The following is a 1,153,433-nucleotide window of genomic DNA, read 5'->3' on the forward strand; positions in this document are numbered from 1 at the left end:
CAGGTAAGGTACATTTAGATACTCTGATAGCTTTAGTTTTAACCGAGGGATCTGGATTTAGCAGGAGCTGAACCAGTTTCTGAAATGTCTCACAGTCACAGAGAGTTACAGCACAGAAAAAAAGCCCTTTGGCCCATTGATTTTGAGCTGGTCAAAATTCACTTCAACTCTCCCTCCCACTCCTTGGACAACATGTCCATGTTAGGCCTCCTCCAGTGCCACAATGATGCCACCCGAAGGCTGGAAAAACAGCACCTCATATTCCACTTGGGAATCCTGCAGCACCATGGTCTCAATGTGGACTTCACAAGCTTCAAAATCTCTCCTTCCCCAGACCTCATCCCAGGACCAGTCCAGCTCATCCCCACCTGCTTGACCTGTCCGTCTTTTCTCCCACCTACCGCCCCTCCCTCCTCAGTAACCAACCCCCATCCCAACTCCCTACCCACACTCACCTTTATCGGGCTCCATCCCCACCTTCTTGACATGCATGTCTTCTCTCCACCTAACTGCTCCCCTATCTACCTTTTATCATTGCCTACCCCCCCCCCTCACTATTTATTTCAAAGTCCCTTTCCCGTCCCCCATTTCGGAAGAAGGGTTCCAGACCTGGAACTTCAGCTTTTCTGCTCCTGTGATGCTGCTTGCCCTGCTGTGTTCATCCTGCTCTACACCTTACTATCACCTAACTATTCTAGTCTCAGTTCCAGCAGTTGACCCTTTGCCATATCTGCCTTGGCATCATAGGTACACATCTAAACACATCTTAAATGATCTGAGTGTTTCTGCCTCTACCAACCTTACAGGCAGCGAGTTCTAGATTCCCATCATCTTATAGGTGAAAAAGCTTTACCTCACATCTCCTCTGAACCTCCTACTCCTTACCTTAAATCTATGCCCCCACCCCAGTCATCAATCCCTACAATATGGGGATATGTTTCTTTGTGTCTTATCCTAGCTATGCTCCTAAATTTTATCCATTTCAATCATATCCCTCATCAATTTCCTCTGCACCAAGGGAAATAATCCCAGTCGATGTGAGTGGAGTGACTGCACAGCAAGGAATTTTCCTCCAGTGAAACTGTCAGGCAAGGAAGTCTTTGATCATTGAAAATTAAGCTATCCAGCCATGGTCAGGTGGGAGGCCGCTGCTCACCTTTCTGCTTCTCAGAGAGTGTTTTTTTTCATGACTTAGAAGGCACTTTACCTGTCCAGCACTGCACTCACCTTCAGCTGCATTTCCCTGCTGCTGCCCCACCTTCAGGGAGGGAAGGGAGAAAATTATGCAGTTCAACCTTCCATTGTCGGATTGCCAGATAAGCATAACATCAACACCAACAGCACACAGCCTCTCCTGGCAGTCCCTTGGAGTGAGGAGGAGGCTTGACATGGACTGTCAGAACGAGGGCAGAAAGAGAGATGGAAAAAGAAAGGAGAAAAGAAAAGGGCAGGAACAAACGGGGGTGAAGTCAAAGGATAGCGAAGGAGATGGAAAAGGGAAAGATGAGGGGGTCCGAGGGAGAAACATAATTAAAAAGTCACCCATGTCCCGCATCAGCAGTCATTCAGCAGTCAGGTTGTTGGTCAGTCTGTGCTCAATGAGGGGTTACACAACCTTGGCCTTCCCCATTTGCTCAGCCTTAAAGTCTGTTATAATTCCCATATCCCTTGGACCATTCCAGACTAGAAAAACTGGACAATGATCCCTGACAGTAAGCACCTAACCGTGAGGGTCTTCTTATGAAAGCAGTGATGAATTTGACTAAAAACCTAATGTGGAGCAATATTTACACAACAGACATTTGACGAAATTTCAACTCATTAAAGATCCAACCACTCATAGAGTTAAAATCGTGCCCATAAATATACAGATAGATACCAACATCGTCTCCTTAAATGCCAAATAAATAAATGAGCCACATAATCCACGTAATTATGAAATGTATTCTACACTGTGGAAGCTGCGAGCCAAACTCAGATGAAGCCTTTCCTGGTGAGATGCTGTGACTACTACAGTAGTTATCACAATGAGGGAGACAACAGGAAAGGTTTGAGGAAATGTTTTTATGAAATCATTGTGACAAAGGGTGCCATTTGGATGTTATTTGTCGCTGACTGTGCAATTAGCTGTGGATTGGTGGGCTCACCACTCTGTAATTACCATTCAGTGATCTGCACGATGTTAACACGTTTACAGAATACTCACAACCTCCTTGACGTTCTCGGTCTCACTCTGCTTCGATAAATATTTTCAAAAATACATTGAAGAGTGCCTGCAGTTTTCTTTTTGGGTTGGCATCACATAATTTTCTCTCTATCTTTTGTTGGTACTTAACCTCTCGCTGACCACACCCGTACAAATTAGACAGAGGTTAAAGCTTCCTGTCCAATGAGTTGTATTTTCCACAGGTGCCTGTTGTGAATCCGGAGTTTCCAATAAATAGTTTGGTTTCAGTCTTTTTCTCTGGAATTTCTCTATTCTCTGCTAAACTTCTTCCATCTTTATGATGCGATTTCCCCTTTTATCGAATCCCCTCAGCATGGAAACAGGATATTCGGCCCAACAAGTCCACACCAACCTACTGAAGAGCATCCCACCCAGACTCATCCCCTAACCCTATATTTTAAATGAATAAAACACCTAATGTACACATCCCTTATCACTGTGAGTAATTTAGCATGGCCAATCCACCTATCCTGCACATCTTTGGGCATTCTGACCAGCCGTCATGTTCCTCACAATGTTTTCTCTCTGCTTTGGTCAAAAAAGTGTTGCACCACTTTTAGCAATCGTTCATGGAATGTGGGCATTGTTGGAAAGGTCGGGAATTGTTGCCCATCTGTTATTGACCTTGAATTGGTCACAGAACAGCCCTTCTTTGACTACAACTACAGAATGGCATCTCCAGGAGAAAGATGATTGGCAAGAAAGGGAAATGACCAGACTAGATCTGATAAAAACAAAAGAAGTACTGATGGAAATGGAGCCATCCCAGAGAGAAAGATGAAGATCAAAATTTTCTCAGTGCTCCAAAACTCTTTTCCATCTATTCTCCTGTGATGATCAGCCCTTTGCTTTCACACTCCATTCAATTCAACTGTGTTTTCTTTTGATGTTGAGATGGTTAAAATTGCATACTTTATTCCAAATATGTCAACACGTGAGATATATGCAGTTTAAATGTTTTTGTTGATACATGCTTTTTAGACATCCCAGCAATGACACCATACACTTCTTCAGTTAACAATTGATAATCACAGTAATCTTTTCCTTTACTGGCTTGGTCAGAGTTAATTTTTCCATTGGCACACATCCTTTCTGAATGGATATTGTCTATTGTATAGATTCTTATTTAAATCCATTCCCCACATTCTATAACCAATCCATATGTGAGTTCCCATTACCTCTCACCATATGTGAGACCCAATTCCATTTCAATTCTTTTCCACTTCCCAGTGGGCCACATGATCTTATGTAGGATTGAACAACACTGCTTACATATATATTTCACACATTCCAAGGTACTTAGTGCTTCAAGTGCATACTGAAAATGGCCTTCTCTATGTTGCTAATGAATTGTACCAGTTACTGAGGACAGGCCATACTCCACGGCTCGACACAGGGCCCCTGTCTATTTATCCTCACCTTCTGCTTTGAGGTACAGAGCCAATTTTGAAACCAGTTTACGGATTTGTTACTAATTTGTTACTCTGTTCATTTCTCAACCCCAGTTCAGCTCTTCCATTATCCCCGTGTTTACATTTGCATTTTGGAAGACAAGAGGGGATCGTTATCTTCACTCAAAGCCTTGTCATCCTCGGAGCTCCTTTTAAAATCCAAAGCGATCCACTTCACATAGTATCACCCATTCACTAATTAACTTCTCTCCCGATAGAATTAACGCTACTTCATGAGGCGTGACTCGCCTTGAAACCTATGCTGACTGTCCCTTACAGCTTCAGCACATGATAATTATGTGAAAGTTAATAGCATGCTGTAAGACTGTCTCACAACATCAGACTGTTTGATTTATGTTTCCTCATGCCTCACTACTTTAAATGAAAATAGTGTGAATGAATGAGCCATCCTAATCTCTGTGGAACAACTCCTCAGTTTCTGGAGCTGAAAACTTATTCAAACCTTGTTTCAGCATCGTAGTATCTTAGTTTTAGTGCCTTATCAGTCTATGATGCCATGTTTAAAACTGTGTCCATTCATGGACAATACAGAAATTGGGAAAGGCAGTGTCTTAAATTATCCATTCTTCACTAGCAATAGATAGTTTGAAAATTTGATTGAACAGAGTGCCCATTTCCCATTTACAAACAGAAAATGCTGGAAATACTCAGTACATTAGGCTGCATTTGTACAAAGAGAAACAGGGTCAGGTCAATGATATCCATTGGCAGTTTCAAGGCTTCTTTTTGGGTTTCTAACATCTATTTTACTTTGCCATTTCCAGAGATTCCCCTCTAGATCATTTTCCTATTGAGTGATTGGCCAATTCTGACAGAGAAGAAAGATATATTTGACTCTGCCCCCTCCACTCCCCAAAGTAAATTGTAATCTTGGCTTCAGATAGGCTTTTCACCTTCACCTCAAATTTACTTGGATTTATAGAACCATGAGTCAATATCACTTGAGAAAGTATTTTCTTGATTAATCATGTATTAGGTTTGCTACTTCTGAGCCATTCCTGATTCCACTTCCTCCTGGTCAGGGGCCTCCTCATCCAGTTCTTGTCCCTCCCCCACCCTCACTTAGCCTACTGTTCTTATGGCTTCGTCTTCTCCTTCTCGCTTTGGTTTGCCCTGACCCATTCCACGCCCATTTCGCTCCGTTCATTTCTCAACCCCAGTTCAGCTCTCCCATTATCCACGTGTTTACATTTGCATTTTGGAAGACAAGAGGGGAGGTAGTGGCTATTGTGGTTATTGTGGTAATGCTACCAGACTAGCAATCCAGTCAGCCAACTTTAATGGGAACATAGCTTTGAATCCCACCATGGCAAATGATGAAAATGGAATTTAATAAATCTTGGAGTAAAAATCAGGTCTAATGGTGACGATGTAACCATTATCACAGAAATCCCATCTGCTCCACTTACATTCTTCAAGGAGGGAAATCTGCTGACCTTACTTGATCTGGCTTATATGTGACACGCGACCCACAGCAAAATGATTAATTCTTAACTGGGCAGTTAAGGATGGGCATAGCCAGCAATCTCCATAACCCTTGAATAAATGAAACAGAGAGATGTAAAATCTCTAATCTTTTAGAGCTCCAGAAATACCTGTTACTGAACCTGTCAATACTACTTACAATGCCTCATCAGATTTCTCCACTCCCTCATTCGGCCTTCACATTTTGAGCTTGCTATTGCTTTCTTCACTTCGAGGACGAATGAGAGATATATTATGAAAACTGTTGAGGGACAATATATATCCCACCAGTGGTCTGGTGTGATAATTCATGAAATAGAACATCATAAATGAGCAATGGGCAGTACCATGATTAGAATATAAATCACACCCCACAGGGCCACACAATTAATTCTGCTCATGCAGCCCATACTTTAAAATTAACCCAGTAAGGCTTTGGATAAAGTCAATGAGGTAATGAGGGAAAAAGAATGCGTTTAATGGTGCATTATATTCCTTGGTGATTTAAGGCCAAGGCAGCTGCAGGCAATGTGAGCGCTAATTAGCCCATGTTGGGTGAAGTGAGCTCAGAATATTTGAACATTTCTCTTCAAATTCATTCTGTGAGGAAACATTATTCCAGATATTATGGTTTGCTTATATAATCTCCATAAATTATGGAGCAACAAATCATGAAGATGGCACAAACTTTTGTATGAATATGATTCTTGCATTTTTTAAATTAGCCATAAAATTATTTCTGTCCGGCTGCAGTCTTTTCATGTCTTGATTCCCTTTGAAATATTCTCTGTCACATCGCAATGTATTCTGCTGTTCTGCCTGGGGACTCCCACAGTGTGTTATTGCAACAAAATGCTACTCCATTGTCGTCAGTTTCCTCACAGGTCAATGTCACACAGTCTTTAACCCATTCAGTTTCAGCAGGTCAGTGGCTGCATTAAATTGCCAGGTACTTCATTGAGATTCTGATGCACAGATAGAATGATTTTAGATTGAGCTTGGGCTTGGTTGTGCAATGGTAGTGCCTCCCACCTCTGGGCTACCGTAATGTTCCTGAAACAGATTGATAAAAATGAAATTCCATGGGCTAGATTTTCCCCTTTCAGTCTGGAAACACAAAATCAGAAAACTACACTTTTTACAGCAGTACCTTCCCTTGTCCCTTTTGTTTATGGGCTGGTTGGTAGGTCACCATCTCTGAAATCAATTCTCAGCTGTGGCAATATTGATGTCAGGTTAAAAGGATCACTACCATCCAGTGGGATACTCATCCAGTCCTAGACGCAAGTGCTAGGCATCCCAGCATACCCCTGGATTCCCCACCCAACATCATTCCCTTTCAGATTCCCATGCCCTCTCCCCTCACCCCCATTTGTACCCACAACCCCTATGCTCACTTATCTCTCCGTGCTCACTCATTCAGTATCTCCTACAGGTGGAACACATAAGCCCTTTCATAATATTGATAAGCCTTTGAGCTGCTGATGAAACTATAATAATAAACAAACAACCAATCAAAAACCTCTTCACGAAATTAGCTCCTTTTAAGAAAATTATATTCAAACTCATATCTATTTAATCGCTACTTGTAAAAATGTGAATCTCCTTAACTACTCCAAAAATCTCTCAAAGCAAACACAAAGCATTCAAAGTAATTTTGACTATCTTAGAAGCTCATAAAACTGTAAATATAACAAAGTGTACCATTCCCCTTTATGGCTGAAAAATAAGCTCTGCTGAGCTGAATACATTAATGGGTTTGGAGCTCTGCCTACTATTACTAACGAGATCTCATTTTGTCAAAAAGTCTCCGGAGCTGAATAAAAATGAAAACATTTGGAAGAGTGAACTGATAGTGACCAGTTTCACGGCTTCAATGTTGAAGTTATGTTTGAGCAGTCAGTCAAAGAATGCTGCCTCTCATCACATAATTTCAAAGGCTGCACAGAAGGTTGCCCTATCAATCAAAGTGTTCACATATTAAAACCTGAATCTCAATACTGTTCTTTGTTCTTCATTTTGTTCTAACACATTGTCTACTGGATAAAGTACTCCAATGTATTTGAACATTCTTACAGTTCTGTTCAATTAATTAACATTTACATGTTTTAATATCAATGCTTCAACATCACGATATAAAAATCACACAAATTATTATACAATAGATAATTAAGTGATGCGAAGTTGGCAACAACTTTAAACTCAGCTGACAAAGGATTCCCAAAACGAGAAGAAGCTATACTCATGGTTTACAACAGTTTCATCAGAGCACTGCGTCATCTTTAGAAACATTCAGAAGCTGGTGTGATTCCATTAAATTTGCAGGGTTGCCGAGAAAACATTTTTGTGCAAAGGTACTGCTGTGTCAGAATTGCTGAGCTTGGCATTACAAATTTCCCCTTTTCCCATGCTATTGAAAATTGCAGAGGATGTAAAAGGGATCTGGAATCCCAGAATTAGGCTTCCCCAACCTCTTCCACACCATCCACTGACTCAGGAATGTACTCCACATTGAGACAGAAATGTCTTGGCCCCAATTCCACTTACATCCCTCTAAATGTTGTCGCCTCAGTTTGGATAACAAACACATCTCTACAAAGCTTACTTTGACATGTTTGAGTTCAACATTGAGTAGTTGATCCTTTCCTTTCATTGAAATGAGGAGGGCACCATTGGTCCCAACTGGTACATTGTTGAGCAGGCAGTGGAGATAATTTAGGTTAAAATAGTAAGCTGTATTTAAAAGGGGCATCTCAGATCCTCAAACATCTGCAGTTCCCATTATCACTGATCACAATTTTAACCTCACTGCGAAGCCTCTTCCAGGATGCCCAACCTGAAGAAGTTACCCTCCGGACCAACCTCAGGGGATCTCTCTCTCACTGCAACTCCTCTCCACATATCTTCTCCTCTATCCATCTCTGGTCTGCCTCCCCCTCTCTCCCTATTTATTTCAGAATCCTCTCCCCATCCCCCTTTTCTGATGGAGCGTCTAGGCCCGAAACGTCAGCTTTTGTGCTCCTAAGATGCCGCTTGGCTTGCTGTGTTCATCCAGCTCCACACTTTGTTATCTTGGATCCTCCAGCATCTGCAGTTCCCATTATCTCTCATCTCCTAAGTAACATGAGAACAGAGAATGCTGGGAATGTGAAACTTGCTGTCACAAGTAATGGTTGAGGTAATGTTTGCAGGAAGGTTGGATGTGTAGCTGAGGAAGAGATGGGAACACAGTGCAGGAACAAGGTCTTTCAAATCAGAGGGTGTTCATGCAATGGATAATCACCAATCAGGTTGAATGGCCATTTCCACGTTGTAGATGTCACATCCTACCAGTACAATGTTTTTTAACTTTGCTCTGTCCTGGACTGTTGCCTGCTGCATTTCCTAAGCCAATGATATTGACTCTTGTTGGAGTTGGCACTGTCCCCTGGGGATCGAGAACAGTTCAGTGCTTCACGTGAGCAATATAGTTTCTCAGATCGTATCTCATGCCCTCATTAGAATGAAATGGAGGTGACTTTGAAGACATAGTTTATATCTAATGGCTCTGTAGATGTGTTTACATAATATATGCCTTTATTTGAACCTAAATTTTGACTGGATTGTTGAGCCAATGAAAATACTACAGACACAATAAGGCATAGTACAAGATACCAGAGCACATAGAATGAAACCCAGGAATAATTACATATCATCCATGGCAGGCCAAGCATGAAGAGAGAACAGAACATCAGAGGAAGTAAAAATAGCAAAGAACTGACATTCAGCTGGTGCAGGCAAAATTAACCTGACATGCTATGTAAGTGAGGAGAATAGAAAGATGAGAATACAATTACCCCATCCACTAATATTGTTTCTTTTTTTGGACAAGACAGTGGAGAACATGATTCCACATCTTGATTTTCTCCCTCGGGGAAGAAAACAGAAAACACGACCAGCTTACAGACTCCCACTCATTCTCACTGAAGATGTACTTCCCTTGCAACCTGGGCAATGTCATTTCTACTCTGTGCCCTGAGTATCTGATTTTTACTTTCTTTTTCAGAATATTTCCAGCATAAATACAGATGATTTCCATGTTATGACATTATGTTGCCTCCAGGCTAACTCTGGAATTAACTGTGAATAGTCTAAAACAAATTCCCCGCTCTGCAGGTCTCTATGGCTAGCATTATGTGAAGAGATTGTGCAAGATAAAAATCAGAATTGAGATATGGAAGCACTCCCTGACATGTGGAAATAGGCCTGCGATTGGGAAGTTTAAACACTAATGTAGGTAAACAGAGATGTGATGGTGGCCATTTAAATCCTAATGTGGGTAAACGCACTGAAAGCAAATGAGGTAGAGAGAAAACAGAGAGCCATGGACTGGTCAGCCTGACATCAGGAGCAGGGAAAATGTTAGAGTTCATGAGAAAACATTTCATAACATGGTACTTGGAAGGCAATGACATGATCAGACAAATTTACAAAAGGGAAATCATACCTGGCAGACCTACCGGAAATGTTTGAGTCTGTAACTGGTAGAGTTAATCAGGAGGAACAGTGGATATGGTTTTCTTTGGAGTTTCAGAAGGTTTTTAATATGGTTCCACGTAAGAAATTAGCCTGTAAAATTAAAGGAGTGGTGTGCTGTTTTTAATAGAGAGCTGGTTGGCACACAAGAAATGAAGGGTACGAATAAATGGGTCTTTTTCCGAGTGGTAACCAATGACTAGTGGGGAACTGCAGAAATCAGTGCTTGGACCCAGCTATTCACAATATTTATTAATCATTTCGATGAGGGAACTAAATGTAATATCATCAAGTTTGTAGATGACGCAAAGCTGGGTGGGAGGGTAAGCTGTGAGGAGGATGCAGAGTTGTTTCAGTGTGATTTAGATAAACTGAATGAGTGGGCAAATGTGCAGTGCATGAAGTATAGTGTGGATAACTATGAGGTGGATTATAATTTGAATAGTAAGAGTTTGGGAAAGGGAGGGATGCACTGAGGAACAGAAATAAAAGTTGCTGGAAATGCTCAGCAGGTCTGGCAGCATCTGTGAAGGCAAAAACAGAGTTAATGTTTCAGGTCTGGTGACCCTCCCTCAGAACTGCAATGATGCAAAGAGACCTGGGTATCCTTGCACACCAGTAGATGAAAGTATGCATTTATATACAGCAGGCAGTGAAGAAAGTAAAGTGCTAATAAGGCCTACAGAGTGAGAGGATTCAAGTAAAGGAACAGGGATGTCTTGCTGAAAGTATACAGGGCCTTAGTGAGGCCATACCTGGAGTATTGTGTGCAGTTTTGGTGTCCTCTTCTGAGGATGGGTGTTATGGCTATACAGGGAGTGCATTGAAGGTTTACCTGTGATTCCTGGGATGGTGGAACTGATGTGTGAAGAGACACTGGGCTGATTTGGATTATATTCACTGAAGTTTAAAATATTGAGAAGGATCACAAAATAAGTTGACAAAATTCTCACAGGAATAGACAGGATGAATGGAGGAAGCAAATTTCTGATGAAGGTTATCCACTACCAGGGGTCACAATCTAATGATATGGGTAGACCATTTAGGACTGAGATAAGCAAACATTTCTTCACCCTGGGAGTGGGGAGCCTGTGGAATTCTCTGCCACAGAAAGAAGCTGAGACCAAAACATTGAATGTTTTGAAGAAGGAATTGGATATTGCTCTTAGGGCTAAAAGGGATCAAAGGGTGAAAGCAGGAATAGGATATTGAGTTGAAATGATCAGTAATAATCATATTGAAGAGCAAAGCAGTCTTGAGGGGCTTAATGACCAACTCTTGCTCCCGCTCCCTTTTTTTTCAGAGATAATTGGAACTGCAGATGCTGGAGAATCTGAGATAACAAAGTGTGGAGCTGGACAAACACAGCAGGCCAAGCAGCATCCTAGGAGCACAAAAGCTGATGTTTCGGGCCTAGACCCTTCATCAGAAAAGCTTTTCAGCTTTAGTGCTCCTAAGATGCTGCTTGGCCTGCTGTGTTCCTCCAGCTTCACACTTTGTTATCCCTTTTTTTCATGTTTCTTTGCAATGGGGTACTTTAAATCCTTGTGTGGTCAAATAGGAATGTGACACTGTAGTTTGTTTTAACCAGTCAGTTCACTTCAAGTTATTCAAGCTACTTCCAGCTAGTGCGCTGTGTGTCATGCCTGTTGCTCCAATATTTACCACTGCATTGTAAGCTTGAAAGCAAAGAGCGAATGCCTTCTGAATATGTTTTCAAAATGATGCGGATGAAAACATTTAATTTTATCAGAAGGAAAGAACACTGTGGGCATGATGGAACAGCTTTGATATTTCTAAAGGACTGAGGTCTCTGTTTTCAAGGCAGCTTTAATGCATTGTCCCTTCAAAGCAGCACAAAACATTTCCCAGGCAATCAATTCTCTCAGTGTTCAAGGGGCCTGATGTGCAGCAGTGGATGGAAATGCGTACGGAATGAAGTTTAACCCACAGTAGCTGTAACACATGCAGGCTTCTCCTAACCTCAGGCAGGCAGTCTCCTATCAGAAACAAAAGTGGAAATTGCTGATAAAGCTCAGCAGACCCGACAGCATCTGTGGAGGGAACTCTGACTTAACGCTATGGTGGCTCAGTGGTTAGCACTGCAGCCTCACAGCACCAGGGACCCAGGTTCGATTCTTGCCTCAGACGACTGCCTGTGTGGAGTTTGCACATTCTCCCCGTGTCTGCGTGGGTTTCCTCTGGGTGCTCCGGTTTCTTCCCGCCATCTAGAGATGTGCAGGCTCGGTGGATCGGCCATGCTAAATTGCCCTTGGTGTTCAGGGGTCTGTGGGTTATCGGGGGATGGGTCTGGGTGGGATGCTCCAAGGGGTGGTGTGGACTTGTTGGGCCGAAGGGCCTGTTTCCACACTGTAGGGTATCTAATCTAATCGAGTGACCCTTCCTCAGGATGGATGTTAGCCAGGAAGAAGTTGCATTTTCTGGAGAAGATAGGGTGGGGGGAGTAAACGATAGGTGGAGATAGAGCCCAAAGAGGGAGGATGCTTGGAAGATGAATGTCAGGATAAACAATCAGCCTGGGAGAATGTATTGTTATTGGTGAACAATTAGTGGCTAACGATGGGTGGTGTGTAATAGCAGGCCATGTGATAACAAGGCCTGGTGTGTGAGTGTTGGGGTAAGGACATTGGAGAAGGTACCTCAAACACTAAAATTGTTAAACTGGATATTGATCCCAGAAGGCTACAGATTTCCCAAGTGGAAATTGAGGTGCTGTTCTTCCAGCTTGTGTTGACCTGCGCTAGATCACCGGAAATAGCCTGAAGCAGAGACATTATCCAGGGAACATGGTGGTGTGTTGAAGTGACTTTGAACAGAATACTTGAAATCAGTACTTGTGTGTCCATCAGCTCTGCCATGGCTCATCGTGCACTGAGTGATCATCTCCATCAATACATTTTCTAGCCCTGCACAGGCAACTGCGCGGGGAGCACAGAGCTGTTCAGATGGCACCTCGGCACAAGAGGAGAGTAAGCAACATGTAAGAAAGTGACCAAAAATCTGAACAAGGGTAAGTCAATGATTTTGAAAAGAAGTGAAGTGATTTGTCTAATAAGTCTTGGATGTGAGTTTGCTCGCTGAGCTGGAAGGTTCGTTTTCATATGTTTCGTCACCATTCTAGATAACATCTTCAGTGAGCCTCCAACGAAACGCTGGTGTTATGTCCTGCTTTCTATTTATCTGGTTAGGTTTCCTTGGGTTGGTGATGTCATTTCCTGCATTGGTGATGTCATTTCCTTCCACGAACCTTCCAGCTCAGCGAGCAAACTCACATCCAGAACCTCAACCTGAGCTACAAATCTTCTCAAAACTCTCTAATAAGTCTGTTTGCAAGATTTGAATTTTGTTTTGCCTTTGTATTAAGGAGAAACCAAGTGTGGGGCGAAGGAAGACTCTCAGATGATGGTGGTAAGAAAGGGCAAGTTTGTACAAATGATGGTATATGAGGCGTGGAACAGCTCAGTTTGTTCCAGTGGTCCTCAATCGTCTGGTCTCCTTAACTCAGACTCAGTCCTCGACTTGTGTCCTCCTGCACATCTAGCAGCACATGGTCTGCCCACAGCTCAGTCCAATACCAAACCAGTATGAGGAAGAAAGACAACCCAACATCTAGGAACTGCCAAAGATGGAATCCTTGTCAAAATATTGAAATGCAGAAGAAAAGCTCTCTTGGCAAGACTTCTTCTCCATCATCTGGAAGGAGGAGTGCTTGGAGAGGTTGGAGTTGTGACTATTTTCAAGAAAGGTAATGACAGCAGCTTCTCCCTGGGAAACTCTTTGAAAATATCTTCCTCAATCACCTCCCACAGGCTGAAGAGCTCCCCTTTGAATCGCGGTGTGGAGTGTGTCCATCCAGAGGGCAATCTTCACTGCAAGAATGTCCCCAAGAAAAATGCAGAGAGCAGCATCAATCTTTATACTTGGCCTTCTTTGGCCTCACAAGAGCCTCCAATGTTCTTGAGTAGATTTGTACCTCGGGCTGTGGACACTGTGGTTGGCTCATGGAGCTGTTTCATTAGTATGCAGACGTTTCATTCTGCTGCTGGGTAACATCCTCAGTGCAGCCTCCGATGAAGCATTGTTGGGTTTTCCCGACTGGTATTTAAACTCGGGGGTCTGTTGGAATTGGTTACCTCATTCCAGTTTTTTTCGCAGCCGTGTATAGAATTAGACCCTATCTACACATCACTGCAAAGAAAAACTGGAAACTCCAACAGACCCCAGGGTTTAAATACCAGGCGGGAAAACACAACAGTGTTTCATTGGAGGCCACACTGATGATGTTACCCAGTAGGGTAATGGAACATTTCAAGCTCATGAACCAGCTCAGCGAGGCAACCAATCACAAGAGCCTCCAACTTGTCAACAAAGAGGAATTATGGGTCATCCTCTTTAAAATAGGTCCTCACTGTCAGATTCAGCACTGACTCACTATCCGTGCCGAAGGCTGGGTCATCACCCAAAAGCTCTTCTGCAGCTTCCTTGCTGCAACACTCGACTCCCACCTCCATGAAGCATCCTCCTGGAGTGAAGGGCCTCCATACGATGAGAGGGAAACTGTTCAACTTGTGTCACTTCCAGCCCAGAACCAAGACCCCTGATCTTCTACAGTAAGCTACAGTGGGGAAATGGTGATTCTGTGTGTGTACCCACTCAGAGACTGAGTTCCAAACTCAGTTGTTCAGGGAAGTGTATAAGGGATTGGGCCCTAAATGAAACATCCATAAGACAAAGGTGCTGTCAAGCTGCTCCCACCACACAACACTGTTCCCTATCTGTCATGATCCACAATGAGACAGAGACAACATGAATTAATTCTTGCAACTTGGGAATTCCTTTGAGTGAAGCCATACATCAATAATGAAGTTCTCCACTACACTAGTACAGCCTATAGCCATCTGAGCAACAGAGTGTTTAATAACAAAGATCTCAAACCAGCTCCAAGCTCATGGTCTCCAGGCCAGCAGAGCTGAGTTTGAGTGCTGCATTTACTACAATTTACTACAACCTACCCATCAGTATATATTGAGGAGATGCACAATGTATAACAGATACCCGAAATACGTAAGAAATGTCAGTAGTGATGTCTTCTGCAATTCCATTGCAGAATAAACTGCCCAATATCAGTGCCTTCTCCACAAACAACATAGGCTCCTGTCAATTAGTTATGTCAGGAGGCTAAATTATCCCCATACCTGTGATAAGATTCCCAAAATAAATTCTCTACTTGAAGTTTGGTTACAGCTGAAATCCTCTGAGCTATGCAGATCCTGGGAAGTCTTGCTCTAGAGCACACAAACTGGCGAAGGAGCAGTTTCGAGAGAGTGCTGCCTTGTCACAGGGTCAGTACTGAGGGGGTGCTGCACTGTCGGAGGGTCAGTACTGAGGGAGTGCTGACCTGCCGGAGGGTCAGTATTGAAGGAGTGCTGCACTATCAGAGGGTCAGTGCTGAAGGAGTGCCCCACTGATGGAGGGTCAGTACTGAATGAGCACTGCACTGTCAGAGGGTCAGTACTGAGGGAGTGCTGCACTGTCAGACGGTCAATACTGAGGGAGTGCCACACTGCCGGAGGGTCAGTGCTGAAGGAGTGCTGCACGGCCGGAGGGTCAATACTGAGGGAGTGCTGCACTGTCGGAGGGTCAGTACTGAGGGAGTGCTGCACTGTCGGAGGGTCAGTACTGAAGGAGTGCTGCACTGTCGGAGGGTCAGTACTGAGGGAGAGCCGCACTGTCGGAGGGTCAGTACTGAAGGAGTGCTGCACTGTCGGAGGGTCAGTACTGAGGGAGTGCTGCACTGTCGGAGGGTCAGTACTGAAGGAGTGCCACACTCTCAGATAGTCAGTACTGAGGGCGTGCAGCGTATCCCAGGGTGAAACTGATGGAATATTATCATCAATCCTGAGTGATTACTGCAGGTTTGAGTGCTGCATTTACTACAATTTCCTTTTGGGGGAGCCAGAGTTATGTTCTACTAGCCAGCTGAGAGATAAAACGCAAAATATTGGATGTTTACAACTCAAACACAGAAATAAGACAATCCCACGAGGAACACAAACTTGTTGGGTACAACACATAGGAATATAGATTGGAATAAAAAAAGACTCAGTAGAATAGATAGAGGCAGCTCTTTTATCTGGTATCTCAGTGATGTTAAATTTTTAAAATTTGCCTTAACTACATGGTGTTGTAATCACACAAAGTAATCTCAGGATGACTGAGCTACAGTGGAATTTCTAGCTCAGAGGGACCAGGCTCTTTTGCCATGAAATTCGCACCAGGGTGTGACCCAGGGAGGAGCAATCTAGAATCAAAGTGCCTCACAATCAATACAGGAGGAGGCCATTCAGCCCATTGTGTCCGTGCCAGATCCTGGCAATGGAAATTTTAACTTCCCTGTCCTTTTCTCATTGCCCCACCTATCTTGCATTTTCAAATAATAATTCCTTTTGAAAGCGCCAGCTGAAGCTATGCCTCAGGCAATATGTTCCAGAACCTAATTCCACTGTGTAAAATTGTTTTTGTCACAGCATAATTGCTTCTAACCTTCTTTTGCCAAAAGCATTAAACAAATATTCTCTGTCTTCAGACATTGCTGCCAAAGGAAAGAGTTTCTCCCTTTATACTTTGTCCAGATCTCTCATGATTTCAAACTTGTCTATCATATCCCTTTTCAACCATCGCTTGTTCAAGAGGTCTCAGTTTTATCAAACTATCTACCAAATTGTGGCAGGATGAGCAGCTTTGGGTATAAACTGAAAAGCAGAACTACAAAGCTAATTATCTCTGGATTAGTACCCTGCACTACGAGCAAATATAAGTGGTTTAAATAAAGATTAGAGTGATGAGTATGTGGCTGAAGATTGATGTGGGACCAGTGTTTTGATGAGTTGTATCAGTCGGATGGCAGCAAGGGCTGAAATTAAGTAGTGAAGAGTGGGTTGAGCTGAGGGGAGAGACAGAAAAGTAGCAGGAAAACAATAGAGTAATGGAAAGGGTAATGATTACTAAAGGGTGGCATATACAAATGAGAGAGCACACCAGCAGAAAAAGAGAAAGGTTATAATTGTGATTAAAATCAAAGGCTGTGGTCCTGTAGCTGAATACACATATTTGTAGCAAAAGGATAAATGGCTTGCGCAGATGGAGGCGTTTACAAATGGCCTGACAGTCGTTATTGAGGTGCAAAGGTGACCAAGCCTGGAGCCTGAATGTGCAAGGGATTCGTCATACGCCAACCTCGGTAAAGATAGTGGGGTAGCTCTATAGGACACCATTCATTCAGTCCTGAGAGATGATCTCAATTTGAAAGATTGAGCTCTAGGATCAAATGAGGTAAACCCAGGGGCAGAAATAAAGTTCTCACAGCTAAAGGGATCAAAGGATATATGAGGCAGGAGTGGGAACAAGGTATTGCAAGATAAACCATGATGAAATTGTATGGTGGAGCAGAGTCAAAGAAGTGATTGGCCTACTCCTGTTCTTATTTTCTGTTTCTATGTAACTCTCAACAGCTTCAGCTCCCACCAGGACAGTCTCAGGGCTCCATACCTATTCCTTGATTGGAAGCCTCACTGTTTGATTCCTGTGTTTTGCCTGAACCAAAGGTATTTTTTCCTTGAACAATTTTTCCTTTAATTGACCTGTTGTTCTGAGAGGGGCACTCTAGAATCTCCAGAATTTCTCTCTGGTCATTTTTTATGGGATATGTAGGGTTTTCTTTTCTCCAGTCCTACTTGGGGATCAGTTCCTCAAATCCTCCCCGGTTTCATTTCTGACTCTTCACTTCCCTTCCTTGAATTCTCTATCTTCATAACTGGGGACACCAAATTACTAGTTTGCAGAGGAAGCTACATGGTGAGCAGTGAGTATGTGAGGTTAATTTGAAAGAAGTGTGTGTAAAATGCTGATACAGCTGTAAGAAGTGTTTAAGATCAGAGCCATTCTGGAATCTATGACTACGTGCCTTTACTGAGCATGGCAAGGGATGCAATGGATCTGGCCGGAATGCATTAAAGGCAAATGTTGTCAGGCAAAATTATAATTGAAAACTTAGCTGCAAAACAGTTGTATTCAATTTAGTATAAGCAGAAGAGCCAGACAACCTAAGAGTTACAGCATGCCAACCTGAAAAAGGCTCCTTTATCCCTCCTCTCTGTTTCCTGTGAGCTAACCAGTCCTTTATCCAAGTTAATACAGGAGCCCCTACACCATTTGCAGCAAACTCTGATGTGGTACCTTCTCAAATACCTCTTTAAATTCAAGTACACCAAGTCCCTTCTGTCATCTTGAATATTACTCTTCAAAGACAAATGCAAATTGAATACTTAGGCTCGATTTCCCTTTCACAAAGCCATGGTGACTCTGCCTGATCACAATATGCTTTTCTAGGTATCCTGTTCTATCCTCCTTAAAATGGATTCCAGCCCCACACCTACAATAGATATGAGGCAAAATGCTTTTGGTTCCTTCTGTTCACATTCTTCCTTCCATTAAAAGAGGCATCACATTTGTTATTTCATAATGTGCTGGGACCCTGAACCTAAAAAGCCTTGGAAGATTATACCTGATGGCTTTGCTATCTCTGCAGCCAATTATTTTAAAGAAGCCGGTCACCAGTTCCTGGAGACTTTACAGTCTTTAACCTAATAGCTTTCTGAATCTTTTCCCTAGTGACGGTAACTGTTTTAAATCTTTGGCTTTGTAGGACCTCTTCCTTTTCAATTATCTTTGGGAAGTTTTCCAAGTCTTCTACTATGAAGATGGACACAAAACACTTGTTCAAAGCTTTGAGTTTCTTCATTTTTCAGGTTACGGTTATCTCTCTGAACTGAGAAAATGGTGTTCATAATTCACAAAGCTACCCCACTATCTTTTCCTTTTGATTCTCATTACCAATTCTTCACACTCACAATTTAGAAGACTATCATTTGCTTTACTTACTTTGTTTTCCCCCATTTACTGTGGCTTAGTGGTTAGCACTGCTGCCTCACAGCAACAGAGACTTCAATTCAATTTCACCCTCTGTCCAGCTATGTACAGTTTGCACAATCTCCCCGTGTCTATGTGGGTTTCCTCTTGGTGCTCTGGTTTCCTCCCATGGTCCAAAGATGTGTAGGTTGGGTGGTTTGGCCATGCGTACATGGAATAGTGTAAGTTAGATGGGCTTGAGATCGGTACGACAGGTCGGCACAACATCGAGGGCCGAAGGGCCTGTACTGTGCTGTAATGTTCTATGTTCTATGTTCTAAATTACTCACACTGTCCAGGGATGTGTAGAGTAGGTGGATTAGCCAAGGAAGATGCAGGGTTACGGGAATAAGGCATTGGGTGGGATGCTTTTTGGAGGGTCAGGCTTCATGGGCTAAATGGCCTGCTACCTCACTGTGGGGATTCAATGATCCTACTATATACTCTGTCAGTAGTTTTTTAGGAGCTAGCGAGTTTTGAGAAGATTTGTAGCTCAGGTTGAGGTTCTGGGTGTGAGTTTGCTCGCTGAGCTAGTAGAGCGAACAGCCAATGGGGAACTTCAAACCAGTGTCTACAGGAAAACAACACATACGGACCAAATACTGAGCTACAGGAGCAACCATCCCAACACCCCCAAACGAAGCTGCATTAGAACATTATTCCAACGAGCCACCACACACTGCAGCACAAAGGAACTACGCAGAGCAGAGGAAAATCACCTATACAGCGTATTCAAAAAGAATGGGTACCCTATGAACACAGTCTGCCGATTTCTCAGCAACAAACCCAAACAAACAGACAAAACGGGCTCAGAAACCATAACCACTCTCCCCTACATCAAAGACATTTCCGAAATGACTGCCAGACTACTTGGACCCCTTGGCATCAGGGTAGCCCACAAACCCACCAACACACTAAAACAGCAGCTAATGAACTTAAAAGACCCTATACAGGCAAGAAATAAAACGAACGTCATCTACAAAATACCTTGCAAGAACTGTGACAAACACTACATTGGACAAACTGGCAGAAAGCTAGCCATCAGGATACATGAACATCAACTAGCCACAAAACGACATGACCCACTATCACTCGCATCCTTACATACAGATAAGGAAGGACACCACTTTGATTGGGACAACACATCCATCCTAGGACAAGCCAAACAGAGACATGCACGAGAATTCCTAGAAGCATGGCATTCCAACCGGAACTCCATCAACAAACACATTGATTTGGAGCCAATCTACCATCCCCTGAGAAAAAGAACAGGAAATGACATCACCAACCCAAAGAAACCTAACCAGATAAATAGAAAGCGGGACATAACACCAGCGCTTCGTCGGAGGCTCACTGATGATGTTACCTAGAATGGTGACGAAACGTCTGAAAACTTACCTTCTAGCTGAGCGAGCAAACTCACATCCAGAGCTTTTTAGTGCTTGTTGACTTGAAATCCACTCAGCTAGTATGTGTCGTACTTTTGCAGATCCAGTCTCAATACCCCAGGAATTGAAAACTCAATATCAATTACCATCTCTTCAGACATGCATTCATCTTCTCTATTTTCCCATTAACATACTCACTTGGATATGACATCTGGAACAAACCCAAGATTAATACACTTATGTTTCTTAAAATGTTCAGCCAGGACTCCATCCCTCTACCTACTTGGTGAGTGCTGATGTGGACCAAGGTCACTAGCCATTCACTTTCCTATCCCACCTCACCTCAGAGTGCTCCGCAACCACTCAGTGCCATCCTTGACCCTTGCACAAGGAAGGCAATATACGAGCCTTGTTCCAGGTCCACAGTCGCAGAAATCCTCACTGCTCCCTGAATTACAGAATCTGCTAATATTAATTAATAATCTTTTACTAGCACAGAAATTGAATATTTCTAAAAGAAGACATTTTTTCAAAGATTTTCAACTTGCACTCAACCGGACGGTTTGCAAGAATACCAATTCAAGGGGAAAGCCAACATTTATGCTGATTGAGAAGATAATGCCAATTTGTTTAGCTAGTAGACACTGATTGATAGAGTTGTTGTCAAGGCCAATGTCCCAGGTACTGATGATTGGCAGGTAACCCACAGGCTTTGTTTTAATTTTAAACTAGGCTCTGGTGAATTGAGCCATTGCCTTGAGAAATAAACCAGTGAATGGATGTACACTATTTTATTGAATTCAAACAGGCACAATTCATGGATATGATTTTTTGTCTTTGCTAAGACTAGGCTCCTGGTCTTATATTAATACATATTGATGTGCTTCCAGCACACACAACTGTATCACACTGTGTGCCCAACTGACAATCTTAAACTGGTCATCAGTGTAATTATTCACACATTCAGGATTATTTAGCAAATGTCCAATTGCAGAATCACATCTAATATTAGACATGGTGTTGCATGTCTTGCAAGAGTGGGTTTGTTGGATACAGTCAATACCTTGCTTATTGCGAACAGCTGAAGGGTGTGCTGTTTGATGTAATTGGGATGTATGGCCTGTATAGCTGGCATTACACTGGCACTGAAATTCATATAGCACATTACTCATCTATGTGGTAGGCAGAACATCCATTTGGTTCGGTAACAGCATCCAGTTGGTGGTGGACATGCATTCACGTTGCTACCTTCATAGGGGCAGCACGAAACACCCACCTTCAGTTTTTACACAAAATTTAAAGATTCCTTACCCTTCCAGGGTAATTGGAATCAGTACTCCCCAGGCCCAAAGGCTTTTTAAAGGTGTCTATGATATACGGTGAGAAATGATCTGGTTGAGGCCATTCATGTCGCATGTGGAACAGTAGGAATCCGAATGCCTAAACTACCAGTGAAGGTAAGTTAGTGATCAACATCAGCAGAGAACTCTGTGACCACTTTTTCAATTGGGACATCAAAAAAAAGCAGCTATTTTAAAGGTGAATTTGAATGTAAGGAGGAATTCAGTGTGACATCTAAGGAAATTCTTGCATACGGCTGAAAATTCAAATGTAGAAAAAAAATTGTCTACATATTGAAAGTATGTAAGGTGTAATAGGCTAGGTGTCATTCCATCAAAGGCATGTTAGTTATGGAATCCAACAAAGATGACTGGGCTGAGCAGGGATCAATAACAACACCTTTGAATTGGACATACATGCCATTGTTAAACGTGAACTCAGCTGCTCGAGTTACTGAGTTCAATATTTCAATGAATAGTGATTCAGATAACGGTGGTGCGTCTCGATCACCATGATGTAGTGCTGCAGTATAAATGCGGATGACTTCCTTGAGTGCACATCGATGAGTACGCACGTGATATTAAGTGAGCTTCTGCGCATTGAATTGCTGTCGGTATGCAAGTGCTGTATGGTGTATGAAAACAATCCTTGTGGAAAACCTGCTCAGCACAGGTTGTAGTCATTCACTCAACCACATGACTAGTTCATGTTGTGCAGAACCACCAGTATTTGCCAAATTTCCTCCTTAAGCAAACCACTGTCAAGTTGTGGTTATAAAAGATGGTTATGTTTTAAGCTGTCCCCTTTAATTCAAGGTGAAATAGAGCACATGGTCTCCTACTATCTTTGTCCAGCAGAATCACTGATGCGACCTGCTTGCTATGGTTAGCAGGCAGCACTGACTGATATCCAAGTGCTATTTTTCACACCAGACCACAAAAGGGAGGACAGCTGTCTTGCTGCTTGTGCTTTCACTGACTCTTTCACCGTAAAGCCAAGGGGAGATCTGTTGCTGGGTGAAGGGAGGGAAGCTACTGTTGTGAGAACAGAATGCTGATGAAAACAAATTCTACTTTTGAACAGATTCAAAGCTTGAGAGACCAGATAGTGCTTTGCTGCTGGAAGGCTGCTTAGAAACGTGGAAAATAGTAGCACAAGTAGGCCATTAGGCCCTTCAAGCCTACATCACCACTTAATATGATCATTGCAAGCCCAGCAGCATCTTAGGAGCACAAAAGCTGATGTTTCAGGCCTAGACCCTTCATCAGAGAGGGTTCTGGAATAAATAGGGAGAGAGGGGGAGGCGGACGGAAGAGGGAGAGAAAAGAAGATAGGTGGAGGGAGTATAGGTGGGGAGGTAGGGAGGGGATAGGTCAGTCCAGGGAAGACAGACAGGTCAAGGAGGGGGGATGAGGTTAGTACGTGCCGCTTGGGGTGGGAGGAAGGGATGGCTGAGAGGAAGAACAGGTTAGGGAGGCAGAGGCAGGTTGGACTGGTTTTGGGACGCAGTGGGTGGAGGGGAAGAGCTGGGCTGGTTGTGTGGTGCAGTGGGGGGAGGGGACGAACTGGGCTGGTTCTGGGATGCGGTGAGGGAAGGGGAGATTTTGAAGCTGGTGAAGTCCACATTGATACCATTGGGCTGCAGGGTTCCCAAGCGGATTATGAGTTGCTGTTCCTGCCACCTTCAGGTGGCATCATTGTGGCACTGCAGGAGGCCCATAATGGACATGTCATCAAGAGAATGGGAGGGGGAGTGGAAATGGTTTGCGACTGGGAGGTGCAGTTGTTTATTGCGAACCGAGCGGAGGTGTTCTGCAAAGCGTTCCCCAAGCCTCCGCTTGGTTTCCCCAATGTAGAGGAAGCCACACCGGGTACAGTGGATGCAGTATACCATCTGTACCCGGTGTGGCTTTCTCTACATTGGGGAAACCAAGCGGAGGCTTGGGGACCGCTTTTCAGAACACCTCCGCTCGGTTCGCAATAAACAACTGCACCTCCCAGTCGCAAACCATTTCCACTCCCCCTCCCATTCTTTAGATGACATGTCCATCATGGGCCTCCTGCGGTGCCACAATGATGCCACCCGAAGGTTGCAGGAACAGCAACTCATATTCCGCTTGGGAACCCTGCAGCCCAATGGTATCAATGTGGACTTCACCAGCTTCAAAATCTCCCCTTCTCCCACCGCATCCCAAAACCAGCCCAGTTCATCCCCTCCCCCCACTGCACCACACAACCAGCCCAGCTCTTCCCCTCCACCCACTGCATCCCAAAACCAGTCCAACCTGTCTCTGCCTCCCTAACCTGTTCTTCCTCTCACCCATCCCTTCCTTCCACCCCAAGCCGCACCTCCATCTCCTACCTACTAACCTCATCCAACCTCCTTGACCTGTCCGTCTTCCCTGGACTGACCTATCCCCTCCCTACCTCCCCACCTATACTCTCATCTCCACCTATCTTCTTTTCTCTTCCTCTTCGGTCCGCCTCCCCCTCTCTCCCTATTTATTCCAGAACCCTCACCCCATCCCCCTCTCTGATGAAGGGTCTAGGCCCGAAACATCAGCTTTTGTGCTCCTGAGATGCTGCTGGGCCTGCTGTGTTCATCCGGCCTCGTATTTTATTATCTTGGATTCTCCAGCATCTGCAGTTCCCATTATCACTAATATGGTCATTGCTGATCATGCAATTACAATAACCCACTCCCACTTTCTCTCCATACCCCATGATTCCCTTAGCCTCCAGGGCCACATCCAGCTCCCTCTTGAATGTATCTAATGAACTGGCTCCAACAGCTTCCTGTGGGAGAGGATTCCACAGGTTCACAATTCTTCCTCATTTCAGTTGTGAATGGCTTACCCTTTATCCTCAGAATGTAACCTCTAGTTCTGAACTTTCCCAACATCAGGAATGTTCTTCCTGCATCTAGCCTGCCCAGTCCCATCAGAATTTTATATGTTTCTATGAGATCCACCTTCATTCTTCTAAATTGCAGCAAATGCAAGCTTTGTCGGTGTAATCTGTCTCCATATGTCAGTCCTGCCATCTCGGAAATCAATCTGGTGAACCTTTGCTGGACTTCCTTAATAACAAGAATGTCCTTCCTCAGACTAGGAGACCAAGACTGCCCACTATATTCAAGGTGTGGCCTCACCAAAGCCCTGTATAACTGTGGCAAGACATCCTTACTCCAACACTCAAATTGTCTCGCTATGAAGACCAGCACACCATTAGCTTTCCTCACTGCCTGCTGCACCTGCATACCAACCTTCAGCAACTGTTCCACCATTACACCCAGGTCACGCTGCATCTCGCCTTCTCCTAAACTGCCACCTTTCACGTAATGATCTACCTTCTTGCTTCTGCCACCAAAGTGGATACCCTCACATTTATCCACATAATATTTGCATTTGCCAACTATTTGCCCACTCAGCCAGTCTGTCCAAGTCACTCTGCAGCCTCTTACATCCTCCTCACAGTATACATTGTCACCCACCTTAGTGCCATCTACAAATTTGGAGATATTCCATTCAATACCTTCATCCAAATTATTAATGTACATTTTTGTGAACAGCTGGAATCCCAGCACCGGACCCTGTGATAACCCACTCGTCACTACCTGCCACTCTGAAAAGGAGCCATATATTCCAACTCTCTGCTTCCTGTCTGCCATTCAGTTCTCTATCCACATCAATACATTATCTCTGAGACCATGAGCTTTTACTTTCCCTTATTAATCTGTTGTGTGGAGCCTTGTCAAAAGCTTTTTTGAAAGACCATTCAACTGTAATCAGGAGGACTGAACAAAAGAACCTTTAATGGAAGAATTGTCCCTGGGTAACTGAGAAAAGAGTCCATTGGTATACCAGGAGAGGTGAAGTCTTATAATATTTCAGGACTTTATATACAAGATTACTTTGCACTGAGAGTGCAGCACAAAATAAAAATAGGGTTCAGGGCTAATGATTATGTTAAGAAATAAATAATGGGTACATTTTCCGTAATACAGTTTTTTCATTGCTGGCAAAGTAATGTAGATTCACTGCTGATGTCAGGCCAGGCAGCATCAGAGGAGCAGGAAAGCTGACATTTCAGTTCTGGAACCTTCTTCAGAAATGGGGGAGAGGAAGGAGGCTCTGAAATAAATAGAGAGCGGGGAAGGCAATGTTGGAAGGTGGGTAAAGGAGCAGATAAGTGGAGAGAAGACAGACAGGAGGTAGGGAGTTGGGATAGGGGTTGGTCAGTTGAGGGAAGATGGATAGGTCAAGGAGGTGGGGATGAGGTTAGTAGGTAGAAAGTGGTGGTGGGGGTTTGCCAGTGAGGTGGGAGAAGCAGATAGTTGGGAGAAAAGACAGATAGGTCAAGGAGGTGGGGACCAGCTGTGCTGGTCTTGGGATGAACTCGGGTCTGGGGAGATTTTGAAGCTTGTGAAGCCCATATTGAGACCATTGGGCTGCAGGGTTCCCAAGCGAAATACGAGGTGCTGTTCCTGCAGCCTTCAGGTGGCATCATTGTGGCACTGGAGAAGGCCCAGAATGGACATGTTGTCCAAGGAGTAGGATGGGAGTTGAAGTGGTTCGCGACTGAGAGGTGTAGTTGTTTAGTGCGAACTGAGCGTAGGTGTTCTGCAAAGTGGTCCCCAAGCCTCCGCTTGGTTTCCCCGATGTAGAGGAGGCCACAATAGGAACAGTGGATACAATATACCACATTAGCTGATGTGCAGGTGAACATCTGCTTGAGTGAGAAGGTTTGCTTGGGGCCTGGGATGGGGGTGATGGGGTAGGTGTAGGGGCAGGTGTGGCACTTCCTGCGGTTGCAGGGAAAAGTGCCGGGTGTGGTGGGACTCGTGGGGAGCGTGGAGCTGACAAGGGCGTCACGGAGAGAGTGGTCCCTCTGGAAGGCAGAGAAGGGTGGGGAGGGAAAAATGTCCTTGGTAGTGGGATCAGATTGCAGGTGGAAGCAGTGTTGAGGGATGATGCGTTGAATCCGAAGGTTGGTGGGGTGGTACGTGAGGACAAGTGGGATTCTATTTTGTCTTTTATTGTAGGGAGGGGGTGTGAGGGATGAGTTGTGAGAAATGCAAGAGACACGGTGGAAGGCGTCTTTGATCACTGCGGGGTAGGGGAGATGTTGCAGTCCTTGAAATACGAGGACATCTGAGATGTCCAGGAGTGGAATGCCTCTTCCTGGGAGCAGATGCGGCAGAAGCGAAGGAATTGGGAATAGGGGATGGCATTCTTGGAGAAAGGTGGGTGAGAGGAGGTATATTCTATGTACCTGTGGGATACGGTAGGCTTGAAATAGATATCAGTTTCAAGTCTTCCGACACCTCTCTGTTTCCATCTCTGGCGACAACCTGGAAACTGATATCCATTTCAAGCCTACCGACTCCCACAGCTACCGAGAATACACTTCCTCTCACCTACCTTCCTGCAAGAATTCCATTCCCTATTCCCAATTCCTTCACCTCCACTGCATCTGCTCCCAAAATGAGGTATTCCAATCCTGAACATCCCAGATATCCTCAATTTTCAAGGACCGCAATTTCCTCTCCACACTTGTCAAAAATACCCTTGACAATGTCTCCTGCATTTCCCGCAACTCATCCCTCACACCCCCTCCCCGCAATAACAACAAAAACATAATCTCCCTCGTCCTCACGTACCACCCCACCAACCTCCGGATCCAAAGCATCATTCTCCGGCACTTCCGCCATCTGCAATCTGATCCCACTATCAAGGACAATTTTCCCTCCCCACCCTTCTCTGCCTTCCAGAGGGACCACTCTCTCCGTGATGCCCTTGTCAGCTCCACGCTCCCCACGAGTCCCACCACACCCGGCACTTTTCCCTGCAATTGCAGGAAGTGCCACACCTGCCCCTACACCTACCCCCTGACCCCTACCCTAGGCCCAAAGAAAATCTTCTCCCTCAAACAGATGTTCACCTGCACATCAGCTAATGTGGTATATTGTATCCACTGTTCCCATTGTGGCCTCCTCTACATCGGGGAAACCAAGCGGAGGCTTGGGGACCACTTTGCAGAACACCTACGCTCAGTTCGCACTAAACAACTACACCTCTCAGTCGCGAACCACTTCAACTCCCATCCTACTCCTTGGACAACATGTCCATTCTGGGCCTTCTCCAGTGCCACAATGATGCCACCTGAAGGCTTCAGGAACAGCACCTCGTATTTCGCTTGGGAACCCTGCAGCCCAGTGGTCTCAATATGTGCTTCACAAGCTTCAAAATCTCCCCAGACCCGAGCTCATCCCAAGACCAGCACAGCTGGTCCCCACCTCCTTGACCTATCCGTCTTTTCTCCCACCTATCCACTCCTCCAACCTCACTGACCAACCCCCCCACTGCCACTTTCTACCTACTAACCTCATCCCCACCTCCTTGACCTGTCCATCTTGCATCAACTGACCAACCCCCATCCCAACTCTCTACCAACACTCACCTTGACTGGCTCCAACCTCATCTCCTTGACCTGTCCATCTCCTCTCCACCTATCTGTTCCTTTATCTACCCCCATCATTGCCGCCCCCACCCCCCCCCTCCATTTATTTCAAAGTCCCCTTCCCCTCCTCCATTTCTGATGGAGGGTCTAGACCCAAAATGGCAGCTTTCCTGCTCCTATGATGCTGCTTGGCCTGCTGTGTTCGTTCAGCTCTATACTTTGTTATCTCAAACTCCAGCATCTGCTGTTCCTACGATCTCTCGCTGCTGATGTCTCTTTGTTTATTATAGTAAATGTCTTAAAAATAAAATCTTGCCCTCTCCCTTTAAATTGACCACTGGGAATCAATTCTCTTTATAAAAGTATCGGTCTGTACAGGAAATGGTTAAAAAATACTCACTGAGTGTTTTACATGTGGATTAACTTAAATCATTTACTTAAATCTAATAATCTATGTATCTCATAGTTTAATTTATTGAAAAATTCATAACCATTTAATGTCACAATCTCTAATTAATATTAATGGTGACCCCTGGAGCTGTGTTAGTCTAATTATCATTTGTTTTTAATAAAGGATTCAATCTTCCTCTTGAGTTCCACATAAAGTTCAGCAAAAATATCAGAACCATCACTAGCTAAGGGTGATATGTTTGATCCCATCAAGGTCTAGGCTGGACTCCCTGATTTTCTACCTAGTAATTATATGATATTGGGCAGAACCCAATTAAATCCCCAAATTAACCCTTCAAATCATCACTTTACACAACAGTGCGTTCATTGTGCCACCGATTGTTCTTACTTTATACTCTCGCCCCATTCTCTTTGTTCATCCTGCTCCCAAACCTCACCTTCAAACAATCTCCCAAACCCTTTTCCATTTCCCGTCCATTCTAATGATCACACTCCCACAATCGTCTCCCATCCCAAAATCCTTTCTCCCAAACTCTTCACTCCTGGTCCCCTTCAATTTTCTCGATCCTTTCTCCATCCCTGATTCCCAGCTCCTACTCCTCTTTCCCAGTCTCCACCCCTCAGCAAACCCAATCTCACCCTTAAAGCCCCATTGCGCTGATGTATCCTTCCAACCTCAAAATTCTAGCTTATAATGAATTGTTCTTACGGGTATCCTTTTCCTGGGATTCAAACTCAGTCAGCGGCAGCAAGGGAGACTGGGGAAGTAAAGGGGTTGAACTGCCCAGTTGAGGGATAAAGGTGTTCCACATATCTCTGCAGCAAGAGTTGATGGCTCTGGAAGAAGGTCTCACTGACCTGTGGGGTGACCAATGGGAAATTTCAGACTGTTAGTTTGGTAACAAGCTCAACTGCCTGTTGGCTGTGCTTATCCACCTACTGTCCTTTGTGAACCGGGTCAAGGACAGGCAGGAAGGTGATGGGCCTACCAGCTCTTGCATTTGACACACCACCCTTGAAAATGCCCAAGACATACTCAACAGGAAGCTACAAAATCCTGTCCAACATGTTTCAAATCCTTTTCAGCTTCAGATAACAAAAATAAATTGGAAAAACTGCCAATATAAAAGATGTCTGTTACACTGAGTATACCTCACAGTAACAGGCCATTTGGCCCATCCATTCTATGTTAACATTTATAACGCACAGACGGGAACATCTCTGTTCACTGAATCACAAGTAAAATGAAATAACAGTTCTGGATTCTGTGTTATGTACAATCACAGGAGACTTCAATAATGTATGGTTGTCTATTCTCCAGATGCAGAGCACAATTCAGTACTTTTATTGCACAATTCCAATCACATCTCAACCAGAACCAAAAAAGCTTCAAAAGCAGATTTAAATAAACTGCTAGCTTTTGAAGCTTGGCAGTTATCCAAATTTTCAATAAGAACTGGAAACAACCTTTCTTTCTCAGAAGTGAAATTGTAATTTTGTTCTACATCTCTTCAAGATATTTAAAGAAACAAACCTTGAGGCATAACAAAAGCTGCCTCAGAAACTGACTAAACATGCCTTCACAGTCTGCAGCTTCTGGTACAATTGCCCATTTCTGATGAATTAAAGAGCCAGCCAAAATAAAGCAAGTCTCTTTTGTGTGGACCTGTGCCTGAACAACTAGAGATACACGCTCTACCTGACTGCAGTCAATGCAAGATATAAACTCCAACAGTCGGAGAACAACTCAAGATAAAATCTCAGTGTGCCTGGGGTCAACTCACGATACAAACTGCAACAGCACTGCAAATGCCACTGGATCACCTGGAATAAAAACTAGTAAAACTGGTTAGTGTGACATACTTGTCTGACTTATATATTTCAGAATGGATGTCCAGTATGACTGGTCTGTTCTTTTCCAAGTTTTACTGTATTTTCTCTCTGGGTGATACCAGAACTTCGTTGTGGGGTCATTACATTTACAGATATATAGAAACCAGGAGCAGCAGGCCATTCGGCCCTTCAACCCTGCTCTGCCATTCAATATGATCATGGCTGACACTCATTTCCTGCTTTCGCCCCTTATCTCTTGACATCTTTAAAATTTAAAAAATATATCAGTCACTTTGCCAGTGAGGGGGCAAGCTTTAGCTGGCAGATGGGAGGAGGTTCTGGCTGTTAAAGCGGGGTGTCATACTTAAAAGGCAGCTTGGTCTTTCATACAGTGTACGTGCAGAGCATTTGGGGAGAGTGCCGGACACGGGAGGCGGGGCAGAAGTGGCTGAAATCAGAGGAAATGGGGTTTCACCAGCTGTCCTGCAGGGGCACTGAGGGAATTAGGTGGAGTTCTCAGTCAGCAAGCCTCATGAAGAATGGCCACTCATGAAAGGCCTCAATCGCAATGGTGCCATGGTAACTATTTAAAATATTGCAGTTAGACAAGTATAGTTAGACCAAAGGCCCTGTTTGGCATTCCAACTTTAGAGCTCCTAACGCTAGAAAACAGAGACAAGTGAGAGGTGAGCACATTGATGCTTTAAGAACCACTTGGAAAGGGATGCAGTGAAGTTTGGATGCATAACAGCTGACCAGCATGTCCCAAAGGGCCAGGACAGTGTGGAGCCCAGAGAGAGTAAAGCAATGGGCAGGGGCATGAAAACTTCTGTTCAATCTAGGCTTTCTCTTTGATGCCCACAAGAGACAACAGAGCATGCGTAGGTCCAGGGAAGTAATTAGTATCACTTTCACCTTTCCGTAGTGGCAGTGACAGATGATTTGTTGCCAAAGGCATTGAAACCCCATGAGCCCGAGAGGACGAGTCACCCTCTGAGGGTGCACTGTCACATCAGACCACAAGAATGCACCAATGCTGTCATTCAGTTAATATTGATGTAGAGTTGGAGAGGTTGGCACAAGCACCTGGTAATTAATGAGGCGGACACCTCAAGGGTGTTACATGAGTAGTTTTATGCCACTGCGTCCCATCTTGTACATGCTCACTATACTATTGCCCACTGTAAGGTAAATCTGCTGCCACCTTCATCCTTCTCAATCAGCATTTACATCTGATCTATGCCTTCGATATCACTGTGGGTGAACTGGTCAGGCAGGGTCAGGCTCAACACCATTTACTCCTGAGAGTAACCACTCTCAGAGTAAAGTTAAGACCAGAAGTGTATGGGATCAGCTCCAATGTGATTGCTAAGTGCACCAGAACAACCATCACCTTCACAATCATCATGCCTAACACTTTAAGACCACAACGTCAGGCACGGGGGTCACCCTGTTGTTTTGGGAATGTTTGATTTGTACTGTGCAGTGAGAAAACCAATCATTTCATCCTCAGATGGCATTTTTGTAAACAAGTCTGAAAGGGTCAAAACTTGACTCGTTGCAGGACGCAACAGACACACAGACACAAATGGTCCAAGCTAGACTAAAGAAGGAGCTTGGAGACCAGCTGTGATCTGCATTATTATTAAATGGAACTGGCAAAGAGATACTGAGCTTCAAGCCTTCAGAGAAACAAAAAAGAACAGGAGATGAACATTCTGATGACTCAAGAGGACTGCAAGAGATTACCCAACATCCTTATATCTCAAACCTGTACTTCAGATGAACACAGAACAAGGTGCTAAGAATTTCAGAATGGGGAGAAAATAGAGAGGGACAGAAGAAAGCTGTAGCCCCAAAGTAGAGGTACGAGTCACATTGTGAGACAGTGATCTGTGGGAGTCTGAATTGAGCTGGCAGGCTGACCATGTGTTGCAGATTCCATGAGTCAAAACTGAAAATCCTGAGCACACAAGGGGACATCTAAAAAGATGCAGTAATTCCACTTGAAAGGCAGTCATTTAGAAAGAGAAACAAGTTGCAGTTCTGATCAGGTGTCGTCACCACAGTGCGCAGAGAAAGCAAGGCAGGTCTAATCTCAAGACAGAACTTGTATGTCCCAGGCGTAGAAATGCTTGGCTACCAATTCCCTTAAGGCAAATAAGCATGGGCAATTTTATGAAGTACGCATTTCTGGTTTAACACAGAATACTTTTTGGACACATTGAGAGTCATAGGGTGACTCGAAAAGTGTAAAAGGTGGGAAAACTTGCATTGTAGCAACAAAGCATGGAAAAATGATCCAGAAACAGCATAGCATAAGAGAACTGTCATCACTGTGGAATAAAAAAATCTTTAAAGAAGGTAAAATACCTCATCACATGAAGAAAGTATGGAATCTGAAAGCATATTGCCTGGACAATTTAGTTTCAGAATTGGTCCAACTAAAACATGAAACTGGGCATCCTGAAGAAAACAATTTCTTGAATAGATTCTAAAACAATTATGTTAATGGACATCTCATGAATAATGAAATAGACTCTGGAACCTGTGTCACAGTATTACCAATGGAAAGCCTCAGCTGACAGAGCAATACTTACAGTCAATAGAATTTCACTGTGTGCTCCATGTTTTTGATATAAAGGTATTCTACAAGCAGCTTCCAACTTAGGAGACACTAAATGCTTGCAAATATTTTAGTATTTCATGTCAAGAATTTTCAGTCTTTCATAGAAGGACATATATTGAAGTCAATCTCATTCAAAAGGTAGAAAAGGTTAAAAACAGAAACCTATTTTTTTTGGGGAAAGAATATCTTAATTTGATCAGAGGGTTAGGGAGGGTATAAACTGAATATTGCATTATGCTGAAGAAAGATGCTAAACCTTTACACCAGGAAGTTAATGCACTGCTTAATGAAACAAGCTGAGAAATAAACAACAGAAATGATACGAATGGGAATCATTGCCCAGTCATGAAATGAACTGACTGTGCTTAGGTCTGGTTATGGCGCCTATTTCTAATGATACTATTTGAATTTGTATTGACCTTTCCTACCTCAGCAAGATGATCAAAAAAAAAATTTATCCCTTTGTCTAAGCTTAATAAGAGTCTTATTAAACTATCCAGAGCAGAATTTTCATAAACTCCAGCTCCAACAGCAGATTTGTTTGTCTAGTGGGAAATGGAGGTATCAAGGGATTGGGCATCCATGGTGAACAGGATGCAGGTAGGGCCAGGGAACCTGGAAATTGTCAATATGGCAGAGGGCATCAGAGGGATTGTGGATGTAAGTGGTCAGGGTCCTGACAGAGAGGTTGGAGTCAAGGTAGAAGGAAATGAGCTCAGTGGGGCTGGAACAGGCTGGAACTGCCAGGGCAGTCTGGTTTGTGAATTTTGAGAAGGAGGTAGAAGTGGGCTGTCCATGAGTGGGAGGCTATAAAGTTGGAGGCAGTGGGGGGTGAAGATCTCCAGAAGTAATGAGGTCAATGACAGACCTGGCAACAATGGCTTGATGTTTGCATGTGGGGTTGTGGTCCGGGGGCAACAGGAAGAAGTGTCTGGGATTTGGCATCAAGCCTCGCAAGGTAAAGACCAGTGCATCAGACTACAACAGCACCACCCTTGTTGGCCAGTTTGAGAGCAAAGTTAGGGTAAGAGAACAAAGTGCAGCAGTTTCAGAAAGGGGACAGGTTAGAGTGGGTGAAAGGAGCAGAGAAATTGAGACACCGATGTCACTTTGGCTTTTCCAATAAAGAGATCAATGGTAGGTAAGATGTCAGGGGTAGGGGTCCAAGTGCAGGGTGGAAACTGTGCTTGACTGGGCCCTCAACCACATCCTCTCTACCACTCGTGCTTCCGCCCTGCCCCTTCCCATCAATCACAACAGCGTGATTGGGTTCCCCTGGTCCTCACTTTACATCCCACCAACCTACTCATTCAAAGGATCGTTCTCCACCATTTCAAACAATTCCAGCAGAATGCCACCACCACAGACATCTTCTCCTCACTGCCCTGCCTGCATTTCATGGGGTTTGTACTCTCTGCGACAGCCTAGTCCATTCCACAACAATCAAAATCACCCCCTCTCCACAACACCTGCCCACATAGCCACAGAAGGTGCAACATCTGCCCCTTCACCTCCTCCCTGCTCACCATCGAAGGGTCTAAATAGTCTTTCCAGATGAAGCAGTATTTCACCTGTACCTCCTCCAATCTTGTGTAGTGTGTTTGCTGTACCCAATGTGGCCTACTCTACTCTGAAGAACCCAAACACAGACTGGGTGACCGCCTTGTGAAACTGCTCTGGTCTGTGCACAAACAAGGCCCTGACCTTCCTGTAGCAGGTCGTTTTAACACAGCGCCCTGTTCGCATCCCACTTGTCTATCCCTCAGCATGTAGCAGTGCTCTAGTGTGTCACAGTGCAAACTGGAGGAACAACATCATATCTTCAGACTAGGAACTTTACAGCCTTCTGGACTTAATATTGAGCTGAACACCTTTAAATTGTGAGCCATTTCATTCTTTTCATTTAGCTTGTTATCATGTTCTCCTCTCCCCCCCATCCCAGCTCCTGTCACTCCAAGTCTGGCAGGATATGCACCATTGTTCTGCTATTCTTGCATTCTGATCACTTAATCTGAATTATTAACATCTTTTCTCCACTGGCACCTTACCATATCCATACCCATTTTCATATGAGATGATTTCACGATGTTATGTTTCAAATTTCTGCTTATTTTATGCATAGAAGAAAACTCTCAGGATACTTCAAAAAACACCAGTTCAAGAGCAGAAAGCAGATAAACATTAACAAGTGAGACGTGAGATCATCCACCTGCACAAAGCTTATCTCCCCAAAATCCAGCACAAAACCGAAATATTTCATGTAGCAATTAGGACCCTGTATACGCTCAACAAAATGTAATTTGTTTTAGAATTGTGCCTTCCTCTCTTTCCTATTTTTGATGGTGACCCACACAACCACCACCACCCCTCTTAAACAATAGCATAAATGCTGCCCCTTCCACACTTCACTTCAGCTCTGATGTAGAGTCATCTAGACTCAAAACGTTGCCTTGCTCTCTCTCCATGGATGCTGTATCTCCAGCATTTGCTGTTTTCAGGAAAATGGTTGTGTTTGTTGAAGGCCAATCATCTCAGCTCCAGGACACTTCTGCAGGAGTTCCTTAAGGTAGCCTCAACCATCTTCAGCTGCTCCTTCAATGATCTTTGCTCCATCATAAGGTGAAAACTGGGGATGTTGATTGATGACTCTACAATGCTTAACACCATTTGCAACTCGTCAGACACTGAAGCAGTCCATATCCATATGCTGAAAGATCTCAGCAAAACCCAGGCTTGAGCTGATAAGTCACAAATAATATTCAAGCCACACAAGCCACAGACAATACACATTGCAACAAGGGAGAATCTAATAACTGCTCCTTGACAATTCAAGGGTATTACCATCACTGAATCCCCCACTATCAACATCCTAGAGATTAGCATTGACCAGAAACTGAATTATCTATGTAATACTATGCCTACAAGAGCAGGCCAGAGTCTAAGAATCCTACTGCGAATAACTCCCTCCCTTCCTGACTCCCCAGTGCTAGTCTGCCATCTACAAGGAGTGTGATGTGATGCTCCCCACCTGCTTGGATGAACGTAGCTCCAACAACATTCACAAAATCGTGACACTATTCAAGACAAAGCTAATGATTGGTTGGCATCCCATCAACAATCCTCAATGTTCTTTTCTTTCACCATTGAAGCACAGTAGCAGCAGTGCGTACCATCTATAAGATGCACTGTGGCAACTCACCAAAGCTCATACTCCAACACCTTCCAAACCTGCGGCCTCTACTATCATGAAGGACAATGGAAGCAGATATATAGATCAGCACCACTTGCAAGTTTCCTTCCAAGTGACTCACCATCTTGATTTGGAAATACATCGTCATTCCTTCAGTGTCAATGAGTCAATATCCTGGAATTCCTTTTCTAAGTGTTATTTTCTTTATCTTCACACCTCAAATACTCTAGCAGTTCAAAAAGATAGCTCACCACCACCATCTCCAGAGCAGTTAGGAATGAGCCGTAAAAGATAACTGACTCAGCAAAACCCACATTCCACGAGCAAATTTTTAGAAAGTGACCAGTGAGCTCTTAGCCCATTCTTCTTGCAAGGCAGTAACAGATTTTTTCATTTCAAAATAATTATGAATCCAGCTGATTGAGATGATTTCATGATGTTATGTTTCAAATTTCTGCTTATCTTAAGCAAAGAAAATTCTCAGAACACTTCAAAAATCATCAGTTCAAGGTGGCAGAAAGCAGATAAACATTAACAAGGAGACACGAGATCATCCACCTGCACAAAGCTTATTTCCCAGAATACAGTGAAAAACTACAATATTTTATGTGGCAATTAGGACTCTGTATTCACTCAACGAATTACGCCTTTCTCTCTTTCCTATTTCTGATGGTGACACAAAAACTATAATCATTTGGGATCCAGCTGTTCCATTGAGTTGATATAAGAGCAGTTAGTTATGCAAAGTTTTTGTGGAAGATGAGAGCACTTCTTAATTGTACAGAAACCAATAACCTGATTGCTCTTAGCTTCGCTAATTGGGATATGGGTTTTGCAGGTTTTTGGAGAGCTGCTTTGTTTTCAGCACAACAAGAAGCCACAGGAAGGTAGTTAGTGACTGAACTGCCTTTCTGTGTCAATTTTAGGGAATGTTTGACATAAAACAATGATCTAGATGGAGAGAATGCCTGTACAGCCTGATCCTTTACATGCAAAATTAATCTGCTGAAGTTGAGCTATTTTGTACATAGCAAAAGCCCACAGTGATTAGGCAACTGATACATTAGCTTGTTTTATGGTGAATGTTGTCCAAGGCTCAGTAACAATTCCAAATTGCTATTGGCTCAGCGTGCAGATGTAGACTTAGTTCATAATCATCAGAAGAACAGTCCTATTAACTTAGTCATTGCTTATTTTCTCCTGTTCTGAAGCAAAGATTAATCTCCAATAAGTAAGCTGCCAGCTATGAAGAAATTTTTCACACTGTATATAAAGTATATGATAGCAGCCTGTCTTATAGCTCTCCATATCTACTCCACTGACTTCAAGGGAAAATGTGCTATTGACAAGTAATTAGCATTTTACACTATCACATCCATGCACCCTGTGGGTTAACGTAAGATGTCTAGGACCTTTCTGCTGTCTAGATTCATCATGGACCTCCATGTTATGTCAATACTTTCGTAGAAACATAGAGGTAGGACCAGGAGTAGGCCATTCAGCCCTTTCAGCCTGCTCTGTCTTCAATATAATAATGGCTGATGACACAACTCAGTGTCCTGTTCATACTTTCTCCTAATAGACTTTAATCTCTATATCCACCTCCTTCTTGAAAACATTCAATGGTTTGACCATGACTGCTTTCTTTGTTTAGTTCTACAGTCCATCCTGTAGGTAGTACACACTACTGCACCTGAGCATTGGTGGTCACTAAAAGCAGTGGGCAGCATCTACAAGATGTAATGCAGAAATTCACCAAAGATTCATAGATTTTTGCCAGAAGGTAAGAAACTTGTAATGCAGGAGGCTCACCAGCTAATACATGCACAGCAAGCTCTTGCAATACAGCAATGTGATAATATCAAGGTGACCCTCTTTCTGTATTTAAAAAGTAAATATTTGGCAAAGCAAGAGAGAGGCCCTTTTTCAAAATAGTGACAAACAACATACTGGGCTCATCCAGAAGATATTAGCTCTGACAGTGCAGTTCTCAGTAATGTGTTTGAAATGGTCTTGAGAATGAGGCATGTGAACAGGTTCACGGGTCGATGGAGCCATCCAGAAATCGCAAGGAGCAGCTGCAGAAGCTTAAAATCTGCCTCCAGTTTTCGGTGAATATAATGTTGGAAGAACTTGTAATTTTTCTCATGCACAGCAGGCACTGGAGACAACTGTATCTAATTATCAACCGCTGTCAGCTCTCGAAACTAAGACAGCACAGACCTTGGCAGCTGACCTTTACAAAAGACCTACTTAGAATAATGGCACATTGTCCTGGAAGGCAAACCATCCCCAGTTTGTACCTGTCATTCAAATGGGCTGAAGCCCAGAAAGTGTTGCCTGTGGCAACCTTGTTAGCTCATAATCCATAAAAAACAGCTTTAAATGTGGCACCAGTTTTTAGTTGTAACTCTTTGTAATCACTGTGGCTTGGACTTTCAAACTTAATGATCCAATGCGGAGGAATGTGAAACAGCACTGGAGGAGATATTGAAGACTTGATAGCCTTTAGTATTCCGACTGTTCTCCAGGATTTATAAAGGGTTTGGGGGTGCAGGCAGACAGAGTGAAATCACAGTCAGTTTCTGTAATATATCCAGGACTTGTATCCAAGAAAACCGACAATAATGAATATTGGGCCGCTGTAAAATGGCAAAGGAATAAGATATCCCTTGTTTGACACATTTCTCATGTCTTATTTCACCCTCAACGTGTTTATCAAAACATCTCTTGATCAAGACCATTATTTGTTCAAAACCTTCCCCAGTTACTTCAGGAAGCCTGTTATTTAATTTTGAATTCAAGATCATTCTGTGACAAGTCTCTGAATTTCACCTTGTTGAGGAGGTGCTAGGCAAACAGAGGATCTGAGGGCCGAATCAATAGAATTCGAGGGACAGCATGGTCAAGTTGAATCAGTCAGAGGTATTTACTTATTAATGTGCTGGTGGCAGCAACTCACTCTGCAAAGCCTCAAATGCATCCCAACAGAAGATAGGCAGAAAGCGAGGGAGACATTGGGAAACTAGAGAGGAAACAGAGAGCACAGAGGGAGGGACAAAGTGATACAGATGTTTAGTTTCTTTTCAGGCAGTTCCAGTAAGTTATACAGGGCCTCGCAGGCAACAGAAATGTGTTGAATGTACCAGCTTCTAGTGGATTGACAGGCTAGATACAACAAAGTTGTCTCCTCTTGTGGGCCAGTGCCCTACAATGAGAAGTTGCATATATAAGGCAGAGGTGAGGAGGAATCTCTTCACTCAGAGGGGAGTGAATCTATGGAATTCATTATGACAGAGGGCTCTCAAGGCTGGCTCATGAAGTAGGTTAGAGTCTGAGATGGAGAGATTTTTAGTCAGTAAGGGAATCAAGGGTTATGGGGAAAAAAGCAGGAAGATGGAATTGAAGATTAATTGAAGATAATCAGCCACAATGTCATCTCAACGGGCCAATCTTTTCCTATTCATGTGTGGGATGTGGGCATCGCTGGTTGGCCAGCATTTCTTTCCCACCCCTAGTTGCCCTTGAGAAAGTCGGGGTGAGCTGCCTTCTTGAACCGCTGCAGCCTTCCTACTGTGGGGTGACCCACAATGCTATTAGGGAGGGGATTCCAGGATTTTGACCCAGCGACAGGGAAGAAATGGTGATATATTTCTAAGTCAGGATGGTGAGTGACTCGGAGGGGCACTTGGAAGTGCTGGTGTTCCCATTGTCTGCTGCCCCTGTCCTTCTAGATGGAAGTGGTCATAGGTTTGGAAGGAGCTGTCTGAGGATCTTGGTAAATTTTCTCTGCTTCTTGGCCTACTTCTTATCACAGTAGTGCTGGGTTATTGAACATATTTAATGGAAGGTTAGTCAGATTTTGATCCTCAAGGACATAATCAAATCAGTCATAATTAATTAGATGGTAGAGTCATGTTTAAGGGCTGAATAATCTCCTCTTGTGATCTTGACCTGTGCCTCAGTAACCTATTAGTATGTATGGTTTAGTTTCTATTGTTCAGACAATTCTATCCCTCTGTTAGCGCACCCACATTAAGACTATCACTGAGTTATCACTAGACTATCTGACTGACTCTTCAAGTTCAAATCTAGATCTGAGATCCCACTGCCTTCATTTCCATCCCCAGAAAACTGAAGCCATCCTCATCTATTCCTGCCAAAATTTAGATGCTGCAGGCTCCAGGTCTCTTAAAATCCTCTCCACAGTTTGATTGTTCAGGTCTGACTTTCACTATACATAATGTATTTGAGATTTGCATCATTACTACTGTCAATATTTCCATGCATCTCACATGTAAGGGAATGAAATTTACTGAATGTCAATCCCTTCTACTATTCCTGCCAGCTGCACTCTGGTACATTACCTTTTTGTATAAAACACACACACACTAAACTTGCTTCTACTGTATATATAATGATAGGCTACCACAATGTGTAGTATAGTGGGTGTTAATCAATGTTTCTCTTATATTTCATTGTTTTGTGTAGCAAGCCTGTCAATGCCCTTTGGAGTTCCACACTGCCCTCCTCACAGTTTACAATTCTTCCAAGTTTAGTGTCATAAGCAAACTTGGATATTGTCCCCTACACACCACGATGTGCGTTAAAGTTGCAGAAGGTTGCATGTTTCAATGTTAGCCATTGCTCAGTTGGTAGCGCTGTAAACCTTCATTCAGGAGGGGTTCAAGTTCCAAACTTGAGCAAATGCTTGAGGCGAACATTTGAGGGCAGCACTGAGTGAGTCTGCAATGTCAAAATTACCCTCAAACTGAGGCCCTGTCTACCCCAACATTACATTATTGGAATTTCAGCTTTAATTGCTAGCCAGTTAGAGTTCAGAAACAGGAAGGACTTGTGTGACTGTCAATCTAATATCTATGGATACATATGAGAAGATGAGAATTCTGAAAGTGTGGAAGCAGGTCCTTCGGCCCAACAAGTCCACACTGAACCTGAGAGACCCACCCAGACCCATCCCCCTATAACCCATCTAATCTACACATCCCTGAACACGACAGGCAATTTAGCATGACCAATCCACCTAACCTGCACATCTTTGGGAGGAAACTGGAGCACCCAGAGGAAACGCACACTGTCCTTTGAAATAGCCTAAAAAGTTCAGTTCAAGAGCAATTAAGGGTGGGCAATAAATAATTGGGTCATCAGTCATGCCCAAATGAAAAGGAAATTGAGGTCAAATGCATTACAAGCTTCTGGTTAAATGGGAGCTATAACTCACACATTTTCTTTGCAGCCCACCCAGATATCAGTGAATGTTACCTCTATTTTCTTCACGAGGGATTTCAACTCCCTTCTTGGAAGGGGTTAACTTCTGAATTCTCTCCAACCACAGCTTTAAGGGAGTTCTCTTGCTTCTTCCTGCAATGAATTATCAAGCCGCAGGGATTGTGTTGACTGCTCACCTCACAGTTGCTCAATTTCTTCTCCTGAGATTGCATTCTAGTGGGTTTACAAGGCTACGCACCACCATCTAATCATCAAAATGATCCCGTTTAAACTGTGTAACAACTGCTCATGGGCCTTTCCTGCTCCAACCCACAGTTTCATGGAGCACTCAGTCATTTTAGTTTTACTGTGAAGGCAACTCTTCAATTATACTAAACTGACACCTCTCCTGGCCTCCAAATCTGCACAGGGTTAATGAGTGCCACTGCACACTGGACTCTCCTATTGTGGGTTAACTAAAATGCACAACACCCTAGCCTACCAAGAAACTTTTACACCAACTGCTCAGATTCCATTGTCACTCTTCTTGCATCATCTTCAAGCAACAGTCAAAGGCAATCCAGAGCTGAGCAGATACAGCACAGCGGCTCAGTGGTTAGCACTGCTGCCTCACAGCGCCAGGGATCTGGGCTCGATTCCAGCCTCGGGCAACTGTCTGCCTGGAGTTTGCACATTCTCCCTGTGTCTGTATGAGTTTCCTCCCACAGTCCAAAGATGAGCAGGCTAGGTGGATCAGCTATGCTAAATAGCCTGCAGTGTTCAGGGGTGTGTGGGTTACAGGGGGATGAGTCTGGGTGGGATGGTCTAAGGGGCAGTGTGGACATGTTGGGCCGAAGGGCCTGTTTCCACACTGTAGGGAATCTAATCTAATCTCCCTGGTACATACTGTACATTTATGATGGAGCCCTGGGCATCTGGGAGCTGTGGTCCTTGGCCGCTTCCCCAAAAACACACTGGATAAATTTTCTAATTTTCTCACAATGGTTACCTGGTTCTGTTCTCGAAGAGGCACTACAGCAGTACAATGAGGTTCTGTTATCTTACAGGTATTATTAGCTGTATAAAAGACAATGTGACTTCAATCTCTCAAAGTTCAGGTGAATGTGGTGTGGATAATGCTGAACTGAGAAAAGAACATAAATTCTTAACCATCCTCTAAAGCCAAGTTGATTCACACATTCTCTTTCGTACTTTTTCTACAAATATACAGTAATCCCTCACTTATCCATGACCTGTGCAAGAGTATTGTTTTCTTTATGACATCAGGGCGGCACGGTGGCTCAGTGGTTAGCACTGCAGCCTCACAGCACTAGGGACCCAGGTTCAATTCCAGCCTCGGGCGACTGTCTGTGTGGAGTTTGCACATTCTCCCCGTGTCTGTGTGGGTCTTCTCCGGGTGCTCCGGTTTCCTCCCACAGTCCAAAGATGTGCAGGTTAGGTGGATTGGCCATGCTAAATTGCCCGTAGTGTTCAGGGGAGTGTGGGTTATAGGGGGATGGGTCTGGGTGGGATGCTTCAAGGGGGCGGTGTAGACTTGTTGGGCCGAAGGGCCTGTTTCCACACTGTAGGGAACCTAATCTAATCTAATCATCACTAATCCAATAAAGAGGATGTATGCCTTTAAAATCGTACTGTTTTTGTTAATGCCATTCCTGCATCCCTCCACAACCATATAACTGCTACGCTTACCACTCTGCTCACACACTATGTCTCACTTTGTTTCCATCTCACTTTTTCCAAATATCCAGGAGAACTTTCAATCTACTGTTTCAAGTAAACTGGTGGGGGAAGATACTTGCTGGGGTTTGTGGAGTGAATTACAGGAAATCCCAGAAAAATTTGGGGAGGATCCTGAATCCAGATTACCTATTCATTCCTCTGGGAAAATCCAACTGATGTAGCTCACTCAGAGATTGTAAGGGCTGCCGATGTTGAAGTCAGAAATAACACAGTGTGTAGATGGAGCAACACAGCAGACCAGGCCTGTTCCTCTGATGCTGCCTGGCTTGCTGTGTTCTTCCAGCTTCACACTGTGTAATCAACTGATGTATCATTGTTCCATCCAAAATTGCAATTATAAAGAATGTAACATAGACATTAAGTGAGGAATTATTGCACTATAAATGCAGCTGTAGATATGTTGTACTTCTATTTCAGTGTTCATACTCCTGGCTGTCTGATCAAAATGGGCATCGTTGCATCTGGGAAAGATCCCCTTCCTCCCACCTCCCCCAGACCACAGAAACAGTAGTTTTTTTTTATTGTTATTGGCCAAAAAAGCTCTTACACACAACTGAATGGCTTTTCTCCCCCATCACCAAATCACCATGATATTTTTCCACCAATTAACCACCACGAGTTAATCACCTGTGTTTCCAATTGAATAATTCATGTTACATGTCAGGATGGTAGTGGAGAAGGACACTCCAATAGGAGCTCCTCCGCTCCTTCTATTTATTTCCTGTTTTCTTCTCTCTTCGTGTTCTCTCCTGATATAAAGGGGGCCAGAGCCCCAAGCAGAGCAGGGACGGCCAGCAGGCTAGAGGCTTGAGTGGGGCAGGGACGGCCAGCGGGCTGGAGCCCCGAGCAGAGCAGGGATGGCCAGCGGGCTGGAGGCTCGGGTGGGGCAAGGACGGCCAGCGGGCTGGAGCCCCAAGCAGAGCAGGGACGGCCAGCGGGCTGGAAGCTCGAGTGGGGCAGGGTTGGTCAGTGGGCTGGAGGCCTGAGTGGAGTGTGGACAGTTGTGGACTGGGAACTGGTGTGAGTGGTCTGACTTGAGAGCCCAGGCACACCCCTGTGTGGAAGCCTCCTGCGCTGATCTACTGAAAGACTAATGTTTATCTTTTTAACTTTATTCTCATTTTTCTGACTTCTATTATAAACAACTGTAGGTAATGTAACTTTTTTTTCCTTTCTTTTGCCCTTTATTTCTGTATTTTGTATCTAAGATCCATACCTAGGCACTGTGTACCTAAGATGGTGACATGTGGTGACATTATAAACTTTTCACTGTACTCCTGTACTTGAGCACATGTGGTAATAGAAGATATTCTAAAGATTGTTCTAATGGATTTTCCAAGCCCATTAAGGGCAATGCAAACCATCAAAAATTTGAGGAGACGGTTGGAGAGAGGGAGAAGGCTAAATCAAAACGGGGTTGGAAGAGGAAACAGAACCAGTAGGTCTGATTCCCCATAGAACTCTCTCCAGATGCAGGGATAATTAATATCACCTCAGTATTGGTGATGCTTCTGTTTATTCTTTAATAGGATATGTGTGTCACTGGCTAAGACATTTATTGGCCCTCCCTAATTGCCCTTTAACTGAGTGGCTTGCTATGGCCATTTCAGAGGACAGTTCCCAATCAGTCACCTTGCTCTGGGTCTAGTCCTTACAGGCCAGACTGGGTAAGGACAGTAGAAAATCATCATAAAATCCCTAGAGTGCGGAAACAGGCCTTCGGCCCAACAAGTCCACACCAACCCTAGGAGCATCGCAACCAGCCCCATCCCCTTATAACCCGCCTAATCTACAGACCCCTGAACACTACAGGTAATTTAGCTTAGCCAATCCACCTAACCTGCACATCTTTGGACTGTGGGAGGAAACCCACACAGACACAGGGAGAATGTGCAAACTCCACACAGACAGTCACGAATGAGTAGAACTGAACCTGGGTCCCTGGTGCTGTGAGGCAGCAGTGCTAACAACTGAGCCACCATCCCGCCCAAGGTCAGGGTGTAAGATCTAAGGGTGTCAGGGCGTAAAATTCAGGCAGGATAGGAGCAGACAGTATGGGAAAGTATTTAATTGGAGGAGGAGGAATTGCAATGCTATTAGGCAAGAACTGCACAGCATAAATTGGAAACAGATGCTCTCAGGGAAATGCACGGCAGAAATGTGGAGGTTTAGGCAGCATCAGAGGAGCAGGAAGGCTGACATTTTGGGCTTAGACCCTTCTTCAGAAAGGAGCAGTAGCTACGAATACTGGATAGGTTTATAATCCTTCCATAAAGTGAATAAAGTGGGTTTTTGCAATAAATCGCACTAGTATCATGGTCACCAATACTGATGACGGCTTTCAATTCCTGCCTTTATTAACTGAATGTTTAAATCCACCAGCTGCTGTAGTGAGATTTGGATTTGTATCCCCGGAGAACTTTTATTGGGCAAGGGTACTCAGAGATTTGAGACGAAGAACAAAATAACACAGAAAGGCTACAGTTCGTGATCCAACTGAAGGGGCTAGCAGATTTGAAGAACTGAATGACTGCCTCTTCTTCAAATGAATTCTGTAAGCCTTTCTTTATACACATCCATCAATTCCTATCCTCCTAATTCCAGGAGAATCACTGGCCACATTCAGAGAAAAGAAAAATCCCACAGATACCAAGTCACAGAAAGCTCCAGAGGGAGACACTGTGTGCAGGAATACCTACTGGACATGAAGCAGCTGGCTCTCACTGTGAATAACTTAATAAGTCAATCATTTCTCCTGCTCTTTCTTCCTCACCATGTGCTTACAGCCAGCAGGTAAGGGCAGGCTTTAATAAAGCGCCTTTTTATATTTGAATAAGGTTTGAGAAAAGCATCCAATGAATTCTGTGATAATGGGAACTGCAGATGCTGGAGAATCCAAGATAATAAAGTGTGAAGCTGGATGAACACAGCAGGCCAAGCATCATCTCAGGAGCACAAAAGCTGACATTTCGGGCCTAGACCCCTCCACCGACACCCTCATCCGCCTAGCCGAACTCGTCCTCACCCTCAACAACTCTTTCAATTCCTCCCACTTCATACAGACAAAGGGGGTGGCCATGGGCACCCGCATGGGCCCCAGCTATGCCTGCCTCTTTGTAGGTTACATGGAACAGTCCCTCTTCCGCACCTACACAGGCCCCAAACCCCACCTCTTCCTCCGTTACATTGATGACTGTATCGGCGCCGCCTCTTGCTCCCCAGAGGAGCTCGAACAGTTCATCCACTTCACCAACACCTTCCACCCCAACCTTCAGTTCACCTGGGCCATCTCCAGCACATCCCTCACCTTCCTGGACCTCTCAGTCTCCACCTCAGGCAACCAGCTTATAACTGATGTCCATTTTAAGCCCACCGACTCCCACAGCTACCTACAATACACCTCCTCCCACCCACCCTCCTGGAAAAATTCCATCCCCCATTCTCAATTCCTCCACCTCTGCCGCATCTGCTCTCACGATGAGGCATTCCACTCCCGCACATCCCAGATGTCCAAGTTCTTCAAGGACCACAACTTTCCCCCCATAGTGGTCAAGAATGCCCTTGACCGCGTCTCCCGCACTTCCCGCAACACATCCCTCACACCCTGCCCCCGCCACAACCGCCCAAAGAGGATCCCCCTCGTTCTCATACACCAGCCCACCAACCTCCGGATACAACACATCATCCTCCGACACTTCCGCCATCTACAATCCGACCCCACCACCTAAGACATTTTTCCATCCCCACCCTTGTCTGCTTTCCGGAGAGACCACTCTCTCCGTGACTCCCTTGTTCGCTCCACACTGCCCTCCAACCCCACCACACCCGGCACCTTCCCCTGCAACCGCAGGAAATGCTACACTTGCCCCCACACCTCCTCCCTCACCCCTATCCCAGGCCCCAAGATGACTTTCCACATTAAGCAGAGGTTCACCTGCACATCTGCCAATGAATTTTTTGCTGGTTTAATTCTATTAGTTCTGGAGGCGTCAAAATGCAATTAAAACTCACCTTCTGCTTTGGGTGAATCCTGTTGCTGAGCTCTGGCACCTGTGATGTTTATAGATTTGTATTCTGTTGTCTCAGCTCCTGGGAATATCACTGAGAATCTTTAAGGTTACAGAGCTGGGAAAATGATTAATGTCTAAACAGACAGATTCACAGATCCTGGAGTGTCTCTTTCCGTTTGCCTCTCCTACACTGCTGATCCTTCCTGATTCTTATGGTACACCTTCGAATCTTTGCTGTGTAAGGGGAGAGACAACACCTGAAGACAAAGCTCCTTCACCACATTCATTAACAATTCCCCTCCCAATAAATCATGGATTATCGATATGGAGGAACTGTTACAGAAAACCGCAACTCGCTGCCAATTACAATTAATTTTAAAAGTTCATTCTCAACGGCATGGGCATTGTTGGCATTTACTCCCCATCCTTAGTTGGCCTGAGAAATTGGCAATGACCTTTCATCTTCAACCACTGAGTAATTTCTTAGAGTATGCTTATGGGGGTTTTAGTTACAGAGTTATACTGGAACAGCTGGGGTTGTTTTCCCTGCAGAAAGAAGATTAAGCGAGATTTGCTAGCTGCTCACTGGATTTGGATATATTTAGATAAGACAAATGTGAAGAACCCTCTCCATTGTCTGATAGGGACCGGGGATGCAAATTTAAGATTTGGGACACAGATGCAAGAGCATGAAGAACTTTTTACACAGTGTCTGCCAAGGATCTGGAACTCATTACCCATGAGGGTGTTAGAAGTGGAATCGATTGATAGTTGCAAAAACAAATTTGAGGGGCAGGGAAAGGAAGTGAAACAACCAGGCTTGAGGATCGAGCAGGCAGTGAGGCTTTCTGGACTGCCCTGCAAGGAACTGCCATAGGCTAAGGGCTCAGTGGGCTCTCTCTGTGCCATAAATGAGGCCAAGGCTCCAGAAGGCCAGCCAGAAGTCACCAAGTCAGTGCTGTACACTCCATCGGATCAAATCCACTCACTGCCTGCCATGTTGTGTGTGTACGCTGAAGTGCTGGGATCTAAAGTCTAGGATGCTAGAGGAAAGCTATTTACTGCTGAAACTGGAAGGGGGTCATGTACTGAGCAATAAGTAGTTTATTGCACATTAGCAACTACTTACAAGTTGCATTAAAATGATCGGCCTTATTCCTGAGACCATGAGAAGGGTTTGGATGTTCAATCTCAATCCTTCAAGATCATGAGCAGTTTTCCCTATAAGTCCGCATGACATCATCATTGAGACATTCCTTCATCATTTCATTCCTTTATTTGAATTCACCAGACTGTCTGACCTTCCCCTCTCTGATGCTCAGCAAAGGCTTTATCGCCTTACAGTCCACCTCAATAAATTTCCAACATGTAATGACTCTGAACTCTCTTTAGATTATTTTCACTTCCACGCTCACCTCCTTGGACTGAAGTCTTCTCTATGCCACACAGACCCTTTCATCTGTCTCCAATATTCCCCCTACAGCTGGATTCCTCCCTTCGGCCTTTTCCCTGCTCTCAGTCTCTTCATAAAGCCAACATAATAACATGGCTGCCAAAATTTCTTTATTGCCCATCCCCATTCCAACACCTCTCCCTCTGAATTTGCTGCACTCCGTTTCCCTCAGGTCCCGCTCTGACCTTATTATCAACCCTGTCGATATAGGGCTGCAACTGTCAGCTGGCATCCTGCATTCTAACTGCATAGGCTGGGCACCAACTCTCAGACACTTTTTCCTGTCTCTGCCTGGATCATGACCCTACCACTGAGCATCAGGCTGTGTGCTTCCCAGGACTGTCACTCACCTCATCTCCTCTGGATTTCTCTTGTTCACAACTTTTCACCCCACACAGCCCGCTTCCATCTCCTTCTCAAAATCTACAAACGACACTGCCTAGGCAAACCCATCATTTCAGCTTGGTCCTGCCCCACGAAACTTACTTTTTCCAATCTTGGCTCAGTGTTGTCCCCTTGCTCAGTCTGTTCTCATTAACATTTGTGATTCTTCTGACACTTTCTGTTAGTTCCACAATTTCCAGTTTCCTGTCCTTGCTGCCTCTGCTTTACTAATGGATGTACGGCCCTCCACACGTCCTCATCAGTCAGGATTGTCTCAAGGGTCTCCACTTCTTCCTTGAAAAGAGGAAGGATTTCTATCCATCACAACCACCTCGTTCACCTGGCTGAGCTCATTCTCACTTTGAACAATTTCTTCTTTAACTGCTCTTATTTTCTACAGGTCAAAGGGGTGACCATAAGTACCCACATGGGTCTCATTTATGCCTCAATGGAAAAGTTAGCCTGTTGTGTCGTCACTTTCCATCCTTCTTTCATCTTCACCTGGACCATCTCTGATTTTTCCCCTCATTGACTTCACTGTTTCCATTTATGAGTATAGCCTGTGCACAAACCCATTACGTGTCCAACGACTCCAACAGTTACCTCAGCTACACATCCTCACATCCGGCTCCCTGTAAAGATTCCACTCCATTCTCCCAGTTTCTCCATCTCCATTGTATCTGTTGTGATGATGTTAACTTCCACTGGACTGCCTCCGGAATGACCCCCTTTTCCCTCAACAGAGGATTCCTCTTTATTGTGCTCGATAGGGCCCTCAACTATGTCTGACCCATCTCCTGCTCTGCTGCCCTCATCCCTTCGCTCCTTAGCAGAACAACCAGAGGGTTCTCCAACTCCTCACCTTCAGCACCATATGTCTCTGCATTCAAAGAATCACCCTGCGCTAATTCCATCTCCTCCAGTAGAGCACCACCATCAAATGCATCTTTCCCTCCCTCCATTATCAGCATTCTACAGGGTCTGCACCCTGCACAATACCCTAGCCCACTCCTCCATTACTCCCAACACTTCCCCACTCCCCCATGACACCTTCCTATGCAACCATAGATGGTGGAACACTCATCCATTCACCTCTGCTCTTCTCACTGTCCAAAGTCCCAAACATACCTTTCAGGTGAAGCAGCGTTTCACTTGTACTTTTTTCAGACTAGTCCATGTGTTCACTGCTCACTGTGCAGCCCTCTGTACATTGACCAGGCTACACTGAACACAGACTGGCTAACTGTTTTCTGGAACACCTCCATTCTGTCTGTACTGACCACCCAGGTACTTGCCATTTCAGTAACCCACTTTGCTCTTACATTAACATTTCTGTCCTGGGCCAGCTGCAAAGTTCAAATGAAGCACCTCACGTGCTCAAGGAACAATGCTTCATTTTCCGGTTGAGCACTTTACAGTCTCTGACACTCAATATTATATTCCACAACTTCAGAAACTGGCCACACAATGACTGCTCTCCAATTATCTTACATTCTCCACTCACTGTCCACCATGCCCCTCTTATCTTGCCCTGTTTGTATTTTGTTCACTTTAATCTCTCACTATTTAATTTACACCCAGTTTACATCCCTATTTCTTTTTCACTGCCAGTAACAGTCTCTGTGCCTTTTCCACTGGGCTTCAACACTATTTGTTCCCCTTGCCCCTCCTCTGCCTTTCTCAGATGCATATTAAAAAACTGCAATCCCTTTTAGCTCTAAAGAAGAGTGATGTCAGTTGAATGTTAGTGATAATGGGAACTGCAGATGCTGGAGAATCCAAGATAATAAAATGTGAGGCTGGATGAACACAGCAGGCCCAGCAGCATCTCAGGAGCACAAAAGCTGATGTTTCGGGCCTAGACCCTTCATCAGAGAGCGAGATGGGGTGACGGTTCTGGAATAAATAGGGACAGAGGGGGAGGCGGACCGAAGATGGAGAGAAAAGAAGATAAGTGGGGAGGAGAGTATAGGTGGGAAGGTAGGGAGGGGATAGGTTAGTCCAGGGAAGACGGACAGGTCAAGGAAGTGGGATGAGGTTAGTAGGTAGGAGATGGAGGTGCGGCTTGAGGTGGGAGGAAGGGATGGGTGAGAGCAAGAACAGGTTAGGGAAGCAGAGACTGGTTGGACTGGTTTTGGGATGCAATGGGTGGAGGGGAAGAGCTGGGCTGGTTGTGTGGTGCAGTGGGGGGAGGGGATGAACTGGGCTGGTTTTGGGATGCGGTGGGGGAAGGGGAGATTTTGAAGCTGGTGAAGTCCACATTGATACCATTGGGCTGCAGGGTTCCCAAGCGGAATATGAGTTGCTGTTCCTGCAACCTTCGGGTGGCATCATTGTGGCACTGCAGGAGGCCCATGATGGACATGTCATCTAAAGAATGGGAGAGGGAGTGGAAATGGTTTGCGACTGGGAGGCGCAGTTGTTTATTGCGAACTGAGCGGAGGTGTTCTGCAAAGCGGTCCCCAAGCCTCCGCTTGGTTTCCCCAATGTAGAGGAAGCCACACCGGGTACAGTGGATGCAGTATACCACATTGGCAGATGTGCAGGTGAACCTCTGCTTAATGTGGAATGTCATCTTGGGGCCTGGGATAGGGGTGAGGGAGGAGGTGTGGGGGCAAGTGTAGCATTTCCTGCGGTTGCAGGGGAAGGTGCTGGGTGTGGTGGGGTTGGAGGGCAGTGTGGAGCGAACAAGGGAGTCACGGAGAGAGTGGTCTCTCCGGAAAGCAGACAGGGGTGGGGATGGGAAAATGTCTTCGGTGGTGGGGTCGCATACGACCCCACCACCGAAGACATTTTCCCATCCCCACCCCTGTCTGCTTTCCGGAGAGACCACTCTCTCCGTGACTCCCTTGTTCGCTCCACACTGCCCTCCAACCCCACCACACCCAGCACCTTCCCCTGCAACCGCAGGAAATGCTACACTTGCCCCCACACCTCCTCCCTCACCCCTATCCCAGGCCCCAAGATGACTTTCCACATTAAGCAGAGGTTCACCTGCACATCTGCCAATGTGGTATACTGCATCCACTGTACCCGGTGTGGCTTCCTCTACATTAGGGAAACCAAGCGGAGGCTTGGGGACCGCTTTGCAGAACACCTCCGCTCGGTTCGCAATAAACAACTGCGCCTCCCAGTCGCAAACCATTTCCACTCCCCCTCCCATTCTTTAGATGACATGTCCATCATGGCCCTCCTGCACTGCCACAATGATGCCACCCGAAGGTTGCAGGAACAGCAACTCATATTCCGCTTGGGAACCCTGCAGCCCAATGTTATCAATGTGGACTTCACCAGCTTCAAAATCTCCCCTTCTCCCACCGCATCCCAAAACCAGCCCAGTTCATCCCCTCCCCCCACTGCACCACACAACCAGCCCAACTCTTCCCCTCCACCCACTGCATCCCAAAACCAGTCCAACCAGTCTCTGCCTCCCTAACCTGTTCTTGCTCTCACCCATCCCTTCCTCCCACCCCAAGCCGCACCTCCATCTCCTACCTACTAACCTCATCCAACCTCCTTGACCTGTCCGTCTTCCCTGGACTGACCTATCCCCTCCCTACCTCCCCACCTATACTCTCCTCCCCACTTATCTTCTTTTCTCTCCATCTTCGGTCCGCCTCCCCCTCTCTCCCTATTTATTCCAGAACCCTCACCCCATCCCCCTCTCTGATGAAGGGTCTAGGCCCGAAACGTCAGCTTTTGTGCTCCTGAGATGCTGCTGGGACTGCTGTGTTCATCCAGCCTCACATTTTATTATCTCAGTTGAATGTTAACTCTGTTACTCCCACCACAGGTGCTGCTGAGTTTCTCCAGCATTCTCGGTTTTTGTTTAAGATTCCCAGTGTCCGTAGTATTTTGCTTTGGTCATCATCGAGGGATGCGCTTAAGGCACACTTCAGTCATTAACCCTTTCAAACTTTTACCCTGATACCTTAGTAAGGATGACCTCCTTTCTAAAGTTTATTGACAGAAGCAGATGGATGTTAGTGATAAGCAAGTAGCTTCAGGATCATTTTTCCTGATACCAGCTTTATTCATTCCACATTTGTTTTTAAATCAAACTCTCAAATTTTAATGATTTAAGTTTAAATTCTCCACATTGTTAGTCTGAGTTTTTAAAATGCCAATTAAGGTAGGTAGCCATTACCCTAACATGCTTCATGTGCAAACAATTGAGTACAGAAAGGTTTTGAGGGCAGGGACAGTATACATCATAAACTTGTAGATGGCACCTCCCTACTACACAGGAGAACCCATTGTACACTGAATCATTCTCACTACTGCCTCAGAATGGCTGTGGTCATTGTTGGTGGGGGGAGCAATGTTGGGAAAGGGTTGCAAAGAGTGTAAGGTAGATCATTCCTCTGCCTGCAGTGTTGCCCCTGAGGGAAAGTGTTCTTTTTCCTTTCAGACAGAGGCTGTGACACATCCCTCACTTGACCAGGAACTATTGTCCATCCCTAACTGTCTGGGAGAAGGTGTATGGTGAGCGTCCATCTTGAATCACTGCAGCCAACACACGATGCTGCTAAGGAGGGGATTCCAGGATTTGGATCCAGTGATACTGAAGGAATGGTGGTGTGGTTCTGAGTCAGTGGCTCAGTGATGGGTGCCCCAATCTGCAGGTTATGGTGTTGCCATGCAACTGCTTGAAAAAAGTCAAACCATTTCCCAATTTCTCCACTTGCTGTCTCAAGTGTGGAGCTTTGCTGATTGTTTAACTGATACAGACAGTATTTCAATGTCAGCTCTGTGTCACTGTTGGCAACACTGTCTCTGAGCCTCTGGCTGAGGTTTGAAGCCCCACTCCTGTGCATTGTGAAGAAGTGTAACAATTTCAGATGTGAGATTTGATCAGACCATCTCCCAGGATGTTACATCCTATGATCATCCTGGAATGTGAAGGGGATGCCTGATTTCTGTGCATCATATCCATCTTCTTAAAGTCTTCACCCTTGACTTCTCCAATCTGTCCTCAGAAAAGAAAGGCAAGGAATTCATGAATTCCTGGTCAACAAGATCAATACGATCAGTTCCATGAGTCACCAGGCCAAACTCCCTCCTGTCCTGGCCTCTGAGCTTCCATCCATGCCCAATTTCTCTGTTGTCTGCTTTCGTATGCTCTCTGAGCTCGGCTTGCCCCTTAAATCCACTTTCTACTCCCTTGGCCTACTTATGTTAAATCGCTAATCACCCAGCTTTTCTTTAAAGAATTTACATTAACCCAGAAAGTTGATAACCCTCTCTTCAGGAACTCAGCTTTCACCTCATTGAAACCTATTGCCAACATCCCCCTCCTCAAATAATCAGCTTTCCAAATTTATGCCCTTCCGCAACCTCCTCCGACAAAATTCTTGAATGTTTTGTCATTTCCCAAATTCATGTCTATCTTTCCCAGATTCATGTCTATCTTTCCCAGAATTCCACCTCTGCCATGGTGGAAAGGTCACAGATGACATCCTTTGCAGCTATACAGAGGAAATCTTTCTTTCCTTGCCCTCCTTGTCAACCTGTCGGCAGCTTTTGATACAATAGCTACAGCCTTCTGTAATGGCTCCCCAGTGTCGTCAGTCAGTCACCTCTGCACTCACCTGCTCCCAGTCTCATTGAATCAGTTGGAATCAGAGAACCATCTGTAGTGGCCTCTGTTCCTGCTCTCATCTCATGACCTTGGGTTTATCCTTGACCCCCTTGTACGTCTCATCTACAGACTGCCTCTCAGTGACAGCACCCAAAAACACAGCAATGTTTCCATAAATATGCTTACAACACCAAATTTTACCCCACACCAATTCTCTCAACCCTTCCTCCCACTCATTGCCTTTAATTCTTGTCACTAAGATACCTATTTACATCTGCCTAAGCAATGGCCCTGTCTCACTTTATCTACTACTTAAAGCCTATCCCTTTGTTATTTCAGGAGTTGGGCAATCCCTTGCACCTCTGGCTAACGCCACACATTCTATCCTCCTAAACCTCACGTCATCCAGAGCTCTACTGTTTATGACTCACATCCTAATCATTCCTTGCCTCTGTGCTCACCTACAGAGACTCCCAATTTCAAGATGCTCACTCAAGCTTTCTGATTTCCTCATAGCCTATAGCATACCTCCTATCACTGTCATATACTCCAGCCCCACAACCATCTGAGATATCTGTATTCATTTTGAACACCCACCATTTTAATCATTCCACCATTGGTAGCCATTACTACAGCTGCCTGGGCATTAAATACTGCAACCTACTGCCTAAACTCTCAGCCTGTCTGCCTTTCTATGCTCCTTTAAGACACTTTCTAAAGCCCACCTTTTTGAACAACTTATTTGTTGTTGGTCCTGATGTCAACAGACGTGACTCAATGTCAAATAGTGTTTGTTTATGCACAGGAGAAGTGCATTAGAATATCTTCAGAATTTAGTGCCCGAGGCCCAACCATCTTCAACAGCTTCATCAATGACCATTCCACCATCACAATGTCAGAAATTGGTGAGCGCACACTGTTTAATTCTACTCGCAATTCTTCAAGTACTGAAGCAGTCATTGCTTGCAAGCAGCAAGATTAGAGGTAATGGCCCAGTTGTAGTATCACTGGACTGTTAATCTAGAGACCCAGGTCATGTTCTGTGGTCCCAGATCCAATTTCCACCACAGCATGGTAGAATTTGAATGCAATAAAAATCTGGAATTAAGAGCCTAATGATAACCATTGCTAATTGTCAGAGAAAAATGCATCTGGTTCACTAATGTCTTTTAGGGAAGGAAACTGCCATCTCTACCTGGTCTGGCTTACATGTGACTCCAGACCCACAGTGATGTAGTTAGAACATAGAACATAGAACATTACAGCACAGAACAGGCCCTTCGGCCCTCGATGTTGCGCCGGCCTGTGAACTAATCTCAGCCTGTCCCCCTACACTATCCATCATCATCCATCAGCTTATACAAAGACTGTTTAAATGCCCCTAATGTAGCTGAGTTAACTACATTGGCAGGCAGGGCATTCCACGGCCTTCCACTCTCTGAGTAAAGAACCTGCCTCTGACATCTGTCTTAAATCTATCACCCCTCAATTTGTAGCTATGCCCCCTTGTACGAGCTGAAGTCATCATCCTCGGAAAAAGACTCTCACTGTCTACCCTATCTAATCCTCTGGTCATCTTATATGTCTCTATTAAATCCTCTCATAGCCTTCTTCTCTCCAGTGAGAACAGACCCAGGCCCCTCAGCCTTTCTTCATAAGGCCTTTGCTCCAGACCAGGCAACATCCTGGTAAATCTCCTCTGCACCTTTTCCAATGCTTCCACATCCTTCCTGTATAGTTGACTCTTAACAGCCCAATTAAGGCTGGGTAATAAATGCTGGCCTAATGATTACCCAGTGATACTCACATCCAATGAATGAATGAAAAGAAAAACGGCCTGGCAGGACAACAATCAGCATTGGATGTTATGTTGCAAGTAACAAACATGGGGGGCAAGCAACCATTGGGTGGCGCAGTGGCTCAGTGGTTAGCACTGCAGCCTCACAGTGCCAGGGATCCAGATTCGATTCCAGCCTCGGGCAACTGTCTGTGCGGAATTTGTACGCTCTCCCTGTGCCTGCATGGGTTTTCTCCAGGTGCTCCAGTTTCCTTCCACAGTCCAAAGATGTGCAGGCTAGGTGGATTGGCCATGGTAAATTGTCCCATAGTGTTCAGGGGTGTGTGGGTTATAGGGGGATGGGTCTGGGTGGGATGTTCCAAAGGGTGGTGTGGACTTGTTGGGTCGAAGGGCCTGTTTCCACACTGTAGGGAATCTAATCTAACCAATGCATCACGTAATGGCCATCTCAGGCAGGAGAGGATCTCATTGTTTACATTTGACATTTAACTGAATTGATGAATTGCCCATCACCAACTGAAACTGACCTGGACTAGCCATTTTAATACAAGAGCAGATTAGAGACTGAGAGTACTTTGGTGATTAACTCACCTCCTGAATGTCTAAAAGTCTGTCCACTATCTACAAAACATGAATCAGGTCTGTGATGGAATACTCTTCATTTACCCGGGTAGTGCAGCTCCAACATTCAGGAGACTTTACACAATCCACGGCAGGAATAGGAATACTTCAGCCCCAAATGATTTAAATGGTCACAAGATGGGGAGTTGGCTGCTCAGTCACTGGGTAATAGTCGAGAGTCTCAGATGTACACTCTATGACAATTGGGTCACATCCTACATCATGAATAAGTGTCTTCAGAGATAACACGGTATGGAGCTAGAGTAACACAGCAGGCCAGGCAGCATCAGAGGAACAGGAAAGTTGACATCTCGGTTCAGGACCTTCTTCAGAAATCTGCTCCTCTGATATTGCCTGGTCTGCTGTGATCCTCCAGCTCCATACTGTGGTTATCTCTGACTCCAGCATCAGCAGTTCTTGCTATCTCAGTGTCTTAAAATTTCAGCAGACTCTGAATAACCAAAAGGGTTACAGTTACCTTTCATTTCACTGCTCTTTCTGCATAATCCCCTCAATTTGTTCACTTTTTAATTAGCTCTTTTTAAACTTTGATGGCCTTGAGCATATGATTGGTCCCAGGACTCCCATGGAGCCTCCATGCAATAATTCAAACCATTTTCTATCCATGTTGCACATTAATTCATCTGGTCTGAGCACTGTACTATATTTCATCTTTCATAGTCACTCAAACATATCACCACGAAAATCTTAAATTGCTTTACACAACTCTCATCTTACAAATACTTACTGAATTCCACAATCTTGCAACTAAAGATGGAAAATTCTGGAAATGTTCAAAAACTTGCATGTAGCAAAGGTGGTGTGGGAAAACAAGAGGGAATGCTGTGGTCCAGCCCCTTTTCTTAGGCTCCGGAGCTGCTCAATAATCATTTATGTTCAACATTCTGATGAAATAGCCATCTTACTGCAATCACACACCCGTTCTCACACACACACACACACTCACACACACAAATGCACTCACTCTCACAGACACAAACACATGTGCGCACACCCAAACACTCATACACACCTATACTCTCACACTCACACACGCATACACAATTTCCTCTCACACATTCACACTCACAGATACATTCATGCACTCACTCTCATTTACACCTTCTCCCACACAACGCATAACACTCAGACACACACTCACACACAGACACACACTCAGTGTCATTCTCAAACATACATACATGCTCTCACTCACACACAAAACATATACACACACACACACACACACACACACACACACACACACACACACACACACACACACACACACACACACAAACACAGGCTCACTCTTACAATAGACAATAGGTGCTCAAGTAGGCAATTCGGCCCTTCGAGCCAGCACCACCATTCATTGTGATCATGGTTGATCATCCATAATCAGTATCCTGTTCCTGCCTTATCCCCACAACCCTTGATTCCACTATCTTTAAGAGCTCTATCCATCTCTTTCCCACACAAATACTCCCATACCCATGCAAACCCACACGCTCAATCTCACTCACACTTTCACATGCACAAAAATGCACACTCATGCACTCACTGTCATTCACATACATACATGCATTCCGTCTCACTCACACACACTTACACAAACTCTTGTAGGTTCAAATATTATATACGTATATATATATATTTGGGGAAGGCAACAGCAAAGTTGTATTATTGTTCAACTGTTGTTCCAGAGACCCAGCTAATGCTCTGGGGACTTGGATTGAATCCTGTCATGAGTGATGTTGAAATTTGAATGCCATGATAGTCTAGAAATAATTATTTAATGATGATCATGAAACCATTGCTGATTGTTGGGAAAACACATTTCCTTCAATAATGTTCCTTAGGAAAGGAAATATGTGACTCCAGACCCACAGAAATGCGATTGACTCTCAACTGCCCTCTGGACAATTAGGGATGAGGAAGTAAACTCTGGATTAGCCAGTGATGTTCTAATCCCGTGAATGAATTTAAAAAAACACTTTCTCTCACTTACAAACACACACTCATGCACTCTCACAGACACTCACATAAGCACTTTCACACTCTCTCTCACACACAAATCTACATTCACTCACATTGTCTGACATTCACAGACTAACAGCAATCCCCTCCCTGCCAACACCTCAAAGAAAGTCAGAGCCCTCCCAACCCAACCTCCAAACTCTTTTCCAACTCTATCCCTGGGATCTTGTCCTTCCCCAGACCCACCCCATGGTCTCATCCACAATCAAATTCCCTCATCCAGTCCTAAACCGTCATCCACTTACCTGCCAACTACCCTCCTCCCCACCTACCAGCCTACCATCCTGATCAATTTAGGGGTGGCAAGTGACTCAGTGGTTAGCATTGCTGCCTCACAGTGCCTGGAACAGCAGTTGATTTCACCCTCAGGCGACTGTCTGTGTGGAGTTTGCACATTCTCCCCGTGTCTGCATGGGTTTCCTCCGGGTGCTCCGGTTTCCTCCCACAGTCCAAAGATGTGCAGGTTAGGTGGATTGGCCATGTTAAATTGTTCATTGTGTCCAGGGATATGCAGGCTTAGGTGAGTTATCCATTGGAAAGGTATAGTTACTAGGATGGACCTGGGTGGGATGCTCTTTGGAGGGTTAGTGTAGACTTGATGGGCCGAGTGGCCTGTTTCCACACTGCAGGGATTCTATAAATCTATGAGCTACTTCTCTGCCCACTTTTGTCACTCACCCGCAATCTTTTTCTGCAGAGATAGCAGGAACTGCTGATGCTAAAGAATCTGAGATAGCAAGGCGTAGAGCTGGATGAACACAGCAAGCCAAGCAGCATCAGAGGAGCAGGAAGGCTGATATTTCGGCTCAAGATCCTTCTTCAGAAAAATGAAGAAGCGTCTTGAGCTGTGACGTCAGCTTTCCTGCTGCTCTGATGCTGCTTGGCCTGCTGTGTTCATCCAGCTCTATACCTTGTTATCAATTTCTACTGATTATTTTATAACTTTGAGTATTAATTTAAAATCATATTACTTCCAGAATTATTACTAAATGCTAAAGACATTAAATCTCCTTAAAATGTTTGAAAATCATTACTAATCAATAAAAATAGCTTTTAAAACTGAAAAGAATAGTAAAACACTATGCAGTAACTGTACAGAAGTTGCTGGAAAAGCTCAGCAGGTCTGGCAGCATCTGTGAAGAGAAATCAGAGTTAATATATTGGGTCCGGTAACCCTTCCCCAGGAAGCCCTGGATGCAAAGGGTACCCTCTTGGTCGTATCTCGTCTCTTCCAAAAAGGTCATTATGATTTTTCACCGTGGCACAACACAATTGACAATCAATGAGTTGAGCACCATATCCTGTTCCTATGAAGGCATTCTTCATCATCTATATCTGTCGCATTCCTCCTTATCTGAGCAGATCCTGTGTAGGCATAGGGCACACTCTCTCTCGTTCATAGATTATAGAATCCCTACAGTGTGGAAACAACCTTGAGAATATCCCACCCAACCCATCCCCCTATAACCCAACTAATCTACACATCCCTGAACACTACGGTCAATTTAGCTTGGCCAATCCAACTAAACTGCACATCTTTGGACTGTGGGAGGAAACCAGAGCACCTGAAGGAAACCCACACAGACACGGTGAGAACATGCAAACTCCACACAGACAGTCACCCGAGGGTGGAATCAAGCCCAGGCCCCTGGCACTATGAGGCAACAGCATTAACCACTGAGCCACCGTGCCACTCCATTTACATCGAGGATGTTTGTGTGCTTACAGGTACATTCTGTTTTGCTCAAAAATCCTGACCCTAGTTTAGAACATAGACAGATCCTAAGCAAGACCTCACACCTAAAATCATTGTCTGACCTGAGATTTCACCTGTTATATACATTGATAAAACCTTTAATTATCTCAGGACGATATCTTGAAAGAAATATGGATTATGCATTTCAAACAGTAGTCTTCTTCCTAACTGATTAAAGATTCAACAAGTTGCAGCCAGTTTTAGAGATGTTACCTCTCTGATTATAAATTCTGCATCTTATATCCTCTCTCTTACATTATGCCTGAGGAAGTAGCTGAGATGCAAAAGCTTGCATTTTCAAATAAACTTGGACTACAACCTGGCATCATGTGGTTTTTGGCCTTGTGCACTCCATGAGATTATGGATGGGCAATAAATGCTGGCCCAGCCCAGCGATACACACATCCTATGAACGGATTTTTTAAAGAAAAACATTCATTCTGCATTCTCCGAAGTCTTAAAACTCCATGAGTCAAATAAAACTTCTGCCCATTAGTACATACCATTTTCCCTCGGTTGATTCTCCTCTGTATTGAACAACAGTTGGAGGAAGCACTAAGAATGAAAAGAATATAGAATGTCCTATGGGTAGGGGATTTCAATGCCCGCCATCAAGAGTGGCTCAGCAGCATCACTACTGATTGAGCTGGTAGGGTCCTAGAGACATAGCTGCCAGATTGGGTCTGCAGCAGGTGGTGAGACAACAAGAGGCGAAAGCATATGTGACCTCATCCTTAACAAACTGCCAGCTGAAGATGCATCTGTCCTGGTTTGGTAAGACTGGCCACTACACGATCCTTATTGAGGCAATATGACCATGATAAATGGGACAGATTTCAAACAGATCTAGCAAATCTCAGGAGCACAAAAGCTGACGTTTCGGGCCCAGACCCTTCATCAGAGAGGGGGATGGGGTGAGGGTTCTGGAATAAATAGGGAGAGAGGGGGAGGCGAACCGAAGATAGAGAGAAAAGAAGATAGGTGGAGAGGACAGTATAGATGGGGAGGTGGGGAGGGGATATGTCAGTCCAGGCAAGACGGACAGGTCAAGGAGGTGGGATGAGGTTAGTAGGTAGGAAATGGAGGTGCGGCTTGAGGTGGGAGGAAGGGATGGCTGAGAGGAGGAACAGGTTTGGGAGGCAGAGACAGGCTGGACTGGTTTTGGGATGCAGTGGGGGGAAGGGCTGGGCTGGTTGTATGGTGCAGTGGGGCGAGGGGACGAACTGGGCTGGTTCTGGGATGCGGTGGGGAAGGGGAGATTTTGACGTGTCCAGGTCTTGTTGCTTCAGTACCTGAGGAGATGTGAATGGTGCTGAACACTGTGCAATCATCAGTGAACAACCCCACTTCTGACCTTCTGATTGAGGAAGATGATTAATAATGTATTAGGGGATGGCTATTTTTGTGGAACTGCCTCTTTCAGCAAGTTGTTTAATTGTCCCCCACTATTCATGACTGGATGTGGCAGGACTGCTGAGCTTAGATCTGATCCATTGGTTGTGGGATCACTTAGCTCTATCTACCACTCTGACTTATGCTGTTTAGTGTGCAAGTAGTCCTATTTGGTAGCTTCACCAGGTTGGCACCTCAGTTTTAGGTATACCTGGTGCCGTTCCTGGCATGCTGCCCTAAAAATGAACCAGGATTGATCTGTTTGATTGATGGTTGTGGTAGAGTGAGGATATGCTGTGTCATGAGGTTGCAGATTGCGTTTAGCTGCTGTCAAAGACAGCCAGAGTGCCTCATGGATAACTAGTGTTACGATGCTAGATCTGTTCCAATATTCTTCACCTTGACAGGGTCACTCTTACTGATAGCGTCAAGGACAGATGTATCTGCAACAAGCCTGTTGGCGACGATTAGGTCAAGTATGATTTTCCCCCTTACTGATTCCCTCATCTTCTGGTGCAGAGCCAATCACGCAGCTATGTCCTTTAGGGCTCAATGGTTGCAGTCATTTCTGCTACTACCAAACCAGTTTTTGTGTCAGACATTGAAATCTGTAGCCAGAGTACATTCTTCACTCTCGCCACCCTTAGTGCTTCCTCCATGTGGTGCCCAACTCAAAGCAGTGCTGATTCATCAGCTGAGGGATTGCAGGGACCTTTATTCCTGCTCTCTACCACCTCATTCTCCTGACACCATTACCACCTCGTCCACCCTGTACCCTTCACCTTGATGGCACTCTTACCCCTCATGAGCTTGACACTCGACCCTGTCATCTACCTGTGACCTAATACCTTTGCTTGCATGTATCATCCCTCCATCAGAATACAGCAGCCACTGCTGTAAAAGGGAACCTGGTTCTAGCAATGATCCTCCTGCTGTTGATTGTGAGGTTTCCTGGATTTATCCGCATTGTTTTGGCTGGAAATGCTCCTAGCTCTGAACTTCATGGAAAAAGTTGCACCACAGGTAAGAGGGAAAATTTTAATCTAATCTGGGATGGAAATAGGTTGGAAGTAACAATTCTGACCCAGACGAACAGTTTTAGATCAATATCTCCTTTGCCTCATCTGAAGCACTTTGAGAGACTTTGCTACGTTAAAGATGCTCTATAAATAGATGTTATAATACCAGATAATAATGGCAATCATTACAGTTTCGTTCACTTTCCACTTTTTCCTTTATTGCATGGGGTTGTGTTTTAGCTTTCACAGCAGTACATGCTTTATATCAGTTCATTGTGACTTGAATGTTCAAAAGTATTGCTAAATTCCTCTAGAGCTGAATTCAACTTGACCATTGTATTTAAAACAAGAATGAAGGTGGAAGCTGTGACATTATAGAACGCAATGCTAAACTTGTTACAACCTTTTATGCCTGGCTATTGCACTCTTTACAGTCACTCCCATATCCCCAGCAGCACTATGTCATCTTTATTATTAGACAGAAAAGCTGCTGTTGCTTGTGAGTAGCTGTATTTTATTCCAGGCTCTCCCTGTTCAACGCTCCTATGCCAGAAAATGGAACAACTGCCAAACAACAGTGCAAATTCCAGCAAAAACAATGATTTCTGACGACCTAACTATCCTGGATCAGGGAAAAGTTAGAGAACAGAGCAATGTTGTGAGAGAATGAGTGAGGCATTAAAAATTGAAAGGGAGTCTTTCCAAATTCTCACTCTCAGTGAGGACCGTGCCCCCATATGTATCATCTGTATAAACAATGAACATAAAGAGATTGCATTTACATAGCACCTTTCACAAGATCATGACAGATGGTGAATTAAGTAAAAAATCTGTAATAGAAAGATAGTCTGACAGCGGCCACATAACGATTATTGATGGTGTGAAAACCTACCTGGTTCATTAATATCATTTAAGACAGGAAACGGCCTTCCTTGCACGTGACTCCATACCCACAGCAATTTCTTTGATTCTTAACTGCCTTCTGGGCAGTTAGAGGGATGGGCAATATAATGCTTACATATTTAGCAATGTCCGCATTCCAGGGATAAAAATAATGGCACAACCAAAGCAGATGATCTGGTTTTTACCATACTGCTGTCTGTGAGAACTTGCTGTGTGCAAATTGGCTGTTGTGTTTCCTAGACTACAATTACAACCAGATTTCATGAGTAATTCAGTGGCCATGAATCATATTGAGATGCCTTTGGGGGGCACATTGAGGTCAGGTAAGAAACTATAAATACAAACACAAATTGATTCTTTCACTGCTGACCTTTTGATTAGTGACTGAAATGGCACCGAGCCCGTGTTGAGCCCATGTCGTAAGAATGGGCAGAGATAGTATTCACCTCAGCTGCAGTGTCAGACAGAGTAGATCTGACACATTGACATGACAGTAGCAGTACATTTGATTTGTTAACAGTAATTACATTTCTGTCAAGCACTCAGATCGTGCCTATTACTGGAGAGATTGAAAGACCCAGAGCAATAAAACCCCAGAAAGCAGTGAAAGCCGCTGATAAAAAATTATCTGAGAAGAAATAGAGCTGCTGACTACAGGGACAGTTCAGCACAGAGCACGAAATGTCAAAGGAAGCACAAAGGAGAAAAGTTGCAAAATGGGGCTGGAGTTATAAACATTGAAAAGAGGTAATGGGAGAGAAACTGTGACATAGCCCTGCTCACTTGCTACCTAACCCTCAAAATATAGTCAAGCCCATATCCTCCAACAATATCTAAACCTTAAGATACAGTAGTTTTCACAGCATTCTATGTGTTTCTCTGGCCAGACCTGTTTGAAATTGATTCAAGGCATAAACTTCTTCCGTAAAAATTTAGAGATGAAAATTTTCATTCCATCACTACAAATTTGCTGGTTGCTCAATGCTTCAGAGTTTGGGTAATTTCCGGTACTGTCGTTCTAGGGCCCTTTAAGGATGTTATTCTGTCACAACAACAGGACAGAAACAATCCTTGCAGAGCTATTCTTGGTATCTCCCAAGGGTTGATCCTTGCCTGTCTCCTCCAAATCATTTTTCTTTTGCTCCATGATTATATTATCTGAAAATAGATCTATTTCCACATAATGACTGACATCTGGATCAACCTCTTATACTCTTCGCTGCTCTTCCATCCACAGGGCAGGACCAGTTTGGACAGAATTAACATGGATTTACAAAGGGAACTCATACTTGAGAAATCTACTGGAAATATTTGAGGCTGTAATGAGTAGAGAATGAATGTGGTTTACTTGAACTTTAAGAGCATTTTGATAAGTTCCCACGTAAAAGATAAGCATGTCAAATTAAAGCACATGGGACTGCAAGTAGTGTACTGATATTAGTACGGCAGGCACAAAACAAAGAGTAGGAATTAATGGATCTTTTTCTGAGTGGTGGGGAATGACTAGCGGGGAACTGCAGAAATCAATGCTTGAGTTAGCTATTCACAGTATATATTAATCATTTAGATAAGGGAACTAAATGTAATATCACCAAGTTTGAAAATGACACAAGGCTGGGTGGGAGGGTAAGCTGTGAGGAGGTTGCAGGGATGCTTTTGTGTGATTTAGATAAACTGAGTGAGTGGGCAAATGCATGGTACATGAAGTATAGTGTGGATAACTATGAGGTAGGCGGGGAGGAAAGTAAATGGTATGTTGGCCTTCAGAGTGAGAGAGTTCAAGTATAGAAACAAGGATGTCTTGCTGAAATTATACAGGGCCTTAGTCAGACCATACCTGGAATATTATTTTCAGATTTCGTCTGCTTGCCTGCGGATATTCTAGCTATAGAGGGAGCGCAGCGAATATTTACCTGGGATGGCATTTAAAGAGCAATTGGATCAGTTAGGATTATGTTCATTGGGGTTTATAAAAATTGCATGGATCTCAGCAAAACCGATAAAATTCAAAAAGGGAAAAAAACCAAAGAACTGCGGGCACTGCAAATCAGAAAAAAACAGAATTTGCTGGAGAAATTCAGCAGGTCTGGCAGCATCTGTGAAAAGAAGACAGAGATAATGTTTTGGGTCCAGTGACCCTTCTTCAGTTCTGCCACAATGCTACCAAACTTTTCCAGAAATTTTTGTTTTTGCTTAATTTCTAAAAGGATCTTTTATTTCTTGTGGGGTGTGGGCATCGGCCAGCCAACATTTATCACCCATCCCCTGTTGCCCTTGAGAAGGTGGTGGTGAGCTGCCTTTTTGAACCACAACAGTCCACCTGCTGTGGGTTGACACATAATGCCTTAAAGGATAGAAATCTAGGATTTTGACCCAGCCAATGTGAAGGAAAGACGATACATTTCCAAGTCAGGGTGTTGAATGGTTTGGAGGCGAATTTGCAGGTGGTGGTGTTCCCAAGTATCTGATGCCCTAGTCCTTCTAGACAGGGTTAATGCAGGAAGGATATTCTCAATGACTAGGGAGTCCAGAATTGTATCTTTAGTCACAGTCTAAAGAATATAAAGGTAAGCTATCTAGGATTGAGATAAGGAGAAATTTATTTACCTAAAGTGTGGTTAGCCTGTGAAATTTACTGACACAAAAAAACAGCTGAGACCAAAACATTGAATGTTTTCAAGAAGGGACTAGATATTGTTCTTAGGGCTAAAGGGCTCAAAGCAGCGAGAGAAAGTGGAAACAGGATACTGAGTTGCATGATCAGTTATCATAGTATTGAGTGGGGAGCAGGATCAAAGGGACTAATTACTCAATTTTCTGCCTACCTCAGTATTCAGTCGCAGATGATCATAGGTTATTCAAATTCAAAATCAGAAGGATGAACTTGTTTCTGGCCCCATACAGAGGGCCCAGTTACCTTTCTCCTCTAGACCTCACTCTAGACCTCACTATCTTACAAACTTACTTATCCTCAAGTCATTAATAAAGTATCTTTGGGATATTAAAATATGACAAAAAGTGTCATGAAAAACGTGACAAAAACAGAAGTTGCTGGAAAAGCTCAGCAGGTCTGGCAGCATCTGTAGAGAGAAATCAGAGTTAACACTTCTGGTCGAGTGAGCCTTCCTCAGAACTAAATGGTAGCCGGGAAAACATCAGTTTAAATGCAGAAGGAGAGTAAATAGCTATTAATGGGGAATATTGGTGGCTAACAGTTGTTAGGTAGACCCATCTTGCAAGATCATTATCCAAGCTTTTGTATGTTTAATCACTCTTCTCTCATTTTGGGCTCTATCCCCCCCGCCTTTGTTTACATCATAGCCCCTTCCCCAAACTTACCTTCTGCATATAAACCAACATTTTTCTAGTTACTGTCAGCCCTGAAGATGGGTCACTTGACCCGAAATGTTAACTCTGATTCATCTCCACGGATGCTGCCTGAACCTGGTGAGCTTTTCCAGCAATTTTATTTTTATTTCTGATTTACGCTATCCGCAGTTATTTTGGTTTTCACTAAAAAATAGTGTCTTGACCTTCAGCACTGCTCTTGCATTGTGTGGATGTCTCCCTGATTATTTCTGACGGACACATCTGGATAAAGCCAGACTTGGTATTGGAAAACAGGGCTGAAAGCTAAGAGGGCAATTTTGAAGAGGTCTATGATTACTGGAATCCAGGTCACTGTATAGTAGGTTACTGAGGGAAATCCAACTACACTGGGATAAGAACAGATCTGGTCCAGATCAATTATAATCAATGATTAGTGGGTGAACGTTCAACTGAACAATGGGCTATTTTTAAAGAAGCGATTGCTCAGGCATCTTCCCATGAAGGCGAAAGGCAGGGCAACTGGTTACAGGTAATGAGTGTGATAAAGGCTAAATGAAACAGGAAAAATATGTTTGTGATAAATGTCAGGTGGATAATACAATTGGGAACTAACCTAATACATAAACTTTCAGACAGGAAGTGAAAATGCAAATAAGTGAAGCAAGTAGAAAGTATGGAGAGAGACTGATAGTTTAAACAAAAAGCCACTCCATAGGAAGGATGTGAAATCATTGCAGAAAGTAAAAAAAAGAAGGGTTTAACAAGAATGGTTACAGGGATTAGAAAACTCAGCTGAGGATAGATTGGGAAAGTTGGGACAGTGTTCATTGAAGAAATCTGACAGACGTTTTTAAGGTAATGAGAGGCCTGGGTGGAATAGATAGGAAGAAATTGTTCCTGCTCACAAAAGGATCACGAACTAGGGCACAGTTTTAAAGCAATTTGGAAAAGAAGTGAATGCAAGGTGAAATAAACATTTTCAGACGGCAAGTAGATAGTTTCTGGAATACATTGCCTGGAGATGTAATGGAGGCATGTTCAGTCTCAGGGTGGTAGTGTGGTGGTGATGTTGCTAGACCAGAAATCCAGAGCTCTCAGGCTAAGCTTCTGGTGACATTGGTCAAAATGCCACCAAAACAGATGATTAAATTTGGATGAAATAAAAAAACCTGGGACTTATTCTAATAGTGACCAAGTGACCCCTGTCTATTGTCATAAAAATCTATTTTGTTAATGAGAACACTTTAGGGAAGGAAATCTGCTGTTTATAACTGGTCTGGCCTGTATGTGACACCAGGCCTATGGCAGCATTGTTGACCCTTAACTGTCTTCTGAAGTGGCCTTGAGAGCCAATCAGTTCAGGGTAAATTAGGATTGGGTAACAAATGCAAAACCTTGCCAGTAACACCATCCACCATACTACAATAAAGAAGGAAACATTTAAAGTTCAAGTAGGCGTTGGATGATTATTTAAATAAAAACAAAGCGCAGGTTATGGAGAATAGGCAGAAGAATGGCACTAAGTCACAATGCTCAAGATACCCATAGCAGACAGACGGGCTGAATGGAATTCCGCTGCAGTTTAACAATTTCGTGATTCTGTGATTCGATTTCCAAAATCTTACAGGGGTGTATAAATGGTAAAAAGTTTGTGAAAAAAGAGTGGGACCAATTATTGACTAAAATGGAGATTTACACAGAGATGCAGGAGCATTGCTAAGATACAGAATAAATGCATTGCATCTATTTCTATGCTGGAAGAAAAAGCTGTAGGCTGTCCAGATCATGTTGAGAAAGTTGGAGGGTTTAGAATGTTAGGAGGAGGTATCGGAGGAGTTGCAAATTCAAATTTGATGAGACACCGGACTGGGTGAAAAATATCGAAGGATACTGAGGGAAGTTAGGGTGGCAATTGGGTAGGTATTAATCAATCTTCCTTAGATCTGGGACATTGCAAAGGACTGAAGAATTGCAAATGTTACACCCTTGTTTGAAAAGGGGTGTAAAGGTAAACCCAGCAATGACAGGCCAGTCAAAATTTGGACAAGGAGAAGTTTCTGGAAAACAAAAATTGATACAAAGTAGTAGTCATTAGGATAAATGCAGGTTAATTAAGGAGAACCAGCACAGATTTCTTCAAAGAAAGTCACATTTAACTAATTTAACTAACTTAACCAACAGTGATATTGTAATGAGGAGCAGAGTGTGTGGACAAGGGCAATGCTGTTGAAATGGTGCACATAGATTTCCAAACATCATTTAATAGAATGCACCACAGCAGATGTAAAACTAATTGGAGCTGTTGAAGTAAAAAGGGCAGGATGGATACAAGTTGGTTGTGTGGCAAGAAACAGGTTAATGGTTAATTGATCTTATTTGGACTGGAGGAAGATTTACAGTGGAGCTCCCTAGCTTCTGTTCTTCTGAACCAGGCTTTTCTGGACAGGGCACAACTTCAAAATTTGTAATGATATGAAACTTGGAAATGTTGTGAAATGCAAGGAGGCTGGCGTTGAACTTTGAAAGGACTGAGACAGGTTGGCAAAATGGGAAGACAGGTGGCAGACGAACATTCATGCAGAAAAGTATTAAGTGATCCATTTTAGTAAGAGGAGTGGAGAGAAAGGATACGATACTGGAAGGTGGCACAAGAACAGAGGAGGTTGGGTGTGTGAACACAAAATCTCTCTGTGCAGAGTTTGCGCATTCCAGTGTGTCCCATGGGTTTCCTCTCTGTGCTCTAATTTCCTCCTGCAGTCCAAAGATGGGTAGGTTGTGTAGATTGGCCATGCTAAATTGTCCACACATCCAGGGAAGTGCACACTGGGTGGATTAGCCATGGGAAATGCAGGGTTACAGGATTTGGGTGGGGGTGGGGTCTCTGAGTGGGATGCTGTTCGGAGAGTTGTTGTGGACTCGATGAGCCAGATGGCCTGCTTCCAGGCCAGAGGAATTCTATGATTCCATAAAAATCAGTGAAGGTGGCAGAATGAGTTGGGAGATTGGTTAATAAAGGATATAGCAATCTGGACTTTATTAATAGGGATATAGAGTACAAGAGCAAAATTCTGTGATAAACTTCAATAAATGTTGGTTTTGATTAAACTGGAGTATTGTGTTCGGTTCTGAGCACCACACTTGAGGAAGAATGTAACGTAATTAGAGAGAGTGCAGAAAAATTTCACAGAAAATGCCTGAAGGATGAGCAAAGTATGACGGTACATTGGAAAGTTGGGCTGCTCTGAAGAAAGAACAAAGAAGATTACAGCACAGGAATAGGCCTTTTGGCCCTCCAAGCCTGTGCCAATCCAGATCCTCGATCTAAACCTGTCACCCATTTTCCAAGGATCTGTATTCCTCTGCTCCCTGCCCATCCATGTATCTGCCTAGATAAATCTTAAATGACGCTATCGTGCCTGCCTCTACCACATCCGCTGGCAGCGCGTTTCAGGCACACACCACCTTCTGCATAAAGAACTTTCCACACATATCTCCCTTAAAATTTTCTCCTCTCACCTTGAAATCGTGGCCCCTTGTAATTGAGTCCCCTACCACGGGAAAAAGCTTTTTGCTATCCACCTTGTCTATACCTCTCATGATTTTGTATACCTCAATCAGGTCCCCCCTCAACCTCCGTCTTTCTAATGTAAATAACCCTAATCTACTCAACCTCTCTTCATAGCCAGCGCCCTCCATACCAAGCAACATCCTGGAGAACCTCCTCTGCACTCACTCCAATGCATCCACATCCTTTTGGTAAAGTGGCAACCAGAACTGTATGCAGTATTCCAAATGTGGTTGAACTAAAGTCCTATACAACTGTAACATGACCTGCCAACTCTTCTACTCAATACACCATCCAATGAATGAAAGCATGCCATATGCCTTCTTGACCACTTTATCAGCCTGCATCGCCACCTTCAGGGCACAATGGACCTGAACACCCAGACCTCTTTGTCCGTCAATTTTCCCCAGGGCTTTTCCATTTACCGTACAGTTTCCTTTTGAATTAGATCTTGCAAAATGCACCACCTCACATTTGCCTGGATTGAACTCCATCTGCCATTTCTCCACCCAACTCTCCAATCTATATTCCGCTGCATTCTCCGAAAGTCCCCTTCACTATCTGCTACTCCACCAACCTTAGTGTCATTTGCAAACCATCTATACCTTCCTCCAGATCACTTATGTATGTCACAAACAACAGTGGTCCGAACATGGATCCCTGTGGAACACCACTGGTCACAGGTCTCCATTTTGAGAAACTCCCTTCCACTACAACTCTCTGTCTCCTGTTGCCCAGCCAGTTCTCTATCCATCTAGCTAGTACACCCTGGACCCCAGGTGACACCACTTTCTCCATCAGCCTACCATGGGGAACCTTATCAAATGCCTAACTGAAGTCCATGTATATGACATCCAAGCCTTTCCCTCATCTATCAACTTTGTCACTTACTCAAAGAATTCTATTAAATTGGTAAGACATGAAGTTTCCTGCACAAAACCATGCAGCCTAGCACTAATAAGCCCATTTCCTTCCAAATGTAAATAGATCCTGTCTGTCAGTATCTTCCCCAGAAGCTTCCCCACCACTGACGTCTGGATCGCTGGTCTGTAATTACCTGGATTATCCTTGTTACCTTCTAAACAAGGGGGCAACATTAGCAATTCTCCAGTCTTCCAGGACCTCATCCATGCTCAAGGATGCTGCAAAGATATCTGTTAAGGTCCCAGCTATTTCCTCTCTTGCTTCCCTCAATAACTTGGGATAGACTCCATCCGGACCTGGGGATTTGTCCACTCTAATGCCCTTTAGAATACCCAACACCTCCCCCCTCCTTATGTTGACTTGACCTAGAGGAATCAAACATCTATCCCTAACCTCGACATCCATCATGTCCCTCTCCTCGGTGAATACTGACACAAAGCACTCTTTAAGAATCTCACTCATTTTCTCTGACTCCTCGCATAACTTCCCTCCTTGTCCATGAGTGGGCTATCCCTTTCTCTAGTTGCCCTCTTGCTGCTTATGTACAAATAAAAGGATTTAGGATTTTTCTTAACCCTGTTTGCTAAAGATATTCCATGACCCCTTTTAGCCCTCTTAATTCCTCGTTTCAGATTGGTTCCCCTTTCCCGAATTTCTTCCAAAGCTTCGTCTGTGTTCAGTCGCCTAGACCTTATGTATGCTTCCTTTTTCCTCTTTGATAGCCTCACAATTTCACCTGTCATCCATGGTTCCCTCATCCTGCCCTTTCTGCCCCTCATTTTCAAAGGGACATGTCTGTCCTACATCTAGTCAACTTCTCATTAAAAGACTCCCACATATCAAATATGGGTTTACCCTCAAACAGGTGCTCCCAATCCACATTCCCCAGCTCCTGCGGAATTTTGCTATTGTTGGCCTTCCACCAATTTAGCACTCTTCCTTTAGGACCATTCTCATCTCTGTCCATGAGTATTCTAAAACTTATGGAATTGTGATAACTATTCCCAAAGTAAACCTCCACTGAAACTTCAATCACCTGGCCGGGTTCCTTCCCCAACACGGCGTCCAGTATGGCCCCTTCCTGAGTTGGACTATTGACATACTACACTATAAAACCATCCTGGATGCTCCTTACAAATTGTGCTCCATCTAAACCCCTAACACGAAGTGAATCCCAGTCAATGTTAGGAAAATTAAAATCTCCCATCACCTCCACCCTGTTGCTCCTACATCTTTCTATAATCTGTCTATATATTTGTACCTCTATCTCAGGCTCGCTGTTGGGAGGCCTGTAGTACAGCCCCAACATTGTTACCGCACCCTTCCTATTTCTGAGCTCTGCCCATATTGCCTCACTGCTCGAGTCCTCCATAATGCTCTCCTTCAGCACAGCTGTGATATCTTCTTTGACCAATCATGCAGCTCCTCCACCCCTTTTACCTCCCTCTCTATCCCACCTGAAGCATCTTTTTCCTGGGACATTTAGTTGCCAATCTTGCCCTTCCCTCAACCAAGTCTCAGTAATAGCGATAATATCATACTCCCAGGTACTAATCCAAGCACTAAGTTCATCTGCCTTACCTACTACACTTCCCACATTACAACAAATGCACCTCAGACCACCTGTCCCTTTGCGTCCATCATCTGCTCTCTGCCTACTCTTTCCCTTAGTCACACTGACTTCGTTATCTAGTTCCTTACAGGCTTTAGTTATTATCTCCTTACTGTCCACCAACCTCCTCATATGGTCCCATCCCCCGCGGCATTAGTTTAAACCCCCGCCAACAGCATTAGCAAAAGCACCCCCAAGAACACTGGTTCCAGTTCTGTCCAGGTGTAGACCATCCGATTTGTAATAGTCCCACCTCCCTCAGAACCGGGGCCAGTGCCCAAGTACAACAGTTCACTCACCTTCCCAGAACGCAATTTGACCGCTCCGACTCAGCTCCACTGCCGAAATGAAGAACTAACCTCCCAGCAGCACCTCCGGTCCTTGCTCTCACCTCTCCCCCTGCCGCTGCAAAAATGGAGGCCACTGATTCTAGAAGGTAAGTACTTAAATGGGAAACTTACCTTCCTGGCAGCTCCCTGGTCCTCGCCCTCACCGCTCCTGCTGCTGCAGCACAAATTCTCTGCTTAGAGAAGCGGGGTGGTTTTGAAGGAGATTTGATGGAGGCATCAAACCTAATCCCAGACTCCAGACTTGACAAGAAATGTTGGGGCCTTGGAGAATGTGTGGAGGAGGTTTGTTAGAATAGTGGGAAAGAATGAGGGACACCAGTGACATGATAAGATTGGATTTCTCTTCTGGAGCAGAGAATATTGTAACAATAAATAAATAGACACCATTTTCACTAGTAGGAGAATTAGTAGCCAGTGGCCAGTGATTTATTATAATAGTGGGTATTTTTTAAAATGAAGTGAGCTGTGATGCGGAATGCACTGTCACGAAGTTTGATGGAAATAAATTCAGCAGTAGATTATGAAAAGGAGTGGAGTAAACACTTGAAATTATCAAATTCTGCAGCGTTCTGAGGAAAGGGAGATTTGGGACTAATTAGAGCTCCTTCAGAGCATAAAGAATGGAGCGACCTACTTCCACTCAGAAGTTACCAGCCTGATGTGGGAACCTGATTGAGTTCATTAGTGAATCAAATGCCTGCAGAATACCCCCTACTAATATTCCATTGTGGCACTAAACCTCCACCTCACTGTAGAAAGATGTCCACATGCAGAGAAAAAGCCAACCAATCCGATCAATTCCATGCAGTCAATGAGAAACTGCCTGACAATGGTTAATGTACAATCTTTCCCCACTCTGCAGGGACCATGCTGGGCAGTCTGTGATAAGGGACTGATTGGTTTTGAGGTCCTGTTGCAGCTTTGTGCTTCCTACACTGAAAAAGGTTCCCAGGAAGGTGCTCACTAAAGCAGTTATTAAGCTGAAAGCACTCTGCAACTCTAATTCAGCTTGCAGCTGGGGGTCTTTCACTTCCGGTGGGGGAAATACAATGAAAGGGTAATGGTATTCATGCAAGCAAAATGGAAGAATTCATTCAGATTGATCCTATTTTCTATCTCTGTCTGATGTGCTCAGTGCACATCTTCACAAACATCTGTGTGATGGCCGGGAGCGAGTAGACCAATCGAGTGGAATGTGCACTCTCTCAACTAAAGGAGATCAACATTTCATGCTTCTCCAATGCTCTTTCCAGCTCCTCGCTCCCACTTTATTCAGAATCCATTTGTTGTGCTTGGCTGGTCACATTTAACCAATGTTGTATCCTCTCTCAGATAACAAGGTGTAGAACTGGATGAACACAGCAGGCCAAGCAGCATCAGAGGAGCATAAGGAGGAAGAGGAGGAGGAGGAGCTTAAGTTTTTCACTCCTGCAATCTAAACGTCGAAAAGGATTAACACATTGATCCGCTCATACCATGGCAGCTTTTATCTAATGAATCTTTGGGAGAGACAGAAAACTTATTAGGTACTTTCTCAAAGGAAAACAAAATGCAAAGGACCTGTTGCATCTGTCCCTGATTTCCAGTCAGTGTGCCCACACAGTGGAGATTCTGCTGGCTGAGTACTAATGCTCCCTTCATCTATGTCCTATCCTCTTAAATCCAGACTTCGCACTCCCTTGACCTACCACTGATTAAAAACACAATATTCCCTCAGTGGACTGTATTTTATTGTCTTTGATTGGTGTTATCTGGTCAAGAGATAGCAAAAAATGGTCTTTTCATTCCATCAACACGATAGGCATCATTTTCATTATGGTCTCCTCAAGATAGCATTTTGGTCTCAGAGGAGGTTCAGGTACAGAGGGATTGCCAAGTGTTCCTTCCCATTAATTCCCTAAACCCATGACAGCCTCCATGCTGTCTGACTGTCTGTGTTACCATGCTATGGACATGTCACTTTCCCCAGCTCAGCATTGGGAAAGCTATGTTTAAACTCCTGTGACAAGTAGCACTCTCTATCAGTGACTGCCTCGTTGTTATGTCTCACAGTCAGTATGTTAGTACACACTTGGGAGACATGCATATTATAGTCTCACTCTACCATAGCATATGATTGTAAAATCTCATGCGTTCTTGTGATGCAGTGGTAGTGCCCCTAACTCTAGACCAGGAGCTTGGGTTCAAGTCCCACTTATCCAGCGGTGTGTAATAACAAGTCTGAACAGGTTGTTTAAAAATAACTGTAACAGTCATACTCCTTCTTACCATGTGATCATTTAGAGTATGGCATGCTGCTGGAAGCATGCTGCTCAATTGCAATCCAATAAAGCCAGGAGAAATTGGAATAGGCATAGGTTTGTCTGCCATTCAATAGGATCATGGTTGATCTGACATTTCTCACATCCGTTTGACTGCCTTCTCCCCATAACTCTCAATTCCCTATTGATCAATAATTTATCGATCTCAGCCTTAATGAAATACAAGGATTGTGCCCACCTGGATCTCTGAGGCAAAGTGTTCCAAAGACTCGCAGCTCTCTGAGAGAAGGAATTCCTCTTCATCTCAGTCTCATTTTGGTGTGTCTTTATTCTGAGGCTGTGCCCTCTGGTCCTAGACTCTCCCATGAGGAGGGGCATCTTCTCAGCATTTACCCTGACAAGCCTCTTAAGAAGTCTAAAAGTTTCAATGAGATCACCTCTCATTCTTCTAAACTTCAGCAAGTAGAGTCCCAAGCTGTTTAGCCTTTGCTCTTACAACAATCCCTCCTTACTGGGGATTACCCCAGTTAGCCTTCTCTAAACTGTCTCTGATGAAATTATACTCTTTGTTAATTAAGGGGACCAAAACTGCTCGCGGTTCTCCAGGTGTGGTCTCACAAGCACCTTGAACAGTTGCAGTCAGAGTTCCCCACTCTGATACTCCAACATCCTTGAAATAAGGGCCAATATTCCATTAGCCTTCCTGATTACCTGCTATCCCTGTGTGCAAGCTTTCTGTGTTTCATATACATGTATCTCCAATTCTCTGTGTTGCAGCTTTCTGAAGATTTCTCTATTTAAATAATAGTGTTCATTTGTTCCCCCTTTCAAATATGAACAACGTCACATTTTCCTGCATCATACTCCATTTCCCAACTTTTTGTCACTTACTTCACCTATTAATATCTCTTTGCAAACTCTCTGTACTGTCTTACAACTTGCCCTTCCACCTGTTTTTTCTGTTGTCTACAAATCTGGCTACAGTACATTCATTTCCTTCCTCTAAGTCATTAATATATCTTGTAAACAGTTGCAGCCCTAGCACTGATTCCCATGTAACCTCACTGGTCACAGGTTGCCAACCTGAAAAGGAACCTGTTATCACCACTCGCTGTTTGCTGCCAATGACCCAGTTCTCCATCCATGCCAATACACTATTTCTAGTATAACTTTAAGCTGTAATAAATGCCTGTTAGATTCTTTACTACCATGATATCCACATTCATAAAAGTTGCCACATCAGATAAAATGCCCTGGAGGCAAACTCATGCCTTTCTCAATCCATTCTTTCTGACTATACCAGACCACCTTTCAACCACATACTTTCCACCACCTGCAGTTTTGTTTTCCACCTCTGCAATATTGCTTGCTGCCATTCTTACTAAAAGTTCTCTGTCACCGAAACTCTATCACACACTTGTCACTTTCTGACTGTAGGAATCCAGCTAGGGCTGATGAGGAGTCATATGGCCTTTTCCAGTTTAATTTCTGATGTTCTGAGTTCTCAGATCACCGGATGTATAAATTGCCATCTTTTCTAACAATAATCTTTTACCTCTCACTATAGTTTGGAGTAGCCCTGGACAATTGTGTAAGCAACCAATTAAACTGTTGGTTTGGATTTCTGTCAAGTGTGTATTGAACCCAGACTGGAATATTTGGGAATGCGCTTGTAAATTGGAATGGGAAAGAGGAGGGCTTGGATCCAGTCACAATCACGTGAATCAGAGGGACAGAGAAGATTCTGAAGCATTTACTAGCAGTTAAAAGTGATTGTGTGACACAGTAGATATCAGATACAAAAAAAAATGAGAATTAGAGAAACATGTCGAAGAGCAATATTGCAGGAAAGTCTTTGAGGTGATTAATTGTTGAGCTGTTATGAACTGTGTTTCAAATTCAGTAATTTTAAAGAATGTTAATTTCTAAACCAGCACAGGGAATGAAAGAATTTATAGGCGCAGGAGAAGAAACTGATTTGTGAGGAAGCAAAGAAGTTTTACTTTCTCTTAAACTCCAGTGTCAACTTTGTAGTACAAGTGTAAGGTTAAAGTAAATGAAGTCACTGGCAAGACAGGTCGAGCAAATGAAATATCTGTCCCTGTGGCTTGTGGGGAATTGTGAAAGCTTCCCATGAGCCAGGTGAGAAAGGGTCACAGCTGCACATGCCTGTGCTCTAGGTATCACAGACTGAGCAGTGGCTCAAGTTACTGAGGCGTAGAGCTACAGGAGGAGCATGTTCAGAGAGGTAGTTAGAGTCAAGTAGGGTAATGGAGAATGGGTAACAACCAGGCAGTCTAAGATAAACAGGCAGGAAGTGAGGGAGTCCAGCTGACTAACCAGATTTCTGTTCTGGATATTGGTGAGGAGTCAATGGATCATTGGAGGGGTGCTGACAGGGACAAATCTGTGGCCCAGATACAGAGGAGGGGAGAAAGAAGGGCAGGACTGAGAGAGGTGCATTAATTAAGGGAGCAGACAGCATTTCTATGGCTGTCATTGTGACTCCAGGGTTAATTGTTGCCTCCTTAGTGCCAGGGTCCAGGCTATCACAGAGTGGCTGCACAACATTCATAGTGTAGAGTCATAGTGTCATGTTGCACGGAAACAGACTTTCGGCCCAACCAGTACATGCCAGCCAATATCCCAAACTAAACTAGCCCCAGCTGCCTGCGCTTGGCCTACATCCCCCAAAACATTGCTTATCCATGTACTTATCGAAATGATTTTAAACATTGTAAACGTACACATATCCACCACTTCCTCTGGAAGTTCATTCCCCACACACACTACAATACATTATACCTCATGTATTTATTAAATTGTTCTCCTCTCACTTTAAAAATGTGCCCCCGGTCTTGAAATTCACACCCGAGGGAAAAGACACGTCATTCACTTTATCTAAACCACACATGATTTTATAAACCTCTACAAGGTCATCAATCTCCTATGCTCCAGTGAAAAATGTCCAAGCCTATCCAGCCTCTCCTTATAACTTACAGGCCTAGAATCTAGGAGGTGGATGAACAGTTTGTGGCTGTAGTCCATGATGGTAAAATTGACATGTGGCCCTGATATTGGAATTTAGGGAGTTTGGTGATAAATTAGCAAACAGGACAACTGTAGTAGTCACCTCTGGATTACTCTAAAAACCACATACAAATGAGTACAGAAGTAGCAGAATAAAGCAGAGGGACATGCGGTTGGAAAGGTGGTACAGGAGGGAAGGCTTTAGGTTCTTGGGCCATTGGGACTAGCTGTGGGGGAGACAGCACCAGTAAAGTTTACATCTAAACAGAACAGGAACTGAGTTCCTTATAGGTTATTTTGTTAATGCTGCCAGAGAGCTTTAAATTAACTAAGTAGGGATGTGGGAACCCAGAAGAGAATATTAGAAAGTAATGCCAGGGTGCACAAATTTCAGGGACAGCTAGCTAGTACTAGAATATACAAAGGAAAGTTAATATGTGGAGTTGGAGTAAGGGAGAAAGTAAGTAAGTATAGACCATGGTTACACTGCACGCATGTGAAGATACAGAGTACAGTAAATAGGATTAAAAACTTACATACATAGAGTGCCTTGTAGAATAATGATGTTATGGTGATAAGAGATACATGGCTCATGGCAGGGCAGATCTAGGTGTTAAGTAGAAAAGATAAGAAAGAAGGGAATTGGGGATGGTGCAATTTTTGGTTAAGGAAAGCAGCTCAGGAATGGATGGAGGGGAACTTTCTGAGAGTTCAAGGACAGATCTATTTTATTGGAGCTAAGGAGTATGAAGTGTGCGATTACTTTGTTCAGTGCACTAACCACCAGCTATTGGGAAGGATAGAAAGTTACAGAGAGATGTAAACATTGTAAGGTAATTATCATGGGGGACATTAATTGTCCATATTAATTGTCCATTGGGAAACTGCTAGCGCAAGGGAAGTAAGGGGCAAGAATTCCTAAATTGTTTTCAGGAGATAACAGAGTGTGAGGCTGGATGAACATACCAGGCCAAGCAGCATCTCAGGAGCACAAAAGCTGACATTTTGGGCCTAGCCCCTTCATCAGAGAGTCCAGAGGGAGGAGGGTAACTTCTTCAGGTTAGGCATCCCTGGAAGAGGCTTCGCAGTGAGGTTAAAATTGTGATCAGAGATAGTGGGAACTGCAGATGCTGGAGAATTCAAGATAACAAAGTGTGAAGCTGGATGAACACAGCAGGCCAAGCAGCATCTCAGGAGCACAAAAGCTGACGTTTCGGGCCTAGGCCTTTCATCAGATTCTCGGGATTGAGGTGAGTTGGGTGAATCATGAGTCAGTGGGGGAGTATTTAAGGAAGAGTGATCACTGTAACATAAGGTTTAGGATGAAAGTGAAGGATTACATTGGTCTACGTAAAGCAAGAATAATTAACTAGCAGACATCAATGGAGCAGAACAGAATTGGACCAGATAGACAGGATCCAAAGGCTGGTAGAAAAAATAGGAACCGAACAGTGGGCTATCTTCTAAAGGAAATGGCCTGGGCACAGTCAAAGTATACTTCCCCACCCCCAAAAGGTAGGTCACCCAAATGCAGAGCTTTTTCTGGATGACAAAGGAGATAGAAATGGAGTTAAAGCAGACAATGTGTGCTTCGGACAAGTGTCAGGAGTAAATGCAGCAGGCAACATGAAAGATTCAGAAGGTAGAGAAAAAAAAGAAGCAAAAAGGCAATGTGAAGGACTGGCAACTAACACAAAAGGAAATTCAAATAAAGTCTTCCATTAGCATATCAACAGTAAAAATGGCAGTGAGGGGAAGAATTGGGCTGATCTGGGGCCAAAAGGGGAATTCACGCACATAGATGTCTGGGATGTTTAATTAAACTTTGCATCTGTCTTTGTCTACAAAAGTGATGTTACCCAGGCCATGGTGAAAGGAGAGGGTTAGAAATGGGTAAGGAAGGGGTGTTGGGCAAGCTGCCAGAACTTAAAGTTGATAGGCACTTTGATTTGATGAAACAGATCCAAGGAGACCGAAGGAAGAGACAGTGCAAATTGCAGAGGTACTGACAAGTATCTTTCATTTTTCTCTGGATTCTAGAGCAGGGACAACATTGGAGAATTGCAAACAGTCAGACATAAGACAGAAGATAAGACAAATAAGAAATGAAACAAGGATAAATATGCACAAAATAGGGAAGCAGAGCATTTGACAGACTGCACTGAACTAAGGAAGACATCAATGGCCAGACAATCATTACAGTTATAGAATAGGAGATTAAAATGATAGTTAAAAATAAAGTGACAGGATCTGCTATGAATAATGATCTAAATTATCTGTACATACGATAAAAACATCTGTATTAAAACAGAGGATCTGAAGCTAATAATATGCGGCAAGAATGATATAGCAGGAACACTGAGACAACAGAAAAATCACAACTGGGACTTTAACATTGCCCTACATAATATATTGAGAAAAGGTAGAGAAAGGAAAATATAAAGTGGGGTATGTGTACTTTTAGTGCCACAGCCCTGAAGAAAGAATCACTGGATCCCTCACTATCAACATCCTGGGGGGTTACTATTGTTCAGAAACTCAACTGGCCTCAGGACATAAATACAGTGATGACAAGAGCAGGACAGAGGCTAGGAATACGAACATATCTCCCAACCCCGCCAAAACGAATCCACCATCTACAAGGCAGAAGACAGGAGTATGCTGAAATACTCCCCATTTGTATGGATGGGTACAGCCCCAACAACACCTAAGTAGCTTGCCACCATCCAGGCCAAAGCAGCCTATTTGATTGGCATCACATCCACAAACATCCATTCCGTCCTCCACTGATGCTCAGTAGCAGCAGTTTGTACTATCAACAAAATACACTGCAGGACTTCATTGAAAATTCCTAGATAACACTTTCTAAACCCATAGCCATTTCCATCTAGAAGGGCAAGGGCAGCAAATACATGGGAACATCACCTGTAAGTTCTTTTCCAGGCCACTCATTTTCTAAATTTGGAAACATATTGCTTTTCCTTCTCTTTTGTTGGGTCAAAATCCAGGAATTTCCTCCCTAAGAGCGTTGTGGGTCCAGCTACAGCAGATGGGCTGCAGCAGATCAAGGAAGCAGCTCACCACTACCTTCTCAAGGGCAACGAGGAATGGGCAAGAAATGCTGGCTCCCACATCCCAGAAATGAATGAGACAAAAAGCAGAATCTATATGCACAGAAGTGAAAAATAAAACAGACTTAATTACACAATCAAGGTTTGACCAGCTACAACGGGCCCAGGCAACCAGCATGTTACAGTGGTATGATTGAGAAGCATTGGGTAGATTGACTGTCACCAATCCTTCTTAACAGCATTAGTCATTGTTACTGATTCCAAATGAAATCTTCAGTAGAAGATAAGCTTAGTCTTGACAAATTGGATAGAATTATTGCACAGTGCTTATTAGCTGTGTTATAAAATACTAGTCATGTTATATCTGAGATACACGTTTGTTTCCTGTGCGACCTCTAGCTATATGTAACAGCAAATACAAATGACTGTAACAGAAACATTCCAGTTAAGAGACTGCATGAGAAAGCATCCACAGGTAAAATAAAGGAAAGCCCAAAGGATTTTCAAAATACATAAAGAGCAAGAGAATCACTGGGAAAGTGTAAGGCCCTTTCAAAATCCATACAGATAATGTGTGTATGGACCTGGAAATCATGGGCACAGTCCCCACTGAATACTTTGTGCCTGTCTTTACAATGCAATAGGATGACACAGGTGTCGGGTGGGGGATTGTGCAACATTAGAATGAATTAACATTGAAAGAATGAAGGTACTGGCAGGTCCAGTGGCCTTAAAAACTGAGATGTATCCCAGGTTTTTGCGGGAGACAAGGACGGACCCTGGCAGTGATTTTAAAATCCTCCCTGGTCAAACTAGATGACCGCTGACGGTATTCTGTTATTAAAAAGAGAGGAAGGGGGAGAGAAATTACAGGTTAGTCAGTCCAACTTTATCAGTGAGGAAATTATTAGAAAGAATTATGAGAGAAAGAATATTGCTGGACTTAGAGAGACACAAATAAGCAAGGGTAACATGCATGGGTTTGTTATGCAAGGCTTTTGATAAGGTCTCTTTTCATAGGCTGGCCAAGAAAATAAGAGCCCAAGGGAATCCAAGAAAAGTGGCCCGTTGGGTCCAGAATTGGCTGAGAGCCAGGAAGCAGAGGGCAATGGTAGAGTTCTGTGTTTAGAAAGCAGTTTCATCAGGGCTTCTGAAAGGATCAGTTCTAAAGCATTTTCTGTTTCTGGTGCACATTAATGTCATGGATTTAATTGTTAGGTATTTGATGGGTGGTTCAAATAATATCAGAAAGGGAGAGAGTAAACTGACAAGACTGTTATATCATGATTTTGCCTCAGTATTAAATAGGGTGATAAATGAAGCGGGCATGATATTGGAAAAGTGTGTTTAGAAATTGTATTATTTCATTTAAAATGAAACGGTGTAGTCCTAAATAACCCAAAATGGATAAACACCAGCCTGGATGGATTGAATCCATCTTTTTTAAAAGAATCAATGGAGACACAACAGAAACATTGCTACAAATATTTAAGAATTCATTAAGGAATATGGGAGGAGAGGCATTCATAGAAAGCTAGTAGTCTACCCACATTTAATAGTGACAGAACATATCCCAGAAACTGCAGACTTAATATCAGTTGTACAAAAGATTAATGGCATTTCTAATAAAGGAGATGAGAAAGGAGAAAGAAAAACAACTTGATAACATTGAATTTTCAAATAGGATTTCAAAGTTATAAAATGACTAGCGAGTTTTGAGAAGATTTGTAGCTCAGGTTGAGGTTCTGAATGTGAGTTTGCTCGCTGAGCTGGAAGGTTCATTTTCAGACGCTTCGTGATTTTTTTTAATTTGAAAAAATATACTTTATTCATAAGATGTACAAAAAATAAAACATTTATACACCTACCCAGTCATGCAAGCCACTCCGGGTTACCCAGGGGGTACGTACACCAACTAAGGGAAAAAAACAAACAAAGAAGAAAAAGAAACAAGGCAAAGAAAATACCCCGGCAGTCATCACCCCACACAGTCCCCGTTGGCCCCCTGACCAGTTGGGGAAGGCGCCAGCTGGGCCCAGTTACCAGATAGGGCCCTTTTTTCTATTCTGGACAAGGGGGTTCATACGGTGGTCTTTCCCCACCGCGCCTTGGCGGCGGCTGCCCCAAGCTTTAGCGCGTCCCTCAGCACGTAGTCCTGGACCTTGCAGCGCGCCAGTCTGCAACATTCAGTCGAGGTCAGTTCTTTCAGCTGGCAGACCAGCAAGTTGCGGGCAGACCAAAGAGCGTCTTTCACAGCATTGATGGTCCTCCAGGCGCAGTTGATGTTGGTCTCGGTGTGCGTCCCAGGAAACAGCCCGTAAAGCACGGAGTCCCGCGTCACGGAGCTGCTCGGGACGAACCTCGACAGATACCACTGCATCCCCCTCCAGACCTCCTGTGCATAGGCACACTCCAGAAGGAGGTGATCGACAGTCTCGTCCCCCCCGCAGCCACCTCGAGGGCAGCGTGCGGTGGTGCAGAGATTCCGGGCATGCATAAAGGATCTCACTGGCAGAGCCCCTCTCACCGCCAGCCAAGCAATGTCCTTGTGCTTGTTTGAAAGTTCTGGCGATGAGGCATTCTGCCAAACGACTTTGGCAGTCTGCATGGGGAACCTCACGACGGGATCCACCGTCTCCTTTTCCCGAAGGGTCTCAAGGATACTACGTGCTGACCACTGCCTGACGGCCTTGTGGTCAAAAATTTCTCCACGAAGGACAGGTGGTACGGGACGGTCCCACTACTCGGAGCGTTCCGCGGCAACGAGGCCAGGTCCATCCTTCACAACACCGGGGACAGGTAGAACCTCAGTAAGTAGTGACACTTGGTGTTTGCGTACTGAGGATCCATGCACAGCTTGATGCAGCCGCACACAAAGGTAGCCGTCAGGGTGAGGGTGGCGTTTGGTACGCCCTTTCCCCCATTTTCCAGTTTTTGTACATGGTGCCCCTGCAGACCCGGTCCATCCTTGACCCCCAAATGACGTGGAAGATGGCCCGGGTGACGGCAGCGGCGCAGGTCCAGGGAATAGGCCAGGCCTGCGCCACATACAACAGTACCGAAAGCCTCTCGCACCTGACAACCAGGTTCTTACCCGCGATGGAGGGGGACCGGAGCGTCCACCTGCCCAGCTTCTGCTTCAATTTGGTGATACGCTCCTCCCAAGTCTTAGTGCACGCCCCAGCTCCACCAAACCAAACACCCAGCACCTTCAGGTAGTCAGTCGTGACAGTGGGGGGGATGAAGGAGCGGTCGTCCCAGTTCCCGAAGAACATGACCTCGCTCTTACCCCTATTGACTTTGGCACCCGAGGCCAGTTCAAACTGGCCGCAGATGTCCAACAGTCTACTCACCGACCGACGATCGATGCATAAGATGGCGACATCGTCCATGTACAAGGAGGTCTTGACCTGAAGGCCTCCGCTGCCTGGGATAGTCACGCCCTTCAGACTCACATCCTTCCTGATGGATGCGGCGAAGGGCTCCACACAGCACACGAACAAGGCAGGAGAGAGCAGGCAGCCCTGCCTGACTCCAGATCTGACAGGAAAACTGTCCGATTCCCACCCGTTGATCGAGACTGCACGAAAGATGTTGGTGTAGAGCAGACGGATCCAATAGCGGACGCCGTCCCCGAGCCCCAATTTGGAGAGGACGTCCCTCATGTAAGCATGAGAGACCCTGTCGAAGGCCTTCTCCTGGTCCAGGCTGGCGAGGCAGGTGTCCACCCCCCTGTCCTGTACGTAGGCGATCGTATCCCTGATGAGCGCGAGGCTCTCAGCAATTTTCCTGCCCGGCACATCACAGGTTTGGTCAGGGTGAATCACTGACTCCAGGACAGACCTGACCTGGTTGGCTATGATCTTGGCCAGGATTTTGTAGTCCACGTTCAATAGTGAAATGGGACGCAAATTCTCAATTTCTTTCCTCTCCCCCACCTCTTGTAAATGAGGGTGATGATGCCCTTCCTCATGGACTTGCACATTTCCCCTGCCCAAAGTGCACTATCGTATACCTCCAGCAGGTCCTGGCTGACCAGGCCCCACAGAGCGGAACGCAGCTCGACCGGTAAGCCGTCGCTCCCGGGAGTCCTATTCCTCTCCAAGGACTTGAGGGCTCTGGTCAGCTCGTCCAGGGATATCGGCCGGTCCAGCCACTCCCTTGTGCCGTCGTCTAAGACCTCCGTGATAGACGACAGGAACGACTCGGAGGCCGTGCTGTCCGTGGGCTTCGTGTCGTACAGTCTGGCATAGAAGGATCTGCTGATCCTCAAAATGTCGGTCCGAGACAACGTCACCGAGCCGTCGCCCTCCTTCAGCCGGCTAAGCACAGAGCTCTCTTTGTGCACCTTCTGAAAACGTCTCGTCCTGCTCCACGGAGCGGACCTTGGACTGGAAGATTACCCTGGAGGCCTCCGCGGCGAAGACCGAGGCTTGCTGGCCCCTCACCTCACGGAGGTCCTCCGTGACATCGACCCCAATCAACTGCAGAAGGAGCAGGTTCTGCACCCTTTTCTGGAGTCGCGACAGCTTTCCCCGCCTCTCTCTCGCCTTCCGAACACCCTTGAGGACAAAGAACCTCTTGATGTTCTCCTTCACCGTCTCCCACCAGTCGCCCGGAGACTCAAAGAGGGGTTTCACGGTTCTCCAACTGGCGCATTCCCTCTTAAGCTCCGCGATGTTCTCTAGGGTCAACAGAGTCATGTTGAGCTTCCACGTCCCCCTGCCGGCAGGCTGGTCGTCCTGTAAGTGACAGTCGGCCAGCAGGAGGCAGTGGTCAGAGAAGAACACCGGCTCGACGCCGGTGGACCTGACCGAGAACACCCGTGACACAAACAGGAAGTCTATCCTTGAGCGAATAGACCCGTCTGGCCGCGACCAGGTGTACCTCCGCTGCACTCCGTCTGCAGGCGTGCTGAAGACGTCGAGCAGCTTGGCGTCGTTCACCGTGCCCATCAGGAATCTGGATGTGACGTCCAGTTGACTCCGCCCACCCGCTGTCCCCACGCCGGATCTTCCATCTGCATCGATGATGCAGTTGAAGTCTCCGCCTAGAATGACCGGCCTGGACATAGCCAGCAGGAGTGGAAGCCGCTGCAGGACGGCCAACCGCTCACTCCGTGCCACTGGGGCGTACACGTTGATCAGCCTCTGGGGAGCGTTCCTGTAGGTGACGTCAGCCACTAGGAGGCGCCCCTCCACCACCTCCTGAACTTGAGAGATGGTGAAGTTGCGCCCCTGCAGCAGAATAGCCAGGCCCGAGGAGCGACAGTCGTTACCCCCCGACCAGATCGAAGGCCCACAGGTCAAGGCGCCGGACCATTTCCCGTACCTGCTGAAGTGCGGTATCCCGCACTCCTGCAGAAACAGGAGGTCCGCCTTGATGGTGGTCAGGTAGGCCAACGTGGATACACATCTTGCGATTGACTTGACGCTGAGCACATTAATGCTCGCAACTCGTACCCCCATTGTGGGCAGTGACCGCAGTACCCTCCCAAGTCCAAGGTCCAGCCCCTCTATCTGTCCCTTCACGCCCATTGCTCAGGCTAACTGCTGGACGCTCTCCGGGCTCAGGAAACCGTCCACACTGCCTTCCGGGTGACATCCCCCTGTCGGGGGCACGGAAGCAGGACAGTCCGGCTCTGGGTCAGGTTGGGGACGTGCTGTTTCCTCCTTCCCACCTGAAAGTTCTGGGGGGCCCTCCAGTGCCCCAGCGGCACGTGACTGGGTGTTGGAGGAAGTCTCAGGACACCTCCCGTCACCTGGAAACATGGTGCTGCTTTCCTTCTCCCTTGAGATCTTTAACTTCTGCTTCGGGCGGACCCTCTTCGAATCCCCCTCGTCAGAGGAGCTCTTATAGCCCCCCTGTAGCTGCCTCTTCCTGCCTGATGGTTGCGGTTCCTGGGCCCGCCGACGCACCTTCCTCCTCGCTTTCCGGACCGTCGTCCACTCCCCTGGGTAGCCTGTCGCCGCCTCCATCGACTCCAGGTTGTCGGCAGGAAGCAGAGCCTGCAGGGGCGCTTTGCTGGCATCGGGCCCATCATGCAGGGCTGGGCCCTCCTGCACGACCTGGCCCTCCTGCACATTAGTGGGGTCCTTGCAGGGCCCTGGTGCCTTCCTCTCCTCCGGGGGGGCTGGCCCCGCATTGCCCCTGCCGGCGACCTGGGCGTAGGTGGTTCCCCGCTGCGGGCATGCCCGATAGAGGTGGCCCGCTTCCCCGCAAAGGTTGCAGCTTTTCTCTTGTGGGCAATCCTTTGCAAGGTGTCCCTCCTCCCTGCAGTTCCTGCAGATGGTGGCTTTGCAGTCGGCCGCCACGTGACCTGACCTACCACAGGCATGGCAGACTTTAGGTTGCCCTGCATAGGTCAGGTAGTCCTTGCTCCCACCGATCGCGAAGCTGGACGGTGGGTGTATGACGTTCGCGTCCTCGCCCATCCTTAGCATCACCTTGACTTGCCTCTTACTGGTCCAGATGCCAAAGGGGTCCATGATGTCAGTTAGGTCCCCCTCCACCTTCACGTGCCTCCCAAGGAAGGTCAGGACATCAACTGCTGGCACATGCGGGTTGTACATGTGTACAGTCACCATACGGCTCCTCTGCGCTGGCATCACAAACAGCGGGACAGCGGTCAATACAGGGAGGGGGCCCTCATCTCGTTTCTCCTTGAAAACCTCCAGGAAGCGTTCACAAAGCTTGGCACTCCTGAAGGTCACATCGTAGAAACCTCCTCCAGGGAAATCCTGCAGGCAGAAAATGTCCGCAGCAGCGAACCCACAACAGTCCAACAGACCCTCTTCATAAAGAAGGTGTGGTCCACAGGTGCACCTTCATCCACCTTCTTCACGGAAACACGGATAGGTGTTCTGGACCCCCTGACCTGGGGCACGAGCACTTGCCGCAGCCATCGTTGCAGGTTGGCTGCTCCCCTGAACCAGCGTTAGGTTGAAGCCAGCATTAAGATCCACTGGAGCCAATCTACCATCCCCTGAGAAAAAGAACAGGAAAAGACATCACCAACGCAGGAAATGACATCACCAACCCAAGGAAACCTAACCAGATAAATAGAAAGCGGGACATAACACCAGCGCTTCGTCGGAGGCTCACTGTTGATGTTACCTGGATTGGTGACAAAACATCTGGGACAACACCTTCAAGCTCAGTGAACCAGCTTACATCTGGAACAAAATAAAGACCCACTCTCTTGTGGACCGAGAGGAGGAGAGTGCTGTCTTGGAGGTGGAAGGAGGACGTCGGGTTGGCTGTGCACCCTTGCAACCGGTGGGTCTTAATGCTGGCTTTGGCCTAACGCTGGTTCAGGGGAGCAGCCAACCTGCAACAATGGCTGCGGCAAGTGCTCGTGCCCCAGGTCAGGGGGTCCAGAACACCATCCGTGTTTCCGTGAGGAAAGGGAGGAAGGTGGATGAAGGTGCACTTGTGGACTGCACCTTCTTCGTGAAGACGGTCCTGTTGGACTGTTGCGGGTTCACTGCTGCGGACATTTACTGCCTGCAGGATTTCCCTGGAGGAGGTTTTTATGATGTGACCTTCAGGAGTGCCAAGCTTTGCGAGCGCTTCCTGGAGGTTTTCAAGGAGAAACGAGGTGAGGGCCCCCTCCCTGTATTGACCGCTGTCCCACTGTTTGTGATGCCAGCACAGAGGAGCCGTATGGTGACTGTACACATGTACAACCCGCATGTGCCAGCAGTTGATGTCCTGACCTTCCTTGGAAGGTACGTGAAGGTGGAGGGGGACCTAACTGACATCATGGACCCCTTTGGCATCTGGACCAGTTAAGAGGCAGGTCAAGGTGACGCTGTGGATGGGCGCGGACGGGAACATTGTACACCCACCGTCCAGCTTCGCGATCGGTGGGAGCAAGGACTACCTGACCTATGCAGGGCAACCTAAAGTCTGCCATGCCTGTGGTAGGTCAGGTCACATGGCGGCCGACTGCAAAGCCACCATCTGCAGGAACTGCAGGGAGGAGGGACACCTTGAAAAGGATTGCACACGAGAGAGAAGCTGCAACCTTTGCGGGGAAGCGGGCCACCTCTATAGGGCATGCCGACAGCGGGGAACCACCTACGCCCAGGTCGCCGGCAGGGGCAATGCGGGGCCAGCCCCCCCGGAGGAGAGGAAGGCACCAGGGCCCTGCAAGGACCCCACTAATGTGCAGGAGGGCCAGGTCGTGCAGGAGGGCCCAGCTCTGCAGGATGGGCCAGAGGCCAGCAAAGCGCCCCTGCAGGCTCCGCTCACCCCCGACAACCCGCAGTCAATGGAGGCGACGACAGGCGACCCAGGGGAGTGGACGATGGTCCAGAAAGTGAGGAGGAAGGTGCGTCGGCGGGCCCAGGAACCGCAACCATCAGGCAGGAAGAGGCAGCTACAGGGGGGCTCTAAGAGCTCCTCTGACGAGGGGGATTCGAAGAGGGCCCGCCCGAAGCAGAAGTTAAAGATCTCAAGGAAGAATTAAAGCAGCACCATGTTTCCAGGTGACGGGAGGCGTCCTGAGGCTCCTTCCGACACCCAGTCATGTGCCGCTGGGGCACTGGAGGGCCCCCCGGAACTTCCAGGTGGGAAGGAGGAAGCAGCACGTCCCCAGCCTGACCCAGAGCCGGACTCTCTTGCCTCCGTGCCCCCGACAGGGGGATGCCACCCGGAAGGCAGCGTGGGCGGTTTCCTGAGCCCGGAGAGCGTCCAGCAGTTAGCCTGAGCAATGGGCATGAAGGGACAGATAGAGGGGCTGGACCTTAGACTCGGGGAGGATACTGCGGTCACTGCCCACAATGGGGGTACGAGTTGCGAGCATTAATGTGCGCAGCGTCAAGTCCGCCGCAAGATGTGTATCCACGTTGGCCTACCTGACCACCATCAAGGCGGACCTCCTGTTTCAGCAGGAGTGCAGGATACCGCACCTCAGCAGGTACGGGAAATGGTCCGGCGCCTTGACCTGTGGGCCTTCGATCTGGTCGGGGGGTAACGACTGTCGCTCCTCGGGCCTGGCTATTCTGCTGCGGGGGCACAACTTTACCATCTCTCAAGTTCAGGAGGTGGTGGGGAGGCGCCTCCGAGTGACAGACTTCACCTACAGGAATGCTCCCCTGAGGCTGATCAACGTGTACGCCCCAGCGGTACGGAGTGAGTGGTTGGCCGTCCTGCAGCGGCTTCCACCCCTGCGGACTACGTCCAGGCCGGTCATCCTAGGGGGAGACTTCAACTGCATCATCGATGCAGATGGAAGATCCGGCGTGGGGACAGCGGGTGGGCGGAGTCAACTGGACGTCACGTCCAGATTCCTGATGGGCACGGTGAACGACGCCAAGCTGCTCGACGTCTTCAGCACGCCTGCAGACGGAGTGCAGCGGAGGTACACCTGGTCGCGGCCAGACGGGTCTATTCGCTCAAGGATAGACTTCCTGTTTGTGTCACGGGTGTTCTCGGTCAGGTCCACCGGCGTCGAGCCGGTGTTCTTCTCTGACCACTGCCTCCTGCTGGCCGACTGTCACTTCCAGGACGACCAGCCGGCCGGCAAGGGGCTTTGGAAGCTCAACATGACTCTGTTGACCCCACAGAATGTTGAGAAGCTTAAGAGGGAGCACGCCGGTTGGAGAACCGTGAAACCCCTCTTTGAGTCTCCGGGCGACTGGTGGGAGACGGTGAAGGAGAACATAAAGAGGTTCTTTGTCCTCAAGGGTGTTCAGAAGGTGAGAGAGAGGCGGGGAAAGCTGCCGCGACTCCAGAAAAGGGTGCAGAACCTGCTCCTTCTGCAGTTGATGGGGGTCGATGTCGCGGAGGACATTCGTGAGTTGAGGGGCCAGCAAGCCTCGGTCTTCACCGCGGAGGCCTCCAGGTTAATCTTCCGGTCCAGGGTCCGCTCCGTGGAGCAGGACGAGACGTGCTTGCGTTTCTTCTTTCAGAAGGTGCACAAGGAGAGCTCTGTGCTTAGCCGGCTGAAGGAAGATGACTGCTCGGTGACGTCGTCTCGGACCGACAATTTGAGGATCAGCAGATCCTTCTATGCCGAACTGTACGACATGAAGCCCACGGACGGCACGGCCTCCGAGTCATTCGTGTCGTCTATCACGGAGGTCTTAGACGACGGCACAAGGGAGTGGCTGGACTGGCCGATATCCCTGGACGAGCTGACCAGAGCCCTCAAGTCCTTGGAGAGGAATTGGACTCCCGGGAGCGACGGCTTACCGGTCGGGCTGAATTCCGTTCTGTGGGGTCTGGTCGGCCAGGACCTGCTGGAGGTGTACGATAGTGCACTTTGGGCAGGGGAAATGTGCAAGTGCATGAGGAAGGGCATCATCACCGTCATTTACAAGAGGAAGGGGGAGAGGAAAGAAATTAAGAATGGGTGTCCCATTTCACTATTGAACGTGGACTACAAAATCCTGGCCAAGATCATAGCCAACCGGGTCAGGTCTGTCCTGGAGTCAGTGATTCACCCTGACCAAACCTGTGATGTGCCGGGCAGGAAGATCGCTGAGAGCCTCGCGCTCATCAGGGATACGATTGCCTACATACAGGACAGGCTGGTGGACACCTGCCTCATCAGCCTGGACCAGGAGAAGGCCTTCGACAGGGTCTCTCATGCTTACATGAGGGACGTCCTCTCCAAATTGGGGCTCGGGGACGGCGTCCGCTATTGGATCCGCCTGCTCTACACCAACATCGTTAGTGCAGTCTCGATCAACGGGTGGGAATTGGACAGTTTTCCTGTCAGATCTGGAGTCAGGCAGGGCTGCCTGCTCTCTCCTGCCTTGTTCGTGTGCTGTGTGGAGCCCTTCGCCGCATCCATCAGGAAGGATGTGAGCCTGAAGGGTGTGACTATCCCAGGCAGCGGAGGCCTTCACGTCAAGACCTCCCTGTACATGGACGATGTCGCCATCTTATGCACCGATCGTCGGTCGGTGAGTAGACTGTTGGACATCTGCGGCCAGTTTGAACTGGCCTCGGGTGCCAAAGTCAATAGGGGTAAGAGCGAGGCCATGTTCTTCGGGAACTGGGACGACTGCACCTTCATCCCCTTCACCGTCAGGACAGACTACCTGAAGGTGCTGGGTGTTTGGTTTGGTGGAGCTGGGGCGTGCACTAAGACTTGGGAGGAGCGTATCACCAAATTGAAGCAGAAGCTGGGCAGGTGGATGCTCCGGTCCCTCTCCATCGCGGGTAAGAACCTGGCTGTCAGGTGCGAGAGGCTTTCGGTACTGTTGTATATGGCGCAGTCCTGGCCTATTCCCTGGACCTGCGCCGCTGCAGTCACCCAGGCCATCTTCCACTTCATTTGGGGATCGAGGATGGACTGGGTCCGCAGGGACACCATGTACAAAGACCTGGAAAATGGGGGAAAGGCCGTACCGAACGCCACCCTCACCCTGACGGCTACCTTTGTGTGCGGCTGCATCAAGCTGTGCGTGGATCCTCAGTACGCAAACACCAAGTGTCACTACTTACTGAGGTTCTACCTGTCCCCGGTGTTGCGAAGGATGGGCCTGGCCTCATTGCCGCGGAACGCTCCGAGTAGTTGGACCGTTCCGTACCACCTGTCCTTCGTGGAGAAATTTTTGAAGGGAAACACCTTTGACCACAAGGGCGTCAGGCAGTGGTCAGCATGTAGTATCCTCGAGACCCTTCGGGGAAAGGAGAGGGTGGATCCCGTCATGTGGTTCCCCACGCAGACTGCCAAAGTCGTTTGGCTGAATGCCTCATCGCCAGAACTTTCAAACAAGCACAAGGACATTGCTTGGCTGGCGGTGAGAGGGGCTCTGCCAGTGAGATCCTTTATGCATGCCCGGAATCTCTGCACCACCGCACGCTGCCCTCGAGGTGGCTGCGGGAGGGACGAGACTGTCGATCACCTCCTTCTGGAGTATGCCTATGCGCAGGAGGTCTGGATGGGGATGCAGTGGTATTTGTCGAGGTTCGTCCCGAGCAGCTCCGTGACACCGGACTCCGTGCTCTACGGGCTGTTTCCCGGGACGCACACCGAGACCAACATCAACTGCGTCTGGAGGACCATCAATGCGGTGAAAGACGCTCTTTGGTCTGCCCGCAACTTGCTGGTCTGCCAGCTGAAAGAACTGACCTCGACCGAGTGTTGCAGACTGGCGCACTCCAAGGTCCAGGACTACGTGCTGAGGGACGCACGAAAGCTTGGGGCAGCCGCTGCCAAGACGCAGTGGGGAAAGACCACCGTATGAAACCCCTCGTCCAGAATAGAAAAAAGGGCCCTATCTGGTAACTGGGCCCAGCTGGCGCCTTCCCCAACTGGTCAGGGGGCCAACTGGGACTGTGCGGGGTGATGACTGCCGGGGTGTTTTCTTTGCTTTGTTTCTTTTTCTTCTTTGTTTGTTTTTTTTCCCTTAGTTGGTGTCCGTACCCCCTGGGTAACCCGGAGTGGCTTGCATGACTGGGTAGGTGTATAAATGTTTTATTTTTTGTACATCTTATGCATAAAGTATATTTTTTCAAATTAAAGAAAAGTCACGACACGTCTGAAAATGAACCTTCCAGCTCAGCGAGCAAACTCACATCTGTAAAATGACTCTTTGAACTTGTAGAGTTGGTAAAGTTACCAGTAATGTAATGGGTGTACTGAATATGTTGTGGTTGGTGGGTTTTTGTGTCAATGACTTGTTGAAAAAGCTGTACCTATGGTGAGGTGGGAAACCAGCAAGAAACAGCATCAAGCTTTAATCAAAAAGTGTGCTCCAGCATTTGTGAAACACCCATGAAACCGGGAGACATTTCTATTAACACCTTCTAGTATCATGCCCATTTCATTTACTATCCTGTTAAATTCTTTTCAGTTTGAACCCAGAATTCTGCCTTAAACTGAGTGCACATCATTTTCTTAAACTTCTTGGCACTTTTGGGGTTAAATACAACAAGAGGAAAGCTGGATTGACATGTTGCATTGCCAGTAACAATTAGCATAGTTCTGAGTTGCTTCACCACTCATTCTTCCAGGTTTGTGCTAGAGATAGTTGGTGAATCTCACAGTCTACTGTCCTCAAGTGCATCTCACAGATGATGATTGGCAGACTTGAACCTCATTGTTAATGAGACTGGCCAGAAAAACAGACCCCTTGAAATTTCTGTTCTGGCTGGATTTTCACAGGTCAAGCACTCATCGATAGTGAAATCAAACCACTCCAGTTCATCAAATATATTTAACAGCCAAAATTATTCCATGTTCAGCTGTTCAAATGTGAGTGATACCCAATAAGCTGCCAAAGTACATTCATTCCGGGCCCGTCAAGTCTTCTACTGAGATGCACAGCTCAAAGTAGGTTAACTGATCCTGACAGGATCATGGAATTTTGTAAATTTTGGCAAAATCAAGGTTCCTCTTCCTTCTGGTATCCTAGTAATACCAACAATGGTCAGCAATTATGGTGTGGCACACAGCCACTGACCCTAACCCTAAGCCTATCCAACTGTAACACTATTCAAATTCCAAATCCCTCATTATTGTTCTAATTTAAAGAACAGTACAGGCCCTTCGGCCCACAATGTTGTGCCGGAATTTTACTCAAAAACCTAAGGCCTATCTAACCTCCACCCCTAACTTTTATTATCATCCATATCCTTATCTAATAGCCGCTTAAATGCCCCTGATGAGGCTGACTCCACTACCCTCTCCGGCAATGCATTCCATGCCCCTACCACTTTCTGAGTAAAGAACCTAGCTCTGACATCTCTCCTGTATCTACCTCCACTCATTTTAAAACTATGCCCTCTCGTAATAGCTGAGAAAAATATCTCTGGCTGTCTACTCTATCTATACCTCTGATCATTTTGTACGCCTCTATCGAGTCGCCTCTCATCCTTCATCATTCTAAAGTGAAAAGCCCTAGCTTTCTCAAACTTACATCATAAGACCTTCCCTCCATTCCAGGCAACATCCTGGTAAATCTCCTCTGCACCTTTTCCAACACGTCCACATCTTTCCTGTAATGAGGTGACCAGAACTGGACACAATACTCCAGTTGTGGCTGAACGGGGTTTGACATAGCTGGAGCATAACTTCACTGCTCTTGAATTCAGTCCCTCTGTTAATGAAAGCTAATACACCATACACCTTCTTACCAGCTCTATCCAACTGGGTGGCAGTGCTCAGGGAACTGTGGACATGAATCCCCAAGATCCCTCTGCTTTTTCACACTGCCAAGAATCTTTCTGTTAACCCTGTATCCTGCTTTCAAATTTGTCCTTCCAAAATGAATCACCTCACACTTTTCAGGGTTAAACTCCATCTGCCACTTCTCAGCCCAGCTCTGCATCCTATCAATGTCCCTTTGTAACCTAGAACAGCCCTCCCACAACGTGACCCACCTTCGTATCATTCGCGAACTTACTAATCCACTCTTCCACTCCTTCATCCAAATCATTTACAAAAATCACAAATAGAAGAGGACCCAGGACAGATCCTTGTGGTATACCACTCGTAACTGAGCACCATGTTGAATATTTTCCGTCAGCCAATTCTGAATCCAATCTGCCACATTTTCCACTATCCCATGCCTGCTTACCCTCTGTATGAGCCTACCATGGAGATTTAAATGACTTGGCAACCCAACACAGACCTAAGATAACAAAGTGTGGAGCTGGATGAACACAGCAGGTCAAGCAGCATCTCAGGAGCACAAACGCTGACGTTTCGGGCCTAGACCCTTCATCAGAGAGGTCTAGGCCTGAAATGTCAGCTTTTGTGCTCCTGAGATGCTGCTTGGTCTGCTGTGTTCATCCAGCTCCACACTTTGTTATCTTGGATTCTCCAGCATCTGCAGTTCCCATTATCACAAACACAGACCTATCTCTCTTTTACAGATTTCATGTCTATTCTAAATAATTCCAAAGGAGCACAAGACTTTTCCAAAGGATTCAGACAGATATAGGCCATTCCTTCCATCTCGTAACTGCCATCGGTCATTTCTTTTTAGAAATTCAGGTAATTATTTCTGATTGTTGGCAGTTAGAATTTTAAAACGTGCTGCTATCTCCATGAACTACAAAAGTTAAAAATGCTCTTGCTCCCATTCCACTCCTGGCAAAAATGGTGAGTACCTTATTGGATGCAGTACATCCAGAGTTAGGGGTTTGGAACTACTTTGGCTAAGAGGCATAGCCCCTGTGACTAGGCAAAAATGTGGGGCTGATTCAATTTTTGCTCTTGGGTCCAAAGCTACTGAGATAAACGCCAAAGCTTCTGTTACAGTCTGACTGGATTCAGCTAATTCAGGATGGAACAGGAACCAATATTTAACAAATGAACCTGCATTTATGTAATAATGTTCATGATCTTAGGATATCCCAAAACACTTTACAGCCAATGAAATGCTTTTGATGTCTAGTCGCTACTAACTTTCCCTTTAAGCATGCTAATTAGCATTGGCATATTGATCATAGCATTGATGTCTGGTTTTGGAAGTCACTGCTGCTCATTGACCTTGCAGGCCCACGTGACCAGCAAGGTAAGTAGAGGGATTGCAGCTCATGGTGGCCCAGTGGTTAGCACTGCAGCCTCACAGTGCCAGGGGCCCAGATTTGATTCTACCCTCAGGTGACTGTGTGGAGTTTGCGTATTCTCCCCGTGTCTGCGTGGGTTTCCTCTGGGTGCTCCGGTTTCCTATCACAGTCCAAAGCTGTGCAGGTTAGGTGGACTGGCCATGCTAAATTGCCCATAGTGTCCAGGGATGTGTGGACTGGGTGGATGAGCTTTGGTAAAAGTCGGGTTACAGGGATAGTGTGGAGAGGCTGGATGTTGGGGATGCTCTCTGAAGGATCAGTGCATACTTGATGGGCTGAATGCCTTTTTCTGTGCTGTAGGTATTCTACAATTCTAGACATAAGTGTACTACAGTCAATTTGCATGCAGCAAGTTTTCAGAAACAGCAATTACATAAACGATCATGTCACCCGGCTGAGATATAGCTATTAGCCAGGACACTAGGGGCAGCTTGCATGTTCCTCTTCAAACCCTGCTTTGGAATTCCTCCTGTCCCCTGAGAAGAGATCGGCTCTAAGTTTAAGTCCCATTCTTCACAGTGCAGCATTGCCCATGTGATGTACTATATGGTCAATTTAGCTTATGTTCTCACATCTTTAGAATGGTACAGGAACACACCATCTTCTGACTCAGAGCAGGGGCATTGCCAATGAGACACAGCCAGCACAGTGAACCCTTCAGTACTTTCTAGCTCATAGACTCAGTAGGATTTCGAAGCTGAGCCAAAGCTCCTAAAAAATTTTGTGGCAGCTGGCAACTGCTGATTGCGAGTTTCAGGTTCCTACTCAAACTAACCCAACAACATCCACATGAATATACAACACGCATAAATGACTCCTATATCGACCATCATCCTGTTCCTGATAAAACTAGACAGCCCCTAAAATTGCACAAATGACAAATTCATCAGTTAGAAAACAGGGGATGAGCTGAATATGTTAAATATCCTGAAGAAGTATAAAGAGGAAGGTTTGTCGATGACTTTGATTCAGTTCCTACGTTAATTGATGAGTCCCACTTTCTCAGGCGCTCTTTGCAGCATTGCTATGGTAACCATCCTTATCTCTGAGGATGTTGGTGACAAGTTCACTCACTTCCTTTCTCCACAGGGCCCCAAACATAAACCAAGGCTTCTCTCACAAGGCAGCAATTATGATTTCTGTTTTACATTTAACCAGTTGTTTGCAATGTTTCATATACCATTAGGAGCAGATTGGGGATAACCACAGTTGGCAGCCTGCATTAAAAACAGATTTTCCCTCTGTCTCCATCAATCACAGAATAAAAAGTGAAACCCAGCACACATTCTAGGTACATCACATTTTTCTATATCATGCCCACACAGCCCTGTCACAACAAAAAAACTAGTTAAGAAACAAAGACAAGTACAGCTTTGTGTCAATCAGATGTTGTCAGCTATCCCCCATTATAAAAACTGCCTAATTCATATTCACAATAAAAATAATGAAATGAATATCAGAATAATTCTGCACATCTATGACCATCCCTAATTGCCCTTGAGCTACCTTTTTGAGCTGATGTTTTGTTTGGGAGGGAACTCCAGGAAAAATCAGTAACAGCAATATATTTCAATGTCAGCATCCCAAATATCTTAGAAGGGGACTTGGAGGTGATGGTGTTCCCATACACCTACTGTCCTTGCGCTCGATCATACAAGTGTCTGGCTCACTGCTAAATTCATCTTGGCCGTTTTCTGCTGCTCTGCATGGCTAGTTAACACAAGCAGTTTGTCCTTTGGATATTGTAATGAGGGATCTAACACCCTGGTGAAGGATCCTTATGTCAAATTTGGCTGCCCTACATGTTACCAAACAAGCACCCTCGATCGACCTGTCCTTCCTTGGAATACAATATCAATCACCTTCAGCTTCCCGTTTGATGTTCTGACCTGGGAATTAACAGAGAGTTACTTCAGGCAGGTGGCTTGATATTGTTTATTTGTCAAGCAGCCTACAGGAATGTGGCACGTGGTGTCAGTTCATCCTGAATGTTAAGGATGAGGATCAAGCCCTGTTAATCCTTGGGCCTGGGGTTTGGGCTCAGAAATTACCCCCTGCACAAAGCTGCCACTTTAACAGTTGCCCTGAAGGATGTTCTATGTTTACATACTGCTGTTGCCTTGTTCACATTATTCTAGAGTGGTAGGAACTCTGTCTCCCTATGCCATTACCTATAGGGGTCAGACAGGAATCTACCCTTTTAATATACACCCGTTTGAAACAATGTCAACAACCAGAAATTACATTGATATAGCTCTTTTAACTTAATTAAACAATGCAGCACATTTCACAGGAAGGATACCAAGCCACAAATGAAATATTAGGAATATTACATAGAGATCTACAGAAAAAGGCCAATCAGCCCATCCCATCAGTGCCAGTCAAAAACAAACAAGTAGCTATTCTTTTTTTTTGTCGTCAATCACGGCAGGCGGAAAGACAATGTTCTGGGAATGACTTCATGTGGCTGTAACAAACTTTTTTAAACTAATTTCACTCGGCGTTTTTAAAACTTTAGTTAATTTTTTTTACAAAAAATAACATTTTAGCTATTTATTGATTGTAGGCAATTATAAAGTCAGTTTGTAGCACCAGGCAGCTCCAGGGGAAAATAAAATATGATTTTTAATTGAATGATTATTCCATCGGAAATCTCGGAATACCCTGCTGGAAGTTTGCTGCACATTTTGCTAGTGAGTAGGGAACAGGCCTTTGTGTGGTGGCAAAATGGAGCAGGGTTCCACCCCGCAGTATGACCCTGTGGCAGAGATTGGAGAAGGGGCGTATGGGACTGTCTACAAGGCACGGGACTCCCTGAGTGGAAAAGTTGTTGCTCTAAAACTGTGCGGGTTCAGACGAATGAAGATGGCCTGCCACCATCGACTGTGAGGGAAGTGGTCATTCTAAAGCGGTTGGAGCATTTTGACCATCCCAACGTTGTAAGATTGATGTGTGTGCGACAGTGAGAGCGGACAGGGAAACTAAAGTCACTTTGGTGTTTGAACATGTTGACCAAGTAACTATTCTAATCCCATTTTCCAGCACTTGGCATCACAAGTGCACATCTAAATACTTCTTATATGTGATATCTGAGGGATAAGATTTATGACCATCTGGAAGAGCATGGCTTGATCAAATACAGTCAACACGGCTTTGTGAGGGGTAGGTCATGCCTTACAAACCTTATCGAGTTTTTTGAGGATGTGACTAAAAAAGTTGATGAGGGTCGAGCTGTGGATGTGGTGTATATGGACTTCAGTAAGGCATTTGATAAGGTTCCCCATGGTAGGCTCATTCAGAAGGTCAGGAGGAATGGGATACAGGGGAACTTAGCTGCTTGGATACAGAATTGGCTGGCCAACAGAAGACAGCGAGTGGTTGTAGAAGGAAAATATTCTGCCTGGAAGTCAGTGGTGAGTGGAGTTCCACAGGGCTCTGTCCTTGGGCCTCTACTGTTTGTAATTTTTATTAATGACTTGGACGAGGGGATTGAAGGATGGGTCAGCAAGTTTGCAGACGACACAAAGGTCGGAGGTGTCGTTGACAGTGTAGAGGGCTGTTGTAGGCTGCAGCGGGACATTGACAGGATGCAGAGATGGGCTGAGAGGTGGCAGATGGAGTTCAACCTGGATAAATGCGAGGTGATGCATTTTGGAAGGTCGAATTTGAAAGCTGAGTACAGGATTAAGGATAGGATTCTTGGCAGCGTGGAGGAACAGAGGGATCTTGGTGTGCAGATACATAGATCCCTTAAAATGGCCACCCAAGTGGACAGGGTTGTTAAGAAAGCAGATGGTGTTTTGGCTTTCATTAACAGGGGGATTGAGTTTAAGAGTCGTGAGATCTTGTTGCAGCTCTACAAAACTTTGGTTAGACCGCACTTGGAATACTGCGTCCAGTTCTGGGCGCCCTATTATAGGAAAGATGTGGATGCTTTGGAGAGGGTTCAGAGGAGGTTTACCAGGATGCTGCCTGGACTGGAGGGCTTATCTTATGAAGAGAGGTTGACTGAGCTCGGTCTCTTTTCATTGGAGAAAAGGAGGAGGAGAGGGGACCTAACTGAGGTATACAAGATAATGAGAGGCATAGATAGAGTTGGTAGCCAGAGACTATTTCCCAGGGCAGAAATGGCTAGCACGAGGGGTCATAGTTTTAAGCTGGTTGGTGGAAAGTATAGAGGGGATGTCAGAGGCAGGTTCTTTACGCAGAGAGTTGTGAGAGCATGGAATGCGTTGCCAGCAGCAGTTGTGGAAGCAAGGTCATTGGGGTCATTTAAGAGACTGCTGGACATGTATATGGTCACAGAAATTTGAGGGTGCATACATGAGGATCAATGGTCGGCACAACATTGTGGGCTGAAGGGCCTGTTCTGTGCTGTACTGTTCTATGTTCTATGAAGGTTTCTGCCTCTACCACCTTTACAGACAGTGAGTGCCAGATTCCCACTACTCAGTTACACCTCCTCTAAGCCTCCTGCCTCTTAATTTCAATCGATGCCCCTTCTCAAGGCGGGGTAGGTTTCTCATTGTCTACCCAATGTACACATCTCATAATTTTATACATTTCAATTATGTTCCTCCTCAATCTCTGCTCTAAGGAAAACAATCCTAGTCTGTCCAACGTCTCTTCATAACTGAAACTCTCCAACCCAAGCAAGATCCTGGTAAATCTCCACTGTAGCATGTTATCGTATCCCTCCTACAATCTCAAAGCTCTGTCAAAGAGGTTGTTTGAAGGTCAGTGTTTATAAGGACAGAGAGAATGAGATGCAGACCCAGGCTCCAACAGCCAAAGGTGGAGTATTTAAAACAAACACTCAACACCAGCTCTTCAGGTCAATACCACAAACGATCTCTTATCACACCAGAGGGAAGATACCTTTTGTGCTGGTCATGCCAGTGGGCTTCTGTAGCAAGACAGGCTTTTATACATATTCTAATTGTGTTACAATCACAATGTCACCTTATTAGAACAGCTATTAATGAGAAGAACTGGAATGTAGGACATCGCAACAGAGATACAGGATAACTACCATGATGTAATTTAAATAAGAATGAGGCCATTGTCACAGTCAAATGGACATCTTCAACATGGTTGCTTTGATGTCTTTGTACTTTAAAAACTGAGCACCTGCGAATCATTTTAACCCCATAAAAGCTGTATGTCTGAGAAGGCTCACTTCCAGCAACAAAAATGAAAAACATATAACAGTCCAGAATCGGAGGAACACAGCAAGCTCGGAGGGTTGAAGGGCTGGGGGAGGGAGAGCACAAAGATATTTTACAACAAGGTCAGGGATATTTAACATGAGCTGTTGCTAAATCAGGAACCAATGTAGGTCAGTTAGTCAGTCAGCACAGGGAACATGACTAAAGGGGAAATGGTGTGAGTTTGGGCACAGACAGTCTAGTGTAAAATGATAGCAATTCAAAGGAGGAAGGCACCAAACCTCAGCAAGGAAGGCAGTAGCAGGAGCAGGCTTCAAAGATTTCAGAAGGAAAGAGTTTGATGATTACTAGTGCCAATCAGCTCCCACTCAGCCATGGTTACAATGAAGCTCTTGTACATTTATTTGTTTTTTTTAATTCTGTTTTGAGTCACATTGATTAACCAAACGGATTTACAGATTATTTCAATACAGCAGCTACAGAATATTAGATGCTGCTTCAGAGTTACTGCCATTTTACTTAGAATCTTCAATAGCCTCAGAATGGAATTACAGTGAAAGATCAGGAGAACACACAGCTAAAGCTTCAGGACCATATTTCAAATCAGGTTATAGGAGGGATAGGGTGAAAGGGTGAAAGAAATATTTAGAATGATGTTATTGGGGGGTTTGAGTTATAAGGAGAGGCTGAGTGAGCTTGGACTTTTTGCCCTGGAGTGTATGAAGCTAAGGGGTGATCTTGTCGAGGTGTATGAAATGATGACAGCCATGGAGAGCATGAATAGCCAAGATATTTCTCCCAGGGTAGGGATGACTAAAACTAGAGGGCTTAGGCTTAAGGTGAAAGGGGAAAGGTTTAACAGGGACCTGACGGGCAACTTTTTCACGTAGAGGGTGGTGCATATATATAAAAAGCTGCCAGTGGAAGTGGTAGAGACTACTACGATTGCGTTATTTAAAAGATGTTTAGACAGCTGTATAGATAGGAAAGTTTTAGGAGGATATAGGTCAAATATAGATAAAAGGGACTAGATCCATTTAGGAAGTCTAGTCCGCATGAATACGTTGAGCCGAAGGGCTGGTTTCCAAGCTGTATGACTATATGACTCTGATGTTGTTATGGAGAGATGCAGAGGGACCTATTTAATTCCGATGTGAGCATTTGTCGGATATTTTTATTACATCTAAAGAGATTACTATTCAAGCTTTCTTTACCTTGAATTTGTTTTCTAAACATTTCCCAGCTTATTGGCAGGAATACTTAGATCATAAGTTATATGTTTGAAAATATAATTTGTAGTTTTAGGTCAAAAACAGAAAGTGCTACAGAAACACAGCAGGCCTATCAGCATCTGTGGGAAGAAAAATAGAGCTAACATTTCAAGCCTAATGACTTTTTGCCATTTCTGAAGAAAGCGTGGTGACGATGATTCATTGTTTCTGACGTGCTGAGTTTCCAAAGGATTTTCTGTTTTTATTTTAGATCTCCAGCATCTTTATCTTGTGTTATTGAAGTTTTAGATATTAACGTTGGCCTGCAGAGAAAAACAAAATTTTGAAAGTTAAATGTCTGATGTAAATGCAACTCAAACAAAGCCAAATTAATAAAAATTCAAACAATTGCTCATTTTTGCCAAAAGCTTGGGTCATGTCAATTTAGATAGTCATAGTGGAAGGTCAGAGGTCATAAAGCAGCAGGTCGCGAAACATCAAATACCTGTAGGCCCTTATATAAAGACATGGCACCCGTATTCATCGCAGTCCAGAGAGTGGTTTCTGTTTGGAAAGTCAGAACTGCAACATTTTAAAAACATTTGGTAAATGCTGAAGGCTTTTTAAATCTATCTTAGAGAATTTTACTGGGGGTTTGTTCAAAACAATGGAATCCAAGACCAGAGTTTGGAGAATACCCTTTTGTAAATAAGAATGAAGAATAAAAAGGAAAAGGTGGAAATCAAACAATGTCTTGCTGTCTCAGGCTTAAGAGGGGGAAAGTAATCATTATCAAAATTTACTCCCCTTTTGTCCATGACTTTCTCTGTTTCCTTTTATCTGAGTGTTTGCTGAAAGAGTTTGATTTTGCTCACTAAGAGACGGTAACTGAAGTAAACCCACTGTTGGTTAGCTTTTAGAGTGAGCAAAAGAATATTAACTCCATAATGTCCCACATCAACCATGGGTGAGGCTGAATCGTAATTTGGATTTCGTGGTGAATTAGAAACTTGAAGATTCATTTCAGATTGAAACCAGAAGTTCTACAGAGGTCCAAATGGAGAATTTTGGCAAAAAGCAACAATCAGCCTATTACCTCAGATGTATTAAAAATGCAACCAGAAAAGCCTGAGGTGTTCACAGTCTAGAGATAGTGGCTGAAAGTTTTTCATACTTTCAGGATAAGTTAATAACTTTAAGATTGATGTGTCTTGTAAGGAAAAGACTTGGAGAAAATAAGGAATAAAATTGAAGACTGTTTAATATAATTCTTTTCAAATACAATAAAGTTTGTGTTTCTCTTTGAAAAATGTGCAATCTCATTGCATATTGATGAAATCACTGAGGTTCAAATTCCTTTTGAAATGTTAATGGTCCCTAACTGGATCAGAACACTATTGTGTGAAAATTGAGTAGTTCACTTGAAAATCTTATAGAGAGTTAGATTCCTTCGGTAGTCTGTAACACTATATTCAGGAATATTCTATTTGATCCAGTTTGTATTGCAGTTTATTGTTGCACACCTAAAAGTTTTAGTTCATTTTTCCAATAAATTGCCAGAAGATAATTAACTTTGCAAATTCCATAAATCTACAGAGTTTTGTTGGTAATTTTCACTTTTCACTTTCTTACTTAATAAATCACTTGTCAAAGCTATGCTCCAGCAAACTGCATATTCGGTTGACTTCTGAAGAACAGGAAGATCACATGAGGACATGGGAATACTCAGTTGAAATAACACTGGAAGAATTTTGTTCAGTTTTTGAAGACAATTGAAATGATGTAGATGTCGGATGAGTAATGTGATGCCTTGTACATTGGTACAGCAGAACCGTACCTCAGGAAATACCTAAAAAGAGAATTATCCAGGAAAGTAACAGAATCTTCTTAAATACTCTCGCCTGCAGCTCACCATACTGGCATGCTTTCATCTGACCCACCCCATTCATCTCCCATCCCTGTTGGTACATTAGCTTCAGTGCAATCTATTCTTTAATGATATTGTGTGTGGTCCATATGAAGCTCTATTTATTACTTCTGTGATGCATTTCTCTGACTAAAGTATGTCCTCTTAAATATAATCTTCTACTCCTACTCACCTCAGAACTGGCCAGTGAGACGACCAGTCATCAGTTTGTGATTTTGAGTAGAAGCACAGGTTGGACTGAGTGCTTTCCACTTTGGGAAGACAATGATAAGTACTGATCCAGTTCAGAGAAAGAGAGAGATCATGACAATCCTTTTCATTTCATCCTTGAAAAAATTCAAAGTCCACAATTGGTCAGAGTTCTCACAAAGGCCACGACAGCCATGCACATTACTGGAGTAAGGTCATGGTCACACTGTCTGGTGTTTAGCTTTGCTTTCCATCCTCGCCCATTGATTCCAGTTGGCTTCTCCCCAGTGCCACAGGTACTGTACACCCTCTACCTGCCCAACACCTAGACCTCTATGAGAGGTGGCATGTTGGCTCACAGTGAATATTGGGTCATGTCTTTTTGTTGCTCGTTGGTGTTCATGTATTCTTGTAACCAGTTTCCTTCCTGTCCAATGTAATGTTTGTAGCAGTTCTTGCATGGAACCTTGTATATTACATTGGTTCTGCCCATAGTGGGTCTTTAGTTGGGGTCCTTTCAGTTGTTTCAGTGGCAGGAGTCTGGGAGAAAGCGTGAGGGCAGCCTGGGAAGGTAAGCATTTCGATTATAAAAGACTTACCTCACGTGACTCATTTTTCAGCAGCAGAGGGAGAGGCGAAAGCGAGGACCAGGGGGCTGCTGGGAATATATATGGGCCATGGCTGAACCCAAGGCACTACACGCGTAGAGCCTCCCACCCGCCCTCCTCCTCTAACCAAACAAAAGGTCTCAGCGGTGTGTTGATAAGGTAAGGTTTTTCCATTTTTTCTATTTCTTCTGTATCGTGTAATTGGGTAAAAATTTACTTTCTTTGTTTTATTTATCTATTAATTAGTTATTTGAAAAAGACCACAGCAGGAAGCATTAGAAAATATTTAACTCATAAATTTATATAATGTAATAAAATAATTATCTAAGTAGAGATGGCTGGGCAGGTGATGTGTTGCAGCTGTATGTTGTGGGAGCTGGCTGATCCCATTGTGAATGGCAGCGACCACATCTGCAGCAAGTATTGGTTGCTGGAAGAACTCCGGCTCAGAGTTGAAGATCTGGAATCTGAGCTTCAAACACTGTGGCACATCTGGGAGGGGGACAGTTACCTGGGCCCTATGTTTCAGGAGGCAGTCACACCTGGTCGATTAAGTAATTCAAATTCAATTAATGATCAGGGTCAACAGGGTGTGACTGCAAGTGAGGCAGGTAGAGGGATCTGAGTTTAGGAGTGGAGAAGGCTCAACTTTTGACCTTATCCAAAAGGTACGAGATACTTGCTCCCTGAATGGATGAGGTGAAGGGCTGCAGGGAGGATGAGCCAACTGACCATTGCACCATGGTGCAGAAGGCCATTCAAGAGAGGGGAGCAAAAAGACAGGTCATCGTTATAGGGGATTCTATAATTAGGGGACAGACAGTGTCCTATGCAAGCTGGATCAGGAGTCCCGCATGGTGTGTTGCCTGCCCAGTGCCAGGGTGCAAGACATCTCTGACTGGCTTGAAAGGATATTGGAGTGGGAGGGGGAGGATCCAGTTGTGTGGTCCATGTTGGGACTAACAGCATAGGTAAGACAAGAGTAGAGGACCTGTTTGGGAATTATGAAGCACGAGGAACGAAATTACGGAACAGGTCCTTGAGGGTCATGATCTCCGGATTACTGCCCGAGCCACGTGAAAATTGGCTTGGGGATAAGAATATTAGGTAAGTAAACACATGGCTAAGGGAGTGGTGTGAAAAAGAGGGGTTCCATTTCATGGGGCATTGGCATCAGTTTTGGAATGGAGTCATATCTACCGATGGGACGGTCTCCACCTGAACCGATCTGGAACCAGTGTTCTTGTGAAAAGGATAAATAGGGTGGTCAGTAAGACTTTAAGCTAGTGAGTCGGGGGGGAAGGGAAAGCGACAGGGAGCATGATGGTAAAGAAAAAGTCACGCAGCAGGTCAGCATATGTGCATGAGGGTTTAAGTTCAAGGCAGGCTATGAATGAAGCAAAATGGAAGGATAACTCAGGTGATATTATTAGAGATGTTGGAAATCATGAGGGTAAGAATGCTAGCATAAAAGCACTTTACCTGAATGCTCGTAGCATTCGTAACAAGGTTGATGATTTAACGGCACAAATCATCGCAAATGAATATGATTTGGTAGCCATTATGGGGACATGGTTACAGGATGGTCACGACTGGAATTAAATATCCAGGGGCACCAGACAGACAGGAAGGTAAAGGAGGTGGTGTAGCTCTGATATTCAAGAACAACCCACTGCTGCGAGCAGCAGCGGAGGCAAGACGGACCCGGAAGACTGCAGCTAAGGTAAAGCAGTTTATTTTTAAAATTACTTACAGATAGCGGGCAGCGGTGTTTTTTTTTCCTCTTTCAGAGAAGGAGCGGGAGCACCAGAGGAAGTGACGAGGACCAGAGGGGCAGCCGGGAAGGAAAGCAGTGAGTATAAATACTCACCCTTCGACGCCAACGGCCATTTTGAGTGCGAGCAGCAGCGGAGGCAAGACGGACCCGGAAGACTGCAGCTAAGGTAAAGCAGTTTATTTTTAAAATTACTTACCGATAGCGGGCAGCGGTGTTTTGTTTTCCTCTTTCAGAGAAGGAGCGGGAGCACCAGAGGAAGTGACGAGGACCAGAGGGGCAGCCGGGAAGGAAAGCAGTGAGTATAAATACTCACCCTTCGACGCCAACGGCCATTTTGAGTGCGAGCAGCAGCGGAGGCAAGACGGACCCGGAAGACTGCAGCTAAGGTAAAGCAGTTTATTTTTAAAATTACTTACCGATAGCGGGCAGCGGTGTTTTGTTTTCCTCTTTCAGAGAAGGAGCGGGAGCACCAGAGGAAATGACGAGGACCAGAGGGGCAGCCGGGAAGGAAAGCAGTGAGTATAAATACTCACCCTTCGACGCCAACGGCCATTTTGAGTGCGAGCAGCAGCGGAGGCAAGACGGACCCGGAAGACTGCAGCTAAGGTAAAGCAGTTTATTTTTAAAATTACTTACCGATAGCGGGCAGCGGTGTTTTGTTTTCCTCTTTCAGAGAAGGAGCGGGAGCACCAGAGGAAGTGACGAGGACCAGAGGGGCAGCCGGGAAGGAAAGCAGTGACCATATATATCAGCAAGGCGGCTAAACCCGAGACTCTACACTGTAGTGTCTCCCACCCGCCCTCCTCCTCTAACCTAGTTAATAAGGTAAAGTTCATTCTAAACTTTCTCTATTGAACATAAGTTTGTTATTAATTTGTTATTATTACTTGAAGTAAGCTTTCTGCTTTAGTATTGAGTGGGTGTTCAGATAAGTGGGGTATGGATGCTAGGGCAGTTGCTTGCTCCTCCTGCAGAATGTGGCAGTTGGGAGATGTGGCACACGTCTCCGCTGGCTACATCTGCGGGAAGTGCACCCAGCTACAGCTCCTTGAAAACCGTGTTAGGGAAATGGAGCTGGAGCTGGATGAACTACGGATCATTCGGGAGGCAGAGGGGGTAATTGAGAGGAGTTATCGGGAGTTGGTCACTCCTAAGGCTCAGGACGAGGATAGATGGGTTACAGTTAGGGGGAGGAAAGGGGACAGACAGACAGTGCAGAGATCCCCTGTGGGCATTCCCCTCAGCAATAAGTATACCGTTTTGGATACTGCTGGGGGGGATGACCTCCCAGAGGAAAGCCATAGTAGTCATTTCTCTGGCACTGAGCCTGACACTGTGGCAAAGAAGAGAAGGGGGCAGAATAGAAAAGTACTCGTGGTAGGGGACTCGATAGTTAGGGGAATCGACAGGAGATTTTGTGGGCAAGATCGGGATTCCCGGAAGGTATGTTGCCTCCCTGGTGCCAGGGTCCGGGACATCTCCGATCGGGTGTATAAAGTTCTAAAAGGGGAGGGCGAACAGCCAGAAATCGTGTTACATATTGGCACAAATGATATAGCCAGAAATAGGTTTGAGGATATAAAAAGTGATTTCAGGGAGGTAGGATGGAAGCTGCAGAGCAGGACGAACAGAGTAGTGTTCTCTGGTTTACTACCGGTGCCACGAGATAGCGAGGTGAGGAACAGGGAGCGGCGCAGCTGAACACGTGGCTACGCAGCTGGTGTAGGAGGGAGGGCTTCAGATATGTTGATAATTGGGATGCCTTCTGGGGAAGGTGGGACCTGTACAAGAAGGACGGGTTGCATCTGAACTGGAAGGGGACCAATGTCCTGGGTGGAAGGTTTGCTCGAGTAGTTCGAGAGGGTTTAAACTAGTATGGCAGGGGGGTGGGAACCTGAGCTGTATACCAGAGGTGAGCGTTGATGCAGGTGAGGCAGTAGCAAGAGGTAGACCAGCTAGTGGGAAGGATTTTCCTGGGAAGGAACCAAGGGATCGGTTAAAGTGTGTTTGCTTTAATGTAAGGAGTATCAGGAATAAAAGTGATGAACTTAGAGCATGGATCAGTACCTGGTGCTATGATGTTGTGGCCATAACAGAGACATGGGTTTCTCATGGGCAGGAATGGTTGCTGGATGTTCCAGGGTTTAGAACATTTAAAAAGAATAGGGAGGGGGGAAAAAGAGGAGGGGGTGTAGCACTACTAATCAGAGAGGGTATCACAGCTACAGAAGCTTCCATTGTCGAGGAAGATCTGCCTTCTGAGTCAGTATGGGTGGAAATTAGGAACAGCAAGGGAGTAGTCACCTCGTTAGGGGTTTACTACAGGCCCCCCAATAGCAGCAGGGAGATTGAAGAAAGCATAGGTCGACAGATTTTGGAAAAGTGTGGACGCAGTAGGGTTGTTGTAATGGGTGACTTTAACTTTCCTAATATTGATTGGAACCTCCTTCGAGCAGAAGATTTGAATGGTGCTGTTTTTGTAAGGTGTGTTCAGGAGGGTTTCCTAACGCAGTACGTTGACAGGCCGACGAGGGGAGAGGCCATTCTAGACTTGGTGCTCGGAAACGAGCCGGGGCAGGTATCAGATCTTGTGGTGGGAGTGCATTTTGGTGATAGTGACCATAACTGCCTCACATTCTACATAGCTATGGAGAAGGAGAGGATTAGGCAGAATGGGAGGATATTTAACTGGGGAAGAGGAAACTATGATGCGATTAGACATGAGTTAGGAAGCATGGACTGGGAGCAGTTGTTCCATGGTAAGGGAACTATAGACATGTGGAGACGGTTTAAGGAACAGTTGTTGGGAGTGATGAGTAAATATGTCCCTCTGAGACAGGCAAGAAGGGGTAAGATTAAGGAACCTTGGATGACGAGAGCGGTGGAGCTTCTAGTGAAAAGGAAGAAGGTAGCTTACATAAGGTGGAGGAAGCTAGGGTCAAGTTCAGCTAGAGAGGATTACATGCAGGCAAGGAAGGAGCTCAAAAATGGTCTGAGGAGAGCCAGGAGGGGGCACGAGAAAGGCTTGGCAGAAGGAATCCGGGAAAACACAAAGGCATTTTACACTTACGTGAGGAATAAGAGAATGGTCAAAGAAAGAGTAGGGCCGATCAGGGATAGCATAGGGAACTTGTGTGTGGAGCCTGAGGAGGTAGGGGAAGCCCTAAATGAGTTTTTTGCTTCTGTCTTTACGAAAGAAACGAACTTTGTAGTGAATGAAACCTTTGAAGAGCAGGTGTGCATGCTGGAATGGATAGAGATAGACGAAGCTGATGTGCTGAAAATTTTGTCAAACATTAAGATTGACAAGTCGCCAGGCCTGGATCAGATTTGTCCTCGGCTGCTTTGGGAAGCGAGAAATGCAATTGCTTCGCCACTTGCGAAGATCTTTGCATCCTCGCTCTCCACTGGAGTCGTACCTGAGGACTGGAGAGAGGCAAATGTAATTCCTCTCTTCAAGAAAGGAAATAGGGAAATCCCCGGCAATTATAGACCGGTAAGTCTCACGTCTGTCGTCTGCAAGGTGTTAGAAAGGATGCTGAGGGATAAGATTTATGACCATCTGGAAGAGCATGGCTTGATCAAATACAGTCAACACGGCTTTGTGAGGGGTAGGTCATGCCTTACAAACCTTATCGAGTTTTTTGAGGATGTGACTAGAAAGGTTGATGAGGGTCGAGCTGTGGATGTGGTGTATATGGACTTCAGTAAGGCATTTGATAAGGTTCCCCATGGTAGGCTCATTCAGAAGGCCAGGAGGAATGGGATACAGGGGAACTTAGATGCTTGGATACAGAATTGGCTGGCCAACAGAAGACAGCAAGTGGTAGTAGAAGGAAAATATTCTGCCTGGAAGTCAGTGGTGAGTGGAGTTCCACAGGGCTCTGTCCTTGGGCCTCTACTGTTTGTAATTTTTATTAATGACTTGGACGAGGGGATTGAAGGATGGGTCAGCAAGTTTGCAGACGACACAAAGGTCGGAGGTGTCGTTGACAGTGTAGAGGGCTGTTGTAGGCTGCAGCGGGACATTGACAGGATGCAGAGATGGGCTGAGAGGTGGCAGATGGAGTTCAACCTGGATAAATGCGAGGTGATGCATTTTGGAAGGTCGAATTTGAAAGCTAAGTACAGGATTAAGGATAGGATTCTTGGCAGCGTGGAGGAACAGAGGGATCTTGGTGTGCAGATACATAGATCCCTTAAAATGGCCACCCAAGTGGACAGGGTTGTTAAGAAAGCAGATGGTGTTTTCTGGGCGCCCTATTATAGGAAAGATGTGGATGCTTTGGAGAGGGTTCAGAGGAAGTTTACCAGGATGCTGCCTGGACTGGAGGGCTTATCTTATGAAGAGAGGTTGACTGAGCTCGGTCTCTTTTCATTGGAGAAAAGGAGGAGGAGAGGGGACCTAATTGAGGTATACAAGATAATGAGAGGCATCGATAGAGTTGATAGCCAGAGACTATTTCCCAGGGTGGAAATGGCTAGCACGAGGGGTCATAGTTTTAAGCTGGTTGGTGGAAAGTATAGAGGGGATGTCAGAGGCAGGTTCTTTACGCAGAGAGTTGTGAGAGCATGGAATGCGTTGCCAGCAGCAGTTGTGGAAGCAAGGTCATTGGGGTCATTTAAGAGACTGCTGGACATGTATATGGTCACAGAAATTTGAGGGTGCATACATGAGGATCAATGGTCGGCACAACATTGTGGGCTGAAGGGCCTGTTCTGTGCTGTACTGTTCTATGTTCTAACATCAGGGCAGTGTTGAGAGATGATGTAGGTTCTGTGGATTGAGGTTGCATCCATTTGGATGGAAGTTAGAAATTATAAGAGAAAAAAGTCTATAGGCCCCCAAATAATAACATCACTTTGGGTTGGGCAATAAACAAAGAAATAACTAATGCCTGTAAAAATGGTACTGCAATTACCATGGGGATTTTAATGTACATGTAGATTGGTCAAACCAGTTCGGTCAGGGTAGCCTTGAGGAGGAGTTTGTTGAGCATATCCATGATAGTTTACTGTAACAGTATGTAATAGAACCAACAAGGGAGCCAGCTATCCTAGATATGGCCCTGTGTAATGAGAAGGAATAATTAATGACCTCATAGTTAGGAATCCTCTTGGAAGGAGTGATCACAGTACGGTTGAATTTAGAATACAGATTGAGAGTGTGAAGATAAAATCCAATACCAGGATCCTATGCTTAAACAAGGGGGACTAGAATGATGGAGGATTTGGCTAAAGTAGACTGGAAACAAAGATTTTATGGTGAGACAGTTGACGAGCAGAGGAGGACTTTCAAAGTGCTCCGCAAAAATATATTCCAGTGAAAAGGAAGGACTGTAAAATAAGAGGTAATCTGCCATGGGTGTCTAAGAAAATAAAGAAGCCTATCAAATTGAAAAAGAAGGCATACAAATTGGCCAAAAACAGCATGAAACTAGAAGGTTGGGAAAACTTTAAATGTCAACAAAAAGCCGCAAAAAGAGCTCTAACGAAAAGCAAGATAGAACATGAGAAAAAAAACTAGCACAGAATATAAAGACAGATAGCAAAAGTTTCTATAAATATATAAAATGAAAAAGAGTGGCTAAAGTAAACATTGGCCCTTTAGAGAATGAGCAGGGGAATTTAGTTATGCTAAGTATTAGCATGGAAAGAGGATTGGTTGACTAATGGGAAGCAAAGTGTGGGGATAAATGAATGCTATTCTGGCTGGCAATCGGCGACTAGTGGTGTGCCTCAGGGATCGATGTTGGGACCGCAGTTATTTACAACTTATATCGATGATTTGGAGTTGGGGGCCACGTGTAGGGTGTCAAAGTTTGCAGATGACACTAAGATGAGTGGCAGAGCAAAGTGAACAGAGGACTGTGAAACTTTGCAGAAGAACATAGATACATTGAGTGAGTGGGCAAAGGTCTGGCAGGTGGAATACAATCTAAATAAATGTGAAGTCATACATTTTGGTAAGAGTAAAAGTAAAAGGGATTATTATTTGAATGGTAAAAAGTTGCAGCATGCTGCTGTGCAGAGGGACCTGAATGTCCTTCTCCAGGAATCACAGAAGGTTGGTCTGCAGGTACAACAAGTAATTAGGAAGGCAAATGGTATTTTGTCCTTCATTGCTAAAGGGATTGAGTTTAAAAGCAGAGAGGTTATGTTGCAGCTGTACAAGGTGCTGGTTAGGTCACACCTGGAGTACTGTGTGCAGTTTGGGTCTCCTTACTTGAGGAAGGATGTACTGAAACTGGAGGTGGTGCAGGCGAGGTTCGCTAGGTTGATTCCGGAGTTAAGGGTGTTGGCTTATGAGGAGAGACAGAGTAGATTGGGATTATATTCATTGGAATTCAGAAGATTGAGGGGGGATCTTATAGAAACATATAAAATTATGAAGTGAATAGATAAGATAGATGTAGAGAGGAAATTCCCACTGGCAGGTGAAGCGAGGACAAGAGGGCATAGCCTCAAGATTAGAGAGAGCAGCTTTAGGACTGAATTGAGAAGGAACTTCTTCACCCAGAGGGTTGTTAATCTATGGAATTCCTTGCCCAGTGAAGTAGTTGACGCTACTTACAGTAAACATTTTTAAAGCTAAGGTAGATTTTTTTTGAACAATAAAGGAATTAAGGGATAAGGTGAGAATGCAGGTAAGTGGATCTGAGTCCATGAAAAGATCAGCCATGATCTTATTGAATGGCAGAGCAAGCTCGAAGAGCCGAACAGCCTACCCCTGCTCCTAGTTCTCAGGTTCTTATGTTCTTATTAGCAGTTGATGTGGAGTTAATGCAGGTTCCAACAGGGGTTTGATTCTACCCTTGGATGACTGTCTGAGTGGAGTTTGCATATTCTCCCTGTGTCTGTGTGGGTTTCTTTTGGGTGCTCCGGTTTCCTTCCGCTGTCTTGTCTTCTGCTTAAACTCGATGGGCCAAAAGGCCTGATTCCACACTGTAGGGATTCTATTCTGTGATTTTAAGCCCTTGAAAACTCTGTTTTCACTATCTGTTGTCTAAGACTATCTACCTATTTAAGCAGTGACAGGAGTAACTGACAAAATGAGATACACTCCACTCATCTGGATATAAAGGATTATCCATTGGCTGGTAGTCAAGTTGCCCTGTCATCTCTGTGTTGGCATACTTGTAAGTTGGTCCTGATTTTCACAAGATGCTATTGTATATTGCAAGATATAATGTAACTAACCAGTTAATAATATGCACTAAACCTATAAACAAAAACAGAAAATGCTGGAGAACCTCAGCAGGTCCAGCAGCGTCTGTGGGGAGAAAGTAAAATAAACATTTCGGGTCCAGCGATAGCCTTGCTGAGTCTTCCCAGCAATTTCTGTTCTTGTTTCTGCTAGCAGTACTAGTCCTGCCTGTAAAACCGCAAAACAGTTTGAAATGGTGAAAACTAATGCAGAAGTGTGTGTATGTGTCACAAAGTCTCATACAAATATGTAAAGATAGAAAATAAGAGCAGGAGGTTTCTTAGAACTTACTGAACCATTTAATATGACCACAGCTGATCATCCAAATCAGGACCCTATTCTCACTTCCTCCCTATACCTTTCGAACCCTTTTAGCTACAAGAACAGTGTCTAACTCCTTCTTGATAAAGGGGAAACCATAAAAATGTTAAAAAACAGTCAACATTGGACACACAAAGTAATCCATGACCTGAGAGGAAAGATGAAAATGTTTAACTTTAAGGAGAAATTTCAAGCTGAGAAACTAAAACAAAGTTTAAATTGCAATATTAAGGAAACAGTCATTGTTTAAAAAGATGTGGTTGGTTGGCCCACCGAGCTGGTTCATTAGTTTGCAGATGTTTCATTCCCCTGCTGGGTAACTCATCAGTGCAGCCTCCAATGAAGCATTGTTGTGTTTTCTTGCCTGTTATTTAAACTCTGGGGTCCGTTGGAATTGATGACCTCATTTCTGGTTTTTCTTTGCAGTGGTGTGTATATAGGGTCTAATTTTATTGATGGCCTTCTTGATGGAGAAACAGGCTTCTAGAAATTCCCGTGCTTATCTCTGTATGGCCTGTCCTAGAATCCTGACATTGTCCTAATTGAATGTGTGCTCTCCTTGTTTGTGTAAATGGAGACGAGTGAGTATTGGGTCATATCTTTTTATTGCTTGTTGGTGTTAATATATTCTTGTAGCCAGTATCCTTCCTGTCTGTCCAATCTAATGTTTGTCACAGTCCTTGCATGGAATCTTGTAAATTACATTGGTCCTGTGCATAGTGGAGAAGGGGTCTTTGGTTCTTGTTAGCAGTTGGCGTAGGGTTGATGCAGGTTTGTGCGCCACTCTGATGCCCAGTGGCCGAAGAAGTCTTGTGGTCTGTTCAGATACTTTCTTGATTTACAGTAATGCGCCAAGTGTGTCGGGACCGACTATATCCTCCTGTTGTTGTTTGTGTGACAGGAATCGTCAGACCCAGCTGCCCGTTGTCTGCACATACTTGGTGAAGGTATTCTTCTGGATATAGTTCTGCATTGCTGCAGTGTGTTGTGGCTCGTTTGAACAGTGTTTTTACGTAACTCTGTTTGTGGATGCTGGGGATGGTTACTATTGAAATTTAACTTTATCCGTGTGTCTGTGGCCTTGCTATGTACTTTGGTCAGAAATTCACCATTGGCCCTGTGTTCTACCATCACGTCCAGGAATGGGAGCTGTTCATTCTTTTCCTCCTCTCTGGTGAATTTGATGCTGGTGAAAATATCGTTTATAAGTTGGTGCGTTTCTTCTAGTTTAGTTCGTTTTATGATGACGAAAATGTCATCCATGTATCAGATCCATAGTTTGGGTTGGATCTGCGGGGGTAGGGGAGGGGGGTGTGTGCTTTCGAGTCCCTACATCACTGCTTCTGCTATTCCAGTAATGGGTGATCCCATGGGTGCCCTGTAGATCTAGCCATTAAAGGTAAAGTGGGTCATATGTCTGTGGAGATGGTCTTTCAGTAGTGTTGCTCATGTTTTTCTTGATAGTGGAATGTTGATCAATGTGAATAGGGCAGTAATGTCAAAGGACATCATTCTAAACTATTCTTATGTCTTTGGGGATTTTGAGGAACTCCTGGGCTGAATGGGTTGAGTTGTTGATGAGATGCTTAGTCTTCTCCATCAAGAAGGCTACGATTAAACAGGTAGAATTAGACCTTTTCTACACACCACTGTAAAGGAAAACCAGAAATGAGGTAACCAATTCCAACAGACCCCCGAGTTTAAATACCAGGCAAGAAAACACAATAATGCTTCATCAGAGGCTGCACTGATGATGTTACCCAGCAGGGTAATGAAATGTTGCAAACTAATGAAACAGCTCAGCGAGACAACCACAGTGTCCACAGCCCGAGGTACCATTCTACTCAATAATATTGCTTTTAAAAGCTTTTTCAAATTATCAGGAAAAGCTGCAAAAGGTTATTTTTGAATTAAAAGAATATTAATTCAGAAAATCTGCTGCAAAACGTCTAATTGAGGATGAAAAGAATTGAATGCAGAAGAGATTATTGAAAAGCAAATAGTCCAGATCTTCCAATTCCAGGCAGTTATTTATTCCAGTGCACATGGAAATTGCTCCTCAGAACTGGGCTGCAGCAGAATGGCTTGGGAAATTGAAGATTTTGGTTCACAACTCCTCTGCACCTGGAACACTTCAAAAGTCTCCATAAGAATTGGAAGTATTGGTAGTTCTAATGAAAATAAGTAAAATAGTCATCCAGGAAATGTTAGGCAGTTAAATATTACAGACCCCCGTACTTAACACACACACCTCCAACAACACTCCCTTCTCATACCCTTACATGCCCAAACTCTGACCTAACATACCCCTGGGTCTCCAAACATCTTCCTCAACCTGCCCCTTTTGACTGGTCCATATCCATCTGCCATCCCTACTCATTCTGATAACCTCTAACCATTCCAGACCTAACCTGACATAATTCACCTCCCCACCACGCCCCCCCCGCCCCCCCAACTCTGAGCTCATGTCACCAGAATCAACCATACAAACCCTTCGTCCTTCTGGACATGACTCAAATCTTTTTGCTTTCCCACTGGGCCTGACCCAGCAACCTCCTCCACCTGTGGATCCAAAACCCTTAAATATAAGATCCAACCTTTCCCACCAACCCCAACCTTATCCTGAATGCTGCATCACTTTGCACTTACCACCCTAACTCGTCTCCTCATTGTCATCCTACCCATCTGGAACCCTACTTTCCACCTAGCTGGCACCTGTATAACCTGTCACCCTCCCCTCTACACTTCTGGATCCTACCCTGGCAACCTACCACTGACACCTTACTTCTGACACCCTACTTGCCTGGCACCTTATTCAGTTAGATCTATTAACCTGGCACTCCACACCCTAGTCACTTGGCATAATTACTCTGGTATCCTACCTTTCCCCAGCTGACACTCTTCTCAGTTGATATTATATATATCTTGTACCCTGACACCCTACTTATCAGTTACCTTATCCCACTTATCCATCTGAAACTTTACCCTCCCAGCACTCTAATATCTTATAGGGCACATATACTTGTAGGTCACAGTAGCTGTCAATGTGACAGTCAGGACCCTTAAATATCACAATACAGCAGCTGGCTGCGGTGAAAAGGGAATGTGGCTCACCTTCTATACTACAAAAGAATGGAAGTATGGCTGTGCATTTCTGAGGGAGTCCTGAGTAGAAGCTCTTCTCAAAGATGCAGATCTCTCTTCTTTCATAAAAGAAAAAGGGTAGAATGGCTTAAGATCACCACTCCTTAGGAAACTCAGCACGTTTTCATTCATGAAAAACAAATGTTTTACTATCCAATAAAAAAAAAGTCTTAAAGCTGCAATAATAGCACAATGTTACCTGTTTCAGTCCAGAATGATATGTATATCATGTGGAAAAAACAAAAATAACATGAATTGTCTATATTACTGCAAAGGATAAAGGAAACACTTAAAAAAGGAAAACAGTTCAAAACCATGTTCTTCACCTTGACAACATGAAAAGTGTGGGCATTTTGTTTTGATTTTAAAAGATTTCAATGATGTTTTTAACAATTGGAAATAAACTTTTCAGCATAAATATGAAGATTATAGTGAAATATCTAGTAGGTTTTCAACTTTAGTTTACAGAAAATAAGGGAAATTTTGTCAAGGATTATAAGACAGAAGTGAAAAAACTCAAGAAACGAAAGCACTTCACAGTGATAGAATTTTATTTGCATGAATAAATGCAGAATAATGCAGATGCTGGAGATCTGAAACAAACACAGAGAATGCTGAAGAAGCTCAGCAGGTCCCTGGCAGCATCTGTGGGGAGAGAAACAGGTGTTAACGTTTTAATACTGATATGACTGTTCTCCAGAATTCTGTTTCTCTCTCCACAGATGCTGCCAGATAAAAACAATCAGAAATGCATCTTATAAGTAAAGAATGTAATTGTAATATTTTTAAAATTCTCAAAACCTGCTGAAGAACATTCACTATTTACAATAATTGAACTAATTATGCAATTCAAAACAATGAACTGCAAATCAGCTAACTCTCTAAAAATAATCCTTCAACAGTTTTTGAGTAAATAAATCAACCAATAGCAGTTACATACTGTGACAATGGAGAAAGATATTATATTTCCAATCAGAATTGAAATCTCAAATTCTTCAAATAAACTGGACTATATGGAATAAATAATTCCTGAGACACAGAATTGCTTCAGGATTACACAAAAAGCCCAGAGAAGAGAGATAGAAACAATGGGGCGGCACGGTGGCTCAGTGCTTAGCACTGCAGCCTGACAGCACCAGGGACCCGGGTTCGATTCCAGCCTCGGGTGACTGTCTGTGTGGAGTTTGCACATTCTCCCCGTGACTGTGTGGGTTTCCTCTGGGTGCTCTGGTTTCCTCCCACAGTTCCAAGATGTGCAGGCTAGGTGGATTGGCCATGCTAAATTGCCTGTAGTGTTCAGGGGTGTGTGGGTAATAGGGGGATGGGTCTGGGTGGGATGCTTCAAGAGGCGGTGCCTGTTTCCACACTGTAGGGAATCTAATCTAATCTAATTCTTTATGCCATAGAGCTATTAGAGACTATGTTTTAAAACGACACAGCATAATAGAGGACGCTGGTACCTTTAATATGCAGAAAAAATTAGCAATTACTTTAGATTAAGCACAGAGCATATAATGGAGAGAGCAACATAATAGCCATGACTCAAACATGGACCAAGTAGCTGAATTCCAAAGGTGAGATGAGAGTGACTCCCCTTAACACCAAGGTGTGGCATCAAGCAGCTTTCGCAAAATTGCATTCAATGGGTATCAAGGGGTAAGCTCTGCTGATATGGAGTCATACCTGATACATAGGGAGATGGTTGTAATTGTTGAACATCAGTCATCTCAGCTCCAGGGCATCTCTGCAGGAGTTCTTCTGCCCAGCCATCTTCAGCTGCTTCATCAATGACCTTCCCTGCATCATAGCATTAGACATGGGGATGATCACTGATGATTCCTCAATGTTCAGCACCTTTCAAGACACTGATGTAGTTCAAGTTCAAATGCAACACGAGCTGGACAAAATCCAGACAAGTGACAAATAACACTTCTGTCACACAGGTGTCAGGTTATGGCGATCTCTAAATAGAGGCAATCTAACAGTTGCCCTTGGTATTCATGGGTGTTGTGAGAAATTAGAAATGTTGTTTCTGCAGAAATAGGGGACAGAGGAAATTATTATAGTCATGCAGAGCAGCCGTTAGCACGGCTAGAAAATGCTGCTTCCGCAGATGGGGATGTGGTAAAGATAAGGAGGTAGTAGCAGGAGCTTATTCCTGCAGACCTGACGATTTGCACGCATAGCATGGCTAGCACTCTGTAGGAGAACCAAATAAGGATTGTAATAAACAAGGGGGACGGGGTCTTAGGCCAGCAGAAAAGGGAACAATAAAAAGGGCGGCGCGATAGGATAGAAAATGATAGGATGAGATTAGACCAATGAGACTAGAGAGGTGTGATTCCACAACTTGTAAACTGTATAAGAATGTTTAACTTGCTTTGTAAGGTGTGCCTGTCCAGCAGACACCCTTTCTTGCAAGATCGTACAGAATAAAATTGTCTTGTTTCCAAGGCTTTGTCTCAGACTGAATTTGTGAGCAGGGACTGTTTCTCACAGTGTTGCCGTTACTGATCCCCCCCATGATCAACATGCTAAGAGTTACCATTTACCAGAAACTGGACTGGGTTATTCATTTAAATAAAATGGATACAACAGTTGATTGGAGATGAGGAATCCTCCAGCAAGTAACTCACCTCCTGAATTCCCAAAGCCTGTCTACCACCAACAAGGAACAAGTTAGGAATGTGTTGGAACACTCCGTTTGTCTGAATGAACTCAGCTCCAAAAACAATCAAGAAACTTGATACCATCCAGAACAAAGCACCTGATTAGCATCACATCCACAGTCACAATGTCATTCTTTCAGTTTCACTGTCACATTATGCTGGAGTTCCCTCTGGAACAACATTGTAGAACTATCTGCTGCATGTTGACTGCAGCTCTTAGGCAGCTCACCACCCCATTGTCAAGGCCGATGAGGAATAGGCAATCAATACTGGCCCAGCTACATCCCAGACATGAACAAATTCCTCCATCGCAACAGTGACTATATCTGAGGAGAACTATATTAGCTTTAAGATAACAAGGTGTGGAGCTGGATGAACACAGCAGGCTAGGTAGCATCAGAGGAGCAGGAAAGCTGATGTTTCAGGTCTGGGTCCTTCTTCAGAAATCTTCTTCAGAAGGGTCCAGACCTGATATGGCTGCTTTCCTGCTCCTCTGATGTTGCTTGGCCTGCTGTGTTCATCCAGCTCTACACCTTGTCATCTCAGATTCTCCAGCATGCGCGGTTCCTACCATCTCTAAATTAACTTTGTGAAAGGCATTATATAAATAAAAGTTTGTTTTTAATAAAAAGGCAAAGTATAAACATAAAGAAGCAAAGCATAACATATTCATAGTCATACATTTAGACAGCACAGAAACTGACCCTTCAGTCCAACTCATCTGAGCTAAATATGGATTCCTAAATTGATCTAGTCCCACATACCAGCAAAACCAAATTGCTGAAAAAGCTCAGTAGATCTGGCAGCATCTGTGAAGAGAAATCAGAGTTGATGCCTCGTGTCATGGTAGCTCAGTGGTTAGCAAGGCTGCCTGACAGCATCCGGGACCCAAGTTCGCTCCAAGCTTGGACAGCTGCCTGTGTGGAGTTTGTACATTCTCCTTTTGCTGCATGGATTTTCTCTGGGTGCTCTGGTTTCCTCCCACGGTCACAAAGATGTGCAAGTTAGGTAAATTGACCATGCTAAATTGCCCAAAGTATTTGGGGATGTGTAAGTTAGGTGCAGGGTTACAGGGCTAGGGAGGTGGGTCTGGGCGGAATGCTCTTTGGAGGGTTGGTGTGACTCTAAGGGCTGAGTGGCCTGCTTCCATACTGTAGGGATTCTATGAGGTCTTGAGTGACCCTTTCTCAGAACTGATGGTAGTTGTGAAAACATTGGCTATTATGAAGAAGATAGGGAGAGGGTAAGGAGTAAACGATAGGTGGGGATAGAGCACAAAGAGAGAAAAGAGTGGATAATGATCTGGCGAGGAGGGTAAATAGTTGTTAGTGGGGACTGTTAGTGGCCATCAATGGGTTGTATGCGATAGGGAGTGCTCAGGCACTAAAGCTGTTGAACTCGATATTAAGTCCAGAAGGCGGTGAGGATACCAAGCAGAAAATGATGTTCTCTTCTTCCAGTTTGTGCTGAACTTTGCTGGAGTGCTGGAGCAAACCTGAAACAGAGATGTTGGTCAGGGAACAAGTTGATGTGTTGAAGTGGCAGGCAAGTGAAACTCAGGGACTTCTTTGCAGAAAGAACGTAGATGTTCTGTGAAGCAGTCACTCAGTCTGCGCTTTGTTTCCCCAATGTAGAGCTGATCACATTGTGAGCAGTGAATGCAGTAAACTAGATTGTGTGAAATGCAAGTAAAGTTAGGGGCCTTGGATACTGCAGAGGGAAGAAGCAAATTGACAGGTTACACCTTCTGTGGGTTGTAGGGGAAGCTTCCATGAGGCTGTGGGTGGTGTGTTGGGAGTGAACGAGGAATGGACCAGGGTATCCAGGAGGGAACAGTCCCTGGGAAGGCTGACAAGAGAGGGAGAGGAAATATGTGTCTGATGATGGCACCTCGCTGGAGATGGTGGAAATGGCAGCTGATGATCTTCCGCATGTGGATGCCGGTGGGATGGTAGATATGGACATGGGGAACTCTATCACTGCTGTGGGAGGGGAGAGAGGGGGTGAGGGCAAAAGTATGGGAGATGGATCGGAGCAGGTTGACTGCACAGTCAACTACAGTGCTGGGGAATCTTCAGTCAAGGGAGAAGGTCGACTTTCGGAGGATCCCTTGACAAAATTTGTATCATCAGAACTGATGCAATGGAGACAAAGGAACTGTGAGAATGGAATAGAATCTTTATAGAAAGCAGGGTGTGAGACTACACAGTCAGGATAATTGTGGGAGTCCGTGGGTTTATAGTGGATATCAATGGCCGGCCTATTCCCAGAAATGGAAACAAAGATGTTGAGGGATAGAAGGCAAGAATCAAAGGTAGACCAGGTGATGGTGAGACCGAAGTGGAAATCGGAAGCAAAATCAATAAATCTTTCCAATTCTAGACTTCGGAAAGAAGTAGCACTGAAGGTATCGTTGATATATCAGAGAAAGGGTTGTGGGTTGAGGCCGGAATAAGACCGGAACAAGAAATGTTCCACAAGTAATGTACAAGGAGACAGGCATAATGGGGACCCATGTGTGTATCCATGGCCAGCCCTTTGATCTGTAGAAAGTGAGAAACATTAAAAGAGAAGTTGTTGAGGGTGAGGACGAGCTCGGCCAAACCAAGGAGGGTGATGATGGATGGGGACGGTTCAGGCCCTTGTTCCAGGAAGAGGTGGAGAGCCCTGAAACCATCTGATGGGGGATGAACATGTAAAGGAAGTACATGTCCATGGAAAGGAGGAGGTGGCTGGAGCCTATAAACTGCAAATTCTGAAACTGGCATAAAGTGTCAGAGGAATTGTGAATATAAGTGAGCAGAGTCTAGATCAGGGAGAAAAGACCGAGTCAAGGTAGGAAGAGATGAGTTCTGTGGGGCAGGAGCAGGCTAAAACAACGGGTCTGCCTGGACAGTCCTGTTTGTGGGTTTTGAGAAGGTGATAGAAGCCAGCTATTGTCGGCTTGATGGGCTATCAGCTTGGAGGCAGTGAGGGGAGATCACCAGATGAAATTAGGTTGTTGACTGTAGTAGACGTACGGTCATGGTCTAGGGGAAGATAGGAGGAGGTATCTGAAAGCTGGTGCTCAGCCTCTCCAATGTAAAGGTCAGTCCACAAGACTACAACAGCATCACCCTTTTCAGCAGGCTTGATAGTAAAGTCAGTGTTAGATCTGGGAGCACAGAGTGCAGTTAGTTCCCGGGGGATAGGTTGGGGTGTGTAAGTTGGGGGGGGGGGGCAGAAAAATTGAGGTGACCAATATCACTTCAACAGTTCTGAATGAACATTTTGAGTGCAGGCAAAAGGCCAGAGGGAGTGGTCCAGGTGGAGGGAGAACGTTGGAGGTGGGCGAAGGGGTCTGTGGGACAGAGGGAGGACACTTTGTATTTTTGCCAGTATTTGGCCCATAACCATCTAACCCTTTCCTACTTATGCACCAATCCAGATGCCTTTTAAATGTTGTAATTGTACCTCAAAGCTATATAATGTATGGAATTACAAAATCTAATGCCTAAAGCATCAGAATCACTGCCAAATTTGTGCATTGTAAGAAGTGATTTGAACCATTCATTCTCTGTAAATGAATAGCAATGTTTCAGTGGGTTTTTAGCTTTCCTTTAATGAAGGGCTTTGAGGTATAATCTATATCCAGAGGCCTTTTGCACATTCTAAGACATACATTCAATTATTACTTTAATATTTCAGGCCATAGAATCATAGAATTCCCACAATGTGGAAGGAGGCCATTTGGCTATCAAGTCCACGCTAACCCTTCAAAGAACATCCCACCCAGACTCACACCCTATCCCTGTAACCCTGCATTTCCCATCCCACCCAGGCCCACACCCCTATCCCTGTAACCCTGCATTTCCCATCCCACCCAGGCCCACACCCCTATCCCTGTAACCCTGCATTTCCCATCCCACCCAGGCCCACACCCCTATCCCTGTAACCCTGCATTTCCCATCCCACCCAGGCCCACACCCCTATCCCTGTAACCCCGCATTTCCCATCCCACCCAGGCCCACACCCCTATCCCTGTAACCCTGCATTTCCCATCCCACCCAGGCCCACACCCCTATCCCTGTAATCCTGCATTTCCCACCCCACCCAGGCCCACACCCCTATCCCTGTAACCTTGCATTTCCTAAAATTCCATGACTGTCTTATCATGAAGGCAATCACACTTTAATCAAGTACAAAGAGTTGTTTGAACTCCTTGAAAACCTGACAATGGCTGAAATCAGTGTAGGCTTTTAAATTGACAAGTATTTACTGAAGTGCCTGAATTAATCAGCACTTAATATTATAAGCATATCATGAACATGAGGAATAACTGCACCCTTCAGTAAAAGAAATTGTTAGTGTCATTATCCAGAGGTAGGGACTTTTATTGAGCATGGATGGTGTGATTCTAATACAATTTGGAGAGCCTTGAGCTTGTAAAAGGCATTGAAGAAATGAAGGACGAGGGTTGCAATCAACAGTAATACCAGAACACTTGCTGTGAACTTATCAAGAGATCTAGCAAACTCTAAGGTGAAAATATCATCTCTCTCCACGCAGTTTTCACATTTTGCTGCAAAAATGTTTGACTATACAAGGGTTAAACAATGCAAGTGCTACTACTTTAGCATTATCTTTCACAAACACATCCTCAACGAGCCCAACAAGATCAGCAGAACACTTTTTGTTTGACTGCTACTCCCATCATGATCTTCTCTGTGCTGTACAGGATCTTGCGGTACCCTTCTCTTCTCCTTAGAGCAAATCAAGGTGTCTCACATGTTTCAAATCTCAATGATGATTCTTCAATGTGTTCTCCCTATTCTCCATGGTATGGCATCTCTTTGAACCTTTTTATTAGCATCCAACTAGGCAACACTCCTTTGAGCATCTCTTGGCTATGAAAGGCTAGCTCAAGAGTGGATATCAAAGCTTTCTTGTCTAACGACTTCAAAATGAAAAGTCAACCTTTGTTTTCCATTTCTCCATTTTGCTTCTGCTCTCAGTTGCTTCCAAATGCCAGCTGGTGGCACTTTTCTCTTTCTGTCTGTTTCCAAGCTGTTCCAGGTCCAGAGTTAAACCTCTCTATGTCTTTGCACAGATAAACCCAAACCAAAAAGGGACCTCCCAATAACCTATTTCCACACTGACAAGAAGCAATTAGGATGTCCCATATAGAAATGTACACAAATTAACTAAAACTCTCAAAGCCGTTGCTTATTCTGAAAAGTATCTGGATACTTTAAGGACTTCCTCTGTTTACCGGTTGCATTCTAACTTTTCTTTGATCTGGAGAAAATGCAAAAATAACTTATACCTCTAATGAGGATGAGTTCAATCTTGTCAGAATCATTTGTTTCTTTCCAACTCTAAGAGAAAATGAATTCAAGTAGTCCATTGTTTCATACCTAAAATTTTAATCCATTTAAGAATCCTGTTTTGGAAGGTTAATCTCTTAGGGATGTATCCTAATTTCACAAACCCATATATTTCTTATATTCTACTTTAACCGAAAAAAAAACTTAATTAGTCTTAACCTTGTTGCTCTTCAGTGAAGGAAAGGTAGAGTCTGCAGCAAATTCAATCTTCAGCACTATCCATTGACCTCAGCTGAATTTAGACGTTGTGGAAAGGCAAGATTTAACTCAGCAATTATGTCCACTATGATGAAATAGCCAACTGGTATGAGCGGAACTCATATTTGGAGCAGTTGTCTGAGTAAGAGTAGGATTTCCAACCATCTTAGCTCAATGAGAAGAATACTCACCTTTATGCTGGGTGCAATCCCCAGTACAGAGTGTTGGATGCACTAATCTGTGCTGACAATTTTGATCATTGCCGAGGGAGTCCTGCACTGTTGTTTTAGTTGAGAGATTTAACTAAAACCCAATTGTCTGCTTTGAACAGATGTAAAAGATTCCATGACATTATACGAAGGAAGTCAGGAGAGTACTTGCGACCAATATTTACCTCTTAAATTTATTGACATCAGAAAATGTTGAGTTCCGTCATGATCCATGATCCCAGCTGACATCACGACTAGACAAGTCAGATCCCAGATTGAAATTTAACTTGAAAATTATTGTCAAAAAAATTAGTTAACATCGTGGTGAGTCAAATAGAAAATAAAATGGAACATACAAATCAATAAGATTATGACATAAGGCTACATAGAACAAATTAGGTCGAACAAATTAAGTATATATGAATGGAAGACAGTAAGAGTAGGTTAGTCAAGTCAAATCATGTGACATAAAGGTAAACAGGCTGAGGGCCATAATGACATCATGTAATAGATTAGGTGGTATTAGATGGTACGAGGAGTACTGGAACAATGAGAGCACAGTGTGGTTACGATAGTAACATCATGTGACATATAACCTCAAATATTGAAGGCCATGATGACCTACTGTAATAGATTAGGTGCGGAGTGGGAGACCATTGCGGCAGAAAATAATCATAGTCTAATAAATTGAGAAATAATTGTGGCAGAGATGATTCAGCAGACGAATAGCTTGGAGAGATAACGCTAATTAACATAATTGGCCATGCTGACAACCTGAGAAAGATCAAGAGAACTGGAAAGGTATAAAAGATAACAAGCCCTGAGGATTGGGGGCAATTGGGAATCCATTTTCTGATTGTCACAGCTTTTAGGTGAAAATTAAAGTTTAACTTCTTGAAGAATTCTCTATGCCTCCTGATGATTCTCCACGACAGTCACTGATACATATTCATATAAGGCTGCAGATTTCCATTAACAAAAGAACAGAAATTTATATTCCAAAAGAAGGAATAATTAAAATCAAGCTACTGAAATGTAGAACTCATTAAGAAAGCAAATAAAACACACTAAACTAAAAGCAAACTAAAGTTTCAAGCTATTCCAAGCACCACATCAATGTGCAGAAATTTAAGTCTGAAAAAATTACACATCTCTATAAAACTTTCTGGTTCTGCTTCACTGATTCACTTCAGTTTCTTTCTTGAACTGACATTCTGAATCCCTGAAGAAGGATCACTGGACCTGAAATGTTAACTCTGTTTTCTTTCCATAAATGTTGCCAGGCCTACTGAGGTTTTCCAGCAAATTCTGTTTCTCTTTATCAATTCCAGCATCCACAGTTCTTTGGGTTATTTGGGTCACGATCTCTGGCAGTAGTTATTTCAGACTGAGATGAGGAGAGGTGTCTTCACACAGAGGATGGTTAATGCAGAATTCTCTAGTACAGCAAATCATGGAGGCCAAGTCACTAAAAATGCCTATGAAAGAAATAAATTTCTAAAGTCTAATGGTGTTAAGAGTATGGGGAGGTAGCTGCAACATACCATTAAGATAGAGGATCAGCAACGATCATGTTGAATGGATTTACTGAGCCAGTGACCTACTCCTTTTCCTTGGTTCTATGTTTCTATGTTCCTACCAGTTGCTGTGTGGCATTTTCCAGACACGTATTCCCCATGCCTGAAACTAAAAGTCAAACTCCTCTTCTGGCACTGTTAAGAAGCTCATCAATGAACTCAACCAGCGCTGGGAGATATGTAAGTTTTAGAATTCTCCTCCTGCCCTCCCTTTGAACACTGTGCTCCACAGACAATAGGCTCCTAGTGGTTCCCGTTAGAGCATGGCTTTCAAACCACACCTGTACTCTTTCCTGTCCTGACTAAATTAATTCACTGGATGTGAGATACTTTTGACAGTTGTGAGAACAATAAAGCCTTAGTAAAAGTGTGTCTTATTTTTACTTTCTGTAACAATTTCCATCAATTATCCACACTCAGGTTACAGACACAACTCCCACAGCAACAATTGTGAATTTGCTGCTGACGAGAGAATTTTGTTGAATTTAAGCCATTTCATGTTTGGAAAAAAAGTAGCAGCTAAAGCTTAGTCCTTCAGCAAACAGGAGCTGTCGGTATGTTTAACTGCGACCTACTATTAATGGGTGACACCCCAAGTTGAAACACAGCTCCCTTCCCAATACTATGTGAAAGAAAACATCAAATGTGAGCAGCTGAATAAAGTCAGGACAACTGTGCTAAAGGGAGTCACTGGGCTCAAATGGCACTTTATGCTTTTAAAAACATTGTGGAACTGAAAACCGAGGCAGCTTGTGATGTGGTAAGTTTGTTTACCCTTTCTCCATTGTCCTGGAGATGCGAAGATGCTTGATAACTAGTCTGTTCTGCAGTTCCCTCAAAGATACATTACCGGCAAATAAACATAGAGGGCAGGCATGGACCACTGGAGGGTCATAAGGTCATTCAGTAAGTATATAACAGGGATTCTCCAATATATGAACACCCATCTTATCAATGCATAGATTTGCAAATGCGATCCCACATAGGGGTGTAATTTAACAACCTGACATCCAAACATCTTCTGCATTGTATTCTGCATATAAATTAACCTACAGAGCTTGTTTTCAATCCGGAGACTGCCTGGACATGAAAATCCTAGACTCAATCCTGACTCCTGCTAGTGTCTGCCTGGCTCATAACAGAAGCGAATATCAAGATTAGGGAGGGAACTTCTGGGAATCTCAGCTCAATATCAGCTTGGGGTATCAGGATCTGCTTGGATGAACAACTGTCACACCCAGGCAAATGATTAGTGAGTGAAGTTAAATGCAGCTGAATGCAGGTTAAAAGCAGTAGGAAGTTCGCATATTTTAAAAACTGTAAGTCAAGATGGTTGTAGAGGATCAAAGGAATCTTGGTGAAAAAGTACACAGTTCATTAAAAGTTGCTTCCGCAGGTTAATAAGATCATTGAATAAAAGCAACTCAAGCATGAGATTTCTAGAGGGATACAATTGAAAAGTAGTGAGGAGAATTGGATCATTACACATTGTGAAAATATTTTCAGGGCTACAGGCAAAATATAGGTGAGAGGCATCAGGTGAATCCCTCTTGTAAAGTGCCAGCATGGATATGATGGGCTGAATGACCTACTTCCATTGTCTGTTTGAAAGCTGGATAGGCCATATTTAGAACAGTGAGTGCAGTTCTAGTTGCTCAGTTATAGAGGAACTTTGGCAGAAGAACTGCAAGCAAAGTACCAGAAATGTGTAGGTAGGAAAGGATGAACAAGCCAGATCTCTTTTCTCTTGAAGAAAGAACATGCAGGGCGACTCTCCAGAGGTCTTTAAAATTCTGAAAGGGTTCAAGAGACTAAATACAGAACACATTTTTAAATTTCTGAGGAACAGCATAACTAGAGACCATCCACATAAGGCAGTCATCAAGAAATTCTACAGTGAATTGAGAAGAATTTTTTTTATCCATTTGATGAACATGCAGAACTTGCTACCACTGGAGTGGCTGAAGCTAATGGCATCAATACATTTATTTAGAAGCTAGACAAATATTTGAGGGAGAAGGCAATACTGACTATGGTTACAGTGGTAGATATAGATGAGGAAGTTATGGAGGAGGCCCTAGTGGAGCATTAACACAGGAACAGACTTATTGAAACAAATAGTTTGATTCTATGCAAGATATCGAATGTAATCAATGACTGTCAGGGCTGAGGGAAGGTGTCAGTATTGCTCACTGAGTTACACTCTAAATCTGAGTTCAAAGGTGATGAGTCCCTATCCTAATAATGGACACAGGTTCTACTGAGACAGATGTCAGGCAGACTGGCTTTTGAGTGAGATGTTACATTTATCCACTGCTAGCTATTTAAGGGAGAAGGAAGCGTGTACAGCATCCAGGAAATAACAATGAATAGTCAATGAATTGGGAGATTAGTCTGGGCTTAGACATGGATTCCCCTTTCTGTCTTCAGACACCATTCCCTTTAAAAGCATTGGCAGCCATGGACTTCCACGCGCAGGCCCGTGGCAATGTGTAACAAAGTGCTAATTTAGTTTGCCATTGCTCTCTACAGGTTTTAACTGATCAGGAGTGTCTCCCTCTCTGACCAGCCTTCATAGACTCATTGGAAGGATTTACAATCTCTTTGGCCACGGCATGAATGAACATTCTGTGGCTATTAAGCCCCAGTGGAGAATCAAACTCACATCTTCTGGTTCAGAGAAAGGGATGCTACTTATTATGCAACAAAACTGCCCTGACAGATTCCTACTTCTTCCAAAACTCCAATGTCCTACCTTTCAGGGCAGGTAAGTCATGAGGGGTATAGACGGGGTTAGTAGGAGGTGTCTTTTCCCTCAGATGGAGGATTTCAAGGCTAGGGGGCATATTTTTAAGGTGAGAGGAGAGAGATTTAAAAAATAACATGAGGTGTAATCTTATTACTTCGAGGGTGTTTCATGTGAGGAATGAACTTCCTGAGGAATTAGTGGATGTGGGTACAATTACAATGTTTAAAAGACATTTGAATAAGTCCATGAATAGGAAAGTTTTGAAGGGATTTGGGCCAGGAGCAGACAGATGGAATTAGTTTAATGTGGGATAATGTTTGGCATGGGCTGGTTAGACTGAAGGGTCATATTGACTGCTCCTTCCCTCCAGATGCTACCTGGCTTGCTGCATTCTTCCAGCCTCCTGTTTGTCTACCTCTGTGACCGTATGACTCTTTGACAATGACTATGACTGGAGATATATATCTCCCCACAAGGGAGAAATTGACACATGCAGGTTTCTTTTTTCAATCTGCTTCTTAAACTTTGAGAAGTCTTAATGAAATTTAAAGTTCTGCTACTGGCATAGGACAACAACTGACTTATTTATCTCCCTCTGGGCAGAAACGCAAGAACCCACCCCCCTTATTGAACATCAGTGTCCAAGCTCATCCCTAGATGTTCCTCTGTCAGTTTTACAGGAAAGATATGGGTGGCCTCCAATGAGTCAGAAATGATGGTGCAACAGTAGAGTTGATCGAGGTAGAGCGTAACAGACTGAGATGGGCAGACAGGCCAAGAGATAGCACAGGAAGGAAGACCAAGAGGAAAAAGAACAAGATATTTGGAGACTAAAAATTTCAGCTATTTTGAAACAAAATGCTCACAATTGGCAATAATAAAATGCACCATTTGAGTTTAACTCTGATCTTCCCAGTTCAGGCAGAACTGTTACTGTATTCAGAGCTAAACCATGAATCTGCGTGTGTTCCTGTTGTTAAACTTATATCCTTTGTGTTAAAGGCCTTTCTGTGCAACAATAACTCCGATCAATCAAACCTATGCCTATTTATTTCTGTTGTAAAGAATTCTTGAGCAAACTATCAGATGGTTGCCAACACTTTGTGTTTTTTTCCCCTAGCTCAGCAGTGATTTCCATGAACAACTCACTCAATGTGACACTAACAGCTCTTTGCTCTTTGTAAAAGATCCTCTATTGTTTGACTTGAGATTGATTGGCAGCTTCAGTGATTAAATAGACTCAGCCAGAGACATTACAAATAGATCATTTTTCTTTCTTTTTCAAAGTACTCTGTGTAAAATGCTGAACCAAGCACAACACTGCAAACAGTTTAATGGGAAACGTTCAGCATTGAAGAATAACTTCGAGGAGCACGCGTGCCGTCCAAGTATTGCTAAAAGATAAATCTTGTGCATATGGCAGCATAGTGCTAGGAATAGACCATTTGGCCCCTCAAGCCCAGTCTGCCGATCAGATCAACGAGATTATGGTTCGTCGGTAACATTACTCCATGTATAGTACACATGCTGCTCCATATCCCTTAATACTTGTGCTTGGCAAAGAAAACCTTTCAATCTTTGATTTAGAGTTATCAATTTAGCTAGTGCCAATTGACATATATGAAAAGAAATCTCAAATTTCTATCCCCTTTTAAGTGTACTTGTGTTTCTCCAGCTCTTGGACTATGCTCTTTCGAGTAACACTTGTTCACTTTCACATTCTTGAAAACATGAATCAAATTACCTTTAAACCATTTACATTGACTGGAATAAAACCATCACTTGTGCACCCTTTCTTTACCTTGAATCTTCCTGCTTGGCCATGGTGTGACAGACCACGGACTCAGGTGGAATAATGATCCAGGCGTCTCATTTAGAAGGAGAGCCTGAATCAATGAATGACAAGAACCTTTTTTGTAGCTCACCAGGAGGTATTGGAACTCTCCTGTGCACAACATAATGGATTAACAATCTCTCAGATGAACTTCTTGGGCACCTGGTCACATCATCTTCATAATTTAACTCGTACAGTCATGTTGATTTCAAACACAGTTACCTAAGAGAGGCAACTGACAACTTTTAAATAATTTTCTAATTGTTTATTGAATTTGTTAAGAAGCAACACAGCATGCTGGCTCAGTGGTTAACACTACTGTCTCACAGCGCCAAGGACCTGAGTTCAACTAAGATGATAAAGTGCGAAGCTGGATGAACACAGCAGGCCCAGCAGCATCTCAGGAGCACAAAAGTTGATGTTTCGGGCCTAGACCCTTCATCAGAGACGGCGATGGCGTGAAGGTTCTGGAATAAATAGGGAGAGAGGGGGAGGAGGACCGAAGATGGAGAGAAAAGAAGATAGGTGGAGATGAGAGTATAGGTGGGGAGGTAGGGAGGGGATAGGTCAGTCCAGGGAAGACGGACAGGTCAAGGAGGTGGGATGAGGTTAGTAGGTAGGAAATGGAGGTGCGGCTTGGAGTGGGAGGAAGGGATGGGTGAGAGGAAGAACAGGTTAGGGAGGCAGAGACAGGCTGGGCTGGTTTTGGGATGCAGTGAGGGGAGGGGAAGAGCTGGGCTGGTTGTGTGGTGCAGTGGGGGGAGGGGACAAACTGGGCTGGTTTGGGGATGCGGTGGGGGAAGGGGAGATTTTGAAGCTGGTGAAATCCACATTGATACCATTGGGCTGCAGGGTTCCCAAGCGGAATATGAGTTGCTGTTCCTGCAACCTTCGGGTGGCATCATTGTGGCACTGCAGGAGAGACCCATGATGGACATGTCATCTAAAGAATGGGAGGGGGAGTTGAAATGGTTCGCGGAGGTATTCTGCAAAGCGATCCCCAAGCCTCGGCTTGGTTTCCCCAATGTAGAGGAAGCCACACCGGGTACAATGGATACAGTATACCACATTGGCAAATGTGCAGGTGAAACTCTGCTTAATATGGAAAGTCATCTTGGGGTCTGGAATAGGGGTGAGGGGAACCCTGCAGCCCAATGGTATCAATGTGGACTTCACCAGCTTCAAAATCTCCCCTTCCCCCACCGCATCCCAAAACCAGCCCAGTTCGTCCCCTCCCCCACTTCATCACACAACCAGCCCAGCTCTTCCCCTCCCCCCACTGCATCCCAAAACTAGCCCAGCCTGTCGCTGCCTCCCTAGCCTGTTCTTCCTCTCACCTATCCCTTCCTTCCACCTCAAGCTGCACCTCCATTTCCTACCTACTAACCTCATCCCACCTCCTTGACCTGTCCGTCTTCCCTGGACTGACCTATCCCCTCCCTACCTCTCCACCTATACTCTCCTCAGAACCCTCACTCCATCCCCCTCTCTGATGAAGTGTCTAGGCCCGAAAAGTCAGCTTTTGTGCTCCTGAGATGCTGCTTGGCCTGCTGTGTTCATCCAGCTTCACACTTTATTATCTTGGATTCTCCAGCATCTGCAGTTCCCATTATCCCTGAGTTCAACTCTAGCCTTGGGGAACTGTCTGTGTGGAGTTTTGCATGGCCTCCCTGTGTCTGTGTGGGTTTTCTGCAGGTGCTCCAGCTTCCTCCCACAGTCTAAAGATGTGCAATTTATCTGTATTGGCCATGTTAAATTATCCATAGTGTCCAGGGATGTGTAGTTTAGGTGGATTAGCCATGGGAAACACAGGGTTACAGGGAGAGTGTAGTGGGCAAGTGTGAGACGATTGCTCTTCAGACATAGAGAGTGGACTTTTTGGACTGAATAGCCTGTTTCCACTCTGTAGGGATTCTATGAAAGCAGCAGTTTGGATATGATATTTTAGTTAGATAAAGGGCATTATGCAAACCTGACAACTGGGGCCGGTTCACTGATACCAGAGGACAAGCAGCATGGAATGTTGCAGTCTGATTCAACAGAAACAGATCATTTCACCCAATTAGACCTTGCTGCTGTTTATACACAAGCCTCCTCCCACTCTCCTTCATCTAACTTGATTATTACATTTTTCTATTTCCTTCTCCTTCATATACTAATGCAATTTCTCTTTCAAGGCATCTGTTTGATGCTTTTTATTATCTTGGCAGGTTTTCACAGATGCTAATATTTTATTATTGGTTTCGGACAGAACTGACAGAATTCCAGGATAAAAAAACAAAAACAAAGTTGCTGGAAATGCTCAGCAGGTCTGGTGGCGCCTGTGAAGGAGAAAACAGAGTAAATGTTTTGGGTCCGGTGACCCTTCCTCAGAACTGATGGTGGCTGGGAAAACGTCAGTTTGTTTGCAGAAAATAGGGAGGTGGGTGGGGTAGGGAGTAAATGATAGGATAGAGTCCAAAGAGAGAGAAAGACAGTCGGACAGACAAAGGAATTGCTAATGATCAGACTGGGAGAGTGCATGGTTGTTAATGGGGACTGTTAGTGACTAACAACGGAGGTGTGTAGTGGCAGGCTATGTGGTAACATGTCGGGTTGGGGCCTGGGACATGGGAGTGTTTAGGCCCTAAAATTATTGAACTCAATACTGAAGGCTGCAGGGTCCCCAAGCGGAAAATGAGTTCCAGGAAAGTTTTACATTAGGTATTCCGAAAACACAGCTGCATCCAGTTTACTCCTTTACATCACCTACAGATTGCAGAAGTGGGAGTAGCATCCTGCTCTCTAGCAGGGATCTTAGCGACCTCTTCCCTCTGTCGTCCTCTACTTCTTCAGCTCTGTCTTCCATCTGCCTGAAGGACATTTCTCAATGAAGACGGCTCCCTGGGGATCATCAGGTGAGTAGCATTCTCAGAAGAGAACTCTTCTCTGCCCTAAGGACCTTTCGTTACATCATATTTATCAGGGCAGATAACAACACTATGTCAACCAATTGTCTGAATGTTATTGGTTAATGACCAGGAGGTAGCCCCTCCTGACCACGAATGATTATTGACGCACTTGCCCAACTACATGAGCCATGGTGGTTACCACTGCTGCCTCTTAACAAGGGGAACCCAGGTTCTTTTTCCGAACAAAATGCTCTATTTTAAAAAACAATGCACTAATAGTCAGGCAAAATTGGTGCCAGATAAATTGCCTGATGTGCATCATGACCTCTGTGTGTTTTTATAATTCTTCCCTCACTAGCATTTTCGAAATGTTAACTACTGCTGTAAAAGCTGTTAAAGAAATCTCGCAGTACAAGTAAATACCAGGAAAGTTAAGTGTTTAAGGGATTCCAGGTCCTGAATCCTATGGGGGCAAGAGGACTTCGGTGCCTGCAAGAGTCTCATGTTGCCTGTTTCTGAAAAAAACCCACTGTATCATGTGGCACCAGGCAGTCACAGCCCAACTGCTCTCCCAATATCAGAGATGGCTGGGGCAGAAATAACCAGAAGGAAAGCACGGCTATAGCAACATCTCGAAGAGGTGTTGTCATCTCCAACTGACCATTGCTGCATATTGTTAACTGTATCTCACCAGGACACTGGTTGAGGTTTGGTGCTGTGGCGAGGCTGCAGGGCAATGGGATCAGTTTCTGGTTGGTTAGGTCAGGAGTTGGCACTGACCTAGTGGGCTTGAATCTCAAACCCAAGCATCTTTGCAGACATGAAGTGATGGTTTGGGTGGGTTAGAAGGTGTATGTGTGGGAGAAAGACCTACACATGAATGTAGAGGTTGCACTCCCAAGATTGGGCCTGGGGCCCAATTTCTATGAATCCAGTGAGTTGTGGAGAAGAGCAGGCTGCTCACTGGTGACATACAATTGTTTGGATGGCATGGTGGTTACCACTGCTGCCTCATAACAAGGGGAACCCAGGTTCAATTCCATCTTTTGTGGACTGTCTGTGTGGAGTTTGCACATTCTCCCCTGGCCTGCATGGGTTTCTTTTAGGTACTCTGGTTTCCTCCCATAGACCAAAGTTGTACAGGTTAGGTGCGTTGGCCATGCTAAATTGGCATTCATGTCTAGGCATGTGCAACTCTGGTGGGTTAAGCCATGGGGAATGGGGAGGTTACAGGGATAGAGAAAGGGTTGGGAGGGTCACTCTTTGGAAGGCCAGTGCAGGTTCGATGGGCTGAATAACTTCTTCTGCAGTGTAGGAATTATGTCACAATCAGGCTATGCTGGACTCTCTGTGGGGTGTAAAATAAGCGAAAACAGAAATTGCTGGAGAACCTCAGCTGGTCCTACAGCTTCTGTGAAGACAGAAACAGCATTGATGTTTTGAGTCTAGCAATACCTCATCAGAACAGACTGCAAGTATTCTGATACCCACTTGATATCTGCTGCCCCCATCTGCATCTTCCCCTGCATTAAACTTGCATGAATGTGACATAAAATCATTTGGATTGTACAGCAACAGAAACAGATCATTTCACCCAACTAGTCCATGCTGCTGTTTATACACAAGCATCTGTCCCACTCTCCTTCATCTAACTTGATTATTGTATTCTTCCATTCCCCTCTCCTTCATATACTAATGCAGTTTCTCTTTTAAGGCATCCATCTGATTGTTTTTTCATTATCTTGGCAGGTTTTCACAGATTCCAATATTTTATTGTTGCTCTCAAGACTGACAGAGCTCCAGGAAAAATTAGGTGAAGTACATTAAGTATTCTGAAACACGACTGTATCTAGTTTATTCCTTGACATCACCCATAGATTGCAGTTGCTTTTAGAATGATAATCAGCCATGTGAGCATTTGTGCTCTTTGTCCTTTGCCTCTGTTTAAATTGAATGGTTGCGTAACGCTTAAGTGATCTGTGGGATATAGATTTACAAACCTTTAACTGCAGAGTTTAGCAAATCTGGTAGAAGTATGGAAAACTGCTTAGCATCAGTAATGCTTTAATTAGAACAGAGTAGCACCAATTTGAGACCTGATCCATTCAGTGGATGGAAGGATGTCTAATATTCTGATGTTGATTGGTATTTGGTCAAAGCCCATGTCCAGCCACCAGCACTCAGCTCTCACGCAGCCTCCTCTCTTCCTTTAAGATAGATCAGAGTGGAAACTGGCATCAATGAATGGACAATTAACAGAGACAGTTAGAAAAACAGTAAAAATAGTGCCCATTCCTGAAGAAGAGTCGAGGCCTGAAACTTCAGCCTTCTTGCTCCTCTGATGCTGCCTGGCCTGCTGTGTTCTTCCAGCTGTACACCTTGTTATCTCAGTAAAAATAGTGATTTCAGACCACTCAGACCATCACAGTTATCCTCATGCTAGCTCATAAACTGGAGCTCATATCTTTATTAAAAACCTCAATACATCAATGACATTAAATCAAACCCAAATTTCACATTATATCCATTTACCTGCTGTGTTGCCTATCCCTGAAGCCATTGCCTAACAAAATCTATGAACCTCAAATGTGAAATCTCCAAGATCTCCCCACCTGCACCAGGTATCCACAAACCTCTGGAAAGCAGAGGTCCAGATTCCTCCCAGGCTTTGTATGAAAAAATAACATCCTGATTCTGTTCCTTTTGGCTTGGCTCTAGTTTTGAAGATGACCTCCTGTTATTTTTGATTCCTCTGTATCCCCCGATCAACCTTTTAATCATCTTTAAAGGCTCAAGCAGATTGTTGTTCAATCTCCTTAATTCAAAAGATTAACTCTCAAGTTATGTAACTGCTCCTTTCAATCTGCATCAACAGAATAATAGTTGGATTGTTCCCAATTTGTTCCTGGTACAGAATTCCTAAAGGGTGCTTTATCCTAATTGCCATTTTAAACTTCATGATGTCTCGCTAAATAGCACACATTATGTGGCAGGAGAACACAGTCCTGCACTGTAGAGATTATAACAAGGTCATAGAATATCAGTTCCCTGATTGGGGCTGTTAAGGGATGCATAATACATTATGGATGATAATGGAATAGTGTAGGTTAGATAGGCTTCAGATTGGTTTCACAGGTTGGCACAACATCGAGGGCCGAAGGGCCTGTACTGCGCTGTAATGTTCTGTGTTCTAACCAGGGAGCCATGGCTGAAAAATTATCAACAGGAGGGTCGGGGTTCTGACACCGAGAGCTGGCTGTGAGGGAACTGTATCAGTGTCAAGGATTTTCCACTTGTAAATATAGGGTGACTTGGCGATAGGATACTGGCCTCTGTGGAGGTATTTCAGGCAACAGTTTTCAATTTCAGTGTTTAAAAGTACCAACCCCTGGATGAAATGTGCTAAGACCTCCGAAGGCTTGTACTGTGCCTGTCCATAGACGTTTAGCTAGAACCAGTTGGTACATCTGCAGAAATCTGCTTCTGAATGACCTACTCAAGTTATTTCCAGTTGAGGTATGGGCCGAGGCGCAATGGTTCTCAACCACTGACGGCAGCGTGAACACTTTGCTGAATTCATGAAATCTTTTATGATCCCTACTCCCAGAGGAAGGTTATGTGTTCATGTGTAATAGCTCAGAGTAAAGATGAATACTGGAACTGAGTTTAACAGAGCTACAAAGATGTAGGTTTGAAAGAAAAAATATGAAAGACGTTCATTTATACAGTACCTTTTGTGATCTTGGGATATCCCAAAGTACTTTACAAGCCATGAAGTGCGACAGTAATGTTAGAAAAGTGGCAGCCAATTAGAGCTCAGGAAGGTCCCGCAAACTTCATTGAGAATGAACAGCTCATTGACTTATGGATATTGATTGAGGGACGGGTATTGGCCGGGGAAAGAGGATAACTTCCCTGCTTGTCTTTGAGTTATGCTGAGCATCAGAGGACTTAGCTTCACTTCTGTCATTAATACTCACCTCCAGACTTCATCTTTGGTCCAAACATAGACAAGAGACAACATGTGACAAGTGGAGGTCTCTCAAGGTTCTGTACTGTAAACCTAGAATTTTATTTCTGAGGCAAGTGACCCAAAGTAGAAAATTTCCCAACTCAATGTACCCGCAGCAGGAAGAGGTGCCTCAAATAACAGGAGATGCAGACGAGGAGAGGGTACAGGATGGAATCAGACTGGTTGTCTGCAGATGCAGATCAAGGGAAGCCACAGGGATACCAAGTGCTGAGGCAGACTGTTAAAAGACTCGCTGTGGCCAGTTCCTTTCTTAAACATCAGGCCCTCTAGCTCTGCCTCCTTATTCACCTTCCCCTGACCAGCTCCTATGCCCATACATGCCAAACTTAAGGTTATAACACATAGGTGCAGAAGTAGACTATTCAGTGCATTGAGTCAGCTGCAACATTTGGTGAGATTGTGGTTGATCTAATAATCCTCAATTCTATTTTCCTGCCTTTTCCCTCTAACCCTTGATTCTCTTGCTGATTCATAAATTTCTGTGCCCTCCCACACTTCTCCAATGGCAACCATACTCTCCATACCAACCCATGGCCTCCATTCATACCTGAAGCCCCTATGCTATGAGCCCCTATGAGTGAGAAATCTTGCAAACTCATGTTGCTACTCACTGTCCTTAGATCTTGCACCCCTAGGTTATGGAAGGATGTGAATGTTTGATCAGATAGGCAGATTAGCAGCAGACAGAATTTAACCTTCATAAATGTGCGGTGATGTGCTTTGGAAGGAGTAATATGTTAGAGAAGTACTCAATGAATGACAGGACACTGGGAAACTCAGAGCAATAGAGGGATCTTGGGGTGCTTGTCTACAGATCCCTGAGGGCAGAAGGACAGGTTAATTGGGTAGTTAAGGAGGCACACAAGATAATTTATTTTATCTGTCAAGGCATAGAATATAAGAGAAGGGAGGTTATGTTGAAACCTGAGGCCGGAGCTGGAGTATTATGCTCAGTTCTGGTTGCCACACTGTAGATAGGATGTGATTACACTGGAGGGGGTGCAGAGGGGATTCACCAGGATGCTGCCAGGGATGTAACAGTTAAACTAATGAAGAGAGGCTGGGTAAGCTTGATCTGTTTTCTTTGGAGCAGAGAAGGTCAAAGGGGAACCTGACAGATAAGATTACAAGGGACCTGGACAGGGTGAATAGTTCCACATAGTTGAATGTTCAATAACAAGGGGATATAATTTTAAATGAAAGGTGGGGAGTTTTTGAGGAAAAGCTGTTTGCCCCAGAGGTTGATGGGAGTATGAAGTACATTGCCCAACAGTGTAGTTGAGATAGGAAGCTTCACACTTTTAAGAGGTACTTGGATGAGCACTGAGCTGTCATAACATTAAAGACGATGGACCTAGAAGGGAAAGTGGAGCTACTGTAGGGAGTAGCACATTTTTAGTGGTAAACTCAGTGCACCCTATTAGGAAGAGATGCTCTGAGTCCTGTATGATTCCATGATCTTCAACTTCCATGCCAATTCATCAAGTAGCTATGATGGGAAGACCTCAGGGGACTTGCTGAGATTAGATAAATAACATACAATTACAGAATTTTTAAAAAATTGGGAAAATACTATCAACACATTTGTGTCCCTTCAAATACTTAATCTCCAACAAAAGTTGTATGGATTAGCCAACTTTAATGACACATAATATCAATTACCTTTTTGAGCTGACAAAGTGATTACATAGTAGTTGTGACCCTTATTGAAGAAGGGTCCAGACCCGAAACGCCAGCCTTCCTGCTCCACTGATGCTGCTTGGCCTGCTGTGTTCCTCCAGCTCCACGCCTTGTTATCTAAGACTCCAGCATCAGCAGTCCCTACTATCCCTGTCAGCTGTGTGCTGTTTTCTTGCCAATGCTTGGGGACAAGTACTCAAAAGGGAAGAGCTGTCTGACAGACTGGTCAATCAACAGTTTGAATTGTCACAGTCATGGAATCATACCTCACAGACCAATGTCCCAGATGCCATCACCGTCACTATCATTGGGCACATCCTATCCCACCAGCAGGGCAGACTTAGCAGAGATGGTGGCACAGTAATATACATTCAGAAGGAAATTTCACTGGGAATCCTCAGTATTGAGTCTGGGCTCGATAAAGCCTCATTGCAACAGGTCAAAAGTGAAACTTCTGGCTCGTTGCCACGTATTATGGCCCACACATCCCCTCCTCTCCACATCCCCTGCCTCAGCTAATGAATCAGTACTCCCCCATGTCAAACATTATTTTGAAGATGTCAAAGGTAGTATCTAGCAATAAGAGTGTTTCAGCAGCAGTAGTACTACGCAAGCAAGCCAAGTCTTAAAGGATAATGCTGCTAGACTGGGTCAGCTGCGGTTGGTGAAATGACCAACAAGAGGAAAAACATACTTGCTCCGTCCCCACCAACGAGCCAGCTGCAGGGTGGACAGAATGAGCACTGCACACTCCTTGTGGGCATGAATTCTTCCCCCCGTACTGACGATCCTCTCCATTGTGTTTTATAATAGTATCGTTGCACCAAGTGTACAGTGGGACAGACTTTGAGCAAATCTGGAAACACAACACTGGGCATACATGTGGCAGTGTGGGCCATCAGCAGCAGCAGTATTGTATCCCAGCACAATGTGCATCTTCATGACTCATCATATCTCCCAATTTACTATTCCTATCAAGCTAGGGCATCACACCTGGCCCAATAGAGAGTGCAGGAGGTCATGCTTAGGAGCAGCACCTAAAAATGAGTTGTCAACCTGGTGAAGCTACCAACAGGACTAACTGAATACCAAATAACATAAACAAGAAGTGATGGATAAAGCTAAACAATCCCTCAATGAACAGATCAGATCTAAACTCTACAGTCCTGCGACATCTAGTTATGAATGGTGGTGGACAACTAAACAACTTACTGGAGGAAGACACTCCACAAATATCCCCCATCTTCAATGATGGAAGAGCCCACACATCAGTGCAAAAGATAAGGTTGAAGCATTTGCAACAATCTTCAGCCAAAAAACCTGATTGGGTGATCCATCTTGGCCTCCTCCAGTGGTCCCCAGCAGCACAGATACACGAGGGCGGCATGGTGGCACAGTGGTTAGCCCTGCTGCCTCACAGTGCCAGGGACCCGGGTTCAATTCCAGCCCCGGGTGACTATCTGTGTGGAGTTTGCACATTTTCCCTGTGTCTGCATGTGTTTCCTCCCACAGTCCAAAGATGTGCAGCCTAGGTGGATTGGCCATGCAAGATTGCCCATAGTGGTCAGGGAGGTGTAGATTAGGTGGGTTATAGGGGGATGGGTCTGGGAGGGATGCTCTGAAGTTCGGTATGGACTTGTTGGGCCGAAAGGCCTGTTTCCACACTGTAGGGATTCTAATTCTAATTTCAAATTGTCAGCCAATTCAATTCAGTTCATACGCTGTCAAGAAATGGGCAGAGCCACTGGATACTCCAAAGATTATGAGCCCTGAAAACATTCAGCAATAGGACTGAAACTGTGTGCTCCAGGGTTTGCTGTGCCCCTAGCCACACTATTCCAGGACAGTTACAAGACAGGCATCTATCCAAAAATGTAGAAAATTGCCCAGGCATGTCCAGTACACCAAAGATAGGATGACCCCAACCTGGTCAATTTACACCCAACAGTTGCTTTCAATCATCTCGGAAGGTGTCATCCTTAGTACTATCAAGCACTACTTATTTTACAATTTCCTGGTCAATGATGCCTAGTTTGCTCTCCTAACTTCATCACAGCTATAGTTCAAGCACGGACAAAGAGAAGGGTCACTGGATTTGAAATGTTCACTCTTTTTTTTCTCCACAGATGCTGCCAGAGCTGCTGAGTTTTTTTTCCAGCGAAGTCTGTGTTTGTTTCAGGTTTCCAGCATCCGTGCTTCTTTGTGTTATTCGAAAGGGAAGTGAGGAAACACTTTTACTCACAAGTTTGGAACACTCTTCCGCAAACAGCAAATCATGTTACATCAATTGCTAATTTTCAATATGAAAAAAGATGGACTGTCAACGAAATGAGTAAAGAAATATAAGCCAAAGCAAGAGTTAATTTGTATTTGAGAAGTGATGAACTGAATGGCAGGACAGACTTATAGTGATAAATGTCTTTCTCCTGTCCCTGAGTTCATATAAGTTCATTAGCTGTGAAATATGTTCAGAACACATTGTACCCATGAAAAATGTTGGGAATGCACACATTTTATCCTTCTCCTTTTCAATATATAAATAATTTCAAATGAACCTCTCCTTGACTGATGAGATCTGCATCAGTTCCATGGTCTTTGAAATGGTGGCATTAAAGAAAACTTTGATGGCATATGACGTTTCTGTCATATCTTTCTGAAGAAAGAATTTAACATCTGAACAAAGAATATTTCTTTGAAACCAGATTACATTGAAGAACTAATAATTTTGTAAGTGGGGCTTCAATCTCAATTATGTTGAGTTTTGTGCTTTCATATTTAGGCAGCGGACCCATTTTTCCTTCCAGAATTCCCAATGGCGCTTTGCTTTCTGTGCCTGTGCCACTACTTCAGAACCCCAGGTAAACTGGAGACAGGACCTGTGCTGTTATTAATGTCATTGTTATTACAACCACTGAGATGTTTGTTAGATAACGATAGCATTCAAAGCTAAAAATCAAAAGTAATTAGAGCAAATGAGCATTTTATAAGACACCAATGAAAATGTTGAATGGAGCAATTAATTATTCACAGGATTATGAAAGATTTCAAGGTTAACGTCCTGTAATATTCAAGTGGTATTTACTCTTTTTTGGGCAATGGGTGTGGCTGGTATTTAGTTCCAATCCTCAATTGCTCTGTAGTAGTTGTTATTTATGGCTGTTAGTACCTAAAAGGGTTAATTGATATCACAATACAAGCTCCACCCATCAGGTTATATGCGACTATTACTGGGAAGAGCTAACCTGAATATTTGGATGTCTCAGCAAGTTCTCTATGTGTTCACCTGCATCCTACCAATGCTTCAGTGATTGTTTTTGACGTTAAGTTCAGCCTGATTTCTCACAAAAGAAAATCATTTATTTTGGATGCAATGTAACTTGCCAAAAAGTGACATGCCATAGCACCTTACTATTTAATGAAGACTGAGCCTATTTTCTGGATGTTGCTAGGTACGAAGGTTTGAGTTATAAGGAAAGGGTGGACAGGCTGGGATATTTTTCAGTGGAGCACAGGAGGTTGAGAAGTGGCCTTACAGAAGTTTATAAAATAATGAGGGAAATAGATAAGTTTAATTATAGTTGCCTTTTCCCTAGAGTGGGACATTTCAAGACTAGGGGTTATTTTTCTGAGGCGAGCGGAGAGATATTTAAAAAAGACATGAGGGGCAAATTTTTTCCACTGAGGGTGGTTTGCGTGTAGAATGAACTTCCTGTGGGAGTAGTGGATATGGGTACAATTACAACATTTAAAAGACATTTAGATAAATACATGCACAGGAAACTTTGGAGGGATATAGGCCAGGAGCGGACAGGTGAGACTAGTTTAGTATAGGATTATGTTCAGCATGGGCTGGTTGAACCGAAATGTCTTCTTCCAAGGTGTGTGACTCTGACTCTATGACTTGGACATTTTTTCCCACTTGCTACCAGTAGTTTGTTTAATAACAGTAAGAAGAACTTGTAGCAGAGAATCCATTCAGAAAATGTTGGCTGCATTGGCACCAAACATTAGAAGAGTTTGAGCTGTTTTCTTGAACTGCAGTAGTCCATATGATCTAAGTAAACACAGAGAGTAGATTTTATGAGGAGTGGTGATCATACGCAGATTTCTACTCTACCTTTCTTTCATATATTTCAACACCAAGGCCATTCTAACAAGTTAAGAATTATTCTGAGCACAAGATTGGGTGCTTGGGGTGGGAGGGGAGGGGTGTTAACTGGCATAGGGAAAATGTCAAAGCGAAGGTTAGGTGAGGGGAGCCCCAAATAGTCTGCTTCAGCCAAAAGTGAGGAATTTTAGTTGACAAAAAATTCTGCCATTTTTCCTCAATATGTAGAGGAATATTTGAAACAATTGCACCTATCCGGAATTTCTTTGCCTTTAAGACCAAGCTTCTATCCCAAGCTCATGCTAATCTATTTATTTTAATGCCGCTAAAAAAAATTACAAGGGGCGCTGGACATTGTTTAAGCTTCTCCTCTTATTAATAAAGAATATGATCACAGCGAAGAAGTAGAGATGAGTAATTGGATGCTAGATCATAACTTTGAGAAAGGGTTTTGTCAGTTGGAAGTGATTTATTTGCACAGAATAATTGTCAAACACTTGCTGTTATCATCCCAGCTGCTGCTATTACTGGATAAATCAGATCCCTGACGCTAATCAGTCTTGATAGATCATATTTTTGTTCTTTTCTTATTTTGCCAAGCTGATCATTCACTGAAACACAAACACGCAATGCTGCTGGCTCAGGTTTAAGAATAAAACAAAACTTTATAATGCAAAAGAAATGAAGATAAAGTAGAAGCAACCTTACTGTTTACATAGAACATAATTCAAAATATTTTCAAACACTTGGTAAAAAAGCAACTTCAGTTACCCCAGTGGTGCCCATTTTAGTGCTCCAGAGAGAATGCCCTTCTCTATCCCACTTCAGGTATGTCTTAGCTGTGGGTTTAATTGCTGGATGTGAGAATTTTATAGCCTTTTGCTTCATTTATCACATAAGTGATCTTAAACTTTCTTAGTTTTAAATAATCCCTCTGAGTTTAATCCAAACATATCAGATATACAAATTTTACCAGAATATAGAATTTTGCTAGATTATGATGTTACACTAGCAAAAGGTATTTTTGAACAATTCTGAACAATCTTTTCACTTTCTCTGCTTCTTAAATCCAGTTTCAGCTAAGAACTCCACAAAATTGACTAAACTGAAATGAAAAAGCTCATTCTTTTCAAGCTATGGATATCCTTCTAAAGCCTATAAATAATTCCAGGACTAAAAGCTTAATTCATTACAGTGTTTTCTTTGTTCACTTTACCATCAGCATCAAAAACTATCTCTCTCAGATTGCTTTTTCAAAGATAACACCATGGCTAGAGAAATACTTACAAGTTAATCATTGAACCCTTCAGATGTATAAAAAACCCAGAAGCCACTTGTTTAACATCTAAACTTCAAACTAAATTATGTTAAACTATATATAAATCACTCTCATTGCTTGACAGTCTAAAAGAAAAAAATATTGTAATCATTGCCTGTGATAAAAATGACAGCTGCCCTTTGGGAAAATATATTAATGCAGAATGGTGTCCTCATTGGAGACAAGGGTTGAGCCGATGTAGAGGAACTTTATTTTGTATCTAACCCTGTGCTGTACCTGTGTCAGGAGTATTTAAAAGTTGAGTGAACTAGTGTGCCTCAAATGGAGTGTGTTTCATTTTCCAATTATAGAAGCTTTCACTTTGACGAACATAAAACTCACACAGGGAAAAGTGCCTTTGTTCAGTATCACAGACTGATTTTTATCTTACATCCTGTGAAGAAAAATGACGCCCTTTGGTCTGTAGTAGATTATTCACCAGATTCTTTATTACAAGAGACATCAGACACAGGGTCAGCTCCGCATTCCCAGTGGCAGGGAAAATGTATTACAGTGAAACGAATATTGGCAGCTCAAGGAAAAACAAAGGCTGGTTTAGATGGGAAAGTCCCTGATGTATGTATGCAATTGCTGCCACTTTATCTGGCTGACCATTAACAAGTTAGTCAAAGGTTACTGACTTAAACTTCAGTTCTACACCTTTTATACTGTAACCCAATATATTCAACAATTGTCTATCCCAGGCAAATGACAAATATGTCACACTGCCATTGGCATTAATGACAAGATCATCACTTCTTTTTAACCTACTTTCTAATCGACCTATTTCAAAGAGGCAATTGCACACCTGTAGAACAGGTAAGACATGAACCGGGCCTCCTGGTTCAGATGTAGAGATACTACCAATAAATCACAAGAGATGCATTAACAGATTCAAAACAGTTGGAAACAATAGACAAGCCAGGTCAAAATCTTGGTATTCCCTCCCCAGCAACATTGTGGGTCTACCTACTCCAAATGAACTGAGGCAGCTCATAATCACCATCTCAAGGGCAACTAGGAATGGGTCATAAATACTGACCCTGCCAGTAATGCCCACATCCCACAAGTGAACAAAGAAAGGAAACACAGGAAATAGGAGCAACGGTAGGCCATTTGGCTCTTTGAGCCTGTTCGATTATTGAATATGATCAGAGATAATCAACCAACACAGTCCTCTGTTTCCACTCTCTCTCAATACCCCGTTGATCCTTTTAGGCCTAAGAAGTAATATTAATTCCAAAATATGTAATCATGGTGAAGCTGGGGAACATAGGAGGGCAGTTGGGACAAGAGTGTTCTTACTGCAATCCGTTTCTAAGTTCATAATGTATAGGACATAGTATGTGGGCAGGGTAAATGTTTGCATTCATATAACTTATTGGTAAAATTTGCCCCTCAACTTAGTGGAGTCTGCTACATTGGAGGACACTGATTTATTAAGAATGCAGTACTTAACAATATGCTGAACAACAATACTTATAACAACAGTAAACTTGGAGCCCCAGCTTTGAAAGTCAGGATTGCCTGTGGCCAGTCAGGGGATCCGCAAATCTTCAGTGCCACAAATGTGATCAGTAGGAAATGTGGCCATTGCTGGAATTGTAACAGTTTGCGGACCACAGACTCCACATGCAAGACAGGTAAAAATGATTAGGGAATACAGGGACCAATCAGGCAGGTCACAGATAATGCTGGGCCGGATAGGCCCTGGGCCTACCTTTTGGGATATTTCTTGCCCGCTGGAGTCTATCCCACAGCCTTGCCCAAAGCTGTGAAATCTTCTCTCCAATAGTCAGTGCTACTTTCACTGTTGCATTCTAGCTCGGTGCTGCAGCGTTGCTCAGTATCGCAACATAGCTTAATGCTATAGTATAGCTCAGTGCCACAGTATTTCTCGGTACTGCAGGTTTTTCTCAGTGTTCAGTGTTGCTGTATAGCTCATTCTTATAGTATTGCTGAATGCTACAGCATAGCTCAATGTTACACGATAGCTCAGTGTTGTAGTAAAGGTCAATGCTGTAGTACAGCTGTGTCGCAGTATAGCTCAGTGTCATAGTATAGCTCAGCGTTGCAGTATAGCTCAGTGTTGCAGTATAGCTCAGTGTTGCAGTATAGCTCAGTCCCGCATAATTGCTAAGTGTCAAGGTATAGCTCAGTGTAACAGAATATCTCAGAATTACAGCATAGCTCAATGCTGCAGTTTGGCTCAGAGTTACAGTAAGGCTCAGTGCTGTAGTATAGGTCAGTGTTACAGTATATCTCGGTGTTGCATATAACTCAGTGCTACATTATAGCTCGGTCCTGCAGTGTAGTGTAGTGTGGCAGTAGATCTCAGTTCTGCAGTGTAGTTCAGTGTTGCAGCATAGCACAGTGTTGCAGTCTAGCACAGAGTCGCAGTATAGCTCAGTGTCGTTGGATAGGTCAGTGGTGCCATATAGCTCAGTGTTGCAGTATAGGTTAGTGCTGCAATATAGTTCAGTGACATAGTATAGCTCATTGTCACAGTATAGGTCAGTATTTCACAGTACTGCAGCATTTCCACAGTGCTCAGCATTGTAATACATAGAACAAAACATAGAACAGAATAGCACGGTACAGGCCCTTCGGCCCATGATTTTGTGCTGGCCTATTATCCTACTAAGATCAATCTTCCCTGCATACCCTACATTTTATTATCCTGTGGTATTGCTCACTGTTGTAGTATAGCTCATTGTCACAGTATAGGTCAGTATTGCAGCATAGCTTGGTGCTACAGTATAAGTCAGTGTGACAATATAGTTCAAAGCTGCAGAATAGCTCAGAGTTGCAGTCTAACTCAGTGTTACAGGGTATCTCAGTGCTACAGTATAGCTCGGCATTAATGTATACCTCAGTGCTGCAGTCTAGCTTAGTGTTGTGTTATGGCTCAGTGTTACAATATAGCTCAGTGCTGCAGTTCATTTCAGTGCTTCAGTATAGCTCAATGCTGCAGTGTGGCTCAGTGTTGAAGTGTTGGTCAGTATTGCAGTCTAGCACAGCCTTGCAGTACATAGGTCAGTATCAATGTCAGTAATACCAAAGAGCTTAGTATTACAGCATAGCTCGGTGCTGCAGTACAGCTCAGTGACATAGTATTGTTCATTGTCGCAGAGTAGGTCAGTGTTACATTATAGCGCAGTGTTGCGGTACAGCTCAGTGTTACAGTTCAGCTCAGTGATGTGGTACAATTCAGTGTTACAGTTCAGCTCGGTGATGCGGTACAGCTCAGTATTACAGTTCAGCTCAGCGATGCAGTACAGCTCAGTGTTACAGTTCAGCTCAGCGATGCGGTACAGCTCAGTGTTACAGTTCAGCTCGGTGTTGCGGTACAGCTCAGTATTACAGTTCAGCTCAGCGATGCGGTACAGCTCAGTGTTACAGTTCAGCTCAGCGATGCGGTACAGCTCAGTGTTACAGTTCAGCTCAGCGATGCGGTACAGCTCAGTATTACAGTTCAGCTCAGCGATGCGGTACAGCTCAGTGTTACAGTTCAGCTCAGCGATGCGGTACAGCTCAGTGTTACAGTTCAGCTCGGTGTTGCGGTACAGCTCAGTATTACAGTTCAGCTCAGCGATGCAGTACAGCTCAGTGTTACAGTTCAGCTCAGTGATGCGGTACAGCTTAGTGTCACAGTTCAGCTCAGTGATGTGGTACAGCTCAGTGTCACAGTTCAGCTTAGTGATGCGGTACAGCTCAGTGTTACAGTTCAGCTCGGTGTTGCGGTACAGCTCAGTGTTACAGTTCAGCTCAGTGATGTGGTACAGCTCAGTGTCACAGTTCAGCTTAGTGATGCGGTACAGCTTAGTGTTACAGTTCAGCTCAGCGATGTGGTACAGCTCAGTGTTGTAGTATAGCTCAGTGTTGTAGTATAGCTCAGTGCTGCAGTATAGCTCAGTATTACAGTGGAGCTCAACGCTGCTGAATAGTTCAGTGCTACAGTTTAGCTCAGTGTAACGGGTTAGCTAAGTGTTACAGTATAGCTGAGTGTTACAATAAAGCTCCAGTCTGCAGTATACCTCAGTGCAGCTACATAGGTCAGTGTGACAGTATTATTCAGTTTTGCAGTATAACTCAGTGTTACATTCTAGCTCAGTGTTGCAGTACAACTTTGTGTTGCATTCTGGCTCAATGTTACACTAGAGCTCAGTGTTGCAGCATAGCCTGGAGCTATAGACTCAGCGCTGCACTATTTCTCAGTGCTCAATGCTGCAGTATAGTTGGTGTTACAGTATAGCGAAGTGTTGCAGTACAGTGCCCTGTTATAGTAGAGCATCATGTTACAATATAATCAGTGTTACAGTTTAGCTCAGTGTTACATTATACCTCAGTATTACATTATAGCTCAGTAATGCAGTATAGCTCAGTGTTCCAGTTTGGCTAGGTGCTGCAGTTTACATCAGTGCTGCAGCATGGCTTGGTTTTACAGTATACCACAGTGCTGCAAAAGAAGGCTCCCGACCTGAAACTTTCCTGTCAAGCTTTCCTGCTCCTCTGACGCTGCATGGCCTTCTGTGTTCATCAAGCTTCACACCGTGTTATCTCAGATTCTTCAGTATCAGCAGTTCCTACTATCTCTTTATATCTTAGCGTTGTAGTCTAGCTCACTGCTGCAGTATAACTCAGTGTTTTAGTATAGTCCGCAGCATTATGTACTTCAATATTACAGCATAGGTTAGAGCTACAATAAAGGTCAGAGCTGCACTATTTCTCAGTGCTCGGTCCAGCACTAAAGCTCAGAGTCACAGTATTGCTCAAAGTTGCAGTAGAGCTCAGCATTGTAGTACAGCTTGGTGTTACAGTATAGCTACATGTTGCAGTATAATGCAGTGTTACAGTTTACCTCGGTGCTGCAGCATAGCTCAGTGCCGCATTATGTCTCGATCTTATGGTAGAACTCAATGCTGCAGTGTATCTCAGTGCTGCAGTATAGCTCAGTGTTGCAGTGTTGCTCAGTGGTACCATATAGCTCAGTGTTGTAGCACAGCTCAGTGTTGCAGTATAGCTCTGTGTTACATTATAGCTCTGTGCTGCTGAAAAGCTCGTTGTTACCGAACAGTTCAGCCATGCAGTATAGCGCAGTGTTGCAGAGGAGCTCATTCTGAAAGCATAGCTCACTGCTACAGTAAAGCTCAATGTTACAGTATGACTCAGTGCTGCAGTATAGGTCAGTGTTGCAGTGTAGCTCACTGGTGCAGTCTAGTATAGTATCGCAGTATTGATCAGTGTCACTGTGTACTTCAGTGTCGCAGTCTATGTCAGTGTTCCAGCATTGCTTATTGCTGCAGTATGACTTAGTGCTGCAGTATAGGTCGGTGCCGCAGTGTAGCTCATTGATATAGTCTCACTCAGTGTCACAGTACAGGCTCGTGTTGTAGTCTAGATGTGATTTACAGCATTGGTTGGTGCTGCAGTATGGGTCAGTGGTGCACTATTTCACAGTACTGCAGGGTGGTCTCAGTGCACAGAGCTATAGTACAACACAGTGGTCCAGTATAGCTCAGTCCAGTAGTGTAACTCAGTGACAGAGCATTGTTCCAAGTTGCAGTATAGTTCACTATTGCAGCATAGCTTGGTGCTGCAGTCGAGCTCAATGCTGCAGTAGAGTTCAGTGTTACTGTATAACTCAGTGTTGCATTATACCTTGATAGTTCAGTATAGTTCAGTGTTACAGTATTTCACAGTTTTGCAGGGCTTCCACGGTGCTCAGCTTTGCAGTACAGCTCAGTGTTACAGTATTGTTCAGGGTTGCAGTTTAGCTCAGCATTGCAGTATAGCTTTGTATTATAGTATAGCTTTGTGCTGCAATATAACGCAGTGTTACAGTATATCTCAGTGCTACAATATAGCTCAGTGCTGCATTATGGCTTAGTATTACAATATAGCTCAGTGCTGCAGTATGAGTGTTGCTGCATTGCACAGTGTTGCAGTCTTACTCAGAGTTGCACTATACCTCAGTGTTGTTCTATATGTCAGTTGTGCCATATAACTGATTGTTGCAGTATTGGTTGGTGCTGCAAGATAGCTCAGCGTGGCACTATTTCACAGTAGTGCAGTGTTTCCACAGTGCTCAGCATTGTAGTATAGCTCACTGTTATAGTTTTGCTCAGTGATGCAATATAACTCATTGTCGCAGTATAGGTCAGTTTTATAGCGTAGCTTGGCGCTGCAGTGTAGCTCAATGTTACTGTATAGCTCGGTGCTGCAGTGTAGCTCAATGTTACTGTATAGCTCAGTGCTGCAGTGTAGCTCAATGTTACTGTATAGCTCGGTGCTGCAGTGTAGCTCAATGTTACTGTATAGCTCAGTGCTGCAGTGTAGCTCACTGTTGTAGTTTTGGTCAGTGTTGTACTATGGGTCAGTGTCGCAGTCTAGATCTGTTTTACAGCATTGGTTGGTGCTGCAGTATGGGTCAGTGCTGCACTATTTATCAGTACTGCAGTGTTGTCTCAGTGCTTACAGCTGCAGTATAACTCAGTGTTACAATATAGCTCAGTGCTGTAGTATAGTTTATTGTAATAGTATAGTTCAGTGCTCTAATATAGTTCAGTGTTATAGTATCACTCAGTGCCATGGTACAACTCAGTGTTGCAGTATTACTCAGAGTTACGGTATTAATCAGTGTTGCAGTATTACTCAGAGTTACGGTATTAATCAGTGTTGCAGTATTTACTGTTATGGAAGGCAGATTAAATGACAAAAACAATTGATACTCACTTTATAAGCTTTTATACCGTTGATGACTTATATAACACTTTATAAGCAACAACTAACAGTTTATTTATCTAACTCTAACAGTTAATAAATTAAAATACCTACTAAACTGAATAATTCCCCCTTAACTACAAACATTCCTGAAAAAACAAAACTCTAATGGTATTGTCTTCCAATAGATATGACTCCCACTTACATAAACCAGATTAATAAAAAATAAATTAAAGCTTAATCTCTCCAAATTACATCCAGGATAAGTCTTCCAGAATGTTCTTTGCCTTCTCTGTTGTCATCTAATTAAGACTGCTTTCCTCCATTAAATTCTTGTGTCAGGAATACTAGCTAAGAGTTCCATAACATCTTTATTTAAATAGTGCTTAATTTGAGATCTCAGAGATTTCTGTGAGAGCCAGTGATTTTCTTTTTCTTTAGAGCTGATGGTTGTTGGGAGCTGTTCTCTTAACAGATGGCAGTTTGTTGTCATACTGATTTTCAAATGCCCTCTTCTTTTATACCCTTGATGGCTTATTAATTTCTTATGATAAGATTTGTCTGAGGTTGTGAAAACCATCAGATTTAAATTTAATTGGCTAACTAATTGGCTGAATTTAAAAAAAGTCTGTTTTCCTGGTAAAAAGTGCTGCCTTGCCTGTAAACAGTACAGCCTTTTAATATAGTTCTAGTTTCTAGAACTCTCTGCATCTGCTGCTGCCTGCAGATATTTTCTTTAATCCACAAGCTTAAAAAATACATCTTTTAAAGGGACTACGCACTTTTAGCCCCCATCAATTTACAAACAAATTGTAACATTCTGCCTTTCAATCCATAAGTATCATACCAACATTGCATCACAGTTTTAGAAAAGTTATGAATGAAATATATCAAACCTTGTATTGAGTGAGGAACAATGGAATTAGTCATCTTTTTTAATGGATGGTGAAGAGATTTTGAAACCACTGTCTGATAGGAGAATAATTTCAGTGAATATTAATTGTGTGAATAGGTAGAGTTGAGGATAGTCAACAGGCATGTTGGAATTAATGTTCTTTACTCGTATCTTCATGTTCATTTGCTCATTTTAATGCCAGCAGCAGAGAGAGGAGGAGAAATTAGCTCTAGAAACCAATCCCATTCCTGAGTTGTTTCGCAAAATCAACGCCTCTTCACTTGGATAAAAATTCCCCAATGACAAAACATTGTTGCCAATTTATGAAATGACTGGAAGGCAGTGACCTTTTCTGGAGAGGGTGAAATCATTTCAGGTCTCAGTGTGGATGAACAGTTGTACCTTAGCAAGAATATGCCTCTTGCTTTTGCATCTGACCTTCATTAATTATAAACAATAAAAAAATGGTGCAGTCAACATGAATAAGTAGCTGAAGGTTTATTGGTATTAAACATCATTGCCAATACTTCAAACGCATTCATGTTCAAGATTTAAATTTTTACATTCAGATCACAATAAAGTATCTGTAGAAATGTAAATGAATGACATTTCCATGGAGCCGCAAACCAAATTGCAACAATCGGTTCATTGGCATTGTACGTTTCTTGAAGAAAAATGCAGGAAGTTCTGGACATTGAAAATAAAATAAAAAGTGCTGGAGAAACTCATCAGGGTCGACAGCATCTGTAGAGAGAGGAACAGCATTAATGCTTTTCAAGTCCTTTGACTCTTATTTGGAAGATTAATAACATGTTCCTGAACCCAGGCAAAGGTCGCTTTAGTGCAGTGCATGCTGGCTGCAGCAAATTGTGTTGCTTATATTAACCTTTAACGCGATATATGGAAGAAGAAATTTGTTTCATTATTTCTTCAGCTGCCCTCCCACACAACCCTTCTTGCTGATGCCATTGTGCTCATGTTATTGGGTGAAGTTTCTCACAATGGGTTACTCGTTACACTGAAATTTTGTAGAAATGATTACTCTTGTCTCTTTACTTTTTCATTAGGAACAGAAGCAGATATCATGAATGGGGCAAAAATACAGGAAATGCTGGGGAAAAAACAATCTCAGCAGATCTGGCACTATCTGCGGAGAGCTAATATTTGAGTCTGATATGGCTCCACTTTAGAACTGTGAATGGAGAGACTAGTTGAGACATAAAACTGGAGATGGATCATGACCCTCAATGCTGCTGTGACTAGAGACCCCGACCATGATTTTGTGCAATGTTGTAAAATGTGTGATAACAAATTCACTCTAATACACAATGTCTGATATTCCCATCTCACAACTTCAAAGGAAATAAAAGAGCTCGGTTTAACATGAGTGGTCACTGGACGTGATTATGCTGTTCCAATTTTCTGATGAATTTAAGCTCTGTTTGGAGAAATGTACTTTTATCCTTAGTGTACTGACTGACTTTCTGCATTCATGTGACCTTTACCTCTGATACAAATGCTTTGACCAGGTCTTGGGTGTCTTTCTGGTGAATATTATCTAGAAGTGGATGGAAATGTGATACTTGCTGAAGAGAGATCCAGCTACCCTCATGACCAGCCTGAAAACCAGGACAGAGAGCTAGCAAAGAAGGGAGCAATCATGGAGTGCCAACTCTTTCAGGTTAAAGGAGTGGGAAGCTCGCAGCAAAATGGTTTGGAAAATTGAGCATATACAAAATATTAGAATAAATCTTTGAAGAGGTCTCATTATCCCCTACTAACAATTGAAGAGATTTATCCAGAACCTATCCAGACTAAGATTTTCTCTACCATCGGTACAAATGGTTGTTACTGACGTGAGAGAAAGCTTCCTCTGGAAGCCTCTATAGGTAGAATATGAGGTTAGATATAACTTTGTACAAGATGGGCAGGTGAGAGTGAGCTGGCAGTCATTTCACAATCTTCAAATTATTACTTCCTTTGAAGTTGTAAGAAGGGAATATCAGACATTATGTATCATAGTGAATTTGTTATCACACATTTTGCTAATGATAATGCCACTAATGAGGTCTATGATGCCATTGATGAAGACGTCTTGCAGTGGCGATGCCAGTGAAGCAGAATATGGAACAGCGCTTGTGGAACCGCGAGGTTATGGTGAAGCTGTACAAAACTCTGGTGCGGCCGCATTTGGAGAATTGCGTACAGTTCTGGTCACCGCATTATAAGAAGGATGTGGAAGCTTTGGAAAGGGTGCAGAGGAGATTTACTAGGATGTTGCCTGGTATGGAGGGAAGCTCTTACGAGGAAAGGCTGAGGGACTTGAGGCTGTTTTCGTTAGAGAGAAGAAGGTTGAGAGGTGACTTAATTGAAACATATAAAATAATCAGAGGGTTAGATAGGGTGGATAGGGAGTGCCTTTTTCCTAGGATGGTGACGGCGAGCATGAGGGGGCATAGCTTTAAATTGAGGGGTGAAAGATATAGGACAGATGTCAGAGGTAGTTTCTTTATTCTGAGAGTAGTAAAGGAATGGAATGCTTTGCCTGCAACAGTAGTAGTTTCGCCAACTTTAAGTACATTTAAATCATCATTGGACAAGCATATGGACGTACATGGAATAGTGTAGGTTAGATGGGCTTCAGATCGGTATGACAGGTCGGCACAACATCGAGGGCCGAAGGGCCTGTATTGTGCTGTAATGTTCTACGTTCTATGTTCTATGTTGTGCAGCTAACACATCTGGTTGCATTTGCATCCAGGGAATTAATGCAGATTGAATGATGCAGTTCTCAGATTGAGAAAAGAAGCTGGGCTGTTGTCTTTGTTTGTGAACATTTCAATCAATATCTGTTTGGAAGAGACAAAGCAACAATGGGAGCAAACCATGAACAATTTCACCACATTTTCTTTAAACCATTTATGTCTGTTCCAAGAAATGTCACTTCATTCACAGAGCTGTTGTCTGGACATGACATACAAGTGAGGGAAAGGTTCTGCTTAAATGGTTGCCAATGATCTTTTCATCCTCACTGTCCATGGGTACAGTGCTGGAAGTTTGGAAAGAGGCAAACGTCATTCCCTTGTTCAAAAAAGGGAACAGGGATAACCCCGGAAATTACAGGCCAGTTAGTCCTACATCAGTGGTGGGGAAATTATTCAAAAGGGCTCTGAGAGTCAGGATTTCTGATCACTTGGAAAGGCACAGTTTGATTTGTGATAGTCAGCATGGATTTGTGAGGGGCAGATCATGCCTCACAAACCCTACTGAATTCTTTGAAAAGGTGACCAAACATGTGGATGAAGGTGGAGCAGTGGATGTGGGATACATGGATTTAAGTAAGGTGTTTGATAAGGTTCCCCATGGTAGGCTCATGCAGAAGGTAAGGAGGCATGGGATAGGGGGAAATGTGGCAGATTGGATTCAAAATTAGCTGACCCTTAGAAGACAAAGGGTGGTAGTGGATGGAAAATATTCAACATGGTGCTCAGTTACTAGTGGTGCACCACAAGGATCAGTTCTGGGTCCTCTTCTATTTGTGATTTTTGGAAATGATCTGGATGCAGGAGAGGAAGGGTGGATTAGAAAGATTGCGGATGATACAAAGGTGGGTCACATTGTGGACAGTGCAGAGGGCTGTTCTAGGTTACAAAGGGACATTGATAGGATGCAGAGCTGGGCTGAGAAGTGGCAGATGGAGTTTGACCCTGAAAAATGTGAGGTGATTCATTTTGGAAGGACAAACTTGAAAGCAGAATACAGGGGGAACGGAAAGATTCTTGGCAGTGTGGAGGAGCAGGGGGATCTTGGAATTCATGTTCACAGTTCCCTGAAAGTTGCCACCCAGGTGGATAGAGTTGTTAAGAAGGCATATGGCGTGTTAGCTTTCATTAATAGAGGAATTGAGTTCAAGAGCCACGAAGTTATGCTCCAGCTATACAAAAGCCTGGTTCGGTCACATCTGGAGTATTGTGTCCAGTTCTGGTCATCTCATTACAGGAAAGATGTGGAAGCATTGGAAAAGGTGCAGAGGAGATTTACCAGGATGTTGCCTGGAATGGAGGAAAGGTCTTACATGGAAAGGTTGAGAGAGCTAGGGCTTTTCTCTTTAGAATAATGAAGGATGAGAGGTGATAGAGGTGTACAAAATGATCAGAGGTATAGATAGAGTAGACAGCCAGAGACATTTTCCTAAGGTGGAGGTAGCTTTTACGAGGGGCATAGTTTTAAATTGAAAGGAGGTAGATATCGGAGAGAGGCCAGAGGTGGGTTCTTTACTCAGAGAGTGGTAGGGGTGTGGAATGCAATACTGGAGAGGGTAGTGGAGTCGGCCTCATTAGGGGCATTTAAGCAGCTATTAGATAGGCATATGGATGATAGTATAAGGTAGTGGTGGAGGTTAGATAGACCTTATGTTTCGGGTAAAAGTTCGGCACAACATTGTGGGCCGAAGGGCCTGTACTGTGCTCTACTGCTCTATGTTCTATGTATACAACTGACGTGCTGTGAAGAGGAGAACTCCCTATGAAGAACATCGAAAATGCTGTGATTGAGTATAGCAAGCTCTGAAAGTCATCAATCCAGTGGGGACAGGATCGGAAAGACAAGGCATTTTGTTCAAATGAAGCAAAATTATACAAGATTTGTCTCTCCAATGCTATAGGAAGTAATGATCAAGGGGTGGCCAGGAAGCATCGAGGACACACTTGAATGTACAAGAGAGTATTAGACGTAGAGAGAGTAACTGACTTCTCAATTTGCAACCTTGTAAAAAGAAAACACTTGAATGTACAAGAGAGTATTAGACGTAGAGAGAGTAACTGACTTCTCAAGTTGCAACCTTGTAAAAAGAAAACTGAGCTTTTGTTCTGAAAGGAGATGAAAAAAGAGATGCTAAAACATATCAAATGAAGTTATCACAAAAATAATGTCAAATCTAAAGAAGGCAGTAGAATTGATCTGAGCTGGATGAACACAGCAGGCCAAACAACATCAGAGGAGAAGGGAGGCTGATGTTTCGGGCCTAGACACTTCTTCAGAAGTGATCTGTTGACCAAACAGAAATAAGATTTAGGACCACATTATTCAGTGCAAAGCTTGTAGCAATCAGCAAGCGAGGCAAGTTCATAGCCACGTACAATCTAGACAGTCCAAGGATGAAATTTGGAGTAGATCCCATCACTATCATCAGAACTGCTCAACTTGTCACCACAGACCTTATGAGTGTATGTTAGATCAGCTGATGTCAACATTGACAAGAAAGATTGCTCACTGCCTGAAAGCACACTTCAGCTGTCATGGCATTACAAATGTTGTGATAAGTGACAATGGCGTTCATTTCACAAATGGGCGATTCAGCCATCTCATAAATGATTGGAACATTCAACATGATGCAGCATCTCCACACTTGTCCCATGCAAGTAGTAGACTGAGGCTGCAGAGCATATAGGCAAAGGGATTGTAAATTACTGAGCAATCCCAGCACAGACTTGATCAAGATCATTCTTAAGTCGAGAAATACAATGCGTGAAGGTATGGAAGATGGTTTAATTCAAAGGCTGATGTCATGTCACACCTAAACTACTCTTCCAATAGCAAAACAAAAACAAAAGAAACCAGAAGTAGTAAAAGGTGAGTGAGAAAATCAAGGTTAAATAATAGAAAATCAAATTTCACTTAGATAGGAATGCCAAATCATAGCCAGAGATGAGAGATGTAGGAGAGTCAATCAGACAGAAAACACGCTCTCAACAAAAGACAGCCCTCACTGTAACTTAGGACTTTTGCAGATCAGTGAATACAAATGACCAGAAATATCACAAAGGTCTATAGAAATGCTGAGCCTCCACATTGGGCAGTGGACCAGGAAGAGGTAATGTCACAAATTGCACAAAGTAAGAAAAACTATTATTTCCAGAATTCTAAAGTACACCAGCAACAGAAATATATCCACAACAACAGTTACCATGATAAAGGCACTCACTGAAGGTTAGCCATTCCTTGCTTTGTAATCAGAATGCGATACAACGCATCATCCTCCGACACTTCCGCCATCTACAATCCGACCCCACCACCCAAGACATTTTTCCATCCCCACCCCTGTCTGCTTTCCAGAGAGACCACTCTCTCCGTGACTCCCTTGTTCGCTCCACACTGCCCTCCAACCCCACCACACCCGGCACCTTCCTCTGCAACCGCAGGAAATGCTACACTTGCCCCCACACCTCCTCCCTCACCCCTATCCCAGGCCCCAACATGACTTTCCACATTAAGCAGAGGTTCACCTGCACATCTGCCAATGTGGTATACTGCATCCACTGTACCCAGTGTGGCTTCCTTTACATTGAAGAAACCAAGTGGAGGCATGGGGACGGCTTTGCAGAACACCTCCGCTCGGTTCGCAATAAACAACTGCACCTCCCAGTTGCGAACCATTTCAACTCCCCCTCCCATTCTTTAGATGACATGCCCATCATGGGCCTCCTGCAGCGCCACAATGATGCCACCCAAAGGTTGCAGGAACAGCAACTCATATTCCGCTTGGGAATCCTGCAGCCCAATGGTATCCATGTGGACTTCACAAGCTTCAAGATCTCCCCTTCGCCCACCGCATCCCAAAACCAGCCCAGCTCTTCCCATCCCCCCACTGCATCCCAAAACCAGTCCAACCTGTCTCTGTCTCTCTAACCTATTCTTCCTCTCACCCATCCCTTCCTCCCACCCCAAGCCGCACCTCCATTTCATACCTCCTAACCTCATCCCACCTCCTTGACCTGTCCATCTTCCCTGGACTGACCTATCCCCTCTCTGCCTACCCACCTATACTCTCCTCTCCTCCTATCTTCTTTTCTCTCCATCTTCGGTCCGCCTCCCCCTCTCTCCCTATTTATTCCAGAACCCTCACCCCATCCCTCTCTCTGCTGAAGGGTCTAGGCCCGAAACGTGAGCTTTTGTGCTCCTGAGATGCTGCTGGGCCTGCTGTGTGCATCCAGCCTCACATTTTATTATCTAGTGTTATTTCTGCCGTTGCTATTTCCACTGCCAAAGTCGATGCTGAGTGCTTGTCTGGTTGCATTTCCTTGTTTTGATGATGTAACGGTTTGATGCATCTTGATGACTTTCCACTTCAAAGGGCAGCTAAGAGACATCCATATTGCATTGGGTTTAGAGTCATATAGAATCCAAACTAGGTGAGCATTGTGTAGATCCCTCAAAAGGCAAAGGTGAATCTGATTACAGTCATCATATTGCACATAGAAAGCCTTCCTGAGATATTAGTGCAATTGTGTGACCTGCATTCTGTTTTTCACTACCAGGTCTGTCATTATCTTCTTCTGCTTTACCTTCATAGGGCAATTGTGTCCTATAATAGCAGATTCCAGACCAGATACTCCAGTGCGTTTAAGACAGTTACATGATATCAAGACAAGTGACATGCCCATTATAAAGGTAACAAAGTGTGTAGCTGGATGAACACAGCAGGCCAAGTAGCATCTCAGGAGCACAAAAGCTGATGTTTCGGGCCCAGACCCTTCATCAGAGTGATGCACTGATGAAGGGTCTAGGCCCGAAACGTCAGCTTTTGTGCTCCTAAGATGCTGCTTGGCCTGCTGTGTTCATCCAGCTCCACACTTTGTTATCTTGGATTCTCCAGCATCTGCAGTTCCCATTATCACTGCCATTATAAAGGTACCTGCCTTGCCTTCAGCCACCTATAGATATGTCATGTACAGTGCTGTCTGTAGGCATAGAACCTGCACTGAATCTGATCTGCATGCTCATGCTCTTACAATGTGATATTGTAGCCTTGTGAACCACAAATGTTGTAAATAAACTTCAAAACAGCTGTCTCAACAAGAATCTGATTTTCTTGTTATAGGAAACAACAAATGTTGGAGATCCCAACGGGTCAGGCAACGTCCATGGAGAGAGAGCAAGGTAAAGTTTCGAGCCTAGATGGTCTTTATCAGAGCTGAAGTGGTGTGGACGGGGCAGCATTTATGCTAAAGTAGGTGTGCGCAGGGAGGGGTTGGAGTACTGGACAAGAAAGGATGTTGATAGCTCACACTTAATCTGAACTATCAATACCCTTTGTCTCCCAACACTCCAAAGCAACTCCCACCCCAGACAGGACAGATTCCAGCAGCGACAGTAATTTGCCCCTCTCTTAGCCTATGTTGCCAAACACATTGCAAACCATATCATCTGCTACACAGCGTTCTTATCCTCCAGCCTCCATCCAACAAATAATTATTGGTGCTTCTGGGGATTCACTGCTGGCACCAGAAAGTATTTGGGGAATGAAAGAAGGACTTGTGCAAGTTCATAATCATATAATGTTTATTAAATGAAAATTTATTCATAACATTGGCTGCAGCTGGAAGCCCACTCACGCTCTTTAAGCCGATTAATCCTGTGCTGAGCTGTAGGAACAGATTGATGGTTCTGCCTGAATCTGATCTGCATACTCATGCTCATAGGAACTAGAGAAGCTCACACTAAAATAAGGCTTTTAATTTTCTAATTCTCAGATGTCCTTGTTTTTCAAGAACCGCAATTTCCCCCCGGCAGTGGTCAAGAACGCCCTCGACCGTGTCTCCTGCATTTCCTGTGACTCATCCCTCTCACACTGTCCCCACAATAACTGCCAAAAGAGAATCCCCTCGTCCTCACACACCACCCCACCAACCTCCGGATACAACGCATCATCCACCGCCACTTCCGCCATTTACAATCCGACCCCACCATCCAAGACATTTTTCCATCCCCTCCCCTGTCTGCTTTCCGGAGAGACCACTCTCTCCGTGACTCTCTTGTTCGCTCCACACTGCCCTCCAACCCCACCACACCCGGCACTTTCCCCTGCAACCGCAGGAAATGCTACACTTGCCCCCACACCTCCTCCCTCACCCCCATCCCAGGCCCCAAGATGACATTCCACATCAAGCAGATGTTCACCTGCACATCTGCCAATGTGGTATACTGCATCCACTGTACCCGGTGTGGCTTCCTCTACATTGGGGAAACCAAGCGGAGGCTTGGGGACCGCTTTGCAGAACACCTCCGCTCAGTTCGCAACAAACAACTGCACCTCCCAGTCGCGAACCATTTTAAGTCCCCCTCCCATTCCTCAGACGACATGTCCATCATGGGCCTCCTGCAGTGCCATAATGATGCCACCCGAAGGTTGCAGGAACAACAAATCATATTCTGCTTGGGAACCCTGCAGCCCAATGGTATCAATGTGGATTTCACAAGCTTCAAAATCTACCGTCCCGCTACTGCAACTCAAAACCAGCCCAGCTCATCCCTGCCTCCCTAATCTGTTCTTCCTTTAACCTATCCCCTCCTCCCACCTCAATCTGCATCCCCATTTCCTTCCTACTAACCTCATCCCACCCCCTTGACCTGTCTGTCCTACCTGGACTGATCTATCCCCTCCTTACCTCCCCACCTATACTCACCTCTCCAGGCTCCATTCCCGCCTCTTTAACTTGACTGTCTCCTCTCCACCTGTCTTCTCCTCTATCCATTTTCAATCCGCCTCCCCGTTTCTCCTTATTTATTTCAGAACTGTCCCCCATTTCTGATGAAGGGTCGAGGCCCAAAATGTCAGCTTTTGTGCTCCTGAGATGCTGTTTGGCCTGCTGTGTTCATCCAGCTCCATACCTTGTTCTCTTGGATTCTCCAGCATCTGCAGTTCCCATTATCTCTTCTAATTTTCCTGTCCCTTTGAACTCTGATCGAAGTTAGTTTAATTTCTTTTCTATTTTGAATACATATGGAAGTAAGAATGGGTTATTTTGATTGAAAAGATATCAGTGTACAGTGTATCAGATTCATGGCTATGAACATGAGCAGTGAATACCTCCCAGTGTGAACCTCCTGAGCTATCTCACATTTTACACCAAAATATGGAATCATGTTTCATGCATTGAATGCTCTTTCAGATTCCCCACTGTTACATTGGAAGTAGTTCAGACAACGTACACTAAGATGATCCTTGGATGGAAGGATTGTCATATAAGCAAAGGTAAACAGGTTGGGACTCTAGCCACTGGAGAATGAGAGGTGATTTCATTGAAACATTTAGGCTTCTTAAGGGACCTGACAGGATAAACATTAAGGGAATGTTTCCCCTCATGGGAGAGCCTAGGATCAGACGGTGCAGTCTCAGAATAAAGGAGTACTAATTTAAGACTGAGACAAAGGGGAATTTCTTCTCTCAGGGTTGTGAGTCTTTGGAACCACATGCCACAGAGAGCTGGAGGATAGAGTCAGTCTCAGTTTCGAGTCTGTCTTCAACCAGTGTCAGTTTTTTTTTGATATCTCTAAGATGCAGAGGTCTAGTTACCGGGTCTGCATTATATTAGTCTTCTGGGAAAAGTGTCCTTAAGAGTTTACTCATGCATTGTCATTATAGACGCCATCAATTTGCAACACTCTGATGTAACTGGTCAGAAATGCAAATTGAAAATTCTTTTCCCATAATCCAAATCCCTTCTTGCTGCCAAAGGATGAGCAAGAAGAACATGGAAGTTAAGTGAGCAAGAATAACTAAGACTGAAGTGGAGAATCAGAGGGATGGGGATTTTCTATGACCAGCAATAGGTGGACAGACTGCTCCCCATTGGAAGGCCTGATGCTGGCCTGAAATTGGTCCTCAGGACTCATTTACATGTTTTTGGGATGAGCTAGAAGTGGACTGCACACGCTGTATCTTATGCTGCTTATCTTCCCAGCAATAACTACAAAACAAATCCTGGGAGGGAGGCACAGTTGGGTAAGAATAATGATGCTGGGGTGGGGGTGGGTGAAAATCTCTCCTGGCTTCAGCACAAAGATTTCTCAACTTTATTTTAAAAGATAAACTTATATTTTATTGGTTGCTGCAGGAATAATTGAAGAATTCTCAGTAGATTAAAATGAAGTCCTGTTTATCCATTGTTCCAAACAGTGACAAAAAGTCTTTAAAAATGTATTCAGTCCCTCATTTACTCCCACACTTGTGAGTGCTACTGCCCCCTGACAAATTTTGCAGCAGCCAGAATCCATGTGGAAGATTGACAATTGGCTGTCCAGTCTTTAAATCTGACTCTGCTGTGTTTGTTCGATACCAAAGAAATAGTTGCACTTTCTCTGTCAAAGTCTTCAGGAGGAAATTTAACCAGCACTACAGCTCAGGGAGGTAACCCAACAAGCAATCTGATTGATGCATAGCTCAAACTTAAAGCCTCAGAGGCATAGTAGTAGTATCCCTCTCTCAGGGGTGGAAGATCAAGGCTCAAATCCCACTAGCCATAGAGGTTTGTCATAATATGCCTGAAACAGGTTGATTAAGATTAATTTTGAACTTTCAACCTTAACAATGGCAACTCAGGGAAATGTAATGGAAAGACCCTGGTTTAAAACGGAGAACAATACAGCGTAGGTCAGGCCCTTCAGCCCACAATGTTGTGCTGACCTATTATCCTACTTTAATTTCACATGAACAGAAAAGTCAATGGTTGGCCCAATGCTTGATAGGTAAAATGTGAGAAAATGCTTTTAAAATGTTGATGGTATAAGCTCTTTCACATATGTCTATTGGCCTACCTATTTTTGTCACATTTAAAAATATTTTAAGGATTTCATTGCAATAAACAACAAAAGAGGGGTCAAATGATACAGATACACCGAGGTATTTGAGAGGCTTTATCAGGCATCCAGTGGAGAAAGTCTGAATGATAAATGACCCCAAGCCACACACAGAATGGTGTGCAATATGCCAGCTTTTTTTAAATCATGGGATGTAAATTTATTGACAAAGTCACACTTATTGTTCATTCTTAGTTACCCTTGAGTAAGTGTCAATATGCCACCAGCTTGAAAATAACTGAGGCCTGCTGCAGCATTTTTTCCCTTCATTATTTCACAGGATGAAGGCATCGCTGGCTAGCAACTAAGGGTAGTTAAGAGTCAGCCACGTTGCTGTGGGTCTGGAGTCAAACATAGGCCAGACCAGGTAAGGATGGCAGTTTCCTTCCCTAAAGAGGGTTAGTGAATCTGATGGGTTTTTTTTTCAACAACTGGCAATTAGATTCCTAATTCTAGATGTTTAATGAATCCAAATGCCATCATCTGTCATGGTGAGATTCAAACCCGGGTCCCCAGAACATTATCTGGGTCTGTGGATAATACCACTAGACCTCTCCTTTTCTGAGTACAATTAAAAGTTAACCACACACTATATTGTTATCCAGGGTCCAAATTATGGGAGAACATCAGATTTTTTTCTTTCTGCAGGATATTAATGCACCAGGTGGGTTTTGCGACAATCCAGGTTAGCTTTTCCCGTATGGAGCTTTTCATAAACAGAGGGCTTAAAGTGCTAAAATTGGGAATTTGATGCAGGGTTGAGGGGAAGACCTGCTTTAACTTCTACTTCATGTTTTCCCTGCAGTATCCAGTGAGTGTTTTCCCTTTGTCTCAAACTGTGGCTTGCTATTCATTTAGAATCACAGAGTCAAAGAGTATTCTAGCATGGAAAGAGGTTATTTGACCCATCCTGTCCACTCTGATCATCAAGTAACTACCAGGGGCTAATTTCTAGTACTGGCCTTTAGCTTTGTTTACTGCGGAATTTCAAGTGGCCATCTGAATACTTCTTCAATGTTATGAGGGTTTCTGCCTATACCATCCTTTCAGGTAGGGAGTTCCAGGTGCTTGGTTTTATCTAGATATAGGATTATAGATTGGTTACAGCACAAAACAAAGACATTTAGCCCATTGTAATCACACAGGTATTCTGTGAAAAGGACGTTCAACTTTCTTCCTATCATCTTGCAAAATTCATTCCTAGTCTGGTAATTATCCAATTCTCTCTCGCAACATAATATAATATAATCTATATCTACCATGTTCTCCATCCTAACCACTCACTGTGCAAAAAAAAATTTTCATGTGACCTCTGGTTCTTTTGACAATCACTTCAGCTCATGGCTTCTTCAGTAATAAAAATACTGTAGCATTGCAATTCCTACAGTGCAGAAAGAGGCCAATCCACCAATGGAAACAGTTTCTCCCCATTTGTTCAGCTGTATCAAATCTGTCAACCCTTCTTCTCAAAGGAGAACAGCCCTCACTTTGTCAATCTACTCACTAAATTGACATCTCCATCCTCAAGATTATTCTTGTAACTTTTCTCATCCTCTTCAACACATTCACATTGGGCACACACAAACCATGACAACTGGATCCTCTCCATTTCATTCTATGTGTGTTTCCAGTTGTGAGGAGACATTCTTTATCCCGGTATAGGGCAGACAACACAACTTTCAGAACTTACAAGTGCAGATTGAGAACAAAATTTATCATTTTGACTGTATAATTATCACCACATTGATTTCCACTTACCCCCTTGAATGGGCTTCTGTACTATGGTGCTTTTGTTAGTTTGATCAGTGAATCTGCAGTCTTTGCTCTCATCAACAAGTGCATAATGGATTAAAGCCACAGGTAGAAATTCCTCCATGCCAAATCTTGGATCAAAGATTACCGAAAATTCTTCACACCCTCTTGTCCTGACCATTGATCAGTTCTGAAGTTCTACATTAGCACTTGGAATGAAGTGTCCCGGTATCTCTCCCCACTCTGATTGGCTGCATTGTCTGCAGTTCCATCTCTAGCTCAACAGCTATGTCAAAGTTGTTTGAACTGCAAACATGTACTACAGATACAACTGTCTGGAATCACTGTGCTCTCAGAAACTGCTCCATGTTGTAGTTCTGGCACACTAGCTATCCTGCCATGATTCTGTAAACTTAATTTTATTTTATTAATTAGTTACAAACTTATGAAATACTTGAATGACGTACACAATTATGAAAGGCATAGATAGTTAGATTGAAAAACATTTCCCCTTAGTTGAAGGACAATGGGTCATAAACTTAAGGTAAAGGTCAGGAGGCCCAGGAAGGATTTAAGGAAGAGCTTTTTCATCCGGAAGAAAGCAGAAGTGGGAATAATGAAATTTGTTCTCGCAGTGCTCACCACCAAACCACCATAAATATAGACAGAACAAGGAATGATGCTGTACGACAGAGGGAAGAATCTTACAACCTCCTCCTTAATGTCTTGGCAGTGTGGTGGAAGGAATTTAATCAGTTGGGACGGTGGAGGATGGGAACCTGTCATTTGAGGGACTTAAGCAGGCAATTAAAGTGGGTAAATTGTGGCATTGCAGAGCAGCTGGCTATTTTATTTACTGGCAGCTTTCAGAGGCAGGATGTTCTACCCCTGATGGTGGCAAAACATTCGTATTCATATAAATTATGATCAAGGATAGGCAACTTAACCTACTGAGGTTTAAATTTAATTTAATGACATATCAGTGGCTGTGGAGTGAACTGGGTAATCAGGAGAAACCTCATCCTGATGTTTGTGTTGGGGGTGAGGATGCTGCCTGCACCCCCATGTGGTTACAAGTTGACCAAGCGTGAAAATAAATTCTCCAGGTTGTGCAAATTTTTGAAATGAAAGGAGGTAATGTAGCATATGAAGCACTAATGTTTTCTCATCTAAAAAATTCAGCAGATAAAGCCCATCGCTGCATACTCGTGGCTCTTCAACAAACTCAGTAACTTGTTGATTGGCCATTTTAAGTTGAAAAGTGGGTCCTTGATTTACCTTCCTCTATTTTTGAAACTTTTGTCTTCATGATTTTGTATCGCTGATGCAAAGTTATTATGCATACTTTTATCATTCACGTGAGGTGTAAGGTAGGTCCACTTGATAAAAACCAAAAGAACTGTGGATGCTGTCAATCAGGGACAAAAACAGAAGTTGCTGGAAAAGCTCAGCAGGTTTGGCAGCATCTGTGGAGGAGAAAATCAGAGTTAACGTTTCGGGTCCAGTGACCCTTCCTCAGAACTGATGGTGGCTGGGAAAATGTCAGTTTATTTGCACAAAATAGGGAGGTGGGTGGGGTAGGGAGTAAATGATAGAATAGAGCCCAAAGAGAGAGAAAGACAGTTGGACAGACAAAGGAATTGCTAACTGTCAGGCTGGGAGGGTGAATAGTTGTTAATGGGGACTGTTAGTGACTAACAACAGGGGGTGTGTAGTGTTGGACTATGTGGTAACAAGGCCTGGTAGGGGACTAGGACATGGGAGAGTTGAGACCCTAAAATTATTGAATTCAATATTGATTCCAGAGGGCTGTAGGGTCCCCAAGTGGAAAATGAGGTGTTGTTCCTCCAGCTTGCGCTGGGCTTCACTGGAATACTGTAGCAAGCCAGAGACAGAGATGTTGGCCAGGGAACGGAGTGGTGCATTGAAATGGCAGGCAACAGGTAGCTCAGGGTCTCTTTTGCGAGCAGAATGTAGATGTTCTGCAAAGCAGTCGCCAAGTCTTTGCTTTGTTTCCCCCAATGTAGAGGAGACCACATTGTGAGCAGCGAATGCAGTAAACTGGATTCTAGGTGAAAGTGTTGGTTCACCTGGAAGGTATGTTTGGGCCCTTGGATACTGGGGAGGGAGGAGGGCGCAGGTGTTGCACATTCGCTGGTTACAGGAGAAGGTGCCGTAGGGCTGTGGGGAGGTGTTGGGGGTGAAGAAAGTGTGGACCAGGGTGTCCTGGAGGGAATGGCCCCCGCAGAAGGCCGTCAAGGGAGGGGAGGGGAATATGTGTCTGGTGGTGGCATCTTGCTGGAGGTGATGGAAATGGCGTCTGATGACCCTCCCAGCCTGATCGCTAGCAACTCCTTTGTCTGTACAACTGTCTTCCTCTCTCTTTGGGCTCTATCCTATTGTTTACTCCCTACTCCACCCACCTCCCCATTTTGTGCATATAAATTGACATTTTCCCAGCCACCATCAATTCTGAGGGAGGGTCACTAAATTCCAAATGTTAACTCTGTTTTCTCCTTCACAGATGTTGCCAGACCTGCTGAGCTTTTCCAGTAACTTTGTTTTAGGTCCACTTGATATATGGTCATAAAATCTAGGCCATTTTGTTGGCAAATGCGGTCTGGAAAATAGGTTTGTTTAATGTTTTATTGAGAATAGCTTACACGGCACATTCTGGTACCAACTAGGGATAAAGCTAATGCAGTAAGAATTAGGATTGAAGGGAATATACTCATACAAGGAACACAAACTGTTAACGCACAGGTACATCAACAAAGGAAAGCAAACATACAGTGGCCTTTATTGCTAACAGTTTGGAGTACAAAGATAAATAAGTCTTGCAACAATTGTACAGGCCTTTGATGTGACCACTTATAAATATTCTGTGCAATTTAGATCTCCATATTAAAGGAATGATAAATTCACATTGGAAGCAGTACAGTAATGGTTGACTAGAATGGCTCACTGGATGAGACCATATACCCATTAATAGGGGCTGAACTTGCTGGGGAGGTATTTTGTTCTGGGGACCTGCGTTCAAATGCCACCATAGCATATGGTGAATTTTGAATTCAGTAAAAATCTGGGATTCAAGGTCTAATAATGCTTGATGTGAAAAACCCACCTGGTTCACTAAAGTCATTCAGGAAAGGAAACTGCTTTTTTGTGCTGAAGGAGGGTCTAGGCCCGAAACGTCAGCTTTTGTGCTCCTCTGATGCTGCTTGGCCTGCTGTGTTCATCCAGCTCTACGCCTTGTTAACTGCTTTTCTTACCTGGTCTCGCCAATTTGTAGTTTCAGACACAGCGCAATGTGGTTGACACTTAATTGCTTTCTGTGCAATTGGGGACGATATCCACAGCCCATGAATTTATACATATGGAATACATATGTGGAACTTAGAATATCACTGCAGGGGCTTGACAGGGTTTATACTGAAAGGTTGTTACCCCTGACTGTGGGATTTTGAAGAAGGGGGCATAAGTTAAAGATACCAGGTGTACATTCCAATTTCCTCAAAGAGGTAACCTTGGAGCTACTGGGTGAGCTGGTTATGCTTTGCCAAAATGGCTTGGATTTTAACCCTAGCAGATTGGAAGTTAAGAAATTAACACTGGCATTCAAGAAGGAGGGAGAAAACTGAACTACAGACTTGATAGCCTCATATAAATTGTTAGGAAAATTCTGCAATCTGTTATTAAATGTCTTAATTATTTACTAGAAAAATCAGCAAATGACTAAAGTCAACATGATTTCACAAAAACAACAAAGTGCGGAGCTGGACGGAACACAGCAGGCTAAAGGCTGCATCAGTGGAGCCAGAAAGCTATGCTGCCTGCCTGCTGTGTTCCTCCAGCTCTGCACTTTGTTATCTCTCACTCCAGCATCTGTAGTTCTTGCGATCTCAATGATTCCACAAAAGATTTTTAACTAGTTGGGACGATAAAGGAGAGTCACTGATACTTGGGCTTCGAAAAGGCATTATATACAATGTCACACAAAAGGTAATATATTAACATTCTAAGGATTGCATCATAGACCGGAAAGTGAATAGGATAAATAGAGCCTTTTCAAGTTGAAGATCAAGTTGAGTGTCACAAGAATTAGAGCTGGGGCCTCAGCTATTTACAATGTGCATGAACAACTTAGATGAACAGACAGATTGCTGATGATTCAAGATTACATATGATACAAAGCTGGGTGAGAATGTAAGATAACAAAGTGTGGAGCTGGATGAACACAGCAGGCCAAGCAGCATCTGAGTTGCTGCTTGGCCTGCTGTGTTCATCCAGCTCCACACTTTGTTATCTTGGATTCTCTAGCATCTGCAGTTCCCATTATTACTGGGTGAGAATGTAAGTTGTGAGGAGAGCACAGAGGCTGCAAAGAGGCAGGACAATGGTAACAAGGTAACAAACATTACAAAATGCTAATAATAGGAAAAGAAAAATAATTTTATAAAGGGAAGTTACTTTAAAACATTGATACTCAGAGAGATTTAAGTGTACCCCATAAAAGCAAAACAAAAATTTCCACAGTATGCGGTGTTATGAAGAGATAGCATCATAGAGTCACACCGTACGGAAATAGACCGTTCGGTCAAACTAGTCCACATTGACCATGTTCCCAAACTCAATTAGTCCCACCTGTCTGCGATGGGTCCATATCCCTCAAAATCTTTCCTATTCAAATGCTTATCAAAATATCTTCAAGAGATTGTATTTTTTAAATTTTTGTCTAAGATATTGGTGTCACTGGCAGGGCCATGTTGCCTATCCTGAACTGTCTTTGAACTGAGTGACATATGTTGAACTTCCAAATAAAGGGCATTTTTGCTAAGGAAAAGACACTTGGTACAACAGCAACACACCTCTAAGGGAAGAGGGAGCTTGGGTGGAGTTATACAGTCCAAAGAATTTTTGCAGAAAGGTCACATGATCCAGTTTGAAAGTAAGATAGGATTATTGCATTTTTGATCTTTGTGAGAGAATTTGAGACCTGCCTATAAAGCAATAGCCACTTGCATTCTCTCTCTTCTTGAAACTCCTCCCAGCAAAGTGTGTGAGCTGAAGACTCACCATTGCTTATCCTTATCACTCTTGGAGGATTTGTTGGGATCTACCCTGCCATCTGAAGCAAAGGAATTCAGCTAACTGCAACTGTTCCAGGAAGACAATCCAGTGTCAGCAGCTTGTATGGGTGGAATAGCTAGGGATCATCATTTATGACACCCCATGGTTCATCCTTTTTCATGAGTTTAACTAGTATATTGCCAAAATACTTTAACACTCTGCAGAGGTTTCAATTTTTGTTTCTCTCATATATGTGTTATTTCAAAATTCAATCATAGAATGTGGATGTAGATTCCCTACAGAATGGTGATACATTTCGAAGTCAGGATAGTGAGTGCTTGGAGGTGGTGGTGTTCCCATGTATCTGCTGTCCTTGTCCTTCTAGATGGTGGTGGTTGTAGATTTGGGCGATGTTGTTACAACAGCCTTGACGAATTTCTGAGTGCATTTTACAGATGTTGTCTATTGCTGTGGCCAAATGTTGATGGCATAGGGAGATAATGTTTGTTGATGTCACAATCAGGTGGGCTGCTTTATCATCCTGGATGGTGTACATGTGTGTATATGTAGAAGCATTTTTAAAGGACGATATATGTATATGTATGTATCTACATGCAATACAGGAAATAAATGCTGGCCAGCCAGCGATGTCCACATCCCACAAATGAATTAAAAAGGTTAAAATCTGTATGACCAGGAGAGATGAGGGACTAGAAAAGGGAACAGTGGCCCCTCCAACTTTGACTGTCGTAACATTTAATAAGCAAGTCAGAAGGTAAATGGCATGTTGTCCAAAATTGCAGTACAAGGGCCGAAATTTTACTGCAATTGTATGATGCTTCAATGACATTGCACCACACCCTGTGTTTCGGTCTGCATTTTTGAGTAACGATATAGTAAAAATAGTAAAGTAAAAGATCACTATATTGTTCCTGGGATGACAGGTTTATCTACTGATGGGATGCTGAGAAAATTTTACCTCTGAGCAGTTCTTGTGCTGCAGTGTTAGTGTCCCTATCTCTGAGCCGAGAGTCCTGGATTCAAATTCAATCTACTCCAGAGGAATATAATAACACCTCTGAACAGGTTGATTCAAAAATATCTAAGTTGTGTCTATGCTCTCGGAGTTTAAAAGGATTACAGGTCAGCTAATTGAAGCATTGGAGATCAAAAGGCTTAACATGGTAGACAATGAGCGGCTGCTTCCTTGGATGGAGGATGGAATACAGTGACATCATCTTAGTTTGGTTTTAGTAATAGAAATTATTAGTCGCTGACTACAGAAATCTGTTTAGATCATTTAGGGCTGAGATAAGTTGAAATTGTTCAGTCTGAGATGTGATCTTTGGAATTCTTAGCCAAGATGCTTTTGGATAGTCAATCACTGAATTTATCTTAAGGTTGGGATAGATCAGTTTTTCACTTTCAGTGAATCAAAAGCTAGGAGGAGTGGGTGAGAAAGTGCAATTTAAGCAAGAAGGTCATTCATGATTGTACAGAACAGTATGGTAGGTTCGCGGACATGGTCCTTTCCTGTTGCTATTTCTTATGTTCATATTTCAATTTTATTTAATTAAATTTAAATTCCCCAGCTGTCTTGTATAGCTTATTAACTTACATCTCTGCACCTTGTGCAGCAAATATAAACACAGTGCTACTGTATCCCTGATGTTTACACATGTCACACAGGTTTATGTAGATTTGACTGTTAGTAGAGAGACCAGCATTTGTTTAATGCATATAGAAAGATGTTCCATTGGTACTAACAGCTTTCCCAAGGGTCATCATTTTTTCTTTTTAAAACAATCAACACTATTCCAGTAGTGATCCAATTTACTTTATTGCATTAGGAAATCTAAAATACCACATAGTCAATATCCTAATATTATCCAGGCTTCAAACAATATGTTGGAGCAATCTAGTTTACTTATTCTTCAAAATGATCAGTAACATACCAAAAATGCTGTTCATTCCACATTAATGTGTTCTTGACATCAAATCTATCTCTTTCCATATGTATATATGAAGAGGTCTTGCATATTAAAAAACAATTTCTCTGTTACACTTTGGGTGTCACATGTCATGCCTGTCATCAGCACTTGTCTGTTGTATTTAAACTTGATTGTGCTAAATTCCATCCTCATGAAACAACAAAACATAACTGAATGGGTAGGAACTGGACTAAACAAACGTAGACACAACAGTTACAGCATCGGCAATTGTCTATTGAACAATTGTGGGCACTCGAGTCATCAAGGATAAAGGAGCATTAACGAGTGCACCGAATATTTGCTTTCATAAAAATGATATTTTTTGAAATTACTGTTCACCCCTAGTTGCCCTTGAGGAGATGAGTTTTCTTGAATTTCTGAGGTCTGTGTGGTGAATGTAGTTCCACAGGCTTGGAAGGTAAGGCCTTCTAGCACTTTGACCCAACAATGTTGAAGGAATGGTGACATTTTCTCAAGTCGTTATGATGTGATTCAAAGGGGAATTTATAGTGTGTTTCTATGCATCTGCTCTGCTGCTACTTTAGATGATAGAGAGGCCAGTTTTTCAACTTGTTGCTGAAGAAGTTTATTCAATTTTCTGAAAAATATTCCATGAATATAACATATTGCAGCTATTGTGCATCAGTGGAGGGAAGACTGATTATTGAAGGAGATTGATAGACTGTTAATAGAAGGGGCTGCTTCAATCTGTCAAGCCTGTTGAATGTTGTTGCAGTTGCAAATATCTAGCCAAATAGTGAGCATTCTATCACGTAATAACAGATAACAAAGTGTGAAGCTGGATGAACACAGCAGGCCAAGCAGCACCTCAGGAGCACAAAAGCTGATGTTTCGGGCCTAGACTCTTCATCAGAGAGGCTCTCTGATGAAGGGTCTAGGCCCGAAACGTCAGCTTTTGTGCTCCTGAGATGCTGCTTGGCCTGCTGTGTTCATCCAGCTTCACACTTTGTTATCTTGGATTCTCCAGCATCTGCAGTTCCTGTTATCACTCACGCAGTCTATCACATTGTGACTTGTATTTTGTAGATGTAAAAAGGTTCTGGAGTGTCAGCAGGTGAACCACTTGCCACAGAAATATACCCTTTGGATATTATCTTGGTTTCTGACTGAGTTGGGAAACTTAGCCCCATCAATAGCATATGCGACATAAAAAAAGGCAGAAAGCATTACAAACTTTACAAGATAACTATATTTTTCTCATCCATTCCAACTTAAAATATAAGCAAAAAGTGACCAGCTTATAAACAACGATGTGATAACACTTAACAAGGATGACAGCTCAAAAACAGATTTGAATTAGACCATTTGAAGATGTAAAGGCAAAGATTTAGAGTGAAAGTGAATCAGACTTGTTTTCTGTACACCTTTAATTGCCTAGATGTATCCGCTAATGTGATAAAATGGAGAGAAAGATGGTATATAGAGTTTGATGCAAAGAATTTTGAGGGATTAATGTAAAAGAGCAGGAAATGGCAATGGCAATACTTTGAAAGCCACTAATGAGCAGAGATCTTAGAAGCCAGATCAAGTTAAAGAGGCATATAGGTTACTTGAGTTCATAAAATGAGGAATGGAATATAGAAGCGAAGTGATCATACTAGCACTATATAAATCAATGCCTCAGACAGAGCATGTGGACAATTTGTGTGTCACACTTTGAGATGTAAGGTCCTTTGTAAAGGTTTAATGGATATTTTTATAGGATGTAACCAGGGAGAGCAGACTTCACTTTGAGCAGAAGCCGGAAAACTAAAGGTTAAGAAATTTCAAGATTGAGAGTTTTGATATACGGGCTATAAAACAAAACTCTCTAGCACCCGAGCCAGTACCAGAGGTCAGAGATTCAAAATCATTGACAAAAGATCTAGGGGGGAGAACTGGATCTGAAAAAGATCTACCTGGATGGGTGGTAGAAACTGATTTCATATCTAATTTCTAAAGGGAATTAAGTACATAGATGAGGTTTGGGAACTGGCAGTGAGAGACAAAAAGTCGGGTAGTTGAAACAGATGTGATTGCTCTATGAAAGAGTTGTCACAGGAATGTACTGCTAACTTCATGAATACCAAACTGAGAAAAACACAACCTAGAACAGACAATGACCAGAAATGTGTCAATTTGCTTCTGTTCCAACATGAGGGCAACACTGTCATCACTGTTTTGGGGTGGTCAACCAGTGTTTATGCCAATTAAGAGGTCAATAAGCTTCCATCAGATATTTAAATGATGACGGTCCATTTTGTGTGCTCAATTAGAAGTGCTCTTCCTCTAAGATCACAGGATCATGTTCTCCACATGCAGTGGATAGCACACCAGTCACCAGTAAAATACCTGTGCCAGGAATAAGAGGTCCTTAATCGGCTGCTTGTGAAACAATTCGCCTATGGGCATAAGAATCCTCTGACACTTTCCCTGCTCTCGGAAAAATGCCATGGTGTCAGATAGGTGATGGGTGCATCATTCTCCGTTCTTCCTCCAAATGATCAACTACCCCCTCTCTTGCAAACTTGCCTTTTATTTCCCATCAGCAAAACCTTTGAAATCCCCGTTGATGAATGTAAAGATCACTGAAGGGATAATGGTATTGAAAGAATTAGATTTATTTTTGGCTGGAGAGGTAGAATTACAGTAAACTTCAAGATAAGGGAAATGTACTGAAAAAACATAATCTTTGATTTTAACACTTGATTTCACAGTTTTCTCATTTGCAGCTTGTACATTTAAGTTTTTGTTTACAAAGAAAATATTTTTTTAATCTGTTATATTTAATATACTCAAACCACACAATCTCTCTTGGAAAGATGACATATCTTCTAAGTCTGGAAACTAAAACAGGAAACTTAACTGAAGTTCAAAAGGTCTTGTTCAATCAATGGCAATTCTGCTCCTTCTACAATGTAAGAAATGAAAGCTTCCACTTTGGCAAATCCAAAGCCAGCTTGCTACAACTGCCCTATATTCCAACCATACTAGTGACCCAAAAACAGACAGATTGATGGTTTGCTGATTTAACAAATTTAAATAGATACCTTTTATTTTCATAGAACAAAAATTTATTGACAAGCTCTGATGAAAGGGATCAGATAGTTATTGATCCTGCCTCCCATTTATCTGTTGGTATGTTCAAAACTTCAGTGATGATTTGTTGATGGTTCATGAAAATTGTATTTCAATTAATCAATTCATCAGGTACATGTTATACGTTTTTGAGCCTGACACTTGGAAGTGTGACAGACAACTGTTAGATGCAAGACCTATACAGATATTTATTTATAATATGAACATGAGATGCCTTCATTGTGTGTTTAACATATGTATGAAATGTCTGCACAGAACAAAAATCTAATTGGATCAAGTTTTCTAGGAACAATAATAAAAAATTACTTCAGCATCTCTGAGCACAACTCTCACAAACTTCATTACAAGTCTGGTCAGTCTTATGTTTGAAACCCCTATTACAACATCGTTTCTCAAACTTTTTCCCACAGAATCCATTGTGAGGCTTGAAAGATTGTTGTGATCCTTCAATGAGAACAAAGAGAATCTGTTAGAGAGAGACTCTATATATCTGTTATATCTGAGACCAGATAAAACATTGCTGTCACTGCTGCCTCAGAGCCTCTGACCCTAGAATGACAGCTTGCAGCCCCACTTGGGGAACTGACCTCCACTTTGGGAAGGCCTGCTCAACACTCCCTCTCCTAAAAACCCAATTTCTCACAAGTAACACTGTGGAGGATTAACTTGTTTTTTTATAAAAGTGAAGGACTCATACAGAAAATTAAAAGTGCATTTGTTTCAAAACAAAAGTGTGAGATTTCTAACATGAAGTGATACATCAGTTTTTAAAAAAAATGTTTTAGTGATTATTATCGAGTTGGCTCCTCAGAGAGGCACCTTGACTGGGAGTCCTTATAATCTAACTGGAAGGCAGAAAAAAACAAAACAGCAGGTAGAATTCTGGCTCTACAGCTGGTTATTAAAGGCAGCAGAGAGCAGCATCAAGCAAGACTGCATCTGATTACTATAGTTTATTGATGGGGAGGCTAGGTAAAAGAACTCTTCTGCTTTTACTGATTCTGCACCTGCAGGTGCTATCTCAATATTATTGTTTGCTGGAGTAGTTTTGTGAGGCTTTTTTTCTGATTTAAAAACCTCACAAGTCATGAATATGATCAAAAACTAGTACTATATCATCAAAACTCTGATTCTGGCCTGTGCTTGCATCTAACAAAGCGCATATTGAGCACTGGGCTTCACACAATTACTGCCTTGGGCCTTTTTCAAACAAACTTGGATGAAAAAGTATTGTTGGGTGTTGGGAACAGCAAAAAGCAAAGGAAAAGATTACAGGAAGAGCAGCCATTGCAAAATTCAGGACATAAGTCACAGTCTTCACAAAAGAGAACAATAAAGCATGTACAAAAGTATTTTTAAAAATAACTGTTGCCTGATTGTCTTTTCTCAATAAGATGTTGAGACAAAAGTGATGGAGCCTCACTAAAAATTTATTTCATCTTAAACTTAGTTGTGTCAACTAGAGATGGTGACTGAATCCTTTTCGTCTTGGTTGTGGCTTCCACACAGCTCATCAAAAGAAAATCGTCTAGGAAGTAAGGTCTTCAGTACACAGATCTGGAACTTAGTTTCACAGACTCAGTCTTGCCGTGTCATCAATCAGTTGTAGTGAAAATGTTGAAAATAAGAACTTGACTTTTCTTCCGGAATTTGACACACAAGAAAATTCTTCTCAAAGCATCAGTGTGAAAATATATATTTGAACTTTGTTGCTTCTGTCAGTTTGTTTTTACCTCTGAATCTCCTTCAAACTTCGGTTTGAAAGTCTCCTTCAGATGTATCCAAAGCAATTGTGGCAGATGTTTCCCAATGCGGCGAATGAAGTTCCAAATTTTCCTGACTGTCTAAATGAAGTGTGTTGGCTGGTGGACTCGTGAAGTTGTCCCAAGACTGCTCCAAGGGTACAGTTTGTTCCTGAGAATAGAATATTTACAAGTTAGTCTCTCTTTTGGTGCATGCAGTACTCTATCAAGACTGAAATACTGCTCAGCTTTACCCATTTTCACCTAAAAATGACTACTTGCACTGAGATTCATAGTCAAAATTAGCAGATCTGTCTAAAGTCTCCCCTTCCTAATCCTTGTTTGAGGACCAAAGTCATTGTATCATTTTCTAATACCTTGCTTTGATCAGCCAATCCATACAGAATTGGGATGAGGATGGAGACTTGATCCAGAATATCTTTCAATAACATATGGCGCCAGTTTTCTTGGGCCATGAGTGTGAATAACTTGGTATTTTCATAGTTTGAAACCTGAATCTTGAGTCTTCTTGTTTTAGTTTCAGAGGATTATTTAGCTGATAAAATTGGAGACAGTGTCAACAACTTCTAAAATTAAATCATTAACTTGATCAGTTTTGTCAGTAAAAGACAGTTTTTACATTTGTCCACAAAGAAAGAAAATAAATTGCTAAATTAAATCGCGTAATCTGTCCTTACAGATATTTGGTGTTATGATTTCATCTCTATATTGAGTTTTGGAATGTTCCAGATTTAGCAGCTAATTTGTGTTCTGACAACATTACTCATTGATGCTGTTGTTGATGGAACATTAGATGCCATAATTCATCTGTATTTAGAAGGCTTGGAGTGACTCATCTAGCTGATTAACATTAGTAAATAGGGTGAAAGGCACAATTTTGATGGCTGTGCTGTAACAATAGAAGCTGCATTGTTTAAAGTAAGATGTCTGCTAATGGAAACTGTTGGCGAATTGGATCAGTAGCCATTGCCAGGACTAGTGGCAGTCCCACTACCTAAACAGCACAGGTAGATTTGAGGATCAAGGTTCCAAGGTTGAGGTAGGTGAGGGAGGTGGATTCATGAAGCCAGAAGAGGGTACACAGATCGGGGAAGGCCTTGGGAGGAAGCTGTCCACCTTGCACAACACCAACCCACACAGTTGCTTCTGGGCTTTCTGCATAAAAGGATCTGCTCCTGCCACAGTTAAAATACCAGTGAGGCTTGGATTAGGCCCTAAAGACCTTAAGACTGTAATACATAGGAGCAGAAATTAGGTCATTCAGCCCATCAAGGCTTCTCCACCATTCAACTATGCTGATAAGTTTCTCAACCTCATTCTCCCACTTTCTCCCTGTAACCCTTGTTCTCTTTGACAATCAAGGACCTATCTATCTCTGTCTAAAATATACTCAATGACCTGGCCTCCAGCGCATTCAACCTTTCCAACATCTAGTCTCACCACGCCATTCAGTATTCTATAAGTTTCGATTAGATCCCCTTCAACCTTCTAAACTCCATTGAGTACAGACCCAGAGCCCTCAAACGTCCCTCATTTGTTAAGCCTTTCATTTCTGCAATTGTTCCTGTGAACCTCCTCTGGATCTGCTCCAAGGCCAGTAGTTCTTTCTTGAGGTAGGGGACCCAAAATTGCTCACAATACTCGAAATATGGTCTGACCAGTGCTTCATATAACCTCAGAAGTACATCTCTGCTTTTATATTCTAGTCCTCTTGAAATAAATGTCAACATTGTATTTGCCTTCCTAACTACCACCTCAACCTGCAAATTTATCTCAAGAAAAACCTGGGCTAGGCCTTCCAAGTCCCCTTGCAGTTTCAAATTTCTGAATTTTCTTCCCATTTAGAAAACAGTCTATACCTCTATTCTTCCTATCAAGCGGCATGACCTCACACTTTCCCACATTGTAGTCCATCTGCACTCCTTTTCCCACTCTCCTAACCTGTCTAAATCCTTTTGCAGCCTCCCTGCCTCCTCAGTATTACCTGTCCCTCCAACTATCTTTGTATCATCTGTAAACTTAACCAGAATGCCCTCAGTTCCTTCATGTGGATCATTAATGTATAAAGTGAAAAACTGTGGTCCCAACACTGACTCTTGTGGAACACCACGAGTTACTGGCTGCTGCCCTGAGAAGGAATCTTTTATCCCCATTCTCTATTTTCTGCCATTTCAGCCAATTTTCCATTCATACTCGTACCTTGCCTCTAACACCACGGGCCCTTATCTTACTCAGCAGCCTCCTTCACAGTACTTTGTCAAAGGCCTTCTGCAGTTCCAGGTACATTACATCCATTGGCTCCAATTGTTCAAACAATTCTAACTGATTTGCCAGGCATAGCCTCTCCTTGATAAAACCATGCTGACTTAGCTCTATTTTACCATGCACTTCCAAGTATTCAGAAATCGCATCCTTCACAATGGACTCCAAAATCTTACCAATGACTGAGGTCAGGCTAATTGGCCTGTAAAGTTCCCATCTTCTGCTTTTTCAAATAGGGAATACATTAGTGATTTTCCAGTCCTCTGGGCCCATCACTGAGTCCAGTGATTGCTGAAAGATCACCAGTAATGCCTCCACTATCTCTTCAGCTATCTCCTTTAGAACTGCGGGCTGTAATCCATCTGGTCCAGGTAATTTATCCAGCTTCAAACCTTTCAGTTTTTCTAGCACCTTCTCCTCAGTGATGGCCACCATATTCACTTCTGTTCCCAGGCATTCTTGAATTTTCAGTATTTTACACATGTCTTTTACCTTGAAGACTGACACAAAGTACTTATTCAGTTTGTCAGCCATTTTTTTGTTTCTCATACTACTTGGCTGTCTGACAGAACGCAGAGAGTTGGGATAAAAGGTTCTTTTTCGGAATGGCAACCGGTGACAAGTGGTGTCCCGCAGGGTTCAGTGTTGGGGCCACAGCTGTTCACTTTATATATTAATGATCTGGATGAAGGGACTGGGGGCATTCTGGTGAAGTTTGCTGATGATATGAAGATAGGTGGACAGGCAGGTAGTACTGAGGAGGTGGGAAATCTGCAGAAAGATTTAGACAGTTTAGGAGAGGGGTCCAAGAAATGGCTGATGAAATTCAATGTGAGTAAATGTGAGGTTTTGCACTTTGGAAAAAAGAATACAAGCATGGACTATTTTCTAAATGGTGAGAAAATTCGCAAATCAGAAGTGCAAAGGGATCTGGGAGTGTTGGTCCAGGATTCTCTAAAGGTTAACTTGCAGGTAGAGTCCGTAATTAAGAAAGCGAATGTAATGTTGTCGTTTATCTCATGAGGGTTGGCATATAAAAGCGGCGATGTGCTTCAGAGGCTTTATAAGGCTCTAGTTAGGCCCCATTTAGAATACTGTGTCCAATTTTGGGCCCCACACCTCAGGAAGGACATACTAGCCCTGGAGCGAGTCCAGCGGAGATTCACACAGATGATCCCTGGAATGGTAGGTTTAACGTATGATGAACGGCTAAGGATCCTGGGATTGTACTCATTAGAGTTGAGAAGGTTGAGGGGAGATCTAATAGAAACTTACAAGATAATGTATGGTTTAGAAGGGGTGGACGCTGGGAAGTTGTTTCCGTTAGGCAGGGAGACTAGGACCCGTGGGCACAGCCTTAAAATTAGAGGGGCTAAATTTAAAACTGAAATGAGATGACATTTCTTCAGCCAGAGAGTGGTGAGCTTGTGGAATTCATTGCCGCAGAGTGCGGTGGAGGCCGGGACGTTGGATGCCTTCAAGGCAGAGATCCACAAATTCTTGATCTCAAAAGGAATCAAAGGCTACGGGGAGAGTGCAGGGAAGTGGTATTGAAATGCCCATCAGCCATGATTTAAATGGCGCAGTGGAATTGATGGGCCGAATGGCCTTACTTCCACTCCTATGTCTTATGGTCTTACTTCTCCTGTGTCATTTTCCAGTAGCCCAATGTCCACTTCCTTCCCTCCTTTGCCCTTTATATATCTAAAGAAACTCCTACGAGGAGCTCGAACAGTTCATCCACTTTTAGATTAGATTAGATTACCTACAGTGTGGAAACAGGCCCTTCGGCCCAACAAGTCCACACCGCCCCTAGAACCCACACACCCCTGAACACTGTGGGCAATTTAGCATGGCCAATCCACCTAGCCTGCACATCTTTGGACTGTGGGAGGAAACCGGAGCCCCCGGAGGAAACCCATGCAGACACGGGGAGAATGTGCAAAATCCACACAGAGGCTGGAATTGAACCCGGGTCCCTGGCGCTGTAATGCTAACCACGAAGCCACTGTGCCTCCACTAACACCTTCCAACCCAACCTTACGTTTACCTGGGCCATCTCTGATACCTCTCTCTCCTTCCTGGACCTCTCTGTCTCCATCTCTGGCATCCACCTGGGAACCGATATCCATTTTAAGCTGACCGACTCCCACAACTACCTAGAATATTCCTCCTGTCACCCAGTTTCCTGTAAAAATGCCATCCCCTCTTCCCAATTCCTTCACTTCTGCCACATCTGCTCCCAAGATGAGGCATTCCACTCCCGAACATCCCAGATGTCTTCTTTTTTCAAAGACTGCAACTTGCCCCCCTTCAGTGGTCGCGAATGCCCTCAACCGTGTCTCCTAAATTTCCAGCAACTCATCCCTCACACCCCCAACCACAATAATAACCAAAACAGAATCCCCCTCGTCCTCATGTACCATCCAACCAACCTCCAAATCCAACGGATCATCCTCCAACATTTCCGCCATCAGCAATCAGGCCCCACCACCAAAGACGTTTTTCCTTCCCCACCCTATGTGCTTTCCGGAGGGACCACTCTCTCCGAGACTTCCTTGTCCGTTCCACGCTCCCCTCCAGCCCCACCACCCCGGCACTTTTTTCTGCAACTGAAGCAAGTGCTACACCCGCCCCTATACCTCCCCCCTTACCCCCATCCCAGGCCCTAAGACTTTTCACATCAAACAGATGCTCACCTGCACATCTGTTAATGTGATATACTGTATCTGCTGTTCTCGTTGTGGCCTCCTCTACATCGGGGAAACCAAGCGGAGGCTTAGGGGCTCCTTTGTGGAACGCCTACGCTCAGTTCGCAACAAACAACTACGCCTCCCAGTTGTGAACCATTTGAACGCCCACCCCAACTCCTCGGAAGACATGTCCATCCTGCCTCCTGCATTGCCACAATGATGCCACCCGAAAGATGCAGGAACAGCATCTCATATTTTGCTTGGGAACCCTGCAGCCCAAGAGTATTGATGTGGACTTCACAAACTTCAAAATTTCCCCCCACCCGACCACGCCACAAAACCAGGCCAGCTAGTCCCCGCCTCCCTAACCATTCCTCCCACCTCAGCCCCACCCCCATCTCCTACCTACTAACCTCATCCTATCTCCTTGACCTGTCTACCCTCCCTGGACTATCCCCTCCCTAACTCCCCATTTACATTCGCCTTCACTGGCTCTAAACCCACCTCCTTGACCTGTCTGTCTCCTCTCAACCTATCTTCTCCTTTATCCATCGTCTATCTGCCTCCCCCTGCCTCCCTATTTATTTCAGAATCCCCTTCCCCTCCCCCATTTCTGAGAAAGGGTCTCGACCCAAAATGTCAAACTTTTCTGCTCCTCTGATGCTGCTTGGCATGCTGCGTTCATCCAGCTTCAAACTGTGTTATCTCAAATTCTTCAGCATCGACAGTTCCTACTATCTCTGTAAAAACTTGTTGAAATTTTCTTTTATATTACTGGTTAGCTCACCCCCATAATTAATCTTCTCCATCCTTATTTCTTCTTTCGTTGTCCTCTGTTGATCTTTGTAGGCTTCCCACTGCCCTTTGCTGCATTATATGCTTTCTGTTTTATTTTTATGTTGTCCTGACTTCCCTTGTCAACCACGGTTGCCTCATTTTCCCTTTAGTATACTTCTTTTTCCGAGGGCGAATTTTTGCTGGGCTCCCGAATTACTCCCAGAAACTCCTGCCATTGTGTTCTGCAGTCTTTCTGCTGGGCTCCTCTCCCAGGCAATTCTGCCCAGATCCTCCCTCCTGCCTCTGTTGTTGCCTTTATTCAACTGTAATACCATCATATCTGATTCCACCTTCTTCCTCTCAAATTGCAGTATAAATTCTATCATGTTATTGTCACTGTGTCCTAAGTGTTCTTTTACCTTAAACTCCCTTATCAAGTCTGCCTCATTGCACAACACTAAATCCAGAACTGCCTGTTCCCAGGTGGGCTCCACCACAAGCTGCTAAAAAGCTATCTCATAGACATTCCAAAAAAAACCTTTCCTTGCATTCCACTACCAACCTGATTTTCCTCGTCCACTTGCATATTAAAATTTCCCATGATCACTGTAACCTTGCCTTTCTTACATGACCTTTTTAATCTCCTGGTGTATCTTGAGCCTGACTCTGTTTGGAGGCCTGTACTATAACTTCCATTATGTTTTTTTAACTTTTGCGGTTCCTTAACTCTACGTAAGTGGCCATTAATTGGTGAAAGAGGTGGGGGCTTTGAACCTCTCTGACTTACCTTGTAAAATTTCTGACTGCTCAGGGCAATGGGAATGATATTTTCTGGATTTCAAGCCTGTGAATGTATGATGGAACCCATTACATATTTCCAGTACAGGACCGCTGATTCGTTCGTAATCAGCTGACATAATTTTCTGAATGATCAGTTTGGGTAAATTACTGCTCTTCATGAAGATCTGTTCTTTTAAAATACTATAAACTGAGATTAATCTTTCTTCATTTAAAGATAAATGAAGTCTGCTGATCCTCCTTCTTCCCTATTATACCCCTCAATTATTTATTTCATTTCTTGACTTTATTGTCCGTTTAATAGTTTATCTGAAATCACCATTTTCATTTCTATATCAGTGGTTTCTCTCACGTTACAATTTGCAAAAGGTTATGATTGGGACTGTTTAAATAGCACCTTCCATACTGACGATATAAAAGAACACGGAAACTTGAGTGAGAATGATCACAGCTTCAGCAAAAGAACCAGTTGTGTAGTGCATAGAGTTCTACAATATATGGTAAACAACTAATTGTTGTTTGAACATGAAAATGCGTCAGTTGTCTCTTCAAAGTTAGGTTATACAACACAGATTACAACATAAGTTCAACACAGGTGGCAGCTGTGAAGGGCGCTAAAACACTGGAAATTCAACATTAGAGAAGATTAACAGTCAGAAGTGGAAAAGTGCAGAACTTGGTAAGATAGAATTGAAGAATTCGAAGACTGTTCCATAAAATAATTGGAGGAAGGGGAAGTCAAAAATTACCAAAGTCATTCAAGATGGCACACAGCAACATGGTGGACTGTGAAGAAGATCCTGATCTTGTGATCACAGGCTTTGAGGTGGAAAACCAAGTCAAAATGGTGGATCTAATGAACAACTCTTAGAAATTGTTAAAATGATGTTAAGTACACAGTAGGCAGGCAGCACAGGAAAACCAGATTTCTAGCAATGGAGGCTTCAAATATTGATCCTATAGCTTGGGTTCTAAATCTATACTATTAATTGAAGGAGCAAAGGAAAAAAAATCAAACCTGCAAATACTCAATACGCCATAGCAAGAAAGTAACAAGGTTATTGAACTAAGTTAAAACAAAGTAGCTTTCAATAATTTTGCACCATTTATGAAATATATACATTGACTAACTGAGGGATTTGCAAAACAGAGACAGTGGGACTTCGTGAGATACTAAGCAATGTGAGACAGTTTCAGATTCAGAAAAAAGAAAGATTCAAATAAACTGCTTAAAAGCTCAGAAATCTATTGATCCTAAAATTATACCATCCAGAGATTTAGATAGATGGAAGGACCAAATTAACCTCAAAAATGAACACTTAGAGAAAAATAAAAATCTCTAGGTAACAAATTGCTACTTCACTTCATAGAAACAGACGATGTCATTGTAAGATATTGATGAGATTGCACAGAAACTTGAAGCAGTGTTAAGAAAGCCTATAGCAACAACTTGTTTTCCACTTGTGAGATGTGGGCATCGCTGGCTGGCCAGCATTTATTGCCTGTCCCTAGTTGCCTTTCAGAAGTTGGTGGTGAGCTGTCTTCTTGAATTGCTGCAGATTGGCTCTTAGGGAGGGTATTCTACTATTTTGACCCAGCAACATGGAAGAAGCAGTGATTTATTTCCAAGACACAGTGATGGGTGGCTTGAAGGGGAACTTCCAGGTAGTGGTGTTCCCATGTATCTGCTGCCCTTATCCTTCTACATGGAAGTGATTGTGGGCTTGGAAGGTTCTATCTAAGGATCTTTGGTAAATTTCCATTCCACCAGAGGAGCAATAAAATTCTGGGAAGGACTAAATTCAACAAAAGAGTCCAGAAGCCAAGTGAACCAGATAATGCTTTGATTGCAGGCTGGTTGTAAGATACAAATATAGAGACCTGAAAGCAGAACCAGTGCAAGACTACATTAAAGTCAGCAATATCAACAAATCCCTCATCAGGCTTACTGCAATCTAAAGAAGACCTCACAATAGAAAAAATCACTACAGTCCAGTGAGGCAGACTCAGTAAACAAGTCAGGTGAGAAAAAAATCTTGGTCAGAAATTTGTCATTGACTAGTCCTTTAAGCAGAAGACTGTGAAGGAAGTACCAAACAAGTTATAATTGCTAGAAAATGTGCAAGATATCAAAGAAAATCACAGGCACGGACCAAATCCTATAAACACGGCAGAGTATTTTCACTGCAAAACAATTACGCATTTAAGCAAAATGTGCTGATGCAAAATCCGCACTTTCAGATTCCAAAATAAAAGTTTTCACGCATATGGCCAGTAGTGCAGATAGACATGTTAGTGAATACAGTATCAAGTTAAAACTGGATACAGGAGTGAGTGCAACGGTTTTATCAAACAATGAACTACTGATATCAAGACATTGTCTGAGCCAGTGAAAATTCAGCTACGTGGTCGTGGAGGAATTAAATTAAACATCATCGAATATTTACAAACATTCCAGAGTAAGGGAAAATAAATATTAGAAACATAGCATGCTTTACAGAATCAGGAATTCTCTCTTTTAAGTGGAAGAGCTGTATAATGCCTAATCTGACCCTGAAAGTGGACGTCAAATCAGCAAAAATCCAATAATGACTTCAGAAAAGACTTTCTAAAATTGTTTACTAGTCTGGGAAGATTTAACATTGATTATAGCATTACTCTATGATAAGACAGAAAATTTGTACGTCTTTTCAAACCTAGGAAAATCCATACTCATTAATGAAACAAGTCTGACTACAGAATAAATGATTAGGATGAGAATCACAGGTCTACAGCATGGTGCTAAGAAATGTACCAATTCCCAGACATAAATAACCCTTAGTATTTGTGTGGAGTTAACTCAATTTAAAAAGGATGCATAAAGAGAATTTCGCCCGATTACTATTAAGGAAGAATAAAGACGTTCTGACTGCACTTCTAAAATACAGGTCAACAATGTGGGTTGACACCATAAGAACTGCTAATGGGTAGGAAACTTTAAACATAATTTCTTGTCTTATCCAAAACCTTACTTGCAGTCCAGGATTATCAAGGAGTTCAAGACCGGGAACAGTATTATTGAAAATAACTAGAAGTACCATACCAGGATCATCCCCCTGTTGATGGAGGAGAATAGGTATAGGTATGATGCAAAGGGATAGGAGTAATAGTTCAGAGAATTGCTAATCAAGAGATCTTATTTAGTGCATAATTCATAGGGTAATAAACGTAAATCAGTAGGAATTTGTGATGTTTTCAGTGATAAATTTGGAAGAATTAGATTTATAGCCAGAAATTAACAATGAACCAGATATTACAAATCTCCATGAAGGCCAACCAGTCAAGAAATCGGAGTTTATTCAGTGATTAGTAATCTTCCAATTCCGACAAGGACGTGATCAGGGTGAGTTGTGAAGCCTCCTGAAAGATCGAATCAATGATATCAGAGATGGTGGAGGTGTTGAGGTGGGGGAAGGGGGTTTGAAATGGGGTAGTATATGTACATGGCTATAAAAAAAGACTTGGGTGAAACCTGGGAGAGATCCAGTTTGGCAGTTTGTAAAGGTTGATGTCTTTGTCTATGTAAATAGCACATCCCATAATGATGTAAGAGAATATGACTGAGTGAGAATCACAGTTATACAAAGATGTATATGACTTTTTAATGTGTTAAGAATCAGTCGTTCTTTGAACATATCAATAACTCAACAGTCTCTCTGAAGCTAGAATACTTGACAGAAATAGTTTCCATATTCTCTGGCATGTTTGCATTTGTATTTCTGTTTACAGAAATGTTCTGCAAAGGGCTTGGATTATCCAATCTGGTTCTTTCACATCAACAGATGCACAGTATCTTCATATTGTAGCTGGAATAGGTACTACGTTACACTTACAGCTAGAGTGCTCTTTTCAGCTCCTGCTGGGGAAATGCTACATTGCTTCTCTTGCTGCATAAAAAAACCCAGAAAATATTGATATTTAGAATCATAATGCAAAATACTACAAGCCAATTGGAATTGTTTATCACACACTTACATGGTAATTTTTAAAGTTTCTCCCTCTTTGTTCTCAATATGATTCTAGGCATATGTAATATCAATTTATATAAATGGATATTCAATTATAATGGATATCACAGCCAACATTTGCACATGTAGTCTGCAGCGGTGGTTGGAAAATAATGGAGAGGACAAAGCTGTAGTGCTTCACCTCCCAAAATCTAATTAATAGTTTTTATACTGGGTCTGGAATACAAACAGTAGATATAGCAAAACCTTTTCTTTTGGAAGGGCATCGACAATGATGGGGCAACATCTGGAAAACAGAGCTAGGTCATTTTCGAGAGAAATCGTAATGCACATTTTGCATAAAGAAGAAATTCAGAACTTTCTCTGCAAAGAGGCTGTGGGAAGTCCATTGATCATAGGATATGAATGAAAAGAGAAAATAACTTGCCGCTGTGAACTAATTTTGACTTAATATAGTTCTATTTCAGCAAATCAGCTAACATGATTGTACGAAATGAACTGGGGATCATCTAAAGTTAAATATAATCTCAAAGGATTATAAATGTTTTTACTATGCTATGTTAAAGTTGAATTATAGTAAATTAAAATTAATTTACAAAGGGTCAAATTCAGTGAAGAGAACTGTTGGAAAATACGTAAGAACCAATTTGTGGATCAGTGATTCTCACACCCACTTTTTAGATAGTGAAAGGCATCTGGAGCATCTTTTGGAGGATGATTTTCCCTTTTGGGGTGGAGTTCCAGCAAGTTGGGCCACTCCATATTCATCTTATCACTCAGCGGTTAGGCTTCAATTTACATATACACAAAGGGCTCTTCCCACTAAAAGAAAACTTACCAGTGCAGAGTCAGAGGGTTCAAATGAATATCCACTAGTGACTGGTTAGTAATACTTCTTGGGCCAACAATCCAAAAAAAATTTTTTCCCTATGCCTTATGTGTATTGTTTAGTTTTCAACACTGGTTCATTACATTCACTTTTCCAGTGAAGCAAACGTCAGACCAGGACATACAGATGTAACTTACTCCCAATTCTAATGCCATAAATCTGTCCTTATCTTCGTACAATGCTATGATTTTACATTGTTATAAGTTAAACGTCAAAACCTTAAACAATTTGGGAAATGGATTGCTACAACTGGTTGAAGCAGAGAATATAAATTGAACTTTAAGGAGACATAAATCTGATTCTAGTTACTACTTGTGAGATGGTGTAATTATACTGCAACAGGTTTGTATGGGCAGCATCCGTTATAAACATAGATAAAGAAATTTGAAATGGAAAAGAATGAACACATTTTTAATATATTATAGATGTTCACCTCTGCCTTAAAAGAGCAAAGAAATCAATGTGTATGAGCAATTGAAGCACTTGTTGAAGAACAGAACCTACTGTAGTGTTTAGCCTTACCAATCTAATATTAAAAAGGTTTTGTCACAATTAGCAATTTAGATGGAAATTACAATGATCACAGTTCACAGCAGGTCTTTAATACCATTTTTTAAACACTGCTAAGTAATATTTAAAATAAAGAACAAGAGTACACTAATTTCTAAGGCACATTAAATTTGCTGGAAAAACAATTAAACTTTACCTTAAATCCTGAGGATTCAGAATCTCGGAATCTGCCCAAGGTGTAGAATTTCTGGTTTAGTTCATGATAGAGCTCTGAATGACGTTTTCTTGTGTGCATGACTTTCTGTAAACAGAATGTTAAAGAGGAATTAAAATGATAGCTGTAAATCAATGGAACCATTGAGGAGAACAGTGTTCTCACCTTGAGTACAGTTTTATTATAATGCAAAAATGGCAGTTTGAGATCATTTTATCTGAACTCACTGTGTAGACGACACATAGGATTAGTTGGAAAGTTGTTTCATAAACCCTCGAAAATTACTCTCCAATAACATCATACAGAATAAACCAGGTGTGGTGTTAGATGAGCACTGTACCCAATCCTGTAAGTATCAAGAAGCAGGTTGTGTTAAAATTGCCCATAAGTCTAGGGTCAGATCTGATTAGATAAGCTGGGTGAGATATGCAAATGAACTTATCTCTCATGGCCACCTCTTGTTATTGGGCATTACAGCAGTGAAGATATTCCTTAGAAGTTATACATAAGGGAAATGTAAATATGAAAATTTAACATGTCAGTCACAATTTCGTTATAGATATTGCATAGGGAAATACAAATCCGGCACATTATTGAAAAATTCAGAGGTCCACTGGTTCTCCCGGAAGTGTATGATCTGAAGCTGAGTGCTTTGCGACTGCTTTGCCTGAACAGGCACATCATTTGCACTTTCAGAACAATGGAGTAGGTATAATATGAGAGTGAAACTCCCTGCACATAAATAATCCTTTGTAGATTTCTCTTAAGGCCTAAGTTATAATTCATATCCATGCCTGTCCATGGTAGTTCACAGTGCTGCCAGTTGGCATCACAAAGCAAATGTACTCCAACAAGTCAAACTCACAACAATGCACTCCTGTACAAAACTGGAATTTTGATACAGCCATTTTCTAGAATGAAAGCAAATCTGAACTGTTTACCAATTATTGTTTATCTATTACGCATCATAGACATTAACAGATAGCAAGAAAATACGCAGTAATTGAAAAGAAAGCATTAGCATTTGCATGTGTATTTGAGAAATTTGCTGACTAGTGCAGTGATTGTAATGAGATCAGCCAGGTGGACCGCAAAGAGTATGCGTTCCCTGATTGGGGCTGTTAACGTTGATTGGCCCTGGCTGACAGATAAGAACAAGATTGTCAGAGGTTCTGATCATTCTGAGGGCTGGCCCTGACGGACTCGGATGAGCGTCAAGGACTCTCCACGTTTAACTAAAGGATGACTTGGTAACAGGATACTGGCCTCTGTGGAGTTATTTCAACTTTGATGAGAGAAAAGCATATACCTGAAGAAATTTGTTTGTGTAAATAATGCGTTAATTTTTGCAGGCTGATGACATTGGGACAGAGAAAAGTAACAAGTAATTATCTAGATGCCGTGCTAATAACAGGGAAGGCCAATAAGGAGCACTTAGAGAACTTGGAAATAGCCCTTAAATGGTTCTCCTAAGCAGGCATATGCCTTAGAAGGGAAAAAAAATGTGCTCTAGCCACCCTAAGTGACCTACTAAGGCAGAATTGACAAGACCAGGTAACACCTGGTAAAGCAAGGACAGACAAAGGTGACCCATTTCCCACATCTGTAATGGAGTTTAAGTCTTTCCTTGAGTTGGTGAGTTGTTACAGAAAGTCCATACATAACCTGGCCTTGATTTTGGTACCTTTGCATCAACTCTTAAAAAAGGGTCAGTCTTGGAAATGGTCGTGCAGCCAAGCCATAGTTTTCAGGAAAGTGAAGAAACAGCTGTCCTCCTTTAAGGACTGGCATGCTATGATCCCAAGCATGATCTGGTATTCACAATGTGATGCCTCCCCTTACAGTCCAAAGATGTGCAGGTTAGATGGATTGGCTGTGCTGATATTGTTTTTAGTGTTCAGGGGTGCGTAGGCTAGGTGGATTAGCCAGGGTAGATGTGGGGTTGTAGTGAAGGTCTAGGTCTTGTTGTGAGGCTCACAGTAGGGTCGGTGCAGATTCTACCGGGTAAATGAACTCCTTCTGCACTATATGTGTTCTCTTTTTCTATATCCACGACAGAACAAAATCAAATAGAAATATATTGTCATGTGTGCATCTCCATGAAAAATACAGTGAAAAATATTATAAGTTGCCACACTACGGTGCCTATATTAATGGCAGAAGTCATGTATAATAACTCAAAAAAGTATAATTAAGACAAACTTCATCACAGTTCCGTTAATGGCTCCTGGGCTCAGGGAAAGATGATTAAGGAACGATGGAATACCTTGAAGATATATCTAGCACGGAACTGCCATTCCAAGATGAGAACACGGGCTGCTGGAATACTGGGCCAGAAGACTCCAGCAAAGATAGATAAAGACTGCTATGCTGAGCCAAGACTACCATATTGGACTACTAGAAGCCACTTCGTTGCTGGGCCAGGAGAAGCCTCCTGTTCCCCATCCGACACTCCTCTAGATGCTGCTGCTGATCTGCTGTCCACTCCTTTCGCCGATGCTTCTGCTCCTTCAGGCACCTCCTAGCTGTTGACCTGGAGCCCTCAGCCCAGACTGCAAGTCAGCCCAGGACCTGCTCCTTGCTCAACAAGAGATCCCCGGGCTAGGGTGGACTTGTGTGTGGCTCGTCCTGGCATTGCTGTTGCTAGAGACCTCCTCCTTCACCTGCCACTCTCAAGGCTTTAAAGAGAGAGTTCACAGAAGATTCACTAGGATGAACTCTGGAATGGAGGGATTGTCTTATGAGCAAAGGCTAAACAGGTTGAGACTCTACTCAAGGGAATTTAGATGAATGAAAGGTGATTCCATTGAAACATACAGAATTCTTAAGGGTCCTGGCAGGGTAAATGCTAAATGTTTCCCCTATTGGGACAGTTTATATTTTTTCTGAATAAAGGGGTACCGATTTAAGACTGAGATAAGGAGGAATGTCTTCTCTCAAAGGACTGTGAATCTTTGGAACTCTTTGCACAGGGGTTTGGGGCAACAAAGTGCTCATGTATATTTAAGGCTGATATAGATAGATTTTTGATCAGTTTTTATAGATGCACCATAGATTTTGGACACATTCCAACTTAGTGTGGTAACTGCTCTTCCTAAGGCCGTAAGAAGTAGGAGAGAGCTGTGAATGGAGATCAATCCATCACGAAAACCGGCCTTCCTTCCATTGGCTCCGTTTACACTTCCTGCTACCTAGGGAAAGCAGCCAACATAATCAACATTATACTCTCTTCCAACCTCTTCCATTAAGCAGAGAATACAAAAGTTCGAAAACACATACGAACAGATTCAAGAAAAGCTTCTTTCTCGCTGGTATTAGGCCTATGAATGGACCTGTCTTGTATTCGAGTTGATCTTTCTCTGCACCTTCTCTGTAGCTGTAACACCATAATCTGCATACTATTCTATTACCCTGATGTACTAAGGTAAAGTATGATTTTTTTGGTCAGCACGCAAAACAATACTTTTCACTGTATCTTTGGACACGTGACTGTAATAAATCAAATGAAATCAAAGATCAGTGGAGGTTTGGAAAAACAGTTGAAAAATCGTCACACCTGATATCTTGCATTGTCCACCGGAACAGGGCACAATACAAATAAACAGAAGAGTTTTGATTGCAATTGAATAACAGAGTGATAGCAATCAGAGGCCAGTGAGGTTTCAATCAGAAGAAATGAAAGAAAACACTGAATCAGCTGATTATAAACCACCCACTCTGTTCAAACGTGTCCAGACCTTCAACAGCAGAATGAGAATATCTTATTTCTTAGAAATGAGAAGCAAATTAGCAGTAGACTGATAAAGGCTCACAATGCATAACGGCAGAAGAGAAAGTGAGAGTCTCCAAAAGATACGAGGAAGCAGAAAGAAGAGTAAAACAAAGCTACATTTCCTACAAGGCTTCAAAACAAAGAAAATACTTTGAATGACTAAAATGCTGCGAACATTGGGTTTCCAGGAATATCAGAAAAAAAACTGTTATACCCTACAATGCAGCAACATACACTTGAATGAGCAATCGAAGAATGTTCTCATATCTGTTAATGACTGTTGGTCAGCTCTGCTTCCTTAAGGCAGAAAGTAACTGATAGCGTTGCTTTTACTAGCAATAAATGGCATGTTACCCTTCTGTTTAGAAGCTCAGCACAAATGATTTTTCATACCTAGTAAATGATTACCTACATATTACAAAAAAATTGCTGTAAGGCTTTCCCCTGAATGTCCAGCCAAAGGCAATAAACAACCATGCAAAGAAAAAGGTTATTGAACATATGTCCTGATACGTGAGGTCTTGGGTGCGGTAGAACATGAATCGGATATTACAAAATATATTGCATAAACCTACTGTACATGGTTTGCACTGAATACAGAACTAGAGACTGCAGCTATGAAAGGAATCCACAAATGAGAGCAATCAAAATATGACACACATTTCCAATGAAAGTAAAATCACAGCTGCTTAAAGATGCATGTCATGTGTCAAATAAAAGCCTGAAGCAATGAAATTGGAGACTGTATACAGATAAGTACACATTATAATAATTAAATTCTTTCAAGGAGATAGTAGTTCTTGTGGGTCTGGAACTTTCATTTGTGAAGAGTAATCAGTTGAGGCTAAATGGAAAAATGGTGGAATATCTTTGAGGGGTCAGGGGTAAATTTTGTCAAACTTGCCTTTAAGAATTTTAGTTGGATGGCAATAGGTAGTATGACTTGTAGTCTGTGTAAAGGTGGGGACTTAATGACTTGAATATAACATCTTCTTCCTTGTTTCCTTAAATCCTGACAATTAATATGATGAAGAGGGCTGATACATTAATCTGTGGTGTTACAGAGTCATGGCCTGTCCTTTATTTTGTTCAATTCACCAAACAGTAATATAAACATACGACGGCATCTTAGGAGAAGAGTTCAACAAACATTTAACTTCTTTGGACTGCAGCTATCATTCTTATATTGTTTTCAAGCTGAATAAAATATTTACAAAGAAACTTCTAGGCGCAGGGCAGTAACATGAAGTATTAATTGATATTTTAAACTGTGATCCTGAATATCATGCAATAAAAAATGCATATTAGCTCAGAACAGTAAATTTAACTCAACCATCTAAAAATAGCATTTATTGAATGAACCAATTTACTGAATGTGTTGAATATATTAATTGTATTTCCCTATATTTGTCCCTTTCTTCTAGGCTTGTTGTGCTGAATATATTGTAGGACCGCAAATCTTTGTCATAGTACAGTGCTCAATGCATACTCAGAAGCACTGATAGGACTTCGGGGTAAAACTGTATAATGTTTAAATGTTTTTAGAAAAAAAACATTTTTTCTTTAATGGAGCACTTTATCACTTTCTCCAAAATGTCTCAAAGTGTGTTGTAGATATGTATTCTTCTGAGATGCTGACACTTACGTAGCATTCATAGAGTGCATAGTAATATCTACAAATGACATAAATTGCATGCTACTGTGTTTTTGGGACTATGATTTGGGAAAGAAAGACAGTCCAAGATATTGGACTGTACACCCTTCTGTAAATGGTGTCATAACATTCTTAAACCACCAGAGTAGCAACAAGGCATTTGCTTTAACAAAGCTTGAAAGGACAACACCTGTGAAAGTGCAGTACCTCATCCATTCTGCAGGACAGTATAAATGCTCAAATACTGGAATATGCAGCCTTCTTTACAGGCTGCTCTACAGACAGTTAAATACTTTTTAGGTGCGTTGAAGCAGAACACATGCCAGTCAATTTGAGTACAGTAAACTCCCACAAATGGCAGTGCCTTGAAGGCCTGATAATCTGCTTTGTGATGCTTTTTCAAGAAAGCAAAAAGGGAACTGAGGCACCGCCCACCTGATGTTACTTCACAGCTTAGTCTACAAGTTATTGATGTAGCTGTCACTTCTGCAGTGAAAAGGATGGACTTCAATTTGGACTCAATCTCCTGTGCTACATTGTAACTGGATCTCACCCTTCTCTCTTCAACAGTGGCAGGAGGCTCTGTCACAGATCTGCTTAAAACACCAAACATCTAGTGCATCCGTTCATCAGTCTTCTCCAGGATGCTTCCCCCATGGACATCTTTACCTAAATCTTCTATAGCAGGGCTCAATTAGGATCTTTTCCTCTAGTGGTCTGGGACATGATTCATCCCCTTCCTACGGGCTGGCTGCAACTCACTTACTCTCAGAAACTCACCACATTCAAGTTCCAATTCTACATTAGCCTCTCAACTATGTAAAGCGTCTCATGCAAGGTCAGCATTTCAGGTGATGGCTGTAAATGTCAGTAATGGTTCTTCATCATAAATGGGATGGTGTTTCTCTCTCTTCCTCCTGGGATACTGTGTCTACCCTGGTGGAAATTCAGTTGTTTGTTAGCTCACCAAGCTGATTTTTCCATGGAGTGCAAATGTTTCATTACCATTCTAAGCAACGTCATCCATGCGACCTCGAATCAAAGCACTGGCGGTCTGCTCCGTTCCGAATTTATATAATCCTCTGGTGTGGTGGATCTTGTCACTTCCAGTTCTGTTTTTTTAATCAAACAGGATTGATGGCAAACTGTGTTTGTTAATGGAGTCCCATATTGAGAACCAGGCTTCCAGAAATTCTCTTCCATGTCTGTTGTTCACTTGTCAGTATAGTCACTTTGTCCCAGTAGAAGTGATGGCCTTCATTATCTGTATGTATCAAGACAAGTGAATATTGGTCATAACAAGGTGTAGAGCTGGCTGAACACAGCAGGCCAAGCAGCATCAGAGGAGCAGGAAGGCTGATGTTTTGGGTCTGGGCCCAGAAAGGTCCAGACCCGAAACATCGGCTTTCCTGCACCTCTGATGCTGCTTGGCCTGCTGTGTTCATCCAGCTCTACACCTTGCAATCTCAGATTCTCCAGCATCAGCAGTTCCCACTATCTCTGAATATTGGTCGTGTCTTCCTACTGCTAGCTGGTATTTGTGCATCCTGGTCATCAGTTTCTTCCACGTTTGTCCAATGTGATGTTCATTGCACTAACTGATGGAAATTATTTGGGAATTGAAAGCATAAACGCAGAAGGAGAAAGTCAGGTTGAGGAGGAAAACAGTAGTTTCATGATCACAACGTCTGTCGCCTCCACGTCATGTCGGATCTCAGGGTGGATGTGAGGACAGAGATGGGAAGGTACTGATACCAGTAAATACATTTGCTCCTCTCAGTAATACTGGTTGCCACCAGTTGTGTTGCAACTAGCCCTATGCCCTTTGGTTCAGAGTAACATCTCCTCTGTCAGCCTGAGAGGATGGATTCATAATAGCATTCCCTCAGACACCATCTCTCTACTGCTCCTTCTTATGGACATGTCTTGGAAGATAAAGCACAGAATGACAATCATTGCATGGATAATGGGAACTGCAGATGCTGGAGAATCCAAGATAACAAAGTGTGAAGCTGGATGAACACAGCAGGCCAAGCAACATCTCATGAGCACAAAAGCTGACGTTTTGGGCCTTGACCCTTCATCAGAGAGCTCTCTGATGAAGGGTCTAGGCCCGAAATGTCAGCTTTTGTGCTCCTGAGATGCTGCTTGGCCTGCTGTGTTCATCCAGCTTCACACTTTGTTGTCAATCATTGCATGGAACTGAGTTTGGGTAAGTTGCTTATCATGGAATAGCTGGGGACAGTGGGAGGTTGACATCTGAGGCTGGCAGCAATACAGAGTGGACTATGTGAATATTAGAGGTGATGTTGCTGAGTGAGTGATGCATTGTCAACATAATAAGCTGGTAGCATGATGGATAAGTACATTCACTGCCCTTCAGCAGACATGTGAAGTCATTAAACGTTTGCATTCCTCTTGTCAGATCCGCAAGTCTGGACTTTAGGCTTTTCACAGCATCTTGACAGTGTGGACACAGGCTCTTTGGTCCAACAGGCCAACACTGAACCTCAGAGCATCCCACCCAGACCCATCTCCCTAATCTATAGACCCCTTAACACTACAGGCAATTTAGCATGGCTAATTCACCCTAACCTGCACATCTTTGGACTGTAGGAGGAAACCGGAGCACCCGGAGGAAACCCACGCAGACAAGGGGAGAATGTGCAAACTCCACACAGACAGTCACCCAAGGCTGGAATCAAACCTGGGTCCCTGGCGCTGTGAGGCAGCAGTGCTAACCACTGAGCCACCATGCTACCCATACCTTTTACCTTGCTTGCCATTCTCCCACTCCCTTTGGGGGCTCTTCTGGCCTGTCCATGGAAACCTGGTGTCTATCCTTGAATTTGAGTCCAACACCAGTGTATTCAGCGTGGCATCCATGAATCTTGAAGCCCTCTCCCTGGCCCAGTGTTCGGTTCCCTCAATTTGTCATTATGAGTTACTTTCAGCCTTTTGTTATTCAGTGCATCTGTCTTTTAAGAGGGTTGGAATGACTCGAAGAGCTGAAGTCTAGTTAGAACTTTTACTAGCCTTACATAACATTAACCTCCAGTTGTTCCGACAGCTGGCCAGTAGCGTGGATCACGCTGGGCTGTGAGTAGCAATTATTTAAATGAAGGGTGAGCACAAAATTTGACTGTTGTCTATTTCTACCAGAACCAGCATGGGTAAGTCATGAATTGTGATTCCTGCTGTTGAAAACTGGGATAAACCAATACGTTTTTCTAATCTTCTGTGTTCAGCATCCGGCAGTCAATTCAATGATGTGTATTACAATTTCATGCGATTGTTTCCTGCTAGTTTTTTTTAAATTCAGCTGTCTTTGCTGATGAATCCTTTGTTTACTTACTACATTGCCTCTCATTTTCACTTTTACAGCAAGACAAAAAGTCCAAGTGTGCTCAATGCTATGTTTCTCTTGTCTTGCTCTTGGTGTTGCCAATCACCAACAGATGTTCTTGTTTCTCTCCACAGTTGATTACTCAAGGAATTTAGTTATTTCTTAACAATCATTTGTAAAAATTCTTCTCATGTTCCAATTTCCTCAAAATATTCTTATTAGCTGACTATTGTACATCTCTTCCTCATTGCACATATCAGAAGCTATGGCTTTCTCAAAGGCAAGAGCAACTTGTTGCAATTTCAAACTTGAGATGTCAACATGAGATTCTCACTAGGCAGTGGCAGGATGCCTTGTAACAAGGATTATTGCTTGTTAAAAGCATCGCTAGCAAAGAATCATGTCTCTTTATATGCACATTCTTATTCTATTGCCTGCTGCAAGCAACTGGATGTCAGTTTCCAACATGAAAGTAAAAGTGTAAACTTTCCGATACTTTAGCTCACTGCTTGTCCCTCCTGACTGCCATTTGTGATACTTGGTAACAACAGGGCATGTTCCATGGGTACTGGCTGCATGCAATCTATATGTACGAAGCTTGGCACTTGACAAATCTCAGCCTGTTAGAACCTCATGGCACCTCTCACCATATGCAGGACACTTTTACAATTCAAATCAGCATTTTGGGATACAATTCAGTAATATACTACTGCAAGGACTCTCTGTGTCATGGAATCAGAAATAATGGGAACTGCAGATGCTGGAGAATCCAAAATAACAAAGTGTGAAGCTGGATGAACACAGCAGACCAAGCGGCATCTCAGGAGCACAAAAGCTGACGTTTTGGGCCTAGACCCTTCATCAGAGAGGGGGATGGGGAGAGGGTTCTGAAATAAATAGGGAGAGAGGGGGAGGAGGTGGACCCGAAGATGGAGAGAATAGAAGATAGGTGGAGAGGAGAGTATAGGTGGGGAGGTAGGGAGGGGATAGGTCAGTCCAGGGAAGACGGGCAGGTCAAGGAGGTGGGATGAGGTTAGTAGGTAGGAAATGGAGGTGCAGCTTGAGGTGGGAGGAAGGGATAGGTGAGAGGAAGAACAGGCGGGGGCAGGCTGGGTGGTTTTGGGATGCAGTGGGGGAAGGGGAGATTTTGAAACTTGTGAAGTCCACATTGATACCATTGGGCTGCAGGGTTCCCAAGAGGAATATGAGTTGCTGTTCCTGCAACCTTCGGGTGGTAGTCATGGGCTGGACTAGGCTGCATTTCAAGACTGCTTGCTCAGTTTCTGAGTGCATGCTCACTTACCACCTTCCAGGATACCCATGTTTATATGATAAAGTTTATATGACAAAGACACTGCACTTACGGTATGTTGATAGATACATGTCAAAGACTAAGTAGACTTGTCTTCAATAAAGTCATGGAGATACCCATCAGTCAAGTGTTTCCAGCACAATAAATTGAGGATAATCTCTGATACCAAGCAGAAGCTGAGCTAGGTTGTGTGTCAGTCGGTGTGCTCTCGGTCAGGGGGTCCATGCCTCTGCAGCTTGGGTAGTTGATCACAGTCAGCCTTGTGGCTCCTTAGCACCTAGTCTGAAGATTAGCGCTAATGTGGTTGGGGAAATGTGCATGAATCAGTCAGGATTATGGGCATTTCTTGTTTGGAGCTGTCCAGTTGGGTCACTCAAGGAGGTGGGACAGCCAGTCTATAAGGTCTGTCCAACAAAGGCAAGGGATAGGAGGGCTGGGGTAAACAGATATCCATGCTTCAGGAGAAAGACTGGAGAATCTAACCGTAGGAATTGGGTGCTACAGGCTGGGATGCAGGGGAGAATGACAATTGTGAAAGGGGACAACTGTACATATCAGGGAGGGTATGTTAAACATTGTGAGAAAATGTCATGTGAGTTGGGGGAATCTCTTTACAGCAAGGATCACCTTGACTTCCAGGGATCTTACATGGTCCCTTCATATGCCAGGGGAGGGAGGAAGGATACGCAGGTGTGGGTTCATATACACATATCGAGGTAAAAGGCCCTTCTACCCTTTGGGTATCCTGAGAGAAGATTTCTGAGGAGCTGTGTGTAATTCGTCCTTCAGCTGAGTGCAAACTGGTACAGTCCTATCTCCTTGTGAGGAAGAGGCACCTGGAATAAGGTCAAGTGCCCCATAACCGCTACCCCCCACCATCCCACACCCTGTTGCCATTGCTGATGAGGATTAATGACTAGAGTGATACAGTGTAGGCCCGTGCACATATCTAACAAGTCCTGAGACTGCTTGATGTGGCAGCCACTATTGTAAATTTGAAGGTAGCCAGAAAATTGTATGTTTGAGGCAGCTGGCACTCCCAGATGGCAGCTGCAATGCTGCAGCCTCTGGACTGTGAAGGCTATTGCTTCCCACATACCCGCCTCATGCTCTTGTGTATCCTAGTGCATGTCTATGACATCCCTGACTTTGGACACCACAGGATCCTGTTCCAGTCTGAGGCTCAGCAGGTGCCTACACTCTGGCAGTTATCCAAGTTCCAGCAGCGTAGGAAGTTTCTTCCTTAGCCAGGTATAGAAACTTGGTGGCGATGTGCTCAGCAGATTCTGTGCCTGATTGATTTAGCCAAGTACCTAGATAGTTTCAAACATCCAAGCCGGTGGAGGGTACCAGGGTACAGTAATGCCAGTGTTTCCTCTGAAGTTTTGGACTTCTTTCAGTGTACAAAACCATTTCTTGTGGGCCTGCCCTCTTGATTGTCAAGACAGTGGAAATCAGACTTGACCCTCTACAAAATGCAAAACAGAGAAGATGACACGGCTGTGGATTGGAAATGGCGCACAATCACACTGACAGCAGGGTTACAGTGAGAGTTGCAGTGGAGTGAAGAGTGAGACTTAATCAGGTGACGGGACACGGATGTTTTGGCATTGTTACAGGAGCAGTCCTGGTTTTCTCCTGTTAGGGACAAGCTTCATTTCTCATGGAGGGTTAGGAACCTAACATCAGGCATCATACGACCACTGAGCCAGGCAATCTTTGCTCTATTAAGAGCTGTTTTTCCTGGAATGAGAGAAAGGGAGGGATTAAGTGAGATAAAATGGCTGATGCAGCTGTTAGTGCTGGTGCACGTGGGGGAAAAGTAGTGATCTGTCCTGAGTGAGTGAGTGACCAGGCAGTGCAGACGGTATATAAAGTTAGTAATCTGGGATACTGGGGTGGTGAGAGTGAATGAGGGAAGCTGTTGTATGCAACACTGGGAGTCAGAGAGCAAGAGTCTTATTGGGAGATGGAGTGGGTGTCAGGTACCAGACAGGAGCCTGTGGCACTTACTGTGGTGGGGTCAAGAAGGTCATTGACATTCTTCCTGCATACCTGGCATCCATCCAGATTGCACAGACGGCACTGACCCAGATGGTGGCCTAAGCCCAGGGTGGCAGGGTCTGGTACAGTGTTTTCTGCCAGTCCTGTAGAAGATGATGGCCTTTACTTGATCATGTCCAAGGATCTCTAAGTTCCTGTCGGAGAATCACAGTGCCAATTTCCCCTGGTCTGACATACTTCTGAATTAATCTGGTTTTAACCAGGGCAGCTTCAAAATGCTTCCAGTGTTTCCAGGTACACAACAGCTTTTCCAATATGGCATGGGTGCAAGGGATTCCAATCTATCCCAGGATAATCGGTGAGTGGAAGTTCTTCTGGGTAGGGTGAGCAGTAGAATCAGGAGGTGAGGTATGTCATGGGGTGGAGTAGGTAGTTAATGAGGTAAGCTTGATACAATGCCCTGGGAAATCTCAACAGGCCTCGTGGAGAAAAGCCCTCCTTGAAACTCAGTGAAATTTGCACAGCCAAAATACAGTAAGATCCAGCCCCACATTTATGTTGTCTTTACCTTTTATTGTTTTGTCTATGCTCCAGCTTCCCCATCCACATAGAATACTGGCTCGATGTAGCTTTTAATTTTATTTGGTTTTCAATGGAGGTGTTTTTATTTCTGAAGAGCTCTGACATTTTTGTGAATGTTTGTTTTGGAAGTGTTATGTGATCCTTGATGTTGTAACCACTTTCCCTATCAGATGCTAAGTAAATCACTTGATGTGTTTTATTTCTTATGATTCTGCCATTGCTTTAAGTGTAATCCTTTTCTTTGTTATTGTAATGCACGCAGTTTTGCAACAATTTAATGATCATCAATATTTGTTATTGTTTGCTACAACTAGGATTGCTGTAGACCTTCCTCACTATATGCATTATTTGTTATGTTGGTTATTACATAAAATTAAGACTCATGGGACTGATGCTCCAGAACTAGCCATGCTACTGGATAAACTGTTCCAGTACAGCTACAGCACTGGCATCTACCCGGTAATGCAGAAAATTGTCCAGGTACGTCTTGTCCACAAAAAACAGGACAATCTTTTGTAACGTCAGTCTATTCTAGGTCATCATTAAATTGATGGAAAGGATTGTTGACAGTGCTACTAAGTGTCACTTATTCAGCAATAACCTGCCAACAGATGCTCAGCTTGGGTTCCACCAGGGCTATTTATCTCATAATCTCATGACGTTGTGTTCCAGATATGAACAAAAAGAGCTGAAATCAATTAGATAAAGTGAGGGTGACTGACTTTGATATCAAGATAGAACTTGACAGCTTGAGGCGTTAAGGAACCCTAGCAAAACTGAAGAAATTAGGAATCGGGATTAAAACTCTCCACTGGCTGAAGTCATATTTAACCAAAAAAAAGCTGTGGCTGTTTGAAGTCAATCATATCAGAACAGTAAATAGTGAGGAGGATAGCTGTAAACTGCAGGACGATGCCAACAAACTGAGCAGCCAGGAAGAAAAAGTGACAAATGGAATTGAACCTGGGAAAGTATGATGTAATGCATTTGTGGAGGGCTGAAAAGTAAGGAATTACATGATGGTTAGTAGGGCTCTGGAAAGTACTGTAGATCAGACAGCCCTTGGTATGCACATCTGCAAATCCATGTAGGTAGCAGGGTACAAAAACAAAGTTGCTAGAAAAGCTGAGCAGGTCTGGCAGCATCTGTGGAGGAAAAAACAGAGCTTTCTGATGTAGGGTCATCGGATCCAAAAGGTTAACGTTGTTTCTTCCTCCACAGATGCTTCCAGATCTGCTCAGCTTTTCCGGGGACCCCTCCCTACCTACACTCACCTCTACTGGCTCCATCCCCTCCTCTTTAACTTGTTTGTCTCCTCTCCACCTATCTTCTCCTCTATTCATCTTCGATCCGCCTCCCTCTGTCCCTATTTATTTCTGAACCCTCTCCCCCTCCCCCATTTCTGATGAAGGGTCTAGGCCCGAAACATCAGCTTTTCTGCTCCTAAGATGCTGCTTGGCCTGCTGTGTTCATCAGCTCTATACTTTGTTATCTTGGATTCTCCAGCATCTGCAGTTCCCATTATCTAGGGTTGATAGATAAGTGGTTAAGAAGGCTTAGGGAATACTTGATTTTCTTAGATGAACCACAGAATATAAGAACATAGAGATTATGCTAGAACTGTAAAAAACACTGGTTTGGAATATAACTGAGGTGTACATGCAGTTCTGGACACTACATTAGAGTAAGGATATGACTGCACTGGAAGGATGCAGATGGACCAGAATACTGCCTGGGGCCAGAGGGTCTGAGGTGTGAGCAAATGTTGGAAGGCCAGGATTGTTTTTCTTGGAATAGAAAAGTTGAGAGGGGATAAAAGACAAACTGCTGGAGAAGCTCAACAGAACTGGCAGCAGCTGTGGAGAAAGAAAAACAGAGTTAATATTCTAAGTTCAGAAAGACTCTTCTTCAGAACTTTCCCAAATGCTGTCTGATCTGCTTAAGTTTCTACAGGACATTCTGTTTATATTTCAGATTTCCAGCATCCACAGTATTTTATTTTTCTTTGAAGGTTGAGAGGGGGCATGATAAAGTAGTGTAAGATAATGAGGGAAATATAACGGATGGATAGAAAAAATGTTTTCTTCCATCAGTGAAGGGCTCATAATGGGAGCATAGATTTAACACAACCGGTAGAGGCCGAGGGCATTTGAGTGAAATTTTTCACGAGAGAACTTATTACTTGAAATGGTGGCTGAATAAAATGCTGCTGTAACATTTAAGATATTTAGATAACTTTTACATTACCCAAGTCTCTAAGGCTACAGGCCAAGAGCTGAAAAATGGGATTAGTGTAGTCAGATCACTGTTGACCAGTGCAGCCACTATGGGCAGAACGGCCTTGGTCTGTGCTGTAAATGTCAATGAGTCTGTGAGTCACATCTACCCCATCAAAAGACATCAGAATTCTAAAGCTCTCTGTTAGGTAACCCCTCAGGCCTTTATATCAAGGAGATATATCTTCTAGACTATCCTTGTCTATTCTGTTACCTTTGCAATGAATTCAATAAGATTGAAATTCAATACTTATTATTTTGATCCATTTCAGAAACAGTGTGTTGTACATTATCTGTACACTGTAGGACTAAAACCACAGTTAGCTTTAGATAAAACTGCTATTAAGCTATGTAAACTTAACAGAGTGCTCGCTGCTTCATGAGACATTCTGAAATCTCTGATTGACAATGAGCTGTGAGACTCGATCTGATCATACATCATACTCAGTTTGAGTTCCTTATTCTGTACAGTTTCAGAATAACTCAGGATATTATTGCCAAGAGAGTAGAAACAAGTTACTTCACTAATTGCGGATAATATATGATGATTCGTACCTCAAAATCAAGATCGGAGTACCTCACTCTTTTCCTCTGTGAAAATAACAAACAGATGAAATTAGTTAGCACATAAGTTTTTGGGAAGGAATTTATCAAATTTATTAATGCAATTCCCCTCCCACTTTTTTTTTAGCTTTCCTTGCACAATACATCAAATCCACAGGAACAGAAGGGCAACCCCTGATACCTGGGATGTAGATAAATGCACTTGTGAAAACACTTTATCTCTTGCCCCTGGTTGACTGTGCAGCCAATTGCCTCATGTTGGCACATTAACATGCACCACCAGATTTTAAAATGTTGACAGATGACTTGATGGTAGTTCTACATGTTGTTTTTGTTCTCCTTATCACACAGCTTCTTCATGAAGGGCTACCCTCACATGTGTATTTCCTTGAATATTGAATATTAAGGAATGGTCTAATAAGAGCGTTTAAGTTGGTTAAAGGATTGATAAAATAAAGAAATCAGAACATGGGGGCATACCCATAAAATGAGTTCCATGCCCTTCATAAGTGATGTCAGGAAACAACCCATTCAATTCTGGTCTCCCTGCTTTAGGAAAAATGTTGTTGAACTTTAAAGGGTTTAGAAAAGATTTACAAGGATGTTGCTGGGACTAGAGGGTTTCAGGTATAGGGAGAGACTGAATAGACTGGGGGTCTTTTCACTGGAGTGCCAGAGGTTGAGGGGTGACCTTATAGAGGTTTGTAAAATGATGACAGCCACGGATTAGGTGAATAGCCAAGGTTTCTTCCCAGGATAGGGGAGTCCAAAACTAGAAGGCATAGGTTTAAGATGAGAGGGGCAAGGATTAAAAGGGACCCAAGGGTAAAATGTTTTCACGCATAGGGCAGTGTGCGTATAGAACGAGCTGCCACAAGAGGTGGTGGAGGTAGGTACCATTAAAACATTTAAAAGGCATCAAGGTGGGTACCTGAATAGAAAGGGTTTAGAGGGATAAGAGCCAAATGCTAGAAAATGGGACTGGATCAGTTTAGGATAGCTCGTCAGTTTAGGATAGTTGGACTGAAGGATCTGTTTCTGCACTCTATTACCGCATGGCCATAATTCTGAACTTTCTCTTGCAAAACTATTGAGGTCTGAATCAGTTAAACATTTCAAATCTGAGAGCGTCATACTGTACACAGGTACATTAGGTTGAAACCTTCTAGAACATAGAACAGTACAGCACAGAACAGGCCCTTCAGCCCACGATGTTGTGCTGACCATTGATCCTCATGTATGCACCCTCAAATTTCTGTGACCATATGCATGTCCAGCAGTCTCTTAAATGACCCCAATGACCTTGCTTCCACAACTGCTGCTGGCAACGCATTCCATGCTCTCACAACTCTCTGTGTAAAGAACCCGCCTCTGACATCCCCTCTATACTTTCCTCCAAGCAGCTTAAAACTATGACCCCTCGTGTTAGCCATTTCTGCCCTGGGAAATAGTCTCTGGCTATCAACTCTATCTATGCCTCTCATTATCTTGTATACCTCAATTAGGTCCCCTCTCCTCCTCCTTTTCTCCAATGAAAAAAGTCCGAGCTCAGTCAACCTCTCTTCATAAGATAAGCCCTCCAGTCCAGGCAGCATCCTGTGCTGGGTTCTTCTGTGCTAGGTTATCCCAGAAGCTTAATATTTTTGTAAGGGAACATTAATAAAGGTTACAAAATCAGATCAGGCAGACTTAAGAGCAGCTATAGAATGGCTAAACTTGTTTATGGGTTCAGTCCAGGTCTCAGGTTCCAGGATCAAATGACGGAGGATGATACTTAAACATACCAGAATTACAGTCTTTTACAATCTCATGTGAACTTGAATCCATGCTTGTAAAAACCCATTGGCTCAAGAACCATTGTAGCACTCAGTCATAAAAGCAATAAACCCTTGAGGTCATGGTGGCACAGAGGCCAGTACTGCTGCCTCAAAGCTTCAGGAGCCCAGGTTCTATTCAAGCCGCAGGTGAATGCGTGTCTGAAGTTTGCACCTTCTTCCCATGTCTGTGTGTTTGCTCTGGTTTCCTCCCACAATCCAAAGATGAACAGGTTAGGCAGTTTGGCTATGCTAAATTGCTAATAGTGTCCAGGGATATGTAGGCTAGGTAGATTAACCATGGGAAATGTAGGGTTATGGGGAGGGTGTTGGGGCGGGGGGAGATTCTGTACGGGATGCTCTTCGGATAGTTGGTGTGGACTCAATGGGCCAAATAGCTTCTTTCCACATGGTAGGGATTCTACGAATGTGTAGATGGATACGTGATTTACAGGCTCAAGCCAAGAGCACACCAGACTGAGCCAATAACAGAGCAAATAAGAAGAGTGAAAATAAGGACTTCTAAACATAGGAATTCACTGGAACTGGAAACTAGATGCAGAGGAGGAATGAAGCAGCTTATAATAAACACTTCAATATATAGTATAGAAAGGGATAATGACATTTACTTTCTGAAAACTGCGAATTTCCACCATGAAGACTTAAACAATCACTGTTCAGGTATAGTTACTGACTTTGTATTGAAGTTCAAAATCTCACACTTCAAATGGACGAGGAAAATTTCATTAATTCACAGGATGAGGGTGTCACTGGGCCAGTTAGCATTTATTGCCCATCCCTAATTGCTCACGGAGCAGTTCAGAATCAACCACATTGTTGAGGGTCTGGAGTCATGTGTAGGCCAAACCAGGTAAGGATGGCAGTTTCCTTCCCGAAAGGACACTAGTGAACTAGATGGGATTTTTCCCCAACAATTGGCTAGGGACTTACGGGTGTCATCAGACTCTTAATTTCAGATAATTATTGAATTCAAATTCCACCATCTGCTGTAGCAGGATTCAAACCTGGGTACCCAAAACATTACCTGGGTCTCTGGATTAACAGTCTAGTTATAATAACAATAGGCCAATGCCTCGCCTGATGTGGAACATGGAAAACATCATATATCAAGTGGATAATAAAATGTGAGGCTGGATGAACACAGCAGGCCCAGCAGCATCTCAGGAGCATAAAAGCTGACGTTTCGGGCCTAGACCCTTCATCAGAGAGGGGGATGGGGTGAGGGTTCTGGAATAAATAGGGAGAGAGGGGGAGGCAGACCGAAGATGGAGAGAAAAGAAGATAGGTGGAGAGTATAGGTGGGGAGGTAGGGAGGGGATAGGTCAGTCCAGGGAAGACGGACAGGTCAAGGAGGTGGGATGAGGTTGGTAGGTAGGAGATGGAGGTGCAGCTTGGGGTGGGAGGAAGGGATGGGTGAGAGGAAGAACAGGTTAGGGAGGCAGAGACAGGTTGGACTGGTTTTGGGATGCAGTGGGTGGAGGGGAAGAGCTGGGCTGGTTGTGTGGTGCAGTGGGGGGAGGGGACGAACTGGGCTGGTTTTGGGATGCGGTGGGGGAAGGGGAGATTTTGAAACTGGTGAAGTCCACATTGATACCATTGGGCTGCAGGGTTCCCAAGTGGTGTATGAGTTGCTGTTCCTGCAGCCTTTGGGTGGCATCATTGTGGCACTGCAGGAGGCCCATGATGGACATGTCATCTAAAGAATGCAGCCCAATGGTATCAATGTGGACTTCACCAGCTTCAAAATCTCCCCTTCCCCCACCGCATCCCAAAACCAGCCCAGTTCGTCCCCTCCCACCACTGCACCACACAACCAGCCCAACACTTCCCCTCCACCTATGCATCCCAAAACCAGTCCAACCTTTCTCTGCCTCCCTAACCTGTTCTTCCTCTCACCCATCCCTTCCTCCCACCCCAAGCCGCACCTCCATCTCCTACCTACCAACCTCATCCCACCTCCTTGACCTGTCCGTCTTCCCTGGACTGACCTATCCCCTCCCTACCTCTCCACCTATATTCTCCTCTCCACCTATCTTCTTTTCTCTCCATCTTCGGTCTGCCTCCCCCTCTCTCCCTATTTATTCCAGAACCCTCACCCCATCCCCTCTCTGATGAAGGTTCTAGGCCCGAAACGTCAGCTTTCATGCTCCTGAGATGCTGCTGGGCCTGCTGTGTTCATCCAGCCTCACATTTTATTATCTTGGATTCTCCAGCATCTGCAGTTCCCATTATCACTGATACATCAAGTGGAGACCAGTTTCCTAACAGGAGGTGGATGAAAACTAGGGAGCAGGCCATGAAGGAGGAATGAAGGGTGAACTATCTAGTAGAAATGCTGGAAGTAAAGGTTTAAACAACAATAGCAGAATAACCACTCCTAAACATAATTAATGCTCCAGTTTCATGTGGGAAATATCAGGACTTTAGATGAGCTATTAAATGTTTAGCAACGTCATAAGAGACAAGATATTGTTCAACATCTGAAGAAGCATGTATTAACCCATTGAACAATGCAACCCCAAAAATATTATAGCTTAAATTACATTCTTTTGGTTTCCTCTCCTGCATGTGCTTGCTCACTTTCAACATGTGACTGCTTTCAATCGTCTTTGCATTTCTCTTTGTTTTCTTGTGGCTTTTCTGTCAATTCCCTCTATAAGGGCCAAGCTCACGAAAACACTGCAGACTGCATTATTGATCAAAGTATTAAATAGGTTAACCACAAGAGTTGGGCATCATCTGGACAGGTTGGGGGTTAGTTGTGGGGATCTGTGCTAATCTCACCATGTTCCTTTCTATCAATCTCTTCTTAAATGTTTGCTATATTTCAGACATTCTTCATTCTAGCCACACAGTGTTCTGTTTTTCCCTCTTGTATTTTTAGGGACAAGCTGAAAACAGAAAATTGAAGAGTAATGACATGAAAGGGAAGCACACACAAAATGAGGCAGTGGTGAATGTCAAAAAGAATGAATAACAGCCATGACAGGGGACAGTAAAATATTGGTAATTTAATCTCCATTAAAGATAGCCATCATTTCCTCATACTTCTTCCCATGATTTCTATGATATTCTTACTATACCTAATCATTGATGTTTACAAAGCCTTACCTTACAGAACTGTAGCCCTCTGGAACTTCCTTTTTTTAATAATTACTTTTTTCACTACTGCCTCTGAGGCAATTTTCGAGAGCAAAGGTATGTGACAGACTCAGGGAAGAACAGGAAACATCTATCTGTTTACTTTCTCCCTGTTGATTGGTGATGGGACATTGTTGCAAGCAAACCATGAGTTCCATGATTATGAAACCACTTTCCATTTGTATTGCTATGTGTGCTGAAAGTTGATGTGGCACTGACAGATATCACAAGAAAGCCTGATAACAGACATTAACTCAAATAAATTTTCCCAACCTGGATCATTGAATAGTGAGCAAAGTTGCCAACTGTGACTAATTTTGTTCTCACTTCACATCACTAACACTGAGGCTAATTGCAGAATCCTCCGTGATATCAAGATCAGCTATTTACGCATGTATCAGGAATTAAATTTGAGCCATCACTGATCTGCATAAATTGACATTACATGACAACGTCCATGTCTTTGGATAGCTTCTTAGTTGCACGGACAGATCAATTGTCTAGAATGTTCTCTATTAAGAGCAACTTGCATTGACATAAATAAGCGTCTTTGTAGGAGTGTAATCTGAAAAAAAATGACACCTCGGAAAGATGACAAAGTGGTGGGTCAAGGAAAGATATTTTAAGTTGTGATGTACAGGAAGAAAGCTGGAGAAACAAAGTGGGTTAAAAACAGAACTCGAGAGTTCAGGATCTAGATAGCAGAAGGGGCTGCTGTCCATTGTGAAGCAAAACATGTACGGTCAAATAGAGACAAAAGTTTAAGCAGAGTTTAGATTTATAGGGCAGTGGAGCTGGTGGTGAAGAAGTACTGAAGGTTGAGATGATCGAGGAATTTTAATGAGGAATTGAACACTACTGTTCGAAGCCTGTTCTGGCTATCTCTATAGTATAGTGGTCAGTAACCTTCCCTGCCATGTGGGAGACCAGGGTTCAATTCCTTGCTGTTCTGAGTTAAGGGTCACTGATCCAAAACATTAACATTAACACTGCTTTTTCCTTCACAGATGCTACCAAACCTGCTGAGCTTTTCCAGCAACTTTGCTTTTGTCCCTGATTTAGGGCATCTGCAGTTCCTTCGGTTGAAACTGCTGCTAGTAGGAGTTGAACACTACGCTTAGAACTGCAGTAGTTCAAGGAAAATGTCCATTTAAACTTTCTTACAGCAACTACAAATGAATAACACAAATGGCCTTATCATTGTTGCCCAAATCTCAAGAGCAAAAAGAAAAGGCCAAGGTGTGTGTGAACTGCTGAGGTTGAGAATGGGAATGACAGCATTTCGGAGAAGGCTATTTAAAGTTTTGGCAAAGATCTGTAGCTTGGGTTGTGGATGAGGCTGTTGACTTGCTCACCAAGCTGGCTTGTCTTTGTTCAGATATTTTGTCACCATAGTAGGTGATATCATCAGTGGAACCCTCTGATGAAGTGATGTTATTCTGCTCTACTTGGAATTTAAACTGTCTGGTCTGTTATGGCAAGTACTGTCATTTCCAGTTTTGATCTGTATGGGTTTATATATGGGGTCCAATTCCATATGGTCGTTAATTGAAGTATGGGCGGAGAACAATGTTTTTAGGAATTCCTGTGTGTGTCTATGTTTGGCTTGGGCTACTACGGTTACTTTATTATTCTTCACTGCAGCAAGATGCAAATTCAGTTTTGAGGTAACACAAACAGTGATTCAACAGTATTGCAGAAAATGGAAAAGAGGTGGGTGTATAGCGGCTGCCCATTCACTATCACCCATTTTTAATAAATTTAATAATTTTAACCCATGCAGCAGAAAGGCTGATTTTTAGAAAGAAAGTAAATCTCACACCTTCTTTACCTTTTTATACGTTTTTTTTGCATCGCTAAATTTAATGAGCCTGACAAGAACAAAAACATCAACTCAGAATGCCAAATTCAATTCTTCCAATGGCTTTACTCTCAGTTTCAATGAATTATATACAAAATAATTCTTTAGATAATGAACCAGTTAACAGATTATTCTAAAAAGTTTACTCCATCATCTTCTACTCAAACTTACTGGAACCAAAGTCTCTTAGGAAGTTATTCAAATATCACAGGTGCACTGATTTAGAACTTTCATCCACCCAACCACTTGATTACAGTCTTCATCTGAAATCCCAGGGTAAGGTGTCATGTGTTTGGTAGGATAGTAATGAATGGTGGCTAACCTGAAGTACAGAATATCAAAGCTGGGGAATGTTCTCCAATTGCAGAGAGACAGAATAGAGACCAACTGGACTCCCATAGAATTTTCTTTTTCCATAGAATCCCTACAGTGTGGAAGCAGGTCATTTGGCTACACCAACCCTCGAAACAGCATCCCACACTCCCCTAACCTACCCTCCCCTATGTACCCCTGTGACTCTGTATGTTCCTATGGCTTGCCTACCTAGCCTGCACATTTCTAGACACTGTGGGGCAATTGAGCATGGCCAATCCATCTAATTTGCACATCTTTGGACAGTGGGAGGAAACCCACACAGACACAGGGAGAACATTCAAATTCCGCACAGACACTTGCCTAAGGCTGGAATCAAACCTGAGTTCCTAACACTGTGAGACAGCAGTGCTAACCCTGAGCCACCATGCCACCCCCAGAAGGCAGTCCTCCATAGAACCCCAGGGAAGTTATGGCACAGAAACAGACCATTTAGCCATTGCACCAGTACCAATGGAGAAAAGGAAGAAAATTAACTAGTTATTCATTTTATTACTATTTTCATGCATCTGGTCCACAGCCTGGAATATTACAGCTCTTCGGGTGCACATTCTTTTAAATGAGTTGAAGATTTCTGCTTTAACCATTAATCCAGGTGGTAAATTCCAAACACTCACTACTCTCTGGGTGAAAAGTCCCCTCTAATCGTTCTACCAATCAACTTAAATCAATGTCACCTGGTAACTGATCTTTCCAATAGAGGAAATGAGTCTTTCCTATCTAGACCACTCCATCTTTTGTACCCTCCATTACGTCAGTGCTCAGCCTTCTCAGTTCTAAGGAAAACAAGCCTAGCCTATCCAAGCTTCCCCCATAGCTGCAATGTTCAAGCCCTAACAACATTCTTAAAAATCTCTTCTGTACTGTCTCCAGAGCAATTATGTTCTTTCTACCATTGTGGCCAGAACTGTACTCAAAATTCTACCTGCAGTCAAATCATATTTTATACAGTTCCAGCACTGCAGTCCTGTTTTTGTACTCTAAACCTGGTCCAATAAAACAAAGCATTTAGTATGCTTTCTTTACAACCATAACCAAATGTTTTGCCACCGTGAGGTACCTGAGGACATGCACTCTTTGGTCTCTCATTTCCTCTCCCTCTCTCAATATTCTTCTAGTTAATGTGTACTCCCTAGCTTGGTCTGCCTTCTCTAAATGTATTACCTCACATTCCTCCAGACTGCATTTGCCACTTTACCACCCATTCAAACAAGCCATTTTATCATTCTGGAATTGAGAGCTATCATTTTCACTATCAACTATGTTGCCAATCTTTGTCTCATGTGCACAATTTCCAATCATGCCTCCCACATTTAAATCCAAATCATTAATACATGCAAATATAAAGAACGCCAATAATGATCCTTGTGGAAAGCTCCTGTCAAAACACTTCCCATTGCAAAAATTTCCAACAACTGATAGCCTTCGTTTCCTGTAGCGGATCTGACTTGCAATATTCTTTTGCATCCCTTTTCACTTTTCTGACCAGTCTGCCAAGTGAGGCCTTGTGAAATCGCTGACCGAAGTCCACGTTGACAATATCTACAGCATTCTCCTAACTTCACCATGGAGCTACAGTACCCAACTCATACTTTAATCAATCAACATTTTGCGGCTGTTTAAAAAAATCACTCCAAAATTAACTTAACCTGGAGTCTAAAGCAGAGTCATCTAACTCAAGTTATAAGTTACTCAAATTGGGGAAAATCCAAAGTTCAACATCAGGAAAATTGTCAAGAAAGGTGGGGAAAATTTCCTGCCTTGAGTTATGCAGCACAAACAATTGAGGTAGAGTCTCACAGTCATCCTGAATCACCAGTAACTGATGAACTGTGACTATTGCAGGTAAACTTAAAAACTATATCAACAGCGAAGTAGCCTCAAGATGAGCACTGCATCCCAGTCTCTGAACATCTAAGCTTAACTTTCCAGCTAAGATTGTCCTTCTGATATGTACAAATCACATCACTAAATATGGAAACTACTTTGTGTTTTATATAAGTTAGGAGACGCGCAGAAGTAATGAAATTCTGGTAAAAGAATGAGACTGAATATTAAGGACTAAAGGTCATGCACTCAATTTAATTGGACTGATTTATGTGATTCTGCATGAGATGTCATAGTTGAAAAAGAACAAGAGAGAAATCACATTTATTTAGCTCCTGTAATGTAGAAAACACCCTGAGGCACTTCAAGCAAGTATCATGATATACAAAGGAAAGTTGGGATAGATGACCAACGTACATTCTGACATATGTTTTAAGAAGAAGCTTAAAAGAGAAAACATATATAGACAGATGGAGAGGTTTTCAGAGGGGATTCTAGAGTTCCATGGCTAACCCATGATCTACCCATGATCTGTGGACCTGGTCCCTATAATAGAGGAGCAGTTGTGGTGTACAAAGCGTTCTATAGCTCACCTGCTCTCAGACCAACTGAAAGCCTTAACTGATCAATTATTGCCCATCTATGGCCCTTAATCTGACTTTGCTGTCACAATCCCCCGGACACTGGAGGCGGGTGAGACCAGAAAGGCTTTTTCTTCCAAGAAATTTGGTGAAAAGGCTGGAAGAAGAGGGGTGTATTATTTGGGGGTACCTTGTGGGGTAATGTCCATTGCTATGTCCCCTATTTCAAGCTTCTTACCAGGCCTTCAAAGTAGGTACCTTAAACTACTCTCTGGAACTGCCCAATTCCTACCCATCCCAAAATCTCTGGACTTATCTAGGTCTGGTGTTCATCCCAGTCTCTGTGGGCTGACTTGCAGTCCCAGCTATGACCATTAATGAGTTCTGGTGTTGTGGAACAGTTAGAGCTGTTGACAAATCAGGTGGCTGGCTGCACTTGAGGGCAGGTCTTCCTCCCGCAACAGCAAAGACTGATCCTCACCTTACTTAGGCTGTCCAGAATGTTTGATTGCTGGACAGCGAACTTACTCAAAGATTAGTTTGAACTGGATTTTCTTCCAGGGAAACAACAGCATGTCTGTGTAAAATCTAGCCCATGCCCACAAATTGGACTTGCTATTAGGCTAGAATTTAAAGGACGTGGAGATCACAGAAGGTTTTAGGACTGGAGCACAACACAGAGATAGGATGGCTGAGGAAAATGAATGAACAAGAATGAAAATTTTTAAATGGAGATATTGCAAGTTAGGAGCCAAAATTAAGGGAAAAAAACCGAAGATGGGAGTTGAGAAAACAATTGCAAACACAATGGAGTTTAGATAGGCTTCCCACAAGTCTAAAAATGAAAACTTAAGACAACAAGTTAGGAGTCATTAAATGATAACTCCATAGGAAAGGTAGTACGACTTTTCTAAGGAGCTGCTGTAAGTGACTGAGGGGCAAGGAACATAAGCAAGTTTCATTCTGAGGTTTTATACAGGTCGTAGGCAGGAAGTTACCAGGTTCCTGAGCAAAAGACTTTCTTAAAGATTTTGTCACACTCATTAATGACAGGCAACTGACTGAATTAATGGAGAAATGTCATTAAGTACAGCAAGGTGCAACAGTGGTTGGCACTCCTGCCTCACAGTGCCAGGTACCTGTGTTAAATTCCATTCTTGACTGACTGTCTGCGTTGAGTTTACACATTCTTCCCGTGTCTGCATGGGTCTCCACTGGGTGCTGCTTTTTCCTCCAACAATCCAGACTCTGCAAGTTAGGTGGACTGGCCGTGCTAAATTACCCCACACTTTAAAAAATAAATTACTGGGATGAGGGCATCACTGGCTAGGCCAGCATTTACTGTCCATCCCTAATTGCCCAGAGTGCAGTTAAGAGTCAACTACATTGCTGTGGATCTGGAGTCATACATAGGCCAGGCCAGGTAACGAAGTAGGTTCCCTCCCTCAAGTGCATTAGTGAATTGGATGGGTTTTTCTGGCCATCCACAACAGATTCAAAGTCATCGTTAGATTCTTAGTTCCAGATTTTTTAAATACAAAATTCAAATTTGACCATCTGCCATAGCAGGATACAAACCTGGGTCCTCAGAACATTGCCTTCTCTCTGGATTAATCCAGCAATAATACCACTAGGCTGTTGCTTTCCCTGAATGTGGCTAGGTGGATTAGCCATGGTAAATGCAGGGTCACACAGATAGGGTGGGGGATGGTGTGTGAATCTGGGTATTTGCTTTTTGTAGAGTGGGTGCAGATTTGATGGACCAAGTGGCCTCTATCTGCAACTATAGAGATTCCATGATACCAGATGAACTCGATCTCAAACTCCTGCAGTGCTATTTGTGGGGATTTGAAGGCATTGGCAAATACCATTCATTTATTCCAGTTTAACGTGAAAATCACAAGAGTTATGTTTTGTGCATAGCTGATACCATGTACGGCTCAGTAAGTCTAAATGTGATCATTGTGTCACTGTCAATGTGAGATTTACATGATGCCTTTATCAATGCCTCCTTCCTCTGTAATATTCTGACAGTAAATACGCCCAGCTCAATATCATTACTTTAACTTACTTCTAAGGAACCCGTGGAGTTTGTTGCACTTGGTTTGCTGCGTGGCATGGTTCTGCTCCTGTCAGCAAGTTCAGATGCTAGAATGTGTCTCACTGAAGGGTGCTGTTTGATGGGTACATTCCGTGGATGATTAAGCGTACCATAAGGTTGATTTAAGTTAATATTGATCTGATCAAGTGATGCAAAGTTAGGATAAACCTCTGACTCGATTGGCTGGTTTCCGCCAATTATGTGCCTGTTGTCATCCACATTGATGTTTAATTTGCTGTCCTCTTTGATGAAAGGCTTTAAGCTGACTGTGCGCCTTGGGAGTACCATGTAGTCACCTTCTAATGGCTGCTCCTGTGCTCGCCTCCACTTCACATCCACTGGTTTCAATGTATTCTCTGTGCACAGATATAGTGTTCCCCTCAACTCATTGTTGGTTTCTTTTTTGGCTGGTTGCTCATTAAGTTCATTCATACCAGACATCATGTTGTGCAACTGGTGCATGGGAGGCAACTGAACTAAGACATTTCCTGGTGGAATATTGCCAGGAAGGGTTGTGAAGTTCATCCCCTCACTGTTTGTATTCAGCTTCTCATCCTCCTCATCATCCAATGAAATACGAGACAGTGTTCCAGTAATAGTTGCAGGATTACAAGTATTAACCTCCTTGAAGAGCACTAGGGTTACAGAAACAATGAAAGACATGTAAGTTATTAAAAACTGCTTCAGATCTTTTTCAGTCTGTTACATTTTCAAATTAAGAAAATCATTATTTAAAACTGGATTTAGCTGACTAGATATGTACATTTACACAGCTCAAGGGTCGCTTTACTGTATCCACACCTGGGAGGCAGAAAAGGTTCAAGACCCTCTCCGTAGAGGGCACATAACCTAGCTGACACTTTAGTGAGATAGGGAGGAGAGACTGATGAAATGTTATATTGTAGCCTGCCTCCACCCTCTCAGGCCTATGAAAACAGTGGAAGAGATACTCCCGGTGTCTTGGTCAATATGGATCCCCGAAACAACATCTACAAAATCAGATTATTGAAAAATTATCTCATTGCTGCTTGTAGGATATGTGTAAACATCATGCTGCGTTTCCTCCATTACGCAAGTAATTAATTGGCTATAAGACACTTTGAGACAACCTGAAATCATGAATGGTTGTAAATATATCAAGTCTTTCACTCTTGTATTATATTGCTGGACTGTCTGTATATTCCAGTACTAGCAGTGGCTGAAGCATGATGCAAGCTCTTTATGTATGGATGCAAATCTTCCAACCTACTGATGGTGAGAGACTGGATATCCCTTACAGACGGCCACTCAGAAGTCCTGATGCAGTGATTATGTGATAATTGCCAGGAGAACTCCTACCCTGATCCCACACTACAATGACTCCCTGACTACTCGCTGTGACTAGCTCTGACCCAACCTGAAAAACCCCAATATGCAACTGTACCTTTCTGATATGTGACTACAACCCCAACCTCAATTCTCTGACACTTGACTGCCCCCCACCGACACAATACTGTCCTAACCCCAGACTCTGAACAATGTACTACAGAAATGTTCTGAAGAAGGGTCACTGGACTCAGAATTTTAATACTGCTTCTCCTGCACAGATGTTGCCAGACCTGCTGAGTTTTTCCAGAAATTTCCCATTTTGTTACAACAGACATGTCATTCTGAACACAGCACAGGGAAAGGAGTCAGCAGGTTTGAAGAGTATGCGGAGAGCAGGGAGTGGCTTCATTCTGAACACAGCACACAGACAGCAGGCAGCAGGTTTTAAGAGAGATTGGGCAGCAGGGAAAGGCTGAGTTGGGAAAGATAATCCAAAAGTGCTGTCACAGGAGATCTGTAAATGTATTGGTTAGTGAGGAGCTGTTGTTAGGGGATCAGTCTAAATAGAAACTAAAAAAAAATTATGAAGAAGTAGCAACTGTTTGGTTTTATGTAAGGTATACTCGCAAAAAGGAGGTAAAATTGAATCAAGTCAAGGTGAAATAAATTAAAACCAAAGGAAGATAAAGTTTATAACATAAATGAAGTATGGTTAAATTAATAGTAAGTTTGTTTAGTCAGTTTATATTATTCCAAAAGTACCAAATTGTTTTCAGAGTTACAGGATGACAAATCAGCAGGGACAAGTGGAACATACATTCTGCTGTACGTATGAAATCATGGATATGCCATGTGTCCCATGCAAGCAGATTTGCAGCAAGTGTTACTGAACCGCACAAGCTTGAGCTCCTGGTTTTGGGACTTGAGCAGCAGTTGGTATCTTGGTTGAGCATCTGCAAGGCAGAGGACGGCATGGATAACACACATAGGGAGGTGCTCGCATTGTAGGTTGGGAAGGTACAGGCAGAGATGGAGTGGGTAACTAATAGAATAAGAAAAATGGGCAAATGCGCAGGAATCCTGAGGATTTCCTGTTTGCCAATTGGTATTCCATTTTAGAAAATAGTGAAGGTGATGGCTCCTGAAGGGACCATAGAGACAAATCGATGACATTGAAGATGCGGAGCTTAACTGGGAGGGGATGGCGCAACAGAAAAAAGTGGATCAGATATTCATTTCGGTGCAGGAAACGTGGGCATCGGATGATGTGTTGCCTCCTTTGTGCCAGGGTCAAGGATGTCATGGAGTGGTTCCAGGATATCTTTCTGGGGAGGAGGATCAGTTAGAAGTCACGGTCCACATTTGTACCATTGACATAGGTAGGAAGAGTGGCAAGGTCATGAATGCAGATTTCAGGGAGTTAAGAAAGGAATTAAAAGCAGGACCTCAAGAACAGTAATCTCAAGATCAGAACAGTTCTGACGAAGGGTCGCTGGACTCAAAACATTAAATGACTTTTGTTATGGGGTAGATGAGACAATTGTGAGTAGCTGAGACATCAAATAATTGAAAGTTTTGGTGAGGGAAGGTTAGTTAAAAGAGAGAACTGACACATAGGGTGTTCTGTGGGTTGTGAGTATTTGATAGATATAGAGTACTTAGACTTGATGTGGAGTTTGTGGCATTATGTGGACATTAACTGTCCATTGTAGGACCTCAACTGGTGGCAGGGATGGGATTCCTGATTTTCTTGATGAATAGTATTAATCAGATTGAGAGTCGAAGAACATATGAATGATTAACAGTGAGAACAGGGTTCAACATCAACGACACTCTAAAGCACTCACCCGACTGGCAGGCCAGGTCCACGTCCTTTTCAAAATCTGTCTATAAAAAGGCAGCAAGAAACAAGGAAAAGAAGATAAATTAGAAACAGAAGTTTTCTGCTGAATGAAATTAGACTGTTTTGAAGCATTCATTCATTTAAAGTTTCTAAATAGTAAAAGGGGACACCAAGGTCCTGAATGAAAAGCTAGTAGCAATCTGTCCACTCATACTTGAGAGATTTGAAACTGTAAGTCCCTACCTCTGGCTACGAACCTCATGAACCACTCTGATTGTGGACCACAGACAACCCAGCTTTGTGTTACGCGACTGGTGCTCTGACCCACTGGGTGATAGGTGCATATAATTTTGTGTGGTGTGTATAAATTCTAATATGTCAAATGTGGAATAAAATTTTTCTAGATGAAAGCGGTAGCACATTTGTGACATAATTTAACATCAATTCCAGTATCTAACCTCAGGATGCCAATTTAGTAGGTGGGTACTATAGCTTGATATATTTCTTTCCATTCATTTTAAGGAAGCAGATGTTGCTTTTCTTGGCATTTATTGCCAAACTCTATTTGTCTTGATTAGGTGAACAGTCTTGAAATAAGTGAAGTACAGTGAAGGTATTCCCACAGCATTGCAAGGTTGGGGATTCCAGAATTCCTTGTGATCATATCATTCTTTACAGTGGCTACAATTGATTGGCTGTGAGGTCATGACTGATGGTATCTCAGAGTCAATCACATACGTTAGGGGCTAGAATCAATCTCAAAGGTCAGAGCAGGTATTCACATTAATGCACTATGTGAGCTTTTACAACAGTCTTTCTGACCACTTCATACTCACCTTGATTGCTCTAAGTCTTGATATTCTGCGCGCCTCCATGCATATGACCTGGGAGACACTGTAGCGTAAAAAAGTGAACTGTGTGATTCCTGCTCCAACTGGTGGCTCAGGCAGCCATTTAAGATGTCTGCAGATATTGGGATGTCCTAGTTACCTGCTGTGTCAAGGTCACAGACTAAATTTGAATTTCCCAAGTGCAATGGGAAGTCTTGTTCAAAACTGACTGTTGTTCTGAGGGTTTCCCAGGGGTCAGGACACTCGACAGTGAAAGGAAAGTACGCGCTGCTGGCTCCAGAAGCTAAGTACCTGTCTTAGCACTCTTCTATCCATGAGCAACAGAAGAGCTGTAATCTAACTTGTAGTAAGCCTTTGACTTTCACGATCCTGATATCCAGCCTCGCCAATCCCCCAGCCTCAACTATCAACCAGCTCCTGCACAGTTCTGGTCACAAGCTCTGTCTCTCTTAATCTGTGATCACCAATCGCTCCATTACGTCAGTCCCAACTACTGGCTCTGCCCAAAAATCTTGTTTGGACTGTATGAATGTCTTATTTTGTAGCTGATGTTATCTATTTTCTGTTGGCCAGGCAGTTTAATCGGCCAGTAGGAAGGCAGCAGACAGAGCTGCAATTGTAAATTCCTTTATCTTGTTGTCTGTAGAGACGGGAGTAGTAGAAATTGTCTTTTATGCATTGCAAGGCAAGCTTATTAGTCCTGAACCAGGCTGGGTATATCCCTTTCCCTAATGTGATACATCCTCAGAATATCTTACTGTTTTACTGGCAGTGTCTTGATGTTTAAGTTTCTACGTTGAAATGTGAGCTAGCTGCTGAATCCTGATTGTTTTAAAGTTGCATTATACCATCAGTGTCTGTCATTTTTGATGTTTACCCACAGATGCATTTCTCACTTCAGGTTAAAATCCTCCTGTGCATTGTGAAGCTAACAGGTTATTTCCCTCTCAGCAACGGTAAATGATATGAATGTGAATATGAATATACTTGGTCAAAAGCATTCTGTAATTTGTTCCTGAAATAAAGGACACGATACAGAAACCACTCTAGTATAAACTTCAACGCTAGTATTTATCTCACACATTGCCTGTCCTTAAAAGCTGAAATTGCTGGACATATCTCAAAATAGTGAAGATAGAGATTATTCAATTTCTTCTGAAGCTAAAGCACATTGAAGAATATGACAGAGGAAAGCCTGAGATGAAAAATCTATTCTGATCCCTTACTACAGCAATCCAAAACTAATCCTGGTCTGTCCTCGTAATCCAGTATCTTTCTTTGCTTTAAATATTTAAGTTTTCTTTAAGAAACAAAATTGCTCTGCTGTATGTGAATTGATCCTTCACTCACCATAATCTGGACTTGACCATTTTTGTAAGAATCAGGTGAGTTTTCATTCTCTTCAGTTTTGCAGCTTCCTGTCCGACATTTTACAACATCTTGAATCTGCAAATAATTTCAGAAAGCAGATCTGGAAAAGTGTCAATATAAACCAGTGATAAAAACAAAGTGTAATTCCAAGAACCAGCAATGCAGGTGCTGATCCTATATTTTTTGCTGCTCTTCTCTGGCTTTCTGTGGCCTTGTGTTTGTTTCGTTACCTTGTTAATTTTCCCAGCATTGGCCGTGTTCTCTTCTATCCACTTTAAATTGCAATAAGAATGTCTTCCTGAGGAGGGATGCTTATACAAATGCAAATTGCTTGTGAATGTCTTAACATTTATTTCTCAAAGTGGATGTGTCCCTTACTTTTTCAAAACCTGCCTATGTTGATCTCATTTTGAGTCCATTGTTTACATTTGCCCATTTGTCTATTTTGCAATATCTGACCTTTGAATTTCAGAGGACACTAGTCCCTACAATGATCATTGCTGTTTCTTTCATTATGCCTCCTGCACTTTGGTTGAAGCTGCCAGGCAACTTGTAGCTGTACCTCCGTTAATGCTACTCTGAAGTGCTCCAGACTGTGAGCATTAACTAGTTATTTTTGCTAAAGTTTATACAGATTTGATAAGAAATTGAATTGGATCATTCACTTTTATAATGTGGTTGCTGCAGCAGATCTGAAACCAGGAATTCTCCAGACAGTAACTCATCTCTTGTCTATCCAAAGCCTGTCTACCATCTACAAGTCGCAAGCACAGATTCAGCTGAAATAGTATTCAATTGCCTGGATAAACATTTCTCCAGCAACAAGCAAGAAAGTCAGCATTACCCAGAACAGAAGTCTGTTTGATCAACATTTGCCAAAATAAATGTTCACTCTCTCCACCGCTGGGATACAGAATAAGCCGAGTACACTATCTATAAGATGGTGCAATAACTCACCAAGGGTTCTTCAACAATACCATCCAAGCCCACAACCTGGAAGATTGTGGGTAGCAAGCTCCCCTCCAAGTCACGCATTATGCTGACCAAGAACTTTATCATTATTCATTTACTATCACTAGGTCAAAATCATGAAGCTTCTTAAAGTACTGAAGATATCTACATGATATGACAGCAGTGGTTCAGCACGCATTACCATTTACTCAACGGCAATAAGGGATGAACAATAAATGCAAGCTTTGTTAGTGATGCTCACATCCCATAAATGAATTCTTAAAAATGTCACCACTTGAACAATTCTATACTGGTCCAGCAACCTCCTCAAAGCAATGTTGCCCTTTTAGGCAAATAGGACTCAATATTATTCCAATTGTCCCCAGTGTAATCCAACATGGCTAAGACAGTTGTTGCAAAGTTGGGTAGAGTAATTGTGTATAGATTGACAGTTGCTAAGAGATCGGCCCTCTCTGCTCTTGGAAAAAGCATCATCTAAATAATGATAACATGGCACCCTTCGTTAAGAATTGGAGGAAGGACGCATTCCTGAAAGACGATCAACGGAGAAGGCACAGAGCTTTCCAGAAGACATAACCTGGCTGTAAATTTGAGAAACTAAGTTCTAACTTTTTTTTATTTTAGTTCATATAAATGGGACATATATTTATTGAAACAGCTAAACCACTTCTTTTAACAGAGTATAGGTGAGGCGAGCTTTGGATGCTTTGGTTTTAGTTATCGGAGGGGAGTTGACCTCTGCTTTATAAATTATTGGTGGTTCATCTGAGATCTGGACAGCTCGGATCTAGGATTTGGACAGAATGGGATAGATCGGATCCGGAATTTCAACAGTTTGGACAGATTTGAATGGAGCTGAACAGATTTGGACAGATGTGGACAGATTTAGGGAATGAAAGGTCCCAGCAGATTTAAACAGATTTGGGGATTAGTGTCCGAGGTCTATAAATAAAACTTAAATGAGAAGAGGAATGTCTGTTTAAGTTCAGATGCTTATTGTTGGTTAAACTGAAAACAGAGAAATGGCTCTTAACACCGCAAAAGTGGTTCTGAGAGTCGAAGATGCTTCCCAACTTTGCCAAAAATGTTTAGAAAGACAGAAAAAGAAGAAACTTTTAGAATTAGCAGACAGGCTAGAATTGGGTTCAATTAAGTATATGAAGAAAGCTGAAATTGTAAAGGAGTTAGTCAAGCTTTTAGGATACCAGAAAAAAAGTTAAGTGCAGTGGGGTTAGAAAAATTTAAATTGCAAATTAGACAAGTGGAGTTAGAAGATAAAGAAAAGAGCCAGGGCAGAAGAAAAAGAGAGAGAGCGAAAGGAGAAAGAGAGAGAGTTTGAACTTTGGAAGTTGCAAGTTAGACAGAATAGCCAAATTAAAATGACGAAGATGAAGGCAGAAGGTAGGCTTAGTGAGGAGGAGGGTGATGATGAGCAGACCCATCGTAGCCAAAGACCTGGTAGGGATATATACAAATACGTCAAAACATTACCAAAATTCATTGAAAAGGATGTAGAAGCCTTTTTCATTTCCTTTGAGAAACTGGCTAAACAGATGAGCTGACCACAATCTGTAAATGGTAATGTCAGGTGATGTTAATTTAGGCCAAGTTGGTAGGCAGGGATAGTGGGGTGTTTGTATTGCTGTCAAAGGAGATGTCAAGAAAATATGAAGGAGTAACACAGGCTACATTGGCTGCCTGTGTATAGACAACAGTTCAGAAATATAAGGAAGGAACCAGATCAGACAATTTGAAAGAATTAAACAGAGCAACTTTGATAGATGGGCGAGAGCATTAAAGATTGAAGAGATATAGGGAGATCTTAAAAAGATTATTCTGCTGGAGAAGTTTAAAAACTTATTTCCAGAAGTGATAAAAACTCATGTTGAGGAGCAGAGAGTTATAACAGTGAGAAGAGCTGCACAGATGGCAGATGAATACGCATTAGTGCATAAATTGAAATCGAGCTTGCGACAGCAATTTCATTCTGTGAGGGATAGAAATTGGGAAAAAAAGAGATTCTTCAATGAAAAACAAAAAGTAGCTCACGCTAGGAACAGTTTACCACATGTGGAAAAAGAAGCCCAGGAGGGTGGATAATAGATGTTTTCACTGACACACAAAGTCACAGTGTTGGTTTAAGGGAGACACTAGAAAAAAAGATGCAGTGCAAGAAGCTAAACTAGTGGGATTAGATGGAGTAGTGAAGGAAATCCCAAGAGAAGTCAAGGAGCTGCAGAACAGTGAACAGCCTTCAAAGACTTCCATCGACCCTGATGACTACATCTGTGGGATGTGCACCCAGCCGCAGCTCCTGGAAGACTGTGTTAGGGAGCTGGAGCTGTAGCTGGGCACACTCGGGATCATTGAGATGCTGAGTGCATCATCAATAAGAATTCTGGTGAGGTGTTCATACCTAAGGTGCTGACACAGAGTACCTGGTGACCAGCAGGAAAGGCAAAGGCAGTAGGCAGAGAGTGCAGGAATCCTTGTGGCCATTCCCCTCGAAAACAAGTATACCATTTTGGATACTGTTGGGGGGAGATAATCATTCAGGGAAAGCAGCAGTAGTCCAGTTGGTGGCACTACGACTGGCTTTTGGGCAGAGCAGAAAAGAATAAAGGTAAGTAGAACCTTAGTGATAGCAGACTTGATAGTTCGGGGGACAAACAGGAGATTCAGTGGCCTTAAAGAGGAATCCAGGATGCAGTGTTGCTTCCCAGGTGTCACAGTCCAGGATGTCTTGGACCAGCTGTAGAATGTTCTTAAGAGGAGGGTAAACAGCCAGAAGTTATTGTGCACGTTGGCAGAAATGACATAGGTAGAAATAGGGTTGAGCTGGGAAAAAACATTAAAAACCAGAACCTCGACAGTGGTAATTTCCAGGTTACTTCCAGTGCCATGTGCTAATGAGAGTAGGAAAAGGAGGAATGACGATGAATGCTCGGCTGAAGAACTAGTTCGGGGGCAGAAATTCAGATTCCTGGATCATTGGGATCTTTTCACGGGCAGAGGTGGCTTGTTCAAGAGGATGGCTTGCACGTGACCTGGAGGGGTCCAATATCCTGACAGGCAGATTTAAACTCCATTGGAATTTTGAGGGGATGGGATCCTCAACGTCAGTGAGGTAAGTACAATGCTGGAAGGAGATACTTACACCTAGACTCCCTACAGTGTAGAAACATGGCCTTTAGCCCAACAAGTCCAAACCAACTCTCAGAGCATCCCATCCAGACCCATATCCCTACAACCCACCTATTCTACACATCCCTGAACACAATAGGCAACTTAGCAACCTAGGCTACACATCTTTGGACAGTGGGAGGAAACCCACATAGACACAGGGAGAATATACAAACTCTACTCAAACATTCACCAGAGTGGAACTAAACCTGGAACCCTGGCACCGCAAGACAGGAGTGCTTACCATTGAGCCACCATGCCAGTACAATACAATAATCAGAAATCAGAACAGACAGGTCAGGCTGGAACAGAGCAGGGAGCAAGGAATGTCTGTTGGATTAAGTTGTACCTATTTCAATGCAAGACGGTTGACAGGTAAGGTTGATGAACTCAGGGTATGGATAAGTACCTGGAGCTGGGATTTTACAGCCATTACAGAAACATGACTAAGGGATAGACAGGACTGGCAGCTTAATGTGACAGGGTACGGGTGCATTAGGTGGGACAGAGGTGGAGGAAAGAGGAGAGGGGGTGTTGTATTTTTGATTAAGGGGAGTATCACAGCAGTAGTCACAGATGAAATAACTGAGGGATAATGCATGAGGCATTGTGGGTGGAACTAAGAAATAAGAAGGGGATGGTGACCTTACTGGAGTTGTACCATAGGTCTTCAAATAGTCAATGGGAATTAGAGGAACAAGTATGTAGGGCAACTGGGGAGATTTGCAGGAGCAATAGGGTTGTCAAAGTGAAAGGCTTTAACTTTTCTAATATTGACTGGGACTGCCATAGTACTGAGGGCTAAAATAGGGTGGAATTTGTTAAATGTGTTCAGGGAAGTTTCTTCAAGCAAGAGATATGGTGGCTCAGTGGTTAGCACTGCAGCCTCACAGCGCCAGAGGCCTGGGTTCGATTCCAGCCTCGGGTGACCGTCTGTGTGGAGTTAGCACTTTCTCCCCGTGTCTGCGTGTGTTTCCTCCGGGTGCTCCGGTTTCCTTCCACAGTCCAAAGATGTGCAGGTTAGATGGATTGGCCATGCTAAATTGCCCATAGTGTTCAGGGGTGTGTGAGTTATAGGGGGATGGGTCTGGGTGGGATGCTTCAAGAGGCGGTGTGGGCTTGTTGGGCCGTAGGGCCTGTTTCCACACTGTAGGGGATTTAATCTAATCATACAGGGTCCTACTCAGGAAGCAGCACTTTGGTAAGGGCTGCACTTTGGGACCAGTGACCATAGTTCTATTAATTTTAACATAGTTATGGAGAAGGACAAAAATGGTCCACAGGTTTAAGTTCGAAACAGGGGCAAGGTGAATTTTGATGGAATTAGACAGAAGCTTATAGGAGTTCATTGGAGTAGTTTGCTTGCAGGCAAAGAGACCACTGGCAAGACAACCTAATAGGATGACAAAACATCTGCAATCAAACACACCAGCTTGGTGAGCAAGTCTACAACCTAATCCACAACCTAAGCTACAAAGCTTCTCAAAAACCTCAAGATCTATGTGTTCCTGTGAGGGTAAATGGCAAGATCAGCAGGAGTACGGAACAAGAGATCTTGAGGCTTTGACCAGAAAAAAAAAGTTTTTTGTTCTTATTCATTCACAGGGTGACGGCATTGCTGGTTAGCTGGTTAAACATATGGATGATAATGGAATAGTGTAGGTTAGATGGGCTTCAGAGTGGTTTCACAGGTCGGCGCAACATCGAGGGCCGAAGGGCCTGTACTGTGCTGTAATGTTCTATCATTAGCAGTCTGGTCCTGGAAGACTGGAGGGTAGTGAATTTGGCGTCCTTATTCAAGAAGGGCTGCAAAGAAAAAACCTCGGAATTACAGACCAGTAAGCCTAACATCTGTGGAAGGTAAGTTACTTGAGAAGACTCTGAGGGATAAGCAATACCTGCATTTGTGAAAACAGGGTTTGATGAAGAGTAGTCAGCATGGCTTCATGTGTGAGAGATCATGCCTCACAAATCTGTTAGAGTTCTTTGATGAAGTGACCAGGAAGGTTGACGAAGGCACAGCGGTGGATATAGTCCACATGGATTTCAGTAAGGCCTTTATTAAGGTTCCACATGGTAGGTTCTGCTGGAATGTTAGATTGCATGGAATCCAGGGCGATAACACTAAAACAGGTGGTATCATGGACAGTGAGGAAATTTATCAGAAATTGCAGGATCTTAATAAGCTGGGAAAATGGGCTGAAAAATGGCAAATGGAATTTAATATAGATAAGTGTGAGGTGTTGCATTTTAGAAACTTAAATCAATGTAGGAGTTTCATGGAGAAATGTAGGGCCTTAAGGAGTGTAGTGGACAGGTGGACCTTGGAATTCAGATGCACAGTTCTCTGAAAGGGGAGTCACAGGCAGACAGGGCAGTGAAGAAGGCTTTTGGCACACTGGCTTTCACCAGTCAGAGCAGTGAGTACAAAGGTTGGGAAGTTATGTTGCAGTTGTACAGAACATTGATGAGGCTGCACCTGGAATATTGCATTCAGTTTTGGTCAGGTTGTTATTAAGCTGGAAAGAGTGCAAAAGAAATTAACAAGGATCTTGTCAGGACTTATGAGACTCAGCTATAGTGACAGGTTGGACAAGCCAGGGCTTTTTCCCTTTAGAGTGTATGAGACTGAGGGGGGACCTTATAGAAGTGTATAATAGAACACAGAACATAGAACATTACAGCACAGTACAGGCCCTTCGGCCCTCAATGTTGTGCCAACCTGTCATACTGATCTCAAGCCTATCTAACCTACACTATTCCATGTACGTCCGTAGGCTTCTCCAATGACGACTTAAATGTATCTAAAGTTGGCAAATCTACTACCGTTGCAGGCAAAGCGTTCCACTCCCTTACTTGTATAAGATCATAAGAGGCATGGATAAGGTGAATGCACTCAATCTTTTTTCCCAGGGTTGGGCCATTGAGAGCTAGAGGGCATCAGTTTACAATAAGTGGGGAAAGAATAGATAGAAACTTGAGGGGCAACTTTTTTACACAATGGATGGTACGCATATGGAATGAGCTGCCAGTGGAAGTGGTTGAGGCAGATACATTAACAACATTTAAAAGGCACTTGGACGAATAAATGGGCAGGAAAGGTTTTGAAGGATATGGATCAAGTGTAGGGAAATGAGGTTAGTGTGAATGGACATTTTGGTCGGCATGGATCAGTTTGGGCTGAAGGGCTTGTCTCCATGCTGTAGGACTCTGTGACTTTACCTCTGAGGGTAAGGTTTACTCAGATAGAACAGGCAGAATAGGTAAAGAATTTAAAATATTGAGAGACACAGGAGCTGGTCAGTCTCTAATAGTAAGAGATAAAAACATTTGCACTCCTTCTGAAATGTTGCCCGAGAGAGTGATAATCAGTGGAATAAATGGAAACAGATATAGTGTATCCCTGCATAAGATAAGGCTAGAAAGTCTAATCAAGACTGAGGAAGTGATAGTGTGAGTGCTTGCAAGAGTAGCTATTTCAGGAATGAAGTTTGTTCTTGAAAACGATACAGCTAGATCAAAGGTGGGAGTGATGCCCATTGTAGTGGAGAAGCCAAAAGAAAGCCAATGGAAAACTCTGAAGACGCAACTGGGACAAGACCGTTGTTCTGGAATGTGACAATGAAGCCGGGACAGGATGCCAGGCTGCTGGAATACTAGGCCGGAAGACTCTGCCAAAGAAAATAGAAAAGATTGCCAAGCTGGGCCAAGACCGACACATCGGGCTGCTGGAAACCACGCTGTCATTGGGTCAGGAGAAGCCTCTTGTTCCACATCTGACACTCCTCCAGATGCTGTTGCCAATCTGCTGTCCATCCCTTTTGCCAATGCTTCCATTTCTTCAGGTGCCTGGGCCTAGCTAGGGACCTGGAGCTTTGGCTCAGCCTGTGAGTCAGCCTAAGACCCGCTCCTCACTTGATGGGAAATCCTGAACTATGATGGAGCCACCTCTGGCTCATCCTGGCATTGCTGCCACTGCTACTGGAGGCCTCTCCTTTACCCAGCATTCTCCAGGGTTTAAACAAAAGAAAATAAAGAGAATAAAGAAAAATAGCAGAAGTGTAAAGGAAAGAAAAGAAAGAAAACCGGCAGGAGTAGATGAGCCCCGGGCTCAGCTCCCCTACTCTGCCACCATCCTAAAAACCTATTTAAGGAAGGGGATTATTTCAGTGGAGAGAGTTCAGAATGATCCCTGGTATGCAGGGATTGTCTTATGAACAAAGGCTAAATGGTGTGGACTCTACTCAAGGGAGTTTGGAAGAATGAGAGGCAATCTCATTGAAACACTGAGGATTCTTAAGAATCTTGACAGGGAAATGTTGACAGGATGAGTCTATATATTTTCTGAATAATGGAGTACCAATTTAAGACTGAGATGAGGAGTCTTGGAGCTTCTTGTCATGGACAGCCATGGAGGCAGAGTCCTTGTGTATATTTAAGGCCGACATAGATAGATTCTTGATCAGTAGAGAAAAGCAAGTGTTACAGGAAAAACACGGGAAAGTGGAAGTGATGGATATCACAACAGAAATGATCCTATAGAATGCTGGACGGGGCTTGATGGGCTGAATGGCCTACTCCTGTTCCTATTTTTTGTGACATTATGCAAGCACTCTTGAGAAATACTGTGTAGTTGCGACCTCTTTTCCACAGGACACATTTTCCTTGGAGGCAGAGCAAAAAGCATGGCTTGATTGATTTCTAGAAATTAGGATATTGTCCGAGAAGGGGAGATTGAGTAGAACAGGCAAACATTCATCATGCTTTAGGAGGATCACAGATTGTCTAATTGAAATGCATTAAAGATTTCAAGGGCATGACAATATAGATGTTGAGAAAATGTGGCTGCAGAGTGTGGAACTGGGGTCATTAATGCAGGACAAGGGATTGATTCCTTTAGGGCTGAGACATTGAAAGAAATTACTTAGCTCTCACAATTACCAATCTTCAGAACTGCCTGCTCAGAGGATAATGGATGTTCACTTATTGACAATGTTCATGAAAAGGATAAATACAAATTAGACACCAAGAAATTCAAGGGATGTGGGGGGTCAGAAGGGAAAATGGAACAGGGAAAAATCAGCTATATACCACTTACCCAATCCAAAGCACTGGACCACCTCATCTTGTTCTACTCCTCTCTCGCATTTAAACTTTGGTTCCATTTCGCCCAGTCATGTTGCACACTAAACAACTCTCTGGGATATCTTCATGTTTCCTCCTTTGTTGACTGCAACCTCTATTTCAATGATCATGCTCTCATTTTTCTCAGTCTCTGGTTTCTAATCTTAATCTCTCTGTCCAAATAAACCATTCTAGTCAGATTCATGACTGTCCACGCATCTCACATGTCTGTATTCATTGTGTCAATCAGAGAAAAGGCCATTTATCCTTGATCACTTCATTACATCCTTTCTTGCTCACATCCCACTTTCATACTTGACTTCCTTCAGTCCACACCCTGGGGAAAAAAAAAGTCTTCCCCCAAGTCATTTGCAAAGCACTGTCAAATTCACAACTGTCTAGCTTTTGGTCCTGCATTCACCATTTTCCTAGCTATACCCTTACCTTCCCCTTTGCTGCTTCAATCTTAATAAAACCATTACAGGATTAATATTCCTCACCTGTGCATGCAGAATGATACATCTCTCAGCTTCACCATTTGAAGGTTCAGGTATGAAGACTTGAAAGCTTATGGTGATTAACTTCTTTAGCCATCCACTGCCAAATCATGCTGAACAATCAAAAGCATTGTCAAGTCCTAGTCTCTGAGAAAACTACTTATTATCCCAGAATCATGCTGGAATTAAAAGATAACCCTGGATATCTTTTCTCCAAATCAAACCATCTCTTACTCCCGTATCCCCTGCATTCTTTATCCTCAGATCTGTACTTTGAGGAGATTGTGACTATTTGTGTTACTGAGATTGTGGCCAGCCATTGAGCGGCCCTGATGCACCAAAGCAAACCGACTCTTCAGTATTCCTTGATCTGAACTCACTGCTTTCTCTAGTATCAGCTTTATATTCTATCATACTTTACCTGAGCTTATCCTGATCATGAGTCTCACCCCTTGTTCTGCCATGAAGAGTTGATCATTTCAAAAATCTTCCACCTACCACTCAACATAAACTTGAACTCATCTAAAAGTGCAGTTTGTATCTTTGCTCACTCTTCATCCTTGTGCTTGCTAAACTAAGTTTGGTCCTCAACTGACAATGCTGCAGTTTTGAAATTCTCATCCTTGTTTGCACATTGTCAAAAGCTTCACCCATGCTATCCTGTAATTGTGACGATCCGTAAAACTCTTGAGAGATCTCTGTCCATCTAATTCTGATACTTTGTGCATTTCCAGATGCCATCATTCCAGAATTGGTGGCTGTGCATTCAGCTGTGAAGCCTGCCATGCTAGAATTTCCTCTCTAAACTTTGCAACATCTCTCCTTCTAAGACATTTTTTAAAGCCTATCTCTCTGATCAAGTTGTCAATCATCAGTCCTAATATTTCGTTGTGTGGTTAGATGGCTAATTTTGGGGCATTTTACTATGTTAAAGCACTAATTTGATATGAGTTGCATGTCTTGTTGCTGCACAGCTTTATTAATCTTTTTGTTGGTTAGGGCCTCTCCAGGCAACATCATGATGACTCAAGGCATTGCATAAGGACGTCAGAGGAAACAGATCTACATTACCACACTGTGGGCAAAAGTTAACTGTGGGGTGCCCTTTGCAAATTATGTGTCACTTCTGCTGTCTTGTTCTTTCCCATTTTTCACTAATTCTAACTAAAAAAAAAACAAATGTCAATGGCATGTAAGGGATACAATTGTTATTCTGTGGAGGACAACCTTTTCATTGGTGAAACCCACCACCAGCTGACAGGTCAGGAGCTTTGTGGCCCTGGTGGAACACAAACTGGGCATCAGTGAGCAGAAAAGGGAGAAGGACAAAAGCTCAAACTGATGTTAAGTGAATTTAAGATGGATGTCAGGAAGCTCTTTACAGGTGAGTGACTGGCTCATGAATCCCTGGGTAAGGTAGTGGAAATGTAAACTGTTGAATTCTTTAGGGAAGTGCTAGTGTTAGCTACTGCAATGGAAATCTTTGGACTTCTTCTACATGACTAAACTGGTAAGCAACACAGCCATTCTCTGCATATCCGTCTTGTGATGGATGGGACTTTTAGGATGACATGAATTTGACATCTGTATACAGTGAGTTGGCAAAAAGGATTGTTGTAAAAGTATGACCATCACATTAGATTTGACTTTAATTCATTATCACTGTCACTCCCACTGGCATCAGGCTAGAAGACTCATTTACATTTATTGAGTTATAAAACTTAAATCAGCTTTAAGGGCTGAAAGAAAAGTTAAACTTTTCCATTTATTTAAAAGCAAAATACTGTCCACATCTTTGAAGGCAGTTCACTCAGTCTAAAATCAGCTCTGAGGAGATAATAGCTTAGGTTTGGCTGTTTCCTAATTTTCACAGTTTCCCAGAGGGAAATAACTGAAACCTGAGATCAGAGACTTTCAGTGAGGGGTTGGGGTTGGTGGTGGGTTCTGTGAAGCCTGCAACAACAGAAAGTGAGGTGACTGAATATGGTCAAAGTCAGAATTATGATTTTCTCACATCTAGTTGAGTTGCCAAGGTTTAGTCAGTGTCATATTTGTGGCATGTTGAGCTTCATGCTGGTTTGTGGTGTGTCCCAAGTTGGACTACATGTGCATGCCAGAGATAGTTAAATGTGTAAAACTGTTTATAATTACATCACATTTTTCAAATTAAAATCAGTTCACAAGACAATCCTGTGGCATCCGGTTCACACTCATTTAAAGATGGAATGCATCAATCAACTTTGTGAAATTGTATCTGAGAACAGTGGCTTGTTTTAATGAACTCTGTGGCAGATGAATAGCAGGAGAATAGCTATTGCACAGAGCCTTAGGAAAACAAGACCAAGTCAGGGAATGGGGAAGACTGTTTTGTGGAGTGGGGCCAGAGGCTTTGAGGAGTGGAAGAGGGAATGTCCTACTGTTTTAGATATGCTGTGGGGGTGGTAGTTGGAGCATTTTGAGGGTGTCAGGAGGAGGTGGAGTGATATGGGCTCTAACACAGACTCCATAATGACCATATTTTGAAATCTCTCCAGGAACTCTGCCAGAGTTCGAGTCCTAAGTGGGAGAAGCCCAGTGTGTGGTGGGGGCAGACAATGGGAAGAGTGGAAAGTTCACTGCTTACCAGCTCTGTGGTTGAAATCCATGAACACATGTTCTCATAACATCATCTGCCCTGTTTACACAGTTCAATTCTGGAATACCTGTTCATCTCATATAATCAATATCATTGCAACTCTGGGAATAGGAGGGGAAGATGTGATAAAGGAGGACCTTTGCCAGCCAACGATCATGGTTACAGTCGCAAAAGCAGGTAGCACCAGAGGAGGAGCCTTGTCAGGATACAGCCCTCCAGGGAAGATATTGTAAGGGATGGACACCAGAGCTTGGCAGCAAAATTGATGCGATGATAAACAACTTCCTTTTTTCGTCTCAGAAATTCTTTCATCGCCCTTTGACATTCAATGGCATTATCATCAATGATTCACTACTGTTCTTTACGTAAGGAAATCTGCCATCCTCACCTAGTCTGGCCTACATGTGACTCCAGACCCATAGCAACATTGTTGACTCTCAACTGCCCTCTGAAATGGCTGAGCAAGCCATTCAACTGCATCACTTGCTACAAAGTTTCAAACAAATGAAACTGGATATCACCAGGCATTGACCTAGGCACTGGAAAAGACAATGACGGAAACAGCTCTGTGAATCTTGCAAAGTTCTCTTCATTAACACCCTGTGGCACCCGAGTGCCAAAACTGGGAGAGCTGTCTCACAGACTAGTCAAATAACAGCCTGACATAGTCATACCAACACAATATCTCACAGGCAAAGTCCCAGGCACCAGCAGCACAAACCCTGGATGTGTCCTGTCTGACCAACAGGGCAGACACAGTAGAGGTAGTGGCACAGTGTTAGACAGTAGGGAGGAAGTTGCTCTGGGAGTCCTCAGGACTCAGGTTTCAGGTTAAACATAGACAAGGAAATGTCCTGCGGATTACCACGCACCGTCATTGCTGGCTGATAAAACTGATACTCCTTCATGTTGAACAACACTTGGAGGAAACCATGAGAATGACAAGGGCACAAAAAGAACTCGTTAAGGGATTTCAATGTCCGCCACCAACAGCACCTCAGCAGCTGTACTACTTACCGAGCTGGTCGGGCCCTAAAGGACATGGCTACTAGACTGGGTCTGCAGCAGGTGGTGAGGGAACCAACAAGAGGGAGAAACATAATTAACCTCATCCTTACCAATCTGTTGGATGCAGATCTGTGACCATCGGACAGTCCTTGTGAGGCTAAGTCTTACCTCCACATTGAGAATAACCACGACTGTGTTGTGTGGCATTATCACTGTGCTAAATGGGACAGACTTTGAATAGACCTAGCAACTCAAGGCTGGGCATCCATAAGGCACTGTGGGCTATCAGTAGCAGTAGACTTGTACTTCAGCATAATCTGAAACCTTACGACTCGGCATGTCCCCCACTCAACAATTACTATCAAGCCAGGGGATCAACCCAGGTTCAGTGGAGGGTAAAGGACAGCATGCTAGCAGCAGCACCAGGCATACCTAAAAATAAACTGTCAACCTGGTGAAGCTACCAAAGCAGGGCTACTTGCATGTCAAGCAATATCAGCAGCAAGTTTCTTTTCTGGTCTGTACAATATACACTCTATCCTGTTTCTCCTTCTCTTCTCTTGAATGTGGAGCACACAGTTGAGGGTTTCACTAAAGTGATCCACAGAATGTATCGGTGATAGGTTTATGAACCTGTGTCTTCGTTTCCCACTGTTCTGTTTAGTTACTGAGAACTACATTATACTGAATTTTTAAAGTTGCTCTGTGACCATCTCCAATGGCTATAAAATTTGGTTCTGTTTTTCAGCAGCTCATGTTATTTTTTATCTCAAAAATGAACATGCAATGCGCAAGCTCATCTCCAGCATGACTTGTGTTGGATGTCATCTTGGTGAGTTCTGATTTGACACCAGTGATGCTACTTCTAACTTTGCTGCTTCAGCTGAAGTTTCTTTTAAACTTGCACAACTGAGCAAGCATTCAACAGCAAGATGGGCCAACTAACCAGTGATATTGTAAAGGATCACTAAATATGTTAGTTTTTGATTGATTTCTATGTCTAGCTAAATTTGTAGAGATACTATGAGTTTTCCACTGATGCAACTAGCAAAGTCAATCTGGGGTGATGAAGGCTTTGATTCTGACTTCATACATTCTAGTTGGATCACTTGCTCCAAGTTTCCTCTTTGGCCAGTATCATTAAAGGACAGCCTTATGTACCCAGAACATCTTCCACAGCACTGGTAAAAGTAAAGTTGCCAAGTCCTGTTGGGCTGCTCTTAATATGGAGAGAGGACTGGTGATGCTGTTTTAACCTGAGGATCACCATGCCTCAGGCGAGGTAGAGAAGGAAGGTCCTTCATGGTGACCACTAATGTGGGAATTATAGTCTGAGAGTCATAGAGATGTACAGCATAGAAGCAGACCCTTTGGTCCAACTCGTCCATGCCGACCAGATATCCTAAATTAATCTAATCCCATTTGACAGCATTTGGCCCACATCCCTCTAAACTGCTCCCATTCATATACCCATCCGATGCCTTTTAAATGCTGTAATTGTATCAGCCTCCACCACTTCCTCTGGCAGTTCATTCCATACACACACACCACCCTCTGTGTGAAAACATTTCCCCTTTGGGCCTTTTTAAATCTTTCCCCTCTCACCTTAAACCTATGCCTTCTAGTTCTGGGCTCCCCCGACCCAAGGAAAAGACCTTGGGTATTCACACTATCCACAGCCCTCATTATTTTAAAAACCTCTGCAAGGTCGCCCCTCTACCTCTGATGGTGCATGGAAAATAGTCCCAGCCTATTCATTCTCTTCCTAAAGCTCAAACCCTCCAACTCTGGAAACATCCTTGTAAATCTTTTCTGAACCATTTCAAGTCTCACAAAACCCTTCGAATAGCAGGGAGACCAGAATTTAACACAGTATTCCAAAACGGCCTAACCAATGTCCTGTAAAACAGCAACATGACCTCCCAATTCCTGTACTCCATGCACTAACCAATAAAGGCAAGTGTTCCAAACACTTTTTTCACTCCCCTGTCTATCTGCGACTCCACTTTCAAGGAACTATGAATCTGCACTCCAAGGTGTCCTTGTTCAGCAACACTCCCTAGGGCCTTTGCCATTGCCATTAAGTATACAAGTCATGGCTTGATTTGCCTTTCCAAAATGCAGCACCTCACACTTTTCTAAACTAAACTCCATCTGCCACTCCTTGGCCCACTGGCCCAGAAGTGAATCTGCTCTGTTGCCATCACTCTGCATTATAACTCAATCACCCAGCCAACTAATCAAAGCCCACAGCACTATGTTTTACTACACAAATGAGGTGCCTGGTGTTCTTTATACCAGGAGAAGTGAGTACATTATCTACTTTCTGATCAGATAGGTGCAGGTGAAGTGTGCAGGATGGTAGAATTTCTCATGGTGCTTTATCATTCACTGCACAATCATACTGCTACATCTAAATGCAGAGATGTACTACAGCTGCAAAGATTCCCCACAAGTGCTTCCTAAATTTTGTCTCACTCTAACCCTTACTGAGCTTTGAAAACTGGTCAGCCTCCCAATGAAAGCTGAGAGTGAGATCCTGATGGAATGGGAACATGGCTGTGGTAACTTGGTCCGAGCTCGACTGCAGTCATTACATCCTCAGATCTCATAACCTCAAGATTTTAGATCAAAATTCATATCAGGATTCATTTTTAGCCCAGAAACAGTGAAGGAACAGCAATATATTTCCAGGTCAGGATGTTGTGTGACTTGGAGTGAAACTTGCAGGTAGTGATGTTCACATGTTCACTTGCTGTGGGTTTGAAAGTGCTGGTTAAGGAATTTTGATTAGTGATTATTCAGTCTCTTTCATGCAAATGCTAAGGCCATTCTGCAATGGTGGAGAAAGTGAATGTTTCAGTTGGTGAACAGGGCACTGATCGAGCTGGGCTACAACAGCCTTGTCACAGGCAGCAGGCTGGACAGTTGACAGACAGTAGCACAAGCACAGTTGTTGTGGCAGTGGTGAAACAAATAAAGCCATGCTCAAAGCAAGAATATGCAATTTTTTTTCATCCATTCATGGATATGAGTGCCACTGGTTGGGCCAGCATTTATTACTCATCCCTCATTGATTGGGCAGTTAAGAGTCAACCAGATTGCTGTGGGATCTTGAGTCACATGTAGGCCAGATCAATAAGGACAGAAGTTTCCTTCCCTAAAGGACATTAGTGAATCAGAGGGGTTTTTTCGACAATGGTTTCATGGTCATTATTTGAATCTTAATTCTAGAATTTTATTGAATTCAAATTACTCCATTTGCTATGTGGAAGGATTCAAGCCCCGGTCCGCAGAATGTTACCTGCACATCTAGATTAATAGTCTGGTGATAATACCTCGAGGTCATTGCCTCCTCTCATCAAGTCATTGTACTTCCCTCTGGGCAACACCTCAGCAATGCTGATAACCTGTCACTGCTATAAAATTATGCTTGTTCCTTTTGAGCAGTGACATTCATAGCTACATGAAAACAGTTGCAGCCTATACAGAAACAAACACTGATGTCAAACTCTCTGCCTGAATCTCTACTACAGACAGATTATGGCCAGCTGCTGTTTGCATGACACTGACAGCTAAAATATCAGGTGGTGCATCATGTTTGGATTTGCAAGTTTTCTCATGGATTTGGGCACCACTCCTGAGCTAGAAAGGATGGGTTCAGAGTACAAATCTGCAGACAAGTTAGTATTGGACTCCTTCCTGCTCTTTGACAGGAACAGAAGACTTTCTAGAAAGCTTGTCAATTTACCACATCTCTCTGAATGAATGTCATCAGCCCTTTTCTGTGTGTTATCTCATTAAAGTTTTCATTTGAGTCCCCTGCAACAGGCTACATAAGTGGGGAGTCAGCAGCTATGACACACTTTCCTTCTACTTGGTTGCTAATCACTCATACCTCGAGATTCAGCACATGCAGTCCTGTCCCTTTCTAATATAACTGCCAAATGGATGTGAGTTTGCTTGCTGAGCTGGAAGGTTAGTTTTCAGACGTTTCGTCACCATTCTAGGTAACATCATCTGTGAGCCTCCGGTGAAGCGCTGGTGTTATGTCCCACTTCCTATTTATCTGTTTAGGTTTCCTTGGGTTGGTGATGTCATTTCCTGTTTTTTCTCAGAGGATGGTAGATGGGCTCCAAATCAACACATTGATTTGGAGCCCATCTACCATCCTCTGAGAAAAAGAACAGGAAATGACATCACCAACCCAAGGAAACCTAAACAGATAAATAACTGGCAAATTTTATGTGTGCCTCTTTATCTGACCATTGTATATGGATGTGTGTATTTTCTTACTCTTGAAGTGATTGACTCAATTGAAATAATCCAGTATCAAGCTTTTGTCTGCTTAAAATAAAAAAAAAGGTTATTTTCTTTCTTACCATTTACCCTGGAAGTTAATGAAAATTTGTCCAACATAACCACACTTCCACAGTAGCACATTGGCATCGTTCAATTAAGATAGTCAGGGGCCTTGTCTACCTTGAGGTCTGGCCCAAAGTAAATCATGTTCAAAGGAGTATTCCTTTGCCCTCTCTGGTAATAAGATAGTTTTTTAATATCTAAAAGATGACTGATGATCCTTGGAATCTTCACTTTCCACCATTGAAAAATGTAGCTTTTAGAAAATGCATGTTTAAAGATTTATGATATTATCATGTGGTGGCTGGTCAGACATCAACCTCTAAAGTGTGCATAATGTAAGTATTTGAAAGGCTGACAGGATGAGATTGAGTGTTAGTGCTTTATCATCATCAGGTTCCTAAGATTTCTGCTGTGCCTCAGGAGGTGATATTTTTTAGATATCTAAACGGAGAAAATTCAAGGGCAGTGTTGCAGTGAGATAAGGTAGGAGAGAAAGCAAGAAGTGTATGTTTACACATAGTGCAGATTTGGAATCAGATGCGGTTGTGGGATGAGGGAGAAGAGGGATGCAAAACTGTGGATTAAGTATGGACACACAATCAGCTCCAACATTTCAATCTTGCCACTTGCCATGTTCGCAGTTATGGCTGGTTCAATAGTAGTCATTGCTATCCCCTCTATTGGAGCAAAGACACATGGGTGTGCCTACTGTTGCTATTTAGGTGTTGCTAGCTGTAGTTATGCAACATCTCATTCTGCAAAACACAGGGAACTACTTAAGATAATAAAATGTGAGGCTGGATGAACACAGCAGGACAAGCAGCATCTCAGGAGCACAAAAGCTGATGTTTCGGGCCTAGACCCTTCATCAGAGAGGATCCTGAGAGATCAGAGAGAAACCATCCTGAGATGCTGCTTGGCCTGCTGTGTTCATCCAGCCTCACATTTTATTATCTTGGATTCTCCAGCATCTGCAGTTCCCATTATCACAGGGAACTACTTCATTGGATGTAGTGTAATCTGTGTGGCTGCCAGAACAGAGCTGCTGATGATGTGTATCAGCTGAGAATTATGGGGATGGTCTTACAGCAATGGGTGGTTGAGGTCAGGCTATGAATGAGAAATGTGTAAAAGTAAAGTTGCCATAGTCCTGCCAGACCATACTGCTGCTCTGTCATTAGACAGAAATGACTGGTGGTGGTTTAACCTGAGAGTTAGCATGCCTCAGGTGAGGGAAGAGGTTGAGAAGGAGAGTCCTTCACGGTAACTTCAGCTGATTGGAACTGAACCCATTCTGTTAGCATCACTCTTCCTCACAGACTAGTCTCCAGTCAAGCAACTCCCTGAATGGGAGGGAGAAATCATGCTTGATTGATAATTATCTTAAGGGAGTTGGGCGGGGGGTGCGGTGTGTATGTGTGAGAGATTAAACTGAGCAGTGCATGGAGTTAATAAGGTGTAGAGCTGGATGAACACAGCAGGCCAAGCAGCATCAGAGGTGCAGGAAAGCTGACGTTTTGGGCCTAGACCCTTCTTCAGAAATAGAGGGAGGGAAGTTGCTAGTTCATTTGTAAACAAATGACACTGGGAAATGCATTCACTGATCATGACCACCCATATTAAACCTTGTCTTGCACTGTCACATTGCCCTCAAGCTACACTGCTGACATTGGTTGTGATGGTTATCTGTTCCCACTGCCTTCACAGTGCCTCTGTGAACCCTAGAGGCTGGAAAACATCCTACTCCAAGGCCTCCAGTTTTGCCTTCTGGAACCTTGAAACATGTTCATTCTCCTTGTAGGTTGGTCTTCCCCGACCATTTGTAGTGCATTTCCCTGTTGGGGAAGTAGGCTGGCTTTAGTTGATGCAATTGAACTTTCAGTGGTCCTAGCTTCACACATACTTTAGCCCTTGCTGAACCATGCAGTCATTTGCCAACACATTTAGAACTTGTTTTGGTTTACTTTTTCACTGATCAGCATCCAGGTTACAATGAAGAAACTCCTGCAAGCACTCAGACAGTCATTTAAAGCAGAAAAACATATTTCAGCATCTACTGTGTTGGTAAATGACCAGAAAAGAGGTCCTTTAACAACTTGCCCTCTTTTGAACTTCTACACCTGATTACTGCCAACTTGCTCCTCTGTGCCAAGCATGCATAAAGATGCCAAACAAGGATACAATAACTATGATGTTTCAATGTGGCTGAGTAGCATATTCATAAATATTGATATCTGTCAGGTTTACATGTTTGAAGAGGGTATTGGGTGTCACTTGCCCAATCCATGCATGATTCAGAATCTCTCCGACTCTGTGCCTAGGTACTCGTATGAGACAAATAGTCCCAGCTGCCAATCCATATTCACTGTCTTTAAGTAGGTGTGTCACAGCAACTTACTGACAGACTGCTTCAACATAAGTACTTTTCAAGAATGTTGCTTAAGTTGTTACACTGATGCAAAAACACCCCTGATAAGAGGGGGGTTTGTTGCTCAGTGATGTTGGTTTGATTTGATTGCACATACCTCTCGCCTCAGAAAGCAGTGGACTGTAATAATAACAAAGCCTTGAACGGAGTCAAAAACTGCAAACAGTATTTGAAACAAAATCGATCGCCTGTCAGTCATCGCCAGAACAGCTGACATCCAGGTCAGTGCCAGCAATGGGAGAACAACACACGAGCTCCACAGGGATGCCCTGGAGGAACAGAGAATAATGGCAGTCTTAGTTAGAACTGGTAAGTGTGATCAATTATATTCAGCACAGACAGTCACAAACTCATAATTTAGAAGGGTCTTCTTTGAATTTGTGCCTCAATTTGTTTTTTGACAAGTAGTACTTAGCTCTTAATTCTAACCACACATCAAGCAGGATTTTCAAATGGAGATTCTTAGAGACCAGGGCTCTGAAAGATTATTTAAGAGGCCCAGGTTGTTCTATTTGTTGACTTCCTTGTTCATTATTTCTGTTGCAGTCTATGTTAATGAAGAATACTATCTGCAAAAACATGATTTCCCATTGTGTAGCTGATGTAGTATTCAAGAAATTGGTATATGGCCTATCTCAACAACTTATCAATACCAGTAAGGATCCCTGAGGAAGCATGATTAATTCCAAGAGCTGCTTAAAAGTGTTGTCAATGTTTGCAGTGTTCTTGTGGTGTGACAACATGAACGCAGGTCCCTGAGTATTGAACAATAGCAAAAGGTTCCTGAGAGAACGTCACAATTAACATGAAGTCCTCATAACTGTTGTTACTGATGCAGCGCCTGAGAGTAGTTTCTAAACAACTGTTACAAATTAGTGCTGTATGTCTTGCAGCGACTGCACTTACCTATTGACTAAAACTGTCTAATAACGCCTCCACAACAACGTCCATCTCCACTCCTTCCTCAGGTCTTATGTTATTGAAGCCCTTTGTTATCTCCAGACTTAACTGCTCGTACACTGCCACACATTTTAGACTGAGATAGACAGGTTCTTAATTATCAAGGGGATCAAGAGTTACGGGGAGAAAGCAGGAGAATGGGGTTAAGGAACTTATCAGCCATGATTGAATGGCAGAGCAGACTTAATGGGCCGAATGGTCTAATTTCTGCTCCTATGTCTTACGGTCCATGGTCTAACACAATCCTAGATCCAATTCTATGCAAAGTTGAGGCTGTCCAAAACTCTGTTGATCTGGTCACAATTCATACCAAATACCATTATCTCTATACTCATCAACCTGCACTGGTTCAAAATTAGCCAACTGTGTGACTTTAAAATTCTCATTCTTGCTTTCAAATCCTTCCCTCTCCTGGGTCTTTCCTATCTCTGAAACCTTGTCCAGCTTCATAATCTAGATTTCTATATAATCTAATTCTGATCTTTTTAGAAGATCCGCTGTCCTCAGAAACCTTGTTTACAATTTACATAATGATTTGGAGCTGGGTACCAAGTGTGGTGTGTCCAAACTTGCAGATGACACTAAGGTGAGGGTAGAGCAAAGTGTGCAGAAGACACTGAAAGTCTGTAGAGGGATTATAGATAGTCTAAGTGAGTGGGCAAAGGTCTGGCGGATGGAGTACAATGTTGATAAGTGTGAGGTCATCCATTTTGGTAGAAATAATATCAAAATGGACTATGTTTTAAATGGTAAAAAATTGCAGCACATTGCCGTGCAAAGGGACTTGGGTCTCCTAGTGCATGAATCATTAAAAGTGGGATTGCAGGTGCAGCAGATAATTAAAAATGCAAATGGAATTTTGTCTGCCATTGCTAGTGGGATGAGGTTTAAAAACAGGGAGGCTGTGCTGCAGCTGTACAGGGTCCCGGTGAGGCCAGTTTTGGTCTCCTTACTTGAGAAGAGATATACTTACACTGAAGGGGATGCAGAGGAGTGATTCATTCGGTTGATTCCAGAGTTGAGAGGGTTAGATTGTGAGGAGAGAGCGAGTGGACTAGGATTATATTCATTGGAATACAGAAGAATTAGGGGAGACCTTATAGAAACATAAAAGATTATGAGGGAAATAGATAAGGTGGGGGCAGGGAGGTTGTTTCCGCTAGCAGGTGAAACTAGGACTAGAGGGCATCGTCTCAAAATAAAGGGAAGCAGGTGTAGGACTGAGGTCAGCAGGAACTTCTTCACCCAACGGGTTGTGAATCTGTGGAATTCCCTACCCAGTGAAGCGGGTGAAGCTACCTCACTGAATATTTTTAAGGCAAGGCTAGATACATTTTTGAACAGTAAAGGAATTAAGGGTTATGGTGAGTGGGCGGATAAGTGGAGCTGAGTCTCAAAAAGATAAGCCATGATCTTATTAAATGATGGGGCAGGCCGAGGGGGCCAGATGGCCTACTTCTGCTCCTACTTTTTTATGTTCTTATCTTAATCGCTTCAACATCAGATGCTGCATCTGCAACTTCTTTGGCACGAAGCTCTGTAATTCCCTCCCTAAACCTCCAAGTCATGGTTTCTTCCTTCAAGATACTTCTTACCTCTTAACCATATTAAGGTCATCTCCTCTGATATCTCCTTCTTGTGACTCAGTATTATATCTCACCATACAAATCTAAAGTGTTCTTGGTTTCTGAAGCTTCATGAAGTCAAGACACGTGTTTTGCAAAGATCAGGTGTCTTAAAATCTCCACTTTAATAATGTCCCTGCTTCAAATTGTACAGGAAATCCTGCAGTAATTCTAACAACTGTGCAATGGGCCAATATGATAGGCTTCTCTGTGGTTTCTTCTGAAGGAGCTTCAAAAATCTGTTTTGCTTTTAAACTTCTCCATTGCAGCAAATGCATCTTAAATTTTTTGTGATTCTGCTGCTACACAGCACAGCCTCAAATCTGCAGGAACAGTGTAAACGAACCAAATTTCATGAATGAAGGTATAGCACCGACTATTGTGGACAGTGGGCCAACTTGGGCAAATGCATAATTGTGGTAAGTATCAGCTAGGTTCAACAGAACTCTGGGACTTTGATTCAAAATATGGTGGTTGCAAATCCCATGACTGAGCTTAAATGGATATTTAGGCTGGCTCCCCAGTGCAATATGATGAGTCTGCTGCATTATTGGAAGCACTGTCTTTCAAGTGAGATGTTGTCTGAGGTCTACATGCACTGTTTCATGGCACTAAAGAGGAGGGAGTTATCCTGACATTCTGGTCAACATGCCTTAGTATTATCTGAGTAAATTTAACTGATAATTTATCTCATTTATTTTAATCTGATTTAGCTGTGTAAAATGGCTGGCATGATTACTAAACAATGTTTGCAATTCAAAAACAATCCATTGGCTGTGGAATGTATTGGAATACTATGAGGACACGATAAAGCGTTTTACAAGTTCTTTCTGTGCATATGCTTCATTGGCATTTGCACTGTATAACATTGCATGCATAATGCTACAGGTAGCCTTTTCAGCAAAACTGCTCACACAGTAAATGTATGCACACATCATTGTTTGAAAATGATAGTTCCAAGAATTATGATTGAATTGCTGGAAATCAAAGCTTGAGGAGAAATTTGGAAGCATTGGTTTCTTAACAACAACTCTCTCACTGTCTCTCTCTAAGTCCAAATAGAAGGAATTCTTTATGGGGGAGAACAAAAAAAAATGGTTGTCCATTCCACATCTGAAGGACTTTATTTGTGTTACACAGCTCCTTCAGAGGGGCCTCCTTCTTGAAGGTTGGCATGACAAGCATTTAGGTCAGCCAATGTCCAGATAACTTACGTACGTGTCTCTCTTTTAGATTGTTTTCTCAAAAACAAAATGACCTACATTTCAGGGAGGGTGAAGAAAATCCTACTAAGACTTCCTGAAATTTTCTTTGAAGTGCGGTCGCATTGACTGATGATTTTCGAAGAGCATAGAACAGTGACAACTTATCCACTAAACTACATCGGCTTATAGTCCAAACACCTTAACAATGAAGCTGAGAGGTGGCAGAGAAGGAAAGCAGAAGAAGCAAATTCTGCACTTCAGATACCACTATCTTGCCCCATGTGCCAGAATTATGGAGAATTGGTCTATTCGGTCACAAGAAGATGCACAGAAGAAATTCACGACACTGAGGAGACTTGATTCTCCAATTGAGAGATAACCGATGACAAGTTCCTTTAGGTACAGGCCTTGACAGATACCTTCCTGTGCCTGATTAGATGAAGGTTGTTGTCAGTTTAACAAATTAGATGTTCTTATAGGGATTAAGCAAGAAAATGACCTCAGGAGTAGTAGAAACCGGATCAATGGTATACTCTGAATATCAATCTTCATACAGGGACATTTGAATAGGAAGATATGATTGAATGAGTGATTGGCATGAGAGATCCACCAATTCCCTCGAAATAAAATACATTTATTGGCAGTCAAGAAGGAACAATCACGTTCGACAGAGAAAAGTTGCCAGAAATTGAGTCATTCTGGCTCCAGACTAAAACTTTGGTTAGTTCAAGAAGACTGAAAACAGAAAAGGCTGACACTACTAGTCTGCTTTATTAATCCTTTTGTACACTTCAGAGTTGCAAACTGTCTTATCTGCTACTAGGCCTATCTCTTTTCTGTCCGTTTAACCAGTGGCTTCATAATAAACTGCTTTAAAACATGATTTGTTACTTCAACCTCTTTTACATAATTTGTGACTCCTAGACCAAATCCTCCATGGTTATGTATGTTTGTGCATAACACATATAACCGAAGAATAAGATGATACATAGTGGGTCTCTGAAGTGGCCAATAATCTATATGCACCGGTAGTGCAGATGAGTTGCATTTTACAGTTGTTCAAAGTCAGACCTCTGGGGCTCCTTCATTATTACTGAGTCTCTGAATAAAATTTTGAGAAATGTATACATTTTGATTTTGTTTGCCTGACAGATAAATAACTTTCTTCCTTTACAGAAACAACAACTCTGACCCCAAAGACTGGGAGCAGATCAGCAGAGCCAGGGTGCTGGGAGTGGGCATTGAGTTATTGTTGCATGTTGCTGTAATTCAGGCAGCTAAAATTGCAAAACTATCTTTGATTCTTGTTCACTTGAGGCTATCCTAATTAACAAACACCTGGTTTTCGGATTGACCTTATGGTAAATTAATTCCATCCAGTTGCAACAATGATACAACTAGCTTAGGACTTCCTAAAATTGGATACTAGCTGAAATCTTCAGGTCACAAGCTTTCAGGCAGCAACGGGCAACATCCCACCTCTGTTCCGATAGGTCACTGTCCTTAACGTCCACCAAGGAATTGCACGACTTTCAAACCACACAATGGATTCACAATGGAAAAGAGTTTAGAAAATGGTGATTTACAGCACCATGGAGAATTTCCCTGACCTGATATCATAGCCAACTATCATTTTACCACATTGATCACAAGAGTTGCTTTGATTTCAAACTTACATCAACAAATTAATAATGTTGACACAACAGATACCAAAGGAGCCTTTCTTCACCTCCCACTGAATAGGAGTCACTAGTCGATGTTGTAAGATAATGACTAGAGTGTTGATAGAAGGCAATCCATACAGTCGTCAGTGAAAAGTGGAACCTGACATACTCAGCCCCGATTGCATATGCTTTGATGTTAGTGTGATTAGGCTCCTCCTGCACATGCTTAGAAACAACAATAAGAATAATGTTACAGGGTAACCCTTTATTCCACCATTTTTCATTAGGCAGTAGCCAAATGCAGATTTGGGCCCTTCATAAGTGGTTTGTAGGTGCCAGAATCTCATCACAGCCAACGTACGCAGACAAACCCAATGCCAAATGTAAATCCAATACTATCAGCTTGACATCAGGATGGCAATGCATCACTTAAACAGCGATGTGATGAAGAGGTGTGAGGTAGGAGAAACAATACAGGAGAGCTTTTATATTTTAGATGTGATGCGTTGACAGGCCTTCTTTTGTGACATACGATTCTCTTCACAAATTCATTGCTGCTTGCTCTATCCTTATGCCAAGTGACCAAATGGGGAAAGCCTTGGTTCTTACTTCTGAAGCTTTTGTCAAAGATTTATCACACAGCAGATCTGAACATTGAAAACAGTCCAGGGGTGCTGTGCACTTCCGCACTATAAAGAAACACTGTTACAAGAGACTCTGCTAGCAGTGAATAAAAGACAAGACTGAACTGCCATTGGCCTGGCTTTGCCTGGTCCTGCAAGGGTGTATTTGGGCTGCATTTGACATCCAGTAGACGCCAAAGATACAGAAATAAATGAGTAAACTGAATGGATACATTTTCTGTCTTCTAAATATCACTTCAACGTTATTTTTTAGGCATTTGAAAGCAGTAATGCCACATAAGGAACATGCAACTAAATTCCATGGCGTGGCCAAATATTTAAATCGATGTGTAGAGTTCATAAAACCTCTTGCCTAGTCTGCCAATGACTTATTCATCTGCACAAAGACGCGCTTGAAGTCTCAGAAATATCTATAATAGATACTCCAAATCAGTAGATTTGGGATTCCAATGCATTGCTAATGAGGTCGTTAACAGTAGGCAAACTTAACTCATATCATTTTTGGATAGGTTTTGTGTGATTCCCTATACTTTCACATTAATGTTGGAGTAGATGCACATTTCCTGACTAAAATTAACAATTTTGCACTATATGTCTAGCATTTCCAGTTTCTTTAATATGACTGCACGTAGTACTATATTAAAAGCGTTGTGAAACTCCATGAAAGCAATGATTTCCTTCAGCTGCACAATCTTGAAAAAAGGCACAGGAGATGTTGCTGAAGACTAAAGTTTCACACAGATGTACTGGATACAGCTTCAGCAATGCACAACACAATGTTTGAACACTGCTGTCAGTAGCCTTCAAAGTCAGTAAATGTTATGATGAGCCTCCTGCAGCCAGCACTGAGGGCCATTTTTGTTTTCAGCTGATTTGCACGTTGTGGTTATGTAATAAGATGCCAGTACGGCCAACAAGCTCCTCCTCAGTGATTCACAGCAGCACTGTGACAGGCATTTCTGAGTTGATTGGGTCAGCAAAACAGCTATCGGTTTGCTTCTTGAGTCTCTCTGCACACTGCAGTGTTTTATAAGGCCTGAAATTGATAATGTGTTCAGATTAAATCATGCTTTGTCTTTATTTAAAACTACTGATTATGCCATACTTTGTGATGAGGTGATGGAGAGTGTAAAGATGATACTGGGGGAGCAAACTTATACAGCTACAACTCATGTCAGCATTGTATCAACTACAAAGCACTCACTAAGTTCAAACAAGTTGGTTCAAAGGGGATATCTTTAATCCTATCAGTTCAGTGGAAAACTGATGGGATCAGACCAGAAACCTATTTTTGTACCTCTCTGGATTTTACTGCCCTTTGAATTTAGCAGGTACACAGTTTAAAGTCATCAAATATTACAATCAAATCATACTCTAACTAGTATTCTAATGGAAAACTTTGAAAATCTGAGCTAAGAAGGGTAAACTTAAGGTACCACAGTAAAAACAGAACATGAAAAACTCAGTGAGGAATCAGCTGTATTACAGGAATGGATTAATGGCTCAGATATGAAGTTCAGATGCTAAGCAATGGAACAACTACATAATTTCCTGTCAAAGAATACTTTGCTCCATTCTTTAAAAACTACCTATTAATATCTGGGTTTCTGCTAAAAGCTAAGTACAATACTCAAATTAAGTGCAAGGCAATACCTTATCTGTCATGACTGTGCCAGATATTCGGTTATAGAGTTAGCATGGTGCTGCTCTTTGAAGCAGTGCAATATATCTGGTGAGCAACACCAAGCTTACCGCTCCTCATGTCTATGATATATTGCAACCAACGATTACAATGACTTGGAGGAACATAGCAGGCCAGGCAGCATCAGAGGAGCAATAAAGTTGATGTTTCGGGTCAGGACCCTTCTTGCGTCTCTGACTCCAGCATCTGCAGTTCTTGCCATCTCTGATCACAGTGACCTATCCTGATGATGGAAGAGGTAACATGGCTGGCTGTTGAGATTCTTGTGGCTCAACATATTCCCAAGCTTTGCTTCCTCATACAGGCCAGCCACATCGAAGACTGTAAACTAAAGTCTGCAATGTCCTACTTTAAATCTATTTCCTGAAAATTTAAATATGTAAAAGCATCAGTTCTGAAAATTATCTCAATGAGATCTCAGAGGGTTTGTAATTTTCTGACCTGTAAAGCTGTCTTTCCTTAATTAATAATACACAACTTTGCAGCAATTTTTAAAGAAAATAGAAAATTGCATTTCTACGCATTTCACAACCTTATGATATCCCAAAGTACTTAACTTTTAAAGTGTGGTCACTGTTGTAATATAGAATATATTACACAAAAACTGGAACTTCTTTCAATTCACAGATAATTCAGAAGATTGAAATTGCTCTAGTTTCAAAGGCAAGCTAAGTGTGGTAGATGGATCATATTTAGACTGAATCACGAACAAATTGACGGTACTAAACTTTGTCAAAAAGGTTTACTAAAACACAAATTGATGCCAACAGCAATTTCTAAGTGCGTATGTTGATGCAGGAATACTAAATATTAGGGTAAATTCTTTTAAGATTCAGCTGAGGTTTATTTTGATAGAATGCAACTTAGTTCACAAGATTGCTTCCTGGACTGAGAGGGTTTTCCTATCATGAAAGACTGAGAAAACTGGGTCTATTCTCTCTGGACCTTTGAAGAATAGGAGGTGATTGCTTTGAAATATACAGAATTCTGAAGGGCTTGACAAAATTGACACTGAAAGATTTTCCCACTTGCAGTGGAATCTAGAACACGGGACGCAGCCTTAAAATATGCTGAGACAAAGAATATCTTTCTGACTTAAAGGGTTGAGAATCTTTGGAATTCTCTTCCACAGAAAGCTGTGACTGTTCTGTCATTCAGTATAGTTAAGGCAGATAGATTTTTGTTCTTTCAGATAATTAAGAGAGACAGGGACTGGGTAGAAAGTGCAGTTGAGGTAGAATATCAGGCATGTTAGTATTGAATAGAAGAGCAGGCTTGAGGAGCCACATTTGACTGTATGTATCATGTTTTGACAAAGACACAGAGATCGTTGGTTCAGATTTGCAGTGATTCCTGTTTTCCAAACCAGTGGTTAACTCACTGCACCACAAAGATTTCCTGAAGTTCAACTTACAATTGTCTTACTGATAAAAACATAAACAGAAAATGGTGTGATATATACATGTGCAATTTATCACCCACATTTTGCAGAGTACATAAAAACTGCAACAGAAAGCTCCACAGAACACATTTCATTGCAGCTGAAAACATACAAAAACAAATCTTGTACTGTTAATATTATTATACTGTTAATATAATTTCACATAGACCTACAGAATAAAGATCCAGTATCCCTTTGAAAAAGGACTGCACCATTAGATAAACTGAGAATTATGAAGTAATACATTTAATAAAAGCCTTAAGCAACCCATTTGCCTGCCTCTCCAAGCAAAACGTTAATTACAGGTACCTTTTCAAGTCAGGTGTATTTGACTTCAAAATTAAAACAATCAAGAAAGCATGATCCAAGATTTTTTGAGATTTTTGTCCGAAGAGTTTTACAGTAGTGAAAGAGAAACAACTAATTGCATGAAATACAAAGAGATGGCTAACATAATGCACAAGAGAAAGGGAGCAATACAATATTCAGGAAAGGGACAGTGATTAATTCATTACAGGGGAGAAGGAAAAGTAAACAATTTATAAATTAGAGAAAGAATAAAGGAACGATTCAAAACTGGGAACATGGCAATCCTTTTGATAAAAACCCATCTCTGTACAATCATAAACAAACAGCTCCACTTCTGGTCTTACAATGGCGGGAAGGACATTGATGAACAGATGAAGGTTGCTGGATGCTGCTCCTCATGAACTCCTGAAACATTATCTTAGGACTGAGATGATTGACCTATAACAACCACAACAATCTTTCCTTACGCCGATTGCCAGTGACTTCGCTTTTACTAGGGATCTTTGATGTTGAACTCAGTCAATTTTTTTTCCATATGTTCAACATGGACTGGTTGGACTGAAGGGTCTGTTTCCATGCTGTATGCCTCTGTGACTGAACAATGACGTTCCTTCTGCAGGGAGGGGTAGCACACAGTCTGCCTCTCTCCCAGCACTGTCTGTAAACTACTGACCTGTGCTTTGGCTGAGAAGTAGCAGTAAGTATTGATATTACAGTATTGCCAAACAAGGACAATCTACAACAAAAAAGAATCTGACCAACTCTCCATTGACATTCAATGGCACGATTATTGCTGAATCAATAAATTCCTGGAGGTCACCAGAAATTTAACAAAAACAGCCAAATAATATGGGCTGAGAAGTGACTAATTCAATGCCCAAGACAAAGATGATAAACTCTGGTAGAAAAAAGAAACTGGCTAATTCAAATTACCATTCAGTGAGCATCAAGGTCAGTGATGATTGATTTATTACCCAAAGGATCAGGGAAATGATTTATTAAACAACTGTAGCAAACAGAAGTAATACAATTCCTGAGCAAATGGAAAAGAATTAATTTGATACTGAATAAAAGGGAAATTGCTGCAATCCCAAGATATACACCCAAGTAACTGAATGCAAACAAACCTGAAGCGGTAACTTGCCTTTCAAATGGACAGTACCATTGCACACAATAATAATGATAAAATTCCTAGCTAAGTCTGATGTTTCTTTAACAAAAGTAAATTTACTCTCAGCTGAATAAACAGCATGGGTTGATTTTCCACATCTTGGCTAAATGTAATTTTCATCAAATTTCATGGAGGGTTTCTCTCTACAGGGCCTATTGAGTTTCTAGTTGGGATCATCCCAAACTCATCTGCCACACACCAAACAGCTTTTCTCCCGTTTCTCCCACCCTTTGTGATTGGATTTACTCTCTGCTGCTGGGATATTCCAGAATTACAGGAAGCAGTACTGTCTTTTAGAAGGTTGTTGTGCTCCTGGTTAAGTGCTGGCAGTCTGGAGCTTTCCTGTATGATTCGTAATATTTTCCCTGGGACTGAGGAAATTTGTGAAATGCACCTGGAGGTCCTGGTAGGTTGGGATGATGTCACAGGAAGGTTGCCCTCTTCGCACAGAATCAGCAGATGATGCCATGATATCAAACCATGAAAGAATGGTACGAGGTTGCCAGCTTGATCAACGCACTCTCAACTCTTTGGGGAATGCGCAGCAATGCCGAAGGAAGGTCATGGACCTTCTCTATTCCACCAGGGTAAGTGCCACCATCTTGACTTTGCTACCTCACGGTCACTCTATTTCTGCTGCGCACACACCTCCCACCAAGGCTTATGCTGTACACTCTCACTATTGCCTGCAACGTCATCCCTGCTCACTTTCACCCATCTGATTCACTCAGGCCACTAAACATGTATGTCCTCTGTGCCTTTTGCTTCCTTGGGACAGCTCACCACTTTTAACTCCCCTGCACTAGTGCTAACACTAATAGCCATGCAATTTACTTTCATCTCATTCAATCCCTCCCTTTGTCTAATTCCTGGAGAAAACAACCTACTGGAAGGCAAAAAAGCCAAGACAAGTGTTGAGGGTGCCCAACATTTGGCTACTAATTCTCTGTAATCCTGATCATGACTACCCCAAGTGGCCAACTAACTGTCTTCACCTCCCCAGACGAAGCCCTTGACTGACTGCATGGAAACTCCCTGACAAGTGTCAGTCCCCCTGGATATCACATGTGACTACTTCACTTAGACCTTAAGACATGGCCATTTGGTTGATGCACATGTTGTGTGTATGCAAAAGGCTATTGGTGCATGCTGTAATATCAAGATAGGATACTTCTGTACTTCTCACGGCCTTGACTGATAACTGATAACATCCATGGTAAGCTGCCCATCTTTCTGTCAGTGTTGAACACTAAAGATAGGATCACTGTGCACCTTTCAGCTCTGGCTGAGGACCAAAGCACAAAAAGAGAAAGCAAGGAAATCATAGAATCCCTACAGTCTGGAAACAGAATTCTGAGGAGAACACAAAGAACACAACTTCCATGATTTGGCAGAATTCTGACTTCTAAGTCGCTGAGTTATGCCCTTCTCTTCTCCTCCCTCTGGTTGGCACAGGGGAACTGTTAAAACAGTTTTTTTTTTAAAGAATCCCTACAGTATGGGGACAGGCCCTTCATCCCAACCAGTCTACACCTCCTTTAGAGTATCCCACCCAGACGTATAGCCCACCTAATCGACACATTCCTGAACACTATTGGCAATTTAGCATGGCCAATCCACCTAACCTGCACATCTTTGGACTGTGGGAGGAAACCAGAGCACCCAGAGGAAACCCAAGCCGACACACCCGTGCAAACTCTACACTGACAGTCACCCGAGGGTGGAATCAAACCTGGGTACCCGGTGCAGTGAGGCAGCAGTGCTTACCACTGAGCCACCGTGCTGTAACCACTTAGGCAAATGTGAAGTGAGTGTGAGCTGAGACAGTGACTGGTCAGTCCTAAGATACTCCCCAATTCAGTCCATAAGCTGGGTGCCTGATCCTGTGTATAGTATGTTCTTGCAGCAGCAGTGCAATGAACTCCAAAGTGCAGCATTTAAGTCAAGATAAAGGCCTCATTTGATATATCATATGATTCTTCCAGGGAGGTATAGCCATTGCCATTGAGGGCATGGGAAATTTCCATTCTATGAAGCGCAGGAATAGAGAATTGATGACTAATTAACACTGCCCTGTTTCCATACAGCAGTAACATCATGGGTTCATTTCTTTTTCCTCTCCTTTCCAGAATATGCTGAGTCATGCTGATCCACGTGTTCTACAAGGATAGGCAATTATCTGGCTATTCAAACTTCTCTTCTTAATGTTAACAAGCGGGTTTTGACAAGCTATTTGACATTGGGTGGCATCACATGCAAATCTAATCTTGTCATCATTACATGATCATGCATGCATACTTTTTAATGGGAATCACTAATAGTGATTAGGAACAGGAATGCTGATTGATTTAAATGAAGAACATTACTTCCTGCCAGTAGTCTAGTCAACAGCTGTAAGTGAATATCAAATCCAGTACCTTGTTACCTTTGCGGCTGCAATGCTGTATTACAATACAAAACTTGGTTAACAGTCACTAATTTCAGCAGGAATCAACAATAGTTTAAGGATGAAATGGAGTAAATATGATGAAGCAGGTATACTTTCCTGACTTCCTTGGACAAATTGTACATTTGAAGAAGACTGGGAGGAGACATTACTTAAAAAAAATGCACATATAGACGCTTAGGGAAAGAAGGAGGTAGGATTAGGACTAACTGAATGACTCTTTCAAATAACTTACACAGGCACAATGGGCTGTAAGGCTTCCACTAACCTTTAAAAGTCTAAACTGTACATCATCACTTCTAAATGTACAACATTTAACTTTTAAAAAAATCTTATTTAGGCTGAGAATAAAGGGATACTTTCTCTTTCAAAGTTACCCATGATGCAAGAGTTAGGATCAACTGGATGAGACTAACATGGCGTTACTGGTGATGGTGGCAGATAATGCTGTAGTTGAAACAACTCCACACTTGGAACATTTGAGCATCAAACTGCTACGGGCTTCAGTTGCCTGACTTGAAACAAATGCAAAGCAAAAATGAGGACAAAGAAAGACTCCAAGTTTAAATGCAGAGAAAAACAAACAGTTGAGAAAAGCAGCACAGATGTAATTATCTTGCAATATTAGAATGCAAGAAACTGGGGGTACAATGATTAATTAATTAACAATTGAAGTGAAGACATTTTCTTTTGCAAGATAGAATATTTTGTATATGTTGGTAAATTTAATAACTCCAATCCCTTGAACCTGTATTGCCTGAGCCCTAACTATGACCCACACTGCTTTCAACTGCAATTCTGCATTTTTCTCTTCTTTGTGTCCCCAGTCTCATGGATGCAAGGTACACCCAACTATTGCTTTTATCTATCACTGTTAAGGGTTCACACTGAGTGAGATTCATTTTGAGAAGTTCCCTGCTTCAATTGATTGATAAGTCAACAGGCATGATACAGAAGTTCTTCTAAGTGTAGAACAGATAACTAATTTCCCAAAAATCATTTGGCACAGCACCAACCAATATTGTGGTAAGTCACACAGCAACTCTACTCAGTCCTGCTATTCGAGACTTCTCCCAGCAGTCCAAAAGAGCATTGTCCCAAATTTACCCACAATGGGTCCATATTCCCAAAATATTAAAACGCACTTGACATGAGAAAGTGTGAAGGATCAGAAGCAAAGCTGAAAATCGTATGCTGTCATAATTCTGATGCAATAAGAGGAAAGCTAGGGGACCTCAGTGACAGCACTGAGATCAACTGTGGATTACAGTAAAAATGATTCTAATATCATGCTATCCAATTAGCCCTTTAATCAGTTGATAAGTGAAGACAAAATGAGGGACAATTGTCTCTCAGTCTGTGAGCAGATGTCTTTACGAACTTTGCAGTCCTTCTACAGGAATGGGGAAATGATTATTTTCTGTTACATTCTTTCATAGATTGATGTTTGCTCTATCATCAGTTTTTGAAGGGTAATCAGATGAACTGTTATTCTAGTGCCAGAGTAGCTGCCCACATTGGCATAATATGGCATAAGAGAATCAGTAAATGTTTATCTATTCCTCAGTTCATATAGAATACAGAGAAAAATCAAAGGAATTGTAAGGGTAAATTTTTTAAAATGGCTGTACTAAATATTGTTTACTCAAGTGAGGACAAGAAATCCCCATTCTAAAACAGCATATATACATAATTCAGAAGTAAAACAGCAATTTTAGTAATTGCTAATTTCACTCATTCAATTAATGAGGGATGAGTAAAGTCGTTATAATTGAATTTTCAGTCCCCTTATCAGTGAAATGACCCAGCCTCTCATCCTTCACCTCTGCATACCTGTTTATGTAAAATAATTTAGTTGAAGTAAAATAACGTTTCTTATTAAGGTGGATGTTCTTTTAAATTTGTGTAACAAGAATATATGCGCAAATTTGGATAAGCACACCACCACAGTAATTTCTGGTCATTGAAATTAACCATGCTGGAATCCCATGAATTAGCACATTCCAATTTCAGAAACACCCAAGTGTTACAGTGTGTACAGGGAAGACACTTAGCACATCATGTCTGCACTGGCTCTCCAAATCAGCACCACGACCTAGTGCCAATCTCCTGTCTTTCCCCCCATACCCTTGAACATTAATTCTGTTTAAATAATCATCCAGTGCCCTCATGAATGCCTCAACTGAACTGGCCTCTAACACTCTTCTAGATAGGCATCCAAGATCCAAACCACTCGCTCAGTGAAACTGTTTCTCTCACATCATATTTGTTTCTTGTGCAAATCACTTTAAATCTACTCTGTCACATTTTTGACCCTTTTACAAACAGAACTTGTTTCTCTTGATCTTTTATATTCAGCCCCATCATGACTTTGAAAACTTCTACAGATCTCATCTTAAACATCTTCTCTCCAACGAGAACAGTCCCAATCAATTTTCATAACTGAAGATTCTCATCTCTAGAATCCACATTCTTGTAAATCTCCTCTTTACTCTCTCCAATATGTTCACATTCAGGGGAGATTAGAGTTGTACATAATACTCTGAGGTTCAACAAGTGTCTTCTACAAGTTCAGTAACACTTCCTTGCTCTTGCACTGTGATACATACACCCCTGTTAATAATGCCCATGAGGCTGCATACTTCATTAAATTGCTCTCTCTGCTTGTCTTATCACGTGCAATGATCTGTGCACATACATAACTAGGTTCCTCTGCCCTTGCACCCTGGCTTTATAACTGTGCCTTTTACTTTATATTGGCTGTAATGTTCTTCTGTACAAAATGCATCACCTCAGACCTCACTGCATTGAACTTCTTCTGCTATCAACCATCCACATTCCAACAATTTTTGAAATTCTCAAGACTTCGGCCAGACTCAGCTGAGCTCTTTGATGCTATTTAATACAGAGGGCTCCAACCTAGCAGTTCACTCTGAAATGCGTCACATTTCTTCTTTCCTAAACCCCACTGATGCGCCACATTTCCCAAGGGCTGTACATCTTTTATCCGCAATACTCCTTTTCAACTAAGTTCTGTTGATATTTGAAAGAGATACATGGCAATCACTTACACTTTATTTGTGACTGTTACTTCATATGTACTGCCGCACTAATAGTCACAGAATTACCTTGGTAATCGTTCTACTTTAACTGGATTTACTGGGCTCCCTGATGTTTCAACTCTGAATTCAGTGTTTTGGTTTGATCCTTAGTTTGATCCCTGCAGGGATTCGAGTTACAGCCCTACATTAGGCTTCAGTGATCTCTAGGACTGTAAAGACAAATCAGTCAAGGCTGTTGTTTCTCAAAACCATTCAGTTAGTTTGAATGGAGGTACATGTTTGTGACAAGTGTATGATTTAAAAACATTTAGTATCTCTGTTTAGACAGAACAATGTTCACTTGAGTGATCTATGAGAATGCGTCGTGAACTCAGCCCATCATATCTGAGTGGCAAAAGCATTATCATGATGTAATTAATGAATATCAGGTGCACACATTCAAAAAATCAAGAGGGTAACTTCTGCCTGTAATTGTGCTTTTTATGTGGCAGGGAGATTAGTTCATTTTGATACTTCAGACTATATTCAGAAATCAAAACTTGTCTATGATGTTAATAGTCATTAGCTTTACGGGTATTACTTTATCAGGACAATCAGTAAGGAAGTATTTCTCAACAATAACTCATCCAATAAAAAGCCTGAGTGGCATCCTATGGCACAGCTTAATGTTCAACCTTTAATTCGAAATCCATAATTCATTCTTTAAAAAAAACACAGAAGATCCTACCCACACTTACATGGTTATTTATGCATTCAATCATCTGACAAGGGGACAGTCAATTAATTAATAGAACTCTCTGTTTGAAAAATGCGATCGTTTTTGCTGTCAGAGCAAGTCTGAATTGTGAATACTGCAATGCAAGGTTCACTTTGTATTCAATTAATCAGTGCAACCGTTAATAATTATTGAACTAAATACTGGCCGCCAAAAACAAAGAACATCTATAAGACCCTTGCATCTAAATTAAATGCATCCCTGATATCCATTCTAAATTTGTTTTCCTTGATTCACTTGCAAAGTGAAAGGATTTTTAAATTCATTTTACACTTGATTTTTTTCCTAAGCTCAGACAAACATGATTCTAATCTATATTATGATATTGGCACTGTTATCAAGTATTTTGTAGTGACAGTGACCAAATTTAGCGGCATTCTGAAGAAGACTCTTAACAGGCTCAGATGTCAACTCTGTTTGTCTCTCTCCACAGGTGCTGCCATACCTGCTGTATTTCTCCAACATTCTCTGTGTTTGTTTTGTATATCCAGCATCTGCAGAGTTTTGTTTTTATTAATATGATTCTAATGACAGAGACGTGACAATTCAGCATGTAGTCTCAGTAGCTTTTACAATATCTCAGACCAAGGGGTTCCTACTCATTTAGATTAGAATACAGTGACTTTGGAGCACTGGAGACCTGTAATGGATTAGATCCCAGTTTTCACATGCCAATAACATGGTCAAAGCTCACTTATTACAGAGTCAGTGGCATAGTGGTAATGCCACTGGACTAGTAATCTAGATGCCCAAACTAATACTGTGCGGGCATTGGTTCAAATTTACCATTGCAGCTAGTGAAATCTGAATTCATTTAATACAATGTAAAATTGAGTAGTTAGTCTATAATTATCAGTCTCATGTCATTAGCAGCAATTATTGTAAAAACCCATCTGATTCACCAATGTTCTTTAGGAATTGAAGTCTTCCATCATTAGCCAGTCTGGTCTGCATGTGACTCTAGGTACATAATAGTGTGGTTGACTTTTAACTCCCTCTGGAATGACCTAAAAAGTGACTCAATTCAAGAACAATTGTGGATGGGCAACACACATTGGCATTGACCATCTAACATACATCCTATGAAAGAGTAATTCTTTTTAAAAATGGAAGCCCAAGGATAAAATATTGGCAACGTAAGATCCTATTTGAAAAGTAGTCAATACATACTCGACAACAGATTAGTGATTCTATGCTAATCGTGTGGCAAAATGATTAAAGCATAAAGTTGAAGTTTCCCCTGTAACCCTGCACCTCCTGCCCACTCCCAAACATCCTGTTTGGCTGGCATACCCTGCAACCATTTAAAATCAGTGAAGTGAGGGCAGTGGGCGCCACTGTAGACAGGGCAAGGTGCAAGGGAAATGAAATATACTTGGAATGAGGCCTCGAATTGACAGTGGAATTTTGATGAAAAGGTACCAAACCCTGCCCAGTCTCCAGGGAGCCATTTTCCTTCCTGCTGCAGGTAATATTCCAGATGCAGTGGACGAAAACTCTTAAGCGATTGTTAGTTGGGCATTTAAAGGCCTGAAGTGGACCACAAGTGAATGGATCGAAATGATCCCCATTAATGATATGATGTGCAAACTATGAACCTACCACTCCTTCACCTGCAGACCGGCAGGTCTGTAAAAATCTGGACGTCCTTTCTGAATGAAAGGGGACATAAAACGCTGAATATTTTATGGCACAGAAAGTAGGTTTTGGCCCAATTACCTAGCTGACAAATAATTATCTACCCTTAATGCAACACAGAAACGTTATAAATATCATCTTCATAAAACTTCAAAGCCACTTTCATAGTGACCAGCAATAACTGTCTACCCTGCTCTGAAGTTGTAGCTGTAATGGCAGAATGTGGCATTTTTACATAAGGATAGCCTCAGTGAAGCAGAAATGTCAGTTTCTTGTTGAGTTTCAGGCATGAAAAACATTCCCTGAACACTCTGGTGAGATGTGACCAACTTCTCAGAGAGTTTTTCATATTCCTCGTCCTTCTACTTCTTCCAACAGATTGTCCTTTTCCCTGTGTAATGTGTGCTAATTTTCTCTGTCACACTGTAGGTCATGCACTCTTACTGGGTACGAGCACTTTATACAGGATCCTTGAAGTCAGCACAAAATCTTTTAGCACTTGCTACTGTGGACATCAGCAACTTTAAATAGTTGTATAAACCAATGACTTTGACAAACTCAGCAGTGGCAAGCGGTAGTCAATCAACAATCCAGTTGAAAGTAGTTAACAGTTCCTTTCAAAAACAGGGTAGCGGGAATCTACTTGCTGCTGAATTGGTGTTCAGCTGGTGTTTAGAACAATGGTGTTAAGGCAATGTGTCAGTTGCAGTAGTGAGCTCCAGCTGGTAGCACTGGCATGAATATGCCTACTGCATATACCCAGTGCTTGCTCCCTGTGCCCAGACTAACAACCTATTCAGAAAGACATCTGTCCTGGCCCAAACCATTTAAGAACCAAAATGCTATCTATAATGCCAAATAATGGGCAATACATTATCAAATGTTGACATCATGCTCTAGCCTCCAGAGATCAGAGGTGCTTAGGGTTCTTTATGTGCTAAGATTTAGGGTACAAATATTTGTTGGGATAAGAATCCATTTGATCATTGTTAAGGAGAAGTAACCTAAAACTACACTTAACCAGATCAGTTAAAAGGGTAATAGAAAACAGTCTTGCAGACAATTGTGTCAGTAGTGTGGAAGGTTTTTCTGTTATTTGAAGTGGCACAGAGTTGTCAAAGACTGAAATGAACTGATGAAGGATGCTTGAAAAGAGGTTATGGAAAGTTTATGGGTATGGTGGAAATATAAATGAGTTTTTGCATCAATATTCACACTTGAAGACAAGGCTCAACTAATAACAATTAATGATAATGTTGAGAATAAAACTGGTAATATTATCATAGTTGAGTTATATTTTTCAATAAAATTACCAATTTGAAAATTGGTATAACAACTGGGTCATTTCCTGTAAACTGGAATTAATTTATTGCAGTCAGTGTCTTTGGAAAAGAAGACAAGGCAGATTCAAGTGACTGTAGGCCAGTTATTTTGATCATCTGAAGGAAAATGCTTGAGGAAATCACTTGGAATGCACACAGTGTTGGTGTAGGTAGATGAACATATATTAGGGACATCCAACGTAGCTTCAAAAACAAACAGATAATGACATTCAACCCATCATTGAATTCATCATCACCAACATCATGAAGGCGGTAGGGAGGGTCACTTAACTGGACTAACCATGTAAAATCTGGGGCAAATGATCAGAGCAGAAATTGCGCATCCTATGAAGAGTGACACGTCTCCTGATTCCACTAAGCCTTTCCACTACCTCCAAAACACCAGTCAGGAGTTGCTGCATGTTCCCCCCTTCTGAATGATCACAGCTGCAAAACTCTCAAAATATTCAACACTATGGACAAAGCAGACTGCTGATTACTATCTTGTTCACTCTTTCCGTCAGTGGAAGCATTGTGTACCATCTGCAAGATGCATTGCAGCAACACCTAAGTTTGGAAGTACATTGTCCTGTTGCTAGGTCAAAATCTTGAAATTCCCTTCCTAATAGCACTGTGGGCATTATACCATTCCAGCTGCAGCAGTTCAAGAAAGCAGTTTACCTCTTATAAAGTACCATTAGGGATGAACAAATGATGGTCACAACCCATGAATGTTTCTTTAAAAAAATTGGTTAGTAATGTTGAGATTTTTGAAAGGAGAGAGTGCAAAGCTATTGGATTAGTCTAATTTAGCAGGAGCTCCCTCCACAAAATTGAACTTAAACTGTCTAGAGGTCATGGTTTACTCCTGTGCTTCCTTCTAGGCAAGAAAACATTTCTACTAGCATCATTTCAAAAGTTTTTAAAAAGTTAACTAACAGTGAACATATACTCCTGCTATTTAATTTTGTTGCTAGAATATCACTGCCAGGTGCCTTTTGTATGAATAATCTACCTGGGAAGTAGAGTTCTCCTGATACTTCCAGTCTCCATAACATGTTCGAGGTCATCAACATGCATCATTTTAGAGGAGGTTGTATTTTACTTTGTCAGTACTCCGCATGGCAGTCTGTATCTTGTCTTGCTGACAACATTTATCTGCATTACTCTCTGCTGGGTGAAGGTGAGTGGTAACTTCCAGTAAGTTGTTTACCTTGAAATTGCGGCACAATTTTTCTACCATAGTTTCAAATGGGAATTCAGTTGAAATTGTCATTCCTGAAAATGCAGGCTTCCTGAAACAAGTGAACTTTACAAATGTCAGGCCATCATGAGTTATTCTGGAGAACAATAATAAAAATCTCTCCTAAAATGAATCAGATGTTGCAACCGAATACTGAGGAATTTTCAACGAGTGGAATTAGGAAACATTTCAGATAGCAAAAGGGTAAATGGACCAATGAACTGGACATATTGAATATGATATCCAAATAATTGCAGGCAAAATGAAGCAGCAAAAAGTCAGTACCTACCCAGCTCTCTGCTTTTTGGACTTATCTGAAATTCCATCTCGGGACATGAGTTTGTTGAATACTATAATCCCAATGAGCATGTTTACCTTGTGCAAGAAACAGAGAATTAGCAAGGACTCAATTAATTGTATAATCAGTTTTCATCAAGCAGCAGTCCTCATATCCATTTAATACTGCAGGCTACATTTTCTCTGAGAAACAAAACACGTACGTGATTATAATTTTCAAGAAAAGTCCTGGTTTGGACTGTTCATCGATTAGAGGAATGTCTTAGTATGTGTCTGAGAATTGTCACGGTGTAAACCAACGTGGGAATAAAAGTTAAGTTTGATAAGTGGCCGTTTTCGCTCTCAAAGATGGTGTTGATATGAAATTGATGGTTTATTGATCAACTATTTCGAATTGAATTGACAAGACCAGAATATTAGTTCAGAGGTCAATTCAAGTATCAGCCACTTTTAAAAGATCCTAACAAAGGTATAAAGATTTCCTTTGGTTGCTTTACACAGAAACATTCTAAGCAACTGCTGGTGGATTTTCTCTTGTCAGTCATTCGCAATTTTGTAACCTATTTTCCATGAACATGTTAATTTTGTTTTGGAAATTTGCAGAACAGAAAATATTTTAGTATTTGTTTAAGATTAGTTAGAAATTGCATGCAGAGCAATATATAATCATTGGTGTATAAATAAATACAATATAAACGAATCCAGAAAAGCTAACACCAACAAAGATAAGGAGATGGAATTGCAAACTGAATAACTTCCTATGCATCCAAAATATGGTCAGCATAAATGTGAGTTTCTTGATATGATTCCTATGACTTCCTGGCTGCATCAAGGTGAAGTTTAGCATTTGTCCAGATCATACAGTTAATGTTACATGTTGCATTAAAAAGTAAAATTTACCAATACAATTATTGCTGCTGGTCCAACAAATGCATAAAGGAGGCCTCCTTCCAAAGATAACCAACAGCTGTGAGTGGACAAAAAACAAAGTCATTTTCAGAGAGACATACTTGCCATTAGGAAATAAATACATGGTGTTTGTTAAACTACAAAGAGTTATGACAGATAGAATAAAATAGAATATCCTTTATTGTCATTTGTACTACAGTAGAGAAGTACAGGGAAAAGTTTTTACAATGGCTGCCTTTCAATGGCACCGTCTTAGGTACAAGTACCTAAGTACAAATCTTAGGGAGGAAAAAAATGATCTTACACAAGGAGGATTAAAGGAAAGCATATGCATTACTGACAGAGGTAGTTACAACATAATGAAAAGGCTTTAAATTACAGTCTGATAACAGCAGCGCAGCATCTGGCACCAGGCCCAAGTCCAGCGATTGTCCCACATCCCTCTATCCTCCAGTCCGCTCCTCACCAGCACTCAGCAGCAACCAGGTAAGTCGCGCTCTACCGGGACTCGTAACTCGGTACCTCCATCACTCAGGACTTGGCCTCTCCGTTGCTCCGGGGACTAGGCCCATCTGTAGCCACCTTGGATTATCTGATCAGAGATAATGGGAACTGCAGATGCTGGATAATCCGAGATAACAAGGTGTGGAGCTGGATGAACACAGCAGGCCAAGCAGCATCTTAGGGGCAGGAAAGCTTATGTTTCGGGCCTAGTCCCTTCATCAGAAAAGGGGAATGGGGAGAGGGTTCTGAAATAAATAGGGAGAGAGGGGGAGACGGACGAAAGATGGATAGAGGAGAAGATAGGTGGAGAGGAGAGTACAACAGAGTTGCAGTGGGAGAGAGATCCCCTGAGGTTGGTACAGAGAGAGGAGGGTAACGTCTTCAGGTTAGGCATCCCTGGAAGAGGCTTCGCAGTGAGGTTAAATTTGTGATCAGAGATAATGGGAACTGCAGATACTGGATAATCCGAGATAACAAAGTGTGGAGCTGGAGGAGCACAGCAGGCCAAGCAGCATCTTAGAAGCAGAACCTCAGGGGATCTCTCTCCCACTGCAACTCTGTTGCACTCTCCTCTCCACCTATCTTCTCCTCTATCCATCTTTCGTCCGCCTCCCCCTCTCTCCCTATTTATTTCAGAACCCTCTCCCCATTCCCCTTTTCTGATGAGGGGACTAGGCCCGAAACATAAGCTTTCCTGCCCCTAAGCTGCTGCTTGGCCTGCTGTGTTCCTCCAGCTCCACACTTTGTTATCTCGGATTATCCAGTATCCGCAGTTCCCATTATCTCTGATCACAATTTTAACCTCACTGCGAAGCCTCTTCCAGGGATGCCTAACCTGAAGAAGTTACCCTCTTCCCTCCGGATTCTCCTCTCCACCTATCTTCTCCTCAATCCATCTTCGATCCGCCTCCCCCTCTCTCCCTAATTATTTCAGAACCCTCTCCCCACCCCCCTTTTCTGATCAAGGGTTCAGCCCGAGACGTCAGCTTTTGTGCTCCTGAGATGCTGCTTGGCCTGCTGTGTTCATCCAGCTCCTCACTTTGTTATCGCGGACCATCTGCTCCCACTCATGCCGCCGGCTCGTGCTCACTGCTTGTGAGATGCTCTGGGGCTGCTTCCTCACATGCTTTTACAGGGCTTGACTCGAACCTTCCTTTTTTTCCCTCTCCATTAGAGGGTATGTTTTCTATTCTGTCCATCAGCTCTACTCCAATCCCCTCAAATAAAGGCTAACATGTAACTTACCTACCTAATCTCTTGCTGTAACATTAGGATAATTTTCTTGTGTTCCTTATACAAGAACCCCAAATCTCTCTAAACATCAACATTTATAGATTTAAAAAATTCTGTTTTTCTATTCTTACTATTAAAGGTATTGATCTTGCCCTTCTTCAGTTGCCAACTTGTTGCTCACTTACATATGTATATACACATTGTTCTTAATCTATCTATATCTCTTTACAGTTTTTTGGATCCTAGATTTTAACCATCACTCTCAGTCTTTTTTTCATTAATATGGAAGTGGTCACTTAAGAGTGGAAACTGCTGATGCTCCTCCATCCACCCGAGCATTGAGAGAACAAGGTGTAGAACTGGATGAACACTGCAGGCCAAGCAGCAACAGAGGAGCAGGAAAGCTGACGTTTCGGGCTTAGACCCTTCTTCAGAAAAGACACCTTGTTATCTCAGATTCTCCAGCATGTGCAGTTCCTACTATCTCTGAAACAATTTTAACATCCTAGCATTGATCCCAGTTACACTCCAATCGTTGCATCCAACTTGGAAATGCTTAATTATGCCTCAACTCTCTGTTAATGTCCATTAACCAATCTTCTATCCAGTTAATACATCACTCCCATCTCTGTGCACCTTTATTTTATGTATTAATCTTTTATATGGTACTTACCCAATACTATTTGCAAATCGCATTGAAGGTGCCCATTTATCCACCCTACAGGTAACATTTGCAAGAAATGCTGATCAATTTATGAAACATGATTTCCCTTTTGTAAAATCATATTGATCCAGTCTGATTATACCATGACTTTCTCAGTGCATTTTTAACACTCGCTTAACAATATCATAGAATCCCTACAGTCTGGAAACAGGCCATTCAGCCCAACAAGTACACATCATCCCTCTGAAGAGCATCCCACCCAGACTCATTCCCCTACCCATGATTTCCTACGTTTAACCCACCTAACCTAAACATCCCTGGGAACTATGGACAATTTAGCATGGCCAATCCACCTACCCTGCGCATCTCTAGACTGTGGGAGGAAATCGGAGCACCGGGAGGAAACCCACACAGACACAGGGAGAATGTGTAAACTCCACACAGACAGCTGCCCGAGGCTGGAATTGAACCCGGGTCCCATGGCACTGTGAGGCAGCAGTGCTAATCAATGAGCCACCATGCCGCCAATAGCATTTTATCAACATTTGTTGTCAGGCTCTGAAAATTCTGTCCATTGTGCTTGTTCTGAGGGAAGGTCGTTGACCTGGAACTTTAGCTGTTTTTCTCCTTCCACAGATGCTGCCTGTTCTGATCAGTTTTTGTTAGGGTTTTCTGTAGTTGTTTAAGATTTCCAACATCTGCAGGATTTTGCTTTTGCATTCCCTATCTCTGCAACTATCTCTTTTAGACCATCAGGCTATGGGGATTTATCCGTTTTTAGTTTCTTTTCTTTCCCAAATACTTTTTCTCTTCTGATGTTAATCAGCTTAAGTTGTTCACTGAAATTTGTGTCTACTGTTCTGAAAAGAGATACAAAATTGTTGTTCTAAGACTGTTTCTTCATTCCCCATGATAAGTTATCTTGTATCAAAGGGATTAATGTTGCTTCAGCTATTTTCATTTTTATAAATCTGCAATAGCTCTTACAATCTGCTTTTACATTCCTGGTTACTTTATTTGCATATTATCATGATCACTTTTGAGCAACGTTTCTGTCACACTTTGCTTCTAAAACTCTCACAAACCTCAAGCTTATGGCTGTACTGTGCAACATTAATCTAATTATTATCTCTAACTTCTGTAGCAGGCCACAGATAAAACTTTCTCATTGAGTTGTTTATTATTTAATTGAACATTTTTTAATTGCTTCTTAAAATGCTCCTACTGTTTATTTGCCACAATATCCTTTTGTCAATTTTCCAATCAACATCGGTCAGCCTACCTTGACGTTTACGTAACTGGCTCAAAGTTTTGATTCATGTGTGTAATGGGACAATACTGCTCTCAAACTTCAATCTTAAATTACATCATATTTAGTTTTCCTGGAGGATATTTTACCACAAGATTAAGCACTCATCATTGTGCAATACTAGATCTAAAGTCGGTGGTTCCACAACATATGCTTTCAAGAAATACCATGAAAGCATTTGATAAACTCATCTTTGAGAGTGCCTTTACAATTTGATTTGTCCACACTTTCTTCTGTCGGATTCTCCAGCATCTGCAATTCCCATTATCTCTGATACAGCGTTTATTGCTGATTCCTTATGAGCAGCCCTTGAGGAAGCACTGGTATGCTGTTTCTTGAAATGCTCCAGTCATGGGGATGCAGGTATATCCACAGTGCTGTATGGGAGTTCCAGGATGTTGTCTCAGTGACAATGAAGCAACAGCAATAAAGTCCCAAGTCAGGATGGTGTGTGGCTTGAAGGGTAACTGGTGATGGTCCTATGCACGTGCTGCTCTAATTTTTAAGGTGGTAAAAGTTGCAGATTTCGAAATTGCTGTCGAAGAAGCCTGAATGTGCTGCTACAGTGCATCTTGCAGATGGTCCACAGTGCTGCCTCTGCGCATTGTTGGTGAAGGAGTGAATAGTGAATGTGCTGGGTGTCATGTCAATCAAGCAGCCTGTTTAGTTCTGGATTGCATTCATTTTTAATGAACCAATACAGTCCTTGGGGTGTAGGGGCACCCATAGCATTGTTAGGAAAAGAATTTAAGGATTTTGACTCAGCAACAATGAAACAATGGCATTATCACTCTAAGTCAGAATGTGGGGTGTCTTGGAGGGGAACTTATTGTTGGCATTGTTCCCATTCATTTGCTGCCCTTATTGCACAAGGTGTTAGAGGTCACAGTTTGGAAAGTGCTGTCAGAAGACCTTAATGAAATAATACATGCATCATGCAGATAGTGCAAACTGCTGCTGCTGTACATCAGCAATGATGGGAGTAAAGACTGAAGTTGATGGGTGAGGTGCCAATCATGCCAATCAAATGGACTGCTTTGTCCTGGATAGTCTCAAACCTCTTGAAAATGTGGGGCTGCACTCATCCAGGCAATTTGACAGTATCCCACCATGCTCCTGACTTGAGCTTTGTAGATGGAGAACAGACATTGGGGAGAAGGAGGTGAGTTAGTCATTGCATATTTCCGAGCCTCTGACCTGGGCTTTTAGTCACAGTATTTATACTGCTGTTTCAGTTCAGTTTCTGGACAATGGTAACACTCGGATAAAGTGGAGATGTCCACGATAGTAATGTCATTAAAAGATTCACTCTTGTTGGAGACGGCCATGGTGTAGGGCATGTGTGATATGAATGTTATTTGTTACTTATTATCCCAAATATGGATGTTATAAGGTACTGCTACATTTGCTCATGGACTGTTTTCATTTCTGAGGTGTCAAAAGGTGCTGAATATTATGCTGTCATCAGCAAACATCCCCACTTCAAGCCTCATGACGAAGGGAAGATTATTGAATACGCAGCTGAAGATGATATGGCCAAGAATGCTACCCTCAGGAACATGAGCAGAGATGTCCTTGAGGTGATTTGTGGACTAGCACTTTTAGTCAATAACTGCCCTGCCAATTGCCTTGGAAATGGCAGGGAAGAGAAATTGGCAACCCACTTCATGGGCAGGGTCCTCGAGGTCTGGCTGGCCAGGATGTTGCAGATGTGGAATGTTGTCTTTCCTCTGGAGCAGCAGAGAAGGTCATTACCCAGACTATGCCAGCCTGGTCTGAGGTTTGTCTCCAAGTCAATGCAATCTTAGCTGTCCACAAAAATGCATAGTGGATGATCACTACCTTCTCCACTCTGCTAACATAAGTACAACTATTTTCTCTCCATTACCACCCACTCACTCTATCTCTGCTACTGAACCCACCTTCCACCAAAGTTGCAAGTATCCCTTGACATATTGGGCTGGCAACCCCTAGCCTAAGGGAATCTTGCTGGACAAAGTCCCCTGAAAATAACGAGAATCTTCCTGTCTTTGTATGTGTAATAAACAGCAATCAAGACAGCAGTACTGTGAGCCTGGTATCTCTGTATCTCTGGCTAAGGAGCAGGTGCAAAATGGCAAGTCCAAGAAGGCAATGCTGTGAGCCTCCAGGTCGGCTCAAATTAAGTGAGTGCCATGACAGCAAGAAAACAGGCTGGAGATGCAGTCTGGTCCACTGTCTGAACTAGGTGCACGTCTCTGAGCTTACAGCGTCCTTGCTGCAGAATTAAAATGATAGGTGCCATTGTACACTGAAGTGAGGCACAGAAGTGCAGAAGTGCCTGTAAGTGTACCAGATATGTGCCATGATGGTTCTTATAGGCTGGCACACGTTGAATGCAAATGTCCATGGATGTGGGGTGCATGCAGTGGTCTGTCCTGAAGATGGTGGTGCCCGTGTCCAACATGGGTTTTTATTGAGGCAAGCAGTGAGTGGAGCATACCCTCGCTGACTCCTACATCAAGAATTCTCGACCACTGGTTTGCTTGTGATGGTGATAGGATAGGAAGCTTCATATTAATAAGATGAGATGTGCTGTTCATAAAGTCATTAAAAAGCAATTAACCCCTTTAATAAGCAAGTTGCAACTACCTACTCAGTGTCTTGCCTTGACACCTGGAATTTAGTTAAAAGATACAGTGAGTTGCTCTAAAAATGAGATAGGCTTCACTAGACTTCTCTTGCAATTCTGTCAGATTTCCCACTGTCAACCACATTGTTCAGATCTGAGCAAGATTCCTCTATGCCAGATTTCTGTTTGACCAGTCTGTTACTAAAAAGAGATTTATAAGAAGGATTTAAAATTTGACAGTTATTTTTGTTGCTGCTGCTTTTGGTACTCAGGTCAATGCCAGACAGGGGAGGTGGTATTATGGTGTAATGCCACTGGAGTAGTAATCTAAACCCTCAGACTAAAGTTCTGGGGCATAGGTTTGAATCCCACCATGGTAAATGGCAAAATGTAAATTCAGCAAAGTTTTAGGGTAAAAAAAAGTCTAAAGGCTGTAACAAACTGTTAGTTGCTGTAAAACCCACCTGGTTCACTAATTTCCTTGAGGAAAGGAAATCTGCTGACTTTACACGATCTGGCCTTCACGCGACTCTACACCAACAGCAATTTGGTTGACTGTCAACTAATGATAGACAACAAAGGCATATCCAGCAAAGCCCACATCCCATGAGAATTTAAAAAAAAAATCCTCTCTCTAGATTTTGTAGCAGTTTGATACAACTTGCTAGTTAAGAGTCAACCACACTGCTGTGGTCTGGAGTTGCATGTAGACCAGACCAGGTAGGAGTGGCAGTTATTTTCTCTGTAACACATTCATGAACCAAATGTGTTGGGGACATTTTCAGGATGGTAATCTATAACTAGGGTATGCCACAGGGATCAGAGCTGGGCCATGTTGTTTTCAATATATATTAAGATGACTTGGATAAGGAAAATGAATTTATTATAAAGTTTGTGTACAACATAAAAACAGGTGACAAGGCAAGTGTTGAGGATGACACAAAAGTCTGCAAAACAATATAGACAGGGTAAATAAGGTGGGCAAAAATTTGGCAGATGGAATTTTACATGGGGAAGTGTGAGGTTATACATTTTGGCAGGAAGAATAGAGGAGCTGAATATTATTTAAATAGAGAAAGAAAGCTTCAGAACTGAGCAATTTGAGAGTCCTCATCAATGATTCACAAAAAGCTAGCACCCAATACACTAGGTGATACAGATGCAAATTCTGTATTCCCTTTATTTCAAAGGGAATGGAGCGTAAAAACTGTGAGGATTTTCTGAAATAGTCAGACCACAGCTGGAATACCATGAATAGTTTTTGGCCCCCTTATCTATTGAATGATATGCTCATATCAGAGGCAGTCCAGAGAAGGTTCGCTAAAATGATACCAGGTATGGAGAGACTATCTTATTAAGACAGATTGAGTAGGTTGGGCCTGTACGCATTGGAATATGGAAGAATGAGAGGATGCCTTATTGAAATGATCAAATTGCTTAAAGGACTTGACAAGGCAGATGTGGTTTCCACTTGTAAGAGAGTCTGGGACCAGAGGGCATAATCTCAGACTAAGGGGTTGCTTATTTAAGACAGATGAGGAGGAATTTCTTCTCTAAGAATGTGAATTTGTGGATTTTTTTTAACAGAGGGCTGTTGGGGCTGAGTCATTAAATATATTTTAATGTCAACGTACACAGATTTTTAATCAGTAAGGGAATTAAGGGTAATAGGGAAATAGCAGGAAAAGGGGTTTTGAGGATTATTGGATCAGCTATGATCTTATTGAGTGGTGGAGCAGGCCTGATGGGCTGAATGACCTACTTCTGCTCCTATGTCTTACACTTTACAACAATCGACATGATCCCTATAAGGCTAACTTTTTAATTCCAGATTTTTATTCAAATTCCGCTATTTGTCACGGTGGGGTTCAAACTTGTGTGCCCATACTTATAGACTCATTAACATTCACACCAAGAATACCATTCTGCCCACTGACTCTGTGCCAATCAGCAAAGATCTGACTACATTAGTCTCATCTTCCAGCTTTTGGCCCAAATCCTGGAGGCTATGGCAATACAAGTGTATAACTAAATAATGCTTAACTGTTGAGTTTCTGACACAGCCACTCTTCCAGGCAGTGAACTCCAGACTCTCACCACCCTCAGAGTGGAAAAAAAAGTTCTCCTCTTAGCCTTCTAGATATTTCTAATCAACTTGTTTAGGCATTCTATTACGCATCTCTGGAGCAGGTAGGATTTGAGTCTGACCTCTTGGCTCAGGGGTAGGGACACTACCAGTGCACAACTACAGCTGGTTCTCTTAGTTTCCTATCACTTATCTATAATCTACAACCCCTGGTCATTGGCCCCTCTACCATTAGAGAAAGTGTCTTTCTATCCATCAATCAATGCTCCTCAATCTTTTGAGCAGCCTTGGTGAATCTTTCACAGTCAGATTCCCATTCACCTCAGGCTACCAAAAAACGAAGAATAACAAAAAAGTATTTTAAAATAGAGGCAGCATCTTCCTTAGTCTCTTTTCAGTCCTTTTTTCTTGTTCATTGTGAACAATTGGTTATTCAGCAGTGAAAGTGCCTAAAATTAGCAACAATAATAAAGATTGTTCTTTAAAATGTCGTGCCTTTAAAATGACTTATAATTGGGTGCCTTTATTTGTGAACATTGATAAAAGTCCCTTTTTGTAACTGGGGAAAGAGAATTTTAATAAGATTTGACAATGATTAATGACCAGGAGAGATACCTGATTGGAGTTCAGCAAAAGTATGTTAGTGTTTTATTTTCTGAAATGCACATTTTCTTGTTAAAGGAGAAAATTTGCCACTTGTGATCTTTTCTTAAAAATAGCTGCAAAAAAAATCAACCTCTAAGTACCTGTTTGATTCTTTTTAACCTCTGGCAATCAGTAACAATGGACATGCTATCACTAACTCTGAGTGCTACAATGAATTTTCATTTCAGAACTATGTGTAAATTGAAGCTGTTCATGTAGTTACATTCAGTCACATTCATGCTGTTACATTCAGTAATTTCACCTCAGAAAATATGATCACTAAATCAGGTAACTTTACCCTGAGAGGTGAATACTTTGTTGCAGTGCTACCTTCACAGCAAGTGCAATGAATTGACAGCACACATTTCTAAACCACAAAAATGAAGAAAATAACTTCAAATGTCTTCAGCTGAAAGTATTTTAAGAGATGCATCATGCAATACAATAATGTTGTAAAGTCGGCTGGTCACAGATAATTAACAGTGCCCTTTCTACAATGGCAACTAGTTATTGGAGTAAATGATAATAAGTCTTTACAATTAAGATATCTTAACAATGAAGCCTAGGAAAGGTAGTAGGAAGTTTCACCTTTAAAAAAAAAACTCATTGCTGAGCATTCTTAAAGTTGCCCTTGGTAAGATACAGGGCGTAAAAGTGTCTCCAATGACAAAACAGCCCCCTTGAAAAATTCAACAAGAAGGGTGAACCTCTGGAGGTAGCCAACTGAGAAGGAGTTCGACCAGGACAAAAATCATCTTCAAAAGGATTAGTGAGGCAGGCGCGTTTTAGAAGTGCTATCACTTTGGAGAACCTCACTACAGGGTTTTCAAAATTACTCAAATGATCAGACGCATTGGAGACTTCAATTTTAGAAGGAGTTCCTGTAAGGTCAAACTTTATTTGTGTGTTCTATTTATGCTTCTAATTAGTATGATACTGTATCAATTGCAATGGCTTCTCTTCATGCTCCTATACCGTCACTTCTGGTGACTGCAAAAATAAATCGATGGCCCACTTCTGTTCCCCATCAATGTGCTGCCCCTCGGACACATTATCTAGAGGCATGGCATTGCTTTTTACGTGTACCCTGATACCACTGAAGAAGGTCTCCGTTCATCCCTGCACTGTTGTTAAATTATTAATGCGCTTTTCTAACATCCAGTATTGAGACAGTAGAGACTTTCTTCAATTGAAAATTGGAAAGATTTGAAGCCCATCATTTGTGATCCCGATTCCAAACACCATTTCCCATGGGTACCCATATAGGCCCAAGCTATGCCTGCCTCTTTGTAGGACACGTGGAACAATCCCTCTTCCAAAGCTACACTGGCCCTGTCTCCCACCTCTTCCTCTATTACATCGATGACCTGTATCGGCACTGCCTCATGCTCTCACGAGGGGCTTGAACAATTCATCCACTTCACTAACACGTTCTGCCCCAACCTTAGGTTCACATGGACCATCTCTGATACCTCTCTCTCTCCTTCCTGGACCTCTCTGTCTCCATTTCTGGCATCCACCTGGAAACCGAGATCCATTTCAAGCCTATCGACTCCCACAGATACCTAGAATACACCTCCTCTCACCCACCTTCCTGCAAAAATGCCATCCCCCATTCCTAATTACTTTGCTTCCGCCGCATCTGCTCCTGAGATGAGGCATTCCACTTCCGGACCTCCCAGATGTCCTCATTTTTCAAGGACTGCAACTTCCGCTCCAGTGGTCGAAAACACTCTCGACCGTGTCTCTCGCATTTCCCACAACTCATCCCTCATGCCCCTTACCTGCAATAACAGCCAAAACAGAATCCCCGTCATCCTCATGTACCACCCCGCCAACCTCCGGATCCAATGCATCATCCTCTGACACTTCTGCCATTTGCAATCTGACCCCACTACCAAAGACATTTTTCAGTCCCCACCCTTATCTGCTTTCCAGAGGGACCACTCTCTCCATGACTCCCTTGTCCGCTCCACATACCCCACCAGCCCCATTACCCCCCCCCCACTCTTCCCTGCAAGCGCAGCAAGTGCTACACCTTCCCTTACACCTCCCCCCTCACCCCCATCCCAGTCCCGAAGAAGACCCTCCACATCAAGCAGGCGTTCACCAGTACATCTGCTAATGTGACATACTGTATCCGCTGCTCCCATTGTGGCCTCCTCTACATCAGGGAAACCAAGTGAAGGCCTGGGGACGACTTTGTGGAACACCTATGCTTGGTTCGCAACAAACAACTGTACCTTCCAGTCGTGAACCATTTCAATTCCACCTCCCACTCCTTGGACGACATGTCCATCCTGGGCCTCCTGCTTTGCCACAATGTTGACACCCGAAGGCTAAAGGAACAGCATCTCATATTTTGCTTGGGAACCCGACAGCCCAATGGTATCGATGTGGATTTCGCAAGCTTCAAAATCTCCCCTCCCCTGACCGCATCCCAAAACCAGCCCAGCTCATCCCCGCCTCCCTAACCATTCCTCCCACCTCATGCCTCACCCCATCTCCTACCACTAACCTCATCTCGCCTCCTTGACCTGTCTGCCCTCCCTGGACCGACCTATCCCCTCCCTAACTCTCCACCTACATTCACCTTTACTGGCTCCAACCCCGAATCTTTGACCTGTCTATCTCCTCTCCATCTATCTTCTCCTTTATGAATCTTCTATCCACCTCCCCCTCTCTCCCTATTTATTTCAGATCCCCCTTCCCCTCCCCCATTTCTGAAGAAGGGTCTCGACCTGAAACATCAGCTTTCCTGCTCCTCTGATGCTGCTTGGCCTGCTGTGTTCATCCAGCTTTCCACCTTGTTATCACAATTTCCCAGCTACCTGCTTTGTCTCTCCACCTAGTGTTTGCAATCTTGTTGTCATACCTGATTCTGAAATGAACATCCAACCTCACATCCGCAACATCGCTCAAGTCACCTACACCCAGCTCCACTGCAATCTCTTGATTTTGCCAATCTCAGCTAATCTGCTGCTGAATTTTCATTTTTTCCTTCAGTACCTACAGACTCAATTATTCTGAGACAATTCTGGATGGTCTCACATTCTACTGTGCATAAATTTGATGTCATTCAAAACTCTGCTGCACATGATTTAATTCAATGTTTTCTTCTTTATCACTCCTGAGCTGTTAGTCAAGCAATTTCTTGAGTCAAAATCTTTCAACTTTGATTTCAAATTTCTCCGTGACTTTACCTGTCCCTATCATTGTAATCTCCTCACTCCCACAACCCTTTGGGATATCTGCACTCCTCTGAGTCTAGTATCTTGTGAAACCCAATGTTAATTGCTGCACTATTAGTATAAATGCCTTCAATTAACTAGGTTTAAAAATATTAACTGGCCTCTCTACACCTCCAAGCCTCTGTACTTTGCTTTCTTCCTTTCAGGCTTTCCTTAAAACGTTCCTCTTTCCCATCAAGGTTTTGGTGATGCAGTTATAATTTCACTGCATGTGGTAAGTATCATGCTTCATTTTTTAATACTCCTATGAAATACCTTGGGGCTACTCATCATATTGATGGTGCTGCACAAATGCAGAATGTCGTTGTACGTTGGGCAGTGAAACATATTTTTCCGCTTTGCTGTCTCTTTATTTGTCATTTTGTGCATACCATCATTAAAGAGCACTTTTGAGAACATCAGGTTACAGTCTCTCATAGTTGAAACTATGATCTTCATCATTAAAGAATGTGTCTGAAAGTCTCTAAAATGAGGGGAGGCAATGGTATTATTGCTGAACTGTTAATCCAGAGACTCAGAAAATAATAAAATATCTGGAATTAAGAATCTAATGATGATTGTGAATTGATTGTCAGGAAAACCTGATTTGGATCACTTGAATTAAAACAAAAGGATTTGGTCTGTTGCCCTAAATAAGTCTAGAGGCCAGTTCTTGCTTAGTTTAACCCTGTACAGACTTATGTAGATGCATTTTTTATTCATGTTTAAAGGATCATGAATGGTGGTTCATTTGGAGTGCTGAAGAGAAACCTGTTCCTTGTTTGAAAAAAAGTCACTGAAAGGACACTGGGATATTTGAAAAACGTACTTCTTGGAAATCACATGAATTAAGTTAACTGTTTGGGCTTACATCAGGAAGTCACATGCTTGCGTTTATGGATTTGCTTTCGATATTGTTTGGAGTTCAATTGGGTTACAGCCTGCAGAATGAGAAATGCTACCAACTCATCCTTTAATTTTGAGAAAAAAAAAACTCTTTTGGAGAGTCCATTGTACAACCTCAAAAGCTGGTGCAGTTGTTTTGGAAAGTCTTTAAACTCTTGACATCTCCTCAATGAACTACATTTGAAGGTCATAATTACAAGTGTGTGTATAATGATATATATCTACATGCGCCAGGATGCTGATTGAAAACCAGATTTCATACCTTGTCCTTTAGCCTATCAAGATCTAATAATTATTGGCCGATGTGTTTTTCAAAATCAATGTGCATAGAGAGTCCTTTCTTTCCTTTAATTGGTGTGCGATGTGTGTTGGATTGATCAAAAGGGTAAACATTCATGCATTCCCATTTCCAGCAGTCTCAATCAGCTTTGTATCTTGGCCAATTAAGTCCTGTTTTCACAATAATTCAATAATTTTGTCTATTAAAGAAATCTGGTTGATGGAATTTTCATTCTCAATCTAATAACCTAATGTAACTGCCATATTAGTAACTGGGTAAAGCAATTTAAGTTCACATTACAAGTAATGACAGTACAGGGAGTAAAGATACAATTCAATCCTCCAACATCAGTCATAGCAACACATTGCCTCCTTTACACACAGTGATGTCATTTGCACATCTGACGTTATCATTTTGATATTATCAGATAACAAACTGGAGAATCTAGTGATAAATCTCTCATATATCACCAAAATTCTGTTTTCTAGTAAGGAAGCTAAGGTTAGAGGTAGAGAACACAGAACAGTTAAAACCAGTGGCTTCTCAGGCTGCAAGTGCTGGTTTTCCAATAGCTTAACTCTCAGCTTCCAGTAACCATGGGAATAACTGGCTTTAGTAAACAAGGTAAAACAGTTCTATTGAAAAAATGACAAATTCAACATTTGAGTAAAACCTGTGATATTAGACTGGCAGTATCACAGGCACTAATCATCGCATTGCCTCCTTTGTAATTTTTATCATTTTTAAATAAAACTAATCACCATCAGATTTTGAGATCATAGCTGGTGTCTCCGAACTGACCAACCACATTTAGTGGCTTAGAAGGACTGTAGCAGTATGTTATATTTCACTTAATTTGGTTAGAAGAAGAGGCCTCAGTGATATATTGAAATAAATAATGTAGTGTGAAGTCCTGGATGGTGTAGCTGTATCAAAGCAATTTTGCAAAGAGCACTTTTCTCAACATACTTACTAATTAGCTGTTCCATATCCTTTAGCTTTAGTAAATCCAACAGAAATGGCCACAATCAGTGCGGGTAAACCTGAGGAATAATAAAGCAAAAATTTTTCAAAGCAGGTCTTATTCTTCACATGATTGCATTGTGTTTGAATACACACTGATAGCGGAATAACTGCTGCACAATTTCACAGTATCACTCCAGAAAAGAAAAGGATGTTTTCTTCTGATTCTGACAAAATGGATTTTAATTCGCCCAAGTGAAATTCTAATGAAATTCCCAATAATGACCTACTATGTCCTTGATCAGATATTTTACGTACTGTCACACCATTATGTGATTAGCAACAGGAAAGCAAGTTAATATAAAAGATCTAATTTTGCATACATCATACATGAAGTTAGTAAATCACATCCAGTCTCACTGGGCCAATCAGACAATCCACTTTTGGAAGCAATTGAATGTAATTCAATTAACATATGAGTCATCTCCAACTCAATTGGGTGATGGAGTCATATTAGTCCTTTGAAAAAATGGAATGACATTTAATACCAAAGTAAGACAATGATAACATTAGATATCTCATCTGTCAACGCAGTTAATATTCATTGATTAAAGTAACTCAGAATGTTATGTTTGGCATTTATTTTAACGAAATAACTGCTGCACAAATATGTCAGCCAGGATAGTCTGGAAACTAGACAAGGAACAATAATCCGGAGCAAGAGATGGCCCATTTCAAGATAAGGGACCACTGCTCAGGTGCAAAGGTTAAAAAAAAAACAGCATTAAACAGTCAAAGTTAAATAAAGTTTATCAGTAACTCATCAAACTTGCAGTAATGCTGGTGTACAAATACACAAATAAAACACTGCCAAAAAGAAAAGAACTTAATTTTTTTAATCTTGCACTCATCAGGACTAGGCACCAAGAAACAGATCTGAACAAAGGGACATAATTTAACACAGCATTATGATTACAGTTATAATTTGTGTTAATATTTGAGTTGAGATTACGTTCTGAGGAAGGGTTGATGGAGCTGAAACATTAACTGTTTTCTCTCCAAGGATGCTACCAGAACTGTTGAGCAGTTTTGTTGTCTGGCAATTTCTATTTTCATTTCAGATTTCTAGCATCTGCAGTTCTCTGTTTTATTTAAGAGAGAGAAGATTGCCAGATGATTTGGGCATCATTGACCTAGACATGCAGCAAGAATGATTACCCATTGGTCTGAATTCTCAAACCAGATGTATAGGTTTTGATTGGTCAGGGTGCTGCCATGGGGATACAGCAGCGATTCTCTGGCTCAATACCCTTTTTTTGTGAAAGTACAAAACTTTGGCTTTTATTCTCCTTTTGCCTACAGAGTCCTGCACATTTATTTATATATACAATTTCTAGCATGCACAACTGCATCACACTGTGAACCCGACTAATGATCTTAAATTGGTTTCCAATGTACTCTTAGCATAATCTTGCATCATATGGTGGATATAGTTTTCTGAGCTTGCAAGTATGTGCTGGTTGAGCATGATTGACGTTTTGGCTGCTGCCAGTAGTCAAAGGGAGGTGTTATTTGATCTGGTCCCCCGGTCATTGGAACATATGGCGTACATACCTGGCCTTACACCAGCACTAAAACTCATATCAGATTACTGATTTGTGCGATAGGCAAAACATTTTCATTGCTTGATGATAGCATCTGTTTGTGGAGAAATCAATTTGGGGATTTACTGCACAGTAGTAGCATGAAATAGCTAGCTTAACATGTTGCCAAAATTCTTGAGATACCTTCCCATTCTGGCGTAATCTTAGAGAGATTGAACACCACTTTGAGTGAAGGGTGGCAGAAGAGACACTTTCTGGAATTTTTGTGATTTAAAATAAATTATTATTTGATCTGGGTATATGTTAACAGTCAAGATTGTTCTGATATGCAGCATCTCAGGTTCAAGTTTTAATAGTGAGCAGACATGCAGGGCTTCACTCACAAGGTTGAGAGGCCACTCACTCCGGGACTCCCTTGTCCGCTCCACACTCCCCTCCAACCCCACCACACCTGGCACTTTCCCCTGCAACCGCAGGAAGTGTTACACTTGCCGCCACAACTCCTCCCTTACCCCCATCCCAGGCCCCAAGATGACTTTCCACATCAAGCAGATGGTCACCTGCACATCCACCAATGTGGTATACTGCATTCATTGTACCCGGTGTGGCTTCCTCTACATTGGGGAAACCAAGCAGAGGCTTGGGGACTGCTTTGCAGAACACCTACGCTCAGTTCGCGTTAAACAACTGCACCTCCCAGTCGTGAACCATTTCAACTCCCCCCTCCTATTCCTTAGACGACATGTCCATCCTGGGCCTCCTGCAGTGCCATAATGATGCCACCTGTAGGTTGCAGGAACAGCACCTCATGTTCCGCATGGGAACCCTGCAGCCCAATGGTATCAATGTGGATTTCACCAGCTTCAAAATCTCCCCTCCCTCCACAGCATCCCAAAACCAGCCCAGCTCATCTCTGCCTCCCTAACCTGTTCTTCCTCTCACCTAATCCCTCCTCCCACCTCAAGCCGCACCTCCCTTCCCTACCTATTAACCTCATCCTGCCCCCTTGGCCTGTCCATCCTCTCCGTATTGACCTATCCCCTTCCTACCTCCCCACCCATACTCTCCTCTCCACCTATCTTCTCCTCTATCAATCGTCGGCCCGCCTCCCCCTCTCTCCCTATTTATTTCACAATCCTCTCCCCATCCCCCTTTTCTGATGAAGGGTTTAGGTCCGAAACGTCAGCTTTTGTGCTCCTCAGATGCTGCTTGGCCTGCTGTATTCATCCAGCTCCACGCTTTGTTATCGCTTATATTAACTGTGAATGTTTTAGTGGATGGTAGTTAAGATCCTACTGTCGGAGATGTCAACTAATACATCGTGGATAGGGAGTTTCTTTGATTGCTGCATTGCATGGTACATTTGAGCACAGGCTGCAGTTGATTTTCTGATGCAAAGAAATATACACAGCTGTAAATAGCCAAACAGAATAAGAAATGAGAAGTTTGAAAATTCAGTGCCCTCAGAATGGTCAGGAAATGAACATTTTAAAAGGTTAAAGTGTTCTCAGAATGGCTGAAAATCATATGCAAACGTCCTGAAGTCTGTAGCTAGTCCCTCCTGGCCTGGACTCTGAGATGCATTGATCTTGGGGGTTTTGGGGCAGCTGCAGGCTAAACACAAAGTTATGCAAACAGCCTGGACAGCTGAAAGTGATCTCTCCAGGCTTGGGATCCAGGCTGCATTATTTGCCATTTTATCTGTTCATTTCATAAATATTAAACAGTCATATACAGTGTCATATTGTCAACAGTCACCATAAATAAACCAAGCTTAGCCTTCATTTAGGCTAGAATTTGAGAGCACTAACAGCCACTTATGGGATAGATATCATGGAATAATCCACTACCACTGCGTCCCTTTATAGAACATAGAACAGTACAGCACACAACAGGCCCTTCAGCCCACGATGTTGTGCCGACCATTGATCCTCATGTATGCACCCTCAAGTTTCTGTGACCATATGCATGTCCAGCAGTCTCTTAAATGTCCCCAATGACCTTGCTTCCACAACCGCTGCTGGCAACGCATTCCATGCTCTCACAACTCTCTGTGAAAAGAACCCGTCTCTGACATCCCCTCTATACTTTCCTCCAAGCAGCTTAAAACTATGACCCTTCGTGTTAGCCATTTCTGCCCTGGGAAATAGCCTCTGGCTATCAACTCTATCTATGCCTCTCATTATCTTGTATACCTCAATTAAGTCCCCTCTCCTCCTCCTTTTCTCCAATGAAAAAAGTCCGAGCTCAGTCAACCTCTCTTCATAAGATAAGCCCTCCAGTCCAGGCAGCATCCTGGTAAACCTCCTCTGAACCCTCTCCAAAGCATCCACATCTTTCCTATAATAGGGCGACCAGAACTGGACGCAGTATTCCAAGTGCGGTCTAACCAAAGTTTTATAGAGCTGCAACAAGATCTCAAGACTCTTAAACTCAATCCCCCTGCTAATGAAAGCCAAAACACCATATGCTTTCTTAACAACCCTGTCCACTTGGGTGGCCATTTTAAGGGATCTATGTATCTGCACACCAAGATCCCTCTGTTCCTCCACACTGCCAAGAATCCTATCCTTAATCCTGTACTCAGCTTTCAAATTTGACCTTCCAAAATGCATCACCTCGCATTTATCCAGGTTGAACTCCATCTGCCACCTCTCAGCCCATCTCTGCATCCTGTCAATGTCCCGCTGCAGCCTACAACAGCCCTCTATACTGTCAACGACACCTCCAACCTTCGTGTCGTCTGCAAACTCGCTGACCCATCCTTCAATCCCCTCATCCAAGTCATTAATAAAAATTACAAACAGCAGAGGCCCAAGGACAGAGCCCTGTGGAACACCACTCACCACTGACTTCCGGGCAGAATATTTTCCTTCTACTACCACTAGCTGTCTTCTGTTGGCCAGCCAATTCTGTATCCATACAGCTAAGTTCCCCTGTATCCCATTCCTCCTGACCTTCTGAATGAGCCTACTATGGGGAACCTTATCAAATGCCTTGCTGAAGTCCACATACACCACATCCACAGCTCGACCCTCATCAACTTTTCTAGTCACATCCTCAAAGAACTTGATAAGGTTTGTGAGGCATGACCTGCCCCTCACAAAGCCGTGTTGACTGCTTTTAATTAAGCCATGCTCTTCCAGAGGGTCATAAATCCTACTCCTCGGAATCCTTTCTAACACCTTGCAGACGACAGATGTGAGACTTACTGGTCTGTAACTGCTGGGGATTTCCCTATTTCCTTTCGTGAAGAGAAGAATTACATTTGCCTCTCTCCAGTCCTCAGGTATGACTCCAGTGGAGAGTGAGGATGCAAAGATCTTCACAAGTGGCGAAGCAATGGCATTTCTCGTTTCCCAAAGCAGCCGAGGACAAATCTGGTCTAAGCCTGGCGACTTGTCAATCTTAATGTTTGACAAAATTTTCAGCACATCAGCTTCCTCTATCTCTATCCATTCCAGCATGCACACCTGCTCTTCAAAGGTTTCATTCATTACAAAGTTCGTTTGTTTCGTAAAGACAGAAGCAAAAAACTCATTTAGGGCTTCCCCTACCTCCTCAGACTCCACACACAAATTCCCTATGCTATCCCTGATCGGCCCTACTCTTTCTTTGACCATTCTCTTATTCCTCACATAAGTGTGAAATGCTTTTGTGTTCTCCCTAATCCGTTCTGCCAAGCCTTTCTCGTGCCCCCTCCTGGCTCTCCTCAGACCATTTTTGAGCTCCTTCCTCATCTGCCTGTAATCCTCTAGAGCTGAGCTTGACCCTAGCTTCCTCCACCTTATGTAAGCTACCTTTATAGTTTATAGTCTCAAATAAAAGATTTTAAAATATTAGCTGGATTATAAGAATTATATAAAACATTACTGAAAACAGAAAACGCTGGAGATCACAACAGATCAGGCAAAATCCATGAATGCGAGCTAATGTTTCGAGTCCAGATGACTCTTTCCTCAGCACTGTTGTCAACAGGGTCCTCAACCGGTGTGACCAGGTCCACCCTCACCTCTCTTATCCTTACCTACCATCCCACCAACACTCACATCCAGAAGGGCATCAGATGCCATTTCTGCCACCTCCAGCGAGATGCCACTAATGGACACATATTTCCCCTCCCCTCCTTTGTCTGCCGTCTTCAGGCAGGGACACCCTGATCCACTGTTCATTCATTCCCAACAACCCCCATAACCCCACAGCATCTTCCCCTACAAACACCATAGGTGTAACACATGCCCATTTACCTCCTCCCTCCTCAGTATCCTGGGGCCCAAAAATACCTTCCAAGTGAAGCAGCACTTTACCTGGATTTCATACAATCTAGTCTACTACATTCGCTGCTCACAATGTGGTTTCTTCTGCATTGGGGAAATGAAGTATAGACTGGGTGACTGCCTTGCAGAACATCTACATTCTGCTCCTAAAAAAGACCCTAAACTTCAACTTGCCTGCCACTTAAACACACCACCCTTTTCCTTGGCCAACATTTCTGACTCAGGCTTGCTGCAGTGTTCCAGCAAAGCTCAGTGTAAGCTGGAAGACCTACATCTGAATTTCCACTTGGGGACCCTGTAGCACCTAGACTCAATATTGAATTCAATAATTTTAAGGCCTGAACTCTCCCATGTTCTACCCCACACACCAGGCCTTGTTACCACATTGTCTGCCATTGCATATTATCTATTGTTAATCACTAACAGTCTCCATTAACAGCTATTGAACCTCGTAGCCAGATTGTTATCCACTCCTTTGTCTGTCAAATTGTTCTTCTTTCTGTTTGGATTCCATCCTTTATCCTGCTGTTTACTCCTAATCCCACCCCCTCCCTATTTTCTGCATATAAACCTACATTTTCCTAGCTACCATCAGTCCTAAGGAAGCATCACTGGACCCGAAACATCAACTCTGATTCTCTTCACAGATGATGCCAGACCTGCTGAGCGTTTCCAACAACTTCTGTTTTTGTTTCATTCCAAAGGCTCATAGGAATAGATGATAATTCCGTGCTGTATCTGGGCAGTACTGCTGGGAGGAACTGAGAGTCAAAAGAAATAATTAACAGCTGCATGAAGAAATGGCATGTTTCCCAACTTTTACTTTTAACAACTGATGGCTATCACAGTCGTATCAACTCACAATATCATTCCTCATGGTTTACCTGTGTTCTTTAGTATCCACGATCATTTAAAATGACATAACAATTTTCAATATCATTAACTCCCACATATGAGAATAAACATTTTATAGAAATAGCATAGATCAGAAGACCTTGGGCTGTGAATTTCTATCTACTATGTAAGAGGTTGTTACAAAATGTTACCCAATGTTACATTTATATTGTCCTAGGCTGGTATCTATTAATGCTCAGAGAATTCAGGCAGCAAGTCAACACTGTCCAAATTAGCACAATGACAATGTTACAAAACATGATGGAGGATGTTATTAACATGAAGATGGGGTTTCAACTCCACAAGGACTTGGTGATAGTCACTCCTATTAACACTAAAATGGACAGACCAGTGAAGAAGGCCAGAGAAAGTGGAGTGGGAACAAATGACAGAATGGATTGTCAGCTTAGTTCAAGACATAAAACAGTGTATGTGGGTAAAAGGTAATCTTCAGAGGAGCAGAAGATGCTCCACAAGGATATGTGCTGTAATAACTTGTATTCGCAATTTACATTATGATATAGACCTTGGTGGTGGAAGCATCACGTTACAGGACAAAGGTAACATATGTGCAGAATATGCAAATAATTAATAAGTGAAGTTAAACACAGATTAATATATGCCACCACATTTGGTAGGAAGAAATAAGGAGGTCACTTAGTACTTAGAAGCGAGATGGGGCACAGGAACAAGAGAATCTTGGAGGACAAGTACACTATTCATTAAAAATTGCATCACAAGTTAATAAGACCATAAAATAAAAGCAACTCAGATACAAACTTTCATTTCTAGAGGGATATAATTGAAAAGTAGTGAAGTGAATTGAATCATTACCCATAAAGGATTTATTTTCAGGGTTACAGGAAAAATACAGATGAGTAGCATCAGGTAAACTGCTGTTGTAAAGTGCCAGAATGGATATGATGGGCTGACTTACCTACTTTATACTGTGATGACTGTATGATTCCATTATCTGTGTAATGCAAGATCTGTTTTAAACTTGGATAGGCCATATTTAGATCAGTTTATGTGGTTCTATTTGCTCTATTACAAAAAGTGTATAGAGGAACTAGAGAGAAAAATTACTAGAAAAGTACCAGAAATGTGTGGGTAGGAAAGGATGAACAAGTCAGATTCCTTTTCTCTTGAGCAAAGAATCCGTGGGGTGACAAAACAGAGGTCTTTAAAATTCTGAAAGGTTTCAAGAGACTAAGTACAGTGCGACTTTTAAATTTCTGGGGAAGAGTATAACTAGACACCATCAACATATGACAGTTGTCAAGAAATTCTATAGTGAATTGAGAGGAATTTTATTCACCCAAAGAATATTAAGAACATGAAATTTTCAAACAAATTGAATGTTTAAACAAAAATTATAAATTCCTGTCAGGGAAAAATATACAAACATTGACAGAGAAGAAAATAAAGGGTTATGATCATAGATTTAGATGAGGAGAGATGGACGAAGGCTCATGTAAAGCATAAAACCGAACACAAACTGGATGAACTGAACTGTCTGTTTTTGTGACCTATATCCTTTGTGCTACGTTATACTATGGATTGCCTAGTCTCTGAGGCAATTTTGCTACAAGTTCGCAATATGAGTGAAGATTCAACCGTGCTGGTTCTGCCTTTCTCATGAATGGTGTTTAAGGTGATACCAGGATTAACTATAAATTATAAGTGCATACAGCTGTGGATACAGACATATTATTACTTAACTATATAAAAAAGGACATTGGTGGAGTATTATACAGTTAGAAGCATTTTTATCACACTCTTAAACATGATTGTTATTTACTATAGTCTGAATATTATTGATGTTATTAGTAACTTTTAGCATTGTGAATAAATCTAAAACCCAAGTGAAAAGTGACTGATGTCTTTCACCAGCTTTATACCAGAAGTCTAACAGTGAAGCTGTCTGTCCAATTTTATTGATAGACAATTTTGTACTGATTTGATATAATTGGATGGCTTGCTAGGCTGTCACACAGTTGTTCAGATTCAAACATATTGTTGTGGAAATGGAATCATATATAGGCTAGGTAAGATAGCATGTTAAAAGTTCCGTTGAAGATCAAACATGATAAGAGCATTTTAATAATAAATAGAGTCACATACCCCAGCCAAGACAGAGAAACCGTTTCCTTATAAGCCTGGTCCTAATTTTCCCCAGAACAGCAAGGTAAGATTGCCAGGCTTCTGTCAACACCCAACAGAAGGATGAAAGGAAAAAGAAATGTAGAAAAGCTGCTGTCATCATGCACACTCCCTGGAGAAAAGCAGGAAAAAAGTTTTCAGGAACAGATAAAGCAGAGTCTGAAATAAACACAAATCACAAGTCACAAATCCAACAAAAGTCTGTTGAGTTCTGAATGAAACAGGCAGCAATAACCAAGATTAATCTTTACCATCGTTTACTGTAATACTAGCATAATTTTGTTGGTTGATCATTATAATCTGTATATTTAAATCAGTGCACTGCAAAGTGAATTTAGGGTTACTCCCCATGTAAAATAATTTGCTGTTTCCTTGAACTGTATTGAACCATTTAATTAAGAATTACTTTGAATATTATATACTGTACTTAAACAAATTGATGAAGATCTTCTCTGGTTGATATTATTGGTGGAAACTTGACTTCATTTTTCAATGAGTTTGTGATTTCAGTTACAATGTCAAACAATGCAATTTTCAACACAATTATGAACTTGCTCTGGGTAGTGACCAGACAAGTTGCTCTTCTGTGGTTTTTTGGACTAAATTAAAATTAAAGATTTGTGGGTCACACTGTCAGTGTTAAACATATAAATTTCTGCAATATAAAACAGGAAAGAAAGCCAACATTTCTCAAATTCAAAGAAACTACGCTGCCAAATGAAGCTATATTCCACTTAAAGTTCAGCAGTATTTTGCTTTTGTTCTGCCCTCTATTTTACGTGATAATTGCCCAAAAACAAATACAAAGGAACACTGATACAGGAGTCGACTCTTTAGATCCTTGAGCCTGACCCAATCTTCATTATATATTCTTTGTTAAGAGGCCAGCCATGACTCTCTTGAAATACCTGAGCCCTAGCTTTATTGATGAAGATCAGAGAGAGGAGCTGCAAATTTCAAAATCTATGTTTACATAGGTTTAAATTTCATCAAGGGCATTGCAGCTTCAGGTATTCAACCACTCAAAACTTTGGATGGTTAACACTATAGTTAGGTCACAGTGTTCTAAACTCTATTAGAAGCAAGAATTAACAATGATTCAGAGCATCAGCTTTCACTGTTTAAGAAACCAAGCACTTCTGGAGAAGCACTTACATATTATAGAAAGGATGCAAGCAATCTGAACCTGAGCCGCTAGTCAATTTAATAAGACTACACACACTATTATTAGAACATAGAACATTACGGCACAGTACAGGCCCTTCGACCCTCGATGTTGTGCCGACCTGTCATACTGATCTCAAGCCCATCTAACCTACACTATTTCATGTACGTCCATGTGCTTCTCCAATGACGACTTAAATGTACCTAAAGTTGGCGAATCTACTACCGTTGCAGGCAAAGTGTTCCATTCCCTTACTACTCTCTGAGTAAAGAAACTACCTCTGACATTTGTCCTATATCTTTCACCCCTCAGTTTAAAGCTATGCCCCCTCATGCTCGCCGTCACCATCCTAGGAAAAAGGCTCTCCCTATCCACCCTGTCTAACCCTCTGATTATTTTATATTTTTCAATTAAGTCACCTCTCAACCTTCTTCTTTCTAATGAAAACAGCCTCAAGTCCCTCAGCCTTTCCTCATAAGGCCTTCCCTCCATACCAGGCAACATCCTAGTAAATCTCCTCAGCACCCTTTCCAAAGCTTCCACATCCTTCTTATAATGCGGTGACCAGAACTGGACACAATACTCCAAGTGCAGCCGCACCAGAGTTTTGTACAGCTTCACCATAACCTCTTGGTTCTGGAACTTGATCCCTCTATTAATAAAAGCTAAAACACTGTATGCCTTCTTAACAGCCCTGTCAACCTGGGTGGCAACTTTCAATGATCTGTGTACACGGACACCGAGATCTCTCTGCTCATCTACACTGCTAAGAATCTTACCATTAGCCCTGTACTTTGCCTTCCGGTTACTCCTACCAAAGTGCATCACCTCACACTTGTCTGCATTAAACTCCATTTGCCACCTCTCAGCCCAGCTCTGCAGCTTATCTATGTCTCTCTGCAACCTACAGCATCCTTCATCACTATCCACGACTCCACCGGCCTTAGTGTTGTCTACTAGAGTGCTCAATAACCACAATTTCACATCACATTTATACAATATTCTCCAAATATTTTGGAGCAAAAAAAATCCTCATTAATTCACTACTTTGGCTCTTTGAAACCAATGTTGAAGAGGGGTAACTGAACGAAATAATTAATTGCAGGTGGTAATAAAAAACAGTATTGGAATTCCGTGGGATAAGCATGGCACCACAAGCAATATCCACTTACATACATTTAGAAATACTGGATTTCTAGTTTATGCTACTGGCTAAATGAGTAGCAAATCTGTTTTAGCCCCGATTCCCAGGGGTTTCCTTCCATTGGGAACTATGTTCTCCACCACGTCAGCAGGATCTTTGTAAAGAGAACGTAATGCAGGTTGCAAAAGTAAAGCTGCAGGATAATACTTTTCCTGGTTTGTTTTTATATGTGAAAAATGAAGCACAGTGTGTAAAACGGCCCTACTATTCATAATCTGGTTCTTTAATACTTGAGGCTAACCTCTCTTTCTGCAGGTCCTACCTGAAAAGCCTTTCCCAGCATATTTATTCTTGAAGGAGGGATACGAGAGCTACTAGCAATAACTCTCCAACCAATTTTGACTTTTTGCAGATAAACAACCAACCTCTGCTTATTTGCACCAAGTATGCCTGTGCATGAGGAACTGCTGCTGTGCTATTTTATTGCTAACAATGCAGTGCTAATTCTAGCTTCAAAAACATGGCCAAAAGACAAAACCACAAAAAGTGAGTATAGGTCATTTCAGGTTTTGAGCAAATTATTTTATCTGTTAAATAATGGATGACATTAGTTCTGACCTTGTCCAGCTGAGTGTGATTGCCCTTGCCTAATTTGGTTCCTATTTATCTTGTAGTAACTGCAGTAGCTTTTGCAATAGCTTCTCTTTCTGTCCCTGCACCATTACCTCTGCAGCTCCACAGGAAATTTTCTGTACCTTCCTCCCATTTCTCAAGCACATGCTGCCCTTCAGCTAAATCGACTGAAGCTCAACTTCAGATTTCACATATACATTGACAACACCCATCACGTTATGATCCTGGATAAGACTGTCAAATTTAAATTATGATCAGTTTAGGACCAGTAACTTTTTTGTGTTTAAAGGCTGAAATCTCACAATTTCAAGAAAACAAAGCCATAGTTTTCTACAAACAAAACGAACTTCACTAAACGAAGTTAGAAATTCTAAACAATCCATTCTATGCATTTGTAGGTAACTATGACTTAACAGGCATGCTATGCTTGAACACTGCCCTGCACACTTCAAACTGAAGATATGGTCAAGATTTGTTAGTAGCTTGGTGAGATTTTTGGTCAGCTTTTCCAGCTGAGCTGACCTACTTCTTAGATCAAATGGTCCCAACTGCAAGGATCCAGCTAACAGCAGCACTTTAGCAATATGGAGTCATCTTTGTGGACTCACTCTCTCAATAACAAACGGAGTGACCTATGAATTGTTGCTGAGTAATCATCGAACTGATTAAAGTATCCCATTAAGAGAAATTGCAACAAGCCATGCACAGGCTCTGTGCAGGATCAAATGTAACCAGCATTGGAACACTTTGTGTTAAAATGTTATATTCTTGATAGACTGCCGGTCCAAAGGCTACAACTGGATACAGAAAATCAATTTTATCACACACTAACTGTTGGGAAAAAAACTATACAATATTGAAGGATTCTTTACAATGTCATCAGAATTGCAAGTTATCTTAATATATTTTAAATAAATACTTTGTTGCAGATATTTTCCAATCAACCTATTCAGAGATATTATTGCACACCCCTAGAGCAGGTGGAACTTGAGCCCAGGTCTCCTGGATCAGATATAGGGATACTAAAATTGTGGCACTTTATTACACACCACTGAGCTAGCCTTTAGGTTGCTCGAATAGGAACGCAGATTCGGGTATCTGTAAACTGAAAGAGGTGAATGTTCAATGAGGCTTGTGTGTCTTCCTGCATCAGTCACTGAAAGCAAGCGTACTGGTGCAGCAAGCAGTAAAGAACACAAAATATTTATTGGCTTCAAGGCAAGAGGATTTGAATCCAAGAACAGAGATGCTTTGCTGCAATTATATAGGGTGTTTATAAGACCACACCTGCAATATTGCATGCAGTTTTGGTCTCTTTATCTAAGGAAGGATGTTCTTGCTATAGAGGGAGTGTAGCAAAGGTTTATCAAATTGATTCCTGGGATAATAGAATTGATGTGTGAGGACAGATTGAGTCAAATAGGACTGCAGTCACTAGAATTTAGAATAATGAGTGGTGATCTCACAGAAAACTATAAAATTTAACAGGACCGGGCAGGTTAGACGCAGGAAGGATTTTCCCAAAGGTGGGGAGTCTAGACCAAGGGGCCTTAGTTTAAGGATAAGGGATAAATGAGGGATGTGAGTGTGAGAGGGACAGTGAGGCTTGTGAGTGAGAGACACACAGTGAGGCCTATCAGTATGAAAGTTAAAGCCCATGAGCATGAGAATTTGATTTTTCAGTACAATGGGAACCAAAACCCGAAGTGAAGGAGGAAGGGAGAGATGCTACACCAGAGATCAGAAAGCGAAGTTAATCTTGTTTTAAACTCCACAGGAGCACTTCACACCTGAATGCAAGTTCAAGGAGTCCATGTTTGAGAATTACTACATGACATACCATTCGGTCCTGTACCAACTACAGGAATCTAGTTGGTCCTGGCACCTCAGCATCAACAAGGAAGGGGAGACCATGAAAGGCAACAGAGTAAAAAGACTAAGAGGGCTGCACATCTTCTTCACAAACTCATTGACGGCAAAGCAACCATTACAAGGTGCTCATCAGTTCTCACTCTCCAAAAATCCCTCTCCCACTCACAAATGCTTTATTATTGTAGTTCCATAAGATGCTAAATGGGAATACTTTTTGCCAACATCTCTTTGGTGACCAATGCTAGTTTAATCCCTGTCCAGCATCACTGGACGCTGTCTGTAGTTTATGGCTGCTTGATGTTAACCTTCCCCTAAGGGAGAGACCCCACCTCCCCTGGGGGCACTTGACCTCCAACTCCTGGTGGGCTACAGTTTGGAAAGATGTTAAAAATAGTCTACAGGTGTACTACAGACTAGTTTTCTTTTACGAAGCAGAGAGCAGCATTCAAAATCTGAGTGATGGCATTAATAAATTACTGAGCTGGCCTTACTTTGAACCTCATCCATCATAGGTTGCTTCCGTTTTGCAAGTGGACGTCAAGATGAGGATGAGATGGAAAATGATCCCTGGTGTTTATGATAGATTTTTAGACCAGTACATTGAGCAAACAACTTGGGGCAGGCTATGCTAGATTTGGTTTTGTGCAATGAAAAGGGATAAGTAATAATATTGTTGTGAGAAGTTCTTTGACCATAACATGATAGCATGCATTATGAGGTCAGAAAGTGAAGGAGTCCCATCGAAAACTGGGGACCTAAGTCTGAAAAACAAATTTTGAAGATATGAGGCGTGAATTAGTTGTATTAGATTGAATAACTCTAGCATGAAAGTGTATCGGTGATGATTAATATTTGTTATACATGCATTGAGGCAGTTATGCATTCCTTTTGGGTGAAGGAACACAAGAGGAAAAATGGCCCAATCATAATTAGTAAAAGAAAATTAGTAGATCTGAAGAGAAGTCAAATAAAGTTTCCAGAGAGAGGAGCAAGTCAGAGGTCATGGAGTAGTTTAGAACTCATCAAAGGATCCAAGCCGTTGTTAAAGAAGGATACAACAGAATACGCGACAAAAATTATGAGGTACACAAAAGCAGACTGTAAAAGCTCCTAGATGAACATAAAAAAGGAAAAGATTAATCAAAACAAATGTAGGCTCTTACATCCTGAAATAGGAGACTTGATACTGGTGACCAAGGAAATGGTACAACAATTAAACAGCTATGTATTTTCTGTATTCACAGATGAAGACACAAAACACATTCTAGAAGTGTAAGGAAAGCAAGGGTATTTTGTAAAGGAGGAATGAAGAAAATTAGTGTGAATAAAACAAAGTGCTATAGAAATTAATAGGACTGAAAGCTTATAGATCCTCAGGGCCTGATAATATTCATCCCAGGTTACTAAAAGAGGCAACCATGGAAATAATGCTTGCATTCATTGCCATCTTCCAGAACCTGATTGATTATGGAATAGTCCCAGCAAATTTAAGGGTGGAAAATGTAACCCTACTGTTTTAAAAAAGAGGGAGGGAGAACACTGTGAATTGCAGATTGACTAGTTTAATATCAGTAGTAGGGGACATGTTGGACTCTATTATAAAGGATGTGATAACAGGACCCTTAAAAAATTGCCACTGTATAACAAAAGTCGACATGGATTTATGAAAAGGACATCACGTTTCACAAACCTACTGGAGTTTTTTGAAAACCCTGACTGGTGGAATGGATGAAGAAGGACCAGTAGACATGGTGTTTATGAATATTTAGAAAATGTTTGAGAAAGGTCCCACATAAGAGGCTATTCTGTAAAATCAAAGCACATGGGATTGGAGATAATTTACTGGCATGAGCTGAGAACTGGTCAGTTGACAGGAATTATTGGCTAGGAATAAACGGTTATTTTCAGCAATGAGTGGAAATAACAAGTGGGGTATTGCAGGTATTTATGCTTGGGAATCAGTTTATCACAATATGTATCAATGATTTGGATAAGGGAATTGAATGTAATTTTTCCAAGTTTGTTGATGACACAAAATTAGCCAGGACTGTGAGTGGTTAGGAAGATATAAAGAGGCTGAAGGGTGATTTAGATAAGTTGAGTGAGTGAGCTAATGCAGTGTAACGTGAAGTTGTCCACTTCAGAAGAAATAAAAGGAAGACACTGAATTACTTAAATGGTGACAAATTGGAAAAGGAACTTGGACATCATTCATTGAAAATATGTATGCAGTTGCAGCAAACAGTCAGAAAGGCAAATTGGTCTTCATTACCAGAGTTTGAGCAAAGGAGCAAGAAGTTTCTACAGGGCTTTGGCAAGACCGTACCTAGTATATTGCGTGAAGTTTCGATTTCTTACCTGAAAGAAGACATGTATGCCACAGAGGGAGTGCAGCGAACATTCAACAGAATTATTCCTGGAATAGCATGTTTGTTGCATGAGGAACGGTTGAGTCAACTGGGCCGATATTTACTAGTGTTCAGAAGAATGAGAGGTGATCTAATTGAAACATATAAAATTCTGACAGGCTGGACACTGTGGATGGAAGGGTGATATTTTCCTTGTCGGACAGTCTAATATAGGGGATCACAATCTTAGGATATGTAATAGGCCATTTCAGATTGAGATAAGGAGAATGCCTTTCACTGGAGGTGGTGAACTGTGAAATTCTCTACCACAGAGTGCTGTCAAGGGGAAGTCACTGTACTCTTCATATTTAAGAAAGAAATAGATTTCAAGAAGCTAAAGTTGTCAAGATAAAATACCTCAGATAACATAAACAAAGAACTGCAGATGTTGAAAATATGAAGCAAACCAGAGTGCTGGAGAGAGACAGAATTCTGGAGAGAGAGAAAGAGACAGAAAAGTTAATGTTTCGGCGAAGGGTCACAGGACTTTAAACTATAACTCTGTCTTCTCTCTTCACAGGCTGCCAGGCCTGCTGTTTTTCCAGCAGTCTGCTTTTGTTTCTTATGTATTAATCCTTGCAAATTACTGCCTCATCTTCACCTCCCTTTCCTCTCCAAATTGCTTAAATGTGTCGCAGCATCCCAAATCCAAATCCATTTCTCTTTGAGCTTCATGTATTCATCCTACTGATCTGATTTCTGACCCTGCCATAGTACCAAAATGATCCTTATCAAAGTCGCAAATATCATCCTGTTTGGCTGTGACAATGGAAACAATCTTGCCTCAACTGTATGATATCACGTCAATCTGAATTTTTCAATGGCCTTGGATCATTAATTTCAGTAGTTCTGCTTCACCAATTAATTTATTTGTGTTATAAATACTCTCTTTTGCTATTACCTTGCTGTGTATCTGTGTTTGACCAACCAAAATAAGGATGTTCGATGCCATTATAGACAGGCAAAAGTTGAGCAGAATAATGGATCGCTCTGATTTTATGAATCTGTGAAAACATAATTAAAAACAGATCATTAAAAATTGTATAATATATGCAACATAATTCTGTGATTAAAATCTTTTATGCCATTGAGCATTTACATAAAATTACACACAGTTTACCATCAGGTTACTGGGTTCATGCTAGTCCTTATATTCCACATGAGTTTCTTCACATCCTCATTCATATTATTATTTCCCATACTCCTCCATTTACTTAGCTAGCTTCACCTTAAATGTTTTTCTCAATGACTCCATGTCCTATATATTGGGGAGAAAACGGTGATATCTATTGGAGGCACAGAGGCAGGGTAAAATATTTAATGAATATTCTGTAGCAATGTTTACTAAGAAAGCAGATGCTGACAAAGTATTGGTAGAAATGGAAATGGAGAGGTGATGGATGGCTGAAAACTAGAGAGATGGAGCTACTGGAATGTTTAACTATGCCTAAAGTGGATATATTACTTGCATGGCTTGCATCAGGCTACTGAATAAAGTAGGAGTGGAGACACCAGAAGGGTTTAGCATAATCATCCAATCTTCCTTTGATATATGGGAGGTGCCAGAGGTTTGAAGAGTAAATGTGTCACCCTTATTTAAGAAACAGCCTGAGCACATTCCTTGTAAATACAGAGTGGTCAGTTGGGCATTAGTGGTAAGTTTTTAAGTAATAATCAAGAATCAACAGGCCTTTAATTTAGGAGAGGTAACGCTGATTTGTAAAAGTCAGCTAATGTTTGACAAATGCAAATGAGTTTTTTGATGAAATATCAGAAAATGTAGATGAAGAATGAGCAATGGACATTATTTACATGTATTGAAGCCAAGCTGACACTGATCCTCCGATTCCAAGAACCTCAAATTTTGTAGAAAATGTAGATGAAGAGTAAGCAATGGACATTATTTATGTGTATTTAATTATCTGTATACAATTCCCTCAAGTGTCATGATTGAATCTACCACCACTATACTCTCAGGCTGTGCATTTCAGATCCTAACCATTGTATATGTAACAAAGTTTCTTATAATGCCTCTCTTGTTTCTTTTGCCAATTATCTGAAATTTGTACCCTCTTGTGATTTCAAATAAACCTGTTGGACTGTAATCTGGTGTTGTGTGACTTCTGACTTGTCCACCTCAGTCCAACACCAACACCTCCACATCATTTGTGTCCCTTTATTCTTGTAACTTTCAAGTGAGAACAATTCCTCTCTATTGACTGTGTCCAGAACCCTCCAGAACATCTCTGTCAAATCTGCTCTTAATCTTCTCCACAGAAAACAATCCCAACTCGTCCAATTTATCTATGTAACTGAAGTTCGGCACATATAAAACTATTCTCATGAATCCTTTCTGCATTCTCTCGAATGCCTTAAAAGTTTTCCAAAAGTGTCATACCTCGAACTGGTTACAAAATTTACGTTAAAGATGAACCAGTGTTTTATACAAATTGTCTTGTCCTGTGAAAGTAATTAGAATAAGTATTTCCTCTGCTTTGAAAAGTTGATGGAATGTTTCATAAAATGAAATGAATGGAATTGCAGAGTCTGCCTGACAAAGTAATCCAGAATTTTTCTGAAATTTGCCCTGTTAGTTAGACTTTTTCTGGGACTGGGGCCTTGACGAACAAAAGAACAAAAATACTTACCAAAGAGATTCAGAGATTCAAAAAGAACAGAGTTACTGGAGTGAAAAGAAACGGTGATTTGGTATCACATCAGGTAAAGTGAAAAATGTAAAGTGAGGGAAGAAAGATTTGAATGAGAGACTAAAAAAGTAGCACTGCACAAAAACAAATATTGTTAATAATAAGATCTTAACAATGTTAAGGATCAATCTTAGCTTTCTCCAGAAAGCTTAATTGGTAATCAATGTGTAAAAGCAGCAATTTCAAGCAACTAATGGGACTATTATTAGTTAACCATGATTTTCACAAGGTTAACGAAGCAGCAGAAATCATCTCACAACTTGTGCCAATTTGCACTTCACAGTGTTGTATCTTTCTGACCAGAAGATATTGGAGAATTTACACATGAATAAGGCTGAGTGCGTTTAAATTGTTGTTAACAGCAAAATCTGGACCAATACTTCGTTTCTTTTGATATACATATGCAAGTGAGAGTGGGCTGTATGTATACAATGTGAAATTAGCTTGTATATATGGGAGATAAAGATTTAAGCTGATTGCACAATTTACCAAATTCTAAATAAGCAGGAGGTTCTTCAACAAATTGATGGCTTCTGCTCTCTCCATATAGCAGAAAACTACTCGTTGTCCTGCCAAAGGGAAATTTTTATTTCAGTGTTTATTGGGCAAGCATAAAACGGGACAGAAGTGAAATTGCCATTAGGTAACTTACTGTCATCTGCTTCAGTAAGCCGCAGGATGGATCATTTTCATCAGAATTTTATATGATGGACAGTACTGAACAATCCATATTTATAAAATGAGTAGTTGTGGAACAAAAATTAAGATCTCAGGTTCAATTCTTTGATATGTTCCTATGGGATATATTAATTTGCTATCAATGGGCTTTGAATTCCAGAATTCCATACTTCTTTGATAAGACTGGATAATTAACAGATGACTCCAACTGCTTGACACCAGTAGCAAAAACTAGCTTAATTAGCATCAACAGAGTGAAGACTATTTATCCTAGTCTCCAACAAAAATTTTGCTTTCTCTCTCTGCATATTGTTTCAGTTCTCTCAGACTGACAAATGTGGTCAAACTAATCAGTTGCTTGCCTCTGATAATATAATCTCAGTCAGTATCTTGCTCAAAGAAGAACGTTCCAACTAAAACAAAAATCTGCTAAATCACCTCATTTCTGATTGTCCAAATGGACTTCTGAATACTGAACTGCAGTACTCCTGATAGCATGAACCACTCTTTGAATGAGACTGATGATAAAGCTTTTCATTCAAATCTTGATTGTGAGATGGACATTTAGAATTTGGAATTTTAATGTCAATGACCATTACCACTAGTGGACTTTGTGTGCCCTATTAACCAACACACACTTAACTTCATTTTTTGATGAAGGTTCATGATAATTATTATTATTTAGAAACTTTGGTTCCAACTTGACAGAGCCATATACAACTTTAAGTTTTATTTATATTTCTATATCATGTGAAATGAAAAAGGGGAGACATTGTTTCATGTTTTAATTCTGAGAATGGTACTGGGTTTGATGGGCATTTCATAGAAACATACTGGAAAGAAGAGGCCCTTTGGCCATTCGAGTGCATACCATCAAAACTCAAAACCATGCTTAATTAACTTACACTAATCTCACTTTTAGCAAAAGGCCCATAACCTTTAATGCTATGACATTTCAAGTGCTCACTCAACTACCCTTTCATGGTTGTGAGGTTATCCACCTGAACTACCCTTCCTGCGCTTTCCAGGCCCTACCACCCTCTGGGTGAAAATATTTTTCCTCAACTCCCCTTTATACCTCCTGCCTTTTACTTTAAATATGTGCCTCTTTGTTACTAACCCTTCAATCAAGGGGAACAGCTGGTTCTTATCCACCTGTCCTTGCCCCTCATAACCTTAAATGCCTCAATCAGGTCCTCACTCAGCTTTCTCTGCTACAAAGGAAACAACCCAAATTTATCCTGCCTCCCGACTGAATCTCCTCTATATCCTCTCTCAGAGCAATCACATCCTTTCTTCAATACAGTGACCAGAACTGCACCCAGCACTCTAGCTGTGCCCCGACCAAAGTCCCAATATAACCTTATTGCTCTCATAAACTATATTTAGACTGATCAAGGCAAGTACCTCAATACCTCTTAACTACCCAATTAACCTCTCCTCCTACCTTCAGACATTTGATGACTGCACCCCAAGATCCCTCTGTTCCTCTGAAGTTCCTAGTGTCTCACCATTCATTAAGTACTCCCTTGTCTTGTTACTCCTTCCAAAATGCATCACCTCACACTTATCAGGGTTAAATTCAAACTGCCACTATTTGTGTCCGTACATTTAAATTTAAGCTTTTAAAAAATGAAGTTGAATAGTTTAGAACTTTAGAAGACAAGGTCAGAAGTGAGGAAAAAGATTGGGTTGTCATCCAACAAGAAACTGTCCACTGGCATATGAAGACATTGATAGTAACTAATTTCCATTTATGAACAGAGAACCGTTCAGAAGGTCAGTGAGTGTGCACGTTTCTTTGTGAGAAAGGAGAAGATCATTCAGAGAGAAAAGAACTGTAAGATCAGCAGAGCAATTATGAGTCTCCCAAATTGTCGGTACAAGAAAGGAAGTTTGGAATGGCCTAAAAGATAACAAGAGAACATAGAACATTACAGCACAGTACAGGCCCTTTGGCCCTCGATGTTCTGCCGACCTGTCATACCGATCTCAAGCCCATCTAATCTACACTATTCCATGTACCTCCATGTGCTTGTCCAATGACGACTTAAATGTACCTAAAGTTGGAGAATCTACTACCGTTGCAGGCAAAGCGTTCCATTCCCTTACTACTCTCTGAGTAAAGAAACTACCTCTGACATCTGTCCCATATCTTTCACCCCTCAATTTAAAGCTATGCCCCCTCATGCTCGCCGTCACCATCCTAGGAAAAAGGCTCTCCCTATCCACCCTATCTAACCCTCTGATTATCTTATATGTCTCAATTAAGTCACCTCTCAACCTTGTTCTCTCTAATGAAAACAGCCTCAAATCCCTCAGCCTTTCCTCGTAAGACCTTCCCTCCATACTAGGCAACATCCTAGTAAATCTCCTCTGCACCCTTTCCAAAGCTTCCACATCCTTCTTATAATGTGGTGACCAGAACTGTACACAATACTCCAAATGCGGCCACACCAGAGTTTTGTACAGCTTCACTATAACCTCTTGGTTCTGGAACTCGATCCCTCTATTAATAAAAGCTAAAACACTGTATGCCTTCTTAACAGCCCTGTCAACCTGGGTGGCAACTTTCAATGATCTGTGTACATGGACACCGAGATCTCTCTGCTCATCTATACTGCTAAGAATCTTACCATTAGTCCTGTACTTTGCCTTCCGGTTACTCCTACCAAAGTGCATCACCTCACACTTGTCTGCATTAAACTCCATTTGCCACCTCTCAGCCCAGCTCTGCAGCTTATCCATGTCTCTCTGCAACCTACAGCATCCTTCATCACTATCCACAACTCCACCGACCTTAGTGTCGTCTGCAGATTTACTAACCCATCCTTCTACGCCCTCATCCAGGTCATTTATAAAAATGACAAACAGCAGTGGACCCAACACCGACCCTTGCGGTACACCACTAGTAACTGGTCTCCAGGATGAACATTTCCCATCAACTACCACCCTCTGTCTTCTTTCAGCAAGCCAATTTCCGATCCAAACTGCTATATCTCCCACAATTCCATTCCTCCGCATTTTGTACAATAGCCTATTGTGGGGAACCTTATTGAATGCCTTGCTAAAATCCATATACACCACATCAACCAGTTTACTCTCATCTACCTGTTTGGTCACCTTCTCAAAGAACTCAATAAGGTTTGTGAGGCATGACCTTCCCTTCACAAAACCGTGCTGACTATCCCTAATCAATTTATTCTTTTCTAGATGATTATAAATCCTAGCCCTTATAATCTTTTCCAACACTTTACCAACAACTGAGGTAAGGCTCACTGGTCTATAATTACCAGGGTTGTCTATACTCCCCTTTTTGAACAGGGGAACCACATTTGCTACCCTCCAGTCATCTGGCACTATTCATGTAGACAATGATGAGTTAAAGATCAATGCCAAAGGCTCGGCAATTTCCTCCCTGGCTTCCCAGAGGATCCGAGGATAAATCCTATCCGGCCCAGGGGATTTATCTATCTTCACCTTATGAAGGATTTCTAATACCTCTTCCGTGTGAACCTCAATCCCACCTAGTCTAGTAGCCTGTATCTCAGTATTCACGTCGACAACATTGTCGTTTTCTAGAGTGAACACTGTTGAAAAATATTCATTTAGCGCTTCCCCTATCTCATCTGACTCCACACACAACTTACCACTACTATCCTTGATTGGACCTAATCTTACTTTCGTCATTCTTTTATTCCTCAAATACCTATAGAAAGCCTTAGGGTTTACCCTGATCCTATCTGCCAACAACTTCTCATGTCTCCTCCTGGCTCTTCTGAGCTCTCTCTTTAGGTCTTTCCTGGCTACCTCGTAGCCCTCATGTGCCCTAACTGAGCCTTCACATCTCATCCTAACATAAGCCTTCTTCTTCCTCTTGACCAGAGATTCCACCTCCTTTGTAAACCACGGCTCCCGTGCTCTACAGCTTCCTCCCTGCCTGACAGGTACATATTTATCTAAGACACACAGGAGCTTTTCCTCGAATAAGCTCCACATTTCTAATGTGCCCATCCCCTGCAGTTTCCTTCTCCATTCTATGCTCCCTAAATCTTGCCTAATCTCATCGTAGTTGCCTTTCCCCCAGCTATAACTCTTGCCCAGTGGTATACACCTATCCCTTTCCATCACTAAAGTAAACATAACAGAATTGTGATCGCTATCACCAAAGTGCTCACCTACTTCCAAATCTAACACCTGGCCGGGCTCATTACCCACACACACACCCACACACACACACCCATGTAATTGAAAGAAAAACTCTCAAAACAGAAGTCTTTAATTTGTTGGAGAGGAATGTATTCTACAAGGTGTTGTAGGAACATATATGAAGAATTAAATGAAGTGCATTAGCAGTTTGTTTAACAGTCTCATGAGCAGCCATTAATTAAAGAACACAGTTTAGTGTGAAGGCAGACATTTGGCAAAAGAGACCAAGGAACCAAAGTGTGAAGCTGGACGAACACAGCAGGCCAAGCAGCATCTCAGTTCCCATTATCTCTGAGACCAAGGAATGTTGTGTCAACTGAACGATGAGCTTTAAAGTGGAATCAGGATGACCCTTAGAATATCTGTAAGATGGTTGTCAGATATTTTTAACAAGGTTATTTTAATTAGTTTGTATAATTTGATATAGTTAGTGATTTATTTTCATTTATGAGTAATAAACTTTGTACTTTTAAGAAAAAAATATTTGATGCCTATCATGAAAATGTTCAATTGTGAGTACCACTATAAACAAATTCTAAAAATAAAACTTATGATCAATCAAGCCATTGTTTTGTTTTGTTTTGGATCTAAAACAAATACAGGGAATGCTAACGCAATCAGCAGGTCTGGAAGCTTCTGTGGAAAGAAGAACAATTAACATTTCAAATCTGATATGACTTCTTCAGAATAGAACGTGCTGATACTGATCCACATCTGCTGTCTGACCTGCTGAGTTTAGCCCACTCTCTCTGGGTTAGCATTAGAATTCCAGCATCCATGGTATTTTACTTTTACTCAATTTGGAATATGACTCGTCCAGTATTCCAATAGCTGGAGTCATGACAACTGTTTGGATACATGTTGTGAAAACTGTAAGACAATAAAGATTATGGCGTGAAAGGGAGGGAAAATGTCCTTTCTACAAAGAGTAAACAGAATAAGACGCAAATAAGGTTGTGTGGATTGGTGGGGAAGAGAATGTAAGAAAATGGAGGATAAACATAATGCAGTCTGTTTCTGAACTAATGGATTTCAATATTGAGACCTTATGGCTACAAAATGCCTAAGTAGAAACTGAAGTGTTGTTCTTTGAGTTTGTGTTGTGCTCTATTGGAACACTTTAACAGGCCCAGAGTAAAAATGTTAGCCTGACAGCTAGGTAGTTTATTGAAACAGCAAGCAGCTGGGAAGTCAGGTCATCACTACAGATAGAGTGAAGGTGCTGCACAGAGTCGGTGACTGCTTTGCAGAACACCTCCACTCTGTCTGTCAGAATACCCTGGCCTTCCAGTTGCTTGCCGTTTTAAATAAACTGTTTTTTTCTTATACTAGCAGTTCTGTCCAGAGCCTGATGCATTGTTCCAGCAAAGATCAAGGAACAATGCCTCATTTTTCACTAAGGCAATTTACGGCCTCAAGATCTCAATGATGAATTCCATAACTTCAGAAAATGGGTGCATTATGTCTGTTTTCCAAGTCGCTTTCATCTTGTGCCACTGCCACCTTCCCAATCTTTTGTTCACTTTGCAGTTCGTAGTAAGGACCTATGCTCTCCCTTTCATGCCTTAAGTTACAATTTTACATCTTCTCTCTCTTTCTCCACGGTTAACAACCCTTGCATCTTTGTCAAAAGAACATATACAAACATTTTCCAACATTTTTCGGTCCTGAAGAAGTCATAGTAAACTCAAACATTAACTCTGCTTCTCTCTCCACAAAAACTACCAGACCTATTGAGTTTCTCCATCATTTGCTATGTTTTTTTAGATTTCCAGCTTCAGTAGTGTTTTGCTTTCATCCGAGTGAACACCAGAGATGGAAGATCCTGACCCTGTATTCTGTTTTATCGCAATACATTTCTAACTTCATGGATAGAGAAATAAATTGTCTGTCAAACTGAGTGACAGACTCTAAAGCTACTGGCAAATCTATTTAATGTGCAGATAAGTAAACAGGATTCAGTACGAACAGTCTACCTACTCTAATTATGAATTTAATTGCTCTCTTGCAGTACCACTGAATATAACATTAATCACTGAAACTTGATCACTCAATTAAGTGATTGCAAACTATTATGGTCAGATTTAATTCAATATTTCTGTTGACATTGAATTCCCTGATTGATAGAGATAAAATCAGAATACGTATATATACATACACAAATGTAAAAAAGTACAAAGCAAGAAACTATCTTTCTTGAATACTTCAGTTGTAATTCATCGCTTATCAATTGTCCAATACGCTTGTCTCCTATCACCTCTACAAAATCTATGATGGTTGCAAATTGAGCCAACTGCTATCAAAAATTACTATTCATCCGAATAAAACTAGTGAGTCTGCATTCAATATGCATTAACATTTGTTACAGAGGAGCCAGGCTTGCCAGCCTGTATCATTTATTCTTGTAGCTTGAAGGAAGGTAAAATTTGGATGATGAAATACCAAAGATATAAATGGTTCATTGTAATCATTAGCACTTAAAAACTGTCTTGGTGATAACTAAACCACTATAATCTTTGATGAATGTGTTAATTAATACTCCAGCACCATGTTATAACAACAGCATGATGGTCAGCATCAAACACAAAGCAATATTGCTGTTATGCAGTTTGGCATATTGTGTGTCATTTCTAGGTTGATAATATAGTACCTCCAAAAAGCAGCATATACAGCAAGCAATGTTAAGAGAGCCATACAGGCAATTCCACATCCAATCATCAGTGGGACAGATGGTACTCCTGTCAATTCCATGGTCTGAAAAGTAAATAAAAGAAAGAAATCAGATTTTCCTTGGATGTTACGGCCCTTGTTAAGATTTGTACAATTGTAAACATAAAATAAATACATATTAACATTCAGGCCAAATCTATCACATTAAAACTCAAAGTACACCACAAAATTATTTTCTTTCATAGTCCAGACTGTTACGCAGGAATATGGCACAATAAATCTCCAGCAGCAATAAGATGAAGAGGTAGCTAAGCTTTTTTTGATGATGTTGATTGAGAGATGCAAAGATGATGCAACAGTTTTTGGATAGTTTAATTGTTGATCTATATAAAAACCTGGCTGTGAGTAACCATAATTTGCACAGACCATGAGGAAACATCCTGAAGCAGTCACTCAAGCATATCAACAGGGAGAGAGAGGATGGTATCCAGGAATATGGCATTGAACTAACCTAATGAATTGTACGTTGATGAATATGACAAACATAGTGGAGGAAAAGCTTAAGTGAGTATAAATATCAGTTTACCTAGCCTTTCATGTGGCGTAGTTAGATTAGATATACAAGATAAAATGGGAAAGCATGAAGTTGGCCACATTGATAACTCCATGAAACAGCTAGATTTTTAATGGATGTGAGAATTGTGTATAAAGAGGCTATTTTAAAAACTGTTTTTGGGATTGCATCGTCACCTTGAACTGTGCTACTGGGGACACTGAATAAAGAGGCTATTTTTACCACTCTCTGATTTCGATCATTGAACACGATCCCACAAGAGGTTCCTAAAAACAGTATCTTTAGCTATCTTATGATACCTGAGAAGCTGGATAATGACCAAGACTCCATCCCAGTTGAATTCAATCATAACTAGTTATCCATCTATGGCCTTCCATAACTTCGCTCCATCGACAGGAAATTTAGGGCACTTAAAAGGTCACTGCATTCTACCTTTCCTTTTCAGATCATTGCCTTGTGAAACTGCAAAACAGGACTACTTGTGTGCCAAACAATGTAAGCAGTGAGTCATAGATAAAGCTGGGTGATACTAACTGGCACATTAGATAGGAGCTCTGCAAGCTGTCACATTCAGTTGTGAATGGTGGTGGTAAGTGTTATATTTTAACTTTGTGGGCTATGAGACTGGGGAAAGAAACGGGAAGGAGCCGTATTTACAAAAAAGAATTGAAAGCGTGAATGCAGTTTTGTAAAACATGCCGGACATCATGTAAACAACTGTTTGAATAAGCAGTAATTCCAGAGTTGCAGATGACTTGGAGCCAAGGTGGTTCTCTGATGCAGCTTTGTTGATACAAGGTGTTGATGGTCTGAGAACAATTATCAATGACTAAGACCTCTTTCCATGCCAACAATTGAGAGATTATTTCTTGGGTAACTGAACAGCTTGAAGTTGGGAACATTTTAAATAGTGGGAAAAGTGTTGAATTCTACCCTCAGTCAAGCGCAGTCTCTCTATTCTCTGCAGTAAAAAACTCCGTAAATCTGAAGAAGACCAGCTTGCCTTTCCTGCAACAGTTGTTGTGGGCTGTGATTTTCAAGTGATAAGTAAGATAATTTTTTCTCTCTTGTAATTCTCACTAACCTGTTGATGCAACTGGAGAAAGATGATTGAAGCACAGGCTGGCCAGCTGGAGTCATTAGGATTGATAACAGTACATAGGAACAAAGACTATCAGAACCATCTTTACAGATATCTCCCCTCTGCCTGTGTGTGTGTGCGTGTGTGTGTGTGTGTGTGTGTGTGTGTGTGTGTGTGTGTGTGTGTGCGCGCGCGCGCGCGCATGCACACAGTTTATATTTATTTACCTATAGCTAGAGTCTGCTTACTCGTCATACTTTCTATCAAACAGAGCCTAAAGTCAGGTAATTGAGGAACTTATATACTTTTTAAAATCTTTAACTTCTGTGAGCACTCTGGGAATAGCAAGGCTTGATTTCCAGTGCACTATCCCAGTGAAATATACCATGATGGGAAATTACAAACACTCACTAGAGGAAAAGGGCCCATAAATACCTATATTCTCAATGATGGAGGAGCCTAGTACATCAATGCAAAAAATAAGGCTGAAGCATTTCCAAAGTCTTCAGCCAAAAGATTCCAGTCCTAGGCTTTGTCCAGAGGTTCCCAGTAGCACAGATGTCAGTCTTCACCCAATTTGATTCACCCCACATGACATGGTTAGAGATAACGGATATTGCAAATTCTGTTGGTTCTAACAACATTTTGGCAGAAGTATTGAAGACATGTTGCATCACTAGCCAAGCAGTCCAACTATAGCTACAATGCCATCTACCTGATAATGTGGAAAACTCTCCATGCGTTGGAATCATAGCAGCACAAAGGAAGATAGTTGTGATTGGAGGTCAGTCATGTTAGCTCCAGAACTTCTATGCTGGAATTCCTCAAGGTTGTGACCCAGGCCCAATTGTCTGAAGCTGCTTCATTAATAACCTTCATGAGGTCAGAAGTGGAAATGTAGGCTAATGACTCAATGTACAGCATCATTCACAGTACATCAGATACAGATGTAGTCCATGTCCAAATGCACCAAGACCCGCACAATAGCCAGGTTTGGGATAACAAGTAGCAAATAATATTTGTGCCACACAAGTGCCAGGCAATGAACAATTCCAATAAGACAGAATATACATCACTCCTTGACATGAATGGCATTGCTGAAATGACCACTGTCAAAATCCTAGGGGTTTCCATTGACCAGAAACTGAACTAGTTACATAAATACTATGGCTACAAGAACAGGTCAGAGGCCATGAATCTTGTAGTAGATAACTCACCACTTGACTCCTTGACCACCTTCTACAAGGCACAACTCAGGAGTTTCATGAAATATTGCCCATTTGCTTGGATGAGTGCCGCTTCAACTACACTCAAGAAGCTTGTTACTATCCAGGACAAACAACCTATTTGACTGGCACCATGCCCACAAACATTCACTCCCTGCACCACCTCACACTAGTAGCAGCAGTATGTACCATTTATAAGATGAATTGCAGGAAGTGACCAACTGTCCTTAGAGAAAGCCTTTCAAACCCAAGACCCTTACCATCAATAAGGACAAGTACAGCAGATGCCTCTGAACATCACCACCTGCAAATTCCCCTCCAAACACCTGCTGTTTCTTCATTGTCACTCAGGCAAATTCCTGAAACTCCCTCCCTAATGACATCATGGGTCTACCTAAACCAAATAGACTGCGGCACTTTGAAGGCAGTTCACTGCTACCTCCTCATGGGCAACTGGTGATGGGCAATGAATGTTGGGTTAGTCAGTGACACCAAATCCCTTGGATTAATTAAAAAAAAACATGGTGCAACAGATGAATTCATGGGACTTCAGTGTCAGCTCCTTCCACTGTTGTGACATGAGCGAATATTGCTTGCGGTAATCTGTGGTCTCTGCTGAAAAGTCAAAAGCAAGCAGCCATATCTACTCATATTGTATCTGGAACAACTATCTGAATCTTAGCAAAGCACATTGTGTCATAGAGGTCTGTATCAATGAAATTTGTCACCTGATGTATCCATACATGCAGCCTCACAGCAAAGCAAAACAACTGTGGCCATGAATTTTTATGCTTGTCAGTCATTCCAGCTTGGAACAGACAATATTCCAATATCTCCTTGTGTGTCACACATTGTTGGATAAGGGATGCTATCTAGGATCCGTATTCCGAGACAGCCAGATGCATTTCATCCCCTCTTTCCAAAGTGAAGCAGACAGAGTGAGTATGTGGCTTTGTGGATGTCGTCTGTAGATAAGTGATATTGACTGTGGGTATACTGTCCGATGAGCATGTTACCCTGAGATGTTCTTCAGCTGAGAGGAGTTTGACTCTCTCAAGGCAATGGATACTCAACTACACTCAGTATGTCATGCAGATGTACCATATTAATAGTCTTTATGCCTTTATTCTGTGGCAGTCTGGCGAACCAACTGCATTTGATGAAAAAGTGACTACTACTGGGTGATCGAACTTGTGACTATATTGGAAAACGCATGCATTTATGGACAACTGGAGGCCACGATATCACACTATGGCAAAGGCCTACAGCACTCAGCAGGACATTGTCATCTGCTGTCAGCTTTACAAACTTGCCATCATGAAGGCTCAGCTGTGGCTGGGATCTCTATGATGAGCAGCTGCGAAGCAAAGGGAGGAGAAGACAATCAACTTAGTCTATTTCTGGCTGAGCTGTACATGATCAATTCATCTGACAACATAAACACAACATCAATCTTCCCATTTACCAACAGTCTCATGCTTTGTCTTCTTCAGTTAGTGAGCATCACCATGTCGACTTGGCTCCAATGCTGAAATAAATCTCACCATGAAATGAACACTTCAAAGTTCAGAAATTAAAGCATGTCATACTGTCTAAGCATGTCGTACGGTGTGTGCCTGTCATACAAAAGTCAACTAACCATCCTTTTGCATTCCCTTAGTGCCTATTTTTCATGTGCTTTTGCTTATCCTAGGACTAGTCTAGTGAATGCTAGTAGAAATCATTAAATGGCAGTTGGGCTGCCATTATTAAGTAGGATGTGTTCCCTGCCGATTCTTTTCAGTGGTGGGGTGAAAATCTCCACCACCCAAAAAGCGCTGCAAATTTTCACTCTTGTTTCTGACTGAGTCCTTCCCCTGTTTATTAGTTAGACATCCTTACAATTGGCCACCTCTGTTATTTGGATCAGATCTACAAGTAGATGGCTAAGCAGCAAGAAAGTTATCAATTTAACCAATCTAATGCACTGCTGGGTTGGTACCTTGGAAGACATTAGGTGTACTGCAGTTTGATGTTGCATCAAATATTACTAAGTAAACCTGCTGGGTACAAATCAGTCTTACAACCAATACTATCAGTGTTTTGAACAGGGGTTGGGATAAAATAACTGTTCTGGTCTGGATTATCCATGTATGCTGATGATATCAAGCTCCAACATCTTCCACCCCTTCATTTTCTGTTTTGTTGACCTGACAGTCTGATACTCACTTATGGATAAGTAACATGTTTTTCCACTCAAACATTGAGAAACCCCACGTGTTAACATTTAACATGCCCTTTCAATATCTAAATGTGAGTCAGATTTACTGCCAGATAAATCTCAGCATAGGTCACTTTATTCCTTAGTTAAACTCCATTTAGAGATAGATCGTAAATCATTATAATCTTAATTACCAACAGAAACTTCTTAAATTATAATTATATATTGCAAATTTATAACAGCTCTTGGATCCTTCACTCACCACTAATTCTTCAACTCCTACAATTAAAAATTAACATTCTCCTGTTAAATCATTTGGTGGTCTCTGCTCTATATCTCACTGTCTGCCTTTAGCCCTACAACTCAGATGGCAAGTCCTGCCTATGGAGTAAGTGCCAATCTCATTGGCTCCTTGGCAATTGTAACTCGTACCATCTCACCCTTAGGCTCTGGAATTCTAAAAAGCTCTCTCTTTCTTCACCTCTCTCTCCTCATAAACTCTCAACAATGTCTTGATCTTAGGCTCAGTGTCAAGTTTTGTCTGATTGTACTTCTGTTAAGCACCTTGGGATGTTTTCTATGATAAATGCAATATACAAATGCAGTACAATGACGTAGTATCAAGCAAAGTGCTATTCTCCACACACAAAAAAAGTGTCCATCAAGCCCAGAATGCGTTCTGTTTATCGTACAAATGAATTATGAGATATAGAAATTAGAGTGACTGTATGATGTCAGGTGTGTAGACTGTATATTTCAATGATCATATCAAAGAGTAGCTGCCTCTGGCAGTTCCCAACAGATACAGTATTGATTTTACTCAACCAGCTCATGCTTGTAAAACTCAGAACAGTGGACCATATTTGACCAGACATTTAAGAAACAATGGCCAAATCTGTAAACCTACAAGCAGCAATGAGATAATGACTGGATGATAATTTGTTCTCCAATGGTGGCTTGGGAATAAATATTGGCCAGGCTATTGGCTTTAAACTGGAGGAATCAACAACCTTGTGATATTACTGCAAGATTGTTAATCCAGAGACCCAGGCAATGTTCTGGAATTGCAGGTTCAGACCCTACCAGGTCAGATGGTGGAAATAGAATTCAATTAAAAAATTATGAGTCTAATGACGACTACATGTTGATTGTCAGGGAAAATCTAGTTCACTAATGTCCTAAGGAAGCTGTCGTGTGGGTCCAGATCTACAGCAAGGTGGCTGACTCTTAACACCTCCTGCTGGGCGATTAGAGATGGGCAATAAATGCTGGCCTAGTCACTCTTGCCCTCATTCCATGAATGAATAAATAAAAGCAAAGGGATGGTTGGTAGGGGTATGACAAGGGTTCTAATTTAGGCAGATAGAGACAGGTCAAGACAGTATTACAATGTAGGTAAATGCAAGCCGAATGGGACAAAGAGCTTAACGAAAAATTGCACATCAGCAAACAAGGTGAAGGGAACGGAAGTTTAAGAAGAGGAAGTATCGCTTCTTCATCTGAATACACAAATTATCAACAATAAGATTGAGAACTAGTGGCAGAGACTTAGATCTAAACGTTTTTACAGAAACACGCTTGCATCAATGGAGGGTGTCAGTGAAGAAGTATCTCAGATCATGAAGTCGAATTGGTAAGATGAGGCACAGCAAGAGTCAGAAAACATGCTTTGGAATAGTTAATAGGACCTCAAATGTAGTTATAACTCTGGACAGAGCATTAGACAAGAAATTATTGGAGATTGTAACAAAAGCAACGTAATAATCATGAGGAATATGATCTTCATATTGAATAGACAATCAAATTGGCAAGGATGATGTGAAAGATGAGTTTGCTGAAAGCTGTCATGACAGATTCTTAGATGAATACATTGCAGAACTGAGTAAGTCTGAAAATGTCTTAGATCTAACATGTGCAATGAAGAAAAGTTAATTAATAACAGGAAAGTAAAAGATCTGCTAGGAAATCATGATCACAACACCACTGAATTTCATGTTAAGTGTGAAACTGAGATACCTCAATCACATAAAAGAATCTTAAGCTTAAAACCAACAATACAGGTATGAGGAGAGAATAAGGTGAGGTTAATTCAGTAAAGAGACCAAAAAGTATGTCAGTAAACAAAGAGTAAGAGCATATAAAAGGAACAATTTTGATTTTATAGGGTAAATTATCTTGGAGAATGAAGCAGAGGTATTAAACAAATATCTTGTGTAGAAAACAAGTTTCATTCCACAGAAACAGACAGGGCTAAAAAGAATGAAGAAATAAAGTGACTTAATATTAACAGAGAAAAAGTGTTAGAGAAACTTGAGGGGCTAAACCTGGCAACGCAGGTCAATAGAGTGGTCAAGATGGCATACGACATGCTTTCCTTCATCGGACGGGGTATTGAGTACAAGAGTTGGCAGGTCATGTTACACTTGTATAAGACTTTGGTTCAACCATATTTGGAATACTGCATACAGTTCTGGTCGCCACATTACCAAAAGGATGTGGATGCTTTGCAGAGGGTGCAGAGGAGGCTCACCAAGATGTTGCCTGGTACGGACGGTGCTAGCTATGAAGAAAGGTTGAGTAGATTAGGATTATTTTCATTAGAAAGATGGTGATTGGGGGGGGAACGAGATTGAGGTCTATAAAATCATGAGGGGTATAGACAAGGTGAATAGCAAGAAGCTTCTTCCCAGAGTGGGGCACTCAATTACTCGGGGTCATGAGTTCAAAGTGAGAGGAGAAAAGTTTATGGGAGATGTGCGTGGAAAGTTCTTTACGCAGAGGGTGTTGGGTGCCTGCAATGCATTGCCAGTGGAGGTCGTAGACGCAGACACGGTAGTGTCTTTTAAGATGTATCTGGACAGGTACATGGATGGGCAGGGAGCAAAGGCATACAGACACTTAGAAAATAGATGACCGGTTTAGACCGAGGATCTCCATCGGTGTAGGCTTGGAGGGCCAAAGGGCCTGTTCCTTTGCTGTAATTTTCTTTGTTCTTTGTTCTAATTCCAAAAAATTCCTAGGAGCTGACAGTCCATTCACAGAAAGAAAACAGTGAGCTAAAGGCCAGTTAATCTGATGTCAGTCAACAGGAAATTGCTGGAATCTCTTATTGGAGATACCTTGACAGTGTCCAAGATCAGCCATGGTTCTTTTCGAATAGCTGGCCAAATTAGTCTACGCTTGTCCCTAGTTCTTCTTCTTCTACTACTTAACTTGTAGATAGGCCAACAAGAGGCAAGGCCACATTGGATTTGGTACTGGGTAATGAACCAGGCCTGGTGTTAGATTTGGTGATAGTGACCACAACTCAGTTACTTTACTTTAGTGATGGAAAGGGATAGATACATACCGTAAGGCAAGAGTTATAGCTGGGGGAAAGGCAATTATGAGGCGATTAGGCAAGACTTAGGTTGCATAGGATTGGGAAGGAAACTGCAGGGGCTGGGCACAGCTGAAATGTGGAGCTTTTTCAAGGAACAGCAGCTGCGTGTCCTTGATAAGTATGTGCCTGTCAGGCAGGGAGGAAGTGGTTGAGCGAGGGAACCGTGGTTTACTAAAGAAGTTGAATCTCTGGTCAAGAGGAAGAAGGAGGCTTATGTAAAGACGAGGTGAGAAGGCTCAGTTAGGGCACTTGAGAGTTACAAGTTAGCCAGGAAGGACCTAAAGAGAAAGCCAAGAAGAGCCAGGAGGGGACATGAGAAGTCTTTGGCAGGTAGGATCAAGGTAAAGCTTTTTATTGGTATGTCAGGAATAAACAAATGACTGCAGTGAGATTAGAGCCAGTCAAAGACAGTAGTGGGAAGTTGAGTCTGAAGTCCGAAGAGATAGGAGAGGTGCGAAATGAATATTTTTCGTCAGTATTCACAAAGGAAAAAGACAATGTTGTCGGGGAAAATACTAAGATACAGGCTATTAGGCTAGATGGGATTAAGATTCATAAGGAGGAGGTGTTAGCAATTCTGGAAAATGTGAAAACAGATAAGTCCCCTGGGCCAGAAGGGATCTATCCTAGGATTCTCTGGGAAGCTAGGGATGAGTTTGCAGAGCCTTTGGCTTTGGTCTTTATGTTGTGATTGTCTACGGAAATAGTGCCAGAAGACTGGAGGATAGCAAATGTTGTCCCCTTGTTCAAGAAGGGGAATACAGACAACCCTGGTAAGTATAGACCAGCGAGCCTTACTTCGGTTGTGGGTAAAGTGTTGGAAAGGATTATAAGAGATAGGATTTATAATCATCTAGAAAGGAATAATTTGATTAGGAATAGTTAACATGGTTTTGTTAAGAGTAGTTTGTGCCTCACAAATCTTATTGAGTTCTTTGGGAAGGTGGATGAAGGTAAAGAAGTTGATGTCATGTATATGGATTTCAGTAAAGTGTTTGATAAGGTTCCCTGTGTAGGCTATTACAGAAAACATGGAGGCATGGGATTGAGGGTGGTTTAGTGGTTTGGATCTGAAAATGGCTAGCTATATGGTGGGGGATGGGAAATGTTCATCCTGGAGTTCAGTTACTAGTGGTGTACCGCTAGGATCTGTTCGGGGCCACTGCTGTTTGTCATCTTTATAAATGACCTGGATGAGGGCGTAGAAGGATGGGTTAGTAAATTTGCAGATAACACTAAAGTTGGTGGAGTTGTAGATAGTGCGGAAGAATGTTGCAGGTTTACAGAGGGGCATAGATAAGCTGCAGAGCTGGGCTGAGAGGTGGCAAATGGAGCTTAATGTAGAAAAGTGTGAGGTAATTCATTTTCGAAGGACTAACAGGAATACAGAATATTGGGCTAATGGTAAGACTCTTGTCGTGTGGATGAGCAGAGGGATCTCGGTGTCCATATGCATAGATCCCTGAAAGTTGCCACCCAGGCTGATAAGCATACGGTAGATTGGGCTTTATTGGTAGATGGATTGAGTTTCAGAGCCATGAGGTCATGTTGCAGCTGTACAAAACTCTGGTGTGGCCACACTTGAAGTATTGCGTACAGTTCTGGTCACCACCAATTAAGGAAGGTTGTGGAAGCATTGGAAAGGGTTCAGAGGAGATTTACCAGGATGTTGCCTGGTATAGAGGGAAGGTCTTATTTGGAAAGGCTGAGGGACTTGAGGCTGTTTTCGTCAGAGAAGAAGGTTAAGAGGCAACTTAATAGAGACATACAAGATGTTTGGAGGATTAGGCAGAGTGGACAGTGAGAGCCTTTTTCCTCAGATGGTGATGGCTAGCATGCGGGACATAGGTTTAAATTGAGGGGTGATTGATACAGGACAGATGTCAGAGGAAGGTTCTTTAATCAGAGAGTAGTGAGGGTGTAGAATACCCTGCCTGCAACAGTAGTAAACTTGACAACTTTAAGGGCATTTAAATGGTCGTTGCATAAACATATGGATGATAATAGAATAGTGTCGGTTCGATGGGCTTGAGATTGGCTTCACAGGTTGATGCAACATCAAGGGCCGAAGGGCTTGTACAGTGCTGTTATGTTCTATATTAACTTGAGCGTCCTCCAATTCCTGCTCGTCTAAAAATATCATTGTAAATCTATCTTGTTCCCACAATTTGCTTGTGTAACTTCCATTTAACTGCAGCTACAATATTCACCTCCAGCACTGATTTGTGACGATATTCCACATTTTAACCACTGTACAAAGATGCTTCTTTTGAATTTTCTTTGAGTCTTTGATGAGGATTCTACATTGATTTTGTGTTCATACAAGTCACAACATTCTCTATCTTGTTCACAGTATTGGAACAAAATTTTCCATACTTTTAAAAGCCTCATCTTTAACCTTCTCATTTCAAGGCAAAAATCACCACTGTCTTATCAAACCACAGGGCTGCTCTCTCATTAGAGAGAAGGGTGACAAGTGATGGTTTAACCTGAAGATTACTACACCCCAGGTGAGGGGAGGGGTTGAGGAAGAGAATCCTTCATGGTAATATCAGCTGGTGGAGGAATTGAACCCATGCTATTGGCATCACTCTGTATCATAAACCAGAAGTCAAGCTAACTGAGCTGATCCTCTTCAATATATTAGCCTGTCAGTATGTATCAACTCCAAGTTTTAAGTAATAATACGATAAATATTTGTTGCGCACATGTCTCTGCCTCGGTATCCTTTTTAATTCCTTCACATTTTCTATTCATGTACCTGTCCAATGTCTTTTAAAACTTGTAACTGTACCTGCATCTACCACTTCCTCTGGTAGTTCATTCTGCATATGAGCCACCGCCTGTGTACAAAGGTTGCCCCTCAGGTCCCTTTAAAATCTTTTTTCTCATACGTTAAAATTATGCCCTCTAATTTTGAACTTCCCCACCCTAGGGAAAAGACGATTGCCGTTTAACTTAACTATGTCCTGCAAATGGGACTTGTTTAGTTTGGGAAACTTGGTCAACATGGCGAGTTGGACCAAAGGGTGTGTTTCCATGCTGTATGACTCTATGACTTTAAGTACCCTGGAAGATACCTGTTGGGACTAGGTGAAATTCCTGATGCAGTGACTGTGGTAATTTCAGGAAATTGAAACAAACACTTGAAACCCTCTGAGGAAGTCTCCAGCTATGAGTTACACTCGGAGACTTCTGAGTGTTCTGGCATAGTTACATGAATAGTTAGCCAGGAAATGTCAGAGGAATTAACATGTTCTCTAACTTCTTGGTATCTGTAAACTGACTCCACCATCCCTCCCTTCTCCCAACCACTGCACAGAATTCAACCCTTCTGATTAGACCAGACTGACCCGAGAATCTTCGAAAGTGACCATTCTCTGGTGCACTGTCCATAGCAAAGCTATATGATCCATCAGAGTCCACTTGGTAATCAATCAGCATTATTTTTTCCCTCACCATATAAATTGTTGCTCCCTTTTTAATTTGGTATTCTTGTATCTTTCCTGATGGTTACAAGTCAAAAATCTTTGACAGCATGTTCCCATAAATGCAAATTCTGAACCATCAAGTGACTATTCAATTTACAAATTCTAGTTATTCTGAGTACACAGAAGCCCTTTTTTTTGAGGAAAGATTTGTGCCACACACCCTAAGTTGATACACTCTGTAATTTAGCTGATGAAATGCAGCATGCACTGAGCTGCATGAAACAGTTATGAAACAATGTGCAGGAGATGATTTACAGTATCGATAGCTTGGGGTGAACAGCTTACCAGCTACTGAACTCCTTTTCAATACAGGAAGAAGATAAATTTTCATTTTCCAATTAACTGGATTTTACCCTAAGAAATCTGACTGCTATTTTTCCAGCAGTGATAATCCCAAAGTGGTTTTGTCCAAAATTGATTCTCCTTGAATAGATAGAATACACTGCAGTACATCATCATCACAGCATGCTAATAAAGATATCCAGTAGCAGTTAATGAGATTGAATTAACCTTGCATTTAGCCACTGTGCGTGTAATAGGATATCAGGAGCTACACTTCCACCTGAAAACTGGCGAACCAATTAGCCAGAATATGGTTTGGACTGTTGCTAATGTTCACAGATGAAAATCACAGAAAAATACTTGCAGCAGTTTTTAGGAATTTTTGCGAAAGGTTTAAATGGCACTGTGGTAATAAGACAACTTGTTAACTTCTGTAATATTATTCAATTTATATATTAGTTTACAAAAGTTAATAGAACTGGGGAAAAAACACAGCAGAAATTCTGTAAGTATTCCTTATACCCATTAAACCTAGAACCAAATCCAGGAAATACCAGTCATTATTGATTTTTAGTTCTGTCTATTCTTCCTCAAGGAAGTGATTTCTTCCTATCTTGACTCTTCTCTTCAATTGTGTTTAGTCTCTGTCCACCTACATTTGAGTTTTTTTACGGCAGCTTTCTTCATCTTTCCTATAATAATAGTCTGAGGTTTTTCAGCTATCCCTGAATAATCCAATCAGTTTCCATGCACCATCACTCTTGTTTCCTTGGCTAAAGCTGTTATTATATTGAACAACTTCTCTATTTTTTTTGCTCATTTCCTCCAACTAAAGTATGTTGCTATTAGGGTATAAGGCTCCTATCTATGCTTGCCTTTCTGTGGGCAATATGGAGTTCTCTTTATTAGTTCTACTCAGGCCTCTTTTCCTCACCATTTTTCCAGATTCATTGATTATTGTAGTTTCTCTATTTCCTCACTGTAACTAGAAAGCTTCATCAAACTCGCTTCCAATTTCTACCATTCACTGATCTTCAAATGGTCCATCTTTGAGTTTTTGCAGTGTTCTGCTGGTTTAGCATTTATTGGCAGTCCCTAGTTGCCCTCAAGAAGGTGGTAGTGAGTTGCCTTCTTGAACTCCTGCCATCCATATGTTATCGATGTTATCAGTAGACCCACAATATTGTTCAGAAGGGAGCTCCAGGATTCTGACACAACAATGCTTAAGGAACAGTGATGTATTTCCAAGTCAGAATGGTGGGGTGCTTGAAGGAAACTTACAGGTGGTGCTGTTCTGTAGTATCTGCTTTCATTGTCCTTCAAGATGGTAGAGATTGGGGGTTTGGAAGGTGCTACATAAGCTATGGTGAATTTCTACAAAGTATTTTGAAGGCGATGTGCACTGCAGCTACTGAGTGTGAGTGGTGGAGACAGTTGAAGTGGTGCCAAACAAGCTGCTGTTTTGTCCTGGATGGTATCAAGCATCTTGATTGTTTTGACTTTTCCCTTCTTCACCTTCTCCATCTCCAATCAATTAATCAATCTCCACTATCTTTGGCTGCTTCAGCACAATGCTACTATCAAAAATATTATTTCCTCCATTCCTATTCAACATTGCAAAGGGACCACTTACCAGAACTGCCTAATGACACAACTGACCTGGGATTATTTAGTTAACATATAGCAAACATTCCCATGACTACTGTTTCCCCAGGTGTGTTAATCTACTGCATCATTCTATACTTTTCTTTCTCACTACACTTGTTCTAACCTTCATAGGCTTCAGTATCAAAGTGGAAACAGATCCACTGTTGCTATTGATGAAAAGATTAAACCAGAGTTAAGAGGCTCACTTCATGCTGTCCTTCTGTTACCTTTGATTAAATTAAATGATCATGTTTCCTTAGATGCTTATAATGCACTAGTTTGAAAAGGCATTGATGTATGGGCATCATTAATTCAGATATTATCATTAGCTAAGATCTGCTTCATTTGTGGAAGCTCCCATTTTGGTTATCAATTTTTTCTGAAAATACCCATTGAGAGTTCTCATGTCTTAATGAATCACCCATTATAATTTGAATAAATTATAATAAACACAGAAGAGACTGTTAAAGGATTGTTGGTGCGTGCAACTCAGTAACAAGACTGAACAAATGATCAACTTCAGCTTACAGGTGATATTAGTAGTGCTGAAATGACTCAAGCAATTGAAAAATGATTTTATGTGACAATAGTCAACAAATCTAAAGGGTGGAATAGTTCAGAATACACAAGAGTGAGAAAAAGTTGTGGCTGAGGTGACTTAATAAGAGTGGATGTGAAATTTCCAATTCCCAGTGAAGGTTGATAAGCAGTGACAAAGTCAGGGATATGTTTGTAGTGTTTTGAAGATTACTACTGGCTGTGGTGGGTTCATGTTTCTAACATATTTGCATCCCATGAATACACATGAATGTGAAACAGTTTTCAACAAAGTTCCATCTTCACGGTAACGTCAGTGGTGCATAAACAAATTCTTCCAAGGCTTTGTCTTCACCTAAAATTGACTCAGGACTGAGTGTGTGCAATTGTTGAGTAAAAAAGGTCAATATTTTTATTTTGTACAAATCCAACTTAGTCTTTAGTTGCATTAATTTGAAATATGCAGCTTAAATTCTGTAGCTGCCAAAGTTGAACAGAGTTTTCTTGAGTATTTCAGTGGAAGAGCAGCTTAATTAAGAACTAACTGAATCTGGATCCTCATTAAACCATTAGAAAGGCTGTCACGTTATCAGTATATAAAACTGACAAACTTAATGTGATTGTGAAGGAAAGCGTTAAATCAAGGCCAACAGGTTTAATATGAGAAAGGCACAGCAAGTATGAATTTGAGAGTTAACCAACTGATAAGACTAGAACTTACAAACAAAGTAACAGAATTAAAGCAAAGGTTCTGTGTCTGAATACATGCAGCATTCAAAACAAAACTGATGAAATGAGAGTTCAAGTAAGATTAATAAGTTCAATCTGCCATTAGAGTCATGACTATAGGATGATATAGTTTGGGATCTTGAAGGGTACTGGACATTTAAGATTAACATGGAAGTGTAAAAAGTAGAGGGATGGCTCTATAAGCAAACAGTAGTATGAGCACTGTATAGAAAGATGACCTATGTCTAGGAAACCAAGATGTAGAAACAGTTTGGGGAGAAATGAGAAATAACAAAGGCAAGAAGTCACTTGTGGATGTGGTGACTGGGCCTCTTAACTAATTGCACAGTAGGTAGAAAAGGGGCATAAAAGAAAAAATAATGAGAGCTGGTCAGAAAGACATGGCAATAATAATGGGATATTTTAAGCTATATACTGTCTGGAAATGTCAGATGGACAAAGGTAGCCTGGTTGAAGACTTCACAGCATTATTTTCGGGATAGTTTCTTGGAACATTACACTCTAGAGCTGACCAGAGAGCAGGCTATACTAGAGCTGGCATTGAGCAATGGGATAGTATTCATCAATTAATGCCCCAGTAACCATAATTTGATCGAATGTTACGTCTGATTTGAGGGAGACAGGAGTGTATCTCAGACTATTTTAAACAAATTTAAATAAAGGCAATTATGAGGGCATGGAAGTACAGCTGGCAAGGGGAAACTGGCAAATTAGATTAAACAAGATCACAAGAGAAAGCCAGCCAGAAATATTTTAGAATTCACAAAAAGAAGGGCCAACTGAGCCTAACATGTTCAGATATATCCCTTAGAGTGGCAAGCAAAACCCTGACAGTAACATGAACATTAAACAAAGGGTGAATACAAAAACACACACTGAAACAGATTTTCTGCTGGCCAGGTGTTATTCCAATGTAAATGGGAGTTGTGCAAAGGGATCCTGCAGAATCCCCATTGTAGCACACTCCAAAGGAATTGGCCATGAAATTGAATTTTCCACCGAGCAATTCCTCCACACCTGAAACCCTCCAAAAGTCTCTACTCATATCGGAGACTTTAGAAGGTTCCAATGAAACTAAGTGCAACAGTTACTCATGAAAAAATAGCCAATTAAATACACAGCATAACTCCTGAATAACTATTAAACAGACTCCATACTGACTTCACAGTCTCAACTAAACTTTCTCATTAACACCTTGCAGCCTTCCGGGACTGGAATACCCAAACACCCTCCCTCACCCCCTTGACTTTCCACGCCTGCTGCCAGATCTGGCCTGACAACCCTTCTCCCAAACCGAACCCGACTTGATCCACCACCTTCATTGAACCTATCCCACTTTTCCTCTGACTTCCTTCTCCGTGTCAGACCCAACCCAAAACCCCAAGAGCTGACTTTGACTCACGCCCCCAGATCTGACCCAGCCTAACCTATTTGACTAAGCTCTTAACGTATACTGGGCTGTCCCACAGAGTTCCAGTCTGCTTAGAGAATCTGTTCAGTTAGCCATGTTTAACATTCCCTCAAAGCCTCACAGCTGCTTGGATGGTCCACAACAGGTCAAACACTGTGCAGTCACTCCAGTGGACAGGCCTCACTGGTATGTGCAACAGCCGGAAAAATTAGAAGGAATGTAAACCATACTGTCAATGTCTTCCTCAAATTGAATTTTGCAGTAAATTATCGTGGCTTCCCATTTATAATGATTCAAGGGATCTGTCAACAATTAAAACAATTTTGATCCATCCAGTAATTATATAACATCTGTACAAAAAGTTGCAGAAACCCATACCAGCCTCTGAAGGAACATAATTTGAACATGACTTGATTATCTACTGACATCATGTAAACTCATTTTGTTGTTTTACAGATTGTGTAGAGATTAGCTGATCTTCTTGAGAACATTCTCTGCCAACACAAATTGTGATCTGTTCTAATGTTTGTTTAAACAGCAACATAACTAAACCCTTCACAGAGGTATTGAATTACAGATTTCTTTGTCAGAAGTTATGATCAATGTTGAACAAATTGCAGCATTTAACAAACTGAATCATTACTTAAATTAGAATATAAAATGGCATAATGAAAATGAGATATGTGAAAACCGACTCCATGATGAACTGAGCATTCATTATGGATAAGAGGATCAAAAGCCCTCCCATGCCGAGATGTTCATTTCTCTCTACCCTCCCTGCACTCAAAATCTTTAAGCAATGCAAATTCTTTACTTACACAGGTTAACATCTGTCTCGTAATTTTCTTCAGAACAAACATTTTAAAAGCCTTAGTAGAAGACTTTAACAGTACTATGTGTGTGTACCTAAAATAAAACAAAGAATAACTGCAGATGCTGAAGATCTGAAACACAAAAGAACAGAAATTTGCTCAGCAGGTCTGGCAGTATTTAGGAAGAGAAAACAGTGTTAACATACTGAACTTATTAACATTGCAACTCCAGTGTGTTCATGCTGTTTTCTTTTCACAGATGCTGCCAGAACTGCTGTGTTTCTTCAGCAATTTCTGTTTCTTTCTGTTTTTCTCAAGAAGGTGGTTCACCTTCACTTTTTCAAGGGAAATTACGGATTGGCACTAAATCTGACCAATCCAGCAAACAGCACTGCTCACATCTCATAAATGAATAAAATTCAAGGAGAGGCAATGTGTTGTGGTATTATCGCTGGACTGTTAATCCAGTGATACAAGTAATGTTCCGAGGACCCGAGTTCAAATCCTGCCACGGTAGATGGTGGTATTTGAATTCAATAAAAATCTGGAATTAAGAGTTTGATGTTGACCATGAAACCACTGTCAATTGTCAGGAAAAACCCGTCTGGATCACTAATGTTCTTTAGGGAAGGAAACTGCCATCATTGCCTGGACTGGCCTACTTGTGACTCCAGGCCCACAGTGATATGGTTGACTCTTAACTGTCCTGTGGGCAAGTAGGGATTTGCAAATAAATGCTGACCTAGCTGGCGACAACCTTAGTCCATGAATGTATAAAAAAATTTTAGCTGCCAGCTCCAGTGTTAGAGGGAGAATCAGAGGGTGGCAGATACATCGCTGAGAGGAATTCTGGGAGATGGCACTGCAGTCACCAATACCGGGGAGCAGATCGCAACAAGGCACCCTCACTGATCGACACCAGGAAGAGTACTGAATCAGAGGGCAGCAGTGATGTTACTGAGTGGAATTCTAGGCGATGGCAGTACAGACACCACTACTGGTCTGAATATTGCAGGGGAACTGGTGTCAAAGAGTGGTTAAACCCAAAACACTACATTAGTGTACTGATTACCTCCCCCACCCCTATCTCCCCACTAGCCAAAACAAAAAGTGTGGTAAAGAGGTCAGGCAAGCTAAGACTCATTTATTTTTTAAGTGGAGATGGCAGTTAGGGCAGTGGTATGCTCCTCCTATCAAGTGTGAGAAATCAGGGAGCAATCTGGTGTCCCTGACTATGCCTGCCGGAAGTTTCACCAGGTGCAGCTCCTCATAGGCCATGCGGTTTGGTTGGGGAAGCAGCTGGACACAATGCGGTGCATGCAGCGGTTACAGAGAGTGATAGGTACTAGCTTTAGGGAGGTGGTTACACCACAGGTCGAGACAGATAGACGGGTGACTGCCAGGAGAGGCAGGCAGGGAGTACCAAAGTCTCCTGCGGATATTCCACTCTCAAACAAATATACCATTTTCGGTATGTTGGGGGGGAATAGCCGCTCAGGAGACAGTACAAGAAGCAGCCAGACCCGTGACACCACAACTGGTGATGCTGTACAGCAGGGTGGGGCACAATCTAGGTGAGTGACAGTAGTAGGTAATTCGATAGTCAGGGGCTCAGCCAGGTGTTTCTGTGGCTGTGAACGAGACTCTAGGATGGTGTGTTTCCTCCCTGGTGCGAGGGTCCTGGATGTCTCGGAGCTGGGTACAGGACATCCTGAAATGGGAGAGAAAACAGACAGAAGTCATTGTCCACATTGACACAAATGACACATATGGGTAGGAAGAGTGAAGAGGTCCTGTGAGGACAATTCAGGGGGTCAGGTAAGGAGCCAAAAAGCAGAACTATCAGAGTAGTAATCTCAGGATTACTACCCATGCCACAGGCTAGTGAGGCTTAGAACAGAGAGACAGTACAGCTGAACACGTGGCTACAGCACTGGCATAGGAGAAAGGGATTTAGATGGATCATCAGGATGTCTTCTGGGAAAGGTGGGACCTGTACATGAAAGACAGGTTGCACCTGAACGGGAAGGGCACCAATATCCTGGGTGGGAGGTTTGCTTGACATCTTTGGGATGGTTTAAACTAGTGTGGCAGGGGAATAAAAACCAGAACAACAGGCCAGTGAGTGCAGGGACTCAGGACAAAGGAGAGATTGAGATATGTACACTGCAGAGTAAGAGCAGGCAGAGGGAAGTTGTGGGAGTCAAAGAGATTGAAGGTCTGGTGTGCATTTACTTCAATACAAGTATATCAGGTGAAATAGATGAACTAAGAGCAGAGATTACTGTATGGAATTATGATGTTATTGCCATTATGGAGACATGGCTAAAGGAGGGTCAGGACTGTCAGGTTAATATTCTAGGATATCAAGGTTTTAAATGGGACTGAAAGTGAAACAAAAGGGGTGGGGAAGTTGCATTATTGATTAGGGATCGCATCACAGCTTTGTTCAGGGAAGAAACATTAAAGAATTATTGCAGTGAGGCATGATGGGTGGAGTTCAGGAATAGGAAGGGTGAAATCACAATGCTGGGAGTTTTCAATAGATGTCCCATCAGCCCACATGAGACAGATGAGCAGATATGTAGTCAGATACTGGAAAGGTGTGAAAAAAGCAGGGTAGTTGTGCTGGGTGACTTCAATTTTCCTCTTATTGACTGGGTCTCCCTTCGAGCCAGGGTCTCAGATGGAGAGCCATTTGTTAGATGTGCCCAACAGGGTTATTTTTAGACAGTATGTCGAGAATCCAACCAGACAGGAGGCCATACTAGACTAGGTATTAGGGAATGAGCCAGGACAGGTGATCAATGTTTCATTTTAGGCTTAGTGACCATAACTCCATAAGATTTCGAGCAGTCATGGACAAGGACAAAAGTGGCCCTTGGGTGAGGGTGTTAAATTGGGCAAGGGCCGATTACATCCAAATTAGACAAGGGCTGGGGAATGTGGATTGGGAGCAGTTATTTGAGGGCAAATCTACATCTAGCATGTGGGAGGCTTTCAAAGACCAGTTGGTTAAAGTGCAGGACATGCATTCCCTGAAAAACTGAAGGATAGGAATGGCAGGATCCAGGAACCATGGATGACATGGGAAATTGTAAACTTAGTTAAAAGGAAAATGAAAGCATACTTTTACGCAGCTACAAATTGACAAAACTCTTGAAGTGTATGGAAAAATTAGGAAAGAACTTAAATGCATAAATAGTAAGGCTAAAAGGGGCCATGAAATATCTTAAGGTCACAGGGTCAAAGAGAATCCTAAGGCATTTTATGCATATATTAGAAAAAAAGGCGACAGCAAGAGAAAGAGTAGTCCCCCTCAAGGACAAAGGACAGAAATTATGCATGCAGCCACAAGAAGTGGGAAAGAGATAATGGGAACTGCAGATGCTGAAGAATCCGAGATAACAAAGTGTGGAGCTGGATGAACACAGCAGGTTAAGCAATATCTTAGGAGACATAAAGCTGACGTTTCAGAAGATCTTGGCCTGAAACGTCAGCTTTTGTGCTGCTAAGATGCTGCTTGACCTGCTATGTTCATCCAGCTCCACACTTTGTTATCTCAAAGTGGAAAAGATCCTTAATAAGTATTTTGTATCGGTATTCACCGAGAAGGACATGACTGATGTTGAAGTCAGGGATAAGTGTGTGAATACTCTAGAGAATGTCAATATTTTAAAGGAAGAAGTTTTGGGTATCCTAAATTGCATTAAGGTAGGCAAGTCCCCAAAGGCCAGATTAATGTGAGAGGCAAGGGAAGAAATATCTGGGGCATTAGCAGATATCTTCACATCCTCTTTGACCACAGGCGAGGTTCCAGAAGACTGAATATTAGCCAATGTTTTTCCTTTGTTTAAGAAAGGAAGCAGGTATAATCCAGGAAATTATAGGCCGGTGAGTCTAACATATGCGGTGGGGAAACTCTTGGTGAAGGTGCTGATGAACAGAATATAGGCACATTTGGAAGAAATGAGTTAGCAACAGGCAGTATGGTTTCATACAGGGAAGGTCATGCCTCACCAACTGATCGAATATTTGAAGAGGTGGCAAAGATAATTGATGAGGGAAGAGTGTGGATGTAATTTATATGGACTGTAGTAAGGCATTTGATGAAGTCCCACATAGCAGATTGGCAAAATAAACTAAAATCACATGGGATTCCGGGTGGATGGGCTAGATGGTTGTGAAACTGGCTTGGTGATAGAAGAGAGGGTAGTGGTGGAAGGACATTTTTCAGAATGGAGACCGGTAACTGGAGGTGAGGTTGTTGACTTTCCTGCCGAGGTGGCTTGTTCTCGTTCACGTTTCATCACCATGCTAAGTGACATCATCAGTGGAGCCTCTGATGAAGCAATGTTATTCTACTCCATTTGGAATTTATACTGTTTGGTCTGTTATGGTGCGTTGTGTGATTTCTGGTTTTGATCTGTATGGATTTTTATATAGGGTCCCATTCTATATGTTTTTTGATTGCATTACATTACCATGCCTCTTGGAATTCCTGTGTGTGTCCATGTTCGGCTCGAGCTACTATGGTTACCTTGTCCCAGCTAAACTGAGGGCTTTCACTGTCTGAGTGTACTGATAGTAAGGAGAGTTAGTTGTGCCGTTTTGCTGATAGTTGATGTTCATGTATTCTGATGGCTAGTTTCCTTTCTGTCTGTCTGATGTAATGTTTGTGGCAGTCGTTGCACGATATTTTGTAAATGATGTTGGTTCTGCATGTTGTGGGAATGGGGTATTTAATCCTTGTAAGTGTGTGTCATAGAGTGGCTGTGGGCCACCATGACTCCTAGTGGCCTTAGGAGTCTTGTTATCAGTTCTGATATGTTCTTGATGTACAGCTGTGTGGCCAGTGTGTTACTGTGTCCTCCTGCTGTTGTCTGTTTAGAAGGCATCTGTGGATGAAGTTGCAGGGATATCCGTTTATAGAGAGGATTTTATATAGATGCTCTTCCTCTCTCCTGCGTAGTTCTGGAAGTTGCAGTATGTCCTGGCCCATTTAAAAATTATTCCTAATGCAACTCTGTGGATTTTGGGATGGTTGCTGTGGAGGTTGAGGATTTGATCAATGTGGGCTGCTTTCCTGTATACTGAGGTTTGGAACGCCCCATTGGTCATGATCTCAACTTTAACATCCTGAAAGGGAAGTTGATTGTTGTTTTCTTCTTCCCTCATGAATCCCTGTGAATATGCTGTTGATGAGGTGGTGGGTCTCTTCTAATTTATTGCATTTAATAATGACAAATGTGTCATCTATGTAGTTGGTCCACAGTTTAGGTTAAATATGGGGAGGGTGGTGTGTTGTAGTCTTTACGTGACTGCTTCTGCAATGAGTCCTGAGATGGGTGGCCCCATAAGTGTACCATTGAACTGTTTGTATGTTTGACCATTAACATGAAGTATAAGGTGAGGCAAAGGTTTAGTAGTTCAAGTACGTTGTCATTGCTGATGGAGTTGTCAGTCTGCGTTTCTGCTTCCTATAGGAATGTGGCCACTGTTTCTTTGGCTAGTGGGATGTCAACTGACGCAATGATGGGGTAGCCCAGCACATCAGTGTAAGAGACAAGACTGAAGAATTTGCAACGACCTTCAGCCAAGTGTTGAGTAGATACAAAAACAGAAATTGCTAAAAAAATTCAGCAGGTTTGGCAGTATCTTTGAAGAGAAACCAGAGTTAACGTTTCAGGTCCAGTGACCCTTTAGAACTGATGGTAGCTAGGAAAAGGCTATGCAGAATAAGAAGTGGGGAGAAAGTTGGAAGGAATGTAAATGAAGGGTGGAGACAGAGCCCAAAGAAAGCAATAGTTGGACAGAGAATAGTCTGTCTAGGGGAATGAATAGCTGCTAATGGGGGTTATTAGTAGGTGACAATGGGTTGTGTGTGGTAGCAGCCCATATGATGACAGGCCTCGTGTCTGGGGGTAATGGTAAAGATATGAGAGAAGGTGTCTCAAGCTCTAAAATTGTTGAACCCAATATTAAGTCCAGAAGGCTCTAGAGTCTCAAACAGATAATGCAGTGCTGTTCTTCTAGCTTGTGCTGAGCTTCTTTGGAGATAGTGATGTCGGTCAGAGTACAAAATGACGTCTTGAAGTGGTGGCAACTGGAAGCTCAGGGTCTTTTTTGCAGACAGAACGTAGGTATTCTGGAAAGTGTTCAAAGCATTTCCCCAAAGTGGAGCAGATTACATTGTGAGCACTGAATACGGTGGACTTGATTGTGTGATTTGCAGGTAAAATGCTTCAACACCTGAAAGATTTGTTTGGGGCCTTGGATGGTGAGGAGGGAGCAAGTCAACGGGCAGATGTTGCACCTTCTGCAATTGCAAGGGAAATTGCAGAGGACTGAAAGAATGTGTTGAGTGGAACATGGTGTCTCAGAGGGAACATTCCCTGTGGAAGACTAACAAGGGTGGGAAGAGAATATGTGTCTGGTGGTGGCATCCTCCTGGAGGTGGCAGAAATGGTGGCTAATGATCCCATGGTTGTTGGTGGGATGGCAGATGAGGACAAGGGGACCCTATTGCTGTTGTGGGAGGGAAAAAAGGGGTCAAGGACCGAAGTGTGGGAGATGGGTCAGAGCCGGCTGAAGGCCCTGTCAACTACGCTGTTGGGGAATTCTTGGTTGAGGAAGAACATGACATTTCAGCAATCCGGTTGTTGAAGCTGGCATCATCAGAGCAGATGCAATGGAGAAGGAAGAACTGGAGGTATGGAAAGTTTTTCAGCTATGTCATGCTGACCTTTCTAAAAAGTGTCCATCTCAATGTTTATCCCTTAGTTGACACTATTAAAACAAATTATTTGGTGATTATTACGTTCTTGTTTGAAGGACCCTGTAGTAAGTAAATTGTTTCCTGCATTCCTAATGACCAAACTTCAAAACCACTTTATTGACTTTATTAGTATTTTTAGATGTCCTGAGGTCATGAAAGAATTATGTAAAAGCAAGTCTTTCTGTTTTCAATGTTTATAATGCCAAAATAGGTTAAATCAATTTGTAGTCTATTTTCCATTTCAGACAATAGTTAGTACTCTGTCGGAGGAAACATGTGAAAGCATTAAAAGAATAAAAGTATAACTCATTATAATCACACAAGGAATGGAGGAAAATTGAAAACTGGAAGTATCCCAAAGACAGAATAAAAAGAGAAGTTTATAGAAGAAAGGCTCATCAAATTCCTTGAAGGGGGAAGTTAGAAGAAATGTTTACATGTGAGTTATTAGAAAACGGCCATTAAAGTTCTGAGGAAGTGCCCTATGCCTTGTTTGCTATTAGTGAGATTTGAAAGATTGAGGGTAAATTGTTGCAGGAAAGAGTCTCACACTCTTCTGTGATAGAGACTTATCATGCATGAATTATCTAGTGCAGATGTTAACCCAAACTACTTTTTTGCCAACACTAAATTTGCCGTGGAAATGTGCTGCTCGGTGAGATATAGTAGGAACTGCAGTACAGTAGAATCTATAGTAGAATCTGAGATAGAGGGGCCTGAAGAAGGGTCTCGGCCCAAAATGTCAGCTTCCCTGCTCCTCTGATGCTGCTTGGCCTGCTGTGTTCATCCAGCTCTACACCTTGTTATCTCTACTGCTAGGTGATGTTTGATATCCAAACCCATAGGATAAACTGTCTTCAGAGATAATGGGAACTGCAGATGCTGGAGATTCCAAGATAATAAAATGTGAGGCTGGATGAACACAGCAGGCCAAGCAGCATCTCAGGAGCACAAAAGCTGACGTTTCGGGCCTAGACCCTTCATCAGAGAGGGGGATGGGGGGAGGGAACTGGAATAAATAGGGAGAGAGGGGGAGGCGGACCGAAGATGGAGAGCAAAGAAGATAGGTGGAGAGGGTGTAGGTGGGGAGGTAGGGAGGGGATAGGTCAGTCCAGGGAAGACGGACAGGTCAAGGAGGTGGGATGAGGTTAGTAGGTAGCTGGGGGTGCGGCTGGGGGTGGGAGGAAGGGATGGGTGAGAGGAAGAACCGGTTAGGGAGGCAGAGACAGGTTGGACTGGTTTTGGGATGCAGTGGGTGGGGGGGAAGAGCTGGGCTGGTTGTGTGGTGCAGTGGGGGGAGGGGATGAACTGGGCTGGTTTAGGGATGCAGTGGGGGAAGGGGAGATTTTGAAACTGGTGAAGTCCACATTGATACCATATGGCTGCAGGGTTCCCAGGCGGAATATGAGTTGCTGTTCCTGCAACCTTCGGGTGGCATCATTGTGGCAGTGCAGGAGGCCCATGATGGACATGTCATCAAGAGAATGGGAGGGGGAGTGGAAATGGTTTGCGACTGGGAGGTGCAGTTGTTTGTTGCGAACTGAGCGGAGGTGTTCTGCAAAGCGGTCCCCAAGCCTCCGCTTGGTTTCCCCAATGTAGAGAAAGCCGCACCGGGTACAGTGGATGCAGTATACCACATTGGCAGATGTGCAGGTGAACCTCTGCTTAATGTGGAATGTCATCTTGGGGCCTGGGATGGGGGTGAGGGAGGAGGTGTGGGGACAAGTGTAGCATTTCCTGCGGTTGCAGGGGAAGGTGCCGGGTGTGGTGGGGTTGGAGGGCAGTGTGGAGCGAACAAGGGAGTCACGGAGAGAGTGGTCTCTCCGGAAAGCAGACAGGGGTGGGGATGGAAAAATGTCTTGGGTGGTGGGGTCGGATTGTAAATGGCGGAAGTGTCGGAGGATAATGCGTTGTATCCGGAGGTTGGTAGGGTGGTGTGTGAGAACGAGGGGGATCCTCTTGGGGCGGTTGTGGCGGGGGCGGGGTGTGAGGGATGTGTCGCGGGAAATGCGGGAGACGCGGTCAAGGGCGTTCTCAATCACCGTGGGGGGGAAGTTGCGGTCCTTAAAGAACTTGGACATCTGGGATGTGCGGGAGTGGAATGGATAAACTGTCTTGTCTGAATTACACTACACCTTAGTGTTGACAGTTTTAACATATAGAAGCCTTATAACTGGAACAAAACCACAGGAATTCATGACAGAATGTGAAATTGAAGAAAAACTCATAAGTGTAATTTGAGACAGAGGGAGGTGGGATGTTGAACTGAGTCCATAAAGAGTTGGATCCCTCTTGTTTCTAATCTACTTCAAAGATCTTGGCTGTTCAACTGTAAAATGGTCAATTATCTTGACATCACAAAACATGGAGAGAATGGAAATAGTTGATGATGTGCAAAGATTTATGGATCAATTACACAATTGGAAAATTTGCGACAAATGAAATTTAACAGGAAGTAACTTAATGGCCAAACACAAAAGATTGAAAGAAAGGATTGGAATTAGTACCACAAAACCTAGATTGAAGAACAATAGCAGATATTATCAATGGTCAAAATGATAAAAAAAACTTATTATGTGCTTAGATAATTAGACAGAGACGGACACCATAAGTGTATAAAATTAAGTAAAATTGTAAATGATGAAACACTTGCATTTAGATTAGATTAGATTAGATTAGATTCCCTACAGTGTGGAAACAGGCCCTTTGGCCCAACAAGTCCACACTGCCCCTTGAAGCATCCCACCCAGACCCATCCCCCTATAACCCACACATCCCTGAACACTACAGGCAATTTTATCATGGCCAATCCACCTAACTTGCACATCTTTGGACTGTGGGAGGAAACCGGAGCACCTGGAAGAAACCCATGCAGACACGGGGAGAATGTGCAAACTCCACACAGTCACCTGAAGCGGGAATTGAACCTGGGTCCCTGGTGCTGTGAGGCTGCAGTGCTAACCACTGAGCCACCGTGCCGCCCCAGTTATTGGGTGTCTTTTATAACCTCACTGTCTGAAAGCACTTTTCAACTAAGGAAGGGCTTTTGAAGTGTCATAAGTATTGTAATGTGGAAATACAGTAGCCAATTTGCACAGTGCAAACTGTTTCATATCTATCTCCATGATGTGCACTTAGGACTAAATATGGACCAGAATAGTAAGATGAAGTCCCAGGCTCTTCTATGAAATAGAGTCATGGTACTGTTTATTGTCCACCTGAGAGGATAGGCAGAGTTTGAATATAATGTCTTAATCAACATTTTTGAAAATGCTGTCCTCCCTAGAGTCTAAACATAGGTGCTCAATTTCTAGATTTGGATCAAATTCAGAACATTCTGATTCTAAGCCAGTAATACAATAATTGAGACAAAGCTTACAATCCACTTCTTTGTTCATCCATACATGTGCATGAAATACTGGCCATAATACCTGAAATGGATACGGCATCAGTTGCAGTTAATACTCAGTTGAAGAATACTGGAAAATGGGTCTGATCTAGGCTCTAACACACATAATGTTTGTACTTAAGACCTGACATTTTGTAAGTTGAATCTTACATTTTTTGGCTAAGTTTGAGCTACACTGAGTATTTTGGAGATGTTTTTACTGTGAGACAAAGCAGGTTTTTTTGTTGTATCTTAACGAACTGTGCCCCTATGCCATCCCCCAGCATTCCTAGGACAATTTGTCCAATTTTACCTCAATTCCTTACTTTCTCTCATCACAAGAGATGACTGTCCATAATAGGTCACAGCAGGTCCATGTGAATGGGATGATGCCAGACATTAGGCTTTTCATGTCATATGAGGACAGACTCCTGCTCTCACAGGATCAGACTTGCAGTGCTCCAGCAGGGATGCCAAAACATCCAGCCCACGAAATGAAGAAGAATCACACTATATTTCATTGCAACTCTCATGTAAACCTCGCTGTCAGTGTCATCAATTCCACAACACTCTAGCAATTGGCTGCAACACATAATGCTGCAGGTACTGCCACCATTGCAGAGAAACAGCCAGCTCCCCAAGAAGTGTGAAGGTGGATGAACACAGCAGGCCAAGCAGCATCTCAGGAGCACATGTTCACATTATCTCAGCTCCCCAAGCAGTCACCTGTTCAATCTCTGAGAACGAGAATTTTGAGGCAGCAGAGATACATCAGCAAGGCTGCCTCCTGCACTCCTCAGTAGCTCAGAAACTGACACTTTGGGGGAAACTTTGGGCATTGACCACAATCTGGTGAGCACTTCATTTGCAATAGCTCAGCAGCTGATTGAGGGTGAAACAGTATAGGACAGAGGCATTCAGAGGGCTGCCAGAGTTCAGGCATGTGCTCAGCCCCAGGCAGAAGATGACCCAGTGGTGTAGGCAATTTGGGACTTCATCCACATGTACAGGGATAAATGCCATGGACATGAATGCGGGACGCAATGGACCTTATTACGCAAAAGCTACAACAGCATGCAAAGTCATGTGTCTGTCTCCATGGACACAGTGGTGGATGCCAACACGTTCGGGATCTGCAGTGGAGGCACGTGCACCTGAATTCCAGGTTCCTAGCCATTGGTCCTCAGGACTGATGGCATGGTGATAGAAGAATGGGGAACCTGGTGAGAGTCCAGGTGTTCCCTCCTCATGGGAAGACAGGGTAATGCAAAAAGGCATCCAACTGGAGGAGGAAAGATATGCAATCACCTCACAATTCTCCACTTAGAGGTCCTGTCCACTTCTGGAGATTCTGTCTGTCCCCACCCAAGGAAGTTCATGCCAAAGTGAATCAACCTTTACCTGGCAAGAAAATCTTTGGCATGTGTGGTCTGTCCAGGCACAAGCGCCCCCAGGATTACCCAACCAAACTTCAGGGGTCAACAAGCTCCACTGCCAAGCATGTGCTACTCCCCCATGATGTAGAACCCAGTGGAAGGGACAGGAACAAGAAAACATATTGAGGGTAATTTGTTGGCAGAGGTTACAATGTTCTTAATATAAATAGAACAACTTTCATCTTACATCTGGTTATTTGTTTCTCTGAGAGTAGCCCTGAATGTTATTTTACCAGTATGAAGCGTAACTTTGGGGCCACAATGTCCAGAGATGGAAATGTGATTGGGAGATTACTTCAATATCTGGAGTGGCAAGAGGAACAAATTCTACAGAGGGCCATGTGTGCTGCTGATAGCCTTGGTCTTAGCCCGACAACATCTCTATTACTTTTCAGACATCTGTGTTCAAAAATTTTCGTGTGGTTGATCATGGATATTTACAGCAGGGAGATGCAAAGAGAAAACAGGGGAGCAATGCATTAGGATGGCCAGGGATTAAAGATCCTGCAGATGTGTCATATACACGGCATGAGTCCGTATCCACTGTTCTTTCCCTATAAACGCTCTAACATCAGTAAATCCTGCAGCTCCCTTGCTCATAAATTGAGTCACAATCTGTCCATTCCAGCTGTATTCTGAGCCATTTTCTTTCCCATTGGGTACATTTAATTTCTAGCAAAATGGAAGATGCCAGTGAGTGCTCCTCAGTCAGTGGCTTGTAGCTGCCTCTGGATGTGAGACCCCCAAATATCCAGACTCCCTTTCTTGTAACCATTCCTGTACATCCCATAGGCTTCACACCTCTCAGGTCCCCATCAGACCTGAATATGTACCTTCTCACCTTTCCTACTGGAGCCTGGCATGAGGTGACCACTGCCAGTGTGGTCATACACTGTAACCCTTAAAGTTGGAGTGTTCCTGATCCTGGAAGAGCACTTCTCCTGCACGACCCCCTTCCCATTCATGCATTATTGTATCCCTTGCAGGCGGATACTGTTGCCACACCTTCAAAATTTCCATCCTGCTTGTCCCGGCCTGTAGCCAATAGTCCCAAAGTATAACTTGCTGACTCTCCTTCCCATTGCATCAGCTTTCTTTGTCACTCCCAATCCCCTTTTTCCCTTGGTTTCATGGTTAGACCTTACGGATAGATTGGTCCATCCCTTTGAGAGACCCGACCAGACAGCCCACAAACCATAGCAGCAAAAGTAAAACATTGAGTCTGGTCCACGATTCAATGAGAACATGACTGATCTGATGATCCTCAATTCCACTTTCTTGCCTTTTTATTTTTATCCCTTATGGATCAATAATATGTATATCTCAGCCTTGAATATACTGAATAACTCAGCCTCAACAGTCCTCTGCACTAAAGAATTGATCAAATTTGCTACCCTTTGAGATAAAAAATTCCTTCTCATCTCTCTTCTTACTCTGAGATTGTGCCCTCTGGTCCTAGATTCTTCCACAAGGGGAAACTGTCTCTCCATATCTACTCTGTCATGTCCCCTCAGAATTTTGTGTGCTTCAATAAGTTTGCCTCTCATTCTTCTATATTCCAATGAATAAATGCCCAAACTACTCAATCTCTCGTCATAAGACAATTCCTCCATATCTGGGATCAACCTCATGGCCACCAAATGCTAGTATCTTTTCTTACATAAGGTGAACAAAACTGTTCGTAGTATTTGATGCATGGTCCAAGTATTGCCTTGTAGAATGCGAGCAATACTTCCTTACTTTTATACTCAATTCTCTTTAAAATAGAGACCAATGCTCTTTTCCCTTCCCTATCACTGCTAAACGTTTTTTATGATTTAGCTTTTTTTATGATTTACAAGTGAGGGCTCCCTGACCCCTCTGTGCTGTAGCTTTTTGCAGTCTTTCTCCTGAATACATAATGGTCAGCTACTCTATTCCTCTTGCCAAAACACATAACCTCATATTTTCCCATTTTTTTGCCAAGTTTTTGTCCATTGCTTCACACGTCCATATCTCTCTGCAGACTCTGTATCATTCTCACCTAGTTTTGTCATCTGTAAACTTGGTGATAGTACATGCACTTGAATGAGGAAAGTATATATCTTATGAATAATTGTGATCCAAGCACTAATCCCTGTGACACTCCACAGGTTACAGGTTGTCATCCTGAAAATGGCCCCCTTTCCCCACTCCTTGTATTCTATCAGTAAGTCAATCCTCTATCCATGCTAATATACCTACCTCTAACAAGTAATCTAATTTATGGCACATTATCAAACCCCTCTGAAAATCAAATGTATTGCCTCTGCTGCTTCCCTGTTCTCAAATCCGCTTGTTGCCTCCTCAAAGAATTCTAATAAATTTGTGAAGCAAAATTTCCCCTTCATGAAGTCATCTGGGCTCTGCTTGATCCTATTATGTATCTCTAAATGCTCTGCTATTACATCCTTTATAATGGGCACTTAGCATTTTCCCATTTACAGATGTTAAACTAACTGGCCAGAGACCTGCATTTTTGTCTCCTTCCCTTTTCAAATAAAAGTATTACACGGACAGTTTTCCACTCCTTTGGCACTTTTTTAGTTTCTAAGGATTCTTCAAATACTACTGTTAGTGTATCCATTTTCTCTCTGTAGCTACTTCTTTTAATATCCAAGGGTCCCATCCTGGGTTAGAAATGCCTAGACTACTAACTGGTGGCTATACATCTCCCCAACCAAGTTAGGTCTACCCTGAGGGCTGGCTGCTATAGAACCACAGAGTTGACCATAATCCACTCCCCTCAGTATTATGGCACAGGAGCCCTGACCGAGAACTGACGCAACCAAATGCCTGATCATGGCCAAACCCCTGGACTCGAATGGGAAGCTAAATCAACCTGCTTCTTGTGGAAGCAGCTTACAGAGCAAACACACTTTTGTTTATTCACCTGCAGGTTGTGGGCATTACTGCCTGGATCAGTGTTTAATTGCCTATACCTACTCTTCAGTGCTAGTTGCTGGTGCAACCTGCAATGCAAGCCTGTACTTACACAGAACCATACCAGTGTATTAGAGAGACGCCATGACATTTGTGATGGGTTGGCAAGTGCTGGATGCCAATATCTAATAATGAGGAGCATGTCTGGCTGGTGTTCGATCATTATGTCCTGTGATGAAATTCTGCTGTGTGCAACATAGAGGACCTTCATAGTAAGGGAATAACTGAATCCACCAGGAACCAGCTTTGATTTCTCTGATAATAACAAGGTGTAGAGCTAGATGAACACAGCAGGCCGAGCAGCATCAGAAGAGCAGGAAGGCTCTGCTGAGTTTTGTGATGTCGAGCTTGATGAGTGAAAGTTGGTAAGATAAAAAAACTGAAAATTAATGCAGTAAGTTGAGCCACTCACAAGATGTAAGAAATAATCCTTCTTAAAGTCACTGTGTAGCAAAAACATATCAAATGCATAAAAGATGTAGTGAGAGCTCCTCATGTCGACTTCCAGCTAACCTAAACCACGAGTCTTGCCAAAGCCCTGGTCACTCAGACCACTGTAAGAATCTTTCGAGTTTTTTTTCTCGACTTCTGTTCCTGCTTAAAGTGTGGTACAAAATAAAATGCAACTAGATCCTTTGCATGACAGAAATTAGGATTACGATCAGTGTTTCTATAGCCTGTCAACAGAGCATGCACAATGAATAACAAGCAGGTATATCTGAACAGGATGCAGTCAAGCAAATGAAGTCAGTGAAATAACTTTATTCAGACAGATGTATGAACTGGCTGTTTGTGTGCAATCGATCTCAATTAATTTAGTACAAAGGTACAAACATGCCTTTTATTAAATTATTTCATTCTGTTGATTGCTTGATTGATTATTAGAAAATCAGTTAAAAAGACCTGGCAAGTTTGGCCTTTTTCTCCCCTTAAAGGAAGTAGAGAAAATGCTATTTAAAAGAATGGAAAAGCAGATCATCTGCAATGGACTGTAGCATATGATCTGGATGTGAGTTTGCTCGCTGAGCTGGAAGGTTAGTTTTCAGACGTTTCAACATCATCAGTGAGCCTCCGGTGAAGCGCTTTAGGTTTCCTTGGGTTGGTGATGTCATTTCCTGCGTTGGTGATGTCATTTCCTGTTCTTTTTCTCAGGCGACGGTAGATTGGCTCCAAATCAATGTGTTTGTTGATGGAGTTCCGGTTGGAATGCCATGCTTCTAGGAATTCTCATGCGTGTCTCTGTTTGGCTTGTCCTAGGATGGATGTGTTGTCCCAACCAAAGTGGTGTCCTTCCTCATCTGTATGTAAGGATACTAGTGATAGTGGGTCATGTCGTTTTGTGGCTAGTTGATGTTCGTGTATCCTGGTGGCTAGCTTTCTGCCAGTTTGTCAAATGTAGTGTTTGTCACAGTTCTTGCAAGGTATTTTGTAGATGACGTTCGTTTTGCTTGTTATCTGTATAGGGTCTTTTAAGTTCATTAGCTGCTGTTTTAGTGTGTTGGTGGGGTTGTGGGCTACCATGATGCCAAGAGGTCTGAGTAGTCTGGCAGTCATTTCCGAAATGTTTTTGATGTAGGGGAGGGTGGTTATGGTTTCTGGGCACGTTTTGTCTGTTTGTTTGGGTTTGTTGCTGCAACAAATGCATATGATCCTCGATAAGTTTGCATGTTTGACTGCAAAATGTCAATACTCACTGAGACAGTGCCCTGGAAATTAAAACTCACTATTCCTAGAGTAAACACAAATTCACAATTTTGATTAAACAACTGAAGTGCCCAACTTGACCTGTTTAATTCACGTTCAATCAATATGTACATTAACTTTTCTCAATAACAAGAAAGTAGCTATTTATCATAAACTGTCTTGCCCATGGAAAGAGATAAATAGTGGCAGGAAAAATACTGGATACGATGAGATGAGAGTATCTATATGGCTTTGAGAAACAGAAGTGCTGACTTAACTGCTAGTTTGGATGGGATGTAGCTGAGGACAGGTAAACTGTAGGGCATGGTGTACAGCAACAGCAACTTGATGGCGGGAGAGAGAAGCATGCTCCTGAAGAAATTCACACAAAACAGTCATCTTTGAGTCAGAGTCAGCATTTCTAGCATAATGATGCTATTTGGGAACCTTGACTCATTTAATCCTGCGGTTGAAAATGGGGCCCAGTGTATAGAAAGGATGCAATATTTTTACCAAAAAAATAACATTGGGACAGATGAATGCAACAAGTAATTCTCCTGACAGCTTGTGGGCCCACAGCTTTTTCAGGTATTAGGAGTCTTAACATTCCCTGAACACTGGGTTCCCAAGCGGAATATGAGTTGCTGTTCCTGCAACCTTCGGGTGGCATCATTGTGGCACTGCAGGAGGCCCATGATGGACATGTCATCTAAAGAATGGGAGGGGGAGTTGAAATGGTTCGCGACTGGGAGGTGCAGTTGTTTATTGCGAACCAAGCGGAGGTGTTCTGCAAAGCGGTCCCCAAGCCTCCGCTTGGTTTCCCCAATGTAGAGGAAGCCACACCGGGTACAATGGATACAGTATACCACATTGGCAGATGTGCAGGTGAACCTCTGCTTAATATGGAAAGTCATCTTGGGGCCTGGGATAGGGGTGAGGGAGGAGGTGTGGGGGCAATTGTGGCACTTGCTGCGGTTGCAGGGGAAGGTGCCGGGTGTGGTGGGGTTGGAGGGCAGTGTGGAGCGAACAAGGGAGTCAAGGAGAGAGTGGTCTCTCCGGAAAGCAGACAAGGGTGGGGATGGAAAAGTGTCTTGGGTGGTGGGGTCGGATTGTAGATGGCGGAAGTGTCGGAGGATGATGCATTGTATCTGGAGGTTGGTGGGGTGGTGTTGAGCTGCCTCCTACTGGCAAATACATAACGGGTGGTACCACCGCTGGAAGAGTCTGTAATGGTTTTAAATTTTCTGGACACACTTCCTGTCATAGCTGACAACATCACATTTTGGACACAGAAAGATCCAGTTCTGGAAAAAACTGAAACAGCTTTAGGAAACCAAAGAGCTGTCACAATCAGAGCTGAAGTGTTTTTGGTCCTAGAGAGACCAGATCACAATAGAGGATGGTATGTAATTATGGGGAGAAAGAATGATTGTCCAGAGCAAAGGTTGCCACCAGATGCTTGCTGAACTCACCAGGGTCATCCAGGGGTTTCGAAAGTGAAGGTGGTGGCAAGATGTTAGGTCTACTGGCCAGGATTGGATGCAGACATGGTTGCTTTGTTGGCCTCGTGCTTACACCACCAACAAGAATAAAAATTATAGCCTGAATATCCCCAATATCTGTGGGAATGGCCAGGTAAACACTGGGCTCCATAATAAGTCGACTATTTTCATGGGCTCAATGATCGTTGACATTGCGGACATCCACTCAAAGTGGCTGGAAATGCACAGAGTTCATTCGTTGAACACGGGGATGGCCATAGAAAAATTGCGCACATCTTTTGCAAAACATGGACTCTTAGAAGTGTTAGTCACGGATAATAGGCCATCCTTTATCAACTGGGGAATTTGAGTATTTTCTAAAGTAGAATGGTATTCATCATGTAAAGACAGCTCCAATTCATCCACCATCCAGTGGTCTAGCAAAAACAGCAGTCCAAACTTTGTCCAAAGTTTGAAGGCAGGCTTAAAGAAACAGCATACAGCTTCACTCAATGTCAAACTGTGCTGGTTCCTAATTGATTATATGACAACCCCTCATGCAACCTTAGGGATAACTCCAGCAGTGTTGCTAATGGGGACAAGACTCCACACCAGGTTAAATCTGAACCTTCTGGACCTGGGTAGGGAGGGTGAAACAGCATCAGGAATGCCAATGCCAGATACAACACTCGACTAAGAGAGAGAGAGAGAAGGAACCACAGGAATAGTCCTGCATGGGTAACAGGCATAATGCATGTAAGATCAGGTCCAGTGATGGTCCTGAAGAAGCATGTGGACCATATGAAAGCTGCAAACTTGCAAACAAATGGGAGCAAAACTTGCCTGTCTCTTTGACTGCCTTTCCCTCCGTTGCAGAACCTGTGGGCTCTCTCTCTGTCAAGAGTTGAAGATACCTCGGAATCTGAGATGGACATTGTTGCCACCTCAACAATTTTGCTGCCTGAAGAGGAGAATTAATTTATTCCAAGACACACCGGGTGCAAGAGGCAAGCAACTGCATGCCGCCCATATCAGAGAAAGAGTTGGAGGAACGACAAAAAAGAAGCCTCGGTACTTTGGTTCAGTGGTAGAGGGTAACAAAGTTAGCCAGATGGACCTCATAAAATATGAGTTCCTTGACCAGGGCTGGTAATCTGGTCCAATCAGGGAGCCTTGGCTGACAGATATAAACAGAGATATCAGAGGTTCTGTCCACTCTGAGAGCTGGCTCTGAGTGAGCTGGATCAGTGACAAGGACTCTCCTTGTGAAAATGAAGGGTGACTTGGTGATGGGATGCTGGCCTCTTTGGAGTTATTTCACCCTGGGCCATAGAGTATCAGGTCCTAGGGGTTTATCAACTTTAAACCTCATTAATTTCTCCAGTACTGTTTTTTATGCATACTAATCTCCTTTAGCTCGTCTATCCCAATTGATTTTTATTTCCGTAGCATGTCCATGAAAGTACTTGTCTTATGTGAGGATAAAATTGAAGTACTTTCTCAATTGTTCTGCCATTTCCTGGTTCAACAGTATCAATTGACTATTTCATCTTGTTAGGGATCTATATTTAACCTCAAAACTTCTTTCCTTCTCATATACTTACCACTATCATACTTTTGTTTTTTCTGTTATTGGCAAAACCTTGTGTGAATTGATTTCATCCTGAACAGCAGATCAACCTTCTGGATGGGGTGATCTTGTGAGTGGGTTCATGCATCAGCAGTCCAGGGAGTGGGTCATGTTCAGTCCTGTGGCACTATCCTAGTCAGACCAGGTGGGTAGGATAAACACAGTTTGGAAGATGCAAAGCCACCAATCAAGGGTCTGGGCACTTCTTGGTGTTATTGTCTGGTTAGGTCACTCGAAGGGGTGGGCCACAGTCAGTCCATAGCAACAGTGTGCACAAAATAAGGGCCACTCCATTATCACTGCCTCACACATACCAGATGCCTGCTTCTCCTCATGCATGATGAAATGTCAGGCAGGGAGGAAGAGATAAGGTAAGGGAACCGTGATTTACTAAAGAAATTGTATCTCCTGTTAAGTGGAAGATGGAGGCTTATGTGACGATGAGACAATATGGTTCAGATGAGGCGATGGGGATTAACAGATTAGTTAGGAAGGATTTAAAGAGAGAGTTAAGAAGAGCAAGGAGGGGACATGAGCAGACACTGGCAGGTAGAACAAAGGAGAACCTAAAGCTTTCTATTAGGTATGTGAGGAATAAGAGGATGACTAGGGTAGGAACAGGGCCAGTCAAAGACAGAAGTGGGAAGTTGTGTGTGGACCCTGTGGAGATCGGAGGAGTGCAAAACAAATATTTCTCATCTGTTTTCACTCAGGAAAAGAAGTATATTGTGGAGGAGAAGACTGAGTTATGGGCTACTAGAATTGAAAGGATTGAGGTTAGTAAGGAGGAGGTATTATGAATTCTAGAAGGTGTGAAGGTAGATAAATCCCCTGGGCCTGATGGGATTTTTCCGAGGATTCTTTGGGCGGCTAGGGAGGAGTGGCAGAACCTATGGCCTTGATCGTTGAGTCCTCATTGTCTACAGGTTAAGTACTAGAGGACTGGAGGATTGCAAATGTTGTGCCCTTGTTCAAGAAGGACGGTAGAGATGACCCAGGTAATTATCGACCTGTGAGGCTTACGCTTGTTGTAGGAAAAGTTTTGGAAAGGATTATAAGAGATAGGGTTTATAATCATCTAGGAAGCAACAATTTGATTGGAGATAGTCAACATGGATTTGTCAAGGGCAGGTCGTGTTTCACAAACCTCATTGAGTTTTTTCAGAAGGTGACCAAGCATGTGGATGAGGGTCGGGCAGTTGATGTGGTGTACATGGACTTCAGTAAAGCCTTTGAGAAGGTTCCACATTGAAGGCTATTGGAGAAAATACGGAGACATGGGATTCAGAGAGATTTAGCAGTTTGGATTAGAAACTAACTTTCTGTAAGAAGGCAACAAGTGGTGGTTGATGGAAAATATTCAGCCTGGAGTCCAGTTACTAGTGGTGTGCCTCAAGGATCTGTTTTGGGACCACTGCTGTTTGTCATTTTTATAAGTGACTTGGACGCAGACATAGGTGGATGGGTTAGTAAGTTTGCAGATGACACTAAAGTCGGTGGAGTGGTGGACAGTGTGGAAGAATGTTGCAGGTTGCAGGGAAACTTGGATAAACTGCAGAATTGGGATGAAAGGTGGCAAATGGAGTTCAATGCGCATAAATGTGAGGTGATTCACTTTGGGAAGAATAACAGGAAGGCAGAATCCTGGGTCAATGGAAGGATTCTTGGTAATGTGGATGTGCAGAGGAATGTTGGTGTCCATGTACATAGATCCCTGAAAGTTGCCACCCAGGTTGATAGTGCTGTTAAAAAGGCATACGGTGTGTTAGGTTTTATTGGTAGAGGGATTGAGTTCCAGAGCCGTGATGTCATGCTGCAACTGTACAAAATGCTAGGGCGGCCTCACTTGGAATATTGTGTGCAGTTCTGGTCGCCCCATTACAGGAAGGATGTGGAAGCATTGGCAAAGGTGCAGAGGAGATTTACCAGGATGTTGCCTGGTCTGGAGCAAAAGCCTTATGAGGAAAGGCTGAGGGACTTGGGTCTGTTCTCATTATGGAGAAGAAGGCTATTAGAGGATTAGATAGGGTGGACAGTGACAGTCTTTTTCCGAGGATGATGACGTCAGCTTGTACGAGGGGACATAGCTACAAATTGAGGGGTGATACATTTAAGACAGATGTAAGAGGCAGGTTCTTTACTCAGAGAGTGGTAAGGGCGCAGAACGTCCTGCCTGCCAATGTGGTTAACTCAGCCACATTTGGGGCATTTAAGCAGTCCTTGGATAAGCATATGCATGATGATGGGATAGTGCAGGGGGATGGGTTTAGATTAGTTTACAGGTTGGCACAGCATCGAGGGCCAAAGAGCCTGTTTTGCGCTGTATTGTTCTATGTTCTAAATCCCTAATGGTCAACAAGATCCTCTCCTCCCAGGAACTGAGTGGGTGCATAATCTCCATCAGTACTCCAAGAGGCCAGAGCTGTTGAAATGAGAAGCTCACCAGATTGTGCTCCCATACTGTCTAAGCCTAACATTCCCACCAAGGTGTTTGTATCGGGGATGTTGTTGGCAGGGTGTAGGAGAAAGCCTTCTGATGTTCCTCTGAGGCCTCCATACTCTCCTCCTCCTCCTCAGGTGAGGAATTAGCTTCTTGGGAAGCAGATAGTTTCACCACAGAGGTTATAAAGATGCTACCTGCACTGCAAGACATGAGACAGAAGTGGTGTGCAATGAAGGAGACTATGAGAGTTGCAGTGAAATGAAGAATAGTATTTAATTGGTTGGCAGGACATGGATGCCATAGGGCTGGTGCAGTCTTGTCCTGCAAGGGCCAGGATTTTCTCCATTTATGGGTTGAGGAGGCTAACGTCTGACACCTCTCCATCTGTATGTGCTCTCTCTGACTTGTTACACTGGCCGTCTTCTCCCATATTAAGAGAAAGGGAGGGATTGAGTGAGATGAAAGTGGCATTATTAGTCCTGATGCCACTGCAAGAAAGATGGTGACATGTTTCAAAGGGATAAAGAGGTAGTGCGTGCAGGGCTTGGGCATTGGGACGTCCAGAAATGCCGAGAATTCACACACTTACATGTTTTATAAACATAGCGCTTTATACATTCCTGATAGCAACAGACAATCTCACCAGCAGCTTCTTATGAATTCAGAACTTTACTAATAGCTGAACAGGAGGGAATAATTCCCACCCACATGAAGTGTTTTGATAAAATAGGACCATTTCAAATTCCGTAAGTATGAGAAATATTCTGATCAACCACAGAAATAACAAATGGGAAGAAAATAAACTTGTGTGTTGAGTAACTCGATTGGTTAGTGAGTGTGTTCTGATCCCAGAAAATGCTTAATACATCATGGAACTACATCGTGGCTTAGTGATTAGCACTGCTACCTCACAGCACCAGGAACCAGAGTTTGATTCCACCCTCAAGTGACTGTCTGCAGTGGAGTTTGCATATTCTCCCCGTGTCTGCATGGGTTTCCTCCCACAGTCCAAAGATGTGCAGGTGAGGTGGATTGGCTATACTAAATTGCCCATAGTGTTCAGGGCTGTGTAGATTAGGTGGGTTATTGGAGGATGGGTCTGGGTGGGATGCTCCGATGGTCGGTGTGGATTTGTTGGGCCACAGGGCCGTTTCCACACTGTAGGGAATCTATGATCTCGTGGGCAGTTTTTATAACTTAATTCAAACATACACTATGGATGGAATTTAACAGAGATGTTCCCCACCATCCCCAAACTACTCCTACATCCAAAGTAATTATTGGGCTGAAACTAGTCCCAAATTGGCTTTTGACATGTAGCCATTAAACAGAAGGCAGGCCATTTGACTTGAGCTATGATTTCTGTCCCCAACTGGAGAAATCTGATTCTGAGAGTGGCCGGCAGCTCTCTGATCCCAACAATACTACCAGTCACCTATTGCATCTGAGCCCTGAAATGTAGTAGGCTTATATCAAAATACATCTAGTTTACAGCACAGAAACAGGCCATTTGGCCAAACTGATAAATGCAACATTTATATTCCACATGAACTTCCTCCAACCCAGATCTATCAAGCCCTGTTAGCATAATCTCCTACTTTTTTCTCCCCATACACTGAATTTACTTTCCTTTAAATGTATTTAGACCATTCATCTTGTCTATTTTAGGTAGCAGTGTAAGTTTGACATTTACCGAACCTTCTCAGTATGTGAGTTCTTTTGAATTCTTTCATGGAATTATCAGTATACTATAAGTATGAACTGCATATTCTTTAGTTCTACTCCATCTAACCCTTTTATTATTTTAAGTGACTTTCTCCTTCTTCATCTGCCTGTTTTCTGAAAAAAAGTTTAGGCTGTTATATAAATAGAGCTATGTGCTGGTCTTATCTCTGAATCTTTCACACTTGCTTCAGAGTCATTACATCACATTTATAATATGGATGTCAGAATAGGTTTAGTATTCCCATTGTAGCCTAACCATTTAGCCAGTCACCTGATTCAGAAAAGCATTGAAAATAGGAAATATGTGTTTAGGTTTAAGTAATTAAATACCCTGCAGAATATCAGACCTAGGCCTGCTGGTTCAAGGAGTATCATCAGCAGAGTACAATAGTAAAGGGGTCATTAGTAAATGACAGTAATTATTTTTGAGCATTGAAGTAATTTAAAATTAGATTTAGATTATAAAACTTTTTCATGAAGTGGTCTGTACAGCTCTTGCTAATCTAGTCACCCCCAATTTAAATTATGCGCTAGTCTTTTTTACAGCTTGAGATGAATACACAATTTTTTTAGATGACAATAGAATTATTTTGCTTGTGACATTTGCTTTCCCCAGTGGATGGTGATTTGATATCAGCAAAGTGAAACTAGTTGATCGCTGTGGAGCAGGCCACAGTATTTATGCTATACAACTCATCACAGCTAAAAGAAATGGCCGCACACTCAACAATAAATGAACCTTAAAAGGCAAGGATAGAAAATCACAATACTGCGTTCAAACACAGAAAAGATAACTAGGATGGTTGCCAAGTTGAAATACATCTGTACATTTCTGTACTTAAAAAATCTAAAGCCATGAGAGAAAATGGAGATTAAACATTTAACCTTAAATCCAAATGTTCTCAAACTAATTTTTGAAGGAAACACTGAATTCAGAGGCAAGAAACATTACAGCAGAGAATGTCTTCTCAGACAACAATTTACACTTGGTGATATCCAAAAACCAGGTAGGACTATCAGAGGGCAACAATATTGTTCGTGACAAAGTTTCCCAATCTGAATTGATTGTGTCATCTTTAAACTGAGGACATTTTCATTGTGAGATGCAGGTGTGCTGGCTAAGGCAGCATTTTGTTAGTTGCTTTTGAGATGTTGGTGAGCCACCTTCTTAAATCGCTGCAGTTCACATGCTGTAGGTAGACCTATAAAGCTGTCAGGAAGTGAGTTGTAGGATTTTGACCCAACAACTTTAAAGGAATGGTGATATATTTCTGAATCAGGATGGTGAAGGACTTGTAGGTGGTGCTGTTCCTAAAAAATGTTGCACTTGTCCTTCTTGATGACAGTGTTTATGCATTTGGAAGGTACAGTCGATGGAGCCTTGGTGAATTTCTGCATCCTGTGTGAAGTGCACACAGCTACTATTGAGCTTCAAAGGTGGAAGGAGCCGATGGTGTGCCAATCAAGCAGGCCACTTTCTCCTGGACGCTGTCCAACCTCTTGAGAGTTACTGGAGCTACACTTATCTGGGCAAATGGGAAGTATTCTCTTTGATTTCTGTCTTGTAGATGGTATAGATTTTGGGAGTCAGGAGGTGAGTTACTTGTTATAGTCCTTCTAGATAAAAATTGAAAGAACTGCGGATGCTGGAAATCAGAGACATAAACAGAAATTGCTAGAAAACTTGAGCAGGTACGGCAGCATCTGTGGACTGAAATCATTTCTCTCAACAGATGCTGCCAGACCTGTTGAGCATTTCTAGAAATTTCTATTATAGTCGTCCTAGATTCTGACTTACACTTGTAGCTACTGAATTTATATGGCTAGTCCAGTTCAGTTTCTTAGGAATAATAACACCCCAGGATGTAAACAGTAGGAGATACAGTAGGAGGTAACACCTCTGAATGTCAAGGAGCAGTGACTAGACTGTTTCTTATTAGAGATGATTATTCCCTTGCATTTGTGTGGCATCAATGCAACTTGCCACATCTCAGCCCACGGCAGGATTCTGTCCAGATTTTGGACATGCACTGCTTCAGTATCTGGGGACTTGTATTAATTACAGAACAGCCCTTTACAAGCTGAGAAGAAACAGAACACTTTTTTGTATAGTACCTAAACATCCCTGCTACAGCATCCAAAACACCACTTACATAATTCACACATTAGTATCCATGTGTCGGGAGGCTAAGTTACTTGGAACTCGAACTTTTAGACTGGAACTGCGATAATTTCTTCCTGGAGCTACCATACACTTATTGTACTCAGCTTTAATAACTACTCCCTGGTTTTTCTCTGGTTTGAAACCAACGCTAATTCTTCTCTTTAAAGACCTAGCTCACTAGATCCTTTTCTTCTCAGGAGCTCTACTCTACACCGAAGTCCTATACCAACATATTCACAGGTCCAAAACATTACCCGAAGTTAAAAGTGAAACTAAAAGTCTCTCCATCATAGGTGTTTAACCTTAGCTTAACAAAAAGACAGATTCTGAAACTCTCTAGCAAATACTGAGGCCCCATTATTTATCATGCTGGGGTGGAATCAAAAGTAAACAAATGTCTATTAGTGAACAAGATCCATGCACTTCACAATCAAGCTTCAAAAATAGTTTCTTTTGAAAAAAAATCAACATGGTTGCAAAACACTCACAAGTTCATGATTAACTCCAGACACCAAAACAGAAAACAGTTAATAGCTCAGTCACAGAAATCCAAGCTTGCAACAACATTAAATATGGTACGTATAAATCCCATAGATTATGTCAGTTGGGATCCAACCTTTCACAGTGCAATCCCTTGCATTGTTAGCTTTTCCCAAGTGAATGACCTCACAATTTTTCAGGTTGAATTCCGTTTGCTACTACTCTGCCTAAAAAGGGGGCATTTGGCTCAGTGGTTCGCACTGCTGCCTCACAGCACTAGGATCCAGGCTTGACTCCCGCTTCAGGCAACCATCTGTGTGGAGTTTGCACATTCTCCCTGTGTGTGCATGGGTTGCCTCAGATGCTCCTGTTTCGTCCCACAGTCCAAATATGTGCAGATTAGGTGGATTGGCCATGTTAAATTTCCCATAGTATCTCGGGATGCGCAGGCTAGGTGGATTAGCCATGGGAAATGCACAGTAAGGGAGGTGGATCTGGGTAGGACCTTCTTTGGAGGGTTGGTGTACACTTGATGGGCCAAATAACCTGCTTCCGGACTGTAGGGATGCTATGATCAATGCCACAGTGTGAAAACTAAAACTAGCTAATGTTTCTGCCTTCAACTCCTCTGGCTTATTCCTCAGGCTTCTTGCATGAAAATACATTCCATTTAGCCTTGCTGAATTCACTTTTTTCTTGGTTAGCCTTTTTTTTATCATTCCCGACTCACTTACTAATGCTTTCACTTCTAATTCCATATTGGCTTCTCTCCCCTTTGAACCATTCTTAGCTGCTTCTTCAATAACCTTCCCTCCTTCCTATGGTCAGAAGTGGGGATGTTTGCTGATAATTAAACAATGTTCAGCGACATTTGTGGCACCTCAGATGCTGAAGCAGTCAATTACTAAATGCAGCAAGAACTGGATAATCTCCAGGGAAGCTGAAAAATGGCGAGTAACATTCACAGCCCATAGATGCCAAGAAAAGACCATCTCCAAGAGGAGAGAAATCAGCCATCGCTATTATCATTCCTTGACATTCTATGGTGCAGCCATCATTGAATGCCCACCACAGCAACCTGGGGCATGTTACCATTGATCAGAAACTGAATTAGACTAGTCATTTAAATTCAGTGGCTACAAGAGCAGTTTGGAGGCTAGGGATTATGCATGAAGTAACTCATCTCCTACTTCCAAACGCCTGTCCATTATCTACAAGTACTAGTCACGAGTATCAAGGAATATTCCTCACTTGCCTGGATAAATGCAGATTCAAGTGCACAGTCAAGAAACTTGATACCATCCCGGACAAAACAATCCACTTGATTGTATCACACGCACATATACCAATTCCCTCAAACACCAAGCTCAGTGGTAGCGATGTCTAACATCTACAAGATGTGATGTCAAAATTAACCGAGGCTCCGTATACAACAATTTCTAAAACTGATGATCACTTCCAACCAGAAAGACAGGGGTAGCAGGTACATTGGGATACCACTACCTGATTTTTTTTTTCCAAGCCACTTATTATGCTGACTTAAATCGCTATTCCTTTAGTGTCACCGGATCAAATTCTGGAACTCCTTCCTTAATATATTCACAGATCTACTTACTGAGCACATACTGCAGTAGTTTGAAAAGGAAGCAATGTGGTACGGACAATAAATGCTGGTCCAGCCAGCAAGGCCCACATCTCACCCCAAAAATGGTTCTAATGCCTCAAGAATCTAAAGTTTACCTTCTGCCTCATCTCTCCAGCCAAGCATTTATCTGTTCTAGCCTTGTATTCCTCTACTCCCTACTGTGTCACAGGCACTGATCAGAGTTTACTACTTTTGAAGGCCTGCTTTTCAATTCCCTGCCTAACTCCAAAAGACTGCTTGGATTGAATTTATTTTGGTGCATAAACAATTTATTTGATGTAGTTGAGGATCAAACATCGCAAGTCAGTCACTCACATAACTGAAGTCGGTACGGGATAGGAAGATAGTGATACTTCCATTAAAAACATGCTTCCTATGGTAACCAAGAAAATGTGAGCAAAACCTAGGCCTAGTGGAGATCCCATGGCAACACTATCTATTTAGACTTATGTTGTGTCATTAAAAGTGAACTCAACTGCACGAATTGCTAAGTACATGGGTTCTATAAAAACAAATTTGGACAAGTATGGCACATCTATATTGCCACAATATAGTGGCATAGGACAAATATCAATGCCTTTCTCAAGTAGTGTGCTGGTGAATAGGTTAGCAATGTCAGAAGAACAGGTAGCACAGAATTGGTCTCAATATGTAGCTCTTATATGATCCGTGTGAAAGAGAAGATATCTTTCACAGAGCACGCTAATAATTTACGACATTTCATTTGATTTTCAGTTCTGGCCATAGCTCACAGTGATTCCAACTTCTGCACTGCAGTGATCATTACAAGATTCTCAAATTCCATTTCCATACTTTTATCCTAACTTTTACAAAAGATGAAATGTGACTTACAACACCAATGGTATTAATGCATCACCATAACCTTACTTCTATGTTGAGATTCAAATACAAGAACTTTGGCTGTGAAAACACACCTTATATACAGTATAATCTGACAGAAAACAACAGCATAATCACAGCCCAACTTGTCACTGAGTACAAAGCCTAATAGTTTCAACAACAGGAGTTACTGAAGTCACCAACACAGAAACATCAGGATGAACCAAACTGAAATATGAAACCATTATTAATAAAATGGCCTCAGGAGTGATTGAACCAGTCCTTGTGACATCACTTTGTGGCAGAACAATTTTAATCATTGTGGAATGTATTAAATATTCCTATTTCCATACTGCTGCTATAACTTGTCAGCATTCAACTTTCGGATGAAAAGTACATAATAAAAAGTACGATATTCAAATAAACTTCAATGTAATGTAACTTCAAAATAATGTTCAAAACCTAAAGCATAACAGTAATTCAATGTGATTTATTTATTTGCTAGCAAAGTTATTATATTATGGAAAAACCCCAAGGCCACAAATCTGTGTAAAGTGCATAATCAGTTCAGACAGTTTTTAAAAGGAAAAAAAACCGAAACAAACGCGGATGCTGCAAATCAGGAACAAAAAAATGCTGAAGAAGCTCAAAAGTTCCAGATGCTGCCACACCTGCTGAGCTTTTCTAGTAATTTTGTTTTTGTTCCAGTTTGGAAAAGGAATCTCCTACGCGACTTAACATTTTAAAGGTAAATTTATGTACCTGTTTTAGATTGTTCAAAATACCCTCGCTTCTTTAATTAAGTAGCAGACCCTTGAAAGTCTGCTGAGCATTAGTCTCTAGTTTATAGTGGGACCTTGAACCAATGGTTCGAACTAAAAACAAATTACTCGAGAATTTTGCACTACAAAACTACGTTAACTTCAAAACACAACTGCATTTGACTTTCCAGAACTTCACCCTTCAAAAACAATTTGGATATTGTTACGTAACTTTTCACTGAATCGTCGAATTGTTTTAATATTGGTTTAATGGTCTATTTGATATTTAAGCACCAAACGCGGCAGCTTGCGTCAGGCCTTCAATGCCACCTCAAAGCGTGAAAGTTCATGACCAACCGGAGTTAGTATGAACGATGCTAGCAGCACAGGGTGTCAGCACTTTCAATTTTCACAATAATCTTTACTGATAAATATTGAAACAAAAAGAAAGCCTTCATTTACTGTAACATTTTGCATAAAAATACCTTGCACTGTTTTTTACAGCACTGTACACAACAAAGACATCCACGGTAATATGCGGTTTATATAACATAACCTCAGTGATACAATGCTGGTCCCTTTTCCAGGAATGCTTAAAGGACACATTAGCTAATTTCTGAAACATAAGAGAAAATATGAATTCCAAAAGAGTCTGCAGGTGTGATTTGCAATCAGGCGTTTAATGTTTTCTTACAATACTCACGGATTCTCTCGGCTTCTGGGCTAAGATGGCGATAGTGGCCAGTTGATTACAAAGACATTTCGTGTGTGATGTTTGTGTTTGCACCGTTTCACATCCCTGAGGGTCCCAGCTCCCTGGACCAGAATCTCTGTGATAAAACAGACAGGGAGGGAGAGACAGAAACGAGACATCAGACGGCAGCCTAATTTTATGCTGCTTAAATAAGCGACCACCTAAACACTGTTCATTGATAAAAAGAAAACGGGCAATACGCACTTATATCAAGTGTTAGATCAATCGTAAGCAGACATAATCCTAACACTCGCGTATCGCCAAAGGGCTCCCGCATTCACTTCCATACAAAAGCTCTTTCATGAAAATATCCTTTCAGACCATGTTTAGTCTTTTTCTCTTCAATTTCACCATCTCTGTCACTTCACCCAACAACTTCTTTCCCACACTGCTCTCGGTGTGAGTGAACACACCGCGAGTAATAAAAACATTCACCGGCACTCGCTCAGTGCTCAGCCGAGCCGCCAAAGCCACGATCGCTCCCAGTCATCATCTACCTGGGCTATGGATCGACAGCTCCATCGATTCTCTCCTCCTCTCACCAGCAAATGTCTTTGCAAATGGCCTAGATTCAGGCACCACTCAAGCTGCTTGAACGAAGTACTTACGGACTGAAGTATCAGTAACAGCGGATAGTTTGGGGATTAAATCGAGCAAGGAATAAAAAATCAATCCATCATCGTTTCAATGCCGAGAGTCTGCCAGCATCAAACCAGAGCATCTGCCAACCGTTCCCAAGTGGATACGGTTTGATTCCGTGGCAATACAATCTACCCGATTTTAATACAGCTGTTTTGGAAAACAGAGGGTTGCGAAGGATCGTAGATCCTCATTTAGCCCTGAAAACTGAAGCAATATATGTCAAGAGAAAGACCAACATGAACTTCCAGGTCACAATTTTCTTTGACCTTTTAACCAAAGGAATAAATCTCCTCAAAAGTTAAGACGATCAAATAATTAGGGATTGTGCAAACAATGCCTACAATGTTTTACAAGGGTTTCACAGCTCTTCTCTCTGAGTACATAGAGACAACTAAAATAACCCATGTTGGAATGGCAGGGCTGAAATGAATACCACCTTCACATCCTTCCTAAATCGTGGTACTCATAACCCAGACACAATACTCCAGTTGAGGGGCACCAATGTTCTATACAAATTAAATATAATTTCCTTCTTTTTGTATTCTTTCCCTCCATTAATTATGTTGTAATTCCAGAACAGACAATTATCTTTGTGTTATAATCTGAATTGAGATCAACAAACAATTGCTTTCAGACAAAATGTGATATCCAAGCAATATGCCACCAGTATGAAGCCACAAGATTTCACACAAAGGACCACACTTTATCATACATGCTGGAAAGTATAAGTCACTGGTAGTCACAGCTGATTTATTACACAGATATGACTGGTGGTGAGTTTAACCTGAGGGTCATCATGCTTCAGAGGAAGTGGCTAGGTTGAGAAGGTGGGGCCTTGGTGGTTGCCTAGTACTATAAATACAATCTGTTACAGGTACAACTTATTTCGAACACATTAAATTAACATGTGGTAAATATGCTAAAGTACTTGTTAAATATCAAATGTAGTCAAGTGAAATCCCTTGATTTTCTAAGCAACTCGCCCTAAAACATTAATCAACATAATAAGAACATAAGAACTAGGAGCAGGAGTAGGCCATTTGGCCCCTCGAGCCTGCCCCGCCATTTAGTAAGATCATGGGTGATCTTTTTGAGACTCAGCTCCACTTACCCATCCACTCACCATAACCCTTAATTCATTTACTGTTCAAAAATTTATTTAGCTTTGCCTTGAAAAACACTCAGTGAGGTAGCTTCAATGCTTCACTGGGCAAGGAATTCCACAGATTCACAATCCTTTGGGTGAAGAAGTTCCTCCTGACCTCAGTCCTACATCTGCTTCCCTTTATTTTGCAGTGATGCCCTCTAGTCCTAGTTTCGCCTGCTAGCGGAAACAATCTCCCTGCCTCCACTTTATCTATTCCCTTCAGAATATGTTTCTATAAGATCTCCCCTCATTCTTCTGAATTCCAATAAGTATAATCCCAGACTACTCAGTCTCTCTTCATAATCCAATCCTCTCAACTCTGGAATGAACCGAGTGAATCTCCTCTGCACCCCCTCCAGTGTTAGTATATCTTTTCTCAAGTAAGGAGACCAAAACTGCACACAGTACTCCAGGTGTGGCCTCACCAGGACCCTCTACAGCTGCAGCATATCGTCCCTGTTTTTAAACACTATCCCTCAAGCAATGGCAGACAAAATTCCATTTCCCTTTTTAATCACCTGCAATCCCACTTTCAGCGATTCATGCACAAGGACATTCAAGTCCCTCTGCACAGCAGCGTGCTGCAATTTTTTACCATTTAAAACATAGCCCATTTTGCTGTTATTCCCACCAAAATGGATGACCTCACACTTCTCAACATTGTACTCCATCTTCCAGACCTTTGCCTACTCACTTAGACTATCTATATCCCCCTATAGACTTTCAGTGTCTTCTGCACACTTTGGTCTACCACTCACCTTCATGTCATCTGCAAATTTTGACGCGTCACAGTTAGTCCCCAACTCCAAATCATCCATGCAAATTGTAAACAATTGAGATCCCAACACTGATCCCTGAGGCACACCACTAGCCACTGATCATCAACCAGAAAAACACCCATTTACGGCTACTCTTTGCTTTCTACTGGTCAACCTATTCTCTATCCATGCCAATACATTAGCTGTATTACTGTGCAACTTTATCTTATGTAGCAGCCTTTGGTGTGGCACCTTGTCAAATGTGTTCTAGAAATCCAGGCACACCACATCCACAGGTTCCCCCTTGTCCACCATGCAAGCAATGTCCTCAACGAATTCCACAAAATTAGTCAAACATGACCTACCCTTCATGAGCCCATGCTGGGTGTTCCCAGTGGGACAATTTATATCCAGGTGTCTTGCTATTTCTTCCTTAATGATAGATTCAAGCATTTTCCTCACACCAAAGTTAAACTAACTGGCCTGCTTTTTGTCTACTTCCTTTTTTAAACAGTGGTGTCACATTGGCTGTTTTCCAATCTGTGGAAACCACCCCAGAGTCCAGTTGGTAAATAACTACTACTGCACTTGCTATTTCCCCTATGACCTCTTTTAGTACCCTGGGATGCATTTCATCAGGGCCAGGAGACTTGTCTACCTTTAGCCCCATTAGCTTGCCCAGCACTGCCTCCGTAGTGAAAATGATAGTTTCTAGGTCCTCACCTGCTGTAACCTTCTTGCTATTAGTTTTTGGCATGTTATTTGTGTCCTCCACTGTGATTACTGCCACAAAATAACTGTTTAATGTCTCGGCTATTTCTCATTCCCAGTTATTACACTGGCCTTCTCATCCTCTAAAGGACCAATGTTTACCTTCGCCACTCTTTTATGATTTCCATATTTATAGAAACTTTTGCTGCCTGTTTTTATATTCTGAGCTAGTTTACTCTCATAATCTATCTTACTTTTCTTTATAACTTTTTGTGGCTTTCTGTAGGCCTTTAAAGATTTCCCAGTCTACTAGTTTCCCACTATTTGCTTTTTTGTATGTGTTTTTTTTTTCAATCTGACACTTTCCTTTATTTCCTTAGATGTCCACGGCTGGCTCTCTCTTTTCTTACAGTTCGTCCTTATCACTAGAATATACTTCTGCTGAGCACTGTGAAAAATTGTTTTGAAAGTCCTCCACTGCTCTTCAATTGACCCACCATAAAGTTTTTGCTACCATTCTACCTTAGCTAACTCCTTCTTCATTCCTTCAAAGTCTCCTTTGTTTAAGCACAGGATGTTGGTACTGAATTTAACCTTCTCACGCTCCATCTGTATTTTAAATTCGACCATACTGTGATCGCTCCTTCTGAGAGGATCCCTAGCTGTGAGATCATTAATTATTCCTGCCTCATTACAAGGGACAAGACTAGGATATTACATATTGTTCAAGGAAATTATCGTGGGTGCATTCTATTGAAGCCCTCCTCAATGCTGTCATAACCGACCTGATTTGACCAATCGATATGTAGATTAAAACCCCCCATGATAATTGCTGGAATTTTGTCTGCCATTGCTCGAGGGATGGAGTTTAAAAACAGTGTGGCTATGCCGCAGCTGTATCGGGTCCTGGTTGGTGTGGCCTCACCAGAACCCTATACAGCTGCAGCAAATTCCAGACAAAATTCCATTTGTCTTTTTAATCATCTGTTGCACCTGCAATCCCACCTTCACTGATTCATGCACAAGGACACCTACGTCCCTCTGCTCAGCAGCGTGCTGCAATTTTCTTGGAATTTAATGGAATAATGACATAAGAGCATTGAGCAGGAATAGGCAATTCAGCCCCTCAAGCCTGCTCCATCATTTAATACAATCAAGAGCGATCTCACAGTCTCAGTGTCATACAGCACACTTGTCAGTCCAACTTGTCCATGTCAAATTGTAAGACCATAATACATAGGACTAGAAATTAGGTCATTCGGTCCATCAAGTCCACTGCACCATTCAATTATGGCTGGTAAGTTCCTCAACCCCATTCTCCTGCTTTCTCCCCTTAACCCTTGATCCCTTTGATAATGAAGAACCTATCTATCTCAGTCTTAAATGTACTCAATGACCTGGTCTCCATAGCCTTCTGTGGCAGTGAATTCCACAGATTCACCACACTCTGGCTGTAGAAGTTTCTCCTTATCTCCGTCTAAAAGGTCTTCCCTTTACATCTAAGGCTGTGCCCTCGGGTCTTAGTCTCTCCTACCAAAAGAAGCATCTTCCCAACACCTATTCCGTCCAGGTCATTCAATATTCTGTAAGTCTCAATTAGAACTCCCTTCATCCTTCTAAACTCCAGTGAGGGTAGTCCCAGATTCCACAAACGTTCCTCATATGTTAAGCGTTCCATTCCTGAGACTGTTCTCGTGAAACTCCTCTGAACCCGCTCCAGGGCCAGTACATCCTTTGTGAGATATAGGGCCCAAAACTGCACACAGTACTCCAAATGTGGTCTTACCAGAGCCTTATAAGCCTCAGTAGTACATCCCTGCTTTTATATTGAAGTCCTCTCAAAATAAATGCCACAATTGCATTTGCCTTCCTGACTACTGACTCAACCTGCAAGTTTACCTTGAGAGAATCCTGGACTAGAACTCCCAAGTCTCTTTGCACTTCAGACTTCTGAATTTTCTCCTCATTGAGAAAATAGTTTATGCTTTCATTCTTCTTAGCAAATTGCATGACCACACACTTTCCCACATTGTACTCCATCTGCCACTTCCTTGTCCATTCTCCTAGCCTGTCAAAATCTTTCTTCAGCCTCCCCATCTCCTCAATATTACCTGTCCCTCCACCCATCTTTGTATCATCTGCACACTTAGCCAGAACGCCCACAGTTCCTTCATCTAGATCATTAATGTATAAAGTGAAAAGTTGTGGTCCCAACACTGACCCTTGCGAAACACCATTTGTCACCAGCTGCCATCGTGAGAAAGACCCCATTATCCCCACTCTCTGCCTGTAATTTTCCATGTTTTGCCTTACTCCCATTTTAAACAGGGGTGTCACGTTAGCAATTTTCCAGTCCTCTGAGACACCCCCTGACTCTAGAGATTCCGGAAAGATCACCACTAATGCTTCTACTATCTCTTCAGCTATCTCCTTCAGAACTCTGGGGTGAAGTCCATCTGGTTCATCTTCAGGCCAATCAGTTTTACTTGCATCTTTTCCTTGGTGATGGCCACGATACTCAGCTCTGCACCCTGACTCTCTTGAAATCAGATTTCCCAAATTAAACTAGTCCCATTTGCTTGTGTTTGACCCATATCCCTCTAAACCTTTAATCTTGGCCTCAACTCCACTTTCCTGCCTTTTAATGAGTTATCAAGTCTCATTAAAACTAAGGTGACTGTAATTTTCAATTTTGCTGATCTGGCCTTGAGCCTCCTTCTCAAAAGCTGCTCTGTCATGGACTATCTAAATGTTATGCTTGATCACCTGCCTTTCTTGGATCCACTCTTCCCCATGCTTCAATTTGTGCACTTGAGCACTTACTCACAGGTAAAAAATCCAGCTCTTCACTGAATGCTGGCATCACCAATGTAAAAACTGCCCTTGTTTTTCAAAATTTGCCCAAGTGATTCAAGTAAATACTGCTATGGCCTTTCAACTCCACTGACATGGCTGAAATGCTGATTAAATGCCCCGAGGATTTTGAGCCACTCATGAACCTGCTCCAGCAAAGTAAATTTTTCCATGTGCTAGTTCCTGAACCCCAAGTACATTGAGCTATTTAATTGATTTTGACTTCTCCATGGGATCCCAAGTACACAGACTCATAGAATAAGAGAATCCCTCAGTTTAGATCAGTGTAACTAGACTCAGTGAAGTTAAAATCAGCACTTAAACATGGAATCTGCACCTGTCCCCTCTTCCAACTATTTGTGACCACCAGCTTCTTTTCAGTGACCCCTGAACTATCCTCAGTGCCCAACTAAAATTTCAATAAACCTTGCTCGTATTTGTCCAATCACAGGGCAAAATTAAATGTTACCACCTAACTATTCTTGGCTGAATGTTACAATATTGCCATTTCACAAAATGCTGGCTTTCAACGTATAGAATACACACAATGAGAAGCAATCATCAAAGTAAAGCCTAGGTGAATTCTGTATGCGCTATTAACTACTCACTCCACCCGTCCTGTCACCTTCAACATAAGCCCAGGTGTCTTTGCTCTCACATTCTCTTTCAGTACACTTCAGTTTGTATTGTCTCTGCATTCTTACTCTCAAAATGAATCATTTTGTATTTCTGCACATCAAGTTTCTTCTCCACTTGTTCAACCATTCCATCAACCTATGTTGTTTTGAAGTTCTATACTACCATGTCATAACTCACAAAACTTCATAGTTTGATTCACAAATGTTGAAATTGTGCCCAGTACGCCAACATCTTGGATTTTTTTTCTTCTTTATTCATTAATGGGATGAGGGCGTTGCTGGCTAGGCAGCATTTATTGCCCATCCCTAATTGCCCAGAGGGCAGTTGAGAGTCAACCACATTACTGTGGATATGGAGGGCAGGCCGGGTAAGGATGGCAGTTTCCTTCCCTAAAGGACATTACTGAACCAGATAGGATTTTGCGTCAATCGATTCATGGTCATCATTAGATACTTAATTCCAGATTTTTCACTGAATTCAAATTCCACCATCTGCCATGCCAAGATTTGAACCTGGGTTCCCAGACTGTTATCTCGATCTCTGGATTAACAGTTCAGTATTAATACCACTAGGCCATCACCTTCCACATTTTAATTTATATGTCTGGAAAAGGAAAGTACTAACACCTTACTTTAGTCTCAAAACAACTCTTGGTTCTGTCACTCAAACAATTTTGAATCCATGTCAAAATTTTTGTTTATTACACAAACTGTAGCTTTTCTCACAAGCCTGTTGTCACCAAATGCTTTTTTGAAGGTAAGATACAGATACAGCACATCAATGGGATTACCCATCAAACCTCTCTGTTACCTCTTCAAATGTTCAAGCAAGTTAGTTCAACATGATTTTTCTGTCCTGGGTTTCCTTAATTAACACACATTTGTCCAAGTAACAATTAACTTTGCCCCAAGTGACCATTTGTGGAAGTATCCCGCTATCAAGGTTGAACTAACTAGTCTGTAGTTGCCAGGCGGGAGGGTATAGTTTGCAAGGTTCTAGTCCTTTGACATCATACTGAATCCAAGGAAGGCTGTAAAATTAGGGCTATTCTCTTGTCCTCTTGATGCATCTTCGTTGATTCCAGTATCCTGTGAAATTTCAGTACAGAAAGCCGAGCTAATAACTCATTCTTATCAATTTAAAATCCTTTGAATGTCTTAATTACTTTAACTCTACAAGAACTTTCTTTACAGATTCAAATTGTACATTCAATCCACGGCCACACATCAGCCTCCATGAATAAATACCCTTTTGGCTTCCAAATCAACTCACTCTTTCTTTTATCATCATTAGCAAAATGAAAGAAAGCATTACAAAACTGTGCTTGCACTTACACTTGCTCAGTAAAAGCTTGTCATTAATGCTAAGGTTAGGTTCCACCAGGCTCCAGACTTCATTACAACCTTAGTCCAAGCATGGGTAAAAATTGCTAGAAATTAAGGGATGAATAACTGCCCTTGATATTAACACAGCATTTGACTGAGAGCCCAAAAGTAGATGGAAGTCAATGGAAATTAGAGAAACTGCCTCCACTGGCTGGACTCATTGCTAAAACAAGGCAAGAAGACTATGGTTGTTTGGGCCAATCATCTCTTCCCAAAATATCAATGCTGGAGTTTCTAGGGCAGTGACCTAGATTCAACCATCTTCAGCTGCTTTCTTAATAATCTTTGCTCCATCTTCATGTCAGAGCTTGAGATCCTTGCCAGTATTCATTCTGATTTGTAACACCTCAGAAAGACTATGACGATATTCAATTTTCGCTGTGTAGTGGCAAGTAACATTCATGCTACTCATGTGACAGGAAGTGTAGTGTCATCTCCAACGACAAAATATTTAACCATCCCACCCTGTGCACTCACTGCATTACTATAGTTGGATTCCCCCATCACCAACATTCTGGGGATTTCCACTGCCAGAGACATTAATACAATGGCTTACAGCAGCAGGTGACAGGCTAGGAATCTAGGGCTAGCAACTATCTTTCTGATTACTCAAAGTTTGTACACCAACCAGAGTTAAATATCTATGATGGAATAACTCACACTTGCTGGTATGAAAGCTACTCCAACGACATGTAAGAAGTCCAAAGCATTCAGAAAAAAATACATCTCTTCAATAACATTCCATTCACATTTAAAAATATCACTCCCTCCACCATTAGTGCAAAAATACAACACCATATACCATCTGAATGGACCTCTCGCTTTAAATTTAATGTTGATCTTGCTCTCTGTGCACCTTCTCGGCGGCTGCAACATTGTATTCTTTGTTCTGTTCTATTCCCAAATGCATTTTGTATGGTATGATCTGCTTGTACTGCACACAAAACAACTTTTCACTGTACCTAGGTACATGCAACAATAGTAAACCAAATCAAATCAAATCTACCGGATGCTCTGCAGCGATTCTCCAAAGCTCCTTCAAAGGCACGCATCAAACTATGACCACAAGTAGATTGAAGTATAAGAATAGCAAGCGTATGGGACCAGCTAATGCCTATGAATCACAGAGAATTCTGACTTGAAGTCGTTACTGTTCTTGTACTGTCAACAAAGCAAAATCCTCGAACTGCCTCCTTAGTAACTCTGTGGGCAAACCCATAGCACAAGGAATGCAGTAGATCAAGAATCTTCCTATACCAACACTGCCTATTATTGGCACAAGGTGAAATTTTGTGACATTGTTCTGAATTTGCAAGTTACATCATGTGAAACACGTCAGAAAGAACTTAGAGATAGTAGGAACTGCTGATGCCTGAAAACCTGAGATAGCAAGATGTTGAGTGATAATGGGAACTGCAGATGCTGGAGAATCCAAGATAACAAAGTGTGAAGCTGGATGAACACAGCAGGCTAAGCAGCATCTCAGGAGCACAAAAGCTGACGTTTCGGGCCTCGTGAACACAGCAGGCCAAGCACAGAAGGAGCAGGAAAGCTGACGTTTCGGGTTTGGACCCTTCTTCAGAAATGGGGGAGTGGAAGGGGATTCTGAAATGGTGATTCTGAGTGGGGATGCGGATAGAAGATCAATAAAGGAGAAGATAGATGGAGAGGAGACAGACAGGCCAAAGAGGTGTAGGTGTAGGTGTAGATGGGGAGTTATGGAGAGAATAGGTCAATTCAGGGAAGTTGCACAGGTCAAAGAGGAGGAATGAGGCTGATAGGTAGGGGATGGGGTGGGGCTTGAGGTGGGAGGACTGGATAGGTCAGAGGAAAGAGAGGTTAGGGAGGCAGGGACGAGCTGAACTGGTTTTAGGATGCGGTCAGAGGAGAGGAGATTTTGAAGCTTGTGAAGTTCACATTGATACCAATGGGCTGCAGGGTTCTCAAGCGAAATATGAGGTGCTGTTCCTTTGGGTGGCATCGTTGTGGCACTGCAGGAGGTCCAGGGTGGACATGTTGTATAGGAATGGGAGGGGGAGTTGAAATGGTTCGCAACTGGTTTGTAGTCGTTTGTCGCAAAACAAGTGTAGGTGTTCCATAAGTGATAATGGGAACTGCAGATGCTGGAGAATCCATGATAATGAAATGTGAGGCTGGATGAACACAGCAGGCCCGGCAGCATCTCAGGAGCACAAAAGCTGACGTTTCAGGCGTAGACCCTTCATCAAAATCAGCGCAGCTCGTCCCTGCCTCTCTAAACTTTCGTTCCTCCCACCTCAAGCCCCAACCCCATCCCAAAACTTGCAGCCTCATCCCTCCTCTTTGACATGTCTGTCCTACCTGGACTGACCTATCCCCTCCCTAACTCACCTACACTCACCTTTACTGGCTCCATTCCCGCCTCTTTGACCTGTCTGCCTGCTCTTCACCTATCTTCTCCTCTATCCATCTTCCATCCACCTCCCCCTCTCTCCCTATTTATTTCAGAATCCCCTTTCCCTCCTCCATTTCTGATGAAGGGTCTAGGCCCAAAACGTCAGCTTTTGTGCTCCTGAGATGCTGCAGGGCCTGCTGTGTTCATCCAGCCTCACATTTCATTATCTAGATGTTCCATAAAGCAGTCCCCAAGCCTCTGCTTGGTTTCCCCGATGTAGAGGAGGCCACATCGGGAACAGCGGGTACAGTATATCACATTAGCAGATGTGCAGGTGAACATCTGTTTGATGTGGAAGGTCTTCTTGGGGCCTGGGATGGAAGTGAGGTGTAGGGGCAGGTATAGCACTTCCTGCGGTTGCAGGGAAAAGTGCTGGGGGTGGGAGGGGTGGTGGGGAGTGTGGAGTGGACAAAGGAGTCATGGAGAGAGTGGTCCCTCTGCAAAGCAGACAAGGGCTGGGAGGGAAAAATGTCTTTGGTAGTGCGGTCAGATTGCAGATGGCAGAAGTGCCAGAAGATGGTGCGTTGGATCCGGAGGTTGGTGGGGGGGTACATGAGGATGAGGGGGATTCTATTTTGGTTGTTATTGTGGGGACGAGGTGTGAGGGATGAGTTGCAGGAAATGCGAGAGGCACAGTTGAGCATGTTTTTGAAGTTGTGGTCCTTGAAAAATGCGGACATTTAGGATGTCCAGGGGTGGAATGCCTCATCTCGGGAGCAGATGCGGTGGAGTTGAGGGAATTGGGAATAGGAGATGGCATTTTTGCAGGGAGGTGGATGGGAGGAGGTGTATTCTTGGTAGCTGTGGGAGTCAGTCGGCTTGAAATGGATATTGGTTTTCAGGTGTTGCAGGAGATGGAAACAGAGAGGTCCAGGAAGGAGAGAGAGGCATCAGAGATGGTCCAGGTGAACTTAAGGTTGGGGAGGATAGTGTTAGCGAAGTGGATGAACTGTTCGAGCTCCTCCTGGGAGCATGAGGCGGCGCCGATATAGTCATTGATGTAACAGAGGAAGAGGTGGGGGTATGGCCAGTGTGGTTTCAGAAACTCCCACTTCCTACAGACAAAGTGGGTGGTCATGGGTCGCTGCATAGGCCCAAGCTATGCCTACCTCTTTGTAGGATATATGGAAAAATCCCTCTTCCTTAGTTACATTGGTTCACGACAAATGACTGTACTTCCTAGTCGCGAACCATTTCAACTCCCCATCCCATTCCTTGGACGACATGTCCATCCTGGGGCTCTGCAGTGCCACAATGATGCCACCCGAAGGTTGCAGGAACAGCACCTCATATTTCGCTTGGGAAGACTGCAGCCCAATGGTATCAATCTCCCTTCCCCTGAACACGTCTCAAAATCAGCGCAGCTCGTCCCCGCCTCTCTAAACTTTCGTTCCTCCCACCTATCCACTCCTCCCACCTCAAGCCCCAAACCCATCCCAAAACTTGCAGCCTCATCCCTCCTCTTTGACATGTCCGTCCTACCTGGACTGACCTATCCCCTCCCTTACTCACCTACACTCACCTTTACTGGCTCCATTCCCGCCTCTTTGACCTGTCTGCCTGCTCTTCACCTATCTTCTCCTCTATCCATCTTCCATCCACCTCCCCCTCTCTCCCTATTTATTTCAGAATCCCCTTTCCCTCCTCCATTTCTGATGAAGGGTCTAGGCCCGAAACGTCAGCTTTTGTGCTCCTGAGATGCTGCAGGGCCTGCTGTGTTCATCCAGTTACACACCTTGTTCTCTTCGAAAGAACTTAGACATACTTGGTCTGAAAATTGGACAATACCAATTGACAAAGTTATACATTATATCTTTTTATTTTCCATTGATTGGAAAAATATTATAAAGGTGTTTAATAGTGAGTTTTGAGAAGATTTGTAGCTCAGGTTAAGGTTCTGGATGTGAGTTTGCTCGCTGAGCTGGAAGGTTAGTTTTCAGATGTTTCGTCACCATTCTAGGTAACATCATCAGTGAGCCTCCTTTAGGCAACACAAGGAAACCTAAACAGATAAACAGAAAGCGGGACATAACACCAGCGCTTCATTGGAGGCTCACTGATGATGTTACCTGGAATGGTGACGAAACATCTGAAAACTAACCTTCCAGCTCAGCGAGCAAACTCACATCCAGAAGGTGTTTAATTTCAAACCAAGTAAAATAATAGTGAGCGATCATAGGAACTGCAGAATCTGGAGAATCCGAAATAACAAGCTCCTGTGATGCTGCTTGGCCTGCTGTGTTCACCCAGCTCTACATCTTGTTATCTAAAATAATAGTGAGACCAGGAAATCACTCCACTTAAAGAGGATGAACAAACAAGCTAAACATCAGTGGAAACAAGATGTGAAAAATTAGCCATCAATTTTGATGGAATGAATTTCACTTCCCAAATGGATCACACATATTATAAAGCACACCCCATGAAATCTAAGCATTAAAATGGCCACTTGGGAATACTGAGTGTTAACTCTGTTACCGAAGTTTCCATGAGTAGTCAGTGATATCTACAATATTTTGGCATTTGTAGGGTATGCAACATTAAAATAAGAGTTATAGTTTTAGACTGCAGCCAAGATTCCATCTTCCACAGAGGTTTGTTTTATTTATTTTTGTTTTTTGAAAAGAAACACGACACAATCAACTACTTAACAATGAAGGAGCAATTTGTTATTTTACTGTTTTGACTTATTTACCAGTGGTGGGATGTTCATGCACTGCCATGAACATTAACGATATCACACTGAAAACAGTTCAATATTTCTGACTGAGATAGTGGGAACTGCCGATGCTGGAGAATTTAAGATAACATGCTGTGAAGCTGGATGAACAGAGCAGGCCAAGCAGCATCAGATAAGCAGGAAAGTTGACGTTTTGGGTCGAGACACATCTCAAGCTGAAACGTCAACTTTCCTGCTCCTCTGGTGATGCCTGGCCTGCTCTATTCATCCAGCTTCACATCGTGTTATCTCAATATGTCTGACTGCCCAGATCAACTGAGCATTCAAAATGTGATAAATCACAGCTTACTGCTGCATAGATTCAGAATTTCTATTGATTATAACCATCTTCATTATTATCATGCAGTGCCATTGGATCAAAATATTGCACTTCACAAGATTATGAACATGTCAAAACAGAATATGGCTTATATTCAATTCATCTAGCAGTCTGAGAATACAGACTATTCATTCTGTTTTGTAACTAATCATGTGAAATAGTTTGTATAGATATTGCAATTATCAGGGATTTCCTTTCAATTAACTGTGTAACAAACTCAGAATTTAAAAAATAATCACTATTACGTTAAAAACTAGTGCTGTAAAGGACTGTATTTTTCTTTCTGGATTATAAACAGAAATGCAAATTTCTTATGTTGTTCTACAGCTAAAATACGAGAACAGTATTGCAACTTGGGAAAAAAAAAAGCACACGCTGCACATTTTAACTGTGCAAAACAACATGGTTTTCAATCCGGTGAAAGGATACTTTGAAATAAAATAGAGTTTTTGAGTTCGGGAACATCTGCCAATTTGGTTGAGCTGAATTTTGTTACAAATCTGTACGTGCACTGCAGCCACAGCAATCCAGAATCTTAAACTGAAAACAACTCTGACCCTTTACCTCTCTCTCCATGTGGGTATAAACTCAGAAAAACCAAGAAAACTTGAGACAGAATTCTAATAAGAAAAAGCATAGATCAATCAAGTCAACTAATGAAGTGATGAATGACAATTGCTTTACAGACAACAGCATCTCACCAGTGCAAATTCTTTTCAACAGGGCATTTGGTCTTGGGAATTAAAATAGAAATTGTCAAGAATGTAATTTTCAGCTAAAAAGCAACAGCAGAATGGGCTGGGATTTTACACATTTCTACAAATGATGGCCAATAGGGATTTGAGCAATTATCAGACACAGACAGACTGGTTTTGAAACAGGAAACTGACAATGAAATGTCTTGTTAATTCCACTTTCCTAACAGCAAGATCCATTTGACAGAACATTAGTTTTAATTTTAATTCTTGTTGCAATAAGTGATTCATCACTCTGAACAAAAGACTATTTTTCACATAAACATAGAGTGTGGCTGCAGAACTGCAACTCATTTTAAATTCTAGATAATTAGGAATAATGTGAGTGGGATTGGAAGACAGATGGGTTTACCCTACAAGGCTTCAACTATCAGCACATGAAACTCATGCCAATATACTTCCTGCATTTGGTACTACAGAAGCAACAATTTAGTAAAGAAGGTGGGGTAGTCAAAGTGATAGTAAGTTTTGCACTTAAATGGATATTGAAGTTTTATCTCATTTGAAACCACTCATGAATAATTTTTTTTTCAAACCAACACTTTGAAGGTGGCTGATAGTAGGAAGGTCTTTCATTTGTTGCCGCTTGCCCTATCATTAAGCAAGGAAGTAGTGGATATTACACTTCCAATTACATTATTACACTTCCAGGATTTTGACCCAAGCACATTGAAGATCGATGTGTGATAAGATATTTCTGTTATTTAGCCATTATTGCCTTTCTCGGTAGTGGCGCTCATGTGAAGATATGCTTTCAAAATAAATTTAATAGGAATACATTTGAACCTGAATATTTTGGCATCACAAACAGGGTAACCACTTACTGCTCATTCTTAGTTATCCTTGAAAAGACGTCCTGTGGTGGTCCTCAATGTCACAGATACTGCACCAATCCTCAGATAATTTGATTCATTGCATGTGATATAAAGAGATGACTGAAGGCAGTGAGCCAGTAAAGGCTCTGGGCCCTGACAAGATTCACTGATCAAACACTTGAGCTGTGTCTCTAGCCAGACTTTACCCAAACAGGAACAACACTGGCATTTTCCCAAATACATGGAAGATTGTGCATGTCTGTTCTGTATGCAAAAAAGCAGAACAAGTCCAACCTTGGCCAATTACCTCAACAAAACTCTACTCTCACCAATAGTAACGTGATGGTAAGGTATCACGGCAATGCTAACAAGCGGTACTTACTCAGCTATAACCTGATCAGAGACACTCAGTTTAGGTTCCTCAAATATCTCTCAGACAAACTTATTACAGCCTTGATTCACACCTGGATTTCTTGCTGAATTCCAGAGGTAAGGTGAAATTGATTGACCTTGACATTAAGGCAACACTTCACCAAATAAGGCATTGAATAATTGTAGCAAACCTGGAATCAACAGGAACAAATATGAAATGGTTGGAGCCATATCTGGCTCAAAGGAAAATATTTGTAACTGTAGGAGATCAATCATTTCAGTTCCATGACATTGCTACAAGTCTACCTCAGGATCTTATCCTAAGTTCAAACATCTTCAACTGGTTCATAAAAGACCTTCCCTCCATAAGATCAGAAGGTGGAATTTTCCCCAATATTTACACAATATTCCACACCATTCACAATTCCTCAAATGCTGAAGCAGTTCATGTTCATATGCAGCAAGACCTGAACAATATCCAGGCTTGGGCTAATAAATGGCATAAGTAATATTCATATGGCACCACATAAGTGGCAGGCAATGACCATCTCCACCAGCATTCAATGGAATTATCATTGCTGAATCCTCATTATCAACATACTGTAGGTTACCATTAACCAGAAACTGTCTGGAGCAGCCATTTATATACTGTATCTAATGCTATGGCAATATTCAGTCTTTGGTTAATGCTGATCAGCTGCTTTGGGTGGGCGACATCGTCTGCATGCCTGACGTAAGAGTTACAAAATAAGTTCTCTGCTCTGAACTTTATCACTGAAAGTGGTCACCAGGAGTGTAGAAGAACTACTTCAAGGATGTCATTAAAGCCTCTCTGAAATAAATGCAATTACCTCACTCATTCATGGGAGTCTCTTGCCTAAGACTGCCCTCTTTGCAGGAGTATCTGAAAAGGAGCCATCTATTCCACGCATCTCCAATGTTCACATGGAGGCCAAGTGCAAATAGCAGAAGGAGCAGGCAAAAACCAGCTTCAGCAAATACAAGTCCCATTTATGGGAGGGCTTGCATATCCAGAACTGGACTATTTAGGAACCACAGCACCAGAGTGCAAGAGCATTATCTTCTAATCTAAGGGATTTCCTAACAAGAAGAATATGGCTACAAAAACACATTCGAGGCTATTCTGTCCAACATCTAGAAGGCACAAGTTAGAAGTGTGATTAAAAATTCTCCACTTGCCTGGATGAGTGCAGCACCAAAAGCACATGAAAGAGATTGACAACATCCAAGAGGTGGTAGCCCATGTAATTGGTATCTCATTTACCACCCTCAACATTTATTTGTTCTACCGCCATTGCACAGTTGCAGCAATGTCTACCATCTCCAAGATGCAATACACTAATTCAGCAATGGTCCTCCGACAGCTCTTTCCGAACTTACAACCTAGGAATATCATCGCCTGGAAGTTTCCATCCAGGCATACATCACCCTGACTAGAACAATATTACTGGTTCCTTCAACATTGCTGGGTCAAAATCTTGGAATTTCCTGCCTATTAGCATTGTGAGTGTACTGCCTGTGGTGGCAGCAACCCAGCCTGGTGAAACAGTCTCATGGCCTGGTGTGGTTGTCTTCTGATCTGGTGAGGTAGTCTCCTGGTCTGGCATGGCAGCCTCTTGGCCCCGAGTTGCAGCTTTTTGGCCCATCCCAGCGTCTCTCAGCCCGGCGTGGTGTCCTCTTGGCCCAATGTGGCGTCAGTGTAGACTTCTGATCTCAAGGTGATTCCAGAGCAGTCTCCCGGCCTCAAGAACCTCGCGTGAAGCCTGATACAGTCTGGAGTCAAGGTTCTGCACGGGCTGGAGGCTAGGTGCCAGTGTGGACTGGGTCAGAATTACTGTTGATTTTAACTTTTTCTTTCTCTACTTTCTGATTTATTCCTGAAACCTGCAATGCTGGACTTTTTATTCCTTTATTTTTATGATTTTTTTTCCACAAACTTGTAATGAACAATCAGTACCTGGATACCTCTGTGCGTAAGATGGCACCATTAAGTGGCAACTTGCAAGCTTATCACTATTCTCGTTTAAGTGCCTATAACAATGAAACTAATTTAAATTCAAATTGTCCATTGATACATCCGTACAGACACCACATCAGAGAGGGTTATCCACCTTGGGGCAGTGCGTTACTGGAGGATAGTGGAAGTGTCAATGCACAAACTGGGGAGGAGAAGAAAATGCAGTTGGTTGAAATCAAAACTGGATGCTTTCACTGTAGAATTGATAAATAGTCACTTCATAGGATCAATCTAAAGGAAGAGGTGAAGTGTTTTAAAATCGTTTGAATCTATTTACAAGCTCTTGGAACCACTGATTGGCAGCGATGAAACTTATCTGTGGTTTGGTGAAGGCTGGCTTAATAGATCTGTAAAGCAAAAACAGTCAAACCCAACAGCAGAAGAGCTTAAAAGGAAAGATACTCTAAGCTTAATAGTACTTGCTGTCATGAAAGCTATGACTGGCTCCATTGTGACAACATACAACAGGCTCAAAGTGTAAAGGGAGTGAGTTGGGAAAAATGAGTTGACAGTTATTAGGCCCCTCAGTGCCCAAGGATCTTCCATAGGGTACATCATGTTTCAGTGGCCGCATCAAGGCAGGAGGGGAGAATTTTGAACACATGGGCAAGAACTATAAATCAGAAGTGTGTTTGAAATGGGAAACAAACTAAATAAGGAAGTATGGCGATAATAGGTTAACAGGACATTGTGTAAGTATTGGAAGCAGAACTTTACAGGGCTGAATTTTATAGAAGCTGTACTAAGGTACACCAGCCAGGAGAGCACTTGAACACTTAAATCTGTAGGTAACAAAAGTATGGATGTGATTTTCAATTGAAGGTGTGTTTAACAAACACGGATGTAGGCACTCTTGGCGATGAAGGCAATATCATAGAAATATAATAGAAAGAGACAATTTGGCTGAGTCTCTGTGAAACAACTCAGCTGAACTCTATCCCCTGTGCTTTTCACACAGCCTTACAAATTTTTACCTTCAGATGTTTATCAAGTTTCCTTTGAAAGCCATGAAAGAATTGGCTTCCTCCACACTCACAGGAAGTGCATTTTGAATCCTAATTATGCACTATGCAAAAAAAAATTCTGTTTCCATGCTGCTTTTACCAATTATCATAAATCTATGCCCCTTTGTATTCAATCGTACCACCAATGGAAACAGTTTCTTCTTACGTGCTCTACCCAGATTCATGATTTTGCATACTGCTGCCAAGTCTCTTCTCAACCATCACTACTCTAAGTGAAACAACCTTAGCTATCCAAACAACTGAAGACCCAACTTTGGAAACATTCAACTAACTGGCCTACTTTCAGAAATGTTGCCGGGATGTAGAACCATTTCTGCAAGTCTCTCATGAGTATCCTTTACAATCGGCAGCCTTACACCATATTTGCTCCTTTCACTGGCATAACAGTTGCAGGAAGTACACTTACTTGTGACTGGAGCTTCTGATCTACTACCTGCATGGAAACTCAATTTCGGCTGGAAAAGATATGGAATACAGCTATCATCTCTGCGATCTTGGCAGGAACATAAAGAATATTCCTCCAAATAATGGAATATGTCTGAGCCAATGCCATGATCCACCAATACTGTGACGGAGGCATGAATATCATTCTGTTATGTGGTGAGACAGGAAAGGCATAAAATGCTGTTCCTATTCATTCAGGTCATATGATCAGTGTAAAGGTTGGTATGGTCACATGCAACTTGTCTCTGAAAACACCATTTTTTCTGTTGTGAGGTAAGAGTGCAATTTCTTTGATCACCTGCTTCCCATTGATGAAAATATAATCTTACTAAATAATTGGATGAATTTGATAGCACAGAAATTTGATTCTATGGTCATTATGAAGCAGAAGTGGTCAGGAGAGGAACAAAAACAAAAATTGCTCTAAAAGCTCAGCAGGTCTGGCAGCACCTGTGAAGAGAAATCAGAGTTAATGTTTCAGGTGTGGTGACCCTTCCTCATTGGATCCAAAATGTTAAGTCTGATTTTTCTTCACAGATGCCACCAGACCTGCTGAGCTTTTCCAGCAATTTCTGTTTTTTGTTTCTGATTTACAGCACCTGCAGTTCTTTCGGTTTTTATTTGGTCGAGGTAGGTCTGCTCTCACATGCTCAAGTGGGACTTTTTGGAGCACCTATAAAGACTTTTTGCCTTATTGTAACTACACTGCTTTTCTTGACCCCAAATTAATTTACCATTATTTTTCAAATCCATACATCATCGGGGACCCAGCAGTCATTGTAATTTTGAATAGGTTACCTACTTCAAATGAATGGTAGCTGGTAGCAAAACTGTTACGGGAAAAGGAATGATAGACAAAAGACATACATCCCAAAAGTATTGGGCACTGCAACAGGAACTAAAATAATATTGCAAATGCACTGTAAAGCTTGGGAGCAAGACAAAAGATGAATTTTTACAATCAAACACTGTTGACAAGCTTTAACAAACTGTTTCAGAGTCACACACCAATTTTTGGGCAATGAGGTTTGGTATGTCAAAAAAAGGCCATCTTTGAAATTGCAACATATGCACTGGGACCCTTCAGCTTGAATTTCAAGATGAAAAACATGAACAAACCCTGTAAAATGCTGAGCCACAAACTGGGCATGCAAATTTATGCAGATATGTCTGTGGCCAAATTCTGATTAGTGATAGTCCATGATTACTCTTTAAAATTCATCCAAAGAAGGTTGCCTTGAGGTGAGACCAATTGCAGATCTACTTAACAATTACTCCGTCCAATTAAAATTTGGACTGAACAGACCAGACCCATGTTCTTTTCAATCAATATAAATGGAGTTGATGCGCATTTACCTGTGGTTAAAAAAAGTATCAAATTAATACATTATCTTTGTTTCCGTTTTATTTCTGTGAAAAAAACTGACACATTGACAGCAGCAAGTCTAGTTGTTTGGGTTGTATTTTAGCTGAAAATAAAAGTCATGGAATGCTTTTCAAAGAATTTTGCAAGTAGTTTTCAATCAAGAAGGTTAGACTTTACAGGTTGAATTCATACAGGAATTCTCTTGATTGTCCATTATAACTTTGGTGGATGACCCATTGTAACATTAGGAAAAAGAATACACACAGGATCAGATTTTCCAAGGAGTGGCAATCTCACGCAGAGATTTTTTTTGTGAAATAACAGAGCTTTACTTTTGTGAGAGGAGATTCTGATAAGGGCTCGGTAAGAAATGTGGAGCCATTCATTCATTCTAACGGTTATTTCTTTGTGTAGAACTGTCAGAAGAAGGTAAGCAATGCCCCCTTTTCATGCAGTCAGTTGCTATATTCAAACACTTAAATGTCCTGAAAGCCAATTTGAAGGTTGCTGCCAAAGTGTAAATACATAAGGTAAGAGTTGCAATTACTTTGTTGCTTTAGGGATACAACTGTTGCTTTGGGATAAGTTGAAAAAAAAACACGAGGTTCCTTGTTCAATTCCTGGGTTGCGCCTGGTGGGGTGAGGGAAATGGGAGGCTGGGTCCGATGGTGAGTTGTGGAGTGTCAGGTCCAATGTTGGTAGCAGGCTTGGTTCAGCAGCTGGGCAGAGGTTAGTATTAGGTTCTGGAATGAGTCTGTCAGAACCCAGAGGGGTGTTTCAGTTCCTGGGATGTGGATATTGGGCTTCTGGTGGGAGCTTGGGTCCTGGGGTGTCAGGTCAGAGTCTGAGGGGTATTGGGGGTAAGTATGAATTAATTTTAATAGCTTCTGTGGAGTTAAACTGTGTTTTTAATGGTTCAATGTCTTCTGAGTGACTGTTTGGCTTAATTGCTTCAGAACGCTTTTGGAATATTCCATGATTGCCCAAATGAAAGTTCAATGCCCTGAGAAATTCCTTTGGAGGCTGATATGATGAGGATTCCACAGGGTCCCCATGCTCACACAATGACTGCCTGGCCAGTATAATATCTACACCAAGATTTCTCCATGTCTGGTAGATGTTTGAAAGAATCTCAATTGAAACTCAACTCCAAAATCTATGCTAACATGTCAGTGCAGTGATTTGTAAGTGCAACCTTTCCCAAACTATTAAATCAAAGGCTAATCAATGATCTGTATGATATATATTCCCAGAAATTATTTCATAACTGTATTGAAGGGGAAATTTTGCAGGGTTAAATGGGAAAGATCAAGTGAATAGGACTAATTAAATTGTTCTTTCAAACAGGTGAACACGCACATAGACATTAATAGAGAGCAATAAAGCTCCCCCAGCATTGTGTTCAACCAATAAGCAATCACAGCAGATTAAATGATAATTTGTCTCATTGCCTTATTTGGGCTTTGTGCAGTCATCGAAACAAGGTCAGCCAACTGTCCTCATTGAATATGAGTCCCCTGTTTGGGGCTGTCTCCCTGGTCCAATCAGGGACCCCTGGCTGAAATAAAAAGGTTGAGTGTTAGGGTTAATGACACTCCGGTACCTGATTCTGGATGAGGCAGAACTAAACTCAAGAGTTGCTTATTTGTAAATAAAGGGTAATTTGGTGACAGGATACTGGCCACTGTAGAGTTATTTCATTGGTGACAAGAGTAAAGCACAATCCTGGAGAAACTCACTCGCAACAGTCATCTTTGAATTAGGGCAAGCATTGTCTTACATCATGCCTTTATTTGGGAAGTTTGACTCATTTGATCCTGCCATTGAGGACTGGACCCAGTATGAGGGAAGAACGTGTTATTTTTTACCATGAAAATGATATTGTGGCAGATGAAAAACAACGAGTAATTCTCCTGACACCCTGTGGAGCTGCAGTGTTTTCCGTTATTTCTCTGAGGCACCAGATACTAAAATCTTTCAAGACTTGACTAATATATATCAGGAACAAGACAACCCCAGGCCTTCTCTAATTCTAAAATGCCATAGCTTTTATTTGGCGATTTGAGAAGCAGGGAAATCTGTATTGGGTTTTTTGACTAGGTTAAGTTGACTGGCAGAAGCTTGTGAATTTGGTTTAACTTTTAATGACATGCTTAAAGGGGATAAGGCAATGCCACCCATAGCTTCAGGCTACATTCAGTGATGGGCTCTAATACCAAGTGCTTATATTTATAAGTTAGAACTCTGCTTGAGATGCCGAGTAGCAAATGCGAATGCATTGAGCTGCCTCCTATTAGCAGATACACCACTGGTGGTACTGTCAATGGAGGAGTATGTAATGATATTAAATTTTGGGAAATGATCCCACTCATAGGTGACAATATCAGACTTTGGACACAGAAAGATCCAGTTCTTTCCAAATTGAAACAATGAGGGAAACCAAAGGATTGTCACAACTAGAATTAAAACCTTTTTAAACTGGAGAGACCAGGTCACGGTAGAAGCTGGCATACTGCTATGGGGAGTGAGAGTGATTGTTCCATGCAAAGTCTTCATGAAATACTGACTGAACTCCATCATGGCAATCCAGGGGTCTCCAAATTTAAAATATTGGCTAGAAGTTATATTCAGCAGCCAGGCTTGGATACTGACATAGCCGTGTTGGTTTGGCTGTGACCAGTATGTCATCAAGGACAAAAGTTACCACCAGCAATTTCCCTATTTACATGGGAATGGCTGAGTAAACCTTGGACTTTGTTGTATAGTGACTAAACAGGCCTTTACATAGGTTCAGTGTTCTTAATCATTGTAGGTGCCCTCTCAAAGTTGTTGGACATGTATAGTCTCCATTCGTCAAACGCCGGAACAATGATAGAAAAATTGTGCACATCTGTTACAAAACAATGAGTCCCGTGAGTGATGGTAATAGATAATGGGCCATTGTTTAAAAGCAATAAATTTAAGTCCAATTGGATTTGACATAACAAGGCAGCTCCATATCACCCATCATCTAATGGCCTGGCAGAAAGAGTGGTCCAAACTTTGAAGGCGGCATTGAAGAAACTGCCTACAGCCTTGTTAGATACCAAGCTGTCATGGCTCTTGCTTGATTATAGGACCACACCACATGCAATTCTAGTGGCAGCATCAGCAGAGTTGCTAATGGGTACAAGACTCTGTACCAGGTTAAGTCTGATCTTCCCAGACCTGGAGGAGGGGATGAAACAGCAGCAGGAACTCCAACGCTGGGCACGAGACTCCACCAAGTGAGAGAGACAGTTTGATACAGGGGACAAATTTTGGTGTAAGAATCATGGAAATGGCCCTGGATATGTAAGGGGCACGGTCGCCATGAGATCAGTACATGTGATGTTTAAGGTTCAGATAGATGCAACGGTCCTGAATAAGCCCATGGGCCATTTGAAACACACAAATTTGCAAAAGGCATGGGAGAAAAACATGCCCTGCTCCTTGGAACAATTGGAAATGCTGCTGCAACCCATGGGTTCACCCTCTCCATCATGCATTGTCCAGCCATCTGAATCAGAGATGGATATGACGGAAGTAGCTGCTTCAATGCTTTTGCCTCCAGAAGAAGGGAGTGAAAGTCTATCGAGGTACTCCTGATACAAGAGTGACCTTTTTCGCAATACATGCTGCCTGTGTTAGGCACCTAGTTAGAGGAACCTGACCTGGTGCTAAAACACCCCAGGAAACCCACAAAGAAAACAGACTGGCCTATGTCCATGGACTGAGAGGGGGAAAGATGGAGTCATTGTAACGAGAATAGCCAGCTGAAATGTGAGTTCACTGATAGGGGCTGCTAATTTGGTCCAATCAGGAGCCCTGATTGACATAAAATAGGTGAGTGTCAGGGATACTTACAACCCGGTACCTGACTCTGTATGAGACAGTACTATGATCAAGGAATGTATATGTGTAAATAAAAGATAACTTGGTGAATGGATACTGGCCACTAGAGAGTTATTTCACTCTGCAGTGTGCAAACTAATTGTTGCATATGCTTATACAAAAAGCAGTGATATGTTTCAAAACTAATTCGTTGGCTGTGAACTGCTTTGAGGTATGCTACCTTGTCTGGCTGCTATAAGAAAAACACAATACTATATCTGTTTAAGCCTTGACAATTAAATTATATAACTGTGGGCCATGTTCATCTTTTATGCATTTCTTTAATTTATTCTGGCTGGCCAAGAAAATTGCAACTGATTTTCCGAATGTGTGCTGCCAGTGAAGAGCCTCATCAAGCAGCTGTTATGGTAAATTATAGTAAACTGAGATGAGGAGACATTTCTTTATCCAGAAAATGGAGAGCCTGTGGAAATTACTACTATAGGAAGCAGTCAAAGCCAAAACATTGAATGATTTCAAGAAAGAGCTGGTTATTGCACTTGGGGCTAAAGGAATCAAAGGAAGTGTGGTAAAAGGAGAAAAATGCTATTGAATTGGCTGACCAGACATGATCAGAATTAATGGTTTTCAATCACTTCTCATTCATCATGCCTTTGCTTTAAATTATTAACCAAAACCATCATGGAGACAGCGTTCTGAATTTATAACATCACTGGCAAAGGGATTAGCAGCAAATGTCTACTCCTGGGTTGTCTCTGGCCATCTGACTTAAGCATGCAGCAGAGGTAGTAGGGACAACTTTGAGACACTGATAAGTAACGTTTCTCTCAATTTACAATAGTTAAGACCATGTGCCAACAATTTATCAGAATGCTTTTTTTCAATCCAATCATGTTTTCTGCTCTCAAACAGGAACGATTTATCACTTATTTATGATTCAAGTTGTCTCTCTGAGATACACTTCTGAAAACTAACAGCTTCCAGTGATGAAGGGTTGAAAATTTAAGCCTGCACTCAACAGTCACGAAAGTAATGTTGCTTCCTGCTTTATGGTGAGCTTCTCCAATGAAAAATTTTCATGTTCATGTTGAGAAAAATATGCTTCTAAATTAATACATGAAGTCACAAGATGAGAAGCAATAAAAGTATAGTAATACAATCAGCAGTGAATGCATACCTAAGTTAAAATAATTTTTATTTGTTTGACATAAAGATAATCTACTGAGAAATTCGCAGTTTGGCCCAATAATTTCTGTTAGTGTGGGACTTAATTCAGCTAATAGTAATCATTTTTAAAATTACCAACTAATCATCAATGATATTTTTCCAACTAAAATTCCAAGCCTGGGCCGTCAGCAATAGGTTATTTGGAGAAACTGGGAGAAACTGACTCAACACAGGAATAACATTGCAGGCCAAAACATGTCCCTCTATCCAAGCACATCTGCCATATTTCAATTGTGAAATTAGCCACTTGAGACTTTGGGGATGGTTAGTCAAAGTGGTGGGAGGGAGAGAGGAGGGGAGGGGAGGTGCCAGTTCCAGGGTCATAGACTGGGGTAGGTTCACAGGTCCAGGAGGTTCAGCAGCCCTGTTACATTTTGGGAAATGTATTTGGGGTGGAGAAAGATGTTAGCTGGATCAGATGAGTTCATGCTGAGTTGGTGGGAGGTAGGCATTGGTTTGGGTTTGATTGCTGGGTCCAGGGGTATCACAGGGCAATTGTGGAGCTGTAACTGGAGCACGTCAGTGGTGTGTGAGGTCCTCAGTTTAATAGAGTAGGGTTTTAAATATCAAACTTATGCTGAGTAACTACTAAGCCTCAGTCAGTCATAACTCTCAAAATTCTCTGAATTATACAGTCTTTCTTGGTGGTCCCAGATGCAGGAAAATTGCCCACAGGGAAGTTCAATTTTCTAGGTAATTCTGTTACAATCACTTACATTGGGAACTCTGCATGGTCCAGCATGTCTGTTTCTCCAACAACCAGCTAGCCATCATTATGTTAGGGCCAAAGTAACTTTGTTTGTATCAAGTGCAAATCTTCATTTTAAGAATACTATTGAACACCAGATGGATCAGGTACAAAGTGACAAGTACCAAGGCATGAAGACTTAGAGCTTCTCTGTTATTTGCAGTTACTTCTGAAGAATCAAAGCCCTCAGTGACAAATTTCCCAAGGAGCATAAAATGGAAGAGCAAAAGTAGAATATTTGGCCTATCACACCTAATTCACCACTCAGTGAGATCATCACTGATCTGATAATCCTCAATTCCACTTTCTTGCCTCTTCCCCATGCTCCTTGCTTCTCTCACTGATTTAAAAAAAATCTATTTATCCATCAGCCTTGAATCCTCTTAACAAGAAAGCCTTCGTAGACTTGCACAATAGGAATTCCATAAATTCACTTTATCTGAGAAAAGAAAATTCTTCTTGTCTCTGAAATTGTGACCCCCATCACAGATATTATGCCCTCTTGTCCCCAACTCGCTCGAAAGGGGAAACAAACTGTACAGATTTACCCTATCAATGCCGCTAAGAATCTTATATGTTTCAAAAAAATGAGCACCTCTCATTCTTTTAAACTCCAAGGAGAATAGGCCCAATGTCCTCAACTTCTGCTTGTAAGAAAACTCCTGGGATCAACTTTGTAGCCTTCATCATTGAAGACCTCCAGTGCTATGGCTTTCATTAGATAAGGTGACCAAAACTATTCACAGTATTCTAGAAGGTAGTCAAATGTTTTGTAGAGGGGTTAGTTAGCTCAGTTGGCTGGACAGCTGGTTTGCACTGTCAAGTGATATTAGCATTGTGGATCAATTCCTGCACTATCTGAGGTTACCATGAAGGACACTCTTTCTCAACCTCTTCCCTTCTCTGAAGTGTGGGGACCTGCAGGATAATTCACCATCAGCTGTTTCTCATGACTGAGCAGGACTCTGGTGACTTTATCTTTTCGAATAGGTTTAACAAGGCTCTCAATTGTTTTGGAGTAGATCTGTAGCTCAGATTGTGGGTGTTGAGGTTGGTTGGCTCGCCGAGCTGGTTTGTTGTTCTGCAGTCGTTTAATTACCATGCTTGGTAACATCCTCCGTACAGCCTCTGATGAAGCACCAGTGTGATTTCCCACCTGGTTTTTAAAGTCTGGGGTCCGTTGCGACGGATTGCCTCACTTCCGGGTTTCCTCCGTAGTGGAATGTATATGGGGTCAAGTTCAATGTGTTTATTAATAGCCTGCTTCATGGAGTGCCATGCTTCTAGGACCTATTGTGCTTGTCTCTGCTTAACCTGTCCCAGGATCTTGGTGTTGTCCCAGTCGAAGTCATGGTTCTCCTTGTCCATGTGGATTGAGATGAGTGGGTACTGGTCGTGTCTTTTTGTAGCCAGTTGGTGTTCATGTACTCTTGTTGTTAATTTCCTTCCTGTTTGTCCCATGTAGTGTTTCTCGCAGTCTCTGCAGGAGATCTTGTAGATGACATTGTCCTGTCCATGGCAGGGATTGGGTCTTTAGTTCAGGTAAGCACTTGTCATAGGGTTGATGTGGGTTTGTGTGCCACTCTGATGCCCAGTGAGCTCTGACATGCTCCTGATGTAGGGCAGTGTGATCAGTGTGTCGGGGCGTGTAGAATCTTTCTAATGCTGTGCCTGTAGGCATTTCCTGACCTAGATTTTTGGATATCCATTATCCTTGAACACTTGGAAGAGGTATTCCTCCTCCTCTTGGCATAGTTCCATGTTGCTGCAGTGTGTTGTCGCACTTTTAAGAAGTGTTTGCACACAGCTTCATTTGTGTCTGCTGGGATGGTTACTATTGAAGTTTGCACAAGGGCAGTCCTTTTCAGTCTTTGCATCACTGCTTCTGCTATGAGTCCAGAGATAGGCGAACCCATGGGTGTCCTGTTGATTTGCTCGTATGTTTGGCTGTTGAAGGTGAGGTGTGTGGTCAGGCATAGGTCCAGTAGTTTAAGCATGTTGTCCTTGGAGATGGTTTCACTGGGGTCGTTTTCTTCTTCAAGTAGTGTTGTCATTGTTTCCCTTGCTAGTGGTATGTCTATTGACAGAATGTGGCAGTGACATCAAACAATACCATGGTCTCTTTGTCCTCTAGACGAGGAGTGTCTCAAGGTAGTGTTCTTGGCCCAAACGTCTTCAACTGTTTCAATGGCTATTCCTCCAACAGAAGATCAGAGGTTCACTGATGACTGCATAATATTTGGTACCATTCATGACTCCTCAGATATTGAATCAGTCCATGCTCAAATTCAGCAAAACCTGACAATATCCAGGTTTGAGTTTACCAGTGGAAAGTGACATTTGTATCTCACAGGTGCCAAATAATGATTATTTCCAACAGAAGAGAACCTAACAATCAACTATTAATATTCAACATCATTGAATTCCCTACTATCAAAATCCTGGGGGTCACTAGTGAACAGAAACTGAACTATAGTGTAGAGACTGTGGCTACAAGAACAACTCAGAAGCTAGGAAACCAGTCATTTGTAATTCACTTCCTGAGTCCCTAAAGCTTGTTAAGCTACTTTAGGGTACAAGTCAGGACTGGGATGGAATATCTCACACTTGCCTGAAAGAATGCAGCTCTAGCATCACTTAATGAATGATGAAAGACCTGCATTTGACTTGATGATCAGACAAAAGATTATTGAGTTATTGGATTTAACGACCACTGAATTATTATTGAATGGGATAGTGAGAACTGCTGATGCTGGAGTCAGAGATAAGACAGTGTGGAGCTGGAAGAACACAACAGGCCAGGCAGCATTTCAGGAGCAGTAAAGCTGATGTTTCGGATCGGGACCCTTGTCCAGAAATGGGGGAGGGGGAGTGGGAGGGGGAAGGGGCCTCCGAAATAAATAGAGAGGAGGGTTGGGGCTGGGGAAGGTAGGTGGAATGCTGATAGGTGAGTCCAGGTAGGCAGTGGTGGGGATTGGTCAGTGACGTGGGAGCAGCGGGTAGCTGGGAGAGAAGATGGACAGGTCAAGGAGGCGGGGGTGAGAGGGAGGGTTGGTCATGGGGTGAGGCCAGGGAAGGGAGATTTTGAAGTTAGTAAAGTTCACATTGAGGGCATTAGGTTGTAGGCTCCCAAGGAGGAATATGAGGTGCTGTTCCTCCAGTTTCCTGGTGGCGTCATTGTGACACTACAGGATACCCAGGATGGACATGTTGTCCAGGGAGTGGGAGGGGGAGTTGAAGTGGTTCGCGACTGGAAGGTGTTGTTTGTTGCAGGTGCTCTACAAAGCAGTCTCCGAGTCTCTGCTTGGTCTCACCGATGTAGAGGAGGCCACATAGGGAACAGTGGATGCAATAGACCACATTTGTGGATGTGCAGATGAACATCTGTCTGATGTGGAAGGTGTTTTTAGGTCCTAGAATGGACGTGAGGATGGGAGGTGCAGGGGCAGGTGTAGCACTTCCTGCGGTTGCAGGGAAAGGTACCGGGGGTGGTGCGGCCAGTGGGGAGTATGGAAACGACAAGGAAGTCGCGGACAGAACAGTCCTGGATGTGAGTTTGCTCGCTGAGCTGGAAGGTTAGTTTTCAGACGTTTCGTCACCATTCTAGGTAACGTCATCAGTGCGCCTCCGACGCAGCGCTGGTGTTATGTCCCGCTTTCACCAGCGCTTCGTCGGAGGCTCATTGATGATGTTACCTAGAATGGTGACGAAACGTCTGAAAACTAACCTGCCAGCTCAGCGTGCAAACTCACATCCAGAACCTCAACCCGCGCTACAAATATTCTCAAAATTCGCTAACAGAACAGTCCCTATGGAAGGCACATGGGGTGGGGACAGAAATATATCCTTTATTGTGGGGATAGACTGCAGGTGGCGGAAGTGGCGGAGAATGAAGCGTTGAATCCGGAGGTTAGTGGGGTGATATGTGAGGACAAGAGGATTCTGTCCTTGTTTTTGTTGCGGGGAGGGTTTGCGAGGACAGAGGTGTGAGATTGAAGAGATTCGGTCGAGAGAGTTTTCGACCACAGAAGGGGGACAGTTGTAATCCTTGAAATACGAGGATGTCTGGGATGTTTGGGAGTGTAACACCTCATCTTGGGAGCAGATGCGGTGGAGGCAGGGGAATTGGGAGTAGGGAATCACATTCTTGCAGGAAGGTAGGTGAGAGGAGGTGTAGTGAATGAGGATCCTAAGCTTGCCAGGTAAGTCATGGTCCTCAGGTTTGCTAAAGTGTTCATTCAGTTCAAGGCTTTCAATCCTTAGCATGTCATCCAAAGGAGTCCTGCTTACCAACTCTCAAGCAGATAGTAATGAGCCAATTATTAGACAATTGAGAAGTTCATGTCTTAGCACCTTCTGGATGAATATTGACCATGGCAGCTTATCACATGTTGAGGTGAGTAGCACATGATTTCTGCAATTGAACTGTTATAGCTTTCTTACCACAGCACAAACAAAAATACCAAATTTTATCAAGAAATTATTTCACCAGCTAGTGATATAGAAATTCAACAGAGATAGGGAAATTCAACATATCGAGCCATGAGCATATGAAATGGATATTTTCACATTAACCTCAAGATTGCTACAAGTAATGAAGACTACAGAGTATTAACCTGTACTACAAATTTAGAGTTTACAGTGATAGGCTGATCTTTGCCACAGCTCTTATAACTCTCAATTGGACCAAGGGGCTGAGGTGTGGCAGATGGGGTTTAATTTGAATAAATGCGAGGTATTGCATTTTGGTAAAACATAACTGGGCTGGACTTACAATGGTAGGACCCTGGCTAGTGTTGTAGAACAGAGAGATTGAGGGGTACAGGTAGATAATTCTTTGAAATTTGAGTCACAGGTAGGCAAGGTGGTCAAGAAAACATATATCACACTTACCTTCATTGCTCAGACTTGTGAGTATTGGCATTGGGAAGTCATGTTCAGGTCATAGCACACTGGTGAGGCCTCTTCTAGAATATTGTGTGCGGTTCTGGGCACCATGCTATGGGAAGACTATTATTAAATTGGAGAGGTTCAGAAAAGATTTACAAGGATTTTGCTGTAAATGGAGCATTTGAGTTATGAAAATAGGCTGATTAGGCTGGGACTTTTTTCATTGGAGGTTGAGGGGTGACCTTAGATGTTTATAAAATCATGACAGGCTGAAATAAGGTGAATAGCAAGGATCTTTTCTCTAGGGTAGCGGAGTTCAAAACTACATGGCATATTTGTAAGGTGAGAGGACAAAGTTTTAAAAAGGACAGGAGGGGCAACTTTTCTTTTTAAAACAGGGAGTGGTTCATGTGTGAAGTGAACTGCCAAGGAAGTGGTGGGTGCAGGTACTGTTGCAACTTCTAAAAAATATTTGCATAAGTACATGAACAGGAATGGTTTGGAGGGATATGAGTCAAATGCGGGCAAGCAGAATTTTCTGAAGAAGGGGCAATGACCGAAACATCAGCTTTCCCTGCTCCACTGATGCTGCTTGGCCTGTTGTGTTCATCCAGCTCTACATCTTGTTATTGCAGGCAAACAAAATTAGTTTAGTTTGAGAATATAGTCGGCGGAGACTATTTAGACCAAAGGGTTTGCTTCCATGCTGTATAACTATGAATCTATGACTATATCCTGTTTCTCCAACAGAAACCTGGATAAAGGATAAACACAGTGAGTTGATAAATATAAAAATGCTGGGGAAACTCAACAGGTCTGGCTGCATCTGTGGAAAGTGGAACAAAAACAATGTTTTCAGTATGACTTCTGAAGAAATCATACTGGCCTTTAAATGTTAACATTGTGGCTTTCTCCACAGAGGCTGCCAGACCTGCTGAGTTTCTTCAGCATTTTCTGTTTTTATTTCAGATTTCTAGCATCTCCAGTGTTTTGCTTTTCTATGATTCTTAAATATTTGTGGATATATTTCTTTTCATGAATGATAGCAAAGGACAAAAACAGGGGGGCAGCGTTAATTAATGAGAACTTTGCAGTGCTGAAAAAAGAGAATGTCTCTGAGGAGTCAAGAACAAAACTGATTTGCCTAGATCTAAAGAACAAAAAATACGCATGTACATTACTTGCTGTAGTCTATAGGCCATTGACAAATAGGAAAGATAGAGAGGAACAGTGACAGAAATGTAAAAATTATACAGTTGTTAATAATGAGGATTTCAATTAGAGTCAGAGAGATGTACAGCACAGAAACAGAGCCTTCAGTCAAATTTGTCTATGATGACCAGATATCCTAAAGTAATCTTGTCCTATTTGCTTGCATTTGGCCCATATTCCTATAATCCCTTCCTATTCATATACCCATCCAGATGCCTTTTAAATATTGTAATTATACTGGTCTCTGCCACTTCTTCTGGCAGCTCATTCCATACATATACCACACCTGCATGAAAAAATTGCCCCATAGGTCCCTTTTAAATCTTACCCCTCTCACGTTAAATCTATGCGTTCTAGTTTTGGACTCACCAGCCCTGGGGAAAAGAACTTGGCTATTCACCATTTCCATGCACCTCATGATTTTATAAAACTCTGTAAGGTCACAGCTCAACCTCCAATGTTCCAGGAAAAACACGTCCAATGTATTTAGCCTTTCCTGAAAGCTCAAACCCTCCAAACCTGGTAACGTTCTTCAAATATTTTCTGAACCCTTTCAAGTTTAACAACATCTTTTCTATCACAAGAAAACCAGAACTGAACACAGTATTCCACAAGTGGCCTAACCAATGTCCCGTATAGCCACACCTCGTTCTCCTAACTCCTATGCTCAGTGCACTGAATAATAAAGGCAAACATACCAAACGCCTTCTTCACTACCCAATTATATGAATAGAGGCTTGGATAGTGGCAGTCAAGTGCAGAGGGGAAAGAACTCCCCAGAGTGTGTTGAGGAGAGTTTTCCAAAGCAGTACATCTTAAATTCAAGAAAGGATGCAATACTCAACTTGAAACTTGGAAATGAGATGGGTCATGCAGATCAAGCGCCAGGAGCAGAACATAGAGTCATATATCATGGAAACAGACACTTCAGTAAAACTCATCCGTGCCCACCAGGCATTCCAATTTGACAGAGTTCAATTTGCCAGCATTTGGCCCATATCCCTCTTAACCCTTCCTATTCATATACCCATTCAGATTGGATCATGCTATCCCGAAGTTTAGAGTAACTATGGCAAAAGATTATAAAACTCCGGAGTAAGAATAAATAATTGTGAAAAAGCCAATTTTAATGAGATAAGAGTAGATCTGGGTTGAATAAATTGGCATGAAAGATTGACAGAAAAAATGGTAGTTGACAATGGATCATTGCAGCCATTATAGTAGGTGTTACCACTGCCATTGACATTGATTGAATAGTATATTTCCAGATTCATGACTTTGCAGGTCGATCATAATTCCTTTCAACTGTGGGTTGGCTGGCAGCTCTCAGGGAGAGAGACAGTCTTTTAACTTTATTTACCTGAAATGCAGGGGTGCTTAATGGCTGTTCTCAAGCTATGGCTTTCATAGTGCACTAGCCCACATACTAAGGTATCAGCCACTGACACACACAGACCAAGCTTGATGCTAGCTTTTAAACCCCAGTTTTTGTATATCGTTGCAACGATAACATTCAATCATGCCTGCAGGTGATAGCTTCCTGCTAACAGGGTGTTGAGTAGTTGCCTTCTTAGTTTCTCTTTCTTTTTGCTCTTTCCATCTGAAGTTTCTTTAAGTCTGTACGGGTGTGACATTCTGTGGGTCCGTGTAGGGCTCTGTCAGTCACCGAGTTTATTTCTGCAGTTTTTTTTTGGCTACAGCAATCCTCTTTTGAAAAAAAAACACATGATGGAATGAAGCATTAAATTTGTTATGAGACAATCTGGACTTTTAATCCATGGTCATGACTGAGCGTTCCCGATAGATTCCCTGGGACTTTTGTGGTCAGCTGATCAAGGTAGTAATTTTAAGTCAGTAATTGCCACCTCTCTTAAATCACTTTAGTCCAGGAAGGTCTTGGTCTTTTAAATTGAATCATAGAAGTTGTCAATAGTCCATGTTTTCCTAAATTAATCTCTTGACAAAATAATTTCTCCTCCTTCTAAACAATTCGATGTTATAGAATCGAAGACAAACTTGGATTATTGCTATTTTTCAAACCGACATTTAAACGAGAACCATATGTTCTTCCAGTTATATTTCTCTAAGATAGTTCTTAGAAAAGTCATGTCAAATTGCCATCAGGGTCTTAGAAACTTGTTTGTTAGTGTTGTTGCTGATGCTGGTCATGTTGATAAGCTCATACGGAAGGCAGGTCGAGCTTATCACAAATACATAGCCAAGAGAAAGAGCTGGTCAAGTGTCCGTGATGTGGCTATGAATCCTTCTGATTTTGTGAAACTTGAAAGGGTTCAGAAAAGATTTGAAAGAATGTTGCCAGCGTGGATGGTTTAAGCTATAGGGAGAGGCTGAGGGGTGACATTATGGAGGTTTATAAAATCACGAGACATGGATAGGGTAATTAGGCAAGGTATTTTCCCTGGGATAGGGGAATCCAAAAATAGAGGGCATATGTTCAAGGTGAGAGGGGAAAGATTTAAAAGGGACCTGGGGGCAACATTTTCCTGCAGAGGGTGGTGTGTGTATGGAATGAGCTTCCAGAGGAAGTGGTGAAGGTTGGTACAATTATAACATTTAAAAGACATCTGGACGGGTATATGAATAGGGAGTGTTTAGAGGGATGTGGGCCAAATGCTGGCAAATGGAACATATATTTCGGATATCCGGTTGGCTTGGACGAGTTGGACTGAAGGGGCTGTTTCTGTGTTGTACATCTCTGTGACTCTGTGACCTTTAAAGAAGAGATTGTTTGGGCAGCCGAGGTATACTCCCTTGAAATGTAGATGTATGGCAAACAAATCCTGAGCCCCTGGATGATGAAAAATTATGACAGAAGAAGTGTGCTTATGACAGATGTATGAAAATAGACTAGCAGCGAATATGAAAGGAAATTCCATTCCCTTCTTCAGGAATATATATAGTAAAAGGGTGATAAAAGGACAAGTGGGACCAATTAGGAATCAAACAAAGAATCTATTCATGATTTAGTTCAAAATGAATACTTTGCACGTGTCTGTACTAAGGAAGATGATGCTATCAATGAATGGTGAAAAAGGAGAAAATTCATTTGCTGAAGTGGTTTTAAATTGTTAAACAGAAGGTATTGGGTGGGCTGCCTGTACTTAAAGTTGACGAGGCAGTGGGATTGAATAACATGCAACTAAGGACAAGGAGAACAATGGAAACAGAAGTTGCAGAGGTATGGGTAATAACCTTTCAGACTTCTTTCACAAGCAGAAGACTGGAGAATTGTAATCAATTAAACCCTTGTTCTAAAAAGAATAAGTCAAGCAATTACAACCAGTCAGTTTAACTTTGATGGTCATGAAATTTTCAAAAACAAGAAGTTGGGACCAAATTAACAGTCACATAGGTAGATGCAGATTAATTGATGAAACCTGAATGAATTTATTGAAGGAAAGTCACGTTTAACTAACTTACTAGAGATTTTTGATGCATTAACTGATAATATTGGTAGGACATTACTGTTGATGTGGTGTACGTCATTTGATACAGTGCCACACAACAGACCTATGAGCAAATGTAGACCTCATGAAAATATAACAGTAAATACATGGATAAAAATTGTTTGAGTGGCAGGAAATAGGGAGTAATAGTTAATCTTTTGTGCAGCTATGGGAAGATTTGTAGTGGAATTGCCTTGGAGTCAGAATTGAGACTGTTGCTTTTCCTATGTATATTAATAAACTAGACCTTGGTGTACAGGGTACAATTTCAAATTTTGTAGATGGATGTGAAAGCATTCTAATTTGTGAGGAAGATAGTGAAAAACTTTAAAAGGACATATGCACGTTGGTGCAATGGGCAAGTAAATGTGTGGTGAACTTCAATGTGGAAAAATGAGGTGATACATTTTGGTCAGAAGTACATGAAGAGATAGTATAAAATGAAGGGTACAACTCTAGCTGGGGGAGCAGGAGTAGAGACAACTAGATGAATGAGTGCATAAGTCACTAAAGTTGGCAGAACAAGTTGAGAGAGTACTTAATGAAGCAAATGATATCCGAGGGGTTATTAAAATGGCCAAAGAGTATAACAGCAAGAAGGGTATGTTGAACTCATATAAGACACTAGTTTAGTCGCAGATGGAGTGCTGTGTCAAGTTCTGGGTACTGTTCTTTTGAAAGGACGTGAAGACATTGAACAAATATAAAAGAGGTCTATGCGAGGTTTCAGAACGAAGGTTTTCAGTTATCATACAGTCAAAGCAGTTAAATTGGAAGTAAGAAGACTGAGAGGAGATCTGGTTAAAGTATTCCAGCTCATGAATAGTCTGGATGGAGTTAATGGGGATCAAATGTTCCCAGTCGTGAAAGGATTAAAAATGAGAGATTTAAAGGAATTGGTAACTGAAGCAAATCTGACATGAGAATAAATATTTTCACACAGAGAGTGGTTAGGGTCTGGAATGTTTGGGAGTATGCTGCAGGCAGGTTCACTTGAGGCATTCAAAGGGAATTAAATGGTTATTTGTAAAAGAACAGTGTGACTGGCTAAAGGGAGAAGGCTGGAGAATGGCATAATATGAGATGTTCATTTAGAGAGATAGTACTGACAGGAAGGGCTGATTGATGTCTCTCTGTGCTATAACATTTATGTAATTCTATGACAGTAAGCAGTTCTACCACAAACATTTCAAAACACGGCTCTCTAGACTGGACATACCCTGTAAAGGTTACGGGTAGGCAATATATTCTTCATAGGAGAAGATTCCTGTTGTCAACAAGCCCACTGATGGTATTGTCTAAATATTGTCTAAAGCAGAAATCCTATTCACTTCTGAACATGATCAAATTCAATTTAATTGTTACATTCAAGTCATATCAACATCTCAATTGGTGTTAATAAACTCCACTAAAATCTGAAAAGTTACAGATCAGGAATGATTAAAAATACTTGAAGAACAACTAATTGCAGCAATAAATTTTAGATTAGTTAAATGGTATTTCACAGGGCCATTACAATGAAACCTTAACACATAACAATAAAAAAAAGTTTGAAGGAATACAGAGAAAATGGTGCAAAGAGGTTGATTAGATTTCCTACAGTGTGGAAACAGGCCTTTTGGCCCAACAAGCCCACACTGCCCCTTGAAGCATCCCACCCAGACCCATTCCCCTATAACCCACACACCCCTGAACACTACAGACAATTTAGCATGGCCAATCCACCTAGTCTGTACATCTTTGGACTGTGGGAGGAAACCGAAGGAAACCCACGCAGACACAGGGAGAATGTGCAAACTCTACACAGACAGTTGCCCAAGGCTGGAATCGAACCTAGGTCCCTGGTACTGTGAGGCTGCAGTGCTAGCCACTGAGCCACCATGCCATAGTTGAGAGAGAATGAACAACTAGATAGCTGAGGACAGATCAGAAATCAGTGATTCACAAGAGGCCAGACTGGATGGACAGAGGTCTCGGAGGAAAGCAGGACTGTAGGAGGTTACAGAGATAGAGAGGGATGAGGCTGAGGAGGGATTTGAACAAAACATGAGAACTTTAAATCTCAGGCATCATTGAACCAGGAACCAGAGTAGATTGGCAAGCATAGGAATGATTGGTGAACAGGACTTTGTAGCAGTGTGGCTACATTGAAGTTTGTGGATGAACTGAAAGTGTATGGAGGATGGAAGATGGTGGGTGAGCCAGGATAGCATGGAACAATTGAGTGTGGAGCTAACAGAAGCATAGATGAGGTTTTCAGAGAAAAAGAACTGAGACAGATATGTAAATAGAGCACGCAATTGAAAGATAAGTAGGTGATCTTAGTGATGGTGAAAATATCACAATAAATTTTTGCTAGTTACCATTCTCTTCTTGTATTCCGTCTTCACCTCTCTTACTGACATTTTTCACTTTTTCTCTTAAATTTTCATTCTATTCAACCTGATTCTCAATTCTATTATTAACCTGGCATTTCCCCCTCTTCTGCTTCATAAGACTCTCCTTACTCATCCATTTTGTTTGCCATTTTTCATTCATGGGATATGGGTGTCTCTGCTTGGCCAGTATGTATTGTATTGCCATCCCAAAATACCCAAAGGCAGTTTGGAGTCAACCACGTTGCTGTGAGACTGAAGTCACATGTTGACTAGACCATGTAAGAATGACAGATTCCCGTCCCTAAAGGATATTAGAGAACCAGATGGGTTTTTCTAAACATCAACAATGGCTTCATGGTCATCATTAGAATCATGACTCCAGATTTTTATTGAATTCAAATTCCAGCATCTGTCATGGCAGGATTTGAACCCATGTCCCTTGAACATTTGATGTACATTTCCATGAAGGGAAAAGGTAAGCCAGTAGCCCAGTAGTATTATTGCTAGACTGTTAATTTGAAACTCACCGACTGTGTCTAAAGTATCTTCATTTTGATGTCAGTGCATTACTCTCTTGTAGTTTTGTTTGCCAATCTTTTATTCCACGTTAGCCAGGACAGGTCCATTCTCAATCTACCAAAATTAGACCTCCCACAATTAACTGACTTTATTCTAGATTCCTCTTCATCTTTTACCACTGTTCACATAAAACTTACTGTCTTCTGATGTTCCCTTATTAATACTTGATGCACCTGATTCTATAAATTTCTAGCAGTCATATTTTTCTATAGAATTTTTCAGTTAGTTGGTAGCTTATAGAATAAGTCAGTACTATGATCATAACTCTATTGTTATTAACTCTTAATAACAGATTCTATATTTGACCGATTTACAACATCGTCTCCACCTAGCATTGTAATATTCTCCTTAATTAATATTGCCAACTCTCCATCCATCCCTATCTTTCCTGATCAATTTGCATCCGGGAATATTTAGTACCCAGTCCAGTTCTTTTAAGCCAGCTCTCCATTTCCACAATATATTCTCATCCGGCTATTTGCTCACGAACTCACTACCCTTATTTATGACCTTTCATATGTTCACGCACATGCACAGTGAAGTTGAATTAAGTTTTGTTGTATTTACTGTTAGTCTGATCTTACAAATTGCCTTATGGGGCAGAATCTTTTGAGAGTTACATCTTATATAGGTGATCTGGATGTGGGCACCAAGATGTGGTGTGTCAAAGTTCGCAGACGACACTAAGACGAATGGACTCTGAAAGTCTGCAGAGAGATATAGATAGGTTAAGTGAGTGGGCAAGGGTCTGGAAAATGAAGTACAATGTTGGTAAATGCGAGGTCATCCATTTTGGTAGGAATAACAGCAAAATGGACTATTATTTAAATGGTGAAAAATTGCAGCATGCTGCTGTGCAGAAGGACCTGGATATCCTCTTGCATGAATCACAAAAGGTTGGTTTGTGGGTGCAACTGGTAATTAAGAAGGCAAATGGAACATTGTCCTTTATTGTTTGAGAGATGGAGTTTAAAAACAGGGAGGTTATGCCGCAACTGTATTGGGTGCTCATGAGGCCACACTTGAAGCACCTTGTAAAGTTTTGGTCTCCTTACTTGAGAAAGGATGTATGGGCATTGGAGGGGGTGCAGAGGAGGTTCACTAGGTTGATTTGATTATGATTTGATTCGGTTTATTATTATTGTCACATGTACCTAGGTATAGTGAAAAAAACGTTGTGTGCAGTTCAGGCAGATCATACCACACAAAGATTATTGGGTGATAAAATTGAATAGTCTGCAGTTCAGAGGGTTGGCTTAAGAAGATACTGAAATTTAGAAGAATGAGGGGTGATCCAATAGAAACATGTAAAATTATGAAGGGAATAGACAAGATCTCAGAAGGGAGGTTGTTTTCACTGGCAGGTGAAACTAGAGCTAGTTAATAAGGGGGAGCAGATTTAAAATGGGGCTGAGAAGGAACTTCTTGTCCTATAGAGTCGTGAATGTGGAATTCCCTGCCCGATGAAGCAGTTGAGGGTACCTCATTGAATGTTTTAAAGACAAAGGCAAATTTTTGTACATAAAGGAATTAATATTTATAATCAGCAGATGGGAAAGTGGAGTTCAGTCCACAGAAAAGATCAGCCATAAAAGTAATGAATGGTGGAGCAGGCTTGAGGAGCCAGATGGCCTACTCCTGCTCCTATTTCTTATGTTCTTAAGAATTATACAGACCTGAGTAAGGTGGGCAATGGCAGGAAATATGGTAGAATCACATGAGAATTTCGGTGAAGCCTTGTGCATTTGTTGTCAAACTCCTCTGTACCAAGGTACCCTGTACCTAAGATGGCGCCGAGGTAACATTACAAACTTTTCACTGCACTCATTCCAGTGTAAGTGACAATCAAGGCTATTTGGTTCTTTGATTCTTCTAGCTGCCCTTGAGAAGGTGGTGGTGAGCTGCCTTTTGGAACCATGTGCTATAAGTAGTCCCATAATATCTTAAGAAGGGAATTCAATGACTTTGACTCAGTGACAATGAAAGAACAGTGATATATTTCCAAGTCAGAATGGTGAGTGGCTTGGAGGGGAACTTGCACGTAGTGGTGTTCCTCTGTCTGTCATGTCCAGGACAAATATCAGAAATTGCACATGAAAATGATAATAGTTTGCAAGGTACTGTCTAACGAAATCTTGCGAATTTCTGCATGCATCTTATGGATGGCACACCCTGTTGTTTTTGAGCATCAGTACTGTGGGGAGTAAATGCTTGTGGATGTGGTACCAAGTCCACCACAGTCCTGACTTATGCCTTGTGGACAGGCTTTGGGAGTCAGGATGCGAGTTACTTACTGCAGTATTCCAAGACTCTGACCGACTCTTGTAGCCACTGTATTTACATCACAAATCTAGTTGAATTTCTGGTCGGCAATATCTCTCAGGAGGTTAGTGGGGTGATTCGCCACTGAGATAACAAGGTGTAGAGCTGGATGAACACAGCAGGCCAAGCAGCATCAGAGGAGCAAGAAGGCTGATGTTTCGGGCCTACACCCTTCAGAGGCCCCAAACATCAGCTTTCCTGCTCCTCTGATGTCGCTTGGCCTGCTATGTTCATCCAGCTCTACACCTTCTTATCTCAGATTCTCCAGCATCTGCAGTTCTTTCTATCTCTGACTCATCATTGAATTCACCATCTTTAAACTAAGTTCCAGGTGTCGAGATGAGTTGCCTGTTAAGGCGGATTATTACTGATTATCAATCTGATTAACTGCACGTCGTCTCATTAATATGCAGCTTCATTTCTGACCACCTCATCCAAGCACGTTAGATGCCAAGAATTCTCAAAATGGAAGTCAGAGCTCACTGCTTGATCCATAAGAAAACCACTTCAGCATCTCAGGAACTTTCCATAGAGACAAGGCACAGCACCCTAGTCCACAAACATGGCACCTGACATATCCCAGCCTCTAGAATCTTCAAGGCATATCTCTGATCTACATGAGGATGCTTTTACACTTCTACCCTGCAATAAAAGGCTCATCAGCAACCATCATTGTAATACTGCTACAAGGCCACGTTGTGCTCATGGCCAATCTAATAGACTGGACCAGGCTGCATTTCTGGGCTGTTTGCTTGCTCTTTTAATGCTCCCTGTATGTGAGTCAGTATGAATGCTCATTGTATCAGAGATAATGGGAACGGCAGATGCTGGAGAATCCAAGATAATAAAGTGTGAAGCTGGATGAACACACAGGCCAAGCAACATCTCAGGAGCACAAAAGCTGACGTTTCGGGCTTAGACCCTTCATCAGAGGTTGCTTCATCAGAAGCTGTGATGAAGGGTCTAGGCCCGAAAGGTCAGCTTTTGTGCTCCTGAGATGCTGCTTGGCCTGCTGTGTTCATTCAGCTTCACACTTTATTATCTTGAATGCTCATTGCATTCCTGACTTGCCTTGCCTTTTTGAATTTTGCCTCTCAGCCACAGTTACCAGGCTCACAGTACGTTTATATTTCCTTGTCATTCAGCGTAGACATAACGATAGGAATCTTGGCATGGCTGCCAGCAGTTTTCAGTCACGACAAGCAAGATAGCCTTTGGTTAAGTTGTCCTGGCCCAACATCTCAGAGTAGTCTCTGACACCCGTCCCGGGTCTTGGACATGGTGAGTCATCTGATTGGACAATCAGAGTTAGGATCTTTTACCCATCAGGGGTGAAGTGCTGAACTTTGCTTCAACTCACCATCCATCTTGATTCCTTCTCCTCTACTGTGGGCTGTTTTCCTCTTGGAGCGAGAGGCAGAAGGGAAATGAAAGTAGGTGTCACAGTCTTTATTTCTGGTGCAAGGGTAAATATGAACTGAGTTCATAGGCAGCACAGGAGGCATGGAAGGTTAGTGGTGATAGTGTTTGGGGTGGGTAACAGTGAGTGAGGTAAGATGTTGTCGGCAATAGTGAGAATAATACAACAACAGCTTTGTTGGGAAGTTGGTGAGTGTGAGCTATGGACAGATGGTGGCAGCACTTCCACTGGTCATTAACCTTCTTGCTACACTGCTGCGCATTCCTCGAGATGACTGACATGATGCTGACCCAGGTGGCAACCTCAGATCATGCCGGCATGGTCTGATGCTGTGACCAGCATTCCCTCAAAACAGAGTGGCTGCATGCTTGCTGCTGCTTTCAAGGCCCTCGCACAGCAGTTAGCATGTTGATGCAGTTTGCAGCATTGACTTCTGGTTCTGAAAGTGACTTGGAGACCAAGCAGAAGTAAGAAAAATTGAGAAAAATGGCTGTGCACTCCACTGTTGGTCCCAGTGAACAGTACGTCCTGCATGTGCACCACCTCATCCATCAGGATTTCCAGGTTTCTAACAGCCAAGTAGGGCATTAATTTCCCTCTGTCATGTCAGGAGAAATATCAGAAATTGCACAAGGCAACTCTAGACTGACATTACTTATCCATGTGCACAACTGCATTTTATAGATGGCACCAGTCCATTCTGGGATATCCTAGCAGTGGTGAGTTATTCCAAGTTGCAAGAGGTGGAATAGGGCTTGAAATGGGCAAGAAGGGCATCATAGGGGTGGTGGAGGTAGTTAATCAGATGAGTCTGGTAAGATACAGCAAGACATCTCACTGGGTTTACAGGGAAAATACCTCAGTGAATAGGGGTGGCATTGAGGCTCAGTGGTTAGCACTGCTGCCTCACAGTGCCAGGGACATGGATTCAATTCCAACCTCGGGTAACTGTCTGTGTGGAGTTTGCCCATTCTCCCCATGTCTGTGTGGGTTTCCTCTGGGTGCTCCGGTTTCCTCCCACAGTCCAAAGATGTGCAGGGCAGGTGGATCGGCTATGCGAAATTGCCCACAGTGCCCAGGGGTGTTTAGGTTAGGTGGGTTAGACGTGGGAAACACAGAAGTAGAGGAATGGGTCTGGGCGGGATGCTCTTCAGAGGGGTAGTGTGGACTTGTTGGGCCAAATGGCCTATTTCCATACTGTAGGGATTCTATGAAACTAGGTGAAACTGGCAATTAGCCAGGAAGATTGTGCCTATTATTATTTTCTATTCTGATGTTGTCTGTTTCTTCCAATCGTTTATGTACCTTGTCGAATGCTACATCTTCATTCCCAATGCCTTGCCAAATTAGGCTAAACCCTTCTCAAATGCACTACCAAACCATCCACCAGGACACTGATCCCATCACTACTGAGGTGCAACCTATCTAATCTAAATGCATCTCAGTTCCACTAGAATTTGTAGCAAAACATTACGAGAATCAAAAGCCCTCTTGCAATATCTCTCCAGTGAAGCATTAACCTGAACTATCCTCCTATTTTTATATTTCCAGAAGATTGGGTCCTGGAATAATCTGAAAATTAATAATTTTGAGATCTTGCTCTTAGTCTGTATGCTAGGTCACTACATTCTTTTTATCTGCATAATTTATCCCAATACAAAGTTCAACTGGTGACAATCCACCTTTCATCTCAGAATGAATACAGCCACTCAGTGGCATTGTGGACCTTGGCAAGAGGGAGGCAACTGCTGCACTGGAAAAAAGGCCCATCTGTCAGCCCAAATACTGTTGCTCCCCGAAACCTCCACTGAATCCTCCCCCCGCCAATAAATAGCTGAGTCAGATATGATATCACTAGCTTGGTTCTGCCTGAATTCCATAGAACTAAATATTTGTTAAAGAGTGACATACATTTAACGGACTTCTGCATTACTTACCAGTTCTTCAACAGTTGTCTAGTGGTCACCCTTTCACCCTCTACATTCATAGCCGTAAGGTGCAGGGTAACCTCCAGGAACATGCTATCCATTCAGCTCTCAACCTCAGGGATTGGTTTGCAAGTTTGACTTAGAGTCAAATAATAGATGGAGGTTGCAAATGGTGTTATTCAACTTCAGACAGTGGCCAAGCAAGGGTATGTAACTGATGGCTAGGAACCAGTAAGCCTCTAATCCCTTTCTAATATTTAAAGAAAACTCCCTATGCTTTTTAATTCCATACTGAAATGAACGACACACTACTCTTGCATTTACTGTAATTAACAAAATAATTTCTGAATAATTTCAAAAACTGACCTATAAAACAATTATACCTTTGATCAAATGGTACATAAATTGGCCAAAGTTTGATCCTTCATAGCAGTGGGCAGCATGGTCGTTAGCATTGCTGCCTCACAGTGCCAGGGACACGGGTTCAATTCCACTTTTGGGTGGCTGTATAGAGTTTGCACATTCTCCCTGTGTCTTTATGGGTTTCAGCCTGGTACTCTCGTTTCCTCCCACAGTCCAAAGATAAGAAGATTAAGTGCATAGGCCACGCTAAATTACCCATCGTGTCCGGGGATGTACAGGTTAGGTAGGTCAGCTATTGGAAATGCAGGGTTATTGGGAACGGTAAGAGGGTGGGTCTGGGTGGCATCCTTATTTTGGAAGGTTGGTATGGACTCGATGGGCAAATGGTCTGCTTTCACACTGCAGGGATTCTGAATTGTGGTGCATTCTGTGCCCTTCAGGTCTAGGCCCAAAACGTCAGCTTTTGTGCTCTAAAGATGCTGCTTGGCCTGTTGTGTTCATCCAGCTCCACACTTTCTTACCTGGAGTACACATACAGTTTCGGTCTCCCTACTTGATCAGGGATATACATGCATGGAAAGCAGTTCCGAGAAAGTTCATTTGGCTGATTCTGGGAATAAAAGGGTTCTCTTAAGATGAGAGGTTGAACTTTTGGGTTTCTACTCAGCAACTTGGGAGCATATTCATTTTTATTCTCAACCTTTGTGAACTACAGTTACTCGATAACCATGTAATCAATAATTCAAAATAAATCAATCACAACAAGCAATTTTTCATGAGTATTTCATACAGAATCTCATTCTTAAAATAGTTAAGCAAAATAAACATTTGTATGTTCATCATGGAAAAGTGGTAGGAATTATTGCTCTTGGCACTTACATTTTGGAGTCATCCCAAACAACACAATGTGAGTCAGATGTTCCCTGTAATAACCAGAATTAAAACATATGTAGTAGAAATATATATTATTCCAAAGCATAGTAATATATGTAGAAAAATTGATATGGCATAAAACCAAATGCCTGGATAAAAGTGAGTGATTCTGTTAGCTTCATTAGCAAAAACAACACAGCTAGAACAGTTCACAGTTATCAATACAGCCGAACATTTAAATGCAATATTTAACCATCTATTGTCTTTCTAGCTAATTTAAATCATATGTTCATTGCTTTTCTCTTGTAAAGAAATGTCACTGCTCACAATTGAAATATTTTTCAACATTTTCATTTAGAATTGACACCAATTATTCCCATATTGTACAGAACATAAACTGTGGATGGAGGCAAAACTCATATAGGTGGGTCCTGGCAATGTGGTCAAATTCAACATGTTCAATTACATCAAGCCCCTTGATTAAGATTTAATACCAATGTGTCACAAATAACAGATAGCAAACTAGGGAAAAAGAAATGGGATTAGCCAGTCAGCCCTTCAAGGCTATTCTGCCATTCAAACAGATCATGGTAGATTTGTAACTGTTTTAGATTTGTATTCTGATCCATAAGCCTCATTTAATTTAAGATCCTTGCAGCTATCAGAGATAGGAGGCTTTCCTACTTTAGAAAAATACACAAAGAACTGCAAATGCAGGAAAGTCAGAAACAAAATCAGGAATTGTTGTAAAAAACTCAACAGGTCTTGCAGCATCTGCGGAAAGAAAGCAGAGTCACTGTTTTGCATTTAGTGATCCTTTCTTAGAACTGTTCTGAGAAAGAGTCAGTGGACCTAAAATGTTAACTACGCTTTCTTTCCACAGATTCTGCCAGGCTTGCTGAGTTTTTCCAGTACGTCTGATTTTCCTTCATACTTTTAGTATGGGCTGCATCCAAATCCAGCCCCCAGAGGTAAAAGGGAACAATTTCTACTAATAGTGCATGTATATTCAAAGGTTGTGGGTTACAACCTACCAATCTGCAATATTTATGTGTGGAAGGAGACAATGACCTAGAGGTATTATCGCTGAAATGTTAATCCGGAGACCCAGGTAATGTTCTGAGGACCTGGATTCGAATTCTGCTACGGCAGACAGTGGAATTTGAATTTAATAAATATCTGGAATTCAGAGTCTAATGATGACCATGCAGATTGTTGGGGAAAAACCCATCTGGTTCACTAATGTCCTTTAGGGAAGGAAATTGCTATCCTTACCGAGACTGGCCTACAAGTGACTCAAGACCCACACCAATGTGGTAGACACGTAACTGCCGTCTGGGCAATTAGGGATGAGTAATAAATGCTGGCCCAGCCAGTGAAGCCTTCGTCCCATGAATGAGTTAAAAAAAAGGAGTGAAAAGTGGAAAATCTTCCCTCGCAGACTCCAATTTACACGTCATATACCAACTGGGCATGAAACACAGAAAAGAAACATAGGTTTCAGAGAAAATCATTAAATTGAAAATAACCCTGGTATACCAATGACATGTAGGACTGGATTTTTAGGTCACTCTGTTAAGAGGGTCAGAGCAGGGCAGGCATTACAGTTAGAGTCTTTGGCCTGGGTGTCAATGCTCTGGCTAATGAGAATTCTTTATTGCTAAAGGAATTAAGCATAAATATAAGGATCTTATGCTTCATTAACATACAACACTGATGAGACCACATCTAGAATACCATGTGCAGTTTTAGTTCCCTTATTTAAGGAACAATGTACATATGTTGCTGTTCGGAGGAAGTTGACTGGATTGACACCTGAAATGAGTAGGTTGTCTTACGAGGATAGATTGAACAGCCTTGCCCCAATATAGTTTAGAAGAGTTTGGACATTTTGGTTGAAGAATGTGGATGTGAAGAGAATGGGCTGAGTCTTAGGTTTTTTTCAAAGTATGTGCTAATTTCGAAAAGTTCAATGTTTGTTTCTCTCAGTGAGGCCAAGTGAGTTTTCTCACCATAGCTTACCAAACTCACATCAATAACTAAAACAAAAACATAAATTGCTGGAAAAGCTCAGCAAACCTGGCAGCATCTGTAGTAAGAAACCTGAGTTGGCGTTTTGGATCCAGTGACCCTTCCTCATTGACTATCTACCTACCCCTATAGTGCCTCTGTTGCACTATTCTTGCACCATTCTACCACCATGAACAATCGCCAATATCAGAATATCGCAGAATCACTGGCATCCTCTGATAGCGCCATATACAAAACATCATTGAGCATCTGGACAAGCACTGTTAGTCTGGAGTTAGCTGCAGCATTCTATCTCTGTAACTGTAGCCACTTCCTATCATGGTTCATGCCCTACCACTTTCCTATTGCCTGCAACCTGTTCATTCATTTGCTGTCCCCCACCGTCCAACACCACTAACCCTGCATGCCTTTTGCACTGCCTATTCATTTGCTTGGTGAACTTCCTCACATGCAAAGAATGCCACAGCTGTGCCAAGATAATAAAGTGTGAAGCTGGATGAACACAGTAGTCCAAGCAGCATCTCAGAAGCATAAAAGCTGATGTTTCGGGCCTAGACCCTCTCTGATGAAGGGTCTAGGCCCGAAACATCAGCGTTTGTGCTCCTGAGATGCTGCTTGGCCTGCTGTGTTCATCCAGCTTCACACTTTATTATCTTGGATTCTCCAGCATCTGCAGTTCCCATTATCACAGCTGTGCCAACCACTTTTAATACATGCCTTTCTCTCATTCCAAGAGGAAAGCAGGCCATAACAGGCAGGAAGAGTGAAGACAGGTAGTAAGATGCTGACAGTCAGTTTCTCACTCTTTGTGGAGAGAGGATCCTGACTCTGAATGCCCAAGCAGGTGAATGATGCAATGTTCCCTCTCAGCTAGTTACCATTCTAAGGCTCTGTGCAGGGGGACTGGCATACTTATGCTGTTTGCTGCATTGATGTCTGGTCCTCAAAGGTGCTGTTCTGAAGGTACCTCAGAATCCCACAGAAGAAAAGAAAATAGCAGAAATGCTGCACTGAAATTGTCCAAGACTCTGGACTGGTGTCGGAGGTTGTCCTTGACTTACTTTGCTTAGACCCCTTGAGTGAAAGCTAATTTCCTTAACTTAACAAGGACTGCTGACAACCATGGTAAGTTTCCTGGAATTGTGTCTGTGCTAAATAGCAAAGCAACAGTATTCATAGAGTGGCATCTCTTGGCTGAGGGACAAGATGCATAAAGTCAAGTCAAGGTAAATACCTGTGAGCATCCAGGTAGGCTCAAAATATGTTAACACTAAGAGAGCAAACAAATAGCCTGGAGATGCAGCCTAGCCAGTCCATAAGCTGGGTGCGTGAACATACTGCAGCCTTGCAATGATAGGTGTGACTGTGTCCTGAGGTGCAGCATTGAAGTATGGAAGCATGCTGTAAGTAATCTGCAGATGTGCTAACAGGGTTCTTACAGGCCATTATATGTCGGATGCCAATGTCTGTGAGTATAGGCAGTGAGCGGCTGTTGCTCATGGAGTGTGCCCTGGGATGTCGGTGTGTGATGTCCAACATGGAGTTTCTTTGCAGCAAGCAATGAGGTCGCTAGGTATCTGCTCTGATTTCCATGTCAAGATTCCTCAGCATCTAGTTTTTTTTTGTGTGTTTGTTAAGATAGGAAGCTGCAAATAAATGAGGCAAGATATGTGTGATATTAAGATAATCATTAACAAGCAATTATCCCCCTTAATAGGCAACTCACCACTGCCTAGTGAGAATGTAATATCTTGAAGCCTGGCAGTTGCATAAAAGGCACAGCAAGTTGCTCGTGACAACTCAAGAGAGGCTTGCTGGACCTCTTGTAAACTTCTACCTGTTGTGTGTTATGGCTCATATGACTTTTAAGATTCCACTAAATATTTTTTTTCCTGCGTGAGAGCAGAGTAGGGGAACTGTTTTTTTAAAAAAAAGCCATAACCTTTTCGGAGAGAGATGGAGAGTTCTTTTTCCTCGGAAGGATGTATGGCTTTGGAACTCTGCCTCAGGTGGTGACAGAAATGCAAGTCGTTGAGTATTTACTGGGCAGAGATAGATTCTCATTCTGAGGAAGGGTCACTGGGCCTGAAACGTTAACCCTGTTTTTCCCTCTATAGACGCTGCCAAACCTGCTGAGCTTTTCCATCAATCTAGGCCCAAAACATCAGCCTTCCTGCTCCTCTGATGCTGCTTGGCCTGCTGCGTACATCCAGCTCTGCACATTGTTATCGGAGCTTTTCCAGCAACTTTATTTTTGTTCCTGATTTACAGTATCCGCAGTTCTTTCGGTTTTTACTTAGAGATAGATTCTTGTTAGGGAAGGGAATCGAAGATTCTTGGGGGCTAGGTAGGATTGTGGAACTGGAAACACAAACAAATCTGCTATCATTTTGCTGAATGGCCTACTTCTTTTCTTATTTCTTGATGTTCGCAAATGTGTATGTATGTCAGTCCTTTCCTTGTCCAACATCTACACAAGCACTTCCTTACAAAGGCAAAAGGATAAAGCTTCGTGTATTTTTCCTTTTCACCTGATAAATACTTGAGCCCTAATTTCTGCTCAAAAACTGTTACCATAAAGCCTAGTACTTTCTGCTTGCTCTTCTGTCGAAACAATGGATGTAATGCTAAGTCTCTACCAGAATTAGAAACACTTTCCCGCTACTAATGTTTTATGGTGGTGCCAGCAGTTATAAATTCATGAAACCATTCAATGTAGAAATAATGTAAGCCTGTCTGCCTACTGAAGTTAGATATTAAATAGTAACACTAACTTATTGAACAATTTTTCTGTGCTTAAAATTCATCTTTAGGTTCATAACATTTCATATTTATATTTTAATAATAAAATTTATTCTAAAATGTGGTATAATTAAGACCATAAGACATAGGAGTGGAAGTAAGGCCATTTGGCCCATCGAGTCCACTCCGCCATTTAATCATGGCTGATGGGCATTTCAATTCCACTTCCCTGCACTCTCCCCATAGCCCTTGATTCATTGTGAGATCAAGAATTTATCAATCTCTGCCTTGAAGACATTTAACGTCCCGGCCTCCACTGTGCTCCGTGGCAATGAATTCCACAGGCCCACCATTCTCTGGCTGAAGAAATGTCTCCTCATTTCCGTTTTAAATTTACCCCCTCTAATTCTAAGGCTGTGCCCACGGGTCCTAGTCTCCCCGCCTAACGGAAATAATTAAAGTAAGTTTACTAATATTACTTTACTTAATGTTTGAAAATGTTCTTATAAATCATTTTTTAATATAGACTTACCTTTCTTTGGTTTCAAAGGTCAATAATAATATAGATGCAAATGTGATTTAATGTAATAATAAAATTACTTACATTAATAAGATGCGACAACTCTACAACAATTGGTTCGGAAGCCTTGGGCTGTGGTCTTACTGTTACTGTCAGTACTTTGGAATTTATTGCCATTGACTTTCTGGAAAAGAGACAGATATTTGATGAGGCTAAATTAAGAAAAAGTGGTAAGCTAGCTTGTGGAATTCTGTCAGAATTAAGCCTTAGGATTGGAATGTAACTTTATGTAGCCTGTTAAAGCCGTGATTCATTCTAATTAAATTCATTCACGATCCACGCTCAGTGATGGTGTATTTTTCTTATAAAGATTGAATTTCATTATCTTGCTCATCTTTACATTGAACAACATTATGACATTATTTTAAGCACATATTTATGAGAAAATATATGGGGAAGATAAGAGTTTTGCCCTGTGGGATTTGACAATAGAAGGCTGCTGAACATGCTTTTCTTTGAGATTTTAACATTTTAAATGCAAAATAGGGTGCAAAGGTTGTTCCAGCTTCTTTGGTGTCTGTTGGATAGCATGTTCATTCATGACATAGAAGTCATTCAGCAGAATTGGCAATTCAAACGGACACATTCAATTCACTTGCATGCAACCAAATCAAAGACACATATTTTTGGTTACTCAATCTGAATATGTTGAATTCAACCACCATTGAAAAGAATATAAGAACATAAGAACAAGGAGCAGGAGTAGGCCATCTGGCCCCTCAAGCCTGCCCCGCCATTTAATAAGATCGTGGCTGATCTTTTTGAGACTCAGCTCCACTCACCCACCCACTCACCATAACCCTTAATTCCTTTATTGTTCAAAAATTTATCCAGCCTTGCCTTAGAAACATTCAGTGAGGTAGCTTCAACCACTTCACTGAGCAGGGAATTCCACAGATTCACAACCCTTTGGATGAAGAAATTCCTCCTGACCTTAGTCCTACATCTGCTTCACTTTACTTTGAGGCGATGCTGTCTAGTCCTAGATTCACCTGTTAGTGGAAACAACTTCCCTGCCTCCACTTTATCTATTCTCATCATAATCTTATATGTTTCTATAAGATTGACCCTTATTCTCCTGAATTCCAATGAACATAATCCCAGTCTACTCAATCTCTCCTCATAATCCAACCCTCTCAACTCTGGAATCAACCAAGTGAATCTCCTCTGCACCTGCTTGAGTATAACTCTTCTCAAGTAAGGAGACCAAAACTGCACACAGTTCTCCAGGTGTGGCCTCACCAGGACCCTATACAGCTGCAGCATAGCCTCCCTGTTTTTAAACTCTATCCCACGAGCAATGGCAAACAAAATTCCATTGGCCTTTTTAATCACCTGCCGCACCTGCAATCCCACCTTGGGCGATTCATGCACAAGGACACACAAGTCCCCCTGCACAGCAGCGTGCTGCAATTTTTTACCATTTAAAACATAGTCCATTTTGCTGTTATTCCTGCCAAAATGGATAACCTTACACTTAGCAACATTGTACTCCATCTGCCAGACCCTTGCCCACTCGCTTAGACTATCCATATACCTCCACAGACTTTCAGTGTCTTCTGCACACTTTGCTCAACCACTCACTTTCGTGTCATCTGCAAATTTTGACACACCACACTTAGTCCCCAACACCAAATCATCTACGCAAATTGTAAATAATTGAGATCCCAACATTGATCCCTGAGGCACACCACTAGCCACTGATCGTCAACCAGAAAAACACCCATTTACGCCTACTCTTTGCTTTCTACTAGTCAACCAATCCTCTATCCATGCCAATACATCACCTGTAATACTGCACAACTTTATCTTATGTAGCAGCCTTTGGTGTGGAAATCCAGACACACCACATCCACAGGTTCCCCCTTGTCCACCATGCAAGCAATGTCCTCAACGAATTCCACAAAATTAGTCAAACATGACGTACCCTTCATGAACTCATGCTGGGTGTTCCCAATGGGACAATTTACATCCAGATGTCTTGCTATTTCTTCCTTAATAATAGATTCAAGCATTTTCCCCACTACCAAAGTTAAGCTAACTGGCCTATAGCTAATAAAATGTGAGGCTGGATGAACACAGCAGGCCAAGCAGCATCTCAGGAGCACAAAAGCTGACGTTTCGGGCCTGGACCCTTCATCAGAGATGATGAAGGGTCCAGGCCCGAAACGTCAGCTTTTGTGCTCCTGAGATGCTGCTTGGCCTGCTGTGTTCATCCAGCCTCACATTTTATTATCTTGGAATCTCCAGCATCTGCAGTTCCCATTATCTCTGGCCTATAGCTATCTGCTTTTTGTCTACTTCCTTTTAAAACAGTGGCGTCACATTGGCTGTTTTCCAATCTGTGGTAACCACCCCAGAGCCCAGTGAATTTTGGTAAATAACCACTACTGCACTTGCTATTTCCCCTATCACCTCATTTAGTACCCTGGGATGCATTTCATCAGGGCCAGGAGACTTGTCGATCTTTGCCCCATTAGCTTGCCCAGCACTGCCTCCGTAGTGAAAATGATAGTTTCTAGGTCCTCACCTGCTGTAACCTTCTTGTCAAAAGTTTTCGGCATGTTATTTGTGTCTTTGACTACGAAGACCAGCACAAAATAACTGTTTAATGACTCGGCTATTTCATCATTCCCAGTTGTTACACTGGCTTTCTTATCCTCTAAAGGGCCAATGTTTACCTTCGCTACTCTTTTACAATTTACATATTTATAGAAACTTATGCTGCCTGTACTTATATTCTGAGCTAGTTTACTCTCATAATCTATCTTACTTCTCTTTACAACTTTTTTTGTGGCTTTCTGTTGACCTTTAAAGATTCCCCAATCTACTAGTTTACCACCACTCTTCGATTTTTTTTTGATTTTTTTTCAACCTGATACTTTCCTTTATTTCCTTAGACATCCATGGCTGCCTCTCTCTTTTCGTACAGTTCTTCTTTATCACTGGAATATATTACTGCTGAGCACTGTGAAAAAATTGTTTTCGAAGTTCTCCACTGTTCTTCAATTGACTCACCATAAAGTTTTTGCTCCCATTGTACCTTAGCTAATTCCTTCCTCATTCCTTCATAGTCTCCATCGGTTCAGCACAGGACATAGGTACTCGATTTAACCTTCTCACGCTCCATCCGTATTTTAAATTCGACCATACTGTGATTGCTCCTTCCGAGAGGATTCCTAACTGTAAGATCATTAATTATTCCTGTCTCATTACACAGGACTAGATCTAGGATAGCTTGCTCCCTCGAACATATTGTTCAAGGAAATTATCAGATGCATTCTATGAACCCGTCCTTAAGGCTGCCATGACCGACCTGGTTTGACCAGACGATATGTAGATTAAAATCCCCCATGATAATTGCTGTACTATTTTTACATGCATTTTAGCTATTTCTACGTTTATTGCCCGCCCCACTACGATGTCATTATTTGGTGGCCTATAGACCTATCAGTGACTTCTTTTCCCTGCTATTCCTAATTTCCACCCAAATGGATTCAACGTTTTGTTCAGTGGAACCTATATCATTTCTCATTACTGCCCTGATATCATCCTTAAAAATCAGAACAACACCACCTCTCTTACCTTCCTGTCTGTCCTTCCAAACAGTTTGATACTCCTGGATATTTAACTCCGAGTCATGACCATCCTGTAACCATGTTTCTGTAATAGCTACTAAATCATAGCCATTTGCCATGACTGGCACCGTCAACTCATCCACCTTGTTTCGAATGCTCTGAGCATTCGGATAAAGTGCCCTGAAGCCAGTTTTTGCACCTTCTTTTTGGGTCCTATTACCTCTATTACAAACAACTCTTGAGTTCTCCTTCCCCTTAACATTTTCAAAAAGAAATTTTATCTGTAAATTGTTCTTTGCAGGAAACAGGATGCTAGAAGTGCCTGTTCAAGAAGACATGATGCTGGTCAAATGTGGGTTCCTACAGTAGCAAAAGGACGCATCTTCATCATTAATCTCAAGAAAATGGAAGCTGTATACCAGTCAACACAGGATAAACCTTCTATTTCACACTTAACTCTCGCTAACAGTACAAGCACAGCGATTTGATTAACATTTCTTGAAAATGTGTACTTTAACCCTATACTCATTGATCAGAAACTACAAATAAATAACAAGAAAATAATCCAATTTTATCATGGTTAACATGAATGTGAAGCCGATCATCTAGCACATGGCAGCATCACCGTTAACTGCAAAGATGATATCAATATTGCCACAGAGAGTTTCCCCAATGTTGTTGCTAAGAGTTTGGGATCCAAACTCACACTTCAGTTTATAGAGATAATAGGACCTGCAGATTCTGGAGAATCCGAGATAACTGCGTGTAGAGCTGAATGAACACAGCAGGCCAAGCAGCACCAAAGGAGCAGGAAGGCTGACATTTTGGGCCGAGGCCCTTCTTTAGAAATGGGGGAGGGGAAAGCGGTTTTGAAATAAATGGGGAGAGAGGAGGAAGCGGATAGAGGGTGGATAGAGGAGAAGATAGGTGGAGAGGAGATAGGCAGGTCAAAGAGGCGGGGATGGACCCAGTAAAGGTGAGTGTAGGTGGAGAGGGAGGGAGGAGATAGGTCTGATAGGTCAGGTAGGGAGGATGGACAGGTCAAGGGGGCGGGATTGAGGTTCGTAGGAAGGAGATGGGGTTGGGGCTTGAGGTAGGGGTTGGTGGGAAGAAGGACAGGTTAGACAGGTGGGGACGAGCTAGGCTGGTTTAGGGATGCGGTAGGTGGAGGGGAGATTTTGAAGCGAATGAAGTTGAGGGGGGAGGAGGGGATAGGTGGGAGCAAGGACAGGTTAGGGAGGCAGGGACAAGCTAGGCTGATTTTTGGATGCAGTAGGGGGAGGGGAGGTTTTGAAGTTTGTGAAGTCCACGTTAATACCATTGGGCTGCAGGGTTCTCAAGCGGAATATGAGTCGCTGTTCCTGCAACCTTCGGGTATTATCGTTGTGGCACTGCAGGAGGCCCTGCATGGAATGGGGGGAGTTGAAGTGGTTCACGACTGGGAGATGTAGTTGTTTAGTGCAAACTGAGCATAGATGTTCTGCAAAGCGGTCCCCAAGCCTCCGCTTGGTTTCCCTGATGTAGAGGAGGCCACAACGGGAACAGCGGATACAGTATACCACATTAGCAGATGTGCAGGTGAATATCTGCTTAATGGGGAAAGTCTTCTTGGGGCCTGGGATGGGGGTGAGGGGTGAGGTGTAGGGACAGGTGTAGCACTTCCTGCGGTTGCAGGGAAAAGTACCAGGTGTGGTGGGGCTGGAGGGGAGTGTAGAGCTGACAAGGGAGTCACTGAGAGAATGGTCCCTCCAGAAAGCAGATAAGAGTGGGGAGGGAAAAATGTCTTTGATGGTGTGGGTCGGATTGCAGATGGTGGAACTGTTGGAGGATGATGCAATGGATCCGGAGGTTGGTGGGGTGGTATGTGAGGACGAGGGGGATTTGTTTTGGTTTTTATTGCAGAGAGAGGGTGTGAGGCATGAGTTGTGGGAGGTAAAGGAGACATGGTTGAGGACGTTCTTGACCACTGCCAGGGGGGAGGTGCAGTCCTTAAAAAGCGAGGACATCTGAGATGTACGGGAGTGGAATGCCTCATCCTGGGAGCAGATACGGCAGAGGCGAAGGAATTGGAAATAGGGTCTGGCATTTTTGCAGGAAGGTGCGTGGGAGGAGGTGTATTCTAGGCAGCTGTGGGAGTCGGTGGGCTTGAAATGGATATGGGTTTCTAGGTGGTTGCCGGAGATGGAGACAGAGAACTCCAGGAAGATGAGACAGGTATGAGAGATGGTCCAAGTGAACTTATGGTTGGGGTGGAAAGTGTTGGTGAAGTGGATGAACTGTTCAAGCTGCTCTTGGGAGCATAAGGCAGCACCAAAACAGTCATTAATGTAATGGAGGAAGAGGTGAGGCTTAGGGCCAGTGTAGGTACGGAAGAGGGATTGTTGCACATAATCTACAAAGAGGTAGGCATAGCTTGGGCCCATGCGGGTACCCATGGCCACCCCCTTTGTCTGTAGGAAATGGGAGAAATTAAAAAAGTTGTTGAGGGTGAGGACGAGTTCAGCTAAGCGGTGAGGATGTCAGTCCTCACATACCACCCCACCAACCTCTGGATCCATCGCATCATCCTCCGACAGTTCCACCATCTGCAATCCGAACCCACCACCAAAGACATTTTTTCCCTCCCCACCCTTATCTGCCTTCTGGAGGGACCACTCTCTCCGTGACTCCCTTGTCGTCTCCACACTCCCCTCCAACCCCATCACACCCGGCACTTTTCCCTGCAACCACAAGAAGTGCTACACCTGCCCCTACACCTCCTATTCCTGACACGATATGTCCATCATGGGCCTTCTGCAGTGCCACAACAATGCTATCCAAAGGTTGCAGTAACTGCAACTCATATTCTGCTTGGGAACCCTGCAGCCCAATGGTATCAGTGTGGATTTCACAAGCTTCAAAATCCGCACTCCCCCTACTGCATCCCAAAGCCAGCCCAACTTGTCCTCTCCTCTTGGACCTGTCCTTCCTCCCACCTATCCCCTCACCCCCATCTCCTACCTACTAATCTCATTCCCTGCCTACCCTTGACCTGTCCCTGGACTGACCTATCTCCTCCCTATCTCTCCACCTACACTCACCTTTACTGGCTACATCTCCACCTCTTTGACCGGTCTATCTTCTCTCCACCTTTCTTCTCCTCTAACCATCTTCTATCCACTTCCTTCTCTCTCCCTATTTACTCCATAACCCCCTTCCCCTCCCCCATTTATGAAGAAGGGTCTAGGCCCAAAACATCCACTTTCCTACTCCTATGATGCTGCTTGGCCTGCTGTGTTCGTCCAGCTCTACACCTTGTTATCTCACAGTTCAGCTTGCTGGGAGAATAATTTCCAATGAGGCAGTGATTGAGAAAACTCAGATATCTCGTCTTCAATACAAGAGAAAACTTTGTCGGTAGCTGCATTTCGAGTGTGCGTAATACTACAGGATCATGTGTCCTGTCAACTATTTATCCATGTGACATTAGACGTCATAAATTAGATTTTATTTTGTATTTTTATTCTTGTTTTTCTTTGTTGTGACTGATAATTAGAATATAGTTATGAAATACCAGAAATGGCTTTCCCAACCAATGTTCCTGTATTGCTGAGCAAGTTTTCCTATATGAATTACTATTTATTTGAATCACACATGCAATGATGGAGAATATATTCACTTCATTTTTTTCAGTTGAAGGAATGTGTCAAGGACTAATTCAACCCCAAATTATTAAAAAACAGTCATTCAAGAAAATGCAGCAGAGTACTGCAAATTGTTGAAGGTGTTCAGTGAAGGAGGTTGACAATTTTCAGACAGCTGCAGAGGAAAGCCTCCTCCACACTCTTTCAAGAATAAAACTTAGCCCGAAACATTACCCACAGACATTTCTTTTTTGTCAGATTGCCAAACTCCATCAAATGTAAAATAATGATGCCACATTATAGTCAATTCTGTACATCCAGTAAAAGCTGTATTTAAGAGTGATAATGGGAACTGCAGATGCTGGAGAATCCAAGATAATAAAATGTGAGGCTGGATGAACACAGCAGGCCCAGCAGCATCTCAGGAGCACAAAAGCTGACGTTTCGGGCCTAGACCCTTCATCAGAGAGGGGGATGGGGTGAGGGTTCTGGAATAAATAGGGAGAGGGGGGAGGCGGACTGAAGATGGAGAGAAAAGAATATAGGTGGAGGGGAGAGTATAGGTGGGGAGGTAGGGACGGGATAGGTCAGTCCAGGGAAGACGGGCAGGTCGAGGAGGTGGGATGAGGTTAGTAGGTAGGAGATGGAGGTGCGGCTTGGGGTGGGAGGAAGGGATGGGTGAGAGGAAGAACAGGTTAGGGAGGCAGAGACAGGCTGGGCTGGTTTTGGGATGTAGTGGGGGGAGGGGAAGAGCTGGGCTGGTTGTGTGGTGCAGTGTGGGGAGGGGACGAACTGGGCTGGTTTTGCGATGCAGAGGGGGAAGGGGAGATTTTGAAGCTGGTGAAGCCCACATTGATACCATTGGGCTGCAGGGTTCCCAAGCAGAATATGAGTTGCTGTTCCTGCAACCTTCAGGTGGCATCATTGTGGCACTGCAGGAGGCCCATGATGGACACATCGTCTGAGGAACGGGAGGGGGAGTGGAAATAGTTCGCCACTGGGAGGCGCAGTTGTTTATTGCGAACCGAGCGGAGGTGTTCTGCAAAGCGGTCCCCAAGCCTCTGCTCGGTTTCCCCAATGTAGAGGGAGCCACACCGGGTACAATGGATACAGTATACCACATTGGCAGATGTGCAGGTGAACCTCTGCTTAATATAGAAAGTCATCTTGGGGCCTTGGATAGGGGTGAGGGAGGAAGTGTGGGGGCAAGTGTAGCATTTCCTGCGGTTGCAGGGGAAGGTGCCGGGTGTGGTGGGGTTGGAGGGCAGTGTGGAGTGAACAAGGGAGTCACGGAGAGAGTGGTCTCTCCGGAAAGCAGACAAGGGTGGGGATGGAAAAATGTCTTGGGTGGTGGGGTCGGATTGTAGATGGTGGAAGTGTCGGAGGATGATGCGTTGTATCCGGAGGTTGGTGGGGTGGTGTGTGAGAACGAGGGGGATTCTCTTTGGGCGGTTGTGGCGGGGGCGGGGTGTGAGGGATGTGTTGTGGGAAATGCGAGGGATGCGGCCAAGTGCGTTTGCGACCACTGTGGGGGGAAAGTTGCGGTCCTTGAAGAACTTGGACATCTGGGATGTGCGGGAGTAGAATGCCTCATCATGGGAGCAGATGCGGCGGAGGCGGAGGAATTGGGAATAGGGGATGGAATTTTTGCAGGAGGGTGGGTGGGAGGAGGTGTATTCTAGGTAGCTGTGGGAGTCGGTGGGCATGAAATGGACATTAGTTACAAGCTGGTTGCCTGAAATGGAGACTGAGAGGTCCAGGAAGGTGAGGGAGGTGCTGGAGATATATACTGGACCTATACTCTCCTCTCTACTTATCATCTTTTCTCTCCATCTTCGGTCCGCCTCCCCCTCTCTCCCTATTTATTCCAGAACCCTCACCCCATCCCCATCTCTGATGAAGGGTCTAGGCCCGAAACGTCAGCTTTTGTGCTCCTGAGATGCTGCTTGGCCTGCTGTGTTCATCCAGCTTCACACTTTGTTATCTTGGATTCTCCAGCATCTGCAGTTCCCATTATCACTGTGTCAAACATTGTGTTCACCCTGAGAGCTGGCTGTAAGGAAAACGGACTTGTGTCAAGTACTATGCACGTGTAAACAAAGGGTGTCTTGGTGACCGGATACCAGCCTCTGTGGAATTATTTTGGTTGTGACGAAGTGGGATTCGGGTTATAATCGGCCTGTGACATTTTTCAACAGACAGTGGAGAACATTTTATAAGGTCAACCCGAGGACACCGTATATGTGGATGACATGCTAATACGAGGCAAGAACAATAAAGAGCATTTACAAAACTTGGGCATATTTCTTCAAGCTGGGCATATGCCTTAGAAGAGAAAAATATGTGTTCCAGACATCCCAAGTGATCTACTTGGGCTACAAAGTTGACACAGATGGAAGATAAAATGAGGGTGATCAACGGTGACCTGACTCCCAAGTCTGTACTGGACATTACATTTTTCCTTGGATTAATGAATTATTATGGAGAGTTCATATGTAACCTGGCCTCCATCCTGGTACCGTTACATCTAGTATTGAATTGGTATCCAAGATGTAGCCTTTAAGGAAGTGAAGAAGCAGCTATCATTGTCTCAGGTGTCGGCACACTGTGATCCCAAGTGACATCTGGTGCTAACATGCGATCCCTCACCATACAGTATCAGGGTAGCGTTGGCTCACAGATGGCCCAATGGAGAGGAACATCCAATAGTGGATGCTTCCTGGACTTTGGCTAATGCTGAACACAGATACTCCCAGAGAGAGATTGACGGTTTGGCGGTCATCTTTGGTGTGAGAAAGTTCCACCAATACCTTTTACAGATGTAAATTTGTAATATAGACCACAAATGCCTATGCTAGGGCTACTCGGAGGACAAAGCCATGCTACCCATTTTTCAGGTTGAGTTCAGCGGTGGGCTCGCATTCTAAGTGTGTACAGTTACAAATTGGAACACCACCCCCAGGAGGCCGAGTAGCAAAGTGAATGCCTTGAGCTGTTTCCTACTGGCAGTGGTGCTGCCACTGGAAGAGTCTGTTCTGGTTTTAAACTTTCTGGACACCCTTCCAGTCACCACTGACATTATATGATTGTGGATGGGAAAAGATCCAGTCCTGGCAAAAACTAAACAGCTGGTGGTGATGGGGTAAACAAAAGGACCATTATAACCACAACTGAAATCTTTCTGGACCCAATGACATTAGATCATCGTAAAAGATGACATTATATTATGGGGAGCAACAGTGATTATCCCGAGCAAAGGTTGCTGCCAGATAATGGCTGAACTCCATCAGAGTCATCCAAAATGAAGATGTTGGCGAGAGGTTAGGTCTGGTGGACAGGGTTAGATACAGATGTAGCCGAGTTGGTGGGGTAGTGCGTGGAGTGCCAACAGGAACAAAAATTACAGCCAGCAGCTGCTCCACATTCGTGGAAATGGCCAGGTAATACTTGGACTCGGTTACATGTCAGCTGTGCCAGCCCTTTCATGGGCTTGACGTTCTTCGTCATTTAGGAAGTCTACTCAAAGTTGTTGGATATGCATAAAAGTTCATCAATAAAACACAGGAATAACAATGGAAAAGCTGCAAGCATCTTTTGCAATACACTGGCTTCTAGGAGTGCTGGTCACAGACAACAGGCTATTATTTACTAGGGAAATGCGGGAGACGCGGTCAAGGCGTTCTCAACCACTGTGGGGGGGAAAGTTGCGGTCCTTGAAGAACTTGGACATCTGGGGTGTGCGGAAGTGGAATGCCTCATCGTGGGAGCAGATGTGACTTGTAACTGATGTCCATTTCAAGCTCACCGACTCCCACAGCTACCGAGAATACACCTCCTCCCACCCACCCTCCTGCAAAAATTCCATCCCCTATTCCCAATTCCTCCGCTTCCGCCGTATCTGCTTCCACGATGGGGCATTCCACTCCCGCACATACCAGATGTCCAAGTTCTTCAAGGACCGCAACTTTCCACCCACAGTGGTCGAGAACGCCCTTGACCGCGTCTCCTGCATTTACCGCAACACATCCCTCACACCCCACCCCCGCTACAACCGCCCAAAGAGGATCCCCCTCATTCTCACACACCACCCCACCAACCTCCGGATACAATGCATCATCCTCCGACACTTCCGCCATCTACAATCCGACCCCACCACCCAAGACATTTTTCCATCCCCACCCTTGTCTGCTTTCCAGAGAGACCACTCTCTCCGTGACTCCCTTGTTCGCTCCACACTGCCCTCCAACCCCACCATACCCGGCACCTTCTCCTGCAACCGCAGGAAATGCTACACTTGTCCCCTCACCTCCTCCCTCACCCCTATCCAAGGCCCCAAGATGACTTTCCATATTAAGCAGAGGTTCACCTACACATCTGCCAATGTGGTATACTGCATCCATTGTACCCGGTGTGGCTTCCTCTACATTGGGGAAACCAAGCGGAGGCTTGGGGACTGCTTTGCCGAACACCTCCGCTTGGTTCGCAATAAACAACTGCACCTCCCAGTCGCAAACCATTTCCACTCCCCCTCCCGTTCCTCAGACGACATGTCCATCATGGGCCTCCTGCAGTGCCACAATGATGCCACCCGAAGGTTGCAGAAACAGCAACTCATATTCCGCTTGGGAACCCTGCAGCCCAATGGTATCAATGTGGACTTCACCAGCTTCAAAATCTCCCTTTCCCCCACCGCATCCCAAAACCAGCCCAGTTCGTCCCCTCCCCCCACTGCACCACACAACCAGCCCAGCTCTTCCCCTCCCCCCACTGCATCCCAAAACCAGTCCAACCTGTCTCTGCCTCCCTAACCTGTTCTTCCTCTCACCCATCCCTTCCTCCCACCCCAAGCCGCACTTCCATCTCCTACCTACTAACCTCACCCCACCTCCTTGACCTGTCCGTCTTCCCTGGACTGACCTATCCCGTCCCTACCTCCCCACCTATACTCTCCTCTCCACCTATCTTCTTTTCTCTCCATCTTCAGTCCACCTCCCCCTCTCTCCCTATTTATTCCAGAACCCTCACCCCATCCCCCTCTCTGATGAAGGGTCTAGGCCCGAAACGTCAGCTTTTGTGCTCCTGAGATGCTGCTGGGCCTGCTGTGTTCATCCAGCCTCACATTTTATTATAAAAGCTGTATTTAGCCTGCTTAAAACCAATTTTTATTTCAGAAACACTGAAGATTCTATTTTCTCAGACTTTGATGAGCAAAAGGTAAAATTATAGTGTCTTGAACAATGCATCTGCCATGTAACCTTATTAATTAATGTAATTACAAAAGTAAATAAATAATTAATGATTGAGAATAATTGAATGATTAATATGATGCTTATTAACTAAAATTCATTCTGATGGGTGTTCTTGTATCTTCATGATACTTTCACTGTCCAAATTACATTTTTTTTTAAATTTCCACCTGATCATTGTCCTTTCCAAATGATTACTTTTCTAATCTTCCCCTTTGCATAAATTTTCTGCTTTCCTCTCTTCCTTTAAGTTTTGATACACTAAAAGACCTAGATGCAGGCATAGAGAATTTACCTAGTCTAATCGCTCAACTAGTTGCTCAAACAAGAAAATAATTAAGCTTGATCCCTTCTCCATTCAACAACCACATACACATTTTGAACATGGCATATATTACTGAGATTGAGCTTGAACTCCGCTAAATTTCTCTCACTGAGGTAATTGTAATATCTGCACTACCATGTTAGTCTGACGGAGCACGGCTTGCTGATCAAACCTGGCACTACTCAACATTCACTATCTTGATTAACTGAATTGGAAACCTTGCTTGATTTTTGAATGTTTTGGCAATGTAAAGGCTTTTTTGATATTATTAACATTTGATTGAATGTGCATAACAATAGGTGTAGATGTGTACTTGTCCTATCTCACGATGTCAGCTATACTAGAATAGTTACCCTCCCTAATTCACCTTTACTGGCTCCAAACTTGCCTCCTTGACCTGTCTGTCTCCTCTCCACCTATCTTCTCCTTTATCTATCTTCTATCTGCCTTCCCCTTTCTCCCTATTTATTTCAGAATCCCCTTCCCCTCCCCCATTTCTGAGGAAGGGTCTAGACCCGAAACGTCAGCTTTCCTGCTCCTCTGATGCAGCTTGGCCTGCTGAGCTCATCTAGCTTTACACCTTGTTATCTCAGATTCTCCAGCATCGGCAGTTCCTACTATCTCTGAACATCTTGAATTGTCACTGCATTTTGTTCAGCACTTGAAATATGCGTACTGTCATACAGCATGAAACAGACCCTTTGATCCAAATTGTCCATGCTGACCAGCTATCCGAAATTAATCTGATTACATTTGCCATTATTTAACCTATATCCCTCTGAACCGTTCCTATTCATGCACCCAACCAGATGCCTTTCAAATGTTGGAATTATAGTCACTTCCACCACTTCCCCGGCAGCTCATTCCATACATGCATCACCCTCTGTTTGAAAATGTTGGACTTAGGTCCCATTTAAATCTTTTCCTCTCTCACCTTAAACCTATTGCCCTCTAGCTTTGGACCCCCCTACCCTTGGAAAAAGACCTTTGCTATCAACGCCTCTCATGATTTTATAAAGCTCTATAAGGTCACATCTCAGCCTCTGACATTCCAGGAAAAACAGCTCCAACATATTCAGCCTCTCCATATAGCTCAAACCCTCCAACCCTGGCAACACCTTTGTAAATCTTTTGTGAACACAAGTTTAAAAACACCTTTTCTATAGCAGGGATCCCAGAATTGAACGCAGTATTCCAAAAGCAGCCCAATCAATGTTCTTTACAGCTGTAACATGACATCCCAACTCGTAGACTCAATGCACTGACCAATAAAGGCAAGTGTACCAAACACCTCCTTCACTACCATGCCTACCTGTGATTCCATTTTCAAGGAAATATGGGCCTGCACCCCAAGGTCTCTTTGTTTGTCAATACCCTGCAGGACCCTACTATTAAGTGTTTAACTCCTGCCCTGATTTTCCTTACCAAAATGTAACACCACACATCTACTTTAATTAAACACCATCTTGAGTCCTCAGCCTGTTGGACCATATCCATCAAATCCGTACAGTGTGGAAACAGGCCATTTGGCCCAACAAGTCCACACCAACTCTCTGGATTGCATCCCAGCCAGATACACCCTCCCACCCTATCCCCAAAACCCTCATATCCCATGGCCAATCCCCCTAACCTGAATGCTATGAGCAATTTAGGATGGCCAATCTGCCTTGCCTGTGTGTCTTCGGACTGTGAGAGAAAGCCAGAGCATCTGGAAAAGCCCATGCAGACACAGGGAGAATGTACAGACTCCACACAGGCAGTGTCCCAAGTCTAGCTCCCTGGCACTGTGTGGCAGCAGTGCTAACCACTGAGCCACATGTCACCCTGATCAAGGCCCTGTTGGACTCTGTGATAATGTTATTCACTAGCCACTACACCACCAACTTTGGGTGTCATCTGCAAACTTATTAACTATTTTTCCTTTATTCACTTTCAAATAATTTATATAAATGACAAAAAGCAGTGAACTCAGCACTGATCCTTGCGGGACACTGCTGCTCAGAGGCCTGCGGTGTGAAAACAACCATCTACCACCACCCTCTGTCTCCTACCTTCAAGCCAATTTTGCACCCAAATGGCTAGCTCTCCTTGGATTCCATGTGAACTAACCAATTAGAACCTTGTTGAATGTCTTGCTGAAGGTCATATAGACAATGTCCACTATTCTGCCTTCATCAATCTTATTTGTTTCTCATATCGTACATGCTAAATTAGGACAAAGTTTGCTGGAAAAGCTCAGCAGGTCTGGCAGCATCTATGAAGGGAAAAAAACAGAGTTAACATCTCGGGTCCAGTGACCCTTCCTTAGAACCGAGGGCCCGAAACATTAACTCTGTTTTTTTCCCTTCATAGATGCTGCCAGACCTGCTGAGCTTTCCCAGCAACTTTGTTTATGTTCCTGATTCACTGTATTTGCAGTTCTTTCAGTTTTAATTATGCTAAATAAGCAGTTCAATTTGTAACCATAAATGAAATTGAATCCACAAACTTGACTTCCATCCACCATAATGATTTAAAATATAATTTTTTGACCTTTCAGGTATATGAATAGGTTTAGATAAGATTGAATCAATAATATTTAAGGTACAAAAAGGTTAAGAGTTTAGATAGGAACAAATAATCTAAAGGAGTGATTTCAAAGTGTTGGTGTTTCTCTGCACAGCTGCAAAGCACATGAAGATAATGAAATGCTGCAGCTAATTTTACCGAGCCAGTTCTTGCAAATAGCATGATAATGATTAGATAACCTGTTTCAGTGGCGCTGTATGAGAGCTATATGCATGAATATTAATAGATTTAGAAGACAGGTGACTAGACTGAGTGTATGTAGACACGACCAATTCTCACCAGTCTCAATACACACAAACAGAGAAGGGCACAAATTTGACTGGGACAACGCATCCATAATAACACAAGACAATCAGAGATATGCCAGGGAATTCTTGGAGACCTGGCATGCCAACCCAACTCCATCAACAAACACATTGAACTGGATCCGATATACAAACTGCTGAAAGGTAGAGCCGGAAGTAATACCAACCACTCCATCAAACCGAGGCATATAAATAACAACCGGGACAAAACACCAACACTTCACTGGAGGTGCACTGATGATGTTACCTAGCAGGGTGATGAAGTGTCTGCAATTAAACACACCAGCTCAGTGAGCAAGTCGACAACCTCATCCACAACCCAAGCTACAAATCTTCTCAAAAGCTTTATGCACATCTTTTGCAATACATGGACTCCCAGAAGTGTCGGTCACAGATACAGGCCATGGTTTACCACCAGGAAATTTGAGTATTCTCTAAAGTCAAATGGTATTTGTTATATATGTACAGCTCCGTACCATCCATCATCCAATGATATGGCAGGAACAGCAGTCCAATCCTTGAAAGAAGGCTGAAAGAAACAGCCTACAGCTTTACCCTAGGTCCCAAAAGTCCCTGTTCTGATTTGATTATAGGATCAGTCCTCATGCAAGTGCAAGGATAGCTCCAGCAGAGTTGCAATTGAGGGGAAGGCTCTGCACCAGGTTAAATCTGATTTTCCCAGACCTGGGAGGGGGAGGGTGAAACAGCACCGGGAATGCCAATGCCAGATGCAAGCAAGAGAGACAGTTTACTTCAAGAGACGAAGTCTGGTGTACAAACCACAGCAATGGCCCTGCATGGGTAACAGGCATAGTTGACATGAGGTCAGGTCCAGCAAATATATAAAGTTTAGGTAGATGTAATGGTCCTGATTAGCATGTGGGCCACATGAAACCTGTAAACTCAGAAACAGTGTGGGAGCAAAGCATGCCGAGTTCCTCAACTACCTTTCTGACTGTTCCAGAAGCCTTGGATTCTCCCTTTCCATCAAGTGTTGCAGATAAACCTTGGAAATCTGAGATATTGCCACCTCAACGCCTTTGCTGCCTGCAGACACCCTAGGTGCAAGAGGCGATCTACTGTGCGTTTTGTGCCACCTGTATCAGAGACAGAGTTGGAGAATGTGACCTGGTGCTGAAATGCCCCAGGAGGAACCACAAAAAAATAACAATCAGTCTTTTTCCTCAGACTTAGAGGAGGAAGAGATGTACTGATTGTAACAAAGTCAGCCAGGTGGACTTCATAGAGCGTGAGTTACCTGATTGGGGTTGTTAATCTGGTCCAATCAGGGAGCCCTAGTTCACAGATATAAACAGGAATGTGAGAGGTTCTGCTCACTCTGAGAGAGCTGGATCAGTACCAAGGATTCTCCACGTTACAATAAAGGGTGACTTGTTGATGAGATACTGGCATTTGTGGAATTATTTCGGTTAAGAAGGTATAAATAGAACATAGAACATAGAACAGTACAGCATAGTACAGGCCCTTCGGCCCACGATGTTGCACCAAACTTTTATCCTAATCCTAAGGTCTATCTAACCTCCACCCCTACCTAATACTATTATCCATATGCCTATCTAATAGCCAATTAAATGACTCTAATGAGGCCGACTCCACCACCCGCTCCAGCAATGCATTCCACGACTCTACCACTCTCTGAGTAAAGAGCCTACCTCTGACATCTCCCTTATATCTACCTCCACTCACTTTAAAACTATGCCCCCTCTTAATAGTCAACTCCACCCTAGGTGGTAGGCAGTCATGAATGGAATATAGGAATAGGAATTCTAAATGCAAACAGATCAGTCTCAATCTTATTGAGCGGCAGATCAGGCTCAACAGGCCACATGGCCTTCTTACGTTTATATTTGATATGTTCATATAAATCACTGGGATTTGCAAGGTTATCAAGAAACTTTCCAGAAAAAATGTGAAGTTATAGTAAAAAAGCAGTGGTAGTTATTTCAAAGTACCATCACGGTATTGCATGGCTGATCTCCAAGGTCTGTCATACTGTTCACACAAGGTTTTATACATTTGAATAAGCTGCTGATATATCGTATTACTTCAGTGAAATATCTGTTTTCATAAGGGATTTGTTGGCGCAATTCTACTGTATTAATCATCTTGCATATTTTTACTCACTACTGACTTTTGTTGTTATATTTATTCACAGGGTTGTGGGCATTGCTGTCATTGCCTGTCCCCAGTTGCTCAGAGGGCATTAAGAGTCAACAAAATTGTTGTGGGTCTGGAGTCACATGTAGGCTAAACCAGGTAATGATGGCAGTTCCCTTCCCTAGAGGACATTGGCAAACAGATTGGTTTTTCTGACAAACCAAAAGAGTTTCATAGTCATAATTCAACTTTTTAATCCAGATATTTACTGAATTCAAATTCCACCACCTGCAATGGTGGAATTTGAACCCAGATCCCCAGAACATTTACTGGTGTTTCTGGATTAATAATTTAATGATAACAACACAGGTCATTGCCTCCCCACAACCAATATACTGGTAGATTTATTTCTGCCTCCTGATTAATATCCATTTCTGAAAATAAGTGACACAGCACTGAGTTGACATAGGAACTATATACAGCCATGGGGTTTATTATGGGCACATAGGGTACGAAGTCCTTGGGAGATGGGCATAGGGTGGCAATAAGTTATGAGGGGAGTGAAGGATAAGAATAGGAGAGGTATTTTCTGTTATAATCTTTGTTTTTAAACTCTGAATACGGAGCTGGAGTGCCCAAGCAGGCCAACGTTAGGAAACAGGCAGCCTCTTATTCTCTCCTATGCTGCTTGGCACAACTCTCAATCCAACCAACCTCCTGGAGCAAAATGTTAAGTGGGGGTGGGCAATTTCAAAGGTTGACTGGGAACAAAATTGGGCTATAGTACAAACTGATTTTATTCCTCTCAGAATTTTGAAGGCATGTTGTCACAGAACTTTTGATAAGATTAGCATGTTGCATGAGTTAAACCTGTTTTAGGTCTGATTTAATCATACTAATGCATGAACTATTTTCTTTACAATTTTTTCCCTACCTTATATGATTCACTGGGTGAAATGCTTTGACATATTTCAATAATGGTTCTTTCTACACCTGTATTGAAAATTTCTAAACATGAATGGTACTTTTCTTAATCCCTTTTGTTGTCTGCATATTACATTGCATAAGCATTGCTCCTTGACTGTCCCCAAATGTCTCCACAGCATCACCTGTCCCAATCTCGGATTCTCTTCCAGTCCTCCAATCCTCTGTGCTCCTCTTATTCTGGCCGCTTGCCCATTATTTCTCAACTAAATTGCTGCACCATTGGTAGCTGTCACTGTACTAAGATCTGGAATTCTCTTCCTATAATTCACCACTTTTCTATCTTGCTTCCTTTCTTTAAGACTTTTTTTTAAAAAACCTATCTCTTTAGCCATACATTTGACTATCTGAATAATTTTGCTTTTGGCGGCACAACATCTAATTTTGCTTTGCAAGGTTCCTGAGAAGCAACTTAGGGCGTTACAATTAGTTAAGACATCATATTAACATAGATTATTGTTGAAAACTAAATTAACAACAAAATCTCACATCCTGCTGACCATGATTAAATGAAGTTGGATGACTCTCTGTACTGCCAACAACAATAATGAAGTCAAATAATGTCCTCTTATGTTGGAATACTTGTTTTAATTCATTGGCTGCAAGCGATATTTATTGCCTCTCCCTAATCTCAGTTAAACACATAGAGTCATAGAGATGTTCAGCACAGAGACAGACCCTTCAGTCCAATTCGTCCATGCTGAACGGATATCATAAATAAATCTAGTTCCATTTGCCAGCACATGGCCCATATATCTATTAACGCTTTCTATTCACAAACTCATCAGATGCCATTTAAATTTTGTAATTTTACCAGCCTTCACCATTTCCTCTGGCCAAATCCTACAACCCTGGTAACATCCTTGTAAACTTTTTCTGAACCCTTTCAATTTTCACAACATCCCTCTTATAGCAGGGAGACCAGAATTGAATGCAGTACTCCAAAAGTGCCCCAACCAATGCACAACCGCATCATGACCTCTCAATTCCTGTACTCATAGCACTGGCCAATAAAGTCAAGCATACCAAATGCCTTCTTCACTATCTTATCTGCCTGTGACTTTAGTTCTTTCCAAGAACTATGAACCTGCACTCCACACATCACACATTGCTGTGTGTCTGGAATCACCTGTAGACTCAGACCATGTAAGGATGGCAGATTTCCCTCCCCAAAGGGCATTGCTGATCCAGACATTTTCTGGACAACAACTGGCAGTGTTTACATGATCACTAAGTTAGCATTTTATTACAGATTTTTATTGAATTCAAATTTCACTATCTGTCATTGTAGGATTCAAACCTATGTTCCAATAAAAATTAGCTAGGATTCTGGAATATTAGTCTAATGACATTGCATCTGCACCATTTTGAAACAAAGTTATCTTTGCACTGTCACAAATCTAAACTGGTCATAGATTTTTGAGCTTGGGGATATAATTTTGTGCTTAATTCCTAAGCAGGCGTATCACCTTAAGCAGATGGGTAGGGAGTAATGAGAATGGGTACCAAGATGAAAGGATGCTACGTTGCTCTTTCTACCTCTGCTCTTTAAGTTTCTCAGTATCTAGTGGTTTATCATGCTACCTTCACTCTCTTTTTCTGTCATTGTCTAGTTTTGTTCCCCCCATCTCAAATTCACTTCTTGATCTATTTCTATATCCTGCAGATTACCTCATTACACCTAAAATCTTGTCCTGTTTCTTCTTTGCTGCTTTGTAATACCTGATCCTTTGTAAACTGTTATTACTCTTATCATCTCCAATCTCTCTGTTAGTAGTCGTTTACTTATGTTATCACTGAAAATATAAATACATTTAGAAGAACGCACAATCATTTATTCCTAAAGCAGATAAATCATTAATAGTTTTCCCACTCTCATACATACTATCACATCATCAAGTGGTCTAAGAATTTGCAGCACGTTTCTGTCTTATATAATGCATATTTGTTTAAGAATTGCAAAGTATAATCACATGATGCATTCTGACTATCCCCGATAATCTGCCAGGCAAGTGAACCATTATGCAAGTAACTAATGATGTTCATCTGAAGCACTCTTAGCTAGCACTATTCAACGGTTCACGGAATGCAGACAGCACTGACTTACTTTGTAACAGGTAAGATGAGACCCAGCGTCCGATACAGCACAGCTCCAATCACATAATAGGTTGAGTCATCTGTTTCTGAAATGCATGGAAAAACAATATTGTGAGGCAGGTACTGCTCACAATAGGTTTAGGATGTTAAAACCGTCACTTATATATCAAAATCAAAACAAAGGAATAACGTAGAATCACACACTTTGAAAAGGATCATCTACACCTATCAAAATACTGTAAAACAAAAGTGTCGTTATCATCATTCAAAGAGGCAATTAAGATATAGAATTAAATATTTAAATGTAATGAAACTATGGGGATTTCATCCATAAGATATGTATTTTGAGACTGAAACATTCTTGAGCAGTTTGTTCAGGGAGGAAGTTTGAGATTTTCAATCTTTGTAAACTTGCACAAACTTGCTTTCGGAGGATAAACATGTTCAGAAAAGCCCAAAATACTAAGTGCAATGTGCTGGAAGTTCAAAATACATGCACTATCTTACTCTAAATCCCATGAAATATTTAAAATGGCTTTGTGAAATTTGGGCTGATTCAAGATTCAACTATTATAAGTAGTTTTTGACCTTTATGATCCAAAGATGGTACTGAGCACCACAACAGCAGGTATAGCTTAGCTGCAGTCAAGCTCTCTCTACACTCATCTAAAAAAAACTCCAATAGCAAAGAAACAGCTAGCACAGCTAGTTTCACAATTGCAGGCAGAACCAAAGCAATTTGCAACAATGGCATATAATTGACTGTACAGTCATGAAAGTAATGTCGGTAAACACGGCCACCAACTTTCACAAATAAATGCCCATGCAAGAAGTCTTGAAATGAATGATTAGCATACTGGATGAGGAATAAATGTCAGTTAGAAATCATTTGATGTGGGTTTTGATTCCAAAAGGGTATTTCGCTTGATGTAGCAATTTTTTATGTTATTTCTTGTGACATAATAAAGTAGGCATGGATATCTTTTCAAACAAAATCTAACAAATGTTTATTGCAGATGGCTATTGTACATTAATGGCAATGTCTGGGCCAGCATTAAGCTAATACATTACAACTTCCAGTAATATATCAAGCTCCAAGTGATCCCCAAATAAGGTGGAATACTGAAAGAACATTAGTTTACTATCTCCTCATGCAGAAGAGAGTACTATAGTATAGTACCGCACTATAGTATTGGCTGTCAGTCTACATTACTTGCCCTACAGCATGTATTAAACTGCATCTGGAACAAAGATATATCAAGTGAAAGTGGTTTTCTTAGTATAGAGGCTTTATTTATTATGGTTGACAATTTCTTTACACACTGTGCTTTCCTGTAAGCAGAAGGAGGTTTTTTAAAAAAAAATTATTAGCCTAGGATGTATTTGAAATCACCTCCCAAATATGAATGACCATTGTACTAATTAATTGTGCCATGAGTCTCACGTAGTTTTGACTGTAATACCTCTACATGGCAATAATTTCCACATACCTTATGAAGGAAACTAACGGGGAGTGTATCGGTCAACTTAATGGTCCCATTCTTTAATCTAACTACCTGGGCTTGATCACTTTCTTCTCCAGGTAGTAAAATGTATTAAGTGTGGTAATTTGATGACTAACTGCATTTCTGTGTACAGAATCCTGGTGCAGAGATCACATATGATTGTTTTTCAGACAATCTCCCATTAGACGTAGGGTGGTTGACCGACATAGCTCCCACAAAATTTCATGATCAACAAGTTTCTTTTCCTTTATAGAGCTTGTGATTTACTGAATTTGATCAAACAACATTAATGTTCGTGAGTTAGCCTTGATACTTGTTCCCTAGTCATCTGGAACAAAGGTAAAATATCAAGTGAAAAGTTTTCTTAGTATACAAGCTTTATTTATTATGATTGACAATTTCTTTACACTTCATACTTTGTTGTGGGCAGAAAGTTTTTTTTAGTACTTTTACACAGCTGATGACTGTAAATTCTTCCCGTAGTCACTGTACTTCAATCATTTTGTGACCTTCAGGACAGCTTTACGAGCAGGAGCAGCTTCCATCCACGTGGGCTTTGCAAGTCTGGCTCATCAGTGACAGCAAATACTTAACTATGCAAAGCATTGTCATTGAAAAAGGCAGAATTTAATCAGTTACAAAAATTTTGGCTACATTTCGGAGTACTAAAGGATGTGGCCCTGGAAATAGTGGATGCATGGGAGGACATCCTTCAATATCCTATAGACTCTAGAGCAGTTTCTATGGTTTGGAGGGTGTAAATGTCACACCTCTATTTAAAAAAAAATAGAAAGAAAGAAAGAAAAAGAGAATTACAGACCAGTTAGACTAAAATCAGTAGTGGGAAAAATTCTAGATTCAAACGTAAAAGACTGGATAACAGAACAGAAAGCATTAACTGTATTAGACAAAGTCAGCTAGGGTTTATGGAAGGGAAATCATACTTAAGTAATCTCCCCCAGATTTTGAGGATGTAATTAGTAGAATATATAAGCAAGAACCAGTGGATGTAGTGCTTTGGATTTTAAGGAGGCTCTTTATAAGGTTCCACATAAGAATCATGTACAAGCAGCCCTTTGGCCCATCAAGTCTGGCCCATCTTTGCCCAAAAGTATACGACTACCCACACTTTACCGCACTAAACACACAGACTTGAATATTACCACACTTCAAAATGTTTATCCAAGTACTTTTTAAAAGGTTGTGATACTTCCCTCCTCAACTACACTCACAGGCAGTGCATTCCAGACCATCATCACACTTTGGGTGGAAAGGCCTTTCTCAAATCCCCTTTAAACCTCCTGCCTTCCACTTTAAAATCATGCCCTCTTATTGATTCCTCAACTAAGGGGAACAGCTGCTTTCTCTTTATCCAGATAAATGCCTCTCATAATCTTATACACCTCTATCAGGTTCACTCCCTAACTTCTCTGCTCCAAAGAATACAAACTGAGCTTACCCAGTCTTTCTTCATAGCTGAAATGCCCTATCTCAGTCAACATCCTAGTGGATCTCCTTTGCACCCCTCTAATGCAAACACATTTTTCCCCTAAATGTGTTAACCAGAACTGCACACAGTAGTCCAATTGTGGTCTAAGCAAATTTCTGTACAGCTCCAACATGACCTCCCTGCTTTTATAATTGAGGCATGACTGATAAAGGCAAGCATCCTGTACAGCTATTTGACTATCCTATTAATCTGCCCTGCAGATCTATGGACAAATATCCCAAAATCCCTCTGTTTCTCTGATCGTCCAGTGTCTTATCATTCATTGAGTACTCCCTTATCTAGTTCCTCCTTCCAAAGTGCATTATCTCACATTTATTAGAGTTAAATTCCGTCTGCCACTGATTTGCCCATCCGATCAATCCAGACACACAAACAGCCTTCTATCACCACCTTCCAGTTCCTGTCACTGAACAAATTTTGTATCCAGTTGCCAAGTTCCTTGGATCCCAAAGGCTTTTATATTCTTTATCAGTTTCCGAGCAATGGAATGGATCCGGCAGTTCCTCATGGCTGCTTCAGTGGCGGCGGAAGACACGTCTTCAGCAGGGTGAGAGCAGGCTCAGGCACCCAAATGAGGTAGGAGTCAGCTCCTTGGGGAGACCGAGCCAAGCATGAAGGAAGTAAGCCTTTAGGGAGCTTGCGACAGCAGCAATTGTGGGTCCAGTGGTGAGTGATGGCACCAGTACAGGGCATCTTCGAAGTTGGTGGGCAAAACACAGGGCTCGAGGCAGTGATGGCTGTATTAGCTTTCAACGGCAGGGTGGCCTGTGCAGTTGATGGAGAAGATGGCATTTGTGATTGGCATCAGTCAACTTCAGTAATGTGGTAGGCCCAAATTGATACTCTGGGTGGATCAACTGGAGTAGTGGTTGCTTCAACAATGGTATGGTAGGCCCAGTGTGGGGGATTCCTAGAATGGACTGTGCAGAAGAAGCATCCCAAAGAGGAGGAGATCGAGCACCTGTAGTAAGTGTGTCCCCAGCATGGCTAAGCATTTAGAAAGACCGTAATGTTTGATTTTCAGCTTTGTTTCTTTATTTTTCTACATAACGCTAAGAACTAATGTAATGTTTAGCTTTTAATTTTGTTATTTATTTCCAGTTTGTTCTTATGATTCTGTATGTGAGTATTTGTACCTAAGATGGAGCCTTGTGTGGCAAGATTATACTCTTTTCACTGTACTCCTGTACCTTTGTACTTGAGTACATGTGACAATAAAAATCTAAATATAAAATGTGGGATTTTGTCAATGACCTTACTGAAATCCATATCAACTACATCAACTGCCCTACCCTCATCCAAATACTTAGACACCACCTCAAAAAATTCCACCAGATTTGTTAGGCATGACCTCCCTCTGCCAAAGCCATGCTGACTATCCCTGATCAAAGCTTACATCTCTAAATAGAAATTAACTTTCTTCTTCATGATTTTCTTCAGCAGTTTCCCGAACAATGATGATATACTCACCTGGTCTGTCTCTACTACCTTTCTTGGAAAGTGAAATTACATTAGCTGAACTATACTCCCCTGGCACATTCCCTGTGGCCAGAGATGATTTGAAAATTTGGATCAAGGCCCCTGTAAATTTCCTCTCTCATGTCCCACAATGGCCTAAGCTGTAACTCATCCGGACATTTGGATTTTTCCGCTCTCAAATCTGCCAAAACCTTCAATATCTCTTTGCTTCTTATGGCAATTTTCTCAAGTGCATAAATAATTTCAGAATCTGAACACCTTCCTCTATATCCTTTACTCTCCCACAAACACTAAGCCCTGTCATGGCATGGGCTACTTTCAGAGCAGCCGACCCATTTTCATCTCCTTGTGGCTTTTTTTCCCTCACTTACAATTATCCATTCCTCTTTCTGTGCAATTGTCTTTCTCACTCTCTGGACTCCATCCTCACCTCTCACGCCTGCCTTCAACATATATACCACATTTTCCAGCTACTACCAGTTCTGAAGAAGGGTCATTGGGCTCAAAATGTTAACTTTTCTTTCTGTCCATAAATGCTGCCAGACCTGCTGAGTTTCTCCTACAATTTCTGTTTTTGATTTAAAACATAGTGTTGTGGTTAATATCACTAAAATGCTCCACCACTGTCACCTTGAACACCTGTCCAGCTTCTTTCCCCGGAATTAGGTCCAGCACTGCATATAGGGCCATTTACATGTTGATATAAAAAGCTCTCCTGTATACGTTTCAAGAAATCTGTCCCCTACGAACCCTTTCAACTATGATAATCCGAATTAATATTGAGGTAGTTTAAAACCCACAAAAATACCCTATTATTGTTTTTACACTCTTTTGTTAATTGACCACATGTCTCCTCCTCAACTGGTCACTGACTCTTTGTGGGCCTATAACACATTCTAACAACATGACTGAGATAACTAGATGTAGAGCTGGATGAACACAGCAGGCCAAGCAGCATCACAGGAGCAGGAAAGCTGATGTTTCGGGCCTAGACCCTTCTTCATCTCCTGTGATGCTGCTTAGCCTGCTGTGTTCATCCAGCTCTACACCTTGTTATCTCAGATTGTCCAGCATCTGCAGTTCCTATCATCTCCCTAACAGCATGACTGCCCCCTTTTCATTCCTAAGTTCTACCAACAAAGTATCATTTGATCATCCTGTCAGGCCTGATTTCTCCAACTGTGGGTCAATTTAGAAATTCCAATTTTGCACCCATGCAGGCAATGTTTAAAAAATGAATAATTTTACTAAGTGGATAAAATGTGATAACATTCCTCTCTCAGAAACTAAATTTAGTTCTTACATTGCCAACACTTGAACTTAACTACGCAACTATGATAACCGTAATAATTATGAAAACACTAAACACAGGACACCTTTCACATCATTAGTAATAAATCATAACATATTTAAATATCACTGGAAATCATAGTCGAATTGAAATTTAACATAATTGAAAATATATTTGGTTTGAACTAATTATTCCTTTGATTAAAAGTAAAAACAGTATGGACCTGTTTTTAGATAATTTGATTAAATTCTCTTTTACCATTTCTGAGTAATAAATTCTGTTTCTCTCTTTGATTTGTTGAGTCTGCTCTTGCTTAACATTCTAATTCTACAGATTCTATTCTTATTTCCTTCCATTGTTTTTCAGTATTGATAGTGGCTCTCTCTCAGACTTTACCTTAGTTGCACTATTTATTCCTTAGCTCAATTTATGCCTTGCTTTTCTAATTCTGTTCAACACTAATTTCCCCTTTTATCCAATTTTACACATTGTACAATTTTCTCTCAAATTCCTGAGTTGTTCATCAGCCTGTCTTCCTTGTTATTTCTCCTGTAAGATGATAGGAACAGGAGCAGGTATTTTAGCCCCTTGAGTCTAGTCCACTCGTCAAAAGCATCATGACTAATTTGACATTACACATATCCACTTTCCTGCATTTCCACAACACTTGACTCCCCACCTGATCATTTATCTCAGCCTTAAATATAGGGACTCTGTCCACACAGCTCTGTGTGGCAAGGAGTTCCAAAGTCTCAACTCTTGTAGAAGAAAGTCATCCTCATCTCGGTCTTAAAACATCTGCTCCTTTATTCTGAGACTGTGCCCTCTGATCCCAGACTCTTTTATAAAGAGAAACATCCTCTGAATATTTACCCTGTCAAACACCTTAAGAATCTGATATATTTCAATTAGATCACCTCTCACTTTTCTAAACAGAGCAGGGTCCCAACCTGTTTAGCCTTTGCTAAGACAATCTCTCTATACCAGGAATCATCCTAGAGAACCTTCTCTGAACCGGTGAAATGGTATGTTTTCTTAAATAAAGGGGCCAAAACCACTCACGGCACTCAGATGTGATTTCACTAGCACATTGTAGTGTTGTAGTAAGACTTCCTTATTTTTGTACTCTGGCCCCTTGAAATAGGAGCCAACATTTTGAGCCTTCCTGATTACCAGGTGCACCTGTATGCTAGCTTTCTATGAATAATGTACGAGTGCCCCCAAATCTCTTTGTGTTACATTTTCTGTAGTCTTTCTTAATTTAGGTAATATTCTGCTCTTTTGGTCTCCCTTCCAAAATGAATAACTTCACACTTTCCCACAAAGTACATAATTTGCCAAATTCATGTCCGCTTTCTTAACCAATTTTTAAAAAATCACTCATGGGATGTAGGCATCACTGGCTGACCAGTGTTTACTGCCCATCTCTCGTTGTTCTGGAGAAGGTGATAGTGAGCTGTCACTGCAGTCCATGTGCTGTATGTTGACCCACAACACCCAAAGGGCATTGCTGAAGTCAGGCTTTGCTGAGGAGGGTGGGCAGCATTAAGGTATGACAAGGTAAGGTCTTTTATTTTATTTTAATCCAATAGTTACTAAGGGATAATAATGGCAGTTAGTGGAGTGGTACGTTCTTCCTGTGGGATTTAGGAGATCAGGGAGAAATCAAATGTGTCTGACAACTATATGTGCAGGAACCATGTCCACCTGTAGCTCCTCTCACATTGCATAGATTGGTTGGAGTGGCAATTGGACTCACTGAGGAACACAGAAGGCACAGAGGCAGAAAGTTTTATGGATAGGAATTTCAAAGATGAGGTCACAACAAAGATTCAGCCAGATACATGGGTGACTGCCAGGAGTAGCTGGCAGGCAGTGCAGGAGTCACCTGTGGCTATTCCCCACTCAAATAAGCATGCTGTTTTGTACATTGATGAGGGGGGATATGGCTTCACAGGAGAAAGCAACTGCAGCAGCCAGATCAGTGGCACCATGATGGGATCTGTTGTACAACAGGGAGAGTTGAAGTGTAGGTTCCATAATCAATGACACAGATGGGCATTTCTGTGGCTGCAAGTGACTCTTCAGGATTATAGCTTGCATCCTTGGTGTCAGCATCATGAATGTCTCTGAGTGGGTACAGGATAATTCTGAAGGGCAAGGGTGAGCAACAAGAGGTGTGGTCTGTATTGGCATGAACGACATAGGGAGAAAGAGAGATGAGGTCCTGCAGAGGAACTACAGGTAGTTGTGCAGAAAAGTTGTAAAGTAAGATATCTGTGGTTGTAATCCTGGGAATATTCCTTGTGCCATATGCTGGTGAGGCCAGGACTGGAAGATAAAGATCTGGTATGGGAGGGAAAGCTTCAGATATCTGAATCATTAGAATCTCTTCCATGGCAGGAGCAACCTGTGCAAGATACAAAGGTTGCACCTGAACTGGGGGGGGGGGCAATGTCCTTGTAAGGTGGTTTGTTAGTGCCACTCACGAGGGTTTAAACTAGTGAGGCAGATGGGTGGGAAACAGAGCAGTATATCAACATGTGGAGTGATTGAGGAGAAGGTAGAGATTAAGTCAAGTAAGTTTAACAAGAACAGCAGGCAGGGTCAGGTTAATGGATATGGCAGGGCTGGTGGTGTGACGTATATTTATTTTAATGTAATGAGTGTAACATAAGGTAAATGACCTTAGATTTTAGATTAATACATGAAACTGTGATGTTGTAGTCATTACAGAAACTTGGTTGAGAGAAGGGCAGGGCTGGCAGCTCAACATTCCAAGATTTAGCTGCTTCAGGCATGATAGGGAGGGATGTAAAAGAGTCACATTACTGAATAAGGAGAAAGTTACTGCTGTACTAAGACAGGACATCTTGAACAGTTCATCCAGTGAGACCACATGGGTAGAATTTAACAATAAGAAAGGGCAATCACTCTGAGGGGCTTATACCATAGACTTCCCAAAAGCAAGGAGGAGTTCCTCCAACTGAACAGAAATGTAGAAAACAAGTAAAAATAACAGGGTTGTTGTAGTGGGTGATATTAACTTCCCTGTATTGACTGGGACTCCCTTAGTACCAGGGGCTTAGAATTTGTTAGGTTCACCCAGGAGGGTTATTTGGAATAATACGTAGACAGTCTAACTAGAGACGGTGCCGTACTAGACCTCGTATTGGGAAATGAACTTGGCCAGGCGATTGAAGTTTCAGTGAAGAAAGAGTGATCTTAAATCTTAATTAAGTTTTAAGGAAATTATAAGGGCAAGCCTGGCGTTCGGGAAATGCTCAATTGGAAGAAGGCAAATTACAAAGTATTAGGCAGGAACTGAAGAAACAGAGCTGTTGCAAGTTTAATCAAAAAGAAAAAGGCAACATTTATAAGGTTTAGGAAACTGAAATCAGGAAAGGCGCTTGCGGAATATAAAGGAAGCAGGGAAGAATGTAAACGAGGAATTAGGAGAGCTAAAAGGGACCATGGAATGTCCTTGGCATGTAGGATTAAAGAGAATTCCAAGTCATTTTGTACGTGTTAGGGATGTCCTTAACCCTGCCACAAGATATGCCACACACCCTTCAGGACACCCGCTCTCTGTTACAGAGAACAATATTTATCTCCTATCACAACTACATTCCTATATCCTTTCCACACTTCCTGCAATACCAAGGTGCCATGTTCAGTTTGCTCATCCTTATGCAGTCCCCGATCTTGTCCATAGCTTGCAAGAAACTTAAAATAGCTAGACAATTGTAGGGACCAAGGTTCACAATTTTTGAACTTCCACAGATCTCTTGGCTGGAGAATTCCAAAGATTCAAAATTCTCACAGTGAAGAAATTCTTCTTGAGTCAGACCTAAATGGCTTGACTCTTATCCTGAGATTTGATCCCTTCAATACCCTCAACCAGGAAAATATCCTCTCTGCAACTTCCTCTCCAGCACTTATATAAAAATATTATAAGTTTTAATGAGATTACCTCTTTTCAACTCAGAGTTCGCAATCCCTCCTCATAGGACTATTCAACAATCCCAGGAATTACTCTGGTGAGCCTCTACTGCACTCTCTCTTTGGAAAATACAGAATACTCTCAATCTGGTTCTACCAATGATCTACACAACTGAAGCAAGCATCTTTACTTTCCTGTACGAAGTCCTCTTGTAATAAAGGCCTACAATCTATTTTACATTCTAATTGCTGGCTTCACATACATAGTATATTCAAGTGGTTCCAAGTCACTTAGAGTCATTCAACACAGAAAAAGGCCTTTTGGTCTACCATGTCTATGCCAGGCAACAAATACCAAAATACAATAATTCCATTTACGTGCACTTGGTCCATAGCTGACTCTGCATTGGCATTTTAAGTGCTTAACCAGATGCTTCTTAAATGCTGTGAGAATACCTGCCTCCACCAACCTCTCAGGCAGGATGCTCCATATTTCTATCAACCTCCGAATGAAAAAGTTTCTTCTCAGATTTAAGGGTGGCACGGTGGCTCAGTGGTTAGCACTGCAGCCGCACAGCACCAGGGACCCAGGTTTAATTCCAGCCTCGGGTAACTAACTGTGCAGAGTTTGCACATTCTCCCTGTGTCTGTGTTGGTTTTCTACAGGTGCTCCAGTTTTCCCCCTACAGTCCAAAGATGTGCAGGCTAGTTGGATTGGCCATGCTAAATTACCTGTTGTGTTCAGGGGTGTGGGGGTTATAGGGGGATGGGTCTGGGTGGGATGCTTCAAGGGGCAGTGTGGACTCGTCGGGCTAAAGGGCCTGTTTCCACACTGTAGGGAATCTAATATCCTCTGTACCAATTACTCTTCATCTTAAACTTGTGCCTTCTGGTCTTAGACACATCTGGCATGGGGAAAAGACTCTCACAATCTATTCGGTTTACGCTTTTCAGAATTTTGTACACCTCCAACAAATTCCACCTCTGCTCCAAGGAAAACAAATCCAATCTCACCAGTCTCTTGTCATAACTTATCCCTGAAACCCTGTATTTCCCATGGCTAATCCACCTAACCTACACATCCCTGGACACTAGGGGCAATTTAGCACAGCCAATCCATCTACCCTGCACATCTCTGGAGTGTGGGAGGAAACCAGAGCACCCACACAGACAGATGCCTGAGGCTGGAATTGAACTTGGGTCTCCAGTGCTGTGAGACACCACTGAGCCACCATGCTGCCCAAGTACTTCCAGTTTGCCAACTTGTCTTGGATCCCTTATGAGTTTTTACCTTTTGGATCAGCCTTCCTGATCAGCTGTAACTACCTCCGCGCCCCTCAGCCTCATCAGCTGTAAATACCCCTGCCAGCTGTAAATACTCATTCACCAGCCCAGAACCTGGTCCCATCAACTATTTTAAACTGAAAGCTTCATTTTCAGTTTAAAAAAACAGTAGAGAAAGATTTACTTTGCGGTCAGAAAAATGTAGAGATGGCTTTGCTACGTTACCCTCCGTTGTCCCTTCTACAGAGTGCAGATGAACAGCAAATAGTCCGGCAAGGTCAGTTACTTTCTCCAGTCCGACAGATAATTTTCTCTGCTACCTGACACTCACTCTATCTCTGCCACTGCACTCACCTCTCACTAATGTTCATGTTTTGCCACTCTCACCACCGTGTGCAACATATTCCCTTCATTCTCTCTCATTCCTTTCCAAACTCCCAATAACCCTTCATGCCCTCTACACTGCATTGTCACTCTGTTGGAAGAGCTCACCATCTTTCCCCTACATGCAGCAGCACTAATAGCTGTAACCCCACAGTTGTCCCAGTAGTTGCCCCCACTTTTTGTTATTACTGGATAAGACAGCCCAACACAAGGTAGAATGAGCCTGTGTGGGTCGGGAGGTATCCACCAATCCTATTCTTTCCCCGTACAAGGAGATAATCTTTGACCTTAGAGGGAAAATGAGGAAAATTTCTGCCAGGATGAGGAAACATCCATTTCCAGCCAAAAGAGTAAGTACAAAATCAGAAATTGTTGGGGAAAAAAACTCTTCTTCAGAATGTCACTGTACCTGAAATGTTATCTCTGCTTTCTCTCCACAGATATCGCCAGACCTGCTGACATTTTCCAGCCATTCCTCATTTTGTTTCAGATTTCCAGCATCCGCATTTCTTTGGTTTTTTTAAGAATAAATACCACTGTGAATGTCACTGCCACTCTCTCACTAATCACACTGTTAGTCTCACCCATTGCTCACCACTTCTAACCACTGGCTGCAATGCTATCTCTCTCTCTCTCTCTCCCCCTTGTGTATTGCAGGTACAGCTACCCTCCCCAAAATCTTTGCGTGGCTCCTCCGAAGGCTACCTCCTCAATGTTTAAGGGAAGGGTACTAAGGCCTCTGAAAAAGCATCAACAGGGCTGCCATCTGCAACTCCACCAGCTCAGAAACAGGTATTTTAGTAGGAATGCTAGACATAGTGAATATGGGAGCACATGCTGGTGAACACCTCACAGCGACAGCTTCGCAGCTGTCTGAGGCAGAAACACCCGAGGGCGATGGCAATTGGAGGAATGCCAGAGACCCTGCTAATGCTTCCTCTAATCGATGACCACAAATCGATGGTCGATTGTCATAAACATATGGCGGGTTCACCAATGTCCTTGAGGGATGGAAACTACCGAGCTTATCGAATTTTGCCTACATGTGACTCCAGAATCACAACAATGTGGTCGACTCTTAAGTGCCCTTTAGGCAATTAGGCTAAACAATAAATGTTGGCAATAAATGGCCAATAAATGAATGAATAAAAATAAGCACATAGCATAGCATGTAAGCAGCCTTGCTGCAAACTCTGAGAGGGTAGCCCACACAGAGGCCCATGAGACCACATACCTTTCCCTCACCTGGTCATTCCCAGGCAGGAGAGGGCCCTGTGGCATTAGCAATTAGCAAGTTCATTCAAGTACCCATAGGGTGGAGCCGCAATGGGAACCAATGGCCCTCAATGTCCAGAGATGCATCACTTCAGCAAATCATGTGACCATCCATGTGCCTCCACGGGCAGGTCCGCAGTTGCCTTCGAGACCAGGCCTAGCATCATCAATAGCTGTTGGATAAACCTGCAAGCCTTGCCCCACACATTGATCCTCAGAGCTAAAGGCATGGTGATACAAGGATGGAGGACCTTGACCCAAGTCTAGGTGGTGTCTCCTCACAAGGAGACAGGGTTGTGCCAGATCTGATGGACTGATTTTACCCCACCACCCTCATGTTTGAACAGCCCCAGACAGGACATGCTCAGATCCGCTACTGGTGCTTATATACCTCCCCAACCATGTCAATGCATCCACTGGACTGGCTGCATGGAACCAAAAGACTGCCCATGACCCGCTACCTGGACTGTAGAGGCGCAGATCCTTGAACGATAACCACCCTTATTGGATGCTAAACCATGCTTGTCCCCTGCACTGTTAATAAAAGATGTCATTCATTCACTCTACTGGGAGACTGTGAGTGATGGCTTCATGGGCCTCTGTGTGGGCTACCCTCTCAGAGTTTGCAGCAAGGCTGCTTACATGCTATGCTATGTGCTTATTTTTATTCATTCATTTATTGGCCATTTATTGCCAACATTTATTGTTTAGCCTAATTGCCTGAAGGGCACTTAAGAGTCAACCACATTGTTGTGATTCTGGAGTCACATGGAGGCAAGATTAGATAAGCTCAGCAGTTTCCATCCCTAAAGGACATTGGTGAACCCGCCATATTTTTATGACAATTGACCATCGATTTGTGGTCATCATTAGACTTTTAATTTTACATTTTCATTGAATTCAAATTTCAGCATCTACTGTTGTGGGATTCAAATCTGAGTCCACAGAATATTATGTCTGATTAACAGTCAATTGGTAATACCTCGAGGCTGTTGCCTCCCCTTATTCGCAAGCTGCTGGCATTTGGAATAGATGTGAGATTGCCATAGTACATTGCTATTTAATACTAGGTGCATCCCCTAGATTGAGATTTGCTGACAAAGGCAAGCTGCCTGGTTGTGACTGCAGTAACTGGCAAAGGAAGGTAAAGCAAGTCACAGATGTTTCTGGCATCAATTAACTGTTGAGTGAGCGAGCATTGAGACAGTAAGTGATCAGCACTGAGATGCAGCCTATTCCAATCCACAAACTAGGTGCCCTTTTGTGCATGAGAAGAATTCCCAATGTAACCTTCATTGCTGGTGGCCAATGCGACCTGCAATAGAAGTCAGTGCTTCTTTTCCATTTGACTGCACCAGCAACGTATTCACCACCTAACCTACTTTCGACAATGTCAGTTTGCACCCTGCTTGGGTAATAATTCAGACGTCATACCCTTGAGGTCCTGTTCTTTCATCGAATACATAGAGTCTGACATTTAGGACCTCTTGCTTACATTTTTCTATGTTGTTGGTCCTAACACAGATCATGACAGCTGGAATTAAATCTCTCCCTGCAATATCCATTCAAGCCTGTTCAAGATGTTTCTCATTCTGGTACCAGGTAGGGAACATGCCACATGGGACTGTAGATTTTGCTAACAAAACATATTGAATCCCTTACCAGCACCAGATTATGTTTCCTCTCCCATTGCCCATTTTGGGCAGATTCCAGCTCCAAGGTTCCTAAGTCCACATTCTGGTCTTCCGTATGATGCAAATTACATTGGTTAGATAAGGCCAGTTTCTGAGCATCCTCGAACTCTAACTCATCTTTGCTTCTTCTTGTTCAGCGTGCTATCAGTCACACAATCCCAATTCTGAGTCTATAGTTCTTTAAGAGGTTTGATTGAGTAGGGCTTTTTGTAATTATTACAGAATCATAGAATATAGCAACCTAGCCTGCACATCATTGGGCACTATGGGCAATTTAGCATGGCCAAATCACCAAAGCTGCACATCTCTGGACTGAGAAGAAACCAGAGCACCTGAAGGAAGCCCACGCAGACATAGGGAGAATGGGCAGCACAGTGGGTCAGTGGTTAGCACTGTTGCCTGACAGCGCCAGGGATCCGAGTTCAATTCCGTCCTCAAGCGACTGTCTGTGTGGAGTTTGCACTCTCTTCCCATGTCTGCGTGGGTTTCCTCCCACAGTTCAAAGATGTGCTGGCCAGGAGATGTGCAATGCTTCTAAATTGCCTGCAGTGTTCAGGGGTGTGTAGATGAGGTGGGTTATAGGGACATGGATCTGGGTGGGATGCTTTCAGGGTTGGTGTGGACTTGTTGGGCTGAAGCACCTGTTTCCACACTGTAGGGATTCTATGATTTATCAATGTGCAAACTCCACAAAGACAGCAACCCTAGAATGGAGTCGAACTTGATCCCTGGCACTGTAAGGCAGCCACGCTAACCAGCACTAACTAAATTGGCCGGCAGCTCTCTAAGGCAGGATATCCTTCCCAGATTCAACTATTACCGTTGCTTCTAACATAAAATGTCAGGCATTTGGATTCTGAATGGACAAATTCCTGTCAAGTTTACAGTTTAAGGCCCAGGGCATATGGCACCTTGTAAATTTACAGCTTGTAGAATCATTCATCCGCAGGAAATTGACAAGTTGCTAAGAACATCCTAGTTTTATGCTGAGACTGAAAGGTTGCAAGCTTTTTCTCTGCAAGATAGTTTACTAGCCAAAGGTTAGTCTTGGCTGAAAGTGTAACAGTTACTTATAAAGCAATCAGCAAGATGATGTTAGATTTGGGTGATAGTTTAAAGCTGGCAATATTGATTTATATGCTCATTAAAAACTACATTTAATTCTCTTTCCAATTAGAATCAAGAGAAAACAAAAAAACTGAGGTGGGGGAAAGGTGTCTAATGGGTAATCAATTTGACATCATAGTTTTTATACTAGTGCCCTCAGTTAAAATGCTACTCAGACCAAAATTCTAACTGATTTGCTTCAATATCATCAAGCAAACTGAAGCCAACAGTGAGATTGTCCTACCATAGCAACAGTACTGAGTTATGGCATCTAATCTATTGTCCACATAACTTTACAGAAACTAACAGTCATGCTATCATAGAGCATAGAACACTACAGCCCTTCGGCCCTTGATGATACGCCAACCTGTGAAACCAAGATGAAGCCCATCTAACCTACACTATTCCATTATCATCCATATATTTAACCAATGACCATTTAAATGTCCTCAAAGTTGGCAAGTCTACGACTGTTGCAGGCAGGGCATTCCACGCCCTCAATACTCTGAGTGTAGAACCTACCTCTGACATCTGTCCTATATCTATCACCCCTCAATTTAAACCCATGTCCCCTCATGCTAGCCATTACCAGTCGAGGAAAAAGGCTCTCACTGTCTACCCTATCTAATCTAATGTATGTCTCTACTAAGTCACCTCCTAATCATTTTCTCTCTAACGAAAAGAGCCTCAAGTCCCTCAGCCTTTCCTCATAAGACCTTCTCTCCATACCAGGCAACATCCTGGGAAATCTCCTCTGCACCCTTTCCAATGCTTCCACATTCTTCCTATAATGCGGCGACCAGAACTGTACACAATACCTCAAGTGCGGCCGCACCAGAGTTTTGTACAGCTGCAACATGACCTCATAGCTCTGAAACTCAATCCCTCTAACAATAAAACCTAACACACCGTACACCTTCCTAACAACCCGATAAACCTGGGTATCAACTTTCAGGGATCTTTGCACATGGACGCCGAGATCTCTCTGCTCATCCACACTACCGAGAATCTTACCATTAGCCCAGTACTCTGTATTCCTGTTACTCCTTCCAAAGTGAATCACCTCACACTTTTCCTCATTAAACTCCATTTGCCACTTCTCAGCCCAGCTCTGCAGCTTATGTCCCTCTGTAAGCTGCAACATCCTTCTGCACTATCCAGAACTCCATCGACTTTAGTGTCATCTGCAAATTTACTAACCCATCCTTCTACGCCCTCATCCAGGTCATTTATAAAAATGACAAACAGCAGTGGCCCCAAAGCAGATCTTTGCAGTACACCACTAGTAACTGAACTCCAGGATGAACATTTCCCATCAACCACCACCCTTTGTCGTCTTTCATCAAGCCAATTTCTGATTCAAACTGCTAAATCACAATCAATCCCATGCCTCCATATTTTCCGCAACAGCCTAACCTGGGGAACCTTATCAAATGCTTTATTGAAATCCATATACACCACATCAACCGCTTTACGCTCAACCACCTGTTCGGTCACCTTCTCAAAGAATTCAAAAAGGTTTGTGAGGCACGGCCTACCGTTCACAAAACCATGTTGACTATCCCAAATCAAATTATTCCTTTCCAGATGATTATAAATCTTATCTCTTATAATCCTCTCCAACACTTTAACCACAACCGAAGTAAGGCTCACTGGTCTCTAATTACCAGGTATTCCCCCTCTTGAACAAGGGGACAACATTTGCTATCCTCCAGTCTTCTGGCACTATTCCAGCAGACAATGACAACATAAAGATCAAAGCCAAAGGCTCTGCAATCTCATCCCTAGCTTCCCAGAGAATCCTAGGATAAATCCCATCAGCCCAGGGGACTTATCTATTTTCACACTTTCCAGGATCGCTAACACTCTTCCTTATGAACCTCAATCCCATCTAGTCTAATAGTCTGTATCTCAGTATCCTCCTCGACAACACTGTCTTTTTCCTGTGTGAATACTGATGAAAAATAATCACTTAGCACCTCTCCTATTTCTTCGGACTCCACGCACAACTTCCCACTACTGTCCTGGACTGGCCCTAATCTAACTGTAGTCATTCTTTTATTCCTGACATACCTATAGAAATCTTTAAGGTTTTCCTTGATCCTCCCTGCCAAAGACTGCTCATGAACCCTCCTGCTCTTCTAAGCTCTCTCCTGGCTAACTTGTAACTCTCAAGCACCCTAACTGAGCCTTCATGCCTCATCTTTACAGAAGCCTCCTTCTTCCTCTTGACAGGAGATTCAACTTCTTTAGTAAACCACGGTTCCCTCGCTCAACCACTTGCTCCCTGCCTGACAGGTACACACTTATCAAGGACACACAGTCACTGTTCCTTGAACAAGCTCCACATTTCAATTGTGCCCAGCCCCTGCAGTTTCCTTCCCCATCCTATGCATCCTAAATCTTACCTAATCACCTTATAATTGCCTTTCCCCCAGCTGTAACTCCTGCACTGCAGTATATACCTATCCGTTTCCATCGCTAAAGTAAATGTAACTGAATTCTGGTCACTATGACCGAAGTGCTCACCTACCTCCAATTCTAACACCTGGCAAGGTTAATTACCCAGTACCAAATCCGATGTGGCTTCACCTCTTGTTGGCCTAACTACGTACTGTGTCAGGAAACCCTCCTGCACACATTGGACAAAAACTGACCCATCTAAAGTACTCGAACTATAGTGTTTCCAGTCAATATTTGGAAAGTTGAAATCCCCCATAACAACTACATTGTTACTTTCGCTCCTGTCCAGAATCATCTTTGCAATCCTTTCCCCTACATCTTTGGAACTTTTCAGAGGTCTGCAGAAAACTGCCAAGAGGGGTCTCCTTTCCTGTTTCTAACCTTAGCCCATACTACCTCAGTAGATAAGTCCCCATCAAACGTCCTTTCTGCCACCATAATACTATCCTTGACTAACAATACTATGCCTCCACCTCTTTTACCCCCTACCCTGATCTTACTGAAACATCCAAACTCCAGAACCTGCAACAACCATTGCTGCTCTATCCATGTCTCCGAAATGCCCACAACATCGAAGTCTCAACTACCGACCCATGCTGCAAGTTCACCCACCTTATTCCAGATGCTCCTGGTGTTGAAGTAGACACACTTCAAACTACCTTCTTGCCTGCCGGTACACTCCTGTGACCTTGAAACCTTATTCATGACCTCACTACTCTCAACCTCCTGTTCAGTGGAGCTACAATTCAGATTGCCACTCAACTGGTGAATTAGCTTAAACTCTCCCGAAGAGCATTAGCAAATTTCCCCCCTCCCCCGCCAAGGATATTGGTTCCCCTCTGGTTCAGGTTTAGACCATCCCTTTTGTAGAAGTCCCACCTACCCCAAACTGAGCCCCAATTATCCAGGTATCTGAATTCCTCCCTCCTGCACCATCCCTGTAGCCTTGTGTTCAACTGCTCTCTCTCTCTATTCCTTGCCTCACTAGCATGTGGCACAGGTAACAAACCAGAGATAACAAGTCTGCTTGTTTTACTTTTAAACTTCACCCTCGCTCCTTGAATTTCTGCCTTACATCCCCAACCCTTTTCCTACCTAAGTCATTGGTGCCTATGTGGGCCACGACTTGGGCCTGTGATCCCTCCCAGTAAGGATCCCGAAAACACAATCAGAGACATCACAGACCCTGGCACCTGGGAGGCAACTCACCAACCGCGAGTCTCTCTCGTTCCCACAGAATCTCCTATCTGTCCCCTTAGCAATGGAGTCCCCAATGACTAATGCTCTACTCCTCTCCCCCCTTCCCTTCTGAGTAACAAGGACAGACTCTGTGCCAGAGACCTGTAGCCCATGGCTTACCCCTGTTAAGATCCCCCCCCAACAGCATCCAAAATGGTATACTTGTTATCGAGGGGAATGGCCACAGAAGATCCCTGCACTGTCTGCCTGTTCCCTTTTGTCCCATGACTGTAACCCATCCACCTTTTTCCTGTACCTGAGGTGTGACTACCTCCCTGTAACGCCTCTCAATTGCCCCCTCGGCCTCCCGAATGACCTGAAGTTCATCCAGTTCCCTAACGCAGTTTCCAAGGAGCTGGAGTTGGGTGCAATTCCCGCAGATGAAGTCAGTGAGGCCACCAGTGGTGACCCTTACCTTCCACATTCTACAGGAGGAGCATGCAACTGCCCTGACATCCATTCCCACTGTTCTGAATTCCCAAATAGACTATTTAGTCAGTGGTGTTCTTTCTGCCAACAAAAGCCAACACGATGTGAGCTAAAGGCAAGCACAATTTTAAAATAAATTGATTTGTATGTTTCGAATGGCTGGACTTCTGTGAATAATAAAATAATTCACCAGCTCCACACAATTAGGAAAGGTAATGAGGTACACTTTCCTGAAATATCAGGCAACTGAATCAGCAGCAAAATACTGATTCTGATGGCCCCTTTTTTAATCAGGTTGATTAAGCCGTTGATTTTCAAACTGTATCTCTGCTCTTGAGGTCAGTCATTCTTTTCCTGCCATCATGCTTATTTTCATCACACTTTTGCACTTTTCCATGTCTGTTGGCTGAGCAGCACATTTTTCGAGATGGCTTGTATCGATTCCAAATTTTACAATAGTAGTCAAAATATTAAAATTCTACCAAAGATTTGTAGCTCGAGTTGTGGATGAGATTGTTGACTTGCTCGCTGAGCTAGCTTGTTTTCATTCAGACGTTTTGTCGCCATGCCAGTAAAATCATCAGTCAGGCCTCTGATGAAGTGATGTTGTTCTACTCTGCTTTGAATTTATATCATCTGGTCCGTTACGATGAGTAGTGTCATTTGTGCTTTTGATCTATATGGGTTTGTATATGAGGTCCAATTCAATATGTTTGTTAATTGCATTACAGGTTGAGAACCACGCCTCTAGGAATTCCTGTGCGTGTCTATGTTTGGCTTGGGCTGCTATAGTTACGTTGTCCCAGTTAAACTGATGGCCTTCATTATCTGAGTGTAATGATATTAAAGAAAGTTTGTCATGTCGTTTAGCTGCTAGCTGATGTTCATGTATTCTGATGGCTAGTTTCCTTCCAGTCTGTCCAATTTAATGTTTGTGGCAGTGGTAATAAAAGCATTCCATTACAAATAAACAACAATAGAGCATTTAGATTTTAGAATTGGGAAATTCAATCAATGTTAGGTTAGATTAGATTCCGTACAGTGTGGAAACAGGCCCTTTGGCCCAACAAGTCCACAGCGCCCTTTGGCGCATCCCACCCAGACCCATCCCCCTAGAGCCCACACAGCCCTGAACACTACGGGTAATTTAGCATGGCCAATCCACCTAGCCTGCACATGCTTGGATTGTGGGAGGATACTGGAGCACCCAGAGGAAACCCATGCAGACACGGGGAGAATGTGCAAACTCCACACAGACAGGTGGGAATATATATATATTTGAGGTGGGAATTGAACCCAAGGCCCTGGTGCTGTAAGGCAGCAGTGCTAACCACTGAGCCACCCGTGCTGCCCAAACTTAGGAGTGGATTTTCAAGAAAGCATTTAAATGGAGTTGAGCTTTCCAGCTGCATGTTAAAATTTCACAAGGTGACTCAACAATGATGTAATCTGAGCCAGGAGCAGTTCAAGAATACTGTTTACTGTGGTAGGGGTATGATATACAAACCACGCTTTCTTTTCAAATTTTAAAGTCAGACTGGTAATTAAAATCTTCTGCATTATTTATACATGAAAGACAGTTTCACGATATTATCATTTCAAACAAAAGGTAACAAGTTTTGGAAGTATCAGTGGTGCAGGCAAGGTTAAATGATAAACCTTACTGCTTATTCCTTCAAGTTTTCTTCAAGGTCAATTCTGATTACATTATTTCTTAATACATATAATTATTAAAAAAACTCTCCGATACTCTGTGTAAAAGTCACATTGAAGCTTCTTAATAATTATTATGAAAAACCTTTCTGAATTCTATCTGTTTCAGTCATAAAATGTCTTGTACACTGATGAAACGTACCGTTTGAAGTGAAAAGGAAACCAAAACTCACCAAAAAACCAACTCAGATTGTTTTTTTTTCATTTTACTGTCAACAAGATTTAAAACTCAATATACTTTGCATTATCCCGTCTCCATCACTAATTTTTTTCTATGATTCTATTGCTCATAGTTTATTTAGGGTGATGGCCTGCACATTGTGAAAAAAGTCTCAAATATTTGCAGAATTGACCTGTGCCCATTTGGGAACTCTGCTCATAATGAGCCCCAGGTTCATGGATTGGTTATTTTCTCTGCTAGCTGCCAATGTGGGCAATGAATGCTGGACCTCCCAGTGATGTCCACATCCCATGAGTGAATTTTTAAAAATAAAAATTTGTGCTAACTGGGACACAGGGATCTTTCAGTACAAGAAGGCAGTTTTTAGCTGTCATTGACTTGGAGGCATTTAGCCTCTGTGTGCACCATTGCTTTCTGAATGCCCACTGAATTTACAGCTTACTTGCAGGCCTATGATCCATGTGGGTATCTCTTTGGATTCGATCCTGGGATACCTTTGAGAGATCAAATATATAAATGAAATGTCCGGTTTCATTAGAATTTAATGCAATTTAATTAAATGTGCTGATTTTTCATCAATTAATGTTTCTAAAAAAATAATTTAGCAAAGGACACAATCTTGTTTCATTTCAACATGATTATGAGAGTGTGTAGAGTGGGCAGTTGGTTGCTTTTATTGGCATAGATCGGATACTAGAAGTGTGAGGGGTGTGAAGGATTATGAAAGGTGAGGGCTTAAGGGTTGTTCAATGTTTTAATTTTTTAAAAAAACTTCGACATAATGCCAGAGAACTAAAGTAGGCCTTCCATGCAGTCCACTTCCACATTTGGAAGCACTATTCTCTTTCTAGATTTGACTGAGTCACATCCATGAGAACCACATCATTCTAGAGTTAAAATGAAAATTTTCAAACCACCTGTTCCCAGGAAAGATTTACATAAGTGGGAAATGTATCAAATTTGCATTCTAGGAAACTCAAGTTTTATAAATAATTACACTTTAAGCAGTATATTTAATTCCAAGATAGAATGGAATTGGAGATCTAGGGGATAGATAATTAGCATTTTTACCCAGATACAAGGCCTAGGCCATTCACATTTCTATGGGGCTACATATTAAGGGGGACAGATCCATGTAAAGTCATTGTACACGATTACATGATTTCCTAAGATATCAACGAATCTGACATCTTCAGGTTTGGGACTGTTACTATCACCTTCAATAGTTTTCCCTTCGAGGCCAGTGTATTATATTAGCAATATGTATCACCTACAGGATGTACTGCTGAATCTTGCTAAGCCTGCTTCAACAGTACCTTCTGAATCTGCAAACCTGCTACCAATAAAGACAAAGGCCCAAAATGCATAGGAGAATCAGTACCTACAAGTTCCACCCTGAGCCACTCCCCATTCTGATGTGGGTCTATATCACCATCCATTTGCTGTCACTGGATCAAAATCCCGGAACTTCTTTCCAAATAGCACCCTGGTTGTATCCACACCATAGTGAATGTAGCAGTACAAGAAGGCAGCGTATCACTATCTTCTCATGATCAACTAGGTACGGACAATAAGAACCTGCCCAGCAAGTACTGCCCACATCCTGTGATAAATTAAAAAATAAATGAAGGGTCTACTGAAAGGGTAGAGGAAAATAGAACATGAGGGGGATTTTTGATCATGTTAAAAGTTAAATGGAAGATCTTTTCTGTAGTTTAATGCATATGTTTGGTTTCCTAATAAATAATCTTAAGTACTGCTTTTAGTTAATTTATGACAGGAACAGTCTTAAAATTTGAAATCATGTATGATTGTTTCAACCAGTTCTGGAAATAAAAAATACATTTTAGAAACTGACAGTCTTCATGAAGACAACATCTGTATTCCTTTATTTACATCGTATACTTCTTTTCATGCATGTTTCCAACATCTACAGTATTTTGGTTTTATATTAAAATGTAGTTGCAGTTGTCAGTTAGATGAAGATGAGAATCAGTTTGCACACAGCAAATACCACAATGTAAATAAATTTATGTTTTAATAATCTGTTCTAATTGAGTACTGATTTGAAATAATTATAATAGGAACTATATGCAGCTTACACTCACTAGCTATAACAGATGTATATGCCATACAAAGAATAAGATTACACATACATGCAACTTGGCACAAAAAAGTGCATATATGAGATATACTTTTACCCAATTGTAAAATAGGGCATTACCTGGACCACTGTCTTTGTAGGTTTCACTACAGATTAATGGGGAAGAAGTTTAATCAAGTAGACTACGTAACGAAAGGACAAAAAGGTTCATAAGATTCAGGTTCTTATGAAGTTCTGAGAAACAGGGAAGAGAATAAACTTATCAAATATGGCAATACAGTTATATTTGTTCAAACCAATGCAAATTGCAGGTACCTGAAGAAGAACGTGTGAACACCTCTTTTGGAATATAAAGTTTGTCTTCTGAATTTTTTGCCCAATCTTTCATTCCTCTTCTGCCTTTCATTGGGAAGCTGATATCACTTGACACAGCAGATACAGGCTCTCGTTGTATACTAGTCACTGAAAAGATAACGATAAAGTTATTATTTCAATCCTACTTGGTCTTATTATTATATTTTCCATTGCAGTACAATATTATCAATCAATAAGTGCCTGAGAACTTCTGTTGGCTTAGCCTGTAACCATAACAGATTAGTATAGGGGTGGCATGGAGCTCAGTGGTTAGCGCTGCTGCCTCACAGTGCCAGGGAGCTGGGTTCAATTCCAGGTCCAGTGACTGAGTGGAGTTTGCACATCTTCCCCATGTCTGCGTTGTTTCCTCTGGGTGCTCCAGTTTCCTCCCACAGTCTAAAGAAGTACTGGTTAGGTGGATTGGCCATGTTAAATTGCCAAATGGGAAATGCAGGAATAGGGTATAGGGTGAGTCTGGGTGGGATGCTCTTCAGAGGGTTGGTGTGGACTCTTTGGGACGAATGACCTGCTTCTGCACCATAGGGATTCTATGACATGTGAAATCTTATAAGACTTAAAAGAACAATTAGGCCATTTGGACCATCAAATCTGCTCTGCCATTGAATCATGGCTGATATGTTTTTCCAACTCCTTTTATCTGCCTTCTCCCCACAGCCCTTGATCTCCTTACTGATCAATAACCTACCTATTTCTGTCTTAAAAAACACTGTACGACTTGGCCTCCACAGCCTTCTGCAGCAGTGAGTTTATGGGTTCACCACCCTCTGTCTGAAGAAATTCTTCCTCATCTCAGTTCTAAATTGTTGTCGCTTCACTATGAGATTTCATCCTCGTATCCTAGTCTCTCCTACTAGTGGAAGCATCTTCTCTCCATCCACTCTATTCAGGCCTCTCAATATTCTGTAAGTTTCAGAGATTTCCCCTCATTCTTCTAAATTTCAGCATGTACAAACCCAGCATTCTCAACTGCTCCTCAAATGATAAGTCCTTTATTCCAAGGGTCACACTCGTGAACCTCCTCTAAACCCCCGACAAGGCCTGCACATCCTTCCTAAGATATGGGGCCCAAAACTGCTCACAATATTTCAAATGCAGTCTTATACAGACTCAGCAGTACATCACTGCTCTTATTCCACCCCTCTCTCAAAATAAATGCTAACATTGCATTTGCCTTCCTAATTGTCAACTGCACCTGCATGTTAATCTTAACAGAATCCTGAACTAGGACTCTTAAATTCCTTTGTGATTCAGATTTTCGAAGCCTTTCCCCAGGGAGCAGTTGGAATGCAACCATCAGACAAAATAATCCTGGGTTGGGGAAGAGAATAAGTGACAAGTTTTACCATAGCTGTGAGCTCCGTACTGATTTTTATTAGAAACTATATCCTTACCAACAGTAATGGGAAGGTGGAAAGGGTAGAAAAGGACGAACAGTAAGAAAGGTCAGGAGAGTGAAAGAGAGGGCAAGAGAGGGGAGGGAGGAAGGCAGGACAGGTCATTTCAAATTGAAAGAAAAGGTGTGCAGTGCTGTAAAGATTTATATTGAGTCAGAGAATTGGATAGGTCTATGAAATAAGCAGGTGATGACTAAAAATACTTTAAAAAGAACTTAGAGTATTACAGTAAACTTACAAGAAATAAGAAACACATAACGGACAATATAACAATATAAAAGAATAATTCACCAACGATCCTTATATAGCACCTTCCAAACCCACAATCATTTACAACTGGTAGGAGGAGGGCAGCAGATACATGGGAACACCACCGACTTCAAGTTCCTGTCCAAGCAACTCGTCATCCAGACCTAGAAATATATTGCCATTCCTTCATTGTCGTCTGGTCAAGGCCCTGGAATTCCTTCCCTAAGGCCAACCTACAACATGTGGACTGCAGCGGTTCAAGAAGGCAGCTCATCACCACCTTCTCAAGGGTAAACATTAAAATGGCCAGTCAGTGACACTGGTATACCAATGTGTAAATTTAAAAAATGTACAAAAAGGAAGAAAATAGTTAAAACAAAGTTGGTCCCTTAGAAGACGAGACTGGGGAACCTGTCAATGAGAAACAAGGAAATGGCAGAGACTGCTAATAATCCTTTTTATCTCTTCAAGGTAGAAAACAAAAAACAAGCATCTGAAGAATAACAGAAAATCAAGTGGTACAAGGAAAAGACAGTTTAAAACCTCATGGAAACTCAAGAGGAATCATAGCTGACAAGTCCCCGAGACTTGACGGATTATTTGCAACGATCTCAAAAGAAATGTCTAAAGAGATAGTGAATGTTTGAATTTAAATCTTCGAAAATTCCTTAAATTCTGGAATAATCCTCCAGATCAGAAAACCACAAGTGCAACAACTCTGTTTAAGAAAGAAAGGAGGCAGAAAGATGCAAAATAGAGGCCAGTTAGCCTTATGTCTGTCATTGAAGAAATTTTATAACCCATTGTAAAAATGGTAGCAGCAGAATATTTAAAAATCACAGTATTATCAAGCAGAGTCAACATGCTGTTGTGAATAGCAAATCATGACAAATTTATTAAAACTTTTTCGACAATATAGCAAGTAAGACATGAAATGTATTTAGACTTCTGACAGGCATTTGATAAAGTGACATACACAATGTAAATATGTATGCTAAGATGTGAGTTTGCTCGCTGAGCTGGAAGGTTAGTTTTCAGACGTTTCGTCACTTTTTTATTTGAAAAAATATACTTTATTCATAGAATGTATAAAAAAAATTTATACACCTACCCAGTCATGCAAGCTGCTCCGGGTTACCCAGGGGGTACGTACACCAACTAAAGGCAAAAACAAAACAAAGAAAAAAAAAGCAAAGCAAAGAAAATACCCCAGCAGTCGTCTCGCCACACAGTCCCCGTTGGCCCCCTGACCAGTTGGGGAAGGCGCCAGTTGGGCCCAGTTACCAGATAGGGTCCTTTTTTCTATTCTGGACGAGGGGTTACATACGGTGGTCTTTCCCCACCGCGCCTCGGCGGCGGCTGCCCCAACCTTTAGCACGTCCCTCAGCACGTAGTCCTGGACCTTGGAGTGCGCCAGTCTGCAACACTTGGTCGGGGTCAGTTCTTTCAGCTGGCAGACCAGCAAGTTGCGGGCAGACCAAAGAGCGTCTTTCACCTCATTGATGGTCCTCCAGGTGCAGGTGATGTTGGTCTCAGTGTGCGTCCTGGGAAACAGCCCGTAGAGCACGGAGTCCGGTGTCACGGAGCTGCTCGGGACGAACCTCGACAAATACCACTGCATCCCCATCCAGACTTCCTGCGCATAGGCACACTCCAGAAGGAGGTGATCGACAGTCTCGTCCCCGCCTCAGCCGCCTCGAGGGCAGCGTGCGGTGGCGCAGAGATTCTGGGCGTGCATGAAGGATCTCACTGGCAGAGCCCCTCTCAACGCCAGCCAAGCAATGTCCTTGTGCTTGTTTGAAAGTTCTGGCGATGAGGCATTCTGCCAAATGACTTTGGCAGACTGCGTGGGGAACCACACAATGGGATCCACCCTCTCCTTGTCCCGAAGGGTCTCGAGGATACTACGTGCTGACCACTGCCTGACAGCCTTGTGGTCGAAGGTGTTTCCCTTCAAAAATTTCTCCATGAAGGACAGGTGGTACGGGACGGTCCAACTACTCGGAGCGTTCCGCAGCAACGAGGCCAGGCCCATCCTTCACAACACTGGGGACAGGCAGAACCTCAGTAAGTAGTGACACTTGGTGTTTGCATACTGAGGATCTACGCACAGCTTGTTGCAGCCGCACACAAAGGTAGCCATCAGGGTGACAGTGGCGTTCGGTATGCCCTTTCCCCCATTTTCCAGGTCTTTGTGCATGGTGTCCCTGCGGACCCGGTCCATCCTCGACCCCCAAATGAAGTGGAAGATGGCCTGGGTGACCGCAGCGGCGCAGATCCAGGGAATAGGCCAGGCCGGCGCCACATACAACAGTACCGAAAGCCCCTCGCACCTGACAACCAGGTTCTTACCCGCGATAGAGGGGGACCGGAGCGTCCACCTGCCCGGCTTCTGCTTCAGTTTGGTGATACGCGAGGCCAGTTCAAACAGGTCGCAGATGTCCAACAGCCTACTCACCGACCGACGATTGGTGCAGAAGACGGCGACATCATCCTCGTACAGGGAGATCTTGACCTGAAGGCCTCCGCTGCCTGGGATAGTCACGCCCTTCAGGCTCACGGCCTTCCTGATGGATGCGGCGAAGGGGTCCACACAGCACACGAACAAGGCAGGAGAGAGCGGGCAGCACTGCCTGACTCCAGATCTGACAGGAAAACTGTCTGATTCCCACCCATTGATCGAGACCGCGCTAACAATGTTGGTGTAGAGCAGCCGGATCCAATTGCGGATGCCCTCCCCAAACCCCAATTTGGAGAGGACGTCCCTCATGTAAGTTTGAGAGACGCTGCCGAAGGCCTTCTCCTGGTCCAGGCTGACGAGGCAGGTGTCCACCCGCCTGTCCTGCACGTAGGCGATCGTATCCCTGATGAGGGCGAGGCTCTCAGCGATCTTCCTGCCCAGCACAGCAAAGGTTTGGTCAGGGTGAATCATCGACTCCAGGACAGACCTGACCCGGTTGGCTATGACCTTGGCCAGGATTTTGTAGTCCACGTTCAATAGTGAAATGGGACGACAATTCTCAATTTCTTCCCTCTCCCCGTTCCTCTTGGAGAATGAGGGTGATGATGCCCTTCCTCATGGACTTGCACATTTCCCTAGCCCGAAGCGCACTATCATACACCTCCAGCAGGTCCTGGCCGACCAGGTTCCACAGAGCGGAATACAGCTCGACCGGTAAGCCATCGCTCCCGGGAGTCTTATTCCTCTCCAAGGACTTGAGGGCTCTGGTCAGCTCATCCAGGGATATCGGCCGGTCCAGCCACTCCCTCGTGTTGTCGTCTAAGAGCTCCGTGATAGATGACAGGAACAACTCAGAGGCCGTGCTGCCCGTGGGCTTCACGTTGTACAGTCTGGCATAGAAGGATCTGCTGATCCTCAAAATGTCGGGCCGAGACGGAGTCGCTGAGCCGTCGTCCTCCTTCAGCCAGCTAAGCACAGAGCTCTCTTTGTGCACGTTCTGAAAGAAGAAACGCGAGCACGTCTCGTCCTGCTCCATGGAGCGGACCCTGGACCGGAAGATTATCCTGGAAGCCTCCGCGGCGAACAGCGAGGCTTGCTGGCCCCTCACCTCGCTGAGGTCCTCCATGATATCGACCCCCATCAACTGCAGGACGAGGTTCTGCACCCTTTTCTGGAGTCGTGACAGCTTTCCCCGCCTCTCTCTTGCCTTCCAAACACCCTTGAGGACAAAGAACCTCTTGATGTTCTCCTTCACCATCTCCCACCAGTCGCCCGGAGACTCAAAGAGGGATTTCATGGTTCTCCAACCAGCGTACTCCCTCTTAAGCTCCTTGACGTTCTCTGGGGTCAACAGAGTCGTGGTGAGCTTCCATGTCCCCTTGCCGGCCTGCTGGTCGTCCTGTAAGTGACAGTCGGCCAGCAGGAGGCAGTGGTCAGAGAAGATAACCGGCTCGGTGCCGGTGGACCTGACCGAGAACGCCCGTGACACAAACAGGAAGTCTATCCTTGAGCGGATAGACCTGGCCGCGACCAGGTGTATCTCTGCTGCGCTCTGTCTGCTGGGGTGCTGAAGACGTCGAGCAGCTTGTTTAATTCTCCAGATTTTTAAAGTTTTTTGAGTAAGGCTGTGATTCGGTTCTCTAGTTCTGGGTCGGGTCTATTGCCACCTGTTGGTAAGTGTCGGTATCTGCAAGCAGTGCGTTTGCTTTCTCAATGTAGTCTGTTCGGTTTAAAATGACTGTCAAGCGTCCTTTGTCTGCAGGTAGGATAACGATGTTTTTATCTTTTTTGAGTCCTTTTAGGGCTTTCCTTTCTTGTGTATTGAGTGTGTTTTCTTCCTTTTTCCTGGACAAGCCAAACAGAGACATGCACGAGAATTCCTAGAAGCATGGCATTCCAGCCGGAACTCCATCAACAAACACATTGATTTGGAGCCAATCTACCATCCCCTGAGAAAAAGAACAGGAAATGACATCACCAACGCAGGAAATGACATCACCAACCCAAGGAAACCTAACCAGATAAATAGAAAGCGGGACATAACACCAGCGCTTCATTGGAGGCTCACTGATGATGTTACCTGGAATGGTGACGAAACGTCTGAAAACCAACTTTCCAGCTCAGCGAGCAAACTCACATCCAGAACCTCAAGCTGAGCTACAAATCTTCTCAAAACTCGCTATGTATGCTAAGAGTTAACCATGAGGCAAGTATCAGGCTGTGTTTATTGTGAATGCGACCACCCAGCAAAGAACACGAGTAATAGGCAGATGTTGCCTAACACAAATGGCAATGTAATGACATTTGGAAAAGATCGGGCAATGGCTGGTAGGGACAGACATGCCAACTCTTGGCTCCTCTTATCCCCTTTCTGCACTCAGCCTCATTCCTCTCCACTCCAGGTGTGGGCCATTCCACCTTCCATTGTCAGCCTTTGACCCACTCCCACATACACCCTGCCTCCACCTTGTTGGCCTCTTCTCAGTACATACACTGATGATGACTTCACCACACAGAACACTGTAATATCATTGGTATGTGCACGTGCTTCCTGTGGCCTATGCAGTAATGGTCACTGGCTATGTCCAAGCATGCATGGTGGCCATATTGCATTTTGGGCAATCACTCCAAAGAAATTTGTGTGGAAAGGGGACCAGTTGACTAACTGGAAACAGTATCACAGTGATTCAGAATATATGGGCAATTGTCCCCAGCATTGGAAAACATAACTAGAGGATTCGTAGGAATTGGAATTCAATGAACAGCCAACATTTATTGTCCTAATTACACCTGCTAAGATGATGATGAGGTTCCTTCTTGAATTGCTGCAGTCTATTTGATGCAATAAATATCGTGTTGTTAGGGAGGGTGTTTCAAGATTTTGACCCACTAATAGTGAAGGGCAGCAATATATATCTAAGTCAGGATGGTGAGTGACCTGGAGAGGAACCTGCAGGTAGTCATGTTTCCATGTTTCAGTTGCCTTTATCCTTCTAAATCATAATAGTCATGTACTTGTAAGATGCCGTCTAAAGAGGTCTTGATGAATTTCTGCAGTGCATCTCCTTTTTATTCATTTTTGTGGGATGTGGGAGTCTCTGGCTGGCCAGCATTTCTTGCCCATCCCTAGTTGCCCTTGAGAAGGTGGTGGTGATCTTACATTGGAGATGGAGGGTTTGTGGATGTGGTGCCAATCAGGTGACTATTTTGATCTAAATGGTGTCAAACTTCTCATGTATTCATAGAGCCGCACTCATCCAGGCAACTGGGAAGTATTCCATCACAGCCCTGTATTGAGCTTTCTATACGGTGGACAGGCTATGGATAATCAAGAGATGAGTTAGTCATTGCAGGATTTCTAACCTCTGAGCTGGTCTTGCAGTCACAGTATTTATGTGGCTCATCCAGTTCAGCTTCTGACCAAAATGCTGATATTGGTTGATGCAATGCCATTCAATTTAAGGGGCATGGGTTGGTTCTCTCCTGCTGGAGTTGGTCATTGCTTGGTGCTTGTTTGGGATTAACATTACTTGCCACCAATTATGCCAAGTCTTGGATATTGTCCAGGTCTTGTTGCATTTGGACAAGACTATCTCATTATCTGAGGAGTTTTTTGAGATGGCGCTGAATATTGTGTAATCGTCAGTGACATCCCGCTTATGACTGTATAATGCAGCGACGGTCATTGATGAAGATGTTTGGGCCTCAGACTCTATACTGAGAAATTCCTGCAGAATTGTCCTGGAATTGTATGAATTCACCTCCAATATCCTCAGTCATCTTCCCTTGTCTTCGGTCTAACTTCCACCAGCAGTGATTTTCCCCTTATTCCAATTGACTAGTTTTGCAAGGACTGTACAAAACTCTGGTACGGCCGCACTTGGAGTATTGCGTACAGATCTGGTCACCACATTATAAGAAGGATGTGGAAGCTTTGGAAAGGGTGCAGAGGAGATTTACTAGGGTGTTGCCTGGTATGGAGGGAAGGTCTTACAAGGAAAGGCTGAGGGACTTGAGGCTGTTTTCATTCGAAAGAAGGTTGAGAGGTGACTTAATTGAAACATATAAAATAATCAGAGGGTTAGATAGGGTGGATAGGGAGAGCCTTTTTCCTAGGATGGTGACGGTGAGCAAGAGGGGGCATAGCTTTAAATTGAGGGGTGAAAGATATAGGACAGATGTCAGAGGTAGTTTCTTTACTCAGAGAGTAGTAAGGGAAAGGAACACTTTGCCTGCAACGGTAGTAGATTCGCCAACTTTAAATACATTTAAGTCGTCATTGGATAAGACTATGGACGTACATGGAATAGTGTAGGTTAGATGGGCTTGAGATCGGTATGACAGGTCGACACAACATCGAGGGCCGAAGGGCCTGTACTGTGCTGTAATGTTCTATGTTCTATGTCTTGATACTACATTTGGTGAAGTGTAGCATGATGTCTAAGATATCACCATCATCTTCACCACCTTCTGGAGTTCAGCTTTTTTGCCCATGTTTGAATGAAGGTTACAATAAAGTCAGAAACTATGTGGCCTTGGTGGGACACAAATGAGAGTCAGGAAACAAATTATTGCTAAAGCACTGCTTGGTAGCACTGCTCATGGCCCATTCCATCACTCTACTGTTCATCAAGGTTAGATTAATGAAGTGTTAACTGGCTGGGTAGTATTCGTCCAACTTTTTGTCTACATGACATACCTGGGCAATTTTTTCATTGCTGGTTATAAAGTGACTGGAGGCATGGCAAGTTCTGGAGCACTATTGCTGGAATATTGTCAGGGGGCCCGTTAACTTTACAATATTCAGTGCTTTCAACCATTTCTCGATATCATATGGAATGAATTGAATTGGTTTAAGCCTAGCATCTATGATGCTTTGGATCCTTGGAAGAAGGTGAGATGGATTAACTACTCAGCACTTCTGGCTGAAGGTTGCTGCAAATGACAATGTTGTTTGGGAAGGACTTACAGGATTTTTGACCCACTGACACAGAAGGAAGGGCGAGATATTTCCAAGTAAAGGTGGTGGGTGGCTAGGAGAGGATCTTGCAGATGGTAATGTTCCCATGTATCTGCTGCCCTTATCCTTGAGGATGGAAATGGTCATTGGTTTAGAAAGTTCAATCTTAAGGGCGCCTGGTGAATTTCTGCAGTGCATCTTGTACATGATACTTATTGCTGCTACTGAGCTTTGATAATGGATGGACATTTGTGGATGCAGCGATAACTGGAAACCATATGATCCATCAGACAAGATGGGGGCAGTGGACGGTATTCAGCAGGGTTTTTTTTGCCATTTTTGACTTAATGCCATGAAACTTCAATCAGAATGCAATCAATGTCAAGGAAACAATTTGCTCCTCACAGTATATCATGGTGTTGCCACCTTTGCTCTGTTTGTCCTGTCAGTGGTACATCAAAGGTGACATTATCTGTAAGGTACAATTCTGTGAGTAAAGCTATCATAACATTCCTTTCAGTGTGAAAGCAGGTAATTCAGCCCATCAGGTCCACACTGATCCTCCAACGAGCATCCCACCTAGACCCACTTACCCCACCCTGCAACGCTGCATTTCCCATGGCTAACGCACCTGGCCTGCACATCTTTTGACACTATGGGGCAATTTAGCACGGCCAATCCACCTAACTTGCACATCTTTGGACTGTGTGAGGAAACCAGAGCACCCAAGCAGACACGGGCAGAACGTGCTAACTCCAGACAGACAATCATTTGCGATTGAAACAAACCTGGGCCCCTGGTGCTGCGAGGCAGCAGTGCTAACTATTCAGACATTGTGGCGCCTCTGACTATGTCAGGTTTGTTACTTGATTAATCTGTTAGACAGTCCTCCCAATTTTGGCACCCGCCCCACATATTGATAAGGGAGACCTTCCGAATCAACAGGGCTTAATTTGCATTTGTGGTTTCCTACGTCTGGATTAGTGCTGGTGCTCTATCTGGTTTCGTTCCTTAAAGGCTTCTTAGCCGATTCAATACGAGTGAGAAGCCTTTGAAGCTAGTTAAGCAATAGCTGAGATGGAGTGAGTGTAACGGTGCTGCGAATATGGGGCGGCAGACAGAAAACTTACAGAATGCAGAGATAATTATCCTTCTTACAGGATTGTAGATTCTTTTACCCTGGAGACTGCACTGACCCAGGTATTTATTTCCACCCAGGCTGGCCGCTTCTGATGACATGGTCTCCTTTGGAAGTCTGGGTGATAGGGCTCTGCCCTTCTGTTGACCATCTCCTCTGCCAGGATCCCTAAGTCCTTGTCAGGGAAGAGGGTGCCCTTTCTGAGTCATTTTCTCAGTTGAGGTGTGAAACAGCAGAGTGTGATGGCGAGTTCCTGATTTTCAGCATCTCAAGTGTTGCGTGAATTCCATAATTTTGCGACAGTAGCAAGCACTTCCACCTAGCCTGTCATATGGTTGCATAAATGGATGCTGTAGAAGTCGGTTGTATAATTAATAGCTGAAGAGTAAGCGAGCGTGCGAAAAAAGTTGACAGGATGGGGCTATGGGAGTGGTAAATTCAGTTTCATCATGCAAAGTCTCCCTTTTTAACCAGAGGTCTCTTTTATAGCCCGCCTGTACCTTTTATATCGTCAGCTGACTGCACATACCTCCAGTAAAACGCTGCCCCAACTGCTTAATAAAGTATGTTTTGCATACACATGGCTGACACTTGAAATTTTAATTACAATCATATGGGAAAGGTCAAAAACAGAGAGCCAAATCGTGTTGATTTAAACGTGGAACAATGTTCACAAAATCCCAGTCTGTAACTGAAACCAGCGTAATCTCAATTCAAAATCGGTATTCATGGCTGAACTGATTAGAATGGTCCAAACTCATTCCAAGACAATTCCTGGTTGTAAATTGTTCAGTATTTGGAAGAGTATCACAATCTCAGCCAAAGAATTATTAGCAATTGTCCATTTTCTCTGAGAAAATCACAGTAGCCTAAAAGTTACATCTACATTCCAATTTATTTCAATGCCACAGATAAAACAAATTACTTATAATTTCTGAACTTACCAAGGTTATCTGTCACAATAAGGGCACTCTGAAACACCTTTAACCCATGACCCACAATGTGGATAAAATCTTCAACTACTCGCATCAAGTAGATCGATCCAGGTGCAACCTTTACGAAATCAATCAACATTACTGCATTAACAGTATTACTGCTATTAAATCCAGAATAAACTTCAATTGAGAAAAATCTTATTTCAATTACAACAATTAATCTAGCATAATTAATCATTCAGGGGTTTGGAATTGTAAGCAATTGTAATCCAGGACTAGAACTTGAATTCAAATGCAGAACTTAGGTCAAATATTTAATTAAATTAATTACTAGCAGTACATTTTGTATTTAATTGATGAAGAACATAAAATTTGCATTAGTGTTGCTTCCCATTCTGGAATGGATACAACTTCACAGGAATTCAGAAGTCTTATGCCTAAACTACTGGTTTCATAAATACTGAAATTTAAATTTCTCAATCTTATGTTCAAATCTTCCCTCTCCTAACCTCTAAACTTTTCCAGCCCTATGAACCTCAGAGAATTCTGCGTTCCTCCAATTCTGACTGCTTGAATAACCCAGATTTCCTTCATCCAATTATTAGCATCCATGGCTTCAGCAGTCTATGCCCCATGTTTTTCCACAATATCTTCATCTATACTTCCAATGTACAACTTCAAAAGGACGTTGACAATTTGGCAGAGTGGGCAGATAGGTGGCAGATGAATGCGGAAAACAGTGTGGTGATACATTTTGATACAAAGAACATGGAGAGAATGTAACAAATAAAGAATACTGCACTAAAGGATGCGCAGAAACAGAAAGACCTGAGTGCATATGTTTATAAGTTATTATAAGTGGTGGGATAAATACAGAAATTTGTTAAGAAAAACACTATTCTGGCTTCATTATTAGGGGCATAGAGGTCATTCTGAACACATACAGGACACTGGTTAGACTACAGCTGAGGTATTTTATACATTTCAGGGTGCCACACTTTAGGAAGCATGTGAATGCACTGGAAAGAATGCAGAAGAAGTTTGCAAGAATGTTGAAGAGGGGAGAAATATCCAAACAGATTGGAGAAGGAACTGTTTTCTTTGGAGAAGAGAGGGCTGAGGGGAGATTTCATGGCAATTTTCAAAATCATGAGAGGTCTGGACTGAGTGGATAGGGAGAAAATTTTCTGGCTCATAAGAAGATCACGAACCAGCGGGTGTAGCTTTAAAGTGTTTTGCAAAACAAGGAAATGTAGGTGAGAAAAAAACTTCTTTCCCCGCAGTGATTGGTTCAGGTTGGAATTTATTGCCTGGAAGTGCAATGGAGGCAGATTCAATTGAGATATTCAAGAAGACATCAAATAATTATTTAAATAGAAACAATAAACAAGTTTGTGTGGAAAAGGTAGGAGTTTGGCTCTAAGTGCCATTGTAGACAGGATGGACCAAATGGCCTCCTCTTGAAATCAGAGAATATAAAGATTATAGGTTCTATGGACTACTCCTGAATTTTCACTTCTACTGGGAACTTCTTGGGCCCTGTTCTGGAACTGTTGAATCGAAGAATATGTTGAAATAAATGTAATGTCAAATGGAATTGGATGCAGTTGTACTTCACTAAAAATCAACTTTAATTACTCTGAGATAATAAAATGTGAGGCTGGACGAACACAGCAGGCCAAGCAGCATCTCAGGAGCACAAAAGCTGACGTTTCGGGCCTAGACCCTTCATCAGAGAGGGGGATGGGGGGAGGGAACTGGAATAAATAGGGAGAGAGGGGGAGGCGGACCGAAGATGGAGAGTAAAGAAGATAGGTGGAGAGAGTGTAGGTGGGGAGGTAGGGAGGGGATAGGTCAGTCCAGGGAAGACGGACAGGTCAAGGAGGTGGGATGAGGTTAGTAGGTAGCGGGGGGTGCGGCTTGGGGTGGGAGGAAGGGATGGGTGAGAGGAAGAACCGGTTAGGGAGGCAGAGACAGGTTGGACTGGTTTTGGGATGCAATGGGTGGGGGGGAAGAGCTGGGCTGGTTGTGTGGTGCAGTGGGGGGAGGGGACGAACTGGGCTGGTTGAGGGATGCAGTCGGGGAAGGGGAGATTTTGAAGCTGGTGAAGTCCACATTGATACCATATGGCTGCAGGGTTCCCAGGCGGAATATGAGTTGCTGTTCCTGCAACCTTCGGGTGGCATCATTGTGGCAGTGCAGGAGGCCCATGATGGACATGTCATCAAGAGAATGGGAGTGACTCCTCCCACTTCCTACAGACTAAGGGGGTGGCCATGGGCACCCGCATGGGCCCCAGCTATGCCTGCCTCTTTGTAGGTTACGTGGAACAGTCCCTCTTCCGCACCTACACAGGCCCCAAACCCCACCTCTTCCTCCGGTACATTGATGGCTGTATCGGCGCCGCCTCTTGCTCCCCAGAGGAGCTCGAACAGTTCATCCACTTCACCAACACCTTCCACCCCAACCTTCAGTTCACCTGGGCCATCTCCAGCACATCCCTCACCTTCCTGGACCTCTCAGTCTCCATCTCAGGCAACCAGCTTGTAACTGATGTCCATTTCAAGCCCACCGACTCCCACAGCTACCTAGAATACACCTCCTCCCACCCACCCTCCTGCACAAATTCCATCCCCTATTCCCAATTCCTCCGCCTCCGCCGCATCTGCTCCCACGACAAGACATTCCACTCCCGCACATCCCAGATGTCCAAGTTCTTTAAGGACCGCAACTTTCCCCCCACGGTGATCGAGAACGCCCTTGACCGCGTCTCCCGCATTTCCCGCGACACATCCCTCACACCCCGCCCCCGCCACAACCGCCCCAAAAGGATCCCCCTCGTTCTCACACACCACCCTACCAACCTCCGGATACAACGCATTATCCTCCGACACTTCCGCCATTTACAATCCGACCCCACCACCCAAGACATTTTTCCATCCCCTCCCCTGTCTGCTTTCCGGAGAGACCACTCTCTCCGTGACTCCCTTGTTCGCTCCACACTGCCCTCCAACCCCACCACACCCGGCACCTTCCCCTGCAACCGCAGGAAATGCTACACTTGTCCCCACACCTCCTCCCTCACCCCCATCCCAGGCCCCAAGATGACATTCCACATCAAGCAGAGGTTCACCTGCACATCTGCCAATGTGGTATACTGCATCCACTGTACCCGGTGCGGCTTCCTCTACATTGGGGAAACCAAGCGGAGGCTTGGGGACCACTTTGCAGAACACCTCCGCTCAGTTCGCAAAAAACAACTGCACCTCCCAGTCGCAAACCATTTCCACTCCCCCTCCCATTCTCTTGATGACATGTCCATCATGGGCCTCCTGCACTGCCACAATGATGCCACCCGAAGGTTGCAGGAACAGCAACTCATATTCCGCCTGGGAACCCTGCAGCCATATGGTATCAATGTGGACTTCACCAGCTTCAAAATCTCCCCTTCCCCGACTGCATCCCTCAACCAGCCCAGTTCGTCCCCTCCCCCCACTGCACCACACAACCAGCCCAGCTCTTCCCCCCCACCCATTGCATCCCAAAACCAGTCCAACCTGTCTCTGCCTCCCTAACCGGTTCTTCCTCTCACCCATCCCTTCCTCCCACCCCAAGCCGCACCCCCCGCTACCTACTAACCTCATCCCACCTCCTTGACCTGTCCGTCTTCCCTGGACTGACCTATCCCCTCCCTACCTCCCCACCTACACTCTCTCCACCTATCTTCTTTACTCTCCATCTTCGGTCCGCCTCCCCCTCTCTCCCTATTTATTCCAGTTCCCTCCCCCCATCCCCCTCTCTGATGAAGGGTCTAGGCCCGAAACGTCAGCTTTTGTGCTCCTGAGATGCTGCTTGGCCTGCTGTGTTCGTCCAGCCTCACATTTTATTATCTTGGAATCTCCAGCATCTGCAGTTCCCATCATCTTTAATTACTCTGATCAACTTCATTTAATTTTCACTACCCAACTAACCACAGCACATCTTTGGCTGACTTGATAATGGGCTCAAATGCAAGGCACATGTATAAATATCATAAGCAGGTTCTGGGAGCTGTAGACAGATGTGAACTAGAAATGATACTCGTACAAAATGACGAATGTTTATTCATTACTTTACTCTTTATACCAATGCATGGTTGAGCTGGACTTCACTATAGTCATCTTACATCAGGCTCATGTGATCTGACATCATTGATGATCAGTCTAGCTGTAGGGATTATAATGAGGTTGGCCAGTTGGATCTCATTGAGTATGGGTTCTGAGATTGATCAGTTAATCTGGGCCAAGCAGGGAGTCCTGGCTGACAATATAAATAGGAGTCTCAGAGATTCTCCTCACTCTATGGACTGGCTGTGACCTAGCTAATCAGTGTCCAAGTACTGCGCATGTGCAAATAAAGGGTGTCTTGGTGTCTGGCCTCTGTGGCTTTATTTCACTAGCTATTAACATAAAACTATTAACTCCATATACTGTAGCATGGAGACTGAATTCCCATTCTTCTGATTCAGAATGGAGTCAAACCGACTTGCAAATTTACTTTATTAGAGGAGGATTCCATCTAATCATGCTTCTTAATTTTTTTATTTGAGAAAACAACAATGTTAACTTTAATATAAGGGTGAGGTGGTGGTGCAGTTAAACTGTCACTGGGCTAGTAATCCAGAGACCCATGCTAATATTCTGGTTACATGGATTTGAATTACACCATTGCAGTAAACGGTGAAATTTGACTTCAATAAAATATGGGTTTAAAAACTAGCCTAATTCAATGACTGACGACTGCCATTTTTAAAAAAAAATGGTTCACTAATGTCTTTCAGGAAAGGAAATCTGCTATTCTTACCTGGTCTGGCCTACATGTGGCTTGAGAACCATAGCTATGTGGCTGACTCATAACTGCCCTTTGGAATGGACTAAAAAACTGTTCAGTTTAAGGGTATCTAGGGCTGAGCATCAAATGCTCATTTTGCCAGTGATGCACACATACTATTCAAGAATTTTTAAAAAATGGTCAGTCTAATCTCAGAGGTTGGACTCTCATTTCAAAGTATAGGGCAATGAGATCAGTGTCCACTCCAACGACTTCAGCACATAACACTTAAGTACAAAATTAAGGGAATGGAGTCCTCTTCGAGATGCTGCTTTAACTGTTATGGTGAAGTGAAATCCTATCTGCTGCCTTGGATGAATGGAAAGGATCCTGAGGGTCTATATGAAAAAGAGCAGGCATGGTATCCTGGCCTACATGTATCCAATCTATTTTCTTGTAACCACAACTGGGCATCAAAATATTTCATTGGCCAAAGTGTTTTTTATGATATCATGAAATCTTTAAGGGGCTCTGTAATTACAGGTTTCATCTTTTTACAATGCTGCGTATCTCAATTTTCAAGATATTTGACAAGTTTTCATATCAGTAGTTTGAGAATTGGCTCAAAATGAATAAAGCTGTAGGAAAACAAAATAAACATGTATTTTACACAATTAGTGTGATAACAGCTGAGAATGTTGAAAGAGACCAATGAACCAGAATAAGCTTGATGTTCAGCATCTCCACTGTTTGCAGAATAATGATTAATGAAGTTAACAGCATAAAGCCATCTCTGTATACAAGTCAGGTCATGTCCTCATCCACTTACACAATGCTTCGCTCAGACTATGGATTGGGTAATCTTGTTGTCAGAAAACAAAGTGGAGGCAGTGAAGAGAATAATAACTTGTGTCTAAAGTTATGAAGGAGGCTAGAGAAACTAGATCTCGGTCACGTGACAGTGTCAGAATGAGACCTCAGCTATTTTAACTCATGGACCCCATTACCAGATGAAAATGCCTATGAAGCCTGCAGGAGTGAGTCGAATCTCACATATGAGGAAGTTAGCATTGACAATTCAAAGAAATGATCATTGGCTCTAGATAAGTCATTGGAGGAGTTCTAATAGATAATTCGGTGGAAACTGGTACTGCTTATAGATAAACATTATATAAGCTTATAATTTAATATAGAGGTTCCCAGAATTGTTCAGCTGACTGTGACAATGTTTAAACCCCATTTTAATGCAAACAATAGCAACTTGATTGCAAACAGCAGCAAGTTATGAACAATCCCCAAGTAATTACTGTTGCATAGAAAGGAATTACTTACCTGAAGTGCATCTTCCCATTTTGCTCTGTTGTCTGCTTCAAGCATGTAGCTGACAATCTGAAAGAACTTCTGGGTGAATTAAAAAAAAGACATGACGTAATTCCTTCATTTCTTCCCATCTCATTTTGAAAATTACTTATTTTCTAATTTGGGGTGTTCATGGATTTAGGTTTCAGAATATGATCTGAAGAACAGAAAAATCTGCAGTTTCTTGGAGACTTTAAGCGTTTTCATTATTTAATGCCTAATATCCAGGGTGATAGTTCATTGTGAGTTACATGATGATACGTTCAACATGCAGCTCAAATAATTTTATAAACTGTGAATGAAGATGCAACGGGTTATGGATTTCAGTTGATCCAAGAGAACAAAGAGATGGCAAATGGCTAAAATTTTGGCAAAGATCTGTAGCTCGGGTTGTGGGTGAGGTTATTGACTTGCTCATTGAGCTGGCTTGTTCTCGTTCAGGCATTTCGTCACCATGCCAGCTGACATCATCAGTGGACCCTCCGGTGAAGCGTCATTATTCTACCCCATTTGGAAGTTGTACCGTCTGGTCTGATATGGTGAGTAGTGTCATTTCTTGTTTTGATTTGTATGGGGTTGCCTCGGGGGTCCAATTCTATATGTTTATTAATTGCATTATGGGTGGACAATCATGCCTCTAGGAGAGGCATGGTTCTCCATCCATAATGCAATCAACAAATATATAAAATTGGACCCCCTAGACAAACCCATACAGATCAAAACCGGAAATGACACCACTCACCATAACAGGCCAAACGGTATAAATTCCAAGTGGAGTAGAATAACATCATTTCGATTGACTTGACTGAAATTGATTTGACTTACTGGCTTGAGGTTATTTCCTCATCATTTTCTTTTCCAGTGCCATTCTACATTTGTTAATCTTTCAGTCAGCGGAGGATCCCACTACAGGCAGACAAGAGCTTGCTTCACATGCAAAAGTGGAATCAAGGAGAAATCAGTACTATGTCAGGCTGACAGATAAGCCACAGCAGGAGATACTGGCTGACTGGAAAATTCTGTAGTAAGCTTTGTAAATGGACTGAGTCCTTGCTTCCTTTGGGTGACACGGTGACTCAGTGATTAGCACTGCTGCCTCACATGGCCAGGCACCCAGGTTTGATTCTAGCCTCGGGTGATTGTCTGTATACAGTTTTCACATTTTCCCCATGTCTGCATGGGCTTCCTCCAGGTGCTCCAGTTTCCTTCCACAATCCAAAGATCTGCAGGTTAGGTGGATTGCCCTGTAGTGTCCAAGGATGTGCAGGCGAAGCAGGTTAGCCATGGAAAATGCATGGTTACAGGGTAGAGGGAAGTGGGTCAAGGGAGGGTGCTCTTTGGAGGGTCGATGTGGACTCAATGGGGTGAATGGTCTGCTTCCACACTGTAGGGATTCTGTGATTCCCTGTTCACAATCCCCAACTTGCCTCTTTTTGCACTATAAAAGTTATTTTTTCCCAATGCTGAGGCTTTATGTGAATTTCCTATATTTGGTCATGAGCCCTGCCTGTTTTCTATGTGAATCACTGCACTGCACTTGGATTTAAAATGACTGTATGGCTGAAACGGACAGCAACTAGGACACCTAAGATGTTCACAGCAGGCCAGGCAGCATCAGAGGAGCAGGAAAGCTGATGTTTCAGGTCTGGACACTTCTATTCATCCAGCTCTACTCCTTGTTATCTCAGACTCCAGCATCAGGAGTTCCTATTATCTCTCACTGAAGATATCCATTTGGTTCACTGAGCGACATCTGGTTATCCTGGTGGATACAAAAAATACAATGATGGGCACCCACTTCCTGTCTGGTCAGAAAACGTCCCTATCATTACTAAGTGGATGTGGTTGGAGAACACAATAGTAGTTAGCAATTTTGAAAGCACAAACAAACCTGGATTCAACGTCACAAGTATTTCAGTGACCTGCCATGTTTAGGGATGTTGAGTAAGACTTTCAGCTATGCAGTGTTTTCCCCCAGAATACAACATGAAATATGCAAGCTATTTGGTTGCTGCAGGTGCCTGCTACTCATCTGTCTTGGAGGAAGACACATCAGTCACTGTTGTAGCAGAGATAGTAGGAACTGCAGATGCTGGAGAATCTGCAATAATAAGGTATAGAGCTGGATGAACGCAGCAGGCCAAGCAGCCTCCAGCTCTACACCTTGTTATCTCAGATTCTCCAGCATCTGTAGTCCTTATTATTTCTGAAACAATTTTAACCCCACTGCAAAGCCTCTTCTAAGGGTGCCTACCCTGAAGAAGTTACCCTCCTCCCTCCGGAAAACCTCTGATGCTGCTTGGCCCGCTATGTTTATCCAGCTCTACACCATATTATCACTGATGTAGCAACACTGTTAATATGTGAGGTTGCCAAAGACGAGATGGTGTTTCAAACAAAGTGGAAAGATTTCCACCCCAAAATCATTTTCATTACCCTTGCTCACGTTTCCATTCTGAAGAAATGGGAACAATGTCTGAAAAAGGAAGACAGAGATGGAATCTCAATGCTCCAGTCCATAAAGACAGTGGTGAAGAGGGCAATGGAAATTTTCAGTTTGCCAACAAGGGAATTTGTGGGTGATGGCAAATTCTCTTTCAAGTACACATAACAGTGGAGGAGGTATCTTCTGGAATAGCATGGTCTTTAATGTATTGCTGATGGATGTAGGGGGATAGTTGAGGTTGGGAATGTGGTGGTTGTCATTAGTTGGTGGATGGGTGGCACTTAGTATGAGGAAAACATTTTCTGCCAATGTAAAGTATTGGGTGAACTATTCAGAAACATGAATAAGAAATATTGAGGATCTCTATGAATTTCTAAAGTAAACATATCTTGATCCTCCCTCAGGTCACCTGCTTGGGCAAAAGGAAGAAGGGAATTTGTCTGAAAAGATTGCCACACGAGAATATCTGGGCTTTGGACTCAAGATATTGGATGTTGAATGCAACATTGAATGTATAGGAGGTGGTAGCTGAGGGTTCGGGTTCAGTGGACAGTCACCTATAAGACAAGGGGATAGTTACAATGATGCTCTACAGGGCAGTGAGCAAAAGCCTCGTGAGTCAGTGTTTTTGGACCCATAACAGGAGATGTGAGGCAGATCTGATACAGTTCCCTGAAGCATTGAAAGAAAATGAAGGTGTCCTCTAGAGTGATAAGCATAATGATGTTCCAGATTCTCAAGTGTATGAGCTTTGCCAATGAGGGAGTGATCCATTTCATGGCTGGGCACACATGGGACCACCAGGAGTGCATACAGGAGCCACAGATCTCCACAGACTGTGTGACTATATCTGAAGTGACTGGAAATACAGGATCTGAACAGAATAATTTCATAGACAGCCCAATGGTGCCTGAAGGGGTATCTGAATGCCTGAGTAGCAGACATCTTCAAGCCAGCAAGACAGTACACCAATGGGTTGAGGGTGATGCAAAGAAAAGGTTCCAAACGGGTGGAGGGAATTTTATCATCCTTGGCTTTCTTTCTGCATTCAACATCCAATATCTTGAATACAAAGCCCAGATATTCTCGTGTGGCAATCTTTTCAGACAAATTCCCTTCTTCCTTTTGCCCAAGCAGGTGACCTGAGGGAGGATCAAGATACGTTTACTTTAGAAATTCATAGAGATCCTCAATATGTCTTATTCATGTTTCTGAATGGATCACCCAATACTTTACACTGGCAGTGAACAGTGACCAATCAATGACTACCGCCTGGTGTCTCTGACCATAAATTGTGAAATGGCTTGAGAGGTTAGTCATGTCTCACATCAACTCCAACCTACTAAATTGCCTTGATCCTTTAAAACTTGCCCACCAGTGGAAACAGGTCTCAGCAGGCACCATCTTCTTGGCCCTACATTCATCCCTGGGACATCTGGATAACAAGGATACCTGTATCAGTCTCCTTCTTATTGCTTACAGTCCGACTTAAAACAATACAATTCCAAACAAGCTCATCTCTAAACTCGAGGTCTAAGTCTCAGCTCCTTACTCGATAACTGGATCCTAGCTATCCTGACTCATAGGTTGCAATCAGTAAGAAGCGGCAATAACATCTCCTCGCCATAATCCTTAGCACCGATGCCCCTCAAGGCTGTGTTCTCAGCCCCCTACTGTACTCCTTATACATTCATGACTGTGTGGCCAAATTCCACCCCAGCTCCACTTTTAAGTTTGCTAATGGCACCACTGTTGTAGGTCGGATTTCAAACAATGACGAGACAGAACAAAGGAAAGGGGTTGAGTGCTTAGCGGCAATAGTGTAAAGACAACAATCTCTCATCATCATCAGCAAAACAAAGGAGCTAATCATTGACTTCAGAAGCAAAGTGTAGGGCATGCCCCTGTCTGCATCAATGGCGCTGAGGTGGAGATGGTTGAGAGTGTCACGTTTGTGGGAGGGGTGATGATCACCAACAACCTGTCCTTGTCCAGCCATGTCAAAAAGTACAACACCATCTCTACTTCTCAGGACCCTAAAGAAATTCAGTATGTCCACAAGGACTCTTACCAATTTTCACATATGAACCATAGAAAGTATCCTATCTGGATGCATCACAGTGTGCTATGATAATTGCTCTTTCTAAGGCCGCAAGAAACAGCAGAGAGTTTTGAACACAGTCCAGTCCATCATGCAAACCAGCCTTCCATCTATTGACTTCATCCATACTTCCTGCTGCCTTGGGAAAGCAACCAACATAATCAAAGACCCCTTCCCCGAACAGTTTCCTCCCCTGCTGTACCAGACTCTTGAATAGACCTTTCAAATGTTATTTTTGATCTCTCTCTGCGGATGTAACACTGTACTCTGCACCATGTTCTGCTACCCTGACACACTCTGTATGGCACACTCTGCCTATATAGCTCCCAAATCAACACTTTTCACTTCATCTCGGTACATATGATAACAATAAATCTGCCAATCAATCTATTATGGCTGCTCCAGCATACATTCATGCAGTGCAGCCGCAGGAAAGTCCCCTCAACTGACTGCAGAAAAAGTTTGACTGCCACAATCTTCACAATGTTATACCCAAAGACATGAGCTAGCTGTCTTCACCTCTTCCAAACCAACATGGCAACACTTCATTGGAGCATCCAATTGCAGAGACCCGCACTGGGTACAACACTAAGTGATGTGTAGAATATACTGTTATAAAAGGGTCTAGGCCCGAAACGGCAGCCTTCCTGCTCCTCTGATAGTGCTTAGTCTGCTGTGTGTACCCAGCTCTACACCTTGTTACCTCAGATTCTCCAGCAACTGCAACTCCTACTATCTCTGAAACAATTTTAACCCCACTGTGAAGCCCATTTCTGAAGAAAGGTCTAGGCCTGAAACGTCAGCCTTCCTGCTCCTCTGATGCTGCTTGGCCTGCTGTGTTCATCCAGCTCTACACCTTGTTATCTCAGATTCTCCAGTATCTACATTTCCTACTATCTCTATAAAATGAACTGCCTGACACAGTACTTTAGTAAAATAATTAGTTTCTGCAATGGTGGCACGTATTTATAGTAATGAATATCTAACATGTAGGTCATCAAGTTCTGCAACAATACACTTTCAATAAGCATTGGAAAACATATTAGTTTGGCTGCCATCTATGTGAAGACTTAGACTTTGTCGAGTCTCAGCAATGCGATCCGTCACCATCTTCCCACAACGCCTTCAGATAACATGTTGTTGGATCAGTATGTTCCTTGCAACAATGGCAGCCTGCAGGGACTCCTCCGCATGTCTCTGGGCACAGCTCAACCTTACACTACAGTAGATCAGCATCTCTGGCCTTAGCCGGTCCTGGCTCTTCTTGAAGGACTTTTCTCCTCCCTCTTCTGAGGATATGGGATAATGTTCCCTCTAACTTGAGGTCACGCCACTCTGCTGCACCATACTTTACAATATGCAGACAAGACAATCATCCCAGATATCTTTACAGGCAAGTATGCGAGTATTCCACAGAATGGTAAGGTATCTGAAACTCAATTTTAATAGTTCTACGATCTATTCAATTTATGTCCTGATGTGTATGCAGCTCTTGTTATATCTGCATTGAGGCTCTGTCTAAGAAAACTTCAGTGTGGTTGGAAGCTGCAACTTTCAGAGGATATAAAAACAGGAAACCCTGGAAATATTCAGCAGATCTGGCAGTATCTGTGGAAAAGGAAACAGTCAGTGTTTCAAATTGAATATGACTCTTATGAAAAGCAATCTTATTGGATTAAAAAATGCTGGGCATTCATTTCCAAGTATTATGTGTTGTTATTTTTTTTCTCTCCTGCCTGACCAGCTTTGTTTCCAGCATGTTCTGCTTTACTTCAGATTTCTGGAATTCACAGTAGTTTAGTTTATTCAGAGTATTCTTTTTCATCTGGAATCTACCTACATTGCAGGAAGTCAGGTTGAAAAGTTGAGCTAAGAAAGTATATGTACATTGTAGCAGATCCAAGGACAGCATACACATTTGTGCAACAAGCTCATGTTATGGTTGTGCACCAGTGACACATTTACTGTTGATAAAATGATCTGGACTCTCCACGACTGCTTTAATGAGCACAGAAGTCCAATTTAAAAAGAAAACCCTCAATCTATGGATCTGTGGAACCAAATCCAGTATAAATTTTGTGTTTGGGAAGTTACAATGGCTGAGCAGTTGATGACATCAAGCAATACTTGCAAAGAGAGAGTCTGTGATGGTACTAATGATCAGAGAGTAGCAAACTGGGAAGATCTACACGAGTCAGCAACCGAACATGAAAGGAGCATGACATGAAGACTCTGAGGGCCATGGTGAAATTCTGTGCTACCAGCAGGACATGTGGGCATGGTTAGATCCAGGGACCAGGTCTTCGTTTATCACAGATATTGGTCACTGACTCCCTGGAAGGGTGAAGTCTTCTGAACTGACATTTTGATGTGTTCAAGCAGATATGCCTATCGTGCGACACAGGTTGCTCTTGATATTCCCTTCTCCTTCTCCTCTTCAGTGTTAGCTACTGAGGCTCCGCCCCTCTTGGAAACCTTTCTCCTGGCATTCAAGTCTGCTGGCATGGCTGCGGCTGTGCCTGAGTGGACTGTAGATGTGAAAGAGCTGCATACTTGTCCAGTGTCGAGATTTTTCCCAGAGTTGGGGACTCAATTACTAGGGGTCATGAGTTCAAAGTGAGAGGAGGAAAGTTTAAGGGAGATATGCGTGGAAAGTTCTTTACACAGAGGGTGGTGGGTGCCTGGAACGCGTTGCCAGCAGAGGTGGTAGACGCAGACACGTTAGCGTCTTTTAAGATATATTTGGACAGGTACATGGATGGGCGGGGAGCAAATGGACACAGACCGTTAGAAAATAGATGACAGGTTAGACAGAGGATCTTGATCGGCGCAGGCTTGGAGGGCCAAAGGGCCTGTTCCTGTGCTGTACGTTTTTTTGCTCTTCTCAGAAGAACACCACTTTGAATCTTATGCGACTGAAAACAAAAACTAAAGTTCGCCCTATTCTCTTCCTTCAGTCTTGAAACAAGTTAGCTGTCTATTGTGCTACTTATCCCTTGACTCTACATCTGCTGACATTGTATTAGCACCAAGCTGTCACTAATACCTTCACAAGGACTGCGGCAGGTAAAAGTCATCCACAATCACTTTTCTCAGGTAAACTAGTAATGAACAGCAATGAGCAGACCATACCAATGGCAGTTACATCCAGATACATTTTTTTATGAGAAGAAAATATTTGTTAATATGATTGCTGTGTGATGTTGCAAGTTCTACAGCGCATCCTGACACATATAGATGGAGACAGAAACTGCAAAACAAAATGTAGAGCATCAGTCATCAAATACAATCCTCACTTGTATGTCACCAGAAGCAGGAATATAGCTGGCTCTCTTGAATGTATCTGTCACGTTCCGTAGTATGTCTGCAGAAAACAAGAGATCGCCACTGTAGAAATTTTTTCTTGCTATTAAACCCAGCATAGTTCTTATTACTTGTATCATGCCCTCTCCTGCCAAGGTCCGCTGTCCTTTAGCCAGGTGCTCTCGGATCTAAACAAAGCAAATACACACAGATTCAACATATTGTCACTTAGAACAACCAGATTATCTGAACACTTGCTGAGACAAAATTAACTGTAATTTTAAGGATCAATAATCATTGCCTTATTTGTAAATGATTAGCTCTAGCACATCTTAATTTATTTATACACTGATGATCTGAGTATTCATCTCATCATTTTATTAACCTACGGCACTGCTCAGGGACTCACATTCAGGTCTGCAGATCCACCACTTACAATATTACATTGTACTGCTTGATATGGTGCTCAAAATATACCATTCTTCCCATTTCACAAAATTAAGTATTTCAAATGACCTAAAGCGCAAAGCAGAATAACTTGGGTGGTACACGCAAAAGTTAAATGGGAAATTCAGAACACAGCGTGCAGGTCAGAGCTAATAACAATCAGCAGGTTTTCTGCTGGCCAGACAGTCGTTATGCACACCCCTGAAGAACTCCCATTATAGCAGGAAATTAACACTTCCTCTGTGCAATTCCCGTACACCTGGAACCCTCTGAAAGGAAAAAAAGAGACCGAACTGAACATAGCCTTAGAGAACAAGTTAAGAAGGAACCAGGAAATGACAGAGAGTTGAATAAATACTTTGCATTAATCTTCATGATAAGGTCATTAATATTTGTTGGTCACAATTAATAGGTTTGAGTATTGCCAAAAAAAGACACATCCTGTCAAAGTTTTTTGATTTGTATTCATCACGATAATTCCTAAAAAAACACACTAGAGTGAAGGGAAAAGGCCCCATATCTTAGGAAGGATGCATTAGCCTTGGAGGAGGTCCAGAGGACATTCACAAAAATGAACTCGGGTATGAAGGTCTTCTCATAATGACAAGTGATTGAGGACTCTGTGTCTGTACTCAATGATGTCTACAGGATGAGAGGCAACGTCAAGGGCCGAAGGGCCTGTTCTGCACTGTATTGTTCTATGTTCTATGATCTATGTCTCATTGAAACTTACAGAACACTGAGAGACCCAGAGAGAGTGGGTGTGGAGAAGATGTTTCTATTGCTAGGACAGACTAACACCAAACAGCACAGCCTCAGAATGAAGGGGCGATAATTTTGAACTGAGATGAGATAGAATTTCTTCACCCAGAGGGTGGTGAATCTGTGGAACTCATTGCAACAGAGGGCTGTGAAGGCCATGTCATTATGTGTCTTTAAAACAGATAAATAGGTTTTTGATAAGTAAGGAGATCAAGGGTTATTGGGAAGAAGCAGGAAATTGGGATTGAGAAACATATCGGCTATGATTGAATAGTGGAGTTGTCTCTTTGGGCTGAATGACCTAATTCTGCTCCTCTTCCTCATGTTCATATGGAAAACAATCCTTTCATGCCGTATATACAAAGTGCCAACTTGTTGGCAAATGGATCCTGAGTGGTAAAAGTGTTCCACTGCACCAGTTAAATGATTTTGACATTGAACAGCCAAGCTTTGCTGAAATTTAAACTAGGCAGTTTGACTGATTATTCGAGACGTTGACTGAGATATGAATCAGAGAATGACAGTCACTCGTTTTGTTGATTTGAAACAGATGCAATGTGCACACGTTTTCTGTCTGCCTGCAAACAGGGCTGTGTGTATTAACGTGCACACAAGTGTGGCACCACTCCAGCCCTTGCTGACAATCTTAAATTGTTTGTCAGAGTAATTCTTCACTCATTTAGACAGGATTGCCTCTAATTTATTTTCTGCTACACAAACCCTCAAAGACTGCACACAGCAATGACTTCAGGAAAGCGCAATGCTTCATGCAGCATTAAGGGTTGAGGCCCGAAACGTCAGCTTTCCAGCTCTTCAGATGCTGCTTGGCCTGCTGTGTTCACCCAGCTCTACACCTTGTTATCGCGAGGGAACGCTGACTTTCGCATGCGCAGACTCGTTACGTAGGATCATGCTTTGATTTTTTGTGAACAGCTGAAGGACCTGTGATTTGACACAATCCGCCAGTCTTTTACACCCACATACTTCTACCTCTGAGCCATAACGTCTAGGTTCAAGTCCCACCTGCTACGGAGGTATGTAATAATATCTATGAACGAGTTGATAAGGAAAAATATGAAGATGATAAGGGGCTCTGGTGGCTCATTGGTAATGGCCTTACTTTGAGGTGAAGTCCCACCTGCTGCAAGGCATGGAGTAACAGCCCTGAATAGGCTAATTAGAAAATATGTGAAGAGGAGAATGAGGCCTTTTGTGGGCAGTGGCAGTGCCCCCTACCTCTGAGCCAGGAGACCATGGATCAAGTACCACCTGCTCCATAGATTTGTAATAACATCTCTGAACAGATTAATTAGAAAACATCTGAAGAGCAGGACGAGCAATAGCTTGTCAGCAGGATGTGTTTCTCCTTTGTGGGTTGCAATAAGAATGAACAATGAAAGTTGAAGCTACAGCATCGGTCTTGCTGAGAAACAACACTTTTTACAAAGGCAACAAGACAAATGTTAAAACCTAGAATAGAAAATGCTGGAAAAGCTCATTAAGTTTGGTAGCATCTGTGGACAGACATCAGAGGAAATGTTTTGGGTTGAGTGACCCTTCCTCAGAACAGACAAATGTCAAAGTTATAAATAAAATGATGTGGAATTGAATCCATTGGATTTAGAAATATCATGTTATTAAGTGGTCCATGCATTTCTGATATTTTTAAACTAAGTTTTCTATCTTTTCTGCATGATCCTTTTTGTTGCTGTGTCTAACAATGTCTCATCCAAGAGTGTAGGCATCCATCCTATTGCTAATACAGATTGTTTTGTTTTCCTAGAGATAGGGAGCAGGGTCACCAGAATACACATTCAGAATTGGTATGTGTAATTTTTTTCAGATTTTTACAAAAATGCTCGGAAAATGCAGCGAAGCCAAGAATAGTTGTCCGCTCACTATGGACAATGCTTTCTACTGCAACTGTGATGTCAGCAACTGAACCCTGTAAATTACATGAGTAAATACATAAGCTTAGGAACTGTATGTATGATAGATATTTGACAAAAACAAGAGAAGTAGAAGATTCGGTTCTGCAATGGTTGGTAAGTTCATTGCACAATCTGCAGACTGCTACATGCATTCAGGACAGGTGATTTTTGAAAGTTTGGACTAAGTTGCTTGGAGGCTTGTGCGCTCTTCCCAATGCCTCAATTTCACTTTGTGAAGCTGCCCCCTGAATGAACCTTAGAGATAATGGGAACTGCAGATGCTGGAGATTCCAAGATAATAAAATGTGAGGCTGGATGAACACAGCAGGGCAAGCAGCATCTCAGGAGCACAAAAGCTGACGTTTCGGGCCTGGACCCTTCATCAGAGAGGGGGATGGGGGGAGGGAACTGGAATAAATAGGGAGAGAGGGGGAGGCGGACCGAAGATGGAGAGTAAAGAAGATAGGTGGAGAGGGTGTAGGTGGGGAGGTAGGGAGGGGATAGGTCAGTCCAGGGAAGACGGACAGGTCAAGGAGGTGGGATGAGGTTAGTAGGTAGCTGGGGGTGCGGCTTGGGGTGGGAGGAAGGGATGGGTGAGAGGAAGAACCGGTTAGGGAGGCAGAGACAGGTTGGACTGGTTTTGGGATGCAGTGGGTGGGGGGGAAGAGCTGGGCTGGTTGTGTGGTGCAGTGGGGGGAGGGGATGAACTGGGCTGGTTTAGGGATGCAGTGGGGGAAGGGGAGATTTTGAAACTGGTGAAGTCCACATTGATACCATATGGCTGCAGGGTTCCCAGGCGGAATATGAGTTGCTGTTCCTGCAACCTTCGGGTGGCATCATTGTGGCAGTGCAGGAGGCCCATGATGGACATGTCATCAAGAGAATGGGAGGGGGAGTGGAAATGGTTTGCGACTGGGAGGTGCAGTTGTTTGTTGCGAACTGAGCGGAGGTGTTCTGCAAAGCGGTCCCCAAGCCTCCGCTTGGTTTCCCCAATGTAGAGAAAGCCGCACCGGGTACAGTGGATGCAGTATATCACATTGGCAGATGTGCAGGTGAACCTCTGCTTAATGTGGAATGTCATCTTGGGGCCTGGGATGGGGGTGAGGGAGGAGGTGTGGGGACAAGTGTAGCATTTCCTGCGGTTGCAGGGGAAGGTGCCGGGTGTGGTGGGGTTGGAGGGCAGTGTGGAGCGAACAAGGGAGTCACGGAGAGAGTGGTCTCTCCGGAAAGCAGACAGGGGTGGGGATGGAAAAATGTCTTGGGTGGTGGGGTCGGATTGTAAATGGCGGAAGTGTCGGAGGATAATGCGTTGTATCCGGAGGTTGGTAGGGTGGTGTGTGAGAACGAGGGGGATCCTCTTGGGGCGGTTGTGGCGGGGGCGGGGTGTGAGGGATGTGTCGCGGGAAATGCGGGAGACGCGGTCAAGGGCGTTCTCAATCACCGTGGAGGGAAAGTTGCGGTCCTTAAAGAACTTGGACATCTGGGATGTGCGGGAGTGGAATGTCTTATCGTGGGAGCAGATGCGGCGGAGGCGGAGGAATTGGGAATAGGGGATGGAATTTTTGCAGGAGGGTGGGTGGGAGGAGGTGTATTCTAGGTAGCTGTGGGAGTCGGTGGGCTTGAAATGGACATCAGTTACAAGCTGGTTGCCTGAGATGGAGACTGAGAGGTCCAGGAAGGTGAGGGATGTGCTGGAGATGGCCCAGGTGAACTGAAGGTTGGGGTGGAAGGTGTTGGTGAAGTGGATGAACTGTTCGAGCTCCTCTGGGGAGCAAGAGGCGGCGCCGATACAGTCATCAATGTACCGGAGGAAGAGGTGGGGTTTGGGGCCTGTGTAGGTGCGGAAGATGGACTGTTCCACGTAACCTACAAAGAGGCAGGCATAGCTGGGGCCCATGCGGGTGCCCATGGCCACCCCCTTAGTCTGTAGGAAGTGGGAGGAGTCAAAAGAGAAGTTGTTGAGTGTGAGGACGAGTTCCGCTAGGCGGATGAGAGTGTCGGTGGAGGGGGCCTGGTCGGGCCTGCGGGACAGGAAGAAGCGGAGGGCCTTGAGGCCATCTCCATGCGGAATGCAGGTGTACAGGGACTGGACGTCCATGGTGAATATGAGGTGTTGGGGGCCAGGGAATTGGAAGTCCTGGAGGAGGTGGAGGGCGTGGGTGGTGTCACGGACATAGGTGGGGAGTTCCTGGACCAAAGGGGAGAAAATGGAGTCCAGATAGGTGGAGATGAGTTCGGTGGGGCAGGAGCAGGCTGAGACGATGGGTCGACCAGGGCAGGCAGGTTTGTGGATTTTGGGAAGGAGATAGAAACGGCCCATGCGGGGTTGGGGAACAATGAGGTTGGAGGCTGTGGGTGGGAGGTCCCCTGAGGTGATGAGGTCATGAATGGTGTTGGAGATGATGGTTTGGTGCTCGGGTGTGGGGTCATGATCGAGGAGGCGGTAGGAGGTGGTGTCGGAGAGTTGGCGTCTGGCCTCGGCGATGTAGAGGTCAGTACGCCATACTACCACCAATTCCTCCGCCTCCGCCGCATCTGCTCCCACGATAAGACATTCCACTCCCGCACATCCCAGATGTCCAAGTTCTTTAAGGACCGCAACTTCCCCCCCACGGTGATTGAGAACGCCCTTGACCGCGTCTCCCGCATTTCCCGCGACACATCCCTCACACCCCGCCCCCGCCACAACCGCCCCAAGAGGATCCCCCTCGTTCTCACACACCACCCTACCAACCTCCGGATACAACGCATTATCCTCCGACACTTCCGCCATTTACAATCCGACCCCACCACCCAAGACATTTTTCCATCCCCACCCCTGTCTGCTTTCCGGAGAGACCACTCTCTCCGTGACTCCCTTGTTCGCTCCACACTGCCCTCCAACCCCACCACACCCGGCACCTTCCCCTGCAACCGCAGGAAATGCTACACTTGTCCCCACACCTCCTCCCTCACCCCCATCCCAGGCCCCAAGATGACATTCCACATTAAGCAGAGGTTCACCTGCACATCTGCCAATGTGATATACTGCATCCACTGTACCCGGTGCGGCTTTCTCTACATTGGGGAAACCAAGCGGAGGCTTGGGGACCGCTTTGCAGAACACCTCCGCTCAGTTCGCAACAAACAACTGCACCTCCCAGTCGCAAACCATTTCCACTCCCCCTCCCATTCTCTTGATGACATGTCCATCATGGGCCTCCTGCACTGCCACAATGATGCCACCCGAAGGTTGCAGGAACAGCAACTCATATTCCGCCTGGGAACCCTGCAGCCATATGGTATCAATGTGGACTTCACCAGTTTCAAAATCTCCCCTTCCCCCACTGCATCCCTAAACCAGCCCAGTTCATCCCCTCCCCCCACTGCACCACACAACCAGCCCAGCTCTTCCCCCCCACCCACTGCATCCCAAAACCAGTCCAACCTGTCTCTGCCTCCCTAACCGGTTCTTCCTCTCACCCATCCCTTCCTCCCACCCCAAGCCGCACCCCCAGCTACCTACTAACCTCATCTCACCTCCTTGACCTGTCCGTCTTCCCTGGACTGACCTATCCCCTCCCTACCTCCCCACCTACACCCTCTCCACCTATCTTCTTTACTCTCCATCTTCGGTCCGCCTCCCCCTCTCTCCCTATTTATTCCAGTTCCCTCCCCCCATCCCCCTCTCTGATGAAGGGTCCATTAGATGAATGTATTCAGAATAACATTAATTACAAAAGTTTTGTTCTTGTTCTAACTGATGTAGATTTGGTAACTGATGTAGATTTGGAAACTGCCTCCCTGCCATTCTAACGAAAGTGTAAGGCAATGGCAAGCCATCACTGACAAACTGTCTAGAAATGGTTTAGCACAAAACATCAGCAGATGATGAAAAAGAAACCAGTTTTGGGATGACCACGCATGACATAGTGCTGCAATGCTGTGTATGTTTGTTCGAAGGAAATTGCTTCTGGTAGTTCTTTGTTGCCACCAGATTTGGATGACTTCTTGAAGGTTGATGTTAGTGTTCACTCAGTGCTTGGAGGTTACTGCTGTAGGTTGTCCAAGTTTCTGGAGCACATGGAAGCACCAAGAGCATTTCTCCTCAGTAAACCATAATGTTATTCTTGAATTTGAGGTCTTGATCTTGAAGAACTAGTTTCTACCATTGGCCAAAGTTTCAGCTGGCACGTTAGAGGTGATAATAAATTCTGTCATTTATGCTTGCCACCAACAAAAAGAAGCTCCCAAAATGTAGAAATTGATTCACATATGCCACAGTCTTGTGTCTGACCTTAAATGATAGCAGGAGGTACGTTCTGAAAGCTAGTCAAACGTTGATTGTCGTTTTCTCAGTGTTTGATAAATAGTCTATTTTCTCATGTTTTGATGACTGAGCCGGTAATAACCTGGAACTTAGATTCTGAGTGAGTGTACAGACACTCACTTCTGCATACTGAGCACAATGACTGAGATTATAACATACAAATACTCTTATCAAGCAAGAATCAGAGATGAGTTAGTGGTGTGGTGATAATGTCACAATACTAGTAACCTAGAAACCCTGTTTAACATTCCCGCATTGTTGATTAGAACATCACCAAAATCGATGGTGACATTTGAAATGAATACAAATCTGTAATAAAAAGCGAGTGAATTGTCATTAAAATCAATCTGGTTTATTAATATTCTTCAGAGAAGGAAACTTGTCTACATGTGACCCCATACTCACAGCAATGTACTTGACTTGTTGTTGACCCCTGGGCAACTTCTCTCAGTAGATCAACTGGTGACAGCTGATCAGACTGCTGGAATCTGCTGAATGTTAGACCAGACCCCACTGGGCTGGAGTCTAGAATGTAACTGAAGCTGACCTCCTGATTTCAAGCTGGTGAGGTGATCATTTTCTACTCACAATCACCATAGCATGGGCCTACTGGGATGCAACAGCCCCATATCTCTGCTCACAGGCCTGTTTACAAAGCATCCTATGGGTTGGAATCTACCTACATATTGATGGAGTCTGGGAAGACTAAATAGGAAGAAGTTATTAATACTCATGAAAACTTTGAGAACATGGCAGCACAGGTTTAAATAATTTGGTGAAAGAAGTAAAAGCAACATAAGGAAAAGCTTTTTCACAAAGCAAGAAGTTGAGGTTTGGAATGCACTGCCTGAGAGTGTGTCAGAGGCATTCATCTGAAGCATTTAAGAAAGAAACAGACTACGATCAGAAAATGATGAATGAGTTATAGGAAGAAGGCAGAAGAATGACACTAAGTGAATTTCTCATTTGGAAATTTGGTCTAGACAGCACAGGCTGAAAGGCCTCCTTCTGCACTCTAACAATTCTGCATGACTGCTCAGTTGCAGCTATGAATGATTCTTAGTTTTGCACAAGCCTGTAGACAGAGCTTCCATTCTGAGACACCCTTGGTCTCCTATCTGCCTCAGCAAGTTCCACCTCTCCAAAGCAATAGCTAGGCAGAAATTGTTCTTATAAAAGGAATTATAACTACTGAGCATGTGCAAAGACAGAAAAATCACCATGATGTCAGATCACACTGAACCAAATCCTCGGTCTTTCTGACTCCAGATAAGATGCCCTCTTTTACCATCTTCTGCAAATGGTTACATTCAATAAAATTTCATGCTATACGCTCTATGGTGGCAATTCTGATGAGACTGACATAACTGCAGGCAGGCAATGAAGCCTAAAGTGAAGCCCAATGATCCAAACCCAAACATGCACAAAATACCCAAAGTGATAGTTTGAGGTAGAGGTCATCAAGCAACACACTTTGAGATTGCTGCACCTGTGTGCTTTTAATTGACTCATGAACAAAGAAACACAGATCCCTTTAGACATCGGCACTTTTCAACCTCTGACCATTTAAGAAATATTCTACCTTTCACTTTTTTCCTGCAAAATAAGTAACTTCACACTAATTCACCTTATAATCTATCTTCCATGTTCTAGCCTATCCAGTTAGCCTGTTTTAATTAATCCATATATCCTCACTGCAGCTGAGGTTCTCACTTAGTTCTGGGTTATCAACGAGTCCCAAGTTCTAAATTATTTATATAGTTTGTGAATTGCTTCAGCCCTAGCACTGATTCTTGTACCCCATGTGTAACGACCTGTAATCTTGAGTGATTCATTTATTCTTATTCTTGTCTGTCTGACAATTCCCAGTATATACGAGTGTATTACTCCCGAATCTCAGTGCTTTCATTTTATTTCACTAACCTCTTAAGATCTTATCAAAAACATTTTGAACATCCAAAAACATGCCATCCACTGGTTCTACACCATCTACATTACAAGTAAATTCTCAAAAGCTCTGACAAATTTGTGCAACTTGACTTCCCTTTTTACATCTATATTGATTCTGCCTAATTTTAATCACTCTTTCCAAAATGTCCTTCGTAACAGATTCTAACATTTTCTTCACTACTGACATCAAGGCGAGAAGATCTATCCACATCGACTTTCCAAAGACCAGTCCACCCCCCTACCCTATCCCTGTAACTCTGCTTTTCCCGTGGACATATGGACAATCTATTACGACCAAAACCTTCTAACATGCACATCTTTGGACAGTTAGAGGAAATCAGAGCACCCAGAGGAAACCCACACAGGAAGAATGTGCAAACTCCGTACAGACAGACGTCCAAGGCTGGAATCAAATGGAGGTCCTGGCCTTGTCAGGCAGTAGTACTAACCACTGAGCCATCATGCCACCCTCAATTTTTGTACCTGTGCCTGAGATGCACTCATCACCATCAGGCATCTGTGTGCCTGTGCTGAGCTGATCCTCCTCAAGATTGTGATGCTGAGCCACCTTCACCCCCCACCTACCCCGATGCCCACACATTCCTGACAATGCCCCCCCTCCCCAACCCCCTCCAACCGCACAATCATTTTCCTCTATCTTGCCATCTTAACTTGTGGAGTTACATTTGCTACTTTCAAATGAACAAGAACCGTCCCAGAATCTAAGGAATTGTGAAAGACAACTACCAATAAATCCGCTAAACACTGCCTTCAACTTTGGGAAGAGCTCACCTGATGTAGGGGATTTGTAAAGCTTCAATCTGTTTAACCTTTAAAACATCTCATCTTTATTATTAATAAATTCATGGGATGTGGACATCACTGGCTCAATCAGCATTTAACTGTCCCTAATTGCCTAAAAGGTCGCAACAAGTCAATCGCATTTTTGGAGTCACATGTAGGCCAGACCAGGTAAGAATGGCAGTTTCCTTCCCTAAAGGATATCAGTGAACTAGCTGGGTTTTCTCTGACAACTCGTGGTCATCATTTGATTCTTAATTCCAGCTGTTTTCAATTGCATTTGAATTTCACAATCTGCTGTGGTAGGATTCAAGCCCTGGTCCCCAGAACATTACCTGAGTCTCTGGATAAATTGTCCAATGATAATACTACAAGGTCATCACCTCCCTCAATACTAAGTTCTTCTATTTCCTTAGTTTCACAAGTACCTTGGTAACCTTCCATGAAGACACATGCAAAGTTTAGTTTCTCCATTATTTCCTTGTTCCATACTATTCCTGTTCCCAACTATTATGAATCCACAAATGCCCAAGATAATTATTTCACTTTCACATATGTAAAGGAGCTTTTACAGAAATGTGCAGAAATAGCTAATATGATAGATGGGTGCTGGTATCCACAAATGAAAGTCAGCATCAAGCTACAGAAGTACTACAGCTTTTTATCGACTCAATGACTAGCTATTGTCACAACTGCCATTCCATCCATTAAAGCATTAGCCCTCAAACTATCTCGCAATTTTTCTGTGCATTCTCTAAGAAACAAAGAATGTTTTTGGATTGTTTGTTCCTCAAGCAAAAGAAAAGGCTTGCGGGGGTTGGAGGTAAAGCACAGTTACAAAAGGGTTAAGTATTCATGGTTAAATGTTAATGGTAAAAAGGGTCCTGTTGAAGGGACATAAGAGTGACTGTGTTTTGCTATAAGTACAGTTCTGAGCATGTGTAAAAACATCTATGTCATTGTGATAACAAAGTGTGGAGCTGGATGAACACAGCAGGCTCTCTGATGAAGGGTCTAGGCGCTAAACATCAGCTTTTGCGCTCCTGAGATGCTACTTGGCCTGCTGTGTTCATCCAGCTTCACACTTTGTTATCTTGGATTCTCCAGCATCTGCAGTTCCCATTATCTATGTCATTGTGATGTCAGGTCACATGATATTGCAGCCTGACTCTGTAAGTCTCATGTTAGATACCCTCACCAGGTATAAATAGTTATGTTGAGCAAGTTTGTATCAGTTATAATGGGAACTGCAGATGCTGGAGAATCCAAGACAACAAAGTGTGGAGCTGGATGAACATACCAGGCCAAACAGCATCTCAGGAGCACAAAAGCTGACGTTTCGGACCTAGACCCTTCATCAGAGAGGGGGATGGGAGAGGGAACTGGAATAAATAGGGAGAGAGGGGGAGGCGGACCGAAGATGGAGAGAAAACAAGATAGGTAGAGAGGAGAGTATAGGTGAGGAGGTAGGGAGGGGATAGGTCAGTCCAGGGAAGATGGACAAGTCAAGGAGGCGGGATGAGGTGGGAGGTAGGAAATGGAGGTGCGGCTTGAGGTGGGAGGAAGGGATGGGTGAGAGGAAGAACAGGTCAGGGAAGCAGAGACAGGGTGGGCTGGTTTTGTGATGCGGTGGGAGAGGGGAGATTTTGAAGCTTGTGAAGTCCACATTGATACCATTGGGCTGCAGGGTTCCCAAGCGGAATATGAGTTGCTTTTCCTGCAACCTTCGGGTGGCATCATTGTGGCACTGCAGGAGGCCCATGATGGACATGTCGTCTGAGGAACGGGAGGGGGAGTGGAAATGGTTCGCGACTGGGAGGTGCAGTTGTTTGTTGCAAACCGAGTGGAGGTGTTCTGCAAAGCGGTCCCCAAGCCTCCGCTTGGTTTCCCCAATGTAGAGGAAGCCACACCGGGTGCAACGGATACACTATACAACATTGGCAGATGTGCAGGTGAACATCTGTTTGATACGGAAGGTCATCTTGGGGGCCTGGGATAGGGCTGAGGGAGGAGGTGTGGGGGCAAGTGTAGCACTTCCTGCAGTTGCAGGGGAAGGTGCCAGGTGTGGTGGGGTTGGAGGGGAGTGTGGAGCGGACAAGGGAGTCGCGGAGAGAGTGGTCTCTCCGGAAGGCAGACAAGGGTGGGGATGGAAAAATGGCTTGGGTGGTGGGGTCGGATTGTAGATGGCGCAAGTGTCAGAGGATGATACGTTGTATCCAGACATTGCTGGGGTGGTATGTGAGAACGAGGGGGATCTTCTGGGGGCGGTTATGGTGGGGGCGGGGTGTGAGGGATGTGTTGCAGGAAATGCAGGAGACACGGTCTAGGGCGTTCTCGACCACTGCGGGGGGAAAGTTGCAGTCCTTGAAGAACGTGGACATCTGGGATGTGCGGGAGTGGAATGCCTCATCCTGGGAGCAGATGTGGAGGAGGCGGAGGAATCGGGAATAGGGGATGGAATTTTTGCAGGAGGGTGGGTGGGAGAAGGTGTATTCTAGGTAGCTGTGGGAGTTTGTGGGCTTGAAATGGACATCAGTTTCTAGCTGGTTACCTGAGATGGAGGCTGAGAGGTCCAGGAAGGTGAGTGATGTGTTGGAGATGGCCCAGGTGAACTTGAGGTTGGGGTGGAAGGTGTTGGTAAAGTGGATGAACTGTTCGAGCTGCTCTGGGGAGCAAAAGGCAGCGCCGATACAGTCATCAATGTACCGGAGGAAGTGGTGGGGTTTGGGGCCTGTGTAGGTGTGCAAGTGTAGGTGTCCACGTAACCTACCCCACCACCCAAGCTATTTTTCCATCCCCACCCTTGTCTGCCTTCCGGAGAGACCACTCTCTCTGCGACTCCCTTGTCCGCTCCACACTCCCCTCCAACCTTACCACACCCGGCACCTTCCCCTGCAACTGCAGGAAGTGCCACACTTGCCCCCACACCTCCTCCCTCACCCCTCTCCCAGGCCCCCAAGATGACCTTCCATATCAAGCAGATGTTCACCTGCATATCTGCCAACGTTGTATAGTGTATCCATTGCACCTGGTGTGGCTTCCTCTACATTGGGGAAACCAAGCGGAGGCTTGGGGACCGCTTTGCAGAACACCTCCACTCGGTTTGCAACAAACAACTGCACCTCCAAGTCGTGAACCATTTCAACTCCCCCTCCCGTTCCTCAGACGACATGTCCATCATGGGCCTCCTGCAGTGCCACAATGATGCCACCTGAAGGTTGCAGGAACAGCAACTCATATTCCGCTTGGGAACCCTGCAGCCCAATGGTATCAATGTGGGCTTCACAAGCTTCAAAATCTTCCCTCTCCCCACTGCATCCCAAAACCAGCCCACTTCTTCCTCTCCCCCGACTGCATCACAAAACCAGCCCAGCCTGTCTCTGCTTCCCTGACCTGTTCTTCCTCTCACCCATCCCTTCCGCCCACCTCAAGCCGCGCCTCCATTTCCTACCTCCCACCTGATCCTGCCTCCTTGACGTGTCCATCTTCCCTGGACTGACCTATCCCCTCCCTACCTCCTCACCTATACTCTCCCCTCTATCTATCTTGTTTTCTCTCCATCTTCGGTCCGCCTCCCCCTCTCTCCCTATTTATTCCAGTTCCCTCTCCCCATCCCCCTCTCTGATGAAGGGTCTAGGCCCAAAACATCAGCCTTTGTGCTCCTGAGATGCTGCTTGGCCTGATGCGTTCATCCAGCTCCACACTTTGTTCCCATGTTTAGCAAGTTTGTTGCTGTTTGCTCAGAGAGTGTGATCTCAACTTACTGCAGCTCCAGGTTCTCACACTGAGCTTTCATACCTCCCTGATTGCCCTGCAGTCTTTAAATTGTGAATCTAGGTAGTTAATTGGCTACCTCTTTGAACATTACAACTACTGTTCCAATGACAGGGAAAGTCAGGGACAGCAAAAAAGCAAATGAAAAAGCATATAATGTGGTCAAAATTAGTGGGAAGCTAATATTACTGGGAAGCCTTTCAAAACCAGCAGAGGTCAACTCCAAAAGCAAAAATAGCGGGTAATGAAATATGATGGTAAGCTAGCTAGTAATATAAAAGAAGATTGCAAGAGTCTTTTGAAATATAGAAAAAAGATAGAGGCAAGAGCGAACTTTGGACCGTTTGGACTGAGAAGTAGGAGTGTGGAACAAAGAAACGGTGCAGGAATTGAATAGATACTTTGTATCAGTCTTCACCATAAAAGACACCAAGAGCATACCAGAATTTAGAGAGTCAGGAGGCAAAGGTGAGTATTGTGGTCCTCATTAAGGAAGAGGTGCCAGGGAGCTGAAAGTGGATAAATCAGCTGGGACCAAGTGGACTACAACCCAGAGTTCAGAAGGAGACAGTTGAGATTGTGGAGTCATTGGTGATCTTTCAGGAATCACTTGAGTCAGGGAGGTTCTGGAGGACTGGAAAATGGCTAATGTAATATCCACGTTTAAGAAAGAAGAGAGGCAGAAGTTTCCGTTAGGCGGGAGACTAGCACCCGTGGGCACAGCCTTAAAATTAGAGGGGGTAAATTTAAAACGGAAATGAGGAGACACTTCTTCAGCCAGAGAGTGGTGGGCTTGTGGAATTCATTGCCAAGGAGCGCAGTGGAGGCCGGGACGTTGGATGCCTTCAAGGCAGAGATCGACAAATTCTTGGTCTCACAAGGAATCAAGAGCTACGGGGAGAGTGCAGGGAAGTGGAGTTGAAATGCCCATCAGCCATGATTTAAATGGCAGACTGGACTTGATAGGCCGAATGGCCTTACTTCCACTCCTATGTCTTATGGTCTTCTGGACTGGAAATGAGACACAAGTGAGCCTGACTTCGCTTGTTGATAAGATTTGAGACTCCATTATTAAGGATGAGAGTGTGGATTACTTGGAAGAAGATGGTAATTTCGGGCTAATTCAGTGCAACTTTGTCAAGACAAGGTCATGCCTGACAAATCGATTAGAATTCTTTGAGAAGGTAATGAGTAAATTACAGAAAGTTAAGCCAGTGAATGTGATTTATTTGAATTTCCAGAAGGTCTTTGACAAGATGTTGCAGAATAAGGTTAAGAGCCCACAGCGTAAGGGGCAAAGTACATGGAAGAAGATTCACTGACTGGCAGAAGGCGGGCAGGGATAAAAAAGGTCTTTTTCAGGATGGCAGCCAATGACTAGTGGAGTTTCTCAGGTGTCACTGTTGGGTCAAGTACCTGGACAAAGGAACTGAGGGCATTGTTGCTAAGTGTCGAGGAATGGGGAGGCCGCAGAAAGATTTGGATAGGGTAGGAAATTGGCAAAGAAGTAGTAGAAAGAGTTCAACGTAGCAAGGAGATAGTGGGAACTGCCGATGCTGGTGTCTGAGATAACAAGTGTGAGGTTATGCACTTTGGTCAGAAGAATAGAGATGCAGACTATTTTCTAAACAGGGAAAGGCTTTGGACATATGAAGCACAAAGGGACTTTGGAGTCCCAGTTCAAGATTTGACTTAGAATCCCTACAGAGTGGAAACAGGCCCTTTGGCCCAGCAAGCCTACACTGACCCTTGGTGCATCCCATCCCCCAGTAACCCACCTAAGCTACACATCCTGGAATACAATGGGCAATTTAGCATGGCGAATCCATGTAGTCTGAACATCTTTGGACTGTGGGAGGAAACCAGAACACCTCGAGGAAACCCATGCAGACACGGGGAGAATATACAAACTCTGTACAGACAGTTGCCCGAGGTTGGAATCAAACCTGGGCCCCTCGTGCCGTGAGGCAGCAGTGCTAGTCACTGAACCACCCCAATTCTCTTCGTGTAAGTGAGGAAACTGTGTGCAGCACTGATAGGACAGTCACTATTTGGGCTACAACCAGTGCTCTGGCCACATAACAAAGGCAGCAGAGAAAATGTAAACTGAATAGTGGAGCCTGCAATCATGTGAAAAATGTATAAAATTAAAGGAAAAGAGAGGAAGGTTGCAATTTGAGTAATTATAACAAGAGTGTGGCAGGAAGAAAAAATGCAGAAACATAAGAATACACTAGAGATAACACGAGAGTTTGCACAAGTAGAAAAATCATTAAAGGCGCTATACTTAAATGCCTGTAACATTCAAATTAAAATTGATAAATGTCATTTTAAATAAAAATAAATAAGTATGACCTGATCGCCATTACAGAGACATAGCTGCAATGTGTCCCAATGTGAAACTAGTAATCTGCAAGGAGCAATTTTAAACAATGACTTTATAGTAAAGGAGTCTCTAAGTAGCAAAGATAATAACACAATTGGATTTCAATTTCAGTATGAGGAGAGTAAGCTGGGTTTTAAGACTAGAGTTAAAAATGGAAATAAAGTCAATACAAGGATACGAAGACATAACTAATTAAAATGAACTAAAAATCAGAATAAATGGTAGGTCAGAAGAGATGCAGTTGCAGATATTAAATCAAATGTTTCATGATACCCAAAGAAAAAATCTGTGAGAACAAACTAGCTCAGGAGAAGATTCCTGTGGCTTACTAAGCAAATTAAAAATAGAATTAAATTAAGATAAAAAGTGTGTAATTCTGAGGAGATGAATGGTAGGTCAGAAGATTGGACACAATTTTAAAAAATATATAGTAAAACACGACTAAGAATGTAATAACAAAGGAGAAATGAGAAGATGAGAGGAATAAAGCTAGTAATTTAAAAAATGAGAAAAAAGAGCTTAACACAGGAAAAGAATACCTAAAGTGAGCATGGTAATGAAATGTGAGGCTGGATGAACACAGCAGGCCCAGCAGCATCTCAGGAGCACAAAAGTTGACGTTTCGGGCCTAGACCCTAAAGCGAGCATGGCTTCTTTAGAGGATGAGTGTGGGGAATTAATAGTGTTCTGTATTTGATGTGTTAAAAGTTACATGTGTTAATACAAAGGACCTAATACATAGATTGTGCCTTTCTCCTGGAACAAAGAGTCGCAGAGACTGCCAATTATTGCTACATTACCATTATAACATCCAAGCCAATCAGAATTGACCTGCTCATCTGAGGATTACAATTGACAGTTCACTGTTCTTGCTATGTCTCCATGTCAATCATGGCTCAATCAATTAATACTATCAGACTGTAGAATGGTGTGCCTTTGTAAAGTTGATTATTTGCATCATATTCTTGATTCATGTTTCCTTTTAACAATGTTTTACTTCTGTTCTACCAAACAGTTATTGTGCATGTGTGATAGTTTATTGGAATAATATGTTGAGGAAACAACCAAGAACCGGGTGGTCCAAAACGGGTATTGTGCAACGAGAAAGGATTAATTTACAATCTTGTTGTGTGGGGAGTCTTGGGGAACAGTGACCATACAATAGAATTCTTCATTAAAATGGAGCATGAAGTAGCTGAATCCGAAATTAGGGTACTGAATCCAATAAAGGGAACTATGCACAATGGCACTCTTAGCTAATATTCCTGACACAAGAATTTGATGGAGGAAGGCGTTCCTGACTGAAGAACAGCGGCAAAGGCACATAACATTCCAGAAGATGCATCCTGGCTGTAATTTCTGAAACTAAATTTTACATTTTTAAAAAAATTTAGTTTATATAAATGAGACTTGTATTTGTTGGAAGAGCATACCAATAGAATTTTGTTTGATTTGGGAAGTTTGTAGTTGAGTGGGAATTGTTCGCTATGTTAATAGTTCAGTTAATTTGTTCATGTTTCGTGTTAGATCAGAAGTTACTTGTTGATTTATAGAATGAGTAAAAGGAATTCATTTCATTTAACCTTCCCTTTATAACAGATTAGGTGAGATGCAAGTTACACTATTTTTCAAACTTCATTTAACAGATCACAAGGTGAGGCGATCTTCTCTGGGTGTTTCAGTTTTAGTTATCAGAGGGCGATCGATCCCTGCTTCACAATAGGTAGAAGATCTGTAAGGCCATTAATTTTATTTTAAATCTAGAGAAAGTCAGAACTAAACAATGTTTTTCTTTCAATTCAGCTGAGAGTACACCAGGATTGAACTCAGAAACAAGTTTATTTTCATTCCTAAGAGCAATTCATAGCATTTCAGAGAACTCGTTACTTCAGCAGAAGTGTTTAGCTTGTGAAGCTTCCAAACCTGGAGAGTTTAGTAAATTTATGAAAAATTCATGTCAGCAGCCTTGGAAAGGACTCATCAAATTGTTTTCATAGTCAATGGCAGAGAAACAATAAAAAGACAGTTAAGAAATAATTAAAAAGAGTTGAGAGAGGCAAGTTATTTCTTTGCATAGCATCATTCAGCACAAAAACAAATCCTTCGGTCCAATCAGTCCACGCCAACCATGTTCCCGAACTAAACTAGTCCCACCTGTCTGTGCTTGGCCCGAATCCCTCCAAACCTTTTCTATTCATGAACTTATCCAAATGTCTTTTAAATTTTGTAACTGTACCTGCATCCACCACTTCCTTTGGAAGTTCAGTCCACACACAAGCTATCTCTGCATAAAAAAAATTGCCCCTTGTGTCCTTTTTAAATCTTTTTCCTCTCACCTTAAAAATATGCCCCGTAGTTTAGAACACCTCCACCCTAGGGAAAAAGACCCTTATCATTCACCTTATCTATGCCCTTCATGATTTTATAAACCTCTTTAAGGTCACCCCTCAAACTTATACATTTTTCCAGTCAAAAAAGTCCCAGCCTTCCCCATCTACTTTTATAACTTAAACCCTCCATTCCTGGAAGGATCCTGGTAAATCTTTTCAGAACCCTCTCAATCCAATAATATCCTTCCTAAAATAGCACGACCAGAACTGCGCACAACATTACAGAAGAGGCCTCACAAATATCCTGTACAACCTTAACAATATCCCAACCCTGCACTTGAGTCTCTTTAATGGATATGGTTGGGAAACAGATCTGAGCTTTTATTGTTTGAAAATTATTCTAACCACCATGTTAACCAACTAAACATGGAAAATTGATTTACCAAGCTAGAATTCATTCTGAGATCTCAGTTGTCAGTTGAGACCATAACACGTGTGAGGTTATTCATTTTGGACTTAAGAAAGAAAAATACTTTCTAAATGCTACAAAGCTAAAAACTACGAGGGATAGATTTATAGGACCAAGTAGAGAAATCACTAAATCAGCACTATAGCAAGTTTTCAACTCATATCTCAGGAGAGATAAGCTATTCCGAAGTGCAAGCAGATTTAGTAGAATTAGACGGGGGCTATAAGGATCAAATTTTTAAGATAGGTTGCAAGACATGGCTTGGAGTCCCTTCTATATAGGGGGTTAAGGGGTCATCTTTTTGGGTGTTTAAGATAAAGTAATTTGAAACTTAAATTAGAGCTCGGCAATTGAGGGGAAATGGCAGAAAGCAATTTTGCATGTGTGTGGTAATGGTAATCTAGAGCTTCCTGATGCAAAAAAACTGATGATGCTTGTTTAATTGAAAATTTCAAAACACTGCTGGATATTTCTTAGACTAGAGTTCTAAGGGGTGGGGAACAGATTTAAGGTACAAATCAATTATAACTTAATTGAATTACAGAACAAGACAAGAGGGTCAGATATATACTGCTGGCAGTTGTATGTAAGGTATAGTCTTTTTCTTTGCACATCTTACTTTCTGATTTAATATCTTTAGTCAAATTTTCAATCAATATTCAATTTAATAACTTACAACATCAACATTTTCCATCAGATGTTGCACTGTCAATCGACACATTATACTTTGTACTATGTCTGGATACTGTGCATCATGGTGGGCCAGATGTTTGGTTTATTTCTCAATTTTATTTTATACATAAGACAGGAATGAACATTTCTAGTTAACTGACCACTGACACTGCCAATGGCAATGGAAATCAATCACTATACAGATGCCTAATTTCTGGCAATACCTAATTCCTAGTCATAACTCACAAGGTATTTTAACATGGGGTGGCAGATGTAGTAAATGAAGCAATATCATAATAGTGAAGTTATGAATGGATCTGTTGAGGCTTGTGAAGAATGGCAGAAAGTGCAGTGGAAATTTTCACCTATGTTTTAGAAAAAAATCCACATCAAATAAGAATTGCTGGGCTAAGCCAATAATTGCTGACGATATCCAGTTTCGTTGACAGTACAGCTGTGGAATGTTTTCTTGAACTACTGACATTCTTGTGGTGAAGATCCAGTTGGGATGAAATGTAATTATGAGTCTCTAATATAACCTTTTTGAAAACTCATTCAATTTGAATACCCTTAAGTACTTAATTCTGTCTAAAAAGAAACTATTTTTCATAACTTCACATCAAAAAATGCACAACCCTATACCAAAGACACTTGCCCAAGCCCTACCATTGTAATAACAATAGATTGTGGAAAGCGTTCAAGCTTCAACAGTATAGTAATGGTGGCACTTAGTGTTCTATCAACAAAAAGATATTGAAATTGCAATATCAGATTGTCTCAACTCCAACAGATACAGGCAAGCAATTTGTATCAACTTTTAAAGAGCTGGCCATTTAAATAGAAATTGCTGGAAAAGCTCACTAAATCTGGTAGCATCTGTGGAGAGAAATCAAAGTTATTGTTCCTCAGAACCCTTCACCCAATCCAAAACATTAAGGCAGGTAATTTAAACATCAACAGCTGATACTTTTACTAATTTTCATTTAGCCTTTTAAAGCATTTAGAGCTGTAAAGATTTGAAATTCCAATGCTACAGGATATGGTCATTATCTAATGAAAATTGGTTCTATTTGAACTCAGCAGTGAATTCAAAAGCTCTGCTAAGTTTACTTGCATACTTTTAAGTCCTTGATTATTTAAAATGCGTTGGCGTTTAATGCTTGAACTATAGTCTTTGTAAGTAGTGGCCACATGTAAAATATGTCTCCAGAGATGGAGACAGAGACATCCAGGAAGGAGAGAGAGGTATCAGAGATGGTCCAAGTGAACTTGAGGTTAGGGTGAAAGATGTCAATCAAGTTGATGAACTGTTCAAGGTCCTCGTGGAGTATGAGACAATGCCAATACTGTCAATGATGTAGCAGAGGAAGACATGGGGGTTAGTGCCAATGTAGCTGTGGAACAGGGACAGTTCCACGTATCCTATGAAAAGGCAAGCATTGCTTGGGCCCATGCGGGTAACCCTGGCCACCTCCTTAGTCTGTAGGAAGTAGGAGGAGTTGAAGGAGAAGCTGTTAATGGTAAGGATGAGTTCGTATAAGTGGATGAAGGTGTCAGTGGAAGGAGACTGGTTGGGCCTGCGGGAGAGGAAGGAGGGCTTTTAGGCCACCTGTGTAGGGAATGTAAATGTACAGGGATTGGATGTCTGTAGTGAAGATGAGGTGTCGGGGACCAGGGAATGAATTATTGGAGGAAGTGGAGTGTGTGGGTGGTGTCTCAAACGTGGGTGGGGAGTTCCTGGACCAGGGGAGGAGAAAATAGGAGATACGTTCTGTGGGGCAGGAGCAGGCAGAGACAGTTAGGATGTCCTTGGATGATCATAGAATTATGCCAACTGCTCGATCCAGACCTGTGATGTGAAAGAGTGGGTGACCAACCTATCCTGGAGACCGTCAAAGTGAGAGATGTGTTTAACTTTATACAAGAGACTCCGTGGGGATCCATGTGGAATTGTTTAATCATCCAGTAACAAACATATCTAGATTGTGTCTGAAGCCATTTGTGTCAGATCACAGTTTCCCCATGACAATGTCAGTGCTGCAGCCTGAGCAGTAGGATTCGTTAACATAGTAGCCTATTGAATCATAGCAGTCTGCAGCTTTGAATCAAGCCCTACAGTCCAACTTGCCTGTGCCCGCCAATTTTCATAATTAAATTAATTCTGTTTGCTTGCATTTGGTCTATATCCATCTATACCTATACCATCCACGTACCTGTTTAAATGTCCCTCAAATGATAAAATTGCACTTGCTTCCATCACTACCTTTGGCAGCCTGTTCCAGACACTTGCTACCATTTGTATGAATTGCCCCTCTGGATTGTTTTGTATCTTTCCTCTCTCACCTTAAACCTATTCCATCTCATTATAGACTCCTCAACAATGAGAAATGCTGTTAGCTAGCTACCTTATCTATGTCTCTCATGATTTTATTACCCCAATGATGTCACCCCTCAGTATCCTATGCTCCAGGGAAAAAAAACTCTCAGCCTATCCAAACTCTCATTATAACTCGAACCTTCCTGTCCAGGTAAATTCCTGGTAAATCTCAGAAACAGGAATAGACTGTATACGCAAATTGCTGAGAGAGTTGTTTCATAGTTCGGCTGAATTTATCAATAAAAAGGAGTTCCATTCCACTAAATGTGCAAATGATCTGTAACAATCGGTTCCACTTCTTTGAAATTTACACTTGGCACTCAGGGAGCTGACAAGATGCTCATATCCTTGAAATTTCTTGTGTTGAGGGTACTGACACTGCACAAGTAATGGTTACTGGGGGACAACGATTATTCAGCGTGACTGCAGCTGATAACTCCATTATGCAACTAAGACTGAAGTGGAGTGCAAATACAGTGCAACTCATTCTTCGAAAGGGTATAGTGAAACAGACAATCAGCTTGCTGAAGATGATGTTCCACAATTGGACTGGTCTGGTGAGACCTTGTAGAATACTCCAGTTAGAATGGACCGCTTAATCCTAGCATGCTGTGTCTGTACAATTGCGGCAGGCAAAGTGGGGATGTGATGGTTGCCAAAAAACTGGGAGAGCAGGAGTAATCTTCCAAAGGGGAGGTTGAATACATTGAACAGGAGGCACATCAACTTGTGCATGATAAAACACAGCTTCATGGACACTTGATTTCAATAGTTGAGAGCTGGGTGTAATAATCAGGAATTAGCTGTAAAATTGTTGGTGCTCAACACGTAAGCAGCTTGATTCTGTTTTGAGGCAAATGCAACTCTGGTTGATTTGATTTCTGTTCACTTTTGGAGCTTGTAAATAAAAGAGTTTTTTTTAGGTGATTGAATGCTGCCATGTGTGTAATAGTCCCACACTGTAACATGACAGATGCAGGGCCAGGGTGGACACTGAGAAAAGAGTAGCAGTCACTTAAAGAGGGTGAAATTTGCCCAAGGACAGGTGAGGTATCGGCCAGGTAAAAAACAGTGATTTACGTAGGAATATGCAGTATATGCAATAAGTGTCAGTCACGCAAACTGTGTCATGGCAAGTACTTTGGCTGCTATGCTACTATGTTGACAGTAAACAGCAATTCCAGAGATCATGTGCTTGCCCAGGTGTTTGGCTAGGGTTCCATGATAGCACCGGTGCTAGGGATGCTGGTATATACCAGCAGTGACAAATACTTCCAGCTACAGTGACTGGTAAAATTGGGCTAGCGTCAGCCAAGAGAGGTGCCATAGCAGGTGTGGTACATTGTTAATGAGGCACTGTTGGGACCATAGCATAAGGAAATTTACCTGACCTCACAGAGAAAATCCCAACATAAAAAAGTGATGAAAATGATACTTTGACAAAGTATGGTAAGATTCAGCCCTTTGTCTCTGTTCACGAAAGAGAGGGATGATGCTGACATTTATAATTAGAGTACAAGTGTAAAATATTGGAAGAAGTAAGCATAATGAGAAGGGCAGTACTGGGGGGACTGACACCCTTGAAAGGATCGTTGAATCGGATTCTCAGCTGTTCAAGGGTGACAGGGTGGAAACACTGAATGACCTCAGGATCACTTTCCAATCCTCACTATAGACAGTCAAAATACAGAAAAGTGGAGATCTGCAAACACCATCATTCAAAAAGAGTGCCAAGTATTGGCGAAATAATTATAGTTTGGTCAGTGTGGCTTTGGTAGACAAATTACTGGAATCAAGACTGGGAAACAGAATCAACCATTATTTGGACAGGCAATGATTAACCAGTGATAATCAGCATGGTTTTCATAGAATTGTAAAATACAGAAGAGGGCCTTCAACCCATTGAGTCTGTATGGCCAAAAATACACTGAATCTACACTAGTTCTGCTTTGCAGCACTAGGCCCATAGCCTTGAACGTTATGACACTTCAAGTGTTCATCCAAGTACTTTTTAAAGGGCATGAGGTTACCCACCTAAACTGCTCTCCAAGGCATTGCATTCTAGACCTCCACCACCCTCTGGACTAAAATATTTTTCCCCCAGTCCTCTCTAAGCTTCCTGCTTTTCACCTAAAAAATTAAGTCTCCTTGTTATTGTTCCTTCAACTAAGGGAAAAACGTGATTTTTATTCAGTTGTCAATGCCCTTCATAATCATATGCACTCGTATCATGTCCCCCGTCAACTTTCACTGTTTCAAAGAAAACAGCCCAAGCTTATCCAGCCTCTCTTTATAGCTCAACTGCTCCATCCCAGGCAACATCCTGGTGAATCTCCTTTGTAGATGCCTCTGTTCCTATAAGCTTCCTATTGTTCGATTATCTGCCAATATAACCAATTCATCTGTATGCCCATGTAACCTGAGACCCTCTTATTCACTGTCAACCTCCTAGCCACAATTCACATTTCTTTTTTCTCCTCCTTCTAGAATGGTTAGCTGTACCACAGTGCTATGGTAAGTTTGCATATCCACCCTCCAACCCCAGCAAGCACCTACACAGGGAACAAGAACAAGGTCAAGGGCTGAGGCTCCTTCAGCACTACCTGCAGATCTTTACACCTGTCATATCATCCTGCCCCTAACAACTGACTAAATTCAAGGCAGTTATTCAAAGGGATATGACTGCTTCCTGAAACAGTGTCCTGGTAAATCTTCTTACCTGACGTGTGTCACAGCTCAGACTGTAATTCACTGTCCCTCAGCTGGACTCACCAGCTCCCACATCATGCAAGTACAACACACTGCCTATCCCTATATCTTTATTTTACTTTCTTAATTCCTAAGTTGATTTTTATTTTTTTTTAACTGGTCTTTTGGATTAGAACCTGTTAAGTATTTTCCCTATTTACCTTTAAAATGAAAATAACCTATAATAGATAGTTAAATCAGCAGCTATTACCTATCAATGTTTACCTGTGATGACACTCATACTTTTATGCTGGGCCCCTGTTGCTGGGATTCACTTTATCCTGTTAAAATAAAACCCTGTACAAACTATGAAGCAAGAAAGCAAGCAAAAAACAGTTCTTCCGTTCTGCACCGAATTCCCACATTGCCTCCAAATTCCTTGAACTATATATTCACCCCTGCTGTGTCTCACTCTGATTATGATCTTCCTTACTGTGTGATGCTTGTTAATATTGCCTTGATAATTCAAGAGAGCACTGAATTGGTGGGTCATGGCAAGATTGGAATAAAGATTGAGCACTGCCAGAATCTGTTTATAAACTTCATCAAGAAACCAATCATCCAACATGCCTTTGCTTTCTTAATGTTATGGATTATACATTGTAAATTGTGAGCATGTATAAGAGTTTCTGAATTGTATTCTGCAGTGCTTTTATTTTATATTTCTGTTGACCCTAGATTTGGTCCTATTCCCCTTTCCCTTCTCAATCTCTTTTCCAATTGCCAACAAAAATGGCACAATTCCTGTTGCATCATACAAGTTTATCTGTCCATCAGATCTTCAGCCATTGTTTCCACATCACAAACATAATCTGAATAACAAACTCATGTTTCTCTTCTTTTTTGGACATACTCCGCCTAGTGTATTATACTGCACATTTTAGTACAGATTGAAACATCACTATAATTTGAAATGGAAAACCACTTTGACAAATAGAGATAGCAAGAATTGCAGGTGCTGGAGTCATAGACAACTGTGTAGTGCTGGAGGAACACATCAGGCCAGGCAGCATCAGGGGAGCAGGAAAATTGACATTTTGGGTTGAGACCCTTCTTCAGAATGTCAACTTTCCTGCTCCTCTGCTGCCTGGCCTGCTGTGCTCCTCCAGCTCCACACTTTGATAAATATCATTACTTACAATGCTGATTGCCCTGGGGATCCCCACCTCAGCTACCCCTTCATTCTCACACATGTTTCATTCTGCCCAAACCAAGTTGAACACAATTCTGCAAAATGGTGCCTTACCAGAATATTTCGAAACTTTGACACTGTAGTGCTGAAGTGACATCTACAGAACACTATGATCTTGTCCTTGTATCTTATCTTGGGTTTACTTTAGATCTCTGACTGCAGACTGATTTAGCAATTTTATTATTTCTTTTCAGATTTTCAGGATCAATTTATATAGTAAAGTAATTAGCTATTCTGAACAACACTTGTGAGATTACACATGCTTGGGACTCTACTTATGTTCCCTGTTCTTTTTATTTCAGTTGGTCCAATCAAGGAGCTATCCTGTTTTCTCAAATCAGTTTTGAAAAACTATCTCCACAGAGACCATTAACTTCATCTAATTTTCTATTTCTGATTTCAGTTTTTAATTGATACTGCCTCTTTTCCACTCTACAGAACACTATTGAGCAATGTTTTGGTACTGTTTATAATACAAAATCAACTTCTTCCTTATATTAAGATGGACTAGACATCTGACACAATAGCATTATGAATAAGTGTTACCTAAGCTATTAATTTATAGTAAATGTGTACATATATGTGTATCTTGAACTTTTTGAAAGCAAAGGATACAGGCTATAGTAGCAAGTAAATTGTGAACAGCAAGCTGCTTAAATTGAGGCACTGTGTTTGTTGCACTTTCAGATAGGTGGAACATGACTAAGGTTGTGGTTATAAAACCGATTTGGCACACACGGGCAGTTTTCTCCCATATTCTTTTCAACTATGTATTAGGTGGCTACTACAATGCCAACCCCCACCAGTGAGAAAATACACCCGATCACCAAACAATCAATTAACTGACTGCTGGCAGGTAAATCAGGGTCAGTCCCTTTCTCCTCACCACTCTTAAAAACAGGTGGCTTAGATCCTCAAAAGTTGCTTATTCCTTAGGAATCAAGCAGTGGGATGGTAAGGATTTTTCTCCTTCTCAGAGGCGAGGCCTGAAAGTCACAAAGAGATTGAGGGGTAAGAGGCAAGGTCAGTGGAGTGGCTTCGAAGATTATTATCTGTGCCACTGATTGCCACTTGGGGTAATTGAAAGCCCATTCCCAAAACCAGCAGGGAGGTTGCCATGGTAATTGAAAGCCCACTCCCAAAACTAGCAGGTAGGTTTCCATGGTTTCCTTGTCAAGAAACTTGGCACCTTTCTCATGCATTGGGAAGGCAAGTGTTTGGTGAGATAATGAGCTGGGCATTTACACCACTTAAGGTCAATAACTGCTGGCAATCAAGAAAGATCACCCAATTCACCCCAAAGAAGGGGTGAACATTTTTTCAGAGACAAATTGCCCAATCATGTGCCCTTCCGGTCACCTCTCTCATCGCTTTATGCAATGAATCAATGACACCCAGAGATTCAGAGAGGTCTTGCCAAAAGGAAAACAACCTTTGCTTTCCCACCCTTTCTCAGAAACCCTTCTTAACACTTTGCAAATTAAATCCAACTGGAAGACTTCATCACAGAAGGGAAGGATTCTTAAAAGAGAAGTCTGAAACTTCAGCCCCGTCTCCAGGAAAAAGGAAATGAATCAACCATAACTTCAGAATCCAAAGAGAAAGGCTGTTGCAAGTAGTATGTGGGATGCTACTTTGATTAGGGGCCAGCATTTGTGAAATCAGTAATTGAAAAAAAAATCCTACTTTAACTGTTAATTTGGAGAATATTAAGGATATCAAAGGATATGGAGGCAAAACTAGGACAATATCCTTAAAGGATATATCCTTAAGACAGTCAAGATAGATGGGACAATTTGTCTTTTTAGGAATATTGTGGATAGAAAATGTATAGGCAAAAAGGCACAAAGCCTGTGAATCGGTATCATGGTTGTTGTTGACCGTGATGATCACACTGTACTAAAGAGGGTAGATGCTGAAAGCATGTTCTAAATAGTAGGGAATCCAGACCAGAAGTCACAGTCTAAGGATACAGGGTAAACCATTCAGGACTTACATAAGGAGACATTTCTTTATCCAGAGAGTGTGGAGGCCTAAGCATTGTATAATTTCAAGAAAGAGTTGAACATATCTTTTGGGGTCAAAGGAATCAAAGGATGTGGAGGTAAATCAGGGACAATATCCTTTTAAGGACCTTTTTAACCCTGCATCCTTAGACTGTGACTTCTGGTCTGGATTCCCTACTATTTAGAACATGCTTTTGGCATCTACCCTGTCTAGTACTGTCTGAACATCACGGTCAACAACAACCTTGATAGCGATCCACAGGCTTTGTGCCTTTTTCTCTATATATTTTCTATCCACAAATTCCTAAAAAGACAATTAGTCTTTTAAGGAAATTGTCAAAGATATTGTCCTTGATTTACCTCTATATCCTTCAATTCCTTTGGCCCCAAAAGAAATGTTCAACTCTTTCTTGAAATTATACAATGCTTAGACCTCCACAGTCTCTGGATAAAGAAAAACGCCCTTATCTAAGTCCTAAATGGTTTACCCTGTATCCTTAGACTGTGACTTCATGTTCTGGACTCCCTAGCATTTAGAACATTCTTTCAGCATCTACGCTGCCTAGGACAATGAACAAACAGCAAAAAAAATTACAGCACAGGAACAGGCCCTTTGGCCCTCCAAGCCTATGCCGATCCAGATTCTACGTTGAAACCTGTCGCCTATTTTCCAAGGATCTGTATCCCTCTGCTGCCTGCCCATTCATCTATGTGGATAGATACATTTTAAATGATGCTATCGTGCCCGCCTGTACCACTTCTGCTGGCAACGCGTTCCAGGCACTCACCACGCTCTGCATGAAGAAATTTCCACACATATCTCCCTTAAACTTTTCTCCTCTCGCCTTGAAATCGTGACCCCCTAGAAATTGAGTACCCTACTCTGGGATAAAGCTTCTTGCCATCCACCCTGTCTATACCTCTCATGATTTTGTAGACCTCAATCAGGTCTCCCCTCAACTTCCGTCTTTCTAATGTAAATAGTCCTAATCTAACCAATCTCTCTTCATAGCTAGTGCCCTCCATACCAGGCAACATCCTGGTGAATGTCCTCTGCACCCTCTCCAAAGCATCGACATCCTTTGGTTGTGTGGCGACCAGAGCTGTACGCAGTATTCCAAATGTGGTCGAACCAAAGTCCTATACAACTGTAACATATCATGCCATCTCTTGATTTCAATGCCCCGTCCAATGAGTGAAAGCATGTCGTCTGTCTTCTTGACCATTCTATCGACCTGTGTTGCCATCTTCAGGGTATAATAGGCCTGAACACCCAGATCTCTCTGTGCATCAATTTTCCACGGGGCTTTTCCATTTACTGTATAGTTCGCTCTTGAACTGGATCTTCCAAAATGCATCACCTTGCATTTGCCTGGATTGAACTCCTTCTGCCATTTCTCTGCCCAACTCTCCAATCTATTTATATTCTGCTGCATTCTCCGACAGCCCCCTTCACTATCTGCTACTCCACCAATCTCAGTGTCAGCTGCAAGCTTGCCAATCAGACCATCTATACCTTCCTCCAGATCATTTATGTATATCACAAACAACAGTGGTCCCAACACGGATCCCAAGGGACACCACTGGTCACAGTTCTCCATTTTGAGAAACTCCCTTCCACTACAACTCTCTGTCTCCTGTTACCCAGCCAGTTCTCTAGCCATCTAGCTAGAGGCACTCTGGACCGCATGCAACTTCACTTTCTCCATCCACCTACCATGGTGAACCTTATCAAACACCTTACTGAAGTCCATGTATATGACATCCACAGCCCTTCCCTCATCTCTCAACTTTGTCACTTCCTCAAAGAATTCTATCAAGTCGGTAAGACATAACCTTCCCTGCACAAAACCATGCTGCCTATCACTAATAAGCCCATTTTCTTCCAAATGTAAACAGATCCTATCCCTCAGTATCTTTTTCTCCAGAAGCTTCCCCACCACTGACATCAGGCTTACCAGTCTATAATTACCTAGATTATCCTTGCTACCCTTCTTAAACAAGGGGAGAACATTAGCAATTCTCCAGTCCTCCAAGACCCCCATGCTCAAGGATGCTGCAAAGATATCTGTTAAGGCCCCAGCTATTTCCTCTCTCGCTTCCCTCAGTAACCTGGGATAGATCCCACCCGGACCTGGCGACTTGTCCACCCTAAAGCCTTTTAGAATACCCAACCCTTCTCCTTTCTTATGCTGACTTGACCTCGAGTAATCAAACATCTATCCCTAACCTGAACATCCGTCATGTCCCTCTCCTCAGTGAATACTGACGCAAAGTTCTCATTAAAAATCTCACTCATTTTCTCTGACTCCTCGCATAACTTCCCTCCTTTGTCCTTGAGTGGCCAACACTTTCTTTAGTTACTCCCTTGCTCCTTATGTATGAATAAAAGGCTTTGGGATTTTCCTTAACCCTGTTTGCCAAAGATATTTCATGGCCTCTTTTAGCCCTCTTAATTCCTCATTTCAGATTGGTCCCGCTTTCCCGATATTCTTCCAAACCTTTATCTGTTTTCAGTCGCCTAGACCTTATCTATGCTTCCTTTTTCCTCTTTGCTAGTCTCACAATTTCACCTGCCATCCATGGTTCCCTAATCTTTCCCTTTCCATCCATCATTTTCACAGGGGCATGTCTGTCTTGCACTCTAATTAAACACTCTTTAAAAGCCTCCCACATGTCAAATGTGGTTTTACCCTCAAACAACTGCTCCCAATCCACATTCTCCAGCTCCTGCTGCATTTTGCTACGGATGGCCTTCCCCCTTCCTTTTGGTCATCAGTATTCTAAAACCTATGGAATTGTGATAACGATTCCAAAAGAAATCCCCCACTGAAACCTCACCCACCTGGCCGGGCTCCTTCCCCAACACTAGGTCCAGTACGGCCCCTTCCCGAGTTGCACTATTTACATACTGCTCTAGAAAACCTTCCTGGATGCTCCTTACAAATTCTGCTCCATCTAAACCCCTAACACCAAGTGAATCCCAGACAATGTTAGGAAAATTAAAACCTCCCATCACCACCACCCTATTGCTCCCAAATCTTTCCATAATCTGTCTACATATTTGTACCTCTATCTCATGCTCGCTGTTAGGAGGCCTGTTATACAGCCCCAACATTGTTACTGCACCCTTCCTATTTCTGAGCTCTGCCCATATTGCCTCATTGCTCGAGTCCTCCATAATGCCCTCCTTCAGCACAGCTGTGATGTCCTTTTTGACCAGTAATGCAACTCCTCCACCCCTTTTACCTCCCTCTCTATCCCGCCTGAAGCATCTATATCCTGGGATATTTATTTGCCAGTCTTGCCCTTCCATCAACCAAGTCTTAGTAATAGCAATAGCATCATACTCCCAGGTACTAATTCAAGACCTAAGTTCATCTGCCTTACCTACTACACTTCTCACATTAAAACAAATGCACCTCAGACCACCTGTCATTTTGTGTTCATCATCTACTCTCTGCCTACTCTTCCCCACTCTCTGCCTATTCTTCCTTATTCTAGTACTGTCTGATGATCACGGTCAACAACAACCATGATACTGATCCACAGGCTTTGTACCTTTTCACCTATATATTTTCTATCCACAATATTCCTAAAAAGACAATTTGCCCCATCTGTTTTGACTGTGTTATTTGTGAATGTATGTGGATGTGTTCGGATTTCAAGAGGATAGAGATTAAGTTTGCACAATAAATAATCTGCTTTTTCAGAAGCTCGATGCTAAATTTGTTGGAATTTTCATTTTGTTCATTGATGAAACTTAGTGAGAGTTTCTTTTATGTGAGATAGTCATTACAGACAGGCATTAGCCATCCTTGAGGTTAAGTTGACTGTATTTCACACTTGCAGTGACATGTGAAGTAGCAGGACTTTATTTCCACTAAGCTATTCACAGCAGCAGCATGACAATCACAAACATAGCTTGAACTAGAGAGAATATGATGGCAAAATCGATTAAACAGAACATGCAAAGGAATAATACACAGCATTGAGGAAAAGAAAGCAACCTGATTAGAAAATGCACATGCTGTTACAAACTGCTGTAGCCATTCATAACCATCACTTGAATCATGGGTCAAATTGGTCTTTAGAAATAATTTGCAGAAATATGTTACATAGTGGTAGTAATATGACAATGTTTTTGTTGTTTTGCCTCTTGCTGCAGCGGTGCTGTGGCAGATGTTGATGATTTTCACCATCCATATTAGTTGATGCATTATTGCATTCATTAGGAAGATTAACAATAGCACCATTAGAGCCCCTGGTTTCTTAGTGATAATAAGGTGATTCTTAACATATTTGTTTTGCGTGCATTTCTGTGCTCATAAGATTGAAGGGTGTTAATGCTGCATGACAGCGTTTCCATTTTTGTTGTCTATTGTCAATAGTAACACTCAGGTGTATACTGTAATTGTAAATACAAAAGCTGAAGAAATTAGGAATTCTGCATTGATTGAAGTGATTGAGCACAAAAGAAGTTGGATGTGGTTGTTGGCGATCAATCCAATCAGTCCCAGATCATGTGAGTAGGCATGGAGGCCTTCACCACAAATGGTGGTGGGTGGGTAGCATGAATATGCGGTAAGTTGATACAGGGCTTTAAGAAGCTATTGGGGGTTGGTGGAGAATAGGTTGGCATGACTGAACTTGGAAAGTAGGTGGCAGGTGAGGAGATCTGACGCCTTCTGCTTAAAGAAAAAAATGCAAGTTGAAGTCCTAGAAAACCCAAATGGGCCTTTTTAATTATCCCACCTTAACTGCCCGCGATACTACCTTTGGCCTGCATCCAGGCCAGTTAGCCCAACACCACTCATGCCTGCGCTTCCAGAATTAAGACCATATGTCTTGTTCCCGAGGTAGTAGCGATGAAGCAGGAAATTTTCAACTACTGGTCTTGGAAACATAAACTGAAGCCTCTTTGTTCTCATCACACCTTGATTTCCCACCTAACATTGTATCATCAGAAAATCTATCTACAATACTCTCAGTCTTTTCTGCCAAGTCATGAGGATAGATTGTAAATAGATGGGTCTGTGACACTGAACCCTCTGGTCGTCTGCTAGCCAAGGTTTGGCAACCCGAAAATTACACTTCTATCCCGAGTCACTGTTTACTCTCAGCAATTCTTTGTCTATAGTATTATTGTTACACTAACATGATGAGCTTTTGTTTTGCACAGTAATCTTTTCCAACATCTTACAAGTCCACAAATACACAAGTACTTGCTCATCTTTATTTGCCCTGTTCACTACATCCTTAAAAATGTCTAATATATTTTGTCAAATGTAATTGCCCTACGATAATACCACATTGACTCTGCTTTATTGTGTTATGATTATACAAACATCCTGCCACAATTTTATTAAAAATATATTCCAGTATTTTCCCAATTTAGCCTTATTCTTCTTGATATATATAAGGGATATAGACATTGGTACGCACAAAACATTTCAAAATTCTCAGATGAAGATCATGTATAACTTCAAAAAAACATAGATATATTGGTGGAATAGACAGATAGTAGCACTAGAAATTTGATGTAGAGAAGTGTAAACTAATTCATTTTGGTCAGAAGAATGGAGACAAATAATATAAAGGGTGCAATACCAAAGGGGGTGAAGGAGTAGAGGGACTGGGTATAAATGTGGGACAGCATGGTGGCTCAGTGGTTAGCACTGCTGCCTCACAGTACCAATGACATGGGTTTGATTCCAGCCTTGGTTGACCGGTTCTGTGGCGTTTGCACATTGATCCCATGTCCGCGTGGGTTTTCTCTGGGTGCTCTGGTATCCCCCACAGTCCAAACATGTGAAGGTTAGGTGGATTGCTATGTTAAATTGCCTACAGTGTCTCAGGTGGGAAATGCAGGGATAGGGTAAGGGGTCAGTCTGTGTGGGATGCTCTTCAGAGAGTTGGTGTTGATTTGATGGGCCAAATGGCCTGCTTCTACATTGTAGGGATTCTGTGAAATGATTGAAGGTGGCTGAACAGGGTGAGTGGGCAGTTAACATACAGCATCCAGGCTTCATTAAAGGGGCATACAGTATTAATGGAAGATAATTATGTCAAGCTTGTAGCCAGCACTAGTTCAGCCTCAACTGGAACACTGCAACATTTCAGGAAGGATGTGAAGGCATTAGAAAGAGTACAGAAAAGATCTGTAAGAATCATCCGAGGAATGAGGAACTGTTTTTGTATGGTAATTTGAGACATTGGGATTGTTTTCTTTAGCGAAGGTAAGATTGACAGTAGATTTTATACTGTTATTCAAAATCATGAGCAGTCTGGTTAGAGGAGAAAGACAGAAACTGTTCCCACAAGTAGAAGAATCATGAACAAGAGAACACAGATATAAATTAATTGGCTAAAGCACAATGCTGGCATGTAGAGAAATGTTTTCATGCTGTAAATGGTTAAGATCTGGAATGCACTGCCTCAGTGTGGAAACTGGTCAGTTAAAGCATTCAAGAAGTATTTGGATTGCTGTCTGGAAAAAGAACAATTTGTGGGAGTATGGGGAGGAGGCAACAGATTCTCACAGGGTAAATTACTTCAACAGACAGAATAAGCAGGCATAATGAGCTGAATGGCCTTTACTGGAACAATCCTGTGATTTTGAAATCTTCAGCTAAATAGTCCACAGTTCTCTGCTTTCTCTCTCTTTTTTTTATATAAGCAACTTTGTACTTGTCAATGCATCTATTATCTATGCAGACAGTTAGATTTTTTTCTTCCGTGGCTATTTGCTCTTCAAACAAATTTCACAGGTAAACAATGCCTATTTGATGGATGATCTTGTGATGTGGTTAACACTGGGGTTTAGGGGATAGAGTATGCAAACTTTGATCACAGAGCTTGATCCTGGCATAATTTACATCTATCTGTGAGTTCACCCTTCTGGTGGGTGTATCAGATTGATGTCCTTCATCTGAAGGGGAGACAATGGCCTAGTGGTATTATTGTTGAACTGTTAACCTAGAGACTCAGATAATATACTGGGGACCTGGGCTTGAATCCACCACGGCAGATGGTGGAATTTGAATTCAATAAAAATCTGAAATTAAGAGTCTACTGCTAACCATGAATCCAACGTCGTTTGTCAGGAAAAACCCCATCTGGTTCACTAATATCCTTTGGGAAGGAAATGCTGTCCTTAACCGATCTGATCTACATGTGGCACCACAACCATAGCAATGTGGTTAACTCTTAACTGCCCTCTAGGCAATTAGGGATGGGCAATAAATGCTGTCTGGGTAGCGACACCCTCATCCCGTGAATGAATAGAGGAAATAACAAATCTCATCCTGCTTCACAGTTTCATCCATTCTATTGATTAATTAGCGTGGGTGTCTCTGGCTTCTGATTTGAACCTATGTGGCAATTAGACATTGGGGATGAAATCTGTGAAATTTTGTCTCAACTTTACATTGTGTGCCAGAGACACTTGGGCAGAATCTTATGCTTTTTGGCTAAATCTGAGTTGTGTTGTGTTTTTTTTGAAGGGATTCCTACCGGTCATGTCTAACGAGTTTTCTTGCTGCATCTTACCAAATCTGCTTTAGTGAAAACCTACCACACTTTTATGGTGTCCCTCAAGTCTGACTTCATGCCTTCTTAAAATGTGCTATTACCAGAAAAACTCTAAACTCAGTGGATATCCTGAAATTCACCAGCATCCTTGTGCACAGGCTATCATTCAAAGCTTGTTGTGAACCCAGAAAAGCACCATCTGTGCGGAGCAGCCCTGTATGGTTCCAGACATTTAGCCCTGACATGGCAGTCAGGGGGAAACTGACACGCCACTGTGTGGAGATAACATGGTGTAGAGCTGGATGAACACAGCAGGACAAGCAGCATCCTAGGAGCAGGAAAGATTTTCCAGAGGGAGGAGGGTAACTTCTTCAGGAAAGGCATCCTTAGAAGAGGCTTCGCAGTGGAGTTAAAATTGTTTCAGAGATAGCAGGAACTGCTGCTTGCCTGCTATGTTCATCCACCTCTACACCTTGTTATCTCAGATTCTTCAGCATCTGCAGTTCCTACTATCTCCCACCAACGTGTGGGCCAGGCTCTGGATATTCGGATGGATGTAATGATGCCAACACAGAATTTTCTCTCCCTCCAGATGCAACAGTGGAGGCCACTACACTATCATTCTAGCCCTGTGATATGGTCTGACTGCAGCAACATTACTTTACTCCAAACCTCAACACCGCTGTAATAACTGCCCATAAAGCCCAAGGATAATCACTAATTAATCTTATTATGGAGCTCATTAAGTCATAGTTCCCTTGGTAACAGACTATGGCCTGCCTTGCTGGAACACATCAACTTAACCCTTCACCCAACACCTTTAAAGGTAAGTGATAACACAGTACGGAGTTGGAGGAACACAGCAGGCCAGACAGCATCAGAGGAGCAAGATAGTTGATGTTTTGGGTTGGAACCCTTCTTCAGAAATGGGTCCTGACCTGAAACATCAACTTTCCTGCTCCTCTGATGCTGCTTTGCCTGCTGTGTTATTCCAGCTCCACACTGTGTTATCTCTGACTCCAGTATTAGCAGTTTTTACCACCTTTTAAGGGAACATGTGGTGCAGTGATAGTGTCCCTATGTCTAGAACCAGGAGATTCAGGTTTAAGTCCTACCTGCTCCTGAGGTGTGTAACATCTCTGACAGGTTCATTAGCTTAAAAAAAAAGCAAACCCAGCTCTGAGCCAGAAGACCTGCGTTCGTGTTTCACTTGCTCCAGAAGTGTGTCATAACATTTCTTAACAGGTTGATTAAACAAAAACAAAGCAGACTCCATCAGGCTGGTTGTTAAAAGATCCAGGTATCAGGCTGTGGAGGGGGTCATATCTGCCAACTGTCTGCCTCTCTTCTACTGTTTTGTTTGTGCCCTAGTGTCCTTAGAGAGGGAGCACACAGTGTCCACCAATGCTCTTGAAGCCTTTAAAGAGAGGTGGGAACCACAGGGAATACGGTGCTTTATTTTCTCCTCCAACTCTATTTTGATTTAGTCCTTTCCTACACTCTCTACCACAGCATGCACGTTGTCTGCCTTCCAGACATTAAACAAAGCAGACCCACTGGGCACCACAGGGGATACAATGCTTTCTGACACTTTCCAACTGTGTTTTTATTTATCTCTGTACCCCTCTCCCAACTCTCCTTCATTTTTGATAGTTTGCATTGCCATTAATGAGCTTTGCTTATAAATATCTAATTGGCTACACAGGTGATTTACTGGTGCAGGTTAATAGTTAAAATAAAAACAAAAATCATGGTGATTTGGTGATGGGATTAAAAAGAAGTTGTGTATAGGAACACTTCAGGAGGTAAAGAAAAAGAAGCTGAGCCTCTGCACTGCACTTCATGGGCTTTGTGAGTAAATATCTAATTGGTTACTCTCTGTCCCTGCTTGCGGATTGTTTATATTGATTGTAAATAGTTAAGGTCCAAGAAGGACATTAATGAGGCCTATTCTGGAATACTTTGTCCAGTTCTGGTTGTCCAGCTACAGACAGAAGATTATTAAGCTGGACAGAGTTCAGAAGAGATTCCCAACGATGTTGTCAGTTATGGAATGTTTAGGCTATAAAGAAAGACTGGGATGTTTTTCACTGGAGTGGCAGAGATTGAGAAGAGACCTTATTGAGGTTCATAAAATCGCAAGGGATATAGATAGAGGTAACGGTAGGTGTCTTTTCCCTAGATAGGTTATTTCAAGATTAGGCAGCACATTTTTAAGGTGAGAGGAGAGAGACCTAAAAAAAACGAGAGACAAATTCTTTACACACAGTTTGTGTGTGAAATGACCTTCCTGAGGAATTGGTGGATGCTGGTATAATTACAATGTTTATAAGCACATGGATAGGAAATGTTTGGACGGATAAGGGCCAGGAGCAGGCAGGTGAAGCTGATTTAGTTTATGTTTGGCATGGACTGGCTAGACTGAAGGGTCTGTTTCTGTGCTGTATGATTCTATGACTATACTAAAGTCAACACAATCCGATTAGTAAGAGTTTGCCATCCAGAGAAGGACCCATTTATCCTGAGTATGTACTTTCTGTTAGTCAGCTAATCCTCTTTCCAAGCCAGTACTTTATCCTTAACTCCACAGAATCCAATCTCTGGATCAGTCTTTTATAGCACCTTCTCAAATGTCTTCTGGAAGTCCAAATATACCACAACCACCTTGCTGGATACATCCTCAAAGAACTGTAGCAAGTTGAACCAACTTGAAAGGATATTGGAGTGGGAAGAAAGGATCCAGTTGTTAGGGTCTCTGGTGGAACCCACGACATAGAGAATAGAAAGCAAATGGTCCCAGATGGGGAATATCAGGAATTCAGAACAAAATTAAAGAATACTGCCTCAAGGATTATGAGCTTTGTGCTATTACCTGAGCTATTTGCAACATGGCATAGAGATAAGAAAATTAGTGAAGGAAACACATGATTCGAAGAGTGGTGTGAGAAAGAGGTATTCCATTTCAAGGGGCACTCTCATCATTATTGGGAGGGGCTCCAACTGAAATAGTCTAGGACCAGGATCATAGCAGAAATGCTAATTAGGGTGGTCACAAGAACTTTAATAACTTTTCCTGCACCCTCCCACCTCCACCTTTAACTAGTTTAAAGTTTCCAGAACAAGTAATTGGACAGAGACTATAGAAAGGGTCTGACTTCAGCTGTGGCAGATAAGGGGGCAATGATCAGAACAGGGCAGTCAACACAGCTCTGAGAGTGTTGTACTTAAATGTACACACTATACAAAACAAGGTAAATGAGCTTGTAGTGCAGACTGAAATTGGCAGATAAGATGTTATGGGCATTACAGAGATAAGGTTGCAAGGGAATCAGGTCTAGGAACTAAACAACCAAGGATATTTGTACAATTAAAGGGACAGGAAGATGGGTAGGGGGGAGAAGTTGCCTTGTTAGCAAGAAATGAAATTAAATCGACAACAGAAAATGATACAAGGTTGAAAGGCACAGAATCTGTGTGGGTAGAGTTAAGGAACAAATATCCTATTAGGAATAATGTACAAGGTCCCCTAGCAATAGTCAGGATGTGGGGCATAAAATAAATCAGGAGGTAAAAAAGGCATGCAAGAAAGGTTCTATTATAATAATCATGGGGGACTGCAGTATGCAGGTAGATGGGGACATCAGGTTGGTAGAGGGTCCCAAAAAATGTAATTCATGGAATGTGTATGAGATGGTGTTTTGGAATAGCTTGTGGTACAGCCCACTACAGAACAGCACAATTCTGGATTTTGTGATGTACAATGATGCAGACTTGATTAGCGAGCTTAAGGTGGAGTAAACCCCAGAGGTCAGCAACCATAATATGACAGAATTCATCCTGAGTTTAAAAGGGAAAAGCTGGAATCAGATGTAATGGTATTAAAATTGACTAAGGCTAACTATAAAGACATGTGGGAGCAGCAGGCCAAAGTTGATTGGAAGGGGAGCCTAGCAGGGAAGACAGTGGATCAGCACAGGTAGGTGTTTCTGGGATAAGTTGGGAGACGCAGAAGAAATTATCGCAAGGAAGAGGAGATATAGTAAGGGGAGGATGAAGCAATAACAGCTGACAAGGGAAGTCAGCAAAAGCATAAAAGTGAAAGCAAGAAAGCATACAATGTGCTAAAGATTAGTTGTAAACCAAAGGATTGGGAAGCTTTAAAAAGAAGCAGTAGGCAACTAAAAAATCAACAATGAGTAAAAGATGAAACATGAGGGTAAGCTAACTAATAATAAAGGAGAAAATTACAAGTTTTTTTGAAATACAAATGGCATGAGAGAGGCAACACTGCACATTGGGCCATTGGAAAATGAGGTTGAAAAAATAGAAATGGGGCAAGTAATAAATGGCTGAGAAATCAAATAGGTACTTTGCATCAGTTAGGACAGCGGAAGACACTGGTAGTCTCCCAGAACTTCAAGAGTGTTGGGGGCAGAATTATGTGTGGTGGCTATCACTGAGGAGAGGGTGCTCAAGAAGTTCAAAGATTTGAGGGTGGATAAATCATTCAGACTGTGCAGTCAAGAGCCCATGGTGTTAGTGACAAGGTACTGGCATGGATACAGGATTGGCTGCCTAGCAGAAGGCAGACAGCGGGAATAAAGGGGTCTTTGTCAGGATGTCATCTGGTGACTAATCAAGTTATGCAGGAGTCAGTGATCGAACTACAACTATTCACATTAGACATTAATGATCTGGATGAAAGAACTAAGGACATTGTTGCTAAGTTTGAAGATGACACAAAGATAGATTGAGGGACAGGTGTGTTGAGGAAGGAGAGAGACTGCAGAAAGACTTGGACAGGCTAGGAGAGTGAGTAAAGAAGTGGCAGTTGGCATACATGTGGCAAAGTGTGAGGTTATGCACTTTGGCAGAAAGAATAGAGGTATAGAATAGAGGCGACACAGAGGCTCAGTAGCTAGAACTGCTGCCTCACAACGCCAGGAACCTGAGTTTGATTCTGGCCTCGGGCTACTGTCCATGTGGAGTCTGCATGATCTCCCTGTGCCTGCATGAGTTTCTTCTGGGTGTTCTGATTTCCTCCCACAGTCCAAAGATGTGCAGGATGGGTGAATTGGATATGCTAAATTTCCCATAGTGCCCAGGGATGTTTAGGTTCAGTGGGTTAGACATGGGAAAAGTAGGGGAATGGGTCTGGGTGGGATGCCCATCGGAGGGATGGTGTGGGCTTGTTGGGCCGTATGGCTGTTTCCACACTGTAGGGATTCTATGATAGACTATTTTCTAAATGGGGAAAGACTTTGGAAATTTAAAACACAAAGGAGCTTGGGAGTCCCAGCTCAGGATTCGCTAATGCTTAACATGTACGATCAGAAGGCAGCTAGGAAGGCAATTGCAATGTTGGCATTCATTTCAAAAGGACCAGAATACAAGAGCAGAGATGCACTACTAAGGTTGTACATGGCTCTGGTCAGACTGTATTTCAAATATAGTTTGGGAAGTTTTGGACTTTGTATCTAGTGAAGAACTGGCTGATCCTGGAAGAAGTGCAGAGCAGGTTTACAACAATGATCCTGGAAATAAAGGGTTTGTCATGAGGAGGAGTTAAGGAGTCTGGGTCTGTACATGAGGGAGTTCAGAAGGATGAGGGGAGATCTAACTGAAACTTACAGAATACTGAGAGGCCTCAATACAGTGGATGTGGAGAAGATGTTTCCACTAGAAAGACAGACTAGGACCAGAGGGCACAGACACAGAGTGAAGGGATGACACTTTAGAACTGAGATGAGGAGGAATTTCTTCAGCCAAATGGTGGTGAACCTGTAGAACTCATTGCCACAGAAGACTGTGGAATCCAAGTCATTGAGCGTCTTTAAGACAGGGACAGATAGTTTCTTGATTTGTCAAGGGATTAAGGGTTGTGGGGAAAGGCAGAAGAATGAGGTTGAGAAACATAGCCATGATCGAATGGTGAGGCAGTCTCAATAGACCAAATGCCTAATTCTGCTCCCATATCTTTTGGTCTTATGGGGAGCATTATTCTGAGCTGAAGACTTAACTGAAGGAACTGGGTGAGAACATATGGAGGTTCAGAACTGATGGGCTCGCCAGGGAGTACAAACAAGAATGGAACATAAAGGTTTGCTGGTCACTTAATTTAACAGACTGAGTCTGTGACTCACTCTGCAAAGCATGACCTGTGTTGCCTTCCATCATCATCTGAATCGTAACTGCAGAATGAAAATGAAAAATACATATCGTCTGACTTTTCCGTGCTTTTCCTCTCTGAGGACATGGGCTCTACTTGTTAATGATGTTAGGTCTTCAAAGGAGCAATTACATTAACTCAGTAAATACAAATTAACAAAACATGTAATAATTGAATCCTTTATGTGAAATGCATGTGGTAACCAGGTGAATTGGATACAAATTCTGGCCACAATAAATCTTGACTATGTCATTAGTTATTGCAAATTGATCACAGTCATCGCTGTGAAGCATAATTAATCATAGCTAACACTTAAAAGTGTCACCTAAAGGCAACAATTCAGAAAGATGATCCAAAGTCTCATGGGTTGCACAAAGGCACAGGGCTGATTACTTCTCATCTTGAGTTCAAGGATTTGCCAAAGCACTGTTATCTGTGATGTATCTCTTCTTGGGTATCATGGGGATGGGGAACAAGGTTTCAGCAATCCTACAGGACTGACAAATTACTACCATACTTTTGCAACATGGTTTATGTTGTATACATCAGAATAAGGTTCACTGTGTCAAAGGTCCATGACAGGTGGTCCACGACCTCTCTTGTCAGAGTCTTACATATCCCAATGTACAGATGAGTAACTAAACCGTCATGCTGACTGCTCATTATCTGTCTCTGATATTCCTCAGGTAGGTTGATTGGAATCGTGACCATTGTCTTCTGCCACAGCAGGGGTCATTGTTACTGTGGCTGCAATGCGGTGAAGGTGCAGCAACCTCTAGCAGTGACTGAACGATCTCTTCATGAAGTCGTTGCAACTGAAGTTCCCCTCAGGATTCAAAGGAGGTACAGGAGGCCCAGAGTCTATCAATTTGAATGTAATTCAAGATGTGGAAGAGTTGGCGTCGGACTAGGGTGGTCAAGATCATAAGTCACGTGACACCAGGTTATAATCTAACGGGTTTATTTGAAATCATTGGTGATTTCAAATAAATCTGTTGGAATTTAAACTGGTGTTGTGTGACTTCTGAAAATTTCTTCAAGTTGAGGGAGGCACATTGCCAGCGCAGATGAAGACTGCTCTAGTACACTGTCATCAGCTGAAGTAGGATTTGCAATCTAAAGGGGTTGACTGTAATCCAAAACTGCAGGTATTCAAGGCAACAGCTCCATTAAATATTTATGCAACCGGCTGCTTCCAAGGATTGACTGGGGATATGTGTGAGATCTCTCAATCTTCATTGCACAAATGAATCAAGGCTGTAACCATAGCAATTTGTGTCAGATCACACCATTTCAACTTATTTCTGCATGACATTAGTGATGCATCCTGGGTAGAAGTCACTTGTGAACGCAGCCAGCCTCCCCAGGATCAAGCTGCTGTCGACAGGACATACATTGCATTGAGAGCACCATCTCAAAACATGGCTGACTTCACCAACAATAAAGGATTCCATTTCATCAATGTCACCTGTGACATCACATCTTAGAAGTCTGCATCAGGTAGACTAGGAACTGCCATGATGCCTTTAATCTTCAGAACTCATATGTTCCTGTTCAATTTCAAGGGCCGGATGCATTTAAGAATTGTTCCTGGGAGACAAGGGCTATCTTTTTCAACCATGTCTGATGACTTCATCATGAATGAGGCCATGTATAGATACAGTACTGCCCATTCCTCCAGCGCCATTGTGCAACAGGTGACATACCTGCAGAGGTTTGATGGGTGAGTCAGTCTTGGGGATTGTGGAGAAGTAAAGGAAACTTGCAGTACAATTCTTAGAGTTTATCATGTAATCATTGCATAACTGAAACAAGCAAAGTGGAGATGTAATGGAAGTTGAAGGGTCGGGAGGAGAGCAGCAATCTTCCAAGGAAGAAGCTGAGTAAGTTTCTCAGGTGGAACATTACCTCCAGCATGATAGATTATTTCACTATCCAACGCAAAAAGCCAACAGGACTTAATCGACACCCATTTTCAATAGATCTAAAATTGCGAGACACGCTAAGCTAGTCTGGAAGCATCTATGGAGAGAAAATGAAGTTGAGCTCTGAACAAGAATCACTGGGCTGGAAATGTTGATCATTTTCATAACACAGACGCTGCCCTGCTGAATGTTTCCTGCAGTTTCTGTTCTTATTTCAAATTTTCAGCATCCACATTTCTTTGTTTTATTCATTCTGGGTTGGGTGCAGTGATCATTCACTGATGGCAACTTTGTGGTTGCTTGAAAGGGGAGAGATACTATTTATGCACAGAAGGAAATGCAGCTTTTCTTATTTGTTTTTGTTTGCTTTTCCTGTTCAATAGAAGCTAATGTTTTTAATATTTTGAATGATTTCCAACATGTGACGGTTCCACACTTAACAATGAAAAGATGCTGTGCTATGCAGGGCATTAGAGGGACAGTAACATTTCTTTTGGACAGAATGCAGTGGAAGGGTAGGTTGTACACCTCATCCATGAAACTGCAGTTAAATGACAGTTGATTAAACAGGTGATTATGTAAAGTAGCAGTATGTTTATGAATGTGAGCTTCTATTTTCACACATACTATGTTTGTGCACTCAGAGGTTTTTCCATTTTCTCCCATACTTTGGAGGGTTGTTCGTTACTGACACTGATTGACCTAATGCACAGATGGTGAGTATGTGGTGATGTAAAGGCATCTTGCATATATAGTGAGATGAGCCATGGAGAAACATGTTAGTTAATTTTCTAGAACTCACAGGGAAAAGCCAGTTATGAAACTCCCTGAAATTGATACTTCAACAACTTTTGTTAAGCTTCAGCACTTTGGTTTTTACGTGTAACCTGTTTTTAAAAAAAATGTTGTTGCAATTTTGCTGTCAATTAAATAACCACACATTCAAAAGTAATCAAATCAAAATATTATTGATTTGTTCAATAAATAGTAATACTTGAGCAACACAAATTATTTATCAGGAAGCTTTAACAAAAAAAATTCTGAGGTAGCTAACAGTCAACAGCATAATCAGCAGGGTCACATACAGTCCATAAATATATTAATTGCTTGATGTATTTGAACTGTAGACCATAAATTAATAGGGGGGGCATTCAAATACTTTACATGCAGAATAATATATTTAGGCAATTCTGATTCAAGCTTTGGTCTTTTTATTCCGGTACCAACAGCAACAGTCATTTTGTATATCAACTACTTGTGTACAGTTTGAGATTAATGATTACAATCTCAATACAGGGAATCCAGAACTTCTTTAAGTTCAAATCAGAAGTAATATTTTTTGCTACAATACTCCCAAGAGCATCAAAGTTGAAAAATTTCTCGCTTACTGATATGGCTGATGAAATTCAAAGTGAATAAATGTGAGGTTATGCACTTTGGAAAAAAGAATACAGGCATGGACTATTTTCTAAATGGTGAGAAAATTTGCAAAGCAGAAGTACAAAGGGATCTGGGAGTGTTGGTCCAAGATTCTCAAAAAGTTAACTTGCAGGTAGAGTCCGTGATTAAGAAAGCGAATGTAATGTTGTCGTTTATCTCAAGAAGGTTGGAATATAAAAGCAGCAATGTGCTTCTGAGATTTTATAAAGCTCTAGTTAGGCCTCATTTAGAATACCGTCTCCAATTTTGGGCCCCACACCTCAGGAAGGACATACTAGCCCTGGAGCATGTCCAGCAGAGATTCATACGGATGATCCCTGGAATGGTAGGTTTAATGTATGATGAACGGCTAAGGATCCTGTTATTGTACTCATTAGAGTTTAGAAGGTTGAGGGGAGATCTAATAGAAACTTACAAGATAATATATGGCTTAGAAGGGGTGTACGCTAGGAAGTTGTTTCCATTAGGTGGGGAGACTAGGACCTGTGGGCACAGCCTTAAAATTAGAGGGGGTAAATTTAAAAAGGAAATGAGGAGACACTTCTTCAGCCAGAGCGTGGTGGGCTTGTGGAATTCATTGCCACGGAGTGCAGTGGAGGCCCGGACGTTAGATGCCTTCAATGCAGAGGTCGACAAATTCTTGATCTCACAAGGAATCAAGGGCTACGGGGAGAGTGCAGGGAAGTGGAGTTGAAATGCCCATCAGCCATGATTTAAATGGCGGAGTGGACTTGATGGGCCGAATGGCCTTACTTCCACTCCCATGTCTTATGGTCTTATATTGTGATAGTTTATTATGCACTTCCCTTTGCATGTGATGCTTGATTGTACTTTTGTACCAATTAGTACTACATTAAAAGTCATACTACCTAATTATATTTAAAGTAGAATATTTATCAAAAATGACTTTATTTCCTGCAGTCTGGGCAAGATACGGATCAGAATCCTTACCTGGTTCTGTTTTGTTGCATAGCAGCACCCAATGCCTGGTAGAATCAATAGTGAAGCCATTACTGACTGACGTGAGTGAATTTTACTTACCGATACATACAAGTGCCTGTAATCATGTGAGACACATCTGGCAAAACTTGGTGGCCCCCAAAATGCAATTCCATGAGAATTTAATAAACATCTGCGGCTGGCTGAACCTATACATTATGAAACAAAAAAATGTAGAAGTTAATTTGATGTTAAACCTTCCCCTCTACTGCACATTTTTTCTGCCAATCTGCAAGCACACTTCATAGGATTCGTAACCAGTTCAAGCCGTTAATTAAAATCTTGGGGGAGCGAGTTTTTCAATCATGATTGAAAATGAGAAACTGCAATCAATGCCTGAAGATTCATATTGCTACATCCGTGATGTTTTTCTGTTAACTCTTAGGACCATGTTAAGCGGTTTAAACTAAAACATGTGAAACACTTGTCAAAATAGTGCATCATATTTAAATTAACCACAGGAATATTTTAACCCATTTAGGATAAATTTGCTACAGGCATCCTTTATGCTCATTCAAATAATGCAGCTTTGTTTTAATTTGTGGCATGTGGGCATCACAAGCTAAACCAACATTTATTGTCAACCCCTAACTGCCCTTGAAAAGGGGTTTGTGAACTGTCTTCCTGAACAGTGGAGTTCACGAGGTGCAGGTACATCTGCTGTACAATTAGAAAGGCAGTTTTAGGTTTCTGACCCAGTGACAACTGAAGGAATAGCAATACAGCTCCATGTCAGAAGGGTGCCTGGCTTGAGGGAGCCCTTTCAAGTTTTGATATTTCCATGCATCTGATATTTTTGTACTTCAAGATTGTAGAGGTTACAGACTTGGGAGATGCTATTGAAGGGACCTAGGTGAATTGTTGCAGTGCATCATATAGAGGCAAAAACTGCTGCCATTGCGTATTGGTGATGGAGGATGTGAATATTTAGTATGGTGGGTAGGACGCTAATCAAGCAGGCTACTTTGTTCTGGACGGAGGCTCTTAAGTGATGTTTGAGTATATCCATCCAGGCAAGTGGGGAGTACTCGTTCGCATTCATGACCTGTGTCCTGTAAATGGTAGTCAGGCTTCGTGTAATCAAATGATTAATTCACCACAAAATGTTCAGCTTTTGATCTATTTATGTTGCCACAATATTTATGTGTTGGTCCTGGTCAGTTTCTGGTCAATGGTAACATCTTGGATGTTACAGTGGAGGATTCAGCAAAGGGAGGATTCACCATTCAATATCATGGGCCATGGTCAGATTATTTCTTAGAGATGGTCATTGCTTGGCATTTGTGTGGTGTGAATAATAATTCTCACTTACCAGCCAAAGCTTGCATGTTGCCTAAGTCATGCTGTATATGGACAAAGACTTCAGACTGTGAGGAATCACAAATAGTAGTGAAAGTGGTACAGACAGCAATGAACATCCCCACTTCTGCGTTTATGATAGAGGCAAGGCTCGTGATGAAGCAACTGGAAAATAGTTGTGTCTAGGAATCTACCCTAAGGATCTCTGGCAGCAATATCCTGTGACTGAAATGGTGGAACTCAAACAACAACATTCAGTTTCTTTTATGATAGGTATGGCACTGATCAGTGGAGAAATTTCCCCTCACTTCATTTTTGTCAAGGATCTTTGATGTTACATTTAAATGCTAGCTTGCTGTCAAGTGCAGCTACTGTCACCACTCTTGAATTCAGCTCTTTTGTTCATGTTGGGTTAAGTCTGTAGCAAGGTTAAAAGTTAAATGATAATGATAGAACTAAAACTGAAATTAGTGAGCACGTTATTTGCAAGTGAGCAAATGTTACTTGATTGTTGATTTACGGAGCTGTGACTGGTTGATTCGTCCTGCTTTCTTAGAGTGGCAATAGTAATTTAGTTATTTGCTTTATTTTTAGTCAGAAGAGTAAGACATATAACATATATTTCTATAGAAGGCAATGGAAGCAGGGTGATTAAATGTGTTTAAATTAGATATAATTAAATTAGATTCTCATTAGGCAAGAGAATCAAAGGGAGGGGGTAGATGGCAACATCCAATTCAAAACACAAACAGATCAGCCATGTTCACATTGAACAGTGCATCGAGTCTAAGAGACTGAATGGTCTACTCCAATATTGTATTTTTGTACATGTGCCGTTGAGCCCGATCTTCTTCCAGTAAGATTACGGCTAATCTAATCGTGGCAATAACTTTTCTGTATGACCCACTAAATACCCAATACCCATGTCAATGCAAAAACCTAACGTCTTCCCATATTACATTCCATTTGCAAACCATTTTCCAACTCAGTTAATCAATCTATATTCCTGTGTGTTGCTAATAGTTGTTGTTGGGCTATTTCCAGGGAAACATTTTTTTTGTTTCAACTTGTTATGGGAAATAAGAATATCTCAAATCGCTATACAATATTCTGTGAAGCTTAAATTTATTTAATGTTATTTGTTAATTAATTAGAAAGCTGAGTATAGTAGGTGTGAGAACATTAAAATGAACACACAAGAAAAATTCCTAAAATTTCGATGAACAAACCTAGGTTATGATCCAATTATCTGGATTGTTTACTTGACTGCAATTCCTGCTGCCTCAAAGAGAGTGCTACCATTGACTAAAACTGACATATTGATCGTTGAGATATTGATCGTTGAGTTTTGTTTTGTATTAAATATTATATAACATAAAATGAGAACAATTCACTGCAGTTTAGAAACATTGTCGTCAACCATTGTTTCAAAGACTAGAATGTCTAAATCTAATGCACATAATTAACATTCCATATTTCATTTTTCAAAGTAATCAGAGATCATATGGTCATTATGACATCACATTTCTCAGCATGTAAGGGACTCTTAGTCAATATTAGAATGATTGCTTTGTGGCACTCAGGAACAAACTGGCATTAGACCATCTATGTTTTGAAGGCCAAATTAATGTTGCAAACAACTTTTTCTAATGGATTAATTAATATATACCAAATCTTCTCAAATGAAATGACATAATATGCAACATCAGTTCTGGTGTTCGTCAGATGATGATTCGGCACTAAAAAGGCAAAGGACCAAAAAAGAACCAAGAGACATGGCTGAGTTGTTAAATTAACATTTGCACCTGTCCTTATCTACAAAGCAGATGATGCCCAGGTCATGGTGACAGAGATGAAACTCACTGAAGAGTTAAAAATTGATAAGAAACAAGTATCAGATAAGCTGTCAATACTCAAAAGTTAATAAGGCACTGGGGCTAGATGAAATGTCTCCAAAGATATTAAAGCAAATGGGAGTGAAAATTACAGAGGCACTGACAATTATCTTTTAATTTTCCTTGGAATTTGGGTGATGTCAGAGAGTTAAAGAATTGTAAATATTACACATATGTTCAAAAATAGTATAACAAACAGCCCAGCAATTACTGATGGAATCAGTTGAAATCTGGTGTAGGGTAAGCATCTAGAGACAAATATTTAGGTTAGAATTAATCTTTACATGGGAAAATGAATAACATTTGTTAACTGGTTAGTAAGTTTGCAGATGACACCAAAATTTGAGGTTTAGTAGACCAGCCAAGGAGGTTACTTCAGAGTACAACGGGATCTTGATCAGATGGGCCAATGGGCTCAGGTATGGTGGTTGGATTAATTTTGATAATTGTGAGGTGCTGTATTTTGGAAAGGCAAATCAGGGCAGGGCCTATACATTTAATGACAAGGTCCTGAGGAGTGCTGCTGCACAGAGTCCTTGCAGTAAAGTGGAGTCACAGGTACATAGGAGAATGAAGAAGGCATTTGGTATCCTTGCCTTTATTGGTCAGTGCATTGAGTATAGGAGTGGGGAGGTCATGTTGTGGCTGAACAGTACATTAGTTAGGCCACTTTTGGAGTATTGCATGTGATGCTGGTTTCCCTGCTACAGGAAGGATGTTGTGAAACTTGAAAGGGTTCAGAAAAGATTTACAAGGATCTTGCCAGGGTTGGAGGGTCTGAGTGATAAGAAGAGGCTGAATAGGCTAGAGTTATTTTTCCTGGAACGTCGGAGGTTGAGGTGTGATCTTATAGAGGTTTGTAAAATCATGAGAGACGTGGAAAGTGTAAATAGACAAAGTCTTTTCCCCAAGATAGGGAGTCCAAAACTAGAGGGCATAGGTTTAAGGTGAGAAGTGAAAGATTTAAAAGGAATCTAAGGGCCAACTTTTTCACGCAGATGCTGGTGTGTGAATGGCATGAACTGCCAGAAGCACGTGGTAGAGGCTCGTACAATAATAACATTTAAAAGGCATCCAAATGAGTATACAAGTAGGAAGGATTTAGAGGGATAAGAGGCAAATGCTGGCAAATGGAACTAGGCTAATTTAGGATGTGGTGTTGGATATGGTACTTAACAATTTGAGCTAACAATTTGTTTCTAATTACAAAAGGTCAGAAAGTTCAAAAACATCATAACTTTCTTCATTAAGCAATTGGAGGCACATTATAGCTCAGGAATTGAAGGTTTTGTTCTCTGAACCCTTGGGAATAAGGGCAAACTATGGATTAGTGTCTTTACTTTGAAAACAGTTGGAGAATAAGAATCCATCAATGCCCTTACCATTAAATAATCAAGTCAAATTGGAGCCTTTACCAGGTAAATTATTGAAGAATGCATAAAACTAGCATATACAGCCCTGCAAAAGTTGATCCTGTGTAACAGTGGACCTCGTCACTTGATCTAAGAAATGCAATTTTTGCATAAACTTTGTGTAAAAATTGTCTGTTTTTCCTTTGGTAACCAACCAGTGTCCTGATCATAAATTACTATTGAGTCTAGTTTTAAATGCATAGAATCCTTTACATTTCCCTCTCCCTATTTTAGTAGATATTTCCAAAGCAATCAACACGATTAATGTGTATCACATACTCTTTCAAACTGCCTTCAAAGCAGAATAACAAGTACTCAGTTTAAAGTTATAGAGTCATACAGCAAGGAAACAGACCCTACGGTCCACCGTATCCACGCTGAGCAAGTGTCCCAAACTAATCAAGCCCCATTTGCCGACATTTGGCTCATATCCCACTAAACATTTCCTACTCATGTATCTGTCCAAACATCTTTTAAATGTTGTAATTTTACTAGCCTCTACCACTTCCTCTGGCAGTTTGTTCGACATACACAGCACTCTCTGTGTGAAAAAGTTGCCCATCAGGTCCCTTTTAAATCTTTCCCCTCTCTCTTAAACCTACGCCCTCCATTTATGGACTCCCCTACCATGGGGAAAAGATCCTGGTTATTCATCTTATCTATGCTTTGCATGAATTTATAAATCTCTATGAGGACCCCCCTCAACCTCCTACATTCCAGGGAAAAGAAATCCCAGTCTATTTAGCCTTTCCTTATAACGCAAACTTTCCAGTCCTGTCAACATCCCCGTAAATCTTATCAGTACCCACTCCAGTTTAATAACATCCAACTTAATATTATCCTTCTAAGAGCAAGGTGATCATAATTGTACTTGAAGTGATCTCATCAGTCATATACAACCGCAACATGATGTTCCAACTCTTACACTCGGTGGTCTGACCAGTGAAGGTAAGCGTGCCAAATGCCTTCTTCACGACCCTGTCTAAGTATGATGCCTCTTTCAAGGAATTATGTACGTGCACTCCTAGATCTCTCTGTCTGACAACATTCTCGAAGGCCTACCATGTAAGTCCTGTCCCGGTTTGTCTTATTAAAATGCAACACCTCGCATTTATTGAAATTAAATTTCATCTGCCATTCCTCAGTCCATTGGCTAATCAAGATGTCATTGTACTCGTAGATAATCTTCTTCACTGTCCAAGATACCACCAATTTTAATGTCAGTCACAAACTTACTAACCATGCCTCCTGTATTCTCATCCAAATTAATATAAATGACCAACAACAATGGATCCAGCACCAAACCTTGCGACATACTGCTGCTGAGAGGTCTGCAGTCAAACAACAATGCATGGGCAGCACGGTGGCTCAGTGGTTAGCACTGCTGCCTCACAGCAGCAGAGACCTGGGTTCAATTCCACCCTCAGACGACTGTCTCCCTGTGTCTGCATAGGTTTCCTCCCGCAGTTCAAAGATGTGCAGGCTAGGTGGATTGGCCATACTAAATTGCCAATTGTGTCCGGGGATGGGTTCTGGGTGAGATGTTCTGAGCGTCAGTATGGACTTATTAGGCCAAAGGCCCAGTTTCCACACTGTAGGGATTCTATGAATGTTCTATTACCAGCCTCTGACTTCTACTGTCAATCCAATTTTGTATCCAATTGGCTTGCACTCCCTGCAACCCATGTGACCTAACCTTACTAACCAGTCTACCATGTGGATCTTCATTGAAGGCCTTACTAAAGTCCATGTACACCACATCTACCACTCTGCCTTCATCTATCTTCTTAGTCACCTCTTCAAAAAATTCAATCAAGTTCGTGAGACATGACTTCCCATGCATAAAGCCATGCTGACTATTCCTAAATCAGTCCTTGCCTTTACAATTGCATGTAAACCCTATTTCTGAGAATTATCCCCAACAACTTCCCTAGCACTGACGTCAGGCCCACCACTCTACAGTTCCCTATCTTTTCCTTGCAGCCTATCTTAAATAATGGCACAACATTAGCCACTCTGCAGTCTTTCAGCACTTCACTCATGGTTGTCAATGATACCAATATCTCTGCTAGGGGCCCCTGCAACTTCTTTCCTACCTTCCCACAATGTCCTGGGATACACCTGCTCAGGTCCTGGGGATTTATCTACCTTTTTGTGTGTTAAGACCTCCAACACCACTTCTTTGGTAATGTGGACTCTTTTCAAGACATCATTATTTAGTTGTCCAAGTTCCCTAGCTTTCATGTCTTTCCCTACAATAAATACTGATGCCAAATATTCCTTTCATATATCACCTATCTCCTGTGGTTCCATACACAGACTGTCTCTTTGATCTTTAAGGGGCCCTATTCTCTCCCTAATTATGCTGTGACATTAATGTGAAATAAAAGCTGTGACTGAGAAGACTAATGGTTGCAGTTTTTGAGGAGAGGAGATCTTGCACAGATTGCCACTTCGCCACTTCATCCCTTTTCTTAACAAAAGGACATTCCATTTAGGGCTCCTACATAAATTCAGAGCCTTACCTCCATTTTGACAGTTCTTTCACAGTCAGAACTATCAGAGGAAGGTACTATTCCTCCATTTCACAGCACTAATCTGCCATATGGAGATACTTAAAATTTCAGAATAACAGATTGACAGTGGGAGACCAATGAATACTACATTAATATAATTTTGAGGTGAGGTGTGGTGGAATGGGGTGTGTCAGGCAAGCAGGGTGCTAGCTGGAGATGGTGCCAGGCAAGTAGTTTACCTTCTGGGCAAGGTGATAGGTAGTAAGGGTGTCAGCTGGATAGGGTACAAGGAAGCAAGTTAAGTAGCGTGTCGGCTGAGTAGGAGGGAGGATGCCAAGAATAGATTATATTATGAGTAAGGCACCTGGGGGGGGGGGGGGGGGGGGGGCAAGAAATTGTTGCACTGTTTTGGTTGGGTGCAGCAGCAGGGCAGGATGGGGGTTAGGTTGGGGAGGGGGATGGAGGTATAGGTTGACGGGGAGAATTAGGCAGTTTGGTTTGCTGGGAAGGCAGAGACAGATCACAGCTGGAGGAAGTGGGTGGTGGGGTTTGTGGAGTGGTAGTGGTTGAGGAGGTTTGGGTCTGGAGGGTGAAGAAATTTGAGTTGTGGAAATGCAAATCATGTTGGGGTCTGGAGAGTATACTATGTCTAGAAAAGTTGCAAATGGTACATGTGTGAGGTAAGTACAGGGTTGGTTACAATTGTGCAGGAGTTACATTATGGACTTAATTGTTTAACTTATCTCCTGCATATCGAATTACCTAATTTCATCTCTGATTTAAATGGAGTCTTTCAGAGGGTTTGAGAGGTAAAGGAATTGTTCATCAGAATATTCAGTTTCCAAGGTAATTCCTTTAGAGACTCCTAAAATAGAGAATCTGCAGGGTTCCTCTGCACAACTCCCACCTAGGCTGAAATATGAATATGGCCATTGAAAAATCTGAGATATTAATTGTAAATCAGCAATAAATTTGATGTTTCTGAGAAAATAGTTAAAGATTTGCAAAATCTTGCCAATATACCAGACAGCCATAAACCAGCAAGAATGCTAAACAAAAAATATGCCAACAAAAAGAAAACTAAGCAAGTGGGTGGAAGGTGGGCCAAAAACCCCCATCAGTTGTTGGTCATACCCTGGACTTAAAAAGCTCTTTGAAGGCAGAAGTTGTCACAATTATATTATATCGGATTAAAGTCTCTGGAACTCCAGAAAGCATGGGCTGCAACTCAGCCAGGAAGAATCTGGCTGGGGCAGATTGGGAAATATACAAACCCAAGGGCAGATGCCTGGGATAGGGGTTATAAGACCATAAGACCATAAGACACAGGAGCAGAAATTAGGCCATTCAGCCTATCAAGTCTGCTCTGCCATTCAACCATGGTTGATAAGTTCCTCAACCCTATTCACCTGCTTTCTCCCTGTAACCCTTGATCCCTTTGACAATCAAGAACCTACCTATCTTAGTTTTAAATGTACTTACTGACCTGGCCTCCACAGCCTTCTGCGGCAGTGAATTCCATGGATTCACCACTCTCTGGCTGACGAAGTTTCTACTTATCTCCATTCTAAATAGTCTTCCCTTCACGCTAAGGCTGTGTCCTCGTGTCCTAGTCTCTCCTACCATCTTCCCAACATCCACACTGTCCAGACCATTCAATATTCTGTAAGTTTCAATTAGATCCCCCCACATCCTACTAAACTCCAATGAATATAGTCCCAAAGTCCTCAAATGTTATTCATATGTTAAGCTTTCCATTCCTGGGACCATTCTTGTGAACCTCCTCTGAACCCACTCCAGGGTCAGTACATCCTTTGTGAGATCCGGGACCCAAATCTGCACACAATACTCCAAATGTGGCCTGACCAGAGCCTTGTAAAGCCTCAGGAGTACATCTTTTCATTTTCTGAAGGAGGGTCCAGACCCGAAACATCAGCTTTCCTGTTCCTCTGATGCTGCTTGGCCTGCTGTGTTCATCCAGCTCGACACCTTGTTATCTCAGTAGTACATCCCTGCTTTTATATTCAAGTCCTCTCAAAATAAATGCCGACATTGCATTTGCCTTCCTGACCATTGACTCAACCTGCAAGTTGACTGTGACTTGAGAGAATGCTGGACGAGAACTCCCAAGTCTCTTTGCACTTCAGACTTCCGAATTTTCTCCCCATTTAAAAAATAGTCCATGCTTTTAATCTTCTTACCAAAGTGCATGGCCTCATGCTTTCCCATGTTGTACTCCATCTGCCACTTCTTTGTCCACTCTCCAAACCTGTCCAAATCCTTCTTCAGCCTCCCCACCTCCTCAATACTACCTGTCCCTCCACCTATCTTTGTATCGTCTGCAAACTTAGCCAGAATGCCCACAGTTCCTTCATCTAGATCATTCGTGTATAAAGTGAAAAGTTGTTGTTGTAACAGTGACCCTTGCAGAACACCACTTGTCACTAGCTGCCATCCTGAGAAAGACCCTTTTATCCCCACTGTCTGCTTTCTGCCAGACAGCTAATCTTCAATCCATGTTAGCACCTTGCCTTTAACATCATAGGTCCTTAACCTACACAGCAGCCTCCTGTGCAGCACCTTGTAAAAAGTGCTCTTGAAGTCCAGGTGGATAACATCCATTTGCTCTCCTTGGTCTACCCTGCTCTTACTTCCTCAAAGAATTCTAGCAGATTTGTCAGGTATGACCTCCATTTGATAAAACCATGCTGACTTTGCCCTATTTTACTGTACACTTCCAAATATTCAGTAATCTCATCCTTTCCAATGGACTCCAAAATCTTACCCACGGCCAAGGTTAGGCCACTTGGTCTGTAATTTTCTGTCTTTTGCCTTACTCCCTTTTAAAACAGAGGTGTCACATTAGCGATTTTCCAGTCCTCTGGGACCCTCCCCGACTCTAGCAATTTCTGAAAGATCACCACTAACACTTCCACTATCTTTTCAGCCATCTACTTTAGAAATCTGAAGTGCAGTCCATCCGCTCAAGGTGATTTATCCATCTTCAGGCCAATCAGTTTTACTAGCACCTTTTCCTTGATAATGGCCACCATTCTCAGCTCTGTTCCCTGGCTCTTGTGAATGTTTGGGAGATTACTCGTGTCTTCCACCATCAAGACTGATGCGAAGTAATTATACAGTTCCTCAGCCATTTCCGTGTTCTCTACTACTACCTCTACACCATCATATTCCAATAGTCCAATGTCCACTTTTGTCTCTCTTTTGCCTTTAACATATCTAAAGAAATTCTTACAGTTTTTATTTATATTACTAGCTAGCTTAACCTCATATTTAATCTTCACCCTCCTTATTTCTTTTTTTGTTGCCCTCTGTTGGTATTTGTAAGCTTCCCAGTCCTCTGGTTTCCCACTGTCCTTCGCCACATTTTGAGCTTTCTCTTTTGCTTTTATACTATCATTGACTTTCTTAGTCAGCTATGGTTGCCTCACCTTCCCTGTACCATACTTCTTTTCCTGCAGATGAATTTTTGCTGCATCTCCTGAATTACTCCCAGAAACTCCTGCTGTTGTTGTTTCATTGTCTTTCCTGCTTGGCTCCTCTTTCAGTCAATTCTGCCAGCTCCTCCCTCATACCTCTGTAGTTGTCTTTATTCAGCCATAATACCATTCTATCTTCTCCCTCTCAAATCGCAGAGTAAATTTTATCATATTATGATCACTGTCCCCTAAGGGTTCCTTTATCTTGAGCTCCATTATCAAGTTTGCCTCATTGCACGACACTAAATCCAGTATTGCATGTTCCCTTGTAGGCTCCACCACGAGCTGCTCCAAAAAGCCATTTGTAGACATTCCACAAACTCTTCTTCCTGCAATCCACTACCCGCATGGTTTTCCCAGTCCACCTGCATATTGAAATGCCCCATGATCACTGTGATTTTCTTACATACCTTTTCTATCTCCTGGTGTACGTTGCGGCCCAGCTCCTGACTACTGTTTGGAGGTCTGTACACAACTCCAACTATGTTTTTTTTAGCTTTGCAGTTCTCTCAATTCTACCCATACATATTCTACATAATCAAACCCTACTTTGTTTCTTCCTATTGATTTAATTTCATTTCTCATTAATAAGGCAACCCCACCCCCTCGGTCAACCCACCTATCTTTTCCATCGGATGTATATCCTTGCATATTTGGTTCCCAATCCTGATCCCCTACATCTCCATGATGCCTATCACGTCATACCTGCCAGTTTCGATCTGCGCCACAAACTCATTTACCTTATTCCTTACACTGCGTGCGTTCAAATATAACACCTTCAGTCCTGTATTAACCCACCCTCTTCTCATTTTCATTTGTTTTTCCAGTGTTTGATTACTAGCCCTTTCCAAACACTCTCTCTTATTTGTGTCTGTGCTGGAGACTTTCTGTAGAATATCTACCTCTCCTGAATTCTCCCTCCATGTCATTTCTTTCATATTTTTCCACGTATTTGTATCCACCACTACAGATGTTAACCTGCTGCCTTATTTCCCAGTGGGGCAAGTTTCACCATTCCCTCCCCCCCCACCACTTTCTAGTTTAAATCCTCCACCCTATTTACCGTTTTCACTAGAACATTGGTCCCAGCTCGATTCAGGTGGAGAACGTCCCAACAGTACAGATCCCTCCTGTTCCACTACTGATGCCAGTGACCCATGAAAAGGAACTCCTCTTTCTCACACCACTCTTTTAGCCACATGTTTACTTCCCTTATTTTCATGTCCCTATGCCAATTAGCATGTGGCTTGGGCAGTAATCCAGAGATTATGACCCTTGAGGACCTGTCCTTTAATTTGATTCTGAGCTCCTGATAATTTCTGAACTGGTCCTTTTTCCTAGCCTTGCCTATGTTGTCTATTCCAGTGTGGACCATAACAACTGGATCCTCCCCCTCCTGCTCCAACATCCTTTCAAGCCGGTCTGAGGTATCCCTTACCCTGGCACCGGGCAGGTGACACACCATGCGGGACTCTCAGTCCTGCTTACAAATGATACTATCTATCTCCCTAATTATAGAATCCCATTCAATTACCACCTGGCATTTTGCTCCCCGCTCTTGAATGGCCTCCCATATCATGGTGCAGTGGTTAGTTGGCTCATCCACACAGACAGCAAGTACCTCGTACCTGTTGGACAAGGTCAAGGGCTGAGGCTCCTCTGTTCCTGACTGCAGGATCCCTCGGTTATGGTCACACCCTGCTGTCCCTGGCCACTGACCAAATTTGAATTACTTAAACTATCAGGTGTGACTGCCTCTTGAAACAAAGCGTCCAGGTACTCCTCCCTTCCCGGATGTGTCGCAGCGTTTGAAGCTCCGATTCCAGCTCATCAACTCTGAGCCAAAGATCCTCAAGCAACCAACACTTGCTCCAGATGTGGTCACTGTGGTTTGCAATGGCATCAGCCAGCTCCCACATCATACAGCTACAACACCACATCCGTCCAGCCATTTCTACTTAGTTAATTACTTAAATAATGTTATATAATTTAGAGGTTAGCTCACTGAAAACATTCAGCCTCAGCTAAAACAATGTAAGCCAGTCTACAGGAAATAAACAACCTCCACAATTTCAAATTTGACCCTACACAGGTATAAACCTGGTCGGGCACAAAGTTGCTGAAAATTCCACATCATTGTGCTACATGCAAACCTTTTTCACGTTCATGTTAAATAAAACCTTCACGTCACTATGCAAACTAATCAGATACTCTTCCAAGGGAAAATGCTGGACATTCCAAACCCGTCAAAACCATTCACCTCACTTGAGAAACCACTCACACCTACACCAGTGCTCAGGAAGCCCATTCAGCCCTGAGAGGAAGAACAATAACTGAATAGAAGATAATAAAACGTGAGGCTGGATGAACACAGCAGGCCAAGCAGCATCTCAGGAGCACAAAAGCTGACGTTTCGGGCCTAGACCCTTCATCAGAGCTCTGATGAAGGGTCTAGGCCCGAAACGTCAGCTTTTGTGCTCCTGAGATGCTGCTTGGCCTGCTGTGTTCATCCAGCCTCACATTTTATTATCTTGGATTCTCCAGCATCTGCAGTTCCCATTATCTCTAATAACTGAATAGATTTGTGAGGTGATAATGGAGCACACAGTCTATATAACTGCTGGCTCTGATCTGGGAGAGGGATTCCAAACAGCTACGCTGTCCGAGAACTATCTGCACAGCTATTCCCCTGAAATCTTCTGACAAAGAACTATTCCATACCAGGGGAACCAACAGCAACCAACGACGACTAGCAGATCTGACCACCGATGACCTCCAAAAACCAACGACATGACTGATAAGGCCTCAGACATATCCTGAGTTGCAAACTGGCTCACAATACCACCACAAAGTAAGAAAATCCAAGGTCTCAAACCAGATTGAACACCATACAAAGTCTTCAGTGAAGTACCGACTATAGCAAGTAGGAACAGCCAGCTGTATTTCAAAATTGTGTTTATCCCCAATGGTGAGCCTATTTCCTTCAGATGCAAAGTATCCAACCCAGCTAGCAGGGAAGGGAAGGTGGGTTGGTGATAGTTCAGGGAACCCCAAGGTCAGGAAGTCTGATTTAACTGTCTGTGTTTGAAACTACTGTTTAGTTTTTAATAGTAATTATCCTCTGTTAAGTTAATAACTGATAGTGTCAATTTCATTGTTATGAATTTGCCTTTTTAACTCTTGTATTTTTAATCACATTTCTTTTATTTCCCTGTTTATTACTTTTGCGTTTTAATTTCTTGTGATATACTCACCTTTGTATTTAATAAACGCAGAGATTCTTCACCCTGAAACACCTGTCTACTGCCTTCTTCACTTCACATTCCTAAATTAAGTCCAGTATCAGAACCAGGGATCTGGGGGTGATTCAAACCGCATAATATTAACAGATTACTGATCACAAACCAGAATCCCACATTGCTGAATTGTTGATCAAGAATAAACAAAATATTATCACCCATGAAACTATCACATACGGCACAGTGGATCAGTGGTTAGCACTGCTGCCTCACAATGCCAGAGATTCTGGTTCAATTTCAGCTTTGCTGACTGTCTACGTGGAGTTTGCATATTCTCCTTGTGTCACTGGGTGCTGCAGTTTCCTTCCACAATCCAAAGATGTGCAGGTTAGGTTGATTGACCAAAGTAAATTGCGCTGTAGTGTTGAGGGATGTACAGAGTAGGTGTTAGCCATTGCAAATACAGCTTTACAAGGATTGGATGGGGGTCTGGGTGGGATGCTTTTCAGAGCATCAATGCAGACTTGATGAGCTGAATGGCCTCTTTCTGCAGAGCAGTGATTCTATAGTTCTATCTGACTCTACGTCCTAGAAAATATTCCCTAACTCAAGGCCAGTGGCATGTGGTGCAAAAGATTCATGTAAAGGCACTCTATCAGAAAACGAAATGAATCAATGTTCTCCACCTGAATTCAAGGACAAAATCATGAAATTCCAGTATTTCATCTGCTGACCTTGAGAGAGGATTATTTGTTGATCACTGTACGCTGGAAAAAAAACCCAATAAAACACCCATGGATTTCAATATGCTGTTAACAAAGGTGACAAATAGTGAAAAAAAAAACTTTTCTTGGTGCTGAAATAACATCCACGGATGCCAGTATCTGGTCACCAAGTCACCCTTTATTTACACAAAGAGAATCCCTGACACTGATCCCGCTTTCTCACAGCTAGCTCTCTGAGTGAGCAGAACCTCTGAAACTCTTGTTTGTTACTGTCAGTCAGGGCTGCCTCATTGGACTAAGGTAATCGTCTCAATCAGGGAACTCATATTGTATGAGAATTACCTGGCTGACCTCATTACAGTCACTATATCCCTCTTCCTTAAGTCTGGGGACATAGGCCTGTTCTTTATCTTGTAGCAACTCTTGGGATGTTTTCACAGGGCCAGTTCCTCCAACTCAGCCTCAGATATATATGACTTGTACCAGACTGTAGCCTGCCACTTGCTCCAGGAATGTTTTGGAAGAAATTCATCCTTTTTTTCATATGTAAAAGGTATTGAGGGTGCAACATCTGTTGTGTCCATCTCCAACTCCAAGATTTCTTCCAGAAGGGCTGGATATATTTTGCTCCTGCCCTGCTGGAGGGTTTGCACTTTCATACTTTTTCAAGACCACCTCACCTATCCGAACTTTGTACGTCACGTCAGCTGACTTCACATTGACCATGCCTCTTACTCATGTAGGGCCATTTCTGTGGTTTCAATACCAAACATCATCCATGGCAAAAAAAATCTGTCTCTCTTAGAGGAATCTTGAGTCAGGCATTGGCATTCCTGATACCGTTTTACTCTCTGCCTGGGTTCTGGATGATCAAATTTAACCTGGTGCAGAATCTTCTCTCCATTAACAACTCTACTACAGCTATGTCTGTAGTTGCATGACGGTGGTCCAATAATCAAACTTTCCTTACGGCCAGCTCTCAGGGTGAACACAATGTTTGACACAGTGACAATGGGAACTGCAGATGCTGGAGGATCCAAGATAACAAAGTGTGAAGCTGGATGAACACAGCAGGCCAAGCAGCATCTCAGGAGCACAAAAGCTGACATTTCGGGCCTAGACTCTTCATCAGAGAGGGGGATGGGGTGAGGGTTCTGGAATAAATAGGGAGAGAGGGGGAGGCAGACCGAAGATGGAGAGAAAAGATAAGTGGAGAGGAGAGTATAGGTCCAGTATATATCTCCAGCACATCCCTCACCTTCCTGGACCTCTCAGTCTCCATCTCAGGCAACCGGCTTGTAACTGATGTCCATTTCAAGCCCACCGACTCCCACAGCTATCTAGAATACACCTCCTCCCACCCACCCTCCTGCAAAAATTCCATCCTCTATTCCCAATTCCTCTGCCTCCGCTGCATCTGCTCCCATGATGAGGCATTCCACTCCCACACATCCCAGATGTCCAAGTTCTTCAAGGACCGCAACTTTCCCCCCACAGTGGTCGAGAACGCACTTGGCCGCGTACCTCGCATTTCCCGCAACACATCCCTCACACCCCGCCCCCGCCACAACCGCCCAAAGAGAATCCCCCTCGTTCTCACACACCAGCCCACCAACCTCCGGATACAACGCATCATCCTCCGACACTTCCGCCATCTACAATCCGACCCCACCACCCAAGACATTTTTCCATCCCCACCCTTGTCTGCTTTCTGGAGAGACCACTCTCTCCGTGACTCCCTTGTTCGCTCCACACTGCCCTCCAACCGCAGGAAATGCTACACTTGCCCCCACACCTCCTCCCTCACCCCTATCCAAGGCCCCAAGATGACTTTCCATATTAACCTGCACATGTGCCAATGTGGTATACTGTATCCATTGTACCCGGTGTGGCTTCCTCTACATTAGGGAAACCAAGCGGAGGCTTGGGGACCGCTTTGCAGAACACCTCCGCTCAGTTCGCAATAAACAACTGCATCTCCCAGTGGTGAACTATTTCCACTCCCCCTCCCGTTCCTCAGACGACATGTCCATCATGGGCCTCCTGCAGTGCCACAATGATGCCACCCGAAGGTTGCAGGAACAGCAACTCATATTCCGCTTGGGAACCCTGCAGCCCAATGGTATCAATGTGGGCTTCACCAGCTTCAAAATCTCCCCTTCCCCCACCGCATCCCAAAACCAGCCCAGTTCGTCCCCTCCCCCCACTGCACCACACAACCAGCCCAGCTCTTCCCCTCCACCCACTGCATCCCAAAACCAGCTCAGCCTGTCTCTGCCTCCCTAACCTGTTCTTCCTCTCACCCATCCCTTCCTCCCACCCCAAGCCGCACCTCCATTTCCTACCTACTAACCTCATCCCACCTCCTTGACCTGTCCGTCTTCCCTGGACTGACCTATCCCCTCCCTACCTCCCCACCTATACTCTCCTCGCCACCTATCTTCTTTTCTCTCCATCTTCGGTCTGCCTCCCCCTCTCTCCCTATTTATTCCAGAACCCTCACCCCATCACCCTCTCTGATGAAGGGTCTAGGCCCAAAACGTCAGCTTTTGTGCTCCTGAGATGCTGCTTGGCCTGCTGTGTTCATCCAGCTTCACACTTTGTTATCTACAATGTTTGACACTCCTGTTTATATCTGCAGTCAGCACTCCATTATTGAACCACGTTAACAATCCTCCTCAGGGAAATTATAGTCTGTGAGGTCCACCTGGCTGACCTCATTGCAATCACTCCAGGTGCTAGGCCTAGAGAGGATGCACTTCACAAAGGTTTCTTCTTGATTTTGCAGATTGTGCAAAACTTGGGTCAATAGCAATTTTCAAGTGCAAAATTCTCTACAAAGTAAAATTTCAGAATTTGTTGTTCATATTTATGCAAAAGGCTGGATGGATGATGGCAAGAAATGAAGTAAGGAAGTATGGAATATACGATTAGAAGACCATACAATGAAAAAAGTTTGTTTGTGATATGCTTAAATCCTTTTTTTTTTGATAATGACAATAATGACGTGAGATTGATTAACATTAATATTGCAGTTACTCCATGTGGTCTTACAAGTCTTATTTAGCTGGTGGATACTTAAAGACCACATTGCTTGAACTTACTGCATTGTTGATGGTGAGGCAAAATGGGAAGGGAACTGTTTTAAAGATGAAAGTTAGCCAAAAGATTACCAGCCCTCCGTTTGGACCCTGATTCCCAAAGCCAACCTCTCTGCTGAGAGCCCATAAAATTTTCCTCTGATGTCCCTACTTTTATAAGGTCTTTGATTTTCAATTCATTACCATTTATCCCAAAGCTTACAATTATAATTTCGTGAATTAGATTTCTGTCCTGGCCATATCATGAAAAAGAAAGAAATCATAAGTTACACTCTGTGAGTGTGGCAGATTGTCTCTGTTTATCTTTCCCAACCTCTTTGAAATTTCAATGTATTATTCCACGTCTTCCATCTCTAATGACTCACCTTTGTGGTTAAATTCAGTGGATTACTCTTACTTAGGTATCTGTTGCCAGAGTATTTTCAGCATTAGTTTATGTGGCTACTCCCACATTGTGACTTCTCATGTAGCCCTCATGGTCTGATTCAGCTCCCTCTAATTTCTCATCTATATTCTGTTGATAATTCTCCAAGCCATGGACTCAATAACAAACAAGGGGAGAGTTCTGAGTAGTGGCAAAGTGAAACTTTGAAGATAATTGCACCTGTGGGAATGGCAGTTTTGAAGACAGATTCAACATTATTTTATGTATTGCATTATTAGCACCTCCAATATACACGAAAGAATCACACGCAGACCAGTGCAACGTAATTTAATCTGAAATGTTCAAAGTATCAATGCCAAGAGGAACTGGGAGGAGTTGGGAACACCTTAATGAAGGGAAAGAGAAACCACTGATGGAAGAAGAAGAAGTGAAAGGTAGTGACTCAATTCAATGAAACATTGCTTTATGTACTGTTGGATAATGCAAGGATCAGGAATATGTGCAGTCTCTAAAAAGTAACAATACAGAACTGTTACAACCAAGAAGGTATGATTAAATCCCAGAAAGGAGATCAGTAACAGGAGTAAAGCTGTCCATTCCTGGATCCACAGCAGGAAGCAGTTCAGTGATCTAATCAGGTAAGGGAAAGTGAACATAATTTGGTTTTGTCAAGTATTCTCCATTGTACAACATTTCATAATATACAAAACTTCAGCAGCTTCCATCATTCTTTTTTACACTTTACATCACTGCTGCTTTTCTCCGGCATTTCTGCTCACCCCCAACTGTTGTGCAATATTTTTCCACCTACATCAATTCAATCAATTCTCAGCATATCTGCAAATCCGTGAAAATAGCTCAATTAATGCGTTTGCCTCAGTGTCAGCCTCACTGAATGTACTGCATGTATCAAATACCCAGATGTATCACAGGCACTCACGCGTCTGTCATGCACGCTTGCAGGAGGAAAGAATCCAAAATAAATGTGAAGGGAGAAGACTGCACAATGTTTATTTAAAAAAAGGCAGGCAATTCAGCCATCAAACCTGCCTTATCATCTCATTCAAGCATAGCTGACAGCACACTTCAATGTTTATTATCCATCACATTCCCTTCGCAACATTACTGATCAGAAATCTATCAATCTCTACCATACTATTATCCTGAGATGAGGAGATCATAGCTGCATGCAGTACTCATGGTGTGAACTAATCAGCTCCTACTCAACTGAAAAAAAAAACACCCCTCCACTCAAATCCTATTGGACTAAATGCTAACATTTCAATTGTTAACCAACAACTAGCTACTACTGCATGTTAACCTTCAGTGACTGAGTGACAAGGACAACTAGGCCACATTGTAAATCTGCACTCTAACCATTTCAATTTAAGAAATACAATGCAGATCTACTTCTCATATCAAATTGGATAAGGTCATATTTTTCACCATTATCTAAATGCCATATTCTTTCCCATTCACTAAGCTAGTCCAAATACTTCTCACAACATACAATTCCTGATTATCTTTGTATCATGTGCAAATTGTGAAGTTCTACATTTGTTCCCCACATCCAAAAATTTTTTGTTGTGAACAGTCTGCCAACACAAGAATGACATATTTATTTCAGCTCTCTGTTTTCTGTTAGCTAAACATTAATCTCTACTGTTATCTCTTATGTGAAATGCTTTGATTATTTTAATCAGCTTCCATTGGGATTTAGTAACATTTAAAAAAATACTCCAAGAAGTTCATCAAACACAAATTCCCATTCACAAAACCATGTTGACTGCTCAATGAGATCATTATTATTCACAGAAGTTGCTGGGAAAGCTCAGCAGGTCTGGCAGCATCTGTGAAGAAAAATCAGTTCATATTTTGGGTTCGCTGACCATCCCTCACAAAGAAGGTTTTGAATTTTCTTCATATATGCTTCCACAACTGCTGAGCTTTTGCAGCAACTTCTGTTTTTGTTTCTGATTTACAGCATCCACAATTCCCTCAGTTTTCATGATTATTTAAGTGTTTGTATATCACATGCTTTGTAATGGATCTTAAAATTTTCCCTACTACTGATCTAAGACTAACAGATTTGTAGTTCCTTATTTTCACTCAACTTGCCCCTATAAATGGAGGGGTGATAATTGCTCCCTACAGTCTAGGATCTTGGATATTTTCACTCAACATTCCTCTATAGAGGGGTGATAATTGCTACCTACAGTCTAGGATCTTGGACTGTGAATTTTGGAAGATAATCATCAATGTATTGACTATCTCCAAGGTAAAAGGTAAAATTGCCCTAGTCCTATTCCCTCATTATGGAGAGAGAGCGACAGAGACAACTGGTAATGGTTTAACCTAAGGGTCATCATACTTCAGGTGAAGGGAGTGGTGGTTGAGAAGGTGCCCTCAGCTGATGTGGGAATTGAAGCCACTGTGTTGGCATTACACTGCATCACAAACAGCCATCCAGTCAAATAAGCTAAGCAGCTCCAGTGTAGATACTTCAATAGTAATATATGCTGTTACATGTCAGTTTGGATCTGACTTGGTGAGTGACGCAAGTTTATAAGTGATTGTAACCAGAAGACTCTGGTCTCTGGCACAGAGTCTGTCCCTGCTGCTCAGAAGGGAAGGGGGAAGAGGAGCAGGGCAGTAGTCATTGGGGACTCCATAGTTAGGGGGACAGATAGGAGGTTCTGTGGGGACAAGAGAGAGACTCACGGTTAGTGTGTTGCCTCCCAGGTGCCAGGGTGCGTGATGTCTCTGATCGTGTTTTTGGGATCCTTAAGGGGGAGGGGGAGCAGCCCCAAGTCGTGGTCCATGTTGGCACCAATGACATAGGTAGGAAGAGAGATGGGGATTCAAGGCAGAAATTCAGGGAGCTAGGATGGAAGCTGAGAGCTAGGACGAACAGAGTTGTTGTCTCTGATTTGTTGCCCGTGCCACGTGCTAGTGAGGTGAGGAATAGGGAGAGAAAGGAGTTGAACACATGGCTACAGGGATGGTGCGGGAGGGAGGGTTTTGGATTCTTGGATAATTGGGGCTCTTTCTGGGGTAGGTGGGATCTCTACAAGCAAGATGGTCTTCACCTGAACCAGAGGGGTACCGATATCCTGTGGGGGAAATTTGCTAAGGCTACTCGGGTGGGTTTAAACTAATTCTGCAGGGGGATGGGAACCAAAATTGTAGTTCGAGTACAGAAAAGGTTGAGAGTAGGGTGGTCCAAAATAAAGTTTCAGGGATGCAAGATGGCATCGGCAAGCAAGAAGTTGGTTTGAAGTGTGTCTACTTCAATGCCAGGAGCGTCTGGAATAAGGTGGGTGATCTTGCAGCATGGGTTAGTACCTGGGAATTCGATGTTGTGGCCATTTCGGAGACATGGATAGAGCAGGGACAGGAATGGTTGTTGCAGGTTCCGGGTTTTAGCTGTTTCAGTAAGAACAGAGAAGACGGTAAAAGGTGGGGAAGTGTGGCATTGTGGGTCAAGGACAGTATTACAGTTACAGAAAGGATGTTTGGGGACTCGTCAACTGAGGTAGTATGGGCTGAGGTTAGAAACAGGAAAGGAGAGGTCACCCTGTTGCGAGTTTTCTATAAACCTGCGGATAGTTCCAGAGATGTAGAGGAAAGGATAGTAAGATCCTTCTTGATAGGAGTGAGAGAGACAGGGTAGTTGTCATGGGGGACTTCAACTTTCCAAATATTGCCTGGGAACACTATAGTTCAAGTACTATAGATGGGTCAGTTTTTGTCCAGTGTGTGCAGGAGGGCTTCCTGACACAGTATGTAGATAGGCCAACAAGGGGCAAAGCCACATTAGATTTGGTACTGGGTAATGAGCCTGGCCAGGTGTTAGATTTGGAAGTAGTTGAGCACTTTGGTGATAGCGATCACAATTCTGTTATGTTTACTTTAGTGATGGAAAGGGATAAGTGTATACCACTGGGCAAGAGTTATAGCAGGGGGAAAGGCAATTACGATAAGATTAGGGGATAACAAAATGTGAGGCTGGATGAACACAGCAGGCCAAGCAGCATCTCAGGAGCACAAAAGCTGACGTTTCGGGCCTCAACCCTGATAAGATTAGGCAAGATTTAGGGAGCATAGGATGGGGAAGGAAACTGCAGGGGATGGGCACATTAGAAATGTGGAGCTTATTCAAGGAAAAGCTCCAGTGTGTCCGAGATAAGTATGTACCTGTCAGGCAGGGAGGAAGCTGTAGAGCGCGGGAGCCATGGTTTACGAAGGAGGTGGAATCTCTGGTCAAGAGGAAGAAGAAGACTTATGTTAGGATGAGATGTGAAGGGTCAGTTAGGGCGCTTGAGGGTTACGAGGTAGCCAGGATAGACCTAAAGAGAAAGCTCAGAAGAGCCAGGAGGAGACGTGAGAAGTTGTTGGCAGATAGGATCAGGGTAAATCCTAAGGCTTTCTATAGGTATTTGAGGAATAAAAGAATGACGAAAGTAAGATTAGGCCCAATCAAGGATAGTAGTGGTAAGTTGTGTGTGGAGTCAGATGAGATAGGGGAAGTGCTAAATGAATATTTTTCAACAGTATTCACTCTAGAAAACGACAATGTTGTCGAGGAGAATACTGAGATACAGGCTACTAGACTAGGTGGGATTGAGGTTCATAAGGAAGAGGCATTAGAAATCCTACAGAGGGTGAAGATAGGGATTTATCCTAGGATCCTCCGGGAAGCCAGGAAGGAGATTGCCGAGCCTTTGGCATTGATCTTCAACTTGTCATTGTCCACAGGAATAGTGCCAGACGACTGGAGGATAACAAATGTGGTTCCCCTCTTCAAGAAGGGGAGTAGAGACAGCCCTGGTAATTATAGACCAGTGAGCCTTACCTCAGTTGTTAGTAAAGTGTTGGAAAAGGTTATAAGGGATAGGATTTATAATCATCTAGAAAAGAATAAATTGATTAGGGATAGTCAGCACAGTTTTGTGAAGGGAAGGTCGTGCCTCACAAACCTTATTGAGTTCTTTGAGAAGGTGACCAAACAGGTAGATGAGAGTAAACCGGTTGATGTGGTGAATATGGATTTCAGCAAGGCGTTCGATAAGGTTCCCCACAATAGGCTATTGTACAAAATGCGGAGGAATGGAATTGTGGGAGATAAAGCAGTTTGGATCGGAAATTGGCTTGCTGAAAGAAGACAGAGGGTGGTAGTTAATGGGAAATGTTCATCCTGGAGATCTGTTACTAGTGGTGTACCGCAAGGGTCGCCGTTGGGTCCACTGCTGTTTGTCATTTTTATAAATGACCTGGATGAGGGCGTAGAAGGATGGGTTAGTAAATTTGCAGATGACACTAAGGTCGGTGGAGTTGTGGATAGTGATGAAGGATGCTGTAGGTTGCAGAGAGACATAGATAAGCTGCAGAGCTGGGCTGAGAGGTGGCAAATGGAGTTTAATGCAGACGAGTGTGAGGTGATGCACTTTGGTAGGAGTAACCAGAAGGCAAAGTACAGGGCTAATGGTGAGATTCTTAGTAGTGTAGATGAGCAGAGAGATCTTGGTGTCCATGTACACAGATCATTGAAAGTTGCCACCCAGGTTGACAGGGCTGTTCAGAAGGCATACAGTGTTTTAGATTTTATTATAGAGGGATCGAGTTCCAGAACCAAGAGGTTATGGTGAAGCTGTACAAAACTCTGGTGTGGCCTCACTTGGAGTATTGTGTACAGTTCTGGTCACCGCATTATCAGAAGGATGTGGAAGCTTTCGAAAGGGTGCAGAGGAGATTTACCAGGATGTTCCCTGGTATGGAGGGAAGGTCTTACGAGGAAAGGCTGAGGGACTTAAGGCTGTTTTCATTAGAGAGAAGAAGGTTGAGAAGTGACTTAATTGAGACATATAAGATAATCAGAGGGTTAGATAGGGTGGATAGGGAGAGCCTTTTTCCTAGGATGGTGACGGCAAGCACGAGGAGGCATAGCTTTAAATTGAGGGGTGAAAGATATAGGACAGATGTCAGAGGTAGTTTCTTTACTCAGAGAGTAGTAAGGGAATGGAACGCTTTGCCTGCAACGGTAGTAGATTCGCCAACTTTAGGTACACTTAAGTCGTCATTGGACAAGGATATGGACGTACATGGAATAGTGTAGGTTAGATGGGCTTGAGATCAGTATGGCAGGTCGACACAACATCGAGGGCCGAAGGGCCTGTACTGTGCTGTAATGTTCTATGTTCCAATAAGTACAGCAGTGAATAGTCTATGACGGTGGTCATAGACCTCTCTAGCCCTACCCAGCTGAAGAAATGATGAATATAAGAAAACGTGACGTACTGCCAGTCAGTGTGCAAACTACCACCGAGAACAACAGAGACAAACTTAATTATTTGTGGATTCATGCAGGGAGGTCTGTCATGGGACTGGAATCAAGGCACTGAAATTAATGCACCTACTGACAGTGGGCCCTGCAAATGTGGGCACGGACACTATTATCATTTTCAAGAGCAGATGTGGATTTCAGGTTGTTCTGCACAATGTGGTAGGAATTATATGCTGCTGGTCATAGGGCTCAACAGGGCTAATATGGATGTCTACAGATCCTGGAGCATCTAGAAGGTACCCTGGTTGCGAGATCATCATAATCTACTGAAAAGGCAGACAGGCTTGAGGGGCTGACTGGCCTACTCCCATTCCGTTTTCCTACGTTCCTGAGATGAATGATGATTAAAGTGGACATGAGCATGTTAATTTGATTTAAAATACTCGTAAGTAACACACATTGACCCCACCCACTCATTAGTACATGATATCCTGTATCACACTGCAATAATAGAAACTGCTCCTTTACAGCTGAACGCAGAGCAGTTTTTGGTGGGATTCTTACAAGCTCCAATTTCCAAAAGTCCTTGGCTGTGAGAAACTCATAAAGCAGAACAGGAATCCAAGTAACTTTGCTATCGTTTGCTGAAGCAACTAAGGGTTCACTACAACAACAACAACAACAACAAAAACAATGTTTCTGGAAACGCTCAGCAGATCTGGAAGGATCTGTAAAGGAAAAAACTGAACTCAGAACTGAAGGGTAACCGGACCCGAAGCGTTAACTCTGTTTTTTCCTTCACAGATGCTGCCAGACCCGCTGAGCTTCTCTAGCAACTTTGTTTTTGTTCCTGATTTACAGCACCACAGTTCTTTCAGTTTTTATAAGGTTTTATAAGGTTTTACTATACAGGGACAGTAGGAATAGGTAAAAAAACTTTGCAGCTCAAATGTGAGGATATGCACATTTATTAAAATATTATTGAGTCACATTACTTTATAAATTGCTGGAAAATGCATTAATATTTTATCCCATTCCAATTTCTTCATTTTTCCCTGCTAAGAATGAAACCAAATTATCAGTTACTTGTTGATGCATTTGCAGGAGTGAAATGACAGAGGTTAAAAGATTTATGTGCTTGGATACAGGATGGTTTCCTGTCAGTGATGGTGATGGAATGTGATGGAGAAAATGTCATTGATGTTGGAAAATGTGATGACTACTTTGGACCAGTGTGAGTGACTAACTGAACATTCAAACTATTAGTCCCTGGCATTCTAAGCAGCAATATGGATAATGTGTCTGGCAATGTCATCTTCATCTTAATTCTAGCTCCTTTCTGCAGAAATTTCATCACAAAAAAAGTGTTTGCTGCAGTCTTTAAGACCATACTTAATACCCAATCGTTTATCCAAGCTTTTAGCTTTCCCCATCAAATATCTCATTCTTTGACCCTTCATTCATTCTTTTTATATTTCTGTGAAGTACTATGGGTAATTTATTTTTGATTTAATGGTGATATACAAATCCCAACTGTTGCTGTTGTTGTAACTACATGTTGTTTTATACAGCAAATTTACCCAAATGCTCCACTGCATTTCACTCAAGGATGTTGAACTATTGACTATGGAACTAGAATCTGTTTAATAAAAACATTTTGACATAACAATGTAATAGTTATATCACCGAATATGGTTTTCAACCATAAGAGGAGATCATTCAGGCTGTTAACTTATGAGCTTGTACAGTCAAACTAGAGATTTTCGGTTTTAGATCTTTCCCAAACTTATCAATTAACAGATCTTCATTCTGAAGAATGGTCACTTGACCCGAAACGTTAACACTGATTTCTCTCCACACTGCTGAGCTTTTCCAGCAATTTTGATTTTTGTTTCTGATTTACAGCATCCAGTTCTTTCGATTTTTAACAGATTTTCATTGTTATGTATTGTTTTATGAATGATAGTTAACCTGAATTTGCAGCAGCCTCTCTCTCAGTTTAGTAAAATACTAACATGCACTGACTGAATTACTGTCATTGGAAACATATTGTTATGCAATTCGTCAACTAACATTGTTAACATATGTCTGTAGAGTATGTGGTTGACTCTGAATTGCCCTCTGGGCAATTAGGGATGGGCAATAAATGATGTCTAGCCAGCGATGCCCTCACCCCATTAATGAATAAAAAATGTCATATCTATTACCTGTTGCATTTGGAGGACACTTATTATAAACCAGCTCCCCAGCTACAGTCCTCTTCCAGGTCATTGCCATGATGTAGTCATCCCTACACATCTCATGGGGAGCTACAGTAAAAGCAAAATTAGTAACATTAAATAGTATTAGTGAACGTATAAGGAATTACAAAGGATAGTAAACTCTCACCTGTTTTATCTCAATCTTGAAAGTGATAGGCATCGATTAAATTTAGGATACTTTGTTGACTTTGATAGTCTAAATTTCACAATAAAAGTGTGATGGACCTGACCAAACCCTCTTAAAATATATGAAGAAGATAGCCTCGACCCTACCATTTTCTTATTTTAAAGGCAAGTGCCAGGCGTTGCATTCCTGATGCAATTTGATTGGTCAAACTATCAGTCTTGAAGAAAAACACACGTTATTCATACACTACAGTTAAAATGCAACAAAAGAAAGAATTAGAACAACTTAATTCTATTGGAAAACTTTACAGAATAATCGGTTATTTAACTACTAAACTGTAACTGTTCCAATATAGTAACATCCCATAAACACGCCCTTGACAAAGACAAATTCAGTAAAATAGATTGTCTTATAAGAAATTCTAGCAGCAGGAAGAGAGCCCCAGCTTTAAGCTGCATCAGAGACAGGAAAAACAGCTTTCACATCTAGACTCAAGACTCCAGCAGCAACTGCTACAGAAGGCTAAAAGTAAGAAAAAATTCCTGATTCTGTGGGAGCTTAACCCCATCCATTCAGGCTGCTGCTATTGTTCCAAACAAAAACTATTCCATAAGAAGAAAACAAGGCTTCGCAACTGTTTACTTTATTAGCTTTGGAGCAGACTGTTTATCACTTCTGTCCCAATTTTCTTCACAACTTAAGAACCCAGATACATCTCTTAAAGCCATAGAATCATCACAAAAGGGAGTGGAAGTTCACATGTTTATTCATTATAATCATTCTGTAAACGAAATAACTGACTGTCCAATGACAACAGTCATGTTTGACACAGTGCTTAATTAATATGAGGAAAGCCTAATATGTACCTCTCCACTGGTTAAAAAAAAGGCCTTTGTGTTACCGTTGTAAAAATAGGTAGGAATACACTTACCACATTTGTTAAATACTCCCCTATTAATTTAGTCAAGCATTAATCTATTTAAATTAAATTGTTTAACACTAAGTTTTCAAATGACGATTCATTCAAGTGACTGTTAATCCCAAAAGGTTTTCCCACCAACAAGGTTAAACTGACTGGCTTGTAGTTGTTGAATATATCCTTACATTCTTGTTTCAAACAGAAGTATGACATTGAACAAGAATGTAACATTATATTGTACAGTTTTAAACCATTCCAAACAAACATGAAAGGTGCTTGGCTGAGATGAAACAGCTCATCTAATTGGAACCAGCAGAATTTATACAAGTTAGTGTCTGATAAAGGAAAAACCTATGCAGCTTTTCAGGTATCCCTGCTATCCTGTGAATATTTCTGGACTATGTGCATGTTAGAAAATCAGATAAGAACAGGATCAGGCTTGATCACATCCCTGGTTAATCAATTTGTTATCTATAACACTTTAGGGAAGGTACAGAAATAAGGAAAATAGGAGCAGCATTAGGCTGCTTCGCCGTTATGATCACATGTGGTCAGCCAACGCAGTAGCTGGTTCTTGCTTTTCAACCCCAACCTTTGATTCCTTTGGGCCAAGTACAATAACCAACTCCTTGAAATCATTCAATACTTTGGACTCAACTGCTTGTGTGACAGTGAACTCCAGAGGCTGTCCATTCTCCAGGTAAAGATATTTTTCCTAATCTTAGTCCTAAATGGTTTACCCTGTAACCTTAGACAGTGACTGCTGGTTCTGGAATCGACATAGGGAACCTCTTTCTTGCATTTATCCTGTCTACTCCTGTTAGAATTTTGTAGTTTTATATAGATACTGCCTGTGATCGGGTGGCGAACAACGGAAATGGCTACAAGACAGATTAAGAACTACAGTCAAATGCAAGCATGCTGGGAACTTTGTTAAACTAGTTAAAACTCTGACCTAGGTTAAAACTGCAGCCGGGGCATGTTGCAACTTGCCCATTAAACTGTGACCCAAAATTTCCTGTGTTGACCAAATAAGGGAGGCATCCTAGTGGTCTGCTAAAATTACTGGTACCAATATTACTTTATATAGAGTATGGTATGTGACTATTTACAATTTGGTATAAATATGTAACAGTTGTAAAGCAGTAAACTCCATTGGCTGGGATCAAACATTGTGATCAGATTTGGTCATTCATTGGGTGAATGCCAGAGGTGCTTCCAGCAAATAAGCACACATTGGGATAAAAGTTACCAGCAGGAGTAACTACTCAAGACAAACATTTGCAAAGCAGGTGCCCTGATGTTTTCTTCAGAGAAACAAAGAACCACCAGGCAAGATCCACACCAAGAGCAAAAACTTGCCACTTCACTTGAATCGGGGTGATATTTGTTTCAAGCCAAACTTATAAAGTTACAGTTGAACGAAAATTAAAATAATGTAAAGTGAACTAAATTAAAGTTGAAGTTAGATGAAGTAAGAAATAAATGTTGCAATATATTTTACATTAACACCTAAAGAATTAACTAAAGGATATGTTTAATTAAATTCAGAATTGACCCCTTGTCTTTTTTCTGTCACACAAGGAAAGAACTGCTAGGAGAAGGTTGAGTATTCCTTTCAGCTAACATTTTTGACCATCCTGGGTGGTCTTTGATAAAAAGTGACCTTAGGTAGCTCCAAAATCGAACTCACTAGCTTTGTATTCTCAAAAATCCAACCTAAACCTGACTTATAAAGGGCAGCTGCTCTATATGATGGACCGAAGATGGATAGAGGAGAAGATAGGTGGAGAGGAGAGTATGGCTGGGGAAGTAGGGAGGGGATAGTCAGTCCGGGGAGCCCTACCTCACCACCCATACTCTCCTCTCCACCTATCTTCTCCTCTATCCATCTTCGGTCCGCCTCCCCCTCTTTCCCTATTTATTTCAGAATCCTTTCCCCATCCCCCTTTTCTGATAAAGAATCTAGGCCCGAAACGTCAGCTTTTGTGCTCCTAAGATGCTGCTTGGCCTGCTGTGTTCATCCAGCTCCAAACTTTGTTATCTCGGATTCTCCAGCATCTGCAGTTCCCACTATCTCTGCCCTATATGATGGCCAGGATTCAAATAGATGTGCCCCGCACAAAACCATGATGACTAACTCTAAATATGTCCATTCTTTTCCAAATGCGCATAAATCTTATCTCTAAGAATCTTTTCCAATAATTTTCCTACCATTGATGCGAGGCTCACTGGCCACAATTTGCTGGATTATCCCAGCTGCTCTTCTTAAAGGAAAGGAACAACATTGTCTATTCTTCAGTCTTCTGGGATTTCGTGTGTGGTTAAAGAGGATACAAAGATTTCTGTCAAGGCCCCAGCAACCTCCTCCCTTGCTTCCTTCAGCAACCTGATATAAATCCCATCAGGCACTCGGGTCTTATCCACCTTCATATTTTTCAAGACATCCAACATGCCACAGACTATCAACATTCCCCTCCCTAACATTACCATCACTCATGCCCTCCTCCTTAGTGAATAAGTACTCATTAAGGACCTCACCCACTTCCTCTGGCTCCACACATAAATTCCCTCTTTTGTCATTCAGTGGACCTAACCTTTCCCTAGTTACCCCTTGCTCTTAACATATGTGTAAAATTCTTAGGGATTCTCCTTAATATTTCTTGCCAAGGATATTTCTTGCTTAAGTTCTTTTCTGCTTCCTATACATTCCTCAAGGGTCCTGTTTGATTTCAGTTTCCTAAATCACAGACATGCTTCCTGTTTATTTTTAATTTTTTAAAAATTTTTATTCTTAAGTTTACTTAACACATAGGGTTTCTTCAGTTCCATGAATGCATATTTGGAAATTCTGAATAACCAAGAAAATCACATATGCCAAAATTATCACCTCCTGGAGGAGCTGAAGATCTTTATTCTTGCTGGCAGCTGGTGTCACTATGATGCATCTGCTGAGGGTTACATGGTTAGGATTTTTGACAATGTAGTCAACTTGTGGTTAAGAGTATGCAGACGGCAAGAAAATAGGTGACTGGCAGGCACTCATCAAAGCTTAAGTAGGTAGTGCAAAACTAAAACAAAAATGGATTGCAGAAATCTGAAATAAAAAAGAAAATGCTAAAAATACATAGTAGGTCTAGCAATACTTGTGGAGACAGAGACAAAGATAATCACCTAGACTTTCCAATAGAAAAACAGTGATTACTAGTCTAGATTTTTGGGCTTCTACTTGGGGTGGCATAGTGGCTCAGTGGTCAGCACAGCTATGTTATAGCGCCAGGGACACAGGTTCGCTTCCAGCTTTGGGTGACTGCATGGAGTTTGCACGTTCTCCCTGTGTCTGCATAGATTTCCTCCACATGCTGCAGTTTCATCCCATAGTCCAAAGATGTGCAGTGTGACAGGATAGGGTAGGGGAATATGTCTGCATGGGATGATCTTTGGTAGGTCAATGTGGACTCAATGGGCTGAATGACCTGCTTCCACACTATACAGATTCTATGATGTCATGCTAGACTCAGTTGAGAGTGTGGGAATTGACAAGAGGAGAAATTGTTGGACAATTATTCAATGTTTGGAACCCTCTAAAATGTTTTCTTCTTGAAATGGCCACATAATTGTGGGGAAGTGTTGGCCTAGTGGTATTATCACTGGACTGTTAATCCACAGACCTAGATAACATTCTGTGGACCTGGGTTCAAATCCCGCCACAGCAGATGGTGGAATTTGAATTCAATAAAAATATCTGGAATTAAGAAGCTAATGATGACCATGAATCCATTGTTGATTCTCAGAAAAACCCACAAGGTTCACTAATGTCCTTCGGGGAAGGAAACTGCCATCCTTATCTAGAGTGGCCTAACGTGACTCCAGACCCACTGCAATGTGGTTGATCCTTAATTAGGGGCAATAAATGCTGCATAGCCAGCAATGTCCTTTAATGAATAAAAAAAAACTTCCCAATATCCTGCCCCTCAGCCAAACTACACCACGCTCAGAGCACTTACACCCCTTAGGTCCTGACATGACACCCAATTCTCCTCCAAAGACCAACACATTCACTAAGAACAAGACACCTCTCTTGCATACACAAATTCATCTTCCCTGGGTACCTGACACTACCTCCCCCAAGAGCCAACATCCACCTCCAAGTGACCTGACACCAATAACCTGTCCCCAAGGATCGTAAAGGCCTATTGCCAATATGCTCTTAGACTGGATGCCCTCTACACTGTACTTGATACAGGTCTAGCTATCCCTGATAGCCAACTGTTGGTCCCAAACCATCATTCCTGCTGCCAGGCTCAAACCCCAATGTCCTCTGCCTTTACTGAAACACAACCTCAAACTACCTCTCCCAAACCAAACCAACCCGGAAACCCTCTTATTCCACTGCCAACAGATTGGATATCCATTCCTTGCTCACCTGCTGCCAATTCTGATTTTTCTCACCACTCCCAGCTTTCCTCTATAACTTAACTGGGCACTTTGCCACCAACCACTTGCCACCTGGCATTGTACCCACCTGACACGATATCCCATACCCATCTGGCACCCTACTCCCACCCATATTGCATTAGGCCCCTGGCACCCTACCCCTATCTTACCTGGCATCCTGCATCAAATTTACCTCATCTACTTATCCTTTGACTGTAGCTTTCAAAGTGGCTGTCTGAACCTTTAAATTCCAGAACACAGCAGCTAGCTGCTGTGAAAAAGGGGCATGATTTGCCTTGGCTGATAATACTGCGCTATGAAAGGACTGTCAGAATGGAAGCATGGCTCTGCATTTCTGAGGAAGCCTTGACTGGAATTTCCTCTATTAAATGTGGAGCTCCCCTCTTTCCATTAAAAAGGAGGGGAGGAGTGAAATTACCTGTCCTTGGAAAACCTGGCCCAGCAGCTCATTTGGGTCTGAAAGAAAGGTATCACAGAATCACCCAGTTCATAAGAGGCCCTTTGACCCGTTGAGACTGTATCACCAAAAATGCACTACTACCTACCTAGTCCCATTTTCCTGCATGAGGCTCAGAGCCTTGAATGTTATTACACTTCATATATTCAACCAGCTACTTTATAAAGGTCATGAGGTTAGCTGTCTCAACCATCCTCTGAGACAATGTATTCCAGATCCCGAACCTGTCTGAGTGTTTTTCTCAAATCACCTCTAATCTCAGAGGAAGAGGTACTTTTTTTAAACTACCTTTGTTGCATAAGGAAAGGGACGGAATTCATCCTCCCCACCCAGTTTGAGTTACCTGTAACAAACTGGGGAATCTTGGCAAAGGCCTAGTAATAACACAAGCCATAGGTGCATTGTTGTGTGGAAATACAATGTAACGATGATAGCAGAAATGTGACTCAAACAAGGTTAGGGCTGGATGCTGCATGTTCCTGATAAAAGGCATTCAGGAACAATAAAGATATGCAGGTTAGAAGAAATGACCATAGGAAATGCAGGGTTACAGGAATGAGTGAAGAGAATTGATCTGGGTAGGATGCTCTTCAGAGTGTCAGTACGGACTTGATGGGCCAAATGGCCTGCTTCCACACTACAGGGATTCTACGATATATACTGGCCTACCTAGTGATACCCACATCCCATAAGTGAATAAAAAATGTTAATATGAGAGTAATTCTCCTCACCCAAACAGAGTGTTGAGCCTGTGGAATTCATTACCATAGGAATTAATTGATGCCAAAACACTGAATGTATTCAGCACTTGGGGTGAATGATATCAAAGGTTATGAGGAGAAAGCATGTTTGGGTAATTCAGTTGGACAATCAACCATGATTGTGAAGAATGGCAGAGCAGGCTCGAAGGGCTGAATGGCCTCCTCCTGCTCATTTCTTCCTTATTTTCCATGTAATAAGGAAGGAAGGAGGAATGATGCTGGTATCAATTACAGAAAAAAAGGATATCTTGCTGAGGTTGAAGTTTAGTTATAACTAAGAAACAATTGAGGAAGATATAGTGATCGGAACGAGGTCAGCCATGTAGTTCGTATTAAATATGAGTTCCTTGATTGGGGTTGTTAACCTGGGCCAATCAGGGAATCCTGGCTCACAGATATAAGCATGACTCAAAGGGATTCTCCTCACACTAGGAACTGGCTCTGAGCTGGCTGGTCAGAGTCTATAATACTGTGTACATGTAAATAAAGGGTGATGGGATACCTACCTCCATGGAGTTACTTCATGCATCATACTGCTGGGTGCATTCTACAGACTGGATACCAGTGTTAACGATATAGATGACCAAATTTAAGTTGGTAATCCTAATATTAGTTGGGATGGTGATTATGTAAAGATTGATGAGGGAAGAGATCGAAATGTACTAAGGAGAATTTTTTCCACTAGTATGCTTCCAGACTGAATGGAATTTCTCTATCTGATTCTGGAGATTGTGGGTCAAGTAGATCTATGACAGGAGGGAATCTTTCAAAGGGAGAGGGATCATAAGGTTAGATTTATATAAAAAAATACAAGGAACTATTCAGATAAATGCAGTTGAATGACAGTAAGAACATTTTAATATAATGAGAATGGATCTGGCCCAGATAATCTGCAGTCAAAGAACAGTATGTAGAACTATAAGTAAACAATGGGCTGCATTACAAGGTAGATTGTTCACGTAGAATCAAGACATATTCCTGTAAGAAGGAAGGTCAAAATATCTAGCGTTTTTTGGATAGCAAAAGAGTTAGAACAAAATAAAGCAGAGTAAATGTGCACATTACATAATTGGTTGATAATATTGCGTAAACCAGGCTGTACGTAGAAAATTCAGAGTGGAAGTTAAAAAAATAAGAACAACATGCTGAGAACATGAGCGGAGACTGATGTCTGGCAGCTCTTGACACTGTTGGTAGATGCCAAAGAAGATCAGGCACTTCTTCACAAGGACAAATTAAAAGGGCAAAAAAAAAATCAAGCTGTTGCTATAAACAGGTCCCATAGGGGCACTAACATGGACATGAAGAAAGATTTTCAGCTGTACATTTAATTTCTATTTCTTGTAATTATAATGTCATCTTAAATTGCACAGCACGAGTATAAACTGGGCATATCCACAATTTTAATTACGGCCTCCCAGAGACTGCGATGAATGCATGCTATTTACCAGTCATACTGTTAACATAGGCGAGCTCTTTAATCTGATCATTTATTATGGATTACCATCAGACTAGATGCAATGTTGAATTTGGTTTAGTCATATTATTGCTGGAATGTTAATCCAGAGACCCAGATAATGTTTTGGTGACACTGGTTTGCATCCCGCCAAGGCAGATGGTGAAATTTGAATTCAATAAAATATCTGGAATTAAGAATCTAATGATGACCATGAATCTGTTGTTGATTGTTGGGAAAACACACAGCTGGTTTACTAATGTCCTTCAGGGAAGGAAACTGCCATCCTTACATGGTCTGGCTAACATGTGACCCCAGACCAACTGCAATGTGGTTGACTCTGAATTGCCCTCTGGGCAAATAGAGATGGGCAATAAATGCTGCCTAGCAGTGACGCCCTCATCCCATGAATGAATAAAGGAAATAAAATATAATTTATCTGCTTAACTCTTTTTCTACCAATATGTACACTATGGTAACATCCTGAACCAAAATGGCCGAAGTTGGTGAAAAAGAATAAGCGAAAAAATTTAAGCAAGCATTTAAATAAGTAATAATAAGTACAATTCTCCTACCCGGGCATCTTTTATGATTGCATGTCCTGACTTCTTCCCCTGATCCTTCACATGGGTAGCCTTTGACACTTGTCCCCTTGCACATACGAAGGCGTCGTTGCCAGCCACTGTCACATGTTTTGGAACACAAACTCCAATGGTTCCATGGACCCCATTTGCCATCACCTTAAAAAGAGTTTAAATTAATTCTACACTAGCAAGAGAACAATGATTATTAGTTGGTTCGGTCATACAGAGCTTGAATATTCTTGTAAAAGGGACATGCCATTTATGTATTTTTGCCTTACAATCATCTGGACAGACAAAGCAAAATAAATTTCAAAGAGAACACAATTTATACTGCATGATAAGCAAGGGAAGCCATTTGGTTACTATGTGGACTCACGATTGAGATTTGTCATGGAGAATATACCAGATTGTAAGTATCCCTCAAACTTTTGTTTAACTAAAAATGGAACAACATCTAAGTATGTTTTTATTCGGCACAAAGAACGGGACCCCGTGTATAAACATGTGTAGCTTCTGCAAAGACTAACTTCATGGGCTATTTACACATTACGATTATGATAGCTCTGTGTATTATAAGTTTGACCTAATCACAACCATGTAAACAGGGCCACAGCCATTAGCTCACCATGTAAGCTTAATGCTGAAATAGACTGCAAAGCTACGCTCTGGGATAATGACTAGCCCGATTAGGTCAATGCCTGCTGTACATTTTGTAAATTCACGAATGAGATAAAGACCTCCACCTTTAGTCCTTATACGTGCCTAGTCTATAACAAATTATCCAGCAAAGTAAGATACCTCAAGAATTTGAGCAACAGGCAAAACAAGCCATTTTATGACATTGTGATGCAGCAATAATATGAGTGCTTTGCTCCGTTAAAAGGAAGAATGCTGTAAGTCTTTCTATTTATCATCAAAGGTGTAATATAATAAATGAATATGAATATGATGCCAAATATGTTTCATTATGTTCCATTAAACTGGTAGATTATACCAAACATTAGATCCCTTTGGCTGTTTACAACAGACACAGTTGTGACCATGCTCAACTTGTATACCAAATACAAAACATAGCCAAAACACATAAAACTAAGCTAGAAGTAACAATTTTGTTGTGTTTCATGGAGGGTTTCTCTCCGTGAAGTCTAGTGAGACATCTCACCATATCCTACCAAACTCACCTTTTTAACGACATGCCTGGTCCTTGTTGTGTTCCTCTCACCAAATTCTAATTCCATTCTATCATCTACCATTGCTAGAACAACTCACCAATCATCAGATATCCCTGAAATTCCAGCATCCCCAGTATCTATGACATCTTTAATAGGTTGGAATGCACAAATGTAGGCAATTCAATATTACCCTCTATTAGCAATATAATGGCACAGAAGCAACTAGACCACACTGGTCACAACAAACAGCACGACATGGCTGGCAATGCTTTACTCAGACAACTTAATTCTCTTACTCTAGTACCTGTTGTACTAACAGGCCACACCGATGATCTCACCTAGATCCCTGTCTAAGTCACCATTACTTTGTTGCCAAAGTCCACTGTAGATTTGCATCTTGTCCATTAGGGGAACATCACATACAGGTAAGCAATCAGACAAGTCCAAACATGAGCTTTTATTTAAAGTCAGCAAAAGAAAATGCAAACAAAACCAACAGAAGCTGCAGTTCATCTCCACCATGTAATCAAAATGAGAACATGAAGACGAGTGATAATTTTGCATTCCACAATTGCTTGCTGAGCCTAACTTTCATGTAGTGGAAACCAGGTGCCATTTAGGTCCTGTCTGGCTTGATGTATCCAATACTGTTGAGCTCTGTGATAAGCAAGAAGAACTTCCTCTTTGTTTTCATCCTCCTGTTCAGCAAACATCCGTGTTCTTCCTGTTCCTGAACATGTATCATATTACCTCAATGCCTACTCCATACAGAGCACAACATGCCAGGAAGATACAGTAGACTATATTGGAGGATATCCCAAAATTTGCCTGTGAGAGGGTAGAATTGAGCTGCCTTCTTGGACAGCTGCAGCTCATGGTAGCTATGTATAGTCCTGTTTTTGACACAGTGACAGCAAAGGAAGCCAAGATAGTATTTGATTTGGAGAATAAAAAAAGCTTGCAGGTGGTACACTTCCTATACATCTGGTGCTCCTGTTCTTCTCAGTGATAGAGATTGCAGGTTTAGAAAATGTTGTCACAGAATGTTGATGAGTTGAGTGAGCGCAGCTTACAGGTGGTACAGTCTACTGCCACTGAATTGGTGGGGGAGAGAATGAATGTTGAAAGTGTCGTATGGGGTGCCAATCGAGCAAATTTGCCAGATGGATTTGAGCTTCAAGTGCTGTTGGAACTGCACACATCTATGGAAATGAGTATTCTGTGACTGTCCTGAATTGTACCTTGTAGATGTTGTACAGACCTTGAGAAGTCAGGTGTTCAGTTCCTTGTTGCAGAATTCCCACTTTCTCACCAGCCCGTGTAACTACAATATTTTAAGACTAGACTGGTTCAGTTTCTTATCAACGGTAATGGCCAGGATGTTAATATTGCAGGATTCAGTGATGCTAATGCCATTGAATGTCACGAGGCAAAAGTTGGATTCTCTTTTGTTGGATGACATTGCTGGACACTTATTGGCAATTATTAGGGTGAGCAATGGCCTAGTGATATTATCGCTAAACTATTAATTCATAGACCAACATAAATGTTCTGGGGATCTGGGTTTGGACACCGCCATGGAAGATGTTGGAATTTAAATGCAACAATAATCTGGAAATAAGAGTCTAATGATAACCATGACAACATTGCTGATTGTCAGGGAAAAACTCACCTGGTTCACTCATGTCTTTCAGAGAAGGAAACCTGCTGCTTTTACCTGGCCTAGACTGCATTTGACTCCACACTCACAGTGGTGGGGTTGACTCTTAACAAATCTCTGGTCAATTAGGGATGAGCAAAATTGCTGGCCAGTCAGCAATGTTCACATCTCATGAATGAATGAAAAAAAAAGCCATTCAGCCTTTTGAATTTGCTCTACCACTCAATTTGATCATAGCTGATCACAGAATTCAGTAACCTGCTCCAGCTTCCTCCACAAGCCTTTCATCCCCTTAGCAGTAAGAACATATCTAAGTCCTTTTGAAAAGAGTCAATGTTTTGCCTCAACTGTTTTCTGCGGCAGACAACTCTGCAGGTCCACCACTCTCTGTGTGAAATGTCTCCTCGATTCAGCCCTAAATGGCCTGCCTCACCTCACCTCTGCAACTGAATCCCTAGGCTGTGACCAACATTCCCTCTAAGCTGCACGGCGTTTTAATGTTCTAAGCTTGGCAATTGTCATTGGAACTCTGATCACAGTCTTGACCTCCAAGTTGGGAGGTCACTGTCACACATAGACCTTTATGGCCCATGTTGTCATTAAGGAAGAAAGAGGAATGCTGACTGTGATCCTTAATTCTGGACTCCCTGATCGAGAGCATCCTTCCTGCGTTTACCGTGTCTAATCCTGATAGAATTTTATAACTTTGCATGAGAGCTGCCCGCCACCCCAGCTCTTCTAAATTCCAATGAATATAACTCCCAATCCATTCCCTCTTCATCTATCAGTCTTGCCATTCTTGGAATCAGTTTGATAGATCTTCACTGCAATCTTTCCATAGCCAGAACATTCTTCCTCAGTTGAGGAAGCCAAAACAGCACACAATACTCCAGTGTGTTCTCACCAATGTCTTCTTCAATTACAATTACAATTTACAACTCAAATCCTCTTGCTAGAAACAACCAATATACCATTTCCTTCTTCACTGTTTGCGGCACCCTGAATACATACTTTCAGCTACAAGTGCTAGGACATCCAGGACACATTTCACCTGCTTTTTCCCAATCTATCAGATAATAATCTGCCTTCTGTTTCTGCTGGCAAGGTGAATAACTTCACATTTATCCACATTGTACTTCATCTTCCACGCATTTGCCTAATCTAGATCACAAGTATATATTGTGAATAACTAGGGTCAAAAACACTAATCCTTGTGGTACCCATTAGTCACTGTGGTCATTTGGAATATTACCCATTTATTCCTACTTTTTGTTTAATTTCCATCAACTAGTTCTCTATCTATGTCACCACACTACCCTTAATCCCATGAATTTTATTTGACATGCTAATCTCTTATGTCCTTGCAGTGAAGTTTAACATTGAAGCAGCCTGAAAAGATTGTCCTCAGTGACAGCATCACAGTGAAGCAGTCTGGGAAGAGTGTCCTGCATGTTGATTAGAAACAAAGAGTGACATCACAGGAAAACTGAAGTGTCTTATACTGCAGGAGTAGAGGTCCCACAGTAGAGAGCTCATTTGTACATAGAAGGTAAGGTCAGATAAATATTTACAACTTCTTTCACTCACAGTTTATTAGATATTTTTATGGCTTAGAATTCCAAGAGTTGTATACCATGGTATCAAGGAACCGGAAGGAAGGGCCCCAGAGAAATTGATATTATTTGATATTAGGCATCTTCTAAAAGTTTAATTTAAAAGGTTAAGTCGTGGACAGAGAGCTCAGAGTCATGGTTTGTTCCTCCAGATCAATATGGGAAGCTGAGGTCATTTCTAGTGCTCAGAACAGCATGCAAGTAGCAAGTCTCTCCAGCTCTAAAATGTCGAGGTTTTGGAGCTACAGTGATGGATAGGGACACTGTGAAACTGAGAGAATCATGAAATTGCACATAGAGAGATGCAATCACACCAGAGGCTAAGACTCCACAGGTAGAAAGGGAATGGATGACCACCAGGCAGAGTAAGAGACAAGGCAAGTAGTACAGGAATCCTCTGAAAACAAGCATATCACTTTGGGCACTGTTTGGGAACGTCCTCTCAGTGGAAAACAGCAATAGCCAAGTTCAAGGCATCATAGAGGAGGAACAAAAAGTGTGAAAATGCAATAATCATTTTATTATTATAATAATTATAAGATTCAATTTATAGGATTCAATTATAAGGGGAATAGGTAGGCTGTTCTGTGACCACAAACAACGCTCTAGGATGGAATGCTGCATTCCAGATTCTACAGTCAAGAATGTCTCAGAGTGGCTACAGGGCATCGTGAAAAGAGATGGTGAACAGCCAGTGACCGTGGTACAAAGACATAGTTAGAAAAAAGGAATGAGGTCCGAAAGCAGAATATAGGAAGTTAGGAAGCTGGCTGAAAATTAGGACCTCAAAGGTAGTGATCTTAGGAATACTATCAGTGCCACATGCTAATCAATATAGAAACAGCAAGATATATCAATGAACATCCCTAACAAGAGAAGATCTAACTATTGCCCTTTGGCATTACCATTGCTGAATCCCTCACTATCAACAGCAAGGGGTTAACTGTAACTAGAACCCAACCTGGGCACATAAATAGTGAATCCACAAGGGCTGGTCAAATGCAAAGAATTCTGTGTTATACAGAAAAAGACCCTTTGGTCCAACTAATTCATGCCGAACATAATCTTTATTCATTCATGGGATGAGGGCATCGTTGGCTAGGCAGCTTTTATTGCCCATCCCTAATTGCCCAGAGGGCAGCTAAGAGTTAATCACATTGCTGTTGGTCTGGAGTCACATGTTGGCCAAACCAGGTAAGAATAGCAGTTTCATTCCCCAAAGGACATTAGTGAACCAGATGGGTTTTCCCCAACAATTGATTCATGGTCATCATTAGATTGTTAATTTCAGATATTCATTGAATTCAAATTCTACCATCTTCCATGGCAGGCTTCAAACCCTGGTCCCCAGAGCATTATCTGGGTCTCTGGATTAACAGTCCAGCGATAATATCAGTAGACATTGTCTCCCCTAATCCCAAACAAAACTAGTCCCACATGCCTGCTCCTGGGCCCTATCCCTCCAAACCTTTTCTATTCATGTATTCATCCAAATGACTTTTAAACACTGCAATTGTACCTTCAGCCACCAGTTCCTCAGGAAGTTCATTTCACATGTGAACCACCATCTGTGTAAAAAATTTGTCTTTATGTTTTTTTTTAAATCTCTTCCCTCTCATCTTGAAATGTTCCCCCCCCCATCCTGAAATTCCCCATTTTAGGGAAAAGACAAATACCATCAACTCATATATCTTTACCTCTCATTATTTTATAAACTTCCATCAGGTCACCTCTCAACCTCCTACATTCCAGTGAAAAAAAGTCCCAGCCTATCCAACCATTCTTTATAACTCAAGCCTTTGATACCTGGCAACACCTGGTAAATATCATCCGAGCCCTCTCCTGCTTGAAAATATACTTCCTATAACTGGGCATATTCCAAAAGAGGCCTCAACATAATGTCCCAACTCCTAAACTCAAACGACTGAGTAATGAAGACAAGTGTGTCAAAAGCCTTTTTAACCATCCTGTCCATATGTGACGCAAACTTTAAAGAATTACGTATCTGCACCTTGAGGTGCCTCTGTTCTGAAACACTACCTGAGGCCTTACCGTTAATTGTATAAGCCTTACCCTTGTTTGAAGTACCAAAATGCAATAACTTGTATTTATTCAGATTAACCTCCATCTGCCATTTTATAGTCCATTGATCCATTTGATCAAGATTTCAGTGTCTACAATGCCACCAATTTTGGTGTCATCTGCAAACTTACTAACCATGCCTTCTATACACTCAAGGACCCAGAACTGATCCCTGTGGAACACTGCTGGTCACAGGCCTCTAGACCGAAAAGCAAAGCTTCACCATTACTTTCGGTCTCCTGCCATTATGCTAATTAGATATCCAACTGGTAAACTCATGCTGAATCCCATGTGACCTAACTTTACTAAGTAGTCTGCCATGTGGAACCTTGTTAAAGACTTTACGAAAATCCAAATAAACAATGTCTACTGCTCTGCCATCATTAATCTTTCACGTAACTTCCTCAAAAAACACAATCAAATATGTCAGACATGATATTCATCACACAAAATCATGCTGACTATCCCTATTCAATTTTTGTCTCTCTAAATGTCCATAAATCGTATCATTTATAATCACCTCCAACAATTTACCCTCAACTGAAGTCAGACTCACAGATCTATAGTTCCCCAGTCTCTCCTTACAACCTTTCTTAAACAAAGGTATAACATTAGCCATCAGTCATCAGATGCCTCACCCATAGTTATAGATGATGCAAATATTTCTGCAAGGGGTCTCATAATTTCCTCCCTTACTTCCCACAACATTCTGGGATACATTAGATCAGGTCCACAAATTTATCCACCTTTATATTCAGATATTTCTCATATAACGCAATAGTTGTGTTCTTGTGTGACCCCACACTATAGAAATTTGTCACAGAAAATCGCGTTATTGGGAAATCACTACAGAAAATCACTATACTTGTACAGCAGGAAGTTCATGTCATCCAAACAGCGTCCACTATTCATCAACTGCATTACAGCCAATTTGTGTTCATGAAACGTGCATTATAGCAGAAATTCCTGTTCTCTAAGACCTCCCAAACCGCCTCTTCTGTAATGTGCACTATCTTGAAAACTTCAAAGTTTATTTCTCTGCATTCTCCAGACTCCATTTCTCTCTCTACAGTCCACCTCTTGTATCCCCATTGGTCCTTTGTAGATGGACAGTCATGAGTGTGATACTCTTCACGTGCCTTGATGTATGCAGCTCCAACTACATTTAAGAAGCTTGACAAATTTCAGGACAAAGCACCCCTTTTGAGTAGCCTGTCATTCAACCACCTTCAGCACTCACCCCCTTGGCCACCCGTGCACAGTGACAAAAGTGTTTACCATCTACGAAATGCACTGTGGAAACTCATCAAGTCACCTCCAATAGCGCCTTCCAAATTTTCAATCTCTACCAGCTAGAAGAGCAAATACAGCAGATGCATGGGAATATCACCATCAGCAAGTGACCTTCCAAGCCGCAAACAACCCTGACTTGGAACTGTTCTTTCACTATCACTGCCAAAATCCTGGAACTCTCTTTCTAACAGCACTGTGGTTCTCCCCACACTCAAAGGACTGCAGTGGTTCAAGAAAACAACTCACAACCACAGTCCCAAGGCCAATTAGGGATGGGCAATAAATGTTGGCCTGGCCTGTGATAGCCCATCCTATGCACAAAAGGAAACAAAAAGCACAATGATGTCCTGGGTGACAGCTTGTAGTTATATTTTACAACCACAGTACTGTCATAAAAGAGGAAAAATGATTTAAGGTACCTTTGAAATTCTTCCTGCCTCCAGACCATGACTCTTGTTTCTGTGCAGCTGTGCAAAATCGATGTCAACGATTAAGGTTGGCTTCCTAAACTGAATTAGACTTGAAGAATTTTTTTAAGCTGAGACAATCAAGAAGTTTCATTAGATATTGAATGTTAATTGCAACATTTTGAAAGTTAGTAATGATGCCACAACTGGTGTAAAAGTACACATATGAATCAATCCTGAAACAGGACCTGCAAGGCTTGGCTGATTCCTTATTTCTTAAAATCCAGTGAATTTAGATAGTTCCACAGAACTGACTGGAAAATGATGGGACAATTTTTCAATGTTCATGTCGTCCTATAGGGAAAGGATCAGCTTCCACAGCTGGGTCCACAAGTGCAGAACTAGGGGCTCTGAGAGCCAAGCCAAAACATGAGCAGAGAAGGAAGGAGTCTAGAAGAATGTCCAGTGTTTCAGTTTATGAGGACGTCTTGATCACAACTACACTCAGGAGACCTTCAGCTCAAGAAATGCACAAAATTTCAACAGTCACAATGTGAAGCTGAAAAGGGGTACATTAGCTTTTGTGCGGCCCAAGGTTATAGACCTGAAAAATCAACGATAAAGGTTTATGCTTCTACCAGGAAAGGTAGCAGTCATAATCAATGTTCTGAAAAAAAAAAATCAGTGCACAGATCTTCTCTCCATATGGTTTGATATGATGGAAGTATTTGACTGAGTTTGCAATGTTGTTTCCTCCACAATAGAAGCTGTCAAATGGAAAGTTCTAAAAATGGTAAGATGCTCATAATGCATTTAAGAGATGCTTTACCAATGATTCATCATGAGATAAATCATGACATGAAGCTAGTGTCAGGGTCTTAAATTATGGGAATGGAATGGTAATCAATTAGGTCATGGATTATGCTCAAGAGAAGCCAACAGCATTTATATTGTGTATCCTGATCAAGGATCAATATAATCATGCGCAGAGAGAAAGGAAATGCTTGGAATCATTTCTAAAATTGAAAAGTTTTTGTCAGTTCTTCTTGGGTGGAAATTTCACACTAGTTACAGATCATAAACTTGTGGTATTTATTCCGAGTCCAAAATCTGCAACATTGAATTGGCAACATCAAGGATTCATCAGGAGGCTTCACATCCCACACAAAGTAATAATAAAATTAAATTTCGTAGTGCAAAGGAAAAAGCTGTTGTTTCATATTGTAGTGATTGGAATAAGGTCAGCCAGCTGGATCCATAGAATACGAGATCCCTAATTGAGGCTGTTAACCTGGCTTAATCAGGCTGTCCTGGCTGACAGATATAAACAGGAGTGTCAGGGCTCTGCTTATTGGCTCTGAGCTAGGTCAGTGTCCTGTAGAATGTATGTGTAAATAAAATGTGACATTGGGATAGATACTGGCTCTCATTGAGTTATTTCACACATGAAAATTCAAAAGTAGGCAATATTCATAAGAGTTGTACATGAAGACTTTCTGATCACTGAAAATACAGCTGAAACCGAAAAAGGCATACTTTCAAGAACAATCTATGAACAGACTTTGAATGGTTGAGACAGTGAATAGATGGGAAGCTAAAACCATTTCACAATTGATATGATGAGCTATTGTACACTGCACTGTGTAATAATATCTCTGAATAGGTTGAATAAAAAAGGTTAAAATATAAAAATAAATAAAGTTAAAATTCTGGGAGGATACAGTGTGAAATTCATAGCCAGCAATGTTGTTCATTGACTTTATCTAAACAGTGATCTCAAATCATTGATTAGTAATTTGTCAAAACTGCAGTCAAGTAAGCCACTTGAAAATCTTTATATCCACTAAAAATCTTTATATCCATGACCATGACTAAATGATTTATTTTAGAATTTGCACACAAACTTGTGTGTAAAGGAAAACATTTGGGCTAAGAGAGGTGGAATAGGTTAAAGACAACATAAAAGTTAACCATTAAAAGATAATTAACCAGGAATGTACACACAGAAAAAAAATGGCACGAAGACTGGTGAAGGGACGGGTGGTGTTGAAGAAGCAGAGAGAGGGCAGAAGCAACTTGGATAGACTAGAAAAATAGGTTAAGAGGTTGCGGATGGAACGCAACGTGGGATAATGTGAGGCTATGCATTTTGGTGGGGAGAATAGACGGATAGATTATTTTCAAAATGGGAAAAGTCTTCAGACATCTGAAGCACAAAGACAGTCAAGAGTTTAGGATTCAATTAATGCTGAAGCATTCGTACTAATCTTCAATCAGAAACACCCAGTGGTCCCCAGCATCACAGATGCCAGTTTTCACTCAATTTGATTCACTCCACGTGATGTCAAAAAAAACAGCTGGAGACTATGGGGCCCTGATAACATTCTGGGAATTGAACTGAAGACTTGCCCTAGCCAAGCTGTTCCAGTACAGTTACAACACTGGCATCAAAATGACGATGTGGAAAACTGACACATATGACAGGTATGGCAAAATTCAACTACATCCTCATGCAATCCAGGCCAATAGAAGTGCTTCTGTATTTTAGCCTGAGTCTTCCTCACTCCTAAATGGCCTCCTACTGGTAATTCGAGTTCTACCGACAATATGTCCTCCCTGGATGCTACCAGCAACACAATCTAGTATACTTCAGCCCATGTCTCTTCTGCATGAATCTGCTGAGGTCTATATTTTCACCTTAGGATTCTACCCTTAAGGAAATAACACTTGGAAATACATTCTGATTCCTTTTCTGAGTAAGCTTCATGATATAGACTTGTCTTCTCGTTGTAATTCTGTTAGTCTTTTGGAACTAAACACCTCTGCCTGATCCTCTACCTGTTTAGGTTCTTCCTCTACCATTTCATCAAACAGGGTGTCAGCTAAGTGGACTTCAACTCCTTTGTCTTTCAATTTGGCTTTCCCCTCTTGCATAGTCATAGCTATGACTATGGGATCTTGTCACCACACAGTCCAGAAAAATTCCAGGGCATTTTCCTTCTAACTCATCAGTTCCCTGCTTTTCTTTCAGCTTCTCTATGACAAGGGGTGTCACTCCCACTTTTAATCTTGCCAGGTTGTTTCCAAGAACCTGTAACGACACTCTTTCAATCACTCCCACTTTCACTTCCCCAATTTTGATTGGGTTTTCCAACCTGATCTTACACAGGGGAATGCTGTCTGTTCTACCTATTTTCTATTTTTCTATCTATTCCACAAATTACCACTCTCTCGGGTAACATTTCAGAAAGAATGCATATACGTTCGTCTCTTACTTTTACAGACTGGTTAGCTCCTGTACCTCTCAATATTTTGACTTCTTTACTTTCTTCCCCCTGTTCTTCCTGAGCAAACCATACCCTCAAAGGTGAGGTCTTTGTAGAGATCGGGCAAAGTCTCACTAAGCAGCCTGTGAATAGGTTGTGCACTCTTCTGCAGCTCCTCAACTTCTTTTGGGATTTCCTTCACTACCTCGAGTAATCGCCCTGGTTTATCATATTTTACCACATCCTTTTTCCCAGTTGCTTTCTTAAACCACCAGCACTGTGACTTTGTGCGTCCCACCTTATTACAATGAAAATACTGGAGGCCTCAGGCCTCCTTTTCACCATTTTGGGTCTCTTTTCTCGCTTGTGGTAAACTGTTCCCAGTGTGATCTAGTTTTGTTTTCCATTGAAGGATCTCCCTCTCTCCCAATTTCTCACAGAATGAGATGGCTGTTGGAAGGTGGTCGATTTGTGCACTAATATTCACACATATTCATTCGCCATCTCTGCAGCTCTTTTCTCTGGTAACTTTCTGTTCCTCAATATGAACTATGATCATCTCGGAAAGTGAGTTTTTAAACTCCTCCAGCAAATATCTCTCTAAGATCCTCATCTGTCTGTTCTATCTTTAATGGTCTTATCCATCTATCGAAGTTGCCATGTTTAATTCTTTTAAACTCAACATAACTCTGACCTGGTTTCTTTATTATGTTTCTCAACTGTCGTCTGTATGCATCTGGTACCAATTTGTAGACACTGAAAATAGCCTGTTTAACCTCTTCATAATCTCTTGGCACCTCATCCTCGAGTGCTGCAAATACCTCACTAGCCCAGCCTAACAATTTAGTCTGAATTAACACTACCCACATATCCTCTGGCAAATTCATCTGTTTAGCCAATTTCTCAAAGGAAATGAAAAAGGCTTCGACATCTTTTTCATTGAATTTTGGTTTTGTTTTGACATACTTGTATATATCACTTTTAGGTTGTTGGCTACTATTAATCATAGATCATAGAATCCCTACAAAATGGAAACAGGCCCTCCAGCTCAACAAGTCCACACTGAACCTCAGAGCATCACACCCAGACCCATCTCCCTATAACCCACCTAATCTACACCTCCCTGAACACTATAGGCAATTTAGCATGGCCAATCCACCTAACCTGAGCATCTTTGGACTGTGGGAGGAAACTGGAACACCCGGAGGAAACTCATGCAAACTCCACACAGACAGTTGCCCAAGGCAGGAATCAAATCCAGGTCCCCAGTGCTGTGAGGCAGCAGTGTTAACCACTGCGCCACCGTGCTACCCCTAAGAATTTGCCCATCCTCACTTCGATCTTGTACTTTTCCTTCTGCTATACAAAGTCGTCTTGCATAAAGTTCCAACTTCATTTTTTCCAACTTGAACATTCTTTCCCTTTCTTCTCTCTCTCTTTCTCTGTTCCTCTCCTCTCTCTCCTCTGTTTGTAATCGTAATTCAAATCTTCTCGCCTTCCTTTCATTCTCAAATTCCAGTTGTCTCATTTGCAATCAAAGTTTTCTAACTCCACTGCAATTACCTGCTTCTCTAATATACCTAAGTGCTTGACGAGCTCCATTACATTTCAGCTTTCCTCTTGTCCCTACTTAAACCCAATTCAAATGTGTTTGTTAATTCTAGTAGTACATCCTTCCTCTGTCTTTCTAAACTTTCTTGGCAAATTTGGGAAGCCTCTTCAGATCCCAGAACCTCTTTAACAATATTAACAGCCATTTCCTTCACTTTTAATTTAACTAACAACAAGTAACTGAACTTAAACAGGTGTTACGCACTTAAGTTTAAGATCTAGTACACTAATCCATAAGTCTATGTAAATCTGTCCAAATCCATTCAGAACCCGTACACAAACCATCCAAATCCTGAACTCAAACTGTCCAGATCCCGTACTTGATCTGTCTAAATCCATCCAGATACTAGACTCCATCTGTCTAAATCCATACAGACCCCGGGCTTGAATCCCCAATTTTTTATTATGATGGGGAATGGCTGAACCCCTCTGATAATTCAATTAAAACACAAATCTCAATCTGTTGGGTTCCATCTCAATCATGTTGGTACCAGAGTCCTAGTAAATCAAACAACTAGGGTCTTTAAACTAAATCCTGGGGGTTGAGTTCAATTGAATGAAAAATTAGAAAATCAGTGGTAAAGGAGAAGGTTGGATTTCAGGTTAATAATGAGGCTGATTGTTACCAGATAATAAAAGTGACAGAATATGAGAATGTCATATTCTACCAAGGAACCATGAAAGCAAAAGGAAATTCGTTAATAGAGTAAACTTAAAAGCTTTATATCTTAACGCACAAAACATTTGGAACAAGGCAGATGACCTGATGTTGCTGTTTGAGGTAACTAAGTATGATCTCATAGCCATGAAGGAAACATGGTTACAAGAAGATCATGACTGGAAACTTAACATTCAGGGATATTTAAACTTTCAAAGAGAAAGGCAGGGTGGAACAGGAGGTAGGGTAGCACGATTAATAAGAAATGAAAGAAGGTCAGTTGTGAGGATGATCTAGGCCCGGATGCAGAATCCATTTGGGTGAAGGTTAAAAAAATCCAAGGGAAAGAAGGTATTGAAAGAAGTAATATACCGACACACAAACATTAACTACACTGTGGGAAAGTCTGTACATCAACAAATAATAGCGGCATGTGAAAATAAAGCAATAATAATGGGTGACTTTAATCTTCATATTGATTGGGTTGATCAAATTATAAAGGTAGCTACTACAATGAATTCATAGATACATTAAGGATAGTTTCCTAGAACAATATGTTCTGGAGCCAGCAAGGGAGCAGGTTATCAAACATCTGGGAATGGGTCTTGACGCTCGTTTAAGAAATGGCTTCAGATTAAAAGATCCCCCAGGAAATAGTGATCATAACATAATTGAATTTGATATTCAGTTTGAGAGTGACGAACTTGGGTCGAAAACATGCGTGTTTGACTTAAATAAAGGGAATTACAAAGAAATGAGAGTAGATTTGCTAAAGTAAACTGGGCAGTTAGAGTTGCAGGAATAACAACAAGCAAGGGTGGTTCAGTGATTCACACTGCTGCCTCACAGTGCCAGGGACCCAGGTTTGATCCTTGCTTCAGTGATTGTCTGTGTTGCGTTTGCACATTCTCCCCGTGTCGGTATGGGTTTCCACCAGGTATTCCGGTTTTCTCCCACAGTCCGAAGATTTGCATATTAGGTGGATTGGCCATGTGAAATTGCCCATAGTGATCAGAGATGTGCACACAGCTGGGTTCCAGGGAAAAGGGACAGGAGATAGGTCTGGATGGGATGCTGCTCAGGGGGCCAATGTGGATTTGTTGAGCCAAAGGGCCTGCTCCCACACTGTAGGGATTCTATGAAGCAGTGGCACACATTTAAAACAGTAATTCATGGCTCTCAGCAAAAACACATCCCGGGCAGCACGGTGGCTGAGTGATTAGCACTGCTGCCTCACAGCGCCAGCAATCTGGGTGGAATTCCACCCTTGGGTGACTGTCTGTGTCGAGTTCGCACATTCTCTTCATGTCTGCGTGAGCTTCCTCTGAGCGCTCCCATTTCCTCCCACAGTCCAAAGATGTAGATTGGCCATGTTAAATTGCCCATAGTGTTCAGGGATGTGTAGATTAGTAGGGTTACAGGGGTATGGGTGTGGGTGGGATGCTCTGAGGTTCAATGTGGACGTGTTGGGCCAAAAGGCCTGTTTCCAAACTGTAGGGGTTCCATGTTCTATGAAAGCAGGGATAAACCAACCATAGCTAGTAAAGGAAAGTATTAACTTTAAAGAAAACTTAAGAAAGAAGACTCCACTTACTGGAACTCCAAAGAATGATCTCTGTGAAACATATAGGATTCTTAAAGGGCTTGACAGTGTAAATGTTGAATGGAGGTTCCCCCTCATGGGAGGGTCTAGAATCATAGGGCACACTCTCAAAACAAATGAGGTGCCAATTTAAGCCTGAAATGAGGAGTAATTTACAGGGAGGCGATGGCCTAGTGGTATTATTGCTGGACTGTTAATGCAGAAACTCAGATAACGTTCTGGGGACCCAGGACCCAGACTTGAATTCCACCATGGCAAGATAGTGGAATTTGAAGTCAATAAATATCCAGAATTAAGAATCTAATGATGACTGTGAATCTATTGTTATTTGTTAGAAAAACCCATCTGGTTCACTTATGCCCTTTAGGGAAGGAAACGGCCATGCTTACCTGGTCCAGCCTAAACGTGACTCCAGACCCACAGCAATGTGGTCGACTCTAACTGCCCTCAGGGCCATTAGAAAGAGGCAATAAATGCTGCCTAGCCAATGATGTCCTCATCCCATGAATGAATAAAGAAAAAAAATCTCAGAGGATTGAGTGTCTGGAGCTTCTTGTCACAGAAAGCTGTGGGGAGAAATCTTTATGCATATTTATGGCTGAGATAGATCCATTCTTAATCAATAGGGGAATCAAGGGTTACAGAGAAAGTGCAGGAATGTGGACGTGAGGAATGCTGGATCAGCCATGAAACTATAAAATGGCTTATTTCTGTTTCTTGTAGTTTTATTTCCTCTTTGGAGGTGGTGGCAGAGGGAAGTTGATGTGAGGGAATTCCTTGGACAGCCTTCCCATCACGCTTCTGTCTGCCCCAAACTCTCCACAATTTTAGATATTTTCATCAACCTGTTTGGTCAGTTTATGACACCCACCTGTTGGGACTCAAACCTGGAACTTTCGCCCGAGTTAGGGACAATACCATCATACCACAAGTGTTTTAATGGTCATGGAGGATGGATTCAGTCAACTAGACTACTCAGTCATCTTACCACTTTGTTGAAGCATTGCAGTATTTGTTGCACAGCTCTACCAGCTGTTTCCATAACTATCTGTTCTGGATGTGAGTTTGCTCGCTGAGCTGGAAGGTTAGTTTTCAGACGTTTCGTCACCATTCCAGGTAACATCATCAGTGAGCCTCCGACGAAGCGCCGGTGTTATGTCCCGTTTTCTATTTATCTGGTTAGGTTTCCTTGGGTTGGTGATGTCATTTCCTGTTCTTTTTCTCAGGGGATGGTAGATTGGCCAATCTACCATCCCCTGAGAAAAAGAACAGGAAATGACATCACCAACCCAAGGAAACCTAACCAGATAAATAGAAAACGGGACATAACACCGGCGCTTCGTCGGAGGCTCACTGATGATGTTACCTGGAATGGTGACGAAACGTCTGAAAACTAACCTTCCAGCTCAGCGAGGAAACTCACATCCAGAACCTCAACCTGAGCTACAAATCTTCTCAAAACTCGCCATTATCTGTTTGCATGGTTTAGATATTTTTAAAGACCTGTTCAGACATTTTATGACATAATTCTGGAGAAAGTGGAACTTGAACTTGAACTTGCAGAAGGCCTGGACTAGTCCCTGCTCCAGTTGAGGCCCTTATGTAACTAATTAACGACCATTTCAAGGAAACTTTCCAACCAGTCTCAATTATTATGGCTGACAGGAGGAGTTCTAGGGAGAGCGGATAGCTGGAAAGTGTTCATCACCAGGTGTCAGCTGGGAAATATCTATGTGTGTATGTATGTCGGGGGGGGGAGGCAAGTGTGGTTGGAGTGTGAAAAACTTCTATTTATACCCTCCTCTCAACATTAACATCCCTTCCCACACATGTTCTGGCCACCTTGTCTCCCTCAAGACCTCTGAGGTCTCTCAAAGGCTCAATTCCAATCACAGTCAATGGATACTCATTAGAGACTTCCAGTATCAACTGAAATGCATTCATTGTTGAATCTGTGAATAACAAAGAGGAGAAAATGGCGATCATGAAAATCCTGCTGACAGTTTAAAGAGAGAAAAAAAATATGAGCTGTAATTTTACCATGTGCACTTATTCTCCTGCAGTGGACCCATTACAAACAAAGGAACATCCGAAATTGGTCTTAATAAATTAGTCCAACAAAATTACAGAAAAGAACATGGGCTTTATGGTATTCGGGTATATGCAGTATATTAATGAATTGCAAAGATCTGTCCATTTGTTTTTGAAGGGAGTTTAATTGTAGATAGTTTAATGAAAAGAGAAAGTAGCACTGATTGGGCATGTCCAGCATGTGATAATGTCAATAAATATCTGATCTGGCCATCTTGGTGGCTGTCAATCATCAATAAATTTTAAGGGTAATTTAAACCTTACCCAACTGGCAATAAACTGAAGAGAATGGCTTGGAAGCTCATTTACAACTTGTCAAGCTTTGTCTTGAGTTGACTTTGAAAATTAGGCTTGATATAAAGCAGCTGGCTAGCTCCATGTCATCAATTATATAACCAGCAGGTTAAATTAAAATTGGCCTTGTTCTTATTCTTACTTCTCACTTCTAATGGCTCCACCTAAGAACTGGAGCAATTGCTCCATGTTGCTTAGAATTATGAAAGCATTTTCAAACATGAAAAGTCATTCCCCTGGTGATACAGTGCATATCTATCAATCAATCTCAATGGCAAGGAATATCCAGGATATTACTTGAAGAAATGGTATTTTTATCTCAGGAAATTACTGTTGACCGAATGCATCTTCAACTGTTAATTTTAGTATGGGTCTGAAGACTTTCAAGGCATTTCCTATGTTTGAGACTATTGATTTAATACTATCAATACCATTTGAAGCAAATTTGTCCCAATAAACCAGTACAGAAAATAATGGAGGAGAAATTGCACTTTGTCGTACCCATCTTAACATTACTTCAGCCTCTTAATGAATCAAAAAGGATTTTGAACATTTATGCACACCCCTAATTGAAAGTGTGTCAGTCACAATCTTGACAAAGGTATTTCTGAGATTCATCTAGTAGCTATATTTTATGCGGTGTACCGCAAGGGTCGCCGTTGGGTCCACTGCTGTTTGTCATTTTTATAAATGACCTGGATGAGGGCGTAGAAGGATGGGTTAGTAAATTTGCAGATGACACTAAGGTCGGTGGAGTTGTAGATAGTGACGAAGGATGCTGTAGGTTGCAGAGAGACATAGATAAGCTGCAGAGCAGGGCTGAGAGGTGGCAAATGGAGTTTTATGCAGACAAGTGTGAGGTGATGCACTTTGGTAGGAGTAACCAGAAGGCAAAGTACAGGGCTAATAGTGAGATTCTTAGTAGTGTAGATGAGCAGAGAGATCTCGGTGTCCATGTACACAGATCCTTGAAAGTTGCCACCCAGGTTGACAGGGCTGTTAAGAAGGCACACAGTGTTTTAGCTTTTATTAATAGAGGGATCGAGTTCCAGAACAAAGAGGTTATGGTGAAGCTGTACAAAACTCTGGTGCGGCTGCACTTGGAGTATTGTGTACAGTTCTGGTCACCGCATTATAAGAAGGATGTGGAAGCTTTGGAAAGGGTGCAGAGGAGATTTACTAGGATGTTGCCTGGTATGGAGGGAAGGTCTTACGAGGAAAGGCTGAGGGACTTGAGGCTGTTTTCATTAGAGAGAAGAAGGTTGAGAGGTGACTTAATTGAAACATATAAAATAATCAGAGGGTTAGATAGGGTGGATCAGGAGAGCCTTTTTCCTATGATGGTGATGGCGAGCACGAGGGCGCATGGCTTTAAATTGAGGGGTGAAAGATATAGGACAGATGTCAGAGGTAGTTCCTTTACTCAGAGAGTGGTAAGGGAATGGAACGCTTTGCCTGCAACAGTAGTAGATTCGCCAACTTTAGGTACATTTAAGTCGTCATTGGATAAGCATATGGACGTACATGGAATAGTGTAGGTTAGATGGGCTTGAGATCGGTATGACAGGTCGGCACAACATCGAGGGCCGAAGGGCCTGTACTGTGCTGTAATGTTCTATGAAAGCAACCCCAAACAATTCTATATTTCTGAATGTTAATTTGATGTGAATGCTGCATTGTCAAACCACATTTCAACCCATGGTCTGTCATAACCTTGTCCAGCTGGAAATGAAATGGCATGAAGGATTCATTACCATCATTACATAAAGGAATCTTGAACTATATTCAGGACCTTTTTTTTCTCATTGATGATGCCTGAAATAATAAGGCACATGGTGGTGGTAGCAGCGGCAAAATGAAGTCATATATATATATCGGTATGAAGCATGCAAGTACACTTGGGAAAGGGTCAAAAGTTGTTAGCTGGCACAGAATCAACGTTGTGGAAAAGAACATAGTAAGAGGAATAATGAAGAAAGAATTGAAAACTGAATGCTTGTCAAAACATATTGATGTGTTGTTCCAATGATCTGATCACTCTATGGTGTCATAATATCAGGAATATTTAAAACACACTGCATTTATACAACATCATATATTACAGAAAGCTTAGTGTAAATTATACAAGATGGATAAATCAGGGAAAATATTTTGCTCGAGAACTCAGTTGGTTTAATCAAATATGTTCCAATGCTAGATCTGAAATCTACTGACTTTGCACCTTGCCAGATGCAATTTGCCAGAGTTTCAAACTTCTACCAAGATTATTATATATATATATTATATATATATGTTTGCTAATTTCACTCCTGAAAAGCCTGTCTCTAACTTTTAGACAATGGCCCTCAGTCCTAGATTCCATGGCCAGCAAGAATATTTCCATGTATTTTCATTTGTACCTTGGTGACTCTGATCAAATTATCCAGTTTTGTCAAAATTGCAGGTTGAGTTCATATCATGTGTTCTGGCTGTTAAATCCTCAGAAATTAAGTTCTCTAGGAATTACTGTGATATTCTGTTTTCACCATTTTTTTAAGCCAACTAGACTACTAGTATGAAACACAACTATTTTGATGCTATTCCCGACAATTTTCTTATTATCTTTATGAATTGATTAAAATTATTTTTATTATTTATGAATTTGTCTTTTAAAGTAAAAGTAAATGGGCTTTAATCTTCAGTCCTGTGAAGGTGATGTTTTAAGGATCAGAAACTCATCGGTTTTAAAACCGTGGAAGAAAACAGCATTTCCAATTGTTACAGCCCTCAATGACATTTTGATGTTTTTCTGTTATTCTTTTATCAATTTCAGGCTGGAGCAATGAACCGGGAACTGTGAGCTAAATGTAACTTTTGTATTGTAGGTAACAGTTTGAGTTAAAAGGGAAATTGACCAAACAAGCTTTTGTTTATTCATGAGGCCAAACCTGGCTGGTATGTTTCTAAACATCAATCTCCTGCCTTTTCTCTATAACCCTTTGTCCCCTTACTAGTCAAGAAACTAACTATACCTTTTTTAAAGACACTTAATAACCTGGCCTCCACAGCCTTTTGCGGAAATGAGTTCCACAGATTAAACACCCTCTGGTTGAAGAAATTCCTCCTTAACTCAGTTCTTCAGGCTGTTCCCTCAGGTCCTATTCTCTTCAACTAATGGAAACATCTTCTCCATGTCCACTCGATTCAGGCCTCTCAGTATTCTATAAGTTTCAATGAGATCTCCCCTCATCATTCTGAACTCCATTGCGTACAGACCCAGAGTCCTCAACTGCTCTTCCTATAACAAACCCTTTCATTCGGAGGATCATTCTTGTGAACGTCTTCTTGACCCCCTCAAACACCATCATGTCGTTCCTTAGACACAAGGTCCAAAAATGCTCATAATATTCCAAATGCAGTCTGACCACACCTTCATACAGCCTCAGCAGTATATCTCTGCTCTTGTATTCTCGCCCTCTCGAAATAATTGCTAACAATGCATTTGCCTTCCCAACTGCCAAATGAAACTGCGTGTTAACTTTAATAGAATCCTGATCTAGGACTCCCAATACCCTTGCTTTACTAAAACTATTGCATTATTAGTAAATTGCTAAATCTTTTGTGTAAGATACAAACTGGTGCCTGAAATTGAGTATTCACAGATTCTGGGCATTAGTTGTTCAAATATCTGGCTAGGAATAATTATCGTCAATTCTGAGAGTCTAATTTTACTGTATTGCAAATTCAGCAATAGAAAAGCCGACTCGGCTTGGCTCTCTGTGTCATAACACAAGAAGTCATATGACTTAAGCTAAATTACTTGACAAGACACCTCATGTGATAATGACTTAAGTGTTTACTAAGTTGAGCTTTTAAGACTCAATGACAGAAAGACCAAAGCCAGAGCAACGTCAGTTCAGAAGAAAAGGTTCTTAACAACAGATATGCTGTTTAACATCCTCCAAGTTGGGAACTGAACCCACACTATTTGGTATTGTGCTGCATTGCAAACCAGCAATTCAACTGAGCTAGCCAACCCCTAAAACGAATGGTACTTCACTAGAGTTAAATATTTGTAAAGTATATTGCTGGGGGAAAAGTATTAAGTCCTTTATTTGCTATTTATCATAATATTTGATCAAATTTTCATATATAATATATAAAGAAAGCTTTGTTTATTTTGATTTTCATTTGAGTAATAAAGTTGTATGCTTTTGTTAACATACATTTGCACTCACTTGTGAACATGTTCAATGACTGACTACCACCTTAACTAAATTTTATAAAACTGGGATCAAAAAAATAGCATTTGTAAGACATCAGGTACAAATTGTTTGTTCTCCCACCCAACCAAGTTGACAGTTTGCATCAAATTTAGTTATTGAAAGTTGCTCCAAGCATCAGCTTTACAAACAAGTAACAAAAGTCACCACAACTAAGATTTACAGATTAATGCATTGAGTAGTTTAAAGATTGGAACTCAAATCACAAAGTGATCTATCTTATTTGAAGTTACTGGGTAACTGTATTTGAAAGTCATAAGAAAAGAATAGCATCTGTTGAGGCCATTTATACTTTTAGCAAAATAACTTGAAATTTGCCAGCAGAATTTGTCTTTATTGAACTAAATGACACTTGTCATTAAAAAAAACAAACATTTTACGCTCAACTTTAAAAGAAATATATAAATAACATGAAGGAAAAACTTAGTGTTTCCGAAACAGTGTTTCCATTACTAGATTTTCTGCCAACACTGATTTACAACAGCTGGGCAGGTGTATCACAGATCAGAAATGCAACACTAATGCTAAGAGGAATGTAGCCAAAATCTAAGGCTTTGTTATGTTAATTTAGACATTGTTCAATGCACCGTACCTGAACCCAGACAGTGCAGTCATCGAATGAAAAATAGATGAATCCATTCCACCTCCGTCAACCCCCATAAATGTAAATGGACAAATTACATAAGGGAAAAAATGAATAGTCTGGCTATATTATGTAGACCATTCTTCATGTGAGTATTCAATAATGGACAATATTAGGCTGTGTATTTCATAACTGGCAAACAATCAGAGGCTGAGTATTTCACAGCAAACATTCTCAGGCTAAACATTTCATGCTGATCAAGTCTAAGCTGAATATATTTTCACAGGATGATTATTTCACAACAAAACAGTTGTAAGCTGACTGTCTCACATTAGACATAAAATGTAATGCTTATCCTTCCAACACCATTCAAATTCACAGATAATTTTCAAATCTGTAGAAGGGTTCAATTTGGGTTCTGTTGCACCAAATGACTAGGCATTGCAGTAATCAGAGATTATTTGTTCAAGGCACACAGCTGATTTGATACACAATATGTAGGTGGGTCCGTTCAATCCCTTTTGCTACTCGCTCACAAAGAGCATTTAAGCAATTGCAATAGGGATCCACCAGTATTATTTAAAGGGCCAGGCACCTGACTTCCAAATGAGATGAGCGAAACTAAATTATGCTATTGCAAAGTTTCTGGAAGTACTGAAGAATATTTTTGGCAGTGCTGTGTGGCGTCTTGCTTTTTTAAAGGTGTTGCTATATTGCCACAGGAAACTGGTGACCTGTCCTCAAAGAGGTTGAAACAGGTTTGGGGTTCCTGTTGAAGTTCCTTTGGATCAGCAGCTTGAAAGAGAGATGGAGCAGTAGTTGCAGAGAAAAGATGATCCCTGCAAAGCCTTCTGCTGAAACTAAGTAAGATTCATTCATGTTCCTTGTATGTGGGTTTGTCTGATCAGCAACACTGCAGTGTTTTCCTGCACTGTATCCCATGGTGGTCCTCATCCAAGTCCCAAATAGCTGAAGTCATCTGCAACCACGTTTTCCAGTGAGTTGACATGCCACAGTCTGGGTATGGTATATATGTGACTCAACATTTGCAAACTTATATGCAATATTTGCCTTTAATTTATGTCAGTGCAAGTAATTGAGCTCATAACTGCATGTGTTCTATGAGATAATCAGGACTCTTCAGCTGTGATGTTGAGTTGATTTCAGTCATTAACTTGGGTATACTGTGACTGACCAAATGGCAATTCTTGAGTATCTGGAAGGAAGATGTTGGAAAGGGACAGGAATTGTGGAAAGCACAAGGTGCATGGTCATGACATCAGCAGCTTATACTTCAAAAATAAGAATGCAAGTGAACTAGGAGTTAAGATGAAATCGGTATGTGAGGGATAAGAGGATGACTAGGGTAGGAATATGGCCAGTCAAAGACAGAAGTGGGAAATTGTGTGTGGACCCTGTGGAGATTGGAGAGGTGCTAAATGATTATTTCTCATCTGTTTTCACTGAGGAACAGGAGAATATTGTAGAGGAAATGGCTGAGGTACGGGCTACCAGAATTGAAAGGATTAAGTTTAGTAAGGAGGAGGTGTTATCAATTCTAGAAGGTGCGAAGGTAGATAAATCCCCTGGGCTAGATGGGATTTTTCTGAGGATTGTCTGGGAAGCTAGGGAGGAGGTGGCAGAGCCTTTGGCCTTGATCTTTGAGTCCTTATTGTCTACAGGTTTAATACCAGAGGACTGGAGGATTGCAAATGTTGTGCCCTTGTTCAAGAAGGGCAATAGGGATGACCAAGGTAATTATAGACCTGTGAATCTTACGTCTGTTGTAGGAAAAGTTTTGGAAAGGATTATAAGAGATAGGGTTTATAATTATCTAGCAAGCAACAATTTGATTGGAAATAGTCAGCATGGATTCGTCAAGGGCAGGTCATGTCTCACAAAACTCATTGAGTTGTTTGAGAAGGTGACCAAGTATGTGGATGAGGGAAGGGCAGTGGTGTACATGGACTTCAGTAAAGTCTTTGATAAGGTTCCACATGGTAGGCTATTGGAGAAAATACAGAGGCACAGGATTGAGGGAAATTTAGCAGTTTGGATTAGAAACTGGCTTTCTGTAAGAAGGCAATGAGTGGTAGTTGATGGAAAATATTCAGCCTGGAGTCAGGTCGCTAGTGGTGTGCCTCAAGGATCCGTGTTCGGACCACTGCTGTTTGTCATTTTTATAAATGACTTGGACACAGGCATAGGTGGATGGGTGAGTAATTTTGCAGATGACACTAAAGTCGGTGGAGCGGTAGACAGTGTGGAAGCATGTTGCAGGTTGTAGAGAGACTTGGATAAACTGCAGAATTGGGCTGAAAGGTGGCAAATGGAGTTTAATACGGATGAATGTGAGGTGATTCACTTTGGGAGGAATAATAGGAAGGCAGAATACTGGGTCAATGGAAAGATTCTTGGTAGTGTGGACGTGCAGAGGGATCTTGGTGTCCATGTACATAGATCCCTGAAAGTTGCCACCCATGTTGATAGTGCTGTTAAGAAGGCTTACGTTGTGTTAGGTTTTATTGGTAGAGAGATTGAGTTCCGGAGCTGTGATGTCATGCTACAACTGTACAAAATGCTAGTGCGGCCTCATTTGGAATATTGCATGCAGTTCTGGTCGCTCCATTACAGGAAGGATGTGGAAGCATTGGAAAAGATGCAGAGGAGATTTACCAGGATGTTGCCTGGTCTGGAGCACAGGCCCTATGAAGAAAGGCTGAGGGACTTGGGCCTGTTCTCATTAGAGAGAAGGAGGCTAAGAGGGGATTTAGTAGAGACATACAAGATGATCAGAGGATTAGATAGGGTGGACAGTGAGAGTCTTTTTCCAAGGATGATGACTTCAGCTTGTATGAGGGGGCATAGCTACAAATTGAGGGGTGACAGATATAAGACCGATGTCAGAGCAGGTTCTTTACTCACAGAGTGGTAAGGGCATCGAACGCCCTGCCTGCCGATGTAGTTAACGCAGCCACATTAGGGGCATTTAAACAGTCCTTGGATAAGCAAATGGATAATGATGGGATAGTGCAGGGGGAGGGGCTTAGATTAGTTCACAGGTCGGCGCAACATCGAGGGCCGAAGGGCCTGTTCTGCGCTGTATTGTTCGATGTTCTATGTTCTATACTAGGCAGGAATATACTATTGTCATCAATGCTGTCAGTGTTGCTGGATGCCACTGGCTTTGTCACAGCCTCCACTCCATGTAGGCACACTGTGGGACTCAGAAGATGCAAGCATCCCTGACCTCTCTTGGTTCTCCCATGCACCAGATCAGGCAAATGTCATAAATTATTGAACTGAGAAGATAGCACGAAATTCTGCCTGTACCGCAATGGGTGCAGGTATGATGTAAATCACAACTGGTGCATTTAAATATACAACAATAATATTTTCATATCAACAGTTATAAAGGCTTTCAAATTTGACTTTGGTGCATTTTGTGCATTAGTCCAAAACAAATTTCACTAATTCTGTTTTACTCAATGAGCTTTGCTTGACTTTCATGAAAGTTATCCCATTCTGCTGCATCTGCAAATAGCTCTGTTCTGGTTACCAGCTGACTCTAGGTCCATCTTAAATTTTCAGATAAATTGCTGTGTAAGGTCAGGCCAATGAGAAATTATTGCATTTGACAACTATAAATGTCATCATCACAAAGTAAGAGTGTTAAGGAGTACCGGGGTAACAATAAAATGTCGAGCAATGAATATTACATGCGTAATTCTGCCCAAATCACTGGTAGACAAAAACCATCAATATCAAAGGCAAGCTCAAAGAGCACATGTTGCCACAGGAGTGCTTGAATAAGACTTGGGGGATTAAACACATTATTTGCTGTATATGTTCTAGTGCTCTCACATTCTGACAAATTGGTTATCTGTTTATATTTCATTAATCACTGAAAAATGCCAATTATTCAAACCAATTCCAGGAAATACTTTCCCTGAACAGCTTAAAAAAATGGCAATGTAAAGAATAGAATGTTTCTCTAAGACTTAATGTGGTGATATACTAACACACCATCTAGCCATCTAGCCACCACACCATCTAAGATTCAATACATGTTTGCAGCATTTAGCTGTTGAACTAATCTTTGCTTTTTAAATTACTGCTAAAAACAGAACTGGTCCAAATGTGCGTATCCAGGTTACTTGTAGCTCCTTGTTAACAGGACAACGCTAACCACATTTGAATTTGTTCCTAAAACCATTTTGCATCTGGAACAAAGTTTGATATGTTGCAACATGACAGCTGGAGTGTACTGTCTGAAATGTTATGAATATAAACTAAATGAAAAGCTTTCATACATTCATAACCAGAGTTCCCATTACAATGTTTATAGGTATTCTGGTATCTGGAGCATCTGGTGGTAATGTTTGCCTGCTAATCTAGTTTGGCTCTAATAGGCTACTGCTCAAGTGCATCTGTGGGAATCCAAATAGTCTAACTGTGTGTGTTTGTAATTGTAATTAATCTCAACTGTGGATGAGAACGTTGCTCGTAAACGTTGGCTTCGGACAAAAGTCTGTCTTTCACTTGCTTTCAGATTTCAATGTTAAAACATAATCAACAACTGGAAAGAGTGTTCTACAATCAGCATTGTAGTGAATTAGTCTGTTAATGTGGTGAAGCAGTGCGGGAAGATGTGCCCCATGGTCAGTATTGCTGTGAAGCAGTATGGGAAGAATATCCGACAGTCACTTCTTGTTGGAATAGCAAGAGAAAATCTATAAGTTCATGAAGTAATAAACTACTGATATGGCTTGGCAAATAAAACAGAGAGTATAGAACAGTAGAGCACAGCACACTACAGGACCTTTGGCCCACGATGTTGTGCCAAACTTTGATCCTAAACCTAAGGTCTATCTAACCTCTACCCCTAACTTATACTATCATCCAATCATGCCTATCTAACAGCTACTTAAATGCCCCTAATGAGGCCAACTTCATGACCTGCTCTGGCAATGCATTCCATGCCCGTACCACTCCCTGAGTAAAGAACCTACCTCTGACATCTCCCCTATTTCTACCTCCACTCACTTTAAAACTATGTCTCCTCATAATAGCTACCTCAACCCTAGAAAAATGTCTCTGGCTGTCTACTCTGTCTATACCTCTGATCATTTTGTACACCCCTATCAAGTCACCTCTCATCTTTCATCGTTCCAAAGAGAAAAGCCCTAGGTTTCTCAACCTTTCCTTGTAAGACCTTCCCTCTATTCCAGGCAACATCTCGGTAAATCTCCTCTGCACCTTTTCCAATGCTTCCACATCTTTCCTGTAATGAGGTGACCAGAACTAGACTTAATACTCCAGAGGTGGCCGAACCAGGTTTTTGTATAGCTGGAGCATAACTTCACGGGTCTTGAACTCAATCCCTCTATTAATGGAAGTTAACACACCATACGCCTTCTTAACAACTCTATCCACCTGGATGGCAGCTTTCAGGGAACTGTGGACATGAACCCCAAGATCCCTTTGCTTCTCCACACTGCCAAGAATCTTTCCATTCACCCTGTATTCTGCTTTCAAGTTTGTCCTTCCAAAATGAATCACCTCACACTTTTCGGGGTTAAACTCCATCTGCCACTTCTCAGCCCAGCTCTGCATTCTATCAATGTCTCTTCATAACCTAGAACAGTCCTCTGCACTATTCACAGATCGACTCACCTTCATATCATCCGCGAATTTACTAATCGACCCTTCCACTCCTAAGTCCAAATCATTTACAAAAATCACAAATAGAAGAACACCCAGAACTGATCCTACACCACTTGTAACTGAGCACCATGTTGAATATTTTCTGTCCACTACCACCCTTTGTCTTTTAAGGGTCAGCCAATTATGAATCCAATCTGCCACATTTCCCCCATCCCATGCCTCCTTACTTTCTGCATGAGCCTACCATGGGAAACCTTATCAAATGCCTTACTTAAATCCATGTATCCCACATCCACTGTTCTACGTTCATCTGCTTTGTTTGGTCACCTCTTCAAAGACTTCATTAAAGTTTGTGAGGCATGATCTACCCCTCACAAATCCATGCTGACTATCACGAATCAAACTGAGCCTATCCAAGTGGTCATAAATCCTATCTCTCAGAGCTCTTTCCAATAATTTGCCCACCACTGAAGTAAGATGAACTGGCCTGTAATTTCTGCCATTATCCTTATTCCCTTCTTTGAACAAGGGAATGATATTTGCCATTCTCCAATCTTCTGTCACTATACCCGTGGACAGTGAGGACAAAAAGATCATCACCAGAGACCCTGCAATCTCTTTCCTCACTTCCCATAGAATCCTTGGATAAATCCCATCAGGCCCGGGGGATTTATCTATCTTCAAGTTCCTCAAAATTCCTAGTGCATCTTCCTTACCAACATCAACCCCCTGTAGCCTACCAACCTGTTTCACACTGTCCTCTCCTCCAACTAGGTCCCTCTCAGTTGCGAATACTGAAGAAAAGTATTCATTAAGGGCCTCTCCTATCTCTTTAGGCTCCATGCACAAATTCCATTTGCAATCCTTGATCGGCCCTACCCTTTTTCTGGTCATTCTCTTATTCCTCGTGTACATCTAAAAAGCTTTAGATTTTTCCTTGATCCTATCTGCCAAGGTTTTCTCATGCCCCATTATAGCTTTCCTAAGCCCTTTCATCAGCTCCTTCGTGGTTAACTTGAATCCCTCCAGAGCCTTTACTGATCCTTGTTTCCTAAACTTTATATAGCATCCTTCTTCCTCTTAACCAGTCGAGCGACCGCTCTTGAGAACCAAGTCTCACTCACTCGACCGCACCTTCCCTGCCTTCTAGCGACAAACATTTCGAGCACACGCAGTATGAATTTCTTAAACAATCTCCACATTTCTACAGTGCTCTTCCCTGACAGCGTCTGTTCCTATTTTATGTTACCCAGTTCTTGCCTAACAGAATTATAATTACCCTTTCTCCAATTATAAATCTTACCCTACTGTATGTACCTATCCTTTTCCATGACTATTGTAAAAGTAACCGAGTTATGATCGCTACCACCAAAATGCTCTCCTACAAACATGTATAACACTTGGCTCAGTTCATTGCCAAGCAGCAAATCCAAAGTGGCCTCTCCTGGTGTTGGTCTATCTACATACTGTGTCTGGCATCCTTCTTGAACACAGCGGACAAAATCCGCTCCATTGAAACTATTACAACTAAAAAGCTTCCAATCAATATTTGGAAAGTTGAAGTCACCCATGGCTACAAACATGTGACTTCTGCACCATTTACATTATCTGCCTCCAAATCCGCTCCTCCACTTCAGTGCAATTATTAGGGGGTCTGTAAGAAAACCCAAAAAAATGCCTGTGCCTTTCTTGTTCCTCAACCAAACTGACTCTGTAGACATATCATTCTCGAACTGCCTTTCAGTAGGTGCTATACTAGCCCTGACTAGCAATGCCACTCCGCTGCCTCTTTTATCACCCTCCCTATTTCTTTTAAAGCATCTAAATCCCAGAACCTCCAACAACCAGGCTGAATACCTCATCTTCTGAATTGCTAAATTATATATTGCTGGATAAGAGGGGAGCATCCTTGATCCCTGGCAGCAGGGAGTGAACACTCCATTCTGGAGTCACAACTGCAGCCACAGAAATGTCTGTCTGTACTCCTCAGGGGGAAGCAATGGCCTAGTGCTTTTATTGCTGGACTGTTAATCCAGAGACCTGGATAACATTCTGGGGAATGGGTTTAAATCCCACCACGGCAGATAGTGGAATTTGAATTTGATAAAAAAGAAACTGGAATTAAGAATCTAATGATGACCATGAATCCACTGTCAATTGTTGGAAAAATTCATCTGGTTCACTAATGTCTTTAGGAAGGAAACTGCCATCCTTACCTGGTCTGGCCTACATGAAACTCCAGACCCACAGCAATGTGATTGACTCTGAACTGGGCAATTAGGGATGGACAATAAATACTGCCTAGCCAGTGACATCCTCATTCTGTTAATGAATAAAGGGAATAAAAGTAGAAAATGGTAGTTTTAAGTACCAGAAACAAATGGAAGTCAGAAGCAATATGATAAAGTACAATGAGTAAGCCAAACTAGGGGAAGGACAGAATAAATTTAATGTAAGGGAAGTTTAAGACTAAGAGTAGGCACACCAGGAAAGCTCAGTCCTGTCAGGTGTAAGACCTACAGTAGTTTGAAAATATCAGATGCTTCTGCCAGTATATGTGACCACATCTGTAGGAAGAGCCACCAGTTTAATCAGCTCAAATGCTGTCGTTTGGAACTTCAGCACTGGTTGGAGGCACAGCAACAACGGGGCTGAGAGATAGGTGGATAGCAGATTTTCAGATACGGTCACTCTACAGTTTAACAAAGTCCAGTCAGAGAGGGAATTGGTCAGCATCAGTCAAAGGAAGAATGGCAGGTAGTTAGTGAGAAAAGCCATAATAGTACATCTCATTTAAGAACACATTTGATGTGTTGGAAAATGGCAAGAGTGACAATTTCTCTGGTGAGTGTTACCAGAGTCCAGTTGCACACATGAGAGACCAGAAGGAGACCAGAAAACAGTAGGGAGTGGAGATTCAATAGCGAGGAGTACAGACAGGCATTTCTGTGGCTGCAGTTGTGACTCCAAAATGGACCGTTTATTTCCTGGCGCCACGGTCAAGGACGTTACTGAAGGGCTGCACAGCATTCTGAAAAAGGAGAACTGTCAGCTCGTGGTTCGCATTGGTTCCAACAGCATAGGTAGAGGCAGGGATGTCCAGCAGCAAGAATTTAGAGAACGAGATTAAAAAGCAAGACTTCAAAGGTTGTAATGGTGCCACATACCAGTTAAGGTAGGGATATGCAGACAGAAGAGATGAAGGAGTGCTTGAGGAGTAGAAGCAGGAGGGCAGGTTTTAGATTCCTGAATCACTGAGTTGCTTTCTGAGGAAAGTGGAACCTTTACAAATCTGAAAGGTTACGCCTGAACTGGAATGCACCAATATCTTTGCAGGAATGTTTGCTCGTGCAATTTGTGGGGATTAATGTAATTTAACAGGGGCACGTGATATGGAGTGAAGGTACAGTGGAGGGTGTCACACAGACAACTACTAAAGAGAAACAAAGTCAGTCTAGAAAGTAGTACAAGCATAGTCAAGTTGAGGCAGGAAGCGCGGTAAGGCTGGATGGAATTTTTTTTAAAGCAAGCAGTCTTGAAAGTAAAACAGATGAGTCGAACATATTAATTGTTGCATGGGAGTATGATATTATTGTTGACATGGAGACAGATTGTGGGGGAGACAGGACTGCGAACTCAATATTCGGTACAGCATTTGGACGATGTAGAAATAATGAAAAAGCAGAGTAAATATCACAATATTCATCAAGGAGTCAATTATTGCAGTAAAGAGGAAGATATGTTAGAATTTTCCTCAAAATGAGGCCATATGGCTATAAATTAAAATCAAAAAGATGGAGCCCCTAATTTGCTGGGGGTCTACAATTGATTCCTAAACAGTCAGGAAGAGATAAAAAGTCAGGTATGGAAAAAAATCTCAAAAGAACTGCAAAATAATACAGCAATAATTGCAGAGGATTTCAACTTCCTCAATATTAACTGGGATAGACCAAGTGTGATAAGCTTAGAGGGAATAGAATTCTTAAAGTGTGTACAGGAAAGCTTTTTAAGTCAGTACGTAGAAAATCGTATTGGGGTGGTGGTGCTGAATCTAATATTAAGGTAAGAAGCTGGGCAAGTGGTAAATGTGGCAATGGGGATATTTCAGTAGAATCATAGAATTATGGAATCCCTGCAGTGCAGAAAGAGGCTATTTCAGCCCACTGAGTCTGCACTGACCCCTCAAAGAGCTTCCCACCCAGACCCACCTAAACCCATCCCCACACATAGTATAGTCAATTCACCTAGCCTGCACATTTTTGAACTGCAGGAGGAAAGCACAGCACCTGGCAGGAAGTCAAGCAAAGAAAGGGAGAATATGCAAATTACACACAGTTACCAAAGCCTGAAATCAAACCCAGGTTCTTGGTGCTGTGAGGTAGCAGTGCTAACCACTGAGCTACCGAGCTGTCCCAAGTCAGTTTTTCAGTCATAGTCACTGTCAGCATTCCACTCACAGTGACCATAATTCAGTACAATTTAAAATAATAATGGATAAGGATTAAGATGGACCAGCAACTAAAGATTCTAAACTGGGGGCAAACTAAAGGTTCTGAATTAGGGATTGTTGATTTCAATAAGATGACTGGATCTGGCTGAAGTGGACAGGGAGCAGCACTTGTGGGAAAATCCACAGCAGGGAGACATTCAAAAGTAATGGAGTACGCAGGCCCAATGTTCCTGTAAAGGTGAAGGATGGGACAAAAGAGTCTAGAAAACCCTGTTGTCATGGGATGTACTGGATTGGATGGGGGAAAGAAAGGAAGCTTGTCTTAAATACCAAAGGTTCAAAACACCAATTGCCCAGAGGAGTACAAAAGTGCAGGGGTTGCTAAAAAAGCAAATTATGAAAATAAAGAGAGGATATAAAAACAAGTAACAAGAACAAAGTTGCTGGAAAAGCTCAGCAGGTCTGGCAGCATTTGTGGAGTAGAAAATAGCTAACGTTTCGGGTTCGGTGACCCTTCCTCAGAACTGGGGATATAAACCTAAGGGATATGAAAATACTGGTGTATAACATTAAGGAAAATTCAAAGGGATTTATAATTACAATAAGAAGAGAATAACTGGAGAAAAGTATGGGCCAATGTGGTAACGTGTGTGGGGAGCCGGACAGCATAGCTAAGGTTTTAAATGAGTAGCTTGTATCTGTATTCACCACAGATGAGGACAATAGAGGTATAGAAATCAAGGAGGGGGATCTATGATACATTTGAAAAAATTAGCATTGAGGATCAAGAGTTATTGGTAGTTTTATCAGGCTTGATAGTGGAGATGTACCTTGGGCTGCAGTGGGAGGCAAGAGAGGAAATTGCCAGGGCAATTAATACATTATAAAAACCGAAAGAACCGCGGATGTTGTAAGTCAGGATCAAAACAAAGTTTCTGGAAAAGCCCAGCAGGTCCAGCAGCATCTGTGAAGGGAAAAACAGAGTTAACATTCCGGGCCCAGTGACCCTTTCTGAGGAAGGGTCATCAGACCTGAAATGTTAGTTCTGTTTTTTCCTTCACAGATGCTACCAGATGCGCTGGGCTTTACCAACAATTAATACATTAATTTCACTCTCACTAACTTTGAAACCCTCTCTGATCACAGCTGGGGTGCCAGAGGACTAAAGAACAGCTGATACCATTATTCAAGAAGGGATAAACTGGGAAATTATAGTCCAGCAAAGCTAACATATGTCTAAGGAAACTACCAGAAAAAGTTGAGTGACAGAATTAAACTCTACTTGATGCGGCAAGTATTAATCAAAGATAGTCAGTATGGCTTTATTAGAGAAGATCATGTCTAACAAATTTGAAATTTTCAAGGAGATGGTAAGATATGTAGATGAGGAGAGTATAATTGATGTTATCTATTTGGATTTCTGTAAGGCTTTTTACAAGGTCTTGCATGGCAGATCAGCTAAGAAGCTAAGCAACCAGAGAATCCAGGACAATTTGACGAATTGGCTCAGTGTAGGAAGCAGAAGAAGATGGTTGAAAAGTATTTTTGTGACCAGATGCTTATGTCCACAGAGGGTTCAGTGCCGTATTTATTAATGATCCAGTCATGAATGTAGGAAATATGATCAGTAATTTTGCAGATGACATGAAAATTGGTAATAGAATAAACAGCGAAAAGATAGTGAGAAACTTTCCCATTAGTAGAGGGGTCAATAGCTGATGTTGCACAGTTTTAGGTAAAGAATAGGTGGTTCAGAGGAGATTTGAAGAGCTTTTTTCAACCCAACTGGTTGTGGGTATCTTGAACTCACTGCCCGAAAGGGTGGTAGAGGTAGGAACCCTCAAGACATTTAAGAACAACTTAGATGAACACTTGAAACTCAACAGCATACAAAGTTATGGGCCAAGTGCCAGAAAATGGGATTAGAATAAATGGATGTTTGATGACACAATGAGCCAAGGAGCTTCTGTCTGTGTGTCTTGGACTCTATCATACGTTGTCATGCTTTAATGAGGTGGCTGCAGCCATCAACCATCAAGACAAGTGGCTAAATTCATCATCCGGTAGACACCACTTGAGGATCTTTAAGGTTGCACCTGAACATTTTAACAGTGTCACTTATACACATTTCAGAAGGGATCATAGCTAATGCTGTTGAGGACATTCACTACTGTGATATGATATGCAACTCCAATGAATAGGAATATATTATGATAAACACAAGTTGACAGCAGTGCCTCTTTTTACATTATTGCAAGAGAAATAGGTGCATAATACTCAATAGCATACCATTTTTTTCACCAAATCATCCATGGGGAGGAGACAACCATAGAGATAGCCAGCACAACAAATGAGAAGAAAGAAGGCCCTTTGAAACAAACCAAATTTATGGTACAGCTGGTGATCACAGAGGGCAATGTGGCCATCTACTACTCTGAGTAACATTGGGTAGCTGATCTGGATTACAGATTTGACCAAAGTACCAATGGCAAGGGTTAATGGGCCTTCATTTATTCTAAGTGATTAGATGTTTCAGAATTAATCTTGCCTCTGTAATTCTCAAATTACAAAGGGCACCAGGACCTCAGCCACTGAGCAGAAAACCTGTTGCATGCATGTGATTCTTTACATTAAGGAAGGAAATTATAAGTCTTCTGGCCTATATGAAACTCCAGATCCACAGAAATGCAGATGACTTTTAACTATCATCTGAAACTGATCCCTTACCAGGAGCAGCACCAAAAATGATTTTGAGACCTGGTGATGCCATAATGAAAGACTACCATTCTGTATTATGGTTGGTGTATATTATGCTGGGACATCAACCCATTAAGAGGTAAATCACACTGGTGAGTCGTCAGCCAGGTTCATGAGCTTGATCAGTCTTGTCTTGAGCTTTTGCAGAGTGCATGACAACTGAACAAACTACCCTGGTGAATTACAGTAAATGACGACTTTGTATGTTTTTTATACTACTGAAGCCTCTTAACTGTCCAGTACAGAATAACCGTGTTTGTATGTGTGTGTGGAAAAAGAAAGGATATTTTTTCACTCATAGCTCTCCAACATTTGACTGACAGGAGAGGAACAACACCTAATTTTGCATGTAGTAAAAGGAAAGGAGAAGGATAGAGAATTTCTTGATCGTGATCATACGAATACCTGAACAATTCGAACCTCAAACATGAAGCAATCTGGAGGGTAAGACGCAGCCGATAGAGCTCATCATGCATGTGTTCCCTCAGTCACCACTGCAGACATCAGATCAGCCATTTTGAGAGTGAATCCACAGAAAGCGACTGGCCTAGATGGAGTCCCCAGCTGTGCACTCAGATCCTGAGTTTACTAGCTGACCGGAGTATTTGCTGACATATGTAACTTCTCCTCATTATGATCAGAAGTCCCTAACTCCTTCAAGGAGACCACTGTCATCCCAGTGCCAAAGAAAATTCTTGCAACACGCAACAATGACTATCACCTGGTGGCTCTGACCTCCGTAATTATGAAGTACTTCGAGACCTGAGTCAAGGCTCACATCAACTTTAGCCTCCCATCCTGCCTGATCCCTTGCAATTCACCTACCATCTTTACAGGTCCACGGCAGACACCATCACCCTGGCCCTATTCTCATCCCTGGAATATCTGGACAACAAGGATACCTATTTCAGGCTCCTATTTACTGACTACAGCTCCACTTTCAACACCATAATTCTAACCAAACTAATCTCCAAACTCCAAGACCTAGGTCTCTGCTCAGCCCTCTACAACTGGATCCTCAACTTCCTGACCCACAGTTAGAAATCAGTGAGAATAGGCAACAACACTCCTCAATGATAATCCTCAATACTGGCACCTTACAAGGCTGCGTACTCAGCCCCTTACTACACACTAACTTCATCTACAAGTTCGCTGATGACACCACCTTTGTAAGCCAGTTCTCAAACAATGACAAGACAGAATACAGGAAAGAGATAGAGTGCTTGGTGGCATGGACTAAAGTCTCTCCTTCAGTGTTAGCAAAATTAAAGAGCTGGTCATTGGCCTCAGGAAGCAAGGTGGAGGTCACACCTCTGTCTGTATCATGGTGCTAAGGTGGAGATGTTCAAGGGGGTCAAGTTTCTAGGAGTGACCAGCTCCCACAATCTATCCTGATCCACCCACATTGACTCTATTGTCAAGAAAACACAACAACATCTGTCCTTAACTCAGGAGACTAAGGAAATTTGGCATGTCCATAAACACTCTTACCAATTTTTATAGATGCACCATAGACTGGATACATTGCAGTGTGATATGGCGACTGCTGTGGCCAGATTGTAAGAAACGACAGAGCATTGTGAACACAGCCCAGTCTATCACGCAAGCCAACCTTTCATCCATTGACTCCATCTATACTTCCTGTTGCCATGGTAAGGCAGCCAACATTATCAAAGATCCCTCCCTCTCCAGTTATAATCTCTTACGGCCTCTTCCATCAGGCAGAACATACACATACCAACAGATTCAAGAATGGCTTCTTCCCTGCTGTTATTAGATTTCTTAATGGACATCTCAAATTTTAAATTTAATGTTGATCTTGCTGTTTGTGCACTTTCTCTGCAACTATAAAATTATTTACTTTGCTCTTTTCCAAAACTTTAATGCAATGAACTCCTGCACTGCATGCAAAACAAAACTTTTCTCTGTATATAGGTTCATGTGACAATAATAAATCGATTCAAATCAAATAAAATCAAATCAAGTGAGAGTTTTCAGGCAGATATAGTGGTAACTGCAGTTGCTGGAGAATCTGAGATAACAAGGTGTAGAGCTGGATGAACACAGCAGGCCAAACAGCATCACAGGAGCAGGAAGGCTGATGTTTTGGGCCGAGACTCTTCTTCAGAAAATGAAGAAAAAAGTGCGAAGTGATTCATTTTGGAAGGTTGAATTTGAATGCAGAATACAGGATTAATGGCAGGATTCTCATCAGTGTGGAGGAACAGAGGGATCTTGGGGTCCCGATCCATGGATCCCTCAAAATTGCTACCTAAGTTGACGGGGTTGTCACCAAGGCGCAGGTGTTTGGTTGTGATCAGAGATAATGGGAACTGCAGATGCTGGAGAATCCAGGATAACAAAGTGTGAAGCTAGATGAACACAGCAGGCCAAGCAGCATCTCAGGAGTGCAAAAGCTGACGTTTCGGGCCTAGACCCTTCATCAGAGAGGGGAATGGGGAGAGGGTTCTGAAATAAATAGGGAGAGAGGGGGAGATGCAGATTGAAGATGGAGAGAAAAGAAGATAGGTGCAGAGGAGAGTATAGGTGGGGAGGTAGGAAGTGCATAGGTCAGTCCAGGGAGGACGGACAGGTCAAGGAGGCGGGATGAGGTTAGTAGGTAGGAAATGGAGGTGCTGCTTGAGGTGGGAGGAGGGGATAGGTGAGAGGAAGAACAGGTTAGGGAGGCGGGGACGAACTGGGCTGGTTTTGGGATACAGTGGGAGAAGGGGAAATTTTGAAGCTTGTGAAGTCCACATTGATACCATTGGGCTGCAGGGTTCCCAAGCAGAATATGAGTTGCTGTTCCTGCAACCTTCGGGTGGCATCATTGTGGCACTGCAGGAGGCCCATGATGGACATGTCGTCTAAGGATTGGGAGGGGGAGTTAAAGTGGTTCGCGACTGGAGGGTGCAGTTGTTTATTGCGAACCGAGCGGAGGTATTCTGCAAAGCGGTCCCCCAGCCTCCGCTTGGTTTCCCCAATGTAACGGAAGCCACACCGGGTACAGTGGATACAGTATACCACATTGGCAGAGGTGTTTGGTTTTCATTGGCAGGGGAATTCAGTTTAAGAGCGAAGTTAGGCTGTAGCTCTATAAAACTCTGGTTTGACCACACTTTGAATACTGTGTTCAGTTCTGGCCACCTCATTTCAGGAAAGGTGTGGAAGCTTTAGAGACATTGCAGAGGAGGTTTACTAGGATGCTGCCTGGACTGGAGGACAAGATCCTTCCTTTTCTGAAGAAGGGTCTAGGCCCAAAACATCAGCCTTCCTGATGCTGTTTGGCCTGCTGTGTTCGTCCAGTTCTACACCTTATTATCTCAGAGTTCTCAGGCATGAAGTCAAGGAAGGAAAAATAAAGTCCCCTATTCAGAATTAGAAATTAATGTTGTATTTCATCTTGGGGGCAAACCTAATATGATAATAACAGATCTAAGAAGGTTTTGAATGTAAAATCTGGTTGTGCAAATTAAAAACAAAATGGCTGGTCAAATGTGGCACCATCAGACCCTTTGAAGGAGGATCAGAAGGCTAGATGGTCAACATTGAAGATTCAGTTATTTCGTTATGGCAAATCAAATTGCAGATAGATTGGTAGAACCCCTGTTCCTCAGTACTATAGGCAGTAAAGCCTTTATTGTATTGGGAAATCCTGTCCAGCCAAACAAATCAGAAAGCAAATCATATAGTTAATTGATATTTAGAGGACTATTATGCCCCAAACCTCCTAATAACTGCAGACAGGTTCAGATTTCACCACAGGAATCAAATGGCAGATGGATCATACTGCTGCCAAAGCTAACACTGAAGCCACTGCATTAACTGCCATAGCCAGGGAGAACAGACCAGACCCACCAAATCGCCAACACTGAAGGTGTCGCTCATGCTGTTGCCACTATAGTCACCAAAGATGCCACATTGCTACCACAGCCACAAGGAACAGGCTGGAACCACCACTGCCAGGAGGAATGGACCAGACCGGCCAAGTCACCAATGATGAAGCCTTTGCTCAAGCTGGGACCACCATGGCCAGGAGGAACCAACATCCAGATCTACCACACTGCTGTCAGTTCCGCAGCGGGCCATCACTACTGCCTTCCTCCACATAGCCACAGAAAAGAAGAAAAGGTGAATTTTGACACAAAGGAGAAATGAAGAAACAAAAAGAGAAGAGGAATGTGACTGGCCAGGACAGCAGGAGCTTAAAGGCTCAGGAACCCATACATTTGCTACCCTTCCACTACTGCCATCTTGTTTAGAGTTGTGCCTAATTTGGAGGAGGATCCCAGAAAAGAGGTAGACATCAGTCAGTACATAGAACATAGATCAGTACAGCACAGTACAGGCCCTTCAGCCTATGATGTTGTGCCAACCTATTATCCTACTAGAATCAATCTACCCTGCATACCCTACATTTTACTATTCTCCATGTGCCTATCCAAGAGTCGCTTAAAAGTCTCTGAAGTATCTGACTCACTAGCACTGCCGGCTGCGTGTTCCACATGCTCACCACTCTCTGTGTAAACAAACTACCCATTACATCTCCCCTATACCTTCCTCCAATCACCTTAAAATTATGCCCCCTCATAAGAGTCATTTCCACCCTGGGAAAAAGTCTCTGAGTATCAACCCTATCAATCCACTCATCATCTTGTACACCTCTATCAGGTCACCTCTTATCCTTCTTTGCTCCAATGAATAAAGCCCTGGCTCCCTCAAACTTTCCTCTTAAGACCTGCCCTCCAGTCAAGGCAGCATCCTCGTAAATCTCCTCTGCAACCTCTCTAAAGCTTCCACACCTTTCCTATAATGAGGTGGCATCAACTTGAGCAGCAACTTTGAGGGACCAATGGATGGGGTTCCCAAAATCCCTCTGTTCCTCCAGACTGCTGAGAATCCTGCCATTAATCCTGTATTCTGCATTCAAATTCAATCTTTCAAAATAAATCACTTCACACTTTCCTGGGTTGAATTCCATCTGCCACTTCTTTGCCCAGCTCTGCATCCTATCAATGTCCCATTGCAACCTACAACAGCTCTCCACGCTGTCCACAACACGTTCGTGTCATCTGCAAACTTAGTAACCCACCCTTCCACTTCCTCATCCAAGTCACTTATGAAGATCACAAACAGCAGAAGTCCCAGAACAGATCCCTGTGGAACACCACTGGTCACCGAGCTCCAGGCTGAATACTTCCCATCCACTACCAGTCCCTTCTCCTGGACAACCAGTTTTGTATCCTTATCCTTTTACTTATTTCCAAAACAATTTACAACCAAAACCTGAGCCATACACCATTCAAGCAGGCCAACATCACCGTTGGAAGGGAAAAAAATCAGGTAGTGCCTTTAAAAAAGTTTATAATGATGATGGTGTAACTGAAGGACTAGGCTGTTGAGCAAAAACTAAAATTGAACTAGGGGTCTGTTAACAAATTGTTTAATTCTAAATCAAATCTACAAGACATCTTAAATAAGCACCACAATGTTTTTAAAGATAGCCTTGGAGAAATGGAGGGATTACAGGTTAAACTCAAAGTGAAACCAGATAATCAACTTAAAAGTCCGAGGGCACACACTGTTCCACAAGCCATCTGTCCAAAAGTTGAAGCTGACCTACTGGACACCAGCTCAGTTGAACCAGTCATGACCAGCAATTTGACAACACCCATCATACCTTTATAAAACACAACGGATCAATCCAAATCTGTGATGACTTCAAAATTACTGTGAATCCAGTGCTTTGTGCAGATAAATGCAAACTGCCCTTAATCGGGGCCAAGAAATCACAAAGGTGGATTGCTGAAAAGCCAACCAGCAGATGGTGGGACTAGATACTGAATCCCAATACTTGCTGACAATAGTGACTTATAGGGGCTTCTTTTGATACAAAAGGTTCCCATTGGGATCACATCGGCCCCTTATTTTGAAGGTCTGTTACACAAATGCTAAGTGGGCTAAAATGGGCATAATATTACCTCAATGATATCTTGATCAACGGCTACTCAGAGGAAATGCACATGGGGAGTCTGGAGGAGGCAGTCAAACAGCTGCATGCACATGGGTTATGAACTAAAAAGGAAAAGAGTAACTTCTTCCAGAACTCAACTGAATACTCAGGGAACATCACTGACATTGTCCATAAAAAAAGACCCTGAGCTTTCGGTTGCTTGCCACTTCAACACATCTCTGTGTTTCCTGGCCAACATCTCTGTCTCAGGCTTGCTGCAAACTCCTGTGAAGCTCAGAACAAGCTGGTAGAACAGCACTTCATTTTCTTCTTTGGAACTCTGCAGCTTTTTTTTTTGTAATATCGATTTCAACAATTTTTGGGCTTCAACACTCTTCCCCATGCTTTCCCCTCTCCCCAAACACTAGGTCTTCTGATGACATGGGCTGCTGCAACACAAAACCCATTGTCAGCTACTAATAGTTCTCATTAGTAGCCATTCTTCCCACCAGACTGACCTTTGTCCAACTGGTTTTCTTTCTCTTTGGGCTCTATCTCCACCTGTCATTTATTCTTCTCGCTATGTATACAAAAACCATTGTTTTCTTTGCTACTATTGGTCCTGAAGGAGGGTCACTGGCATCAAAATGTACCTTTGATTTCTCTCCACAGATGTTGCCACAACTGCTGAGGTTTTCCAGTAATTTCTATTCTTGCTGATTTCCAGCATCCACAGCTCTTTCAGTTTTTTTGTCTGGTGTCACTTTTGGTGGCTAAATTTGGATGTCTAGATTGAAAAAAAAGCCACTTATGCCAAGCTTGAGCCAAAATGATAAACTGATCATTATTGTTGCCATTACATTCCTGGAAATGGCACAAGATGCCATAGCAGTGTGTCTAGATTGATTTTGCCAGCCCCTTTGAGGATCAAATGCTGCTGATGATAGATGATGCTCATTCTAAGTGACCGGAGTTGATAGTAATGACATTCATTATTCAATGTCAATTTCTCAGTTCCAGAAAATCTCTGCAGGAATTCCTCAGGGTGGTGTTCGAGATCCAACCATCTTAAATACTCCATCATAAGGACTACAGCAGGAATGTTCTGGTGACTACAATGTTCAGGATCATTTGCGACCCCACAGATGTAGAAGCAGTCCATATGCAAATACAGCAAGGCCTGGGCAATATCTGTCCATGGGCTAACAAGTACCAAGGAATGAGCATCTCCAACAAGAGAAAATCTAACCTTGACATTCAATGGCATTAACCATTTCTGAATCCTTCAATATTAACATCCTCTAGGATGCTAATGACCAAGAACAGATCTGAACTAACCGTATAAATGTGGAAGCATTAAGGGCAGGTCATTATCCAGGAATCTTGTAGCGAGTAATTCACCTCTTAACTCCCAAAAGCCTATCCACAATCTACAAGGCAAAAGTCAGAAGTGTGACAGAATACTTCCCACTTTTTTAGATGAGTATAACTCCAGCAACGTACAAGATGTTTGCACCATTAAAACAAAACACCCTATTTGGTAGGCATCACATCCACCAATGTTCATGCTCTTTACCAATGATCATAGAAGCACTGCAGTGTGGAAGGAGACCATTTGGCCCATCGAGTCTGAACTGATCCTCTGAAGAGTATCCCTTTAAGACTTAGCTCTCTATCCCTGCAACACTACATTTTACCATGGTAAATCCAATGAACCTGCACATCCTGAACACTACGGCAAAATTTTGCATGGCCAATTCACCTAAACTGCATAACTTGGGACTGTGGGACGAAACTACAGCACCCGGTGGAAGCCCATGTAGACACAGAGAATACACAAACTGCACATAGACAATCACCCAAGCCTGGAATTGAACCTGGATCCCTGGCACTGCAAGGGACCACTGAGCCACTGTATTGCCCTACTGATGCACAGCAGTAGCAGTGTGTACCACCTACAAAATGCACCACAGAAATTTATCAAGGCTCCCTAGATGCAACTTTCAAACACATGATCACTACCATCTAAAAGGACAAGACAGCAGATACATGGGAAGAATACCACCTCCAGGTTTCCCTGTAAGCCACTTACTACCGTGATTTGGAAATATATCACAATTTATTTAGTATAGCTGGGATGAAGCCTGGAACTCCCCCCTTATAAGCTGTGGGAGCACCTACATCAAATGTACCATGACAGTTCAAGAAAGTAGCTCAGCACCATGTTCTCAAGGGCAAATTGGAATTTGCAATAAATGCTGGAGCAGCCAGTGACATCCATATCCCATGAATGAATAAAAAAAAACTTAATATCATGGAAAGAACTAAACTGGCTCACAATTGGCATCTGTGATGGTGGCAGGTCTGAGGAGGCTGAAAAATGTTGCTGGGTGATGATCAGTCAGAAATGTTTTCATCCATAATTTGATCTGGTGCCATGAGACTTCATAAGATTCACAGTCAATTTGAGAACTCCCAGGGCAAATGATAGATCATTGATCATAAATCACAGAATCCTGACAGGGTGGAGACAGGCCCTTTGGCCTGATAAGTCCATACTGACCCTTGGAGCATCCCACCCAGACACATCCCCTTGTAACCCACCTAAGTTACACATCCTTGAGCACTACGGGCAATTAAGCATGGCCAATCCACCTAACCTGCATATCTTTGGACTGTGGGAGGAAACCAGAGTACCCAGAGGAAACCCCATGCTGACAGGGATAATGTGCAAACTCCACACAGACAGTCATCCAAGGGTGAAATCAAACCCGGGTCCCTGGCACTGTCAGGCAGTAGTGCTAACCACTGAGCCACCATGCCACCCCTCCTTCTTAACATATAGATTGATCGTCCCCTTGTTACTTCTGGCTGAAGGGGCTTGCAAATGCTTTTTCCTTGACTCCTGCGAGCAATTATTGATGACCCATCATTGACACTGGGGATGTCTGTGGAACATCATCCTCCTGTCAGTTCTTGAATTATCTAACTCAGAGGAAGTGGTGGAGGCAGGTACAATTACAACATGTAAAAGGCATCTGGACAGGTATATGAATAGGAAGGATTTAGAGGAATATGGGCCAAAAATTGGCAAATGGGACTAGATCAGTTTAAGATACCTGGCTGGCATGGACGAGTTGGACCAAAGGGTCTGTTTCCATGTTGCATAACTCTATGACTGGATGTAACAGGCCTTCAGTGATTTGATCTGGTCTGCTGGTTGGGGAATTGTTTGGGTTGGTCTACTGGATGCTGCTTCCACTCTGAGGTTGAAAATCTCACCAGAATACATTTCAAGAAATCTGCCCTTTCTAAGCCCTTTACACTATGACTATCCCAATTACATTTGGGGAAGTTGAAAACCCTATTGTAATTACATTCTTACGATTTTTACACAACTCAGTAAATTGTCCACGTAATCTGCTCCACTATTGACTATTGGCTGTTTAGGCATCCATTAGGCATTCCCAACCATGTCACTGCCTGCTTTTTAATTCTCCTAAACTCTACTCACAAAGCCTCATTTAAAGACTCTTCAAAAAAACTTCCCTTTTCACTTCAGTAACTTACTTTTCAATAAATAATGCAACATCACCTCCTCTTTTACAACCTCCCTGTCTTGCCTGAAGATACATTACCCTAGAATGTTGAGTTGCCAGTCCTGCCCCTTCCTCGATAATGTCTCCATTGTTGTTAATGTTTTAACTGAGCTTGTTAAAAGCTCAATTTACACAACATTACTCTAATCATGCCATAATGCAGTTCATGAAGCATGTGGGAGGGATTCAGTAGTCTGATTCCTTTTTCAAAGCTTATGAAATGGTAGGAAGGAAAGTGGGGTACTATCTTTAGAGGATGCCCTTTGACAATTGTGTCACCTACTGAGAAGACAGTAATTCCCCCACTTTCTTCCGGCCTGTCAACACTTCTAAACCCACGTCCAAAACGCAACACTAAAGAACTTTTTCTTCAAGTGGGCAAATACTTTCTTCCAAATACCCCTAACCAAACTCACTGCAGGATCAATGGCTGTCATCTCCACGGAGCTGCTTGCTGTACTGGCAGCATCCACTATTGATTCCTGGCATTGTATAGCACAGTATGGAAACAATGTTTACAATATGCTAATAAAATATCATGCATATTTTGATACATTATTAATCAACATGAAGGATATTTACGATATGCAAGATATACTAGAAAGCATTCCCTCTATTTGTTATATGGTCTTTCAATAATGAATAGAGGACACATTCTCTCGAAGATATTTGCATTCATAAGTTGTTCAGATATTTGACATTATATTTCTTTGAATAGTACTAGTTCAGTTGAAAAGTCTCCTTCGTATTTCAAGCTTTAACTAAATGTAACCAATTTTCTTTGGAAGAGGGGTACAATGCAGCTTTTTACAAAGCATCAAATCTACAATAGGAACTCACTAAGGTTCTAGTACAACTTCAACTGGTTCCATCAAGAGTGCTCAGAGCATCTGAAAATGGAAGCAATTTGAGGCTTTAGGTTTTATGATATAGTAAATAACAGGAGTGAGTTAGAGGGCTTTATGACACATAAATATAGAACGAAACAGCACAGGAATGGGCCCTTCAGCCCACAATGTTGTGCTGAACATGAAATTAACTAATCCCTTCTGCCTGCCCTCGGTCCATATACCTTGCATAGTCATGTGCTTATCTAAAAGCCCGTTAAATGCCCCTATCGTATCTACGTCCATCACCACTGCTGGCAGCGTGTTCCAGACACTTCTACGTTAAAAAAAAACCTGCCCCTAACATCTCCTTTGAAACTTCCCCATTTCACCTTAAATACATGCCCTCCAATCTTGGACATTTCAACTCTGGGAAAAAAGATTCTGACTGTCAACTCTATCTATGCATCTTATAATTTTATAGACTTCCATCAAGTCTCCCGTCAGCCTCCACCACTCCAGTGAGAACAACCCTGGTTTTACTAGTCTCTTCTTTTAGCTCATACCCTCTAATCCAGGCACTCTCTCCAAAGCTTCCACATCCTTCTTGGTATGCGATTAGCCTGAATGCAATGCTCTAAGTGTGGCATAACCAAAGACTTATATATTTGCAACATGACATTCTGACTCTTGTATTCAATGCCCTGACCAATAAAGGCAAACATGCTAAATGCCCTCTTCACATAAAGATTTACATAAATTGTCAGAGCAAAACTGGGCAGGTTGACTAATGACGTTTGGTGTTACTTTTCTGCCATTATAATGGTATTTTTGGTTACATTCTTGTTTTATTTGTGGTCATTATAATTCATTTTGCTGCTTACAGTTCTAATTTGATGGATGGTACATCCAACAATGTCATTGTGAAATTGTACCATTGCTTAATTACACAAAATTTCTAAGGCACATTTTACTAAAATCAGAGCTTGTTGTCAATCACACAGCTTTAGTGCGAGAGGTTTCTCACTTGGAGGGGACCCATAAGCAATGGATTGTAAAAACAAGAATTATGTAAGCCATTGAGCCCTCAAGTGAAAGACTGCACTATTTTGGGCACACGCAGAGACCCTGCGAGTATAGAAATTGTTATCAAAGTGTGGAGCTGGATGAACACAGCAGGCCAAGCAGCATCTTAGGAGCACAAAAGCTGATGTTTTGGGCCTAGACCCTTCTTCAGAAAAGGGGATGGGGAGAGGGTTCTGAAATAAATAGGGAGAGCAGGGGAGGTGGATTTTATTTCAGAATGCCTCCCCCTCTCTCCCTATTTATTTCAGAATGCCTCCCCCTCTCTCCCCATTTATTTCAGAACCCTCTACCCATCCCCCTTTTCTGATGAAGGGTCTAGACCCGAAACGTCAGCTTTTGTGCTCCTAAGATGCTGCTTGGCCTGCTGTGTTCATCCAGCTCCACACTTTGTTAACTTGGATTCTCCAGCATCTGCAGTTCTCATTATCTCTGATAGAAATTGTTGTCAATCACTAAGATTTAGACAGATTATTTTACAGAATCTGAGTAATTGTGTTATAATTGGAGGCTCCTATCAAGCATCAAGTTTCGTATGGCAGATTAATCAATTTTAGAACAAAGGAACATAAAATGTCAAAGAACATAAAATTACTTGAGCACTCTTGGTTGAAGCAATCCCGGGCCTCAGCCTTGTGACCTTTACACTCTGTCCAACCATGGGTTGAGATGCATTTGCGGGTTCTTTGTTGCGTTCCATTTGAACATGTTACTGAACATCTGTTCCATGGTCCCCAGTGCAGCCACTGTCCTTCAACTGTCAACAGATAAAAGGAACATAAATTCTATGTTATAGCCTTTCTCATAACTATCAGCAGGCCTGGTGTTCAGTCTTACCACTCTATTCTTTCATGGAAGAGGATTGGCCTTATGTGATGGCTAATACTTTAAAGCTTTCTTATATATAAAACTAAATCAACAAATTGTCCCTTCCTCCCTCCCTTCTCTATTTTCAAGTTTGCTGTCTCCAAATAAATTCACTAGCAAAGATGGGTGAAGGTAGTGTGCAATAACTTGTCCAACTCTCACTTCGGTTTCAACTTTTCTGGCTAGTGTTGCCTGGGGCACTGTTAAGGCCAAGAAATCATGGCTTGGACATAATTTTAAGTGTGAATTGGTTTACAATCACCCTTCTGCTTTGTGAAACCAGGCCATCTTGTTTCAGCTGTTCTACTGCTATCTGGAAACTGTGTCTTAACCTAACAAACCTGAAAAATGAAAACTGGGCAATAGAAGTAGACTAGTTGATTGCCAGATCTGATGACATATGTATCAATTCAAGTACAACAAGCAAACATCCTTCACTTATTAACTGTCTTTTAATTCCCATTTAATAAAGAAAACTAATGTGCATGTATATTATGTTGAATTCTCAGATAAAATCCAAAATACTGGATAGGGAATTATGGGTACATTTATCAGATCTTCCACATATTGGATCTCTCATTTGATTAAAGTTTACTGTCTTCTATATTTTAAAACAGCTAATCAGTCCTGTGTTGCAATCTTCTGAAGCAATATAATAGAACTACCTAACAATGCAACTGCATAAAAAGCCATGCTATACAAAATGGTTGGGACCAGAAATTTTGCGTATGACATCCTTCCATGATGGCACATTCAGGAAGCTCCAGAATACATTCAGCAGAATATGAAGCAGATTTGTTTTCAAGCTGGAGATTTCATGGTCAGTTTTACAATATTTTATTTTAATATGGAACAGCCTGGATTAATTCACAATTCAGGAGGGTATTCTTCAGATAAACCCAACCATACTTAAAAAAAGAAATTCAACAGATGCCAGTTATATAGTTATAACTGTTGAATTCAACAACCCCACAATTTGACAAATTAAAACAAATAAAGAAATAAACTAAATATTTGATAGCTGTGTAACAGTTTATTCAAAGGAAAGAAAGAGAAGTGGTAGACATTTGCCTTGATCAACTGCGCAAAATGGGTTGCATCATATCAGCTGCCAGTTTCATACTTGACTTTAAGTTGTACTGTGGCCTTGGAATCAAATATCGCATTGCTGTTCATGATCAGCTATTATCTGTATTGTACCAGAGGTGAATTTTATATCAAGGCTTACTTTTAATTAGTGACAGGCAAGTTATTATGCTTTATTTAGGGGATGCAGAAAAATCTGTATATACATTAGATCACACAGCAGCTATAATACAGCAATTTTTATTATTTCTGTTAAAAAAACACCAAAGCTGTTCCTGGTGTCTCAGATGACAAATGTGTTGCCTTCAATGACTTATAGTTCAGTATTATTCAGGTGTTAAATTCAAGTAATGGTGCTCACAGGACTGTTCGCTAACAAACAAAATCGCATTTTAAATGAAAATTAAAGGGAGAAGAATATAATTCTGCACACAAGAGTGCATGAGCTTATATATTGAGGGTCTATGTAGACTGTAGACTGTCACAATAGACTGGTGAAAACCAAACATTTGCATAAAGTGCATTGGACCCAAGACAATCTCACAATTGACCTACTAATCTACGAGGTTATGAAACATAGCAAAAGGACCCCAGGGAGACAGGTTTTGCAAGTCTGTTTGCTCATGAGAAATAGAGAAAGTAAATGGAACCCATGAAACCAGGCTTCAGAAATGATTAAAGTTTCTTATGTTGTTTGTGACAAAATGACTGAGTATGGATAAATACATTCAACCACAGCATCAGAGACAAAGTGAGTAAACAGAACAGATAGCATACTGGAGCAAAGCATGGTTACTTATGATAAGCTATGCCTGAAAACAAAAGATGCTTCCTGTAGCAAGGCTCACGAGAGAAGAGAACTTGTTTTTCTTCATTTCTGGTAAGTTGACTGCAAAAGACTATTAGGGCCTGGCGATAACATTCACCAGATTAAAAGTGATCATGGTTCTTTATTATAAGCTAAGAGTGAAAACAGTATTTTGGGTTACAGAGGCAGAGATCATTGTAGATTGAAACTAGTCATGGTTATAAATAGAAGTCACATATCAGAATTTTCCACTTTGCCACATGTAATTGTAGCCAAACTACTGAACTTAATATAGTGGTTGAGTAAATGAACTCAATAGATAAGCTATTCCTGACTCATGTTATCATTACTTATGAAAGAAACAAGGAGGAAAATAAACTAGTTCTAATGGATACAAACACCACTGATCATTTTCTTCCCTTGTTTTTTCACTTGTAATATCCATGTCTTTTCTATTATTCTCAGGTTGGATTTTCTGTGGCTGCAGATTAATGTTTTTGAAGTCAATTTTTACATTGTTTGAAAGATTATGGAAGGATTAGTGCTTCCCTAAGTGCAGTACGTACTTGTGTGACTATGTCATGGGGACTTCTTTAAAGTCTAACCAGGACAAAACTGATAAAAGAGAGATCTGAAGCTAGTGTGCTCCTAACAGTTTCTGTGATAATTAGGTCATATTCATGTAATCTCTATACAGTTTCAGTAATGCAATAATCTTTACACTATCAGTGAACAAGACATTTTTAGTTACACCAGAAAGGTGGATATCCTCACACATTTTGGGTTCGATCAAACATAAATGTCAACTCTGTTTCTCTCTCTACAAATTTGCCAGAACTGCTGAGATTCTTCATCATTTTCTGTTTTTATTCAAGATAAATAGATACTGCTGATTGCTGATTACAGCATATTCCACAGACCACATAGCAACACTGAACAAAAAAAGAACATTTCAGATAATGTCACAGGAAGCATTTTAGACTTGATGCAAGCCACACAGGAACAGACGAAATCTGCTAACACCAGCGGAGAGGAAAACGCTACATTAAGAAATAGTGAGTGGTCTGTGAGAGCAATCTATGTGGAGCCAGCAAGCTGATCAAACACTGAGGATTGCACAAGCCAAAACCAATAAAGTCAATCCTTGTACAAAAGGGAAATACCTTAAGTGACACAGTAATGCAGGCTGAATGAACACATTACATCTCTAATTGCAAATAGAATGAAGTAGGGCTGGGAAAATTAAATTCAGAGTTACAAGAGACAACCTCGTTTTCTGGAAGGAGAGACAAGAAAATCATTCACTGAGCCATTTAGAGCAGATAGGCATTGGTAATTTAAGGAAATACTTGATTCTGGTTTAACACAAATACATTTGGGAGACAAAGAGAATGCAGCAGAGTCTTAGTCAATCTCCAAAGCACAGAAAGTCTTCATTAAAGTAGGTAGAGCAGAAAGTGGGAAAACAGCCATTACAGCCCCACGCATAAATAGATTCTCCAGTAGAGCAGCTAAAATGGGAAAACCTTGATTATTGCAAATAAAAACCTTTAAAGAAGATCAAATACCTGATCGTGTTTGGAAGCTATGGTATCAGAAATAATATTACCAGAAGGCTTAATATTAGACACAAATCTTGAGGCATAGAATGTACCTGGAAAGTAAGGCAGAAGCTGAACCCTTCTGCACACAATTGCAAGTATAGGAGCTGATATTATTGCTCACCAAGGAGTAAATAAAACACCAAAAACAAAATCAAGGAGACACTGCAAACTTCTGACAATAATTTCAACCTAAGAACTATGAAAATTCTTTGAAGGGTAAGATTCAAAACAACTGCGCAACATGAATCTGCAGACATTTCATTAATGATCTCTACAGGCTTGTGAAGAGATGAGACTACGGTGACTGATCAGAACTCATAAAAGATTGGATTGTCCTCACATACCTGATGTTTGTATTAGATTTATTACAGAAGACCTTACTCTAAAGGAAACATTTAGACGGTGAATGAAGCAGAGGTCTGGAAGCAAATCAGATCAATCCGAAGAGGAGAAGACAAAACTTGGTGCAGACAATCAGTGGAATTTATGGCTTTGTGACTTTATTCCTCGAGTAATAGAATGTAGCAAATTGGTAGACAGTGGACACTACAAATCTCGCCAATACTGTGGAGCAAAGACATCCCACAGATGTGAATCACGTCCAGCTTTAAAAGCCAAATGCTTTCACTGAAGGACACTTGCAGAAAAATGCCAAAGCAGGACACAGCCAAAGCAAAGTTCCAAACAACTACTCGCACAATGAAATAAAATGAAGTAGAATAGTCTCCATTCGAAGATGAACTTAAAGGCATGCAGACATTTATGTCAATGGGAACATTACAAACATCAAGTCAGACATGGGATCAAGCTTCTTGGTATTATCAGATAGTGAGCTTTAGTTGAAAAAGCACCACTGTAGCCAATAGATGTTCAACTTATGATCTGAGGTATTATACTTAATGTTGGAAATATGCTTTGAGCAACTCTCCAAATAGGGACAGAAAATATTAATATACAAAAAAAACTTCAGAAACAAGAACTAAAAGGGCTGTGGATGCTGTAAATCAGTAACAAAAACAGAAGTTACTGGAAAAGCTCAGTAGGTCTGGCAGCACCTGTGAGGAAAAGAATCAGTTATCATTTCAGGTCTGGTGACCTTTCCTCAGAACGGAGGAAGGGTCATTAGACCCGAAACGTTAACTCTGATTTTTGTCTTCACAGATGCTGCCAGACCTGCTGAGCTTTTCCAGCAACTTCTGTTTTTATTCACAAACAAGAAATTTCCTTCCCGAACAGAAGGGTGTGTGTTGGCTTCAATTTTATCCCAATTTGTTCAAAAAGTTAGATAAGTTAAAAAGCAAAAAACATTACACTGAAGGAAAACACATACTTTTATTCACATAGGAGGTGGATGCATTGCTCAATTCAGCAAGTTATGAACCCACTTATCCAGGGATTATGAATGGAGTTCAGTTCAGGTCATGAAAACAACAGTGTAATCTTTAGCCATGGTGACGAATGTTGTTCATATTTGCATTACCATTACATACGTTTACCATGCAGTAGTGAGAGCAATGCATCCGACACATATGGTTAATCAGAATCTCGTTAAACCATGAAAGAATAGATTTCACTAAACTTTTTGCAAATTATGGTTCACAATTAGTGCATTTGGTGATTGCTGAACATGTATTACTCAATTTGTTTCCTTTTCAGTCATTCATACGATTGTGGGCATCACTAGCTAGGCTAACATTCACTGCCTGTCCCTAACTGCCCAACAGGCAGTTGATAGTTAACCACATTGCTGAGGTCTGTAGTCGCATGTAGGCCAGGCCACATATGGACAGCAGTTTCCATCCCTACAGGACGTTAGTGAGCAAGAAAGGCTTTTCCCCATCAATTCGCAATGGTTTCATGATCACCAGTAAATTTCAGAATTTTTTTTAGTCGATTTCAAATTCCATCATCTTCATGATGGGATTTGAACTTGGGTCCCCTGAATATTACCTGAGTCTCTGGATTGATAGCCTACTGATGCCACTCGGCTATTATCTTCCTGTTCTTCCTCAGCTGTTTTAACAGATTACCATATGAAGTTGCATCTGCCTCAGAAATGTTCCGAAGAAAGTTGCCCACCATAGTGCATAATGGTAGATCCTCAAAAGGTGAAGCCATCACTAAATTCCCAACTCAAAAGTTAATCTAGGTTCTTCAAAGATTATTGCACATGATGAATTGGCTGGCTTTTTTTTTGCCTATCCTAAGAACTATGACAAAACCTTTGAAATAACTCTTCAAGAAGTAACAAGTATAGTTTGGAATTCTTATTAAGGGAGCACATTCAAAAAGATTAAAGAAATGTTGATGCCTACAAATTTCTTTGCACATTATAATGTTTTATTTCCAACTTTAATAGCAGAGCACAGTTCAGCTACAGACTCAGGAGCAATCTTCTTTTTCATTTTTAGGTAAGCCTTCAAGTCCGAGAATGATTCTCATTCATTCTGGCATCCTGAAGTGACTGAGCCAAATCCATACACTGCGCAGGTGAGAAAGATATTTGAACAGACAAAAATACAGAAATTATGAGCAGAATGAGGTCATACAGCCATGCTCTGTCATTCAATAGATGATAGTTGATCTGCTTGTGCCTGAATTACCAATGGTCCGTAGACAGGACTCACCCAAAAGATGAAACATCCTTTCCATGCCCATCTTGTTACGCTCATTCAAAATCTTAAAAGTTTCAATTAAATCATTCCTCTGTCCTCTAACTTCTAGTGTAAATGAGCCCAGCCTGTCAGTAGTTTCCCCATAAGACAACCCACTCATTCCAGGTATCAATCTCGTAAACCTCCTTTGAACTACCTCCAACACATTTACAGTTTTCCTTCAATGGGAAAATCGAAACTGCAGTCTCAACTATGCCCTGTATAACTGAGAAACATCCTTAGTCTTATGCTCAATTTCTCTCATTTTGAGGGCTGGCATTCCATTAGCTTTCCTAATAATGTGCTGTACCTGCACAGTAACTTCTTATGACTCAGGTGCTGGAACATCTAGATCCTTCTGTAGATAGGCTTTTTGCCATAATTCGCTGAAGAGACAGAAAGGTAGAATGCTTGGGCTTCCACAGGCACCCTCCATTATATCCCTCTCAGACCTCCACCTGGGCATGTCAGCCCCAGAGACATTTAATCAGGAATGCCTCAGGAAATCTTTTAATTTCAAGGGCATGATAGTATTCTAATATCATTGTCCTGTGACAGTTCAACATCTGCAGCATTGAGACACTGGTTACTGTCAATTAACTGCACTATGTGGGTCACATCATCCACACGGTTGACACAAGACTTCCAAATGAAGCTCTTGACTCCAAAGTTCATCATGACAAGAGGACAGAGAAAACATTTCAAGGACATTCTCAAAGTCTCCCTGAGAAAAATACAATATCTCACCTACTTATGGGAATGTGTTGCAAACGAATTCCTAAACCAGATAAGAAGAATCTGTGAAAGTGCCAACTATCTTGAGAATCTACGAAGCAATATGTTTCCAGGAGTAGTAGGAACTGCAGATGCTGGAGAATCTGAGATAACAAGGTGTAGAGATGGATGAACACAGCAGGCCAAGCAGCATCAGAGGAACAGGGAAGCTGATGTTTTGGGCCTTGGCATTTTTCTGAAGAAGGATCGAGGCCAGAAACGTCAGCTTTCCTGCTCCTCTGATGCTGCTTGGCCAGCTGTTTCCAGGAATAGCCAGATGATTGTCGCAACCAGCCTATTACGCATCATGAGCAATATCTGAAGCAGAAACATAATATTGTGATCAGAAATAATGAGAACTGCAGATGCTGGAGAATCCAAGATAACAAAGTGTGAAGCTAGATGAACACAGCAGACCAAGCTCTTTGATGAAGGGTCTAGGCCCGAAATATCAGCTTTTGTGCTCCTGAGATGCTGCTTGGCCTGCTGTGTTCATCCAGGTTCACACTTTGTTACCTCAGAAACATAATATGTTGTGATTGAGAAGAAATCTCTCTCAGTTACAAGGGCTATACCAGCCTACTGGCAAACTGGAAGCAAAATAGCCTTAGTCACATTCAATATGAATGTTTTGCAATCTGCCCATATTGTACTAAGGGGATGCCACATCAAAGGCCCAGTAGGTATGACCATGAAACCTTTTCAAACATAAGAATCATGTGACCATTGTTGATATGATGAATGACACATCATCCAGGATTTTCAGAGGACATCATGGTAAGACACACTGAGGACAATTAGAAATTATCAAGTGCAGGACCTGTGATCAATAATCATTGGTGGCCTGGCATGTCTAAGGACATTGAGGAGCCTGTCAATTGTCAGAAATGTGCCATTGACAATCCAGAACAAAGACAACTTTGAACTCTATCAAGCCCTCTCCCAGACCTTAGGAACATGTTGATGGATTTGCCTGGTCTTGATCGAAGGCTTACATCTTCATCTGTTATATTTTTTAATGGCCTGAGGTTAAGTAGTTGCATATAATAATCAATGAAGCAGTTATTTAAATCTTACATGAAATTTTCACAACACAGGCCATCTTGCTCTGGTCATTGTAGATAACAGGCCACAATTTGTCATTGGATGTTACAGTCAGTTAAAGTTGAGTTCTGGACTTAAGATTGTCACAAGCTCACCACAGTGCCCGCAATTTAGCGGGAAACTCAAATGTGGTATGAGAATAGTTAAATCACTCAAAGAATAATTCTAAATTCTACACAGTGCTGTAGAATAATAGGTGTACCCCACTTAAATTTGGTCTAGCACCATCAGAATTACTGACAGGCAGGAAGCTGAGGACTCAAAGTGGGCCCAGCTATTCAAGATGGCGGCAGTGGCATGGTACACCCATCTGTTCTAGGCCGGCCACGTTCCTTGTTTCCTCTCTCCATTTTGTCTTTTTTTTTTGGCCATCTTCTTTTCTTCATCCTCCTGACATCACGGGCAGGCCAAAGCAGTGTGGCAGTGACCAGAACTGTGGCTCCTTTTTTCATAGGCCCAATGCATGAGCCTCAAACTGGCACCGGAATGCTGTGACAGAACACTTCTCACTGTATCTCCCAGATATATGTGACAATAAAAAAACTCAGTTCCTTATCCTGCTGAAGACATTATTTCTACACTTCATGATTAACAATCACTACATGATAAAGAGAAACCTGTCATATACAGCAAGTCACACATTAGAGCTATCATACAGGAACCTGCCAGATCTAGCACTGTTGGGGGGCCTACTGTTTCATCTCATCAGAGTGAATGTACTTTTCTTATTTTTGAGCTCTATCCATCTTGTTTCAGTGGATGCACCCTCTAGCATGCCATGTCTGAACGTGGCTGTGATGTTCTTTCTGATTAGTAATGCAACTCCTCCATTTCTTTTATCTCCCTCTCTATTTCACCTAAAACATTGAAAACCTGGAACGCTGCCCCTCTCTCAACCAGATCTCTGTAATGGCCACAACATCATAGTCTCATGTACTGATCCAGGCTCTAAGCTTATTTGCCTTAACCATAACCATTATTGAAAAAACACACTTTAGCCTATTAGCCCCATCGTGTTTGGCAACTTGTCCTTGCCTATCCTTCCTTTCAGACTTCCTGATCATAACATCTATCTTCCCTTTAATCCCTCCACTTTCTGACCTGCTGCTCTGGTTCCCAGCCCCGTTACTCGAGTTTAAATCCTCCGAAGTAGCGCGAACAATATTGGTTTCCCCACCAGTTTAAATGTAACCTGTCCCTCCTGTACAGGTCACCCCTGCCCTAGAAGAGGTCCCAATAATCCAAGAACCAGAAACCCTGCTCCCTGCACCTTCGCCAAGCACTCATCTGTCCTGTTTTCCTATTTCTATACTTGCTTCTACATGGTACTGGGAGTAATCCAGAAATTACAACCTTTGAGATCTTGCTCTTTAACTGATTGATAAGCTCCCTGAATTCTTGGTGCAGGACCTCATTCCTCACTTTGCTCATGTCATTGGTACCAACATGTACCATGACCTCTAACTCATCACCCTCCCTTTCAAGATTTCCTGTAGATGTTTAGTGATATCCCTGACCCCAGCACCAGAGAGGCATCACACCATCTTAGAGTCACATCTTCAGCTTCAGAAACACCTGCCTGCTCCCTTGACTAAAGAATCCCCTATCACCATAGCACTTCCTTTCCTTCTGTGAAGGCAAAAGCAGCGTAAGCATCCATTTCAACAGGGTTAGAATAAAAGCAGAGATGCACTTCTGAGGCTATATAAGATTCTGGTCAGACCATATAGAATATTGTGACCTTTTTTGTGCCCCGTATTTAAGGAAGGATGTGCTGGCACTGGACAGGGCTCAGAGGAGTTTTACAAAAATGATCCCAGGGATGACAGGTTTGTTACACGAGCTTGAGGATTGTGTGTCAGTACTATATGGAGTTTAGAAGGACAAGAGAGGATCTCATCGAAGCTTACAGAATACTGACAGGCCTGGATAGAGCGAATGGAGAGAAGATGTTCCCACTAGTACGAGAGACTAGGACCTGACGGCACAGACTCAACACGAAGGGACAATCCTTTACAACTGAGATGAGGTGTAATTTCTTCAGCCAGAAGGTAGTAAATCTGTGGAACTCATGGTAATAAAAGTCTGTAGAGGCCAAGGCTTTGAATTTATTTAAGATACACGTATATAGTTTCTTGATTAGAAAGAGAATCAAGGGATATTGGGAAAAGGCAGAAGAATGGGGTTGACAAATGTATCAGCATGATTGAATGGTGGAGCAGATTTGGTGGATTGGAATGGCCTAATTTTGCTCCTATATCTTATGCTTTAACAACAGAATTAGGGAAAAAAAAAGATTTGGGAAAAGTTGGACTTGATTTGTGCAATCCATATATTGTTGCAAACACAACTTTTCTGAAACACAACTTTTCCAGTTGGACCAGAAATGTGGCTACTTTCATCCATGCTATGCCACTTCAAGCTTAAAGAAACTACAATGTGTGTGGGAGTTCCTAGAAGCCTGAACAGTCAGGAGTGAAAACATTACTGCAGTCAACATGTTGACAGAAAATTAATAGACTACAGCTTGCAGTAAACATCAGCACTTGGCTCATAATCAGAACTCAAAAAAGAAGACAGTTGTATTTGTGTGTAAAAAATTACAGATTGTGAATAATATTTTGAAAAATAAGGATCAAAACCTCATATTTGCCACTTCCATGAGGGCTATCTATAGGAAGTGTATCTAGTGATTAATAATCAATTTTAAAACTTCATTCCTTTTATAATATCAGTACAAATGTACTTTATGAGCTTTATGATTATTTCAATATACAATCCCTGATCTTGGTCAAAGTGTCATAACGGTTCTTTGAAACACTGAAATTAAAAAAAAATAAATCTCTAATAAAAACGCCCATAAATCATATTTGCAAACACAGTGCTATTCCTTCATCATTGGTCAATACAACTAGAACTACTTACTTAAAAGCATGCAGATGTGCTATGACTACACTGAATAAACACCATCTTCTGAAGATGGGATTTATTGCTCGCCATGCTTACATTCCAGAAATGAGTAAGAGAAAGGTTCAGTCAATTGGCATTTCATAATATTGGCAGTTCATTATAACTGGTAAATTTCTATCAATAAGCAACTCGGCAGACTCTTGAGCAAATTTGTAAAGAATTATGAAAAATGTTATTAGTGAAGTATTCAGAATTTACATCTCCCAATAAATTTCAGTAAAATTGTTCCCTCGAATCCTCAACACATCAATGAAAAATCCATGACAATTACTAGGTTTGTATTGTAGTAGATATTAAGTATGGATATTGAATTTAGATTCTACAGCAGGATGTTTCATTTAAAGAAGCAATACAAAGACAACTGGCCAATCCTGGCTGGACTAAACTGATACCTTAAAATAGATGATGAAACATAGGAGTTGAAGTAAGCCATTCAACTCATCGAGTTTGCTCTGCAAGTCAACGATATCATGACAGATCTAATAATCCTCAATACCACTTCTCTGCCTTATCCCCATAATGCTTGATTTTTGTACAGATTAGAAATCTGTCCATCACATCCGTAAATATACTAATGCCACAGACTCAACAGCTTCTGTGGTGACTAATGTAACAGAATTGCTCCACACTGAGAGAAGAAAATCTCATCTCTGTCTTGAATCGGGAACAAAAGGAATGCAGGTGATGAAATTTGGACTTCATAAAAACAAATCTGTAATTAAGAAAAGAAACCTAATGTAAAATCTGTTAACAGTCGGTGAAAAAAAAAGTAGGTTCACAAATGTCCTTCACAGAAAGAATCTACTATCTTTACTTCGTTGGACCTACATGACATTTCAGACCTACGACGTGTTGACCCATGATTCTTTGCAGGTAGGAACAAGCAATAAATACTGTCCTAGCCAGCAATGCTCACATTCCATGAATGACTAAAAAAAAGACCCTAACTCTGAGATTATGCCTTCTGGACCTATACACTCCCACAGAAAACACTTTCTCATCATCTTCTCTTTAAGCACCCTAAAACTTTTAAATATTTCAATATGATTTCCTCTCATTCTTCTAACCTGAACAAAATACAGACCCAATCTTCTCAACCTATCCTTGTAAGAAAAGCCCCTCATACCTGGGTTCAACTGAGCAAGCCTTTGCTGGACCACCTTCAACGCCAGTATACTTTTTGTTACTTAAGGGGTTCAAAACTGCTCACAGTATCTTAAGTGTGTTCTGATGAGTGCCTTGTATAGTTTTAGCAAGTTCTCCCTACTTTTATACCCTATTCCCTTTGAAACAAAGGCCAATGGCTCATTTGTCTTCCTTATTACCCACTGAACCTGGATGTCAGCTGTTTGTGATTCTTGCATGAGAACTCACAAGTCCTCCTGTCTCGGATTGAGTTTTCGGGATCCTTAAGGGGAAGGGGGAGTAGCCCCAAGTCATGGTCCACATAGGCACCAACGACATAGGTAGGAAAAGGGATGGGAATGTAAGGTAGAAACTCAAGGAGCTAGGGTAGAATCTTAGAGCTTGAACAAACAGTGTTATCTCTGGTTCGTTACTCATGCCATGTGCTAGCGAGGCGAGGAATAGGAAGAGACAGCAGTTGAAGACGTGGCTACAGGGATGGTGCAGGAGGGAGGGATTCAGATACCTGGATAATTGGAGCTCATTCTGGGGTACGTGGGACGTCTACAAATGGGATAGTCTATACCTGAACCAGAGGTGTACCAATAACATGGCGGGGGGGGGGGGAGGCGAAATTTGCTAATGCTCTTCGGGAGGGTCTAAACTAATTCATCAGAGGGATGGGAACCTGAATTGTAGCTCCAGTGTACAGGAGGTTGACAGTAGTGAGGTCATGAATAAGGTTTCAAAGTGTAAAAGTCTTAAAGCATAAGGAGTGTATCAGTAGGCAGGAAGGTGATTTGAAGTGTGTCTACTTCAATGCCAGAATCATCCGGAATAAGGTGGGTGAACTTGCAGCATGGGTCGGTACCTGGGACTTTGATGTTGTGGCCATTTCAGATATATGGATAGAGCAGGGAGAGGAATGGTTATTGCAGGTTCCGGGGTTTAGATGTTTCAGTAAGATCAGGGAAGGTAGTAAAAGAAGAGGAGGTGTGGCATTGTTAGTCAAGCACAGTATTACGGAGGCAGAAAGGACATTTGATGAGGAGTCGTCTACTGAGGTAGTATGGGCTGAGGTTAGAAACAAGAAAGGAGAGGTCACCCTGTTGACAGTTTTCTACAGGCCTCTGAAAAGTTCCAGAGATGTAGAGGGAAGGATTGCAAAGATGATTCTGGATAGGATCGAAAGTAACAGGGTAGTTGTTATGGGGGTGTTAACTTTCCAAATATTGACTGGAAACGCTATAGTTTGAATACTTTAGATGGGTTAGCTTTTGTCCAACGTGCACAGGAGGGTTTCCTGACACAATACGGAGATAGGCCAACAAGAGGCGAGGCCACATTAGATTTGCTGCTGAGTAATGAACCAGGCCAGGTGTTAGATTTCGAAGTAGGTGAGCACTTTGGTGATAGTGAACACAATTCGGTTACGTTTACTTTAGCGATGGAAAGGGTTAGGTATATAATGCAGGGCAAGAGTTATAGCTGGGGGAAAGGCAATTATGAGGCAATTAGGCAAGACTTAGGATGCATAGGATGGGGAAGGAAACTGCAGGGGCTGGGCACAATTGAAATGTGGAGCTTAAAAAAGGAACAGCTACTGCGTGACCTTGCTAAGTATGTACCTGTCAGGCAGGAAGAAGTGGTCGAGCGAGGGAACCGTGGTTTACTAAAGAAATTGAATCTCTTGTCAAGAGGAAGAAGGAGGCTTATGTAAAGATGAGGCGTGAAGGCTCAGTTATGGCGCTTGAGAGTTACAAGTTAGCCAGGAAGGACCTAAAGAGAGAGATAAGAGGAGCCAGGAGGGAAATGAGAAATCTTTGGCAGGGTGGATCAAGGAAAACCCTTAAGCTTTCTATCGGTATGTCAGAAATAAAGGAATGGCTAGGGTAAGAGTAGGGCCAGTCAAGGAGAGTAGTGTAAAGTTGTAAGTGGAGTCCGAAGAGATAGGAGAAGTGCTAAATGAATATTTTTCGTCGATATTCACAAAGGAAAATGACAATCTTGTCGAAGAGAATACTGAGACGGGATTGAGGTTCAGAAGGAGGAGGTGTTAGCAATTCTGGAAAGTGTGAAAATAGATAAGTCCCTGGGCCAGATGGGATCTATCTTAGGATTCTCTGGAAAGCGAGGGAGGAGATTGCAGACCCTTTGGCCTTGATCTTTATGTTGTCATTGTCTACAGGAATAGTGCCAAAAGACTGGAGGGTAGCAAATGTTGTCCCCTGGTTCAAGATGGGGAGTGGAGACAATTATAGACCAGTGAGCCCTGCTTCGGTTGTGGGTAAAGTGTTGGAAAGGATTATAAGAGATAGGATTTATAATCATCTAGAAAGGAATAATTTGATTAGAGATAGTCAACATGGTTTTGTGAACGGTAGGCCGTGCCTCACAAACCTTATTGAGTTCTTTCAGAAGATGACCGAACAGGTGGATGGAGGTAAAGCAGTTGATGTGGTGTATATGGATTTCAGTGAAATGTTTGATAGGGTTCCGCACGGTAGGCTATTGCAGAAAAAATGGAGGCATGGGGTTGAGGGTGATTTAGCGGTTTGGATCAGAAATTGGCTAGCTGTAAGAAGAGAGAGGGTGGTGGTTGATGGGAAATGTTTATCCTAGAGTTTAGTTACTAGTGGTGTACCGCAAGGATCTGTTGTGGGGCCACTGCTGTTGGTCATTTTTATAAATGACCTGGATGATGTCGTAGAAGGATGGGTTAGTAAATTTGCAGATGATCCTAAAGTCGGTGGAGTTGTGGATAGAGCGGAAGGATGTTGCAGGTTACACAGGGGCACAGATAAGCTGCAGAGATGGGCTAAGAGGTGGCAAGTGGAATTTAATGCAATAAAGTGTGAGATGATTCACTTTGGAAGGAATAACAGGAACACAGAGTACTGGGCTAATTGTAAAATTCTTGGTAGTGTAGACGAGCAGAAGGACCCCGGTGTCCATGTGCAAAGGTCCCTGAAAGTTGCCACCAAGGTTGATAGGGTTGTTAAGAAGGCGTACGGTGTGTAAGCTTTTATTGGTAGAGGGATTGAGTTTCAGAGACATGAGGTCATGTTACAGATGTACTAGATTCTGGTGCAGCTGCACTTAGAGTATTGCGTACAGTTCTGGTCGCCGCACTAAAGGAAGGATGTGGAAGCATTGGAAAGGGTGCAGAGGAGATTTCCCAGGATGTTGCCTGGTATGGAGGGAAGGTCTTATGAGGAAAGGCTGAGGGGCTTGACGCTGTTTTCGTTAGAGAGAAGAATGTTAAGAGGTGACTTAATAGAGACATGCAAGATGATCAGAGGATTAGATAGGGTGGACAGTGAGAGCTTTTTTCCTTGGATGGTGACAAGAGGCCGCAGCTTTAAATTGAGGGGTGATAGATGTAGGACAGAAATCAGAGGTACGTTCTTTACTCAGAAAGTAGTAAGGATGTGGAATGCCTGCCTGCAACAGTAGTAGACTCGCCAACTTTAAGGGCATTTAAATGGTCATTGGATAAACATATGGACGATAATGGAATAGTGTAGGTTAAATGGGCTTCAGATTGGTTTCACAAGTCGGCACAACATCGAGGGCCAAAGAGCCTGTACTGCACTGTAATGTTCTATGTTCTCTGTTCTGTGCTGTCATTTTCTCTCATCTTTGTCTGTTTAAATAAAATTTAGGTCTTCCATTCTTCCTGCTAAAATGCATAAACTCACATTTTCCCACATTGTATTCCATCGGCCAAGCTTTTGACCACTCAGTCAAACTTTCTACATCCCTTTATAGACTTGTTATATCTCCTCAGTACTTGCCCCCCACCTATTTGGTAAAAATAGATTAGCTTCCCTCATCTGTTGTAGCCCCAGGACTGATGTCTGCGGAACTCCAGCAGTTACAGGAAATGTCCCCTCTATCCCAGCTCTCTGTCTTCAATTAGTTCGACAATCCTCTATCCATGCTTATATACTACCACCAACGCACAGGGTCTTAACTTATTAAGTGCTTTAACATGCAGGATTTTATTCAATGCCTTTTGGAAATCCAAAGATGGACTTTCCAAAGATTGGCAATCTCACACAGGTCATCTTGCTACTTCTACTTTACACAATGGAATTGTTCCACATTTCTGACAGAAGATTCTGATTAGATCCCCTTCAGAAACATAGAGCTGTAATTCCATTCTAACCAATCCATTGTAGTGAAGACCTATCAGGGAAGGCAACACATATTTAAGGTTTTTGAGTAGACTTGTAGCTCGGGCTGTAGATGTTGTGGTTGGTTGTCTCACTGAGCTGGTTCGTTGTTCCACAGATGTTTCATTACCTCGCTGAGTAACATCATCAGTGCAGCCGCCAATGAAGTGTTGTTGTGTTTTTCCACTTGTTATTTAAACTCTGGTGTCCGTTGAGCTGGGTTACCACTGTTTCATTTGTTGATGGCCTTCTTCGTGGAGAACAAGGCCTCTAGGTCTTCCCGCGCTTGTCTCTGCTTGCCTGTCCCAGAATCCTAGTGTTGTGCCAATCAAACTGATGGTTTGACACCAGAGTTTAAATAACAGGTGGGAAAACACAACAGCACTTCATCGGAGGCTGTACTGATGATGTTACCCAGCAGGCAAAAGAAGACCCAACCAACCACAAAATACACAGCCTCTTTTTCACAACAGTAAATTGCCTGATTCCAAAATTTCTGAAATGTCCAGCATAATGGATAGCCAGTTTGACGGCCAGCTGTGAAACGGTGAGTAAAGGAAGTCAGTATGAGATTAGAATGCTGGGGAGAGAGGGAGTGTAAGGGAAGGTTTGTTGTGGGTGCATAAAAAGTGCAGGAAAAGGTGACGGGGGTTGCAAGGTGTCAAGTTGAATTAAAGCTAGTGATGATCCAGGGACAAAGGAGCGTAACTTGTCCAGTGGTGAGGAAAGTGTGTCAGAGAAGATGTTGATGTCTGGTCAGCATCTGGTATCTGTAAGAGGTGTAAGGGGAGTGTAAATCAGGGCGCGAAAGGAATCAGTTGAATAGTTGTTCTGGAATTACAGTCCGTATTTAATAGTCTAACTTCAATAACTTTTTAATTAACTTCCTAAGAATCCTCTTAATTCTCCAATTCTTAGAGGGTTTCAGGCACAGGAAATTGCCAAGCTAAGTATTCAACTTCAGAGAATTATGGAATCCCTGCAATGCAAAAAGAGGTTGTTTGGCTCAGCAAATCTGCAATGACCCTCCAAAGAGCATCCCACCCAAATACAGCCTCCTACCCTAAGCCCACCACTCTACATTTATCATGGTTAATCCACCAAGCCTGCACATTCCCAGACACTATGGACAATTTAACATGGTCAATCCTCTGGTCTGGAGGAGGAAACTAGAACACAAAGAAACCCATGCAGACAGGGGGAGAACATACTAACTCCACACAGTCACCCAGGTTGAAACTGAACCCAGGTCCCTGGCATTATAAGGCAGCAGTGCTAACCATTGTGCCACCATATCACCCTATTTCCAGGGTAATTCTGTCAGAGTCTGCAAGGATGGGGATTACTCAGGAGCCCCATGCACAACTCTGACCTTTCTTCCAGAAACAGACTTTCTGCTGGCCAGATAATCAAGTATCCCTAGGGAGCTGGGTGACTGCAGATCAGATTAATGACATAGAATTTACAGCACAGAAATAGCCATCAGACCCAAATGGGATATGTCAGTGTTACTGTGCCGTGAGTCCCCTCTCATCCAAAATCATCAGGACATTCTTTTCTATCCCCTGTACGTAGCTGTCCCATAAATGTGTGTATGCTATTCATCTAAACTATTCCTTGTTCCACTTTCTAAGTACTTTCTGAATTTAAAAGTTCTTTCTGAATTTCTCATTGCTATAATGAGTACCTGCAAGGCATTTAATAATCATTAGTTAGTACTGTCTAAACGTGAATACGCCTTCTTTACATATGCTTTGTAAAACTGCTTCATTATTGCAAACAGCTCTAATAGGTCACCATTTGTATCTCTTTTCCAGAGATAATGTCCCAGCTTATTCAGTCTTTCCTGATAATTATAATCGTTCAGTTCAGGCATTTTCCAGGTTAAGTATTTTATGTACTTGCCCCACTGGCTCCATATGTTTCTTTGTATTATGGAGATTAGAAGCACAATAAGTTTAGTGTGGCTAGACAAAGGCTCTATAAGGCATTAATATAACTTCTCACCTTTTAATTCTTTTACAATAGAAATTATCTTGATAATTTGCTACTTGTAATAATGAGAGTTTGCTACCTTTAGATCCCTTTTATCATTGACTCCATTGACATTCTCCAATTCAAAAATAACCCTGAGTTGGCATCATTATCAAGTCATGGGAGATCCACCTGCTGCTGAATGTACCCCTGAATCCCTTTTCTTGTTTGATCCATTTAGACTTCTGTTGTCCAAAGAGCTATGATAATGATGTTCTGTTTTATACTATTATATCAGATCATTCATCAGTAACTGAAGGTGAATTCAGTCCTAACCTTTGACAGCATTCAGTTAAGAGCTACTGTAAATCGGGAGTTACTAGACACAGCACTTAAACATTCTTTTATACTAGCATTTCTGGCAGAAATTAAATCTATATTTACTATTCTGTCTAAAATTGATAACAAGCATTGACCATGGGTTGAAACAACATTTTTCTGATCTGTTTTATTCTGCATTGCAACAGACAGTAATTTATCCATCAGTGGAGCTGTTTCACTTTCTTGTTTACATCAGGAAATGTAGTTCATATCAAGTAGCAACTTCAGATCAAACTCAATCCCAGAAACTAAGATCAACAAGAGGAGGAATATAATGGGATCACATGACCTCACTCGAAATTATATAGCTGCTCTATCGACAACACTGAGTAGGAATTGTTGAATTCACTTAATGTTATGAAAGCAATATCACTCGTGGCTGCAGTGATTCAGGAAGACGCCCACGACCACCAACTTCTCAAGGTAATTAATTGCTACTGTAATTGACATAAAACAAAAACCCACAATAAAAAACAGTATTAAGGTTGAACCTTGATTATCTGGTGTAATTGAGAGGAGTACCTGTGAGTAGTAGAAAATACCAGATTAGTTGGTGGGGCAGTGGACTTGAACAAAGTTAAATTACTAATATCAAAGAGTATGCTCAGTTTCGCTCAATTCAGTTGAGTCCAGTAAGATTCCCCAGTTGTTTTCCTGGTAAGGCCAGCTTGTACAGTTACAGAACAATGGAGATGAGTGAAGGAAAAAAGTACTGATGATGTTCTATTATTCACAAAGAATCTCATTATTAAGAGAAGGTAAAATCGGAGCACCAATGGTTGAGGTGTGTTGTAAATGCAGAAAAGATCATAAATATTCCAGTTATCGTTTATAAAACCAGTTTATAAAAACAATAAGTCACCAAGAAATTTCACAGCTCTGTTGCCCTGATCAGTAGTGTATAATTAGATATCAAATTCTGAGCTCGGACTTCATTTATCATCTTATATATATATACACTTATACTATCATCTTTTATTTTACAAATCAAAGATTTTTTGAGGTTATAATCAACGAAACTTTTCTATTCAAACGTTTTATGTGGCATAAATAAAAATGAACTACTAAGTTTTAACAAACAATAATTTACAAAGGAAGAAATCATTTAAATCAAAAAGCATTGAAATACGCTAACTTGTAAACTAACACACAGCACCACATTAATTACAAACTAAACAAGCAGTAGAAGTTGTTGTTAATGAGTGGTGGAAAGGATTAAAACCAGCTCTCAAGTAAAACATTGTTCAAATAAACAAAAGTGAAACATTTCAAACATTAGTAATCAGAAATTAGAACAGTGAATACTGGAAATGCACAACAGACCTGGCAACAGCTGAGGGCAGAGAAAAAGATGTTGACATCAGAACTGGAAGAATTTAGAGATGTAATAATGTTTAAGCAACAACAGAGCAAGGAAAGGAATGAAGAGGATTGAGGATGAACAAAAGTGAAGCTTTATGATAAAGTGGAAGGAGAAGGGATTCAAGAATAAGAGGGATAACTGTGTAACTGAAAGGGGATGATAATGAGACAAGTTTAGAAGTAAAAAATGGATCAGGAGAAGCTGTAAGCACCACTAGCACAACAATATCAACATCCTCATTCTCCCACCTTCAGTCACTAGTTTTATGCATACTTAAACCCTAATGCATCCTTACTATTTTCATTTCTGATGAAAGGTCATCAATGTGACATGTTAGCACTTTTCTTTATCTCCCCAGGAATGTTGCACAGTCAGTCTGCTATTTCTAGCAGTTTCTGTGTTTTGCTCCCTCTTTAATACAAAGAAGGTCCAATATATTCACTGGAAGAGGTAAAAAAAGAGCTAGCCTAATCAAGAAGTTCATTACTAAGAAATGAAAAACATTTTTAAAATATGTCAAATAGTAAGGCAACTTCACTCCTAAAAATGTATTGAGAAAATATTACATCAGACATGTTAATAAAATCAATAAACAGTTTTCAGATTGGCGTTCAGGTCGTTTTTAGAAAGAGGTTTTAAAGGATACCACTTTCAAAGAGATGTCAAATGCATTCAGCAATGTCAGCTCAGTTCAGATAACAAAGTGTTTTGCAATTTCATCTCACTTTTAAAAGACAGTAAAGTTAATAAAACACAACTGAATAAGGTCATAATGGTAGGGGAATTTAATTTTCCAAACATAGACTGGAACTGTCATAGTGTTAATGCTTGCATGAGAAGGAATTTATTAAGTGTGTACAAGAAAACATTTTTATTCAACATATGGGTTACTGAATAGAAAAGAAGCAATGCTTGACCTTTTGGGAAATAAGGCACGGCAAGTGACTGGGGCAAGTGATCATAATTCTATTAGTTTTAAAATAGTTATGAAAAAGGACAGAATTGATTAAGGAGGAGTAAGACCAAATTTGATGGTATTAGACAAGAACTTTTAAAAATGAATTGGGGGACACCTATCTGCAGGTAATGGATGGTTGGGAAGAGAGAGGCCTTAAAGAATGAGAAAACGAGAGTTCAGAGACAGTATGTTCCCGCTAGTGTTAAGGGCAAGACTGATAGTTATGGAGAATGCTGAATGACTAACGAATTTGAGGGTCTGGTAAAGAAACAGAAAAAGGTATATATCAGATATAGACAGCTGGGATCGAGTGAATACTCTAGAAGAGTATAAGGGTAGTAGGAGCACATTTAAGAGGGAAATCAGAAGGCAAAAGGGGATACAATAGCTTTGGCAAATAGAGTTAAGGACAATCCAAAGAGATTTGATAAATGCAAAGATAAAGATCAAAATGGTTTTCTACGTGTGGAACCACAGGTGATTGTGAGATATTAAATGAATTTTGCATCAGTACGGTGGAGAAGAATATGAAAGCTAGGGAACTTAGCAAAACAAATAGTATTGTCTTGAAAAGAATTCATATTACATAAGGGGACATGCTAGAGGTCTTAAAGCATGAATAGATCCCTAGGATCTGATCAGGTGTTTCCCAAAGCTTTGTGGGAAGCTAGGGAAGAGATTGCTGGGCCCCTTGCTGAGATGTTTGTGTCATTGATAGCTACAGGTGAGGTGCCAGAGGATTTGTCCTTAGCTAATGTGGTGCCATTATTTAAAATAAGATATAATGAAAAGCCAGGGAACTAAAGACTCGTGAGCCTTAAGTCAGTGGTTAACAATTGGGTTGGAGGAGATTCTGAGCAATAGCATTTATCTGCATTTGGAAAGGCAAGGACTGGTTAGAGATAGTCAGCATAGCTTTGTGCATAGGAAATCATGTCTCACTAACTTGATTGCGTTTTTTTGAAGAGGTGACAAAAAAACATTGATGAACACAGAGTGTTGTATATGTGGACTTCGGCAAAGCGTTCAACAAGGTTCCGCATGGTAGGCTGGTTAGTAAAGTTAGATCTCATAGGATCTGGAGGAGGTAGCCAATTGGGTATAAAATTGGCTTGAAGGTAGAAGATAGAGCGTGGTGGTAGTGGGTTCTTTTCAGAACTGGAGGCCTGTGACCAGTGGTGTGCCACAAGCATCAGTACTGGGGCTGTTTTTAGGCATATATACAAATGATTTGGATGAGAATTTTGGAAGCATCATTAGTATGTTTGCAGATGACACAAAAATAGGTACAGTGGACAATGAAGACGATTATTTCTAAGTACAATGGGGCATTGGTCAGATGGGCCAAACAGATGACGGGTGGCAGATGGAGTTTAATTTAGAAAAATGTGGAGGTGTTGCATTTTGATACGGCAAACCAGGGCAGGACTTGTACAGTTACAGGTCCTGGGAGTGTTGCCGAACAAAGAGACTTATGGGATGCAGGTGCATAGTTTCTTGAAAGTGGAATGATAGGTAGACAGAGTGGTGAAGGCAGCTTTTGACATGCTTGCCTTCATTGGTCAGAACAGTGAATATAAGAGTTGGGATGTCATTTGTGGCTGTACAGGACTTTGGTGAGGCCACTTTCAGAATACTGTACAGTTCTGGTCGTCCTTCATTACGAAGAATATTGTTAAACTTAAGAGGGTGCAGAAAAGATTTACAAGGATGTTGCCAAAACTGGAGGGTTTGAGCTATAGAGAGAGGCTGAATAGGCTAAAAGCAGCTGAGGGGTAACTTTTTCATGGAGAGGTTTGTGCGTGCATGGAATGAGCTGCCAGAGGCAGTGGTGGAGGTGGGTATAATCATGACATTTAAGAGACATTTGCAGGTATATGAATAGAAAAGTTTGGAGGCATATGGGCCAAATATGGCAATTGGGACTAGGTCAGATTGGGATGTCTGATCAGAGCAAATCTCTCTGCTACTGTGCTGTACAACTCTATGACTCTAATATTTTTCCGAAATAAATAAATCAAAATTGTTTCAATTTAAGCCTTCTTCAATGAAATAACTTGTTGTAATAATTCAATAAACATGAAGACTTATTGTAATTTCTTTGTGCTGTCAATCCTGTTCTTAGAGATGTAAGAAATGTTCCTACTCTCAAAAAAAAAGTCTGAAGAGATACACAATTGAAGTAAATATTTATACCAACCAGGGCAGAGTGCAATGTTGCAGAGCTTGGTTTGGAGCTCTGGACCCTGACACGCTTTCCCTCCATGTTGTGGAGCAACGCACATCCGAGATCTGGTTCTCGATCCTCTCCCACAGGTAACTGAGCACAAGCTCCAAGGCGACCATTCCTCCCACAGACCATGTACTACAACACAGTGTAAATTACATGAGGGATCTGACACCATAGAATGCTAAAATAACAAGAAACACTCTTTCATCTGGATGACATACCTAGTATAATATAAAACATGAAAACATGCCTCTTTGGTGATGTTCATTGATGGATAGATCATTGATGGCTTAACCGAGCAAAATGTTTTTGGACATGTTTGTTCTTTTAATAATATCAAATTAAATTCAAAACTCCATACTGATAATTTGCCTGGAACTCTCTCAACTAAGATTTCAATTTTTGTATAATTTCAGTTCCCACAGAGGGAAGTCATGCTCCAACTGAATACTAATTCTCCATCCTGCATTCTTTTCAAGCATAGTTCATACATCTAATGGAAGTGCAGGAGCACTAAACTTAATCCGCCAAATTCATATTTCAAGAGAATCATAACAAGTCCATGATTATCTTTGAAACTGTAATTATGAAACCAAGTTCCTAATGCAATGTAATAATTGTAACAAAACAAAAAAAATGGCAAAGTTTTTAAAATCTTAGTGACAACTTTAGTACATCTTTAATGATCAAACATAAGAAATTGGCATGAAATAAACATTGTTGTCATTAGTACACCATGCAATTTTAGCACAGGATTCCAACATTCGATGACCAACATTTCAATAATGCCATTAATTAGAGGCACAAGGAACAATGAAACACATAATAGAGTATGAACCAATTTCTTTCCTAAGGGATTATTGTGGCACACACTCTTGGTTAAGTTACAGAGGCATAATGAACTTCAAATAGTACTTTCTCCTATCCCTGGTTGGTAGGCTGGGAAAACCTGAAGGGAAAGAAAGAAAATGGACAAGATTTGAAAATATAAGCTGTGGGAAAGTTATGAGTATGCTTTTGTCATATTTGTGAGCTGCTGAGATAAAGCAACTTTTAACATAGAACATAGAACAATATAGCACAGAACAGGCCCTTCGGCCCTCGATGTTGCACCAACCTGTGAACTAATCGAAGGCCGTCCCCTACACTATTGTCAAAATCTAAATGAGTAACTACTTCCCTAAAATAACCCACAAGGTTCTTTTGAGACAATGTGTTTCTGGGAACATAGGCCTTATTTGAATGCTCCTTTTATTGTATTCACTCATATTTCTCCAGTATGGTGGATTAGAAAGAGATTTCAAATTCTGGTACTTGAACAATATTATCATACGCTTAATGAATTATTGATGAAGAGATTTGTGCTCAGTATAATATATGGAGCAGAGACTGTAATGTGCATTACAAAAAGTGTTAATTTGTTCAATGATTAAGGGCCAAAAATAATTAATGTAAAATCTTTGAAAACTGCTTTTTGTCTGCGGTTTTTCTAAGAAAAACAAAGAATATGTGTGCACATATCCAAGCTTAGGAATTGGCATCTGTATTGCTTTTAGACATGTGAAATAGTTCTCCTACTATATGGAGCACACTTCAGCAAAATAAGCTGGTATGGTGATAAGTTCCAAATATGTTGATTACACATTGCAGATCCACAAATGTGGGATGAAGATCTCCGAAAACTAAACTAGTTGAATCACTGTCAAACTGTTTGTGAAGAGGCAACAGAATTAGAACAATTGACAAGTGAAATAAGTTGTGGAGACACATGAAAAATAAATATAACAGTGAAGAGTTTTGCAATGAGTAGAAGTTCATGAGCCTCAACTTTTATGCTAATTTGAGCTTCATACAATCCTGAATGTGTGACATGCAAAGTATCCAGGTTAGCCAAGCGAAATATAATGCAAGTAACATTTGAATATGAAGAAAGGACGTGCCAAACAGCCTGCCCTTGAGCTATGCGCAAAAATGACTGGGGAATATTGTGCACTACATACAGACATTAAATCTAAAACTTACTGAACTTTACACTTTTGCTAATTTGCTATCTGAATTTGAAAAATGCCTTTTGCTGCATCCTTATTTACATGTTGGTAATTTTGCACTTGCATTTTCCTTTTGGTTTCAGCAATTGTTTAGATTATTTAACCTGCATCCACAAATATTTGAAGGCATTTTTTTAATGAATTGATGATAGACACTGAAAGTTTTGGTTTAGCACATTGTACAGTGTGATAAAAATATAAACTGTCTTGTGGATCTTTTTACGTTTTACATTACATGCAACTTTCATACACTATTAGAACTCAGCCAAACTTTATTTCTTCATTGAAATCAAATACTATGCATACTACATAATTTGGATTAAGGTGTCATGGAAGAGGAATTCTTGCCAAAAACTGAACAAATAAAAATATCAGCAATTAATTTTGACGTGAAGCTGATGTAACGAAACATAACAAATCCCTATGCAAACCAAAAAGAAATACAATTGGACTGAAATTAAGAAACACCATAGGAGCTATAGTGCAGGAGTACAAAAGTCCTGGGAAGCTCCTGACTACATATTAATCTCATTGAAACTGCCAAATTTAGCTGATAGATCAGTATTTCATGTAGCTTTGCAAACATTGATAACTAGGATCTAAGAGATGCTCAAAGAATTAGTTGATGAATTAAATGAATATCTCTGGTTTTATTTCCAGCTGGATGGTAGCAGCAAAGAATGCATTTTCATGCAAGAATCCTAAATTTAGCAAAGCCTACGACTTTGTTTTGAAGGGGCAGTTGGCTAAGATTGATGGGATGTATGATGTGATGATACTATGGCTTTGAGAGATGCATTTTGTCTTGGCATTTTTTGAAGAGGGGCTTTGAGACAGAAAGAAATAAATTGTCTCTTCCAAGCCAATAAAGTAAACATTTTGTGAGGCCCTGGGATTTTTCGAAAGTTAGAACAATATAAGCGGCATGAATGGGAAGAGTCAAGCTCCTACAGAACCAGAGATTAAGTTTAGCTTTCAGTAGTTGTTAGACTTTTCAAGTTAGCTGTGAACGCTGTCAGACATCTCTCTCAGCCACAGCAAATAAAAATAGAGCTCTTTCTCTCTCTGTCTGCTAGAATTTTCTCTTGGTGTTTTTTGCTTCTGGACTGGTGAAACATTATAAGTGAGACAATCTATTTTATCAAGTATGTCTTTGCCAAGGGTGTATTTATGGAATGTTACTCTATTAGAACAATTGCTGTTTAGCAGATAAATATGTTGTCCTGTTATTAAAGTAATGCCAATTTTTTTTGGTTTAGTTTGAATTTTAACCGGGTATAGGAACAAATTGTATTTTGCATAAAGCCGGGTAGTGTTACCAATCAAATTACACCTAGAACACAGCACTTTAAGCCTGGCTTTAAATAAGGTAAAAGTTAAGATCTAGGCTATCTCCTTGATAGATCTGGTGAGGTAAGAAGGGTAAATAAATTTAAAGGAAAAATCAAAAATATGTTTATTAATAAAACTAGAACTCAACAAGAAAAATTCTAAGAAAGTAATAGATAGTATAATACTAAAGATAGTGGTCATATATAATTGTAAAGAATATTAGAAAGTCTGAAGATTGAAGCCATTTCCTAAACCAACAAAGGGTCAGCAAGATGTTGATAAATAGGGAAGAACTAGAATACAAGAGTAAACTGGCCAGAACTATAAAACCAGGTTGTAAGACGATTTGCAAATCTAAGAAAAAGAGGAGAATAACTGAAGTAAATGTTGGTCCCATACAGATACAGGCCAGCGAAATCATTGTGGGTACATGAAAATAACAAAGATGTTGTTGCTGAGTCCAACTTCTTCACAGAAAACAGGATTTACATACCAGAAATGGGCAGCAATCTAAGCTCAAAAGAGAAAAGAAATTTGGGTAGTTGATCTTGATAGAGACAAAAATGTGCTGAGCAATTCAATGGACTAAAATCCAACAAATTCACAGGACTGGTGATCCATATACTAGAGTTCTAAAATATATTGTTGCGGTGATCATAGTTGTGGTGATCATTATCTTCTCAGTTGTGTTAGGTTCTAGAATGGTTCCTGAAAAAACTATTCAAAACATGAGTGAGAGAGAAACAGGGAATTTATAGGTCAATTAATTTAATATCAGTTATCAGAAAAATTATCAGAATCAGAACCTATTATGAAGGAAGTCTTAAAAACATGGAAAAATATAGCATGATTGGACAAAGTCAATATGACTTCTACAAAAGGGAAACTGTGTTTGACAAGTTAAAGTTTTTTGGATGTGGGACATTTAAGTGAGACCCAATTTATGCAGTATGCTTGGAAATCCGAAGGACATTCAATAAACTCCCTCACAAGAGGTTAATATACAAGGTAAAGGCTCATAGATTTAAGAATAAAATATTAGCACATTAGAAAACTGATTAATGGACAGAAACCAATGAGGACACAAATTGGGCATTCTCAAGTTGGCAGGCTACAATTAATGGAGTGCTTTTCGGATCAAGGTTTTAGCTATCTGCAACTTATATTAATGACATAAACTCAAGGACTGAGAGTAATGTATCCAATATTTGCTGACAGTACCAAGCTAGGCAGAAATACAAGCTATGAGGATAATAGAAAAAGGCTGCAAAGAAACATTGATAATAAAATGTGAGGCTGGATGAACACAGCAGGCCAAGCAGCATCTCAGGAGCACAAAAGCTGACGTTTCGGTCCTGGACCCTTCATCAGAGAGGGGGATGGGGAGAGGGAACTGGAATAAATAGGGAGAGAGGGGGAGGCGGACCGAAGATGGAGAGTAAAGAAGATAGGTGGAGAGAGTATAGGTGGGGAGGTAGGGAGGGGATAGGTCAGTCCAGGGAAGACGGACAGGTCAAGGAGGTGGGATGAGGTTAGTAGGTAGATGGGGGTGCGGCTTGGGGTGGGAGGAAGGGATGGGTGAGAGGAAGAACCGGTTAGGGAGGCAGAGACAGGTTGGACTGGTTTTGGGATGCAGTGGGTGGGGGGGGAAGAGCTGGGCTGGTTGTGTGGTGCATTGGGGGGAGGGGACGAACTGGGCTGGTTTAGGGATGCAGTAGAGGAAGGGGAGATTTTGAAACTGGTGATTGATACACATAAGGGTGCAGGGTTCCCAGGCGGAATATGAGTTGCTGTTCCTGCAACCTTCGGGTGGCATCATTGTGGCACTGCAGGAGGCCCATGATGGACATGTCATCAAGAGAATGGGAGGGGGAGTGGAAATGGTTTGCGACTGGGAGGTGCAGTTGTTTGTTGCGAACTGAGCGGAGGTGTTCTGCAAAGCGGTCTCCAAGCCTCCGCTTGGTTTCCCCAATGTAGAGGAAGCCGCACCGGGTCCCATTATCTCTGCAAAGAAACAGACAGGTTAAGTGAGTGGGCAAGAAGGTTGCAGTTAGATTTGCACAAAGAAATATAGAAGATAGGATTAGATCATTTGATACCAACAACCCGCTCTGTAAGTCACCATGATCACGACTGATCATTAAGCTCAACACCCTAAATTCCATCCTCATTCATATCCACTGATCTTTTTAGCCACAAGAGGTATATCTAACTCCTTCTTGAAAAAACACAATGTTTTGGCCATTTTCTGTCATAATGAATATTACAAATTCACCACTCTCTGGGTGAATACATTTTCCTCATCTCTTCCTAAAAGGTTTACCCCTTATCCATACAGTATTAATGCTTATTCTGGGCTCCCCACCATCAGGTACATCTTTCCTGCATCTAGCCCTGCTAAAAATTTATAGATTTTTGTGAGATTCCATCTCATTCTTCTAATTACCAATGAATACAATCCTAACCGAATCAATTTCTCCTCATACATAAATCTTAAAATCCCAAAAATCAATTTGGTAAACCTTCACTGCATTCTCTCCATAGCAAGAGCATCATTCCTCAATGAAAAAATATAGTGTGGTGTATAGTTCTTAACTTTGATCAAAAAAATAGAAAAACAGCATTATTTTTGAAGGAATGAAACTTGAAAATGTTGATATTCAGAAAGTGCATCCATACAACAATCGTAGGTAAAGCACATGCAAGTACAGCAAACAATTAGGAAATCAAATGGCTTATTGACTTTTCTTGCAAGGCAATTGAAATATAAGAATAACAAAGTTTTACTACATTTATACTGGGTTTTGGTGAGACTACACCCGGACTATTGTCAGCATTCTGTCTGTGTTTCTAAGAGTATATACTTGCATTGAAAACAGTATATAAACTTTCTCTAAGTTGGTCTTTGGGATTGGAGGGACAAAATACTGTCTACACAGTGACGAGCAACTTCGGTTACATGCGTTTGATAGAAAAACTGTATTAATGTTACTTGGTGCAGAGAAGACCAGGCATAAATTGGTCCCATTGTGGAAGGACTGGGTACCAGAGGACACAACTTACAGTGATTAATAACACAGCAAAGGTAATATGAAGAATCTCTTAAACACATAGAGAGGTTACTAAAATAGCACCACAGAACCTGGTTTCCTGTCACCAAGTCACCCTTTATTTATACATGGACAGTCCTTGACACGAATCTATTCCTCTCAGACTGAACAGGATGTCTAGCAATCCTATCTCTGGTTGGAGCAGATTAATAGCTCCAATCAGGGAATTCATATTCTATGAGGCCCACCAGGCTGACCGCATTACAAATAAATATATCCCTACCCTTATGAGTCAAAGGATATATGCCAGTTCATTTTTATGTAGAATCCGTTCAGGTTACTCCAACTCTGCTTCTGATACGGATGGTATGTAATGTACAATAGTTGGCCTCTTGTGCTAAAAAGCTTTTTGGAAGAAATGCATTCTACTCTTCAGGTGGCAAAAGCATCGACATCTGCTGTGTCCATTTCTGATACCGAGATATCTTCTATGCTTGACGCAGAGGGAGAATCTACGGGCACGGAAACAGTAAAAAAGGCTGTTGGAGGGCCTGACATATTTTTTACCACACTGTTTGCGAGTTTGCAACTTTCATAAATCCATGTGCTTGTCCAGGGCCATCACACCAATGCGAACCTATATGTCACTGGACATGGTCTCACGTTGGCTGTGCCTCTCATCCATGCAGGGCTATTCCCGTGGTTCCTACACAAAACTTTGTTCCCTGAATTAAACTGTCTTTCTCATCTAGCAGAGTGTTATATCTGGCATTGGTATCCCTGAGCCATTTCACCAAGACCCCCAAAGTTCACAAAATCAGGTTTAACCCGGTGTGGAGTATTTTCCCTATTAGCAACTATGATGGAGCTATTGCTTTAGTTGTACTAGGGTGGTCCTGCAATTAAAAAGGAACCAGGGCAGTTTGCTATCTAATGAAGCTGTAGGCTGTTTATTTTGGCTTGCCTTCAAACTCTGGACTCATCTTTCTGCCAGCCTATTGGATGATGGTTGGTATGGAGCTATCCTTATTGGTCAAACACCATTTGGCTTTAAGAAATACTCAAATTCCCTGGCGGTAAACCATGGGCCATTAGCTGTGACTAATGCTTCTGGGAGTCCATTTATTGTAAAAGATTTGCACAGTTTTTCTATCATCGTCCCCGTGTTTAATGAACAAACTCTATGCACGTTCAGCCACTTTACGTGGGCACCTACAATGACTAACAATATTAAGCCTATGAAAGGGCCTGCACTGTCAGCGCGTAACCAAGCCCAGGGTTTACCCAGTCATTCACACGAGTGTGGGTGAGCTGCTGATGGTAATTTTTGTCCTTGTTGGCAGTCTAGGTACTGCCCCACCAAGGCGGATATATCTGCATCAAATCCTGGCCACTAGCTATAACTTCTTGCTGACATCTTCATTTTAGAAACATCTGGACGACCCTGGTGGAGTTCAGCCAAAATTTGGCAGCGACCTTTTCTCTAGACAATCACTTTTGCTCTCCATAATAATATGCCATCCTCTACTGTAATCTGGTCTCTCCGAGTCCAAAAACATTTCAATTCTGGTTGTGGCGACCTTTTGGTTTGCCCCATCACCACCAGCTGTTTCAGTTGTTCCAGGACCGGATCTTTCTACGTCCAATGGCTGGATGTGTGCCAGAAAATTTAAAACCATTACAGATTCTTCCAGTCGCGGTAACACCTGTGGCATATCTGCCTGCAGCAAGCAGCTCAATGCATCCACATTTATGGCTTGTTCTTGTGTATGGTGGTCCAACTTTTTATTATGTACACTTCGCATTAGACCCCATCACTAAATATGGCATGAAGTCATGAGTGGCTGTCTTGTCCTCTTTGAGTAGAACTAGCAGGGGTTTGCAGTCCATTATTATTACATACGTAAAGGTATTAGCAAAACTTCCTGACTGCAAATATGACCAAGAAACATTGCTTCCATGTCTGAGTACTGTTATGCTCTGCATTAGCAAAAGTCCTGAATGCATACACTATTGGGTATTCCTTTCCATCGAGCCACCTATGAGCTAATTCTACCCCGATGCTTGGAATCATCATGTGTTGACACGCTAGAGGATGACAGCTGCTTCTTCACTTCCTGAAAGTTATGGCTTAGCTATCAGACCATTTCCAAGGCTGACCCCTTCATAACAGTTGATGCAAAGCTTCAAGAATGGAGGCCAAGTTACGTATGAACATTCTATAATAATTCACCAACCAAGGAAAGATGTAAGCTACAGATGTGGGAACCAGGGCACCTTTCATGGCTCTCACTTGATCCTCAAATGGGTGTAACCTGGTCTTGTCGACTCTGTAGCCCACGTCGGTCACTTGGAGTGCATGGAACACACACATTTCCTTTCTGAGGGGTACGTTTCCCTGATAGAACTGTCTAAGAACTATGCAAAAATATCTATCTAAATAAATTGTAAATGGCTGGCAAACCCAGAACCGACCTGTGGCACACCACCTATGACATCTTGCCAGGCAGAAAAAAGAATTCCTATTCTCTGCTTCCTGTTAGTCAGGTAATGTTTTATTCATGACAATGTTACCCCTATACCATGGGCTTTTATTTTCCATAATAGTCTTTGATGTGGCACCTTATCAAATGCCTTCTGGAAATCCATGGGGATAAGGGTAAATTGTTGGAGTGGCAGAACTGAACTTCAGTAATCAATTAACAGCAGAGTGGAACTTTTGTAAGTGAGATATCTCTGTACTTCATCATTTTTCAGGTAAAGTTGTAACATTTGTGGACCCTAGGAAATGTAAAATGAGAAACCTTCAGCGTGAGTCACTTTCAGAACTTTAACTGAAACTTCAAAAACATTTCTATAAAATAAGCCCTCAATTTTCCAAAGGAGTCTATTTATAATGGAGACATTTTTATAATGAATGGCTATTTTCAAAATTTTCAATGAAGAGTAATAATAACTTAAAATAAGTACCAAAATCATAAAAAGAAAATATATATCATCCATATAAAAATTATAATCACCAATCAGAAATACATCTCATTTATTTAAGTGACCAATATAATCACATGGACATGGTTTCTGCCATTTCAAATACATTAATTACATAACGTTTGAACTGAATCAGTCCATAATGATCATAATCTCATTTGTAAATTGAATATTCACAAATGTAATCGGAGATTTTACATTCCTAACTGCCAAATTTTGCTGAGACATAAAATAACACGAATCATACATCACCTGTGTATTTAAAAAAATCAATATTGGAAATTCATGGTTACAGGCATTGGAGGGGGAGATTAGGAGGATGGACCTGGGTGGGATGCTCTTCAGAGACCAGTGTCGACTTGTTGGGTCGAATGCATGTGTTGACACTGTATGAATTCTATGGATCGGCAATGTGATCACCCAATCTATATGTTTTCCATACTATACAATAGACTACAATGTGAGAAGTACATATAATGAGGCAGATTTTGTGATGAAAATAGCAAAGACCAATCTGCTGTATCTCAAGGTTCAGACAGGAAGAGGAATATTTTGAGCACAGCTGTGGGACATGAGATAAACACATCCAAGGACCCTGTCAGCAACAATGAAGAGGGATTCCTCAACTGAAGAAAACGGAAGACATGCTGGAACTGCTCATGTGAAAGGTGGTACTGACAGCACCGATGCCACACAAAAGAGAAAATGGAATAATGAGATGGAGTCCTTACAAAATGTGAAAATGCTGAACTACAGACTTATTTGAATATTGGCTGCCAGCACATCCCACAAAATGCAATTGAAGAATGCTAGAAAAGTGAAGGAAATAGATGGAGATAGTCCGCTCAAGATGAACATTTGGAGCAAACTTGATAATGTTCACAATTTGGGATAAGAACAGGAACTGGCACTGTATCAGCAAAAAAAAGGATGAGGGAGAGGACCTGACATGGAAGGAACAACTCTTCTTTCTCAGTATAAATGGCTAGAACTGTGAGAGGGCTGAAGGAGAAATTGTACAATGTAGGAACAAGTTCAGCTAGGTAGAGGAAACAGGTGAGGAAGGGAGCCATTTGGCCTTTCAAGAACAATGACGGACCTACAGAAGATACTAGTGATTGAAAGAGACTGTGATAGACATTCAGTTTTGAAACCAGTTAGAGTTGGAAAACTGGCTTGGTTTGGATATATCAAAAGAGTCCAGGCAAAGGGAGAAACATATCATTAAGACAGTCAGAAATAAGTTCCATGGAGGCAAGAACAATAGCAACTATTGGTCTATCACTGCAATTCATGAGAGTTCACTGTGATACTTACATGATTTATGACACAACAATTTCCCTCGTTGCACAGCACCCTTGGAAATCCCACAAATGCCAGGATGTTTTTGACCAAGAGTTGCCTCCTTTTAAAGTATTGAATCACTGAGATGACAATGTCAACTTGGCTGGTATCAGTGGCATAGAACAATCCACATCTGACCAAACATTTGGCCTATGTATTTGACCATTAACATAAGCTGTTAACTGAATATACTATATATGTGCATAGAAATGGTTGTAAAGGAAACGTAACTGGAGTTTGAAAATACATGCTTCATGTATTTACCCCTCAACATGTTAACATCTAGCATCACTCATCATTAAAGTACAGTGTGGGCAGATTCATTGTTCAAGGCATTTTTCAACTGCACTGTGCATCTAGAGACTGAAAAAAGATGGCAAGGGTCACAGTTTGTGGTGGATAGCATGAGCATCAAGCTTTGCCTGGTCATCAGATATCCCAATCCTCCTCCCACAACCTCCATGTCCCTCTTTACTTCGCACAACTACAACTTACAGTTTTCATGCGTCCCCACAATGTAGAGACCCACTATACTGAACATAGAAAATTAGAAACTAGGAGCAAGAGTAGGTCTGTCTACCATCAAGCCGGCTCCGCCATTCAATATGATCAAGGCTAGCTATCTCACAGCCATATTCTCACTTTATCCCCATACTCCTTGATGCCTTTAAATTCTGACATAAATCTCTCTTTCTTTAATATATTCAATAACTTAGCCACCATAGCCTTCTGTTGTAGAGAATTTCAGAGGTTCACTCTGAGTGAAGAAACTGCTGATGTTGACTGATGATTGCACAATGCATCTGTGACTCCTTAGATACAGAAGTACTCCAAGCACAAATGCAGCAAAATCTGGATGATAGCTAGGTTTTAGCTGACAAGTACAGGTAACACTCATGTCACACAAGTGTCAGGCGACAACCATCGCCTACAAGAGATAATCTAATAATTTTCCCTTGACATTCAATGACATTAACGTCACTGAAACCCGCACCATCTCCAACCTGGGGTCATCATTGAGCATAAACTGAACGAAAATAGCCGTATAAGTTCTGTGGCTATCAGAACAGCTCTGAGTCTCAGAAGTGTAACTCACCTCCTGAGTCCTCAAAGCCCATCCACCATCCAGAAGGAACATCCAGGAGTACAATGGAATACTGCCCACTCATCTGGAAGATTAAAGCTCCAATAACACTCAAAAATCTTGAGACCATCCATGTCAAAACAGACTACTTGACTGGCACCACATCAGCAAAAACACCCTCCATCACCGATACTCAGTGGTAAAAGGATATACCATCTACAATCTGTACTTCAGAAACTGACTGATTCCTTAGACAGCACCTTCTGGAAAGACAATGGCAGCATATACACCACCGGTAAATTCTCTTCCAAGCGAGTGATCACCATGACTTGGAAACATAACTGTCATTACTACAGTGTTGTTAGGTCAAAATTCTGAAACACCCTTAACTGCGTGTTACCTAAAACAAATGAACTGCACAGGTTGAGAAGGAAGCTCACCACCACTTTCTCAAGGTCAACTACAGATGTGCAATAAATGCCAATTGACCTAGTGATGCCTATACCTATGAATGAATATTTTAAAAAAACCCTTGCATAGCATATAATAATTGTAACACAATGTAAAGAAGGAGGATTTGGAAAGGAGTATGTCTCTCCACTGGGTACAGTGGTATGGCCAGTCACCATAAAGATGCATCCAGAGACCTGTCTACCTGACAGTAGCTCACAGGATTGCTGAGCAATCAGTTAATTTGTAAGTGTGAGCATGTATTATTGCTAAACATTTTACTGAAATGATACCACATTTATTGGAATACTGTGCATGTTGTTGTGTGACAACAATATTAAGGGGTCAAATGGTCTACCCCTGCTCAGATTCTTTGTGCTCTCATGAAGAAACATGACAACGAGATTAGGTTTGAGAAAATGGGGCTGTTCTCCATATGAACTATACGAGAGGTAGATATCTGGTCAAAATAATGAATATGAAGGCAAAGGCCACAGAAGAAGATATTCTTGAAATGCAATGAGCTAGGTCACAAGGGATTGAAGTGCAGGCATTTGCTGAACAAAGGGGTCACAGAAGAGAATTTCAAAGGGGATAGTGAATCATGGCAAAGGGTGAGATTAGAAGGTAGGACTGGGTCATAAGACAGTGAACCAGGAAGAAGAATCCAGAGAAGTTTTGGTATCCAAGTTGGTGAAGCTCTTTGAAGTTTGAGTTCCTTAATACTTAAAAAAAAGGAGTAAAGCTTGTTAAACTGATGCATGATGTAAAGAATGAAACTGATCTACAACCCACGATACCATTAAAAGAGAGTGAGTTATGGTGCTGAAGAGGGAAGTAGAGAGTAAAATTAATTAGGTTGCAGATGTCGGAATGTCAATTAGTCATAAGGTCCAGGTTTGATACTCATTCAGGTATCCTGCTGAAATGAGAAAGTAGAGGAAAATCTACCTTGACACACTTTCCAAGTAATAATCATTCATGCAGTAAGAAACAGGATGAATAGGAGTGTAACAGAATACTCCTCAGTACATGTGTAATGGAATACTCCCCGGTTGCCTGATAAGCATAGCTCCAATAAAACACAAGAAGCTTGATAAAGCAACCTGCTTTATTGACATCAATTCTACAAATATCCAATCCCTCGACGATGCTGCATAATACATACTGGTGCTACTAACTACAAGATGCAGAGCAGAAATTCACCAAACAGCTTTAGGCAGCACTTTCCAAACACATGACCACTTCCATCTAGAGGTCAATGGTGGCAGATACATTGAAACACCACCACTGTGAGACACCTCAAAACTACTCAACAGACTTGAAATCAGATTACTCCTTCACTACAGCTCTGTCAAAGTCCTGGAGTATCCTCCTTAACATAACTGTGGGTCTATCAAGAGTACATGGACTGCAGTGATTCATGAAGGTAGCTCATCACCACTATCTTGTGCAAACAGGAACAGGAAATAAATGCTGGCTAGCCAGACACATCCATGTCTAATTAGGGAATTAAAAAAGGAGGAGCTTTGTGGAAAACATTGCATGCTGTGTCCAGAAAATCCATACTTTTATATACTATTTCTCAATGCTGTAAACAATTCCCTTTGGCTTCCCAACCACTTATTTGGAAAATAGGGGTTGAGAAGGCCATTCAACATCTCAAACGTGCACAACATTCTCGTTCAGGGAAGATCACCTACCTCAGCACCATATTTATGTGCTGTTGCCATATCCATTCATGTCATTAGTGACTAAAAATCTATCAATCTCTGTTTTGAATTTGTTTAATGACTCAATTGCCATAGCTTTCTAGTTACAAAAGTCCAAAGATTCATTACCCACTGAGTGATACTTTCCTCCTCATCTTAGTCCTAAATGGTTTGCCCTTTATTTTGATACCGTGTTCCCTAGATCGCAACCCCACAGCCATGGGAAATAAAGACTATCTTACTTTCTAAATTGTTTTTGCTTTGCAATCTTGGTTGCAGTGATGTTTGAATAAAGAGACCTGGATCCCTTTGAAAACCAACAATTTCCAACCTTTCACCATTTAAGAAATATTCTGCATCTTTGTTTCTCATACTAAAGTGGATATATCAAACTTGCTCACTTCAGATTCCAACTGCTACACCCTCAACAACACATTCAGCTCATCCAAATCCTATTGAAGAACCTTTGCATTATCCTCACAGTTTTCATTCCCACCATGTTTTGTATTATGTGTAAATTTGGACATATTACAATTAGCCTTCACATCAAAATCATTGAAATGGATTATGAGTATTTGTTTTGAGTTGATATTATCACATACTGAGATACAGCCAAAAATATTGTTAAGCATGCTATCCAGTAAATCATGCTATACATAAGTACATCAGGGTAGAATGCAAAATTGGCATTATAGTTACAGAGAAGGTACAGAGAAAGATCAACTTTGGGGCCCAAGCTCTGATCCTTGTTGACCTGAGAATGATCCATATGTTCCCAATCTCTGCTTTCTGTCTGTTAATCAATCCTCAATCCAAGATAACATATTAACCACAATCACATGTGCATTCATTTTGTTTCTGAACCATTTTGACCATTTTGAAAACGTCCTGAAAATCCAAATACACCACATCCACTTTGCTCGCAACACCTTCAATAATACTGAATTATATCAAACATGATTTAACCTTCATAATTCCATGTTAACAATGCACAGAAATTTATTTTCCAAATATCCAGTAACCACACATCTGTTATGCTAAATGCTGGTATTTATTATAACTGCTACCCTATAAGTGCCCTACTTCTAATGTCAGACTAACATTGTAACTTCCAACATTCTCGCTCCCTAGTTTCTTAAAAAATTGGTTTATATTTGCAATTTTCTAATCTGTAGGCACCATTGTAGAATGAATCAAATTTTGAAAGATGACGACTAATAGATCCACTATCTCTGCAGCCATCACTTCCAACATTTAGAGTGAAGGTCATCGGGACCCAAGATTTATTAATTTTGAGTACCAGCAATTTTACAGTCCCTTTTTAAAAACTAACACTAGTTTCTTTCAGATTCATAGTTACGAGAAATCCTTGGGTTTCAATTATTTCAGGTAGGCTTTGTTTTCTTAGTGAAAACAAGCAAAAAGTACATATTTAGTGTCTGCAATCTCTGATGTAAATCCCATCTCTTCATCCAAGTGGCCTGTTTGTGTTTTCTAGTCTATTTCTTATAATATACCTATAGAAAATTTTAGAATCCATTTTAATACTTGTTATTTTACATTCATATTTTATTTTATTTTGCTCTAACAATTTCTTGTTATGTTTTCCTGAATTCAAAGTTTCTCCCAATTCTCAGTCTTATAACTTTCTTACATTTTTATATTACTCTTCCTTCGATCTTTCAATGTGGAAACTTCGGCCCAACAAGTCAATATCAATCCTCAGAGCATCCCACCCAGACCTGTCGCCCTATAACCCACCTATTCTCGCATCCCTAAACACTATAGGTAATTTAGTATGGTCAATCCACCTAACCTGCACATCTTTGGACTGTGGGAGGAAACCGGAGCACCTAGAGGAAACCCACGCAGACACAAGGAGAATGTGCAAACTCCATACAGACAGTTGTCCAAGAGTGGAATCGAACCTAGGCCCTTGGTGCTGTGAGGCAGCAGTGCTAAACACTGAGCCAGCTTGCCATCTTATACAGACTTTAATACCCCTAGATAGTGCTGGCACTAACCCCTTCCCTGCTGGGTATTTTTAATTCATAAAAATGTACGAATTTGCAAACCTAGGATTTGTTCTTTTAATACTAGCTATTTACCGTCAAAACCTTTAATGCATTTTTCAAAATCACAAGTAACTTCCTCTCATACCTTCATGATTAACCTTGTTTAAGACCTTAATTTCAGATTAAGTAATATTATTTCAACCTTAATGAAACATTCTATTATACTACAGTTATTCACACCAAGCATTCTTTTAAAACAAGATTATTAATTTGTTCTTTATTGTCATTTAACATTAGATTTAAAATAGCCTTGCCCTAGTTGATTACACAACATATAGAAAACTATCTCAAACACTTTCCAAGAACTCTTCCATCACAATACTTTCACTCTTTAGATTTATCCAGCCTGTATCTAAATTGAAGTCACCCGTGATTACTGAATTCACCTTGTTAGAAACATCTCTAATTTCTAGATTTCTACTTTTTCCTTCAATGTCATTACTGTTTAGAGACCCATAAACCATTCCACCGTTACTTGCTGCTCCATGCTCTTTCTAATCAGTGCACAAACAGATTCTACATCCTCTTTTTTAGATCACAGGCCCTTCCTCTCTAAGGCAGGATTCTATCAATTATTATCAGCAATAGACCACTTCCTTTCTTTCTTGTGTACTCCTCCAAAATGTTGAATATTCTTTTGCATTTAGTTTCCAGTCTTGAACTGCCTGTAGCAACACCCCCGTAATAAAAATTAAACAATGCCTTTTTAGGTCTCCTAGAACATCAATTCATTTATGCAAACGTTCAGATACAGTGAGTTTAATTCTACTTTTTTTGTACTTATTCCACTTGATCCTGGTTGATTTTTGGTTTTGTTTTTGCTGTTTTACATTTTCATTTACAACTTCTGCATCTCCCATAATTGGCTTTGTGATTATTCTATCTGAATTTCCTTTCAAGTTCGAACACCTCTGACTAGCTAGTTCAAACCTTGTCTGAAAGCAGTAGAAATATCCTGAAAAGATGTAAGCCCCAATCCTGTTGAAGTATAAATCCAACCTTTTGCATTGGTCCCACCTGCAGTGATTGGAACGAGGTCAGCCTGGTGGATCTCATAGGATATGAGTTCTCTGATTGGGGCTGTTAACCTAGTTCAATCAGGGACTTCTGGTTGACGGACATAACGAGAGGTGTTAGGGGTTCTGTTCACTCTAGGAGCTAGCACTGAGCTAATTAGGTCAGTGTTTTGTACTATGTACGTGTAAATAAAGGGTTACTTGGAGAGGAGATACTGGCCTTTGCTGAATTATTTATCACCTGCCTGAGAATCAGTCCCAATGGTCCAGAAATCTAAAGGCTTCCTTCTTGCACCATTTTACCAGCTACATGTCCTTTTGCTGAATTTTCTATTCTTGCACTGATGAGCGTGAAGCACCAGGAGTAACCCTTAGCTTAATGCCGTAGAGGTAAGCCTTTTCAGTCTCTTGATTCCTAGCTCCTTAAATTATACTTCATTCCTCTTTTACCCATATCGGCGGAGCCAATGTTGACCATGATTGATGGCACTTCAATGTTTCTGCAAAAGGATGTCCTGTAACCACTCTCTGACATCCTTGACTCTAGTACCAATGAGAGAACATAACAACCTAGAGTCATGTCTATGGCAAGAGAAACGCATTATCTATTGCCCTACTATCAAATAGTTAGTGCAATAGACTCGCAGGACTCCTGCACCACCTTCTGGCCTTCAGACTATAGTCATCCATTCCCTCTCTACCTGTATACCCTTAATCTGTGATGTGACCACTTTGTTTAATGTGCTATCCATTTAAGTCTTATCTTTGTGAATGCATCACAGTGTCTCCAAATTCTACTCAAGTTCCAAAACCAAAATCAGTTCAACGTTTGTAGTTGCAAACTAATATTTTGTAATTCACATACCAGGACACTCAGATTTCACCATACTTAGGAGTTCTGTAATCTCTCCCCATTTAATTAATATGCTGCCACGCAGGGATAAATTCATATCTTCTCAAATTATACTCCAGCTATCAATCTTTTTTGCCTAATTACAACCTACCTGAATCAATTGCAGACACCTTATGTCCTCTTCACCACTTACTTTGCCACCCATCTTTGTCTCATCAGCAAATTTACCAACGATACAATTAGGTTCTTTATCCCAGTCATTATAGAGTAGCTATTAATATAGTGCTTTCTGTGGTACTCTACACTTCGGCATGACTGTATGGACTGGGCAGCTGTTGGCTACTACATTAGCAAGGATCAGCAGAAGGAGGCAACTCTGGAGCACAGTGGGTGGAAGAGAAGTTGAATTATTTGATTTCTCAGGAAAGAATCTGGATATATTCAAGGAAGGCATGATACAATGAATCAGGGTGACCACAAATGCCATCATGTGTCAACTGGCCGACAAAGATCTGCAGAAACTCTGAACCACTATATATGTCGCCAGACAGGAGTGTTCCCTCTCAATTAGGGAATACTTCAGCAGTTAAGGACATTCAGCCTTCAATCTTTAGGTGAGCGTCCTCCAAGGCAGCCTTTGAGATACACAACAATACAATTGCCAACCAGAAACTGATAGCCAAGTTCCATTCCCTTGAAGGTAGCCTCAGTCATGATCCTGGATTCATGTTGCGCTACATGTGACCCCACCATACTATTCTGTAAAATGTTCCTTACTATTCTGTTTTGACACCATCACTTTGGTAACTTGTTATGATCTCTCTACTTTAATTAGTTTTTACAATTTTGGGTTAATTGTTACGTCAGTTAGGCACTCGGCACATGATTCTTATACCTACCATATTATTCCAATCATTTGGGTTGTCTCTCGCACCACCTTATTTTGAATTTTTTGTAATTATCTCTCTGCCTCAATTAACCAGATTATAGATCATCCCTTTGCATTATTTAGCTGTTGACACTTTATTCACAACATCTGGAACTCCTGATCACCTTCAGAGGCCTATTATTCAGCCTGATGACACTCCACTCACACCACTTGAATGACCTTTTGATCTCTCTGATTATAAAGTCTGTGCCTGGGTGCTCTCGTCACTTCACCTGATGAAGGGGCAGTTCTTAGAAAGCTTGTGATTTCAAATAAACCTGTTGGACTACAATCTGGTCATAGATCATCATAGAATCCCTACAGTGTGGAAACAGGCCCTTCGGCCCAATAAATCCACACTGACCCTGAGAGCATCCCACCCAGCCCCCATTCCCCCCATAACCCACCTAATCTATACATCCCTAAACACTATGGGCAATTTCCCTTGGCCAATCCACCTAGCCTCCACATCTTTGGACAGTGGAAGCAAACCAGAGCTCCCAGAGGAAACCCAAGCAGAGACAGGGAGAACGTGCAAACTCCACACAGGCAGTCGCCCGAGTACAGAATTGAACCCAGGTCCCTGGTGCTGTGAGGCAGCAGGGCTAACCGCTGAGCCACCGTGCCACCCTTGGTGTTATGCGACTTTTGACATTATACATTTAGCAGCGAATATTAACACTACTTTCAACACATCATGGAGACATTCAAGAATCAATTTTGTCTGACTATTTTTATATAACTGCCACTTCCTCCATATGTAATGAAGCCATAACAGATTACAAGATATGTTAAGGCACATATTAATTTAATTAAGTGATTGTCTAAACGTTTTCTCGGTTTTACCTATGTATTTTTAATTCTTGTTTCTTATGAATTATTTCGTGCTGGTTGTCCGTGTCCTTTATTAGAAACCACAGAGCTCCAACTATCACCCAGACTTTATCAGCAATCAATACAGTGCCCTATTTCAAAGGGAAAGTTCTCCAATTCTGCAATTGTTTCAATCTTGGGTTTTCAGAGACAGGTTCAGTTACCACATTGCTACAAAACTAGCCATTAACAAATCTGGGAGTGTTGACCACAAAGCCTCTATGGTAGAGGGAATGGAGCCTTCATTAGAAGCATTTATACTCTGAGTATTTCCTATATAACTAAGTGTTCCCCTCTAGCTGCTGTTAAAGGTTTGATTTTGTCAATGGTAGACTGCAATGCAAACAACCATTACGGATTTCAAAATATCATTTGAATCTGAGACAGCAGTGAACATCTAGTTGTTTGAATTCCCTGAAGTGACAAAAGCAGCTTTCAATGTGCCATGGATTGTCAGAAGTACATAATAATACTGCATTTCTATACAAATGATATGGATTACTCAGCTAGATAGATACTTCTAACCCTTGGAGAGAACTAATTTTCCCAGTCCTTAATCATGAAATTCCTTATCAAGGTCATTATCAGCTTGCTTGTATGACTTTAACTGAAGGTAGTGACAGTGGTGATTGCAGGTGTTCATGTTCCTTGGATGCAGCTGATTAAGCAATAGGTTTCCCTTACTCTGTCAAGTGTGTAGATATAATACTACAATTAGATAAATAATTTACTCACCTGTACATTGTATTATCTTGAAATGGACTATCCAGCATCTTTGTACACTCAATACTTATGTCACTTAGCATACTACACTAGCGATGAATTATAAAACTAAATGGTACAAACCTGCAATTATTTGCACTGCTCCATCTTCAGCTTCAAATGTCCTCAAGAGTCTTGTTTCTGAATAAATTAACTGTTAGGTTTAATTGCAAATGTGGGTGATGATATAAAAATTGGTCACCAATTACAGATTTTGTTTTCACTGAATGAATTAGATTGAAAAGATAACAGGGCATGACATAGAATCGATCAAATAACCCATTTTGTATCATCACCTAAAGTAAAAATTACATCCCATTTATTCTACTGTGACAGCAGTTCTTTAATATCATGAATTTCAATCTGGGTTCCATGCTGTACCCTCCATTATGGCTGACTATTTTTTTAAGATACTGGGACACTGGAAATTGACTTGACCTAGGAAAAGTCCAAACAACAGTCCATGCTCTTTCCTATTTTTGTCTCAAACCTAACAGACAAAACAAATATTTTCACCGTTATTACTTTACTGTTGTGCTCTCTAACAGTGCAACATTTTCTCATTTTATCTAGTCATCATTTTCCATCATTTCCATGCATACATTATATGACCTCTGTACACTGAGTTTACGTCTCGACTTTGTATTGTTATCATATTATTTCTAGAACACTTAATCATTCCCCTGAGGGGCTGATGACACACTTATGTTATGTGTAACACACTCATATTTCGGACCAACTTATCATATTTAGGAATTATGATCTCCCATCAAGAAGATGATTAAGTTACTTCATTACAGAGGTTACTAAAAAGTGCAAGACCTGATTTGCAAAGAAATGGCCCAAAATTTTCCAGAGCAGGGTATTTTCCCGTTGGCCTGGTCAGTTAAATTAAAAGCACCATTTACAGATCACAAATGTCTCAGCCAGTGAATTAAAGGAACTCTAATCTCAGAAATTTGTAAGCAAAACATGACATTTAAAGCATGTGGAAATTGGAGTGTGTGAAATCAGAAGTAAATCTGAAATAACAGCAAGAGAAATAGAGATTGGAAAGATCAGACAAACTGGAAAAGACCACAAAAATAAAACTAATAATAACAACATTAAAACTTAAAATTTTACATTTTTAACTTCAAACAATATACATATTTTAACATACTGAAGTGGTTGAGTGGTATTATATTAACAATTATTAGTGTTTAAATGATTGTTAACCACTGATTAAGCTTACCACAGAGAGTTAAGTGGCGAGTAGATAATGTGCAAAGGCAGCAACATTATGAAAGAAAAAGGTGGGGGGGTAAAGTTCAAGATGCTTTTATTGAAGAGTGAATGGCTCACTGATGGAAATCAGCCAGCAATTTATGGCAGGTTGTAATTCACAGTATATAATTTCTTCACTACAGGTCGCTGGTTAATGTGTGCAAAGATGACAAACTGAAAAAAAAAACGTTACTCAGAACCTTTATTTTTTCAAAAATTGCTTTTTTTTTGATTGTTTTAAGATAACACCCAGACAAATTGAGCACTCCATTAATGAACTTTTATGAACATTTATACCAATGCAGTAATTATTAAAAACTGAAAGAACTGCAGATGCTGTAAATCAGGAACAAAAGAACAATCACCTGACTTGAAATGTTAACTCTGATTTTTCTTCTCAGATGCTGCCTGACCTGTTGAACTTTTCCAGCAACTTCTGTTTTTGTGCATTTGCTTGGGGAAAAAAAATCAAACTATTGGTGCATTTTTTTTTACATAATTGCCTTTCTAGTTTTATTATGAAAAATATTCAAAAACACTTTTGCTGGAAGTTCATGTTTCAATATCATGAGCTCAATGATCTTGTTTGTGGATTGTAAATTGCTACGCTACGTTACTCCTCTTCCAAAAATATCAAGCTTCAAAAGAGGGAGATAGAAATAACTGAAAAAGTTTATTTTTTCGCCTGTACACTTTAATGAAGTGTCCAAGATCAAACACACACGTATTGTCCAGAACCTTAGCTAAAATATCTTTTTTTTCCCCATTCTTCCGATTCCGTGATTTCTTTATACACATAAACTGAGAATATTGTGTAGGTTGCTGATAGGAAATGTCACTAATATTTGTACATACTAGTCTCACACAAACAATTGCAAAGATTAACATTTTCATCACTGTTTGAAATGAAAACTCAACAGTTGAGAAGATATTTTGTTGTTTAATGACATTGATTTTAAGCAGGATAAATTTAAGTAATACTAAACATGAATAAATCAGATTGTGAAACTTACCATTTATACAACAGAGAACCCGACTCCGCTTAGAAAAATTTGAGTGGGTATTGCGTTGGATAGGTTAAAAATATCATTTCATCCCCACCATTGCATTGTGCAGTTGCATGTGCCATTTTCTAAACTACAGGCCAGTAGTACAGTGCAGAATCCAATTTCAAATAAGGTATAGTTCATTTACATTCTAATTACTAGCCTAGTGAGCTTTTTTTCTGAAGTGGTCTTTAACAGTGAACAGGTGTCAGGAATCACATGTCACAGAGTATACAGACACATACTAAAATATGGAAAACAAGAATTATATTATGTTAAATGAAAATAGAAAATTCTAGAAATGTTTAGTGGCATTGATGAAGAGAGAAACAGATTTAATAGTCAGGATTTTTGGATCCCAAAGAAGTTGGAAATGGGTCAGAGTTGAAAAAAAACAAATATTGTGGGACTGCAATTCTGCATTTTTCACTGGAAAAGTAGCCCATACCAACTTACCAGAATCAGGAAGATTGGGTTGCAGACTTGCAAGCACCTCTTTTGATGTCTGTTCATGATCAACTGCCCGCCAAACAGGTGTTCTTCTGGTGCCTCTGTATTATCATATTGAGTATGTTTTGGAAGGATTCATAAACACATTTTGTTTGACAGAAAATGAACTTCATAGAAAACCTGCTGAGGGCTTGTAAACATTTTGACAGGTAAATATTAAATCATCTGAGGGCTGCAAAAGTCATTAGCAATGTTGCATAATAATTGAGGAGTACTTCTAAAAATTATTGGTCATAGGGTTCTGTTTCTATAAAAGTAAACTGAACATTACTTTGAGCAGAATTGTCTAAGTGTTGTAATGCATTACAGTATCTTTTTCAAAAGGAAAAGGAAAGCTATTATGAACTCAAGATTTAATAAAAGATGAAATAGGAGCAGAAAGAAACCATATGGCCAATTGACACTGTCCTGCTATTCAAAATGATTATGTATGATCGTAGGTTCATCTCTACTTTGCTGACTGCTCTCCATATCCCCTTTATTCCATGAGATATTAACAATCTGTCTATCAGTGTCTTGAATATTTTCAACAATGAAGCATCACAACCCTCCAAAGACACCCAATGCAACAAGCGAAGAAATTTCTTCTCAGAGTTCTAAATGATCAGTGCATTCCCTGAGACCACTTCCCTGTGTTTTAGGTTGTCTGACTAATCAAAACAATCACCCAGAATTTTAAATTAATAGAACATCTTAGAAGTGGGTTGTTGCCAGTTTGGTTAATAGTGTAAGATATTCTTAAAAGGTATGGGTAATAAATTATATTAAATAAGCGGGGGCATGGCTGGGGCTTGGTGATCGTGGTGGGGTTGGTGAGAGTTGGGAACAAACTATGCTGGACAAATGGGCAAATATCCCAGCAAAGCAAGACAAGTCTGTTAGACAGCCAACCTCAACATGCAAGGTTTAGAAAAATCGGATCTACCTGCCCAGGAGATAAAAATATGGCAGTTATGGGCAGGTGACAAGCTTGAGTTTTCAAGTCCCTGAATGTCCTAAACATATTTTCTGAAACCACAATGAAAACCCAGACTAATATTTCAGTTAATGATATTTCTAACATGAGATAACTAAGCCGAAATGTAGCAGTGAACTTTCTGAGGGACTTACAGGTATGTTTGGAGGAAATAAGGTCTGAAGAGTTGTGCAAAAGGAGTTGTGCCAGTTTCTTTGTGTGTTCTTGCTGTGTTTATGCATTTGTGCCTTCTCAAGGTTTTCTCAGTGAGAGTTTCTACGCACTGACTGCTAGCTGGGCCAACTGCATGAAGTCAAATGAGGCTGATCATTAAGGAACTAACTGCACCTTCTGAAAACAATACTATTTCAATGACTGCATAGGTCCCAGATTTTGGCAGTAGCCCGAGGATAAAAGCATAATGAATTCTAACCAGTCAGAGCAGAAAAGGAAACTCTGAACTCACTTACCAACAGAGGCTTGCCTCTGTGTGACTAATTCCTACAGACTGATGTCATAGCATGGCAGCAGTGACAATATCAGTTGTCTCTTGATTTGAGGATGGTATCCACTCAAGGTTGTACATTTCCATCTTGGGTCTTAATGTGACTGAATAAGCCAAATCTAAACCCAAAGATCATTAGGCACATGGAGAAGGATAACACATTAGGAAGTGAGTCCAGAGTGAAGGATTTTCTTCCCTTTCTTCTCTGCTACAGTCTGTCTTGATATTAAGGTATATGGGGGCAATGCCTGAAGCTTCTTGATGGAAAGATGTGGACACTTTGAATAATGGCAGAAAGCCCCCCCCAAGATATTAATGTCAATGTTTCAGATCAAGTGTCTTTGAAGCAGTTTCTGTATTCTGCCCTGGAATACAGACCATTTAAGAGTTGAGAAAACAGGACTGCTGGACAGAATCTTTCAAGCCGTCTAGTCAGTGTCCAGTCCACTGTAGTTGATTTTTCAGGGGTTTTGTTTGAACGCTTCTGAAGCTGACTTCAATAACCTCAATAGTGGTTGTTCAACGTTTTGTCTCACTGGGTTCAGCAGATGCAGCGGAGACATTGCTGGTTGAATTTCTCTTGTGCTGTTAAGTGTCTCTGGTCTGCAGTCCAGGTCTCACTGCTGTACAAGAGAATGGTGACTGACAACAACTACTTGGTATTTACTACCATTCTGTTGACTTGCAAAGGTCTTTTCTTTAAAACATTCATTTCCATAGTTAGTAGAAAGTTGAGGTGACACAGATCCTATGTTTGATCTCTTCTTCAATTGTAGCTTTAGAGAGAAGTGCCTGTAGAGGTATGGCAGGTGCACCACAAATTCCAGGGAGTCCTTTTCAACATGTGTGGGAGGTGGAATATTTAACAAACCAGGTATGGGTTGACGTGAGCTTGTTCCGGTATAATTTAAGTACAGGCACAGTCTTGATGCATGAAAAATTGAAGAAATCAAGAGTGGCTTAGAAATCTGTTAGAAATTGAGCAATGACACGGCAATCATTTGCAAACTATAGCTCTTGTACATCTTTGATGATCAGTTTATTTTAGCATGGAAGCAATTTGAGTTTTAGAGTACAACCAAGCCAATCTCATCACCTCTCAGTCCAACTGTCAAATGACATGGATTGGTTTCTGTACAACCTACGCATTCTGTCTTACTCTCGGCTTTCATTACCAATCATTCAGCTTCTCCTCTGTCCTGCCCTACTATCAATAATCCTCCCCTTTTTGTCTATCCCTTTCATTCCTCTCTCTCTGGGGTCTGTCTCCACCTAGTCACTCACCTTTTCTCTCCCCCATACCCCACAAGCGTCATCTTCAGAATAAATGCCACATTTTCCTAGCTGCTATCAGTTCTGATGAAGAGTCACCGGTCTTGAAATGTGAACTCTTTCTCCCTACAGATGATGCCACACCTCCTGAATTTTGCCAGCAATTTATTTTTGTTTCATGTTTCTAACATCTGCAGTTCTTTGTTTTATTTTCATGTTGAATTTACTGCGACTTCTCTTCTCCCCTACAGGATTTTCATTCTAGCCTTTCTTTTTGTTCACCACCATTACATTAATTTCCTCCCCTTGTATTTGACAAAGTCTTTGTCAACTCACTTTGACAGCTACATGTCATTCCTTAGTGACAACCTCCAGCTCAAAATCACTTCATGTGGATTTGACTGAAGTTTCACCCTTTTTGTTTCAACTTTCCCCGGATCACAGATGTCTCCATTGCATACAATCTTCCTCAGACAACTGTTTTCGCCGCATCACAAGATCCACACTCAGTGCTACCGCCACATGCACAGTCTCGAACTTTCTCTCCATTAGTACCATCTCACGCTGAGTCAGACCTGTCCTGCCCCACCGAGTTACACTTCATTCTCCAGCTCGTTCAGCATTCCAACAAGAAAACTTTTCTCTTGCTTTTGAGCATTGAGGAATGCAAGCTCCAACAACACCAAGGTACCCACACCCCACCGGAATCTTCTGCCCTTCTTCTTCCCTCTGACCCCATCCTTTCTTCTAACCCCACCTCTTGTCAAGTATTCAGTATCCCCTCTGACATTCCACAATTTAATGCTGAACATTCTACACAGAGCAAAGTTCTTAGTTTTATCCCTCTCACCCTCACATCAATAACTCATGACATGACATTGAACTCTTCTTTGGTTCTGTGCCCATTACTTTGGAAAGGAACCCTCTCCCTGTCCCAGATGCCTTCACCCATCTCTAACACTGTCTCTTCACTTGAACCCTTCCCTCTGGCCTTTTCCCTGTACTCAAGTTATTCATTGACAAAAGTTGACATTACAATGGCTGTTTTAGTTTCTCTTCAACCCCCTCCCATCCCCGATTTAACCTGTCTCTGTCTGAACTGACTACATTCTATAATCTCAGATTCAGTCCCAACCTGCTGACAAGGTTGGTGCTATTGTGGTCTGGTGTACTGACCTGTACATTGCGGAGGCTGAGCACCTGCTCTTGGATTCTTCCTCCCATGTCCCCCTTTTCTACCTTCTTCCCAAAATCCACAAACAGGACTGTCCTGGCAGACCAACTGATTCAGCCTGCTCCTGCCTCACAGAACTTAATAATTCCTACCCCAACTCAACTTCTCTTCCCTTGTCCAGTCCTTCCCCACTTGTAATACTTCTGACACTTGTATCAGTTTCAAAACTTCCAGTTCACAGGCACCAGCCATCACCAGCTGCACGCCATCCCTTTCCACATCCATCCCTCATCAAGATGGTCTTAGGGCTCTCTGTCTTTTTCCGGGAAAAAAGCCCTGAATCGCCTACATCCATCACCACTTTCCTCCACCTGGCTGAGGTTGTCCTCACATTGAACTTCTCCTTTAATTCACCCCACTTTCTTCAGATGAAAGGTGTAGCAATGGGTACCTGCTTGGACCCCAGTTATGGCTCTCTCTTTGTGGGGTATGTGCAACATTCGTTGTTCCAGTCCCACTCGGGGTCCTCCCCACAAATCTTTTTTCAGTACGTCTATGGCATAATTGGTGCTGCTTCTTTCTCTTGTTCAAAATTGGAAAAAAATATCGATTTGCTTCTCATTTTCTAACCTTCATCTAGTCCATTTCTAACTCCTCTCTTCCCTTCCATGGGGAGAGGCAGCAACTGATATCCATTACTAACACACTGATTCCCACAGTTTCCTGGTCTATATGTCCTTACATCCTGCTTCCTATAAGAACTCCAGCCCATTCTTCCAGTTTCTTCATCTGCATTACATTTGTTCTGATGATGGTACCCGTTATAGTGTGTTGTCAGAAATGTCCACCTTTTTCCTCAACCGAGGATCGCCTGCTACTGTGGCTGATAGGCCCTTATCCTCATCCAAAACACCTCCCGTACTTTTGCCCCATCCCTTCTCTTCCCTCCCACAACGATGATAAAGTCTCCACGGTCCTCACTCCACCAACCTCAGCATCTAAAGGATTGTAAGCAGACATTTCTGCCATCTCCAGCAGAATGCCATGCCATTTCCATTTGAATATATTCTTCTCCCTTGTCAGGATTCCGCAAGGACCATTCCCTCTGTGACACTTGAATCCACTCCCTTTCCATTCACAATAGTTCTTCATACCCCACGGCACCAACCTATGCAACTGCAGAAAGTATAATACCTGCCCATACACCTCCTTCCTCACTTTTCTAGGAGCAGCATCAGAGGAGCAGGAAAGTTGATGTTTTGGGTTGGGACCCTTCTTCAGATTTACCTGTGATTTCCCTGCATTTCATTTAATCCAGTCTACTAAAAAACTGAGATTGCAGTTGTCTGCCACTTCAACACACAACTGTGTTCCCATGCCAATTTCTGAAGAAGGGTCCTGACCCGAAATGTCAACTTTCCTACTCCTCTGATGCTGCTTAGCTCCACACTGTGTTATCTCTAACCCCAGCATCGGCAGTTTTTACGATCTCTTTAAAGTGAAGCTGTGATTTACCCGTATTTCATTTAATCCAGTTGACTGTGTTTACTATTCACAGCATGGCTTTGTCCACATTGGAGAGGGTGGGTGACTACTTTGCAGAATGTCAAAGCTCTATCTGTAAATAAAAATAAAACTGAGCTTCTAGTTGCCTACCACTTCAACACACCACTATGTTCCCATGCCAACATTTCTGTTGCACCCACTGTAGTGTTCACGCCAGCCACAATGCAAGCTTGAAGAACAGCATCTCAATTTTAGCTTAGGGACCCTACAGCCTCTGGAACTCAACATCAAATTCAATAAGTTTAGAGCCTTAATCTGTAACTCATTTTTTTATATCCTCCATTGTTGCCCCGTACCCCATTCACCCTGATCCTGTCATAGCACAGGTTGCTTTCAGCACAGCTCAACTATTTTCTCCTCATCTCAGCTTTCATTAACATTTATTCAGCTTCTCTTCTGTCCTGGCCTGCTGTCAATAATTTCCTCATCTGCCTACCCTTTTTAATATCTCTTTCTCAAGGGGCTTTGTCTTCACCTGTGCGTTCACCTCTTCTTTTCTCCAAATACCACCATTCCCAATTTTGACTTCAATGTAAGTGCCACTTTCTTCTAGCTTCTATCACTTCTGGTGAAGAGTCACTGGACTCAAAACTCTGCTCTCTCCCAAGAAGATACCGGGCCTGCTGAGGTTCACAAGCAATTTGTGTTTTAGTGTTTAATTATCCTTGATGCTTTGGGAAGATCAATGAAACAAAGGGGTCCTGATAAAATTAAAATAAGATGGATGCTAAAAATCTAAAGTAAAAACAGAAATGTTGGAGTAATTCAGCAAGTTTACAAGAAACAAATAGAATTAACAGTTCTAGACTGATATTCCTCTACTTCAGAGCAAATTTCTGGTGTTCCCAACTTTTTTTTTGGATTTGTCAGGCAAAAATAAATCACATCAGAGATTCTTAATGAAGATGTATAGCTCGCAGTCACTTGAACCATTTCATTTGTCATAAATAGTAGGCCATTCAGGGGAACACATGGAAGGATTTATTTTCTCTGCTATGAACAAGAGTTCCATAGAATGATTTACCTCCCTTCTCAAAGATAGCAACAATTGGTGCATTGCTGAAGGTGTGGAGGGGAGCAGGTTAGTTTTCCTCCTAAATCCATCATTTGAGATCCTAGCGCTCAACTGATATTCCATATAGTTACTTTTTTACATATTGTCCCAACAGTGTGGAAACAGCCCATCAAGTCCACACTGACTCTCTGAAGAACATTCCAATCAGCTCAACCCCTACCTTCTTCCTGTAACCCTAACGTAGTGGTTAATCCACCTAACCTACACATCTCTGGATAATTTAGCATGGCCAATCCACCTTACGTGCACATCTCTGGGCTGAAGCAGAAAGCCCACATAAGCACAGGGAGAATGTACAAACTCCACACAGTCAACCGAAGCAGGAAATGAACCCGGGTCCCTGGTGCTGTGAAACAGCAATGCTAACCACTGGGCCACCATGCTGTTGCTTTTTATTCCTTTGTTTGCTAGCTTGTTGCAGCTCTCCTATCCATATACCACAGACTCTACCATAGAGAACTGAGAAAATGCCTAGAGTAGTGAGCTGCCACTCATGGATTTACAGTTGAAGAGCTGTTGAAAGTATACAATTTCTGTTGTGACTGATGGCATTATCATCCTCAAGAAGCAGACATCATCCTGTGACCAAGATAACAAAATGTGAGGCTGGATGAACACAGCAGGCCAAGCAGCATCTCAGGAGCACATGAGATGCTGCTTGGCCTGTTGTGTTCATCCAGCCTCACATTTTGTTATCTTGGAATTCTCCAGCATCTGCAGTTCCCATTATCTCTGATACTATCATCCTGTGACCAGAAGGTTTTGCCAATTTTACCGTTGTCTATAGCTGGTGCTAGTAGATTTTAATAAAAATGTGCGTGTTATTTTGATCAGCACATTTTTAGATGCCTAGAACTTTCTTTTCTGATTACTTGTCCTTTATCTTCAGAATTTGTCTTTGTGTCTGAGCATTAAGCTGTTTGAATGCTACCCTCTTCATTTGCGACTTTGGGTTGTTCGGTTAGGCAATAAAGATGATCTGTTTGTGTTCCAGGAAATCATATATTTCAGCATTGTTTTTGTAGCGCGCAATGGTCTGCATATGTAAGTTTAGAATGCCCGACTTCATTCTATCCCACGCTTCTGAAGTTGAGTTGAACATGTGAAAATTTGCCAGATTACAATGTGAATTCCTCTCTAAGATCAGGATGCTTTACGGCTGAGACACTGATCATTTTCCTCTTGGAACTTTGATTTTTGCAATGTCTTTTTGCTACATCGATGCTCATCATCAACAGAAAATAAGACCATAAGGCACAGGAGTGGAAGTAAGGCCATTTGGCCCATTGAGTCCACTCCGCCATTTAATCATGGCTGATGGGCATTTCAACTCCACTTACCCACATTCTCCCCGTAGCCCTTAATTCCTTGCAAGATCAATAATTTATCAAGTGATACAAACATCACTTCGATCTTTCATGAAACAATCACTTAAATCTAGGGATGGTAATGCCTTGATTTAAGATGCTCCCGTATTTTCCATTTGAACTTCTAGCAGAAGGAATTTTATTCGTGAGTCGAGATCAAGCACAGTTTGTCAGTTGAGGGACATCATTTGCATTGGTTTTCCCATCTTTTCATTCATAAAAGTTCTACTCCAAACATAACAGTCACAGTGATCCCTGGCATAATAGCCCTACAAATGAATGATCTTTTCTTCATTTGGGATGGCAATGAGAATTTAATCAAGGTTGGAACTGAACTTTTCCTTAATAGTTCCAGTGAAGTCAAGGGTCAAAGCATAAGTGTTGAAGATGACAGTATACTGAACTTGGAGGTGAAATATGACACAATGAGGGAGCTCTGATAGCAGTGTCAAAAAGTGTTATGGATAATAATGGAGCAAGTTGGCCTTAACACACCTCCACCTATTCTCTCTTTCACCCACGTTTCCTTCAGATTTAATTCCAGAATATTAAAGTCTGTTGGCTGACCTTGCAGACAGTGCAGGGATCCCCTGTGGCCGTTCCATTCAATAATAAGAATACCGCTTTGGATACTGTTAGGGGGTCGCGGGGTAAAACCTACCAGGGGAAAGTCATAACAGCCAGGTCTCCATCACTGAGGCAGGCTCTGTGGATCAGAAGGGAAGGGGGCAGAATAGGAGAGTGATTGTAATAGGAGATTCAATGGTTAGGGGAACAGACAGAAAGTTGTGTGGTTCTGAGTCAGACTTCCAGAGGGTATGTTGCCTCTCGGGTGCCAGTGTCTGGCATGTCTAGAATCAAGTCTACAGGATTCTTAAGGGGGACGGTGAGCAGCCAGAAGTCATGGTACACATTAGTACCAATGACATAGCTAAAAAAATGCCTTGATCTAAGATGTTCCCGTATTTTCCATTTGAACTTCTAGCAGAAGGAATTTTATTCGTGAGTCAAGATCAAGCACAGTTTGTCAGTTGAGGGACATCATTTAAAAGGGATAAGGACCTGAATAGTGAATAATGATAGTTAGGATTGATGCTAAAAGCTAGAGCAGGCAGAATAGTAATCTCAGGATTACTACTGGTGCCAGGGGCTAGCAAGGCCTGGAATAGAGAGCAAGTGCAGCTAAACTAATGGCGACACAGCCGGTGTAGGAGGGAGGGCTTCAGATATGTGGATCACTGGAATACCTTCTGGGGAAGATGGGACCTGTACAGAAAGGACGGTTTCCTGGACAGGAGGTTTGTGAGAGCTCTTCAGGAGGGTTTAAGCCAGTGTGGCAGGGGGATGGGAACTGGAGCTATGGATCAGAGGATGGGGCAGCCGGTGTACAAGCAGATACAGCATACAGAGAGTCTGTAAGGATGGATAAAGAGTTGATAGGACAAAGTTGCAGTCAGTGCAATGGGTTGAAGTGTGTCTATTTCAATGCAAGAAGTGTCAGGAACAAGGGTGGTGAATTTACAGCATGGGTCAATACTTAGATCTACAATGTTGTGGCCATTACGGAGACTTGGAAAACACAAGGGCAGGAATGGTTGTTGGATGTTTCAGAGTTTAGATGCTTCCAAACAAATAGTGAGGGAGGTAAAAGAGATGGGGTATGGCATTGCTAGTCGGGATGGTATCCCAGCTGCAGAAAGGGAGGTGGTTGAGGACGGTTTGTCTACTGAGTCAGTATGGGTGGAAGTCAGAAACTGGAAAGGAGCAGTCACTTTATTGAGAATTTTCTATAGACCCCCCAAATAGCAACAGAGACACTGAGATTTTGGAAAGGTGTAGAAGTAATAGGGTTGTTGTCATGGGTGACTTCAACTTCCCTAATATAGACTGGAACATCCAAAGTGCAATTAGTTTGGATGAAGCAGATTTTGTCAGGTGTGTCCAGGAAGGATTTCTGACTCAATATGTACGTAGACCGACTACAGAGAAGGCCATATTGGATTTGATGCTTGGCAATGAACCAGTCCAGGAGTGGGAGAGTATTTCAGTGATGGTGATCACAACTCCGCAACCTTTACTATAGTCATGGAAAGGGATCATAGAATCATAAAATCCCTAGAGTGCGGAAACAGGCCTTCGGCCCAACAAGTCCACACCAACCCTAGGAGCATCGCAACCAGCCCCATCCCCTTATAACCCGCCTAATCTACAGACCCCTGAACACTACAGGTAATTTAGCTTAGCCAATCCACCTAACCTGCACATCTTTGGACTGTGGGAGGAAACCCACACAGACACAGGGAGAATGTGCAAACTCCACACAGACAGTCACGAATGAGTGGAACTGAACCTGGGTCCCTGGTGCTGTGAGGCAGCAGTGCTAACCACTGAGCCACCATCCCGCCCAAGGTCAGGGTGTAAGATCTAAGGGTGTCAGGGCGTAAAATTCAGGCAGGATAGGAGCAGACAGTATGGGAAAGTATTTAATTGGAGGAGGAGGAATTGCAATGCTATTAGGCAAGAACTGCACAGCATAAATTGGAAACAGATGCTCTCAGGGAAATGCACGGCAGAAATGTGGAGGTTTAGGCAGCATCAGAGGAGCAGGAAGGCTGACATTTTGGGCTTAGACCCTTCTTCAGAAAGGAGCAGTAGCTACGAATACTGGATAGGTTTATCCCACTGAGCAAGGAAGGGATGGTAAGGTGAAGGAACATTGGATGACAAGACATGTGGAACCTCTCGTCAGGAAGCATACTTAAGGTTGAGGAAGCAAGGATCGGACAGGGATCTAGAAGGCTACAAGGTAGCCGGGAAGGAACTGAAGATGGACTTAAAAGAGTCAGAAGGAGATATGAAAAAGCTTGGCGGGTAGGATCAAGGAAAACCCCAAGGCATTCTATGCTTATGTGAAGAACAAGAGGACGGCCAGAGTGAGGGTAGGATCAATCAGGGATAGTGGAGAAAACTTGTGTGTGGAGTCAAAAGAGATAAGGGAGGTCCTTAATCAATACCTTGCTTCAGTATTCACCAGTGAGAAGGACCTTGACGTTGTGAGCACAGCATTAAACGGGAGATATGCTCGAACAGGGTGATGTAAGGAAGGATGATGTGCTAGAAATTTTGAAGAACAAGAGGATAGATAATTCCCCTGGGCCAGACAGGATGTACGCAACGTTACTATGGGAAACTAGGGAAGAGATCACTGCCCCTTTGCCGATGATCTCCGCATCCTCACTGTCCACTGGAGTAGTACCAGATGATTGGAGGGAAGTAAATGTCATTCCCTTGTTCAAGAAAGGAAATGGGAATAATCCTGAGGATTACAGACTGGCCAGGCTTACTTCTGTGGTGGGCAAATTTACTGGAGAGGATTCTGACAGCTAGTATTTATGTTTATTTGGAAAAACACAGTTTGATTAGAAATAGTCAGCATGGCTTTGTGAGGGGCAGGTCATGCCTCACAAGCCTTACTGAATTCTTTAGGAGGTGACAAAATGCATTGATGAAGACAGAGTAGTGGGTGTGGTGTACATGGATTTTAACAAGGCATTTGCTAAGTTCCCCATAGTAGGCTTATTCAGAAAGTAAGGAGGCATGGGATTCAGGGAAATTTGGCTGCCTGGATACGAAACTGGCTGCCCAATAGAAGACAGACGGTGGTAGTAGATGGAAAGTATTCAGCCCGGAGCTCGGTGACCAGTGGTGCTCTGCAAGGATCTGTTCTGGAACCTCTTCTCTTTGTGATCATTATAAATAACTTGGATGAGGACGTGGAAGAGTGGGTTAGTAAGTTTGCTGATGACACGAAGGTTGGAGGAGCTGTGGATAGCGTGGAGGGCTTTTGTAGGTTGCAAAAGGACATTGCCAAGATGCAGAGCTGGGCAAAGAAGTGGCAGATGGAATTCAATCCAGAAAAGTGGGAAGTGATTCATTTTGGGAGATCAAATTTGAATGCAGAATACAGGGCCAATGGCAGGATTCTTAGCAGTGTGGAGGAACAGATGGATCTTGGGGCTCATGTCCATAGATCCCTCAAAGCTGCTACCCCAGATGACAGAGTTGTAAAGAAGGCATATGACATGTTGGCTTTCATCAGCAGAGGTAGAGCCGTGAGGTTATACTACAGCTCTATAAAATCCTGGTTGGACCACTCATGGAATATTTTGTTCAGTCTGGTCACCTCATTATAGGAAGGATGTGGAAGTTTTAGAGAAGGTGCAGTGGAGATTTACCAGGATGCTGCCTGGTCTAGAGGGCAGGTCTTATGAGAAAAAGTTGAGGGAGCTAGGGCTTTTCTCATTGGAGCAAAGAAGGATGAGAGGTAATTTGTTAGAGGTGTACAAGATGATGAGAGGCATAGATAGAGTAAATGCCCAGAGACTTTTTCCCAGGGTGGAAATGATTATTATGAGGGGGCATAATTTTCAGGTGACTGGAGGAAGGTTCTTCACACAGAGAGTGGTGGGCCTGTGGAATGCGCTGCTGGCAGTGGTAGTGGAGTCAGATTCATTAGAGGCATATAAGCAACTCTTGGATAGGGACATGGATGATAGTATAATGTATCGTATGCAGGGTATTTTAATCTTTGTAGGATAATAGTTGGCATAACATCGTGGGCCGAAGGGCCTGTAACGTGCTGTACTGTTCTATGTCCTGAGCATTCTACCTTGGAAAGTTCAGGTGATGCTTCTCTCCAGCCACAGATGTTGCCTGCCCTGGTGAATATTTCCAGCACTCTTAGGTTTTATTTAGAATTTCAGCATTCACAATCTGCTTTTGTATTATACCACATTCAGGTACACTGATCTAAGTACAGAACATAGAACATAAAACATTACAGCACAGTACAGGCCGTTCAGCCCTCAGTGTTGTACCGACCTGCCATACCAATCTGAAGCCCATCTAACCTACACTATTCCATGTACGTCCATAAGCTTGTCCAATGACGACTTTAATGTACTTAAAGTTGGCGAATCTACTACCATTGCAGGCAAAGCATTCCATACCCTTACTGCTCTCTGAGTAAAGAAACTACATCTGTCCTATATCTTTCACCCCTCAATTTAAAACTATGCCCCCTCGTGCTCGCCGTCACCATCCTAGGAAAAAGGCTCTCCCTATCCACCCTATCTAACCCTCTGATTATCTTATATGTCTCAATTAAGTCACCTCTCAACCTTCTTCTCTCTAATGAAAACAGCCTCAAGTCCCTCAACCTTTCCTCTTAAGACCTTCCCTCCACACCAGGCAACATCCTAGTAAATCTCCTCTGCACCCTTTCCAAAGCTTCCACATCCTTCTGATAATGTGGTGACCAGAACTGTACACAATACTCCAAGTGCAGCTGCACCAGAGTTTTGTACAGCTGCAGCATAACCTCTTGGTTCCGGAACTTGATCCCTCTATTAATAAAAGCTAAAACACTATATGCCTTCTTAATAGCCCTGTCAACCTAAGTGGCAACTTTCAAGGATCTGTGTACATGGACACCGAGATCTCTCTGCTCATCTACACTACCAAGAATCTTACCATTAGACCAGTACTTTACATTTCGGTTACTCCTACCAAAGTGCATCACCTCACGCTTGTCCACATTAAACTCCATTTGCCACCTCTCAGCCCAGCTCCGAAGCTTATCTATGTCTCTCTGTAACCCACAACATCCTTCGTCACTATCCACAACTCCATCGACCTTAGTGTCGTCTGCAAATTTACTAACCCATCCTGCTACGCCCTTATCCAGGTCGTTTATAAAAATGACGAACAGCAGTGGACTCAACACCGAACCTTGCAGTACACCACTAGTAACTGGACTCCAGGATGAGCATTTCCCATCAACCATCACCCTCTGTCTTCTTTCAGCAAGCCAATTTCTGATCCAACTGCTATATCTCCCACAAACCCATTACTCCGCATTTTGTACAATAGCCTACTGTGGGGAAACTTATCAAAAGCCTTGCTGAAAGCCATATATACCACATCAACCAGTTTACTCTCATCTACCTGTTTGGTCACCTTCTCAAAGAACTCAATAAGGTTTGTGAGGAAATCCTATCTCTTATAACCTTTTCCAACACTTTACCAACAACTGAAGTAAGGCTCACTGGTCTATAATTACCAGGGTTGTCGCTACTCCCCTTCTTGAAGAGGGGAACCACATTTGCTATCCTCCAGTCTTCTGGCACTATTCCTGTAGACAATGATGAGTTAAAGATCAATGCCAAAGGCTCGGCAATCTCCTCCCTGGCTTCCCAGAGGATCCTCAGATAAATCCCATCCAGCCCAAGGTACTTATCAATTTTCACACTCTGTAGGATTTCTAATACCTCTTCCTTGTGAACCTCAATCCCACCTAGTCTAGTAGCCTGTATCTCAGTATTCTCCTCGACAACATTGTCATTTTCTAGAGTGAATACTGTCAAAAAATATTTTTTTAGTGCTTCCCCTATCTCATCTGACTCCATACACAACTTACCACTACTATCCTTGATTGGCCCTTATCTTACTCTCGTTATTCTTTTATTCCTTATATACCTATAGAAAGCCTTAGGGTTTACCCTGATCCTATCTGCCAACAACTTCTCATGTCTCCTCCTGGCTCTTCTGGGCTCTCTCTTTCCTGGCTAACTTGTAACCCTCAAGCGCCCTAACTGACCCTTCACATCTCATCCTAACATAAGCCTTCTTCTTCCTCTTGACCAGAGATTCCACTTCCTTCGTAAACCACGGCTCCCACGCTCAACAGCTTCCTCCCTGCCTGACAGGTACATACTTATCTCAGACACACAGGAGCTTTTCCTTGAATAAGCTCCACATTTCTAATGTGCCCATCCCCTGCAGTTTCCTTCCCCATCCTATGCTCCCTCAATCTTGCCTAAGCTCATCGTAATTGCCTTTCCCCCAAGCTATAACTCTTGCCCGGTGGTATACACCTATCCCTTTCCATCACTCAAGTAAACATAACAGAATTGTGATCGCTATCACCAAAGTGCTCACCTACTTCCAAATCTAACACCTGGCCGGGCTCAGTACCCAGTACCAAATCTAATGTGGCTTCGCCCCTTGTTGGCCTGTCTACATACTGTGTCAGGAAGCCCTCCTGCACACACTGGACAAAAACTGACCCATCTATAGTACTCAAACTATAGTGCTCCCGGTCAATATTTGGAAAGTTGAAGTCCCTCATGACAACTATCCTGTCTCTCTCACTCCTATCGAGAATCATCTTTGCTATCCTTTCCTCTACATATCTGGGACTATTCGGAGGCCTATAGAAAACTGCCAACAGGGTGACCTCTCCCTTCCTGTTTCTAACCTCAGCCCATTCTACCTCAGTTGACGAGTCCTCAAACATCCTTTCTGCAACTGTAATACAGTCCTTGACCCACAATGCCACACCTCCCCCTCTTTTACCATCTTCTCTGTTCTTACTGAAACACCTAAATCCTGGAACCTGCAACAACCATTCCTGTCCCTGCTCTATCCATGTCTCCGAAATGGCCACAACATTGAAGTCCCAGGTAGCAACCCATGCTGCTAGTTCACCCACCTTATTTCGGATGCTCCTGGCGTTGAAGTAGACACACTTCAAACCAACTTCTTGCTTGCCGGTGCCATCTTGCGTCCCTGAAACTTTATTTCAGACCTCCGTACTCTCAACCTTTTCTATACTCGAACTGCAATTTTGGTTCCCACTCCCCTGCTGAATTAGTTTAAACCCACCCGAATAGCCTTAGCGAATTCCCCCCCGCCAGGATATTGGTACGCCTCTGGTTCAGGTGAAGACCATCCCGCTTGTAGAGGTCCCACCTACCCCAGAAAGAGCCCAAAGTATGATCATAGTTAAAGTAAAATTCTTGTTTTGACATTCTAACTTACATTTTCTTCTGTCTTATTACATTCAACCCTGGTGATGGCCTTTACTATGTGTAAGATATCATGCTGAGAAAATGAAAATATCATCAATTTAAAAAAATCTTTTCTGTATCTTTTGTGATTTATTATCGACCATAATTTGTGATTTTACTTATGTAGATGATCAGCCTTGATATTGTTGGATGGTTTAAGCATTCAAATGCCATATTCCAACTCTTATTTCTGATGTTCTTATGTTTCATGAAGGAAGTTGGCTGCATTGCTTTTAAGCCAACTTTTTAATGTCAGTATCATGTCTGTAAGTAGTTTTATGCAACAAGCTGTCGACATTTAACCAAGACAGAACAGCATGTAAATGGTGGAGAAGAACTGTACTGCTAGAAAGTCTGGGTTTTTTCAAAGCACCACTTAGATGGAATTTGTATTATATATCTATATTTTTAGTTGAATTTTGAAATAAAGGCAGAAGAATTTTGGTCAGTTCTGTGAAATTTGATCTTAAAAAATCAGAAAGACAGTTTGGAACAGTGACCAGAATGCTTCATTGTTAGGAAAGCACCTGACGAACCCTGTAGTGTTAGTAGGGTAGATGTTTATAATGGTGAATTTACGACAGACAAAGCGAATAGAACAAACCAGTAATTTTGTTTTGATTTCAGAGCAGAATGATATATATACTTTTTAAAAACTGAATTCAGACGAATGAGAATACAGGTCAGTACAAAGGAACCAGTCACCTCAGCAGCTTTTTTTCTAGTCTGCGAAGTTCCTAAGGCAGGAAAGCTTGTGTAAAAGCTGTTAAGCATCAGAACTGAGAAAGGTTAGGTCTCAGAATTGTGAGAGGCTCATGACCACACATTGGGAAAGGAGTCATAAAAACGACATCACAGTCCATGGAAAAGAAATTGGAAGGAGTCACTTAATTAGAATCTTTAAATGGCTGAAATGGGAAGATAATTCCTCTGGATTTGACAGTCTGTAACAGATAGAATTGGGTAACAAAAGGCAACTTTATTTTGCTTTTTGTGTGAAAATCATTCTAATTTTATTTCTATTTTATGTCATAATCTGGCATGAGGTCGCACAGGAGTGATACTTACGATCTCAGGAAAAGGATAATTATGTCAGGTTGAGGTGGGGGACATGAGACAGTCATGAGTCCCACCAATATATTGAGTCAGGGCAGGTATAGTTGAGGTGTGTTTGGTAAGTTGAGGGCGTCAGCTTAATAGTTTCCCAGGAGTTAGACTAAGTTTTTAATTATCTAACTTCCAGGGTAAGTGTGAACTGAAGTTGAACCCTCTGAATTCTTTATTACAATCATGTATCAAAGGGTTCCAGTTGCAGAGAAATCGTCCACGACATTTTCGACTGTATGGGCAATTCCAACAAAGTCTGCTACATCTGATATTCGGAAGGGTCCTGGCAAACAACTCCAGTCTGTGATGCAGAAATGACTCTCTGGCTATCAGAATATCTGGGCCAAAGTTTGATTATTAAAGAACATCTGCAGCATGGTGCAAATGCATTTCAATGATCAAGCATCACAATAACCACAAACAAAATGAGAAGTTGTTGGGAATGCTCAGCAAGGCTGGCAGCCTCTGTGAAGAAAAAGTCAGAGTCAACGCATTGAGGAAGGGTCACCAGACCCAAAACATTAACTTTGATTTTTTTCTGCACAGATGCTGCCAGATGTGCTCAGCTTTTTCAGCAACCTTTGCATTTGTTCCTGATTTACAGCATCTGCAGTTTTTTTGGTTTTTATTCACAACAACCAACTGCATATTAAATGTTTGATATTTCAAGTCAAGATTCATTTTAATATTTGTTCAGTAGTACAATCAGCTGGAATCAGAACACTACATTAAAATAACCATGCTTATTGATTGACATAGCTCTCCTTTGTTGTAAACAGTGACTATAGATTCAAAGAAACTCTTTGTAGTGACAAGAAAGAATATTTAATGAAGAGACACTTGGTTGCATGGCACTACTTCTGGTGGTGCGAGACCTTGATTCCCCAGATACAGACAGCTCCACTGGCTTCAAACTGCACAGTCTGTGCAGCATTTGTCTGTCATGTAATTGAAGAAAAGCCTCAGGACACAGGCATTAAGCGTATTATGCTGCCTATCCAGAGAACAGTTAGCATGAGCACTGCTAGAATTGAAATTTATGTATATATTTCTTCCCCATTTGTATATATGACAATTCTGAGTTTACTAATTTATCTATGGCAGTAATGCACATTTACTTCAAGTGAGGCAAGTTCAAATTAATCTTAAATATTAATCTGTGATAAATTAATAGAGGAATGCTATTTCAACATATTATGCATTCTTTTGCTATTATTTCCAACAGCAGTTTCAAACAATATCTATTCTTGTTGGATACCACTTTGTTGGTCAGTTAAATTAGCTTCAAAGACAGCAATCAGTGCTGTTAGGCAAAATTGCACCATGTATTAAAGATACCTGGACATGTAGCTGAATTATTGCAAACACGTGTTTCTCTTAGAGGACCGCTGCACAGAGTTCCATAGGGGGATGCTACACATGATCTTGTTCGCACCTGTGATCCCATACCACATGTGAGTGAGCATACACTCCATTGAGACCACTCTTCAGCAGCAGGATCTCCTGATAAAAGAAAAAGAAGTCAAAACTAATCAGTCTATTAACAGTATCAATTTAGTAAAATAATTCAGAGACTGTGTTGTTGATCAATACTCAACAAAACAATATCTTATTCATAATTTTTCCTTATATGAATTCACTCCCACTGAAAAAAAGAGTGAAATGCAAGTTTTCTGGTTCCAGTCAGAAAACAGAAAAAAAGCCTGACCTAATAAATGAAGGCTTTGAAATTATGCAGAAGCCAAAGAGTTGTGAGATCATTTTAGCGTATCTGTTTAACACTTTCAACCTATTACTCCTTTCTGATGTTGAATTGTTTGTTGAAGTTTTCAACCATATTATTCAACTGACTTTCTCATTTCTAGAGGACACTGGAGTCACTGACCTTCTTTTCTTTTTTTTTCTTCCAATTCCCAATAACCATCAGAATCTCTGACTAAAAACAAACCTGGATGTGAGTTTGCTCGCTGAGCTGGAAGGTTTGTTTTCAGACGTTTCGTCACCATTCTAGATAACATCATCAGTGAGCCTCCGACGAAGCTTTGTCGGAGGCTCACTTATGACGTTACCTAGAATGGTGACGAAATGTCTAAGAACGAACCTTCCAGCTCAGTAAGCAAACTCACATCCAGAACCTCAACCTGAGCTACAAATCTTCTCAAAATTCGCTAAAAACAAACCATTTACTCCTTAACCGCTGTAAATAACACTCCATTATAGGCGACTGGATGTCATGTCGCAAATGTCCTGCATTGATTCTTCCTTCAATTTTTGTTCCCTCTTACTTCTTGAAGATGCCTTTAGTCTTGGCTTAGTGCAACCTCACATTTGAATTGCTGGGTTCATTAACCTACCACCCAAATAAATGACAGCAGAAAAAGCCATAGGTGAACAAATACTACATTATTTCTTGAATGCATAGACATATATATATATATATATATATATATATATATATATAATATCATATTTACCTTTATAGTAGCATCCAGATATATTTACACAAAGAATCCCAAAGTTTTTCAGTCCCGTTTTCATCCGTTATTGAAAGAAATATATCATTTCATTGTTCGCAGTTCAGTGAAAGTTCTTTGGGATGATCCCAGTATGGAGGGATTGTCTTCTCAGCAAAGGCTAAACAGATTGGGACTCTACTCATTGTAATTTAGAAGCAAGAAAGGCAATCTCACTGAAAAACAGAGGATACTTAAGGGGCGCAACATGGTAAATACTGGCAGAATGTTTCTTCTCATGGGAGAGTCTAGGAGACGGCATAGTCTCAGAATTGATGTATGCAGATTTCAGATTGAGATGAGGAGGAACTTCTTTCACAGGGTTGACTGTCTTTGGTACTCCATGCTACAGAGAGCTGAGGAGCAGAATTCTTGTGTATACTGAGGGCTGAGATAGATAGATTAAAAATCAGTAAAGGAAAAAATGGCTATTGGGAAAGGGGAGGAAAATGGATGTGTGGAATGTTGGATCAGCCATGATCCTATTGAATGACGGACTAAGCTCGAAGAGCTGAATGACTACTCTGGTTTCTATGTTTATCATCTTATAGTCTAAGCATGCCAGCTTATGAAACCATGAATTAAAAATGAGTTTGAGCCAGATTTAACACTTATGCTAGGTAATTAAACTCAGATTTGTACCTTCTGTTTGATATTTTTTTTTCAGTATAGGTTGCTCATCCTGGATATGAATGTCACCTGCAGATAATCCAATTGGGGTAAAAATACTGAAGCCAGAAATGAGAATACACAAAATAACAGTATTTCAGGTAACTGGCAAAGCAGGGATGTGTAGGTTAGGTAGATTAGCTATGATATATGCAGGGTTACAGGGATAGGGGAGGGGTGTGCTGGGTCTGGGTAGAATACTCTTCAGAGGTTAAGTGTGGACTCAGTGAGCTGAATGGCCTGCTTCCGCACTGCAGTGACTCTATGATTCTGGAAACAAACTGCTAGTCAGTAATCTTCTACTGGCGGTCAAAGTGCTGTTTGAGAGCAAAGATGATAGCCTCTTCCATCAGGTTGCTAATGATTGACAATAAACATAATGTTGGAATCTACTCAACAATGTGGAAAACTACCCAGGTATATTCTTTACACACAAAGCCAATATGGCCAATTACCAAACCATCAGTCTACACTTGATCATCAATAAATTATAACAGAAGGTGCCATCAACAGCACTATAAAACAACACCTGATTAGCGACAATCTGCTCATTAACAATTAGACTGGGTTCTGCCAGAGCCACTCAGCTCCTAACCTCATTCCTGTTTTGGTTCAAACATGGACAAAAGTGCTGAAGTCCAGAGATGAGATGAGAGATACTGCCCTCGAAATCAAGGCAGCATTTGACCATGTGAGAACAAGTAGCCCCAGCAAAACTGGAATCAATAGGAATCAGAGGCAAAGTCTCTACAAGTTGGAGTCATACCTGGCACATAGGAAGATGACTGTGTCTGTTGAAGGTCAGTCATCTCAACTCCAGTACTTCTCTGCAAGAGTTCCTCCAAGTAGCATCTGAGACATGAGCAGCTTCAGCTGCTTCATCAATGGCCTTCCCTCCATCATATGGTCAGAAGTAGGGATGTTCATCGATGAGTTGACAATAATCATGACTCTTTGCAACTCCTCAGATATTGAAGCAGTCCATATGCAAATACAACAAGGTATTGAAACTTTCCAGGCTTGGGGTTACAAGTGGCACAAAACATTCATACCACACAATTGCCAGACTATGACCACTACTAATATGGCACAATCTAACCACAGCCCTTTGACATTCAATAGCCTTACCATCAAGTCAAAAGTGTGATGGTATACTCCCTACTTCCTGGATGAGTGCAACTCCAACAACACTCAAGAAGCTTGACACTATTCAGGACAAAGCCTGGTTGGCACCACATTCAGAAGCATCCACTCCCTCAACCACCGATGCTCAGCAGCAAAAGTATGTGCTATCACCAAGACGTAGTGCAGAAATTCAAAGATCCTTAGACAACATCTTCCAAATACATGATCACTTATATCAAGAAGGACAAGGGCAGCAGATATATGGGAACATCATCACCTACAAAGTTTTCCTGTAAGTCACTCGCGATCTTGACTTGGAAAAATATCACCATTCCTTCACTGTCACTGGATTAAAATTCTATAATGCCTTCCTTAATGGCATTGTAAGTTTACCTACAGTACATGGACTGCAGCAGTTCAAGAAGGCAGCTCACTACCAATGTCTCTTGGACAACGAGGACAGGCAATGTATGCTGGCCAGCCTCCTTCCACAAAAGAATTTTTAAAACTGTCCGTGTCCAAATGCAACAAGACCTGGACAAATTCCTGATTTGGGCTGATAAATGGCAGGTAAGATTTAAATTGTCAAGCAATGAACATCACCAACAACAGAATATCTAACTGTAGTGAGAAAAAAATCCTTTCATCTGATTAACACATAATGAAACTTGAAGTTCCATAGGTCCACAATAAGACCATAAAAAATTAGGAGTGAAAGTAGGCCGTTCAGTCCATGATTCTGCTCCACCATTCACTAGGATCATGGTTCATCTGAAATTCCTCACACCCAGTTTCCTGCATTTTCCCCATCCCTTGATTCCTGACTAATCAAGATTCTCTCGATCTTCGTGTTAAATATACAAAATGACTTTGGCCCCACAGCTCTCAGTGGCAAGGGGTTCTGAAGACTAACCCAACCCTGTGTGAAAAGGAATTCTTCCTCACTTCTGTCATACATTATCTGACACTATGTCCTCTGGTTCTAAGAGTCTCTCATGAGGGGAAACATCCTTTCAGCATTTAATCTGTCAAGCCCCTTAAGAATCCTGTGTGAAATCACTCTTCATTCTTCTAAACTATAGAGAGTAGAGTCCAAACTACTTTAATCTCTTTCCTCCTTTTTGGTGTTTTGCCCCTCTTAGTGCTCATCTACCCCGGCACGTCTTGGCCTTATATCTAGGCAGGTCTCATCCCAGTCTCTCAGTGGCTCATGGCGGGTTCCAGCCAGATCTCTCAGCGGCTTGTGGCAGATTCTGGCCTTGTCTCTCAGCAGCTCCTGGTGGGTCCCAGCCGGGTTTCTCAATTGTTTGGCAGCTCTCAGCCACTCATGGTGGGTCCTGGACTGGTATCTTGGCAACTCATGATCGTTCTCAGCATGGTCTCTCAGTGGGGTGGCAGATTCTGCACTGGTCTCTCGGCAGCTCGTGGTGGATACTGGGCTGGTCCACTTGGCAGCATGGCAAGTTTCAGCCTAGTCGCTTGGCAGTTCACCACAGTGTGTCAGTTCGGAATGCAAGTGGATCCTGCCCAGGAATGTTCCCAAGGCCCCAGAGAAGATTGGAGAGGCGGTGGGGATTGGTCAGTGAGGTGAGAGGAGCGGATAGGCAGATAGGAGAAGATGGACCGGTTATATCAGGTCAAGGAGGCGGGGATAAGATGGTTGGTTGGTTGGTCATGGGATGAGGCTGGGGGTGGGGAGATTTTAAAACTGGTAAAGTCCACATTTACGCCATTGGGCTGCAGGCTCCCAATTCCTCTGCTGTGTCTGTTCCCAAGATGAAGCATTCCACTCCCGATCATCCAAGATGTCCTCTTATTTCAAGGACCGCAACTTTCCCCCTTTGGTGGTTGAAAATGCTTTCAACCACATCTCTTGCTTTTCCTGCACCTCTGCCCACACATTCCCTCCCCCCAAAAAAATGACAGAATCCTCCGTGTCCTCACATATCAACCCAAAGAAATATTTCCCTCCCCACCCCTAACTGATTTTTGTAGGGGCCGCGCTCTCTGTGACTCCCTCATCCGCTCTACACTCCCCACTAGCCCCACCATCAACCACACCTGCCCTTACACCTACCCACTCACCTCCATTCAAGACACCAAGCAAACCTTTCACGTCAGACGTTCCCCGGCACATCCGTCAATGTGGTTTATTGCATCCGCTGCTCCCGATGTGGCCTCCTCTACATCGGTGAGACTATGCTGAGGCTCAGAGACCGCTTTGTACAGCACCTGCGCTCTGTTAGTGACAAACGACAACACTTTCCAGTCATGAACCAGTTCAACTCCCCTCACACTCCATGGGTGACATGTCCATCTTGGGCCTCCTCCAGTGTCACAATTACGGCACGCAGATTCTGGAGGAACAGCACATCATATTCCACCTTGGGAACCTACAGCCCAATAGCCTAAATGTGGCCTTTACCAGTTTCAAAATCTCCCCACTCCCAGCCTCATCCCACGACCAACCCTCCCTTTCATCCCCACCTCCTTGGCCTGATACAACTTATCCATCTTCTTTCCCACCTATCTGCTCCTCCAACCTCACTGGCCATTCCCCACCACTGCCTACATGCACTCACCTATCACCATCCCACCTACTTTCCCCACTCCCACCCCTCCTTTCTCTATTTATTGCTGAGCTCTCTTCCCCATTGCCCCATTTCTGAAGAAAGATCCTGACCCAAAACATCAATTTTCCTTCTCCTCTGATGTGGCTTGGCCTGCTGTGTCTCTCCAGCTCCAAACTGTGTTATTTCTGACACCAGCATCGACAGTTCTTACCATCTCAGATTGGAAAGGTGGCAATTTCAACATCAGTGATGGTATCTGCTGCCGCGGCATCGAAAACAGACAGCTGAGATATCTCAGAGTGAGATAAGCAGCAGATTCATTAAAGACTGTTGAATTTTCAACTTATTCCTTTTTGTTTCCTAGATTAAACTACAAAAGTCTTTAATGTTAACTATTATCTTATTTCTTATACGTCTCTGCTATTCTATGAAGTAATGTTTAACCGCTTTACTCTCGTTTCTCTTACTATTTTGTACCTAAGTTTTTTGTACCTAGGTACATTGATACATAAGATGGCACCATTCTACACTTTTCACTGTACTTGAGTACATGTACAATAAACTCAAAAACCATAATCTAAATTTCTCCACACTGGAATCATCATCTCTGAACTGCCTCCTACTAAATTATATCGTTCCATAAATAAGGGAAACAAAACTGCTTACATGATTCCAGACTTGGTCTCATCAGGTACCTCGGACAGTTGCAGTAAGAGTTCCCTACTCTTATACTTCAACATCCATGAAATAAGAACCAACATCCAATTTGTCTTCCTGATTACCTGAATCACCTGTGTGTTCACTTTCTGCGCTTTGTGCGCAAGAAACGCCACATCCCTTAGTTTGCAACCTTCTGCAGTTTTTCTGTTTAAACATTATGCTATTCCTTTGATCGCCCTTTCAAAATGAACACCTTCACATTTTCCAACATTGTATTCCATTTGTATTTGTACTCCATTTGGGAACTTCTTGTCCACTCACGTAACCTATCTATATCTCTCTTTATAAACTGTTCATACCTTTCCAGCAATCTGCATTTCAAAGTTTTTGTGTTGTCTGCAAATTTGGCTACAGTACATTCCAACCCAGGCTTCCTTATAACTCCTTAAGTTTTAAGATAGTTATGAATAAGGATAAGTCAGAACCTGGCTAATGAGAGTTCTGGACCAGCATGTTCCAGTCTGAAGGAAGGACACAGATGGCAAGGTAAAGAGTCCTTGGATAATGAGGGAGGGTGTGAATTTAGTGAAAAGGGAAAAGAAGCATTTGTAAGATTAAGATTAAGCTGAAATCATACAGGGCCTGTGAAAAATATAAAGAAAGCAGCAAAGTACTCATGCAGCATTTAGGAGAGGAAGAAGGGGCCTTGGCAAGTAGGGTTAAAGAGAATTCCAAGGTCTTCCATAGATACAAAAAAAAGATAACTAGGGAGAAGGTAGGACCACTCAAGGACACAGGAGAGAACTTGTACTTGAAGGCAGAAGATGTGGATGAGATCCTGAATGAGTACTTTGCATCAGTATTCACGCAGGAGAAGGATATGGAAGATAGTGAGATTCATGTAGAGCATGCTAATATGGTACAGCATTTTGAGATCTAGAAAGAAAGGGATAAGTCCCCAAGGCCCAATGGAATCTACCCAGGTAATTTACAGAGGCAAGCGAGGAGATTGCTAAGACCTTGACCAAGATCTTTGTATTCTCATTAGCTACTGGAGAGGTCCCAGAGGACTGGTTCCTCTGTTCAAGAAGGGAAATAGGGACAATTGCGGAAACTATAGACCAGTGAGTCTCACATCAATGGTTGGAAAGCTGTTGGAGAGAATTCATATGGATGGTATTTATGCACATTTGGAAAAGGATGGCCTAATTAGGGGCTGTCAGCATGGCTTTGTGCAGGGCACGTCATGTCTTACTAACTTGATTGAATTTCTCAAGGAGGTGACAAAGGTGATTGATGAGGGTACAGCAGTGGATGTTGTTTACATAGATTTTAGTAAGACTTTTGACAAGGTCCCTTATGGAAGACTTATCCAGAAAAATAAGATGCATGGAATCCACGGTGATTTGGCTATGTGGATTCAGAATTAGCTTTCCAGTAAAAGGGAGAGGATAGTGGTAGATGGGTGTTTTTCAGGTTGGAGTGGTATTCCACAGGGATCCGTATTGGGGCTTCTGCTGTTTGTGAAATATATAAATGGCTTAGATGAAAATGTAGATGGTTGGGTTAGTAAGTTTGCAGATGATTCAAGATCGGTGGAGCAGGGTATGGTGTAGAAGGTATGGAAAATAAAAGTTGAAAACTATCAGGATAATGGGAGTCTGGCAAAGACTGTTTCAAACAAGTAATCACACATTCAGCAAGATGTGACAAGAAAGGGAGATTGAACAAGGGACAAAGCTAATAAATCAGTTCAGCCACAGCAGTTATGAGGCACACAGACAAGCATGGATAAACATGGAATAACAACTAAGTGACTAGAGTCGATAAAGTAGAGTAATTGTGAGCATTTGTGCTGGCATGTGTAGGTTAGATGTGACGTGTGATAAGATAAGATAAATACTAACAGAAGGGAGTGAGATCACTTTAAGGTAGGGGTCACTTTAAGGTTGGAAAACCATTGTGGCGGAACTAGCAGCAGAAACTTATTTATAATAGAATAAATTAGAGATAAGTCAGATGTAGATGAAACCATTGTGGCAAGATAAGAAATAAATAGTCATTGTACCATGAATTAAACCATAGTGGCGGGAGTGGAAAGATAAGACAGGCTGACTTCATTGATTTGAGATAAGATAACTCGGACTGTCCCAGTTGGGCATGCTGATAAGCTGAGCAAGAGGTTGATAACAGAAGGGTATAAGAAGTGTAAGCCAAAGAGGCTCGGGGACACTCTAGGAAAATACTTCTGGATTGTCACGGCTTTTATTTGCAAATAAAAGATCATCTTCTTGAGGAACTCTCCACACTTCCGAGTGATTTTCTACCACAAAGGTTGCCTTAAGATACAGTAGGATATGGATCAGTTGCAGATATGGGCGGAGAAACGGCAGATGGAGTTTAATCTGGGAAAATGTGATGTGCTGCACTTTGGGAGATCAAATGTTAAGGAAAAGTATACAAGTTAATTGCAGGACCCTGAACAGCACTGATGTACAGAAGGATCATGGGGTTCAAGATCATAGCTCCTTGCAAGTGGCCATGCAAGTAGATACGGTGGTAAAGAAGGTATACGACATGCTTGCCTTTATTGGTCAAGGAACTGAGTACAAGCGTCAGAAGGTCATGTTGCAGCTTTCTAAGATTTTGTTTAGGCCACACTTAGGCTATTGCATTCACTTCTGGTCGCCACATTACAAAAACGATATGGAGGCTTTCAACAGGGTGGAGAAGAGATTTGCCAAGATCCTGCCTGGGTTGCATTACATGAGCTGTAAAGGTCAGGCCAGAGAAACTAGAGTTGTTTCTCTGGAGCAGCAGAGGCTGAGGCTGGTGGAGGCAGATACAATATGGGCATTTAATACTCTTTTAACTAAGCAGTTAATTTGCAAGGAATAGAGGAATATGGACCAATGGCAGGTAGAAGGGATTAGTTTAATTTGGTGTCATGATCGATACAACATCAAGGCCCATTCCTGCGCTGTATTGTTCGACGTTCTAGTCTGTACTTTTTTTGAATTCTGTTCACCACGGTTTATTCAAGCAAATGGAGGGGAGTGGTATTCATATGATGTTGCACTCCATCCTCAAAAAACATTAGTTTTTATTCTGTTTCCTTATATTTATTGACTGCAACTATTTCACATTATGTGTTCCTACATGTGCTACTTAAAAGCATAACCAATCACAGCTTGTGCATTTTTCATATCAGGTTCTTAGTAATGCCACAAGCTTATAATTTGTCATCTTCAGGTTAATACATTGTTTTTGTTGCTTGTTCCTTTCAGTACCTTTATTTCATGCTACTGAGGGTGAAGGGGTGTTGTGGTTCCAGATTGGGGTAAACAGAGTTGGTCTGATGGCAGGGCAGTGTATTTGGATCCAGACCTGGGAATCGGTTTCAGGTCCGGTGGCAAGGTATCTGGGTCAGGTCGAGCAGCAAGGTAAGGGAATGTTAGGACCGGAATGGGTGAAGTGGGGGTTGAATTTACACCAGCGAAGCGAGGGTCTGGCAGCGGGTAAGAATGGTCAAGTCCTGTACAAACGTGATTGGGTTCTGAGTTGGGGGGAGGTAGATGTTGTATTCCTGGAGATGTACATCAGCTTTTAGTGGGTGAGGCGCAGTCAGGTGCAGAGTGAATGAAGTGGCATCAGCTTTCAGGGAGTAAATAGGGATTAGCTCTCAATATTGAAGAATGTTGGTCCATGTTAGGCGATGAGATAGCAGGGTCATGTCCAGAGCAGGGGAAGGGATTCGGGGCTGGAATGAGTGAAGCAGGGCTGAGTCTGGAACAAGTGAAGGGGTTTCTAGAATTTCGAGAACTGGAGTGAAGCAATAACTTGAACTATGGGCATATGCTCAAAATAAGGAGAGAGATTCAGGACATGTGGAAGAACTTCTTCTCCCAAACGGTAGTCAGTCTATAGAATTCCCTGCCCAGTGAAGGAGTTGAGGCTACCTTGTTGGATCATTTTAAGGGAAAGATAGATAGGTTTTTGAACAGTAAAGGAATGAAGGGTTATGGTGAGCTGGCAAAGTTGATGCAGCTCAGTCCTTAAAAAGATCAGCCACGATCTTATTGAATGGTGGAGCAGATTTGAGGGGCCAGATGGCCTAATCCTGCTCCTACTTTGTATGATCTTATGTACCTAAGCAGGATAATCGGGTTGGATCTGGAGCAGGTCCAGAGGAGTAAGTTCCTGGTGTGTCAAGTCAGGATGTAAGTGGTCTGCAGGGCGATGTTGTTAAGAGTGTGAGAGTTAATTCTCAGGTTAGTTGAGTAGTTACTTAGGAGTTAGCCAACGATGCCAGCCGAAGATTGCAGGAACAGCACCTCATACTTCACATGGGAACCCTACAGCCCAATGGTATCAATGTGGATTTCACAAGCTTCAAAATCTCCCCTCCCCCAACCGCACCCCAAAACCAGCTCGTACCCGCCTCCCTAACCTGTCCTCCCACCTATCAACTCCTCCCACCTCAAGCCCGACCCCCATCTCCTACCTACGTGACTCATCCCACCTCCTTGACCGATCTGTCCTCCCTGGACCGACCTATCCCCTCCCTAACTCTCCACCTACACTTATCTTTACTGGGTACAACCCCGCCTTCTTGACCTGTCCATCTCCTCTCCACCTATCTTCTCCTTTGTCCATCTTCTCTCTGCCTCCCCTTTCTCCCTATTTGTTTCAGAATCTCCTTCCCCTCCCCCATTTCTGAAGAAAGGTCGAGACCAGAAACGTCAGCTTTCCTGCTCCTCTGATGTTGCTTGGCCTGCTGTGTTCATCCAGCTCTACACCTCGTTGTCTCAGATTCTCCAGCATCCGCAGATCCTACTTTCTCTGCAACAGATTTAATTGTCATTTTTTTTCTGAGTATCGATTTATTTCACTTAATTGAAAACCTCTAAATTCTACAATTTAAGTAGAGACTTTTAGAGAGTTCCAGGTGTAGAGGAATTTGCTAGTGAAATCTTCATTCTTTTGAAACAAAGAAACCTACAGCACAGGAACAGGCCCTTCGGCCCTCCAAGCCTGCGCCGATCAAGATCCTCTGTCTAACCTGTCATCTATTTTCTAACGGTCTGTGTCCATTTGCTCCCTGCCCATCCATGTCCCATTCCAAATATGTCTTAAAAAACGCTCACGTGTCTGTGTCTACCACCTCCGCTGGCAACGCTTTCCAGGCGCCCACCTCTGTGTAAAGAACTTTCCACACATATCTCCCCTAAACTTTCCTCCTCTCACTTTGAACTCATGACCCCTAGCAATTGAGTCCCCCACTCTGGGAAAAAGCTTTTTGCTATCCATCGTGTCTATACCCCTCATGATTTTGTAGACCTCAATCAGGTCCCCCCTCAATCTCCATCTTTCTAATGAAAATAATCCTAATCTACTCAACCTCTCTTCATAGCTAGCACCCTCCATACCAGGCAACATCCTGGTGAACCTCCTCTGCATCCTCTCTAAAGCATCCACATCCTTTTGGTAATGTGGCGACCAGAACTGTACACAGTACTCCAAATGTGGTCGAACCAAAGTCCTACACAACTGCAACATGAACTGCCAACTCTTGTACTCAATACCCCACCCAATGAAGGAAAGCATGCCATATGCTTCTTGACCACCCTATTGACCTGTGTTGTCACCTTCAGGGAACAATGGACCTGAACACCCAGATCTCTCTGTTCATCAATTTTCCCTAGGACTTTTCCATTTACTGTATAGTTCACCCTTGAATTTGGTCTTCCAAAATGCATCACCTCGCATTTGCCCGGATTGAACTCCATCTGACATTTATCTGCCCAACTCTCCAGCCTATCTATAATCTGCCGTAATTTCTGACAGTCCCCTTCACTATCTGCTACTCCACCAATCTTAGTGCCATCTGCAAACTTGCTGATCAGACCACCTACACCTTCCTCCAAATCATTTACATATATCACAAACAACAGTAGTCCCAGCACAGATCCCTGTGGAACACCACTGGTTACAGGTCTCCAATTTGAGAAACTCCCTTCTACTACTACCCGCTGTCTCCTGTTGCCCAGCCAGTTTTTTATCCATCCAGATAGCACACCCTGGACCCCATGTGACTTCACTTTCTCCATCAGCCTGACATGGGGAACCTTATCAAATGCCTTACTGAGGTCCATGTATATGACATCTGCAGCCTTTCCCTCATCAATCAACTTTGTCACGTCCTCAAAGAATCCTATTAAGTTGGTAAGACATGACCTTCCCTGCACAAAACCATGTTGCCTATCACTGATACGCCCATTTTCTTCCAAATGGGAATAGATCCTATCCCTCAGTATCTTCTCCAGTAGCTTCCCTACTACTGACGTCAGGCTCACCAGTCGATAATTACCTGGATTATCCTTGCTGCCCTTTTTAAACAAGGGGGCAACATTAGCAAGTCTCCAGTCCTCTAGGACCCCCAACTTCCTATTTCTGAGTTCTACCCATATTGCCTCACTGCTTGAGTCCTCCATGGGGCCCTCCTTCAGTGCGGCTGTGATATTGTCTTTGGCCATTACTGCAACTCCTCCACCCCTTTTACCTCCCTCTCTATCCCGCCTGAAGCATCAATATCCTGGGACAACTAGTTGCCAGTCATGCCCTTCCCTCAACCAAGTCTCAGTAATAGCAATAACATCATTACCTCCAGGTACCGATCCAAGCCCTAAGCTCATCTGCCTTGTCTAGTACACTTCTCGCATTAAAACAAATGCACCTCAGACCACCTGTCCCTTTGTGTTCATCATCTGCTCCCCAACTACTATTCCCTTTAGTCACACTAACTCCATTATCTAGTTCCCTACAGGCTTTCGTTTTTAACATCTTTTCTGTCCAATATTTGGTTCCCATCCCCTGCCACATTAGTTTAAACCCTCCCCCACAGCATGAGCAAAAGCACCCCCAAGGACACCGGTTCCAGTCTGCTGCAATAGGACTTTCACATGATCTCCATAAGGAACAATCATCTACGCTGGAGTAATAACTTTCCCGCCATCAAAAAAGCAACAGTAAAAAGCTAGAGTCTTAATGTCACAGGTGATCAACCCCCAAAATGAGCTTGATCCATCTATAATGATTTATTTTTCCTCGGCCCTGTCATAAAATTCTTAATCTAGATTGACTCATTACAACTAACACCAAAGGCTTCAATCCTCAAGAGGTCTCGTGTGTTAGTTCCAAGCTTTAATGTCAAGTATTTGAATATGTTAGATGTCCCTAATATATCCCTTGTTAACAAAGTCATCATATTGTCAACACCAAACAATTCCCTTAAGCATCTTTTCCGAAACCGATCTCAAACTGACAGTTCTATCATGACCTGGGCTCACCTTTTTAATTTTTAAATTATATTTGCTTACTTCTAGTCAACAGGAACTATCTCGGAAGGAGTGTGTTACTAAATGCATTGGCTAGATAGCGACTAGTAGAAAATGTCCCATCTCCGAGATGATCCTCTCATTCAACTGTGCTACATTTAAGCAAATAATTAATTTTAAAACAACATATTTATCTATTTTAATAATGGTAATGAGATCATTGAACTCATTAAATTCTAATAGAGAAAAGAACGTTCTGCTTAACTGGAATTTATGCAGATATTTTCTGATCAACCTGTTGAGAGGTAATACCATACATCTCTGGAGCTGGTGGTGCATTAACCCAGGCCTCCTGGTTCAGAAGTGGGGACACTTCCACTGCAAACTAGCTCCTGTAATTTGAATTTGTGCAATGGCTCGTAAGCCCTTTATGTTTGGTTCTGAAAGTCCCATCACCAATTTAGAAAATTAAATCATTGATCAAATCACAATTAACAAACTCTGCTCACCAAGGCTATGTCACAACAATAAGAAACAATAAAAGATAAGGAAAACAAGAGAGGGAGCTAAATCAAAATGGAGTAGAAGATAATGTCTTCCAACCTGCAGAAGCAAATTATTCATTAAATCACTTTTCACGATCTCTGTTGTTGGTTACTATTAGTTAATTGGACAGGGAAACTGCGTCTGTTTACACAATTCACATTGTTAAATCTGGAATGAGTTTTTTTTTCCTTTATTCTTTCATGGGATGAGGGTGTCACTGGCAAGGCAGCATTTATTGCCCATCCCTAATTTCCCAAAGGCAGTTCAGAATCAACCACATTGCTGTGGGTCTGGAATCACATGTAGGCTAGGCCATATAAGGATGGCAGTTTCCTTCCCTACAGGGCATTAGTGAACCAGATGGGTGTTTTTATCCCTGACAATCGATTCATTATCATCGTGAGACAGTTAATTCCAGATATTTTTATTTTTATTGAATTCAAGCTTCACCACCTGCCGTGACGGGATTTGAACCTTAGTTCCCAGACCGGTATTTGGGTCTCTGGATTAACAGTCCAGCGATAATACTGCTAGCCCATTGCTGTATATATTATCTGCCTGGTTTATCTTAGCTCAGCAGAGACTCTCTCTCTCTCTCTCTGAAGTCAAAAGGTTCATTCACAGAACTTTAACAATTTTATAACTTAAACAAGCTTAACATACACGTCTTTGCAGAATGTCCAGGTTGCCAGAACATCCTGTGGACTTTGACCCATAGGCTCAGCACAATTGTTGGAATGAACCAACCCATTCAAATACAGATCAATTACTACTAACCATTACAAACATCACTAATGGTAGCCAATAGTTTGTAGAAAAAACAGCACAGGTGATTGGTGATGGGGGAAACAATGATTTTCCACAACAAAAAGAAAATAAACAAGCATGACTTGCTTCAACTCACACAAGGGTTAGCTCTTCAAGGCAGATGTCAGAATTTCAATGAGTTGAAAACAAGTGCCCAAAATAGGCACTGCGTAAAATATTTGCCTATATAATTGAAATCCAAGGTCATGGAAAATCATCAACATTGTACAAGTTGATGGGTGCAAAAGAGTTAATGTGGAAGACTGTATTAAGAACAAGCCAATATCACACAGCCTCAGGTGGAGAAAGTCTAATTCTACATCCTGATATAAACAGATATGCATTCAATGCATTTGTCATTACGTCTAACTAGTCAATGTAAATTATACCTATTGCTATTTAGTAGTAAACCGCATTTTTAAGTTAAGTGCCTCTTATTGACCTCAAAACTCACTAACAGTTCATCATCTGCCAAATAAACCAACTAGAATCGCAGCAGATTTAAGGCCAAATGAGTTTTTACCACAAGGTTGGTGCCTGCAAAACTACTGAAAAAGAGAGTAGACGTATCAAGAAAGTGAGCACTGTAAGGAAGACATTTGGCTCTCCAGGACTAAAAGAAGCAGTCAGCCAGTTACCTTCCAATAATTGGGATCTCTGGTACATAGCACATTACATTTGCGTCACACAAGTGTCAGACAATGAATATCCCCAACAAAAGACAATCTAACCATCACCCTTTGACATTAAAGATATTATCACTGAATCCCACTCCAGCAATATCCTAGGGTCACCACTGGCCAGAAACTGAACTGGGCTAACCATACAAACTATAGCTGCAAGTACAGATCAGAGGCTAGGAATCCTTGAGTGAATAATTCATCTCCTGGCTCTGCAAATCCTGCCCATCATGTATAAGGCACAAGACAGGACCGTGATGGAATACTCCCCACTTGCCTGGGAAAGTTCAACAATACTCAAGGTACTTGCCACTACTCACTGGGGTCATATCTTAGAAATCAAGCATCACTATTCCTGGAGTCATTCAAACATGAGAATTTGATTAAAACACTGCATTGTACAATTATTTCTTACTCTCTAATTCAGGTTAAAAGAATATGTACACCAGATTTGTTCCATTAAGAAGTAAATAACTATTGCAAACATATTGCAGCTACATGCTGTACGTAGCATGGGTTTGTGGCTGCTGGTTACATTGTTGCCAGGGAGAGGCAATGCGAGATGCCTATACATGCCCAGTGGCCTTTAAAAGATTATGCTGACATGATAAGATGAATTGGATGGGAAAGACACCATAGACACACAAGAAAGAACAAAATACTATGGCTGGGGGAAAAAATGTCAGAAGCGTAGTTCCGGTACCAGCACAAATCTCGAAAGTCAATTAGTTTTTTTTATTTCCTTTTGATTCCTTCTAGCTCTTTGATGATGACATGAGGTTGTGGGGACACCAATTTTCAGCCTTTCATTCAATGGTTGAGGAATCAAATTTTTCATTGCCAGTGAAGACAGTTTATGTTCTCCCCTTTCTCCTTTCAAAAGAAGTTTTGCCGAGGCAGTAGCCCTCAGAGGAAAGAAGATAGAGAACAGCTAATTTCATGGAACTTTTTTTTTCTCTCCAGACACGGAAGGGAGAAAAAGAAGAGAATGAATGTTTTCTTTTTTGCAGGCTAGATATTTCTCCAGTATTATTCACACACAAAGCTGTGGTTAATGGCCCATCAAACAATCAGAAGATTGTAACTCTGCCCTCCTGATCCCACAACAACAATTGCGGCTTTGTCTAGAATTCTCTCTCACTGTTCACAAAGCCATCGTTGCGCATACAACTCACAATATGTTCCCATAACTTGTTTTTACAGCTTGACACCATCCAGGACAAAGCAACTTGCATGATTGGCATCACATCCAGAAACATTCATTCCCTCCAGCACTGACGTACAGTGGAAGCTGTCTATACCATTTACAAGGTGTGTTGCAGAAATTCACCAAGGATCCTTAGATATCACCTTCCAAATCTTTGAACAATATCATCTAGAAGTACCAGTTAACCTTTGGGCCCTGTATAAAAGTAATATAATTAAGAGATGAAAATCAGCAGTTTTATTACCAAGAGTATGTTGTTTCACATCTTTCAATAGATCTCATTCATAGCCGCTCTTGTGAACGCCATTCCCTGCAAGTCCCTCTCCACGCCACTCACCATCCTGACTTGGTAATATATTGTCAATTCCTTCACTGCGATCAGGTCAAAATCTTGCAACTTCAGCCTTCAAATCTGTGTTGGCATACATCCACCAAATAGACTACAGTAGTTCAAGAAGATAGCTCACCACTGTCTTCTCAAGGGCTCCTAAGCATGGACAAAAATTCTGGCCCAGACAGCAAAAACCACATTTTTTGAACTTTTTTTTTCAAAAATTATAGCCCATCGACCCTGTTGGGTACAGCTTCTGAGCCAGGACATTTCATTTGGAAGCTGGAGAACACCAAATAATGATTGGGTTCTGTGCCTGATACAAGGCAAAGATAATGAGACCCATGGTTTTGCAAGGCCAACTGCGTTTTATTAAAACTCTCAAAGTAAGTAAAAGCTTTTGTCCAAAACACCTTGAGAAGACGTAACTTAGGAAGCTTAAAAGAGTATTGCTTTTCTACAGACTCAATAATTTGAGTTCTTATTTCTTGTCTCCAACTCCCTTCTTGAAAAAATCCTTACAACTGCAGGAGTGCTGGATCCATGAAGGTAACAGTAGATTCAGCAATATTAAAAGTACTTCCTCAACCTCAAATATTAACAGGAAGCCAATAACCTGTGGGTTCTATTTTAAAGTAATATTACTAAGATATGAAAATCTGCAGTCTGATGGCTAAAATTATGTTTCTTCACCTCTTTCAATAGATCTCATTCGTAGCCACTCATCTCAAAATATTTTATTTCAAATAGCATCCAAGTTATCAATCTAGCTAAAAAGTTAAGAGACATAAGTTTGTGAATAAAGCATAAGGATCAAGTTACAATTTTGGAGATTATAACATTTTTATACAGTAAACTCAGTAAAATTACCAATTTGTGCCATAAATGTTCCAGAGTCATCAGCTGATCTCGGATGCTGCCTTCTAATTTTCCGTTCTTTCTTAATGTCACTTCCTGAAAAAAGAAGATAAACCCATTTAACCCTGTGAACTATGCTGGCTTAAATTCCAAAAATAAAAGACTTAATCTTTTTTAGTCAATTAAAGAGTATTTGCAGGACAATTCACGTTAAAACTTAGTGTACAATTTCATACTTGTATAAGACTTTTAGTGTGATGAAGATTTATCACATTGTTTTATAGTAGGCCACATATTTTCATGTTTGTACTATAAACTAAAATGGAAGTTTGACTGCTAATCAGCTGAAGTACCAGAAAAATTTTGCAATTTGGCAGAAGTCAAGCACTGCATATGTTTAGCTGTACAAGACAATGTTGCTTTTAGAAGCAATAAGGGAGATACAGTGAGACTGATGGTATCTTGTGTCTTTGAGCTAAGGAAATTCTGCCTGATGACAGCCTTCTGATTGATTAAGCTGCAGATTGCTGTAAAGCTGTTACAAAAATTGTAAATGCAATTGCATCAGAGGTAGCCTTCAAGCTGAAAACATCCATCTCTCCCTTTCCCACACTCTCTGCGTGTGGATAAATGATAAGAAAATGAAGAAATCTGAAAAGAAGGAACTCTAACAAGAAAAAACCTGATTCCATCTGATAACTATCAAAGTGAAGAACAACTTTTGTTTTACAAACAACAGCATATCATCCTTGAAAAAAAAATAGATGTAATTGTGTGAAACAATTTACCCACGGCTTGAAATCTGGAGTTTTGATCTTCAACATTTTACTTACCCTGAGTATATTACTTTTCCACTCATAATATCGGTGTCAAACTGTCCTTTGCCCTTCTTAAGTTATGAATTAACATGTAGTTATGTAGTAGCATTTCTTTTCTCAGCCATTTGTTAAAATTTAGTATATAATAATAAATAGTCATTTTCTGTTGCCAGGTGACTTCATATGAATTGCTTTTTCTTAAAATGGCAGCCAGTCAGGCAATGTACTTTGATTTGATTTGAGTTTTTATTGTCACATTTACCACACAGCAAAAAGTGTTATTTTTCAGGCTCGCCAGATAAATCATACCTTACATAAGTACATCAGAGTAATAAAACAAAATGTAGTTTTATAGCTCGAGAGAAGGTGCAGAGAAAGATCAACTCTAAGATAACAGGGATCTGTTCATAAGTCTGATAACAGTGGGAAGAAGCTGTCCTTAAATCTGTTGGTACAGGCACTGGTGTACTTGGTGGTCTAATTAGGATTTTATATATTCTGTAATAGCTTACAGAACAGTGGAGCAGTAATATCTTTGAGTTATTCCCAGTTAAGACATGATAATTTGAAACTCTAGAGTCTAAAATTAATAGTATAGTATATAGCAGTAGGAGTGATTTATATTTAGACATAGAGTCCTACCGCACAGAAAAAAAACCCTTCAGTCCAGCCAGTCGTTGCCAACTATAATGCCAAAGTAAACTAGTCCCACCTACCATGCTTGGCCCAAATCCCTCCAAACATTTCTTATTCGTGCACTTCTCTAAATGTCTTTTAAATGTACCCGTATCCACCACTCCCTCAGGAAGTCCATTCCTACCCTGAATCACTGTGTATAAAAATTGTCCACATGTTCTTTTTAAATCCTCCTTGTTTCACCTTAAAAATACACTCCCTCATCTTGAAATCCCCCACTCTACGGAAACGACACCTGCTATTCACCTTATCTATACCTCTCATGATTTTGTAAACCTCTGTAAAGGTGACTTCTCAACCTCCTACACTTCAGTGAAAATCGTGCCAGCTTATCCAGCCTCTCCTCATAACTTGCAATATTCTGGTAAATCCTTCTGAATCCTCTCTAGCTTAATAATATCCTTCTTATAACAGGGAGACCAAAACTGGACACAGTACTCCAGGAAAAGCCTCACCAATGTCCCAACTCCTATACTCAAAGGTGTGAGCAACAAAGGCTAGCCTTCTTAAACACCCTATCTATTGGTGATGCAAATTTCCAAGAATTATGTATCTAGGTCACTCTGTTCTATAACACTACCCAAGGTTCTACTTTTATTTGTATAATCCTTGCCTTTGTTTGTTTTACCAAAATGCAATAACGCGCAATGAAACTCCACACTTCTCCTTACATCCCTTCTTAAACAAAGGCACATCATTAGCCACTCTCCAGCAATTCGGCACCTCTATTATATTTATAAATGATACAAATATTTTTGCAAGGAGCCCTGCAATTTCCTCCCTAATTTCCCACAAAGTCCTGGGATACAGTAGATCACGTCCCAGAGATTTATCAACCGTTATATTTTCTAAGACCTGCCGCACTTCATCTTCTGTAATGTGAACTGCTTGCGAAACATCATAATTTATTTCCCTGAGTTCTTTTTCCACAGTAAAAACGGCATCTCTTTGCCATCTCCTGAGGTTCAACACAAAGTTGACCTCTATGATCTTTCAGGGAATGTGAATTTTCAGGCTGGAAGGAATTAGGTTTATTTTTGATTTACATCAGTTCAGACAGTAATGCCACTATGTTTAAATGCATTTAAATGAATGTTAAGAAGAACAATTCGAAGAAAACAGTTCAGAAAAAATAAGGCTAAGGAGAGGAAGAACATTGGCTTCTGCCAGTTGTCCAATGGCACAGGGTGACAGAGGATCATACAAAAGGCTAGACAGTGTGTAGGTTTATGTCAGAGGCAACAGATTTATGGCAACAAGGTGTTGTTAGCTTAGCAGTTTACTAAAAAATTTGGCCCGAAAAGCAGTCCTGACAGTCTTAGACATTAGGAGAAATATTCCAGAAACAGAAGGCTTTAAGGTATCAGAGACAAGGACATCATAAAAGACTGTTGAATGGATGGAGCACATAAAGGAATAAGTCCGTTGTGTTTGCTTCAGGCAGTCATGAAGAGACATTAACTAAAGAAATAGTGTCAAGTCAATGTAGATGTTTATTGGAAACATGATACAAATACAGCTGAGAAATTTTAAATTAGAAACAAGGTGACCCTTCAATGAGACAACAAGGCGTGGAGCTGGATGAACATAACAGGCCAAGCAGCATCAGAGGAGCAGGAAGGCTGACGTTTTGGGCGTTTTTCTGCAGAAAGGTCTTGGCCCGAAACGTCAGCCTTCCTTCTCCTCTGATGCTGCTTGGCCTGCTGTGCTCATCCAGCTATACAACTTGTTATCTCAGATTCTCCAGCATCTGCAGTTTTTACTAACTCTGACCCTTTAATGAGGTTTGAGTATCTGTAAAGCTGTTGCTGAAGGTAGAAGAGTTGAATTTTTATTTGTGATATTTGTATTAAGATCATTCAAGTATATCAAGTAGTTTGTGGTTCTTTCTCTTTTGTACGTAAAAATTGTTGATGTTATTTTGTCAAAAGTACATTGAGCCTCTAGTGAATATGTTAAGTGACTGACCACCATCATAAACAAATTGCCAAAACAAAAATATCAAGACACAACTCACTCCGGGATCTAACATGTTCAGCATCACCATCAGCTGGCTTCATAACATTAGCCCACTTTTTTCAACCAAATTGTATCGGGTGTACTGAGAGGGCAGTTGGCTCGGTTGGTCTTCAGTCCATCATTTTTTTTTTATGTTCATAAGATCAGAATGTCAAGGTTGACAAGTAACCAATTCTCCAGTAAAATATTCTGTCCAATATTCCAATGATACATGAACCTCAATTTACCTAACAGTCATAATCTACTTTAACCTAACAGCCATGGGTGTAGTCTGATACTGATATCTCTTTCCAAGAGGTCCTTTTTTGGATATAGTGCTCTCCTAAATTCACTTCCTTCATTTCACTTTGTCTACTTTCAATGTGGCACTTCCTTTAATATTTATTTATCTCCATAGTTTGGCTTTCTACATAACTGGCTCTCTGACACAACAATTACATTGCTGTACTTTTATATTAACTACATTTATTGCTGAATAAAATACTTTATGAATATTCATTTCTCCACTTATCTCTCAACCTCTACTCATAATCTTGCTGTCTCAATTACACATTCTACACATAGTATTAAAGCTGTACTAATAGAAAGAAATAATAATCCAGTCATTATCTGTGGGCACCTGGTGTCTATCATAGTGTCAATAACATCAATTTTACTTCCAATAAAATTCAAACTATAATGATGCATATGATTTCAGTTTGTCGTTATCTATCATATTCTTCACTGACATGTTGCAATGAGTAAAGTAGTAAGAAGTAAACAAAGTAAAATTAACCTGCTTGTTAAAAATTCTTAAAAAATTTTGTTTATTCATTCCATTGGCTAGAGCTGACACTGCTGAGACAAGCCAATACTGGTGAATCCTAATTGCTATTGAGAAGGTGGTAGGTATACCTGCAGGGCTGTTAAAGAAATGGTTCCAGGTTTTACTCAGAGTGATTGTAAAGGAATGAAGATGTGATTCCAAGTCCAGATGGTGTGCGGCTTGGAAAGTACACTTGAAATTTGGCATTCCTGTGGGCCGACTGATCTTGTCATTCTAGGTAGCAGAGGTGCCTTGGTGAGTTCCTACTATGCATTTTGTGGATGTTACACATTTCTGGTACCATGCAATTTTTAAGTTTGTGACTGGGATGCCAATTAAACAGGTTACTTGTCCTGGAGATGTTGAGCTTCTTGAGTATTTTTGGAGCTTTGTTATGTAACTGCATTTCATTACACATGATTTGTGCCTTATTGTTGCTGCACAGGCTCTGCAGAGTCAGGAGTGAATTATGTATCACAGAATTCCTAGCCTCTCACCTGCTCTTGCAGCCACAGTATCTTTGTGACTCCAATTCAGTTTCAGATCAATGGTAGTGCCCAGGATGTTGATGATTGGTGATTCAATAACGGTAATGCCATCAAACAGCAAAGGAAGAATGTGTCACATGAATGATATTTGACATTTATCATCATAAGGCTGAATGCATTCAAGGCTTTGCTGCATTTGGTCAGGGACTGCATCAGTATCAGATGAATCAGGATTTAACATAACGTAATCATCAACATACAACCTTACTTCTGAACCTTATGATGGACTGGAGATCATTGATGAAGCAGCTGAAGATGGTTGGACCAAAGGTACAATCCTGAGGAATTCTTACAATTGATGTCCTGGGACTGAGGTGGCTGACCTCCAACAACCACTACAATTTTCCTTTGTACTATGTACAATTCTAACAAGTCTCCCTGATCTCCACTGACTACATTCCCACTGGGGTACTTGATGCCACACTTGGTCAAATTCCATCTTGATGTCATGACCAGTCACTGTCACCTCACCTCTGGAGTTCAGCTGATTTATCCATTTCTGGTCCAAGATTGTAATAAGTTCATAGAACCCAAACTAAGTATCGGTAAACAGATTATGTTGAGTAAATGTCAATGATAATGCTGTCAAATCGGTGGCACAGTGACGCAGTGGTTAGCACTGCCTCACAGTGCCAGAGACCTGGGCTCTACTCCAACCTAGGGTGACTGTCTGTGTGGAGTTTGTACATTCTCCCCGTGTCTGCATGGTTTCCGCCAGGTGCTCCGGTTTCCTCCACAGTCCTTAGCTATAGGAAATGCAGGGTTACAGGAATAGGGGAGGGAGATGGGTCTGGGTGGGAAGCTCTTCAGAGTGTTAGTGTGGACTTGTTGGGCTGAATGGCTTTTTCCACACTGTGGGGATTCTGTGACAGAGGTGGCAGACCTCCAACAACCTTCCTTTGTACTGTGTATGATTCTAACAAGTTTACCTGATCTCCACTGACTACATTCCCGCTAGAGGTACTTGACGCTGTACTTGGTCAAATACGTCTTGATGTTGTGGACAGTAGTCTCATCTCACCTCTGGAGTTCAGCTATTTTATTCATTTCTGGTCCAAGATTGTAACAAGTTCATAGAACCCAAATTAAGTATCGGTAAACAGATAATTGCCGAGTAAGTGTCATTGATAGCGCTGTCAATGGGTGGCACGGTGATTTTGTGGTTAGCACTGTTGCCTCACAGCACCAGGAACCCAGGTTCAAGGTTCAATTCCACCCATGGGTTTCCTCTGGTGGGTACTACCCTTCTGCTCTGCAAGCCATCACAGAATGCATAAAATCCTAATTAGCCCAAGTTAAGTACACCAAGCACACGGACCAATAGCTCTAAGAACAGCTTAAACGTGGGTTTCTTCTGGATGCCCCGGTTTCCTCCCACAGTCCAAGAATCTACAGGTTAGGTGGATTGGTCATGGGAAAATGCAGCGTTCTAGGGATAGGCAGGGGAATGGGTCTGGTTGGGATGCTCTTCCCAGTGCCAGTCTAGACCCAATGGGCTGAATTCCCTGTAGGGATTCTACAATAATTAGACCTTCCATAATTTTGCTGATGACTGAGAGTAGGCTGACTGAATGGTAGTGAAAGTGAAATATGACAGATGTTGGAAATCTGAAATAGCAGGAAGTACTGGAGAAACCTAGCAGGTTCGGAAGTGTCTGTAGAAAGAGAAACAGAATTAACAATCCAAGTCCAGTATGACTCTTCTTCAGAATGGTAGTTTTTCTTTGAATAGTAGTTGGTCAGGCTAGATTCATCCTGCACTTTGGAAACAGGGCATACCTGGACAATTTTTCACATTGAAGGGCTGATGTTGTGTGAGGACTCTGGCTAGGTGCGTGGCAAATTTGCAACATAATACAATCTTGAGACGTTGGCTGTACGTACTAAAATAAACAATGCACAGCAGATGCTACCAAAGCACCGGCATAAATTTGGTTAGCCATCAAATTGTAATTTGAGACCACTTTTGGAGAAACGTGCATGAATTAATCTGTTTGTTAAAATTTATTAAAAATGATTAAATTGGTTTGGTCTCCTCTAACTGTATCTAATTTTATTACTTGTCACCTAGGAAACAGGTGGATTGTAATTTTGTTTTATTAAAAATTATTGGTCTTTTTGTTGGCAGTAAATTGTTGGCAGAATCACATTATTAATAACCAAAAATCTAAGAAGTCTGCTCAGAGCTAAGTAAATTGTGATGAAAAGTTAACATATAAAAGAATACTGTTAACAAGACATGGTGTTGCTTGCTTCTCCTGAACCTGTTATGTGAAGTAACTAACAATGATAGGAAAGTCAAGTTTAGAGAAATTTCAGAAAAAAAGGGCAGCACAGCTTTTTGAAACTCTGGAGCCGCAAAGGAAAAATAAACCATGACGTGAGTTGTATATAGGGCTAAAAGCTGTAGTTAGGATTTGGGCAAAAAGAAATCAGGAGGTCAAAAAGGCATGTAAGAAAGGCATGATTACAATAATCGTGGAGAACTTCAATACGCAGATGGATTGGGAAATTCAGGTTGGTATTTCGAGAAACAAATTTGTGTAATGTCTGCGAGATGGCTTTTTGGGAACAGACAATTCTGTTTTTAGTAATGTGTTATGAGGCAAACTTGATTAGGCAGGTGAATACCTCGCAGGCAGTGACCATAATACAACAGAATTCACCCTGCAGTTTGAGAGGGAAATGATTGAATCAGATGTAACGTATCACAATTGAATAAAAGTAACTACAAAGACAAGACGGAGGATCTAGTCAGAGTTGATTGGAAGGGAAGACTAGCAGGGAAGAGGGGGAGCAACAATTACAGGAGTTACTTAGATAACTCCGGAGGCACAGCAGAAATTCATTCCAAGGAAGAAGAACTGTACTAAGCGAGGATGAGTCAACCATGGTTTGGAAGTCAGGGACAGCAAAAAACAAAAATAAAAAGCATACAACGTGAAAATTAGTGGGAAGACAGAGGATTGGAAGGCCTTTAAAAACCAGTTTAAAATAACTTAAAAAACAAGAAGTACGGAGAAGATTATATTTAAAAATTAATGGCTAGTAATATAAAGGAAAATTGCAAGAGTTTTGTTATACATAAGATTAGAGAGATGTAAGACCTGATATTTGACTGTTGGAAAATGAGGCTGTAGAAGTAGTAATAGGGAGCAAAGAAATGGAAGAGGAACTAAATTGGCAACCGTTTCCATTGTGGAAGACACCAGCAACATACCAGAACTTCAAGAGAGTCGGGTGTGGGGTATGGGGGGAGGCAGAGAACAGTGTAGGGGCCATCACTAAGGAGGTGCTAAAGAAGCTGAAAATTCTGAAGGTGGACAAATCATTTGGAACAGATGGTCTTCACCCCAGAGTTCTGAAGGAGGCAACTGAGGAGACTTTAGAGGTGGTGGTGATCTTTCAAGAATCAGTCAGGGCAGGTCCCAGAGGACTGGAATAAAGCTTATGTTACTTGCACCCACCTATCACCATCCCATCATCTTCCCCCAGTACCTCCCATTTATTTCTGAGCTCCCTTCCCCCTCTCAAATCGTGATGAAAGGTCCAGACCCAAAACATTGATTTTCATCCTCATCTGATGCTGCATGACCTGCTGTGCTCCTCTATCTCTACATTTTATCAACTATGTTATGCCCCTGTTTAAGAAGGAAGGAAGGCAGAAGACAGGAACCTATAGGCTGGTTAGCCTGACCTCGGTCATTGGTAAGATTTTGAGTCCGCTATTAAGGGTGAGATTGCGGAGTACTTGGAAGTGCTTGGTAAAATAGGGCAGAATCAACACATTTTGTCAAGAGGACGTTTGTTAAGAGAATCCGTTCAATTCTTTGAGGAGGTAACATGCAACTAAGGGTACTTGCATCAATAGAGGATCAGCTGACTGGCAGAAGGCAGAGAGTGAAGATAAAGGGAGTTTTTTTTAGGATGTTAGCTAGTGACTACTGGAATTCCGCAGGGATCAGTGTCGGGACCACAACTATTCATGTTATACATCAACAATCTGGATGAAGGAACTGAGGGAACTGTTATTATGTTTGTACATGATATAAAGGAAATGGAGGGACACGTAATATTGAGGAATGGGAAGGCTGCAGAATGACTTGAACACGCTAGGCGACTAGGCAAAGAAGTCGTAGTTGGAATACAATGTGGGAAAGAGTGAGGTTATACATTTTGGCATGAAGGATTGAGTAAGGTAAGAATTACAGACTATTTTCTAAACAGAGAAAGGCTTCTGAAATTTGATGAAATGCAAAAAGACTTGGGAATCCTTGTTCTGGTTCTTTTCAGGTTAACATGTAGGTTCAGTTGGCAGGTAATTGCGATGTTGACATTCATTTCAAAAGGGCAAGAAATTAAGAGCCGAAATGGATTGCTGAGGTTGTATAAGGCTTCAGTCAGACTGCATTTGGAATACTGTGAATAGTTTTGGGTCCCATATCAAAGGAAGGGTATGCTAGCATGGGAAGTTGGGGGGCAGGGGGGGGCATTCAAAGAGAATGGTCCTGGAGATGAAAGGCTTGTCATATTAGGAACAGTTCAGGACGCTGGGTCTGTACTCAATGGAGTTTAGAAGGATGAGGGAGAGGTCTAATTGACACTTACAGGATGCCGAAATGTCTGGATAAAGTGGATATGGAGAAGATATTTCCATTAGTAGAAGAGGCCAGGACGCAGGCAGCCTCAGGGAGAAGGGATGATCATTTAGAACTGTGGTGAGGAGGAATTTCTTCAGCCAGAAGTTGGTAACTCTATGGAACTCACTGTAACACAGGGCGGTGGACACCAAATCATTCAGTGTATTTAAGACGGAGAAAGATTCTTGATTAATAAGGAGATCAAGTGTTAAAGGGAGAAGGTAGGAGAATGAAGTTGAGAAATGTATCAGCCATGATCCTATGGCAAAGCAGACTAAAAAGCCTAATTCTGCTTCCACACCTTACGGAGGAAGAAGCTATTTGTCTCCTGAAACAGCTAATGCTGCTCTGCCTGACAATTCTACTGCTCTAGCTGATGGGAGCTCCTAAAATGATACCTACAAACAATCACTCACTTCTCCTAGTGTCTCCCATAATATGTTCAATAAACAACATGCTGAGTACGAATGGCATAGATGAAGGGCTCCTGCCCATCAAGAACAAACCATGACAACTCGCTCTTTGTTTTTGAAGTCAGAGAATTTTGAGAACAAATGGCGATATAGTATTGTTGAAGTCATTGCAAATTGTCCTTGAACATCTCCCAATGTATCTCAAGTATCATCAACAAACCTATAATCAACAAGTAAAAAATGAAACCTGGCATATGGAAGCAGCAATGAAAATGCTTAGAAAAGGCTTTTACTCCTGTACAGCTGATCGCTGGTAGCAAAGGTCATTAATTGAAAAGATTGCTACCTAACACTGTGCAGTCTCCTAAACATTAACAAGGAACTTAATTGTCAATCAGACCCATAAATATTTTCCAGGAGTTGCTCTGAAGGAGTGCTTAACCTGCTTTTTAACCAAGGTGACCTGATTATGAGAATGATGTTGCAATAACCTTGTCCACCTCAAACACTCTTCAGCAGTTAACGCACATTGACAAAAGGAGGACATGAGTCTGTTATATCCTTCCCGGTGGCTTGCTGTCAGACCTGATAATATGTCAACCATGTTGTCAGTCTTGCAGTGACTTTCATCTTCTTCCTTTGACTGGTCATGGCATAATTCTCTGTGGTCAGCTATTTTGCAAGTAGCACAGATGTAGGTTTTTTCAACTATCTGTTTAGATGTACTACGGTCCATGTCTGGGGCAGTTGGAACTTGAACCTGGGCATTCTGGCCCAGAGGGAGGGACTCTACCACTGCATCACAAAAGCCTTCTATACTGATTTTTAAATCAACCTATTCAGACTTGAACTGACACATCTCTGGAGCATGTGAGATTTGAACCTACGCACTCGAGCCCTGTAATGCATGGCAGATGTAGATGTGTAGTGATTGTAACAAGACCCCTAATTGGGACTCTTAATCTGGTGCAATCAGGGACCTTTGACTGACAGATATTAACAAGTGTGTCAGACGTCCAGTTCACTCTAACAGCTGACTCTAAGGGAGCTGGACCAGTGTCAGGGACTCTCCACATTTGAATAAAAGATGACCTGATGATGCCATACCAGCCTCTGTGGAGTTATTTCAGTGGCCATGCTAGTGGGATCCAGGCCGGCAAGCCAATGTGGTTGCTACTGGCATGCAGACATAAGAGAACAAAAAAAGTCCCAATAGACCTTAATTGAGTAAGAAAATGCATAGTCCTGTATGCAGGAGAGTGCACACCCTGGAAAGTTCACAAACATATGGTCTGGAAGAGTTAAATAGTTTCACAGCATTCAAATCAGAATAAACTCCTGGTTAAACAGCCACCGGTTGTATTGGAGATTGATGTTAGTGAGGCCATTTCACTGATTGTAGAACCAATCTTGAATGAAATTCACACAGGACTCCAACCCTTAAAGTTTGCGCAAGGTCTCGGCCAGACAAAGAACCTTTACAGACTGAGGGTACAACGTTGGTTCTGGTCTCTCATAATCATGAAAAGCAACTGGCTCAGTTGCCGCTGAGTGTAGTGAAAGATTCAGGCCCAAACTTGATAAGGTGAAGTTGGTCAAGAAAGAGTCACCTAGATTGGCTCAACTTTTTTTGATTAGCAAGTGGCTGTCTGAATGAAGTCCTACTTAAATATCCAGAGCATTATCAGGAAGGTCTAGGAAGTATCAAAGGAGCTAAGGCCACCTTGCACATTGACCAGGAAGCACTTCCATGATGCTGCAAGGCACACTTAGTGCCATGTGTCTTACGGGCAAAAGTAGAGGCAAAAATCAGAAGGATGGAAAGTGAAGGAATCGTCAACCCAGTCCAATTTGCAGAATAAGCAGCATCGGTCATGCTGTTTGTGAAACCCAACAGATTGGTTCGCCTTTGTGGGAACTTTAAACAAGTGGCAAACCATTTTTTGCAGCTGGACAAATACCCAACCCTTGCACAAAGGACTTATGCGCAAAGCAGGCAGGGTGGCTGTCGTCCTCGATGCATGGACATGAGCCATGCATGCTTGCAATTGCAATTAGATGAGGATTCCCAAAGTATGCTGCAAATAAGACCCAGAAGGATTTGTACCAACGTACGAGACAACCACGTCAAGTATCATCAACCCATTCAATTTTCAGCAGACGATGGAGGACATTTTACAGCATCTACCCCAGGGTGCCATTTGTCTACATAACCTGTTAATAATAGGGAAGGCTAATTGGAGCACTTACAGAACTTGGACATGGTCCTGAGACATTTCTCCCAGGTGAGCATATGCCTTAGAAGGGAACAATGTGTATTCCAGGCACCCTAAGTGGCCTACTTGTCTTAAACTCGACATGACCAGGTTATACCCATTGGAAGATTATATGAGAACGATCGAAGGTGCCCTGACTCCCACAATTGTATTGTACATCGGTCTTTTCTTGGTCTGGTGAATTATTACAGGAAGTTCATACATAATCTGACCTCCATCCTGGCAACTTTATATGAACACTTAAAGAAGGGTCAGCCTTGGATATCCAAGCCATAGCTTTCAAGAAAATGAAGGAACAGCTTTCATCATAGAGTCACACAGTCACACAGCATGGAAACAGAAGCTCCGGTCCAGCCAGTCCATGCCAAACATAATCCCAAACTGAACTGGTCCCTTCTTGGCCCATATCTCTCCAAACCTTTTCTATTCCTGTATTTATCCAAATAGCTTTTAAACATTGTAATTGTGTCCAATTCTACCACTTTCTCAGGAAGTTCATTTCATAAGTGAACCACCCTCTGTGTAAAAAAATTGCCCTTATGTCTTTTTTAAATCTCTCTCCTCTCACATTAAAAATCTGTGCCCTATTCTTGAAATCCCTCAAGCGAGATCTGTTGTTGACATGTAATTCCTGCCGCATGGCATTGGGAAGTATTAGCTCATCGGTGGCCCAATGGAGGGGAATGCCCAATAGCGTGTGTATCTAGGACTGTGGCTCATGCACAGCATAAATACAATAGACAAGTAAGGTTTGGCGGTCATATTTTGAGTCAGGAAGTTCCACTAATACCTTAACAGATCTAAATTTGTAAAAAAAAGACCAGAAAAACCAGTCACCTCTGATGTCACTTCCGCAGACTCCAACAAGACTGCTTCAGCTGCCAACTCTGTCACTTCCGCTAATACCGCTGACCATGTCGCTACTTCCGCTTCTGCCCACGCGACCAAACACACACCCACTCCCGAGACAGTCTCCACTCGCTCCTAGCTCCAGCCCCAAGCCCTGCCGGGTATTCATCATCCCCCGAAATTTCCCCCTCACTTGAGGACAAATAGCCAGTCCTCAGCAAAGGATTCACCTTTACTCTCCTGTGCCTACACATCAAAGAATTCCACACACACCTTGATGTTGAACTCTTTATCGGACATCTCTGCGTCTATTTCTTTGACCGGGAGTCTAACCTACCCTCTAACAATCCCTTCTCCAGCCTCCAACAAACCTCAAACCCCGAGACACCATGCCTCAGCCTCCTACCCTCCTTCCAATTCTTCATCTCCAACTGCCATCGTGACATCAATCACCTGAATCTCTGCACCCCTCTCACTCATTCCAACATTTCGCAATGGAACATGCAGCCCTCTGCTCCAACCCCTACCTCACCATCAAATCTGCTGATATGGGGGAGGTATGGTGGTGATATAGCATACTGAACTTTACATCACGAAGGCCAGGCGCCAACTCTCCAACACCTTTTCGTACCATCCCCTTGATTATCGCATCACCCCAATAATCAAACAACCATTGCCCAGACCATCAAAAACCTCATCACCTCTAGGAAACCTCCCACCCACAGCTCCAACCTCATCGTTCCCCGACTCACACCGCCCGTTTCTATCTTCTTCGCAAAATCCACAAACTTTACAGCTCCGGTCGACATTGTCTTTGCCTGGTCCTGCCCCATTTAGGGGCGGCACGGTGGCTCATTGGTTAGCACTGCAGCGTCACAGCGCCAGAGGTCCGAGTTCAATTCCAGCCTCGGGAAACTGTCTGTGTGGAGTTTGCACATTCTCCCCGTGTCTGCATGGGTTTCCTCTGGGTACACCGGTTTCCTCCCACAGTCCAAAGATGTGCAGGCTAGGTGGATTGGCCATGATAAATTGCCTGTAGTGTTCCGGGGTCTGAGGGTTATGGGGGGGGGGGGGGGGGGCCTGGGTGGGATGCTTCAAGGGGCGGTGTGAACTTGTTGGCCCAAAGGCCTGTTTCCACACTGTAGAGAATCTAATCATTGAACTCATCTCCGCTTACCTCAACTCCCCGCCTACATTCAGGACTTACCCATAGCCTTCACCTCCCCTTTCAATTTTCCAGCCCCGAATAACTCATCCTCACCATGGACATCTAGTCCCTATATACTTGTATCCTCCATCAGATGGCATAAAAGACATCTGCTTCTTCCTCTCCCACAGACCCAACCAGTCCCCCTTCACCAACACCCTCATTCACTTAACAGAACTTGTCCTTACCCTCAACAACTTTTCCTTTAACTCGTCCCACTTCCTACAAACTAAACAAATGGTTAACAGCACCTATATAGGTCCAAGCTATGCCTTCCTCTTCATAAGTCATGTGGAACAGTCCCTCAGTCCCTGTTACACTGTCACCATCCCTCACCTCTTCCTCTGCTACATCGGTGACTATGCTGTCTCATACTCCCATGAAGAGCTTGGACAGTTCATCAACTTAACTAACACTTTTCATCCCAACCTTAACTTCACCTGGACCATCTCCGACACCTGCCTTCCCTTCCTGGACCATTCCATCTTCATCTTCAGTAACTGTCTTAGCACTAACATCTATTTTCAAACCCACTGACTACTATACCTATCTGGACCACACCTCCTCTCAACCATCCTCCTGCAAGAGTGCAATCCCTTACTCCCAATTCCTATGCATCTTCCATATCTGCTCCCAAGATAAAGCGTCCCACTCCTGGACATCTCAGATGTCCTCCTATTTCAAGGGCCTCAACATCCCCTCTTCATTGATTCTTAATGCCCTCAACCACATCTTTTGCATTTCCTGCACTCTGCCCTTGAGCCCTTTCCCCCAACAAAAATAAGGACAGAGACCCCAGTCCTCACATATCACCCCAAAGTCCAGCGCATCATCGTCGCTACTTCCACCGCCTGCAATCGACCCCATCTCCAAAGAGATATTTTCCTCTCCATCCTTACCTGCCTTTCACAGGGACCATTTGCTCCACACTCCCCACCAACCCCACCACACCCGGCACCTTTCACTGCAACCACAGGGGGTGTTACAGCTGCCCTTACACTTCCCCTCTCGCTTCTGTCCCAGATAATTTTTCAAAATCAGACTGGGATTCTCCTGTATAGCCTCCAACCTAGTTTACTGTATCCATTGATCCTGATATGGTCTCCCCAACATCGATGAGACCAAGCACAGGCTTGGTGACCAATTTGCAGACCACCTGTGCTCTGTATGCTATAATCAACAACATCTTCTGGTTGCCAACATTTTAGATCCCCCTCCCACTCCTTTGCTGACATGTCCATCCTGGGCCTCCTCCAGTGTCATAATGACATCACATGCAAATTGGAGGAACAACACCTAATATTCTGTCTTTGGAGCCAACAGTCAGATGGCGTCAACACAGAATTCACTAGTTTAAAAATTTCTCCGCCCTGGCCTCATCCCACATCCAATCCTCCCTCTCATGCCCACCTCCTTGACCTGAAACACCCAGTTCATCTTCTTTCTCACCTACCCACCCCAGCCTTCCCACTAACCAATCTTCACTACCCTCTACCTGCAACCACCTATCACAATCCCACCTACCTTCCCCCAGCCCTCTATTTATTTCCGAGTTCCCTTCCCCCTCCCCAGTCCTGATGAAGGATGTAAACCCAAAATATTGACTTTCCTACTCCTCTGGTGCTGCCTGACCTGCTGTGTTCCTCCAGCTCCACACTGTATTGACCACAAACCCCCGCTAGGTCTACTTAAAGAAGACAAGATACTTGCAGCCCAAAACGGCATGCCCAATTTTGTGGTCTGCTCTAATACTAAGTACAAATAATTACAAGTTGGAACACTGTCTTGGAAGCCAAGTAGCAGATTTGAATGCATTGAACCAACTCCTGCTGGCATATACACTACTTGTGGTACTGCCCTGGAAGAGTCCGTAATGATTTTAAATTTTCTGGACACTCTTCAAATCACAGCTGACAATACCAGACATTGGGCGCAGCAAGGTCTGAGCCTGGTAAAACTGAAACAGCTGGTGGTGATGGGGGGAACCAAAGGACCATCACAACTAGAACCAAAATCCTTTTGGACCCAGGAAGACCAGATCACATAGAGGGCAGCATATAACTGTGGGGAGCAAGAGTGACTGTCCCGAGCAAAGATGCTGGCTGAACTTCACCAGAATCATCCAGGGATTTCCAGACAAAATTAAAAAGGCAATTTGTCTGGCAGCCAGGATTAGACGCAAACATTGGCGTATTGGTGGGGTAGTGCCCCATGTGCTAACCTCCAGCAACTCCCCCACATTCTCAGAAACGGCCGAGTAAACCCTGGACTCAGTTACATGTCAAGTCCTTCCATGGGCTCAACATTCTCAGTCATTGTGGATGCCTACTGAAAATGGCTAGAGTTCATTCATCAAACACAGGACAATGACAGAAAAAAATGTTTACATCTCTTCCAAAACACAGACTCCCCTAAATATAGGTCACAGATAACTGACCATTGTTTACCAGCATACAATTTTGAATATTTCTTGAATTAGAATAGTATTTATCATATAAGGGCAGTTCCAAACTATCCATCTCTCAATGCTCCAGCAGAAACAGTAGTCCAAAGTTTGAAGGGAGGCATACAGAAACAGCCTACAGTTTCACTAGGTGCCAAACTGTCCTGGCTCCTATTTGATTACAGGACCACCCATCATTTAGCTACATGGGTAGCTCCAGCAGAATTGTGAATAGGGAGAAGACTCCACACCAGGTTAAATCTGATCTTCCAGAGCTGTGGGGGAGTGGGGTAATGAGGGGAGGTGAAGAGAGAGAAGAAGAGGATGAAATAGCATCAGGAAATCCAATGCTGGAACCAAGACTCCGCTAAGCAGGAGAGACAGTGTTCTTCAGGAACCACGGGAATGGCCCTGCATGGTATCAGGCATAGTTGACGTGAGGCCAGGTCCAGTGAAGTTCATGTAGTTGTAATGGTCCTGAAGAAACACGAGGACTGTATGAAAGCTGCAAACACATAAAACATGCCCGGCTCCTTAACTGTTTTCGACTGTTCTGGAACCTGTGGGTTCTCACTCTCCATCAAGCATTGAAGATGCCTCAGAATCTGAGATGGACATGGTAGATGTCGCCACCTTGATGCCTTTGCCACCTGAAGAAGAGAACTAATTTCTTCTGAGACATTCAAGGTGCAAGAAGTGAGCTATTGTGCATTACATGCCGTCCATAATAGAGGCACAGTTAGAGGAAGCTGGCCCAGTGCCCCAACAAGAGCTACAAAAAAGAACTGGTCAATGTCCTCGGCGTCAGGGGAGAAGTGTGTAGTGATTGAAACAAGCTCATTGAATCTGAGTTCCCTGATTGAGACTGCTAATCTGGTCCAATCAGGGAGCCCTGGATGACAGACAAGAACAGATGTTTCAGACATCCTGTTCATTATGAGGGCTGATTCTGGAGAAGTTGGATCAGTGTCAAATATTTTCCACGTGTAACTAAAGGGTGACTTGGTAATGGGATACCGGCCTCTGTGGGGTTATTTCAATATGGATAATAACTCCAATCTAAAAATCAATTGAATGTGAAATATATTTTGTTCACAAATTATTTTCAGTACCAATATTCAATTGTTGTGTCACATTTGTTTTTACTTAAATATAGCATGCTCATGCGGATAAATGATTTGATACGTATCTATGTTCCACCAATTTATTCCAAACTACCAACAAATTCTGAAAATGCCATTAAAGGTATCTTTATGCTGCAAATATTCAGGTTATATTCAGTTACCAAATCATTTCTTATGCTTTTGTCAAACACGCACAGCCAAGCATCATCTTGAAAAATATTGGTAAATTTGGAATGCTATCCAACATTGGCCATACATTAACATGCAGAAATGGCCAAATGTCACAACAAGAGATAAAACATCAAATAATTATTTTGAATAAAAACCAAAGAACTGCAGATGCTGTAAATCAGAAACAAAAACAGACATTGCTGAAAAGCTCAGCAGGTCCAGCAGCATCTGTGGAGAGAAATTAGCGTTATTATTTTGGGTTGAGTGACCCTTTCTCAGATTTGTCTCCACAGATGCTGCCAGGCTTACTGAGCTTTTCCAGCAATTTCTGTTCTTGTAAGTAGTTATTTTGTCTTTGGTCAGCAGATTATTTCAGGTTTGGTATTATAATAGTTATGGGCTGTGTATAACCTGCCCTCTAGAGATATACATGGAGGCTGAGCAGGTGGTAAACTCTGACATGAAGAGGGGAGCCCATAGGATATTATCTAAGCCAGGGATAATTCCAGCTTGGCTATCTATTACCTGGAAGCAGGCAGCCAGTTAAAGCAATGAATTGATGAATTGGCCTACTGATAACATATTAAAAGGGGAATTGGGTGTACTTGGGTTCCATCCTGAAGGCTCTATGGTCCATGCAGAAGTCTATTAGCAGCAGTGCCCATGATGCAGTCCCAATGCCAGGACTTGCCAGCCTAACCCTGACACAACAAAAAAAAATCACATCCATATCCCAGCGAAGGTGCTCCAATACGGAGATACCCTGACCTTTCTCCTGTAGGTTTAACACAGCTCTATTGGTGGTGCTACAGGTATGTTGGCCCTTTATTAGATTCAAAGCTTGGAGTTTCAGGTGGAGGCCTAGCTAGCCTCTTCATTGACTGTTACCAGTAAAATAATTTCTGCACTTCTGCTGTTCACTCATATGGGCCCACAACTGATTTCAGTGTTGCTGAAGTTAATAGCAGTGTTCCATTTGCAAGCACCAATGGCATGGTGCAACTTGCCTTTGACCAGCATCTGACTCATGAGCAACTTCTGGTTGCATGCACAGTAAACAGAGAATGCCACAGATACTGAAGCAGTCCATACCTAAATCAAGCAAGACCTGGAAAATATCAGGTTTGGGCTGTAAAGTAGCAAATAACATTCATGCCATACAAATGCCAGGAAATGACCACATCCAATTAGAGACAATCTAGCCACTACCTCTTGGCAGTCAATAGTTTTAACATCACTGAATCCCCAACTGTTAACACCTTGATGGGGATTGGAGAGTGTTCCATTGATCAGAAACTCAACTGGATTAGCCATATAAATACAGTTGCTAAGGGAGGTCAGAGGCTAGGAAAACTGCAGCAAGTAAATCACCGAATGACTTGTCAAAGCCTGTCCACCATCTACAAGGCACCAGAAAGAGTGTGAGGGAATACTCACAACTTGCGACTCTGTGAGACAGCTCCAACAGAACTTAAGAAGCTAGATACCATCCAGGACAAAGAAGCTTGCTTGATTGGCACCACGTACACAAACATCCACACCCTTCATCGCCAACACTCAGTAGCAGCAATGTGTACCATGTCTACGACACACTGCAGAAATTCCCCCAAGATCCTTTGATAGCACTTCCAAACAAATGACCAATTCCATCCAGAAGGCCAAGGTCAGCTGATACAAGGAAACATCACCACCTACAAATTCTCTAAAAACCATTCACCATCCAGACTAGGAAATATATCATCATTCCTTCAGTGTCACTGGGACAAAATCCTGGAATTCCCCTCTTTAAGGCATTGTGGGTCTGGTTCAAGAAGGCAGCTCAATACCACATTCTCAAGGACAATAAGGAATGGCCAAAAAATGCTGGCTCTGAATGAATGATAAAACAAAATGAAATTATTTCAAATTAAATGTAACTGGGATATGCAAAGAGCTACAAACATGGGCCCTGCACTGTCACCCATCAAATTGATACTGACTCAGCCCACCATTTTTATGGATATCTTCCCAGAAAGCGGGACAGGGTACTCAGCTTACAGTGGATGCCATTAACACAGGGCCTCTCTGGTCATCAGGTACACCCCACATCCATGTCCAATTTTATCTCAGTCTACCTAAACAGCCCACTTCTACAATAGCCTTCCAACGTGGAAACCCATCACACTGAACTTTGCCTACCACTGATCCACCTCATTCCCCAAAACCAGCATTATACCCTAATGATATCAGAGATAATGGGAACTGCAGATGCTGGAGATTCCAAGATGATAAAATGTGAGGCTGGATGAACACAGCAGGCCAAGCAGCATCTCAGGAGCACAAAAGCTGACGTTTCGGGCCTAGACCCTTCATCAGAGAGGGGGATGGGGGGAGGGAACTGGAATAAATAGGGAGAGAGGGGGAGGCGGACCGAAGATGGAGAGCAAAGAAGATAGGTGGAGAGGGTGTAGGTGGGGAGGTAGGGAGGGGATAGGTCAGTCCAGGGAAGACGGACAGGTCAAGGAGGTGGGATGAGGTTAGTAGGTAGCTGGGGGTGCGGCTGGGGGTGGGAGGAAGGGATGGGTGAGAGGAAGAACCGGTTAGGGAGGCAGAGACAGGTTGGACTGGTTTTGGGATGCAGTGGGTGGGGGGGAAGAGCTGGGCTGGTTGTGTGGTGCAGTGGGGGGAGGGGATGAACTGGGCTGGTTTAGGGATGCAGTGGGGGAAGGGGAGATTTTGAAACTGGTGAAGTCCACATTGATACCATATGGCTGCAGGGTTCCCAGGCGGAATATGAGTTGCTGTTCCTGCAACCTTCGGGTGGCATCATTGTGGCAGTGCAGGAGGCCCATGATGGACATGTCATCAAGAGAATGGGAGGGGGAGTGGAAATGGTTTGCGACTGGGAGGTGCAGTTGTTTGTTGCGAACTGAGCGGAGGTGTTCTGCAAAGCGGTCCCCAAGCCTCCGCTTGGTTTCCCCAATGTAGAGAAAGCCGCACCGGGTACAGTGGATGCAGTATACCACATTGGCAGATGTGCAGGTGAACCTCTGCTTAATGTGGAATGTCATCTTGGGGCCTGGGATGGGGGTGAGGGAGGAGGTGTGGGGACAAGTGTAGCATTTCCTGCGGTTGCAGGGGAAGGTGCCGGGTGTGGTGGGGTTGGAGGGCAGTGTGGAGCGAACAAGGGAGTCACGGAGAGAGTGGTCTCTCCGGAAAGCAGACAGGGGTGGGGATGGAAAAATGTCTTGGGTGGTGGGGTCGGATTGTAAATGGCGGAAGTGTCGGAGGATAATGCGTTGTATCCGGAGGTTGGTAGGGTGGTGTGTGAGAACGAGGGGGATCCTCTTGGGGCGGTTGTGGCGGGGGCGGGGTGTGAGGGATGTGTCGCGGGAAATGCGGGAGACGCGGTCAAGGGCGTTCTCAATCACCGTGGGGGGGAAGTTGCGGTCCTTAAAGAACTTGGACATCTGGGATGTGCGGGAGTGGAATGTCTTATCGTGGGAGCAGATGCGGCGGAGGCGGAGGAATTGGGAATAGGGGATGGAGTTTTTGCAGGAGGGTGGGTGGGAGGAGGTGTATTCTAGGTAGCTGTGGGAGTCGGTGGGCTTGAAATGGACATCAGTTACAAGCTGGTTGCCTGAGATGGAGACTGAGAGGTCCAGGAAGGTCCCTCACCCCCATCCCAGGCCCCAAGATGACATTCCACATTAAGCAGAGGTTCACCTGCACATCTGCCAATGTGGTATACTGCATCCACTGTACCCGGTGCGGCTTTCTCTACATTGGGGAAACCAAGCGGAGGCTTGGGGACCGCTTTGCAGAACACCTCCGCTCAGTTCGCAACAAACAACTGCACCTCCCAGTCGCAAACCATTTCCACTCCCCCTCCCATTCTCTTGATGACATGTCCATCATGGGCCTCCTGCACTGCCACAATGATGCCACCCGAAGGTTGCAGGAACAGCAACTCATATTCCGCCTGGGAACCCTGCAGCCATATGGTATCAATGTGGACTTCACCAGTTTCAAAATCTCCCCTTCCCCCACTGCATCCCTAAACCAGCCCAGTTCATCCCCTCCCCCCACTGCACCACACAACCAGCCCAGCTCTTCCCCCCCACCCACTGCATCCCAAAACCAGTCCAACCTGTCTCTGCCTCCCTAACCGGTTCTTCCTCTCACCCATCCCTTCCTCCCACCCCCAGCCGCACCCCCAGCTACCTACTAACCTCATCCCACCTCCTTGACCTGTCCGTCTTCCCTGGACTGACCTATCCCCTCCCTACCTCCCCACCTACACCCTCTCCACCTATCTTCTTTGCTCTCCATCTTCGGTCCGCCTCCCCCTCTCTCCCTATTTATTCCAGTTCCCTCCCCCCATCCCCCTCTCTGATGAAGGGTCTAGGCCCGAAACGTCAGCTTTTGTGCTCCTGAGATGCTGCTTGGCCTGCTGTGTTCATCCAGCCTCACATTTTATCATCTTATACCCTAATGATGCCCATTCTGCTCCTCTATGCTTTGTTATACTCAACCATGGTGGTCTCTGCTACGAACACTCCATCCCATAATCTGCCAAGCCCTCTGATGCTGATCTACATACTGTCTCATATGTCTTAAGCATACCCCACATATCACTAACCTCTGCAAATCCCATTGTTTTCACCTCTAGCCCAGACATCCCCACATTTTTTGGCAATAGTTTCACCACTGCCCCAACATGGCCCTCTTGCAACTTCCTGATTGATTGACAACAGTACCCCAGGAACATATGTACTAGCCTTCTGACTGAATTTGACATGAAACCCATAGACATGAGTAACCAGACCCTTGATCTCTGTCTTTGCAGCACTCTGACTGATGACATGCAATTCACATGGCACCTTATTCTGGGCCTACATGACTGAATGTTGTCCACTGTCTGGACTTTATTCAGATAGATCCCCTCAACTTGACCAGCCCAAATAGGCAACTGATGGTGGCCAATGCCTGGACTGTGTTTAAATTGCACCAACAACTGATGGAACCAGACCCCTGATAGTTGTTTTCTATTTGAATTCCCTAACCCTTGACTGAATTTAAGATTAACACCACCCATCTCCCACATGTCAATTTGATTGAATGAACATGAAGTGTGTTTGCCATGCTGTATGATGTAGGAGTCAAAAGCACATTTCAGTGGCTGTAAATGAAAATGTCTCTCACCTCCCCCCACCAACCTATGTGTCATAAAACAGGCTAATTAGAAGTATCTAAAAGATAGAGCAAAATTCTTCCCATGTTAAGACTCATCAGACTTCTCATCCAGATCTGCTACAAATTTCACAACAGACCACATCACTCAGCTCCCTACAACACCAACCGTACTTCTTTGTAAGATAGTTTTTTTTAATTTATGATTTGTAATTTTAAAATATGACATGCTAATAATGCAAATAATAACCTGCACGTGGTAAGAAGTTATGATCTGTACCAACGCACGACAGCGCCTCCCAAACATTTGCATATCTCTACAGCAGTGTTTCCAAAACTTTTTCTCATTGTGACCCCAGTTTAGTGCCATGGCTACAGGCTTATGACCGGAAGAGGGTAGGAGAAGGGATGAGAGACCTATGAGAGCAGAGTTTGATGAAGGAGTAGCTGTTTATTCCAGAGCTTTTCCAGTAAAAATACACCTACCTTTCTGCTGGGTACGCTGGGGGAAAGTTGCTAGATTTAAACTGTCCACTAAATTGTTAGCACCCAATCCGATACTATGAGTAAAATCAAAAATGTTCTGTTTCACAGTTCTGCTTTTAAAGCAACCATAATTCGTACTACTTCGCTTGTGTATTTGAATGCAGGGCAACAAGGTTTCATCAAGACTGAGGCCTTGGATAAAATTCAGAGAGATGGCAATGAGGTTTTGCATAAGAAGAGTTTATTTTAAAAAATCATTCATGGGCTGTGAACATTGCTGGCTATGCATCATTTATTGCCCATCACCTAGTTGCCTTATGTAGGTCAGGGTACGTTGCTTTTTTGAGTCACCACAGTCCAAGTTGTGCTAGAATATCCAAAGCACTGTTTTAGAAGGATCCCTGGACTTTCACCCAATGGCAGTGAAAGGAAGCCTTGTGATTGTCACCTGAGACAGAGATTAAGTCAGGAGATTTGGTTACAGGGCTCTTGTAAATGGAGGCACACTAGCAAGATAAGAAGTCATGAAGGCAACACGTTCTTAAACAGTCAAAGTTCATTCCTCATGACTACTCAGAGTAAAAGATTCTTTCTAAGCAAAGCGCTCAGAGATGAAATGGCTCAGTGGTTAGCTCTGCTGCTTCACCATGCCAGCAACCTGGGTTCGATTCCACCCTTGGGTGACTGTCTGTGTAGAGTTTGCACTTTCTCCCAGTGCCTGCGTAGAGTTGCTCCAGTTTCCTCCCACAGTCCAAAGATGTGCAGGCTAGGTCAACTGGCCATGTTAAATTGCCTGTAGTGTTTAGGGATGTGTAGATTAGATGGGTTACAGGGGGTTGGGTCTGGGTGGGATGCTCTGTGGTTCGGTGCGGACTTGCTGGACCAAAGGGCCTGTTTCCACACTGCAGGGATTCTATGATCTGGAGTAGGTGGGACTTGATCCTGGGCCTCCTGGCTCACAGGTAGGGATATTACTACTGTCAGAACAGCTCCTTAATCAGAGTGAAGACATTTTAAATAAACCTGCTTAGACACATTATGACAAAGCTGGGGGCAGATGGGACTTGAATCCAGACCCTTTGGTCTAGAGGTAGGGACACTACCCCTGTAACACAACAGCCCTCTTAACCAGTGAACCATAAAGATCAAACTCAGGGTAGCTGATCAGAGTAAACAAAGCACTTTGTACCTTGTATTGATTTGAGGATGCTGAATAACAGAATATGGTAGAACAAGAACTGGATAATTATAAGAATAATAATGAGAATAATTATGACCCACACAAATATCACATTCAAAGACCAATTGCTCAGAGCTCATATTTATGTGACGTATCCCAGAGGTATCCAATAAATGGAAGCATGTGGCATTTAGGGATATACTGGAAAAGTCACTACAAAATTGAAATATTGGTTAAATGCTCACAATGATGGTTAAGAGGAGAGATGTGGTGAAAGAGTGAAAGGTAAGGAAGTGCATCGCAAGTAGTGAAAAAGGAAGAATTCTTAGGGTTTTTTTGGCTAAGCATCAGTTTTATTGAGCTCCACGGAGTGTTTCTCTGTACAAAGCCTAACTAGTTTCTCCATGGCATCGTACCAAACTCACCACATTAACTAAACACTTTTCTACTATGGCACCCTGACCCTTTCAACTCTACTACTTAGCACACCCAGAAGAACTCGTCACTCCAAGGAATCCATGAATGGGCTAGCATCTCTATGATAGTGTCATTTCTAAGAAGCCACTGTGTCCCCTGACAAGTACTGTCATCTGCCAGCAGGGTTCCAGACATGTGCCCCAGACATGACAGAGAAAGTAAAATTAGCATCCCGTTTTGTGACCAGGGACTTGGAGGTCCCGATGGATGTGCTGGTATAGCAGCAGTAAATCCTCTTCCCTTAAGACTAACAGAAGAGGGCACAACACTACTTTACATCGATCTCAGCCACTTAGAAAAATGCACAGTGTTGTAGGAAGGTCAATTTCCTTCTCCAATCTGCCAGGCTAAGTGCAAGGAACAGTAGAGTAAAGTAACAGGCCCACTGGCCCACCAAGACAGCATGAAATAATCTCATAAGTTTAATGAATTCAGACAATGGTGATAGATCCAAATCATACTCTGTGCAAATGTCTATAGCTTCCTTGAGAGGTTCATTTCATTGTGTGTGAAAATGAAGTAAAACTTTTGGAATACCATAATATCCATACACTAGATCTGCTTGTCATGCTTTCAAGGATGCACTGCCTTTATTTGACATCACTTTGTGAATACACAAATAAATAGATCGCTGGGCATCAAGGAATTCAAATTCAGCAAATACCAGTTCATGTTTGATGTGGGACAATGGGACAACCAAATTGAAACCATGTACAAGAACAACCACCTCACTTTCAGAAAACACATACAGAGATTTATTAAATATTTACTGGCATTGTTAATTGCATTGCAAAACCACTTGCTTGAGTTTATGGCAAAGGAGTGTCTTAAAGAGGTACTGTTCATGGCATCGTCACCTATTAAAGCAACACAGCAGCATAAACAGATTAAATTGAAAAGAGAAAGAAATCTACACACTTCAAAACAAGCACAGAGCATATTTAGCTATCCTATTCCAAAACTATTCAATCTCATATTGCAGTAAACATCCCTTCGATCAAGGGAATAAGTTTTTTTTAACAAACATGTTTAAAATGAGAACTGGCACAACCTTACGTTTTATGTAACCTTGAAGAAATTAAATAGTTGACTTACCTACAAGTCAAATTGTCTTGTTGTTAGTCTTTATTGTATCTTTGACTCAGGTATACAGACTGTCATTTGACAATACAGTACAAAATGTGTCTATTTTTCAACAATTCTCAAGTCTTAAATATACCCAAATAATTTCCTGCTACTGAAAACTTATTTCTACAAGCATGGAATTCCTTTCCAAGAAAAGGTTCTCTTGGGCCCATATTTGTTTGGCTCATTTCAATCCGTATTCTGAACATGATTTTACACTTAATGTAAATTGTAGATCTCAGTTGAAACTAACTGTCTCAATGACAATTTTTCACTTGATTGGTTGAATAGTAACACAGAAGCCCACACAACTCACACATGGCACAGAGTGCCTTTAGAGGGCGCTACACTACAAAAGATTGCCAGTAATTGTAAGTTGAAGCTTATAAGCTATATGCCTATGTCCTGGTGATAAACACAGCCAGAAATGGAAGTGTGAGACAATAAGCACTGAAGTATTGCCAGATGCAGTCATGCTTAGTGGTGGGCAATTAAATAACCAATGTAAGTGGAAAGTTCAACAATCATCCCCACCCTGGGTGAAATCAGGGAAAGATCTATCATGGAAGACCTATCATCAGCTCCACGATGGCCCTAATTGAAGAATAAGCAGCCCCGCATTTAAGCCAGGCCTCAGTAAGGGGCCAAGTAACAAGTTAGGAATGGTTGCAGAGAGTCACCCTTTGCTCCAAGGTATCATCATATGGTATCCTTTCCTTGAAAGGAATCCGCAACGTAAGAGATCAAGGATATTGGCACCACTGTAGCTCCCACAGTACTTGGTATTGATGCTCACAAGTATTTTTTACATTGATGAAATGGAATTATTTCTTGTTTATAAAATCAGCTGAATAATGATATGACACTTTCAATTTGATGTGTGTACAGTCTCTGGTCTCAAGCGCCTGGGAAAGCCAGCTATGTTGAAAGAGCCTAATGCATAGACTGCAGCATTGACCATTTAATGAGGAATGAACTGAAGCAGTGCAATCTGGCACAAATTGCTTCAGTAACAGCATGGATACATTGTGGGCTGAAGATTAGACACCTACATGATATCTCTCAATGAATCCTTGGAAGCTCCAGTTGTGTAAAAGCTTAGCTGTCACGTTGATGGCCCACTCCTTCAGGTTACAGGTCCCACTCGAGCAGTTAGCATCGTTCTGTGACAGTGTTCCAGACTATCCTTGGTCTGTGTTAATACTACACCCTGATCATCTGTGGAAAGGGATGAAGGACAATGGACTGTGTCTCCTGAACTTCTTGCACATCCAGAGGGGATCTTCAACTATGATCTCTTCCATGTCGGGGTTGTTCAACAACCACCGGAGGTGGTTGCTGGTCTTGACCTCATTGGTGCATCTGATCCTCAACTCCTCTGCACCTTTTGTTGCACAAGAGCAATGTTAACTCATGCTGTGGCTGGATCATGTTACCAATGCACTCCATTGGGTAATATGAGAAGAACAGGTCCTTAGTAACGTGAGTAGTCAGCAACTGCATTGCTCACAAATGACAATTCAGAATACTCCTCCATACAATAGGACATGGAAGACTCTAACAAGGAGACCCATGGAATGCCTCTCTGAAAAGGTCCTCTGACATTGAAACCTTATTCAGATGAATGCAACACGAACTGTGTTGTTCAAATTCAGTAGGAGATTCTAAGTACTCTGTTTATTGATAGCTTGTCTCCACAATGGCTCTACATCAGCTAAGCATATCAGCATTATATATAAGCATGATTGCGAATTTAAGGGGCTTGGTTAGCTCATCTGGCTGTAAAGCTGTTGTGTGATACCAACAGTGCTGGTTCAATTCATGGTCTGACCTTTTTTTACTATTCATTTGTGGAATGTGGGTGTCGCTGGCTGGCCAGTATTTCTTGCCCATCCCAAGTTGCCCTTAAGGAGGCAGTGATGAACTCCCTTCTTGAACTGCTGCAGGCCACTTGCTGTGAGCTGACCCACAATGCCATTTGGGACAGAATTCCAGGATTTTGACCCAGCAACAATAAAAAAAGGCGACATACTTCCAAGTCAGGATGGAGAGTGGCTTGGAGGGGATCTTGAAGGTGGTGGTGTCCCTACATGTCTGCTGCCCTTATCCTTTTAGATGGAAGTTATTGTGGTTTTGGAAGGTGCTGTCTATGGATCTTTGGTGAACTTCTGCAATGCGTCTTGTAGGCAGTAAACACAGCTGACACTAAGCACTGGTGGTAGAGGGAGTTGTTGCTTGTGGATGTGGTGCGAATCAAGCAGGCAGCTTTGTCTTGGATGGTATCAAGCTTCTTGAGTGTTTTTGGGGCTGCACTCATCAAGGAAGTGGGGAGAATTCCATCACACTCCTGACATGTGCTTTGCAGATGGTAGACAGGCCTTGTAGACTCAGGAGGTAAGTTACTCACCACAGTATTTCCAGTTTCTGACCTGCTGTTTATAGCCACTGTGTTTATGTGATAAATCCAGTCGAGTTTCTGGGTCAATGATAAGCCCCAGGATTTTGATAGTGGGGTAGTCAGTGACGGTACCAGGGTTGGATGTCAAGGAGTGGTGGTTAGGTTGTCTCTTATTGGCATGATTCTGTGAGTATGATTATGTCAGGCTGTTGCTAACTAGTCTGTGAGGCAGTTCTCCCAATTTTGACACTGATGTTAACGAGGAGAACTTTGCAGGGTCAACAGGGCAGTTTCCACCATTGTTTTTTTCCATTGCCTAAGTTGATGCCAGGTGATCTGTCCAGTTTCTTTTCTTTGAGACTTTCTAGCAATTGCTACAACTTAATGGCTTGCTAGGCCATTTCAGAGGGCAATTGAGAGTCAACCACATTGCTGTGGGTCTGGAGTCACATGCAGGCCAGACCAGGTGAGGGTGGCAGCTTTCCTTCCCTAAAAGGCATGAATGAACCAGATGGGTTTTTCTGACAATCAATAATGTGATCAGTAGATTCCTAACTCCAGACATTTTTAAATTATTTTTTATTTATTTTTTTAAAATGAATTCACTAACCACACTCATTCAATATTGACTGAAGTTACCACAAGTCCTGTCTTCTCGACTTCACCCATCACCTGAGTGTGGTGTTCCTCAATGGAGAAAGCAGCCCAATTGTCTTTTGAACAAGGGTAATATTACTTTTATAGTTCAAGGTGAGACAAATTAATTCTGCAGCTTACAAGATCTGAGGTTTGTGAATTGCCACTCACCGGTGTCACATTCAGAGCCACCTGTGATTGCTTCTGCTTTGCAAACAACCAATGGCATGGTCAAGATTGCTTGGTGATCAACATTTGTACCCCACACAGGTAGGCACGCATGTGTTTTACATACAGGACAGCATGATTGCTGATGGTTTCAACGTGTACCATTAATATGACCAATTAACACAACTGCCCCCTGAAGGGCCTTACATTGCTTACAAGTAGGGCTCGCATGCTCAGGCAGGAAAAAAACTCACACTGCCCACTCTGAGTGTGGTCACAGCCACTTTGTATTGTTCATTTACTATTCATATGTGGATGAAAGGCAATGCAAATAGTGCTTGGCACAGTGAATCACAAGTTCGGCTGGTAATGAAGAATGCACCCCCAAAACTCCATGTTCCTTTCTTCCTTGCACTCTTTGTCAAGCCCATCAGTACTTAGCTTTTATACATTTGGGCACATATCTTTGAATTACGGCTGTGGCCCACACCCAAACTGATGAAGGTCTGTATCCCAATCCAGCCCCCCAAGTGACTAACCATGGTTGCACTGGACCTGCAGGACTGATTGTGGCTGTCACCCTGCACTGTCATGATATGGATATCCTGACTCCAAACACACCAAATGGCTGACTGACGATGTCCAAGCTCCTTGGATAATGGCCTTGATCTATTATGCCAGGACCTCTGACTGAAGGCTTGACAGTTTTGACCTAATTAAGAAATACTCCCCTTAGATTTTGAGGTATGGTATGCCTACGCCTTTGATTGAAGCACATGCCCTATTTTCTTTTATGTAAGCTGCGAGTAAATGGTGTAAGTATAAAATTGCTGTAGCATAGCATCATACAGCCACATGTCCACACATTTTACTGGCCATTGCTCACTACAAGCTGATAGCTCAGGCAGGAAGGCAAAAAGGCAAGACAGAAATAGTGCAAGCTTTTAAACTCAGACTGAGGGGTCAAAGATGAAAAAGCAAGGGAGAGCAGAGATGCAGCAAGCATCTAAGCAGGTGAAAAAAAATGTCGAATCAAACAGAGCAAGCAAGGAGTCCTGAAATGTACCCTGGTCACATCATAAGATGAGTGCCTGTCTGTGAGCCCAAACTTTCCTGGCAGCATTACAATGAAAAATGCCAGCATGCTCCAAGGAGCAACACTTAAATGCACAGTTAGGCTATAAGCACATCAGAGATGCATAATGAAGATGTGGTATATACCAACTTCCTTGAATAGGGTGTACAGGTAGTTGCTGCCCTTGGAGCATAACCTGAGACGTCAGGGACTGCAGTCCATAATGGAGGCCTGGAGGATTAAACTGTAAAATGGAATCACTAATACCTGCTCTGGCTTTCATGTCATGAATTGCTGCTGTCTCGTTTCTCTCAGGCACATGGGAGAATAGGAAAATGTTTACAAAGCGAGAGAAGATTAGGTAATAATATCATGCAAATTAGGCTTCTAGCTGCTCACTAGCAAGATTATCATCTCATTGTTCGAAACCCAGTTGTAGGATCAGACCTTTTTTTCTCCCCCCACCATTGAGATTCTCATTTCTGTTCTCACATTTTCACAACTGACTCACTATTGTCTACATCATTCAGGGCTGGAAAGATCCTGCCCAGTCTATTCTCCATTCAGCAAAAAAGTGAAAGGATGGAACAAAAATAGAATTTGCCAGAAAGAGCTCACAAGGTCTGGCAGCATTCGTGAAGAAAAATCAGAGTTAACGTTTTGGGTCCAGTGGCCCTTTCTCAGAACCTCATTGTAATGCTGCTGCCAGGAAAGTTTGGAACTCAGTTCGGAGAATGGAGCACCAGAACCTAACCATTAACTCTCTCTTTTTTCTTCACAGATGCTGCGAGACCTGCTGAGCTTTTCCGGAAACTTCTGTTTTTGATCCTGATTTACAGCATCCACAAATTCTTTCAGTTTTAATAAAGTAGTGAAAGTATTGATTGTGCAATTACGTGGCACTACTCTGCAAAGAAGTTTTCAAGCATCAGCTTGGGACCACAGAGCCACCTCCCTCCAAAATTCAATACAACTTTGGTTCAAAAATGTACAAAACAGCTTCATCACAGATGAAAATGGCTCCCAGACATGGCAAAAATATTTGATTGAGAGGCATCAAGCTTTAAAAATTTAAACCAATCAGAAACTTTAGGAAGGCAGTGGAGAAAGGATCTCTATTGTTGGTGTCCCATGATACCACTGCAGGAATTCCTCAATTTAGTGTCCCAGTATCAAACACTTTCAGTTTTTTTCATCATAAGCCTTATTGAAACTCAAGGTCAGAGTGGGACTGTTCACTGATGATTGCACAGTTTGCAACTCCTCAGACAATGAACCACACATCAAGATTAGGACATCATTCAAACTTGTACAATGTTCAGCTGTCTGCACCCAGATTGTTCAAAAGGAGCCTTCACTGGTCATGGACTTTGTGGGCTCGGCTCAGTCAAAGCTCACAAGTTAATGTTTGTATTATTTGAGTTTTACAATGTTCCTGATTATAAACTTTCTACTTTTATTCTATTTCTTCCTTTCACTCTTGTCTGTGTGTGTTGAGACAATCATCCCCTGAATTTGAAGGCATTTGTACTGAAACGGTATTTAGTGAAGGGGTAAAGGTTTTAAGCCAATACATGTGAGACGGATCTACAAGACGAACAGTCAGAATCTAAACAAAAGAGGGAAGGTGTTTGTCAGAAAGAGCTCAGTAATTGATGGAACAGCAAATTGAACTCCTTGTTCCCCTCTTCTGGCCATAAACAGAAATGATTTTTTAAATCTCTTTTTCCTGATGAAATAGGCCATGATATATTCTCCACAAATCCTCTGTTTGCAAAGCTCAATTATAAAATCACACCCAAATAAACATTTTAACGTTCAAAGCAATAGTCTGATTTATTTTTGCCTTCAAATCCAGGGGATGATTGTCTCAACACACACAGACAAGAGTGAAAGGAAGAAATAGAATAAAAGTAGAAAGTTTATAATCAGGAACATTGTAAAACTCAAATAATACAAACATTAACTTGTGAGTTTTGACTGAGCCGAGCCCACAAAGTCTATGACCAGTGAAGGCTCCTTTTGAACAATCTGGGTGCAGACAGCTGAACTTTGTGAATTCCTCTTATAAATTATGTAGGTGCAGCAAGATGACATTCGCATACAGATTTGCTCCACTTTCTCAGTGAGTATGTCATTCTTTTGGAATTGAGGTTTTGAAGAGGTTGGCAACCAAGGAAGGCTTAGCTCAGGCTGGAGTTTGTTTTTTTTTCTGTAAAGAGCCAATTGCAAGAAAACTCAGTTTTAAGAGCAAACAGGAGTTTAGCTGTTCTTAGATTCTTGGCAGACCAACGTTAGAAGGGATTAAATCCTTAAAACTGAAATAAGGCAGCGTTTTTTTTTCCAATTAAATCTTTTCTCCAAAGATCCAATGTTTAGGTAATCTAACTGAGTTTCTGAATGAATCAGTTTCAGCTTAATAAGATGTTTTCAATGGACTACACTTTCCACTAGCTTGTGGAGTTTAATGGAGGATTTAGATCTATGATGCCTGATGCCTTTTCTCACAATTCTACATTGCACTGTCCCTCCATAGCATTGTTCTCACGTTATCTTGTACTCAGACGATTCAGAAGTGCTCATGACTTTAAAATGTTCATGCCACTGGAACCAAAATTAAACCACAGTTGCAAGTTATTCTAAATGCTGCCTGCCAGGGACTTCCTACAGTGTGTTGCTGTGCAGTTCCAAACATGGCTGGGATGGGCAAATTTGCACCCTGTTTCACAGTCCAAGGTTTGGGATTCCGGGATGAAAGGACAGCGCTCTTACCAAGCACTGTTTTTAAAATTCTTTTTTTAGGAGAAGGTAGACATCGTTGCCTGGCCAACATCCCTAGTTGCCCTTGATGGTGAACAGCTTTCTTGAACTGCTGCAGTCCACATGCTGAGAGTTAACCCACAACTCCATTAGGGAGGGAATTCCAGGATTTTGACTTAGTAACAGTGAAAGAATAGTAAAATGTTTCCAATGCAGGATGGTGATTCACTTGGAGGAGAACTTGAAGGTGGTGGTGTTCCCATGTATATGCTGCCCTTGCCCTTCCAGACAGAAGTGTTTATGAGTTTGGAAGGTGCTGTCTGAGGATTTTTGATGAATTTCTGCAGTCCATCTTGCTGCCAGTGAACATCGGTGGAGAGAATGGATGCTTGTGGATCTGGTGCCAATCAAGGTGGCGGCTTTGTTCTGGATGGTGTCAAAATTCTTGAGTGTTGTTGGAGCTGCACCTTTCCAGAAAAGTGGAGGGGTATTCCGTCATACTCCTGACTTGTGCTTTGACGATAGATAGGCTTTGGGGAGTTGAGAGGTGAATTATGTGCTGCAGTATTCGGAGCTTCTGAACTACTCTTATAGCCATTGTGTTTATGTGGCAGGTCCAGTTGAATTTCTGGTCAACGGTAATGTTGATAGTGGGGTAATCAGTGATGGTAACACCATTGAATGTCAAAGGGCAGGGGCAGACTGCCTCTTATTGGTGATGGTCATAATGTGGCATTTGTGTGGCACGAATATTACTTGCTACACATTAGCCCAAGCCTGGATATAGTCCAGATCTCGCTATGTTTGAACATGGGCTGCTTCGGTATCTAAGGAGTTACAAATGGTGCCAAACATTATGCAAAACTCAGCGAACATCTACACTTCTGACCTAATGATGGACAGAAGGTTATTGATGAAGCAGCTAAAGATGATTGAGTCCGGGACACTACTGTGAGGAACTCCTGCAGAGATGTCCTGGAGCTGAGCTGACTGACTTTGAACCATGTTTCTATGAGCCAGATCTGACCCAACCACTGGAGAGTTTGTCCCGATACCTATTGCTTCAGTTTTACTCGGGCTCGTTGATGGAACACTGAGTTCAATGCAGCCTTTATGTCAAGGGCTGTCACTTTCACCTCAGCTCGGTTCAGCTTTTTTTCTATGTTTGAACTGAGGATGTGTTCAGGTCAGAGCTGAGTGGCCCTGGTGGAACCCAAACAGGACATTACTCAGCAGGTTATAACTCAGCAGGTACTTCCAGATAGCACTGTTGATGACACCTTTCATGATTTTACTGATGATCGAGAACGGACTGAAAGGGCAGTAATTATCTGGGTTAGATTTGTCTTACTTTTACATGTACGGAACATATCAATGTAATTTTCCATATTGTCAGGTAGGTGCCCATGTTGTAACTCTATTAAAAAAGCTTGGCTAGGGGAGCAGAAGTTCTTGGAGCAAAAGTCTTCAGTACTATTGCCAAATCCTGTCAGGGACCATAGCCTCTGTAGTATCCAGTATCTCAACCGTTTCCTGACATCACATGCAGTGAATCGAATTGCTGAAGCCTAGTATCTGTAAGGCTAAGAAACAATGGAGGTGGCCAGAGGAGGCCATGATAGCTGACAGTGCCAGCTTGGTCTGATGTAGCCATTCTGGTCAATAGAGTTTCCACAGTCTGGAGAAATGCATAGCAACGCTGCAATAAAACTAATAACCTTTTGTGCTTTGTCAGGGTAAGTGCCATTATCTTCTCTCTGCAACCATATACACACCCGTACATTCTAACTGTCACTATCTCCCATATTCCATCCAGGGTCATGGTCTACCATAGTCACGGCCGTACGCAAAATCTTTCCTCAATAGGTCTCACTCACCCTATAACCCCCAAACTAGTAACCCTCCCAACTATTTGCATTTCTTACTCATTGACTCAAGAGACCTCATCAGCCTTCCTGAGGACGCAGCAGCCCCTCAGTCGATTACTGTACAACATCCTGTCTGATTTACTGGTAATTCCAGAGTAGGTTTCACTCAAACTGTAGGACTCACCATGGCCAAATTCCAAAACTGTAAGGACACAGATCCCATAAATTGATTGCACCAAGCATCTGGCTGACCAAGGCTATCTCCATGAACTCAGCTTGAACAATGCCCTGGACTGAATGTAGCAGCATCCTCTGAGTGACTGATGCTCTTCTTGGACTGCTCAACTTAGATTTCAGATGTGGCCATTTGATTGAAACACAAGCAGTACATTTACCATGCAAGCTGATAGCACATGTTGTAGGCTTAACATTAGTGACAGAGTCATAAAGCAACATGTCAGCCTCTTCGACTGGTCAGTGCTGACAAGCATGACAAGTTTCCTAGCTTCCTGTCTCCACAAAAGATGCAGGGTTGCAGCTGCCAGGTTATTCCTCTGACTTTCAAATTGGGATCTAGCACCTCGGTTGAGGCGACATTAGGTAATAATGAGATGTTAATGCCACTTCCTAGTAAAAATATCATTTAGACTTGGTATCAACAATCGTGTTTCTTCATTTTCACTATAATCTCTGTTTTCTTGCTGTTATTCAGATATTGGGAAATCTCCATGCTGTGCAACAATTGTTTTCTGACTCTTTGGTAGGGACCTCTGTTCATTTATTAGTGATCAACGCTGAGCCATTTTTACCACATCAAGCATAATGTGTTTTGATAGTTCCTCTTCGTTAAGAACTGGCTGAGATAGACATCTCATATACTAGTCTGTTTCTGTTTTTCAACTACAAGGTCAACACAATACAAAGGTGTGGCCTCATAAAAAGATGATGTCTGAGTTCTGTACTGCTACTGTTGTTTGGAACCTCTCCAGAAATTGTGGTCAATTTGCAATACAAGATCAGTTTTTTTGGTTACATTTAAAGTGGACGCAATAAACTAAGCGTGCTTTTATGTATGGAGGAAAAATAGGACCTAGAGCAGACCATTCAGCCTATTAAGCCTGCCCCACCATTAAGTACAAACATGGCTAATCGTAGATCTCAGTGCTTGTTACCCCAAAGGGTGGTTGGGGTGCGGAATAAATGATAGATAGGGATAAAGCCCAAAGAGAAAGAAGAATGGTTGGAAGACAAAGGAGTAGAAAACAATCTGGCTAGGAGGGTAAATACTGTTAATGGGGATCATAGAATCCCTACAATGTGGAAACAGGCCCTTTGGCACCACAAGTCTATACCGAACCTCAGAGCATCCCACCCAGACCCATCCCCCTAATCTACACCACAGGCAATTTAGCATGGCCAATCTACCTAAGGTGCACATTTTCAGACTGCGGGAGGAAACCGGAGCACCCAGAGGAAACCCACACAAATACAGGGACAATGTGCAAACTCCAAACTGCCAGTCGCCTGATGCTAGAATCAAACCTGGGTCTCTGGCACTATGAGGCAGCAGTGCTAACCACTGTGCCACCCTATATTTAGTGGCTAACAATGGTTATGTGTAATAGCAGACTAAGTGATAATAAGGCCCGGAAAGGATCACTGGACCCAAAACATTAACTCTGATTTCTCTCCACGAATGCTGCTAGACCTGCTGAACTTTTCCAGCAATTTCTGTTATTGTTTCCAAAGAGGTAAATCTGTCTTTCAGGGGAATAGCAGAAGGGGACTCCTGCACTGCCTGACTAGTTATTGTGCTCGGCCTGCTAGTAATCATTCATTTCCTTCCTGCCTGCAGAGTCTTAATGTGCGGTGTGACCACCTCTCTACAGTGTCCCCAAATACTGCATCAGTTTCGAAACCTAGGCTTCCAGAAGCTGCAGTTGGAGACATTTCCTGCATACAAAACATTAGTGAGCCAGAAAGATTTTTATGACAACTGAAACCATTTCATTTTGTTTAAATCGACATATGGGATGTGGGCATCTTGGGCTCAGCTTAGTTGCCCTTGAAGTGGTGGTATACATGGTGCTCATATGTGTTTGGAATTGGTAGCCAGAGACAATAAAATGCTTTCCTAGCCAGGGCCCATCTTGCAACAGTAAATTTGAACACTCAAAACTCAACTGGCTACATCCTCTCCGACCCCAAGTCTTACTCACTCATCACTGCTGTGTTCACTTGGTAATGTTATCACACTGATCCATCAATAACCAGACTTAAAAGATCTGATAGTCTTGTGCCATTGACTTGTCAACATGTCCTCGAACACTACTTTGCTTGATTTTAATCCAGCTTTTGTCTGATCCTGAGCCTTTTCCTACTAGAGGTGATACTCGTTTCTTCAAAAGTCTAAATATGAAATCAGATTGTAAAATCTTTTCGAAAACTCCAAATACTGAACTCTGGAATTTCTTCCCTTGACCTCTTGGAACTCCTATCTCTCACTACTTTGCATAGGCTGCTCAAAACCTCTGTTCAAACAAGTTTAAAATAGTCATATATTCAAATAACTTCTTCAATGGTTCTGACAATATTCGTTTGATTATGCTCCTGCAAATCATCTCAGGATGTTTTACTGAGATAAAAGCACAAATGTAAACATAAGTTGTTTCAGTGATAATGGGAACTGCAGACGCTGGAGAATCCAAGATAACAAAGTGTGAAGCTGGATGAACACAGCAGGCCAAGCAGCATCTCAGGAGCACAAAAGCTGACGTTTCAGGCCTCGACCCTTCAGCAGAGAGGGGAATGGGAAGAGGGTTCTGGAATAAATAGGGAACGAGGGGGAGGCGGACCGAAGATGGAGAGAAAAGAAGATAGGTGGAGAGGAGAGTATAGGTGAGGAGGTAGGAAAGGGATGGGTCAGTCCAGGGAAGACGGACAGGTCAAGGAGGCAGGATGAGGTAGTAGGTAGGAAATGGAGGTGCGGCTTGAAGTTGGAGGAAGGGATGGGTGAGAGGAAGAACAGGTTAGGGAAGCGAAGACAGGCTGTGCTGGTTTTGTGATGCAGTGGGGGGAGGGGAAGAACTGAACTGGTTTTGGGATGCAGTGGGGGGAGGGGACAAGCTGGGCTGGTTTTGGGATGCAGTGGGGGGGAGGGGAGATTTTGAAGCTTGTGAAGTCCCAATTGATACCATTGGGCTGCAGGGTTCCCTAGCGGAATATGAGTTGCTGGTTTTGCAATCTTCAGGTGGCATCATTGTGGCACTGCAGGAGGCCCATTTCAAGCCCACTGACTCCCACAGCTACCTAGAATACACCTCCTCCCACCCACCCTCCTGCAAAAATTCCATCCCCTATTCCCAATTCCTCCGCCTCCGCCGCATCTGCTCCCATGATGAGGCATTCCACTCCCGGACATCCCAGATGTCCACGTTCTTCAAGGACCGCAACTTTCCCCCCGCAGTGGTCGAGAACACCCTTGATCGCAGCTCCTGCATTTCCCGCAACACATCCCTCAAATCCCGCTCCCGCCACAACCACCCCAAGAGGATCCCCCTCGTTCTCACATACCACCCCAGCAACGTCTGGATACAACGCATTATCCTCCGACACTTCCACCATCTACAATCCGACCCCACCACCAAGCCATTTTTCCATCCCCACCCTTGTCTGCTTTCCGGAGAGACCACTCTCTACGTGACTCCCTTATCCGCTCCACACTCCCCTCCAACCCCACCACACCCGGCATCTTCCCCTGCAACTGCAGGAAGTGCTACACTTGCCCCCACACCTCCTCCCTCACCCCTATCCCAGGCCCCGAGATGACCTTCCATATTAAGCAGATGTTCACTTGCACATCTGCCAATGTGGTATACTGTATCCATTGTACCCGGTGTGGCTTCCTCTACATTGGGGAGGCTTGGGGACCGCTTTGCAGAGCACCTCCGCTCGGTTCACAATAAACAACTGCACCTCCCAGTCACAAATCATTTTAACTCCCCTCCCATTCCTCAGATGACATGTCCATCATGGGCCTCCTGCAGTGCCACAATGATGCCACCCGAAGGTTGCTGGAACAGCAACCCATATTCTGCTTGGGAACCCTGCAGCCCAATGGTATCAATGGGGACTTCACAAGCATCAAAATCTCCCCTTCAACCACTACATCCCAAAACCAGCCCAGCTCGTCCCCTTCCCCCCACTGCATCCCAAAACCAGCCCAGCCTGTCTCCACTTCCCTAACCTGTTCTTCCCCTCACCCATCCCTTCCTCCCACCTCAAGCCGCACCTCCATTTCCTACTACTACCTCATCCCGCCTCCTTGACCTATCCATCTTCCCTGGACTGACCTATCCCTTCCCTACCTCCCCACCTATACTCTCCTCTCCACCCATCTTCTTTTCTCTCCATCTTCAGTCCGCCTCCCCTTCTCTCCCTATTTATTCCAGAACCTCTCCCCATACCCCTCTCTGATGAAGGGTCTAGGCCTGAAACGTCAGCTTTTGTGCTCCTGAGATGCTGCTTGTCCTGCTGTGTTCATCCAGCTTCACACTTTATTATCTTAAACATAAGTTGTTGTTGCTTTTAGACAATATTCATATAAAGAGTGCAATGATTTGTTGCCAACCTTTGATGGATATTATTCTAGAAAGTAAAGGCCAAATTGAACAATGCAGATTTCATAATCCCACTCTCATAGATGAATGACACAGCAGAATGTGTTCTTGGAGGAAACTGAAATCCTTGAAGTAAAATATTGGGCAAGGATGTATGTAGGAAAGAAACACAGACATAAAATGACTATTTAATCTGTCATTTTTTATCAACTGAAACCCCAGGAAATCTTCCCTTTCATTCACTGGGTTATCCTGTTCCATGTCCTTTTATTCTGCGTACCCTCCATATACCATAGTGTAAGAGGCTCTACCTGCTCCATCAACTACATCTTCACTTTCAGTTTGCAATATTTTGTGGCATGCAGGAGCCAATGATTCTGGACACACATGCAGGCCACTAATCCACACGTCTTCCAGTAATTTGGCTCTCAATACAACAGTTCTCACATTCAGTCACAGGAAACCTCACTGAAACTCACATCAGAAAGCCCTAATCAGCCACACTGCTGCATGGGGATAATTGTAACAAAAGAAATTAGGTAAGTATCTCCCTTCTCAAACTAGAAATTCAGTACTTCTAATTACCCTGAAAACAGAACACATTTCGATGGCTAAGATTTGAAGATATTTTCCTTAAGAACCTCTTCACAGATATTATGATACACTTCGTGAGCAGGTGGGCACGTGAGCCCAGGTCTCCTGATTTATCCTACCGCTGTGCGACAAGAGCCCTCAGCTAAGATTTAGATTTTGTTTTAAAATTCTTTTATCAACCTTTTTGTCTAATCACCTGTTCAGAGATGATATTACACACCTCTGGAGCAGTTGGGAGATGAACCCAAGCCTCTCTGGTCCAGGAGCAGGGACACTACTATTGGGGTAACAAAAGTCCTGCTGAGAGTTTTTAAGTTTGGAGGGAAATGGAAACAGCTGTGCTGCATTATATTTCTACCACTACAAAGTAAATATTAACCAATCAATCCTCACTAAGTATAACTGTGTAACAAAAGCAGGTCTTTGTTCTTTTCTTACACACAAACAATGAAACTAGAGTAGAGAGAGAGAGAGAGAGAGACATCTTAGGGTATAGTGGTAGTGTCCTGGCCTGGATGCCAAGATGCCCAGGTTCAAGTACTACTCTGTGAACAGGGTGGTTAAGAAAATATCAGGAACTACTAAAGAACAGATTTCTAAATTACCAGCACTCAAAATGAAAAGAAATCAGGCTTTACTTCTAGTCAGTTAAGTAAGGTTTTGCTTGCTTCGGGATCTGAAAGCTTGAGTTCTCTGATGCTAGAGTAAAGTTTTAGACTTAGAAACACTTTCCATTAAAAATCAGAGTGGGCAGGTCGTTTCTTTCTTTGTTTCTTTCTGCTGGACCTGAGACAGGCAGTATGTGAGAATAATAGACAATAAAATGTGAGGCTGGATGAACACAGCAGGCCAAGCAGCATCTCAGGAGCACAAAAGCTGACATTTCGGGCCTAGACCCTTCATCAGAGAGGGGGATGGGGTGAGGGTACTGGAATAAATAGGGAGAGAGGGGGAAGCGGACCGAAGATGGAGAGAAAAGAAGATAGGTGGAGAGAGTATAGGTGGGGAGGTAGGGAGGGGATAGGTCAGCCCAGGGAAGACGGACAGGTCAAGGAGGTGGGATGAGGTTAGTAGGTAGATGGGGGTGCGGCTTGGGGTGGGAGGAAGGGATGGGTGGGAGGAAGAACAGGTTAGGGAGGCAGAGACAGGTTGGACTGGTTTTGGGATGCAGTGGGGGGAAGGGAAGAGGTGGGCTGGTTGTGTGGTGCAGTCGGGGGAGGGGACGAGCTGGGCTGGTTTAGGGATGCGGTGGGGGAAGGGGAGAATTTGAAACTGGTGAAGTCCACATTGATACCATTAGGCTTCAGGGTTCCCAGGCGGAATATGAGTTGCTGTTCCTGCAACCTTCGGGTGGCATCATTGTGGCACTGCAGGAGGCCCATGATGGACATGTCATCTAAAGAATGGGAGGGGGAGTGGAAATGGTTTGCGACTGGGAGGTGCAGTTATTTGTTGCGAACCGAGCGGAGGTACCACTGCATTCACCGTACCCGGTGTGGCTTCCTCTACATTGGGGAAACCAAGCGGAGGCTTACAGACCGCTTTGCAGAACACCCCCGCTCGGTTCGCAACAAACAACTGCACCTCCCAGTCGCAAACCATTTCCACTCCCCCTCCCATTCTTTAGATGACATGTCCATCATGGGCCTCCTGCAGTGCCACAATGATGCCACCCGAAGGTTGCAGGAACAGCAACTCATATTCCGCCTGGGAACCCTGCAGCTTAATGGTATCAATGTGGACTTCACCAGTTTCAAAATCTCCCCTTGCCCCACCGCATCCCTAAACCAGCCCAGTTCGTCCCCTCCCCGCACTGCACCACACAACCAGCCCAGCTCTTTCCCTCCACCCACTGCATCCCAAAACCAGTCCAACCTGTCTCTGCCTCCCTAACCTGCTCTTCCTCCCACCCATCCCTTCCTCCCACCCCAAGCCGCACCTCCATCTACCTACTAACCTCATCCCACCTCCTTGACCTGTCCATCTTCTCTGGACTGACCTATCCCCTCCCTACCTCCCCACCTATACTCTCTCCACCTATCTTCTTTTCTCTCCATCTTCGGTCCGCCTCCCCCTCTCTCCCTATTTATTCCAGAACCCTCACCCCATCCCCCTCTCTGATGAAGGGTCTAGGCCCGAAACGTCAGCTTTTGTGCTCTGAGATGCTGCTTGGCCTGCTGTGTTCATCCAGCCTCACATTTTATTATCTTGGATTCTCCAGCATCTGCAGTTCCCATCATCTATCATGTGAGAATAATAACCGTGTTGTTGAATTGCCTTTGCCAAGGATGTGTTAATGGGAAGCTATATTGGGACAACTGATGATTAGATGTTAAATAATGCATTAGCTTATGAATTTCAATACAGCAAAGTTATGCCAATCTTTCTTTTTGTTGTAATTTAACTGTGTTGTAAGAATACAGTATGTTTTGATTAAAACTTAGTGGTGGATCAATCAAATCATACCTGGAACACAGTGCCTTACACTTATCTTTAAATAAGTATAAACATTAGAGTCTAGAGTAGCTCCAAAATATATTTTGGGAGGTCTGGTCTGGTCCATAATGGCAGAGCTACACTTCCTATACGACGGAGACGGAGGAACTGAGAGAATGAGATGGAGTCTTTACAGGAAGTGGAATGTAACAATGTATAGTCCAGATAGTTGTGGGAGTCAGTGGATTTGTAGTGGATATTAGTGGCCAGTCTATCCCCTGGAAACAGTAATGTCGAGGAAGGAAAGGGAGGAGTCAGAGATAGACCAGGTGAAAGTGAGGGCAGGGTGGAAATTGGAGTCAAAATTAATTAAGTTTTCCAATTCCGGATGAGAGAGGGAAGCAGCATCAATGCATCGCAAGAAAGAGTTGTGGGTGAGGTCCGGAATAGGACTGGAACAAGGAATGTTCTACGTACCCCATGAAGAGACAGGCATAACTAGGGCCCATGTGGGTACCCATGGCCACCCCTCTTAACTGAAGAAAACGAGAGGAGTTAAAAGGGAAGTTGCTGAGGGTGAGGACGAGCTCGGCCAGGTGGAAGAGGGTGGTGGTCAGTGGGATGGTTCAGGTCTTTGCTCCAGGAAGAAGTGGAGAGCCCTAAAATCCTCCTGGTGGAGAATGGACATGTAAAGGGATTTCATGTCCAAGGTAAAGAGGAGGTGGCTGGAACCGGCAAACTGGAAGCTTTGAAACCAGCATAGGGCATCAGAGGAATCATGGACAGAGATTGGACCAAGGGAGAGAAGACTGAGTCAAGGTTGGAAGAGATGAGTTCTGTGGGGCAGCAGCAGGCTGAAACAATGGGTCTGCCTGGACAGTGCCGTTTGTGGATTGTTGGAAGGAGGCAGAAGCGAGCTGTGCAGGGCTGGGGAACTATCAGCTCAGAGGTGGAGTTGGGGTTGCGGGGGCGGGGGGGGGGGGGGGGGGGGATATCACCAGATGAAATGGGATCAGTTTTTTTTTCCATTTGTTGAGTGTGGGCGTCGCTGGCTGGCCAGCACTTCTTGCCCATCCTGAGTTCCCCATGAGAAGGTGTCAGTGAGCTGCCTTTTTTGAACGGCTGTAATCCTCCTTCTGTGGGTTGACCCAAAATGCTACTGGGGGGGAATTCCAGAATTTTGACCCAGCGACAGTGACGGAACAGTGATATATTTCCAAGTGAAAATGATGAGCGACTTGGATCAGAACGTGGAGGTGTTGGTGTTTCCATATATCTGCTGCCATTGTCCTTCTAGATGGAAGTGGTCATGGGTTTGGAAGATGCTGTGTGAGGATCTTTGTGGAATTTCTGCAGTGCATCTTGCAAATAGTACACATTGCTGCTACTGAATGTCAGTGGTAGAGGGAGTGAATGTTTACAGATATAGTGCCAATCAAGTGGGCTGCTTTGTCCCGGATGCTTCTTGAGTGTTGTTGGAGATACACTCATCCAGGCAAGTGGTAAGTATTCCATCCTGACTTGTGCCTTGTAGGTGGTGGTCAGGCTTTGAGGAGTCAGGAGGTGAGTTACTCGCTGCAGAATTCCCAGCTGCTGGCCTGCTCCTGTAGCCGCTCTGTTGATATAGTGAGTCCAGTTGAGTTTCTGGTCAATGGTAACCCCCAGGATGTAGACAGTGGGGAATTCAGAGATGGTAACACCATTGAATGTCAAGGGGCGGTCTTTTATTGGTGATGGTCATGGCCTGGCATTTGTGTGGTGCAAATCTCACTTGCTACTGTTCACCCCAAGCCTTGATATTGTCCAGATCTTGTTGCGTGCGAATATGGACTGCTTCAGTGTCCGAAGAGTCATGATTAGTGCTGAACATGGTGCAATCATTGGCGGACATCCCCACTTCTGACCTAATGATGGAGGAAAGGTCATTGATGAAGCAGCTGAAGGTGATTGGGCTGAGGACACTACCCTGAGGAACTCCTGCAGAGATGTCCTGGAGTTGAGATAATTGACCTCCCACAACCACAACCATCTTCCTATGTATCAGGTATGGCTTCAACCACCGGAGCATTTGCCCCCTGATACCCATTGATACCAGTTTTGCTAGGGTCTCTTGATGCTACACTTGGTTGAATGCAGCCTTAATAACAAGGGTTGACACTCTCACCTCACCTCTGGAATTCAGCTCCTTTGTCCATGTTTGAACCAAGGCTGTAATGAGATCAAAAACTGAGTGACCGTGGCGGAACCCCAAGTGGGTGTTGCTGATTAGGTTATTTCTGAGCAGGTGCTGCTTGATAGCACTGTTGATGGCACCTTCCATCACTTTACTGATGATCGAGAGGAGACTGATGGGGCAGTAATTGGCCAGTTGGATTTGTCCTGCTTTTTGTGTAAAGGACATATTTGGGCAATTTTCCACATTGTTGTGGGGTAGACACCCGTATTGTAACTGTACTGGAACAGCTTGGCTAGGGGAGCAGCAAGTTCTGCAGCACGAGTCTTCAGCAGTATTCCTTTATACGTCCATTCGCAGGATGAGAATATCACTGGCTAGGCAGCATTTATTGTCCACCCCTAATTGCCCAGTGGGTAGTTAAGAGTCAATGACATTGCTGTGGGTCTGGATTCACATATTGGCCAGACCAGGTAGGAATGGAAGTTCTCTTCCCTAAAGGACATTAGTGAACCAGGGTTTTTTTTCTGACAATCAACAATAGATTCACAGTCATCATTAGATTCTTAATTTGAGATATTTTTATGGAATTCATATTCCACCATCGACCGGGGCAGGACTCGAACCTGGATCCCCAGAACACTATCTGGTTCTCTGGATTAATAGCCTAGTGATAAGGCCACTAGGGCATTGCCTCCCCACTACTACTGGAATGTTGTCAGGGCCAGTAGCCTTTGCAGTATCCAGTGTTTCCAACCATTTCTTGATATCACATGAAATGAAACAAATTGGCTGAAGACTGGTATCCGTAATGCTGGGGGCCACTGAAGGAGGTTGAGGTGGTTCATCCACTTGGCACTTCTTGCAGAAGATTGCTGAGAATTCTTCAGCCTTATCTTTTGCACTGATGTGCTGGGCTCTTCCATCATTGAGGATGGGGATATTTGCGGAGCCTCCTCCTCCAGTGAGTTGTTTAATTGTTCACCACCATTCACAATTGGATGTGGCAGGACTGCAGAGCTTAGATCTGACCCGTTGATTGTGGGATCACTTGGCTCTGTCTATCACTTGCTGCTTTCGCTGCTTGGCGTGCAAGTAGTCCAGTCTGGTGGCTACACCACATTGATTCCTCATCTTCAGGTATGCCTGGTGCTGCTCCTGGCATGCTCTCCTGCACTCTTCATTGAACCAGAAGTTGATCCCCTGGCTTGATGGCAATGGTTGAGTGGGTGATATGCTGGGCCATGATGTTACAGATTGTGCTGGGGTACAATTCTGCTGCTGTTGATGGCCCACAGTGCCTCGTGGATGCCCAGTTTTGAGTTGCTAGACCTGTGTGAAGACTGTCCCATTTAGAGGTGATAGTGCCACACCACACGATGGGGATTGTTTTCAATGTGAAGGGGAGACTCCATCACCACAAGGACTGTGCGATGGTCACCCTTATCGATACTGTCGTGGGCAGATCAACTGCAGTTGGCAGATTAGTAAGGATGTGGTCAAGTATGTTTTTCCCTCCTGTTTGTGCCCTCCACCGACTGCAGACCCAGTCTAGCAGCTTACAAGTTCGATCAGTAGTACTGTTGCTGAGCCACTCTTGGTGGTAGACATTGAAATCCCCCACCCAGATTACCTTTAGTGCCCTTGCCATCCTCTCTGTTTCCTTTAAGTGTTGTTCAACATTGAGGAGAACTGATGCATCAGCTGAGGGAGGGCGGTATGTGGTAATCAGCAGGACGTTTCAATGCCCATGTTTAACTTGAAGCCATGAGACTTCATGGGTTTCAGAGTCAATGTTGAGGGCTCCCACAGCAACGCCCTCCTAACTGTATACCACTGTGCTGCCTTCTCTGCTGGGTCTGTCTTGCCAGTGTGACAGGACATATCCAGGGATGGTGATGGTGATGTCTGGGACATTGTGAGGAATGATTCTGTAAGTATATGTCAGGCTGTTGCTTGACTAGTCTGTGAGACAGCTCTCCCAATTTTGGCACTAACCCTCAGATGTTCGTGAGGTGAACTTTGTTTGGTCAAAAGGCTGTTTCTGCCGTTGTCTTTTCCGGTGCCTAGGTCGATGCCAGGTGATCCGTCCAGTTCCATTTCTTTGAGTCTTTGTAGCAATTGGTACATCTGAGACGTGTGCTAGGCTATTTCAGAGGTCCGTTGAGAGTCAACCACATTGCAGTGGGTCTGGAGTCACGTGAAGGCCAGACCAGTTGAGGGTGGTAGATTTCCTCCCCTAAAGGACATTAGTGAACTAGATGGGTTCTTCCGACAATCGGCAATGATTTCAAGGTGACCAGTAGATTCTCAATTCCAGACCTTTTTTTGAATTCCAATTCCACCATCTGCCGTGGTGCGGTTCAAACCCGGGTCCCCAGATATCAGCTGGGTTTCTGAATTAATAGAATAATGATAATACCACTCGGCCATCACCTACCCTAGTAGTTACTGGAGTGGACACAATGGCCTGATATGACATGGTGGGGTCATGTCCGGGGAAGGTAGGAGGAGGTATCTGAGAGCTGGTGCTCAGCCTCTGCAATGTAGAGGTCCATGCGCCAAACTAACACAGCACCACCCTTATCGGCAGGCTTGACAACAAAGTCGGGGTTAGATCTGAGTGCACGGAGTGCAGTCAGTTCCGAGGGAGATAGGTTGGATTTGATGAGAGGGGCAGAGAAATTGAGGCATTGACTCCCACAGCTACATAGACTATACATCCTTACACCCCACTTCCTGTAAAGACTCCGTCTCATTAACTCAGTTCCTCTGTCTCTGACAAATATGTTCACATGAGGCCAACTTCAACAAGGGAGCCTCCAAAATGTCCACCTTCTTCCTCAACCAATGATTCCCCAGCTCCGTGGTCGACAGGGCACTCAGCTGGGTTCAACCAGCTCCCGCACTTCCGCCCTCACCACTTCTCTTTCCTCCCGCAACAGCAATTAGGTTCCCCTTGTCTTAACCTATCATCCCACCAGCATCCACATCCAGAAGATCATCAGGTGTCATTTCCACCACCTCCAGCAAGATGCCACCACCAGACATATTCCCCTCCCCTCCCTTGTCCGCACTCCGCAGAGGCCGTTCCGTCCAGGACACCCTGGTCCACCCTTTCCTTACCCCTAACACCACCCCACAGCCCTGCAGCACATTCCCCTGTAACTGGCGAACGTGCAACACCTGCCCATTTACCTCCTCCCTCCCCAGTATCCGAGGGCCCAAACATACCTTCCAGGTGAAGCAACACTTCACCTAGAATCTAGTTTACTGCATTCGCCGTTCACAATGTGGTCTCCTCTACATTGGGGAAATGAAGCATTGACGAGGTGACTGCCTCGCAGAACGTCTACGTTCTGCTCACAACGAAGACCCTGAACTACCCATTGTCTGCCACTTCAATGCACCATCCTGTTCCCTGGCCAACATGTCCGTCTCTGGCTTGGTGCAGTGTTCTAACAAAACTCAATGCAACCCAAAAGAACAACGCCTCATTTTTTACTTGGGGACCTTGCAGTCCGTTAGACTCAATAATTTTAGGGCCTAAGCTCTCCCATGTCCCAGCCCCCTACCCCACACACCAGGCCTTGTTACCACATAGCCTGCCATTACACACCACCTGTTATTAGTCACTAATAGCCCCCATTAACAACTATTCTACCTCCCAGCCCAATCATTATCAACTCTTTGTCTGTCCAACTGCTCTTCTCTCTCGTCAGGCTCTATCCTATCATTTAGTCCCTACGCCTTCCTCCTTTCCCTTTATTCTGCATATCCAAAGATGTGCAGGCTAGGTGGATCAGCCATGCTAAATTGCCTGTAGTGTTCAGGGGTGTGTGGGTTATAGGGGGATGGGTCTGGGTGGGTTGCTTCAAGGGGCGGTGTGGACTTGTTGGGCCGAAGGGCCTGTTTCCACACTGTAGGTAATCTAATCCAATCTAAACTGACGATTTCCCAGCTATCATTTGTTCTGCGGAAGGGTCACCGGACTCAAAATGTTAACTCTATTTTTCCCTTCATAGATGCTGCCAGACCTGCTGAGCTTTTCCAGCAATTTATGTTTTGTTTCCTGATTTACAGCATCTGCAGTTCTTTCGCATTTTTTAAAATTTTGTATAACCTAACATTCCCTCACATTATATTCCATGTACAAAGTTTTTGTTAACCCACTTAACCCATTCATATCCCTCTGCAGACTTGTAATAACGCCCTCACATTTGCCTTTTCACCTCTTTTTGGGTGATCAGTAAACTTGGCTATAGTACATTCTCCTTCCTCATCCAATTCATTAAAACATGTGGAAAATAATTGTGGCCCAGCACAGATTCTTGTGGCACACCACGGAGTACAAGTACACCAATTGCAAAAATTGTATCACAATAAACAAGCCACTTTGAAAAAGCAAATTAATTACTAGTTTTGTTTCATACGGTTAGAACTTAATGAAAGGGAAGTTAAACAAAACCTGTACTGAAACTTGGTTACTTCATCCTTCAGACACTGCAGAAGATACAAAGGTAATTTTCAAAAACGCGTAGTTGTACCTATCTGTCTTCTCTTAAGAAAAGATGGCTACAAGATGGCTTAATAGAGGTCTTTAAAATTATGAAAATTTTGGACAGAATGGATGCAGAGAAACTATTTCCTTTTGTGACTAGAGGATAATCAGATTCAGTAAGAGGTATTCACCAAGAAATCCAACAGGCAGTTCAGATGAAACCCAAAAACAGTAAACATGTGGTACTCTACAACAGAATGTTTGAGGTGAATATTAAAGATATGTTTAAAGGGGGACTAGGCAATTTTTAGAGGGAGAAAAGAATGGAGGGTTACAATGGCATATTTAGACAAGGAAAGATGAGAAGCTGCACGATTAGAGCAGAAGTCTTGGCAATAGCCTATTTCTGTGCTGTACATCCCAGGTAATCATATATCTAAGTGCTGCAAAGACCACATCAGTTCAGTGTCAGATTTACTTATTCTGTAAATAGTTAGTATGTGGGTTCTGAATAAGGTGGGAGTATCTTGGGCAGTATCCTCACTTCTCTCTGCCCTTTCTTCAAATGTCATTCATTATCTAGGCCTACATCTGTAGGCATTTGACTGTGAAATCTTACATGTCATCAACAGATCCACGGAAGGAATCAGAAGCAACACAAGCCTATCTGGTGTGTTCCAGGATACTGCAGGTGTCAGGAACGATCTGGCATGAAAGCCTGAGACTCCCGAGGCACTGTTGCTCAGTAATTTTGAGAATGCACTCTGCTGGGCATGTTGTCTTCTTTATGCTGCAGATCCATGTCCATTCATTCTGTCTTACAGCATGTGACTGAAGAATGGCAACTAGTATTGCTGTTGCATAGCTTCTGTGCTTGATGTTGTGGCATCTCTTGTTCCTCAGCAGTCATCTAAGGTACAGCAATGCAGCCTACTTACTTTAATATGAACTACCTGCTGTCAATATGTATGATTAAGATAACTGAAATGACTTCCAGAATGTTGGAAATCATGCGTAAAGCCATTAAAAGACAAAACCCTACTGTGAGCACAAGCCACTCACAGAGGCAGAGAGGCAGCTCTAAGTCTAATCTTTCAGGCTTTTCAGCTTTCCATTGCACTAAGCAACAAATCCACATTATGTGTCAATCCATGATTAACAATGTGACAGCACAGAGTTCAGGCAACCCGCTTGCTAGTTTTTAATGCTGGAATGCTTGAAGAGTGAAGTCACAGACCTGATACCTCTGTGGGCTTTGAACGTACACCAGTAAAGGCTAGAAGTGACCAGATTAATGTTGGGTTTAAGACCATAAGGCCAGAAGAAATAGGAACAACAGTAGGCTGTTCAACCCTTCAAACCTGCTTTGCCATTCAACAGAAACATGGCTGATCTGACATTCTTCATGCCTACTTTCCGAATTTTCCCTACAAGCCTTGATTTGCTTACTGTTCAAGAATCTATCTCAGCTCTAAATAGAATCTTTCCCCACAGCTGTCTTTTGAAAGGTGATCCAAAGACTTTCAACTTTCAGAAAGAAGAAATTCCTCCTCAAATCAGTCTTAAATTGCTATGCTTTATTCTGAAACCGTGCCCTCTGATCCTGGAATCTCCCAAGAGGGAAACATCTTTTACCCTGTCAAGCCCCCTAAAAATCTGATATGTTTCAATAAGATCACTTCTCGTTCTTCTAAACTCCAGTGAGTGGAGTCCCAACCTGTTTAGCTTTTGAGTTTCCAATACTAGTATTTAGGGGGATTTAACTAATTCGTCCTGTCTAAATGTACACCTGCTATATCGTTTTTTTAAATTCTGCCCACTACGGGAGTCACAAAGCATAATTTATTTTAGCTTTATTTATAAGGGAGTTTTGAGAAGCAAGCACACTATGCTTAATTGATTATTTGCATTCAGCAAGAAGTCTTTACTATCCTCATCAGTTCCCAGTAATAAAGCTAAGGTCACTGACAGTGAAAGACTACTCATTTAAGTAAAACAAATGATCAGCCAAGTTGTTTGCATTGCTCCAATATATCAAATAGTCATACTTTCAATTATATAGAATATAGAAACACCCCAAGGTCAGAATGTGTTTTAGCATTGATAGGGCCATTTTTATCACTATGACAGATGAACTCCACACACAAAAAGCTTCCCTCAGGAGGCATGAAAAACTATTGTTGTGAAGAGTGACTTGTAATGAATTCTTAAAAGGTTCAATAAACATGTTCCTTGGTAAGCAGAAAATGTTGCTTGTACGTATTTGGTTAATGTCTCAAAACAGCAATAATTTCAGAATGTTCCAAAATGTGATAAAATATGACACCTTACCATCAAATTTACCATCAAAATTACGAATACAACTATCATGAAAGTCTAGCTCTGCTATAAAAAAATGGCTGGAGGAAATGTAAAAATAATTGATATGCTGGAGAGAACATACAAACACGAAAACAGGAGCAAGAGTAGACTATGCAACCTATTGCACGTGCACTACCAGTTAATATAATCACCTCAACATCACTTTGATATCCCTTGATTTCCTGAGATTAAATATTTGTTTATCTCTGCTTTGAATATACACAGAGCTTGTTCCTTAGAACAAGGTGGCACAGTTTCCTGATAAGGGATTGATCCAAGAGAACTGAAATGAGGAGAAATTTCTTATCTCAGACGATTGTGAATCTATCTGGAAAAATGTAGATGTTCAGCCATTCAATTATAGTTAAGAAAGGGATAGAAAAACAAATGCAGAATTTAAAAAGACTGCTTAAACAAAAGTAATTGTACAGTTTAAGTACATTAAACAGTGCCATATCAGTGAAGAACAGTACAGAAAACATTTCGCAATGTGATGTTCAGTGCATTTCTATTGGTTTAACTTTGCTTTACTTAGCTTTAACTTCATAAAAATGAAAAATTTTCGGAAAGTTGCCAATCTATAGAAGTGACTCCTTTTGTAGCATCTGCACCAAAGCATGTCAAGTGTACCCCCAGAACCTTGCACTCTTTTAATGTTCAGTTAGAAGCCAGTCATGCAATTTTAATGCAATTCCACAACTTAGCAAAGCATGCCAACCCAGCCGCAAAACATACGTATAGATGCTAACCACTTTCAGAAATGTTCTACAGAAATACCAACTGTTCCCACTTCACCAAAACTGTTCAACACACATTTCGGAGCTTATCAATAACATAAACCAGCTTCAGACTAGATGCTTGGATGACATACTGACTCCGCACTTTGGCTGTGCACAGTAAACACCACCATGTCATAAAAAGCAAAGGATGTACAACCTCTTAAACGTGCTTCATTATTCAATACAATGTTGATTGGTCTTGGGCTTCGACCTTCATGTCTGTTACACATAACTCTATTTCCTCAAGAGACAAAAAACTGCCTCAGTCTTAAATATATCAAGTAGGTCATGAGTCTTTGAAACTTTGTTCCTGAAAAAGCAATGGAAGTAGAGTACAGCAGACCTTGTTTTAACCGGCATCCTATGAACTGGCAAAATTTACATACTTCAAATACTAGAGATTTACTGTATTAATATGATCTCTGTGAAGTAGATCTGGGTGTGAGTGAGGAGGCTCTTTGCCAATAAGTTTTATTTAAGGAAAAGTTGCATTATTATTTAAGTGATTTATGTTGTAAATAAAATCTAACAGTGATGTACATATACTCTGCATTATGTTTCTATTGCTTAGTATGTTCTTACACTGATTATGTGAACCTCTTGATCAACTAGTTCCATTAGTGCCATTTAATAAAACGTTTGCTGTATTGAATATTTTAAGAACAGACATCGATAGGTTTGGATAAGTTAGAGAATGAAAGATTATCAAGGTAAACAGGAATAGGAAATAATCAGATTAGCCATTATATTACTGAATTATATTACATATTATTACACATTATACATTATATTACACGAGAGGGGCTCAGTAGCCTACTCTCTGAATTTGGAGATAGTAGGAATGGCCGATGCTGGAGAATCTGAGATAACAAAGTGTAGAGCTGGATGAACACAGCAGGCCAAGTAGCATCAGAGGAGTAGGAGAGCTGACGTTTTGGGTCTGGATCCTTCTTCAGAAAATTTTCTGAAGTGTCCAGATCTGAAACATCAGCTTTCCTGCTCCTCTGATACTGCTTGGCCTGCTGTGTTCATCCAGGTTGCCAACTTGTTTACTCTGAAATTGTATATGTTTGTCTCGTCACAGTTTTCTACAAAGCTATGGAAATTCTAAATGAAATCATTTACCCATGAATGCTGATCTCTTCTGTTAAATCATATGTTTGCGGGAGTTTTATTTATTTCCAAATCAAAATATCATCAAAACACTGAAGAACTTATTCAACAATATCTGTGCCTTGTTTTACATTATCATGATTTGTAATGTCATCGCTTCCAGGTCCTACAAAATATAATCAGAGATTACAGGAACTGCAGATGCTGGAGAATCTGAGGTAAAAAAATGTGGAGCTGGATGAACACAGCAGGCCAAGCAGCATCTTAGGAGCACAAAAGCTGACATTTCGGGTCTAGACCCTTCATCAGAAAAGGAGGAGGGGAAGAAGGTTCTAAAATAAATAGGGGCAGAGGGGGAGGCAGATCGAAGATGGATAGAGGAGAAGATAGGTGGAGAGGAGACAGACAAGTTAAAGGGGTAGGGATGGAGCCAGTAGAGGTGAGTATAGGTGGGGAGGTAGGGAGGGGATAGATCAGTCCGGGGAGAACGGACATGTCAAGGGGGCGGGATGAGCCTAGTAGGTAGGAAATGGAGGTGCGCTTGAGGTGGGAGGAGGGAACAGGTGGGACGAAGAACATGTTAGGGAGGCGGAGACAAGCTGGGCTAGTTTTGGGATGCAGTAGCGGGAGAGGAGATGTTGAAGCTTGTGAAATACACATTGATACCATGGGGCTGCAGGGTTCCCAAGCGGAACATGAGTTGCTATTCCTGCAACCTTTGGGTGGCATCGTTGTGGCACTGCAGAAGGCCCAGGATAAACATGTCGTCTAAGGAATGGGAGGGAGAGTTGAAATGGTTCGCGACTGGGACGTGCAGTTGTTTATTGTGAACCAAGCGAAGGAGTTCGGCAAAGCGGTCCCCAAGCCTCCGCTTGGTTAGCCCTATGTAGAGGAGGCCACAACAGGCCCAGCGGATGCAGTATACCACATTGGCAGATGTGCAGGTGAACATCTGCTTGATGTGGAAAATCTTCTTGGGGCCTGGGATGGGGGTGAGGGAGGAGGTATGGGGGCACGTATAGCACTTCCTGCAGATGTAGGGGAAAGTGCCGGGTGTGGTGGGGTTGGAGGTGCGTGTGGAGCAGACAAGGGAGTCATGGAAAGAGTGGTCCCTCCAGAAAGCAGACAAGGGTGGGGATGGAAAAATGTCTTTGGTGGTGGGGTCGGATTTCAGATGGCGCAAGTGTCGGAGGATGATGGGTTGGATCTGGATGTTGGTGGGGCAGTATGTTTGGGCGAGGTGGATTCTCTTTGGCGGGTATTGCGGGGACAGGGTGCGAGGGATAAGTTGCAGGAAATGGGGGAGACACGGTCGAGGGCGTTCTCGATCACTGCGGGAGGATGTTGCAGTCCTTGAAAAACGAGGACATCTGGGATGTACAGGAGTGGAATGCCTCATTCTGGGAGCGGAGGTGAAGGAGTTGGGAATAGGGGATGGAATTTTTGCAGGAAGGTGGATGGGAGGAGGTGTATTCTAGGTAGATGTGGGAGTCAGTGGGCTTGAAATGGATATCAGTTTCTAGTGGTTGCCTGAGATGGAGACAAAGAGGTCCAGGAAGGTGAGGGATGTATCAGAGATGGTCCAGGTGAACTTGAGGTTGGGGTGGAAGTTGTTGGTGAAGTGGATGAACTGTTTGAACTCCTCGTGGGAGCATGAGGCGGCACCGATACAGTCATCAACGTAACGGAGGAAGAGGTAGGGTTTAGGGCCAGTGTACGTATGGAAGAAGGACTGTTCCACGTAACCTACAAAGAGGCAGGCATAGCTTGGGCCCATGCGGGTACCCATGTCCACCCCCTTTGTCTGTAGGAAGTGGAGGAATCAAAAGAGAAGCTGTTGACGGTGAGGATGAGTTTGGCTAGGCGGATGAGGGTGTTGGTGGAGGGGGGCTGGTCGGGCCTGCAGGACATGAAGAAGCGGAGGGCCTTTAGGCCATCTGCATGGGGAATTCAGGTGTATAGGGGCTGGACATCCATCGTAAAAATGAGATGTTGGGGACCGGGGAATTGGAAGCTCTAGAGAAGGTGGAGGGCATGGGTGGTGTCATGGACAGAGGTGGGGAGTTCCTGGAACAAGGGGGAGAAAATGGAGTCCAGACAGGTGGAGATGAGTTCGGTTATGCAGGAGCATGTGCATTTATATGAATATGCATTTGTATGAACAACAAGGACAAGAAGATAACAATGTAAAAGTGTTGAATAATCAAATCTTTTAGGCAGTTTTTTTTTTATGATTCATGTCCTTATATAGGCACTCAGTAGCACAGAAATTACTACTGCTGAAAACAAGACACACCTAGACTTCAATACCTTGTCAGTAATTCAAAATCTAGCCAAAAGCAGTTCTGTCTTTTAAATAAATCAGTGATGTATAAGAATACATCAGTGCAAATGTGATGCCAGTTATGCAGGCCATATGTCCCGAAGACTGGTGGTTTACATCAAACAGCATATTTCTTGAGCTGTTCGCAATAAGCAACATACTGGGTGTAGCAGGATTTGCCATCAGCCACATTTGTAAAACTTGCAAAATAATGACCAACATTAAAACAAAAACAAAGTTGCTGGAAAGGTTCAGCCTTTCAGAACTCCGAGGAAGGCTCACTGGAGCCGAAACGTTAACTCTGTTTTTTTTACCTTCACAGATGCTGCCAGACCTGCTGAGCTTTTCCAGCAACTTTGTTTTTGTTTCTGATTTACAGCATCCACAGTGCTTTCAGTTTTTATCCAACATTAAACGTTTTTTTTCTGCAATTGGACAAGATTTACTAAATAATCCCGAGTACACAAAGAATTGCATTGACAACAAATGCAGGATAGTCAGCAGGTCTGCTAGTGTGCTGCATCTGTGTATACTGGAAGCTACGTACATTAGTACTCAGGGCTTTATCATTTGCAGACATAAGAACATGTACACACACTACATCTACTTCAACTCAACAAAATAGGTTATTTTATTATTCAGAGTAATGCTGATTAAACAAAGTCAAAATGACATTTGGCAGCCTGTTTTGAACATGGAAAGTGACATCATGGTGAATAAATTGCAAAAAAATTTGCAATGGTCTAGGAAACCATGCTTCACTTTGAAACCTCAATTGTCAAGTTTTATAATCAACTGGATTCATAACAGCATGCTTACCAGCATTTTCTGTTTCGTTTCTTTTTCTAATCTCCACCCATGCTAATTTTGATTCCTAAATTTTCTGATCCATGATCTGTTCTTATGAATGTAACTTCCATATATTACACTGTTATCAGGACAATGCCCCCTCCATTTTCATTTGCTTCATCTGTTTGAAATAATGTGTGTACCCTGGGATATTTACCTCCCAATTTCAATCAACTTGTATTCATGTGTCAGTTATACAATCAAAACCATGTATCTCTATTGGATACTCATCATAATTTAGAGGAGGTATTCACCCAGTAGCTTAAACACTAGATTATTAACTCAGAGACTCAGATAATACTCTGGGCGTCTGGCAGAATTCAAACTCATCACTAGTGGTAGAATTAGAATTTTTTCAACAATCTGGAATTAAAAATCTAAGAGACCACAAAACCACTGCTGATTATCTGAAAAACTCATTTGGTTCACATGTGTCCTTTAGAGAAAGAAACTGCTGTCCTTACCCGATTTGGCCTACATGTGACTCCAGACCACAGCAATGTAGTTGACTCTTAACTGCTCTCTCGGGAATATAAGGATGGGAAATAAATATTGGCCTGGTCAGTGGCACCCACATCCCGTGAATGATTTCTTGAAAGAAGTCATATTACAACACTTTGGACAGTCAGATGGCTTCAATTTTCTTTCTGCTAAGATAATCTCATGGTTACTCTATTACTACTAAATTATATGACCGATCCTGCCACTCTGCTGATTTTACCAATATCAATATGCTTTGTTACTGTCTTTTTATGCTCAGATTTCTAACACTCCCTTCAGCCAAACGCTCTACCTTCTCTGCTGGTTTAATGTTATTTTTTTCCTGCTCTGATCCAATTTGATGGTCACTCTAATGATTGTATACAATGTCCTTTATCGTTATAATTTGTTCTCTGTGACACAAACTGTTACCTGCCGTTACTTCCTTGCTCTTTCTCTTTAACATTCAGAATCATGTCTCACGTGAAAATCTTCTTTTCAACCCAAGTTGTATGACTCACCGGTACTCTGGTACCAGCATGGTTCTAATGAGGACCTTCTAAACTAAACAGTTCCCATTTTTCCCATGATGCTAATGATTAATTAATCAAAACCAGTTTATCTCATGTTAACCTTTGAACCATACATTCATCTCTCCAATTTTGTATATCCCATGCTTATAAACCCTGACCAGACCATCCAATTTATCATAAGGACTAGTAACTTTTGAAAAAAGTAGACAATGCCCGATATTTGCGAAGAGAATAATGCTACAAGATTCCATGGTTTTGAACAAACAAAAACAAACTTTACAAGACAAAGTTAGAACAGTAAGGTAATTTACAACATAGACAATTTATATTCGAACCTCCAGAATTAACCTGAGGTAAATATGGCCACTCAGAACAATTAATCAGTATTTAACCTGATGCAACTGAATCAACAATGCAAGATTATGGATAAACTTATCAAAAAGGAGGCACTTTTCAAGAAAAGGATGATTTTGAGTGGTAGCAACCACACTAATCCATTGCTGAAATTCAATTACAGGGGGTCTTACACAATTTTCAATTACCTCTCTGCTCATACACTGAATACAGCAGCAGTTCCCTTTGATGCTTCGAGATAGATGCGCTAGGGTCTGCAGATATAGCTACAGATATGCTTTTTTTTGAGCCAGCTGAGCTCCAAGACATCTTCTCTTTGATCTCTTACTTCAAGCACTAGTAATGCTTGGATAATTTAAAAGAAAACTTCATACCAAATAAAAAAAAGTTTAAAAACGATAAAAACTTTTTTTTCCACATTTAAAGAGAAATAATCATTGAGCGACCATTGCAGTGACCATTATTTTAAATTCGCTTTAAGGCTTTTAGCAACACACAATGATTACTCAATACAGACTCTGTCTTGGTATGGACATGTTTCTTCTTGCTGAATACTTACAAGTTTTCTTTGCAGATAATTAGACAAATGGACAAAAGAATGCTTGGGAAATGAAGCATGAAAACTAGATCTTTGGTAGTATGAACACAATGTTAACTGAGATTTCTCATTTGAGTGAACACTCCATTTTAAATAAACCCAGACCTGAGGTTCACTCTGAGCTTGGGGGAAAGAAGTTGAGAGTCACATGAAGTGACAATCTCAGACCTCAAATAAAAGCAAAATGGATACTGGAAATCTGAATTAAAAGCGATGTGCTGGAGAAATTCAGTGGGTCTGATTAACCCTGTTTCTTTCTCTACAAATGTTATGTTTCAAGTCTGATATCGCTTTTTAAAGATTAACTGTGATTCACCTGGAGCTGGCAATTAACTCACCACGCAAAAACTCAAAAGGCAACCCCTCCTGAGTTCACTTATGGACTCCTGGAGCTGGGGATGATTTCTCCCTTCAAAGGCACTCAGCAAATAATAAAGGGATCTTCCATCAGGAAGAGAAGGGAGGCACTAAGAGCCGTACACCTACATTTATTGCAAAACACCCAACCCAACCATCTGCAACTCCAATTATTCTCCAATGGCTTGGCTGCATTGGTGATCTAGGCCTCAAATGGATGCCTTGTCGGCAGCACCCACTACCCCGGTGCTGCAAGCAATCTAATCTGAAGGGGAGTAAGAATTCTGCCAGTGGGGTTAATCCCAAACATATCCTTTTATTGCCCAGTAAATTGCCCCAGAGGCACTTAATTTGGTGGGCTTTCCTGAAAGGAGACAACAAAGAACTCTCTCATTCCCTCTACAGCTGATGGGTGAGATTCCTGTTAACCTCTTTTAAATATTGCTTGTTCTGTTCTTGGAGTAGGTACTGAATTCATTCAGTTGGTGGTGGTATTCATTAGGCCAGGCCAGAATTTGTCTTATTATACATCTCTCAAACTCACTGATAGTTTCAGATTCTTTCAGATTCCTTTCTAGTACTACTTTACTATACCAGAAAACTGCCAATTTGGCTGCTGATTGAAATATTTGTCTTTTGAAGAAAACAAACATGCAATGGCCAAACCATTAAGCTATAGAATGCAGAAGATTAAAAGCTGATCATGCTGGATCAATGCCTAGACTGTGGGCTGTGTTATTTATGGAAGAGTACAAGAAGCTTTCATGTTAAGGTTTACTGAAAGAGAGTAATGTTTTGGCAAACATAAGGTGGCATCCTGGAAAACTACTGAAATCAAAAGTCAGTTTACTCCTTTTTCTTAAACAACAAAAACAGGGATAGCATGCTGCATCCTGCCATTATAAATAAAAGAAAAACTTAAAACTTAAGTTCATTATGACCAAGGTGGTACTTCACCATTATATTGTAATGAATGTATTAACTAGTTTTTTACTCTCATTTGCAAAATTTTATTTTCCAGATTCCACTAAAGTAGTAGCAGGAAAGTCACTAAATAATAGAATAGCACAGTCCAGAAGGAGGCTCTTTGGCTCATCACATCTGGGCAAGTTCTACGATAGAGCAATGCAATTATTGCCATCCCCCTGCAATTTCATGCACAAATCAGGCATTATTATACAAATCGCCCTGAGATGCTCAGATTTGAAAATAGTATTCCAGCAAACTGCAAGTGTTAGGCAAAAGTGCAAGGATTTATCATAATTTGCTTACCTTTGTACTCTGTTCCTCTAATAATAAAGAACTCATAAAGTCGTTTCAACTTGGTTTGCCACCTTTAAAGATTTGCATACACGCACACAAAGGCCAAGATTTAACAAGAAGACAGTGGTTCATCCACCAGCTAGCAATTGAGGAATGAGTTAATTTCTTCAAGCCATATCGGTTGCAACAGCATTTTACAGGCCAAGATTTGTGGCTTAAAATTCCTGGAGAGAAGATGTCACCTTGAAGAGCTACCATTCAATCAGAAAAATATGGTAAGCAATAAATAGGAGGAGAAGGTTAAGATGAAGGAATCATATGGGGCAATTGCCATAATATGACAGAATTCACTCTGCAGTTTGAAAGTGCGAAGGTGAAATCAGAGGCAACCACATTACAATCGCAGTAAAGGTAACTACAAAGACATGAACTTAAGAACAAAAGAAGTAGGAGCAGGAGTAGGCCTTCTAGTCCATCCAGCCTGCTCAAATGAGGGAGAAGTTGGCCAGAGTTGATTGGAAGGGGAGCCTAGCAGGAAGTACAATGGACAGCAGTGGCAGGAGTCTCTAGGGGTAGTTCAGGAGGCACAGTAGAAATTCATCCCAAGGAAGAAGAACAAATATACTAAGGGGAAGATGAGACACCGTGGCTGACAAAAGAAATCAGGGACGGGATAAAAGCAAAAACAAAAAGCATAAAATGAAGTGAAGATTAATGGGGAGCCAGAGGATTCGGAAGGAAGAAGGAGGTGAAAAATGAAGGTAAGCTAGCTAACAACAGAAAAGAAGATTGCAAGAGATTTTTTTTAGATATACAGTAGGTAAGAGGCCAGTGGATATTGGGCCACTGGAAAGTGAGGCTGGAGAAGTAGTAATGGGTAACAAAGAAATCTCAGAGGAACTATACAAGTACTTTGCATTGGTCTTCACAGTGGAAGACATCAGTAGCATATCAGAACTTTATAGAGTCAGGGGGAAGAGATGAGTACAGTGGAAATCACGAAGGAGAAGCTGCTGGGGAAGCTGAAAGGTCTGAAGGTGAATAAATCACCCAGACCAGATGGACTACACCACAGAGTTCTGAAAGAGATAGGTCAGGGAATTGAAAAGGCATTGGTGGTAATCTTTTGGGAATCATTGGAGTCAGGGAGGGTACCAGAGGACTGCAAAATGGCTAATATAACATTCCTCTTTAAGAAGGAGGGAGGATGGCAGAAAATGGGAAATTTTAAGTCGGTTAGCCTGATTTTGGTCATTGGTAAGATTTTACAGTCCAATATTAATGATGAGATTGCAGAGTATTTGGAAGTACATGGTAAAATAGAGCTGAGACAGCATGGCTTCATCCAAAGGAGAAGTCAGAGGAGTTGATGAGGAAGGTATACAAAGGAGATCCCAATGGACGTGATCTACTTAGATTTCCAGTAAGGCCTTTAACAAAATGCCGCACCGGAAGCTGCTAAATAAGACAAGAGCCCATGATGTTAGGGGCAACTGGCTGGATGGAGGATTGGCTGACTGGCAGAAGGCAGACAGTGGGACAAAGGGGTCTTTTTCAGGATGGAAGCTGGTGACTAGTCAAGTTCCGCAGGGATCAGTGTTGGGACTACAGCTATTCACATTGTACATTAATGATCTAGGTGAAGAGACCGAGGGCATTGTTGCTAGTTTGCAGATGACACAAAAATAGGTGGAGCAAATAGGGAGGCTGCAGATGGATATAGACAGACTAGGAGAGTGGGCAAAGGGGCAGATGGATTTCAATGTAGCAAAGTGTGAGGTTATGCATTTTGAAAGGAAGAATAGAGGTAATGACGATTTTCTAAGTGGGAAAAGGCTTTGGAAATCTAGTCCAGGATTCCCTTAAGGTTAACAAGCAGGCTCAGTTGACAGTTAGGAAGACAAATGCAATTCATTTCAAGAGGGCTTGGATACAAACGCAGAGATGAAATTCTAAAGCTGTATAAACTCTGGTCAGTTTTGGACTCCTTATCTAAAGATGGATGTGCAGGCATTGGGGAGGTCCAGAGGAGGTTCACAAGAATGACCCCAGGGATGAAGTGCTTGTCATATGAGGAACACTCGAGGACTCTGAGTCTGTATTCAATGGAGTTTAGAAGGGAGAGTAGGGATCCCTACGAAACTTACAAAAGTACTAAGAGGTATGGATAGACAGGAAGTGGAAAAGATGTTTCCACCAGAAAGAGAGACTATAACTAGTGGAGGAGGGGTGTAATTGGAACTGCAGCCGCTGGAGAATCTGGGGCACAGCTTTAGAGTGAAGGGATGATGTTTTAGAACTAAGATGAGGAGGAATTTGTGGAACACACTACCATAGAAGGCTGAGGCCAAGTCATTCAGTGTATTTAAGACAGAGGCAGATAGGTTCGTTATTAGTAAGGGAATTAAGGGTTATGGGGAGAAAGTAGGACAATGGGGTTGAGAAGCATATCAGCCATGATCCAGCGGTGGAGCAGACTCAATGCATCAATGGTCTAATTCTGATCCTATATTTTAAATTAGTGAGCAATGTAGACAGACTGAAATTTAGCATAGAAAAGTGTGAAGTGTAAACACTTTGATAGGAAATATGAGGAGAGGGAACATCAGTTAAATGGTGCAACTTAAGCGGGTGCAAGAACATAGACAACTAAAACAGAAATTGCTGGAGTAACTCAACAGGTCTGACAGCAGCTGCGGAGAGAACGCAGAGTTATTGTTTCAAATCCAATAACCCTTCTTCAGAACATAGATACTTTTGTAAGATGGCCAGAATTTTCCACCTCCATCCTCCAGAGTGAGCTGGCAGCAGGGGCATAGCATAATTGACCATATACTCTTCAGTTCCAGTAACACCATTGAGGTGGTGGTGGTGGTGGTGCAGTAGGGTTCAGACACCATAGAAAGATTTTTAAGCAAAAGTGGCCCTCTATTGTACCCTCTTGAACTCGTGGTCAAGTTGCCAGTACATGCGTTACATCCTCACCACAGACTTTGCCCTCCTGCACACTGTTAAACTACTAATATCTCAATTGGCCATAGGGCAGGAAAGCCAATCACATTTTCTGCACCATATAATACCAGCACAGGCTGGAAGGCGATAGGCACTGTAGACTCCACCTGTGGTCAATATATAGTCATTTCTGCATTGCTTCAAATCATATTATTCAGCTTATATTATTTGTCTTTATTTTTTCCTAAAACCCAGATGCCATTAGCACCTAGTGAACCTGATTGACTGTTCATACATTCATCACATCCTTAATGCAATAATGTGGCACAAATTGAAAGATGACATATTTAATTCAGCACATTCAACAGAGGGAGGTGATGGCCTCATGGCATTATCACTGGGCTGTTAATCCAGAGACTCAGATAATGTTCTGGAGACCTAGGCTTGAATGATGCCATGACAGGTCGTGGAATTTGAATTTAATAAATGTCTGGAATTAAAAATCTAATGATGACCATGAATCCATTGTCAATTGTCAATCATCAAAAAACCCATCTGGTTCCCTAATGTCCCTTGAAGGAATGAAACTGCCATCCTTACCTGGTCTGGCCTACTTGTGACTCCAGACCCAATGAAATGTAGTTGACTGATAACTTCACTTCTGGGCAATTACGGATGGGCAATAAATGCTGCCTAGCCAATGACACCCTCATCCCATGAACAAATAAAGGAAAAAAACATGCCTGGTATAAATCACAGGTTAAAATGTTGACTGTCACTTATACCACAGAAAGCAGTGGTATGTCTGTTACTTCCAAATCAACATGAATTTCACTGCAATACAATGCACATTTGCAGAACCACATTAATTTACTTCCTTCTTTCTGCAAAGCTCTGCTTCTTGCTGCGCAGTCCCTCTAAGTGGCTGCACCCTCTGTCATTCTCCTCATTAGAGGAATTGAGCTAAAAACACAGACATCCCTTTGGCAAATGAAAACGTTACTGTTGAGTCTTGACGCCAGTTACTGCTGTGGGCCTGGGAGCTGCAAAACAACCCTTTTCATGCATCCAAACTTGATAATGCCATTTCTTCCATTCAAAATCTCAAACACTGCGTGTTAATACTGAATACCTCTCAATTGCCACTCAGTCCTTGCCCCTTTTATGGACTGTGTGAGCCTCTATGCAGCCTCTGAGCCAGCCAAGAAAATCATTAAAATAACTGACAGTTGACTAACAGCCTTATTACCTGCTATCACCAATGGAGCTGTCGATGATCTACTGTTCACATCTTGAAAGATTGGTCGGCATCTTGCCATTAGGGAATCAGACCAATGCTGGCTGACATTATTTTACAAGCCCTACCTCCAATCTGTCTGCCATGGGGTCAATAAAATTGAGTCAGTAGAATTATTATAGCACAATATGGCCCTTCTGGATGTGACAGTTATCTGTTCAGCAATTTAATTAATCTCATTCCACTTTCTGTCCCTGTTGCACAGTACCTTTATTTCCCTTATGATTAATTAAAGTTCCTTTGCAACCATTGCTAATTTTCACTTCTACCAAGCAGTACTCTATCCTTCCTGCTACTTCTCCTAGAATCTCATTGACTGTAATTTAGCTAATAACCCATATGGCATTTTATCAAATAACTTTAAAAGTTCTTATATATAACATTATGCATTAAAATCTACCTGTGACTACAGAAAGAATGCAGATAAATTAATAAAACACAATGAGCAGAATCTTATAGGAATCTGAAGAATGTGAGTAATGTCAAGATTTGTCGCAGAACTAGGTGAGAAGTCTAGCAGGATTTATCTCAAAATCAGGAGCATCTTTTCCATCTTTCATGTTTTTATTGGGCAGTGAGCTTCTTGCTCAGCAGTGATGATTTGTCAATCAAGGAGGAATTATTGTTTGTTAAATATCTTAAGAACAGCAGAATTTTCCTCATTTATATTCAGCTGCTTATCTTACCAAAACGCCAAATAAGCAAGACAGTTGACAATCTTAATATGGAAATCAGAGAAGATGACTAGCGATGTCAACTCACTATTTGCTCGAAAGAACCTCCAAATTGGACACCAGGTACTAGTATCACATGGCACACTCTTATGGATATCAACCACACACACCACATGCTGACAGATATTAGCATCTGACATGTGCCAACTTCTGAGAATCCCCATGCCACATCTCCAATCCATTCATAGGATATTTCTGTATTTCAAAGCTGTACCTCAGGCTTCACTGGCAACTATCATTGCAATGCTGCTGCAAGGACCCTGTGAACACAGGGACACCCAGCTCACAGACTGAATGAGGCTGCGCCGCCAGTTTCTCTGTCACTGTGTTCACTTACTCCGGCCCTACTCGTATGCTCACAGGATCTCTGATTTATAAACCTTTCTGTGTTTTTCCCCCTCAGCCAGAGCATCAGCTCATATTAGTTATGTTTTGTATTGCCATTTAGGACATACAAAATGGAAGAAAACTTATCAAGGTTGTCAGCAGGCCTCAGTCAAGTCAAATACAGCATTCACACGAAGGGTCCTTGCACAGAAAATCAAGGGCAGCCTTCAAGTCCAGTTCAAGGGCATAAACATGAAATTCATAGACAGAATCCTCTCCACACAAGAGGTGGGAAGCCTAAGTTGGGCAGCCCACCACAAATCGTGGCTCTTTCTACCCTAATGAGGCCACTATATCCCTGCAACAGAAAGAGACAGGTATTAAGGGAGATGAAAAAGAGTAGCACAGCACTTATTTTGGTGCAGGTGGGGAGGTGTCATGAGCAAATTCATACGCAATGCAGATGGCATGCAAAGGTTAGTGCTGTTGGGGGCTGAATGTGTGAGACAGAGTGGGGCAGGATGGTGCAAGCAATAGTGAAAGTAATATAACATGAAAGATGGGAAAGCAAAGGCAGAATGAGTACGAGCTATCATAAAAAAAAATGCTGGCGGAATGGAGAAAGACATTGACCTTGTTCCTACAGTGCCTGACATTTCTCCGGACAGCTGAGACTGCTTTAACATGGGTGACAACCTTAGACCAAGCTGGCAGGATCTACTGTTGCCATCTCTGCGCTGGTCCTGGGGGATGAGGAACACCCACATCCACATCATCCCATCTGGGACAACTTCCAGCTTCCTGCCCACAAAATGAGGAAATAATTTCTCCCTATCTATCAAGTGTCAGGCAAATTTCAGGGATCATGCAGGGCAGCTCCTGACAAACAGCACTTGTTCAGCTATACAACAGGCTTTTAAAGGCTCAAGGAACACTGGTCTTTCAGCAGCTATCCAGCGAATGCAAGTCATTCCAAATGGCATGCGACAAGATTGGGCTAGAAATGGATGTAAGGGAATCATATGGAGTGGGAAGCGGGTTGGTACTTAATGAGGCACCTTCCATGAGATAATAGCAAGAAACCCATTTGGGACTTGTGGCAAAAATCTATCCAAACAACCTGTTGTAATTTGGGCTTAGCCAAAACAAAAACTAAGATTCAACCCAATGGGCCTTTACCAGACCACATTTTAAAGGTGCTAATTAATTTTGTCCCAGATTATCATCACTTGAAGTTCTCTGCCACAGGGATTTATTCCCTTTCTTGAACATGAATGTAATAGTTCTGATGCTCCAATTTTATAGCGCCATCTAGAATTGGAGACTGTGGCTCTTCAACTACAACTTATTTTACTCAGCAACCTAAGGCATGCAATCCTAAACAGATGCCATTTCTACTTTGACTAGTATTAATGTTGTGACTATTTTTATTCCTTCCAAAATCTCTACTGCAAAATCTTCTTTCATGCTACATTGGCAGTAACACCTTCACAAATGAAGACAGTGAAGCAACATAGCCATGGAGTTCTCCTAGCAAGTTCACCTACTTTCAAACTTAATTAGTCCATGACTGTGTAATTGTTTTATTAACGAGTGAATCTGCTCTATGTGAAAGGTCAGGCAACAATTATGAGTCTTATGTTCAAATTTTCAGAGATCCAGAAAATAAAAGACTCCTTCAATTTCCAAAGTGGTAGAGTGCAAATACTGAGCTTCTTTTCCAAACAATACAAGCACGACCATTGGTACTTCATCTGTCCTTCTTGAAATAAGAGGGAAAGAAATGAAGGGACAGAAAATTGGCAAGGCTGTGTCTTCTAATACAATGGCTTTAAGAAGTATATTCATTGCTGGGTGTTTTTTTTTTGAAGAGATGTTTTAAGATAGAGGTGGCAAGCTATCTATTTGTAACCAATCAAGTAAACGGCTTGAGAGGTCTTGGGGAATTTTTTTTAAAATGTTGGAACAACAGAAGTAGCATGAATGGGTGGGGTCAGGCTCCCACAAAATCAGGATTTTTAGTTTGGCTTTCAATAGTTGTTGGTGTTTTGAAGCTGCCATAGATCTGTGCTACAGGAAAACACTTGTGGTCTCTTTGTCTCTACCAGAATTTTCTCTTTTTGCTGCCAGAATCACACAAGACTGCTTTACTGACCCCACTTTTGCCAAGGCTACGTTTATAGGATGCGATGTTGGAACAGTTGCTGTTGAGTAATTAAATAATCTAATATTCTGTCAAGTTTTCCAGTACAGTCTAACCAGTTCTTCTTTCTTTCATTTGTGTTTCAACTAGATGCAAGAAAATAAAAGTGTGATTTGCTCAAAGCTGAGTAGTGTGACCAATCGAATTACATCTGGAATATAACACCTTATATTTGCCTTTAAATAAGATAAAAGTTGGGATCTAGGGAATCTTCATGATATATTTAAAGGGAGTTTAGTCTGGTCCATAACATTCACCAGAAACACATTCTAACCACATGCCAGACTAATCTCCATGCCATAATATTTGTGGCAAGGCATCAATATGTTTTTTTTAATTTAATTATGGGATATGGATGCTGTTGATTAGGCTAGCATTTGTTGTCTATCCCGAATTGTGCTTGAGAAAGTGGCTGTGAGTTGTATTCTTAAAGTTCACAGGCAGCAGCCGCCTCCTCTTTGCACATCCATCCTCCAGCAGGCCAGTCTCAGGGCCCTCCACCTCTTCCTGGAAAGAAAACTTGAATCATTTCCATCCATCACTACCCTTCTCCACCTGGCCGAAGTTATCATAATTTTGAACAAATTCTCTTTTAACTGTTTCCAAGTTCTTCAGATCAAAGGTGCAGCCATGGATACCCACCTGTGCCTCAGTTATGCTCGTCGCTTTGTGGGGAATGTGGAACATTCCTTGTTCCAATCCTATACAAATCCCTCTCTACAAATCTCTCTCCGCTATGTTGATATCATGATCAGTGCTGCTTCCCTCTCTGGTTCTGAATTGGCAAAGATTATCAATTTCGCTTCCAATTTTTACCCTGCCCTCATCTTCATCTGGTCCATCTTCGACTCTTCTCATCTTCAACATCTGCTTCCATTTCTGGAGTGAGTCTGGCTACAAATATACACTGCAATTCCATCAACTCCCACAGTGACCTCAACTACGCATCTTCACACCCTCCTTCCGATAAGGACGGTGTCCGATTCTCCTAGTTTCTCTGTCTCCATTGCGTTATTCTGATTATGCTACCAACTACAAGGGGTGCCTCAGAAATGTCCAGCTTTTTCATCAACTGAAGGCATTCTGCTACCCTTAGCCTGCATAAAGGATTGTAAGTGGCTATTTCCATCACCTGCAACAGGATGCCATGACCAGGCACATAAGAACATAATAACATAAGAAGTAGGAGCAGGGATAGGCCATCTGTCCCCTCGAGCCTGACCCACCATTCAATAAGATCATGGCTGATCTTTGGGACTCAGTTCTACTTACCCACCCATTCACTATAACCCTTAATTCCATTACCTGTCAAAAATTTATCGAGCCATGCCTGAAAAACATTTAGTGAGGTAGCTTCAACCGCTTCACTGGGCAGGGAATTCCACACATTCATAACCCTTTGGGTGAAGAAGTTCCTCCTGACCACAGTTCTAAATCAGCTTCCCCTTATTTTGAGGCAATGTCCTCTAGTCCAAGTTTCACCTGCTGGTGGAAATAACCTCCCTGCCTCCACCTTATCTATTTCCCTCATAATCTTTTATGTTTCTATAAGATCTTCCCTCATTCTTCTGATTTCCAATGAGTATAATCCCAGTCTACTCAATCTCTCCTCATAATCCAACCCTCTCAACTCTGGAATCAACCGAGTGAATCTCCTTGCACCCCCTCCAGTGCCAGTATATCTCTCCTCAATTAAGGAGGCCAAAACTGCACACAGTTCTCCAGGCGTGGCCTCACCAGGACCCTACACAGCTGCATCATAGCCTCCCTGTTTTTAAACTCCATCCCACTAGCAATGGCAGACAAAATTACATTTGCCTTTTTAATCACCTGCTGCACCTGCATTCCGACCTTCAGCGATTCATGCACAAGGACACCCAAGTCCCTCTGCACAGCAGCGTGTTACAATTTTATACCATTTAAAGCATTGTCCATTTTGTCATTATTCCTACCAAAATGGATGATCTCACACTTATCAACATTGTACTCCATCTGCCAGGCCTTTGCCCACTCACTAGACTATCTCTATCCCTCTGCAGACTTTCAGTGTCTTCTGCACACTTTGCTCTACCACTTACCTTAGTGTCATCTGAAAATTTTGACACACCACACGTAGTCCCCAACTCTAAATCATCTATGCAAATTATAAACAGCTGAGGTCCCAACACTGATCCCTAAGGCACACCACCAGCCACTGACCGCCATCCAGAAAAACACCCATTTACCCCTACTCTTTGCTTTCTACTAGGCAACCAAACTTCCATTCATGCCAATACATTACATGTAATACTGTGCAACTTTATCTTATGTAGCAGCCTTTGGTGTGGCACCTTGTCAAATGTCTTCTGAAAATCCAGGCACACCACATTCACGAATTTCCCATTGTCCACCATGCAAGTAATGTCCTTAAAGAATCCACAAAACCAGTCAAACATGACGTACCCTACATGAACTCATGCTGGGTGTTCCCAATGGGACAATTTACATCCAGATGTCTTGCTATTTCTTCCTTAATAAGATTCAAGTATTTTCCCCACTACCAAAGTTAAGCTAACTGGCCTACAGTTACCTGCTTTTTGTCTACTTCCTTTTAAAACAGTGGCACCACATTGGCTATTTTCCAATCTGTGGAACCACCCCGGAGTCCAGTGAATTTTGGTAAATAATTATTGTGCGTTTACTAATTCCCCCATCACATCTTTTAGTACCCTGGGATGCGTTTCAGCAGGGACAGGAGACTTGTCTATCTTTAGCCCCATTAGCTTGCTCAGCACTGCCTCCTTAGTGATAATGATAGTTTCTAGGTCCTCACCTGCTATAACCTTCTTGCAATCAGTTTTCAGCATGTCATTTGTGTCTTCCACTGCGAAAATCGACACAATAACTGTTTCATGCTGAGGCTATTTCCTCATTCCCAGTTATTAAATTGGCGTTCTTTTCCTCTGCCGGACCAATGTTTATCTTTGCTGCTCTTTTACGATTTACATATTTATAGACACTTTTGCCGCTTGTTTTTATATTCTGAGCTAGTTTTACTCTCATAAGCTACCTTACTTTTCTTTATAACTTTTTTTGTGGCTTTCTGTTGGCCTTTAAAGATTTCTCAATCTACTAGTTTCCCACTAATCTTTACTTTTTTGTATGTAGTTTTTCTTTAATCTGATACTTTCCTTTGTCTCCTTGACTTTTTCTTTTCCTACAGTTCTTGTTTATCAGTGGAATACACTTTTACTGAGCACTGTGAAAAATTGTTTTGAAAGTCCTCCACTGTTCCTCAAATAACCCACCATAAAGCTTTTGCTTCCATTTTACCTTACCGAACTCCTTCCTCATCCCATCATAATCTCCTTTGTTTAAGCACAGGACATTGGTACTGGATTTAACCTTCTCACGCTCCATTTGTATTTTAAAGTCGACGATACTGTAATCACTCCTTCTGAGAGGATCCTATCTGTGAGTTCATTAATTATTCGTGTATCATTACACAAGACTAGATCTAGGATAGCTTGCTCCCTCGTAGGTTCCATTACATACTGTTCAAGGAAATTATCACGGATGCATTCTATGAACCCCTCCTCAAGGCTGCCATGACTGACCCGGTTTGACCAATCGATATGTAGATTAAAACCCCCCATGATAATTGCTGTCCCACTTCTACATGCATTAGCTATTTCCACGTTTATTGCCCGTCCCACCACAACATCGTTATTTGGTGGCCTATAGACCATGCCTATCAGTGACTTCTTCTCCCTGCTATTCCTAATTTATACCCGAATGGATTCAATGTTTTGTTCAGACGAACCTATATCATCTCTCACTGCTGTCCTGGTATCATCCTTAAAAACCACAGCAACACCACCTCCAATATTTTTCTGTCTGTTCTTCCGAACAGTTTGATACCCCTGGATATTTAACTCCCATTCATGACCATCCTGTAACCATGTCCCTGTAATGGCCATTAAATCATACACATTTACCATGATTTGCGCTATCAACTCATCCCATTTGTTTCAAATGCGCTGAGCGTGCAGATAAAGTGCCCTTAAGCCAGTTTTTGCACCTTCTTGTTGGGTCCTATTACCTCCATTACTAACAGTTCTTGAGTGCTCCTTCCATTTAACTTTTTTCCTCATTTTCAACAGAGTTGAAGCTTCCTTATCACCCTGCTGATTTACCTTATATTAATTGTTATTCTCATATTCCCCTCTCCTTATTTGTCAGCATTCTGGAGGGACCATTTCCTCTCGGACATACTGGTCCATGCTTCCTTCATTCCTAACATCTTGCCATATCCATGGTGCCTTCCCACGTAATACCTGCACAGTTATCTCCTCCCTCTCACCATCCAAAGCCACAAGCATATGTTTTAGATGAAGGAGCAATTTACCTGTACTTCGGTGAATCTAGTCTATTGTATTCGCTATTCACAATGTGGTCTCCTCTGACTGGGTAGACAAGACGAAGGCTAGGTGACCACTTTGCAGAGCATCTAAGTTCTGTCTACAAAAACGACCCCCATCCTTCAAGCGGTTTACTATTTCAACAGATCACCTGGCGAACAGATCACCTGGCTAACATTTCTATGACAGACTTGCTGCAGTGCTCCCGCCAACCTTGGTGCAAGCTTGAAGATCAATCTCCCAGTTTGCACTTGGGGCACTACAGCTTCTCAGACTAAACATCAAATTTAATAACTTTAAATCCTGATTCCATCCTTCCCTGTATTTTCACACACTCCACACCCAGTCCTATTGTAACATGGATTGCTTCTAGCATAGTCACACATTCCCACATACTCCTAGGTTCATTATATGGGTTGCATTCAGTAAAACTCACCCATTTTCTATACTCAGCTCTTATCACCACTTATTCATCGGTTTTTTTCCGTCATATCCTGCTATTCATAATCTCCTTGTTTACTTACCCCCTTTATCTCTCTCTTTCTGGGCTCTAGCTCCACCTATTTCCAGTTCACCCCTCCCCATCAACTTTAGTTTCAGCATCAGCATTGGCATAAATACTACCTCTTCCTAGTTGCAAACAGTTCTAATGAGGTGTCACCAGACTCAAAACGTTAACTCTGCTTTCTTCCCACGGATGCTGCCAGACCTGGTAAGTTACAGCAGCAATTTCTCTCTTTAAATCACAAACTTTGCTTTATATAAGTACACTGATGTGTCATTCAGAGCACTTGGGAGGTGCTACAGCTGGGAAACTAAGATTTTTTTTTTGTCCAGCTTCTTAACAAAGGTGCCAATTGTCCATCTGAATTGGCAGGGCTAAGGCTTTGCATGTTTTTATCTAATGATGGGAAGGGTGAGATTAGATAGTCATCATGGGGTTGCAGTGGAAGGGAGATGAGGCATCTGAGATCATGAAGATTGGTAAGGAAAGTTTCAGATCAGCAATGGTTAAAGAATCAAAGATCATGGATGCTTTCCTTTAAAAGAGCGCTGTTGAGCTAGAAGAAAGCACACCTGTTCCTTCTTGCCCTCAAGAAGTACCGTAAATGCACTTAGCTTGTGAATCCAATCCCTCATGCCTACATTTACATGCGTGTTTTCTTAGGGTCATGAAAACCATTAAAAGGCTGACAGACAGCTTCCATAAAAGGTATGAAAATAAAAGTCTTCTAACATCAGAATGGTCACTAACACAACACAATCTCAAAATAAGGGGCAAGCAACTTAGAATTGAAATGTGGAGAAATGTCTTCACTCACAGGGCTGAAAGTCGTTGGGATTCTTAACCCTGAAGGGCTGTGAAAACGAAATCGCAAAGTATCTTCAAGCCCGAGATTAATAGATTTCTAAGCACTTATGGCATCATTGGGTATGGGGGATATTATTGGATGATGGCATTCGGAAAGATAGGTAAATGGAATTGAGGTAGATAATCAGCTATGATCAATAATGGCAGAGCAGGTTCAAAAGGCTATATGAACCACTGCTTCTGTTGGTTTCTGTGGTTGCACACTGTATCTTGGAGAGTTGCTGAAATGCTGGTACATACTGCAGCCACTGTGTGCCAGTGATGCAGGGAGAGAACATGTGTGATAGTAAATATGGGAGACAAATTGTTCTGGATCATGGAAGCTTTCTTGACTGTTATTGGTGAGGCACTCATCCAGACCAGCAGAAAGTACTCCATCACACTCCTGATTTGTGCTTGCAAATAGGGAAAGGTTTTAGTGAACAAGGAGGTGAAATGTTCAGTATGGAGTTCCCAGTCTCTTGAAGCCACAGTACTACGCAACTAAGCCAATTAAATATAGCCAGAGGTAACCCCCTCAGGTATTAATGATGTAGGATTCAGTAATGCTAATCCTCTTGGGGCGGCACAGTGGCTCAGTGGTTAGCATTGCAGCCTCACAGCACCAGGGATCTACGTTCGATTCCAGCCTTGGGCGACTGTCTGTGTGGAGTTTGCACATTCTCCCCGTGTCTGCGTGGATTTCCCACAGTTCAAAGATGTGCAGGCTAGGTGGATTGGCCATGCTAAATTGCCTGTAGTGTTCAGGGTTATAGGGGGATGGGCCTGGGTGGGATGTTCCAATGGTCGGTGTGGACTTGTTGGGCCAAAGGGCCTGTCTCTGCACTGTAGGCATTCTAATTCTATAAGTCGGAGATGGTGCTTAATCTCTCTTTTAGCCTAGTGAGTTACCATGTGGTATCAACTTTAGGTACCACATAACAAACCTAAAAAGCGTTTATAAAATCTTCAAGGTCATCGTGTGATTTATGGGATGGGCTTAAGGAAATGGCAGGAAAGCCAAAATAAGGGCCAACATTGTGCCTGTCTTTAACATGGTAGATACAATCTGCATACATACATGGGGATAATGAAGAGTTAAATAAATGTGAGCAACTAAAGGAAATTTAAATAAGCAGTGACCATTTATTGAGGAAAGTTTGGGACTAAAAGCTGACAAATGTGGAAGCTCATCTTTTTAACCTAGTCTTGTTGATACAGTTGACAGATGATCTGACTGATTGGCTGAAGACCAAGAATAGCAAATAACCTCAGTCCTTCAGGTGACATTGACATCGCTGGCAGGGAAGTACTACCTGTTTTTAACTGATGTCTTTATTAACTTAAAAAAACCTGAAAAGAACTGCAGATGCAAATCTGAAACAAATTCTGAGGAAGGGTCACTGGACCCAAAACATTAAATCTGATTTCTCTTCACAGATGTTTTCCAGCAACTTTTGTTTTTTGTTTCTTTATTAACTCGTAGTTTTCACTGCAAATCATTGCTTACTCAAGATTAAGGGGTGAAGTGGATTGAAGGTTTATTCACTGGGAATTTCATTGTGAATGACTGACAGCTTTCTGAGACAGTAACAAGAGCAATATGTTGAATTGCAGTTATTTTTCTGTTCCCGTCTTAAGAGTAGGGTTCTTCCTCTAAAGTATTGTGAATTGCAAATAGAAACAAAGCAGGTCCATTTGTTGGGGGACAGGGGCTTTGAAATGTCTGCTCCCAACATTGGAGCTGGAAACGTCAGAGGAGTGTGCAGGCTGGCTCACCACACTCTTTCCCGTCACCAGCAAAAAGTGCTGATAACAGGAGTGAGGCAGGAATCCTAGAACTGGGTCTCGACCATCGCTTTTGAGTCCAACTCTATGAAAGTCCAGTTTGTTAGGTCAGCCATGGGTCAGCTTGTCTCAATTTAATCACTGAGTCACAAGGTCTGTATTCAAGACTCAAGCCAAGCCTTGAGCACAAAAATACTAGAGACTGAGCCAGCAATGACTATTGGAAATGCCATCTTTCAGACAAAATAATAAGTTGAAGCTCTATTGGTATGCTTGGGTGGATGCAAAATATCCCACTTTGATAGATTTAAAAGAAGAGCAGAGATGATGGGAACTGCAGATGCTGGAGATTCCAAGATAATAAAATGTGAGGCTGGACGAACACAGCAGGCCAAGCAGCATCTCAGGAGCACAAAAGCTGACGTTTCGGGCCTGGACCCTTCATCAGAGAGGGGGATGGGGGGAGGGAACTGGAATAAATAGGGAGAGAGGGGGAGGCGGACCGAAGATGGAGAGTAAAGAAGATAGGTGGAGAGAGTGTAGGTGGCGAGGTAGGGAGGGGATAGGTCAGTCCAGGGAAGACGGACAGGTCAAGGAGGTGGGATGAGGTTAGTAGGTAGCGGGGGGTGCGGCTTGGGGTGGGAGGAAGGGATGGGTGAGAGGAAGAACCGGTTAGGGAGGCAGAGACAGGTTGGACTGGTTTTGGGATGCAATGGGTGGGGGGGAAGAGCTGGGCTGGTTGTGTGGTGCAGTGGGGGGAGGGAACGAACTGGGCTGGTTGAGGGATGCAGTCGGGGAAGGGGAGATTTTGAAGCTGGTGAAGTCCACATTGATACCATATGGCTGCAGGGTTCCCAGGCGGAATATGAGTTGCTGTTCCTGCAACCTTCGGGTGGCATCATTGTGGCAGTGCAGGAGGCCCATGATGGCCAGACACTGCACATAATCATAAGAAGCAGGCAATTTACATTTAACAAAGGAACATCAAATTTTGACACAAAAGTACAACATTTTACATTATTCAAGAACTAGTGGAAAAGGTCTTATTATAAGTATCAGAATTTTTACCAAATTCTTAGGTTTCATAATCAACAGAAACCTTGTAGATACAGCTTTTTCGCCTATAACGCAATAGTTGTGTGATCTTGCGCTGTGGTGGAAATCAGGCTATGGGGGAAATTGCTATACCTGGACAGCAGAAAGATTGCATTATTCAAACAGCATCCAGTATCCATCTATCATGTTACAGCCAATTCGCAGTAATGAAACACGCATTATAGCAGTACCTGTACTCAAACAGCGATGAAGGGTCATTCCGTTTCCAACTTAAAGTTCCTTGCTCAATGAGCACAGCTTACTGGGCAACTTTCAGGCAAACCTATACATTTACTCAATTCTGCTTCTTTAGTTAATACGTCTTCCTTAAACAAATTGCTGACACAACTCATTTATCTGTTAACATGGATTCTTTAAACTTTTCTTTCACATCCCTTTTCTTCTAAAGCCACTTAGGACTTCTCCTGACCTGACCATTCTGGAAGAAAGCTAATGACACTTTTCTGCAAAGACTAGAATCATACAATCCCTATGAAAGCAGGCTGTTGGTCCCATTGGGTTCACACTGACTCTGTAAAGATCTATCCCCTTACCCTGTCTTTGTAACTCTGCATTTCCCATGACTAATCTACCTAATCTGCACATCCCTGCACACTGTGGGCAATTTAGCATGGCCAATCCACCTAACCTGCACATGTTTGGACTGTGGGAGGAAACCAGATCACCCGGAGGTAGCCCAGGCAGACACGAGGAGAACGTGCAAACTCCACACAGTTTCCCAAGGCTGGAATTGAACCCAGATCTCCGGTGCTGTGAGGCAGCATGCTAACTATTGAGCCCTCTCAGAAACTCACATCCTGATCTTCTCTGTTGCCCTGTCTCTGTGCCTAAAAGAATTTTTCTCTTCATGCCTCCTTTGATGTAGGACTGTTTAATGTCAGGCACTAAACAGTTCACCTTTGTCCCCCTACAACCACAGGCTCTCCTTTGTCCCCCTACAACCACAGGCTCACCTTTGTCCCCCTACAACCACACGGAACCCCGCCCACGGCCGACGACCTCATCGCTCCGCCCACAACCTCCACAGCCTGCAACCCCAGAGGAGACAGCCACACTGAGCCCTGCCGCATCTTCACCATCCCCCCAGACCTCCCACTGACTGAGGACGAACGGTCAGTCCTTAGCAAGGGGCTCACCTTTGTCCCCCTACAACCACACATCAACGAATACCAGTCACGGTCGGACATAGAGCAGTTTTTCCGCCGTCTTCGCCTCCATGCCTACTTCTTCAACCGGGAACCTAACCCTCCTTCCACTGACCCCTTCACCCGCTTCCAACACAAGTCCTCCTCCTGGACACCACCCCCAGGCCTCCTACCCTCCCTCGACCTCTTCATCTCCAACTGCCGTCGAGACATCAACCGCCTCAACCTCTCCACCCCTCTCACCCACTCCAACCTCTCCCCCGCAGAACGGGCAGCCCTCCGCTCCCTCCGCTCCAACCCCAACCTCACCATCAAACCCGCAGACAAGGGTGGCGCAGTGGTAGTATGGCGCACTGACCTCTACATCGCCGAGGCCAGACGCCAACTCTCCAACGCCACCTCCTACCGCCTCCTCGATCATGACCCCACAGCCGAGCACCAAACCATCATCTCCAACACCATTCACGACCTCATCACCTCAGGGGACCTCCCACCCACAGCCTCCAACCTCATTGTTCCCCAACCCCGCACGGCCCGTTTCTATCTCCTTCCCAAAATCCACAAACCTGCCTGCCCTGGTCGACCCATCGTCTCAGCCTGCTCCTGCCCCACCGAACTCATCTCCACCTATCTGGACTCCATTTTCTCCCCTTTGGTCCAGGAACTCCCCACCTACGTCCGTGACACCACCCACGCCCTCCACCTCCTCCAGGACTTCCAATTCCCTGGCCCCCAACACCTCATATTCACCATGGACGTCCAGTCCCTGTACACCTGCATTCCGCATGGAGATGGCCTCAAGGCCCTCCGCTTCTTCCTGTCCTGCAGGCCCGACCAGTCCCCCTCCACCGACACTCTCATCCGCCTAGCTGAACTCGTCCTCACACTCAACAACTTCTCTTTTGACTCCTCCCACTTCCTACAGACTAAGGGGGTGGCCATGGGCACCCGCATGGGCCCCAGCTATGCCTGCCTCTTTGTAGGTTACGTGGAACAGTCCCTCTTCCGCACCTACACAGGCCCCAAACCCCACCTCTTCCTCCGGTACATTGATGACTGTATCGGCGCCGCCTCTTGCTCCCCAGAGGAGCTCGAACAGTTCATCCACTTCACCAACACCTTCCACCCCAACCTTCAGTTCACCTGGGCCATCTCCAGCACATCCCTCACCTTCCTGGACCTCTCAGTCTCCATCTCAGGCAACCAGCTTGTAACTGATGTCCATTTCAAGCCCACCGACACCCACAGCTACCTAGAATACACCTCCTCCCACCCACCCTCCTGCAAAAATTCCATCCCCTATTCCCAATTCCTCCGCCTCCGCCGCATCTGCTCCCACGACAAGACATTCCACTCCCGCAAATCCCAGATGTCCAAGTTCTTTAAGGACCGCAACTTTCCCCCCACGGTGATCGAGAACGCCCTTGACCGCGTCTCCCGCATTTCCCGCGACACATCCCTCACACCCCGCCCCCGCCACAACCGCCCCAAGAGGATCCCCCTCGTTCTCACACACCACCCTACCAACCTCCGGATACAACGCATTATCCTCCGACACTTCCGCCATTTACAATCCGACCCCACCACCCAAGACATTTTTCCATCCCCTCCCCTGTCTGCTTTCCGGAGAGACCACTCTCTCCGTGACTCCCTTGTTCGCTCCACACTGCCCTCCAACCCCACCACACCCGGCACCTTCCCCTGCAACCGCAGGAAATGCTACACTTGTCCCCACACCTCCTCCCTCACCCCCATCCCAGGCCCCAAGATGACATTCCACATCAAGCAGAGGTTCACCTGCACATCTGCCAATGTGGTATACTGCATCCACTGTACCCGGTGCGGCTTCCTCTACATTGGGGAAACCAAGCGGAGGCTTGGGGACCGCTTTGCAGAACACCTCCGCTCAGTTCGCAAAAAACAACTGCACCTCCCAGTCGCAAACCATTTCCACTCCCCCTCCCATTCTCTTGATGACATGTCCATCATGGGCCTCCTGCACTGCCACAATGATGCCACCCGAAGGTTGCAGGAACAGCAACTCATATTCCGCCTGGGAACCCTGCAGCCATATGGTATCAATGTGGACTTCACCAGCTTCAAAATCTCCCCTTCCCCGACTGCATCCCTCAACCAGCCCAGTTCGTCCCCTCCCCCCACTGCACCACACAACCAGCCCAGCTCTTCCCCCCCACCCATTGCATCCCAAAACCAGTCCAACCTGTCTCTGCCTCCCTAACCGGTTCTTCCTCTCACCCATCCCTTCCTCCCACCCCAAGCCGCACCCCCCGCTACCTACTAACCTCATCCCACCTCCTTGACCTGTCCGTCTTCCCTGGACTGACCTATCCCCTCCCTACCTCGCCACCTACACTCTCTCCACCTATCTTCTTTACTCTCCATCTTCGGTCCGCCTCCCCCTCTCTCCCTATTTATTCCAGTTCCCTCCCCCCATCCCCCTCTCTGATGAAGGGTCCAGGCCCGAAACGTCAGCTTTTGTGCTCCTGAGATGCTGCTTGGCCTGCTGTGTTCGTCCAGCCTCACATTTTATTATCTTTAAAAGAAGAGCACGCCAGTTAGCCAAAAGTCTAGTCAATACTAATCCATTAGACTATACAGTGCAGCAGCAGAAGTAGCCTTTTTGCCCTGTTGAGTCTTCCCCTCCATTCAATGAAAAAATGGTTGATAGGATAATCCCCAACTCCATAATCCTGCTATTTCCCCACCATCATTGATTTTCTTACTGGTAAAACATCTGTCTAAAAACCTCTGTATTAAAATAATTAAGGCTACAGATAAGTACAACCCTCTGTGGTAAATAATTCTACAGATTCACTGCCTTCTGAAGGAAGAAATTACTTCTCATCTCTCCTTTAAATGGACAGACACTTACTCTGAGACTATTTCTCTGGTTTTACACTGTCCCACAAGATGAAACTACCTTTCTACATCTACAAAGTTACAGCCTGTAAAAATCTTTTGTCTTAATAAAGTTGCATCTCATTCTTCTAAACTTCAATGAACACAAGCCCAAACAGCATAACCCCTCCTCAAATGAAAATCCCTCAAACCCCAGAAACAACTGAATTAGCCTTCTCAGAGTTGTTTCTGTTTTAGTATATTTTTTCTTAGATAAGACGACCAAAACTATTCACAGCATTCCAGGCCTGCCTAAGAAATTAGGGCGTTGCTTAGTTATAACAAGACTTACTTTATACTCCATTCTCTTTGAAATAAAGGCTAATATTCCATTTGCCTTCAACATTACCCATGAACTTGGATGTTAGCATATTCTGATTCATGCAGAGGTCATCCAAATTTCTCTGTGCTGCTGACGTCTGCAATATTTCCTCATTTAAGTAATATTTAGCTCCTCTAACCTTCCTGTCAACATGCATCACTTCGCATTTTTCATTACTGTATTCCATCTGTCAAGTTTTTACCCACTCACTTAACCTGTTTATATTGGTCTGTTGGCTCTGTGTTATCATTACCACTTGCCTTCCCAACTATTTTTGTCATATCTGCAAACTTGGTGATAGTACATTCATTGATCACTGTCACATTCCACAAGTTGCTATCCTGAAAATGTTCTCATTGTGTCAACTCTCTATCGTATAAATTAGCCAATCCTCTGTCCATGCTAATATTCTACTCTTAAAAGTGTGAGCTCTTATTTTGTTAAGTGGCCTTGTGTGTAGTACCTAATTAATGGCCTTTTGGAAATCCAAATATCTTACTGTTTCCCCATTATCTATCCTATTTGTTACCTTCTTCAAGAATTCTAATAAAGTTGTCAGGCATGATTAACCCTTCATGCAGTCATGTTAATTCTGCTTGCTTACATCATGTATTTCTAAATGCTCTACTATTACATTCTTTCAAATAGGCTCTTAATATTTTCCTAATGATCGCTGGTAAACTAACTTGGGTACAGGTTTCTATTTTTTAATCTTCCTTACTTTTTGAACAAGGGTGTTAAAATTTGCAGTTCTCAAATCCTTGGCAGATTTTCCAGAATCTAAAGATTCTGGAACAAAGCACCAACTATCTTTCAATCCCTGAATCCAAATCACAAACAAGAAAGATTATAAAGTGTGAAACTGGATGAACACAGCAGGCCAAGCAGCATCTCGGGAGCACAAAAGCTGACGTTTCAGACCTAGACCCTTCGTCAGAAAAGATTGGCTGGTTACTATTACATCGCAATTTGTATGTGTTCGTTCAGACAGTATTCAAAGTAGCATTTCCTAGATCACAACAGTAATGCCATTTAAGATTCTTTGAGATGTCTGTTGATCATGAAAAATGCTATATTAATGCATGTTTCTTTCTTTCTCTTGTCCAGACAATAGGGACCCACGTACTTAGAAGACTGCACTTTAGCATTCCCACAGCATGTGAAAAATCGCAACCAACTTAGAAGTACTGACAGGTAAACAAAATAATCTAGTATATTCCTGTGTGCACATAATTGTATCCACATCCACTTGAGCACATCACTTCAATTAACCAACTTTTCTCCATATCTCCTGCTATCTTTACCTAATCAAAATCTCCCTGTATCAATTTTAACAGCACCAACTGCCCCAGAATTCAAGATCTTTTGGAAAGAAAGCTCAATTTTTCTTGTCTTTTGTATTCTCTCTCACCCACTTTAATTACTGCCTAATCCTCAACACTAAACCTACTAAACCTGCATGGCATCTGTGCTGCATACTCACTAGACTGGGAATTCTCATCACCTTTCATCCATTTGCACCAGCATGACCAGTTATGCCAGCCACTTCCATTTCATTCAATCTCTCCATCTCTCTAATTACAGGAGAAAACTGACTACAACCGGGTGAGAAGAGCCAGGATGGGTGTCAGATTCCCCAACATCAGACTCATCTACTACAAGGAAAAAATCCTGTTCTTTGCAGGAGAGGCTCTTGCAAAACACCCCATAAACTGAATGCGTACTCCACTGTAACGCCTACATTGACTTCGCTATCTCTGCCTCATTTCTTTTAAGTAGAAGTGGGATGGCAATGGCCCCAGCGGAGAAACGGCTGCTCTGCTAGAAGGCACCTTCATAACAGTGGAGGAAGAGAGTTCTAAGTTCTCAAAAGGAGGTATCAGCACTGGGAGGGCTTCTAGAAACTAGGTATTTGCACAGCTCCAGGTCGGAGAAGACATTATGCTGTTGCCAATTAGGACCTTGTCCAAATATACGAAGCAGCAGACGCAAATCTGCAAGGCATTGAACCTCACAACACAGGCCATGTTGGAACTCAGCTACGCAAGGGGGACGCCGCTGCCTCAAGAATGGGGTTGTTTGGGTGCCATCATGTAGAGGTTGACAGCTTCCATGGAAAACCAGGTCCCACCTACTCTCAGAGTCTGCTGGATACAAACACAGACCTGCACTCACCACCCTAACCATTGATTCTCATGACTGGTGGCACGGCAACAATGGAGCTTGGAGTTCAAAATAAGAAATACCAGAATCGAATGCAGTCCAGACAGTCCACTAGTTTGATTTGCGTCATGGAAGAATTTTCATACGAACAGAGGAAGGGTCTTGTCATTACCATTATTAAAATCATTTTATGTGAACAACAGAGGGAAGTTTTTGTGTACCAAATATGAGGAAATAACCATCCAGTATTGCCAATATCAGAAAATAAGCGACTTTTGTAATAAATATCTAGACATTACCATTGAACTACAAGTACTGAGAAATAATCATCCTGCTTACAAAGTACAGAAACAGGTTAAAACAATCTTGTACAAATTATTAGTAGATCTTTGTGTCAAATGAAGATGGTACATTGCTTGTTGTTGTTATTAAACTATGTATTCAGCAGGTTTGAAGATGTTACAAAAAGTGGAAACAGCTGCACAGGTTATATGAAGCTTTTTTTAAGCATACAGAAAAAATTGTCAAACCTAATAATGACCTTAGTTTTTATTCCCATTGTTTTCAGCTAGACGTCTGCAATAATAATGACCCATTCATTAAAAACTGAGCAATGACCAAAACCCAGAAAATTCCACCTAGAAAGTTAATATTCTTTACATATTCTACATCATCAGTTATAATAATGTTTAAGACAAACATGGAAAGAAATGTTGCATAGTAAGTTTGGAATTTCCGGGTCCAAACATTAAGCCACAATCTCAATAGTCAATTGCAGCATCTTATCAGTCACTGTTACCCCATCTTGAAAACATTAATCTTCAAAATAGATTTTTCTGTGCCAGTTACCAAAACTGAGCATAGGTAGGAAGGAAGGAAGGAAAGTGACAGAAGTACTTTATCTGTTTTAAATTGATCAGAGCCTCAATCAAGTGTTCGTTAATGAAACTGACTGTCACAGATAGGATATCATAGACTGATGGGTGAATTTCTGGAAGACAAGAGCTGTTTCAGTTCTTAAAGCCCAAACTGAATTCTTACTTAAGCAAGTGTCATTTGCAATTCAGTTCCATGTCAGCATTTTAGTACATTTGTTCAATACCCACCTCTAGTTTTAAAAATGATTCTCAAAACTGCATGGTAGTTTTCAATTTTCATTACTGAAAACAACCCGTTCAAAAAATTCATTATTTTACAAACCAGGCTAAGTAGAACAGCTGAATGCTTCAATTGCCTGACACTTCAATCTGAAAATCAAAAATGCTTAACTCCAAAGGGCAGAAAATGGTATTTAATAACACATCAAGCAATGAATCATAACCCTGACAATGTACAAAATTCAGAATGCATGCAAATGTTGGCATTGCAAAGGCAATATATTTATCTTAGTTTTCTGCTTGTTCTCTAATCTTATGGCTTTCAATATCCTCGGGAGAAATTTTAAAACTGCACTGTAAAGGTAGTCTAAAGATGATTTTCACTTCCAGTTGGCTAGCTTCTTTTAATCGTTGATTTTGTCAAGTGAAGCAAGAAATTAGTTTGGACAGTGTTCAATTAAGTTGGCAGGAAGAAGCTGGCAAGAAAAGCGTTCTGAAACCAAAATTCAAATGAAATTCCACTGGGCATTAGTGAACTCACATTGTACAAACTAATAGTAAAATAAAAATGTCAGAATGCTGTAACATCCAATGTACACGTCATAAAGTTGTGTGGGTTTTTACGACCACCATACAGAAAATGCAATATCTGCAATCATAATATCAACCTTTTACAATTAGCAAATGGTTGTCCGATACAACACCCCAAACCATTACACTGGTCCAAATGAAAACAAAAACAATTTCAAACTTCTCACGTTAAGTTTGCCTTCGGGATCATTGCAGAATAATGGACAAAAAAGAGGGCAAAGACAGAGAAACAAATTAAGATCTTAAGATACAGGACCCAAAACAGACCACTAGGCCTATCAAGTCTGTTCCTTCATTTAATGAGATCATGGCTGATCTAATAATCCTTAGCTCCACTTTCCTGCCTTATCTTGATAACCCTTTACCGCTTCATAATAAGAAATCCATTTATCTAGCCTTGACTATACTTAATGATGCAGCCTCGACAGACACACGTATTACATAATTCCACAGATTCACCAACCTCAGAAAACAATCCTCATCTGTTTTAAATGGGCTAATGCTTACTGAGAGATTATGCCCTCTGAACCTAAACTCTCCCATAAGGAGAAGCACCTCCTGTATGTAAAGAAGGGCTAACTGGGATTACTGAAGCACTTGGAATCAGAAGGGCAATGTCAAAGTTGAAGACATTGAGAAACTGTTCCACATGGTGCCAGCATCATGGCAAAGAACAGGTGCTAAACAGCAAATAAGAAGTCAAATGATGTTGAAAAAGATGGAGGCACAGGAGAAGCTCAAAGAGGTAGGTCAGGGACAAGAATATTATAAGCTGATGCATCAGGGTGCAGGAAGTTTTTTGAAAATGTGTACATGAGATTTTGTGTGGGAGAAGGTAGGTACAACAGCATGCCAAGGAGAGTACAGGTTTGAATATGAAGGCAGTAAAAAGACATTTTAAATCTGCATGGGCAAGTATTAATGGGGATCATGAAATGGCACAGGAGCTGAATAACTACTTGATCAGTGTGCACAGGAGAAGGCACTAAAAGAAGTCCAAAATTCACGGAGTGAAAACAGAAGTAGTGAATGCAATAATTATTGATAGGGAACTAAGCGAAGTAAACTAATGGAGCCAAAGGCCATTAATTCCTCTAGATATGATGGGATGGGGAACCTTAGGTTCTAGAAATGTGCCAGAGGATTGGAAAACTTCCAATGTGTCACTTTTATTCATAAAGGGAAGATGAAAAAATTCAATTCTTGGCCAGTTAGCTTAACATGTCATTGGGACAATGTTAGAATCTATTATAAAGGATATAATAGTACCGCATTTAGAAATACATAATATAGTCATAGTCAGCATGGCTGCATGAAGGGGAAATCATACCTGATAAATTTCCTGGAATTCTTTGAGGGGTAACAAGCAGGATAGATAAAGGAGAAGCAGTGATGTAACATATTTGGATTTTCAGAAGGCATTTGATGAGGTACCACATGTGAGGCTACTTAATAAGAGCCCATGGGGTTGGAGGCAGAATATAGCATAGATACAGGATTAGCTAATTAATAGAAAAAAGAGATTTGCGATAAAGGGGGCATTTTCAAGATGGTAACTTGTAGCTACTGGTGTGTTACAAGGATTAGTTCTGGGGCAATGATCATACAAAACGTATTAATAACTTGAACAGAAGGGCAAATTTAGTCCAGAAGATCATCAGAACCAAACAACTTTATGAGATACAAAACACTTCAAAGAACCACACGACAAACCATGAACAACTTGAATGTACATACTTGAACAATGCTTCCCTTCTCCAGGAACAAGTCTTTATATACTAATTTGATGTCAGTTAACTCTCTCAGATACCAAATGCCTTACACGATCGTTATAACTATAGTTCCAGTGTAACAATCATATCCAATGGCCATTCTGCTGTCTTCTACCTTTGGCACAAGAAACGTGCCATTTGGCAAGTGGTCTCTGCCAGGGTTCTCACTTGACATGAACCTCCTCCCATTCAAATCTTGCCTCCAGATCCAATTGTATGCTCCTCCTTTTCACCCATTCCTTTGATCATTAACATTCCCTCCTCATTCCTCAGCCTTTCCTGGATAAACTTTGGGCCTTTACTTCATTATTTGTTTAAGAAAAATTGTAAGGAGAAACTGGAGAACGATAGGCCTGTGAGTCTGACTTCTGTGGTGGGGTTAAATTGTTGGCGGGAAATATAAAACATAGGATTTATGGACTTTTAGGCAGACAAGAAATGACTACATATAGTCAGCATGGTTTTGTGTGAAGAAAATCGTGTCTCACAAACTTGATTGAGATTTTTGAGGAAGTTACCAAAAGGATTGATGAGCAGCAAACATTGTCTATTTGAATTTTAGTAAAGCTTTTGTCAAGGTTCCACATATTAGAGTAACTAGCAAAGTTAGGTAATATGGGATTCAGGGTAAGCTTGCCAATCGGATACACAATTGACTTAATGGCAGGAGACAAAAAGTAATGGTGGACAGTTGATTTTCAGACTAGATGCCTGTGACTAGTAGTGTTCCACAGGGATTACTTCTGGGCCCTTTTTTGTTTATCATTTATATAAATGATTTGGATGAGAATATAGCAGGTAAATTTGCAGACCACACCAAAATTGGTGGCATAGTGGACAGTGAAGAAGGATTTCTAAGATTACAGGGGAATCTTGATCAAATGGGTCAATGGGCTGAAAAATGGAAAATGAAGTTCAATCTGGATAAATGCAAGGTATGCATTGTGGTACAACAAACAAGGGTAGGGCTTATATAGTTAATAATAGGGCCCTGGGTATCTTATAGATCAGAGGGACCTGAGGGTACAGGTACATAATTCCTTGAAGTTGTGTCTCACACAGAGTGTTTAAAAATGCATTTGGCACAATTGTCTTCATTGCTCAGTCCTTTGAGTACTGAAGTTGGGAAGTCATGTTGAGGTCATACAGGCCATTAGTGAGGCCTCTTCTGGAGAATGGTATCCAGTTCTGGTTGCCGAGTTATAGGAACGATATTATCAAGCAAGAGAGGGTTCAGAAGAGATTTACCAGGATCTTGCTGGGTACGGAAGGCTTGAGTTATAAAGAAAGGCTGGATAGGCTAGGATATTTTACAATGGAGCATGAGAGGAAACTTGATAGAAGTTTATAAAATAATGAGCAGTATAGATCGAGTTAATGGTAGCTGTCTTTTCCCTAGGATGGGGCATTTCAAGACTAGATCACATTTTTAAGGTGAGAGGAGAGAGATTTAAAAAGACACAAGAGACATGTGGAATGAACTTCCGGAGGAAGTGGTGGATGCGGATACAAACACAATGTTTAAAAGACATTTGGATAAGTACGTGAATAAGAATGGGTTTGGAGGGACATGGGCCAGGAGCAGGCAGGTGGAACTAGTTTAGTTTGGGATTATATTAGGCATTGACTGATTGGACTGAAGGGTCTGTTTCCATGCTGTATGACCCTAGGACTCTATTTACAGTGTTTTCCTAAACCCTATTCTGAATGTGGGAACTCAGGGGAAAGTAGCATAAATCTTAATGTTCAGTTTGTTGAGTTTTGTTTTCATTTTTTGCCTACATAATGCAAAATATCTCAGACAATTCATCTGAAGCTTTTAAATTATATTCCATGCCAATATTCTACTAGCACTGAATACACAAAAGTCAAGGATACTTCACACTAAATGTAAGACAGCCTACAATGTAGCCAGTTAACCTATTCTAAGCATAACTTACGACTTTGGTAAAGAAATCAAAACTTGTGTTACAAATACATATATTGACCTTTGGTGCTTAAATTTCCTGCTATCACTCATACAATCACCAGAACTAGAAGGAGTATGCAATTCAACCCCTTGAGCCTGCTCAGCTATTTGATATGATCACAGCTAATCTCATCTCAGCATCAACTCTACTTTCCTACCTGCTCTCCATAACCATCTTCAACACATTGCTAACGAAAACTCTATCCATCTCCTCCTTAAATTTACTCAATGTCCCAGCATCCATCACATGCCGGAGCACTGAATTCCACAGGTTCATGACTCTTTGTGAGAAGTAACTTCTCTTCATTTCTCCTTTAAATCTATTACCCCTTATTCTAAAACCTTCCTTAGGAAGGCATTTTGATGCTAGAACTTGACCTAACATGCAATCCTAAAAGCAGCCAACTGTCTGGGAACAAACGAACTAATCCAAGACATGTTGCATATTACTTAAAGGTACCTTACATTCTACTGTTCAACTTTCGTTGGGGATTTGAACAGAATCTTTGAAACATATCTGGAGACTTTCTTATGGAGTCGGGGGGGAAGGAGGAGGAAGAGTCAGTTTATCAACATCCATCAATATTAATCAGCAAATGCCCCGAGTTCATGAACATTGTCTGCCTCTTCCCCCAGGTGAACATCTTACAGGAGTCACCAAGATGAAGTCAGTGCTTGAATGTTGCCATATGGGTTTCCTGTTCTGTTAGAAGAAGCAATAAGAAGAATAGGTGGCGTTACAGAAAGCACCAGCTGTTCCAGGAGAGAGGGACAGGGAGACTACTAATCTAGTACAGAGCATAAGTTCTCCTCAGTACCACTTCCACCTGGATTTCCAGTCCTACAGTCATGATCCTCTGCACTCTCTCACTTGGTCTACTCAGTAATCAAGAAACATGCCACAGTATCTCAGTTCAGTACGCTCCATACCTTCAATGGGACTAAGTGTAGACTATATGCTGTAAACTTACCCACAAAAATTGCATCCAATTATTGTCACTTTCGGATCCTGCAAGCACATTTAAATGATATGATCATTTAAATAAAATGATAATTCAAAATTGCTGATATATCCACTTTCAAACGTATTTATAACTAACACTTCCATCACTAGGCCATAATACTTTCACATATTTCACAATGTAAACACCTAACTCTTCAAAATATTGCTCCCTTGAGAGAATTTGATCAGAAAAACAGTAAGTGATGCATATAACATTCTATGTTATTACTTACAGAGAAAGTTGTTTTCAGCTTATAGTGTTAGAAAAGCAACAAGAGAGAGATTTACAACTATCAGACACTTGCTTCTTACCTGAAAAACAGGTGCCCACCAACTGAAACTCAGGGAGGCAGATTAGCTGTTCCATTAAGCCCCAAAAGCCACCAGCCTGTAAATGGGTGAGCAGCACAACTGCCTGGAATAGACAGAAAGCTGCATAAATATACAAACTGGGCTCATACCTATTCTACAAAGTTGATTGCAGTTCATTAGTATAAGTGGGCTGGGTATTAACTTCCAGCATAGCAATCCACCTTACTGTACTAGCCTAATTAGTAGTCATTATGGATCACTGGAGGCCAGTCATAATGGATTTAGAGAAATTCACAAATTATTTTAATAGACCTTGATGCGTCTCACTTATGTTTTCACCCATCAATTTTTAAAAAATTAATTCACAGGACGTGGGTTTCACCAACTAGGACAGCAATTTATTGGGCATCCCTAATTACTCTGGAGGGAGTAATTTGAACTGCTGCAGTCTTTGGGGTGTAAGGGCATTCACGATGCTTTTAGGTATGATGTACTGGCCCAGCAACAGTAACAAAATAACAATAAATCTCCAAGTCAAGTCGGTATGTTACTTGCCAAAGAGAACTTGTAGGTGAAAATGTTCTCTGAGGTCTCTGTCATTCTAGATGGTAAAGATGCCAAAGGAGTTTATGAGAGTTATTACAGCGGGTCTTGTAAAAGATAAGCATTGCTGCTCCTATGTACTGGAAGTGAGGGGAGTGAATGAGGATAGTGTGCCATTCAAACAGATTTTTGGCTTCTTTAAATATAAAAAAAGACGAGAGGTGAAAGGGAACATAGGCCCCTGAGAAAATGAATCCAGAGAAATAATTAGAGGGAACAAAGAGCTGGCAGACAAGTTAGGCAACTATTTTACATCAGTCTTTACAGTGCAAGATACTTTGAACGTTCTATTAACACTAAAGAATACAGGGGAGGAATTAAAGTAACATCACCATCAGCAGAATAATGGGGTAAAGGTAGATACATCCGCTGGTTTTGGATGGCTTGTATCCTAGCATCCTAAAAGAGGGAGCATCAGAGATTGTGGATGCCTTGGTGGTAAACTTCCAAAAGACCTTGAATTCTGGTGAATTACCAGATGTTTGGAAAACTGCCAATGTGACTGCCAACCATATTCAGAAAGTGAAGAAGGCAAAAAGAGACAACTATAAGTCAATTAGCCTAGTCTAATATCCATTGTTGGAAAAATGTTGAAATCAATTATTAAGGAAGTAATAGCAGAACGCTTTGTACGTTACGTGGAACAGTCCCTCTTCCGCACCTACACAGGCCCCAAACCCCACCTCTTCCTCCGTTACATTGATGACTGTATCGGTGCCGCCTCTTGTTCCCCAGAGGAGCTCAAACAGTTCATCCACTTCACCAACACCTTCCACCCAACCTTTAGTTCACCAGGCCATCTCCAGCACATCTGTCACCTTCCTGGATCTCTCGGTCTCCATCTCAGGCAACCAGCTTGTAACTGATGTCCATTTCAAGCCCACCGACTCCCACAGCTACCTAGAATACACCTCCTCCCACTCACCCTCCTGCAAAAATTCTATCCCCTATTCCCAATTCCTCCGCCTCCGCCGCATCTGCTCCCATGATGAGGCATTCCACTCCCGCACATCCTAGATGACCAAGTTCTTCAAGGACCGCAACTTTCCCCCCACAGTGGTCGAGAACGCCCATGACCGCGTCTTCCGCATTTCCCGCAACACATCCCTCACACCCTGCCCCCGCCACAACCTTCCAAAGAGGATCCCCTCGTTCTCACACACCACCCTACCAACCTCCGGATACAACGCATCATCCTCCGACATTTCCGCCATCTACAATCCGACCCCACCATCCAAGACATTTTTCCATCCCCACCCCTGTCTGCTTTCCGGAAAGACCACTCTCTCCGTGACTCCCTTGTTCGCTCCACACTGCCCTCCAACCCCACCACACCCGGCACCTTCCCCTGCAACTGCAGGAAATGCTACACTTGCCCCCACACCTCCTCCCTCACCCCTATCCCAGGCCCCAAGATGACTTTCCACATTAAGCAGAGGTTCACCTGCACATCTGCCAATGTGGTATATTGCATCCACTGTACCCGGTGTGGCTTCCTCTACATTGGGGAAACCAAGCGGAGGTTGGGGACCGCTTTGCAGAACACCTCCGCTCAGTTCACAATAAACAACTGCACCTCCCAATCGCAAACCATTTCCACTCCCCCTCCCATTCTTTAGATGACATGTCCATCATGGGCCTCCTGCAGTGCCACAATGATGCCACCCGAAGGTTGCAGGAACAGCAACTCATATTCCGCTTGGGAACCCTGCAGCCCAATGGTATCAATGTGGACTTCACCAGCTTCAAAATCTCCCCTTCCCCCACCGCATCCCAAAACCAGCCCAGTTCGTCCCCTCCCCCCAATGCACCACACAACCAGCCCAGCTCTTCCCCTCCACCCACTGCATCCCAAAACCAGTCCAACCTGTCTCTGCCTCCCTAACCGGTTCTTCCTCTCACCCATCCCTTCCTCCCACCCCAAGCCGCACCTCCATCTCCTACCTACTAACCTCATCCCACCTCCTTGACCTGTCCGTCTTCCCTGGACTCACCTATCCCCTCCCTACCTCCCCACCTATACTCTACTCTCCACCTATCTTCTTTTCTCCCCATCTTCGGTCCGCCTCCCCCTCTCTCCCTATGTATTCCAGAACCCTCACCCCATCCCCCTCTCTGATGACGGGTCTAGGCCCGAAACGTCAGCTTTTGTGCTCCTGAGATGCTGCTGGGCCTACTGTGTTTATCCAGCCTCACATTTTATTACCTAGTCAAGTACAGTCAGCAGGGCTTCATGAAAGGGAAATCATGGCTGACTGATTTATTAGAGTCTTTCAAGGAAGTCTCAACCAGAGAAGATAGAGGGAGGTGAGTAGATATGATGTATTTCGACTTCCAGAAGATATTCAACAAGGTACCTCATAAAAGATCAAGTCATACAATAACAGCCCATAGTATTGATAGATAGAGAATTGTCTAACAGGCAGGAAACAGCGAATGGAGATAAAGGGTCCTTTTCCAAGGTGACAGGTGAATCAGTGAGGTTCCACAGGGATCAGTGCTGCGGCCATAGCTGTTTACAATATATATGAATGACTTGGAGAAAGAATGCAAATGTATTGTTACCAAATTTGTAGCCAACACAAAAATAGGTGGAAAGGCAAGTTATGAGAGGGACACAACAGTTTACAGAGAGATATCAATAGGTTAAGTACAAAGTCACGTGTGGCACAGCAGCCAAAATGGTCACAAACTTAGCTCTTGCCAATTAATAGCCAAAACTTAGCTGTTGTCCATGCCTTTCTGCATGTTGACATGGGAAGCTTCAGGATTTGAGAAGTCATAATACTTCAGGGAACATCCCCACTTTTGGCCTATGACAGAAGCAGTGGAAGATTGCTGGACCTTGAGGAACTCCTGTAGTGATGTCCTGGGACTGAGATGATTGCACTAAGTAAGCCTTGAACCAGGTGGGAGTTTTCCACTACAGTTTCTCTAATTCACCTTGATGACACACTCAAAGTAATTGTCACTCTCAACTCACCTCTGGAGTTCAACTCTTTTGTACATGTTTGGCCTAAGACTACATGAGTTCAGGGGCCAGCATATTACAACAAAGAAAGAAAGTAGGACTATCAGTCCTGTGGAGCCTGGACATGAAGGTATATATAGCACTGGATTAACAGAAAAAGGGACGCTTACGGCAGATTCCAAGGACTTTACAAAAAACTAGGGTATTCTTGTATATTCAAGAGAAAACTTAGAGGAGGTTCAGGAGCTAACAGGAGACATTAAAAGGATACTGATAGGTAAAATAAAGGAACATCTTATGCTGTTTTACAGGTACATTGTGGGAAAACAAGATAAAACGTTCAGCCCCTTAAGGACCACAGCGGTAATTTGTGTATTGATCCAAAGGAAGTAGGTCGGTTCTAAATGAATACTTTGTGTTGGTATTCACTAGTGAGAGGGACAGTATGGGTATAGGAATTAAGGAGAAGGTCTGTGATACAATTAAAGAAATTAGCATCGATAGAGAGGAGATTCTGAATGGTCAACCAGGCTTTAAAGTTGATAAATCTCCAGGGCTGAATGAGGTGTACCCCAGCTTATTGACTGACGCAAGCAAGGAAATAGCACGGCACACACAAAAGTTTACAATTTCTCTCTGGCCACAGGAAAGGTGCTGGAGGACTGGATAACTGCCAACATGTACCAAGATGGGAGCAAAAGATGAACAGGAAAGCTACCGGTCTGTCAATTTCCTCTCAGTGGTGGGGAAAATGTTTGAAAAAATTCTGATGTAAAGATTAAGTCTGCATTTGGAAAGGCAGGGATTAACCAAGAACAGTCAGCATGCTTTTGTTAAGGGGTAGTCATGTTTAACCAACTTGACTCAATATTTCAAAGAGGTGACAAGGTCCGTAAATGCAGGCAATGCTTTTGCTGTAGTCTACTTAGACTTAAGCAAGGCTTTTGGTAAGGTCCCACACAGGAGACTGAAAGCAAAGGTAAGAACCCAAGGGACATAAGGCAATTTGGCAAATTAGATCCACTATTGGCTGAGTGACAGGAAACAGATGATGTTGGTGAATGACTTTCTCTTCAACTAGTAGTCTCTGTCATACATGGACTGGTCAGGTGGGTTAAGCAGTGGCAAATGGCATTCAATCCAGATAAATATGAAGTGATGCACCTGGGCAGGACAAACAAGGCAAGGGAATACATGAGAGAGATAATGGGAACTACAGATGCTGGAGAATCCGAGATAACAAAGTGTGGAGCTGGATGAACACAGCAGGCCAAGCAGCATCTTAGGAGCACCAAAGCTGAAAAGCTTTTCTGATGAAGGGTCTAGGCCCGAAACGTCAGCTTTTGTGCTCCTAAGATGCTGCTTGGCCTGCTGTGTTCATCCAGCCCCACACTTTGTTATAAGGGAATACATGATAAATGGTGGGACCCTGGAAAGCACTGAGGATCAAAGGGATCTTGGTGTGCATGTACGCCAATTCCTTGAATTATCAGAATAGGTGGATAAGTGTTTAATAAGACATCTGGTAGAGACCTGCCTTTTTTAACCAAGGCACAGAGCTTAAGAGCAGAGAGGTGATGCTGAAAGTGTACAAAACATTGATGAGATCACAACTGGGCTATGTGTGCAGTTCTGGAATTCGCATTTTAGAACAGATGTGATAGCACAGAAGATGCAGAAAAGGTTTACCAGGTTGTTGCTTTCCTGCTCCTCTGATGCTGTCTGGCCTGCTGTGTTCGTCCAGCTCTACACTTTGTTATCTCAGGCTCCAGCATTGGCAGTTCCTACTACCTCTTTATATTATAATTTTTTAAGATCACTACTATAGCACAATAAGATGGACACTTGAATTAACACCTAATCAAATGCTCTGGGTTGTGCTTTGTACTGAAATAAAAGGTTGAATTATTTCTCGAATACAATCAATAATTTGCATTTGTTGCAAGCTGCCACAATGTAATAACACACCCCAATTCACGACACTAATAAAATTTGATATCAAATCATGTACAGGGGCATGAGGACCAGGTCAAAATGGTAGGGCTTGAGGAGTATCTTAAGGAGGAAAGAAAGGTACTGAGGACAAGATTTACAGGGAGAGAATTTCAGAGTTTAGGATCTCAGTAGCTGAATGCTCAGGTCCTCATGGTGAAACAATTAAATCTGGGAACTGTTGGCCTAGAGCAAGTTACAGAGCTATGAAGCTATGACAAGGAACAGTTAAATCTGGAAGTAACAAATGGTAATGATTGAAATCACATGAAAAACTGAAAAGGGCTAAATTGGACAAAGTCACAGACATGGTCGTCATGATGACTGAGATGTGACTATAAATGCATTTCAAAATCAAGTATGACACCAAATTTTCAATAAGTCGGATTCAGCCTGTTGCCAGGGACAAGATAGTATTACTGGGAGGAATGGAAGTTGTAGTTGGAACCAAAGGAAAAGGTCTGGGAGACGGTAGAACCTGACAAATAACAAATGAGGAGCAAATTAGTACAGATGCTGGAATCTATCATGTAGATTTGAGATCCCAAGTGTCATTTATGACAAGTGAAGAAAATACATGGTTCAGGCCAGCAAGGAGGGTACGGTTCGGCTCGAGAGTAACATTCAGTTTTCACTTAGCCATGTTGGATTTGCTAGAAAATGGACGAAGGGAGATGTTTTATGCCCTCATGCTAGTGCCATTTCCAGCATTACAACTGTGTAAGACAACATGATAACGAAAATAACTAATATGATAGCTACTTCCACCAGGTTTATGCCTTCAAAAGAACTTTCCACATTTGCTCATGCTTAAAAGCCCTCCCAGAATCCACCTGACAAATTATCATTAACTTCATTTGCAAGTATCAAAATTTCAACAAGGAACATAAGAGTTGATCTGTTATATCCAACTAAATGCAAGCATGAATTGACAATATCTAGCTGTATTTTGCAAAAATGAATCAACTTCTATTAGAGGGCCATCTGGTGTCCAGTTAACAAAATGCACATGGACCTCTGCTAAAATCCAGCACTGGTGAGTTCTATGAAATAAAGCAACTGCCGAGTCAACAAAAGCACACAGAAGTAAAGGGTTCGAGAATAACAAACAGCATGGGGACCTTGAAGACAGGTTTCTGAAAGTAGGAAATTATTTTCGTTAGTTAAGGTACAGTTTTCATCATTTCTTTGTTAATGGTACAGAGATTGGTAATACAATAGTGAGTACAGATAGGAGCATAACATTACGAAACAAAAGTGGATTGTGTGAGTTGAAAAACTGTGGGAAGAGGATTTCCAATGTTAAGGAGGATATCGTCCACTTTTGGACAAAGGAAGGTTAGATGCAGGTACTACTTAAATGGTAAAAAGATAGAAGCAGCGAAAACCATAGATTGTGGGATCTGCAGATGCTGCAGAATCCGAGATAACAAGGTGTGGAGCTGGAAGAACACAGCAGGCCAAGCAGCATCTTAGGAGCACAAAAGCTGACATTTCGGGCCCACACCCTTCATCAGAAAGGGGGATTGGGGAGAGGGCTCTGAAATAAATAGGAAGAGAGGGGGAGGTGGATCGAAGATGGATAGAGGAGAAGATAGGTGGAGAGGAGACAGACAAGTTAAAGGGATGGGGATGGAGCCCGTGGAGGTGAGGATAGGTGGGGAGGTAGGGAGGGGATAGATCAGTCCGGGGAGGACGGACGTGTCAAGGGGGTGGGATGAGGTTGGTAGGTAGGAAGTGGAGGTGCGGCCTGAGGTGGGAGGAGGGCATAGGTGAGACAAAGAACATGTGAGGGAGGCGGGGACAAGCTGGGCTGGTTTTGGGATGCAGGAGCGGGAGAGGAGATGTTGAAGCTTGTGAAATCCACATTGATACCATTGGGCTGCAGGGTTCCCAAGCGGAATATGAGTTGCTGTTCCTGCAACCTTCGGGTGGCATCGTTGTGGCACTGCAGAAGGCCCAGGATACACGTCATCTAAGGAATGGGAGGGGGAGTTGAAATGGTTCGCGGCTGGGACGTGCAGTTGTTTATTGCGAACCGAGCGGAGGTGTTCGGCAAAGCGGTCCCCAAGCCTCCGCTTGGTTACCCCATATAGAGGAGGCCACAACAGGTACAGCGGATGCAGTATACCACATTGGCAGATGTGCAGGTGAACATCTGCTTGACGTTGAGAGTCTTCTTCGGGCCTCGGATGGGGGTGAGGGAGGAGGTATGGGGGCAGGTGTAGCACTTCCTGCAGTTGTAGGGGAAAGTGCCCGGTGTGGTGGTCGGAAGTGCGTGTGGAGCAGACAAAGGAGTCACGGAAAGAGTGGTCCCTCCGGAAGGCAGACAAGGGTGGGGATGGAAAAATGTCTTTGGTGGTGGGGTCGGATTACAGATGGCGCAAGTGTTGGAGAATGATGGGTTGGATCTGGATGTTGGTGGAGTGGTATGTGAGGACGAAGTGGATTCTCTGAAGGCAGGATGGAGACTGTAGAGGTGAGCATAGGTTTGCACCTCCCAGTCGCAAACCATTTCAACTCCCCTTCCCATTCCTTAGACGACATGTCCATCCTGGGCCTCCTGCAGTGCCACAATGATGCCACCCGAAGGTTGCAGGAACAGCAATTTGTAGTCTGCTTGGGAACCCTGCAGCCCAATGGTATCAAAGTGGATTTCACAAGCTTCAAAATCTCCCCTCCCCCCCACTGCATCCCAAAACCAGCCCAGCTCGCCCCCACCTCCGTAACCTGTTCTTTCTCTCATCTATCCCCTCCTCCCACCTCAAACCACACCTCCTTTTTCTACCTACTAACCTCATCCCGCCCCCTTGACCTGTCCATCCTCCCCAGACTGACTTATCCCCGCCCTACCTCCCCATCTATACTCACCTCTACAGGCTCCATCCCCATCCCTTTAACTTGTCTGTCTCCTCTCCACCTATCTTCTCCATCCATCTTCGATCCGCCTCCCCCTCTCTACCTATTTATTTCAGAACCCGCTCCCCAACCCCCCTTTCTGATGAAGGGTGTGGGCCTGAAACATCAGCTTTTGTGCTCCTAAGATGCTGCTTGGCCTGCTGTGTTCATCCAGCTCCACACCTTGTTATCTTGCAAACCAGAGATTTACAGGTACATTTACACAGATCAACAAAATAAAAATGCAATAGCTTGTGTTAATCTCTAAACAGGCCACTAAATTTATAGTGCAATCTCAGTAACTTTTATTTTTCCACAGTAAGCAAACAGAGATTTGTATTCCTACTTGCATGAGTAACAAAGGTAAGAACTTACACCCCAAAAGTAAAACTAAAAGTGGTGTTAATGTTCCTGGAAATGTGTTTACATGCATTTAAAGTATGTTTCAAGAAAAGGTTTGAGGGGAATAGCTCAATGCATTAGAAAACAGAGTAGGGAGAGAAAAAGAATGGACAGTGCCTGACATTAGAAATGATGGGAACTGCAGATGCTGGAGATTCCAAGATAATAAAATGTGAGGCTGGACGAACACAGCAGGCCAAGCAGCATCTCAGGAGCACAAAAGCTGACGTTTCGGGCCTAGACCCTTCATCAGAGAGGGGGATGGGGGGAGGGAACTGGAATAAATAGGGAGAGAGGGGGAGGCGGACCGAAGATGGAGAGTAAAGAAGATAGGTGGAGAGAGTGTAGGTGGGGAGGTAGGGAGGGGATAGGTCAGTCCAGGGAAGACGGACAGGTCAAGGAGGTGGGATGAGGTTAGTAGGCAGCGGGGGGTGCGGCTTGGGGTGGGAGGAAGGGATGGGTGAGAGGAAGAACCGGTTAGGGAGGCAGAGACAGGTTGGACTGGTTTTGGGATGCAATGGGTGGGGGGGAAGAGCTGGGCTGGTTGTGTGGTGCAGTGGGGGGAGGGGACGAACTGGGCTGGTTGAGGGATGCAGTCGGGGAAGGGGAGATTTTGAAGCTGGTGAAGTCCACATTGATACCATATGGCTGCAGGGTTCCCAGGCGGAATATGAGTTGCTGTTCCTGCAACCTTCGGGTGGCATCATTGTGGCAGTGCAGGAGGCCCATGATGGACATGTCATCAAGAGAATGGGAGGGGGAGTGGAAATGGTTTGCGACTGGGAGGTGCAGTTGTTTTTTGCGAACTGAGCGGAGGTGTTCTGCAAAGCGGTCCCCAAGCCTCCGCTTGGTTTCCCCAATGTAGAGGAAGCCGCACCGGGTACAGTGGATGCAGTATACCACATTGGCAGATGTGCAGGTGAACCTCTGCTTGATGTGGAATGTCATCTTGGGGCCTGGGATGGGGGTGAGGGAGGAGGTGTGGGGACAAGTGTAGCATTTCCTGCGGTTGCAGGGGAAGGTGCCGGGTGTGGTGGGGTTGGAGGGCAGTGTGGAGCGAACAAGGGAGTCACGGAGAGAGTGGTCTCTCCGGAAAGCAGACAGGGGAGGGGATGGAAAAATGTCTTGGGTGGTGGGGTCGGATTGTAAATGGCGGAAGTGTCGGAGGATAATGCGTTGTATCCGGAGGTTGGTAGGGTGGTGTGTGAGAACGAGGGGGATCCTCTTGGGGCGGTTGTGGCGGGGGCGGGGTGTGAGGGATGTGTCGCGGGAAATGCGGAAGACGCGGTCAAGGGCGTTCTCGATCACCGTGGGGGGAAAGTTGCGGTCCTTAAAGAACTTGGACATCTGGGATGTGCGGGAGTGGAATGTCTTGTCGTGGGAGCAGATGCGGCGGAGGCGGAGGAATTGGGAATAGGGGATGGAATTTTTGCAGGAGGGTGGGTGGGAGGAGGTGTATTCTAGGTAGCTGTGGGAGTCGGTGGGCTTGAAATGGACATCAGTTACAAGCTGGTTGCCTGAGATGGAGACTGAGAGGTCCAGGAAGGTGAGGGATGTGCTGGAGATGGCCCAGGTGAACTGAAGGTTGGGGTGGAAGGTGTTGGTGAAGTGGATGAACTGTTCGAGCTCCTCTGGGGAGCAAGAGGCGGCGCCGATACAGTCATCAATGTACCGGAGGAAGAGGTGGGGTTTGGGGCCTGTGTAGGTGCGGAAGAGGGACTGTTCCACGTAACCTACAAAGAGGCAGGCATAGCTGGGGCCCATGCGGGTGCCCATGGCCACCCCCTTAGTCTGTAGGAAGTGGGAGGAGTCAAAAGAGAAGTTGTTGAGTGTGAGGACGAGTTCAGCTAGGCGGATGAGAGTGTCGGTGGAGGGGGACTGGTCGGGCCTGCAGGACAGGAAGAAGCGGAGGGCCTTGAGGCCATCTCCATGCGGAATGCAGGTGTACAGGGACTGGACGTCCATGGTGAATATGAGGTGTTGGGGGCCAGGGAATTGGAAGTCCTGGAGGAGGTGGAGGGCGTGGGTGGTGTCACGGACGTAGGTGGGGAGTTCCTGGACCAAAGGGGAGAAAATGGAGTCCAGATAGGTGGAGATGAGTTCGGTGGGGCAGGAGCAGGCTGAGACGATGGGTCGACCAGGGCAGGCAGGTTTGTGGATTTTGGGAAGGAGATAGAAACGGGCCGTGCGGGGTTGGGGAACAATGAGGTTGGAGGCTGTGGGTGGGAGGTCCCCTGAGGTGATGAGGTCGTGAATGGTGTTGGAGATGATGGTTTGGTGCTCGGCTGTGGGGTCATGATCGAGGAGGCGGTAGGAGGTGGCGTTGGAGAGTTGGCGTCTGGCCTCGGCGATGTAGAGGTCAGTGCGCCATACTACCACTGCGCCACCCTTGTCTGCGGGTTTGATGGTGAGGTTGGGGTTGGAGCGGAGGGAGCGGAGGGCTGCCCGTTCTGCGGGGGAGAGGTTGGAGTGGGTGAGAGGGGTGGAGAGGTTGAGGCGGTTGATGTCTCGACGGCAGTTGGAGATGAAGAGGTCGAGGGAGGGTAGGAGGCCTGGGGGTGGTGTCCAGGAGGAGGACTTGTGTTGGAAGCGGGTGAAGGGGTCAGTGGAAGGAGGGTTAGGTTCCCGGTTGAAGAAGTAGGCATGGAGGCGAAGACGGCGGAAAAACTGCTCTATGTCCGACCGTGACTGGTATTCGTTGATGTGTGGTTGTAGGGGGACAAAGGTGAGCCCCTTGCTAAGGACTGACCGTTCGTCCTCAGTCAGTGGGAGGTCTGGGGGGATGGTGAAGATGCGGCAGGGCTCAGTGTGGCTGTCTCCTCTGGGGTTGCAGGCTGTGGAGGTTGTGGGCGGAGCGATGAGGTCGTCGGCCGTGGGCGGGGTTCCGTGTGGTTGTAGGGGGACAAAGGTGAGCCTGTGGTTGTAGGGGGACAAAGGAGAGCCTGTGGTTGTAGGGGGACAAAGGTGAACTGTTTAGTGCCTGACATTAAACAGTCCTACATCAAAGGAGGCATGAAGAGAAAAATTCTTTTAGGCACAGAGACAGGGCAACAGAGAAGATCAGGATGTGAGTTTCTGAGAGGGCTCAATAGTTAGCATGCTGCCTCACAGCACCGGAGATCTGGGTTCAATTCCAGCCTTGGGAAACTGTGTGGAGTTTGCACGTTCTCCTCGTGTCTGCCTGGGCTACCTCCGGGTGATCTGGTTTCCTCCCACAGTCCAAACATGTGCAGGTTAGGTGGATTGGCCATGCTAAATTGCCCACAGTGTGCAGGGATGTGCAGATTAGGTAGATTAGTCATGGGAAATGCAGAGTTACAAAGACAGGGTAAGGGGATAGATCTTTACAGAGTCAGTGTGAACCCAATGGGACCAACAGCCTGCTTTCATAGGGATTGTATGATTCTAGTCTTTGCAGAAAAGTGTCATTAGCTTTCTTCCAGAATGGTCAGGTCAGGAGAAGTCCTAAGTGGCTTTAGAAGAAAAGGGATGTGAAAGAAAAGTTTAAAGAATCCATGTTAACAGATAAATGAGTTGTGTCAGCAATTTGTTTAAGGAAGACGTATTAACTAAAGAAGCAGAATTGAGTAAATGTATAGGTTTGCCTGAAAGTTGCCCAGTAAGCTGTGCTCATTGAGCAAGGAACTTTAAGTTGGAAACGGAATGACCCTTCATCGCTGTTTGAGTACAGGTACTGCTATAATGCGTGTTTCATTACTGCGAATTGGCTGTAACATGATAGATGGATACTGGATGCTGTTTGAATAATGCAATCTTTCTGCTGTCCAGGTATAGCAATTTCCCCCATAGCCTGATTTCCACCACAGCGCAAGATCACACAACTATTGCGTTATAGGCGAAAAAGCTGTATCTACAAGGTTTCTGTTGATTATGAAACCTAAGAATTTGGTAAAAATTCTGATACTTATAATAAGACCTTTTCCACTAGTTCTTGAATAATGTAAAATGTTGTACTTTTGTGTCAAAATTTGATGTTCCTTTGTTAAATGTAAATTGCCTGCTTCTTATGATTATGTGCAGTGTCTGGCCACCAGAATAACCAAGCCTAGTCTAACAAGGCAGGTTTCACTCTGTGATATGACTTTTCCAGTGTACCATCAGCTGGGATCATAACAATTAGAACAATAATACAATTACAATTCAGGTTCAACATATTTCTAATACACATAATTAACATGCATGTAATCATATGGTTTACAGCTAGAACTTCTATGAAGCATAATAGGAGAAGAAGTCAATCTCATTAAATAGCAGTCGACTGTGGAAAGGAGCAGTAGAACCAGACTGCTGACTGATCAGACGCCTGGCATTAAGGGTCACTCAATCTTTATGGTTGCAAAAGTTTCTAAATTGAGGACCGATCAGAGTGCAATGAACCAAAATCCTATTTACATGGCCCTTGGATGAATGATCTTAGAATTATGAGGGTCTTGTGCAGGAGTATAACATCTAATATTCTGGAAGATCTTCATGAAAAGATGATCCTGACCTTGGAACCCAGAAGGATGTGACCCATCAGAGTGAGCCTAGCAAGTTCACCTTGCAGGGTAATATCTAAGTCCAAGCCGTGAGTCTTGCAATTTGCTGTAATAAGTGACAACCTGGAATAGTAAGCCAAATACAGAGTTATCAAGAACTAATTTAATGCCTGTATATTTTGAGTAATTTGAGTGCGAAAGACTAAGTTATACCGGACTTAAGTATGAGTGTCTATCTGCCAAGTCAGCTGACATTCTTTACAGGCAACAGGGTCAATATTCTGGCATTGCTGGGTGGGCAAGATTGTGCAGATGTTGCTGGACAAAGCCACATTTATAGAGCAAGTAGAGGAGTCGATAGGCAAGGGAAAACTCTAGAAGTCAACCTTGACGGGTGTGCAGCCTGCCTCCTACACATTTATTCAGAGAGAACCAACATGAATCTCGTGAGGACAGACTCTTGTACAGGGTTTAAACAGGTTGTAACAATGCATCTCCCTTGCTGCAAATCAGAACCATTAGACTCCAGTCCCAATCGCCTTTTGGTTAAATTTAAAATAGCAGCTGCAAATAAGGACAACTGAGTGCCCAGATCAGGGAAAGTGCTCAGGGAGCACTTAAATCATTAGTGGCACAACTGGGTCGGATATACTAATAAACTACTAAAGTGTCCATGACGAGTTGGACAGAAATATTTGGAGAAGGCCAGAAAAAAGCAGGTGAAGTGCACCTCTGAGCTCAATAAAGCCAAGGCAATAGCCAGTTGTATGAAGGAATTTAGGAAGAAAGAAATAGAAAATGCGAGACTGAAACACAAGCTTTAAATTGCAAAACAGGAAGTGATTAAGTTACATAGATAAGTATCAGAGGAGGAACAAGAAAAAAATGATTCAGAGATAGTAGGAACTGCCAATGCTGGAGAATCTGAGATAGGAAGGTGCAGAGCTGGATGAACAGAGCAGGCCCAGCAGCAGGAAAGTTGATGTTTCGGGTCTGGACCCTTCTTCAGAAATCAGAAAAACCTGCTGTGTTCATCCAGCTCTACACCTTGTTATCACAAAAAAATTGAATCTGTCATACATTAATGAGATTCAGGCACAGTTTTGAACAGTCCCATCAGGGAAAGAAAAGGCTATCATAGAGTCTGATCAAGAGATTGCAGCAGAACAAAGAAGTGTGCTATTTTACAGGTGGTAGTAAAGAGTCTCCACAAAGTAGGCAGAGAAGCTTGATGTAAAACCATGAATCATACAACGTGCCAGCATTAAACAGACAAATTTAAGGCACAGTTTTCACTCTGCGTTGGTATGATATGCACATCTGGAACTATAAAATCTGACGAAAATGAGGAGGGAGAGGTGATGGTGTAGATTGCAGAGATTTGGATGAGGCAAATTAGGGACCCTCAACCCCTGGAATGAGGTTTGAGAGCTTTTGACACATCCAGAATCTGTCGCTTTGAACTCAGTCACCATGTCGAAGGCACAGCAGGGTCTAGTGATATATAGCACAGCATTCAAGATGGTGCAGTTATTTGAGACAGCAAAAATGATCCCAATCTTCAAACCCCTGTGATCCCCATGATCTCTTTGAATACTAATGTCAGCGAAGGGCTTTGCATGTGCTCAATGACAAAGAGAAGAAGAAACTCATATTAATAATATGTCCAAGTCTCCACTATTCATTCAGCTCCACTTGATCCTCAAAGTACTAGGGAGTTAACTTGCAAGAGATGTGATGCTATAGTCACTGCGGAAAGCAGTAATGCATGGAATTCAGTGGGTGGTATGAACAAGCATAGGCAAAAGAAATTGGAGCACCCAGCAGCTTTCATTATCTTCTTATGCCTGGATACACTTTAACAGCATGTATGGGCCAAACTGGATTGACAGATCTTACAGGCACCTAACACAACTCGATCAACTAGGACTTTAATATTGCAATTGACTGAAAGTCATAAAAGCATGAGGCTTTTGATCCAAATGATTGCACACATGCAGAAGCCTGGGTACTAAGGCATATGGTGCGGACCTGTAAAAAGATGTCTAAGAGATTGGGATTTTAAAAGTAAATAAAGAAGCATGAATTCAAAGCCAAGGTCTGGAACAGAGAAACGAAGGATGGGTCAGGGGACAAGGAAACGCTAACATTTGGAAGACCCCTACCCCTATACGTGTCTACTGCAAGTAGAGGGCGGAATCAAATTCTGGATGCTGATTGAAGTGGAAATGTGGGATAGCAAGGCCAGTTTATGATTGCAGCCATATGTGCAATTATGCCAGAAAACATTGAGCATGTCACAAGCATTTGAAGAACAAGGGTTAGGTCAGAAGTATAGACCTTTATTACGGGAAGGAACTTGAGAACAGGGTCAGGCACACGTCCCTGTGGCCCCAGTCACAGAGACAAATTATTCTAATTCTTGTACTTTCAGTTCCGGCACCTAGGCCCAAGAACATCATGTCAGGCCTATCCGGAATGGAAGGTTAGCACCAAGTGGGATGGTGTGAAATGGCCTCTGGTGGAACATGAGGTAGGAGGCTGACTCGATAAATTTTTAAGGGATACCGGAGGTTCCTGCAACACCCTTAACACATCCAAAAGGACATAGGTTTATCATGGCATATTATAAATGGGCTATCATTTCGCAGACCATGGAGAGGATTCAAAATTGACCCCTTGGAATTTCGAATGTGTGACTTGGTTTGTTACTACTTGGCTATATATTTGTTAGTTTATACATCATACATTCTTGGCTCTGGCATGATGGTTCACAGTAATTTGATCCAGTAAATTGCTGCATTTGGTAAATGGGTAAAGTAGCAGAGTCAATGATGGAAGTCCCCACTGTGGCATACAATCGAAGAATCTGCACAATTGGGGAATACTATGTTAAAGCCATGGAAATGTTTGATGATCCAGGAGTACAGCAAATTATCATCACCTATACAAGTTTCCCAAACATGCAGAAAATGAGCCTGTGTAGGTAATAACATGCCTGTCATAACAGAGAGCATTAAGCCTGGTGACATTAATAAATAACTTAGTAATTTCACCAGTTAGGAAGCCAGATGGCTCCTGCAGCTGATGATCGACTTCTGGGAGTCATATGCGACTGCATCACTTACCACCCCTATAGTATCTTCCAGTCCTGAGACTAAAATGAAACCAGCTCCACAGACCCAACCATTCTAGTTATGAGCAAAACTTTCATCAATTTCTTTAAAACAGGAGTGTCAATACAAATTTGCTGTTGCACTTCAAGGCCAACAATATTGGACTTGTCTACCTCAAGAGTTTCACAATTCTACTTTGACTTTCTAGAGATTAGTGCAGGGGCTTGATGGTTTTTCATGACCGGAGTATGTGATTCAATATGTTGATAATCTTCTCCTTCAAACAAATGTTTTGGGGAGAACATTTCCAGCTCCTCAGTGACTTGATAGCCCTCTTCACTTTGTAGGAGTAGGACTCAAAGTTCTAGTAGGTCTCAAAGGACTCTAAGAAAGCCCAGATTATGAAACTACAAGTTACCCATTTAGGAACTAGGGTAACTACAGTGCCGAGAAATTGAGAGAAACAAGACATAGTGAAGCAATATTTCCATAACTCCTCCCAAGTGACGTGAGAACCCTCCAATCTTGTTTTAGGACAAGTGGGATATTGCTGGAATCTCATTAATAGTTTCACTACCAAGGCCTCCCCACTGTCAGACCTTTTGAAGAAACTTGTCCATAGCTGTAGGCTGAGCACACACAAGCCATTTTGGAACTAGAGCAAGCCCTGGCCAAGGCTCTGACATTGCAGGTGTCAGACCCAGCACTCTCGTTTGCTGTAGGAGTTGCTACAATGGACCTGACCCATCTCTGTAGTCCTTGTGTAGGAGCACCATGGAACAATCTCACCAGTTGTAAATACATTATGGGTCCACAGATGCAGCTGCCTTCCAACTGGAAGGAGCGTCTACTAAACCAGCCACCAGGCATTCAGTGAAGTGGGGTAAGTCCTCACTGCCACATTCCCGAAGGCAAAATTCAGCCTTGAGCAACAATGTCTCTTTTGCCCACAATGAGCAGCTGCTCTCTGAACAGCTGGCATTCCTTTGTCATCACTTACATATTTTACTCCACTCCTGGAAATTTGAATTGAGTAGGGCCATCTGTACATGCACAGTCACAGTAACATATTAACATGCACAAAATGTAATGACACCATCCATTATTTGGTAAAATTAATTCTGGCTCACATGCCAGTAAGTGATGTCAGTGAGCATATTTGTGCACATGCACATAGCCATTTAGACAGCCATCTTCACATTCATACTTACTACCCAAAAGTTGCCCGAACCTGAAAATAGAATGGTGTCCCATATCTATTTCAATGGTGTTGGAGAATCAAACTACAATCAGGAGAAGAGTCCACAAATGTCCTCATCTTCAATAATGGGTTCATCAAAGAAATGCAAAGGACAAAACTGAAGCATTTGCAAGTGTCTTCAGCCAGAATTGCTAAGTGAATGATTTAGATTAGATTATCTACAGTGTGGAAACAGGCCCTTCAGCCCAACAGGTTCACTCCACCCTTTGAAGCTTCCCACCCAGACCCTTCCCTCTATAACCCACATACCCCTGAACGCTATAGGCAATTTAGCATGGCCAATCCACCTAGCCTGCACATCTTTGAACTGTGGGAAGAAACCGGAGCACCCAGAGGAAACCCATGCAGACACGGGGAGAATGTAGAAACTCCACTCAGACAGTCACCCGAGGCTGGAATCGAACCCGGGTCCCTGGAGCTGTGAGGCTGCAGTGCTAACTACTGAGCCACTGTGCTGCCCAAGCATGATACAGCTCAGCATTCTCCTGATGTCCCCAGCATTACAGATACCTGTCTCCAAACAATTCCCAGGATGTCAATAGAGGCGGATTAGTGAATAAGGCCACCGAATGTCAAGGTTAGATTTTCTTTTGCTGGAGATGGCCATTTTCTGACATTTATGTAGAGCGCATGTTAACTGACATTTTTCAGATCAAGTCTGGATATTTGTCCAGGTCTTGGACATAGAACGTTTCATCATGAGGAGTCATGAATGGTGCTGAACATGGTGCAATCATCAACAAAGATCCCACTTCTGACAGAGGGAAGATCTTTGATGAAACAGCTGAACATGACTGGGCCAAGGATACTACTCTGAGGAACTCCTGCAGGTATATGCTCGAACTGAAATGATTGACTTCGATCAATCACAACTATCTTCCTTTAATGACAGGTATGATTCCAATCAGCACAGGGTTTTTTCCAGATTCCCAGTGACTCCATTTATGCTAAGGCTGTAGATTCTACACTGTCAAACTTGGCCTTGTTGTCAAGGACAGTCACTCACACCTCACCTCTGGATTTCAGCTCTTCTTTCCGTAAGACCATAAGACATAGGAGTGGAAGTGAGGCCATTCGGCCCATAAAGTCCACTCCGCCATTTAAATCATGGCTGATGGGCATTTCAACACCACTTCCCTGCACTCTCCCCGTGGCCCTTGATTCCTTCTGAGATCAAGAATTTGTCGATCTCTGCCTTGGAGGCATCCAACGTCCTGGCCTCCACTGCACTCTGCGGCAATGAATTCCACAAGCCCACCACTCTCTGGCTGAAGAAATGTCATCTCATTTCAGTTTTAAATTTACCGCCTCTAATTTTAAGGCTGTGCCCACAGGTCCTAGTCACCCCGCCTAACGGAAACAACTTCCTAGTGTCCACCCCTTCTAAACCATACATTATCTTGTAAGTTTCTATTAGATCTCCCCTCAACCTTCTAAACTCCATGTTTAAATCAAGGCTGTAATAAGATAATCAGATGACTTTCCCTGGCAGAATCCAAACTGAACAGGTTATTGGTAAGAAAGTGCTGTTTGACAACTCTGCTGATGACACCTTCCACCATTCCACTAATGACAGAGGATAAACTAATGGGATGGTAACCAGCCAGTTGGATTTGTTCTTTTATTTCTCATTCTCATGCTGTCTCTTGGACGTGGTAGATGAGGACAAGTTTCCTCCAATTAAATATTAGGATGAACAAAACCACTGACTTTGCTCCTGAACATATTTGTAATTCCCAATCTTTTGATTTAATTACTCAGACTGGCAACTGTCAGAATCTGAACTAGATTGTTCCAACTGTAGTCCGATATTTGACAACAAGATGAGATTTCAAGGATGTACGCATTCCATCAGTAAGAGTGCCTGTTTCCACATATGTAACATTGTCCAAATTCACCCCAACTTTTCATCTGTGGCCAAAAACACGCATTGTGCCTTTAAACTTAAGTATGTACTTCTAACTCGCCTGTTCAGTTAAGACCATAAGAAAGAGGAACAGGAATAGGCTGTTTCACCACTTAAGCTCGCTAAGCCTGTCAAAAGGACTGTGGTCGACCCAACACTCCTCACTGCCACTCTCCTGTTATAGAATCCCTACAGTGGGGAAACAGGCCCTTCGGCCTGACAAGCCCACTCCAACCCTCAGAGCACCCACTCATACCCAGCCTCCTATAACCCCCACCTAATGAACAAATCCTTGAACACTACGAGCAATTTAGCATGACCAATCCACCTAGCCTGCGCATCTTTGGACTGTGGGAGGAAACCGGAGCACCCGGAGGAAACTCATACATATGCAGGGAGAATATGCAAACTCCACAAAGACAGTGGCCTGAGGGTGGAATTGAACACGAGTCCCTAGCGCTGTGATATAGCAGTGCTAGCCACTGTGCAACTCTGCTATCTTTCCCTGTAGCCATCAATTCCCCTACTGATCAAGAATCTAACTCAACCTTAAATATGCACTAGGATTCTGCCCTCACAACTCTCTGTGGCAAGGTGTTCCAAAGACTCTCAAACATCTGAGAGAAGAAAGCCCTCCTCATCTTAGTCTCAAATTAGCACCCCTTTAATCTAAGACTCTGGCCTCTGGTCCTAGACTCTCGCATGAGGGGAAACATCCTCTCAGCATTTGCCCTGTCAAGCCCTTACAAATTCCATATGTTACGATGAGATCTCCTCTCATTCTTCTAAATTCCAAAGTATAGAGACCTAACATGTTTAATCTTTGCTCATAAGACAATTCCTCCCCTGCCAGGGATCATCCTCATGAACTGCCTCCAATAAAGAAATATCATTTGAAAGAAAGGGACCAAGACTGCTCACTGTACTCCAAATGTAGTCTCAGCAGCACTTTGTGCAGTTGCAGTAAAATATCTCTACTCTTACACTCCAACTCCCTTGAAATAAGGGTCAACATTCTATTAGCCTTCCCGATTCCCTGTTGCACCTATATACTAGCTTTGTGTTTTGTGCAAAAGTACCTCCAATCACATTGCGTTGCAGCTTTCTACAGTTTTTCACTTTCAATAATATTGTTCTTTTGTTCTAACTTCCAAAACGAACAACTTCGCATTTCCCCCATAATACTCCATTTGACATTTTACCCACTTAATTAATCTATCAATATCTCCCTGGTTGAGGGGCACCGCAGGAAATGCTACACTTGCCCCCACACCTCCCCCCTCCCCCCTATCCCAGGCCCCAAGATGACATTCCACATCAAGCAGAGGTTCACCTGCACATCTGCCAATGTGGTATATTGCATCCACTGTACCCGATGTGGCTTCCTCTACATTGGGGAAACCAAGCGGAGGCTTACAGACCGCTTTGCAGAACACCTCCGCTCAGTTCGCAACAAACTACTGCACCTCCCAGTCGCAAACCATTTCCACTCCCCCTCCCATTCTTTAGATGACATGTCCATCATGGGCCTCCTGCAGTGCCACAATGATGCCACCCGAAGGTTGCAGGAACAGCAACTCATATTCCGCCTGGGAACCCTGCAGCCTAATGGTATCAATGTGGACTTCACCAGTTTCAAAATCTCCCCTTCCCCAACTGCATCCCTAAACCAGCCCAGTTCGTCCCCTCCCCCCACTGCACCACACAACCAGCCCAGCTCTTCCCCTCCACCCACTGCATCCCTAAACCAGTCCAACCTGTCTCCGCCTCCCTAACCTGTTCTTCCTCTCACCCATTCCTTCCTCCCACCCCTAGCCGCACCCCCATCTACCTACTAACCTCATCCCACCTCCTTGACCTGTCCGTCTTCCCTAGACTGACCTATCCCCTCTCTACCTCCCCACCTATACTCTCTCCACCTATCTTCTTTTCTCTCCATCTTCGGTCCGCCTCCCCCTCTCTCCCTATTTATTCCAGAACCCTCACCCCATCCCCCTCTCTGATGAAGGGTCTAGGCCCGAAATGTCAGCTTTTGTGCTCCTGAGATGCTGCTTGGCCTGCTGTGTTCATCCAGCCTCACATTTTGTTGTCTTGGATTCTCCAGCATCTGCAGTTCCCATTATCTCTCTCCCACACTTTGTTATCTTGGATTCTCCAGCATCTGCAGTTCCCATTATCACAGATACAATATCTCCGTGTAAATTGTTTACATCCCTTTGCAACGTGCCTTTCTACTTATTTTTTGTCATCTGCAAATTTGGTTACAGTATATTCACTTCATTCCTCCAAGTCATTAAAATACATTGTGCAGGGGTCTAAATGAAGTTCACTGAAACCTCTGCTGCCTACTTCATACATTTTCTTGTTCACCCATCATCTTTGTTCATGCTGACCGACACTGGATCCCTTCAATTAGTGCCTTGACTTTAAAATTCTTGTTTGTGTTTTCAAGTCCCTTTATGACCTCTCCCCTTACGCAACTGTAATATCCAGTCCGACAAATTCATATACCTGTGCTTCTCTAACACTATTCCTTTGAGGATCTGCTCTTAAACGCTTCACCTATGGGTTTGTACTTTCAGCTGCTTAGCTCCTACGGTCAGGAATTTTGTTCCCATGCCTTCTGATTGCCCAGCATCTCTGACTTTCTTTAAAATGTTTTTCTTCCAACCTACCCTTTTACCAAGCTGTTCTTTTTTTATCTTTTCTAATATCGCTTTATGTACCTCAATGAAAACACCTGGGGTGTTTTCTTATATTAAAGCGGTGATTTAAATAAAACTTGTTATTGTTTATTATTTACATAAACCTGTGTTGCAGCTTCATCAAATTGGCACCTCTTTTTTAGGCAGACTTCTCCTGATATGCTCTCCTTCACTCTTATTGTACCAGTATTGGACGCTTGGCTTGATGGAAATAGTAGGGCAAAGGATAATCTAGGTTTTAGGGTTATCAATTGTGGAAACAACATTCCCCTTCGACGTGATAACTTCTGAAAATGAAAGCCAATGTACTGATATACAAAATGGAATGCACAGAACTTCAGCAGCAGCTGACAGGAAGATTACTAGGCAAGTACAATTTTGCTGCGATAGCCACAGTGCCTCATAGATGCCCATTTGAGCTGCTGGGTCTGTACTGAAGCTATTCCATTGAGTGCCACAAAGCATAATGGCATTGCCCTCATTCTTAAACCAGGATTTTGTCTCCAAAAGAACAATGAAATTAATGCTCCTACTAATAGTATCATGAATAAGTGGATCCACAAGTCGGTTGGCCAATGCAGATTCAGTTTCTTTTTGTCGTGTTGGTTGTCACACCATCTTCCACAGGCCCAATCTTGCAGATGTAACCTTCAGAATCCAACCAGTTCAGTCAGTAATGATATTACCAAATTAATCCTGATGTTGGACCTTGACAATCCAGAGTATTTCTCCCAAGTGATATCTAATATGGGGAGGCGTTGATTAATTCATTGATAATGTAGGGCTGAGCAAAAATCCCTGTATTCTGAAATACTGGACCAAGTTCCTGGACTTGCAAATAATTTTTACAAGTTCTAAAAAAAAGGGCAGCTGGGCTATGCTCTGAGAAAATTACATAGACAGAGATAGTTGCTTGGAACAATTGCTCAGCTCGAAAATCCAATTCACACAAGAGACTCGAAAAGAACAATTAACTAGGCCTAACACTCCAGACAGAAACTACCTTTTACCCTTCGGGCAATCCCAACCCAGACATTTTGGAGCCTATACAGATACCATTCAAATTCAATCAATATTCATTCAGCGAGATATTGAGCGTTCAGACTCAGTTAAAGTCCATTCACAGATACTCTTAACTTTGAGGAAGCCAACTGCCTCAAAGGGAATAGCGTAACACACTGGCAAGCACAGATTTGTCATTAAGATAAGAGACCAGCAATTAGGATAATCACAGGCCCCGACCTCATCTATCCCCACAACTATGCCCAGGAGAGGGATTTGAAAAAGCTACTGCCCCAATAGCCATCCCCATAGCCATCTCCAGGAGACGGATCCCAGACAGCTAGTCTCTCCAAAACCCACCAACATAGGCCTGTTCCATACAGGGGAACCAACTGCAACCGACCACACCAGCAGACCTGACAACCTATGAACTCTAAAAACCACCGACCCGACTGACAAGGCCTCAGACACATCCTAAAGTGAAATCTAGCTCACAAGACCACCATAATGGAAGGAAAACCAAGTGCCTACCTGATAAATTGAAAACACTTCCTACCACATCAGTGGACTCAACTTAGACTGAAGGCCTACACCATCCGAAGTCTTCATCAAAGCACTGGTTACGGCAAGCAGGAACGGCCAGGTGTAATTCAAAATTGTGTTTATACCCAGCGGTGAGCTTATATTCTCAAGACCCAAAGTATCAAACCTAGCTAGCAGGGAGAGGGAAGGCAGGTGATGACAGTGCAGGGAACCCCAAGTACAGGAAGCCTGATTAAAAAGTTTCTGTGGTTAAAGTTACTGTTTAGTTTCTGGAAGTGTTTAGCTTGTGTTTAATTTAAGTGTATTTAAGTACTCTCATCGGTATATTCGTGTCAATTTTACTGCTTCGTATTTACCTTTATTTCCTGTAATATACTCACCTTATTGTATGTAATAAACACGCAGATTATTTTGCCTCTGAAATACATGTCTACTGCCTCCTTTATTTCGCATTCCCTAAATAAGTCCAGTCAGAACCAGGGATCTGGGGTTGATTTGGACCACCTAAAAATTAGCAAATTACTGATCGCAAACCAGAATTTCTACAAAGACACCCTATCAGTATGTAGATCCTTATTCATCTCTGGGGATGAGCATGTGGTTGACCAGGCCAGCGTTTGTTGCCCATCCCCAACTATGAAGTAATGAAAGAATGCACTAATCCTATCACACGTGAACTGCCTTCTTGAGCAATTTCAGTCCAACTAGTGTACCCACAGTGCTGAATGGAGACAGAGTTACAGGTTTCTGAGCCACAGCGATAAAGCAATAAAGGTGTAGTTCAATGTCAGGATGGTGCAGGGAATTTTGAAGGTTATGGGATTCCCTTGCATCTGCAGTGCTTGTCTTTCATATTGAAACAAGTTGAAAACTCAAGTTATCAAGTTATTTAAATAGTGGCCCTTTAAAAATTGAAAGAAACTGTCAGACTGAGTTTATACGAGTTGAATAGAAGTCTCAGTAGCTGTTTGTAAACATAACTGAAGTGTTGTCAATATTAATAAGTGGATGCTTCCTCCTTGCTATCATTATCACAGTGAGTGATTCTAAATTCATTGGCAGCTGAAGAGATTATTAAACGATTAGTTGCCTTGCGCGGGTATGATCAACTTTTTTGTTTGAAACAAGACTTAGGAATTGAGGGGATTTAGAAGTGTTGAATAGGCCTTCATGAATAGAGACTATTTTGAATGTAGTAAGGTCTGTAACTGATATTTAGAACCTTATTTAACCACAGCACAAAACCTGAGGTGTGTCTGTGATAGATATTGAGTGAATTGGTATGTAGGGTTCAAGGACAAAGGTTAGTTGGTGGGTACCACAATTTAGTACCAAGTTTCCATAGGTCCTATGAAAGGCTATGGAGGATGCAAAATGCCATCCGGGCAGGGGAAGTATTTGGAATAAGCTGGAATTCTTAGGCATGGGGAGTGAATAGGAACTGACAGCAATAAAGCCTGATTTAACAAAACATTAGGACAAAGTTCCAGAGAAACAAAATGGTCTTTTAAAACAGTCTATTTCAGCACTTGTGGCCAAACACGATCTAGTCTGGATGTTGTAAGTCTGATTCCATCCTGCAACCATCCCTCCTCTCCATAATGAAAATCCTGTCATTCAATGTATTTTTTACTTGCTGTGGATTTAATAGGCTGGAAAATTTCCTGACTCCAGCTACCTGACCAGTGAGTAAAAAAATTCCACGTTTGATTCTAACGCCTACTTTTCGAAGAAGGAATTCTGAAATTTGGATTTAAAGATAATATCCATCTTTGATATTCATGACTACTTAAGTTGACTGTAACAACGTCAGCCAGATGTACCTCAGTGAATGAGTTCCCTGGTTGAACCAGATTACAGCCCCAGTCAGGGAGCCCTGGCTAACATAAAAAGGTTCAGTGTCAGGAATACTGACATACTCGTGTCTAATTCTGTATAAGGGAGAATAGTCAAAAACTATTCATATCTAAATAAAGGATGATTTCATGATGGGAACTGACCTTTGTAGAGTTATTTCAGGACTGACGAGGGTGAGATTAATGAGATAACAATGCAAAGAAGCCAGCTAGCTGAAGTTCAACTGTTCAAACAGGCACTCCAACTAATTACAACATTGGGAAATCGGCAAGCGGTGCATACGAGTTGCAAGGTATTCCAATGGAAGCGGACCTCCTCAACGCCACTCGAGTGCAGGCAATTGTATAGCTTCACCTCAAGACATATCCTCATCCGAGTGACTCTAGGTTGGGCTACAGCAAAACCCTAAAACAAAGTCAAGACTTAGCAAAGCTGTTAAAATTTTCTTTGGGATCCTAGCCAGCAAGCCATTGTGGTTGTTGCCTGTACGCAGACTCAAGATAGCAGCAGAGTCTTACTAGGCCTAAAGTGATTAAGAAAACTCATAGACGAGTGTCAAGGAGAAGATTCAAAAGAATTCATACCCTGGAAAGTCCATCCATATCTGATTTGGAACATTTACATTGCTTAGCAAGATTCAAGTCAGAACAAATCAAGATAAACAACTGGTGAAATGATCACCCAGTTCTCATGGAGGTCAATACCAACGCGGCTGTATCAGTGATTGCTGGTCAGGTTTTGATAAAATTCACTCTGGCCTCTGGCCCTTAAATTTGTGCAAGACCTCAGCTAGGCTGAGGACCTATATCAGGGAACCTTCACAGACTGAGGATACAACTTTGGTTTTGGTCTCTTATGAAAGGAAGCTGTTTCAGTTACCAGTGATTGCAGTAAAATCCTCAGGCCCAAGCTTAGTGGGGCAAAATTGTTTGGGAGAGATTCACCTAGATTGGCTCAATATTTTCAGTTAGAAAATGGCTGCTTGAGTGAAGTCTTAATTATCAATAAAATCCCTACACTGTGGAAACAGGCCTTGTGGCTCAATGTGTCCACAGACATCCACCCAGAGCATCCCGCCCAGACGCATCCCCCTATAAGTCACCTAATCTACACATCTCTCAATACTATGGGCAATTTTTTGTAGCCAATCCACCTAGCCTGCACATTTTTGGAGTGTGGGAGGAAACTGGAGCACCCAGAGGAAACCCATGCAGACACAGGGAGAATGTGCAAACTCCACTTAGAGAGTCACTCAAGGGTGGAATCAAACCTGGGTCCCTAGCACTGTAAGGCAGCAGTGCTAACCACTGAGCCATCATGCTGCCCATTAATTTAATACCTGAAAATCTTCCAAGAAAGTCTAGGGACGATCAGAGGAGCCAAGACCACTTTGCATACATCCTAGGAAGTAAATCAGTGATTCAGCCCAGTGCCATTTGCCTTATTGGCAAAAGTAGAAACTGAAAATCAGAAGGCTGGAAAGTGAAGGAATCACCAAACCAGTTGCCAATGGAAAACATTTTGCAAGCTCTACCTCAGGTCGCCATTTACCTAGATAACGTCCTTAATACAGGGAAAACCAATAGGGAAGGCCTAGAGAAATTAGATGCAATCTCCTAAGACATTGTATCAAAGCAAGCAAATGCCTAAAAAGGGAAAAATATGTTCCAGGCCTGCTAAGTGACGGATGTAGGCTACAAAATCAACAAGATCAGGTTACACTCATTGGAAGATAAAGTAATGGCAATCAAAACTGCCCCAACTCTCATATCTGTCCAGCAGCTTAGGTCATTTCTTGGTCTGGTAAATTATTATGGCAAGTTCATACATAATCTGGCATCCATCTTGGCACCTTTGCATCAATTCCTAAGAAAATAGGTTTGGAAATAGTCTCTTTGACAAGCCCTCACTTTCAGTGAAGTAAAAAAAAACAGCAATCATCCTCTAAGGTGTTGGCACACTATGATACCAAGAAAGATCTAGTATTGATATGCAATGCCTCCCTATATGGCATTAGGGTTGTATTAGCTCATAGATGACACAATAGAAAGGAAAGCCCAATAGCATAATCATCCAGGACTTTGGCTCATGCCGAACAAAAATGTACAAAGATAGAAAAAGAAGGATTGGCAGTCACACTTGGAGTCAGAAAGACTACTAATATCTTTATGGATGAAAATTTGTGATAATCACAGACCACAAATGCCTACTTGGTCTGTTTAAAAGAGGTCAAGGCAGTGCTGCCTATAGCTTCAGGCCACATTCAGCAGTGGGCTATAATACTAAGTGCTTATAGCTACAGGTTAGAAAACCATCCAGGAGGCTGACTAGCAAATGCGGATACATTGAGCCACCTCCCGTTAGCAGGTAACCATTGAACCACCCTGTCACGTTGTGCTGTAAGGGTGGTACAGTCGTTCAGTAGTTAGTATTACTGCCCCATAGCACCAAGGAAATACTGAGTTTGATTCCACCCTTGGGTGACAGTTTTTGTGGAGTTTTCACATCTCCCCCAGTGTTCTGCTTGGATTTCCTCCCACTGTCCAAAGATGTGCAGGTAAAGTGGATTTAGCATGTTAAGTTACCCATAGTGTCCAAGGATATCCAGGCTAGTTGGGTTTGTCATGAGAAATTAAGAGTTACACAGAAAAGGCAAGGGGGTGGGGGTCAGTGTGGAATGCTATTCAGAGGGTTTGTGGAGACTCGATGAGCTAAATGGCCTGCTTCCACTCTGTAGGGACTCTATGATTCCATGACCAGTGGTACCCCCAATATTGTATGTAATGATATGAAATTTTCTGGGCACACTCTCAGCCACAGCTAACAGTATCAGACTTTGATACAGAAAGATCCAAACCCTTCCAAACTGAAACAGTGTGTACTGTTTGGGAAAATCAAAGGGCCGCTGCAACTGGTGTTACGATCTTTTTGGACCCGGAGAGACTCGCTCATCGTTGAGGATAACATGTTGTTATGGGGAACAAGAGCGATTTTCCCAAGCAAAAGGGTGTCATCACATACTGGCTGAATTCCATCAGGGCCATCGAGGTGTCTCCAAACTGAAGAAGTTGGTGAGACGTTGTCTGGTGGCCAAGAAGCTCCCCAATATTAATGGGAATGGCCAGATAAATCTTGGACTCAGTTGCATGTTGACTATGAGGTCCTTGCCTTGGTTCAGTGTTCTTAGTTATTGTAGATGCCCACTCATCTACAATATGCCCACTGTGCCCATTCATCAAACACGAAGACAATGACAAAAAATCTAGTGCATTTTTGCAACACAGAGTCCTGAGTTTTCATTACAGAGAATGAACCATTGTTTACCAGCATGAAATTTCGTTAATTCTTAAAATTGAGTGGCATTCATCACATAAACATAGGTCTATACCACCCATCATCCAATGGCCTGGCAGAAAGAGTGACCCAGGCTAGACTGAAGAGACAGCCTACAGCCTCTCTAGATACCAAGCTGTCACAGTTCTTGTTTGATACAACTACAGGGATAGCACCAGCAGAGTTGCTAATATGTAGAAGATCTGCATCAGGTTAAGTCTGATTTTCCCAGGCCTGGGAGGAAGAGGGTAAAATGGCATCAGGAACTCTAATGCTGGATCCAACACTTTCAGTGATAGACAGTTAGATACAGATAACAAAGTTTGGTGAAAGAATCATGGAAATGTCCCCCCATGGGTAAGAGGCATGATTGATGTGAGGTCAGGATCAGTGATGTATAAGTTTTGGGTAGGTATGACAGTCCTGAATAAGCATATGAACTATATGAAAACTGCAAATTCACCAATGCTACAGGATCAAACATGTCTGACCCCCTGGAACTCTGTGTTACACACTGAGTTGGAGGAACCTGAACTGGTGCTAAAACGTCACAGGACACTCTCAAGATAAAATGACCAGTGAGCACAGAGGGGGAGGGGTGTGGTGATTGTAATAAAGTCAACCAGCTCATAGAATGAGCACCCTGATTGGGGCTGTCAATCTAGTCCAATCAGGGAGCCCTAGCTGCCATAAAAAGGTTCAGTGTCAGGGATACTGATACTCTGGTGTTTAACGCTGTATCAAGTAGTGCTGCAGTTAAGGACTGTTCATGTGTAAACAAAGTGTGATTTGGTGACAGGTTAAGAGCCCTCTGTAGAGTTATTTCAATATTAATTTACAGTGTGTGAGAATAATTATTAAAGACCAGCATTTATTGCTGATTTGCAGCATCTCCAGACTAAATCTACCACACATCAAGACAATTGCTGCAGTGCAAGTTTGTAAATTTACTGCAATTTGCTGGCCCAGCTACATATTATTATGTATTGTCGATTGTTCAGGAGACATTAAGAGTATTTTGAAATTGGTTGCCTATCATTTTTAGCGGAATATTTCATTGTTTTCCCCTAATCTAATCTCTTAAGGAATGAGATAGTAGAAGGATCCAGGCCCAAAACGTCAGCTTTCCTGCTCCTCTGATGCTGCCTCGCCTGCTGTATTTATCCAGCTCTACACCTTGTTATCTTTATAGAATGAACAGCTTGAGTCTAATGGAATTTCTGATGAAATTTTCACCAGGAGATCAACAGAACTCTGAAAGAAATCACAAAAGATGGCTAAAATAAGTCACATACTTGATTTCTCCAGGGTTTCTATGTCAGTCACAGCAGAAAATTAGGAAAACGTCATATAAATGCTCCTCTAAATCTGTTCAGCCATATTTTAGTAGTTTATTTGAATGAAGTTCACTGAACAGTGATGATGTGAGAATATCTGCTTCACTATACCATACCAAAAAAATGACTTTTGGCTGAGAGTTGAAAGAGTTAGAATCTCAATTAAAACACAATACCTCAACAAGTAATATTCCTTGGGTCAATACCTGAGGCACATGCCTGGCACAGGTAAAGCAGATTAAGGATTTCAACATGGATCAAAGATTGTGGTGTGTGAAGAAGGGATTTTAGTCTATCGAGTACAAAAAGGCACCGGCTGATATCATTTCCCAGCCCCACACAGACAATGAGGCAGTACTCTGCCATGTTGAACACTCCCTGGAAGAAGCATAGAATGTATTCTCCAGGAGGAAATCTCAATGTTCATCACCAAGTGATGAGGCATCACAGCTGATCAAGCCAGCCCAGTACTGAAGGACAAACCTTTCTTATGATGACTGGACAACCAAAGGGAGAAATCTACTAACCTCATCCTCAACTGTCAGACGCATGTGCCTATAACAGTATTGACATGTGTGACCAATGCACAGTCCATGTGGAGACAAAGTCAAAAACCTGAAATGCCCTCCCCAAGAACACTGCAGGTACCTACACTGCATGGAATGCATCAATTTAAAAGGCAGTTCATCACCACCTTCTGAAAGACAATTAGGGATTGGTTACAAAATGCAGGCCCTGTCAGTGATTTCAACATCGCAAGTACTACAAAGAAACACAAAGATGATTAATATCCCATTTCTACAACAGCACTGCCTTCAGAGATAACAAGGGTGAGATTAACTCTGAATGTGACATAGAATCAGATGAAAGGTAGTTCAAATGTTGCAGCACACAGCTGCCCAGGCACACTCCTCCCAAAGGTTTTAGCTAGAGAAACTAATTGGAATTGAAGGTCACTATGCAACAACACAAATACTTTAACTAGACTAAGGCACGTGTTGGAAAGCTGTTGTGTTCCTTTCCATCCCAACTCTATCCCACTCCAGTAATCTGGCAGGAAAAGGATTAAAGCCAGAAGTGGGTGAAATCAGCAAGTTATTTTGCTTTGTTTCCTTTCCCTTGTGGAGCAATGAGGAGCAACAATCCTGACAATTCCCACAAGGGTTAATGGAAACTGCAGATGCTGGAGAATCCAAGATAACAAAGTGTGAAGCTGGATGAACACAGCAGGCCAAGCAACATCTTAGGAGCACAAAAGCTCACGTTTCGGGCTGAGACCCTTCATCAGAGAGGGGGATGGGGAGAGGGTTCTGAAATAAATAGGGAGAGAGGGGGAGGTGGACCGAAAATGGGTAGAGGAGAAGATAGGTGGAGAGGTGAGTTAGGTGGGGAGGTGGGGAGGGGATAGGTCAGTCCGGGGAGGACGGACAGGTCAAGGAGGCGGGATGAGGTTGGTAGGTGGGAAATGGAGGTGCGGCTTGAGGTGGAAGGAGGGGATATGTGAGAGGAAGAACAGGTTAGGGAGGCGGGGATGAGCTGGGCTGGTTTTGTGATGCAGTGGGGCAGGGGGAGGTTTTCAAGCTTGTGAAGTCCACATTGATACCATTGGGCTGCAAGGTTCCCAAGCGGAATATGAGTTGCTGTAACCACAGTACCCGGTGTGGCTTCTTCTACATTGGGGAAACCAAGCGGAGGCTTGGGGACCGCTTTGCAGAACATCTCCACTCAGTTCACAATAAACAACTCCCCCTCCCATTCCTCAGATGACATGTCCATCACGGGCCTCCTGCAGTGCCACAATGACGCCACCCGAAGGCTGCAAGGACAGCAACTCATATTCCGCTTTGATACCATTGGGCTGCAGGGTTCCAATGTGGACTTCACAAACTTCAAAATCTCCCCCTCCCCCACTGCATCCCAAAACCAGCCCAGCTCATCCCCTCCCCCCACTGCATCACAAAACAGGCCCAGCTCATCCCCGCCTCCCTAATCTGTTCTTCCTCTCACCTATCCCCTCCTCCCACCTCAAGCCACACCTCCATTTGCCACCTACCAAGCTCATCCCGCCTCCTTGACCTGTCCATCCTCCCCGGACTGACCTATCCCCTACCCACCTCCCCACCTACACTCTCCTCTCCACCTATTTTCTCCTCTATCCATCTTCGGTCTGCCTCGCCCTGTCTCCCTATTTATTCCAGAACCGTCTCCCCATCTCCCTCTCTGATGAAGGGTCTAGGCCAAAAACGTCAGCTGTTGTGCTCCTGAGATGCTGCTTGGCCTGCTGTGTTCATCCAGCTTCACACTTTGTTATCTTGAATACCCACAAGGTCACTGGAAACTTACACTTCCTAGTCTTGCCTCTTTCCACAACAGTATGTGTCCACCAGAACTCCAACTGAGGTTGTCACAAGTTCTGGAAAGTACGCTGACAGCTCCTAGTGGAGGCCTACTTACTGCTACCTAACATTTTGCTTCTGTACACACACCAGCTGCCTCTGCACAAGTTTCTGGCAAGTATTTATGTCGGAATTGTGATGATGCTTTGACTTTAAAAATATTATTTTGTCCTTGATTTTTCTGAAGAGAAGTTGTTAAGGCAAAGACACTGAAGAGTCTAGAGAGTAACCATTTAACAATGGAAGGAGAGTGATCAGTTCACCCAGTTCAGAATTTTTTGTTGTCTTTTTTAGCTCTAACAGTCGCAAGATGTTTTGGGCACCAGAAGCATTGCAAGGTTCAGTAAAGGGTTCCGCTGACTTTCTCCAAAATCTCTCTGGATGTTTTTCCCTCCTGCCTGTAAGAATCTGTGTTTGAATCTATCTTTTTGCCAAAGGGTAAGTTTATGGGATGTTAAGATATTGGAACAGTTAATTCGATAAATTGCTGACTGTTGGGTCAGTTAGGTTTTCCAGTGGTTAAGTTATGCTAAATTCTGCTTTCTTTTACATAGAAACATAGAAAATAGGAAATAGGAGCAGGAGGCAGCCATTCAGCCCGTCGAGCCTGTTCCACCATTCTTCGCAATCATGGCTGATTATCCAACTCAATAGAATAATCCCGCTTACTGCCCCTAACCTTTGATCCCATTCACCCAAAGTGCTATACCTAATTGTCTCTTGAATACATTCAATGATTTGCCATCAATTACATTTGTGGTAATGATTTCCACTACTCTTTGAGTGAAGAAATGTCTTCCCATCTCCATCCTAAATTGTCTACCCCGAATTCTCGTACTGTGACCCCTGATCTGGACACACCCACCACCCGGAACAGCCTCCCTGCATCTACCCTGTCCAGTTCTGTTCGAATTTTATAAATCTCTGTGAGATCCCCTCTCATTCATCTGAGCTCAAGCAAAAAAGTTCTAACCTCGTCAATCTCTCCTCATTCGTCAGACCCACCATCCCTGGAATGGGCCTAGTAAACCTTCACTGCACTCCCTCAAGAGCAAGAGCATTCTTCCTCAGAAAAGGAGACCAAAACTGTACACAATATTATAGGTGAGGTCTCACCGGGACTCTGTACAACTACAACAACACATCCCTGTTCCTATACTCGAAACCTCTTGCAACAAAGGCCAACATACCATTTGCCTTCTTCATCACCTGCTGCACCTGCATGCTCACCTTCAGTGACTAGTGCACAAGGATGCCCAGGTTCTGCTGCACACTCTCTTCTGCCAATTTACAGCCATTCAGGTAGTAATATGCTTTCTCGTTTTTGCTTCTAAAGTGAATAACTCCACATTTACCCAAAATATATTGCAGCTACCATGGATTTGATCACTCACCCAACCTGTCAAGATCACGTTGAAGGATTTCTGCATCCTCGTCCTCCACCCAACTTGGTATCATCTGCAAACTTGGAGATGTTATATTTTATTCCCTCATTCAAATTATTAATACATATTGTGAATAGCTGGGGTCCCAGCACTGATCCCTGTGGCACAACACTAGTTACTGCCTGCCAATTTGAAAAGGACCCATTAATTGCTACTCTTTGTTTCCTCTCTGCCAACCAGTTTCCTATCCATCTGACTACACTTTCTCTAATCTCATTCGCTTTAATCTTGCACATCAATCTCTTATGTGGGACTTTGTCAAATGCTTTCTGCAAGTCCAAATATACTACATCAACTGCCCCCCACCCTTGTCAACTCTACTAGCTACATCTTCATAGAATTCCAACAGGTTTGTCAACCATGATTTCCTCTTCATAAATCCATGCTCTGTCTGAACCTGCCACTGCTTTCTAAATGCTCTGCTATAAAATCATTGACAATGGATTTGAGAATTCTCTCCACTACCGATGTTAGGCTCATTGGTCTATAATTCCATTTTCTCTCTGCCTCCCTTTCTGAATATTGGAGTGACATTAACCATCCTCCAATCTGCAGGCACTATTCCAGAGTTTACAGACTCCGAGAAGTTGACCACCAATGCATTCACTATCTCTGGAATGCAGATTATCATGCCTTGAGGATTTTTTAGTCTTCAATCCCAACAATTTTTCCAATGCCATTTCTCTACTAATATTGATCTCCCTCAGCTCTTCCCTCTCACTAAATCTTGCATCCTCCAATAATTCTGGTATCTGATTGTGTTCTCTTTTGCATGGACAGAATCAAAGTATGTATTCAGTTCCTCAGCCATTTCACTGTCCCGTACTATACGTTCCCCTGTTTCTGTCTGTAGGGGCCCTACATTTGTCTTTACCAATCTCTTCTTGTCACATACCTATAGAAACACTTCGTGTCAGTCTTTATGTTCCCTACAAGCTTACTTTCGTACTCTATTTTCCCATTCTTAATCAATCCTTTGGTCCTTCTTTGCTCAATGCTAAACTGCTCCCAATCCTCAGATTTATTATTTTTCTTGGCCAATCTGTACGCTTCTTCCTAGTATCGGATATTGTCTCTTATTTCCTTTGTAAGCCATAGATTCACCCTCTTACCCATTTTGGTTTTGCAACAGACAGGAATAGATAGTTGTTGCTGTTCCCCCAGATATCACTTGAATGTATACCATTGATTATTCACTATAATCCCTTTAGGTAACTCCCCAATCTATCAAGGCCAATGATATCAACTGTAGTATTTAAATAAATTTTGTTTTGCTTAAAGCCAAGTGGTTTGACCAGTTGCATCACACCTGAAACACCCACTTCACATCTGCCTCTAGAATAAGAGAAAGTTAGGGTTTAGGCTACCTTCTCAAGATATTTTGACAGGGTATGGTCAGGTCCATATCACACTGTGCAGTAGATACTCTAGGGTCACAACCTTCCTGCTCTCAGGCTACAGGGGTTTGTTATCCACCACAGACAAGCATTCATGATTGTCAGCCTGAGTTTAAAATAATAGCTAATGTCATAACTGAAGAGAACTAGAAGACACTCTTCTGATCACACCAAAATCCTGAAGAAAATGCTTAAGTTGCTATTTCCAGAAAATATGAACCTACGGCAATAAATTTCAACGACTATCTCCTTGAGCGCTTGTTATTATCAACATTAGGAACCAATATTAGTATGGTATTCGTGAGCAGCGATCGAGGATGGAGTAAAGGATAAAAATTAAAAATTGGTCGCGCACACTAGAAGTTTTATCGACTGCACATTTCCTGTCAAATTCTCAACTTAGATAGCAACCTAATTGCCAGACCCAGTTCCTTTTTGGGAAGGGAACACTTTATCATGGATCACAGGTCATGCACGCAAAACATCTCCAGCTGGGCTATTGAAATTGAGGAGTCCATTCTTCAATCTCAGTAACATGCAATGGATGCCATCTATTTCAGAGAGTTGCATTGTAGAGTCTGTGTGCAGGCAGAAAATAAGGAAGGTATTAAACATAAAGATAAAGATGTTGGAAATCAGAAACAAACAAAAATTGCTCAAAAAAACTCAGGTCTGGTAACATCTATAGAGAAACCAGAGTTAATGTTTCAGGTCCAGAGACCATTCTTCACAGCTGACTGTAGTTAAGAAAAGGTTTGTTTAAACGCTGAAGATGAGTTAGGGGAGGGGGAACAGGGAATGATATGTCCAGATGGAGACCAGTAAGCGAGAACAACAGTTGGGAAAACAAGGAAAGAGTAAAGGTCAGCCTGGAAGAATCAAGAGCTGGTGATAGGGACCATTATTATAACTGATGAAAGGTCAGTTGTGGTAGCAGCCCATGTGACATCAAGGCCTGGTATGCAGGTGTTGGGGGTGAGGAAGTGGTCATTGTGTCAGGCTCTAAAATTATTGAATTCAATATTGAGTTCTGAAGGCTGCAGGGTCCCCAAGCAGAAAATAAGGCATTGTTTCCCCAGCATACACTGACCTTTGACAGAGCACTACAGAAAGCCTAAGACAAATACTGGCCCGGGGACATGGTGGTGTGAAGAAATGGCAGGCAACAGGAAGCTTAGGGTCATTTCTGCAGACAGAACATAAGTGTTCTGCAAAGTAAATGCCCAGTTTGCACTTTGTTTCCCTAATGTCGAGCAAATCACACTGTGAGCAATGAATACAGCAGACTAGATTGAATGCAGTGCCGTAAATCGCTGCTTCACCTGGAAGATGTGCCCGGGGCCTTCGATGGTTGAGGATGGAGGAAGGAAGTAAATGGGCAGGTATTACATCTTCTGAGATTGCAAGAGAAGGTGCCCAGGGGGGTGTGCGGAGAGTTTGGGAGTGGAGGAGAAGTCGATCAAGGTATCCTGCAGGGAACAATCACTGCAGAAGGCTGACAAGAAAGGGGAGGGAAATGTGCATCTGGTGGTGGCATCCCACTGGAGGTGGCAGAAATGGCAGCTAACGGTCCTTTGGATATGGAAATAGTAGGAACAGCCAATGTTGGAGAATCTGAGATAACAAGGTGCAGAGTCAGGTGAACACAGCAGGCCAAGCAGCTTCAGAGAAGCAGAAATGGGGGAGGGGAAGGGGATTCTGAAATAAATAGGGAGAGAGGGGGAAGTGGATAGAAGATGGATAAAGGAGAAGCTAGGAGAGGAGATAGACAAGTCAAAGAGGCGGGGTTGGAGCCAGCGAAGGTGAATGTAGGTAGGGGGTTAGGGAGCGGATAGGTCAGTCCAGGGAGAACGGACAGGTCAAGGGGGCAGGATGAAGCTAGTGGGTAGGAAATGGGGGTGGTGCTTTAGGTGGGAGGAATGGTTAGGGAGGCGGGGACGACCTGGGCTGCTTTTGGGATTTGGTTGGGGGAGGGGAGATTTTGAAGCTTGTGAAATCCACGTTGATGCCATTAGGCTGCAGGGTTCCCAAGCAAAATAGGAGATGCTGTTCCTGCAGCCTTCAGGTGGCATCATTGTGGCAATGCAGGAAGCCGAGGGTGGAAATGTCGTCCAAGGAGTGGCATGGGGAGTTGAAATGGTTCACGACTGGGAGGTGCAGTTGTTTGTTGCAAACCGAGCGTTGGTGTTCCACAAAGTGGTCCCCAAACCTCCACTTGGTTTCCCCGATGTAGCGGAGGCCACAATGGGAACAGCAGATACGGTATATCACATTAGCAGATGTGCAGGTGAACATCTGTTTGATGTGGAAGGTCATCTTAGGGCCTGGGATGGGGGCAAGAGGGGAGGTGTAGGGGCAGGTGTAGCACTTGCTGCGGTTGCAAGGAACAGGGATGGTGGGCAGTATGGAGCGGACAAGGGAGTCATGGAGAGAGTGGTCCCCCCGGAAAGCAGATAAGGTTGGGGGGGAAATGTCTTTGGTAGTGGGGTCAGATTGCAGATGGCGGAAGTGTCGGAGGATGATGTATTGGATCCGGAGATTGGTGGGCTGGTACTTGAAGACAAGGGGGATTCTGTTTTGGTTGTTATTGCCAGGAGGGGGTGTGAGGGATGAGTTGTGGGAAATGGAAGAGATACAGTCAAGGGTATTTTCCACCACTATGGAAGGCAAGTTGTGGTCCTTCAAAAACGAAGTCCATTGGATATGGTTGCTGCTAGGACGATAACTGAAGACCAAGGAGGCCCTAGCAGGAAAATCATAATCTAATTCAAATAGTCAGCATGGCTTCATGAAAGGGAAATAGTGTTGAACTAATTTATTCTAGGTTTTTTTAAGTCAGTCTCAAACATAGTGGGTAGAGGGGAATCTGTAAATGTGTTTTGTCTGGACTTATTGAAAGCGTATAGAAAGGTCAAAAGATAAGAGGCTATGGTGTTGGAGATAGTATATTTGCATGGATAAGGAATTGGTTATTTGGCAGGAAACAAAAGGGGAGGGTATGGGATTCTCTTTCGGGTTGGTGACTTGTGATCAGTCAGGTTCCACAAGGATCAGTGCTCAGACTGCAACTGTTTACGATACATGTAAATGATTGGAAGGAATCGAATTACTATCGTCAGATTTGTCAATAATACAAAATAGGTGGAAAGGCAAGTTATGAAATGGATACAAGCGTTCACCGAGAGACATTGATTGGTGAAATGAGTGGGCAAAGAGTTGACAAATAAAATATAATGTGAAAAAATGTGAAGTTGTTCATCTCAGAAGGGAAAACAAAAGAACAGAACATTATTAATTGGAGAAAAGCTGCAGAAAGCTGCAAACAAATGGACCTTGGGGTACTTGTGCATGAAACAGAAAGCAAGCAGACTAGTGGAACCAGCAGTCAGGAAGGCTAATGGAATGTTGGCCCTTATTTCAAGAGGGCTGGAGTACAACAGTAGGGAAGTCTTATACAAACTGTACAAGGTACTGGTGAGAAAACATCTGGGGCACTATTTCATTGGAGGTTGCTCTTTTTTCGTCTATTCATTTGTGGGATGTGGGCATCACTCGCTGGCCAGCATTTCTTACCCATTCCAAATTCCCCTTGAGAAGGTTGTGGTGAGCTACCTTCTAGAGCAGCTGCAGTCCTCCCGTTGTGGGTTGACCCACAATGCTATTAGGGAGGACATTTCAGGATTTTGACTCAGCGACAGTGAAGGAACTAAGATATATTTCCAAGTCAGGATGGTGAATGACTCAGAAGGGAACTTGAAGGTATTCCCATATGTCTGATACCCTTGTCCTTCTAGATGGAAATGGCTGTGTGTTTGATTAGATTAGATTCCCTACAGTGTGGGAACAGGCCCTTCAGCCCAACAAGTCCACACCGCACCTTGAAGCATCCCAACCAGACCAATCCCCCTATAACCCATACACCCCTGAACACTACGGGCAATTTGGCATGGCTGATCCATCTAGCCTGCACATCTTTGGGCTGTGGGAGGAAACCGGAGCACGCAGAGGAAACCCACAAAGACACGGGGAGAATGTACAAACTCCACACAGGCAGTCGCACAAGGCTGGAATCGAACCCAGGTCTCTGGTGCTGTGAGGCTGCAGTGCTAACCACTGAGCCACAGTGCCTGATGATCATCGCCGTGCATTTGTGTGGTGCAAATGTCACTTGCCACTGTTCACTCCAAGACTGGATATTGTCCAGATATTGTTGCATGTGAACATGGACTGATTCACTATCTGAGGAGTAACAAATGGTGCTGAACATTATGCAATCATCAGCGGACACCTCCACTTCTGATCTTATGATGGAGGGAAGGTCATTGATGAAGCAGCTGAAGATGACTGGGCTAAGGACACTACCCTGAGGAACTCCTGCATAGATGTCCTGGGGCTAAGATAACTAACCTCCCACAACCACGACCATCTTCCTATGTGTCAGGTATGACTCTAACCCCTGGAGCCTCTGCCCCTGATACCCAGTGATTCCAGTTTTGCTCGGGCTCCTTGATGCCACGCTCAGTTGAATGCAGCCTTGATATCAAGGGCTGTCACTGTCACCTCATCTCTGGAATTCAGCTCTTTTGTCCATGCTTAAGCCAATGTAATGAAATCAGGAGCTGAGTGGCCTGGGCGGAACCTAAACTGGGCATCACTGAGCAGGCTATTTCTGAACAAGTGCTGCTGGATAGCACTGTTGATGACGCTTGCCATTACTTCGCCAATGATCAAGAGTAGATTGATGGGGCGGTAATTGGCCAGGTTGGATTTGTCCTGCTTTTTGTATACAGGACATATTTGGGCAATTTTCCACATTGTTGGGAAGATACCAGTGTTGTAACTGTACTGGAACAGCTTGGCTAGGGGAGCAGCAAGTCCTGGAGCATAAGTCTTCAGTACTATTGCCAGAATGTTGTCAGGGCCTGTAGCCTTTGCAGTATCCAGTGTCTCCAACTGTTTCTTGGTATCACATGGAGTGAATCAAATTGGCTGAAGACTGGTATCTGTCATGCTGGGAATGACTGGAGGAGGCTGAGATGCATCATTCACTCAGCACTTCTGGTTGAAGATTGCTGAGAATGCCTCAGCCTTAGCTTTTGCACCCAGTGTTGGGCTCTTCCATGATTGAGGATGGGAACATTTGTGGAGCCTCCTCCTCCAGGGAATTGTTTAATTATTCACCACCATTCACAGCTGGACGTGGCAGGACTGCAGAGCTTAGATCTGACCCATCGGTTATGGGATCGCTTAGCTCTATCTATCACTTACTGCTTTCACTGTTAGGAGTACAAGTAATCCCAGTTGGTGGCTACACCACATTGATTCCTCATCTTCAGGTATGCTCGGTGCTGTTCCTGGCATGCCATCCTGCACTCTTCATTGAATCAGGGTTGATCTCCTGGCTTGACAGTAATGTTTGAGTGGGATATATGCCGGGCCATGAGATTACAGATTGCGCTAGAGTACAATTCTGCTGCTGTTTATGGCCCACAGCGCCTCAGATACCCCGTCTTGAATTGCTAGATCTGTGCAAAGTCTGTCCAATTTAGCATGATGATAGTGCCACACAACACGATGAAGGTTGTTCTCAGTGTGAAAGTGGGACTTCGTCTCCACAAGAACTGTACAAAGGTCACTCTTACTGATATTGTCATGGACAGATAAAACTGCAGCTGGCAGATTTGTAAGGATAGGTTCAAGTATGTTTTTCGCTCTTGTTGGTTCATTCATCACCTGCCACAGACCTAATCTAGTGGCAATGTCCTTTAGGACATGACCAGCTCGATTAGTAATACTGCTGCTGAGCCACTGTTGGTGGTGGACATTGAAATCCTTCACTCAGAGCACATTTGTGCCCTTGCCATCCTCAGTGCTTCCTCTAAGTGTTGTTCAACATTGAGGAGAACTGATTCGTCAGCTGAGGGAGGGCGGTATGTGGTAATTAGCTGGAGGTTTCCTTGCCCATGTTTAACTAGAAACCATGAGACTTCATGGGGTCCGGAGTCAATGTTGAGGGCTCCTAGAGCAACCCCTTCCCTACTGCATACCACTGTGCCATCCCCTCTGCTGGTGGGACAGGACATATCTGGGGATGGTGATGGTGGTGTCTGAGACTTTGTACCAATTGCTAAAAAGACTCAAAGGAATGAAATTGGATCACCTGGTATTGATTTAGGCACCAGAAAAGACAACAGCACAAACAGCCCTGTCAACCATGCAAAATCCTTCTCACTAACAATCTGATGGTTCTGTGAGTGTGATTATGTCAGGGTATTGCTTTACTAGACTGTGAGACAGCTCTCCCAATTTTGGCACTAACCCCCAGATGTTAGTGAGAAGGACTTTGCAGAGCATCAGTTGGGTTTCTGGATTAATAGTCCTGCTATAACACCACAAGGCCATCGCCTACCCTGCTTAGAGAAGGAATTGTCTCATGAGCAAACACGAAACAGGTTGGAACTTATTAACTGGAGTTTAGCTGATTGACAGGTGATCTCATTGAAACATAGGATTTTTAAGGGGATTGACAAGACAAACGCGGACAGGATGCCTTTCCTCATGACAATGTCTAGGACCAGAGGGCACAGTCTCAGAACTCAGAAATTATGACAGAGATGAGGAATTTCTTCTGAGGATTGAGTGTCTTTGGAACTCACATCCACGGAGAGGGGCACAGTCCTTATACAAATTTAAGACTAAGATGGACAGATTCTTAATCAATAGGAGGATGAAGGGTCACAGGGGCAAACAGAAAAGTGTACATGTGGAATGTCAGATCAGCTGTGATTTTTTTGAATGACAAAGCAGGCTCAAAGGACTGAATGGCCTATACCTGTTTGTATTTCTTAACGCCTAATGGAAAACTGGTTCAACCATGAGTTGAGAGTTTGCATTCAATTAAGATTGACAAGATGAACTACAGAAATGAGACCACCAATTGAGACTTGAAATGCTTTCAAAAGGAATAGTCGGCTTGAAAATTGTGAGGGTTTTATAATCCTAAGGAAAAGCAGAGCGATAATACAAGAAAATATATCATTGAATAAATTATCGAAATACATAAAACATTCCAAATGCTTCAGTACATACGTAAAAAGGGAAAGATTACAGAAAATAAACATGGCTCCTTAGAAACATCAGAGACATTAAATGAATCAGTAAATCTATTCGTAATCATGGTTATCAATACAAATTCAAAAATCCAAACTTAAATATGATATTAAAAGGTACATTTATATGAAATCTCTCACCTCTTTTCCACTACATTCTATGGCATTAATAGAGGCAGTTTAACAGTAAATGCATTGATCTTAATTTTTCATAATTTCCTTGATTCTGTTGTAGTGTCCTCTGGATTAGAAGGCAAAAAAAAGTAATCATACTGTAAATTACAGAGAAGAGAGGGAAAAAGGGGAGGGGGGATTTAGAGGGCATTGACATTAATGGCACGGAAAATGTTAGAATCTATTGTCACAGGCATAACAACATGATACTTAGAAAATTGTTTCACATTTGGACAGTCAAAACGGAGCTCCAGCAGAACTGGAAGTACAGGTAGTTCTGCTATAAATCATGTTTCATTAGCGCGAATTGGCTGTAACATGATTGATGAATAGTGAACACCGTTTGGATAATGCGAACTTTCTGCTGTGCAAGCATGGCAATTTCCTACAGCACAAGGTCTTGCAAGAACATAATTATTGTGTTATAGGAAAACTATCTGTAAAGAGGATCCAGGCAGGGCCAGAAAAGAATTTCTGCCTTACTTGGTCGGCCACACCTAGTACAAAGGCTGTTGCTGTTGGAAGTCAACTATCTCAGTCACTAGATATCTTAGAAGGAGCTCCTGAGCACTGTCCAAACCGAACCATCTTCAACTGCTTCATCAATTACCATATCTCCAATGGACAGTGGTGGGATGTTCACCAATGACTGAACAATGTTCAATATGATTCACAACTCTTCAGATATTTAAGTAGTTTGTGTCCAAATGCAGCAAGATCTGGCAACATTCAAGCTTGGACAAATAAATGACAAGTAACATTCATGCTACACAAGTAATAGGGATGACCTTTCCAACAAGTGAATCCAGTACCTTCAGAGATAACAAGAACTGCAGCTGCTGGAGTCAGAGACAACACAGTATGGAGCTGGAGAAACACAGCAGCCCAAGTCAGCGTCAGAAGAGCAGGAAAGTTGACACTTTGGGTCGGGACCCTTCTTCAGAAATGGGGAGGGGGACAGAGCTAGGAAATAAATAAGCGTGGAGGCGTGGGGCTGGGGAAGGTAGGTGGGCAGGTGATAGGTGAGTGCAGGCAGGCAGTAGTGAGGGTTGGTCAGTAGTATGGGAGGGACGGATAGGTGGAAGTGAAGATGGACATGTTGTGTCAGGTCAAGGAGGCGGGGATAAGACGGAGGCTTGGACGAGGCCAGGGGTGGGGAGATTTTCAAACTGGTGAATTCCATATTTAGACCATCGGGCTGTAGGCTCCTGAGGCGGAATATGAGGTGTTGCTCTTTGCAAGTGGTGTCATTGTGACACTGGGTTAGGCCCAGGATGGACAGGGAGTGGGATGGGGAGTTAAAATGGTTGGAAGGTTTTGTCATTTGTCATTGAAGGAGTGCAGATGCTCTACAAAACGGTCTCTGAGTCTATACTTGGTCTCACCAATGAAGAGGAGGCCACACCAGGAGCAGCGGATACAGTAGACCAAGTTGACAGATGTGCAGATGATATGGAAGGTTTGTTTTGTGCCTTGAATGGAGGTGAGGGGTGAGGTGTAGGGGCAGGTGTAGCTCTTCCTGTGGTTGCAAGGAAAGGTGCCGGGGATGGTGGGGCTTGTGGGGAGTGTGGAGCGGATGAGGGAATCCAGCTCTTTAACATTCAATAGTATTACCATCAATGAAGTTACTAACATTTTGGGATTCCATTGTTCAGAACCTAGCTTGGTCTATTCATTTAAGTATTATAGCTACAAGAATAAGTCAGAGCCAAGGAATTCTGTAATTAATAACTCATCACCTGACTTCTAAAGCTTGTCCACTATTTGGAAGGCATAAGTCAGAACAGTAATGGAAAAATTTCCACTGCTTAGATGAGTGCACCTCCACCAACACTCAAAGAGCTCAACACCAATGACAAAGCAGACTGCTTGATTGGCACTCCATCTAACACCAGTAACATTCACACCCTCCACCACTGATGCTGAGTTGTAGTAGTATGAACTATCTATAATATAAACTCCAACATCTCAGCAAGACTCATTAGAATTCATCCTTTAAACCTCTCTCTTAGAAGGAGAAGAGCAGCAGATAAATGACAACATCATCACCAGCAAGTTCCCCTTCATGCTCTGTACCATCCTGACTTGGAAGTTTCTTCACTGTCACTGGGTCAAAAGCATGGAGGCCCTTTATCAAATTTGACTGCTGTGATTCAAGACAACAGCTTACCACCACCTTCTGAAGGCCAATTAGGAACGGGCAATAAATTCTGGACTAGCCAGCAATGCATACATTCCTTGAATGAATGAGAGAAAGGATAATGTGTTTGACAGATCTTCCAATTTTTAAGGACTGATCAAAAAGATAGACAGAGAGAAATCAGTGGATGCAGGGCACTTGGATTTTCAAAAAGCATTTGATGAGATTTCATACAAGAGGTAAATATATTGAATTTGGACTCATGATATTGCATTGCGTGAACCTGCAGGGCTATGTCCCAAAAGCTGGAAAATTGATAAGTGTAGTCAGACTTAATAGGTCAAATAGCTTCCTTCTATGTTGCCAGCAGTGCATTAGCATGAATTGAGAATTGATTGGCAGAGGGATAATAAATTAGTAAACAGGCAATTTTTGTTTTGGTAAGGTACAACTAGCCAGCTACCTTAAGAATAAATGCTTGCACTCAATTATTTACATCAACGACTTAGATGACCAAGTGCAACATATCTAAGATAACAAGATGTGGAGCTGGATGAACACAGCAGGCCAGGCAGCATCAGAGGAGGAGGAAGGCTGATGTTTCAGGCTGAGACCCTTCTTCAGAAATGGGGCAGGGGAAGGGGGTTTAAGTTTGCTGGTTACACAAATAAGCTTTGAGACAGATGCAAAGAAATTACAAAGGGATGAATAAAGGCTAAGTGATTCACCAATTGTGGCAAACAGAATATAATTCAGAAAATTATAGAATTACCCATTCAAATAGGAGAGAGATTTTGTCTTGATCTTAAGACTTGGAAACAGCCTGGATATACTTGTACATCAACCACAAATTTAAAATGCAAATACAACTACCAATTAGGAAAGCAATGGTATACTAGGCTTTGTCACAGAGGTTGGGGTTTAGAGCACATATACCGCAACTCTTCTTTCCTCTCCTCTTTAGCAGTCGCTCAGGATCAAGGATCACTTGTTTCCACTCAGGGGGAACGGTTTCTGTGGTGGGTGAATAATCCATTCCTGGAGTGCAGACTCTGCCACAGGAGGGACAGGTGAAATTTGATGGTGAGTGGGTGGGATGCTCTGGATTCTGAATGTTATTTCTGCTGCTCGTGCTTAACTCCACATGTTCACTCAGCAACCCATAAAGTGGTTGGCACTTTCACAGATGCTTCTTTTCCAATTTGTGCACACGAGGACAAGCAATTCACACGTATCAGTGGGGATGTTGCATTTCTTTAGGGATGCTTTCAGGGTGTCCTTGTAGAATTTTCTTTGTGCTCCTGGCAATCGTTTATCATTGTGGAGCTCTTATTAAAGAAGCCTTGTATCAGGCATGTAGGCAATGTGACCCGTTCCTCACAGCTCATCATGTACAACTAATGTTTTGATGCTGGGGATATTGGCCTACGAGAAAGTGCTCACATTGGTACATCTATCCAACGAATGGATTTGCAGAATTTTGTAAAGCAGCGCTGGTAATAATGTCCAGGGAGTTGAGATGTCTACTGCACATGGTTTGGCTGCCTGTAGAAATTTGTCACTCTTCTTCACCTGCTTCACAAAGACATACAAACTGTGATCCTCACCAAAGGCCCAATACAAATGCAAACTGGGGTCAAACAGAGCTTCGCCATCGCACCAACACTCTTTGCCATCTTCCTGGAGATCTGAAATATATTCCACAACACTCCACCTCATCCCCACAAAGTTCCCTGCTAGAGTGGAGCTAACCTATAGGACAAGCAGAAAATTGATCAATGCCTCCAGGCCAGAATCAAGACTACCCCAACTTCTATCATCGAGCTGTAGTATGCAGATGATGCCTATGTGTGCACACCATCATTGATGCATTCCCCAAGAGACAACTGGCCTCCGAATGCCTTTGCCTCATTCCCTGAACTGGAACCCTCCTCCACTGCAAGAATGCTGACTCACCTTCTCTCATATGTACAGGAACTTGAGACTCTGAGAACTGCTTGTACTCTTAGTAGCAATGATGATTTACAGTCATACTGCTAGGACTACACAGCTGCCAGCCAATCAGATTTTCTGTCAACCAAGGGGTGGAAGTCTCACTTATATCCTCTTACCATTCCATGGAGGCTAACCTGCACGTGGATCAGCCTGATTAGCAATTCTCAGGCGATGCAGTTTCTCAAAGGTTTTCACATGATAGATGCTGGAGGATCTTTTCTCTGAAATGATTTGAACTACAGATCATTGCCTAAGTAACAGCCAATGAAAACTGAGATTAAGATAAAATTCTTTTCACAAAAGTTTGTTAATTTTCAGTAATTCTTTTCTGTCCAAAGGCGCTATGAGTGTGCACAGTTTTTGTTTTGAGCATATGCAAGAGGGGTTGTTAGGTTTTTGCATATGAAAGGCATCAAAGGATTTGAGTATGTTTTACAGTGCACATGCTTTTAAAATCCAGACTTATCATTGATGTAGTTACTACTTGTTGATTCAGAATTATTTTTCATTAAAAGCTCTGAATACTGCAATTAAGTGTAGCACTGATCGTTAAATTTCTTTTAAATCTTAGTGAGAAACTAAACTTATGTTGCAGTTTCACAATCATCTGCAGATGAGAATGTAATCACAAACGGCTATCACTGCATTGTATCAATCCGATATTACTGGAAATAATATGTGATCACAGAACACATACTACACTCCCAATATGTAATTCAGGGTGCCAACTGACTGCAATCTATTGTGCTCCAACTAAACATCCAGAAATGTGTATTCAGGACTGAATAAACAAATAAATTTGGACATGCTAACTGAATATGGTGCGCCAATGAACAATACTACATTTATAAGTTGAACAGAACGATAAACATTAGCTGCTAAGATCCTTCAGCAGATGATCAAGCTGGTACAGAGAATTTATATGTTTCATAATGCATTTTTATCCACCACAATCTTTTCTGCATGATTTACTGTAGCCAGTGAACGTCATCATTGTTCACCAGTCTCTCAATATGAAGATGGTGTTTCCTCAGGGCCACATCTTTCTATCAAGAGTCCTCAGATGACTGAACAGACCAATTGTAAATTCAGAGATCTTTGGGCACTGGGAGCATGAGATAGTCAGCAGAATATCTGCAGAATTTGACTCCTCCTTTTTCCTTTCCTGCCTCATAATTTAGACTTTGTAACTGAAAGCACAACAACAGCTGATGTCAAGTGTCACTGTTGCACAGCTATGCCAGCCATGTTGGATGAGCTGCAGCTCATGATAGTTACTTGATTAATTCTGATTTCTCTCCACAGGCAATGCCAGGCCAGCTGAGCTTTTCCAGCAATTATCAGTCCAGAGTGGCCCTGCGAGAAGTGCATCCAACTCCAGCTCCTCACAGGCCTGTGAGAAGTGCACCCAACTCCAGCTCCTTGCATACTGCGTTAGGGAACTGGAGCTGGAGCTGAACTCCGGATCATTCAGGAGGCTGACGGGGTGATAGAGAGAAGTTATAAGGAGGTGGTCACACCCAAGATACAGGACAAAGGTAGCTATGTGACTGTCAGAAGGGGAAAGGGAGTAGGCAGACAGTGTAGGGATCCCCGTGGCCGTTCTTCAATTATAAGTCTTCAGCTTTGGCTGCTGTTGGCGGGGGAAATGATCTACCAGGGGAGTGTCATCGTGGCCATGTCTCTGGCACTGAGCCTGGCTTTGTGGCTCAGAAGGGAAGTGGGGGGAGAACAGGAGAGCAATAGTGATAGGAGATTCACTGGTTGGGGGAACAGACACGAGATTCTGTGGTGCCAAGCGAGACTCCCAGATGGTATGTTGCCTCCCGGGTGCCAAGGTCAGGGATGTCTCAGATCGATTCTTCAGGATTCTTAAGGGGGAGGCAGAGCAGCTGGAAGTCATAGTACACAGTGGTACCAATGCCATAGCTAGAAAACGGGATGAGGACCTGAAAAGTGAATATAGGGAGTTAGGATGGCAGTTGAAAACCAGGATGAACAGGATGAGGATTACTTCTAGTGCCACAGGCTAGTGAGGCCAGAAATAGAGGGCGAGTGCTGCTGAACACATGGCTACAGAGCTGGTGTAGGAGAGAGGTCTTCAGGTTTGTGGATCATTAGGATACCTTCTCGGGAAGGTGGAACCTGTACAGGAAGAACAGGTTGCACCTGAACTGGAGGGGCAACAATTTCCTGGGCAGGAGGTTTGGCAGAGCTCTTCAGGAGGGTTTAAACTTGGCTGGCAGAGAGATGGGAACTGGAGCTACAGATCAGAGAATGGGGTTGCCAGTGTACAGACAGATAGAGCAAGCAGAGAACCTGTCAGGAAGGATAAGCAGTTGGTAGCGCAAAGTGGCAGTCAGTGCAATGGGATGAGGCGTGTCTACTTCAATGCAAAAGTGTCAGGAATAAGGGTTACAAACTTAGAGCAGGGATCAGTACTTGGAACGACGATGTTGTAGCTATTATGGAGACTTCAATAACACAGGAGCAGGAACAGTTGTTGGATGTTCAGGGGTGTAGACGTTTCAAAAGAACAAGGGAGGGAGGTAAAAGATCTATTCTCTCCCTAATTTCACTATTGTGGTTAATGTACTTACAGAATCATTTTAGATTCTCCTTAACCCCATTTGCCAAAGCTATCTAACGTCGCTTTTTGGCCTTCCTGATTTCCCTCTTAAGTATACTCCTATTGCCTTTATACTCTTAGGGATTCACTCAATCTCAGCTGCCAATAACTGACAAATGCTTCCTTTTAATTGAACAAAACCTCAACTTTGCTAGTCATCCAGCATTCCCTACACCTACCAGCCTTGCCCTACACCCAAACAGGAACAGGGACAGGAACATACTGTCTCTGGACGCTCTTATTTTTGAAGGCTTCCTATTTGCCAGCTCTCACTTTACCTGTGAACATGCACCCACAAACAACTTTTGGAAGTTCTTGCCTAATACCTTGATTTGATTTATCGTAGTCACATGTACCTAAGTAATGAAAAGCTTTGTTTTGCAAGCAGTACAGGCAGTTGATAGCAAACAAGGACATACAGATCATACAGTACTCAGACAGAGTGAAACATACAAGGTTACAATTGCGCAGAAGTGCACAAAGTGAGATCAACATTATTTGAAGTTAGAGTGTCCATTCAGCAGTTTATTTATGAACATTAGGGAAGAAGCTGCCCTTGAATGTGTTGGTTCATGTGTTTAGAGTTCAGAGATGCATCCTGGCCTGCTCCATGAATCATGCGTGTATCCCTGAGTGCAAAATGTCCTTACTGGTGAGTTGGGCAGTTGGCAAAGTATTTATCAAGCATTACCGAGTGTCAATCAGAAACTCACTTCAGCCAAGCGAAAATTTCAGCATGCCACTTGAGAAAAGCATACGAGATGTGGAGAGATGCTCTCAGTGTCAAGATGAGTCTTGCTAAACATTTCTCCTAATTCTGCCATATATTTTGCTATAGTCCACACTAGTCATGGCATCAAGTAAAACTAATGGCCATATATCACTGCCCTTCAGCAGATGAATTAGTAGCTCTTTTCTCAACATTCCCCTGCCCATGCTGAACACCATTTGGAGGAAGCACTGAGGGTAGCAACTGCACACAATGTACTCTGAGTTAGAAATTTCAATACCACCAAGTGTGATTCAGCAGCCTCACTATGGACCAAACTGGTTGCGTTCTAAATGACATAGCTGTTAGACTGTGTTGCTGCAAGTGGTGACAGAACCCAAAAGACGGGGAAGTCTATTTGTCCTATCCTCACTAATCAGCCTGTCACAGATGCATCTGTCCATTATAATAATGGTAAGAATGACCATCACATAGTCCTTGGAGAAGTTTTATCTTCCCACCACCAAGTTTATTTGTATGATACTATCATTGTATTAAATGGGACCGACGTCGAACAAACCTAGGAAATTAAGACTGGGCATTCATGAGGCACTGTGGGTCATCAGCAGCAGCAGAATCACTTTCCAACAGAATCTTTAAACTCAAGGCCCAGCATATCCCCCACTTTACCATTACCTTCAAGCCAGGGATCAATATTGGTTTAATGAAGTGTGCAGAAGGCATGTCAAAGCAGTACCAGGACACACTTAAAAATTAGATGTCAATCTGGTAAGAAGCAAGTCATGGACAGATCCAGGCAATTCCACAACCACAGATCAAACTGAAGCTCTGCAGACATGCTGCATTTAGTCCTGAATGATGGTGAACAATTAAACAGCTCATTGGTACAAGATGCTTCTCTAACATCCCCACACTCAGTAATGGGGGGAGCCAAACACATTGGTGCAAAAGCAAAGTCTCAAGTATTTGCAAAAATCTTCAGCCAATACAATTCACTGTGTAGTATCAAGAAACAAGGAACCAGATACTGCAAAGGCTCGGGGTCTTGGCAACATTCCAGCAACAGTACCACAGCACATGCTTCAAACCAGGCTGTTCCAGTATAGTTGCAACACTGATAACTAATCAACAATGTGGAAAATCGCCCAGGTACCTCTTGTACGCAATAAGCAGGACAAATCCCACCCAAAAATATACAAAGCACTAATCAGACCACATCTGGAGTTCTGTGAACTGTTCTGGGTCCCTTAAAATAAACAAAGGTGCAGTGGCATTGCAGGCAGTTTAGAGAATGGTCACTTCGCTGATACCAGGTACAAAGGGATTATCTTATGAGAACAGATTCAGTAGAAAGGGCCTGTACTCATTGGAGTTTAGAAGGATGAGAGGTGATTTTATCAACATACAAGATTATTTAGAGATATTAAAGATGTGGAAAGTTTATTTTTATCCTTTTCAGATGGGCGGTCCAGTACTAAAGGGCATTTTCTCAGAATTAGCGCACATTCTGAGGCAAGGTTGAAGAGGTACTTCTTCTCTAAGCGAGTAATGAAAATGTAGAACTCTTTACTGCAGGAGGCTGTTGAGACTTGTTACTTAAGTATATTAAAAGGACAGAGATATAACAGGTTTGGACTGACAAATAAAATTCATAAGAACAGAAGAAGGTAAGAACTCGGAGGAAGAGTAGGCCATCCAGCCCCTCAACCCTGTCCCACCATTCAATAAGGTCATGGCTTATCTTTTTGAGACTCAGCTCCACTCACCTGCCCGCACACCATAACTCTAGTTCCTTTACTGTTCAAAAATTTATCTAGCCTTATCTTAAACACGTTCAGTGAGATAGCTTCAACCGCTTCACTGGACAGGGAATTCCATAGATTCAAAACCCTTTGGGTGAAGAAGTTTCTCCTGACCTCAGTCGAAAATTTTTTCCCTTTATTTTGAGGCGATGTCCTCTAGTCCTAGTTTATTTTGAAGTTATGCCCCTAGTCCTAGTTTCACCTGCTTGTGGAAACAACCTCCCTGCTTCCACCTTATCTATTCCCTTCATAATCTTATATGTTTCTATAAGTCCTCCCCTTATTCTTCTGAATTCCAATGAGTATAATCCCACTCTACTCAGTCTCTCCTCATATTCCAACGCTTTCAACTCTGGAATCAACCGAGTGAATCTCCTCTGCACCCCCTCCAGTGCTACTATATCCTTCTCAAGTAAGGAGACCAAAACTGCACACAGTACTCCAGGTGTGGCCTCACCAGGACTCTACACAGCTGCAGCATAGCTCCCTGTTTTTAAACTCCATCCCTCTAGCAATGGCAGACAAAATTCCATTTGCCTTTTTAATCACCTGCTGCATCTGCAACCCTACTTTTAGCGATTCATGCACAAGGACACCCAAGTCCCTCGGCACAGCAGCGTGCTGCAGTGTTTTAACCATTTAAAACATAGTCTATTTTGCTGTTATTCCTACCAAAACGGATGACCTCACACTTCCCAACATTGCACTCCATCTGCCAGACCTTTGCCCACTCACTTCTGCAGACTTTCAGTGTCTTGTGCACACGTTGCTCTACCACTCATCTTAGTGTCATCTGCAAATTTCGACACACCACATTTGGTCCCCAACTCGAAATCATCTATGTAAATTGTAAATAATTGTGGTCCCAACACTGATCCCTTAGGCATACCACCAGCCACTGACTGCCAACCAAAAAAACACCCATTTACCCCTACTCTTTGCTTTCTACTAGTCAACCAATCCTCTATCCACGCCAATATATTACCTGTAATACAGTGTAGCTTTATCTTATGTAGCAGCCTTTGGTGTGGCACCTGGTCAAATGCCTTCTGGAAATTCAGATACACCATATCCACAGGTACCCCATTGTCCACCATGCAAGTAATATCCTTAAAGAATTCCACAAAATTATTTAAACATGACCTACCCTTCATGAACCCCTGCTGGGTGCTCCCAGTGGGACAATTTTTATCCAGATGTCTTGCTATTTCTTAAGCTAACTTGGGTATAGTTGCCTGCTTTTTGTCTACTTCCATTTTTAAGCGATGGTGTCACATTGGCTGTTTTCCAATCTGTGGAAACCATCAAGGGTCTATTTACTAGACCACCAGGGTCCAGTAAACTTTGGTAAATAATTACTAGTGCATTTGTTATTTCCCCCATCACCTCAGTTAGTACCCCAGGATGCATTTCATCAGGGCCAGGAGACTTGTCTACCTTTAGCCCCATGAGCTTGCCCAGCACTGTCTCCTTAGTGATAATGATAGTTTCTAGGTCCTCACCTGCTACAACCTTCTTGCCATCAGTTTTCAGCCTGTCATTTGTGTCTATCACTGTGAAGACCGACGCAATAACTGTTTCATGCCTCAGCTCTTTCCTCATTCCCAGTTAAATTGGTCTTCTCATCTTCTAAACGACCAATGTTTACCTTCAACACTTACGTTTTATGTATTTCTTCTCTCTGCTATTCCTAATTTTCACACAAATGGATTCAACCTTTTGCTCAGTGGAACCTATATCATCTCTCACTGCTGCCCTGATATCATCCTTAAAAATCACAGCAACACCACCTCCCTTTATCTTTCTGTCTGTCCTTCCGAACAGTTCGATACCCCTAGATATTTAACTCCCAGTCATGACCATCCTGCAACCATGTCTCTGTAAAGGCCACTAAATAATACCAATTTGCCATGATTTGCACCGTCAACTCATCCACCTTATTTTGAATGCTCTGAGCATTCAAATGAAGTGCCTTTATGCCAGTTTTTTCACCTTCTTTGTGGGTCCTATTACCTCCATTACTAACAGTTATTGAGTTCTCCTTCCGTTTAACTTTTTTCCTAATTTTCAATGGAGTTGAAGCTTGCTGCTGCTTTGTCTTACATTAATAGTTATTCTCCCTCTACGCTACTCCTCCCTTCCCCCCTACTTACTAATTTAAATTCCTAGTGACCACCGTTAACCCTTTTCACCAGAACACTGGACCTGGTCCTGTTCAGATGGAGTCCATCCCAGCGGTATAGATGCCTCCTGTTCCAGAACTGATGCCAGTGCCCCATGAAAAGGAAACCCTCTTTCCCACACCACTCTTTTAGCCACGTGTTTACTTCCCTGATCCTCACCTCCTTTTGCCAATTTCCACATGGCTCGGGCAGCAACCCAGAGACTATGACCCTTGAAGATCTGTTTTTTTAATTTTGTCCCTAGTTTTTCATAATCCCAAAACAGGTCATTTTTTCCCTTGAGTCCTGCCTATGTTGATGGTACCTATGTGGACCACAACAACTGGATCCTCCCTCTCCCACTCTGGTATCCTCTCAAGCCGGTCAGAAATATCTTGCACTCTGGTACCAGGCAGGCAACACACCATGCAGGATTCTCTATCCTGCTCGCAAAGGATACTGTCTATCCCCCTGACGGTGGAATTCCCTACAACGACAATCTGTCTTTTAGCTCCCCGCTCCTGAATGGCCTCCTGGACCATGGTGCCATGGTCAGTTGACTCATCCTTCCTGCAGCCCTGTTCTTCATCCACGCAGGTAGCAAGTGCTTCATGCCTGTGGGACAATATCAAGGTCTGCAGCTCCTGTGATCCTGTCTGCAGGGTCCTTCTACCTGCCTCACTCAGTCATACCCTGCTGTCCCTGCCCACCAATCGAATTAACATTTGTTAATCTACCAGGTATGATGCCTCCTGGAACACAGCATCCAGGTATCTCTCCCCCTCCAGGATACTCTGCAGTGTTTGGAGTTCGGATTCCAGCTCATCAATTTTGAGCCGAAGCTCCTCATTCACACCACACAAATGCCAATGACCACATCCAACAAGACAGAATCTAAATATTACCAATAACTAAAACAGAAAAGCTCAACAGGTCTGGCAGCATCTGTGAAGAAAAAATTCACAGTTAACTTTTTGGATCCAGTGACACTTCCTCAGAGCAGTTCTTTCGGTTTTTAATCTAAATAAAACCCGTTGTCATTTAACGGTAACACCATCACTGAATCCTTCACCATGAATATCCTCAGCACTACCACTGATCAGAAATGGAGCTTGACTAGACTTATAAGTAATGTGGTTACACAGCAGGTCAAAGGCTTGGAATCCTGTAATAAGTAATTCACTTCCCAATTCCCCAAACTTGTCCACCACCTTACAAGGTAGAAGTCAGAAATGTGATAAGGTACTTCCCACTTCCTGGGATGAGTGCAGCTCCACCAACAAGTTGGACACTTTATGCGACAAAGCAGCCCACTTGCTTCATACTACATTCACAACGTTCACTCCCTTCAACTGACAGTCAGTACCAACATGTATCATCAACAAGATGTACTACAGAATAACCAAGGCTCTTTAGATGAGATCTTCCAACCCATGACCAAAATCAGCATGAAGGATAAGGGCAGCAAACACATGGGAATGCACCACCTAGAAATATTTCTCCATTGTGACTTGGAAAAATATTGCTGCTCCTGCAGTACTGATGAGTTAAAAGCTTAGAACTCTCTCCGTAACAAATGAAGTGCAGCAGTTCAAGAAAAACAAGAGCACATTACCACCTTCAAGGGCTGCTTTAGATAGGTAATCAATACTGGCTAAACCAGCAACACTCACATCCCATGAATGAACGAAAAAATTCTCCTCATACGAGCTATGCAGAACCTTTTTCATTATTCTGCCATTGCGCACATGGAAAAAAATTGGATCCTTCCATATCCAAGACAAGTTCTTCTCCAGCCTTGAGCAGATGTGCTGACCCCTGGCATCTGGCAAGCAAGCCAACCTTGTCTTTTTTGCAGATAGTGTCAACCCTCTCATTACTATTTGATTCCTTTTTGCTCCTCCCACTTGACTGACTTCCTGAATCATAGTGCCATGATCAGCTAGCTCATCCATCCTACCGCTCTCATTCTTGTCCGAACAAGCTCAAAGCACACAAAACTAGTCGGATAAGAACTAGGGTCTCTAGTTCTCATGTCCTCCGGGTCCTCTTACCTGCCCCACCAGGCCTTAAAGCCTTTTTCTCCTGATCAGTGATCAAATCAGAAGACCTAATCCAAAAGGATGTGGCTGCTATCAGGAATAGTGCCCAGGTAAAATTCCTCTCCCTTATATGGCGGCGGTGTGGGACTCCTTGGCCAGGGCTCGTCTGCTCTGACTGCTTTTTTTTCTTTATCTTTTCATTTTCCTCTTTTTACTTACCTCTTGTCCTGAGCTTGGGCAGTATCAGCAGCAGCAAGGAAACTCAGCGTGGATCTTGAGCTGGTGGGCAGCCAGGGGGTGTCCAGTGCAGACCTTGAGGCGGTGGGCGGGGAGGAGGCCCAGCATGAACTCAAATTAGCCCCCACTTACTACTTTTCCCGAGGCTGGTATGAGACGTAGTATTGGAATCGACAGCTGCTACAGCAGCAAAGGCAACATCTGCAAGGTAGTCCCAGTGGCAAAAGGTGGCATCTGTGGATTGGTGGCTTCATTGTTAGTTGGGTCCGGCAACGACGGCAGTAGGGCGTCACAGCAACAGCAATTGGGGGGGCCCTGCAGCGAGAGATGTGACTCTGACTTTGGTGCGTTAACACAGGTGGCAGCAAGGCAAAGGCAGAAGAGAATCAGCCCGGCAATGAAAGGTCACGCGTTAAGCAAGTCAACTTCAATTTTGGTTTAGTCCGGTGTAGACAGTGACAAGGCAGTGGAGTAGGGATGGTGGTGAAGGCATCATTGACAATGAGCTGGAAAAAGACTGTTAGTTTAGAAAGCCCATATCTTTCTTTTTTAGTTATTCTTAAAACTATTCAAAATGGCACCAAATCGTAGTGACAGTGGAAATGCTTTTCACTGTATTTTACTGCTTTCCCTCACTGTAGAATACACGAGAATAAAATCCTACATTCATATATCATAGTGCCTGTGATTTGGCTTACAGCTCATAATGTGAACTGAAGCTGCTTGAACTGCAAATACTTTATACATATGTATTTGCCCTGGATCATGCTGGCATCTACATTCTACAATCACAGTGCATCATCTGCAGTGCCATCTATCTTGTGTACTAATTAGTTATATGTTTAATTAATTATTCAATAAATGAATGTCTCTTCTCAGTACCATGTATCATACAATACTTCAACCTTAACTAAACCATTGCAATCCAATACATTTTACTACATAACAGTAAGATAACCAAAATTAACTTATTTTCCTTGGTATTTTATCATTAACAAACATTTTATCTCAATGTTTATTATTGTTCTTAAACGTTAATTTAATATTCCAACCACTGACAACTTGCAAGAGTTTTGAAGATAAAGAAACATATCTACCAGCCAACTACTTCTTTTATTTAAAAAATATACTTTATTCATAAATTATCTGTAAGTAAATACAAGTACAAAACAAGACCATACACTTTGCAGAAAATACAGTAGAATTTTGAAACTCCTCATAAGAGCTTCAATCCAGTTGCAACAAAAAGGCATTTTCTAATTATACAAGGGAACTTTTCACATTCCCATTAGGGTTACAAGCATATCTCAAAAAGCAACAGACCTTCATTATGCTCAACCTGAAAGACCTTAGACAGTGGTCTTCCCGACAGCACCATGGTGGTAACCGCACCCAGCTTTAGCGTGACCCCCAGCATTTAGCCGACCTTGGAATGTGCTAACCTGCAACCGACTACTTCTGTGTTGTCACACTTTGATTTCTCTCAAAAGACAGTTGTTTTGCAGAGGGGGACACAAACCTAAGAGGTCTTCCAACTGATGCTGACCACCTCTGGGCCTTCATTCTACTCATTATTCTAACATTATTCAACCACCTTTAATCCACTCCACTAACCAATGCTGACAGAATCAGAGTCTTCCTTTCATCTATCATGTCACAGATTTAAGCAAAGAAAATGGCTGGCTATTCGCTAATTGCAATTCACCAATTTGAATTTCTATACTTTACAGTCTACAAACATCTTACATCTTGGATTTGTCTTTTTTTATTATCTCTGATGTTCCAGTAACAGAATAAGGCTGTAAGATCTACAGATATATCTCCAACTATTACTTCCATCTAGCACAACTGTGTTGAGATTTAACCTGTGCATTTAATTTTTCATGCACAACTTTACAGAAAATTGTGAACTGCCAGTCACATTTCAAATACTTCAAGTGCATCAGACGTGAATCAAAGAAAAACACTACAACAACTCTTGCTTTCCAATGTATGTATTTGGAAAAAAAGGAAATAAAATGGAACAACCAGAAAATCTTGATGGAAGCTAAAAACTGTTCAACTTTTCAACTCTAGTCAAGTACTTTGCCTTTACCTCTGGATTAGAGGTTTTGCTCTACACCCAGTATATGACAGGTATCAACCTCTAATGCTATTATAATTCTGCTTTATCATTCTCAAAAATAAATAAATATCATATCTTTCACTGTACCACAGGAAAAATACATTCCTCATCATAATCTTAAGTTTAAGTGGCCAATTACAGGTTCACCCTGAAATGTTATTAAACTGTATTAGCTTACCTTAATTTTCATTTTACTGAAGCCATAATATAGATTATAGGATAAAGTAACAAATTGTGGCAAGTTATTTTGGAAAACTGGCAAACATTCTACACTCAATTTTTACTATTCATCTTCATCCGATACATTGAGTAACCAAGAGTAATTCAATCATGTTAGAGCACTACAATCAAATCATATGATAAAGCTGCAGAAAACAACGATCCACACTTACCAGCTTTTGCTGAACCTTTTTCAACATTAAAATCATCTACATTTCTGGAATGTAATTTTGATGCTATGAATTCACTCTCGACGAAAGGCAGTACCGTGGATGAGTCAGACTCATTTTCGCGCATGTCCGGGCATGGACACCCTGAGTAATTAATTCCGCATGATTCGTAATGATTTCTCTTGCTCAGGCAGCTTTCAAACCAATGACACAATATTCCACAGCCAAACTGGCTAGAATTCTCATTATTGAGTAAAATAACCTCCAAGATTTGAAATTCCATTGCATTTTTCCCTAGATGTTCAGTCAAAACTGATTCGGAAGTCAGGCAAAATTGTACAAAATCTTTATCAAACTGTAAAAATGTAAACAAATTCCTTGTTTCACACAAGTTAACTGCATCATAATCAATATAATCCAACGTGCTACAGGTCTGGTTCGGAATGTAGTGATCCAACTGCAGTACCATCAGAGAGGTATGGGAGCAAATCTGCTTTACTTTATGAAATTTTAAGTAAATTGAATATTTTGTTGGATCTGGATTTTCAATAGTCCAAGAGCAGCCAGAAAAGGTTTCAGGAAATATGTCGTGTAGTGAGAATGACCTGTGCAGAACTCCAGAAACTAACGTAGAACATATGTTCTCACTGACTTCAAACCCAAAAGTAAGCAGAGCAAGGGACAACAACACAGATGATATCAGGTGATGAGCAGTGGTCATCCTATGTCATGTGTCCTGAAATGAGAGGAAATAAAAATTATGATACAATAATAAAATAATTCAGTTATTTTGTTGTACATCAAAACAAATACATAAATGGAGACCGAATAAAAACTGAAAGAACTGCAGATGCTGTAAATCAGGAACAAGAACAGAAGTCACTGGAAAAACTCAGCAGGTCTGGCAGCATCTGTGAAGAAGAAAACCAGACTTAACTTTTCAGGTCCTGTGACCCTTCCTCAGAATTGATGGTAACTGGGAAAATGTTGGCTTATATAGAGAATATAGGGAGGGGGATGAGGTAGGCAGTAAACAACAGGATAACGAATAGAGCCCAAAAAGAAAGAAGAGTAGTAGGATGGACAAAGGAGTTGCTAATGCTCTGGCTAGGAGGGTGAATAGCTGTTCATGGAGTGTGTTAGGTGACTAACAATATGTAGGCCAGACAGCAGCAGAGGAGCAGGCAAGCTGATGTTTCGGGTTGGAACCTTTCTTCATAAATTGGGGAGGGGAATGGAGCTCTGAAATAAATACGGGGGAGTGGTGTTAGGCGGTAGGCAGTGGTGGGGATTGGTCAACGAGGTGGGAGGAGTGGATCGCTGGGAGAGAAGACAGACAGGTCAAGGAAGCAGGGATGAGTCTTCTTTTCCTCCTATCCACTCCTCCCACTTCTCTGACCAATCCCCACCACTACTTACCTGCTATCACCATCCCACCAACCTTCCCCAGCCCAAACCCCACTTATTTATTTCACAGCCCCCTTCCCCGCTCCCATTTGTGAAGAACCCAAAACGTCAGCTTGCTGCTCCTCTGATGCTGCCTGGCCTGCTAAGTTCCTCCACCTCCACACTGTGTTATTACAGACTCCAGCATCAGCAGTTCTTACTATCTCTAACAATATGTAGTGTGTTATGCTGGCTATGTGATAACAAGGCCTAGTGTGTGGGGTAGGGGGCTAGTACATGGGAGAGTTGAGCTAATCACCATCCCTAGTCAGATCACTATCAACTCCTTTGTGTGGCTTACTACTCTTCTCTCTCTTTGGGGTCTATCTTTTATTCAATCGTTTACTCTCTACCCGATCCCCCTTCCTACTTTCAGCATATAGCCTGACATTTTTCCAGCTACCATCAGTTCTGAGGAAGGGGCACTGGGCCTGAAATGTTAACTCTGATTTTTCTTCACACATGCTGCCAGGCTTGCTGAGCTTTTCCAGAAACTTCTGTTTCTGTACATAAATGAGTGCAACCATGTGATAAAACCAACTGTCTTCAATATTATTTCTGAAAAAAAGACAATTCTGAAAACTCCAATCCATCTGACACAGCAATACCACTCCTTAGTGTAAGGTACTTTACCTACCTTGTTCCAGCAGCACTGGAGACACACGGAGAAAGACTGGTTGCAGACTTCAAATCTGAAAATTGCGAATAAACCAAAATCATAATGAATCTAGGCAGCAGATGGAGGGAAACTGTTCCCATTGACAGAAACATTAAGAATCAGAGGATTTTGACAGATGTCTGGCAAAATAACTAATTGCTACACAAGGGAAAACATGTTACTTAGAAAGGGATAACAAAGTGTGAAGCTGGATGAACACAACAGGCCAAGCAGCATCTCAGGAACACAAAAGCTGACGTTTTGGGCCTGGACCCTTCATAAGAGCTTTTGTGCTCCTGAGATGCTGCTTGGCCTGCTGTGTTCATCCAGCTTCACACTTTGTTATCTTGGATTCTCCAGCATCTGCAGTTCCCATTATCTCTGCTTACTTAGAAAGGGGTTAGGATTTGGAACACACTAACTGAGAATATGATGGGGGCAGATAAAATTGGTGTTTGATTAACACAAATAAAAAATTGTAAGGCCATGGGGAAAGAATGAAGCAGGGTGAGATAGTATGAGGGATAGTTGCATTTCCAATTGCAGAAAACTGCCGAAAACATGATTGGCTGCGTAGCCTCTTTCAGTGCTGTAATCATTCTGCGATTCCACCCAATGCAAGAATATAACATCTATATCATTCAGTGAGACAAAATGTAAAAGCATCTTACAGAGTTTGGAAGATTAGCTGAAATGGACAGAAAGTATTTTCCTTCTCTGAACATATCGCTTTTCATGGAAATGTTCAGTAGGTCGATGAGCATCTGTAAAGAAAAATCAGAGTTAACATTTCAGATCCGGTGACCCTTCCTCAGGTCACTGGGCCAGAAACCTTAACTTTGCTTTCTCTTTAAAGATGCTAACAGACCTGGTGAGCTTTTCCAGCAACTTCTGTTTGTGTTTCTGATTTACAGCATCCATAGTTCTTTTGGTTTTTATTTCATATCCTTTTCACACCGATATCTGCGATTGAGTTAGAACCACAAGAAGGATTAAAGCTGCATTATGTCACCAATGATTGAATTGTGTGAACATTCTATGAATTGCTTCTAATGCAATTTTTTTTGCCACACAAGTGGACCAAAGCTGTGTTTTAATATGGCCTGACCAAGAACATCCTTTAATAGCCCATACTAACTACAATGAACGTCATAGTATTGGTTAATGAGTGGACAGTCAAATACAATTGTTTTAGGAGTTATTACCAAAACACCCAGATCACACTGTACCACAGTTCTACAAACTAATGTTCTTTAAGGATGGAAATCTTCAATCCTTATCCTATTTGGCCTACATGTGACTACGCTCACACAGCAACTTGGTTGACCCGTGTAACTGTGCAGTTAAGGTTGGACAATAATTATTAACCCAGCCAGCAAACTTTCAATTCACAATAATGCAATAAAAAGCTTCAACTAAATTCTAACCAATACACTACATTCCATTCCATTTCACTTGAGAAATTCCTTTCCACTCGCACTCTATACCTCTTCGTAGATTTTCCATCTCCGCTTGATTATTTCTTACTTTTTTTGATGCCACTAACAAATTTAGCAACAATATCTTCAGTTGCTTCATCTGTATTATTCATATTGTTGAGCACTGATCCTTCAACTAGTTATAACTCGCCATAATAAAGGTTTTTAACTTTATACGTCCCTTTACACATCCATTCTCCTATCAGGCTGGTCTCAGGATTCTCCACTTCTTCCTGGAAAAGAGGCCTGAACTGTCCCCATTAACCACCACCTTCCTCTGCCTGCCGAGTTTGTCCTTCTCCTGAACAACTTCTCTCAACTCCTCTGACGTTCTTCAGGTCACAGAGACGACCATGTGTACCCTCATGGGTCCCAGTTATGCCTGCCTCTTTATGGGGTTTGTGGAACATTTTTTGTTCCAGTCCTACTCCGGGCCCCAACAATAATTCTTTCTCCAGTATAGTGATGACATCATCAGTGCTGCTTCCCTCTCTCATCCGGAATTAGAAAATTTATCTATTTAACTTCCAATTTTCAACTCCTCTCACCTTCACCTGGTCCAACTGACTCTTCCCTTCCACGACATTTTTGCTTCCACTCTGGTGGTAACCGGCCTCCAATATCTACTACAAATCCACCAATTCCCAGTTACCTTGACTATACATCCCTACCCCCTGCTCCTTGTAAAGACTCCATCCTATTCTCCCAGTTCCTCTGTCTCATTTGTTTTGATGATGCCAACTTCAACAAGGGGGCCTCCGAAATAGCGAATGCAGATTCTGCAGCACCAGAGATGATAGGGCTCTCAGTCAGGTCTGATCAATCTCCTGCACTTCAGGGCCCTTACCCAACTCTCTTCCCTCCCATGACAGCATTAGGGTCCCCTTGTCCTTACTTACCATCCCACTAGCATCCACAACCAGAGGATCATGAGCAGCCATGTCCACCACCTGCAGCACAATGTCAACAACAGACACATATTCCCCTCACCTCCCTTGACAGTTCCCTCTGGCACACCCTGGTCTACTATTCCTTAATCCCAGAAAGGAGTCATATCCACTAAAACCACCTGAAAAATAGAAAATGTTCTAACAAAGTATGAAATGATCAAAAGAGAGTTGTGACCTAGACCATGAAGTGCTAACATGGTCACCTATTCCTTGATAACTCGGCATCCTAGTGATTCTCCTCTGTTCCCTCTCCTTTGCAAACATGTCCTCCCGATAGTGTGGCAACCAGAACTGCCCAGTACTCCATCTGTGTCCTAACCAATGTTACATAAACTTGAAACAAGATTCCCTTGCTCCTCTTCTCCCTGGCTAATCCCATATACCTTATTCACCATCCCATCTACCTGTGCTGATACCTTCAAAGATCTTAGGACTTGTACACAAAGGTTCCTCTGTTCCTTCCACTCAAAACCTATCACTCATTGTGTATGTCCTTTTCTTATTAGATCACCCATAATGTCTCACCTCACACTTCTCAGGATTAAATTCTATTTGCCATTTCTCTGCCTAATTTACCAGCTGATCAATATCAACTGTAGCCTGAAACCATTATTCCCACCATCAATAACGTCCTCAATTTCCGTGTCACCTGCAAACATGCCAGTTGTAACTTCTATTCCACATCAACCTCATTAATGTACATGACAAACAGCAAGGTTTCGAGTACCAATCCCCGTGGAACACAGCTGGTTACAGGCTTCTATTCACAAAAACAAGCCCTCCATCATCATCCTTTGTCTCCCATTTGCAAACTAATTCCAGATTCTGGTTTGCCAACTTGGCTTGGATGCAATAACTCTTACCTTAGAAAACCATGGCTTCTCATGGCTAAACATGGTAAGTTACAGAAAGGAGTCGTATCCCCTAAAACCACCTGAAAGATAGAAAATGTTCTAACAAGGTATGAAATGATCAAAAGAGAGTTGTGATCTAGACCATGATGTGCTAACATGGTCACCTATTCCCAGATAACTCGGCATCCTAGTGATTCTTCTGTTCCCTCTCCATTGCAATCATGTCCTCCTGATATCAAATACCTTACTGAAGTCCACGCAAGTCACACAACAGCAGTACCCTCAACAATACATTTAGTCACCTTTTCGGAAACCCAATTAAACTAGTTCGACAGGATCTCCCTCCAACAAATCCATGCCATCATTCATCAATCTCTGTCTTTCCAAGTATTGATTAAACCTGCTCCTCTGAAAGTTTTCCAATAATTTCCTTCCTTTTGACATCAGGCTAATTGGTCTGTAATTATCCAACTTATTCCTGTTGCCTTTCTTGAATAAAGGAACCACATTAGCTATCCTCTAATTATCTGGTCAGAGAAGTATTAAACATCTCTGCAGGGGCCCTAGCAATTGCCTCCCATGCATTCCATAGCATCCTCGGATAATCTCATCAGGCCCTGCAGATTTATACATCTAAAACATACCTCTAAAACATCTAATACCTCCTCCTTACTAACCTTAACATGCTCCAGAGCCTCACTACCGCAACTGAAATCTCCAGCTATGGTGTCTTTCTTAGGTTTCAATCAGATGAGAAATAGTCATTTAAAACCTCACCCATGTCCTCTGGCTCCAGGCACAGATTGTTCCTTTGGTCTCGAATAGGCTCCTCTCTTACCCTGAAAATCATCTTGCTCTTAAAATACTTATAAAATGCCTTGGGTTTTCCCCTAATCCTATCTGCCTTTATTTCATGGCCCCTCTCAATTTAGTTTTTTTAGCCACCCCTACACTTTCTATACTACTGAAGGGCCTTCCCTATTTTTAATGTTCCGTACCTAATATGTTTCCTTCATTTCTTTTCATCAATATCTCGATATCCCTGACATCCAGGGTTCCCTGGATTCGCTGCCAGTGCCCTTATATTTTAGGAGGTACGCATAGCCCTGAACTCTCACCGTATAACTTTTAAAAGACTCCCATTTTCCAAAGTTAAGCTTATTTATAAGTAGCTGTTTTAGCCAAGGAGATGTTGACTGCATAGCCCTAAGTAAATAGTTTACAGAGAATCTTTGAAGTCAGGACAAAGGTTTGTAGTAGAACACACACATCCTCTTTAGACTTCAGCAATTATAAACAACATTACAGGAGAGGCCCTTCAGCCCATCAAGTCTATACCACCTGAAAATATACTACTGCCTATTATTAGTCCCACTTTCTTACAATAGGTTCATACCCTTGAATGTTATGACATCCTAACACAAAATAATTTGATCATGCCTTTACATAGCTGTCTTAGTTAAGGAAATGCCTTACTGTTGCTGAGAGCATGCATGGCTATACATATTTAAAAGATAATGTTTGCAGCAGCACTGAATTCCAAAATGGGAATGCTGTCAACAAATTAGCATTACTCATCAACTAACAGCAAATCTGTTCATTCTGCATATTTCTGTCAGACATTCTCTGCATACATTAACCCTTTGCCAACATGTCATACAAAGCAGCTGTGCAAGTGCCAAAGATTACTTTTTAAGAGGCAAGATGGTAGAGGTAATGCCAGCAAACAAGTTGTATGACACCAAATAAACTATGTCGTGGCTGCCTCTTAAGGCTCAAAATGTTGACATTTGTTTTCACAGCTACAAATATCAAAACAGTCAAACCAATTATTGTTCATATGACACTGACCACTATTATTATCAAATAAGATTCAAACAATTGCTTTAAGTTGCAAATAACTGATTGTCCAGTTTGACTTGTCCTTTCCACTGTGTGATATTTTCTGACTTAGCCCTGAGTATTTATGTATGGAATAATCAAAGACCTGAAATCGAAAGCAGGTGACAGTTCACGACTCACAAGTGACCACTAATCTACATATGAGCCAACTGAACTTTACCACTGCAATCTAATCTAATCTTAACACTCACTGTAATAAGCTAACACAAAGTACTTCACAGAAGTGTGCTAAATTAAGATTTGATAACGTACAAAAAGGAAAAATGACCAAAGGTCTGACTCAGTAGATTTAAGAAATATCTTAAAGGAGGAAAGATAGAAAGCTGGACGGGTTTAGGGTGAGAATTAGAGCTCCAGAGTGAAAGCACAACCCTTTAGAAAAGAAATGACGAAGAATTTCTTTTAGCCAGAGTGGCGGTGAACCTTTGGAACACAGTGTCACAGAAGGTTGTGGTGGCCAACTCATTGAGTGTATTTAAGGTAGAGATAGATAAGCCAGGATATCGAGGGTTACAGTAAAAGGCAGGAGAACGGGTTGAGAAACAAATCAGCCTTGATTGAATGCCTCAGGAAACTTGATCGGCTAAATAGCTGTCTTTACACATAACTTTTATTTAGGTGTGCACATGAGGAAATGATCATCCAAACAATTTGACTGTTCCTGTACATGTTATAACACAAGTGAATCCCTCGTTAATGTCTACCACTTGAATAATTAAGCAATTAAAAATATAACTAACACTAGGGCTCTGTGGTGTACTGGTAGAGTCCTACATCAGCCAAAAACTTTCTTCCACCTTTGACTAAAAGCATAATAATTTGATGGCAACCATCCATTTTCAGATTCTGCAGTGAGACCTTTCAATGAGCCTCCTCCTGGATACAGCACTCTAGTAAAGTGTTGTTTCCACTGTGTGCATGATCACTTCAACTACGACAAGAAACTCCTGTTTGCAGACAACGAGGGACTGCCGGTGTCCCTCAAGACACTGCCTGTCTTTTACGAAGACCTGATCAATGTCTGGAACATCGCTGACTCATGCCTGTCTTCCTATATTCAGGAGTAGTGGCTATCACCAGAGAGCCGCTGCTCAAGAACCCACACCTCTACCATCGTGGACACAAGTGGCTGGCAGAATGGAGAGCCATGGCTGAGAGAGTGACCAGAGTCAGAAACATTCTAGGTGAGCCTAGAACACTATCTTGAAGAACTCCTACAAAGACGTCCTGGAGCTGCAAGTGATCCCCACCAACCTCAGCCAACTCATCATGCGGCAGATGCACCAGATAATCTGGGAGGTTGTGAAATTTAAGGAAATTACATGGATAGTCAGGGATGGCGACATGCAGGGCCTTAATAACACATTTCCAGAATTTTAAATTTTACTCTGAGTTATCAGGCATCATTGAAGACAAGGATGATGGGTGAATGGGATTTAATACAAATAAGGTCACAAACAGACATTTAAATGGTCTTAAGTTTAATGAGTTTGGATTATGAAAAGCTGTCCAGAAGCATGTCAAGTTTAGATTAGTTTAGATTCCCTACAGTGTGGAAACAGTCCTTCGGCCCAACAAGTCCACACGGCCCCTTGAAGCATCCCACCCAGACCCATCCCTCTATAACCCACACACCCCTGAACACTACGGGTGATTTAGCACAGCCGATCCACCTAGCTTGGACATCTTTGGACTGTGGGAGGAAACCGGAGCACCCGGAGGAAACCCACGCAGACACAGGGAAAAGGTGCAAATTCCACACAGACAATTAGTCGAGGCTGGAATCAAACCCGGGTCCCTGGCACTGTGAGGCTGCAGTGCTAACCACTGAGCCACCATGCCACCTTAGATGTTGTACCTTCTTCAGCTCATTTTCTATGTTGGAGCTCATTCCCAGGAATCCACTACACTGCACACAAGTCAAACAAGCCCAATAATCGGATATCTGGAAGTTGGTAAATTGTTTTTGTGCAGAATAATGGATACACAACAGCGAACAGACATATTGCACTGTTCCATTTACTTTCAATTCCATGTGATAAGGAAGCAGTCCATGTACGCATGCAAGAAGACATGGATAATATCCAGGCTTCATATGATCAATTAAAAGTAACGTTCATTCTTGATAAGTCCAAGTAATGAACGTCTCCAACAAATGGCAATTTAATTATTTCCCTTGTACATTAAACCGGAGTCCACAGTGAATTTCCAATATCTGAGGGGTCATAACTGACCCAAAATGTAACAGAACCAGCCAAATAAATGGTGCATCAATTACTGCAAGTCAGAGACTGGGAAGTTTGTGATAATCAACAAACTTCTTAGCTCTCCAAGCATTGTCATTTTTTTTAACTCAATACATATTAGTGGGGACGAGGTCAGAAGTCACGCAACACCAGGTTATAGTCCAACAAGTTTACTTGGGAATCGCAAGTTTTTGGATTGCTGTTCCTTTATCAGGTGGTGACTTCTGACCATGTCCACCCCAATTCAACACCAGCATCTCCACATCATTAGTGGGGACTCTATATAGACCCCAAACTGTTGTGGTGAAATTGAGAACGGCTTTAGACAGCAAATCAGACATGCAGACAGGATAGGAACACAATGGGTGACTTCAATCCACACATAGATTGGATGAATTAAACTAGTCACAATACTGTAGAGGAAGGATTCCTAGAGTGTATACGGAATGGCTTTCTGGACTACTATGTTGAAGAATCAACTACAAAACAGGCCGTCTCAGACCGATTATTATGCACCGATGAAGGAATACTTGATAATGTTGTTGTGAGAAAAGCCTTGGGAATTAATGGCCAAAATATGATTGAATTAAAAGTGAAGAATGCTTTCATGTCTGATATGTTCTCAACCCCATCATCCTGCCTTCTCTCTCACTACACTTGACCCCCTTACCAATCAAGAACCTATCTCTGTCCAAGCTGCTCAGTATTCTGTAAGTTTCAAAGAGATCCAGTCCCTGATCCTGTTAAACTCCACTGAGTACAGACCCACAGTCCTTAGCCATTCCACATATGAATGCACTTCATCCCAGGGATCAGTTGCGTAAACATCCTCTGGGCCACCTCCAATGGCAGCACATTCTCCCAAAATTATTCTCAGTATTCTAAATGTGATCTGCGTTGTACAGCCTCAGCATTACATCTCTGCTCTTGTATTCTAGCCCTCTTGAAATGAATGCTAACATTGATTTTGCCTTCCAAACTACAGGATGAACCTGCATCATAACCAGAAGTAAATCCTAAATTAGGAATCTCAAGTCAGAGTCATATAGCACAGAAACAGACCCTTCAGTCCCTTTGTCCTTCAGATTTCCAAAGCCTTTCTTAATTTAGAAAACAGTCTACATCCTATTCTTCTTACCAAAGTGGATGACCTCACACTTTCCCACACTGTATTCCATCTGCCAATTCTCTTCTCACTGTCCTAGTCTGTCCAAATTCTTCTGCAGCCTACTGTCCCTCCTGTCCCTCCAACTACCATTGTGTCAGCTACATTCTTGGTAACAATGTCCTCAATTCCATCACCCAAATCTTTATAACTTGAATAGTTGCAGTCCCTACTCAGACCCCTGCACAACTCCACTAGCTGTTATCCTGAATACTTTATTCCTATTTTCTGCCTTCTGCCAATAAGCCAATCCTCTATCTATGCCCTGAATGCCATGGGCTCTTATCTTATTTAGCAGCATCCTGGAAATCCAATGGAGGTGGCACAGTGGCTCAGTGGTTAGCACTGCTGCCTCACATTGCTAGGGACCTGGGTTCGATTCCAGACTCAGGCAACAATCTGTGTGGAGTGTGCAGATTTTCCCCATGTCTCTGTGAGTGGTGGAGAGTGAGTCTGGGTGGGATGCTCTTCAGTGGATCAGTGTGGATTCAATGGGCTGACTGGCCTGCTTCCACACTGTAGGGATTCTATTAAAATCCAAACAGATCACTTTCACTGGCTCTCCTTTGTCTAACTTGCTTGGTACCCCAGGAATTCTAACAGATTTGTCAGGCATGGCCTCCTCTGAACAAAGCAGTGCTGTATCAGCCCTATTTTACGACATACTTCCAAGTGCTCTGCAATATCACCCTTAATAACGGACTCTAAAATCTTACCAACAACTGAGGTCAGGTCATTGGTCTATAGTTTCCAACATTGTGCCCTCCCTCCCTTCTTAAACAGAGGTGTTACATTAGCCATTTTCCAGTCGTCTGACTGTACAAATCTCCTTCACTGTCTCCTTCAGAATTCTGGGGTGTAGTCCATCTGGTCCAAGTGATTTATCTGCTTCCCCAGCACCTCCTCTTTCGTGACGGCCACTACATTCATCTCTGACCCTCAACTCTCGAAGTTCTGGTACGCTGCTGGTGTCTTCTGCTGTGAAAACGGATGCAAAATACCTATTTAGTTCCCCCAACAATTCTTTTTCTTCCACATTACAATTTCTGTAGCCTCATTTTACAGCAGTCCAATGTCCACTTTTACCTCTCTCTTACCCTTTGATATCTAATAAAACTGTGATAATATTACCAGCTAGCTTAATTTCATATTCATCTACTGCCTCACTATTGTTTTTTTCAGTTATCCTCTGCTCTTTTTAAAGAAAAGACTTCCCATCCTCTGGCTTCCCAATAATCTTCCCTACATAATCTTTTTCTTAAATGCTGTCCCTGATTCCCTCATCAGCCATGGCTGCCTCATCCTCTCACTATTGTTTCTTCTTCCTTGGTAGGGTGAGGTAGTTGATTCTGAGGCTAGGATCCGGAATCTTAATAAGGGAAACTACAAAAGTATGAGGCATGAGTTATCTATGATGGATTGGAATATGTGACTGAAAGGAATAACGGTAGGAGTAGACACTGACAAGCATTCAAAAAGCAATTGTTTATCGTCTGCATGAAGACTGCAGGTAGTAAAAAAAGCCAACTGAATGTTTCAGAGATAGTAGGAACTGCAGATGTTGGAGAATCTGAGATACAAGGTGTACAGCTGGATGAACACAGCCGGCCAAGCAGGAAAGCTGATATTTCAGGCCTAGACCCGAAACGTCAACTTTCCTGCTCCTATGATGCTGCTTGGCCTGCTGTGTTCATTCAGCTCTAGACCTTGTTATCTCCAACTGTATGTTGGTCTTCATAGCGAGAGAATGAGAATACAGGAATATTCATTGCCATGATACAGGAAACTGGTGAGGCCACACCTGGAATAGTGTGCACAGTTTTGGTTTCCTTATCTGAAGCAGAATGTTTTTGCTGTTGAGGGAATGCAGCAAAAGTTTACCAAATTGATTCCTGGCATGGCAGGATTGACGTATGAGGAGAGATTGAGTCAGTTGTATTCACTGGAGTATAGAAGAATGAGTGGAGGAGATTTCATAGACACCAATAAAATTCTAACAGGATGAGACCAGATAGGGGTCATAGTTTAAAGATATGGGGTAATTTTTTTTAGGATTAAGATATGGAGAAATTTCTTCACCCAGACAGTCGTGAGCCTGTGAAGTTTACAAAGTGGTTAAGGCTAAAACACTGTTTTCAAGGAAGAGGTAAATATAGTTCTTGTGGCTAGAAGAATCAAGGGATATGGGGTGGGAGGAATGGGGTGCAGAATAGGATTATGGCATTGAGTTTGATGACATCCATGATCAAAGTGAATGGCAGAGCAGGTCTGAAGGTCAAATGGCCTACTCCTGCTCCTATCTTCCGTTTTATGTAAGCTTTATGCCCAAGAGTTTATATAACATCATAGTGTGGGGTGCTTTAGCAACCATCAGCCTGAATTCTTTCAGATCCTTTCCCAGTCAGTCACTCATCCTAACATTTCTTTGTGTGTATCAATGTCAAATTTTGCCTGTTAATGGTCCTTGCATTGTCCTTGGTACTACATTAAAGTCATTCAAAAACGGAGCTGTTAAGTTGTAACACAAGAAAAAAGGAAGGATAATTTCCAACAGGCAGATTTTAGACATTAAAGTACAAAGACAACAAGCAAAATCTGAGAGGTAATAATCTCCAAATTACTCTCTGTCCCAAAAGCTATTTAGTACTATTATGATTTCAACAGGAAGAACGCACTGTTGATCAAGTCTCACTGTTTCACCAGTTGCACAGTTGTACAAGTTTCTTAATTCGTTTACCAAAGTGTGCAATTCCATTCATGTACAGCTACCCGGAAAAAAAGAAAGATCAACTCATTTTTTTTAATGAACGCATAGTAATCTGTTCATTATGTATGAATAAAATGCATCCTTAAAGCAAATTGCAATTACTGGTTAATAGGTAAACTAGTGACCAGAATTGAAACTATATCCCCTTAATTGTGCATACATGGACACACACAATACAAAAAAACAACAGTCTTTAGAAAAGGTGGGTTTGTCTTAACAAAGGGCAAAACAGAAAAAAGAAAGTCCTTGTCTAAACTCTGGAAACAGAGCACAAAATGTTTCATATGCAAATGAAACGAGCTGGAGTTCACAAATGCCGCTGGTTGTTTTTGCCCTACATTGCCCAAATATCCAATAGACATCGATCTTCCACTTCTCAACCACCAGCTGTTCACATCTGCGGACTGTTGACAATGCTGAATTTCTGACAGCTGTAGACTGATAGTGAATGTCCTGTTCTGATTCCAATCAACTTGGATTTGAGTTGTTGAGAATTGGTGACAGTCCACTACTTCAGGCTTCACCGGGTAGGCAGAAATGCTGATGTTTCAAAACTATTTAATTCTTAGAAATTTGTTCTATGAAACAGAATTTCAGGAGAGACACTTGCAGTTTCTTGGGTGTCTTCATGACTCACTGACTTCTAGGTCTCCACACCCAAATTCTAAAACCAGAGGGGGTTGCCATGCAACTATTAGCATTAGCTCCTAACCCTCTCAAAGATGTGTGTTTTTCTTTCCCATAAAATATGGCAATAAATCTTATTTTGTACCTCCTTGCTTAGTTTAGCAGTTTCTCAAAAGCCATCTGATTTCCAGAAAAGAGGCAGGTGATTTACGGCATACATTAAAACTTTTAACTTCAGTAATCTGCTGGTGAACCGTAGCCTAAGCACAATTCCAAGAAATCGCATGATCCTGTTCATGGCTTCCACAGGGAGAGCACAGCGGACCAGGATAGATATCATTAAAAGGTAGTGTTCAGATTCAGGCGTAGGGAGGGCAGTTGGAGGCAAAGTTCAATGTGGTTGGTCCTCAGATAGCGGAATGGGAATAGGTTGCTGTGATAGAGGAAGGTAAAGTGGACATAGAGACTTGATTGGAGGTGAGGCGGTTGTCACAGTGACCACACGGATGGTATCCACTGCAAGCAATCTGCATTCCCTGTCATCGCTTACCGGTTTTTTAGATGCAAAATGAAACTGCCAAATGGCAGTCAATTGTGGGTAGTGCCAGTGTCAGTTGGTGGTTGAGAAGTGCAGGATCAATGTCAGTTGGATGTTTGGGCGGTGTAGGGCAAAAAGAATCAGTGTCACTTGCAAACTCCAGCTCGTTTCATTTGCAAATACTATCTTCACCCAAATGCAATGTATGCAGTGAACAAGCTTAGGCATCAAATGCACGTCAAAGGCAGGCTGCAGCATGCCACTGATGCTTGGTTATCCAACATTATCATCTCAGTGATGCAGGAGTTGATGTAATGAATTTTAAAAGTTGGAAAATGTTCCCCAAAAGCATTCCACCTGTAGAACTTGAGGGTACTGTGGGACAAGGGGAACGTTGCTGCATCACATCTCATGTAAGTCTAATAATGGGTTGTACTGCCTTCAATGACAAGTTTCATGGTTCAAGCGAATCTGAGATGGGAAGTGGATCAGAGTGCAACAGGCATTACTTTTTTGATGTAATGTGGTAGCATGATTCTGTCACCAAGTTGATGCATATATTATGGCCAGAGCCATGGTGGGCCAGTGATAAAGTTGCTGAGGATACAATTCTGTAATTTGGACCAGTCGAATACAGATCAGTCTAGTACAGATCAACATAACAACCCTCAGAATTCTGGTGTGCTGTGTTCTACAATATCACAGCAGGCAAGATGTGACTGATAGATGCTAAGAAGTGAAGGAAATGGCAGTGCATTTCCAAGGAGAATGATGAGGGCTTTGAGCTGGAGGATGGCATTAGCTGCAAACAGTGCTACAGGCATCTGATTTGATGCCTAGTTCCAGAAGAAGCAAGCTGGGTAGAGAAGGCTATAAGATGGTCATAACTTATTGTGCCAACATTTGGTTTGCATTGTCGGGGTGAACTGCAGCCTCTACTAATTTCTTGGTGTTTACTTTTGCTGGTTGCTAATTAAAGCTCCTGTTTGTTTTTGTCTGATTGCTTGCCTCTATCTGACATTTCCAAACTGAACAATAACAACATGCAGATGTCAACTGGACACTGGTGACAGGGTGGCACCGACTTAGAGCTTGTGTAGATGGGATGTGGCTAAGAACAACTAAGTTGTATGGAAAGCAAGTCCTCACCCTCAACAACTTCTCTTTCGAATCCACCCACTTGCTACAGACAAAGGGGGTGGCCATGAGTACCCGCATGGGCCCAAGCTATGCCTGCCTCTTTGTAGGCTATGTGGAACAGTCCCTCTTCCATACCTACAGTGGCCCTAAACCCCACCTGTGCCTCCGTTACATTGATGAGTATATCGGCGCCGCCTCATGCTCCCAAGAGGAGCTCAAACTGTTCATCCACTTAACCAACACCTTCCACCCCAACCTCAAGTTCACCTGGACCATCTCCAACACATCCCTCACCTTCCTGGACCTCTCTGTCTCCATCTCAGGCAACCACCTAGAAACCGTTATCCATTTAAAGACCACCGACTCCCACATCTACCTAGAATACACCTCCTCCCACCCACCTTCCTGCAAATATTCCATCCCCAATTCCCAATTCCTTCGCCTCCGCCGCATCTGCTCCCAGGATGAGCCATTCCACTCCTGTACATCCCAGATGGCCTCGTTCTTCAAGGACTGCAACACCCCCCCCGACAGTGGTCGAGAACGCCCTCAACCGCGTCTCTCACGTTTCCCGCAACTCATCCCTCACACCCCGCCCCCGCAATAACCGCCAAAAGAGAATCAGCCACCAACCTCCGGATATAACACATCGTACTCCGACACATCCGCCATCTACAATCCAACCCCACTACCAAAGACATTTTTCCATCCCCATCCTTGTCTGCCTTCTGGAGGGACCACTCTCTCTGGGACTCCCTTGTCCGCTCCACACTCCCCTCCAACACCACCACACCTGGCACTTTCTCCTGCAACCGCAGGAAGTGCTACAGTTTCCCCCACGCCTCCTCCCTCACCCCCATCCCAGGCCCCAAGATGACTTTCCACATCAAGCAGATGTTCACCTGCACATCTGCCAATATGGTACACTGCATCAGCTGTACCCGTTGTGGCTTCCTGTACATTGGAGAAACCAAGCGGAGGGTTGGGGACCACTTTGCAGAACACCTGCCCTTGACTCGCAATGAACAACTGCACCTCCCAGTCACGAAACATTTTAACTCCCCCTCCCATTCCTTAGAAGATATGTCCATCCTGGGCCTCCTGCAGTGCCATAACAATGCCACCCAAAGGTTGCAGGAACAGCAACTCATATTCTACTTGGGAACCCTGCAGCCCAATGGTATCAATGTGGATTTGACAAGCTTCAAAATCTCCCCACCCCTCCCACTGCATCCCAAAACCAGCCCAGCTCGTCCCCGCCTCCCTAACCTGTTCTTCCTCTCACCTATTCCCTCCTCCCACCTCAAGCCGCACCTCCATTTCCTACCTACCAACCTCAACCCACACCCTTGACCTGTCCATCCTCCCCAGACTGACCTATGCCCTCCCTACCTCCCACCTCTACTCTCCTCTCCACCTACCTTCTCCTCTATCCATTTTTGGTCTGCCTCCTGCTCCCTTCCTATTTATTTCAGAACCCTGTCCCCATCCCCCTTTTCTGATGAAGGCCCAAAACGTCAGCTTTTGTGCTCCTAAGATGCTGCTTGGCCTGCTGTGTTCATCCAGCTCCACACTTCGTTGTCTAAGCTGTATGGAACGGTGGTTCAACAATGGCTACTGTGAGAGAATGGTTGGGTATGTAAGCCGAATGTCAGCAATGGTGGCCATGTACTGTCTGCGACGCGACTTTGTGGCTATTCTATCAAATTGCTGGTGAGGGACAACAATGGATTTCCAACGCTTGTCTGGATGCCCTTTAAAAGGAGCCTTTTAAAAATCACACCGGCATAAGTGTTACTTACCTTTCAGCAAATATCCAGCGAATGGTGAGTCATTTTGGGAGCAGCACAAGGTAAGATGGAGATAGAATCAGATGAGACGGACACCATTGGAGTGTGACTGGTAGTTAATCAAACATGTTACTTAAAACATAGCAAGGAATATTACTCAGTCTTGCAGCAACAATTACTCCAAAATACTCAATGCAACTCAGACCTTGTCAAAAACAAGCAAGATTCTGCCCACACAACTGTTTCAGTGGATGTGGCTACCTTGTCTACGCTTGTTTACATCATGTCTAAACTTCCTCTCCAAACTAATAATTTACCTAATGCCATTCCTTTGCTTTTGCTCCATAACCCCTTACGTTCTTCTTTTTCAGATAACCATCCAACATCACTTCAAAAGCCTGAACTGCACCTTCCTCGACCATATTCTCAAGCACTGCATTCCAGATCCTAACCACTGAGCGCATGAAAAAGCTTTTCCTCACATCAGTTTATTTTCATTGCCAATTACTTCAAATTTGTGCCCCTTTATCACAATGCTTTTACGAGAGGTAACATTTTCTCCCTATCCGCTCTGTTCAGAGCCTCACGATTTTGAATAAATCTATTAAATCTAATAGCTTAATCAAATCTGTTATATTTTTGAACTGATCTTCTTTAAAACAAAACTCCTATTGCTTCCCTTGAACTTAGTTGGTCCAAAAATCCTCTAACTCTTTGTAACTTATTAATATTGCAATGCATGAGGCATTATTTCAAGGATAACATCGGTGAATATTTGAAAATGTACAATCTAATTTGGCTGCATGCATTTAAAATGGAACAGAATAATTTTTGTAATTGTTGAGCATACTTTCTAAGGAATACAACAGATGTTCAAAATGCATTTGATGACGTCCCAAATATTAGACTTGTCAACAACAAGACACATGGTGGTGACATGATGAGGACAGAAAGCAAAAACAAAATGAGTAAACTGATGTTTTCTTTGGATTGTTAAAATGTAGCCCATGGTATGTTCTGGTGTGAATTTTTCTAATATACGTTAGATGTGGGGAGACAGGGAACTGTACTAAAAAAATGTTGGAAATTGGAGGAAAGATGCAGATGTATAAGAAAGGATAGATAATTAAGGGAACTGGGTATAGTGGCAAATGCAATTCATACAGTCATCACAGGAGACTATTAGATAAATGAACAATACACAGAAGTTTGTAAATGGTAAAATTCTTGATTGGATGCATACAATATCCAATTTTGCAGTATGGGGCATGTTAAAAGCAATTCTGCAGATAGAAAGGGTTACAAAAATGTCAAAGATTCTGTGTATGTGGAACTTTGAATACAAAAGAAGTGACAGCAGAGAAAATAACCTGCACTAATTTGAATTTGGAAAGGTTGATCAGTAAATTTGTTGATGAAACAAAAATCAGTAAGCAGTAAGGAGGTTAGCCTCAGTTTACAGCAGGATGTAGACGGGCTGATCAAGTGAGCTCATCAGTGGCAAATGGAATTCAATTCAATAAAAATGAGTTTAGGCAGGACTAGTAAGGCAGGAATTATATGATGAACAGTAGGACCCTCGTCAGCGCTGAGGATCCATGGGACCTTGGTGTGCATGCACACTGGTCTCTTAAGGTATCAACACATGTCGGCATATGGGATACTTGCCTTTATTAGCCGAGACAGAGCTCGAGAACTGAGAAGTTATGCTAGAACTGTATAAAAAGTTGGTTAGGCCACAGATAAAGTTTTGTATGCAGTTCTGGAATTCACACTTTAGGAGGAATGCGATAGCACCAGAAAGGGTGCAGAGGAGATGTTTCTGAACTTTTCTTGGACTGGAGAGATTCAGTTATGAGCAGTGCTTGGACAGACTGGGGTTGTCTTCCTTGGAGCAGAGAAGGATGAGGGGGACATGATCGAGATATATAAAATTGTGATGGGCATAGATAAGGCAGACAGAAAGAAATTCTTCCCCATTATGTAGTGATCAATCACCAGAAGGCACAGACTTAACTAAGGGACAGAAATTTCAGAGAAGATCTGAGGAAAAATATTTTCACTCAAAGGGCGGTGAGTATCTGGAACTCACTGCCTGCAAGAGTGATAGAGGCAGAAACCCTCAACATTTCAGAAGTGTTTAGATGTACATTTGTGATGCAAAAGCATACAAGACTATGGGATAAGTGTTAGAAAATACGATTAGAATACGTAGCTGGTTATTTATTACTGATGTGGGCATGATGGTTGAAGGGCCTTCTTCTGTCCTGTCACCAGAGTTTTAGCAGACCATAAGGCTTCTCTCTCATTAGAGAAAGTTGACTGGTGGCGATTTAACCCAAGAGCCATCATACCTCAGGCAAAGGGAGAGGGTGAGAAGGAGAGTCCTTCATGGTAACCTCAGCTGGTGATGGGAATTGAGCCTACACTGGTGGTATCACACTGCTTCACAAATCAACCGTACAGCCAACTGAGCTAATCTGACTCCCTCTGTGCTGTAGATCTCTATAGCTCTGCGACTCTATGATGAACAGAGAGACCTTGATGTACATATTGACCAGTGACTTAAATTAATGAGTTGGTGAATAAAGTGGTTAAGGAGGCATTTGCATTTATTAGCCAAGATGTAGAATCAGCAAGAGAATTATTTAGAGGTTCTGGAATCCAAATTATAGGAGGGATGTGATGGCACTGGAAAGTATGTAGAGGACATTTACTAGGATGTTGCCTGGCTGGAAAGTTTCCATTATGGAGAAAGATTGGATAGACTGGAATTGTTTTAGTTGAAGTAGAGGAAACTGAGGGGAACATGACTGAGATGTATAAAATTAAGAGGGTCATAGACGGGGAAGATGGGAACAAACTTTTCCCCTCTGTGGAGGGATCAGTGACTTGTGCAGATTTGATTGGCCAAAGGGCCTGTTTCTATGCTGTAGATATCTATGAGTTTACCTCCTGATCGTCAATTCTTACTTGCAACTTGCCACCTGTCCCACTCCCAAAGTATCATCAATCTACCTTCCCTTGCTCTCAGCTGTCCAACTGACACTCAGTCTCTCCCTCTCTGCAACACACCCCACTCATCACTTCTCTCCTTTACTGCTTCACTCCCTGATCAGCCCCCAGTGAGTGGTTTAACCCCTGCTTGCTACTTCTCTTTGTTTTACTGCTTCTGTCCCTCGAACACTAGCTGCAATGAACTGGATAGGTGAGAAGAATAGGTGAGATAGCAAGAAGGGACATCACCGATAAAGGGGTAGAGTCAGGCGGGTTAGCCAGCTGGAGAGTTAGGAAGGAGGCAGAAAAATGGCAGTTTGATTTTTTTTTAAGAAAAGCTAAACATGCTCAGTGACCACATTCAAACAAAAATGATGGCAGCATCATTGAGGAATGTCTCTGATTTAGAAATGGCACAAAAATGAATATTTCATGTTCTAAAGGCATTGAGAAAGACACCTGTATTACCAATGATCCCAGAATTACAGGCGAATCAGTTGAATCTCAGAGATGATAAAGCTTTTAAAGTGGTCATATAGGACAAACTTAATAATTTTTATCAAATAAATATATATTAATTAAGGAAATCCAGTTTGGATTTGTTAAAAGAAAATAGTCTTTACTAACTTGATTGAGATTTTTAATGAGGTAACGGGAGAGGCAGTGTTGACGAAGACAATTCAGTCGATGTAACATATCTGGACATTCAAAATGTTTTTGATAAACTGTCAACTAAGATGTTTGCCAGCGAAGTTAAAGTTAATGGGATAAAAAGGATAACAGCATGGGTAAAAAGTTGTCTGGGTAGCTGAAAACAGAACAGTGGAGAATGATTGCTTTTCAGACTGGAGGATGCCATATGGGATCTGGACAGGATAATACAGAGAAACTGTTTCCATTGGCAGTATATTCAAGAATGAAATGGGGGCAATTTTTAAGTGACTGATGAAAGGACCAAGGATGGCAGAAGGAAAATTATTTTCACTCACTGAGTGGTTAGGTTCCGGGCTGTGCTGTCTGAGAATGTGTGAAGTAGAAGCAGATTTAATTGTGGCATCCGAGAGGGAATTGAAAGATTACTGGTTGCAGCGCATATCCACAATGCAGCAACTTGCCAAGGTTTCTTCAACAATACCTGCCAAACACATTATCTTTACAATCTAGAAGAGCAAGGGCTAAAGGTGCATGGGTACACCAGCACTTGCAAGGTTCCTTCCAAGTCAAGTTACATTCTGACCAGAAAAAAAAAATCATTGTTTCATTTTCATCATTAAATCAAATTTCCAGAATTGATGTGCACCTATACTATACTGACTGCAGAAACTCAACAAGCTCACAATCACATTCTGAAGGTGTGACCGCAAGGATGTCCTGATTAGGGCATTTAAAGTGGGCTAAATATCAGTATTGACAACAATGTACACAAAAATGAACAAATCATTTTAAGGAAAGCATTCTAACCTTTTGTTTCGCTGGCTGATAAACCAGAAGCTCTTGGAATCTTTCTAAAAATATTAGTTTTCCATTCCAGAAATACAACTGTCCCACTTCTGTCAACTTATTAGCTAGCACCTCTCTCCAACTCTCTACCTCTCCCTCACCAGTGGAGTTCCTTATCTCAAGTCCTGTAAGGGCAGAAGGCAATAAGCCCTTCAACTTTGTATCCTCTCTCATTCAAGGACTCTAAAAATGGCAGGAGACTTGGGTTAATATTGTATATTTTTCTTTTCTCAAAATAAAAGCAAATTAAATCCAACAATGCATTAACTAAAATTTGGAATTCATTGGCTACAGAAATGGCTAGCTTTACATTCTTATTGTGTTGCAACCCAACAAAAACGATTTGCTCGTACATATGTAAGGAACTTCAGGCTGCATGATCAGATAGAATTTGACACAACCATATTGAGGGGTAAGGACGGGTGACTGAAACCTTACCAAGGTTGAAAGGAGAGGAAAATAAAGTCCATATGACTAATAATAATTTCTAAATAATTCAAGAGTCAGAAAAGGTCAGATTAGAATCTATTTAAAGGTTTTTTAGATGTGTTGAGAAATGTACAAGAAAATGATTTTTAGAAAAACGTCTTTACTTACGGTATGTAAATGGCATTATTTACCACTTTAACCCCAAACTTTTGAAACAGTTTCTTGGGGCTTCAGCAATAGTGCTACTTAATTTACATGATATTTTTCTGTAATATAATTTGGTATCACTCAGTCAACCAATCAATCCAACAAAGAAGCAAGATTATTTTCTGATACAGCATAATGTTTTTAGCTCAATAAGTATACATGATGCTTTATAACATGTGGAAGATAAATCGGTAAAGAAGTGGCTAAATAGGCTCGTAATAGATTAAAACTTCCTCTTCTGGGATACAAAGTAAAAATACAAACAATGAAAAAGAAAACAGATTCATCACCACCAGTAATCCCATATCAGAACTGAAAGCTGAAAAACAACCAAGTAATTTACTAAAGCTATAAAAATCTAACTACACAGTATTAATGATTATGAGACAGTTGACTAGCAGCTTTGACTTATTGTAAATATTATGCGCGATGGTCACATCTGTACTGGGTCAAAACCCTTCAATACAATTGTTCATAGATCAATTTCCCCTATATTCATATTAACAGCCACAACTTTAAACCCGTTCAATACAATCATTAGGGATAATTTTCTACCTGTTTGTTTTACCACGTTTGCAGACTGCTTAAAGTATTGATTTCATCAACCTACAAAAATGTATCACAGAAAGCTAAACAAACCACCCGTACAGGAATTTTGGCGATGGCAGACTAAATGCGGCCTTTAAATAATACCGTTTCATTTTTGAATGTGTTGCAGTGCAGTCATTTTTACGCATCTGAACAGATAGATAGATATTCACGGCATGTGAATATACAAAGGCATGTTCAGCACTTAACAGCACCGAAGGCTTCTCATCCCACAACAACTCGAACTGTACTGAAGCTCGGTGAAGATGCAAATAAATGACTTACTTTTTTGTTCCAAATTCAAGTTGTCAAACATCATTACCAGTGTTTGGAGATCTCCACGCCCTTGATATTTATAGCACAATCTGCTTACGTTTCCTATTGTTTATATCCAAAATGTAATTTTATCCCAGGATGTGAAGGACTCACCTCGTTCTGTTCCGCACTCCACACCAAATTCGCGGTTAATAAATGGTTCTGGCATTGGATTTGCAGAAATGTCACTACTGATAAACTTCAAGAGGCAATCTGGTAGAATCAAATATAGGGGAAGTAAGGGGAGCAGATTCCTAAACAGCCGGGCACTGTTCGGCTGATTAGTCCTTGGACCTCATTTGACAGATGGGAAAGGAAGAGCAAGGGGGTCGGAGATAAACACATAGGTGGAAATAGAGAAAGGGAGGATAGCCTGAAAGAAACCGAGCAATAATAGGTGCAAGAACAGAGACAGGAGAAGAGGTAGAAATGGGAAAGGAGATGGAGAGGGGAAGGAAACAGCAGAGAAAGTCGTGGCGGAGGCAAAGAAGGATGAGATTCCCTGTGATGCTCGTCTCTTGCTGATGCATTAGGTCAGTTGTGTATAGTACACAAACATTCATGCGTGTCTGTTCGTCTACAGCTACACCGCTCTGATAAGATACGTTCATTCTGATTAAGGCAGGCAGCAACTAGAAAGTGTACCGAATAAGACATTTCCCCACACAGCCTTGTCAGCCCGTTTCTGACATAACCTAGCTGCGGCTCGACCTCAACTTCGCCTCGGGATTTAACATGTTTTGTAGGTGATTTTTAAACTTACTTACTAACAAGAACAAAGAAATGTTTAAGGTAGAGAAGTCGTTCTTGAAAACAAACTCACATGGGCTGAGGGCCTGTCAGCGTAATAATCTGGTCGAACAGTTCTGTATGAATGAAATATATAAGCTACTTGTTTCGCCTATTCCCACACCAACTGACGAGAGTGCTCCAGTGCTACATTTATACACCGAGGGGAGATCAGCTCAGAAAGGAAACCTTGGAAAATAATACCTTTCAACAATTAGTTATTTAGAATTAAATGCAAAATGGTGGGTAATTTATTTCAAAGATCGGGAGAATGTTTCTATCAGTGTTGGTGGTCAAGTTCTGAGAGATCCGCAGAGATTAAAGATGTTTCGGCAAACAAATTCTGCAACAATCACCGTGTCCATCCGTACACTAGTGTGCTAATAGCATTTTCGGAAGTGTTGGTAAAGGGACGAGAGAATGTCCATCTCTGGACGGATCGCCCGGCAATCTCAGATATTCAACATAGTCGGCGCTAGAGACTGATTAAAAGCCGCCACCATGAACCACTGACAGCCATTTCGCAGCAGCTCCTCACACACACTTTACAACGCTTCGCCATCGAAGCGAACTGCATCCCGTGAAATGAGATGTTAGTGAAAGAGCAGCGGTTTCCCAGAAATCGTGACCATATGATTCTCCCTCCTCCCCTCTCCCTCCCTCCCTCTTTCCCACCTTCCTATCCTTGCACACTTCCAGACGGAGTTAAGCGCAGGATTCTTGACTGCCTTACCTTTGCGATGCTAGCAAGAGTTTGATGCTTCTGCAATTGACTTTGTCCGAAAGAAGTTTTCCATCCCCGAGTCTGCAGCTCTCCAGCCTCTTCGTTTATTTATGTATATATTATATACATATATATCTACATATATATTCCGCCACAGTTGTGTCACTATTTCTCCTTTGGCCAGCGAGAAAGCGGTTTAAAGCACCTGGAGCCAGTCAGGATGGCCGAATTGGGTTGCACTGCTTCCTATGGCAGTTGTCTCTCTCCCGCTCTGATTCTCACAGAGATCGCACATACTGCTGTCACCGCCACGCCGCTGCTACTGAAAGGAGACCGGCACAAACTCTGCAAACTACTCCCACCCACCCCCCCAAGCCCCGCGCATTGCGCGCGCGCGCCGGCCAATCGCCAATGGCTCGTGCGTCAACCGCCAACTGCTGAACAGCCCGCGCGCAGCCCCGCCCGCCAATCATTGTCGGAGCCTACCGCTTCCCGCTCTTTCCTGGTCAGCCCGAGGCGACGGCGCGGGGACTGTGTACCAATGCAATACTGAAGTGATTAATCAAACTCTCGATTAAATTAAACCTCCATGTAGGGCCAACCAAGTCCCGAACCCCTAGCCCAGCTGTTCCCATACAACCGCGGCATACCATCTAACGTCAATGTGAAGAACTTCCTATATATGTTCTTCACATGCCGTCAATCTGCTCCCCATCATCAGCGAAGATGAACTGCCATAAATCACCAACGCTCCTCCAACAGTGTTTTTAAAACATACCCAGAAAGACAAGGTCAGTGGGTTCATGGGAATACCCACTTTTAAACTTCCTCCAAGCCACGCACCATCCTGGTTCGGATTGTATTCCTTTAAATCGTAAGATAAAATAAGTCTTGAAACTCCCTCCCCCGCAGTTGTGTGTCCCTATGTGCCAAGGCTGCAGTGGTTCAACAAGATAGCTCACCAGCACCTTGCCCAGGGCATTTAAAGCTGAGTAATAATTGTGGCCTACTCAATGATACCCATACCCGTGATCAAATGGAAAAAAATAAGCTACAGATAATAGGAACACAGCTTTTATTTTCACCTCCCCCCTCTCTGTAACTCTAATTCTTTACCTTTTTCTTCACAGATCCCAAATATTGCAATGTAGCTGGGCAATGTCAGAAGAGCAAAAAGTCAAAAGGAAAGAGATTGAATGTTGAAGAAACATCACAACTCACTCTCAGCCCAGCTCAGGTAGTGACTTACTCAATACTTTAAAGACAGCTTAGAGGTGGTCTCTGGACATGATGACATGCTGTACGCACGTGACTGCAACGAGAACGAGAGAGAAAGGTAGCCCAAGCGCTAGATTGTCAAAGGATGAAATTACACGTGAGTTCTGTGCAGAAATGCCTTGTTTGGAATGAGCTGAGCTGATCCACAAAACAATGTTTATGCAGATGCACGCTGAAGTGCCCGGTTCATTACCACACCTATCTGAAAGTCTTCATTTAATGTAACAGGACAAGAAGGGATACAGCACCGTTCTGGAAAAGGAATTCGAGCCATTCCTTTCCAGGGCAAAAGTGGTAACAACCTCTATCTATGATATGGCATCTGATGGCGCACCTTCCAAACTAATACAAAGCAGGAAACAATCAACAAATGTCTACTGCGGTGGAAACTCAAATTTCTGTTGTGCAAGCTCAAATTGCTTCAAATATGTGTGCAAAGCAACTTTCAGAATGTTACAGCAGCCTGCCCTCCAGCACATTACTAACATTGTTCTGGTGCTGTCTGTAAAAGTGCTACCTTGGAACACAAATCTGTCCTTTCCCATGCTGACAACATTTGTCCTTCCATGTGTGCCATTTTGCCAGTGTCCTGACTGTTCCTGTCAACCAGCCAGCCCAAATTGCTATCACTAATTCTGGGACGATACAATTTCAGGCCAGGCCATTTAGGATCAGAGCCAGTCATGTTTATCTTGCAAAAATATTTTCATTCTGTCTCACTGAAAGTCAGCAACCTTCCATCGGCCATGCTTCAGCCACCTGATAACACAAGTGTATTTGTATTTATTTTATGAACTATTATATGTCTTAATTTACCAGCAGAACATTTACTTAATGACAACATATATAATTATGGCCACAGGAGTGTTGTGAGGGAAGATAAATTGTGGGACTGTCAGTGAATGAGGGTTTGGGATTGTGTTCACTAGTACTTTAGCCAGATGTGTTGATCAGGGACAGACTGGCGAGAAAATACATCTTTGGTTTCTTTTTCTCTTCCTCCTTCATTCTTCTTCCCTTTACTCTTTCCTGCTTGTCTTCCTGTATCCTCTTCCCTGACCATCTGAGCTAACTACTGTATGCTTGATGCCAACAGCTACGTATCCATGATGGCAAGGTTTTGTACTCTCAACTTGTAGCTCTCAACTTTTGCAGCTCTTTTGTAGATCTCAACACTCCTTGATCCCTGTTCTAATAAATATGACAGGGATTTTCCATAGTAGTCTAAAATATGGAAGTGTTGATTTAGTATCTCTATAGTCTACATGATCACATTTCATTGTTAAAATGACTTTTGTTACTTCTATACTGCCTACATATATGTGGATTGTACACTAAATTCACAAGTCATTCGTCAGTGGAGATCCCTTGTTACTCTTTAGACATCTTCTGACTTCATCTGATGGCTCAAATGCAAATGCCATAGCAGATTTCAAGAATGCAGCCATTGTCACTAATCCTAGAATTACAAATATTCATCTGAGTGATGCAGTGAATATTGCCACACTCCAGCTGAGGATTTTGGGAGTGGAACTGCATTTAATGCAGTATTTCAGAATAACTCATGGTGACTAGAAAGCATTCTGTGCAGTCAGTGACATCCTGCACCAAGAAGAGCTGTTCTTGCACCATTGCTGCTCTAGCAAAGGAGAATCAAATGTATTCATCTCTCTTTGCATGCAGAACATCAAAATTCTCTGGTATTTCACAGGAACCAACAAATCAAGTGACACTACAAATATCATCTGATGCATCCTGGAGAGGAGCCAGGTGTTCAAGGCCACTGTTACCTTGGAAAATTCACCTGCACCCTCAACTGTGGCTGCAAAAAGATCAGATTTCAATGAGTACTTCCTTTGTGAACTGAAGATGTTTGATGCAATATCCTTCACTTGGATTGCAATAACAGAATCACTCCTTAAGTCCTGAGAGGGTATTACCAACTGCTGAGAACCCCTTTCCCTTCCTTCTTTTCCCTTTCCAGGAGTCTGTCCTCCTCTGTGCTGCGTATTCCCATCGTCGTGTGATCTAGTTTAAGAAGGTTGCAAAGTACTGTATCACGGGAGACTGTGAGCAATGCAGAAGCGAACTCAGATCTAAGTCCTTCAGTACCTGTCATCCCACTTCCTGTGGACTTCAGAAACTTTAAATAATTGTACAAACTACCACTTATGCAGAGTCAGCAACAACCTCTAGATATCAATTAGCACTAACCTAAAAATGGTTGATGATCCCTATAAATAGCACTGGGGCAGCAGTCCTTCCTACTGCTGAACACATAACCAGCTACGTTAAGTTAAGAGAAGACTTTAGCTAGAGTGTTGAGGTTCAAAGTGCCAATGTTGGTGTCAAATCAGCATTAACCTCCAATATCATGTCCTGTCTATTCTGCACATGTCTAGTGTTCACTCCCCGCACCAAAGGTGACACCTGGAATGACCTGCATCAGAAATGTGCACATACACTACAGACAGAGTTCTTGACTGAAAACACTATGCATAACATTGAAAGTACTGATTTTGCAGCCAAAATAAATCTTCTAGTCTTTTTGAGGGAGAACTGTGGGCCATAACATCTTCAGTTCACTAAAAAAAACTCATTTAAACCTTTGCCAGCTGTTGCAACACAGGGAAGGATGAGAATGGACTTACCAGAGGCTGTAGAGGGGACCTTAATTTATTGAAGTGGGCTGACCAACCATTGGTTTAACCTAATGTCTTCCAGGGAATTCATAGATTAGACATAGGTATGGCTTCAATAACATCATTTTAACCACATGCAGTAATGAAAGTTGACGACACTTGACACATAATGAAGATAAAAGTACTTCCTCTATACATTTACGTAACAAATGTCTAATGATGTTAATTAATTAGCTAAAGAAGTAGATCACTCCTAACAAGCAAAAAAAATCCACAATTTACAGTCGATCATGCTATTTACAAATATGCAAATATATTGAGTTCACATTCCCAAAAAGTGTTCATTAATTACTTTATTTACTGATCAGAAAAATTATTAACCACATTTGGATTCACAATCAGCCACACAGTGAGTGACATATAACTGAACACTATTTTAACATCTTAGCAGGTTGGTATTTCCCACTGCTGTACTGAATTGTTAGCCTAGATTGTGTGCTCAGCTTCCAGTATGTGGCTCTGTGAATCAGCAGGCTGATGACTGAAACCTGCAAATGCTATCAAAGCTGACAAATGTTCTAATGTGCTCCAATTTTCACCAAAACTCATCATAATTTGCAATTATATTGTTCCATGTGCCCAAAAATGAATAACATATATAAAAATAATTTAGGCTACTATAGTGAGTATACATATCCTTTCAGACTAGTGTTTCAACATAAGTAGAAGCTTTACAATTTCCCTTCAAAATCAGCTCAATACATTAAAACGATCACAGGCAATCTGATTTTCTGTCAATCAGTATTGGACTTTTTAACATAATTATGAATAATGTAATTTTCTTTCAATATTATACCAATGTGTTGATATAACAATGGACAATGAAATTTGTTTCGTTAATAGTCTTGTATGCTCTAAATCATTACAGACAATTCCCTTTGATTAAATATTGCGTCCATTGCACAAAGTTAATACTTACTATGTGCTTTTCTCTGAATTTTAGATCAGTATTTAGATTAGCTTGTCTGAATTGAAAGCCAAAATATCAGCTGATTATTGTCCTGATCCATGACACTTTAAGAAATATCATCTTTATGAGTCATCATTTATACAAATAATGTGGATGAGAATTCAGGAGTGGGTGTGCTGATGACAACAAAATTAGTAGTATGGTCAACAGTGAAGAAGATCTTCTAAGATTACAATGGGATCTTGATCAATCAGGCTAATGGCTGAAGAGCAGTAGATAAGTGTTTAATTTAGATAAATGTGAGGTATTACATTTTGGTAAAATATGAAATGGAAGGACTTATACAATTAATGGTAGGGTCCTGGATAGTATTGTCGAACATACAGACCTCAGGGTCCATGTACATAGTTCTTTGAAAGTTGTATCACAGGTAGAGTGGTTAAGAAAGCACTTAGTATACGTGCCTTTATTGCTCAGACCATTGAGTACAGGAGTTGAGACATCATGTTGAAGTTGTACGGGACATAGGTGAGGCCACTTTTGGAGAACTGTGTACAGTTCTGGTCACACTGCTACAGGAAGGTTATTATTGTATTAGAAAGGATTCAGTAAAGATTTACCAAGATTTTGCTGGGCCTGGAGGGTTTGAGTTATAAGGCAAGGCTGAATAGGCTGGGAATTTTTTCACTGGAATGTGTAGAAGGTTGATGGGTGACCTTATTGAGGTCTATGAAATCATGAGGGGAATAGATAAGGTGAATAGCAAATATCATTTCCCTAGGGTGTGTGATTTCAAAACTAGGGAGCATAATTTTAAGTTGAAAGGAGAACTACCCAGTCAGAGGGTATTTTGTAGGTGGAATGAACTGCTAGATGAAATGGTAGATGCATGTACAATTACATTTAAAAACATTTGGACAGGTACGCGAATAGGAAAGGCTTAGAGTGATATGAGCCAAATGCAGGCAAGTAGGATTGCTTAGTTTGGAAAGCTTCGCCAGCGTGGATGAGTTAGACTACAGGGTCTGTTTCCGTCCTGTATGATTCTGTAATTCAAAGCACTACAGATGCTGGAAATCCAAACTACAAGAAATTCCTTATAAAACTCAGCTGTTCTGGCAGGGCAATGTGAGGAATCAGGCATGAAGTCTACATCATTTAGAATGGGTGTTATTCTGAACCATACCAAAAGACCATAAGACATAGGAGTGGAAGTAAGGCCATTCGGCCCATCAAGTCCACTCCGCCATTTAAATCATGGCTGATGGGATTTCAACTCCACTTCCCTGCACTCTCCCCGTAGCCCTTGATTCCTTCTGAGATCAAGAATTTGTCGATCTCTGCCTTGAGGGCATCTAACCAACAGTGCTAACTAGTTCTGGCTGAAGAATGAAAGAACCTCTCATTTTAAAATGTAATTTAATTGGGGGAGGAGATTGTTCCAGCCATCTGTGTGTAAAAGAAGTAAAGACAAGATTGAAAGTGTCTAGCATTTTGCTACAACTTCTGTTTGAAAAACGGAGCACACTTCATAATGGTAGAGAAGGGAAGGGAGAGGAATAGAGGAAGCTACTGTGTTAGAGGGGACTGCAAGAACAATTAATAATTTTCCCATTACCTTTTGTCTTACAACATCTGCCAACCTTTTTGTCACATGATCATTCCTCCTCCCACATTTTGTATTTTTAATTCTTTCCTCTCCTTTCCTTATTTCCACAATCCCTTTGAAAAAGTAATGTCCCTGACTGGAACCATCAATCTGACACACTAAGTCTGTTTATTCCATAGGTTCTGTTTGACCTCTGGTGTCTTTTTTTTTGACCATTTTCAGCTTTTTAGTCCATACTGAACAGTACCTTTCCTTTCAGCTTGAACACAAGATGTGTTAATGACCATGGACAGCACCCTCTACATTCAGAACTAAATTGGACTGCCAGTAGAACCATGGACAGCACCCTTTCTGGTCGACATGCAAACATCTTTATGTCCTATTATGAAGATTTTTCTCCATCAACGATCAACCTGTGTCAATGAGCTTGGACATGATCCTTGAATGGCTTTTGGAGGTACAAATTTAATGTTGAACTGCAGACATTAAAATCCCTGGTACTGCTGTAATTTTTGCGTTGTTTCTTTTTAGGTACTATTTGTTCTTATCAGTTACAGGTAGTTTTCATTTAATATTGCCCAGTTTAATGTTCCTTTGCTGGAATAACATTCTTTTCGGACCTGTTTGTTTCTTTGAGTTAGGTTGACCTTTTCTTCACTCTTGAGATGTTGGTTTTGCTGGCTGGCCAGCATTTATTGCCCATCCTCAGTTAGCCTTGAAATGGTGGTGGTGATCTGCCTTCTTGAACCACTGTGGTCCATATTCTGTGGATTGATTCACAATGCTATTATGGAGGGAATTACAGGATTTTGACTCAGTGATAGTGGAAGGAATGGTAAAATATTTCCAAGTCAGGAAGTGAAAGGCTTAAAGGGGAACTTGCAGGTGGCAATGTTGCCATTTATCTGCTGCCCTTGTCCTTCTAGAGGAAAGTGGTCATGGGTTTGAAAGGTGCTGTCTAAGGATCTTTTGTGAATTTCTGCAGAGTACCTTGTATATAGTACACACTGTTGCTCCTGAGCATTGGTGATGGAGGGAGTGGATGCTTGTGGATGTGGTCCCAATCAAGTTGGTTTACAAACTGATGTCATATGTTGCTCGTTGCTTCATTATCTCATGTCAGATTCATCTGCTGCAGGATCCAAATTGCAACTACTAATCTTAATTTTCTTGAGGCTAAGTGTGAGAAAGCCATCAGTTGCAGAGAGGCAGATCATGGGAATGGCTTTTCTGCCATTTCTAGATGAATACAAATAAATAACAAATAATAACTAACTAATAATACAATACTAATAAATTAAAGCTCAGGAGTTAAAGTGGCCCAAGCTTCATGGACAGGAATCAATGAGGATATTCCACCTGAATCATGATGTGTTTTCAACAGTGATTTTAGTAAACCTGGGGCTACGATGTCTGCAGTTCAACTTTTCGGTCTGTGCCACAGCAAGCTGTTCAAGGATCATACGTGTACAATGTATAGTGGCAAAAAAGGGGTGGGAAGAAAGAATAAATACAAGGAGTGGAAAGTAGAATTGATTGTGTCAAACTCTGAATTAAAAAGAAAATTCCTCCTGGTACAGAGGACTTAGAGTTTCTAGGGCCAGTCGTCGTCATGCAGGTAATTATGGAAATAAAGTTGTACCAACATTAAGCATATCAAACAGAATTAGATTAGGATTGCACGCTTGATAACATGTTGAGCACTACGGTGCAGTGTTTACATTATGGAATCTGGTTTGAAACCACATATTTATTAATATCATCAATAATGCCATTAACTTCTTCGGAGAGATCTAATTGGAGAAAGTGAAAGAACCAACCAACAATCCCTGTTTTTTTTTTCAAATAAATATGAATTAGTACAGTTAATATGCTATATTTTGGAATTTATTTTAATTTGCAATGTACTTCAGCCAGGAATGCAGAGTGCTGCATATGTATGGTATAGGATTTCAACTCAAACATTTTTTTTTACAAGCAAGAAAATGTCTAAAGAAAACCAATTTCAAATTTTACATTGATTTGTTTAGGAAGCCATTATTCAATTAAAGGCATTTCACTTATATAAGTGATTCTCAAGAACAGATCCACCATGTTGGTGTCCCACACCAACAAGCTGTGATTCTTAACCAGGGCAGTGGGATACCTATTCCTAATGTTATCAATCCATGACATCGCCCCAGTCTCATCTATTCAACAGTTGTCATGGACCTGCACAAAAATCTTGCAAGGAATTTGAGAATCAGTATAATTGTATATCTGAAAAATATCATATCCTTTCAATTTTGAACATGGCAAGTTCCCACAATCAGCTATGTAGTCAAATTACCAGATAATTAATTTTAGTTTTGATAATATACATTACTAAAGTGGCTCATTAACTGTGAGACTGTGTCAGTCGCATATGGTGAGAGAACTGAAACGAGGGAAAGACCTATTTGACTTTTGCCTGTCACAGACATCTGTCCAAGAAGTTATTGGTAGGAGTAACAAGGACCCATTTTCTCTTTGAGAAAATCTTGCAGCATGTGGTATGGCACTACCAATGTCTTACATGGATTCAGAACAGATCGAGTGGCTCAAAACGAGGAATCTGTAATTCTCGTTTAATTGGAAACCTCAACTGGAATATATCTCCTTTTACCGCTGCCTTCATTCCAAAGGATTAACCCTGTTTGAATAAGTGTAAAAGATCATATCAAGAGCAGAATTTGATACGCTAAGATGGGATGCAAACATAGTGAAGCTACATCATAGGACTATATGCATACCAAACAGCAGAAGCTGCATGTCATAGACAAAGCTAACCAATCTCAATCAATGGATTAGATAAAAGGACTAAGTTCCTGCCATATCATGATGCAGAATGATGGATAGTCAACTAACAGGAGGAGGAGGCCTCAATAACAACCTTATCCTTGAGCTGAGCAAGTAAGTGCAAAAGACAAGACTGAGACATTTACAAATATATTCAGCTAGAAGGATCAAATAGAATCATATTCTATCTACCTCAGTCTTCTTCTGAAGTGGTCAGAACCACACAAGCAAGTATTAAGTCATTTCAATTCACTCTGCATTATATGTATATTTTTTTAAATGGTTGAACACACAAGATACAGATAAATCTATGTGTCCTGCCAACATGTGGCTCTAGTGCTGAAGATCCTGTGCTCTAGAATTTGTTATGCTTTAACAAGCTGTACCTGTACAGTACTAATACTGGCACCTAAACAGCAAACTGGAAAATTGGTTATGTATGACCTATAGAAAAAAAAATGAATACAATCCATCCAATTATTGCACTATCAACCATTTGTACCATTTACACCTAAACTTCATGATAACTTCAGTCCGAGTATGTGTAGAAGAACTGAAAGCTAGAGGTGAGGTGACTGGCATAGATATTAAAGCAGTATTTGACTGAGTATGACATGAAGGCACCTTCGCAACATTATGTCAATGATTATTGGGAGTGAACAGTCTACTGTTTGGAGTCATATCAGCCACAAAGTAAGATGATTGAGGTGTTACACTCCAATTACCTCAGGCCCAGGAGTTCCTCAAGGTAGTTTAATATTGCCAATCATCATCAGTTACTTCATCATTGACCTGTCTTCTGTTCCACATTATTTGCCTTCGTAATTACTTGGATAGTGATCACATCTATCGTGACAATAGTTAGTCTTGCACTGGTAAATGGAAACTAATGTTCGTGCCAGCCTTGTGCCAAGCTTCTCCAGCAAGGGAGAATTTAATACCTCCACATTACAATCAATGGCATTTTTATCACCAAAACCCTACCATTGGCATCCAGAAACATAGCTGATCCAATCTCATAAATACTATGGTTAAAAGATCTTTTCAGAGGCTGGGTATTCTGCAGTGGATATCTCGGCTGATACGCCTTTCAAAAATATTTTCTACATGAACAAATCAGGAAATTAGAAGTGAAAAAGAACACCTTGAATGTTCAAGGATGAATGCAGCTCCAACAAAACTCAAGTATCAACCACCATCTACCTCAATTGATTCACAACCATTGCTTTAAACATTCATGCCATCGACCATTCATAAAGTTCACCATCTACAAAAGCACTGCATTAACTCACCAAGTCTTCCTTGGTAATCCATGTGTGTGTTAATTAGACCACATTGCCTTAAGAAGACAGGTCACCATTGTCTTCTCAAATGCTATTGGTTATACGTAGTAAGTTCTGACCTTTTCAAGCAAAGCCCTCATTTCATGAATGTATAAAAAAATTTCCATGATGTTTGTGAGCGATGTTATTTGCAACAACAACTCAACTTTGCATCAAGCATGCCATTCCACGGCTTCTTTTTATGTATATGTTCACATTTAGTATAATCCACAACTCTTTCAATTGAACATTGGAATTAACAAAGTCATTGTCCTTCCATCACTTCCTCATAAAATGTATGTTTTTGCCATCAATTTCATGCTGAGCAAAGGGAATGCTGGCAAAGGCAGATCAAATCACAGAACTGACTGCATGACTCAATGAGAAATGGATTTTTAACTCTTCTGGCACTGGCACCAGTATTGGTGAAGGAGGATGCTGAACCGGTGGGCTAGGCTTCATTTTAATTATGTACGCTGGGACCAGTATTCGGTTGAAATGCACAACCAGAGAAATTGAAAGGAATTTAAATTAAATAATGTAGGGGAGGGTTTACATGAGGGAAGACTTAGAAAATTAATGAGAAAGGGAAAACAACAACAGTATGGACTGGTAACAATGGGCAGTGATATCTAGCGTGTGACAGTGCAAGCAAACATATTAGTGCACCAACAAATAAGATCAGAATAGGGGAAATGATAAAAAAAACTTAAATATTCTTTCTCTAAACATACAGAGCAATTGTAAGAAGATGGATACATTGATATCAGAATTAGAAATAAATGAGAATGTTATTATAACAATTACAGCAAGATTGTTACAAATGATCAAGCTGGGAACTGGATATTCAAGGATATTTAGCACTTTGGAAGAATAAGAAAGGAAAGGATACAGGCTCAATATAGTATCAGTATTTTAGTGCAAAATAATCTTGGCTAGGGAATAAAATGTCAAAACAATTTTGCTGAAGATAAGAAATAAGGAAATAATCACTAGTGGGGATACATTATAGGCACCCTAGTAGTTGCTGCACTATAGGGCAGAGTTTAGTGAAGAAATAATGAGGACCACAATGTTTATGGGTGACATTAATCCTTTTATAGGCTGGACTGTTCAAGTTGCCAACGATAGTCTTGAGGATGCATTCAAAAGAGTGCATTCAAGATAATTTCTTAGTGCAATACAGTCCAGCTATTTTAGACCTGGTAATGTGTGATGTGGCAGAATTAGTTAATGTATTAATTAATTAATTAAAATAAAGTGTCTCCTAGGCAAGAATGATCAGAACTTGATTTACTTCAAGGGTGAGAAACATGCAGCTGAGACTAATATCTTAAAATTAAATAAAAGCAATTACAAAGATGCGCAGACAGTTTTGGCTACAACACGTCGGGAAAACAGAATAGACTAAAATGCAGAATGGAGTTAGATTAAAAAAAAGGGTAGATATTTAAGGAGATACTTAATATTGCTCAATGAAGATATTCCTTTGTGAAAGTCTGGAGTGAAACTTTACATTTGTAAAGAATTAAATGTTATACTAATCCTCTTTTAACTTCCCCTTTTGTTAACTTCCCGTTTTGTCTTCCACTCCATATCACTAGTTCATTAGTAGGAGAAATATTTCAATATTCATTCCCAAAATCTTTCTCAATCATGAATTATGTGTTATATTTTCCTTCACATTACATACAAGACAAAGATAGGCTGAGTTTCTGGTAGTTTCTGCTAACATATAATGCTATCTGGATAAAGTCAGCACAACTGAGTGAAAAGACAAGGGATCTGGATAAGATCAGCCCAACCAATCCAAAAAAAAAACAAACTTAAAACTCAATTAAGCCATATTCCAAAAACTTTCTTTCAGACGTTTTAATGTTCATTTTCCTGAATCAAGACCCCCCCACCCCACCCCCGCTTAAAACTGATCACATTTCTATGGCCAACATTGTCAGATTCTACAAATTTTGCTTTTTCTGGAAAACTCTAAATTACACACCAATTTTTTGGGCATGCAAGTGCTCATGAACACATATTAAAAATGGTTTATGAATTTAAAAAGTTCACAATCTCATAGGAAACCAACTACTGTACGCCATTGAACAATTAAATTGCTCTGTATGTTTTTCTTAAAGATATTTTCAATAATACTAAGTTGGCTGGAGGATATATTAAAATGCTTATCTTGCACTGTAAACCCAATTTCAGTTTTGTTAATAAAACTACACCAAATTATCACTCCTAAATACATTAATAGATAATTTTGGGATGCGAAGAAGAAAGAAATGTTATGCTTTATTAGCTGAATTAAATTGGAACATGGAACATTCTGCTTTTGCAAGTATATACATTAATTTTATTGGAAACCTGAAAACTAACCTAATCAACGTAACTGCCAGCACAATTTGAATAAAATTTCCCAATGGCATCTGAAGCAGAAACTCCACCCCAGGATTTTTTTTATATTTGATATTGTTCCATATAAAGATATTAGAATTAAAAACATGTTAAGCAGAGATTATATTTTGCTGAACATTTAATCAAACAGTCATGAAGATTTTAATTAATTCAAGGGATAAATTTATGTCACATGCAAATTTCTGGTATAGATTGTGTCAATGCAAGCAGTTAAGGACAGTCTCAGAGAGCAAAATAGTCATAGTTTCACGGAGGGAATCAATAGTTCCAAGGAGATTAGCAGTGATGGTTTGTTGAAATATTATGGAAGCAACAACATGAGAAAACCACTTAGTTAGGAAATTCATGTTTAGCATCCGCTGTCTGGACTTACTATCATCAGTGATATCTCTCATTATTAAATAGCCTTCAAACAATTGAATATGTTCTAGTTTATAACCATAAATTATAACATTTTGCCTGTATCTGCCATCTGGATGGCTGTTGCATTCAAGTAGACAAGCTGGATTTGATGTTGAAGAAAAACAGAACGTGTCATGCTCCAACGCACACAGTCCATTAGAGTTGCTGGGAATAATGGTTATTATACATTTGTATGCATTGAGACTGAATTACACTTCAGAATAATCTGAACTGTGTGAAAGTGCAATGAGCAGTATGTAAGTATGTAATAATCAAGTTAGAGGCTCCAATACTTACCATTGATTAACATTACACTGAGCTTAAAATGACTAGTGTTACTCCGCAACAGAACATGAATAAGTAGTACATGTGGAAGATACTATTTTGTAAGAATGGATTTACTTCTCTGTATTTCATTGGGATTAAATTACTGATTGGAACAGATTATTTTTCTACACATGGATCTTTTGTCTTAAGTTTCAATGAGCAGACTATGATAACGAGGATACTTCATTGAGGAGACTAGATTGGAATGAGTTCTTAACATCACTATCTGATAGATTTAGCTGTAGCTTGAAAGTGTTTATACTGGTCACATAGATTTCAGCTCTTAGAAGTATCATTTAAAAGCAATTTATTTTCATGAATTAGTCTTGACATTCAGGATGATATTGGAAAGAGAGATTACTGATATGAATATGCCTATTTTGCCTACCAAACAAGCAAACACTTCTTAAAAAAGAATTGCCAAACTTACCAAGTCTTGCACATTTTGATCTAATATTTTTAACCCTTATGCTAAAGGAGAACAACTTGAATATGTTAGTTATGAAGTGATCAGAGAATATTTGGCAAGATAACAAAGTGTGGAGCTGGAAGAACACAGCAGGCCAAGCAGCATCAGAGGAGCACAAAAAATGTCAGCTTTTGTGCTCCTGAGATGCTGCTTGGCCTGCTGTGTTCATCCAGCTCCACACTTTGTTATCTTGGATTCTCCAGCATCTGCAGTTCCCATTATCACTAATATTTGGCAAGGTTCAACTTTACATTCAATGGCTACGATAAGCAGTCATAGAATAAAAGTAAAATAAATTAATTGCCTTTATAAAACTATTGTCACTACTATATAGGTTTCATTTTCAAGGGAATTCATATGTCCCTGAGACATTTTTGAACAGTTGTTACTTTTTAAAATATCTTGGACTGTAAATAATTTGAACAGAAGTTTACAGGTAATTGCAACAAATCTCAACGCAATGTAGTATTGAAAACAAACTTTGTAATTTCTTTAACACTGCCTGTCATATCAGCAATTGTCCATAAAAGTTTTGAAAAGGACTTTTAAGAATTTGCATCAGTTGTAAGTGGAGCAGCTGTAATTTTCTTGGAAAATGAGAAATACCAATCCATGTAATTTTACTTCCTTACTGTTGTTAAGGTTAAGAAATATGTATCTGTCAAACTCGACCAGAGAAGCAAAAGGATGAAAACACAGACACAGAGAATAAAAACAATAAATTCGCGTGTGGAGAAAAAGCAGGTCACTGTCAAGAAGAGGTCTGTTTATCTGTTCAGCACAAACAGAGTTATAGGAGCTCACTGGAGGTACTGTGTAAACCATCCAGAAAAAGATCCAAAACCTGGAGAGCAGTGTGAATAGCTCGTAGACATGTTCTGCCTCAGAAGGCAGTAGAGTTGGGTCATTGAAAATGTTAGATTTTTTTAGGCAAGGAACCCAAGGTTATTAACTGCGGTAGGAAGTTTGGAATTTGAAACACAAAACAGATCAGCCATGATCTTATTGAATGGCAGAGAAGGCTCACAGGGCCAAATAGCCTACTTCTGCTCCTAATTTGTATGTTCATAATAAGTTGCCAAACCATGGACTATAGACCATGGTTTGTTGAAAATAAACTTGAGAAAGCTACACCATCAGGACTGACATAACCTGAAGAAGACAGAGTTCATAGAAGTGTATTTTGTGATGATAATTGCAGCCATGCAACTTGAAGTTGAAAAACTGGTGTCAAACAGGAGGTCTGACCTAACCCTGCATGAATAAAGAATACAAAATTTATTTTGACATATCATTGCATGTTAAATCGCATTCATTTTTATTGATTTTGATTTGTTTCAAACTAAAAGGAACAAGAAATGAAATATTATTGCTTGTTTCTTCATTTGGAGGTCATTTGATAAATTACTTAATCTGGTTTATTGCTCCCAAATGGGAATCTTAACAGTGATGCTCAAATTAAAGAGCGATTAATAAATAGGGAACATTGCACCTAGATTAAGACAATTTGTGCCTTATGCAAACTTAATTTATATTGGATGCCATTTGGTGTGGAAAAGTCGAACTAATTATTTAGGAAGCAAATAACTAATAGGAAAATCACGTAGCAAGCAAAATGCCAATTGAGAAAAGTATTATTATTGATAAATCAAAGAAACTGAGCACAGCACATAACATGGACCAACTAAATTATTCATCAATAATAGAGGTAAAACAACAAATCAACTGCTGTTGTAGAAGCCAATGGGTAGACACCCACCTTTAGTACATACACTATTCTCTCAAATTATTTCCTGTTACCTCTTGACAAATTGAGATAATCTTATCCTTACCACAACATTCTGAAGGAAATATTTAACCATCAAATAGTAGACAATTGACATTCATTTTCAACTGAAAAGGTCAAACCAATGAAAGTTCAAGCACCACATACTAATTTTTTATATTCATCACGAGTAAATCCAGCATTTCTTACCCATTGCTAATTGCCTTTGTGAAAACCAAGATGTACTGTCTTCTTGAACCACTGGTGTATGCATGTGAAATAGAATCCTTTAAAGTATGAAAGCAAGCCTTTCGGTCCATTGAGTACACACTGAGCCTCCAAGGAACATCCCACCCAGACCTATCCCTGTATTTCACACCTGAGACACTTTGGGCAATTGAACATAGCTAATCCACACATCGCAAATCTTTGGACTGCGGGAGGAGACCCGGGAACCTGGAGAAAACCTATGCAGACATGGGGAGAATGTGCAAACTCCACATAGACAGTCACTTGAGGCTGGAATCAAACCCAGGTCCCTGGTGCTGTGAGGCAACAGTGCTAACCACTGAGCCATCATGCTGCCCATATGTTTTCAAATTACTTCTAGGAAACAAGTTCAAGGTTTGTGACCCAACAACTGTGAAAGAAATGGTAATATATTTCCAAGTCAAGATGGCGTGTGGCTTGAAGAGAACTTATAGCTGGAGGTGTTCAATACTCACAGAAAAGAATCAGAGAATTTTAGAATCACAGGAAGAGGTCATCGTGTCTGCATTGGCTCCTGAAACAATGATCCAGCTAGCCTCATTCTCCAGCTCTAAATTTGTAGCTTTCTAACTTCATCACTTTCAAATGTATATCTGGCTGTCTTTTGAAGCCTTGTATTAAAACCTTCCCTGCTACTCTTGCAGGCAGTGCATTTCAAATACTAATAACACTCTGAGTATGAAGTTTCTCCTCATTGCACTCTTGGCTGTCTTGCTGACAATCTTGAAACTGTGACCCCTAATTACTGACATATCAACTACTGGAAAGAGAATACCCTTTCAAAATTATTCCTAATTTTGAACACTTCGGTAAGATCACCTGTTCATCCTCACTGCTCTAAGGAGAATTAGCTCAATTTCTCTCATCTTTCCTGGTATCTAAAATCCCTCATTCCTGGCATCATTTTAGTAAATCTCCTTTGAAATATCTCCAGGCCTGTGGCATTCTAGATGGTAGAGATTAGAGGTTTATAAGGCGTTGTCAACAAACCTTGGCCTGTTGCTGCAGTAGATGGTACACACTGCTGCAACTGTGCTCCAATGTAACGCTGAATCTTAAAGATGCTGTGCTATTCAAATGAGTTGCTTTGTCCTGTGTGTTACTGAGCTTCTTAAATATTGTTGAACTTGCATCCAAACAGGCAGTGGAGTGTATTCCTCCACACTTCTGACTTGACCTTCATAGAATCTCTATAGTGTGGAAACAGGCCCCCGGGCCCAACAAGTCCACACTCAGAGCACCCCACCCGGACCTATCCCCCTGTAACACAACTAATCTACCTCTCTGAACATTACAGGGAATTTAGCATGGCCCATCCACCTAGCCTAACATCTTTGAACTGTGGAAGGAAACTGGAGCACCCAAAGGAAACTCATGGAGAGAATGTGCAAACTCCATACAGACAGTCGCCTGAGGATGGAGTTGAACCCAGGTCACTGACACTGTGAGGCAGCAGTGCTAACCACTGATTCACTGTACTGTCCATAATAGTGGCCTTTTGGCCCATCAAGTCAACACCAATGCTCCGAAGAGTATCCCACCCTATCTCTGCATTGATCGTGGCCAATCCACCTAACCTGCATACGCTTAGGAAGAAACCAAAGCACCCAGCAGTAAGCCAGGCAGACATGGCAAGAATGTGCAAACTCCACACAGTCAGTCACCCAAGGCTGGAATGGAACCTGGGCCCCGAGTATTATGAGGTGGCAGAGTTAACCACTGGGCCTCCATGTCACCTAGACTTGTAGCCACAGTACCGGACTAGTTGATCTAGTTTAATTTCCAGTCAGTAGTAACATACTGGATGCTGATAAGGCAGGGGATTAAGCAATGGCAATCTCATTGAATGTCATGGGGAGATGTTAAATTCTGCGCTGTTGGAAATGAGCATTGCACAGAACGTGTATGTTTTGAATGTTACCACTTATCAGTCCAAATATGAATGTTGTACGAATCATGCAGCCACAGCTTACTTCTATGTCTGAGGAGTTGCAGAGAGTACTGGGCACTATTTCAATAGACAATAGACAATAGACAATAGGTGCAAGAGTAGGCCATTTGGCCCTTTGAGCCAGCACTGCCATTCATTATAATCATGGCTGATTATCCACAATCAGTATCCTGTTCCTGCCTTATTCCCATCGACTTGATTCCACTATCTTTAAGAGCTCTATTCATCCCTTTCTTGAAAGTATCCAGAGACTTGGCCTCCACTGCCTTCTGGGGCAGAGCATTCCCTATATCCACCACTCTCTGGGTGAAGAAGTTTTTCCTCAACTCTGTTCTAAATGGCCTACCCCTTATTTTTAAACTGTGTCCTCTGGTTCTGGACTCACCCATCAGCAGAAACATGCTTCCTGCCTCCAAAGTGTCCAATCCCTTAATGATCTTATACGTCTCAATCAGATCCCCTCTCATCCTTTGAAACTCAAGTGTACACAAGCCCAGTCACTCCAATCTTTCAACAAATGATAGTCCTGCCATTCCAGGAATTAACCTCGTGAACCTAAACTGCACTCCCTCAATAGCAAGAATGTCCTTCCTCAAATTTGGAGACCAAAGCTGCACACAATACTCCAGGTGCGGTCTCACCAGGGCCCTGTACAGCTGCAGAAGAACCTCTTTGCTCCTATACTCAATTCCTCTTGTTATGAAGGCCAGGATGCCATTAGCTTTCTTCACTGCCTGCTGTACTTGTGTGCTTGCTTTCATTGACTGATTCACAAGAACACCTAGATCTCGTTGTACTTCTCCTTTACCTAACTTGACTCCATTGAGATAGTAATCTGTCTTCCTGTTCTTGCGACCAAAGTGGCTAACCTCACATTTATCAACATTAACCTGCATCTGCCATGCATCCGTCCACTCACCTAGCCTGTCCAAGTACTCTCTTAACATCCTCCTCACATTTCAAGCTGCCACCCAGATTTGTGTCATCAGCAAATTTGCTAACGTTACTTTTAATGCCTTCATCTATATCATTAATGTATATAGTAAATAGCTGCGGTCCTAGCACCGAACCTTGTGGTACCCCACTGGTCACCGCCTGCCATTCCGAAAGGAATCCGTTTATCACTACTCTTTGTTTCCTGTCAGCCAGCTAATTTTCAATCCAAGTCAGTATTTTGCCCCCAGTACCATTTCATTACCAGAGAACATGTTCACTACTCACACTATGTCAGAGAGAAAGTCACTGATGAAATAACTGGAGATGGTAAGACCTAGCAGCCTATCTTGAGGAAGACCTTCAACTATGCCCTTGAGCTGAGATGATTTGCTTTCAACAATCACAACCATTGTCTTTTGTCCTAGATGTCACTCCAGTCAGTGGAGAAATTTTCCCTGATTTCTGTTGATTTCAATTTGTACTTAGGTTCCTTGGTGCCACATTTGGTGAAATGCCACAATACTAAAGCAGTCACTCTGACTTCATGAGTTCATAGTTTTTGACCATACTTGTGTCAAGATCTTAAGAATCAGTTGTCATCACCACTGTCATATTCTGTAGTGAGACCAATATTGTGTGCTAGTGATACATAATAGTTGTAACAAAATTTCACCAGCAATACCGCTGATATATCTTCATGATTAAACACGAGACTTATCGAACCAATGTTGTTGCCTTCCCTGAAGTCAGCTGTACAAGCATTCAGACAAAACTCCTGCAAAGTCAGTTGTAATGGATTGGACAAGATATACAGATGCCTGTTTTCCCAACTCTTAAAAGTTTGGTGTTACAGTAGAGGATAAATAAAATAATGCATATTTGTGGACCCTCTTTACCTTTCCTTGAAGCATGTCAGCGTTATCATTATTGACTGGATGTAACTTGCGATCAGTCATTCGAAATGATAACAATTTGCCCACCAAGCTATTTCACACTTTTAAGTCCAAATGCCTGAATGTGATATGGTAGCACAGCAAGAAAGAAAAGGAAGCAAGTCTCAAACTATAGATCTCACTATTTCATGTGGCTTAAGATCTATATTTCAAGGAATGGCATACCCAGTCACATGAAAAACACAGGAGAAAAAAAACTCACAACCTTTGAATAGATGTCATCCCAGAAGTAGGGGCAGACAACAATGATGACAAATGAGGTTTCAAACCAAGCTTGTTGATGGAACTTAAACTAAACATCATGAACAAGTTATTTCTGGGTAAATTCTGCTTGATAGCACTGTCTATGATACCTTCCATAACTTTGCTAATGATTAATAATAGACTGATAGGTGAGAATTGGCCAGATTGTGTTGGTCCTACATCTGTAGGCAGGACAACTTGGGTAATCTTCTACATTATTGGGTAAGTGCCAGTGTGAAGTTCTACTGGAGCAGCTTGTCTATGGTTCTAGCTAATGCTTTGGCTCAATCCTTCACGGCTCATAGATTTTGTTGTATTCTATGGCATCAGTCATTACTTTATATTTTCTATTGTGGAGAATATCTCTCATAGAATTCTGTGTACACTTTGTCAGATCAAGATTGATGGACATATTGGACTGGTACCAACTGAGAGAGCTCCATTAAAATACATCAATTCCTGACTATCAATTAAAGTAAAGTTGTTTGATTCTTTGAGATTCCTTCTAATAGATTTGTTAATTGAATACCACCATAATTAATCTTTAATATTCATATTAATTTGCTAGTTCCATCAATGCATGCTTGGTCTTGCATCAACACAGAAGTACCTATATATTAGAGATAATAGACGCTGGAGACACCGAGATAACAAGGTGTGGAGCTGGATGAACACAGCAGGACAAGCAGCATCTTAGGAGCAGGAAGGCTGACATTTCAGGCCTAGACCCTTCATCAGAAAATATATTGCATGACTGTAAATTACCCATATATTACATGACTCCAGGATGCTGTGTTATGCTAAGCTGAGTTTGCTGTATATTTGGTATAGCTCCAGGCTTGTGATGAAGCTGTCTGCAGAAAGGAAAAAGGAGGATAAGGAGACCTTGAGCCTGCTGCATCTTTCTAGATAATGGTTGATCGTCTATCTCAATGTGATATTCCTGTGCTATAACTATATCCTCTGATGCCATTAGTAACTAGAAATGTTTCAATTCTGACTTATATTTAGTTAGTGACTGCAATTTTACAGCCTTCTAGGGTAGATGTTTTGAAAGATTGACTTTTTGAGTGAAGACATTTCTCCTCATCTGAGTCCTAAATGACTTTTATTCTGAGACTACGTGTCCTAGTTCAACACTCCACAGCTAGGGGAAAATTCTACATTTATTCTATTTATTTCTTTAGGGCTTTTCATGAATCTGCCTCTCATTATTCCAAACTCCAAAGGTTGCAAGCCAAATCTTCCCAGATTTTTTGTCAGAGGAGAATCCCATTATGCCAGTAGTCAATGTGGTGAATCTCCAGAACACTCCTTCAATGGCAACTATCTCCTTTCTCAGGCTAGGGGATTAGAACAGCACACAAAATCCCAAGTATGCTCACACAGTTCTATACAATTAAAACAATAATTTTTTACTCCAGGACTGAAAATTTTTTTCAATAAAGGCTAACATAGAGATGAGAGATGATGGCATTGCAGTAGTGTCACATGACAAATAATCTAGAGCCTTGGGCCATGGGGGTATAGATGGCAAGAATTGAATTCAATAGAAATCTGGCATTCAAATAGATAGGATAATGACAATTATGTCACCACTGTCAATGGTTTTTCAAAAAATCCTCTGGTTCACTAAGGAAATCTGCCCTTTCTTCAACCAGGGTCATGTGGAGCAGACAATAGGTCTGCTGATCAGGTGGTTCCAATGCTTGCAACAGTGTCAGAAACATTGCAGTATACTCCAGACATGTGCCACATGAGTCATGGCAACCATACATTACAAGTCTGATTGCACCATAGCCTTTTCCTCATATGTGCTCTTGATCAAGTATCTGCTATAACATTGCTTTTTTCTCCCCAAGGACTTGAATGATTTTTAAATTGGAAATTTAAACTTCACCAAAAGAAACAAAATGTCTTGTCCTGAACTTTTCTTAAAGAAATCAAAGCATTGTCATTCATATAAATTGCTGTTCTGTCCGCGTTATTGGCAATGATGTAGAGCTAACACAAGACTCATTGTCTCCTTACCCACCATCAAACATTTTTTAATACAATGCAGCCAGCCATTCGATCTCCATTATGTCATCTTGTAATGAATAGGCATCCACACAAATGTTATTGGCACCAACAGCCATTTTGAATGCCTTCTCAGTATTTAACACTGTTAAAACTGGTGAGGTTCACAGTGCAACTGTTAAGTAGTAAGATTCAGCTATGACAATGTTGCATCCATTCAAAGTTTCTGCTTTTGTTTAATAACCTTGTTAAAAAGAGTCAGAATGAACTTCCTATTAAATCTATTTATCCAAACATATTGTAAAATTTGGGATAACAAAGTGTAGAGCTGGATGAACACAGCAGGCCAAGCAGCATAAAAGGAGCAGGAAGGCTGACGTTTCGGGCCTAGACCCTTCAAGCTCTACACGTTGTTATCTCAGAGTCTGCAGCATCTGCAGTTCCTACTATCTGATATTATAAAATTTTATGTTTCGCCCTGGCATTGGAAAATCCAAAATGGCCTTTACTTTCACTTCACTAAGTGTTACACAATCTTGTCCCAGAATATGACTCAAACAAGCTGTTTTTCCTTTGACAAATTCTTAGCCAGATTTATTAACTATCTCTGGCTGATCAAACACTTCAAATGTTCTCCCCAGGTTTGGAATAGACGAGATCAAGTAAGAATGGCAGATTTTCTTCGCTTAAGAACAGATAGGCCTTTATGACGATTGATGATAGTTTCATGATCACCATGACTAACTTTCAAATCCAGATTTTGTTCATTTGAAGTTAATTTCCACCATGATGAGATTTGAGCATGTTTCCACAGCAGGACCTCAGTGACATGTTATGCAGTAACAAAATGCAAACTGTGAACTGTTGTTTAAATTTCTAGGAACAGCTTAAGTGGCAAACTCAGAAAAGTTTAAAATCACAGTCACTTGACACTGTCAAACATTTTTCTTGATCTGTTTCACATTTCTAGTTTTGCTGCTGCATTTGGCAAATTTTAATCACAATGGACCAAACTTAGTATTGGCCTAATGTATTTCTGTCTGAGAACTCTGAAGTCGTTGCCTGTACCATTTCAAGGGAAATTGGCTGGTTGGATGCACCCTACCATGTTAAATCAATTAACAAGGCAATAACAAGGGACCTGTACCTGAAAAGACCAGACAGAAAAGTGGAAATCTCAACACTATATGATGGCAACACAGGTGCTTTTTTTTAAATGGCATCTAAACTTGCTTGAAGTGGTTCCAAGACCTCTGACTGTATAAGTGTCTGCAGCTGAGAGAGGCAGCCAAACAACACCAAGTTATAGCTCCAAGCCAAAAATAATTTAACTGAAAGATCTGGATCAAACATTGGCCAAACAGCATGCTACATTTTCAATATCTACAACTTCACTGTAGGAAATGAGGCAAAAAAATCAACAGCAAACTGATGCAAAATGGACAACACCCAATGGTTCAGTGATGCCTCAGTGAATGCTGTCCTCCTGCTGGCCAGATAATGATGAAATGTTTTATTTCATACCAGTGGAAAGAAAGAAGCTTCTCAACTGACCAAGCATGCCTGGATGGAGGTAGAAGTGTGAAATAGCCACCATATGGTGCAACAGCACTACTGGGTCCTGTGCTGGAATTGGGTCAAACTGAATCAGTCAGAACATGTCTGAGTGAATGATGTATTTGTTTCAGCTGCCTGGTGGGAGTGGGGGGGGGGGGGGGGTGCAATGTGCAATGTGTCTCAACACGGAGACAGTTTGGCCAGGCAGACTGATCTACAGAAAGAGGAATAACTCCATGTGAATAACAAGCAATTGTCTCTTGGGATCAGTATCCTCAAAGCCTAATGACAGTTAACATGCAAAAAAGATATTGGAGGGATCCATTGTAGGCCTGAGAAATGCCAGGCAAAGAGGAGACATTGCCGGGAGACTGTCTTTGCCCATCCTCCTGAGAGTAAAAAATGTACCAAGGAAAGGAAAACATGACAGGAGGCCCCAGATTGATGATGGGCCCCTAGTGCCACTCTCTGAATCTGTTTGAGTTTCAAAATGGAGCAGCAGAATGCTTTATGGAACTGGCAGAATCTGTGCACTAACATTAATAGATTTGGGAAAATAAATCATCACTCCTTTTAAAAATGTATCATGAACTTCAACAGATTCTATAAAATACTAACAAACATCAAATTGGGAATCCTTAGATCAACGCCATGATTCAAGTTGATGAATTGTTCCCTGGTGAACAAATGGACATGTACAATGGCTACTAGTAGAGGAATAAGACTTGGGGGCACCTGAAGAGTTGACAGCTGATAGTGGAGGTGAAATTGCCATTGATGAGTTCAAGGACATGCATCTCATTTTGGTTATGAATATTTCAGTTGGAAGTTCTTTGAGAAATGAACTTTATGAACGGAATCATGTCGTGATCAATGTAATGCTGTAAAATAAATTATCTCATCAGCCAAACTGCAAGTTGACAACTGCCTTGACGTAGAAGGTTCACTCAAAAAAGTCCCTGCAGGTGGTTCAAGATTATAATAAATTAGCCTGTGGTGAAAATTTCAAATTATTGTTGTGCTGTTTGATAGTCTTTCAGCTTAAGCAGGTAATGCAATTAGTGCCACATTTTCTGCATATTTGAATGCATTGCATGCAGGCAATTGGCTTTTATAAAGGTTGAAGTGTCAGATAAAAAAACAATCAGAGAACACAGGCAACCAATAAGGCCATCTGACACTGAATTCAGGAGATTTGGTGTATTTTAAAATAAGTGATCATAAGGAATATAGTGGCACTGATAACATATTGTAGGTCAAGGTAATAAGATGGAATTTAAGAAATATGGCAATCAGACTCTCAAGTTTCATTCCACATGTGTAATCAATATGAATTAGAAAAATATTGGCTCTGAGCAGCTGATAGACGTAAATAATACATCTTGCACCTCAAATGTTCATGTGATTTGTGCCGAATGCCAAAAGAAAACAATAAGCTTAATGAAGGGCTCAATAACGGTTATATGAGTGATTATGAACACATGACAAAGCTATCGTATTCAAGGGCCAAATGTCCAGAATGGGTACTCTAGTTAGCATAAATTCTGGAAGAAACCAGTCTTTGAACAGAAATTACATTTGTTTAACATGCAGGAACAATTTTTGTTAGATTTAGATAATGGTTGAACGCTCACATTGATGACAGAATGGGTGAAAGAATAAAAAGCATAAATGTAGAGTGGCATTGCAGATTAGAATATAAGAACTAGGAGCAGGGGTAGGCAATTCAACCCATCGAGCCTGCTCTATCATTTGATACAATCATGGTTGATCTCATCATTGCCCACTTTCCATAAGCCTTCACCTACTACGAATGAAAAATCTGTCTGTCTCCTCCTTACATTTATTCAGTGTCTCATTTTCCACCACACTCTAGGATATTGAATTCCACAAATTCACAGTCCTTTGAGATAAATGCTTTCTCCTAATCTCTGTTTTAATTGGTTACACCTTATCTTAAAATTATGACCTCTTATTCTAGTTTGCCCCACACAAAGAGACATCCTTTCTACGTGTACTTTGTCAATACCCTTTTTCATCTTATACACCTCATTTAGATCTTTTCTCATTCTTCTGAACGCCAGAGAGTATCGGCCTTAACTGCCCAATCTCTCCTCATAAGACAAAACTAATCATCTCCAGAATCAAACAAGTGAACCTCCTCTGAACTGCCACCAATGCAATTATATCCCTCCTCAAATAAGGGGACCAAAATTGTATGCAATACTCCAGGTCCAGTCTCACTAGTTCTCTATAGTTGCATAACACACCCCTACTTTTTTGCTCTATTCATTGAGCGAAAAATGCCAAAATTCCATTTGTCTTTCTTATTATATGCTGTATCCTGCCTAGTAATTCTTGCACAAGATCCCTTTGCATCAAAACACTCTGAATCATCTCTCCATTTAGATGATAAGTTGCCTTTCTATTCCTCTGACTAAAATGAATATCTGATACTTGTCCACATTAGACTTCATCTGCCAAATTTTTGTCCACTTACCTAACCTATCCATAAACATTTGTAAATTTCTTATTTCAGCATTACAGTTTACTTTTCCACCTATTTTAGTGTTTTCTGCAAATTTGGCTATAACCCCTTCTATCTCAGCATCGAGGTCATTAATATATATTGGAAATAATTGGACCCAAGGACCGAACCCTGTAGCACCCCTGTAGTTACATCTTGCCAATCAGAAAAGGGCTTATTTATCCAAACACTCTTATTTCTGTTGGTTAGCCAATTCTTTATCCAAGCTAATAAAGTATGCTTATCCCCATGTGATCTTACCTTATGCATTAACCTTTTGCGTGGCACCTTATCAACTGCCTTCTGGAAGTCCGGATATACTAGATCTATAGGAGGTCCATTATCTGTATTGCTTAGTGGGTGAAAAATAAGTCTTAGATCAAAAATGATCGTATTTGGAAAAAAGAACATCCAACAGTGCAAATAAGTGGATTTTTAAAAAAAATTGTGTTCACAAAAGATGTCAGTGATGAGTTCAGCATTTATTGCCCATTCCTCACTGCCTTGGAAAAGGTGATGATGAGCTTCTACCTTGAACAGCTGCTGTTCCTGGGCTATTGGTGCATCCACAGTGCTGATAAGAAGGAAAGCCCATGAATTTGATCTAGTGACAATGACGGAACAATGATATAGTTTGGATTTTCGATTCCTCCCACTTCCTACAGACTAAGGGGGTGGCCATGGGCACTCGCCTGGGCCCCAGCCATGCCTGCCTCTTTGTAGGTTACGTGGAACAGTCCCTCTTCCGCACCTACACAGGCCCCAAACCCCACTTCTTCCTCCGTTACATTGATGACTGTATTGGCGCCGCCTCTTGCTCCCCAGAGGAGCTCGAACAGTTCATCCACTTCACCAACACCTTCCACCCCAACCTGCAGATCACCTGGGCCATCTCCAGCACATCCCTCACCTCCCTGGACCTCTCAGTCTCCATCTCAGGCAACCAGCTTGTAACTGATGTCCATTTCAAGCCCACCGACACCCACAGCTACCTAGAATACACCACCTCCCACCCACCCTCCTGCAAATATTCCATCCCCTATTCCCAATTCCTCCGCCTCCACCGCATCTGCTCCCACGATGAGGCATTCCACTCCCGCACATCCCAGATGTCCAAGTTCTTTAAGGACCGCAACTTTCCCCCCCCAGTGGTCGAGAACGCCCTTGACCGCGTCTCCCGCATTTCCTGCAACACATCCCTCACATCCCGTCCCCGCCACAACCGCCCCAAGAGGATCCCCCTCGTTCTCACACTCCACCCCACCAACCTCCAGATACAATGCATCATCCTCCGACACTTCCGCCATCTACAATCTGAACCCACCACCCAAGACATTTTTCCATCCCCACCCCTGTCTGCTTTCCGGAGAGACCACTCTCTCCGTGACTCCCTTGTTCGCTCCACACTGCCCTCCAACCCCACCACACCTGGCACCTTCCCCTGCAACCGCAGGAAATGCTACACTTATCCCCACACCTCCTCCCTCACCCCTATCCCAGGCCCCAAGATGACTTTCCACATTAAGCAGAGGTTCACCTGCACATCTGCCAATGTGGTATACTGCATCCACTGTACCCGGTGTGGCTTCCTCTACATTGGGGAAACCAAGCGGAGGCTTGGGGACTGCTTTGCAGAACACCTCCGCTCGGGTCGCAATAAACAACTGCACCTCCCAGTCGCAAACCATTTCCACTCCCCCTCACATTCTTTAGATGACATGTCCATCATGGGCCTCCTGCAGTGCCACAATGATGCCACCTGAAGTTTGCAGGAAGAGCAATTCATATTCCGCTTGGGAACCCTGCAGCCCAATGGTATCAATATGGACTTCACCAGCTTCAAAATCTCCCCTTCCCCCACTGCATCCCAAAACCAGTCCAGTTCATCCCCTCCCCCCACTGCACCACACAACCAGCCCAGCTCTTCCCCTCCACCCACTGCATCCCATAACCAGCCCAATCTGTCTCTGCCTCGCTAACCTGTTCTTCCTCTCACCCATCCTTTCCTCCCACCCCAAGCCGCACCTCCATCTCCTACCTACCAACCTCACCCCACCTCCTTGACCTGTCCGTCTTCCCTGGACTGACCTATCCCCTCCCTACCTCCCCACCTATACTCTCCTCTCCACCTATCTTCTTTTCTCTCCATCTTCGGTCCGCCTCCCCCTCTCTCCCTATTTATTCCAGAACCCTCACCCCAACCCCCTCTCTGATGAAGGGTCTAGGCCCGAAACGTTAGCTTTTGTGCTCCTGAGATGCTGTTGGGCCTGCTGTTTTCATCCAGCCTCACATTCCATTAGTTTGGATTTTTCATATGGTGGTGTTCTGATGTAATAGCTGCCTTTTGCCTTTACTGTGGTCAAGGTAATAGGTTGGGAAATGCTGTTGGAGGAATCATAATGAACTGCTGTAGCATATTTTATCGATAAAATGCACTGCTGCCAATGTGTGTCAATGATAGTAGAAATGAATGTTGGTGGTGGTGGAATGTGCATCAGAATGAGTTGATTTGACCTTGCTGATGTCATGGGACAGCATGGTGACTCAGTGGTTAGCACTGCTACTTCACAGTGCCGAGGACCTGGGTTTGATTCTACTCTCAGTTGACTGTCTGTGTGGAGTTTACTCTTTCTCCCTGTATCTGTGTTAGTTTCTGCTGGGTGCTCTAGTTTTCTTCCACAGTCCAAAGATGTGCAGGCTAAATGGATCGGCCATGCTAATTAGCCTATTGTTTTCAGGAATATGCAGATTAGCTATGTTAGCCATGGGAAATGCCCAGTTACAGAGAAAGGGTAGGTGGATAGGGTTGGTCGGATGTTCTTTGGAGGGTCAATGTGGACCTTTTGGACTGAATGGCCTGTTTCCACACTGCGGGGAATCTATGTTTCTTGAATTTTCGGACCTGCACTCATCCAGCCAAGTGGAAAGAATTCTCCTGACATGTGCTTTTCGAGATATTAAGGAAAACATCAAACTTAAAGAGAAAGCAGATAACTTCCATCAAACAGGACTTGTAGGTCAAATGATTGATCGAGACATCAAGAACAGCAGAAAAAAGCTTCAATTTTGATTTGCAAGAGAACTTAAAGTGTGAAAGGAAGCTAACTAGGAATATAAAGATGGATAGTCAGGATGTCTATTTCTTACTTTCATTTTTTTAAAAAAGTACCTCTAAAATGAATGTCGTCCATATAAAAAATGACAATGAACACTTAATAGTGGACTGGAAGGAAAAGTGGCTGAAATGACGAGTATTTTGCTTATTTATTCACTATAAATCCAGTAATAGTTGTAAATCAAAAGTGGAAGTGTAATGCATTTTTTTTTTCCTGTTTTCCTGCAAATGGAAAAAAAAGCTATTTCAAAAACCAGGGATTGTGGAAGGGATTCCAATGTATTTAAGAAGCAATCGACCAGCAGTTATCAAAAGTATTATTTACGCCGTTTTTTTGTTCAACCAGTGGGGGAGGTTTGTTTGCAGGTAACTGGCACCAGGCGGTGTTTACAAAGGGCGATTCAGCCAGCAATAAATAGCTTATTGGTCTGTGGAGTGTTGGCCACTGTTTGAGCGTGTGTGTGTGTGTGTGTGTGTGTGTGTGTGTGCGCGCGCACGTGTGTGTGCATGTGTGTGTGTGGGTGAGTGTAGAGTTTTATAAGGGGATTAAATTTTAACTCAGACTTATATGTTGACAGTTAATAATTGCTCACCTGTGGCTAGAATCTACTTGTTCATAACAAAAAGCAGTTATTTTTAAGTACAGAAATCTGTTACTTCTTTTTAAACTTTGGTCTAAAAAGCACAGGTAAACTGGGAAATTTTGTGTACTTTTATAAAATCTTTAATTTTGTGACAATTCCGAGAAAAGCAGGAGTTGATTTCTAATGCGCTAGCCCAATAAAATGTAACACAAGACAAAGTGGAACTTAACAAATTTTCAGTCATGAAGGAGTGAGCTGTGGGCTGATCCAGTCTCTGGGTCCAAATAGATTTCATCAAAGTAACCTAAAATAGGTTGTTGATGAAGTAGTATATGTGTTAGTCTTAATTTTACAATGTTCCATAGATTCAAGAAAGTTACCATTAGCCTCAAAATTTGCAAATTTAAGCTTTCTATTCAAAAAGAGAAAGAGCCATAAAACAGAAATCTGTAGACCAGTTGGCTTGACATTTGTCAAGTGAAAGGTATTAGAATTAATCATTAAAATGATTATTGCTGCACACTTAACATAAGGTAATACGGAAGAGTCAGCATGATTTTCAGTTTGAGAAGTGCTGTTTAATCAACTTATTGGAATTCCTTGAAGGAGTTGAATATGCTGCAGAAAAAGGGTAATCGTTAGACATACTGTATTTGGATTTCCAGAAGGCATTTTATGGTGTAGGAATAATATATTCATATCGAAAAACATAGGATCAATCTGATATCTCAGTGCAGCAATAATCTCTTTAAGAAAATTAAGCTAAGCCACCTTGCTTGCAAATCCCTGGAAGATATGAACAATTTAACATGGCCAATCCACTTTACCTGCACATCTTTGAGCTGAGAGACCCAATGAGAGCACCTGGAAAAAATCCACGCAGATACTAGGAGAATGTGCAAATTCCACACAGACAGTCACTTAAAGCTGGAATCAAACTTGGGTCTCTGGCACTGTAAGGGAACAATACTAACCATTGCGCCACTATACCACCATAGAGGACAATGATAAGGCTGCATCTCTAATATTATGTGCTGTTTGGACTTCTTATGGAAGGATACAAGATTGTGAAAGTATTGGAGGTGATTAAGAAGAGATTGTCCAGCTTGGTAAGTAATGTTTATTTCCTCTGGAGATTATAAGCATGTTTATAAAAGAGTTTATAGGGCTTTATTGGCCTCTATAAGATCCTGAATGATTTTGAATAAGTAGACATTGAAAATGTTTCAATGAATTTTTTTTTCTCTCAGAAGGTGAGAGACCTTGAAACTCTGTCCCAGAAGGTTGCAGAGGTGGGTTCATTTACTATTTTTAAGACAGAGGTGGATAAATTCTAGTTTGTCAGGGGACTTAGGATTATTGCAAGTAAATGCCAATGTGGAATTTGAAACAAAAACAAATCAGCCATGATCTTATTGTGTGGTGGAGAGGCAGGAAGATACAAATAGTCTATTTGGCTCTTATTTCATATGTTTATGCACAATGCCATTAAAAGTCAGGGGAGGTTGTTAGAGTTAGGTTTTATTATCACATGTACTCAAGTGTGGGGATTCAGGAGCACAGTGAAAAGTGCACAAAGTTGACATTCGCAGCACCATCTTAGGTACAAGGGTGCCTTGGCACAAAATCTTTGGCATGATGTAGAAAAAAATAAATAACATTACAAGTTCATCATTACAGTCCTTAAATGTTTAGCTATGTTGGCCTTGCAATCCCCACAAGGGTTCAATTTCTTATGTCCTGGGCTCCCCCTCCCCGTGCATGATGTTACCACAGATGTTGGGAGATGTCAGGCTGCCTACTCTTGCCGCCACCTCGGGCTGTCAGGGAACCTCTCTCACTGCCACATTGGCCCTTTCACTTCTGCTCTGCACAAACTCGGCCTCCATAGAAGGTAAGTAGATTAAAATAAGAATAAGGACCAGTGAAACAAAAACAAAAGTACATGCAGATGGAATAGATATGCTCCAGGCAAGAGCTGGCACACAGTGCTGCCACTCCTTCACCATCTGGAATTAGGAATTGTTAGATTCTTGTATGAGATGGTCATTGCCTGACATTGTGTGGCATGAATGTTCCTTGTGACTTATGTTCCCAAGATCATGCTGCATTTGAACAAATTACTTAAGTATCCATTTGCTGATCTCCACTTCTGATTCTGAAGGATGAAAAAAATGAAGTATTGATGAAGAGGCTTACATGTTTTGACTAAAAGCACTATCTTAAGGGATTGTTGCAGTAATGTCCCAAGAATGAGGTGGTTGACCTCCATCAACCACAACCATTTTCCTTCGCTCTATGTATGACTTCAACTATGACTCCAGTTTTGTTAGGACTCCTGTCACTCAATGCTGCTTTGATGTCACAGACATTAATTCTCATCTTACATCTGGAGTTCAATTCTTTTGCCCACAATTGGACAAGGCTGCAAAGAGGACAAGAACTAAATGATAGAACTCAATTTCAGCATTCATGAGCAGATAAATTCTCACTTGATAATACTAACAATAACGCCATTTATCACTTGTGATCAAGAGTAGTTTGGTGGGAAATTTGGATTTTTTTGGGTAGCTGCTAGTGTTGTAACTGCAATGAAACAACTGGGCTAGGATATTTCTAATTGTGGAGCACAGATCTTCAGAACTATTGCTGGAATGTTTTCAGGGCCTATAGCTCTTGGCAGTCAATACCTTCAGCCATTTCCTAATATTGCATGGAGTGAATTGAATTGGCTGAACAAAGGCATCTATGATGATGGGAATATCCAGAGAGGAGACAATACACAAATTAGGCCCATTTTCTCTGGAATTTAAAGGGTTAAGGGGTGATCTTATTGAAATCCTCATGATTTTTCAGGAAAAGACTGGTCACATAAAGATAAATTTCTTCCACTGATCGGGGATTCTAGAACTAAGGGCATAGTCTAAGAATTAGGCCCATACTATTCAGGAGAGATGTTGGAAATAGCTTTTACACACAAAGCGTGATAAATGTTTGGGAGTCTCTCCCCAGCGGGCAGTGGATGCTGGATCAATTGTATATTTCAAGTCTGACATAGGTAATTAAGCAAAGACATTAATGGATGTGGACCATGGTATATGGAGTTAGGCCACAGGTCAGCCATGGCATCATTGGATGGTGGAGCAAGCTTGAGGGGCTGAATGGCCTACTCATGATCCAGTATTATTAAGAGGCTGGAGGATTTCATACTAGAATCCAAAAAGACATAAGAGAGTAAGTTTTCAAGTTCAGTTTGAATAGATTGGCCAAAGAAGTGAAGGTCATACTTCAAACTTGGAACATGTTCAGAAACAGAATTCCTCATAATAATGAGGTTTTTGTGACTTTCAATAAACTTGAGGATACTCTCATTAAATACATAAGACAAAGAGAATTGCATAATTGGAGAAACTTAGTAGTTTCTTTTGAGAACCTAGATAAGTCTTGTCACTTATGTATGTGAGAAAATATATGCTTGCAGATAACATTGTCAAGCTCAGTCAATACTTTTTGCAGGAGGTTTTGAAGAGTGACTATGTAATACATATGTTAATATGTACTCTCACACGGCTAGAAAGCTGACCTTGAAAATAGTTTTCGTGCTTTTGACCACATATCCATCAGAGTTGATCAATTGATATGGAAGTTGTATTGCTGCATGGTGATTCAGGATATCATGATGAATACCATGATGGCATAGAAGTGTTCTAAAACTGCCCAAAGAAACAGCAGATGCAAAATGAATCATATTAAATCTAAACAAATACTTCCAAAGACTGATTAATGTTTCCAAGATAACTAATTCTTTAAGGGAGATCCATTTCACTGGAAACCGTTGGGTTCAACTGAAATAAAATCAAAAAATGTTGGAGGAGCTTAGCAGGTCTGTCAACACCTGTGGAAAGAGAAACAAAGTCCAATATGATTCTTCTTCAGCACTGAAATTAAGAACTAAAAATAAGCATCTTGGATTGTAGTATTATGCTAACAAGAGGACGCCAGGATGAAACTGTTACACAAGCATCCCACTTCCTGACTCCCTAAAATCTTGCTAGTATTTACACATATCAAATCAGAAATTTAAGAGAATATTCCCCTTTGCTTGGCTGAGTGCAGTTTGAACAAACACAAGAATCTCACCACCATCTCGGACAAAACACTTTTTAGTGATTAGGGCCCCATCCTTCTCTACAAATCTTTATTTCCTCCAGCACCTGAGAGGAGTTCCAGTCTCATGCATGATCTACAAGATGAACTACAACTAAGGGTGGCAGAGTGGTTAGCACTGCTGCCTCATAGCACCAGGGACCAGAGTTTGATTCCAGCCTTGGGTAACTGTCTGTGTGGAGTTTGCACATTCTCCCCGTGTCTGCGTGGGTTTCTGCCAGGTGCTTTAGTTTCCATCTACAATCCAAAAATTTGCAGGTTAGGTGGATTGGCAATGATAAATTGCCACATTGTCCAGGAATGTGCAGGCTGGGTTGGTCAGCTAAGCTTTGAGGGGTTTCAGGGATAGGTTGGATGCTCTTTGGATAGCCGATTCAGACTCACTGGGCTGTATGACTTTCATCTGCCCTGTTGGGATTCCATGAACTTGCAAAGCCTCCCTCAAATGAAGTTTCATAGATGGGACATGTTGAACTTGAAATGACTGCAGCATTGAGTACCACAGAGTCATCATGTTCTGGCTGAAGAAATTCTTCCTCATCGCAGTTCTGAAGGATTGTCCCTTCACTGTGAGGCTATGCCCTTGGGTCCTAGTCTCTTCTACTAATGGAAACATATTTCCCATGTCTCTTTATCCAGACCTCTCAGTATCCTGTAAGATTCAATCAGATCCCACCCCCACTATCTTTCTAAACTACATCAAGTGCAGATCCAGAGTTCTCAACTGCTCGTCATATGGGAAGTCCTTTATTCCCGCGATCAGTCTTGTAATTCTTCCCTGGACTCCCCTTCAATGCCAGCACATCATCCTTTCAATACGAGGCCCAAAACTACTCACAATATTCTAATGTTAACCTGATCAGACCATTATACAGTCTCAGCAGCACATTTCTGCTCATTTTCTAGCCCTCTTGAAATGAATGCCAATATTACATTGCCTTCCTAACCCCCACCAGCTGAATCTGCATGTCAACCTTAAGAGAATCCCAAACTAGACCTCCAAAATCCTTTTGTGCTGCAGATTTCTAAAGCCTTTACTTATTTGGAAAATAATCTACATCTCCATTTTTCCTACTGAAATGTATAACCTCACACTTGGCCACAATGTATTCCATCTGTCAGTTCTTTGCTCACTCTCCTAACCTGTCCAATTCCTTCTGCAGCCTCCTCGCTTCCTCAACACTACATATACTTCCACTCTCTTTATGTCATCTGAAAACTTAACAACAATGCCTTCAGTTCCTTCATCTCGATTGTTAATGTATAACATTGTATGAACAGCTGCGGTCCCAAAACTGATCTCTGCATACTTCCACCAGCCAACAGCTACCATCCTGAAAAAGACTCATTTATCTATACACTTTGCCTTCTGTCAGTCAGCCAAGCTGTATCCTTCAGAACTCTGGGTGTAGCCCATCTGGTCCAGGTTATTTATCCATCTCCAGATATTTTTGCTTCCCTAGTATCTTTTCCTTAATGATAGCCTTTACGCTCACTTCTGCCCCTCAACTCTCTTGAAGTTCCGGTGTGCCGCTGCTGCCTTCCTCTATGAACCCTGATGTAAAGTATCTATTCAGTTCTTCTACCATTTCTTTTCCGCATTACTATTTCTCCAGCCTCATTTTGCAGCAATCCAATGTCCACTCTTATCCCTCTCATCTTTTAGATATCTAAAACAAATTCTTGCACTACATTACCAGCTTTTACATTACCAGCTGGATGACTCTCAGATCTTATCTCGTTCCCCGATTATTGCTTTTTTTAAAAATTATCTTCTGCTCATTGTAAAGGGCTCCTCAATCCCAGTCCCCAAAAAAATAAATCATCTTAAAAAAATCATGCTATAAATCATCTTAAAGTCAAAAAAATTAAAGCTGAAGAAAGTCACTCTTAAAGTTTCCATCCTTGAATGATTCAAAGAATATTAAACTGCAGCTGCTTTCAGAATATTTCACTTGGATGAAAATGAAAAATATTGTTGCTTAGCTTAGAAAACTAAGAAAATCAAAAGAATTTTAAGAGTACTTTGACTACAAAGCATTAATTCTTGTGACGGCAGTAGTTGTGGGAATTTGTTGAATATTTTAAGTAGACATTGGGAAAAGGAGTATGCTGAACATATCCAATAAATATTACCTACAAAAATTGTGAGAGAAAAGAATATGGATTAACCTCAATAGTTTTAAAAGAAGTTCTGAAAACAAAGTATATCTCCAAAATTAAATGAATGGAAGCCATAAGCTGACTGATTGTATATAAATTTATTTTCCTAAAGCAAAGAAATTGTTTGGGATGTTAAGTAGAATATCTCATAATGTGATGCTTGTGCAGAATACAGTCAGTTTTGATGTAATTTGCTTTGTTTTTCTGTTTAAGGAGAACCTATTTAATTTCTGAAAAAGGATCTAGGGCCGAAACATCAGCCTTCCTGTTCCTCTGATGCTGCTTGGCCTGCTCTGTTTATCCAGCCCCACACCTTGTTATCTCTATTTAATTGTAGGCAAGTGGTTGGCATCAATGGTAGGTTCATTTTTGCCTCTAAACATAGAAATACTGTCTTAAATTGTAGTTTCCTATGTAGGTGAATTGATATTTTTAATCACCCTGTTCAGAGATGTTATTACATACTTCCGGAGCAAGTGTGGTTTAAACCCAGGCCTCCTAGCTCACAGGCAGGGAATACTCCTGCAACACAGGAACTCTAAGTTAAATGATGTATACTTAGAATGTGTAACTCTAAATGACGGTAAAACTGATACATCCAGTACCATCCTTTACTAAATCAACTTCTAGACTTGAATATTCATTGCTGGGTGATGAAGAAATGCATTAATGCACCTGTAGCCTAGAGCCGGGAGAAAACACTGAGGGAAGGACCCCTGAAAGGAAGATCTTTTCAAGTTGCTTGGCTGATGGGTCACCACAGTTCACAGAATTACAAAATTATTGCAGTGCAGAAAGAGGCCATTTGACCTATCGTGCCGGGACTGGATCTCTTGTTTGGTCAAACTAACACCAGCTCTATTGTTTAGCCCAGGCCAATTATCTCATGCCTTTTCCCCAGATCCATGCAGACTACTACTATCCAAAAACCATTCAATTCACTTTGAATTTCTCAGTGATACACCTCAATTTGGGAGGAGGCAGTAAAAGAGACAACAGCCAGAATTACCAATATCTGCCTAGAGGAGAGGGTGCACAAGAGAAAAAGCGACAAGGTAGTTCAGCGAGAGGTGTATTTTCATGAACTTTTTCAATTAAAAATTTCTGGTTATCGGAGGGTGGGGGAATAAAAATGGAAGCTGGAATATTGTATTCAGTTTTGGTCACCTTATGATAGGAAAGATGTGGAAGCTTTAAAAAGGATACAGAGGAGATTTACCAGGATGCTGCCTGGACTGGAGGGCAGGTCTTATGAGGAAAGGTTGAGGAAGCTAGGGCTTTTTTCATTGGAGTGAAGAAGGATGACAGGTGACTTGGTAGACGTGTATAAGATGATGAAAGGCATAAATAGAGTGGATAATCAGACGTTTTCCTAGGGCAGAAATAATTATTATAAGGGGGCATAATTTTAAGGTGATTAGAGGAAGGTATCAGGGAGGTGTCAGACGTAGGTTCTTTACACAGAGAGTAGTGGATGTGTAGAATGCACTGCCAGTGGTGGTAGTGGAGTCAGATAATTTAGAGACTTTTAAGCGCCTCTTGAATAGGCACATGGAGGATAGTAAAATGTAGGGTAGATTGATCTTAGTAGGATAATAAGTCATGGGCTGAAGGGCCTGTACTGTACTATATTGATCTATGTTCTAAGTGCTTGTGTTGTCCTAAATATTTTCGAGATAGAACACCTTAATAACCTTCTACAGCTCTTCTAACTTTGCCTTGTGCAAGCTACCTCAACTTTCTTTGATCCTATCAATAAGAGATGGTGGAGGATTATATCTGAGTAATTCCATTTGCCCCAGCTAGGTGAAGCAATCTATTACCCTGTAAGGAAGATCAACAGCAGAGATAATCCTTGGAAGGTGCATTGTTTCACATCCTGCCATCAAGCCTGACTTTCGAGCGGCATCCTTTGTCCCATATAACTTTCCTTCTTCCCTCTTTTTCTTTTTTCTTAATCTGATGATTGTTATATTCTAGAATTGTATAGATGGGAGAAGCTACTGTCCCATCCTAATCTAAGGGGGTGCATTTTTTCCCATTTTTAATGCGCTCCATGCAGTTGAATGCTATCATCAGGACAGAGTCTTGGAAAGAATGTGGTTCACGAAATTTCACGTGTGACTTTCTTGGCTGGTTTTGTGGTTCTGAGAGGACAGGGATAGCTGCCTCTGCTGCTGTCACTCCTCCTGCCATCCCATCATCATTCTCTCTAATTACCAAAAGAAGAATTTATCCCCTGACATGACAATCAAGGTGTACAAGCAATGACTAGGATTATCGAAGCTCAGGTCATTAAAACACCTCAAATCTACAAGAACGCTCTTTCTTTTTGATGCTTGAGCAGACAGTGTACCTGGCTTGAGAGACAGTGTTTGATAAGCAGGATCTTCCTGCTGGTTGACACTTCTAAGTCCACTATAAAGCAAACCATCAGCTCAAATGCCATGCTCTTCATCAAGGGTGGGAGCTTTCTTTCCTAGTTGCACCAATATAGAGAGCCATCAGTCTTGCTTAACCTGAATACGACCAGTCTCCGGCATAGGAATACACAGAGATTGTGTTGTGATTTCAGAACACGAAGCTGCCTACTTTTCTCCTGAATATTGATAATGTGTGTAGCTGTGCCTGTGAGGAGATGGTACAAAAATACCCTGCATTATGGGTGGCCAGAACAAATTGGGTAGCCAAGGCGGTGCCATCATCCCTCCCTACATAGGCCAATTCTCAGCCCTTAGGCATGCTGTCAGCATAAATGGTCAATATTTTAAATTTTATTTTCAAATCACTCGGAATCTCTGCTTTCTCCCTGATTCCAAAACTTCCCTGAATAAGCATTTAACCACAAGTTCCTAGTTATTTTCACTCTGTGTCTATTTCTGTCTGATGAAATTCTTGTGAAACACATTGAGATATTTTACTTTATTGAAGACGAAACATATGTAAATTGTTGTTCTTGTGGCTTTTTCTGACTTGCCCAGCTATTATACTTCATGTCCATCAGTCAAAGTTAAGCACAATGCTTCATCAAACTCATCAGTACTTATGGAGGGTGCTAGCTATGAATAGAGGTTGAGTAGATTAGGACTATTTACATTAGAAAGACAGAGGTTGAGGGGGTACTTGACTGAGGTCTATAAAATCATGTGAGGTATAGACAGGGTGGATAGCAAGAAACTTTTTCCCAGAGTTGGGGGCTCAATTACTAGGGGTCATGATTTCAAGGTGAGAGGGGAAAATTTTAAGGGAGATATGCGTGGAAAGTTCTTTACACAGAGAGCGGTGGTTGCCTGGAACATGTTGCCAGTGGAGATGGTGGAGGCAGACATGCTAGTGTCATTTAAGATGTATCTAGACCAGATTCATGAATGGGCAGGGAGCAGCAGGGATATAGATCCCTGGAAAATAGGTGACAGTTCAGATTGAGGATTTGGATCGGCGCAGGCTTGGAAGGCCGAAGGGCCTGTCCCTGTGCTGTAATTTTCTTTGTTCTTTGCTCATTCCACAATGAACTCATATTAATTGGAGATGTGAGCAGGAGCAATACAATCAACTGAAGAATCTGGAAAGACTACAGAAGGGAAAGCCAGGCTAGCATTCATGGTAGTTTTATTAGAATATTGTACCGTCGTCTGTGTGGTAACTGACAGAATTTGCAGTGAGATTAAAGAATGGGAGAACAGGTTAGAGGGACTAAGCTTCATCAAGGGACTCATGGGAATGATCCCCATCACTCACAGGGGACTGACAGCTCCAACCTCATGTTTGGAGCAAATGAATGAGGTGGCAACAGTGGAAGCTTTCAATAAACATGGCTGTGGAATAATATACTTCTCTTGCAAGCCACATACTATGCTAATTTGAAATTATATAGGTATTCCTTCATTGTTGCCGAGTTAAATATTGATATCACTTCCTAACCGCACCTTATTAAGGGCAATTAGAGATTGGCAATAAATGCTGCCCCAGCCAACAATGCCTTACATCTAGTGAACAACTTTTTTCTATTAAGAAAGCTCACCTTGGATCTTTAGATTTTGTAAATGACAAATACCATGACTGCAGGAGGTTGAGAACTCTTACATAAATGTCTCACTTTTCGGCTCTCCAAAGTATTTTCATTATCTAGGGGGCTCACATCAGCAGTTTGATGAAATATTCCACCTTTACTTGGATAAGTGCAGTTTTGATTACATTCAAGAATCTGAATACTATCCAGGACAAATCAAACATTTTTGATTAGCACCATATCCATCACTGTAAAGTTTTACTCACTCCATCTTGCATCCACAATGTCAGCATCTTGGACAATCTTATTGGCTGCACTAAACAACAACTTGCTAATGTTCTTTCCCTTCAGCATCATTTCACAAACCTCATGATGTCTACTATTTAGGAGAATAAAAGGAACGGACACTTGGGAATGTTAGTTCTTGCACGTTCCTGTCCAGGTCTTCACTGCTGTTGTTGGAACACCCTTGCTAACAACATCTACATCATACAGACTGTAACACTTCAAGAAGATAGTTCACCACCTCCTTCTAAAAGACAGTGAGGGATATGCCAAAATGCTAATTTTGTCATTGACATTCATATTCCACAAACAATTTAAAACATGTTCAAATAACGAGCTCAACTCTCCAGAAAACATGAAATTTTGATTCAATAAAAAGATTTGCATTTATATTGAGATATTCCGAGATCATAACAGATGTGTTTCATTGCCAGTGAAGTACTTTTGCAGTGTAACACTGCAAGATTGCAAAAATCACAGTGTGAACGTGACTGAATAATCTATATTTTTGATATTTATTCAGGAATAAATATTAACCAGGTTATTGTGTTAATTCTGCATGTACTTCTCAAAATAGTATCTTGGAACATTTTACATTTAAAGGGGAAAGCAGATCCTCAGATTAATGACTCATCCAAATGATGGCACCACCAAATGTCCGCCACTGTCACTGCCCTGCAGTGCCTACCGGGATATTTGTTTTCATCATAAGTAATGCAAATGGAATCTTTGAAGTAAGCAAACAAGGACATCTGGAGTTCAATGTGAAATATCAGCCAGTTTGGACTTAAATATAATCAAACTGGCTTCTGTTATTATAAAACCATGGCTAAAGAATAAGTCAGAGGCTAGGAACCTTGCAGTAACTAACCCACCTCCTGAGTCCCCAAAGCCTGTCTATCAGTGATATGTGTCAGGAGTGTGATAGAATACTTTGCACTTGCCTGGATGGTGCTGCTCCAACATACTCACTTCTAAACCCACACTAACATCTGGAAAGATAGATGAATTGGAACACCACCACATGCATTTTCACCTGCAAGCCACTCACCATCCTGGCTTAGAAATATAGCAGTTTATTCAGAGTCACTGGCCTGGTCTTTGGAACACCTCTCTACTTCACCACCTCTCCTCCCCTACCCTTCAAACACACATACAAACACACACACACACACACACACACACACACACACACACACACACACACACACACAGACACACACACACACACACACACACACACACACACACACACACACACACACACACACACACACACACACACACAGACAAACAGTGGCATTGTGGATCTACCTACTGCAAATGGGCTACAGTCTGTTTCAAGAAGGCAGCTCATTGCCACTTTCTCAAGTGCAACGAGGAATTCTCATTGACTCCAGTGTTGCGAGGGATCTTAAATGTCACTTTCGGTCAGATGTGACCTGGATGTCAAAAGCAGTTGTTCTCCTCATAGTTGTAGAAGTCAACCATTTGATGACATTTTCTATTGATTTATTGATGAGCAATAGTGGATTAAAGAAGTGGTAATTGGCTAGATTGGATTTGTCCTGCCGTTTGCATACAGGACCTGTCCGGGCAATTTTTCACATTGATACCAGTGTTGTAGCTGCACTGGAATAGTTTGCTGAAGGGGTGTGGAAAATTCTGGAACAAAATGTTTTCAATTCCATTGTCAGGGCCCATAGCATTTGTATCATCCAGCGTCTCCACCTGTTTCTTAATACCACATTGAAACAAATGGACTTTGTTGAAGATTAGCATCTGTGATGCTGGAAACATCTAAAAGAGGCACAAGGGAACAAGTACTCATAACCTGAATTAAATCAGGGTGTATCTGAGGACTCCTCGGTTGCTCTCTTTGAGCTGAATCACTTTGTGCATATTTGGATGCTCATAGCAGCTTTGCCTTGTGTTGCACTTGCTGCCTCATTCAGAAGTTAAAGACTCACAGTATTGCTGTCATGCTTTGCTTATTAGGGCAGACACAAAGCCAGGAAACGTATCATAATTGTCAGCAAAGAACAGTCAAGGCTATATCATTACACTATGGGACAACAATGTTTCATCCCCACCATGTGCCGGCAGCTTACGTGGCAAATACGTAATGTGTTTCAACCAAATCGCAATGTGTTTTAGATTATTTAGATTAGATTAGATTCCCTACAGTGTGGAAACAGGCCCTTCAGCCCAACATGTCCATACCGCCCAGACCCATCCCCCTATAACTCACACACTCCTGAACACTACGGGCAATTTAGCATGGCCAACCCACCTAGCCCGCACATCTTTTGGACTGTGAGAGGAAACCGGAACACCCGGAGGAAACCCACACAGACACAGGGAGAATGTGCAAACTCCGCACAGACAGTTGCCCAAGGCTGAAATCGAACCCAGGTCCCTGGCGTTTTTTAAAGTCAAATCCTCAGTCAAGTCAAAGGAGAGTGCCTTCAGCCACGGGTTACCCAGCAGCAAGTCCAAACACTGTATGGTATCAGTCCAGGAGCCTGGAATGATTTCTTCAGGTGGCCAGGATCAGGGGTTCCATATCAAATTGGGGCTATCCTCTACCCTGCAAGTCTAGTGCAAACAGTCCAAGAATTTGCAGTATGTCAGTCAGGGAAATGTACAGAGATCAGACAGGGGCTGATCACTCATCAGTAATACCTGCTTATGCAAGTCAGTTAGTGAGGTGGCTATGGTCAGTCCTGATAGTCAACTCAATAAAAGTCAAAAGGGCTTTTCAGTGACCACTGCTGTGGTTGGGATGTTGGGAAGTCAATTGTAGAAATTGAGACAGCATGCTGACATGCAGAAGTAACAATCATTGCAAAGGGAGGTAGGGTCATGTATGGTCACAGCTAATCTGGCTTTGATGAGGGAACTGTGCAACATGATGGCTGGCATCAGAAAGCTGTAGAACTGGGGTCAGGCATTAATATTTGGAGATGTTAAAGCCTAGGGCAGATGTGGTTGTAGAGGATTCCATGGGAAAAAAAGAAGCATGGAGATTTGGATCCCCCTCGTTCTCACACACCACCCTACCAACCTCCGGATACAATGCATCATCCTCCGCCACTTTCGCCATTTACAATCCGACCCCACCACCCAAGACATTTTTCCATCCCCACCCCTGTCTGCTTTCCGGAGAGACCACTCTCTCCGTGACACCCTTGTTCGCTCCACACTGCCCTCCAACCCCACCACACCCGGCACCTTCCCCTGCAACCGCAGGAAAAGCTACACTTGCCCCCACACCTCCTCCCTCACCCCTATCCCAGGCCCCAAGATGACATTCCACATTAAGCAGAGGTTCACCTGCACATCCGCCAATGTGGTATACTGCATCCACTGTACCCGGTGTGGCTTCCTCTACATTGGGGAAACCAAGCGGAGGCTTGGAGACAGCTTTGCAGAACACCTCCGCTCAGTTCGCAACAAACAACTGCACCTCCCAGTCGCAAACCATTTCCACTCCCCCTCCCATTCTTTAGATGACATGTCCATTATGGGCCTCCTGCAGTGCCACAATGATGCCACCCGAAGGTTGCAGGAACAGCAACTCATATTCCGTCTGGGAACCCTGCAGCCTAATGGTATCAATGTGGACTTCACCAGTTTCAAAATCTCCCCTTCCCCTACTGCATCCCTAAACCAGCCCAGTTCGTCCCCTCCCCCCACTACACCACACAACCAGCCCAGCTCTTCCCCCCCACCCACTGCATCCCAAAACCAGTCCAACCTGTCTCTGCCTCCCTAACCGGTTCTTCCTCTCACCCATCCCTTCCTCCCACGCCAAACCGCACCCCCATCTACCTACTAACCTCATCCCACCTCCTTGACCTGTCCGTCTTCCCTGGACTGACCTATCCCCTCCCTACCTCCCCACCTATACTCTCTCCACCTATCTTCTTTACTCTCCATCTTCGGTCCGCCGCCCCCTCTCTCCCTATTTATTCCAGCTCCCTCTCCCCATCCCCCTCTCTGATGAAGGGTCTAGGCCCGAAACGTCAGCTTTTGTGCTCCTGAGATGCTGCTTGGCCTGCTGTGTTCATCCAGCCTCACATTTTATTATCATGGAGATTTGGGTATTCTCTTTGCCAGGCTGAAACTGAGATTCACTGTGCCAAGTAATACGTACAATATCTTCCACTGCCATGCGATTAATAAATGCACAATGGAATTTGAAAATCTGGAAATCACACCCGGAGTGTGCAACATCTTTTTTCCCCTGTCTTATTGGGTGGGCTCTACTTGTAAGTGATGTGAGGCCCCTGCAGGGGGCAATAGCATTCATGGAGCACTCACACAGTACATAAAAGCAAAATACTGTAGATGCTGAACATCTGAAATAAAAAAAACCGAAAGCATCTGTGGAAAGAGAAACGTTATTAACACCAAGTCCAATGACTCTTCTTCAGAAGTTGGTCGCGAGTTGTGTGGGGTAAACCCTGAGGTGAGAAATTGTGGAGGAGAAATCTCCAGAGGAAATGAGGTTAGTGGCAGTCTTGGGAACAGCTGTTCTGTGGTGGGGTATGATCCAGGAAGTGATAGGAGAAAATGACTGAGAGTGGACGCTCAGTCTCTGCAAGGTCAACGTTGCTGGATGGCAACAGCGACACCCAATTAACAGGTTTGATAACAAAGTCAGTTTTAGACTGAGAATAGAGTGCAGTGAGCTCAGAGAAAGATAGCTTAGGTTGGGTGACGGGGCAGAGAAATTAAATTGGCTGTTATCATTTTTACAATTCTTGATGAAGAAATTAGATTCAGGTGAGAGGCCAAATAGAGGGGTCCAAGTGAAGTGAGAGGTTCGGAGCTAGGTGAGAAGATCTACAAGGCAGGGGGAGGACTCCTGTATAAATAAGTAGACATGGTAACAAAGATGAAAGAAGAAAAGTTTAACATCATGCTCCACCCAAAATTTATTTAGGTAGGGACAAAATGGGATGTTGTGCTGAGCAGAGATCATTTCGGATCAGAGAATCAGAGGTAGAGCGAATAGATGATAAGAAGGGATAGGGATGGGGTAAAAAAGGGTGACATGGTTAATGGTTAGCACTGCTGCCTCACAGCACCAGGTACCCGGGTTCAATTCCATCGTCGGGTACTGTGTGGAGTTTGCACATTCTACCCGTGTTTGCGTAGGTTTCCTCCCGGTGCTCCAATTTCCTCCACAGTCCAAAGATATGCAGGTTCGGGGGTTTGGCCATGCTAAATTACCCTTAATGTTTAGTGCTGTGTAGGTTAGGTGGGTTATAGGGGGATAGGTCTGGGTAGGACACTCGGCGGGTTGGTGTGGACACGTTGGGCCAAAGGGTCTGTTTCCACATTGTCGGGATTCTATGATCTATGATAGGGTTGGAAGAAGTGAATGGGAAAGGAGGAAGAATCCAGAAGAGCATCAGCACGACTAGGGTTTTGGATCTCATGTGTCTTAACAGTTGAAAGGAAGAGAAACCATTTCTTGCTGAATGAAAAATGCAATGCAACTTAGACCAAGACCAGAGTTCATGAGACTAAGGGTCTAGGCCCGAAATGTCAGCTTTTGTGCTCCTGAGATGCTGCTTGGCCTGCTGTGTTCATCCAGCCTCACATTTTATTATCTTGGAATCTCCAGCATCTGCAGTTCCCATTATCTCTAAAACTTTAACTGTTTGTTTCTCCACAGATGCTGACAAACCTGCTGAGTTCCTCAGTACCTTCTGTTTTTACTTACACAGTAAAAGTTTAAGGCAACTGTAAACATGGCACTATTGATGTCAAATGCAGTGCCCACTGGGATATAAATACTTGATGCAAGCAATCTTGGTCATGTCATTGTTCATTAAAGATTAATGATGGTCATCTCTGTGAAGTCAAAGTGATCACAAGTGACCTTAAAAGTGATCACAAGTGACCTTAAAAGTGGCCCCTGTGGGCACTATGCACAAAGACAATCCAAGACCTCATTCACTGCACAAGGGCAGAGGGTTGATTTTCTCTCACCTTAAGTGCTAAGCATTCACTATGACTCTCTGGGGTAATGCACTGGAAATTGAGCCCTGTATCCTCAGATTCAGCTGAAGGTAAAGACTTCACATGAAAGAACGCAAACTTCTCCAATTATCCTGACCTTCAAACCCAGGTTGGTAATAAATATGGACCAGGTTTCTGCACCGGACCAGAATTATTATTTATTCCAAGCTACTAGACAGTAACTACTAAACCAAGATAACAAAGTGTGAAGCTGGATGAACACAGCAGGCCAAGTAGCATCTTAGGAACACAAAAGTTAACGTTTCGGGCTTAATGTGTGCAGTGGGTGTCCGGTTACATGTTTTTTTTGAGAACTGCAGTGTCCTTGCCAAAACACCTTCTAAAAAATTCTATTTCTCAGTTCAATCCAGAATTTTGAAAAGCACAGGAATAAAAAGACGTGGTCTTTCCAACTGATGTACTCTAATATTCAAGGCTTACTTTTCTGATGAAGGGTCTAGGCCCGAAACGTCAGCTTTTGTGCTCCTAAGATGCTGCTTGGCCTGCTGTGTTCATTCATCCCCACACTTTGTTATTTTGGATTCTCCAGCATCTGCAGTTCCCATGATCCCAGTAACTACTGAACCATCTGCATTTAAAACTACCGATTAAAGGTCTAAACATCTTATTAAACTCTCTCTCCACACATGCAGACAAACAAACAAGCAAACAAGGCAAAATAGTTTATGTTAGAGGGGAAATTTAGAAAGACAGCCTGTAGTCCTTGTTCCCAGGTTTTGTGGTTTAGACAGTCCTTATGACTCTTCTGCAGGCTAGCATGTTTCTTCATAGATAACAAAGTGTGAAGCTGGATGAACACAGCAGGCCAAGCAGCATCTTAGAAGCACAAAGGCTGACGTTTTGGGCCTAGACCCTTCAGCAGAGAGGGGGATGGGGAGAGGGTTCTGGAATAAATAGGGAGAGAGGGGGAGGCGGACCGAAGATGGATAGTGAAGAAGATAGGTGGAGAGGAGAGTGTAGGTGGGTAAGTAAAAAGATCTCTTTCATCAATTATTGGTCACAGGTCCATTAAGTAATCAACTTTTTATTGCCAACAAAAGCTGCATCTGTGCAGCTTCAAATCATTTCCAACTCAAAGCTCCAGCTTTATCAAATAGTTATTTATATAATGTGTGCAGTGGGTGTCTGTTTTCATGTTTTTTTGAGAACTGCAGTGTCCTTGCCAAAACACCTTCTAAAAAATTCTATTTCTCAGTTCAATCCAGAATTTTGAAAAGCACAGGAATAAAAAGACGTGGTCTTTCCAACTGATGTACCTCTCATATTCAAGGCTTGCTTTTTTTGGATGATGGAGCAGACAGGAGTTGAGGACAAGGTTTCAGCGATCTACAATATTTAGAGTCTCTGGGTGTGTTTGCACAGTACGGCAAATTTCCTGTCAAGGCATTCCATGGCCTTCCTTGTCTGAGCCCTCCATATCCCACCGTACGGAGGATAATTCTAACTGTAGTTTGTATGCACTGTGAATGCTGTCTCATGACATGACTAAGCACCTGTCTGTTTCAGATATTTTAAATTGGAATTGTGATTAATGGAACGAGTCACAAACATTGCTGTGGCTTTGATGCGATGAAGGTGCGGATATTGATGAGGAGCAAATTCAGCAAGAAGCCCACCACAGGCTGCTGAACAGACTTCAAATGAAGCAGTCACAACTGAAGGTCCCCTTAGGATGGACTGATGGTACAGAATATCCAGAGTCTTTTGGTTTCAATGTTCATTCCTCAGACGAGCAAGGCAATGTCACCACAGAATCATGTTGTCCCAAGACATGATCATAGAATAATGCCAAATGTTAGACTGACCTGAGAGGGTGGGTGGCCATCTCATCCCAGTGGTCATGAATGTGACTACACACCACTTGCAAAAATACACTACAGACCTGTGTGGAATTGCACAACCATCAACCTACAGAAGTATTAAAGCTGTTGCATATGCAATTTGTGTCTCATCACACTGCTTTATCGCATTTTTTAATGTTCGCCCAGACAATTGGCTGAGCCACATTCCTGCTTTCCCTTGGGTACAGGGCACAATAAACTAGTCTTAACCCCCTGGGACAGTGTGATAAAAATCAACCATCATATTCCCAGAGTCACTACCATAATGAAAATTTCATTTGAGCCCAATTGCTTAATTTTACCTAACTGTCTGATCCAGGCTAAAAGAATTGATACACCATGTTTTCATTAACAGTAAAATAACAGTTTATTGCAAATAAACTGATTTAAGTCAATGGCAAGAAAAAAACACAATGCTTAACTTAAACCAATATAAAATTCCCATATACATACAAAACAGACAAACATAAAGAGGCAAGAAAAGATGCAAATATTATTGGTTGTAAAGGAAAATCAACATCAGAGAAACACAGTTCTGGTTAATTATGGATCATCAATGTCAATGAATTATTTCCTTTCAACTTTCTTTTGACTCCTTCCAATTCTTTGTGAAAAACATGAGACTGTGGATATGTTGATTCTCAGTCTTCCGTTCACTGCTTGAGGATTCACTCCTTCAGTGCCTGTGAGCTGCTTTTCTCCCCCTTTTGTTTATTTTAAAAAGTGGATTTACAGACAGAGCATTTTGCAGGGAAGTGGTGAGTGGGAACACCTACCAGGAGAGTGTTACTTCTCCTCACTGAAAAGAAGAGAAAGATATTTAGATGCTGTCTCTTTGTAGGATAGATACTTAGATCTGAGGAGCCCCTATGTCATGTAATCAGGCCATTCAGCCAATCAAGTCCACACACGCCCTCTGGAGACCATCTCACCCAGAACCACCTCCACCCTATCCCTGTAACCCTGCATTTCCCGTGGTTAATCCATCTAGCCCACATATCCCTGGACACTATGAGCGATTTAGCATAGCCAATCCACCTGACCTGCACATCTTTGGGCTGTGGGAGAAAATAGGGAAGGGCAGTGGATGTGTTCTATATGGATTTCAGTAGGCATTTGATAAGATAGCGCATGGCAGGCTAGTACAAAAGTTGGAGTCTCACAAGATCTGGAGTGTGCTAGCTAGATGGAAACAGAACTGGAATGGAGGAAATACGCGCAGACACGGGGAGAATGTGCAAGCTCCACACAGACAGTCACCCGAGGGTAGAATTGAACCCAGATCCCTGGCGCTGTGAAGTAGCAGTGTTGACCAATGAGCCACTGTACCACTCCATTATTGGCCATATATACTGTGGTCACCTGCCCAGAAATAGAACAAAATGCTCTTACTATGCTGAGCCTTCCTGGGCCCATAACTATCTCTGACTGAAAAGTCAATCAAAAGCCCAAAGATTGTCTCTGGGCAAAACTGTCGTGAACATATGCATGTGATGCTGTTCCATCAATAAACCCCTCTCGTTGTTTTAAAAGGTAGCAAAGAACAATACAATACAGGAACAGGCCATTCAGCCCACCAAGCCAGTGCTGAATCCCAGTCCTTATTTAGACAATTATCTTATTTAGTCCTTATTTAGACCGTTACCTAGTCCTTATTGCCCATGCACAGTTTCTATCCCTCTGTTCATCTGCCATTAATGTCGATCAAAACACATATTCTTAAACGTTGCTGATGTACTTGATTCCCCCCACCCTTTGTGTGAAAATATTTCGCTACACTTTCCCCTAAACTATCCCCCTTTCACCTTGAACCTGTGTCCTCTTTACACCTTCGAAAAATGCCTCTGATTATCCACTCTGTCTCTGCCTCTCAAAATTTTGTAGACCTTTGTCAGGGCCATTCCTCAGCCTCTGTCTTCCCAGTGAAAGTAATTCAAGTTTAACCAACCTCTCCTCATGCCTTAAACCCTCCAGAGCAGGCAATATCCTGGTAAAGCTTCTCTGCACCCTCTCTAAAGCATCCACGTCCTTCTGGTAGTGTGGTGGCCAGAACTGCATGCAACATTGAAAATATGGCCTGACTAAGGTTTTATACAGCTGTAACATACAATTTACCAACTATTGTATTCAATGACCTGGCCAATGAAGGCAAGCGTGCTGTATGCCTTGTCGACTACCTTATTCACCTATATTGCTACTTCTAGGGATCTGTGGCTCTGTATACCCAGAGTTCTCTGGATGTCAATGCTCCTAATTGTTCTGCCAATTATTGTATAAATCATACCTAAACTAGAGCTTTCAAAATGCATCATCTTGCACTTGTCTGGATTAAACTCCATCTGCCATTTTTCAACCCAAATCTGCAACCTATCCATATCCTGCTATGTCCTTTGATAACCCTCCTCACTATCTGCAATTCCACCAAATCTTGTGTCATCCACAAACCTACTAATTAGACCACTTGCATTTTACTTCAGATCATTTATATATATTAATATCAACAAAGGGCACTGCACTGATCCCTGGGGAACACCATTAGTTACTTATCTTTATTCCGAAAAGCACCATTTCACTGCTACTTTGTTTTCTAAGACCAAGCCAGTTCTGTATCCATCTCACAAACCCCAGATCTTGTGAGACTTCAACTTCTGTACCAGTCTGCCATGAGGTATCTTATCAAATGCCTGAAATCCATGTATAATACATCCACTGCCCTTCCCTCATTAATCATTCTTACCACTTCCTCAAAAACTCAATGAGACATGACCTTCCCTACACAAACACATGCTGTCTATAAACTCACAACATGTTCCTGTAACTCATTTTCACAACTGCAAATAGTTTTCTCCACCATTTCCTTGGTTTAAAGCAACACATCTTTTTTAATAACCCACTGCCTAAGGAAAGTAGGTTTTGTAGCCAGTGCCCACATTGCTTTGGATTTGGAAATAGAGGATATGATCAAGCAGAGTCAGCATGGTCTCATAAAGGGGAAATCACACCTGACAGATTTTTTAGAATTCTTTGGGGAGATATATGCAAGATAGATAAAGAGTAACTAGTGGAAGTAATATGTTTGGATTTCCAAAAAACATTCAGTTTCAGCACCTATCAAAAGTCTGCTGATGAGCGTAAGTATTCATGATGTTTTGGGATGTATATCAGCTTGGATACAGGATTGTCTAATGAATGGAAAAAAGAGAGTCGTGATAAAGGGACACTATCAGGATGATAACATCTAATCAGTGGAGTGCGACTGGGATCAGTGCTCGGGTCATGATTATTCACAATACTTATTATTGATCTGGATGATGCAAGTGAATGTACTATTGCCAAGTTTGTGGCTGACACATAAATTAGTGGGAAGGCAAGTAGTGAGGATGACACCAAGAGTCTGCATTCAGATATTGACAGCTTACGTGAATAGGCAAAAACTTCGATGGAATACAATGTAAGAAAAAGTGAGGTTATACACTTTGGTGAGAAGAAGAGGAGGGGAATATTGTTTAAATAGAGAAAGATTGCAGAAAGCTGCAGCACAGGGTCCTATTGTACATATGCATCATAAAGTATCATTTATGCTCGTTGGGTAATCAGGAAGGGAAATGGAATGTTAACTTTTATTTCAAAAGGATAAGAGTACAAAATTAGCAAAGACTTGCAAACAGTATGCACGACCCTCGCCAATGCAAGCCTAGAATACTGTGAAGAGTTTTGGCTCCCCATGAGAAATTTCATGAAGTACATCCTAGAACGGAGGGATATTCTTTATGAGGTTGAGTATGTGAACCGGTACTCATTGGATTTTAGAAAAATGAGAGTCGACCTTCCTGAAATAGATAAGATTCTGAGGAGCTTGACTGGGTAATTGCAGAGGGATTGTTTCCCTTTGTGAGAGAGCTGAAGACCAGGGGGTAAAACGTCAGAGGAAGTGATTACTCATTTAAAACAGATATGAGGATGAATTTCCCCTCTCAGAGTGCAGGTAATTTGTGAAATTCTTCACCACAGAGAGCTGTCAAAGCTGGATCCTTAAATATATTCAAGGCTTTTAATCAGTGAAGGATTAAAGTGATATAGGACAACACAGGAAAGTGGAATTGAGTACTATCTTATTGAAGGGATTAGCAGGTGCAATTTGCTGAATGGTCTACTTCTCTTATGCCTCATGGTCTTACATCATAATGTAGCTGACTTCATTGACTGAAGAAGGTTACACACTATTAATGTGTAAGTCATGTGCATTTATCAGTACCACATCTTAAAGTCTGCAGCAGATACCCAGGGGGCTGTCATGATGTATATTCTCCCATTTTCCTGCTTCATTTTCATGGCTATGTGCCTTGCAAGAACGGTTACCGAAGGTTTTCTTCTGAGACCATGACTGATGACACTCTTATTCAGGAGTTTGCATCAGGCCATGTGATAATACAATACTGCTTATACTTCAACCAGGATGTTTAGGGAGCAAAAAATCAGCTTGATGAAGATGACCTTCCAATGTTCAGATCGGTCTGAGGTAGCCTTGCAGTACAGTCTGGGCAGAGTATGTAGAATAATCCGAGCATAATGTGGGCTGCATGTCGTAAAGACTGGTGGATCACATCAAACCCCAAGCTGCTGGTAACAAGCAAGGTGCTGAGCATACCGCGCCAGTACATTCTTGCAGCACTTGCAACACACAGTGTTTCACATAGTTTGTAATGAAAGAACATTTGCTGGACAATTATGAGAATGCTAAGAATTATGGCAGCAACTAATTTAGGATTGTCAGCCAGGCCTGCTGTGCAGCGTATATTATGTACTAAAAGCTTCCTGTCTGGAAGGCACAACAATGCCTCTTACTTTTCAGGGAGCTCAGGAAATTTGGCATGTCCATAAAGTCCCTCATGGACTTTTACAGATGCACTGTTGAAAGTGCACTCTCCGGGTGCATGACGGCCTAGTGCGGCAACTGCCTGCCCAAGACCATAAGAAATTACAGAAGGTGGTGTGCACAGCCCAGGCCATCATGGAAGACAATCTTTGATCTATGGACTCTGTTTACATGGCTTGCTGCTGTGGAAAGGTGGCCAACATGATCGAAGACCCATCACACTCCGGTAATGATCTCCAACAACCTCTTCTGTCAGGCAGATGATGCAGAAGCCTGAACACACACAAGCAGGTTCAGGAACAGCTTCTTTCCTGCTGTTATCATACCGTTGAATGGACTCTAGCTCAAATAATGTAACCTGCAATGTAACCTGTGTGTCTCTAAGTCATTTTGATCTGTACATCTTTTGGGTGCTGTGATCTGCATGTACTGCTTGTAAACGAATCTTTTCACTGTATTTCAGTACACATGGCAATAAAATCAATTAGTACACAAGTCCTTATTCTTAGCAGACAGGAGGAACCTGTACACACATTGTACCTATTTTAGTATAATACAACAGGTGTTTCACTTCTCATGTCAATGCTTTGACCAATCAAAATCAACCTGTTTAAAATTTAAAAGCAGTCCAGTAGTTAACTGTTAATCATCACTGACTGATGCATTCTCCCTGTACCCCTCTACCAATTGGAATTCACTAGTCAATCAATTGGCATGCTCCACTTAGAGGGTATGAGTGTTGATTTTCTATTTAAACTGATATTCTTGTTCTGACGAGTGCAAGATGGAAAGCTTCAACATTGTGTTTTTTATTCAACAATAGTATATGTATACTTTTTCAACAGATTTGACTCACTTCTGAAGTAAAAATCTTATTTAAATTCCTTCCCTCTTCATTATCACCGTCTTCTCCGTTTGTATGTGGCTGTTTTCTTATGGAACAAGGGTGGTAATCTTAAATTCAGCACTAATTTCAAGTTACATATGTTTATTGGTTCGAATGCATCATCATTGTTGTTACCAAAAAGAACTAACTGACTTGGATTGTTTTAGAGACAATTGTAATTGTATCAATGCACAATGCTTAAGAGTGACATTTGATTAAGCAAATGTGACATTATCATGTGCTCTGACTGAGGTACCAAAAGCAATTAGTGGTCTATCCTTGCATCTCACTAAACAAGCTGTCAGGTTCTAGAAAAGAAAACAACTTCATTAAACACCATCGCATTGAAAAACATGAATTATCTTGAATTCATAGGCCACTCAAGATAGTGCAGTGCTGTGAACACCCATTTATTAACTGCTGTGAACTCTCACTTCCTCTGACAAATAAGCTATTCTGAATCTGTTTATTAAAGTTTTCAGGAATCAGTTTTACTAGCTATGAGAGTACTATTGTTCCAGATTAAGGAGATGCCTCAAAGTGTCAAGCAGTGAAAAGTAAATATTAGAGGAATAGCAATATAAAAAACATACAAATGCAGTAAATGAACATGTAGTCGAAAAGTATACTAAAATGGTTGATTAATTAGTAATGTGTGGCATAGACAAGCCAAATTGAATGATGAAACAGATAGATAGAACAGAACACTAAAATACAATTCAAACCACTAGCCTATTCTTTACGATGCAATGTGTATAGATTTTGAGCACAAATTATCATTTTATTTGGTTTCCTGATATTTCTTTACATTATGATTATACTTCAGCCCTACCCTAATTTATTTTCTTCTAAAAACACAGAAAGCAGGAAGCTTTAAGCCAATTAGCTCATTTGTTTGTGAATGATGGATTTGGAGAAATGTTAGAATCTATCATTAAGGAGATAGACAGGCATTTATACAGAGTCAACCTGATTTTGTGAAAGGAAAATCATATTGAACAAATCTGTTAGAGTTGAAGATGTTAAAAAAAAGTTCAAACCCACAGCTACCCAGAATACAAAGTATGAAGGTGGATGAACACAGCAGGCCAAGCAGCATCTCAGGAGTACAAAAGCAGACATTCTGGGCCTAGACTCTTCATCAGAGCTTCACATTTTGTTATCTTGGATTCTCCAGCATCTGCAGTTCCCATTACCACTGCTACCCAGAATACACCTCCTCTCACCCACTTTCCTGCAAAAAGGCCAAACCCTATTCCCAATTCTTTCGCCTCTGCCGCATCTGCTTCTGACATGAGGCATTTCACTCCCCAACATCCCAGATTGTTTTTCAAGGACTGCAACTTCCCCTCCACAGTGGTCAAAAATGCCCTCGACCGTGTCTCTCATATTTCTGGCAACTCATCCCTCACACCCCCTCCCCACAATAATAATCAAAACAGAATCCCCCTTGTCGTCACGTACCATCCCACCAGTCTCTGGATCCAACGCATCATCCTCCAGCACTTCCGCCATCTGCAATCCAACCCCACCACCAAAGAAATTTTCCCTCCCCACCCTTATCTGCTTTCCAGAGGGACCACTCTCTCCATGACTCTCTCGTCCGTTCACACGCCCCACAAGCACCACCACGGCCGGCAGTTTTCCCTGCAACTACAGGAAGTGCTACACCTGACCCTACACCTCCCCCCTCACCCCATTCGAGGCCCGAAGAAGACCTTCCACATCAAACAGATGTTCATCTGCACATGTGCTAGTGTGGTATACTGGATCCGCTGTTCCTGATGTGGCCTCCTGTACATCGGGGAAACCAAGCGGAGGCCTGGGGACCACTATGTGGAACACCTACACTCAGTTCGCAACAAACAACTGCACCTCCCAGTCGCAAACCATTTCAATTCCCCTCCCATTCTTTAGATGACATGTCCTTTATGGGCCTCCTGCAGTGCCACAACGATGCCACCCAAAAGTTGCAGGAACAGCACCTCATATTTCACTTGGGAACCCTGCAGCCCAATGGTATCAATTGGGACTTCACAGGCTTCAAAATCTCCCCTCCTCCAACCAGATTTCAAAACCAGCCCAGCTCATACCCGCTTCCCTCAACTGTCCTCCCACCTCAAGCCCTACCCCCATCTACTAGCCTAATCCCGCCTCCTTGACCTGTCTGTCCTCCCTGAACCAACCTACCTCCTCTCTAATTCCCCAGTTACACTCACTTTACTGGCTCTAACCCTGCCTCCTTGAGCTGTCTGTCTCTGCTCCACCTATCTTCTCCTTTATCCATCTTCCATCCACCTCCCCCCTCTCCCTACTTATTTCAGTATCCCCTTCCCCCCCTCCATTTCTGAAGAAGGGTCTAGACCCGAAACGTCAGCTTTCCTGCTCCTCTGATGCTGCTTGGCCTGCTGTGTTCATCCAGCTCTACACCTTGTTGCCCTGTAATGATGTGTTTTTATATTATACTTTTAATGAAGTAAGTAAAAAGATTGGTGAAGGCAGAATCATTGTTTGCTTGGGCTTTGTAAAGCCTTTGACAAGGTTCCACATAGTAGGATAATTAATAAAGTTGGATCACATGGGTTTCAGGGTGAGCTCGCCAATTGGATTCAAAATTGGCTTTATAATCAGAGACAGAGGAAGTGGGAGCTTGTTTTTCAAACTGGATGCCTGCGACCAGCTGTGTTCTGTTAGAATCAGTGTAGGGTTTGCTTTGGTTTGTCATTTGGAGAAATGATTTAGTTGAGAATATGTCAGGCATGGTTTGCTAGTTTGCAGATGATGTCAAACTCGGTGGTGTATTGGACAGTGAACAAGGTTATCGAAGATTACAAAGAGATCTTGGTCAGTTGGGTCAATTGACTGAAAAATGGCAAATGGAGTTTCGTTTGGGTAAGTATAAGGTTTTGCATTTGGGTAAAACAAACAAGGGCAGGACTTATACAGTAAATGATAGGGCCCCAGGTAGTGTTGTAGAACAGAGAGGCCTAGGGGTCCACATACATAATTCTTTGAAATTTGCCTCACATGTAGAGAGGGTGGTTAAGGTGGCATTAGGCAAGTTTGTCTTCATTGCTCAGACCTTTGAGCATAGGAGTTGGGACGTCATGTTGATTTTGTACGGACATAGGTGAGGCCTCAGAAGAATACTGGGTGCAGTTCAGGTCGCCCTGTTAGAATCATAGAATCATCGAATTCCTATAGCGTGGAAACAGGCCCTTTGACTTAACAAGTCCACACTGACACTCCAAAGAACATCCCACCCAAACCCATGTCCCTACCCGTTTTACCTGTAACCCACCTAATCTACACATCCCTGGACATCATGGGCAATTTGGCATGGCCAATCGACCTAACTTGCACATTTTTAGACTTTGGGAGGAAACCGAAGCATCCGGCAGAAACCATGCAGGCACGGGGAGATTGTGCAAACTCCATATCGACAGCCGCCCAAGGGTGGAATCGAACCCAGGTCCCTGGTGCTGTGAGGCAGCAGCGTGAACTACTGAGCACCTCACATGAAGAATATTATTGAACTGGAGAGGGTTCAGAAAAGATTTAGCACAATATTGCCAGGAATGGAGAGCTTGAAATATAAAAGTAGACTGGAAAGGCTGGGACTTTCTCACTGGAGAGTAGGCAGTTGAGGGGTGGCCTTTTTGAGGTTTATAAAATCACAAGGGGCACAGATAAGGTGAATGATAAGGGGTTTTTTTCCTATTGTGGGGAATTTCAAAACCAGGGGCATATTTTTAAGGGGAGAGGAGAAATATTTAAAAAGAATATGAGGGCAAATCCATTTTAGACAGAGTGTGGTTTCGTGCGTGAAGTGGTGGATGCAGGTACAGTTACAGCATTTAAAAGACATTTGAATAAGTTCATGATTAGGAAATGTTTGGGGGGAAATTGGTCAAGGGCAGGCATGTGGGACTAGTGTAGTTTGGGAACATTGACAGCATGGATTGTTGGACTGAAGGGTCTTTTTCCCTCTTGAATGAATCTATGACTATGATTGTAGCTGTTTTGTCTACTTTGAGAGATAAAGGGAACTGCAGATGCTGGAGATTCCAAGATAATAAAATGTGAGGCTGGATGAACACAGCAGGCCAAGCAGCATCTCAGGAGCACAAAAGCTGACGTTTTGGGCCTAGACCCTTCATCAGAGAGGGGGATGGGGGGAGGGAACTGGAATAAATAGGGAGAGAGGGGGAGGCGGACCGAAGATGGAGAGTAAAGAAGATAGGTGGAGAGAGTGTAGGTGGGGAGGTAGGGAGGGGATAGGTCAGTCCAGGGAAGACGGACAGGTCAAGGAGGTGGGATGAGGTTAATAGGTAGCTGGGGGTGCGGCTTGGGGTGGGAGGAAGGGATGGGTGAGAGGAAGAACCGGTTAGGGAGGCAGAGACAGGTTGGACTGGTTTTGGGATGCAGTGGGTGGGGGGGAAGAGCTGGGCTGGTTGTGTGGTGCAGTGGGGGGAGGGGATGAACTGGGCTGGTTTAGGGATGCAGTAGGGGAAGGGGAGATTTTGAAACTGGTGAAGTCCACATTGATACCATATGGCTGCAGGGTTCCCAGGCGGAATATGAGTTGCTGTTCCTGCAACCTTTGGGTGGCATCATTGTGGCAGTGCAGGAGCCTCCTGCACTGCCACAATGATGCCACCCAAAGGTTGCAGGAACAGCAACTCATATTCCGCCTGGGAACCCTGCAGCCATATGGTATCAATGTGGACTTCACCAGTTTCAAAATCTCCCCTTCCCCTACTGCATCCCTAAACCAGCCCAGTTCATCCCCTCCCCCCACTGCACCACACAACCAGCCCAGCTCTTCCCCCCCACCCACTGCATCCCAAAACCAGTCCAACCTGTCTCTGCCTCCCTAACCGGTTCTTCCTCTCACCCATCCCTTCCTCCCACCCCAAGCCGCACCCCCAGCTACCTATTAACCTCATCCCACCTCCTTGACCTGTCCGTCTTCCCTGGACTGACCTATCCCCTCCCTACCTCCCCACCTACACTCTCTCCACCTATCTTCTTTACTCTCCATCTTCGGTCTGCCTCCCCCTCTCTCCCTATTTATTCCAGTTCCCTCCCCCCATCCCCCTCTCTGATGAAGGGTCTAGGCCCGAAACGTCAGCTTTTGTGCTCCTGAGATGCTGCTTGGCCTGCTGTGTTCATCCAGCCTCACATTTTATTATCTTGTCTACTTTGAGAGTTCTTTTCTATTTTATGCTTTTCTATTCTACCATAAATGTATATCTAATTGAACTATTATTTTCAGATGGTTCCCCTTTGTCATCATGGTGTAATTCATTTAAATATTTTTCCTAACTTATAGTAATTTGTCTTTCATCCAAGTAACATGTTCCCATTAATTTCCTCCAATGCATTCTCTTCTTTTTTGAGTCATTGAACTTATTTTATCATCCATCTCTTTCATCCAGTGTTCAGCATTCGCCTGGCCTGCTGCATCAAATTTTCCATTCCACCATTCTACCTTTGACATTTTACACTTCACTTTAATCTCATCATCAATTTGGTTTCATTTTATCTTTTCTGTCGTTTTCAAATTTTGTTCTTTCTTTCAATCGTCATGCCCAGAACTTCATGAAACATCACACTTGTTTTACATGGCTTTTCTTTTAGCTTACCTTGCAGTTTTAGTCTGTTCCCTGTCAATTTCTTCTATTCATTTTCAGCTTTATATTTAACTGTATTTCTTTAATGCAAAGTAAACATACTATACCATTTTACTTCTAATGTTTTCCTTACTTTATATTGTCTTTTGCAGATCTAAATTACAAATAATTTTATTCTAACATGTTTATTTGTGATGGATACCTCCTGGGCTCTTCTGTGTACACAGTCTTCTCTTGAAGTGTTAAGAAAGAGTGTTTCATGACTTCAGAATGCTTAATTTGAAAAAATTCATCAATATCTTGCCATCGTTGTGTCTTACACCTAATTGTGCAGCGACTGGGTAATTTTTTAATACCTTCAGTTTTGTATTCTAGTCAACTATGATAATTGTCACTTTGCTGACCTTGATGTACATTGGAATTCCTTTGTTGTGAGGACAGGTCTTTGCTATGACTTCATCAGAACGATCTGGTGTTGGAGTGTAGACCATGCTCAAATTAAGGCTATTTTTCTGACCTCATTAAGATTCTGTCAGAGGCTGGCCACAACCAAACACTAAATCAGCAATCTATTATTTCCTCAATAAGTTAACAGCATATTTATATTTCTCACTTGATGAAAAAAAACAACACTACAGGTTCCTCCTCTGCACTCTTTTACTTTCAGGTCTATCTGGTCTCAATCTGACCAAGAATGTCAACATTCTTTTACAACCTCATGTGAAGAATGTTCTACAATCATACCCCTCTGTTTCATAACCTGTCACAAGACACCTAACTGACCAGACTGACTGCTATTGAGGACAAAAGCTATTGACGCATGGTTATCATTAACAGAGTATAATTCTATCTACTGTAACACACTTTACTGTAAAAAAATGGTAGGGTAAAGAAAGGACTCCTAATTTACAAATATGCAACTTAAATTATACCCTCTTACAAACCCCATATACACACACACTCATTCATGACTAAGGTAGACAGTCCTTGGAGTGTCATCAGCAAATTAGCTCATGTATCTTCAGGCCCTTCGTCCAAGTCATTTATATAATTTGCAAACAGTTCGGGTCCCAGCACAAGGCCCTGTGGGAAAGCACTTGTGACATCTTACCAGTCTGAAAAAGACCCATTTAATCCTTATCTCTGTTTCCCATTAGCCAGCCAACCTAAAACACTTTTCACTGTATCTTCCTGGATATGTGAAAATAATATTATTCATTCATCATAATATGTTGCCCCTACACGTGAGCTTTTATTTTCTGCAATAACCGTTGACATGGCAACTCAATTTCTTCCTGAAAATCCAGGTATAATCCATCCACGAGCTCCCTTTGTCTATTGCATAAGTTATTTTCTTGAAGGACTCCAATAAATTAAACACGGTTTCCTTTTAACTAAACCATGTTGGCCATGCCTGATTGCCTTAAACTTATCCAAGTGCCCTGTTAGAACATCTTTAATAATAGCTTCTAGCATTTTCTTTGTTACTGATATTAAGCAAATTGGCTTGTAGATTCCTGCTTTTTGCCTCCCTCCTTTTTGAATTAGGGAGTTATCTAGTTTCCAATCTAAAGAAATCATTGCCAAATCTAATAAGGCTTGGAAATCAAAACCAATGCATCCACTACCTCATCAGCTATGTCTTTTAAATCCATAGGATGAAATCCTACAGGAACCAAGAACTTGTCAACCTGCAGTTCCAACAATTTTCTTGCCTGGTAATTGTAATATTCTCCAAGTTTCTTTCTCCCTTTCAATTCCTGACTCACAGCTATTTTGAGAATGTTATTTACATATTATGCAGTGCAAAATAACTGTTCAATTCATTTGCCATCTGTATCTGCTTTAAGATCCCTTTATGATATGGTTCTTTCATTGCATTGTAATCTATAAAGCTAGCCACCATGGGGTAGTTAATTTTTGCAGGCAAAGCCTGCTGCCTCAGCCACAACACTAACCTCTTCAGAGGGCAACATGTTAAAATGGTGTGATCTGACACATTCATAACAGCCTTAAATATTTATCTGTTGAGAAAACACAAATCCCACACACGTCCCGGTAGATTCTTGGAAGCATAAAATTTAGGACATTGTCACCTTGCTGGCTACCAAGATGAAATAGTCACCTACCCCTTCATATTGCAGACACCACTCCAGCCATTGGCATAGTTCTATAACAGAACTGGGGCTTTAAATTCTGCAGCTCATTCATCTGAAGGAAATGGCATTGAGCGCGACAGACTCTGGGCTTCCCGTACTTCTTCTGTGCCCTGAGGGGAACTTCAGCTGTGCCCTCTTCCTTGCAGACTGCTCAGTATTTTTTGGAGCTTGCAGCTAGTCCTGGGTTTGCTGGTGCTCCATTTCTCTGTGCATTCATAGCACTGTGCCCCAGCAACAACTACCCTTGCTGTTGCTGGAGTAAAGTCTCACCAAGGTAATGTGCTGAAAATCAAGCCCCACTATTCTCTTAGTTGTTAAAGAAGTTAAAGATTTTGAAAAGTATGCAAAATTCTCCAATTTATTTGTCTTTTAGAACCAGGCCGACAGAAAACATAGACCAAGTTTCTGTAATTGACAAGATAATGGTAAAGGTAAAGTCATCATAGTCTTACCAGATCATAGGGCTACTCTATCATTAGAGAGAGGAAGCTGGTGGTGGTTTAACCTGAGGGTCACTACATATCAGTCAAGCGAAGAGACTGAGAAGGAAGCTCCTTCATGGTAACTGGTGTGAAAATTGAACTCATGCTATTGACATTACTGTATCACAATCTAGCTATCCAGCCAACTGAGCTTACCAAACCTCAGTTAACAAGAATTATCATTACAAATAACCATAGTCTATCTGCAGGTAAACAAGAATGACACACCAGTATATAATTCTACTAATTAAATCTATAACCACTCCTCTTATACACATATACACAGACAGACAAACATGGACAAGAAATAAAAGGGTTTTATGAGCAGAGGAAAAGACTAAAAAAGCAGTTCAGTTGACCAGGCCCATAGAGTTTGTTGAGATGATTCTCGTACTGATCAAAATACTGCTTCTCAATTTTCTTTCTTCAGATGCTTTTACTATTTTACAGGAGTTACAGGCTGACTCAGTCACACTTATAAAGATATCTGACTAAATTTCTTAAAAGCACGAGTTTATCACAACTGCTAAAGGAAAAATAAATTGGTTTCCTTTAGGCTTAAAATGGTTTTTACTGCAGAGAACAGAAACAGCTTCTAAGATTCTGGAGATCTGATAGCTTCTCATCTTGTTCAAATCCCCAAGTTTTTTTAGAAAGCTGGGAACTAATCACATAGTTTTTGGCAGACAAAAAGACATCACCATTGATAACACTAACTCACTTAGAATCAGTTTGTCTGCAAACTGTCTGTACTGCTTGAACCAACAGCTGTGTGAACAGTGCATATAATGAGTGCCAGGTGACTTGCTTTCAAGAAGCACAAAGAATCAATCCTTGGTTTTTAAAGCAGTTGTTTTTCAATTTCAGTCTCTAATCAAAAATAAACAGTCTTCACATAGCTTCCAATTTATCAAATGTGAAATACTATTTTAATAATGTGCTTAATGACAAAATATATGATAAACAAACCACAATGCACAATACATATCTATTAATGCTTCCTCCTCTTTATGCTACCATGTAATACATTCGCATTTCTTAAACATTTGACTTACTTCAGCATTTTACACTTGGGCAATGCATCTGCAATTATATTACCTTTACAGTAATGAGACTAACTATACAGTAAATGGTTGCAACCAAGGTCACAATTTGAATAGTCTCATATTCTGTTCAATGAATGGCTTGTGAATTATGATTAGTGTAAATCAATGCTTTTTTTATAATGAAGAAGCGAAAACAGTCCTAAAGTCTGTTTCTAAGTTTTAGTATTTTTTTCTGATACTGGTTTAGTTTTTCAGAGAACTGCACTACTGATTTCTCTATTTCCAATTTACCACCATGCAACAAGATTGTACCAACCTCAAAGTAACCAGCATGAATTGGCATTTTGAAAAAAGTTTGGAAGCTTCAGAGATGACCAGTACTGGTTTATGTAGTAGGGTTGATTTCAGCTTTTCAAAAATTGCTGGAAAAGCTCACTAGATCTGGCAGCATCTGTGAAGAGAATTCAGAGGTAACGTTTTGGGTCCAGGGATCCTTCCTCCTTGGGCCACCAGACCTGAAATGTTAACTCTGATTTCTCTCTGTAGATACTGCCAGACCTGCTAAGCTTTTCCAGCAATTTCTGTTCTTGTTTTTGAATTACGGCATCTGCAGTTCTTTGGGTTATTTGGTATTCTGTTGAACATGTCACTTTTGCTTGTTCCTTTAACAACTTGATTAAAACGTATTGCTATTGTTCTAAAATTATGTTTAATTTCTATAAAAACCCATGCATTCCTAAAAATCTTACGATTTCTCATTAGTTTTAGGAATAGGAAATTGTAGTGAAGGCTTCACTTTTCCTTGGCAACACTTGACCCTGTCCTACAATATGTCCTACTTATTTTGCACTTGCTTTTCTGAATTCATTTTCGGCAAAATTCATTACTAATCCCACCAATTATCATTGTTTTAATTGCTATTTCTTTTCTACTTATCTCACATGCTTTTCCCATGTGCTACTGTATAGTACAAAATCACAAATCATTTTTACAATTACGAACCTCGGCCGTGGCTTGATTGATAAGCTCCTAGAATGCAGCTAGAGTGTTGCTTAACACAAATGGCATCACTCGACATTGATATAACCTATTTTGTGTAACAGAAGTGGATATTCCATTAGCCCTTGATGTTAATGGTGCTTCCCAGTACTCTTTCAAAAGATTAATATGGGAAAGGAGAGGTACTGCCCATTCTATTAATACAGTCTTCCAGCCATGGAATTAGGTACCAATCTATCATTATGACCATTGTTACCTTTCTATAAAGAGTCTTGTAGATCCTTCTGGATTAGAAACCAACACAGCTGGTGAACTCCAGCTTCTTTGATTAGGTTCAATTAAGTATTTTGCCAATATGTACTGAATCTCTGTTTTCACTTGGACTTATTTTCCTGGACTCAACTGATAAGGATGTTGCTCCATCATTCCTGACTCTCCTACTTCACATCATGTTTGGCTAGAGTAGTAGATCCAGGTACAGCACAGCACATCATCTTATACTTAGCTAGCAGTTTTCAAAGACCTCTCATTGTCCTTTCTTTAAAATTCATAAAGCAGTATCAAACTGTACCAGTATTATTGTGTAAACTAGTGGCATTGTAGGGCATTCGTTTTAAGAGCTGTGTAGCTGTCCTTCTCCCTCAATCTTGTTATCTGTTATTTCCCACAACACTTACCACACAATAGATTGTTCCTCCTTATCCTCTTCCCTGCAATGACACCTTTTAAGTATGTTTATGTGACATAACCAAATCCTACAATTCAGAAAATCCTCTGTATCTATGAAATCATGAATCACATATTTAACTTTCAGTCCACGAACAAAAATTGCATATTCATGATTTTTAACCTATTTTTAAATGTGTTCCACGCTCACGAATTTCATCTTTTTTTTAAAATTCATTCATGGAATAATGATGTCTCTGGTTAGGCCAATATTTATTGTCCATCCCTAACTGTCCAGAGGGCAGTTATGTGTCAACCGCATTGCTGTGGCTATGGAGTAACGTGTAGGCCTGACCAGGTAAGGATGATGGCTTCCTTCTGTAAAGGGCATTAATGAACCGAATGGATTTTTCCGACAATCGATTCATCGACATTGTGACAGTGCATCTTGTTCTGAGAGTCTTTGAGAGTCTGATGTAACTCTCCACAGCTCCCTGTGTTTGTGGGTAATACAGTGTCTTTATTTGATTTACATACAAACTTGCAATGATCTCCTGGTTAACCTTAGAAATAAGGTCAAATTTAAAAGTCACTCTGATCTGACCGCATATCAGTTAATAACCTATAACAAGTAAAAAAAAAGAGTTAATTTTTCCATTACTACCCGAGCTGTTATTATCCTTAAACAGAATTATGGAAATTCTAAGGATACACTTGTGATCTGCTTTCATTTTCAGTCATGGCTCTACATAGTCCATTAACACACAACTGAATAGTGCTGTAAAGAAAGAAGAGTTTGAATACCAAGTGTGCTGGTTTGATTACACATTGAGGTTTTCCTACCACTTGACATGCGTGATATGTTTACAGAACTGAACTATGCCTTTATGAAGTCCTGGTAATGTAATACACTTCTGTTTTCCATATTCTGATATGCTGTGCCGCAGGAACTTCATGTGCTAATTTCATTATTTCTTTATGATATCTGGGTGATAATCTTTATTTGATGAGTAAGAGTCCATTCTTTGTCTGCAGGTCTGTGAGGAAAATCTCCATTTAATTAACAGAGCTCTGGTTCTAATATAATAACATACTCGACTCCTTATGCCTTAGATTTAGTGTGAATTGTCTGTGTTAATTTACTCCTGAGCCTCAATCAACAATACGACAAACACATCTTTTGAACTAGCCTCATTGTTAAGAGCCACTTAAGTTTCTGCTCATGATGTTACAGTTACCTCTGGTGATGAGTTTTGTCTATCTTTCCGCTGGTCACTGCACACAAATTAAAAATATCTGGAACCTCTGCTTTGAACTGTTTAGTCTTATTAACCTTAACCTAACTTTCATGATTTATAGCTTCACATACATTTTCACTACTCCTAAATCATTCCCAGGAGTAAATCAACTCTGTTCACTGGTAACCTTGGAACTACCTGACTACCACTTATTCAGAAGCAAGACACACTCCAGTTGAACGCTGAACAATGTACTTGGGATATACTCTCCATCTGTTCCATTTATCAACATTTTTGCTTTTAATAATCTCCCTGGAGGGAAAACTAAACCCTTCTTCAGCAAAAGAGTTTTGGTAACACCTGTAACCCTTTCTTCGAGCAGTTATAGGCTTAGATGCTTCTTGTGGAGAAAATGGAATTACATTCCCTTTCAATCGAAACCTTTCATGTGTCTCATCTACCCTATGTCGTTCTTCTGCAGTCACAACAGTGTTTACCTCCTGTCTCTTAGTTCTAGTAAAGGTACATTTTGATGCATGATCTTTTCCTTCCGAGTTTCCACTTTTGGGCTCGCTCTAAGTGCTCCAATATGTCCCCCAGGTTTTCCTCTCAACTCTCAGCATTCTGAACTTATATAGGATGTTCGTTAGGCCTGAGCTGGTATATTGTCTACTGTTCTGGATGCCATACTTCAGGGATGATGTGAGTGCATTGCAGAGAGTGTAGAATAGTTTTACAAGAATGGTTCCAGGGATGAGAAACTTCAGGTATGAGTACAGATTGGGACTATTTTTCCTGCAGAGGGCTAACAGGAGATTGGATAAAAGTTTTCAACATCATGAAGAGTCTGCACAGAGTAGATAGGGAGAAACTGTTCCAGCCTATAAGGGGATAGAGAATGAGAACGTTTTGCAAAAAAAGAGAAAATGTGAAAAAAATGACATAGCAAGTAGTAAGGATTTGGAATGCAATGCCTGAAAGTGTGGTGGATATAATTTCAATTGAGACATTCTCGAGGACGTAAAATGATTAGATGGAAACAATTACAGGATTACGTGGAAAAGACAGGAGGTTGGTGCTGAACTAAAATGTTCAGACAACTGGTAGAGCTATGATGGGCTGAATGACATATTTTGTACCATAACAGTCCTGGTTCTGTAAAGGAGAACCAGTAGAACAAATGATAGATAATGTGGGCAGTCAGAAACTTTTTCTTTCTCCAAGGGTGGAGTAGCTATTATGAGGGGGCATAATTTTAAAGTGAGTGGAGGTAGATATAGGGGAGATGTCAAAGGTAAGTTCTTTGTTCAGAGAGTGGTAGGGGCATGGAATGCATTGCTGGAGAGGGTAGTGGAGTCAGCATCATTAGGGCCATTTAAGTGGCTATCAGATAGGCATAAGGATGGTAGTATAAGGTAGGAGTGGAGGTTAGATAGGCCTCAAGTTGAGGGTAAAAGCTCGGCACGGCATCGTGGGCCAAAGTGTCTGCGCTGTGCTGTACTGTTCTGTGTTCTATGTTCTGTGTGAAAAAATTATTTCCAAAAAGCACTACGGAAAATGCCAGACAAAAGTTAATATGCTAGGTAAGGGCTCATGGTGTGATATGTTGGGATAGATAGAGAAATGGTTAATAGACAGGGAGCAGAGGATAAATGGGGCATTTTCAAAATGGCAATTTATGATTAATGTCATGCTTCACTGACCAATGCTATGGCCTCAGCTGTTTGCAATCCAAATTAATGAATTAGGTCAAGAAATAGAGAGGAATGCACCTCGGTTTATTGACGATACAAAGTTAATGGGTAAGCTGTGAGGAAGGTCGAGAGACTGTACATAGATAGAGACAGGTTAAGTGAATGGGCATCAATGTGGAAGATGAAGTATAATATTAAAGCAAAATAGAAAGGTAAAGTTAAACACTTTGGTGAAAAAAAATAGAAAAGTAGATTTTGCTTTAGAAGACATAGAACTTGTAATGGGTGATGTTCATCTACTTGGCTGTACTCATACAAGGAATATTTAAAAATAACAACAAGATACAGCAACTAATTATTGAAGCATTTGGTATTTTGATATTTATTGCAAGGGGATTGAGTGTAAGAATAAAAAGAGCCTTTCTACAATTTCATACTGTTTTGATGAGGCCACACCTAGAATGCTGTATGCAATTTTGATCTCATTTTAAGAACTTAAATCTTCTAGCGGCAGCATATTGTGCTGGTGGAATAAAATCACTCAATTAATGAAGGTTAATTCAATAGACTTCAAGCATGCTGAAAATTCTTAATACTTACACAATGTACTTAAATAGAGTTGTATGTCACATTCAGGTGAGACATTAATTATTTGTAGCCACAGCAGAATCAATTGAAGTTGGGTTTTCGACAACAGTATCCTTTCACCATGTGTTGCTGATGATTTATTTCTAAGACTCAAACTCAGAAAACCAGGGTTTAGAGAACACCCCGTGGCTTACTTCAGTTAGAGTCATATATAAAAAGGGAAAACTATATACAGTTTTACAAAACCATGTCTTACTTTGCTGAAGACTTATAACATAGAACATAGAACAGTACAGCACAGTATAGGCCCTTCGGCCCATGATGTTGTGTCAACCTATTCTACTAAGATTAAGCTACCTGCATACCCTACGTTTTACTATACTCCATGTGCCTATCCAATAGTCACTTAAAAGCTTCTAAAGTATCTGGGTTAAATTCCATCTGCCACTTCTTTGCCCAGCTCTGCATCCTGTCAAAGTCATGTTGCAACCTACACTAGCCCTCCATGCTGTCCACAACTCCCCCAACCTTGGTGTCATCGACAAACCTACTAACCCATCCTTCCACTTCCTCATCCAAGTCATTTATAAATATCACAAAGAGCAGAAGTCCCAGAACAGATTTCTGTGGAACACCACTGGTCACCGAGCTCCAGGCTGAATACTTTCCATCTACTACCGATCTCTGTCTTCTATTGGACAGCCAGTTTTGGATCCAGACTGCCAAATTTCCCTGAAACCTTATCTAATGCCTTGCTAAAATCCATATATGCCACATCCACTGCTCTACCTTCGTCAATGTGTTTTGTCACATCCTCAAAGAATTTAATAAGGCTTGTGAGGTATGATCTGCTCCTCACAAAGCCTTACTGACCTGATTAAGTTCCCTCATTGTGGAGGTGCTTTTCAAGTAGCTCCAAACATTAACACTTTGATACTGCAGGCTTAGCGTCACATCACAAAATTTCTGGAAAGTCCACAGAACTGAGTGCCAAACAGCAGCTTAATTGAGCCTGGATTTCCCTGTGATTAGAAATATAAATACATTGTGATGGGTCTCAACAAGAGAGGCAATTTAAGATAAAGTCTCTAAAGTATCTGATTCACTACCTCTGCCGGCAGCGTATTCCACGCGCTGACAACTCTCTATGTAAAGAAACTACCTCTGACATCTCCCATATACCTTCCTCCAATCACCTTAAAATTGTGCCCCCTCCTAATAGTCATTTCTGCCCTGGGAAAATGTCTCTGACTATCCACTCTATATGTGACTCTCATCATCTACACCTCTTTCAAGTTACCTCTCATCCTTCTTTTGTCCAATGAAAATAGCCCTTGCTTCCTCAATCTTTCCTCATTGAACTTGGAAAGTGATAAAGTTGCTAGATAGTGTAGGTGGTGGGAATGTTATTGCATGATGTTAAGGTAAGTTAGGGAGCTGCTTAAGGCAGTTTAAGTATATTATCTCTTTGCTTGTGGTGGTCTTTCAATTATCTGTATTCCTTGACAATCATGAAAAATCCTTCCCCTCTTCTTTATAATTCCACAAACAATCATACAGTGGCCTGACTGATGTAATCTTGTGTTGATGGTGACCTGCCCAGCCTTGGTGCTTCCCCATACCAACATGTCAGCCCACCTAGGATAATTTCTAACTCACATGCAATACGGTACAATTCAACACAGCACAGGAACAGGCTCCTCAGCCCACCAAGCCTCTGTCCTTTTGTAGGTGACAGTTTCACCCTGGGAAATGCCCTCAGACTATCCATCTTATCTATGCCTCTCATAATTTTGTAGACCTCTATCAGGTTGCCCCTCAGCTGAAGTCTTTCCAGTGAAAACAATCCGAGTTTATTCAACTTCTCCTCACAACTAAGCCCTCTAGACCAGACATCACCCTGGAGAACCTTCTCTGCAAGCTCTCCAAAGCATCCATATCCTTCTGATAGGATAGTGGTCAGAACTGCATGCTATATTCCAAATGTGGCCTAACTAAAGTTTTACATTGCTCTAACATAACTTGCCAACTTTTAAATTCAATGCCCCAGCCGATGAAGGCAAGATGCAGCATGTCTTTTTGACCACCTTATCCACCTATGTTGCTGCTGTTAGGGATCTCTGAGCCTGTAGGCCGGATTGCTCTGTATGTCATCTTAAATTTCTCACCTGAGGTCATTCTAACTTATGCTTGGTTTTCATGATCTGTTTGCTGACTGCATCAATACTGGGCTTTCCTGTAGTGAAGCCCCTGAATATTTTCAGACATTCAGTCCCTTCTCTCGAAGAATTTTAACTATTGCTTGCTTTTCTTGTAGTACTTCAATTTCCCAATCCCCATTCTATTGGTGCTGTCAGAGATTAGCTCCTTCTAAGGTCCTGTCAGGTTCTGTAACATGTTTACATCGAGCATTCTTAGGCCTGAACAATTCAACAATAAATTTATTTTGCTGCAGAATTGGTTACAAAGTGCTGTATTGTTGATGCTATTAGTGGTGTTTCAGGTCTAAGATGGTGTCTGTGAAGCACACATGAATGTATGATGTTTTAGATTGGTTGTTAGGATTGATGTCTGCAATGTTTGCTGGAGATAGCAGTCAATATGTAACACTGGGTTGACACCTTGGATGCCATTTTCAACTTCAATTCTCCAGATTATGCGCTGTTTTAACCTTGAATGATTGAGCCTGCATTCAGCAGCAAGAAGGAAATGTTCATGAACATGAATTAACAGGGTCATCAGCAACGTTCTGATCAGTGACTGACTTATATTTATTGATTGTTGATGAGCTAATAGAAGTGCTTGGAAGCTTTGCACAAATATTTAAAATGAACAGGGAGTGATGTTATACATGATGAAGGATTTATTTCTCATTTCAAGGGTTCAGTTCAGATGATCTGTTTCCAATCTTATTTATATACCTTTGGCCTGGAGCATGATAGAAGAATAAGTACAGACTACACAAAGGACAAGTTGCTCACAGAGAGAAAGGGATAAGGAGATGAGAAGGTGTCTACATGAGGCCATATTCACCCAGGGTATTCAGGGAGCAGTTATCTCACCCGTTGTAATCTAGAATGTATAACATTTCTGTTTCACTGAAATCTGTCACTGTTTGCAGGTAGACCAGAAATTTCAGATCAGTTCAAGGATGACATTTTCAGTGGCTGTGGTATCATTAGCCTAGACTGATGGCAAGAAGAACTGATAGCAGCAAATCTACCAAAGACATCAGACCATTCTGACAGAAACCAACACATAAGAGCATTTAAGGGTCTAGGCCCGAAACATCAGCTTTCCTGCTCCTCTGATGCTGCTCGGCCTGCTGTGTTCCTCCAGCTCTACACCTTGTTATCCCAGATTCTCCAGCATCTGCAGTTCCTACTATCTCTTGAATGTGTACCGTTGCTTTGTGGAATTTACAAGTAAATTGAGAGATGTATGACAAAGTGTTCCACTCCCTCAAAGCCTAGTTGTTCTGCAACCATACTCCGTGCTCCATGCTTGTCGATACTAAGTATCTTGATCATAGTAATGAAGCCTTTATGCTATGCCAGTCATTTGTGTCATCTGGATTTGAGTTTCCAGTGTATTGAGCAACAAGGGTTTTCTTTTGTTTGTATTCAGAAGTGCTCATACAGACAATTGAACATTTTATTCCCATCACCAAATCACTTGTTTTTTTTCCACCTTTATTTTTCTGTCAGAAATAAATCATCCGTGTTTCCAATTGATTGGTTGATTTAGGTATAAGTCTCTCAAAGGCAGTGCAGTCCCTCAAAGGAAGAGGGAGGTAGGGAGAAGGGCTAAATCAAAATGGAGTTAGAAGGGAGACAAGCTCCGGATACAAAGCATCATCCTCTGACACTTCTGCCATCTACAATCCGACCCCACCACCCAAGATGTTTTTCCATTCCTACGCTTGTCTGCTTTCCAGAAAGACCACTCCCTCCGTGACTCCCTTGTTCACTCTACACTGCCCTCCAACCCCACCACACCTGCACCTACCCCTGCAACTGCAGGAAGTGCTACACTTGCCCCCACACCTCCTCCCTCACCCCTATCCCAGGCCCCAAGATGACTTTCCATATTAAGCAGAGGTTCACCTGCACATCTGCCAATGTGGTATACTGTATCCATTGTACCCAGTGTGGCTTCCTCTACATTAGGGAAACCAAGCGGAGGCTTGGGGACCGCTTTGCAGAACACCTCCACTCGGTTCGCAATAAACAACTGCAGCTCCCAGTTGCGAACCATTTCAACTCCCCCTCCCATTCTTTAGATGACATGTCCATTATGGGCCTCCTGCAGTGCCACAATGATGCCACCCGAAGGTTGCAGGAACAGCAACTCATATTCCGCTTGGGAACCCTGCAGCCCAATGGTATCAATGTGGACTTCACCAGCTTCAAAATCTCCCCTTCACCCACTGCATCCCAAAACCAGCCCAGTTCGTCCCCTCCCCCCACTGCACCACACAACCAGCCCAGCTCTTCCCCTCCACCCACTGCATCCCAAAACCAGCCCAGCCTGTCTCTGCCTCCCTAACCTGTTCTTCCTCTCACCCATTCCTTCCTCCCACCCCAAGCCGCACCTCCATTTCCTACCTACTAACCTCATCCCACCTCCTTGACCTGTCCGTCTTCCCTGGACTGACCTATCCCCTCCCTACCTCCCCACCTATACTCTCCTCTCCACCTATCTTCTTTACTCTCCATCTTCGGTCCGCCTCCCCCTCTCTCCCTATTTATTCCAGAACCCTCGCTCCATCCCCCTCTCTGATGAAGAGTCTAGGCCCGAAACGTCAGCTTTTGTGCTCCTGAGATGCTGCTTGGCCTGCTGTGTTCATCAAGCTTCACACTTTATTATCTTAGAAGGGAGACAATGCTTTTTTTCTTTGAGACAATGGTTTCCCCTAAGCACTTAACTATGCCTATGTCAAACTAACTCAGATATGGATAATATATTAGTAATATCACCTTAAGGTTGACCATGCTAATGACAAAGCAATGACGTGATAAGCAGCAAATACACAGTCTAGCTTGCAGTACATGCTGTGAGGGAATTGAGTTTATGTTTTCTTGTAATAACAGGTATGAATCCTTGCAGTAAAACTCTCTGCTGATCAATCTCACAAGATATATTCACCTAATTATAACATGCATTTAGTTTACCAGTTCATGCACAATGACAGTTGGGGCGGCACGGTGGCTCAGTGGTTAGCACTGCAGCCTCACAGCGCCAGGGACCCAGGCTCGATTCCAGCCTCGGTCGACTGTCTGTGTGGAGTTTGCACATTCTCCCCGTGTCTGCGTGGGTTTCCTCCGGGTGCTCCGGTTTCCTCCCACAATCCAAAGATGTGCAGGCTAGGTGGATTGGCCGTACTAAATTACCCGTCGTGTTCAGGGGTGTATGGGTTATAGGGGGATGGGTCTGGGTGGGATGCTTCAAGGGCGGTGTGGGCTTGTTGGGCCAAAGGGCCTGTTTCCACACTGTAGGGAATCTAATCTAATCAATATATTGCAATAGGAAGGGCCTCAGACAAAATTTGAACAGCATAAAGCCGTATGCACATTGAAATTCTCAGAGGCAAAATTCCTTTGCAAATTGCACTGACTGGATCAGTAACTGTAAGATTTGTGGATTGATTAGGTTGGTGGTTCATGGTGGTTCATTAGTTTTAGATCGGGGCGTAAATGCCACAGAACCATCCTCCAGAGCCAATCCCACGCAAAGGTAAAAATATGTGAAGTGGGGTAAGAAAACCCTGAACCGCAGCCAAAAAAAGAATAGGAAGGAAGAAAAATTGGTGCCTGTATTGTCAAATCTTTCCACTGAGTAGCAAGGCTACAAATTCCCTATGCATCAGAAATATTTGCAAAGACATCAGGAAGATGACCAAATTCCCCCAGCATGAATTGCAAGGACATTGATGCCTCCCTGAATTTATTCGTTCAGGGTTCAACTGGCCAGACCACTTTTCTTTTGTTTCTCTTTTCATTTTCTTCTTTCCTTACCTACCTCTCGTCCTGATCTCAGATAGCATCAGCAGTGAAGAACCCCAGCATGAACTTGAGTGTGCTCCCACTTAATTTTCCTGGGTGAGCATGACACCTGACATTAGAATCAGCAGCTGCTACATGATGGAGGTGACGTTGGCGAGGTAGGCCTCACGGTGAAAGATGACACCTGAAGATTGGTGGCTTTATTGTTGGTTGGGTCTGGCAATGGTGGTGATGAAGCGGTGGCAAAAGGACATCACTGGGATGTCAAAGTGGGCCCAGCAGTGAGAGATGTGACTCTGACATTGTTGGGTATAGTGCTGGCAGGAGCCAGATGGTGGCAGATGAGATTGACCCAACAGCAAAAGATGGTGACTGAAGATGGGCAACTGCAAAGTTGGTTGAGTTGGGTGTAGACAGTGGCGAGGCACTGAAGGAGTGATGGTGACAAAGGTTTCATTGATGTTGAGCTGGCTCAGGACTAACAGGCTCTCTTTAAGCAGTATCTTTCTACGTTTTTTTCTTATCCTTAAAACTATTCAAAATACATTGTATTGTAGGGACTGTGGTAAAGCATTACGTTGTATTGTATTGTTTTCCTCATTGTAAAATGCACATGACTATAAAATCATATGCGCACTCGCTCACTTCATTTGTGGGATGGAGCCATTTTTTTAGATCTACCCATTGCCAAATCAGATAAACGCACTGTGAGAATAAAGATTGTACATAGCTTGTAAGAGGAAAATCAGAAAAATAGATTAAACTCTTCAATATTCGGAGCAAATATCATGGAAGTTATTAAACCAATTGCAATTTCCTCAAAATCTATCATAAATACAATCCTATTATTTAAAGATAGAGTTTCAGAGACATGCTGTGATCAGTATTTCTAGACTCAATATGTACCTTTTTCAGTAAATAAATCATTGTAGGAACTGACCACAAACATTTGGAGATGACTGGGTACAAGCTACTGATTGTATCAGCCAATGATCAATAACGACATTGATAAATTAATGAGGGTATGCAAGACATACCAGAAACATCAGCCAAATCAATGCTAAGAACATCCACATTCTCATGAGATTTCATCGTAGCTTTGATCTAAAATCTCAGGGCCTTCTCCTTAGCCATGATGATAACTTTTCCAAATTTCCAATCATCAGACAATTGGAGACTTACCTCCAATGTGTCCAGGGCAGATGTGATGAATACAGTATTCTGTAAACCTGAAAAGATCATATCAAACAATAGACCAAGATATTTTGGAAGACGTTTTTTGGGCTGTGTGTGCTAAGTTGAACAGACTATCTGAGATCTAATGGACTTGCTGAGTGAATAGTTTGCACTGTTAAGGTACTAATCAAGGTCAAAAATCCCTTTTGGAAAGTGCATTAGGAACCCAGGCCAAACCTTTTGATAAACAAGTTAGCCAACTGCTATGATGCTGTGAAGTTGATTAACAGTTTGTCCTCTGTACAGATTAAAGTCATACCTCCTACTCAAGAACCCACTATCCTACACATTGCAAAAGTGCTAAATGTGCACAGTGAGCTTGAACTAAGTCTCAGTCTAATGGGACATTGTTCAAGGTGAAACAGAAACCAAATTAGGGAACTGTACAACTTTATAAGAGCCAGTACCCTAATTGTGCCTGGAATATGCAAAAACAAAACTCAAAGTGTAATTGTGGCAAGCCACTACTAAAACAGTGATCCTTTTAATAATAAAAAAATAACTTTAACAACAACATAGTAACATATGGTTGTAATAGAATAACGGGGAGAATTCCTGCTGTTTTAATGGGTCCACAGTTTACACCGTTATATTTATAACAGGCAGAGAAAATACATTAAGGCAGTTTTAATTTAATTTTGACTTCAGAACAGAACACTCAAATTCTTAGTTCAGAAAAATCTGAAGTTAAATTCCAGATGTTAGAATAGTTTCTCTTAACAGGAGAGTCATGCCAAAGCTCAGGAAGCTGTTAGCTTTACTGAAGCAAGGTCACGTGACATAGCATCAGCAGTAGGCCATTTGGCTAACTGAGTCTGCTCTGCTAGTCAATGAGATCGCAGCTGATGTGATAATCCTTAAGTCAAAGTTCTTTCTCCTTTACCCATAACTCTTGATTCCGTTACTGATTAAAAATCTGTCAATCTCAAACTGGATTATTATTAATGACCCTGACTGAACAAATTAGCAGTAAAACATTACACAGATTCACTAACAAAAGAAATTTGTACTCATTTGTTTTAAATGGGTGACCCATCTGAGATTAAACTATCTGGTTCTAGACTTTCCCTCAAGAATAAACTAATTTTTCCACATCAGTCCTGTCAAGCCCTCAAAGAATCCGATATGTTTCAATATGGTGGTGTGGCCAAGTGACCATGGGGCCAAAACTAAATATTCTAAATTCACCTGCAGCCAAATAAATAGGGTCTGGCAGAAAATTAGCCAAACTGAATTAAACAGCGGCTATTAGCTACAGAATACAGTAGAAAACAAGATCAAATAGATCATAAATGTTTGGGGGAATTAGTCTGAGAGTTGTGTATTGAAGAAGTTTCAATTGGACTTCAAGGCAACTTTACTTCTAGCCGTGAATTATGGGTTCCATTCCTGAAAATGCCCATTTTATTCTAACTTTCCGGTTTCCATTAATCAACTAATCTTCTCTCCATGCCTATAAATTACCCCAAACATTACCTTATCTTACTAAGTAACTTTGTGTGATAGCTGATTGAACACCATTTGGATTTTCGATAATGCCACATCTATTAGGTATCCTTTGTGTTATCTCCTGAAAGAATTCTACTAAATCTGTCAGGTATGGTTTTCAGCTTCATGAAGCAGCCTGACTCTGCTTGATCATATCTGCATTACTAAATGCTCTGCTATTAAATCCTACATAAGGATAATAGGCACTAACATTTTCCCAGCGGCTGTAGCGCTAACTGACCTATAGTTATTTCACTTTGTCTCCCTTTTTGAATCCTCTGAGACATTTTCAAAACCTGAGGATTCTTCTTCCAGTCCTCTGTAGCTGCTTCCTTTATTTCACTAGGTTACAACACATCAGGTCCAAGGGATGTCTTTAGCTCCATTAGTTTCTCTCATACAGATATTTCAGTGAAAGACATTGTATTTATTTCTTTCCTATGCTCGCCCCCACCAAACCCTTTTGCTGTTTTATTTAATATTTTTGAAAGTGTTAGGAGTGTGCTTTTAGTGTGGGTTTTCTCAGCAAGAGGATTTTGGATTGAAAATTTCAAGTTTTTTAATCTAAGAAATTTTAAGGCCATCAAAATTGTGAAAGCCTCCTGCCAGCACATCTGAAAAAGAATTATGGGGGAGAACTAGTCTCAGCAGTTCAAGAAAAATAAATTAGAAAACATGAGATATGAATGATATTTCTCTAGAAATAAGTCTCAGTAATATAATATTGGAAACAGGCTTATGTGTGTAAATATTATAGCCTTGTTTATTTCTATTTGTGTGGGATAAACTTACTCTGTTTTCACGAACATCTGTAGCCTTGTAAGAATATGTTTGAATAACTAACTATCATATTAACAGCTGCAAAAATTGAATATACAACCTTGCAAGTAATATTTCATTCTGGAATTTGATTTGTCTGGTAGGTCAATCATTATGATAGTGTTATCAAATGTGACATGCTTCCAGCTGATTTTTGTATCAAGTTCATAAACATATTCTCCTTTTCAGAAATGACAGTGGTATTTTAACCTTTAAAACTGTGCTGGGATGACTGGGAAGAGGAGCCAAAGGAGCCTAGGTTAAAATATCAAAGATCTGGAATCCAATCCCCTGAGATATGTACTGCATGATGGTCCTAACACTGGGGGTATTTGTTTCACTGGCATCACATCTTTATAAACGTTAATGGAAAAACTTAACTTATGGGAACAAGCTTATTTATTGAGGTCATTAATGGCCTATGCTCCATATTCATCAAGAGACCAACAGCCAGGTAAGAGAGTTCCGCAATTGTTGGAGCTCCTATTGCTAATGCCTCAAGACTATGTGAAACAGATTACTGTCTCTTTTCCTCATGAGATAGTATGCTCCTCCCGTTGGAATTTCTGACTCAGATGATACCCTGACAGTATTATTTGGTGCACAGCAGCAGAAAACCTTAACCACTTCAAACTCCAATTTCTGTAGCCACTGTCAGAGGCTTCCAGTTACTCTACCCTTGGCCTTGCTCATACAACATTGCAGCTAAAGTCCTGGATTTATGCTGTTTTATTCTCTCACCTAATGACATCTGACATCACCTCTCATAGCACCGAGGGCACTTGTCCCTGTGCAGAGGAACGCATAGAGGCTGACCAATTCCTGTGTTTGGTGCTTCCCTTAATCAATGTTACTGAACTCCACTGCACCAAGTTTCAAAGCATGATGGAACTTAGCAGCTGAAGGGAGGCAAGAAAGGCAAGAACTCTTAGGTATGTATCTTTTCACTAGTTCAGAAGATGCACTTCCCCCTGTGTTAGATCTCATATTTTCCAATGAGAGTCCAAGTCCGGTGGTCGGTGTCAAGTAACCTTTATGGCAGCTTTGTTTTTCAGAACAGCTTCATTTCTCAGAGCAATAAGACACACAGTAAACTTCAGAAAGTCATAATTTATATTGTTTAAACTTAGAATGTACAGGGCCCTCCCCTAACCCCGCTTTGATTAGGATTGGTCAGTGACGCTGAGTTATCTCATTGTAATTGACTCTCTGGTACAACAACTTCGACAGTTCAAGCTTGCCTTGACAACAGTTTAGCTGTTGATAGTCCTTAATCCGAAGGAAGTATGCCACACTCAGTAATTTCAATGTTTTTCCAATTAAACTAAACTGATCACTGAATGACAAAGAGAAGGACAGGCTTGTGGCTCATCCCCTGGTTATTCATGATGTTTCACAGATTCTCATCTCCCTTCTTGAGACTTTTCACAATGGGTACTAAATTCAAGTAACATCTGCCAGCTACACTGTTTAAACTGCCAATTAATTGGGTGCTTGCCTATCACTTCAGGACCTTATTCATTTCTCCCTGCAATGATATGGGGGTAACAAAGTGTGGGTCTGGATGAACACAGCAGGCCAAGCAGCATCTTAGGAGCACAAAAGCTGACGTTTTGGGCCTAGACCTTTCATCAGATAAGGGGGATGGGGAGACGATTCTGAAATAAATAGGGAGAGAGGGGCAGGCAGAATGAAGATGGATAGAGGAGAAGATAGGTGGAGAGGAGACAGAAAAGTTAAAGGGGCAGGGATGGAGCCAGTAGAGGTGAGTATAGGTGGGGAGGTAGAGAGGGGATAGGTCAGTCTGGGGAGGACGGACAGGTCAAGGGGGTGGGATGAGGTTAGTAGGTAGGAAATGGGGGTGCGGCTTGAGGTGGGAGGAGGGGACAGGTGAGAGGAAGGACAGGTTAGGGAGGCGGGGATGAGCTGGGCTGGTTTTGGGATGCAGTGGGGGGAGGGGAGACTTTGAAGCTTGTGAAATCCAATTTGATTCCATTGGGCTGCAGGGTTCCCAAGCGGAATATGAGTTGCTGTTCCTGCAACCTTTGGGTGGCATCGTTGTGGCACTGCAGGAGGCCCAGGATGGACATGTCATCTAAGGAATGGGAGGAGGAGTTGAAGTGTTTTGCAACTGGGAGGTGCAGTTGTTTAGTGTGAACTGAGCATAGGTGTTCTGCAAAGCGGTCCCCAAGCCTCTGCCTGCTTTCCCCAATGTAGAGGAAGCCACACCGTGTACAGCAGATGCAGTATACCACATTGGCAGATGTGCAAGTGTACATCTGCATGATGTGGAAAGTCTTCTTGGGGTCTGGGTTGGGGGTGAGGGAGGAGATGTGGGGGCACGTTTAGCACTTCCTGCGGTTGCAGGGGAAGGTGCCGGGTGTGGTGGGGTTGGAGGGCAGTGTGGAGCGGACGAGGGAGTCACGGAGAGAGAGGTCTCTCCGGAAAGCAGACAAGGGTGGGGATGGAAAAGTATCTTTGGTGGTGTCAGATTGTAGATGGCGGAAGTGTCGGAAGATGATGCGTTGTATCCGGAGGTTGGTGGGGTGGTATGTGAGGGTGAGGGGGATTCTCTTTTGGTGGCTATTGCGGGGACGGGGTCTGAGGGATGAGTTGCGTGAAATGAGGGAGACACGGTCAAGGGCGTTCTCGACCGCTGCACGGTGGAAAGTTGCAGTCCTTGAATAACGAGGACATCTGAGATGTACGGGAGTGGAATGCCCCATCCTGGGAGCAGATGCGGCGGAGGCGAAGGAATTGGGAATAGGGGATGGAATTTTTGCAGGAAGGAAGGTGGAGGAGGTGTATTTTAGGTAGCTGTGGGAGTCGGTGGGCTTGAAATGGATATCGGTTTCTAGGTGGTTGCCTGCGGTGGAGACAGAGAGGCCCAGGAAGGTGAGGGATGTGTTGGATATGGCCCAGGTGAACTTAAGGTTGGGGTGGAATGTGTTGGTGTAGTGGATGAACTGTTTTAGCTCCTCGAGGGAGCATGCGGCGGCGCCGAGACAGTCATCAATGTAACGGAGGAAGAGGTGAGGTTTAGGGGCAGTGTAGGTGCGGAAGAAGGATGTGAGGCTGTTGTTTTACTGTCTGAAACTGATTTGAATCTTTTCCTTTAATATTTTTAGTGATGTTTTTGTATATAGGTGGATCTATAACTACTTCAGAATCTATATGTATGATTATTTGAAGGATCTTAACTAAAGCCTACTCTTAGTATTGTACAGATTGATTAAATAATTTAGAGAAACACCTAGTTCCTGTGCAATGTCCTTATCTATGTCAAAAGTATAAACAACTGTAGCTACGCATCCAATAACCTGGATTATGTCAAGCTACAATTGCTTACACTTGTGACATAGATAAGAACATTACTTCGGAAAATACTTGCTTATTGTGGTTCTCACAAGTAGAGCTAAGAACTCTAACTAGTGTCAGCCATGTTCTGCTGCATTAGCTGTGGGCAGCCATTGGCTGTTGGAATCCTTTAGATCAATTGACTCATGTACAATCTACATCCTAAAACCCACAATCTTCCTCCAATTCTCAGTCCGCTCTTTCCCCTGGCTCATGACCTCCCTCTAACCATTTCTCCTGACCCATGTTCTTTTCCATTGACCCATGGTCTTGTCACGTATGTTAATAGATGAGAGCATTTCCAGCAAGGTCAGCATCCTACACCATCTAAATTGCTCTTGAAAAGCCGGTGGGTTTTGAACATTTCAGCCCATGTGATTAAATGTACCGAAAGTACTGTTAGAGAAGAAATTCAAACATTTTGACCAAACAGAAGTGAGGAAATGACTGTGTCCTTTTAAGTCAGCATAGTGTTTGACCTCGAGGAAAATTTGAGGTAGTAGTGATTCCCAGGACATACACATGTCTGACAATATGCTATCACTGCTCCCAGTTAAGGGTATACGCATACTATATAATGATGCTGACAGGTATAGTTTTACAATCAGCTGCTGGCTCATTCACTGTTTGTCTCTCCTATCCAGACATCTTGTGTCTCATAAAGTCCTCCCAGAACAAAGGACTTCTTCTGCTTGAAAAGAGTCCTCATCACTGCCTGGAGCCAAACTCAATAAAACTGTCCGACTCACTTTGAACTCCAGCATTCAGTGAGACAGCACCTCTGGAAGGCCTGCAATCCCAACAGTAGCCATTGCTGGCACTGGAGAGCTACTGATGGACTGACAAGCCTTGAAATTAAGACATCCTCCTTAATGTGGCTAAACTTGGATAACTTAATAACCAACTGTTTAATAACTGTAAAAATACAGTTATAGCTAACTATCCCCCACCAGTATTAATGCTTGATTGAGCTATTTCCAAGTGGTTTCTCATCATCTGCCTTCTCTCTTTCATATCTGTCTACTTCCCATTTAAAACCATCTATGCTATTCGTTTCGAGCAGTCTCAATGGCTCTGGGTTCCACATTCCTTGGTTGAAAGAGGTTTTCTATGAATTGTCCCTTGTAGCTATTTGCTGATGATCTTCTGTTGATGATTTTAAGTTACATTCTTTCCCCACTGGAGGAAACATTCTCTCTCTCTATCCATACAGTTAAAGCATTTTGATGATCAATTAGGTCGCACTTCAGTCTTCTCAAGAGTTTAATGACATAGTTTGTCAATCTTTTGCATTCCCCCACCCCACCCCTGTCAGAATTCTAATCAACAGCCGTTGATGTAAAGCACAATTTTTGTCTCTCTCCACACAGATGGTGCCTGACCTGCTGAGAATCTCCAATATTTTCTATTTTTATTACCAATTATATTATTCTATGATTTAATGGTCCTATTTGCATCACAGCTTTTCTTTTTTATTTTTGTGCCTGTAAAACATTTTACTATTTTGCTTTATGTTCCTTGATAATTTAATTCCAAATTCCTTCTTTGCCTTTTTAATTGTTTGCTTTGACTTTTCTTCTCGTCTCTTCATGTCTTCCTTTATCATGCAGACTTCTGCATTTTGTGCATGCATGAACATGCAAATTAGGAGCGGAAGATGGTCAATCAACCTCTTGAGCCTGCTCCATGATTCAATAAAATCATGGCTGACCTGATTGTAAGCTGCCTACCTCTGACATTTTCTTCTTTGCTTATCTACCTACAAGACCAGAAATTGCTGGTGAAACAGAACATGTTTGACAGCATCTGCGAGGGGAAAGCAGAGTTAACACTTCGAGTCCAGTCACTTTTCATCAGAACTCTTTCATTTGCTGGTCCTGGCCAATGGCCTGCACATTGTCTACTGCCTTCTCGAGAAAAATTGTACTTCAATTTTTCAATGTCTCACAGAAATATCCATTCTCCCTTATCTAGAAGGCAATTGTGGTTGGGTCCTGAGAGCGAAGATGGAGATAAGCACAGGAAGCAATTCACTGCTGAAAGTGCATCCATTTCTCACTCCCAACACCTTCACATTTGCCATTGGTTTCAAAACCGAGAAGATGTCTGGGAACGGTATCTGAGTAGTCAGATCATTGAAAGGAGTCACCTACCTCCAATTCTGAAGCTATTAAGGTTGCATCATTTAAGTGTAAGAGGGAAAGGAAGAAAAATTATTTGTAGTTGCGAAGAACAGTCACTTGCATATTTAACATTTGTGTTATGTCATTTTTTACAAAAAGAAGGTTATTACAAAACCAGAATAAAAAATAGCAAAGCTTTACAAGATCACTTTGGAAAGCCATTATCCTAAACAGCAAAATGAAAGATTTGAACATTTTTTAACATTCTTTACAGACACTGAGCCCCAATGACGTTTCACTCCTGATTCACTCTTTAACTTATTTCCATTTGGTGACTTTGTGTAGCTTCACCAGATGTAATTGCCTCTGTTTCTTTCCAAGCAATAGAGACAAAGACCAACCCATTGACTTTTCTCACAACTTTAAGGATAAAAAAAATCAGGGTATATTTCAATAAAAGAAAAATATCTGAATTCCTACATTCCTATAAAAACAGAAAGTGCTGGAGAAACTCAGCAGCTCTGGTAGCATGGTGGAGAGAGAAAAGTTTATGTTTCAAATCCAGAATGCCTTCTTCAGAGCCATTCCAAGCTCATTTTGGCCCATTCATTTGACTACTTTTTATCTGCTAACCATTACATCTGCCAGTATGGATCTTTACTTAGCTATTCAACCTGTTTCTGGCCTTGGGTTTTTCATTTTCTGGGTTAGAAAAGCTCACCTTAGTGAACACTTCAGCATCATTTAGCTTAAATCATGATTGTTTTTGGAAATGTTGTTCTGAATCACTGCTAACAATATGAATCGATGGCCCTTAAATAAAGTCTCCTTCTCAGAACTGAAGCCAAAACACCATTTTTGTCAATTTCCACCTGTCATTTACTTACCCATTCTACTAGGTCTTTTTTTGTCCCCTGTCAGTCAATTTGAATTAGCCTTATTTCATAAATCCTCGAAATTTGGCATCATTTGTAAAATTTGAAATTTTATTCTGGAATCCAATATCAAAGTCATACATTTACATTGTACCACTGTATACCATCCTCCAGTCTGAAATATATCTATTCACAATGACTCAGACACCTTGATAATTGGGGCTCATTCTGGGGTAGGTGGACCTCTACAAACGGGATGGTCTACACGTGAGCAGAGGGGTACAAATATCCTGGGGGGGGGGGGTGTAAATTTGCTAATGCTCTTCAGGAAGGTTTAACCTAATTCAACAGGGGGCTGGGAACCTGAATTGTAGCTCCAGTGTAGAGGGAGGCTGAGAGTAGTGAGGTCATGAATAAAGTTTCAGGGTCACAGGAGTGTACTGGCAGGCAGGAAGATGGTTTGAAGTGTGTCTACTTCAACACCAGGAGCATCCGGAATAAGGTGGGTGAACTTGTAGCATGGACTGGCACCTGGGACTTCGATGCTGTGGCCATTTCGGATATATGGATAGAGCAGGGACAGGAATGGTTGTTGCAGGTTCTGGGGTTTAGATATTTCAGTAAGATCAGAGAAGGTGGTAAAAGAGGGGGAGGTGTGGCATTGTTAGTCAAGGACAGAGTTACGGAGGCAGAAAGGACGTTCGATGAGGGCACGTCTACTGAGGTAGTATGGGCTGAGGTTAGAGACAGGAAAGGAGAGGTCACCCTGTTGGGAGTTTTCTATCAGCCTCTGAAAAGTTCCAGAGATGTAGAGGAAAGGATTTCAAAGATGAATCTGGATAGGAGTGAAAGTAACAGGGTAGTTGTTATGGGGGACTTTAACTTTCTAAATAATGAATGGAAATCCTATAGTTTGAATACTTTAGATGGGTCAGTTTTTGTCCAATGTATGCAGGAGAGTTTCCTGACACAGTATGTAGATAGGTCAACAAGAGGCGAGGCCACATTAGACTTGGTACTGGCTAATGAACCAGGCCAGGTGTTAGATTTGGAGGTAGGTGAGCACTTTGGTGATAGTGATCACAATTCAGTTACGTTTACTTTAGTGATGGAAAGGGATAGGTATATACTGCAGTGCAGGAGTTACAGCTGGGGGAAAGGCAATTATGAGGTGATTAGGCAAGACTTAGGATGCATAGGATGGGGAAAGAAACTGCAGGGGCTGGGCACAATTGAAATCTGGAGCTTGTTCACGGAACAGCTACTGCGTGTCCTTGATAAGTCTGTACCTGTCAGGCAGGGAGGAAGTTGTTGAGCGAGGGAACCATGGTTTACTAAAGAAGTCGAATCTCTTGCCTAGAGGAAGAAGGAGGCTTATGTAAATATGAGGCATGAAGGCTCAGTTCGGGCACTTGAGAGTTACAAGTTAGTCAGGAAGGACCTAAAGAGAGAGTTAAGAAGAACCAGGAGGGGACATGAGAAGCCTTTGGCAGGTAGGATCAAGGAAAACCCTAAAGCTTTCTATAGGTATGTCAGGAATAAAAGAATGGCTACAGTAAGATTAGGGCCAGTCAAGGACAGTAGTGGGAAGTTGTGCGTGGAGTCTGAAGAGATAGGAGAGGCACTAAATGAATATGTTTCATCAGTATTCACACATGAAAAAGACAGTGTTGTCGAGGAGAATACTGAAATACAGGCTATTGGACTAGATGGGATTGAGGTTCATGAGGAGGAGGTGTTAGCAGTTCTGGAAGGCGTGAAAATAGATTAGTCCCCTGGGTCAGACGGGATTTATCCTAGGATTCCCTGGGACATTAGGGAAAAGATTGCAGAGCCGTTGTCTTTGATCTTTATGTCGTCATTGTCTACAGGGATAGTGCCACAGGACTGGAGGATAGCAAATGTGGTTCCCCTGTTCAAGAAGAGGAGTAGAGACAATCCTAATAATTATAGACCCGTGAGCCTTACTTCAGTTGTGTGTAAAGTGTTGGAGAGGATCAGTAGAGATAGGGTTTATAATCACTAGAAAGGGCCAATTTGATTAGGGGTAGTCAACACAGTTTTGTGAAGGGTAGGTCGTGCCTCACAAACCTTACTGAGTTCTTTGAGAAGGTGACCAAACAGGTGGATGAGGGTAAAGCGTTGATGTGGTGTATATGGATTTAAGTAAAGCGTTTGATAAGTTTCCCCACGGTAGGCTGTTTCAGAAAATATGGAAGCATGGGATTGAGGGTGATCGAGCGGGTTGGATCAGAAATTGGCTAGCTGTAAGAAGTCAGAGGGTGGTGGTTGATGGGAAATATTCATCTTGGAGATCAGTTACTAGTGGTGTATCGCAAGGTTCTGTTTTGGGGCCACTGCTGTTTGCCATTTTTATAAATGACCTGAACGAGGGCGTAGAAAGATGGGTTAGTAAATTTGTGGATGACACTAAAGTCGTTGGAGTTGTGGATAGTGCAGGAGAATGTTACAGATTACAGAGGGACATAGATAAGTTGCAGAGCTGGGCTGAGAGGTGGCAAATGGAGTTTAATGCAAAACAGTGTGAGGTGATTCATTTTGGAAGTAGTAACAGGAATACAGAGTACTGGGCAAATGGTAAGATTCTTGGTAGTGTGGATGAGCAGAGAGATCTCGGTGTTCATGTGCATAGATCCCTGAAAGTTGCCACCCAGGTTGACAGGGTTGTTACGAAGGCATACGGTGTGTTAGGTTTTACTGGTAGAGGGATTGCGTTTCGGAGCCATGAGGTCATGTTGCAGCTGTACAAAACTCTGGTGCGGCCACACTTGGAGTGTTGCACACAGTTCTCGTCCCCGCATTATAGGAAGAATGTGAAAGCATTGGAAAGAGTTCAGAGGAGATTTACCAGGATGTTGCCTGGTATGAAGGGAAGGTCTTATGAGGAAGGGATGAGGGACTTGAGGCTGTTTTCATTCGTGAAGAGAAGGTTAAGAGGCGACTTAAGAGAGACATACCAGATGTTCAGAGGATGAGATAGGGTGGACAGTGAGGCCCTTTTTCTTCGAGTGGCAATGGCAAGCATGAGGAGACATAGGTTTAAATTGAGGGGTGATAGATATAAGACAGATGTCAGAGGTAGGCTCTTTAATCAGAGAGTAGTGAGGGCGTGTATTGCCCTGCCTGCAACAGTAGTAGATTCGCCAACTTTATAGGCATTTAAATGGTCATTGGATAAACATATGGATGATAATGAAATAGCGTTGGTTAGATGGGCTTCAGACTGGTTTCACAGGTCAGCGCAACATCAAGGGCCGAAGCGTCTGTACTGTGCTGTAATGTTCTATGTTCTATCCTTAACATTTTCTTTCCAAAGCCAGCACTGAGGATCCTATTCTTTGAATCACAGTTCTGGTTATACATTGTCAAATATGTTCTTATAAATTCATATATGTAGCACATACATACTTAATAATGATTGCATTCCATTCATCAATCTTTTCTGGTACTCATCAAAAAAATTGAATTCATTTGGTCAAACGTAACCTGCCTTTTACAAATTCTTGACTCTCTTTAATTGACTCAAACCTCTCTAATTGCTTGTTGACCTGTGTTTTTCCTGATTAGAAGGGGTGGTGGTGGTGAGCTGCCCTTTTGAACCACGACAGTCCTCCTGCTGTGGGTTGACCCACATTGTCATTAGAGAGGGTATTCCAGGATTTTGACCCAGCGACAGTGAAGGAACAGCGATATATTTCCAAATCAGGATGGTGAGTGACTTGTGAGTGACACGGTGATAGTGCCACACAACACGATGGAGGTTGTTCTCAATGTGAAGGCGGAACTTTGTCATCACAAGGACTGTGCGATGGTCACTCTTACTGATACTGTCATGGGCAGATGCAACTGCAGATTGGTCAGGGTGAGGTCAGCTGTGTTTTTCCCTCTTGTTGGTTCCCTCACCACCTGCTGCAGACCCAGTCTAGCAGCTCTGTCCTTCAGGACCAGTCCAGCTCGATCAGTAGTGCTGCTGCTGAGCCACTCTTGGTGGTGGACATTGAAATCTCCCACCCAGAGTACATTTTGTGCCCTCGCCATCCTCAGTGCTTCCTCTAAGTGTTACTCAACATTGAGGAGAACTGATTCATCAGCTGAGGGAGGATAGTACATGGTAATCAGCAGGGGGTTTCCTTGCCCATGTTTAACCTGAAGCCATGAGATTTCATGGGGTCCGGAGTCAATGTCGAGAACTCCTAGAGCAACGCCCTCCCGACTGTATCCCACTGTGCCATCCCTTCTGCTGGGTCTGTCCTGCCGGTGAGACAGATCATATCCAGGGATGGTGATGGTGGTGTTTGGGACATTGTCAGTAAGGTATGATTCCGTGAGTGTGACTATGTCAGTCTGTGAGACAGCTCTCCCAATTTTGGCACTAACCTCAGATGTTAATGAGGAGGACTTTGCTTGGTTGACAGGGCTGTTTCTGCCATTTTCTTTTCCAGTGCCTTGGTCGATGCCAGGTGATCCATCCAGTTCCATTTATTTGAGTCTTTGTCATGACTGGTACAACTAAATGGCTTACTAGGCAATTTCAGAGGGCAGTTGAGAGTCAACCACAGTGCTGTGTGTCTGGAGCCACATGCAGGCCAGACGAGGTGAGGGTGACAGATTTCCTTCCTGAAGGACATTAGTGAACCAGATGGGTTTTTCCCACAAGGCAATGATTTCATGCTGATCAGCAGATTCTTAATTCCAGACTTTTTAAATTTAAGAATAGAATAGAATCCCTACAGTGTGGAAACAGGCCTTTCGGCCCAACAAGTCCACATCGACCCTTGGCATGTCCCACCCAGACGGATCCCCCTTTAACCCAGACACCCCTGAACACCACAGGCAATTTAGCATGGCCCATCCACATAGTCTGCACACTTTTGGACTGTGGGGGGAAACCAAAGCACCCAGAGGAAACCCATGCAGACACAGGGAGAATGTGCAAACTCCACAGAGGCAGCCACCCGAGTCTGGAATCAAACACAGGTCCCTGGTGCTGTGAGGCTACGGTGCTAACCACAGAGCCACAGTGCCACCCAATTCCACCATCTGTCCTGCTGGGATTCAACCTAGGTGCCCAGGACATCAGCTGGATTGCTGCATAATAGTCTAGTGATAATACCACTAGGCCATCACCTACCCCTGTTATTGACAACCTCCTGAAAGTTTATTTAACCTATTATATTTTCTTTTTCTGTTTTATAATTGCATCTTTGATTAAACATCCCAAAATCCAGCAATTAACCGGTCATCAGTTCCATGGATATTTTTTACTCTCCTGGTTGAATACAGAAATATACACACTTGTACTATTCTTGCTTGAATTTTGAGTGTGTATTTTTATGTAGTAAGTCTGTTCCTTTACTCTCTTTCGCCAAAGTTTGTTGGCTGTGCATGGTTGTGGTCTGTCCAAACTAGGGGCTTTATCCTCTCTTTGTGCATCTCATTTATCAATTATCTCCCTTTTTCTTTCTTAAATGATTTATATTTATTGATCTCCTCTCCTTTTGTTGGGCAGAACATTATCAAGAACCAAGAGGAAGTTGTCATAAAGGTCACACAATAATTGAGGAAATTTTTAAAATGTTCACATTGACTGGAAAAATCGAATTGACAGGAGTTTGGAGACTGAATTAATGGGATGTATTCAAGATAATTTCCTGAAACAGTTTGTCATGAAACTGAACATATAAGAAGCTGCTTCAGATATTGTTTTGTCAAATGAGATGGTGTTAATTAGTAATCTCACAGTTAGGAATCCTCTGAGAATATGATAGAATTTCACATTGAATTTGGCAATTACATATGTAAGTATGAAAGAAAACTATTAAATTTAAATAAAGTCACATACATAACTATGAGGTACAAATTGGATAAGATATGAGATTGAAGTGTTAGATCGTCCATGAGGAATGGCAGACATTAAAAAAAACACATTCTCCACAAATCTAAAGTTGATTGCAAACTAAAAATTCCAATAGGAAGAAAGATATTCATCTTCAGTGAACTGAAGAGGGTGAGGTTGTCTTAGACAAAAAGAATAAGGTTACAATATTGTCAGGAAGAGTAGTAAGCCTGAAGATTGAGAGAGTATTATACACCAGTGAAGAAAGACCAAAACACAGAGATAAAGGCAGAGAACAGAATATGTAAGTAATCTAGCCAAAATATTTAAAGAAAATGTAAATTTTCAAGAAAGAAGGAAAGCTAATTTCAGTCCCTTAGAGATTGTGTACCAGAGAAATTAAATGAGAAATGGCAGGGATTTTAAAGAACAATGCTAACTATCTTCACAGTGGAAGACAGAATATGGGGAACAGACCCTTCAGTCCAACCCATCCGTGCTGACCAGATATCCGACATGAATCTAGTCCCATTTGCCAGCATTTGGCCCATATCCCCCGAAACCCTTCCTGTTCAGATACCAGTCCAGATGTCTATTAAAAGTTGTAATTGTACCAGCCTCTACCACTTCCTTTGGCAGCTCATTCCATGCGAGCACCAACCTCTGCGGGAAAAAAATGCCACTCAGGTCCCTTTTAAATTTTTGCCCTCTCACCTTAAAGCAACGGCCTTTAGTTTTGGACTTCTCCATCCTGGGGAAAAGGCGTATCCTTGCCCCTCATTATTTTATAAGCTTCGAAAAGGTCACCCCTTTGCCTATGATGGTCCAGGGAATGTAGTTCGGCTTATTCAGCTTCTCCCTATAGCTCAAACTCTCCAGCCCCAGCAATATCCTTGTAAATCTTTCCTGAACCCCCACACAACATCCTTCATATAGCAGGAGACCAGAGTTGCATGCAGTATTTGAAAAGTGGCCTAACCAATGTCCTGTACAGCCACAACATGACCTCCCAACTCCGATACTCAATGAACTGACCAAAAGAGGCAAGCATACCAAACATTTGAGATCGCAAGAACTGCAGATGTTGGATTCAGAGGTAACAAAGTGTGGAACTGGAGGAACACAGCAGGTCAGACAGCATCGGAGGAGTAGGAAAGTTGACATTTACGGCTGGGAAGAAGTGTCACGGCCTGAAACATCAATCTTCCTGTTCTTTTGATGCAGCCCGGCCTGCTGTGTTCAACCAGCTCCACACTTTTTTATAACAAACATCTTCACGATCCTTGATAATGGAAACTGCTGATGCTGGAGAATCCAAGATAATAAAATGTGAGGCTGGATGAACACAGCAGGCCCAGCAGCATCTCAGGAGCACAAAAGCTGACATTTCGGGCCTAGACCCTTCATCAGAGAGGAGGATGGGGTGAGTGTTCTGGAATAAATAGGCAGAGAGGGGGAGGCGGACCGAAGATGGAGAGAAAAGAAGATAGGTGGAGAGGAGAGTATAGGTGGGGAGGTAGGGAGGGGATAGGTCAGTCCAGGGAAGACGGACAGGTCAAGGAGGTGGGATGAGGTTAGTAGGTAGGAGATGGAGGTGCGGCTTGGGGTGGGAGGAAGGGATGGGTGAGAGGAAGAACAGGTTAAGGAGGCAGAGACAGGTTGGACTGGTTTTGGGATGCAGTGGGTGGAGGGGAAGAGCTGGGCTGGTTGTGTGGTGCAGTGGGGGGAGGGGACGAACTGGGCTGGTTTTGGGATGCGGTGGGGGAAGGGGAGATTTTGAAGCTGGTGAAGTCCACATTGATACCATTGGGCTGCAGGGTTATCAATGTGGACTTCACCAGCTTCAAAATCTCCCCTTCCCCCACCGCATCCCTAAACCAGCCCAGTTCATCCCCTCCCCCCACTGCACCACACAACCAGCCCAGCTCTTCCCCTCCACCCACTGCATCCCAAAACCAGTCCAACCTGTCTCTGCCTCCCTAACCTGTTCTTCCTCTCACCCATCCCTTCCTCCCACCCCAAGCCGCACCTCCATCTCCTACCTACTAACCTCATCCCACCTCCTTTACCTGTCCGTCTTCCCTGGACTGACCTAACCCCTCCCTACCTCCCCACCTATACTCTCCTCTCCTCCTATCTTCTTTTCTCTCCATCTTCGGTCCGCCTCCCCCTCTCTGCCTATTTATTCCAGAACCCTCACCCCATCCCCCTCTCTGATGAAGGGTCTAGGCCCAAAATGTCAGCTTTTGTGCTCCTGAGATGCTGCTGGGCCTGCTGTGTTCATCCAGCCTCACATTTTATTATCTTCACTATCCTGTCTACCTCGGTCTCCACTTTCAAGGAGCTATGAGTCTGCACTTCAACTTTTGTTCAGCAATATTCCCCAGAACCTTACCATGATGTGTATAAGTTCTGCCTTGATTTGCCTTTCCAATGCAGTACCTCACATTTACCAAACTAAACTCCGTCTGCTACTTCTTGGCCCATTGCCCATCTGATCAAGACCCTGTTGTACTCTGAGGTAACCTTCTTCACTGCCCACTACACCTCCAATTCTGATGTCATCTGCAAACTTAGTAACCATAGCTCTTATGTTTTCATCCAAATCATTTATATTAATGATGATAAGCAGTGTACCCAGCACCTATCCTTGAGGCACACCACTTATTGAGAGCAGAGATCTTAGAATGACTAATATTTGTGAATGAACTGTTAGGAATGTCCATGACTGAGCAGCACAAAATAGCCGACAGCTACCCATGACATTATCAGCAGAAAATGGCTGACAGTAGTTAGAAAGCTGATGAAAATAGTTGATTAACATAGTCTCACAAGTAGAACAATAGCAGCTCCGTAGACCCATGGTAACAGAATTGAGACAGAATATGCAGCTGCAGTTCTTTACACAAAAGACATAGATAAGAACATCTCACAATACACCTAATTAGTGAATCTCTCTTCAATGATTTAATCAATCTGTTACAATAGTAATAGTAGGTTTTAGTTAAGATCCTTCAAATAATCATATATATGCATTCTAAAGTAGCTGTTGATGCACCTATACAGTTGGTTCTGATATAATGGAATAGTTCCATTCTTGACCGATCTTGTGTTATAAGTAAATCATGTAATAGCTGCGTTATTTAAACTAATGGGGCTGGAATCATGCTATAGAAAATACAGGTGAAGAAAGTTTGTGTTCTACAAATTGCACAGTAAATTAATTTTTGCATTAAAGCCAATTCATGTTGAAGAAACACGTGTCATTGTACAACTGACTGTATTAAAAAAAACACTTAAAGCATCAGAAGAAAAGATCCAAATAAAATTATGAGAGCATACCAGTCTCAAACAGTGAAAGTAGCTCCAGTATCATTACAGTTAAAATTGAATCACAAATACAGAAACTAGCAGACATTAGAACGTGGGGTGAATGATAAAGATAGGGGCGTCTAGTACATATGGTAAGAAAGCAGCTGCACACAATTTGTTAACTAAAGAATTCTAACATTAGATATAACCTTATTTTTGGAAGTGATATTATAACAATTAATGAAAATCAATATCTTTTGCATTTCCTGTAATGTAGTGAGGAATTTTAAAACTTCTTAAGTGATATGCAAGTGTCCAATTAATTGGCATTTAACATGGAGCAGCTGGCAATTTTCTCAGAAGGGATGTATTTGAATACATAGTGAAAAAGCCCCAAGAAGGGAGATGAGAGAGTCTGGTAAATAACACAGACAATGGTGGACCAAGTTTGACCACAAGCCATGTCTATGTCTAGCCGTGCAGTCATATGATTAGCTTAATTGGAAGTTAATGTAATTAATTGGTAACATGATTAATTTGTAATTGTTTAAGGCAGATGAAACAACTGTATAAAATAAATGTTTTCCTTTATTCAGTGCAGACATATCTGGGTTTTCAGAGAATTTCTTTCCATTGGTGTAGTTTCAATAAACTCTTTTATGCTGGAAGTGACCTCCTGGGCATCTAGTGAATCTTTGGGCATTCCACATCAACAGAACAATGCTGGAAAAATATAACAGTATTGAAAGCTGGCAAATCTCCAAGACCTTAGGTCCCAAGACCTTAGACCCTAAAAGATTTGGAAACAGAATTCATGGATACCTTTGTTGTGATTACAAAGATTTTTCAGATTTAGGAATGAATAAACTGGTTTGAAAAGTAAAATCTCTGACAATATGATTCAAGAAGTGTGCTGATACTGCTGATGTTGTTACTGGACAAGATCTCAGACTGAACCCTGGCTTCTTGTGCTTTTAACAAGGTAGTCTCTCATTGAAATTTAACCATGCAATGTGGCATATTTTGTTTTAATAAAAAAAATTGTTTATTAACCAAAAGAAACGAAGATAAGTTCAAATATTTTAAACACTGTAAAATTGTAACCTTATTAATCCCAAAATATTAGAAATTTCCTGTACAAAATCCAAAAGCACCCCTTGTACAGTACTCAAAACAGAGGCTTCCTAATGCCTCGATAGGCTTAAGGTAACTGTGACTTTAAATCCTAGACTGAAACCACTCGTAGCTTCTTCCACACGCTATTGTACACTTGATCTAAATGTAGTTAGCCCCAAGTAAGGCCATCAGGTTTTAACACAATGCTTCTCTCACTCTAAGGTAAGCTAGTTTTGCCAAATTCTTCCCTTGTCAGAAATATTGTCATATGCAATCACATTATATTCACAGAACTAGCCAAAATAAAATAAATTTTAAAAAAAGCTCTCTTTCCAAGCTATGTGTGTTTCCCCTAAGTTTAAAAACCCTAATTCTCAACATTTCCAACATTTAAAATATAATGGTTTACTTTGCTAATATGCAAAACATCCTAAGGTAAACAAAAACCCATAGATCTGTCAAAATAATGCTTACAAACAATTTAAAATAAATCACCTGTGGAAATGCTTAAAAGTTAATTATTAGATTCAGACACAGAGAAAACCCAAGATAATAAAATGTGAGGCTGGATGAACACAGCAGGCCAAGCAGCATCTCAGGAGCACAAAAGCTGACGTTTCGGGCCTAGACCCTTCATCAGAGAGGGGAATGGGGTGAGGGTTCTGGAATAAATAGGGAGAGAGGGGGAGGCGGACCGAAGATGGAGAGAAAAGAAGATAGGTGGAGAGGAGGGTATAGGTGGGGAGGTAGGGAGGGGATAGGTCAGTCCGGGGAGGATGAACAGGTCAAGGAGGCGGAATGAGGTTGGTAGGTGGGAAATGGAGGTGCGGCTTGAGGTGGGAGGAGGGGATAGGTGAGAGGAAGAACAGATTAGGGGGTCGGGCTGGTTTTGGGATGCATTGGGGGAAGTGGAGATTTTGAAGCTTGTGAAGTCCACATTGATACCATTGGGTTGCAGGGTTCCCAAGCGGAATATGAGTTGCTGTTCCTGCAACATTCAAGTGGCATCATTGTGGCACTGCAGGAGGCCCATGATGGACATGTTGTCTAGGGAATGGGAGGGGGAGTTAAAATGGTTCACGACTGGGAGGTGCAGTTGTTTGTTGGGAACTGAGCGGAGGTGTTCTGCAAAGCAGTCACCAAGCCTCCGCTTCGTTTCCCCAATGTAGAGGAAGCCACACCGGGTATAGTGGATACAGTGCAGGTGAACATCTCCAGATGTGCAGGTGAACATCTGCTTGATATGGAAAGTCATCTTGGGGCCTGGGTTGGGAGTGAGGGAGGAGGTGTGGGGGCAAGTGTAGCACTTCCTGCGGTTGCAGGGGAAGGTGCCGGGTGTGGTGGGCTTGGAGGGGAGCATGGAGCGGACAAGGGAGTCACAGAGAGAGTGATCTCTCCGGAAGGCAGACAAGGGTGGGGATAGAAAATTTTCTTGGTTGGTGGTGTTGGATTGTAGATGGCGGGAATGTCGGAGGATGGTGCGTTGTATCCGGAGGTTGGTGGGGTGGTACATGAGGACGATTGGATTCTCTTGGGGTGGTTATTGCGGGGGCGGGGTGTGAGGGATGTGTTGCAGGAAATGTGGGAGACACGGTCAAGGGCGTTGTCGACCACTGCGTTGGGGGGGAGTTGCGGTCTTTGAAGAACGCGGACATCTGGGATGTGCGGGAGTGGAATGCCTCATCCTGGGAGCAGATGCGGCAGAGGCTAAGCCATCTACAATCCGACCCCACCACCCAAGACATTTTTCCAACCCCACCCTTGTCTGTCTTCTGGAGAGACCACTCTCTTCAGGACTCCCTTGTCCGCTCCACACTCCCCACCTGGGGACCGCTTTGCAGAACACCTCTGCTCAGTTCGCAATAAACAACTGCACCTCCCAGTCGCGAGCCATTTTAAGCAGGATGTGGTATACTAGGATTTTCAAAAAGCATGTGATGGATACATGGTAGTCGTGGCAAAAAGCTAAGGCTATTGCATTTAGGAATAATATATTGACACTGATTGAGTATTAATCAATGGATAATGAGTTAGGTAAACAAGTCATGTTCAGGATGGCAGTTTGAAATGAGTCGTGTGCTACATGGATCAGAATTGGGGCCTCAGCCATTTGAAGTCTATATTTGTGTTTTAGATGAAGGAACCAAACACAAATATCATGTTTTCTGACAACAAAACTTTGGATGGAAAATTAAGTTGAGAAGAAACGAATGGAGAAATTTCACACTCCAATGTTGGCAAGTTCTGTTACATGGATGATTGGAAATTCCCAGAAATTAGCCTCAAATTGGGAAGACAGTGTAATTGTGCTTTCTTTTGCTTGTCCTGGTTTTGTAAAAGGATAGGCTGGTGGGGCATTGTCCAAGCCAGCAAGGAGCCCTTGTAGGTTTGTGGAAATGTAATTGAAGTAGTTTAAAAAGAGTAGCTAAGGGCCTTCGAGGCCTTGAAATTTTCATTCCCCACAGTGCATTGTGTCTGCAGATCTCAAGCACCTCAGAGTGAAAAGAGCTTCTTCAGCAAAACTGACAAGTTGGCAAAACTTTGATCAGTTACAAGAGCTCCATACACAGACATGAGGAGACTACTGTTCAAAGTACTTTTCTTTCACAGCATCCTTCCTGTAGTTGACAGGCAATTACCAAATACTTGGAAGTAACCTCTACAGTTTCGAACTTTCTACCTGGAGCTGCATTTTTCTGTTGCTGGCCTTGAATGTGGCATAAGAGCATCTAATGAATCTTCCCCTTCCAGCTCAGTTGTGGGATAAGAACAGACACTATCTCACTGCCAACAAGCCCAGCAACAGCATGAACACCAGCAGCTTTCTTCTCAGTGCATCTTTTTAAAAGACATCAAGAGCCAGCTAGAAGAAGGTGGGAACCACCACCATCCCACCTCCCCATACTCTAACATTGGATCTACTGAGAGAGGATTAATACGTTGGAGCTCTAGTGCTCCAGGAGGCACAGACTATCATGCAACTCATCCCTGAAAACTGCAACATGGCCACCTTTCCAGTAGAGCAGGTGGATATGAATCGCAATTGGCTGTCAGGTATTTGTCAATGGAGGGCAACCTCAAACCCCCAGATCTCAGCTTCTGCCCAAATTGTATGATATCTTTTGCTGCAGAGAGAAAGCACTGACAGCGTGATTGAAGTAACAGCCTTTATAGAGATCACCGATGGACTCTATTTGTCGAAGTGGCTGTGAGGCATGGATGTGACATGGGCATAAGCTGAGGGTGAAGGTGAATATTGGTAGCTTACATAAGGATATTATTGTCAGTTCAGGACAATACAAGTGTTTGTTAGCAGTAATAGGTATTATTAAATGTAACAGTATATTATGTTATTTGAACTAGGGTATTTTCTGGAATGCAAGATTAAAATGGCATAGCATATATTTATATCCAAGCTCAGTGGCTATTCCCAAAGCATCAGTGTAATTAACCCTTTACTACACTTCTCCTCCCCATCAAGTTCTCTTCCCGAGTTAACCATGCACTTTTCTGTTTGGTCTCACTTAATCCCACCCACACATCTGCTCACGCCCCAAATTTATTTCACTTGAAGCATTAATTCCCAATCATGTCCTCTGTTCTCTTAGACACCTGGTTCCCACTTCCTGACTGGGGTAGGGGTGGCTGTGAGTGCAGGATGAAATGGTTTAGCAGATTGTCGCCAGGCATGAAAATTTCTGGAACTTCATCATAAAGTAGAAGTGCATCATCTTTCATGATTCAGATCTCTGGACCAGGATCTATAAGGAGTTCCCGCATGGCACTATCATCTGAAACCAGTTCTGATGAAGGGTCACTGGACCCAAAATGTTGACATTAATTTATTTCCACAGATGCTGCCAGATCAGCTGACCTTTTCCAGCAATTTCTGCTTTTATTATCTATGGGCTGAATAACAAATTTATTTACCTCCTTGGTTATTTCTAAGCCTTTATTTTCCAAAAGGTCACCCTTATTCTGCAAATCATCTCTATAATTAGAATGGGCTTGCTTCTCCATGATAGTCTGTTGCAAACTTAAACCCACATTTTTGTTCTTTCCCTTGAGAGTTTCTTTGTAAAATACAAGATCTTTGTTCATTAATTGTAGCAGAAAGCTTTACTGTGTTAATTATTTTGTGATCTTGGAGCTCTGAGTATTTCTGTTAAGGAGAAATTAACTTCTGCATCATATACCACTTTGTTGCATGGATTGAATGAAATCATTAGCTGTCTCCACACTGGATTTTTGGAAATAATCTGTAAGTTTTCCTTTTTCTGTTCCCAGTGCTTGATTATGCTGTGTAACTGTTAAAAGCTAACGTTTTATGTCAGCAATAGCTTGAAGGTAGTTAGACTGCTTCAATTCTTGTTTAACTTTGATCTGTTCAAGGTCCTTTTCAATGCCCAAATTTAAGCTTCACCAAGTTATTCTGGTCTGAAGCTTCTGGTCCAGAAATTACCCACTCTGGCGCTATTTTTTTGTCTGTTTGACCAGGAGTCTTCCATTTGATGCACCGTGGATGAGTCCCAGGAATGCATGAAAACAGGAATTGAAAAGATCATCATGGAAACCATGCTTTCCTTTTCAAATGTAAATGCCATACTCTGAGATTTATAAGTGTGAAGGTTACTCATTTCAGCCAGAAGAATAAAAAGGTAGCTTATTATATAAATAGAAAGAAATGACAAAACACTTTGGTGCAGAGGTGCACTTTGCTCTCCGATGAAGGGTCTAGGCCCGAAACGTCAGCTTTTGTGCTCCTGAGATGCTGCTTGGCCTGCTGTGTTCATCCAGCCTCACATTTTATTATCTTGGTGCAGAGGGATCTGGATGCATCGGTGCATGAATTGTAGAAAGTTAATGTGCAGGTGCAGCAGGTAATGATGTGGACAAAAAGAATTTTGCCATTTATTGCAAGAAGACTGGAGTATAAAAGTAGGGATAACAAAGTGTGGAGCTGGATAAACACAGCAGGACAAGCAGCATCTCAGGAGCACAAAAGCTGACGTTTTGGGCCTAGACCCTTCATCAGAGAGGGGGATGGGGAGAGAGAGCTGGAATAAATAGGGAGAGAGGGGGAGGCGGCCCGAAGATGGAGAGAAAAGAAGATAGGTAGAGCGGAGAGTATAGGTGGGGAGGTAGGGAGGGGATAGGTCAGTCCAGGGAAGATGGACAGGTCAAGGAGGCGGGATGAGGTGGTAGGTAGGAAATGGAGGTGCTGCTTGAGGTCGGAGGAAGGGTTGGGTGAGAGGAAGAACAGGTTAGGGAAGCGGAGACAGGCTGGGGTAGGGATGTGTTTTTGCAACTATGCAGGGCTTTGGTGAGACTACATCTGGAGTACTGTGTACAGCTTTGGGTCCCTTACTTGAGGAAGGATGTAATTGTGTTGGAGGCAGTGCAAAGAAGGTTCACTGGGTTAATTCCAGAAAGGAAAGTTTTTTTTGGGAGGAAGGATTGAGTAGTTTAGGTTTTTTACTAAGTGGTGGACTGCATGGGATGAATAAATTGCCCCACCCAAAAAGATCTCGATGCAGCTCATATGTTGTAGGCCTGCATAGTTTCTTGTTGTCTAGAGGACAATTAATCAGCATCAAGGTAGTTCTACTGAGGAGTTATGTTGCAGGGAATGGGAAGACATCGCCATCATTTCAACAAAAGCAGGGTTTGGAAAGCAGCAGCCTGATTACAACAATGGCTTGAACCTTGCACGTTTGGAGTTTAATTTTGTTTTGTCCTGAAATATCAATTCGGGGAGACAGTATATATTAGGACATAATGGGAACTGCAGATGCTGGAGAATCTGTGATAACGAGGTGCAGAGCTGGATGAACACAGCAGGCCAAGCAGCAGCAGAAGAGCAAGAAGGCTGATGTTTCAGGCCTAGAAAGGGCTTTTTCTGAAGAAGGGTCTCGGCCTAAAACGTCAGCCTTCTTGCTCTTCTGATGCTGCTTGGCCTGCTGTGTTCATCCAGCTCTACACCTTGTTATCTCAGTATAGATTAGGATCCTGATTTGCATATTGCCAAGGAACCTCAATGACTAACAAGCGGGTGCTTTGCCTGTTCAACATCAATCCCTGTAAAAATGGTTGTGACGAGAATTGTTTGTCAAGGGCAGTACATTTATCATCACCTTCCTGACCTTGCTAACACCCATTAGTAACAGACATAGGCAAGTTCTTCTTAAATATATAGCAGCTTTTCCTAATATGAAAAAACAACTACTCAAATAAATGCTTTTTTCTTCCTATGAGGTAGAAATTGCTTTTTTAAGCATTAGGCTTTCCCCTAACCAATACACTCCTAAATCTCCCGTCTCTTTATTAACTGTAAATCTTGGAATTTATTTCAAAATGTTTATTTTGTTACATTATGCTTTTGTGACTGAAGAGCACAGATTGCATGGGAACAAGAACCATAAACACAAAATGGTGTTCAAAACATGCTTGTAAGTTACTCTCAATGCTATGGGTTTGTCCATGAACTGGGGATGAAATACCATTTTCAAGAATCTGTTGGGATTTTAAAATTTATTCCCTTATTGATGATTTCTTGTTTGAATTTTTTTTGAGTATCTTCCTCCTTTAAAGGGCAGAATCTATGAAGCCATTTGTTACCTTATCAATGCCGGATGTTCTTGTACTAAATCCCTGTCATTCTGAACACAGGGTATTTACTCATTAATTTTCCACACATTCTTTAAGCATTGAAATGAAAATAATGTCAATTGAATTCTTACCCTTTGTGTTATAATTCATCTCTGCATATGTACTGTTATTACACGGCCTGCGGCGACCAATAAACTAAAAGAACCAAATTAATTGAGCACCAATGGGCAAATTTTAATTTTTATAACTTTTTATTTTGTGAAGCAAACCAAAGCAAACATGAATTAAATGTGAGTTAGCAGTCAGGTAGTGGCCAATGTAAGCCATAAATTACACTTTTAATTACAAATGCAGCAAAGAGAAATCTCACAAATTTGCCATGCTGTCCACTAGGCACGCGGGACGTCAATTCCAGCCACAAACTCTATCAATGCTCTGAACCTCCTCAAAGATTTCAATATCATTATTTTTGAGCCATGAGCCAGCAGTTTCAATCTGACAGCAGCCTTTCAGGTGCAATTTTCCCCAAAAGGCACAATTTTCCAGATTCGTCTTAGCTCCATTCGAGATCCAATATTCTCATCCTTCCCTTCCAAAGGGATCACAGCTTTCTTCTCCAGAACCTGGTCACATGAATCTGCTTTTTGCACCAAATACAATGTGCATGATAGGTTTTAATTTTGTTTAACTGTTCCTGTTAAACAAGCAGGAACAAGCTCCCGGGAAACCTTGTGATCCTGTTCTTATTTTCTGTAAGGGGTTCTAAGGTCGGTGGATTCACACTGAAAACTTGACAGCAGTAGGTGTCAGAGCATGTAAAATAACCTTCTAAATGAACATAGGTACCATGCTGAGGCCTGTCCCAAAAGCATGACTACTGTTAACGGCGTGTGTACTCCAGCTCCCCTCCCCAAGTCTATATTAAAGTACACAGGTTCCAGTCTACCAGGCACGAGCACTTTGTTTACAGGATGCTACCATGTCTCTAGACAATTATTTAGTGTTGGGTAGAATTATGGGTAGAATGTAGATTAAAACAAAACAAAGTGTCAGATCAAAAGGATTATTTATGTGCTTCAACTGAGATCATGATCTTCTTGTAAAGTGGAGCAGCCTTGAGAGGGACTGAAAGATCTATCCTGTTTCTATCTGTTTTACAATTTTAAATTTAATTTTCTCCCAGAGAAACACACAGGCCTGTATTGCTGTAAAGCATGTCCAAATGCATCGGGCAGATTGTATTGGGTGAGCGTGTTTATTAGACAGATTGGGCACCCAGGTGTCATTGGAATGCACTTAAAAGCAAGCTAAGGATTAGGGTGTGTTGAATGGGGCATATCACAATGCATGAAGCTTGGCATGAATAACAATTGACTAAAGGAAAAGGAATGGAAGAAGCCTGCTGAAATTCAACAATGGTTGTGGCTGAGTAGATTTGTGAATGGAATATGTTTTTCACAGGCTCTAACATGCTATAGACTGTTTAAGACAATAACTTCATCTCATTAGATTAGCAAAAGGTTTCCTCACATCAGATCAAGCAGATCCTGTTAAGACCCCACCCTAAAAGTAGACAGTAGCAACAAACCTATTATGTAGTGAGCAGCAATGCAGACAGCCTCATATAACATTATAGTCATTGGTGAAGATTGCTGAGTAAACATGCTGGCAGTGGTGGAGGTCCGAAGATTCCTTCAGACATAACTTTATGAATCATGTTCATGTGGGCAGTAAACAACAGGAAGAACTGTACATTTAAGAACACTACAGAAGAAAATTTAGTGGCAATATTCAGAAGACAGAAACTTTAGTCCCTGCTAAAAGTATTTCAGACCTGGTAAGAGATTTGTTGCGGCGGGAAGGAATTCAAAACTCGAAGCTGAAATATTTGTCAGTCTGAGGATTGCATTCAGATGCTCAGTGAGAGCAGTCTGGAGCGGAGGTTCAACCAGAGAAGTTTAACATTAGAGGCTGTACACGTAAAGTTAAAATGTTTGGTCTGCAAGGAAAAGCATTATGATTGTAACGCAGAATTGCAGCCTGGGAAAGCAGAAGTAAAGTATTTGCAGCTGGAAAATTGAGACAGACTTTAACTATTGATAAGTTAAAATTAAAGTGAAGAAAATGGCATATTTGACATCTAAATAGACAAGGTCTAATGAAAGATGAAAGCTGGTAATTTAGTTCAGGAAAGGCAAAGGAAGATTAGGCTAAAGGAAAACTTCGCATCAGTATTCAACCAGGAGAAGGATACGGAGGATACTGAGATTTGTGTGGAGCATGCTAATATGCTACACCATTTTGAGATCAAGAAAGAATGTTGCATCTCTTGAAGAGCATAAATCTGGATAAGCCCCTAGAGCCTGATGGTATCTACCGCAGTTTATTGAGAGAGTCAAGAGAAGAAATTGCTGGGACCTAGTCTCATTAGTCATTGAAAAGGTCCTGGAGGACTGGTGAGTAGTTAATGTTGTTCCTCTGTTCAAGAAGGGAAATGTGGACAATCCAGGAAGGTTTAGATCGGTGAGTCTCACATCAGTGGTTGGAAAGCTATTGAAGATAATTCTTAGTGTTAGGATTTACGTACATTTGGAAAAGCATAGCCTAATTAGATACAATGAGCGTGCCTTTGTGCGGGGCAGGTCATGTCTAACTAACTGGACCTAATTTTTTGAGAAGGTGACAAAGGTGATGGATAAGGATAAGTAAGGCTTTTGACAAGGTCCCTCATGGTAGTCTCATCCAGATTAGGATGCATAGGATCCACTGTGACTTGGCCATGAGGATTCAGAATTGGCTTACCCATAGAAGGCAGAGGGTAGAAGAGTGTTTTTCAGGCTGGAGATCCATGACTGGTGGTGTTCTGCAGGGATCCATACTGGAACCTCAGTTGTTGGTGATATGTATATAAATGACTTGGATAAAAATGTAGATGGGTAGGTTAGTAAGTTTGCAGATGATACAAAGATTGATAGAGTTGTGGATAGTGTAGAAGGTTGTCAAAGGATACAGCAGGATATAGATCAGTTGCAGATATGGGCAGAGAAATGGCAGATGAAGTATAATCTGGGTAAGTGTGAGGTGCTGTACTTTGGGAGATCAAATGTTAAGGAAAAGTATACAGTTAATAGCAGAACACTGAACAGCATTGATGTACAGAAGGATCTTGGGGTTCAAGCCCATAGCTCCCTGACAGTGGCCATGGAAGTAGATAGGGTGGTAAAGAAAGCATATGGCATGCTTGCCTTTATATGTCAGGGAATTGGTTACAAGTGTCAGGGTGTCATGTTGCAGCTTTATAAGACTTTGATTAGGTCATACTTGAATTCAACGGCATTCAATTCTGGTCACCACATTAGAGCAAAGGATGTGGAGGCTTTGGAGAGGATGCAGAAGGGATTTACCTTGATGCTGCCTGGATTAGGGAGTATGAGCTATAAGGAGAGGCTGGAAAAACTCAGGTTGTGTTCTCTGGAGTGGTGGACGCTGAGAGGAGACTTGATAGAAGTTTATAAAATTATGAGATACATAGAATCTTTTTGCCAGAGTTGAAATGTCGAAAATGAGGGTGCATGCATTTTAGGTGAGAGGGGGAATTTTCAAAGGAAATGTGAGGGTCAAGTTTTTTACACAGGACATCGGAGGAACCTGGAACCCGCTGCCAAGGAGGTGGTGGAGGTAGACATGATAGGGGAGTTTAAAGAACTTTTAGATAAGCACATGTGTATGCAAGGCATGGAAGGATATGGACCAAAGGCAAATGGAAGGGATTAGTTTAATTTGGCATCTTGTTCTGCATGACATCACGGGCCGAAGCGTCTGTTCCTGTCCTGTACTGTTCTATGTTCTATGCTCTATCCATTGATAGTAGTAAAAGCAGGGAAGCATTTGTTGAGGCTGCAATCAATGGGAATCATTTGTGAAAGAAACTGGGGCTAATACCAGAGCCACAAACAAAGGGGATCAGCCAGAGAAAACCATGACTAATGGGGCCATTGTTATTAAAGTTGCAGGGCATGAGAAAGCTGTTAAGGAAAACAGGAATAATCTGTCCAGGCAGCAAATAATGAGACTTGCCTGAAGAAACCAGGAATCCTCCTTTTGAGATAACAAAGTGTGAAGCCGGATGAACACAGAAGGCCAAGCAGCATCTGAGGAGATGCTGCTTGGCCTGCTGTGTTCATCCAGCTTCACGCTTTGTTATCTTGGATCCTGAAGTTCCCATTATCTCTGATCACAATTTTAATCCTCCTTTTGACTCCACAAACAGGAATCCAACGTTTTATCTGGGAAAGGCAGAATCTTCCATTTTGACCATAAGAACATGGGGCTACCCTCCAGTTAATCAGAGAGCAACAACATTACTGCACCATAAAATTAAAAGTTTTTGAACAAGGAAAATAAATAATCACATTGGAAAGAGATGGCCTCAGAAATAACATTGGTAGGATGATATATTTGCAGAGGTGGGCCAAATAGAACACAGAATTGCACATCTTTGAGGAAACAATCCTTAAGTTACAGAACAAATTGCAAATTAGGTACTAAACCAGGAAAAGTTTAATATGTAGGAATTTTGTAAGGTTTCAATGACATGGCAAACAGTAAGATTTGTTGCAGACTTGGATGAACACTCCAGTGAGATCTATCTTAATATCAGGAGCATCTTTCTGCATCTTCTGTCCAATCTGAGTCATAAAGGTACACAACATGGAAACAGATTCTTCAGTTCAACTCGTCTGTGCTGATCAGATATACTAAATTAATCTTGTCCCATGTGCCAGTATTTGGCCGATTTCCCTTTCAACCCTTCCTACCAATGTGTCCACCCAGATGCCTTTTAAATGATATCATTGTACCAGCATCCACCACTTCCTCTGGCAGCTCTTTCCATACATGCACCAACCTCTGCTTCAAAAAATTGCCCCTTTGGCCCCTTTTAAATCACAGATACATTCTATTTAGTTCAAAAAGCACACAATTTATAGACAGTCAATGTGGCATCTTATAAATTCCTAGTTTGGAAATAAAACCAGTCTGACTCAAAGTTGATACACAGCCAGTTTCTTAATGAGGCCTCACACCTGGGATGCCCTGCCTGACCAGAGATGTCACCTCTGGCATATTGATAAAACCTTTTGTTATCTCAAGGCAGTGACTTCAAAGAAAGTTTTGAATTTGTATATTAATTTTTTCTAATCAATTTAAGGTTTAACAGCCATCTTGGATTTGTTCAACGCATTTTCATCAGTTCTATGATCCTTTGATCTTTTGCTTATAAATTCTGTGTTTGATACCACCTCTCTCCCTGACACCTGAAGAAGCGGTGAGACTCCGAAAGCTTGTGTCTTCAAATAAACCTGTTGGACCATAACCTGGTGCTGTCTGACTTTTGACCTCAAGAATACACACCAGTTTATGGATTGAATAGTCTGTACCATTGGGCTTTAAGCTCGCATTAAGTCTACCTGACACACACAATATCCCTGCTTTGCCTTGCCATTTAGCACAAACACAAAGCCAGGAAATTTGTTATGGTTGTCAGCAGTCCTGAGACAAATCAATGGAAGTTGCCTTTGATCAGAAGGTCCTGGCACAGCAAATAAAGGGCAGTCTCTGATACCAGTCCAGGATCTTGAACACCATCATTCAGCTGTTTGGGGTGGTCAAATTCAGGATCCTGTCCTCATCAGGGGTAAGAAGCAGAATAACACACATTCCACCATCCATTTTGACTGTTTCTGCCCTATTTTGGTCTGTTTTCCTCAAGGAATGAAAGAGAGGCAGATAACGTGAGCGATGAAAACGTGTGGCATGGCTGTTAGTTTTGGTGGAGGTGGGGAGTGGTCCCACGCGAGCAAGTAGGTAGCAGAGATGGCATGCAGGATTTATAGAGTCAGGGTTGAGGTGGGTAATAGTGAGTGGGAAAGATGTTGCAGGGAATAGTGATAGTGCTCAAGCATAATCCTCAATGAGAGGCGAGTGTATAGGCAGAGATTGTGTGAGGTATCAGAGAGAAGATTCTGGAATTTATACTGGCAGAGTTGAGAAGGTCATTGACTTTCCTTCTATACTGATAGATTTTCTTCCAGAGACTGTATGGACTCAAGTGGCAAATTCAGGCCATGTTGGCATGGTGTGAATCATGGCCTCCAATGCTGGTCCTGGGGGGTGGAGGCTAAACAGGACGTCCCATGTCTGCACCATTCCAGCCAGCTGAACCTCTGTTCCCTGCCATAAAGTTGGATGCCCATTTTCCCCTGCCCACAAAGCAGGGCAGAGATACTTCCTCTGTCAACTAAGTTTGGGGCAAAGGCCATGAACCACATAGGACATCTCTGGACTGACAGTCATTGTTCAGATGGACAATGACCTTTTAAAGACGGTAAGGACACAAGTGATGTCAATCTTTTGGCATGTAGCCAAAGCTGTTCTGGGAGCAGCATGTGCTAAGTTGGGGGTAGAATCAGACATGTGGGATGCCATAAGGGCTGACTCGGTAATTAATGAAGCATGGTTGTTAAGTCATGATGAGAAATCTTGCTGAAACACGTTTTACTCCATGCATATTGGTTATTATTGCCCATGTAAGAGAAGGAATAGATACCTTTGAAAGTACTGAAAGTCTTTGATAACTTCTTCAACTGCAACACAAATGAAACTTTTGAAAGAGCAAGATCTAATAGAAAAGTTCAGTATCCAGGGAAATCTACAGATAATTAATGATCTCTACAGATTTGTTCGGAAATGTGACTATGGTGATTTAAAGTCAGGCTTCATGAGAGACAGAATTTTTGTTGGAATTACTAATGAGACTTTTTCAGAGTCATTACAGTCAAAAACAACTGCCAGGAAAACCTGCAGATGGCAAACAAAGCTGGAGACTGAAAACAGCACTAATCAATCCTAAGAGGAGATCTACTTTCAGACAATGTATGAATCAGACTCTGTCAATGAAAAACAGGTGGACTAACTTACACAAAGGGGCTAATGAGATAGAGCAGACTACAGTAGAAGAAAAAACCTAAATAGGACTTAGATTATCTAGAATTAGGATTTTAGCAAGAAGATACTTTATGTCAATGGGCATCCCACCAATTTCAAATTTGATACTGGGATGTATGTCACTACACCATCAAATAGTGAACCTTGATTGAAAACATACAACAACAGTGAAACAAGATTCTGGATGGATAGCACATCATATTAAAGGTATGCCACATGGAAACCTCCAACACAAGAGCTACCAGATAATAGTGAACCTATATGTACTTTATTGTCAACAATTCTCACTCTTGAGCATAAATGTACGTCTTAATCTCACTCTTCCAATTCTGAAAGAACTCAAAATCGTAAACTGAAATTGCTTGAAAAGCTCAACAGCTCTGGCAGCATCTGTGGCATAAAAGCAGAGTTAACATTTTGTATCAAACTCTGAAGAAGGGCCTGAAAGGTTAACTCTGCTTTCTCTCCACACATGTTGCCAGACCTAGTGAGCTTTTCCAGCAATTTGTTTTTGTTTCTGATTTCCAGCATCTGCAGTTCTTTGTTTTTCCCCCAAAAGGACTCAAACTAGTTAAAGTTAAGAAACAACTAGTCTTGGTTCAACTTGGTCAAGATGACTGCGATGATTTGTATTCAAAGTGGGTGATGACAGCAAACCTACTACACGCTTAGCAAAAGTTCAGTTAGTGCCATCTAATGTTGTGTTCTGCGATGAAGAATATTTATACACAACCTGGCTTTCACCATAGCTTTATACCATCAAGGTGAAATAATGCCTTGCAGGGTGGAGTAGGAAGCTTCAGCTGGAGCTCGTCCATTCCATCCATTTCTTTCTCTTTTCTTTCTCTCTTTGGCCTTTCTTCCTGGCCTCAGCATGGACCTGGCAAGTTGTGGCAGCGTTGACACCAGTCTCTCGGTGGCTTCTGGCAGTATCTTGTGGTTTCTTGGCTTGTGAGTGGGTCCTGCCTGCTCTGGAGGCACTGGAGGGAGATTGGGGAGGCAGCAGCGATGGCAGTGGGAAGAGCAAGAGGTGAGGGAGGTCCTTCATTTCTGTGGTGGTGGTGTCAAGAACAGCCTGCTGAGGTCTCCTGGATAGGTGGCTAAGTAGGTGACTCATCAAAGACTGTTGAACTTTTAGCTTAGTTCCTTTATTTTTCTAGTTTAAATTAAAAGAACTTTAATGTTAACTATTACCTTATTTCTTTATTTTTCTACTTATTCTATGAAAGGTAATGTTTAAATCTTTAACTCCATTTTTCATACTACTCAGTACTTCCATTTTTTGTACCTTGAGTATGTAAGGGGGCGCCATGTGAGGAAACATCACATACTTTTCACTGTACTGCTGTACAGCTATACTTGTGTACACGTGACAATAAAATCTAAATCTAGATTTGCATTATGTCCATTCGGGTACAGCCAAAACATAATCTGGACAAAAAATTAAAAAGGGGCATCTCTGCTGAAGACAGGCAAGGGGGCACTGTAGCTCAGTGGTTAGCACTGCGGCCTCACAGCACCAGGGACCCAGGTTTGATTCCACTCTCGTGCAACTGTCTGTGTGGCGTTTGTACGTTCTCCCTGTGTCTGCATGGGCTTCCTCTGGATGCTCTGGTCTTCCTCCCCTGGTCCAAAGATGTTCAAGCCTGGCAGATTGGTTATACCAAATTTCTCATAGTGTCCAGAGATGTGCAGATTAGGTGCATTAGCAATGGGAAATAAAGAGAAGGGGGACGAGTGTGGGTGGGATGCTCTCCAGAGGGTTGGTGTGGACTCAATATGTGAGCTGGCCTGCTTCTGTCCCTACACTGAAGGGATTCTATGATCTCAGTTCAAAGGGTCATCCCTTCATTTGAGGATGTTTCCTTAGGTCCCAGTTTTTCCTACGAGTCGAAACATCTTCTCCATGTCCATTCTATCCAGGCCTATAAGACTATAAGGCAGAAGAGCGGAAGTAAGGCCATTCGACCCATCGAGTCCACTCCGCCATTTAATCATGGCTGATGGGCATTTCAACCTCACTGACCCGCACTCTTCCCTTAGCCCTTAATTCTTTGTGAGATCAAGAAATTATCAATCTCTGCCTTGAAGATATTTAATGTCCCGGCCTCCACTGTGCTCTGTGGCAATGAATTCCACAGGTCCACCATTCTCTGGCTGAAGAAATGTCTCCTCATTCCCGTTTTAAATTTACCCCCTCTAATTCTAAGGCTGTGCCCACGGGTCCTAGTCTCCCAACTAACGGAAACAACCTCCCAGAGTCCACCCTTTCTAAGCCATACATTATCTTGTAAGTTTCTATTAGATCTCCCCTCAACCTTCTAAACTTTAATGAATACAATCCCAGGATCCCCAGCCGTTCATCACATGTTACGCCTACCATTCCAGGGATCATCTGTGTGAATCTCCGCTGGACACGCTCCAGCGCCAGTATGTCCTTCCTGAGGTGTGAGGCTCAAAATTGGACACAGTATTCTAAATGGGGCCTAACTAGAGCCTTATAAAGCCCAGAAGCACATCACTGCTTTTATGTTCCAGCACTCTCGAGATAAGTGACAACATTACATTTGCTTTCGTAATCACGGACTCAACCTGCAAGTTAACCTTTAGAGAATGCTGGACTAGCACTCCCAGATCCCTTTGTACTTCGGCTTTATGAATTTTCTCAACGTTTAGAAAATAGCCCATGCCTGTATTCTTTTTTCCAAAGTGCAAAACCTTGCATTTGCTCACGTTGAATTTCATCAGCCATTTCCTGGACCACTCTCCTAAACTGTTCAAATCTTTCTGCAGACTTCCCACCTCCTCAGTACTACCTGCCTGTCCACCTATCTTCATATCATTGGCAAACGTCACCAGAATGCCCCCAATCCCTTTATCCAGATCATTAACATATAAAGTGAACAGCTATGGCCCCAACACTGAACCCTGCAGGACGCCACTTTCATTGGTTGCCATTCCGAAAAAGAGCCTTTTATCCCAACTCTCTGCCTTCTGTCAGACAGCCAATCCTCAATCCATGCCAGTAGCTCACCTCGAACACCATGGGCCCTCACCTTGCTCAGCAGCCTCCCATGAGGCACTGTATCAAAGGCCTTTTGGAAGTCTAGATAGATAACATCCACTGGGTTTCCCTGGTCTAACCTACTTGTTAACTCTTCAAAGAATTCTAACAGGTTTGTTAGGCACGACCTCCCCTTACTAAATCCATGCTGACTTGTTCTAATCTGACCCTGCACATCCAAGAATTTAGACATCTCATCCTTAATAATGGATTTTAGAATTTTACCAAAAACTGAGGTTAGGCTAATCGGCCGACAATTTTCCATCTTTTGTCTTGATCCTTTCTTAAACAAGAGGGTTACAACAGCAATTTTCCAATCATGTTGGACTTTCCCTAATTCTAGTCTCTTTTGAAAGATCACAACCAAAGCCTCCGCTATTTCCTCAGCCACCTCCCTCAGAACTCTAGGATGTAGCCCATCGGGGCCAGGAGATTTATCAGTTTTTAGACCTTTTAGCTTTTCTAGCACTTTCTCGTTTGTAATACCTGCCATACTCAGCTCTGCCCCCTGACCCTCCTTAGTTGTTGGAATACTACTCATGTCTTCCACTGTGAAGACTAACGCAAAGTACTTACTAAGTTCTTCAGCTATTTCCTTATCTCCCATCACTAGCCTTCCAGCATCGATTTGGAGTGGTCCAATGTCTACTTTTACCTTTCATTTAGGGCTTGGATCGGTACCTGGAAGTATGATGTTATTGCTATTACTGAGACTTGGTTAAGGGAAGGTCATGACTGGCAACTAGTTGTCCCAGGATATTGATGCTTCAGGCGGGATAGAGAGGGAGGTAAAAGGGGTGGAGGAGTTGCAGTACTGGTCAAAGACGATATCACAGCCGTACTGAAGGAGGGCACCTTGGAGGACTCAAGCTGTGAGGCAATATGGGTAGAAATCCGAGAAAGGAAGGATTCAGTAACAATGTTGGGGCTGTACTACAGGCCTCCCAACAGCGAGCGTGAGCTAGAGGTACAAATATGTGAACAGATAATGGAAAGGTGTGGGAGAAACAGGGTGGTGGTGATGGGAGATTTTAATTTTCCCAACATTGACTGGGATTCACTCAAGGTTAGGGGTCAAGATGGAGCAGAATTTGTAAGGTGTGTCCAGGAGGGTTTTCTAGAGCAGTATGTGCGTAGTCCAACTCAGGAAGGGGCCATTCTGGACCTGGTGTTGGGGAATGAACCCGGCCAGGTGGTTGATATTACAATAGGGGACTACTTTAGAAATAGCAACCACAATTCTGTAAGTTTTACAATACTCAAGGACAAAGATGGGAGTGATCCTAAAGGAAGAGTACTAAACTGGGGGAAGGCCAACTATACCAAGATTTGGCAGGATCTGAGGAATGTAGATTGGGAGAAACTGTTTGAAGGTAAATCCACATTTGATATGTGGGAGGCTTTTAAAGAGAGGTTGATTAGTGTGCAGGAGAGACATGTTCCTGTGAAAATGAGGAATAGAAATGGCAAGATTAAGGAACCATGGATGACAGCTGAAATTGTGAGACTAGCCAAGAGGAAAAAGGAAGCATACATGAGGTCTAGGTGACTGAAGACAGACAAAGCTTTGCAAGAATATCGGGAATGTACAGCGAATCTGAAATGAGGGATTAAGAGGGCAAAGAGAGGACATGAGATATTGCTGGCAGACATGGTTAAGGAAAATCCCAAGGCTTACTAAGTTCTTATATTCATACATAAAGAGCAAGAGGGTAACTAGAGAAAGGATTGGCCCACTTAAGGGCAAAGAAGGAAAGTTATACGCTGAGTCAGAGAAAATAGGTGACATTCTTAATGAGTACTTTGCATCAGTATTCACCAAGGAGAGGGACATGACAGATGTTGAGGTTAGGGATAGATGTTTACCTACTCTAGGCCAAGTTGGCATAAGGAAGGAGGAAGTGCTGGGTATCCTAAAAGACATCAAGGTGGACATGTCCCCAGGTCCGGATGGGATCTATCCCAGGGCACCGAGGGAAGTGAGAGAGGAAATAGCGAGGGATTTAACAGATTTCTTTGCAGCATCCTTAGACACGGGTGAGGTCCCGGAGGACTGGAGACTTGCTAATGTTGTCCCCTTGTTTAAGAAGGGCAGCAAGGATAATCCAGGTAATTATCGACCAGTGAGCCTGACGTCAGTGGTAGGGAAGCTACTGGAGAAGATACTGAGGGATCGGATCTATTCCCATTTGGAAGAAAATGGGCTTATCAGTGATAGGCAACATGGTTTTGTGCAGGGAAGGTCATGTCTTACACACTTAATAGGATTCTTTGAGGACGTGACAAAGTTGATTGATGAGGGAAAGGCTGTAGATGTCATATACATGGACTTCAGTAAGGCGTTTGATAAGGTTCCCTATGGCAGGCTGATGGAGAAAGTGAAGTCACATGGGGTCCAGGGTGTTCTAGCTAGATGGATAAAAAACTGGCTAGGCAACAGGAGACAGAGGGTAATAGTAGAAGGGAGTTTCTCAAGTTGGAGACCTGTGACCAGTAGTGTTCCACAGGGATCTGTGCTGGGACTACTGTTGTTTGTGATATATGTAAATGATTTGGAGGAAGGTATAGGTGGTCTGATCAGCAAGTTTGCAGATGACACTAAGATTGGTGGAGTAGCAGATAGTGAAGGGGACTGTCAGAGATTACAGCAGAATATAGATAGACTGGAGAGTTGGGCAGATAAATGGCAGATGGAATTCAATCCGAGCAAATGCGAGGTGATGCATTTTGGAAGATCAAATTCAAGGGAGAACTATACAGTAAATGGAAAAGTCCTAGGGAAAATTGATGAACAGAGAGATTTGGGTGCTCAGGTCCATTGTTCCCTGAAGGTGACAACACAGGTCAATAGGGTGGTCAAGAAGGCATATGGCATGCTTCCATTCGTTGGGCGGGGTATTGAGTACAAGAGTTGGCAGGTCATGTTGCAGTTGTGTGGGACTTTGTTTCGGCCACATTTGGAGTACTGTGTACAGTTCTGGTCACCACATTACCAAAAGGATGTGGATGCTTTAGAGAGGGTACAGAGGAGGTTCACCAGGATGTTGCCTGGTATGGAGGGTGCTAGCTATGAAGAGAGGTTGAGTAGATTAGGATTATTTTCATTAGAAAGACGGAGATTGAGGGGGGACCTAATTGAGGTCTACAAAATCATGAGGGGTATCGACAGGGTGGATAGCAAAAAGCTTTTTCCCAGAGTGGGGGACTCAATTACTAGGGGTCATGAGTTCAAAGTGAGAGGAGGAATGTTTAGGGGAGATATGCATAGAAAGTTCCTTACACAGAGGGTGGTGGGTGCCTGGAAAGCGTTGCCAGCGGCGGTGGTAGACGCAGGCACCTTAGCGTCTTTTAAGACATATTTGGACAGGTACATGGATGGGCAGGGAGCAAATGGACACAGACCCTTAGAAAATAGATGACAGGTTAGACAGAGGATCTTGATCGGTGCAGGTTTGGAGGGCCGAAGAGTTTGCTCCTGTGCTGTAATTTTCTTTGTTCTTTGTTCTTTATTTGTTTCTTATGTACTGAAAGAAACTTTTAGTGTCATTTTTAATATTACTGGCTAGCCTCCCTTCATATTTGATCCTCTCCTTCCTTATTGCTCTCTTTGTTATCCTCTGTTTGTTTTTGTAGCTTTCCCAATCTTCTGATTTCCCAGTGCTCTTGGCCACTTTATAGGCTGTCTCTTTTTCTTGGATATATTTCCAGACTTCCTTTGTCTGCCATGGTTGTCTAATCCCACCCCGGATAATCTTTCTTTTCTTTGGGATGAACCTCTGTGCTGTGTCCCCAATTACACCCAAAAACTCCTGCCACTGTTGGTCTACTGTCTTCCCCTCTGGGCTGTTCTCCCAGTTGATTTTCATCAGTTCCTCTCTTATGCACCTGTAATTACCTTTATTTAACTGTAACACCATTACATCCAATTTTGCCTTCTCTCTTTCAAACTGCAGACTGAACTCTCCCATATTATGATCGCTGCCTCTTAAGTGTTCCCTTACTTTAAGGTCTTTGATAAAGTCTGGCTCATTACATCGCACTCAGTCCAGAATAGCCTCCTCCCTTGTGGGCTCCATCACAAGCTGTTCCAAAAAGCCATCCTGCAAACATTCCATGAATTCCCTTTCTTTGGATCCACTGGCGACGTTATTCACCCAATCCACCTGCACATTGAAGTCCCCCATGGTCACCAGGACCTTGCCTTTTTGACAGGCCCTATCTATTTCCCGGTGCATCTTGCGCCCTGGTCCTGATCACTGTTCGGAGGTCTGTACATAACTCCCATTATAGTTTTCTTGCCTTTGTGATTCCTCAACTCCACCCACACAGACTCCATATTATGTGACCCAATGTCATTCAGTGCCATAGATTTAATTTTATTCTTAACTAACAGGGCAACCACCCCCCGCCCACATCCCTGTCTTTTCGATAAGTTGTAAATCCTTGGATGTTTAACTGCCAGTCCTGAACACCCTGCAGTCGCGTCTCTGTGATGCCTCCCATGTCATAATCATTCAAGAAGATTTGTGCCATTAATTCATCTACTTTGTTACGAATACTACGAGCATTTGGGTGAAGTGCATTAAAGCTAACTTTCTTATCATTGTTAAAGATATTGGAAATCATAAGATGTCCTAAGTTATCCTTCCTTTTTGCTGCATTCCTAGTCTGCCTCGAGCTTAAACCCACCTGTACACATCTTTCCATTCAACTCCATACTCCCTGACACTTTCGCTTTCCCTTCCCCCCGGCTCAGAAGTTTAAAGTCTTTCCGACCACCCTATTTATCCTTTTCACTGGAACACTGGTTCCAGATTAGTTCAGGTGGAGACTGTCCCAATGGTAAATGCCCCATGAAAAGGAATCCCTCTTTCCCACACCAATCCCTTAGCCATGTGTTTACTTCCCTAACTTTCTTATCCCTATGCCAATTAACACGTGGCTCAGGCAGTAATCTGGAGATTATGACCCTTGAGGACCTGTGCTTCAATTTCTTTCCTAGTGCTTCATTATCCCTGAACAGGTCCTCTACTCTAGCTTTGCCTACGTCGTTAGTCCCAACGTGGACCACAACAACTGGATCCTCCCCCTCCAGCTCCAATATCCTTTCAACCCGGTCGGAGATGTCCCGCACGCTGGCACCAGGCAGGCAACACACCATGTGGGACTCCCGATCCGGCTTGCATAGGTTACTGTATGTCCTCCTAATTATGGAATCCCCTACAACAACTACCTGTCTTTTTGCTCCCCCCTCTTGAATGGCCTTCTGCACCATGGTGCCGTGGTCAGCTGGCTCATCCTGTCCACAGCCCTTTTCCTCATCCGTACATGGAGCAAGAATCTCATACCTGTTGGACAAGGTCAAGGGCTGAGGCTTCTGCACTCCTGAACTCAGAATCCCTCTACCTGCCTCACTTACAGCCACACCCTGTTGTCCCTGAACACTTATTGAATTTGAATTACTTAATCTACCGGGTGTGACTGCCTCCTGAAACAAAGTGTCCAGGTAAGTCTCCCCCTCCTGGATGTGCCTCAGAGTTTGAAGCTCAGATTCTATATCAGCGATTCTGATCCTGAGTTCTTCCAGCAACCAACACTTGCTGCAGATGTGGTCATTGCCATTCACAACGAGATCAGCCAGCTCCCACATCATACAGCTATAGCACATCACCTGTCCAGCCATTACTACTTATTTAATTAACTTTGGCAATTTATGTATTAAATAATTTCTAGTACTTCTCTGCTATGGTCTTATTCAATTAACCAATTAAGCTTTTAATCAATCACACGTTACACAAGAAATATAAATTGAAAAGCCTTACCTTAACAACACACGAGAGTCCTTCTTGGTTAGAGCGCTCGCTCTTCCTGCTGCGAGCCTGTGAGCTCTTAATTAGGCAGGAGGAGGGTGGGAGGGAGGACCTACTGTGTAGGACCTGGGGCTTGAAGGTTAGTGCTTAAATAGCAATCACTTACCATCCCAACAGCTTCTCTGCTCAGACCTCACTTCCGCCCAGATCCTGCTGCTCTCTGCTGAGAAAAGGACCTGGGGCTTCGAGGTAAGTGCTTAAATAGATATGACCTCCCAAAATAGCCTCTCAGTATTCTGTAAGTTTCAGTCAGATGCCTGCTCATTCTTATAAACTTCATTGAGCATATAACAATGGTCCTCAGCCACTTCTCAGATGACAAGCTTTTAATCCCAAACATCATCCTTTCCAATGTTAGTACGTACTTCCTTAGATACAGAGTCCAAAACTGCTCACAGTATTCCAAATGCAACCTAAATGGAGCCCTATACAGCCTGAGTAGTACGTCCTTGTTCTTGTATTTTTGTCCTCTGGAAATAAATGCTAACATTGCATTTGTCTTCCTAACTGCCAACTGAACCTTTACGTTAACATTAAGAGAGTCCTGAACTAGGACTCTCAAGCCCCTTTGTGCTTCAGATTTCCAAAGCCTTTCCCAGTTATGAAACAGTCTATGCCTTCAATCTTCCTACCTAAGTGCATACTACTCTCTCACATATTATATTCCATCTGCCACGTCTTTGCCCACTTGCCTAACTCTTCCAAGTCCTTCTTTGCTGCATCTCAGCTTCCTCAACACTACTTGTCCCTCCGCTTATCTGTGTTTCATCTGCAAACCTAGCAACTCTGCTTTCCATTCATTCATTCAGATTGTTAATGTATAACATGAACAGTTGTGATCCCTGCTGCGAAGTTGGTACTATACTTATGGATTGGAAAGCAGTGTGTAAAAATTTGCTTGTAAACTGATAGCGGGGAAGAGTGTGTAGTCCCTTTGAAAGATGTGTTTTTTAGGCTTGGAGATGAAAAAATATCTGTGGATTGCAGCAGATGCACAGACAGTTCTTGAAATTGAAATGATGTGTCAAAAAGCTATACTGTTAGTTGGAAAATCAGCATTTTACCAGGTTTTTGAATTTAGCTAATTAATTTAAACCAGGCCTTAGATACCTAAGTCCAATTAAATTTAAATCGGATGGTTTTGGCAACTTCTGACCAATCCTATTGTAAGAAATTAATAGGTCATCAAAGGTATAGAAGAAAAGGTCATTTGAAAATTAGGGTGAGAGCAAACTGCCATCTGTTAAGAGAATAGCTAATGAGTTTTGAGAAGATTTGTAGCTCAGGTTGAGGTTCTGGATGTGAGATTGCTCGCTGAGCTATCAGGTCCAAAGAAAGAAAATCACTGGCTCTCACAGAAAGCTCTAAGATATCAGCTGAAGCACCATCTAAATAAAGGTAATATGGTACGTTTAGCTAATATACCTGGTATAAGAATTCAACGGAGGAAGGCTTTCCTGACTGGAGGACAACGGAGAAGGCAAATAACATTGCAGATGACTTATCATGGCTGTAATTTGAAGAGATTAAGCTTTAATTTAAAAAAAATATTTTAGCTTATATAAGAGGAATTTATATCTCTTTGATCAGTATACCACGAGAATTTTGTTTTATTTGGGAATAGTTATCAGTTAAGGGAGAATTTTTCAGTTTGTTAGTAAGTTCTTTTAATTTGTTTACTGTTATAGTTAGTTAAATAAATAGTTGCTGGTTGATTATGAAATGAGTATCAGGGATTTCTTTCATGTAACCACTCCTTTATAATAGATTGGGGAGTTGAGAAAAGGTTATACCACTTATCACACTCCTTTAACAGATTACGAGGTGAGGCGATCTTGTCTCGTTGTTTTGGTTTAAGTTATTGCGGTGCAGGTGTGGACCTTCCTTTGTAACTCCCAAAACTAACACCTGCGGAAAGTGACAAATCTCTGGCTGCCGTCCTGAAAAAGACCCCTTTATCCCAATTCTCTGCCTTCCGCCAGTCAACTGATCCTCTATCCATGCCAGTATCTTGCCACTAACACCATGGATTTATGTTATTTAATAGCCTCCTGTGCTGCCCCTTATCAAAGGTCTTTTAGAAATCCAAATAGATGACATCTATCAGCTCTCCTTTGTTTAACTTGTTTTGTTACCTCCTTAAAGAATTCGAACAGAAATGCTAGGATGATGTCTTCTTGCTGAAGCTGTGTTGACTTAACTCTATTTTACTATGCACTTCCAAGGGCTCTGCAATTTCATCCTTCATAATGGGCTCTCAAGTCTTAACAATGGCAAAGGTCAGGCTAACTGCCTATAATTTCCTGTCTTCTGCCTTCGTCCCTTCTTAAACAGAAGTGTTACCTTAGCCATTTTGTAGGCCTCTGAGCCTTGCCTAATTTCAGGATTTCTGAAAAATCATTTCCAATGCCTCCATAACTTCCTGGGCTATCTCCTTCAGAAGCCTGGGACATAGTCCATCTGGTCTGGATGATTTATCTACCTCCAGACCTTGCAGCTTTCTCAGCACCTTGTCCTCACTGATGGTCACTACACTCATCTATGCCCTGGATCTCCTGAACTTCTGGTATGTCGCTGATGTCTTGCACAATGAAAATTGATGTAAAGTACCTATTCAGTTCTTTCACCGTTTATTTGTTCTCCAGTACGATTACTCCAGCTTCATTTTCCAGTGGTCCTATATCCACTCTTGCCTTTCTCGTACTTTTTAGATATCTTTGAAAACTCTTGCATTCTTCTTTTATATTACTAGCGAGATTATCTTCATTTTTTAATATTCTCTGCCTTTATTGGGTGTTTTAGTTTTCCTCTCTTACTTTTTAAAAGCCTCCCAATCCTTTGGCTTCCCATGAATCTTCACCACATTGTATGTTTTCTCTCTCGTTTTTCTGCTGTTTCTGAATTCTGTTGTCAGCTCTGGTTGCCTAGTCCTCCCCGACTGCCTTTCTTCTTCCTTGGGATGAATTTCTGTTGTGCCTCTGGAATTACCCTGATAAACCATTGTCATTGCTGCTGTACTGCCTTCCCTGTTAGGCTCCTCTTCCAGTCAACTCAGGCCAGTTCCACCTTTATATTTTTGTAGTCACCTTTACTCAATTGTAATATTATTTCTTCTGATTCCAGCTCCTCTCTCACAAACAGCAGGGTGAATTCTATCTTATTATGCACACTACTCCAGAGGGGTTCCTTTACCTTCAGCTCCCTATTAAGTCTGCCTCATTACACATCACCAAGTTCAGAAGTCAAAAAATGTGGAGCTGGACAAACACAGCAGGGCAGGCAGCATCAGAGGAGCAGGAAGGTTGATGTTGTGGGTAGGGAGCCTTTGTCAGTATGGCTGCTGTGCTCCTCCAGCTCCACACTGTGTTATCTCTGGCTCCAGAACCTACAGTTATTGCTATCTCCCATCAAGTCATTTTTCCTTTGTGGTTCCTCAACTCTACCCACACAGATTCTATAGCACATGAACATTTCATAAATAGCTTTTTGGTTCAATAGATAAGACCATAAGACATAGGAGTGGGAGTAAGGCCATTCGACCCATTGAGTCCACTCTGCCATTTAATCATGGCTGATGGGCATTTCAACTCCACTTCCCTGCACTGTCCCCGTGGCCCTTGATTCCTTGTGAGATATTTCAAGTGCTGCCTGCATCCAGATGGTGTTGGGGGAGTACTCTTAATCTAACCCTCACAAGGCTTAAATTGGCTGTCTGTTGCAGCAGGACAGGCAACCAGACTCACTATTGCTACACCTCTTGCAGAATCTCTTGCAGTTGGGAATGTGCCAGTCTGATGGAATTTCCACACTATTTTCATTCTCAAATTTGGGCCTAACATGAGTGCTTAAGAATTTGATCCAATGTACTCTATGCATAACTTGATCTGTCTTTGTACCATCAGTACATCTGGCCATAGGGCATTTGTTGCTTCATTCAAGTCATTAAGTATAGATTGTAAATAGTTGAGGCCCCAGTGCTGAGTCCAGCAGTACCCCATTAATTAGACTTTGCAAACTTGAAAACTATTCATTTCTTCTGATTGTTATCTGTCAATCAATATTCTATCCATACTAATGTACTGCACCCAACAGCATGATCTCTTATCTTGTACAGTGATTATTTATAATGCACCTTATCAAATGCCTTACTATGTGAACAATACATTCTCAGCATTGAATCCAATACTGTCTTGAAAATTAGAAAAGCCTGAATATGGCTCTTGTTTCAGGATCTAAACCAAATAGATATCGTAACAATCTATTTTAGTCACTAGTATGGAGGATGTAATAAATACAAGCCACAAAGGTTCAATTACCTATTCACCACAAAGAAATGAAGAATTAATACTCAAGCAGGAGATAAACAAAACAGTTTTAATATATCTGGTGGTCTGAAAGGAACAGATGCTGTTTACTGAGAGCAGGAGGCTATCCCATCAAGGTGTGTTTTTGTTCATGAAAGGCTAGCTTATTTCTTCCTTGGACAAGTAAAGAATATTCTCCCTGTAGTCATCTTAAAGGTTGAAATTTGAATCATTCTTTCCTTGTTCAGTTTCTATGTCTTTGGGAGATTTACTCTTACATTTTTATTTAGCTCTCCAGCCTTCAGATTTTATCTGAAAAAGGGGCAGGACTACTCCCAGTGCTGCTCTTTATCCAAAGTGTGCAGGGACGTTGTTTGATTGTGACTATGAAATTTTCTCTACTTCTGTATGAGGTGAAGTGAAGTTACAAAAACTGAGACGGGGAATTGTACCTATATCTTACTGCTATCCATGGCAAAATATATTGGAGTTTGAGGGGGGAACCTGTGGATAGAGTGTACCTGTATTTCCAGAAGGCAGCCAGCAATGTATCATACCCCATACTCATGGGGGTAATATCTTAGCATGAAGACCAAGTTGGTTAGCAAAGGTGAAATAGAGAATGAGCATAAATGGGTCTTTTTAGTTTCACAACAGATAATGAGATGAGTGTCACAAGGATAAGTATTGGGGTTTCAACTATTTACAGTCTCCATGGCTTGGATGAAGCGAGCAAACATGTGGCTGCTAATAGTGTTGATAACACAGGAATACATAGAAAACAAAGTTATGAAGAAGCTGTATTGAGTCAGCAAAGGAATGTAGCGTAGAACTGTTTTGCTAAAAGATTTGTGAGTCTTTAGAATTGTCTATCTCAGAAGGCCATGCAAGCTCAGTCACTGAATATGCTGAAGGTAAATTTGCATTTAGGAATCTGCCAATGATGTAAAGGTACGTGGGACCACTGTGGGAAATAGCATTGAAATAGATGGTTAACTACAATCTTATTGAATGATGGGCCGAATGGCCTATTTCTGTTCCTCTGCTGTAGATTAATGAAAGCAGAGTGGATTACAAAAATAGAGAATTTGCATTGCAACTTATTGGGTCTGGATGAGACCGAATCTGAATAATATGTACAATTTTGGTTTCCGTATTTAAGAAAGGACATTATTACATTAAAAGTTCAGAGAAGGTTCATTCCAATGATTCCTGAGGTGAAGGTGTTACCTTTTTGAGGAAAGATTGAACAGTTGAGCATTTATCCTTTGAAGTTTAGAGACTGCAAGATGAAAGGCCTTGAGGGGAACTGACAAGATGCTTAAAAGAAATTTCACCCTGCGAGAGAGACCAGAATTCCAGGATAAAGTTTAAAATTACGGAAACTCCTATTTTAGAGATATATATAGAAATTTTCTACTCAAGTTGTGAGTCTGTTGAACCTTCTTCCCCAGAGAAAAGGGAAGGTGGGTAGGGCCATTGGATATACTTAACATTATACAGTTATGTCAAAAAAGGGAGTCAATGGGGTTTTTTCGTTATTCTTTCATGAGACAAGGGCATTGCTGGCTGTACCTACATTTATTGCAGGTGCTTAATTGTCTTGCAGAAGATCACGATGAGCAGCCATCTTGAGCTGCTGCCATCCTTGGAGTGTAGATACACACATAGTATTGTTAGGAAGGGAGTTCTGGGTTTTTGATCCTATGATAGTAAGGAACAGCAATACAGTTCCAAGTAAGATAAGAGGTAAATTGGAGGCGAACTTGCATATGGTAGTATTCCTTTGCTGCTCTTGTCCTTCCAGTGGTACAGGTCATAGGTTTGGAAGGAGATGTTGAAAGAGTTTCGATGAGTTACTGCCGTTCATCTTGGAGATGGTATACGCAGCTCCCATTATACATCGGTGGTGAGGGTGGTGAATGGAATGCTAATCAACTGGGCTGCTCTGTCCTGGATAGTTCCAAGCTTCTTATGTCCTGCTGGAGCTGCAAATATAGAGTATCCCATTATACACCTGATCTATGCTTTGTAAATAGTGGACCGTCGTTGGAAAGTCAGAAAGTAGTTACATATTGGAAATTCTGACCTGCTTTTATAGCCACTATATTTGTAAGGGTAGTTCTGTTCAGCTTCTGATCAATGGTAACCCCAAGAATTTGAATTGTTCTGGGATTTACTGCAATTAAACAAGGGACAATAGTTGGATTGTCTTGTTGGAGAAGGCCATTGCCTCACATTGATGTGATGCAAATGTTACTTGCTGTTTTCAGCCCAAGCCTGGAAACACTGTCCAGGTCTTGCTCAGTATAGATAGAGATTGCTTCAGGATCTGAGCAGTCACAAATGGTGCTAAACATTGTGCAAACATCAACAAACCTTCCCACCTCTGATCTTATGATGGAGGGAAGGTCATTAATTAAGCTGCATGGCAGCACGGTGGCTCAATGATTAGCACTGCTGCCTCATGGCGCCAGGAGCTCACATTCAATTCTAGCCACAAGTGATTGTCTGTGTGGAGTTTGCACGTTCTCCCCATATCTGCGTTGGGTGTTCTGGTTTCCTTCCACAGTCCAAAAATGTGCAAGTTAAGTGGATTGGCCATGCTTAATTGCCCATAGTTTACAGGAATGTGTAGGTTAGGAGTGTTAGCAATGGGAAATACAGAGATACGGTTCAGGGATGGGTCTAGGTGGGATGGTCTTCAGAAGTTCTGTGTGAACTTGTTTGACTGAATGGCCTGTTTCCACACCGTGGGGACACTATGATGATGCTGAAGATGACTAGACTTCTGACACTTCTCTGAGAAACACCTGTAGAGAAATCCAGTGATGATTGACCTCTATAAACAACAACCGTCTTCTTTTCTGCTGGATATGAGTTCAACCGATCGTGATTACAATTCAATCTAATTTTGCACAGGCTCCTTGATGTCACTCTCATTGAAATGAGAGCTTCATGTTACGGGCTGTCACTCTCACCTCACCACTGGAATTCAGCTCTTTTGTTCATGTTTGTTACAAGGTCATCAGCTGATTGATGCTGGCACAGCCCAAATTGAGCCCCAATGAGAAAGCCATCCCTTTGCAAATGCCATTGGGTAGTGCTACACAGAACAGAAACATCACTTTAGTGATGATGTATCATAGATTAACGTTGCTATAATTGGTCAATTTGGATCTGTCCTAATTTTTGTCAACATGACATACATTCCACATTGTCAGGTAGATGTCAATGTTATAATTGATCTAGAAAATCTTGACCAGGTGCACAACCAGTTCTGGTGTGTAAGCATTCAGTTCTATTGGCAGAATGTTGTTAGGGCCCATCACCTTTGAAGGCATACAATGCCTTCAACCAGTTCTTGATAGATGGTGGAGTGAATCGAATTGGCCAAAGACTGGCAACGGTGATGCCTAGGACCTCTGTAGGAGGCTGAGATGGATCACGTACTTGGGACTTCTGGCTGAAGGGCGTTGCAAATGTTTCATCTCTTATTTTTGCATTGATGTGCCTGGATCTTTCATCATTAAGGATATTTGTGGAGTCTCTACCTCCTGTTAGCATTTTAACTGTCTGCTATGATTCATGACTGGATGTGGCTGTTTTACAGAGTTTAGAACTGATCTGTTAGTTATGGCATTGTAAGCCCCATTTATGACTTGCTGTTTCCACGTGGAAGTAGTCCTATGTCGTAGCTTCACCTCATCTTTAGGCATGATTGGCACTGTCCCTGGCTGGCCTCTTGCAATTTTCATTGAAACTAAGGTTGATTCAGTGGGATCACATCAGGACATGAGGTTATGGGTTGTGGTTGATTACAATTCTGCTGCTGCTGATGGCTCCCAGATCCTTATGGGTATTCAATTTTGAGTTGCTAGATCTGTTCAAAGTCTGCCTCGTTAAACTTGGTCATTGTACGACACAACATAAAGGAGGATATCTTTAACATGAAGAGAGACCTTCATCTTCACAAAGATTGTGCGGAGTTTTGCGTAGCCAGATGCAGCTATGTATTTTAAAACTTGGCTTTTGGTCAGTGCTAATACAGCCAAACCAATCTTGGTGATGAATATTAAAGACTCTACCCAGAGGATATTCTGTGTCCTTGCCACACTCTGTGTGACTTCCAAGTGGTGTTCAAAATGGAGGAATACTGATTCATTAGCTGAGGTTGTGTGAATGGAAGGTGATAGGAAGCAGGAAGTTTCCTTCATTATGTTTGACCTGATGTTGTGAGACTGCATGGTGTCCAGAGACAATGGTGAGAATTTCTATGGAAAATCCTTCCCAACTGTGTTGTTAACTCTTCTGGGGCTGACAGGCTGGTCGTTCAGGACAAAGCCAGCAATGGTGATCATATTATCTAGGACATTGTCTGTAAGATATGATTCATTCAGCAGGATGATCTTTGGCACATAGACCCCAGAGATTCACAAAGACATTTTGCTGCAGTTGATTCTAGTGCCTGTGTAGATGCTGGGTTATCTATTCAGATTTAATCTTTATTCAGGGTTTGTAAAGGTTTAATATAAATGAATGGTATTCTGAGTTCAGCTGAGAATCAATCATATTGCTGTGGACCTGAAATCAGATGTAGGGACTGGACTGGGTTAGAATTCCTTCCATAAAAGGCATGTACAAACCATTGGGTTTTTAGAACAACTGACAATAATCACATTAGACTTGCTTTTAGAACAGTTTGTTCTTAAAATTCAATTTTAATTTCTCTATGCTAGGAGCTGAACGCAAGCCTAAGAATATTGGCCTAGAATTCTGCATTATTAACTCACAGACTTAAGCATTTCATCACAGTCTGTCCTAGGCAGGAGAGTGGAGTTGAGACTACAATCAGATCAGTCAGGATCTTTTCAACTGGTTGATTTTTTAAAGGAAGCCATTCAGCCTTTCATGTCTGTGATTGCTCTCTTTAAGAGCAGTTAAGGTCATGACACTCAAAATGTAACAGCCCTGTAAACGTCTTCTTGTTTAGATAAAGAACCAACTGAGATGTGAGTGGTAAGGTGGAGACAGAGAAAGAGAGAGAGAAGAGAGATATAAAAGGGGTATGGTGTGGAGGTGATGATGTTGGACTGGTGTGGACAAAGTCAGAAGTCACATGACATGAGGTTATAGTCCAAAAGATTTATTTGAAATCAAAACTTTTAGAGCATATACCCCTTTATCAGATGCAGTGAGACAGAAGAGCACACAGATACAAAGTTTATAGGCGGAGAGAACAAGGGCTGAGAAATCAAAAGATCATATAACTGCTGTGAATGGGGTGCAAGATAACACGTCTCTGCAGGTGACCAGGAGTGTTAGACAGTGAGTAAAGTTCAACAGGTGAATAACCAGCAAAGGGATGACCTATAATCTGATTAAATGATGCAGAGAGATAGAGATGATTACGAGAAATTAAAAATAAGGTGGTGCTGGAGACAAACAAAAAGACTGGAATAACATGATAGGTATAGAGTTAACACAGCAGGCCAGGCAGCATCAGAGGACCAGGAAAGCTAATGTTTCGGGTCAGGATCCTTCTTCAGAAATGTTCCTCCAGCTCCACACTGTGTTAACTCTGACTCTAGCACTGGCAGTTCTCACTAAATCTGATAGGTATAAGAGCCATGTGCTGAGAGTCTAACCAAAATAATAATTCAAAACTGTACAAACTAATTAAGGTAGAGAGGTCATAACAATTTATCAAGGAGATGGGGTTAAAACAGGACAGTAAGGAAGATTTTACAGATACAGAACAGTGTGATACAGTTGTGCGTAGCATGACATGAACCCAAGAGCACGATTGAGGCTGTCTTCATGGGAACAGATCTTGTCTATCAGTTTGTGTTTGACAATTCTGCTTTACTGTGCATCTTGAAGGTCGGAGGCTGAATTCCCTTGTCCACTGAAGTGTTCTGAGTGGGAGGGAATATTCTTGTTTTGCGATTGTTGCGCAGTGTCTAATCATTCCCCATTATCGCAGCGTTTGCATGGTTTCAGCAATGTTCCACGCATTGGCGCATGTTTGCCTGCAGCATATGAGATAGACAACATTGGCTGAGTGGCATGAGTGTCTGCAGTGTATGTGGTAGGCAGACAAGGGGGTTATTTATAGTAGGCCAGAACAGAAGGGAAGCTGATAAGGTAGAGGAGGGGAGTGTGTGTTTGGTCATGGCATCTTGCTAGACGTGGTTTTCAATACTTTATGTGGATGCTAGTTGGGTGGTAAGCTGGGGCTGAGGGGCCCTATCATTGTTGTGGGAGGGAAGGGAATGAGAACCAACAGTAGTGCAGGAAATGGGTCAAACATGGATAAGGCCAGGTCAACCACAATAACAGAGAATCCTCAGTTGAGTAAATAGGTCAGCTTTTCTGAAGTCCACCAGTGAAAGGTGGCACCATCAGGTCAGATGCAACAGAAATGGAGAAACTGGGAGAATAGAATGGAGTTTTTAGAAGAAGCAGGTATGAGGGTGTGTAGTCCAGGTAACAGTGGGAGACAGAGGCTTTGTAGTGGATATTGTTGGCCACCTATCCCCAGAAATGGAAACAGAGATGTCAAGGAAGGAAAGGGAGGAGTTGGAGATGGACCAGCTAAAGATGACGACAGGGTGGAAATTTGAAGCAAAATGGATCATTTATGTTCAATTCCAAATGTGGGAGGGAAACAGCACTGATGATGTCATTGATGCATGAGAGAACGAGTTGTGGGTGGGGGCAAGTGTAGGATTGGAACAAGAAATGTTCTACAGACTCCACAAAGAGACAGGCATAAGTGGGACCCAAGTAAGTACCCATAGCCACCCCTATGACCGAAAGAAAGTGAGAGGAATTAAAGGAGAATCTGTTCAAAGTGAGTTTGAGCTCAACCAAGTGGAAGAGCGTGCCAGTGGATGGGGGCAGCTCAGGCCTTTATACCAAGAAGAAATGGACAACAACTGCTTTTCTTATGCTGATGTCACTTTATTTTATCATGTGGTTAACCAAACTATTTTACTTAATTCTTATTACTCAGATTTTAATTTTCTGAAAAATGTATAAGTCTTAGCGTTACTATCCCTTCTTATTTAATTACCACTTTCTTCCCCACAGCTGATTAATTGAGTAAGCACTGATTGTAATTATATGATAAAGTGTAAAATTGGCTTCACTTCATAGTTTCTGTACTAATTAATCAATCATTTGTGCATTAATTCATGTTTAATTAATTTCAGTTAGATTAAAACTTACAAGATATCTCACCCTCTTGACTCCTTGTCTCGTCATATTACTTTGTTTCTTGGACAGTCTAATCTCACACAACTCTGGCTGCCAGATCCCTCACTTTTTAAAATTTGACTCTGGCTCTCAAATGCAGATTAAACATTTGAGTGTATGACCTCACATTTAAGTCAATGTCTAGTTTACAAGTAAGGAAGAAGAAATACCAACCAATTGCTAATTGGCTTTTCTCTGATGTAGGTATAACTGAAATAACTCCATAGAGACTGGTATCCCCTCGCCAAGTCACCCTTTCTTTGCACGCTCAGAGCCAGCTCTCAGGGTGCTGAGATGCCTGATATTCCTGTTCTTATCTGTGAGCCAGAGTACCCTGATTGGGCCAGATTAACACCCCCACTCAGGGAACTCATACTCTGTGAGGTCCACCTGCCTGACCTCATTACAAACATTACATCAGCACCCCCACCCCAAGTCCAAGGACATAGGCCAATGATGTTTTATAGGTCCTTCTGGGGCATTTCAGCACCAGGTCAGGTTCCTCCAAACGTGCCTCAGATATGGGGTCATTTAAGGCGAAGTAGCTTGCCTCTTGCACCTGGAGCGACTCAGAAAAAAGTAATTCTCTTCTTCAGGCAGAAAAGACATTGAGGCACCGGCATCTGCTATGTCCATCTCAGATTCTGAGGTATCTTCAATAGATAGTGGGAGAGGGAGAGCCCATAGGTTATGAAACAATCAGAAAGCCTGTTGAGGAGCTGGGAGTGATTTACTCCCACACTGTTTGTGAGCTTACAGCTTTCATATGGCCCATGTACATGATCAGGACCATTGCACCTACCCAAACTTTATACATCACTGGATCAGACCTCATGACGATCGTGCCTCTTCCTCATGTAGGACCATTCCTGTGGGTCCTACACCAAACTTCTTCCTCTGAAGCAAAGGATCTCTCCCATTTAGTGAAGTCTTACATCCACCATTGGCATTCTTGAAGCTGTTTCACCTTCTCTTCCGGACCCAGGAAGATCAGCTTTATCTTGGTGCTGAGTCTTGTTCCCATTATCAACTCTGCTAGAGGCAACCATGTGGTGGCATGAGGGTAGGTCCTATAATTAAATAGGAACCAGGATTGCTTGGTATCTGGTGAAGTTGTATGTTGTTTCTTTTAGCCTGGCTTCAAAGTTTTGACTGCTCTTTCTGCCAAATTATTGGATGATGGATGGTTATGGAGCTGTCCTCATATTTCAAATCCTATTTGACCTTAGGAAATACTCAAATTCCCTGCTGGCAAATGATGGCTAAGTATCTGTGAGCAACACTTTGGGGAGTCAGTGTATTGTAAAAGATGCATGTAATTTTTCTCATACCATCCCCATGTTTGACAAGTGAACTGTGTGCACATTCAGCCAATGTGAGTGGGTGTCTACAATGACTAAGAACATTGACCCCGTGAAAGGATTTGCACAGTTGACATGTAACAGAGTCCAGGATTTTCTCTGCCATACCCAGAGATATTGGGAAGCTGCTGGCAGTAATTTTTGTCCTTGTTGGCACTCTGGATATGCCTGACTAACATGGCTATGTTTTCATCCAATCCTGGCCACCAGAACTTCTCGCCAACATCTTCATTTTAGAAATACCTGGATGACCCTGGTAGGGTTCAGCCAGTATCTGGCAGCAAACTTTTCTCAGGACAATTACTCTTGCTCCCTATAATAATATGCCATCGTCTGCCATGATCTGGCCTCTCCAAGTCCACAAAGCTTGTGACAGCACTTGGGTTTCCCCCATCACCACCAGCTGTTCCAGATTTGCAGGGGTTACTCTTTCTCTTATTGTCACCTGTGACTGGATGTGTGCCAGAAAATTTAAAGCCATGACAGGCCCTTCCAGTGACGATACCACCCGTGGTGTACCTGCCTGCGGGAGGCAGCTCAATGCATACGCATTCATCACTTGTCCTTATGGACGGTGTTCCAACTTGAGATTATATGCACTTTGTATTTGAGCCTACCACCGAATTCAGCCTGCAGCCATGAGTGGCCCTGTCATGTCCTCTTTAAGTAGACCTAGCAGGAGATGCAGCCCATTATTGTTACAAATGTATACCTATAAAGATATTGGTGGAACTTCCTGACTCCAAATATAACTGCCAAACCTCTTTCTCTATCTGGTCCTACTTACGCTCTGCATTAGCCAATATGCTGGATTCATATGCTGTGTGTCGTTACGCTCCATTGGGTCACCTATTAACTAATCTTACCCCAATGCTGTACAGGGAGGCATTACGTCTCGCTTGGGAACATAATGTGCCAACACCTTAGAGAATAGTGGAGGTTATGGGAACTGCAGATGCTGGAGAATCCAAGATAATAAAGTGTGGAGCTGGATGAACACAGCAGGCCAAGCAGCATCTTAGGAGCACAAAAGCTGACATTTCGGGCCTAGACCCTTCATCAGAAAAGGGGGATGGGGAGAAGGTTCTGAAATAAATAGGGAGAGAGGGGGAGGCATCTGAAATAAATAGGGAGGTGGGGGAGGCATCTGAAATACAGCTGTTCCTTCATTTCCCTGAAAACTGCGGCTTGGCTACACAACCATTTCAAAGGCTGGCCCTTTAAGAGTTGATGCAAAAGTGCCAGGCTTGAGGCCAGGTTATGTATGAACTTTCCATAATTATTCACCTGCCCAAGGAAAGACCTAAGGGCCAGTACTGTTGTGTAAGCTGGGGCACCTTTGATGGCCCTCACTTTATCTTTCAACAGATGTAATTCAGTTTTGCCGACTCTATAGTCCAAGTGGGTTACTTAGGGCGTCTGGAACACACGTTTTCCCTTCTAAGGTGTACACCTTCCTGGGAGAAGTGTCTAAGGACCCTGTCCAAGTTCTCTAAGTGTTCCTATTGGTCTTCCCGGTTGTTAGCATGCCATCTAGATAAACGGTGACCTGGGATAGTACTTGTGAAATGTTCTCCATTATCTGAGAAAAATTGCAGTGATATCTCAAAAGGGTAGGTCGTATGTGGGTGCAAATCCTAATGGCTATTAATTATAGCATACTTCTGGGAATTGTTGTCAAACCACAACTGAATGCATGTTTGGCTCATGTCCAGTTTTATAGAGGATAGACCTTTGCCAGTTTGTGTATCAATCCTGAATGTGAGGGATCGGGTATTTATCCAGCTGCAAAAAGTGGTTTTGATTTTGTTTAAAGTACCCACAAAGGTGACTTGCCCCATCAGGCTTCACTATCGGCATGACTGGTGCTGCCCATTCTTCAAACTGCACTGGTTTGATGATTTCTTTGCCTTCCAGCCTTCCGATTTCTGCTGTTACTTTTAACCATAAGGCAAATGGTACTGACTGGGCCTTGTAGAATCATAGAATTGCTTTCTGGTCAACATGCAAGGTGGCCTTGTCTCCTTTGATAGTCCTTAGAACTTCCCGAAAAACTTCCAGGTATTTAAATGAGGCTTTACACAGGCAGCCATTTTCTAATCGAAAAATGTGGCACCGATATTTCTCACAAATGTAACCCAATCAATCTTGGGCCTGAGGCTTTTATTGCAATCAGTGGTCATTGAACCAGCTGCTTCTCATACAAGACTGGAACCAAAATGTACCCATAAACTACCTTAGTTTCCTAGTATAAGTTCTCAGTCTCACCAAGGTCTTGGGCAAACGTAAGGATGGAGTTCAGAGCGATTTTATTAAAGACTGGTTCTGCGATTAATGCTGATATTGACCTCCATTAGAACCAGGTGGCCATTTAACCAAATGTTTATTTTGAATAGGATGTTGCTAAGCAATTTAACTGTTCCAAACTGGCAGTAGGTAGACTTTCCAGGATGTACATCTCTTGAATACTGGCCTATGATTTCTCTTACTCAATTTAGGTCTGATGGAACTCTTTGCTGTCTCAATCTGCTTTCTGGCAGCAACAATAATGGCTTGCCAGCCCGGACCTTGAAGAAACTTTTAACCGTTTGGCCGAGGTTTGACTTTGTTTTGGGGTTTCACTGTGGGCTGACCAAGAGTCCCTCTGTTCACGATATGTCCTGAGAGAGGCTATGCAATTGCATTCACACAAGTGGTGTTCCCCCAGCTCAGTCAGACAGGCAAGGGTGTCCACTTCCATCGGAACAGTTTGCAGCTCATACGTTCCATGTGCTACATTTTCCAATGATAAAGCCAGTTGTAGTGTCTGTTGGAAGTCCAGCTGGGCTTCAGCTGGTATGCTTTTTTGACTTGTTACATCATTAATCCCACATACCGAGTGGCCTCTTAGAATCTCATTAAGGGTTAAACCAAAGACACATGTTTCTGCCAGTCATCTTAACCTAGTCAAGAATCCTGATATGGATCCCCCTGGTGCGCAATTTGCCAATAAAATTGATAATGTCTCAGAGGAAGCTTGGAGCCATAATGTTCCTTAACTAAATCCGTCAATGCTTGAAAGGTTTTAGTATCTAGTTCCTCAGGAAAGTTAGGCACCTAATAACTGAAAATGCTGTGGGTCCACCAGCTTTCGGGAGAATTACTTGTTGCTTTTCACCTGCTCTAATGTCATTTGTCAGGAAAAAAATAATGCATTCTTTTCATATATTTGGCCCAGCCTTCAATGGCAGAATCGCATGAGTCAAACTCCCCAAGTCATTGCATGATATCAGAAATATTTACCCTCAAATCAAAGATGACTGTTGCAAATAAATTTGGCCAGGAGTGTGCATTTCTCTCATTGCCACTGAAACATTACACAGAGGTAGATATCCTGGCATCAAATCACCTTTCAAGAAGGGTGATGAAGAAGACACTGATCCAGCTCTCTCGGAGCTAGCTCTCAGAGAGAACAGGATGTCAGGCACTCCTGTCTTTATCTGTCAGCCTGGGCTCCATGATTGGACCAGATTAGCAATTCATAGTGTATGAGGTCCACTTGGCTGATCTCATGACCATCATGGGGGTAATAATTATTTTCTTCTTTCAAATTTGCTCTCTCTGATTCCTGTAAATTTTCCAACACTGTTTTTAACTTTGTCACAGATCTTCTAATCAGACTTGAGAACCTTTTATCTGACCCTGACAGTCAAATGGTACACATCCACTGCGGGTAGTATTTTCTTTGTGGCCTTCTGGGCCAGGAGCCTTTCCAGCCGAAGCAGTGTAATTTATTTAAGCAATCCACACTTTGTGTACAGAGTAGAAACTGTGTCCCTTGTTTAACATCAGCTGTTACACTGCAAGGTTTAAATATCCTGAAGTTACCTTATAGATGGTGAGATTATAGTTAGTGGGTGAGGAAGTGTAATGGCCAGCAGGTGAAGGTTTAGGGTGCTCAATGGGTGGGTGGGATCTAGGATGCCCGGTCAATAAGAGAGTAGAATGGTAGGTGGATGAACAGGAATCATAACGGATGTGTGGAAAGTGGCCTAGGGTTGCAGGTGGTCGTGGAGTACACAGTGCATCTAGTCTGAGGGTAGTTTTGGGAGTCAGGTGGGTCAGGGAGTCACATAGAGTCAGGTCAGGTACAGATCGCAGGAATTGGGTCCATGGAGCTGTTGGGGAGCCGGGTGAAAGATCAGTAGTTAGCTTGGGGTACAATGTTGGCCAGATGCTATACGTGGGGAACAGAGGGAGGGAGGGATCTGTTGCGAGTCAGGAAGGTCAGCCAATGTCACTGTAATGATTACCCAGGAGTTAGAGCAGGTATTATTTCCTCTCACCTTAACTAGGAACTGCAAGCATAAGCTAGATGGGATCGTCCAAAGCCTCTGTTTTTTGTTCAGTTTTGGGGACATATGGGGCATGTTTGGAGAATTTCACATCCCAGGTAATTTCCCATCAGAAGTTTCAACTTCCTAGATAATTACCAGGGAGTCAGACTTCCACATAGTCCCAACTTACAACTTCTATTTCAAAAAATGTGGAGCTTGGAAAACACAGCAGGTCAGATATGAAAGTGTGGAGCTGGATGAACACAGCATGCCAAGCAGCGTCTTAGGAGCACAAAAGCTGACATTTCGGACCTAGATCCTTTTCTGATGAAGGTCTAGGCCCGAAACATCAGCTTTTGTGCTCCTGAGATGCTGCTTGGCCTGCTGTATTCGTCCAGCTCCACACTTTGTTATCGCAGGTCAGGTAGCATCTGAGTAGCAGGAAAATCAATGCTTCAGGTTGGAACCCTTCTTCAGGAATCCCCAGCTCCACATTTATTGATTCTACCTTCCAGCATTTGCAGTCTTTTCTGTCTCCATACAACTTCAGTTTATGCTACTGCAGTAATTATCTTCCTGCTGGAATATCTTGGCTTACATGTCTTCAACACTCCTAGATTCATTATTTATGATCACTTGACTGAGAGAACATCAGAGAGGATGGTGGTTTTATTAATGTCACTGAGAGTTTTAAAGCTACCCTGACTAATCATCAATTAAAGTCCTTTCTTGATTTATGACTTAAACATTTTTAACCAAGGCCTTTTCTGAATTATAGTGGGTGAACCTGGCACACATTTAGCCAACTTTTTACAGTCTGCCAGCATTGGCTTTGTAGAGGGGTGTGCCAATAATATTCCCCAGATGGCTTCCTCTTAACTTTGGGCCTACTGCTGATCCTACAGGGAACAGGATAAACTTGGATAGCCTCCTGCTCTTTCCCACACTGGGGGCAGTTAAAGTTCATTTTCCCTCAATTTTGAAATTGGCATGAGGTGATCTGTTTTACAGGAAGGAGCTCGGCCCAATACTGTTAGGTCCATTGAGGCTTGGAGCAGACGGATTGGAGGTGCTTTCATATTTGGGCTTCCATCCCCAAGGACTTCTCTCTACCAAATGTTTTAGGACTAATCACTGGTCACTTGTGGTTGGGGTAAAGTGTTGCCATGATCCTCTGTCCTATAATATGGTTAGAGTCAAATTCAGTTCATGACGATAGAAGATAAATGACTAGCGAGAATGAGCACTTGTCAACAAGATATAGTTTACTGCATGATAGCAGCAGGTACCAGTTACATTGGCTAGTTTGGTAAAATTGCTGAAACTAATAGGAATCAGGATATCTCTGATGCCGCTGGGATCTAGAACTAGACTCCTTGATTCTGTACCCAGAACTGTGGCAACATCATGTTGGAAGGAGCCTGATACTATTTCCACCATGGATCTTTGAAGAGCCGTTGTTTCATACAATGGCCCCACATCCCATCCTCTCTCTGGCCACTTAAACCAGACCTCACCTCTGTTTGCCACCCTCTTGGGCCTCTCCTCCAACTCCACTGTGAGACCCCTGCACTTACTTAGTCCTGGGCTTAGAATCTGAAGACTGTTTGTCATCCTAGACCTGGTCTCCGCTGCCTCTGGCACAGTCATTGCTGCAATTCGCTTGGCTGCTGGATGAGTGAGAGTATTCCTTTGAGAATGAACTTGAGGCTGAGGATCAGGAGAATCCACTGGAAGGGCGATTCATGATAGGATGACAGATAAATGTTTCAGAGAGTCCAAGGAGCCAGTAGCAACCTGCTTCCAGCATGACCGAGCTGGGTTCAGGCCTTTGTTTTTGATTGTTTATACATCTGAGTTTCTTATCTGCCAAGCAGTCCCAATTTAGCATAAATTTAGAGATTTGAAAATGTTGCTGAGGGCTCACACTGTGAATTCTTCCTTGTGGAGGTTTTCTAGTAGCTACTTGTGCCTGCTTAAGAGAAGTGAGGGTCTTAGTTGGAGAAGATGGATCTGAGTTTGTACAGAATAAGAATGAGTTAGTGCTGGTGACAATTGGAGTGTAATACAGGACAATGATGCTTACCAGGCTGGTTGGCTTTTGCCATTTGCTTGGCCATCTTGACAATCTTTTCCTCAAAGAGACAAGAGCATAATGTCTGACCACCCTTCCCACTTGGAAGTGTGATGTCGGCAGTTTCAGTTGAGACATTCAACAGGGACTTTGGATAGTTATTTGGATAAAAGTAACATACTGGCATTTGGGAAAAGCAGGAGATTGGAAGTAATTAATGAAGTTCATTCAGTGAGTCGATGTAGGTATGAAGGGCTGAATGGACTCTTTCTATTTTGGAAGAGTGCTGGAATTCTGTGATTGTGAAGCAGTGTCTAACTGGACTTTAATTATGTTTCCAGAGACTTGGAAGCAGGAATTTCCCAGTTGTGGGGAATACCACAGTTTGGCTCACTGATTCACTGAGCAATTGTGCTCACTTAAGTAATGAGCTGAGAAACACTTGATTGTGAAAGATAACTCATAAAGAGCCATGGCAGAAATGATGCCATGAAACCCACTCATTGTCACATTTTAATTTCAAATCGTTAAATACAGTCTCATGATTTAGACTGAGATTTTGCCAAGTTGCTGATAATGATTCCTGTAAGACTGTGCTGCTTCATGAATTTCTTTTCAGCTTACAGCCAAAAGGACACACCAAAAAACTTCAGAGTAGATACAGCTGATGCCATTGCATCTTTCAAGGGATGCAATTAAGTGAAATAGTTACTCAGGAAAAGTTTGCCAATTAAATACATTGTCTAACTCCTGAGTTACTGTTAAAAGTGACCTCATGCTTACCTCCCACCCCTAAGTAGACTTCCTCCAGACCCAGACACGACCCAGACCCTGAGGTGACACGCCTAGGAGCTAATACCTCCCATGCATTGCTGCCAATGAATAGCCACCAGTCCCTGCCGCTTCCAGAAGACCCAGCCTGACCCCCAAACAGTCTCCTGCTCCCAGCGTAAACAATCTACTTCCAGCCCCTCTGACTTCGCCCCTCCCTTGAACACAAAGGGGCCCCAAAGCCCCACTCTGCTGCTCCCACTGGACCTTACATCTACACCTGTGCCTAAGCCTGTCAGAGTACAACCTGACTTCCTACCAGCCAACAAATCCAACCCAAAACATTTGCTGCTGGACACTACCACCCATTACCCTCCCTGCCACTCGGCCAGATTCGGCCCGAACCCCCATTGCCAGACCTAACCACCCTCTTCTCCACACTGTCCCTACCCCCACCGCCAGACCAGTCACCATGCTCCTCACTTCCATTGTGCTCAATATTCCCAACCCACCCAGAGCTACTCTAAACATTTATCTTTGCAGCCTTGCTGCCTTGCACCCTGGCACCCTATACCCACCTCTGTTGACACCCTGGATTACAAAGTGTAGTTACCATTGTCTCTGTTGATACCCTACCAGGCTGATACCCAACAGCACTCCTGCAGGTACCCTCAGCCTACCCAAGCTGGAACCCCACCCGTCTTGAATCTTATCATTTGACATCTTACCCCCTCCACTGCTGGCACCCTGATTATTTGGCAACCTGACACCATATCCAGCTGGCACCCTACCTGCCTGGTACCCTATCTTTCTACCCATCTGGTATCCTACTCTCTAAGTACACTAACATTACACTTACTTTCTACTCTTAATCTTTGACGGCAGCTGTCAGAGTGTCTGTCAGAAAGACTACATTAGATGAAGGATCCCAACCTGAGACAGTGACTTTCCTGCTCATCTGATACTGCCTGACCTGCTTTGCTCCTCTAGCTCCACGCTATGTTGACTACATTTCAGAATGTGGCAGTTGAAAGGTATGAAAAGGAAATGTAGCTTGTCTTTGCCTGACAGTCTTGTGTTATAAGACAACTGTCACAATGAAAGTACAGCTCCACATTGCTATGGAAGTCCTGAGAAAAATCTCCTTTCAGAAATGTGGAGTTCCCTTCTTTCATCAATAAAGAAGGGTTGGACTGGCAGTGATTGACAGTCCCTGGAAACTCTTGCCCAGTATAAATCTCTGTAGGGTCTTGGAGCTTATTATGGGTGGCACGGTGGCTCAGTGGTTAGCACTGCTGCCTCACAGCACCAGGGACTGGGTTCCATTCCTACCTTCTTGGGTGACTGCCTGTGTGGAGTTTGCATATTCTTTCTGTGCCTGTTTGGGTTTCTGCCCTGTACTCTGGTTTCAAAGATGTTCAGGCTAGGTAGACTGGTCATGGGAATTGAGATAAGTCTGGGTTTGGCTGGGATGCTCTTTGGAGTGTTGGTGTAAACTCAATGGGCTGAATGGACTTTTTCCACACTGTAGAGATAGTATGATCTTTCCTCTGGAGACATCCACTACTTTATAGACATGAATTTATTAGTATCTTGCTTCAAAGTTATGAGTTTGATTGTGTCCTATTTGATTAGTATGTACCAACCTTATGATGAAGAGCAATGAACACTGTAACTGAGCTTGGATAATCAGACTGTTTGATTTGCTCAGTAGGTTAAACTATCCAATATCGTGAAATGCCAACATTTATTTACCCCTACACAATTGAGGAAGGTAGTCAATTCTCCACTTCACTTCTGAGGGAGTGCTGCCTATTTGATATGCAACTGAGCTTCCATATAAGATGATTGAATGTGTTTAAAGAAGGGCTTTCTCAGGATCCAGACCAATAGTTTTCCTTCAGGCTGATCCATTGATTTTTGAGCCTGTCCTTTTTCAATATTCTGATGTCCATCTCATTAGTATTTAGTCATTATTTTCTTCTTAATCTTACCTACACTACATAACAAGCCTGCTCTCAGAACTTTCTCATAAATTCCACTTTTCAATTTTGGCAAAACCTTTCTCTCACATAGCACTCCACTGCACTTTTTCCAATTAGTCCATTTCTGTACTTCATATTGGCACCATCCTTACCCCTCTGTACTGAATATGGAGGCCCTTGTGATTAGTGTCAGGGAATTCTGGTCTGCCTGCTATTGGAAAGATGTTGTTAAGCTCAAAAAGGTACAGAAGATTTACATGGATGTTGCCAAGGTTGGGAGGCTTTGAGCTCTAGGGAGAGCCTGAATAGGCTGGGGCTATTATCCCTGAAGCTTCCAAGGCTGAGGGGTGACCTTATGATGTTTATAAAATCATGAGGGGCATGGATAGGGTGAACAGACGAAGTCTTTTTCCAGGGTAGGGGAGTCCTAAACTAGAGGGCATAGGTTTAAGGTGAGAGGGTAATAATATAAAAAGGGACCTAAGGGCAACTTTTTATTATACAGAGGGCGGTGTGTGTGTGGAATGAGCTGTCAGCGGAAGCGGTGGAGGCTGGTACAATTACGACATTTAAAAGGCATCTGGATGGATACTTGAACAGGAAAGATTTAGAAGGATAGTAGCCAAATGTCAGCAAATGGGGCTAGATTAAGATATCTGGTTGGCTTGGATGAGTTGGATTGAAGGATCTGTTTCTGTGCTGTACAGCTGCATAACTCTACAACTCCTTGAGATATTAAAGCACTGTAGGTAAACATTATTCGTTAAATTTGTTGTGTTGATTGATGTGAACGACCATCTATAGAAAGTTGATTAAATAAATAGTGCACCTTCTGATTAATTATAATTCTCTTTAGTATGCCATAACTCGTTTGAGAAAAGTGCATTGATAATCAAACCACACTATTCCATAAACCATCACAATTAGACCATCAAGATGACTAATTTTCCTGCTGCTATTCAGAACAAGGATAATTCACACCAAGTTTGGTCATTAACAGGAAAACTATTGTATTTTGGAAATAAGCTTTGGCTGCGCTTTCCAAGCATCACGTAGGTTGCCACTCTGCTCCTCATTTCTATACTTCAATAAACAGCTCTATATGTCTCACAGGAGATATCGATCAGGGGTCCTTCAGAAATTGACAGCAACTCTGGAAATATGAAACATCTCTCTTTATTTAGGTTAGCTGGGAGAGGCAAACCACACCCTTCACAGCACTCAGTTGCTGTATTCTGTAATTTAACAATCCAGCATCACAGATCATCACTTAGACAGCTCCTGTGGAAGGGTAAGTGCTTGAGGTAATTCTGAGGCTAGGGTGTTGGAAGAGTAGGATGCCAGGCAGCCAAGGAGTCAGGTAGGCAGGGTGCCAGGTACTAAGGATGCCAGGTAAGTGCTGAAGTGTTTAGGGTAGATTTGGTGGGTGTGAGTTTTCCAGTGAGGGAGAGGCATGTAAAGTCCCTTGGAGATGTTGTGGGGTAAGTTAGATCCCGGAGGTGGCGAGCAGGTTGAGTTCACAGGCAGGGGAGAGAATGTCAGGTCCCTGGGGATGGACAGCCAGTGTCTGGGGGGTGTAAAAGAGGTCTGAGGGAGGTGTATTCAGGGTTAGGTGTGGAATGTTGGGGATCAGTTTAACAGTTATTCCTCTGTTAGACAAGATTTTCAATTATCTAACTTTTCCTGAGTAATTGCTAGCTTAACAGCAGTAGAAACCTGCAAATTATTCGATTTAGATGATGCTTTTGGTGGATTCCAGGAGTGGGGCAATTTCCCAATGGAATCTTCAGTTCCGTGGCTGCTTTCCTCAGAGATTACCATATTGGAGATTCTGGAAGGCCCACATACACAACTCCTATCTACACTACAAAAACAATGATGCAGCCCCAGAAAATCTGGGCCTTTTTCTTTAACAAAATGTGTTGCTAAATACTAGAATGTGAATTAAACCGTGACCCTTTTTAAACACCCAAATACACACACACACTTATCTTCATTCACAAATGAAATAATGTTTTGAAACATATATTATAGGAGCAAAATACAGACAGAGATCAAAAAACAAAATTAGTAGATCAAGAATCTGGACTTACAAAGGTGGGGTGAGTTGTTTGTAGGTTTCTGGGTATCTCTGAGAGCACTCCAGTCACAGGTCTGATAAACTGCAGCTGACCAATTCAAGAACTATAATACACAACGTTTCAACCTCCACGAGCATCTTATGCCTGTATCTCTCAGAAAGAATCTGCCTCACTGCTCCAAAGATTAACGTAACCTTGTGTAAGTAATATTTACACCACACAAATTCACTTGGCATTTTTAAACTATATAGCAAGGCCCAACTTTCATTTTCCAGTTCATAGTTCAAAACAAAGAGAAAGTGGCTCCTCACTCATGATGAGATTGAGCCAACTGAGAAAATGATGACATTTTCTAAATAATGACCATTAGCATTATTATTGAGCTTGAACTTGATTAGTAAAACATCCCTGCAATGTGAAAACATTTGGCCCATTGCGTCCACACCAACTCTCCAAAGAGCACTCCAGTCATACTCAACCCCCATCCCACCCTGCCTTTCCTTTGGCTAACACACCTAGCCTGTACATCCTGAAAACTATGAACAATTTAGCATGGCCAATCCACCTAACCTACATACCTTTGGGCTGTGGGAGGAATCCAGAGCACTCAGAGGAAACTCACACAGACGCAGGGAGAATGTGCAAACTCCACATAGGCAGGCACCTGACGATGGAATCGAACCTAGGTCCCTGGCGCTGTGAGGCAGCAGTGTTAGCCTTTGACCCACTGTGCCATACTTGAAGATCATTCTTTGAATATTTCAAATGATTTCTACTCTAGTCTGTATTAAATCGGAAAGAAAGGATTAAACTAAATTCTTCAGCTATTGATTTCTTTATTAAAATATTGTATCCAAAAGCAATTAATAATCTATAATTAAAATACAATTTCTAAAACCCACAGTGCTATGTCTTTTCAAAGACAATCTCATCAAGTGCTGTGATGTGTGTTACTGAAAGACATGAATGTCATACAGAAATATCCAGATGTCTACAAGCTAGTAATTTCACCGATAGCTATCATGCCTTATGAGTGTTTGCACGTGAAACTGGTTTCACTGAATACAGAATAATTTCATGCCTTTTATAATCCAATTTAATGCTGCCAATAGTTCCTAGAACATTCAAATACCTTGCCATGGTTATCATTCTTTCATTCCATATGTGAACCACTTACTATGTAAAATCAATGATCCTTGCAGAAAAGGCCATCCAAATGCTGAGGCATTCTATTAATGGGCTCTGGAACCAATGTTGCATTACAAAGATAGCTGGGTGAAGATGCATGAGCTTCTGTCACAGATCTAACCCACTCCTGAGCAACAGTGTCTGTCGAACAGAAACAAAATAGGCTCCATATAGACAGAAGTAATTCTGTGAAATTAAATATAAAGGAAATAAGAAAATGGAAATGCATCAGATTTAATGACAGAATTGATTGATAGAATAAAATAGCCAGAAGGAATCTGTTTAGCCCGTTATGCTGTGCTGGGTCTGTGAAAGTGTTATCCAATTTGATATTAGATCCTTTGGGTTGCATAGAATCCCTACAGTGTGGAAAGCGCCATTAAGCCCATACTAACCTTTCAAACAGCATCCCACCCAGACACAACCCCCTCCCTGAAGGGCTGTTTCCACACAGTAGGGATTCTATGCAACCCAAAGGATCTAATATCAAATTGGATAACACTTTCACAGACCCAGCACAGCATAACGGGCTAAACAGATTCCTTCTGGCTATTTTATTCTATAAATCAATTCTGTCATTAAATCTGATGCATTTCCATTTTCTTATTTCCTTTGTATTTAATTTCACAGAATTACTTATGTCTATATATATATATATATATATATATATATGTCTATATACTAATGTCTATATAGAGGCTATTTTATTTCTGTTTGACAGGCCATTAAGCCCATACTAACCTTCCAAACAGCATCCCACCCAGACACAACACCCTCCCTGAAGGGCTGTTTCCACACTGTAGGGAATCTAATCTAATCCCCAGTCCCATAAGCCTGCATTTCCCATCACTAATTTACCTAACGTGCACATCTTTGGACTGAGAGGAAGCCAGAGCACTCAATTCAGACACAGGGAGATCATGCAAATTCCACACTGACAGTCACTTGGTGACTGGAATCAAACATAGGTTCCTGGCACTGTGAGATGGCAATACTATTCACTGAGCCAACTTGCCACCCTTGCTCAACAGTAAAATGCCCACTCATTTTCACTTGAGTTCCACCAGTTTCACTTAGTGTCAGACCTCTTTCAAGCCTTTAGTTGGACAAAAGAGTTAAAGAGATGAAAAGAGTGCAAATGCCTTTGGCATCAAGGCAGCACCTGGCTGAGCACAGCATCATGGATCCGCGGTAAAACTGAAGTTAGTGGGAATCAAGGGGAAAACCTTGTGCCAGTTGGAGCCACACCTGACCCACACAGCCAGTTGGAGCCACACCTGGCACAAAGAGGATTGTTCTGGTTTATGAAGACCAACATCTCAGTCCGAAGGCAATGGTACAGCACATTCTCCACGGACTGTCATAAGTTCATCCATTTCCAGCTGCTTCATGAATGACATTCCCTATAATATCAGAGCAGGGGATGTTTGCTTATGATTACATAGTGTTCGGTTATATTTACCAAGCCTCAGATACTGAAGCAGTCCACTTCCATGGGCTGATAATTGACAAGTAACATTCGGGCGACACAAGTTCCATGGGCAATGACAGTCTTTAACAAAAAACAAATTTTGCCATCTCTCCTTGACCGTTGATGGCATTATCATTGCTGAATCCATGCCCCCCACCCCCAACAACAATGACCCTGGGGTCACTATTTACTGGAAGTTTAATAGTACTGACCATGTAAATACTACTACAACAGTAATTGAAATTTGAAATGAGTAAGCCACCTCCCAACTCCCCAGAACCTGTCTACCATCTAAAAGAATATGCCAGGAAATTGATGGAATATTACACCAGGATGATGATGACTGCGGCTCCAATATTCAAGACACACAATGCCATCTAGGACAAAGCAATTTGCTAACTTGATACCCACTAATCTTAAAGAACACTCATTTCTTTCAGCACTGGTGTACTATAGCAGTAGTGCATACCATCTACAAGGTAAACATCAGCACATCAACAAGGCTCTTTCAACAGCATCCGCTAAACTTGAAGCATTTCCCTGAATGATTAAGCAGGGCAGAAGTTGCAGGGAATCACAATCTGCAGTTTATGCTTCAAATCATGCATCATCATTGCATTTGGAGCTATGGGCTGAATCTAATGTTATTTTGGGTAAGTGTGAGCTGTGTCCAGTTTTTAGGAAGAATTCTCACCAGCATTTTCCTTTGTATGTGATAAAACATTCTTCAATAACTACCTACCCCATCCCAATGCTATTCGGCATGTCATATTCTAGCCCAACCTTACCATGCGCCGTTCTCAGAAGAATGGGACTCTCACCAATATCAGCCAAAAGACTGGCATCCCTTGCAGCATCATCTTTAAGAGCCCATTGTGCACCTGGAAGATCACTGTTAGTCTGGAGCTGCCCTGTGTGGAACCTTAGAATTTAGAATTTACTGTCATATGTACTTTTAGAAGAAAAATGCAATGAAAAGTATTATAAGTCACCTTACCATGTGCCTGTATTAGTGACAGAAGTTATTTGTAAATTCATAAGTAACAACAAAAAGTAAATTTAAGACAAAAGTTCATCACAGTCTATTTAACGTCTCCTGGCCTTGGAAGAAGCTGATCAATCCCTGATGAGAACTGGCCACACCGGGATGAAACCGACATGCTGGGCCGAGGAAAAACTGGGCCATAAGCCTCTGCCGAAGAAAACTGCTGCCGGAACAAGACTGCCACCCTTGATAAAGAACCCTCCCCCGGCCATCAGATCGCTGGGCCGGGAACATCTGCTAAAGAAAGTGCCGCCAGGAAAAAGAACGCCTATCTGAACAAAGATGCCACACCGGATTGTGTGTGCTACCTAATGTTTAGCTACTCACTCTTAATGAAGAGATTACAGTGACTTTGGCAGCCCCAAGCATGGACTGGTATTAGAGGCTGCCCTTGTGATGCCCTTGCTAGGCCCCCTGTTTGAAGGCTAATCCCCTTAATTTGACAGAAGAATGCTAACAACCGTGACAAGCTTCCCGGCTTTGTGCCTGCATGACATAGCAAGGCAAGTAATATCAGCCTAGTATCTCTGGCTGAGAGACACAGACCAAAAAAGTGAGACAGGAGTTCTGTGAGCATTGTGTTCAAGCGATAACAGGCCTAAATTTGGACATTTTAAATTGACCCAACGCTTGAGAAATCAGGCCTGACAGAAAATTAACCAAACTAAAATTAAACAACAACCAGCTGCTTTCAGCGAAAGAGAACACTGGAAAACAAGGTCAACGAGGCCACAAAAGTTCTGGGGGAACCAATTACAACCAGCTTGAAGACTGTATTTGGAGAAGTATCAAACAGAATTTCTGGCATCTTAAGACCATAAGACACAGGAGTGGAAGTAAGGCCCGTCGAGTCCACTCTGCCATTTAGTCATGGCTGGTGGGCATTTCAAATCCACTTACCCACACTCTCCCTGTAGCCCTTAATTCCTTGCGAGATCAAGAATTTATCAATCTCTGCCTTGAAGACATTTAATGTCCCGGCCTCCACTGCGCTCCGTGGCAATGAATTCCACAAGCCCACCACTCTCTGGCTGAAAGAATGTCTCCTCATTTCCGTTCTAAATTTACCCCCTCTAATTTTAAGGCTGTGCCCACTGGTCCTAGTCTCCCCGCCTAACGGAAACAACTTCCCAGTGTCCACCCTTTCTAAGCCATACATTATCTTGTAAGTTTCTATTAGATCTCCCCTCAACCTTCTCAACTCTAATGAATACAATCCCAGGATCCTCAGCTGTTCATCATATGTTAGGCCTACCATTCCAGGGATCATCCGTGTGAATCTCCGCTGGACAAGCTCCAGGGCTAGTATGTCCTTCCTGAGGTGTGGAGCCCAAAACTGGACACAATATTCTAAATGGGACCTAACTAGAGCTTTATAAAGTTTCAGAAGCACATCGTTGCTTTTATAATCTAACCCTTGACCCTTTATATTCCATCTTGACTGCCTGACTCTGCACATGTTACACCTTTCGGCATGGCAATGGTGCAGAGGTTTTGGCGTGATCGCATTGGATGATTTGAACCCAGCTCATGTCTCCAAAGGCCGCAGAACATTTTGGAAGGTCCAGTGTTGGAGGTGTGTGCGTAAAACACACACATCTTGAAGCCAGCCCCATAGTGAAGACTTAGTGAAGACTTGACCTGACTCAGCACTGGAGCCCCAACCACCTGGAGAGAGAGAGAAGATCTGCCGTAACAGTTCTTAGAGCTATTTGGTGCCAGGGATTGTGGATGCTGGGTATGTGTGAACACTGCCCTGGGATCGTGCCCTGAGATGTTGGTGCCCAGTGTCCAGCAGTGAGCTGAAGTGACCAGATACTCATTGTGATATTCATGTTGGGACAAATTCACACCTAGCTTGTTCAGCACGTTTGATAAGACAGGAAGTTTAATAAAGTGGGTTGAGCCATTAAGAAGGCATTTAACAGGCTACAACCCTCATTTATCGCCAACTTACCATTCACTAGCAAGACCGTCACCTTGTTGCTCAGCAATAGCATAAAGCATGCAGCAAACTGCCCTAAACTGTCAAGATAGGCCTTGTTAGAATTCTCATAGAAATGTACAACACAGAAACAAGGAAACCTTTGGTCCAACTCATCAATCCTGCCCACATATCCTGAATTAATTTAGCTCCATTAGCCAACATTTAGTGCATATTCCTCTCAACCTTTCCAGTTCATATACCCATCCAGATGCCTTTTAAATATTGTATTAGCCTCCACCACTTCTTCTGGCAGCTCATTCCAAACACGCACCACCAGACTGTATGAAAGTGTTACCCCTTAGGCCCCTTTTAAATGTTCCCCTTTCACTTTAATTCTATGCCCTCTAATTTTTGACTCACTCACCTGGGGGAAAAGACCTTGGATATTTGCACTATCCATGCCCCTCATGATTTTATAAGCTTCTATAAAGACACCCCTTAGCCTCCGATACTCCAGGGAAAATAGCTGTAGCCTATTCAGCTTCTCCCTATAGCACAAACCCTGCAGCCCCTCAAAATCATTTCTGAACTCTTTCAAATTTAACAATAGCAGGGAGACCAGAATTGAAAGCAGTATTCCAAAAATGGCCTCACCGATGTCCTGTACAGCTGCAACGTGACATCCCAACCCTTCTCCTCAACGCACTGAACAATAAAGGCACGATCACCTGATACAGTCACAAATGTCACCATAGTCATTAGATACTGCCCTTTGTTTCCAGTTCTTCACTGTCACTGTCAGTGGGACCACATCCTGGAATCGCTCCCCTAGAGAACTTTAAACTGAAAAGAAATAGATTCCCAAATAACCTGATGAAAGGTACCAATTTCACTATCTAAAACTTCCACTATAACAATTAAACCAATAATTAACTTGAATTGAGCATGTATTAACAGGCAAATTGTATTGCGATAGAAATATATGGCCAATGACTTTTAAACTTTAAATGAACTTTATATAGTCAATAAAACAATGATCATTCTCATGCAATCTCAGCATCGTTCTCAGACCCTACATGGTGTCACATATGGTTCCTTAAGCCCTACCTTCTACACACATGATCTTTCCCTTTTCCACGCATTGAATTGGAGTTACACTTAAAAGCAACACTATTCCAACTGATATAATTAATATCCTCAACAGATGCTTCTGTTGAGTCACCTTAGCTTTGTTCACAGCGGCATGAATACCACAGAAATGTCTTTAGAATCGTAGAATCCTACAGGATAGAAAAGGCCCTTCTGCCCATAGAGGCTGCACGAACAAAAGTCTACTTTAAACTTACACTTGTGTCATATTACAGTAATTATCCTGTACCTTTGACTGCTATGACACTTCAAGTGCTAATCAAAGGACTACTTAAAAGTTATGAGGTTCATAGAATCACAAAATTGTACAGCCGTAGAATCCGTACTGGGCAAGTAGAGGCCATTCTGTCCAGTTATGCTGTATCCACGTGCCGAAGAACATATCACCTGGACCCACCCTCCCATCCTATCCCTGTTACTTGCTTCAACTAACATCCTAGGCAATGCATTCTAGATTCCCATCACACTTTGTATGGAAAACAATTCCTCAAATCTCCTCTGAATCTCCTGCCTTTCAATGTGAGTTGTGCACCCTTGTTCTTGTAGAAATAAGGGCAACAGCAGCTTCCTATCCACCCTACCCATGTTGCTCATAATCTTATACACCAGGACCCCCTTAACCCTCACTACTCGAAAGAAAACAACCCAAACTTATCCAACCTTTCTTCAAAGCTGAAGTGCTCCATCCCAGACAACATCCTAGCAAATCTCCTCTGCATCTCCTCCAATGTCATCACATGCTTCCTACAGTATAGTGACCACAACTTTCCACAATACTTGGTCTAACTGCAGTCACCCTAAGTCCTGTTCCTCTTTCTCCTAACGCCATGCTATTCATTGAATGCTCCCTTGTTTTGTTACTTCTCGATATCATTTATATGTATTTCAAGAACAGGAAAGAACCCAGCACTGAACCCTGTATTAAGCCACTAGACACTGGCCATGGTCATGCAATAAGACTTCTGCCTCGACACGCTGACCCTTCTCACTGAGCCAATTTTGGATCCAACTTACCAAGTTACCCTGGGTCCCATACATTTTCACATCTTTATCAGTCTCAAATGTGACACCTTGTCAAAGGCTTTGCAGAAATCCATATGAACTCCATCATCCCTCATACCCTTATCTACATACCTGGTCACCTCGTCAAATAAAATTAATCAAATTTATTAGGCATGATCTGTAAAAGCTATGTTGACTGTTCAAACATCACCTCTCCAAGTGGAGATTACTTCTCTCAATCAGAATTTTCTCATTGTTTCCCTATCATTGATGTGAGACTCTCTGGTCTGTAATCCCCTGGTTTATCTTGATGGCCCTCCTTGAAAAGTAAAACCACATTAGCCATACTCCAGTCATCTGGCACCCCCTCTGTGGCCAGAGAGGATAAACATTTGAGTCAAAGCCCCTGTAATTTCCACCCTCATCTCACAATACAACCTGGGATACAACTTATTCAGAAGTGGTGACGTGTCCACTTTTACGGCCACCAAGATGTCTAATACCTCCTCATTTACTAAATCAAACTGTTCAAGAACGCTCAGTTCTTCCCTAAATTCTTCTCCTCCAAAGTGAAGACAAAATGAATTACTCAAATAAACACCTTATCAATATCCTTCAGTTCCTTGCACAAATTTAAACCATATGTTGTGTGGTCGCTATCACAAAAATGGTCTCCTGCTTCCATCTCAAACACTTGCCCAGCTTCATTCCCCAGAATCAGAGCCACTACTGAACTGTTCATTTTTGGACCATCCAAATGTTGATATAAAAAGCTGCCCTGAATACATTTCAAGAAATCGACCCTTTCTAAACCCTTTAATCTATGATTATCCCAATTAATGCTGTGGAAGTTGAAATCCCCTAATAGAATTACCCAAAGATTATTTTTACAAACCCCCAGTGAATTGTCTACATATCTGCTCTTCTATTGTATGCTCAGTGCTTTAGGGCCTACTATACCCCCCTAACAATGTGACTGTTCCTTTTTTATTTTTAAGCTCTACTCAGAAAGCTCCATTTGAAGATTCTTCCAAGATATTATTCCTCGCTACAGCAGCAACTGACTCCTTAAATAGCAATGTGACACATCCTCCTCCTGTCCTACCTGAAGATCCTATGTCACAGAATGTTGAGTTGCCAGTCCTGCCCCATCCTCAAACATGTCTCCATGACAGCAGCAACATCACAATTCCACATGTCAATCCGTGTACTCACTCAACTGTCTTCCCTATAATGTTCCTTGCATTAAAGTAGACACCATCCAACCTCAACTTACGCCCTTGAATCTCAACATTAGTATGACATCTAAGTACTTACCAGGAGAATAAAGTTACAAAGTTGCATGGCTTTGAACAAATGAATACAAAAATGAATTAATTTAATCTCAAATTCCCTTCTGAAGCTCCTACAATCAGGTTGTTATCAATGTGACATGTATCATAGAAGCATACCTTTATTTTCTTTGTCCTTATGTCTTTTCCTTTCATCATCCAGAGAGCTATAAGTCTTTCCTGGACGTTTTCCTTTGAGTGAATATAGCTTGACTGCATCTGAGCTTTTGTTTTCTTTTGCAAAATAATGAATTGTTCAGTAATTGGTCTCCTGCTACCCTTCAACTCCAATCCATAAGATCTAATCCCATTCAAATTCTACTGTCATTGTCACTCAATGAGTTAATTATTCTTAGTCTGGATTATTCTTTATCTGACCTCAACATTAAACCTTAAACTTCCCTATTTGCCCTGGATGAATTGCTTTTTCTCACAAACTAAAATAATTGAATTTAAGAGTTATCAATAGGCCAGTGGGAATATGGAAGCATTACAGCATTTATGAAATATCTAGCTGGATATAAACCGCATTGAAGAGAATATTATCTCCACGTACGGGAGAACACATTTCACTAACTTTGGCAATAAGGATCAAAACAGTAAATTCAAAAGCTATAAGACAAATAATAGAACAGCTATTTGTGTAAAAGTGAGCCAAGTGAGACTGGAAGGGGCAGTGAGCTTAACAAATATGATGGGGCATTAATGGCTAGGGTGACATTAAGAAGAAATAGATTGAAAAGTGTGATGATTAATACATTAAATCGAAATGTGCAAAGCATTTGCAACAAAATAGATCATTTAATAACACAATTAGAAATAAATAGATTTGATATAATAACCATTTCAGAGCCATTGTTGCAGAGTAACCAAGGGGTAAGAATTCAATATTGCAGAATTTTTGACACTTAGGAGAGATGGGTGAAATTGAAAAAGAGGAGGAAATGCCTGTTAAGGAGGGATAGGATGAAGACATTAGCAAAAAAAGATTTTTAGTTCTGGATACTGAAGGTATTTGGATGGAGCTGAGAAATGAGAGGCAGAAAACACTTAGTGAAGTTGTTTATAGGCCATGTAACATCCATTTTATTGTCTGCTACAGAATGTGCGACAAAATTAGTAGTGCATACAATAATACAGCTACCATTGGACGGGTTGGGAAGGGGGAGGAAATGCAACTTCATCCAGAAGGGGGAAGCCACATTTGCAGTATGAATGTAATGGGTGACTTCTTGGATTGCATTGCAGTTTCCTCGATCAGTACGTCAAGAAGTAACAAGGGAATCATTTATTTCAGACCCAGTATTGTGCAATAAGAAAAGATTAATGAATAACTTTTGTCAGAGAAGTGCCTCTGTGGAGGAATAAGTAAAATATGATTACAGCTATATTGAGTTTGAGGATGCTGTCCAATCTGTAATATTAACCTAAACAAAGCAAACTATGTGGCTATGTGGGCTAACTGAAGTGGATTGGAAAACTACTTTAATAGTCTAATGATGGTTTTACAATAACAATCACTTAAAAACTAATTCATAACTTGTAATAAATACACATTCCATTAAATAATAAAAATCCCAAGAGAGAAAAGATCCAATTTTGTTATGATAGTCAAAAGGAATAGTCGATGCAAAGAAATAATAATTTTTGGTTCCTCGCAGATGAGGATGACTCTCTCCCACTCTCACGGAGAATCTGAAGGTGGCTGCACAGATCAATAGGGCTACCGCAGGCTCTGTTGCTCTTGAAGCAGGTGGTGATCATGTGAAGGGGTGGCTGGGGCATTGGTGTGGCAGCACCTCTGTTCACCGTTTTTGTCAGGCTTCCACTTCTTCCCTGATGGCAAGTCTTGAGGTGTTTGATATCTTCCCAGGTGCCCCTCCTCCAACCTTTGGACGGTCTTGGGCCAGTGATTCCCAGGTGTCTGTGGGAATGTTGCACTTTGCCAGTGAAGCCTTGAGGGCATCACTGAAACACTTCCTCTGTCCATATGGGTATCCACTGTTGTTTCAGAGCTGGGGGTATAGAGCGTCTGCTTGGGGGGAGTCTCGTGTCGGTCATTTGGGCAATGTGCCCTGCTCTTCACAGCCAATCAAGGGGGGGGTCAGTACCTCGACATTGGGGATGTTGGCCTGGCCAAGAATGCTGGTGTTGGAGCAGCTTCTTTCCCAGTGAATTCACTGGATTATGCACAGGGGGCATTGGTGGTACAGCTCTAGTGCCTTGAGGTCTCTGCTGTAGACAGTCCATGTCTCAGAGTCATATTGGAGGGTGGGAAGCTCCCTCTTTTTAATTCAATGATGGATGGCCAGGAAATTGCCAAGGAAAGAGAAACTAGTCTAAGCCTGAAACGTCAGCTTTTGTGCTCCTGAGATGTTGCTTGGCCTGCTGTGTTCATCCAGCTCCACACTTTGTTATCTCGGATTCTCCAGCATCTACAGTTCCCATTATCTCTGATGATATATAAACAGTTTGCGAAAGCATCCGGTAGGTATATAAAAAGAAAGAGGTGACTATGTAAAAGTATGACCTTTAAGTTCAGACAGAATCCAATGTTTTAATGGCGAATAAAAAACAATGCCGGAGGCAAATATTTGTGTTCACATTTGTAGACATAAAATAATTCTGTAAGTAGTGGGCAAGTGATGGCAGTCACAAAAAGCTGGAGAAATAAATGGGATTAAATCAACAGGAAACCCACAAATCATGCGCCTAATGTTCTACTGTTCTAAAATTGGTGGCAACAGAAAAAGGGGATGCGTTGTTTTTGTCTTTCAGAATTACTTAGATTTCAGAAAGGTACCCTTGGAATGGAACATAACAAAGGTAATTGCACTTTGTGAAAAAAATTGGAGAGAGACATCTGGACCCTAAAGCTTGCATTCACCTGGCCTCAGTAGCTCATCTTTGTTATTATTAATTCAAGCAATGTAGGCGTCATTGCCTAAGCCAGTATTTGTTGCTCTCACTTACTTGCCTTGTGGAAGGTAGTGGTGAGCTGCTCTGCAGATCTGCTGGACTTCTTGTGATCAAGTTACACCCAGAGCACTGTTAGACAGACTTTTCCAGAATTTTGACCAAGTGATGGTCAGGTTATGGAGAAAAAGTTCTAAACCAGGATGGTGAGGAGCTTGAAGGCAAACTTTCAGGTTCTGGTGTTCTCATATACTTGCTGTCCTTGCGCTTCCACACAATGGTTGCTGTGGGTTTGGAAGGTGCTGTCTAAGGAGGCTTGGTGAGGCATTGCAACACATCTTATAGATGGTACACACTGGTTCCGCTGAACATCAGTTTTGATGGGCCTGAATTTTGAAGGTGTTATGTGGGGTGCCAATCAACTAGCTTTGTCCTGGATAGTATTGAGCTTCCTGAGTGTTATTAGAGCAGCTTAGTCCTTCTTGGAAATAGTGTTCAAGGCTTGTTCTCAAACAGGCTGAGGAGGGGTTTGTGGTGACCAGTAAATCAGTAGGAGGCTTTCTTGCCAATGTTTGACATGATGCCAAGTAACCTCATGGGGCCCAGAGTTGAAGTTGAAGACTCCCAGGGTAAATCTCCCCCAGTTGTTTAGCAGAACTATGCTTACATGTCTAATGGATTTGCTCCCTTGGTGGGGCTGGACATATCCAGGAATGATGATAGAAACATGGAAAGTAGCTGCAGCGGTTGGCCATTCAGCCCTTCATGCCTGCATCACCGTACAATATGATTATGCCTGATCATGCAATTTCAATATCCCATTCCCGGTTTTTCTCCATACCCTTTGATCCCTTTCGCTGCAAGCACCACATCCAGCTCCCTCTTGCATGTATCTAATGTATTGGCCCCAACAGTCCTGTAGGAGACAATTGCACAGGTTCATGACTCTCTGACTGGAGAAATTCTTCCTCATCTCAGTCCTGAATAGTTTATCTCTTAATTTTAGATGGTGACCCCTAGTTTTGGACTTCCCCAACATTACAAACATTCTTCCCACATCTAGCCTGTTCAGTCCCACCAGGATTTTATATGTTTCCATGAGATGCCCCCAACACTCTTCCAAATTCCAGTCGGTACAAGCCTAGTTCATCCAATCTTTCTTTATATGTCAATCCAGTTATCCCAGGAATCAATCAGGTACAGTTTCCTTCGCTGGACTCCCTCAATAGCAAGAATGCTCTTCCTCAGATGAGGAGACCAAGACTGCACACAATACTCAAGGTGTGGCCTCACCAAGACCCTGTATAACTACAGCAAGACATCTCTACTCCAATATTCAAGTTATCTCGTTATTATGCCAACATGCCATTAGCTTTCCTCACCACCTGCTTCACCTGCATGCCAACCTTCAGTGACTGTTCCACCTTGACACCTGCATATTGCTGCACCTCACCTTCTCTTAAACTGCCACCATTCAGATAATAATCTACCTTCCTGTTTTTGCCACCAAAGTGGATAACCTCACAGTTATCCATGTTATATTGTATTTGCCAAGTATTTTCTCATTAAGCCAGTCTGTCCAAGTCACCCTGCAGCCTCTTAGCATCCTCCTCACAGCACACACTGCCACCCACCTTAGTTTGTCTGTAAATTTGGAGATATAATATTCAATGCCTTTATCCAAATTGTTAATGTATGTTGTGAACAGCTGGGGTCTCAGCACTCAACCCTACGGCAACCCCATTCATTTGGAATACTGCACGCAATTCTGGTCTCTCTGCTATAGGAAGAATGGTGTGGAACTTTAAAGGGTTCAGAAAAGACTTGAAAGGTTGTTGCAAGGGTTGGAGGGTTTGTGCTATGAGGAGAGGTTGAATAGGCCAGGGCTATTTTCCCTGGAGCGTCGGAAGCTGAGGGGTAACCTTATTGGGGTTGATAAAATCATGCGGGGTATGGATAGGTTGAATAGTGATGGTCTTTTCTACATGTAAGCACAGTGCTGCTAAACGGCTGGGGGAGATTTACCCTGGGAGTCTTTAACTTCAACTCTGGGCCCCATGAGGTTACTTGGCATCATGTCAAACATTGGCAAGAAAGCCTCCTACTGATTTACTGGTCACCACAAACCCCTCCTCAGCCTGTTTGAGAACAAGTATTGAACTCTATTTCCAAGAAGGACTAAGCAGCTCCAATAACACTCAGGAAGCTCAATACTATCCAGGACAAAGCTAGTTGATTGGCACCCCACATAACACCTTCAAAATTCAGGCCCATCAAAACTGATGTTCAGCGGAACCAGTGTGTACCATCTGGGGAGTCTAAAACTAGAAGGGACAGCTTTAAAGTGAGAGGAGAAAGGTTTAAAAGGGACAGAAGGCACAACTTTTTCACACGGAGGGTGGTGTGCATATGGACTGAGCTGCCCAGAGGAAGTGGTGGAAGCTGGTACAATCACAACATTTAAATGGTCTCTGGCTGGGTTTATGAATAGGAAGAGTTCAGAGGGATATGGTCCAAATTCTGGCAAATGGGGCTAGATTTGTTTAGGATATCTGGTTAGCACGGACCCGTTCAACTGAAGGCTCTGTTTTCACGTTACATCTCTAAGGTATTATGGCTCCACACAGCCTGCCACTCTGAAAAGGGCCCATTTATTCCAACTCTTTGCTTTCTGTGTGCCAACCAGTTCCTATCCACATCAATACATTATCTCTGATACCGTGAGCTTTAATTTTCCTTACTAATTTCTTGTGTGGAAACTTGTCAAAAGTCTTTTAAAGGTCCAGGCAGACAACATCTACTGATTCACCCTTGCCCACTCCACTGGTCACATTCTCAAAAAATTTAAGAAGTTTTATCAGACATAATTTCCCTTTCCTGAATCCATGTTTACTTGTATCGAATCTGTTACCACTTTCCAAATGCAGTTATTACATCCTTAATAGTTGACTCCCGTATTTTCCCCACCACTGATGTTAGGCTAACTGGGCTATAATTCCTCGTTTTCTCTCTCCCTTCTTTTTAAGAAATGAAGTTACATTAACCACCCCTAGTCTATGGAATGCTTCCAGAGGCAATAGAATTTTGGAAAATGATCAATAATGCACCCACAGTTTCTAAGGCCAATTTTTTAAAGTACTCTGGGATGCAGAGCATCAGACCTTGGGGATTTATCAGGTTTTAATTCCATCAATATCCCCAGTGCCATTTCCTGACGAATAAGGATTTCCTTCTGTTCCTCCTGCAGGCCTGACCCTTTGTTCCCCAACATTTCTGAAATATTATTTGTGTCCTCCTTAGTGAATACAGATCCAAAGTATTTGCTCAACAGATCTGCCATCTCTTTGTAATCCAATATGAATTCATCTGACTCTAACTGTAAAGGACCTACCTTTGTCTTCACCAGCCTTTTTCTCTTCACATATCTATAAAAGCTTTTGCAGTCAGTTTTTATGCTTTCCACAAGCTTAATTTCACATTCTACTTCCCCTTCCGATTTGAACCCTTTGTCCTCTGCAGGTTTTTAACTTTCTCTCAGTCCTCAGGTTTGTTGCATTTTCTGGCTGATTTATGTGCCTCCTCTTTGGCTTTAACACCATCCCTGATTTCCCTTGTTAACCATGTTGAGCCTCCTTCACTGTTTTACTCTTATGCCAGACAGGGATGTACAACTGTTGAAGTTCATCCATGTGTTTTTTGAAATATCTACCATAGTTTAACCACTGGCAACCCTTTAAGTATCCTTGGCCAGTTTATCCTAACCAATGCATGCATCATAACGTCAAAGTTAGCTTTCTTTCAGTTCAGCACACTACTTTCATATTTAACTGCGTCACTCTCCATCTTAACGAAGGATTCTACCATATACTTATATTCTTTACCAAACAGTCTCACACCACAAGGTTGTTACACAAAGCCAGTCTAGGATGGATTGTTCTCTAGTTAGTTCCTCAACATATTTGTTAAGGAAACCATCCCTCGTATATCATAGGAAATCCTCCTCCATTACTTTGCTCCCAGTTTGGCTAGTTCAATCAACATGTAGATTGAAGTTACGCATAATAATTTCTGTACCTTTCCTGCATGCATTTCTAATTTTCTGTTTGATGCCATGCTCAAACTCACGACTACTGTTTGGTGATCTATACATAACTCCCACCAGTTCATTTTCCCCTTTGGAGTCCATAGCTCCACACATGCTCATTCCTTATTGTCCAGGCTAACGTCCTCCATTATTAGCATGTAGGTGATGTTAATCTCCTCATTAACCAGCAACGTCACCCTACCTCCCTTTCCTTTCCGTCTATCTTTCCTGAAAATTGAATAACCCTGGACATTGAGTTTCCGTCTTTGGTGACCCTGGACCTTGGTGTCAGTGATTCCAAATTCATCATATCCATATGATGATGATGTCTGGGATGTTGACAGGTGTCCATCCATGCGAATGCCTATGTCAGGGCATTTCTTGACTAGTCAGGGATAGCTGTCTGAAGTTTGGTGTCTTAGATGTTAGTGAAGAGGACTTTGCAAAGTTGACAGGGGTGTGTGCCATTGTCAATGACTGTTACTACTTCCAGTTTAATTCCTTTTTTCAGACTTTGTAATGGTTAGAGAGGGCCCAGAAGGTAGGGTACATCAAGGTCCAATAACCAGAGTCAGGGCTCTAGGGGGCCTAATCTGCTCAAGCAGGGAGAAGGCTTGTTTTGCTTGTGTTGGCAGCTGGAATGTGGCCAGGGGTCTTGCGCCTGGGCCATGTGCAGCACTGGGGCCCGTGACTTCTGTCCCTGTTCTTGCAGTTGATTACAACTCAATGGTTTGCCAGATCTCTTAATAAGCAACTACATTGTTATGGATCTGGTGTCACTTATAACAGGTGATGATGCTCTGTATCATCATTATACAGCCATAATCAGCCCCTAAGAAGGGTCACTGGACCTGAAATGTTAACTCTGCTGTCAGATGTTGCAAGCTCTGCTGACTGTGCCTGGAAACGTCTCTTTCAGTTTCAGGTTTCCAGCATCCTCAGTTGTTTGTTTCTTGCTGTGGTCCTGATAGATTTTGCTCTCCAGAAGATATTAGTGGGAGAAAGACTCTGGCACATGGGAGATGATAACAGGACACTTAGAAATTTGACACTTGAATGGACAGTGTTAATACAAATTTATGAAGGGGAAATAGTGTTTGATAAATCTGTTAAAGTGTTTTTTTGAGGTTGTAGATATGTTGGAATCTGGATTTCAAATTTCAATGAACGTTTAATAATACAGTAAAAAAGAGATATGGCTTGGGTCGGAATTTGCAGGAGATGGTGTTCCCATGTATCTGCTGCCCTTATCCTTCTAGATGGTAATGGTCATGGGTTTGAAAGAGACTGTTGAAAAAACCTTGCTGCGTTGCTACAGTGTATCTTGTAGATGGTGTATGTTTATGCCTCTACATAATGGAGATAGTGAGTTGGGTGTTAATCAACTTCTCGCCTTTCCATTGGATGATACGAAGCTTTTTGAGTGTTGTGGGGCATGAACATATCTAGGCGTAGCAAGTATGCTATCACACTCCTGAATTGTGCCATGTAGACAGTGGGCAGACATAGGGGAGACAGGTGTTGAGCTACACAAAATGGAATTCCTTGCCTCTAACCTCCTCTATTAGCTACGGTATTTATATGATTGGTCCAGTTCAGTTTCTCATTTATAGTAATTCTTAGGATGTTTGTTGGGGTGCATCAGCGATAGCAATGCCTTTGAAATTCAACAGGAAATGTTTAAATTCTCTTTTTTCACTCGGTCAAATGCTCTTGATATCAAGGGCAATCATTCTCACTTCATCCTTCGAGTTCAACACTTCTGTCCATGTTTGCATCAAGTCTGTAATGAAATTAGGGACCAAGTGGGTCTGATGAAGACCCAAATGAATGTCAGAGGGCAGGAATTTGACTAAGTGCCTCTTGATAGCACTGCCAACCAACCCTTCCATCACTTTATTGATGATTGGGAGTGACTGATAGAACGATATTAGCCATGTTGTATTTGTCTGCCCTTAGCAGAAAAGATATAGCTCAGCTATTTCGACAATGCTGGACAGACGTCAATGTTGCAGCTATGCTGGAACAGCTTGGCTAAAGGTGCTCCTAATTCTAGGACACATGTCTACAACACTATCACTGGAATGTTGTCAAGATTCATAGCTTTTGCAGTATCCGTTGTATTCAGCCATTGTTTGATATAATGTAGAGTGAATCAAACTGATATCATTTAAAGTTTATGAGTGTGTGGTATCAATTTCCACCCATGGCTCGGACATTGCATCACTGACTTTAATTTCTGTTGGATAATACAAAATCTCTCCCATTTCAATCCAGCATTTTAACCATAAGGGATCATTTATTATTAAACATTTAATTATACTGAGGACCTTGGTGATACTCAGTCCATCAATAAAAGGTAATTCAAAAGAACCAATGTCAGATGCAATGGAAAGACTTACCAGAAATGAAGAGAAAATAATGATAATACATGAATTAGTTTTTAAAATATTTTAATACAAAGCGGCCAAGCTAGCTCCAGACAAAACAAAAAGGCCAGAAACCCGTAAAGAAGAGGCTGACAAAGTTCAAATGGATATTATAAAGAACAATTTTAAGAAAAAATCTCTCACACCTATATAAAGTGACAGCAATAAAATGATTGCTACATTCTCGAGTGCCTTTTTCACAGTATTGTTATAACATTCAGTCCTACGAAACAAACCTGAATAGAGTTGACACAGGGCTATATTTTCAATTAATTAATATTTGCATACATTTTCAGCATTCCAGAGCATTTACCTAATCAGAAAGAGTCTTACTGCAGAAAACATCAAGTCGTGCAATGTTTAGGAGGTAGTCTTCTGTATAGAGACAGCATAATGGCAAAATCTGAACTATTAAAAAAGAAATATTAAATCACTTTAGACTTATTGTAGTAACCAAAGAAGGAAATGTCAGCAAAGGCAAATAAAATATTTAATAAGGAGGGAAAATATCTAGTTTTCCACACCCACATCCTATTGGTGAATAAATAGAACAAATGATTTCAATTGCATCAGATCATGTTCTTGATGTATTGCACTATCTCCACAAATACCCCAATTGTCTCTCAAACTTATTTATATGCACTGCCCTCAAGAATCTTACAACATTTTTGCTGTTAATTTTAAAAATATATGTGTTCATGTAATAATTTAGAATGGAAGCTGCTAAAATATTGATATAATTACAAATAAAAATCCCTCATTGCACTTTATTATATTCATTAATATTTCAGATTCTATTTGTCAGTAGTTTTAGAATCCTGATCCCACGGGGGAAAATCTAATTTCTTGTCTCATCAATACTTTCATCTCTGCTATTTCTGTGAATTTTCTCCCTTTGCTATTTCCATTAGCAACCAATTTAACTCTCACACTACCTCAATTAATCTCAGTTAATCAATAGTAGATTAGTCGTTTGAATAATTACAGTGCACAAACAAGTGGTGTCAAACAGATACTTGGAGATACAGTATTAAATAAACATAGATTGCAGGAATAACATCTTTTAAGTATATCTCAACTCACTTTTGTCACTTTCCAATTCCTTGGCGTTCAGTAGCAGTTCTGGTTTTAAAGGAGATTGGAGCTCTCAGGCAATTAGAAACTTGTTTAATTTCCATGGTTAAAGGATCTGTATGAGTGGGATTATTAGAACATCAGTCAGCATCCCGAGACAATATACATCTTTTTTGCTGTTTTAATTGGACATAATCTGTCCCTGGAATACCAATTTGAGATTTGACAGTTATTCTGAATCAGTGCGATCTGAATTCCTGTAATACTCTTATCCACATTTTAACTAGTGAAAACAGGCACCCTCCATTACTAGTCTGTTCATTGCTCATAATTATAACATATTCTTCATGAAGCAATTCAAGATAATGCTATGCCCAGCCTACATGCCATTAGAAGAAACTGCTATGTCGGCCCAGTACTCTGCCAGTCACGCAACAAGACAGCAAGTTTTATTTGTGGATAGCCATTGATTTCCTCCTTCTGATACTCCCTCTTACCCCCTCAGACAATTGTGTCTCGACTTCACTCCATATCCTGCTTTAACAGCATAACAGAATCTGATAAAACATTAGAAGAGGAAGACTGTCTACCTCTATGTATATAAGATGCATTATCAGTTATTGTTGAGCTTAATTCACATTTTAGATTAGAGTTACCCCCATGATGTACACAACTGGCCTGAGAGATATCGATTTCAGTCTCTCACTCTTAAGTCTCAACAATACATTAGTGAAAACATAACTTGCGTAAATCTTTGATCTCATTAATTGACTTCAAATCACATACATAATGATTAGTAATATATCGCTAACTATAATTAATTTATTAAGTGTACAAATAGGTATCCCCATTGTACACGGTCTTTGTTCATTAGGTAAATGTTTTTGCACTGCATGCAGTATAAATCTGGAACATTCTATAGTACAGATGAGACTGTGAACATATGCACATACTTATAAACTTGCATATTGGTAATAAAGAAGAACTATTTGATGCACTGTATTCAATTACTGGAAAACATATCAGACATTGCTACACCAAAGGCCAGGATGTAATGGCTAGCATTTTCTTTTAGAAAAAGGCTTGGCTGGTGTAAACATTAGGTATGATTTTTATTTTGAAAATGTAAACTTGGGGGAAAATTAAAGTTTGGGCTGTTGTGTTACAGAGATTTAACGAGTTGTTTCTTTTCAAGTTGAAGATAAAAATGGAACTGTGCTGTCGTTGGAACTTATGGACATGCTGGATTTGCTTTTTTTATGAGACTAGTTGGCAGCAAAACCTTTTGGGTTGAAAAAAGGAACTGCTCACTCGGAACTTTTGTTTAAAGTTGCAGTATGGCACTAAACTAAGAAAAAGGAGCATTTGCACACAACCTTGTGAATAAAGCTGAAAGCCAGCACAGATGTTTATCTCTTTTTCTCTCCATGAGTGGACTAAATCCAGCAATAAAAGACTCTGAAAAGAAGAACTTCTAACTCACAAAATCTACAATAATGTAACTGACCAGCAGTCAATTTGAGGATTGCCACAGTTGACAGCAATATAAGGGTTGGGGTTATAAATGTCAACACTGTGCTGCGGCTCGTTCGCTCACCGAGCTGGTTCGTTGGTTTGCAGACATTTGCAGACCCGAGCTACTAATCTACCCAAGAACCTTGAATACAATACCGTTGCCAGAACTCAAAAGGAATATGAGATAGGAATCACTGTTTCACCCAAGCAGATTAACTTCTTGTTCCACAGAATTTGTTCCTTTTCCATGCATTCACATTCAGTATAGAAACCTGATCCATGCTTTCTGGCAAACTATGTCTGAAGGACAACTTAATTGGGGAATTCTGCACGCTTTAAAAAAATCTTCTTATTTTCTTTCAATTCCATGAGTATTGGAAGAGCTTTCAAGCTCTGCAGCCAAGCTTTCCAGTGCTTTACCTCAAGGTGACGTAACAGAAAGTTTTTTTTTAAGTTTGTGGAAGTCTTCAAGCCTTCAGAGCTGAAAAGAATTATAAAGTGGACATTTGTAGTCCATGTAGACAGTGCTAAAAGAGACCCCACTGATGGGTGCAAACGGGTGAGCGTCCCTTCAAATGCCTCAAATGCAGAAAGATCTTCACCTACTCCTGCAGCCTCTTGAAGCACCAGCAGCTCTACATGTGAGGGAGGATGGGCGGTGGTAGTCATTTCATAGTTCTTGGGGGCTGGGGGAGTGTGTTTGATGAACTGGGGCTCGATTCTCCCTGCAGGCTGGAGCAAGCCACATTCCCACTCCATGACCAGCTCTTGTGTTAACTGCACAGTCCTTGATCTCTCCACAATCAAGTATCGAATGCTCCTTGGATAGCCTGGATGGGATGAATGGCCTTTTCCCTGTTCCCGTGTTCCACAAGGGGATTAGGAGAGGTCAGTGAGACTTCAGCACTGAACTTGCAGGGTCACTGGGAGCCAGGTGTCCATCAGGTATTATTGTAGGATGGTGTTTTTGGGGAGGAAGTTTGCGCTGTTTAGCTTTGTTTTCCACCCACAACATTTTTGCAGAACTGTCTGTCTTATTTGTGAATGAATGTAAGCAAGTGTTAGGGTTTTGTACAGGGTACAGGTTAAGTTTGCATGTTAGTAATTACTAATCCATTTTGCTAGTTGTTAAAAGATATATTTTCTAAAAATAAGTTTCATGTTCTTGTTTATTGATGAAACTTGGTGTGATTTTCTTTTATTTAACTAGTAGTCAGTCAAGCAAGTTACCTATCCTAGTAATTTAATTGTTCACATGTGTTTGTAATATTTCAAAGAACAGTAGGGCTTGAATTCTTGTGTACAGTTCCCATCAAAGTCATAACAAACATTTAGGGACTCACCCAGGATCTTTGAATACAGACAATGTAAAGTTGGACATAGAGTGTGATTAATTGGCAAATGATGAAAGGGAATGTACAAAGTTTCTCATACTACAAAATGTGGCATTGGAAGCAGTTAAAATCATCTTGAATGTGGTGGAGGGTAACACTGAGTGATTTATAAGACTTGATTAAGACCAAGGCCATAAAATTGGCAAAGGAGTTAAAGGTGCAAATAGCTGCAAAAGCTATCAAGGGAGAAATAATTAAAATGTGGGCATTGTATTTGAGTTGTTGAAAATGCAAGAGAGTCCAGGTACCCCAAGCAATTAGTCATCAATGATAGTTATAATTAACTTATAATTCAAACAGCTCAAATATTAAAGAGCTTTAGTCTTGAAAAGGATAGAGATAGAGTTGGAAAGACTTAAATCTGAGGAAAACAAGACAGAAACATTGTCCAAAAGCCTGGAGTTAGAAATTCAGGAGAGAATGAAGGAACAACATGAGGAAACTAAGAAAATAATAATGGCTTAAAAATACTACAGATTAAAAATTGCCTCAGGTAGTGGATGACATTTTGTCGGGAAAGATGCTATAATAGTGGATGTGGTGGTAGAAGGCTATTTGTGTGACTGCAGGCTGAAGTCCAACGGCATACCACAGGGATCAATGCTGGGTGTGTTATTGTTCATGATATTAAGAAGTGATGTGGATGGAAAAGTGGGGGGATAATAAGTAATATGCAGTTGACACGAAGATTGGCTGGGTGGTTGACAATGAGGAAGAAGGTCTTAAGTTACAGCATAGAGACAGATAGGTCAGATGACTAGAGCAATGGCACATGAAATTTAAGAGAGAGCTGACGCACTTTTGAAAGAATTAACGAGACAAGGGAGTACTCAATGAATGGCAGGGCAATTGGAAGCTCAGAGGAACAGAGGGATCATGGAGTGTTTGTCCACAGATTCCTGAAGGCAGCTGGGCATGTTAATAGGGTATTTAAGAAGAATACACAACATTTACCTTGATTAGTCGAGGTATATAAGAGCAAAGAGTTTATGCTGGAGCTGAATAGCACCTTGATTAGACCACAGCATGAGTACTGTATGCAGTTATGGCCACTGCACTATAGCAAGGTTGCTATTGCGTTGGAGAGTGTGCAGAGGGTATTCACCAGGATGTTGTTTAAGTTGGTGCTTCTTAGCTACAAAGAAAGTTTGGATAAACTCAGATTGTTTCCTTAGAGCCGAGGAGGCTAAGGGGGAGCCTGGTGGGGGTGTATAAGATTATGAGGACCGTGGACAGAGAGGACAGAAAACAGCTGTTCACCTGAGTTGAAGGGTCAACAACACGGGACACACTTTTAGGTTGAAAGGATGGAAGTTTAGAGCGGACTGAGGGAAATGTTTTTCACCCAGAGAGTGGTAGGTGTCTGGAATGCACTGTATGGGATTGGAGCAGGTAACTTCATAATCTATAAAAAGTAATTGGAGAGACACTTGACAAGTCATAACATTTAAGGCTATTGGCCTAGTGCTGGAATATGGGACTAGAGTTAGTATATTTTTGGCAGTAAAGAATCAATGTGTCAGGGGGCTTTTCAGTGATTCTATGATATTATGCTTAAATGTTTCAATGAAACATGTTCAGACCCTACCAACATTTGAGGAAAAAGATGTGGAATTTTTTTTAATGTGTCATTTGAAAATTTAGCAAAGCAAATGAAATGGCCGATAGAAAGCTGAATACCGAACAAATTAACCAATAGATCACATGAAATTTATGCCTCACTGTCAGGGGACATTTTAATGGTTTATGAAAGTATATAAAAGGCTAATCTGGGGTATCTGAGTTTGTTCCTGAAGCACACAGGGAAAACTTTTGAAACTTTAGGAAATTTCTTGGCAAACTTACATTGGATTTGAAAAGGGAGAACCAAGTAATTTTGATTGGTGGGCACAGGCAGTAAGAATGAGTATAATCTACAAAGCTGTCAGGTAAATTATTTTCTTAGGAGAATTTAAAAACAGATGGCCTTTAATAATTAAAGCCCATGTTGAGACCAGCATCAGGAATGGCTGATAATTACAAACTGACCCACAAAACTAGACAATTTTCCCATCATCCCCATAAACCAAGAAGGGTAGAAGGTGCAAGAGTGAAAGGAAAGTAAGCAGCCAGCTTAAAGAAGAAACAGAGTCTCTCGGTGTGAGGCTGGAAAAGCACAGCAGGTCAGAGAGCACCCAAGGAACAGGAATATCAATTTTTCAGGCCAAAACCCTTTGCCAGGACTCGGGAGGGGCAGGGTAGCTCAGAGATAAATAGAGGAAGGGGTTGGGTGAATGGTGGGAGAGAAGGGGGTTATAGTGATTGTTCCATGGGAAGGGTAGAGTAGATGGGTTAGTAGGAAGATAGACATGTTAGGACACGTTTGGTCATGTCAGGGAGGTGAGGAGGAGGGTGAGTGAGACATGGAATGAGCTGGGGTGGAGGGATTTTGAAGCTGGTGAAGCCAATGTTGAGGCCATTGGGCTGTAAGACCCCAAGGAAAAATATCAGGTGTTGTTCCTCCAGTTTATGTTTGGCCTCACTTTGACAGTGGAAGAGGCCAAGGATGGACATGTGTCAGGGGTGTAGGAGGGGCAATTTAAATGGTGGTAACTGGAAGGTCGGGTTGGTGGATGTGTGCATAATGTTTGTTCTGTGTTTGGTCTCCCTGGTATGCAGGAGAGCACATCAGGAGCAACAGATGCAATAAATCAGGTTGGATGAAATGCAGGTGAATCTTGGCTGGACCTGGAAGGGATGTTTGGGGCCTTGGACAGAGGTGAGAAGGGAGATATAGGGGCAGGTGTTGCACCTCTTGTGGTTGCAAGGAAAGGTACCAGGAGAGGTTGGTAGGGTGTGTAGAGATGATGAGGAGTTATGGAATGAACAGTCCCTGTGGAAAGCAGACAGGGGTGGGGAGGGAAATATCTTTTTGGTGGTGGGGTCTGATTGTAGGTGGTGGAAATGTTGGAGGATGATATGTTGGATTTGGAGGTTGGTGGTGTGGGTATGTGAGGATTGGGGCACTCCATTCTTACTGTTGTTGGGGGGAGTGGGTTTGAGGGCAGAAGTGCAGGAAATGGAGGAGATGCAGTTGAGGGCATCCTTAATTACAGAGGGGGGAATATTACAGTCCCTAAAGTAGGACGATATCTGGGATGTCCTGGAGTAGAACACCTCATCCTGGAAGCAGATGTGGCAGAGGTGTAGGAATTGGGAATATGAGACAACATTTTTGCAGGAGGGTAGGTGAGAAGAGGTGTGGTCTGTGTAGTTGTGGGAGTCAGTGGGTTTGTAATGGATGTCAGTGGTGAGTCAGTTTCCGGAGATAGAGATGGAGAGGTCCAGAAGTCGGAGGGGAGGTGTCAGAAACAGCCCAGATGAATCTTAAAGCAAGTGGAAGGTGTTGGTGAAGTTTTTGCACTGCTCGAGTTCCTTGCGGTGCCAACACAGTGATCAATATAGCGGAGAAAGAGATGAGGGATGGTGCCGGTATAGTTGCAGAAGAGGGACTGTTCCACAGATCCTACAAAGAGGCAGGCATAGCCCATGGCCACTCCTTTGTTTTGTTTGTTGAGAGGGCCTGTTCAGCCAAGCCAATGAGAGTGTCAGTGGAGGGGTCTGGTTGGGCTTATGGGTGAGGAAGAAGCAGAGGGTTTTTAAGCCATCCTCGTTGGAGATCCAGGTGTACGGAGACTGAATGTTCATGGTGAAGATGAGGTGTTGGGGCTGGGGAATTGAAATTTTTGGAAAAGGTGGCGGGCATGGGTTGTGGAAACACCCTGAGATCACCCTCTAATTTTTTTTTTCACAGAAAATGCTTAGTGTGTGGAATGAACTACTAGAGGTAGTGATGGTTGTGGGTAAAGTTACAACATTCAAAAGACATTTGGAGGGCAACACGAATAAGAAATATTTGGAGAGATATGGGCCATGTGCAAGCAGATAAGACTAGTTTAGTTTAGGATAATGGTTAATATGGACCGGTTGGACCGATGGGTCCGTTGACTCTATGACTGTATGACTATGGTTTTATGCCTCTGATGTCAGAAAGGAAGGTGCCAAAGGTGGAAGTGAGTCACAAACCTAGGTATTTCCATTGCAACATAATAGGATATCTTCATTGCAAATGTTGGCAGCTGTTGGAAGTGGTATCCCATGGTATTTACTGGTATTCAGTAATGTGTGAATCAAATTGTACTTTTAACCACAACGATGACTCAAAGGTAATCACTGCTGTGAGTGAGAGAGGTGAATGAGGTAGATGAGAGACAGAAAGACATTTTGAACATCACTGTAAAATAGGTAGAACAATTTTAAAAGCATGTAGGAGCTGAAGGTCCTGAAGGTATATGTGCTCAGGGCATTAAAAATGTCGGGACAGATGGAGAGCAGTTAATAAAGCTTTAATAATGTGAAGATGGAATACAAGAACAAGGTGGTGATGTTGCATTTGTGTAAGGCACTTGTTCTACTTTGTTAGTATTTTGTACAGCCACACTATTGGAAGGATGTGAACACATTGGAGAGACGACAGAAGTAGTTTATAACAATGGTTCCAGGGGTGAGGAACTTCAATTATGATGACTGATTGAAGAAGTTAAGACTGTTCTCCTCAGAGAGAAGAAGGCCAAGAGGTGATCTGATAGAGGTTTTCGAAATGCTGATCTGGCTGAATGGAGTTGATTGGGAGATACTGATCCCGCTCATAAAAGGAGCAAGTCAAGAGGATATAGAATTAAAGTGATTTGCGAAAGTAGTGAGGGTGAAGTGATGAAAAACTTTTCTCTCAGTCATTAGGGCATGGAATGCTCTGCCCGGAAATGTGGTGGACCCAGGTTCAAATGAGGCATTCAAGAGGGGCACTGGATGATGATCAGGGTAAAAATAATGTGCAAGCATTTGGGGAAAAAGTGGGACATTGGCACATGGTATTGGCTCTCATTTAAGAAGCTGATGGCTTCCTTCTGTGACATAGCGCTCAATCTCTCAGACCTGCAGATGAGTAATGTTCATCAGATATTGATACTGCCCAGATATTATAAGCAGAAATTGCAAGTAGCTCCTAAAATTCCAAAGGCAGGGCATTTTGAAATAGGGCAAAATCAAGGATTGATAACTAGGCATTTTACATTACTCACGCTTCATAAAGATATAGGTCAGTTCTGTAAAAATATCATGCATATCAGGTAATGGGAAAACCACATCAAGTAATCAAACTGGTACCTTAAGAACGCATGTCAGCATTTGAAGGACAATTCAGTAGACTTGTAGATTGTATAAGACTGTTAGCATAAGTGAAACACCAGCTTACACTGAAAGTTTTGGATATGACAATTTGATTTCCACAATCTAGTTATTTGAGGTGAATTACAGTTAACTTAGTCGTGGAAAAATGAACTCAGTTTCTAACTTGATATGAAATATCAAAAGAAGTAGTCAGACCAGCGTTCTGATTTTATGTCTAATTTTTCTCTGGATATAATAAACAATTTGGGTGTAAAATAGTTGAAGTGCATAGCATATTAATCACAAACACAGAATACTTTGGAAAGATATATCTTTTTCTTAAGCTAATGATAAAGACATATTGTCACTCTGATCTGCAGGATTGGGACAAAGAATTGGATTTCTTTGCGACTAAGGATTCCTCAAATGAATCTACAGAATTTAGTTCATTTACATTGATCTATAGTAACGAGATAAGCGGTCCATTAAAATTCATTAAGGAAATGTTCATACAACAAACAGGTGAATTCTCAACATTGAATTACATATCCATGTTTCTTAGTAGACTCATAGGAAATAAGCTTAGCAGCGTTTACAACATTCACAGAAAAAGGCGAATTTGCAACAAAATGGAATATCTTCATTCCAGTTGTTGGGAGTTGGTATTCATCACAGTGAGGTGAATCAAATTGTGCTTTTAACTACAACTATGACTCAAAGGTCATCACTGCTGAGGAGACGCTGAATAGGCTGGGGCTGTATACCATAGAACATTGGTGGATGAGAGGTGACTTTATAGAAGATTATAAAATCATTAGGGGCAAGGAAAGGATGATTAGTCAAGGCCTTTTCCCCAGGATAGGGGAGTCCAAGACTAGAGGGTATAGGTTTAAGAAAGGATGGGAAAGATTTAAAAGGGACCTCACAGGCAACCTTTTCACAAAAAGGGTGGTGCATGTATGGAATGAATTGCCAGGGAAAGTGGTGGAGGCTGGTAAAATTACAAGATTTAAAAGGCATCTGGATAGGTTCATGAATACGAAAGGTTTAGAGGGATATGGGCCAAATGCTGGCTAATGAGACTAGACTAATTTAGGATATGGGTGTGTTGGACTGAAGGGTCTGTTTCTGTGTGGTGCATCTCTATGACTCTATGCCCTCGGCAAGGTGAATTTCTAAAAATGTGGTTAGGTGATCCATACAAGGTGGTGGAGAATTATAAAATTGACCTCTTTGATACATACTCTAGATTGCAGGAAGAAGAATTGATTAACTCGTATAAACATATTGAAGTGATATAATTGTGGAGAGGAAGAAGGAGCAAGTAAGTCAGGTAGTAATAATAATGGCAGATGTTATCATGTTGGGATGGAGTGAAAGTGAGGTTGAAGAATAAAGAACAAAGAACAGCACAGCACAGGATCAGGCCCTTCAACCTCCAAGCCTGCTTTATAGAAGTTTATAAAATCATTAGGGGCAAGGAAAAGATGACTAGTCAAGGCCTTTTCCCCAGGATAGGGGAGTCCAAAGCTAGAGGGTATAGGTTTAAGGAAGGATGGGAAAGATTTAAAAGGGACCTAACAGGCAACCGTTTCACAAAAAGGGTGGTGCATGTATGGAATGGACAGATTTTGCTCTTCCATACTAAAACTGCCTTCACTTACAGGATCTTTATCCCTCAATTCCCTTCCTATTCATGTATTTGTCCAGGTGCTCTTTTGAATGCTGCTATTGTGTCACATTCCACCACCTCCTCTGACAACACATTCTAGGCACTTACCACCCTTTATATAAAAAACTTGCCTTGCACATCTCTTCTAAACTTGCCCATCTTTGCACCTTGGCCCTATGTCTCCTATTAATTGACCCCTCCACCCTGGGAAAAAGCCTTCTACTTTCCATTTTATCCATGCCTATCTCAATCTTATCAACTTCTATCAGGTTGCCCCTCAACTTCCAGCATTCCAGTGAAACCAAACCCAGCCTATCCAACCTCTCCTCATAGCTAAAATCCCCCATACCAGGCATCTTCCTCTCTGTACCCTCTCCAAAGCATCCACATCCTTCTGATCGTGTGGTGGCCAGAACTGTATGCAATATTCCAAGTGTGGCCTAACTAAATTTCAATAACTCTCCATCACACCCAGATCCCTCTGCAATACTTTGGACTTTGTCAAAGGCTTCACTGAAGTGCATGTAGATAACATCAACTATTTTTCTCCCATCAATCATCTTTGTCACCTCCTCAAAAATACTCAGTCAAGTTAGTGAATGATTGCATCTTATGAATTTAATCAATAGATGTGAATTTCTTGAGATTAACTTGATTACCTGTTTTTGATGTCTTCAGATAAAATGATAAACTCAGTGGAAACAACATCATCCATTCCAAATGGATTTCCCAAAATATGCCCTCAGTTAGTGGTCTGGTGGCCATTGTAACAAATAGGGCCCATGTTTCTCCTTTTTAAAAGCCATTTGAGTTCATGAATGGCCTCAGGTGTAAGATTCAGATATTGGAACTTAAAGTTCAATAGTTCATATTTGCCAATATTGAAAAACTTTTGAGCAACTTTTCTTTTATTTATGCTGAGCATTCCATTTCTAGTCATTATGAAATAAAAGAACAGAAACTGGGATAACAACACAGATACACACAAACCTCATTCCTTTTTTTTGTCCTATCCTTGGCTCGAAACCTGTTCTGAGATTTGTGGCCACTGAGATGAGCTAATTTCCCAAGTTTTAATACTTGACTTCCCAGTTCTAAAATTAATACATCAGATTCAGGTATTTTTACAAATTTGATTGGTTCTTATACAGTGTCTGGGCTTGTATCCTGCACCTCACCCTCATTTAACTTTGCCTTGTTGAGATTTGAGTCTTGGTTCTGTACTTTTGATCCTTGTTGTTCATTCACGAGATGAGGGCATCACCAGCTAGGACTAACATGTGTTGTCCATCCCTAATTTCCCAGAGGGTAGTTAAGAGTCAACCCACATTGCTGTTGATCTGGAGTCATGTGTAGGCCAAACGTGTAGGGGTAAGGATGGTAATTTCCTTTCCTAACGAACATTAGTGAACCACACGGGTTTTCCAAGAATAAACAATGATTTCATGGTCATCACTAGACTCTTAATTCCAGACTTTTATTGAATTCAAATTCAGTTGTGACAGGATTGGAACCTGGGTCCCCAGAACTTTACCCGAGTCTTTGGATTAACAGTCCAGTGATGATAATACTAGGCCATAGCCTCCCCTTACCCAGTCTCTCACTAGTAAAGTTAAAGTTGATATCGTCCTGCTCTCTCATTAGAAAGCAAGAGATGGCTGGTAATGAGTGGAGCCTGAAGGTCACAACATCGCAGGTGAGTTTGAGAAAATAGGATCTTCATGTTTAAATCAGCTGCTGCAGAAATCAAACTCATGCTGATGACATCATATCTGCATTGTAAACCAGCCATCCAGCGAAATCAGCTCCTGGTATGCCCCTAGTGGCCTGGACCAGTAGTGTTTGCTCTGGGGCATGTGCCTTTAACTTTTCCTGGAACCCTATTGCTATTAGCCAGTTCTGCCGTACTGCTTCTTCCATAGGCTTCAGATTCATTTTCTCCTGGCCTGTTCATGTACTCGTCTGGTTCTCCTGTAATACTGTCATGAACATATCTACTAATCAGAACTCTGGCTCTGGCCTATCATCCTCTGTCATTCTCTATGGCCTTTCTTCTGGCTACTGGACTAAGTCCATCCCTGAACTGATCTGATGCTGCTAACTATAAGCTCTGTTTCAATCAGGTACACTTCAACAGACATAATGGGAACTGCAGATGCTGGAGAATACGAGATAACAAAGTGTGGAGCTGGATGAACACAGCAGGACAAGCAGCATCTTAGGAGCTTTTGCGCTTCAACAGATGTTCCAAATGAAATGATCCTGTTGAGCTTCCAAAGCTGTTCTTGATCCTTCCATGAATTGTTACTGGTTTTATCCAACCTTTCCAGCTTCTGGAATGGTGGCTCAGTGGGTAGCACTGCTGCCTCACAGCACCAGAAACCAAGGCTCAATGCCAGCCTTAGGTGACTGTCTGTGTGGAGTTTGCACACTCTCCCCGTGTCTGTGTCAGTTTCCTCCGGGCACTCCGGTTTCCTCCCACAGTCCAAAGATGTGCACGCTAAGTGGATTGGCCATGCTAAATTGCCTGCAGTGATCAGGGATGTGTAGATTAGGTGGGTTATAGTGGAATACACTATAGGGACTCTATGATTCTCTGGACTATATTTTATTTATGTTCAATATCATGCTTCCGGTCAAATCACTCCCATCTGAACAGTTTAACTCTGGGATTGACGATCTTGGAGAGACAATCACTGCTACAAGGCCCTTAAAAGCTTCACACTGTGAAGAACCTTAACTTTTGCCACCTCTATATTCTTCCCCATGACCTTTCTCCTCTCTGAATAAACAACTACGTCCTGGAGAATACTGTTCAAAACAGCCAGTGGTCCCTATTCATTTTGAAAGGAATTTCTGAAACTACCCTGGTCATCAGTTATGCCTGAGCAGTCAGTGGCCATCACAGACACTGGTGTTGTAACCTCAGTTTCTGGAATCTGCTGGAAATCAACGATGCTAGAATGCTGAAATCAACAATTTTTTTTACAAATCCTGGTATTGTGCATTGGAAGTAGTCGGGAAAGTGTCCTATTTGTTTCCTATTTGGATCTCGCCTTTTTTCTGTCAAAAACGGTTTAGCTTTACATACCTAGCTTACCATTTTTCTCCAAATTGTATCAGGGGTACTTAGCTCAGCCTTATCCCTCTCCTGCCTGTGGCAGCTCCCATAGCCCAGCTTCCCTGAGTTTATGGGTCTGTGTGTTCAATCATCAACATTTAAACTTAAATGTGGGAGACATGATTGAGAAATTTGTAGAAGGCACAAAGATTGGCCCGGTGGTTGACAATTGAATGATGTTTGTAAGCTCCTCGAGGATTACCTCTTGAGAATTTTTATAGCTGGGTTGCTTAAGTAACTCAAATTCAAGGTTTGTCTGGTCAGGTATGGAATTTTAGCTGAGCTTCCAGAGAAAGTGATAGATGTTGTTAGAGTTACAACGTTGAAAAGACATTTGGATAAGTACGTGAATAAGAAATGTTCAAAAGGATATGGGCCAAGTGCAGGCAAGTGGGACTAGTTATGTTTGGGAACATGTTGACATGGACTGGTTGGACAGGAGGGCCTGTTTCCTTGCTGTATGACTCTAAATGTGAAGAAATTATGTTTATGTTTTCACCCATGTCTGGATTCATTGCTGACATGCTTCCCCCCATCATTGCTCAGGAGGTTCACTCATGTGATGTGTCCAAGTTTTCCATTTCTCCATAGTTTCATTTTGCTGGTTCTTGCCAATTATTTTTATAGAAAATCTACTTTGAGTTGTCAGTACCGTAAATTTCGAATGAAAACATTTTCAGTTTGTTCCATATCTTTAGATTCGTGACTTCTACCTTGTTAAAGTCACTTGCCAATGGAAAGCTTGCAATAGGATGTGGTAGTCTACTCTGTTTCATACAGATTTCTTACTTTTTGGTAATAGCTCTAATGTTCCTCATCAACCATACCACATCTTGTAGCAGGACTTCTAAAATTTGATAAATAGAATGAGCAAATTGCTAACATAACTTAATAGCTTATATTGTTTTCCCTGATTTTATCACCTATTGCATTAATACTTGGGTAACACGTTGATGCGAATCATCAAGTTTCGATCGGGGATACAATGACATCCTGGCTGGGTAAACTACAGATCTGCTGCCTCTCCAAAACTAATTGCCTTCCTCATGCACCATGTCAGCTTCATTTATGTTTCCTCATGGAAGGTTTGTATGAAAGCATTGGTATCCACTAAAGACTGCATTGGGACTTATAAAATGTTTTACTCCAAGTTGTCCTATATGGAATAAATTCTCAACAAAGTGAGTACATTCATATTCATTAACTTTGCTTCAATATTTAGTGACTTAATATCTTAACTATTTTGCAGACTTTTGAAGTGCAAGCACTATCAGAAAACTACACAGTTATAGCAGTCCATAAGCAATGCATTCATTAGAGGACTAAGATTCCTTTTGACCAGGATATTTGGTTCATATTCAACATTACCATCATGCCTTCTTCAGAATTATCTGTACCATGAATCATTCTTAGGGCCTTTCCTTTCTCCTTTGGGCACTTTAAGTCACTCTGAAACACCTATTAAGCATCCTTGTGATTAATTCTCCTGTTATTACTATTTCAATTTTGTCTCCAGCTGTGATAGTCAGATCTACTTAAGATGTTTTGATACTCATTCTTAGTTCTTCAGTTGTGCTGACAGCTGCAATGAGCATCTGAACCGTTTTGGAATCTGGCATCACTGAATCCTCTTATTTTATGTGTCACTATTGACTGTCTTTTTTTTTCCATGAAGGCTAAATAAACTGTTCCTTCAGGATGTTTTTTTAAAGTAACAGATCATCTGATTCAACTGAATATCCCTTTCTGAGAATTTCCACCTGAGAGATCTAATGAGACAACACAGTGATTTAGCACTAGTATAGATCCAGCAGTCTGCAGATTGAATGTTGTCAGTATTGCTAGAATATTTTGGGGACGTAATAAGCAGGATTGATCAAGGGGAAGCAATAGATGTAATATGTTTGGATTTTCAGAAAGTGTTTGATAAAATACAACACATGAGTCTACGAAAGGAAAGAACTAATTGCGTTGGTGGTAGTTTATTGGCATGGGTAGAGGATTGGTTAGCTACAACAAGCCGGAATTGGGATAAGGAGACATTTTCAGGAAAGAAGTATTTAATTAGTGGTGTGCCACAGGGATCAGTGCTGGGGTCACAACTATTTAAAACATGCATTAATGATTTGATGAGGAAAATAAATGGCAGATGAAACAAAATAGTAGGAATGCTACTGGTGAGGATGACATAAAGAATCTGTCAAAGGATGGAGGGTTAAGTGAGTGGGCAACTACGTGGTAGATGGAATATAATGTGGGGAACCACGAGGCTATTGGCTTTGGCAGGAAGAATAGAGGTGACGAATATTATTGAAATGGAGAAAGACTGCCGAAAGCTGCAGAATAAAGGATTTGGAAGTCTTTGTCCATTGATCACAAAAAGCTAGAATCAAAGTTCAGTGGGTAATAGAAAAGGCAAATGAAATGTTCTCCTTTATTTCAATAGGAATGGAATACAAAATTAAGATGGTTTTGTTAAAACTATGCAAGACACTGGTCCGACTACTGTTGGAATGCTGTGAATAGTTCTGAGCTCCTGATCCAAGGAAAGATATTGGATGTGTCATTGGATGCAGTCCAGAGAAGTTTAACTTGGCTGATCTCAGTTATGGATGGACTGTCTTATGTCGATTGGGTCTGTACTCATTGGAGTACAAAAAGAATGAGAAATGACCTTATTGAAAAATGCAAGATTTTCAGTGGACTTGACAGGGTAGATGCAGAAAGGTTGTTTCCCCTTGTGGGAGAGTCTAGAATCAAATAATCTACTCTCAGAGTAAGGTCCTTTTAAGACTCTACCTTTTAACTTTTAAGACCTTAGTAAATTTGTGCAATTCTTTAGCACAGAAGGTTGTTAAAGCTGGGATATGAAGTATATTTGAGATAGACAGAGTTTCAATCAGTAAATGTAGCAAGTGTTATGAGGAAAATGCAGGAAAGTTGAGTTGAGGATTATCAAATCAAGTGTGATCTCACTGAATGACAGAGTAGACTTGATGGGCTGAATTGTTTATTTCTGCTCCTATGTTCTATGGGCTTATTGTCAAGCATTCATACGATCTGTTAAAATTTATGATATATTCTTCCATAAACTCATTAGTTGTTTTCTGAAATCTATCCATGTCAGATAATGCCTCATAGGCATTTAACAGATTGTCTTTCTTGTAAGTTTGAGCCACGAACTTTATTCAACAATCCACAATCTCATCCGCATTTCAACCATTGGGTGTTCATCTGAAATCTATTTTATTCTGCAATTCTTTGTGTTGTCAAGAATGCTAAAGGGTAATCACACCCTGACAATTTCTTCTTGCTTTCTGTTTTTTTTTTTACGAAGACATTCATTTGTTTTATAGAACATAGAACATTACAGCACAGTACAGGCCTTTCGGCCCGTTTTCTGCCCGAACTTTTCTGTCAGCTTCTAACCTTCCACAGTAGGCAACTGGCCACAGTCATCGTGTTATATTCCAGAAAGCCAGATGGTTAAGGTTAGAATTTGAGGTAATATTACCCATTTATGGAGAATTATCTTTCAAGCAAGTATCTACTCACTGAACAACAGAATTGAATTGTATAGCGCAAAAGGAGGCCATTTGTTCCATCATGTAGTTTCTGATCCTCTGCGTATTCCTCTTAGCTAATCCTTGCCTTTCCCCTGTAGGTCTGCAATTTGTTTCTCTTCACATCTTTATCAAATCACTGATTGCCTGGGTCTGTTTGACTGTCTGTTTGAATATAAACATCATGTAAACTATTTCCAAATTATAGAAATCTCCAGGGTGCCCATTGGTTCTCCAATATTAATTACTTCTTTTACCAATCTCATTAGCCTTTCTCGACACTTGTCGTATAAAGTCTGCATAACCCTGAAGGCTTGCTAGTTTTAAGCCTTTTCAGATTGTCTGGGAATTACGTAGCATCTATATCAAAGTCTTGATATAATTCTTGAAAAAGTGAGAGCATTTTGTTTACCTTATTGGCTGTGAGTACTTTGAAGAAATAATCAATCCCTTGTATCCTAGCTTGTGCTTATTACCTGCATCGTCCAGTTTGCATCTTCTAATATTGTCTCCACTTCCCTACAGTCCTCTTTTGTTACAGTCAAGTTGAAAGATGTTATTACTGATTATATTTTGTCTCTTTATTTATGAAACTCTCTCTGCTTCTTTAGATCATGTGATCACTCTCATAGCTTGTTTCTGCATAGTCTTATATCAGTCACCCGTATTTTATTCTGTAGAATTTGTAGAGGCCACTTTGTTTATTATTCTACTTTTAAGTTGTTTTAGCCCATTTAGTTGAAGTTTCAGATCATACATATCTACTGATCCTGAGTGTCTGCTACTATTCTTTGCAACTTGTTTTCAATTGAAATGTTGATAAACAGTTTCTGACAATCCATTTGTCTCAGTTCTTCCCTAAATTCTTTGATTTTCACCATTATAATGAAACATAGTCAGGTCTTTAGATAATTACATCATGGAACTTGATCAATTCATAGTCACTGGATATTTTCTTCCACACATTACCAGGTTAATTATGAACATCAAATTAAAATGAGAACTGCATCTCATGCCCTCATGCTGTATTAGAAAAGGGAATAAACCTTTAAAATATTTACTGTGAAAGAACCTATTGCTTATGCTCTTTTGAGTGCATTTTTCTGGGAATAGAACTCCAATGTGTTTGAATCTTTGTATACATTTTTACAGGTCCGCTGAACTGTCTCTTACTGTTGGTGTTTGTCATTGCCTCTTGTACCTTTCTCTCTTTGAATGCAACTAAAAATGTAATTTGTCTTGTGAGCATACAGCCGTATGATGAACTGAAAAAGAAGGTCAATAGGTCTATTTAGCCTGTCCATCCCAGCTATGCTACAGCTCCCATTCCCTCTGCAAATCTCTCCACTTCTCACAACGGCATCTCAACTATGGAGTCTCCTGGAAAAGGCAGGCCAAAAAGAAAAGAATAATCAGCCAATTCAGGGAAAGCTCCTGGAAATTATGCGCTGAATTTCAAACGCAATCATTGAAGTTGTGGTAACTGATTCTTTAATTATAGCTCACTGTCACTAAATTCTGTGATTCAGAAATTTGTCTAGCTTCCTTCTGAATGCCAGTTACACCTTCATATTTATGGTAGATTCTGGCAATCTATCCCTGTGACAGTGAAATAAAATTCTTTCTCACATTTAAATTAATGCTATATTTTTAGTTTCACTGCTGCTGCCGTGTAGTCCTGTCCTCCCAATATGATTTCAAAACACTACATAAGCATTATCTTCCTGGTCCACTTTATGAAAACCAAAGCATATTAACAATGTTAACATCTCCCACTGAAAAGTAGCTCAAAGTCCAAAGACAGGCATAATCCTGGTGATCTTTCACTAAACCTTCTCCATAAGGTACGTTTGTGGGAGAGAGCTGTGTTACATAAGAACTTCCTTGGCTACCACAAAGCTTTGCTTAACACAAGTTTGTGGACAGGACCTCTGTAATTGGACATATCACAATTTTACTGCATTGTCTTTTGGTTGCAATTCTTATGAACCAGTATATTTGTCAGCACTAAGTTCACAGGGATAGATTAGATTAGACTAGATTCCCTACAGTGTGGAAATTGGCCCTTCGGCCCAACAAGTCCACACCGCCCCTTGAAACATTCCACCCAGACCCAGCCCCATCCCCCTATGACCCACACACCCCTGAACACTATGGACAATTTAGCATGGCCAATCCACATAGCCTGCACATCTTTGGACTGTGGGAGGAAACCGGAGCACTTGGAGGAAACCCACGCAGACACGGGGAGAATGTGCAAACTCCACACAGACAGTTGCGTGAGGCTGGAATCGAACCTGAGTCCCTGGTTCTGTGAGGCTGCACTGCTAACCACTGAGCTACCGTGCCGCCCCAGGAGCCAAAATGAAATAATCTGGAACTCTGGTTGTGTTGAACTATCAGCCATTCCTGCCTCACATGCCTGTTCTTCTATTCAATAAGATCATGATTGATTTGTATGCTCATTCAATTTTGGCACCATAATTTTAAACACCAGATTTGCATAAATATGCTGATCTCACATTTAAAATTATTAATTGAGCAAGCGTCTGTGCTTTTGTAGAAGCAGCTTTCACATTCCTATCACACTTTGAATGCAGGAATGTTTCCAAACTTCTCCTCGATGGCTTGCCTCTGCTTTTAAAGATATCCCCCCCCCACTTGTTGGCTCCATCACCAGCAAGAAAAGTAATTCTCTTCAAAGAATGTCCCTTTTAAATTTAGTTCAAAGATGTACAGGTTAGGTGGATTGGCCATGCTAAATTACCCATAGTGTTTGGGGATGTGTAGGTTAGGTGTGTTAGCTATGGGAAATGGAGGGCGACAGAGATAGAGTAGGGGGATCATTTTGGGTGGGACATGCTTTAGAGGGTTGGTATTCACTTTTTGGGCTGAATGGCCTGCTTCCACACTATAGGGATTCTATCAAAAAATTCATTTTCATATCTTAAAACAATTCATTCAAAACAACCTCAACTTTGTAATTTCAAAGAATGCAAATCTACATGGGCTTGTAATCTAACTGTTTGCACTGCTGGTAAAATTGTAATAAAATGTGATATACTCCATCCAAAGCTGATATATCATTTTAAAAGGTGATATCCAAACTGTACACAAAAATTCCTGACATAGTCCAACTCGCACTTTGTACATTTATAGTAAATGTTCCTCCATATGTATTCTATAAATAGCTGGTAAAGCTCCAATTCCACGAGGCCTTCAGTTTTTTTTAAGTTGGTTACTGTGATCTGTGTATATGGATCCCTATATCCCTTTTGATTGCTATTGCTCCCAGCTTTTCACCACTTAAATAATATTCAGATCTAGCCATTTCGTCATCCAAAATGGATGAAATCACACTTATCTCCAGACCAAGAGGAGACCATTCAGCCCAATAAGCTCATGCTAGTTTTCTTCAAGTCCATCTATTGTCACACACTTGCTCTTTGTTCACAGCTACACACTTATTTTACTTTTCAGGCTTTTATTTGATTCTGAAAATTCTAACCATTATTTCAGCTAACACATTAACAGTGTTTTCTGATGTGACCCAATCACTGTATTAAAAAGTTGCTCTCCGTGTCACTATAGTTTTTATTGCTAATCATTTTGAATTTGTTGCTTCTGTTTCTTGAACCTTCCACAAATGGAAACAGTTTCTTTCCATCTACTCTTTCTCAATTCCATTTTGATAATTTTTTTCAAATCTAATGTTGCTTCTAAATTTGGGTAGGGCTGAACTAATCCCAAAATAAACTAAAAGTCAGAAACTAACAGAAAATATTCTGTCCCACAGGAGAAACACATGCAGCTGTATTCTCCATGGTAACACCTTTACCAATTCAAGTCCACTGTACAAATATGCAGTATAATTGTTGATTTTCCCTGTTGTTGTAATTCTGATGAATGTAACTTGAAAAGTTTCGTCAAAGTGTGCCTTTTTTCATGTTACTGAATGACGAGAAGAATATATGATTCTTCACAGAATATATAATTCACAGACTGTATGCAGGGTTACAAAAATTCCAGTTGGAAATTCCTAATTCAGGGCTTAAGTCGTTGGTCTGCGCTAAGAAGTCAAAAATGGATAGAAGCTGAGAATGAACTGGTTTTAGTTTTTCAGAAAGTCATACATTTTAGGAACAGATGCCTTAAAAATGTTCTTGGTAAAATATTCCTTTCTCAGAGGCCTTCATAGTTAAAATGAGACATTCAGTAACAGCAGGTGAATATAATGACAGTGGCAAGGCAAGACTGTCTAGATGTATACTGAAGACTTTAGTATGAAAAGAGAATCATAATTAAAAGGAGTGATGGGTGAGACAATTATAATGGATAACAGGAATTGTGGAAACCTAACAAAAGAATGAATCCCATAAGTTGTGAGATATAGTTGACTGGTATTTTAGATGCAATTTGAAGTACCATTATACGTAGAATTCTTGTAGATAGAACACTAAGTTATTTGAAATCATGTGTGACATGGAACATGTAGAATAAGATGGTGATACCAATAAGACAGAAGAAATTTTGCTAGTTAGAAGTCACAGCCCTTAATAAATGCTTTAGCTGCAGACTTATGCAATTGAGTTATGTTGGACAGTGCATGCATTCCCATGTTGCAGATTGTTTAAAACTTGACTTAGGTTCTCGAAAAGATTGTTATTAATTAAATAATTATGATGTGGAGGTGTTAGTGATGGACCGGGGTGATCAAAGTCAGAAGTCACGCTACACCAGGTTATAGTCCAACAGGTTTATTTGAAATCATAAACTTTCATAGCGCTGCTCCTTCATTAGGTGAAGTGAAGAGAACCACACAGGCACAGAATTTATAGGCAGAAAGATCAAAATATCATACCAATGGCGTGAATGGAGTGTCGACAGGCCGAATAATAAGTCTCTACAGGGGCTCAAAAGTGTCAGATTGTGTGAATAAAGTGACAACAGCTGAATAGCAAGTGAAGAGTGACCTATTATCCAATTAACTGAGGCAGAGAGATAAATTACAAAGTGTTAAAAATAAGGTGCTGCTGCAGACAAATGAAACAGATGAAATAACATGATAGGCATAAGAGTCTCATGTGAAGGGTCTAACCAAAGTAACAAGTAATCCAAAACTGTACGAATTTATTAAGGTGGAGAAATCATAACAAGTTAACAAGGTGATGGTGTCAAAGCAGGATAGTAAGTTAGACTTTACAGATACAGAACAGTATAGTGTAGCTAAATGTAGCGTGAAATGAATCCCTGAATTAGTCCGATCAATGTCTAATTCTGTACTTCTAAAGGTTCCCAAAACTTGATTTCCAATCTTAATTTTCCTTTTTTAATTTATCTATCACGTATCACTTAGATTCTGTAGAATCTCCTCACAGAAAATCATGTACAAGTATCATAAAGTGTCTGCCAATTTCTCTCTGAGAATTAAGTAAGAACCTAAAAGGTAAAATAAAGAACAAAAAGCAAGTGTGTGACACGAGCTGGACTTGAAGAAAACAAGCATGATCTCATTGGGCTGAATGTCCTACTCTTGGTCTGGAGATATGTGTGATTTCATCCATTTTGGACCAGGAAATGACTGGATCTGAATATTATTTAAGTGGTAAAAAGCTGGGAGCAATAGCAGTCAAAAGGGATGTTGCAATCCATATACACATCACAGTTGAACTTTTCTGGCTCTGCCTTAAGTTGACAGCAACCTACGTTTTAGCAAGATAGACCAAAATTAAAAATACTACACATTTAATGCATCATGCAGCTTATAAACACACTCATTAAATTTCCATAGCCTGGTGTCATGTGACTTCTGACCTTAAATAACTATGGCAGGTGAAGTATTGGCTGAATGTGGAAAAGACAATACAGAGACAGAAGGCAAAGCTATTTGCCTCAGAGGCCAAAAACAAAAAGTTTGCACTAAAATAACATGCATGCCAAGAGGGGTCAGTAAATGCCACAATTATAGTGAGAGCAGGGGAAGTTTCCAGCACGTATAAACATCAAATAAATGTGCAGGATGTGAGACAGGTGAAAAGATCCATTGAAAAATGAGGTAAAAGATATAGAAGGCCAGAAAATATGCTCCAGAATTGGTTTTGGAAGTCAACATGGCCCTAGGAGAAGATAGCAAAGTTACAAAAGGAGTTTTGATCAGAGGAGGAGAAGATCTTGTAGCTGTCATCCAGGGTAAGGTAGGAGGCAAGTCAGGTTGAAGTCTGATAAGAAGATGGAATCAGGAGGACGTTGAGAATACCCCAAGAAGCAAAAACACTTTTAAGAAAGCAGTTGGCTACAAACAAAATAAAAAATAAATTGACTGACTGTAAAATCATAAGAGATAATAAACAGCAGCAGGCTATTTGACCCCTCTAGTTTGCTTTGTCATTCAAAATGATCATGGCTGATCAAACATTCTTCAATTCCACTTTCCTGTCCTTTCCTCATAACTCTTGATTCTACGGAAGTACGACAAGCTAAAGGATTTGGATAACTGGAAGGAATTCAGTAAATACATGGAGATAGAGAATAACCAGCCCTGGCTTTTAGATGGAAATGCACAGAAAAAGTGATTCCTAATCTAAAGTCTATGCAAATTAGTAGCTCAGGGTTTTGAAGAAAATGTCGGTGATCAAAATGTTAGAATGGATGCTCCTACCACAGGAAAAGTGATCTTGGATATCTTACTAATTCTTTAGTAATCTATTGCTGAGAACATAAATCAAGTGATATTAAAGCTGCATTTTTGCAAAGTGAAGTGTTTCAAAAGGAAGTTTCTTTGAAACCACCTAAATAAGAAGGTGATAGCAAAGGGTTAATATGGAAATTAAATGTGTGTTATAGGTTGCTTGATACAACAAGTGTTTGGTATTTTTAATTTTAGTCTATCTTGCAGAAAGTAAGTTGCTGTCAACTTAAAGCAGAGCCAGAAATCTTCAACTGGTATCTCAGAGAGAAATTGGCAGGCATCTTTATGATACATGTGCATGATTTTCTGTGAGGAGATTCTAATGAACTTAAGTTATATATGATAGATCAAATAAAAAGGAAAATTAAGATTTGAAATCAGGATTTGGGAACCTTTAGAAATATAGGATTAGACATTGATCAAACTAATTCAGGGCTGACTTTGGTACCACTGTCTTACTTGGAAATTGTTAATCACCTTCTGATAAATTGGGCCAAGTCCTCACAGCAAGGCGATTTTTAAAAAAAAAGTCATGCATGGAATATAGGTGTTGTTATCTGAGCCAGCATTTATTGACTGCTCCTGCTCCTAATTGCCCGTGAGAGAGTGGTTGTAATCTGTCTTATTGAACCATTGTAGTCCATATACTGGGAGGTGTTGTTTCAGACATTGTAGCAATTAATTCAACTGTGTAGCTTACTTGGCCATTTCAGAGGGTAGTTAAGAGTCAACCACATTGCTGTGGGTCTGAAGTCACATGTGGGCTGGATAAGGTAAGGATGTCAGATTTCCTTCCCTGAAGGACTTCAATGAAGTGATGGATTTTTTTTCCCTGACAATCAACATTGGTTCCATTGTCGTCATTACATTCTTAATTCCGCATTTTATTTTCAAAATTGATTTCAAATTCCAAGTGCCATGGTAGGATTTGAACACGGGTCCTTCTATCGCAAGGCCATCATTTCCCTCAATTTGGATTTTTCACTCAAGGAAGAAGCAGACTAATTAAGAATGTTGATTCAACAGTTAAATTGGTTGCACAAACAACCTAGACATCATGTCCGTTAAGAGCTACTGGAACTGTGCACTGTAATGGAACATTCTTCTGCTGAAGAAGTCCTGAGAGCAAATAACATTCAAAAAAATTAAACTCAGAGAAATGCACACTCAAGTTTTCACCCTTGAGTAATGTCGAAGATATGAAGCTAATTCTTTAGCATGGTAGTTCTGAGGAAGGGTCACCGGACCTGAAACATTAACTATGTTTTCTCCTTCGCAGATGCTGCCAAACCTGCTGAGCTTTCCCAGCAACTTTGTTTTTGTTCCTGATTTACAACATCTGCAGTTCCTTTCGGTTTTTATAAGATATGAGACTAGGTCTTTGGCATGGCTTTCTTCCAGATGGCTATTCAAGTGCAATACAGTTTCTCTTCTTCTTTATAAGAAAGGATAATAAATGTTTTCTGTTGGCCAAGATGCCAAGAAAATAAAAAAAAGTGCAGTTAAATGTGCCCCAGCTGCTGAAAGAATGTTGTTAGTAGAAGCTAAATATACAAGGGTTTAGCTGTCTGACATTCTCGAAGACATCTTCAACAAGGAGGAGTCCAAGATAAATTTATATACATAAATTTATGTAAAGAGAAAGGGTATTGTTGAAAAACATTTGAAGATTGACCTTGTTAATGTAAAGGAAATGCCAGAGAGAAAATATATTTCCAGAGTAAAGTGGTTTGATGCAAATCATGTGTTGTCTGGTTATTTCAAAAAATAGTTCCTTCTGCATGTAATTATTGGAATCCTCATACAAGGACATCTGGTGGCCCAAGAAGCTATAAGAACATGACAAAGATCAATTTTTACTTGGCCTCACAGAGATTAACATTTCTGTTTTAAGATATTAATTGATTAATTAATTGACTGTGTAGTTATAATCGGAGATTAGGCGTGATTGGTGGTTTGAAGAGGTGTAAGACTCATTAGCTAATAAACTTTGCCCAGAAAGAAAGGTGCCTCACAGACTCTTGTGGCATCTTGGTAATGTCCCTACCTCTGAGTCTGAACATCCAGTTCAAGTCTAACCTGTGACAGCAGCATGTTAAATCAAGTTTGGAAAATCGATTAAGAAGAAAACTGTCTTGGTTTCTATTTAGTGGAGTGGGATGGATTCAGAATGACATGTCTGGGACATGCAATAAGCCACTTCGTCCTCTCAACCTTCCCTTCTCTAAGGAAAACCTTTCCTCCCTCTCTATCTATTATTGTCACCGAATTTCCTCATTTGTGGAACCATTCACTTGAAACTTTTCTGCTGCCTCACTAAAGGCTTCACATCTTTTCTAAATCAGAATCAGACACAATAAAAGTGAGGCTGAATGTCAATGCTTAAATACACTATGCTATGATTTAGAAAACCCAGGATCTCAAATGCCTCTTTAATCACTTTCTCAGTCTTTCATTCTATTTCTAACAATTCATTCACACATATCTGATTACATTCCTTGTAATCTACTATTGTTTTGTTGCACTAGTGTGCTACAGATTACATTGTTTGATGGGCAAATTTTGATGCGTGATTCACTATCTCAACATCTGGTCATTAATAAATATAATGAAAAATTTAGGTTTCAGAACAGATCCCTGTTAGACTATAGTTGTCACATCTCGCCATTACAGTCTAACTCAATTATCAACACTAATTAGGCTGCATTCTCATTCCCAGGTCAGAAGCGAAGATGTGGGGTATTTTCTGCATCCCTAAATCTGAGCCAGGAGAAAGTGGAGGTGGAATTTTCCTTTTTGTTGGTGGTATTCATTCAGATTTGGGCTGGGTAACCAAGGAAGTGTGGAGTCTGCTGGATGAATGGGGTGTTAGGTGAAAGGTTTGCTTGAAGTTTCAAGCAAAAAGAACATTAAAAGTAAAGAGTATTCAGCTAACTCTCACCTTGATGGCATCAAAATAAGAAAGAAGTATAATTGGGCAAAGCTACATGGCAGGACATGAGGTGAGCAGGATATAAAAAACAGCAAGTACTTGCCTAAAGATTAATAAAAAAACCTATGTTAGAATGTGAGGGAAAATTAGCCGAAAATATTAAAGCAAGAATTTTTTTCAGCTGTTTGAAAAGAAACGAGTAAGCAAAGTAAGTATTGGTCCTATAGAAAATTAGTCTGGGAAGCTAGTAATGGGGATAAAGAGATGACAGGTGAATTGAACATGTTTTATATTGGGCTTCACTGGAAAAGATACAAATCACAAATCTGAAATAGTTTTTAGTCAGAAATGAATAGGAAAGAAGAAACTCAAGAAAACTGGAATTACTAAGAAATTAGCACTATGTAGTTGTTGGAATCGTGAAATAGTTGATTCATGGTTTTAATTTTCAAAAGCTCATTAGGGTCAAGGATTGTCTCTTTCGATTAGAAAATAGCTAATGTACCTCCTTTATTAAAAAAAAGAGGGAGCAGAAAGTAGGGAACTGCAGAGCAGTTAACAAGATCTGCCACAAGGAAAGTGAGAGAAGCTGTTTTTAAATTGTTATAATAGGGCTCATGGATAAGCTCAATGTAATCAGGCAGCACCAATGTGATGTTGTCAAAGGATAATCATTACTAACTAATTTATTGGAATTCTTTGAAGTGCGGCAATGCCATGGCTTCAAGAGGTATATGCTGCCCTGGGAGTTTTTAGAAGAGAGGTTCCAAGTCAGAGATACCAAAATGTCTATTAAAATCCAATAAAATAAACAGGTTGTGAGGCCTTGGATTTTTTTTAAAATTGGAACAATGCAAGCAGCCTGAATGGAAGGGCATTCTCCCACACAGCCAGGATTTTTAATTTACGTTTGTAAGTAGTTGCTGGAGGGATCCTGAAACAGGATGTGGAAGCTTTTCTTTCTGTCTCTTGGCAGCAGCTAAAAGATGGGGGTACTGTTCCTGCTGCTGGAGTTGCATGTAAGACAATCTGTTTTTCTGAATTTGTCTTCATCAAGGGATAACAAAGTGTAGAGCTGGATGAAAATAGCAGGCCAAGCAGCATCAGAGGAGCAGGAACGTTGACGTTTCAGGCGTAGGCCCTCCTTCAGAAATGGGTCTAGGCCCAAAACATCAGCCTTCCTCCTCCTCTGATGCTGCTTGGCCTGCTGTGTTCATCCAGCTCAACACCTTGTTATCTCAGATTCTCCAGCATCTGCAGTTCTGACTATGTCTTGTCTTCATCAAGGATGTGTTTATGGGATGTTAATATATTGGAACAGTTAATTAGTGGTATTTAATAATCCATTATTCTGTGAAATTTTCCAGCTAAGTTATTGCAATTATTTTCTTTCTTTAGTTGTACTTTAACCATAGTGTATGAACAAAGTTTGCTTTGCTTCAAATTTAGTAATTTGACCAAATGAATCACATCCAGAATGTAACACCTGGCACTTACCTTTAAAGTGTGAAAAAGTTAGGGTCTAGACTGGCTTCTTAATATATTTTGAGGAGGTTTGGTTTGGTCTATAACAGAACAAATAACTTGTGCTGTGGATATAGGAGAACTAGTAGATATATTGTACTAACATTTCCAGAAAGCATTTGATAATGTGCCACATCAAAGGTTATCACAAAATTAAAAGTATGAGGTGTAGGGATTAACTTATTGGCGTGGATAAAAGATTGGCTGGTTAACAAGAAGCAGAGAGTAGGAATAATTAGGTCATATTCAGGCCGGCATATTATCAAAATGGTGAGAGATTGTAAAGGTCTGAGATGCAGGTAGATATGGGTGTCCTTGTGCATGGATTGCATAAAGTTTATATGCAGGTACAGCAAGTAATCAGGAAAGCTAATAGAATTTAATGTTTTATTGTGAGAGGAGTTGAATGCCAAAATAGGAAGGTTATACTTCAGTTATACAGGGCATTGGTGAGACCACATCCAGAGTACTGTGTACAGTACTGAACATCTTATGAACAGAAGGGTATTAATATATTGAAGCAATTCAGAGAAAACTAATATCTGGAACAAATTCATCATGTTACATAGAAAACTTGAAAGGCTTAGCCCTGTATCCTTTGGAATTTAGAAGAGTCAGAGGTGATTTAACTGAAACATATAAGATCCTGAGAAGACTTGACTGGGTGGAAACAGAAAGGATGTGCCCTCTTCTGGGAAAATCTCAAACTAAGGGTCATAGTCTAAAAATCAGGGGTAACCCATTTAAGACTGGGAAGAGGAATAAACATTTTTCTGAGGTGGTTGCGAGGCTTTGGAATTCTCTTTCTCAAAAAGCAGTGGAAGCAGAATCTTTAAGTATTTTTAAGGCAGAGTTAGATAGATTCTGGATTACTAAGGAGATGAAAGATTACCGGGAATATGCATGAATGTACAAAATTTACAATCAGATCAGCCATGTCTCATTGAGTGATGGAGCAGGCTCAAAGAGCCAAGTAATGTACTCGTGTTCTTTGTCTGTGTGTTTGTGTGCACCACTCACGCTTCTCACGTTGCAAGTAGGCCAACCTATAACACATCTCGCTTGACCGACACAAATATATGCCCTTCTGCCCAAACTAATAGTCCCTAGTTCCAATGCCAACTTATGACCAACTCATGCTAACCCACCACTCTCACCCAACAAACTTTACCCTTACACCTACCATACCAACTTTGCCGGAATCCAGGATAAATGCTGAGATTGTAGAAAAGAAAGATGAGTCTATTACAGCCTTCCTTTAAAAAAAACTCTCAACAATTCACAATATTTAATTTCCTTAAACTAGATTTCCATAAACTTAAACTTAAAATTCCTTACTACAAAAAAATTATTGAAACATCCAATCCCTAATAGCAAGAAGCATTAAAATTCATAACCTCACCGAAAAGAGTCTATAATCACTTGCAGCTATCAATCAAACTGTGAAATGGCAGGCATCCTACTGTGATTGTGGAAGATTGTGAATTTAATCATGCAGCTCAAATGTAGTAATGATAACATTCAGTTTATGCTAACAGAATTAAATAGGGAAGCATTGACTTTTTAAAAACAACTTTATTTTCAAAGATTTAAAGGACAGAGGTACTATATGTCTTAACACTTTCCACAATTTCTGTTCATCATTCCTCCTGATGCTTTTGACAGTTCCAGCTTTGCAGTTTCAGTGAATTTGCTAATATACTATGCGCATTCATGCCTACTTTTAACATCCCCATGGGGCCCTCTTGCCTCTTCTAAAGGGCACCTGATGACTCGAGAAGTTTCCCGAGTCAATATACTGCATGCCGTTCTGATTTTCCTGCTACAGAAGTGATGTTGTGAAAGTTGAAAGGGTTCAGAAAAAAGTTACAAGGATGTTGCCAGGTTTGGAGGATATGAACGATAGGGAGAGGTTAAATAAGCTGGGCTATCTTGCCTGGAGCATCTGAGGCTGAGGTGTGACATTATAGAGGATTACAAAATCATGAGGGGCATGGATATGGTGAATGGACAAGGTGTTTTCCCTGGGGTGGGGGGAGGTGTTCAAAACTGGAGGGCATAGGTGAAAGGGGAAAGATTTAAAAGGGTCCTATGGGGCAACTTTTTCACACATAGGGTGGTGCCTGTATGGAATGTGCTGCCAGAAGAAGTAGTTGAGGTTGGCACAATTGTAACATTTAATTGGTGCATTTCCAGTTCCGTGGAAGAGTCACTCAACCTGAAAGATCAATTCTGATTTCTCTCCACAGATGCTGCTAGACCTGCTCAGCTTTTCCAGCCATTTCTAATATTGGGTGGTGCTGAGGCTGCACTACACTGTTGAAAATGGCTGTTTTTGAGGTGAGCTGTTATGAAACTCACTCTGTCTTTTTAAACAATCCTGTCATGGCATTTTGAAAGAAGAGGGTGGATGGAATGGACTAGTGATGGGGGTGGGGTCTAATGAGTGGGTGTCCTGGGTCTCCTCAGCAGATATTAACATTTACCAGAACAGATTATCTGACTGTTATTATGTTTGTGAGGCATTGGTGTTTTATTTCCTATATTTTCACAGCAGTGACTTAAGAAATGTGCAGAGATCTGAACATTTTTTGGCAGCATCAAAGGTGCTAGATAAATGCAAGGCAGTCTTTACTTTTGTTTTCCTTCTCTCAGTTGCCAGCTCTGCTCATTTGTGTATCCACCTCAAATACAACCAGCAATTTGTGCTGATCTTGAAACAGTATAGGTTTTCTTCGTTTTATTGGGAGCAGAGAAAAGAGAATGTTCCTCTCTACAATGTATTTCAGTGTCACAGCCAGGTGACGATTTAGCTGATTACAGGCTCTGGTAAAAATGGGACTAATATGTCAACTTCAAGCTATTAGTTTCACAGTTATTTCCTCCTGATTAATCTGCTAATTACATGTCCTTTTCACTAAATGTCTGGATAATGGATGTTGAAATGTCAGATGTTTTGTTTATCCTTCCTGTGAATATTGAGGATAGAATTGTTTAAAACAATTGGACAGCATCAGGAGATAAAAGCACATTGCTTCACTGAGTCAGCAGCAGAACTGCAGATACCAAGCTGCTAAGTATTGCTAAATAACAAAACACTGAAGGTCTGATTTCCTGATTTTCTTTTGCCAGCCCATTTGTTGTGCAAATTTGATGAATCAAAGCTCTCCAGCAGCACATACAACAGACTGACACAATTTTCTACATTCAGTTCATTTTATTAATTATTCAGTGATCGGCTCAGCTTTGGCCTTGTGAATGGAGCAAACTTAATTAGAGCCAAAACAAGTGATGTGCAAATTTCGCAGAGCCGGGCTGAATTAAAACATGGGTGGCTGCTCTCGGGAACAAATGTTGTCTTTATAAAGCAGTAAAGTTATTTTTATATTTTGTCATCTTTAACCAAGGGTGTGGTGCATTAAGTGCAGGAATAAATTAAATGACAAAATGCAATGTAGGAGCACAGGATAAATTTTGTGAGCAAACGGCAGAGCCATATAATCTCTGCTGGATTTATGGCTAAACGGTTCGACAGCTCTGTGAGGGGAGATGTCTTATTTGCCACTTTGAGGAACCCTTGCCAAAGGACTGAGGGACACTATTCTTAGCAGCAGATGGTACCAGGTTTAATATTGTATGCATGACATGGAAGACCTAAGAATAAGCTGACAGCATCCTTACAGAGCCTGTCAAGCAGAGGAAACCAAGCAGTATCACATATCCCGTAGGTGGCCTTGCAACAAAATATTGCTTATCGACCTACTCCATATTTACAGCTCTGCATGCTATTACGTGACGGATCTTCCTCACAGCTCACCTTGCTGAAAGATGCCTCTGATAGGTTTGCTCCCATCCATCCCCTTTTGTGATAAGATTCATGTCACGGACAACTTCCAATACCAGTTGGTCACTCGAGATGGGTAGAAACAGGATGCTCTCTTCATGAGGGATGAGAAGCCAGTTGTCAGGCAGCCAACTAATCATTATTGCTTCAGAGATAGTAGAAACTGCAGATGCTGATTGCCAGATGCAATCTGAGATAACAAGGTGTAGAGCTGGATTAACACAGCTGGCCAAGCAGCTTCAGAGGAGCAGGGAGGCCAACATTACGGGCCTAGACCATTCTTCAGGAAGAAAGAAGAAAGAACGTTCTTCTGAAGAAGGGTCTAGGCCAAAACATCAGCCTCCCTGCTCCTCTGATGCTGCTTGGCCTGCTGTGCTCATCCAGCTCTACACCTTGTAATCTCAACTAGTCATCATGAGTCTTTCTGACCTATCTTGGGCTGCTTTCCTCCAGGAGTGTGAGAGATGTTATTAAATGGAGAGATGACAGTGGGTGGCCAGCTGTTTCTTTGGCTGTGGGTGGGCGGATGTTCTAAATGGGTTTATAGTCAACATAGAGGTTAGTGGTGTGAGGGGGCAGGCTGGGTGAGCATGAATGATGGGAGATGTTGCAGGCAATAGTGAGAGTGATAGATCATGAGCCTTTGTAGGAGGTGAATGCAGTAACAGAGGGAGAGTGCGTGTAAGGTAACAGTGAGAAGTTGTTGGCACTTACACTGGCAGAGAGGTTATTAACCTTCTTCCTAGAATATTGGGCATTCCTCCAGTTGGTTGTGTTTGCGCTGACCCAGTGGTAAAGATAGTGTGGTGTGGTCTGTTCTGCTGGTCCTGGAGAAGAGGACATCCAAGTAAGTTGTGACAAATGTTTTTGGGGCAAATGGTGCACAGCTAATTGAAGATAGTACTTGCTTTAAGAACAAAGCCTAGCTATTTTCGAATAGCCATAAATGTGAAAATTTCATCAAAGTACCAAAAATCCCAATTTTTTCTCTGACTGACTGCCACCCAGGATGAAAAATTCACATCGGTAACAGTAAAAATAAGAACAGTGAACGGAAGGGAAGTCTAATTTGTGTTGCTTCAGCTTTACATTTTTAAACTCTCACAGAAGTAGTGATCCCTGTGGAATGCTGACGCTGGAGTGAAGGGAAAGATCTATTTGGTGGTGGCATCTTGCTGTAGGTCACAGAAATGGCACAGGAATGTGGAGAGTAATTGATTGGCAAGTGAGGTCAAAGGGAAACCCATTGTTCTTGGAGGGAGGAGAAGGGCTGAGGGCAATGTACAGGAGATGGGTTGGACATGGCTGACAGCCCTGTCAACAACAGTTGGCCAGGAATCCTCAGTTGAAGAAAAAGGAAGTCACATCAGTGATGGCCAGTGGAAGGTAACATCATTGGAACAGACGCAATACAAACGGAGAAACAGGGAGAATGGAATTATTTAAGGAAGTACAGTGTGAGGAGCTATTGTTGAGGTAACATTGGAGTCGGGAGCCTTGAAATGCAGGTGAACAGCCCATCCTCAGAAATGCAAATAGACTTACTGCGTGACTGTTTGCGGAACACCTTCACTCTGTCTGTAGCAATGACCTGACCGTCCAGCTGACTGCTATTTCAATAAACTACCTTGTTCAGATGCTAACATTCAGACCTGGACCGCTAAAATGTCCCAACAAAGCACAATGCCAACTCAAGGAACAACACCCCATTTTCCGTTTGGGGACTTTGCAAGCCTTTGGGATAACTCCACTTGTATTTGCCTTACTTGTGTCTTGTTTACTTTGCCCTCAGCTGAAAGAATTCCTTTACTCCCTTTCACGCATTAATTTACATCCATTTTATGTCTCTATTTTTCTTTCATCACAATTAACAAACCCTTTGGCTTTTGCATGTGCACCATCTGGTTTTCTCATTTCTCCAACACCTCTGTCAAAAATACTTAAAAAGCCCATTTGCCAATCCCTTTCAATTCTGAAGGAGAGTTACATTGGACTCGAAGCATTAACTCTGTTTGTCTCTCCACAGATGTTGCCAGACTTGCTGAATTCCTCCACCGTTTGTTTCCAGTTTCCAGCCTCTGCACTATTTACCTTTCATTTGAATTTGAAAGGGTAAAATAAAATAACTTTGACTTATGGGCCTTAGGAATATTACAATATATAAAGCTCAAAGAGAAATCATTTTCTTGGAAGAGTTTAGAAACTCACTACAATTGGTACTTAGGGCCCATGTTGAAGACCCGTGCATTGCAGCTGCTAGATGGGCATCTGTAATGGTTGATGATTATGATGGCACAGAAAATTAAAGCTTTTTCTACCACCCTCAAAAAAACCCCCAAAAAGAATAGACATTGGGAACATGAAAGGAAGACAAGTAGATGGCGCAAGGAAAAGTTATCTGAGAATGCCTAAGGAAATGCTATTATTCCATTGGGATCTTTTTGATTGCCTCACATCATCAGTAATGTGTGTGTTTCAAGTTATTCTCATGATCCAGTCAACAATAGGCCAAGCAGTTGAAGATTGTAGCCAAGGCTCACAAGATTAAGTTTCGGGACACTGACATGGTCTGGTTAAATCAGAGTGTCGACGCTAGGCCTGAGATTGTGAAAATGCAGACAGCTGATGTAAATTTTGGAGCAATGCAGTCAGTTTTTGCAAGGTGTAGATACAGATCCTTCCCATGTTTGGGATCTTTATAATCAGGCCAACCATTCCGAGAATAAGATGTAAGCAATGCAGTACTGAGATATGAAGGACAGCATTCACTCAGTGGGAGAGAAGGGGAGGATCCTTCAGTCTGTTCCATATTCTTCCTTCGCTTTTCATAAGACCAATCCCATCATCCTGCTTCCCTTCAGGAACCCCCAGTCATTGTGGTACAACTACATTGTACACAGTTAGTGCAAAGACTAGCTTTGTCCACAGGTTTTGACATTTCCAAATGGCTGTGATATTAGCATACGGAGATTATAAATGTAGCCTTTGATCAAAACAATAGTGATAAATAAAAAGGCCAATGAGCCATGATGCATTAAGCAAGCAAGGGCCACCCATGAAACTTAAACAAAATATACAACATCAAAACAAAATGTCCGTGTATCTCAGTTGACCTTGCAGTAGTTCGCTAAGAAGTTCTCATGAGCCTGTCTGCCTTATTGGATCATTTAGCTGGATTCTTTGTGTTCATGAGTGACCTCCTGGCCCATTTCAGGATCTCCACTGTTCCCTTCCTCATCAGAGGAGATCTGCCACTGTTTCATCTTTTCTTCTCCCAAGATAGTTCATTTTGTTGAGTGAGGATGAAGAGAGTGCAGTACTACAATGATGAAATGATGAATATACTCCACAGCACTGCCTACATTCTGTAGACATCAGGTTTTAGTTTTCACAAGTGCTAAGGCCAATTCAATAATAGCCCTTGTGCAGTATTATGCCTTCCCTCAGCATCAGTCTGAAGATTCCTGATAGAATTATCAGCCAGGCCTTCAGACGCAGCACTTGTCATGCATTCCCATATACAATGAGAGATTTGGAAAAATGCAGATACCTGTAAATGCTCCAGAATTGTGACAACTTCCTGGATATTGTGTACAGAGCTGCATTATTCAGCCAACGTGGTCAAAGATGATCGACACATTAAAGAAGTGGAAATGTCTCTTGACAACAGCTCGTTGCTGATAGGATACTTTAAGGGCAACGTGGGTACAATCGATAGCACCTTGCACTTTTGGGAAACCTGCTATAGCAGCAAAGCCGACTGCCAGTCTGACTGACTCCCTGTATCTGAGGGGATATGAACAAATTGATGCACTTTAGCCAAGAGAATATCAGTGGCCACCTGATTACATTTATGAGTTGCTGCCTTCTATCACTCCCTGAAAGTACAATATCCCAGGAAGTCAAAGGTACCTTGGCATTGCCAGTCTGTCAGTTGCAGATCGCTGCATCAAGTGTCCCCTGTCACCCTGAATGCTGTGCCACTGAAGGCTGGACCAAAGTCTATGGCTGCTGCTCTTCCATCTTTCAGCACTGGCCCCTCCTCAGTTTCAAGTTGGCAGGAGGAAGCAGAGTTCACCTGTGCCATTGTGCTGTCAGTTTCAGGGGATTTGTGAAAACTGTAATTTGTCACCAACAGTCATCATTCATTTTGAGGTATGCATTTAACTCTCTAACCTTATTTACCACAGCCTGTCTGCTTTGGCTCAAACAGAAATTCAAAAATGATTATCTTTGGGATTACTTTTTAAAAAAAGTTCGGCCTTAGCTGTGCATTCACCCTCAGTAGAACTCTTTCCTAGTTCTACCCATGTCACTGGTATGTATGTGGACAATGGCAACTGCATTCTCTCCCCTCACATCTGACACCATAACCTTTTGAGCTCTCAATCTCTACTATAAAGAGGATCTATTACCATTAACACTTGCTTAGGTGACTTCTGCATCATGATGTCATCGTCAGTTTGCTCACCACCCCATAGCCACTGTTTTTATCAATTCTGGTTGCAAGTGCCTTATGCTGTTATATAATTGCAAAGACTGACTACATTTCTCTACAGTTATGTTTATACTGGAAGATATTAGTATCCAGATACACCCACACAATTTAGTCACTGCACCTCACCTACTCTGCTATCCTCAATGTATATTAATTCAATAACTAGTTCATCTCTTGATTAATTGTTCAATTAAATAAATGCTTCTTCTCATGACCATCTACTGCACTAAGTTAGTGAAACAGTGAATGAATAAACGTTGTCACTTAAAAAGAAAATTAATGATGATCTCAATAGTTTCTAACTTCCTTTCTGCATGTGTCTAATATCTTCTAATAATTGTCAACATGGGCTAACAATCTTCAATATCTGACATCTGATAACTAAATGTGGAAAGTTACCTTTAGAAAAGACAAACACTAACTTGAAATAGCTGCTCTGATCACATAACAAGATTTTTCTCATGAAATCAACAGTAAACAAGGGTCAGTCTGTGTTGAAATTATCATCATTAGAAAAAGTACTGAAACTTAGACCCATACCTCTTGGTTGATTCACACCTTTCTGGAAGTTACACCTCGCGATGAAAACCACTTGCACAGATGAATTTGAAATGCTACATGGATAATTTAAAATCCTTAAAGATAAGTTTATCCGCCACATCCCTACCAGGTACCAGACAGAACCTCCTCATTATTCAGTGTTTTTTCCACCTCAAATCTGCTCTGACTATATTGACATCGGTTAATCTGTGAATTGCGATCTGTTTAAGAATATTTTTTCAAACTCCCACGTCAGACACACCTATCATCTTTTTTTTAGTTAAAAGAAATCCTCAAACCAGAAGTTATATTTCTAAAACATGTAAGTATCGCAATTAATTGTTTGGATTGGATACACAATGCAATGTCTTTTGCCCTTGCTGTGGTTATTTCGTTGTATGCTGAACCAATTACTTGTTGCTACTGGCCACAAAATCAATACTTCCCCACTCCTACCATTAGAAAGAACTTTCCCCATACCCTCACAGCCCACTTTCAGACTCACACTCCCTTTGACCTTCTGCTTGCTATGGTATTTCTGTGGACTTTGTTCAGTCATGCCCTCACCGCCACCTTTAGAGCACATAGCACTATTTAAATCTATCAACATATGGAGCTTCATACTCCTTGGCCAAAATTATATCCGACCATTGTGCAGAAGCAAAATATTACCAACTGAGTTCTCAGTTCATCTTCGCCTCTTCTTTCTCCTCCAAAAGCACATGCTTTGAACACATTTCTCATCAAGATTAGCACAATTTGTCCACAGTTTCCCTGCTTCTCTCGAAGTCATATTTCACCATCTTCTATTCAAGATTTCTCCTACCTGGGTTCTGAACCACCATTTTTCTCTAATATCTTTCATTTTGTTCATATGACAAGCCACACTGCCATGCTCAAACACCTTCCTCTGTTGTCAAACTTGTTGAGTTTCCCTTTACTCGGTTTCATAACATTTCCTTATCTTTAATTTTGAGACATGGTAAGTGATTCAAGGCTAATTATTGCCCCTTGCTTGTTTCCCTTTCATGGGCAATGAAAGGTTGATAATAAATATGGTAGGAGTTTTATTTTTCTTGAATTCTCAGTCTCTGCAATATTAGCCCATGATGTTACATCGCAAGTTCAACAGATGACGACCTGAACTATCAGTCACAACCACATCATCTCCAGTAAAGGTATCTGTCTCCACCTCCTGTACTAATACTGCTTTTGAGGGCTTGTGTTGAGTTTCCTCCATGTCTTCATCTGCATGTTGTTTCATAATAATCCCATCTACCAACATAGGCTCATCTTCCACACAAATGTGAATAGAAAACAGTCTGCCTCATATCTTCAGCTGTCTGAGCCAGATATTCTGTAAGCTCCTCCTCAAACTCCTGTACTCATGTCTTCTCATTTAAGGTCCTAGATGTTAGGATGGTATGGTAGCTCAGTGGTTAGCACTGCTGCCTCACAGTGCCACCCCTGGGCAAATGTCTGCTTGGAGTTTGCACATTGTCCCCGTGTCTGGGTGGGTTTCCTCAGAGTGCTCCAGTTTCCTCCCACAGTCCAAAGATGTGCAAGGTAGGTGGATTGCCCACGCTAAATTGCCCATAATGTTCAAGAATGTGTAGATCAGATGAGCTACAGGGAAAGGGACTGGATGTGATGCTCTGAGGGTTGGTGTGGACTTGTTGGGCTGAAGGGCCTGTTTCCATACCATTGTGTTCAGGGATATACAGGTTAGGTGGATTAGCTATGGGAAATTCACTGGTAGGGTAGGGGGATGGGTCAGTGTGTGATATTCTTCAAAGGATTAGTGTGGGCTCAATGGGCTGTATGGGATACTAAGATTCTACTTAAAACCTACCTTGATGACTAAATGTTTGGACGCCTCCCATTATTTCCTCCCATCCTTTTAGTATCCCTGCCCCTTGTTTGAGATCCATTTCTAGTGCATTTTAATAGTGGCCACACTTTCAAAGTGCTTTATTGACCATAAAGTACTTTGGGACATTCTGAGATAATAAATATTACACTATTATTGTAACTATTTTTATTTTTATAGAAATAGCTTTAAATGTGAGACTTTATGAGATGGTTATGTTTTAATCAGTCTTTCTTAATTAACGGTAAAACAGAATTAATTAGAATGAAGATCAAGAAATCAGATTGAAATTTGCCTGGAGTTAGGCCCAGGTGCCTTGGTCATTGTGGGGATAGAGGTACAGGCAGAAACCTTAGACCATTCAGTGCCGGTTTTTGCACCTTGGATAAAGGGACTGGTATCTGGCCTTGCTTGATACAGATTCTCAGGCAGGCAGTGGGACTGGAGGGCGAGACTGACAACATTTACTCCTATGCAAGACAGAGGGAAATACCATCCCACCAGCCTCCACATTCAGAGGATTGTAAACTGTTACATTCTAGCTGCAAAGATACCCCAAGCTTTGAGCTGCCTACGACTACAATAGACCACCATGTTCCCTGGTTAACATTCCTGTCATAGGCCTGCTACAGTGTTTCCTCCCAGCCTCGGTGCAACTTGAAGAGCAACATCTCATTTCCCGCTTTGGGACACTGTAGCCTCTAGGACTCAACATCAAATGAAGCAACTTTAGAGTCTGATTCCATCCTTCCATGTTTTTTTACCCAGCCCCCACACCCAGTCACGGGTGCTTTCCCACAGTCACCCATTCTCACATACTACAATGTTGATTATCACATTATATGGTTTGCCTTCGGTGCAGCTCATTCATTCTCTCCTCCTCTTAGATCTTATTATCGCTTATTCAGCTTTCCTGCCAACCTGGTCTGCTATTCATAATCTCCTCGTTTACCCTTCCCTTTCAGATCTTTCTCTGCGCTCCATCACCACCTATTCGTTCATCACAAACACCAACTAACTTTGTCTTCAGTTTAAAGGCCATCTTTTCCTTGCTATTAGCAGTTCTGTTGAAGAATCACCAGACTTAAAACAATATCTCTGCTTATTTTTAATTCATTCACAGGATGAGGGCATCACTGGCTAGGCAACATTTATTACCCATCCCTAATTGCCCAGAGGGCAGTTCAGAGTCAACCACATTGTTGTGAATCTGGAGTCACGTGTAGGGCAAACTAGGTAAAGATGACAGTTTCCTTCCCTAAAGGACATTAGTGAACCAGGTGGGTTTGGTCCCCAAAAATTGACGATGGATTCACAATCATCATTGGAGTCTGAATTCCAGATAATTTTATTGAATTCAAATTCCACCATCTGCAGTGGCAGGATTTGAACCTGGGTCCCCAGACCATTCTGAGTCGCTGGATTAACAGTCCAACAATTATATCATTAGGCCATCACCTCCCCATTCCTTCCCACAGCTGCTGCCAGATCTGCAGTTTTGCCAGCAATTTCTGTTTCTGTTTTAGAGAAAAGTAGTGTTAGCCACCACGCAGAATGCTGATGAGAGTGGATTCTTTATGTTACAAAGGAGCTTTATATTTGTTATTGCTGGGAGGGCTTAATTTTTGAAGGATTGTGGAAGAGGAATTCATTTCAAATGTTGTGGACATACTTGAAGTCGTTTCTTTAAAAGAGATAGTTGGAAGTTCACTGTGGGCATTACAGCTTGTTTTTAACCAGGCTTCTGAGGAATCACTTGACTGTGGTAATAGCTTGCATTACTTAGTCTCTTCTGGGGTTGATTTGAACAGTGACTGGCCGGGAGAGGTTCTTGTTTTATCTACTTCAGTTGGTGAGAAGTCTGTTAAAACCATGGTAAGTTGAAGGAAAACTTGCTCTGAACAAGTTGCCTGGCTGATCCCTCCCATTTCCATATTGAATAAGAGTGAATTCTACTTGTCTCTTGTAAGCGTGATTGAAAGAATATTTGAAGATTATATTTTCTAGGAAACTTCATTGACAATTGTACACAGTTGACATATTCCACAATATTACAAAACAGACTTTGGAACCTGTACTCTACTTTTCCCTTCATGAATAATCCACTTGCCAAAGTGTTCTTTTTCTGTAGAGAATCAAGGTCTGCACATATGTCTACTTTTTCTTTCGCTTTTCCTTTTGATTGCCTGTGTGTAAATGTTTCCATATATGCCTTGGGGAAAATTAGAGGGATAAGCGCTTAAATTTCCATGTCTCCAATTATTACATCATTATTGAATAAGTGGGATAACAAAGTGTGGAGCTGAATGAACACAGCAGGCCAAGCAGCATCTTAGGAGCACAAAAGCTGACGTTTCAGGCCTAGACCCTTCATCAGGAAAGGACTCTTTTCTGATGAAGGGACTAGGCCCAAAACATCAGCTTTTGTGCTCCAAAGATGCTGCTTGGTCTGCTGTGTTCATCCAGCTCCACACTTTGTTATCTCAGATTCTCTAGCATCTGCAGTTCCCATTATCTCTGATACATTATTGAATAAGTTTTGCTTTTGATAATAAACCCACAATTGGGAAATCTGGTTGATCTTTTTGTTTAAAAATTTGATTTAGGTAAAATATTTAATTGGCCATCTTTGCAACTGAAAAAAAAAATTTCATTTCATGTTGCAACCTGTGAAGTAATGCAACTGGAGCAATGGGGCACCCCTCTAGCTTTGGTTATAACACTCCTTGGAAGAAATGAATCATGTCGGAACATAAAGCACAAAAAGTTGCCACAGAAGTCTTGCTGCTGGAAATCAGGTCAGTAATGCTCAGGGAATTGAATGAAGTGAATTTCAAGGGGAATGGGAAGTCTGAAAGAATTGTCATGGTATAACAGGGAGACAACCTGTTGAATAGCCTTTGAAAATTAAAACTTTATCAACAAGATTATGTATTTGCTAAGAGTGTGGCGTATTGATGTGGAGTTTATGAAGTGTCAATTAGTTAATGGGGAAAATACTTTTTTTGTATTTTAGTGTGTAAGATACCTACTAAGCAATGTTTAATTAATTAATAATACTATTAGCTAACTAATAATACTATTAGCCTTAAATTATGAAATATTGAATGATTCCTTTCATTGATTGCTGGGAAATTCAGATTTCTTAAATATTACAGACCTCTACAAAGATCATAACAAAATCGTGCAAATAAATGTTTGTTGTTGCTATTTACATTTCTTCACAGCTTTACCAAGTCCCTTTGCCAACTGCAGAATTAGCAATTCACTCCCATCAGCATTTCCTAGTTATCTGAAAGATCCTGGCCTCAGCTTGCTTTATATTTTTTCCAATCTCATCTTTCAGTATCCCTGACTTTATTTTTCTTTTATCTTCTAATCTATGTTGTTATCATTTTAGCTTCTCCTTCAGGTTGCTTCTTGCCAAAAATTTCCTACTTCAGGTTGATATAGTTCTTATCTTTTCACAAGTTTCTGTTTATATCCTTGACACCTATTCCGGAGTGTTTGTATTCCACTCCAGTTATAACCTTGACTACTAAATGTAGCAGCAAATATTGTGTTTATTTGATTCTGGAAAACTTTCTCTTCTTCTTAACATTCTTCACTCGGAAATTTGTTTGTGCCTTCTTCATGCTTTCTTCACATCAGCACACAGTTTGACGTATTTTTTCAAAGCTTCCCTCTGGTCTTTTCTTAATGCTTTTTCTATAATTAGGTCTAAACATGCTGCTGTAATCTATTTAGTTTTGTATTATTACATTTCTGACAGCTCTTAATATTCAGATTTTGGTGTTCTTAACAAACCTAGAAAAACAGCAAAGACACATTGTGCGTATTTTGGATTAAACAAAAGTGGGGCAAAATCAAACGTTATCAGTCTAAAATAGAAACATCAAAAATGGAATATGTGGATGTGGGAGAAGACTCAGTGTAAGTTCAGGATTCAAAAGTGTTGCTCAGTATAATTAGAGAGCAAAAGAGAGACAAATATGGACATTGGAAATGAAAACTTTTTAGTCTTATCTTGGCAACAACTGCAGGAGAATTGAATGCAAAAGAACAGAAGAGGAGGTCAGAATATCAGGTGGATGGATAACATTGAAACATTTTAGAAAAAAGAAACAAATTGATGCCAATGCCCTCCAGTAAAGCTGAGGTGAAAATGAATAAATGAATGGCTCGGTTATTTTCTTGAAGAATAATTGATCCGTAAAGAATTCACTTCTTAACAGGTTGATGGGATTTCAGGTGTATCAGTCGAATGTCCACCTCAGTTTGGGTTTAGGCTCCAGCAGAGGATTTGTAACTGATACAACAATAGTTATGGCAGTTCCCACAACATTAGAACTGGACATAGGTAACATGAAAGATTCAACAGAGATAATGGGAACTGCAGATGCTGGAGATTCCAAGATAATAAAATGTGAGGCTGGATGAACACAGCAGGCCAAGCAGCATCTCAGGAGCACAAAAGCTGACGTTTCGGGCCTAGACCCTTCATCAGAGAGGGGGATGGGGGGAGGGAACTGGAATAAATAGGGAGAGAGGGGGAGGCGGACCGAAGATGGAGAGTAAAGAAGATAGGTGGAGAAGGTGTGGGTGGGGAGGTAGGGAGGGCATAGGTCAGTCCAGGGAAGACGGACAGGTCAAGCAGGTGGGATGAGGTTAGTAGGTAGCTGGGGGTGCGGCTTGGGGTGGGAGGAAGGGATGGGTGAGAGGAAGAACCGGTTAGGGAGGCAGAGACAGGTTGGACTGGTTTTGGGATGCAGTGGGTGGGGGGGAAGAGCTGGGCTGGTTGTGTGGTGCAGTGGGGGGAGGGGATGAACTGGGCTGGTTTAGGGATGCAGTGGGGGAAGGGGAGATTTTGAAACTGGTGAAGTCCACATTGATACCATATGGCTGCAGGGTTCCCAGGCGGAATATGAGTTGCTGTTCCTGCAACCTTCGGGTGGCATCATTGTGGCAGTGCAGGAGGCCCATGATGGACATGTCATCAAGAGAATGGGAGGGGAGCTTTGCAGAACACCTCCGCTCAGTTCGCAACAAAACCGTTTTGCAGAACACCTCCGCTCAGTTCGCAACAAACAACTGCACCTCCCAGTCGCAAACCATTTCCACTCCCCCTCCCATTCTCTTGATGACATGTCCATCATGGGCCTCCTGCACTGCCACAATGATGCCACCCGAAGGTTGCAGGAACAGCAACTCATATTCCGCCTGGGAACCCTGCAGCCATATGGTATCAATGTGGACTTCACCAGTTTCAAAATCTCCCCTTCCCCCACTGCATCCCTAAACCAGCCCAGTTCATCCCCTCCCCCCACTGCACCACACAACCAGCCCAGCTCTTCCCCCCCACCCACTGCATCCCAAAACCAGTCCAACCTGTCTCTGCCTCCCTAACCGGTTCTTCCTCTCACCCATCCCTTCCTCCCACCCCAAGCCGCACCCCCAGCTACCTACTAACCTCATCCCACCTGCTTGACCTGTCCGTCTTCCCTGGACTGACCTATCCCCTCCCTACCTCCCCACCCACACCTTCTCCACCTATCTTCTTTACTCTCCATCTTCGGTCCGCCTCCCCCTCTCTCCCTATTTATTCCAGTTCCCTCCCCCCATCCCCCTCTCTGATGAAGGGTCTAGGCCCGAAACGTCAGCTTTTGTGCTCCTGAGATGCTGCTTGGCCTGCTGTGTTCATCCAGCCTCACATTTTATTATCATGAAAGATTCAACAGGTTTTTATTAAAGCTCCTGATATATCCATATCTTATAGTCAGAGGCACTCAGTCTCTTTGCTAAAATTAACCAATTGAGTTCCAAATAATGCATGCTTTAACAGCACACTATGCTTCAAGTGGACCCATTTAAGATGGATTCTGAGAACTTTATGCCTTCAGGTCACATGCTATGATACTGTGATGATATGATAAGCATGTTTGTTAAAGGTATACTGCACATTCACCGTGAACAGCATTCTCTCTAATTTTCATGCCTGCTGTATTGGGCTTGCATGGTTTGTGTATGGCAGTGACTTCCAGAGATCAGTGCCACAGTCACCATGTGCAGATCATCAGAGTGACTGTGGTGGCTTAGAGTGAATATAGGCTGAGACACAACACAAAATATAACACAAGGGTGGTTAAGGAATGGCAATTGATTGTCAAGTCCCAAGGTTTAAGAAGGAAGGTGCATCAGTAAGGCCTTCTCTGCTGATTGCTATAAAAATGTAAGAATTAGGACCAGGAGTAGGAAATTCAGCATCTTGAGCCTGCACTGCCATTCAAAACAATCATGGCTGATCTCACCATGATCTCAATTCTATATTCCTGCCTCCTCGCCATAACCCTTTAAAGCTTTAACCCCTAGTAATTAAAAATCTGTCTATCTCCCCCTTAAATTATCATATGATGTCTGCTAAATATTCATCAAGTGGTGACTGTAGTTCTGAGTCCCAAGGTGACCTGGTCTCTCAGTGTGAACACTTGGGAAAAGTATTGGACAGGACTTATACCATAACAAAGAGCCAATGAGAAGAGACAGAATAATACGCTCAATGATGTTTCTAGTGATCCCTTGATTCTGATTGTACTTACGCTGATTAACAGGAAACAACAAAGCAATGATGTAAGAAGATATGCCTATAGTAGTTCGACTGCTGGTTCAAGCCAGGCAATACAAATGAGACAACAATACATGCAAGGAGAAAGAAACAAAATGTGAGAGCAGAGTTAATGTTTTGAAGTTGTTAAACTAAACGTTGAGTCCAAAGGCCGAAAAGTGTTGAATTGGCAGATGAGGTGCTGTTCCTCAAACATACATATATTTTCACTGGAACTGGTCATCAGGCTGTGGGCAGAAGTATATTATTTTGTTTCTTTTCTTGCCCCATCACCAGTCCCTTTAATTGTCTTGTAATAATTCTACTGTTCCTGTCTTTCCTGTCTTCAACACTGCTGCACATTTTCCTTTCTCAGATCCTTGTCCAAAACCTATTTCATTTCTAATTTTCCTTGGCTCTAATGAAAGAGCATTAATGTAAAATGTTAACTTTGTTTCTCTCTCCATTGATGCAGCCAGGCCTGATGAGTATATTCAGCATTTTTTGTGTTCATTTCTCTATTCCTGTACTTTATCATTTGGTTTCTGAATCAATTGCTGTTCCTGTATGTTGATTTTCTGTGCTCCTTCTATCACTGCACCAAAATTACCCTGAACAACAACATTTATGTCTTTCAAATTTTAAAAAGGATATTTAACTCTTCTGCTATTCATGCAACCAAAATGAGTAACCTCATGTTTCTCCAAGTTACACTCCATTTGCCACCTAGTTTCCCATTCAGTGCTCATCTATGTCTCTGTGCCATTTTTGTGTCCTCGTAGCTTGCATTCCCACCAAGCTTTATATCACATTACTCTTGACTCCGTGTCAAAGTAACTAATGTAGATTGCAAAAAGCTATGGTCTCAGAACTGATCACTACAACCCTCTTCTATTCATAGCCTGCCTACTTGAAAATGCTCCCTTTATCACTGCTTTCATCTTCTTTTCATTCAGATTATCCCCTCATCCTTGCTTATATATAATTCCCTTAGTTCTGTGAACTCGTACAAGACTTCTTATCTCACATTGGTGCTAGTGAAGTGTTTGGAGAAAATACTGAAGGGAAAATTAATCCCCATTTAGAGAGGCAATGTTTGATCCGGTTAGTCAACATGGCTTGTCATAGGGACATCATGCCGAACATGGTTGGATTTTTCAAGGAGGTGACCAGGTGTGTAGATAAGGTAGTGCATATGGATTTCAGCAAGGTCTTTGATAAGGTCCATCTTGGGAGATTGGTAAAGAGGGTAAAAACATGTGGGATCCAGCATAATTTGATGAGTTGGGTCCAAAATTGACTCAGTGGCAGGAGGTAGTTTGTGTTGGTAGGAGGCTGTTTGTGTGACTAGAGGCCAGTGTTCAGTGGCATGTCATAAGGTTCAGTACTGGGTTCCTTATTGTTTGTGATACATATATAAGCTATATAGATGAAAATGTTGGGATAGTTTGTGGATGACATGAAAATTGGCTGGACGATTGTCAATGAGGAAGAAGGTCTTAAGTCACAGGGTGATATAAATGGATTGATCAGATGGGCAGATCAGTGGCAGATGCATCTTAACCCTGATAACTGTGAGCTGATACACTTTGAAAGAATTAACTAGACAAAGGAGTACTCAATGAATGGCAGGAAAATAGGAGCAGAGGGATCTTGGGGTGCTTTTTCAGAGATTCCTGAAGGCAGCAGGACAGGCTAATATGGTAGTTAAGAAAACATATTTTCCTTCATTAATTGAGGCATAGATAGGACTTGGGTTAGGCCACAGCTGGAGTATTATTTGCAATTCTAGTCTCCACACTCTAAGAAGAATGTGATTGCGCTGGATGGAGTGCAAAGGGTGTTTACCTGGATGTTGCCTGGAATAGAGTATCTGGTTATGGAGAGCGGGTGCATAATCTCAGGTTGTTTTCTTTGAAGTAGAGAAGGTTGGTTGACCTGCTAGAGGTGTATCAAAGTATGGGTAGTGGGGGGAACATGGACAGAGTCAATATGAAACAACTGTTCCGCTCAGTTGAAAGTTGAGCATGAAGGGGGTGCACTTTTAAGTTTAATGACAGTAAGTTTAAAGGAGACTTGAGGGAAATCTTTTCTGACCCAGAGGGTCTGGGTGTACTGCCTAGGATGATAGTTCAGCTGTGGGTAAAAGGTACTTCACAGAATCCCTACAGTGTGGAACCAGGCCTTTCAACCCATCAAGTCAATGATGACCCTTCAAAGAGCATCCCACCCCAGACCCACCCTGTAAACCTTGCATCTCCCATGGCTAACCCAACTACCCTGCACATCCCTGGGCAATTTAGCATGGCTAGAGCACCCAAAGGAAACCACGCAGATTCTGGGAGAATGTGCAATCTCTATACAGACAGTAGCCTGAGGGTGGAATCAAGCCCAGGTTCTTGGTGCTCTGAGGCAGCAGCGTTAACTGCTGATCCACAGTGCCACTTGGACGAGCACTTGACTTTCAAGTCTGTGTACCTGATACTGAAAAGTTGGAACTAGAGTAGACTTAATGTGCTTCTGGTGATATGGATTCAATGGGCCAAAGGGCCTCTTCTGTACTGTATGGTTCTCAAATCCCTTTATGTTGCACTTACTTGAATGACCTTTGGAAATCCAAGTATATTACTTTTATCTCTTCCCCCAACCAAGGTGGCTCAGTGGTTAGCACTGCAGCCTCACAGCACCAGGGACCCGAGTTCGATTCCAACCTTGGGTGACTGTGTGGAGTTTGCACATTCTCCCCGTGTCTGCGTGGGTTTCCTCCGGGTGCACCAGTTTCCTCCCAAGTCCAAAGATGTGCAGGCTAGGTCGATCGGCCATGCTAAATTGCCCGTAGTGTTCAGGGGGGGTGTGGGTTATAGGGGGATGGTTCTGGTTGGGATGCTTCAAGGGGCGGTGTGGACTTGTTGGGCTGAAGGGCCTGTTTCCACACTGTAGGAAATCTAAAAAAAACCCTGCAAATTACGACCTTAAGCATGCTCTAATAAGTTTGTCAAACTTTCTTTCCCTTCCATAAAATCATGTTGACTTGTTCAAGTCATACTATGCTTTTTAAATGCATTATTAATTCCTTCATAACAGAGTCAGCATTTTCCTAATAACTGATGTCATACAAATAACCTCCAGTTCCCTATTTTCTCTTTCCCTCCTTTTTTGAATAATGACACAATCTGAACCCCTTTATTGTTGGTATCATCTGTTTCATTACTTATAGGTTTTGTCCCTTTAGACCAAGATAATTGCTATGATTGTTCACAAATTTACCATTTCCCACCAGTTTAAATTACATAGCACATCCTTCATTAACACACAATTCCCATACACCTCAAGCATCTTATTACCATCATTCAACAGAGTCACTTCATCCTGTCTCCACTCAGATCTGCATTCTTATGAGAAAAATACAAAAGCAAATCCCATCAAATCAGGCTCTTGAAGAAATAATTGTCAAATATGTGGTTAGAAAAACAAAAGATTAGAACGCTGGAGACAACAATTATAAATTAAGAGATTAACAGATTAATAAGAGAAAAGAAAGGAAAACAAAACCTTTGATTTTAACTTAACTGGATCATCGGGAATGAAGGTCAATTTGGATTATTTTACATGCCATGAAGTTTTGTTTTTCATTGAAGTTAATGACGTATAAATTAAGGTTGGGTCAAATTTGAGAATAAAGTTAAAGAATAGTGAGTTTATGAGACTGAAATTAGAAAGGGTGAAAAATGAACCAGATTAAAACAAATGAACAAAATGTTGAGAGAAAAGAGAATGGATAATGGAGAACAACATAGTTAAAGATTTTGATATTCTCTTCTATGACAAGCAAAAGATGGTGGAGTGTTCAAAATGTAAATACACAGAAGACAATCCCAGTTCTCCATTCACCCTGCTTGTGCATTTATTACAGTGGTACAAGGTGACCCTAACCCTAAACCTTATCCTCAGCCTAAACCCAACTCTAAACATAACCATAATCTAAGTCATAAGGAGGGAGGGCACTTAAATAAATTTTTAAAATTAAGTTGACACAATATAATTAGTACCAGTGATGATACCGGTCACGACAGGGAGGTGGGAGCTGCCAATACCCCAAGGTCAGTGCCTTTTAAAACATTCATTGAAGGTCTGGAGGATTAGGTGTACTCCCTGCAGGATCTTCAAAATTGCCAGCCTTCCAACTTCTTCTGACTTTGAAACTGATCTCCCCCAGACTTTTTGATAAACCTGAATATTGAATACTGGATGTCTAGTCTTGGTCTAGATCTGCTGGCACTGTCTCAAGCCTACCAGCCAAGCTTTCTTTCTGACTAACTGTGAAGATGAGCAGGATCTCAATGTACCCAACATAGCTAGGGTATTCATTGGTTTTCAGACATCCTTATTCCCTCTCTACCCATATATATCAGTGCCAAGGTAAAGATATAGATATAGGTAGGCAAGAAATAGTCTTTGGGTATGCTGTGTGAAAGTGGTGCCTGGCGCATTTATACCATCCTCCTTAGTCTATCATTTTAATGGAAATATTGACACTTTTAAGATAAATACATTTATCGCTCTTTGAAAAACAGCTGACAAAGGAATTCAAATGCAAACTAAGTATGTATCTCTGTCCTAATTGTCTCTTAGTGTAATTTTAAGTTGAGGCTAAAAGAAAGTAGAAGCAATGAAAACAATTGAATAGAAGTGAGAACAACGATACTGAATTTCTTCATAACATGCTGCCAATAAATCAATCATTTTAGGTATCAACCTGTTGCTGTATCACTTGTGGATTGTTTAGTTATTACACTCATAACACAAGACAGAATTCAATTCCAAACCACCCCCCCCCCCCCCCCCCCCCCACCGTCCAACATCCCCTGTCAGTCAGGCATTATTTTATGGATGCTTTTAATGAGAATCCAAGTATGGAGGTGGTTGCTTCTAAGCAACCAGTAATTACCTTCAGTTGTGCAGCCCAACCCAATTCTTCAGCAGCTCGGTCTCATGTGTATTGTTAGATTGCAGGCAGGAGAATGCATGTGCCATAAGGATGAGGACCTTTGAGCACCTTTAGGGTCAATGTTGTTGTGTATTAATCTCAACTTAACTGTTGTCGTATCCTGGTATTTCGAAGCACTAACTAGCAATATCACACCCTATTCTAGCTTTGCCAGCGATTAAAATACAAAAGAACTGCGAATGCTGGAAATCAGAAACTAAAACAGAAATTGCTGGAAAAGCTCAGCAGGTCTCACAGCATCTATTTAATAACCAACGTTTTCCTAGCTACCATCAGTTCTGGACCCGAAACGTTAACTCTGATTTCTGTCCCCATGATAGTGGGTTACTGGCATATTATAATTCTTTGCCCACAATGGAAAGCATTTAATTAGTTTTAAATATAATAAAATCAGCTTTACTGAAATATGTGATGACATAGGTAGTAACAAAATATTAGTTGGATTGACATTGAAAGTCAACATAATCAATTTAAGATAATTTGCAGATCCTCTGATTCTAGCACTGTGGGAGTGCCACCCGTGTAAATATTTTTCTCACCCTTGTTAATTTGTGGCTGATACAACTGACAAATATGCACACGTGTCTGATTGTGTCTCATTGGGCTCTCCAGTACTTTTTGTCTTACTGAGTGGGGCCAGACTGTAGAAAGCAAATTGGCAATTAGGTTGATGGAAATAAAAATTGACAGAGGAGTAAAACAGGCCTTCAATTTTCTAACATTCATTTTCCAGGATTGTAACAAAGTTAAAATCTAGTCTGTAGTTTGTAAAATTAGATTAATGCTGGTAACCAACACCTGTGTAGGGACAGCAAAATATTCATCAGCAAGCAGGGCTATAGAAAAGAGAATTGTTTCATCAAACTCAGACAAGTGGGATTAATTTTGTCGTCTAGAAATAAAGGAAAGTTTCTCTCCTGGATCAGTGAAGTGCTACTATGATGGCAAGAATAGTAGATTCCTAACAGGCCACCATTGTCAATTGCAACCTGTTTAGTGGCAAGGATGCATTAAAAGCCAAACATAAAGGTCTAGCAGTAAGCAACCTTTCATGCTGCTCAAGCAGCTAACAAGCTACTTAAAAAACCCAAAGTCTCGAAATGATCAATAGTCAGCTCTGGAACACTTAGTTATGTGAGAAAATGTCATAAAGGCTGAAGAGAAAAGGTAGTATGTTTTCAAATATTGGTAAAGCCTTCTTACCCTAAACAATTTCTGTGCTTATTACTCTCATAATTGAATCCGAACGCTGCAAACTTTCACCTTGAAGGAAAGAAAAAGTTTCACAAAATGCCCCCAGGTAAGTGAATATTGACAAATTTTGCTATTTGACACTGCATTTTCCTAGGCTTCTGTAAAAATTCCCTCCGATCATCAAACGTTACAATGCTTGAGTGAAGTTTCAAGTATAAATATTTGCTTAATACATGTATGATGAATCAAATGATTAAACATAATTCAAATTGTTATAATAAAAGGTAAAATAGTCTAGTCTATTGCATTTACTACTAACAATGTGGTCTCCTCTACTTTGTGGACACAAAACATAGACTGGGTGATCATTTTGCAGAACACCTATGTTCTTCCCACAAAAACGACCCTGAGCTACCAGTTCCAATTCACTTCAAAACACCACCTGTTACTTGGCCAACATCTCTGTCTCAGGCTTGCTGCAGTGTTCCAGCGAAGCTCAGCACAAGCTGGAAGAACAGCACCTCATTTTCCGCGTAGGGACCCTGCAGCGTTCTAGACTCTATATCAAGTTCAATAACTTTAGGGTTTAAGCTGCACTGTGTCGTTACCCCAACCCCACACACCAGGCCTTGCTATCCCATCGTCTGTTATTACATAGAACCTATCGTTAGCTACTAGCAGTCCCCATTAATAGCTATTTACCCTCCTAGCCAGATGAATATTTTTATTTATTCATTTGTGGGATGTGGACATCGCTGGCTGGCCAGCATTTCTCGTCCATCCCTAGCTCCCTTGAGAAGGTGGTGGTGAGCTGCCTTCTTGAACCCCTGCAGTCCTCCTGCTGTGGGTTGACCCACAATGCCAAAGGGAGGGAATTCCAGAATTTTGACCCAGCGACTGTGAAGGAACAGCAACATATTCCCAAATCAGGATGGTGAGTGGCTTGAAGGGGAACGCAGAGGTGGTGGCTGCCCCTGTCATTTTAGATGGAAGTGGACATGGGTTTGGAAGGTGCTGTCTGAGGACCTTTGGTGAATTTCTGCAGTGCATCTTGTAGATAGTGCACACTGCTGCTACTGAGTATCAGTGGTGGAGGGATTGGATACTTGTGGATATAATGCCAATTAAGTGGGCTCCTTTATCCACTCCTTTGTCTGTCCAACTGTTCTTCTCTGTCTTTGGGCTCTATCCCCACATATCATTTACTCCTTCACCACCCCTCCCACTAACTTCTGCATATAAACTGACGTTTTCCTTCACAACATCAGTTCTGAGGAAGGGACTTGAAACGTTACCTCTGATTTCCCTCCATAGATGCTGCCAGACCTGCTGACCTTTTCCAGCAATTTCTATTTTCATTTCTGATTTACAGCATCCGTAGTTTTTTTTGGTTTTTATTTGGTTAATTATTTTGGTAGCTTATTCTGTTGCGACCAAGATTTGAGAAGCATTCAGATTATTTTCTTGTCTCACTCCACCACTGGCCCCAACAATTGTTTTAATTTCACTAGCATGGTTATATGGCTAATTACGTAGGTTTGGGATTATATCCCGCTTAGAGTTAGAAACATTTTAGTCAGTGTTCTATAAGCAACAAATAAAAATTGAGGCGATGTTAATTACAAATAAAACTTACTGAAACACACAAAGATAATTGACGCAGAAATCATGCCTTATATTCTAACATGCCAAAATTGTCAAGGCAGTTATGGGTAACAGGCAAATGTAGCTTGAATGCTCCAGGGAACAAATCAAATATCAAATGAGATTGAACAAAATGCACGTATTTCTCAGGAGTGTCAGCCAAAATAGTTCGCAACACTGTGCATTTCCAAATCTGACCAAAACAATCACAACGGGTTAGAATGGTTTTGATGACCCAAGCTTGAAATTCACACTTTCATGGAATTCAAAAATCACACCATCTTGGAATTCCTTAACATATGCTTATTTTTGGTGGTTCACCTGTTTGGAACCCCTGAGACTGCACTTCACTAGATTCTTGGAAACAGCATTAGGAGATTTGCTCACAGACATAACTCCAGCTTTGGACAAACAATGAGACTCACTATGCCAGTGCCATGCTAACTGTTTCCTGAGCTTCTAATCTTGCTCAGTTGTGTGAAGCAAATACTGTGTGTGGATTTCAATACCCTGCATGGAACTACACAGGCCCCATATAGTTAGCAGCGCAGGTCACAGCAGTCCTGCCTATCATTTCATTTGAATGGAAGCAATCCAAAGAAGGTTCAAGAGGATGATACTGGTATGGAGGGCAAGGATCTCCACAGACTTTCAACTCTCTGAGAGATGAATTTCTTCCTCACCTCAGTCTTCAATTGCCTCCCCTCTATTCTGAAACTGTCCTCTGGTGCTAGACTCTACCACGAGAGGAAACATCCTCTCAGCATTTACCCTGTCAAACCACTTAACATTCTTAGAGGTAGTAACAACTGCTGATGCTGGAGTCTGAGATAAACAGTGTGGGGCTAGAGGAACACAGCAGGCCAGGCAGCATCAGAAGAGCAGGAAAGCTGATGTTTCGGGTCAGGTCCCTTCTTCAGAAATGGGGGAGGAGAAGGAGGCTCTGAAATAAACAGAGACGGGGGGGTGGTTGGGCTGGGAAGGATGGTGATAGCAGGTAGGTAGTGGCGGGGATTGGTCATTGAGATGGGAGGAGAGGATACGTGGGAGAGAAGACGGATAGCTCAAGGAAGCAGGGATGAGAGGGAGGGTTGGTCTTGGGATGAGGCTGGGGGTGGGGAGATTTTGAAGCTGGTGAAGTCCACATTGAGATCATTCGGTTGTAGGCTCCCAAGGCGGAATATGAGTTGCTGCTCCTCCAGTTTCCAAGTGGTGTCATTGTGACACTGGAGGATGCCCCGAATGGACATGTCACCCAGGGAGTGGGGTGGGGGGTGGAAGTTGAAGTGGTTTGCGACTGGGAGGTGTTGTTGTTTGTTGTGAACCAAGCATCGGTGCTCTACAAAGCAGTCTCCAAGCCTCCGCTTGGTCTCCCTGATGTAGAGGATGCCGCATTGGCAACGATGGATACAATACACCACATTAGCAGACATGCAGATGAACATCTGTCTGATGTGGAAGGTTTTTTTAGGTCCTGGGATGAGGGTGAGGGGGGAGATGTAGGGGCAGGTGTAGCACTTCCTGTGGTTGCTGGGAAAGGTGACAAAGGGGTGGGGGGGTGCTAATGGGGACTGTGGACCGGATGAGGGAGTTGCAGAGAGTGCAGTTCCTCCAGAAGACAGATAAGGGTTGGGGGGGAAATATATCCTTCATAGTGAGGTAGGATTGCAGTTGGCAGAAGTGGTGGAGAATGATGCGTTGAGTTTGGAGGTTGATGGGGTGATACATGAGGACAAGGAGAATTCTCTCTTTGTTGGTTATTGCAGGGAGCGGGAGAAGTGCTGAAGTGCAGGAAACACAAGAGATGCAGTCGAGGGTTTTCGACCACAGAGGGGGTATGTTGCGGTCTTTGAAATATGAGGGCAGAATTCCCCTTGTTCAAAATCAAAGACAGACTTTTTTCTCTCGACCTAATTTCTCCACTTTCATTGATTAACTGAAATACCTTATACCTTTCTGCACTCTCTCTAATAACTGAACATCCCTCTTAAAATGTGATTCCTGTCGAAAGCCAACTACTGTTTTGTTAAGTTGATCATAACACCTTACCGTGATAAAGCACAGGATCCAAATGCCTTTTAAACCTTTCCTCAACTTGTCCTGCCACCCTCAATAATTTACACTCATTCCCATGTCTTTCAGTTCTTGTACCACACTATTCCTCCTCAACCCACTTTAGAATTGCACCCTTCAGCTTATGCCTCTCAATTCTTCACCCCAAAATCACTTCACACTTCTGTGCATTATCTGCCATGTGCCTACCCACCCCCACCCCCATCCCACCAGCCTGTGTTCTCTTGAAGAGCGTATCGTCTTAACAACTCACAATACGGCAATTTTTGTGTCAACTGTAAATTTATAACTTGTGTCCTGCACACCTAATGCTAAATCATTACTTTTACCTAATTACTTTTAAGAGCTCCAGAGACATATCATTCGGGATAAACTTTCTAAATCTATTTACTGCAGCTAGCAAGAAATTGGTTATCTGTTAAATATATGCAGAGACTGCAGATTGATAATGTTGATTTCCCATTTGGCAGCAATGTACAAGCATCTCAGTTGCACTTGAGAACAAGACCAGTCATTCACAAGAGTGTATCATGTGTTATGTAAACCTTATTGTTCATAAGAGTGCATTCTACGTGAGTAAGGTTTCTATCTTCATCTAGAATCTTTACAATAACTGAAACTTTCACCAGGCTTTTTGCCACAACAACGTAGTAAAAGCATGCTTTTTTGGACAGAGTGGTTTATTACCATTGGCAAATGATGTGAGCACTCAAACTCTGATGAGGGGTCTAGGCCTGAAACATCAGCTTTTGTGCTCCTGAGATGCGACTTGGCCTGCTGTGTTCATCCAGCTTCACACTTTGTTATCGAGCACTCAAACTGATTGGAGAAGCCAAACTGCCAGTATGCTGGGATTCTTTCTACAAAACATATGCAAAATATTATAGATGTTGGACATCTGCAATAAAAAAATGTAATGGAAATATTTAACAGGTCTGGAAACATCCTTTGAGAGAGAAATAGAGTTCACAGTTCAAGTGAATGCCTGTTATCAGAATCTTTCTATGTTGCAAATGAGTCTCCTCCCATCCTGTTCCATTGTAGTACAACTGCCAATGGCTGCTAGAGTAGGCTGTCATCTTGTTTTATCAAGTTGTTCTCAAGTCAAAATGTTCCTTATTCAGATTGGATCCTAAATTATTACATCGACCTCACGCCTGTTGGGACAGCTTTTTAACGTGCACACTGAACACAGTCAGTCACACATCCCTTTCTACATTACCTTACAATTACCCTTAGCAGAGACAGGTCTACGTTGATTTTTGGACCTTCCACCTGGGCAACATGAATCAGATTTTTCATAATTCTTCAATTTATCCTCATAAACTGAAGTGTAACATACTTAGAACCAATTTCATAAATTGATTCTGTACATTCTCTAGGCCAGTTGCAATTTTTTTTATAATATGGCACCCACAGCTGTACACAACACCTGAGCTAACGTCTAACAAGTATCTTGTACAAGTTCAATATCACCTCATTCCTCTTGAACTCTAATACCCTATGGATGAAGCTGAGAATACTATATGTTTTGTTGTCTACCTATGCTGTCACCTTCATTGATGCGCGTACGCTAAGAGTCAGGTCCGCCTGCACCTGCACCTTCTTTAGAATGGAGCCCCTATTTTATATTTCCTTTCAGTGTGCTTCTGCACAAAGTACATTACCTCTCACCACCACGCATTGAAAGTCATCTGCCCACTACCAGGCCTCTCCACCAACTTGTCAATGCCCTTTGGGAGTTTTATCTTAACTTCCTCATTGTTAAAATGGTCCTGAAACTGATGCCCAGGAAAGCCCACCACAAAGCTTCCTCTAGCTTTCTGCAGTCCATTGATCTTTTGGCTTCAGTATCATTGCAAGAGTAAATTTCAAGTTTGAGTGAATCAAACGATTATTTTCTTGTGAAACCCTATTGACAAGGGAAGTTTTGTCTTCAAAACCTTCAATTCATCAGGAAATTGAACAGACAATATTTTGTAAGTTGAATGCACAATCAGATTTGGCACAGAGACATCAATCCTTTGAGTGATGAGATGGTAAACCCGAGTTAGAACAGCAAAAATGCCAACATTGGAATGGGTACCACACCATTAATGTTAAGAAAAGCTCCACTTGGGAGGTAACTGTAATGAAGAAATATTTTACCTATTACAAAGTGACTTCTCTGTTGTACCTGTAAATGTTCTGGATTACAAACATTCAAAATGCATCCAGAGTTGCTTTTTGCTGCCACGAGACCGAATATATTCAAGGCTGAGTTAGATCCACAAGGGAATTTAAGAATTATTGGGGGGAGGCAGGAAAGTGGAGTTGAAGCCACAATCAGGTCTTCATAGAATCTCTACAGTGTGGAAGCACGCCATTCAGCCCAATGAGTCCCTACCAACCCTCCAAATGGCATTCCCACACCCCTCCCACTCTATTCCCATAACCCCACACTTCTCATGGCTAACCCACTGGCCTGCACGTCCCTCGATACTACGGGGCAATTTCTAATGGCCAATCCACTCAACCCACACATCTTGAACTGTGGGAGGAAACCAGAGGTCCCGGACAAAACCTCACTCAGACGTGGGGAGAACATACAAACTTCACACAGACAGTCCCCCAAGAGTGGAATTGAACACAGGTCCCTGAGCACTGTGAGGCAACAGCGCTTACCACTGAGCCACCATGCCACCCCAAGTCATGTTGAGCAGTGCAGCTGGATTGAAGGGCTGAATGGCCCACTCCCGTTCCCCTTCTATGTTCTTCTGTGAGTTGCCCTTCTTCTCACAGTTTGTCTGCCCAACCTCTTTTGGAGAGGTTACACGTTCTCAGGTGGTGTTCCAGGGACTGAAGTAACAAGTTTTCAGTATAATTAGCTAACTATTTAATTCGAATGTTAACCCAAATGTGGATCCTTCATGATCACAGAAATACATGCTCTGGCTGAATAAGAATGAAAGCAAACTGTTGGTTGCTGGAGACATGGTGGCTCAGTGGTTAGCACTGCTGCCTCACAGTGCTTGGGACCTGGTTTTGATTCCTGCCTCCGGTGACTGTCTGTGTGGAGTTTGCACGTTCTCTTTGTGCCTGGGTGCGTTTCCTCCCCCAGTCTAAAGATGTGCAGGTTTCGGTGGATTGGCCATGTGAAATAGCCTGTTAGTGTTCAGCGATATTAAGACAATAGGGCTGGGTGTGATGTTCTGAGGGTTGGTGTGGACTTGTTGGGCCAAAGGGTCTGCTTATACACTGTAGGGATTCTATGATCAATAACTTTTGCACTGTTGGGTTTACAATAGCACAAGGCGTTGATTTGTTCACATGGTTGCTTTGTATCACAGAATGACATTGACAGTACAGATTGAATTCCTACATTGGCTCAGGCCACTATGAAGGTCCTGATTTCTCAATACTGCCCCCTCCTTGAAGCCGAGTGATCCTTGGTTAATCTCACCACCAGTTGTCTCTCTTTAACAAGAAACTGTGCTATGGTGACTCACACTGCATAACCGCACCTATTACAGTGGCTGGGATCAACCAACTCAGCTGTATCCAGAGCATTCTGTGTGACTACATTTACCTTCTGTTGATGAAGGTGCCATTTTTCAATCAGCTACTGCAGACTTTATGCCAAGCCCTTCTGAAGAATATTGTCATCCACACAGCTTGATGATATTGCATGGAAACAAACTGTGTCAGTCTTTTGTTTCTCAAAGTAGCAGGTACTTACATGGACCCTCAAATACAGGACAGCAGGTGGACAAACTGTACAAGGAGGTGCCATTGTAGCAGTACCATTCAGAGCACCTAACTACTCCCTCTAATTTTACCTGTAGGGAAGGTGCCAGGTAGCTTCTTTGACAATTGAGACCCATCAGTAGAGTCATAGAGAGTCATAGAGTGCTAAAGAATGGAGACAGACCCTTCATCTCAAACTGGCCCGTGCTGACCAAAATGTCTATCCGTGCTAGTCCCATTTCCCTGCACTTGGCCCATATCTTACTAAAACGTTCTTTTCAATGTATTTGTCTAAATGCCTTTTAAATGTTGTTCATGTACCAACCCCAACCACTTCTGCTGGCAGCTCATCTGTGCGAAAAAGAGTTGTTCCTTGGGTTCCCATTTATTCTTTCCTCTCATACCTTAAACTGATGCCCTCAAGTCCTCAATTTCCTAATGCTGGGAAAAGGACCAAATGCATTCACCTTATCCATGCATCTCATGATCTTATACACTTCTATAAGATCACCCCCTCAGTCTTCTATGCTGTCAAGAAAAAAGTTCTAGCTTGCCCAACCTCTCCGACTAACTCAGTCCTTTGAGTCCTGGCAACATCCTTGTTAATTTCCTCTGCATTCTGTCCAGTTTAATAACACCTTCCCTACAGCAAGGTCATCAAAACTGAATACAATACTCAATGTATAGCCTCACTAACGTCATGTGCAACTGCAGTATAACTTCCCAACTTCTATACCCAGTGCCATGAATGATGAAGGCCAGTAGTTAATCGATGGTTACGTAAGGGCCTGCTCCGGGTGAGTCTAATTGCAGGGCCCTTGCTCTTCCTCTCACCCTGCTCTGTCCTCTCACCTGCTTGACTCCAGTGAGTTCCCAGGCTTTCTTTGGTTGGGGCTCCATCACAGTTTGTTTTCCCTGGGGGTTGCCTACAATGCCAGCAGTGCCCATTGCTCCTGGTGGTGCTGTTAGGACAAGAGACCCTCTGGCCATTTGATTGGCTCTGAGTCTAGTTCCTACCAGCATTACAGCCCTGATCGTACAAAGCCACCTCGACTGACCTACACTGAATCCACATTGCAAATATTTGGCTCCGGAAACAAATCTTCCTTTTCCTGGCTTAAGGGTGACACTTGATCTCAAGGGTCCCAGGCAGAGCATTCTGAGGATACTCTGAGCATCTCATTGAGAAAGGATCACCTGCACGTTGGTGCATGAGAGCTAACTTGCCACTAGCAGAGCTACATGGTGGTGATCCATACAATGAGGCCAGAAACTGACTGTATAAACTTTACATTGGAGAAACAACAAAAACTGGAGGAGAGAAAGAGAACAGAACTCGCCTCAAACCCCATCAGCCAACATCCTCCACTTCCTCAGAGCATCTCTTGCCCTTTCTATTCGCAAGAATTAATTGAGAAACTTAAGAACAGACAAATCAGAAGGACATTATCCCCCTATACATTGAGTATTGTATTCAGTTTTGATGACCTTGCTGTAGGGAAGGTGTTATTCGAGGGTGTTGGTGACAATGATTTGTGTATGGGACAAGACAGAATCTCAGGTTGCTGGTTATGTTTACCCTCCTTTACCATTGACTTAGATAATGAGTTGTTAACTATGTATGTGGCTAACAATACCTTTCAACTATTTCTCCCCTCCAGATTCCATTATATTCTGAGAGTATGGAGGACTTTCTTGCTTACAGATATCCAACAGCACTGGTCTAAGTCAATCAATATCTCAGAAGTACTTTCCCCTCTAATTTTCACTTTCTGACTTAGACCTTGCCCCTTTGGAGCATGCCAGCTGAGATTAGGATAGCAAACAAGTGAATTGAAACTATCTCCAGTGGATTTTTAAATAAACTCTTCTGCTAAGGTGTGATGTTCTTGTTCCATAAATCACAGTGTTTGGGTTCACACATCATTTTTCCAACTCCCATGGAAACCGAATCCTACTCTTTAAGAGGGTCGAGATTATTCTTTACAGATTTTTAATTGTGTAATTTTCAAGACTCAAGTGAACTTTGAATTGGATGTCTTTACTTATTGCTGATGGAAAGTTAAATCATTGAAATATGTGGAGGACTCATAATTCCTCAGTGTAGTTCATGCATTGTTACGTGCAAATTAGCCTCGTCACCCATATTTAGAGCATTCAGGCAAAATGATTAACATGGTAATTATTTAAAACAAATCTATATATTTCAACAGCAATTTTTATTTCATAGGGGAAATGCAGCAGATTCTATTCTGAAAATTCAGCTTAATGAGCTTAAAAAGTCATTTCTTGAGTAAAACTAAACTGAAATTATGATTCAAGAAGAGCTTCTGCAAACCAGGATAATGAACTTTCAAATATATGTTCCTTAAGGGCAGGATTTTTGTATCACATACTTAAAAGACAAAGCCTTGAAGACGTGATCTGAGATAGTAATTTTTAAAAAGTGGAATTTTTTAGCATACAAAATTTACACAACTTGTATTCCAACTCATTGTCATGTTCCACTGGTGAGGATCCTAACACATGGAGTATTCACCCTCAGAGGAGCATGGGATCACTGACTAAATATCAGGGCTCCAAAAAGATTTCTGAGGATGGTAGGATTTTAGGACTGAAAAACTAAAATTTCAGGTTTCACAGATGTCCGAGAGAATTTAACAGATGATATAATTTAAAATTATTCAGCTGCCTGACTCACTGGGTGCCTACCTGGGGGAGGAGGTGGGGAAATAGCCAATGAGCATAAGGCAGGCCTTTCTGAAACAGTGTGGCAGGGGCATCTAACATCATGAATGTGGAGGACTTGGAGACCTTAATGTTTGGAAAAGATTGCCCAAATGGAAAAGTTTTAAAAAGTAAACACTTCTGCTTTTCTTGGCCCACGAGCTGTGCTGTGAAAATATTTTCTTCATGGATTTAGTCTATCCTGCCTCCTTCAAGCATTCACACATTCCTGTGGAAAATAAGTTAAAAATAAAAGTAGTTCCGAAATGAAGGCTCATATCCTTTTTGAAAGAATCTGCTGACATTAATGTTGATTGAAATCCCATCTCTCAACAGGCCCCTTTTAAAATTATATTAGAAGCATGAGAGGAAAATTATGGTCAAAATTATACATGTGTTTTAATCCCCTACCAGTTTTTAATGCACATGTTCATTGAGTTTTAAGTGTTACCATGTATCTTCAGCCATGGTCTCATGTACATGGAAACTAAATTTAGTCCTAAGTGTATACTCTAATATGCAGATATGGGATATATCACATTGTAAGGCATAGATAGAAATCTAATGTATGGGCTGGAGCACTTAACAAAGGACTGATCAGTCACAAAAAATGGAACGACTTGAAGGTCTGATCCTCTCTCAAAATTTGGCTGAGGCAAGCCAAATGTAGAATTTTGAACTCCAAGACAGAAACTTGTAAAGCCGAGCCTCACTCCAGAGAATTGAGCATAACTGCTGCCCCGTCAGAAATGCTGCCTTTCAGCTCAGATGTTAAATTGAGTGCCTGGCTGCCCTTTCAGGTAGATCTCATCTCAGAATCAAAGGAGAGCTCTTCTCAGTGTCCTGTCAAATATTGTAACCCCCAACCAACAGGAGCATGAAGCTCCTTGCCTACTCAAAATCTTACTGCTTTTTGTGGGATCTTGCTGTTCCCAAGTTGGTAGCTTTGTTTATCAGAGTGCGGACTGTAACTGAACCTCAAAGAGCCTCATTAATTGCAAAGTGCTTTGCAGAATTTGTGAACAAGGCTATGTTAATACAGGCCCTTTACTTGTCTAAATAGAATTGAATAGAAATTCAATTAGTTTTGAACTAACAACTTGAATTGAATTAGGGGAGGTGCAAGGAGATTTGTCTGGGTGCTGCTGGACTGGAGGGTCTGAGCTATGAGGAAAGGTTGGATAGACTGAGATTATCTTCCAAGTAGCAGTAAGTATTGCGATGTGTCTCAATAGAGATGTATGAGACTATGAAGGGTATTAACAGAGTGAATAAGAAAGGGCTATTTCATTCAATAGGGAGATCAATAAACAGGTGGCACAGATTCAAGATAAGAGGTAAAAAGCTAAGAGAGTTGAGGTGGTAATGGCTCGGTTCGCAATAAACAACTGCACCTCCCAGTCGCGAACCATTTCCACTCCCCCTCACATTCTTTAGATGACATGTCCATCATGGGCCTCCTGCAGTGCCTCAATGATGCCACCCAAAGGTTGCAGGAACAGCAACTCATATTCCGCTTGGGAACCCTGCAGCCCAATGGTATCAATGTGGACTTCACCAGCTTCAAAATCTCCCCTTCCCCCAACGCATCCCAAAACCAGCCCAGTTCATCCACTCCCCCCACTGCACCACACAACCAGCTCAGATCTTCCCCTCCCCCCACTGCATCCCAAAACCAGTCCAACCTGTCTCTGCCTCCCTAACCTGGTCTTCCTCTCACCCACCCCTTCCTCCCACCCCAAGCCGCACCTCCATCTCCTACCTACTAACCTCATCCCACCTCCTTAACCTGTCCGTCTTCCCTGGACTGACCTATCCCCTCCCTACCTCCCCACCTATACTCTCCTCTCCACCTATCTTCTTTTCTCTCCATCTTTGGTCCGCCTCCCCCTCTCTCCCTATTTATTCCAGAACCCTCACCCCATCCCCCTCTCTGACGAAGGGTCTAGGCCCGAAACGTCAGCTTTTGTGCTCCTGAGATGCTGCTTGGCCTGCTGTGTTCATCCAGCCTCACATTTTATTATCTAAGAGAGTTGAGAACTGTTTTCACCCAAAGGTCTGTTAGGGATCTTGAACTCACAGCCTGAAAGAATGGTTGAGTCAGAAACTCTCAAAACATTTAAATAGTAAGTAGATATTCATTTACATTGCCATAGCCTCCAGGACTGTTCAAGGACTATAAGAGCAAAAGACATAGAACACTAATAGACCATTCAGACCATTGAGTCTGCTCCATTATACAACTATACAAGGAAAGTCAAAAGAAACTTAAGCAAGGAGTCAGGAGGGCTAAAAGTGGTCATGAAAAATCATTGGCCAACATGATTAAGGTAAGTCCCCAGGCTTTTTATAAATATATAAAGAACAAGAAGGTAACCAGGGAGAGGGTTGGCCCAATCAAGGACAGCGAAGGGAATTTATGTGTAAAGCCAGAAGAAATGGGCGAGGTATTAAAATGAGTATTTTGCATCAGTATTCACCATAGCGAAGGACTTGGTAGATAATGAGTCTGGGGAAGGGTTTGGAGACAGTTTGGGTCATGTTGAGATCAAAATGAAGGAGGTATTGGAGGTCTTGAAAAACATTAAGGTAGATAAGTCACCAGGGCCTGATAGGATATACCCCAGAATATTGCGAGAGGCAAGGGAGGAAATTGCTGGGGCCGAGAGAGAAATCTTTGTCTTCTTACTGACTATATGAGAGGTACCAGATGATTGGAGAATAGCTACTGTTGTTCTTTTGTTTAAGAAAGGTGGCAAGGATGATCCAGCTAATTACTGGCCAGTGATCCTTACATCAGTGGTAGGGAAATTATTGGAGAGGATTCTTCAAGCCAGGATTTACTCCCAGTTGGAAATAAGTGGGCATGTTAATGAGATGTAACATGGTTTTGTGAAGGGGAGGTCGTGTCCCACTAACTTGGTTTTGAGGAAGTGACAAAGATGATATATGAGAGTAGGGCAGTGGATGTTGTCAACATGGACTTCAGTAAGGCCTTTGACAAGGTCCCTCATGGCAGACTAATAAAGAATGTGTGTCAGCATGGATTTGTGTGGGGTAGCTCATGCATCACAAATCTTATTGAGTTTTTTGAACAGGTGACCAAACACGTGGATGAAGGTAGAGCAGTGGATGTGGTATACATGGATTTAAGTAAGGCTCATATAGAAGGTAAGAAGACATAGGATAGGGGGAAATATGGAGGATTGGACTCAGAATTGGCTGACCCTTAGACGACAAAGGGTGGTAGTGGATCGAAAATATTCAACATGGTGCTCAGTTACGAGTGGTGTACCAGAAGGATCAGTTCTGGGTCCTATTCTATTTCTGATGTTTGTAAATGATTTGGATGAAGGAGTGGAAAGGTGGATTGGCAAGTTCGCGGATGATACAAAGGTGGGTCACATTGTAGACAGTGCAGAGGGCTGTTCTAGGTTACAAAGGGACATTGATAGAATGCAGAGCTGGGCTGAGAAGTGGCAGATACAGTTTAACCCTGAAAAGTGTGAGGTGATTCATTTTGGAAGGACAAACTTGAAAGCAGAATACAGGGCGAACGGAAAGATTCTTGGCAGTGTGGAGGAGCAGGGGGATCTTGGGATTCATGTTCACAGTTCCCTGAGACCTGCCACCCACGTGGATAGAGTTGTTGAGAAGACGTATGGTGTGTTAGCTTTCATTAATAGAGGAATTGAGTTCAAGAGCAGTGAAGTTATGCTCTAGGTATACAAAAGCCTGGTTCGATCACACCTGGAGTATTGTGTCCAGTTCTGGACACCTCATTTACAGGAAAGATGTGGAAGCACTGGAAAAGGTGCAGAGGAGATTTATCAGGATGTTGCCTGGAATGGAGGAAAGGTCTAATGAAGAAAGGTTGAGAGAGCTAGGGCTTTCCTCTGTAGAACAACGAAGATTGAGAGGTGACTTGATAGAGGAATACAAAATGATCAGAAGTATAGATGGAGTAGACAGCCAGAGACCTTTTCCGAGGGTGGAGGCAGCTTTTATAAGGGGACATAGTTTTAAAGTGAAAGGAGGTAGATATCGGGGAGACGTCAGAGATACGTTCTATACTCAGAGAGTGGTCAGAGTGTGGAATGCAATGCTGGAGAGGGTAGTGGAGTTGGCCTCATTAGGGGCATTTAAGCAGCTATTAGATAGGCATATGGCTGATAGTTTAAGGTAGCGGTGGAGGTTAGGTAGACCTTAGGTTTCAGGTAAAAGTTCGGCACAACATTGTGGGCTGAAGGGCCTGTACTGTGCTGTACTGCTCTATATTCTATGTTGCACAGGGTCAGAAGTGAGCTTGCAAGATGGATACAAAACTGACTCAGCTGTAGAAGACAGAGGGTAGCAGTGGAAAGGTGTGTTTCTGAATGGAGGGCCGTGACTAGTGATGTTCCTCAGGGGTCAGTGATTGGACCTGTGTCGTTTGTAATATATATTTTTATAAAATATATTTGTATAAATTATTCCCTCTGATTTGGAGGAAAATGTAACTGGTCTGATTATTAAGTTTGCGGATGATATAAAGATTGGTGGAATTGTGGATAGTGATGAGGGCCACCAAAGAATATAGCAGCATATAAATTGGTTGGTGACTTGGGCAGATGGAATGGAATTTCTGGGAAGGAGTTTAATCCAGAAAAAATGAGATGCAATATGGTTTGAAGGTCTAATCTAGATGGAAAATATACAGTAAGTGGCAGACCCCTTAAGAGTACTGATAGGCAGAGGGATCTGGGTGTATAGGTGCACAGGTGACTGAAAGTGGCAATGCAGGTGGAAAAGGTAGTCAACAAGACATATGGCATGCTTGCCTTCATTGGCTGGAGCATTGAGTTTAAAAATTGGCAGGTAATGTAGCTTGTTGTTTAGGCTACGTTTGGAATATTGTGTCCAATTCTGGTCATCACACTACCAGAAGGATGTGGTGGCTTTGGAGAAGGTACAGAAAAGATTTACTAGGATGTTGCCTGGCATGGACGGCATTAGATATGAGGACAGGTTGGACAAACTTGGATTGTTCTCACTGGAACGACAGAGGTTGAGGAGTGACCTTATAGAAGTCTAAAAGGTTATGACGGGCATGGACAGATTGGACAGCCAGAAGCTGGTTCCCAGGGTGGAAGAGTCAGTTACTAGGGGGCATAGGTTTAAGGTGAGAGGGATAAGGTTTAAAGGTGATGTACGAGGCAAGATTTTTACACAGAGGGTTGTGGGTGCCTGGAATTCACTGCTGGGTGAAACAGATACCATAGCGGCTTTTAAAGGGCTGTTGACAAATATCTGAATCGGATGGGAGTAGAGGGATACGGTCCCCAGAAGGGTAAGGAGCTTTCATTGTGATGGGTAGCATGTTGGTGCTGGCTTTAAGGGCCACGGGCCTGTTTCTGTACTATAATTTTCTTTGTTCTTTGTTTGAGATCATGGCTGATCTGATAATCTTGATCTCTGCCTTTTCCCCTTGACTCATGATGCCCCTACTGATTGAAATTCTGTCCATCTCAGCCTTGAATATACTTAATGTCACAACCTGAACAACCCTCTGTGGCAAGGACGTATCAGTCGAAGCACAGGGAATAAGAGCAGTGAGGCGATGTTAGAGCTGTATAGGACTTTAGTCAGATCACAGCTGGAGGATTGGATGCAGTTCTGGTCACTATGCAGTTGGAAGAATATGATTGCACTGGAGGGGGTGCAGAGGAGAGTCAATAAAATGTTTTCTTTGGAGGAGTGTTTTCTGTGAAGCCAGGCTAGATGCATTTGGGTAGAATTCTTTGGAGCAGAGAAAGTTGAGGGAATCCTGATGGAGGTGTAGATTAGATTCCCTATAGTGTGGAAACAAGCTATTTGTCCCAACAAGTCCACACTGCCCCTTGCAGCATCCCACTCAGACCCCTTCCCCTATAACCAAACACCCCTGAACACTACGGACAATTTAGCATGGCCAATCCAACTAGCCTGCACATCTTTGGACGTGGGAGGAAACCGGAGCACCCAGAGGAAACCCACGCAGACACGGGGAGAATGTGCAAACTCCGCACAGACAGTCGCCCGAGGCTGGAATCGAACCTGGGTCCCTGGCTCTGTGAGGCTGCAGTGCTAACCACTGAGCCACCGGGCTGCCCGTACGGTGTATAAGGGTGAATGGAAAACAACTGTTCCCCTCGCAATGGGGCATAATTTTAAGATGAAAGGCAGGAGGTACAGCAGGGATTTGAGGATTTTTTTTCACCCAGAGGGGAGGTCTGGAATTCACTGCTTGGGAGGGTAATTAAACAGGGTAATCTTACAAATCTTAAATCATTCAAGATTAGGGGTCTACTGCTGAAATGTGGGACGAGTAGAGATTCAGTATAATATAGAGTACTGTACTGTATGACTCTGGATTCACTGTCCTGTGAGGCCAGAAATTCCTACATATCTCTGTCTAACATATGTGATCCTTTATTCTGAGATTATGCCCTCCAGTCCTAGATTCTCCTACAATGGGAAACAACCTCTCTGTGTCTACCCTGCTAAGTCCACTAAGAATCTTGTATACTTCAATAAGGTTGTCTCTCATTCTTTTATATTCCAACGAGTACAGGCCATGTGAGTTGAGCTTTCTTTGGATAAGGACTCCCAAACTGTTTGTAGTATTCCAGCATGGTCTGAATTGTGCCGTGCACTTTTTTAGGAAAACCCTCCTACTTTATATTCCATTCGCTTGGAAATAGAATTTGTTTTCTCTGTTATCCTTGGACTTGAATGGTGGATTTTTGTGAATCACGGATAAGAACTCCCAAATCCTTCTGCTCTGTAGCTTTTTTGAAGTCTTTGTCTATTTCAAAAATATTCAGTTCCTCTACTCCTCCTGTAAAAAATGTATAAATTCACATTTCCCTCACATTATATTCCATCTTCCAAGTTTTTGATCCCTCACTTAATCTGTCTCATATTTCAGTGTTGACTCATTGTGTGATCCTCACGGCTTGTTTTTCCAACTATTTTAACGTCATCTGCAAACTTAGATGTCATACATTCACATTCCTCATACAAATCATTCATACATATTGTAAATAAGTGTGGTCCCAGCACTGATCTTAATTACAGCTTGCCATCCTGAATATGCCCTCCTTATCCCAACCCTCTATCTTCAAAAAGTGAGCAATTCTGGTAGCCTTGCTCATATACTGCCCTCCACATCATGGGCTCTTGTCTTATTGAGTAGCGTAATGTGTGTTACCTTATCAAGTACTTTCTAAAAATCCAAATAAATTGGAGCAGCATGGTGGCTCAGTGGTTGGCACTGGTGCCTCACAGTGCTAGGGACCTGGGTTCAATTCCACTGTCTGTGTGGGATTTGCACATTCTCCCCTCCAGGTGCTCTAGTTTCCTCCAGCAATCCAAAAACAAAACATGTGCAGGTTAGGTGAATTGGCCATGCTAAATTTCCCAGAATATTCAGGGATGTCTAGATTAGGGGGATGCTGTTGAAGTTGGTTGGCTCAACAAACTGGTTTGTTGTTCCACAGAAATTTCATTACCATGCTGGGTAACATCATCAGTGTGTTTTCCTGCCTGTATTTTAAACTCTGGAGCCCATTGAGCTGGATTGCCTCACTTCCGGTTTTCCTTTGTCGTGGAGCGTATATGGGGTCGGGTTCTTTAATGGTTTACTTCGTGGAGTGCCAGGCTTCTTGGAATTCTTGTGCCTGTCTCTGCTTAGCTTGTCCCAGGATATTGGTGTTGACCCAGTTGAATTGGTGGCTGTCCTTATCCAAGTGGATTGAGATGAATGAGTATTGGTCGTGTCTTTTTGTAGTCATTTGGTGTTCATGTACTCTTGTTGTTAGTTTCCTTCCTGTTTGTCTGATGTAGTGTTCATCACAGTCTCTGCTGGGAATCTTGTAGATGACATTGGTCCTGTGCATGGTGGGGAGTGGGTCTTTAGTTTGGTGGTGATGTTACCCAGCAGGGTAATGAAACGTCTGCGGAACAACAAACTAGCTCGGCGAGACAACCAACCTCAACACACACAACTCAAGCTATGAATCAACTCCAAAACCTTACAATTTAGGGGGATAGGTCTGGGTGGGATGCTCTGAGTGCTGGTGTGGACTTGTTGGGCCAAAGGTCGTGTTTCCACACTGCAGGGATTCTATGAACATTGCATACATTGTCTCCCCTTTATTTATCCTACCCATTGCCTCCTTAAAGATTTCTAGTAAGTTTATCAGGCATGGCTTTTCCTTCATGATGTCATACTGACTCTGCTTGTTCACAGTGTGTAATTCTAAATGATCTGTTCTTACATCCTTTTGTAAATGCCCCTACCATTTCCCCACTAATAGATGCTAAGCTAATTGGTTCTGTACTTACCTGTCTTTTTTTTTGTCTCCATCCCTTTTTAAACAAGGGTGTTACGATAGCAATTTTACAATTCTCTTTTACCAGAATCTGAAGATTCCTGACAGGTCGTTACCAGTCATCCATTATCTTTTCAACACCAAAAGAACGGTGGATGCTGGAGATCAGGATAAAAAACAGAAATTGCTGGAAAACCTCAGCAGGCCTGGCAGCATCTGGAGAGATATCAGAGTTAACATTTCTGGTCAAGTGACCCTTCCTCAGAACTGATGGTAGCTAGAAAAAGGTGCATTTTTATGCAGAAGATAGGGTGGGGCAAGGAAGTAATGATTAAACAATAGGTGGAGATAAAACCCTAAGAGACTGAAGAACAATTGGAGAGACAAACAAGTGGATCATGATCAATTTGGAAGTATGAATAGCTTCTAATGGAGACTACCATTTACTCCCTACCTCCTTCTGTTACCCTATCTTCTGCATAAAATCTAACTGCACACCAGCAACCGAAGTGTGAAGCTAGATGAACACAGCAGGCCAAGCAACATCTTAGGAGCACAAAAGCTGACATTTCGGGCCTAGACCCTTCACCAGAGAGCTCTGATGAAGGGCCTAGGCCCGAAACGTCAGCTTTTGCACTCCTAAGATGCTGCTTGGCCTGCTGTGTTCATCCAGCTTCACACTTTGTTATCTTGGATTCTCCAGCATCTGCAGTTCCCATTATCTCGGAACACTAGCTACCATCAGTTCTGAGGAAGGGTCACTGGACCTGAAATGATATCTCAGCTTTCACTCCACAGTTCTTGACTGATGCTGCTAAGCTTTTCCAGCATTTTCTTTTTTAGTGTCTATTATCTCTGTAGCCACTTTGATTAATGTCCTAGGATGCATCCCATCAAGTTCAGGGCACTTATCAATTGTTAGCTCCATTAATTTTCTGAGCACATTTTCTCCAGTGATAGTTATTGTATTTATTTCTTGTTGCCCAGCTCCTTGAATATTTAGTAAATTTGAGAATCTATTTGTGTCTTCTACTGTGAGACTGAATCAAAGTACAGCAAATGCATCGACCATTTCTTGTTTCAACATTATTATTTTTATTCATCACCACCTTTTTGTGGGAAATCAGGAATGGCAAACAAATGTTGGCCACAATACCTGAAAAGCAATGTAATTTGCAAATTTTTACAACAAGCGTGAAATACCTCGCAAAAAGATGGAAGTTGTATTTTGTTTCTGTATTTTGTTTTTATTGATGCCTCTAAGCAAGGCACTGAATACAGAAAGCTGAACAACAAATTACTTGCTCCAAATTCTGCTCTTGGAGTTTGAATGAAAGCCTGATCCCACACATTGTGTTTTTATTCCAGATTTTCTCCAGACACAACACCTTACAACTATTTTTAAGTGTCACTTATTGTTTGAATTTTTGTAATATTCTCTCTCTCTCTCTCTCTCCATTGATTGTGTGTGCTGATCAAGTGTCTGGAAGGGTAATCGTATCCTGGGGAAGATGTTTCATGATGAGCTCATGAAGAGGTAATGTTAGTGTGCTTTAAGGTGAACACATCCCCCAACGCTTCCTACTCTTGGGAAATTGTCTCATAGCCCCTGAGGTAACGAACTTGCCATATGGACAGGAGGTTGTTGAAGCAAACCTGCATCGTAGTATCTGCTGATATGCTAAATAAATGAAGCTAGATAGTTACATCAATCAAAGTCCTTGCAAATGTCCATGAGGTGCCTTCATCATTTACTTGACAAATCCTTCAAACCTTCTGATTTCTGCTGCTCACCTGTTTCCTTGCACAGGTTGTACAGGAGTGGCTTAAAAAGTGCTTTTATATTAACATCCAGATATTCATAACATAACTTACAGAAGTATATAATATTATGAGCGCCATAATTAGGGGGAATAGTCGAGGTCTTTTCCCTGGGGTTCGAAACTACAAGGCAGCGGTTTGAGGTGAAAGGGGAGAGATTTATAAGCAATCTAAGGGGCAATGTTTTCATGCAGAGGGTGGTGCATATATGGAAGGAGCTGCCAGAGGAAGTTGTGGAGGCTGGTGCAATTACAACATTTAAAAGGTTTCTTGATGGGTATATAAATAGGAAGGGTTTTAGAGGGATATGGGCCAAATGGCTGCAAGTGGGATACGATAATTTAAGATATCTGGTTGGCATGGACGAGTTGGACCGATGGTCTGTTTCCATGCTGTACTGCTGAATGACTGTAAGGTTCTCAGGAGAATTAGATAAACAGAAAAATTCTGAGGGTCAAAGGAACAACTTGACTGTTATGCAACCAGCTAAATGTTGAAGACCTTTGGTGTGTTAACTATGAAGTATTAAATATGTCATGAGTAAGCATTAAAAGCATTTTTTTCTTTCAGTTTTTAGCAACACTTTAGCATGATACCAGGCTGCTGAGACAGGGAAATCAATGCCATAAATCCGCAGATGGAAATGGAATACTTACCAGGATGTTAGGTGCTCTGTTTATCATTATACACCACTACAGCCTAATACATGGTTTGTTTCAGAGGTTACATTTTAGACACAATTATTCAAACTTGGTCAAGGAACAAAACTCTCTGAAATTCTAATTTTTGTTTTCACCTTCTAGACCCGTAATGAAACATTCCTTCTGAATTCCGTCATCAAATTTTTACTTTTCAGTGTGTTTGGTGTAGATATTAACACTAAAAACTACATTTTTGTAACATTCCATCTAGTGATGCATTCTTGCTTTTCAACCGATAATTAATTGTTTCAATTAGATTTTACCACTATGCCTTGGCCTGTATTATATCCTGACCCCATCTGGAGGGAATTGTGTTGGAATGGCCAAAAATAGTGACCTGAGACGGGGGAGGGGGCCTGGTCACATGTTCCTGCCTCTTACCACTGTTCTAATGTGTAGTTGTTTGGTCATATAGAACTTGACTTTTGCTGAAAATTGGATTTTTTGTCAAAACATTTCATCTGGCCCTTATCAGGTCAATTCACAAGAAGTGCCAGAAACAAAGGGAAAACAACATGTCTGCTGCATGACAGGACAGTGCTAATTGATTGGTACGTGGATTCTGAGTGATATTGCCATGGACAATGCACCAGTTAGATAATAACTGACAGTTACACGGTCATTAACAGTGGAGGTAAGATTAATAGACTGGAACAACTACAATGGGCAATTAGAACTGACTATGTCTTCCAATCACTGTCATATATTTGTCTGAGGGAAGAGCTGTACAAAGATTTCAGTTTCAACCCCGTGAGGAACCATCCCATACTTCAAATTCCTGAACCTACAGGTATGACTTTCCAACTGTTGGTGCAACCTTATTAGTCAATGAGCCACAGTGTTAATTTTAGTATGGTGAAGTTATAGGACTAACATATTCTAAACATGACACATATTCATGGCGTTACAACAGGGAGACGGACAGCCGAATCAAATCAGCCTCTCCATATTCACAATACGGTAAAATCAAAATACTCAACGACATTCATGATTGATTCCAGTGATTCCTATTCAGGATTTTTGAATAACCAGCACCAGACTTTGTGCATAACTGATACTAGACACTAGGCTTCTTGTGTGAACAAAAAATGTAACAATTTAGTACTAACGCAATAGCTTTAAAAGGGAAAAGTAAAACCACAAGCTAATTTATTTAATTTCTGAGATTTAAACCCGATCATCCTTGATTCCAGCCCCTGCTATCACACAAAGGCAGACTGGCAATCAGATACAGTCAGTGGATAAATCAAAAGGAAAAAAAATAGATGAGATGTAACTAGCCAGTTCACTTAAGAGGTCTCCAGGACCTGAGACATCATTAGCACATGGGGATTATACCTTGCTTAGTTTCTGCTATCACTGATACACACATATTTCTTCCAGTTGGGTCCGAGGGCTATTCATTTAATTCTTATTACTGAAATTCCATTCTCTGAACTTTCAGTAAGTTGATAGTGATTGGACAACTGGGAGCAATTGAACCTTTGTCCTGTAGCTTTCTTACCCAAACAGTTCAAAAACTGGCCTCTCCCTGCAAGACTGGCCACCTGTCTATGATGTTCCAGTTAGTATTCAACATTTGTCATCTATTTTCGCATAAGTCCTCTCTGGGGTCGAAATGTCTATACAGCATCTTTTAATGAGATGCAACCTGCAATTAACTTACACCCCTGGCCTCAAAAACAAATAACACTTAGCTTGTTCCTTTTTTTTAATCCAAGCAGTTGGTCACAGTCAAAAGGTCACTTTACAGCTCTCAGTCCCCAGTTTGTGTTTAAATGTTTAACTGCATAGGATAAAGTAATGAAAAATCAGCAAGGGTTCTGACACTGGAAACTATTACAATGATTAAAAGTACATATGATTAAAGCAATTTTCCATTCAAATGCACAGGACGTAGTGTCAAGACGTGTGTACTGAACCCAAGATTTTTGGCTATAATATGCAAAATAAACATAAGACACAGATGGGAAAGAAAGGTGTTCAGATAATATTTCCCTTTTTCTTCACTGCTCTGTTTGCAACAACTTGTGTTTTAGAGGGTTGTTCCAAAACTTCTGAGTGTTGTGAGCTGCTGTATAAATATGAAGCAGACATTCAGTTTAATTTTAAATGAGAAGAACGACCATTTTTATTTACATATATCCAAAACAGGAAGTAAAGTATATGTTCAAATTTCAGTCCTTTAAGCTGTAGATGGTGCTTGCTGCATGGGCTCTCTTACATGGCTCTTGGGAAAATATAGAAACATAGAAAATAGATGCCTGTCCACCCTTTAAAATGACCATGACAGACCTGTTCCTGTTTTCTCCCCATACCCTTTCAGCCCTAATTGTCTCTTTGGAGAATGAAAGTTAACATTTTCTGGATTTCCAAATGCGGTTATGGTTGAGTTTTCACAAAAGTCAAATCTTTTCACGTTGAAGATCATTCAGCGTCATCTTGCACTGCCTGGGTTGACTGGGTGTGAGGAGAGGAGAAATGGCTCCTTTCTCTTTTTGGGTCTGCCCACTGTCTTTTTCCTAGTTCTCGGGGTAATATAAATCTGTAGTCAGCTTCATTCACATGATCAATACTTCTGATGTCCACACAGAGTGACTTAATTAGAAGCTATTGTTATATAATGAAGAACAGAACACAGGTACATGGGACTGGGATTTTATAGCCATCACAGAAACATGGCTCAGGGAGGGAAAGGACTGGCAGCTTAATGTGCCAGGGTATGGGTGCTTTTAGGCTGGGCAGAGGTGGAGGAAAGAGGGGAGGGGGAGTTGCATTTCTGATTAAAGGGAGTATCGCAGCAGTAGTCAGCGATGGAATATCTGAGGGATCATTCAGTGAGGCTTTGTGGGTGGAGCTAAGAAAAAGGAAGGGGGCGGTGATGTTATTGGGGTTGTACTAAAAGAATGGGAATTAGAGGAACAAATATGCAGGGAGACTGCGGACACTTGCAGGAGAAGAAGGTGGGAGACTTTATTTTTCTTAACATCGACTGGGGCTGCCATTGTGTTAAGGGCTTAGGTGAAGTGGAATTTGTTAAATGTGTTTGGGAAAATTTCCTTAAGCATTACATTGAGAGTCCTACTCGGGAAGGGGCAAAACCTGACCTACTGTTGGGAAGTAGAGCAGGACAGATGACGGAGGTGACAGTGGGGGAGCACTTTGGGACCTGTGATCATAGTTCTAATGATTTTTAAATAATTACGGAAAAATATAAAACTGGTCCACAGGTTCAAGTTATAAATTGGGACAAGGTGAATTTTGATGGGATTAGACAGGAGCTTGCAGGGGTTAACTGGTGTAGTTTGTTTGCAAGCAAAGGGACCTCTGGCAAGTGGGAGGCCTTTAAAACTGTGATAGCTTGAGTTCAAAGTCTTTATGTTCCTGAGAGGGTGATGGGCAAGGTTGGCAGGAATAGGGAATCTTGATGATAAGAGATAGTAAGGCTTTGACAAGTAAAAGGGGGCATGGCTCAGGTACAAGTTGAAAGGGGAAAAGTTTAATGGAGATATGCGTGAAAATCTCTTTACTCAGAGGGTGGTGGGTGCCTGGAATGTATTGCCAGCAGAGGTGGTAGAGGGGGGACAATAGCGTCATTTAAGATGTATGTAGACAGATAGATGAATGGGCAGGGAGCAGAGGGATGCAGATCCTTGGAAAATAGGCGACAGGTTTTGATAGAGAATCTGGATCAGTGCAGGCTTGGAGGGACGAAAGGCCTGTTCCTGTGCTGTAATTTTCTTTGTTCTTTGTTCCACAGGCAGCTGGGATCAAGGGAATCCCCGCAGGCATATAGGGGATACAGGAGTTTACTGAAAAGGAAATCAAGAGGGTGAAAAGGAGGCATGAGATAACATTTGCTGACAAAATTAGGGTGAATGCAAAGAGATTCTTTCGGAATGTTGAAGGAAAAAGAATAACTAGAGAGAGAATAGGACACCTCAAGAGTCAAAGTGGATATGTATGTGAGGAACCGCAGGAGATGGGTGAGGTCCTCAATGAATATTTCTCATCTGTATTTACCATGTAGAAAGACATGAAGACATTTCAGCTGGCTCTTATCAGGTCAATTCACAAGAAGTGCCAGAAATAAAGGGAAAAACAACATGTCTGCTGCATGATAGGACAGTGCTAATTGATTGGTACATGGATTCTGAGTGATATTGCCATGGACAATGCACCAGTTAGATAATAACTGACAGTTACATGGTTATTAACAGTGGAGGTAAGATTAATAGACTGGAATAACTACAATGGGCAATTAGAACTGACTATGTCTTCCAATCACTGTCATATATTTGTCTGAGGGAAGAGCTGTACAAAGATTTCAGTGTTATGAAGACTTGGTAACTTGGGGAAGTTAATGGCGATATCTTGGGGACAGTCCATTTCACAGTACAGGAAGCGTTGGAAGTATTAGAATGTGCGAAGGTGGATAAATCTCTTAGTCCTGACCAGATATATCCAAGAGCCCTGCCAGAGGCTAGGGAAGAAATTGCAGGGCCCTTGATGATATATTTGCACCACTGTTAGCCACGGATGAGGTCCTGGAAGACTGGAGGGTAGCGAATGTAGTGCTCTTGTTCAAGAAGGTCTGTAAAGAAAAACATGGGAAATATAAACCTGTAAGCTTGACATCTGTGGTAGGTAAGTGACTTGAGAAAATCCTGAAGGATAAGATATACATGCATTTGGAAGAACAGAGTTTGATGAGGAGTAGTCTGCATGGCTTTGTGTGTATGAGATCATGCCTCACAAATCTGTTAAAGTGACCAGGAAGGTTGATGGGGACAGGGCGGTAGACATAGTCTATATGGATTTCAGTAAGGCCTTTGATAAGGTTCCACATGGTAGGCTGCTCTGGAAGTTTAGATTGCATGGAATCCAGGGAGAGATGGCAAATTGGATTCACAATTGGCTGGATAGTAGGAAGTTGAGGGCAATACTGGATGGATCTAATCTGACTGGATGCCTGTGACTAGTGGTGTGCCTCAGGAGTCCATGCTAAGCATATTGCTGTTTGTTATCTGTATCAATGATTTGGATGAGATTGTACGAGGCATGCTTAGTGAGTTTGCATTTAAATAGGTAGTGAAGAAGGTTATCAGAAATTGTAGCAGGATCTTCAGCTGAGGACGTAGGCTGAGAAACGGCAAATGGAGTTTAATTTAGGTAGAGTGAGGTGTTGTATTTTGGAAAGTAAAGTCCAGGGTGGAGTTTCATGGTGAAAGGTCAGGCCTTGAGGAAGCTAGTGGAAGAGTGAATCTTGGAGTTCAGGTGTACAGTTCTCTGAAAGTGGAGCCACAGGTAGACAGGGCAGTGAAGAAGGCCTTTGGCACACTGGCCTTCATCAGTCAGGATACCAAGTACAGAAGTTGAGAAGTTATATTGCTGTTGTACATGATGTTGGTGAGGCCGCACTTGGAGTGTTGTGTTCAGTTTTGGTTACCTTTCTATCGGAAGGATGTTATTGAACTGTGAAGACTGTAGAAGAAATTTACAAGAATGTTGCCAGGGCTCAAGCGACTGAGTTATAGGGAGAGGTTGGACAAACTGGGGCTTTTTCTTTAGAGCATAGGAGACTGAAGGGGGATCTTATAAAAGTGTGTAAGATCATGAGATGTTTGGATAGAATGAATGCATTCAGTCTTTTTCCCAGCATTAGGGAATTGAGAACTTGAGGGCATCAGTTTAAGGTAAGAGAGGAAAGAGTAAATGGGAACCTGAGGGGCTACTTTTTTTACAGAGAGGGTGGTAAGCATGTAGAATGATCTTCCAGTGGAAGTGGTTGAGGTGGGTGTGTTAACAACATTTAAAAGGCATTTAAACAAATACATGGATAGGAAACTTTTAGAAGGATATGGGCCAAGTGCAGGAAAATGGGGTTAGTATGGATGGACCTTTTGGTCAGCATGAACCAGTTTGGGTCAAAGGGCCTGTGTCCATGCTGTAAGTGTCAAGAAAAAACAGAAGGTGGTCTTTCACGCTGACTTATGGTTTGACTGGTTTCTTTACAACACACCTTGTTAAGATTTGAGTTTGGAGACAGTAAGTCTAGGGGTCCATAGATTTTAAGCTTTGGGTCATTCCACAAACAACAGAAGGTATAATTTCCACACTTAGATTTTGTCCTGGTACCTCCATTTGAAGGAGTATATGCCAACATGGTCATTTACATTTCAAGTGCTTTCTGGAAGCACATTGAGATATGAGTTAATCCTTTGTCTGTGAGGGAACTGAAATAACTCCACAGAGGTCAGTATCTTGTCACCAATCCATTACACAGGGAGGGTCATTGTCAGTGACCCAGCTTCCTCAGTGCCAGAGTCAATAGATGTGAAGCTGTAAAAGCACAGCGGGTCAGGTAACATCGAAGGAATGAAAGTCGATGTTTCAGGTTAAAGACCTTCATCAGCACTCAAAACATTGACTTTCCTGCTCCTCAGATGCGGTCTACCCGGTTGAATTCATTACAGAAACGACAGAAGCCCCCTGCCTTTGATGTCTATCTTGCCCCAAGGCAAATCATTTATATATCATGTTGTTCTTTATTTTTAACAAAAAATATGTACATTGTCATCATAGGCTTACAGATGTAAATGTGATCCATGAAATACACTATATTCCATCATGACTGTGCCTGGATATGGGGTGGAAGTAGGTTCAATTGGGGAATTCAAGAGGGCATTGGATGATTATTTTTGGATAGAAATAGCGTTCAAGCGTACAGAGAAAAGGCAGGAGTTTAACACAAGGTAATGATGTCGTTTGAAGAGCCAGTGTATACGAGTTAGGCTGAATGGTCTTCTTCTGCTTCAATATCTATGATCTGCTCACTGACAGGTTCTGGCTTTTGGCAGGCTTTCTATGTCTCACTATACTGTGCCTGTCTTTTCATTTGCCAATAACATCTTCCAAGGTTCAAACCATCATGTATTGATATTCCTTTTTCCCTATCCTTTTTTTTCCCTGAGGTGTTTCCTACATAAGATTCCTTATCAGCTCTTTCCTCTTAAAATGTTCTCTGGCCTGTTTATTTGTAACTATATTTAGCAAATAGAGTCATGGAATCACAGAGATACAAAGCGCGGAAACAGACCAGTTATTAGAACAAAGAACAAAGAAAATTACATACAGGAGCAAACCCTTTGGCCCTCCAAGCCTGCGCCTATCCAGATCCTCTATCTAAACCTGTCGCCTATTTTCCAAGGATCTCTATCCCTTTGCTCCCTGCCCATTCACATATCTGTCTAGATACATCTTAAATGACGCTATTGTGCCCGCCTCTACCACTTCCATTGGCAGCACGTTCCAGGCACCCACCACCCTCTGTGTAAAGAACTTTCCACACATATCTCCATTAAACTTTGGCCCTCTCACCTTAAAATTGTGACCCCTAATAATTGAATCCCCCACTCTGGGAAAAGGCTTCTTGTTATCCACCCTGTCTATACCTCTCATGATTTTGTAGACTTCCATCAGGTCCCCCCTCAACCTCTATCTTTCTAATGTAAATAATCCTAATGTACTCAACCTCTCTTCACAGTTAACACCCTCCATACTGGCAACATCCTGGTGAACCTCCTCTGCACCCTCTCCAAAGCATCCACATCCATTTGGTAATGTGGCAACCAGAACTGTACACAGTACTCCAAATGTGGTCGAACCAAAGTCCTATACAACTGTAACATGACCTGCCGACTCTTGTACTCAATACCCCATCTGATAAATGAAAGCATGCTGTATACCTTCTTGACCACTCTATCGACCTGAGTTGCCACCTTCAGGGTACAAAGGACCTGAACATCCAGATCTCTCTGTGCATCAATTTTCCCAGGGCGTTTCCATTTACTGTATAGTTCTCACTTGAATTGGATCTTCCAAAATGCATCACTTGCATTTGCCTGGATTGAACTCCATCTGCCATTTCTCCGCCCAACTCTCCAGTCTATCCATATTCTGCTGCATTCTCCGACAGTCCCCTTCACTATGTGCTACTCCCCCAATCTTAGTGTGATCTGCAAACTTGCTAATCAGACCATCTTTATCTTTCTAAAGATCATTTATGTATATCACAAACAACAGTGGTCCCAACACAGATCCCTGTGGAACACCACTGGTCACAGTTCTCCATTTTGAGAAAGTCCCTTCCACTGCAACTTTCTGTCTCCTGTTGCCCAGCCAGTTCTCTGTCCATCTAGATAGCACACTGTGGACCGCATGCAACTTCACTTTCTCCATCAGTCTACCATGGGGAACCGTTTCAAACGTCTTACTGAAACTGTTTTCTAAATTAACCAAGACCCATTTGCCAGCAATTGGCCAATGTCCCTATGAACCCTTCCTATTCATGTACCCCTCCAGATGTCTTTTAAGTGTTGTAATAATACCAGCTCCACCATTTCCTCTGGCACCACCACCTTCTGCGTGAAAAACTTGCCCCCTAGGTCTCTTTTAAATCTTTACCCTCCTACCTTAAATCCATGCACTCTAGTTTTGGACTCGTCCACCCTCGGGAAAAGACCTTGGCTGTACACCCTATCTGTGCCCCTCTTGATTTTATAAACCTCTATAAAGTCACCCCTCAGTCTCTGATGCTCCAAGGAAAATAGCCCCAGCCTATTCAACCCCTCCTTATTAGCTGAAACCCTCCAATTCTGGTGACATTTTTGTAAATCTTTTCTGAACATTTTCAAGTTTCACAGCATTTTTCCTCCATTAGTGAGACGAAAATTGGCAAACAGATTTAATTAAATTGACTGGCTTAAGCTCTAGATGGTTTTGAAAGACGTTGGCATAGACAGGAGAAATAGACGACTCATGTGAATTCCGCACAAACAACAAGCAGTGACAGTGAGAGTAGCCAAGGGCAAGTTGGAACCCTGTGTAGATGAAAGAGGAGATCGACAAAGGTGTTATTTATCAACAGTCCTCTTCAATGTCTATGCAGAAGAAATGATCAAACGCAGAGACTGAGGTGTTAAGATCTGGGGGCGAATGGTAACATCAGTTAGATTTGGATATGACAAGCACTAGTAGCAAGCAGAAAAGGTTTGCAAGTAGAGAGACAAGTAACAGTGAGTGTGAACTTTGGAATGAAAGTGAACACTGACAAAAAAAACAAAATGATACGCATCTCAAAATCACAAAGCAATACTCACATATTCATAGAAGGGATGAAACATCTGAACAAGGGCAGAAATTTCAGTTTTTAGGAAGTGTAATATCTGCAGATGCAAAATGCAACACCGAAATAAGAGAAAGACTTGTGATGGGAAAGATGCTAAGCTGCTAACTAGAATGAATGCCTTAGTTATTCGGCAAAGGTATATAAAATACAGAGTAAACACGTTTCAGCATTTCCAATGCTGTGGCAAAGAATGAAAGGTGACAGATTGCCCAGACAATAAGCTAAGATCACGCTCCTACCAATAGTGGACTGGCTTCTATATGGGCTCTAGTTGCATCCTAGCGTAGACCACTGTTTGAACAAAGTGTATGTGCTAGTAAAGAAGCTAGGGGTCACTGTTGCGGCAGGTACCACCAATCAGAATTTTGATCTCCTCCTGATAGTGTCATTTATCCTGTTATCTGGCAGCTTTTGGGTCTGAACTCTTTCCTCCCTTTGAATGTTTCAATAAGACCTGGGATATCCAGAATGTCATGGGTGCAGCCAGAGATGTCGTGGTCAGCTGTCTGAGCTCTGATTGCCAGTCGCAGTGATACTGCTGATGCTGCTTATGCCATGCAGCATGTAATAACCTTGGAGGAAGGAACCAAATGTCAGCCATACGTATACAGCAAACCAATCCCCAACTACTCAATAACTGTACAAGGAATATAGGGGCAGTAATTTGTTACTAACGTTATTCAGGCAGGGAATGGGTGTAAATTATACACCAATGCTTTACAGAACATTTTGAACTGAGATTGCACTTTAACTCTAATGCAATCTTTTTCCAGATCACCACCAAACACACTCAGCAATCCCTCTTCTCTGTTTCCCCAGTTTTGATCAGACTCCCTGTATCTGTGAAGCAGGCCTGGGCTGAGGAGCCTGTACAACAGCGACCATGAGCAGAAACACAGGAGGGTCTGAAGCTGTCACTCAAATTCCCAGTTCAGCCGCATAACATCCTGGCTTCTCTTGCACTCAGGCAGAGATTGAAGTGGCCTTTAGCTGTGCCAAGTTGTGTTAAAACATTTAAAATGATGCTAGAAGTGTATTTTGAAGTTCATGAGCACTTTGGACTTAACATTTTCTCTATGCTGCTTTCCTGAAATGATACAGTGAAACCCCAGACCTTATGGAAAAGGTCATCTCCTCTCCAGAGTTGCTATTGTCGCTCAGCATAAAGACAGCTCACAACCCCAAATGTGACTTCTGTGATGCCATCAAATGGCACTGTACACAGTATGGGTTACACTATTGTAGTAGGTGGGAAGAAAGAATGGGACAGATTTTAGCTTCTACAGGTTTGAGTTGATATTTGTCTGTCAACGAACATGTCTTATTACAAATCGTTGCTCCACAACTTTTCATTTGAGCTGGGTGATTTATTTAAAATTCATTCACAGAATGTGGGCATTGATGGCTGGGCCAGCAATTACTAGCCATTCCTTATTGCCCTTGAGAAGCTGACAGTGGGCTGCCTTCTTGAACCACGATGGTCCATGCTGTTAGGAAGGGATTTCCAGTATTTTGACCCGATGACAGTGCAGAGATAGTAACATATTTCCAAATCAGGTTGCTGCGTAACTTGGAGAAGAACTCACAGGGGATGGTGTTCCCATGTGCCTGTAGCTCTTGTCCTTTGAGACTATATTGGTTGTAGGTTGGAAGGTGCTGTTTGAGGAACCTTGGTGAATTTCTGCTCACTAATTTACATGGACAGTTTTAATCAAAAATGTGGCCATATAAGAATTTCAAATAAAGATGTAAATATTCATTTAGAGTAACTGTCATTACAATGGGGGCTGAACTATCAACATTCCATGAATCAACTACTGCCCGCCCTCTAATCCAATTTCACTCGAAATTGATTAAATAGTAACTGGGACCAGACCTACCTGGTGGGAAACTGACATGACCGGATTAGCTATGAGCTTTCAGACTTTTTGACTGAAATCAATAGGACTTAAAATTGTGTTGGGTGTAAAACAGGCAGCCAACCTGATTATGTCAGTTTCCTATTGGGTGAGTTAGTTTATTATGTACCTGACAGCTGTGGCTTTGCAGTAGCACTGTAACTCTGGAACAGAAGGCTCAAAATCCCAAGATTGTTACAATACAGTTAAACCATTTGAACCATTGTAACTCAGTTTTTTTTAAATTCAGTGCCAACATATGCCCTTTCCCCAGAGCTGTGTACATGGCTTCTTTTAAATAATTCTCCAATGCCTTCTTGAATACTATAGTTGAACCTGCCTCCATTACATTTCCAGACATTGCATTTGAGACTCTAGCATTTGTGTGAAAGTTATTTCAGACCTTGTGTTTTCTTCTTCCACAAAGTGCTTTAAAATTGTGCTTTCTGTTTCTTGATCCACCTACAAGTTGGAACAGTTTCTCTCTATGTGCTCTGCCCTGATCCTCCATGATTTTGGAAACTTTACTCAAATCTCCTTTCCAAGGAAATGAGTCTCAAATTAGTCTCTGAAGGAGTGATTTAAAACTCACTTGGAAAGGTGTGGCTTCATTAGGGAGAGTCAGTATGGCTTTGTCAGAGGGATGTCATATTTAACAAATTTGTTGTAACTTTTTGAAAATGTGACCCAAGTGTGTGGATGAGGGAAGTTCAGTTGATGTAGTTTATATGGATTTTAGCAAAGCTTTTGACAAAGCCCCACATGGGAGACTGATTGGCAAGGTTAAAACATGTGGAACTGAGAGAAACTTGGTGAGATAGATCAGAAACTGGCTTAGTAATAAGACACAAAGGGTAGTGGTAGAAGGCTGTTTGAGTGATTGAAGGCCAGTGTCCAAGAGTGTACCATAGGACCAGTACTGGGACTGTTACTGTTGTTATAAGCATGAATGGCATAGATGAAAATATAGGGGGAATGTTTGGCAAATTTGCAATGATACCAAGGTTGCTGGGTAGTTGATAGTGAAGAAGATGGTTGTAATTACAGGAAGATATAGATGGGTTAGTCAGATGGGTAAACCAGTGACAGATGATATGTAATCCTGATGAATGTCAGGTGATGCACTTTGGAAGAAGAAACAAGATGAGGGAGTATTTAATGAATGGCAGCACACTGGATAGCTTAGAGGAATGGAGGAATCTTGGATCAATAATTCATAGGTACCCAAAGTCAGCAGAACAAGTGAATAGGAATAATTAAGAAGGCATATGGGACACTTGCTTTCATCAGTTGTGGCATCGTTTATGAGAGCACGGCGGCTCAGTGGATAGCACTGCTGCCTCACAGCATCAGGGACCCGGGTTCAATTCCACCCACGGGCAACTGTCTATGAATAGATTCCCTACAGTGTGGAAACGGGCCCTTCGGCCCAACAAGTCCAAACCGTCCCTTGCAGCATCCCACTCAGACCCATCCCTCTATAACCCACACACACCACTGAACACCATGGGCAATTTAGCATGGCTAATCCACCTAGTCAGCACATCTTTGGACTGTGGGAGTAAACCGGAGCACCCAGGGGAAACCCACGCAGACATGGGGAGAATGTGCAAACTCCACACAGACAGTTACCTGAGGCTGGAATCGAACCCGGGTACCTGGCGCTGTGAGGCTGCAGTGCTAACCACTGAGCCACTGTGCAGCCCCAAATAGTTTGCACATTCTCCCTGCTTCTGCATGGGTTTCCTCCAGGTGCTCTGGCTTCCTCCCACAGTCCAAAGATGTGCAGGTTAGGTGGACTGGCCATAATAAATTGCCCATAGCACCCAAAGATGTTTAGGTTAGGTGGGTTAGACTTGGGAAATGCAGAGGTAGGAGAAATGGGTCTGGGTCGGATGCTCTTCAGAGGGGAGGTGTGGACTTGATGGGCCGAATGGCCTTTTCCAAACTGTGGGGAGTCTATGAATGAAGTAATGTTGGAGTTAGACAGAATGTTGGTCAGCCATAACTAGCAGTCAGCAGTTCCGGCCTCCTCATGGCAGGAAGGATGTAATTGTACTATCTAGGTACAGAGGAGGTTCACAAGGATGTTGCCTTGGATGGAGAAATTGATCTATAAGGAGAGACTTGATAGGCTCAGGTCCTTTTGTTTATAGCAGAGAAGACTGAGCCGCGTAAGATTATGAGAGTGTAGGCAGGGTGAATAGAGAGCAACTGCTCCCCTTGGACAAGGGGTCAATCCCGAGGAGGTGTCATTATAGGGTAAGGGGCAGGAAATTCAGAGGGGATTTGGAAAAAAACAGTGTTTTCAGTCAGCAGGTGATGGGAATCTTGAATGCACTGCCTGAGAAGGTAGTGGAGGCCGGCAAACCTTACAACCTTTAAAAAATATTTGGATGAGCACCTGAAATATCATAACATATGGATATGAGGATATGAGATAAGTGCGGCAAATTAGAATTAGAGCAATTTTAGTGGTAGTTAATAGTGGTGCAGGTTTAATAGGCCAAAGGGCCTTTTCTGCGCTGTATGACTTCATGAATCTATAAACCTCTCTAATCTTTCGTTATGACTGAACAGACTCAGTCCTGAAACCATTCACGTCCCATTTTGGAGACTGAACCACATAACCTAGGTGCTGCTGTGCCATCGGAGATACTGCTTTTGAATATAACTTTAAACACAGTTCCCCCTTTACCATCTTGGTGGATGTGGAAGATCACAAGGTACTTTAGGACGAAGAGCAGGATCCTTTGCCAATCTTCAGCCAGCACCTAGCGTAAATAATCTGGCTTTTTATTTCTTTGCTGTTTTTGGGAGTTTGCTGGAAACATATTAACTGCTGTAGAATGATAATTACACTTCACTCATTTATCAACCTTTACAATAACCTGAGGTTATGATGGATGCTATATGAATGTATGTGTATAACACTCAAGATGTACTCCATTATGTGCAATGCCCTACCAGACAGAAAGTTAAATCCTGCAGAAAGAAACATATGCGCCAGCAAACAGCAAACAATCTTGTAAGTGACTAAAACAAGGTGCAAGAGCCGCCCTTTCTTCTTGATACTTCATTAGATCTACATCACCACTCCATGGTCTGATTTTCCAACCTGGATTCCTTGGCACTTAATATGTTGTCTGTGCGTACTGTAGCTGGAACTGTTTCACACTCCCACGCTTAGGGTACCAGTGGGCCAACTGTGCTAACCTATGACTGTGCAAGTCTATTAATCTTTTTATTAGCATATAATGAGATTTCATGACACCAGCCTCTCTATAAAGCAGTTGATAAGAGACAGTTAAAAGCTTGCTTGCATAACTTGTCTTACAGTTTGTGTGTTTGCCCTTTTAAAACTCATTTATTTTATTACGTTTTCTACTTCTCTAACTTTCCACTTGCCATCGAGAAATAAAACAAATGATGGCTGAAAGTTTCAGCTGAGATAATAACTGGGAATTTGGTAATTCCCCCCATCGTCTCAGTGCTCAACGTAATCAAACAAAATTTCATCAATAGATATTATTGCTGCTGGACGAGTTGACTGTGCAATTTCCCCTTCTAGTCAATCAAAAGATTTACAAATTCTCCTTTCTGTTGTTTAATCCGGTGCTTAGAGTCATACAGTCATAGAGTTGTGCAGCACGGAAACAGGCCCTTTGGTCCAACTCATCCATCCCAACCAGATATCCTAACCTGACCCAGTCCCATTTGCCATCATTTGGCCCATATACTTCTCAGCACTTCCAATTCATATACACATCCAGATGTCTTTTAACCTCTCACAGTTCATTCCACACGTGTAATACTCTCTGCATGAAAAAATTTGTCCCGAACATTCTTTTAAAACTTAATCCTTTCACCTTAAATCTATACCCTCTAGTTTTGGGCTCCTGTACCCTGGGGAAAAGACCTTGTCTACTCACTATATCTATGCCCCTCCTGATTTTATAAACCTATACTAGGTCACCCCTTAGCCTTCAAAGCTCCGGAAAAAATAGCCCCAGCCTATTCAGCCTGTCACTATAGTTCAAAACCTCGAACCCTGGCAACATTCTTGTAAACCTTTTCTGAAACCTTTCAAGTTTCCTTTAGCAGGGAGACCAGAACTGCACACAATACTCCAAAAGTGGCCGAACAAATATCCAGCACATCCCTCACCTTCCTGGACCTCTCAGTCTCCATCTCAGGCAGCCAGCTTGTAACTGATGTCCATTCCAAGCCCACCGACTCCCACAGCTACCTAGAATACACCTCCTCCCACCCACCCTCCTGCAATAATTCCATCCCCTATTCCCAATTCCTCCGCCTCCGCCGCATCTGCTCCCACGACAAGACATTCCACTCCCGCACATCCCAGATGTCCAAGTTCTTCAAGGACCGCAACTTTCCCCCCACAGTGATCGAGAACGCCCTCGACCGCGTCTTCCGTATTTCCCGCAACACGTCCCTCACACCCCGCCCCCGCCACAACCGCCCAAAGAGGATCCCCCTCATTCTCACACACCACCCCACCAACCTCCGGATACAACGCATCATCCTCCGACACTTCCGCCATCTACAATCCGACCCGACCACCCAAGACATTTTTCCATCTCCACCCCTGTCGGCTTTCCGGAGAGACCACTCTCTCCATGACTCCTTTGTTTGCTCCACACTGCCCTCCAACCCCACCACACCCGGCACCTTCCCCTGCAACCGCAGGAAATGCTACACTTGCCCCCACACCTCCCCCCTCACCCCTATCCCAGGCCCCAAGATGACATTCCACATTAAGCAGAGGTTCACCTGCACATCTGCCAATGTGGTATACTGCATCCACTGTACCCGGTGTGGCTTCCTCTACATTGGGGAAACCAAGCAGAGGCTTGGAGACCGCTTTGCAGAACACCTCCGCTCAGTTCGCAACAAACTACTGCACCTCCCAGTCGCTAACCATTTCCACTCCCCCTCACATTCTTTAGATGACATGTCCATCATGGGCCTCCTGCAGTGCCACAATGATGCCACCCGAAGGTTGCAGGAACAGCAACTCATATTCCGCCTGGGAACCCTGCAGCCTAATGGTATCAATGTTGACTTCACCAGTTTCAAAATCTCCCCTTCCCCAACTGCATCCCTAAACCAGCCCAGTTCGTCCCCTCCCCACACTGCACCACACAACCAGCCCAGCTCTTCCCCTCCACCCACTGCATCCCAAAACCAGTCCAACCTGTCTCCGCCTCCCTAACCTGTTCTTCCTCTCACCCATCCCTTCCTCCCACCCCAAGCCGCACCCCCATCTACCTACTAACCTCATCCCACCTCCTTGACCTGTCCGTCTTCCTTGGACTGACCTATCCCCTCCCTACCTCCCCACCTATACTCTCTCCACCTATCTTCTTTTCTCTCCATCTTCGGTCCACCTCCCCCTCTCTCCCTATTTATTCCAGAACCCTCACCCCATCCCCCTCTCTGATGAAGGGTCTAGGCCCGAAACATCAGCTTTTGTGCTCCTGAGATGCTGCTTGGCCTGCTGTGTTCATCCAGCCTCACATTTTGTTGTCTTGGATTCTCCAGCATCTCCAGTTCCCATTATCTCTAACAAATATCGTGTTCAGCCACAACATGACCTCCCAACTCCTATACTCAATGCACTGACAAATAAAGGCAAGCATACCAAATGCCTTCTTCTCTGTCCAATCTGCCTGTGGCTCCACTTTCAATGAACTATGCACATGTACTCTAAGGTCTTGTTGTTCAGTAACATTCCCTAGGACCTTATCATTAAATGTATAAGTTCTGGCCTGAATTTCCTTTCCAAAATTCAATACCTCATATTTATCTAAACTAAACTTCATATGCCACTCCTGAGGCCATGGCCCTCTCTGATTAAGGTGCCATTGTACTCTGAGTTAACCTTCTTCACTGTCCCGTACGCGTTCAAGTTTGGTGTCATCTGCAAACTTATTAGTCTACGTTCACCTCCAAATCATTTATATAAATGACAAAAAGCAATAGACCAAGCACCGATCCTTGTGGCTCACCGCTGGTCACAGGCTGCCAGTCGAAAAAACAGCCCTCCACCACAATCCCCTGTCTTCTATCTTCAACCCAGTTTTGCTTCCAAAAAAACTAGCTCTCCCTGTGTTCCATGTGATCTAAGCTTATTAACCAGCCTACCATGAGGAACCCTGTGGAATGTCTTACTGAAGTCCGGATAGATCATTTCCGCTGCTCTGCCCTCATTAATCCTCCTTGTTACTTCTTCAAAACACTCAATCAAGTCAGTGAGACACAATTTCCTACACACAAAGCCATGTTGACTATTCCTATTCAGTCCCTGCCTTCCCAAATACATGTCCCTTAGGATTCCCTCCATTAACTTGCCCACCACCAATGTCAGGCTCACTGGTGTATAGTTCCCTGGTTTTTCCTTATCACTTTTCTTAAATAGTGGCACCACATTAACCAACCTCAAGTCTTCTGGCATCTCACCTGTGGCCTTTGATGATGCAAATATCTTGGCAAGGGTTCCAGCAATCTCTTTCCCAGCTTCTCACAGAGTTCTAGGGTACACCTGATCAGGTCTCAGGGATTTATTCAACTTCATGCACTTTAAGTCACCCAGCACCTCCTCCTCTGTAACATGGACACTTTTCAAGGTTTATTTGCCCATGTTCTCCATCTTGCATATCCTTCTCCACCGTAAACACTGATGTAAATATTGATTTAGTATTTCCCCCTTCTCCTGCAGTTCCACATACAGGTTGCCTTGCTGATCTTTAAGGGGGTCTATTGTCTCCCTAGTTACCATTTTGTCCTTAATGTATTTATGAAATCCCTTTGAATTCTCCTTAACCTATTTGCCAAAGCTACCCCATGTCCCCTTCTTGCCCTCCTAATTTCCCCTTTACGTATACCCCTACTGCCTTTATACTCATCTAAGGACTCCCTTGATTTATGCTGTCTATACCTGAAATATGCTTCCTTCATTTTCTTGAACAAAATCTCAATTTCTCTAGTCATCCAACATTCCCTACACCTACCAGCTTTGCCCTTCGCCCTAACAGGAACATATTGTCCCTAGACTCTCATTCTCTCATTTTTGAATGTTTCCCATTTTCCAGTTGTCCCTTTACTGGCAAACATCTGGCCCCAAACAACTTTTGAAAATTCTTGCCTAAAACTGTCAAAATTGGCTTTCTTCCAATTTAGAACTTTAACTTTTAGATCTGGTCTATCCTATTCCATCACTATTTTAAAGCTGATAGAATTATGGTCACTGGCCCCAAAATGCTCCCCCACTGATACCTCAGACACTGCCCTGCCTTATTTCCCAACAGTAGGTCAGGTTTTGCATCTTCTCTAACCACATACTGAATCAGAAATTTTTTTGTATAAATTTAACAAATTCCTCTCCATTCAAGCCCTCAACACAATGGCAGTCCAAGTCTGTGTTAAAATCCCCTACCATAACAACCCTATTATTCTTACAAATCACAGAAATCTCCTCAGAAACCTGTTTCTCAATTTCACACTGACTATTGGAGTGTTTATAGTACAACCCCAATAAGGTGATCATGCCTTTCTTATTTCTCAGTTCCATCTAAACAACTTCCCTGGACGTATTCCCAGGAATATCCTCCGTAAGTACAGCCATAATATTATCCTGATCAAAATCACAGCTTCCCAACCCCTCCTGCAGCCCTTGACATCCTTCATATAGCATCTATACCCTGGAACATTAAGCTGCCATTCCTGCACATCTCTGAGCCACGTCTCTGTAATTGTTATTATTTCCCAGTCCCATGTTCCCAACCATGCTCCGAGTTTATTTGCCTTACCTACCAGGCCTCTTGTATGAAACAAATGCAGTTTAAATTATCTGTCCAACATCATTCTCTGCTTTGTTCCTGCCTGCCCTGACTGTTTGACTTGCTTCCTTTTCCAACTGTATCAGTCTCAGACTGCTTTCTTTCCTCACTATCTCCCTAGTTCTGGCACCCCTCCCCCCACCCCCAACCCACTAGTTTAAATCCCCTCAAGCAGCTCTGGCAAGTCTCCCTGCCACTATATTAGTCCCCTTCCAATTTAACTGCAATCCGTCCTTCTTAGACAGGTCACTTATACCTTTGAGGAGATTCCAATGATCCAAAAATGTGAATCCTTCTCCCCTGCACCAGCTCCTCAGTCATACATTCATCTGCTCTATCCTCCCATTCTTACCCTCACTAGCTTGTAATACTGGGAGTAATCCAGTCGCCAAGAACCTCCTTTTTAAATTCCTGCCTAACTTCCTATATTCTCTCCTCAGCTTCTCATCCTTTTCTCTTCTTATGGCTTTAATTCCAATGTGTACAATGACCTCCTGCTGGTCTCTCTTCCCTTTGAGAATATTCTGCACCATCTCTGAGATATCCTTGATCCTGGCACCAAGGAGGCAACGCGCCATCCTGATTTCTTGTTCTCAAATTTATTTAGTTGAAGAACTCTTTGAAAATCAATTAGTAATAATGATCAACTATCTAAATTATAATATGATGTAACAGTGATAATGTGAAACTGTTGCATGCAAAGGCTGATTTAATAAAGCTTTTACTAAGCAGACATTTACTTACAGATCACCTGGAGATACAGTAATCTTCAGGCAGCTCTCAATGCTCCTCCATGCGTGTGCCCCTCAAAGATAAAGCATTTTATTAGCACATAAAGAGGTTTAGTGACTCTAACCTCTCCATAAAGCAGTCTGCACTGCACATATGGCAAACATACTCCTTTGCAGGTCATTCAGCTCCCTCTCCATCCATTCAAGGTGCCCCCCCCTTGCTAAATGCTATAATTTTATTTCACTTAGTGGACTATCAGGAGTCTGTGGCTCTCAGTTTGACAATGATTATTGTAATCACTTCTGATTTCATATTTCACTCTCTCTTTCATCTACAACGAAGAAGAGCCCATTCAACAGCACTGTGCCTGTACTGATCAACAGAGATCAGACTGTACTAAGTGATAATGGGAACTGCAGATGCTGGAGAATCCAAGGTAACAAAGTGTGAAGCTGGATGAACACAGCAGGCCGAGCAGCATCTCAGGAGCACAAAAGCTGATATTTCGGGCCTAGACCCTTCATCAGAGAGCTTGGCCTGCTGTGTTCATCCAGCTCCACGCTTTGTTATCTCTGACTATACGAATCCCATTTACCATGTTTTGGCACATAGCAGTCTGTAGCAACAGAAATGAATGGAAATCATAGATATGATAGAATCCCTACACTGTGGAAGGAGGCTACTTGGCCTATCGAGTCTGCATGACCCTCTGAAGAACATCCCACCCAGGCCCGCCCCCTTATCCTATCCCTGCAACCCTGCTTAGTCCGTGGCTAATCCACTTAACCTGTACATCCCCAGACACTATGAGGCAAATTAAATTGGCCAATTCACTTAACCTGCGCATCCTTGGACTGAAATGTCTAACATGTTTTAAGATTTTCACTTTTTCAGGCAGTGAGTTGCAGACTCTCACCATCCCCAGTGAAAGAAATTTTCCTCAACTCGCTTCTTTGTCTCAATCTCTTGCTTTAAAAATATGTTCTCTGGTTATGGACCTCTCAACTAATAGAAACCGTGCCTTCCTATCCAACTAATCAATGCTCCACAGACACACTTCTGTCAGGTCAACAATCCTAGTCTATCTAAACTTTCCCCAAAACCCAGACACTGCAGCCCAAGCAGCAACCTGGTGAATCTCCTTCAGGCCACCTCTAGTGCAATCACATCCTTCCTATAATGCCCTGGCCAGAACTGCGTATTATGCTTCAAATGTGCCTGAACCTACTTTTTATGTAATTCCAACTTAAACTCCTTGCTCTTGCCTCAGCTAATAAAGGCAAGTAATCCATCTGAATTCTTACCATCTTATCTACCTGCTCTATTGCCTTTAGAAAACTGTGAAGATACAGATCAAGATCCATCTGATCACCAGTACTTCTTTCCATGGTCCCTTGTTTTGTTAGCTTTCTCTAAGTGCATTACCCCATACTTTTCAAGGTTGAATTCCATTTGTTACTGCTCGCCTGACCAATTGATATGATTTGATTTCATTTATTATTGTCACATTTAACAAAACACAGCGAAAAGTGTTGTTTTGCATGCTAACGAGGCAGATCATACCTTATATAAGTACATCATGGTAATAGAATGAATGTAGAATATAGTGTTGCAGCTACAGAGAAGATGCAGAGAAAGATCAACTCCTATATAAGAGAAGTCCATTCATAAATCTGCTAACAGAGGGGAAGAAGCTGTTCTTAAATCTGTTGGTATGCGTTTTCAAACATTTCTTTCTTCCGCCCAATGGAGGAGGGTGGAAGAGAGTATAACCAGGTAAGAGGGATTTTTGATCATGTTGGTTGCTTTCCTGAGGCAACTGGAAGTGTACGCAGAGTCAATAGAAGGAAGGCTGCATTCACCACTCTCTGAAATTTTGTGTGGTCTTGGGCAGAGCAGTTGTTATAACAAGCTGTATGTATTTGCATAGGATGCTTTCTATAAAAATTGGTAAGAGTCAGTTTGGACATGCTGAATTTCCTTAACCTTTTGAGCAAGTTGGTGTGCTTTCTTCACTGTAGTGTCAATGTGGATGGACCAGGGTAGATTGTTAGTAATACTTACTCTCACGGACCTGAAGCTCTCAACCACCTTCACCTCAGCACCATCGAAACAGACAAGGGCGTGTCCTCCACTCTGTTTCCTGAAGTCGATGACCACCTCCTTCATAATGCTGACATTAAGGAAAAGATTGTTGTCTCTATAGTAAGCTCTTTATCCCTTTCCTGTATTCTGTCTCATTGTAGCTTGAAATCTGACTCACTACGGTAGTGTCATCAGCAAATTTGCAAGGAGTTAGAGCTTAATTTTGCCACACAGTCATGAGTGTATAAAGAGTACAGTAAGGGGCTGAGTAACCGCTTTACAGGGCACTGGTGTTGTGGATTATTGTGGAGGAGGTGTTGTTGCCTATCCTTACTGATTGCAGTCTATGGTTCAGGATGGCAAGGATCCCGGTGCAGAGCAACGAGCAGACTCCCACCTTGATATCCATCTGCAGTTTACGGCTATCTCCTCACAGTTTACCACCTATAATGTTCATGTCATCAGTGATCTACTTGATTATATCCCCTATGTGTAAACCCATATCGTAATGGGCATCACATTGGCTCAGTGGTTAGCACTGCTGCCTCACAGTGCCAGGGACCCGGGTTCAATTCCACCCTTAAGTACCTGTGTGGAGTTTGCACATTCTCCCCATGTCTGTGTAGGTTTACTCCAGGTGCTCTGGTTTGCTCCCACAGTTCAAAGATATGCAGTTTAGTTGGATTGACCATGCTAAATTATCCATAGTGTTCAGGGTTGTGTAAATTAGGTGGGTTAAGAGGGATGGGTCTGGCTGGGATGCACTTAGGGGTGGTGTGAACTTGTTGGGCCGAAGGGCTTGTTTCCACGCCGTAGGAATTCTATGAACATATTACAAAAACAACAAGGGGCCCAACACTGCAAAACCCCAATGGTAGCAGACTTATAGTCGCAGAAACATCCTTTGACCATCAACATCTGCTTCCAGCCCCTCAGCCAAGGTTGGATCCAATGTCTTATATCCCATGGGATTTTGTTTTTGTGACCAGTCTGTTATGAGGCTGCTATGATACTGTACTATGTGTAGTGGTTCAGTGGTTAACTCTGCTGCCTCACAGTGAAAGGGGCCTTGGTTTGATTCCACCCTCGGGCATCTGTCTGTGTGGAGTTTGCACTTTCTCCCTGTGTGGGCTTCCTTTGTTTTGTCCAGTTTTTTTCCTGCAGTCAAAAGTTGTGCAGGCTAGGTGAATTGACTGTGAGAGTTAGGGTAGTCGGGTGGGCCTGGTTGAGATGCTCTTTGGAGGGTTGGTGTGGACTTGATAGGTTGAATGGCCTGCTTCCATACAATGAGAGATCTTATCAAAAACCTTGCTAGAGTCCACGCTGGCCACATTAAGTGCATTATTCTCATCAACATTTCTGACGACCACTTCAAAAAACTTGAACAAATTTGTTCAAGGTAACTATTCCTGAACAAATAAATCCTGAATTAATCTTTGTCTCTCCAACAGCATATATATTTTGTCCCTCAGAACTCTTTCTGATAATTTCCCCAAAGCCAATGTTAAAATGAATTCAATATAATTTCCTGGCCTATCTTACCTCCTTTTTAAATGATAGGACAACTGTAGCAGTTCTACAGTCCTCTGGCAACTTTGTAGTGGCCAGAGAGGATTTAAAAGTTACAGCCAGCCCTTCTGATACCTCCTAGCCATGTTTCCCTCAGCATTCTGGGATACATTTCAATCAGGCCTGTGGATTTATCCAGCTTTAAAACTGTTAGGCCTCGAGAGTCTTCTTTCTCTTAATGTTAATTTCTTCTAATATTTCACAGTCTCCCATTCTGATGTCTATACCTGTATTATCCATTTCCTATTGTGAAGACTGACACAAAGTGGTCATTAAGGACTATACTCATTTCTTCCAGCTCTACAAACAATTAACCACTATGGTCTTGAATGGATCCAATTCTTCCCCTATTTATTCTCTTGCTCTTTTTATACTTAAAAATCTCTTTGAGTATTCCTTTGTTTTACTTACCAATGTTTTTGTATACACAGTCTTAGCTTTCTCAATTTCTTTTCCAGGTTTCCCCTATCCTCCATCCCCTAGGAACTGTGCCATTTGGAAACCTGGTGTTTGCCATTAGCTTTGTGAATTCTAACCTTATTGCTACTTGACATCCAGTGTTCTCCTGTCTTGGTTTTGGTTTTGTCTTTATGGGAAAATATATGTCCTGTACTCTCACTATTTCCTCTCTGAATACCTCCCATGTCTCTGGCAGAATTTTGTCTGCAAGTAGGTGTCCCTAGTCGTCCTGGTCTAAATTATATCCACTAAGTTAAAACATTTGTTCCCAGCCTATCCTAATCCTTTTCAACATTGATCTTAAATCTAACTGAAGTTTGACCACTAGTTCCAAAATGCTTCCATATTGACAGGTTTGAGTTTGGATTTGATTTATAGTTGTCACATGTACTGAAGTACAGTGAAAAGTGTTGTTTTACATGGCAAATAGGCAGATTGTACCGTACAAAGTGCCTCAAGCAGCAGAATAGAGTGCAGAATATAGTGCTACAGCTGTAGAGAAGGTGTAGAGAGAGAGAGAGAGAGATCAGAATTAACATTTGAAAGGTCTGTTCAAAAGTCTCACTGCAGCAGGGAGAAGTTGTTTGTGAATCTGTTTGTACTTGGGGTTATACAAACTTTTATATCTTCTGCCCAACGGAAGAAGGCGGAGGAGAGGATGAAGAAGGTGGAAGGGGTCTTTGATTATGTAGGTTGTTTTCCCGAGGCAATGGGAAGAAGTATAGATGGAATCAATGGACAGAAGGCTGGTTTGTGTGATGGACTAGGCTGAGTTCATGACTCTCTGTAGTTTCTTGCAGTCTTGAGAAGAGCAGTTGTCATACGAAGCCATTCTGTGTTAGATTTATGAAAATTGGTCAATGTTATTGTGGACATTTCCTTAGCTTTCTGAGGAAGTAGAGGTGTTCCTGCGCTTTCTTGACCATTGCTTAGATGTGGGCGGATCCAGGCAGATTTTCAGTGATCATCACTCCCAGGAACTTGACAATCTTGACCATCTTCACCTTAGCGCCTCAGCAACATTGATGCAGACAGGGGTGTGACCTCCTCTCTGCTTCTCGAAATTAATGACTGACTCCTGTGATATTCCTTCCAAATATCTGGCCTCAATTCCAATTATTAGGTTCAAAACTCGTTGGGTTTTTGTGTACTGGCTGAAAAATGATCTCCTGGATGCAATTTAAAAATGTTGCTGCTTCCCTACTTTATACATTGAAACTATCCCAGTTAATATTTTAGTTGTTTAAATCTTTTAACATTACTGCCTAATTACTCAATGCCTCACTGGAAATTGATTGCATACTTAATCCTCTATTTCTCCCTGGCTGATTAATAGTTAATTGTACATAACCACTAGTGTGTTTGCCCCATTTTCTGTTTTTTATTTCGAGTCATCTAGCCATATATCATCCCTCCTCATTGCTACAGCTGATTCCTTGATCAATATTGAGTCTCATTGCTATGATATCATACTCTTGGCTACCTACCTGTGCTCTCAGATTCTCTGTCTTATTATTCATTCTGCTTTGATAAAAATAAATTTAATTTATCCTTGCTAAGTTTCCTACATTCTTATTTAGCCTATGTTCTCTCAGTTCACCAAACTTACCCGTGTTTTAATTTTTAATTCCATCTCAGCTTCTCTTCCTCTGAACTAATTGTCGGTTCCCATCCCCCTGCCAATCCAATTTAAATCCACTTCAACAGCATTATCAAACCTCCCTGCTGGTCCCCTTCCTGTTCAGTTGTAACCTGTCCAATCCATATAAGTCCTCCCTCCCCAGAAATAATCCCAACACCTCTGGAATATATAGCCCTCTCTCCTGCATCATCTCAACAGCCACTCATTCTTTGTTGTACCCCTCTATTTACATTCACTACTGTCTCCACACTTTGAGATTACTACTTTTGAATTCCTGCTTTTCAAATTCCTACCCAACTCCCTTAAGTCTACTTATCAGATCTCATTTCGCTTTCTCCCAAAATAGACCTTAATCTCTGGCTGTTCACCCTCCTCCTTCAGAATATGCTGTGGATATCCCATGGCACCCTTGATCCTGCCACCTTTGAGGCAACATGCCATCTAAGAGTCTCATGTATGGCCATAGCACTAGCCACACCTGGCATCTTGTGACATTATTGCTCTTCCACCTTTCTGCGTCTCCCCCCTCACACACTGCCCCCCACTCAGCAGGACAACATACACATCCATGGCCTTGCTTCTGACTGGCCGCCATAGATGACCTGTCACTATCATCATGTACCCAGGGGTTTCCTCACTAGCTGCCTGCACTTCCTTAAGCTGCAGGGTGACCACATCCTGAAATGTACGATCCATGACCATCTCAGCCTCCTGAATGCACTGTGGTGCCCCCAGCTGGCACCTTAGCTCCAAAACACCACTGCTCAAGTTGGTTTAGCTGGAGGCACCTCCTGCACATGACGTCATCCAGATCACCTGGTCCATCCAGGATTTCTTACTTAGGTCAGTTCATGCAAATCACAGAATGGCCAATTAACAACCATTTTCTACCTTAAACTGTGAGATCATTATGTAATCTGAGAAATTTACTCTCACATTACTGCCAAAGACTATCCTCAATCATAGAATAACATTGTTCCATTTCAGTAAGCGATCTAGAGGTATAATGGACTGATTGATCCCAATCCTGTTGAAAATACATTAGCTACTATGGTCCATAGATGGTATGCTTGAATTGCTGATGTTATCAGGAGTTGCTTGATTTTGTCAAAAGTTGCTTGACCTTTTTCTGGTTAAAATTCCATCACTATTGCTGACTTTAGTATAATGCTTATCCTAAAGGTTCTTCCACTCCTGCTAAGTTTTGGTAAAAGCTTTGCTATTCGATTCACTGAGGAAGCTCTGTAGTTTCTTCATGTTCAAAGTTCAATGATTGCTGTAGCTTGGATACAGAACTTTATTCTCAGTTGTACAAACTTGCAATTCTCCTTCGATACTTACTTTGCATTTTGAAGCACTTCCTTCACTGTTCTCGTGATTTGATCCTGTTTTTGTTTTACAGCCTCTCAAGTATTGGTATGTCGTCCATGTGCGGTATTACCCCTTCAATGTCTACTGCAGCATTTGACCTTACTTTTGAAAAAATTGGGGCAAATAAGATCACAAAAGTTAATTTGCTAAAGCAATAAAACCTAACAGATGCAATAAACAAAATTAGCTTTCTGAAATCGTTATCAAGAATTTGTTACCAAAATCCACTGTTACCAGTTAGTTTGATGAATAAAGTTCTCATATCTAGTTGTGTTAGAACTTTATCCACTAAAACCGTTGCATAAATCTGTCAGTGATTGACTTATTCAACTGAATTAGATGCATGCAAATTGTATCAAATAATTTGATTTTGGCTCTGTAACTATACCTGAACACCATCTTGTTGGCATAGTAACCAGGGAAGTGACTGTTTGTCTAAGCACAGAATCAATTTCTTCTCTAACTTTATCAAAGAATTGGTGTACATAAGTAGATTGGTTTTGTATTATCCCTTAGGGTAATGTGTCATCAATTTCCCCAAACCTCTGAACCAGTTTGGGAATTTTTTTCAAAATTCATTTCCAACTGCAATTTCGTATTGCTTTGTCAATTAGCTTCAATTTAAAGCAAACCTTTCTGTTTAATCAAGAGCATTTTTGATTTTGAATGACAGAAAGAGATTCCACAATTTCTCTTCCCCTGTATCTAAGCTATTATTTTCAAAGCTGTTCCACAAGGTTTTCATTGAGAATGGCAGCAATTAATCTTTTAAAACCATTGAAACTCTGGATGTGAGTTTGCTCGCTGAGCTGGAAGGTTAGTTTTCAGACGTTTCGTCACCATTCTAGGTAACATCATCAGTGAGCCTCCGACGAAGCACCATTGAAACTAATGTGATAACACTGAGCCAAGGCTCAATCCAAAGTCTAAACTCCATATTGTCACAATCTACTTTTAGTTTCTCACCTTAATGTTTATTTCCAGACTGATTGCTGTGTCAGAAAAAAAATTCGTTTCTAGTCTTGTGGTATTTCCATCTTTTGTATCTACTCATTGATTTGTTTTACTGTAATGTGCTTTTGAACGAAGTGCATTTTTCCAACATTGACATACTTTTCCAGACTTACTGGACTGTTTGCTGTGGTTGCCGTGGTGTAATGGTGAGCACGTGGGTTTCTGACCGCTGGGATCTGAGTTCAAGTCCCGGTGCAGCCTATTTCCTGGTCACTTTAGTGCTCTCCTATGTCTTAAGGTCTTATATTCTTGATCTCAGAAGGAATCAAGGGCTACAGGGAGAGTGCAGGGAAGTGGAGTTGAAATGCCCATCAGTCATGATTTAAATGGTGGAGTGGACTTGATGGGCCGAATAGCCTTACTTCCACTCCTATGTCTTATGGTTTTATGGTCTTATGGTTTTCGTGTTTGTGTGGCTTGTTATAGGGTCATACAGTTATATAGCATTTAAACAGACCCTTCCTTAGCATAATCCAAAACTAAACTAATCCCACCTGGCCCAGATCCCTCTAAACTTGTCCTACTCAAGCACCTGTCCAAATGTTTTATAAATGTTATAATTCCATCCATGTCCACCACTTCCTCAAGAAGTTCATTCTACATGCAAACCACCTTCTGTGTAGAAAAATCGCCCCTCATGTCTTTTTTACAATTTTTCACCCTCAACTTAAAAATGTGCCCACTAGTCTTGAAATCCCTACCCTAAGGGAAAGACAACTACCATCACTTCTATCTATATCCCTCATTATTTTATAAACTTCTATCAGGTCATCTCTCAACCTCCTATGCTCAGTGAGAAAAGTCCCAGCTTATCCAGCTTTCCTTTATAACTCAAACCTTCCACACCTTCCAAACCTTCCACAGGCAACATCCTGGTAAATCACTTTTTATCCCTCTCTAACTTAATAATATCCTTCCTATAACTGGATGACCAGAATTCCTCCATCTCTGACATTTCAAAATTAAATTTAGATTTAGATTTAGATTTAGGTTTTATTGTCACATGTACTCGAATACAGGGTACAAGAGTGCAGTGAAAAGTATAGATGCACATGGCACTATCCTCGGTACAGATTACCTAGATACAAAATCTTAGCTATAGAAATGGAAAAATTAAGAAGCAAGCTCAAAAGTTAAGTCCGACAGTCTTCTTAGCATAAAGGTGGAAAAGTAAAGGAATAAACATAAAATATTTGGTGTGCTTTTAACCATTTTGGCAGGGTGCACTCTTCATGAGCTTATTCCCATGTACCTATGTGCTTAACTACCTCACTTGGTTTTTGCCCAAGGCACCACACTTTACATTCAAACAAGTACCTTGCTCTGGCTCTGAAATTTTATTTGCCTCACTATTCTCACCACATTCTTGAGTGTGAAATGCTCTCTGGCTTGGTAAAGGCCTGACAAGACCTCATTTGAAACTCATGTCTATAATGTAGTCATGAATTCATTCTGCCTTCAACCTCCCATTATATAATTTTCTGCCAGCCCATAAAGATTGTTAGAGAACTGATCCATGCTTTTCCCGGGTCTCTGGGCCCATCAGCTGAATATTTGTTTCCGCCATAAATGTCATTGAAACTGACAAATGCTGACAGGTTTCCGAAAACATTTCCATTCCTGAATTGAAAGGTGGCAAGCTTCCTTACTGAGTTAAATCTTTTCGGGCAGTGGATGGGACTGAGCATGGCTGTCTCCAGAACAGACAAATGAGCCATCAGACTTAAAACAGCCACAGGAAACAAAAATCTCCACGGACTGAACATATCAGCACTACCGATAGATAATCTCAAAATATGGATGACACTGGAAGATCAATTAATATTAAGTTCAGTATTTCCACCCAACATCTAGATTTTATGGCATTTTAGAATACAACTCAATGATTGATGAGATTTCAAGCGAATGCAGAAATAAGGCGAGTGATTATGAATCTTCAGAGACCTATCAGTCTGTTGAAATCATTTTGCTTGTGACATGTTTTGACCCAATCAAAGCTGATTACAGGTGGGGGCAAGTGTAACAAGTGTAGTCCAGCTCGTCCCCTCCCCCCACTGCATCCCAAAACCAGCCCAGCCTGTCTCCGCGTCCCTAACCCGTTCTTCCTCTCACCCATCCCTTCCTCCCACCTCAGGCCGCACATCCATTTCCTACCTACTACCTCATCCTGCTTCCTTGACCTGTCCATCTTCCCTGGACTGACCTATCCCCTCCCTACCTCCCCACCTATACTGTCCTCTCCACTTATCTTCTTTTCTCTCCATCTTCGGTCCACCTCCCCCCCTCTTTATTTATTCCAGAACCCTCTCCCCATCCCCCTCTCTGATGAAGGGTCTAGGCCCGAAACGTCAGCTTTTGTGCTCCTGAGATGCTGCTTGGCCTGCTGTGTTCATCCATCTTCACACTTTGTTATCTTCAACATTGCTGGCATTTATTTGCTTTTATTCACCATGCAGGCTGAATTTTGTGCAGACAACTGAACATCTTCAAAACATTCTGGAAAACAAAGTACCACATGTTGAGCTGAAGGATGATTGCGCATTTGATAAGGTCTTTAAGTCATTGACTGAAAGACTGTCAATACTTCAGCTGCATTATACAGCAGAGGAAACTACACTAGAGTTCGATGTATCAAGGGTTATGGGGAAAACATAAGAAAACAGATATGAGGACTGTCGGATCAGCCATGACCCTAATGAATGTTAGAGAAGCCTCAAGGGGTCAAACAGTCCACACCTGTTCCTGTTTCATATGGTCTTACGGTGAGGGATTTGTGGTCAATAGTTTAAAATCTGACATTAATGCTCAATAGAACAACATTTAAAGTTTAGGCAAAGATCTGTGGCTCAGATTATGGATGAAGTTGCTGACTTGCTCGCTGAGCTGGCTTGTTTTTCTTCAGACATTTTATCGTCATGCTCAGTGACATCATCAGTGGAGCATCCGATGAATCAATGTTATTCTACACCCGCTTGGAATTTATACTCTCTGATCCATTGTTGTGAGTGCTGTCATTTCAGGTTTCGATGCTTATGGGTTTGTTGGCGTTGAGATGATTGCTGTGGAAGTTGAGGAGTTGATCAGTGTGGCTTACTTTTCTGTGCACTGAGGTTTGGAACTCCCCGTTTGTCATTCGTTCCATTTTACTATCCAGAAATGGAAGTTGATTATTGGTTTCTTCTTTCCTTGTGAATTTATGACACATATGAACAAATGACACATTTGTCATTATTAACCACAACAAATTAGAAGAGACCCACCACATCATCAACTGTGTAATCGCAGGGATTAAATTCACACAAGCAGAAGAAACCAACAATCAATTTTTGTTTCTGGATGTTGAGGTAGAACGGCTGACAAACGGGGAGTTCCAAACCTCAGTGTACAGAAAAGCAACCCACACTGCTCAACTCCTCAACTTCCACAGCAGCCATCCCAACATCCACAAACAAAGCTGGGCCAGGACACACTGCAACACTCTAGAGCTACACCAGGAAAGAGGAAGAACATTTTAAGATCCTTCCTATAAACAGATATCCCTGCAACTTCATCCACAGATGCCTATATAACAGACAACAGCAAGAGGACACAGTACACCCTAACACACTGGCCACACAGCTCTACATCAAGAACATATCAGAACTGACAACAAGAGTCCTCAGACCACCAGGAGTCATGGTGGCCCACAAGCCCACAGCCACTCTACAGCAAAACTTACAAGGATTAAAGACCCTATTCTCACAACATACAGAACAAATGTGGTTTATAAAATACCATGCAACAACTGCCACAAATATTACATCAGACAGACAGGAAGGAAACTAGCCATCAGAATACGTGAACATCAGCCAGCAGCAGAACGGCACAATGAACTCTCCTTAATATCAGTACATTCAAACAATGAAGGCCATCAGTTTAACTGGAAAAAGGTAACTATAGTAGCCCAAGGCAAACATAGATACGCACGACAATTCCGAGAGGCATGGTTCTCCACTCATACTTCAATCAACAAACATATAAAATTGGATCCCATGTACACAACCATACACATCAAAATCGGAAATGACAGTGTTCATCACAAAGGACCGGACAGTATAAATTCCAAATGGAGTAGAATAACATTGCTTCATCAGAGGCTCCACTGATGATGTCACCTAGTATGGTGATGAAACATCTGAAGAAAAACAAGCCAGCTTGTCGAGCAAGTCAACGACCTCAGAACAATATTTTTTGGGTTCAGACACTGAATTAAGTATTTCTGTAGAAATGGAATCCCATTGCTTTTGCTTCCAAGAGTCTATGAACAGGTTAAACCAGCCATTCAACGATTGAACAGGGAACAATAGCCTTCATTCCTGGGATACAACAGCTCGACATTGACCGATTAGGAGAAATGTTTTTTTCTGGAATCTGACCTTAAATGATTTGAGATGAGCTAACTTAAATTGTTAACTCGAGCTTCACCTAACTATAGTGCTAACTAGTCACAGTACAAGGCAATGACTGTGATATGCATTGTAAATCTGGGAGCTCCATGGTCACATCGCGTTCTGTAAATCTTTAATTTAACCTGTCCAAAAGTACAACTCCCTAGATCTGCTTGTAGATCTCATCAGTATTAGTTTCATCTTATACATGGACCTCATGCAGGTTGTGAATGGTGTAAGTGACAGCTTCTGCTAGAAGGATCAACCAATGAGTTTGAATTGCAAAAATTGTGGAATCTCTATGCTTAATTACTTCAGGCACTCCTGAGCTTCAAAAACACTTTTTGCTTTAATGAGATAATCACATGCAATTGCAAAGTGTTATCTTCTAGTTCAAACAATTCGTTATTCCACACTTAAATCCTACAGAAATTGCACTAAGCAGATATTGAATAGGTCAATTCATGACTCCAGCTAGAAAACAGCATACCTGTTAGAATGAATAAAGGCAATGAAACAACCCAAAGGACATAAACGTCATGCTAAACATATATGGATAGCCACCACACAGAGCCTTTGTTTCCTTAAATCTTGCTTGTGCATCCATAGACCCCAGATTGAAAATGATCTCAACACATGTGGAGATGATTTCTTGGTTGTGAAAATTTCCGCTGTACCCTGAGTTACGCATCAAATGTAGTCAACGATGACACTTTGAGTTCAATCTTTAGCCTGTTTCAGGCTGCACAAAGTTGGTTTGGACATCTGATCTCTATACACTGGGAAAGACTCTGACTGAAAAGCGATGAGTTGACACTACTGCAGCACTACACAATCACAGGCCCAATAGCAAATCGGATGTTACATACCACAGAGGCAGGACACTGGAAACTAAGCCATGTCATGCCCAGAATTATCACAAAAGTTTCTTAAACTATGCATAAATCCCCCATGGTCCTGTCTTTTAGATCCAGGCTGACAGAAGGCACTGATGTGCAGGCGAGATGGATCAGCCATGCTAAATTGCCCATAGTGTTCAGGGGTATGTGGGTTATAGTGGGTTGGGTCTGGGTGGGATGCTCGAACGGGCCTGTTTCCACACTGTAGGGAATCTAATCTAAATAATTTGGCAAAACTGTAATTGTCGGTCTCAAGCAGAATGCAATATGGATGGCCTTTTAGAAATAAACATGTCACTCATGCTCCAAAAAGTTACCTTTTAAATTGCAGATGAAGTCAGATCAGTGAGACACAATAGTCCTGTTCACTGGAGGAGACAGGCAGCACTTTGCCAGTGATTGTTACAAGAAACAACTGTTCCCACATTGTAGGAAGCATTCTACTGCAGCTGACATTTGAGGCATTGATCTGTTTTTCAATGAGATTCCCCACTTCAGCAAACAGAAAACCACTCTGGGAAGAAGCAAGTATGCCTGACCATTCTGTAATTTGAAGGAATAGTTGTTCTGCTGCTGAGGAAACATTTGCAGTTTCTGTTAATTGGAGCAAATTTACACACGTAGACTGGACGGATTCAAAATTAAAAACTGTTACAACATTTTTAGGAAATATCTTTTACTTGGTTAACTCAAAGCACCATTGTCAGTTAATGTGTTTCATAGTGATCACTCTTGCACAATCTGTCTGCAATGAAGCCTGTTAGCAGCACAGTTGGCATTCTATAACCCCTCAACAGGTCATTGAGATGATGCCAGCTGCATTTCATCTTTCTCTTTACGTTAATGATTGCCAGCCTGAAAATCCCCTGAGTAGGAGCAAACAATATTCAGACATATTGAAGCATTAATCTGCAGTTCAAGGTATATTCAGACTCTGTGACTTTCTATGGTGGATGTAGAAGTAATGGATCTCCCTTGGACTTTGGCCATTGTATGTGCGTGCTGTGTGTTTAGGTCATAGTTATAGTCTCTGTTTGTTATCTGTACTTAAGAGTAATCATACGAATATGTAGGCATGTTATGCTTAAAGCTAAAGAATTTATAATAAGATATAACACAATTAAAATAGAATTCATGCTGAATAGTTCCTTTTAAATTAATGTCTGCACAGTATTAAACTTCCCCACAATCATTTAAAACTTGTTGTCTGTAAATTTCAACCAAGCTCCCCATGGCAGTGAATGTTTTTGGCATTAAATTAGTTTGAATATGGGTGTCAGGAAATGGAGATACCCTTTGCTGGGGACTATCAGTATTATTCACATCTTTGAATAATTGAGACACACAAATTTGATCGATCAGAAGGAGGGTATTAGGCCTTTCATGTCTGCACTGCCTTTTCAAATGAGTATCTAATCTAGTGCCATTCAACTTCTTTCTTCACAGCATCTTGCATATTTTTTCTTCCTCAGAACTGTGTGACCTCCACCACCAGCGGTTTTTAAGCCTTTGAATGACAACTGAACTTGTCTACACCACACTCTCGGGTAGTGCATTCGAGCCCCTAATCACTAACTGCGTGAAAACGTTTTTTTCTCACATCACTTAAGTTTCTTTTACTAATTAGCTTAAATCTGAGCCTTCTTGCTGTCAATGACTTCATGAATAAGAACAGTTTCTCCAAATTCACACAGTCTGTGAACTGTTCTTGAATGTTTCCATCCAATCTCCTCTCAATTTTCTTTACTTTAAGAAAAACAGTCTTAACTTCTCCAGTTTTTCTTCCTCACTGAATTTACTCATCTATGGAACAGTGCTCTGAAAACCTTCCTTTTCTGTCTGGAATGCCTTTGCATCCTTCTTAAAGTGGGAAGCTTAGAACTGGACGTAATGTTTTTCAGCTGGCATGGATTGTCATTCCTTGTGTTCTATTTCTCTCACAAGAAACCTATTCTTGTGGTATTACAATGAGAATAGTTTAATCAAGGCTCCGAATTTATTATTCTGATAAAAGGCAGTTATGAAGAAGTATCACTTTTGGACTTGACACATTAATTCCGTTTCGTTCTCCATAGATGCTGCCAAACTTCTCTTGGACTTTCTGCCCCAACTTATTATTTTGATCCTAGTTTTAAATACTAAAATTTAATCCAATCAGCCAACATATAAACATCTCAACTGAAAAAAAAGTATCTCTCAGTGTGATACTAAGTAGCTAACCATATCGTCCAGTGTGCAATTCAATAGATGACAGTCAGACTTTCTGTGGAGGTCAGCCACACAAGATCCAGAAAGTTTCAGATTCCAACTCTTGTTCTATGCCCAGTTGAGTAATCTTAATCAGGACAACATTTAAGTTTGATTGGCTCAGAAGCTCTAGTTAGGAAAGAACAAAGTCCCAGTCAACAAAGATTCCTGATCCTGATTGATTTCTTGGCTGGCCACCAGGACCTAGCCACTTGATCAGGCTAAACCAGACCACATGGAAGCTCAGCTTCTGTTTGTCTTCAAGCCTGGATCCAAGTCCAACACCCTACAATGTACCATGGCCTGAGACTTCCAGCCGCTATGACACTATAACATTACTCTAAGTGTGGCAGAAATTTTACATGCAAACATGAATGAGTCTTTCAGTGATTTCTGGGGAAATTACAGAAAACAGTGGCAGGAAGTCTGAGAAAATTCAGGACAAATCTTTCTGCCAACTTTGTCAATAAAATATCTCAAAACTATTCTTTATGAGAAAGTTGTCTGTCATCATTCCAAACTCATCACTGTACCTACGGTCTGTTCTTTTAGCTACTTTATTTATTTGCTTTGCCCAGCTCTGGAGCTAATTCAGTGACACTTTTCTACATGAAAACCTGCCTAAAGCCAAGTTCTTGCACTTGTGCACAGATATGGCTCCAAATTTAATCCAGGTGATAGATTTTTGACCCTTCTCTCTAAATCCCAGAAGATGGCAGCTCCTCATTATCCTCAGCACCACCAGATGAGTGGTAATTGCTACTAACAATGTATCCATCAGCAATCCAGTGAGGAAGTCACGACACAGGAAAGTGAGGGCAATCCGGGGGTTTCCTGGAAGTGGTAATTGGCTTCAGATTGCTGGAGTAGGCAAAGGGGTTAAAGGAAAGGTAAAGGAGACTTTCAGCACATTATAGAATCATAGAATTGTACAGCACAGAAACAGCTCCTTTGGTCCAACTTGTCCACGCTGAACAGTTGCCCTAAATTAATTTAGTCCCGTTTGGTTCATAACTCTCTAAACCCTTCCTATTCCTATACAGATGCCTTTTAAATGTTGTAATTATGCCAGTTTCCACCACTTCCTCTGGCAGCTCATTCTATGCACGCACCACCCTCTGCATGAAAAAGCTGCCTCTTAGGTCCCTTTTATATCTATCGCCTCTCACCTTAAATCTATGCCCACTAAGTTTGAACTTCTGTAATGTGGAAAAAAGGCTGTGGCTATTCACGCTATCCATGCCCCTCAGCACTTTATAAACCTCTCTTTGTTCTTACGTCCCGAAGCTGTGTCACTGCATCTGGCATTGAGTGCCTGACGCAATGACAAATCCAGCATGGGAGGCCAAAGTGGAATCAATCACATTTGTTTTATAGGCTTCCCATGTGGTAAGTGTCCTGCCCACAGTCTGTTGAATACCAATGCACTCGAGGCATTGAATAATGGACATTAATTTACTAAAGGCCTCAACTGATGTTCAAGGCATGAAAGATGTTCAAGGGCTTGACTTAAACAATGAAGAGACAGGAAGTCTGTAGGATTGCCACCCAGTGGTTTGTTGCCTGATTAAATGCCTCATGTCTCAGGGAAGGTTGTTTAATTCTGTTTATGGGGTGGAGGACAACGTTAATCTGACTTACTGGACAGTCAGATTGACTTCTTATCTTCATGGACAGTTTTGTGTTGACAGGTGTCAGCTAGTTCCAATTAAACATCTGCCCAGTCTGAAAATTTGCATGCTCATTGCTCACAATTCAGGGAAGTTTGGGAGCAGGGTTTGAAGAGGCAGCTGAGAGTCAAGAGGTGTAGCAGCCACTTTTTATTGAAGACTTAAATCATACCGGGTGGTTTATTAACAGCAAGAAACACCTGAAAAGTCAAGTGCAAGCAACATTCAATTTTCTGCAGTAAGGTGCCAAGATTGCTGTAGAGGCCAATTACTTATGAAAGAGAGAAATCCCATGCCACCAATGCAAAGAAAAGTCTAGGGATACAATTTCATTTTTTAGATCTCTAATTAGAACAAACAAAATAGAATCACTATAATTTAAACATTATTAAAAAAAACTTTACTTTAAGTAGGCAAAGATATATTTCACATGGTTACAGTAACTTACATCTTTTCCTGCTCAAATGTAACATGACATCTCATTGTCTTTCCAGATATCTCTAACTTAGTCTCTCGGATGCAGGATCTCTCACTTTCTCACTCAACCATTCTGTCTCTCATGTCATGTTTACCAACAGCAACATTCCATCCAAGGGGTGTGTAGTGACGTTATTTAAGCATAAACAACAGACCCCCACGTCGGTTGGTGGAGTTGTACAAAACATTGGTTAGGCCGCAGCTGGAGTACTGTGTGCTGTTCTGGTCAACTCACTACAGGACGGATGTGATCACACTAGAGTGGCTACAGAGGAGGTTCACCAGGATGTTGCCTGGGTTGGAGAAATTAGAGCTGTTGGAGCTGTTAGGAGAGACTAGATAGACTTAGATTGTTTTCCTTGGAGCAGGCAAGGCTGAGGGGAGTCATGATTGAGACGTAAGATTATGAGGGGTATGGACAGGGTGGACAGAGAGCAGCTGATTGCCTTGGTTGAGGGGTCAATCACAAAGGGACATAATTTTATGGTAAGGGCCTGGAGATTCTGCAGGAATCTGGAATATGCTGCCTGGGGAGGCAGTGGAGGCTGGAAACCTTACAGCCTTTAAAAAATATTTGGATTAGCACCTGAAATATCATAACATCCAAGGATATGGAGCAAGTGCAGGAATTTAGGATTAGAGCACTTTTAGTGCTAATTATGTTGGTACAGACCTGATAGGATGAAGGGCATTTTCAGCATTGCATGAATCTATGACTGCATGATGGTGAAGAATTTCTCTAGCAAGTTCATCAGTCTTATTGGTTACATTTCTCAGATACTCCTCTATCTGGATACTTCTGGTAATCTGGTTGGCTCAGGTAAAATTAAAGCAAACATTATACACATATCCCATTAACAACCCCTCATGCCCCATCTTCAGTTTTTTATCCTTTGTGAAAAGATTACATATACTCATATTTAGCCTCAACTCTGTACCCAAAGTTTTCTTTCCTTTTATTATATCTGCAGGTTCCTTGATCCTTTGTTTTCAGCTAAGCCTGCTAAAGAATGTACACAGAGTGTATACACATTTTCTCCTATTTGCTCCAAGTCTTCTCCCTGCCTCTTCAGCAGAAAATGTTCTGAACGTTGACTGCTCAGATCACAAACATTTGACATCCAATTAGCTTTCTTTTATTTTTAGCTTTTTAGTTTACATTCACAAAGCAACCTCACATTTCACTTTGTTGGAACTAAAGTGCTTGTTTGGAACTTCACATGCATGCTTTTGAGAAGATATTCTTGTTCCATTTCAGAAATAAAGGGACACTTTGCAAAATGAAAACACTGGTTTTCCCAAAGTAGAAAGGACGTCAGAAAAGACACAACCTCAAGTGTAGAATTGACTAGTGTTGTATATGGTGATGGAACATGCAATGTGTGTGTGTGTGTGTGTGTGTGTGTGTGTGTGTGTCTGGGTGTATGTATGTGCGTGCATACACACACACACACGTACACACATGCACACACACACACACACACACACACACACACACACACACACACACACACACACACACACACACACACACACACACACACTTGTGCAATTCAAATATAAGGCAATGGCCAATTACAAGACAGCGCCACAATTGGAGTCACAGCTTATTTTGGCAGGTCTCAAAAATTCTACGCAACTCAATAGAATTATTTTTGCCAATGCCTAATGATCAATAACTGGCAAGTATATTGAAAATGAAGGAAAATGTGGTAGGTTAAGCCTGAGTGATGGAGCAGGTCAGCATTGCACTTGCTGACTGGTAAAATGGAGGGGTTACTACCTGAGAAACACACCACTGGACAGGTCACCCAACAGGAAGATGGCAAATCCTGACCAATCAGAATGGCTTAGTATCTGTCCTTGAGAATCCAAACGCTGTCATAGTGGAGGATAAAGATTAAAGATCAAGAACAAATATGACAAAGTATCTGAAAAAAAAATGTGAAAATAAACAGGGTATCCTAAGCACTAACTGTTCTATGCGGTTTTTAATTGAACTGTATCTGAACACGTCAACTTGCAGCAAGACCATGCGAGAGCCTTCCTTGAACATTAGTTGAACTTGGATCCTGTATTTTGTAAACCTGAAGATGCTGTGCACAATGCTACCTCTTAATACATAAACAGAGTACCAACTTTCTTTAACTGAGAATGTCCACTCCCCATTTTAAATCTAATCTAAACCTGGACTGGGCTCTAAAGTTGACCTAAATCAGATGGAATCCACTAAATTTAGCACTCCATTTTCCAAGTTTGTCAAATTAACTTCAGTTTCAGGAAGTAACAGAGTCCAGTGGAACTATAGCTCAGAGCTTCTACAATAATGATGAGAAGGCCAAAATTATCACCATATTATAACATCTAATGTTTGGGTGACAACTATTGATGACTTGTGGTTGGCGGAGAATGCTGCCAATACACCTTTCTGTGTGCATCTGAGGGTCAGTCAGTGGCGCATTATGGAGGATGGGCCATGAATAACTCTCATCAGATGAGACATTTTTATTTGATAACAGGATATAGTTTATTATATCTCAATAATTAAATGCAAGTTATATTACTTCTTTGAAATTCAGCTGATGGTATTATGAAACAGATCAGGTCCCATTCTCAAATCTGGCTTTGCCGACCATGAGTTTAACTTTTGCATTTGGTTTCCCGATGGCCGCTCACTGAATATATTCACAAGAGGCTGCTAATGTTTTTAAAATATGAATAAAATACATATATCACAAAACAAAAGAAAAGAAACAGAGCTATATATTAGGCCATTTGAAATCATCTTATGTTTTGATCAGCTGATGTTCGGAATGGTGTGGAGGTGCTGGTTTTGGACTGGGGTGGACAAGGTCAGAAATTACATGACACCCGGTTATAGTCCAATATTTTATTTGTAATCATAAGCTTCTGGAGCATAGCCCCTTCATCGTTTGATGTCTGATTTCTGATGTTAAGAATGAACAATTCTCAAAAAGAATGAAATCTAGCTTGATAGACCATATTTTGTCTTATATTTATTTAATGAAGAGACACAAGCAAACAATACTGAAAATCTTGGCAAACAATAAAAATAATTCTTATATAAAATAATGGTAAAGTAAATAAGCTAAACTATGTACAACACAATTTGGAAGATTTTGAAACACATGATAAAATACCAACACTATCACTCTACGGTACTCAAATATCAGAGAGTTCCTTTCTCTATCACATCTAGATGTTTCAGAGAACTGTTTCTTCCAATTCTTGGTGTTGAGTTTGATAGCTTCTTGCTTGACGATTTACACAACTCAGAGCTCGGACTTTCTGAGCTTTAAATTCCCCTTCCCTACTCTAACCCAACACTTTTGGTTTGGAATTCGAAGCTATAATCTTGAATTAAGGTAACTATTTCCTAACTATTGTGAACCACCTTCTTCCTTCAGGAGAAACTTGTATTCTTATATCTCAATCCATCCAGGGCTTTAGTGAACAGAAACAAAAAACTTTTAAAATTATTGTAATTTTCCGTCAAGTTAAAAAAAAACAATTCTGATTTGAAAGCAAGCTAATGATTTTTAATCAGAGATAATGGGAACTGCAGATGCTGGAGAAATCCAGCTTCACACTTGGTTATCTAATGATTTTTAACGTTTACTCTGTCCAATCATGAAACTCTCACAATGCAAACAAACACCCATTGTTATTCCAGGAAGTCTCTCAAATGATTTTAAAATAATCACAACTTCAGAAATAATGACAAGTTAATTAGTAAACATTAATGCACATATACCAAAAACCATATGCTACTTGTCCGGGAGCTAAATCGTAAAATAATCATACATAACAAGCAGTAAAAAGAAAAAAAAGTGAACTTTTTATCCAGCAATGTCATTTGCAGACACTTAGATAGTCAAATACAATTGTAATCCTCACTGCAAAACATCTTACTAGTGTATCAAAAACTTCTCACTCAACTATCATGGTGTTGTCATTTTGATGAACTTCCACCCATTTAGCAGATGTGACTTTTCTGCTTTTGCCACACATTGAGACACACAGATACAGACAAGGCCACTGGGCTATTTTTGCAGCTAATTTGACTACTTTTTGACTGGTAACAATATATTTGCTGGTAGTAATGATACTATGGCATTTGGTAGTATACTTTTTCCTTTTTTTTAGTAATGAGAGGCATTGAGCCATAAGTATTGTGCTATCTTCTCCATGCTAAAGAAGTAAAATGCTTGTGAGTCTCTAACACAAACAAAACTTCTGGAAAAGCTCGGCAGGTCTGGCAGCATCTGTGGAGGAGAAAACAGAGTTAACATTTAGGGTCCAATGAGCCCTCCTCAACACCTTCTGAGGAAGGGTCACTGGACCCGAAACATTAACTCTGTTTTCTCCTCGACGGATGCTGCCAGACATGCTGAGCTTTTCCAGCAACTTTGTTTTTGCTCCTGATTTGCAGTATCCACAGTTCTTTTGGTTTTTATTTTGTGAGGCTCTAAGTTTTTTTTAAGTTAGAACAGTAGAAGCAGCATGAATGGGTGGAGTCAGCTGTGATAGGTTATAGTTTAGCTTTCAGTAGTTATTGGGGTTTTGAAGCTGGCTGTGGAAGCTATCTTTCTCTCTCTAACAGAAATGCTTTCCTGTTGCAGCTAAAAACTTTGTTTTTTTTTCTTGCTGCCAGAATTGCATGTGAGAAAATCTATTTTACTGACTTTGCCTTTGCCAAAGTTGTATTTATGGGATGTTACTATATTGGAACAGCTAACTAGTAGTGGTTAATATATTTTATATATATATATATATATATATATATATATATAATTTTGTTAAGCATCTGAAGATAGTTTCAGTTGAGCCAATTCTTTCTTTTTGCTTTTATTTTGTCTGCATTTTAACTCTACTGGGAATAAAGTGTAATTTGCTTAAAATCAAATGGATTGACCGATTGAATTGCATCCAGAATGCAGTGCCTTACACTTGCCTTTAAATAAGAAAAAGTCAGTACCTAGGCTACCTTATTGATATATTTTGAAGGGATTGGTCTGAATCATAACAGGGTATGGACTTTTTCTTCTAAGCTAAACCTGCTTCATTCCTTTGTGGTCTCTCCTCTGTCTCTCTCTGGGTTATAATTTAGAAAAAAAAGTTGAACAATTTTCTCACCAAGAAGCTAAACTCATCATTTAATTCAAATCACATAAACCTTGCAAATGTTGTTTTGTCCCAGTGCCTAAAGAGAGTTTTTGACCCTTTAGAAAAATACTTCACAGCAACCTGCTTGAAATATCCATAGTTTTTAAAGGCCACTGATTTCGCTCATCATTTTTGTTAGTGGTCCTGCACAATATATTATGACACTGTTGAATGGCTCTTCGAAAGTATGTATGGGAAATAAAGGCATAGGTTTAATTAATGGTTGTGGCTTTCCAACTGCCTGACATGTATGGCAAGTCTGGCAAAATCTAATTGCACTTTTGAGCAACCTGAGCTGATAAAGTGAATTTTAGTATTTTGACTTGTATTTACCTAATACAAGTGAGCTGCTAGTAAAACTATCACTTGATGGCTCATTATCCATTCCCCATTTGCTGATATTTCAAGTGGTCTTCACTTCTTCATTCATATTTTGCCTTTTAACTAATAACATTTGTTATTGTTTCTTATTCAGTTTCTGAGGATGTTGCTTGATGCAACTCTTTGAATTAAGGATCTATCCGTTGAGTTTCTATTTAGTCTAACCATATCATTTTTTGAATTAGCCACGTCATTCTCCTGAATAAAATCAATTCCTTCGAAGGAATGCTGTTGCACTATTCTAACTAAAACATTTCCACTGACTAAATCATTCTTTAATTCTATTCTGTATGATGAGACCAGTTTGACACCTCCATGTATATTTGCAATTAATATTTCGCCCTTCATTAGCCCCTCTGGAAGATCATTTGTATCATCCACCTACATCGATGGCAGGTTACATCAATGTCTTTCAATGTCTTTATCGTTTTCACTCTTTGATTGGAAGAATAAAGAAATAAGGTCTCCAATGTTAGAGGATGTTCAGAACCTTCTGTGATCTGGTTATAATTAATCAAGAAATTTAATTGTGTTGCACCATCTGTCCCTTTCTCCTCGGTCCTGAGGAACGCACTTTACTTGTACCACGACTATAGTTTTAGTAGCCATTTCTTTTCCTGCTATCTTCTTTTCTGACGATTTTTTAGACATTCCTACTACTGTAATAGATCTCCAAGTCAGCTTTGAGTGTTTAGGTTTACTAAGTTCCATCTTATTACAATGAAAACACGTTACTTTGGTTAGGTTATAGCCTTTCAGCTTTCTGGCTTACGCATTGTTCTGTTCGTTCCCAAAAGAACTAATTAAACCTAGTTTCTTTCCACTCCCAGACTTACCTTTCTCCTATTACCTTGCAGATTCCCATATGACCATTACTATCCACGTGAGTTATTCAAATGCTGTTTCTAGGAATTTTAATACCTGACACTCATCTAAATAAGTCTTAAGGATTGCCAGAATACTATTTTGGATTTCCTCCATGATCATGACTTTCCTCACATCCTCAGCATTTTTATATAGTTTCAGGAAGGGGTGGGAGGGAGGTGATGGCCTAGTGGTATTATTGCTAGACTCTTAATCCAGGGACCCAGATAACATTGTGGGGACCCAGGTTCAAATTCTGCCATAGCAAATAGCGATATTTCATTTCAAAAAATACTAGGAATTAAGAGTCTAATTATGACCATCAATGCATTATCCAGGGGAAAAAAAGTCCATCTGGTTCATTAATATCCTTCTGGGAAGGAAACTGCCAACCTTACTTGGTCTGGCCTACATGTGACTCCGGACCCACAGCAATGTGTTTGACTCTTACCTGTCCTCTGGGCATTTAGGGATGGACAATAAATGCTAGGCAGGATGTCCTCATCCTGTGAATCAACAAAGAAAAAAAAGTAAGTGAAACCTCTAATCCCGCAGCATATCCTCTTCTCATAATAATTTGATAAATGCATGATTGGGTTCCTTGCTTTTAGTCACAAATTTTAATTGACAAGCTTCAAAGAATAGCTCTTAAGCATTGATTATTGCTCTTCTAATACAAAATCATAAACAATAGGAGCAGGCATTGGCCTTTTGGCACTTTGAGCCTGCTCCACCATTTTGTATGATATAACTTTGGATTAGATTCCCTACAGTGTGGAAACAGGCCCTTTGGCCCAACAAGTCCACACCGAACCTCAGAGCATCCACATGGTGGCTCAGTGGTTAGCATGCTACCTCACAGCACCACGGACCTGGGTTCAATCCCACCCTAGGGTGACTGTCTGTGTGGAGTTTGTACATTCTCCACGTGCCTGTGTGGGTTTTCTCCGGGTGCTCCAGCTTCCTCCCACGGTCCAAAGATGTTCAGGTTAGGTGGATTGGCCATGATAAATTGCCCATAGTGTCCAGGGATGTGTAGATTAGGTGGGTTATAAGGGGATGGGGCCTAGGTGGATGCTCTGAAGTTCGGCGTGGACTTGTTGGGCCAAAGGGCCTGTTTCCACACTGTCGGGGTTCTATGAACTGATTATCCAACTCAGTACCCTGTTCCAATTTTCACCTCATGCCCTTTGATCACTTTAACCCTAGGAAGTATATCTAACTCATTCTTCAAAACTTTCAGCATTTTGGCCTCAACCCCTTTCAGTGGTGGAGAATTTTACAGGTCCTTCAGTCTCTAGATGAGGAAATTTCTCATCATTTCAGTCCTAAAAGGCCCAACCTGTATCCTTACACCATGGTACATGGCTCTGCATTCCCTGGTCATTGTGAACATTCTTTCTGTGCTTAACCTAGTAACAGCTTCATAGTCTGCAAATTGCTATTAGGGCAAGTGGTGTCCATGTTCATAGCTATACCAATCAAGACATTACAAAACATTAAAATCAAATTATTTCGGACGCTTCACCTTCACAGCTATTGCTTCACATAACGTCAAATATCTTTCACCTCCACCCATTGTTAATTGAAGCACTAACTGTAGATTTGTCGTTAAATCAAATCCTCCGTTTGAACCAGAAACATTCCTGAAGTACTGTTTCTTCTTCTTTCATTTTGTCAGATTATCCTCTCTTGTGCAATTAAAGAATTTTAAATTTCCTTTTTGTTTCCCTGTTTTGTCCTTTTTCCTTTTCAAGCTCTTTTTTATTCCCATCTTTATTTCCTTTCTTTCCCCTACTTTTCCAATTCTATTTTCTTTTCAATTTCAACTCCTTCTTTACTTATTCTAATGCTTTCTTCTTTCAGTTCAAGGATTTTCATTTCTCTTTCTCTTCTATGTCAAGCTAATTTGAGCTGAGACAGCAAATTCAGATTTCCCTCCCTTTAACACTGAAGATAATCACTTGAAGCATTTTATCATAATGAGCTCCTGCCTTTATTTCAACATGTAATTTTTCTGCCAACCCTCTGAGGTTAGCCAAAGATCTCAAATAAACCACTGTTACATTTCTTATCCCAAAATTTCTTAGCAACAATCAAAAGGTATTTTAAAATTCCAATTCATGTAATATACATCACAAAAACTCCAGTTTAATGCTCAGTACCTCCACTTACTTGGTTCTTTAAAAGATTCACAGGTCCCTGGAGAGTCAATGAATTTCTATCACAGCTGAACCTCCACCTTGTTATAAATCTTGCTACTGGTGTCACTGATTAAGTAAGATACCATTCTAGGCAATAAGTTTAATTTTGGCAGTTGATTTCTGAGGGAGTCATGCTGTAAACATATTCACAAGATTCATCAGATTTAATGGATTAAATTATAATATTCAATTTATGTTTAACAAAGTAACATTTTTTGATACAGAAAGAAAACAATGCTACATTTGCAAAGATCTTATCATAACAGCAAAAGAAAGATTCAAACCTTTTCCCTAACAAAACAATTTACTGATACTCAACCCCAGTAATGTATCACTCCTTTATATCACTTTGAAATTTCATTCTCACTTGCAGGAGAGTGCCTTTGCAAATGGATCATAAGCAGTGTTGTTTTGGGCAACTCCTGCACATCTATCACACATGATTTCTTTCTATTACTGTCTGTCCCTGAGGCACACAGATGCAGGTTAAGTCATTCAAGATAATGCTAATAGCTTTTCCTGGCTACTTTGGCTGCTTTTACACAGTTAAACAGCATATCTGTTGGTATGGATCTTTTCTTCTGAATTGAAACTGCTTCTGGCTTTTGACCCCATCTGCATCTTTCTGGATTGCATTTAATAAACCCAAGATAGTTTCTCTCACCATGTAGTTTCAGCTGTGTAGTTTCCTGGATATACTAATTTTACCCTATGCAAAAGAAAATGCGCTTCTGATCCTTTAAAAAACAAGTCACCTTCACAGTACTAAAAACTAAAACATGTTACCACAATGTACCTGGGGTGGCACAGTGGCTCCATGCTTAGCACTGCTTCCTTACAAAGCCAGGGGTCCTGGTTCAATTCAACCCTCGGGCAACTGCCTGCTTGCACATTCTCCCTGAGTCTGTGCGGGTTTCCTTCAGGTGCTCCAGTTTCCTCCCACAATCCAAAGATGTACAGGCTAGGTGGATTGGCCATGCTAAATTGTCCAGAAATGTGTCGGCTAGGTGTGTTAACCATGCAGGGTTACAGGGATTGGGGAGTTGATCTGAGGGGGATGCTCTTTGGACGGTCAGTATGAACTTGTTAGGCTGAATGGCCTGCTTCCACATTGGAGGGATTTTATGATTCCATGAGCATTAGAATCCAAGTTCCAAATATTACAACTATACCACGATCTGTACATGTACAACATTAACTATTAATAACAAGAGTTAAAGAAGGCATGTATGCCTTCAATGGGAGGTCATGCCAGGATCTAACAAACTGATACTTCAACAACAACAGGAATAGCTGGAGAAACTCAGTGGCTCTGACAGTATCTGTGGAGGGAAAACAAAGTTAACATTTCAAGTCTGATGACCGTCCTTCGAGTCACCAGACAAAAAATTGGAAACTTTGCTCCTCTCTCCACAGATGCTGCCATAACTGCTGAGTTTCTCCAACAATTTCAGCTTTTGCTTCAGACTTCCAGCATCTGCAGTTTTTTTTGTCTTAATTTACCTGAGCCTTTGAAGTCTGATGCTTTGCTCAGTGACTTCATTAATATCAGGATGAATTGACATTTGAAGGCATGACCATTTGGGCAAAGATCAGGTCAACAGTTCCAGTAGAGGAGAAGGCAAAGAAATGAAAGACATTATAATAATATTAGCATTTTATTCAAGAGAGACATTTAAAGCCCACAAGTAGTGCTGCCGTATAAACTACATCAAAAAATTAATATATGAGCTATATAGCAGGTAGAAGACAAACAAATGTAATAAGCATGAAGCAATAAGGTGACAAATTCAGTAGAAGAAGAGTGCTGTTGAATTACAATTATATTAAAATTACAAACCAATCCTATATGAAAATTCTTTATGGAACTTTGTGAAATGACGAGCACTCAACAACATATTCAACCAAATGGGAATGGAAAGGAGGGATTCAGTAAGGGGTGGAGAATCTGAGAATGTATCTTTGCTTATTTGCTCTTTTAACATTCTGTTGACTTGGTTATCTTATTTCAAGTTAACTTGAACGTACATGATCAGAATATCAAGCTGTTTATCACTCTCAGGGTACAATTGATTAATGTTATGTCAAGGGCCACGCTCCCATGTCTATTGAAAGTCTGTTTGGAAAGTATTACATCTCCTAGCATTTACATGCATTCCGTTTTCTTCAGACTGTTCATTGAGAATGTCAAGGTTTCCAGAACTGCACCGTCGATATATTTCCAGTGTTTGAGGCCAGTATAAGAGATAATATCGTGAATGAGAATTAGAAAAGGGATTGGCCTTGCAGCCAAGTGTGCCGAGGTGGTTCAGCTGTTAATTAAACATTTTTTTTTAAAAATTGGGTATGATATTTGACACAATGTGCCGATACTTTCGCTTTTTTTCTGTCCAAGCTCAAGTTGCTTTGAGTTTGGTGGAGCGATTCTCACCATAAAGCTCTAGTGGATTTGTTCACCACATCTTACCTAGCTGCCATTTCTCATGATGTTTCAGTCTAACAATCATGCCTGACTTTCACCCTATCTTACCATGTGCCATTCCTGAAACAACTCATTGCTCAGCAGAAATCCTCTCCAAAAACCGATTTACCTTAAGGCTGTACCACCTTCCAAAGCAGACTGCATGAGTGCTGCCACCTGGACACTGTCCTGCTCATTGAAGGTGTCAGGAGAGATGTCAGCATAGGGGTGGGTGGGCACAATGGCTTCACTTAATTAACGCACCTCAACACCCCATCCCAACAAGAACCAACCCTGGCAGCTGTGCTGCCCGCTTACTTCTTACTTCTTGTTCCCTTTATGTTCTTACAGGAGAATACATCCCAAAACAAGGCCAGACAAATGGTGGGGTGTGGGATACCTGCATCGTCACCCCTTCCAAGGAAATAACACTTGTCCTCACGGAGAAGACAGTGACTGCTCCTGAGAAGATGCACAAACCATGCATGTCCTGACACCCAATTTAGTAACATTTGTCATTAACAGGATCATATTAATGAAGCCCTCAGATAAATGCATCAAATATCATAACTAAGCCTTCTGCCTCTTGTACGTCATAGCTGCACACATCCTTCCAAGGTCCTGCCTGTCCCTCCCTTCTTGACCTCCTCAGCTAAGAGGATGGGCCTCCTAGGACACCCAGCAGTACAATGATAACATGATCACGGTGGGACCCATAAGCATATACAGGGTGGTATTATATAAGCTATACAAGCAGTGAGAAGACAGCTTGGGCTCTATTCACAAAATTGCCAATAATGTTGACTTTGCAGCATTTGGGGCTGTGGAGATCCAATGTGTCAATTGACTAGTGGACATAGTTTTTTGGTAGATAGTAGATTAGAACCCATTATCAAACTTCACAAATAATACATTGAGGAAAGGGACCTTGCTTGATTCCCCCTTTTCAATGCTGATTTCAGTGCAGGTTGGAGTTCATTAAGCTGTATAAAGAAATTCTTTGACGCAGCTACGAATTTTAAAATTGCAAATGCATCATTAGGGGTGGCACGGTTGTTAGCACTGCTGCCTTACAGCATCAAGGACCTGGGTTCAACTCCAACCTCGGGTGACTGTCTGTGTCGATTGTGCATGTTCTTCCTGTGTCTGCATGGGTTTCCTCTGGGTGCTCTTATTTCCTCCCACTATTCAAAGATATACACGTTAGGTGGACTGGCTGTGCTAAATTGCCCATAGTGTTCAGGGATGTGTAGGTTAGGTGTGTTAGCCATAGGAAATGCAGGATTAAAGGGATAAAGTTGGGGAGGGGGGAGTGCGTGGTGGTGGATGTGTTTGGTTGGGATGCTCTTCGGAAGGTCGATGTGGACTTGTTGGGCTGAATGGCCCGTTTCCACACTATAGGGATTCTATGACTTTTCTATCTATATATCAGGAAATTTGAGAAGGGTAAGAGGCTAGTGGTCTTTCCATCAAAGATGCATATCTCATGGTAACCACTAAAGATATCAGCGCAAGATGGAATCATCATGGCAAGGCTATCTATTTATAGGATGTGTGGTATCATTGGAACTGAACTCATGTGTGTGAGTTTATGAGTACAAGGAAAAAAGATTCAGGTGCAGGTGACACCTCTAAGTTGTCATGATATAGTGACATTGTGGCAAGCTGATAGCACACATGGACATGCTATTGTTCTCAATTTTTAGGTCTTGTAAGGTCTTAGCGAACTTGAAAGAATCTTTCCTGGTGTATGTGGAAACCTCACCTAGAACCGATTGCAAAAGCTCATGCAACCATTTGACTAATTCATATTATGCAAAGCCAATCATGAATAGAATAAGAAGTAAAGGGACATCGCTTTTGCGTGTCTTTGGTAACACGCACATGCGTGGACCTAGAGATCCTTGAGGATCATCCTTATCGTATATGTCACTCAGCAGGTTGCCACCCTCAAGTCCAACAAGTGCCTCTGCAGCTTGTGTTTGAGTGTAACTGTTCTGCCATGAGTCCTAGAGGTGTAAACTTGATACAGACAATGAGCACAGTGATCATTTTGTTGTTGTAGTAATGCTTGTTGCTTTTGACTGTTTCAGTCCCTTTTTTAGGTGTAGATATATATATATTGGGGTTTGCCTTGGGTTTATTCAATCCATGCCTCAGAAACGTATATCCAAAATTAGAGGTGATGCTGGTACTGGATCGTTTATTAACTATTTCAGATCATGCTTGTTACACTGGAAACCAGTTTAAAACTGTCAGTTGGGTTAGTAGTGTAATGCATTTGTATGTGCTGGAAGCTACACATATAAGTCCACAGGACTCTGTTTTATATAGGCAAAAGGACATGTACATACAGTGTACCTTTTCAAAAAAAAGGTTATAGAGATACCTTGTCTACATAAAGTGGAGAAGATATGTAGCTTGGAGGGGAACATACAGTTAGTGATGTTCTATGCTTCTTCCATCTTTGTTGTACATGTTGAGTCTTTATGAGTTACTGTGGTGTATCTTGTAAATGGTACACACTGCTACTACTAAGCATGGTTGTGGAAATAGTGGATATTTGTTGATTTGGTGCCAATCAAATGGGTTGCTTTGTCCTGGATGGTGCCATTCTTGAATGTTGCTATAACTGCACTCATCCAGGCAATTAGACAGTATTCTAGCACACTCCTGAGTTGTACCTTGTAGATGGTAGTTAGGCCTTGGGAGTAGGGAGGTGAGTTGCTTTCTTGTACCTGACCGGCTTTTATAGTGACAGCATTTAATTGGCTACTCCCTTGCTGATCGATGGTAATCCCCCAGGATTCTGAGAGTAGGGAATTCAGTGAAAATAATGTCATTGAATGTCAGGTGATGGTGCGTAGATAATGTCTCGTTGGGATTGGTCATTGCCTGTTATTCGTGCGGTGTTAATACTAGGCGTCACTTGTCAGCTCAAGCCTGGTTGTTGTTTAGGTCTCACTACATGTGAACACATACTCCTTCAGTGCATAAGGAGCTGTGAATTGTACTGAACAGCATGCGATCATCAGCAAACATCCCCAAGTCTGAGATTGTGATGGAAGCAAGGTCATTGATGAAGAACCTTGAAATGGTTGGGTCTCAGGCATTACTCTGAGAAACTCCTCCAGAGACATCCTGACCTCCAACAACCACAAACATCTTCCCTATGCCAGGTATAACTTCAGCCAGTGGAGGGCCTTTATCTAATTTTGTTGGGCTCCAGTTTCATCCTTGATTTGGCAATCTAATGCAGTTTTGATGTCAAGAGCCCTCATTTGCATCTCAGCTCACTTGGATCCACTTGTTTCCAAAGCTTAACTCTCAAGAGTTAAGAGCATTGATCTCATTGTGGGATGGTGTGCCAGTTTGACAGAAGAATTTGTTTAAAGAGCTAGGCCTGCATGGAGTTTTTACTTTGTGGTGACATGGTGTATTTATCCTTTAATAGGGCTCCCAATGTTTCTACACTATACAGATAGCAGCAATGTTTGCTTCTTATCATCTACGTTGATTTCCTGAGAGAGCTGAACAAGTAAAGCTGGGAAAAAGAGAATTAGAAAATCTCTCGCTGGGCTGAAAGATGGCTGATCAAAAACCCTGGAGTATCAAACCCCAATCTAACAACCGTTGATGGTTGCAACAATACTACAATAACAAACTAGAAACAGACAATTAGTAAACCCTTTTGATAACCTCAATCTCATAAAAGTGTGATTCATTTCAATCTGTTATTTCCCTGATATTCTATTTCATCGCTACATCCAACAAAAGAAACTCTTCAAATTTTTAATCTTGCTTGAATATTGTTGGACTTCACATATAAATCAGTTCTGAGAACACAGCTTAAGTGAATTTAAACTTCTACTCTTGGCTAAAATACTGCATTGTATGATATCACGGGACCTCAACATCTTGTCTTCTTTACTGAAAGGCAGTTTAATTCTACTTCCTTCATTGTTTGGAAGTCTCACGTCATCTTTATCACCCTTTCCCAAATATATTCTAATACACTGATGTAAATGTAAAGATAGCCATTTAAGTTGAACGCCTTTTACAGATATGGAGTCCCCTATGATTTATGCAAGATTTAAACAATCTGTTTTAACTCAGGCAAATTGTCATTAGTTCATTCGTAAGCTATATTTTGCATCCTTTGTGTTGTTGACATTAATAACAATTCCACATTGATGAAGCATTTCTGACAGAATGAAAATTGTAGGATACCAAGAACAAATATTTGAGTGGACACTTGTTAAGGTTATGCTGTGATTGGGGGATTAAGTGGGGTTTATGTAGGATGGAGATTCCCAAGATAGTGATAACTCTATTGAAAAAGAAAATTGTTCCCGTAGAAATTGGGATCAAATGGGGACCTATACCTGAACTTTGTGACCCAGGCCAAGGAAACTATTTCCTAGAGGAAACCTCTTAATATTCCCCAGTGTTACATGTCTCTCTGCTCTTTTTCCAGTCTGCATCACTATAAACTCCCCACTCTAGTATTGGGAAATTCTCCGGTTGAAATCTAGAATTCACAAAGACTGACATTGGAAGGCCTGCTGCAGTTATGAATAGGGAGAAGTCATATAGAACTGGTTTCCACATAATTCAGTAGGCCTTTATGTTCCAATATACCTCTGTTCTCAATTTATGTTGCCGAACCACTGGAGGGATTTTGGGATCAAAGAGTTTTCTCCAAGCTGATCAGAACTTGCAGAAATGTTGCAATATTGAATTTTATGCATCTTATTACATTAGATTATTCAGACTCACATTTCAGTTTTCCAAACCTTTCAGTGTCTATTGTGATCAGGAGATTTTTGCAAGCTTTCAGCAATGTTCCTGAGCTAATGAAGTCAGTAAGTCTGCTCTGTTCATTAATGAGTGCTCTCTCTTATGGGTTCAGTCTAAACTTTAGTGTCACCCTCAGACATCATTTTAAATTTATCATCCTTAAGAACATTCATTTAATGATCACGTAGAGATAGTAATCAAAGACCACCTGTAGATAAGCTGGCTAAACCCTCCACTGCCTCTTGCTAGCTTGTCCACTAGTATTAAATACCAACGATGGACCTTCCTTAGAATCAAAGACTGCAAGGATGGAGTTCTAATTCCTGAGAGCTGCCAGACAAACCAACATTAAGCAAAACTTCAGAAACATCAATCTAAGGAATACTGCCAGAAGTCTGTGCCCCTTCAAACCCCTATTGATACATAGATGTTTTGACCCGAAAATCCTTTATTTCTTCTATACCTTTTGCTTGTTTTGGGATTGGGGTTTAGTGGGAATGGTCCTTTGAATATGGACCCATTTAAAACTGACAACAGCAACCTCCAGTCTGGATGTTGTTTAACTTTGCAAAGAGCAGGAATCCCAGAGGAGAGGCTGGGAGCTGGCAGAGTTGCCCTATGCGTCCCAGGTGGTGACCTCGAGGTCATCAGATGGAAAAAGGGAGAGATGACAGGAGAAGACTACCCTTCTTTTCTGGAGAGAAGGAGGAAGAGAGGTGACCTGATCGAGGTGTACAAGGTAATGAGAGGCATGGATACAGTCGATTGCCAGAGACTTTTCCCCAGGGCAGGATTGACTGCCACGAGGGGTCATAGTTTTAAGGTGTTAGGAGGAAGGTATAGGGGAGATATCAGAGGGAGGTTCTTCACCCAGAGAGTTGTGAGCGCATGGAATAGTTTGCCAGTGGTAGTTGTGGAAGCGGAGGCATTAATGACATTTATGCGACTGCTGGACATGCACATGGACAGCAGTGAATTGAGGTGAAATTAGGTTAAGTTATTTTATTTTTGGATTGGATTATTCCACGGCACAACATTGTGGGCCGAAGGGCCTGTACTGTGCTGTACTTTTCTATGTTCTATGTTCTAAAGCTGGCATGGTTCAAAGTGAGTAAGGATGGGAGCACACCCTAGTGTGATCAGGAGGAGCTTTGTTGAGGAGAAAAACTTCAATAACTTCATTTTGTTTGAGGTGATTGCAACACCAGGCCCTCATGACAGGTCTCTGGGTATTCAACCTCCAGCAGACACACCAGCTGAGAAGCATCAGGGTACAAGCTGCTTCTGAACCCAGGTGTAGTATCAACTCAATGTACTTTACTAACCCTTCTGCCTAGCTTTGTGCCAGAGTACCGTCAGGAGCTCATCAACAATGATGCATGCAAATTCTTATATCAATGAGAGTCCCTGGCATCGGCTATGGAGGCTAGCAGCACATTACATTCTAATGTCCCTGCAGGAGAAAAGGACACAGTACCAGTGAAAGGGTGTAGACCAGAGATGGAGTCCCAGCCTATACACTGTCACTGTTATGGAAGTGGAGCAATGGAGCTTGCCAGGAATCTGAACATGAGGAAGTTGGAGAAGGTGAGATGACACATTTCACACCTTTCAATGATATACCAAGTATTCACCTATTTCGGGAAAGCTCTGACTGCAAAGGCTCCAGGGCCAGTTCTCATGATCTTTACTGACAGTATGAGGTGTGCTCCCACACACTAGAGGTCCAGATGGTGCTCCTCTCCAGCTATGAACAGCATCTGCCAAAGTCTGAGTTCATCACTACGGAAGATGAATGTGCCAGTCCTCGTTGGGCACCATCATCATCCTCCTCCATGACTCCTCTGACTGAGGATTGTCCATGCTGCAGGGTTCAGTGTTGTAGACTTCACCTGTATTCAAACTGGTCTCACAGCGTCCAAAGATGGTACCACTCACATTTTCATGATGAGGAGTAACATTGTGTTTACTAACGCCTCTACTTCCTCAGGAGGCTAAGAAGAAAATACTGCTCAAGTGTTAGAGTATCAGTAACAACAATAGTCAGAAATGCTGGGTCACAATGATCTAAAATACCAAAATATCTCTTTGATTTTCTGTGAAGACCTCTGTTCTGTTTCCCACAAGCTCCACGCATTGCCTTGCTATAACATGTGACAGTGTGGCTGAC

The 1,153,433-nt window shown here is 42.2% G+C and overlaps 1 protein-coding gene across 13 annotated transcripts; it reads right to left on the reverse strand.

The window, feature by feature from the left end:
- Positions 1–176,759: 176,759 nt before the first annotated feature.
- LOC125465044 (adhesion G protein-coupled receptor B2) lies at positions 176,760–864,464 on the reverse strand. Of its 13 annotated transcripts, XM_059654249.1 has the most exons (34): positions 864,146–864,464; positions 850,442–850,703; positions 841,110–841,164; positions 839,030–839,762; positions 689,694–689,777; positions 671,714–671,878; positions 630,078–630,242; positions 606,627–606,788; positions 559,092–559,256; positions 550,285–550,386; positions 523,768–523,874; positions 477,499–477,693; positions 469,629–469,697; positions 463,497–463,605; positions 452,291–452,437; positions 428,386–428,461; positions 407,556–407,655; positions 402,185–402,228; positions 356,405–356,531; positions 308,874–308,977; positions 299,530–299,632; positions 291,368–291,518; positions 282,479–282,548; positions 268,029–268,095; positions 267,121–267,206; positions 259,208–259,306; positions 245,722–245,893; positions 225,392–225,487; positions 223,195–223,234; positions 220,010–220,674; positions 208,313–208,348; positions 192,794–192,898; positions 191,064–191,117; positions 176,760–180,812 (listed from the first exon to the last, which is right to left on the reverse strand). In XM_059654249.1, exons 4-34 carry the CDS (start codon positions 839,745–839,747, stop codon positions 180,645–180,647), a joined length of 4,551 nt encoding a protein of 1,516 aa, XP_059510232.1. In that variant the 5' UTR covers positions 839,748–839,762; positions 841,110–841,164; positions 850,442–850,703; positions 864,146–864,464; the 3' UTR covers positions 176,760–180,644. The 13 variants fall into 13 exon arrangements, 12 of the variants coding, with proteins under 12 accessions (XP_059510232.1, XP_048414061.1, XP_059510233.1 ...); XM_048558104.2 differs by lacking the exon at positions 850,442–850,703; XM_059654250.1 differs by lacking the exon at positions 841,110–841,164.
- Between the last annotated feature and the right edge of the window lie 288,969 nt (positions 864,465–1,153,433).

This window comes from Stegostoma tigrinum, chromosome 24 (assembly GCF_030684315.1).
Source record: "Stegostoma tigrinum isolate sSteTig4 chromosome 24, sSteTig4.hap1, whole genome shotgun sequence".
Lineage (NCBI taxonomy): Eukaryota > Metazoa > Chordata > Chondrichthyes > Orectolobiformes > Stegostomatidae > Stegostoma > Stegostoma tigrinum.

What these genes read in the sequence shown, in the direction of transcription:
- LOC125465044 (XM_048558103.2), bottom strand. Translation starts at nt 839,747, where the DNA reads ATGACCACTGCTCATCACCTGATATCATCTGTGTTGTTGTCCCTTGCT. An exon ending in GGATATGGAACAGCTAATTA is followed by an intron (nt 268,096 to 282,478) that starts GTAAGTATGTTG and finishes GTCCACTCACAG; the next exon opens with CTGTTGGTTATCTTTGGAAG. An exon ending in ACTGCTTTCTGAGGCGAGAG is followed by an intron (nt 225,488 to 245,721) that starts GTATGTGCAATC and finishes AATTATTTGCAG; the next exon opens with ATTCAAGATGTTGTAAAATG.